Below are 1,059,335 nucleotides of genomic sequence, written 5' to 3'. Positions count from 1 at the left end.
GCCTTACGAATTAATTATCGATGATCAATTAATTATGCACTTTATGACATACCAAAAATAGCTTTACGTAAATTAATGTTATTGTTAAGCAATTTATATTGTATTACAATATAATTCTTTCATACAAATTATTTATTTCTTAGGAAGGAAGGATATAGACAATAGACAACTTTATTAACCGTTTAACAAGTAGCATAAATGTAATAGGTTTAGTCAGTAGAGGCTAAAAGAACAATCATGGCTAAAACTAAAAAACCAAAGGCTATGTAAAAAACCATGCAGGATTAATAAATACTAAAAGTAAGCACTCCATGCATTAGAAGTAAGGGTTAAAGTCACTCTGAGATAAGGCAAGAAACTCACTTTGACTGTAGAAAGGTTTTGCCAAAAGGAAAGCAGTCAGTTTGTTTTTAAATTTTGTTGTCTTCAAGGTCCGAGCTGAGCCTGGAAGTTTATAAATACAATACCTTGGTAATGCAGATTAGATTTAGATTTAGTGAGCCTTTTGTATGGAACATCAATAAGACTTTTATTCCTAGTGTCATGTCTATGGACATCACTTCTTAATATTAAGCTTTCATAATTTTCCTTAATATTCATAATAACATTAAAAATATACAGATTAACCACAGTCATGATATTCTGGGTTTTAAACAATGGTCTACAGCTAGCACATGAGTTAACTTTGCATATTATTCTAAGAGCTTTCTTTTGAAGTATTAAAACACTATTTACACCAGAACTGCCTCCCCATAGACTGAACCCATACTGGATTAGGCTTTGAAAAAAAGCAAAATATGCTGTCTTAACATATTCAATGGGGACACAGTCCCTTAGTTTTCTCAAGAGATATATTACTCTAGATAACTTACTACTTAAAATATGTACATGATCATGCCAAACTAACTTACTATCTAAGGTTATGCCTAGTAGGTTAACACTATCTCTAAAAATATCTACACCACTCAAGCTAAATATAATTTTTTGTGTTTTATTCATGTTAAGCATAAAAAGGTTGGCTCGGAACCAACTCGAGACAGAGTCAAGTGAGTCCTGCATCGATACGACTAAGTCATGTATTAACATCAATCAGACTGGTGTCATCAGCGTAACACATTGCATCAGAGTTGATGTTACAAGATAAGTCGTTTACCATAACAAGAAAGAGTAATGGCCCAAGAACGGATCCCTGTGGGACTCCGTGCACAACAGCGCCCACCCGAGATCTATGACCATTTACTGTGACAATCTGCTCTCGGCCTCCCAAATAAGACCTGAACAGTTCCAAATTATTGTGATTTATACCGTAGTGCCTTAATTTTTCAAGCAATATAATATGTGATACACAATCAAAGGCCTTACTGAGGTCACAGAGTGTTATCCCCGTATTTAGCCTATCCTCAAACCCATCTAGTACGCCACTAACCAAGTGAGAGACTGCACTCACCGTGGAAAGGCCTTTCCTAAAGCCATACTGGGCATCCGAGATCAATCCACCCTCCTCGAGAAACCTTTGGAGTTGACACTTAATAAGGGATTCAAAAACCTTCCCAAAAATGGGAATATTAGAAACAGGCCTGTAGCTCTCCGGCAGTGACCTATCTCCCTTCTTAAAAATTGGAGTGACCCGAGCAACCTTTAACTTACCGGGAAAGACACCTTCATGTAAACATGCATTGAAGCAGGCCATCAAAGGCAGCAAGATATACCCAACCACTGATTTTATAAGGCTGTTTGATAACGAATAAATGTCCTTGCTTTTACTGTCCTTCATCCGCCCAACCGTGTGCAGAATCTGGTCCGCCGTTATAGGTGTCCATCTCATGTCTTTCACTGGAGCATTAGCTCTTCTGGCCATGTCTATCGGATTGAAGGGATCAGCCTGAACATTCTTGAGGGCCTCTTCCGCAACACTGAGGAAATAATCATTAAATTTATCCGGTGTAACCGAAACTGTCGTTATATTTGTACCCAACTTTTCCTGCCTAATTATCTTCCAGGCAGCAGAGCACTTGTTCGCAGCACCCTCAATATAAACAGCATTTGTCTTCAGTTTAGCTTGTCTTATTTCATACTGATACGTTTTTCTAGTGCAGTGCTATAGACTTTCTTAGCCTCCAAGCTTCCTGTTGACTTAGCAAAGTCCCGGTAAGACATTAGTCTCTCCCGCATCACTTTGAGTTCAGGGGTGAACCATTTAGGTCTAGTAGGCCTATTTTTTCCGAGCCCTAAGAATCACTTCCGGAAAACAAAACTGAAAACCATTTATAAAGGCTTGAAAGAAGTCATTAAACCTTGTTTCAGCGTCCTTGACAGAGTCTACCACAAACTCCCAGTTAATCGATTGGAGATGGTTAATAAAATTACATAATTTATCAGGTGTGATGGCTCTAACAATACTAACAGTTTTATTCTTGTTGCAAGGTATGTTAGGATCTGTTGTCCAAACATTGGTACAAACTGAGTCATGGTCACTCAAACCGTAGTCAATTACTCTCGAGTCAATCAATTCAGTCGCGAGGTCGGTTATTATACTATCTAAACACGAGAGTCCTCTTGTAGGATTGTAGTTCATAAAATACATATTTAATGATTTAAAATGATTTTCCAGCCTGACTGTATTTGTATCACGCTTGGCGATATTTACATTAAAGACTCCACCTATAAGAAAGCTGCATTTATGTTTTTCCAAAGATAGAATCATTCTTTCGATGTTCGACATAAACAGATCCAGGTTACCACTAGGTGATCGGTAGATAACTATCACAATGATCTGAAATGTACAGAGTTTTACAGCTGCAAATTCATTATGCAATTCTGTGTACTATCTTGTACTACTCAACGGGAACTGGGTGAATGAAACTACGTTTAGTATGCAATAACGGCCGCGGGAATCACACACTGGACCGGAGCATCGAGGTTACGGTTTTTTTTTTTTTTTTTTTTTTTTTTTTTTTTTTTTTTTTTTTTTTTTTTCTCTTAGGCTTTGGAAATTCCACGAAGCCGCGACGTACACTTGATTTCTCAAATATTCACTGAACTATTGCATATTTAAGTGTTGTGGTTGCCGATTCTTTCTTTCCAGATCCTTTGAGGATAGAGTTATAAATTGCTATATTAGTTTGTTATTGGTTAAAGAGATTACATTTATGTTTATTTGTTCACAAAGTGTTATTGTTAGTCTAAAGATAGAGTTGGAAAAGTTTTTAAAGAAGGGATTTTTAATGCATAGGAAGATGTCTGTTTGGGGTTTTAGGCATGGTTTAGCATCTTCTCGCCTGGGCCTCGATCAGGCATTTCTAATCCGAAAAGGTGGACCACGGATTTTAGCACCCAGGAATTGCAACATTTATGGCTGAACAGTGTGTGTTTTTGTATTAGTAGTCAATGGATTTATTTTAGCAGATTATAGCATTTTAATTATGAAATTACTCTCATTATAAACATCTAAATCATTTGTGCGTAGAATGTCTGTTAAAACTATGGAGATACTTACCTTTTCATTTATTTTAATATAAAATAAAGTTTGTTTGTTCTCGAATATTCGTGCTTTGGCAACCTAGAATTAGATGATCCAGTGTATCTTCAACACCTAAGGTGCAATTTAGGCACAATGGATGTAAAATATAGTTTCATCCAATATAATCTACTGTTATTTCTGGCATGACCGATACCTTAGCCTACATATACTTATTATACCAAATCTACTTATCTTAAATGTTTCTAAACCAAGGTTGTTTAGGAGGTACAGTTTAACTATTTTCTTATACCATCTACCTGTTTGCACTAGCGTGAAGAGTTGCTTGAATTGTTCTAATGCTATGCTATGTGCTCGTCAACGATTTATGGTCTAGTAATGGTACCTGATATCTACGTCAAGCCCATCAGTTATAGCTTCTTTCGCTAATCTGTCCACATATTCATTATGTAGGATACCACAATGTCCCTGGAACCCAATTATTACAAAATGTTTGTCCTTGTTCACTACTTCATATAAAACACTGTTGCAATCAGTTAGCATTGAATCCGCGTCTTGTTTTCTCTATGCACTTATAGCTGCTTGAGAGTCGCTGTCTTGTTTAACATGGTCAAAATCTTGTCATTTGTAATGATATATGGTCAATAATCGTTGTCATTTAATATTGCTATTAATTCTGCCGTATAAGTTTGACACATGAATTCTTATGTAGCTTATATTTACATTTAACATTCATCTCAGGTATGTAAAAGGCTGCGCCTGCGCCTTCAATGGTCTTTGATCCATCAGTAAATATTTTGACACAATGATTGTTTGGAAGTTTGGTTAGAGAGTATGTTTTAGCTAGAAAGCATGTTTTAAAACCATTTCGCTATTTTGTCTTTTACTTATATTTCTGCAAATCGTGTGAATGCAAGTGAGTTTTACATTGCTTCTGACCAGGGGTTTTTCAAAATCCTGTTCACTTTTGAACTCCCTGTACCTTTCAGGACTTCCAAAATAGTTGTCTATGTTCTCCAAGGATTGTATATATGAGGAAGTTTTTTCTTCCGCCAATAATCCAGGTTTGAGGTTAACATCCTTAAGTACATTAGTTTATACCAGGCTGGATGGTCCTTGTTACTTCTTATCTTATAAAACTAACCTATCAGTCAACATTTGTCTTCTTATATCTAGTGGCCCTATTCTACATTCAGCTTGTAAAGCAATAATAGGTGTGCTCTTCATAAGCCCCAATTGCAATTCTTAAGGCTAGATTTTGAATAAAGTCTAATTTTCTTAAATCCTTCTTTGAAGCCGTACTTCTTAAAATAAAACTGCAATAGTCAAGTCTGGGTCTTATAAGACCTTTATATACTTTTAAGGCTAGTTCTGGGTGAACACCTTTTTTCCCACATGTGATAGATTTTATTATGTCAATATCTTTTAAACAAATCCTACTTATATTCTCAATGTGAGATCTTAAAGTAAGTTTACTATCTAATATGATTCCAAGTATTTTGCATTGTTCGACAACAGGAATAAAACTACCTTCTACTAAGAGTTTTTATGCAACCAACATTTTTCTTTCTTGAGAAAATTATAACTTTACTCTTTTCTCCATTAAATTGTAAGTGTAATTGTTTAAAAAGATGCCTCGAGTGATTCAAGTGCATGTTGAGTATTACATTGCGTTTGAGCACAATCTTTACCAGATGTATAAATAAGAACATCATCATCCGCATATTGTAAATGATTTGTTGGTTTTGGAATATAAAGATTAATCTGTGCCATATAAATTGAGAACAATATAGGGCTTAGGACACTCCCTTGAGGGAGGCCTTTATAAACATGTCTTTTTATTAACGAATTTGAGCAATTTAAAATTAATGTCCTATCAGATAACCATTGGTGGCAGTACTTAACTAGTTTATTGGTAAAGCCAAACTCAAGCATCTTATTACATAAAGTCGGAATGTCAACATTGTCATATGCACCCGAAAAAATATCCAATGATGTGGCTATTAGTGTCTCATTCAAAGATAGTGCAGTCTGGATTTCAGTTAAAAATGTTAAGATATAATCATTACAACCTTTTTTCCTCCGGAAGCCATATTGGGTGTCAGGTATAATATTCATTTTTTCTGTAAACCACTCCAACCTATTTTTTAATCATAGTGTTGAGAATTTTAACTATACAAGGAATAAGCGATATAGGCCTATATGAGGATTCATCATATTTATCTTTTGATGGTTTCAAGAGTCCGAAAATTCGAAATTGTTTCCACTTTGGTGGATGTCTAAATGGCCATTCCAAATATCATTGAATATGTTCAACAGAATTTGTAGTGCGTTTGGTGGTAAGTGTTTTAATCATTTTATAGGTTATACCGTCCAAACCTGGGGAGGTACTCTTCTTCTTAGAATATATTGGCTAGTTCTAATTCCATTATAGTAAAATATCATCTAAAATGCTATTACTATTATTGGTTGAATACTGGTCTAATACCAATTCTCTTTTATTTGGGACATAATCTGATGCAATATTTTTCATAAATTTATGACATAAACTTTCATTATTGGCTAGTTCATTCTGATTGAATTGTGGTACTTTATTGGACTTTAATTTATTCACTAAATTCCAAGCAAGAGATGAGGACTTTTGTTCACTTATAACATTAACATACTTGGATCCAACCTAATCGTTTTGCGTTTTTAATTGTTTCTCTAGCTTCCATTTGTGCCACTTGGAAATTGTGGTAGTTGAGGGCTGACATATTATGTTTAAAGGTGGTGAATGCTAATCTCCTGCGTGCTATTGCATGAGAGCAATCATCAGTCCACCAAGCCTTAGGCCTAAAGTTGTATTTTTTGTTATTACAGGTTTGAACTTGGGTATAGCCACCTCAGCGGCATAAAATATAATATCATACAGGCATTCAACTTCTATATTTAACCGTGATCTTAGAATATTATTAATCTTATCTTCTATTACCTTATTGAATTTTCCCCAATCTGCTTTCTTAAAGTTATACTTGGTTTGAATTATTTACATAAGAATCGAAGTTGCTATTATTGCTTATGCTAGACACGTCAAAATTGAATTAAAATTGGAAGATGATTACTTCCTAGTGAATCTTTATTAATTTCCCAACTCACCAACATTGAGTGCAATTTAGGCGAGACAAAAGTCAGGTCAATAGCAGTAGCTTGGTGAAATAATGTTGGTAGAGTTGTAGGCCTACCATCGTTAATACAAATAAAGGACGAATTACTGCATTCATCAAAAATAACATTACCTCTAGAATTAGCCCTTTGAAAACTCCAAAGGGGGTGGTGACCATTCATGTCCCCACATATAATAGTATAACCATGATCATTATTAAAAATTCTTTCCCTCCAGAAGGATCGGGGGTATATATTTGTTCGTACAATATACATTATATATATTTATGGGTACTTTAAAATTAAGTATTTGAATTGTTAATAATTGTAAAGAATTGTCACTGTACTCATAAGTTGTTTTATACCACATAGTTTTATGTAGAATTACGGCTACTCCACCGTAATTGTCATCTCGATTTACTCTAAGTATGGTGTAATTACTATCAACCTAAAGTATCATTATCAGTTAGCCATGATTCTTGTATAGTCCTATATGTATTTGTTGTTTATTAAATAATTGAATGGCCTCTGGCCATTTAGGTTTTAGCGACCTAGCATTCCACTGTAGTAGGTTAAGATAGTTTCTGCATACTTTTTATCTCTTAAAGCTAATATTAGTACCTTTACTAGTGGCTTTGGTTTGGTTACTTTATCTGGGGGTTTAGCATTTTTCCCGAGTTAAGGCTATCGCTTGAGAGCCACGTAAGGAAAAGTTCATCAACTTGTTTTTTTTGCTAATTTAGCATTAGAATAGTTAATTTTTAAACATTTTCCTCTCATTTCCTTAATTTTCTCGTGTAAAACGAGTTACCAGCAGTTCCTTGTTTTCCGTATTTGTCAAATTTACAGAAGTTGTTGTTGAAAGTGAGGTATGACTACTTTATATTTTCTGATGGGGAAGTATTTTTGGAAGTACTGTATCTATTGTTAGTATGTTGCCTGTAGTTCTTATTGCTAGTCGTAACTAGTAGAAATTTTCCCTAGATATACGGTTTTGTATTTATAAACGTGCGTGTTTATGCCAGAGTTGTAATCATTTACTTCCAAATCGTTCAAAAGGTGAAAACCTATTGTTTAAAATTAGTGTGTATTTGTCTATTACTTGTTAAGTTGGTAATTCTGGATAATCATTACATAATTTGTTTTAGCTGTATCTGCATAGGATTGTATTTTAAATTGATTGGTTCGGGTTGCTTTTGTAAGTAATGGGGTAGTGTAGACTAGCCTTAAAATAAATCTTCCTTGTTCGAACTCATCCGATTTTTAATGAGTTTTTGTCTTTTGAATTCTGGGCAGATCTTAGATGAGCTGCTATGTGGGCCATAACAATGTAAACATTTTAGGGGTTTTGTGCATGGTTCTGAGTGGAATTTATCTCCACAATCCCTACATAACCTCTCTCTATTGCAAGGTGAACTAGCCACGTGACCATAGGAAAAGCATCTAAAACATTGTTTTACTGGAATAGCAAAAGTCTCAACCTTCATGCGTACATAGTTGAGTTTTATATATTCAGGTAAGCTGTCTGACTCAAAAATAATTTTTGCAAAATGGGTTATTCTTTAAGTCATTATTGACTCTTCTTTTAATCCTATGAACTTGTACTATTGGATATTCACTAATTACCCTCGTCCAAAATTTCTTGTTCAGTTATGTCTGGTTCGACATAAACGACTCCAATCGAGTGTATCTTAAGAGGGAACAAATACATTTAAGTTAGTCAGATACTGAGAGTCAATTAAATTGTTTGCAGCAATGTAATTTTTGCACATCACTGACAAGTTGTTGCCTGCACGAACAATAAAATCAATATCATGGTGATGTTGCTTAATAATTTTGCCTATTTGAAAGGGGTTTAACTTTGACTTTTCCTTGTGCTGAATGATGATTTCAAAAGGTCCTTTGTTATTTTCTTTGTAATATCTTTTTGTATACATTTTCTTAATGTTACTCTCATTAGTAGTTTTAAACCGTTTTCATCTAGATCTCTTTCATGCCTTTTTTCGTTTTTAAGTCATTTACATTATTTTCGTTAGTGTTAGTATTTACTAGAGACCGTAATTATGATCTGTTTCCATGTTAGGTGTAAGGATACTTTCAATCGCTCTTTCGAGCTCAGAGGCATTCATAACCTCTTGCTCTGGGTTGGCTAGACCTGATTCAGACATGTCAGGTCCAGCCGAGACAAGCAAAAAAAACTCAACTGTCTATCTATTAAGGTGTTTAAAATATAAAAGCAAATGTTAGTAAAATAAATGCCTTGTATTGTTAGTTATTAAAGTAAAATTAATGAAAGTGAGATTACATTATTTTACTACCCAACAATACCATAAGAAGACAGAAGTTCAATAAGAAGGCTCTAAGTATATAGGTAATTAGTCACGGAAATCGGCAACCATACACTATACTCGAAATCCAACACGAATTTGAACTCTCGCACCACAAAAAATTTTTTTAGGTTATCTACACATCCGACACTGAACAGCGACTGGAGGTTACGGTTGATGACTCAGGTATTTAGAGGTGGGGGTAGGACAAGGAGGGGGGAGCGTTATCCCTTGGCCAATAGGATTTATTCATACGATATCTATTGCCAACATATTACATACACTGTAAGAATCGATATAGTCCTGCACTATATAATATACCACAGATATCACATCCCTCCCTTCTTAATTAGACACACAATTTTGTTACATTAAAAAACAATTACATAAACTGAACATAAATTCTTAAGCACATAACCTGTAATACCCTTTTTTTAATACAAAATGAGAATAATATTGTTATATCAACTATTGGAATACGGTAATTATAATAATAAAATATTGGAATAAACACATTATAAATTCATTATCCGTAATACACTTGTTAAACTACTATTACAAATCTAGCCTTGTAATTGGCTTTCGCTCTCGTTGAGGATACCTGCGAACAGGAGTGGAACTAGCAAGTGGTGAACGTTGAGTAATAGGACTGGTGTAGGTAGTGTGAGTATGAGAAGCGTGGGGTGACATAGCTGTACTGGGGCGGACAGAAATAGAATGCCGCGGCGCATCAGCTGTGCGGTTACTGCCTACTGGATTGTCGTCGGCACAGTCAGAGCGCGCTGTCTGCTGGCTCTCAGCTGTTTGATCTGTCACTGGAGCAGCGTCGACTGCTATCAGCTGGTCAACATGACGCTTGTAAACAATACCAGACGCCAACCTCACTAAATACATTGTTGCACCTAGTTGTTTTACTACACATCCTTCTACCCATCGCTCTTGAGATCTACTGTAATCTCTTACTAACACAGTTTAGTTAGTTGGTAAAATACGTGTTTTACTACCTCTAGCATAGAACTTTTGTTTACCTTGTTTTTCTTCAACAACCTTAGATAAATTAGGTCTTAAAATGTCTAATCGGGTTCTAAGTGGTCTACCATTAACATTAACATTGCTGGTGATTCATTTGTAGTCATATGAATTGAATTTCTATAGTCAAATAATATCCTACTTAAAGCTACTTGAATATTTACATTTTCTCTGAAAGCACATTTCAGTTTAGACTTGGCATAAGCCACTGAGTTTTCTGCTTGGCCGTTGCTTCTAGGGTAAAACGGGGCACTAGTTGTATGTTTGATACCATTGTGTTTGATACAGTAATAGGAAACATCAATAGCTTCATAAATACACTGGAATCTGTCCGACAAGAAAAGAGCCACCCCACCATGTTGTAAAGTACTGCGAGCAAAAGCGCTTATAAGTTTATAGCCACTAATGTTAATTAGGTCAACTTCTGTTGTTCCCAGCCAGTGTTCCGAGAGAGCCAATATATCAAAGGTACCCTCACTTGCTACAATCTCTAACTCCTGGACTTTGTTATTCAAACATTGTATGTTACAAAAAAGCATCCTGATTAAGTGTTTATTATTGCTAAGACCAGGTTGTGAGATATCCATTTTACCTAAACTTAAGTACTCACCACTTACTTGTGTCATTCTTTCAACTTCTTGCCTACAGCTTTGGAGTTTAAATTATGCCTAAAATAGTCAACAAAAGCACCTCTAGGCCAGAAGTCTGGCTGAAAGGCCTTGTCACAGTCTGATTCTGATATACCGACCTTAAAAGAAGAATATTCTGATGGATATTTAGATTCAAGTTTCTTTACTACTACATTATCGCATTTGCGGGTGTCATTTAAAAACAACTTAAAGTCATTTTCAGATATTTCAGGACTCACCCTAGACACAAACATAAACACTTTCCTGTCCATAAACTTTAGGTTATGGCAGTCGTCAGTCGCCAACAAAAAATGTTTTACTCTGGCGTGCACCACTGCCCTTACGTACTTCTTGATAAGTATTGTTTTCAGATTTGTTCAATGCCCTACGCCCATTAACAGCAGACATTCCCTGTTTGATAGCTTCCACCTGACTTATCCTCCTCCTTCTCAATGACACCTGATGCCATTTACTCCTGTCATCTGTTTCATTAATTTTCCTTCGCTGTCCAAGGAAGTCATTACTTGAAGTAGTGTCTAGTAATTCTTTCCCCACCAAAACAGTGGAGTCGTCAATACGGCTGTCACCACTTAGGTTGTTGTCTCCCTTTCGTATCCCCTTCATTTTGTTTTTGTTTACATCCGAGTCATCAGTTATGTTCGACTGAGTCGATACTCGCCCATTTGATATTTCTGACAATCGATCATAACAATCGGATGAGTCATTCGTATTCGTAATAATCTCGCCAGTCTTTGATGTCTTGTTTACCTGACATAACCTCAAATGGTAATCCTCAATATTGCTGAGTCTGTTGTTAATTTTTATGTTTTCACTAGCCATTTCTTTAACCATTTTAACCACATTTCCAGCTAGGTTATGAAGGTCAGTGTACTCTTCTGCACCAATCTTCCGTGTTCTCATTGCATCCAATTTGGCAGAGCATACCCCACAGAACCACTTAGCTATGTCCCCTAGATATTTAAGTTTTTTATACTCTCTTGTGTCCACATTTACACAGTTAATATGATGCCATTTGTCACAAAATCCATCACATTGTAGTCCTTTATCACTATCGTTCACCAATTTATTACACTTGGGACAAGCACTAACGTCTTCTTCTGCCGCCATTTTTATCACCCGTAGCCTTTTTATATAAACGTAGCCTTACTCCTCTAGCATACTTCTGACCTGAATAGTCTTGCCAAGTCTGAATTTTAGCAAAACTTCAACTTGCCAGGGAATGAAGAATATTATTATTTGCTAATAAATAAAACACGTTAACAATAGGTATCGTCATGAATGAAATTGAGTTATGCATTTAAAATCTCCAACTGGTCTATATATCTTTCTTCTACTATTCATTAATTTTATAAGAAGCCTTTTTGTTTAAGTCATTTATATATAACTATGTTTCTAAGTTATATATTTAATTAAGGTTCTTCAATAATAATCGTTTTACAGAGTATGATAAGTAACTGAACAACAAAAGCTGAAAATATTTATGGTTTTTATAATACTTATCCAGTCTAATGCTAAATTTACCTAGATTTCCTTCTTTTATTGTATTATAATAAGTAGGTATTGAGAATTGATCATAAAAATAATCTAGATTATTCTTTACACAAAAAAACATTAACATTAGTATAAATGCATGCTAACGTCATGTTAAATCGAGGGAACTGATCTACATGAGTCAGTTAGGAATGAACCAACAATAATTCAAGTGCCCTTTTCTGCCACGAAAATGTTATATTTCTAATGCTGAGTTTACCTACATGCGTATTCCATAAATGACTATGACACAATCCGAAGTGTGCCATTAATTAGAACTCTTGAGCTTACACTTGTTTTTAGTATTCCCAGAAGAAAGGTTCCTCTTGCTAATTCTTTACATAGATTATTAAAAATGTATTTACATCCCAGCGCAGTTTGTTATCAAATATATCCCAATAAGCTTAACGGGATTATCATCTAAATTAGCATAGGTAGTTTCTTAGTGAGAATGTTATATGTTTAGGATTATCGTTATTCAACACTCATTTAATTTCCGAGTACCAGGTTTTAACTTGCCCCAAAGAACTATTGGGTTTAGCCTTAACATTACAGATATCTACACCTGAGTGGACTAAAGAAGTGTCATCAGCATATAATACGGAAAAAGAAGAAGAAAGTACTGTAAAGCTAAAATCATTAACAAGCACAAGGAATAAAAAAGGACCCAACCTTGGGAAACACTTGCTCGATTATCACAAAATTCTAAGCTTTTATTTTTTTTAAATATCCATTTCTTTTATACTACTTAGAAAACTTTGTATAAATTTTAATTAATTATTAAAGACTCCATAATATTATTATAACTTTTTACATAAGATGACATAAGAGACTGCATCACACGCTTTGCTTATTATGTCTATGAGACTTGATACTACTATTAGCTAATTTTCAAACCCATTTAGAATATATTCAACTATTGTTTCAACTGCTTCCACAGTGATGTGATTAGGTTTAAAGACAAATTGAAAGTTTTCAAACAAGTCATGATTTTATAAGTACTCATACATTTAGGTGAATTACATAAGATTATATTGTTTTTTTATGATTGGCAAAAATGCAATAGGTCTATTATTATCCTGGAGTTTAGCATTTCCCTTTTTAAGAATAGGAGTGACCTTGGAGACCTTAAATAAAGAAATCAACTCAGTACTATATTCTAAATGTATAAGATAAGTAAGACAACAAAATCACACCAGTAACATTTGTATCAAACAGTTTAATATACCATGCAGATCTTCACTGCATGAGTTACTTATATTACAAACAACATTCCTCACTACTTTCGCATCAATAGGTTTAAATTTGAAAGAAGGTTCATCACTATGGTATGTTAAATATTCTTTATATGTTACAGCTTGTACAAAAGTGTTTAACCCATCAGGAGACGGTGACTCATACACGAATCTGTTGTTGGGAGTTTTAATAAGTTTAAATCTTATAGTAATTACCCCATTTTTGTAAATTAAATTTAAAATGATGAGTATTTTTCATTATTGTCAGAGTTAACTCAACATGACATGTGTTTCAAAGTCTTCTGTAATATATTTTGTAATCGCTGTTTTATTCGTTTGCCGCTTGATAGCGCACTACCACAACGTTTTAAGTGGAACAGATTGTAGCACTGAGTGGAATTTCTCATAAGCTGTTAAATAATCAAAGTCAAAGGCTAGTGTTATGATGATATATAAAATATAAATAAAGATTGATGTAGAGTCAATTGCGTTACTTGGTGTGGCTTAGGGTCAAGTGTAACACATTCAAATTGTATTTTTGTTCAGCTAGTTATAACCATGTAGTAATGATCCACGTGTCCCTGAAATCCATAGAACATGCGTAACAGATTTTTTAATACGTGAGAACGAAACATTTGTAATTATGAGGCATGAGATATTTTTATGGGAGGGAGTAGCAGTTATTGATAAATTTTGATTTTTATTCTCCAAAGTATATTGAAATACATATATATTTTTAATTTAAGAAGGACTTAATTATTTAGATTAAATATGGCATAGTCTCAGAATACCTTTACTTGGATCTTATAATAAGCCCCGTGTTATATTAAACATTAAAAACTGGGCATCTTGGTCACTCCATTCAGCCTACTGATCCGTTCTAGGTACATTCGTGAAATATGATTTTACAAATTCCATCTTACGGTATGAAATAAAATAAATACCTACAACAAACGTGGTAAATACAAACGGAAAAATATCCAGCGGTTTTATAAAACTGAAAATAAATGGCCTTTTGAGGTCATACATCATATGGACAAAAAAGATACACCCATTTCATGTGGGTAAAATTTTAGTTGCACATCATAATGATATAGAACATTTAGTACCCGCTCAGGAAAGGACGTAGGTATCGGTTATATACAAAAACTTTACATCTGCCAATGAGTTAGTGAACTCCCCACCACCTCCATGAATATAATGCATTTGTCATAATAATCTCAATACGAGTCGTTAACATTGAGTCAGATATAAGTGAACATGAAATACTTACTGATGTAACAGTTGATTGTTTTTACATATGATAGTTATATTTCATATAAAATATATCTTACTGTATGTAACACCCCATATGTTTTAGACAGACAATAAATAAATGGGTGTGTTTCATAATGTAGACCGAGTCTTGATGTGTCATTCAGGTTTCCTTATATAATTTATAAATTTGATGTATTTCATAATTAAATACATATCTTAAACATTACATAGTGTTAGAAGTTTATTTTTATAATTATAATTAGTAAGTTTTTGGAAGTCGTGAATTTCTGAACGGCATGATAATGCATAGTGAATAAGGGTGAATGCATTTCTACAGCGTCCCGAATGTGATGTACGAGGATGCATGGTCAAAAAACCACTTGTTGATTATGAACACCGTAAAGAAAACTACGGCGCACCGAGTTTTTGAAAGTACAAATTTCTTTATGATGCTTGTGAATGATGCATTTAGTTTAGTTGAGGTGATGGCATCACTTCTTACGTTGAATCCACCTGGAGTGTTTAACTATACAGGTAACATACCGGAACATTGGACCAAATGGAAGCAGAGATTTGATTTATACGTACTGCTGTTGGCATTAATCATAAGAAGGAAGAAGGTAGGTTTGTTTCAATACTATACTACAGGAGAACCTGGAATGGATATTTTTAGTACGTTTAAGTTTGACTCTGATGAAAATAAAAATAAATATGCAGCAGTCATTAAAAAACTTGATGAAATTGTTTTACCTAAACAATGTTACATTTCTCATGCATCAATTTTTTTTACTAAACAACAAATGCCTGGTGAATCGATTCAGTTTATAACTGACCTCAAAATTAAAAGTAAAGACTGCGAATTTAATGAACTGGTGGAAGGTTTCATTACTGATTCGTCTGTGGGATTGAACATTCACACCTTAAAGGGAGACTTCTCAGAGAGCATGATCTGAAATTAGACAGAGCTTTGGAAATATGTCACGCAGCAGAGTTATCTAGCCAACATCTTACAGCTTTAGAAGGAGGCTAAAGAGAGACTGGTGTTTACTCTATTCGTAAATTAGGACAACATGGTAATCCTGGTATGGCTCAGCAACAGGGTGCTAGGCCTAAGTCTCAAATGCAACGCAAGCAGTTTACAAGTGGTAAGCCAATAACCAATGGGACATATTCAAGGTAAGAACAATTGTTTGAAGTTTAAAAAATCCTTGTAGTCGCTGTGATGAGACACATGAATTAAAAAAAATGTCCAGCAAGAGGAGTTGTGTGTTTTAAGTGCAACAAAACTAACCATTTCTCTAAAATGTGCATAACAAAAATCATGTTAATTTTTTATATTCGGAAGTCACAGACCAAAACAGTGTGCAGCAAGATCATGGTTTCAATTTGTTTGTTGGTAATGTGAATAAGCAAGACACATCTTGTGGTTACCAAAATAAGTGCAAAGAGTGGTATGTTTGTTCAGATAAAGCAGAAACTCATTTCTTCAAAACTTGACACTGGTTTACACGTGAATTTAATTTCAAAGTCACTATTAATGGAGTTAGGCTTTAGTGCTGATATTTTGACACAGGTTAAAACTAACATAACCGCCTTCAGTGAGACAAAATGAATGTTATTGGGAAATTTGTTCTTAATTGTCAGTATAAAGATAGGTTATGTAGATTATTGTTTTTTGTTGTTGATGTTGACTGTAAGAACATATTAGGCCTAAATGCCTGGTGTTAAATTTAGTAAAAAGATTGTATTCTCTAAATAGACCGAATAGTAATGCTGTCAATTTCAGTGCAAATAGGCCTAAACCTAATCTGAATGATAATAATGTTCATAGGTTGTCAGAACCAATGAAAGAATTTAGTGACATTTTTAATGGATCCATAGGTTGTGTTACTTATGAATTTAAAATTGTAATGAAATAGAATGCAGCACCAGTAGTGTCTGCATCTCTTAAAGTGCCATTTGCTTTATACGATAAGCTTAAAAATAAGTTAGATGAGCTACAAAAATTAACTATTGAAAATTTAACTAAACCTACTGATTGGGTAAGTTCTCTAGTAATTGTGTCCAAGAAAAATGGCGATAATCATTGTCGTAGCCATTACCAACTGACTACTATTGACACTGTAGTTAGGGAGCTAGCAGGTTCTAAGTACTTTAGTCTTTTGGATGCTAATGCAATCAGTGCTCTAAATGCAACCAATACAAAAATTGTATCAATAAAGAAGGTTTAGAAGAAGAGTACCAATCACACCGGCATCTAAAAACACAAGCGATGGACATGACAAGTGAGGAAATGGACTGCAAAGAGTAAGATAAGGTGACAGCCACGTATTATCTGTTCCCTTTGCTGGTGATGCACAGACGTATTATAAGAGAAAGCTCTCAGTTTACAATTTTACAGTTTACGATTCAAGAGGTGAAGGTTTTTGCTATGTTTGGGATGAATGCAACGGTATGAAGGGCTCTAGCGAAATTGGTACTGGATTGATTACATACATGACAAATCTTCCGAAGGAAATCAAACATGTCACAACGTTTTCTGACACTTGTGGTGGTCAGAATCGGAATCAATTCATTGCTTCAGGAATGATGTATGTTGTAAACAAGACACACATTGAAACTGTTGACTTAAAGTTCATGGAACCTGGCCACTCGTACTTAGAGGCAGACTCAATGCACGGCACTATTGAAAGAGCGCGCAAACACAGGAAAGTCTATACCACTCAAGAGTGGGCACTTTTGATTGGAATGGCTCGTAAAAAACCTAAACTATACAATGTTGCGATTTTGGATTTTGGGAAAATCTTTGACCTTTGCAAACTGGGAAAAATCTAATATTGAACAGAACGAAAAACACCAAAAATGAAACTGTGAATTGGCTTAAGATAAAGTGGTTTCAGGTTTTAAAAAGCAGACCCCTTTGAAATTCTATACAAGTACGAACTAAACAAGTGAATAGAGTTTTTTACTCTTGATGTACGTATGGATTTCGAGACGCCACTCGTTTGGGAACAACAACTTCTCAGTCCGAAGTACACCGAGCCTATTCCGGTTTACAGTGCCAAGAAAAAGGATTTGATGCACCTATTGAAAGTGGGTGGTGTAATCCCAGAAGCATACACGCATTATGTCACTGGAATTCCTAGTTCGGGATTGGCAAGAGATATTGTACCTTACGTCGTAGAGGAAGAAGAAGGAATCGAGTTTCTCACTGAAGCAACCAAAAAGAAAACAGGAAGACGCAGTAAAACAGATGTTAAAGGCAAGAAACCAGAAAAAGAACTCGGCAAAGAGACCAAGAACACCAAGGAGCCTAAAAAACCACCAACACTGCTGAATAAATCCCAGAAAGACTGACTCAATGTAATTGAAACACATTTAGCTGTTTACATGAAGGACAACCTAATTTATTTAATGGTTTGTTTATTTGTATTTGGGTTTCTAATAGCTGGTAGTAATTTTTATTTTTAAAATGTAAATAAAATAAAATTAGTCTACAATGTATGACAATAATATTATTATACTATTGTTGATTTTTCATTTCCCTACTAAATCATCTAGAGGTAGTTTTTGTTTTGCACACTTGTAGCATGTCCATAAATCTGTTGTTTAGAAGTGCACGCATATAGTATGTCCAACACGGTTTGATTTACAAATTATTTGTAAAAATATGGCTTAAAGAAAGTTCAAACTATTTATTTAGATGCATTTCCAATAAATGTGACCAACACAACTTATTCCATTCAAACATTCAACAGTTTTAGTTTAAGTTTCCCCCAAAAATACAGTACAAACTTTGTTTTCGCAGTTTCCGAAATTTTATAAAACTGGACATACAGTGCCTGTGCTTATAACCATCGATATATTGTTTTAAATTAAAATCGGTACTTTGGGATTATACCGACCACACCAGTATGAAGAACACAAAAATAGAAATTTATAGAAACAAACATGATAGAACGAAAAAACAACTCTTCAATTACAAAATTACAAACTTACAAGCATTTCCAGGTATTGTGATCGGTATTGTTGTCGCTGTTATCTTATCTTTCTCGAGAATCCTGATTACGGCAGGCCGCGCGGCATCACGTGATTTGCACGGTACATCATTGCCTTTCCATTACAATTCAATTTATATTTCTGATTAGCCCCTCTAGAATTTGATATTTTACTGATAGGTACTATCTCGAGGGATGTTTTTCTTTCGTCAACATCAGCGCGGGGCAGCACCAAAGGTGCTGCCGAAGCCCGCGCTGATGGCCGGAGGCACTCGCATTTTGGGTGGCGGAATGTGATCAAGAATAAAAACAAGTTTTGAGTGTTTTTTTAATAAAAAGTTTAGTTTGGTAAATGTTTGTTTTTGTTGAATTTTTGTGTTTGGAGAAATGTAGAGGTAAAACACGGAAGTACAACAAAGCGATGCACCAGCTGAACGGGCGGCGAGACTCTGCAATCACGTTATCTACTAGACGCTCGACTTTGACCTCTGTCTGAGGATGGGGAGGTGTTTGCGATAAGACAATTCCTGTTTTATATTGACGAAATATTGTTCTACGCTAATCTAGTAATCAGTAGAAACGAAATGTGAAATAACGATTCATGTCTGGGTGTGGTCGGTATAATCCCAAAGTACCTTAAAATCTGAATTTAATATAAACAGTGATGAAACAAATTATTATAACAGAAATTAGGAAAACTGAAGACGGCCATATTTGCCCCACTCACAGTTACATTTGTTTCTTTCCCACAAATTTCACGTAATGGGATTTTTGGTACGAGTCCTACATGTTGAAGCCACGAAAAACATATCTTATCATCTTTCAAAGCAATGTCTTGTAGTTTTCTAAAATTGACTGCTATTTTTAATAATCAAATATGTACACCCAGTACATAATTTAGCTGGTCAGCTAAAAGGCCTGTTGAAAACTTTTGAATACAAATGTTGTTATTTTCCTTTATTTTGTTGTGTTTATCGAAGTTAAATTAGTAGTAAATTATACTCAATAAAGAAATACTTCACTGCAATTTGTCTTAAACGCAACATGGGAGTTGATGAAACAATAGACCATATAATTATTGAGTGTCCCCAATACGATTATGCCAGAAAACACTTAAACCAAATCAAACAAACATTCCACAGCTAAATCTCACTAGTAAAAGACATTGTTAATACAAAAGACAAATTATTTTCGTGAAATTTGCAAATTTTAAAACACAATAAAAAAAAACATGTACCGTAATCATATCATGGGATTCTTCATCCGTGGTCCTCCTCTTCGGATTAGAAATGCTATATTGTCCCACGGCGAGATCTCATCAATTAACATTATCCCCCTCCCAAAACCATTAGATTCTTTGTTTCCCCCCATTTTACTAACAATTCTATAAAACATACATGTTTGAGCCTAACAATTAAACAATAGAAACCCTTGTAGGAAAAATACAAGCACAGAATGGAAAAAGCCACGGGGAACGCTGCCATATGACCACGATATATCCTAAAGAAAAAAATGTGCACTATACCTCCGATGTTGGTAATATGAATAGCATTTCTCCTGTTACTGTTGTAACCTTCTTGATTACAGGTGAAAGAGAAGTCCCGCTTTATTGCGCTAAAATAATGTTTTAAAAGTTTTAACATTTTATGTAAGTTTATGTAGGTCACAACCTCGCACTGTAATAAAATAACAATATGTTTTATTTGACGGTTCTCTTGACGATTATCGTATGTTTACTAAGCATTGTGTGTGTTTTTAAACAATTTTTAAGACCTTCAAATTTTCCTCCAGGTATGTATCCAAGTATGAAGATTTATATGAATGATAATACATTACACTGCATGCCTATTTTTAAGAGGACACATCTATTAAATATTTTATTAGAATATCGTAAATGTTTATGAACTAGCATGTATACAATAGCACTTATTAACTACCTAATCAAATTTTCTAATTGTATGATTAGGCCTAAGACATAATTAGTGAATATAACAAATCAATTTAACAACAAATTAAATAGATTTAAGTTAAAAAGCAGAATTCAAAAAATTAACTTATAACACAAATTGAAAGGAATAATTATGATCAGAACTAATGTAGAACTGGCTGCAGTATAATAAGCAGCCACCAACACAATTGAATTATGATTGATATCAATATTATTAAATACAACATGTGACCTATAGCTTTTATAATTATTCTTTGCCAGCTGTTTTGTTTTGTTTACATACTGAGTAGGCCAGTGACGTTGTAAAGAACAATGGCGATGAACATGCAATTATTGTCTCAAAATTTTAAATAATGATTTAAATGATTACAAGATGACCTTGCTCTTTTAAGTCCGAACTATCCAGTTTGTAGTGAGGAGATGAAAACTAGAATTAAAGGTGGAAATCAAATAGTGTTCCGCTGCAAGAAAAGTCAGAACACAATATAGCAAAAAACGCACTTGAGAAATGATTTTTTCGTAGATTCTAAATTTTATTTTAAGAATATACTGAAAATCATAGATTATTTTAATTGATATCAAACAAACTATGACTTTTTATTTAATGAATGTAGTTTTTACGGCATGAATACCGTAGAAATGCTATTTCAGATTGTTCAGTAATTTTAATTACTACGCTGCTCAAACGTAGTTTAAATAAATTTTACTTATTTTTATGTAATCAGAAACAAATTGATTTCTTTTACATATAAACGCATTGCTTCACTAAAATACGATTGTAAAAGTCTTAAACTTAATTCAGTTCAACATTATCTTTCATAATTAATTGAAAGTAAAATAGTGTTTGGGAATTAATTCTAAGTGAAATCATGTGTTTGATATTGACTAATGGTGGCTAGAACAATGCCATATGTGCAATTTGTTCTCATTTCAATAAAGAACACACATGTGCACACAGACAGTTCATTAATTATTGTACTCATGTCAATCTAAAGCAAATAATTAAAAGTAACAAAATGTAGAATGGTATATTTCCAGAATCAAGAAAAAGAAATGACAGAGCATAATTTAATTTACAGTGATTGTTTGCAGAGGATTAAAGTAAATGTAGTAAAGTGAAATAAATAAATTATACTGAGAGCTACATAAACCATTCATAATTGTTGGTAGTGGAGTGACAGGTTAGATAAGGAGGAGAGGGTAAATGTTATAAGTTAGTTCCATGTGTGTTCAGCTGTAATAATTGATTCAGCCTTGTCAATACTGATATGAGACAATGATTAATTTTAGCGTTTCTTACATGTAAATACAGATGGTGAATTAAAAATGTGGTTGTTAGGAAAATATCGACAAAGATTTCTAAATAGAAGATGGGATGTATAGAAAGAGTTAGTAGATGATATGCATTTACTAATTTTTATTGGTACAAATCCAATATTCTATGAGTATTGAGTATTATAAGAAAAAAGGATCATATCCGATACATGGAGAAAGAGTCCAGGATTCAGGTAATCAAAAATATATCTGCTCTTATGATAAATAATGGAATAGGCTCATAGTTTTAAGCAAAGAGGATGTACCACTAGTAATTTGAATACTAATAAGATATGGCACTCTTCGGAAACTTTATGAAGGTGAATTTAAACCATACTGAGGAATGCTAACTCTGTGGAGAAGCTTTAGAATCAGTGATAGTGTATGGCTAAATTATTCTGCTGTTGGTAAAACCATGAAAAAGTTCCTATGGCTTATCTGTTGTGCCCCAAGTATATTAACGTCTGGAGGCATAAATCTAACTAATTTTTGCAGCTAGCTTAGATTTAAAGGAAAAATGCTAGCAAGGGAAACGCAAAGGTCCTTTGAGAACTAAATGCAGGGTCTTAACTAAACACTTCCCTCAGATAAAAAGCATTTCTCTTTCATGAGATTTTTTACTATAAAATCGAGCCAACTGTGTAAAGTACGAAGATTATCAGTTAGGTTATCAATCACTGAGACAGTAAAGTAGGCTAGCTTTACTAATTTATATCTATACAGTATTATCCAAATATCACTTATTCACTAACTACTCTCGACATAAACAGTGCCTATGAAACTAAACTGTGGCATGATTGTTCATACTCATATAAACAATTATGAGTAGTTTTATAGCCTAAATTGAATCTAAATGTTAAACATCTACAGAACATTGTATAGATGTTCCTAACAAATTTCGTCATGTTTGCATCTTTTACAATGTAATCTAGTGCTAGGATCACAGATTAGTCTGCACACATGTTTATAGGATAATGTTATTTTTTCTGGTTTTATGGCCATTTGCAGTAATTTGTTGTAACTAATATTTTGTGAAAAGGTTAATTTGTCAATATCTCACTTACTCTAGTAAACATAAACATATAACAGTCATTTAGACACCACTGTATATTTTAAACCCAAAATTGTTATTGTAACAAAATTTAGTAACACTAGGCCTACTACTTGATTTATTGAATGATTATTTTTAAGATATTGTCTGTAAAGAATATTTGTCGGAACTAAACTGCTGATATTAAAGAAATTACCTCGTTATATTGTTGAGGATGTATTTTTGAGTCTAGATGTTTGACATTAATTATCACTCATGCAAAAATGACTACTTCTGGCATGTTATAAATAAACAAAATTAATCATGTTTTACCAATGAAAACCTTTAATATGTTGTTTGAAAGTTTGTTTTGTCTTTGTACTTGCTCTTCACAGATAATATAAAAGCTAATATGAACAACGTTTCGAAACTTCAGTAAACCGCCATTTCGGTTAGGGTCAACCTTTTGTGGTTGGGTTTGTGACATTGTATTCTACTAATAAACATCTTTAATTTGATGTCCTACTTAATCTATACTCCCATTAAAACTTTCTCTAATTCCTTGCGGATCATCACTCTAGAAGTGTCCACTGAATATGCGTTAAAATAATTTTTCATGTACACTGTTCATGAAGTTTTGTAACTCACGTTACATATGTAAAGTTTTGTAACTCTGTTTGTAATGGTTAAAATAATATTAAGCCGTCCTGGAACTTAATTGACACTCTATATATATAAGAATAAATAACTATTATAAATAAGCTAACATAATTTGAATTTTCCTTAGGTCCAAAATGGCTACCAATAGTTGGAAATTCTCCTATAGTAAAACATCTAAGTATTCTTCATGGAGGGTTCCATAATGCTTTAATGTATTTGTCACAAAAATACAAAACTCAGATCCTGGGACTCAAGTTGGGCAAGGATTTGTTTGTGGTTGTCTTCTCAAAAGATTTGATAAGACAAGTCTTCACACAAGAGGAATTCCAAGCTCGTCCAGACAGCTATTTCATTAGACTTCGTACCATGGGTATAAGAAGAGGTAATTTATACTAACATTGGGCAGAGAGGGTTATTTCCTAATGCCCATCTAGTCTAAGACATGGTACAGGTTTATTAAAAAAGATGGAATCAAACTTAATTAATTGTGCTAAAAAAAATTTAATTGGATATTAACAAAATAAGTACTGAAGAAAAGAGGTTTATTTGTGAAAGTGGAATAACAAACCTATATACAAGGGTTATTCCAAAAGTAACTGCTATATATACAGGGATGCTACAGGTCAGGGAAGTCAGGGGAAAAAAACAGGACTGGAAATCAGGGAAAAGTCAGGGAATCCGGTCTCAAGTCAGGGAAAAGTCAGGGAATTTCGACGTTGGTCAGGGAAAAATATAAAATCCCTTTACACAAATAAACTTACTGCCGCCACGCCGAGTCCAAGCCTGCAGACGACGCGGCACATGAAGTAGGCAGCCGAAGCGGCTCGGCTGGCCCGGCCCGGCCGGTGCGACAGACTTGCCTACGTAAAATCGCCTAGTTTTAAAATCGTACATACAGTTATGCAACTGTGAAAGGTGCTTTTAGTATGTTAAGTTAATAAAAAGTTCCTGCAGTAAAGCAAATACATGCTTTTACTTACCTGACAATTTTGTGATTTTAAAAGTTGATGTTTAAGTTATGTACCTTCTTTAGCTCTGTAATTTCTATGTGCTACTAATTACTTATGGTGCAGTGTTCTAAAGTATTTTACTTCTGTGTTGTAAAAGATCATTTAAGTCAATCTTTTTGTACGTATTAAACTGTGTTCACTTTATTTTTTGCTTTTTTATATTTGGCACCCTGTTAGCCTCAACACCGCTTTTTTCCACCCATTAATTGCCAAAAACCCTGGGGATTGCGTCAAAAAAAGTCAGGGAAAAATGAAAAATTTGGTCTGGAAATCAGGGAAAAGTCAGGGAATTTCATTATTGGACTCCTGTAGCAACCCTGATATATATATATACTTTATTATGTACATTTGAAAACTACATATTTCCTATATTTTTCTACATAATTGGTATTAAGCAATAATCATATCTTCAGACTAAGTTTGAAATGCCTTCTTCAAAAAATTCTGTTGCCTGTTCCTTTAGCCAGTCAGTGATAGCATCTTTGTGTTTATCAACATCAGAACAAAGAGCTAAGCAAATTTCCTGGAAATTTGTTGAAATTTATCCGAAAGCTCAGAGATTGTGAAATTTTTATCTTCTATAACTATTTCATTGATATTGTCAACAAGATTATAATGCACCACTGATGGCCTACCATTCCTTGTTTCTTCATTCACTTTTAAACAAACAATGCCATTCATGTATACTTACTTCACCCATAACATTTGGCTCATAAACGCTATAAAGTTCTCTATGAATAGCTGCCATTGAATATTGTTTTGCTGTGAAAAATCCATTATAGTTGGCACTTTGCATTTGCCGGGAAAACCAATTATGGCACACATTTTGCTAAGCTATAAAAAATGAAGGAGCCACACGCGCCAGTGTATGAGAGAGAGTGCTATCCCCACTGCTTCCACCACTGTAAGCAAACGGCAGTTACTTATGGAATAGCTTTTGTGTTTTGAAACAATATCTTTTTCCTCAATATACCTAAAATGTACAAACCTTCATTTACCATAAGTATTGAGTTCTGCCCCATTTGCATTTTGATGTCCAGAGGATTTAAAATCGATCACATTGATTAATCATCTAGCGAAAGCTAAAGCTGTTCTTTTAAGCAATTTCAGGAAGTGGGATATCTCTGTAAGAAAAAGCTTGGTCTGATTGTATGTGTAAGTGCAATAATGACAGGTAAATGTTGAATGGAGGATTTAGAAGACCAATTGGCAATATCATGGAAAATCAAAACTTCTGACCATCGAGACCTCATGCCATAAGTAATCCTTGAGGGGCTTAGTGAAAGAGACCTCTACCAACAAATCTAGTCGGTCTGTCAAACTGTATTACTGGTGTGGTGGCCTCTGTAACATAAGACATGTATGTTCATGTGTGGGCCATGTTGAGCTACTGCTGACAAACATACAATTTATTAAACCCTCTGCATTAAAGGGAAATATACTGAACATTTATGATATGCTTAAAAAATTCTATAAAATACTTCATTCAATACAAATTACTAGTGTTTGTGTTCGATTTTTAACAATGTTTTGGCTGTGTTATTGTATTGAATAGGTAATTTTGACATAATGTGTTATGAAGAATTTTTATTGCTTTAAGTACAGTATGCCTTTAAATTTGACACATAGTCAATTTATTGCCAGTAAATATATTTCTTGAAATAAGTCACTAATCATATTCGGGAATTCAGGTATAACCATGACAGATGGAGACCTCTGGCAAGAACAGCGAAACTTTGCTGTTCGACATCTTAGAAGCCTCGGTTTTGGGAAGTCACATATGGAATCCCTCATTGTTGAAGAACTTCGGGTAAGATGTTATCAAACAACCTTATTATATATTATATTTAAATGAAAAAAAAAAAAAAAAAAAAAAAAAAAAAAAAAAAAAAAACTACACTAAGTCTGCAAACTGTACAGGGGCATTCGGTCTATATGATTTAGGTAAAAATGAATTGCATTACCAAATGTAATTTAATAGATTAGCAGTGAAAGTTTTAACTGAATCTCTTGACATTGATCTGCTTAAAGGTTGGAGGTTACTAAACTTTTTCCATAAAATGAAATGATTTATAATTCACCTGTTTATTCTTTTGTTAGTGTTTGCTTCCATTAAATCTGAAGCAGAATAGTGTTCAATCTACTGACATTTAATATTGACATTTTAACGTTGTTTATTTAACATTAAATATCAGGAAACCAAGCTTTGCTCTGTATATTTTCTGGTACATTGTGTTTTTGGATTCATTTTATTATATACTTGTCCACAAACGATAAAACTATAAATGCCATGGTTATTTATTTTTCTGTCATCTTCTGCGTAAAAGGATGGTAAAGCAAAAGATGCATTTATGTTTCTGATTTTTTTATGAAACTTTTCCAAATATAAGTGATGGTTTGAATAAAGACGTACTAATTCATTTGAAAATTTTGATTGGTCCATTAAAATTTGTCCATGCAAATAACAGTCATCAAAAGAATTTCTATTTATGCGATTAGACATCCGTTCCTCAGGGAAGTGCAATGCACTGCAATGGATACATAAAATGTCAAATGGTCCTAAAGTGTAATATTATCCGACTGCAGTAACGGCACATTTATATGTCAGTAAATAATTATTAAGTTCTAAAGCCCTACGACGTCTTCCGTCTCGACGTCTTTGTTCTTCTAATCGGTATTCTCGTTGTTCGTCATTTGCAGTAGCTACACACTGTGCCGTATGCTCTTGTGAAACATCTAAATCATGAGACCTTTCTGCTCGTATAATGTTAGTTAAGGTTTGCTGGCATTTAACTTTAGCAGTATGTGTGGGACGAAGTATATGTAAATAGATTTAATTTGAAAAGGAGTGAAATAATTCATCAACTTTTATTAAAATCAAAGTTTCTTTTCGGTTTCAACCTTTGTTAATTAATACAAAAATTGTATTTGTATTCTTTGGCATATATAAAGTACAAAGACATACAAGAATTGCTCGTTTAAAGATCAGATCAATAATATCAAATCTAGACTATCAACAGGAAAACTAAATAATTTGATCAATGTTGTCATCTGCAGGAATTGTTGATGACACTAGGCGAGGGTGGTGATTGCGTAGCACTGCACAGTCAGCTGGCACCTTGCGTGTTGAATGTCTTGTGGGCGCTAACTGCTGGAAGCCGCTTCAATGCGGATGATCCCCAGCTGGTTGGTCTACTGCAACTGATGGCTGACCGTAGCAAGGCCTTCGACATGGCGGGTGGAGTCCTTAGCCAGCTACCCTGTCTTGCCTTGCTTGCGCCAGAGTGGTCTGGGTACAACCTTATCTGCTCTCTCAACAATCAAATGAAGGGCCTTCTCGAGGTTAGCAAGCAAGCAATTGTTTGTTTATAGTTGAATGTCAAATGATTTAAACAATTCTCAATCTCTAGGCTACTTTCTTAACCATTTCCACTTGGATGTCACCACTCCGGTGACATCATGCATCATTGGATATTCATCGTCGATATAGCTGTATTGTAGTATATTACTTGAACTCTAACTATCTAGTTATCAAATTTTGCCAAAGCTGTTAGCCTTAATATTTGAAAATAAAAGACAAAGAGTACATTTTTCCTGGGTGTAAAGTTTGCATTGTTGTACAAATGTTTGTTACAACACTGTGAGCAACTAATGGCTCTAATATAGTTTGTTGATATTATGAATCGTAAATGACGTGTCATGTTTTCTATTGCTGATTAGTGTGTTGATGTCTGTAAAAATGACAACAATATGTAATTTTAAAGTATATTTGTGTGTTGTTTTATTGTAGATGGAGCTTATATTGGTTACTGTTAACTTAATACATTAAAAACATAAAACCAATATTTAATTCTTTTATTTTTTGTGAGGCCTTTTGATAGCAAGGCTATCTTCTTCAGACACATCAAAAAAGTCCAATCTGCTATATTCACAGAAACAGAAGTTCTTTAAATAAAGTTAAGATTAACATACAAATATTGTAGGTGCTATAGGGCAAGGATGAATAAAAGATCTTAAAAAGTCTGAAGTGGTAACAATAGTCAAAAATTTAAAAAAAAAATTGTTACCTAATATGTACTGGTTTATCAATTATTATTAAGTAAAACTGTTAAGTTCCAACAATTTTTTTATGACAAAATAAATAATAATCTTTTACGTTACATAACTTTTTAAAATTATTTGTTTTACTTAGGGTTTTCAACTTTATTATGTAGAAAGTAAGAATTTGAACATGTCTTGTATGTGAGAATCACAGTGGCTGAATCTCACTGCCTCTTCTGAATACTTGAACTCTTTGAGATATGAATCGCAGAGTAATTAACCTGTTGACTGTATATATATATATATATATACAGTCAACAGGTTAATTACTCTGCGATTCATATATATATTTAGAAAAAGTAATCTGTGAATGTTGTATGTTTTATTATATAAAATACTATGAAGCAAGGGAAATAATTAGTGTAAATACAATATCTCACATATTGTTTCAGAAAACTATTCAAACAGGTTAATTACTCTGCGATTCATATATATATTTAGAAAAAGTAATCTGTGAATGTTGTATGTTTTATTATATAAAATACTATGAAGCAAGGGAAATAATTAGTGTAAATACAATATCTCACATATTGTTTCAGAAAACTATTCAAGAGCACAGGAAAAGCTTAGATATAAACAAGAACCGAGACTTTATTGATGCTTTTCTTAAAGAAATAGATGTTTCGAATGGGAGTCCAACCACCTTCACAGGTAGTATATTTTAGTAAGTATACACGGTTTGTCCCTTTATTAGCTGTTATTATTTTGTTATGACAGTGGGATTGTTTAGTTTACTGACTTTTAAAAGAGTTCTTAAACTTTGATGTTATTATTTTGCATGAAATATATTGAAAATAAAACTGGAGGGAAGCAAAATCAACCTTTGAGGAAATATAAATATTTAACATTTATTTGTATTAGAAAAATCATTATATTTAAAATACAATAAACTGAAGTTAAACGGCGTGACATTATATAAGGGTTTCTTTATTCACTAATTAATTGTTGTTCTTACACTTCTCAATGATAATTTAATTAGTTGAACGTTAGCAAGACCTATCACTCAAGAGGCTGGAAAAATTACATTTCTGTCTGCACCTTATCTCGACAATGAACTGATCTATAGACTTGAAATTTGCCTGTCCAACCATGGGATTTAGCTGAGCATCATTGAATCCTATCACTCAGTAGTCTGACACAATTTTCTCTTTTTTCTGTCGGGAAAATGTAAAGACTTTTTGTGTATGATTGTCTGCCTGTCTATATCTCTGCAGCACATCTCGAGAATTAAATGTGCCTGCAATTATGTGGAATGTCAAAACTTTTGGAATAAAATATGGAACTGACCTGTTTTTGGTCTTTATATACAATGGTCTGCATATTACCATAAACCTTTATTCAATTATCACTTACCAAGAGCTTATAAAGTTGAGAAGTAATTTATGAAGTAAGCTTCTAGATGTGAAATTGTCTTTTAACCAGATTTATTTTCTAACAGAAGAACAGCTGGTGATGGTGTGCCTAGATTTCTTTATTGCCGGTTCTCAAACAACCAGCAACACTCTGAGTTTTGCTCTTTTGAACATGATCCTTCATCAGGATATACAGGAGAGGGTATACCAAGAGATCAGAGAAGTCCTGGGTACTAGAAAACTTCCTACATTAGAAGACAAGCAGAGGTGGGTTTTTAGTTTGATTTGAAAGTATTTTTTTTAGGTTCTTTCTAAACCTTTTCTTGACATTTTGGGATTAGAACTTCTGAATTGAGTTGGAGAAGATCCAATAATATCTCATGGAGGGAAAACACTACTAGGTAGTCAGAATAATTGCAAACAGCATTAAATAGTTGATTGCTGCTAGTTGGTGGTGATTAGTTTTCATAAGTTAGACGTTATTTGTGCCACCTAAATGACAATTAACTAAATAATAATTTAGATTTCTCTCTCTGTATAAAGACATGTCGTCTATTGTAAAAAACAATTGAAAATATACAAAATTGTCTTTAAAGATATTGTTTTATAATAATTTTGATATAATTTGTTTTGGTCTTGAATACAGTTATAAAATTATGTAGGACAATCTGATGTTGGTAGTAGAGGAAATAAGAAACGTTGCCTAATAATGATTGCAGTGTTCAGTTTACAATTTTGTTACTCTTAAATTAATTGTGTTTATTTTGAGGAGGCCAACAAATTATATAACTGGCCCTAGATATTATCAGGCCAGTAAGTGATAGTTGACTTAACATTAGCTGTTATCTATTCACTGCCAAGGACTAGGCTGCACATGAATGAAGTGAATGTAGCCAGTTGGCACATGTTTAGTAGAATGGTTCAATTATAGACCATTAACCTTTGATGTGTGACGTATTAAGAGGCCAATCACAGGAAGATCAAGCATAAAAAACAATTCTGAACGGTTTTTATTGCATTTAATATGCCATTTAAATTAATTAAACTGATTTTGCTTTTTCTTTGAAAATAATATTGAGGAGGTTGTATTATTTTCATGTAAAATTTATCTATAAATGATGATAAAAATCGTTTACAGACTTAACTGGGTATATTTCACTCAAAGTTGACGTGTATGTTAGTTTGGTTATAATTCTAAATCTTAGTATATAATTTAGTTTATATTAACTTATAATCTTAATATAATAATGTTGATTTGATAATAAAATTTTGATTTGAACACACACACACACACACACACACACACACACACACACACACACACACACACAGTATTGAAGATTTATTCTTTAGTGATCAAATCAAAATTTTTTTGATTAAAATTCTGTTTCAAATTTTTCAAATGTATAGTCTATTAGATGCCTAATCAGTTTGCTAACTGTATCACTAAAAAATTTTAGTTCAAAAATTATAAAAGCTTTAACCTTAGATAACACGTATTCACAAACTTTGTCTATGTTCACATTGTTATGAAAATAAGGTTGAGTGTAATTTATATATACCTCTATACAAGACAATTTTCTTAAATTTTTCATATTTTTTATGTTTAGAGATTTGTTAAGTCTACTATGATTAGCATTTTAAAAATCATTCTTTAACGATTTTGATAATTTTTCCACATGTTGTGACTTATTTTATTCTTAGTAAAAATTTCAAAACAACTAATCATATCTATTTAATGATTCCTGTCCAAAAGTTATAATAAACTGACTGCAATTCTCTGCTTCATAGCCGAATGAACCAGTTGACTCATCGCTGCGCGCGCAACTAGCGCGGTGTGCGGGAGAATGTAAACAAACAGTTTAGAGATTACAAACGTATGGACGTGTAACGAAACGATAACGATAAAATTATTTATTAGTGTATTATTTACATAAATTGAACCTTCCTCTTTCGATTGGTATCAATGTACAACTAGTTCTCGAATGTCACTTAAACGATCGCGGAAATTACGATCCATTACGTAAACACGCACAAAAAACTTACTATTGTTGTGTAATATACACAATCATCATTACAACGACCTCAAACAAACAATAAGCCAGAAAAAACACCATGCAGGTGACGAAATAACAATAGCCGAATGAACCAGTTGACTCATCGCTGCGCGCGCGCAACTAGCGCGGTATGCGGGAGAATGTAAACAAACAGTTTAGAGATTACAAACGTATGGACGTGTAACGAAACGATAAAATTATTTATTAGTGTATTATTTACATAAATTGAACCTTCCTCTTTCGATTGGTATCAATGTACAACTAGTTCTCGAATGTCACTTAAACGATCGCGGAAATTACGATTCATTATGTAAACACGCACAAAAAACTTACTATTGTTGTGTAATATACACAATCATCATTACAACGACCTCAAACAAACAATAAGCCAGAAAAAACACCATGCAGGTGACGAAATAACAATAGCCGAATGAACCAGTTGACTCATCGCTGCGCGCGCAACTAGCGTGGTACGCGGGAGAATGTAAACAAACAGTCAGAGATTATAAGACGTATGGACATGTAACGAAACGATAAATGATTTATTAGTGTATTATTTACATAAATTGAACCTTCCTCTTTCGATTGGTATCAATACCGATACTCTGTGATCGTGTTTTAAGTACGTAATATTGAGAAATAAAAGACGTATATTAAAACGCCCGATATCGGGCGCTGCCATCTAGGATGCGACTAAAACGCCCGATATTGGGCGTTTGCCAGTTCCAGGGTTAAGATGTCGTTATCACAAATAAAAATGTCCTTACTAAATTTTATTATGTAGCAAATTTGGACTAAACCTGTAAAATGATAAAAAAAACTCTGAAGATTAAGATTTGTCTGGCTGAAAACATAGTACTTTGGATGATTGACATTTCTGTTACTATTTTGTACTGCTTAGGCTGCCTTATGTCGAAGCAGTACTGATGGAATCTCAGAGGTTTCTGCATGTCGTACCTGTAGCAGGACCCCGGAGAGTTCTGAGCCAAACGACTCTCGATCAATACACTATACCGAAGGTAAATTAATACATGGTAGAAATTTCACTCTCATATCAATGTACATGTTTTGTGTTCATTAAGTTTTGCTAGTACACCACAGCAAGGCCCATTCACAACTATGACTAATAGCAACCATATAACAGATCAAGGTTATATCAGTTAAAATGGTAGCTCAATGTGATGTGGATCAATGCTGCCAATTCAATGCCTCTCATGGACTCTGAATGGGAATGCAAACAATTAAAACATGTTACAAGGCCCAGATTTCTGTCTATGCTGTCCTGTTTGGAAACACAAGGCTGCACCAATACTTTCAGGAAACAATAAAACTACTTTAGGTTTTATAAAACACAAGTTTGTTATCATAACATTAAAAAAAACTTAAATTACCTATGTAAGCCAGTACATTTGGTGACTAATTGCAAATATCTTAAGAATGCAATGCTTAAGTATATGTGCGTTAACGCTAAGGACTTCGACTTTAGGATGTTAATGAAATTGTTGGGCTGTTCAGTTAAATTCAGTAAAAATAAGAACATTGGAGACAAATTTGATTTATTTCTCAGACTCTATCACTCTCCAAAATTACATTTTTAATGGGTCAGGAGGTTAAAATATCTGTCAGTGACTATCACTTATCTCAAGTTAAGAATGTTATTTGAAAGAAATATCAAGAATCTTTTGAAGAATGAAGAATCTTTTATTGTTGTCCCAAAAATAACGTATTAACAAAGTCTTAGTTGTCTAAATATCACATAATAGGTTACCTAATGTATGCCTAAGCTAAACAATTGCATGCTATCAATTAGTGAAAAGTACAAGTCAACACTCTTAAAACTAAATTAAAAATTAAAATAATAAGTCGTAAGTACTGCTAGATAACATTTCTTCAACAGAGTAGAAGGAATTTTTCTTCAGCCACCTTAAAATAACATTTTAAAACTTATTATTACTAATAATCCTACAACCTACTGGTAATATGTTGAATATAACATATGTACCAATATAAAGATACATATGTTGGGTTTTGGTTAGCCTAGCAAATCCTAAATCTAAGACAAAGAGATCCTGATACCTTGTGTCTTAGTCATGAGCATAGCTTCTCAAATAAAATTCATCGAAATTTTTCTTAACACCATTAAGCACTGTAAGATAAAAATACAAAGAAGAGTAAGCATACCATTTTCTATAAAGACAGTTTTATATGAATCCCCAAAAACTAATATTAAAAACAGTACGCAAAGCTTTCTTTTGACATATGAAGACATCCTTAGCAGCATTAGAATTTCCCCAGAGCAGGTTACCATACAAAAGGTGGGAGTGAAACAGAGCAAAATATGCCTTAACAACTAAACTAGAGCTAGTACAGAATTTAAGTTTTTTTAACAGGAAAATTACTCTTGTAATTCCTATCTAAATGTCCAAACGACTACAAAGAACGTCTGTTTGAGTTTTCCAGGTAAGGTTAGCATCTAGATTTCCCAATAAATTACTTGTTATCAGAGTTAAGTTGAAAATAATATGTTTCATCCTACTCTCATTCACACGTAAGCAGTTGGCAGCAAACCAGAGGTTAGATCTTTCCCTTGTATAGCTCATCATCGCAGAATTAATTTCTGGAAGTCTATGTGAACACATTAACATGGTATCGTCGGCATAGAGAACACTCTTTTTAGGCATGAAATTTGGAAAATCATTAATAAAGACAATGAACAAGAAGGGGCCCAGGACAGACCCCTGAGGAACCTCGATTGCCATCCGTCTAAGGTCAGATCTCTGTTCACCGACTTTGACCCGAATATGACCACAATGTCCCTGTTTTTCAATAGGAAATTCCTCAAGTAGGTTCCAAATATTCTCAAAAGTGCATCAGAAATCGTGTTATCAGCAGAACTCAGGAATTCTACGTCAAACGGCAAATTTGAAATCCTTTCAATCCACTGAGTTAGTCTACCAACAATATGTTTATGGTCAAGTACATAAGATAAAGCTTGATTATCCATAATTAATTTTAAACTTTTTACTTTTAAAAATTCATGTTATTTCACTCTACATAATATGGCTGGCTACCAATGCTTCTTTTTCATAAACATAACAAATAATCGGAAGTAGAATTTGTTCAATTTAATATATGTGACAGAAGAAGGTTTTTTCAAACCTATTTATGTATATTTTCATGATCGGGACAACTACATAAATGCTACTATACTCCTTAAATATGGTTGTAAATTCAATGACCAGAAGTAATGTTTTTTGACCAAATTAAGCTTTTCAGACCAACATATTACATACAAGGGCGGGTCACAAAGTTTTGCAACTAAGGTATAAAGAAAGCAGCCCTAGCATATCTATTCGTCTGATTCCTTATCTCTTATCTTTCCAAGAGAATACACTCTTAATATCACCTCAATTGGTTCAGTCTGGAGCTGCTGAACAAACATGGCAGATTCCAGTGAGTTTAAATCTGAATACCGTAGTGTAATTAAATTTGTATGTAAAAAGGGAAGTTCCGGGAAGGAAATTTACGAAAGTATGGTAAAAGTGTATGGTGGGAAGTGTCCTTCTTTTTCTACAATAACTCAGTGATTCAGTGAGGTTAAACATGGACGTGAAATCATGAAAGACGACCCACGGTCTGAGAGACCTTCCACCTCAGCTGACCCTGATCATGTTGCCCGTGCTGAAACCCTCTTTATGGAATATCAGGATAAAGGTCTCTGAAGTTGCTATTGAACCAAATTTATCCTATAGCAGTGAAGTGCATTCATGATGATCAAATTCTCAACCAGATAGGAACCTTGAAACCTCTCTATTTATTTTTAAGTGACTTCCTCTTTTGGAGTTTGTGAAAGCTGCTACAGAACACTGTTTTGCAGAACAGAAGGACATTTTTTTTACAAAGGCATACGTAGTCTTCAGAAAAGGTTGACAAAGATTATTCAATTAAGGAGGGATTATGTAGAAAACTAAATTAGTTTCATAATTATTTTAACTGCCTTTTTTGTACCTTAGTTGCACAACTTTTTTATCCTCCCTCATATTTTCTTATCGGGGCAGCAAATGCTTCTTCACACGCTAAACCTTAAATAGGCAAGTGGCAATTTTATTTAGCTTTTGAACCTCTTAATAACGAGCACAGAAATAATAGGTAATATAGATATGTCAACTTTCGGTTCAAAATAGTTATATGGCTTCATCATAAGTGCTTTCACTAAGATTACTACGACGGACTTAGTATTTCTCTACTCTGACCTATAAATATTTCAAGTGTTACTAAAGTTGTTGAAGCTATTCTTTAAAATATTATGGAATTTTGCAGGTTAATTCATGTATTTTATTAGTACTCATAAATACTGTTTCTCTTTTCCATTTCAGAGTCACTAAACATGGTTCTTGGAACTTAAAATCCATTTATTTTGTTGTAGCAGTAAAACTTCATAGATAATCTTAAATATAAAAATAGGGTCGTTGTCTCAACGATCCGTAGAGTAAATGACCCTGTCTAATGTGTTATTGTTTCAGGAAGGGTCGTTGAGTCAACAATTAGTAGTGTAAAAAGTTTTGTCACCATACCCTGGGAAATTCTAGAGGTCAGAAGGTCTTAGAGGTTGCTTTTGTAGAGGTAAAATATGAAGGCTCCTAGAGATGAATGTGGAATTACAACATATTCATATATTCCAGGTCTGTTCTACAAAAATAAAGAACTTATCAAGCTATTTAATTTTGAAAGAAATACACTGTTTGTTTTATGTTAATGTATATTAATTATTAATAAATAATTATAATTAATAAAATCATTACAATTTATAATGTTTAAATAATATTTCATTTCAGGATGCTACAGTACTATTGTGCCTATACTCCATGCACCATGATGAGAAAATGTGGGATCAACCGATGAAATTTTTACCTGATAGGTTTTTGGGTGAAAACAACAAAGTATTAACTGACGATCTCTGTCAGTTTGGAATAGGTTAGTTACTTTATACTATATTAAACATTTTACTCATGGCCAGAGCCAGTGTTCTTCATTATCTAGTGAAATTTCATTAAATTGAATCAGTTATCATGAGTGAGTGTTGACAATTAATAACTATCGGAAATAATTTAATTCATTCTCTTTTTTTAAGCATTTGGATAAGTTGCAACAAAAACTAAAATTACCCATCATCTTTACTCTCTCACACATGTATAAACGTGCCACAATAAATAGGGTTCAGTCTCTAGGTTACAGTGTTTATGTTGATTTTCATATGGTTACTGAAAACATGTTAAATAATACTGTCAATGTAAATTGATCTTGACAATAATTTATTACTCTCAAATTTGCTCATTTATCCTGGTCACATTTAATTAAATCTGGTTTCAAAATTGCATGGGTAGAGTTGACTCTAGAACTAACTGGGAAGAGATGGAACTGATTGCTGTTAAGTATCACTAAGCAAAACAGAGATCATGAAGTAAATATATAGTAATATTTACTGCATGCTATGTTGTTCATTTAGTTTTATACATGTTCTTTTGTGTGGTTTAAAAAAAAAATTATAATATCAACAAGCTAACAAATTAAATTCCATCTTTTTTGTGTAATATAGTGGTATGTTCTAACATACAAATTTATCTGTTTCTCTATTTGCTTATTTAGTCTATAGAGTAGAACTGTTTCAAACGTATATATTTTCCTTCCTTCTCATAGTTGTAACAAAATTTCTCATAACATTTCCATAGTTTCTTTATTTTCGAATACAAAAGCATTGTATTGCAACCGCTACTTTTACGTTATCAAAATTATCAAATCTTTGAATCCCTTAAGTGAATTTTGTCTGTTTCAAAATGTCTTATTGTATTGCTTCTAATTGCAGGTAAAAGAAGATGCTTAGGAGAAGCCTTGGCAAGAAATTTCTGTTTTCTATTCTTTACCGGAATTTTAAGGAATTTTCACTTAGGAGTGCCAACTGGAATGGAACCACCGAGTTTAAATCCCATACCAGGAATAGTTTTATCTCCTAGACCTTATAGCATCCATATCACACCCAGATGAGTTTTATTATCACATTACATATAAATATATATGTATTTCTTAAAAGTTTTAAGATCATAAGCTAATGAAAAATTTCTTTGAATAGAATATTTATAAAAAACAATCTATCTCATTCTGAAATTTATTTAATGATTTATTACTTTTTAACATTTTTTTTTAAACAAAATGACTTATCTCACCCTCAATGTAAAATTTTAAATTATTTCTGTAAAGTAAAATGTGTAGTTCAACTTTTTTGTTAGATCTAGATCATTCTTTATTTAACGTCATTAGTATTCTGGACACTTGACAGTTTTTAACTTTAGAATAGCAGTTGCAATTTTTTGCTATGTGGTCTGACTTGTAAATAGTTTCTTTTAAAAAGATCTATCTCATGAATAAGTAATCTCATTCAGCAAAATTACCCAAAAACAATGTGTGTGGTAAAACATTAGTTATAGTTTAGCATGAATTGTGTTGTACAATTGTTGGCCTTTAATAATAGTTTATTAAAAAGTTTGTTTTAATTTTAAATAGTTTTATTTCAAATCCTAATAATATTATAAATGTGAAAGTGCTTTCGTTTGTTTGTTTTGTTTTCACACGTAAGTTACTTAAATTACTGATTGTATTAATTTTACATGAACATTCTAGCAGTTCCTATCATGACTATAGGCCTATTATTATATTGAAAATCCCTCACAGCTACACCCCACTGGTCTTTATAGTAAGGAAAAATTCCATCTTGATCTCTAAAGTTGTGTAATATTAATTGGATGAACCTGTCAAATATAATCAACTGTTAACGACGATTTAGATTTCAGTGATAACGTTAGTACTAATCTACCTTATAAAATGTCCTAAAACATGAGAAGGTCAGAAATTGACGTGAAGACTCCCTTTGAAACACTAGGCAAGAACTAGATGAAATTTCAATGGACTGTTCTTTTGAACTAATGTACAAATTCCAGCTTTAAATGTTCTATGATATATATCTATATATAAATAAAAATGAATTTCCGTTCGTTAGTCTCGCTAAAACTCGAGAACGGCTGAACCGATTTGGCTAATTTTGGTCTTGAAATGTTCGTGGAAGTCCAGGGAAGGTTTAAACGATGAGAAAATATAACAAAATTGCAAGGAAAATACTAAAAACGACAATTTGATTTTCCTATACAAACTGTTCTTACCTGTCAAACGTTTGATTGATGTTCATGTATCCATAATTAGTCTGTGTTGGGTGCGTTCAGAAATATACATTGAAATTCGCAGACCCGGTGTTGCCAAATTAACTACTTTATAGCTAGATCATCTATAAAATATTTCTATTGATCATTAAAGTTAAAAATAAATAATTTAAATAATACAAATTTAACTTAATTTAATTTAACAGCTGTAACAAATACAAATGACGAAGTGTCTCAGTATCATATGTTTACTTACTACTGCATGCAATTTTGGGTAAAAAAGCTGTCGCCATTATAGGTTAACATTATTAGTGCAAGAAAACATTAATATTCGATACTGCTTACAATGCCGAGAAGAAAACGACCTAACATAGGTCGTCGAAGTAGATCGAATGTGCGGCGAGCTACCTCACGCACTAATCGCACTGATGACCAGCAAGAGACTGATAATGATAACAGTCGTATTGGTATGGCACATTTGCGTTCTACAGAAAATCAGAATGAAGTGGATAGACAAAGAATGCAACGAGTTTGGGCACATCGATCACAACAGCAGCGAGCCCGGAAAAAGGAAATTGAACGATTCCGCAAACGCAATGCTCCTTAGAACCTGGAACGAGCAGCATTCTCCTACGATCCAGAAATCGATTGTAGTGCCGACAAATACAGTACATCCAAATAACGCTGAATGTTATTATCTTAGATTGTTATTGGTGAATGTTCGTGGTCCGACATCGTTTCAACAATTGAGAACAGTTGATGGACATCTGTGTGCTACTTACCGTGAGGCATGTCAACTATTACAGTTACTTGAGGATGATTTACATTGGGATAATACGCTCAAGGATTCCATCATATCTTCATCACCACATCAAATTTGAACATTGTTTGCGATTATAATATCCACATGTTTCCCCAGAATATTGCTGATGTTGTGCTCTTGACTTTCTCCTATTTCATCCAACAAGATAGACGGCGTGGCGGGAGGACTCTGTGACTCGGACAAGTTTGGCACAGCCAGAATATTGCCGATGTTGTGCTCCTGATTTTCTTCTATCTCATCCAAATATTTTAATTCTTCACCAGTTAAATTAAGTTCTGAAAATATTATTCCTTCAGATGATGATGATGATAGCATTGTTGAGACGAACTTCGGTTTTGATAACAATTGTTGTTTCACTTGATTTTTTTGTTCCTTGGCCCTGTTAATTCTTATTATGCGGGGCTCAAGTTGTGACCGCACTTGATACAAAAGTTGAAAGTATCTGCGGTTATTGTCAAACATTCGTAGCATCTTAACAATTTTTTAGTGCAACTGGGACAGGTAGTTAGTTGTTTTATTCTGCCGTTCTATCCACTTTATGCAAAAGGGACAATGCATTGTAAAAGTTCTTCTTCTATAAAAACAAATCAATCAATCAATTTAAAGGAAAATGACTATCACGTTACAAACGAATTCAGCCAATTATAAAAACAAAGCAATTTAACACTTGATCTAACAGAAATTTAAAACACCTTTTTAAAGACACCTTTATGTTTTTTTTATTAATTATTGTGGCATTGTTCAACAGCTGCGGTGTAGAAGGCGCTGTATTCATTGAATTTTGAACAGTTCTAAGATGCCATAGCATGGCCTATAGTATGATGATGCCTTTATAAAGTTACCGGTTCTGCAATACATAATTAGGGTTTAAATTAGTATGGTTTATGTTAAGAGGTAAGTGAAACGAAGTTCACCGGGTCAGCTAGTATATATATATATATCTCATATATATATATATAAACAAAATCAACTATGGAACAAAACATAATAAGAACAAAGTCAATTATAATGGCCATAATTATAAACTTTTTGATATATTTTTTTTACCCTGGCAACAACGCAAAAGTCAAAATTGGCGTTGGAAATATAATTCACTTGAAACAGCAGTCGTCATAAACCTGCAATTTGTACTAAATTTCATGTAAAGATGTGGGTAACTGCTAGCAGTGCATGCAACTATTTGGGGCAATGTAGACTAACTTTTACTATACGTTTAAAGACTGTTTAGAAACCTATCTAAGTTGTCTTTTGACAAAAGTAGGAGCTCTCAGAGCTGTGTATGTATATATTTTTTTGATAGGAAGAGAGGCAAAATCAGCTTTAGAACAAAAAATACCAAGACTGGAGTAAATTTAAATGACCATAAATATGTACTTTTTAACATGTTTTCTTGATCGTGGGAAGGAGGCAAAATCAACATTGTAATCAGAAATATAATTCACTCGAACTAGTAGTGCTCATACAAGTGCAAAACCTGTGTGAAATTGTGTGCAAAGCATGGGTAACTGCTAGTATATATATTTGATCCTGACCTCTTTATTTTTAAATAAATTTGTGGCAGTGATATTTTTGATATGTTCTGATATGTAAGTTATGTTCTAAGTCCTCAGGAATAAATCAGTAATTATATGTGGAACAACTGAGAATCCTGTATCATTTTGTTACTATTTTAAGTTTATTAGAAATGATCAATCAGGAAATTAACTAAATTGTGGCCCCTTCTAAATTAATGAGCAGCAGAAACCCTTCAGAACTGCGTTGAAGCCCCCATCCTCTTGTAGCTATTAAGTTTATGTGGTGCACTGTATTTACATTAATTTTGACATTATCTAGAAGAATAACAATTTTAGTTGGGATGTTAAATAGTTATGTAGAATACGATTAATTATAATAGTATAATTTATTAAATATATTTACAAGCTTGTAAAAAGCTGTGTAGTTTTTTAAAACATATATAAAATTAAAGAAGTTTATTATTGTTGGTAAGTAAAAGTTTAGAATGTGTTATTTTATTTGTAATTTGATGAGTTTTGACCTGGGTTTTAGGAAATTGACCCTTGTGTTTTGGCAAATAGCCTGGGTTTTATTTATTATGGTGAACCAGTTTGGCATCCGTTGAAGGAATTCAAAGTTACAGTGAAGACTTACTTAGGATGGAGAAGTAAACAGTTAAAAAGCACATTTATAGAGAATATTATAACATTTATGACAGACTGTTTTCCCTCCATGAACTAATTTTATGTCTATTTTAATACATTTTCATTTTGAGTAAGTTTCATTTTAGCTTTCTTGAAAAATCTACTCTTAGTTTGTTAAATACTGTTAAAATAATCAATTCAAATCTATGGAGTTTCCTGCCCATTCTATACTAAAAATTATTAATTATTGGTGTTTGAGTATAAAGTAATGAGAATCTTCATCAAAGTGATAAATTTATCGAAGGTGTTTTCATAAGGGCTCGGCAGTTTAAGTACCTACAGTTTTAATGAGAGGTCTGAGCCAGCCAGGCGCGGCTCCAGAATGACTTCTCGGGGGGGCAAACCGTGCAGGTTGCCTACTTACAGGGGCAATAAAACCCAAAAAAATCGTGAAATGAGAAACAGGGAATGGGGAAGTGTTTACACAAAGAAAAATGAGGGCACATTAATGGTACAGTGCAATAAGAGTATTTTATTCATGAACAATTCTAAAAAACATAACATATCGAATTTCCAATTTCTACTACTACACTGTCAAGCTTAATTAATCCAAAGCAAATTCTAGCCGATGCTTACCACCTCTCGTCTTAGCAAATCTATCTATTACTTTTTCAATATCTACATTAACATCTCTGTGCGTAAGCATGAGGGCCAATCCAGTTAAGCGGTCTTGGCGCATTGTGCTTCTTAGCCACGTCTTAAGACGCCTCAATCCTGAAAATGACCTTTCTGGGGTTGCGTTGCTCACAGGGAGGGTAGTCAAAATAACTAAGAGGTGGTTAATTAAACTGGTATGCCTCCTTATCGCAAGATTGAAGAACATCTGCAGATGACTTTGACTTTGGTAAGTTGTTCGGATCCCCTCTCGACCACTTACTGTACCATAATTCCAATTCGGCGCTGAGCTGCAGTTTTGCCATTTCAGGACTACTGTCAAGCCAAGCCAGCTAGCCCCCAAGCGCGCGCGCGCGCGCGCGCTGGCCGCACACCGTGCGACCCGCCCCGACCGCCACGCGCTTTGGCGCTCTCTGTTCTAGGTCCTAAGTCTCGCGTAAAATGCCTAATTTTTGCCATCCGAGCCTGATTCTCGGGGGGGGGGCAAAAGCCCCGTGGCCCCCCCCCTGGAGCCGCGCCTGGAGCCAGCTAGCATGCTAACTAAATAATGAATGCTGACCCTCAACTCTCACAATCCCTGAGATGTAAGTACCCCTCGCACTACCCTTCTCATTACAAGGTCTCCCTGGTATACTTTAATTCTTTCCATTTTTCAATTTACGTACACATGTTGGGTTTTCACCACTTACTAACAATTTTTTAATAACAAAATAACATTTATGGTTTACTAAAATTAGTTAGGATTTTGCACTCTATTAGTAGAAGTAATAATATGTTTAATAAACACAACAACATTTTAAACTAACTGTTCTTTACACAAATTCTGTAATATACAGAGTGTTATTGATTTGGGAAAATATTTTGGAGTATGGTTCAATATGTAAAAATAAATAAAAAAGGTTTCTTTTACACTGGATCAATCAATCAATAAATTATTTTATTGTCAGAATACAATTGTTACATTACAATTGTTACATTGCATGACAAGGTCAATGTAATTTATGTACATACATTGTTATAGCTTAAACATTCTAAAATTTAGTGAAGCCTAGATATACATGGTTACACAAAGCCATATAAAAGTTGCCTTCATGTAGTTAATTATAAAATTTAAAAGATAAAAACAATAGTAAATAACAGTTAACATTTAAAACAACTAATATACTGAGTGGACACTTAAATGGAGAGTAGCCTATATTGACAAGGTTACACAAGGCCTTACATCTACAGAGTGTCCCGTAACTCTCTGGACAAAGGTATACCACGTTATTGCTCAGGTGAAGACAAACATATTTCACCATATGAACATGGGTCTCAGATGCTTAGTTTCCCATATGTGTGTCTGTATGTGTGTGTGTGTTTTAAGACAAAATTAATATCATAAAAAATAATACATTAAATTGTACCAAATTTGGCTGAAATTATTATAATAAATAAGACCAGTTACTTAAAAAAAATTAAATTATCTTTATTGTTTTCAAAATGGTGGCCCATCAAATCTTTTAAGCAATTTTTTTCTCAAGAATAACAGTTTTTTAAGTATTTTATGACAAATCTAATGACATAAAAATTATTTAAATCAAATAATAAATAACTGATTTAAAGAAAATTTACTGTGACAACAAGACATGGCCCACATTGAGGTTCTCGGCAAATAGCTAACAATACAAAAAAATAAATAAACGGCAGCTCTCAATGTGGGCCATGTCTTGTCACAGTAAATCTGCTCTAAATCAATTATTTATTATTCAATTTAAATAATTTTAGTGTCATTAGATTTGTGAAAAACCCTCTAAAAACTTATTTTTGCAATTCTTGAAAAAATGCTAGTTTTTAAGATATTCAAAGTTTTAATAGCCGCCATTTTGAAAAGACTAAAGATAATTTCTTGATATTCTTTTCAATAACTGGCCTTGTTATCATAAACATTTCAGTTAAATTTGGTATAATTGATTTTATTAATTTTTAAGATATATATACTCTAATATATACAGCTCAATTATTTATATGTGCTCAAGGATTCACCTAAATTATTTCATAAATAAATCTGCCATTAAAAATAACGTTTAATCCACATTTTGATTCTAAAATACTTATAATTCATATATAATTCAATTTTTTTTAAACAGGTTTATACTTGAATTTAGCTATAAATGTTTAATTTTGGTGGAACTGAGCCTGAAACCACTAGAACCGCATCACACAACTTAGACAGTGGAAGTGGGGTAGGGTTGGAGTGTCTCCATCAACTGAAGCTGTTGTTAGCTGTAGGTGGGGGAAGGGGGATGAAGTATCCAGAGGTAGGCTCAGCTTTACCAGAATTTCTGCATTTAGCATGTTATCTGAAAGTGAATAACAATCTTAAAGCCCATTTTAAGGTATATTGAATTCATAACTTTTATGCCTCTGAAGAGTTATGCCCAAGGAAATTAGTCTTACCTAAGACATCCTTTGTAATTAAACCCACTAGGACCGATGTGTCAACACACAGTGAAACCGAGGAGGAGTGAGGGTAGCTCCATCAATAGCTGGAGTTGTTGGTAGCTCCTCTCCAGGAGCTAATGACAGTGTGAAGCAGTGTAATAATGTTGACAGGAACAGGAAGAGGCTTGGCTTTGCCAGAACTTCTCCCAGGCAGCGTCTTTTACCTGCCACATAGAATATTAGAGAACAGTCTTGGAAGGTAAAGAAAACTATATTATTGAGAACATCTACTTCTCTAGGAGATCTTGACTATTCCTCTCTATTTGAACAATGACAGTTACAGTAACGATGAGTCTGTTAAATTTGTGTAGGAAGCTTAGTTTTTAGTTTTCCTAATGAGTTTTGCACCACAGGTGAGATTTTGCAACCAAGTAACAAGAAGTTATTATGCTCTCTGAACTCAGAAGTCATTAGATTATGTAGCTTTTCCATTTATAATACCTCTGATCAGAAATGTGAACCAGGACTATATTCCCCTATACTACCCCCCCCCCCCCTACTACTACCCCCCCACTACCACCCCTATACTATATTTTCCTTATCACTCCCTTTCCTGTTTTCCTTACTTCTGGTTTCGAGGAAGTGACACAATAAGCAAAAATGATACTGAATTTACAGCCAAGGGTTTCTCTTTGATTGCCTCCTTTGCAAAAATAATCAGGTCGCTTACCTAAACCAAATGGCATAAAACAGTCATGTTGAATGACCATTCCATTGGTATCAAGAAACCTCTGAGGACGAAACACTTCAGGATCCCCCCAGTAGCTGGCATCCATCTGAGCACTGTATAGACTCAGCAGGATAACTGTGTCCTGTGTCAACATACAAACAACAGTCAGGATTTAAAGATGAAGCGTGTAGTATTTTTAAAGTTAATTTTTCTGTCCAAAAATCATTTGATTATAGCTAATAATAAGGGAACACCTATTACCCTATTATCTATGGTCAGGTAACCATTACATCAATTATCTATTCACAATGAACTTTTTACTTTGTCCTTGTGCAAATTACATGGAGGAAAGAGTATTGATTTTGTGCCAAACAGTCTGTTAACATTTGTGTTAATTTATTAGAATTCTCTGATGCCATATAGTGGAAATTCTCCAAATAGATATCTACAATATATGCTTGGTATGCCAGTGCATAAAGTTGACAATTTAAGATTGTGCAATTGGTTGTTGATTTGAATAATGTTTCTTGAATTTTAAAGAAAATTTTGGTCAAATCTTTTAAGATGCCATTTTTGAAGACAGGAAAAGAGAAAACTTTTCTTTATGATTGAAAAATAATGGCAGGAATTTGAAGCATGATTTTCGGACATCTTATAACCAGGATCAAAGAAAAACAGTTAAATATAAAGATTATATATTAAAATTCATCCAATTTTCCAAAATTATATATAGTTGAAAAAGGAATAATTTCCTTGAATTATAAATCAATAAAACATTTCACTCTCTGAAGCTGTAACTCATGTACGTAATGTATAAGTTTTACATTTTAATCTTTAACCATTTTTCTTTTGGCTTGATTAAAAATTTGCCAAAAATGTCTACTTTAAATACTTGTAATTCATTGTCAATTGATCAAACATTTTTATGCTTATCCTACATTCACGGTTATGAATTGAAAATAAAAACGTTTCTCTACTAAAAATCCATTACACCACCTAAATTTATTAAGAAAGGTTGATTTGTTAAACATTTTATATTATGTTTGTACAGGTTTATGTATAATATATATATATATATATATATATATATATATATATATATAATGTATATTTGAGTATATATAGTTTTATATGCATATAGTTAGTATATATTATTCAACACACAGACATATATACATATATTACAATTCCCGTCTGTCCTAATCTCATCATCTATCTTCTATATATATATATATATATATATATATATATATATATATATATATATATATATATATATATATATATATATATATATAAATTAATGTTTGTGTGTTTGTCCTTTATAGACTCAGAAACTATTTGACCGATCATTATGAAAATTTGTATGTACGTGTATTTTTCCACGTAGAAGGTTTATATGCTATTTCAATTGATGTAACTCGCCACCAGGAGGTGCTGCAATAGATAAAAGTTTTCAAAGCCCCTGCACATTATAAACTGCAAATACGAGACAGTTACATATATTAAATAGCCAAACACTATTTGAAGGCACTGAGTTATTATGTATATTTGTCTTTAAAATTAACTTCTGGTCGAACTTGAGGTTTGGACCACTTTATAATAAAGTACATGTATGTGTACAATGGCTATAAACATAGACGTTTGATAGATTTCTTTGGTCGTGGCAACAAGACAAACTCTACATCGGCATTGGAAATATAATTCACTAGAACCAGAAGTGCTCATATACAGGCAAAGTTTACTAAAAGCATGCGAAGCCGCGGGAAACAGCTAGTTAAGTAATATAATGAAAACAATCTGCATAACAACTTAAAATTTGGTTTTGCTGCAAAAACTAATAATGCTTTTTAGTTACAATTCGCATCTGTTCTAATCTCATAATTAACACTTTTACGGTATCATGAAATTACAATCACTTACAGTATCATCCGGTCTCACAGACCTGAGGGACGTTTTTTGCTGTGTTTTTGGGCTGTTCTTGTTTTTTAGTTCAGATTTAAACACAAAATATATTTACAATTATTCCCCGTTGATAACAAAACTACAATTAATATTTTTTTTAAATTTTTATAATTGCAAAAAATTATAAAATTAATAAATTTGGGGAATTTAGGATGGAAAATAATATTCTAGAATACTGGTATAGTATAAAGCTGTATTTACAAGTATCAGAGATATACATACATTTTTACCAAAGCAATTAAAACTTAAAAAAGGCATAAGCACATGCAAAAAAAGTATCCACAGATTTTAGATATTCTGAACACATGAAATGCACAACTTTCTGCTGCACTCCAACCAGATGGATTGTCCGCATTTGATACATTTGTAATTGGTTTTTCTTTCCTTAGCAGCTGGGCACTTGGAACATGTCTTCCGTTTTTCCAGTTTGTCACTAGGAACACATTCATTAGGATTTGCAGCTTCTGTTTCTCCAACGTACTCCGTGATGACGCGTCTAATGTCTCTTGGCAAATTTTGAATTTCTAGGCGTCTTGTCATCTGAGGCTATAAGTTTTAAGGTGTGACGTTTTATGAATTCAAATCTTGTAATGAGTGGATTGTTACCTAAGGCTCTTGCTCTTGCAGTAGGCCCCGGGTAATGGTCCCCTCAAAATGTTATGTTGAGGTGTTCTGCGCTGCTTGGGTGGCTCCTTTCTGCACCATACACTACCATCTTTCCCCCAAAAAAGTCATCTTCAGATTCCTGAACCAAATAATTTTCAACACTATAGTGGATGTCATCTTCATCTTCCAGTTGGAGTTCATCAACAGTAAAACTATCATCACTTTCACTTTGATTTAGTTCGTTATCAGTCACTACATAGTTTGGATCTTCATCCGAATCGTCAACAGGTTCATCGTAACTATCATCCCCTTCAACGTTATGTACAAGTTGTAAAAGTCGCTCGTTAATTCTTCCATCGTTCACCCTTAAAATTTCACTCATGATTATAACAAGTTATAATAAAACATAAAAACTAATATATACAAACACGTAATAATTATTCACACTTTAACCCGTATCACCCGGTATGACAGACCCGTAGAATAGTTACAGTAACCGTATCGTCCGGTACAGTAGACCGTAGCGCTCACAAAATAATTGGACTGATTCAAGGTCAAATGCCCTAGACAAACTAAAACCAATCAAAAACGGCTCAGGAGAGACCGGTTGACAGCTACTGAGCGTGGAGGGGGCAACCGAACACCAGTAGTGCCAATTTCAGAAATATGAAATGCCCCTCCGGTCTCACAGACCGGTGATACGGTAAAAGTGTTAAGTAATATAATTGGAACAATCTACATGAAAACCTAAAATTGGGTTTTCCTACAAAAACTTATAACATGTATGTAGTTTTTACTTTGCAAAAAATAGTGACAGTGTGAAAAAATTCATGTTAAGTGATTGAATTCTATATATTGTACGTGACGAATTAACTTTATTTTGCAAGTGAACATGAACCAGAACATTTACCTTTGGTATAGTGTATCCATTCAGAGTGGTTTTCCTCTTTGCTCTGTGAGGAGGTGTAACAGGTGCTACGTTTGCCAGTCTCTGTGTCTCCAAAATTATTGCTTCAATAAAAGTTAACCTGTAACGTTTTCATTGAACATTACAAACATTAATGATAAAAACTAAATTTTGTTTTTATTGTATACTCAGTACACTTACACTTAGAAAAAATATTAAATCCACTTGTTTCAATATATATCTATTTAATTATATTATATTTCATTTTTTCATGTGAAACTATAAATATAATTGAAAGAAGATTTTAAAAATCCAGTTTTTACTTGACACTTACATCATTCTGTTATTGTGCTGCACTAATAAATTAATAATGGATGATAATTTTGAACCAATCACTCTCAAAAATGGTCATCCTACAATTTCACGATGTACTCGTAATTACCAGAAGTGTTTCATCGATTTAATTTAATTTAATTTAAATTTTGCATTTTAATTTTTTGTAGTAAGCAAATTAATTTTCTTGGAATCAACTTTGAAAATTTTAAAAGTTTTGTTTGGGTTATACTCATAAAATGTACTTACACATTTACTCTGTGTACACAGCAGATAGCTAGATCAAATACAATTTTAGTTATGTAAATGAAATTTCAAGATGGTGTTCACTAATTTACAAACAAATGAGTGTTGTATGTTAAATTTCATCAAGAAACAGTCAAAATGGTTGGAATTTTATATTGGTTTTGGGAATTGGAGAGAAAAATAAAAATATATTTGACAAAAAAGAATAGAAGTGACCAAACACCATTGTGTGTATTGTTGTTGGTAACATATGCAAAACTATTAAATCACTAAATATAAATTATTTACAGTTTAAATCAATTAATTAATGTTTCTCTATCAGTTGTTTGACTTCATTACAAAACGTGTCAGCATACTTGATAAGAAAATGTCCTTAGAGTGTAGTTTATGCCTCTGTTACAGAATATTGTTCTCTCACATCACCTCTGCTGACTGCATGCGAACAATAACATTAGCAACAGATAACCGCCTCACTACCTTGGTCTGTCTTTCAGTGAAGGAAGTTTCCCATGCTCCACAACTGAGTCGAGTTCTTTGACCGCGAGTTCAAGCACATCAGGGTGTTGAAGCAGGAATAGTGTGGCAAAAGCAAGAGTATTGCTGGTTGTTTCCGATCCTGCCATGAACATGTCCATCAAAAGTACAAGTAGCTGTTTCTCTGAAACAGACAGTTAGAGTGTTGCAGATGATGCTCTTTATGGAGGACATCACAAAATTAAAGGTGTTTAAGGAATAATCTTAGAATAGATAATATAATAAAGTCCTAATAAACTTAGAATAAATTATACTGGGGTTGAATTAAGCAAATCTGCTGACAAGATGTATAAACTCGCATCTTGCAATTTTAACCCGAGAATACCAGAGAGCCAAGAATGATTTTTTCAAATAGTCTTGTGGACCAGCAATAGTCACCCTCCCCTCAGTTACTAACCCCTGTTGATTATACCTATGTTTCTAGAGTTCCAAACATTCCGTGAAAACACATAATATACTTTATGAAAAATAGGTATACACCTGGTAGTAATAATTATATATATGGAAGTGGATGTATATGTACCAAACTTACCAGTAAAGGATGAACAATTTTTTAAATTATTTTCCTCCATTTCATGTAAGAAGGCATCAATAAAGTCACGAATCACTCCAGGTTTTAGTGTTGATTGATGCTCCTTTACAGTTTCCTACAAAATATCACACATACATTACCATAAATACTACAGGCATGGGCTTAAAAGAAACAAAGTTCTCAAATGTTATTGTGACTTTTATGCTCTTTCCCTGAATTTACAATCGTTCCTTAGCTTGTAATAAAAGTGCTCTCTATTATGTCATAGATATAGTTATTTACCTGCATAAAATCAAGGATGCTGTTGAGCATGTGGACTATTTGACGAAACCCAGAATGGTCAGGAGCTACATGTCGCAGCCAAGGCAGCTGGTTCAGCAAACCTCCTGACATGTCCAGCTGATGGAAACTCTCCCGCAGCAGGTTCAGAAGGTGCCGCAGCCTTCTGTCTGACAAAGAGAACTGATTCCCGGCCAGCATTGCCCACAGGTTGTTCAGCATCGACACATCGAACATGTCTTGGATAGACACAGGTCCTGACTGCAAATCCATTATGTGAAGGTTATGTAAAAGATAGTGAAAAGATACAATGTTATACAATAGAGTATATAGTTATACAATATTCATAGCTTAGTAACTTTTTTCAAATTCTTCAGTTAATTGTGATTAAAATACTTTGCTCAAAGTCTTCTAAAAACAACATTATTGCATTTTTATTAAAATTGGAATATTTTGCTGGCATTTTTATAGGAGTATTTGGTTATTCGATCAATAAATAAGATAATGTTCCCACTGACTGTTTTTGGCTCTGACTCAGTCTTGAAATCAACAACGAGGTAATACCATTCCCCAGGAACTGACATCTGGTGAGTAAATGTAAGGTTGAAACACATGCTCCTAAGATGAAGGTATGGGGTGATAATTACCAGCAAAAACAAGAAACAAAACACTACACTTAGCTGAATTACAGGCAAATATGAGTGCTACCTGCTCAGTCTGACCCAGAAGTGTTTGAAAATCCTACTTTGATTTTACATACAAGACAAAATTGTTTTGCAAAAGCCAAATCACTTCTCTACTTTTGGAGCAAGACTGCCAAAACTATATCCTAAACAAGACGTAACAGTATTGATTACAAAGAATTTCCCAGGCATTTACCACTCACTTGTCACTTCCCATTTAAACTTCATGTGAGTAGACACACACACACTGTGCATGCGCAAACATGCACACGCACTCACAACATATATACACATAATGAAAGATTATGTAATATAAATTACTGATCAATGTAATTCTCATTTGGATGCAAGGTAGTATTCTATATTGAAAACCCTACTAAAAATAATTCATACGTGCTTGCCTTTTTAGAATGCCTTCTGATCTGGTTTACCAATCTACTGGCTGTAGTAAAACGATCTTAAGCTTTACCCCACCAGAACAATGTTAAACTTTAAACACTTTTATACCTTTATTTTTCATCACAGATTCATTGGATATGTCTCATTTTAAGAATGCAATTAATATGCATACAGATACTTTTTAATTTTTCTTGAACATTTTTAATATGTAAACAATAGATAAAAAATTGGGATTTTTTCTGAATAACCAATAAAAATGTTGAAAAAAGTAAAAAGCATTTGGATGCATATTAATCATACCTTTAAAATGAGACGTACTCCATGATTCTACTACTAGAAATACGTTGTAAAAGTGTTTGAAGGTTAATATTACAGTAGTTTTATCACACTGAAATCAAAATGGCAACCAGTACAGCAGACTCTTACTGATACACAACACTTCCGTCAGGGCACACTTTATTTTTAGCTGATAATTTCATAAAATAAACCCTGTCTTTTACAAAAATAACTTGCAGGTTTTGAAAGTATACAAGTCAAACCATACAAAAGCAGGTCGATTGTATGTAATTTTGTATGTATTAATAACTGAATTGATAGAACTAAAATAGTGATGCCAAAAACATTAAATTTGTGTAGTACTATAAAGGGCAATCAAGTAATAATTTTGAATATTTCAAAATTCCTATGGAAAATTTTACTTAATGGGTGCTATTTTAATTAATTTAAAAAAAAAAACAAGATGTTACAAAAATGGAATAAGGTTTAAACCAACCTTTTTTCAGTATTTATATAATCATTTTTTGTACGGTAATATGTTTTAGCATAATTTCTAAGATGGTGAGTATTATGTACGAATTTAAGATCATACAAACTTTTAGTAATGTTCTAAATAAAAAATCATAATGTTTCACATTCTACTGTTCTTTATCTTTCTTTTCATAAAAAAAATTTGCTTTAAGTTTGCTAATCTGATTTTGGTTAAGTTTTCAAATTAACAAGTTATTTAAAAAAAGAAAATTTACATGGATGATTGACGACAATTCTGTTGTTTTAATATCAACTAATAAACATTTTCTTGTCACTAATAAGGAATATTGAACATTTTTATTAATTCTGTTGGCAGCACATACAATTAGAAATATAATTACTTAAAAACACATTAAACTCCATGGAGGATAGGAAAAAACCAATATTAAGATTTTATCTAATTTCAAGCACCAATTGTTAAAGAGGTGTGACAAGGTAAAATGATGTACAGATGGAAACCTATCGTTCAGAATGATTAAATAAGTCTGTAGCTTTTCTGGTAACCAAAGAATCGGTAATTAAAATAAGAAGACTAGTGTTGAATTTTAAAGACAGTAGTGTACAGACAAAGCATTGTAAAACTTCTTAGAGAAGAAGTTTTACGATGCAGGAACTTGAGAACGTAGACTTTCTCAAGTTCGTGTTGAAGAACTCGGTCATGCCACACACATGAGGCTACTGGTAAACCAAATGTTGCCTCTGTTCTGAGAGAATAATAGTAAGCTTGCCTCCAAACAATGTGAAATCTTGTAAAAAATAATTTGAAGATAGTGAAGAACATGAATAAAAAATATTTACACCTTAGAAATTGAAGCTAAGTTGACACGTTAACAATATGAGATGATAAGAGTTCCTGTAAAAGATAAATATCATTCCTATAAAATTATATAAGAAGTGAAAAAAGCTTACTACCCCAATTGTATTTCTGTCACTAAAAACTCTGCCTTGGTGCCTTTGCAAAAATTATATCATACTATGAAAAGAATTCTGTTCATGCCACAGATGTTCTCTCAACTTTAAATTTTGAAGAATGTTATAATATGTCATTAAATTGTAAATGGGAGTGTAATGGTAGCGTTGGGCATAGTGTAAGTACAAGCAGAAGTTTGTGAGAGAAGAGCGTGAAGATGCTTACATGTTTTTGACTTCAATTGCATCTCTTCAAATATTGGTTGGATTGCCAGATTCTAGTAATGCTGTAATAGTTTGGAATAACTCTTGGCCATCCTCAACCCGGTTTTGTCGCCTTATACGCTTAAGGCAAGTTCACAAAACAAAAGAAATGACTCACTGTGAAATGAAAAATACTGAAAGAGAAATTGAAACCCTTAACATGGTTCTTATCAGCATGAAGTGTTACATCTGTGGAGCCACGCCGAAAGAGTTAAACCATTTTCACAAAATACTGATAAGACCTGACACCTCAGAGACAGTGCAATTTGGATTGTCACCACTCCATATGTGGATTAGGTTTCTTAATGTTTAATCCACTTATCTTACAAACTCAAAATTTAAAAAATGGCAAAGTGAAGAAGAAAAGAAGAGTATGGAAGCAAGGAAAGAAAAATTGTAAAAATCATTCAGAAATGAGATGGGCTTGATTAGATAAGCCCAAACCAGGTTATGGCAATACCAACGATGGTAATACCGCACGAAAATCCTGTTTTTGTCAGCTAGAATCACTGGAATAGACCAGCAAATAATTTATCAATTTAGAATAGTTTTTGGAAACGTTATCATCTGGCTATAAAATTAACGTTAAAACTTTTTCAGAATATTGCAAAACTGCTTAGCTTTAAGTGAGCCTTTTACCGTGGTACCACATGCCTACAACAATCCACAAGTGTTAATACATGGACCAATAATCGTTTCCCAAGCATTACTGCCTATTGCACAGCTCACTGAAGAGGCTCAAGAGGACAAATAATAAGGCTAAAACCTCTCTGGACAAAGAAACTCTAACACTTTTGGAAGAACCTACAATTACAAAAGTTGTCGAAAACTTTGATGTCAGGATTTTTGAAAGTTCAGATGAAGATTCTGAAGACTAAAACATAGGTAAGTATTATTTATAATATTCTATTAACCTTTTACCTGAATACTGCTGTAATCCGTGGTTACATATTATTATAATTTAAAACAATGTATATTTACTTTTAATATATTTTATTTTAAGATTCGCTGTTCGTGTCTTGTACTAACTTTGTTCCAATTTGTTTCAATTCAACTATGTACTAACTTTGTTTTTGCGCGTATGTCTGTTTCAAGATTTATATTTAATCTTTTTCAGGAAAATCAAATTTAGGGAAGATTTTTTAAGTAAAATGCAATCAACTAAAATGTTAAAATAACTACACCGCGGGAAGACATAATTATGGCCATGAAAACGTGTCTTTTGCCCCAATGTGCGACGTGACCTTTGCGCGTGAGCCTCTAGTACAGAGGATCTCGGGCTGAAGAGTTGTGGAGGAATAAAGTGGTAACGACCACCAATATATCGTATTGAACGTTTTTCGTAATTTAATTTAACGTCATCACGGGAAAGACTATGCCACTGGAGCACTAATAAGCTGGACGTTCACCCAGCTTATCATACGGGGGGGAGGCGCAATCTTCGAAGGAATCTTTCTTTCGTCTTGGAAAATAGCTAGGCTTGTGCTCATCAGCTAAGGGAAAAGCGATCCTGATATGCCGTCGTCTCATACGCCTCTCTGCATGTTTGGACTCTCTGCGGTTAAGCTCTTCGAGAAGTCGATCCGTTCCCGCCTGACTACAGTCAGGGAAGCTACTGGGGACTGGTGCCCTCGTCTTTACAGATCCAGAAAGGGGAGGTCATTAATCGACGCTATTACTGAAGCTAGCTCGAGGTGGGACTATTACCTTATCCGTTTCTCACAGGTCACGGCAACTTCAAATCGTGCTTGCATCGATGCGCAAAGCCGGTTCACCCTCCTGTATATATTGCTCCGGCATTCTCGATGACGCAGAACACACTTTTCCGCTGCCCTCGTTGGGAAAGGCTCCGCTTGAAGGCCACTTGTTCTCTAGGTACATTCTCCGTGAACACGGCAAGCAAAGATGATAAGGTAAGGGCAACTGGGGTTGCGTGTTACAATTTGTCCAGGGTATACTCCGATTAAGGAAGACTGATCTTGAAATAAAGATCAAGAAGCAGACTAGAAATTATCACACGGCTTGAAATGGAGAGATCGGTATGGATGTAGGTTAAATTTAGTCCTAGCCTGAAAGAATGTGAAACAATTCCAGGTTATAACTCTAAAGAGTAAAGGAGGTTTTTAGTGGGTACCCCGTTGAGGAGTCCCACACTAAAGGCTGGCCGCCTGTGTGCAAAATCATTTTCTGCCACTCCCTCCTTATAAAAAGGGTAAGTTTCAGTTAGATATTTTTGTTTAAAACTTTAAATCAAGTACTTTGAAAGATGAAGTTTAAATAAAATAAAATAAAAAATAAAAAAACATGTGTATCTAGATGCAAAGTTAAGAATGTCTTATTTATAGTCAGTCGGTTTTATGTATAAGCCAAAAATATGGCACGATACAAATATTGTTTCATATTTTTAATTCTCTTATAAGTTCTAGTTGGAGCTATAATATATAATATTATTGCTATATTCCACTGGTACGCATGACGATCAATTTCTCTCTTAGCGAAGATTTCTCTATAAATTTCAGGAAAACCCAGGTATTATGGTTTTATAATGAAACTCGGCTCCAGGACTATTATTACCACTCAACGTTAATAGCAGCCAGTTGATGTGCTTGTTGGTAAACTAAGCCTTCTCATTAGACGCACGGCGAGGGCCCAGTGTATACAAGTACGAGTTCAAGTACATAAGTGACCAAGTAGATAGAGTCAGCCCAAATGACAAAAGTAAATACAGACGTGTTCAGTACACCCACTGAGAGAATAGTGAATGAGTGCAGGGAAAATAAGGTACAGGCAAGATAATCGACTTTCATCACCTGTCCTTCTCGTCCGTCCTTCCATTCTGAATTAGTTTATACGGTATCATTTTGTAGAAATCTCTCATTGAGTTTATTCTCTGTACTACTTTGGATTTTTGAATAAATGTGACATTTATAAATAACCTAAGATCACTGTTTTAAAAATAACTTGGCCATAGCTTGTTAGCTATCTACATTTTCCAAGAAATTAAAAAAAATACTGCTGATGTTTACAGACCTCAAGTAGGCCTACCGAAGTTTGACAGCAAAACGATTTGAAATCCAAATGGCCGTTCGGAAGTGTAAGTAGCCCAGACGCTACTTAAGTTTAAAAAAAATTAATACATTCATGTGAATACCAATTATGAGAGAAAATGTCAACCGTTGTTAGAATAATGATAAATGCCCGTACTGCTAAGAAATTCTAGGAGGCGAATTTAGGGTACTGGAAATTTCAGTGGAAGATACTGAGAGTAATTTTTTGGACTGGTGCATAGAACGACGAACAATTTGGTCAGAACTTAGATTTTAATAAATGTGTAGTGTAAAGGATGTTGCTGTTAAATTCGTGGTTGTTGTGCTTGAATAAGATATTTTGTAATTGTACTTTACTGAAAGTTCAGTGCAAAATAGCTTAAACTAATGCATCTCAAGTTATCAAGTATAAGTTAACCTGGTTTTTCAGCCACTCGACGAGTTGTTCTGTATCTTCCAAAATCCGCTGTTCCATCGAACTTCCTCCAAAGCCAAACTCCTTCAGGTGACGAAGGATGAAACGTTTTTGTTCTTGGAAATAAGCACCATCCACAAATGCAACTCCTATATAGACAAGTTGAACCGGTAAATTCTTATCATCCTAAATTAAACAGGACGTAGATTAAATTGTGTAGAAATTATGTGCTTTACTAGCTAATAATTAAAAAAAAAATTTAATAAAGTGGTCACTTGGTTAACCGTTTAATTATTGGAATTTAGTGATGACCCAAGTACTGTGCTAGAGAAAAGAAGAGCCCTGTCTCGTGCAGCGTACATCTAAAAATTTGTGTTGCATTTCTACTTTGCACCACAGACAATGGATACGTAGAAACGTATCCATTGTCTGTGTTTGCACTGAATTCATCCTTAGTGATTAATGCATACCTGGCTATTAACAAATGATGAAAGATAGTTTTTAAGTATTTGTAATTGTTGCTAAAATTGTAAATACGAGCTGATACTATTAAACCACTATCTAAAATCCCTTTTTGTATAAAACTTGTTATAAGAGGGATAATATTTAAAATAGTAAGTATGATTCAAATTGGTAATGACAAATATGTAGAGCACTGTTAATTTATTTGTGCAGTAACTGTTTATTAGTAACCTATTTTAGAGACACGCGTAGCGCGGTGCCAGTTTAGCAAGCAGCGCAGCGCTCCTACAATGGAACGGATTTTTTTTTAGCTGTGGAGCGCCTTCAATCGGGATTTAGACCAAGTTTCAGGGATCTTATATGATCTCGTGGACAGTGACGATAAACGAAGGAGGATTGGATGTGTATAAAACAATGTAGAAGTGAGATCTTCTAAATGAAACACATTATGTCAAAAAACGAATTATTGATTAGCTTGTATTTGGCAACAAATTATTAATAAATCCTAGGAAATGCATACTAACAAATATATAATACTGTCAATGACATCAGTAACGTCGATGATGACTGATGAAACGCAATATATCATCGTTAGTTACATTAAAATGTGGATATGGAGGTACTGGAAGCGGTGCCGATATGAAATATCGTAATAGTAATCACAGAGCCCTTACTTTTTAAGATTCAATTATTTTGTATTTGGCCGTATCTGTCACATATACGTTTAAATAACCAAACTAACATATGATCAGAAGACCAAATACTTGTCAAACGACTTTTATTTACATTAATAATATAGGTAATCATAAATACGTCGTGAGGACTTTGAAAATATTGAATACAATTATAATTATATTAAATGTGAACACACCACGAAGTGAAGAGCTTGACACTGTCATCGAGTTTTGAACGATAAGAGGTTGAAGTGTGGAACTCCGCACTCAGTTGCTATGTAGACGAGAGAAGCACAGGAGGTACGCACACATGCTGGGGTTGACAACCACGCGGTCCGAGGCGGCGGCGGTCAGGATTCCCGCAAAATCACACCCACCCGCCACCACCACGCTCTGTCGCCTCGATTGAACGACTCATTCTGAACTCTAGGATGGTTTAGCACAGGTGTGTCCGTGCTATCGCGGCAGTCCTAGAATAGTGTTCAAGGATGAACGGTCGCCAGTAGTGCTCTCTGAAAATCGCAATGTGGAAAGTGTGTCCTGTGAACTCATGTGTTGTTTAGCCTAGCTGTTAATTAGTCTTGTGTGACAGAGAAGGTGTGTTATAATGCGGTACATATCACTATAATTGTATTGTGTTATTTTGTAGTGCGTTCTATTATTGATGTTGTCAGTAACTGTGTCCGACTTTTGTAAACTATACAATTTAATTTTCTATTTAAATATGGGAAACAAAATAAATAAATCACGAAAAAATTAAATATACAAGGACAATATCTTGAAGAATGGAATGTTCTTAAAAAATTTGCACGAGTGCAAGCAAAAATAGATAACATAATAATACTGTTGATGATAACCTAGTTTATGAAAGCTGTGGTTTAATAGATTAAAACTCAAACAGGTGTACAATAATAGGTCGCGGAATTTTTCTAAAGAACAAATACTGTATAACCTGCGCACGCGCATCGAACAAGGGAGACATACCACCAGCCTATACATGTTTCAAGAACTGGAAAGACAGCTCTAGTAGCATGGCCATGTTGTTTTACAGTATATTAAATAAATATAATAAGGTCCGCTAGTAGACGTTTTAATTAATTAATTGAATAAAGTTATTTTTATTTATCTTAGCATGTGGATAAATCTTTTGTTTGTTTTGTTTAATTAGTTTTATTTATATCATATATAATTTTGAGAATATTGTAATTTAAAAATTAAATTGTAACTATTATTTATTATGAATATATAGTATATTTATAGTTTTATATTATTTTATTATAAAACACATTTGTACTTTCTTATATGTATTATTTGAAATGTATAGTTAAATATTTTGTAATTTTCCTTCAGTTGTTTTATTGTTTGTATTTAATTGTGGAACTCTTTGAAAACCGTTAGAAAATAGTGTAATTGTAGCCTATTTAGGTTAACTAGTATTATGCATTAAAATTAAGATGCTTAAAAATAAACATTCAATAAATTATAATATTGTATGGAGTTGTGTGTGTGTTGTGTGTGTGTGTGTGTATATATTAATATATAAAATATATATATATATATATACATATATATATATTTTTTTTTTTCTACACAGTCCCTTTATATATGGTAATAAACAATACTTTAAAGCGTATAAAGGGATAAATATAAACTATTGTTACAAATTATATTTGAAAGAAATTACATCGTGTAGACACAATCTAGTTTTACTGCAGCGACGCCTTCTGATAGAAACTCGACGAGGAAGCCGCGGATTCCATTCTCAAACCTGGCCAGACGAGGGTGTGTTTGTTGATATTGCTGCCTCGTCACATTTGGGACAACGGGACATTGACAAGAGTAAAACTACCGAGGAGCACTTCCGTATCCTGTTTCCAAAAAACCCGATATGCTGTGTTTAGCTTTCGTCTCCTGTATTTAGTTCCAATACTTGCCGCACCTTTGGAAAGAGTCAGTCGACAACGAAATCTTTGCTGGATTGAGCGCCTCCGTATAGCTTATATCTATCAGTATCTTTCATGCCCGTACCCAGACCGGTTTTTTCGGACAATTTTACCAGGGCCCCGCCACACGTCTATTAGAAGGGACCGTGTCGACGGAAGTCGCGGTGGCGGGACATGACGGGATATGGCCGAATATCTTTACCGGGGACCGCCACACGTTTATTAGAAGGGACCGTGTCGACGGAAGTCGCGGTGGCGGGACATGACGGGATATGGCCGAATATCTTTACCAGGGCCCCGCCACACGTCTATTAGAAGGGGCCGTGTCGACGGAAGTCGCGGTGGCGGGACATGACGGGATATGGCCGAATATCTTTACCGGGGACCGTCACACGTTTATTAGAAGGGACCGTGTCGACGGAAGTCGCGGTAGCGGGACATGACGGGATATGGCCGAATATCTTTACCAGGGCCCCGCCACACGTCTATTAGAAGGGGCCGTGTCGACGGAAGTCGCGGTGGCGGGACATGACGGGATATGGCCGAATATCTTTACCGGTGACCGCCAAAGCTGAGTACGTCCCTGGTCTCCGCATATGGATTCGACTTTGCGATAGCAAAATGTAGATAATTACGAGTGTTCGTACCGTATCACATCAATCCAATTGAATACTATAGCGATAGTTCTTATTGATACAAACGGCCGTGTCACGATTCTAATATGTTTTACAGATCGGTGTGCAGGACGTGTATAATGTTGTCTCCAATACAACGTATTAAATATATTTCTTGTCAAATAATATGTGTCTTCATCAGTGTGTTTGTTTGATAGATTTTCAACCTTACAGTGTACAAAATATTAATGTCCTCACGAAAAGTATTATTATTTTGTATTGTCTCGAGTCTCAGTATGTCGACAGTGTACTTATAAATGTAAAGATGATACCTAGTCTTTCGCCGTATGATCGAAGTCTAAAGAAAAAACCATCCGGTCTGCCGTCAAAGTCGTCCTTGATGGAAACCTCTTTGATGTGCTGTTGGCCGGATACTATCACTATGAGGTCTCTGCCTAATCTGAGACCTGTCACGGGTCCGTAGATCTCTGCCAGGCGAGACCATACCAGGTGAGTAAACCCAAGCTTCTTGCGGAGATTGTAGAACATCAATAAATTGCCAACCACCGGTAGCCAACCAGGGCCTGTAACATAACAATGTATTACAAATAATGAAGCCAAAAATGAAAATTTAGATGTATCGAATGAATTTTTTTGTATTGCTGTATCAATTACTAAGTGTGTGAAAGAAATCACTGCTACCAATCTAAGACACAACCCATCCACTGTTGCCCTACAAAATGATTACTTCCCAGAACTGCAGTGGTTTTGCCCGAATACAGATACTACAGAAAGAAGTTGCTCGACCATCTCGACCAATTATTATTAGGTTCTAATTTGTTAAAGACTCGCCAGGTTCTTCTTAAAATCGTATCAATGTCTGTCTGTCCGCCTGTGCCAAAGCTCTGCTCCTGGAGACTTGATACATATGTTCCTCTTTTTCCAAGGAAGAATTCTATCAACTTTGAGGTCGAAATATCAAAGGATATCAAATGTGCCCTTTGGCACTTTGATGTTCGTTACGTTTTGTCGGTGCTCCGTTATTTAATTATATCCCGTGTAATATAACAGCAATTTTTTAAATATATTTGTATATAATTATATTGGATAATGTCCTGATTCTTCGCAAATTTTCCATAGTTGAAGTTTGCATAGTTTATAATAGATGTTAGTTTTTAAAACTCAATTTGTCTTTTTTGTACACTTTTTAACTAAACAATTTTTGAAGGACAACCATCTAGGTTATGAACTTGTTACATAAAGGTTTGTTGTAATAAAAACTCTCCTCTATACAAAAAGTTGACTTTATTTTAAATCTTGTACAAAAGATGCATTTTTGTGAAGTATATATTCTTGTAAAATATGTGGTCTATGGAAAGGAAAACTCTCATGATTTCTAAGTTTTAATCTGTGAACATCTTTTCCATCATTTCTGTAACCATACCCAGTATAAAACATTTTCAGAATTTTGTACACTTAAAGAGATTGTCGTGGTCACTTTTTTATTTTACAAACCATGGATCAGATTCATGAAAACTTATTCTCATAATCATAGTTTTACAGAAAATGAAGAGTGTTTAAAGTAGTGTTTAATCCTCACCCCAGCATTTCCAAGATTTTAATTTGATATGTATTGACGCAAAATAGAGAGAGGGGAACAAATTATAAATGTTTTATATCAACACTCATTGGAATTCTTAAAATTTTTCAGTTTTAAATGTTTTTAACAAAATAACAATTCGGAGCTCTCTTAATTTTATTTTTCTGAAAATTTGTCCATTATACTTGTCCATTGTCATCTTTGTTTCACAACTCTTGGAAATAATAAGAAAGTTTATAAATAAAATAATTTAGGAATGGTGTTTTAGTAAGTACAGTTATTATATCAAGCTGTATAACCGTGAAAAAATAGTAACACACTTATATACAATTATTAAATGTATCCAAATAATAATCCTATTAAATATAATTTAATGATTTGAAAATAAAAAGTAACGACCCAATTATTGGATAAATTGCTTCAAATCTACCAAATTTTTCACGTATTATACATTACATTTTTAATGTATATATTTTAAGGGTTAAAACATGAGAGGTCATAATGTACGAGATCTGTGTAAAATTAGCGGGTGTTGTTTATGTTTAAATAGTTAAAAGTTTATTATTTGATGAGACATTTAGGAAAATATAAAACTGATAGAAGTATCACATCGAATTTTTATTATGTATTTATTGCTTCACGATAATAATAATTCAGTTTTATTTTGAAGACAGGTTATGTTACTCATATAAATTATTTTTACTAGTGAAATTTCATTGATTATACATTTTATACTGTATATTAAACAATATTGATACATTGATATACTTCTTGATTTTTTCTTATATAAGAGGCACATATTTGGGATTATTTTTAAAATAAGGATTTAAGTTCAGCATGGGAATCTTTTCAATTAAATAAAAACTCTAGCGAGTTTAAATATGTATTTAAAAATGTCAATAGATTACAATTCTTCATATTCTGGCAATAGTGAAGTTCAAGCGAGGTAGGTCATTTTAATACTTCTACAAAATCGACCGTATTTAAAAAAGTAAGAAAAAGAATATTCTAATATCAAGTTTGTGTAAATTACTGTATCTGAAATAAAAAAAAATATATACTATTATGAAAATCTCATAAAATTTTCGCCTTATTTGAACTTGGTTTTGGCTCCACTTAAAATTCTAGTTTTTAATGATTCAGATTGATAAGTTTGATAAGAGAGTCGGGCAATTGACATTGTGACGTGTGGTTTAACAATAGATGTTACTTAGTAAGTTGATAGGCTAATACAGGTCATGAAAAACAATTAATAACTGTACAGTTGTATCATAAATGATTTTGCATCGCCGTTAAACACTACAAAGATAATACTAAATTAAAATCATTATCCTGAAAAAGAACTACGTATTGTGGCCATCCATAATCTTTTATACACATAGAAAAATTACAAATATGGTCGCGTCTCAGGTCTTACTAGGCTACTCGTTAAGTACTATCCATTTGACATTAAATTCTTATGAAATATTTTACCTACTCATAACAAATTACTCAGTTTCTACTTAATATTACGTTTCCTGAAACAAGCCCCAATTAAAAAAAAATTGTATCTATACATTTTATTTTTATCTCAAAGAAATAGTTTTTTAAGTTCATTATTCTGTCTGTGAATCTCAAATAATTTAAAATGGACATTTTTTTACCTGGGGGGTAGTTGGTAGGCCTGATTACATCGTACAACAGTAGGAGCAAGACGGCAGCAAGAGCACCAACACCCAACTCGACCCACATGTTCAGGCCGACTGTGTACAGCCACGGCAACCGTCTACATACATTCAAGGCTAGTTTTGATCTTTTATGTAGACTGAGGAAGAAAGTGACTCGACCTGTCAACTTGACCTGGACGCTTTATGAATACACTGTTGGATGTCTGTTGAGTTTGTCATATCTTTCAAGAAGAAGGTAATTGATTAAGACTAAAAAGTCAGTTGCTGAATATTAATAATTATGGGGTACTATAAGTATCTGTTTTGGGTACTATGTTTTTTTTTTGTATTCATGAATGATTTCTCTAATGGTGATATTAATGAATGTGTTACGATTACCTAATTGATTAGACATGTTATTAATTAGTAACCATTGGTTAGACCAGAGCCTGAAAATATCCGGCATAAACGAGATTTCTTATGAGGTTTTTGTAGATTCAAACACTTTTTTATCCATCCAAATGGTTTTTGAAAATCTTGTTGTTTTTTCTGTGTATATATAGAGCATTTTTCTATATCTTCAGCTACATCACAGCTCATCTTCCTGCAAAATGAACACAATTTGTCGTCTCCAATTGAAGAATCATTACGAAAGATTAACCTTAAGACAAGATTTTCGTAAGCATTAATAATATTTATTAATGATTATTTTATAAATTCCAATCTCTCCATCGATCATCCCATTGCCCTGGACTATGCCCGACGGGCCGTGGGTTCCAACAGGGTTGCTATCGAAATCACTATTGTTCGGTGAGAGATCTCAAAAAGGTTAGTGATGGGTATTAAGGAAATTTCTGTTTCTAGAAACCATCCGGTTTGTTCCACAGGAGCTGAAGGCCGCCGCCCAACACAGTTACTAATAAAAGCGGAGGAATGGTTCCCTATTAGGACTGAAACTGATAATAAGGCAAATATTGTAAATACAAATGCCTTCCTCTTCAAATGTATTCTGTAAGTCCCAAGGCTATAAGAGATCCTTAGAGGTAGATGCACCTTTAAGTTAACATGTGTATTATTTCAAGATGTAATGAAATCTGAAACTCAAAACCTAGGCCATGCCCAGCTATAAGTTTTGGTCCATAGACTGCATCCCTCTCCATAGACACCCAAAATATAACATATTTTACTTAACTCATGCACTAATAAAATCCAAATACAACGCCTTATACATTTCTTATGGGTGTTGGGAAAATGTAAGACATTGCATTACAAGTCATAAATGAAGTTACTACTCCACAAATACCTAAATGTAAATATTGACTATGATCGCCAAATATTTAAGAATCGTCCTAATTAATAACCGAGAACATTCATAACAAATTATTGACAAACATAACTATTAACAGACCTTTATAGACCTTACACAGTATCCAGACAACATTCTATCTGAACACAACCTCTACCGTTGAAATTTATTTGATTATAATATATATAAATTATTTTATTTTTATTTTTATTTTTATCATTAATATTGACAGATATATACAGGGGTGTATATTATGTCTGGAAACACCCAAATATATCCTTTAATAATTTAAATATAAATTTGAAACCTCTTACAATCGTGATAGATAGAGATTGGGCATCTACTTTTTTGGAACAATGTTTTGTTATGTCACACCAACGGGGGACGTCCTGCCGAGGGTATCGTGAATATTCTTAATGGAAGCCTATACCTTGTGATACATAATTTTAAAGGTAATAGCTTACTGAATTGAATGCCACAAAACCGCATCTCAAAGGAATTATTCTATCAGAAAATAGAGCATTTTTAGTATTGAAAATTTACTGATGTTCCAAAAATGTAATTTTAAACATGGTTCTTGCCACAAAAATGTGTTACACTAATTTTTTAGCATTTTTTTAAATGTTCAATTAAAATAAAATAAACAATTTATTTTTAAGCTGGTTTCATTAGTACAAATTTACCAGTTTTTTATTACAATGAATTAAAAAACTTAGGAGTCACTTTCTCTGATTACTTATGAATCTGAACTTGGTGTTTTCTGTCAGCAGGAAGGTTTAAAGAGACAAAGGTCACTAGCCTATGAGAAAACATTATTGTGTTATTAATCATCTGGTCTACAGGTTTCAGTTTGTTGAGCATGGAGCTTTCACACTACAGGTCTAAGCTTGGGAATACAAATGGACAAAGGTCATATCATTCCTGTCGAGTTAATCAGTGTCTCTGAAGCATTGCTGTCAACAAGTTATCTAATTACAGTAGTTCAGTTTTTATTTGGCATTTTAATGGAATTGTCTGAAAGAGAACGAATTACTCTGTTGATGATGCGAGGATATGGCGATCGTCAAAGATCTTATCGGGAAAGTTTGTAATTTGTTTAATGACACTTTCCCAGAAAGGAATCCCATAAGTGTTTCAACAATATCAAAAAACTATTGAGCGTTTTGAAAATGACAGGGAGTGTACGTAATCGGCCAAAAGTCGGGTAGGATACAATCTGCAACAGATGAAGAACATGCACTAGATGTTTTGCAAACATTTATTGAAGACCCACATACATCGCTCAGAAAAGCTGCACAGCAACATGATAATATGCACCCTATGTCTGTGAGTAAGATTTTTGAAAATTAATAAATACAAACCATTTAAAGTTCATTTAGTCCAACAGTTAAGTGAGGATGATTACGACAGAAGAGTTGAGTTTTGTGAACTTGTGATGCGCAAATGTGATGACAATAGAGATTTCTGACCAACATACTATTTTCTGATGAGGGCAACTTTTTTTCCCTAAATGGCAATGTTATCAGGCACAATTGCCGTTATCGGGCTAGTGAAAACCCACATTGGATTACTGAGTCCCATTCACAGCAACCACAACAAACTGAACGTATGGTGTGGAATTTTAGGTAACAAAATTGTTGGACCCTTTTTCATCAATGGAAATTTAAATGCCGAACTTTACTACAATATGCTCCAAAATGAAATAATCCCAGCTATTCAAATTGCATCAGGAGAATACTTTGATAATGTATGGTTTCAGCAGGATGGTGCTCCACCCCATTATGGGAGAACAGGTAAGAGAGTATTTGGATTTAAGGTTTCCTCATAAATGGATTGGCCGAAGAGGAGAAATCGAATGGCCTCCAAGATCTCCGGATTTGTCACCAATCGATTATTTCCTATGGGGTCATTTAAAATCCAATTGTTTATAGAAGAAAGCCTCATAATTTGGAAGACCTAAGAAACAGGATTATAGAGGGAGATTGCTTTGATAACTGAAGAAATGTTAGGCAACTCTGTTCGAATCATTTTTACACAAGATTGGCTCATTGTCAAAACCGTAGAAGGAACACAGTTCGAACAATTGCTTTGGACACCAAATGCAGGTAAAACGTTTGTTGTAAGACTTTTCTAACAGCATACATTATTTTTTAATTTGTAATAAGAAATCAATAACATAAGTATTTCCATAATTGTTACTGTATAAAAAACTGGCAAATTTGTGCTAATAGAACCAGCTTAAAATGAAATTTTTTGTTTTATTTAATTGAACATTTAAAAAAAATGCTAAAAAATTAGTGTAACACATTTTGTGGCAAGAACCATGTTAGAAAATTACATTTTTGAACATCAGTAAATTTTCAATACTAAAAATGCTCCTATTTTCTGATAGAATAATTCCTTTGAGATGCGGTTTGTGGCATTCAATTCAGTAAGCTATTACCCTTTAAAATTATGTAATCACAAGGTATAGGCTTTCCATTAAGAATATTCACGATACCCTCGGCAGGGAACGTCCCCCGTTGGTGTGACATAACAAAAACATTGTATCCAAAAAGTAGATGCCCAATCTCTATCACGATTGTAAGAGGTTTCAAATTTATATTTAAATTATTAAAGGATATATTTGGGTGTTTTCCAGACATAATATACACCCTTACCTGACCATACAAAAACACGCCTTGCATTAATCATTCACTATTTCTGACAAAAGACCTCTGGGTGGGGGGGGGGGGGGGTGGGGGGGGGGGGGGGTGGGGGGGGGGGGGGGTGGGGGGGGGGGGGGGTGGGGGGGGGGGGGGGTGGGGGGGGGGGGGGGTTTGTTTACAAACATCTATGGAAAGGATAACATTTAGTGTGCAGGCCCTTTTTTGCAGTTAACACAAATAAAAGTAAACTTGTTTCTTTTCCTTCCAGTTCTTGTACTTTTTGCACTGCACACACAGCAGTTTTTTTCTTTATTTTCTGGTATTTTTTCAAAAAATGATTTTGTACCACCGTTGTTTGCATTACTGGCTTCATTTTGATGAGTACCTAGGCCTACTCCTCTCCCATGTGCCTATTTAATTGTCAATTCACCAACCAAGTTTGATATGTATTGAAGCCTACTTACAGGATTATCTGTGTTGTTTTTGTACAATGTATATAAATTTAAGAGCATTCTAGAAATTATTAAATGTAAGTTTCTCTTCCAAAATTTGATGGTTTTTCTTTCATTGAAATAATGATATAGCATCTGATCATTTCCATCAATCCCTCCCATAAAGTCATTGTACTCCCTTATCATTTTTGGTTTACTTGTAATACTTATGTTATTACCCCTCTCAACAACAAGCTGGAATGAAACCCAACAAATACAGCTGATAAAATTCAACACAGTTGATGACACAACACTAAGAGAAAGAAGTAAATAAGTTGTCAATAATAAAACATTATAGCGTAATAAATCGATGTTTTTATAACGGTATATGTTATTGCGAACATTTATATATAATTTATATAAATATTCCGAGTTTAATAAAACATTAAAAAAAAAAAAAATTTTTTCTTAACGTCCGGAAAACCGGACGCCGGGATTTTTGCGATGTTTTTCGAACGTCCGGAAAACCGGACGCGGGGATTTTTGCGATGTTTTTCGAACGTCCGGAAAACCGGACGCTGGGATGGAAAGGGTTAAAGTAGAACAACTGTTTTACATATATAACTTTTGAAAATTGTCATAATCTACAGAGCTCTGACACTTAAGCACATAGTAAACTGGAAGATGAATTTGGGCGAGTTAAGAATTTGGGTATGTGTAGGAGATAAAGAAATAAAGTTGGCGTCAAAGATGTTCAAAACAAACTCTTTCTATCAATATGAGATCAGAGACACCTAACTAATGAGGTCTGTCTGGTTTACCTATTGTAATCTAGATGAAGAAGTGTTCTCATTGTCTCATTCGGTGTACAATTGATTGAGTGCACTATCTTTTATACACGGTCCCAAGTCACGGCGGAGCAACTGAGTTTTCTACACATAACATAGTTATTGTGGGAAGGGTTGATTAAATGTGCTTGTTGGTTTAGTTATACTCCACTTTCTACTTGATGCAGTGTCTGAAATCTGACATTGTCACAAACTTGACTCCTGGAATCTAAAGTCATTTTGTCTGAAGAAATAAAAATAGCCAGTTAAAGATATCATGATATGTCTTGAGACCCTCAACCACCTCAAGAATCCTCCATAGAAGCTTTTGGAAAACATGATCAGAATATCCAGTTATTCATCAAAATGTGTTTGGAGAGACATCCAGGAATCTGAGAGCAGGCTATCGATGATCTGCAAATTGCTTATAAGGAGTCTATTACTCTTAACATTTTCTAGAATGCTTCATAAGAATTTTAATCATCATTAAAACCTAGTTACTCACTGAGATTTATTTGCAGGGATATCCATGCAGAACCCTCGCCACTGTTTGTCTCAGAGTAGGCTGGCAGTGGTGCGCAGCATGTTGCGTAGGGCATCCATCATCCTCAACCGTCTTGAGAACCCCCCACAAGAATCTGCAGACACATCTCCAGAGAATGGGTGAGTGTTCATCATAATAGCATAGTAGTCTGAAATATCTAGCAGTGATGTTCAATTGACAGAAAAAGCAATGAGTAAAATGTGTTTAATAATGACAAATTAGAAATCTAAAGTAAAATTGGAATTATAAAAAGTTATAAATTGAATATAATGGAAGGTAAGGAGGAAAAAATAGTTCAGAACTGACACTTTTACCTCAAGCTAGTACTTAATTTGGGCGTTGAGTAATTAAAAAAATCCCTTACCAACTCAAACTGACACTAATTTTGCAACTGAAAGACTGAAAACAATTAAAAACTAAATCACAAGTTAGTTTTTAAACCACTGCTATGTTAGTGTTGTACTTTGTATTACTGCACAAAGACTATTTTATATCTTAAATAAAAGAAAGGGAGTGAACTGGGAACACTTAGCTTGGGATTAGTAGACCATGTTTCCAGACCTATTTATATTCTTAAATTGAGATCAGTCACATAATATATTGTTTACTTCCACATATGTAAAGTAATAATCACTGTAGTTTACCAAGTACTACTATCAATTATTTATATTATATTTATAAATTGTTTATAAACCTTTGATTGAGGTTTGGAATAGTATGAGATATAAACAGTTTTCTCTCTTATTCCCAAATATTATACTTCTTAGCAAGTATGTTTAATTGTAAACAGATAAAAAAAATATTTTTAAGATTTAAAAATGCTACTATATGACCTTTAGGACTTGTCCACCAGAGACCAGCGCAGAAGAAGAGACAGCGGCAGGAGCCACCACTCCCATTGCAGCCATTGAGATTTCACCTCAATTGATAATTAATGGCCAACAAATAGATGTGGGTAAGTCAGAACCTTTGCTCCCCACTTATCTTTGTGCGTTTTTTCTGAGGGTACACAGACCATCATTAAAGCCAATCAAGATTTACATCATGATCAATCTTTGACAAATTTGATTACATACATGAATGCTAAAGCTGTTAGCACTTCTTACTTATTTCTGACATTGATTTTTTTAACCAAGTGTGGATTAAAAACACCTTATATAGGTAGTTATATTTTAAGACCATTGGCATATTGTGTCTCCGTATCAATATTGCAGTGGAATATTTGAGTTTTCTTTGATAGAAAAATAATAATCTTGATTGCTATCTGATAGACCACTTTATCCTGTGAATTGTTGACAATGATACTTATTGTGTCATTCAGGATAATATGTAATGATACTACAGAAATTCAAGAAATATTTATATGAATGGCATATGGTCAAACCAAATTAGAAAATAATCAATACTAAAAAGTTTTAAATCAGTATAGAATCTTTTAAATTGTCTAATTGAATAAATAAATTTGTACTTGGAAAATTGTTTTGTAGCTATACAAAACCGGAACATTAAAAGGGAATTGTGGAGATCCTAGCCTGGTAAAGTTAAGTCTAATTTTTATTGGTTAAGAGCACACAACTTAGATTGTGACCAACAATTCTTTACTACAAGATAATTCTGCACCTGCACTGTGATCTCTGATACAGCCATATTAGTACAATGTGCCCAATCTTTATTTCACATTTTGAGGATCTACAATCATTTCTTTTGATTTGTAAGTTTATATGTAAGAGCTTCTTTTGCCATAAAGTTATTCTGGATTTGGTACGTATTGCATAGAAGTACAGAACCAAAGTATTGGAATGAAGTGAAAAGAGTCACGTTAAAGTAGAAATACACCATAGCCAATTCTTGATACTTGAATAACTTTATTCTTGGTAATATTGAGGTGCCTCATCCCTGCTGGTATTGTGTTCTGTAGTGCAAGAATGTTGACAGTGTGATATGTTGCAGGTGGGCCCAGTATTGACATACAGGCTGAAGCTGTTCCTGAGCAAACAACCTCGGCCTCTGGTGGCAACGGTGATCCTCAGACAGCTTCTACCAGTGAAGAACAGCCTCCACAGTGAGTTAAGCAATTATTTCAGCACTGCTCTACTTGCAATCTGTTTATCAAGTTGTTCAATCAAATTTCTATTGAAAGATTTAAAAGATGTGTTTCTTATTGAGTTTCATTCAATAGTAAAATGAGTTTATATAACATGGACAATAATCTAACATCTCATATAACAAGAAAATTATTGTTGTTAATGTTCTAAAAACTACTTTCTGTACACAGTGTATTGAATTAAAAATATAGAACAGGTAAGTGTGAATACGAGTTTATTATTAACTGTAAAAATGTATGTCCAATTTTGCATATCCAAAATTTGACTTTTAACCCTCTGACTGATAATAAGAAACTTCCAGAATTATACACTGGTTTTTGTCTTTGTGCAGCATAATTTCAGATATTTTTTAACAATATATGCTAAATACTAAGTAATAGTTGTTATATATAAAATTTTTAGAAACTATAGTAAATGTAAAATAACAAAAATATGCACTGACTAGAATATTGTTTTTTACTTGTAGGTACATAAATTGAAAAAATGTGTATATGTATAAAATGTGTGTAATATGGTATTGTAAATTGATTGTTTTCTAAGTTTCACTCCATATATCTTTCACATGACTTGAGTTAGTAAGATATTGTAAATGTACAAAATATGCACAGTTTTGTATTTTGTAGTGAACAAAAAGATTATAACATACGAGTATGTACACTCATCTACAACACAAAAAAGATTTGTATACAATTTAAAGTACGTACTACTTTTTTGGCAGTACACATTTCCATATTGGTGTTTGATGAATTCTTTGTTCAAGAGGAATAAGAGATAATGATGATGAATTATACTGTTAATTGATTTTTTTCACAACCCAACAATTCATAATCATCCAGACTACCTGAGAACAAATCTGACAACTTCATGCACATTTCATTTGCCAATATGTCACTTTCTTTATCAGAACTAATATTTTCATCATCCAATAGTTCATTTATACAATTTGAACAACGAGGATCACCCAATTCACAACATAACAATCAATAAAATTATAAACAAGTAGTCTACATAATAACCTAGCAACAGTAGTAACAAAGAACTTCAAGGCTGTGCAGCGCGTCACCAGCTGCATAGTTTGTCAGCTGTATGCCAAAAAGCATTTGGATCGATATCAGCTGACAACGAGTAATATTACGAATATAAACGAATATATATATAAAATGAATTGGCATTTATGAGTAGAGGATTCGACTGTTGCAAGTTATGTGTTTATAACAAACAGTTTTCATATAATAATAGTGGAAAGTTGACCGAAAGTGTCATCTGTATCAATTCACAAGCGATATTGATAAACCGTCATTCAACAGTTGGAGGGTTAATGCACCAATAATCCTTTAATTGGTCTATAATGTTTCATTAAATAATTCTTGCCTCATAATGAATTTTAAATTGTGTAAAATGTATATTTATTTTAAAATAATACAAATTTCAATGGCAAAATCTAGCAGTTGTAGAAATTCAGAAAACAGGTGTTAAGCAACATTAAATGTGAGAATTAGTGTGAGTGAGAGTGTGTTAATAATAAATACTGAACCAATGAAGAGGGATGACAGTTTTAATATGGGGTACCCATCATCCTGATGCATGAAAAAGTGAGATAACAAGAGGGTTCATGATATCGATAAGAAATATGAACTTATGCACAAAGGACATTTGGACAATGCTCTGGAATGTGCTAAGTTAGATGTGCTGATATCTAAAGATTTTCTTATACAGTGAACAAGTACCAATAATTTGACTTAATTGGGTGATGTCATCTTTACTTGTATATTAAATTCCTTTTTTTAGTTAGATTCTTCTGGCAAGAACTAGCAAAGCAAAGATCATCACTTCTGTGAATCAGTTAAATGTTACAATGTAAAAATATTACTAATGATACCTCTGTTCATCTTTATACATTTACTAATGTTCGATGTGATTTGTATACTCAGCATTTAAGAAAGAACAAAATAGATATTATTGCCAATTACCGTGTGTTTACTCATTTATTGAACACTCTATCCGGATCTTCACAGGTATAATATGCTTGTATCTTGTGTTACTACAGGAATGAAACTGAAGAGGAAGGGGGCAATGCAGGGTCAAGATATCCTCGCACACGAGGCTTAGCTGATCTTATGGACCAGGCGTCTGAGATCAACACTCGAGTGCAGCCGTTCATGGCCCAGTACCAACAACTCATGAGGGATGACCCAGTCTTCTCTGACCAGGTTTGTAGAGATATTTTTAGAATTATTGTTGGGTGTCATGGAAGCAAAGAATTCTGATTCAAAAATTCTAATAAAATGGAGTTGCAATGAGTTCGAAATTCAAGGTTTTCACAGGGAGCTCTACAGAAATATCATGCTAAAATTACACTCACAACAAAAAAATTAATACCAAATTGTTTTTAAAACCTAAACTGTCAGTCAGTATCTTGAATTTTTTTTTTGTAGGCATTACAAGTTACAAGTAGTATTTAAAAATCGAAAATGGAGGTGAACCACAAATACATATTATTGTTGTTTGCAGTCCATAACATAATAAGCTAATTAGTATTTTAATCAATCGTTTGAAGTTACTATTAATGTTAAAGTAGCAACTGATGTATCTATCTTATTCTAGTTGTACTAACAAACAACTGTACCAGAATTAATTTACATTTATTTTTGAGTTTATGGAGGAAGAATAATAGTGTATTACTTTCTCCTCAATTTCCTTCAGTATTATTATTAAAATGTGGAATCACTGTCTAAGATTAAATTATTCTTAATTTAAACAAATCTATAATTAAAAAACTAGTATGACAAGATAATTGTGTTTTTAAAATTATTTAGCAATAAGAATCCCCAATGATCAATTCTCGAATCTGGATCTTTGTTGAAGATTTGGTGGATTAAAAAATCAGGATTCGGCTTCAATGCATCACTATCACAACTCACAATTTACTCTTTAAGATCCACTATAACAGGTATCACCAGCACATTTCTAATCATTCTATAAGAGGTATATATAATTTTTTAAAGTTTTTTTTAACACCAACAACATATTCTTTTATTGCACTTTTGTACACAATTGTACTGAATAGAACCCTTAAAATTTTCAACATATAAAAAAATATTATGAAGGTTACAGCATTTTTTCAGACATTTGTCATTGTTCAGTGATAACATCACTAAAAAGACACTACTAAATTAATTTTATCTAATTGAGAAATTTACATTTCCTTATATGAAGACAATGATGAATAGAAATCATTAGTTCATGTTCACATGAGCAAGAGGATTGTATGGTTACTAGAGCAGGTCACACCAAAATAATCCAATGGTGGATAATGCAAGTCAGGTCTAGGTCATCATCTGTTGCAATTAACATGAATCATCAGTTTTTTATTGTAACTAAATATATATACATTTCTTTTTCTTCATATATTTTACAGGCAACTTGTAAATCAAACAACAGACAATAGTGGCCATAGGAATAGGTGGTGGTCAGTAGCGATGTGGTTACACCACCTCAAATGTCATTGGATTATTTTGGTGCAGACTGTTCTAGTCACTGATCAAATGGACTATCATGCGGACTGATCAATGTTTTACAGGCAACTTGTAAATCAAACAGACAATAGTGGCCATAGGAATAGGTGGTGGTCAGCAGCGATGTGGTTACATAACCTCAAATGTCATTGGATTATTTTGGTGCAGACTGTTCTAGTCACTGATCAAATGGACTATCATGCGGACTGATCAATGTTTTACAGGCAACTTGTAAATCAAACAGAAAATAGTGGCCATAGGAATAGGTGGTGGTCAGTAGCGATGTGGTTACATCACCTCAAATGTCATTGGATTATTTTGGTGCATACTGTTCTAGTCACTCTGATCAAATGGACTATCATGCGGACTGATCAATGTTTTACAGGCAACTTGTAAATCAAACAGACAATAGTGGCCATAGGAATAGGTGGTGGTCAGCAGCGATGTGGTTACATAACCTCAAATGTCATTGGATTATTTTGGTGCAGACTGTTCTAGTCACTGATCAAATGGACTATCATGCGGACTGATCAATGTTTTACAGGCAACTTGTAAATCAAACAGACAATAGTGGCCATAGGAATAGGTGGTGGTCAGCAGCGATGTGGTTACATAACCTCAAATGTCATTGGATTATTTTGGTGCGGACTGTTTAAATTTCTGTTTGTTTTTTTCTATACTTTTATGTTACGGCCGAAAAAAGGCCCACCAGTTAAGAAGTGAAATGAATGTAATTGGAAGTATATGAATAATATAATTTTTCCGGACATTTGCCATCGTTCAGTGAAACAATAAATCAGTAACACTACGTTTCGAGATCTGCAATCTGATCTCTTCTTCAGGTAAAGAACTAACCTAATACATAATATTACAAACTAGGTTAAAATAAACAAATCTTACCAAAGCGTTGTGGCACGCCTAAGTCAGGAATCACAACCTACATGTTGTTTGTCAACTTCACTAACTCTATAAACATGCACTTAATAAAAAACTATACAAAACACTAATCATTAAAACTGAACTACGGAATAAAGGTCACAATACGTCTTCATTCGTCTACTAACCACCTACGACTGACCAAAGGGGCTAGCCAATGGTAATCGTGACGGCAGACTAAAACAAGATGGCGGACATAAAAAGGAAGGAGGACAGGAATGGGCCCTTTCGTTATTATTGGTTCATGCGAGATGAACTTCTTAAAACCATATTGTGACTCCGCATTGGTTTATTACAAATTTCTGATCCGTTTGATATATTTGGTTTTCTCTTTAGTTCATTTTTTAGAATTGGCGTGCCACAACGCTTTGGTAAGATTTGTTTTATTTTAACCTAGTTTGTAATATTATGTATTAGGTTAGTTCTTTACCTGAAGAAGAGATCAGATTGCAGATCTCGAAACGTAGTGTTACTGATTTATTGTTTCACTGAACGATGGCAAATGTCCGGAAAAATCGTGTTTCCTTCACAAACCTTCCATCGTCAAAAATAACCTTCAAACAAAGAATAATATAATCTTGTAATGTTCACTTATTTCATTACGTTTTATTTAAAATAAAATTGGCTAACTCATCGGTTGCAGTTTACTTATCTTTTTTTCAAAAGAAACAGTACCCATGTACATTGATTCCGGTTGGAGCGGATGCGGACACAGGGCTTAAGTATTGCCCTGTTCAGACAACCACCTTCTTGCGGACGTTTCTCTCATGTTTCTATTTGAGTCGATTTCAGGTTGTCACACTGTTAGCATTGTTCACTGGACTTTACTTTTTGGAACTTTGGATACATGAAAATTATGGCTGCTGGTATCTTCTTTATTTAAAAAGAAAACAGAAGAATAGGAGTGTGTGGGTTGACCATATTATTGTGGATAGACCAAAATATGATCCGTTTAATATTCTGAAACTTAACATAAACCTTTACTTACATTATAAAGGGATACTATCAGAAAAAAATATAATGGGATATGTTTTTTATATGTATAAAGTGAGGAAACTACTCAAGGTGCAGGGGGTTTTCGTCTTGTCTGAAAAGGCTACATTTAACTCAATAGAAAAAACTTTTTGACCGACATCTATGGACTGTTTTATATTCAGCCGTATTTTAAGTTACATATTTAAATTTTTTCCATGTTTATTGGGTGTATTTGCAGGAAGCTGTAGTAACGAACCAGCGCTTGTTCACAAGCGTTTCAGAGATCATGCACAACTTGGCTCACGCTTACCATGCACTCAGTGACATCATGTGTGACCTGGCCCAGCCACCGCCTCGGTTCCTTCGATGTCGGCCGGTCCTCATTCACCACTCGGCTGTTGTACAAACAGGTTTCCCGATTCAGGTAAGTGATGCCTGTAAGGCAGTTTTTATATCAAACTAGTTTTACCTTGCTGTCTTGAAGCGAGAATTATATTTTCTATGATTTGAGAAACTTCCTAATCATGTGTAATAAATCACAAGTGATGTGAATGGTTTATGTTGTTGATTCCTGTTATTTCTTGATATTGAAAAAAAACAGAATTGAGAAAATAGGCCATCAAAATTTAACGGAATATGATATATTATGATAATCTTGAACATATTAATAAATATGAAAATATTGTGGTCCTCTTTCAAATTATCCATGCTAATTTTTGAAATGTTGAGTTTTTATTCTAAACTTAATAATAGGCTACAAGTAAAGCTTGTAGTTATGAAAGTGTTTCATTTTTGAGATCAGATACTCTTTAAATAAAAATAAAAGTAGCATCGTAAGAAGGGACCAAATCAGATCTCTTAAACATAGATTCTTCATTAAACCTTGACAAATCCTGTCTGATATAAAATTTAATATTACTTTCTATAAAAAGTGTATCAAAGTTCTTAACATTAAATGCAAAATAGTTTCTTAATAGATAACCATTTAAACTATTTATTAATGTTACATTGATTGAGTTAATTAAGTGCTCATTTAATGAAATTGTGGTGACATATTGGGGATTGGTGTGCAGTATTATTAATTCTATTTAAAAATATTCGCCAAATATTGTAATGCTTGAACTGCTATGTCTCACTGAATTTCCCCGTCATCATGACCTGCACGGCTGTAGCACCTGACATAGATCCCAGAACTCCCTTTATTTCACCTTTTCATTATATGTAAAGAAGCCAACTTATATCAGCCCTAAATTGTAAAACCATTTACCTGCTGAAATAAATTAAAGCTCTGAGGGAAAATGCTCAAGAGAAGGCTTGATAACTGTCTAACACAGAAACCTTTCTACTGACTGCAAGAGTATTTCCATCATGAATACAATAAAACAACTATGACTAATGCATAGAAGCATTGTTATGTATGACGTGTTCCAAGAGTAACAGGAAATTTAAAGTTTCACGAGTTTAGAGAGTCCAATTGTCAAGATTTTGTTTCTATTGTGTTGGTGTATAATAAAATTTTCATTTGTATTAATTGTTTACTTTTTAAGTGGCAGCTCTTAAGGTTGAACGTGTTGTATAAACTCAGTGATTTTCATTTGTAAAAAATGAATCAAAGAATTTCTATCAAATTCTGTGTGAAAAATGAAATAAAGGTCTAGACCTATGGTGTGAGTACTATGAGTAAAACAAGGATTTGTGAGTGGTATAAGCTTTTCAAAGATAGGCGTGAAGACATTGAAGATGACGAATGCTCTGGATGCCCAAGCACATCAAACAACTGATGAAAATGTGAAGAAATGGTTATGTACGATCGCAGTATTATGATCAGAGGTCACTGATGAAATTGGCATATCAGTTTGCTCATGCCAAGAAATCGCTGTTGACATACTAATTGGCTTCTATGAAGTTTTTCAAATGTTTTGGGTAAGAAATGTGTATAAACATTTTTGTGTGTTTTGAATAAAAAGTGGCAAATGGAAGTTGCTTAGGAGTCACTAAAATAAGTAACAGCGATGCAGAATTACTGAAATGTGTTGTAACAGGTGATGAATCATGAGTTACAGATATAAAATTGAAACTAAGGCTTAATCATCTCAGTGGAGGCATTCTGAATCCCCAAGACTTGACAAGTGCAGTCAAACATGAAGGTTATACTCACTGTGTTCGTTGATTTTAATGGCATTGTGCATCATGAATTCTTGCCACGAGGTCAAAATGTCTTTGACCAAAATCAAATGTCGAGTTTGATTACATGCAAGTTCAACGCAATTTGTGTGAAGCAAACACCCGGATTTGTGGCAAAACAACCATTGGCTTTTCCACCATGAGAATGCACCTGCTCATACTTCATTGCTTGTTTGTGAATTTTTGGCTAAAACTACTGTTAATGATGCCCTAGTCTCCATATTCTCCAAAAATGGCTCCATGTGACCTTTTTATTTCCAAAAATAAAAAGAACCTTAAAAGGCTATAATTTTACAAGTAGAATTGACATTAAAGTGCATCACTGAAAGGGCTATAAGCTATCCCATAGATCGAGTTTGGGAAGTGTTTCGAGGATTGGAAGAAGCACTGGCACAAGTGCATAATATATAATGGGGACTATTTTGAAGGTAACAACATTGATGTAGACAAATAAATAAATATTTTTTTCAAAGAATGTTAATTCCTCTTAGTTTTAGAAAATACCATGACTCATGATGTTTTTGAATAAAGAATAAAATATTTCTTAAGTACAAAACTTTGAACATTTAACTTGTAAACTATTTAGACTTCCAAACTATAAACAATTTCTGACTTAATACTATTAGGCTCTTAAGATAAACATACTATATTTGTTTCTTATACCTATTTGATTTAGTAATATTAAAAACTGTAATATGGCCAAGTAATGGTCGAATCATGCCAGTGACCTGCAACATTATTGTCTAAAACATTTTCTACAAAAGTTGGGACAATTCTGTCCAATAATTGTGATGTGAAAAATGTCATCAAATTTGATTATCGATTCTTTGATATATATACGAGATGTGTCCAAAAAGTATCCGACCTTGACGTCTGGCATGAACTGACGTTACTCGGCGGCAACGGCAATCTGATCCCCTTCAAAGTACTCCCCTCCACAAGCCACTACCTTATTCCAACGCTCCTCCCACTTCTGGAAACACTCCTTAAATTCATTTTGCGGAATGGCTAACAGGTCCTTCGTCGCAGTTTGTTATATTTGTTCAACATCGTCAAATCTTTTTCCTTTCATAGGAATTTTTAATTATGGAAATAGCCAGAAGTCACAAGGAGCTATGGACTGTAGGGAGGCTGTCGTAGTTGGTTGATGTTGTGTTTGACCAAAAAACGCTGAATAAGATTTGAGGAATGAGCTGGCGCATTGTCGTGGTGCAGGATCCAGTCACGGCTTGTCCACAGTTCAGGTCGTTTCCTTCGCACTGCATCTTGTAAACGCCTTACGACCTCAAGATAATACTCCTTATTCACTGTCTGGCCTCTTGGAGCATATTCGTGATGAACAACGCCGTCCTGGTAAAAAAAAACTATCAGCATTGTTTTGACACTGCTTCGACTTTGTCTTGCTTTTTTTCGGTCGTTGCTCTTCGCGAGTTTACCACTGAAGATTGAGCCTTTGTTTCAGGGTCGTAGCCATAAACTTATGACTCATCACCAGTAATAACTTTTTTAAATAGCCCTGGGTCACTTTTTATCAAATCCAGATTGTCCTGTGCGATTTCAAGTCGACAGTTCATTTGGTCTTCTGTCAGCAGCCGAAGAACAAATTTTGCTGAAACACGGTTCATTTTTAAATCTTCGTGTAAAATGTTACAAACTGTTGATTTTGGTATTCCTAAATCTTCTTTCAGCTCTCGGACAGTCAATCGACGGTTTTCATTAATTGCTGCATGAACACGTTCAACATTTTCAGCGTTTCTGGCCTGCCAGATCGGTCATCACTCTCCACTGATATGCGGCCATTTTTAAACCGCCTAAACCACTCTTTTATTTGTGTATCGCCCATAGACACGTCACCATAAACTTTCTGTATCATAGTAATCGTCTCTGATGCTGAATGGCCAAGTTTTTGGCAAAATTTAATGCAAATGCGCTGCTCAACACATTTAGTCATATTGAAATGTGACGCACACACACGGTAGTACTGTGCGGAACAGAGCACTGTGACTCACTGAGTGACCGGATCGTATTCAATGCCTAATATGGGAAGGAGTAGGCTTGCTCCTCCCCTTCAATAACCGGTTCGAGCCGGTCAGTTACGCCGCGGCCGCCTAGTGGTTGGCGGTCGGATACTTTTTGGACAGACCTTGTATTTCTTGTGTTCGTATGTATGTGACTGAACTCCTCCTAAACGACTGGACCGATTTTGATGAAATTTTGTGTGTATGTTGAAGGGGATTCGAGAATGGTTTAGATTCACGATTTGGTCCGATTTAAATAGTTTATTTAATTAATTTTTTATTTATAAATTGTTGTTGATGTTAGAGTGTTTTATATTGGATCCGGCAGATTGCGCTACAACATGTAATACAAAGTGAACTGATACTTTCAGCTGTTATGTTAACACTTTCAGCTGAAGTTCATCAAAGAGGCAGAAACATTTGTTTACATTGAAATTTTAGTAACTATTAACCCTAGAAGTGTGGAACCAGCATATTTTATGTCGGTTGTAATTTATGTGTGTTGTGCGGAACCAGCATATTGTATGTCGGTTCAGTTTTTCATTAAAAATAATTATTTATCTTTAAACAATCACCATGTTTTTGGTATCATTGAAATTGTGAGATTCCACTCTACAATTTTCATATAAACGTTTTGTTTCTAACATCAATATTACGGTCGTGGTGAAATGTTTTCTGAAGACGTCATCATTTGAGTGGAATTTCACGGGTGGCCGGGTCAAAGAAATACGTCATTTTCAACCAATCACAGCAAGTTACGTATTGCCTGCAAACGGTGCTGTCATATGTCAATAGACGCGGAATGAAATATTCTTTCTTCCAGTGCAAACAGAAAGTCATTATAATGAATAGTTGATTTACTATGAATATTCTAAAAAGGGACAATTTTAAAGTTGTAAACCAGCATATTTTATGCTGGTTAGTATAATAACATTCACACAGTTATTTATTGTCAATAAAGAAAATAAAAAAAAAACGGTGTAAAGTGAAAGAAAACTATCTACCGGTACAATCTTTCAGCGGTAAATAAATTTAGTTCAGTAGGTTTCCGGCAGTGCGAAACGAAAAATATGAATCACGGCGTCGCATCAAGACCAACCCAACCCATCCCTGTCGGCCATTGTTGACCATTTTATTTCACACGAGCTTATTTTTTTACCGATTTTCATAATTTAGGTCTCTATTTTTTCAGGTTAAAATACTCTACTGCATAAATGCATATGAAATGACAAAAACATTATAAAACAATGTTATTTTGAACTATACTATCTATTGTTTTATATAGGCTATTCTCAAAAATTTTACAATGCAAGGTTTTACAATATTTGACGCACAACATTTATTTTTTACTCAATTTCAAAAATTATTGAGTGTATTTCTTTCAAACATTATGTGCTAACATAATATAATAACAAGTAAAAAAAATGTTTTCATTTTTTTTTTTACATTGCAAAAACCAGATTATTTTTTTTATGAGTAAATTCTTCAACGTGCGACTGTTAACAAAAAATGTCATAACTCAGTTCCTTCTCAAAGTATTTGAACATATCTTATATTTTATTTTAGCCAAACAAAACATACTTACTAAGGGTATATTCAAAAATTACATAAACATAAAGTATAAGTGAAAATTTGTAGCTTGTTTCTGAATTTTGTTACGAATTATTTTCATTTTTCAAAAGATTTTTTTTTTGTAAGCTTATAATAAAATAACAGTTTATTTTGTTGTTGTTTACTTTTAGTGTTTTCAAATAGCATGTATAATTTACAATAGAAAACTGTTTTTCATATAAATATATAGTCACATTTGGAGGTAAAAAAATGAAAAGCCCAAACCCTTGTACGTTTTCGCTTTTGTAAAAAGAAAAATGGCAAAAATTACAATTTTTGTTTAATAGAATTTTTTAATATATTTTTTAATTTGGCATAAAATTCTCTACATTTTATACATTTAACATTTTGACCTTACTGTAATATTTCAATACCTTACAGAGGTCCAAACTTGAAATTTTCATATAAAACTTTTTGCAATTTCTCATTATTTTCATAAAAGTATATACTAAACCAAAGAATATCAAAACATTTATTCCTATTTCAAATAGTACAACTTCTGAGAAGAAAAAAGATATATAACAATATATGTTTTTCTTGATATTAAGTATTTTTTACGAATTTTTTAAAAAAACCTTGCAACACGTCAAAAATGGACTGACGTTTTATCTTTGGTAACATGGACACACTTCTAGGGTTAAATTACTGTAAACTGCTTGATCAGTAGTGTAATGCAGATTGCAGAGACGAAGTTATCTAATTTTACATTTTGATTGCGCCAATGATCAATAATTCATCTATTGCCATGGAAATGCTATTTATACACTGTTATAAAAACTACCTCATTAAATAAAGCTGTGAATGTTTGCACATAGAGTAATCGAATATGGTTAGCTCCTTCAACATTGTGTCTGGCATTTTTACTGTAGTTATTGAAAAGCAAATGGGGATAACACACTCTTACCCTTATACTAGAAATATATACCCCATATACATATTTATTGATCAGTAAAAATATCAAAATCACTTAATCACCAAAACTTAATCTAAGTTAATTCCGAAACCAACATATGAGACCATTGTTTAGATTAGTGCAACAGCATAAATCAATTGTGGAACTGTAAATAGATTAGACCGGGGATGAATTTAAACAACCAGAACAGACTCATATTGACCGCAGCAACTTTTTAGTTGGACGATACACTTTCGTCATTGGGATAAAAAGGCTAAATCTTATTGTTACTGAAATCGTCAGAGCACTTCAATAAATTATCATGGAATGTTGGAGGGAATACGAATCTTATAAAAACTGTTTTACTTTACGACTTCAGGACCCCAAAACACTGTTCTTTAAACTTAAATCTAAAATGGATCAGGAGATTGAAATAGCTGTGAGTGACTATCGATTATCTCAGGAGTGTTTATTATGTCATAGATAAAGAATACATGAATATATTGTCCTAGTTTTCAACAGGAAAATGTGTTCGTAGCCGCGGGTAACTGCTGGTATATATCTACTGTATATATATAAAAATGAATGTTTGTGTGTTTGTCCTTTATAGACTCAGAAACTATTTGACCGATCATTATGAAAATTTGTATGTATATGTATTTTTCCACGTAGTAGGTTTATATGCTATGCCCATTGATGTAACTCACCACCAGGAGGCGCTGCAAAATATATATGTTATCAAAGCGCCTGCACATTGTAAACTAGAATTACGAGATAGTTGTGTATAATAACCACACACTATGTGAAGGCGCTAAGTTTTTATGGATATTTGTCTTTTAAATCAATCAATCAATCAATCAATCAATTCATTTATTGCCAAAAACATAACATGCATAGGCATTCGTCAAGAAAATTATAATATCCTAACTTAAAGTATAGACTACTGACAGATCAAACACAACAAGACCAAATCAATATAACAGGAGTGATCTACAATTTATTATCCTGAACGTATTCCCGGACACTGTAATATTCTCTCGAAATAAGAAATTTTTTCAGACGATTTTGAAATTCCCTATCGTCCACAACAATTTTCAAGCAGGATGGCAAAGAGTTAAAAAGGCGGATGCAGGAGTAAAGACTTTGTTTTTCAAAAAAAGATGTTTTATGGCAGGGTAGGATTAGGTTGTTTCTTTTTCTTAAGGAGTAATTATGGGCTGGATTAACGTTGACTGAAAAAAGGTGGGGATACTTTTTGTAAAAAGAAAGACACTGAAGGATATAAATGGATGGGAACGTAAGGATATTATTACTGCGAAAGAAACCTCTACAAGACTGGGAACGACTCAACTTGAAAATAATCCGTATAGCTCTTTTCTGGAGACGAAAAACATATTGAGTTTTCTTACTCTCGTATCCCCATATAGAGACTCCATAGCAAAGGTGAGGATAAAAACAGCCATAGTAAGTAAGCAAAAGAATTTCCTCACTAGCAAAACAGGATAGTCTAAACATCAAAAATATGCAGCTGCTTAGTTTTTTCGTGACTTTATCAATGTGACTAAAAAAGTTTAGCTGATCATCCAAAACAATTCCAAGATAATTAACATTCAAAGAAGGACACATTTCTGACTCTCCAATCATAATGTTTTGAGATTCAATCAACGTTTTAGCAGACTTTCTAATTCCAAAATCAAGAAAATTGGTTTTAGATGTATTTACAAACAGAGAGTTTGCACCCAACCACTGCAGCAAATTACTGGCCTGAACAAAGGTTTGGATTTCAAGCTCGGCTCGATTGCAACCACAGATGACCAAAGAGGTATCATCAGCAAACAAAAACAACTTGGAATCTTTCACGCTTCGATGGATGTCATTTATTGAATAGTAAAAATAATAAAGGACCAAGTACGGAGCCTTGGGGAACTCCAGTGCGTACTTCTCGCTCCTCAGAAAATTGTTTTCTTAAGCACCCTGTATCATCAATAAAAGGAATTTCAACAATCTGTCTACGGTTTAGGAGATAAGAAGCAATCCAATCAAAAGCTTTCCCTCTAATACCCAAGTTTTCAAGTTTTCTGAGCAACAACCCGTGATCCACAACGTCGAAAGCCTTCGTAAGATCCAAAAATAGGCCAAACACGTGATTCCTGTTATCCAATGAGTTTGATACCTCAGTTAGAAGACTAAAAATTGCATTGACTGTAGACAACCCCTCACGAAAGCCATATTGATGGTCATGTAAAATTCCATTGACAGACAGGTAATTGGAAAGTCTGGTCAGCACAAGCCTTTCAAGAACTTTTGAAAATGTAGAAAGGATCGAAATGGGGCGGTAAGATTCAAATGACGAGTTCGCAATCTGTGCAAGAGGATCAGCCAATATATCTATACAGCTCAACAAAATCCTGGATGAAACTCCATCAAATCCTGCTGAATTGCTTGTTTTCAAGGACTTTACGACTGAGATGATTTTCTGATTTTAAATGAATTTCTGTTTGGCCTTTTAGCTTGAATGTTAGACCACTTTATTATTAAGTACATGTACGTGTACAATGGCTATAAACATACACTCTTGGCAGATTTTCTTGATAGTGTCAACAAGGTAAACTCTACATCGGCGTTGACAATATAATTCACTTGAACCAGAAGTGCTCATACACGAGCAAAGCTTACAAAAAGCGTGCGAAGCCGCGGGGAACAGCTAGTATATATATATATATATATATTCGGTTAATTTGACATTCCACTTTAACACATCGCTAATATGGCCTTTAGCACTGTCCTTCATTCCTCTATGATTACAACAGTGGTGGATAAGCACTTACAGGTAAATTAAGTGTGGTTACAGACTGAGTACCGAGTTTTTCTCTCATTAACTACTACCCCCTTCATTACGATTTTTTTAGACACATCTATTACGTAGGGGACCATCCCATAGAATGAATGAGCTTGAGACTGTTCACAGGACTCGGACGTAGTAATTAACCCTTCCAACGCGGCTAGCGCCTAAAGACGCGGAACTGCCGATGCTTTAAACGCGGATTACGTCTACAAACGCAAAAGCTTTACTTATGAAATGGCGAAGAATTAGTTGTTAAAACTTCCGTAAGAGAGCAGATCGATGTTCCTTTCGACTGTCGGGACTAGACAAAACGCTTTGTCACCGTTGGTGGACTTTGTAACGGTATCTACTCGGGTTGAAAGCAATCGCCGCCATTTTTTATATGTCCTGTGACGCGGCATACGCCTACAGACGCGTTCGTTTCATTCAGCTGTTTAACTACGTGTGTGTTGGTCGTATGTTGGTTATATTGTTAAACAAAGTGTTTTGAATCAGTCCGTTGTAATTCTTATACAATTATCTTATACAATTCTTATAAAATTGTTTTTACTAACATTTAGTATAATTTTTTGTTATAATGGCTAATCCAGATGATCCAAGTTTTGACAAATGAGCGCATTTTTGGTTTATTATGTGTAATATTTTTTCAATTATTTGTTTTGTATTTTATACCAGTTTCACCATACAAGTCCAGTTTATTTATTCTAAATAAAATAAGGTTTATAAGTACAATATTTGTTTCATTTCCCTTGTAGGCTATCTATAAATAAGTTTGTGTTGAATTTCACATTATTACATTTCAAAATCTTATACTGAACTTATTTATTTTATGTACTAATTATACAGGAACTTCAGTTACATTTTACTCATTATAAATAACCTGTATAAATGTAATGTAATCTGTCAAATAGTGTTGCTATGTACATTATCCTGCAATGCAGTTTATTCAAAATTTCAAATATATTCGTGCGTATAAAATTTTCAAAAATATGTAATATTACATGTTTATTATTTTTTTCTTATTAAGGTAATACCAAGGTATATGAAACAAAAATTAGCATTGGGAAATTTAAAAAAAAATATTTTTTTTATGTCTTAGCGTTTGACAGTAATTTAGATTAGCGCTTTAAGGGTTAAAACAACTACTTGCTTGATCCTTTTCATTACAGTTTGGTGAAATATCGTTCATAGCACAGAATTTACTGAACCATGAAATTGTTGATTTTTCAGGCCATTTACCAGTATTAATTCTGTTTTCTTAATGATCTCTTAGCTTATATGTAAGATATTCAGAAATTCTGTTCGTTATCTGCCAACTCGGAAAGCAAAATATTTTCTCCTTTTTTCAAGGGACTGAGGATACATTTCAACATATTCCAATTATTTGTTTTAACTTAATTACTTTTGACTGTGCTTCTTTTAACTTATCCATGAAATGTTACAAAAATAATTTGATGTATAGGTGTAAGTTGTTTTTTCATGTTGTGCTGAAGCAAGAGAAGATTTTGACTCCATAACTTTGCACAGCCGTCGGTCAACTTTCCGTTATTATTACGCTTTTCGTTATTATTATAGATGTTTTTTTTTAAAGCTAAGATTCTTTAAATGTATAAGGTAAAGAAATATTTTTATTTTTAGTTACACACGTATATGTATGTTAGTTTAATTTTTTACGAGGTTATGTGGTAGAGAGGACTTTATAGTCCTAACTTCGCCTCTAATAAAAACATTTTTCATTTGATTTCAAAACCGTTTAAGTTATAAAAACAACTTGCACCAGTCAAATCCTCTACTCATAAATACCAATTCATTTTACATAGTTTATATTTGTAATATTACTCGTCAGCTGTTATCAATCCAAATGCTTTATGGCATACAGTTGACGGACTATGCAGCTGGTGACGTGCTGTACGGCCTTGACGTTCTTTGTTATTATTGTTGCTAAGTTATTATATAGACTAGTTGTTTATAATTGATTGTTATGTATAACACAATATAAATAAACCTTTTAACACTTATTTTAAACTTTTATTTTTCTTACAATGTACATTTCGAAATCTGCGATTTCATCTTCAGGTACTAACTAAGGTTAAGTTAATAAGAAAAATAGAAGTTTAAAAAAGTGTTAAAAGGTTTATTCATATTGTGTTATACATATTTATAAAACACTTTTTGAGGCTACATCTCTAACATTGATTGTTATGTTATGAAATGGGTGATCCTCGTTGTTCAAATATATACGTGAGCTACTGGATGATGAAAATATTAGTTCTGATGATGAAAGTGATATATCAGCAAATAAAGTGCTTGATAATTCTTTGTCAGATTTGTTGTCAGGTAGTCTGGATGATTATAAACTGGTGGAATTTGAGTTTGTGTGTGAAAACATTGATGGTGACAGTGATAACAATTCATCATTACCTGATATTCTTCTTGCCCAAAGAATTCATCGAAAACCAATATGGATACATATACTACCAAAAAAAGTAGTACACACTTTACATTTTTATAAAAGAAACCTTTTTTTGTGTTGTAAATTAGTGTATATATGTTATAATTATTTTGTTCTCTACAAAACTGTGTATATTTTGTACATTTACAGTATCTTACTATCTCAAATCATGTGAAAGTACATGGAGTAAAACTAAGAAAATAAAAAATTTAAAATACACATTTTTCAATTTATGTACAAATAGAAAAATAATACTCTAGTAAGTGCTAATTTTTATAATTTTACATTTTTCTGTAAGTTTTTTTATTATCAGTCTGAGGGTTAAGATCATGTGAAACATGGTTTCTTTTTCAAGTTTATCATTTTTCCAACTGTCTATTAAAATTATAATTTTATTCTCTAATATTTAAAATGCCTCCTTCCCAATATTTTCAATTAACTTACTCCAGTTCAAATCTAGGTGAATCTAAAGTTATGCTATCTGTTTATGAATGAATTAAACTTGTCATAATACTACTTTTAATAGATGCACAAATAATACATTTAAGTATATATTGGTATGAAAGTTATATGTTTAATAATTTAAGTTCTAAATTATTATGAATTAAACATATGCTTGTTATCTGCAGTTATCTAGTAAGTTAAGTTAACTAAGTCAATATCACATTATTGTCGGTCCTGCCAGTGACCTTGACCTGTCAATACAGGACCAGTAGAAACTGTGCAATGAGATTACTTTGTATTGGAATGCCACCAGTTCAATTTCTTAATTTTCATGGAAACTTGTGAATTACAAATAGTAAATAAAGATCTACAGTACAGAATTTGAAATGCAGAGTAAGTTATTAATAATTAAAATTTACTTCATAAAAACAATGAAATTATAGTTATTTTTAACTGTCTGCCATTTTGTTGCTTTACACATAGTTAGTGTAATTAATCTAATGACACCATAATAATTGTGTTAAAACATGAATGTTAAGCTATTGTGAAAGAATAAGTATGCAACGTATGGTAAGTGTACAATTTTAATATAACCTTCAATGAGGCAAAAACCAACTTTCCACTGTGGAAGTTGAGTATTTCCACAAGGTTGAGGTAAAAGTAGTTTAATAAACTATTCTTACAAACATTTTAATCAAAATTAAAATACATGAAAAATATATATTGATGTAAAATACTTCTTATTTATATTTTTTAGTGAAATCAATTACTTGTAACAAAGTATTTCTAGTTAACAACATGTTAAATGTTACCAAACCATAGTAAATAATTAACTTCAAAATTAAACCTAAAAATTTGGAAAGTGGGTTATTGTCTATCTTAACACTTAATAATAACAATTTAGAAAGAAGTGTAAAAATAGGGACCAACTAGCTGTTCAAGAGAGTTAGGGCATTTTTATGCAGAGTCTCAGACTGATGTTCTTATTTACATGATGTAACAAAACACAATAAAATATCAGTACTACTACACAATACATCTTATAGTGGTACACATAAAAATGTACGTAAAAAATTAAAAATTGTTCAAGTAAAAAAAAATGTTAGTAAAGGTATTTTTTTATCTATTCAAGTGTTTTTTATTCATTATGATACATATTTCAGTGTAAACACCCTAAACAATAATAATTTCAAATAAACATCAGGTTATCAGATATCAGTCGAGACAGTAAGTGTAGTCTGGTATGTGACAATAAACAAGTTCTGCCAACTGCACAATTTCTTTTCTCACTTACTGTTTTAGCTATTCTATACAACAACAATTAACACAATACACAGTCAGTGTTCACTGAAAATAATTTAAACAAACTCAACATAACATCATGCAGTGACATCCATTATCGAATTTCAGTTGCAACAAGTGAGCGTTAGCATGTTTCGGTCATGAAAGCACTTCCAAATGTACAATTTATTCTTTCTAACAATGTTACATATCAAATCATTATTCAATTCAAAGACATATCCATATAAATGTAATGTATTAATGATGGTATTCTTAACCCTTTGAAGGCCAAGCCATAAATTTCATTTGTACTTCTAAACACCCCAGCCATTATATCCAGATTACTTGCCAAAAAGGCCAGCCCTCAAAATGGCACTTTTGACACACTCCTACAAACACTGGTGTAACTCATCTATAAATAGTAGTATCTTAGTGATGTTTGTTTTGTTTTTATTTAGTAGTATATATAAAAGCATCAAAATATATTTTTGTAACAATTAAACTTTTTTTATTATTATTATTTTTATTTATTTTTTTCAAAAAATTAGGATGTTTTTTTTATTTTTTGTGTTTAATTGGTGACAACTAGGATAAAAAAAATTATTTCAAGGAAAACCATTATTATTATAAGAAAGTATACATATTTTCAAAACAAAGTATAGAAAAAATCATATGGATATCTTCAGAATAAAAGTTTTTTAGAAATATTTTTATAGAAAACTACAACACAGCACACCATGCGAATCAACATGAAAGTTTGGGTATAACAAGTGTTTACCTTGTAACTTCTTGTTTTGTCCATAGGCCATGTGAATTACTGTAGAATGGTCACCTTATAGTTTTCTCTTGTTTACACAATTGTCTTCAAACACTTTATACATGAACATTTAAAAATGTATAGTAATAATAAATTATAGTTAACAAATCTATATACAATATTTACACGGTCTTTTGTGCTTCTTTATGCACATTTGTGTTTATGGAAACACTCTGCATGTACTCCTTTGGTACATTTTAAACAATGCAGTCTTGTTCTCCTTCTTTGATTTTTTGTACTGCAGACACAGCAATTCTTTTCTTTCTTTTCAGGAATCTTATCCATTCCAAACCGACTAAGGGGGCATTTGGCCATCACCTCCTCCTAAATTAGCTGGAATGTTCTTAGCAATTAGCCAGTCTTGAGCAAGTGTGTCTCAATAACATTTATTGTGAAATTCAAACGTGACTTAGGTTTGTCTTTGCAGTTCATTTTGTATAGAATATAAGAATTCAAAATCATTCTGACAAAATATTGAATGTGATCTTACGCCAATATTTTACGGTACGCCCTCTCGTCTAGATATGAATATAACATCTGGTCCGTGGTGTCGATCCCACCCATAAATTTATTATACTGGTGGATCATGTCTGGTTTTGTTTTTATTACCACTTTTGTTCCCTTATTCTTGCTTACTTGTACGTTAGCAGCTTTGCTATCAGAAGACACAAGAATCACCTGACTTTTTTGAGATGACTTCTCTCTATAAGCTAAAACCTAAAATTTCCTTACTCCTCATGTATCTTTTATCCCCTACCTTGTATTTTCCTAACAATTCATCAGGGATTCCTCTCCTATTCTTCCTGATTGTACCTGTTACAAATGTCATTTTTGAATATAAATATTCAATTAGAGGAATGGACGTGAAAAAGTTATCAGTATACAAGTGATAAGCCTTGTTCAGATAGTTCCCCATGTCCAATAATTTTGTAACTACAGTAAAAGCTAGACCTCTTTTTCTTATGTTTTCCTGGTCTTCATTGCTTTTAGCTCCTTTATAACAAAAGAATGCTAAGCAATAATTTGAGACGGAATCACACAGCACCCAAAGTTTGATCCCCCATTTGTGGTGCTTTTTTTGTTAGGCATATACTGCAATAGTTGGGTATGATTTTTGGTTCCAACTAGAGACTCGTCAATGCTTAGATGCTGGTTAGGGATATAATATTGACGGAAAACTCTATTAGCATGGTCTACAAGTGGCTGAAAATTTTGCTGTGGGGTCATAATATGGGGTACCGTGTTTTGCCAATTTTTTATTGTCAACCATATGAAAAAATCTTAAAATATCTTCAAATCTATTTCTGCTGAACAATCGAGAATACCATGGTGTAACCTGAGAAGAAGAAGAGCTCCAGTACATATCTATAGAAGGTTTTTTATTCAGTCCCATATTCAAATTTGCTGCTATGAAAGCTTTCATTTCCGCAAAAGAAACTTTTTTCCCATACCCTGTTCATTCCACTACTATTTATGGCATCTTGAGCATAGCGGTTGGTCTCGGTAACAAAATTTTCAATAAGGTTATTAGTGAGAAAAAGCAGCACATACATAATGGGAGCTGAGTCTGGAGGTGGGCAATGTCTTGGACCAGGAATCTCATTGAATGAAAAAATCATGTTTAGGCCTAATAGATGAATCATCATTTTCACTGACAGGAACCCATATTCTTTCTGGAGAATAGGCTAAGTCACTATCATTAGGAGTAGCATTAGTACTACCCTTAGGCCTACCTCTAGGCCTTGGAATATTTGTTACACTAGGGCCTAAGCTAACATTTTGCTCAGAATCAGAACTAGAACTCACATCAAAAAATCTAGGCCTAGTTTGTAGGGGCAGACCAAATCTGGTTTGTGATGTAGACGGCCCTAAATTGGCAGGATCGAACGTAGGATCATCGTCCGTATCGTCCAAGTCACTAGTGCTGTCTTCAGAAGAAAAGAGATCATAATTGGAAGTGTCATTACTAATAGTCCTTACATTAGCATTTTGAAGACAGGAAAACAAATGTGTCCTCACTTACAGGCGATGCTTCACGACGTCTTTTTGTTACTCATTGCTAAATGTAAACCAGAAAAGAAACATTACTAAACTTCACAGCAAATGTAACATAACCTCACATTACAACGTCTAAGAACAAAACCAAGTGTACAAAGCCACAACGAACAAACAGCTGCTACCAAAGAGAAACCGAACATCTTGTTTGACACGTCACTGCCTTCTGAATTGCATCTTTCTACTGAACAAAAAAAAGTAAAAAAAACATTTTATAATAAATTATAATAATTTGAAAGGATATATGTTTACGTTTCGTTTGATATTATATTACAAACCGAAAATAAAGAGGTAAGGGAATAATTTAATCAAATGAAGGGTTGCCGATTTCTCGGCGCGATGCCGTTTTCGAACTGATTTTTCTATGCCGATATCTTGGCTCACGGCCGTTTCGGAAAAAGAAATTCGAGAGCCAGTATATCGGCCCGTGGCCGTCAAAGGGTTAAAGCTCTTTAGGAGTGTTTAGGTGTGAATTTGAAAAAGAGATAACGGCTAAATCAGATTGTTTGATAAATTTTTAATACAAATAAATAGGGACAAATAAATAGGGACAACACAAGTTTCAGTCATAGTTGCAATCCCAGCGCTTTGTTAGGTTACTCAGCTTCTCACCATCTGCGTCACTAATGGGACAAGACGGTGGATGTTTCCACCAGCAAAGAGGGGACTGAGTGGCAGGAGGTACAAAGTCGATGTTCTCGGAGAAGGGCGGATACTTGTACTTAACCCTGCAGGGTGGGCAGTAGAAACCCCAGTTGCCTCCCAGACAGGTCTGGAATCCTCCGGGCTTAGAGCCGGGCATGCAAGGTGGTCGTATGAGGTTTGTCGGCAACTCAGGGAGATGAGGGCGTGGTGGGGGCTCCAGCTGGGGGTCCCATGGGGGAATTCCACAGGAACCTTCCTTAGGTGCTGGTACCAGACCAGGCTTCACGTGCTTCGCTGCTCGGCTGTAGCTCCGTGAGAAACCTACTAGAATTTTGCTCCTCAACATTCTTCAGTTACACTTAAATTTTGAGGATTTTATTGAAATCTCATACGAGAATTTTGCTTATCTCTGATTTTTTTGATCAGACATTTTCTAATCTCCTAGGTTACCAATGTCTTTAACAATGTTTCTACCAAAAAGTTATGTGGATGCCTTTCAATATTGTTAATCCAAAGTGTCATAAATTTCTTTTTACATATTACAGTATTTTAATGTATGTGTTAAATTTTATGTATGTGTCATATATAATTATTACATACTATAATAAATAAACTTTATAAGTGTTTTTAACTTATATTAAAAATGAAATGTAGACCTTGCTGTTCACGTCATTATTAAACAACTGTATTCAACCAGTAACTATGATCTTTTGTGTAATATTGCCACTTTTTATGTACTAATAAATAAAATATCATTAATGTATTAAAAAAAACGTAAACTACAACACCATTATTATTTAAAAAGGCAGAATAAAGACTAAATCTTCTATAAGTTTATCAGCAAAATTGATGGATGCTTGAGCACATAAATTAGTTTGATTAATACTACTGTTAAAACCACAAATGCCTTCTACGTTTTGTGCAATTTTGAACAATTTATATTAATTTGTCATAAAATCTGTATTTATTATTTTTTAATTAACAAGATCAATTTAGTCTTAAACTCTTTTGAAATTGTAAATCTAGGATTTTGTAAGGTTTGCGGCAAATGTTTTAGCTAGGGTATTTTGAAAAATACATCACTGTATTTTGCAATATTTGCGTTTTATTATGTAATCACTAACAATTATTCACTCAGTATTGTTAATGAAAATATATATTCTATATATGAGGTGTTTTTTTGAAATAAGTAGTGTGTAGATATATAAAAAATCAAGTAAATTCATGTAACAGTTATATTTTTAGATGAAAGCCTATATTTAAATCTACTTTACTACATAATTGCCATTAATATTAAGGTACTTATCATATTTAAAAACAACCTTTTTGTACTGTCAATATAGAAGATTGCCACCACTTTATTTAATAGCAAATGCAACATGATTATTTTGATACTATTATCGTTGTTGTGGCACTGACATTCAAGACACTTCTTCTGATGAAAAAACAAACAAGTCACAGGGTGCTAAATTAAGGCTGTTTGGGGATTATCAAATTACTGATAGCCAATTAACCTTTTTACATAAAATTTTCACTATTTGTTTGAGATATATATATATATATATATATATATATATATATATATATATATATATCCTTTTTTTATTGAAAATCCTGATTAGTTTTATGGCATTTATCAGCACAATTTTGTTGCAATGTTTTTTGATTTGGTGTGTAAATAACTTCCACCATCAGTAATTACTTACATATACTGAGTTAAAGAATTGACTCATTATTTCCCAACTCATATAGGAAAGCTAACTAAGGCTTAATATTTGATAAATGTGTAATTCTGTGTTTATTTTACAACGAAACATAACTATTTTTCTAGAAAAAAAAACAAATTTATCAACATATTTACTGTCAAAAAGTGTGTTTGATGAGATAAAATATTGGTAATTTATTTTGTTACAAGAAAACTTCTACTTCTAATCAATTAATTGAGTAATTAGTGAGCTACATTCACTTAACTGGAACAATCTGCATAGTCCAAAATCATGGGTGGCCTGTGCCAAATATCATAAACACCAATAGGTTAAGCCACAAACAGTATATTTTATAAATTGTTAAAATATATTCACATTCTGTTTAAAATCTGCCTGCCACCATGCAGTTTTAACACTTCCACTTGTAGCATTAAAGTGTTTCTGAAAATAGTTGTGATTTTCATAAGAAATAAATATACTTTATTGTTTGTATTTTCTGTTTATCTCTATACTACTACCTACACACTTTTCTAGTCAGTGTTGGTTTTATTCTTTTTAAATTGTGTTTCTTGATTCAGGTATCAGCCAGTCTTGCCACAGGTAGTAACAATGGACAGAGCTCCAACAGTGGAGGAACTCGAGCCACTGATGGTGGGGCCAGGGCTACGGCGGGTCCATCAGAGCAGCCTGAGCCACAAGGTCCTGTGACAGGTGCAGCAGAGGCCACAGCTCAGCCTGTGACGGGGCCTACTGCTGCTGCTAATCCACCAACTATAACTAGAACTCCAGGAGAGGATGCATCTGGCCAGACTCAGACTCCCTCCTCTCAGAGGACAACTCGTATAGGTCAGACAAGAGTTCTAATTTAGTTATTTAAATTTTTTAGTTATAGGAAAACAAAACAAAATTTTTCCACTTTAAGAATGTTTCTTAAGTTGGAAGTTCCTTTTGTCAACTCCTTTACAAGTAATAAACCTCCTTCATCTTTTCAACCCAGTATGTTTCATTCCAATGGTTCTTTAGGTTGGGCTGGTGACAAAGATGTGTGATGTATCTTTCAATTTTGCACAGTGTATCATGGGTAATAACGATTTCTTTACTATTGTACATTAACCCTCCAATTGTATTTAAAAAGAAAATTGTGTGGAAATTCGTATGGTCTATAAATGTAAACTTGCCTTTTCAAGTCTTCTACAGCTCAAATATTCTCTCTGCAAGCTAGACAACTTCCTTGTACCATGTCTATATGAAAATTGTATATTGCCCCAGGATAGTGAACATACATTTATGTATTTTGAAGTACCTAGACCCAAGTACTGTCCTCCACCAGATTCTAGGCCTATATTGTATTTCAATCTATATTTTTGCACGGCTTTGTTGGGGCTAATAGTAAAAGAGACCAATAGATATGCCCAAAACTATATGAACAAAAATCAGTATATGATATCTGTCATTGAAGAAGTTAGCCTACATTGAATTGCAAAAAGACAAATCTAGGTCACATTGGGCAAAGAGAAAACACAATTCAAAGAGGGGAAAGGATTTTCAAACTGCCAGGAAATAAGGAAAGATGGTGTGCTGTTTGCAGCAAAAATAGCTTACAAAGTGGTGGCAAGATGAAAAAATCTAGAACAGCGTGCAAGAAGTGTGAAAGAGGATTGCATGGATTGCAGAGGATTATTTGTTAATACATATAATGTGTGCTAAATTTAATGCAAATTCATTTATTTCTTTTTCTGTAAATAATTTGGTTTTTTTGTCAGTGTACTGAACTAAGAGTAGGTCTATCTGGAAAACCTTTAGTTTAGTTTACATCAGTCCAATTTTATCCATCCATTGTTAAAAAACACAGTATTTAGGATTTTGTACAAAATTTATATAAATATATAATAGAGAGTCATACTTTTTGTAGTTGTATATAGACATATTCACTGTTAGAATGCATATGGCTTTATGCTTTTTTACCAGGAGTGGTTTGAAACTATTTTTTTTTTCAAAAATATAAAATTTACAATATTTTTTAGAAGTATTGAAAATTCATGCTAATATTTTTTTGCAAGTTATTGACATATATTCTGGTAGCCCATTTTTTAATACACAATCTTAAAAAAAATTGTAAAGAATATGATTTGTAGTTCCTAAAATTTAGTATTTTCTCTGTAATTCGGCAAAGTTCCATAAAAATAGCCCGGTATTTCTGGTTTACTTCTTGTAATGTAGACTGTTCTTTAAAGGGTTAATTCCTTTTTGATAATAGCAAATGCCGATAAATTAAAGAATTATTTATAAAAAAGATATATACTTTATGATTTATATATATTAGAGTTCAATCACCTGAAAAATAATTATTATGCTGAAAACTGTCGTCTGCATTTCAGAAAAACATAAAAACTGTTTTGAGACCACATATTTTAATGATTTTCTAGACCCTTAAGAGGTTACAGTTATGTTATCTTAGGCTCTAGATACTGATCATTATTTACATGTCAAATACAGAATAATTATGCTATATTATTATTTTTATTTATTACAAGAAAAGGAATGTTTTTATTTTAGTACTATTCTTTTGCAAATGGGTTGTCTTTCTGATTGGCCACTTTCTAAACACTGAGATTAGAGGATGGTAATCTATCCTCTTCAGATGTCAAAAAATCCTTAAGGGGTATGCCTAAAAATGTAAAACTAAGCAATGAATTGGTAATGATTTGTCAAAGTCAGAGTTGACTTCAGAACAAGTTCTACATAGGAAAACTCAAAACATATTCCTGGGGGACCTGAGTGGTTGAATTAAGATTTAAGGAGAGACTGAGAAATACATCAGCATGAGTACTTCCTGTGGCAACACATTTGTGACATCTGAAGAATAGGATGGATTCTAATCCTTGAAATATAGTTTCTATTTTTGTAACATAATTATTAAATAGTTAATTAACAAATGTAAAACTAATTGAATTTGTGTACTAAATCATTGAACTAAAAATAAAAGTTGGTATAAATTACTGGAAACTATAAGTTGTAGAGCTATTAAATGGTATTTTTGAGAGGAATCAAACTGATTTGGAAGTTCGAGATGGCTTTATAAGAACTATAAGTCAAGATCAACGATGCCAGCCTTTATAATAAATCACATTTCAAACTACCAGACTTGTAATGAGTTCATATGTTATAAATCTACTTCGTATTAAATAAATAAAACATCAATCTAATGTTTAAGCTAATTTTTACTTTACCTTTGCTAGCTATTTCAGGTTTTGCAACAAATTTTCACAATATTTGCAGTTCATGCGCGAGTGGAAGATGTTAACATACAGTATCATTATTTAAATATCTATTCATTAGTGTCTCGTAGATGACATTTTCAACTATTACGTATTAAAAATCGTATATTTAAAAATTATTAAAATTGCAGATAAAATATGATTTTTTTCTACTTTTGTACAAACTTAAAAGCACATGTGTGACCGGAAGATAACAACTGATATTTTAAATATGTTTACTCCGTTTGCTCTTACAACGACTTAAAATATAATTATTAATTTTTTTCAACCCACTCTATTGTACACAGCCCAGTAAATCTGGATGGTAGTGGTCATAGTCATAGTGAAACCAATTTATTCCATAATATGTATGAGGCACAAAGAATAGTGTCACTACAATAAAACTAAACACTAATATTAATTTAAAATATAAATAAAAAATGGTAACATTAGTTCATTTAAATTATAAAACTTACAATTTAACTTATGTGGGGGGGGGGGGGGGTGGGGGGGGGGGGGGGTGGGGGGGGGGGGGGGTGGGGGGGGGGGGGGGTGGGGGGGGGGGGGGGTGGGGGGGGGGGGGGGTGAACCTAATTCATTATAAATTTTAAAATATGTGTAATTGAAATATTTTTAATGCTAACGTTCTAAATTTATACAGGTCTATTTTTAAAAGCATAGTACTTTTTGTGCTGTATCTCCTGGATTTGAAATTATCGAACGTTCTATTCTTGTTTTACCAAATTAGTAAATCCCACACTTGTCAATATAGTGTTATAAACTTTCAAGAAATTCAAAGTGAGTCATAATTTTAGCATGTAAGTCTTTTTATGGCTATGGATGTTGTCTATTGTCTAACGTGGAGCAGTTTTGTCTAAACTAATGAAATATGTCGTTATTAAACTATGTGAATTTTTTTCTTTAGGAATCCGGGGATGAAGATGATAAAACAAAAATTATAAAGCTGCTGCCAAAGAAATCTCAAACTGTAACTCAAGCTCATATGTGTAACTACTGTAACTATACAAGTCCTAAAAGGTAAGATAATTCAACATTTTTTAACAAGAATAGAATAAGCAACATATGTATGTGTCCAGATTAATAATTGTAAGATGTGAATAATTAATGATTAAAAGTAAAATAAATTTACTTTTTGTATTTATTTTAGTTCATTGCATTGGGTATAAATTTTAATGTTATATTTAAATAGTTTATACAAAGTGACACTCCTTAATAACTAGTAAATACTAATACTTCTTATAATACAGTATATGATCACTACTTAGCTCATACACTAAAATATGAGTTTGAGGTATGAAGACTTCTTTGATAAGTCATGTTATGTTGATGCTGGGCAATATAATTCGGCTACTTGCAGACCAAATGTTTGGGAGATATTAGTAAATTTGTAGTGAATTATAAGGAAAATGGCCATCAGCCAATGTAAAAATTAGGAGTTGGGTTTGTTTCTTATTCAATTTATTTGTTCCTCAGTGGTTTAAATCCAAAATTAAATTGTGTCTTTTAAATTTTCTAGTCACTGGACTATAAATTCAAGCTCATATAATCAGTGGACTTTAAATAGTAGCAAGACAGTCATCTACTAAAACACACGAATGTGCTAGCACAAAAATACACAAAACGATGATCACATCTCCCACCATTTGAATTTGACACTCATACAGAAATAAATAATTAATCGACCAAACCTATGAAATGTAAAAAATATGGTTTAGCCTTAGATATATTAGATTCATGAGAGTAATAGTTACAAACTGTTATACAACTTTCAAAAAAAAAAAAAAAAACTTATTTAATCCATGGAAAATTTAATCACATTTCTATTGAACATCTAGGCAGATGGAAATCATTGTACGAGGCACATTCAATAAGGACCATTTTATTTTTATTTTTATTTATTTTAATGGTTTTATTTTTTAAAATAAGCTTGTAGGTTTCTATTGAGAGTATTGATACCTCAACCTTACTTTTTCACACAAGTGCCATTAAGTTGTAAACACTTATGTAATGCTGCAGCAGCTCCTTTAAACCTTCAATATAGAAATTGATTGTGTGGGAATTGACGAGATGACAAAGGCAGTCTTGAGTTCCTCCTCGTTTTCAAACCATTGTCCATCAAGTGACTTTTTGAATATGTAATAGACAGTATGATCAAATCAGGACTGTATTGAAGGTGGTCAAATAATAAAAAAAAATCTTTGAATCTTCTCATTAGTTAAGACAGTGGTGTTAGAACATGCATTTTTGCAATGAACAATTATGCCTGATGGTAGTTCCCATGTCATTGATTTCGGATCATACATCTCAGTTAGAAAATCGCTTGTATAGTAATACTCATTAATTGTTTTTATTAATCCACATTCCATGGAATCAATAAAAATTATGCCATTTTCTCTTTAAACAATGCCAGTCACAATTTAAAACAAGTTTGAGATTTTTGAAAATTGTCATTAGTGTATTAATGAATCTGAATTGTGTCTCAGCATTGATGTTTTTTGATTCAGCATACTAGACACAACTCTGGATGGATTTCAGCTGTTGAATATCCTTAAACACACAAATTTCAGATCACAGTACTTAATACCTTGTGGAAAAAAAATATTGTACTCATTACAATCTGCATTCACTAGCTATCAAAACTACTAAATCAAAACAACTGTAGTGGTTTGTCAAGAGATGGTGCTGCATGCGTGAAACTGTGTTCAGACCTACGAATATTTTAAATATATACACCATTGATTATTAAATAAATTTATTCCAATTTTGAACTCATGTAAAGAAGAAGTTTCATATAAAATATATTTGTATATTGACAAGCTCTAATTGATGCTATTTCAAGCTTATATTGGATATCTCTAGTCAACCAGGATAAGATGTCTTCTTTACAACTTCACAAGTTTTAGTCTACAATTAATTCTAATGAGTTGAAGTGGAATTAATGACGAGAATGAATATCTTTACCTATTGATGGGTAACTCCAAAGCTGCCCAATACAGATTAAACATTATTTTACTGTACCCAGGCACATAGAAACAAACCAGCATAGTCCCTCTCACTGTGATAATGGTTCACTGCTAAAAGTTGTGTAAAATGTGCAGATACCTGCTGTCTCGACACATGAAGTCACACTCAGAAGAAAGGCCACACAAGTGCAGCGTGTGTGAGAGAGGGTTCAAGACGTTAGCATCTCTGCAGAATCATGTCAACACTCACACAGGAACCAAACCTCACAGGTGTAAATACTGTGACAGTGCCTTCACAACATCTGGTAATCATTGTCTTATTTACTGTAGGATATGTTTTCTTTCAACTTATGGTTCAAGACGTTATCATCTCTGCAGATTTATGTTAACACTCACACAGGAACCAGGTGTAGAACCTCACAGGTGTTGGTACTGTGACAGTGCCTTCACAACATCTGATAATCCAGACATTTGTCATCGTTCTGTGATACAATACATGCGTGACTGCAGCATAGGTTAAAGTAAACAAAACATACCAAAGCGTTGTGACACGCATAAGTCAGTGACCACAACAGCCAAGTTGTGTTTCTATTCCATGCACACTAACTCTAAAACATATAGTTAATAAAAAATAAACACTAATTATTAATACAGGTCACAATACGTCACTGGCCAACCAAATAGAACTGACCAGAGGCCAATAGTAAATTGAGATTGTCACAGTAGAAACAAGATGGTGGTAAAAAAGGAGGGATGGGAATGGGCCTTTTTTATTATTGGTTCAGTCTAGATGAACTTCTTTATACCATACTATGACTCCTCATTGGTTTATTACAAATCTCATAAGGGATTTACATAAACAAAATTTATCACTATTCTGGTTGATTGATTCAGGAATGGCTTTCCTGGTTTGTTTGCACTTGTTTATTACTGGTTGAGGGTATACATTGCATCTAAGATCCGATTCAATTTACTTAAATTTATCCTCTTTTAATCCATGTTTATCTGAGCATAAGCTCTTTGCTCTATCAAATAATGAATAGACCACTCCTTCTTTGAGATATTTTTGATTGTGTGACTGATAATTTAAATACTTTCCTTTGTGTGTGTTTTCTTTTGAAAAGTTGTAGTCTTAAGAACATCCCTCTCTCTTGATACACACACATCCAAAAAGAAAGCTTATTTTGGACATACACTTCCATTGTGAGGCGGATGGAGGGACAAATACTATTTAATGTGATTCAAAAACTTATTCAATTTAGTGCCTCCAGGAAAAACAGCAAAGGTATCAACCACATACCTACACTAAATCTTTGGTTTGAACCGAGCTAAAGCCAAGGTTTTTTGCTTGAAATCCTCAATAAATATATTGGCGAAAATAGATGACAGTGGAAAACCCATTGCCGTGCCTTCACCTTGACAGTCAATTGTACCTTCTCTCAAAATAATTGCATTGAGTGCACAATTTTAACAGTAATTACTGGCGCGGGAAGTTTAGTCCTTTCACTTAATGTTTGGTCTTCTTTGAGACATGATTCTATGATTTCGAGAGTTTCTGGAACTGGTACATTTGTAAATAGACTTTCAACGTCGAAGCTTACTAGTTTGTCAGTTTCATTCAAATTAATGGATTTTGACTTCTCTACAAAGTCCCTAGAATTTTTGATAAAAGGGTGTTTTTTCTACCAATGGCATTAAATATCCAAAAGGATTTTGACAATTCCCTGCAAGGTGAATCACAAGAACTGATCATAGGCCGGAGAGGGATGCTAGATTTGTGGATTTTGGGAAGACCATACATTTGGGGGATTTTGGAATGGTGAGGAGTTAATTTAAATTTATCTGAAATGTGCTTTGTGTTTTCTTAAGGTGTTCACTACTTTACGTTCATTGGAATCAGATATCTTTAGTTATCTTGGTCTTTGTTATCAGTGAGTTGTTGAAGGTTTAGGTCTATATTTCAGAATTCTGTGTACCAACAACATATCATTTTCCACATTCCATCAGTAATTTTAAAAACTTGCACAGTTCTGTTATATTTCTAGGTGAGCTGGTACGCCATGTGAGATACAAGCACACCCATGAGAAGCCCCACAAGTGTACGATCTGTGAGTACGCCAGTGTTGAGCTGAGTAAGATGAGGAACCATATGCGCTGCCACACAGGAGAGCGACCGTACCAGTGTCCGCACTGCACCTACGCAAGCCCGGACACGTTCAAGCTCAAACGTCATCTTAGGATACACACAGGAGAAAAACCGTATGAGTGCGATATCTGTCACGCCAGGTTCACACAGTCTAACAGTCTCAAGGCCCACAAACTTATACACAGTGGTGAGTATACAGTTTTATCATCTCAATTTCTTATTTACTAGTTCTAGCTACTATTAATGTGTAACTAGATTCCCATGATACTAGTGATTCTTGACTTCATAGCTAGCCAGTTCTAGTGCTGACTTCAGTGGGATGTAAGAATACAATAATCATCCATAAGTAGAGTAAATGATAATTTAATATGTCTTACAATGTACCTATCAATAACGTTAATACTTTTATGACCTTCTGTTAGTCCTATGTAACGTACAAGTCGTTTTCTTACAAGGTGATTATGTTTTTTTGTTAAGCTGAGTGTACAAAATGTTTTTAACTCAATGTATTTGAGACATTTCTTTATGAGTAAAGTATATATTTGTATTTTAGTATGTTAATCACAAAAGAAAACAGAAAGATTTTCAAAATAAAACATGCAATTTATTTATGAATTAACGCAAAATTATCAGTAATATGATATTTTTGTAAGAAACACTATTGAAGTACTTACTGTAAAACAATGAGACAAAGAGAGCAAATAGTTTTTGCCATTATAATGAAAAGTTTTAGAGTCCCTATTATTAACTGACATGGTGGCTCTAAGTGCATCAGGTTGACATTTTTTAATTTTTAATGACTCGTTTTATATTTCCTTATTTACTTATATTCTTGAAAGCACTAGTTGATAAAAAATATATTCCATACACAGTAATTTTTAAATCATTGATATATCAGTAAAACAACAAACAAGAGAAATTGCAAGGAAAAGGGTCGACACTTATTGAATTTTATCAAGACGACAACCCATCTTTCCCCTTTACCACCATTCAGCACTTAGATATATATATATATATGGGATTTTTTTTAATCCAATCTGGAGAGGCAGGGACACCAGTTATTTAGCTCCACAAAGTTCTCTATTTAAGTGGTTTCAAAGTGATTTTTAAAATAAATTTTTATATAAAATTGTGTAGTTTTTTAAGTGCTATAGATAAATGGTAGTAAGTTTATCACTATATTTATTATAAGTGTGAAAATTTCCAAAACATTTTTTAATAACTTTGTTGGATCTGGCATAATTAAATTATACATAGATAAGGAAGGTCTACCCTTCTTATCAAGGATAGCTGACCTTTGGACAGTGACTGACTTATCTCTGACAACCTAATCTACCTTCATCTACAATAAACTATCATTGTCTAGTTTGACTTATATTTTCATATCTGTTGGATTGGCTCAATGGGTTGTGTGACAGACTTTGAATCTGAAGGTTCCAGGTTCAAAAACTACATCGTAACTTTATACTTTTTATGTCACAATTTAGTTTAAATTATCCTCTCTTAATTGAAATATTAATATATTTTTCATACTCTTTTACAAATTCTTCCATATTTTACTATTTATTTCATTCGTAGGCCTATTTTATAATTAAAAAAAAAAAATCAAAAAATGAAAAGAAAGCAGAAGTCTTATAATTATAATTGTGGAAAACTGTTCAAAAAAACTATTTAAAATCAAAACCATCTATACAATGTTCTGGTCAGTGTCTACAGTGGTATCACTTGCAATGTACAGACATAAATTACTCTCAATTTAAAATTATTGCAGAATCCAAATCAAAACTGGAGCTGTTATATGTGCACCAATAATAAAAAATAACAATCTATCTGATATCTGTGGTATATCCAAAGTATTGGAAACTAAATCTGATGAAGGTAATTGATGATGAAGATAGTGAATTTATAAATAAAAACTACTAGAGAAACACTTGAAACTCTTAACTTAGTTGTAGACACCTTAAATAAAGACTTAATAGCAGCCAATGAAGAAATAAAAACAATCAAGATTCATAACAATAACCTAGAAATGTTAGTCCTCCAAAAAGAAGAAGAAATAATGAAATTATTAAATAAAAATACCAGCAGTTTCTCCTACTCACAATCTCCAACATGTTTGCCTGAAAAAATGAAAAAGAAAACTTTGATAAAGACAAAAAAATTTAAAACATTTACACTGCCATTGAGAAACTCTTTTCAAAGTGCTTGAGGGTCGCATTGATGATCCAGAGGAAGTTTGTAGTGTGATCGGAACTTTACCTTTAAACTCCAGTAGATCTAAAACAAACAAACAAGATCACACGACTAGAAAAACACAGCAGAGTAATCCAGCCAAAGAAAAAAATAACAAAGAGGAAAATTTTGCTTGCTGCGGACAGTCATGGCCGGGACCTTGCACTGATTCTCGAAGCCAAACTAGGCAGCGGTTACGAGGTAACGGTAGTCAGCAGTTCGGGAGCCCCTTTTTAACTACGTAGCCAACAACTGCAGGACTTGACTAGGAGTTTTACCTTTAATGATCATGCTATCTTACTCGCTGGGACAAACAACATCACAGACTCCACTAGTGCTAGTGTAGTTAATTTTAATTTTAATACATTTTCTAATATAACTCTCAACACTAACATGTCAATAATCGGTATCCCTCATAGATTAGATCAGCTGCTCTCAATGAGAGTATAAGAAAAGTAAATGTAAAGATTAAGGAGGCTGCTAGTAATGTAAAATTATGTAATTTTATTGACACGAGTTCACTACATCTTACACATTATACTATAAATTTGGACTACACTTAAATAAATCAGGTAAACATTTTTAGCCGAACTAATTCATCAGTCTTTAAAGGTGAAAAAAACCCACAATTGTACAAAAAAGGACATCCATACACCAGGACAAACATGTAGTAAAAGCAAAGCTCCTTCCCCGGAAAACAACTCCACTTTTTTAATCAATAAACCCCTCACACTTCATGTGGCAACTAACGATCCATCAGCTGACATTATTCTACATAACATCCATGCATCAACACCTAATGAGAACTCTGCAAAATGCATAAATAAACCAAAAAACATCCAGCGCAAGAAAAATATTAACAGTAAACCTAGCCTGTATATCACATTCACAAAAACAATACTTCTTTAACCTGTAAGAACCGTATAGATTCACAAAAAACAAATATTAATAAATATAAAAACCTTAACCTTATTACACCAAAAATGCTCAAAGTATCCTAAATAAAGTTATACAGCTGGAGTATCTGAGTCATGATGTAAATGTAGATATAAATTGCTATAAGTGAACATTGGTTGTCACCAAAAAACTTAAAATATTTTCAGATAAAAAATTACGTTGTAGCCTCAATTTATTGTAGAATTAGTTTGACACGGGGAGGTTCTTGTCTTCTTGTAAAAAATCATATACAATTTATTGAACGTAATGATATTTGTAAATTTAGTGAAGGAACTTTGTTTTTGAATGTTCCTTCTATAGAGTTAATTTCAACTAATTCTAATAAATTAAATATTTTAACTGTTAGTTGTTACAGAACACCAGACTCCGATATTCATATATTCATTTCCAAGTTGCAATTGTTATTTGAATTAGCTTTGAAAGAGAAAAAGTACTTAGTTGTCTTAGGTGATTTTAACATTAATTTATTAAACCATAACTCAGAGTCTTTAGCTTTTAAGAATATTTTAAAATGTTATAATTTTAGATATTTTATAAATGAACCTACTAGAGTTACCAAAATGTTGAATCTTGTTTAGATCAATATTGTTAGTAACATACCTCAGAATCTGCTATCAAGTCTTAACCTTCACTCTGGCTTTTCAGATCATAATTTTTCTCAAATTTTGAAAATAAATGTCAATAATTTATTACTAAAAAAATGAAAATAGTAAAATAATTACACATAGGATATTTTCTGAGCAGGGTCATAGAATGTTTCATGACTTTCTGCAAAAGGAGGGACTGGTTTGATGTGATTTCTGGTGAATCGGTTGATGCAAATTTCTCAAAATTGTTTGATAAGCTGATATTATATTATGAATTAGCATTCCCATTAAAAAACAATAACAAAACTTAAGTCAAGTCCATATTCCTGGGTAACTGATGTGGTTAGGGCAAGTGCTGTCCTGTCAAGGGAGAGCTGTTTGCCAGAGCCAAGTCAATAAACACAGAAAATAGCTGGAAAGAATATAAAACTTACCTTAAACATCATAAGAAAATAGTCCTTTACGCAAAAAGAGAACCCCTAGTAAATAAAATACAATCCTCTAAAAATATTCCAAGAACAACCTGGAATATCATTAATTCAGAGACTAAATCATTCGCTTCTGTAAAAAAACATTAATCTAATTGTTAATTGGACAAGATATTACTGAGCCAATGGATGTTGCAATAGCATTTAACAGGCACTTCACAAGTGTACCTCATATTATCTCAAACCAACTTGACTTGCTGAATTCAAGGCATTACGATCCACAAAATTTTTTGCCAAATCCATTTGTTAATGGTTCATTTTATCTCTATCCTGTTTGTGAAAAAGAGATAATTTGAAGTTATAAGTAAATTTAAATCAAGTAAGTCACCAGGCCTGGATGGAATACCTCCAAGGATATTGAAGGAACACATCCACATCCTGTCAAAACCTCTTTGCTCTTTGGTGAATAGCTCCCCTGACTCACGGAGTCTTCCCTGAATGTCTCAAGGTAGCCAGAGTAACTCCAATATTTAAAAACAATAATTCAAATCTTGCAGAAAATTACAGACCTATTTCAGTTCTTTCAGTTTTTTCAAAATTATTAGAAACTATTGTAAAATTACGGCTTGAAAATTTTTTTAAAATCATTCTCAATAATAAATAAAAATCAATTTGGTTTTCAATCTAATTTGTCAACTTCAGATGCTATCATAAGTTTAACTGATTATGTGCTAACTGCCTTGGACCAGGGGACAGTCGACCTGTGGCCTGTTTCTGTGACCTCCAGAAGGCTTTTGATTGTGTAGACCATGAAATTTTGTTAAATAAATTGGAGTATTATGGCATCAGAGGAGTTGCTCTCAATTGGTTTTAGTAGCTTTCTGAGGGATCGCAGCCAGGTTGTAGAGATAGTTCAAAACAGTGCTGGTTCTGTCCATAAATATCTATCTCCTGCCCGCTATTTGGAGGCAGGCGTACCCCAAGGGTCAGTTTTAGGTGCAATATTATTTTTAATTTTTATAAACGACTTACCCAAGCAGTTCAATTTATGTGACAAATTAATTCTCTTTGCTGATGACACCACTAGTTTGATTAAATCTGACAATAAAACTGAACTATCTCAAAAAATTATATGATAACATTAGTTTGATTTTTAACTGGCTTAAAGCTAACAAAACTATCCTTAAAATATTTCCAAAAAACATCCATACTTAATTTTCACTTTATTAGAAACTTTAGAGAACAACTTGAAATAACTTTTTACCAAAGTAAACTTACTTCTACAAAAAATTGTAAATTTCTTGGTGTTACTTTAGATGACAATCTTAGATGGGAAAATCACATCAGTCAGTTAAATGGGAAACTAAATTCAGCATGTTATGCTATTCGTAAAATTAGAGACTTGACTGACTTAAGAACAGCAAAAACTATTTATCTTGGCTATTTCGAATCTGTGTTGAGATATGGAATTGTTTCCTGGGGAAGTTCACCATTTATTGAACAGGTTTTCAAAACTCAAAAGAGAGCAATCCGAATTTCTAGGAAATTTGAAATTTAATCAATCATGTAGAGGACATTTTTTTAATCTTCAAATTTTAACAGTAAGAAGTATTTACATAATGGAAGTTTTAACTCAAACATATAAAAGAATACAGTCCAATCCCTTTATCTCCCATCATAACTACACAACACGTAATAGTTATTTTCTACCTGTTCCTATACACAGAACAACCCATTTTAAAACATCTTTCTCTTACAATAGTCAGCATTTTTTTTAACAAATTACCTTTAGCATGGAGAGAGATTCCTACATTAAAGGCTTTCAAAAAAAACTATTAAAGAATACATGCTTCAAACTGAAATTTTATACTTTTGACGATTTTCGTCCGAATTCACCAGAAAATAATTAAGATGTGAAATATCATACCACCTAGTATTAGCTATATGTTACTTGTGTTGTAGTTAGTATTTTTTTTTTTAAATTGTTATTTAGTATTTAGTGTTATTATTTCTTGACGAGCCTTATAACATTGTAATGTTCTATTGGGCTAATAAATCATTTCAATTTCAAAAAAAAAAAAAAAAAAAAATATATATATATATATATATATATATAGTATATATATATATATATATATATATATGTGTGCTGTACTAGCCATTTCCTCTTGCTTTGCAACACTTTCATATGTGCACAGTCCACAAAAACAGAACGGATGAGTGAACTTGCTATCCACTGGTGACTGCTTGAATCCACATTTCACCAACTTCTCTCTGTTGTTTGCTCAGAACAGCAAAGATTACTGTGCAGATTCTCTTGTTTGTTGTTCCTCTAGATCTTGTATAAAATAAAATAGGACTATGTTTTGTATGATAAATTCATTTGCATTGGTAATTTTGTTCCAAATAGATTAATTATTTATATAAAAATTATATTGGCTGAGTAATATTAGATTATGGATTGGTATCAGTATCCCAGTACCTCTAATTCTACTCAGTATGTAATATTTATAGCCTAAGTGGTGGGATCTCTTGGCAGTACAGAAATCTCTTGTGACACAGACTTTATGTATACATTGTCATGACAAGGAAATAAAAAAAGAAAAACATTCAGAGAAGTAGTTAGTTTTAACTTGACATGCAGTAACAGAAGAAGCAAAGGTGTAGTTTTTGCCAGAAAGTGAATTTGTAATTTGTGATTTTAATTGTGTGTAGATTTCCTGAGTAATGCACTTAGACATTCAGCAGTCATGACAACTTTTTATCTAAAAACTCACAACTGTCAACAATTTTCACAAGACTTCCAAATCTAATTCTGTGTGTTGTAGTATGTATGTTTTTTTTATATTTTAATTTGAGTCTTATTCTTTTAGTTTCATTATTATATTCTGTCTGTATTGTCATTATTTGAAATTGTGTTTGTTTAGAATTAAACTACTCTTTGTGTCAGTAGTTTATTTATGCTTGACTTATGAACTCTGAATTGTATTGCTTTTTTTTATTTTTATATTGGAAAGGAACAAACAGTTGTTGAACATGTCACTTGTAGTGCTTGCCGTACAATTAATAATACTTAGTACAATCTAATAACCACAATCAGTGTTACTTGTTCTTTTAGTGCAATATGTGAGAGTTGCTAGTGGTCCTTCTACTGTAAGCAAGTAAACTCTCTGAGATCACTGATTTTTTAAATAAAAAAAATGGATTTTAAGCCTTATTCTGCATGTTTTTATGAGTCTCTGTTCTATGCGAGGATTTTATAAAACAGAATAAGGGGAACAGTTGATACAGTACAGGTCGATGGTACTGATAAAAATTGGTAAGGTCTAAGACAATTAGAACCTGTGCTATCTCTACTCAGATCCAAAGTTCGGTGTCTTAGACCCCTCAATCATAGGCACTCCCTTATAGTGCAAGGATAATAATAAATGTTATAATAGTGTTGCGTGATGTTCTTACTGTGCAGTATGATAATTGCAGCCAGTGCTTCGCATGCTGTAAATAGTAATTCATTTGAATGCTAATGGTGGTCCTCATTAATAAAGTAATGATTCATATCATTGGCTTTTTAAGGAAAGTCAGCAAGTAAGCAAATTCTTGTCAGATAATAGGAAAAACCTACATACGGGTTTTTGTCAACAAATTAATTCCATGCCATTCTAATTACTAATGACGGTTTAGCGCCTACAAATTCATATTTTTTTCATGGTTTGGATGGTTTTATAAATAAATTGAAATACATTGAGTTCTATAGGAAATATAATTATGAAACATCACCAAATGTACCCTAAGTGTTTAAAGTCATTAAAAAAATGCATAATGTTAAATACACACCACACTGTTGCGTGTACACACACACAGTATAGTATGTCACCTCGCAATAATATTTTAAAGAAACTGTATTATTTTCATTATTCACAGTGATCTAGATGAACAATATTTAGCTTTCAGTGCTATACAAAAATACCATTTTGCATTACACCAACTGCGGCTCATGATCATCAAAACAACAATGAAATCAGCTAGCTACAACGAAAGAAAAATAATATTTTACACAGTTATACACTCAGAAACATTAAGTACGTGATTTATTAGCATTAGGAAAAGTTGAGGTCTGTTCGTGCTGCTATCTAGTTGACAATAGTATAAGTTAATAGTCAAAGTTTGATGGCTTGATTATGGTATTTCTATTTCCAACAGTTAACCTTGACAGCATGCTAATAGGTTAATGCTCATTGTACAGTGCAGTAGTAGAGTATACTGTCACACAACATCAGACACTGTGTCAGTCAGTAGTCGAATTGTTAATTTACAAAGAAACTCAGCGCTTTTTTAAGGTATGTAGACAAGATAGTTTTTACCTACCTTTCAATTTTTATAATTCATTACATTTTTTAATGAAATAGAGACTTTTCCAAAAAAAACTTCAAATTTTCCAGTTATACAACTTTGGAAACATGTATTACTACAATCTTTTTAACTCTAATTCGATTCGTTACATATTTTTTATCATTTCTTCATATTTTAAATTTTTTTAACTTTGTACTTAAGCATTTAAAAATAACTAAAATGTTCCCCACATTTTATTACTTTATCAAATCACATGAGAAAGCTTTCTCTGACTCAAGGAACCTATATGACTAACATAGACAAGAACAAAGTGACACACAGCTAATGTTAGTTTGTCAATCAGAGAACTTGCTACTCGACTGTAGTAATATGAGACTGTACATGTTTTATAACTAAGTCCTAAATACTCATAACAGTTTTCTTCAAAAAGAGTTATAAGAGTTGTAACAGAAAAAAAACCACTAGTGCTACAGACCAGAACTTATGCAAGCCTAAACGCTTTGATTTAAACTCTAATTAATGCATAAACATGGACAACATTGTTTGAACACTTCTGAAATAAGAAGTGTAGTCAAGATTCAAACAGAGGTACTGGTCGTACAACTTCTAACTTCTATCAGCAACTTGTGGACTAAAAAGTTATAACCAATCTCAACCACTTCTATCCTCTTAAATTCTGTCCCATATACACTCTAAATGTATTTAACGGCTTGAAAATTTAAAGAGTACAATTTCTCTGAACTAAACAAAACACCTTCTATTAGACCCAGTGTAACATCTCTCTGTACAGCCCAGTTTAATATACAAGCTTTACTGAAAAAAATGGTAAAGGGAATGAACGGATATTAGCTTGATTGCAAAACTAAAAATATTAATAACCACTGTACTATGAACTGTAACAAATCTACCCCATGTGGTAAAACTGATGATGAAATAAAAAGAAAGTTGCTAGAGTTGTCGGGATTTACACAAAAATTGTAAACTTTTGGAGCTATTTTGAATTGAATTAATAGTTGGCAGGATCAATGTATAAGAAACCCAACCAAACACTACATCAAATAACCTTCATACCATAGAAGTGTGAAAACCCTCTAAGATATGCATATAAGTAGTATAGCAGTTGTTTTAATGTATGTAATAGTTCCTTGTAGTCCATTGATTGAGTATCATGAATGAGGTGCTGCTCACTACTGTAGTCATATGGGGTATAGAGCAGCGCCAATTCACTGGGCACCAACTAACAAACGTCAAGGCACGAGTGACAGCTTGTGAGCTTGGCACACCAATATTCTAGAATAAAAGCACAGTCCACGTGGACATTCTCTCTCCCAGAGGCTCACCTGGGCCAGGCGGACGTGGGCAGGGCGTCACTATCAACACTTGATGAACGGACTATAGAATCCTACATTCCCAAATCTTGATGTCTGAAGGAAAAGTGTTTTGTTAAGTGTTTTGTTACCACCACAATCTTGGTGTGTGAGCGTTCTATGACAGTATCCAGTTGTGGTAGCGCATGGTTTTTTTTTACTTTTGCTTGGTACAATGGTGATAGTCATGCTATAATATAGTATCTCGCTAGTTGCAAAGTAAGATCTGTAATTTTATTTTTTAGTGGGGTAAATAGTGTTTTCATTCAATGCTCCAAAAAGTTTATGGTTAGGACATCATAAATAAAGCAGGGGTAAGGAATGCAATATGTTCAAAATTAAACCCTCTAACATTTTATGGCAAGAGAAATGGCAAATCAAGCATCTTTTATATAAGCATCTGTAGTTTGGTTGAAGAAATGATAGAGTAAATTTGTAAGATAATATCGTGGTCACATGATCTAGAATTTATTTTGACTTTCTTAAAATTTTATGTTTTCTGCATGGTATTGTAACACAACATTTGCTCTGTGCTATCACAAGTTATGTCAGATAAATGTCACATCTGTGACAAATTTCTGACATGTTATTAGAAAGCTGATTCTGAGGCTCTCAATGTGTCCTGAGACTTGCAAAGGAAAGTAATTTAATAGATAGGTTTTCGTATAAGTGTAAAAAATTACTTCCTCACATTAGTCTTTGTTTATTCCTAAAACATAATTTATATTATTAATGCCCATTGTATTAGTTTTTTTTTACCTGTTGATTATTGAGTTTTTTTGTGTGCATGGCTCAAAAAGTGAGTTTTTTAACTTTTTAAATTTTTTGGATTTTTAAGTATTTTATTTTGGTTATTCAAATAAAAAAAATTAAGTGTTATTATTATTTTAGTGTTAGGAAATAAATCACTATCCAATTCTTCGTCTTCACTACCCGAATCCAAAAAGAACCTGCATATTTCATCATCATTTAGATGGCTACGGCCAGCCATTGGCAACAAAAGTAATTAGGTTTGTAATAAATCAGACTAATCACATGAGAAAAACAAAAACATTAACTCTAACACGGGTTTCAATGTCACGGCAAGAGGTAAACTACTGGTTCCCGCCACTTGTAGGGCTTTGTTACAGAACGAAACAAAACTGAACGTTCCTACAATCTAGCGGATACTCTGAGAACTACTTGGGCCAGTGATGGTCCGTAGTATTTACCGCAGCTGCTAGATGTCTAGAAATCAATATCCTTACGAGTCGCAAGTATTGCGGTGAAACTAACCAGTAAAACTGTTCAAACTGCAACAGTTGCGTCGTTACTAAACCTATACCTTAGCGCACTGCACCGCAGATGCTGTGGCGCTACTAATCAACAGGTTAAGAAGAGGTTTATCCCCTTTTAAGCCTTATTTTGTTTGTCCTCATGGGCCACTGGCCTGTACGAGGACCTTATCAGACAGAACAAGGGGGAGAGACGATACACTACAAGGTCGATGGTACTGATGAAAAGTGCTATTGTCACAGACAGTACCACAGGAAATACTTTAATGTTCTTTGTTCGTATTGATGACCAATTTTTTGCTTCGTTGTGTATAAAGAGCAACATGCTGCAATATAGACAAGAAATAAATGTTAATGTATTGTACTTTTTCAATATTATGTTTCTGTCTGCTGCACGTGCTTGCTTGTAGTAATGGCCTTGAGGTCGTGTTTATCGGAATGTCAATCACGGTTTTGCAGCCGGCGACAAGCCTGTGTTCCACTGTGAACTGTGCCCGGCCACATGCGGCCGCAAGACTGACCTCAGGATACATGTGCAGAAGCTGCACACCTCAGACAAGCCACTGAAGTGTAGACGGTGTGGAAAACAGTTCCCTGACCGCTATACGTACAAGGTGAGTTGTTATAGCTTGACTGACGGGAGTTGATTAGGATATTAATTACGGTTTTGCAGCCGGCGACAAGCCCGTGTTCCACTGCGAACTGTGTCCGGCCACATGCGGCCGCAAGACTGACCTCAGGATACACGTGCAGAAGCTGCACACCTCTGACAAGCCGCTCAAGTGTAGACAATGCGGCAAACAGTTCCCCGACAGATACACGTACAAGGTGAGTTATCATAGATTGAGTGACAGGTGACTAGGCTTGACGGTGGGAGGCCAATTAGGGCTGTTGTTGATTTCATACTTTGTACTATCTTTGAATATTTTTGGTCAATTAGTAAACGAAATAAGAAAATATAAATCCAAGTATTAGGCTACACAATGACATAAAATAGTATTTTAAATAATTCAATTATTTTAGTTTTTAAAATATTATGAAAAGAACATGTTTAGAATTTATCAGGGATAGATGTATGTGAATACTTGAAAATGTAAGTAATTTTTAGTTGTAGGATGCTTGAAATTTAGTTGATTAGTAATAATGATATAAAAGTTTAATTCAAGTATCAAAATCTTTTAATCGGCTTAAGCCAATATCAATATATTATTCTTATTGATAGATAAGTTATTTAGGGTAAAGAACAAATCTTAGTTTGAAAGCATACAGCACTAGTGAGCATAGTGGCTCACATGCTATGAACAATATCAACAGGTTTAGTATCATGCCTGCAAGAAGTCACTTCCTGATACTGTCAACAATAAAATAAATTATTTCATTTAATTCTAAATTAATCTTTAAATCTTACAATAGAGACCAGAAAAGAAACTAAATATATGTATCATTACAATTTACAGAAATACTTATTTAAAATTATAAATTTCATAATTTTGTACTCTGGCTGCTCGAAATTTAAGTACTTACAAAGTTTGAGTAAAAGGTTAAACAGTTATTTGGATAAAACAAATAATAGTTGTTCATGTACCCCTAATAGTGAGTTACTTATTTTGAAGTAAAATATTTCACTTCTAAGAACAAAATATGCACACAATTTATCATGATTTTCTACAATGTTTAGGAAATGCCAAGTCAATTACAGTGCAACCTCGTTAAGTCGGACTCCTTTATGTTGGATGTCCGGGTAATCCAGATCAGTTCAGAAACATTTAAAATTAGCTTTTTGCCGTCTACCCAGGCTGCTGAGAGTGGGAAGGATGTTTATCAGTAGACTGTTCTTAGAACTCAATAATTACGTGTATTCCGACTTGTTGTTGAGTTAATTGTTTATTTTGAGAAACAAAAAGAGACAACACCGGCCGAGGTTATCATGTTGAAAAGTTGCTTGACCTTCGGGCTCGAAAACTGCGTTTAAAGCTGACACAACTTATATTAACAGAATTCTTTCAGAAACATTAAACTGTATATAATGTATTATACTTTATCTTTATGCGTATTTAAAGTTTTGTTTCCTCAATAAACAAATATCGTATTGTTTCGGTGTATTTTTCAACATTCTCCGGTTGATCCGGATTTCCGTTATGTCGGTTCGGCCGTGGTCCCGGCTAGTCCGATTTAACGAGGTTCCACTGTAAATAAACTTTTATAACAGTAGATGATAGAGATATAAATAATTTGCTAAAATAATTGAAATTGTCTGGCTCTTTTGTTTCAAAATGTATTCTGTAAAAAATTATATTTATATGTTGCTTGTCTTCATTGTAAATGTTTAATAATATCAGGTGTTCTATTGTTATAAAGATTATCTATACTTGTTTCTATAATAAAAAAGGACTATGGAATATTTTATTTTTATTTATAGTTCTGTTATTTTTGAGTTGAATTAATTTTGTCAGTTGTGAATAACGCCACTTCACTCATTTTTAAGCTTTAACAGTGGATGATTATTGCTTGCAAATTATCCAGTATTCTAAATTCGTGAAAGTTGAAAATCAAAATTAAATTATTTGTTATATGACAGTACAACTTTTGTGAGCTATAATAGCAATGACATAATTTTTCTAATTGATTCATTCCATCTCTCATTATTCTGTCCTGATGTTATGCAATATGAAATTTAAATAATTATTAATAAAATATAGTCTTTTATTTCAAGCCCTTTCAGACCTTTTAAAGTAGATATTTCTGGTGTCTTTCATGTCTTGTGCAAAACTGAATGCAAGGACATTGTTTGTCAGATCAATACTATTTGTTCCATTGTGTTTAATTTTATGGTATTTATTTATGTTAATGTGATATAAAAGTTGGTAATGGAATCAGTTACAAAATTCTAGGAGTTCAACAGTACTTTGTTCTCACTCAATAAGAATTTAATAATAACTGTAATGAGATTTGAAATGACTCAGTAATAAAAGTCAAGTAAATATCTTGATGATCCTTGTAACCAATTGTATTCTTTAGGTTCACAACAAATCACACGAAGGGGAGAAGTGCTGGAGATGTGAGCTGTGCCCTTACGCCTCGGTCTCCCAGAGACACCTAGAGTCTCACATGCTCATCCACACGGACCAGAAGCCCTATCATTGCGACAAGTGTGATCAGGTCAGTTCTGTAGAAAACAGTAATAGTTATTTGTAATACGTTACTCCTTGAATTAAAAGAAAAGTATATTGTTCAACTATGCCTGTTTAACATGTCTCTGGGAAATTTTTTTTGTTAGTAAACAAAGTATACCTAAACTGAATGTTGTTTTATGTCAGTCTCAAAGGTAGTTTTTCAATCGTTTTGGTTGAAAAGTAATACAGTTACCAACAAATAGTTTTTTTAAATATGGACATATTTTTAATCTTATCTTATACATTCTGTAAATGCAATAGATCTGGGCTGGGTATTTAATAAACAGAACGTAGAACATTTATTGGCACAGTTGCTTAACACATTGTATACATATACATGTTGGTTACTTGATGCTGGTCTGTGTCGATTGTCGAAATACACACTAGTTAAGGCATTTACATTATTTCATTAATGTTATACTTGTTTGACGTGGCACATTTGTTGTATTCTAACATTGTCAATACTGTTCTAGTTAAATGACAATAAATTGATTGATTGATCAATTTACATTTTATCATGTAATGTTAATTCGTGGAACCTGTTCTATACATGTAATATTAAAACTACAACTATCCATAAAATTTATATTTTAACAGTGGCTATATGACTATTCTCATTTTTATTATTTCACTTATTGTTGGTTTTAATTATTTGTTTTTATTTTTTAGAAATTTGTTCACATTGTGTTTAATAGTCATTAAATATGAAAACTATGTGACTCAAGTTGATAAAGTGATGTATTGTGTTTGTTAATAGCACCATAGTGTATTTCTTGTTTTGAACATTGCCTCAAAACACTTATGAAAATGCCTGGTAGATTGCTGTTATTTTTTCTGGCAATTTACTGCTTTAACAACAATCTACATTTAGTTTTAACTTCGTAATAAATTTTCATAAATTATCCAACTGTTTAGTTTAATAACTGTTGACTAACAACTAAATCTATTTATTATTTTGAATTTATTTATTTAAAAATGAAATTATTTTTATTTGTTTGCTTTTGTCACTCAAAATCAAAAAGATCACCTTAGAAAAAATAGCCATATTTATGAATAATTGTTTACCTGACAATTTATTATCGTTATTTATTTTACAATTATAGTACTTTCTTTATAAGTAGATTTTCTCACAACTGCTGTTAGTTTTGCATGGTGAGAAAAGTGCATTTAATAATGATTTGGTTTATTTTACTAAGGGAGCATAGCATGTCAAAAGTACACCTAAATCTCAGTACAAATTTCGTGTGATAAAATGTTATTGTGTTTGCTGTTAAAAAATATTACTGAAATATGAACATCTTGCTTTATTCTAGCTTAACATATACATAAGTAATCAATAAAAAATGCAACTACATTTTTTAAATGACTAAAAGAGTATTTCTCCTACATTTAGTCTGATTTATAATCCGATTGAAATATTATGTACTAAATATTGTAATAATAAATATTATTGAAATTAAATTACTTACTTGGGACATAAGAAAGAAAATGATGTATAGCCTACATGAATAATCAGTCATCATCAACTATGAGCCCTACCTTTTTGGATTACACAAGTCTACTTGGCTGTGGAAGTAATTGATTTACTATTTTCAGTTTTTAGAACATGTCAATTTTTTATTTAGTAGTTTTCTACATTTTAATGTTGATATTATCAGTTTTAATACCTATATTTTTATGCTCATATGACAATAAAATAAAAACAAACAATTGTCCTGTCCAAGATGGTTGGATTGTTCATCATTTATTCTACAAACAGTTCTATGTCGAACACACCGGCATTCATCCGCCACTATCGGCGATCAACTGGTAGCCCTTCTGAATGCTTCCAATGCTCCCATATATGTACTACATCGCCGCTGTCAGCTGTGAATCTGTAGTGATGTTTGGTTGTTTGCGATTATCGTGTCTGCACATCGCGATTGGCCAGCTTGTGTAAACCGCTCCATATTGTGATCAAATTCACTTCTTAGACAGGTTTCACTCACAAAATGCTGAACTCTGCTTTTCGCTCTCTATCACCAAATGCTCACCTGTTGGACTTAAGGAGTTACAAACAATGAGTGAGCATTGGGTCTTTCACATGGAGTGGTGGATTTCGTTGTGTAGTACCACGAGCGTGTGCAGTGGCCCAGCACTGGGTACTTATGACGTTGCCGGCTTTCGTGTCTCAAATCAGCTTGAATATAGGTTGATTTCTGATGATATTAACATTGTTTTCCTGTTAAAAATACGTGCCTTAAACTTTGAACGGCTTATAATAGAAGCAGAAACAAGTTATTCCATACTTGTTCATTGAATGATTTTTAGAACATTTGGGAATTATTTTTAAAATTCTGGTATCTTTAAGCTTGGAATGCAGTAGGTGCATTGGGTAAAACTGATTTGATAGAAACCTAGAACTCAAATGGAATAAACTCTAAATTGTCTTGTCGCCCTTCAGTCTCTTCTAAGTCCCCTTAAATCACGAAATGGCAAAGCATTATAACAAATAAAAAATATTCTTCAATGATGCTGTTTCATCAAGAGACTACTAATGCATGAGGCGGAGAAGGGGAACTAGAATCGTAGTAGAATGCCGAAACTTCTAGAAGGCCGTCTAAAAAGGTCCTGAGATATCGCTGCCACACCCAACAGCTTTTATGTGCATTCCATTGGATTTTTGAGGCCGGTGTGAAACCACTCTAAATTCTGCCAGGACCGATCGCAGCGACTTGTGATTATGCTTGCACAATTCTCGATCCTACGGGATATGGCTTAGTGTATGATAAAGGGACAAATTTTATTCCCTTTCATGCTCATTATTTAACAAACCATACCGTCCCTTGCTGCTTGTGACATAGCCAAGACCTAAAACCAATTCCTATTTTGTAAATGCATCCATTCATTTCTGCTAAAATTGTCAACATTGTTAGTGAGATGAGGAAAAGTTTGAAATAGTTTCCCACCATTTTGCCGCAGTCTCCACACACTACGATTGAGACACACCTGTATTCAAGCTGTGTTAAGATGCAAGAACCTGCAACATAAGCCAAAGTGCCGAGCCCTAGGCCACTAAACGTGCTTGTGACGTGTTATAGCGCTAGATACGGTTGTCAGCCAATTTGTGTGAAAAACCCCATTTTTTATATTTTTATTTGTAATTATTATAAAAACTATTGACTGTGAAATTGCTATTTTTGTACTGTAAAAACCATGAAAAATCCGTGAATTTGATTATTAAGATTGAGTGGAAACAGTACATTTAACCCTTTGAGTAGCAATTTTTATAACATTTAACAAGCCCCAAAAAGTGAGTTTTAAAAATTTCTTTAATGACTTTACTATATTGATACTACTTTGGTGTTAGTTCAGAAGTAATTAGCATTTTTTATAAGAAAAATGTCACGTAACCACTACTTATACAAAAAATCTCAATTTTGGAAATAACCAATAGAAAAAATAAAGAAAGGTCATTATATGAAGGTTATAGTAGTTTTATTTTTTGGAATATAGCAGTTGCGATGAAGGCGGGATCTAGGTGGCCCCACCCAGTAGCGCTACACATTACTCAAAAAACACTTCTAATAGCTAGCAAATGTAGTTCACTAACAAAAATAAGTAGATAGCAACATATAGGTTCACATTGCTATAAGATAAATATAAAAACGAAACCATAATATTGTTACTGTGGATGGCTTATAGTGCGCCATCGTGACTGTTACGTCATTACTGTTCAAAAGGTTAAAACCAAAATAACTCCATTATAAGGTAGTTTTGAATGGAGACAGTGAGAGTTATGGTGGTGATATTCTTCATTACATTTTAGCCACTATACTGTGACAAATAATTTGTTTGTACTGTAGCGTACGCATTAAAAAAACAATATCCGCAATGGATTGACTTATTTTTAACATGTGTTATTTTATAAAATGTTAAAACTTTAAAAAATGTGGTATTTGTGATTTTTTATTTTCATGGCCTTTTGTCTGTATATTGAAATCCAAAAACGAGAGGGTGAGAACGTAAGGTGTATGTCGACATTGAAAATTTGATTTCAATTAAAGTCATTGATCAACTATTAATCTCACAAACCCTTGTTTTCGACTTTATAAATGAGAACAAGTTGCCCTAAGAGAATTGGCTTCAAAGTTATAGGAATCTTTATAAACAAGAAGAAATAGTATTATTTCATTTTACTCCTTTGTAAAATCGATGATAGTATAGACTGTTATCAGTCAATATCGTTATCTTACTCAATCCTCTATGGCTTAGTGATCATAGAAGTAAAATAGAATTCTGTCTTAGTTCATGAGAAAACTACAAGCCTCTGGTATTTGTTCATCTATGAGTACCTATACAGTAAAGTACTTTTCTGAGTGCATAGCCTATATTACTTACATAGTGCTGGGATCAACAAAAAATTGGTCTACCTAGGCTCTAAAAGTCCTCAGATTCTAAGAGCACATCTTAATTGACCCTGCTGTCACAGTGATTCAGTTACTGATATCTGCATTTGAGAAAACTGTAAAGGATCTATGTGTTTATGACTTTACTAGTAGAATAATTAAAATATATTTTTTTTTAATTATACAGTATAGAAACCCTAATATTAATCACAAATATAAAAATATGCCTCAGGAAAAATATAAACAAAACCCTCCACAGCCTCTAGGACTTATTAAACAGTACTTCCTCCTATTGCAGACTGACAACATAAAAATATAGCTCAAACATTTCCTTGCTTGTAAAATCACATCCTATGCACAAATAAATCAGATTAATACCTATTGAGGAAGTAAACTACAGTTTTATTGATTTTGAATGTTGTTTCTTTCTTTCAGTCTTTCCGGCAGAAACAGCTACTTAAGAGGCATCAAAACCTATACCACAACCCTAACTACATACCACCGGCACCAAGAGAGAAGACTCACGAGTGTCCAGAATGCCAGAGGGCGTTTAGGCACAAAGGCAACCTGATCCGGCATATGTCCGTGCATGATCCAGAGTCAGCAGCCCATGAGAAGGCTATTGCCCTGAAAATTGGACGACAGAAAAAGGTCCAGATCATTGATGGTCAGCAGGTGGAAGTGATGCCAGGGGAGGACGAGGATGAAGAAGATGAAGATGTGGATGGGTCGATGATGGCTATGCAGGGATCGGACGGGCAACAGTATGTTGTTCTGGAAGTTATCCAACTACAGGTATAAACAATGCAATGGCTATCAAAATGTTTTTTTTTTTCAATAGAAATAGTGGTAAAAGTTGTCAATATTTTTACAATGTATGTTGTAACCCAGTCTACATTCATCTGATACAAGCTCCAGTATTCTGTCAGGTCGTCTTGGCACACAGTCGCTTCTTCAAAATAAAATTTTCCCTTTCACGAGAATGTTCTCTATTCAGTAATGTATTCGTAAATTTTCTGTTGTGCTGAAATGTATTTATGATACTAAAAGAAATAACCCGTTTTCTGACTGTTTCTATTTTTATAATTCTTAGTTGTCCTGAGCATTGGATATCAGAGCTAGCTGAATTACAAGCCTAGATTGTTGTTTTCATGTACAAATAAAGAAAATATGACTATGACTAAGACTGGTTCAGTTTATTAAAATAATGCATAGACAATTATATTAATCATATTACTTTCATGAGAAATGTTATGATTAAGACGATATCCACCACATAAATAGCAGTAGATCAAAAATAAAAAATAGACATACTAATTAAATACTTAAAAAAGACAAGTCAAACGTTTACTAATAACTTTCAAATGCATCTTTCTCTCTTTTGATGTGAGGGTTTTGCTTATGCTTAGCTCATCGAGTTCAGATGTCTTCAACCATGCGGACATGTTATATTGTCGTGGTTGACTGTTCAACTTTATAATCATTAGGGCTGAATCGTATTGGATTGACTCTTTTGTTCTGATCAGTAATATTATTATATTTATATGATTGAAACCTCACTCCCACACTGTGGAACTGTAAGGTGTGAGATGGAACAATCTATAAGTGGATTCAAATTTTTTCAATTGTATTGTTCTCAAGACAATCTCTAAGCTGTTTTTTGTTATGTTTGAATCCAACTTGAATCTTGCTTATAGTGTTTTGAGTTCAGATTCATTGTATTGCATGCACAGATTTGTTACAAGGTTAGTTACTGCTTTCAAGCATTTTCTATTCTGAAAGAAGTAAAATATAACTCTTGTGATTTTATGTGCTTTCACATGATGACTCTGTACTGCTTCCTGTGGCTTTGAGCTTTTTCTTGAGGTTCTTAATTACATTCTATAGCATTTGAACATATATAGCTGTTCCTCAAAGTTTACTACTATTTATTAAAGTAACATCACAAAATTCTCCCTCTACTGGCCCCAAAATTCGTAGTACCAAGTTGGTATTTAAGGGCTTTGAAAAATGCATCTCCTATTGATTTTGTCTGTATATAATATTATGCTTTGAATACATTCTGAAGTCATTGGGAGCCCAGGTACTACATCCATCTAATAGGAATTGAGATGATGTCATGAATTAACCCGTAGCATATGGCTAGCTTAGTTGGAGTCCTATTATTATCAGCATTTGGACTATTTTAAATTAGTTGTAAAATGCTGCATATTCATATCAAACAGTTTTTTTATATGATATGAATTTTATATTTTATATTTATATATATATATCTATATATATAAAAATGAATGTTTGTATGTTTGTCCTTTATGGAATCGTGAACTATTGGACCGATCATGATGAAAATTTGTACGTATATGTATTTTTCCACGGAGAAGGTTTATAAGCTATGCCCATTGATGTAACTCACCACCAAGTGGCGCTGGAAAAGATAAAAGGTTTCAAAGCGCCTGCACACTATAAACTGCAATTACGAGACAGTTACGTATATTACATACCCGAACACTATTTAACACGTTCGCTGCTAAAAATTAAGTAATGTGTGTTACTAGAGGCTAATTTTTTTTATTAGTATTCACTTACCAATTTAGTTGTGACACGGGTTGGTACAGAAAGGTCATCAAACACCAAAAGGGCCGAATTTCGCCATTTTGAAAACGTGCAGTAGATCTACCGCACATGCTCCTTGGGCCAGTCTCTCTTCAAAGCGCGCACCGTTTTCCTTATTGTTTTTGAAAAAAACAGACCACTAACGATTGTTTATAATAATACTGGAAACAAATCACTTAGTATAACTAAACATATATTGATAAAAAACACTAAAAACTACTATTTACAACCCAACCATCCTCCCCAAGGTACGCTTCATTAGCCATGGAATTGGTCAAAGCGATGTGGGACACACAACCCAGGCTGTCCATCACATTCTAAACACTGCCACATCACGTATTTCTTTCTGCCATTTGCATAGCAAACTCTGCATCTCTTTTGGTTACTTCTCTTTCCACAAGCCACTTTTTCTGTAATCCATGAGGGTACATGGGGGACGCTGCGGCGCTTCAGAGGTCGAGGAGGCTCGGGAATGTCAGGGAGTAGCTTGTCAATAACCTTCAGATGGAATTCATACAATGGCATTTTGTTTTCCTCACTTGTTGTGCGAACTTCGTTATAGAGATAGTGTGCATTCACTAACATCATCTGAATTACGTGGACAAAAATCTTCTTGTACCACCGCAGTGTTTTCCTTTCGCAAGGATAATATGACATCATTTGGTCACTGCGGTACACGCCTTTCATAAAATGGTTGTATTGAACAATTGGTAGTGGTTTTAGTCTCTCCAAACCACCTCAATTAATTGAATTCACCGGTAAAAACGGTAAAATTTGAAATAGTCTAAAAACTAACCACAAAACGCTAACTGAGAACGGCGACCACAAAAACGCGGGAAAAGTATGTCCCCACGAGCGGCAAAATGGACAACCATACACGATGAGTGCTGTGAGCACACTGACTGGGTTACTAAACAATGGCGCTGTACAGTAGATCTACGACATGCGTGCCTGGCGCGAGGCAGCCGTGCAGTAGATCTACCGCACCCGCGTTGAACGTGTTAAAGGCGCTAAGTTATTATGTATATTTGTCTTTAAGATATATTTCTGATTGAACTTAAAGTTTGAGTGTTAGACCACTTTATAATAAAGTACATGTACGTGCACAATGGCTATAAACATAAACATATTTTCTTGATTGTGGCAACAAGGCAAACTCTACATCGGCGTTGTAAATATAATTCAATTAAACCAGAAGTTCACATACACGGGCAAAGCTTACGAAAAGCGTGCAAAGCCGTGGGAAACATCTAGTTTATTTTTAAAAGTTCAATGCTGCGGGCGCACATGTGCTCTTGGCGTTTGCTCACTGATGCGCCTCATGCTGCATCATGGGTTACCGCCATTTTCATAGCCAGCTGACAGTTCTGTGAGATTGTGGGTAATGAAGTTTTATTGGTTAGGTTATAGCTGTGTGATTCGTTTGCAGTTTAGTGATTATTTAGTGTTTGTACAATTTTTGACAATGGCATGAATTCATATAAAATTTTCATAAGAGAACAAAATTACATGACTGAGCAAAAATGTTATCAACTGCAATTAATTATTATCTAAATAGGCTAATAATAGAATATCGAAAGTCGAATTTTGGTAGCCATTGTGAAATAAACATTGACACACAAGTGTGCTTTAATAATATGACAATGAAAAGTCAAGGTCATGTGCTATGAACGCACATGTGAATCTATCATATGTATACGAGATTGTAAGAATGGCACAGTATTTTATATATATGATATTATTGAATATAATTTGATATAAATATTAATTTAAGAGTGTGGCAGATGGGGAAACTCTGCACTTATTAAGGCAGCAGTGAACGTGTTAAATAAGTAGCTATCCATCTTTTACCCAAAATACATTAAATTTCAGTTCAAATCCAGCACACTAGTACACTCAGCTACTTCTCTTTGAGTTTTGGGTGATTGTTCATATATAATATACAGGTTGTCTATACAAATTTGAAAGTGATTATCAGCACCCATATTATTGATTGAATCTTTTACAGCTAATTCATTGTTTATCAGAAATATTAACACAATCGTAGATTGTATCTTATAAGTGACAGCTTTATAAAAATCCAGATTAAAACTATTATATTTATGATTAAGTTAAATCTCTAAAAGACAGATCTCCTTATGTTGCTGATTGAATGCTAGGGGGTGCTAATTCAGTGACTGGGTCATGTCCATGTGTTGAATAAGCACCCCTTTGGAACAGGGGGCTGTTAATTTAGGGCCTTGACCATGTTCATGTGCTGAATTAGCATCCCTCTGCCAAAGTCAAAGTCCGAGGGGGTGCTTATTCCAGAGGGTGCTAAAGCAGCATCCCCTTGTAGTCATGAAGATCTCTACCTTGTGTCAAAGACTGTCCAACAGCATATATTAGAACTTCTTTTATGTAGAGGCTTATTACAGTCATGATCTTCAGACTTATATATGCTTCTCTACAACTTTCTGAAGTCTAGCCCTGATAAGGCTTTTATAGCTCTCTTTTGCAACACCAACATTCTCTGGAGATTACTTGCTGAAGTTCCTCCCCACACCACTAGTCCATATCTAAGGTGTGTTTCAAACAGAGAGTGATAAGCTACTTTTGCAGTAGTTATATTGCTTATTGATTTTATTAATTTGCTTTATGACATAAAGTTAAGAGTTAAGTTTAGGAAGAAAATTGTCATTATGTTGCGGCAAGGAGAGGCTCTCATCAACAAAGACTCCCAAAAGATTTACTTGGGGTTTTTTGCCCACTTCAGGAATTTGCTTGGACTTCTTCGCATCTTCTTCTGAAAGCTATTTGGTTTGTCTTCTTTTGGTTAACTACAAGGTCATTTGAGTGGCAGTTTTGATAGGCCATATTTAATGCTGTGTAACATTGTGTCTTTTTTCCACTCAAGTGTAAGGTGGTGTCATCAGCATACATCAAAGTTGTGCAGAAAGTTTCAAGGTATTCAAGCAAGCCATTTGTAAATGGTATAAATAATACTGGTCCCAATACTAAACCCTGAGGTACTCCTCAATTTATGGGTAAAGATCTTGATCTGGTAACTTGAGTAGCCCCATTTCTTGTTTGTTTTATCTCTACAATTTGCCTCCGATTTTCCAGATTGCTTTTGAACCACATTTTAGCTGTCTTTTATTCCCAACTTTTCTAACTTGTACAGTACAGGCAATCAAAAGTTCGGTTAAGTCTAGGAAAAGAGTTCTTACAAGTTTCCCTTCTTCAAGGTTGTTTTTATATAAAATTAATAAATCAAGTGGGTTTTTTTTTAATAGTAAAGACAAAATTTGCAAAATGAATGTTTTGGGTCTGGTACACTTAATATAAGTTCACCGATCCCGTAAAGTTCCACCCAAGCCAACCAGCCTTGTAACACAATGTTAGTTGTCAAAATTTGCTCTGCAATATTGAACTTGAATTCTGATAGGTGTTCTTGTTTTTTGTGTGACTAGTTTGTAAACTACACTAGCATGAAATAAATCAAAATAAATCAATGTCAAAGAAGTAAAAAAATGTTATACCACTTTACATTGTACCACATTACAGAGAATGTGACAGTTTTTTATTCTGTTTTTCTACACCCCCATTGTGTACTGTACAATATTGGGTATCAATGTACTCTGGGGTTTCCCTGCTTCATTCTATTTGTGAAACTACTTCTTCAAAATCTGGCCTTTCATGATAGGTTTTAAGCACTGACACATCTTTCTAGCTTTCAGTTTAATTCACCTTTTTTTAGCTTTAAGATTAATCAGGGGTATATTTGCTGTTGGCTCTTGGTGTACCAATGGTGTGTGTTGTTTTGTGTTAGCTGAAGCAAAGGTTTTGGGAGAGCAATACCCATTACCCATGAACAAAACTCTACCCTCACGACGTACACTTTCACACAAATTTAAGTACTACCTGTTCACTTACAGAAAACATATCTATCTTAGTTGTCTCTTTGCCAGTATAAATCTTAAATGTGTGACCAATACCCAGTTGCTGAATCACAAACCTTATAAATCTTGATTCCGAATCTGGCTCTCTTGAAAGGGTTGTATTGGATGTAGGCTAGCCTACCTCTGAAAACCATTACGATTTCATCAATGCATATGGACTGACCTGGTGTAAATATTCATTTGCATGATTCCAAAAACAAATCTACTATAAGCTTAACCTTTCGCAGTATGTTATTTTGATCATTATTTGGAGAAAAGTGCAGATCTTTACTAATAGAAAAAGACATGTTGTGTGCCTGTCATTTCCCTATATATTGAGGAGTGAACAATGCTTCTAGTGGTCCATTAATCTGATATTTTGGTTTTGAGTTTGTGCCATCAATATTATAAGAGCAAATAAGTTTTAATTTCATCCACAAAGACATTTCATAAACATGATTTTAGTCACATCATGTTTATCCCCAGCAGCTACGGCTATGCCCAAACTCTCTAGTATATTTATTGGTTTTTACTGATAGCGTGTGTTCATAAAGGTGCTGTCCAGAAATTTACACAGAACATCTAATTCTGTGAAATCACTGTATGTAGTTGCCTAGCAATAAATAAATTTATAACAGATCTAACAATAAAAATAAAATTATGTGGATCATTTGCATGCCTTTTCCACTCCCAAGTTTGAAGTTTGGCCTTGTCACATCATTTTTTTGAATTTTTTCATGGCCACTTTTACTCAAAATATCGTCATCATAGTTACCATCTCTCACATCATTTTCACTTTTGTTGAGTTTGTTCTCCATAAAGTTACTAAAACACAGAAGTCAGAATGCGATCTTGCCATGACGCCATTTCATATTGCAATGAATCAAAACAAATAATCAACAGTTGAAATGGTAAACAACAATCAATTTCAAGAGAGTTGACCAGCTTCAAAATCGATCTTATGTATTAACATGCTGGTCATCGATATAATAGTATGGAAAAATTCTAAATTAATCGATATGAGGAATATTTTTGACAATCAAATAATTAACTTATTTTGACGGATAGCACCATAGGCAATATTCATTCGTAGCCAATGGGTTACAAAGTCTACCAATTGTCATAACTGTTGATTCATAAGTAGTTGGCAAACATGGTGACCAATATTCAGTATGAATTTGTGCTTTGTATATATGGACTTTCTATTTGTATTCTACATTGGTAATGTTACATGCAAGATAGTACCTATTTTTTTTAACACTCTCAGCCCCACATAAAGATTGACAGTAAAGATATCTACACTTGTTATAAAGTAACATAGATGTCAGATTGAAAGTGTTAAATAGCAATACTGGACTAGCTAAAGTACACAGTGTTAAAACTCTCACCCTCGCGTGAAGATTCACAGTAAAGATATCCATACTTGTTATAAAGTAACATAGACGCCTGAGACTGAAAGTGTTAAGTTTAATTTACTAAGTTTTTGCTTATTGGTAAAAGTTTCTAAAAATTAATTTTCTAGAATGATATTATTACAGAGTTAACCGCCCAACCGTTAACATAATCTTAATATCAACGTTTTATGCAACATCAAGGCAATGTAATTTAAGAGTACTGATGAATGATTCAAGTCATTTGAGTTTCAAAATTGTACTGAATTTAAAATTAGTTTAGCAAAACTTATGAAAATTATGGCTTTACAGGATGGAGAGGGCCAGGTGGCGTTGATGGCAGGGCAAGGGATAGAGCAAGCGGTAGCAGCCCTACAGAGTGGTGCAGGTGGTACACAGGTGGTGGTCAGGAACCAACTTATGAACCAGCACATCACACCAGACGACCAATGTGAGTTGTCCTTATTCATTTCCAAACATACTAATATGCTGCTAATATGTAACTTTTTTTGTAATTCTTATTGTACCTAATTGATACAATTTTGTTTATTTCAAAATTTTTTGAGAAATTTTATAATATTTACTTTGTCTATAAAAAATGTAGAATACTTGTTGATTGATGTATGGGAAGGAGTTAGTAAAAAAAGTAAAAAGCTTTATAAAAGTAATAAAAACTTTTTAACATAGAAGATAGAAAAAGTGCCTAAAATGGTGGAAAGACGAGGATTATCCAGAAAGTAATATATATTTGGGACTAGATCGGGGCTACACCCACTCACCATCTCGGGGTAAAAAGGCTATTATGTTCCGTACTCATCAAGCTGTGGTAGCAGGTAACCTGTATCGCTCCTACTTTTTTACTGTGACTAATTAAAATCAGTGATTAGGTTTTGTGTTGAAAAAAAAAAACAAGCTACAAACCAATTGGTATTCCACTTTGTGATTTTAATGGGAATGGAATAATTACTGAAAGCAGAATTAGACGGTGGTATATTAATTTTTTAAATGACCATACAAATGTTCATAACATGTATCACAGTGGTCAGCCTCTCCAGGTTTCTAAAAACTAGTTATTGAGGAAAGTCATTGAAAAAGCTCGTTAATTTTGGAACATGGAATAGGTATACATGCATTCTTTGACCCATTGCAGATCACTGACGAGCTGGGCTCGTCACGCAGTGGCCGGGCCTAACGGCACCTGAGGTGACGAGCTCAGGTCGCAAAAGCGGTCTACTTTTAAATTTCCCTCCAAATAGTTCTGTTAATGTCTGATAGATCGGGCGATCGTCTTCACTTGTCTACTAAGAGTGTTTAACAACGGTCTACGTTTAGAATTTTCAAAAGTTTTATAAATATCTTACAGATCGCATTTGTAGGTCGAAGTTGAAAAATCATTCATATGAGTTTACTCTCTGCTTTTTAGTGCTTCTGATTGGGTGTTTTCCTCAGTTGTTATTATAATACTTTTGAGGTTAGTGACACAACTAAACGACGCAGACGTACATGTTGGTGGGTTTAGTCTAGACAATGGCCCGGATGTTGCAATCGATTCGCCCGAGCCGCTTTATTTAGACTATGATTCAGACATTATCCCTGCCACGCCCGTAACCTTGCTTGCGTGTTATCGTTCCTACATCACGGATACCCCAGCAGGCCCATGTTCCATCTGAATGAATACCTTTGCAGCTGAATTTTCTAGTATACAATAGCGAGAGATACGATGTGGCGCACCATTGCTGTTCGTGCGGCTGCTGACCGTGAATTAATTCGCGCCCGCTGGTGCCCGCGCGCCAAAACAATACTATCCGCAATGGGTTAAAAGAAACCAAAACTATTTCTCCAAAGTGTCAGCCATCATGGGAACTGTTTTCTGAGATATTTAGGGTGTGTTTCTGGTTGGTTACCTTTAATGAGACTCAACAGTCACTGCAGAAAGGTATAAAATTAAAAAATCTTTATTTATACAGGCAAAGTTAGGGCTGCATGGCCCTTTCTTACACTTAACCTGTGACATTTAAAACTTAAAACATTAATTAAGTATTACCTTAAAAATAAAAAAATTAAAGAAATAGTTACATCTAAACAATGAGGTGAAATTAATATAATATTTTAACATGATAAAATTAAAATAATAAAAGGTATTTATACCTTTAATATTATATTAAAGGTATTGTAAAGTGCTGCAGAAACTATGGTGGGTGATACAAACTGAGCTTAAACATTTAGTTTCTCACAATAATGCTGGTGTACACGTAGCCAACCGTACCTGATAGTTTTGGCTGAATTTGGATGGGGGATTTTCGATAATCGTACAGTCCAGATCTAGTTCCAAGTGAGTACCACTTTCCAGCTATGAAGACCTGGCTCGTAATGCAGCACTTCAAAATTGAAGCCAAACTTCATGTCAGTGTAACCAGTGGTTTAGATCTTCATGAATTTCTTTCAAAATGGAATCGAAAATCTTGTATCATAGTATGATAAGTGCCTCAATTTGAACAAAAATTATTTTGAAACCTAGCAGAAGAATGTGATCTTTCAAATGTAATTGATATGTTTGTTTCTTTACTTTGTTAATTTCATAAAACCATTTCCATAGGTCTGTCTAACACACTAATTTATGAAGAACCTGTAATTAGGAATTTAACATTGGCACAGTACACGAGGGATGTGGTGAGAGCTCCACTACTTTGTTAACATTCTCTATTCCAGGGCTCACATGTCCTAATATATGATGCAGTAATGTGGCTTTCTGAGGGGATTGTGTTCATCTCACTGTTTGTTTTCAGTGGAGGAAGAGGAAGAGGTGTTGCTCAGCTCTCAGCCCAAGGCTGTTCCACAGCAGAATGACATGCAGAACTGTTTTGGGTTTGATGAGGATGATGATGAGGAACCTGAAGTAAAATCTAAACCTGACATTCACATTCTGCAAAGTGCCATGCGTTAAAGGTATAACTGTATATCTTTAAATAATAAGAGATAATCCCCAAAATTGCATTATAGGTTTGAATACAACTTAATACTCAGCCTGGTCACTAATCATATACAAGGTAAATGTATTAACAATACATAATTCATTGTAACACAATATTCTATTTTTATAATCTTTATCATGACTAGGGATAGTTTGAAATATTTCAAACATTTTACTTTTAAAATAAGTTTTATAACTGATATGCCCCATATATATTTTGAAGATTAAAGGCATATCTTCTGGAAGCCCATATTGTGATCTAAAAATTAAAGTAGAAGGTAGAGTAAATGACTTTGTTCTTAAAATATAGCTATTTTCCTTAACCTCTCCAAATGTCTTTAAAATAGAAATACCTCTCCAGATCTGTTTAAAATAGAAATATTCTTGGATTATTGTTTTATATTACCGGACAGACTCAAAAGGTTTAAGAATGGTAGAAATTAGATTGACAATGAATTTGATTAACTCGTATAGGCTAAAAATGCTGTTAGGATTTGAGAACCAGGAAACAATTTTTTTTCCATTCGGAATCGGATTTGAGATTTGAACATTTTAAATCACTACTCTGAATGCTCTAACTGTACTGTTCGATATTGTTCTCTGTAGGTATTCAATTCCAAATTCATTATTTTCAGGACCATTACCCGCATCCTTACAAAGAATTTTCGAGTGACTAAACCACGCACTTGCTGGTTCGTCAATAATAGCTGAAGAAAATTGCAGCCTACAAGGCTTATCTGTTTTCCTGAATAATGTTCCTCATATAAATTATCATTTTCCAAATATATTAAATGTTACTTGACGGTACAACGGGTATCCAAGTAGCAGTATATAACATTTGATCGGAACCGTCAATATCTCCCTTATACTTGTTATACTTATTGATTATAATTGGTTTCATGTTTGGAGTGTTCTGATTCCTCTATTTTATATTTTTCTTCTGAGTTTTTAGATGATATGAATAAGACAGGAATATCTTTTGAGACTTTCTTACTGTAGGAGGCTAATATCAAAATGTTTTCATGTTTTCGAAATGTACATTGTACAATAAAGTACATAAAAAGTGTTAAAAGGTTTATTATTGTATATTTATAACAAACACTTTTTGAGGCTTCATTTATAATATATAGATATGCATCATATCTAGCTGTACATATTGTTGATTTTGAAGTAGTTTTGTTTTTGTTTCAGGATTTCTGTTGAATTGGAAGTTCTGACTCTGTGATTCCCCCTAGCAATAAGATTGATGAATTATTTTAACTACCAGAACATCCTTGCATGTCCTTTATTTTACAATCTTTAAGGTCATTTTGCATATTGTTACTGTTCTTAATATTTTTTTAAAATTTTTTCTTAATAAATTTTTTTATTTATTTGTATGAAATTGTTTTATTGTAAAACTTATATGATAGTAATTTTTCCTAAGTTGTTTGTTAATTTTGACAATCAAATTTTTTAGATTCATTTTTCATAATATGACGCCAGTTATTTTTACTTTGTTTTGTATGCTGTTATGATTAGTGTATTTTTATATACTAGTCAATTTTAAGCTAGTGCATTACTGTACAACTCAGTCTGAATGGCATTTTCTTATTTATTTAATAGTTATTTATTCAGACATGACATTCTTTGATTATTTAATTGTTTACCGAAGTATGTTGATATTTATTTATTTTGTAGTGCAAATTTAAGCCTACAATTTGTTTTGTTATGAAAAGTAGTATTGAGATTGATCACTTTGATGTACAGTAAGTTACATGTACATAATGTCTATAGTGTGTTGTCCTAGTTTAAAAATAGTTTTGTAACATATCGAATTTATGTTGTTTATATTAAAATAATAATGTATTTTTATGAGATTTAGAGCATAATTGGAATTTGTGATTTCGTATTGTGCATAATAAGTGAAAACAAAATTATGTTTATAATATAAAGAACCAATGTTTCTGTCCTCTGGACAGGGACGCTGCATTATAATGAATCTTGTGTATCACAAGCTATGAACTGTGTACATTCTTGTTGTAATTGTCATTTTACTTGTAGATAATGTACAAAACCTTAGTTATGATTGATTGTACTGGAAGTAATTAAAGTACAATTTTAACTTGTCTTTAATAATGGTTTTCTTGTACAATCCTGTATGAATTTAGAAACAATCCTAAACTTAATCAGTTAAGTCATTTATACATATTTGTTGTGAACAAAAGTACATTTTTTTAAGAGTCTTGGAAAGGAACATCTCCATAACTCCGATTTACCTAGTTAGCATACATTAGAACCAATCCCAGTGTCCAGCAAAGTGTCAATGACTCGGACAACTTATTTTTGTTTGTGGATGATACTTCCCTTGTCATCTCTAATAGCGATAGAGCCCAGCTCGAGGTCCAGACTTTTATCCAAGGTAGCTCTTTGTTGCAGTGGCTAAGTGAGAATTCTTTGTTTTTAAATAAATAAACAACAAAACAAACCTTATTGATTTTTGTTTAAGACTTTTTTTATAAGTTCAAATATTGTTATAGGTGATTCTGAAATCTTTCCTTCCCAAAACGTAAATTATATGGGAATTGCACTTGATCCTAACTTAAACTTTTTTGATCATATTGACAAAGTTTCAAAAAAATTAAGCAGCTGCTTGTTTTTAATGTACAGACTGTCTTGTTTTGCTAGTGAGAAAATTCTTTTACTCACCTATTATAGATGTTTTCATCCTTACCTTAACTATGGATTGCCTATATGGGGAACCGAGAGTACAAAAACTCAATACATCTTCCATCAGCCCAAAAGAGCTATAAGTATCATTTTCAAATTAAATCGTACACGGTCCTGTAAAAATGTCTTTTGCCAGAACTATATTCTGACTTTCCCATCTATTTACTCCCGTCTTTCCTTTTACAAAAAGTATCCACAAAATTTGACTGTCACCAACAATGTTAATCAATTACAATTTAAGGATTAGAAATGACCTTAACTTACCTCGCCACAAAAAATATTCAAAAATCAGTACTTTTATGCCAGCATTCGCCTTTTTAACTCTTTGCCTTTTTACTTGAAAAGTGTTGCTAGTGACAGGGAATTCCTGGATAAACTTAAAAAGTTCCTCATTAAAAAAAAATACTACAGTGTTCCAGAATACAAGGTGTGTCCAAAAAGTATCCGACCTTGACGTCTAGCATGAACTGACGTTACTCAGCGGCAACGGCAATCTGGTCCCCTTCAAAGTACTCCCCTCCACAAGCCACTACCTTATTCCAGCGCTCCTCCCACTTCCAGAAACACTCCTTAAATTCATTTTGCGGAATGGCTAACAGGTCCTTCGTCGCATTTTGTTTTATTTTTTCAACATCGTCAAATCTTTTTCGTGCATAGCCAGTCACAGCAAGTCACAAGGAGCTATGTCAGGACTGTATGGAGGCTGTCGTAGTTGGTTGATGTCGTGTTTGACCAAAAAACGCTGAATAAGATTTGAGGATTGAGCTGGCGTGTTTTCGTGGTGCACGATCCAGTCACGGCTTGTCCACAGTTCAGGTTGTTTCCTTCGCACTGCATCTCGTAGCTGCCTTAGGACCTCAAGATAATACTCCTCATTCACTGTCTGGCCTCTTGGAGCATATCCGTGATGAACAACACTGTTCTGGTCAAAAGAAAACTGTCAGCATTGTCTTGACATTGCATCGACTTTGTCTTGCTTTTTTCGGCTGCTGCTCTTCGCGAGTTTCAAGTCGACAGTTCTTTTGGTCTTCTGTCAGCAGCCGAGGAACAAATTTTGACGAAACACAGTTCATTTTTAAATCTTCGTGTAAAATGTTACAAACTGACGATTTTGGTTTTTCTAAATCTTCTTCCACCTCTCGGACAGTCAATCGACGGTTTTCATTAATTGCTGCACGAACACGTTCAACATTTTCAGCATTTCTGGCCGTTGAAGGCCTGCCAGAACGGTCATCACTCTCCACTGATATGCGGCCATTTAAAAAAAAATTTAGACCTCCATAATTAGTTTACCTTATTTTAGGTTTCATGGGTAACTCTGTATTGTTTATTACTTTTATATACTACATTGTATATACATTATTTTGGCGATAGTTTATGCATTTTTTGTTTTTTGTCAGTAAATGAATTGAGTTGAGTTGAACCCAGATAAGTAAATTTATGAAAAAGAATGAACATTACTATTTGGTATAGATGCAACTTTAGCAAATAAAAAAAATCAAAACCTCTCAAATTGAAGCTCACTAGACATGTGTAACAGGTTATAAACATTTTCCCAAAATATCAGCTGTGAAAAGTTTCTGTCAAATCACCCTTTAACTCAAAATCCTTTCAAAATTATAAAATGTGTGAAAAGATTGTTTTAGTTTGTTTAGTTGTTTGACTTTTTTTCTCTATGTTGTGTTGCAAATTCACCAGCAAACCTATAACATCAGTCATACGCCAGCATTTAGAATGCAACATAGCCCTTCATTCCTAGTTTTATTGTAGGCATTATTGGAACTTGAGATCCTATCTTATCTGTCTCAAGGGTGGTATAGAGGGATAGGATGATATTAGTATTGGCTTTGCCACCAATTTGTCTTACAAATTAACCCTCTTGATCCCAATGTTCGTATATATGGATGTCACTGTATCTGCATAAAATTGCCAACGTTAATGTATACGATCACTAATTAATAGTTTTTAAATATAATAAGTAGTGAACTAAACTAAACGTAGAAAAACTAATACAAAACACATTTATGCACAAAATTAAAATATTTATTGATAAATTTATTTGCTAAAAAAAAAAAACTTATTATGATTGGAGACTATAACATCAATGTCTTACAAGTGAATAAACCAGAGGTTAAACATTTCAGGGACTTAATAGGAACTTTTAAATTGAATATACTTAAAATTAGTCCATAAATTCACCCACCACTGCCGTTTTTAATGTGATATGATGTATTGAAAAAATTAATATTTCTTTCATTAACACTGCTTTTTGTGATCGTGATACACGATCAATTTTTGTTGACAATTGGTGTACAAAATTTGAGATGAATATTACAACAACTCTGTCTAAAATTTAAATTATAGCCTTCAACAACAAGATGAGGGGTTTCTTAGATGTTATGGAAACATCAATGTATTTTACATGTTAATACTTGCTGTTCCTATCTAACAAAAGCATGCAAGTAAATACAAAACTTTGCTTTAGTACCAATCTCTCAAAAACAGCTTGGGAAATGTTAAATAATGAGGAAATTAAAAATAATTTCATCTATTGAAGCTACAGTTGATGGAATTGAAATAATGAGCCTTTATATTTACCAAATGCTTTACATAAGTCTTTGTTAATATTGTAAAAAAATATCCAATTATAATGTGAATGTAATATGAGAAATACTAATCCAGTTTCATCTATGTTAGTAATACTGGTGACATCAGAATTTTCATCAACTACTCAAAGCTTAAATTTAAAAACTAACAGATATAGACGGGATTTCAATGTGGCTAGTAAAATAATGCTCAAGTTATATTATTAAACCCTTAACTAAATTAATAAATATTTCTTTTCAAACAGGAGTTTTCCTTGGATCCCTAAAATACTCAACTTATCACAATATTCAAAAAGCGAGATCCGATGGAAGCTACAAACTAGTCCTGTTTCTATTTTACCTGTTTTTAGTAGTATTTTTGAAAAATAATTTTATAACCAATTGTTGGTTAGTCTAGAAAAATACAAAATCTTATCAAGGCTTCAATTTGGATTCAGGCAAAGAAATCAACCACTGATGCTGTATCACTCTTATTGGAGTTAATAGTTAATAAAATATATTATGAATAATCAGCATATATAAATTTAATAAAATTTACAAGTTGAAGAGATCAACCAAGCCACAAAACTATTCAAGGCAGTCAAGTGTTGTCTTGAAACAGATGTAAATAGTAGAGCATGTGACATCAATAACATTGTTTTTAATTTTCCTCTGATTGATAATAATTTACTCTAAGAAAAAGTAATATGGATTTGAAAGAAAATATAAAAGTCAGTATAAAAGTTATATTCTTTACTACTATTTTGATATACTTTTGCAAAAGTTCTTGTTCCCCAGTAAACAGTAGGGAAGATGTAATTTTGAAAACAACAACACCTAAAAGGTACAATGATAAATTCAGGTTGAAAGTGGAAAAAGGAACAGTTCCTCTTCCAAATCAGACCAACAACTTTAGAAATTACATGCACAGAAGTAGATATAATGCAGATGAAGTCCAACATTTCAGTGATGAGGTAAGACAATGTAGAATCAATAGCGATCTTCAATATAATTACGTACATAACATGAATATGTTAATATTGTAAAGAATTATTTTGATAGTATAATATTAATCAAACTGTCGGTCGGCGATATTTTCGCTGACGTAGTGGTTTCTGTAGTGTAACCGGTGAAAATTTCGCCGACTGACACGTACTGGCTTTATAAGTTTTATAAATTTTATGGTCGTTCAAAGACACATAAATGTTATACTATTGAAAAGCTGATGAAATAACCTATATGTTTATATATCTTTGAATTCCCTAATGCCTGTTTCTAGATAGTTTTGATACCAAAAAGTAACGTATTGTTTTCTCTGAGTAAGATTGTTTGTAAATGAGCGTGTGTAAACAAAGAGCAGTGTTGTGTTTCTTAGTGCGGTTATGTCATGTTTTATTTTGATATAGTTGTTATTTAATTATTTTGGAATGACAATGAGTGATCCTTGTAGGTCAAGTGATATCAGGGAACTTCTTATGGACCCTAACATCAGTGACTTTCCTGAGTCAGAAAACGATGATTATGAAGCAGGATTACTCGGCGAGAGTGATCATGGTTCTTGTGAGTCATTAGCTTCAAATAATGATGAGACTGAATTAAATTTGGTCAATTCGAATGATTTAACAGATTTTTCATCAGGGTCTGGCGATGATTACATACCAGATTCGTCTGACCTTGAGTCAAGTGACAGAGATGTAGCTGTACCCGGACCTAGTGACAGCAATACTAGTAAGGCTAGGCCTAGTTACTCTAAGTGATCCTGATGATGATTCTGTGCCTGAACCTCGTGATGTTCATCCATCTAGACCTATATGGGTCAATGTGTATCCACCTGAACCAGAACTAGGTACTGCTTCTAAATTTCGTGTACGAAATCCTGGAATAAAAAACTGTCCACCAAAAAACAGCTCACCCTTACAGAGTATTTTAATTTATATTTTACTCAGGCTATTTGGTCATTGATTTTAAGGGAAACAAATGCATATGCAGTCAAGATATTTAGCACTAGGAGAGATTCAGGTACTTTGAAGGAAAATTCCCACATAGTGTAAAGTGATGGGTTGAAGTAACCTTAACTGAAATGAAGCAGTTCATAGCAATTATGATTAATATGGGGATGTCAGTGAGGAAGAATATAGCTGATTACTGGTCCACTGAACTGTGATTTTGTCCCATGGTATGGGAAAACAATGTCCTGTAACAGATTTCTTCTCTTATCTGCTGTTTTTCATCTGAAATCCTGTTTTCCGGGGGCAACCTTTCTATGAACCATAGCACAAAGTCAGAAAATTTCTTGACTCTATTAATCAGTCATTTAAAACTTACTTCACAACCTCACAAAATATATCCATAGATGAAAGCATGATTGGTATGAAAAATAGGGTCATATTTATACAATACATGCCCAACAAACGCCACGCCAGATTTGGGATCAGAAGTTCGAGGTTTGTGACAGCGAGACCGGGTATGTTTGACATACTGCCCTTTATAGTGGAAAAGATTTCCTTGAAGGTGGAGATGGCCCATTCACACAAAGGGTAGTAATGGAACTAATGATAAAAAGCAATCTTCTTGACAAATATTACCATTTGTACACCGATAACTTTTATACAAAGCTACCACTAGATGAAGCTCTCATTAACCGTGACACTTTCCTAACTGGTACAGTAAATAAAAACACCAAATATTTATCCACTCATGTCCTACAGGCAGATTTAGGAGTTGCTGAATGTGTGTACTACAGGAAAGGACCCACCCTTCTTGTAGGATATAAAGAAAAAAAACAAGAAAACCAGTTTACCTCATAACAACTGGATGCCACGCTGAAGACAAATTGATCCGTAGCCGGAAAGGCCTTGAAGTGCAAAAGCCACTACTTATCCACAAATTCAAACTGTTTATGTGAGGTGTTGACATGAAAGACAAATCAATATACAATGTGACCTGTACAAAACCTACCAGACGTTTCTGGAAAAAAATATTTTTCAATCTTCTGGACATGGCACTATTTGATTCGTACATATTGTCATCAAAAAATACAGATAAACCAGTAAATAAAAAGAGATTTATCAAGGAGGTTGTTATGGCGTTGTCAAAGAAAACTGTTCCTGAAACTCCTCAGGCAGCTGAATCTAACAAGCATGAGCTAGTGCACTTGTCCGTGCGAGCGACCAGAGTATGTCCAATATGTGGGAAAAGGAGCAGCTGGTATTGTCCAGGTTGCAACTGTGGGGCATACCTTAAATGCTTTTCTCAGCTCAAGCATTTTTGGAGACCTTTGAGGGGTGTGAAAAGATCAAAACCTCAAGAAGATTCCGGTGTATCTGAGTAAAAGTCTTCAAGTATATATTTGTGTGTGTGTGTACATACCATAGTGTAAATAGTGAAAAGTTATATCAATTTTATTTTTTTGGAGTGCACAATAAGTTTTGAACAGTAAAAACTATTATTTCACTTTTCAAAGTCTGCTATGGGCCAGCAAAATATAAGTAAAATAGAACATTTTACGAACATGCAATTTTTACTTTGTTATGTCGCTAAGCAACCGTGTTATAAATATTTTACAGATCGTTCCAAACAAAATGGTATATCAAACAATATAATTATCATAATTATTAAATTGTTTATGAATTTTTCAAAATACACTAAAATTAAGCGACAATGTGGGAAATATGACAGACAGTTGGAGGGTTAAAAGTTTCTTTACAAACTATTTTATTAGGGGTTAAAAGAATGTCTGTTTATTTTTATGTGAAAGCTGAGTTACTTTAATCCTCAAACTGGCAATCAATATTATAATGTCATGTAACACGTGTTTTGGCAGCTCATATAATATGTAAATCAACACTACCACTATTTACATACCATTTCAAAGAGAAAGAATTGCTGATTTCAATGGTAAAATTTGATTTGGCAACAGTGATATCACATTGACGTCATAACCTTTCCAAAAACATTGTCTTCATGTAGCCATTTTGAAAATTAGTGTTATATCATGGATATGGTTTATAATGTGGGTTTATAGCTTTGTTAGGGTATACTATGCTAAATGTTTGTATATTTTAGAAATATTATTGTAAAAATTGAATTTTTTTAAGAATAATCGTATCCATAGTAACCAACTAAGAGTTACGTACCACCACTTTTAAAAATAAAAAATTTAAAAATTGGTTAGTAATTATTTAATTGTTTTGTAGTAAATTTAATTGATTAAATTTTGGTATATTTTGGAAAAAATTAGACTAAGAATTATATTTGTTGTAAATTTTTGGAAATTAATTGCAACCTAAATAAATGAAGAATAAATTGGTTATCTCAAATTCTAATATTTATATTACCACACTTTACCAGGGGCAGTCCCACCACCCCACAAAAAGTTTGTCTTTTCTGTTTCTTTTTTTGATGGTTTGTGCGTAGGCCTCATGTTTTTATACCATAATAAATTATCTCCACATTTTCCTGAAAACAATAATGTATTAAACATATAGGTTTATAGTAAAAATTTATTTTTTACAAAATCTTTAAAGTACGGGTACAGTTTATGTAATCATTTGAAAATAGCAGAGGAAACAAATCAGGGTTAAAAAACTCCTTGTAAAAATGTTGTAAAATATGTCATATGCCATGTAATTTTCAAAGAAGACAGAAAACACTTTTGGTTAACAAACAAGACAATAAAGGGAAGGTTTTGCTGCTGCTGACATAGCAGACGTCGGATTGTTTGGAGTGCCTTCGTCCACGGCAGCGCCGTTATCAGTGTCCTCGTCAGCGCCCAGCTCCTCCCCCGAAGAGCATGGATGGCATGTGAGATATCCTCAATCGACAACACCTTTAACGCTTGCCTGCCGGCCGACCCGATGGTATGGGCGAATTTCCGAGAACACTGATAAAGCCCTGGGTGGCCGACGGAGCGGTTTCGGCGACTTAGCGCCGCTACTACCGCAACTGTTACATTCATCTTTTCCCAAAAAATAGAAAACTGTAATTTCCGGGGACAAAAAACGTTATAAGGGATCAAAATGTAGTGAAACGCTTACGCTAAATGGGCTGTATAAGCGGGAAGCATTAAATGCGGGAGTTTTTGCACAATTTATTTTTGTTGGAACGTAAAATACCTGTAGACGTTATAAGAGTGACGTAGGAATGTTGTTATTAGGATAACACCCCAAACTTGGTGTTTTAATGTGTAATCAGTAACCCCTGTTCTAGAATGAATCAAGATAGTGCATAAACAGCTGAGCGTATGTTAGCAGAATCGGGATATATATATATATATATATATATATATATATATATATATATATATATATATATATATATATAGCTAATCATCGTTGGACAGCTGAGCGTATATTGACAGTGCTGTGATTGATATCTTTTGTAATGTGTGTTGTGTTTCGAAGTTGTATTGAATAAAATGTTGATAACAATTGATATTCTGGTTTCTTGAAGTCTGGTTTAAGAACGACTATAAGCGGTGAGAATAAATTATATAGCAGACGTTATAACGGGGTTTCATTGTATAATCAAAACAAAACTTTCTATATAGTGTTTGAGCAAGATATAAGCATATATGAGGCAGCACAGAGTGCAGCCTCATCTTACACAAACAAATGAAAGAAGACAGCTCGAGCAAGGCTGTTTTCTGAACTTGAGCACATGGGTTACCTGAATGCCAGTCATTGTCGAACATTTTTGGCCACCAAACAAGGCAACCATAGGTGATCGATCATAGTGTTGTAAAGACGAACGACCATCCTAGAATATATACTCCAGGTTCTGCTACAAAACTGTCAACTAGTAATAAGAGTGACCACTGCACGGCACAGAATTAACTTCAAATGTGGATTCGAGGTTAGTTTTTTTGAAGGCAGGTACAATGTCCATATGCAAGTATTTGACGTCATTGGAGAGGGCGACAATAATGACTCTTGAAGACAGACACTGAAGGTTAAGCCTTCTCTAGCTGGTGAAGGGAACTACAGTATAGTGGTTTTGGAAGAGTTTACACTCACTCCCCTCCTCAACACATTCAGAGCTTTCTCCATGAGTTCAAATAATGCAAAGTCAGTGTTGTATTGCTATAATGGTCATCTGTGTAACTCTGTACTTAATAGCCTTGAGTCAAGAGACCATTAACAGACAACAAAGCATCACATAAGAGATGATAGAACTCCTCCTTGAGGATAACATTTGACTGAATCACAGTAACTGACTTGCCACCAAGTCTGACTGTTACTCTGCAACAAGATAACGTAACCCTGATGAGTCTACATTGCTGTTATCTAAAGCACGCTCTATATCCAATAATGCCTGTACACTATTTTCTTGTCCTCCAACCACCTCTTAATCGTAGAGACTAGACTACTTAGGGCATGGATTATGGACTTATCTCATCAATAGGCATACTTTTTGGAATGTAGAAGTGAGCTGGCAATTACCTCTAATATGTAAGTTTTTTTCCATCACTTTAAAAAGCTTACGCAGCATTTCAATTTTGGTCTATCTAAAGTTTTGGGGTCCAGGCTTGAGAATAAAAATTGCACCCACCTCCCTTCTCTGTAGAAGGATATATCATAAGGCAAAGCTTGCTCTAATGATATCCAGCAAAGCAGGTTAAACTACATACTGTCTCTGTTAGAAAAGGGCAGAGAAGACCCCATTCCTGCAGGAAATTTTAATGGTTTGAAGGAGTTCACTTCCCAATACACCTTACTGGAAGCAAACAGCTTCTTGCCTATGATGTTGCACCAACTAGTGGATCGAGGCTACATTACCTTAAGTGTAGTAACTACATCAACTGCGGATGAGCTTGCACCCAAAAAGTGGGTTACCAGGCTGATCATGTCTTTGTACTCCTTCATATAGGCACTATCCTCGATCCTCAACAGATGAGTAGTATTGGTGGGGCCTCTTTTGAGGGCTATCTGTAGTCTAAGCATTCCAGGAGTAGATTTTATTCTCCTATGTTTAGGATCGTAAAGGTATTTATAATCCAGTTCTGTTCAGGTGATATATTAAGTGGCCTATTTATTTTAGTTAATTATTATAATAATAATGATACATTTCAATGGTTTAATTTAATAAATGAACTACAGAATGAATACCCCTACCCACTGAACAGAGTGAAGTCAATCACTCCAGGTGAAAAGACAATGATACCAAAGGATGATGACGATGATGATGATGACGATGACGACGATGATGACGGTGGTGAATATGAGGGTTTTGATGATAGCAACGGCAACAATGAATTATCAGGGAAGAAGAAAGAATGCAAAGAATCAGGTTATTAATTAATTATTTCATCAGTGATATTAAAATACTGTTAATTTTGTAATTAACATTTTAATTATATAAAAAAGTATTGTCAAACACTCATACTTTTGCATGAGCAAACGCTTGTTTTAAGGTTTAGATAATAGTTAATTTTTTTAGTGCTTTTCATTACTTTTATATTTTCTTTTAATGCTTATTGTACAAGATAAATGGTTCTTACATATAATGTAATCATCCAAAAGATCAAATTTGGACATTCAGTATACAATAAGGATTCCACTATGGAAAAAGTGGGGTTTGAGAAAATGTACAGCCATACGTATGTCTATATGTTAGCATATTATGTAAGCATCGAATGTGATCAAAATAATCTACCAGTTTTGACAAAATTTTGCAAGTAGTAAGTTGTTTAGTTATAGGTTTTGATTGCTTATAGACTTTTTCAATACAAATATTTTTCAGTTTTTTTACCCAAAAACCACAATTAAGTGATTTTGAATTTGGATGATGGTACTTTGATAACAATTTGACTTTAGTACACTAAATTTTATTAAAATAAATTACAGTTAAATAAGATCTCCACAGTTATTTGTATGATACTCTGTTTAGTAAAACAAATTGTCTCTTAAGATAGTTTTGTGAACATTTGTTCAAACTCATAAAACAGCTTGAACATTGTAAGTTATGAATTCATTGAATTTTTATATCTAGTCAGTCTAATTCTTTTCTATGTTTTTGAAATACTATTTGAAAAATACAACAATTTAAAAAATTCTATATTTTTTTGAGGGAAAGTTTTAGCCCAATTGTAAGCATAGTATGTCATTTTCTAACCTCCTACCTTTTCAAACGGTATCTATGACCACTGAGTCATTTCTTCATTGTTCAATTATTGACTAAAATGGAGTTATATTGACAGTTTCTGTAATATAAAATATAACTACTTTTCCAGACAATAGTTTTATATGGAAAAAACACATTAAAATCGACAGATAAATTGGTAGTGATTTGAGTAACACTGGCAAATATTTATGGGTGGTATACTCTAACCAAATAGTATTGATTCTGAAGTTTTGGATGAAGATGACAGTTTGTCTGTTAAAGTTAAATAGTATTAAACAATATATCATATATCAAATAGTACTAGTGATGAGGCTATTTATCATTCATTTAGAGCTAGAGGAAAATAGTAGCTGCCACCAATCATGGATTATCCGTGGTGGCATATACCAAGAATAACCCACAATAACCATTTTTCTCTTCTAAAGTTTACATTTTTATTAGCATTTCCGAAGCTATTTAGATGAATAAAGTATCTTATATCAATGCATTAAAATATGTAAAGATTAGGTCAAATTACTCTTTAATGAAATAATTTTGAACAATATTTTGGTAGATAGGTATTAAATATAACATATATACATGTTTTGGGTGCGTAACTTGTGACCAAAGAACAGAGTCTGTCTGATTGGTCATGCGGACATCATACCACATTTCATTGGGAAGTATAATAATTAAATCTAAGATTAAAATTAAAGTTAAGTAAAACCGATTATTAGAGTTACTACCTTGGTAAACTTTTAGATCCTCAAATTTAACAGTTATCATTATTTTATTGTTGTAACATAGAAAAGAAAACATTTTATTTTTCATCAATTTACTTCTTGGATATACATTTCATTGATCAGGAAACAAGGCAAAATCAACTATGACATAAATCTACTAAGACCTGAGTTAATTACAATGGCCGTAAATATACACTTTTTGACATTTTTTCTTGGTTGTAGCATCAAGGCAAACCGAACATTGGTGTCTGAAATAGAATTCCTTCAAACGAGAGGTACTCATACATGTACGAAGCCTACAAAATCCGTGGGAAACTGCTAGACTAAATACTTACACAGCTGCATGTGAAACTGATTCAATCACACTGGCACACAGATAGTTTTTCCAATATGACCCACAGGAAAAGTCTGAAAACCGGGAACTTTCACTTTTAAAGCCCTCAACATTATTCACAAAAAACGCGCAATTTACACTCTTACAGGCCTTTTTGTAAGCTCAATAGCGAGAGAACCGTTGGTCGTAGCTGAAAACAAGTTGTACAAGAGATCTAGAAAATGACGTGATCTAAAAAAAACCTTTTTGCCCTATACTCAATGGTTTTTCCGCAAAACCGGTTTAATTTAAATATTTAGAATTTTTACGTGATAATTCTGTTTCTGGGGTCGATATAGCGGCCGAATAGTTAGTCGTAGCTTATTTTAAATTTGTTATTAGCAGATATCGTTATTCTTCTGATAAATATTGCTCTCTATCTATATAAATTGCACATTTGTGTATGTGCAATTTATCATCCTCCAGTAAAGAACGATGTGTTTTTTTACCAGCTTAAAATTAACCCTCTCTCTGGAATTTACATGTAAATGCTACAGACTTGAAATTTGGCATACTTCTACCATAGCACATGTAACCCAGTGTGTGTACCCTTACTTTTCACTTGATTTATGCACAGTTTGGCAACTCAGGGGCTCGCTATCTCACCCTGCCTGCCATACGTATTTGGTCTGACGATGACTCACAACCAGGTCTCGTGACGCGCTGTGTAGTCCGAGTATGTGCACTCGTACTTTTCACTTGATATATCCACTGTTTGGCAACTCAGGGGCTCGCTATCTCATCCTGCATGCCGTACGTATTTGGTCTGACGATGACTCACAACCAGATCACGTGACGCGCTGTGAAGTCCGAGTATGTGCACCCGTACTTTTCACTTGATATGTACACAGTTTGGCAACACAGGGGACTCGCAATATCATCCCGACTGTTACACGTATTTGGGCTGACGATAACTCACAACCAGGTTGTTAATAAAAACTGCTATTTCTCCAAAACTGAATTACAATTTGTGTACAAATAGAAATATTACAATATTATTATAAATGTAAAAGTCTGACAAGTATTAGTCCTGAAAAATAACATTAATCATAACTAATATTTTTACAAAATTAGCAAAATGGTACTTGTGATTATCAAATTCAAATAATTTTTATAGCTAATGTAAGTTTAATTATGGTCTGTTAATAAATATAAACAATTTTCCCAAGAGAAAAAAATATTAATTTGTGGTTTTGAATGAGATATTTTAGAACATGCACTTGAGAACCCAAGAAGGTGAAAGGACGCTTTTCATTGCGTTGTATTGTTACCGATACCTGTCCTACACTAAACAGTGGATGTTCCAAGTGAAACGTAAAGAGTCACACACTGTAGTGATCAATATTTCTCTCTCAAATCTGGAAGGCATAAGCTTCATAATGTAGAAACAATTTGAACTTCAACTTTTCCGTTAATGAATGTCACGAACCTGAACATAAAAAGTTGCAAGCGAAAACTTTCATGCCCATTGTCAAGTTTAAGGTTTAATCGCATTGTTGCTGTATTATCTAAAACAATATAAATTTAAAAATTCATAGGCTACCACTGGCTGTCAAGGTCCGTTTATTCTGAAGCCAACACTATAGCAAAGTCTAAGGTGTAAACTACGGAAAGTAGGCCTAGTCCATTTTACGGTAGGAGCAACGACGCGAGTCTAGAGCCAGTAACGGTTGGACATCTTTCGTTCTTACACCATGGTGTAGTCCATCTTGGGTTACTGACTCCGTTATTTTTTTAAATATCCTAAACATCTTCTGTCGCGAGTCTATTTATAATCTAGAAATTAATATATAAATAATTTATAAATATAAAATGATTATATGTCTACAAAGTAATTGAATCTGTATAACTTGCAATGAGCAGTTTTTTTGTGATTTTGACAAATAAATTCTTACCATTTAAGCCCATTTGTAAGACTGTTTATATTATAACAAGTACTGAATTTGATTATTCTGTTGGTATTCATTTTCCAGTACCAATGATGATAATACGTGAAGTAGATATGGTTGCTATGCAGATCCCTGTGCGAGATAAGGATAAACAACAGCAAGACCAAAAAGACAAGGTATGAAGAGCCAGATTTCTTCTTCTAACCACATTAACAGTTTCAACATTGGCATAAACATTAATCAGTTTTTGGTTTGGTTAATTGTTTTATTTTAAGTTAATTATTCATTACTCCACAACGAATAATTATAGGCATTTAAAGTAGGACATTTAGCTAGTCTCAAATAAATTATTATTTTACGGGTTTCTTAATACATTATTATTTAAGGAAACTTGTGTTTTTATAAACAAAATACATATCAATCCCTCTAGTTACAGTATATATACACACATACAGCGAAATAAAATTTTAATATTTTTGTGCTAAATTATAATATGCCCTTAACATTTTTATAAAATGCCTACAACTCTTTGTGTAATGATCCAAACCGTTTTATATTGTCTCTGTGTTATGAAAAGATACTTTAATGGGATATGGCCAAAATGGTTTAGGCTACCCACTTTACTAATTAAACAAAAAATTATATTGTTACAAAACTGGAGGACAAACAAACAATTGCTCACTCCAACCGCTAATTTTTGACATTTTTGTAACTTTCAAAACCAATATAAACCGTATTAGAATTGCATACCAAGAAAAAACATACCTGCATAAGAACAGAATATGAAATATATTTGTACTTTATTACAATGAGTTCCAAACTATTTTGTTTAGAGCAGTGTTATATGTTGTATTAAAACAGTACGTAAACGTTTGAGCACTGAGTTACTATAGTCTTTTGAGTTCGTTGCACAAAATATGTATTTTATTATCGTAACGTAATATTATTTTTATACTTACAATATTAATGAACAAGTATGATACCGTTTTTACCAGAATAGGTAAACTGTTAGTCAGGTCCCACTTGTGCAGGTTATAGAGATATTGCTGCCTCTACACAACCTCACTCTCCCCCCCCCCCCCCAAATACCTGTATACAAACCTGGTTCTGCAATTTTACCTTTGGTTACTGAATTATTCCTAGTGCTTTTCTGATACAATTGAGTGATGCTCGGTTCTAAAATTAACACGGAACTAATATTATATTTGGGACAGTTTCAACAATTGTAAATGGTTTGTATGCAAATACGCTTCTAGAAATTGAGAAATACTGTTCTTAAAACTCGAGCACCAAATTGTGTTTACTTTAGTAGGAAAACAAATTTTCGAAATCCTAGTGAAACATTGGTGTGAAATCATGTGTAACTCTATATGGGGCTTTTGTGAGTTGATTTGTAACAGTCCTGAAAATGAAAAAATATAACTTAACATAATCGTCATCCTAATAATCTAAAACGTTATACATCACTGTTATTACATTCGGAGTATTTCTGTTTTAAGGAAATGTCAATTATACTAGAATGATATATTTGGCGAAATGGCAGCCATATTAGGGACTCTAACTCACATTGACTGTTACTGTAGTAGATACACCGCGAAGATGGTTTCGCCATGCGATAACTTTTGATAAGGTCATAGAGACTTTCAACTTTGTAAGTAGGTTCTTCTTGATCCAAGGAAAAGTTCTGAGGGTAAAAGGTAAAAATTAAAGATTAAAATAACATTCTGACAGTTTTACACTGGTCTTAAGGATAATTATTAATGGTGGCGAGAACATTGCAGATGAAACCAATTTGTAAACTGAGTTCAACATGTCAAAGTAACACAGCCATGAGATAAAGTTACTTTGTTGTTTTCGTTAGTATGAATTAGTAAGTTTTTCAGGGTCCGTACACACTTCAAATTATCGCTTTATTTAAGATCCTGTATGCCTTAAGGTTCAGTTTAGAGTCATCTTTAGAGATAGAATGGTAAATGAAACGAAAATTAAATTAGGCATAACTGTGAAACTATTACAGGTAAAAGAGTTAAATAATTAAGAGTAAGGTACAAATAAGTTAAACACTTTAAATAATAAATACTTATAATAACAGTAATAAATATACATAATTAAGTATAAACCTAACCAAAAACTGTTTCACAAATAATATGTTTTGTAAAATTTATTTTACCAAGTTTGCTTCTTATAAATATTTTAACTTGTTTTGCATTCTCATTAAAGTAGGCTATACATAGTTTTGATTCTTTGTGTGTATTCGGTACATACGAACAAAATTGTTTATATGGGCTTATAATAACATGTGAATGTGGTTTGATGAGTATCAAACGGGCAAAGCTGTTTTTATTTTTTTAGAGTCATTCCCTCAGTATTTATGCTAATATAGGCCTTTTGGAAATTAAAAATTCATCCTGCAAATACTTGCTCTAGAATGGACAGCAGTGGAGCGAGTGGTCGCCTTGCAGCAAACTTTGCGGTGACGGTCTCCAGAGCCGCTGGAGACTCCAGCCTTCCAGCCAGGACAAAGAGCAGCAGGTGAGGGTTTGCCATGGGGCCGATTGTCCTGGTGGGGACCCTCAACTCAGCTCCTCACTCAATCAGCAGTACAGCAACAAGATGGTGATGAATTGAGGCAATACACCCTTCGGTTTAATTTCTCTGCATATTTTGCAATTATCGGTGAAAAGTAAATAAATAACAATTCAATGAATTACTCAGAATATTATTTGTTGTTTTTTTTATTTAAAAACTAAAAACCCCATTTTAATTATTAATTTTATTTGGTTTTACTTACATCTCACCATTGAGAAGTTATCCGAGATTGTCTATAATTTAAGATTATGGGACTCTTTAAGAAGGTGATTCTTTTAATATTAAGATTAGTGTGTCATCATTGTAAATTTAATGGATTTTATTTTTTTTTAAACTCAGATATAAAAATATTGTTTTAAAAGGAATAGGATTGCACTGATTACTAGTTCTCAAATCGTGACGAAACCTCTAAGAATCTCACCACGCGTCAAATCGTTATAGATTTTTGCTCGACTGCACAGACTGCAAGCAAGTATTTTGTTTAGGATAAAACTGGCTTTGGGTAACGAGGCAAATACCGAGTCAGTGACATTAATAGATCAGACAAGTCTACAGTGCTTTGTAAATGAAGTTTGCTCTCTCCGAATTGTGAAATTTTGTTTCAGTTGTGTAAGATTTTAATCAAATAGTTGTAACTGTGCCATGAGTTGTGTTTATGGATTTTCAATTAAAAATCATAAAAATAACTCCCTTCCAAGGGTTCCGACAGGATTTTCTCGGACAGTTTAAAGTGATGTGTATCTCTCAACAACTGTGCAAGGCATGCTGATATAAAAGATGTCAGGGAAGTTAATTTTAATAGAAATCTCTATTGGGAGGGGTGTCGAAGACGATTATTGAGAGAACACTGCAAGGAGCTTGAGATCGCAAACACTATTACATACAAAACTGTTTTTAATTATTGCAGGTACTCGTAGTAACAATTTGAGTATTGTAGATACCTTTTCTGTAGTTATACTAAATATTTAAATCAACGCTGTTTTTAATTATTGCAGGTACTCGTAGCAACAATTTGAGTATTGTAGATACCTTTTCTGTAGTTTTACTAAAGATTTAAATCAACGCTGTTTTTAATTATTGCAGGTACTCGTAGTAACAATTTGAGTATTGTAGATACCTTTTCTGTAGTTTTACTAAAGATTTAAATCAAAGCTGTTTTTAATTATTGCAGGTACTCGTAGTAACAATTTGAGTATTGTAGATACCTTTTCTCTAGTTTTACTAAAGATTTAAATCAAAGCGGTTTTTAATTATTGCAGGTACTCGTAGTAACAATTTGAGTATTGTAGATACCTTTTCTCTTAGTTTTACTAAAGATTTAAATCAAAGCGGTTTTTAATTATTGCAGGTACTCGTAGTAACAATTTGAGTATTGTAGATACCTTTTCTCTAGTTTTACTAAAGATTTAAATCAAAGCGGTTTTTAATTATTGCAGGTACTCGTAGTAACAATTTGAGTATTGTAGATACCTTTTCTTTAGTTTTACTAAAGATTTAAATCAACGCGGTTTTTAATTATTGCAGGTACTCGTAGTAACAATTTGAGTATTGTAGATACCTTTTCTCTAGTTTTACTAAAGATTTAAATCAAAGCGGTTTTTAATTATTGCAGGTACTCGTAGTAACAATTTGAGTATTGTAGATACCTTTTCTCTAGTTTTACTAAAGATTTAAATCAAAGCGGTTTTTAATTATTGCAGGTACTCGTAGTAACAATTTGAGTATTGTAGATACCTTTTCTCTAGTTTTACTAAAGATTTAAATCAAAGCGGTTTTTAATTATTGCAGGTACTCGTAGTAACAATTTGAGTATTGTAGATACCTTTTCTCTAGTTTTACTAAAGATTTAAATCAAAGCGGTTTTTAATTATTGCAGGTACTCGTAGTAACAATTTGAGTATTGTAGATACCTTTTCTTTAGTTTTACTAAAGATTTAAATCAAAGCGGTTTTTAATTATTGCAGGTACTCGTAGTAACAATTTGAGTATTGTAGATACCTTTTCTTTAGTTTTACTAAAGATTTAAATCAAAGCGGTTTTTAATTATTGCAGGTACTCGTAGTAACAATTTGAGTATTGTAGATACCTTTTCTTTAGTTTTACTAAAGATTTAAATCAAAGCGGTTTTTAATTATTGCAGGTACTCGTAGTAACAATTTGAGTATTGTAGATACCTTTTCTTTAGTTTTACTAAAGATTTAAATCAAAGCGGTTTTTAATTATTGCAGGTACTCGTAGTAACAATTTGAGTATTGTAGATACCTTTTCTTTAGTTTTACTAAAGATTTAAATCAAAGCGGTTTTTAATTAATGCAGGTACTTGTAGTAACAATTTGAGTATTGTAGATACCTTTTTTTTAGTTTTACTAAAGATTTAAATCAAAGCGGTTTTTAATTAATGCAGGTACTTGTAGTAACAATTTGAGTATTGTAGATACCTTTTCTTTAGTTTTACTAAAGATTTAAATCAAAGCGGTTTTTAATTATTGCAGGTACTTGTAGTAACAATTTGAGTATTGTAGGTACCTTTTCTTTAGTTTTACTAAAGATTTAAATCAAAGCGGTTTTTAATTAATGCAGGTACTTGTAGTAACAATTTGAGTATTGTAGATACCTTTTCTTTAGTTTTACTAAAGATTTAAATCAAAGCGGTTTTTAATTATTGCAGGTACTCGTAGTAGTAACAATTTGAGTATTGTAGATACCTTTTCTTTAGTTTTACTAAAGATTTAAATCAAAGCGGTTTTTTAATTATTGCAGGTACTCGTAGTAACAATTTGAGTATTGTAGATACCTTTTCTCTAGTTTTACTAAAGATTTAAATCAAAGCGGTTTTTAATTATTGCAGGTACTCGTAGTAACAATTTGAGTATTGTAGATACCTTTTCTCTAGTTTTACTAAAGATTTAAATCAATGCGGTTTTTAATTATTGCAGGTACTCGTAGTAACAATTTGAGTATTGTAGATACCTTTTCTTTAGTTTTACTAAAGATTTAAATCAAAGCGGTTTTTAATTATTGCAGGTACTCGTAGTAACAATTTGAGTATTGTAGATACCTTTTCTTTAGTTTTACTAAAGATTTAAATCAAAGCGGTTTTTAATTATTGCAGGTACTCGTAGTAACAATTTGAGTATTGTAGATACCTTTTCTTTAGTTTTACTAAAGATTTAAATCAAAGCGGTTTTTAATTATTGCAGGTACTCGTAGTAACAATTTGAGTATTGTAGATACCTTTTCTTTAGTTTTACTAAAGATTTAAATCAAAGCGGTTTTTAATTATTGCAGGTACTTGTATTAAAATTTTGAGTATTGTTGATACCTTTTCTTTAGTTTTACTAAAGATTTAAATCAAAACGGTTTTTTAATTATTGCAGGTACTCGTAGTAACAATTTGAGTATTGTAGATACATTTTCTTTATTTTTACTAAAGATTTAAATCAAAGCGGTTTTTTTATTATTGCAGGTACTCGTAGTAACAATTTGAGTATTGTAGATACCTTTTCTGTTGTTATACTAAATATTTAAATCAACGCTGTTTTTAATTATTGCAGGTACTCGTAGTAACAATTTGAGTATTGTAGATACCTTTTCTTTAGTTATACTAAATATTTAAATCAAAGCTGTTTTTAATCACAAATATACTCGTATATGTATACATTTAAACTAACCGAGATAGGTTGACTTTTGAATTGTTTAAATATAACGATAGATAAAATTACATTTTTACACACATTAGTTTCAGAGGCTAATTCAGTAATAATACGAAATAGAAAACAGTATTAGATAATTTATGAATGGCACCAGCTTAATAACTTTTTGTTCTGTGTTAAAAGGTCACGATGGACGATTTGAAGTAATAATACGGAATAGCCGAGGGCTAATTTTGTACTGTTGTTTAAGAGTCTAATGCCTTCCTAAAGAATTTAGCTAAATACTACTTTCAAAACGCCGTGTTCCTGTATTGTAACTCTAAACGATAGCAAATTTTCTTAATCCTACTTTTCCTTCAACGTTTTACTTCTTTAATTCATAAAATTATGCTTTATATTACAAAATGTTCAGATAAAAAAAGTAAACTAGTTTTTATGCCAGAATGTGATATTTTTTAACTTCTGCTGAGAACTACGTTAATGGAAGTCTTGCGAACATTGGGCAAGTTGCATATTAAAATATTTCTCAAGGCTATTAAAAGGAAATTAAAGTTTGAGGAACCTTAAATAATGTCAACCCAGTTACTTTTTTATGATTTTCGCTCATCGAACTCAAATCAAAGGAGTTCTTTTATGCGAGTTACGTTTAAATGTACTTAATAATAACTGTGCACTGAACAACTAAAAATTACAAGTGGAATCCCTGAAAACTCTATTTAAACCTTTTTACAGCATGTAAATATTTATTCTCTTAAATACCAATATTCCACGTATATTTTCCCCGAACTACCTCAGAATCATATCTTAATCCCACTTTTTGGTTAATTGCATATAAAAAAGATTATAGTGTATATGTTGTCTAGCATTCAGAAACTTTAAGTAATCTAAACTTTTATACTTAATTTTTTACTGCTTACAAATTTCATTTTATGTGATATGTTATAGTTTCTTTTTTGCATTTTCCATCTTTTTAAACCGTTATCAAAGTCGATATATTAACAGCAGTTGTAATCCTTTATGCTTACATTTCATAACCCACTATCAGCAAGGTATCGACAGCGGGGACCTAGACCCCTGCCGGTAGAAAGGTGAGGGTCATAGCTTCACGTGCTCCCTACTTGGCAAGTGTCCTGTGTTCGCTCCAGCTCTAGTAGGTCACCTTGATCCGCACCCGTCAGCAGACACTAGACAGTCTACCTGTGGTCGGAGTGTGCCATGTTGTGCTGTGCGGGCGTCTGCGCCTCGGTGGACCTGCAGGCCGCCGTCGGTAAGATCCGGAGGAGGATTGGGGTCTCCGCCTCCCAGAGCTATCAGGTTAGTTATCAGGACGAGGCCGTGCCTGCTAATACTATACCGCAGGAAATACCACACATAACCACGTAGACTAACCACCTTGTCCTAAAATCTTGAGGGTGCAAGAAAACGTGAGAACCTTGTTGAGATAACACACATAACCACGTAGACTAACCACCTTGTCCTACAATCTTGAGGGTGCAAGAAAACGTGTGAACCTTGTTGAGATACCACACATAACCACGTAGACTAACCACCTTGTCCTACAATCTTGAGGGTGCAAGACAACGTGAGAACCTTGTTGAGATACCACACATAACCACGTAGACTAACCACCTTGTCCTACAATCTTGAGGGTGCAAGACAACTTGAGAACCTTGTTGAGATACCACACATAACCACCTACACTAACCTCCTTGTCCTACAATCTTGAGGGTGCAAGACAACGTGAGAACCTTGTTGTATAAAAGCTTGTGCTTTCTTCAGTTTAGTCAAGATAAGAAATGCTTCCACTAGTTATTGCAAATAAAGTAAGTTTGTCAAATTCAACGAGTTGATTCTATTCCACTGTTAAAAAAACTCTATGGCTGTAATGATTTACTTCACTGTCGCAGTGATGGAGTCTCTGTCATTGTACCAGGGGACCTAAATAGTATATAGAATCTTCGTACTCAAATAGTAAGATGTGAAGGGATGATATATTATTGCAAGTGGAATTACACTTCAAAAGCGATAGCGATTCAGCAACCTAGGACTTCGAAATGGTTTTATAATCAAGTAAATAGAAATGTTCCTACAATATACCATGTAAACTTAAATGTTCCAAGAATACACCATTTACATGTACATGCTCCTACAATATACCATGTACATGTAGATATTCAATATATACCAAGATATCAATCAATAGTTCATAAATTAATTTGTTTATGCTCTCATCTAATAGTTCATTCGTACAATTAACCAAGCAATGATAAAAAAATCTCAACTGTTTTCTCAGTATATCAGAGCTTTCTTAATGTGTTAATTTTTCTTAGGTAGAAGATCATTGGTTTAATTCGGTTATCTGCCGGCAAGACTATAGTCTTTATGAACTGTATTGTGAGTTAGTTTATGATATTGTTAGAACTCTCATGCAATTATGATAAGACCCTCTAGAAATTTATTCTACTACGTGATAGGCGTGATTATGGAGTGATGTTCTTCGTTAGTCGCCATCAATGGCCGGAGGCATTAGTGATCTCTTAGATACTAGAATACTGTTTAATCTTGTTTAAACAATCGAGTCTTTTAATAAAGTGCCATACAACCGTTTAAGTTTTGCGGACAGATAACGAAATGTGTTCGTTTAAGTTTTGCGGCAGATAACGAAATGTGAGAGTTTAAGTTTTGAGGACAGATAACGAAATGTGACCGTTTAAGTTTTGAGGACAGATAACGAAATGTAACCGTTTAAGTTTTGCGGACAGATAACGAAATGTGATAGTTTAAGTTTTGAGGACGGATAACGAAATGTAACCGTTTAAGTTTTGCGGCAGATAACGAAATGTGACAGTTTAAGTTTTGCGGCAGATAACGAAATGTGACCGTTTAAGTTTTGCGGCAGATAACGAAATGTGACAGTTTAAGTTTTGAGGACAGATAACGAAATGTGACCGTTTAAGTTTTGCGGACAGATAACTACATGTAACCGATTGATTTTAAGGTACAAGGTGCGATGTTGACGTTGTATCGCATCGCATAAATTTGGCATTACATACAATTTTTACTTAATGACTTATTAAAAGACTACATTAAATGACTACAATACCGTATCATAACGTTATATTGTTCTTAATGCTATGCGTGGCGTACAATTTCCTGAACTACTACTTCAAGATTCCTTTGTTCCTTCATTAGCAGCATCGGCACGAGAAAGGGTATTCAAGTTCTTAGCTGATTGCAACACTTCAGTCGTACCCGCTCACCTTGTGCGTTTAAAATTATCGACAAGCAGTGCACACAGTTACAGACTTACTTTGTAAGTGGTATGGAAAAAACTTACAAAGTAAGTTGTTGTTCTTAATATGAATATACGGCTGGTTTAGTTGTATTTTTAAAGACTGTATACAAACTATATTGTATAGAATTACGTTCATTACAACTTATTCAGTTTTGATGATAAAGTCACATCTGATTTATTACCTCTAATTAGTTTATTTATGTTTTTTATGGCTGATTTCAGTCAACAAAAGGAGTTGAAACAGGTGTTAAATCCTAAATGTGAAACATTTTATCGCTAATTCACCTCTCTGCTTTTCTCAGGCGATAGAGAATTATCGTTTAGAATAGACAAGCAATCATATATGCGAACCCCCGCAAGAACCACGTAGGATATGAACACTATAACTAACTTCATATACCCAATGGATTTGTATAATTCTGGCATGTAGTAAAAATTAATTGTATCAGCGCATTAAATCAGATACACGTTAGTACGACCGACTGCTTTCATGTAGAAAATTATGTTTAGATTTGGAAGGTTCAGAGCACAAAAAATAAAAACAGAAGTTACTGTTCACAACGCCATCCGGCAGCAAACCCAGAAAACTTACTATTGGTGGGGCACAGCGCATTGATAGCGACTTCTTGAAGGTTCTATTATTAACCTCAGTGAGATGTTTGGATTTGACTGTAATTGGAGTTCATAGTGAATACTAAACTATTAAAATGGTCAATAAACCTGTAGTTGTTAGAGTGAGTGCACTACATAATCGCGATAGCATATGTGACGGACTGGTTTTAGCAAATGTTTTTTGAGCCTAGTGGCAATAAAGCTATTTTACAGACTATGGATGACCAGGCTTTTCTGTGAGCTGGTCGAGTGTGAGGATAGTGAATGACAGCAACAACAGTAGTACGTAAATGTTTACTATGTTGTAATCACGTTTCCAAAACAAAATTCTATCATTTTGTCTATCCAAAGGTAACTTGAACATCCTTACAAAATCCTTATGATCCAACTAACAAATCAAATTACACTAAATAGTCGAGTGCTATACGTTGTCGCCACAAACAGTAACAAAATTAATTTCTCTGAGGTTACAGGTTCACCTTCCATTGGTGTGATACAAAAATCAATAAGGATACCTATGTGTATCATTGTAGCTTTATTCCATTTACTTATTGACTCAACAGTACGCCCATGGAATATACAAAACTGCTACTAGCTTGTATAGAAATACCCAAGAAAAACTGTATCGAACCGGTTCACGCATTGCTATGTGCTTCCGTCTAGCGGAGAGGTCGCCTGTCACGGGTCACACAGACACTAACTGCAGCACTGAAGGCCGTGAGCGGTTAACCTTGCCCGGGGACTGCAGCAACAACTGTATTCTAATTGACCTGTTATCAGGTAATACTTGCCTTGGGCAAACTACATCGTTGACGCCTACACATTAGTTAGCCCTAATAAGACTATTTGTATATATATATAAATATATATATATATATTTTGTATCAAACATTACTTTAAACAATTTTATTGTTGATATTTATTACTTTAACATAACCTCAAAGTAGTCAGCGTGGTCGAATATATGAGTACCGGACTTGTAAAACTCTAATACTTTATAACATTAAATAGATTATGAGTGAATGAGTAATTCGTAAAAAAAATACACCAATAAATTCTGCAACTGAAAAAATATAATTAAGGGGCATTTTTCATCAATATGCATAGGTCTCCTTCTGTATTGGATGTATGAAAATTTGTACAGATGTCCAAGTGGATGAAGAAAGGTTGGAATTTAGAAACAATCGAATTCAGTTTTCAGTTGTACATGATACCTTAATTTCCTTTTTTAAGATTAGAGGTGGGCATCAGTCGTCCATTGTGACCTCTGGACCTATATGCGTAGTTCTTTTAAAAAAATCACTCTTTGAGAATAAATGTTGTACTAAAAGAAAATATGGTTAGGTATATTATTACTTATACCTTATACCTTACTTATACTTATACCTTTCCTTGAACGAGTTACAAGTTTTCCACAAGTAAGGAAATGGGTAGTACTATCATCCTTCCGTGTGCAGGAGAGAACCGTTCAGAATACCTATGACGAATTTCCAGCGTCACATAAGAGATGCTCTGAAAGGATCGTAGAATTTTTATCTCTAAGATATTATCTGTAACCAGAGGTATTATTTTATCCTCTGATTTCATTATATCTTCTATCCCACACCCTTATGGATCTGATACCATTTTTACACAAAACATAAAAAATGTAGTGAAAAGTAAATTTTTAAAAAAATCCAAAATAGGTTTTGGATGGTACATAACATTAAAATATATTGTCGATTGAATATTAACACCTTAAGAATATATTTGTATGGCGTCTTCTCTACTATACAACTTTTATCTAAATATAAATCCCTACTGAAAGCCCTAATGAACAAACGCCATGACTTTGTGTTGATGGGGGATTTCAAAATGAACGCTGTGGACTACAGCAATCTCTATACTAAACGTATAGGTGATTTATTGAGGTCGTATGGCCTTGGGTTACTCGTCAACACCCCAACAAGGATGACAGAGACAACACAATCGGCTATCGCCTATGTAATCTCAAACCTCCCTAATGTCTGTGGCCATTTTAGACCACTATGGCCAAGAAACCACAATCAATGGAAAAGCATTCAAACGGGAGCCAGAATTTCCAAAAAGTGTAGGAGACACAAAGCCAGAAAATTTTACTCTCTTCAATAATTATCTTGAAAAAGAAAAGTGGCATTTTGTAAACATAAGTGACTCAGTTGAACAGTGATTCAAGATTTATAATAATTGTTTAAATTTCAATTTTAATCTCTATTGCTCAGTGAAACTCACAGTTTCTCAGAGAAATGAAACAAATGCATAAATCACTAAAGGAGTTTTGGTATTTATAAAACACTTGAGACGTAAATTTAATAATTTTGTTCTGCAAATATAAAAGAGTCTACAAAACAGTAATTAATTCAAGCTGCGTAAGTATATGTCTCTAAAGCGATTTTGACCTCAACAAAATATTTCTAATCCCACTTGGACATAATTAGTAATAAAACCACTTTTCATAAAAGTATCCTAATTGGAGATCGACTTTTGAATGTGGAACTGAGGTTGCCAATGAGCTTAGACGGTTTTTCGCAACTGTTCGTCGTCAACGAGCTAACCCCATACGAAGGCAGCCCAACTGACTGAACGGTCCTGGCTCCACTTTCCGAGCGTGAGCTTGACAGTAACATAAACCAGCTCCCATTCAAAAAGTCAAATGATATAAATTCATTGTCGATGTGTATCATAAAGAAATTTTCTACGGATATTGTGAGACCTCTAACGTCACTAGTAAATTTTTCATTTCGCATTGGAGTTTTCCACTCACTCCTTAAGATTTCAAAAGTAAATCCAACTTTTTAAAGACTATCCCACACTTAACAAAATTAAAGGCCTGTCTCAGTTTTGCTAGTTCCAAGCAAAATACACATGTTTAATCCTAGCGATTCAATTTAGTTTATAAATAAACTAAATGAACTCTCTAATTATCAGTTTGGATTTAGAAAGGGAAAATCGACGATAGACGCAATAGTGAGACTTGTTGATGTGATTGTACATCTAGAAGGAACTATCCAAAACTTTTGATTTTGTTGACTATTACACGCTGGTTGACAAATTAGATCCCTCAGGATTCAAGGTATGTCTCTCTTATTGGTCAGTTCACATCTAAGCCAAATAACTCGTCATTCAGATTTCAAATCACATATAACATTCCATAAATGTGAGCTATGAGTCCCTCAATGATTTGTTCTCGGTCCCATTCTCTTCCTGATTTATATCAACCTTTATTGCCATCAACAACTGAATAAGACATTTCCACAGTCTCTGTCTCAAGCCAAATTCTTCAACATCCGATGCTCCGATCTCTCTTCAATTTTTCTCTTTGCACTCGGCTTGGTGAAGTGTGGTCCAACCATAATGCTGGCCGATATCATACTACATGAAGTTTATTCCACCAAATTTCTTGCAATTGACTTAGATCGAGCCTTTACATGGAACACTTATGCCACGTCTGCGCCAATCTAGCCTCAGGCATTCGTGTTTTGAGGACCCTAGCCATAATCTGCCTCACTCAGTTCTGAAGACGTCTTATGGCTAGATTTATCCCCACTTCACTTATGGGTTGATTTTTGGGGTACTTGCGCCAAGACACAGTTTATGAGAGTGTTTAAATTACAAAAAGAATTAATTCGCGTAATTGCAAAGTTGAAGTTCAGAGAGACGTCCAGGTTTAACAAGTTAGCAACTGTTGACTCTGCACAAGCTTCTACATTTTGGAAACATCATTATATTGTATGTCAAAATGTGCATTGACTAATGGCCGAGACAAACATTCGTACCAGATTAGAGGCAGAGAGAACTACCGGACTGCGAGGCACAGGACGGCGGTTCTTGAACGCTTGCCCTCGCAGGCTGTTTAGCGTGCTATGCGTTTTATAATGTGAAGTAAAATGGTCCCGTTTTGAAGTGGGAGTTATTAGTGATGGTTAATGGAAATGAACCAAATCTATGTCTGTGTGAGAGAATTGTGGTACGGAAGTTCAAATATTAGTTTAAGCTATTGCAACATGACATTTGCTATAAACTTGTATTGTCGCTGCAACAAAGATTTTACTATTGAAGACTGACCTGTCCTGTGACTGTGCAAGGTGGGTTTAGGGATATCGGAAGAAGTTCATCCTTTGAGTCTAGACGTGAAGAAGGCGGCACGATGGAAAGCTCCCACGAACCATAGACTTAAACATGAGATTTGAAAAATTGTTAATGCCTCTACACAAGTTAAGAAGATTAAGCTAGTATGATAAGGGAATATTGACAGTTTTCAGTTAGAATTGAAACACCAGAGATAATACCACAGAGGAAATACCATACTCTCTTTGGAGGGTTAGCTTGATTACCCACTTCGCTTGATAGACCGACACCTACAGGATATAGATTGTTAAAATGTTGGGTCTTCTAATTAAAAATACACTGTATAATGTAGCGTGATTATTAGTTTCTTTTCATTAATAACAACAATTTTTTTATAATCTAATTTTGGGCACTGTAGCTGTTTTGTGGGGAACGGGGGGCATTATTTTGACCTCTATAAAGCTTCCCCGTACTCCGTAAAGGTATATATATATATCTATAGAAACGAAATCTTATAAATTGGAAACATGCAGAAGATCTTTCGTTTGTAAATCTAGTTATCTAACTTAAATTCTCTAAACGTCATGCTGCATCGAGATCGAAATGAAAAATTAAATGTATATTGGGACTACTTACTCTGAAAGCCATAAAAAAATTAAAATTAACCTTTTTAATTTAATTCACCTAGTCTAGAATCCTAGCCTAGAAGAGCTAAAATCTTTGAATTCTAAGCTAAGGTATCCAAAGAATGAATTTCCAAAGTTTTAATATTTGTACCGATAGTTAAATAATACAGGGTTATTGGTTAATGCATATTAAAATTGTTTTAATTTACATAAATACTCACTTGTTAATATGAAGAATTGTTGTATTCAGTTTTCATAGTTTTGTAAAGCTTCGTTTGGAAATAAATTAACCTTATTTTTTAACCGTTCTTTCAGAATAGCCCTGCATTTTCAGTATGGTAGAAAATCGTATTTTATCAACCATTTCACGAAAGGCTATTGTGGGAACGTATGATGAATTTACTCGAGATGTATGTTGTGTTTATTAGTTTAATATGCGATAAATGGACCATATTGCGCCAATTTGTACGGTTTCCGTTTGCACTTATTATATGAAATGAGAATTTGAACTAGAACAAGTCACAAAACTCCATAATTAGCTGTGATTTCTCCATATGTTCGGCGACTCCCAAGAGGGCAAGACTCGAGCTCGGCGGGGAGTCAATGTACCTGACAAAAAGTCACCATAAACCCGTCAGCGAGACGTTGCAAGAAAAGAGTTCTCATCTGAACACATTAAAATTAATTTTATGTTCGGGCAGAAACGTGGGCTTATGAACATGTGGCGCTCGCCGCCTCGTGGCGAAGTTGCGAAACGCAGGCGCTTGTGTCTGCACTTTTATTTATGTCTGTAGCCCTACAGGTGGGTGGCGTGTGTCATACCTATGGGCCTAAATATTCTGTTTTCTAGAATTAAATTGCTTTCAAGATTTCCAATGATCCCTTCATTAAATCAAGCTGAATGGAGAGTAAGCCATCCAGTCACAGGTCACATGCCATAAGTTCAGTAAAAACGTAAAAGTCGTGATCGAAAGAAAAATATATTAAAACCATTATTAGCAATACTACTTTATCCAACTAACAATTTGTAATATGGTTCGTATTGTTCAAAATAGGAACAAAGTAGTCATGAAAAGCGCACTGTAAACCCTTAAACCTATATTTTTCATTTACAACGTAGAGGTACACTAGACCACGTGTCACGTAGTAGGATATAATGACAGATATCCCATCGAGTATCTTGTCGATGTAGTCATAAGCGTCATAAAAAGTTTGTAGCTCAATTTGTTCTAGAGATATTCTACGGAAAAACAGACAAACACAAATTTAATGAATCGACTGGCAGAAAAGAAATTTTGCCAGCCATCGAAGTGGTAGCAAAATATGAAAAATTTCAAGTCTATGACTCAATCCGTTCTTGAGATATCCTGCGGAAAGTTAGATTTTACTAATGCTTTAAGCAAATCCTAGGTAACTTCCTCCTCCATTCCATACAATAATAGGGGTTCTTATGTTGCATTAATGGACTTAGGATGACATCGTGCACCAAGGGTTTGTAAAGCATGAGCTATAACTTTTGTTGAAAACTAAAGCAATCTACCTAAAAAATTTAATTCCGAAACAACACTGATTACTTTTTCAGATGAGATGTGTGAGAACATCAAGATTTTTAACGACGTACTGCTAACAATCACCATTATAAAGTAATTGAGGTTTTATTTAGATAAAATAAATATAAATATTTTCCTGAGGTTCATTAACTTGTGGCATATTTTAGCCCACACTACAGCAGAATCAGTGGCTGTTTGCAAACCAAATAGTCTCCCATTCCGTTCGTTATTCCGTAAACTCGTAATGTACAATTTCCTTTCCTACGCGTGCATGACTATGTGGATACTTAGGATGGAAAATTGCTTTATGCAAGAAACCGCACATGACATTTTGAATATTTTTAGTAAGTAATACATCTCAAACAGAAAATTGGTTTGAAATTTTAAGAGTTGGGAACCCTTTTATTAACAATCGTAATTCAGTAATTCATACTTTAGCTTACTAGAAGAGAGAAAAATTTACAGTCAATCAATTCCATGAGCCTTACTTAATTCTGTGCCCTTTATTCTAATACCCTCTTGACTGCAAGTCGCTCGTCTCCCTGATAGTATTTAATTGTTTGATAATGGAACATACAATTAGTTGAAACATTACGTTATACTAATATTCGATTTTTCATAAAAAATCTATATGTTTGATATAAAATTATTCAAACCATTATTATTTATCCAAGACCTAGAATTTAGTCCAAGACCTGTATTTAAACCAAGACCTAATCGTATTTATTTTACAATTCATTAGCACTGGAACACCAAAGAAATAAATTTGTGAAATAAGCTATTCATATATTTTAGACGTGTTCCTACTTTTAACGGAGGTTTTACCTTGATCTCTGTGTTAATAAAAACGTATCCTCAGTTAGCCCTCATAAGTAGTCTGTTGTAAAATAACAGATTTTTTACGTAAAGCTATTTTACATGTAGTACACAAAATTGATAGAAGAGAGACAAACTTGAATCTTTGATTTGATTTGTTCAGTGGGTTTTCATCACAAGAAGCTCGAGGATGTTCCGCTCGCACTATGATACCATACTGAAGTACTATAGAACTACACTAGCCCTCATAAGTAGTCTGTTGTAAAATAACAGATTTTTTACGTAAAGCTATTTTACATGTAGTACACAAAATTGATAGAAGAGAGACAAACTTGAATCTTTGATTTGATTTGTTCAGTGGGTTTTCATCACAAGAAGCTCGAGGATGTTCCGCTCGCACTATGATACCATACTGAAGTACTATAGAACTACACTACGCCTCATAAGTAGTCTGTTGTAAAATAACAGATTTTTTACGTAAAGCTATTTTACATGTAGTACACAAAATTGATAGAAGAGAGACAAACTTGAATCTTTGATTTGATTTGTTCAGTGGGTTTTCATCACAAGAAGCTCGAGGATGTTCCGCTCGCACTATGATACCATACTGAAGTACTATAGAACTACACTACGCCTCATAAGTAGTCTGTTGTAAAATAACAGATTTTTTACGTAAAGCTATTTTACATGTAGTACACAAAATTGATAGAAGAGAAACAAACTTGAATCTTTGATTTGATTTGTTCAGTGGGTTTTCATCACAAGAAGCTCGAGGATGTTCCGCTCGCACTATGATACCATACTGAAGTACTATAGAACTACACTACGCCTCATAAGTGGGCATGGTATGCACGATACACGGATACCAGATACCGATCTGCGTGAATGGGAATGGGATGTTTGGTGCGTTAAACGTGTACTATCCAGCTTTCTAATTCAAAACATAGTCCTATATATATATAATTTCAATAAACATCTCTCATAATTTCTCTCTCTCTCTCTCTCTCTCTCTCTCTCTCTCTCTCTCTCTCTCTCTCTCTCTCTCTCTCTCTCTATGTATATATATATATATATATATATATATATATATATATATATATATATAGAATAGAATAGAAACGTTTTTTTATTTCCAAAAACATATACACATAGATATTACATTTATTTACATTTGATAAATAGTAAATTACCCTTTTACTACACTTACTAAGTGGCGATCAAATAAAACAATTTAATTTTAAGTATAGTATTTGGATAATATTATTTTTATAATTTAATTAAACTATCTATTAGATATTAATATATATTCTAAATGGAAATTAGCCTACATGGGCAAGCAGCCTGTGCGTAGGCTAGAGTTGTACTAAAAAGTGTATGTTATCTAGATGTCGAAAAAAAGTGTTACTGTTACGTGTCGGTGTGTTTTAAGGCATAAAATGTAGAAATGTAGTTGTGTGATGAAGGAGATAAGAGATAATATTGTATTAGACAAAAAGAATTAAGACCACATACGATATGACGAGCGCCGGGGGATGAGGAGGGGTCAAGGTCAGGTTGGTCCCCGGTCTGAGTGAATGAGTCTCGGATCCTTGGACTCCAATTTGTAACAATAGTTCTGTGACATTATATTTAAATTTTGTAATACTACCTGATTCAAATAAATTTAAATGCTGAAATTTGTTACATATGTTTCTAAATAGAATATGTGAAATATAGTAAGAATTGGTTTTTGAAAAGGATTTATCTAATCTAATTACATTAATACCAACATGTTCTGAATATCTTGTTTGGTAGAAGTGCACAATTTCTGGTAATATTGTATTAGCATTTTTGTAGATGTGAATTAGTAAATTTTTTATATATAACTGTCGTAGTGAAAGTAGGGAGGATTCCTGAAAGAGAGACTCAGTTGGATAACGCACATTTTTCCTCAACCCTGCCTTTAGTATAGGTACTCTTTTGCGTAATGAAAAGAGGTTCGAGAAGCGTTTTACACGCACCGCCCCACGCAATGTTACCGAAGGAAAGAAGTGACTGAACGTAAGCATAATACGCTAATTTTATCTCGTTTCCGTCTAAAATTTCACTTAGTTTCCTAAATGCATAAATATACTTTCTAATTTTGTTAAGGACATAATCAACGTGCTCAGACCATTTTAAGCGACAGTCAAAAACAACTCCTAGGTATTTATAGCGTTTTACGAGCTCTATTTCTTTGCACCCACATGTCGAATTGGAGTAACTACCGCACTGATGAATTATTAGATCTGTCAAATTATATTCTGTACAAGAATGCAAAGAAATAGGCATAAATTTTGTTTTGAAAATATTCAATGAAAGAATATTTTGGTCAAACCATTATTTTACCGTCTTTAAGTCACTCATTGCATTTAATTTAACATCTCGCCAGTTTTTTCCTGAAATGAAAATCAAACTGTCGTCGGCAAACAAATAAAGCTTCCCAAATAAATTAATTCTGGATATATTATTGATATAAATCAAAAATAAAACTGGTCCTAACGTACTGCCCTGGATTACCCCGTAATCGACAGTTTGTTCGTCACTATTATGTCCACAGATTGAAACCATATAGGCTATGTTGCTCTAAAAATACCGACGACCTATGTATGGGCCATCTGAGTTTTTTTTAACTAACTACGTCTTAAATAAAGAGTAGTTTCGTCAGGATCTATTTATGCCATCCTCATAGTCTGCTAAAAAGCTCGTTAATACAGAGTAACACAACAAAAATTAATGACCTATTTTATTAATTTAAAAAATTTAAAATTAAAAAGTATACCTGCAAGTTTTCCTGTTCCTGTTGTTATTTGTCTTAAGTGTTGTATAAAATTAAATGTTTGACAAATGGTCAAAATACCTGGTCATGGTTGTTGTACCTTATATTTGACAAATGCCAAAAATATAAAGAACAGTTAATACCTACAATATCTAGGTACTTGAACAACTCTACACGTTCAAAAGTTATGATGTGCCTTAGTCATATCGTGGATCAAAACACAGCTGCATCACTCTACTAGTAGGTTCCAGATTTATATTTTTTGTGGCGAGGCCGTGTTTTCTTATTTTTATTTATTGATTTCATTATTATCATTACATTAAGCTTCTATTGAAAGATTAATTTGTAGAGTTGAAGATATAGGTGCAACTGGTTATCTTGTTTTCCTTTCTCAAAAGTCTAGGCATGCTGTTCTGATAGCCGCTGAATCCGCTTAGCCTAGGATGTCTCCCAGTCTCTCTCTCTACAGTGCATCATCTCCAGCAACTTCGAACAGTCCGCAAGCAAGTCCACTGACAAGTTTTTTAAAAAAAGGACATGGTTGGAATCTTCTCTTCATTTTCGGAGTGGTAGTAGCCCAAATCTAATGGTTAATTCAGAAATGGTACCTCACAATGCCTATCCAAGACGATCCCCCATCATTCTGACGATTCAATAGTTTGTATTTTTCAACATATGAACATTAAAGTATGGATATCACGCCACTCAAGAATATGTCTAACAATTTATGTATATGTGACTCAGTAAGATATTTTATGATTGTAAATTTGTACTGATTCTCAAAACGAAGTTAAATAGAGAGATTTTGCTTGATTAAGTACATTCGAGTTTGGGACATGACCTACTCCCAGGTAATGGTATTTATCAACACGGCTCATAGACGTTCGGACAGTAACGTAATTAAAATGTTCTTCATTGTGGGGTTTGCTGAAATTGAGAACAGCACAGTTACCTGTGTTTATTAGGTCGTCCGAGCTCTGGCCATAAACTTCGTCCCACAAACAACTTGTGCATCCAACAACCACGTACGTAGTACGTAGTAGTACCACGGTATTATCGTCAGCAAAAAGTCGACACGATATTAATTTATTGGATACCGTTTATTTATAGAAGAAACAGGGCCAACGCTACTTCCCTGAACGACCCCATAAACAAGTCATGGGTTGCAACTTCTGTACTTCCTATTATGTTTTTGTAGGCCCGTACGTACTTGTTGTGTTTTACCTCGACAGGCGGTTCTTTGCAAATACCATGTGCTAAACCAAAACGTCTTTAACATAAAATTTGAAGCAGTTTTAAATTAAAATTTAACATTTTGGTAAACAAATAATTAGAAACAACATTTTCTCCTACCTAAGCTTTTTTAAGGAATATAGAACTACTAGTTTTTGTTTGTATATATATATATATAATGGTCATTGGTTTATTATATGTTTATTTCAAAGAATTGCTTATATTTTCTTGTTTTTGACGTGACAACGTCTTAAATTAGGTTGCGGCTCGGAGTCACTCATGAAAAAGTGTAACGCCCGGTAACGTTACGATGCCCGTCCAGTGGGTCTGCCGCACGGGATCCGCACGGGATAAAGCAGATAACTGTGGGTCCGCCGCACGGGATAAAGCAGATAACTATGTTTATTCGTGAAAATGTGGAGTGCTTAGATTCGTCATTTACAACAACTACAACAATAAAGGTAAATAATTGTACACTGATATTTCATTATCGTAAACTATGATTGATTGATTAATTGTTAGATTGACACAAAAGTTGAGAAACTGAGTTTATAGGTTATGTCATACTATTGACAAATGTTGATAGTGTTAAGTAAATTATTAGTTTAAATCACTCTGCAATCAATCGTAATTCAGTCGATTGAGAAGAAACAGCGCGTATTGCTAGTCAAACATTTAAAATAACAAATTATAACCTCTAATCTGCCATAACAGTGCGACCAAACAAACGAACTAAACCGACCAATCACCACGCGCGGAGTTAGAATTTAACTGTGTTTAGCAAGAATTTCAAATTCCAATTTTAGTAAATGTTTTATTCAACTTTACCATTTACAATAACAAATTTTAATTAATTTCAAATTATGTACAATGTTTTAGTAAACAAAATATATTTCTATAGTTAAAATTTGTGCAATTCTTATTTTCATTCAATTCCTTGTTCCTATTGTGCAATTTAATAATATTCATATCAATAAATATTCTACCGAGAAAAAGACGTTGTCACGTAAAATCTTCGCCCGTAAAACCGACTTTACAGGCAACCATAATTTTTTTTTCTAAATGAAGAGAAGATTTGAGAACAAGTTATGCTCTTGAGGCAAAGTTAGGACAGAACATTGAGCAAACGATATTAGTACCACGCACTGTTCACTTAACCTAGGCTAAAGGAAACGAATAACTACTGTTTTTACACCAGTTGGCACATAATATAGTAATAATGAAAGTGCATCATCTGTTTATTTGCAGCTCAATCATTATAATCTTTCCGTTATTTAAACTAAAAAAATATGCTATTTAATTTTGTAACTTTTATCTTCTGGCTTAGATTAAATGTGTGCATGACAACTTGAAAACTAATACTTTGGTGGAGTTTCGTTTGTTAAAAAAATATTTGTTCTTTCATATATGTTATCAACAGTATTTTAATGTGTGTGATCCGACTTCATCCCCTACACATGTTGAACTTGTTTACCGTTTTGATCTTTATCAATGCTCTATAGTTCAACCAATGAAACATTAGTCAAATCCTGGTTAGTATTTTGTATAGACTTTTTCAAATACACAAACTATATTTAGGTTTGCTTAAATATACAATTTATCATTAATTTCGTTTAGACATATTCAAGAATATCTCGTATCCCTTTAAAATGTTACATTTATAAATATTTTTAAGCGTCTAAAATGTTAAATACATTATGTTAGTACATCAAATTTAAATATTTTGTTTTCATTGAAAAACATTTATTTTGTATGTAAAATTTTATTGGTATGAATCAAATTTAATTGAATATCAAAAGTACCCCCTGCCTCCTGAAGAAGCACTTCCTTACCCCAATATGGATTTAATTGAGTATTATCATAGTAATATGGTTTTTCGTATTGGGATAAATTACTTATTTACATTTAATGAATTTAATTGGGATTCTATTGATAGTGCAATTTCCAAATAGTTCATCTAATGCAGTAGGAAGTGATGGAATACAAATACACTTAATAAGAGTAATTATAAATTAAACCAAACGTGTGTTGTGGTACATTATAATTGATAAATTTAAATAGTATGTATCCAGAAATGTTGGAATTTGGTGTATGAACAATTGCATGGTTTTATATGCAGTAATAACATGTTATTTGAAAACCAGTCTGAATGTAGCTAAAATTATAGTGTCAGTTTTAGTTAGAATTACAGCTGATGATTTTATATGGGCAATGTACAATCGCCAGTTAACTGTAATGATAGAAGTATTATTGGATTTTCCAGCCAAGATCAAACCTTTCAAGAAGAAAGTAGCATACTCCAGAGCATTTACTGCCAGGAATATCACCGAATTCAGGACACTTCTTCAATCTGAATTTTGACTTGACGTTTTCAAACAAAACTCGTCTGATTTTATGTTTTTAACGTTTTCTAATACCATCAATAAGCACTTTAAATCATGAGTTCTACTGGTCACAAAAGTTTTGAAAGGCCCTGGGATACCCAAATGGCTTACTGAGGAAGTCCTTGAGAGTTATCGTAGTCTGCTGGACGGTTATGTTTTGCAGCTGGACAGACCTCCGAAGCTTAAAGTTCACTATAGTAACATCAAAAAACATTATTAACGTTTGATGAAAAGTCCAGGCAGACTTAAAAAATATCTCCAATAGCTGTAATCTAGCGAGAGCATCCTGGAAGGTAATTAACAATTGTAGACAATCCAAGAACCTCTGAACAGGGTTGTGTGTGAGCTGGAGTACATGGATAGGACGGTCAGAGACTCAAAACAAAATGGCTTAAATCCTAAACCATTCCTTTGTTAATGTCTCTGAATACATGAAGCAATCATCAGGAGCAACAAATTCCAATTCAGCAAACGTGTTATCTGCTACACATCAATTACTTCAATACTAACCTCTTTCTTCCACCACGTAATTGATATATCTGAGGCCAGGCAATCCATTTTGTCCCTAAAAAATAGTTTTTCTAAAGACATCTTCAGTCTCTCATCTTCCTTTCATAAAATATGTCGATGAACTATCTCCAGTTTTAATGCTTTTTTCAAATCTTCTCTATCAGAAGGGATTTTTCCAACAGATTTAAAAATCAACAAAACCATTCCATTCTTTAAAACAAACACCAATAAATCCGATCCCCGTTCTTTCAGACCAATATCTATAACTCCTGTGATCTCGAAAACGTTCTGAGATTATTCACTTTAGACTTTATTAACTTTCTTCAAAGCAACAACGTTCTCTTTCCATATCAGTTTGGTTTCGGCCCGAGTTTAACTCTTCATCTGCTACAGCTTTCACCTTGAAACAAATCCTGTTCTCCGTGGATTCTGGTGAATATATACTCGATTCATTTTGTGACATAAGTAGGGCTTTTGATGTAGTTGATCATAATATCCACTAATGAAGCTTGGACAATATGTATTATGGGAATAACTCTGGACTGGGTTAAATCTTATTTGATTGGCCGTGTCCAAGGTGTTGAAGTCCACAACAATGGCAACTTATAGCATTTAGACGTTTTAGTAGTCGAGACAGGTTTACTTCAGGGCTCAGTTCTGGGACCACTTTTGTTTCTAATTTACATCAATGATCTTCCAAAAATCATCTACAACACGGTGAAGAATGAAACACTCACCGTAACTCACTTTTCAGATAAGACCACCTTAGTGATTACCAATACCTTGAATTAACTTAGAACCTTCTTCTGGAGATGTGAACAAGAGTAAACTGTTTCTTAATAATTCAAAAACTAATCTCATACAATTTCACCATCAAAAACTCAAAATCTTCCGAACCACTTTACTTTGAACACCCTCACCCTAAACAGTTCACTCTACGCTAATTTTATAAGGGTTCATTTAGACTTAAATCCAAAATGGGATTCACACATAAATATTTTGGCTAAATATCACAACTCAGAAACATTTGCTCTGAGCTGCCTATCAACGTTTGCCTCTAGGGAGACTCTCAGATTGGATTATAATTGTCTGTTTGAGTAAAATATTAATTACTGTATTGTTTTCTGAGGTTTCTGTAGTGCAAATTTGTTTAACAGAATTTTCTGCATCCAGAAGAGGTCACACAGGGTTGCCTGGAGACAAATATATTAGTATAATGAAAAGTCAACAAACTAAAACCCCCTTTAAAATTTCTTATTGCCATACACGTGTTTCGGTATTCAACCATCATTAGTATACATTAACCTCTAAATAAATAATAAACAACTAAATATACACACGTGGACCATTTAAACAGATGTAAAATTTATATGACACAGTTGTAATTTTGATTAGTAATCTGTATTTAATTTAAGAAGTTGCTCGAAAAGTTCGAATCAATCAGTATCCCTCTTATTTGGGAACAAAATATGAATTATAAAAGTTTAACATTACCGGAAAAGGACAATTTGATAACTCAGTAGTTATTTTACAAATATACAAATTACTACGCTATTATTTTACTTGCATTCAATCTTTATTTTACAATACATATACAATACCATCCTTTAGTCATATACAACACAGTCCTTTACAAACTTCATATTTAACATTATACCTACGTTAGTTAAAAATTTGAAAACCAGCGCTTTAATTGAACTCGTTTGCCATAAAACTACTCATATATTTGTAGTCCATAACAGTCCATTTTTCATTATTTTGAGAAAGTTCACTTCCTTTACAATAAGGTCCAAAGAATTCATTAGTCTTATTCATTATGTGTGAAAGGATAAAGTATTAATATTGGTTATTTGTACAGGAAACTGCAAAATATGATTTCTTAATCGAGTTTGTCTTAAATGTTCATCGCTCATAAAATTATATTTGTCATATAAAAATTTTGCTGTCTCATATTTTAAGGTATTAGATGACAATAATATTATTTTTTAAACAACCACACTTGTTACATCTAGCCTAAGACCTAAAACACACACACACACACACACACACACATCAACGTAATACTACCTAATCCTAATACTACAGAAATTCAGAAATATATATGTATACCTTTCAATTGTAAATTAAACAAAGCTGTTCGAAAAACCTTTCAAAATTCAAAATTTTCCATCAGTCACCAAACAAGAAATAATACATTTAAACTTATTGAAAAGTGAACCAAAATTATGACAAACAAGAATTATACAAACAATCTGGAGTATACAGAATTAACTGTATTGACTGGGAAAGCTATATTGGACAAACTGGCATACATTTTAATAAACATTTGTTTATTAAACATAATTTAACAAAATTCTATTTTTGTTTAAAGTTGATACTATATTATTTAAAATGAGAACAGATTATGGAACACTTGCCATCGTTATGTTATTTTTGAGTAACACTTTTAAAATTGTTAATACTATAAGTAATTTAACAGTTTCCATATTATCATTCACTCTAACAACTAATATTTAGCTAATATCAGCTAAAGTAAAAATATCACATAGGTGGTCAGATGTGTATTACTGAGAAAAAGGTACGCGTGAATCAAAACTGTAGAAGGCGCTTAAGATACACAATTTCATAGTTACTTTATAGTTTATTTTTATTTCTTTACTTTTTAGATATGTATTTTACTTTTACTTTTTTACAAGTGCTTAAGAGGGATATTTTTATATTTATTTTCAGAGCATGATTAAAAGTTTTTACACATTATTGCAGTTCTGAACTACGAATAGGATGGATTTAGAGAGGGAAAGTAGATGACAAACCTTTAAAAATCTGTTATCTCTGCATTATTTATGTTTTTACTGGAGGAAACCGGGTTTATTACATTTACAACGACCTCCAAAATATTTGAAACTATCAGTCATGCCCACCTCCTGGCCAAATTGGAGCCCCGTGGTATAACAGGTAGTGTGGTACCGTGGATCTCATCTTATCTATATTATCACCCGTTAGCAATTCGTCACATATCTGCTTATTTAGTGCCGTCATTGTCACGTCAGGAGTCCTACAAGGTTCTTATTTGGAACAATTCTTATTATACTTATTTATTGCTATAGAACGAAAACTAACTGTGAAATATTTATTTATTGCAGACTATCCGAAGCAGTATTGTAACATTAAATGCTCACGAGATCAGACTCAATTACAACATAACTTTGTTATTACCAGACTTGTGGCCCGCTTAATTATTTGACTTGAATGAGGTTAAATAAATGTAAATAAATTACTTACTTTAAGTCACACCAGTGTCACCAGTTTCAATATAATGTGGGGGGAATGATACTGGAGCTTGTTACGCAGCTCAGAACATAGTGTAATTACAACAATCTCCCTACACCCAGGAGCATGTTCATAAAGTTTACAACAAGGCCAACACGGCAATCGGTTTTATAACGCCCGTATCAAGAGAGTGCCTGTCTTTGCCCACTCTTAAGACCATATAGAAAACTCTTTTAAAGCTAGAGTATGACTTAATTATCTACCCTATATCATCTCACTTGAACAAGTGTAAATCAGATTACTTTGACTGATGAGAATATGTTTAGGATACAACAGGCACTTAGAACTTCCCATCGAAGAAATTCAACACCAACAATGGAGAAAACAGTTTGCTTCAATAAAGGGAGATCTTACAATTCTCTACAAGATATAGGCCTAAATGGTTTGTTCAATCCTGTTGTTGAGACGTGAAGTTCTGTAAATTACTTTTACCTCATACACGAACTTGGCGCAATCCAGATATTTGCCGAACAACATTACTGACTGCCACTACAATAGCACTACTACCTGATTTCTTAGACGAGAAAGTTCAGGAATTGTGCATGCAAATATTTTTGGATACGGTGTGGAGGCCACAGGCTTGTCTTGTTTGTCTCGAGCGCAATGATCACTATACAGGGTGGAGTGTATTGTTCGCTCTTGGTGGTGCATCTATTGAAAGTTTTGAAAGGAATTAGGTTCTAAACAGGTTTTGTTGTTCAGAATGTGGTAATAAGGAAACATAATTGTCATCTACTAGCTCCAAATGCTTTTGCATAGTAACAAATTTCATTCTTCGCTAGTGATTATTGTTACTAATAGTTTCGTGTTTGTATTATTGTTTCGAATATTTATTTCTATACGCAAGTATACTGAACTACGGATTTTGTTTTCTCTGTTGTTATTGTATTTGCACATATAGTTATTTTTTATTTTTGTCAATGTATGTGTAACCACTGAAACTGTAAAAACTGTTACTGGATTTTGTCGTTGACAAATAAATAAATCACAAAGCTTTTTTGTTTTTTACTGTTTCTGATTTTTATCTTCCTCTATGGGCATTAACTTCTGTGGGAGACGCTTCATCTCTACAGTTGCACTGTATTTGGCTGGTCTTTCGCTTGAAGGTTCTCAAGACCCTTGTTGACCATACTGAACCGTAAACTGTGCTCAGAATCTAATTTCTTTTGAAAAAGTTCAATTAACATATACGCGAGCTCTTGTTATGCTACAAGTAACGCCAGCATTTTATAAAGTATACTCAGGAGCGACATTTGTTTTCCTAAAATGTCTTTCCATCAACGTATGAAATATAATAATCCGATCAATCAGTAAAAGTAGCAAGGGAAGATAGACTTCAGCCATTAACCAAGATATTGATACGTGTGTATTATTGTGAATCTTTTAACATCTATTAAAACTCCTTATCAATAGGACGTGAGAATTTTAGTCTTTTCTTGTACTGATGATGTGAATACCCGAGAGAACGTTAACATAAATGTCAGACGTCTCTCACTACGCACTAGTTGTTATTCTTAAGACTACAAGACACTTTCAGCATTTTCAAAATTTGGCTTAAAATCGATATTCGAGAATCCAAGACATTTTAAATGCACATGTTCTTTACTAAAACTGTTAACTATGGAAATAACACACAACACAACTCAACATCTCAACATTAGTATAGTCTTTGGGCTATCATAATCTTAGTAAATGGAGAGTCTAAGTTTTAATATTGATCTACAAACATACAGCACAGAACATAGCTAAAAGTACTGTAGTTGCACATATGACAAGATAAAGTATACGGCAAGAGAAAAACATAAAACCTATCCTAAGTTGATCCTCTAGGAGATTGTAAAATATAAAAGTAGAAAGGCGATATTCTCTTTACACAAATTAATGGTACATTACGGAAACTCGACTGTCGCCAGGGGCAAAAGATGATTAAGCTTCTAAAACTGACCAAGTATCGAGACAAGAGCTCACCACTCGATCGAATGGATCACACAAATCTCTCAATCAGCCCAACGTTCGAGTACAACACACGGTCGTCGCCCAGTATGAAGGAGTTGAAGGTGCGCAATTTGTCCGCTTGTGAAACTTTTATAAATAACAAAAGATGAGTAGTTATAGCATTTTAAAAATTTGCCCTCGGCGTTGTTGTCCTTAAAATGCATAAAAGTACTTGTACTACCGAGGACAAAGTTTATTATGAACTACTCAATCGCACTTCACACAAATTCATCGGAATTCCAATCGAAACAGCAGATGTTACAACACCAGATTACTAACCGCAATGCCATAAAGACATTAAATTGATTAAAGATTGTCCGCCCACGTCTATGAAAGGGAACCCAAATATTCGCTTCCAAATGGAGAGAGGTTAATTGGTCCAATATCAGCAACAATGGATCAGCTGTGTCTATCGCGCGGTCGGTGTGGCGCACTCTGTTGACAGTAGCGCTGTCCTGCTCTAGTGTCTAGCGGCAGGGCAGTAGTCTGTCAGTCTAGTGCGCGCGCTAGTAGAGATAACAGCTCGTGTGTCAGGTGATAACGATAACTTGTCTCGTGTAAATGTAAAGTTCGGTGGTGACGAAATGGCTTATGTCGTGTGGCGAGTGGTTATGAAGAAATATGCCAAAGTGAGACTTGGATTAACACACAGAGGAGGAACTGTGAGTCGGCCACTTTAGATTGTTTTTAGGTTATCTTATCTGTCATGTCAAAACTAATATGTTTATCTCTTCTTTGTGTTTTTCCTTGGGGAGTTGCATTTTACTGTATAAAATCCTCCTAAATTAGAAAAAAAAAACCATTCGTCTTTAAGTCTTTTGTTTCAGATCTCACCTAAAATGCGGGTTCGGTTAAACGATTAGAAGGCATTTCGGTTTAAGACTATGATAAGTATATATGCACATTAAATTTTTGTTGCTTATTTGAAGCAGTAAAATAGATAAATTTAATACATTTTTATCACTTCACTTAGTTTGACACAACAACAGATATTACCTGAGCACAATCAACAAAACTAAATCTGATATTTCAACATTAAAATTTATTATTTTAAAACGTTAAAACTATTAATCTTATGTAATATATGTTGTATATATATATATATATATATATTGAAATTCATCTTAATATGTTTAATTGCGAACAATCGAGGTGAACTTCAATTCCTTCTTAAAGACAGTACAACACATTACATGTAACATGGTAACTGCTATGTTTATTGTTTAACTAATTTGACCACCCCTTTCATTAACTGAGTAGGCCCTACTGTGTAATGTTATATGCAATGTTTCTCTTAAGTTATAAACGTTTTCTGAAGAAATCCAATATTTCATTAGAAGACATGGGAATTTCAACTACTCCTTAAATACGATAAGAAAAATTGAGGTTTCTAAGTGATTGATGTGAAACTAAATTTATAATTAGATATATTTTTAAATATTCCTTATTTACCTTAATGGTTTGTAGAAATATTATTCAAATTCAAACCAACGATTTCTTTCTCATTTATCAAATGTATTATCTCTGTCTCGGCTTTTATTTTTAAAATTTCATATTGTGAAAACGGGTAAATACTCGTATAATGAGTGGATTTTGTTGTTGCGAGGATCTCAATATACTAATTTCTTCTCTTCATTAATATTTCAGGAATAAATGATAAATATTCAATTGAAAATTAAGTAACCGTCACTTAGAAACTGTATAGAATAGGATAAACTTGTTAGGTTGTCTAAGTCAACAGTACATAATATATCGTATTCTCCATTACGTCTGATGCTTACATCTATAAGATGTGGCTGAGATGTTATTGTAGAAAAGTTTCCGAAGCTTTGAACTATAAAATTTATCGTAAAACCTCTCTGGGATTGTGTTGCTGCAAATAATGCCATAAATCTTGAAGCTTGTTTTTAGACTGAGGTTTCATCGTTCATCATTTGTTACTCGTGTTTTACAACGTCGGTCATAACACGAATACTTACCGTGTAAGTCTTAATAAAAAGCACAACTTATTAAACATTAAGAAGTTCTTAATATTATTTGTATTTTTACTCTGCATTGGGTCGCTTAGAGGCGGCATTTTTCTCAAACATTAACATCGAATTATTGTTCCATAATGGAAATTATTTATATCTTGAATATTTTCACACATCAAATACAGAGATTATTTTACTAAAAAGATTTAGTACTAATTTGTTGAAGCATAGGGAGAAAGTCACAAATCTGTGTTGGTCTTGTAACGGACATTAGAGTCACCCTCTAATGTTTAGCCCAATTCCTTCGCCCCTTGTTGGTGGTATTTATCTTATTTAAGTCCACTGTCCCTCCTCTCTCTAGCATGTGAACTTAATTTTTAAATCGACCAAACCTAACACGTGTGTCGGGTATGCGTCAGTAATTACAATCGGTACCATTATACTCTTACTGCCATAATTGAAGCATTGTTGTTTGGTTGGTATACATTAAAATATCGAACAGAGTCTTACATATTTTGTTCGTGCTATAATATTTGATAAATCTGGAATATGTATTGTTCAAAATTACTCGAACTCAATAAATTATTGTGTTCTCCTGAAAACACAATTCGCTAACATAGTCGACACATATTATTGTTTTGTTAGTATAAAGACCCAAGCAATACAAATGTTCAAATAGATACATTTGGCATTGTGTAGTCTTTGGTCTGGTATACCCCATGACTAAGATCGAAGACTATTGTGTGATAGATTAAGTCAATTATAATTAATAAATTACTAATACGCGTGTGTTACTAATTACATTCACTACATGTTTCGTATCATATGAGCATTGGTTAGGAAAGCCATTCATTACATAACAAAAGGCTCTTTAGACTCTATGTTGAAACGTAAGTTTAAAATGTTACATCCTTCCCTTTCTTATCAGTTCTTACAACGTCAATGATATTTTTTTAAGTGTACCAAACGCTCTTAAAGAAAAACTGTTCAAACCCATTTGCAAATTTGTATTGACCTTACAGGGAATCGAACATCTGACCTCTTAGTTAGAGAGTCGCAGTCTCCTAGACTAGATTACTTTGAAGATCAAAATAACACTTTTTTGTCTAAAAACAGATTTAATGCCCTAAATATTATTGAAACAAAAATGCTGATTCAGACTGCAAACCAGAGGTTAGGAGATTTGCATATAAAAAATGAAAAAATCTATTCAAGAACAAATTCAATTCGAGAAATCTTATTTTTTTTTAAGGAAAACGAAAGACATGCAATTCTAAGAAATATCGCAAATTGAACTGTGACTCATGCCAAGTGTTGGCACTTGACCAAACCAGTGGGAGTGAGTGCCCGTGTTCAGCTGCCCGTGGGACCGTCCATGTCCGTCTGGAGCGACAGACCACCGGGTCCAGATCTAATCCAGCTTATCTTACACAACACAAATGTAGGCGCAAGAAACAACTGAAAACCGTGTACATTTTATACAGTATGTGTCCTCTTAGTTATCTTCCACTAACGGTTACATGACTAAACTAAATCTTTATGGTGAGAGTGGTGTTTTTTTCATATATTTATTTTGCCTGTAATGGTTGTGATAAATTCAGTTTATGTGTACCACAACATCTAACTGGTACCTAATTAGGACACCCTGGCATTGTTTATTAAATGTCTTTAGTCATCATGATCTAACTCTACAGTCAGATGCGAGTTATTATAGTGAGTGACAGCAGTTAAAACCCATTTAAAAGGAACAAGTGATTCAGAATTGTATATTTGTTTTCAAGTAAACTACTTGAAACACAACGCAGTGTAATCAAATTGTGAGCTTAAACATTTTCTTTGGCCATTATAGCCATTCAGCAATAATAATAAGTAAAGTTTTATCGAAGAAATTCTTTTTATTTCCCCTTTTTAGCTGTCAATCTTTAAACATTTTTCTTAATTTAGATGCCTTATAAACTGCGACCATCCAAATTGGTAGGCCTGTACCAAATTACCGAGCACACAAATTGCGTTCTTATCAAAATTAGTAGATATATAAAAACTTCCTTAAGTGACTTTGAGCACACAAATCAGAATATGAATAAATTAAACACTATATAAAAGACGGTAAATGACGAAAAAATGTTTTTCGACGATTTTTAAAGATGTTGCGATTTAGTGATACAGTGATTGTTGTACACAGACAAGTTGTATACTGCCCAACTGGATTCACTTGCTTTGAAGCCTTTGCTCAGATTCTAGAAATCATAAATTTAGAGGAGAGGGTTCATTGGATCAATCACATAAGAGTTCGTAAGTGACGCTCGACTGAACGGGATGACAAGAAATACCAAATTAGAGAACTGCGCGTCGCACCGTTGCCGCAGGAAGTGTGAAGAATAGCGTTATTTATGGACAAAGGCTAGAGTGTGTTACATCAGAGGCGAGGAAGGCCGGAAGTCAACAACTAGCGAACAGGTGATGTGGCGAGCGAGTGTTTTATATAGGGGGTAAAAAATATTATAGAGGGGCGGGTCCGCCATCTTGAGTAGACGACCTGTCTGCTCGACTCTTCCTCCCTCACTGTTTCCAGCCAGATAACATCTTCCCCCTTGTTTACATTAGAACATAACCTTTCTACGCAGCGGATTTCTTCGGTTTTCACTTCCCATCGCTTTGATTCCCAATTCAGACACTATATTACTTCTAAAAGACAATATTTCCATTTCCGAGTTAACTATCAAAGCATGGTTGGTGGTGTATGGAATTTTTAATTTCAAACAATTAAACAATTACAATTTGGACAATATGAATGTAACAAACTTAGCTTTTCATACTGTATCCAATAATGTATTGTATTATTAGATTGTTCTTAGTTGAGCAAAAATTGATTGCGTAAGTATAAACGAAAACCCAAGGTCGATTTGTTGATTACTTGTGGAATTCGCCTTGGTTTGATTGGGACCCAAAGTAACCCTACCAATCAAATCATATGTTTGTGTTTGGCGGATGTTCACAGAAGCAAACAACACCAAATTGAAAGTCAAGGTCGGACGGAGGGTTTCAGACGCATACTTAATAAAACTGTAGTATGACATTTATTATTGTTTCATTTTTGTGTGGAATCCTTTACCGAATCTTTGGGGGAAATGAAAACTTAAACTTAAAATTAGGATGCGAGGAATTAGTTGTTCTGATGAATAATCAGAACAACCTAGTGTTATAAAGCTATTTTTCGCTCAACAATTACTATTGATTAAAACAACAATAAGCCCAACATTTTTTTTTTAAACAAACTGGTTGCGATTTTGTCATTTCATGAATTTAAAAAACGCGATAAGTAAGCAAATGTATAATAACGTAATTTGCCAAAAGGGTAAATAAATGGTAGGAATAAAACAAGCGATATGTAATATATTTCTATGCATGTGTCTTCCGAATTTGATAATTTTATTATATTTAAAATAGTATATAAACAAAGACATTAAAATATTAGTATTCATTCTATTCGTGAAATATACTCCACTATCAAATAAAATTCTAGTACCTTATAATATACATTTAGATTTTAGTTGTAACATTCTACTACACCGAATTCAGCAGCATCACATATCAGAGTGTCAACCCTTGCCGTAACCCTCCCATGTCCAGGCTAAGGGTACTCCCACTCGGCATCTAATGAAGCAACAATGGTCATGAGGTTGCAGAGACAATGCGCGTGGGGCGGAGTCCCATCCGAGTCCGACAATAGAGAGTATACCTGGATGTTGTGTCATCGTCGGTCCAAGGCTGACCTGTAGCGTTCACGCACACGCGTTGTCACGCCGAAACTAACCTAACCTAGCCCGGTAGTCGGTAGTCCTCCACACCGCCACAAGTGTTGGTGTGAGTTTCAGTGGCATCTGAGAAGTAACGGTGGCTTTACTGTGCTGAATTACACTACAGCTGGTCAAACTTTACCTATGGTGAGGAGTTCTACTACTAAAGACACTAATCGAACTCGTTCTACTTCCACAGACACATTGTGTATCATCGAAACTAACCTAACCTAGCCATTATAACTTTACTTCTCGGAATTCCACTACTTAGCAATCAGAGAGATCGATCGAGTTAGTTTCACTTCCACAATGGCACATTTTATATTGCCGAAACGCTACAGTAAAGCCATTCTAAATTTATCACTCTAGAATCTGCACAACTTAGCAACATTTCCAATCAAAAACATTCTCTTTCACAAAATCTTATTCTTTCACTTTCCCAGGTTTACTCCTACCCTTTGCAAAATTGTGAGCCTCACTGTTTTTGCAACATTTGATGTCCGTATTTCAGCCAGCGGGACAATAGGCAAAGAACGACTCTAGTGTAGTAAATCCAGGACAGTGATGCAACACTGTTTAGTAATTCCAACAGTGACATTATAAATGAGTGTCCTACTTGGCAAATAAAGGTGCTCATGTTACATGAATGTAAAATCAAATTTGAAATGCAATCAAATTATCTCCCGGATATCACGAACAAGTATTGGGCACAGCAGAATATAACTATATTTATATCTAATCTTTACACTTCGTATATATCTTTGAAATTCCTTTTTTGTAATTTAAATTGTATAATATATAATAATTGAATCTTCAGTCGATGTTTTAAAAAGTTACCCAAAAACATATAGATTGTAATGTTACTGCAATTATTGATATTAGCCAATAGCCGACATCACTATTAATTAATTTGTTGGTTTAATTTTGCAAATCAACAAATTTTAAATACTTTTTCTTGAGTACCGATTAAACTGTATGTAATATTAGGCGTAAACTAAACAAAATATTGTTGTAATAATCTTTAGCGAGTTGTGTTTGATATTTATTTATGATCCAAAAGCATACAGGAATGAATTATTATTGAGTTGGAACAGTTGTTTAAAGGATTTTTTTAAGAGCATAGTAAATATATTATTATTATTTACTTATATATGAAGTATGATTTTATTTTCTTGAAGTAGATTTCTTTCAAACGAATCATTTAGTGCGCTTATCTCTGCGGATTCATGAGAAACAATAACCATCCAAGATCAGTTTAAGATGGCTGTCAGAGGCTCGGGATGTATTCTCGATTATGATGAGTCAGTGCTGATATGTCTATTAACCATTAACCTTGCAGATCGCCTGATGACCTCAATGCATTAACATCCATTGGCAGTGCGCAATTAACAATTAACATCTGGGCGCATAGTCTGATCAGTTATCTATCACTCCTCCGCTTTCACATTGTTGGCCAATTACTGTTGTTATTTAGATTAGGTGATATCACAGGTTGTTTCTGCTCTTATACAAATATGGAGCGGCGAATTACTGCCGTAGTGTCATATGTTGTAAAACATGTTTTGAAATTGTGTTTATCTTTAAATTGATCTCAAGGTTAAACCACGAATGGAAAATCAAGTAGAATAAAATACTGCATACTGAGAATATTGTAATAATATATACTGACTGAAATGAATACAGAAGCATATTATGTCTATAATTATGTAAACATTATGAAGTCAATTTGGCTCACATCTTTCTCTTAAAGGTCTAAATTGAAAGCGGAAGTTCGTTCGCCAACCTAAAAAGACAGAAATCGATAGTCTCGTAATCACTAATTTCATCAATATTGTATAACATGTCCTGATATTGAAGCGATCTTAACAAAACTTGAAATGTATAAGTTGATCCCAAACACGATGTCAACCAAATATGACGAGAGGGGCAAAGCCAGGAGGAAGTAGGGAATTACGCGACTAACAGATTCTGCGTAACAGAGCCTCAAAATCTCCTTTTTAAGAGAACGTGAGAGTCACAATTGGCTTCGCAGCTTGTTTTTCTCATCAAATAATTTTCGGCGGCACTCAGCATGATAGGTCAAGTGACACTTTCTAATAATCAAAACTCTATAAGTGTATGCTCTTAGAAGTTGTACTACAGCCTTATACATTTCGACGGCGACGTTCCGTGATAAACAACGATCGACCCATCGACCTCCTATCCGACCAATTACGCCCACAGTCATCTGGTACAAGTAGTTCCAGTAGCTTCACTACACGACAATTAAACTCCACAAAGAGTAGCGGTCGGGATTCTCACGGGGCGCTCATTATGCGAGCGCAAGCATACGTGTTCGGTTTCACCCGGTTGCTCTCCGAGTAACTGTTAGCAACCGTTAATTAAAGGTGAAATCTCTTCAGTGGGCCAAGGAGCGTTGGGTGAGGAAGACGTTGCTGAAGTATCGCTCATGTTTCCTTCCTAACTGGTGAAGTTTGGAGAATGAGCGATTTACTTGAGATTAGTCTATTGGAAGCGATCCAATTAGGCTTCGTGTTTTAGGTGCTCTTGTACAGTTGTTAACGCTGATATACTTAACTTTAATGATAGGTCTTCTCAAAAAATTGGCTAATTTACTTATTATGTTTCTTTTTTTACAACCTAGTTTGCACTATTCATATCCTCCTGCTTTCTAATCGTCAAGGCAGACTCTGTCTAAAAAGGTCGAATGTTAGTACCTCATCCATACCCCTTGTTAAAGTATAAATTAAATATAACTATAAATAAAACACGTGGTAATGAACATGAAGATTGAAATATTTGTTACTGATATGTTGTATGTAAAATGCTCATGTTACTTGAAACTCAATGTTGAGACAAGTAAAGTTGTCCAAATTAAAAAATACGTCAGTTACCTCTTGGGATTGAAATATTCGATCTGGATGAATTAATGAATAAATTCTTTGTTTATTCAGGCGAAGTTAGGTCCATCCTTACATTAAACGAGGATCTGAGGAGCCAGGCCTATGAAAGGCCTGTAAAACTGATGGTTCCAAAAGAAAAAGGCCCTACATGCATAAAATAGCTAAAATTAGTAACTTGGTTTATACAACCAAAATCGTAAATCGTCCAACAATTAGAGGGGACTTTATATACCCATACCCAAATTATATAATACTGGAAGATGTATAAGTGGATATGGATTTATCTATTTTAATTCCAAGTAGAATGACAACTAGACCCCAGGGACGGAACATTACTCGGGTAACGAACATTAGTACTCACAAGACGTTGAACTGAAATATCTTAGAAAATACAATTACCCAAATATTGAGAGCCTTAACAATACCAGACTTTCATTTCTCGCTTAAGGTAGATATTTTATGAAGTTCATCATTGAATAAAACATATTCTTCTCATGTAAAATATATGTGATTTTACAAAATATGGATACTTGTCTCTGTATTGTTTCAAACACCCAAGAAGGCATGACCTAAAGGTTTTCGATACATAGACACGATTACTGGCGCATTTAGTTATTTTTCTCTTGTTTAAATATCGGTTCTTAGATAATAGTTATTTTATTAAAAATAACATAAAGCTTTTGTAACAATCCTAGTCCTAATAATATTATTATAAATGCGAAAGTGCCTTTGTTTGTTTTGCTTTCACGCGTATTCAACCGTTTGTACTGAAATTTTACATCGACTTTCTTACGGTCCCTGGGATGAATATAGGCATATTCCTATTCCTAAAATCCCTCCGAGTTAATCCCATTGGTTTTTAAAGTAGCGAAAAATCCCATCTTGGTCTCTAAAGTTGTAAAATATTAATTGAAAGGTCCTTTAAAATGTAATAAATTGCTGTGTGTATACATTTTTTATGACTGCACAACAATATTTTTAACTATTGTACCATTAAAAAAATTTTTTTTCATTATTTTACAGTGTATGAATTATCTAAGGCGTAACAATTAGTTTTCACGCCGTTATTAGATTTAACCGATTATAAGGTAGGCCTACCCACCTACCTTATAAAATGCCCTTAAACACAAGATGGTCATAATTTGACTCCGAAGACTTCCTATGAAGTAGTTGGTAAGAATTGTGCTAGATGACTGTGCTTTTGAACTAATTCTACCAATTCTTGAACTTCTTTGAACTATGTACCAATTCTAGCTCTAAATGTTCTAAAACATTGAACCTATTTTTCAGTTTATAAACAAAGAAACAATTAAATAGTATAACTTTTAATGTACTTTTAATTGTACATTTTTAGTAAATGTTAAGTATTAGATATAAAAGGTAAAGTTATTATCAAACCTTCAATATAAATTTAAAGTCTGTTATATTTTCTTGATCGGGAAACAATGCAAAATCAACTAGGGAAACATTAATAAGAACGAAGTAAATTACAATGGCCATAAATGTAAACTTTTTGACGTATTTTCTTGATCATGACAACAAGGCAAACTCAACATTCACTAGTATCAGCAGTGGTCATACACGTGTTACACTTACTAAATTGTGTGCAAAGCAGCGGATAACTGCTAGCAGTGCTGATATAAAAGATAAAGCTTTTCCTATGCATTAAAGGACTGTTATGAAACCTATCTTAGTTGTCTTTTGCCAGAAGTAGGCTTCTCAGAGCTGTGTATGTATATTTGTTTACAGTGTACGTATATTTTCCCGCCTATTGATTGGGAAAAAGGCAAAATCATTCATAGAAAACAAAAACTAACACCGGATTTAATGACAATGGTCATAAATACACACTTTTAAACATATTCATCGTGGCAAGAAGGCAAACTCACTATTGGCGTCGGGAATATAATTCACTCGGACCATAAGTCTCACTCGTAGTTGCAAAACCTACGTAATTGCGTGCTAAACCGCGGGTAACTGCTAGTAAAGTATAAAACACAGTATATATTCACCGCAATGCAATGTCTTCCATTCATCAATCACAATTATTTTTTATATAATCATTAACTACCTGTGATTGATATAATCATTCGTATACTCTGAGTATGGCAAAGTTGAAATCACGTATTCATAAAAGAATACTAATGTGATAATATGATAATAATGTGATTATCTTCTGTCACAAAATGGACATGACCTGCAGATAAGAGAAACGAAAAGTCAATTGCCTGTTCGAGACTCAGTTGTTTTTGGACTGTCGCTTTCCCTGTCTCAATGGGATGATTGCGGTGTTCACCTTCCAGCTGTTTACTCTTACAAGTACACTTTACGAATTGCAGGTCGTGGAAACACACCACTTTGGGGCATTCTCGGTCAAGGTCACTGCCAACAGGTTCATATAGAGGCGAATGTTATAATAAAATTTAATTAATAACAGTTCGTACTCATAAAACAGTTGGATTGGCCAGTTTGTGGATTATGAAAGTTTACATGGAATCCAAACCTTAACATTTTCGGATTTTTATTGGTTGGATACTGAAAATCACGTTTACAGAGCCAAAATCCCGTCACGTTATAGATTTGAGAAATATTGAATATGTTGACCAGATAGAAATATGGAATATATTTTTGTTTGACTTTGTACAGCTAGGGCTAAATCACAATGTGTAGCAAGTGTTTACCAACAAAGTTGATTATGAAATGTATTTTTACATTTTGTTAGGAGAATTGCTTATCATAAATAGTATTGCTTATTTATTTTCTAAAACATTTGAATAAACTCTTAAAAAAAATACATCAGGCTTAATTCCGATATCCATCTTCACTTTAAACCTTTTAAAAAGGAACTAATAGCTTGCGACAGTATAAATGCATTCAGTTAGCAATGCGGGTTAACTTAGTTATCCTTAGCCAAATAAAACTAGATATATGGTAATATTAGCTATTGATATAAATTTAATCTCTCAGTTTGTCAATATTATGAGTTTATATATATTGTATTATTATATTATATTGTAAGGGAAACATATTAATGATTTATAATGTGAGTGGACTTTTGGATATTTTAATATCTTTGTTTATCCTAAATGTGGATATTTCAACACGAATCCGTAGGTGAAGGCTATATATGTGTGGAATCATGCCAGACTTTTAATGTTACTTTCTTTCCGCATGTATTTAACAAACATGCATTGTCTTTTATTCTTGATATACACAAGAATCTCAATTAACTGAAACTTGATTCTGAACAAAAAATGATTTTTAATGTTTCACTTAGATAAAATGAAATAGTGACCTAACAATAAAATGTATAAAACAAAGCTTCTTATTATCATCATGGATATGTAAGCTACCATGCGTTTTTGGTATAAAAAGATGGTTTTGTGTATTATTAAAAATTAATAACATTTCTGTATAGTATGTACATCGTTCCCATTAAATTTTTTGTGAAAAAAATCACTTAAAATTTAAATGCGTTCACTCACCTATCACGGGAAGAAACGCACAGTACACTGGTTTAAATTATTTTCTTTTCCATAAAATATTAGCAAAATCCTGAGGACGAAAAAAAACCATATCATAACACGATTTATTTGTTTAAATGAAGAAGAAGTCAGCCTTTACTAAATAAAAACCGATATTATTCCCACTAAAAGAGGAACTTAGACACATTTTGTAACCGTTATAGAGTTATATATGGAGAGATTTATTTTATGAACTAAAAAACTACACAAGAACAAGAAGAAATTTCAATTCAAATTACAATACTTCATTAATTTCTTGACACCATTAAGATATATACTGACTCTGCCTTTCAAAATGTATCACGGTTAGTTAACTAATTATAATAAGGAGCGGAAGTTGCCATATAAATCGCGTATGCTGGAGGAATTGTAATGAGTTCACAACGATGCGACGTGAAGTTCTTCTTGCTTATATTATAATAAGTAGTACTTGCACTTAAAATTAATTAACTGTGGATGTTATCTGTCGCATTTCAGTACCATTCAGAACTGATTTAACGGTAATTCCACAATTATATTTGTTGGGATGTACGGTAATAGTTTTAAAGTGCATAACATCGATTCTATGTTGTATGGTTGTTGGTGACTTTCGTCTCTCCCTGTTCCCTCCACCTACATATAATTCAAAATCAACTTTACTACCTCTATTTTTTTTCTATCACACCTTCCCTCTCAGTATATAATAGCTTTTAATACTATTTTCTCTTCCTAAGAAAATTCAAAACGTCTTCAAATTCTTAAAGATTCCTAAGATTATTCTTATTATACGTTCTCCGTTTTTCTTCGATGTCGAGAAGTCCTCATCCATAGAACTTTGGAAAGTTTCAGCCATCATCCCGTTTTTATAAAATACAAATTTTGCGGAATAGTTTTAAGAGACGGCTGTATTGGGTGCTATGTTTATTTCTATCCAATGTTAAACCTTGAACTTTTTACACTCATTTCTATTGTCGTAGAATATTGGTGATGTCTCACCAAATATACACCAAAGTATATTACCATGTCTTGGGTAAAAGACATGGTAATATACTTACCCAAATTCTCTCTATATTCTAATTTATGAGTCCGATGACTCAGAAAAGTGTAAGAAATTATTTACTTATTTTAACCGATTTTAAAAAGAAGGAGGTTATAAAACTCGACCTATTTCTATGTTTCTTTTTTTATAAATGTCCATCATATTTTTTACACAAACTACTGATACCAATTTTTATGCATCTTCTTTTAAACGAAAGAACGTAGCCTCAAAGTGGTGTCACACACACACACCACACACACACACACACACACACACACACACACACACACACACACACACACACACACGCACGCACGCACGCACGCACGCACGCACGCACGCACGCACACACACACACACACACACACACATATTTTAAGGATTGGACTAGTATCTCACCGGATATTACTTAAGTTTTGGATGTAAAGCCATGTGGCGCTTACAGGAGTCTCTATGTTTGAAACACGACATAGAGTGACCATAAATGATCTCGCAGGGGCTAGGGAACATTAAGTAGGCAGTCTCTAAAAATTCATTCAGCTTTTAATTTTCCAAATCACTACAAGTTACATAGGTCTACACTACAGGAAGTCTATTACAGGGTTTCAGCAAACACTCGTGAATGAGTCCTTTGAAACATCACATGGACTAACAAGACTGAATAATATACCGAGGTGTAGTTATCTTCTAATGACCATAACGTACTCCACTGAGAAGCCAGGAATGCCCCACTAATAATTTACACGTTCTTTTACAAAATGATATACGTAAATGCACTAAATGTTAGGCTCTATACCCTGAATATCTCACTTAATCTAAATTGCTAATTGGGAGAGACTACCCAAAATTAGTAACTAAAAGATTGAAAAGTGATGTAACTTTTACAATAAAAATGAACCGACTTCAAAATATTAAAATAAAATCAAGGAATTAAAATGTGAAAAGTTATATTTTCCAAAGAAGAAAGAAACTCAAATTCTTTACCTTTGATAGCGGCGCCAAATTGTATAGTAGTGATGTGTTACAAAAGAAATTGGATGCAATTTAAGATAGAATTTAGTTATGTATCAGCTCATATATGTAGTTTAAAATGTATCATTTTCTTACAACTAGGTGTTATGAATTAAATGCTGCTATTAAATTATCTTTGTGCCAAAAAAATATACCTGTATTTATAATACATACTTTCATAGAGAATACAATCTCTTATATACATAAAGCATTGAATAGTACTGAATGTAATTCATAATGGCTCATGCAGTGTACCTATCGGTATTCATGTATTGAATTTGTTATTGCTGTGATGTAAAGTATTAACCTAGTCAATGTTTTCTTTCGTATGATTACGAAGCCGCGAGTAACGGTTAGTAATAAGTAGTAGTAATAAGGTAGATTTTGTTATTATTGTACGTATAGATGTCCAGATTACCTGAGTTATTTTTGTGTAATAACCAGACCTATGTCAATTGTATCATTCCAACACTTCAAAGCCGTCTTCAAAGAATGAGTCGACATATTTTCCATGTATTGAAAAAATACTTAATTGTCTTCCACCATGGTGCCTTGAGTGCAACTATATTTTTGTGAATACGGAAAGATCAGTTAAAATGTACTGTTAGTATGTTGTAAATGCAATAAAGAATATTTATTTTATGCAAATCTACTTGAGTAAGACTCATTAGGTTCCTTATTATATGCTGCAAGTTGTAATTCATATCCCTCATTTTACACACCATAGGGAAAACCGAGCGCTTAGTATTGCAATTATTGCAAGATAGAGACTTCCTCTGACATTTTTCTTTTACCGCAACGCTGAATAGTCTTGTGCCAACTCCTTGTAAATTTCTTCAAAGACGATCATCACATAACCTTTTAAAAATGATTTGTAGTCGTTGTGGTAAAGCTTAGAAATGAAACTAGGCACAAAACGAGTAGGCCTACACGTTTATTTGTAGGTTCATAATAAAATATGAATTATGTTTACATTTATTGAATTGTATATACAAACGATCAATGACGTTTAGTTCTTTATCCTGTTTTCCATCCGACCTTTATGGTCGGTTTATACTTACTTGGTATACAAAGTACGTACCAAGCACTTTGTGTCCATTTCGTAACAGTCAGTCCAAAAACTCCGTAAATAATTAGTTGTAATATCGTTTATATCGAAAAGTTCTATAGTGGATCTCAGATTAGACATGTAACAGGATTTCAACCACAAGCAAGCTTTACTAAAACAATGTACACGCAAAATTTTAATCAGTTTATGAACTATGTTCAGTCTTCAATCGGATTTAAACGGATGAAAACAGAAAGGTTTTTATATGAATCTTTTCCGTAATTTCTTATATTATCACCTCTAAATATATTAGCAAATGATTAAACATCGGCATGACTAGAGCAGATTCCAATGCACTATAATCTCAAATCACTTTTATAACGCAGCCCTGCCACCACGTACCGCGGTGCACGAGCAAGCCTGCTGGTCGAAGCTGGAGGTATGTGTCAACAAGAGGTCAAGGTTGGCCCAGGAGAAACCATAAAAGTTTGCGTCCAGACAAAACACATTGTGTTTGGGCGGGCATGGTCAACTCTCCTAGACAAAATATCGATCAGTTGGTCCCTCAGTAAAATTACATTACACACGGTTATGATTTAATACTTCTTTTATTGTAATGTACGTGTAATGATTTATAAATACTATTTACATAAGTGTAATAGTTCGTGAGTGTTTGCTTTGTACCAAATATATTTGGTTCTAGCAAAATTATTGGTTTCAATGTTAACTTTTTATTGCCAATAAATAATGTTAATTTGTAATCAAATATAATATTGAAAACATCAGACGTGAAACTTAAATGGACTAAACCCTTATGTGACGAGTGGTCATATTTATGTATTAAACTTAAATGTTAACTTTGGATGTCGCTCGTGTTCTGTCTTCACTGAGAGATAATTGGTGTTTGTCCTTGTCAATTATTTGGTTAATTCAATTCACTAGAACATATGTGGTTCTATATTAAATTGTAGACTAAGTTGTAATGACTCATTTCATACACCCATCTCACATTCCTTTCAATACTTAGGCCTAATTTAATTTAGAAATTTATTAGTAATAATAATTAAGGAATAAATATTTATAAATTGTCTCAAATTTAACTACAAACAATAATAAATACGAAATCAAAATTAATCAAAATCCACCTTATTACATATAAAACTCAAAAGTTATAAAGTGAACTAAAGTCAGTGATACAGTGTGCAGGGATGATTGTTGAAGAGTGAAGAGAGCAGGGACTTTTAAAAAAGATGAAGAAGAGGAGAGAGGGATCTGGAAGAAGTGAAGCAAGATTATTATTTTAAATAAAGAAACTGGTTACATTTATTCAGCAGTATTTGAAAGGTTACTTTATTAAATTCTTATTATCACTGAAGTACAAAGAAGCAGAAGACAGACATTGGGTGAGAAAATTCTTTTTAAGTTTAATAGTGATTCATTGGAAGAACATAAAACCCAGGAACATTCGATTTGGCTAATAATTCAAAATTAATATAATTAAAATTTAACAAAATTATTTTTCAAAATTACAATATCTTTTATAAAAAAAACCCAATATTTCTATTTCATTAAGCCAGCACGACCACCCTGCCCTAAAATTTAAGAACTGTATTAAAAAAAATTTACCATTATTATTGTATCCTCCATCTTGTTTCAAAATTCAAACTTGTATGTCAATTAATTTATCATCATTAAAGTTCACATTTATATCATACTGAGTTATTTCTAGCTATAATCATCAGAATACAAATTAAGTTTAACCATTTATTTAAAGTGTATAATAGTAATAGTATATTACAAAGTACTCCTTTCATAAATCGTTCATCCTTTATAACATTGTAATGGAATGTATTTAACGCTGAAAATAAAACAACCTCTTCTACCCGTAAAGGATCATTTCTCTCTGTAGCCTGAAAAAGTATACAAGTGCGACTCCGAACCGCAGTGTACGCCTATAAAGTGTACAGTGCAAATTGGCAACAACAAATTGTGAAACAAACTCTTTATTGAACTCTTATTGAATTCTGATGTTATTCATCAGTTCTCTACATCTTATATTAACTGTATCATATTCTGCAAAATTATAAATGTTTATTACTGCTTGTATTGCTATCCTATTTTGACAATTATTATACAAATCATATAGATGATCTATAAATGGTGTTAAAAATATATTATGATATGAAATAACGCTATTAATTAATCGGATGGAAGTCTGTGGATTGATAAATAGGGTGGCCGCTCAAAAGATCTTTAGATTTGCTAGGGTTCTGTTTGAAGGCTAGAAAGTATGTGAAAATGTCAGTATCACAGTAAATACTTAAATTGTAAATACATAAACCGATACCAAGGATCCGACTGAATATAACGAAAGAGTTATCGCAGAGACGGAAAGACAGACGGGCGGACTGACCATTTTCCTATTGACCCCTACAATAATAGGGATGTTTTAGAGCGAAGCAGAATCTAAGTACCGTCTTTCAAGTATCTAAGAGTTTCTTTCAAGAGTTATCGCTCAGACGGAGAGATGGACGGACAACAATACGATTTTAAGATGGCTTTGTCGGTTGTCGGGTTCCTGAAAATAAAATCACTCATTCCACATCACTCATTCTAGTTCAACTCATGAGAGTCCGTCACGAGGGTGAGCTGTGCAGGTTACTATAGCCTTGTGTAGTCCTGTAGCTCTGGTGGACAATCATTTCACCTGCTGAAGTTCATATGTATACTTTGGCGATCACCAGTAGTGATTCTGCTGGACAAACCAAGTGTTAGATTAAGACTCATAAGAATTCTGCGGTATGAGACAACTGATACCGTGACACTGTCAGCCCAGCATCACATAGGCCGCAGACACATGTCACATACAGCAGCATGACGTATGATGCGGGCGCTACGGTGGGTTTTGTGGCAACATTGTATTACGTGAGCGGCAGTGTGACACATGGCAACCAACTCGGCACTAAGGGATCAGATGTTGCCTTCGTATTTTCGTTTGATGTTATGAGGCTGTTATGTGGAACGTTAAGAAACCGAACACAATCCAGACAACCTTAGCAGCCTCAACCACCATTGAACCGAAGACATGTTACATTATCAACTTTTTAAACTTACTTTATCAAGCACAAAGTAAGTCCATTCTTAGAATCGGTAGACTACTTCGTGACGAGAGCATAAACAGCAAATGTATACCAGACATAGTTTTTGGAAATGTTCAGAAAACTTCTTTGTTAATATGAAAAACGAATTGGTTGCAAGATGAATTTCTCGGCAAGTACTTAGAAAATGAACAGTGTATTTTAGTGTATTTTAAGAATGAATTGATCGGTTAATGTTCGATTGTGACGTCATTGGTATCAGCATAAAAAGGAAACCACGAGGCGGTCGCCGGTGCCATATCGCCGTGGCCGTGTCTGGGTGGTCCGAATTTACGACTGTCTGTCTCTTTTCCACGCATTGCAATAAAAACGACGACCGGCGCAACGGAGACCGCAGGGTGAATTACTAGACGCCGTGCTTTTCATAGGCGTGCAGAGATTGAATTGGATTCGAGCGTTGGGAGACACCTGAGATTATACACGGATTCATTGAAATAATTATGCTGAAAAATAACTGATCAACCTTCTAAAAAATTTATGGAATTACGAATACCTTCTAATAAAGAATAAAGAATGAACTTTCTTACTTTATGCTAAATAGCAGTTATGAGTTTGTTAAGAAGTGATGTTACTGCCAACCTTCCTCTAAGCTTTCAAGACTAAAAATGTAGTCAAATTGAAAATTGTGATTAAATTAATTAAAATATGGTTATATCGTCATAAAACTATGTTTACACATAACAATTGATTCCTTTTAACAGACACTAGAAGTAAATTCAACCATTTATCTAAAAAACCTAAATTCGCAATAAAAAACTGATGTTTATTAAACGAGGTAAAAACTACCTCTCTTAAATTCGACCAAACAAAACATATCTACAAACTTTAATTGATATCGTTCAGTGGTTTCAGAGATTAGCGTAATTGGACATCGTGACACTTTTTTATATAAAGATTTCTAGTTATTGAGTGACTATTTTGAAACTACTTCTTATGTTTGTATGTAGAATGAATCAGACACAAAATTGTGGCTACAACTCACCATTGCGTCATCATATCGTGGATGTCCTGTGGAAGATACAGCACTGTGTTAGTGTTGCACGTGTTTCAGTGAAAGTGTGGGTTGTAACATACACATGCAACTCTTCCTGGCGGTGCGCGACCCGCGGAACAATTATTCACCAGAACTTATGACGACCGGTTTTCTGGATTTGTAGGAAGCGTATTTACAATTCTAATGCCTCTCAGGACCTTGCCCAACGAACGGTCTTGGCAGGTCATCGGATGAGTTCATTCAGTTGTATTTTTCCAGATATCACTGTTTTAGCTTTGTGTCAATATACTGACTTTACTTTCCATGGAAATAAACTTTGAACTCAAGGCAATGGTCTTGAGTTAGACCTTTAAAAACCGAAGCTCTTTTTCAAAGAATTTGGTTACATAACTTCTGGTAGAAAGCTTTTCTAAATTTCCATAATAATGCTCTGGAGTGTAAAGTTTCGGCCTTAGTTATTTCAATAATTCCATCGTAAATTCTAATGTACTTGTAAAGGTATTTAATAATTTGACGCATTTAGTTAATTTATTAATTATTTTCTGATAATTTTATTTATATCAAAAGTATTGTACGACTGCGTGCAATGCCGTAGCCTTATATAATACGAGGTAGTGCGACATAATAGATCTAAAATTCTGTAGAAGGGCATTAAAATTTGATAATAAGGATCTCAATAGGGGTATTTGGATAAACAATTGTGGGACGGTAATTCTTATTTTATCTAATAGAAAACACTAGTTGGGGTGTAATTCAGATATGCCCGTTAATGAAATGTAGAAATTGAATTTTAGCTGGTTTATTGACTTTAAACATTTGTTTTACTATACTATTTATTTTCAAAATCACAGATTTTTAAGGTAACTTTCCTGAAGTCAGAAAAAAGAAAGATGTTTCATCAGTCCACGAAGAAATGATATTTTTAAGTGAAATGAATGAATAAAATATTACTTCAGGAAATAAATGTCATCAATACGTCATTCCCTCCAATCATTTACATATATAATATTCGTAGCTTTATTCTAATTTTTGGAATTAATTATTAGATGTTCCTTAATATTTCGGGGCTTTATTTTTATTTTGTTTTGTTTGCCGGAAAGATATAATAAAGTTTACATGCAGAGCAGCAACATAAACTATATTATTATTAGTTAACAAGCAATAAATATAAAAATGTTCCGCACGCCGAACAAGACATATGAAATACCCAAAAATAAGCATAAATACCTACAAAAGTTCAAAGAAATAACATTCCATATAACATGCAAAAATATTAGATTAGTGTTGTTCACAATATTCTCAGCGTACTGCCATTCGACATAGATGTCTCGGCTTCACTTGAAGGCCTCGGAGACCCGTGTCGCCTGCCGGTCCACGGCGAATCCTCCCAGACGACTGAGGGTGGTCCAGTTGGCAGAATCCCAGGCGCCGAAGGACCCTACCTACACTGCATTATTGCTACTCTTCATTCACTGTTGTAGACAAGTTTTCTTTTTAAATTAATGACATATAATATAAAAATTCACTAATAATTTGTTGAAACTTTGTATTGAGTTTCTCCTGCTTCAGGGTAGATTTTTAACATATATCTATAAAAAACAATTAGCAATTTAAATTAATAATTTAGTACAACCTTTTGTAGTACGTATAAACGTCCGTTAATATGCCCAAATATCTACGAACTAAATTGATCGAATTTGATTCTAAATTATTAGTTAATTGAAATACGCATAATTGAAACAACATGTAATAGGTATTGAGAATACGAGTTCTATCAGTATACTAGATAACGTTAAACAGTGTGGACACACGAGTCGGTGTAAGTGATATTTTAATGAAGATGAATTTTAAACTCTGTGGCAAGCAGTTCCAAAATCAAAAGAGCGAGGTTCAAGCGAGGTGAACGACATCTTGACAACGGAGTCCAATAAGTGAAAGGAATGCCACGAGTGCCTAACTAGGCCAAATTAATGAATCGGACATCGGTCCGTTGAATGAATGGTACTATAAAGGGTATTGGCAGATACCAACAACAAAGCCCGGGTTGGAGGCTATACTAGCCTCGCAGCGCGGCGCGGTCCATGACACTAATCTGCTGATGGTGCACCATAAAATGACGCTTGTATGTAGTCCTCTAGCCGCAGTTCAGTTTTATTGCACTCTTGTCTTCAACTGTTAATATCCTTACTTTAATTATTGATTGAGTGCATTTTCTCCATAATAGTTCAGTTCGGGTTAATGGGTTTAGGATTATTTATGGAGCTTTCTATCAATCTTTATGCAGTTGTTCAAAGCAGTTACTGTTCTTAATGCTATTGCCGGCTTCGTCTGAATAGGGATTCATCTCACTCTGCATAGCATAATTTACAAGGTGTAGAAATGGTTCTGGAAGGTTGGGTGTGGTAGATATTCCAGCAAAGTCCTCGTAGACCTCAATTATTTTCAGTTTATAATTCTTAATTCTTGTTATAAATAATTGGTGCCCAAATATTCGCCAATAAAAGCTTCCCTCTCTACTTACATTCTAAATATTGTAATTTGAAAGATTTGAAATTAAGTGTTTTTTGTAAGAAACTTTTGATATGTAGAAATATTTGTATCAAATCGAGCTTATGGGCTTGCTCCATGGTAATATCAATGTTGTTACTCGAATTTAGAAACCTTTTTTGATTACTGATGTATACTGTATTTAAAATTTAAGTTATGAATCAGATCATGTGATATTTCAGGTCCTCTTTGCGTTTATATTCATAGCAGTGCCCAGTCATTCGTGTTCTAATTACCAGTGTGGCCCTTAGGGCATGTCTTGTACTGAATTTGGTATACAGTGTCATTTCATTCACAAGATATAAGTCTTCAAATTTGCTATATGATTAATTTCATAACTTGTAAATGATATTGAGGGCGAGGAAATATTGCTTCCTAAAACATATTCGAGTTTATGGTCAAATATCTTAGATGTACTGGCTTTTACAAGGATGTAATAGAATTATTATTTTCTATTTCGTCTGTTCATTATCCTCAGATTATTTTGGATGTACTAAAATATTTTTCGAAATGCTTTAGATTTCTAAGTCTTATATTTTGAATATGTTTAAAAATCTAGTTGATAGAACCAGAGTTATAGTGGTAAAAACCACACAATCCTCAGCAGTGAGTGGTTTTAGGGAAGAACCAAATTTCTACTATCCTTATGTATTCTGCAGACGATTTCCACAATAATATTTAAATGGATTATACTATGTTAAATTTGTCATCATTAGCAATGGAACTCGTCCTTAAAAATCTACACTTAACTCTTTACTACAAAATACATCACTTCATTTTCCTGTTGTGACGTTCAGACTTCAAACTTCTTTGTTGAAACAATAGAAGTCTTAACAGTTTTTTGTGTAAGTCTCAAATACAATTGGTCCCTGAGCACTAAATATCATATTTCTATATGTTATTAAAAATGGCAGCATTTATATTTATTAAATAATTAATACAATCTTAACAATAAATGTTACCTGTAACAATCTAATGTCTAATTAATTAAATGATTACAATAAATCTTTACGTTACTTGAAGTAATTGGGAGCGGTCTAAGATTTTGGAATTCGGATCTGAGTTAGAGGTAGCGCAGGTTCAAATCTTGTCTGTGACAGTAGCACTTATTATCAGTACGATCGACCTTGTATTGTATCGATTTCCCCCCTTATTCCCCTTATCTGTTTGATAAGACTGTCGCACAGGCCGTTGGTTCGTGAGAACAGATGTAAAAAGGCTCAAGGGGGATCGGTTTCCGCTTTAAAAATTAATTATCCGTAAAGGTGTGTTAAAGCGATTTCTAAAATCCTGTACTTCCGCCGTCAGAACGAGAGATAGTTGCGAGATGGGGATTTAGTTACGGATCTCGCCTTGGCCTTGGACGCTCCGATGTGTAAATATCTTAATCAGCAAGATATAACGGACAGATCCGAAAATAACCAGGTGTCAGCAATGAGCGTAGTCCCACCTGCCGAAGAATTCGCCAACCTTTCATAAAATGATGAATTGCGGGTGGTATTCATGTACAACAGGAATACTCACTGATTATTTTTTAATACTCAGTTGCAAAGAATAATATGTAGTATTTAGTAAAATACTATCTGCAATAAGTATTGTCAAAGAAAACATTAAGTAACCATCCGAATTTAAAAAGCTCTGTACATAGTGCGTAAAACATGTAAGTTTGTACTTTAGAAACCTAGGAGATTATTGGTGAAGTTTTATATCAAAACAATATATCCTTGTCCACATGCTACAAATGTTCACATTGTAGGCTAACCCAGTGCTTAATTTCTAAAATTTTAGGTGTGGGAACTCTTAAAGCGGGGAAGCTCAGACCGGTGGGTATGGAATATACACCCCAGGAAGGAGGGGGGCCCTCGCCCAGGAAAACTTTTGAAAAATTATAACTGTAAACCTTTGTTTTTAGGCCCACCCAGGACATAATAATACATTTCATTTTTATAAAATACCAAGTGATATTTTAATGCTGTTTATTTTCTTTAAGGTGCTTGATTAGGATGTAAGAAAATAAAAACATGAATTTAAATTATTGAGTTTACTCTCTACTCTACTCTACTCCATTAACACCTTGTTGCCTACTTTAAATTTCCCAGAAATATTTGGTTTGATTTCATTGACCATTTTGTTTGAATCAATGAAGCTCGCCAATATTAATTTTTTTTAATGAATGGTAAAATAAAAACAAATTGAGCCTTATTCACAGTTTTATTTATACACATTACAGTAGTAATAATAATACATATTTAATATGTAAATGGATGTTTGTTAATATAACAGCTTTTTTTACAAGTTTGCATATTTTACAAAAAAATTGCATACCTTATGGGTACAAAACAATATTAATACATTCAAAATAAACCAACTTCTTGGAAAGGAAAAAGGAAGCGTTTAATTACACACAAAATAAATGACACACAGAGTGGAGTAACACGGTTTCATTTTTTTAAATTTAGTGTAGTTTTTAAAAAGTTAAGGTTGATTATTTTATTTGCTTATTAGTTATTATAACAAATATGTATAGATTTGTAGTATAATATTGTAAGGCAATGCCAAGACTGTTGGTAAACTTAGTTTTAGTTGTTTGTTAATATTTTAAAGTGAAAACTACAAAAGAAACAAAACAACAATACACAAAACTAACTGTAAGTACAAAAAAGAACTCAGAAAACTTGAGTTCAGAACACAACTATAAGTTAGGCATAGGCTAGTTTATTTTAATGAAAACTTAATGTTCTGAAATTCTAAAAGATATTTAAAAAAACAGATTTAGGAAAAAAGTTCCCACAATGCAATGCTGTCTTCATGGTAAGTTTTCTGCCCTCGTTGTTTTGACTTGGTGTCAAGTGCAGATTGGTGTCCCTTCGCCAGCCAGGTTTTGACGTGTCGCTCGGGATTGTATCTAGCCACAGGAGGTTCTAGGAGCCTGATCCGCAATAAATCGCAAACAGTGCTAATGTAGAGTGAAGATCTAAGAGGAGACATAATTAGATTCATTGCAGAAAACCCACGTTCACATTCAGCACTAGACACTGCAATACTATTTATGATGGAAATCAGTTTCCTTAAACGACGGCGGTTGCTCTAGAATAGTAGGTTTCTCTCCACTTAACATAGGCTTCAGTCCCTGCTTGAAATGTTCTGAAGTTCTCTAATTATATCCTGAGAGCTGCTAATCTTAAATCTATCGCAGATTCGCTGGATCTCACATTCTCCGTAGGTGATGGATAAGTCTTTTGGCCAATACATGGGGTGGATCACTTTGATGTCATTCATGATTTTGGTGTAGTGTTCAGCACGCATTTGAAGATGATGATAGCAACCTTGAAGTCAAGTTGTTAGCGAGGCTCCGATTAGAACTGTTTTTCTGGAATACTGGGTATCTTGGATCTTACACAAAGTTTAACATCTTGAAACATCAAATCGTCAATAGCAATTTTAGCTTCCACTGAACGTCTACCCCATGTTTTCAACTCGGTTTTCAAACACTTTGATTAACAGTGTTACATCACTGTGGGTTTGTATAAGGTTGAGGCTTGATTTTTGAAGCTGTAAGGACAAATCCGATAACTCTTCTAGAGCATCGAACATCAATGCCAGGTTGTGTACAAAAGTTGTAGAAGATAATGTACTACAAAGCCCTTTGTAAGTTGAACGTTGCTTCGAGTCCCTTTGTTTCTCTTCAGATGCTTCAATGAAATGATTGTACAAAGCTTTAAAAATCTGTCCAAACTGCTTTCACCGCCATTAAGCTGGAGGCTACCCAACGAGTATCTAAAACACGGCCGATTTTCAACATTTGCTCCTCTAGTCCTTTAGCAACTTCTGCCAACTCCCTGCTGTTTTTCGGTGAACAACTAAACATGTTTCTAATTTTATCCATGAATATCTTAAAATGATTGATTCCAGCTACTTCTTCTATGGAATCGTGCACGGCAAGCTCTAAACGATGGTTCAAACAATGCCAAATGAACAAGTTGGGGAAACGTTTCAGTAAACTGTATAGCAAGGCCAGATTTCTTGCCTAGTAGCACTGAAGCACCATCACAAGTTAGAGCAATCATATGGTCGTTCATGAATTCAAAGCTTAGACCTAATGCTTGTATGTAACTGATTTAAAAGTTTCTTGTAATATACAGCTGATGTTGTGCTATTTAGCTCAAAAAAGTGTTAAGAACACTGTCATAGGGTTTTGCATTCCCTTTAGAACAGTTCTGATATAAACCACCAAAGCATTTTTGTTTGAAACTGAAGTGGCTTCATCCAAAAGCAGGGAAAATTTAGAGTCTGACTTGATTAGGCCATTTATCAAGTCTGATTTCATTTCATCAGAAATATGATGAATTATATTGGAGCAAGCAACATTTGAATGTAGGATTCGCCCCATATCTAAGCCATTCATTATTTGAAGATCAATTTCAGTTTCAAACTCAAAAAATGGCCTATTTAGTTTAGCTTGCTTATAAGCCGTGCGGAAAATGCGCTCAGTTACAATCTGCTGCTCTTTATGCATAGAAGCAACAGCTTTTTTCATTGTATCTTTCTTAGCTTCAATGAGTTATTTTTTCAGCTAAAGAATGAGCTCGAGACCCACGGTGTAAAAATATCTTTTTCCTAAGAGAGGATTGCTGGTCTTTTTTATTGTTTCCATAAGCGGTAACAGTTCCTAAAACCCACTCTTTGCTAATCTTTAGGCCCTTCGTTTTCTCTGCACCTAGAGTACTCACACTACGGCAAACGTTGCAACCTAGTTCTCTGTTCACAATTAACCATGGATTTTTTAGCTTTAAATTCAACAATTTGTTCTTCAGACCAACAAACTGGCTGTTCACCCCTATTAACAAAATCATTATTTTCATTACTAACCTTAGCTTCGTCTGCATCAGATCCCAAACCACCAACCTGGATACTATTTTGACCCGACGAGGAAGTCGAAGGGGAATGGTAATCGCAATTATCCTCATTGATCCCGATTGCGTCTTCTTTTTTATCTTGATCAACAATTGAAGTTGTAGTCAATGCTTCCGAACTGCAGTTCTCATTATTCGCATAACCTTTTTGTTTCTTAGGGGTTAGGTTTAAAGAAATCAACAATTTTTCTGGTAGTCATAGTCAATTAGGAAACTATTTAGCTGCACCAGCACTAATAAGCATAAACACGAACACAATCAACGACCTGCACCTCAAAAACGAACTTAAGCGTGATGGGATGCGATGCAACTTGTAACTTTAAACGCGAAACACACCAAGGTCAAGTCAACTAGTCAACACACGTCTTGTGATCACTGGGGCGGTGGCGCGGTGAAGGAATGGAGGGGGAAAGGAAGGGGGTGGGGTGGGTATTGCTTTGTTATTGAGAGGCGCAGCCGCGCATGCGCGAACTAGGATGACTCGCCCGTCACCTTCCTCCTGCCTGATTCCGTGCAAGACTCATCACAGCACAGCTCACAACTGCTTGTACGGGCGCTTACTATCTGCTTACGAGTCACTCGCAACAAAGCATAGCATAAATATTGATCCTACCTACAATTTTTTTTAACTAAAACTTCTACTCGTAGTTTTAAAAGCGTTCCCTTGCGTTCCGGCACTCTTGGGAGGTAAGGGAACGCCGTTCCCTTGCGTTCCCACTGAAATTAACCACTGGGCTAACCATGGTGTTATAGCAACTCATTGATGCATATCGGATGATGTAAGGATTTGATATTAAACGTGAGAATGTAAAAATACATCAATATTTTAAGTAGGAGAACCAATGTCCCAGAATTCTTGATGACACAAAAAATCAGAAAGGTGTAATATGTCACTAGAAAGCCCGTGTAATGTGAAACCCACGAAGAGACTTGTATATGTAAACTATAAAAAACAATAGTCCAAGTTTAAGTTTCCCACGAGGTCCGAGTTAACCAAAAACCCAAGAGAGTCAAAGGAACTTCAAAAGCACGATGGGTCGAGCGGTTAAAAGAAGAAATGTCTGCGCCACAGAATTGAATAAACTGAAGATAATAGAACCGAATGATGCAGAACCATTGGCTTAATCATTCGGAAAACTCGGATGACTGAGAAGCTGTATATTTAAATATCCGCCAATAAAGAGAATGTCCCTTTTAAAATAAAAAGATGAATATCTGAGGAATTCTTTTATGGGATGTTGCAAACTCGACACATTAAAAAGAAGAAAGCTTTTACAACCAACTAAACAAGTAAGGCTTTTAACATCTAGGTGACTCGTTATGCAAAGAGAAAGAATTTGGTAGTTATTCCGCAAGGTGATAAGGTGTTATCACCTCCCCCAACGTGCGTTCGGTATTTAGCGGTGCGTGGCCCCAGGGCGTGTACCATGTGGTGGTATAATCCATTAGCAGCCCCGCCACACCCTTCACCTCTCACGCACACAAGTTAACCCTTCCATTTCGACCCCTGCTCTGATTGATTCATTTGTCTCCTGTAATCGTAAACTTTGCTTGGCGGTGGCTTGATTATTCGTCCATTCAAAGTTTAATCGAGGGCGATTCCTGATTCGATTGCGTGCGTGTTTTCCGATTCATCCGATTATGGAATCGGAATCCCTCAGAGTAATTTTCCCATTACCATCGACATGAAAGGGTATCGGTTAACCTAGAGGGGTCGAGGCGAAAGTTGATAGATTTTTTACGTACATGAACAACTAACTGTCGAAGACATCGTAGTACTAAATCCTTTAAACTGTGCATGATTCCGGTCACTAACCGCACCAGATTAGATTTTTATCTTGTATGTTGCAATGTTAATATCGACTAAATGTTTATCTCGGGTAACCTATTGTTATTTTTTTCCACCCAAGCACTAGATATAATATTGAAAAATATATATTATATAACTATAAACTATACGATAGGAGTAACTATACAATTTCGAATCAATACCGAGTGATTGCCATTACATAGTTTTGCTCTTTCAACTTGTATGGAAAACATTAAATAGGACTCAGTTTTTTAAATGGATAGGTTTTAGAGACAGAAAGTACTTTGATTATCACTGTACTGGAATTTAAAAAAATGTTCCAACAATAATGTTTACAGCAGATAGATTGTTACAAAAGGTTGTGGAACAATGAAAAATTTATTTTCTGTTGGAATAATTAAAAAAAAAAAATTAAACAAACTTTGGGCAACAGGCTATGATTACAAGGAAATTATTTTTTCATTATGTCCATGGTAGATCAGTGGATCCAGGGAAAAACATGTTTTTTTTTCATTGATTGTTTAACGATTAAATTTCCTCAAAAAATATTACCATACAACTTGTCATTTCTTGAAATTATATTTTAATAAGTCATATAGAGTTTCCTTAAATCACAAATAATGAAAATTCATACAAGTCCATGATCTGTGCCTAATTTAGACACATTGTTTTAACGATTATCTTCAGGCGTTTTTGTTTGTGCCCTATTAAACATTTATTGATATTGAATTTTCACTCTACTTTTTCTGTCTTCAGGGATGTTAGTATGTGCTAAGTATTTAAAATTGATAAATATACTGCAACTGAAAACCGATTTCACCAAAACTATACAGTGAGATAATTGAGTGATATTGGAGAATATTTAATTTTAGCTCTGGCCCGCTTAGATATTGGCCATAACAAGTGGGTAATCAGCCAAGTTGTTAATACTGTGATCATACCACATCTCTACTGATACTCGTACATGTGGTCGGTTATACAGGTTACAGCTTCTTCCATTTAACGGTGATTGTCTAATGTTTGATAATATCCCACGCGAACCCACAAGACGATACAACAAGAGGGGATACAGACATGTACCGCTCTTCCGACACAGTTGACGATAAAATGTTATCATCGCTGCTTCCCAACAATGTCCTTATCACTTATCAGTTACCACCGCCATAATCGTTATCAGCGAGACCGACGACGACGCCGCATGAGATGTGTACTCTGCCGTACTGCGGTGCAGCTGTGCAAAGCGCCGCGCCACGCCGCCTTGCCGCTTGTTTTCGCCCTTTTATCATATCTATGAATGTGTAAATCACAATTATGAAGTGTTAGGTTACTGTCGGCAGCACGAACTGATTCATATGTAAAAAATCTAGGTCACAGTCGTTACAAATTCCTCACTTTGAATTTGAAACGACCTCAGTTGACTTGACGAATTAAGTGGGCGCCGCTGGTCAGAAGTGGCACAACTTATATGTGCTAGAAACATATAAGAGTATCACGATAGAAAAATGGACTGTTAAAATAGCTTGGGAAATAAGGCTTAAATCTCATGAATTAATAGTTCTCATAAAAATCCACTTGCAAAAAGTGAAGCTGTAATAAGTTTATTCGAAAACGGAAATAACAAGCATCATAAAGCGTTTTTGAAAACTTTCATATGGATTTTAAATCGTCCTGTAAATTGTGTACAAATTACACTAAATGTATTGAAATTTTATTTAGCGAGGTAATGCCCTATGTAATGACATAATTCTCATAATTAGTTTATCTGTTCATAAGTTTAGTATGCACTAAATGATTTTAATGAATTGTAAATATTTTAAACTCGAGAAATCTTTTCTTTATGTACTGCAGGAAGACGTCTGTTCGTTGATTCTAGAAATATGATATAAAGGAACTAAAACTGTGATCTGCTGTTTTGACAATTGGCTCCTTTAAATTTTAAGATAAAAGAAACTTTTTCAACGGGTACCAGATAACAAGACCTATGTTCACTTTGCTTGCATAAACCCATTAACATTAAAAATCCATAATATTTAAAGTTTTTTACGTCACTAATTAAGCTCCTTCAAGAATTGGATTGTTCAAAGTCGATAAAAAATGTACAGTATTTCTGCCTCTCTTTAGTGGGGATCCTTTCAAAGGAAATTGTTTATATAATATTTAGAGAGATGAAATTAATATGTATTAATAATTATAAAACATTTAATCTATTTGATAAAATCTATTTATTAAGTTGTTATAATGCCGTTTTCCTGTAGGTATTTTAATGCTAATTTACAGTGACACTTTTATTTCCATTGTTTTTTTAAGTAATTGTGTATCGTAACTTCCTCGCCACTTATCCAGACCATTCATTATAATGAACGTTGTACGCAGGAGGAAACGTCAGACTTCCTTGAGTCAAGGGCTATCATCAGTCATGTTATCATCAGTTAGGCCTCCAACTGAACAGCAGCTTATCTTACAGTTGCAACAAGTAGGCCTATCTGTGAGCCATGTGAGCCAAGAGGAAGACTCCTGGAATTTTCCAAAAGAGTTTCAAAACAACTTGATGGGTTTTGTCTTGAAAACAAATGCTTTTAAGAACAAGTCTAAGTTACTCTCGAAAAAAAAACTATATTGCTCTTGGACAGAAAGTCCCTTTAGAACAAATTCAGTTTCTCTTCAACAAGACCAATACTGCCTTCACTATTTTAAATACCAGATGTAGTAGGATGGTGTTTGGCGGGGCCTATATCTTTCCTTCTGGGTCGAAAAAAGCAATTTTGTAATTTTTACATCAAAATGTGAATAAATATTTCAAGAATTCAAACGGGATGTCCAAATCAATTTTATTTGTAAAAAATATAACAGACAACGACGATTGAACGCTGTAAAAACTAAAAACAGCAATTATAAGAAAATTTACAATTTAAAAATAATCGACGTCTTGTCTTAGTTAGAAAACACTTTATTTCAACCAAATTTTGGATATCATTTTCCACATGTTATTCTCAGCGATTATACATTCTTAAAAAATATAAATAATAGAATATTTGGTTAAAAAACATACGTAGAGAATTCAAATGGTTAAAAGCCATTTCACACTGGCATCCATGGACATCCACGGACGGGAATGGACAAAAATTGCTTAACATGTATTTTAATGGGACCATTCAAACTGGCATACATGGACATCCACGTATGTCCTAGGACGTCTTGGACGCGTCCACATAGATCGCTCTCGGAGCGATCAGCTTGGAACATCCGAGTGGACGCGCATGCGCAGTCGACCCAGAAGGCAAGGCGTTCTCGACTATTAATCGCTCTCCGGCAGTTTGTATCCTTTTTCGAGATGTCCTCATCAATAATTGACAAAACTTCTTCGAACTCGTCCTTATTTAATCTAAAATAGGTCTTGAACCTGTCGTCATCCACCTTGAGATCGCGTATTTAAATGGTGGTACTCACCAAACTTTTCTCGTTTTTTGTTTATTGGGTGAACCCATTTAGATTTATTTGTATGGCTGTAAAACAGTACTGTTTCTTCGTCACTACTGCTACTTTCACAATCAAGCCACGGTACGTCTTTACAAAACCCATCACTACACCACGGCACGTCAGAAGACATCATCTCTTTGTCGAAGACTGACGTTTGTAAGAGTAGACAGGGGAAATGACACATCTACTACAAATATGTCCACATGCAGTGTGAAATGGCACGTTCACGGCGTCCATGGACATCCAAGGACATCCATGGACGCTGTGGACTGCAGTGTGAGGCCTTAAGAGGTACTATATTGATAAGACACGTAGTCTATTTTAAAGTCTTCTTATTCCGAAAAATTTCTTTTCATGCGAAAAGTGTCAGTGTTTGGATTTTTTAAAGTTTGAGCCAAAATTAAATATGAAGAACAGATCGAGGTTGGTAGGAAATGTCCATAATTTTGTCAAGGATCTCAAATTCTTCTCATTGAGATTCTATAGTTCATCAGATTGTAGACAGAGCAGACTAACTGGCAGACTCCATACTGTCTTCACATCCCGGCAAGTCTCCGGTAGTAACGGCATCATGACCATAACCCGAGTAGTCCTGGGAGGCGCCGGGCGCGTCGGTCTGTGGTCGCCGGACTGAGGGTTATTAGCCGCTAATTACCCCATGCTCTGTGGAGAGGAGAACACGGGAGTCCTTGACCGTATCGATTACAGCTCCTGTGCCAGCCGCTGTCGATCCTGCGGCAATCGATTCCAGGGATGCCCTAAGCGAGGTATCTTGGTAGAGTACAACACCGCGGGGTAGTTTCTCTTTTTATAGTTGAGGACATTTCACATGGTTCGAACCAAACTTGAGACTGTGAACGTTTTGTCAATTTATCAATTTTGACTAGGTCAGGTTTCGAATATAACAAGTGATATCTTTACCAATTACTTGTGTTAATGCATGGAAATATAAAGAAAATCTAAAATATTGTTTGTTTTATATATAGATTTTATTATGTTATCATCTTTAGACAGTTAAGCAATGTTGTACTATTGAACATTTGTAAAGGTAAAATTGGAAACACTTTAGCGCTGTTACTTAGTTCTGTAACATTCTCTTCAGCTTCCAAAATGGCAACAGTTCAAAGTGTACTAAGGTTGTATATATGTACACATACGATAAATGTGCGCTGTTTTTCAGGATTGATAGAATATATAAATATACAAATTTTCTTTCCAGTATGCGTGGGTTCGCAAATGTTTCGTTTACGAGAAAATCAAGAATTTGCGAAACGCCTCCTTGTAGGCAACACGTAGTGTTCCCTTTGAGATTCGGCTAAAAACGCAGAACTGCAGAAACAAAACTTTATTTCATTCGTAATAACACATAAAAAAACCACATACTGTGAAGAAGAATGTGTTAAACAAAATCATTATTACAGCAAATTTTCAAAATGTGTCCCTTTTGTGTGGATGCAAAGCTGAGCTATGCTATTCGTAACTTTTCTTCCATTTTTAAATGAGTCAGGGGCTTTCTCCCTCTCTTGCTGTTTAATAATAGGTGTTTTAAATTAATACTATTTTTTTACATTCTTGTTTGCATGAAGTGGGTATTTTATTTCTAATAAAGAAAAATATGTCAAATAAATCAGAATATTTATATATATATATATATATATATATATATATATATATATATATATATATCTTCTATTTCTGTGATACATTGCTAATGCGTAAAAAATTCTATGGGCCAAAGCCCATAATGCAAAAATAGTGTTTCAAAAAGTCTTTATGTTTTTGTAAATGGATTCTATGTTTAAGGTTGTAAAAATAGCTATTTAATTATCTCATTAGGGTTTAAGATGACGGTTTTGAAATAAAAAATTGGTCCTAGTAATATTTGTGCATGAATGAACCTTCAAAACTATGATACATCATTAATAAGGCAGAATAAATCTTATAAATGGATCTTCATCTCTTAAAAAATTTGGATATTTTGAAATAAAATCTGCACATGAAATCCATCTTTTTTCGAGTGGAATATGTAATTGCCTTATAAAAATAAATTCAATCCGTAAACATAAAGTATAAGGGCTTATAATGCCGAATCCATGAAAATAACATAAATACTATATTTGAATTTTAATAAAAATGTATATTTATAAGTAGTTTATATAAGGACTATAAGATTTATAAGTAGTTCATGAATAAACTTTTGAAATAACAACATTTTTTTGTGTGGAAAAGTATAAATGAAGTATATCGTATATCAGTAATACCGTAGCATGGCCTGATACGGTGCGATAACGATGACAACATAATGATCCTCTAGCCCCTCTAGCCTTGAGTTCGCTAATGTTAGGTATAGTCTGTTTACCGTATACAATTCTTTCATCGTCACCTTGTTTTATGTTCTGAATTTATAGAATATCACAGTTTCTATTGTTTTATAAGTTAAATTGTTGAATGCTCGTACTTAACATTATTGGTGTGTAAAATTAATACAATACTGAATGTAGTTATAACCAAACTGTTTACTTTCTTTTTTACATTAAACATTTACAGGAGTACTTTTTTGCTTGAATTCAATGGATCTCAGATTTCTTTATCCTAATTAATTCTTAAAAATGGTTTACACTCACAAACACAGTCGAAAATCCCCTATACATTGAACTCAAGAATCTACATTCTTTAAATTGCCACACAGATAAATAGAATCAAGTGGCGGGAAGTGTGGTAGTAGGGAAGGGAAAGTAAGCGTTCTGCTGTCCGCAATCCTCTGCACTTTTCATTACTACCATTGTCGCCTTTCATATAAGCAACGATGACGCCTAAGCCACCAACAACCCTGTACTCTAAGAGGAACAAACCTGAACTAAGTGTCTAACGCCACGATAATACGAATTTTATGCGCGTCAAAACTGTATTTGTGAGGATCCTGAAGAGAATTCTTATTAAATTATGAGAGAAGTTTATTACTACCAGAGATATAGACGGTAGGTAATATCAAATCGTCTGATCAAATAGTATTGATACAAAAGCGACAATTGTTTGTGCCATCGCATTTTCCTGTATTGTATATAGGGTGATCAACTCAAGATTGCCACCATTGAAATCTCAGAAACTATTAATTTTGCAACAACTTTAAATTCGGAACATTACTTTATTTTTTATGCTTAATACAATTGGTCAATATTTTAAAATTTAATCACTATTTTCCAATATGGCGGTCATCTTTGAAATTTTTATGAAAATCCCACTTTAAGTCACCATAAGTATTATTGTAATTGCAGTAGTTTTAATACATATTTTATTAAATAAAATCTTTGTGAAACACCTTATAACATTCCATAAAAAATATTACATTCTAATTTATAGTTTTTTACAAATCCTAATACTCTTAAATAACTGTTGAGAACAGAGTTTCTGAAACTTCCAGTTCAGCACTCCTAGCGGATAAACGGTTAAGTACATCCCAATAATAAAAATAAAAAAGTCGTAGAATCACATTTTAAACACAAATCCCTCATAAAAAGTAGTAAATCCTTAAGCAATTTCAAAATTGAGCGCCATTTTGTATAATTGTAACACACGTAAAATTGTAATTGTAACGTGAATTTTTATAAAAAACGTGTGTACACAATACGTACTATTACGTATATGTATTTATATATCATTTGATAACGATTTATCTTATCTGGTAATCATTAAATGAATAGAGAAAATAAAATCTTTTATTGACTTAATATTTGACTGATTTTTTATTCATTGTAAATTGTGGTACTAAAATGGCATCTACACAGGGAAAATGTGTAACTGTACTCGTATACCTCTGCGCGTGCTTGTATGGGATTATTAAATAGAAATAGCACTTCCATCTTGTCACTCCTCCCTCGGTTACCAATGATTACAAATATCAAATTAAAAGTTCTACCTCGAAATCTTCATACTGGATACACCACTGGACCACAAAGTGATAACAAAGTCATATCACATCGACCGACCAATAGAATGTCAGAGCCCTGGCGCCCTGTCAAGCTATTGTGGACCCGGCGTCACGGACATCGACGGAAGTTGTGCCACAAATTAAACCTAGCCCTCATAATCGACCGTTTCCTGAGTTGACAAGTGATGGAACCAAAATTGTTGGCCGCGACCACCATTCGGCATTGTCTTCACATGAATATCGAGTGTGCTACGGAATCCATCTCAAACCGGAATTGAATCTCAATTAGGGCATTGGTATCTTCAAGGTTTAAAGTTTACAATGGACGTGTCTCAAAAGTTTGTTGGTTGATAATATAGAAGAAAACAGTTTTTCTCTTGTCAAAAAATGCAATTATTGTAACAAAATTCAATGAATCCTCTTTGTAATAATAATCAAGCAAACATGTAAATTAATAAAAATGTTGCGACTAAGGTAAAAAACTATTATAATAAATAAAAATTATATGTGGCGATATATAAATAATTTGTAAAAACAGTTAAGTATTACTCTTTGTATAGGATCAACATTAAACCATTTACATCTCATATTACTCGACATGGTTTTTTTAAAGGAGTCACGATCTCTGTTCACAGTATACTCTATAACGTATTAGAATCATAAATTTACGATTTTTTTACATATTAATTTCTTTGATCGTTTTATTACCCATTCTGGCAATTTTTACGCCAGAAGAAATACGTATAAACAAAGTGTGTTCGATGTTTTTATACTAATAAGATTTACATTCAGGGTATTACAATTACTGGAGATATATCTAAACTCAAAATCCTTAAAAGCAGCCCTTTATTTGTACTAAATTCATGGGGAAATAAGCAAAATTGTCAGTATAAACAAACTGAACATCTTTATTTATTTAAATTCGTTTTCAAGTTATTCCAAGTCAGAGGATAAGTAGCAGACACCAACAAATTTAATCAAGTCTTATTTGAAATTAGGGGTATGTCCCTCATGAGTTGCAAGCAATGTAAAACACGAGACATTTTTAAACAATCTTAAAAAGGGGGGTTTTCATCCCCAATAGAGACGTATAACGTTAAAACACTCTAAATTGCTAAAGAGTAACAGAAAGAATTTTCGATGATTCTTTTTATGTTTTAATTTAATTTCTGTGTCCCAATTTTCAGCGCAAATCCTTGTAGGTAGTGTTCTTTCCTATGTCATATTACAATAGGAAAGATGTTATATTAAAACTAATTAATTAGAGTTTCATTTTTTGTTAAACAATTTGCCAAAGTTTAGAAACGTTCAAAGTTATATCCCATTTTCCTAAATATATTTCTAATGTGTCTTTTTCCTACCTGCAACAGCTGACACTATTGATGTGGGTGAACTGTTTTATCAGTGTGATTAATCTCGCACTTTCACCGTTATTTGAGCAGAACAGATAGATAAATGTTTAATATCCAACGAAAGGTTAATGTATATCACATTAGAGTTATATTTAAATTCATCTACACTCGAAAATATGGATTTAATTAATGGTAATTTGCGAATATCATATATTCACTTATTCTTAATTATGGCGTATAATCCAGTCTATATGCTGACAAAACCCTTGGCAACTTGTGCGGATTAGCTGGAAATATAAGCGTGCCTTCATAAACTTCTAGGTCCATACCAGATGGCTTGACTCTCTGCTTCTGCATGGCATGTGGGTGAATTTCTAATCTCTCTCCCTCTCCCCACCTCTCTCTCTCTCTCTCTCGCTCTCAGGCGATAATTAGCAAAGTAATTAAATCTTGTTTGCAGGCTCTCTCGGCCAATTGACAATTGTTTTCAAAGCCATCTTCCCTTAGCTTTGTTTGTTTCTTCGCATTTCAGTTGTCTGTTTTTCCACGGGACAATGCTTAGGCTTGTAACCATGTTTTCGCGTTATACTCATTTACTTTCATTTTAGATAAAAACTTCAGATGTTATTATTTTCTCATACAATTCGCTGTGCCCATTGAAATAGTTCCTAACCTGAGTAGTAAATTTTAAGATACCATAAACATTTGCTTTTCATTGGGCTACACCCTTAAGTGACTATTATGATAGTGACTCATCGCTTGGATAGATTCAATTTTGAGAGTACTTCTGAGTTGATCAAATAAGTATATCCATGTTTTTAAATGCTATGATGATAACTTCACTAAAAATAAATAAAAGAATTGGATCAAGATGGAATAAACCTTTAGACTAACGAATTTGAACTTAGTAGCTTATCCATAAAATCGGAGACGAAATACACAATACCATTTACAGCAACACATTTGCATGTGCTCTTTTTAGAAATGGATCAAGGATTTTTATTCAAATGTATTTTGTTATCGATATAAAATCTTGACTGGCCATGCGGTGTCTTCTGTTGTTGGTTGCTTTTAACTGCTTAATTTGTATCTTTAAAATAAGGATATTGCAGCTACATTTTTATGCAATTCATCACAACTAGAGACTAACCTAATTAAGACGAATTATACATTGTGATCTCAGTGTGAAATATTTGGAGTAGTACATGGTGAATACACTACTCACCATTGGTGATCCGGAGAAACTTGGACCTCTCAAGTACTCAGGCTGTTTAAAGTTTTTTTGGGTGGAATTGTTGTAAAAACTAGTACAATAAAATGGTATTTTTGAAAATATAATCATAGAAACAAGGTTTTGGATCACGTTTCCATTTACATGTGTAGTTACCGTGATATTACGTCTGTTTTTCTAAGCACTGTAAATTTTACATCAGCCGTAAAGAGTTCTCGTGTGCTATTCTGAGTTTTTGCAGAGGCAGCCACGGATGGCGCTTGCCGACCCGCCTACCACTCTCCTGTGATCGACTTGTCGTGGGCCCCGGTGACTCAGAGACCTTGGGCCGCCTCGGCGTCCTACCACGACTGATGGATATCTATCACGTGCTTGTCAATCTGTCCCCCGTTCTGGCTTCGTTGCAATCTCGTTAGCTCGCCAGCAGCTAGAGCTAATGAACTAATAGAGGTCTTGGGTCCTTTGAAGGTTTTATGGATCGATGCTGTATCTCGATAACAGTGACGAGGACTAGGAAGAGACTTAAGACGTCAATAATCTATTGTGAGGAGCCAATCTTTTATTTCATACTAAATAAATCACAAAAGTGGGAGGCTTTTGAAATGTTATAATTAGTGTCCATTATCATTACTGTGCAACTCTAAGTTGAATTTACTCTCTTGTTGGGAAATTCGAGTGAAAGTGTAAGACCCAATTTTAATCATTTTCATGAGTGACCTACCGAGGTTTTGACAGCCCTAGGTAGTTCTCACGCAGTGAAGACATCCTGCGATCAATTACGCGTCCGGTACGTCCCAAGCAGCAATCGGCTTGCTCAAATACCGAGCTTCCCACGATGATTGTTCCGCCGGCCCATTAGAGAAGTGATGTGCTGCCGTTCGGTTCCCAGATGAGGTGATGAAAGTTTCTCATCTACTATTACTCTGTGAATTAACCGGCACATCTCGAGACACGGTGGAGGGACTCTGCAATTTCATCCCGTGCCGCACCGCAGGGTTGGGAGAGGGTCCACAGTTAACAGAGACCTTCACTTACATGGTAACTACCGGCTACGGAAATTGTATAGTTTCTCACTCTTGTACTCAATGCGGACTTACAAAGTGTTTAGGAAGGATCACAAAAGGACATCAATCTTCTATAATTGCGTCAATGGCTGGATCGACTCTGACTTCACGGAGTCAACTCAAGGACGAGGATTCACTCTAAAATCAAATTCGTTATGATATATATATATATATATATATATATATATATATATATATATATATATATTCACTATAAAATCAAATTCGTTATGATATATATATATATATATATATATATATATATATATATATATATATATATATATATATATGATCAGGTTTCCTTAAACGATTTATTTGAAATGAGAAAATATAGTACTTTGAACCTGATACTTTGCATTATCATCACGATTAACTTGAGATTTTAAACTTGTTTTGTTTTGATTTTTTATGCTAGAGGTTTTGTACAATTTTAAGAGCACAATATTCATTCCTTGTAATCCGTTGTATGCCATGGATAATTTGAAAAATGCTCTCTTTAATTGTCTCTTAATGTGTTCTTGTTTAACACCAAATGGTATTTAGAAAGGATGTAAACCGCATACAGTTATTTTAACCTATTGCTTGGTCTGGATAAAGATTCCACCGTTATTGTAATGTTATTGCAGAACTTACATTTTAACGTTTTGCAGGTACACGAATGCTATTTTTAGCAATGATACAATATTGGATTCTTTTTAATTCTTAGTTGTAATTATATAAAACGGTCCCCGGATGTCAAATATAGAATACGTAAAATTGTGGTCAAACCGCATCGTCTCAAACCTTCATCAGGATGCCTTAGCTAGCGTTCAGCTCGCATATTGATTTTGAGAAACAAATATTCGTAACTTTTGGATTTTGTTTATTTGAACCAAACAGAATTAATCCAACTTCATGGAATCTACTATGTAATAAAGTAATGAGTTTTATAACAGTATTTAACTAGCATTTTCATATATTATAGATGTTAAAACCCGTCACTGGCGCAATAGTAAAATGTAAATATAAATTTTGAGTTTGCTATGTTCATTAACCCTTTGAGTGCCACGGGTATTTTCCGAAGGCATATGAATAAAGTGCCACGCTGTTTTTCGCATATTTGTAAACTTTTGGGAAAAAAGCTGTTAAGTTTCGACCTAATTTGAGTGTATACGGTATTTTTAAAATTCTTTTTCTTTATACCACTATAAAGGCCATATAATTCTAAATAAAACCCATGTGTAATATCTTATTCTATAATTTTAAAAATATGGCATTATATGTATTAACAAAATGCTGCCCGGTACCGACCTTTTATAAACTGTACTTCATTTGTCAGAGTTTAGAAATTACTTAGTAATTATGTAGTTATCCCAATAAATCTAATAAAACATCAATATAACACAAATAAATATGGTTAGTAAATGTAGAAACAAATACTTGCTAACATACTTACATAAAAGTTTACATTTACTAAATAATAACCCTAATAATATTTACACTGAAAATTCACGTTTATCGCTTGGACACAACTCAAATCACTACATTACTTTTGTAAAGAAATACAGTAAAATACTGTATAAGTTACTATTCTATTTTGTATTTACTCAAATGCTTGTTTATCGGCACATAAACAACAAGAAAGGTCGTTACGCAACATGGTATTCGTCCGCTACTTCGCGTGACTGGTAGACAGAATCATCGCACAGGTACTTCGGTATTTTGGACGAGTTTTCCTTATCAGAGATCAAAATAAACTTCATTATATGTTCCTTCTTCCATAATGAATAGAAAAATACTCAATGAGTCATACTTCCTATCTCCAAATCGTCTCCAAATAGACACACGAATGACCTGACATTTTCGAATAATGAAACATTGTTCTTATAGTTTTTGATTTCATTGATTGTCGTAATAACTTGTAAATTCCAAAATAGGTTAATTAAAATCAGTTGTTTTTAATACTGTAATTTATTTTGTCCCCGATAAGGAAATAGTCCAAAAATAGTGGCTTCTTGATAAGTACCCAAACAACATAAGTTTCACAGATAAAATAGTAGAGAAACAAAATAAAACTCGTATTTATTGATAGTTTGGAACGTATTGAATACAGCTGTCTGGTTATTTGGCAAAAATAATCTTGTACTATATAAAATACTATCGAAATACGAAACGTCAAAATTGGCAACGCTGGCACTTTATGCACTTTTCGTTCGTACCGTCAAAATTAGCGACGTTGTGGCACTCAAAGGGTTAAAGCTTAGTAGTAATGTATTCTTAACATTTTCTTAAATATAAATTTAAGCAAATATTTTACCCTTTTTGATAAACTTCATCTGAAAATGTCAACAGCTGAATTTGGAATTTTAAACATATATATCACCATTATTTTTTCTGAACTCTAAAGTATGCCAGGAGACATGGCCGATCTTTTCTTATAAATAATCATCGGACTTCATCGATTATGAAAAAAAAGAATTCAAAAGTGTAGCAACACATTTGGCGACTCAATTTTATTTATATACTGGCTGTTAATCGCGGCTTCGTATGGAATTTCGTAAACTTTGCACGTGTATGAGAGCACTCCCGTTTCGAGTGAATTATATTTTCTTCATCAATTTTGAGATTGCCTTGATACCACGAATAAGAAAATTTGTAATTTACTCCTCTCTTAGTATTTTGTTGTACCATAGTTTATTTTGCCTTGTTTCTCCGATCGAGAAAATATACATAACACAGAGGTCTGAGAGCTTACTTCGGTCATAAAGCGTATACTTTCGCTCATTGTAATTTACTTCCAGTCTTGAGACATTTCTGGTGCCACAATTAAATTTCTGGTTTGCTTTGAATCAGTCATAAAAATTAAAAAGATACCAACTATTTTGAGATTTGTATTACAATTTCAACGGTACTCTATATTGGTACGCTTGGACAAGCCGGGAGCAATAAACATAACACATCAGTTGATGCCTCTTAACTGACAATACTGTCCAGTACCTTCAAAAAGGAAACATGTCAACGGGATTTTACAGCTTATATGTGGGTCACTACTGATGATATTCATAGTTTGTAAATCTAAAAAAACTTTAACGGAATTTCTAAAGAATAACAAATTCTTCTTTTCAAATCCTTCAATATTTCAAGTTAAATTGAGTTTTTTTTTAGTGATAGGCCCTATAACATAAATAATGCATGAAAAGAAATATTCACATTACCAATTAATGTTGTTTCTGCAGTAACTTTAACTATAAACTACAGCATGTTGAAAATAGCCATTTCTCATAGAAGTCATAACGTCTGAAAATTATTGTTGAGATATAAAAATCGTAAAGGTTACTTTTTATTTCCTGTAGCCGTTATCTACGAGTTTAGTATCATGCAATTAAATGTCAGCAAGTTTTATGCTGGTCCACAAAGATAGTAAAACTTCCACTCTACAAGCCATAAATAGGTGGCTGTATGAATTCGTCATAACGTTTGACTGTTCACAGTTGGAAAGGGTAATCGAATTCTCGTCCCAAGAAGGCCTGATGGCTAGGAAAGAGTAAAGGGTACAGTGCAGTTCCTCGGGAGTAGGACAGTTTGATTGATGGTCGATCGACCCTCCGACCTTGTCCACCCTTGCGACGCGCTTACGCGGTAATCTGTGTCGATCGTACAGTACGCGCACAGTCGGCGACAGTTGTGTGTCAATGCGCGTCTTACGCAGGTCTCCTCTGATTCCGATAAGAGGTTATGTGGACTTTCACTGATGTTATCTTAGGGACCGTCCCAAGCGCGACGCAACTGCAATGATTGTGCGTTTGTTTTGCTGACCAACCGACCCACAACTCGCGATTACAACAGAAACGATTGTGTTGAAACATTGTGAGCAGCCCGTGAGCAAATAGGTTATAAATATAGTCAATCTACTCTGATTTTGAATTTGTAAAACATTTAAAGTATAATATAAACTCTTCTGGCGTACCAGATGTTTAGAAAATTAATGAAAACTTGTGGATGCTTTGTAACGTGTAACAGACCTCAAACGTCAGGTAGTACGTCACATGTCAGTCCGATTCTGTCTGGTGTCCGCCTGCTTGGGGGTAGCACACAGATTTCCGTCAATCGTGTCGTCCTCTGACGCATATTGTATTGTTGAATTATGTAAAGTCAAACTATTATTTGAAAATATTTAGTGTCAAGGATTTTTTACAAAAAAAAAAAAAAAAAAAAAAATAAAAAATAAATCCCAAAACCTCGTTACGAAATTTTAACTTTAAACAAAGAGTTACTTGTTTACCACCTCAGGCTACTTGTAGTGTTAGCATTAAGATGTTATGGATTCATTATTAGTATCATAATTTAAGTAACAAAACCTAAAAATGTACATGTAAGTTAACCTAACTGGAACTAACATGGCGTGCACAACGGTTTGAATTTAAACCCGTATTTAAACTTCAAAGTTGTCTTTCACATTTTTCTCTTAATGACGGTATAATCTGATCAACAGTGTTGGTGATTAAGTGTTACAACAAGTATATCTGTAGCCACTAACTGACACGCATGTCTTATCTACGTACTCTTTGCTTATGGAATAATGCTCTAAAATTCCAAACTAATTAAAAAAGATTTCGTCCTTAAATTACTGAGCGGCATACATTTTATTACTAAAGTAAATTTGCAGGTGCATATCGTTCTTACTAACATAGAAGAGGCATAAATATAGTTTATTTTCGTAATCAGCAAAATGACAAAAGACCAAAAAGATTACGCTTTATCTAGGAAGAGAAGCACACCTTCTAACCATTCAACCTGCCACAGCTCTCTCTCTCTCTTATTAGTAACAATAATGGGAAATGTTTACTTGAAATATGCATGTAATTTTTAAAAACCAGCAAGCAATGAGGTGTAAAGTTCAAGTTTTTTTAATGCAACGACCCACTTTTTACTTAATTAAAAGAAATTAGTTTTTTACTGATTTCAAAAAAATAACATCCTATCCTTGTGGGTTTCGTCAGATAATTCAAAATACCCCGTTTTTGTATGTTTGTTTGAAGGGAGTTATAGTATTCGGATTGTTGGTAAACCTGACCGATATTTCAATGCACATAGTTTAGGAATCAATTGTTTAGTGAAACAGAAATTTTAAGACTAGGTTAGACTAAAATTAGCTGCTACTGACATTGTTGTGACTGATTACCACGGTAATATGTTATTTGCAAATGTTACAATATTTTATAACATATTAAAAATAAAATTCATTGTATAAAAATAATTAAAAAATCTAATTCAATTGTTAACGCAATTAAGTTTATTCTAAATAAACTAATGTAACAAATAACTAAATTATTTTAATAATAGAAATGTACATATAAAGACTCAGTTTTTAAGTATCTTTAACACCCTTCGATTTCAAAACTGCGTATTTCTCTGCGCGTATAAACTTTGTTAGCGGTTTTTCTCCCAAACATTTAACGGCGTCGTCTTGCGAGCATACGGGCCAGCGGACATTTTGAGTTAGTTTTAGTCCAGGCAATGTCTGCTCAAGTTCTCAAAAGAAGGTTGGACGTACTTTTCTTTTACAGTGCTTATTGTTTTGATAATTTTAGTAAATTATATTTATTTTTTGTTTAAACATTTATTTTATCAACGTATTGCTTACCAACAAATTTATGCTGAACTTTATTTCCAAAGTACCAAGCAATCATAACCTCCGTACAGTAATAAATTATGTATATGTATAGTTAAGGTTAATATTGTAATTCTAATCGTTGCCTCTAAAGACAACAACATTTGTGCAGTTAATTATAAAATCTATTAGGATGAATGTCCAATGTTTATCGAATTATTAGAGTGCACTTGTCACTCTCCAAGTGGAGCGAGTATGATAATAACTTAGGCTCGGTGTGAGGTTTAATCACTAACTGGTATCTAATTAGCTGTGTCCCGTGACTTGTTATCGCTTGCAAACGTCGTCTAGGTATTATACATACTGTCATTTCCTACAAAATAAGGGTTATATTCATTGAGTTCGAGGTTATATTGAATTCATTTTCCCACGGACTTTCCGATAAATTTCGGAATATATATTACTTTGAATAAGACCGGTGACGCCAACGGGATGTCAGTATGGCTACTCAAACGATGCTTCAAGCATATTTTGAGTCCTCTAACAAAATTGATCAATTTTTCATGGGAGACTGGAAGTTTTCCATCTCTTTTAAAGACGGCCAAGATCACCCCAATTTTCAAAAAGGACGATCCTTGTCTTACAAGCAATTATCGTCCAATATCAATTCTTCCAGTTTTCAGTAAAGTTTTTGAAAAACTTTTCTACGAAAGGCTTGAAAGCTTTCTGGAAGAATTCGAAATTCTGAATCCAGAACAATTTGGATTTAGAAAAAACAAATCCACAATTGACGCTGTGAACAACCTTTTGGACAATGTTGTCGATGGTTTGGATAGACGAGAGCATGTGCTTAGTATATTTCTCGATTTGTCCAAAGCCTTTGACTGCGTGCACCACGAGATACTGTTGCACCAGTTGGAGAAATGTGGCATTCGGGGTGTCCCGCACTTATGGATCGGTTCTTACCTTAAGGATCGACATCAGTGCGTGGAGATTTCGAGCGTCATTTCAAACAAAATTAAAATAGCCCACGGTGTTCCTCAGGGTTCTATCCTTGGGCCTCTCCTGTTTTTAATTTATGTCGGCGGATTGAATTCAGTTATCCAGCATGGAAAACTGGTTCAATATGCCGATGACACGACTCTTTGTTTTAAAAGTAAATCAATAGAAGAACTAGAAATCACCTCATTCATGGAACTGAACACTTGCATTCAGTATTTCACTGAAATGAATCTGAAAACAAATCAGTCAAAAACAATCGTAGTAAATTTCGGCCTTCGTCAGCATGATCGAGTGGTGCGTCCGGCCGTATTTATAGATGACGACCTTCTCGAAGAAAATAACTCCACAAACTTTTTGGGAATGATTCTAGACAAAGGACTGACCTGGAGCGATCATGTTGACAGGGTCTGTGCTAGAGCTACCTCAGGTATATATGCTCTGCGCAATCTAGCAAAATTTTGTTCCCCAGAAGTTTTAAAAATGGCCTACTATGGCCTAATCCATGCTCATTTTGCGTATGGGATAAGACTTTGGGGAAGTTGTGCAAAAAACAAAATGGAGCGCGTCTTTAGACTCCAGAAAAAAGCTGTCAGAATCATTAAAAATTTAAATTATAGAGAGTCGTGTAGGGAATCTTTCGGGGAGTTGAGATTGCTGACTTTGCCTTGCCTCTATATTTTTGAGGTGATCGTGTACTGCAGATCAAGGTGCACTTTGATTCGTGGCGGGGACGTTCATCAATATGAAACTAGAGGCAGGGACAACTTTCGCACGCATCAACACAGATTGACATTAGCGCAAAATCTACCGCAAGAAGTTGGTGTCAGATTAATCAACAGGCTCCCTGAAGAAATCAAAATTTCCAATAATCAAAATCAATTTAAAACGCGTCTCAAACTCCTTTTGGAGTCCAAGGCTTTCTACTCTGTTGATGAATTCATGTCAAGCCGCTGGGATATTTAAGATTGCTGTATCTGAGGTCAATGCGATTGTGACCTGAATGATTGCAAGAATTGTGAGTGTGAGGTTGTGTGTAATGTGTGGATGATCTCGTGTAAATGGACTTATAAAAACTGTTGACGATTGCGATACGATGTAAAAATTGTTAAAAGAATGCAATAAAGAGATTATTATTATTATTATTATTATTATTATTATTATTATTATAAGGTTGGAAAACACATTCGAAGGGTGTCAAAACTGCGTAAATATTAATATCTAGCTGTGATACTTGAAACTTAAATACTACAGTCGTGCGTGTTTCTGTAATGCAAATATCTGCAAACTGTAAATTTGGGGAATTTCAAAAGATGAGCTTTGACTATTACAGTAGATGTCAGTGTGATATGACGCAAGAGAACATTTATCTCTTGTAAATGTTTAGTTCATGCCCTTGAAACCTTGGTGCAGTGTATGAGATTTGAGTCAAAAGTAGTTTCTTTTTTATGAAACGATAGTATAACTTTGTTATGGAATTATAATAGTCATTATCTCGTTATTGAACGAGAACTGAGGTATTGTATATTGCTCAATACAAACAAGGCAGGAGTACGCAGGACCATGTTATGTTACAGGCTCTGTCAAATTTCGAGGCTATGGGCTTTATCTCAATGAGATCCTGCTAGGATATGGTTCTGTCTGAAAAGCTGTTTAGACCTAAATAGCGCCAAAAAGCACTAAAAGTGACCTATAATCGCGCTAGGAGGAGTGTCGTTTCCTTGACCCCTCCCCACACTTTGTTTGAGGGAATGGGTCTTGACGACATCATGGATAAATGATACGACATTTCCCGAATCGATCTCGCCAATGTAGAAATGAAATTACATTCAAACTTAAAGTCTAAAGATCAATTCGTTCTCGATATATAATCCTCAGTTAAAGACCTTACTGGCGTTCAGGAAAATCACATAAAGAGACATCCACCAACATCGAACTTCTTGCTTCATGCAACATTTACAGAGTATTCCATAATGAGTACTCTTGAATACTCTCTTGAAGACTTTTAGAGATGTCTTGCGGACGGAAATAGACAGATAAGGAAAAAGGATTAAAGTTTATTCAGGCCCCAGAATGATTATTAAATTAGACACCCAATTGAGTATTTTCAAGGTCAAAGTTTTGGCTCGTTTTTAATTTCATTTGGAAAACTTTTCAATAAAATCTACTTGTCAAACAGATAACATTCCACACGTTAACTAAAAATACAGAAAGAATGCGACAGTAAGTTACGTGGCTGCACAAATTCTAGGATGAACTGCATCATCTGGACTTGACTGTTGCAATACCAATAGTTGTATTGTACTGGAAGAGGGGAGGCGTTAAACTGTTGATCATGTCACAGCGCCATATCGTGCGGGCGGCCGGTCAATTATTCGATAGAGGGCTATCATGTGCGCGGAAGTGACTCATTTAAATTACAAACCGTCAGGCCATGTTATATAATACTTGAAGTTCATATCGGGTCTATTTCACTGAAACCAGTATTGAATCTGGTATTTTCAGTTTTTTATAATAATATTACACGAAGTATATAATTGTATTATATATTTTGGTAACAATTTCCTTTCTATGAAAACAAAGAAAGGTTTGTGAATGTATTTCCAAACTCTCTTTATTTTACGCTGGCTGTATTTTCATTTTTATTTTTTAAATTCATATCTCCTAGACGGATTAAGTTGTGGCATCAAACTTTGTATGTTTGTTTGTATTATCAAGGTTTCAGTAAAATAAGTTATTTTTAACACCAGTAAAATAAAAGAACATAAGACTCTAGTAAAACTTCCCCTTAATAAGAAGTTCGGTACCTATATTAATTGTTGAAATAGGGGGAAAAGTGAGTGAGAAAATATATTTTTCTCCTATGCGCTTAGACAAAGTGTATGACCTTTTTTTTTAAAAAAAAAACCATAAAATACCTATAGGTTTTGTGCTATTTATTAAAATCAGTTTTTCTAAATTATGTTTCATTCAAACCCTCAGTAATAATATTTTTATCGCATATCTAATGTGTGCAATGTTTTAATCATCTTAGGTGTATTGTTATATTGCTGGCCCGTATTAAGAAGTTATACAATATTATATACTGTACTTTTTATTAGGTAAGAATTTTAAACTAAACCTTCAACAGACAAAGCAAAACAAGTTAGGATTCTTAATTTATATGAAAATTTTTACACATTTTTATGTGAAGTAGATGTTTATAAATTTCAAATCAAAGTTCACAGGCACTCTGTATAATAGCCTACAAATGAGTTTAAATAAAGTTAACTTTTTATTTTATTTAAATTCCTATACATTCACTATAGTAATTTGTTGCCATCATTTTCTGATATACACATAATAAAAACTTATTTTAGTTCTACAACCCGATAATTGTCACTTATATTCATAATTTTTAACATAATTTTAAGAGAGTGAGTCTCACCATAAAATTGTACACAACTTTAGCTAACCCCAAACAATTTACAAACTCCCTTCTATCAGTTAATTATCAGAATTGTTTGTAATTTTCTAACACGTTTGTTCAATTTTAATTGCACAAATTGTCACTTTATTACTTTGCGACATAACATGATTTATATCCGTATTAAATGCGAATCTGGATGTGAAATCATTAATGGGTCATTAACTGAGAAACGGTAATGAATATCTGTATAACACGTATACAGGTTAGTATAATGAAAGAATAATGAAAGGGAACAATTGTGTTTTTTAGTGGTAAACCAATTTTACCACTTTAAATGTATACATAATCTTTGATTTGGCTACAGATTGATTGACATTAAGGTTTGATTATATTTGAGCGGATTAGTTTTCATACTCACAAAGAGGACAAGCAATGTATTAATGTTGTTCTGGTATGTGTGTGATATACTTCTCACATACTTGGACAACAAACGAGACCTTCAACCGACACCTGAGAAAACGGCAAACACTTGGATATGAGTAACTGTTTACAAACAGCGTGTATTTACAATACATTACTTTCCTCTTCCTCGTCTTCAATTCTGTTCCCTCCCACGTTACTCACTAACGTAAGTAGTGGAATGCTTTTAGGCCTGGCTACAACACGTTTAATAGTGTTTTATTATAAAATAAGGTTTTTATTTTTCGCAAAATGTATAGCATAATAGTTTAATTATTCTTTTAAAGGCCACGATTGGATGATTTGAAAGTATAATTGAATTTCGTACATTATTTTATAATATTTTACATTAAAGAATGGAAAATTTCCGAAATCATATTATACTCTTTATTTATTGTAAATATTTTAATGGACGCAGATAATTTTTATTCCTTTAGTAGTGCATGCAATGAATTTTTGAATAATTTATGTGGAGTTACATAAGCATGTTTACAGAATATATACACAAGTTAAGTGTGCTCATAACATTACATAACCTTTGGTGTTACGTAATAAAAATAAAATGTTACATTTCTATGCATTTACGAATAAAACAAACAGTAGAACATGAATATGGCACATGAATAGTATTGTGGCTGTGAACTTTAGAATGTGCATTACAATCAGGGAAGTGATGTTTTTATAAGGGTGCGACAGGGCCTTCTTCGATAGGGGTCATTCTCTGTGAAATGAATGAAATTAAAAAGTATTTTATTTTTAAATATTAATAGTAATTACTATAGTATATAGTAAATAGTAATTATTAATCGATTTGTCACTGGCTATGTGTGCCGATGTCAAATGGTAACACACCCGAAAGTTTGTAAGAAATGTCTTGGGGATGTTAAATTAACTTAACTGTATCGATTTATATTTGTTGACTAAAGATGAAATATTTAGTCCGCATGAAATAATTCAAAATATTAATAATTTGGCAATTCTTTCTACGCGAAGTAAACCGGACACCTTCGATGACAGCCCTGCCAACGCCCATGTAAGCCTTCAGCACCAACACACTACATTGTGTGTGTGTTTGTGGCGGAGGTGACCACCCCAGTTCCCTTGTCACAGAACCAATCAAAATTCAACAGTTAGCATCCTGCTATAACGTGTCTTTATGTGCAGTTTAATTTGGCCGCCCGTTTATGAGCATTCTGCTGCGCCGCGCCGGGTCGACAGCACCACGCCTTGTGGCACGTGTACGATGTACCTGTTACTGTCTGCACCTGCCGTCTGTCACTAGATGTGTCGGAATTGTAACGGTTATAACAGAATAATCACACGGATATTCGAATACAAGTATACGTGAAAATGTATTTCTTCAAAATCGAATGCCGAATTCACACCGTCGCATACAACATACTACATACATTACTCAGTACGGGAACTGAAGGCAACTGTCATGTTTGCAATAAAAGAATTACATAAAAATAAAGCGTTTCCTTAAATGATTAAAAGGCTAATAGGAATATTTCATTGGATTTTAAAGTGTTTTTTGTGTAGCATCTTTCAAAATTGACTCTTCTTTCAAGAAAATGGATAGTTTGGAGAAAAACAAGCTGTATTATTAATAAAAATTAGAAATTCAAATACTATAATACGATTTAAATTTTCTTATGTATGAAAAAGACTTTTTCACCTGTTTGGGCATTAAAAATGTATTGTTTAAAATAATCTGAAGTTTTCTAAACTTGTAGAGAAAATTAAGGTATGAAGAATAATTGTTTATGTCCTGATAAGTATAAAAATAATAAATGCTCTGTAGTTTAGCTAACTATAAATTTTCACTGACAAGGAATTTTTCAAGAACAGTTACACCTGTGACGGTCTCATTACTTTAAAACTAACAAAATGTACGGCAAAACCTTATTATTCAAGGTTTGAATGTCAATAAATGTATTTTTGTTTCTCGATATATTCCCTTAGGGAACAACACCCATGAGGCGACAGTGTCCAGCGCTGTTTAAGACCAATAAAGCACTTGTACTTCTCCCCTCCGACCATAGTCATTAACTGAATGGTTTGCCGCGCCTCCCGCTTCCTCCCTCATTTAGTGCTCGTTTGACCATTCACTGTATTCAGGTAGGCTATATCATAGAATTGGTCTTGAAAATAATTGCTTTTCGATTAGAAATAATGTTTATTCATACATTTAGTTCTTAAACTGTAATATAAACATATAGTAAAAAATTATATAAATAATATATAGACATGATTTTTGTATTATAAAAGATTGATATGCGCGCGTACAGCAATTATTGTTCTTTAAACCTGTTATATTTTGAAAACGCACCGTAAAGTATCTTTTTTCGTTCAATATTAACCGGTATCACCGTACGAACTTGAGTTCATTTTAGTTTTGGTACACCAGTGAAGCTATAATGTATAATTAATTATCTATTGTCATTTTGGTTTTATATCAAGCTAAAAATTATTTTATGTTAAAATAGAGCTTTAAAACTGAATATTTTGTTTTTATGTATAGACAAGAGTCAGTATACTTTGATTATTCAAATGTTTATGGAGGGTTTTGAAATAAATGTACTACTTTCATGAGTAACCTATTTTCACAGTAAATTCAATCACATGAGTTGGTCGTATAATTCATTATTTACACCTATCTCACTCCTGTTCGTTGGTTTTGAATGGCCCAATTTAAAATGGGAATCTTTGATAGTATTACTATGGGAGAAACATTCTCACCTTGAACGACTACCTTCTTAGAGAGGATGGCCCTTGGCATTCCATGATCACCCTAGACTATAAGAGTTAACGCAAGTAAAGTGTGCGAGATAAAGACCATACCCGGAAGATATATTGTCCAAGGTTGCAAGCCGCTGGAGGGTTTCGCACTAAATGCTGCAGCAAATGCTCCAGCAGATGCTGGGATATGGATCAACGCAACAATTCCTAACCAGCTGTGGCCTGGCCTTGCAAGTATTATGACGTCATCCACCCACCACCCCGGGGCGACTAACTCACTTTCTTGTCTGTTTAGTATCTCAACATCCAGATCTGCCGCTCTCGGACCAGAAATCCCGAGTTAGGTGAGTGCAGAATTTGTGAGCGAGCAGTATTTTCGATAATCGCTATAATCACTTGGGCCCCAGGATCCTGGAAGATGGACCGCGATCACGATGTTTTCGACTAGCTGTTGACAGTATCGTCAGTAAAGCAGCTTCGGACAAAATTCTACCATGATAATTCTACTATAACGTATTAATACCCAAACGAATGAAATCTCTCGTTTGAATTAATAGCAAATAATACAACAAGAGGAACTGTTTTTACACTAGCGCTTTTATCATTCTTCTTTATATCTGAATTTAGCACTCTAGGAATTTAGAAGTTAGTGTGCAACAGAGAAGCTGTTAAAGTAATAAATGACAAATATAGACTAATACGAGTAACAAAGAGAGAAGGGTATCATCTATACTTTTTTCACAAACCTTCTGACATTGGGAGTGAATGGGTTGCGCTTTGGACACGTAATGATTTAATAAGTCGTGTTTTTATTAGGCTGGTTTTTAACTAATTTTGACCAAATCTGAGAACGAAATAAAGGATAATTTCCGAATATTATCGGTTTTACAATATCGATTAAGTACCATAAAATATTATATATCTGTATTTTGTTCGGCATTCGTATCCACATTTGTGATCAATGTTCAAAGTTATAAATAGCTTAAAACTGCTTGTGTCTCATAAGAAACCTATTTCACAGTGTCCAGTGTTTTCAAACCAATAGAGCACGTGTACTTCTCTCCTCCGACCATATTCATTAGCTGAATGACTCGATAAAGAGTATGAATAACCTATATTAATAACTGGATAACAAACATACATTTTAATTGAACTACCTGTAAATAATAACAATAGCATAAAATACATTCAAGACATCAAGTTTATCTAGTCATCTACGAAAATTACTAGCACGCTAATGAAAGAGTGTTAAACAGTCAATTTTAGCACCTTAATTTAAACGCCCCAGTTTGTCGAGGCAAGAGGAGCCTGTTGAAGAAGGCCCAGTTATGTGACTGCTTGTTAAATGTGACAAAGGGCTTAGACTCCGAACTAGTCCTTATGCTAATGAAGTCATTAGGACCAGTATCCGCGGAGAGTTGCGCGCTTGCGCTTCTGAAGAAATGCGGTTACTCTCACACTTGGTTCACAGTAATTGTTAATTGTTACTCTATACAGTTCACTACGAGCGATTCCCATTGTAAAATACCGGATTTATCAGTTAATAACATCTGCGGTGAATGTTATTGCTCGATTGTTCAGTTGGTTACAATGTGTTAGAAAGACTATATTCATGAAGGATGTTTTGCTCACTAGTTCGAACTGTTGTGCGTATTGTGTATTATCTAAATTACTCGTATATATAAATTAATGTTTGTGTGTTTGTCCTTTATAGACTCAGAAACTATTGGACCGATTTTGATGAAATATTTTGTGTTTTCAGTGGAATTCGAGAATGGTTTAGATTCACAATTTGGTCCAATTCAAATAGTTTATTTAATTAATTTTTAAATTATCTATTGTTGTTGATGTTGGAGTGTTTTATATTGGATCCAACAGACTGCGCTACGACACGTAATACAAAGCGAACTGATACTTAATAGCTGTTAATACATTCAGCTGAAGTTCATCAAAGAGGCAGAAACATTGGTTTACATTTAAAATTTAGAAAAATTGTATTGTAAAGTGCTTGATCAGTAGTGTAATGCAGGTTGCATAGAAGACGTCATTGCCTAATTTTAAATTCAGATTGCACCAATGATCAATAAACTATCTAATGCAATGAAAATACTATTAAACGCTATTATGAAAACAACCTCATTGTACAAATCCGTGAATGTTTGCACATAAGGTAATCGAATTTGGTTACATCGAAGGTAAATGAAAAGAGCCGAAAGAAGACACTTTATGATCGAAATTGGGTTTGTTTGATACATTTTCTTGAAGGCACACTCCTAAATAATACTGGAAATATCTTGGACAGAAAATTAATTTTAACAGACCGAATTTGATTCTTTATAACCTAATTAGTTTACCGAGATTCATCCATATACATTAATTGTTCTGAATAACTTATCAACATCTGGCAAAAACCACGAAAGATAGAGGCAGGAAATATGGTGCATACCTTCATAATGCGCCCAAGAGGCTCACGAAGGAACGACTATCAATTATCTCAGCAATGTTTAGAATGTGATAGAAAAAGAATAAGTGAATATAGTGTACTGTTTTCAACGGGAAATTGCGTGCGAAGCCGCGGGCAACTGCTAGTAGTTTATAAATCAGATGCTTAGAGGTCAGGTATATGAGTATATACATGCCTCTATTAATTACGGGTTTCTCTCTTTTAATTGAAAAAAAAACTACTATCCGGTACTAAGGCATATATTTTTAACTACCCGCAAATTCCGTAAATAATACAAATCTGGAATGTAAATAAAATAACTCTGACTGGAAAATTTTATAATTTCTCTAACGGCAATATTTCGAGTCACCTTACATAATGTACTTAAATTAATCAATCCAAACTCGACATGCTTTCAATGTACTCAAAGAAAGTACCCTTGGTATTGGCTTTTCAAAAAATTCTAATCATCTGGAATAAAATTCGAACAAATCGTAATATTATAAAATACTTAAAATGAACTTTAGTATATTTGCTATGAATACTTATTTAAAATTATTAGAATAAAATCATAATTTTACTCATACATGTAAAAAAACATAAAACACCTGTGGTGTACTTTTAAAAACAATGTTACTGAATTATACAATTAAAAGATTATTGAGTGTACGAATAAAAAAAAACTAATTTCTTAAAATTCCAAAATACTTTGCTGTTTTATATTAGAAAGATAAACATATATTATCATTAAAAGATAATTTTAAAACAACATTTATGGTATCAAAATAAAACGCATTTTAATCATTAACTTTACTCAAGTATACCTATAGTTCTAGAAACCCCTAAAACAAGCAGCCTCTACTTCCGAAACTGTTCATTATATACCAAAATGTTTTAATCCAATTGCTCTATTGGTTTTGAACTATCTCTGCTCATTTCTCTAAACTCTAACTCAATCTCTAAACTAATCTTCATCATCCAAATAAATTAAGAAAATATCAAACTTATTTAAAGAACAATTTGTTTTCTAATAAACACTTGATTGGGTTATGAAACGATTTATATTATATCCTTATATACAATTATATATAAGGGTATAATTATATATGTAAATACTTATATAATTGTAATCAATATGAATTTATTTCGCCTTCTCTCATTGTAAAATCAAAAATTAAAATCAAAGTGTTTTATAAATAAATCAAACTATGATTCATTGAAATGTTGCCCTACTTGCATGAAGGAATGGGAAAGGGATGTTCAGCTCTATTTGCCCTTTGTAAAATTAACTCTCTACTACTATTTAGTTGATAGTCATTCAGAATTACCAAAGCCATAACTATTAGAATGCGGTAGATGCCATTGATTCTCGAAGATTAAATGAAGCATCCCTATGATCACTATTTCACTTTGAAAATAGTTCTACAATTTCTATAGTCCAAGGCATTTCTTCATAACAAAGGTTTTAATCTGTATGTAGAATATTATTTAAATTTAGGAAGGTGACTATCCACTAAGTATATGGTTACATATAGTTTACATCTGATCTGGTTCTTTGTTCGTAAACCATTTTTCCGGATATACGCGGTTATAATTCTGGCCGTCAAGTGTGCTAACAGGAGGCGACAGGTTGTATCGTATGATGACTCGCAATTTGGCGAGATATGAGGTCTATTAGCAGCTGGTTATCGGACACTTTTCTGTGATCAAGTAGTCAGAAACTGGTAATGACGGATTTACGCGGTTATAATACTGGCCGTCTAATGTGCTAACAGGAGGCGACAGGTTGTATCGTATGATGACTCGCAATTCGGCGAGAGTTGAGGTCTATTAGCAGCTGGTTATCGGACACTTTTCTGTGATCAAGTAGTCAGAAACTGGTAATGACGGATTTACGCGGTTATAATACTGGCCGTCTAGTGTGCTAACAGGAGGCGACAGGTTGTATCGTATGATGACTCGCAATTTGGCGAGAGTTGAGGTCTATTAGCAGCTGGTTATCGGACACTTTTCTGTGATCAAGTAGTCAGAAACTGGTAATGACGGATTTACGCGGTTATAATACTGGTCCGTCTAGTGTGCTAACAGGAGGCGACAGGTTGTATCGTATGATGACTCGCAATTTGGCGAGAGTTGAGGTCTATTAGCAGCTGGTTATCGGACACTTTTCTGTGATCAAGTAGTCAGAAACTGGTAATGACGGATTTACGCGGTTATAATACTGGCCGTCTAATGAGCTAACAGGAGGCGACAGGTTGTATCGTATGATGACTCGCAATTTGGCGAGAGTTGAGGTCTATTAGCAGCTGGTTATCGGACACTTTTCTGTGATCAAGTAGTCAGAAACTGGTAATGACGGATTTACATGGTTATAATACTGGCCGTCTAGTGTGCTAACGGCAGGCGACAGGTTGTATCGTATGATGACTCGCAATTTGGCGAGACTTGAGGTCTATTAGCCAGATTTACATAGTAAGGTATCGTCAATTGGTCCGGTACATCATTTTACTTCGTCAAATACCTTAAAACGCATATTTGTATTTAATGAAATTTATATTGTTTTATCTCTTCCGTTGACTAAAATCATAAATGGACTAGTGGTAGAGGCACATAGTTCACTAAAAGACTCCTTGGAGATATTACAATACCATATTTTGTATTCTTAGAAGTTTTCAACATTGTTCTGGAAGGACATTATGAATTTGTAATGATCTAAAATGAATCTCTCAAACTACAGGGATTCGCCATTAAAAATCCAAAGTTATCAGAAGATGCCAGTGTTAGATTGATAAAGCTCTGCTTAGCGGCCAGCGGGGTGTGAAGATCGCCGGATATCTCGCCTCCGCCGGCCTGGTCCGACCGGCACGTTGCTGATATGGTAGGCATCTCTGATATAATTGAGCGACAGGTGCGGGCTTATCTTGCATAACGCCGATCACCGGCCGCACCACATCGGCCAAACCGTCCGGTCACCTGTCTACGCTATTTATAATGTGGCAGGTGCTTTTTGTGTGGATTCATCATAATACATTACGATAAAAGAAGATAGAGTAAAAAGAAAAATATTGCAAAGTCAATGTTACAACTCGGTGACAATATTTGATTTCAGCGCACTCTTGTGTTGTAATAGTCTACCCTCCTTAATTCGCAGGACCTTTTGAAAACTACTATGAAACCTAATTTAATGAAAAAAATGAAAACGTAGTATATGATAAGTTACCTCGAGAAATCTTTCATTTGTTGACGCAATAGTTAGGTGAAAGTCCACAATGGAATCTGGCTGAGCTTCATTGAAGTTATGATTCAGTAGGCTGCCAGTTTCTCTTTTGCCTGCTAAAGTGTGGATGTAAATTGTTTTATAATCTCTAAAATAAATTGAGTTACATATTCGAAAGTGCATGCGATCTCAGTGAAGCCTGATATTCGACATGTGTTGTGGCGTACTTCTACCTTGTATTAATATTTGTAAATCAAAATATACACAAAATATATTCGTGTATATTCTACACAAGAGAAACACAGCATTTTCAGGATGAAAACCGTAGAAGCAAACAAGAGTAATCTTGATCTTCTCCCAGCTTCGCAGAATACAAACCACCCACCACAGATACATTAATTTCACCTGAAAGTCAATATCACACAGATTATTTGGAATCTACATCTAATTTTATTGTATGTCTAAGGATTGACCACTATGGAATTGAAGAATCCCGTTTCCCGTATGTGAGTTTGAGTTATGCTCATGAATTGGACTGAAATCATATGTACAACAAGAAATTAGAAATTGAATATCTCATAAAGGTTATATTAACTTTGTAGATTGCTTTAATCACCCATTACTAACCTGTTCTTTACAGACATATAGTAAAGTAGCTTACGACCTTGGAATGAGCAATCAAAGAAACTTTTTAATCGTTTTCCCTGCTTAGTACTGTTTACAAGAATTTACCACTAGAACCGTGAGTAGTGGTCTACCTACTCACAAATACACACTCTTCATCCATATCTATCTGCCGGCGAAGACAGCTCAAGGCGCAAGTAGGTGACCAGTACGTTAAGTACGGAGTTGCGCAAGCACAGCACTTGAGTATGTCACCTCCGCGGTGCGCCGCGCGCCGTACCGGCCGGTCAACCGCTAATGCCCTGTTACACCCATTCACTCTTGTATTTACATAAACATGCCTCCTTGAAGGTCCGTCCAGTTAAGTGCTCCTGCCTCTGGCCGAACTCTATCCATCTATCAGTGTTCCAGTCTTAATAGGTCTCAGATTACGTGCGATTACCTTCAGTGCTTTCAGGATTACCATAATTCTCGACCGACTTGGAAGAAATTAATTGGTTTTTTTCTGTCTTAACCTAAATAAAATTTTTTGTACATAAATTGTGAAGTTTAATGTTAATGTTAATGGATCTTAATTTTTTTTCTTAATGACAATTGCCTGTAGACAAATTGTTGTGTATTCATGTAATGACACTTTGAGGTCTACGGGTCTATATAACTAATTTCTTCAGCATCTGTGTCTTTTGTGGTAAAGTTGGGTGCCTAAAAGAGCAGCGTATGAGAGCAGAATATTCATTACACCTATATGATTCGAACACAATTAATTTCGCTGTGGTGTATAATACGCTATTCTGTGGCATGTATCTCTTTTACTCTCTATTTATATTAGGTACACTTTGTCTATGTTTTTGTTTACAGTTGTTATAAACGTCAAATATTGAATGAAGCGTTATTTCGTAATGAACAACTTAGAATTCGATTATGATACATGTTCTATGGGGGTTGGCTCAGCGTTAGTGAATATTTTTACATTCGCCTTATTGGTAAACATGATGGCGCCGAGAAAATCAGAATAAATAAATGTGAAAACAAAATGAGTACAATCATATGAAATTTTAACATGTTAAATATTAACACATGTGCATTATATGTTATGACATGTAGAATAATACATTTGAACATGTAACCTTTTTATTAATAAAGTAAAATTAAAACAATAATAGAGTGGAAAGTTTGTGTTAAAAGGCGGTGACAAAATCTGATTCGAGGGATTTGGATGAGCGTTAGGAAGCATTATTGCATTGGTCTTGATAACAGTAGTTACAAAGAGAAAATCACAGAATAAATAAATACGCCAACAAACTGCAACATACTTAAAATGTGCATGCAACCTTCGCGAAACCTGTTACGCGATACATGGTGCGGCGTACTCGTTACAAATATGCTGTACGTTAAAATAAAAAAATGTATTATTGACTAAACTGAATATTTTCCGAGGCATTTAAGTCAGCCTTTAGTTTCAATGTCCATGGGAACTAAGATACCTTTCTTTAGGCTTCATGGATATCTTACACCTCTGCTCGTATATCAGACTATTTCTATTGGTAGATAACAAACACGTCTGCGCTCAGCAGTATCAATTACAATACATCATTATAAAGTACTCACTGTGGTATTGCAAACAATTATTATCACTTTTATAAATTTCCAATACCTCTATAATGTGACATTCAAGAACATCCACAATCAACAGGCAGTAAAGCAGTAATTGTAGTGGCATCCTCCTTTTCTGGAACTCATCAATCTATCCTTTTCTTAATTTTCACCACTTAATTTCCTTTAAATATTTTAATTGTGTATCACTGGCAGTAATAAAAATGACTTGAACTAATAACTACACTGTGTAAAATATAGAATTTTGCACGGTGATTGTGGACGATTGCTAAGGGAGTCAAAACACAGAGTGATTAGTGCGATCTCAGTACTTTCAGCCGCTCAATGGCTGATTATGTCAGTACGTTCAAGCAATACTGATATAGTCAGTATCACCATGTAACTGTGGCTTATCTCATCAGCTATCCTAGTCGTAACACAAGTTGAATTTGAGGTTATTGGTAGTAATAGATTTAAAATGAATGTAGACTAACTGACAATAGATCATTCGTAACGTAACGAGTTTTTAAGGTACGAAATTTTAATTGGCTGAGATTTAGTGAAGCCTGTCACTCGAGAGGATGGAAAAGTGTAATTTCTGTCCGACTGTTTGTCTGTCTGTCTATCTGTGCGCACGATATCTAGAAAACGGAGTAACCTGTAGAAATATTGCATGAAGCTTAATTTAAATATGAGGAACACAGTTCGATTATGAGTGTATTAAGCTTGTTTACAGTACGGATGAAAGTGAGACACAACACGAAAATCTATGTCGGCTCTTTCTTTGACACTGCGTCATGTCATCTGAAACTATCGGACAGGAAGGCGATGGTCAGGAGGAGGATGGGGTAAAGGCAGAGCCGCTTCCGGCCCTATGTTTTGGTCCTGGACCTTAGTGTCATGGAGTGTGTACGAATTTTGTTGGTTGAAATTTCTTTTATTGGTAACCGTGCTGGTGTGAGGTGTGATTGGGTTTCTCGTACTCGTGACTTGTGCTCGGGACTAGACTCCAAGCAGCTTTTGGGCATGTTTGAACCCATTTCTTTCCCTTCGTTTTTTCTTTTTGTTCTTTATTCTTGTATGTACAATACCTCCCCCACCTGACGAAGAGGATACATTCCAGTCCTCAAAACGTTGTGTTATACCTTTTGTAACATATAACGATAACAAACCTCCGAAATCTTGTTATTATATCAAATCTTCCATCGTCAATAACAAACTTTAAACAAGGTATTTTCTAATGCTTAGCTAAATCCCATAGAGTGATATGCACCATCATCGAACTCAGAGTTGTTAATATATAAATGAAGCTTCATGAAAAATTTCAAGTTTATAGGTCAGTTTGTTTTCAAGATATCGTGAGGGCAGACAGACAGAGAGATATTACTTTTATCAATCTCCAATTAGAAGGCTGAATAAATTAAGAATTTCTTTATATGAAAATAGAATTACACCAGTATTAAATTCCTGTGTTATTGTTGTTCGTAGTTACAACAATAATACTGTTTTAGAATATTTCGTAACCCCGATCTATGTGTGCAGTAACTATTGTCAGACTCGTTCGTCATGGTAAAAGTTAAACGCCCTTGAACAGGTACATACTCGTAGATGGAGAAAATTCACCAAAAGAAGTTCTATTCAAATGACAGACCATTATGCGGAGAGAAGTGCGAGCTCAGATGTGAATAGGTAATTAATTACAGGGTATGTGGCGCGCGTGAGAAAAGAAAGCAAGGCAAACTATTCCAAAACTGCAAACGGAAATATCAAGTTTCTTTAATTAGATTACATCGAGTTTCACCGGCCGTGTTCTGTGCGAAGTGACCTGGACGTGTCACTCAGGGGAACTCGTGCAGCGGTTCGTGTATTTTGAGGATTATTTATTCATGCTCATTCCTTTCGGTGGACTTCTTTTCTAGTTCTATTGTTATATAGAAACAAATCTGTAAGTACGAGGCCACGACAAATCCTATATTCTTGACACGTTTCCGGTGAGTGGACTTTCTGACTATGCGGGGTGTTTACGATCTCTTCGGCGATCTTGTCAGGATTTGTTATTTTTGTCGAGGGTTATTGACCTTCATCGTAGCATATGGTTAAAGCTTTTCAACTGAGAGGTCGCGTGATTGATTCCCGGAAAGGTAATTAAATATTAAGTGGCTATTAATTATAATATAAGTGGCTTTGTACAGTTTTAGCTTACAGCCGTTTTCATCCCACATCTATTAGAACGCATTAGCGTAGAAATAACCCCCTTAAAAAGGTAGCTAAATAATATAATCATGGGTCAGAAACAGTTAGTTCAAAGTCTATCTATCTACGTGTCTGTTATTTTATTTGTTATATCAAATAACTAAAATTCTCTACAATAACTTTTCTTACAGTCTCAAACCAAAGGAAAACTTAGTATTATATTATATGGATTACATATAATATTACCAAATCGCTTGTCAAGATGCAGGATGGTTGAAAGCTTTAAAGCATAATAACTTGAAAATCAATATTATTAAAGTTAAGGAATACTATAAGTTGATAGTTTTAATTACAAACGTGTTGGCGTCTAGATAATACAAATTGGTCAATAAATAATGTGCTATATGTAAACTAATAGTTGAAATGCCGGGCATCATTTTTCTTTTTCAAATTCGATACAAATACTCCTTTTTACCTGTCTTAACTAAGTATCCATTCAAAGTCGACTAAGATGGAAAAGGAGTTAGTCAAAAAAGTTTTATAAAATGTGCACTTCCGGCATTTCTCGTTTAAAACAATTAGTTTCTGATTTTATATAGAGAAACACGTAATTGTTAAAAGTATCTCAATGTCTTCCCAGCGGTAATACATCTCAAGAAAAATTTGAAAAAAAGATAATAGTGGCTTTTCATGGTAAGTGGGCGTTGGTTCAAATTAAATAAGCCCAAAAACAAAATTAGCTTATAAATAATTAATTACATTAGATTTGGAACAGGTGTTCCTGTACAGCAGGTCATCCCACTGGAGAGTCAACGTGGGTTGTTGAATGCACTTCAAACAAATCAGCGCTTCTGTCACGAGACAACGTTAGAAAAGTATTTGTTGTTCACTAATTACTTGTTCGAGATTGTATAACGTTAACAATAATATGAGGAATTACTAAATCCAGTAGATCGCATGTCCTAATTTACGCAAACATATTGTTGAGCTGTTACTGTTCTATTAACTCCGGATACACAATATTATGATCGTTAACGTTGGTTGAGTAACACGAGAAAACATTGAATGTGGATCATAAGTACAACATTACGTGTAGGCGTTATCTTATGTATTGATCCCTCTATGTGACGTCATCATCGTATTCACCCCCATAATACAAACTGCTGATAATTGCACGATACCTGGATATAACATCAAAACATTTATGGTTAAAGTAATATAGTTAACTTTTAAAATTGTAAATAATTGTTATTAGTTACAGGCAAACTTAGCATTAGTTTTGCGCTTACTAACTATCAATCAGTTATATGTAAAGTCTTCCTCTGATAAGGGTTCTTAACTGCTAAGGAGAAATCTCCAATGTGGTTCATTGGAGATTAACTAAAAACTTTGTAGGCTAGTTAATCCTTTTCATAGTAAAATGTTTGTATATATATATATATATATATATATATATATATATATATATATATATATATGTTTAATTACAATTTGGCAATGAGTTACAGAAAATAGCTTTTAACAGGAAAAAGTTCTACGTTGATAATCTCAAGCTCGTAGCTTTAATGTTTGGCCATTGTTGGTCAATATAGCAGTTGTATATTAATGTACACTATCAAGAAAAGCAGTTGTATGTCTTAGAGTTGTAACTGTAACTTCGGCAAGTTCATACATTGATTATATTTTAATTTGTGTATGATTTTTATAGGTCTTGATGATTTTATTGACGCCTGAAAAAAAATAACAGATTCCAATGTAGGAGAGTTAACAAATATCCCCAGTTCTGTTATCCCTTTCAAATCACCCATATTTAATAAAACAACCTTATAATAACAAATAATTGAAACTGTTTTTATCTGGTAATAATTGAAATTTGGTAACTAGCTAGTTACTAAGTTTTTACAATGTTTTACACTTGATGCACGTATAGAACTTTCATGCATAAGACGTTTTCGATTTTTAGTATGAAAAACACTATAAATTGACATATTCGTACATGAAATAGACGTAAAAGATCAATTGAAAATTTAAGAATAAGTTGTACGTTGAGAGAGATTTTTACTATCGAAATATATATACAAATACCTTACGACCTCCTTGAGTAGCACTATTATTTATAAATGATACTTTCAAAACGAAACATTTTGCAAGGATAGGCCTACTGAGAATTAAACTGGTAAAGAGGGGTGGGAGCCATATGTGTCCTGATTGTAACATTTTAGAACGATGAACGTGAATGAAAACAAGATTTTACAATTAATTATATATAATTAAAACTCCATTTTAGAGCGGTAAACAACTAACTATCCTCCCTACCTAATGTTGTTTCTTATCACCACTTTACAACAATTTACTTTTTAACTTTTGGCGTTTGATAACCTCCTGCTCCCCACGTATACACCAATGTTTGAAACAAGGACAATTAAGTTGGGATATCCATTGTTCTATACAAAAATAAAAATTATCATAAAACCATCTGTTCCTGAGAACACGTGAGATAATAACGCCTTGCATTTCATTGCCCGTATAAAAGATAACCTGTTATAAAGATAACTGACATTACGACTGAGATATGACGCTCTATTTAGGTTTTATTGGTTAGGTTAAAATTATATCGCATGAAAGTATGAGGATTATCAAACGATAAAATTAACGTATTACGTATTATTTCAAATATAGGCAATAAAGAGAAATAAATTGAATAATTTGCGACATCAGTTGTTCTGGAGCGGCGACGAGTGGTAAGGTACGGAAGTAGGTTGGAGACTATAGGTTTAGGTGTGTTACAAACGTAGCCGTAAGGAACTATACCAGACTGTTGGTAGAAATTGTGTGATTCTATAGAAACGCAATAAGTAGTGAGTGTTCTGTACACATCAAGAACGGGTCGACGTAGTTCACCGTTACACCGTCCGATGGCGCTGGATGTCCCGTTTGGTAGGTTTTGTTGTATAAACAACTTTACTGAGCATTTCCCTAAAACGTTTACCCTATAAGAATAATGTTGAACTTCCTCTTGTTGGGCGCTTTCTTTTTCTTCAACTGCTTGAGGAATGATCAAACTGTTTTTTAACTTTTCCTGTCTTTAGAAAGAGTACCCTATAGAGATATAGAGATGTGACAAAATATTACAAAAATATTCCAACCGATAGATAACCAATTGAAATATGTTAATGAATTTATGTTAAAAGCGAAGCAAATTATTAACTTGAGATTAACTAGGTTCTTGTGAATTTTATTAGTAGTTTACGATATTGAATTGGTTGCTAATACAGGTTTTCAATTATTATTCGTCTTACCTTATAGTTTGACTTAACGTGGGTTGTTGCTTGCAGGAAGATTGTGTGGGAGGAATGTTGCGTGGTAAAGCTAGTTCTAATAAAGATAGTTCGCTACAAATATTTTGTTTAGGGAAGTGATCCGTTTTAATCTTATAGAAATATGTTCATTTTAAGTACTGGTTATTTCTTAATAGTCAGAGTTTACTCAAAATCGTTAACAAGTTAATTGTTTTTGTGTAATTTATTCATAATTAATGTTTCTGTAGTTTACCGCTAGATAGCGTGCACCACGACGTTTCAAGTGAAGCAGACTTTAGCATTCGTTGACGAATGTTCTCGTCGTCTGATACATAGTCAAGTCCTGACTGAATAAGATGCATTAATTTACTTGTATAACATCTTGGATATTTTTATGTATTTAAAATACATTATTATTTACTGTTTTGCACCCTAATATTGTGTAATTCAACTAAAGTGAAATACAATAATTATTGTACTTATGAATGAAAAGGCATACTCAGTATCGACAGTTCGCAGTATGTGCGAGGATAATGTTTAGTGCTGATGGCTAAAAGATAATGTTCTAGAAATGTCCAGTAGCCGGAAATGTTCTCATATGAAGCACTCGGCCACGTGTTGTGCTAATATGAAAGTTACAAGTCACGAGTGAGGGAGGGAAGGGCTTACCAGAGTTTATGGTTGCTCCCTCACTTACGCTCGTCGACTCTGAACTGCCCTTTTAACAGTCATCGTCAAACTTTGTCCCTCGTTGTAAAAGCTACCTAATACTTTACGCCAGTTCTAAAATATACACACCCCTTAATCTTCCCCCCATTTTATTACTTACGTCGTAAAATGTGGCTTGGAATTTATTGACTGAAAGTAAAAATAAAATAATTCTTCTGTCACTTAATTCATACTTGAATAGATTTGCTTAAAAACGTATAACGTATTTCGATATTTTATGCCTTATTCCATAAAATAGTTATTTTGCCCTTTATTTAATCCAAACGTTCTTATTTGTGATGATAATTAGAACAGTTAGATAAAATTAATCTAAAATAATCATAATTAGAGCCGTATTTGTAATAATTTGAAATAAATATACTTATGATGCATAACAAGGATATTTTAACTATTATAACGTAAGGATTTATTTTCTGTTCAGAACAAGCAAAAATATCAATTAATCAATTCAAATATGTTAATATCCTCTCTCGTTTATATTTGACCTATAATTATATCAAATGCCTTTCCATAATTTATGTAAGTTGAACTTTTTGAGAAAAAAAAATTAAAAATAAAGTTTGTTTGACAATTATGGTTTAGACGGAAAATGAACGTGTGTAAGTTGATGGAAAGACAACTTTGAAATTTTACATTACTGCCATAATTTGAATCCCATTATAAATTTTACATGTATTTGCACGTCCGACCATAGATTTGGCTCAGGACTTCATCTTTCTGGAGAAATCCGATTCAGGAGACAAAAAGGTAAAGAACCAAAGAAGCCTTGAATTACACTGTTGAATTGGACTTTTAGTGAGCGAAGACTATCAAGTACCTTCACCTTCTCCTCCTGATTTCATCTAAATTTCAAATAGTTTATTATTTTTCCTGAGTTAATTTTTCAGATTAACCAGATTTATGTTGTACTCTATTTAAATCATGTAAAGAATAAACTTTAATTTGCCATATGTTGTCCCGGCCATTTTCATGTAACATTGTTTATACCGTCTCACGTTCACATTGGGCAAAATGATGGATCATCTGTCTAAACACCCTGTAATATGTACACAATTGACAGCAACCTCTTCCACCTTGTTAGACCACATAATAGTGGACAGGTCGGTCGAGGTCGAGAGGACCGGCGTCATCGATGCAGCAGGCATTAGGGACCATAGAGGGGTGAAGATAACGGACCACAAGTTGATATATTGTTGCGTAAAAGTTAAGAAAGAGAAAAAAGGGCCAAAAATGATAACCTATAGAGATTTTTCAAAATTCAACCCAGAAAGTGCTGTCAAAGCAGTCACGGAGATTGACTGGGAGAGAGCAATGCACATTGACGGGGTTGACAATATTGAGCACTTCATCACTACCCATGTTATAAGTGTATTTGATTCACATGCTCCAATTGTATGCAAGAGAGTGACAAAAAAGAAAGCCCCGTGGAGGAACGATGTCATAAACAAGCAGACTAAACTAAAAAACAAACTCCGTAAGATATATTGGAAAACCAGGGACAGTAAAGATTGGGAGATGTATAAAAGAACACGCAATGAATTGAATGGGATGGTGTGGAGAGCAAAGAGAGATTTTTTCACTGAAAAATTATCCACTAACAAGGATCCCAAAGATTTTTGGACTTGTTTGAAACAGTGTAATATAGTTATGAAAAACAGAAATGAAAACATTCCACACCAACTGAAGCTTGATGACATCAATCAGTATTTTGTCAATATGGGGAATGGAAATGAAGCCAGAGTTGAAGAAATCGATGTCTTCAGAACTAGTAAGAGAATTGAATCGATGAATGATTTTAGCTTTTCTGCTGTCACTGAAGATGATGTAAAAAAAGCACTAAATGAAATAAAATCTAGAGCTGTTGGTAGTGATGAAATATCCATCCAAATGATTAAGGCCGTGAGTCCGTATGCTTTGGGTGCAATTACTCATCTCATTAACAAATCATTGATGAGCGGTGTGTTCCCGCAGAGATGGAAAATGAGTGTTGTTCATCCATTGCCAAAAGTAACGTCCCCTAAAAGTGTCCAACAACTGAGACCCATCTCGATTTTACCAGCAATATCAAAGATTATGGAAAAGATAGTAACACGTCAAATAGCACAGTATATGAACGAAGTAAACATATTGCCAAAAACACAATCTGGATTTAGAAAAAATCATAGCACATGCACTGCCCTGGTAAGTCTGTTCAGTGACTTAATTGATGCGAAAGATAAAGGGATGTGTAGTTCACTAGTGATACTGGACTACTCACAAGCATTTGATTCCCTTAACCATGAAATTTTGTACGCTAAGATGCATTTTTATGGCTTTGGCAAAAATTCAATCGAGTGGGTAAAATCATACCTAGGAGACAGAAGTCAGGTTACAAAGATGGGAAGTGAGACGTCAACTTAACTTGTCAAAAGGCGAGGTGTTCCTCAAGGAAGTTGTCTTGGACCTATATTGTTCAACTTATATACGTCTGACTTCCCAAGTTGTGTTCAAAGCTGTGCAGCTCACCTGTACGCAGATGATTGTCAGTTGCGCTTGTCATACGAGCCTGGCTCCATTGATGAGGCTATTGAGAAAATAAATTCCGACCTAGTGAACATCAACACTTGGTCGGTTAACAATGGCCTTAAACTCAATATAGGTAAGTGCATTGTCCTTTATTTTGCCCCACACAATCTGGTGCAGGCCCTTGGTCAGAGAGGAGTGAGAGTAAGGCTCAGTGGGGAGAGCCTGTCTGTCTCTGAGTCAGTCAAGACTCTCGGAGTTGTGCTTGACAGTAAGCTCACCTTTTCTGATCATGTCACTCATGCTATCCAGCGTGCCCTTGGTAGGCTGAGGGGTCTGTACAGATTTAGAAGTCTGCTGCCAGAATCCGCTAAGCTCCGGCTTATGAGTTCTCTTGTTCTGTCTGTATTTTATTACTGCTATCCTGCATACGGCAACAGTATCTCTAGGGGAGACACAGATCGGATTCAAAGACTGCAAAACTCTGCAGTTCGATTCATTTTCAATTTGAGGCGCTTTGATCATGTGTCACCCTTCCAAGATGCTGTCAGTTTGTCCCCCATGGAAAATGTATGCAGGATCCTGACATGTGGCATGATCCACAAGGTGCTTGCGCTGGGTGAGCCGCGGTACCTGATCGAGAAGCTCCAATTTCGGGAGGAGGTCTCTCAACGCAGTGTCCGCCATGGTGACCTGCTTCACTTTCCCAGAGTCAAGCATGAGTTTGGGAGGAGGAGCTTTTCTTACTTTGGCCCAAAGTTGTACAATGACCTCCCCCAGAACCTTAAACAGACTTCTGTTACTGTTTTTAAAAGTAAACTAAGAAAAATGATTGTACAGTAATTTATTTGTCTTGTTTGGGTGTTTTCTTTAGTCTATAGGTTATAGTTTTTATTTTTATTTCCCAGTATTGTAAATAGTGTAAGATATGACAAGGGTTGTTCTGTAAAGCAGTTGTTATACTGAGAAACGCTTGCAATAAAGGCATTTTTATTTATTTATTTGTTTATTTAATGAAATCTGTAAATGCCCGAGGCTCGACTCATTGTATCCAATGTATACATTAACTTTATTAGGGCGATATTTTCCGTTGTAATGTTAATGTTATTTATGGTTAAAAATCCCTGAATTCATATCCAGTCCACGGCCGTGGGCAGGAATAGTTTCTTTCTATGGATCTCTATCACATGGTCTGAAATGCTCTCAGTACTCACAACTGTTCTCCGTTACGCACTATTACGCAAAATGTTCATGATAAATTTGTCTAAAATCCATAAACTAATAAAGCGAAAACATGGTAGTATTAATTGAAAATGGCCTTCGTCCTCACGACCATATGGAAGAGGTAAATTTCTGGTACAATCCATTGCAGAATAAACATTCCAACTTCGTTTCTGGAGTGTTTGTATGGATCACTGTTTTTTCCTGAGGCTGTGCCCCCGTATTCGTACACGCGTCCAAGAACAGTCCTCGATTACCAGATAATAGTTTCATACAGTGACATGCCTATTTTGGTTAGTGTCTACGCGACCTTAAAACTTGCAAGTTTAGAAAATGGGGTAGATACTGGGGATCTGCCTAGTTAAACCCAATAACCTCTAACAATCAATTTTAACTTGTTTTACTTGTATATACAGTTTTCCGTTAAGAAAAAATTACGGGATTTAATACAATAAAACATTGCTTGATGTTTGTTAATCCTAGCACCGAGTAATAGATACACCATCTTAAAATAGAATGAACTCAAACACTGCAAGGGATGTAAATATTTTATCTTTGTTCCATATGTACTTATTTATTCTGTTCTCACGCCGGCGCCAGTGTAGTGCGAGATAGTGTCGACGCTTTCACTGATGATCACAACCCAGTAAGCGGGACCGGAAGGTCCAGATGTCGGCAGATGCGGCGAGATAGCTGGCGGTGGCCGGGGACATCTCCTATAAGGGGGGAAAGGTTGCACAGGCCACGACAGGGTAAATCATCATCGATACCGGCCGGCGATAGTGTCGCCAGAGCATTGTCGCAAACTGTGCTGCTCTCCGTGTCGGTTATTTGTACCATTGTCGATCTGTTTTCTCTTGTCACTGACTTGCGCTTGTTTGTCTTCCCTGTCCAGGGGAAACTTACTAGTTCTTTGTCTGACGATGGACGAGTTTAAAGAGCAGTACAACTGTTTGTAATACATTAATCTCTTCGTCCATGAGACCACTACTCATGGATACGTAGATTTTTTATGCTTTTTGGAATTCCATCTGTTTAGTGCTCCTTAAGCCCCTCGTAAATTAGCCCACTCAATCGGCGAACCAGGCCGTACCAGGTTTGCTCGATGTTGGGACGTGACAAATGTTCGGTCAGCGTTTCTCCATACACTATCGAACCTAGTCTGCCCACAATTATCTTACCCAAGGCCGAAATAGTAAACCAAAGGCTAACTGAATAATGAATTTATTCCAACATCAAATGTACATCAATACAAAATTATAATACCTCGGAATTGACCTCGGAAGTGGTCAGCACTTTTGCAAGTAGTGTGGTCAGTGGACAACAAAATAAAACAGGTTTCTTATCAGAGTCCAGTCTATAGATTCTAAAAGATATCAGCCGGGCTGCTCCCCGTGGCGCCTGCACTACAGATTAATAATGGATAACTGCATGAGTCACCAACAGAACTAAAAAACCTTTCCTTGTTACAACCCTTATCTTACAAACTAAAACACATATCTCAATATCCCTTCCTTCTTAACTAGAAACTAGAAATTATGCAAAATATATACAAGTAAAATACATGATTCTTTGCTATTTACAGATTTAAACGTAAAGTTAATATTCTATCATCTTTGTATTTATCTCATGGGCAACGAAAAACGCAGAATAAGGAAATTTGTAACCAAACTGAGTACATCATCTGTTATAAAATCTCTAATGATTAAGAAATAAATATTAAAGTAGTAAAGGAATAATATTTATTTATTTATAAAGTAATCGTGATATTTATATTCAAGTTTGTATGGTAATGATTGATATTAATGTTATACATACTCACCACATGTAGCCATGTTTAACAAGGTAAGATTTTATATAAGCAGTTTTTTCTCCTCGACCGATGTATAAACAATTATAGTTTTAACGATAATATGAGTATTTTTGTAGAATTGCAATGTATGCTGCGAATTTTGCGACTATATCTAGTCCGTAAGAGAATGATTCCGAATTGAACTAAATGTCTGTATTTGAGTTTCATTTGCGAAAGTAGCACTAGTGCATTCTAGTCACCGGCAGCCACCAATATATAGCAGCCGCTGCCGTGCTAACAAGTTCTTTTTACGGCAGTGTCACAACGAGAGTTAGTTAGCACAGGCCAGTTTAGTGTGGTGTGACTGCTCACCTGCCTTACTTCATTAGGATCAAAGTCCACCGCAAGATTGTGCAATCTATCAGCTCAACTTGTACGCGATTGTGGTGTCGGGTTACGAAAAACCAAATTTGGATTCTGTGAAAGTGCCGCGAGTCACCCTTTACACTAAAAACCCCCATTTGGTTGTTTAACCTTTTGTAGTGAATGATTTCCCCCTATCTCAGTGGAGAACCTTAAGAGAGTTCACTTCCGACCGGTTTCTACCTTCTAGCAGAGTCTATGCTGGGTACAACAATTATCTATGTGTCACTTACAAATTAATGTCCAGGAATGCACATCTCCAACCAAATGTCAAGATATTGAAGTAAAAAGGATTGGTTGATAGGTTTAGTTTAATGAAGGATGAATATTGGAGTGTATGAAGCTCCCTTACTATTAAAGGTTAGTGCAAACCTAAACGTGAGAAATTATTGTCAAATTTGTCTTTTTTGACTGGAAGAGGCTGGAATATAGCTAGCCACACCTTCTTCTAAGGTAAATGTTTGAGATCGTACACTTTATCTTTATCAGAAAACGGCAATGTTTGGATTACGATTTGTTGAAACTTTATCAATCTCCCACACGTGATCAGTTTCAACAATAACATAGAAAGTTTCATCGACCAACCATTTTATTGATAACAGTGCGTTGTAGAACTAACAATTTGATATCTATGGAACGTATTATTGGTTATATATCAGCGTGATATGAGTATTTTTCTTGTTTGAAAGGTGTCTAATTCCTAATTGTATCACACACATTATCAACTCTTGGTTATATTTTAAAATCGAATGTTTAATAGTCGAATGTTTATGGTCCAAGTAAATACTCTATCGATTTTAAAATATGGGTCAAATGATCAAAATTAAATTACAAATAAAGTTTTAACTTTTGTATACTGGTATTATGAGTAACCATTACGGCACCGAGAAAATTGCAGTATAAAGAAATTTGTAAACAAACTGAGTACAATCTATGAAATTTTATCATGTGACAAAGCGACACTCGTGATGAAGTTACCTTGTTGGATTGGTTAGTAACATTATGTAGGGTCAGTTAAATCTATTTGTTGATGCAAAAACAAAATGTGCCCTTAGAATGATTTGAAGGTATGACAGGATGGTGGACATTTAACATCGTTAAATGTTACAATGACTTAAACCCGTCCTGTTATTAAAACTTACAACGATGACAAATGCCTGACAAAGCCCATAAACATTAACAAGTCTATTCCACCTTATTTAAAACTGGTTGTTTTCGAGAGTAATTTTGTGGAGAAGCATCGGAACTAGGTTAGCAACTCCTCGATAATAGGCGTTACACCTTTCAATTAACGTATAACAACCGTCCTGACTTTGACATTGAAGGATACGAACAACTGTGACGCGGTGACCTACATACGAGAAGACAATGTGGTTCAGCTGTCGAGGACGAGGGCGAGAGGGCGGTTCTTGTCACAGTCTGTTTATTACCGTAAGTTGCGTCAGCTGTCAGCCAAGTCATCGGTTTACCCCCGGGCCTGCCACGCTCCCCGCTCGCCCAGACAAATGTCATCTCGGGCAGATCGCCATGAGAACATACCTCAACACCGGTTCCTTGCTTGTGCAAGTATACTGTTAACACCTCGTTCATTGCAAAATAGGGCAAAGTGGTGTGAATTTCTTACTTGATGGGATAGCCAAGTATTCACCAACCCGGATTCTTTTTTATAAATGTTATAATAAAAGCATTAGTGGTGATACTAGTGGTGTTCTAGGTCAACGTTTATACATAACAAATCCCTTACCTTAGTTCTTTACAAAGGTCTCAAGATTAAATATTATGGTTCGGTTTTGCTACCCTTTAAATGAAATTTGCACACATTGATTGCTTCTGAAATGTCACTTCGATTTAAACGTAAAGTGTAAATAAAAAAGGTTGTGTTAAAAATACACAAAAGTGTAAATAAAAAAAGGTTGTCTAAATATACACATAACACACGAGTAGAAACACAAGTGAGCGTCGACTACTATCATAAAGTTGATACTCCTTGAATGATTAAAAATAAGGTTGCGTTGATATGATTGAGAAATTCAATCATATCATATATTTCAATCTATATATATATATATATATATTTATATATATAAATAAATATATATATATATATTTATATATATATAAATATATATATATATATATATTTATTTATTTATTTATTATAAGGCATTAAATACATCCACAATCAAGCTTAAATACATCAGTAATCAAGCATATGTATGTTTAATTACTATGAATTGTTGTGTTTTCATTCATATGTTTAATTTTGTTATCATGTATGTTTTTCTGTCTTTTAAATCTGTTAAAATAAAAACCAAGGCTTTTTACGTTGTGAGTAGAAGCGCCTGGGATCCTCAGAAGCAATATGACTACACACTTGTACATCGTGTTGCATCGACGCCGTTGCACTTTCAGCTCCTTCATCCATTGTACATGACAAACCCACAACGAGTAGATCAAGTGTTAATGGCTGGCCATGAATTTTCACGGGGGATGGGAGTGTTAAATATTTTTAATTTGTATTTTGAAAAAGGTGTTTTCTAATCTATAATAAAGTTACTTAATAAGTTGTTACTGTTAAATAGTTTAAATTTGCATTAAAGTGTAATTATCTGCAGTTAGTAGGTTAAGATTTTATACGTATTTAAAGTGTCCTCCTTCCATAATTAATTACTCACTCTATTGTCGTTTTATAAAATAAGTTGTTCTAGTTTCCTGTTTTAATTATGTTTTGTTTTGTTTCAGGTAAGTGTTTAAATCTTCGCCATAATATATTGTAAGTTACATGCATTACAATAATATTAAGTAGTATTATTAAATCCTCAGAGAGAATCACACGGATTAAAATAAAAATAACAAAAAGGAACAAAAATGTGATCTGGTTTTTTATTTAAAATAGCTGTGATAATAACTGGATAGTACGTAAAGACTTTAATATCATAAAATTACATTTAGAGTTTTTAAGTCAATGTTGCATATTTTTGTAGTAAATGTATGTCCGTAAAGCAAGTAGTGCTGATTATAGGACACTAAATACAGTACAGTGTGAACTCAAACGTTCTAGGTCTGAATTCAATTTCAAGGTACCTAACAGATAAAATTCTATTAAATGTTTAATAGTTTGAGAAGTGATCAAATCTGTTATAGTTTTTTGATATAGTCATTTGGAGTTAACCATCAAGGACTGAAATAACTACTGTAATGAGAAATTTGTTAGCTTCTGTAGTAGATTATAGAACCGGTGTGTCTTGTAGACTGTGAACACCAAGTCAAGTAGCGTGAGATTGTGGCACTAAAGGAGTTGTACGCGAAGAATTACTTTTATGCACCATTGGATATTAAACTCGAGAGAAAGATTAAAAGAAATTGTATTGATAAGTATAATATATGTCAAAATTATTATAAGATAATTTTTGTTCAAATTTAGCCTTTGGTGTTCTCTTGGAGACAGGTAACACGATAATAGCCAGGGATTTCTCCAAAGGTTCATATAGACTTCGATTTGTTGTTAAATTAATATTAAATTTGTTTGATGAGTTTCCTATCAATAAAAACTAACAAATGTGTATTATAAACAGTTTTTTCGTATTCCTTCCCAAATATTAAGCTTTACCAGCCTTCAACAGTTTGGGCTGAATTTTGTGGTGTCCATTAAAAGCATAATAAATACTCTTGGTCATCATCTTATTTTACCGTTTGCCATGACTCTGGAAAATGATTTAAATTCCTAACGTTGTTACAATACAAATTGTACCGTCACTTTCGAATTATGGTTCTTATTAAAAACTTAATGAAAAAGCTTTCATTTCCTCAAGCAAACGTTCACAACATCAGAACATACAAATATGAATTTTATATAATAGTTTTTCTACCCTTGGGCATTTCTTCACCTTACCTTCAACGATTGTTCATGGTTTGGTCTGTAAAAACTGGTTTGTGATTATATCAGTTCTAATAAAGATGTTTTTCCATTTTCTCCACATACCATAATTTTGAAAATGTTGTTTCTACACAAAATCAATCTTCCAGCCCCATGCAATGATGGTCGTTAAAAATATGGAGTCAAAATATTACAGTTTTTTTTTAATTTGAGGTACCTTTACATTTAGGAGTCAAACCTAAATATATGAAAGAAACTTCCGAAAGTGATGTCAAGGTCTAGATCGTAGAAATAGTTTTAATTTTGTTTCAAATCTGAATATTCCTGTCGTTATGGAGGAATTGATATACGGTAAAAGGGAGTGACAACCGGGGGTTCCCACTCAAAAGATTCCCGTATATTTAAAATTTTCAGTATATTTGATATTAAAAGAAGTGTGTTCAAAGTTAAGGAGAGTTCAACCACTATTTTATATCGAAATGTAACAGTTTTATGTAATATTTTTGCCCTCAGACTATGGAACGTTACATCGTATATAGTGGCAGTACTGGCTACAAAGTCCCCTCAGCAACACTGTAAACGTCTCCCGCTCGGTTTACGATGGACCCCCTCGTATTAGCGGTTTATCGTTATATTGAGACTGGCCGACCGTGTGGTATCGCCCCGGAGCGCCACACCTATCTACTCGAAAGGTCGTAACTACTCACCCCACTCGCCATCGTAAAGTGTCAGTGTGACGCGTCCCATGGTCGAACAATCGCGTAGGAGGTCGTAAACGCGAAGACGGCCGTTTCTTGCACTTTCAGTAGTACAGTAGGGTACTTAGTTGTTCCATTATCATCGGGATTACGGCTTAAGTGAAGCAGTTATAGTAATAAGCACTGCGATTGTTTCAATGTCGATATTTTATTGATTTGGCGAGTTTAACTTTCTTAAGAACATGTGAATTTGAAAACAAATGATAGTGGACAAAATATTGAAGGTTGAGAACCTGTAGCGAAAATACTGCTTTATAAGAGAAATAACTGTTTATATAACTTGTAATATTGAGACCATAGATAATCCAAACTAGACTCACCGAGATGTAATAAGAAACAGTTAACAGAATTTGGAAGTATTTGTGGTAGGTAGTACTAGGCTTGGCCGTATGATCGCGCTGTGTACACAGTGCCCTCCCGTGTTACATGATTTTATTCTGATTTGACTTTTCGAAAGGTGTCTTGCTAAGTGTGAATGTTATTAGATTGTTTGAACAGGGTCACATTAAATGCCTGAGTAATTATTTTCACGAAATAAATATTTATTAATACTTAATTCATTCTCTATCACACGTTCAGTTTTAAAATGTTTTGGGTGTCTTAAAACATATTTACTACAAAACAAACCGAAGTTTATAGAGAACATAACCTCAAATTGTCGCAGCTGTCGAGTTCGCACTAAATCAGCTGAACGACGCTAAGTCACGTGACAATGGACCAGCTGACCGACGGCCGCGGACGGCGCCACTTTGATCACGTGGTGATTAATCCAGAGGTCCGCCACGGCCACGGAACGGCGCGGTGCGGCGGCGAGGCGTGTCATGTCGACAGCCGGTAGATTACTTCTCAGGCCCACAACCCGCAGTCGGGTCCGCCCGACAGTGAATGAGTGACAGCGGTAAACAAGCTTTGCATCTCTATGGATCCAATTTAGCGTGGAATTTTCAGAACACCTCATCTTCCATTGCGTCAAAAACAGAAAATTACGACCCTATGTTTTATTTCTTCCAGGTTAGTTATGTTGGTCAATAGCTGGATATTCGAGTAGGATTACTTTATCGGAAGGATGCTGAAAGAGGAATAGTGATTATCATTCAATTTCAAATACAGATGTTTTAAATGATGAAGTAGAACCAGAAAAAAGTAACACAGTATAATTCAAACCTAATCCTAGGATTAGTAAACAGAATTCGCTGTGTTCCGTCAAAAGTAGATCCTAGGTCTGGTCGTTACATCTTGTTGTGAACAGTGTTCCAGTGAGAATTTAGTGTTCTGTAATGAATATTTTGAAATTAGCAGCTTATAAATTTAGCTCACAAACAGTTAACTTTCTAATTGTGTTACTGTAGGCATCATTAGACATCTGGACAATAGACTACCTCATACTCATAGAGTTATAATACCACTGCTTCAACTACAACTATTTTCAATAAAAATATTTCTAGTTTACTCGAGTATTTTGGGCACACATAGTGAAGCACGGAACATTCGCCCTAATATTCAAGGAGTCTGTCGTATATGTATGAAAACAATGATTTTATTAACTAGTAATCTATTTTATTAATTTACACTTCTTGTGACTTTCAGAATCGAACATGTTTTGTAATAATCCACTATGAATATCGAATAACTCCATAAAGATGTTGAATTTATTTTGAACAACAATTTGTAGATAACCCCACTCGCGTGTGTTAGTGGAGGATACAAACCATATTGCATGAGTGATAAACACACGTGCATACACGAGTGTAGACAAAGTTTCACACATGGCGTGGGCGTGCGATGAACGGGCAAAGTTACACACGGTGGTATGGGCGCGTGGAGGAAGGCAGCACCAGCCGTGATATCAGTTATATGACGGCGACTGTGATGGTGAAACCTAGAGACTGCCGACCAGACACGCACAGCATGCGATTTGACGTCTGCGTTGCGTGTGCGTTACTTGTTTGCTTATACCTCTACTGAACAGTTTGCTACAGTAACTTGACTTAAAGAGTTAGATGCATGGATAGAGAAGTTTTACGAGTAGATAGGGATCTACAATAAACCCATTGGCATGAGTTTCAACTGCTTAAATTCAGGCATACAAGAAAGAAAATATACAAGTAAAGATTATACTAGAATTGTGGAAGGAATCATAGAAATATGTCTGATAGTTGATAGTTATGATGTTGATCTTTTTTTATTCACTCTACGTAGGACCAAAAATTAATTGGTTGACGTAAGAAAAACTGTCACTTAGGGGGGGGTGGTGGAATATTTCTGTTCTGTCTATTCTCAGGATATCTTGAACGAATTAGAACATGGACTTGAAATTTTGCAAGATCGAATTCGATGATGAAGAAAGAGCCTGTTACACGAGACATGGTTTCGCGTACTCTTACATTGTATATGTGTCTAAGAAGAGGTCTCTTTTGATCTTCCTAAGTAGCCGAGTCGATCTCAATTATCCAAGCCCTACGCACTCTGAGGTGACGAAATCCCACAGATTGACTGTGTACTAAATGAGAATAACATCGTGTTAGGTCTTAACATTTTGATTTTGTTTAACATTTGCAATCTATTCAAAATAGAGACTCCGTTTACTACCTGAGTGGACTTTAGTGTCTTTCGTCAGAGAGTAAGGTAGCATAATCCAACAAATTCAGATTACGTTGCAACCATCTACGCTCACATCTATAAGAAAGACTTTTCTGCCACTGTTAGTTTAGTTCTAGTAGGCTTCACAGGTTCTCTCGTCCAGAGCCTAACATGAGTGTGATCTAGCTACACACGCAGACAAACTATCAACCTCACTGTCCGTATTGAGACTGATTGAGAGTTAATTTCAGTCATATCACAGGCTCGAGGTTTAACATTTCCATAAATAACGTTAACAAGTAGCTAAATATTAAGTTAAACTTAAGCGCCTGTTTAAGTTACTTTTCACTGGCGTGGTGTGGCATTGGGGATCCAATATCAATTAAACTGATTAGTCAATAATAGTCTCTTCTCTAAATAATCGTTTCTTCTCAGCCGATAAACTTGATCTATCTGAACAACTTGTTTGTTTACCTCAATCGTTCATCGGTCTGTTGAAAGTCGTTCATCATTTGAAAAGTAAAGAAAATGATCAATCGTCTAGAATCCAATAAGTAGTAGTGTATCTAATTTTTCTTAGGTACACTATTAAAAACACTAAACTGGACTATATTCTACACTTCTACACCTTACCCGCTATGATCGAGAGTGATTTATAGATAGTAATAAAGTTTAAATCTATTATAAATAAATTATATTGAACATTCTTAAGTTTTATTGAAAAATAAACTATCGATATTGTTTCTCAATGAAATAACTTATGGTTAAATGAATATAAAAATTTCATAAAGTTTAGTGCGTACTGAAATTCAAGCGGATATTGTCCATCCACGCGTCTCCGAGCTGTAAAATTACCGTATGGAACATTATTCGGTCTGTAGTAGAGTTATGGCCTTACTAGGTGGCAATCCAGTTCCCACGATGTGGCACGGCGTGGAGGTTTGACCGAAACTGCCAATAAACGTAGTGTGGGGTCTGTGGATCTGTTCTCGTCCCACAGTCACAGATGTGATCTCCACGTCCCCGGCCAGCTTTGAGAACTATTGCTTTGTGAACCGCCCCGTGCTCTGCAGCCTGCCTGTGCACGACTTCACTTTCACTTAGATCTCAATCCGTCCACCTTGAGGGCCACGGATTGTCAATATTGAGATTGAGAATGGATCCTTTATTGACCACAAGTGATATCAAACCTTGAACCAGAATGATCTACTGAGGGTCTCTTCGTTCCGTTCCCTTTCATTTCCCTCCCCGAGTCAGAATTTTTAGTCAAACTCATGTGGACATACTCTATTTTCTCAGGTGGCCTGTCATTGAGTTAGTTCAATTGGCTTTGTCAGAATTTTTAGTTAAACTCATGTGGACATACTCTATTTTCTCAGGTGGCCTGTCATTGAGTTAGTTCAATTGGCTTTTTAAGAGTTAATTGACATATCAATCAGAGAAACCAATCACGTAAAATATCCAGGTGACATTAAACAATTTTTAGAAAAGCAACCAAAGCATAGTTTTATTTTCTATCAGTTACCAATAACCCTAATGCTCTGAGAATCTTTAGAAGCCAAGAAGCCGTAGTGACATGATTAGAAGAGCCCAACTTGCCCTTCGATGTAGGCTTTATTATAGTATAAACAGTTCTGTAGGGGCGTCCAGTTTTCTCTCATTTCTTGATAATTAGTAAGATGTTCCCAACACTTTAATTTAACCACCTTCTCAATCAACCCCCACAGCCGTGTGAACACCTGTAACAATGTATAAAACTAGAAAACTTTATGCATTTTGGTACAAAAGTGACCTTGAATGTTAAAATGTACTTTTTGACCCAGATATTATTTGGCAACCCTTTTTTACCTATAAGCATGTAGGCAAAAGGGGTGCTGTTATGGTATTCAAACACCTCGAGTGGCGTAGTTGATGTTTTAACTGTGGAATTAGATTAGTTGTTACTAACTTAAGAATTCATTATCAATAAAGAATTCTTTTCCTGGCGTATCTCAGAGTCCATTACTAGGACAAATAAATATTATTTTCCATTTTTACCATAGAGGGTCATATCATCTCATCGCTGAGAGCACGGCTAAATATAACCTTGCTTTCCGATAAAATGAAAATCCAATAGATATACACGTAGTGATTGGAAGTGCCTAAACATAATGTAATTTTTACAGTCATAAACTGAAAATGTTACGGAGGCCCTGCAACTACGCATTAAGCTTTGATAATCATATCTCAAAATAATGTTATTTTATTGGTAAGGGATCAGTTACTTAATATATAGAATTATTCAGATATACTGTACTTTAGTTTCTCTCCACCTATTTTGAAATTTCCAAATAGTAGACTTATAAATTGGTGTTTCAGTATTGTAATACAGAACCTAGAAAACATCTAATGCTTAAAGAATGCGAGTTTAGAGATTTTACCTAAACCAAAGACCAACCTGAACCTGTGCTTTTTTTGCTGTGCAGATAGTGTACCTATATAAAAAATATTTCTTAATGTACTGTCGGAAATAATTTGTTGCAACAGTGGTATGTAAACAAGGATTAATAGCATTAGATAGTGATTTTGCAACTATGGGTTATTGAAAGAATCGTCACTATTACCGTTATCACCAATATGTTCGTATATTGTGAAGTCTCATATTTTAAATTCATAATTACGGTACAGTAGTAAATAGAGCATTGCATTGTAATACTTTCAATACCACCATCCCCAGTTCCTTTACTCTACAGTCTTCAACTACCGAGGTAGCAGAGAAATGAACATATAGCAAACTTTACGTACTATACAGCAGATACCACCACCTATTTAGTACTGTGTTATATAGCGAATGTGTTCATTAAATTTTTTTGTTTTTAATGGTTATGTTAGTGAAGTAAACACATACCGTAGGGTATACTAAATATGAGACTAGGAGTTATTATTATTTCTTTGGTTTGTAAATAGCCATAATATTGTTCCACATTTACACGATAGAAGTTTCAATGACATTACATAATGCTATAGAATTCTAGTGTGGTAAAAAGATTAGCGTCAGCTAAATCCCAAATTGAAAGACTAGTATCGTCTTCCAATAGTGCACTACACACTCAATTATATTGGTAGATCTTTCCGTACATTTAAAGGAGGGTATTAAAGAACAAGTCTTCCGTAACACCGGAGTGATAAGGCTTTTTTTACCACGATTAGCAGTCGACACTGGAAGAATTTCTTAATGTCTATTTTGAAGTCATGAAACTAGTTTACTATACGGTGTATCAGATGTTTGTCAATCATGTTTTAATGAATCAGAAAATATGAAAAAGCTGAATATTATTAAAAAATCAGATATCTCATAAATTATGTCTTAAATAATAATCCTCTAAAACAGGTCTTACACATTATACGATACTGTAAATAATTACGATTGTATGCGGCTTTTTTATTATTCAACCAATACACAAAGGCTCTGATTCAATCCTACAATCGGTACCTCACAATGAATACGTCATTGATTATCACATTAAGCAATAGCGTCCGAAAAGTAAAACTCAAACATGGTGGGCTCTTGTTTTCCCCAAAATCGCCTATACTTAACAACTCTGAAGCCCTAGTATGCTACTCATTAAAAGATGTGATGTTAAAACAAACATGTCCTTAGTTCACATACCACTTCCATTCCAACCAGTCAAGATCGAAATTAGAGAATTCTGGATTTTTACAACGGTTAACTTGTATGCGACGGCCAATATGAATAAAGAAGTCTAAAGACCAAAATGTATTGTCTATACTCTTTAATCTAAATTTATATTGAAACTTTATGGCGATATGAAGAGTTAAAAAGAACATATAGGTTAATTTCTTAAAACAAAATATTTCCTAGTAGCTCTGAATGTTTTATCGTCATCATCTATAGAAGGAATTTTATATGCAAAAATTGTTTAAAGAGTTGGAATGTACTATTTCAGCAAAAGAAAATTGGATTTAATTTCTGTTGAGAAGCCATTCTGCACGTGTTTTACCGGCAGATAACAAAACTTCAGGATATTATTGTTGTTATAATGCCCAATTTCACATTCTCTTCCTTTCACATGTGTTTTAATAGTGTTAGCAAATAGTGAAACACCATGCATGGGAAGTTGTTTTACAGTACCTTTCTACAGTACTGGAGGGTGTAATGCAATATAGGTGGTTTCGTACATAAGCAATATTAATTTAACAACTTGGTTATGAAAAATACACAATGAATTTGCCTTGCACGTAACGCTACTCTTATAATTATCTATTTGCATGCGTACTTTCACCACTTAACTATCGTGTTACTTTCTCAGTTGTAAATCTCCCTGAGGTGTTACAGTTGTCGCTTACAATATGTAGACGGGGATGATCTTGACATCTAATGACCTTTGGAGCTTTATTCACATACAAAAATATCTTCTTCTTCGGCTGGCAAGGCAGATTATGTACAGACAAAAATCAAAATATAATATATGCTTAGTTTTAAGATTTTAATTTTTGTGTATGATTAACATCATATGTTGAGGCTATTGACCCCTGAAGAACAGAATAGATTCTAATTCTTGAAATATATTATTTTTGTAACTTAAAGCTATGAAAGATCATTCGTTATCAATAATTAATTAAAACACAGAGTGCCAAGCCAATGTGAGTTAGTTAGATAATGAAGGCAGGTTTTTTATGGATACCATTTCCTGGACAAAATAATTGACTCATACTTCGATTGAAAACATCAACCATTCTTACATTTTATTCCAACGTTATTTATTCGTATTTTGTAATTTAAAAACTAAGGCATACGTGGAAAGAAAAAAAACAAATTAGTTAGATACCGGACCAAAAAAATAGAACTTAAAACTATGTGTAAAAACTTTAAACCAAATATGGAACCAATGTGGAACCAATTGCTCCAAAAAGTGTTTAGGATTAATAGATTTTGTAAATAATGCACTAAAGTTTGTTGGTTTTCGATTGTGAGTTTTCGGGTTTGAACATAAGACTCCAATTTTGATACTGTTCTATTGGAATGAAGAAGGATCAGAGATTGTCCATAGTTGGCTTATAGACAAAGACATTCCAACCAAGGGAATATATCGATGGAAACCACTTTTAATATTAAAAATTTACGTTTAGAGGCAATTGTCAATCAGGAAGAGACAATCCAATTCTAAAATATGAATGAGTAAATATTAAAAATATATGTTTTCAGTTTCCCGTTGTTACGTAAACCATTGCTGTGCAGCTAGAACTACTTTAATATGTAGGAATGCTTAAGTAAAATCTATTTAGGGGCCTATTTCATTCAAATGTTAAGTTTATTTACTCATAGGTCATCTTAAAAAAATTAAACTACCTGTTAAATTATTACCATTTCTGGAATAACTTTAGTGTTTCAAAGAAGGTTTGTTTACTATGTATCCTATATTTTAAATTGTCCAATAAATCACAGATCATAAATCATAGTATTATCCTCAATAATTACAGCATATTTGTTACTGAGCTTCTACAGTAACGATGGCTGGTCATAAAAACCGTTTTGAAAAGTATTCTTATGTAAATACTTGTATTATTGTAGAATCAGGAAGTAGTAATCACTAACACTTTCTTTGTATGTTAGTATGATTATTCTCAAGAGATCATGTAATCAAATATTCATATTTAATTAAGCTAATATATTAAATTTTGTCTATGCCATTTGTTTTTTCTAGCTCACTCCTTCAGAATAGTTTGAAGGTCAGTCAAACACAGCACCTCCTGAGCGAGGTTTTTTTTACAGTTTCCGCGTGAAAAGTGTCTGCACCAATGTTGGCTCCTGTATCTGTATGAGATGGCCACTGTCTCAGAATAGTTTGGAGGTCAGTCAAAATCAGCAGCTCCTGAGCGAGGTTTTTACTGTTTCCGCGTGAAGTGTCTGCACCATTGTTTGCTCCTGTATATGTATGAGGTGGCCACTGTCTCAGAATAGTTTGGAGGTCAGTCAAACACAGCAGCTCCTGAGCGAGGTTTTTTACTGTTTCCGCGTGAAGTACCTGCACCATTGTTTGCTCCTGTATATGTATGAGGTGGCCACTGTCTCAGAATAGTTTGGAGGTCAGTCAAAATCAGCAGCTCCTGAGCGAGGTTTTTACTGTTTCCGCGTGAAGTGTCTGCACCATTGTTTGCTCCTGTATATGTATGAGGTGGCCACTGTCTCAGAATAGTTTGGAGGTCAGTCAAACACAGCAGCTCCTGAGCGAGGTTTTTACTGTTTCCGCGTGAAGTACCTGCACCATTGTTTGCTCCTGTATATGTATGAGGTGGCCACTGTCTCAGAATAGTTTGGAGGTCAGTCAAACACAGCAGCTCCTGAGCGAGGTTTGTACCGTTTCCGCGTGAAGTGCCTGCACAATTGTTTGCTCCTGTATATGTATGAGGTGGCTACTGTCTCAGAATAGTTTGGAGGTCAGTCAAACACAGCAGCTCCTGAGCGAGGTTTGTACCGTTTCCGCGTGAAGTGCCTGCACCATTGTTTGCTCCTTTATATGTATGAGGTGGCCACTGTGCTGGTCGCGGTAGTGACAAGCCCCGGGAAAGTCACCGAGCGAAGGAGGCGAAGGTGTGGCGGGCCGCTCGTCCGTGCGCCTCACTTGCTCTTGACACTATTCCATGATAATGTTCCTCCGCCACGCCCAGGACCATCCTGTCTATTTGTGCTAACCACCTTTCTTTTCGTCCATTTGCATATAATGATCTCTTCTTGGTAATATGTAGCCAAATTTGATTTAAATGTTAATTGGTTTTGCTCTTAATAAATGTATACTAATAGTCCAGGATTCAAGAGTCAATTTGCATTGTATAACGATATAACCATATTTTTTTGAAATCGATAGAGTAATTTCCCCTAAGATAAGAAATAGATCGTCAGCAGCGCTGGTTTTGTTGGTGGTCAAAATGGAAGAGCATCAAAAAGGTTAAAAATATAAAACTATATTATACAGATTGTGCATTTCTTGGTTTTTTTGGCACACTATTAAACCCAACTAACATACACGGAAATTAATGTTAAATCAGTATCAGCTAACCAGGCCGACTGTTTTGCTGGAAGCGGTTTATTTCAGTCTAGTCATTGTGTGGCAACGATATAACTATTACGTAGGCTCTGTGATGATCGTTTTTCAGTGTCAAGCTGAGAGAAATATAGCCTGAGAAGACTTTTATTATGTATTATTTCAATAATGTCAATACCCTCTAATTTCGACATTCCCCAAAATTAGCGTAGCTGGGATCAATTTCTTGCTTAGGACACATTCCTCCATTGATTTCCAGAAAAACCAGGTAATACAACGTTATACAATGCAAATAGGTCTCGGACCCTAGCTTATAACTATTGCATTTATAACAGATGCCGGCCCCATAGATTACAGATTGGTATTTGATTCTTGCTCGTATAACCCGATACTCAACTTCCTTAAGGATTCTGAAGGATCGATGTTATCTGTAACACAGTCAAAGCGGTGGCCCTCAGGTCTGGGAGGTCCTCTGACACGCTATTGATGGGCATCATTCACGGCGACGGTCACTGGTGACCTTCGCCCTGGGTGGCTCAGCCGCCCTGTCCTGATCGTGGGGCGTTGAAACGAAGGATAGCTCGACACTAATATCGTTCGGTTTTCGTTTGTGTACACGATGTCTTAAAATCATTTGCTGTCGTTATTGACAACGAGCAACCATCTTATTGATCGAATATCGATGTAAATACATAGAGTCGCTTTAGAAGTTTAAAACTTACACAATTATGTTTTGTTAAATGATTCTTTCTATAAAAAACGTGTATTAATTGTATTTTAGATTACCACAATCGACTTTGTCCTTTGCTCACACTTTTTGAGACATTTAAGAAAGAACAAAGGAATCATTTGTCAAATTTAGTTGTGAACTGAAATTCCCCAACCATTTTGTAAGTAAATTCACTGATTCTACCCGTGGTGACGAGTTTATAAACAGTATAAAATATTACATCTTTTACCAAACACCTAGTATATTATAAATATACATTAGATTTTTCGCTTACGTAAGGAAAGGATTTTCTCGTGCTTGACTTATAACGCATTTTAGGAACGAATAAAACAAACTTTACTCATGGCAAACAATTATTTTGTGGAACTACAATATATTAACAGATGTTTCCTAATGGAAACGAAGTATACCATGATAATGGAATCAATTCGTGATGGTAAACAGTGTTACTACGAGCCAATGTGACGTAAGTAGAGTTTTTACTGTATCGAGAGATTGTGTATCACAAAAAAACTCTTAGCTACCTATTTAGAACCGAATTCCACATTTAGAAATAAGTCGGAAAGGTTCAGTTTAGTTTAGCCTTAATCCGCAATGTTTCAAGTAATATTTCACAGAGATTTAAAGATGTTTTAAAACAACTTGTAAAATGTCCACATGTATGGACAAATCCAAGATTTCGTGAAACAATTTTTTCACGAATTCTAAATAGTCAGCCTTTGAAATATTTTAATTTATAATGCAAAAAATAATGTTTATTGAAATTAGTTAATACATCGATAAAGGAGGCGTGGTTAATGTTTTGGGAAAATGCCAAGCACATTGATACTTATTTGAAAAATTAAAATAGCCCAAACTTTTTATAACCATTATAGATAAAAATGTGTTTGTAATATTTGTATTGATAAGTACAACAAGTGTTTCGCTTACAAATTTTGTACATAGAATATGAATTTAAATTACGTTAGAATGAGATAAAAAGTGGTTTTATTGTTAAATGTAACGCCTGTACAGTAATAACGTCGTATGTAACAAGTACTGGAGTGCTAAGTAAGTAATGGCAAGAACTAACTGAAGCGACTGCCTGCTCAGCCAATTGCAGTGCACAGGAGATCGGAATTGTCTATAATTAGCAGTTTATTGCAACTAATTTGTTTACTCTGATACTTCCGGGGAAACTGGATTGATAGTTTTCTATCAGGTACTTCCGTACTTGCAGTTCACAAGCGTAACAACCTTCACTCGATCTGCTATATACCTCAATACGGTTGTTAGAAATGGATAGATTTTATTAATACCGTAAGGGTCATAAACTAGGTGTTAAATTGCTTTCTTTAAAGGTAATGCAAAATAACAATTACCATATAAATCGTTTCACAATTTTCATATATGTAAAATTATGTTTGATATATTTTATCGCTAAAAAAAATAATAAATAATATGTATTTATAATCGCCTATTGTGTAAATATGTATAATAGTTGTAATGCTGTGATTGCATTGTTATTATAATGTAATAATTTATATTAAACCACAATTTTTCACTTAAGAAACAAGAAAAAGATATCTTAGGGGTTAGAATATACGAAATAACAAAATATTGTATATATTTTAAAAATGTAACTATTTTATAAATTTAGATCATTATAAAGACAGGTTACTTAACTTATTTGTAAGCAACACTAATTTTTAACATTTCGCATGAAATACATAACGACAAATGCGAATCTGTATAGTAGATACTGAAAACAATGTTGATATAAAATTTCTCAAAAACAGACATAAACGTAAAAATCTAAAACAATTTAAAATAGACCCCAAATACATAAAATACTATTTCAACATTTAGAAATTATGGATAAATAATAATTAAAATTAAATTTTATTGTTTCGAGAACTATGTCTTATTTATATCTACTACTAGATCTGATTGTACAAGAACACGATTAATTCTCAATCGTACCGTAGCATACAATCCTAAAAAATAAGGGTCTAACTTTAGTCTTTTTGGTGAAAATTGTTATGCATCTCACTGGGCATATTTCTCTTCTAGCTATTTTGCAACCAGTTTTACTACTTAGCAGTGAGACGGAAAATGTTTGAGTTATGAATTTATTTAAAAAAAGTAGATACTGAAAATATGCACGAATTCATGTTATTAAATGGGTGTGTCTGAATAAATACACGCTAATTAAGAATCTATTAGAGTTGAGGGACACTCTGTATATTACTAGCGAATTAAACTAATGCAACTAAAAAAACTAATGCAACTAAATCAATGAAACAGTAATGAACTGCAGCGGCGAAGTAATACATAAGAAACTTTGAAAGTGTCCGAAGATAGACGACTTGCCGCACTATCATGCTCAATAGCCGTGTAAAGTAGACTGTGCTACTCCTGGTTTTAGAGAAGTGTTGTGGTCTCATTGTATTTCAACAGTTAAACTAGGGTCCGTTTTACGAACTTTGAAAAATTATACATATATTGTAAATATATATTCCATCGTGAACAAATAGGTCCACGATTAATATTGTGAAAAATTGATATAACACTAATAAAGTCACAATTCACATTGATCCTAGTATATATGTTTATTTGTTTTGGCATATGTATTCTGGATTCAAAGTAACTGCGTCATTTATTATCTAAACTCTTATAGCGATATTGTTACTATAATACCTTAACAAGTGAAGTAAAGGAAATATACACTTATTAATGATGGATGAAGAGTTTATTATTTGAGGGCCCCTTCCGGGTGTACTTTATCAAATAAGACAGAAAGTACAAAGTAGTACGGAATAATAAAACATTTTTCAATATAATCAATACGTTTTTTTGCTAAACTAATCTTGTACAATAAAATAGGTCTATAATTAACAAGTTGAATGAGTATTCGTTTGGGTTAAAGATCATAAACTTGAAAAATAATCCATAATAACATTAGAAATCATATTTACTCATAAAAACTTATCGTTAACGATTACAGTGTAGTGATTGTCTATATATGGCTGAAAGTTGTTAGTGTGGGGCTAACCAAATGCACCCGATTTTACGTTATCTAGTGACTGTTACACACAATGTCAGTAGTATACAGTAATCTCACGAGCGACTGTTGGAATTATACAACTGCTAAGTCGCCAATAGCTAACACATATCCATGTTAAAAATATAGGAAGGCAGATGTGGCGATAATTTTTAAAATTGTAGTTTAAATATTTATACAATTATTATAAGTAGTACCCTTTCAGATTCACAAAAGTACTAGATGAGAAGAACGTAAACATAACTGAGCTTAGCATTTATTTAAGTCTTGAATTATCCGTACTGGACTTATAAAAATGCTGTACCTAACTTGGGCCTCATGCAAATTATGAATTTTATTTTGTAATTTATAGATGACATAAGAAATGTTATTACCTTCTGTTTGTCCAAACAGCAATGTATAACTAACTATTTAATTTGCAGTATAACTTAGCAAATTTTCACTAGGCAATATTATGCAACTTTTTACTTTTGTGAAGTTTCTTGCGTGATCCTGGAAACATCACTTACTATTCGGCATCCTTCATTTGTGGACTTAAGCCTCTTACGGCTTAAGTATTATCAAAATACTGGTTTAATACTATCGAAAAGTGATCTTTTTAAAGACCACAACAATGTTGTCAAGAAGATTTTTATTATATTTATGTTGCGGAAACTATTTTGGATATCTGAATTAGCACAACTCGTGCATAGGGATGAACAATAAAAAGTAAAATGTTAAATTTAGCATACGAGTTTTATTTATAACACCAACTTCAATGTAAGATTGAAAGTTTTGAGCCCGTTAGGTGTTTGGTAAACGGCGTATTGATACAATTATGTAAGTACAATTATGTGAATACTGAACAAACAAGTCCTTCTTATATTTTCGATTCTCGGTTTCCACGTAAAGCTGTCAGACCTTGTCAAGAATCAGGATTTCGCAAAAAAAACTTGATCGGATTTCTGATAGCTTTGATGTCTTCCACAAAATATTGAGTTTTTGTTAAATTAGGAAAGGCATTTGCGTTTTAGCGTGTTGGTTTACGAGGTTAGGTACTTTTTGGGTTATACGTTGAAAGGAAAATGTTTCATCGTACAAGCATCTAACATTCTTATTTTTTACTGTGTTTATTATTCATTTATAACATTGATTATTACTATTTTAGAGTCTATTTATCTTTCATAAAAATGTAAAACAATTTGTTACTTTTTATATTAAGTGTTGTGTGACCTAAAATTTAATATTAATTTAAATAATAATGGGTGATCCGATGTAGGGGTGGTTCTGACGTCGAACTTAGGATATGAGTTAGAGAAAGTGTTGGTTCAAATCCTGTCTGTGGCCATAGCACTATCAGTACCCTCGACCTTTTACTGTATGATTCTCTTCCTAATTCGGTTTGATAAGATCCTCGCATAAGCCAGTGGCCCACGGGGACGGGCATATTAATCCTAAAAAGAGGATTGGCCAATAATATTAATAATGCTTTTATTTTAAATGCATTCAACTGCTTTTATTATGTTCCTTTATAAAGAATCTCTTATCTCGATTATAATAGTAGTTTCACAGTTTAAAAATACCACTGTATTTTTAATAGCGTTTATCTGTATATAGTTTTCATATAATAAAAGTCATGTAAGGTCCTATATTCGCCTCAATATATAATAACTTTTATTTAATTTCAAATTAGTTTTTAGTCGGAAATTACTTTAAACTGTATTAAGACAGAAGAGTGTTTATATAAATAAACATACAATACCAGATACCTAAAACGAAATGCAGAAGTCGAATGTACGTGCTTTATTGTTCAGCGTTAGTGAAGTCTATCACTCGAGGGGTCTTGGAACAAGTTACGAGTATTTATGTCTGTATCTCTGCCTGTCTGTTTATCTATTTGTCTGTCCGCAGAATATCTCGAAAACGAACTGATAAAAAATAGACTTGAAAGTTTGCTTGAAGCTTTATTTTTACTTTTTTTGACTAAGACAATACTGACCTTCATCTCTATGGCAGTGCATCTTACGCAATTGAATTTGGCTGTACGTATATTTTTACATTGGTCTATGGTTAGTAATGGTGGCAATGAAAAATAGAATAAATACATTTCTACACATAGTGTTAACGATCATATGAGATTTGAATATGTTACAATTATTTACAGATTAAAAAGAAAAAAATAATAAAGTAGAAAGTCAACGTTAAAAGTCGGTGACAAAGTTTCATTTTAGCGCACTTTTTTGTTATAGTACCCTCCTTAGTTCATCAGAAATTTCAATATTTAAACACTTCTACGAAACTTAATGAACAAAAATGTGAATACAAGATATCATGTAGCAAGATATCTGGAGAAATATACCATCTGTACAGTTTAAATTTTGTATGAAAACTTATTTCTACATGGACAATAATGAGTTGTATGGCGGTACATGGCCAACCATAGAATTCAGCAAAGCGTCATTGTCCACCATTCATTAGGCTGACACAATTCCATATGGCCTGGCAGAGGCATGTAAAAATGTTTTGCGACTGTCTGCCTCTGTCCGCAGTAAATGTCAGAATGATCTATTATTTATTTATTTATTTATTTTTATTTTACATGCTCCAAAACAGGTAACAACCCAATTACATTGGGGCAGTTCTCTTATTACAATACAATATATTGTGGGTTAAAGTCCCCAACCACATGCAACAAGCAATAAATTTTAAAAGCAATAATAATTGAAACTACTACTTAATAATAATTATACCTACACCTTAATTTTAAGGAATACACACGCATATATATCCTTTATGTAAATAGACATAACTCACTCAAATAATATATAAATACAACAACAAATAAATAACAACAATAAGTAAATAACAACAATAAATAAATGGCCAGAATAAAAAAAAAATAACAATAACAATATATAAACAACAACAGTAAAACATGCATTTGGAATTCACAAATAAATCAATTGTACTTTAATTAATAATCAACAAACAAGCAACATATTTTAAGTTGTACATTTCAACATGCAGAAAAAAAGCAAAACAATATGTTGTGTAATATATCTATTCTAAAAATTTAACAATTTCATAAATAAATTAATAAATAACAATGTTATACATAATTATTAAGATCTCAGTTTAAGAAGCATTAGACACTTGTTTTTAAAAGTAGAATCCGTTTCGAAAAATATATCTATATCACCTCCACCTGAAAGCATCATATTATGTGATCTCACCATCCGGAGCAGAGGCGAGGACGCGTGCGCCACCGTCCGCACGTGTGGCAGTTCAAACAGTAGCCTGCCTCTACTGTTAAAGCTAGGGACCCTAAAACTTATAACCCCCAGACCCTCAGCGCTGTCCACCCGTCCCTGAACCAGGCCCCTCAAAAACATCTGCTCCATCACATCCCTCCTCAGGCTCAGACTCTCAAACCCAAACAGACTCATCAGCTCTTCATAAGGAATCAAATATGTATAAATATTAAAACATTTATAATAGAGGTAGCGTAAAAATCTTTTTTGAACCCTATAGATTTGACATCTTGCATGGATGTTCAGCGAAGCCTCATACGCGACATTGATGTGGCGTACTTGCGCCTTGTATTATCACACATATTAATTATACTACAGTATTTTAAACCTTCCAATGGTAGTAGCTGCAAAGAAATTAAAACAGCTGGAGAGCCAGTCGCCTCACTGTCTAAGGCATATACATGTGAGTTACACAGACCAGGTTCAAACCCTGCCTGTAATCGTTTGTTATCAATATCGTCGAACTTGTTTTGTTTAAGATTCTCTTACGTATTCAGTTTATAAGATCATCGCACCGACAGTGGTCCATTAGAACAACGAGCAGAATTAGGGTAAGAAGGAGATTGGCCATTAAAAAAAAAAAACGAATGAGAATTAATAACACAGTCTTCAATCTTAATATCGTTAATATTTTAAAACGTCTATCGAAAAGCACATAAAAGCACCTGCACCAATATTATGTTTTATATGAAGCTATACGCAGAGATTATCTTAATTCAAAGTGGTATTTTATTTCACTGAGATAGAAATTCTTCCAGTAGATTGTTTAATCTCACCGAATTAAGCATGATCAAAAGATTAATGAATCAAGCAGTGTTACCATATGTGACGCGTCGTATCTATACGAGTATTGTGGTGTCGAGTCGTGAGCATGTGGAGTGCTCGACTTGACGCAGATGAAAGTGATACCTCACACTTGTCACACCCTGTAAAGATCGACCTCTTCGACCACATTTCCACTCAATTAAGTCTATCGAGATTGAATCGAACCCATTAATTAAAGTTATCGATACTCACGGCCCGATAGCGAGTACCGATTATCGTACTGGTACATTCTCCGGCGTATGATAATGTGTTTTGGGCCGCTTCTACGCTAACACTTTCTACACTTACCCCACAGGAAGATGAGATTGATCGATCCGGCCATAATAGATTTTTATGTTTTAATTACAAGATTGCGCCGACCCTGTGCTCGTCGTAGCGCGTCAGTCTGGACAGAATTGGGTCAGGGAGGCCACCGCGCACTGCTTCGTTTTACTTTCCTTCTTCCGGTGCTTAATAGAAAGTGTCGATTTTTAATTGAATAAGCGACTCGAGCGAAATTGCCGGCTAATTTCCAAGGCGTATAGTGCGTGTTTAGTCCAAGTGGTCGTTTAAAGACCGGAGATGTAATGTTGATGGAAAATAACTGACGATATAATTATAGTAATATTTGCTAGCCAAACTCAAAAATCGTTCAAAATGAAAAATGTTCTTCATTATAGTACAACGTGTAATCTATTAGGTATCGGAAAAACATTAAGTTGTGATAAATCATTTGTCACCCTTAAGATACGAAAGAAATTTTAAACTGGATTTATCCAGTTCGTATAGAAAACTTGTAACCTTGATCTTCAGTGATCCCACTAGGTGTGATTGAAGCAAACTAATTTTAAATTTGCAAATTAATATTTGTATCTTCGGTTTATATAATTAAAAGTGTAATAATACCAAAGATTACAACATTCTCTTCTACGATAACACAGATATTAATTTTTGTCTTTCACATTTCTCAACTGCCGAAATATCTTTCAGTGTTGTAGTTTGTATAAAGTTGATCAATTAAGAGGCCGATGCCATTGTTTGTTGACCAGAAGTAACCACCTGTCCAGTAAGAACGGCGATCAGCTGATTGCGGGTGTGAATGTGTGGATGTGGGGGTGGGGAAGGTCGACGTCACGGCGTCTGTGCGGGCCGGGCCCCACGGATCGGCAGCGGCATCGCGTCATATCGCACCGCGCCGCGGCGCCAATCGATGATCGCGGTTTGAGGTTAGGTTTCGTGCGGTCCTCTGATCACTTCAAGTAACGGGTAAGGATCTGCTCTCAGAAGTGACCGCGTCTGCAGTAGAACTGTATCGAGCGGAGATCCGATACTCGGGATGTGCTGCGATTAGGTGCCCATGTTGTGAGTTTGTGTGTTGTGCATTAGTGTTGCCTCTTAAGATGTCAAGGATACTTCGGCGGTTCAAGGTAGGTCAGGAATAAGAATTTGCAATGTTTGTGTTACCACAGAACATGATCTTATAGTTTTGGATTTTCATATTTTTACAATTTTAAATTTCCCAGGTTTAAACTTTGTAATGCTCCAAATTCAAAATTATATTTCGTCACAACGATCAAAAGAGTTGAATGTTGTAGAACAGTTTGTTATTCGGACCAGTAACTTATGTTTGTTTTGGTTATACATCATGACAGTTTTCAAGACTGCCTTATCCACTTTTATATCTTATGTTTGTATTTTGAAATATTAATATAGAAATAATAAAAATGTTTTTCATAAAAACTACCAAGATTTTTAACAATCTACATGTATTAAAATTTTAAAGGTTAGTTTCTAATTCCTTAATTTCTACTTAAACGTTGTGCTTTACTGAGATTACTTTTTAGTTTCTGTTTTATTTTTGAAAATACTTACGGTTTAAATATATCGGCTATTGGTGCGTCGTGTAACCTAGAAAGGAATGCGATGTTGAAAAATTAAACACACCCAGCGGCGAATCAATAGGTACTCGGACTGTTTCGGGTGTGAGGCTAAACCGTCTACACCTTTGTTACATTCGCAAAATACATTCAAGTATATTCTAATGAACTTTATATCTTTGTAGGCAAAGTACCGTTGTCATGGATCAGGATATATTGATAGTCGATTAGTATAATTGTCTCCTATTCAGATGGATTCATTTATTTTCAGTGTTTGTAAATATAGTATAAAGCAATATAGCAGAATGGAATTTCAAGATTATGAAAGCATAACTTAAAACAGAATTTGTTAATCTCTGTCAACATCTTGTAATATTAAATTTATGTGCATGTAAGTACAACTCTGATACAAGGAAAATGCCGAGAAAGACAAACGTATCACATCAGGGTAATTACGTACAAATCGTTGTAAAACACGTATTATTATAGAATCCATACTACGGCTTGTCCAGATTGGACGAACTTTCAACGAAAGGCAACTGAATAATACGAACAAAATAATGACATAATAATGTAACTTCCACCTTCCAAATGAAACACACGGATAATTCATTCTATTATTTTTTCTCGATGATATTCGAGATTTCTCTGCTTAAGATGGGGCAATTAGATTTTGATAGGATAATTTTTAATTTAACTTAAAAATCACGGGCCCTTATGATAACTTCCTGAAAGATCAAGTTACCAGTGCCTCTCCACGAGAAGTTCTAGACATTCGAAATGGTAACTTACTAATGAGACTAATAAAACAAACAAGGGTAAAGTTTTGAAATTTATGATAGTACCATGCATACGAATTTTAATTCAAGGCAATTAAATTTATTTTCGTTTAAAGTTTGTTATTGAAAATAGAAAGGTTTGACAGGATAATAGGATTGTGGACGTTTGGCACAGTACTTTTTTGTAACATATAACATGTATGTATTTTAATGACATGGTTTTAGTGACACTTGAGACTTAAACACAAATCCGACTTTTAAAGTACAGCAGTTAAATGTTTAACTTTAAATTAGGCCTATATAGTTTATTTAAATTAATATTTATTCCGATTTACCCCTTGGTGTGGTGGGATGCCTTTCATTCAGAATAAACCACTCCCCCCCCTCCACCACCAAACCAAGTCCTAGTTATGCCACTGATGTGTTTAAAATAAATCATGGTGTATGTTTTACTGCCTTGAAGAAAGATATAAGGACTGTGACTAAACATTGTTAGGGAAACTTTTAAAATTAATCCAAACAATAACCACTCCCTTAAGGTATAACTTTATGCCCAAAAGCTATAAACAGTTATATTTTAATTGACTATTTTTTTTTTTTTTTTAAATATTAATTTGCCATTTTTTGTAGTCTTGTTTGGTAAGTTTAAAAATTATGCACATCTAACAGTGCTTAGAAAGAAGTTCCTTATAATACATCTGTACAGCCGGCATTATATTCATACCGAGTACATTGCAATACACCGTGTTTTGCATGTCAGCTTCAACATCACAGTTGGCAGCGATTAGTCACCACCTAGAGAGCAGTTATTGCTGTTTCCTGTCCTATTAATTTAAAACGCTGTTAGCGTCACTCTATTCAATGTCGAATCATTCTTCTGTGTAAAAAATGCCGTTAGAGTTAACACATTAATACATTATGAATATTTCTATATAAAAATTGAATAGCTTGTTTAATATGAGCAGGTGTGTAAATACACAGTTAGGTTATTCCATACAAACATGCAAATTTAATCTTTAACCTTATTTTGTTTCTTGATATTGAAAATGATACACCACACTGGAAAATGTAGTGGTTTTAAAATTTAAAATATTACAATGGTTGTAATTTTATGACTTATATTCTCCTATAATAAAAACAATAACCTTTAGTGACTTTGTCAATGAACATATCAACGGAGCTCATTGTATTGGAGTCGTTCATCTTTGAAATTGATATACAGTATTGCCTTTATACTAAATTATCGTTTGGCGTAGAAGTTGCTATGAAAAACATGAATACCTGTATGTGATTGTTTTCACATGTATAACCTACTTATCGAATGCAAATTCCTCATTAAAATTTAGCAAATCTGAAAAATTAAAAAAACACCTTTTCAATTTAACTACAAAAAAATAATATATTACTCCGTTTTTTAAAGATATTATGGTACAATAAAATATTTTCCTGCTTACCAGATTCATGTGGTTTTGCCTTTAAAATAAACAAAAGTAAATATAAATGGATATTCTGTGAATATAATTTTAAGTTTAGTATTTCTTTTTCTGTTAATGATATTAAACCTAAACCTTTGAGTAATTAGGATAGATTAAATATGTTCATAATGTAAATTGAATATCTACTTCAGAGATTTTAGGATAGATAACGTTGAGAAAATAGATTGAGTAGTTTTGAGAAAGTATATTTGACCAATGCTAGTCCATAAATATATTTAAAAAGTTCGTGACTTAATATTTCGAGACAGTGTGAGCTCTTATTGTCAAAAAATAGTAGTTCAAAACGGTACTAAATTTATTATCTGACTACGCTGTTCTAAGGTATGATGAAAAGCTTATAGAAGAAGTGGCTAACCTCAGCACGCATTTTCATATTCTAATTGTATTCATTTTTTAAATGTAACACTAAAATAGCATTGGTAAGTTAATAGACCATAATCAAGTTGTACGTTCAATTCAATTGCCAAACAGTGATGGAACGGCGGCGGAAAATTTAAAAACGTACTAGTAACTACAATTTAAGAAATCGAATACACTAGTTTTGCTCAGTAAAATTTTCGTATGTTTCATTCAACGTCTCGTAATGTAATTAAATGTTTGTTTCAACAGACAGCGCGATTTATAAAGGAGGATTAATGTAACAGCACTCAACTGGAGGACAATCAATGCATTGCAGTAAATGTATTCAATCGTATTACGTGATCGAATGTAGGTTTTTGTGAACTTAATCGGAGTTTTTTGTGTTGCCTGAATTTTATTCAAACAATGACCTTTAAGAGTATGAAAGTTTTATGTATATGTCTGATCAAAAACTATGAAACAACATAAGCCCCCTCGTTACAATTGACAATAGTTGTTTAAATTTATAATGATTCCATTCGTAATAGACTAATTGAAAGAAAATAATAATATAATAGTTGTAGAGGAAAGTACATTTTATCTAAACTTGGTTAGCACTTATACATACTGTACAAGTATCAGTATTTTGTAGATCTACATTTTTTAGGTTTAGTTCTCCTGTAATAAAGGAAAGTAATCTTAAAATTCAAATTTAGGGGTCTTGGGATTTTAGATTGTCAGTATTGTTTTCCCGAGGTTTTGTAATTAAAATTAAACAAATTAAAAAGAATTAAAACAAATTAGTATAAACATTTCAGGAAAGAGTCAGCTTGAACATTTTCTCTTAGAGAATTATATGAAATAAACAAAAACTACTGTGCAGGCTTTCATAATTCTTCGTGTGTATAAAAGAATTTGATACACCATAGAAAAGGACGAGAAATGAAAGATACATTTGAATTTGATTCTCATTGTTATCTTCCTTAGGACTAAAAGTTCGAAATATGCATTCAAAGTTGGATTACTTACCAACAATTTATCACCTAACCCTACCGTGAGTCAGACATGTAAATTTGTTTATAATTTAGTGTCACGTGCCTCACCTACCCCCCCCCCCCCCAGCACACCTGTGTAATGTAGGGCACGCATGCATGACGCCCTCTATTGATTAAACAGTGGCCTAACCTACAATAATCACGCTGCAAGCACCTGGTGAGCCCGGTGCGAGGAACGCCGCGCCAGACCGCGTAACCAACAGACCAAATGGTCCAATTCATTCGTTGCATTAATTAACCGCACTTGCTCTTCTTTAGTAATTGCTAGCTTGTTAACGAGAACTCATTGTTGTTTAGTATATTAGTGCTTGTTCGTCAATTAGTTGTGGGTTGAGACCGCACAGTAAATTTGTTGCGAAATCAAGTAATAAACAAGCGTGTTTCTTATTTATGGAAAATACGCTTGAATGCATTTCTGTAAGTCACACAAGAACAATATGATTTATGTAACTATGTACAGATTGGTTACAAGGGTAAATTTTGTACTTATTAATCTGAATTTAGTATATAAGAAAATATAAATAAGAGGTGTGAAACCATATAATAAAACCCTTCACTTGTGAGTTGTTTGAAATATCTTTTAATCTTAATTTGCTTATCAGTTTTTTGAATAAGCATTAAAAATTAATTGATTATTTAATATCCTACATATAAAAAAATAAAATACACATTCCTCCATAGATTCTTCAAATTTACGTGTTGCTATATAATTGTTTTTTTAAATACCTTTAAAATGTGTATAATTTTCACTAACCGTGTGTACTAAAATTTGTGTAATTTTTAAGAACCAGTTGTACAACGGCCATCCTGGTTTTAACCTCATAAGATCAAGCAAGATGAAACTTCAAACACTTATACTCTTTTATTTTTGCTTGTAACGTTACGGGACATGTCTCATTTACATGCCATACTTTTAATATAAATCCACACAATTTTATATTTTTTAAGTCTTTATTGGTTGTTGGAAAGCAAACCTCGTAAGTGTACGGGACAAAAGTCTCATTTTCATAATATTTTTAATATAAATCCACACATTTTTTATATTTTTTAAGTCTTTATTGGTTGTTGGAAAACAAACTTCAAACTTGTAATTTATTGTTTAGAAACTAAAACATCACACATTACAAGAAAAGCTCACTCGTTTAGGTGTATATTGATCACATCTTTAAAATGAGATATCTCATGTAACACTACGGTCCAAAATCGATGTTTAAAAGTATTTTATGTTTAACATTGTGCTTATGGACTAAAACTTAGGGTCGTTCCACTAACTGATCCAGGTCCTCCAGAAGAGGTGAAGAATGAACAATCACACAATGAGAAAAGTTATGTAACAATACGCAGTTATTATAATAAAGAGTTTGTTTTAATTTTTATAAATTAGGCTTTTTTGAAATAATTAGAAAAATCAACGCTATAGTGTATACCTGTAATTTATGTTCTGTGGATACATTTCGCTAGCGAATCTACTATGTCGCAGATCGCACCTAGCGATGTGGGTGATGATACATTGCTAATCTCTTCCAGAGGAGAAAGTTTTGATAAGGGAGCCACCCTCAGAGAACGACGGCTGCTATATATTACCGTATGACGGGGTGGCAGGGTAAGGCAGTTTCCATGGCAGGGGGAGGGGACTCTCAGATCAATATGTGAAGAGAGAGCCTAGGTCACGGTCTGGCCACGCATTCTTGTCTCCAAACTGTCTTTTGAAGTGTTCAAGTTCTTCCTCTTTGTTGTAACGGGGAATATAGTCCTGTTATAACTAACATAGAGCCGTTTAGGGGAAACTGGAAAAGCCCTATCGTAATCACCACTAAGATATGCGTCGTCGTACTGCCACTCTAGTAGTAGCCGATAGGATATGAATTTACACTTCATAAGCACTCAATCTGGTTTGTCCTGACATCGGTAGAGAAATGTTTCCTAAGAAAGAAATCGATCGTCAGCCACTCTAGTAGTAGCCGATAGGATATGAATTTACACTTCATAAGCACTCAATCTGGTTTGTCCTGACATCGGTAGAGAAATGTTTCCTAAGAAAGAAATCGATCGTCAGCCACTCTAGTAGTAGCCGATAGGATATGAATTTACACTTCATAAGCACTCAATCTGGTTTGTCCTGACATCGGTAGAGAAATGTTTCCTAAGAAAGAAATCGATCGTCAGCCACTCTAGTAGTAGCCGATAGGATATGAATTTACACTTCATAAGCACTCAATCTGGTTTGTCCTGACATCGGTAGAGAAATGTTTCCTAAGAAAGAAATCGATCGTCAGCCACTCTAGTAGTAGCCGATAGGATATGAATTTACACTTCATAAGCACACAATCTGGTTTGTCCTGACATCGGTAGAGAAATGTTTCCTAAGAAAGAAATCGATCGTCAGCCACTCTAGTAGTAGCCGATAGGATATGAATTTACACTTCATAAGCACACAATCTGGTTTGTCCTGACATCGGTAGAGAAATGTTTCCTAAGAAAGAAATCGATCGTCAGCCACTCTAGTAGTAGCCGATAGGATATGAATTTACACTTCATAAGCACTCAATCTGGTTTGTCCTGACATCGGTAGAGAAATGTTTCCTAAGAAAGAAATCGATCGTCAGCCACTCTAGTAGTAGCCGATAGGATATGAATTTACACTTCATAAGCACACAATCTGGTTTGTCCTGACATCGGTAGAGAAATGTTTCCTAAGAAAGAAATCGATCGTCAGCCACTCTAGTAGTAGCCGATAGGATATGAATTTACACTTCATAAGCACACAATCTGGTTTGTCCTGACATCGGTAGAGAAATGTTTCCTAAGAAAGAAATCGATCGTCAGCCACTCTAGTAGTAGCCGATAGGATATGAATTTACACTTCATAAGCACACAATCTGGTTTGTCCTGACATCGGTAGAGAAATGTTTCATAAGAAAGAAATCGATCGTCAGCCACTCTAGTAGTAGCCGATAGGATATGAATTTACACTTCATAAGCACACAATCTGGTTTGTCCTGACATCGGTAGAGAAATGTTTCCTAAGAAAGAAATCGATCGTCAGCCACTCTAGTAGTAGCCGATAGGATATGAATTTACACTTCATAAGCACACAATCTGGTTTGTCCTGACATCGGTAGAGAAATGTTTCCTAAGAAAGAAATCGATCGTCAGCCACTCTAGTAGTAGCCGATAGGATATGAATTTACACTTCATAAGCACTCAATCTGGTTTGTCCTGACATCGGTAGAGAAATGTTTCCTAAGAAAGAAATCGATCGTCAGCCACTCTAGTAGTAGCCGATAGGATATGAATTTACACTTCATAAGCACACAATCTGGTTTGTCCTGACATCGGTAGAGAAATGTTTCCTAAGAAAGAAATCGATCGTCAGCCACTCTAGTAGTAGCCGATAGGATATGAATTTACACTTCATAAGCACACAATCTGGTTTGTCCTGACATCGGTAGAGAAATGTTTCCTAAGAAAGAAATCGATCGTCAGCCACTCTAGTAGTAGCCGATAGGATATGAATTTACACTTCATAAGCACACAATCTGGTTTGTCCTGACATCGGTAGAGAAATGTTTCCTAAGAAAGAAATCGATCGTCAGCCACTCTAGTAGTAGCCGATAGGATATGAATTTACACTTCATAAGCACACAATCTGGTTTGTCCTGACATCGGTAGAGAAATGTTTCCTAAGAAAGAAATCGATCGTCAGCCACTCTAGTAGTAGCCGATAGGATATGAATTTACACTTCATAAGCACACAATCTGGTTTGTCCTGACATCGGTAGAGAAATGTTTCCTAAGAAAGAAATCGATCGTCAGCCACTCTAGTAGTAGCCGATAGGATATGAATTTACACTTCATAAGCACACAATCTGGTTTGTCCTGACATCGGTAGAGAAATGTTTCCTAAGAAAGAAATCGATCGTCAGCCACTCTAGTAGTAGCCGATAGGATATGAATTTACACTTCATAAGCACACAATCTGGTTTGTCCTGACATCGGTAGAGAAATGTTTCCTAAGAAAGAAATCGATCGTCAGCCACTCTAGTAGTAGCCGATAGGATATGAATTTACACTTCATAAGCACACAATCTGGTTTGTCCTGACATCGGTAGAGAAATGTTTCATAAGAAAGAAATCGATCGTCAGCCACGTAGTTTTGCGAGGATATCGAAATGGTTAAAACATGAAATAGTAGTTTTTATCTCAGATCATAGTTTTCCTAGCCTGAGTGACATAAAATCGACCGTTTCGCGCATAAGTAATAGTTATACGCGTTCAGATTAATAGATTCAACGTTTATTTCTGTGTCTTACCTTTATTACCGGTCATGTGTGGTAATGTAGCCATGATATATTTACGATTACTTTACAGTTCGTTAACGGGATTTATTTTATCTGAGTGTGAAGAAAGGTGAAACGAGAAAGGTGAATCACTACTTTTATATTTGCACCATTTATGAACTTTAATGTAGTAATAAACCGTGCATTCTAATACTACTCCTATAGTAGTTAATCGAAATAAAATTAGGTCTTGCTGATTAAAAAAAAAAACGTTGATTGAGAAGTATTTTCAATAGAAGAGCTAATTTCTGATGTTGTGTAGTCTAAGATGGGGTGAAATGATCAGTATTTTGAAGATAATTATTTTCATGTTCGTAGAGCGAAACATATTTTAGCTGGAATTCTAGCATTTAATTAAATAGGTTACGTGTCAGAAGATGTGGTTGTTTGTTTAACCCTTTGAGTGCCAGCCGTTTCATGGAGCAACCTGGCGAGAAGTGTCTATGTGAAATTGACGATTTTTAGTCTTTTTGTTTGAAACTCATGTTCATTATTTTATACATTTTAAAATATAAATTTGTTGTAATAAATGAAATACTGTACAATTTTATTCAAGAACTATAAACTATTTATACTATTGAAACTGTTAACAATTTTGAAATCTGTGTAGAAATTCTGAATTTATTGTAACATTTGGCAAATAAAAGTGCATTTTAAACATGGAAACATCCTTTATTCAGAAACAATGTGGATGCTGTCGGTTACTTTGGAGGTGGGGGTAGGGAAGGCTTTCATGCCTTACCAGCAGGTCATCGGAGAACAAAGGGTTAAGGGGTCAGAATCAGAACATTCATTAGCATAAACAGGAATTACATAGAACAACAGTAGTCAGAGCAGTGTACAGTCATGTTATACAACATCACACTATGATAATGAATAAATAATCATTTCGGTAAAATTTTATAGCTTAAATTCACATTTAAAAATATATCAGATACTAATGACACTAAAAGGACCCATCAACTAGGAACATTTTAAATTTCTTCTCGAAAGTCTATAACGGTAACTCAACCTTCAAGTAAACTGGAAGGGAGTTAAACATGGGAGTTATGTAGAATATGTGTTTCAAAAATGCTGGTATGTGGCTGGAATGGCAATGTTATTACGAGGGCGAAATAAGTAGACGGACGAAATGTCACAGTGTAAAAGACCCTAATTAAAAAAAATCATTGACTCATAAATATAAATACTGGACAGTGTAAGTATGTTGTTACATGACTGTCTTTTATTCGGTCCGAATTGGTGATTTTAAGTGGTGATCGTAAGTGAGGTCATCAGTGAAACTTTTAATATTGCTTAGTAAATACCAGCAAAAGGATAACTTAGTGCTAGTTTTAAACTATTATGAACATTTATTTTAGGGAAACATGAAATTTACATAAGCTTTTGTTGATTAATTATCTTCCCGGATGTGTGCTGCACACGCCTTTATCAGATTTTACACGAAAAAGCCTAATCCATTCTACTCAGCTTTGTTACGTAATCATTTTCACAGTGACATAGAAAAATGAACAAACAAATACAAACGAAAAACGTAAGTTAAATCGTCAGAAGGAACAGTTCCTTGAACACTGCCCATTGTGGAATAATTTTGGAATATCTTACAGTTTAATTTGATATTAGGTTTATCTCAGACTTACTCTAACTCTAAACTTATGAAGACTTCTGTCGTTTAGCGGTAAGGATTTGTTTATCGGATATTGTGTGAAATTCGAATATACAGTGTTCGACCTCATGATCGAGGGCGAGTGGTGAGTTTGGCACCAAAAACAACTCAATCCTAGACACCTCACTAGGACCACTTGGCTAGTGTTGCGCTATGTCCCGTAACTGGCACTTTTTAAGTTTGCCCGTGGGTCGTGCTTTGAACAGTATCCTTCGAGACTTCTTTGTTTTTTCTTTTTGTGTGAGTTCAATTATTTGTCACGAAACAATGAATCAAGGATCTTTTTTTGTGAAACAACTCTCTGCTGGTTCGAAATACTCTTTTTACTCGCGTTTTAAAATTTAACTTTACTAAACGTTGTATATTCTACTGGGTTACTATTTAAAGGGATATCAATCTTTATTGCTTATGATACATATAACAAAAATATAAACATTTTTAATTTGAAACACACAACAATAATGTCAACTAAAATAATACTAATGAATTCACTAATACTGTTAAATTTGCTATAAATTTTCCTGCGACTTCTGCCATTATTAAGTTTTAATTCTTTGGAAAAAAGAAAATAAACTAAATAAGTAACGTTAACAGATGCAACACTGTTGGAATTTGTCAGCGATCACCAGGATGTCTATATCCGATCTCTTCACCAGTTTTCCATTAAGCTGCTGACACTACTCATTAATTTCAATCATCTTTTTGTTAAAAGTTGCAAGGAAAAACGTAGTATACTGTTGCAATGTAGTACAATAGTTACAAGTCACCACATAAGACATTTGCATTTGTTTTACAACATATTCGATGGTTGACTGATAGATATCGACTATCGGTGTCTAGGCGTGCGAGAGGGACGATCTCCCTAATCGATTAATTATTCTAAGTTGACGTGTCCCACCGATAGCCTACAATTATATTTCGACACACTCGCCTCTTCCGCTTGGGGCGCCAACGACTGCTAATTTCTCGCTTTCAGTATCGTGTTTGCATACGTGCAAATTACGACTAGCCTGGCCGGGTCTCCGCATATATCTGATCCAGTATGAGCGGGTGAAATGCGTGTGAAACAGTGGGATTAGCAAATTTCCCCCGTAGAAATCGGTAATCAGCATAATGCTAATGGGCAGTGTTATTTGAAGTGTGATGCATAATTTATTCCGGCTCATTCAATCAGCCCCCTAATAAGTACAAATCAAAGCCGAAGATTGCTATATTGCTCTTTGAAAATTGTGCTCTCGCTTTGGTGAATTTGATTTGTTCTTTTCTCACCTATGGGTGCTGTGATTTGGACTATTACATTTTTCCATTTACTATCTTCGTTTATTTAATAGGTGGCAAAACACATACTCGTATCCTATAAGTCACGGTATAGTTTCTAAAGTCATAATACATTGACATGGACGGCCCTAAAGCAGAATATTACCATTGAGATCTCTATAAATTTCTTCACCCTTGTCAATTGAAGTTGAAACCCTCCTTTATCGTAATCAGTGATATTATTACAAAATGTAATATCATTAATATTAAAGTTAACCGTATGAAATTAAAAAAGAAGACTATCCTAAGTCTTACCGTGATAAGTTTCCAAACTGTACATATCGTTCTGTGGATGGACATAATATAGAAAGTGAAATAGAGGAAGGTGAGAGCAATAATCGAACCTACATCAGAACAAAACATCATTTGTAATCGAACATGTATTACCTACTGAACATATCTTATCAATTAATTGACCCTAATCAGGTATTCAAACTGGTGGCATAAACCTCCAATTAATAGCCTATAACTTATCGATTGAACTTTCTTCATAATTATCATTTTGCGCATACATCAACAGATTTTAGGACTCTGAAAACTGCGGCTATAGTTTTCGGTAATAGAAAGTTTAGGAGTTTTCAACTATAATCGGTGGAGTTTATTACCAAATAAACTATTATTAATACAATTTTAATAAAAAAGAAAAATATGTTCCAAATTTTACTATAACTATACAAGTTTTACAAACGTTACATTCCGTTCATGTATGAAATATAATTTTATACTCGGCTATAGTGTAAGGCCAGAGCAGTATTCGACCAGTATCAGAATCAAACCAGCATTTGCAACCGAATCTGCATTATCAGCTGAACCTTCTTCACTAATAAAACCTAATCAGACATCCAACCTGCGCCATAAATCTCTTCAATGTAATGTGCTTTATTTAAATTTCTGCAACAATATATTTAATTATGCTTATTCACTATCATTAATTGGACCTGCATGAGCAATTGAACATGCACCAATAACGCTCAGTACTAGTGTGTATAACTTGTTGAATTATATAGTGCAACTACAGACAGCAGTGTTAACATCGTCTATTACTGAGAGTGTAATGTCGACTCTAATTGAACTGTATCAGCACTATAACCTGTATCACCAATCAAAGCTTTATTATCAACCGAAGTTGTTCAGCAATTAGACCAGCGTTTTTATTTGAACGTGCATCAGCAATTATTCCCGCGGCATCAATCTCATTAAACCCACCTGCTCTGGAAATCTGACCTCACCTGTCTCATTAATCGAACCCGTCTCAATTAAAACTGCCCATCTCTGACTGGGAGCAAGTTAGCGCCCAATGCCACTGGTTCTTCGAACTTGGAGACTTCTCTTAACCATAGAAAGGAATGAACTTCACAGTAGTTGTTCACTTGGAGTTGCTCGCAAGGCTATTCATTATGCCGGGTCTGAAAGTGGCTGACACCGTGCAAATACCACAGGTTATTTTTTATCAGGAAATATCTTAATGGCTTTCCTTCTTTCCATAAAAAGTCATTTTAAAGGTGAAAACAACATTGGTCGGTATTAGCATAAAGGCTCGGATCAGAAACTGACAATAAAGATTCCTGTGTCACAGCTCGGACCCGTAGCTACCCTGGTCGGGTCGCGGTGCCTTACTGGGAGGCATTCTTCAGCCTGCCGCCAGCGGCCCACTTCTTCACTCATACACTGCGATGGCTAAGGTCATATCGTTTGGCTTTCCCCTCAAGTACGTGGCAGATGCGCTTTGAATATAGGTCCATTCGTCAAACAGTTTTATCTAATTGACAGATAATTGGTTTTGCCCAACCAGCTCGTTATTCTGCTAAACGAGTATTGCCAATAATTAATTAAAGGATTTGAAACTGTAAATAGATTATCAGATATTTGTCACTAAATCAAACTTGAAATCTGCGTTCCAACATTTGATGGCTTCCGTTACTTGCAAAAAGCTTATATCTTATAAAATCAAATGAAACTATTCACCAGGCTCTATCACCAAGCATATGAAATATGAATAACAAAGTTACGTTTATATTTGATGAGATCAATGGGGGGGGGGGGGGGTGGATCAATGAACAGCATACTAGTCTGTTGGTTGACAGCTATTTTTACTAATAACGGGTTTCCATTTTATCTTTGGGGAGTGAAAGGAAGGACATTTGGCCTAGTTTACCCAGGTATCCAAGACCAGGATTTCAGCATCTACATAAAACTATCACCTAACCCATGAGGATGGGATGGAGTTACAGGACTGTGAACCTCAACGAACCGTCTTGATGAGGTGTTCGAAATGACAGTTGTGTCCAATATTTTTGTGTATTGTGTGTTATAATACATATGTTGTTCCAAATGTTATTAAGGACCCGAAAGAAAAGATCCTTAAAATTGTGTCGTTATCTATCTATCTCTGTGTGGAATAATCCTTGATAGATAGTTCCTAGAGTCTTGAAACTTGGTACATATGTTCTTCTTGGTTCAAGAAAGAACTTTATAAATTTTAAAAATCAATAGTCCACAAGTACTACGTAAAAATGTTTAAGTTTTATTTTTACGTTCGATTTTTTAGTACAATAATATGATATTATTTACTAAGTTATCAACACATGTGATGAAGTTACTTTGTTGTATTAGCTAGTAAAACTTGTTAAGACTTCCGTTATGCTCTTTTGGATCCTATTACACTCTGTTATATCGGTATATATGAATAAACCAAAAAATCTGTACATAACAGCTGTTTGTAGGCAATGTGTTAAATACTCATATAGTACAAACATATTCTTAGGCCTGTTAGAGGGATAACAAAATATCTTTGAAAACAAATTCTCAAAAAAAACTAAATCGATCTCAACTTGTCACAGGGCACCCCATTCTCTCATTATATTGTTCAACTTATCTCTTAATCAACTCTTAACTAATTGCCAATTAGTTACAAGTAAATTCTACCCTGTGCTTGATTCTGTGAAACACAAAATATCTAGAATACACTGGGTATCTAATAAGTGTCATCACTTTACGCTTTGTAATGTAAAAAAAAGACTAAAAACAAATCATCATGTTTTAATAAAAATTTTAACATTTTAAGCAGCTTAATGTATTATTACGAGTGTCATATTTACGGTTGCGTAATGATCAAGGGTATGTTATTCTCAACGAATGTAGTTTTCTTTAAAATTATAAAAAAAGATTCACTTTTAATTATTCTGATCTGAAATGTATGAAATTTGTTAGATGCGCCATTTTAATAATAGTCCTTAAATTCCTACTACCGACTAATTCTGCTTATCTCTGAACCAAGTCACGTCGTCTTAAGTCGAAGACTATTAGAGCTCAATATAATAGTTATTATACATCGATGGGTTACACCATTATCTGCCAACGCTCTAGGCGGGCATTTGACCGAACTGCGATCAACTGTTCCGAAGACGCGACTCGAAGAGGTGAGGTCAGAGTCCACAGAATGTAGGGGCATTGTTGTCAGTTTTACGGCACGAACGGTGCGAGGACGGCCTCAAGGCATTGGGCAATTCGCACAAAGAAGTGATTAATTACACAACAGACTAAGTAGAGTGGGCTTGCATAGTTCATCACATTGTTCTACTACAACAGGCTGCTATTCCTTAATCAATCACGTGCACAATCCAGCCACGCTATTCATATTTTATCGGCTGCTGTTTCAATTACTTCATCAGTGTGAACTTAGATCTGCCGTTAACTTAATGTATAACGTAAAGATAGAAAGTTCCTAGAGTCGTGAAGCTTGATACATATATTCATCTTGATCTAAAAAACGACTCTACAGACAATAAATATCAATCCATAAGTGTCCATAAGTCCCATATAAAAATGTTTGAGTTTGACTTTTACGTTCGATCTTTAAGAAAAAATGAGAAATATGATATTATATTATTTACTAAGTTAGTACTACCGGATGAAAATAAAATTGAAGGGTAAATGTTCTATGTACTTTTATTGTTTTTTAAATCATTTACAAACAGCAGGTTTTTTAAAATCTGCTCGTTGTTTATTTTAAGCTATTGTAATCCGATCTGTACCATGGATTAGAGAAGTTAGTTAGAATTAGGCTATTATCTAAAAGTGCACCTCATTCGTTTTTTTTTCACCAGATTCAATCAGACTAGTTACTAATATGTTCGATATTTAGTGATCTTTCGATCTTTTTGAAATTTGATGTCAACTATGATTAACATTGTTAGGTTGGCAAATTAATTGGCTGATCGTTCGCTAGGCCTATCACTTGAAGGTAAAATTTCACTTCAATCTGTCTGTTTGGCCACACGATATCTCGAAACCATAGATGGAATTTTGCATGAAGATTCATTTCTATAATACTAAAAGGTAACACTTGAGTTAGATGTAGATGTATATCACTCCATGTGATTGGGCAGAGCGTTAGTGAACAGAGCCACCGTAATGGCAATGAGAAAATATCAGAATAAATATACATGTAAACAAACTGAGTACAATTAAATTTAATAACATTTAAACTTGTGATATATAGCTTAACACATGTAGCCTAACTACCCAAATACATACACCATTACATTTGATGATTTGATGTAGTAGACTTTTATAATTTAAACACTGTTGTAAAAGCATAATATTAACAACTTAAAACAAAAGTGTGAATGTGGCAATATTTAATAGGAAAAAATGTCATCTATAGCTAGATTATACATTTTGAACGAAAATTAATTTCTACATAGACAATATTATACTATGTGTTCCAAGACAGTGCTTGTCCACTCATGGGATTGTGGTGAGTCATTGAAGCCTATTACGCAGTAGGCTGGCAATGTTTCTCTTATGTCTTCCAGTATAATGTAAAAATTTCATTTTTGTTAAGAATGAGATTAGCAATAGACTTGTAATTGTATATATGCAAATTCAGCCTGCTACGTGACACGTGGTATTATGTACTCCTGCCTTGCCTTGAAAAGCCATGCTAAAACAATGTTTGTTTTTGCATATAGTTAGATAGCTCCTAATGAATTATAATAAAATGGTTACGCTCAATCATGCAATGAGTTAAAATAAAACATCTCAGACATTGAAATAAACTATATTACTATAATAATACAAAAATAATTGTTTAAAGTAATTAATTGTTCTAATTCTTAAAATATATTATACCCTTTTAATTAATCCTCAATGTTCTAGTCCACATTTTCTAAGTACGTTCTATAAACAATTCATTACTCAGTAACAAAAATACTATCCAACTGTCTACATTTACATTATTAGAAGTAATTGTAGCATATTGTGTACTTTTTCTCCCTCACTGTAGGTTTTGTTAGCGACATTACATTTAATTGTTTATTCGTTTATTGCATTTGTAAAATGATTGATTTGTTGGAAATCAGTAAATAAAGTACAACAAGCTGGGAGTCGCAGGATTGAGTCGTCTCTCGCGTAGAAAGTAAAACATTTAAGCCCACCACCACTCACGTGGACCTTCCACCTCACAACAAATAAACAGTGAATCGCCACCACAGAGTCAAGTCCGATAATTTACCGGTCGAGTGACTTATCAGCAGAACGTGTGCAAGATCATGCCACCGATTGGTCAGCCGACCGACCAATAATTGAAAGGCTCGATCAGCTGATCTAATTGAACAGCTGATCACTGACAGCGACAGCCGACTGTAAACAGAGCGACTGAGAGAAACCTAACCTCAAACCTGTAAGTGAGGTGATTGACGGTCCCGTACTTTCTCTATGTTCATTAGCCTAGCGTTATTGATGTTCATACCGGTGTTGGATTGCTGTACTGTCGGCTATCCGATGTCGGACGTTATAGGTGTGGAAAACCCCCCGGCAGATTTTCTCCCCTAGTTCTTATGAAGGATGCCATAAAGCACGTATCTTTATTGGCCTTTCGATCTAATTTATCCGTCTTAAAATTTGTGTTTTATATTCCACTACTTTTACTTGCAAAGATGAGATTAAGCTGTTGTTACATTTCATTTCAGTTATGAACGTTTGGGTATAGAGCTTAAGACACAGTAAATTTAACTGTCGACTATTGATTTTTTTTAATAAGTTGTTTTATTAAAACATGTTTGTGATATTACCATATATATTAGCTCTGAAAATTTTTACAGTTTTCAAGAATTCTGTTTATTTCTGCACATTTCAGTATACCATAGAAACTTTTGTAGATCATATTTCTGAAAGCTTGACAATTGAGGTCCACTACTTTTACTTGCATTTAAGCTGTTGTTATTACATTTCATTTCAGTTATGAACGTTTGGGTATAGAGCTTAATATTCTATACTTTCTACAGACACAGTAAATTTAACTGTCGACTATTGATTTTTTTTAATAAGTTGTTTTATTAAAACATGTTTGTGATATTACCATATATATTAGCTCTGAAAATTTTTACAGAAAGTTTTCAAGAATTCTGTTTATTTCTGCACATTTCAACAATGTATACTATAGAAACTTTTGTAGATCATATTTCTAAAAGCTTGACAATTGAGGTTATAAAATTTGTGTTTTATATTCCACTACTTTTACTTGCAAAGATGAGATTAAGCTGTTATTATTAAGTCTCATTTCATTTCAGTTATGAACGTTTGGGTATAGAGCTTAATATTCTATACTTTCTACAGACACAGTAAATTTAACTGTCGACTATTGATTTTTTTTAATAAGTTGTTTTATTAAAACATGTTTGTGATATTACCATATATATTAGCTCTGAAAATTTTTACAGAAAGTTTTCAAGAATTCTGTTTATTTCTGCACATTTCAACAATGTATACTATAGAAACTTTTGTAGATCATATTTCTAAAAGCTTGACAATTGAGGTTATAAAAATTGTGTTTTTATTTTATTTATTGTAATGCATACGTATATAGATACCAGAATGCTTAAGCTAGAGATACAATAATATACACTGGTTTTCGTTTATTTACAATGATTATGAATATTTTCTTTAAATTTTATTTTTTATAGCTAATTATAACAAATTTGGTTAAAAAATAAGTAAAAATAAAAATTTTCGGGATTCTGTTACAATATTGAAATATGGGAATTAGGAATTTAAGTTAGGTTACAAATATAATTAAATTAATGGTTCAATGAATATGTGCCAGCTATTAGGTAGAACTAAAAAATCTTTACTAAGGGGGCTGGCTATTTTTGGTTATTGCAATAAATGTATTACAGTTCATAAAAAGAGTAGAAATTTTAGCATTTTGATTAATTATCAAATTAATTGACACAACATTTATCTATTTAGCTTGAAAACTAATTTGGTGTGTTATTGAAATTTAGAATTGGAGAACGTGGAAGTCTATGACTGTGAAGCAGTAAAGGTTGATCTTACTAAAACGTATACTCTTCACTCCAATGGTTATAATAAAAATAGGACTGTTGCTGTGCAAGCACTGGTTTTAAGGGGAATAGATCAAAACACTGTTAAATGTCCCTAATGAAGTTTATTCTCTAGCCCAGTCAAACAGAAATGAAATATGAGATAACAGGCAACACAAGTGGTAGTTCTTACAATGTTGTTCACAGCCTTCTTGCTTATAGTCTTCTTTAAACTCGTCACTATATTGGTTGAAGAGCATTTTAATGGAAAATGTAAAAAAGTCATTAAATTTGTTTCAACAAATTTCAAATTTGTTGAGGAGGTAAATAAAGTTTGGTTTAAATAATTATTACTGTTTATACTAACCTGATTAAAATTAAGAATGTGATGATGTGAATCTATCCAAAAATAATTTAGCATAAACACGATTAACTTACAATAAAATTATCTTAATATCAAAAAGAAATTATCTAAACATTGTTTACACTTTTGTATTTCTAATTTATTTATGATCAATCAGAGATGACTGATTTATAAAAAACACACAAAGTGAGATATGCAAGTTATTCCGTTGTACCGTAGTTTTGAACAAAGAGGTTAACTCACTTCACACCTGTACAGGATTTCAACAAAAACAAATAGTCCTTAGTACAGTGCAGGCGTGTGATAGGCTGGTCTTGCAGACTCAAGCCAAGGCTCTTATATTGTGTGTACATCTCAGTGATGAGGTCTGTGTTAATGTGTAAGACTGTGGTTTGGTGGTCGAAAATAGATGTTAAGGACAGATCTAATATTGGTGTTGGCTTAGTTGGCCATCATCTGGATGATTGTGCTTGGCCATCACTGGAGCTTCCCAATTGAGCCAGCCTTCGAATTCTCTCTTAACCATCATTGTAATGGTTAAACAATACATTAAACCACGGTTGGGCTATCTATAAAACGAATGTACATTTTTTCAGTAGGAAAGACGCTGACTCGCCTTTAATTGTAGCAACTGACTCTAAGGTGATCAAGAGAGACGTTTCCTCAAAATTGTTCCTTTGAAAAACCTTCACAGTAGTGATCCCTCATAAAGAGGCTTTGACTACGACTCTAAGAGAAGTAAACCACATCCACCATAGAATCTTTAATGGTTTACCGAGGCTCTAATACAAAACATGGCACGGATGCTGGTATTGCAGGATTGATTCTACTTGGTGGTGGTTGTTTCTACGAAGCTTAGCAAACTATGAAGATATTCGAGTACCATTACGGAGTGGGCTCGTAAGAATCTTCGTCTGTGGTGTAGGAGCAAGCAATAAACACCAAACAGTTTCAAAAGCTATCTTCTTCGTTTTATGGTTATCTTTAAACCTTTCAGTGGCATCACGTGTGATCTCTCCATGAGCAAATCTTTTACTTCTCGCATATTCAGCCTAATTAAAAAGCTGAAATGTAGTTACTGAGCCTTTAAAGATTATCCTCTCTATAGACAAAACAATGAGCAAGAACTACTCTACAACATATGCTTTTTTATTGTCTTTGTCTTAGCTAGGACAACGTTGATGTACTTAGAATTTTACACTGCTTTATGGAATTGTAAAAGCTAGCACATCATTTCATCCTTCCGGAATGCGCAATATGTTCTTGAATAGTCCCTTCAAGAGATTTTTTGTTTTTGTTCCCTTGTGATTATTTAATTGTGACTTTGTTAATAATAGCGTTAATTAACTTTGCAGTGTAATTGCTAAGCGAATTTTCTGTGTTAACGAACGTAAACCCGTTTTAAACGTTAATTGCTAAGGGAGCGACAGCGTAATAGTTAGTTATTTTCGGAAAAATGTTGTGAAATATTACATGCAGTTTGTCCTTTTTGTAATCTAGTCTATATATTTCATAAAAGGGTCTGAGAAACTTGTTGATTAAAGTGTTTATCAGAGAGTTAACCCCAAGAGGTAATTAAAACCAAACTGTGAGCCAATTGAAGCCCCGAGAGGCCGAGACCACCCCTGCTCTCACGACCGCCTCTTGATTGGGGTTGTTTTCTCGGGCTCAACAGGGGGCGCTTGAAAGGGTTCGCTTCTCTTGTCCTGTGATTGAAACGTTTTTGTGGTTATATTGCCTGGTTCATCTTCATTTATTTTCCACACAAGTCTATTCTCTTTTGATAGTTTCATGTCAACTTTAGAATTTCTGTTTCGTTATTTATTTGATACAAACTTGTTTATTTATTAGTGTCTTTGGTTAGCGAGTGGAGATCAGGCTCCAAAGAAGAGGATATAATTTTACTGCCTCATTTAAATACGAAATGTACCTATTAAAATAGTAAATATTTGTATTGTGGATTGTAAGGGTGCAGGTACTTTTGCCGAGAGTAGGTAACCTCACATTTCTGCAGGGTGGGAAAGTGAGTTAACGCTGGTACCCAAAAACTACCGATACTAGTTCCAGCCCTTAAGTCAAACAGTGGGTTCCAGACCGTGGGTATGGACTCAATGTCCGCCCCTAAGGAAGTAGGTAAGACATGAACGTTATAGTTTTACGACATGAACTTACAGTTCCTTTAGCCAGATGAGGTTAAAGCATTGTTAACGCGAGATTTTCTGACACTAACCTCAAGCAATAAAATTGATTACTTGTAAAAACTGTTTTCTTTGAACTAATCCTCAAAACTTTTTCGTACTATTATTATTTAATTTTACTTAATTTCCTAACTAGTGCAGTGTTAGCAAGTTATGATTTTAGAATATGTGTTTTTAGTCTTTTTATAACTGTTTCCTATAAACTGGTTCCTGAAGTTAGTACCATGGTCCTGTTGTTATGAGCAAAAAGCGTACTCTTATGCTCAGTTTGATCATGGAATGATTGTGTATCGTTCTTGAGTCTTTGTGTATAGGAATGATATGCGAAGATGTAACATAGCCTATATTACTACATATAGTTTTCAAATTCCTCTTCTTAGACTCGTTTTACTAGCAACTATACAAGACAAATACTTTTCAGTCCTAAAATAGCAAGGCCGAGTTAATTTTCTAAGTAATAAAATCTATCAATTTGCGATTGCTGCTCCATTTGCACAGATCATTGTGCTGAGCATTTGCAAGTCTCGCACAGCTGTTGCGGTGTAGCGTGTGGGTTGCAGTATCGAGCCAATAGTTCACTTTACCTTATAGAGGACCGCAAACCCCATCTAGACTCTATCGCTGACATTTACTGTCTGCACCTATAACTTGTTGTAACTGACGACTATGGTACTTGCTGCTCTATTTGCGATTGTTAACTCACAGCCGTTACAAGTTTGACATTCACGGTCTCGAAGACTCTTGGAGCAATTGGAAACAATTTTATAATAGTACTAAACGTTAGTAAAACAATACTTTTCCTATACGGTTTTATTTTTGGACAAGGCCTTTCGAAACGAAAGGTTTCATCATCAGGTGGCTCCACAAAAATTATTCACGGTATTTTTAATACTATAAACAGGAAAGGTTTAGTTGGAATATTGCCTCAAAAACGTATACGGCTAAGTACATTTCATGTATTTTTTCCCATCTTTAGTAGTGGAAAAATATCTTAAAAAGAGGCTACAACTTTAGCTTGCGATGAAGTGACGTAGGTAAGAATACCTGATACAAACCATTACGAAGTATATCCATCTTGTACAGTAACATAATCATCGAAAACCTATGGTACAACAGTTTTTACTCTACTAAAACTCCACGATTAAAAATGATGATAAACATTAGAAGAACTAACACAGATCTTAGCATAACGCCCGATCGAGTTCATTGCGAGAGTGGCAAACTGAAAACAAAACTGCGCGATCCGATAGAGAGTATAGCCAAGTAATATATAACAGAAACAAAGTGTTAACAGCAATAAATATGCCGGTAGTAGATGTGACGAAGAGGAGAACAGCTGTTGCGGCGAACAGTACCGGATTGTTATGTGCCGATCACGACGGTACGGGAGCAGGCTGCCACACAACCATACAGGGGAACAATATTGATAGTGGTGTGATAGCGCACGACGTGGCAGCGCCGCGGAGAGGTGACAGAGGCGAGCAGATAGCATTGTGTAACTGTGTAGTCTTAGATGCCTTTCACAACACAGTGTAGCTATTTGGATGGAAATCGGCGACTTAGATTTGAACAGACTTCATTCGTAGATGGTTTAGAACTTTAGACAGCATCAAAAATCCAATCACCAATTGACAGAAGGATTCAGTATACCTGATGAAGGAGAAACAGGAAGAAGAAGGAAGGAAGTAGAAGGAAAATGGGATTAGTGTGAAGTTTAGCGGTTGTCAGAAAATAAAAAAAAATTGTCAAGTAAATTACAGCTTTTACCTGCGCCTAGGATATCAAAAGAATAGATATGCTAGCAAATCATTAGTATGACATCTCCGAAATCAATCTCTCTTGATTTGATATTTTCTGTAATATTACAAATTAGTTTCAATGATCTGAAGCATATGTTTTAAGTACTTTTTATGCAAATATAGAGTGAAACAGGTATGTTGTTAAGTATTTTTATTTGTATATGAAATATATAGTCTTATAGATGACCCAAAATAAAAATCGCAGACAATAACCAAATTAACGACGCGTTGAGAGAAAAGTTTTAACAATACTTACTCTTGTATGGTGCTTGTTTTAAAACTGTCATAAGATGAAAATATTACTTCCATATGCAGACCATTATAACCACAAAATTGCTACAAAATCTTTTTACATTCTTTATCCAATATATGATCTTGGAAAACCTTTGAACATTTTTAATGCTTCATGCATTAATAAAACTTAATGTTCCACGTTCAATAGAAATGTTTAAGCAAGAATAGAATTACTGGATGTTACACCATTCTTTTCCTAAAATTCTCCGACCTAATTACATTTGAATTAAATCGGCCTTACCGGGAACTCTGCTCATATCATATCTGCATTGAGCACATAGGACTTCGCCACCAACTTTGTCCCATCAAAGGCTAAGAGCAAAATACCAATTTGCATTGCATATGTGTATCGTTATGAAAACCTAGTGGAACATTCTCTAAGAAAGAAATATATCGCGCTAGTTTTGGTCGTCCATGACAGAAATTATTATGATTATGATTATTACGATCTTTCACAAATTATTTTCTGTAAAGGGAAACACAGAATTGAACAGGATACACGTTTTGCGAATACCTCTAATTACTTTATGAATTGTCGTCTAGCTTCCACTGGAAGAACAGCTACAGTATATCATTACTTGCAATACTTTCCTTAAGTTGATGCAGAGAACTAGTTAGATAACATTATAAAAGTACATTTTCCAGAATCATTGTGTAACGCAACAAACTGGAGTGTGTTCCTAGAATTAATTACAAGGTCTAACTCGTCGATGCCGTTGTTGGTATTTGGCAAAGGAAACTTGTTGGTGTCAAAGGTCAATGTGAGGTGGCAAGCGAAAGAGGTCACTGTTGTAAGTAGTCCCATAAAAATGATGCAGTGACCACTTTTACACGACGCTGAGTAACAAGCTGGGCTGTATATTCTATTCTTGTGTGCGTTCCAAGCAACCGTATACAACTTGTCTTGTGCGATGCAATCAGACAGACGTGCATCGCATAACAAGACGAGAGTTTGATATTTTCAAGTTACGAAAATCTGCGAAGCCAATATAATGAGATTTACTAATTACTATATCATAAATTGATCGTTTTTCTGGGAACGTCTCCTTCCAAGACATCTCTTGGGCCAAACAAACGAATACTTTACCCCAATATAAATCTTGATTAAGATGTACCATTTGTACATTTGTACCTTAATGACAAGAACAAAATTTTAAAAATTAAATTCCAGGTTATGCACTTTACCTTGTTACCAAAACGCATTTTTATTCTTATGGACCCCAGTTTACGATCTGGTTCATAATATCCATCTGAACCTGGTGTAATAACACAAAATGTGATAGTAAAGGTAGATATTCACCACTATAACCCTTGTTGATAAATTATGACACGAAGTCCTATGACTAATATTTGAAAGTTACGGTCACGTTGTACAACCTTTACTGAACTCAGAAATGACTTCTCTGGCAAGGAACACGTCTTGTAAAGTGCCAAAAAGGTAAGAATTTTCAATGACATCATTGTTGGCTCAATTTCACTGTGTCTGATATGATTATGTGGCAGGTCTGGGAATAGAAAAGGCATCAAATTGAATTTTTCTTATAAATATCCCTGATCATGGATTATTTGTGACATCCCATCATCTCAGTATGGGTCCCTGAAGATGTCTTAATTGATACTTTTAAGTGACCCTGAATGATGTAGGAAGGAGAAGGTTTCTTCCAATGATCATTGTTGGCTTTGTAGTTGCTTAGAATACCAGAATGGTCCGCTAACACCACAGGGACATTACCGATAATAGAAAATGTTAACTAACTCACTTTAAAGTGTAATATTTATATTAGTCAGAACATTTTTAGAAATATGAATGATAACGAACCGTTACAACTGAGTACCGAACCTCTCGACAGAACTTAACAAAAGAGTTATTGCACAAACGGACTGGCAGATGGGCGGAATGTCCTTTTACCTTTTAGCCCCAAAATGAACAGTTCTTGACCAAGAAGAATTTGTATATGGAACAGGACTGCTCTTTGACGACTTGACCCCAAACTCAATTTGATTGTTTCTTCGATTTGGAGGTACATATGTACAAGTTTCAAATCTCGTGGACCTTATAATCAAAAGTTATTGGACAAACAGACGGACTGCTCTTTGACCACTTGACCCGGGACTCATGATGATAAGTCATTTGTGATTGAAGTAGATTCCTTAAATAGTTATGCAACAATATGTCAGCTTTGGTGATCACAAACTATTTTGAAAAGTTCAAAATGGTGGCCCACAATCTGACCTCATTACCGGTACACTAACCTTCGACATCTGGAGCGAGAGGAGGCTGCTGAAGACAAAGTATAACGTTCGATTCTGTCTGCTCCAACAGGTCGCTTTTGTTATAGCAGAGACAGCTGTCAGATGTAGATGTTGTGTGAGTAAGAATATGACGCAACGCCTAACATAATCGGATCAGTTGATTTAACATACCGTCAGACAGTCGCTTCTATCCGACAATCTGTCGGTCCAGGGCTATCGTACTCCTAACCCATTATTCGGCCCGGAGATTGGGGAGATGTTTATATCTCTTTTAGACCGTATTTGCCTATCCTAGGACGTTAGACTTTCCCCTCTAGATTGTACCTATTCTGTTATGCTGATTGGCTACCGATACATCATGATGTGGTCGGGACCGAATGAGCATGCAGCGACCGTGTTAGAATTCAATTTCGCGTCATAATGGCATTTTAAATTAGTTCAGTTCTTCTCTTGTAATGGTAACCCATTTGTTAGGTTTCCCTTGTAATAGATTTATTTCTGGAAACGTTTTGTCGTGCTTTTCACGTAGAATTGAAACAGGTTTATTTACGAGTCAGATATTGAAATTTAAACAATCGCTATAATTGAGTTATCTCTGCTGTTTTCTTCGTGACTTGGAATATCCTACATCTTACAGCTTTAAAAAAATAAATTATTCATTTTTATTTTATTTTAGGCTTGGTACTTGTGGTATTTTAACGATGTAAAACAAAGTATAATTGTGATGGGATAAACAAAAGTAGGAGGGACCATTGTCATGTTAGGGATAATAAGATATATGTTTTTGCCATGTTTAATTAAAAGTGTTTATTAATTAATCTCTATAGAAAGCGCTATTAAATTATTGGTTATATTTCGACGGGAAAATTCTAGAACTAAATTTGCAATATTTTGGCTGTGATTTTATAATCTTTATGATGGGATTTATGATGGTGACCATCATATCTTAATGGTTAATACTGTGAGTAAAATACATAAACAATCTCCAACATTCCAAAGGGATAACCTCTTGATAGCTAACAACTATCGTAATAGAATGACTCTCGGAATTCCACATCAATTCAAGTTGAGTGATCAATGAACGAGGGATCTTTAATCCAATGTGGATTTCTAACCACATAAATAATGATCCGAATATATCGAACTTCTAGTTTCAATAACTTAAAAGTGTTAATGTTCTTCATACGTAAAGGTACTCTCCAACATATTAGTATTACGTTATTCAAATATGCATTTTCAATAACAAAATTTATCACAACAAAATAAGTATTTTAAATAATAATTCAGTATTGAGAAACTAATAAGTTCGAATAAAAAGTCCGGAGGGCATTTACGCCCGGAAATATCCATCCTGCCACGTAAGTAATGCCTTAAGTAATAAATGCATTTGAAGTACCAATGAGATTGCCTCTTGGTTAAGTGAGTTGCCGTATGGATAGTTTCCGTTAACGACCACTGCAATTGTGTTTTGGTTGAACTGGTTTTGTTTAATTTTACTTTGTTCCCCTTGAAATAAATCCCCTAAAGCTTGGAAAATATTTACAATATCTTTTGATGACTCTGCAATGATTTGTAGTAATTAAAAATAGGAGTTATGAGCAATAACTAACGTAACTCAAAATATTTTTTTTCGTTTTTCTTGCATCTAGGTTAGTAATTTTAAAAATTTATGATTAAAAATGTGTTAATACATTATAAAATATTAATAAAACGAAAAACCAATAAATTCACCGTGAACCCCGCGTGAAGTCACTCCAAAGTCTAGTTCCTGCATCGTTACTTTGTACAAGATTTCCTACAGAAAGTAAAAATGATTTGTGGGTTGTACCTTCTAACTGTTACACATTCAGTATTGTACCCGAAGATCGTTACATATTCATCGCTAAGAAAGGTGCTTTTCTTATTCAAGCGCCGCACCGCGCCGTATGCATGTTAACCTACACGTCCGGCCGAACAGTAAGGATGAAAGTGTGAACGATCACGTCTGACCTTGGACCGGCCCATGTTTTATGTAACAGGACTTAACTTGATTCATGCGGTCACTTCTCCTGGTAGGTCGTTACTTCTTGCCTTTACGACGTATCGACTGTCGAGTACGACGCTCCTCTCCTCGCCACCTAATTGATGGCGGCAATTAATGGTTCACTGTGACGAACTAATTACGGTACCGAGTTTCTTTGAAGACCGTTTAGACAACGGCCATTAGGTAAGTTTATGCTGCAAAGTAAACCACAGCTGACTCTCTCTTTAAAGCTCATTGGATTTGTAGATTTATGCCCCTTTATTTATTGGGGATTTAATTAAATCCCTTTATTAGTTAGAGAGTTCCTTTGAATGATCACAACTCATATTCATTGTGAAGAGGAGGTTTTTAGTTATTTTCAAGCTATTCAACTTTATGTTTTTAAATTAAAATTAAGTTTTAAAGGTAAGAGGAATTAAAATGTCTAAAATGTAACTAATGCAAATTACAAGTTCTAAGCATCATACAAGCAAACAAAGTCAACTGGGTGAAATTAGTGAAATGAGTTTTACGGACTTACTACCACTAAAATGTTACAAAAACAGAAATACAGTGCTTACGTTGAGTTTAGCTCCATTTCATGTTTAGCTTAGTGCAGTGTCTGAAATCTGACTGTCTCAGACTTGACTCCTCGAATTTGGAGTTCACGTCCAGCGTCTGCGTAACGGTTTTTTTGTTTTTATTACCGATAAAAACCTCCGTAAGGCTATGTTGGTCTATGCTAATTGAGGTAGTTGCAAGTTTTATTTTAGTAGATAGCAACTTCATTATACAATTCGTATATAATCAAAGATGTAACCAAAACGTTTGTAATCGAGAGCAAATTCGCATTGTATGAAAAAACGATCTAGGTTATCGTGAAATCGTTAACCGAGCTAGTTTTGGTTGGTGTTGAATTGAACATAATACATAAAATAAAATGAATAATAAATAGAATAATACTATCGAAACGTGAATAATAGCAATATGACCATCAGCCAATCTCAATGGTACGTTCAATTTCACTTAACATTTATTTAAACGTCTATTTATGGTTAATATTAAAAATACGACCTGAAAAATATGTTTGATACTTTCTGACAATAACTTCCCATTTCGAAGGTAGTGTGGCTGACGATAGAATTCACCATTATAAATTTTATAAAACACTAAGTTTTGTGCTGATCCGATTAGAACTGGCTCTCGGCTCAAATGAGCTATATGCTGCTAGCGAGTAGCGAGTAGAGAGTAGCGGCTAGCGAGTAGCGAGTAGCGGCTAGCTAGTAGTAGCGAGTAGCGAGTAGAGAGTAGCGAGTAGCGAGTAGAGAGTAGAGAGTAGCGGCTAGCGAGTAGCGAGTAGAGAGTAGCGGCTAGCGAGTAGCGAGTAGCGAGTAGAGAGTAGCGAGTAATGAGAGTAAGCCAGTACAGTAGTGTGGTAGCAATGAGTCCTGTCAGCATGGTGCACGTTGGTATTTCTCTATTAGGCCGCTACCAGACTATAAGTAGTCACACGCTACTTTACTAGACACTATTGAATGGCGGCTACTAGAAACCTATTACTATAATTAACTAGAAGTTACGAATTGGCTGACTATAACTGCCAAAACTGAGTTATTATTGGTTATAATATTCAAGTACACAAAAGCCGCTATGTTACATATAAATTAAATTAAATGTTGACAAGTAAATTAATTAATTTGATGAAAATAAAACACTTTGAGAGAGTACAAAACTACACTGAATATTTTAAATATATAACAGAAACATAAAATACGAAAACAAAAAATAAATATAGTATGATTGTAGAAATAACATTAGGGATGATATAATATTCTAAACAATAAATTTATTTTGCTGAATGTATGGATTATCATCAGTACCACCATGTAAAGAAAGTAAAGAATTAACTAACCGTATTTTGTCTAGAAAAATCAATATAATTATTTGGGATCTTGCGTTAAAATTTGGCACGTAAAATATATATTTTGTAATAAGGAAGAACTACTAAAGAAGTTATTTAATAATGTAAACCGAAACTTGAAATTATGTTCTTCTGATAGCTTATAAATGCTAAACAGATTTCTTAGTGTTTTTTTATTTATATTAAATGTAATATTAATTGTATACATATATATAATTTATATTATATATATATATATATATATTATATATATATATATATATATATATATATACAATTACTATCCATCATCACAATGTAAGCTTGTTTTGAAAATAATGTATAACGCATCAAGATTCAAACTTTTAGACAGACGATTAAGTGAAAAAATCTAACAAACTACAATGTTTGGTCTTTGAAATTTGACATTGAAGTAAACTATAGCCTATTGGAATAAAATTTACTTCGGGACCATTTCATAAGCCTGACCAAAGGAATGATTGAAATAGTGAGATCCATTTACAATATTATAGGAATGTACATTTTGAATGACGGATACTCACAGTCAATAGGAAGAGACAACTCTGGGCCTCTCAGAGCGTTCATAACACACAATATGGCTCAATATAAAGACGAGACAACCAGCTGTCACGCGCCAGTGGGCGACTGGTTGCAATCATCTCTCCTGTTTGCTATATTTTTTAAGTAGTAACGTTAAAAATGGTATAGAAGGGTAAACCAGTCCTTTCTTAATCAGTTCTCGCTGTTCATTTAGAGACTTAAAAATATCATTATTCAATTGGTTTCAACGTGCTAAAACAGCTTATTGTGATTAGGCTTCAATTTTTGTATTTTCCGAAATAAAATAAAATAATAATTATTTATCTAAAGAGGAGAGTTATAGATTTTTAACACGATCACTGTAGCATTAAGTGGGTTGGCGATGAAGTTTCATCCTTATTTTATACAAAAAAGGTATAATATGCCTGGATATTGATCGAAGATGTTGACAGAAAGATTGTTTGTTGTAGAGCAGTCTTTTCAAGATTTTAATTACAAAAAATATTAATGAAAAGTAACGAGACCGCAATGTTAAAATGATAATGTCGACTGAAACAGTAGCTCTTATATGTATTACATCACCTGATTGTTAGTGTGTAGGTTTAAGGCATTCGTACAAAATATTGGTTTTAGATCGTTACAATAGATAGTATTTCAGTAGTTCTAGAGTTTAAGCTTTCTAAGTAATCTATTGCAAATTAATAACAGTTCAGCACATAATATGTAGTTTGTACTTTTGGAACACTTGGGATGAATTTAGACCTTAATGTGTTTTATATGCATTTTTTAAATTGTTGGTAGGATTGACAGATTGTTCTTGATATTTAATTAAACAGATGTAATTATATTAAAAATCTGTACTACAGTATTTATGTTTTGGAGGTTACCGTTAATGTTGTTATTTAATAGATGTGAAGCTTCTCAGTCGTCTTAAAACATTACATGGTAGTAGCAAAAGTGTTAACATCCTTACATACCATCCAATTTCGGTGAATGGTTTTTAATATTACAAGAATCAAGGAACTGTAAAATACGGTATATACTCATGAGGTGTTGATGTATACCAGCGAGGTCTACGTATATACTACTCGTATATGTTCCTCATAAGGCTTACTTTCATGATATAATATCTAAAATCCCAACTCTAACCACCCACACGCTCACTTCTAGTTAATGGCAAGAAAATCAGTCATACTCTGGATTTGAGTTTGATAATTAACGCACCTAATATCAGCTTCCACAACTTTGGTAACAATTGTTGGATTACAAAAGTCAATAAATTAACATATTTTTATCCAATAGTTGGTATTATGTGTGGTCAATATTGATTAAATTAACTGGACAAATTTAAAACGTGTCCTTCACAAACTGTGCAAATTAATATGAAGATCAAACTAAATTCTATTTAAATTTTGAATTAGCATTGTCTTGTATTATCATATTTTCCACATTGCCACGACCGAGTGTACATAGACCTCCCGCTCATGTAGTGACTGGTGTCTGTGGTGGTCCCAGCGACCAGCGACCTCTCGTTAATGTTAATGGCCGCTCAGTTAATTGCCACCTGATTAATAGCGGGAATTAACGCGAATTGCAAGCGTGCCTCGATCACTCCACTACCTTTTGTTTACTCTTTCTGAAGCGAAGCGGCGCGCGACGGCGCATTGATTTCTATCACTCGTTGGTCTTCCCCGCTGGTCTTCAACTTACTATTTTAACGTGTATTAATTAAACACGTACATACACTGTAGGTAATCTGTTACGATTCTATTTCGTTATTTAACATTAATAATTCTAACTGTACATTCAAATAAGGATTTTGCTTTCGTGTTAAATTCTTCAATGTCCTGTCTACAATTATTTATGGCGTATTCGTTCTTATAAAAAATTGAATGTTCACTATAAACAAAATTTCATTCAACTAATATTAACTATAACGGACTAATAAAATAGTTATGAATAATTTCTTTATTGTGAAAAATAAATGGTTCATGTTTTGGTAAACTATTCAAAACCCTTCAAATCCTCAATTTTTAATTTATGATAAGCATATAATATTGCAATAATATTCATCTAAAATTTAGCCAATTTATTGGCTAAACAATTATTTTTTAGAATTGTTTAAATTTGTATTTTCAAATTACTTGACTTCTAAGCCATGAACTTAATTATGTAGGTGTTTAGAACATGACTAATACTTATGATGGTTACTCCTTACATTTTTGATTCAGAAAAAAGGTAAAAACCTGAAAGAAATGTATTTTTACTGTATAAGAAAAAAAATAAACTTATTAAAAATTGTATTTTTCATTACTTAACTTTTGAAAACATTATTACGAGGTCCTTCCTTAAAAAACGAGAGTTTATTACAATGTATTGCTTTATATTGACATGTAAATAAGGAATATTGAAATATAGCCACATTTACTTGAAATTAATTGGATCTGGTGAGTCACCTCGGTGGAGAACAAACAGGCCCCAGAAGGTTAAAATAAACGATTACTACGCTACTGAATAACTTTGTTAAACTGTCTTTGTCAAAATAACATTCTTATAAATTTTGACAGTATAATATTATTTGAGTTAAAATACTATAGTAAATTAGAGACCAGATAAACCCGTTTTGAATTGTTTTAAAGACTATTTAGTACTTGTTTCAAATACAAGTCACTTGTTCTGGGGTTGCTTTAACGTCAGTGATATGTTAGTTATAGCATTAGTTAAACTGATCAAATTCTTTATATATTTATATGATGTGTAGTTTGGACGTTAATAGATCTGTGTAGTCATTACAGATCATTCGTCACAAATATTCACTTATGAATAATAAACTATGAACAATAACAATGAAGAGGCACATTTAACCCTCGAGTGAACAATGAGGGTGTAACTTACCTAACTATACAAAAAATAACACCGTGCCTAATCATCATGTATTTTACGACTAACCTCGCAACTATAAAGAGGAAGGAGAACGTTAGCTGTCTTGAATTTTGAAACAGATCAAAGGAAACTCTGAGGGGTAGAGTTATGTGGCGAAATACTGTCATGGGTTTGCTCTGATATTGTAGTCCCCTTGCAGTGTTGGGAAACAACAGCTGGAAGCATAACATTACAAGTTCTTCCCCTTCCCCCTGCCACTGACGTACAGGGGATATCGTAAACCATAATACTCCGATGCATAGCGGATTTTACTTCTTTTTATACAAATGTAAAAGAGGAAAGTAATTTTACGAAAGATTTGTAATCTCATTATAATCTATATCTACATTTTATATTTACTTAACTAAATCTCTTACAATTGCAAAAAAAACTCAAGAAAGTTATGTAAGTCAGAAGATTCCAAAATAAAACCAAATTATTCTTGTTAATCCCACCTTGATATCTGAATTTTGGCCTGACAACAAAATGTTCTTTGATGGAACTGCAGAGTTTGAGTCTTGCTTGATAAAAAACGGCACCATGTGTAGAATATGCTATAGTCGCATCTGCTGAAAAGGGAGAAATATTCTTCCGGTTTTTATATTTATGGCTCAAAATTACGCTTCTCGCGATGCGGAAAACTTTGAAGGAGTCAGGATATTTATTACTGTTCAACGAACTTCTCGAGTGTGCAGCAGACGTCGAGAAATTCCTTTGGAAAGAAATTATGCGTGAAGTATGAAGCAGAGGGTAGTTCACTTGAGCACTTACTAAACCCTTGTATAAATGTTTCATCCTTTTTATGTGATTTCGTTTTATTATTAGCAATCATTGTAAATTAATTAATAAGATGATTATTATTACTTTACCTACCAAACAAGCGAAATTCATCTATAAAAATAAAACTAATCAGAATCTGTTTGAATTATATAAATTATTTTTGAAACCCAGTGTTGAATATTGTCATAACTTTTACGAATCAACAAACTTAAGCGCCTTTTTAAGTTGTATGTATGACTCATATTTATGTGGCCTTTACCGTAAGGTAGAAATAAGGCTGTGCCTCTCTATCTGAGAGGTGACAGGTTCGATTCCCGGAGTGGTCAATACATTTTGCAAACGGATTTGGATAGTTTACTTTTAAACATTTATTGTAATCAATTAAAATGCTATTAGTGTTGAAATACGCAACGAGAACCGGCCTTTCTCCGGTGCTCCAGTTAGGTGGACCTTACATAACTCTACCAACGCACCGACGCGACCAGTGAGGTCGGTGGATCTCCGATGAGAAATAGCTCCGAGTTACTAGACCGTTGCGGCCGGTTGAATTGATTTATTTATTGTGTCTAATGGCGACTCTGGGCAGGTGAACGTGTGTGGGTTGCCTCTCCAATCTTCCGGTTATTAGATCTCTGTCTGCTCGCCGTGCCGTCTCCTGCAGTAGCGTAGGCTGCACCGCCCAATGAAGCGGATAGAAACTCAAATTGGGACTTGTCTGCTACCATTCTGAGAAACAGCATTCCAAAAGTTGTAATGGTGAATGGAAAGGCAACAGGTATAATGTGAGGTCCCTTGTTTAAATTGTATATTCCCATAAAAGTAAATTAAGTGAGGTAAAAAATCTCTTTAACATTCATGTATGCCTTCGGTATGTGCTATTTTACAAACATTCCAGTGTTTACGGCCACGTTACATACATAAAACTGTTTTGTTTTGTGAAAAGTAATATTAAAGCTAGTACTTAACGATAATATTTTCTTCGTTTGTAAAACAAGATAGGAGTAAGTCATACTACACGGCATGGTTGCCTGAGGCTTCAGTGAAGTAGCATGCAAAATTTAAAGTCTATAGCTACTGTGTTACTATTTGATGTGTTAAAATTCCATATGATTTAGTTAGTTTCTTAACAAATTTATTTATTCTGTAATCTTGTTGCTATCATAGTTACCATATGACCTATGTCAAAACATTCACTAACGCTCGGCCAAATCCCATTCGGTGACATGTTACACCCCCAAAAACCGTATTGCCTTTATAGAAATGAAACTTCATGCAAAATTTTAAGTCTCTAGGACAGTTCGTGTTCAAGACATTCAGTTACTACATCGTATATTGCTGGACATACAGGCAAACATGCAAGGTTTCTAGTCTCTAGGACAGTTCGTGTTTAAGACATTCAGATTCTACGCGTACATCGTATATTGCTGGACATACAGGCAAACATGCAAGGTTTCTAGTCTCTAGGACAGTTCGTGTTCACGACATTCAGATATACTACATCGTATATTGCTGGACATACAGGCAAACATGCAAGGTTTCTAGTCTCTAGGACAGTTCGTGTTCAAGACATTCAGATTCTACGCGTACATCGTATATTGCTGGACATACAGGCAAACATGCAAGGTTTCTAGTCTCTAGGACAGTTCGTGTTCAAGACATTCAGTTACTACATCGTATATTGCTGGACATACAGGCAAACATGCAAGGTTTCTAGTCTCTAGGACAGTTCGTGTTCAAGACATTCAGATTCTACGCGTACATCGTATATTGCTGGACATACAGGCAAACATGCAAGGTTTCTAGTCTCTAGGACAGTTCGTGTTCACGACATTCAGATACTACATCGTATATTGCTGGACATACAGGCAAACATGCAAGGTTTCTAGTCTCTAGGACAGTTCGTGTTCAAGACATTCAGTTACTACATCGTATATTGCTGGACATACAGGCAAACATGCAAGGTTTCTAGTCTCTAGGACAGTTCGTGTTCAAGACATTCAGTTACTACTACATCGTATATTGCTGGACATACAGGCAAACATGCAAGGTTTCTAGTCTCTAGGACAGTTCGTGTTCAAGACATTCAGATTCTACGCGTACATCGTATATTGCTGGACATACAGGCAAACATGCAAGGTTTCTAGTCTCTAGGACAGTTCGTGTTCACGACATTCAGATACTACATAGTATATTGCTGGACATACAGGCAAACATGCACGATTTCTAGTCTCTAGGACAGTTCGTGTTCAAGACATTCAGATACTACGTCGTATATCGATGGACATACAGGCAAACATGCAATGTTTCTAGTCTCTAGGACAGTTCGTGTTCAAGACATTCAGATACTACATCGTATATCGATGGACATACAGGCAAACGTGCAATGTTTCTAGTCTCTATGACAGTTCGTGTTCAAGACATTCAGATTCTACGCGTACATCGTATATTGCTGGACATACAGGCAAACATGCAAGGTTTCTAGTCTCTAGGACAGTTCGTGTTCAAGACATTCAGTTACTACATCGTATATTGCTGGACATACAGGCAAACATGCAAGGTTTCTAGTCTCTAGGACAGTTCGTGTTCAAGACATTCAGTTACTACATCGTATATTGCTGGACATACAGGCAAACATGCAAGGTTTCTAGTCTCTAGGACAGTTCGTGTTCAAGACATTCAGATTCTACGCGTACATCGTATATTGCTGGACATACAGGCAAACATGCAATGTTTCTAGTCTCTAGGACAGTTCGTGTTCAAGACATTCAGATACTACATCGTATATCGATGGACATACAGGCAAACATGCAATGTTTCTAGTCTCTAGGACAGTTCGTGTTCAAGACATTCAGATACTACATCGTATATCGATGGACATACAGGCAAACATGCAATGTTTCTAGTCTCTAGGACAGTTCGTGTTCAAGACATTCAGATACTACATCGTATATCGATGGACATACAGGCAAATATGCAATGTTTCTAGTCTCTAGGACAGTTCGTGTTCAAGACATTCAGATACTACATCGTATATCGATGGACATACAGGCAAACATGCAATGTTTCTAGTCTCTAGGACAGTTCGTGTTCAAGACATTCAGATACTACGTCGTATATCGATGGACATACAGGCAAATATGCAATGTTTCTAGTCTCTAGGACAGTTCGTGTTCAAGACATTCAGATACTACATCGTATATCGATGGACATACAGGCAAATATGCAATGTTTCTAGCACCTCAGTGATATGACTGGCTAAAGTTCAGCCAATAATTGGTACCCGTGTATCATAAAAATGACAAATAATATATTGTTACCATCTGAAATTTGTTTAGATCAATATCCTGATCGAATGCCATTGGTAATGGTTCTCATAAATTTTTTCATACCTCGCCTATATAATAATATGCCTGTATTTGTATGCATGAAATTATATGTTATATTTTATACGAGTTACTGATGTTTTATATCGATTTATCGATTTCGCTTTTAGTTATGCATTAAAATGGCTTCATTATTTGATAGCTCAATAGATTACTTTTGAAATCTAGACTTTTAACATTCATATTGTTATGGCAGCTGATTAGTATTTTTCAAGGTAACCATCTAAGTTTCTTACATGAGAGAACAACGGTGAGTTATTCAAATGTTAAAATATACAGCGCAGTCTATATTAAAGCGTTGCTGATCCTTAGAAAGATTCGTTGATTCTTTGCGGGAAGTAGTACAGCCTTAATAAATTTGTAAACAACTAGTGATTTATTGGTTCCATCATACTAATTGTTGAATACGAGTTAGGTTCCAAAGCCCTTATCAAAGGCTCTGATAAAATGTTAGCGCGCAGGATTAAAAAAAATATATTTTTAGTCCTGAAATTACATTTAGCTGCCTCAGCTCTTAAATGATTTGCCCCTTCTCATATCTAGGAAATAGTTAGCAATTGTCATCATTACCCTGTAATTGTAATAGGATATGCGTTAAACTCATCCCTTCTTAAACATTATAAAATTTATCAACTAAAGGATGACGAATGCTTATTCCGAATATAGTTGTATATGTTTTGGTCCAAATATGTTAGCTTCATTGAAGGACTAAAAGATATGTGTATTGTACTATTTTAAATCAATACTACTAACTATCTTGATCGAGAACTTTTAACTAATTAACTGATTTAATTAAAAATTATTCTTATTTGTATTCACATGATAATAAAAATACGCTATTTTATAACAAATTCTGTGCTATGAATAGCGTAAAACGTACAATGCGTTTTTGGAATAAACAATAGAATGATATTACTTCGTAAACTCCCGAGACCGTGAAATTAATAATAACGTGATATCTGCATTCACAATAAATTTGTTGATTTTAATCCTAAGTTTAGTTTCCTAAATAAATTTTTATTTATTGACAGTAAATTTCCGCTAGACTGCGTGGATAACCCATCAAAATGGCGGAGGATAACCCAAGATGACACCAAAATGGATAACCTATTATAATGAAACACATCCATAGCCAAATTCAATGTATAATGTTATACATACACACTGTTGTACATACGTAAACGGCGTGGTTGAAATGTAGACATTTCACTTTCAAGTGTAAAGAACCTCGTTCCCATTAAGTAATATATTTTTATAAATAATAAAAATTTCAGAACATTTATACAAGAATATGCAAGCATTCAAACGTTCTGTCACATAGTAACATAGAAAAGAATGAGATTGTTGCTAGAGAATCTTTACAGTACAAAAATGCACCGCAAACTATTAAAACAATACTAACTTCAACCATACTGATTTTTTGATCAACCATGGCTGATTCCTAGAATCCTCCTTTTAACATGGACGGTCAAATCAAATGTGACATTCACATTTTTAAAAGGCAGTAATCTTCATTAGCATCTAAATATAATTGTTTAAATACATTATTCAATTACATTACTTATGTTTTAAGTGTTCAATTTTTACACAATTTCGTACCTCTTCAGTCATATTATCTTCGGTTGTTTCTTATATGTGGAGAAATAAATTATACATTTTAGAAGTAATATGCTCCCAACGATACAATGAACATTTTGGTTCCAAAGTTCAAAACGAAAAACTTGCAATAAAATCACATTACATTAATTTATGGGGATAATATTTGATAGTGAAAGTTGTAAAACCTTCCAAAATAACTAACCCCGGAAATCGTGTCATAATAAAGTTTATTTTGTATACAGTAGCCAGTGAAATATTGGCATTGATACTTGCAAGGCAAATCAAGATAGTAGCAAAGCAAAACCTATTTCATCTACTGAAATGTCCACTTTCGTTGAAAGTTAATGCTGAACCAACTAAAGAAAAAAATTCAAACGTTTTCTTTTTATTTGAGACCACTAGGCTAAAGCGAAATTCAATTTCTTGTTAAAACAAGTCTTACCTAATAACATCAGTGTCTTAATGTTGCTGATATAATTTTGTCTTCCGGTATATAATGCAAATCCACTTTTTATAGCGGTCAGCTCAGAATCTATCAGGTGTTTAGCAAGACACTAATCTACAACCTGTGTTGGCGTGGGCCGCCTGGGCTGGGACAGCTGACGTCTAATAACAGCTGATTGTTGCTGCCCACCACGGCCTCTGGTGCTTCATTAGGCCAGTAAATAAATCTACTTAGCCCGCCGCGCCGCGCCGCGCCGCGCCGCCGCTTTGCACCATCGATCATCCCTAGTTTTCCGCTTATCCCAAGGTGGATGTCAGATATCCAGGCTATCTGTGAGCTGTTTGTTTTATCGTCCAACTAATATGATCGATTCGGTAAATAAATCAGAGCGGGAGGTCCAATTAAATGTAAGCCTCGTCACGCTCGATCAGGCAAATCTCATGAGATTAATGTAGGCATTTGTTGAAAATAATTCCTTTAATTATTGAAAGTTGTAAATCCGTATTTAAAATATGTATGCTTTCTAGATGTGTTCTAGAAATTTATTTCGATGGAGAATAGTCGATAAAGTCAATCAGTAGGCCGATCAAAAAATATTTATGTGGTTGAATTTTCAAAGAAACTGGTAGATATAGAGCCTATTACAGGAATCTTATTAGACGTATAACAAAATATAAATTATATAGTCTACCACTTGCATGATTTTCTTTTTACCAAATAACATATAACAATTATTTTCGGTGCAGAGTGGCGAAACAGATTTTTCTCGTGCCCAAAAACACCCCACCCTATAATAATGTTTATAAAAATACTATACAGGGTGATTGATATGTGTGCCAGCCGTTTTACTTGAAAAATACAAGAGATATTATAAAAAAGTTAAATAATCACTTCCCGAGATATTCTATTATGAACAATGTTTGTGGTTTTTATATACTTGTTATGTCAACATTTCTCCAAAATAACGGGCAACTCAAACATTTTAAATGCAAAGAACATTATTTAGTAATGATTTCCGAGTATCAAATTTACTTTTAAGACATTTTTATTCTTGTGTTATTTTTTATGAATCTAATTGTTTCATTGATATTAACGATTCGAGTGCTGAAACCTTCATCAGCTAAATGGATCAATTAAAAGCACTATTTGAACATTTATGGATATAATTCACTATTATCTATGCAAGATTCATTGCATGAATTCAGTGTTCTTAAAATTAATATTTTATTTAGAATTATCACAAAATACTATTTTTGTTTAAAACGTTGGAATTTGTACAACCACAATTACAAAAATTGGCAAGCATAATAAAAAATGTTAAAACCAACAAATCATTAAAAATAATATCCAATGGAGTTTCCATTATACGGGATTTTCTTTTAACTTTTATACTTTTTATGTAAAACAGGTGGTAAGCCAAATCTATTAATCTATTTAGCTGAAGAAGGACTTACACTCAACTCAAATATCTCTGAAACGGCTAGGTTAATGAAAATAACGCAAGAATAAAAATATCTTAAAATTGCATTTTATACTCGAAGGCGTATGTTGATTTACAGTTGTACAACAATAACTGCTAGGAAAATTAATATATTGGCTGTTTAAAGACTTCCAACATGTTGCTATATATTTATATATTGATAAAAATAATTGTTTAATGGATAATGAAATTTAAAAATAACAACATTTTTCCTAATAACAAACTAGCTTTTTTCTCTGAGAACTTACAAAAAGTATAAATTAAAATATTGCTCATATTGCTCTGATAAACATAATAAGCAATGTTTGCTCAGCCAAATATAATTTAAGTGTTCTTGAAACTGAGCTTTAGAACAACCGACCTTTATTTACTTAGGGTCTTTGATCTCCAATTCATAACTACAAAACATGGTTTTCGCATAAATGCCTAAAAATAAAATTTCCAATATTAATGAAATATAAGTTGAACTAATTAGCCCAATATAATATAAATCTAATCTATAAATATAATCTAACTAAAGTTTAAAACAATATATTGCACTGCTTATGTCCTCGAAACCTATATTGCTAAAAACTCAAATAAAAAGTACTGGAAAGATCTTAGTAAATGTTTAAAATAGAACTTTGGAGAGTTAATTGTTTTGTGTACAACTTTCCCAAAGTGCTCGGATGTGCAAAGTATCATTATTGAATGAAAACCTTTCATTTGTTTGTAAATACAACCTACTAAACAACTATTGGGTATTATATTATACTGCATAATGGCGGTTTTTAATTATAAGCCAGTGATCAAGATAATAATCACGCGTATTTTAATTACTGCACAAGTATACATAAATTAGTGAATCGTACACAACGAAAGCTGAATAGTACAGAATGATCACTATTTTGTGTAGTCTGAAAGTAACTTGCTTCCAATACTTTTCTTAGTAAATGAAAGTGTTCATACCTCGACAATTATAGGCTGTTGACATCGAGAGGTGGCGAAGAAAGATTGCCGAGAACGCTCAAGGAAAAGGAAATTCAAGAATGTTAATGAAAACTAAAGTGGAATGTTGGGCACAAAGAGAAGCCGCTTACTTTGACTTTCGCTGGTTTTTTGCCTCTTGCCGAAGTGTGTTTCTGGAGTAGGTATAGTGTCCCGCCCGCCGGACGGGTTCTTTGCGGCAACTCCAATGAAAGTGTTGGCGGCTCCTTATACACCGGACACCGGTCAGCGGATTGCCGTTCTGCCGCGCGCCGGTCGAGGTCAAGGTCACAGATGGTCTCTCTCTGGGTGGAAAAGATTGCCATGCCCTCTACGTAAAGATCGACCCTATTAAGTAAGTCATCCATGAAAATTGAACATGTATTGAACCATTTGACAATTTCCCGCAGACGTAAGTAACATTGATTGTTTAGTTACCTGTGTTGTCTTATTTAATAAGAAACTGCTTACAATGCCTGCACTAAGCATAATGTCTCCAAGGGCAATACAAACTAATAATTCTTTATAATCGTTAGGCTCTATAATTATCATTATCTACAGTGTTGGAACAAAAACACACCTGTCAAATCTTAAAGTGGTTATAAAACTTTCATTATATATTGGAATTGAATATGCAAATTTCTGTGATAAAAAATATACATTTGATATGCGAAATTCTATATAGGTAATTGTTCAGCACTATCAGTCTATACTGTCAGTTTTAGAAGTTAACCAAGACAATGTGCTGTGTTCTTTTTTTCACCGAAGAAACATTTAATTGAACTTAGTCCTAAAAGGGCCTTAATGTACTACCATGTATAAAAACTTGATGAACTAGGCGAGAATGTCGCACGGATACAAGGTTAATGAAGATGGTGGTAATCTGTGTAGTCTAATTATACACATAGTTGTACTGATCTAAAGATAGTATCATAGTTGAAATCATCAGACTGTAGTTATGGAAAATGTATTTACACATTTATTGTTCAGTCTCCAATATAATACAAACGATGTAACTACTTCTCACTCAATACTATGCCTTTTAATGATTTTGGTCTACTTTTTTGCATTTACCAATACAATGTAAAATGACCTAACGAGTTTACACAAAATTAATTGTATATTTTTACTGCATCAGTAGATGTGAATTTGTGTCCGATAAAATACATTTAAATTGGAAGATTGTTATAATTGTTCAGCACTATCAACGAGAAATATCAATTTCAGAATATTTTTGAACAATAGACTGTTCCACAACGGCTATGAAATTAAATATTTTTAATTACTAAACGTTATATGCATATTAAAATTAACTTACCTTATTTAAATTTACATCATATATATATATATATATATATATATATATATATATATAAATATATATATATATATATATAATCTATCTAACATGTACATTATGAATAGTATGAAATATGCCTAAACATTCATTTAAGATATTTCAAAGCGATTGTTAGATAGTTACCCTCTTAAATTAAAGTGACTGAAGTCCTGTACTATATAAGTAAATACGGTATACATCGCTGTATGAGGGATTGACGATCACGCGTGTGATCTTTAATGCACAATAAGCTCTACCCTCAGTACATGTTATACAATACACTAGAAACAAGGCCGCCACTAGCTCAGACTATGACCCTGACTATTACCTTGTAGAAACGGTACCAGTATATTACTGAACACACACCAGCCTCAGTACATATTATACAATGGACTAGAAACAAAACTGCCACCAGCTCAGCCCATGACCCTGACTATTACCTTGTAGAAACGGTACCAGTATATTACTGAACAGACACCAGCCTCAGTACATGTTATACAATGGACTAGAAACAAGACCGCCACCAGCTTAGCCCACGACCATGACTATTACCTTGTAGAAACGGTACCAGTGTATTACTGAACAGGCACTAGCCTCAGTACATGTTATACAATAGACTAGAGACAAGACCGCCACTAGCTCAGGCCACGGCCATGACTATTACCTTGTAGAAACGGTACCAGTATATTACTGAACAGACACCAGCCTCAGTACATGTTATACAATGGACTAGAAACAAGACCGCCACCAGCTCAGCCCACGACCATGACTATTACCTTGTAGAAACGGTACCAGTGTATTACTGAACAGGCACCAGCCTCAGTACATGTTATACAATGGACTAGAAACAAGGCCGCCACTAGCTCAGCCTACGACCATGACTATTACCTTGTAGAAACGGTACAGTGTATTACTGAACAGGCACCAGCCTCAGTACATGTTATACATACAGACGGACTACCGCCATCAGCTCAGCCCACGACCCTGAATATTGTACCTTGTAAACGGTATACTAGTATATTACTGAACAGTCACCAGCCTCAGTACATGTTATACAATGGACTAGAAACAAGACCGCCACCAGCTCAGCCCTCGACCATGACTATTACCTTGTAGAAACGGTACTAGTGTATTACTGAACAGGCACCAGCCTCAGTACATGTTATACAATGGACTAGAAACAAGACCGCCACCAGCTCAGCCCTCGACCATGACTATTACCTTGTAGAAACGGTACTAGTATATTACTGAACAGGCACCAGCCTCAGTACATGTTATACAATGGACTAGAAACAAGACCGCCACCAGCTCAGGTCACGACCATGAATATTATCTTGTAGAAACGATACCAGTATATTACTGAACAGGCACCAGCCTCAGTACATGTTATACAATGGACTAGAAACAAGACCGCCACTAGCTCAGCCCTCGACCATGACTATTACCTTGTAGAAACGGTACTAGTGTATTACTGAACAGGCACACCAGCCTCAGTACATTGTTATACAATGGACTAGAAACAATACCGCCACTAGCTCAGGTCCTACGACCATGACTATTACCTTGTAGAAACGGTACCAGTATATTACTGAACAGACACCAGCCTCAGTACATGTTATACAATGGACTAGAAACAAGACCGCCACCAGCTCAGGTCACGACCATGAATATTATCTTGTAGAAACGATACCAGTATATTACTGAACAGACACCAGCCTCAGTACATGTTATACAATGGACTAGAAACAATACCGCCACTAGCTCAGGTCACGACCATGACTATTACCTTGTAGAAACGGTACTAGTGTATTACTGAACAGGCACCAGCCTCAGTACATGTTATACAATGGACTAGAAACAAGACCGCCACTAGCTCAGCCCTCGACCATGACTATTACCTTGTAGAAACGGTACTAGTGTATTACTGAACAGGCACCAGCCTCAGTACATGTTATACAATGGACTAGAAACAAGACCGCCACTAGCTCAGGTCACGACCATGACTATTACCTTGTAGAAACGGTACCAGTGTATTACTGAACAGGCACCAGCCTCAGTACATGTTATACAATGGACTAGAAACAAGACCGCCACTAGCTCAGGTCACGACCATGACTATTACCTTGTAGGAACGGTACCAGTATATTAGTGAACAGGTACCAGCCTCAGTACATGTTATACAATGGACTAGAAACAAGACCGTCACTAGCTCAGCTCACGATCAGGACTAACACCATGTAGACAGGTAACAGTACCAGTACACTGTTGTAATTGTTACTGAGTCAAGTGGTAGGCTGTTTAGTGAGAGTGGCGTTCAGACTAGCCGTTCATCTATTCATTCTTTGGAACTTCTCCAAATCGTATCCAATCTCTGCTTGTAATAGCCAGAAAGGCGAGGCAAGAACCAATTTGCATAGTATAAGAACACATCCAGAATGTTTTTTGAATGAAATCGATAAAAGAACTTCCCTCCTAAAAATAGACTGTTAGTCTTTATTTATTTATTTACATGCGGTGTCTCTAAAGTCCTATACCATCCCTTAGGGATTTTGTTTGTTGTCTGTATGTAATATTTGCAATAAACCTAATAATTAAAAAACAGATTTACCTAGTACATTGAATGGTCAACTAAAACCCTTTTTTAATTAGTTTATTTCCAGACACGTGTTTCAGTATTAAAGTAAGTGTGTACATTAACCTCTCAGTATACATAACTAAATATACACATGTAGACCATTTAAGCAGTACTCTACAGTACCATAGAAAATTGTACTCTCTAGACTTTTCAAGCATCTTCAACTAAACAACTTTTTGACAGAGAAACAGCGTGGTTTTTATTAAGGGACGATCCACCATGACTGCAATAGTAGATCTGTTTGAGCACATTGTTGACAATATCGAGGCTGAAAATAATGTAGTGGGAGTGCAACTTGACTCGAGTAAGGCATTTGACTGTCTAAGCCATGACTTGATTATAAGAAAACTTTTTCATCTAGGAATCCAAGGAACAGCACTTTCATGGTTCTCAGCATACCTTGAAGGAAGACACAGGTTGTAGAAGACAGGTTGTAGAAGTGACTCAGACCATACCATAAAAAGAGTTACTACAATTTCAAGATCTGAGGTCCTGTCAATGGACCGTGGTGTACCGCAAGGATCTGTGTTTGGGCCTGTACTTTTTATAGTATTTACTAATGATTTTCCTAAGGTTTTACATTCATACAGTAATTTAGTCATGTATGCTGACGATTCTATGCTATTAACTGCCAATAGCTCAATGGAAAATCTAGAAATAAATTCATACATTGCTGTTAACATTGCTATGGACTACTGTAGAAACAATAACCTGGTTTTCAATGAATCAAAGACGAAACAAATTTCATTTGGGAACAAGAAGGATGACATTTCAGATCTACCAAATCTTCTATCTGTCAGCTCAGCTAATTATCTTGGAATCATTGTTGATGACAAACTCTCTTGGCTAAATCATATTGATAACTTATGCCTTAAGCTTAGCTCAGCAACCTATGCCATAAAAAGGACGAAAGCTATAAGCACGACAAAAGCCACAATAACAGCCTATCATACTCTGTTGAAAGCCATATGAGATATGGCTTAGCGGTTAGGGGTGGTTCAACTGAAAGAAATCTCCAACGAATCCTCATTCTTAAAACAAACTTCTCTAAGAATCATCGCCGGCTTGGGATTTAGAGAGAGCTGTAGAGGGGTATTCAAAGAGTGGAGTTTATCAACAGTAGTCAGCCTTTATATTGTAGAGTGTATTGTGTTAGCTACAACTCATAATGTCCAACAGCACCAAGACATTCACTCTTACAATACTAGGCATGCCAATAACTTTACTTTGCCGATCCACAAGTTAACTCTCTCTGAAACAAAACCAACCTATGCTGGAGCAAAATTCTTCAATAATCTCCCTGATGAGCTGAAGAAAATGGAAGGAAGGAAGTTGAAGAAAAGCCTGCACTCCTGGTTCCAAGAGAGACCCTTTTACTCAGTAATAGAATTCTTGAATTGGAGAGCCGACTCGCAGAGAATGTGAAAACCTAGGCAGCTAATTACAACAAACCTGGGAAAAATTGTAAGATAATATTATTTGACGCCATTTCCTTCTTGATCAATGTGAAAATAAAGAATTGTCTTGTCTTATCTTGCAGATGTTAAATTTGTATGACATAGTTGTAATTTGGATTAGTATTCCGCATTTAATATTTTAATTTTTTTTATTGAATCTTATTTTTCAGATCAATAGTAAAAATGATATGAGGATATTTATTATAATTTAGATAGATACGTAATTCTTCTTTAGTGTCTAAAATTGCCATGTTCTTTTCAATATTTGTGTAGTTATGGTCAGTTTCTAATAAATGTTGTAGACATGCTTGATTTTATTGTACACATGTTATTTGTTTTCAGTTAGCCAGTTCTTAAAGTGCTCACTGTAAAGTACGTCTGATGTAATGGCAAATCCGTGAGGTTTAACGTCTCGTAGTTAGTAACTTTAGTGTATGTTACCTAGGAGTTGTTTCCATTGTAACATCAAGTTTTTTAACAGAACTAAAACTGTTGACATGCAACAAACTTGAAAAAATTCAGGGAAACTAGCAACCCTATGTTGTTGTCATTCTTATTATGGAGATATGTAAAACATTGTAACTAAACACCGAACTAATCGTGTTGTGCGTGTCCACTGGAATTAGTCAGGACTGGAATTTACTGCAGTTCCCCAAACAGGGATAAATTCATTACAGCCCGATCCATGTTCCAATTATCCCGCGGCACGTTTTTCATTGCAGAGTAGCAGTGCGGGCACCGGCAGCGGTGTTCCCGGTAATGTCTGGGGGCCGAGATGTGCGCATACAGATGAGCTCTGCGCGCGGTACACTTCAGTCATGCGGCTGCATATGGATCACTTTCTGCGTAGTCTCGTTCAAAATGAAATTAATTATTGCTCAGTTTTCTGTACAAAATTGTGCAACATCTCCCTTAAATTATAGAATAAAATAGAATTCGTTTACTGCTGAAGATAAACAAATAATACATTGTAAAGTACAACTGATAATTTTGATATGCACACCACAATTTCCCTCATTCAAACTTACAATGATTGTACAATCATTCGACTCAACCACTCGCCAATTCTCCAATCCCAGTTGCAGTTGCGATTTCAGATTGCTGGTCTCCCAGATATATGCTAGAAACTCGCCGATATTATAAAATACCTGAATTATAATGAAAGCTAAACAGCGTTTTAGGCGAGTTTTTACCGCTTTAAGCGTCGGGGCATTTTTTAAAGAATCTGTCAACCTGTTAATGAATTAATGGTTTCCATGATGTATGGACTTGAAAGCATCAACAGTTGCGGGGTTTTGAAAGCATCTTTGCACTCTCTGAGTTTTAATTTTGCAGTAATTCGAAAAGCTTTTTTCTGAAGCCGGAATGCCCTCATAAAGTCTGTATTTGCACATGCTCCCTAAAGCGCTACTTTGTGAGAAAGGTGACGGTAAATAAGGCCGATACGCCAAAAAGATACCGATTAAACTGAGAATAGATTCCATAGTTAAGGTTTATTGAATTGGAAAATTGGTTTCAAATGTGAATATTTTGCGTTCTGTGGCTGAAAAAAGAGCTCATTCATCTGTGGGGAACTCCTCAAATGCCATTCGATTTAGGTTTGTAACGCAGTATATTATGATCAACGCAGTCGAACGCTTTTGATAAGTCAAGAAACTCACTTTGAGTAGAATTCAAAATTCTAAACTCTCTACAACCGTCACTACAACACTCACCACTGCGTCTATTGCAGATTTGTCCTTTCTGAACCCAAATTATTTATTTGAGAGCTGGTTGAACAGTTTTTAAAACTTACCAACAGGTACCAAAGCCATTTAGGCTAGTGGAGTCTATCTTAACGTGCTGTATAACTAGGGAAGACGCGGCCGTGGGCCCCACCTGCTAGCATCAGACGCAAAAAATCTATTAAATTCATTAGCAATCTCGATTTTAGAAACAATGTTTTAGTTTTGAATTAATTTCGAGATATCATATAAGTTTCCTTGTACATTAGGAAGAATCTTATTGATTGATTTTTTTATAAGTTTCGGAGTAAAACTTAAGTTTGTCTCTTGAAATAAACATTCCTTGGATGACCCGTATGTTGTTTGTTTCTTTGGGACAAGCTTTTATTGTTTTTTGAGAGCAGTATTAGTTAGAATGTGATAATTTAAGCAATCTTTAAATGTTTCAAACTGCCCCTCCGTTAGTCGATAAATCTGTACAAAATTTCATATTTGTTTGAAAGGGAATGGTTGAAGATAGTAATGTTTTCTGGCCTTAAGTCTCTAAATATATTGCAATTTTCGACTCCATTTTAATCTTATTTCCATAACCTCTTGGTCATAGTGGTGAGATATTGCTGTGTTAACCACAGACACTGCGATATTTGGAATACTGGAAAGGACATTGTCAATAATCGTTTGCGTTGTCTGTCACTCGTGTCGGAGACTTGACAAGCAACTGAAACACAAACGACCTTAAAAGATCACGGTTTTTTAATGGTGGTTGTTGTGGTCCAAAGTGTTGATGTTGATTCACCCAACATCTGACAGTAAGGACAGTAAAGGTCTGACAGTAAAGTTTCGAGGCTTGAGGAAAAGATGCCTTCAATTTCAATGGGAGACCCGTAGAAGCCATTGGTCAATTTTGGGTAGTCAGTTTGAATTTTTATTCCGATATCTTCGAAATCTTTATCGATTGTTTTGTTTGATAAAAAATTATACAAAGGAAAAATTTTGTTTGAGAAAGATTGTTACACTCCTCCTTTGGAAGATGTTAGCAGAACTCAGAAGCCAGTTTGAAATTTACACAGACCGACGTTAGTAATGTTAAACCCGTTTTCAGTAACAACCAGCACATCAGTGATAAATTCTTCACAAGTCAGTTGTAGTTCGTCAAGTTTTTTTATAGCTGATTGTACGTTTTAATAAATTAGTCTAATTTGTTTCAATTAAGATTTTTTAAATGTTGAATGGGTTAGTCTTGATTTGGTCCTTTGCTGGGAAGTTAGTTTCCTAAAAGAACGGGAATCATCTATTGTTGTATGTAGATTATCCATCAAGCCCCAATAATTCAATGCAAACAACAGTCACAGAATTTCGTATGGTAATTCTGACTGACCTAAATAAGATAACTGTTGCGAAACAAACGATGCCTAAGTCAATGAGTACACTATAAATTGAATGAGTGAGTGTAGAGAAGGATCTAGTTTATTAATATTAGAATACTCTTTGCTGTAATATAATATCGATTAGGTTCAACAAATAATCTTTGTTCAAGATAACAAGATAACGAATCTTAGTTTTTTAGGTGAGTTGTAACTCTTTTACACCAGGCTGTTAGTATAGAGCTAGGTTCATTTTAAGTTACATGGTTCATAATTTAATTTCAACCATACAAATATAACGCGATTTGAGTTCTATCTAAAGCGGGTATAAATTTGAAAATAAACTTATGTACTGTTATTACTTAGTACATAAGTCTCACTGGCATTTAGTTCACAGCGCAATCCTATGGTCAGACCTACGAACAACAATATACAAGAATTAGCGCAACTTTAGGAAAATATTTTACCTGGTTCTATTTACTAATCTTCATCACGCAGATGCAAAGGTTTGTCTGACGGTAGTGTTAGTGTTCTTGTAGTTTATATGAGGAAACAGAGGAAATTGTGAGCAATCTGAACAAACTGCGAAAGTTAAGTACATATGAGCTATATTCTATTGTAAAAACAAACTAATGTTATGTTATTTTCAAGCTCTAAAATTAACTTTGTCATAACGTTTTCACATATTTGATCAATACAAAAAAACAATCTTTCCACATGATTATATTTCTACAAACAACTGCTTCCCTAGAAACCATTGTCTTATAGTTTATTCCCAAATCTAGAATACAATTGATATCGTTAACTTTAATCTGTGTAAGTGTCAACGAGACAGTAATTGCCAAACTGTGCAATGTCGGAGGCGAGACTAGCGAACGCATTGTTCTGGGTTGTCTCACAAAATAAACAAGAACGTTGTTATTTATTCAATGCTCTCTGGTATCGTTATATAATTGAAATATTAATAGTGTAATAAAATACCGTCTATACACGCTCCAGAGAAACCCAAAGCGGCAACATTGTGACATAAAATCTTGATAACATCTACTATATTTACATTCCACACGATGTAGAACACGTGGTAATCATCTTCACTGTGGGAACTGGGATGACAGGGTGGTAAAGTACGGGCACCAACAACATCAGTTCCTAAGGCGAGGCGTGGCGGGGATGAGGTGAAAGCGATCACGCTCATGCTATCCAAGGGCGCATCAATTGCGTCACAATTAGGCACTTTCATCATTAGGCACTTGGTCACGACCTTGCGCCGCGTCGCGCCACGCCGTATCAATGGCGCGCTGATGTAAATATATCAACGCCAGATGACGGACGGCCACTTCAGTTGCGTAAGGGTTTTGTTACGCACAAAGGGCTGTCAAGGAGAAAGTGCAGCGACTATCGATAAGTGCCTTTTGGTCCAGTGTGAAGCAGACGGTCGGTTATCGAGTTGAAGGGAAGGACCTTGAATCCTTATTTGGTGCGAGGCTACTTCCTCTTTGGCTCAAGGAAACTAAAGAATTCCAGGTCAATTGTGGAGATACCTTCAGTGTTATTAGTGGTGGCGCGTCCCATAAGGTTGAGTGGCTTGTTTTGCTGAAACACTACCAACAAGAAAAGAAACCGATACGACGGCGTATCAAAGGACATAACGTATCAAAAATCATACCAAACAATCCAACAGAGTAACATTATCACGTGTGTAATTTTGTACCACAATGATTGTATTCAATTTGTTTATTGTGACATTTTCTCGTGGCCATCGTGGTTATCCATAAGATCAATGTAAAAATGTTTGAAATTTTACCCCAAAATCGACAAGTTTCCTCCTTCTACGTATCAGGTTTCCAATAATCAAGTCCTCTTATCAAGAGTTATCTCATATTTGTAGAGACAACGACATGATTTTAGGAAAGCTTGTCAGATCTCTACTCAAGAAAGACCTCAGTTTAAAGGGCTTGATAAATATAGGTCTTTTAACTTTTTATACAACTTAAATGAAGTAAGTTATCATGCAATACTTAAATTAAATTTTGTTTTTAGAAATTTTCTTATTGATCGTCTTATTAATGGCTCTGACCATAGAGTGCTATAACCTTCTTGGAAAACTATCCACATTCTGAGAATAGAATTACCTTATTTTTACATATGAAAAACTTGTCATATTGAAAACAAATCACAAAACGATTAAAATAACTCTAAGAATACTTTTTACTCCACAAAATCCCATGGTATATATGGAGTGTTTGGAAATTGGTATCAGATAGTTTGTTTTACCATCAAAATCTTTCGTCTGATAGGTTGTACAATAGTTATTTACAATAAATTGTTATGATTTTAGGGTTATTCTAACAATTGTATTTGATTTATGTTGAAATCCAAATCAATTGGTTGATTGAAACCTTACGAACGTAGGATTTCTTATATTGTTATCATTAATTCCAAAGAGGGAGTAGAAATTTAATCCGTTCAAAAGCTAACTAGAAGAATATGTTCAGAAATGACAGTTGAAATGAAATAGTTGTCCTATAGTTGTTAATACTGATTAAAATTGTGAGTAAATCCTGCAAATCCCAAGGATATAGGAAAGTAAAATATCAATTTAGATCATATAAATATCAACTGTCATTGATTGATTGCAATGTTATTCCTGCATGTTTGAGGGGTGATCGCCAAAATCTAACTGAAGCTCATTACGTCTCTGTTCTTTCCCGCCAGGGTTCTACTATTACGGCTGAACAACTCCAGTTTCTTCCCCTCCTCTAATTGGATCTTTTCAATATTCCTCATCCTATTCCAATGCACCCCTCTGCAATCTTCGCATTCATCCCATTTAAGAAATGGCATTTGCCAACAAGCACTTATCATGTTGGAGGCTGTTTGAAAAACAGTTTGTATAAACGAAGAAGAATATTTTATTGATAACTTTCTTTACAAAGACTATCCTTCTAGACCATTAAAAACCGTCATGGAAATCGGAAATTTAAGTTCATTGTTAATAGCTTAAGTTTTTTTATATCACCAAAGCTAATACGGCTTATAGTAAATCACCCACAGTCGTGATCAAGAATGTTGCATACCACATGTGCTGTTGTATAATTTCTTAAGTCGAGTGGTAACAAATTACCACCCCCGATGACATAAGAAATGCGGCGGTTGACCCGCAATTTTCCCCGCTTGACATCCGAAATGTGACGGTTATTAGTTTTACAACAGGGCCGGGAGTTTCGCGTCCGGCCAGTTGCCATATTAATAAACCGCTTCTCGTCGGCTTTTATGGGGCGATCATTAAATTAATGTGCCGAAAACAGGAAACGTGCCTTAACTCGGCTATCAGATGGAAACGTGCGCGCAACACTCGCGGGGCGCTCAAAGAAATTGGCGGCAAAGTTCCCGCACGCGCACACGTGTCAACATCTGACGAGATGTGGCAGGTAGTGCGAGTGAGGTTATGTTAGGTGGACAGCCTAGCTTGTCTGTAACTGACAGGAAGAGTGACTTTATAGCCGCGCCTGAGAGGCACGTACGGAGATAGTGTCACCTATGAGTCTAGGATTTCGGATACAGCTAGTTAAGCTTTCTACTCGTGGTTAAATCAGAGAGAGCTGGAACTGCAGGGATTGGGAATAATTAACCCCCCTCAAAAAAAAAAAAAAAAAAAAAAAAAAAAAAAAAAAAAAAAAAAAAATGAAAATGCTTAGGCGTTGCACGTTCTGTGCATCATAATAACTGCTCGCATTAGAACTAATCTGCATATACCGGCCAAAATATTATGAACTCTAGCATCTAAAAATGTTTACAAAGTAAGTTTGGAATATCTAAAAGTATCTTAAAAAAAAAAATTATATATGTATCCGAAGGTTAATAATAGACTATTTTTGGTTTTTATGTAACAATTTTTTAAGCTAGCATGTACTAAAAATTTAGAGAGGGGCTTGAGACCTAGTTTTAAAATTTGTAGACAAAAAATTAGTACTCTATGTTGTGAACCTGTTGAATTTCGTTAAGGTTATGAAATCAATGCTGGTACTTCGGTACTAGAAGTAAATACTTTTTCGCAGAATATTTGTAGTATAATTCCGATTCTAAAACCTGTGTTAACCTTGTTCCTAGTCCATCGGATCTCACTGAGTTCAGCGTTTGACTTTATTGGTGTTTAACAGTTTTTATGTAACAGTTAAAGAAACTATTAAAGGTAAATTAAGTAGCTTTTATTCGGCATGATCAAGACGAAAAATAAAATGAAAGGGTTTTCGTTCTCTAATGGTGAACATGCTATTTTTAAATAATCTTTAAGTTATTGTTTAACAGAGGATTATTTAACATAAAAATAATTAGAGACCATAAACGTATCAAAACTTCCATTTGAATTCCTTTCTACGAAACATCTTGATTAAAATAGCTTGTAAAAAAACAACTACGTGGTAGAGTTTCCTATTCGACATGTTTCCTATCATCCAGTTTTATAGGCGGTGGTTAGTGTTGGAACTCATAAAAATAATAGAAAGTAAGGAGAATACATTGTACATAGTAAGTATCCACACTAATCTTAGGTAAGGATCGTTAAAGGCAGATATTTGGTCGTCGTGTATCATTTTATTCATATATTTATGTAGGTAGGACCCTTAATCTTTTTCCAGTTTGGTCCTCATCATCTCGTTTTGTAGGAAACGTCTTAATAGGGAAATTGTGAGAGCGGTATAGGTGAAATGTATAATGTATTATGTCGTTATACCTGTCCCCTTTACCACCACCCCTAATAGTTACCGTTGCATTTCAATTATTAAAAACCATTGTAGACATCCGGTTTGTGATAAGATTATGAAAAACTGAAATGAGTGGAAGGACAAGTTTTTTTAAATATTACAGCTTTACGCACTTTTTCTTGTTATAATTCAAATAATGAATTAAAATTACCTACAAAACATAAACAGTTATTAACATTAATAATACTTCTGAAATATTTTAATGATAACTTTCAACCATTTTAAATTATTGGTAGGACTAATTCAACGCATAGCCGGGGCATACACTAAAATTTTAACTTTGTTTGTAAAAAGTGTCGAATACAATTATGTGAATACCAACCCTATGACATCATGACCTCTGGACACATAGAAATTCATACATTACCATCCCTTAGTGAATTAAAAATGCTCAGTTACAAATCACATAATTTTCAATACATGAGGATTTTACTTCAAATTTTCTGTGTTATAACCCAGGAAAATAAGTTAAGTTGAGAGATCTACAAACAAAGCTGACATACAATCCGGCAGAATTGGATCGCGCTACGGTTAGCGATCCGTCTGGATGTTTTCTTTGATCACAAAGATTCCAGCTTGTTATTTATCATGTGTAGTGAGGCGTTAAATTAAATGTAAAACGAGCCCGGGCTCAGAAACTATATGCAGTGAGTTATCGACCACCCTCCCGTGCACCCCTCGGAGATGCAATTGCTTCACAACAATGAATTGAATAATTCAGTTCTCCAAGGCCGTTTGCCGCTGTAGTAAATTATCCCCGTTTGACGCCTCGGTCTACCACAGTGTTGACTCGTGTCTCATCAACAATATTTACGATTATTTTGAATTGTAATTCTCCCCTCGGAGAGTACCACAATGGTATAAATGTTTGCATTGTTGCGCTAGCCGCCGCCCCTAAACCCTTTTCAATACTTGACACACTTCACGTCGAGGGTGGGGCTTAATTGTGTACGTTACGTCCTGTGGGATAGAGGGTCCTCAGACCTCTGGGGTCTGTAGTAGTAACAGAAGTATTGCGTGTATTGGCGTGTTGTAACAAAGACAGCGTACACGATGAATTTATGATTCATTCATAAGGAACTCGTAAAGAGTAATAGTTAAACGCCCTATTGAAAATTCAGTGCTGCGATTATTGCCTATAAAAAGCAAAAGAAAAAAAAAATTATGGTTGCCTGTAAAGTCGGTTTTACGGGCGAAGTTTTTACGTGACAACGTCTTTTTCTCGGTAGAATATTTATTGATATGAATATTATTAAATTGCACAATAGGAACAAGGAATTGAATGAAAATAAGAATTGCACAAATTTTAACTATAGAAATATATTTTGTTTACTAAAACATTGTACATAATTTGAAATTAATTAAAATTTGTTATTGTAAATGGTAAAGTTGAATAAAACATTTACTAAAATTGGAATTTGAAATTCTTGCTAAATACAGTTAAATTATAACTCCGCGCGTGGTGATTGGTCGGTTTAGTTCGTTTGTTTGGTCGCACTGTTATGACAGGTTAGAGGTTATAATTTGTTATTTTAAATGTTTGACTAGCAATACGCGCTGTTTCTTCTCAATCGACTGAATCACGATTGATTGCAGAGTGATTTAAACTAATAATTTACTTAACACTATCAACATTTGTCAATAGTATGATATAAACTCAGTTTCTCAACTTTTGTGTCAATCTAACAATTAATCAATCAATCATAGTTTACGATAATGAAATATCAGTGTACAATTATTTACCTTTATTGTTGTAGTTGTTGGAAATGACGAATCTAACAACTCTCTCTTTTTTTCTGACTGTGGAGAATAAATTTGACTGGATTACTTACGAGTACCGTTGTTCAGCACAATTAAAATACGTTTGTTCAGGAACGTTTTTTCGATTTCATTGCATAATGTTATCTGTGAGATGTAACCTTCTAGTTAGACGCGTTTGGATTGCAAATCCCAATTTAGCATGATTTCAGTAATTCTATCTTACATCTCCTTGATGATGGCATGCAACATATTACAAATGTCCTGATATTCGTTAGGGTAAATTTTGTACTATTAAGGATAACATTCGGAACGTGATGTTGGATTGCAACGTACTGAAATATTAAAATTAAAATTCGGTTTAAATTTTATGTAAAACCATAAATTTCCTAAGACATTGAGCCAATCATTACACGTCTAGCTAGAAGGACAAGTAAATATATCTGAGGGATCCCGCAGCACCTAATATCATATAACCTAAACGTGTATTAGTGTCATGACATATGAAATTTAACCGTCTAAAAGGCCGATTCCCCTTGTATATTACGACATATGTCGTCCACCATTACTTTATCACGTTTATCCATCTTTAATGTGCAATAGGCGTATTTCATGGGATTAATTTTAAAGTAACAGATCCATGTTACAGATTGGTTAAACTTTAGTAGAATTGCAGTAGATATTATTACGAAAATCCCCATCACTCTGTGCTTATTAGTTCCTGATAGCACATTTGATTAGATTCATTAATCTCATCATTTTCCTGTCAACAACATAAATCTGTTAACGTTTAGAATAATGGGCGAATATTCCAATGACGATAATGAGTACAATACACTTATCGAAAGTGTTCTGTAGACTGACAATATTTACCTTTAGCACGCATATCTTTCCATTGACGAACAATCCGAGTGACTCAAACGGTTGGAGTCACTATACACACTTTCTAGATGTGATAGCTCTGTTATGGCTCAATCAGTTCAGAGAATAACTTTGATAGCACCGTGGGCTTTCCATGCACTTCTTTACACCAGCTACGCTTCTGTGTTACAGTATTATCAGTATCAGATAGGGGCGGAGCTATCTTATCGCCTGCAGCACACTCTGATAGGTCCATCATGAGGTCAAAACTTTGCAAAAGTCAACTCAATCAATAGCATTCGACGATTGACCATTGTCAGATTATCTCTACGACATTATGCTCAATGCCGGAGATACGATCAGGCCTTGTGTTCGGCGACCACCTCGTGATTATACGGTAATACCCTTCATTACGCGCCCACCCAGATCCACTGATAACGCGCTTGATTCAATAACCGCAATCAAAATAAGTTTTCGATGACCGTGAACCTAATGCGGCGCCTTTCACCCGGGCCAGGACCCGCTTCATAGATCACTCGGATTGGGAAACCTGCACACGATTCGGAATCAGTTCTAATTCTTATCACTGCCCTTGTTTTATTTTGAGAAAACTAATAATTTGGGTCCAATATTTTATTTGTTTCGAAATCACATTTCAGCCCCGTATTTATTACAAGCACTAATTTGGCGTTCTAGCCTAAGGCCTAAACCAATAGAAATCCGTTTCCTGTTGGAATCATTACTTTTAGCATATTAAACTCGTTACCGCCTTTTAATACATTATTTCTGTATATAGAAAAAAATAGAAAAAGTTTGTTTAATCACTCGATAAGGAGTTGTAGGTATTTCGAGCGGAATTTAGGATTGTGTTAAAATCAAACTCAACAATGGTTAAACATAAGGACATGAATTTCATACAGTATGTACGTGTATATATATATATATATATATATAAAGATCTCTGGATGAAATGATGTTTTTCATTACAGGCAAGAGCCATAGAAACAGGTCGAATTTTATAGGCTTCTTTTTTTAATCGGTTTAAAACTGTCCATTCAAAAAAATCTACCTCCCTCAACAACCATTTGAGTAAAAACCTTTAAATTTCTTTTAATATTGCACTAACATTGTAATTTGCATTAGCCATAAATATTTTTTATTTACTGCCTAAAGCTCTACTTTATGTTTTGACTATAAAACATTTAATATTTTTACTTTCAGCAGTTTTTATTTGGATTTTTTTTACAAATGTACCCAAAATACCTATTGTAAAAGTCCAGAAATATTCGTGGAGGAGTGACAAATGTTTTCCCAATTTTTTTCTTTTTGTTTTTAGAGAAGTTATCCAGAAGAGTTAACACTAAAAAAATAAATCAATAGCTTTAAAAAATACTCAAATGCAACACATTAACTTGACTAAGGTATTTACTTGTTTTTACCAGAAAATGTTATGTCCTGCTAAAATCCATTGATTCTAAGGCATTTGGATACAAACCTATGGTTAAATTGTATTATGATAAGCTGTTTTGTCTTTTTTAATAAGCATTATTGTATTAGTTAGAGTTGAGAGTAGTCTTATTGAGTTTGTGTTGTTGTTTTGGTTACTTGTTAGCGTACTTTTGTCACTAAAACTTTTCGATGTTATTTTTTAATTGGTTATTTAATGGGGTTTTCATTGTTTATTTCTTATAAATTCTACTTTCACATAAATTTGTTTATTTTTGTATAAACTTATGGAATATCGATAAAATACCATTACAGATAGATTTAGTTATTCGTGCAGAGTAAAATTTGACACAACATGCGATTGTTGCCCAGAAGCTGCCAGCACCAGGTAACCTTCGACTGGCCATGAGTTCTGCTCACACGCATACCCTGAAGCTTGAGTTTTGAAAATTACAGGATACCGCAAGGCTCTCAGGTGGTAACAAAATTTGAAATGGTAGTTACCATACAAGTTTTGGATATATGATTGTAAAACCCTATGCTAATTAATTCGGAAGTTATCGTGTCTATTTTACGGTTAAGGGCAAAACTGTCTTGATTAGTAAGTAATAGTTTTGACTAACGTATATAGTTAAAACTAGTTTTACATACATACATACATTTAAGTCATTATCAGTTATAACCAATAAATATACAGTTAAAACTACTTGTGACCAATACATATTATTGTCAACACTAGCTATCATGCGGTATATACTATAAATATATTTTAAATTATATTAATTTTTTTCTCTGAAATGAATGTATTCTTTTCTTCCCCACCTACTCCTATCAAGCTCATTTGATCTAATTACCTTCCATCTCACTCCTTGTCATTTTTTGATAGGGAAAGCAAAATAATGCAAATTAGTACAGTTCAAATTCAAAGGAACCATCATTTGTATTCTAATTATAACTCTCATATTATTTTATTGCATTATTTCATACTTAAGCAAGAAAAATTTACTACAAAGTCTTAAAGAAATAGTTTAAAACGTTTTGGTTATAACGTAAAAAGATTGATGGTACTGTGATTTATATTCGTTTTTCAATAATGTTGTTATAGGGTTATATGTTATATCAAAGCTTTATATGTTGTATAAATGTTTCGTTTTCAGGATTTGTAGACACTGATTGTAGTAGTCCCAAACTGTGTTTTTTTATATAAAATTTGAAGAATTTTCTTGTAGTTTTCATACAGCCTCAACTAAGGAGAAGAAAATTTCGTACTGAACTACAGTTACAGCAAATTTACTTTGAACAGGGCAAGGTTATTTTCATTCCAGACGTAAAACTAAATGTGATTGGAATAATTTCCATTATTGGAGGAAGTGGCTTGCGGTAAACGCTTTGCCAATTAAATTTCGTGGTGAGCTAATTAAAACAAATATGAATACGTTTTAAGTTCAAAACCATAAACATTACAACAAATACATTTACAGTGTCATTTACTCTTACATATTTAGTACACTAGTAGACACAGAGTTCGACATAAGTTTGTACATAGAGTACAAATATTCCACAAAAATGTTTATAAACTCTTCAGCCTCAAACATATTACATATAATTATTTTATGCGCATTTTGTATAATAAAATATATATTCAATCCAAGAATGTTTTAATTATTTTTATTAGTAAACATTTTTATTTGTGTACCTAAAGAAGAATGCTGTTAAAACACAATAATGAAATTTACAAGCCGCTTCTTTCACCTAATTCGCTACATTTTAAAATGTGGTTTCGTAAATTAATTACAGTTTAATATATTAGTAGAAGGAGAACATCATTAGTAGAAACTAACGTAAAAATAAAAATAAAATGCAATATATCAAACAAGACAAGTACCAAGAGAAAAGGGTTGCACGTTTTTTGTTACCGAACATTGTTATGGTTTATTATGAATGGGTCTGTTCCTCGATGCCACGATCTAGTTTCTTTTAATTAGTGTGTGTTAGGGTGTAGTGTAACCTTACGTAAGCAAGGTAGGAATTTTTATGCGCGCAGATATTTAATATATTTTTATTTAAACAAACGTTTTCTGAACACGAAACTCTAAATCTCTAAAAAGCGTGGTTGCATGGACAGTATATTTTGTAGGCAATTCATGTCAAATTACAGGTTAATTACGCTCGTCAAATGGGCCTGATAATTTAGGAACATTATGTCACAACCCACACCGAGGTGCTGCCTATTAAAACTAGACATTTCGTAGGCGTTCTAGGTGGCTTGGAGAACATCTGTTTTCCATCTCCCGACACCGAAAACCATTAAGCGTGATGTAATTTTATCACTCCATCTGTAATCTCTAGCCGGACACTGATCAAGTAACAAAACGTTGAAAATCTCTTCCATTCATTAAGTTTTAGAACGGCCTCTCCATTAATGCACGCGGTAGGCTGACACGTGTTCATTACTCTGGGACTTATTTGACACTGGACCGGCTAGCTTCTAGTACGTGGTGTTTACAGCTGTTAAATCATAATGGGCTTTCTTATTAAAATATTTGGAGGTGCAGTTTCGTGGCCGGCACGCCGCTCTACAAGGTTAGGTAACATTAATAAACGACTTCGTTGGTAATACCTTTTCCCATATGGCTGGTTGAAACGTAATTAAGATAGTGTAATGAAGTTTTGTGAAATATCATTCCGATAAATTTCCTGTTTCAAGCTGTAATTTTGTGTCGCAACCGAAGCGTGCTTCGAATTAAAATGTTTAACAGGTGTAGATTAGGAAAATTAGTTTCCAAATTCGAATAACTCCCTTATAATATGATGCACTATAGGAGGTTAAAAGTAAAATTTAAATGCTACTACTTAGACCTATTACAATATGTATGTTCGTACACAATGTTGAAGAACAGCTGTTTAACTCATTTGGAGCATGAAACATTTGTATAGGTCTGTCAGGATAGGTATGTCAGAATACGCTAGCTGAGATATGTTGACGAAGTCAAACATACACAATCCATATCATGTCCCCACCAAAGCAGAGGCTGGATACCCTAAAGAAATTTGTAGAAATCCTGTAATTTGCTCCAACCATTATTTTAACTAACCACAAATGACGTAGATTTCCACCCCGCCGCGATATAAACACATGTTTAGAATTATGCACGATAATGATACGAATAAAGATTCAAATATTAATTAGCAATTTCTATTCAGTTGATATCAAAACTATTTTTGTATTAAATATAATTATATGTATTTATATGTACAGTACATAGTAATGTATTAAAATTGAATTGAAATATTATTACATTTTAAATAGCTTGTTATAACTTAATACATTTTTACTAATTTAAAATTAAATGTTTGGTAACAGTGTTTTACTATAAGAAAGACAAATACTTGCAATTATAATTAAAAGAGTGTATTGACAAGTATTAACATTATATCCCCAGAGTTGGTTGGGGGTTTTAAAATCGGTTGTTTTACATAAGTAATTTATCATCAACCTCTAAAGGGAACAATATTAAGTTGTTTGAAATTTAAAGGAAAGGAAAATGCCTCAAAATCTTAATATTCATAAATTGATTGAAATATATACAAAATTACTTCTTCACCAATCTAAAACAGTTTTAATATTTTTTAAATACTTTTATTGGACTAGAGTTTTTGACAATCACATATTTATGAACAGAGGATTTTCAACTTGATACCGTGACCAAAGTAAGTCACTGTTTACCTGAAGCTAATACTACATCAATATCGCAGTAAGTCACGGTGAGGCTATCGCGTCTTGTGTGGCATGTGTCGAGCTACGTGCTGCACTTTACCCGCCCGAAGCCCGGTCCGTGGTTGAATAATCGATTATGGAACTATCGATTATCGATTGTGAAGGGAGTACGCGACCACCACGAGCGGCCAATAATCGTTAACCTTGTGTCTATTGTTGACTTGGGAATCGCGACTAATTGAATAGGTGGGCTTGTAGCTGACGTTGATCAATTGTGTGAGTTTAAGTAGGATATCCATCTCAGTTTTACAAATTATTTAGAAAACTTTCGAATATAAGTCATATTTTGCATTCCATTCTGTTATGAGGATGTTTGATTTATACAACTTGTAATGTTGTTTACGTTAATTTATAATATATTTTAATTGTCGTACAAGTTACGCAATGGACCATTAAAACACGAGGAAAATGTAAAAAGTAAATTGCCGAGCTTTTGTAGAGTCAAATTTACTCTTTTGCATAAGCGTATTTTCAGATCTCTTAACATAAACACTACCCTTTTTACTTATTCATTATATAATAGTTTAGATCATAAAAACAAGTTACTTTTTTAATTGCAGTTCTACCATTACCTCCCCCCCCTCTCCCAATAAACACCATTTGACGTCAGCATAAAAATATACAACTTTCTCGTTTCAAGAATACGAGTAATTATTATACGAGTATTATTATAATTATTTATTGAGCATCGGAATGAAGTGTTATGTAGTAAAGCTTTTATGTTCGGTCATCGTATATGAAAGTGTACGACGGTTTTATTTGTGGAGTCACGGTTAAATGTAGCTCCGTTCTTGCAATACAAGAATAACTGTCAAATAATGGAGCCGTAAAGTTTAGATCCGATTTGGTAGTCATTGCAGTATACGAGTATAACAGATCAAAAAATACAAAAGTGTCATCTTCGTGACCAGCGCGATAAACAAGCTGCATAATGATCAGAGATGTAGACAAAAGTCTACATTATGCAGGTTAACCAGGAGGTGTCTGTTTTGTGCCTTCAAAAGCACGATATTCTGACCGATTAATGTTTCAGACCACTACCTAAATTTTCGTAGTCCATACAGTAAATCCATACAGTAAATATTCTGCTATCATTAATGCTATTAATTGATAGTCATATTTTCGAAAAGACTTTCATTCCTTGTTGATAAAGGTACTATGCAGGGGACGGACGTTACACTCATTCATCTCCCCATTCACTCATACAAACGAGTTGGGTTCGTATTCAATGAAAGGGGGTTTTAAATGCCACTATCATTGTCAGGAATGCAACAGTGTAGTAGAAAAATTGTCAATAACATAACCGAATAAGATGGGGTCGTCATTAGTAACTTTAGAAACTAAGTATATCTCTATTGTGGTTGCATTCGTAGAATCCTTAAGGGCGCAAAGACGTCTTCGGTCAATCCATCGTAGCTTACAGGATCATCCCTCCATCATGTCCATATTATATTTCAGGATCATCATCATCCACTTACCTGTTGGTTTTATTTTTACTATTTTCTTTCACATAGTCATTGTTATTTATTTATTTATTTATTTTATTTTATTTATTTTGTCTTCCAACGGCTTAGCCAATTTACAATCAGTATAGTTAAATACAGGACATTATACCATATATAGTAAGCAAAGTAGCACAATGTTGAGACGGTGTACAAGAGATATACAAGAAATATTAAATTGTACAATTGCAAAAACAAAACAAAATATTTTCTAAATAATGGAGACAACAACGTGAAGAGTACAATGGCAAAGATTAAGACAAGATGCTGACTTAACGACTAATAAATGCCGACTAGTCAAAACGTGAACAATAATGCTAGAAGTAACAACAAAACAACGGTGCCAACAGAAAGCAAACAACAATCAATAAACACAACAATAAACTGCAATAACAACAAGCTAATAAAAATATGCAAAAATGAATAATGTGTGGTTTAAAGCGATAAACAATGACACAAACAAGAGATAAACTATGACACTAGCGATAACAACAAAGAATAATCAGTAACAATAGCCTGCTAAACAATACTAGGCATGAAATGTAACAAGTTTTAATTAATACGGAAGCAACCTTGATCAGGCCATGCATAACAAAACCACTTGCACTGGTTGTAGTGGCCCTTTAAAGGCACCACTCAAGAGCACATCACTGCACAAGCCAAAGGTGGTCACGTGTCACGATTGGAGGCTTCGAAACAGCTGATCTGAATGACGAGGGCGGGGTATGGAAGAAGTCTAGGTGATCAGGAAGTGTGTTGCCCAGGCGCTGGACTCGAAACAGTGAGCTATTGGCTGCATATAAGGTATTAGTTGAGGTTTTCGCAAAAAGTGCCCTTGACCTCGTGCCAGAAGGTACCCTGAAGTTTATTCTTTCCAGCAAATCAGGGCAGTCCAACTCTCCTCTGACCAGCTTGTATAGAAGAAATGTAAGTCCTGACTGACACGCCTTGATTCCATGGAGGGTAGGTTTAGGAGCCGTGAGACTTCTTGCACAGGAACATCCAGATATCGGAATCCTAGTCTAACACCAACCAACCTCAGGAAAACGTCTTTGGATCTTCTCTATGTTGTCTTTTAGATACTGCTGGTGAGGAGACCAAACAACACTGTTGTATTCTAAGTGCGGTCTCAACCAGGCAGCAGTACAAGAGTTTGAGAACGTTTAGATCAGTAAATGACTTAGAAGCTCGGAAGAGGAAGCCAAGGACTTGAAGAGCGCTATTGCATATATGTTGGACATGGGGCTCCCAGCTTAGGGAAGAAGTAAAGAACACTCCAAGATCCCTCACCTCCGATGTTCTGGATAGTGGCACACCTCTGACAGAGTAATCATGCAATATAGGGTTTGAAATGCGATAAAATGAGATGCAAAACACATTTGCTCAGATTCAGCGACATTTTTGTTAAGACTACACCAGCGATCGACCTGTTAATGTCATCTTGAAGTTGAGCACACGTCCAAGGCGGAAGATATAACGGAGTACAGCTTCAGGTCGTCCGCAAACAACAAGTGTTTGCAAGTCAGGGAAGAAACCACATCATTTATATACAAATTGAATAGGATGGGCCCGAGATGGGAACCTTGTGGGACACACCGCTTGTTACATTGAACTCCTTGGAAAGGACGTTGTTATATTTCACTACCAGCTTCGGTTATGTAGGTAGCTTTTAAGCCACTGGAGGAAGGGTCCCGAAAATCCCGATGCCCCCAATTTATTTAACAAATTTTTCATGGCACACTCTATCGAAGGGTTTAGAGAAAATCCATTTCTATGGTGTCAATCTGCTTCCTTCGTTCAAATGCTTCGATGATATGGCTTTGAAAGAGAACGAGATTGGTGGAGGTAGACCTATTTGAGATAAAGCCATGTTGACTAATAGTCAATTTGCTGCTGATCATGAATATGATTCTTGCTCAGAAACAATCTTCTCGAAGATTTTGGCTAGTATTGGTAAAATGGTAATGGGCCTGTAATTCTTTATTATCATTTACTGAGGCCTTTCTTGTGTATTGGGAACCACATGGCCAATTTTGAAGATATCCGGGGAATACTCCTTCTGATAGTGATCTGTTGAAGAGTGGTGGTTAAGGGACGGGCGATGACATCAGCACAGTGCTTAATTACTGTCGGTGGGATTGAGTCGGGGCCCGGACCTTTTTTAGTGTCAAGATTCTTGAGTGTCTTCAAAACCTCCGATGGACTTATGCGGCAGGTAGAAAATTGGTGAATAGATGAGCTGGAGATTCGATTGGACTGCAATGGGTCATTGGCCGGATTGAAGACTGAGGCAAAATAAGTCAGCAAAACATGTTCGCTAAAATCTCTTTCAGAGCTTGATGAGATGTCGTCAAAACGCATGGTAGTGGGGGTTTGCATTGTTATTATTTAACGATTTCATATAGCTCCAGAAGAATTTTGGGTTATCAGTTATTGAAGTTTGAACTGTATTCATGTACCGGTTGAAACAAGTGTTGGACAATTGACTTGCACTGTGCTCTTACTGCAGCGAATTGGTTATAACTAAGCTGGGAAAGGGTCGATTTGTAGCGTCTGTGGAGAGATTTTTTTCAAAATTGTAAGGCGGATCAACTCCTTAGAAAACCATTTAGGGAAGGCTGACAATCCCATCTTCGTCCTCGGAGAGAATTGAAGTACACTCTTCTTGATTGTGTTAACAAATACGTTGAATGCATTCATTGACATCTCCCCGAGCAAACCGAGTCAGCAAGGTCAAGAGCCTGTAGGTCCTGGAGTACGCTAGCATAGTCACAAAGCTTGACGTTGGCCTGATAAGTTACATTTTTTTGGACATTAAATGGTCCAGATATAGTCATAGACAGTGCATGGATGGTGAATATCCTCTGGAAGCAGCGGATCGGGTCATGAGAGACTGTTATGTTTTGAGAAAGAGGAGAAATCATAAGTCAAGGATTACACCTCTAAAATTGGGAATCTTATTGACCTTGAGTAAGGCCAAACAAGGTTGCCATATTTTGAAGAACTTGAAAAAGAGCCGTCACGCGATGCGCACATCGAGGTCCAGTCAGCATTCGGCAGATTGAAGTCTCCTAGAAGCAAGATGTCTTGAAAACCCATTAAAGTTGACAATGTCTTCGAGAGAGAGTCGGAAAAATCAGTATAACATGCTGTAGGTTTATTCGGAGGAATATAGGACGCCACCAAGAAGCATTTTTCTTGCCGTTGGATAGGAGAGACAGATAGAGACAAAAAATAGCCTCTGATGGGGGTGCAAACAGGGACTTCAGCACATTTGATGTTGTTAGATATGGCGATTAGCACTCCACCACCACTCTTCTTATTAGTAGTGTCGAGCGCTCTGTCGCTCCTAAAAAAACTTGGTAGCAGGATAGGCCGAGTTCACTGGTTGCGATGCTAGGTAGAAGGTTTGTTTCTGTAAGGACTATTATATCATGTATGGCAAGTGGTTAGTGATTGACGAATTTCAGCTAGTTTAGTCCTAATTCCATTTATGTTTTGATAATAAATATTCAGTTGTGCTAACCCGTTGGAAGGAATTTAGTTTTTTGGGCTTATTTACAATTTTTGGAGTTCCATTGACGTATTTTATGGTGAGATCAGATTCGCCGTTATGCATGTTTCTAAATATTAAAAACCAATAAACAATAAAAACCACTGTCTAGATATTTCTCCTGGTCATTACAGTTTTGTTACTCCTTGATAATTTATTATTACTGCGTTGATGAACTTAAAATGAGCCGCTGTGATATTTGCTGATCCAAAGTCAGTGCGAGTGTCTGAATTATTTGAGTGATATATGTCTCGGAGAGGGAATAAGTATTGAATTTAAGAACTTTGTTGATAATTGCGTTACAATGTTAATGGCGGGTATAATGCAACAAAAAACATTATTGCTTTATTCATTGTTATTTTTGTATTGGTGGCTACTAAAATATATTTAAACGCAGAATTTATCTCTTTTTTATGTTTTTTAATAATTGTAATAATTACATTTCTGTAAAAATATTCATATCACACAAGTTGTTGGAACTGAATTCTGTTTAATTATTCTTTATCTTCGCCAAAATATAATATGTATCACAATACAAGTTCCTAAATTTAATTGGTAATTATCTCGACAGCGCACATGCTGAAAGCTATCATCTTATCGCCGTGGCTCCACTGGAGCGTGCAAGCTCGTCCATTGTTCACGGAACAGAGTAACTGAGAAATCAGCTGTTAGTCTGTAGATGGCCCAGCTGTTCCATACACCCGGAGGTATCACTGTCGTGATTGAGATAGCTGTAGCTAATGTGGAGCCCAGAGGATTGGTGTGTAAACAATGAGGGGCCTGCGCAGGTGGTGTCGGGGCCCCGAGCTTCCAGATAATTCAATAAAGCAGGGCCGTGCCTCCATGAGGGGAGGGGGTGTCTCGGTCCGTTGAAGCGAGAGGTATTTAGGTTTCCATTTTTTATCACTTTTGCCGGAGTGATAGGATACATGTAATTTTCCTAGTCTTGATTTGAAGATTGAGCTTAGAAAGTATTTCGAACAGCTATTATTTTAGTATTACAGTAATTTAATTTAAGTATGCTCACCTATTAATTGTTTAAAAGTGTAATCAAACGATTCATAAAGTATTTTAAAACTGTTTTGAGTTAATCAAGTGTTTTTGTGTGATTAATATTTGTGTAGAGGACATTGAACAATGTTCCAAAATATAATGAAGGCTTTATTCTAATGTAAATATATTTAATTTCCAAATGCAAGTATAAGCAGAAATGTAATTTATTAATTTGAATCTGTTATGACATTTTTTGTACTCTATAATATTTGTGAACAATGTTGAAGTTTATGTGGCTTATTGTTTAAATTGGTTTGTCTACACATTATAAATAACAACCAAGTTTGTAGAACTGGAAGCTGCAGTTCTAATTTTTATTATTTATTCACTAGTTTGACAAGAATGTGAATCATTTCTAGTTTCCTGATCAAATTAGTGCAGCTAGCGTATTGGCTCTCGGGGTATTTTCACCCATGACGTCACTAGAGGGAGCAGCAGCACCAGGGTGCAGGGTCGTGCGGCCGACCAGTCAGCTGATCGCTATGCTTTCTTCTAATCCAATAATCCGTTCGTGATTGGAGAGTGTTTACCGATGACCCATTGTAACGGCGTGCAAGTCAGCGCACTGCGCCACGCCGCGCAGCCCCGCGCCTGGGTTCGCGCCGATCTGACATCCGAAAGTGCCTGCGCCTAATGACTGGGTTAATTACGATATTAACGACTCTTCATGTCGGCTCCCAACTCCCGACCGTCATGTCTCCATTAGGAGGTGTAGTCACCGTGACGAGTGAAGAGAAGCGGTTCCCGACGTGTCACCGTTACCGCCTTTACGGGTATCGATTTGCAGCTGTTTCTGTCGCTGAGCTGCGCCGCGCTAGCGTGTTGTAATGGCGAGACCCGCTGATTTGACACTTTAACGACGAACATATTAATTGCGGTAAAATATCACTTGGAACGCTACGCCTCAATTATTTGTCGTTACTAACATAAAAATATTTTGGCACTACAGGGATTTATAACTTAGCTCGTCAACATACTTGTACAATCTTATATCGCGATACACGACAACTAAAACCATTTCTAAAACATTACCCTTCTGTGTTTTAATTTTACTCAAAAACAACGCTTCAAAAACAAATTTTCAATCCATTGTGTTGGTAACAATTTAAAAAAATGTAAAATGTAGTTTCAAATTAATGTTTGTAATATATATATATATATATATATATATATATATATATATATATATGTTATTTTTACTTATTTTTGTTCAATAAAAGACTTTACGAAACATAGTAAACATGTTGTTTGGCCATTTACTCGATTCAGAAACTTCTTAAAAGTCGAGGGTGGCCCATCAAGCCCCCATGGTTTTTTTCATAATCATAATCCATATTTGAATAAGACTTCTTCGGTTTTTGTATTTTAAACACAATACAGTGTATGTAGATTTAGAAAGTTTATTCAGAATTATTACTATCCAAGAATATGTTTTTCAATAAGTTTATAAATAATATTATAACTTTTTGTTTGGACATTTTTCAAATTCTAAATTCAATAAAATTCCCTGGAGAGGTTTACTTTGACTTACATATCTATAACGATTTCAATAATTAAATTTCCATTTAAAATTAAAGCATGACCGTTTATTATTTTTAGGTGAAACGTTCTAAAGAGCTGCAGTTTTTAGCACTTTACTAAACACGCCAATAAAGTTTTGACATTTCGACGAAACTGTATGATTATGTGATTTTATTACCTGCACTTAATATTGATCTTTTGTTAAAAATATGTGTATATAAATAAAGTCATTATTCCTTAATTACACACGGTGCGGAAAGTTACTCAACACTATATTGTGTCAGAATATCTTAATCAAAATTTTAACCCAACTTAGTAAAACAATTTTGGAAATAAATACTTTCTTCTACGCTTTTAGTAAGTACTCTGTAAAAACAGAATACTGGACTGGCGAATATATTGTAAGAGAACACTTTCGTAGATGTTTTAAAAAATTATTTGATAAATAACTATTGCACTTACCACAGATATTACAACAGGTGCGTGATATGTATCACACCAATTTTGATCACCAAGAAAAACTCTCAACTTCCTCACCACCTATCGGCTTGTTTATTGTTTTGTAAATCACCAATGACAATATTCAGTTCAGTTTTCAAAACATATAATACACGTAATATTACACGATTAAATACCGTACACGATTGTTGCTGAAAACAGTATGAAATAATAATTGTTTAAAATTTACTGATATTAAGATTTACATTCTTGTAAAAACATATCAAACGCCAAAATGAAAAAATATATCTGTGACTGGATTACTTGCCGACAAAAGTATGATTAATATAGATAGGTTATTGGTTTTTACGTTTAAAACCACACACAAAGTGCTGTCGGGGTTTTTCTTATAGTAAGAAAACATCAATTTCTTAAACAAAATAAACATTAACAATTTTATTAGTGTAATTCTAAAACGTTAAGTCGTCACTTTACACCAGCCTCAACACTCCTACAATGGATAAGTCAGTCAGTTGTTCCCCAGCAGTTTCGTCACCGCCTGCCAAGGATTCTGGATCAAAGTCCTCGCGGAGAGCTGCAGATGAAGAATACGTAACCGCTGGTATTTTCACTAATGAAAGTGACCCCGGTCACGGTCACGGTTCGGCGCGTTCAGTTCAACCGAGGTCTGGACCGCGGTCTCTACCTCACGTCTGTTTACTTTGGGGTTCTTTACAACTCTCTCCGCTTTGTGCCGCACTCCGCCGATAGCTATCTAGAAACGAAGCAAATAGAAATGGCTTCGTGATTGATTGTCTTTATTTCACTGTAATGAGATGGATCTGTTTGGTGGTCCGAAATTTCTTTTCTACTTTTATTGCTATGATTGTTTGTTTTACATCGGGTCTTTAACAGATGTTAACGACAAGTATTACTAATTAGTTGAAAGATTCTAGACATGTTGTCGACGAGTTGTATCAGCAACTAGAATATGTAACAAGAATATGTTAATTACCGATAGCAGTCGTGTGATGACATGTTGCGAACAAATGTTACCGAGCATCTTTCATGTTAATAACCTTCCCCATTTCCATACCACACAGCACAAACAATACTCTCATTCAAAGCTACAGGCGTATCCATGCCATGTCAAATCAACGAGTATTTATCACCATTTACTTTAAACGTGTACAGTACAAACAAATGTATTGTCACCGTGGGTTATAGAATTATAAAATAGAAAATATATTAAAAAATCAGTTTTAAACATTTTATAATATACGTAAGACGACTTAACTTATTAAAACGACATGAATTTAAGCGTTGGAATTTAGGGATGTTTGAAGAGAATTGTTGCTCTATGACCGTTCAAGGCTTATAGACAGACGTATTGTTATAGACGTTTACACTAATGTACACAAAGAGCATGGAGTGGAAGGGACGGCTGCAAAGTAACTCGTCAACAAATTATGTTTTATTGGCAAGATATGTCTTCTGCCTGATTGGTTATTCTAGCAGATTTGAGTATTAATAGCAGCAATTAGTATCAATATTCACTACGGGTGAAGTGTGCTTATAGGCCTATGTTATATTTTGCCTAACATTGTAAAAAACATACAATGCAAGTCCTATCGATATATTTAATGTACTGTACTATTTTTGAACTACTCAAAATAACTTTTAAGGGCTATTAACGTTATTAGATAAAGATAATAAAGATATTAGTAATAATTCCTATTTAATTTAGCATAGATAAAAGATTAATTTAATGGCTCTCATGCAAATTTAGGGGCGAAAAAATCACAGAATTTTGGTCTAAAGCGCCGTGGCGTTCCAAAATAAATGCCAGAGGGGCAGAAGATGCTCCCAGAATCACTTTGACACGATGACCCACAGGTCACTCTGTGGTCCTGCCACTTTCTACCGGCCACCGCATGACCTTGAAGAAGATTTGATGTCAAACAAGATATGTTCGGTACATCAACTTTCAAACATTTCCTTCTGTGGGTGGCACAATCTGTAAATCAATGTCAAGGTTATGTACATTTCCCCATTTATTCGTGTCCTCGATTGATGTTGACCGGGTAACGATTATCTGAATAAATGTGACTTTCAAATCTTAATTTTTGAATTTCCTTCATAATTACATCTTCTTAACTAATGATTACGTTAATTTAAGGCACCAGGTTAAATCAAAACGATATGTGTCAAAGTAATTTTGCAATAATTAGTATCCCAGAATTTGCATTTGAAGGTATACATTATCGTTTCCCAAAATCTGTTTCTTTATCCACTAAACAACATAACAATGATTTTAAAGTTGGAAACTGATTGTACATAGTCAAGTATATATCTATTAGGACATTATTTAAGTCATAATACATTAGTCAAAGGCAACTTTTTTACTCCGTACTTCGACAAGATAACAGGCCACATTTAGAATGTTTCTCATATATTTCCTGTAATAATATAAATAAATTTTCATCTGTATTACATCAGTGATGGCGAAGACAAAACGAACAGGGTTCTCCTCTTAATGTGGTGCAATCGATGTTCAGTTGGGGGACAGTCATAGCTCTGATAAATTTTCTGAAGACAGAAAAATACTTTTTTTTATCATTCCCCAAGGAGTTGTAGGCACTTAAAGTATAATTGATTATATAGAAGTTAAACAGGTTAAAGGGAAGTGCATAAGTGTTACAAACTGTATGTGTATAAAAAGATAACTGGAAGGATTGCTGCTTTACTTTTTAAGGAACTTAATTTTCTTATATGGTGTTTAATTGAAAAAGCATGTCATATTCTTAAATTATATTTAATAAAAAATAACACGTCTTTGTCGTAAATTTGGAATATCCCACTTCAGGAAGCTACAACAGTTCACATTAGCTAAGTAATGAAAAATTCTCATTTTTCTTAAGCCATTTTGATTTAGGCCTGACAGTAAAAATATCTTTAGGAGTGGTTTAACTGTGTGTGGGCAGTTATCTTAAATTACTGGGAATAAAAAAAATAACCTAACAAAGAACCAATTGTATTATCTTAATGTAAGCAGGAGGGTTTTATGGGTCTTATAAGAAATAAATATATGGAAATATATCTGCTGACAAATATTCAACTGATGATCTGCGTATCTGCCGATAAACGAAACCGTCAAGTCGTGGATCGATTATTGTTGGTCCATTGGCCCAATTTATACAAGATACCTTTTTTTCACTAGGACATGATTAAGGTACATTTCCGCCACTATCAATGAGCCTAATTTGGATCACTATTGTTGAAACCGTAAGCTTTTGGAATTAATATGATCTGGGTGCACCCGATCTTTTTGCTAACTGACCTTAATACATGATCTGATTTCATAAATCCTGCAGCAGCTTTCACCCTTCATCTCCACCTCCACCCGGGACTAACTTCTCCTGGAAGCCTCCTCCGCTATATGAAATTCAGTGAGCCAACTCAAAGAACTTCCTTCTTTCAGCACTACTTTAGGGAGTTTTCAGTTATATATATATATATCTCAATCCGTTTGGAATATATCCAGGCGTATCAGGTCTTAATTTAAACCCTGGATATAAGTATATAAGACGAACTGTCTTAATTTACATGCATTCTTATCTGTAATGACTATTCGTTGTTAATTAATTGCTTGTAGGCAATTGTTTGATGAAGTTTAATTACGAATTTTGGACAAAGGTATTCTCAGAGTCATTATCAAAATTTAGATCCTACTGGCCTCAGAAAGGCAAGGTTGGATTAGACTCGTTCCAGCAGTTTGATAAGTTTTTCTATTGACAACCATTGCAGGTATGCAAGTCGAATCCTTCTTTCTCTTACACCCAATCCTATTTTATCTCATTTACTGATTGGCCTCACAAAATCTGTCCAATCCTTGATGAGGCACTGTGTCAAAAACGTGGCCGGGTTAAAAGTGAAGTTGCAAAGTTTCCACTGGAAGGGTTGATTGTGACAATGATCTGTTTAAGTAAAAGATTATTCGTATGTAACACTTTTTTCTAAAAACATTGTTTTCATTGCAGTCGAGTTTAAATATACGCATGGATGATGAACAGTTTATTGGTATATCAATTCTTCACTTCAATCACTTTACTGCGGGCCCAATTGGAGGGGCCTTCTATGGATTTTTAATAGTCAGTCTGCTGTTAATTAGCACAAAATCACATAAACTGTACATACTCGTGTTTTACTTATACCTTATTTATGCGGTATATAATAAAAAAGGAAAGGCAAATGTCTTTCGGAGATGTTTTTATTTGACGAATACTTAGTAATTTAAATATACCAACACGTTGCCTTGAGACACCGCGCCGTGAACGGTAAACCTTTCAGGTGATATCTGTCAGCCTCTTATTAGAGGTACAGCCGTAAATAACGTACCGTCTGGATACTGCTTCCTCATTTGACTTTAACAACTCCCACTGTTGAGTAACAATGCTGGTTCCGTGCTCTCTACTAAAGTCACCTTGCCCTTGAGAGGTTGAATGATCGAGTGAAGAAAGAGGATGTGCGTAATAACTGTCAGTTCTGTTGTTTAAGAGGCTCGTTACCGGACTGGGAGCAACTTCCATTTTGGTCACTCGGATCTTCTACGAGTTGTGACCAATTTGTTGCATCGTGATAGCTTATTGGGTTTTACACGAGATTATCCAGCGTATGTTTCATAATATCCTATTTAGTAACGGTAATATGTTTGGTAATTTAGAAAAACGATATGATGTAATGGTTATATAACGTAAAGAATATTGGTTTATTTTGAAAATTGAAAAGCGTTTTTTATGTATTTCTTTTGGTGAATCTAATTCTCAAATATTGATTTTGCGATTAAAATTTTCCCCTGGAGATATATAATTGATCATGAATAATTAAAGTTTATCATTGAGAGAGTCAGTCGCTGCAACGTCTAAAGCGACGGACTTAAGAGTCTCAGCTACATTTTTCACCATATCGTACTGTACACATTTCCATGTTTACTCGACTTGTAAGTACCACTCTTGATCGATAGTCTTTGGGGAATGGTCAGAGTGGATGAAAAGTAAACCCGTCTTTTCTTAAAACCATAAAGAACTAAGAATGAACTAAGATCAAAACTAAGATGGAAAGTACTTCCAAAATACTTATTTACTAGTCGCGAAACTTTTACTGTAGCGAAGAATCTTCCATCTACCTTGAACGCATAGAAAGGTCTTGCGGTCGGTTGAAAGTAAATTCATGTAGTCCATGTTGCAAGCAGGAAAAGAAAGTGCCAGGAGACTAGGAGGGTCGCATAGTGTTTTGAAGAAGCCACATAAATAGTCCCACTCTCACGATCGTTGTTACGTGAATAATTAGATAAAGCTTTTAGTGTAATACCTGATGACAGCACCCGACTAGGACCTTGAGTCGAGGCTCGAACGAGTCGGTGATGATGTAAAAGTGATTTCCGCTGATAATTTGATAGATAATTGTGAACCGCCCACTTTCACTTGTTGTAGAACATCAAGTTGAGTTTTTGGGAAAATAGATTTTTATTATTCGTAGCACGTCAGCTTTCTCCCGATCCCTTCGATAGTTTCGGATAGGTTAATGCCATCCTGTGCACTGCAGCCAGTAATCATTGTGTTGAAATTGCTATTCCGGGGGTTATTGGTAATTGACGGTCTCGTCAGAAACAAATATGTATCTTCTTGGTGACCACGACTCCGTGTTATACTTATTGCTCCACTTGATAAAGTCAAAGAGATTTTTTAATACACCGTGTGCTTAATTCTTCACGTCTGTAATGTCTGCTTTAAAAAGCCTTCATAAACTGGCGTAGACGCATAGTTTCATGTTTTACTGTTAATAAAGGAATGGCCAGGTAAAAACAATTTTGTAACTATGTACTGTATCGCTACAACTTAAGTAACGTGTATTTACTAATAGTCGCTGCTAAGCTGAATGAAATAAAACGTAGGATGAAGAATCGATTTGTACACGGACTCCCGGCATGGTTATCGAGGTAAAAGGTCCTTCTGGATTACTATAATATACCACAGTTGTTTATTCTACCATTAGGTAATTATGACATTATCATATAGCTTTGTTCCTATCTCAGCACGCATGCCCAGTCCGGCGTGGCGGAGCGATGTGGAATGTGCGTGCAGCAGTGCGTGGATGGATGCAGCCAGGATAGACATTAAGCTAATCATAGACTCTGGGGCGAGGCCTGAGGATCTCATGCGTCTGTGTGTTCCAGGTCACGCCGAGCGAGCGCAGCCAGCAGGACGCCAAACAGAGGCAGCAAGAGACCAGTTTCTCCGCCGAAGGAGCTTGGACAGCCGGACCCGAGTTCGCGGCCAAAACTCCAGATGAAGGACTGAACAAAATCGACGATTTCAATAGAATAGGCTCAAACAAATCCTTGAGCAGAAGCAAAAGAGTTAAAAGCTTCATACAGAAAAAGTGTAAGGACTTTTCTAACAGCTTTGGGAGCTCTCATGGCGATGAAACCCCGGAGCTCGGAGGAACGACGGTAGTACCGAGAAGTAAAAGCACGTCGAGAGCCAACTCCGAGCTTACGACCACATCTTGGTACGTCGCGAACGATTACCATTCGGACGAAGAAGTGTTCAGTCACGTGACCGTGGTTAAGGTTGGGGTGGAAGTGCGGGACACCCAGAACGTCACTACGGTCGCGATCGGTAAACAAGAGTTGGTTAAAGTCGACGAACCGGATTCAGTCGAAGTCAGCGATACTGTTGACTCCAGAAACGAGGGTGGGACGGATTTAGGTAAATCAGAAGAAACCTTAGCTGCTAGTGATTGTGACGATGAGACTTTCGTCCTTGCTCAAGACAATACAGAAGAGGAGATTGCTATCGCAGATAGTGACATTCCTAAAGAAAATCTCAACCAAAAAAGGACAAATAGTGAAGAGACCGTTGTTGCAGCACCCATTTTAGAGGTAGGTTCTGCTTAACAATTCACTGTAATTGCCTTGCAGCAATATAAAAATTTTGTTTTTATATTTATTTTACTATTATTATAGGTAAAATGGTTATTAAGGCTTTATTATTTTAAGATGTGGTGTTCTTCATGATTATCCTATCGGAGACACTTGTTTCACAGAATTCAATATTTCTCGGAAAAGGTTTCAGAAAAACTACTTATAACATCAGAAAATCTATATTCAGATCAAATAATTTATCTTCGCCTACGTTAAACTGACATATTAAAATACACTGATATCCTATCTTTAAGGACAATTGCACAGTATAGAAAAAACATTCACTTTCAAAAAAACTTACACAATCGGTGCAGTCAACATCGGGAGGTCAGATGGGTCCAAATAAAGGAGATGGTTCTGTAATTAATCATGCCGGAAATCTTGCCCGGAAACAATGGAATCAAAGCAGACGGTGATCACGTATCGATTATTACAATAGAGATATTATTTGCGAGACTTTCACTTTCGCATCGTCCTTTACGTAACAACTGCAGAGGACGAAGGGCCGTAGCGGACAGTAGCGACCCGCAGAGGTTGCTGATGTTTTGACCTTATCCCTTCACGGCACATATGCGTTAGCGTACAGCAGAGGGTGAAAGTACCCACCTACAATCATTGCTCGTGGAGTAGTAACACAGAAATCGCCTAATTTAGTAGTGCGCCGGCAATATCTTTCCACTTTATTCAATTGATTTCTCGACTCCACTTAATTGCCTTTTTGGAGCCGTTTGTTAGCCTAACTGACCTTTTACAGGCAAAACACCAAAATTGGTCGTAAACAAATCAGCCAGTAAATTGGAGTTTGATTCTGCGTGTTGGAAATAATCGGTCCGCTTGACTTTGGATCCGTTGAAAAGTCAAACTCGTGAACTTAGCCGAAAAGTTAATTTGGCACTAAATAACCTATAGTTGCGTAAAATGTCTCTTAAGAAGTTTTCTCTTTCGATAGTGGAAGACGACTACTTAGCTAACATGATGGTAACATTTACAGCCTCACTTGACCAGTACATATTTTACTAAAACCCAATTAAAGACGTAAAAATTAGAATGATACGAACGTACGTGTAACATAAAATCGATAAAAATCGTTAGTTAAAAAGTTATCCTTAAGGAACGTGTAATTCCAGTAGATTTATACGTTTGGAAATCCAGTGGGAAAGTGTAAAAGCACAATAGGATCGGTCGGCAGAGGTTAATGGAATCGAGAAGAGGGGAAAGATCGAGTCCACGGTGGTGTTGAATGGAGTGGAGTGATAATTACTCGCTAAAGAATGAAGACACCGCAGCGCCACGCTGCTCTGCACCGACGACCACTCCGTATATCTGGAGCCGGTCAGAGAGGTCTGGTCTAGGTCTAGGTTGGTTGCGAATTTATGGACCAGATTGGGTGAGACGAAGACGACCACTTAGCTAACATGACTAAACACTCTGGACAGTGCGTTGAACTCGGACTCTAGGCCGGTTTCTGGTCGTATATCTATGAGAAACAGCGGGACTTGGTGGAACAGCTAATAGGAAACGTTTAATTCTGTTATAGCCTATTTGTTATAATAACTCAGTCCTATCTTATTTTAATAGTAACCTGCCGTTATTGATTTTAACATAGCGTTAGGGACTGACCGCGCATAACACTTACAAGAGTGAAACCTTTATAATTTCCTCTTATGTGCTGGAAAAATGTGGAAACATTTCTATATTAGGTACACTATTAAAGCTGTAATAGCTAGGGTTAAGTTATCCTACATGTGTCACACTCAAAGTTAAACATTTGAAGTTCAATTTCTTTAATAAAAATAATAAGCAAACATAAACAAACAAAACCAATGCCTTTGCATAATACTTGTATTAATCCAAGTCCATTATTTAACTTTAGTAAATATTAACTTTTTGCTGAAACATCACCAAACTACCTGTTAAGTAGCGTAAGAAAATTTAATTTATAAATATAATAAACTCAGTGTTTTAATCATGACGTCAAAATATGCAATCTACGGATTCACGTGACGCAACGAACAGTACCTCTGTAGTAATAAAAATGACTCAATTACTCGTTTTAAATATATTAGGCCCTACAATAATTGATGTTACTCAATTAGATTTTACTGAAAAAGCATACTTATTTATGTAACTGGTTTGCCATAAATATATTTAAAATTAGGTATTTGGTATCGTTCAGCGTTTAATGGACTGGAAGTGATGATTGTGCGAATAAAATCGTAAAAGATCTTTATTGGATATTTTGCTTTTTAACAAAAACGGTTTAAATAAAACTCGTAGTGTATAGTTTATTAAGAGCGAACTAGTTAAAAGTCCGGACAACAAATTTATGTAAATAGTTTTAGAAGAACAACCTACTCTGCGAATTACCTACTTTTGTACTCGGGACATGGAATGTACGAGTACTGCAGTGACAAGATATCCAACAACAGGAAATTGAAATTCTCTTAACTAAGTGATTCACGGCAAACTTAAAGCCCTGGTCGGTAAACTATGTGAAGGAGTGTAAGTACTCCACAACACGCTATGTTGACCGCGGTGTAACCAGCGTACTGTCGATATCCACGTTACGTCACGGCACTTGCTTTATAGCACCTCTCGCACATATAGTTAATTAAGGGTTGGACATTACCGTTTGTCTTTCCTTCCTGAAGTGGCTGTCCGCTGCCTTACTTACATAACGAGTAAATGTATGAGCTTTTACTTGCAATATTACAGTGTAAGATTCAATAAAAACAGAACTTTACTTTATAATTTTAATTATTTAGCTTTTTTAAAAGTACTTCAAAAAGTGTTAGATGAGGATATTTTTGTAGTTTAAAGGTCTAAAAATAAAAAAATAAATTGGATTCACGATTATTGCTATTTATAAAACGTACTTACATTACTCATTTTAGCGTTTTTATGTAAAAGTAAAGTAAATAAGTTACTTTTAGTATATATATTAAATAAAAGAATGTATAGTACAATTTCATTGTACATGAAGAATTTTAGTACATCTGTTGTTTTTTTTTTAACAGAAGGACTTATTAATTTAAATTTTATAGCTAACCGACTTTTTAACTTCACACATTTGGAAACATATCATAAAGATTTCTTCTAAATCAACATGTAAAATAATATAGACTTTTTAAGCTGTGTTCACATTTTCCATAGAGTTACATCATTATTATTTTCTCTGTATTAAAGTTTTTAACTGGTAAGTTAATGTTTGAACGTAGAAAGTACAAATTACATTATGATTTTTGAAAATTTACCATTTATGCAGAAGTGGTTCAAAGCTTGGTTTGGCTTGTGACCATTTCGGATATTGAATCCTTTCGGTAGGATTATGAATGAAGTCAAGATGAAATGAGCATTCTACTGTTTTATGTAGGGTATAATTTTAATTAATGTGTTCGTTTCATAGCAGTCTTCCTTAGAGACGTCGGGAAAAGTCCCTTTCCCTAAACCCCTGCCGTCTATCTACCGACAATGGCGAATTTCGGTACTTTAGCATCGGCCGATGAGGAAGGAAAGTAAAAGTGAAATTCAATTTGGCAACACAATTCGCCATAACTGGTGCAAACGGCGATCGACGAGCGCGGCCTTCACGGCGTTCTTTGCTAACGATTTCTTTCACTTAGCGGGGGCGTTGCTAGCCACAATTCACGACACGGTGCGGCGTTCTGTTCAGGAACTCCCTCTGATAAATCAGCCGTTTCTTATAAATCAGCCGCAGTTCCTGATATATCAACGCTTTCACACACAATTCACCCATCGTGGGTCCCCGTAGTTTACAACCGATGATAACCGAGTGTCCCGACTTGACCCGGCTTTGTCCCACAAACCCGACTCGATACACCGGCAGGATGAGGATTTATCAGAGGAAAGCAGAAAGTAACGAGGTTCCGTTTGAGAATGAATCGCTATAATTATCGGATTGACGAAATAATTATCGAATTTTGCGGACTTACGCAACTCGTGCGGTCGGCCGATCACCGGTTGCAGATTATAGGGGTCCCGATAATCGATTTCCCTGCAGATGTTTGTAATTCTCCGAAAGAGCTTGCGTTCGGTAACGTTAATTAATTACGAAAAATCACAGTAATCGGAAGGAACCACCCGGATCACTGTAATTGGAAAAGATGTTGTTCAGAAATCACTGTGTTCCTAATACGTTTCCGTATTTGCAAAGTGTATAGCATGATGTAGACTGTTTTCGTTCGTGTCATGGAAAGATTAATTTTGCAGAACAACTATCGTGAGTAGTTTGTATACACTTTAAATCAATCACTCGTTTTACGTCCATACTAATACTTTTAGGGATTGACTCTAATAATTTAAGATAAAAAATAAGGCGGTAAATTAATAACTAATGCATTTCATATTCGAATAATTCATAGCTGAGTGTTAAGTAAGTAATGTTTGATCGTTAAATTTCTTTTCTTATTACTAATGTCTAACAGAGTACCTACAGAAAAAGTATAAAAACCAATTAAAAATATTTATCTATCAGTTAATAACTTCTCTGTAACAAATACAGAGTTTTAATAAATTGGTATTTTCAAACGATAATTTTTCTGTTATTAGTTACCAACAAATACCATTATATTACGTACATGAATTATTTTGAAAATTAGACAACAATTTTCTTCCATAAGTGCCATTTAATATTCACACTGCTACAATAAATACAGTTCTAATCAAATAACATGTTTTTCCAATCAAATAAGATTTTTGACCTTAAGCTAACTAACTACGACTTAGCAACGTCTTGACGCGTTGTTGACCGGAGGACTTTGATTGTTGTAATTACGCCGGGCGCGGAAGCCTAAAATCTAAGAGAGCCAGAGTTATTTGAGTGGCAAAATAAAACTGCTCTACGCGATTTTTCAGTAGATGTTTTTACACAAAATTATAGACTATATAGTGCGACTGTTCTTTGTCCAGCCTGTTACTCGATTTCATCCTCATATGATGGATGTTCAGTTTTATTGTATACTCACAACACCCATTATTGTTGGACCTAGTACAAAAATAAAAATAATATATACAAAAATAATACATTTTTGAATGCAAACAATTTTTGTACCTCAAACGGTCTTCGATCCCTAAGAACTAGCGAATTAAACACTGAAAAAGTTCAACCCTGAATTTCGTACTACAAGGCTGGGTTGGTCATTGGTCAAATTGGTACACCTTTCGTTCCAAAATGGCAACCTTTCAGACTACAAAAATTAACTTATGCGCTAATGCAATAAATAAACTGCTATTGTACAAATATAGGCAAAGTGGAATCGCATATTTCTAAAATAAACAATAGTAATATTTTAGTTGCCACAACATCTACCTACTTCCTCTCACATTGCTGAATGGACTATTTGAATTATGATGTTCTGGAAAGAAGTGACAAATGTTAGAAGGATCACTGTTATCTCAAATTAGTAGAAGTATCAATGTTACTTTACCACTAGTCTTCCCGTCGTAGCCCACAGAGTTGCTGATCTCTAGAAGCCTTGGAGGTTCCATTACCCTCATCCCTCGTTCCGACTTTTCCTCGTTTCCTCCTTACGCAACCCCAGACGTGAGGAAGTTATGACCATCGAAGGAAGCCATGTATCCATGCACCACTTTCCCTGTCCACGACCCTGCCTGCTCCTACGTCTCCAGCCGCTGACAGCCCGGCAGGTGGACGCCTTCCCCGCTCTCGCGGTCTTCCGCCTCGTTAATTAGATCAAGACACGCATTTACATGTGATTGGCCGTTTAGTGCAGAAGTGACACTAATGAGTGAGCTTTGTTCCGACTCGCTGCATTGTGGATTGTGTACCGAATGCCTTCTAGGGTTACATGTGTATCTCTCACATTTTTATGAGGACGTATTTAGTTATAGGTAGATTGCGCAACCTACAGTGGTTATATAGTAAACTTTTCACCCACCCATATCCTTCACGAATTCCTTGGATCAAACCAAACCTTAATGATCCGAAGTGATGAAGTGTCCCAAACCCACCATGTGACTCAAACATTGCACACTTGTAAAAAGTTAGGTCTTACTTAACCTCTTCATGCATGACGATGTCATTTGACACCACTAAATAAATAAATATATATAAAATGTAAGATGTACTCCAAACTGTCTCTATCTCATAATAGTTCACTAAAGGGTTTATAGGTACTAGCAAAAGCCACCCTACAGCACAATGGAAGCAACAGTTCATTTTCCCTCCATTTTTATTGAGTCCAGCATTGTTGTTATTAGTGAGAGGTTATTTTGGCAGTTTCATAATATTTTCCTGATTAATGAGGAATTTTTATCACTTAAGAAAAATTATTTTCTGCTTTTAGGTGTTATATACTAACATATTTACTAAATATATTTTTGAAATTGCTAATAATAATAAAAATAAGCCACAAACTATTGATGAGTGGCAAATGACGCCACCATGCAATAAGTGAAACTATCCCGATGCCCATTACTGATTGGTATAGTTTCACTTATTTTATTTTTTCTTCTTCGTAGGTGTAAGAAAACATGGATACTTCTGTCTTGGATGATAGTGATATTGCCGAATACTTGGAATTACATAGTGAGAATATTATTCCATCTGGGTCAGAGGGTGAGGAGTGCAGTTTATCAGGTGATGAACTATTTGAAGTTGATGTTGCCCAATAGAATATTTCAGAAGGTATTGAAATACCAGAAGATCTTCCTGAAACTTGCACAGATTTTCAAAATTTTTCAGTCAATACAGGAAAACTCAAGAAGTTATAAAGATCACTCGGCCTCATGCTATATCCGAGTACACCTTCATGGGAGGAGTTGACATGGCGGACGGAATGATAGCACATTACCCTCATGGCATCAAGTCTAAGAAGTGGTACCTTAGAGTATTTTTTCACCTCTTAAATGTGACCATAGTGAATGCCTGGTTGTGCTACACGAAATCGGTTGATGGAAAAATGGACTTGTTGTCTTTCAAATCATCTGTAGCCAACACCCTCATTGCGAAAGGGTTATGTGACACGAAGAAGATAGGAAGGCTCTCATCAATGTCTCCTAACAACACTCCAACTCTTAAGAAAAAAAGTAACCAGTAAAAATAATTCCGGAACTGAGATGCGACAAAGTTGACCACTGGCCATCGAAAGTCGAAACGCCAGGGAGCAGCGATGCTGTTTTGAAACACTGCAAGACAAAAAACCAGATTCCAGTGTAAAACATTTGTGGTTTACATGTATGTCCACAATGTATGGAAGCTTTCCATATTAATAGGATGTTCTTATATGGATATTTTCAATAAATGAATTGATTTTAGTTTTGAAATTTAATTTTTTTAAAAATAAACATTGTTTTATTTTACGAAATGTGACAATATTTAATGTTAAGAGATTAAATACATTTTTATACATTTATAACTTAAACATAGTAATTATTTAATGCACGTGTACCAGAAAATAAAACAAATTATAAAAAAGGTAACATTCATTTTTTTGTTTTCTTATTGCATAGTGGTGTCATATGACGTCAGGTCCGCCATTTTTTAACTAAGACGCAAAAAAATTTGAAAAAATTATTTTTGTTATAAAAGAAGCCTATTTAACAAGAAAACAAGTAAAAAAATTTTTCTTTAAATTATTTAATAATTCATGCATGAAGAGGTTAACTGTGTGCGACTATAGACAGTAACAGCTCACAAAAATTTAAAATGACTAAAACTTTTCGAGAGCAATTATCAAAATGAATGTGATTCCTTTATAAAGTATTTGTGATAGTAATTACCGGTGCACTTTCTCAAGAATAATGACAGCTAAAGGATTTCCCACATGGTGGGTATGCTTTGGAACTCTTAAACCAGAGTGCTCGTATAACCGTTATAGTAGGTATCTTCTAAGGACAGTGAACATGCAAAAACCTATCGAAAACAAATCTATCAATTTACATCGAGATGAAAGAGCAAGAAGCTTCATTCACATCTCTGCTCCAACCAGCTCAGGAAACTTACGACTATCTATGATAGGAATTTCTCTGCTCGTCGTCAACGTCGTAACCTCGGCCAATAATCGAAGCGTCGATAACATAATCCAAATTTTTCTCAGCAACTTTTTACAATCATAGACAGTATTAAAATCTCTCTTGTTGAAAAATCAACCGATTCAGAGCACATGACACATGTCCTGGTTTTTATACAAGAATACTTACTTATACAGTATGTTTAGAGTTCAGATACCATCTAAGAACACCATGATCTTTCAGAATGTGCTTAACCTTTATTCCATTGTTTTTTTTTTTAAGTTTCGGTTTCTAAAGATCAGGATTATGTGGTTATTTTCAACCCACCTTCCATCAGAATCAATGGCTAATTGCAAATTATATTGTTTATTATAATTATTTAAACATAATTATGAATAGTGTATCTGTCTCTATCCGTCGACGGATAGAGACAGATACACTATGCTTTACATAATCGGTGTAATGTTGGATGGCCCATCCCAGAATATATATTTTCATTGAAAAATAACAAACAAAAGATAGGTCCAGAATTGGAGCCTTGAGGCACTCCTGAAGTGGTGACGAAACTATCAGATGGCACTCCACCAAATCTCAAAATGTTTTATAAATACAGGATTTAATTCAGTAAATAAATTCACAAAATCCTTCATCTACAGTTGTTCTTATAAAAAGTTATGTGGAAGCAGATGTCTTTTGGAGGTAAAGATTTAACGGAACTGCGGATCAACTGCTGGACCAGCCTTTGCTAAATCCGACATGTAGCGAAGTCAGACCATAGTCGAACGGCCTCTCCTAAAGACAATATTGCGTGTAGAGTTTTAACGGTGGAAGTAAAATATTCGATCAATAATCTTCATGTGGATAGTGACACAAGTATAAAACCATTAGGACGAATGTATGTTTGACAATAAACCTAAGAATAACGCCTATCCTACAGGCTGGGTTTTCAATGGTTTATTCAGATTATGTTCACCTTATTCCAGATTCCTTCCTCACCTTATTCATTTTGATGGAAGTGACCACACTCCAAACGTACCGTAGTTCGAAATTCTGGAGTGAAGTCTATGAATATAATATATTTATTTCATTGGAGGCTTTCTTTTCCAAGCAAATCCTTTCAATTAACCGTAAACACTTTGTTTATCAGATCTCCTAACGAATCCTGTGATAGCATCAACGATATATCCATGGAACGATGATGCTCAAATTATTGATAAACGTTTGTTGTAGACGTCACACTGTAATTAAGTTAAGTACATCGTAGGTTAGCAACAACCATTAATTCTTGTGAAACTAAATAGCATAGCGGGATTTAAATATCCACATAGATCTCACAAACATAAATTACTGGATTTCATGCAGATCTTCACCAATAATACATTTGCAATGTAAAAATAGATAAGAGGATAGAGGCTCTCTTTATTAGATGCCACGAAGAACCTCGGATGATTCGTATAACGTATTTTTTGTAAAAGGTCTTCGTATTTCCATAATATAATTCAAACCAGACGTCACGTAGTGAGATTAATCCATTTATTATCCCAACAGTCACATGGGAAGTAGACCTAGCACAAGTGCAAATAATATTCCTAATGAAAAACTACGATTCATAAAGGGATGTCCGGTTGACCAGTATTCGATTAAGAGGGATCATCGTATTATAAAACCCTTATATTATAATCGGTCTCGGTCTCTCTTACATTGTCCAATCCCATTACCTAATTGGCAAACCCTTGTCCAAATATTGTGAAAGCGAGGAGAATCAGTCTCCTGGTAATATGATCACTCAGTGTACCCCGGCATGGCGGCATGGTGAGGGTGAGTTCTACGAGCATCAGCCGGTCTCGTGACTGATTGATTACTCGAGTACCTCATCCCTCTCTATCGTTGAGCACCGAACATTCGAGATAAATGAGGCGCAGACAACACCACTCCGGCTAAAATGTGTAACTTATGTGAGATCATTCGTAGCTTTCATACACATCCTTTATGCGTCACGGTTACTTTCATGCCTAATTGTTCTTTCACCACGGTGAAATAAAAGAGTTAAGACAGTTTAAAAGTATTTATAAACGATTATTCTTATTACGCATTCAAAATTAGGCCTCGTCACGGATTTCAAAGGCCCGTTTTTTATAAAATTTCAAATTTTATAAAATCTTAATTTCAAATTGACTAATATAAAACCAGCAGATTGTAAGAATGTTTTAGGTTCCCTATCGATCGTATATCTTTCCCCAATTGTGGCTATCTTTGATATGTAGTCATTTAAATAGCAACTTCTAAATTTTGCAAGTTCATTTTGTAAAACAAGGGTTTAATCAACAATGTAAATTGTTGGAAAAAACTAGGTTGGACAGATTCCGGATGAAGAAAGTCTTGTTTGGAAAACTGGTCCACAAAGATATATTACAGTGTTTATTGATTTGTTCTTCGAAATTGACTGCTGCTTTAGGAAGTAATTTTATTTTCAAGGAAGAATTAGTGTTTTTCCAAGTTACAGAGCGCACGGGGTTAACCTAAGAAAATCTTGTTTCTTTGGTGAAAGAAAAGTTGATAGTTATATTTTATACGCAGGAATACTACTATATCCATAACTAGATTTTTGTACTAAAAATACTGCAATTCCCCTTTTATTGAGGTTCTGCTTTGAGAGGGAAACACCTTTGATATGATGAGAGAATTACAAATGTATTGTAATACCGTATTCATAAGAGTAGTAAAAAATGAATGCATTTGGTCCTTTTGATTTTGTATATGAATCAATTAGATTCTGTTTTGTGCATTCTTTCCAAACGAAATCCAGTCTTGTAACACTTATATTACACATTTTAGTTTTATTCCTTTATTTAAGATTGTTTCCTACATCAGTTACGTACGTTTATCGTAACTGAAATTTATTTCAATTAATTTTCCGTTGTCTGATCCGTTGTTCTATTGTCTACTATACTTCTCACCGATTTATTGCGTCTATTACATTAATACGATCTGCCTTAAATGTCTCTTACACCAGTCAATTATAGAGATAGTAATGTCTGGTTTGTAGTAAGTTTCAACAACGTTTTATTACGTACAGATTTCGAGCAAAGTTTGCGCAGACTTTCTCACAGTAATGTACTGTAATCAAGTGATTTAATTGGGATTAGATATTTAATTCATTTGAAAAGGTCTTATACAAATCTATGTAGTTTTTTTAGTTAAAAGAGTCAAAGTTTTTGAGACTTAAAAAATTAAAATTTAACATGTGATATTGTTTGATTCCAAACAAAACTAACAGAATTTCTTTTCTCGGTTTTCATTATTCCCAAATTTAAAATTTCAATGTACAGTATTATTTACAGAAGTAAAAATGCAGTATTTGATTATGTTTAGAAATCTAAATGTTTCACGTATATTTAATTACTTAAATATATTTTAGATATGGATTAAATACATCAGTTGTAAAAAAATTATTTTTATTTTTCATTCAAAACCTTTTTTGAGCCATGTTGACGTGAAAAACAATTTTATCTAAAAAGCAAAAGTCTGTATGGAAGCCTTACATTGATTATTGACTACGATCAAACGATAATAATTAGTGAAAATGATTTAGCTTTTGGTGAGCAAAATTAATGATAAATAAATATCATCAATTCAACGGTGAATCTAAGAACCTGCCAGAACGTACCTAAAGTCTTACTAACAATCCAACAAGTAACTTTACCAAATGTGTTACTATGTTACATAATAAAACATGATATCGTTGTATCCAGTTTGTTAAACTATTCGTTTATTGTGTAATTTTCCTGGTTCCATCATGTTTACCCTCAAGAACCAAGTAAAAATGTAAGAATTGCATTTATTTCTTTAATTTTGAACTTTAGAATGTAAATACAATGGCTCTTCCTCAGTTCTAGTGAAACATTATTATATTCTAATTTCCAAACCCCTAGGACCTGTCTACGAAGATGTTATCGCATGGACGAATAGATGAACAGTAAATGGCAAGTTTGTAAAAAGACATTTTTCGGCCGTTAATGAACTGGAAATGAAAAATTATTTATTTATGTACTAAATTAAACGTACAAGAAGTGCTTTACATCCATTTTGAATGAGAATGCTCTTTATAATTTAACAGATACATTTTTTAAATTAGCCTAAAATTATAGTTTGAAGGATACTACAAGAAACTGTTTTAAGAAAGTTCTTTAATATTCTTGAAAGATTGCGGAACTTACTTAGCGCGGAACTTACTAACTCGTTCAGGCCTAAATTGGCGTATAGTTAGTTCGCAGTTTATTACTGTTGTATTCTTAGCTTTTGGGTTGTATCCAATATACAATCAGGGACGAGAGAGATGTTTGTTTGTCCGTATATTTATTTCACGGCACGACTCAGATACTCCACAACAAGCTCTCCACGAGCGTTGTTTGTTTGTTTTCCTGTTTGTTACTGTAGATTTGTGATAGTGTAATACGGTAGTAATGTTGTGTATTTTAGGTTTTAGTTTCAAAGAAAAGGTTCGCTTCCTTGATATTAAACATTGGATCACATCCACACATTTCGTGTAGTCAAATTTCTTTCCAATTGTTTTATAAAAGCGCGAAGTTTTGACTGGAATTTTGAACATAAAATGTTTGTAAACATTTACATATGGGAACAATGGTTTATACCCTCAAAGGTTGCAATGGAACATTAATAATTCAAAAGGTAACAGATAATAAAATAAATTAATTAGAAATTCTTGAACGTAAATTTATGGTCAGTTCGAAACTAAAATCCGAGCTATAAACATCTCTAGAGTGCACTAATTATAAATTTCGGAAACTGGTAATGAGATGAAATAATATAGTAAACATTGTCGTAATAGAGTATGGAACACCCCAAGATAAGTCGGCTTTGCCGGTAACTCCGTCTTTCTCAACCATCCTACTAGAATCGGGAACACACCGGCTTTATGGACAATCTTAACCCTTGCCAACCTCATGGCGGTATTGAGAATATTAAACCGCTCTTTCTCAACCATCCTACCAGAGTCGTTGCAACCGGCTTTATAGCAAGCAGTCCTAACACTTGCTAACCTCAAGACTGCATCCGTCTTCGCCGTCACCTCTATCCGTTGTTATTAATTTTGGATTGGGAATATTAGGTACAACAACAACCATTTGTCGTTAACTTATCTCCTCAAAATCCAAAGTTGTATGTAAATATTATGTAGATCTAAATAATATTTATCATATTATATGCAAAGTTTATACTAACGTAATGTATTTAAAAAATATTGATCCCTTATTTCAATAAAGGTTTTCTATTGTGTTAGGTTTGGCAAGATAATTCTTCAAGTTTTTGTAAAACGTTCAAGCTACGCTCAAAATTAGGACTGTTATATTAGTGAAACTAAATTGGGGTTTTTTAAACACTTATTATTATTTTGTAATTTATTATAATATACGTATTTTAATACAAATTAATACTTAACATGGTAATTAAAAATATTTGAAATTTGTACAATTGTTTTGTAAACAAGATTTTTAGTAAATTTAGTTCCCAACATTACAAATTTATGTACCTACATTCCTAGCATGTTATGTAACAGGACAATGAAACTTACAAGCGGTTGTGTTTTATATATATATATATATATATATATATATATATATACATATATTATATACATAACATAACATAATCTAAATAATCTCTCGCCTCTTTTTGAGTACAGACTATAAGCTAAATATATCCCGGGAAAACTAATAATAGAATTTCAAATTTCTGACTACTTTATGTTTGTTTTATTTTTGTCCTATCTATTTTTCGCTTACCTATCCTTTACAACATAGATCTTCAAACATAAATTGATTTTAATTAAATAGCGCGCAGCAAATGGAAAATCGTCTAAATATATACGAGTACATGTGTTAAACGAACGCATTGTTAATCACCTGAAAATGAGAAAGACATTGCGCAACTTATTTGTGGAAACGAAATACATCGCACTGTGAGGAGACACCGGTAGATCTACGAGTAATTAGATTTATATTTCTTCTTATTCTAAAACTGGTTTAAAACGGATTACCCTTCATCACGGCCAATCCGAACGAAGTACTGCAGTAATACGTGAAACATCATCCCGTTTATCCAAATAGCACAGCAGGCTATTACACGGTTAATGTAATATACAGAGCAGCATTTGTAATTACAACAAGCGCAACTGCGACGACGCGGCGTAATAACACGTCTCCAGAGTAGCCTGCAGTGCGCGTGCGCTTGCGCTCTAATTTTATGCAATGTTTGCTTTCTGATCGCTAACGCGCAATCTCAGATAGCCCTGCGTAAAATGAGAGTCAATTGCACACCGAGACGTGGTCACACATTTATAACGGTCATTTTACACCTTGCTGTTCTCTTTTACGACCCCTTCGGATGAACTGCATAATGACTCAATCCATGGTAGGTCACAACACGCTATGACTTCCGCTAAGGCATGTTTAGCTATTAATAATGCTGGTTTTCTGAATGCACTGCGGCAAATCATGACGAAATTTGGCTAGCGGCCATTAGCGGCAATTCGTTCAGTGGTATAAGTAACGTATGTAACAGATTATAAATTAAATTAAAATTCACACTGGCTATAAGGATTACAATCAAGGTCATCGAGGAGTACTGTGACCTGTTTAAAGTGTAACAAATTCAACAGTTAGGTGTATAGTAACATTGTATTTTTCATTATTTAACATTTGGAATTGTCTGTTGGTAGAGATAACACTTCCAAAGAAGGTTGTGATACATGCATTCTGGTAAACTTAACACTTCTTTGATCTATTGCTCGGAAAACCTTAAAAATAATCCATTGTTAGATTATGAAATTTATTACTCGATGAATAAAGTATCGATCGTCATACAGTGAAACTAATTTTATAGAGTAAATAGGTGTTTGTATTAAGACGTCATCATTTATTAAAACTGTTCAATATTCCCATTCATACAACAAAAAGATAATGAAGATCATACCACTCACTTTAGAGCCTGTAAAACAAGTGAAGGCTAACACGCAATCAAGGAACCGTGTAATATAAATGTTTTCTGTTCGTCCGTGTGATAACTCTTGATAGAAAGGTAAACATTGGTAAATTAGTTTCTCATAGTCTAAGGAATTACCCTCATGATTTTTACGTTGATCTGATGATTAATCATGATGGTGTAAATAAGATTATGGAACAAACAATTGTTTTTCTTCTCTAAGTGTTAGCTCTAGCCTAATAGGCTTTAAGAAATCCCATGCCGCCTCAACGTACTATTTGGTTCTTGTCGTTGGAGTCTTGTAAGGATCTAGGATAACTTCTCGCTAAGGGTCCATCAGGTATTCCTAATCCGAAATGGAAGACTTCGGATTAGGCACCTTATCCAGGTTACATTTATGTTACCAGTCTGCAGAGTGTTATTTTGTTTTAAATACATTTCTTAATTGAACTCAAATATTTTTCTTTAAAAATCATTAGACTGGAAAATTTTAGCTAAGTTTTTAAATTTATCCCGTACTTATTCACGTATTAATTTACACCTTGGCTTCTAGCATAGTCTAAACAAATCTGTAAGCAAATTGAGTACAATCATATGAAATGTTATTATGTGGCATAGAAACAGAAGTGATGTAATTACTTTGTTGGATTGGTTGGTAACACTGGTGTTACGTTCTGTGACGTCCTTAGATACTCCGCTGTATAGGTTTAGGAATTGGATTCCCGATCATAGCAATTAATAGTAAAACACAAATTTCATCTTTCCAAGTACAGGTGCGATTGGCTTACTCTAACAACTGCCATGATATATCACAAACGTTAATTACATTTATTTATATTTATTTTCTTTCAGTGTATTTTTATCTTATGTTCAAAATACAGTTTTAACATTTTTAATGGAGTATATTACTAATTTATTTGCATACAAATTAAATAATCTAGCGATCAAAATTCATTAATAGTTTCACTCTTTACTACAAGTTAATCGATTATCTAACTCGTTACCGAATTTATCTATCATCTAAGTTATAATGATCTATCAGTTTGTATCAGCAATAGATAAACGACACTGACTCAATCATCCATCAGAACTGAAGAAAATGTATGGCTTTCTAGTAGAGCAAACAAATCCACTGCATTCAGTAAGTGTGGAGGGTTTAAATAATCGATCACATTGCCTGTGGGGGCAAGAGACTTCAACCTCTGTATAAGGAAACCGCCGCCGCCGCCGTACCGCTCCGCACAGCACAGAGCAGGCAGATGTTATGATTTAGTGTTCTCTCTACTGATACATGGATGCGGTGATATCCCCTGATAACATCGGTGTACGGGCTCCCCGGTGACAAATGGGGCTTTCACCACCGCCACTGTCGTGTACTCGTCGCTTGTTATGTTTTTTGAGCCGCTAAGTGTGTAAAACTCGTATGGGAGCTTCTGTGAAAGCTCTTTGGGATTCTGGGATTCATGTGGAAATGAACTGGACCATGATTTATTGTTGCAATGATAAAAAGAGAAACCTCTGCGAGCTAGAAAATACTTTCTAGGAAATGGTTATAATCGTTATAAAAATCTAATATAAAGCATAAGCCATCTAATATTTATTCAAAATACAAAAAAAATTGAGTGTAAATTTTTAATCTTTATCATAATTAATCTCAGACTTACGATTATGTTGATGTTGTAGATTGTCGCTATCAATTTCATGTGTGACTTCTTCAATGTGGACAAAATCCTCCAACTATATGGAATCTTATAAGAGGTTTTTACTATTGCAGAGTACTATGATATACGCTGTGGAAGAAAATAAATCACGGTTAGGTATGGTAAGTGATTTTACGTTGTTTGTTGAGATAATTAACATTCTTGAGGAGCTGCAACTCACCTCAAACCTAAAGATTTGAGGATAAACGAAGATACCACCTGCTATCTCTTTTCTATCCAATAATAACGGAGCATGATACAAATGAATTTGTGGAGTGGTATAATTTCCCTTGAAAGTCTACCAGTAGACTTCATTATTTTTTAACAAGGTGATTATTTAATTATTCATATTTTTTTATTTTAATTTCATTCTTGCGTATATTCCCAAACCTAGGAGCAATGATTGGAATTTACATGAGAATGCACAAGGAAGTGTACTGTGCACAAGCTAAGATTGATATAAAAGACACTCAGCTCTGTGTACCGGAAGTTCTATATGGCTTGCCAGAATGATAGTTTTTATCATAATACCAGGTCAGCTTTCTTCTGTGTGATTTCTAAGCGTTTGTTACTTTCACAAGTCGTTTCAGCTTATCGTTTGCGTGGGTGAATTTTGTAACTCGCTTCGACAAATGTACTAGTACAAGTTTTTTTTCTCCTAACTATCAAATGCTCACCTTGGAATTACAGACTTTGATAAATAATTCTAGTAACCTTTAATCGTAGAAAATAATGGGCCGCGTCTGCAGTTAAAGTTTGGAGATTTAGTTTCAGCAGTCAATGGGATATAAAGTTTTCGCCTTTTAGTTAGATCTGCATGGGTTAGTTAATCGCCGATTTCAATTTAAACTCCCGGGTTTCAGCAAAGGAACAAGCGCTTAGCTTTCACTTGTTTTGGGTAGTATTTATAATATTTCTATTATAGGTTCTCAGGTTTCTCGGTTACAATATAGGGTAGTTTTACTTAAAACATTTTTTTATTGGTTGTAATTTTTTTTGCTTTGGTTTATAATTATTAGTATTAGCAATGCATATCATAATTTCATCTTCAAAATGTTTATAGATGTGTGAGAGTTGGGGATTAATCGGGGTTTACTGAAAACATGACCAATAATCGTGAATATCAATCATGAAGCGATGGTGTCCACGTCCAGCAAGTGGAGCAGATGGACTCAACCCCACCAGACAGCGGCACGTGTATCCTTGTACGGCGCAGAGTGGCTGAGGATACGACCTTACCTCGTCTCTCTATCCCGGCCTTTCCCGTCCTATCACTAATTAAACCGACCATTGTCGTCCGTATTTACGTCTACTTTCTTCAATTTAACGATCTGATTCCATTTGTGATTAACGAAACTGGAGGAGGTCATGTCAAAACCTTCATCTTCCGTTATGCAATGCGATCGATCTGAGTACCTTTCTCATTAGTTAACTGTAACATCACGCTCAACAAAATTCAACTCCATGTAATTAAATTTTGTTATGAAATACATTGTGCAAACCACTTATGAAGTTATGTGACCATCAAATTCATCAACAGCCATTGTCATATCTTATCTAGTGAAAATTGCGCAACGAGTATTAGCCGAAAATTGACCTTAATGCGACCCACGTTGGTTACTCTGGTCAGATAAATCGAACAACACGTGAGCCAATTATGAGCCCACGCATTCACTGACCCTGACATTTCTTCGGGATTTATTACCACGTGAGCCAGAATTGTATAGTCCAGAAGTTGAGAGCCGATCATATATTACCAAGCTGTATTATTTAAATACAAACAAAATAAATTGTTTTAGTGTGGTTTTGCAAATTAAGAAAGTATGTTCCTCGTGCAAATAGCTTAGGAGATCGTTTCACATGCAATCAATGCCCTCCCTTATACAGTTTATCAAGTAACTTGAAAATGTACTAAGGTACTTCTTTAAAGATGGTATAATCAATAATCGGTTGAAATAATTAAAAAAATATATGGTCACAGCCCTTAAAGTATTCTGTTCTGATGATAGGATAACAATTTTTAGCCATACCACAAGGAGTCCAAAAAAGCGTTTGATGCCAGATGTATAAGGGATGCCTTATACTCAGGCTCAAAGTAAAAAAGTTGAAGATAAGGATATGAAATGTTTACACTACGTATATGACAGTTGACTTGAGGGGAAGAAATATTTTGATAAAACATGTAATTTCTTTAAGAAACTTGTTATTAAAAAACAATAATCTTCTAAATGTATGCATTTTTGTCATATATCGTTAAAAAATCTTCTCAAACCTGAAGCAATACTACATCTACAACTATACATGCTGTAAAAAAATCATGTTTTATCTTCAGCCGATTTTACATTAACCTGACTACATACTTGTCTAAGCTTCCTACTTTAAACGCCTATAATTTCTTTCTGAGATAACGAAAACGTGTCTCTTATTTTATACTTTATGCAAGTAATCTCAAAGGAATGTGAAATAAAACAAAAACCGATTGCACTAACTTAATTCATTTTAATTTTACTCAATAGGATTTACATGAGAAATTAAATTGTGAATATGAGTTGAAAGCTTTTATACCTTTTTGTCTCTTTTATTGCAAAACAGTTCAGAATATATGTGTAGGAAAAACCGAGAGTTGTCCTTGAAACAAAATAACTTTCGTCCAGGAAGACTGCAAGATCATTTGAAATTTGTTGAACCCATCTAGTTTGACGGCAATGAGTTTCTTTACCTCTTAGAGTTCTGATAGAGATCTGACGAAATTACAGGTTCAGCCGGCCGGAGTGTGTGTTTATCAGTGCAACAGAGACCCTGAGCAGCGCGAGGGTCGTTGAAGCGTTGAGCTGGGCTGGCAGTAAATTACTCTGGCACGAGGTGATAGTGATACCCAGCCCGGGGTGTGCAGACGGCCGCGGTGCAGTCCGTGATTGTGATGCAAGAACAAGAGTGGTGCCAGTCGTGATCCTTAAGTAATACCTTGTGGGCGCCCGACTCCCCATCTGTCATGTTGTAAACGCGGTGTCGGCTGCAATTTTTCATGGCCTGGCTTGTTGATCGAAATAATTTCTTAGTATTGATAACATTGAGGATTCATGGAAATTATTATCGGGTGAATACAAAACTAAGAATTGGTCTTATTTTACTGCTGCAGGTTTTAAGTGCCCTTAAATTCCTTTACTTAACGATTGCTTCCACTAAACGTAATTGAACAATCTATGTTGTCAATTACTCGTTTGCCGATTGTAGAAAATTATTCTCTTTGTATTTATTAATGATTTGAAATGTATTCACGTTAACTTTTTTGAACATTTGGCAAGTGTTAATGAACGTAATGTATCAAATCACTTTCTACTATTCTGTTGTCAGAAATAGGTGACATGTTTGCAAAGTAGCTCTGAAGTAGTTGAAACTTTCATTAGCACATTTCACCTCAGTGAGAGTCCCAACATCTAACTCTTGCGATAAGGCCCTGGTTAAAATTTCCATAACCAGTTGGTCACTTCCATGTACAACACCCCGTTATAGATACCATAGGGGCGAGACATGTCTTGATGTTTACAAGTAGTCTTATCTACTTACTTTTTCCTACTGGCTTATAGGTATCAGGATCACTTGGCCATACTGGTGATACTGGCGTTATCAGATCTCCACTGAACAGATAACGATTTGGAGCTGTTCGCAAAACGTGTTTTTAACATTTAGTTTATAATGTAAAGTAACAAATGAGTACGTAAAATTTTACATTTGGCTTTCTCTATTACAGAAACTCATATAAATCTGTTCAGTTATCATAAACGGTTTTATTTTCTCATCCCATAAAGATCATTAAAATTTTACTTTATTCTTCATCAGACTGGCCATGATTGAATGAGGGTTTTTATTGGAACTAATAAAATTATAGGTTTTATTTATAAACTGTCTATAAAAATATTCCATTAAATTATTGTTCTAATTTCAGTGATAATACAATGTATTCGCCAAGAGCAATACAAACCTTCTGAAAACAATTATTAAAACTAAGACGTTTTGAAAAGAATACATTTAATATGCCACTTAATAGAAAAATGTACTTTGTTGATAACTTTTAAAAATTGTTGATTGAATTACCGGATCCAATATTACAAAATTGCAGAATAATTTATATCTGTTTTCCCTTCAAGTTGCTTTATTCCGGAGAAACCTCTAATGACTAATTACGCGGATAACAATCAAGCCAGTAGCATTTGCTCTAATTCGTTACGATTTCCATAACTAGGCGCTATGCCGAGAAATAATAAGCCGTTCGAATGCGATTGCATATTGGAAGAAAGTACGGATGAATATTTCTAATCTGTAGGTGTTAGTGAAAGTCTATAGTGCACGGAATGGTTCTAGCCTAGTGTATCAAGGATAGAAAACGATGAGGAGGGCGTTGAGAGTCATACAGGACATTGTGTAAAGTGATTTTTCAGGGCCGTAACTGAAAATTTGATTCCCCTGGGGCAAGCACAAATGTTTAACATCTCTTATTTAGGAATCTTATATTTGAAAAACCTACACTGACTACTGTGTGATGCTATAATGCCTCAAATCAAAAATCTCGTATTAAATGTGCCATGTCATTAAGATTTTAAATTGAGATTAGTTACTTTATCTCACGGTATTGCCCCTCTGTACCAAAATTAATTGATTGCGAAGCTCTGTTACTCCCATTGGTAGTTGCGCAATCAGGGACGTGAAATCGGTGATTTTGAGGCACTGGACAGGCTTCAATACATTCACTACCAATATTATTTGGCTATTTTGTAAACCCATAAATTTTAATTCTTCTCTCCATAGAAATGTGTTATTTTGAATGCTCTTTACAGTTCGCTAGTGGTAAAACTTGGCGTTAGTTAGAGATACTAGGGCCCATTCTATTTTGCACTCCGCTTTTATTAAGATTGCTTTTCCCAACACTCGAGGGCACCACTGGTAGTTACAGCCCTGTGCAGGCGGTTTACAAATTACATGTCCAGTCCTGCAACCCATGGTGCGGTATCTGCATCCACTAATTGGCTAGGACGCCCCGTGAACGATCGGCAAATTGATTTCGTGCCTTAGTTTGTAGTGTGAGAACCAACCTAAGCGTTTTCTAATCTAAGTTTGCTTTCACTCCTCTGTATTAAACTTCGAAGAAGCACGATGCTTAGTTCTCGTGTTGAGAGGTTATTTAAAGCGAAACCGAAGGAGCTAGACTTGTCAAACAATGATTTATTTTGCATTTCCGTGAAGCACCGATACAATTTTTAGTTAACCCCAATTTTTTGAGGTTGCACCACAATCGCGTGCTTGTCGATTGAGACAAAAAAATATTACCATCTCTTGGTTTTGACGCAATAGGTTTGTTGTCGAAGCCTTTTAATTTGTGTCACTGTCCACGCATTCAATGTTCTGTAAGTTTCTTTTGAGTCTAAGCAACGGAAAGCGTCAAAAACCAATACTGAGATTATTTTGTACCAAAATTACTCCTTTCACTAATGAATGAAGTATTTTAAATAAAAAATGTTAGTATTTTGTTTATTTTAAAATATTATCTCGTCCCTGCTACTCTATGTTCTTGCTAACGTCGTAAATGTAGGAAGAATACGAATAATATGATGAACTTATCTTCTTGTCTCACATATTGAACAAATATTAGGCCTACTTTGGTAATTATTCGTCTATTATCTTACAATGATCATACTGATAAGTCTACCAGTCTAAATGTTAATTGTTTTTATACAAGTGATGTGTATCAGTACATTTCACGTTAGTTTAATTGGTAAACGCAACTTCCACTGTAGAGGCGCTGAATGCAAATTAGAACCAGAAAGAGGCGTACCGATTTCAAGAAAACGTCAGGTGTAAGATTTCACTCGTAGATCATTTGGATCCTGTAATCTGAATTTGGTAACGTTATTAACGTTTGTGAAATAAAACATTTATTTTTTGTTTAAATTGTTGATAAAAGTGATGTGTCTCCACCACTTTCTTATTAACAACTTTGAATTTTGAATACCTCATATTGGACTTCAAGAGAGCCCCAATCTTTTGTACATCTCAAAAAGTAGCGTTTCTTCACGCATACTGGTGTGTATTGTTATACAAATATTTTAATAAACATATTTGCAACTACCAGATACTTGAGAGAAACTTGCTAATGACGCACTAGTACTCGCCAGTACAAACATCTGTGGCGTGATTTTCAATTGCTCGCCACTGTCCTGATTCTTATGAAGATTTACACAAGTAAATAGTTTTGGTCACTTCAAAGCACTTCAGTACACTAGTATCAAACCCCATTTTATACCATTGCGACCAGACCTACCTCAATTGCTGCTCCATCTGCCGTATTCGAATTACCATATAATACCCACCCCGACTCTATACGTCCCTTTATCACATCCTGCACGGCAACCATCACCCTGCCGGTGCCGACCTGTCCCAAAAAAGACACTTAAAGCAATTCCCACAATAATCTTTATTGCCATTCGTTTGAATACGACCATTAGTGGTTGACCATATGCGGGCGACATAAAAGGCGATCAGGGGTCTCCGGGGTGAGTGAGTGGGCGCGGGCAGGGGTGTCTGCTGGTTACGAGCTCGTGTGTCTAGACGCTCAAGGCTCCAGACGTACATTTCACCGTCTCCTTACCTCGCCTTAATACCTTATATTTAGCCCTACAGAATTAACAGAGCCTCCAGCGGAAAGGTGAAATAATTTATCGCTATCAGAGTGAATTAGCTGTTTGGTTGTTTCGATAGTGAGAACTACTACATTATTTGTAGATTGAACGATTTTGTTTCAAACATAATGATTAGTATATCTTTCTCTAAATTTAATTTTACATTAAAAGCCGTCGGTACTAGAAGCCATCATAATTTTTTGCTGCCTCAGATCAATGATAAAACTCATACACCTTTATGCCCTTATTTAATGTCGTGTAATTAATTGTAGATATTTCGTTTCAAAAATGTTATTATCATGCAAATTATTGTCATTAATTTTTTTTAAAGATTAAAACTCTTTCATATCATTGTTTGGATATTTAAAAATACTGCACACTTATATGAAAAATCAGATGTGTATAATTTGCCATATCTTTTGACACATATAATACTACAACAAAAATACGTGAAAGTTTTGAGGTTAAACTTTGTTTATACGGGATAAAAAGAAGATCATTTCAATATGGCCGGTTCTTGTTATAAAATATAAAACCAAATAAAATATTGGAATAACGCCAATATGAAATTCAAAAAATTCTCAGATCTTGGATACGATACTTTTTTAATCTTAAAAACTAGTTGAATACAGTTTGCTAATAACATCATAGCGTGTCAAATAACAAATACATAATTGCCAAACATAAGTAAGAATGAAACAAAATTAATAACACGTGATGTACGACAAATGTTATTCAATACTTTCTTATCATGTTAAAAATTACTTCTCATTGGTAATTTGTAAATAATCATTTATGAACACTAGCACCTAATGACATAGTTGATGAATGAATATGTAGGATGTACTTAATGTACTAAAGGTGTATTCTGATGAAATGGCACTTCCAGTAAAGACTGGCTGAGTTCTCGAAAGGGCCACCTCGTGAAACAGTTTTAGAAAAGTAGGGGATGTAAAATGTTGCAATTAATTTGGGCATGTTTTGCTACATAGGCTAGTAAGGGGATGAATTAATGATCTTGTCAATCCACCCATACTCTTTTATAATTAAATGACTGGATTAATTAGGATCCTAATATAATGTAAGTACCATGATCGATTTTGATTATGTGTAGAACCACATGGTTGACGACCGTCTTTGGGAAGAAACCTCCAATTTTTGTATAATTTTATAATTTATAACTTTATATGATCAAGAGTCTGTCCGTCCGTCAATAGGCAGTCTCTATTCATGACAAAAACTTGACCCTATAAAAGAGCAGATGGAACTTTTTAAACTTAAAATTCACTCTAAATTTGTAACACTTTAAAAAATTCTGATACTAGTATGTGGAATACCAACTTCTTTGTGCTTATGTAATATTACTTTATCCTCTGTTTTTTGTCATATTAATATACTGACACTGTTATTTCAACATCTGAACCATGTTGCTTGGTAAAAATAGATTTGTTTTAATATTGAGATAGGACCTAGCAAAATAAGTAGCCATGCAAAAATAAACAACTATAGTTGTTTTGTTCTTTTGGGTATTGATAAAACAAAATATATTACAGCGAGAAAATACATTAGAAAAACAATTGCCGTTGGTTCTCCGTGTACAATGTGGATAAATATATTTTAGGTTAAAAATACGTTTTAACACATTTTTGTGAAATATCCATTTCAATATTACTAGTAGATTATTTTAACATAGTTTAGTAGGTGCTCAAACAAAGAAAATATATTTTGACAGAAATTCAAATCCGTGGTATTGCAAACTAGTTTTCGTAGGGAAACCAAAGAACTTTATTATAGAGTATGGATTCGTGGTTTTCAAAGAACCTTTTGGCGTATTGTAACAATTTATTTATAACATATTCTGCATTAGGAGTTGTAAACCACAAGCTCTACCTAGATAGTATAGCCTACTGGTTCGCTAGGCTACAGTACAGTGCGGGATTGTTGGTTGTTGACCGAGGCCTCGAGATGAACAGGAGGCAATTAATGATCTCACCAGACCGTATATGATTGCAACCAGAATTACAGGACTGGGTAGTATAAAAATAAGTTTTGCACTTCTTAAAGTTCACAATGCGAAATTTGTTCATAGAAATAAAAAGATCCCATATTAAAAATTGTGATAAAAATTCAAGTCTTTAATTTCCTATGATTATAAAGTGTTTTAAACAGTAAACAACATATATAACGATAGTTATATTACTAATATGGCCAAACCATTTTAAGCCAAGTGCACATTTACTTTTGGTTAATTAATTAAAACTGTTATGTTTGATACATTTAAAATAATGTATTGCATTACTAATAGAGCACACTATATCTTCTGTCAAAATTAATGTTTGTCACGTCTAATTCGCCTGTTATATTTACGTTACTTTAGGAAAATAAAATAATTGTGCAAGTTATTCTCTTCTTTGGTCCTTTTTATTACTAGTATAATAATCTTTAAACGCCATTTTTAAAATTTAAAATGTTGATATTTTTCATACGAAATATCTTATAACTATAATCTTATAATCATTGAAGCAGTTTTTATGTCTTTATTAGTCCATAATAATACTTTTAGTTCTTTTTATTACAACACAAATTCAAGTTTTATTTCTCTAATAAAGAATGTGCGCATTTTATTAATATTGTATACTAAATAAAGTAAAAACTACAGCCACACTCATTGACTACATCCAAAAAAGGAGTGCATTTTATTTACTTATTACGGGGAACATTCAGCGAATATTGATTCACTAAATATTTATTTATCTTATAAATTAATCTAAATATAATATCCACCACACTTATAACTAGGCTGGCTTTAAATAAACTAATTGTTTGCAAAATTGTCACTAATTTATACAGTCACAATATTATTTTGTTGTCTATCTATTTACACACAAGTCTATTTAATCACTGCTACATACAATCAATAAATTATTAACATAATTCCAACAGTCACGATCAGTATTACCACTAATTATGTTACTTCACAAGTTCAATTCTGGAGCTCAACTCCTCACTGCGTCGCTCCTTATATGGTTACATTGGTGCTTCTAGAAGATTCAAATTCCAGAACTTACTAGACAAGTGGAAAAGAATCACAGTGGCCACCCACCACTCATGTAACGAAGGGCGGGAACGGGCCGGATCAAAGGAACTGACTCAACCCACTGAGCACTCTCTGCCACGGTGATATATACCTATTATCCTTTTTATCAGGGAGCTCGAATATTCAGTCACATCCTTTGTATCGGAGGTTGACCTGTTTATACAGAATATTTCCTACATTCTCGTAACACTACCCTCTCCTTAACACTCTGGTTCAAGGGGGACGACACAATACATTTCCTCTGAATGACGTCGCCCTATCTGCTTCGTCTCTAAGTTTTTTCCAAGGAGTGAAAATACAAACGGTGATGTCGATTCCCGAGTCTTCGAAGATCTTCTCCAATTTTGATCCGACTACCTTCTAATTTATACCATTGTAGCCACAACCTACTTTAGGTACATCGAGCTTCTTCACACCTAAGTACTACAGATTTACCTTTAGAATAAAAACTTTCTTTTCCAGGGTCTTGTTTACTTCAAAATAACCCCCTGAAACGCCATCGTGCAGCTGGTGTAGTACGTCATGAACTCGTTGTTCGTGAACTAGGACTTGCAGTTTTCTTTGATTTCCCTCTGCATTTTCTAATGCACGCTTCAAGATACCTCCGTCTTCTACAATTGAGTCCCTCTGTGTCCATTAGGTCTTGATGTTCGGCGAAAACGGTGCTACCCCTTGCCAGGCTAGTGTTCCCGTCCCTGATCTCATCCAAGCCCACAGTTATTTCAGTTCGGGGTCTTCCTCTTGCGTCTATAACATCTAAGCGTTTTCCCACTGATCATTATCAACAGTCGTCCTCCTTGCAGGATCTCCGAGATAAAGCATCGGCGTTCCGGTGACTAGTTCCAGCACGATGGACCGATTCAAAGTCGTATTCCTGCAGATGTTCTAAGTACTTGGTTACCTGATCCACCGGAAATGTAAAATGAAGGTGCCACATCCAAGCAGACTTATCTGTTCTCAGAAGAAAATGGCGGCCATAAAGATATTTATGAAAGTGACTGATTGACTTCATTACAGCCAACAACACCCTTCGGGTGACAAAGTAGATCCGCTCTGGCTTTGATAATAATTTACTGAAGTAACCGATGACCTTTTCTTCACCCCTTGATCCTGGGACAGTACAGCCCAAATGTGGTATTCCTGGCATCGTGACAATTATAAACTTGCCCTCCTGCCTTGGGTATTCAAGGATTGGAGCATTACTAAGAGCTTATTTTAAACTGCTGAATGCTTTTTGGCAGTTCTTGTCCCAAACAAAGCTTCGCTTCCCCTCTCTAAGTTTTGTGAGAGGCCGTCATAATGTTTGTAAAGCCTCACACGAACCACCGATATTATGCGCAAGCCCCCAAAAGCTTCTTACTTCGTGTTTGTTGCGGGAGACTGGCCACTTGGTAATCGCTGCAGTCCACACAAACACCTTGGTCGGAAACTGCATCACCCAAGCAATTGACTCGCCTCCGAAACAGTTTGCATTTATTCGGGTTGAGTATCAGGTTGGCTTGCCGCGGACAGATAAACACACAGACAATTGTAAACCTTTTTACTTAATTATTACTCCATTGCAATCAGAAAGGATAAATAGCGTCAACCTACTAAACGGTAGGTACGTCTTAATTTATCACCGACTTTAAACACTGACTTTTCTCTATATTTTTTTTTTCTTTTTACTCTATGAACAACAAAATTTATTGACAAATCGCTGAAAAGTGTATTTTAATATTTCATATGATTGTAGCCTACTCAGTTTTTTTATCAATTGATTTATTCTGCTATTCTCTTGTTGCCATCATGGTTACCGATAAGAACAATGTAAAAATATTCTACAAACATCAGCTAAATCCCGTGGAGTGACATGCACCATCAAACGCTATGTTGCATATATAGAAATAAAGCTTCATCCAAAATTTTAAATCTGAGTGTCAGTTCGTTTTTGAAATACCGTGCGGACAGACAGACAGAATTAAATTTGTCTAGTACCTCGAGTAATAGGCTCCTTAAATTCGAATGCAACATTTCATGAACAATTCGTGTAAATTGTCCGGTACCAGCAAAAGCTGCCATTTTCAACATACAAGCCATGGAAATGCTTGTAACCCAACAATGGGGCAGCTCGGTGAAACACAGGTGCTGAGATACACAACCGGTTGACCCTGAACTTTACTCCCAGGATCAAGTCCCTTTGTTGGGAGGTTTATGGCTATATTTTGCCAGTTTTGTAAGTCTAATGAGCCGGCCTGTCTCACAAACCACCTTCGCTCAAAGTGGCGCCGCGCTCGCCGTCAGAGCTCTGTTTTTGCATGCTGTTTGGATCCAGCAATTCACAATGGCCCTTATAGATTCGCCCTCACCCTTTGACTGACAACTGACGTACTACCAGACAAGGCTTTTATGCGACCCTTGATGTCGGTGTTGAATTACCCTTCTTTTTTCAAATCGCTGACAAAGGCATCCTTAATCACTAGGTATCCTGTTGGATGTCATGAACTAATTCATCAATGTCGTAGCAGATAGCATTTAAAGCACAATGGTCGATTGAAATTTGCACATGATTTCAACCTTCGTTATATCCCACATGTCATCGCAAACGGGATCATTAGACAAGATGATCAGATCATTAGAGGCCAGTTAATGGCCTCGGAGTAGTTCATTTACCAGATGAAACAAAATCAGGAAGCACTAGAGAATTGGTCATGAATCACTTAAGACAGTTGTAACAAATTCACAATACTAGGGAAGTTGAATTTACTTTGTGTTAACCAGGCTCTCACTTTTAATATTATTGCTCACAATGCAGATAATCTGACAGATATTCGTAGTTAAACTGGTCTGGAATTGGTGTAACAGTTTAATTAAGATGGCTTGCTACAACGAGGCTGGAATATTTCAAGAATTTAATGTAACAAACAACAAAGTTTCTATAAGGTGTGAACTGGAATACTTGAACGATATTGTTGTTTAAAAGTTTTGTTTGTTTTGTTTCTGGTTAAATTTAAAATAAATGTGGAAATCTCTTATACGCAGTGAAACATGTTAAGTATGAACGTGTATAGACAGTTTTATGAGGAGTTCGAATCACTTCGGCGTTGGTCTGGTAGGCTGGTCGAATAATTCGACTGACTCAATGTCTCTGTCTCGTTAAGGTCCGAATATTTTACTCCCCTCCGGCCAGAAGGAACAGACTAATCTAATCGCCACCGATTTGAACGGAAACGGCGCTCAGATCACCGCAAGCAAAATTCATCATCACAATCATCTAAAATGGCCATGAGTACTGAACAATCCGCTCTCTTTATTCACTCGAATAGCGAGTGCTCATATCATAAACAATCAGTATGTTCCGATTTCTTGGCGACTTTCCACTGTCCTATCTACCGTGGGAACACGTTTAGGACAAAGGAGCGTTCCTCGGACCCATAAAAGGCGCAAAACTATACATGCCGCACCGCCGGCGACGCGATGGTCCCATAACCTGGTGTCGCCGCGTGAGGCCTGGTGACCTACGTCCTCGGATCCGCGGCCTCGGGTCGTCTCGACATCACATCGGCACCTTGTTACCATGCAGAAACTGTGAGTTGTGAATTCGGCTTGCAGCCGATATGTTGTTACTCAGGGTGGTGGCGAAGTCAGTTGAACCGTGGATGAGGCAGGTAACAAGAATGTGTAATTTCACTGTTGATATTCAGCAATATTTTCATGACTTAAGATTCTCTAACCAGGTTTTCCATAACTTAAAAATAAGCTATTTAAATCCATTTAGGAATTACATTCCTCCAAGAAGTATATTCAATTCATTTTTTGAAAAATATGAGATATGACCAATTTAACGTTATCTTTTTAACAGACTGGTTAACTTCATTCATATTAAAAATTAACAAACAAATTTCATTAATATTTTTAAGTTATATTTAACGAAATCCGCACAACGATGCCACAATGATTACAAATTCTTTGGCTCGAATTTTGGGGGTGTTTTATTCATACACTAGACTTTACCTTTTAAAACCCAACGGTCACGTGTCTGTATTTTTTAAACTAATTCGTCTGTTAATTTATTTTCTCTTGTACGTCTTAAACCTTCGGAGAGCATCTTAGGATGATCCAAGCTTAACCATTCAACAATCATACTCCGTAGTTTCAATCATTTGGAGTTATAATTGTATTCCGAGTTCGTGTATGTTTTCATAATTAAGTATTCTTCTAGCAGAACGTGTAATAATAATTATTGTGAACGAACCCTATCTGCTTTACGAAGATAAGAACAATGGAGCTTTGATTTAACGTTTACGGCTAGAAAGAATGAGTGTATCCCTAGTTAATATTGTACGGACTGTTGACATGAGAGTTTAAATTGGTGATCCACTTGAAGAAAACATCAGACAGCAGATTTAGAAATGTTACTTATTTTTGTGTCACAGACCGATGGTAAATGCCTGATAGAATACTGTTACCTCCACATTTATTAGTCACAAGAAGTGTTAAAATATACTAAAATCCCGTACTTTAACTGAAACTAAATGTCTGTCGAAAATCATTTGGCTTTTCATTGCCTATTAATTACTTTTGGTAAATTACATATTAGTTTACACCCATATTAACCTTCTTAATATCCTTTCGTATAAACTCTTGTAATATACTTTCACAGAAACCGTTTACTTTCAAATGAACTGTTTTAATTTTGTTTAGTTAACTGTATAAACCGTTTGAAATTTCAAATGAACTGTTTTAATTTTGTTTAGTTAACTGTATAAACCGTTTGAACTTTCAAATGAACTGTTTTAATTTTGTTTAGTTAACTGTATAAACAGTTTGAACTTTCAAATGAACTGTTTTAATTTTGTTTAGTTAACTGTATAAACCGTTTGAACTTTCAAATTAACTGTTTTAATTTTGTTTAGTTAATGTATTAACCGTTTGAACTTTCAAATAAACTGTTTTAATTTTGTTTAGTTAACTGTATTAACCGTTTGAACTTTCAAATAAACTGTTTTAATTTTGTTTAGTTAACTGTATTAACCGTTTGAACTTTCAAATAAACTGTTTTAATTTTGTTTAGTTAACTGTATAAACCGTTTGAACTTTCAAATGAAACTGTTTTAATTTTGTTTAGTTAACTGTATTAACCGTTTGAACTTTCAAATAAACTGTTTTAATTTTGTTTAGTTAACTGTATTAACCGTTTGAACTTTCAAATAAACTGTTTTAATTTTGTTTAGTTAACTGTATTAACCGTTTGAACTTTCAAATGAACTGTTTTAATTTTGTTTAGTTAACTGTATAACCGTTTGAACTTTCAAATTAACTGTTTTAATTTTGTTTAGTTAACTGTATTAACCGTTTGAACTTTCAAATAAACTGTTTTAATTTTGTTTAGTTAACTGTATAAAACCGTTTGAACTTTCAAATAAACTGTTTTAATTTTGTTTAGTTAACTGTATAAACCGTTTGAACTTTCAAATAAACTGTTTTAATTTTGTTTAGTTAACTGTATTAACCGTTTGAACTTTCAAATAAACTGTTTTAATTTTGTTTAGTTAACTGTATTAACCGTTTGAACTTTCAAATAAACTGTTTTAATTTTGTTTAGTTAACTGTATTAAACCGTTTGAACTTTCAAATGAAACTGTTTTAATTTTGTTTAGTTAACTGTATTAACCGTTTGAACTTTCAAATAAACTGTTTTAATTTTGTTTAGTTAACTGTATTAACCGTTTGAACTTTCAAATAAACTGTTTTAATTTTGTTTAGTTAACTGTATTAACCGTTTGAACTTTCAAATAAACTGTTTTAATTTTGTTTAGTTAACTGTATTAAACCGTTTGAACTTTCAAATGAAACTGTTTTAATTTTGTTTAGTTAACTGTATAAACCGTTTGAACTTTCAAATAAACTGTTTTAATTTTGTTTAGTTAACTGTATTAACCGTTTCAATGTACTTTCCTGTGAACCGTAATAGTCTACGGCTCGCGTATGTGCCATTCACAAGCGTTATCTGTGAAGCACGCGGGGCTAATTATCGCGGAGGTTATATCAGCGCCGACAGACAGTAACGCAATCAGTCCGGGGTTGTAAGGCCGGGTAACACTCGGAGAGGGAGCGGGCTGTTATGGTCGTATCGGGCAATGAATGGAAGTGCCGGTTATGGCCCAGCATATGGGCCAAGCGTCGCACGAGCGCAGTAATCGAATGGGCGCACGGTACACCGCACCGCACCGTCCCTTCCCTCCCTTGTGCCCTACAACGTGACGTACTCTTCATGTTGGGATTTGTTACCATCGGATCGATACTTAGTGAATTTTTTATCAACAAATATGTATAAAATCTGTAATAATAAAGCGATACAACGAAATGTCGATGATTCGACAGGACCAGGAGTCGAGACACAGTTTTCATGGCATAAACACACAACACAACCAGGTTCTTCTTGAAATGATAGTGGAACTTATCCTAAGAAATAATCAAACAATACCATTTTTAAAATTATATTTTCGTAACTTTACGCACAGTGAGCGACTGTGAGAGATAAGTAACAGTTATTATATTCGTCAGACAAGTAGATCAAAATATTTAAAATTGACTCTTCCAGCCAAATATTCGGTCCATATACGGTTATCTTATGCTCTAGATTTAATTCTTGGAGTAATTTCCTATATCGGTTTTAAGAAAACCAGGTTGTATACCTAAGCAATAAAATTGGTTCTCCACTCGTGGGGTATTATACCATAAATCCCCCACAAGTAAGTAAGTAAGTCCCAGGTAAGTTGGTACAAACTGACCGTAACTAACATGTCAACATTCAGCTTACCATCTTTTTGTGAAACCAATAAATCCAACAATTTAATTCTATCACATTTGTTGGTAACAGTTGGTAACACCATCATCAAGTTAATGGCGTATGCCTACCTTTTACAGTATCCCTAGTTCGATATAGAATATTTTAATTCTGCGATTTTTCCTGCGAACTGGTAGTCACTAGATCAGTCTTAAATTTTACAACTTACTTTTTACCTTGAATTATAACCCCAAAATTAAAACAAATCTTCCATGAATCATAAGAAACCTACCTACCATGTTTTTTTTTGCAACTGTAATTCGTTAACACGTATACATTTATAAAAATAATTTAACAAAGAATTTGTTTAACAGCTGACTGTACTGAAGGCCATAGTGGTTTTAGCCTTATAGGAACAACGTTAAATTTTAAACAATTTTAGTTGAGAATTAGTTTAGGTTTAATTTGGGATTAGGAGAGATGTCTCATTTTAAAGATATAAATAATACATATCCAAATGTTGTTCCATTTGTTGATATTTTTATTGGTTTTTCAGATAGTTATATCATATTATTTGTAATATACCGTTTAATTAATATTCAAATAGTATACACTTTGCAGGAAGAATGAATTAATCAAAGGTTGAGATGAGTATTAATCATCTACAATAATTTGGTAAGGGCGTAAAAGTGATTTACATCCTCCTAACCGGTGTAACTCAAAATCGCTTCACCAGAGTTGGCTCTACACGAAACACTGAATCATCAAAGTAAGTGAGTAGCAGTAAAAGAATATCCTTTGGTAATTTGAGGTACCCGCAAGTGTAGTAAATAATGCTTTCTATCAACGTTTTTGAAATAGAGGGGGTGAACGGTCTACTTATGTAAATGGGCCTAATTGTGCAAACATTCACGCAATCAATCACACAGTCAGACAGAGGTTATCCAAACCTAACCTCTATCTTGTGTGGTTTCAATGGCAGCTGGGATATTGTGTGGTCCCCGAGTGAGAGGGAGGCCACACACTGTAGATGTGCCTCAATAGTGTGGTCAATTAGAAATACGAGCCCCTCCCGTCACCCCGCACTCAACCCCTGTGCTTTATAGCAGTGCACCCGTCATTGTCTACATTGGCATATGGCGTATGTTCAAGTTTCTGCTCTTCTTATCAAAAATTTAAAACGAGGGTTTCCAAAAATTATTTCTGTTAAAAGAGTATGAAGTGGCATAAAATAAATATCGTTATATAAACCATAATATTATATTGATATTATACATATTATATACATGTACTTTCATAATGGGCCTTTCGAAAAAAGGGTAACATTTTAAGAAACACGCTAAAAATGGATAAGGTGCTAACTTAACATTTATGAATACATAATTTGTTTTTTAAATAGTACTATTTGGAATCTATTCAACTATTATTCTAAATGATAGTTTTCTTAACAGTTCAGCTGGAAACTGTTTAAGAAATGTCTCTTTTTTATTTTGGAATTATTGTATTGTTTGCATCACTCTAACCGTATTAAACAAAGTAAGATTCTTAAATTTTGTCACTTTTCCAGTGAATTTACATAAGTGTTAAATAAGGAAATCAATACACATATTTAGTTTATTCGATTTTCGGTTACAAAGCTTAACATTAGAAAATGTCAGGGGAAAAAAATAGTAATGTAGCTATTTACATAAATGCCTAAATATCACTAAGCTTAACAAAATGTAAAATACCAACAAGCAGTTGTAACTTATCCAAATTCTGGAAAGCTTAAAAGACTGTTGTTATTACAACATTAATTTTAATTGATTTTCTAAATGTTTTGAATTAAATTATTTTCTTATTTTATTTCCATAATAATTTTTTATAAGTAAGTAATATTAAGTAAATTAATCAAATTTTCATATAAATGAGACATAGAATCATGATTAAAATGTATAAATTAGAAATGGCGTGACTTTCATATGTTCAGATATATTTTATAAACAACTAAATACTTTACGCCAAAATTATGTATATTAAAAATATAGGAGGCATTCGATTAAATAATTTCAATGTTAACATTAAGATAAACCAAAAACATGATATTAGTTTAACTACCGAGCCAAATACGTAACTTGTACATAGCAGTAAGTAAGTAGTCGTTACTTTACACCGCGTCGTTTATAAGATATGAATTAAAAAGGTTAACCATGGAGATTTATATTATAGAATGAAAGCGTTTCATCCATCAAACGTGGTGGGCCAATTGGAGGTGTTTGAGAAAACTAAAAGCTTCTTGGCGGCGGACAGCCCCCATGGTCGTAGACAACTGTCCAGACCCATCCTGATAAGGGAGTCTTCTGAGCGATCTATCTTCGTTCTTTGACAGAAAAGGGCAGTTGCCAATCACCTTGGGCGTCAGATGTCCTTTCTCTCCCCAGTTTGTTCGAGGCGATGTCCTGTTTCGATACAACAGCCGCGTACAAAACAGATCTGTGAACAGATTGGTTGATGCTACTTCAGTATATCTCATGGATCGAAATAGTCTTATGGCGTTTATTCTACACTCATAAATGGCTAGGTATGTCATTAATGTTTCTTTGCAGTTTTTGTACAAGCACAAGTAATGACTATTATATGTTTCCTCTTTATGCTCAAACTGAAGGCTATGTCATATATATATATACTGTTTATTTTCTAGTACTGGCGGATGGTATTATTCGCTAACGTTAATATAAATTCTTTGAGTATTGAACGCTAGGATTATAAGTAGAATCTACCCTTTTCGGTACCTTCAATGCTATTTTGATTAAATGCGTACTATCTACAAAAGGTCATATTTGTTAATTGTTTTAAGTATTAGGTACAAAACTATACATTATGTCACAATTAAATGTATGTAGAATCAATATATAAACGTGTTTATTCCATTAATTCTATAAGCTACCTTACAGAAAAGTCACAGACTTAGTTTAAATTTTACCTGGAAAATATTAAAGATATATGTACATAGTTTAACAATTTTGTATAAAAATTGTATAATATTCGTCTTACTATTGAATATTTTAAGATTATAATTCCACTTAATATGCAATTTGTGCTCGGCATTAGAGTCTTCACTCCTACCACTGTCATTGTCGTCACTACAGTTATTATCCGATTATGTCATTATTGTGTTGTTTGTAGGCTCATTTGTAGTTTTATGAGAAACAACAAATACAAAATAAAATAATATAAGTTACTTATCAGGTAATCACAAAAATAAAACACTATCAGATGTCCACAATATGTTGAAGAAAAACACAAATGGCATTCAGACACACTGAGCTCTAATACATTAATACTCAGCTGACAGCTGGCAATCCTGGTTGGTGGAAAAGGGTGATGCCTATAGCTGCTAAATGGACATGGACACTAAAAATTCCCACGGCAAACCTTAACTATAAAATACGAAATTAGTTTGTGTGGGGGGCATGGGGACTTTAGTGTCCCCTTTACGCAACTCAGCAAATTTGGATATTGGAAAATAGCGAACAAAATTAAAGATTCTGTTATTCGGAATGGTTTAGAGTATAGTGTAATTTAACTGAAATATAATCACAATTTTCGTACACCAATAGTCTGAAACTTTGAATATGAGATCCCATTAAGTCATCCCAGTCACAAAGTTGTGAAGTGGATGTTACAGGCGGTACTTGACTGATAGGCACACTAGGCACACGCGGAAAGAAATCGAGAAAAAACCGATATCCCTTAATATTCCAGGAGAATCCACCCAATCAACCGTGTCTCTCTCAATCAGCCAGGACAATGGGTCTATCAGCCAGCACTAACTCGAATTCTTTCCCAGTTCCTGGGGTGTCGGGGTGAGCATCGAGGGGGTGCGGCACTGGACAAAAACGGAATCAGCAATCCACCCCACGTCGCGTCGTCACAGCCAAATTGATACTCTCTGATCAGAGTGTCACGAAAATGATTCACGTTCCGGTGAACATCTCGAATGAAAAAGAAGACCAAGGGAGGACGTGCCCTTGACCCAGGACGGCTGCCCGTGTGGTGGAGGCTCACCCTCTGGCGGAACGAGTGGAACGGATCATGAGGGCCCGAGACCAAAGGGTATTCCGATCCGGCTAATGTAATTTGTTACACCCGTTTATGATCATAAGTGTTCCTGTACATAGCGCATTGTTGCGGCTTAGCTCATGTACAGGAATAGAAACCATTCCGTGATCGTTGTGGGTGTAATTTATATGCAGGGTTTCTATTGATATCACTGCAGCACTTTATGCAGTGTGATAATACTTGAAACATTAAAACACATATGTGCTTTCTATATAAACGTGTTTCGCAAATGGACAATTCGTTTTAGAAGTAATGAATAAATTGTTCAATTTACTTAAAGATCAATTCTTGCTTTAATAACGTATTGATCTTTATATAGTCGTATTTATGTATGTTCTTTTTTACAGACATATTTTAGAAACAATAAAATGAAGTCCACAAAAATTTCACGTTAGTGCACATTAAAAATATATATCTAAACGGAAATTCCTTTAAAAAACCTAGTTTTTGAAGTAATTATAAAACAGTTGATCAATATATAAAAATAGTTGAAGAGCAGATTCGCGATCAAATCTTCACTCGTCGTTGGACACAGATTCATTAATAGCAGCCCTTTGCAGATTTACTGTTGGTCTAGATTTATACGCCCGGGACGTGTTATTAGGGGCGTACGCATGTCGGGCGTCTGCGAGGCAAATCGCCCGGAACGGAGGCGGAAAGCAGACCCCGGAAAATTGGGCCCAATGAGCACTCAAAATAATAAATACCCGTCAAGATATCTCTGAGGAGAGGGCATTGCTGACAGTTGGCCGTCGCGACGCCGGTGAGGTCTCTGGGGCAATCAATGATTGACCTACCATTTCCGGAAATTAAGCACAAAAATAGATAGAAAGTAAAAAAAATAAGTGGTTGTAATATGATGCGGTAAGTGTTTACAACAGAACTGTTGAACTATCTCTCATTCACTTTATCCATCAGGTGTTCTGTATTAGTTCTTTAGAAAATCCAGAGTTAGTTCAATTGGGTGTTAGTGATCACATGAAAAAAAAAAACAGAACATAACCATAAAACAAGCACGTAATATGAATAAAATAATAATATTACAGTGATAGTAATTTCTCTGTTATTATGAACGTGGTTCTATTGCTAGTAATGTGTCTTCGAAATCGACTAAAAACATTCTATACATTAGTCCATTATATTTATTAGTATTTAATACTAAAAATTCATCTCTGAATTCTATTATAATTTTCTTTTATACATATAATATTATAATAATGAGAAATATTATTCAAAGTGAAAATTCATCTTGAAACTAAAATTATTCGCATAAAACTTGCATTATACTTAACATTCTTCTTAACATTATATTTATTCTCCACAGATCTTCGGTTATATCTCAAGGTTTACCCTGTTGGAATGATCTGTACGTTTGGCTCTACAGTTGAGCGCAGATTACTATTTGCGTAAAATACAATCGAGACTGCTAGTTACACATTCCTGGACAATATTTCAAGGACTGCATCGACCGTACCTAGTTTATTATTCTGATGACAGTATTGATTTTATCTTGAGTTTCTCATTATCAGCTTCCGCCCCCTCTCTGTAAACCGTGCAGCCACGTGAAGGCCACCGCCACCACGCCCTAGTGGGTTACCATACCACCCACTCACCAGCCACCGACCTCCGTGATAATTATTACCAGCGGCCGGCGTGAGCTTGTGACTTTTACCAGTTTGTCTTGTCAATCCTTCTCTCATGATTTATGGGAATAATCTCTCCCGTTCTCGGAGATACCGGGGAGCCCCGCCAGATGGCGTCTACGCGCGGTTAAGGTAAAGGTCACCCTTTCTTCCTTCCGAATCGCAAAGGTTAATTTCCTTACCGGCCTCATCGAGCTTTCTCGGTAAATCTGGATCGGTTTCACGACAACCGGGCGAGTCTGTGGAAACGACCACATTGTATTTTATTGGAAAACACATTCTCGGAGAGGTCGTGCTGTTTACGACAGGTCGCAAATTTATTTAGCGCTCTCGTGATGAGAACTACTTAAGTTAGTTCCGACAGCCCATAAATACTTCCAAGTTTTACGTTTGGCGCAGCCACTATCTGGATCTTATGTTGTCCTCGGCATGCTTCCCTTCACTGTCTTCTGCATTACGCGTTGTGTACTGTAGAGTACTGGTACTGCGCCATACCCTCTCAACGATTTTAATTAGTTTCACTTGTACACTTACAGCAGTTTTAACTTAACAAACACCTTTTAAATATAAATTTTATATATGTAATTTTTTTATGTTTTAAACAGATATAATTCGTTTAAGAATCAGTTATCTTCTGGAATTGGTTTTATTTAGAGCATTCTTTTACCGTCCATAGCAAATTTTACAAAAACTTGTAGAGTTACATATTTTTAAAATTTCATAAAACGATATACCTGCTCCTCCTGAGAGTCTTAGAGAGTGTAAATATTACAGTTTTGCTATGGAGATTATGTTATTATTTGTCTTCTTAATAGCACATTGTAGTGAAATAACCTTTAGTGGTTTAACTGATTATTTGGCTGAGCGTTAGTGAAGCCCATTTCTCGTTACTCGAGAGGCTGGGTAGATTTTATTTTCTGTCTGTCTCTTTGTAAGTCCGTGCGACATCTCAAGAATGAATTCATCTGCATACTTAAAATTTATCCTGAAGGTTCATTTCTATATAAGCCACATCGAGTCCTATGATGAGGTCTGTCATTGCATAGGATTTGGGTGAGCAAAGAGAAAATCGCAGAATAAATAAATTTTCAAACAAACTGAGTTAAATCATATGGAATTTTAACATGTGCTATATTAACACACGTAAGCCTAATGAACTAAGGTATATATTTTTCATAGCCTTAGTAAACGTTCTGAAGACGATTAAAGTGCATTTATCAATATTAATTATCTGATTATGGCTAAACATCACTAATAGTTATCAGGCAGTTGAGTTCCACAATAAACCAAACGCTTTTGACTTGAGAAATGTTGACGGTGAAAATCTTTCATGTTGTGTTAAACAGAACCAAGTTTCTCACTTGAGCTAACAAACTCATAAATGTGAATATTGAACAACCAATATCCATAAACCAGGCATACTTTCAACAGAGAGTTTAGCATTAAAACCTCGTAAAGTACGATGTGAAGTGATGCCTGTATAGACCTGCGCCGCTCCACCCTAGTCACTCGTGATATCGAACGACCCACTGCCGGCGATAAGGCAGGTGCGGTATTGAGGTTATCACTGCGGTAATGATATCACAACTTAGCTCTCATGTTAGCGAGGATATCGATCACGGCCGGTGATGTCACATTTAGGTAACAGTCTGGAAGAGAACTGGCTTCGTAACAGAAGTTATCTATTTTTAAATATTTTGCTGAACTAATATACAGTAATAACTTTTGGTACTATCACTTTCATGAAAGCCCCTTTAGCAGTGATTGTGTTCTACCATGTAAAACGCGACTCTTCTTACATGTAAACAAATAAACTCGGACTTAAACAACCATGCGTTTCTTTTTAGTAGCCAACATCTCTTAAACTATAAATAAATGGATATTTAGGCATTATTTCAGAAAAAATACAATGGAAAGGTACTGATGTTAAGCAGACGCCAAGAGTAACTTCTGCTTGATAGCAGTACTTTTCCAATATATTTTTTTGAGGTTGTAATTTTTAAAATTATGCCTAGTTAAAAATGATATTTAGCTAGTTCCTGTTCTAACTCGCAACGTATTAGAAAAATACTTTCCTCCTCCATAATAAAGAAGGACATTGTGGCACTCTAATCTCGGGTTATTCCTGCCCCATTTCAAACGGGAAATTGTGTAACAACTAGGGCTGGTTAGTTGTAACCTTCCTCATTTGAAACATCCTGTTCATGCGTATTCAAAAATAATTAGAATATTATACTTCATCTTTTATATACAGTTTTATAAATGTGAATGTGTTTTATATACATGTGAACCAAATGTGAATTTAGATCTAGCAAAAGGAGAGTGATCCTATTAATGTTCAAATAATAGCACTTTGGGAATTCAAATAAGTGCACCTTTATATATGTGCCAATTATAACGTATATGATTTCTCTTGTTCACCGAACTACTTTATCATTATTATATCATAATCATTTAATTAACAACATTATGGGGTGAGATTACAGTAATCTAATTCACAAGAGATGAACACCTAGAAACGCCTCATTCGACACCTAGAACCAACGGTCCACCCGTATGCGTAGGCCTACTCAATATACAACTTAAATTATAACAGTCTAGTATATTTAACAAATATAGTTATATCAGCCAAAAATATAGCCAAAAAGAGGTCCTGACATCTAATGTCTGGAACTGGACTTGTTACAAACCATTATCTTACTCCTGCACTTCTATGCAAATCCGCGTATCAGACTATACACTATGTATCAGAGCGATCCTCATCTATCCACCTGCCGGAGGTTAAGGCCTTTCCACTTTCTTCATCCTGTTCCTTAACACTTCAGCTACTGTGGATGCGCGCGTGTGCGTCTGTTCATGTGAAGCCAAAGTTCGCGGGGGGTCCATCTGAGGATGTGGAAGCAGTCGCCACCATGGCAACAGTGTACAGAACAGCGGGCTTCCTGTTCCTGCCGGCGGGGCTTTGTGTAAAGGATATGATTTCGTGACCCGAGAGAAAGCTTTTGCAGAGATGAAATTTTAGTAGCAGACAGGGTTCTTAGATCGCTTTTAAGAGGGGATTGTCACTCGCCATGACATCACAGTTTTGGCAGAACAGCCAAAAGTAGTCATGATTACTACAATAATTCACCACAGTAAAACTTTCTGCCTCTTCTTTCACACTTACGCCATGTTATAAATCGGATATATAACATGTCTCATGTACTTGAAACCTATTTTGAAAGACACGCTCTTTACTGTTCACAGGAGATGTTAGAGACTGTTAACATGATTATAGTTTTGCGTCAATCTTTTGTTTGGAAAATCAAATTGAAAATTATCTATAATTTATTTTTCTCCGTGTGATTTGAAACAAAAGTAACTCAATGATATAACCGAATAAAAACTAATGGCAATGTAATAACTTATTACTCTTCTTGAGCTTGATTATTCTTTCTTCTCTGTATCCACACATTTAACTCCCTACAGGCTTGAAGATAAAATTGTGGAACTGATAGTTTACTATGCACTATGTATAAGCCTGGAATCGATAGAAAAGTGTTATTGCGACCGACAATTTCCGTAGAAAACCAAAAAGTAATAAAAGATTCTCGTGCCCACTTAAACTATTGAATATAACGTAATTCAAAGTTAAGAAAAGTATTGGATATGCCGAGTTTATCTGAACATTGAGGGTGTTGAAAAAGTGGAAGACCAAATTCAACAATCGCCGATAGCTTCAAGCTTTGTTTTGACTATCATCTAAATCAGAGTTTTATCATCAGCGTATTACATAAGTTTGCTTCGGAATAGTGTTTGTTCAGTCTCATTGAGGTGTATCTGGAAAAGAAACGGTCTGAATATTGAGCCCTGGGGAATACCGTAGCGCATTTTGGAGAATTCGAAAGGTAATTTGAAATTTGGACGTATTAAGTTCTATGGCCTAGAAATAAACTAATCCTTAAAATCGGCATTTGATAGATTGGGGTTCTAATTTTTCAAGTAACTAACTACCTTTGAAATGAGCAACAAAAAATAGCACAGTATCTTGTGTATATTTGCTCCCACTGCAGACCAGACAGTAAGAGTGAACACAAGTGTCGTGTTGGTAGAACTGTTGTATGGCTCCTTAGTTCCGAGCGCTTGAAGAGTCAATAGCGCGTGTGACGGCCCGTGTTTTGTCGAGAGCTAAGGTAACCTGACCAGTTGAGGACATTGGATACCGTGAGAAACCATTGGCGTGTCAACAGGCCTTACTTCCTAGAAAAACTACTTGTTGCAACATTTGTCTGGGCAGTGTCTGTCTATCCTTTTAGTGAGTGTCTAACTGCTTGTAAGTGTTTATGAAACGACGTAATATGACATAGAGTTTGTTATTTATAAGCATTTCAAAACTGGTAATGTGCATTAGAAGTAAATTGTAATTTGTAGATGTATATTATTGTTTTAATATTTTGAATGAAGACCATGTCACATAGAAAATATAAATGCAACTTCTAACTGATATTTTGAAATGAATTTTGCTTTTTTGGAATCAAATCCTTTTGGCTCTTTTTTTTTGAAAAATTTAAATGAACCTTTTTGTTAGTATGACTGAGTAACGATGTGGAAAGGAGGGTTAGTAGAGACTATGGTACAATGAATGCAGGTTCACCGACTTGGTTGCTCCGATACCTGATATCTACGATATACCCTTCATTCTTGCAGTCAGTCACATGTAAATGCAACTATGAATGAATATGAAGTGGAATGTGATAGATAGTAGAGGCTATGCTGCAATAGAAACAGAATGTTCCAAACCAGCAATGGGAATGCAGATTCACCGACTCTGTTGCTCCTGATACCTGATATCTACGATATGCCCTTCATTTGTGCAGTCAGTCAAATGTGAATGCAACTATGAACGAATACGAAGTGGAAGGTGACGGATAGTTGTAGAGGCTATGGTGTAATAGAAACAGAAGGTTCCAAGCGAGCAATGTGAATGCAGGGCCACCGGCTCTGTTGCTCCTGATACTCGATGAGAACAAGTCCGATAAATCCTCGGTCGACTTCCTCCTTCCTTGTATCCTCTTTAGATACTTAATGTAAATGCTAATTTTCAATATTTACACGACTTCTCGGAACCCCGCGGTGAGTTCAGGCCATGCGTTCTCTTATTCGGTTTACTACCAGTGATTCCTGCTGCCCTATTTTAATTGAGCACGCCAGATGGTCTCTGTTTATCTCCCCCATAAATTTAAACTTTTAAAAATATAGTTTGTAACTTTATCTCTCTTAACCACGGCAAACTTAATTTTACCACAGTCTGTAATTGTATTGTCAATATTGATCAAACTAAGTATATTAACAATACGTTATTATCATTTGCTGACATAGTAGATTCTAAAATTTAGCGTATTATTGGGCTGAATTCGTTGATCATTGCCATGGTTTATCTGTATTTTTATGATAATAAATTACTTTAAAGAAATTAGATATGCTAAGTAGTTGGATTTTTTCAAATCGACTTAACACTAACATTTATTTAAACACGTGTAGGCTACAAATTTCACAAAACAACAAAAGAATCTTGTTGTACATTTAGGACAAAATAAAAGTATTGGGAAAATTGCTTTATGGCATAATTTACAAACACTGCGTACCTAAAATTTGGCTGCTATGCATTGTAAAGGGTTTTCACAAGTGTTTCCTTATTGTTTGTTACAGAGCTAGATTGCCTCAATACGGTATTAAAATGAAGTATTTATTTTATTTAGGATATTTAACTTTTCCAGACTTTGCAAAGTGTCACTTTAAATTATAATCTAAATTAATAAATTGTGTTCTTTACATTATTTTTCCCTAATGACAATGAAAGCTCGTTGGAAGTAGTAATGCAATTACTTTCTCGAGCTATCTTTAAAATATTGATATTCTCACACTAAATCCATAAACAAAATTACGACTTTGTAACTTTCTTACTCAAGATAAGTCTTTTTTAAACTGAAAAAAATGTAAATACCATACAAATGCTGTATACAATTTGCGTAAATTCTGATAGAATCAACATATTTTGAGGAAATGGGATTAAGTGGAAGAAGAGGGGAGGTCCCTTGGGATATTTCCAATTGATATTCGAAATTAATGGAAACATTTAGTATAATGTCAAGTATGAACAACGACGCCCCTGTTTGAAGTCAGTGCTTAGTTCAGCAGGTCGAAATGTTGAGGTCAGTATTCCTTCATATAACCATCACTTCAGGAAGCATTTGGTTAAAGAAGGGTTGCCAACAGCACACGTGTTAAACAATGGGACAATGTGAGCAGAGTGACGTGTAACCGCAATAAATCATAAACAACAATCTAAGTGTATACAATTTAGTATAATAATTTGGTTTCATTGTGACACAACCAGGGGCGTACATACCATTCCATTTCTGGAGGGTTGAATAACAATGTGTTCCTACATATTTTCTGTTGTATACCTAAAATAAACATGTTTCAATTTTATTGCTGCAGTCATTCTAGTATTCAAACTAACTATTCAGCAGTTGACTCATATTTTAAAATTTTGTGTATACCTTTGCACAACTCCTCCCCCCCCCCCTTCGCGTACGGTACTGAACAGAATATTTTAAAGACGTGTGTAAGTAGAGGAGCTTGTTTATCGCGATAAACAATCTGACTGATGGAATGTGATATCGTCCTAGGAACGTGGATTCCTGCATTTTTATGATAAACAGAACTGACAATCTAAATTATTTCCTCACCTTCAATTATCATACATTTAAATATGTTTAGGTGGCTGCTTTTATTGTAAATTCGTCATTTCTCTAATATAATGTCATGTCTTTGTACTTTATCATTAACTGTATAATGATATATTTGGGCATTTTGTGCATCAAACATTGATTTCTATATCATGTTTTAGACTATGGCCTTGATTATCCTATTTCTTTTTTAAAATATTTATTATTACATATATTGTACGTCTACCAGTTAAGGTATATTATTATAGAGAAAATCCCACATTTTTTTACGATAAATACTATTATTATTATTATGAGAACTACGTTTAGTATAAATCTGTTTTACGTTTTTGTTAGTTTCCTCAGATGTTCTTTTTATTATATTCATTTTATGTGCATTATTTTTTAGTTGTTTTGCCATTCTGCTGAATATACTTATAATTTTTAATTTGATTTATGTTTTGGCTTTTTAATTGTATTCCTATTGATATTTCTAATTTTTCTTCCTCTGTCAATAGCATATTCTACATTTCAAGGGGTATATCCATTCTTTTCGATTCCATGTGACATTTTATTTGGCTAATTTCTCTTTAATTTTGTTACTAATTCTCATTTACCTCATTATCGTAGTTCTGTTTTAAAACGTTATGCGTATTGCAGCCGAAGACGGAGATAGAGCGTCTGACAGATCAGTACTTCGGCCACCTGTACTCAAACTACCACGTGACCCGCCCCGTCCTGGTGAGACAGGCCCGGGATCTTCTAGTCTGTAGCTACCACGGCAACACTGCTCGCTTCGAGGCAGAGTTCTGTCAACCGGCCGCGGCTATCATGGCAGAGGTCATACAGCGGTCAGTCATAGAGGTAGGTCATGGGTACAGAGTACACTCATGTAACTATGCGTAATTGAATATTGCCCAAAGTTATGTATTACAACAGAAATATTTGTAGTTATAAAAAAATTTAATTCCTGCTTATTTAAATTTTTGTTTATTATAATTGAATTGTAATGTCTTACAAGTAATTATAACCAGCTGTCTTACCGTCTCACAAGTTTAAGCATTACACTTTTTGAATCATAATAATACAGGGGGTTGAGGCAATATAAATGTAGCAGTTTTGTGTTATTTTTCATCAAATTTCCAATTTGAACGATTATAAGTAAAAAAACCTTGTATTTTATAAAATTAAAGTTTTAAGTAAATGTAGTGTTGTGTCTTATTATTAATTTCATATCTGAGAGTTGTTATTTTTTTATTGACCGGACTGTCACAACAATGATTTTTTGTACAATTTTTCCATTGTACCACTAGTCTGGTTGACCTCGTATTTTATGTAAATTACAGTGTTGATTATTTATATTATAAGTCAATTGAAAATCGTTTAGTGCTGCCGCTATCTTCTTGCTGGAGTGCATTGTTGTATATAGTAAGCAGCGGCGTGCATCTGTGCGCGCTACCGAAACCTACCAAAGTTGTACAGTGACCCTAAGTAGCTCATCAGTCAGTGTAGTCTCAGTAATGAGCGGGAGAAGGTTAGTGGTGGATTGATACTACGCTATGTTTATAAAATAGCACATAATTAATCGTTCTCTGTGCTGTGCCTTGCTGGTGCCGTCAATGGCTGTGCGCAGGCCCGTTTTACCAAATAGGCACGGTAGGCACGTGCCTAGGGCGCTGGGCAATTGACGTTTTTGGGGGGCGCAAAAAATGGAAAAACAAATTGCCGTGGTTGTATCTGCATGCATCGCCATCAAATGGACCTTTGTCTAGGCTGTCTTGAGCTGATAATTGAATTTAATCCATTTTTCACACAACACATGGTAACAAAGGCAAAGGTAGTGTATCATACCTTTCGTCTGACATTTGCAGTGAATTTATTGAGATTATGAGCAAAGAAGTACTAAAACAAATCTTACAGGAAATCAAAGCAAGCACGCTATCTCTCTTTAATCATAGACTCCACACCTGACGTCGCACACAGAACAATTAGTATTTCATTGCCCAATGCTTGCGCCAACGAACGCCTGATACAACTCTTACCAATTGTATGCCACAAATCTGGAAGTTTGGAAGAAGCAACCATCAGTTTACTTGAGCTGGGTGTCGATAATTGTCGGGGACAAAGTTACGGGCAACATGTCGGGCATATACTCAGGTCTTCAGGCAAGGATTAACAGCAACAATGATCTTGCTGACTATGTATCATGTGCAGCTCACTCAATAAACCTTGCTGGGTGTTTTGCTGCCGAGAAGGTGTGTCCAGATAACACACAATATCTTTTACATTCGTACAAGGACCGTATTCTTTTTTCTCGGCATCCACTTACAGGTGGAACATCCTAAAAAGTCATTGTGCCTAGGGCGCTGGCAGGGTGTAAAACGGGCCTGGCTGTGCGCACACCAAGCGCCAACTTTACAAAGTTGAACAGATGCGCCGCAGCGCCTAGCGTCGTTTCCGATAAAAGTTTAAAATCTCAATATATATATACAATAGGATTAATTCCGTATGAATAAAAAACTATCCTTCCCAGAATAAGGTCATGGTAGTGTTTGAATTTCCAGCAAACATGATGCTCCTACTTAAATCAGTGTGCTGTAACGTACAGAGTACAAGTTAAACTACTTCCGATTTGTTGTTTATTCACACCTAATGACGTTACTCAGCAATGTCCTATTTTTGGGACACGACAATAGTGTCCTGTGCTACCCACATAGACGTTACCATGTAAAATAGACTCACTCTGTTATTTGAATAGCTAGAAAACAAGAGGATTACAAATATCCGAGCCTATAGATTTATAAAGACACGACTGATATTAACAGGGGTCAAGAGATCGGGCGGCTCCTTGAGGAAGATCCGATAACCGGTAAGCCAGCGGTGAAACGTAAGAAATGGACTGGGAAACAGTAAACAAGTCGACACATCAAATAATACGCCGACACTGCGAGGCTCGGCGCTGCCTGTGTGCAGGGGGCCACGGTATCCTTAAATATGGGAACAGCGGGGTAGCGTGTGTTAGTCCATACGTTTCCTCGTGTCCAGCCAGTTTCACTTTCTCCATAACTTTTGGTACGAGCGATCTATTCCGTCACGCTGGTACTGTATTTCTTGCCAAGGAACTATTAAACGATGATATTTCAATAAATGGTTCGGTTTCATTGTTTTTCATTTTCGTAGTTTAAATTGCACTTCGGATACTGCGGATAGAAAACATTGAACTAAATAAGAGTATAAAATGCGTTTATTTATGATGTAAGGAGATTAGTTTAAGACCAAGACTGAAAGCTTCACCTTCCCCAAGTGCGGCTTTAGGTCGGGAGAAGAAGCCTCAACTACTTTAGCCCAACCTGGTATAATGACCTCAGTATAATCATGCTTAAAGATCATAAAGACTAATGCATGTTCAAAAAGAAAATGAAAAAATGATAGAACAGCAGCAAATACGTTATCACTAAAGGAGTTGTATTTTTAAAATTGGATTTTGGAATTAATTATTTGTTGGCCTCAGAACTTAAAAAAAAAAAAAAAATATATATATATATATATATATTTTATTTACATATTTTTTGTTTCTGTTTCTATATTTGACTTGCCTTAACATTGCTTAAATCACAGCGTTTAACTGTTTTCTTTATCCTTGTTAATTTAATGTTTGTCGTTATGTATGTTATTGTTATATAGTTGTTAAGTATTTATTAGGCACATACCATTTGACGCAACAAGTTAATCTGAAAACACAGTTATGTATACATCGAGAGATTCCATACGGGCCCTGAGAAGCGCGGCAGGGGAGTGGTGTGGTACGGAGTGGGAGAAGCCGTCAAAAGAGGGGAGGGGCTGACTGCCGCCGCGCCACAAAGCTTGCCACTGTCACTATTGTCAGTGAGCTGGCTCTGCGTGCTGCGTACGATTATTTAAACACATGTTAGACAAATTTAACATTGGCAGTATAGTTAACATACTTCCAATAGTAACAATTTAAATATTTCTATTTGAATTTAAACGTTATAACAAGAGAAGAGTGTTGAACAAGCAAGCGCGAGGTCCGCACTACACAGCTCCGCGATACAGACTGAGGAAGCGTTACCCCCACTCATCCAAATGACAAGTAGACCACTGCGCATCGCCAGGCCAGGGCCCGTATGAAATCTCTCCATCAGTACTTAGAAACTCTTAAGAAATAAATGGATTATTAATCTTATTATCAAAACAAATCTCATATAAATTGACTTGGGGTCAAACTTTACGTCATAATTATCAGAAGAATCATCCATACTCGACTGGCAGTAGAACTCGTCAATTTCTTCTGTAGTAGCCTACACTATCATATTATTTACTTCAAAAACATGGTCTGAGGTGCCCCACACAAATTCCAAACTACTATAGTACGTAATCGTATTTCTTGTTTAATTATTTATCTACGTAGACAAAACAATTTTAATTTAATGTATTAAAGTGTATTGAATACTTACATGTCTGTATTATCTTATCCAACTATGATATGTAGCATGGAGGTAGTTGCCAAGCTGTATGAAGCCCTGCGTTATTAACAATACTGATCACTTATTTGATATGATAAAAAAGTAAAATTTGAAAATCAAAGAATATGAACTCTTTTTTCAGCTGACTTAAAGATGTGATGAAATCCGCGTTGTAACAGAATCTGTCTGCTTATGGTACATATGTGATTCCTTTATCTGTAAATGAGACGTATTATTAGACCCCTGTTTGCTGAGTCAACATGTGTAAGTGCGTCAGCACTAGCAAATGTGACTAATGCTTGTGTGAGACACATAAGATAAGATCTCAGCACTTAGCTGCATACCCGCACGCCTCCGTTAAGACATTTTGTATTGCGTAGGTCATGTCAGAGGGCAAGGAAACCGCTGGTTGTGTTGCAGTCATTACAGAGCAATTGCATATTACTTATAATTTGATGCACTTTTGTTCTAACGTTGCAAAACGTATTGACGAGGGGCAAAGGAAGCAAATACACAGGACGTTTGGTCGTGCTATACAACAGTGTTGAAAGTCAACTATTTATAGTTCGAGAAACAGAGACATTTAACCCTGGGCAAGCGTTTTCTTGAATTAGACGACCACTTTTTGTCCGTAATAAAAGATAGGAACATTTTTTTAAACTAAGCCCATAAGATAATTTTGTAGGGTTTCGAAAAGTATAAATCCAGGTTATATTTATATCCAAAAACTGTATTAGATAAAGAAACAGTTTAAATAAAAATCCCTACTCAATGTATAGATTTTAATTTTGCTATGCTATAGCTCAGGGACTAGAAATATTTTCACTGTGGTAAACCTTGATCTTTCTTTTTAGAATATAGTTTTTTTATTAAATTATAATAAGAAATAATAAATAATAGTAACTTTAAATAATATGATTAGATTAAAATTTAGTAGTGAAATAAAAATATATATATATAATATTGCAAATTTGAAGTTTGGACAACAAATTAAGGGGTAGAAGTTAATAAATGTGTGGTACCTCACAGTTTTATTAGGTAATTGAGGAGCACATACAAATTGTCAAATATAAACAATTATTTACAAGTTTTCTTTAATTATTTAAAAAAATTTAAGACGGGACCAAACTTTAAAAAGTACTTACTATTATATTATGTCAAACATATGCTTTTTATATTTTAACATAAGTTTTACCGGCAACTATATCAGTATTCATAAACATATAAAAAAATCGTTATTATAAAACAATGCATATTTGTCAGGAAACTAAACAAAAATAAAGGGTGTAACATAAAATACTACGAAAAAAGAACAAAGAAGTGTATGTTATATTTTAGTTGGTGCTACAATTAATTCTTTTTTTCAGAATATGCAATTTTTGATTTTTAAATTTCCAGAAAAGTAAATTGAAAAAGAATTGTGGGAAGGATGCTGCTATCCAGGGTACTGACTTTGTTTAATTCACCTCAATCCCACAGGGGTAAAAAGAAGTATTATGTGATCCTGCACGGATCAGGTCGTCATCTTGGTCCACCTTTTATGCCCAGACAACTATATTTAGACAGTGTTCAATTTATTCTTATATGTACTGTGGACAGTTATGCATCGCTTTTGCTCAACCAAATTCATAGTGGAAGATGAAGTCATCATTTAACTCTATCCTGTCTATGTAAAAATGTAATTTTATTATGAATTTCAAATATATAGCTCAAGTGGTTCTCATGATATTCTGCGGACAGTTAGGCTTAACGTACGCACAGCCAAATCTCAGGGAGCTACATGCACCATCATCGAATTTGGCATTGCCTATATAGATGTGAAGCTTCATTCAAGATTTCAAACCTATAGATCAATTCGTTCTCGAGATGCTGTTAGACAGACAGACAGAATTAAATTGTGACAGCTCCACAGTGATAAGGGGTTGATTGTGGCTTCTAGGTGGCTAAATATAAATATTATTAAAATTAACAAAAAGTCTGCACCTGAATTCAGTTAGCCGTAGTGTATTATTATAAATATTAAATGTATCTTGAGTTACAGGAAAGATTTGACTAAATTAAAGGAAGTTGAAAAGGAATTGAAAATTTGCCCTAGCAACCTGTGAAAAAGGCGAATTTTAACTTAAAATAACTGAACAATTTTACGCGGGATCAAATCGTTTTGGAATTGAATACACATGAAACTAGATTCACTGATCATCATCCATAGCTTCCTCATTAATATTTACTCTTAGGCTGCAACCGGATAGAAATATCATCCACGTAATCGCGGATTAACCTATTAAATCACAGTTGGACACTGATCTACCGGAAGACACAAATGTTTATAGCAGTAGACACACAGTAGTAGTGTGCCGAATATTTATATTTTGTGCTCCTGAATAATATTAGACATTAGTCAGGGCCTCATACTGACTACAGCATCCTATTACCAGTAACTGGGAGAGCCTACAGCCACAAACGGTGTGGGGAATAAACAACTCCTCGAAGTAAATATTACAACGGTATAGAGCGCGGGCGGTGCGGCAGATAGAGAATGGTGACCAAAACACGCCATAATGTACCAGAGCTCCAGCTGATATCTTGTGTTTGAGAAACTGAAGAACACGTGTTTTCTCGTTCCATTCTTTTGGTTATCTTGACCTTTCACTTTATATCTGGTTTATGTCATGTATCCCACGGAGACTTTGACAAATTTTATTTATCCGAACTTTCTTGAATAACCGGCAAATTCAAATGCACCTCTCCATGTTATTACCATTGAAGCCGCTAAGTAGAACGAATTTGAACGTAATCTTGAGATGTATACTTTTTGTGTTACTTCTAATTTTTTTTTTTTTTACTATTTTTACTCAAGTTCAGACATCTCATAAGACAAAAATAAATTCGTATTATCATTGATTATTTAGCCGCTGAAGAACTGTTCTTGTTTATTGAGTTACAATGATTTACCGCCCCATTAATTAATGTTTAATTTATTTATTGAAAAAGCACCTGTGCGCTTTAGCAAGACATTTAGTGATTCATTGTTATCTATAAGACTAACTGTTACCCGCGCCTTCGAAGGAATTTTTTTCAAATTGAACTCCTTGGCCTACTTGGATAAAACACTTATGTAATATGATTGGTGTCCTATGATAATTTTAGACGTAAGTTTAGCATATAGCATACATGAGGTAAGTATAATTTCAGTGTTCATGGATAAGCCGATCGGAGGTAAAGTGACTGATGCTTATATCAGGTTTTGTGCCTCTAGGGGAATTTCTGGTTTGAATGAATTACTCGCATATTACTCATGCCTCAAATGAGTTTGCTTCGTTCTCCCGATCAAATAAAATCAGCAATGTCAAGAAACAGGTCTCACAAAACCCACTCTTCTAAAAAAAGTTTATTTCCAGCCCTTGTAATCTACTTCCGGTCTAAGATATTTTCAGTGCTATAGTCGTGTCAATAGTAGTAAAATATATCATTACTTACTAGATTAATTTAACATTTCAAAATAATCGTACATAATAGGTTTTGCGTTATAGAAGTCTTCTGGGGAAAGAGTGGCTCGTTGGAGTAATGTCAGTGTTTATTCATCTGTTTTTCTTCAAAACCACTGTAAAAAGTATCATATCACAATGTTAAGGAAGTAAACCAATTTTGATTACTTTATGTGCAGTCGCTCACAGTTTTTGTTCATGAGGTGCGTTTAACAAGTGTGTTTCAATAGTAATTCCAGAAACAAATTCGAAACGTTGTCTTATGTTTATCTTTTGACCAAGAACCTTACTTAGTGCTTAATACTACTACTTAATACTTCAAAAACTTAATATTTTATAAAATAAAAATGTCACAAAGTTTCAGCCTCATTGATGAACTTCAGCTTAACATCAAAGCAGGTTGAAAAGTATCAACAGCTGTTAAATGTGTATTGTGAAACATAAATATGATCATTATTTTTCAAAATTATAAAGTTGCCAGGAAAATGTTCCAATCTTTCTCTTTTTACATATTTATTTGGACGAATCATTCATCAATCAATCTATCAACGACTATAAAAAAATCAAAATTTGTCCAAACTTATATCTAGTAACATATTTAGTGAGAAACACACACACATACACACAATATATTGTGTTTATTGTATTAACAATAACAAACAATATATTGTTTGCACAAATTCAATAGAGTTATGAAAATTGGCTATGCAATTTTAAAAAAAGTCGCCCTTAACTGAGGAATGATTGTCCAGACCACCTAGAATAGTATTTAAGAGACCTAAAAATTGGAAGAATATGCTGGTAAGGGCCAAAATTCATGTTGGAAAAGATTCTGAAAATGTATTTTTTGGTTGTGAACCAATGGAATAAACCACGTTGTGGTGTGGTATTTGAAAAATTATGGATAAGACCGATCAATTCCAAAGTCGCTACTCACAAAACTTATCCAATAGCTGGTAAATTGGAACTGTACCTCCAAGAATTCAATTTACCAGCTAACCTGTAGGTTTTGTCCCAAGGATTAGATTGGGCAAACCTGAAATTCTTTGCGGGTAAGAATGACCGGGTCACCGTTTTTCTATCAATCACAAAGACGAAAAAGACCAGTAGCCTTGCACGCTATTCACCATAACAAAAGCTTTGGGGATTGTTATAAACTCAAAGCTATAAGCAAAATTACACCTTGTGAAAACAGCTCTATTATATATATATATTTATATATATAATATATATATATATATATATATATATATATATATAATTTTATATATACTATTTATAAATATGTATAATTTGTAATAATAATATAATATTTATAAATTATGTATATGCATCCTAAAATGCAGTTCGTTGGCTGCATTCATTATGATATTAACTGCGTTTTTTATGACCGTACATTTTATAACCACCATATTTGCAAGGACTGTGTGCAACCAACTAGGGTAAAGTGTAACAAATTACTTACTTTTTTTTTTTTTTTTTATTGATGTTGAGGCCGCCTCTTGCCGTGATTACACGGGGGTGTAGAATAGACATCAGCAGGGGATACAGCTATGACAATATCTCAGCCATGTCCCTTGACAAACAACCTCTACTGACCAAATGGTGCAGGCTTTCCTAAAGCACCACTAAGGGGACTCCACGTTCTTAACCCATTACCACCTCATAACGAACGTGATCTAGACCCATCGATAAAGTTACCTACAGTATTTACTTCCACGTGTCATAATTTGCAATGAGTCAGTGAGGTGCTACTCCTAGACATATTTGTAAGTGACAACATCGGTTTTTTGCTGTACCCGGTGTAAGTTCTACTGACATATATACACCAGTCAGGAGTAAACTCTGTAATCAAGTAAATGATACGTTATATACACAGAGGTCAGTGATGGCCTCCTCCTTTCTCGTAGTCATGTAAGTTTTGCTGCATTATTAAATGCTTACTGGGAATTGGTTTACAACTTCTAAATTTCATTTGTCAAAATGATCTCCAAATACGGAGTGGGTAACACAATTCGCAAATTTACAGGGAGAAGACCCTAAACTTCATAAGGTAAAAAAATATTAATAAGACTAAGCATTAACACATTTAAAATTGAACCGCTCTTGCTTTCCAAAAACAATATTATGAATTAATATTTATCAACGTCGAAAACAGTGTTTTAATTAAGACAGTTGTTTACATATACCTTACTAAAGATAAAACTGACCGTCATATTGAAATAGAGTAGTCTTAATAGAACCCTTAATTTGAAAAGCAGTTTCATAAATTTGTTGCATACTTTTCATTCCCTAATTATAATTGTTTCTTGGACATTACGAATGTCCACGTATTTACAGTAGTATTTACGAATGGATATTCAAGATTAGATCGTTAGTATTTTCAGATCCAGTAATTTTTAGGATTGTTAATACCTATATATCAACACTTTCAATGTTATAGACCTTCTCAATTCCGATTATTTATTTTCTACCATCCCATATTGTTGGGAAGTGAACCTGTACAAACAACCTTAAGCGACATTACTATTACTAATATATGAAGAATTTTCAAGTATTTTATCCGTTAAAAATTTAAATCGGGATATGGAAATATATACAATACACTTAAGTTTATCTTCTGACTCTTGATTTTATTTGTTGCGGGAATAACATATAACTTTTGTATATATTGAAAACTATAATAATATTCGATTAGATAAAAAAAATTGTTACAATATGCAAATATTCCGGAATTAAAACATGTTAATTATAGGCGTAGTAAGCAACGAAGGTGACATACATCGCACGGTATACATTTTACAATCAGATTAATCTTGTGTGGTTTAAACACCAACTAAAAATGCCACTCTCTCTTCCCAATAAGATTAAATCTTAATTGCTGTGTGTGGAATTGAAATTTTGATGTAGTTTAATTTAATTCTAAGAGTTGAACTACTTAAATTTATTTACTCTTGTAGAATTTATAAAATATTTGGAATAATAACAAATAATAATATTTTCTTGATTTTGTATAATACATTTGAGAGTGCGAGTTTGAAAAATATTAGCCTAAAAAAATAATACTAAACGTATAAATATTTTTGTAAAATCGTGTTACCTGACATAGAATAATTTGCAAAATATATCGCTTCTAGAATTGTGTAAAAGAACGGAAAGTTGCGTGATAGCGTGTTCTTTTCATATATTTACTTGATCGTCTAGTTTCTCGATGAATAGTAATATAGATTCTGCAAGCGTGCAGCTGATACATTAACAACGTATGCAAGATAATATCTCTCCACTTCGTTCTTTTTCCTCTCACCCCTTAGTGTATACTCCACATATTTTATATAACTGTATTTCATAGCATTTAAGACCTAATATATTAAGCCCACTATTAGTATAAATACCCATGTGACTTCAGATGCAAACCATTGTTGTGTTGTGAAATAATGACATGATCATGAACACTTTCCACTGTTACATTGGAGACGTGACGTTTCGAGAATTGGTGGTATAAATACCACCTCTTTATAAGTACCCCCGTGATTTCAGATTTAGTTCATTTTGTGTTATTACAATGTTGTGAATGGATAAGACGACTACGAACACGTATCATTGTTACAACATTTCATATTATGTTTAATGTAAACTAATATCACTAAAAATAAATTTAGCTTAGGTAACATACTATATTAATAATAAACATATGTGTATAATTACCAAACAATTATTGTACAGTAGTTTAAAAAAATCATGCTATAATTCAAAGTTATGATTTTAAAACTTTTTTAAACGTTTGGTATACCGTATTTAAAATTGTATACACATGTAATTATTTCGATAAATAGATTTAATTATACTAATAAAATTATATTACATTATAAATATAACATTTTTGTATTTTATAGGTATATTAAGTTATTTATACCTTTAATTGAAGTGAGTTGGTGTTCTATATGTAAAAATATAATTAAAAGTTAGTCTCAGTAACATTTGAAACAAACACTTTTCAAAATGTCTATATTTATTATTATTTAATACCCATTGAATCACTGAACATTATCTTTCGTAAACTTATGATAATTAGTAATATTATAAAGCAGAATTTTACAGCTGGTATTGGATTTCTAAGAAATTTAAGGGCAAATTGGCATCAACTTCAAAAATATATATTTAGTATATTTCATATATTTGCAATCGTAAATAAATCATTTGTAAACTATGACAGAATATAATTGTTAGTCACAAAATGCATGTTAGTTTTATGCTATAAATGATTGTTTTTACCTTTTGAAAAGTATTTTTATACAAAGTAATTTAAGAAACTAAATATAGATCACAATAAGCTTAAAGAAGAAAAATAATTTTGGCCATATTTTATTTTTACCGCACCGCGCTCAAACCACACCTTTAATATTATATTATATATTCAAATCTATAAATGGCTTTACCGATTTTACTACGTAATTCCAGCGAACAACAGGCAGGACACTCAATCTTTTAAGCGAAGAATGGGTGTTTCTGTAGTGTTATTAGAGTTATTTGCTTCTTTTAACTTTTCATTTGCATGGAAGTGAACTTTTTCTACCATAAAGTTATGAGTTACGTGCATTCATTGCTTGCCATGGAATATGTCATGTTTCTATTGTTAAAATTTAAATTTTTAATGTCATGGACAACATGGTGCATTAATAAATCTTAGGCTGAACAGAAAATATACTTATATAGTTTTAAAAGTATTTAACCACATACGGTGAGATAATGTCAGACGGGAACCTTTGGTATCCACAAAGTGAAATGTTCAGAGTTAATTTATGTTCATCTTTTTATAGGGTGTCGGGCCAACTGCTACAGCTATCACTGCAAAAGTTACGTAACCGAACCTTTATGGTAAGAAAGACATTAGCACTAATTCTATCCATATTAATGGACGACGTGGAGCCATTGCAAGTATTGGTAACTTTGCATTGATCACTGATTAATCCAGTATTTGAAGGTAAAGTTGTACGACATAATGTTTTCTACGTGTACCGAATCGTGTACCACAACACCGTTCAGTCCCGGTTCTATGATTAATCGAATCTGTTCAGGAATGTTCCACACAATTACTTCTCGATAGCCGGAGTTAATCTTTGATTCATGCGGTTGTCCGTCGCGCTTGCGTACAGCAGGTAGATAGCTGCGCCGCCCACTACGCGTTCCTTATTACTACGCATGCGCCATGCGCGTCGGAGGTCGTCTGCCGCTATTACTTCTTCCTTTATATTAGCTTGTGTCATGAACCTCTCGAGAACCTAGATGTTATTACGATCGGGTACGGTCTGTCCTCGCCGCGTAGGTGTTTATTTATCTTCGGCGTTATTGTTATTCAAATATTGCCCTTGGCCCGAATGGTACACCAGCCAGAAGTGCCGGGAATAATTGAACAGTCTGAAATTGTACCGTCTTTTATTATTACAGCTTTAATGATATCATCTCTAAGAGAGTAATATTTACTATTATTAACTGTTCATCTCTTCTATTAATTGGTTATGTTGAATATTTTACTTGTAAATATTTGAACAACATTAACAAACGGAAAATACCGATTCCTCAATTGGTATGGTAGGTCGTTAACCTGGAGAGTGCATTCATCACCGAAGGTCAGTAGATAACAGCGTTGAAACAGATGTTTAATTCATCCCTAGCGTGACTGTGGTGGTTGACTGGTCGGCTCTCAAGATGTAATGGCTGATAACGTATCTCTTGATGAAAACTTCCTCCCTCCGCCGAGTGCCTCCTCTTTAACCTGATTTATGTTTCCTCTCCTTTTCTTGTAAGTTTGTACTCTATGCATGGAAGTAGTATTAAACAAATTAACAAATTGATCTTTTTATTTCCACTCCGATGTATGTACTCATTCAAAGTGATGAAAGCGACAAAGTTTTCAAGAATTAAAATGTAAATCAATCTATAGTTTTATTTAATAAAGGCTTCATATTTACTTTTATTTATATTTTGTTTACATATTTAGTTTATGAAAAATATTGTGGTTTATATTAAAATTGTTTATCCAATTTAGCTAAAACAAAAAGTAATTTGTCTAAACTTTAGACTGCTAGTGTTTAACAAATCTTAAGTGATTAACTTATTTGTTATATATCTGCAGGCCGTTTCTCAGCACCGTAAAAAGATAAGATAGAGTATAACGATACATACCCTGGCTGCAATTTTTGTAATAAAGAATGACAAAAGTCAATAAATTCCACCTAATTAGAATTCCTTTAAGGCAATAACTAATTGTATTTATACAAAAAGGATATCTAACAAAGTTGTTTTTTTTTTTCTTTATTTTCCAATACATCTAATTGATTATTATTTATATTAGGTCATTGGTAGAATAGTCTATCACTTAAAGGGGTGTTAACATTTATATTAAATTTTTCTGATTGTCCTGGTTGAGTTGCATACCTAGAATTTTTAATTTATCAATTAATAAATGAGTTTAATAGTTTAATTAATTTAATGTTAAATATATGTAAAATATTTCGTCATTGCCAAACGATGTCGGACATGATGTGGAAAAACCAGCCAGTTCCCATTGCCAAAATTGAATTAAAAGCTTTTTAAAGTAGCTTTCGCCAATCTGTATAGTAGCGGGTTGATCAACAAACCAACCGACCGCGACCATCACAGGTCGAGATTGCGCTGGAGAATAATACACAAACCGTACTGGAGGAAATCTAAACAACTTCCGCCATTTCTATTTAAAACAGGGTGGGGCTGTAGGATTAGGTTTACTTTGGGAATAATATATTGTCGAACCTATCGCCAGCCTATTACACTACGGTCGCGGCCTAACTCCTCGCTCACGATTTCGGCGAATTCAGACGGTGAAAATGTAGCACACGTTCGCTCATAATAACTAACCCCCACGTAATATCGTTGGAAATCTTAATCAACTTTCCTTTCCTAATGTACCTAGTTGTTCAGTCGGTACGATTGTGTAACGTTTGCTTTCGAAACTAACAATTAGAGAAACCCAATTAATAACGAACTAGCATAGCGTTAAGCAAGTATTACAACATTTGAAAGAATATTAAAAGATTATAGTTTGTCTGTCAGAGTGCTGAAATCGGCTGAAGTTAAATAAAAAGTAACAGTATCCATTGTTTGGGTTTAGTCTGTTCCTGTTTATTTTGAGGAAGTGTTTGGCATTCTGGCAACAAATGTAGTTCTTTCTACCCGCTTGATCAGCGCTGTTTTATTTCTTAAAGTCAATAAAATTGGAATGGATAATGGTGTTTCCTCAACTATTAAATTATACTTTTATAAAATGAAAAATAAGTAACGTTTATTCTAACTAAATTGAGACATTACTTGAAAGTGAACTGTACTGATTATTTATAAGAAACATATATTGTAATTTAACTTTTTACTAACGCCAAACATTATCTACAGTTAATTAAAATAAATAAATCATGGTTTATTAAAAGTACATGGAGTAACATATTATGAGTCAATTTTGAATAATTTAATAAAAAATAAATGCTTCACCATTGAGAATGATAGGGCTTAACGAATTGAAGTACCTTTGTCCCAAATACATAAACTCCAGAAGAAAATATCACACCAGTATGAGTAATATAATGTTGTTTAAAATTACTCGTACAATCTGGCATAGTAAATATAATTATTATGTTATTAACTCCACATTGTAGGGTTATCCATATATTAGTATAATGAAACGGTACTCGCGTTTGTGTTTTACATTCACTAACTACAGCAGTCTGTCTACAGAATATTTTTAGTCTTGAACTCGAAATGTAACGCTTATTAATGGCTTATATTTCATTATCGAATATTGTCCAATAGGGCAGAAATTTGCAGATAATATCCCTACAAAAATGGCTTTTATTAATTTTTTTACTAGCTACTTTTAGTTTGAAACTATATTTTTATTATATTAGGCTCAAACTCGAAACTTAACACGTCATTTTACAGGTACGATGAACACAGTTTTCCGTATGAGGAAGACACACTCTTGTGAAGAAGACCTCTTATCGCATTTGTTGCACAAAAGATACCATACTGAACACCTTTTTCAGTCATTAGCACTCTCATATGTACCCCAATGTGAAATTATAAATGTGATCGAAGAAAATAAGTTTAAGTGAGGAAGTTGATTTACGCGTAGTTCGCTATGTGTACTCCACTAGGAGCTCGCTTTTGAGACCAACAGTTGACACGTTTGTTCCAATAAAGCGAGGCTTTGTTGTTTACATTTGTGTCATCTTTATTGATGAAGCTCCTCCGTGGGGAAGTGGGAGATGTGTTTGGTTAGTCTCCCTACAAGAAGGGCAAGACGTGAAGGGCTGGAGATTATTGCACTGTTACAACCCTCAACCGACTCACGTGGCCCAGACGATTGTGGGAGTTACCATGGCATTATACAACTTTATCTATACTAAGTACATTTTGCTTAAAATAGGCGTTTTGGGGAATAGTAGTGGATTTGAATCTTTTATCGATGTTTAAAAGCTAACCACATCCAAAACTGCGACGATAATATTGGCTAAATTTTCTAATAAATTTCCAACCTTGGCTGGTCAAAATACTGATAGAGAATACAATGAGTCTGCTTTCTAAGTCTGCAAGAAGGTGTAGTTTTACTAGATGTAAAAAGTAGTTCAATCATATACCCAACGGAAGGGGAAATGGTAATAAATCGTTTTTTTTCGTATCTATTTCAACCTGGATCTTGTTTAATTGTGAAGCTGACAACGTCATAAAAATAGTCTTCAGTGCAGGAGTGAACAGTTAGGGTACTGAATAAACACGTTTTGCATCTTTTTCAGTTTTAAATATGAAGACAAATAGGATCATTTTCTAATTCGTCTGTATCATCTGCAATGCCATTTAACTGTCTTTGACCACAAGCTATTTTGGTCAGTTTAGGCCATATGCTTCTATATAGAATCTTATGGATAGTTCTGTATAAGATGTGTGAAAGATATAAGATCGGTTTGACCAAACAAACTGTCTGAAAATGTCAGTTTCTGCGCTAAGGGTTTGATGGGAATCTCTCACTTAATTTGACGAAGCTTCGTGAAACCAGAAGCCGAAAAGTTTGATAAGCAGGTGCAGGGACTGTGTAAGAATCATAACTGTGAGAGACGTTTAAGAGATTTTATGCACTATTTTCAGAGCTATTTTTTGCCTGAGGTTAACATTAAAATACACGATAATTAGAGGAGATCTCACTAATGATTTTATGAAGAAGTTCTATCAAACTGGAAATGTGAGAAAGTTAATGGCCAGAGATGTGGGCATTTCCTTGCAGCTTTTTCTATGACCGTTCCATAAAATCTTCTACATGATTTTCAAATTAAACTCTAATACCACTAATTGTCAACAAATTTCCAGTTATCAAATACTATTAGTTTTATAACTACTCTTCTGTTAAACATTAACAAAGTTTATAAAACTAGAACTTGCAACATTCAACTTTCAACGAGACATCCCTGTGCGCTTAAACGTGAAGATAGTATTGCTGTAGAACAGCATTGAAATCGCCAGTGCTTGACAGCACGTCCACTGTGTTAGGTGCACGTCCACGCTATCACGTCCTTCCATCGCGGAGTTTCTCCCGTAAACACCACTATACCACGGTAACAGTGCCCATTGACCAGTTCGTGCACCTTTCCTTCTCTCTGTTCTGGTGCTCAAAGTCTCCTTGTGGCGGTTTGACAAGTATGGATATATTACCTAATAACATTTATTTCAATAGGCACAATAGCAGTTAAATTATTCGTTGTATTTTCCAATGTGTTTTTAATATGTAACACACTAACAATAACTTGACTAAATGCAAAAAAACATACTTAGGTTGCCGTACCTTACAAATTAGTCTTATTGATACTCTACAAATACCAATGCTTTCTGGATTAACTCATTATTTTAATGAATACAATTTTTGTTAATGAAATAGTGTCACGATAATTTTTTTAAATAAATTCTGATAACAGTGTGTTAAAACATCCACCCTTGTAACTGGATATCTTTAGGTAGGACAAGCTAAAATGATATTTTCGTACGAAATATACTCTATGCTTTGTGTCATTTTACATTTTATTTTTGATCTAGCTTAGCTGTGAATGTCGATGTATAAAATGCATTTATAAATATTTTAATATTAAATATTTGTTTAAATAATGTTCTAAAGTTGGAAAAAACACAATTCTTAGAAATATTTTTCGTACTTTGAAAATACTTTCACTACCACGAACAGATCCCCATACGTCAAAGTTCATGTTACATAACAAAATAGGAATATAAGCAATTAACCATCGTCGGTCTTATGGTAGTTGAGATCAAAATGCAAAATCTTTTTGTAGAAGATATAAAACATTTATTAATCGTCATGTGGATAATAGTTACTGCTAATACGTCTTTGAGTTTTAAATTCTTCAATATTACCATGAGCAAGGTGGCTAAAATCATTGAAAGAAAAATTTCATATAGAACAATGTTTATGCATATGTTTGTGCTTTATTTGAAAACTAAACTAAAGTCCCAATACAATACTTAACACTTCAGCTCCCAAGCGACACATAGACCAGTGTTGAGGTGAGCAACATTGTCAGCTTGTGTAACCTCTGGGAGGGAATGTGTTAAACTTCTCAAAAATATCATTACATGTAGACATTGACCAAAAACATAAAAGATCTAACGAGCCTAAAGGCCTCAAGAAAGGAATGACAGAGAAATATAGATTTTTAAATTGTAAAATCCAAATTTTAACTCATTATATTCAGTAATTTATTTATAACTCTTTGCCATCTTAATTTTATAATCACTTATACTACAAAAACAATTCCAGTCTTCTCTTAAGTAAACTTTTTGAAAGAATCGCTTTATGGATTTCATAATATTAAACTCATTATTTTATACCAACTTGATATGAAGTTCAGTAACAACGTCAAAAACTAGACCCAAATTTATATACTTAGAGTTAGTCAGAAAAAGTATTCTTCTTTGAAATCAAGGGCACATTTTCCAGATAATCTGATATCTTCGAGGTTTCCAGTTCTTCGTCCTGATTTATCCTTGAAATTCAGATAACATCACAAGCATAGCATGTGACTGAAATTCTATATTTTTGCAAGCTTCACTCACTCTGGCCAAAAACCACGAGAGACTTATATACCGCATAGATTCACATAGTTAACCACTAACCTGGAAGTGCAACCGTTCCTTTGCAATCCCAGGTAACGTTTTAACCTGTGTGGTTTATTACGGCATTTAGTAGGAAGGTATAAATCTCGGGCTTCTGCACACTCACTTTCCAGGTAATGTGGCCTCATTGAACAAGCAACACTAAGTAAAAGTCTTCCCGACGATTTATGCAGGGGCGCCTTGAATGTCTGCAATTACAATCATTAAAGCCCCTGACCGGACAGCGGCATTAGTCGCCTGATTGTTGTGCCTCGGTCATTGAAGTGGCGCTCTCAGGAGAGTGGTGTAGCATGTGGTCGCCGTCTCCACAACATGGAGAAGTATGCGTTTCAAACTCTTTACGACATCTTTATGACGTGTTCCGAAGAGAGACGTCTTTACTATTGACGGCTTAAAGTCGTAAAGCCATGGTTTCAAGGTTGTACACAAATTTAATAAATCGCACGTATCAAGTTTGGATGAAATTCCTATACTAGTCAAATCACGATAAGGATTCTTACCAGAGCTGCTGGGGCTGAAGAGAATAAAAAATGGTGTATATAGTCTTACTCTGCATACAATTTACTTTATTTAACCTACATACAATACATTATTTACAGTAAACAGCCTTCTATTACAAACATAATGCCATCCCTCCCTCAACGTATTTATAAGATTGTGAGATAATTGCTTCACACGTTTTACACACTTTGATATGAGTTCGTGATATGAGTAATTAAAACTAGTCTCATACGAATACACAATACGAATAGTGTTCCTTTCAAAGAACTCTTTGAATCGTCGCCGAATTTCTGCTTGAGGAAGTCGGACGAATTTAAAATACTCGTATATTAAAGTTGGTCCTCAGATCTCAATTCATACTACTTTTGCTCTCATCTTTATTACCCTTTTACCTCATCGTTTGATTTGTATTGCTGACGAGTTTTATAAAATTCTACTAAATGGTTTGGATTGATTTCTGTAAGTGTTTCAGACTTACGTACAGATGGGACAACGAACCTTAAGCAAATATTCTAATATTGAAGAGATATCAACTGAAGAATCAATAGTCTGTTGTTTATAAGCATTCACTATTTTTTACGTTATTTTGTGCACAATTTTTCATAAATTAAGGAATTAATAATCTTCATCTATGTTTCAATCCTTAACCTGTCAATATTATCAATCACACGGTACCAAGTTTTAGTGGTTTTTATTTTTGAGCCGTTATCAGACTCACTTAAACCGAGCAGAAACTATCTTAGTAAGACGAAGAGCAAACTAAATATATAAAACATTAATTAATTACAATAACAACAAAATATTAAAAAATCTACTATTATACACTATAATTTGAGTATTACTCCTAAAATTATATTATTTTACAATTTAAAAATTGCTGTCTGTAATTTTGTATGTTAAAACTTGAGATGTTTTTACAGGTATGCGTTTGTTTTAAATAACTCATGTACATTGCGGCAAAAACATGGTTTACAGATACGCGTAACCATGGATGAAGTTATTCATTCTAAATGATGCAACAACAAATATTTAAAATTCTTATACTTTTCTTATGCAATAGTTTTAAAAGATGTTTGACTAAATTATGTAAGAAACTGAGAATGCGAGTTAAGAATATCATAGGCATAGTTTACATGCCGATACGTAAGCTGTTGGGTGATGCCTGTCACGTTTCTGTGTTTACTCTCTATGTTTATCCAGACTGGCGTCTGACCAATGTTACCACTTATATCCCATAGTCTGAATGGTTTTACGCTAATAAGCTATTTTTAGTACTTCTTTAAACATGAGTACAAGCATTGTGCGTAACAGTCAAAACTAACACTTATTTCCACCCAAACTCGTTGCGTATCTCCCATCATCCTAGGGTTTAAAACGTGGGAGAATATAAGTGAAGAATTTGTGGAATGAATGTACGTATCCTATATTCCCATTTTCTCAGATGAGTCGATTCAGGAATAATTTCATAAAATAATGTTTTGGATAAACTTGGAAATCAGTAGGAATTTAATCCACTTAGGAATTAGTCTGATAAATTCAATGATTTGACTACATCATACCATCTAAGTCTTGCAGAAACTTAAGATTTTATTATCAGTTCGAACTCTCAGTCTCTGAAGTCTCTCAGTTTGAACGTACATGTAAAATGTAATTAGTAGAGAATATTAGGATTGTAATTGGAAACATGTTTTAACTCAATTGTATCTATTTATGCAATTCTACAATTACTTTCGAAAAATAGCATAGTGAAGTATACTAAAAAGGCAAAATACATTTAATAAGGCGGGCGGATTATAATGTTTTAACCAAAAAGAGGCAATGAAACATACAACGTAAATGAAACATATTAAATGTATTTGAGATGCATAACTTCTTAAAACCAATTCCATTGCAGTATTACAGCATACCTGCAGTTTGTCAGACAAAATACTAGTTTTCTTCATTCGTCTTTGTGATCAGCTAAGGAACATGGTGTACATCTCTGAGTTATTTACTACAACCTTTTACAGAAACGGGAAGAGACAGTGATAGTTTATCGTAAGTCGTATTACAGCACACCTGCAGTTCAGACAAAATACTAGTTTTCTTCATTCGTCTTTGTGATCAGTTAAGGAACATGGTGTACATCTCTGACTACAACCTTTTACAGAAACGGAAGAGACAGTGATAGTACAGTTCTCAAAACTAATTCCACTGCAGTATTACAGCATACCTGCAGTTTGTCAGACAAAATACTAGTTTTCTTCATTCGTCTTTGTGATCAGTTAAGGAACATGGTGTACATCTCTGAGTTATTTACTACAACCTTTTACAGAAACGGGAAGAGACAGTGATAGTTTATCGTAAGTTCTCAAAACTAATTCCACTGCAGTATTACAGCATACCTGCAGTTTGTCAGACAAAATACTAGTTTTCTTCATTCGTCTTTGTGATCAGCTAAGGAACATGGTGTACATCTCTGAGTTATTTACTACAACCTTTTACAGAAACGGGAAGAGACAGTGATAGTTTATCGTAAGTTCTCAAAAACTAATTCCACTGCAGTATTACAGCATACCTGCAGTTTGTCAGACAAAATACTAGTTTTCTTCATTCGTCTTTGTGATCAGCTAAGGAACATGGTGTACATCTCTGAGTTATTTACTACAACCTTTTACAGAAACAGGAAGAGACAGTGATAGTTTATCGTAAGTTCTCAAAACTAATTCCACTGCAGTATTACAGCATACCTGCAGTTTGTCAGACAAAATACTAGTTTTCTTCATTCGTCTTTGTAATCAGTTAAGGAACATGGTGTACATCTCTGAGTTATTTACTGCAACCTTTTACAGAAACAGGAAGAGACAGTGATAGTTTATCCTACGAGAGTCACATTCTGCTAATCCAATGACAGAGAAAATCCTTGGCAAATTGCAGGGGAGTACAGGACTATGAAATTCGCATTTGCATGCATTCATTCCTACTTTCTCGAGCAATTAAGTCACCGCCTTGCGGACGAACGTTGCGACGACGAGATGACATCTTCTGCGGCCCGTACGCGATTCACTTTCTAGAGAAAGGGACAGTAGGGGTTACGAGTTACGGGTATCGGAGGGAACGCCCCTAAAAAGGTACGATCGAGTCGAAGAGTAAACGAAAGTATTAGTTGTATTAGAGGATAGTCCGGCGAAGAGGAGCGGGCGAGGGAGGGAACGATAGCAACCGGTCATTAGAGAAGATTAGGGCTCAGCATGAAACCCCAGCCGTAAGAGGACTCGGGTTCATGTCCGAGATGGAAGCGCTCCCGCAACACTTTCTCAGAGTTTATACTCCACTAACTCGCGGTTTCCAAGAGTATTTCATCAGGAGAATTAGCCGATCACATGCAACTACTAGCGAAACCGTTGTGCCGCGCCGCGCTCGTGCAAATCATCCCGCTCTTTAGTGGTAATGGGCGGTGGAGTATTTCCTCCAGCAGTAACAAGTGTGCAACGAATTGTGTGAATCCAGTTGTTGTCTTGTCGTGTGATCTTCTACAGATGGCATTGTGAACAAATTCTTGGACTTCGTTGGATAACTTCCATAATTTCCGCTGAACATAGTACATTACCATTTAGTAAAATATTCTTTTTTTAAATAAACGAGGAAATCGTTGCTGCTACAAAAAGCGCAAAACAAGATGACCTCTGGGTAATACCTTAAGGTTGTAGATTCTTAACGTAATCACCTCTTATAATTATTTCACTTTGTTGTTTATTAATTAAAAATCTATTTTATCATTACAGAGTGTTACTAAATTTAAACCCACCCACATCGTACAGCACTTTTATCTTACCAAAGCTAAGGAAGAAAAAGGCAGCATTCAAATAGGAGAAAACATATTACGACCATTTCACACAGGCATCCATCATCCATGGTCGTTCACAGATGGGAATGAAAAAAAAAATACTTGGCTTGTATTTTAATGGGGACATTCATACTGAGGTGAATGGACGGCTGTGGACGCTGATTACACGTGGACACAGTCGACGTTAACTGATGGGCGGGAAATGACACATCCACCACAAAACCACATGCAGCGTGAATGAGCACATCCCTGGAGTCCAACGTCAACGAACATGGAGAACGTCCATCAACGTCGCAGATGGATGAACCGGTGTATGAAAAATCATTTATGTTTGTTAATGGGTTTTAACTGAAAAACAAATTATAGGTAATAATAAAATTAAAACTATTATTTTTTTTCCAGCATATCTTTGTGCACCCATGAAAACGATGGCTTCTTACGAAAAGTTACTTATGAAAAGAGTAAGTGCGGTATGAAGCAGTACAAAGTGGTCGATACCGATAAAGATGGTCAGGTCAAGAACACGGTATGATTCCACGTTATCTTTTACTCAAGTCAATACTTTGTATCATTCTTCCACTGACTCTCAAATTAAATCTCCAATCGAACGAACATTTTAGCCTAGAACTCATTCATCACCTGTGGGTCTACCCCAAGGATCACAAACGTGCTCTTAATTACTCACGGTTACGTGGCCGTTTCCATTGTCAAACAAAGAATGTCGACCACGCCAAGGCTGGCCATCCCCCGAGGATCTGAACATGACTAATGAGAAGGCTCGAGGTGGTTGCCCTAAACAGATTGAGGCAGGCTCCCAACGCTAGAGTCGGACTGTATCAGATACCATCTCTACAGGAACAGATGCCAGTTTAATCAAGTTGTACCGGCTGGGAACGCAAAGGCTGATGTGTTTGTCAGCTCTTATAGATGAATAAAGAGATTGTGTAATCTTCTACACTTGTACTATTCTACAAGTTCCGGACCACCTGCGGTTTAACTGGACTGGTAACGGGTTTCGGGCTTAGGATTTTAGGAGATAAATAGTTGAAGCTTTAATTCAGCCGTTGATATTGTGCATACTCAAAGGATATTTTTGTACCGGAATACTTTCTTCGACAACGAAAATTCTACATTGCATACAAAATTGTTAATAGCACAGAGATATTTAGATGCTTTCATTTTACCATAAGTCAAAATTAGTCATTCTTTGTATTGACGGTTGCCAACTGTACACTGGATAGGACTGTAGAGCATATCGAAGAATAAGTAGGCCTTTATATAATTTTACACATGTAAGTTTGAAGACAATTTTCGCATTTGCTTTTCTTTTCAGTTAAAAAACGTGGGGACTTGACAATGTTATTTTTGTTGTGACAGTGGAACGGATAATATGCACAAGCTGCACAGCAAATAAACTATCAATGCCTTAATTTTCAGCCAGCAGGTTTGGAATTGAACTGGTAACACATTAATACGTTACTTCTCCAGAAGTCGCACTCATATACTCAGATATGGAGGAAATCATATACGCAGTCATACTCATACAAGGTGTCTTTTCTTTTTCCTGTGTGTTTTTGGTTTTCTGCTATACGGTTTGGAATTTTCAATATCCATCTAAAACATTAGTCTTTTACTTTTTTTACCATATACTGTAGCATTGCCATAACTCGTTAAAAACAATCCATGCGTTGATAGCATGAGCATACTTTCAAACTTTAGTACTACTCACAATGTCATTAAGAAAGCAATTTACTGCTGCTCATATGTTCGTGCTACCTGACTGTCTGTGCACCAACGGCATGAAATCCTGACTGGATGGCACTGATGTAATCCACACCTTGCTGTGCACTCTTGAACACAACATTAGTTTGGATTTACTATTACTCTGCCTGTTGGGCAGACGATGGATTGCAATAACTGTACGAAGGGTTTTAGAAAATATACATGTATATAGTTTTTGGCTAATAGCATTAATATTCAATGTTGAAATAAAAGGGCTTTTTATCACTTCATTTAAACAGAAGACATTTGCAAATCCCTTAAATCTGGTACATTAAGCCGAACCTTCACCAGTGTCAAAAATGTGTTCTTAATAAAGTACAGTATATGTTGAAATTTTAATAATTCCAATAACTTAAGCTATCTCCAATGTTATAAAAATACCCAATATTTTTACACATTTCGAAAGATTAGGATCATTATATTCTCTTAATACATAAAGTACGTTATTCAGAGCAAACATTAAATGTCCGATATTTCTCCATCCTTGCTTTGCAAAATTTTCAAATTGGACTAGCATCTCGTATTTTTGTTACTGCACAAAATAGAACATCAAGATAGTATCTCTCTCAATTTGTAAGTCTAGACATTATTTTATCGTTTTGAAAAAGGAGAAGTCTATACAATCTGAAGCAAGTTTGCTTTCTTCGATCAGTCCTCAGCATCTCTGCGGCCGAAGAGAACCGTTTGTAAATTACTTGGCGCGAGATTAGAAACTGTAAAATTCAATCAGAACGATCGCCTCACGAATCAAACTTATAATTTGTGAACGGAAGAATTGAACTTGACCTTTGGAGAGTAAGGCCATTCCGTCTGTTAGGCATTTTGACTATCACGAGCTTCGCTTGTTTCTTATTAATTTACTAATCGTGTTTTCTCCCGGGATGCATGCTGTTTAAAACGAAACAGTTATTGCAGCTATATCTGATATAGTGAAGAACATCGCGGAATTATGTGAAAATGTGTTGACTTCATAACTGGGTAGTGAAGAATGTTTAGAAAAACATTTTTCCCGAAATAATTTGGCAGACACATTTCTAGACTCTACACGCTTGTTGGAAATCTATATAGGAAGTTTATTGATGTGTGAAATCTAGAGATCATTATTCAAATTAAATCAGTTTTTGGTTTCTGTCTGAATAAGAAGACGAAAGAAAGAACAGTATTTGACATAACATGCTTTCTAACCAATCGAATTCTTTTAATTCCACATTGGTGATTATGGTGGTAGATAGGAATCAACTGACTATACAGATGAAGAAATAAAAACTCCCAACCATGATTGTACCGGGGGGCAGAGTGGGTTCAATCAGTTCTCAGGTGCGACATGCTAATGTGCTTATTGGTAGTCAGCTGACCGCTTCATTCACAGCTACAGCTGCAAGATAAGATCTGAACAGATGTTCTTCGAACAGGCTCGTCGCTCGTGTAGTGTGATCGACTATGAATGACTACACTGGGAGGCATTGTACTCGGTGGTATGTCTTCCTGTTGCTACATTACCTCAGGTATTTGGGGATGCTGGGCAGATTTCATTCATGACTTTCCAAGAATATTCAAAGTACTCAATGAAGTGGAAATATTCGTGATGGAATAAACCCAACGTTTTGTTGCTGTCGTAAATTTGATGTTAACTAGCTGGCGACAGACAATCTGCGGTACGGTATTCACATAAACAGCAATTGCATACATCTATAAAACAAAATATGTTAAGTTCTGAGGCTAGGTCTGGTTAAAGGTTATATGCAATTAATGAAATTTAACCACTACGTAACTAAACGTTTAACTTTAATCGATTCAGTAACACGTTCACTTCCAGAGATCGTAATGTTCTGTACATGCACAGCTGCTCGCTGTGCTGCTTGGATGCTAAAGTATTAATAAGGAAACGAAGGTCGCATGTGAGTTTGCTTGCTTTTAAATGTGCATATGATTTAAATCACATGACCAGAGACATTGAAGATCACTTCTTCTAATAGAAACAATAATGTGATTTTTCCACTATTATGAACTGGTCACTGGTATTTGGTCTACTCTTCAACAATTCTCCTCTATTTAAATAATTCATAATGATCTGTTATTATGTCTTCACCTGAATAGAACTATATTATTGCCCTTAATTGTGACCAGGTGAAACGAGTCGGATAGTTTTATTAAGAGGTTTGAACCTGGTAAACCTTCTGGCCTGCTCATCCCGACTGGGGCAAAAACGGCGGCTTTGTGCCTCTGAAGCTAAGGGATGTTCTTGGAACTGTTAATATAAACAACGCAGTTCTCCTGGTAATATATCCGAGTCTGGGTCGTTTTTGCCGGTCATTGAGGGGTTGAGGCGGTGAAATGTGATACCCCGAGGCCCTGAGGGTGCCCAAAGGAGCGGCACCTGACCCTTATCCTTGACAAAGAGGGGTAGAAGTCAGTGGAATCTACTTCATTTTGAAGGCATTCAGGTTCCCATCTCATAAATACCTGTAGGTGTTTAAATGTAAAGCCATTTCGCTGTTCGAATAACGGTGTATGGATAATGTGTCTTTTGGGTATCCAGACTAGATTCATAATTATGACTATTTGATATATTAGGTTTAGGTGTAGTTTATTCCATGATTTAGTTTGAATTAAGGTTGAAAATTAAGTTATTCATGTATATCTTGGAGACCACTTTTGAGCAAACGACAATTAAACTTAATTCTATTTTCTTTCCAAATGGTCTATAACGTAAGAAGAATCCAAGAGGGTGTCTTCTGAATGAAGAAGTCAAACTAGTATCGGACATACTGATTCTTTATTCATGTTGATGTTTGGGCATCATATGCTCATTAAAATGGTTAAATCAAGCATGGTATGTTAATGTTAATTTTACAGAGTATAACATTATACTGTGTGAATGGCATATCCTCACAGGAATGTAAACATCAGACAGGTATTAACGATTCCGTGCAAGATCTATGGGAAACCAGTACTGTTTTGGGTGCGTTAACCTGACGTGCCTGGTGTTAATTTAGAGGCTAATATATTATGGTCTGGAAGTTCTCGACCGTTAGTTCTACATGCGAGTCTCTGGAATAGAAGCGTGTGATATATTCTCGGTGTGCGCCGCTTCGGTAACATTTGACTGGACTTGAAACGGTCCCGCTCGGTCACAAACCAGGGGAGAATACTTAGTTGGCGCGTGGGAACAAATAGGCAACACAGAACGGAACAACACAATTCCACTAGAGGAAGACATTCTAACGGGAACACCGAGGATGGACAACTTGGATTTGGACTTTTTGGCCTCTCCGCGGGCAATGATCCCAATAAAGGATAATGGAGGTGGACCTTACTTAATCCCTTGCATCACAGGTGAATTGTGGCACCGGGGGTCGTTATAAATTAATGTAATCTTTGACCCGCAACGAGACTGAGCCCAGTAATTTATGATACTTAAGCTGAGTCTCGGCTGCAGCAGACACTATACGTTCGGTTGACCTGGGTAGAGGTTTGATCCTGAAATAATTAGGATTCTTAGTCATTTAGTTCATGCAGTTTGAATTGAAATAATCGACCTATGTACTTTTCAACCTTTTACTTAGTACACGAAATCTTTTGTATTTTTATCATCACGAACTATGGATTTCATCTACGTAGTTCCGTTATTACACAATCAATCATCTAATGTCGCCTTCACTAGAAAATAATACACGAATTTCCAATAATAGCCTTATTGGAATAGTTTATCAATAAAAATAGGTCCTTCTTAAATGTACCGTTACCTTACCTGAACTCAGAAAATAAACGTAAATAAAAAATAAATATTGGCACATATACTTCAATTTTTATGCACAAGTATACGCGTATGTAAAGTTGTCTCATTTGAGTTAGAAATTCAGAAACACACTTCTAGGTAGTATGGACTTTTTGCTGTTTCTGAGATCAGTATAATACTTAGATAGCGTGGACGTTTCTGTCAATTATTGTAGGTTAGCGTGGGCGTATTAAATATATCTGTAATGTATTAAGAAACTTACTAATATATTAACTAATGAAACTGCATCCAGTTCTCATGGAACCCTTAATTAGATTTAGGGATCTTTGAAACAACCTTTAATTTAATTTAGTCCTTCAAGGACGTGTTACTCTGGCGTAAAAGGTTACTCGGATGGGTCAGTTTGGGATAAGGGCCGTCTCCTTGAGTTTCCATGTTCCATCAACCACGAGGAGGGATAGTGCGCACCGTCATGTTATCTTGGTACACGCTCTTTCAGTCAAAGTAGGCAAGGCCTGGGAAGGGTGGCTCTTACTCTTGTTTAAGCTTACAGAAACTTTTGCCACTAAGGAGGCCCTACTAACTCCAACAGTAAACTTGCAAATCTTCCACAGTAAACTAGAACTGTCGATCGTGTTACCCCAGTATTTCTACATTGCGATTGGTGACGTGCTGCTGCTGGGCATCCATTGGGTTGTCCAGATGAAAGTGACATCGGTTTGTGCTGTGCTCAGTGTAGTAGGTTCTACTGACAAATGGAAACCAGCCAGAAGTGAACCCTTCTAAGGACTTCTCTCGATTGACATTGCTTTAAGAAAGTTCCGCGTTTTATATTGTGAACTAGATTTACAGGTGCTGTTGAAAACACAAAATGCGTAAAGGAAACTTACTTACTCTCTTAAAATATGACTTCGACTGCATTGTACGTAATAATATAAGATCAGTTAAATTTATTTTCGTCTCCCGATAGGATTAATATCAACGTATTCAATCAAACTAGTACTGAACGTACTGAATACAAGACTTTGTAGAAACCAAGGGCTCAAGGGAGCGGATTGATTCACACCCAGGAGCTCAAGCGTCGTAAATTGGACGATAAGATCACCGCAGCCCGCAGTGTGCGATGTGGTGGCGGTCTCTGGCGGCGGCGCCACGCACTGCTTGATGGAAGACGTCGGCAGACAGTACTCGCGTAATTTGGCGAGCCTTGTCGTTGTGTAGCGTGTCGGTAGCCAATTACTTCAAGGATAGCATCCGTGTAATGCACGTGTACGGCGAGGACTGCAGGTCGACCTGGGTTAAGTTAGGTCGGAGTAGAACAGCCTGCAGATACTCGCTCGTCAGCTTGCACACGAGTGATTATTTTGTTCTTAATCTATAGTTTTACTTTCAATGTATTATTCGTTCTACGGCGTTAAATATTACGGATAGTACAAATCAATATGTTAAGAATTTAAAATTTCCTTTCATCCTCTATATAATTCTGTCTTTTTCCAAGAACTGTTAATGCTTTGCTCCACTCTAAATTCATGATTATCAGAAAAATATATCATGTTAAAATAGTATGCCAAAAGTACATTTGTGAAAATATCAATATTGAATTAAAGATATTTCAGAATAAGTGCGTCATAATGAAATGAATGGCTCAATAAAATGGTATAATCATGTTTTAACATTGAAAGTTAAAAAAATCATTTTATAAAGACATTTTTGTTATTGAGGAAAATATTAATGGAGAAAAGTAATGTAATTATATTGTATAATGTTTTTGAGAGAATTGTTATCAGATCTTCTCACGTGTCACTAAGCATTTTTCAACGTGTGATGCTTAAATAGCCAACGTAATTCTGAATATTACTTTTCCGGAGGTATGCAAAATTAAATTGATATTCTTTTTATTGTTAACCAAGGGATTATAGTCAGAACTTAATGGGGTTTTATCCATATTCTCTGCATTTTACCACAGCAAAAGTTAACAAAACCTATCTAAGTTTTTGTTTTACATTTAAACAAGTATATTTATTTCATCCACCTCAAGTTAAGGCTTCCTCGTAAAATATGGAAAATTGGTACAGTTAACCAGTAAACATGTGTGATATTGTAAGGAAGCCAACATATCAGATGCCGTATTTTTTACTAAAGTTACATGTGGTAGTGGTAACGTAACATCCGGTAAAGACGAAGAATCAGAACAGGAAAATGTCAATTAACTGGGAGGTCAATTAAGGTAGAGGGCGACTGGCGACAAGACCCACAATGGATGGGAACCAGAGACTAATCATAGCAGATAATGAACGGAAAGAGTCCGACACGGATAGGCCAGCGGCTGCTAGTTCATATGAGCAGCACTTGGGGTTCTTCAAAATCATATGGCTTGAAGGGTTTGTTAAGGTCTTTTGAGGTGCATATAAGGAGTTATTATTTTGTTATGTATCATGTGAGTTTTTAAATCCATATGAGGAGTTATTAGGGTATTTTTAGATCCACATAGGGAGTATTAGGATGTTTTGAGATCCAATTGAGGATTAGGTCTTTTGAAAATACATAGTTACAACGCTGCTGTTTTGAAATCCAGTTGTTAGGATTCTGAAACCCAAAACCACATTCAAAAGATGTATTAAAATTTACGTTAGATACCTACAATGTTCAAGGTCTTTGTGAAAACTACAAGATTTTAAATTTTGTCAAGAAAGAATTTATTTATAAAAGTCTACGGAAAATGTTTATTGAGTATTACCGAAACAGTGAGATAAAATTCCATCTAGGCTCGTCGTATTCAATAAAACCTTGTTTTCCCATGCCTAGTTGTTATGGCATGTGAAGTGTTTCAGTGGAAAGAATAGAAATTATGTTACTTCTTTTATGTTTTAGAAATCTGGGATGGTCCATTACTGTGGAGCGAGTTACTTTCATTCTGAGTGAGAATTGAACATTTCATTATGTTTTCTGTGGGGATAGTATTATGATATCCTAACGTCCTTTCTTTATTCATTCGATATCTCTAATCTCAGTTTCATTCCTAAGGTATCAATTTCAAATATGGATTTAATTGTGAAAAAACACTAATCAACTAATACGTAGAAAACTGTAATAAGATAATTGTTACCCAGGGAAACCGTCTTGTATTTAACAGAAGTCTACACCGTATATTGGTTGGACTTTACAGTCCTGCCCCTTACTTATCTAAATTACCTAGAGTAACGATCCAATATTGTACATTGACCTTATCGTTTCAGTCCTCACTGCTCGTGTTTTGATTCATTTCTTCTCATCTTGATTCTCAAAGCTAATCGAGTCCCATACGTTACGCTCAATAAATGGCACTTACCACAAAGTGTAGTGTAGACTGGATTTCCTAGACGAATGTTGTTCCCACGACGTATAAAACACATTGAGGTCCTCGAAAGATTAATTAGATTTCAGAAAAGCAATTATTCACCCGTTCAAGCCAATAAAGCATGCGAGGGACCGCAATCGGGTCGCTTTCACCCACACGGCACAAGCCTCGGTATTTCGCTGGTCAATCCTCATTCTGATAAAGTTGCGTTGCTAACGCACGCCCCACAGGAAGACTTTCGCGTGTCCGAGACTAGTCACGACCCGCGGTTTATTATTTTTAGTCCGTACATTTGTCATAGTCTGGTGCCGAGCAGGAGGAGGTCAGTCGTCCCTCGGGATCCTCAGGATTACTGTACTGATATAAAACCTGATCCGCCGCATCGTCCGGTATGTCTTCAGCAACACCTTCTGCGGAGAGGAAGTGGCTCACTGCCAACTTGGCGGCTACAGTACTATAGATGTTGCTGGACAAGATGAGTGCTGAATTGGAATGCACCACTAGAATTAACACCTCCTACTGGTCAAGGTTACATTATCCCCATTCCAGAGCCCCCGGAATAAGCAATTTTACAGTTTAGTCATTTTACTTAAAAGCAGCGATGCAAAACATCCAATGAAATTCAATATCAAGAAGTTGTATAACATGATGAACTAAGTAACCAAAAGTCCCAACTCCCACTTTAATTGGATTGAGAATTTTTCAATTTTTTGTGAGTATTAAAAGTTGCTTCTTAATTAATCAAAATAGAGATGTTTTAACAGTAACTTCTTCTTGTGACCTCATGTTAAAAGTTGCCTATATAATAGGTCTAATAGAATTTAGAACTGTAAGTTGGTTATAAGTTCTCAGATGATGTTAAAATATATATTGCGTAAGAAAATTTGAAAATTTCAAGCAAGGTGGGGTTGGAATTTTTGCGATATCTGTGTATAATGTACAAGAATGTATTTTCGTTAATTAAAATGTATTAATATTTCGAATAATACATGTCTCAGGCTTACTAAAAAGATCTCAAGATATGAAATGTATTACTATTTCTTAACACAGTGCGTGAAGATAATAAATAAGTAATACGAGTACATTTGCCTTAATAATAAAATGCCCTGTTTTGGAACCTTAATTACGTGTTTTCTATCATATACAAGTATTATAGTTACCAAACTATTTTTGGTGTTCCTTAGAATACTGAATTATATATTTTATTCAAGATAGTGTAGATGTACACTGGTATTGTAAAAATAAATTCTACTATGCTAATAAAGATTAACGTTTTGACAGTTTATTATAATAAACCATTAGGTTTGATTATTATTATCATTGAGCATTTTAGTAACACAGAATTCTGAAGAAACAAATTCTCTTGCGTCAAACTTTACTCGTCTTAACTGGTTAGTCAGTCTAATAATGAAACCAGCCAAGCTATATCACTTAAACAGAAACCAGCCAAGCTATATCACTTAAACAGAAACCAGCCAAGCTATATCACTTAAACAGAGACCAGCCAAGCTATATCACTTAAACAGAGCTGCGATAACTGGCTACCACTAAAAAGCTAAATCATGTTGCCCGTGGATACTGATAGAGTAAGGCTGTCTGTAGGGTTCACATCTGAAGACTACGGGATCACCAAAGTGATGGCGGTGCCTGCCGCGGGCGATGTCGCGACAGTCGCGCGTGACCTGCTCCATGTCCTGCGTTAAATTGCCTTCCGCACAGCCATAAAAAGTCACGAAAATGCGTTCCCACAGAATTGAATTATCCTTCAGAAATGTCAGCTATATCCGCAACCCTTGCTATAGGCGCTTCAGGCGCGTTGTTTCCAAACTTTGCTGTAACGTTAAGTATTTTTGGAATTATACAAACCCTAATAAATATTGTTTAACTTCCACATTTCCATATATATATATATATATATATATATATATATATATATATATATATATATGTACCATTTTGTTGTTCTTGTTGATAAGCATAATACAATAACGTCTAGGTATGTCGAGAACCGTTGGAAGTAGTTAGTACCTATACACCTGTAAAGTAAATTTACTTTTTTGTCTATATCACAAAAAGACTACCGGTACCGTAATTTATTTCACCTGAAATCTCTATGATGAGTTCTACGGGAATCATGAAAACCTTTAATGCAACCGTAAGTGAAGTGCTATTTAAATTGAAGACTTGATAAGTCAAACATGACGAAACTGCAACGAAGATCATTAATTTCAAAAGTTCACTTTTTGTAATAAAAATTTAAATTTCTTACAAGCTTTATTTTCAAAATTGTGATTTCTAAAAAATCTTTAAGCGTAAATATCTTAAAAGCGATATATGGTAAAAAAAAATGGATGGTTGCCTGTAAAGTCGGTTTTACGGGCGAAGATTTTACGTGACAACGTCTTTTTCTCGGTAGAATATTTATTGATATGAATATTATTAAATTGCACAATAGGAACAAGGAATTGAATGAAAATAAGAATTGCACAAATTTTAACTATAGAAATATATTTTGTTTACTAAAACATTGTACATAATTTGAAATTAATTAAAATTTGTTATTGTAAATGGTAATGTTGAATAAAACATTTACTAAAATTGGAATTTGAAATTCTTGCTAAACACAAACTCCGCGCGTGGTGATTGGTCGGTTTAGTTCGTTTGTTTGGTCGCACTGTTATGACAGGTTAGAGGTTATAATTTGTTATTTTAAATGTTTGACTAGCAATACGCGCTGTTTCTTCTCAATCGACTGAATTACGATTGATTGCAGAGTGATTTAAACTAATAATTTACTTAACACTATCAACATTTGTCAATAGTATGACATAACCTATAAACTCAGTTTCTCAACTTTTGTGTCAATTAACAATTAATCAATCAATCATAGTTTACGATAATGAAATATCAGTGTACAATTATTTACCTTTATTGTTGTAGTTGTTGTAAATGACGAATCTAAGCACTCCACATTTTCACGAATAAACATAGTTATCTGCTTTATCCCGTGCGGCGGACCCACAGTTATCTGCTTTATCCCGTGCGGATCCCGTGCGGCGGACCCACTGGACGGGCATCGTAACGTTACCGGGCGTTACACTTTTTCATGAGTGACTCCGAGCCGCAACCTAATTTAAGACGTTGTCACGTCAAAAACCTGACATTTAGTGATAGGTTATTTGAATTCCTTGTAAAAGACGATCAGCTGGTGAGAGTTGTGTATGTAATATATCAGATACACTTAATATTTTATAACTAGAAATATATGAAGTGTAACCGTTTGCTTTTTAACGACCGCGTATAATAAATGCTTCTAAGATCGAGCCAAATATTTTTAATGTTGAGAAAATCATAATAAACATAATCATAGGTAAAGTACTATAATACTAAACGTATTAATATAAACAAGAGTGTATTTAGAGGATTTAGATGATAAAGGTGAGGATGTAATATTACCTTCAAACGTAGCTAAGTTGTATTTATGAATACTATGTGATTCTATAGTGTTAGTTGTAGAGTAAAAGTTGGGCTTTTAAGAGAATAATGCCTAAGAGCATTTAACTATTGTAGTTTAACACAAAAGTGTTGGTGAAAGATGCAAAGTTTAGCAATGTTTTATGTTTCATAAGGATAATACTTTTAATTCATAATTGACATTTAAGATTAGTAGTTTTTGTAGAGACTCTTTATTGTAAAATTGTTCAGTAAAAACTTGTATCAAGGATCTGTGATTGCCGTCTTTCAGACGCGGGATGCGCGGACATGTTCCTTCACACGCATCAGACCGTGATTCCAGGAAGTCAAAATATGACAGACCAATTATTTAAAATTGGACCGCCTTGTTTTATACAGCTGGAAGCGCTCTTTGATCATCTGCGATGAAATCGGAGGGAGTTCTTGAATCAGAAGTTTGTGGTAGAGTATGGATTCTTACTGGTGACTTAGTTAGACCTTATTGGATCTGACAAATCCTCCAGTAATTAATTTACAATACATGCAATGGAACATCCTGCCTTATCTTGTGAAGCATCTCAACTCATGGTAGTCTATTTCTTCCTAACATCAGGGTAACCGTTGACATATAAATGGCAATTTCTTATTACAGACGAGTTTTGGGAAAAAAGCTAAAGAGGGAAACAATTTTTACATCGTAAGTAGTATCCCATGATGAAATATGCGAATTTTTCCATTCTTCAAAATTGTAATGATGTCCTCCAGCATTGAATGTCTTTATCATCTGTTGGTATTATCCAACTGGGTTGATGATTTACTCAGAAGAAACGTTTTCAGAGAAGGATGCTTACATGTGACGCATTAGTGCTTTCAAAATGATGGAAGACTCAAAATTTATATTTATGGGCTTGAGCAACAATCCTGTAATTAGTCCAGCGCGTGCTCATCCAGTTAAGGAAAGGTACGCCAGGGTTGCGTAAGAGAGATGAAGAGGCAGGAAAGTGAGTGTAAAACAAATGACTCATATTCGTCACGGCTTTGCTGTCAGACGGCGTGAAAATAGCCCAATCAGAGACGACCTTGAGGAGTCTGAGCCGTGGCAGACGAGTCACAATTAGAGCGGACTGTCACCTCTGCAGGCGGAGGTGGAAGTTAAGGAGTGAAGGTGAGCGTGCGGCGGATCCCCCGGTCTCCAGGCTCAGGCACCCGGGTCAACGATTAACCTTCCACAATCAGGTCTCTGGAGTAGCTGCCATATGGGGGAATGTGGGTCGGCCGCTCCGCGAGCCTCCGGGAGATCTTCCGCGATCTTCCGGGCGCTCTCTGGATCCTCCGGCAACGGCACATGTAAGATTCTAAGGTGATTTGGGTTAAAATGAAATTCCAAATCATTTTTAGATCAACTTTTAATGATCGAAAAGACAAAAAAGATCAACTTGTCCTGTTATTATTGTAAAACCTACTTTTTATTTGATAAGTTACAAACAGATTTGTAGAAGTTAGTTACTATGACATTTTAAGACTACGTTTTGTCTACCAACACTTAATGTTCATCAACAATGTTGGTGAGTCTTTTTTAAAGATTTGAGCTTAAAAGTAAAGGCACTTCTTCCATACTATATAGAAGCCCTTAATAACGGATTAAACGAGAGCATTCTCTAAATACGAGTATTATAAAAGCTAATAGGTTAAAAAGTATAAAAGTACAAAACGTGTACCAATTAAAAAAAAAAAAACATCTGAAGTATTACTCTAGATCCTTTAAAAATTTTAAAATGATTAGCCAGTTTTGTAGGCAGGTTACATACTCAAATTTTAGAAAACTATCTTGAATTATACATAGGTGGCACGTATGGGTCCATAGATCTGTAACGCCGACCCCAACCACATTTCCATGACTCTGCTTGCTCCTCCACTGGGCCCGGAATGGGTCAACTGGGACCTCCGGGTCCGGGACACTCCGCAGTCACATTACACGTCCCTCCGTGAAATCTTCTTCCCAGCCTTCGGCGGTTCCTCTCCATCGATATTCACCTCCTCAAGTCCTCGACACTGCCATTGTGCGCGGTTCCCATGGTCGGCGAACCCCGGGTCACTTTCACTGGTGACTCAGCGTCCACGGAAGGTTATTGCCAAGTTCGAGGGCCTGCAAGGCCGACCACCTGTTATCCCGACCACAGGATTGTCCAAATCCTTGCACCAATATTGTTGAGACAAGTCTTGAGCAACTGGTCGTCTGGTCCACGGTGAATACCTCCTTAACGAGCCGCCCATTCAGACTGACAGTGCCTTTTATTAATTAATCACCAAAGGTTTATTGTGTATTACTTTTACTCGTTGAGCAATTTTGGTCAAATATTTGATCACAAGAACAAGTGTTACAATTTACTCTGATCACCTACCTTCTTTGAGTTAGATTTGAGGTTCCTTGTTCGTATTTTCGTTCTTTAAAGAACTAACTCTTAGGTTACGTTATCATTTTAGATTAATTTTTGGGGTAACATATTCTCCGAACAATAATATAATTTAATGTTTTCTGCAAGTTCCATTATTCGTCATTCAAGAAAAAACTCAATTTTAATTGATTGATAAGAACGATTTCAATGAAAGATTTGTTTTTAATAACTGCTTTAACATTTAAAAGAGAAACATAATACGAAACACACATTTTTATTGTTGTATGTTAATTTTTCTACATTAGCTTTAGATAAACCTAGAGATATGAATAAAAGTTTTACTTTTTGTAAATAACAACCTTATGCAGTTCTATAACTTGTTAACACTAGGGAACACGTGTGGCTATTGTCGTTGGTTAAATGTCGTTGGTATGGTCGTTAAATTAATCCAAATATCTTCTCATAATTAATAACATAACAGCAGTTAATAGATACTGCAATCGATTATTTCAATTGTAACAATAATTCTAATTTGCACTACCCTCACAGATTAACTTCATTGTGTACGGTTAAGTGTTTAAAATTACGTTTAAATTAAACAAATATTCCAACCAAAAATTTATTTCACTACTTCGTGCTCTGACACGACCAAATTCGACTCCATGTTAACTTATTATTATAGCGAGTAATGCAACTCGCACACAACTCAGAAGTATATCTCATATGATAAATACTTGATAAAAAAAATGTATAAAAAGTAGAAATAGTTACTTAGAGCCAACATATATCTCTAAAATCTTTGTCTATGACATGTAATAAACATATATTATAGCATTTTGTTATAGATTTTGTATTTCCAGTTAATTTTATTTTTAAGTATATCTTAAATGTTAGTAATAAAACTGAATACTACGTGTGTATATGAAAAAATATTGTGAATTTATTTTTTTCTTATTCCAGGTACGCATTATGTTGGAATATTCATTTCATTTGGTGAGTTTACATTTATATTTCATTCGTATTTTTTATTCCTGATTATGTATACATTTTACCAAGACTATTAAGGAGCTTTCCAGCTATCTTCGATTCTTTAATAGTATGAAACAATTTTAAACTTCTCAATGTATTTATTAAGATAGTAGGATAACCAGTCGTCCGATGATGGTTTTGTCGTTTTTTAACAAGTAACAATATTAGTTGCTTGTCTAATTAAATGCAGTAGTGAGATTCCCAATGCCGGGGGAAAAAAATTGGGTCCAGAAACTTCTAAACGCCGAATCCTATTGTATTAAAGATGGTGAAGATTTCAAAACTCACAGAGAGCGAGGATAACAATGGAAATGTCTCAGTGTGGGTTCTAGAGGCAGGGAAGTCGATTTGCGAAGTGTAAAGGTGAACCGGATTCTCCGTAGCGCTAGAGGTCCAAGACGTCGGGAGTTCTGAGAGCTCACACATGCCATACCCTGAAAACTACAGAATGCAGGTTTGTAGAGGCCACGAGCCTGGTGGTGCAGTACCACTCGAAGTTTCGAGATGCCATGCTTATGCAACGGTGAACTGCAACGAAAATCGACCTGTATCGTTTGGCTAGTGAGCCGAAAGATTTTATTTTTCAATAAATTAAAGGGATGACAGCCATGTTTAATTGATTGGAAATTTAAAACCAAGCATTGTAAAATACTACCATACAAAAGAATATATCAACGTTCAAGGCCATTCGTAGGCGGGCCGAAAGGGCGTTTCCACTCTTTCCCTTATCAAACAAAATTAAATTTCTTTTTCTATTTCTACAATACGAAAATGCTAATCTCGACTATTCTATTCATATCACCTCACCGAGTGTGAGCATGAACAGAGAAAGTGAGGCCGAATTGAAATACGATTGTCTGAATGACCGGGTACGCCCCTCTTCATTGGAGGGTCGATCATTCCTCCTCTTATGTAAGTTGGACCAACCGAACATGAGATATTAAAACTGGAATTTATTAGAATTCTCTGTACGTGATAATCTGAGCGCCTCCGGACCTTAGTGTCTGTTACACAAGCAGATTCCATTGTTCCTGTAAAGATGGTGAGTGCATGACCCACCAACGTCTGGGATACTCGACTCGACATTTCTGTTGTGCTTATACAGGGTTCGATCACCCTGTACCCAGAACTTTATTATTAACAGGACTCGCAAAGTTGATCGATGCTAATGTTATAGCTATACTGTTGCGGGTAAAACTAATTAATCTTAGAGATGTTACTGTGCTGCTATTCAATAAAAATCACATAACAAATAACTACCCTTCTTTTCGCACACACAGCAATAGGAAATAATTGTATAAAAAAATAATTTAGTTTAAACATTATAGGATACTTTTATTTCTTATAAATATTTAAGATTTTCGTTAAATTGGATCCATTAAAAATTCACTAACCTTAACCAAACAGCGAGAAAAGTAAACTACGGCAGCATGGTACTCAGATTTTTAAATACTCAGGCACTATAAATATTAAAAATAATTAAAACCGTTATATCAACAAGAACTTTGAAACCGTTTGAAAAGAGTTGCTTTTACTCATGTCTAATCTTAAGGTACTGCTGTCCTCAAGGAATGCCTAACATTAGGAAAACTTTTCAATTGGTCTGTTAACATTTTTAAACGCCCGTAATATTGGTAACTTCTTAAACTACTGAATATGCCAAAATGTTGATAACATTTGGTGTAGGAATACACCCGTTTCACGGAATTATTTTAAGAACATTTAAAATGTATCCATAATTCTAAAATCAACAAGAGAGTAATTTATGATTGCACTTAAAAACCATGGTAGGCATTTTACTAATCTTTCAAATAAAGTATGTGATTTTTAAGCCACATTATAAAGCTCACCATAATTTATATTATTATTCTTCAAATCCCCATCACTCAATCTTCATCATAATTGGAGATCCTTTGTTTGGCCAGTTAACCAGACGAGACACCCGTTAGAGAAAGCCCTCGCGTATTTACATGTACTCAACACGTGTACTAGGAGCCCATCCCATTCTCTGGAATGAACCAAACGTCCCTAGATGGAAGTCCCACTTGGGTTTTGACGGCCGCCGCGTCACTCCTGCGTGTTGTTAGGCGCTTCTTCCTTAACCGTCTGCCGTCGTACGTCTCATTACATCCTGATCCTGACAGTGACAGGTGCCCAGCCGCTCCGGGTCAGTAGGCTGCCCAGGAGTCGCTGAATAGTCAATAAGATATTCTCCGGCAGTGGAGTGGAGTTACTATCACAACTTTCCTACTTAAACGCCTTTTTATATTTGAACATTTTTATTATGTGATAACAATTTGACCTCCATCATTCTTTAAAAATAATATATTATTATTACGTATGAAAGACCACAAGAATAAAGAATTGAAATATTGTTATATAATTGTAAATTATTAAATGCCAATGCAGCTTACTACTCAAACAAATCCAAGTATGGTATCGAAAACACATAGTAGAGGTTTGATTTTAGTGGCAAAATTTTGTCAAAAAGTTGATTATAATTGAATCGGTTTTTTTTTTAAAAGGGCGTAAGTCAAGAAATGAAAACTTTTGGAAAACTAAAAAAAAACTGTGTAGGTAAAAGATTATGTAACAAAAAGTTGGTTTTTTATTTTATTATCCTATAAAGTATAAGAGTAGAGGTATTTTTACAAAGTTTCATTAGTGAACGGTAAAAAACAAAAACGTAATATTTAACTTTAAAATTTGAAAAATATCGCCCTTTTAAAAAAAATCAAATCTTTTGATAGAATTGATTACAAGATATTTCATGAATAATAGGCATTTATTTACATAGCAAAAGTACAAAATGTACATGAAATTACAATGTGTGTCCTTTATTTAAAAAAATAGTAACTAACAAGTTTAAATAAATGTAGGAAAACCATCAAAAAGTTTAATCAAGTTCTGTTTGTTCTAATTCAAAAATCACTATCAACCACATTATGTTCACAGTCAATAGTTGGCCAGTTGTAAATTTCTTCATAAAACAGTGAGTGTTCCTGTGGAATGTAACTTCTTAGCTTCTTTATGTCCTCTATCTTAGGTTTTTTTATCGGTACTCGGTTTTCTGGATATGCCAAATTGGCTGGGGGACAAACTGCTTCTTTTGTCTTTGACATTAAGAATGTATGCGATACAATTCCATTAATATTTGGATAAGCTTTCGATACATCCTTTGCTGTCACTGTTGTACTCAAACATGAACAGAGAGCTAATCTGAAATGACACCTTGTCTTCTTTTTTTGTTTGTTTGCCTTTTGTTTCTTGCGAAACACATGACTTTTTGTAAAAATATCCCCTGCACTTCTTAAAGTCAAACACAACATCAGATGACACTTCATGGGACTGTAAATTTGTCAAAAGCGTGAGGAACACTGCAAAATGATTTGTGTTATCTCATGAAACAGTAAAGATTCGGTCATTTTTCTTCAGGGCCTTGGAAATGATCCCAAAAATCCCTATCACAGGGAAAGAAAACTGTGACCACGTAAGGGAAAGTATTGAGTCACTTTCCTAAATCTCCCGAGTCTGTTAGATACAGACACAATCTTGAACAGGGCCTGATTTTTGTTCTGTCCAGAACAATTATCACTAAACAGTCGAAGTTCAGTATATGATCAGACACCGACTTTAAATACTTCATTGAGGAAAGAACAAACTTCATTAGGGGTTTTTTTTGCCACTCCTTCATGGTACAAAAATATTGTTGTCTTGTTGTCTTTTAGGTTGTGTATCCCAAAAAACATTAACTGATATCTGCCTCATGTAATAGAGCTCTTGAACCGGTAATTTTGGAATTGAAATTGTCTTCATGTAGTCAAAAGGCTAGGGATAACACGTGTTTTTCATTTTTACCCTCTTCTGATTGCTCATGTTGTAAAGTGAGTAAAATTTTTTACTTTTGGCTTTATGGACAAGCAGTTCAGCAACTGCTGCTCTTTTCGCCACATCATTCAAGTTTGGAGATTTTATTTTAATATTGAGCTCCTCACAAGTGCTACATACATCCACTTGTGGGCGACCAAAATGGATTAGTTAAAATTATCATGGTAATATTGCCAAAAGAAACTTAGGCTAACCTTAGGTATAACTTGCGGATGTTTTTCTTGATACATTTGCCACATTTTTTTAATGTTTCAGGTCTGCAGACAAGTAGTATTTTTTTTTTGCCACAATAATGTGTTTCTTTGAGTGGAAAAGATTGTATGTGCTCATGCACTAAATGATAGATTTCGAACAGGTTAAAGCATGGCTGACACCTTTACCTCTTTTGTCCTCAGGAGTTTTGCCTAGAAGTTTTAGATTTCTAATCCTCCTAACTCGTTTCTCACTAATGGAGAACACGGATAAAAAAGCTTTGAAACATACCTCTTTCCGTGTAAACTCCTACCATAAGATGATAAGAAAATGAAGCATTTTTCTTTCCTCTGTTCACGACGTCTTCTCTAGGCCGTCTTTGTTGCACATCTACAGCGTCAATTAATCCTTGGATATACAAGTCTTGCTCATTTTTGGAAGGAATGTCATAAAATCTTTGGAATACATCAAGACAGTCTTCCTCACCGAGGTTTTTTTTTTTTTAAACATTTGTTGGCACATCTGTAACAACATACAAGAACTGTAGGCTACAATACTTAACCATGACAAAGAAAACCTGTAGTCCTATTCATAAACATAACCTAACAATCTAGGTAAAACTCATCATGATAGGTAAGAAAGCATTAGTGAGGTATGCCATATTGAGTTTTAATTTGTTTTAAAGTTTTGATTTGTGATAATTAAACAACTTAAACATTTATTTAGCTTACCTGCAATCAAATTGTGGTTTCTTGGCTGGCACTTCTTTTCCCTTATGGCTGACATAAGATTGTCCCTTTATTCGAGCCTCTTTAACAATATTTAGTTTGTAATTAGATGGATCTCGACGTTTCCTCTTACGAGGACTTCCAATCACAACATCATTCATCATCTGCTTGTAATGAAAGATAAAAATATCTCAAGAAAGTAAGGTTAGAAAACACAAACAACACGTCTTCATTAAGAATGAAGATGTAATGATGAAACAGCTGGCGTGTTTCAATTTTTTTTGAAAGGGCGTAAGTCAAGCATACACACAGCAGCTTTAAAGGTTTGCAGCTGACTTACGCCTGTTTAAAAAAAAATCTAATACTGGACTTACGCCCTTTTAAACTGAATCAGAATTTCAAGTATTTTTTTTCTAACCATAAATGATAACGATACAAAACGCCCTTTTAATGAAAATCAATGTATCTAGTAGTATAGAGTTCGAAAAAAATTAAAAGTGGAAATCGGAAAAATGATGACTTACGCCCTTTTAAAAAAAACCCGATTCAATTTTAAAATCCATAAATATGTTAAAACGTGAAATACAGAATGTAAACTAGGTTCATTCTCGGGATAAAATTAGAGTGCTAAACTCTATTGTAATTATAAGCTATTGATATTCCAAGCAGTCTAGATACTAGGTTTTTAAATAAATGCTTTATACATATCATCTAAATAAAATACATACAAATAAATAATATAAAATTGCAAATAATAATTGCTTGTGGGTTACCTATCCTATCACTGAGGGGGCTGTCTGTCCGCAACTATATCTTGTGATTGAATTGACCTGTTTAATTGAAATCTTTAAGAAAGGTTAATTTTTGTAGAAGTAACATCGAGTTCGATGATGGTGCGTGTAATTCTAAGGAATTTATTGTAGAGTTACTGAATATATTTAAATCGATCTTATGGGTCTGTGATGACAACGAGAATATCACAGGACAAACAGAATTGTAAATAAACGGAGTACCTTATATGCCGTGTTAATGTGTGACATTTTGTGGATTGTTTTGTAAGACTTTCGTTATATTCTGTCGGATAATCCGTTGTATTTTTATTTATATATAGATAAATTAGAGTTCGATATTGATGCATGTCCCTCGTGGGATTTAGCTAAGCGCCTGCAAAACATATATATAACTCAGGGTAATATCTCGAGAATAAGTTGAGCTATAAACTTGAAATTTTGTATATTTTGTTATCACTAAGGGTTCTGAAAAAATCCTTTTATGTCTGTCTGTCTGCATAACTGTCTGTTCGTCAGTTTCCCACTGGATGCCTCAAGAACAAATTCAGCTATAGACTTTAAATTTAACATGTATATTGTATGTAAGTATACTGTATGTAAGAAGCGTCGTGCTTGATGACGGGAATGTCTCTAGATGGTCATGTAGTCTAAATAGCCGTAGTACATTCCGTAAATGATTTAATCTGTAGACTTAAAATTTTACAGAAATCTTCATTTCTACATGAACAAAAATGAGTTCGTTGATGTGCATGTCTATCCATAAGATTGTATTGAGCTTTAATGAAGCCTGTCATTCCAGGCTGGCAAATGTTCTCTTCTGCCTACCTGGGGACTGTAAAGTTTCTTTTCTCTCTGAATGCTGCCTGTACGCAGGATATCTCGAGAATAAAGTGAGCTGTAGACTAGAAATATTGAAATAAATTGCAAGCAACTTCAGCTACGCCTGTTACGCGACATGTGGTCTGGCGTACCCCCAACTTGTAATAATAAATAACGGATATTTATAAATCTAATTTCATCATAGGATCATTATTTAACAGTTTAGAGCATTTCCTTAGGGTGTTTTCAGATGATCGAGTGCTGAAAATAAACACGCTAACGCCTAACGATAACTTTGTTACCAAACAAGACGAATTGTCAGTTTCTCTCTAACCAACTCGCGCCCAGTGGGACACCTTCACTAATTCGCGCCAACGTGCGATCGTCATTGTCAACCCGCGAACTACTTGACTCTCGTTAGAGAGCGACAGCGAGCTATCCTGACCACGGTGTTCTCGGGTTATCAGCTGTTTAATAAGGCCGGGTGAAAGCCGTGTGGCCTATGAATCAGCTGATAGCTCTAACGAGGAAAGTGTGGCCGGTCCGCACTTAACGACAATTACAATATCAGATGCGGCACGAGTAGTCTGGAGTGGCGGCGCGGCGGTGTCGTTATGCCGCTGCTCTGATGCATTCCCTGATCCTTGCCGCGCATGATGCTGTCCGCAGAGACGCCTTCTTCCGCGTTATCAGTGGAGACTGTTCACGTAACCTCTGCATCACGGGAATGAGATAAACTTTCATGGTCTTTAAACGAGACCTGATTACTCGATATCAGTCACAACGTGTTAATACTAACCACATTATATGTAGATTAGGTGTAAGCTGATAAATTTGATAAGAGTTAAATTAAATGTACAATATCTTACAGTATACACAATATTATAACTTGAATATAACTTCTTTTTTTATATAATCTTTAGGATGCAGTGAAATTGCTCAAATAATATCTCAGTCCAGAATTTGCACATTCGTTTCACTCTCAGAAATAGAAGTTTTAAATCAACTCCAACGATAATGGTGGGTGACGTCATTCTCGAAGAAGCCGAATCTACGAGAATGTACAAAGTTCCTAGGATTAAACCTTGACAGAGGCTTGACCTTGAACTGCCACATTGGCAGTGTGTGTGCAAGAGTTGCTTTGAGCATACTTGGCCTATGTGAAATTTCTAACTTTTGCAGCCGGCAAATACAGTTAATGGCCTATATTGGCCTCATTTATCCGCACTTATTCTATGGACTGTGGGGTAGCTGTGCAAGTCAAACTTTTAAAGAGCTTTTCGCCTCCACATAAAAGCAATTCGTATAATTGCTAGAATAAAATACAGTCGTATAAAGAGGCCTTCAGGAAACTTGGGCTGCTGATCCTTCCATGCTGTACTTGCTTGAGACTGCCTTTTACGGTTGTTTCAAGCGTACCTTAACGCAGGGGACAGCAGTGCACCAGTACGAGCTAAGGACGAGAAACAATTTCCGTCGCGCCCAGCACCATACCGCTATTGAACACCTACCATCCGAAGCTGGTGTCAAAATACTCCATAAACTTCTTGAAGGTCTAAGGCCAGAAATTCATTTCAATATTTTGTTCACCTTTATTATCATTAGGATTCTGCGTGATCCTGTGCAATAATGCTCTCCTTACAAGAGGTGTCGGATTAGTTCATGAAAACACAAAAAATACATTTTTAATATCTGTAGTGTATACGTCAAGATTACGGGGGGAAATGTTTCTGGGGTTTTTGATCCCGTTGACTTCTAAAACTCTGGTGTTCCTGCTGCAGTCCGACTGTCCTGGAGAGACGGCACAACACTGTGCACAACTAATGAAAGCAACATTCCACCTCTGGTTTTTGCACTGTCACACTACGAATGTTCAGAAATCGATTCGGCCGAAAAACTCGTCCAATTTTAGCCAAATGCGGAAGGTTGCTGTCTGTCGGTCCGGACGGTAGGTCCGGTCCAACTAGGCCGACTATTGCCCGCTGACTTGCCGGGAATGAATGGACCAACTAGTAGGCTATCCTAGGCTCCCAACTCCCACACGATCAGTTGAAGGCGTAACATGACACGTGCCGTGTGTGTGTGTGTGCGTGTGTGTGTGGTTGCGTGGGGGAACTTGATGCTAACTTACTTGTGTATTCCTATCAAACGACTCAGCTGAATTTGGCAACCCTAGACTCCCGCTACTACCTGTCCACACTAAGTTGCCTGCCTGCTTTCTTACATGAAGATCTCTGTAGAAACAAAATTGTCTCTACGTAACTCTAGTCACATCCTCATTGAAGAGATGATGGTGGTGGAAAGAATACTTATTCAAATGGCATTGTAAAATTGTATTATTTCACTTCTTACATACCCGTTATACTAAGTTAAGGGCTTCATGTATTATCGCCGACTGCTGCACAAAGTTCACTAATCAGGAACTGAAGACAAGATAAAAATATATAATGGCCATCAATTAAAATTCTATACTAGTCTACGCCTTCAGGCAGAGTCGGCCATATTGATTTCGACATATGGCGAAATAGCCATCAATACTTTAAGTATCTTTATAAAGAACTGTGTGCTTTTATGTTTCGTACGTAAAGTAGCCATAGGTAGCCGCCTCCCGGTATCGTCAACATCGATAGTCTACTATATTTTAAACCAATGCAGGCGGTGGCAATTCGATTCGTTACATGTGTCCAATCCAATAATTCTAGAAATTACAATCGATTAATGTGGTCAAGAATAATCGAATACACATCCATTAAACAAACTATTGCAGTTAGGATTTTTAATTTATTTTATAATAAAAGATTTTGTACCGTGATCTTCTCGGTATTTACTTAGTAATATATATAATGTATTTCACCTAATATGGTGTAAGTCACAGTCCTAAAAATATACCAGTCCATCTGTAACAATAAATTCAAAATATAAAAATCAGTCCAAGCCATGTTAACCAAACGGGCTTTGGGTAACACCATATATACGAGTAAATTAAAGTGCAATTTTATCCATTATATTTCTATGATACTCGTATTAATATATTTATAATAACAAAAACGACATTATCGACCGGTAATCGCATGTGTTATTTGATCAGAATTCTGCATTTATTCCGCACTATTATTTGTTATATTCTTAGCTCATCAAATTATTATTTTTAATACACTATAAATTATATTGTTCGTCTATATCTTAATTCTTATTAACATAATTATTATAAATGAATTCTATAATAAGGTCCATTATTTTAAATTCTAATTAAAACGATCTTCGTTCAGTAGTATGCGTATCTTTCATAACACATTACTACGTCATGTTAGTTATATACCGATTTGTCACTGAAGCAAAGATATCGAGAGACGATGTTCAGCACATTAACAGGTTATATCATTTAAGTTGTCTTATACTGTACTCACTAAAATATTATTTATGTCAAAACTGTTTCTGATACAAAAATTTTCACTGTTGCAAAGGATTTGATCATTTTTTACGAAAGCTTTGATGAGTTCTATACATTTAAAAGGGCCTTTCCTCCATCTGAATTCGCCCCTAACGCAAATCAAATTTTATTGGAATTTATCTTAACGATAAAACATGCGAAAGCCTTTTCAAGTGATAATATATACCTGTGTCTCTATTATAGTACAGTTATAGTTTCTCACAGATTCACTTTCCACAACTCAAGCCAAACTCTACATCAGGAAGACGATTTCGCCGTATTATCGAGCGCGATGCGAGATGTCACGCGTGCTGCGAAGGCAGTCCGCAGTCCATCACCGCACTTTATCGTGATTGAGATATAAAATTTTATGGTGTTTATATATTTCCTACGGGCGGTAACGGTGTGCTGGTAAAGACCCTCGGAGAGAAGATAAAGTGTATTTTTATCAGGTAATGATAGAGGAGCCGATAATATCGCTAATAAAATAGGCGCGTTCCGCGTTAGTCAGAGCCGTGTGAAGTCGCTAGTTACTCGCTTGTTATGGTAGAGTATAGCGTAGCCCTTCTCGGGTCATCTGTTTTAGATGGTCAACTTTGAACTCGTCTCCGGGTATAGATTTCATTCAAAATTATGAATAGGTCAGATAAGTAGCTTCAGAAGTAGAGGCCACTTTTTGACTGTAAGTAAAATATGATAAAAAAACAGCCATATTGTTTAAGGAAGGATATAATTATTAAAAGCAATTCGACCTTATCAAGACGTATTAAGGTTTAAAGAAATACGTTGATTGTTAAACTCTTCTAAAACTGAAAAATTAGTTTGATTTTAGTCATATAATCCAATTAAGGTTTTGCGAGTTTATAATGAGACCGAAATCTTGTAAGATATTTTGTAGATAAGGATCAAGGCAGGAAGATGATGGAATATCAAATGATGAACAGATTGGTAGATGATCTCTGATTAATTCAAAGTGTGATTACCCAAGGTCCACGTGGCAGACAGATTGATCCACCAATTACGTCAATTGACAGCGGCGATTCACGAGTTTGGTGGTCCGGCGCGGCGCGGCGCGAGATTCTTCCAAGTTCCAAGACAGTACCAGAGTCACTCTCGGATTGTTGGAGACGTTGAGATGGCGGGCACGTCTCTGGCGGAGGCTCTAGAGGAAGTACGTGCCGACGACCTGCCCTTTGTCCACTCCATTGGTCGTCTTCTTGGTCTTCACCGGACGGATCGACTCGGAGATGTGACTGTTACGGTCATTGTAACAATCATGCTGTCCAAAATTCTTCGGCAAGATGAAATCGGGCACTGACTAATCTACCCAAAAATAGAGTAGATTTGTGAACATTAATGTGAAGATGAAATTACTATCAACATAACTTTAGAGATGATTTAGAGAGATCTAGAAAGAATTCCGTCACTCACTGACAGGAAAGAATTCAATTGTGTAAGGTTTATGAAAACCTTAAATCAAAGTATATGAAAATGAAAATATAAACATAAATCCATTCAAAACGGATTTAATAGCTTTATTATAATATGTCATTCATAAAACTTAACAACTATTGTAAGCCTGTTAAAACTTTCCCATAACGTTTTAATATTTCTATACAACATGGGAATTTGAAAGTATCTAATTAAATAATGTTAACGACTTTACATCTTTTAATAATAGTACTAGAATACGTCTGGATGCTGTATGCCCAAAAGAGGTAAATAGGAGGATGGATTATACATGATATAATATCTTTACCGCTGAAAAATCAATCAAATAAGCAATTTAGTAATGGATCGCTCATGTTGTAAATGTTCAATGACTATTAATTTTTCTGGGAGCTGTTAACTTCTTTGTGTGAAGTGTATGATTTTTTTACAGAATGACAATCTTTTAGCACACGTAATTAATAGTTTGTCTTTAAAACATATTTGTACTACGTAAAAATAAGACCTTCGCCGTATACGTGCCAGGTCATGGCAGCTGATACGTGTCATCTATACTATTATATAAAAACCTAATGTTGTAACTCAATCACGTAAAAACTGCTGGACCGATTGTACTGACATTTTAAGTGGACGTTCTAGTTAACCTATTCCCATTTCGAATATCTTCTTGGGCTACGCCTCTAAAGTTGGGTCGCTTGTCTCTAAAGTTACGAAATATTATATAGAAGCGCTTTAAATATTGTTATATGGCACCACAACTGTATGTTTAATTCATTTAACCACTATTTTAAATATATTGCCGTTTATAGTCCTGAAAGCATAGAGTAAGTTCATAGTAACATTCAACCATTCTGCAACCGCTGTTGACCACAGAGTGAGAATCAGATAAGAAAACTAAAAGTTTTAGTAAACATACACTTTAAACTGTACGTTTTAGCAAATATTAGGTATGCAGTGCTTGGTCAGTAGTGTAATGCAGATATAAAAATGTAAAAAAAACGGTTATAAACCCCAAACCTGCTTTATATATCTTCTTGTTCAGGGCAACAAAGCAAACTAGTGCCACTAGAAATGTTTGGGTCTAGTAAATTTCAATGGGCGATAATATATGCTTTATTACCAATGTAGATTCTCACATATATATTTTATTGGTCTTGGTAACAAGGCAATCTCAGCATTGGCGTCGGAAATGTAATTTACTCAAACCAGAAGTTAGGTACCATAATGAGTTAATTAGTTACATATCAGGGATTTAATTTGTTATCGTTTGGTGGTCACTAATATACGTTCCTGTACCAAGAGACAGTGTGATAACCATGCAGAATCTTTCAGGTGGAGATTACGAGAGAAATTAATAAACTTGTGCAGTAAAAGGAATCGGACCGGTTTTAATATTATAAGAAGAAAGTCCGAGCAGTCCTAATTAACCAGTTTTCATTCAATTCGCCTCGAACCAATTTTGGATTTCAATTTAAACAAATTAATTTTTATTACTGTTTTCATCTTTTATTTCAGTGATTTGCTCTGAATATGACTTATTATTAATTATAATACTAAACTAGTAAATATGTACGACACTATACACATCCTAAATACTGAACCGATTACATTAGAATTAATTGACTTATTTTGAATTATAGTATTTTCGTTAATATTAATTTATATTGTAAGCTCTATAAATGCATTATTTCCTGAGCTTCGTAACAACATCTTTGTTCATTAATGGGTGAGCCAATCAATGCTCACTCAATGCAATTAATTAGTCAATAGAACTTAACGACCCGTATACACACGATTGTGTTTAAGATACGCTTACACACAAAACACACACCATGACGTTAACACCATGTCTGTTTGTCTGTAAAGTCCAAGTTCTCCTGATAAAACTTGTAGTAGCGTAATCAGTTGTCGGGGAAGTCCTCCACCCAACCATTCATAGTTCAAGGAAGTAGACCGGACATGATGAGTTAGAATTAAGTTCAACGCCATGACCCGAGACACATTTACAGTTCTGTATCAAGAACAAGCAGTTATTCTTTTAATGTTTTAAAAGAATTTAAGATAACAAAAATGGTTTTGCTTGAATATTTATCAATGTGTTTATATTATACAAAGAACATTGGGTTAAACTCGTTTGTTTACCATGGCTGTTGAAGAATGTTAATTTAACTGTTAATATAAATATTAATACTTTTCAAATAACACGAGCTTTTAAAGTGAAATTTTGGCTAAATTACGTTCTTCCTATTCCACAAGTAAATTTTAAAACGGCTGGTGTATTTTACCTGTTTATATAATGAAATTGAGAACATTTAAATGATCTATTTCTAATGGTTAAGTTGGTAATTTTGGCAGTTTATTCCTGTATCCAACACAAACTTTACAAAGTTCACTATTCAAATTAGAATTATGTTAATCCGTAAGTCACAAATAGTTCTCACATATAGTGTTTGTAACACAACATTTACATATACGACTTCTGAACAAACTACATAGTTGTATCAATCGTTTGAAATATTTTATTTGAAAGTAAAATATAATTTTATTTTTACAACACGTTATTATTAGGCTGTAAACTATTTGAACATGCTGGTTCGAAGTTTGAATGAAATTGTCTTTTTTACCATGTATTTTGTAATAATTTTTTACACTAAGAAGGTAATTAAAAGTTAAGTCTTCCCATGATTCTCAATCTTAATAATAAAGCAATATATCGACATTTAACTCGTGTTAAAGTTATAATAATACTTTAATAAAATAGAGTGTGAGATTGATTATGTATTTTTAAACTTGTTATAATAATTTTAGTTAACAACTTTTGTTACATATGTTTTAAGAAAGTTTTAAAAAGCCTGAGCTGTGGCACTAATAATTCAAGGTGAAAATAGTAACTTTAAAAATATTTTTTTATAAAATATTGTGTTTCAATTTTTACAAAGTATATCGTACGATCTATGACTTATGTTTCGCCTAAAACTGTTTGAAAATTGTCTATTTTATTTCACATTTAGGTAAATAATTTTTTTTTAGCTGTAAATAGTGGATAGAAATTAACATGCCAGCCCTGTTAAACCTGAAAGCAAATTCTGTAACATTTAAAATAACATTTCCTTAAGAAGTAAGTTTTTGTTAAATTCGCATATGATGGGCTATAAACCATGTACATTAAATATAATTCATTAGTGCGTTGTCTGAGAGAATTTTTTATGCTGAATAAAAATATTTCTTTGTATTGTAACCAGCTCATTTTATTTGGTTTAAATTTTAAAACAATAAATTATACGAAATGAATGAAAAGTAGTATTCGCTAACTTGTTCAAGTTATAACTTGGTTTAATGTTAATAAAGGGGAAGTAGTACCTACCCCCTAGTTGTAGCTTATATTTGTTCGGACGAGCTAGATATTACTGGACTTTAAAGTGAATATAGAGTAGTCGCTAGGTCTTCGGTCTGGTTGTACCGTTTAACTGTTAAGCCTTTAGTTGAGGACACTTACGTTTCTGCCAGATTGGAGTCTATTTATGCACGTAAGAGATGGAAATTTCAAGCGTATTTGAAATATATATCGTGTCAATAAAACTAATCTACTCTTACGAGTTAATGATAATTAAAATGTTATGTTATGCGCCCGACAGTATGCAATGTAATTGAAAATCGAAACGAGGAGGCTTTTCGAGGTCAAGAAAAGTACGTTAGGTCTTTCATCTTTACATGCGGAAGACCCAGGCTTAAAACTCCTGTATATAATAAAATATATAACTTTTTTAGTACATCCAAGGTATATATATATCAAGGAAATATTTTAATATAGGCAGAATTAAATGCTTTTCATGGATTCATGAAAACTGTCTTTAGAAACGTAACGTATTATTTTTTTCTAAATATTAGTATACTATAAGCAGTTTTTAAATTTGAAAACCGAATGAAATAATTTAGATTTCTTTTAGTGTATTTGTATTTAGAACCAAATACTGTAAATATGAATGATTTACAGTACCTGTACTGTTCTCTGTATGTTTTTTTAGAATTAAAATTAAAAAATTAAATATTTCCCAAAAATTAAAAACTTAAAAAACAAAATAGAATGACACTTTAGTCCGCCGGAGAAAAAAACATTAATGATGTTATGTTTAGCGTTATGGAAAAATTGTGTTTTTTTTATACGTATAACTCTTTAAAAACGAGATAATTTACCTAATTTCAATAGCGACTGCAATTTTGAGACAATGCATAACTCAGAGTAATCTTTTTGAGATAATAATTTATGGTACCTATTTTTATAGTATGATGAAGATTAAAATGCAACTATTTAAGCTTGAAGAAACTTTTCTCAAGACTTCCACTTCCACGTAGATTATAGTTTAGTAGTAGTAACTACCCAGTAGATTCTATTTTTTCTGGACTAGACAAGTTATACTACTTAGAATTGCTTATTCTTTATTCAGTCCATTCTTGATTATTACTTCACCCAATAGTTAGAACTTCATTCAAAATCTCACCAAAATGTGTTGATTTATTTGTAAAATTTCTTTAACCACAGTTTAAACTCCATTGTTTAGAATTTTTATGAATTGAGGTTCCTGGAATTTTCTCAAGTCAATTGTCACGTATTTTGCTTGTACTCGCTGCACCTAGGAATTATTTATTTGCATCTTAAAGATTTATATATGAGTTCATCGAACTGCTTCACACTGAACTGCATATTCATGTCTATAGGAAAGGAGTATATATACCCAATTTGGATAAAATTCCTTAATTAGTATATATGAACGGATTAATTAATAGATGTGCACATTTGAGCCAATCAGTTGTGCATGAATTACATCATTAAAAAGTCCGTTGAACTTCCATGTAAACCTGTTTAAAATGCAAGTAATTTCTAGGTGCGGTCAGATTACAAACTCAGTTCGTGACTTTTGGTTTAGATAGGGTTTAATTTGCTAGCTAGGAATGTTTTCTTGTTAACCCACACACTCGCATTGCAATTTAGGTGCTGTTTGATATTCTCCGCTAGTCTTGTAAAGTGGGTGGTGTTTTAATGTTGTAATAAGTTTTTAGTGTGTTGGAGTGGGTAACATAAAAATGGAAAACGACTACATTTTGTTCACCGCCATAGCACCAGCCATTTTCTTTCTTACTAATATAATTTTTCTAAAATAATGGTTTCAAATATGTTGCCTGGATTCTGTATTAACTGTGAATTAAATGATATCCATTACATCTGTAACTGGGGCTTGTTTACATGTTTACTTTTAAGGCTGTGTCGAGATAGGATTAAAAACTAAGAAATCTAAGAAGTGATGGAAGGAGTAGAAATTTTAACCTAATCTTGGTGATCTTCAAACGTATTTAAGCATTGCATGAGGCAATAATAAAACACAGAATATTATTGAAGTAAGAATAAGACTTAGGTTTAGAACCTTTAGTCATGAAGAAGGTTCTCAACCGCGATGATTTCCTCAAACAAGTGAGATTATTTTCTTGGGTCCTAACACAGTGGTAATTTCTTTTATATTCCAATAGAGAGATGTTAGGATTCGATAGTCTTAAATCTTGACGTTCGCCGTCCGTGTGTGCCACAACTCGTAATAAAAGAGTCCTAGACACTCGACGTGTAGGTTACTTGTGGTCCAGTGAAACAGCTATTGATTTTGGGGTTATAATGGCAAAGGGCAGTCTGTTCGTTGGTCTGTTATATAACTCTTTCGTTCCTTTATATCAGGTCCTTTTATCAAGCTGAGCCAATGCTTAGGAATTTTCCTTGTTCTAATCAGCCATCAGCAGTTTAAAGATATTGGGGCAAGTTCAGTGACGTTTTCTCGATGAACAATGGACAAATATGTGCCACAGATTTATTTTTGTTAGCAAGAAGTTAATGGTAAACTGAAAAAGATCAAGGCCTAAATCCCGAAAATAGCACGTAATTTGTTTATTGTGAAGGGAGAAAAATTCAAATGAAATAAACTTAACCGATCAGCTGATGTACTCGTGTATTATTCATGGGCGAGTACCTGTCTATACTCATGGTGATAGTTCCTTCACGGTGTGTGGGTCGGTAGCGGAGGTAATAAATCTATTTTAGCAGCTGAACCGGAAGCTCAGATGTTCGTCCCAAGGTCAAACAAGTTCGTGAGCTTTTCGCTACGGACGGAGGCTGTGCAAGTCGCCGACAAATCCTGGAATAGCACCTCTCGATGCTGAGGTTGCAGGTTGTCCGTAACGTTTAGAGGTTCTACCCATACAGGGTGATCTGTCTGTTTACAGATTTCATCTTCATACTTTGTCTTCACTTCAGCTTCACACCCAATCATAAATTCTTCTCCGATACTCGATGAAAAACCATGCATAAGTAATGTTACGTTAAGAGTAAAGATAATGTAAGCGAGAAACCGAAATGAGCGAATTGGAAGAACATGCTTATTTATGTAAGGCAAAACCAGTATGATAAAGCACAGAGCTTAATAGAACTTTTTGTATCACATACATATCTTCTCGTTTCAGAGACTTCTGCAAAATGTTGGATATAGAAGGAAGGAGAATCTGTAAGAACCAATTCACTTCACTTCACATTTTAAGCCAGAAAGTACAAAATTGTCGATTTTTTAGTCTCAAGTCCTACACTTATTCATGTATTATCACACTAGTATAAATAAGTTTAATAAACTTTCTTCGTATGTTACATTTATACACAATACAGAGTACTGTTCTATTTTAATTGGCCTCTTTTCTTCATAACGTTCTCCATAAGTTCTTAATCTTTGATCATCTAAAGGTTAATTTTAAAATTGAATATTAGGTAAGCGATTTGAGATAACTGAATTACGTGCTTAATAATGAAAGATGCCACACATAATTTTGGACAAAATCACTCCTTTTTTTACTTACTCTTTGTTTATAGTGATAATTCAACTTAGAACACTAAATATTAAACTGTTTTCACTGTACTGGCAGGCTACTGAATCTGATTTCCAACCACAAAATTACCATGCAAAGGTGAGCTGATCCTGAGCATAAAACCCGTGTCACCCAAAGGGTCATGACAAGAGACAGGTGACTGATGAAGACTGATTCCTGACTGTACACTCGAGTCTGTATCAATGTTCTAAATCCAACCTCCAAGTGCATATAACTAGATTTCAGGATCATGCCACTCACTCAAGTATTTTTATCTGACATTATCAGCTTTTACAACGAACAAGGACATGCTCGGCGAATAAATCCACTTGTACAGAGATATAGTGGAAAATAACCAGTGTTGACGCCTTAGGAACCATCATGTCCTAATTCTTACTCGTTTACTCGTTGAGAGTGTGCGTTTTGGTTTTTATTAAGTTATTTCCATTAATTTACGAGTTACATTCCTTTAAAATATATTTTTTAAGATGGGCAAAGTAAAATCTAATACCTTTAAACGATCAATTCTTGTATATATCTTTTAGCTACTGGAAATAACGAACAACGAGAGCGACGTCCGGAAAATATGCGGCGGCACAATGTGTAGCTACCGAAAATGATGAGCAACGAGAATACCGATTAGAAGAACAAATACCTCGAGACGGAAGACGTCGTAGGGAATAGAACTTAATCATTATTTACCGACATATAAACTTTCCGTTACTGCAGCTGTGCAATATCATGCCTTAGACCATTTGAAATTTTATGTATCCATTGCGGTGCATTACATTTCCCCGAGGAACGAGTTTCTAATTGCATAAGTAGAAATTCTTTGGTGAACAATAGTCGCATGGACTAATTTTAATGGAGCAACCACAATTTTTAATTGAATTAGTACGTCTATTTTTTACCGTCACCCGTATTCGGAAGAATTTCATAAACATATAAGAATCATAAACGCATCTTTTGCTCTAGCTTCCTTTAATGCAGAAGATGACAAAACAATAAATAGCCCTGGATGGCATTTATAGTTTTATCGTTTACGGACACGTATACCCAAAATACGATTTACCAGAAAACATACCGAACGAAGCTCGGTTTCCTGATATTATACTATGCTCTGTTCACAAGATATTGTAATTTTTAAATCAGAGATTTGGGCAATTTAGTAACATGTACTATACATGCCTAGCCTACTGTTTCTCGCAGAAAATTAAAAACAAAACAAAGTTTGTCTTCAACTCATGTATTGTCTTTAAGGGTTACTAAATAGTTATCACCAACGCTCAGCACCTTCTCGAAAACTTTTTATTTAAGTGGCAAATTTACTAAATAGAATCAAGTGGAAATAAACTGAATATGAGAGATGTTGTTACATTTTCTTAGAGAATAGAAACACAAGATTTCCTACTTGATTTTCTATGAATTGCCAGTCTGAGATAAAGTATTTTGGAGTTTATATAACACATTTCGTAATTACGAATCATTTCAGATGAAGAAGTAGTCTAAATTGTTTATAAGCAAGGTGATGCAGAAATTTAAAATTGTTCAATCAGTTCAAAAAACAAAAAATATTTTCTGTAAGAAAATACTATTCAAAAACATGTACAGTAGTTTTCTTAAAAGTACTCATAAATAATTATAAACCATCGTACTTTCTACACTCGAATTCTAGTTTACCTCCATTCTGTTAAGTAGTAGCCAGATCCTATCCTAGTACTGGAGTAATTAATTTCATGTAGAGTTTTTATCACTAATCCGTAGTGTTAAAGTAAGAACATTGACTACGGTAACGGAACTGTATATAAAATCTCCCGATAGTTGATCACGAAGAATCTGCCCCTGACAGTAAAGGATGGTGTAATTGTAGTTTTGTAGGTCGAAGGCGGACTTGTTTCGGTACTTGTGTGGTCCTGATATCATTATAAGTCGCCTAATTATAATGAAGAGAGGATGGATTTATGTTCGGTGTCCTGCCGCGTCGTAACCCAGATCTATTACGCTATCACTCATCTTAACTGAACTTTATAGTTCCGATCAATGATAACAGGTCGTCATTCATCTCTCGATAAGTCAATTCAGTGAGTGTCTTGTAGAATCTGTTTCAGCTATCAGGCAAAACTTCTATTACCACTATTCCATCAATAGTTCAAACATTTTGTAAATCACGCTTTTCGAAAAATTTTCCTCGGGATCCTTGATTCAGTTTTAAACTTCACTATACATTTTGACTATCTGAACTAATTCAGACATAATAGAAATTGCAATAAAAGAAAATGAAGTACTTCCATGCATTTTGACATTTGTGTTAATTGTAAATATTTTTTAATTAAATTTATTGTTTTACTTTGCCAGCAATATAAACAGAAACGAAGGTAAGTGAGGATAAAATAAGGAAAAAGGAATGAGAATGGGCTGATACAAAAAAAGTTGCTAGCCTCCGAGCCGAAAGCTGTTACCATGAGCACACAACGTATAGTTTTCGTGGGATCGATAAAGGAATTTCCCGTAAGAAAAAAATCGTTTTTCAGCCGCTCTAGATCTGTTATTGTCGCATTGGTAATACATGATTTTAACAAATCATACATAATATTGTCAGGTTTTACTTTGTATCTTGACACGCAGGGCCAGCGAGCACCATTAGGCAAAATAGGCGGCCGCCTACGGCAGCAACTTTAGGGTTAACTTATATACTTTGTAATTAATGTAAGTATATTAATTACATTGTACTCCCACCTACACACACGTGTTACGTAAATACAATAAGATCGAAAACCCCGTTGTATCGGCAAGTAAGGTATCCGTCCTTTATAAACATACCAAGGAATTATGTGTTTGTTGCAGCGTTTCTGCGTGTATGACGGTGGGGGGGGGGGGGGGACTGATCGAGGCAATGGTCGGAGCGGCAAATGGCTATTTTTTGCCTAGGGCGCCACATTGACATGCTTAAAACAAAGCGCCAGAAACGTTAATAATGTTCTAAAAGAGCATTGAGAATAAATATTTAAAGTAAATTTGAAATCTTGACTAACACTTGTTATGTTCTAAATCTTATCTTTCAATAAGAAGTTGTTATACATCTAAGAAAACCTAGGGACCGCATTTAATTCTGCATATTATGTAGTCAATACACTAGGTACCCTGTTTATCTTCTCACTTAATAGTTATAACGATAAATATTTATGAAGTTTGCCACATTGTATTAATTTAGTTTCTATCAGCCAAAGAGTATAAAAACAGTTTACTAATCAGATAGCGATTCAGAATCAAGCCGAAGGCTGCGTTTAACGCCGGTAATATCCAGAGGAACAGCTGGTGATGGAACCGTTACATAGAGCGAGTATTATCTCGATGTTCACTAATCGATACTAATATCGGTCGTGTACTGTTCCTTCGCGTGTTCATAGACCGGTATTTTACTGCTGCAACAGTCGTAAGTTAGGTGTAAGAGAACATCTGGGGTCGGATCTGTGATTTTTACACTACTATGGATGTGACATAGCCCGTAATATCTAAATCTCTTCCAGTAATATTTGTGCGAGTCTCCTGACTGGAAGCCACGTGATCATGTTGAGATACAAACTTCAACGTATGATAATTTAATAGTGTTTATCCGTATGTATTACCATTTAGAAAGAAGTAATTAAAAAGTTAAGCATTTGGTAAATCTATAGTATTTTGTCTTTAATTTTAATTTTTATAATATTTGTTATCTAAAGTTGTGTAAATTGTAGAATATTAGTCTACAATGTCAATTCATTCTTTGTAAACCCCTGGGTTTTTAAATTTATCGCACACCTAAATATTTTAACTACATTTTAATGCATTTGAGTGTCTCAAAAAAATTTTACCCTTCCACAGCCAGAATACTGTGTTTTACTGATGGTGTAAATGTAGGTTAAGGGAACATCTGAGGGAGAATCTGCTAATAAAAGTTTTTCTAATATTGCCAAAAGTGCCCTCCACGAGGAGACCGGAACTCTGGTCAATTACCCGACAAGTAAAGACAATTAAAACATGTGGCCGGTGAGGTTAGTTTAGCATAGTGGGGTGATCACCCGCTGGCCGCCGCCGCGCTGCGGTGTGGTGGGGATCGGACGTCCGCGCTGCCGCTGGTTATTCCACCGTCCGCCGTTCTCCGCGTTGGTCGCGCGCACGTCCCGTTCGTCTCGCAATGTTTTGCCTCAAGTTTTGTTTATTCGATTGGAACTTCTTCCACGTTCGGTTGAACAGTTTTGTGGTGTAGCGTTGTCTGTTTCAGTGCGCGGACATCATCACGTATTCAGAACCTTTGTGGACTTCGTGTATTTTAGTGTTGCACTAGTGTTGTCGCCGGCTCCTGCCCTGTGAGATTTTGGATTACCCATCAGCAGGTAAATATTTAAGAATTGTTGGCGCTTGTGGTGAGTGTGTGTTGTCGGCCGAGGCCGGCCCTGGCCTTGACTGTGGTTCATCTACCTCACGCAGACGCGTGTGTCGGTACCTGTCCCCGCACTTGCTTCTCGCCGCGACTCTTAGGACCACTTTACACCAACTAAAACCAAAACTGCACAATTTTATCACACTAATTTAAATTTTACACTCGTGTAGTAGGGTTTAAATGTCTGTATCGCCTCATTTTCATGCAAATGAAATAATGCAAAAACTGTTTCTTAAAATCGTATTTGCTACGATTTGGTCATAAATTTCAAGTCAGATTGCTTTCCAACTTATCATCCACATAGTCGAAAAATAACTATTTAGCTAAAAAAAAAATACAGCTTGCAGTTAAAATTTGCACAACTTGACTCGCTAAAAAAAACTTCCAATGAATTACGATTGAAATATGACATGTAATATAACACAACATATAATATATTAAAGGTAATTGTAAAACTAACTGGTATAATCATTTCATTGTTTTATTCTAAAATATTGTATTAAGCCTGTCCAAATATTAATTTATTCACAAGAAGAATTAAGTTTGATCTATCTAATTCTTGTGCACGTGAATAATGGTATTTTATTTTCAATGATTAATGCACGAATTGATGTTTCTAATCTCAAATAATAATACTCATTAATAAATATTTGAGTTATACACTTTTGGAATTAGTCGTGAAATAAACAGGATTTTAAAATAAGTAAATTGATTAGATGTGTATATGGCCTTCTGTTCAACTTTTACTTAAGAGTATATTGAAAAAACTTGTTAGAAAGGAATAATGGAACCTATTTTTAATCATTTTCAGACAGTTATTCTGTATCTTCATGTTTAATTTAGAGTGCTGACTGCTTTACACTACAATAGAGTTTTATACATACCATAAAAACTCGAAGGATTAAAAAGTTGATAATCGTTTGAAATTTATTTGTTTAAGAAGTCCTATTTGTGTGACAGAAATACTAATAATACAACATCGTGTACAATACAATAGCAGTAAATGATAAAAAAACTTTAAATCTGTATTCATTGCGTAAATTAGTCATTTTTGAAATCCAAAAAATATTTTGGTAGTTAGACTTTCTCACTTCGCCTTAAAATACAAAATTTCATTGGAGTTCAATGTCATGTAGATGAGTTTTGGTTGTTCAAAATTTGTAAAAGCTTGTTTCTCACAAGTTAGTTTAAACTGTTTATGCTTATTCGTTTTACATATAATTATTTTTACATTTCATCGTGTCTTGAAACCCCCACCTTAAAAGTGTGGAATATATAATGGAAAATAATTCTGGCAGATAGACAAACGTACAATACACATATCATGGTTTAAAAAATACATAGTATCAACAGGGCGTAATATTCTTGTTAAATGATATTTCGGTTTTAGAATCAATGAGGGCTTTAGATTCATAGTCGATATTTTTGTAAGTCGTGGAACGATAAGTTTCTTTTTAGGTAGCCACTAAGTTTTTGATTCTCGTGATCGTTCGTATGCTAAATTAAAAATATAATATAATGACGTTTGAACGACTTCTTAAGGCATACAAGTTTGACTAAATTCACCAGTAAAGTCGTTAATTGTTTTTGAAATTGTAAAAAAAAACGGTTTTGTAAAAACTAATTGAAATTATCAATACGTTCTGTAGTTGTATGTAATATATTAATACCATTCGTCTTCCTAAGTTTATACTTATTCGAATTCTGTTTATTGTAAACCACAAGTATCATTGCTATGTTTTATAATAGCAAAGGTGCCACCCCTTTAACATGTTCACGTAATAAATTAACACGTATACTGTTTGATTTCAGTCGTTATTTTTATTTAGCAATTTTAATTAAAATTACTTTGACCGCAATTAGTTTAGTTACGAAAAATTTTAGTTTCAGTCACAAAATTACTACAGTTAAAACTATTTATATTGTTTTTTGTACTTACAAAGCGTAACATCAAATTGTAAATGCACTTTGAATTCAAAATATTTTTCTTTGGTACATCATTTGCTTTAGAATTGTACAGTTAATAAATAACCTATTCAACTGAAGGTTGGAAAGAGGTAGTTTCTGAACAAGTATTAAGGATTACAGTAATCAGGAAATTACAGTAAACCGCTACGTCGAGTACAGAAAAGAAACAGATTTTGATGGATCTTTCTTTAGCCGCATTGAGGTGTTTCGACAGCCGCCGCGACCATTAGGCTGATGGTTTTATTTGCTAATAGTGCTGTCAGTACAGCCTACTTCTGCGGAGAACGCTCGCCAGGCGACCTAGATATGTGTTTGAACATTGATAGCGGTCTCAGTGTTTGACGGAAGCGTTACTACACAGATCCGTCAAGGTTCCAGACGAGGGAGTGTCAATACTTGGCCTCAATTGTCTAATAATGACGCTGAAGAGTACTAATACTCTGTATCCGGTGAGTGATTTTGGGGCGCCTTTGAGACAGTTGATACAATTTTGGACGTTTTAAAAGATTTAATTATGGAATGAAGCGCTGGAATTGAAGTGTTATGATGAAGAGTGTATTATAAATTCATAAATAATGGAGAATGAAAAATGTTGAAAAATAGTCATGTTAAGTTAAATAACTTCATCGCTGAAGGAGACAATAAGTAGAAAACTTGCAATAGTTATGGATGGAGCTACAGTACGGAATAAATTAGAAATTGTATGTAACTTGCAATATTTAACGAAGAACAATACCGTCGCGGTTTTTGGTTGTGGCAGCAATTCAGAAAACTACTTGGGGCAGATCAATACACAAGGCCAAGGAAAGTACAAGATTTACGGAAGAGTACAGTTGCGTGGTGCATGCTTACTGTCGAAGGCCACCACGAGATGGATTATGCAGGCAACGACCTTGATCATGATAGATCGTTGTGTGATGCAAACTGCGACGGAGTCTCAATTGTCGCCAAGTGGTGACACGCGGACGGCTGGTGATACCAGCAGAGTTCGATGAGGTCATCAGAACGATGACTCAAGTGTGGTCGATGGATCGTTGTCCAACACGGTGGTCTATAGCAACCATACTACAAATCGCGTATTGCTTACTTCGCAAAGTTCAGGACTTCTGCGAGGCAAATTGTAGCTCTTATACCTGTGTTGTTATTATGAACTGAAATTTAAAAATTTCTCATTCAAGAATGCTTCATCACTGTAGCAATGTTCATCGCGTAGTCCCGTTTTTCATTCATTATAGCTTTTCAATGTATTTCACAACGATAATGTAGATACCATCACCTTCCAGTTTAATTGTAGAAATTAGATGATGTTAGACCGAGATATGCTAAACACAAAGTTCTTCGTTTAACCAAAGAAAGAGAGATTTGCATGATACGATGCCTACGGTGCTCTATTGCATGTCGCGAGCAACGTAGAGCATGTGCAGAAACGTTCTACTGCAGGCTTTCGCTGAGAAGACTCTTCCATGAATTTTCTTAACCGGTCAGTAAAGACCTCCAGGTGACAGCTTGGCATTCTTTTTAAATCACAAGTGGGTTACTTTTCCTTAGACCTCCTTTCATTTACTTCTTCGCTACCGTCTCTCCGTCAATCCTATTTATACTAATTGGAGAAAGTATTTATTTACTCAAGTACACTCTTTACTTCGAGGATTTGTATAATGCACCTTTCGACCTGCCGACAACTTACGATTGCTTAATTTAATTACAGAAAGACCACCTAGTTCGACCACACGCCTTAATTAGTGACCTTGAGTAAATGGGGATGCCTTCGACTGTACAATCAGATCGTCTTCCGAGTCTGGAATCGTATCTCTGACCGGATCTGGGCGTCAGACGCTAAGTTCCAAATGAGACATTTACACTTTTCCGCACCGAAATGGTGATAAGGTACTACACCTTCAATGGCCTCTCGATAATTCAGTAATATTTTGATGATAGTTAACTTTGTAGAGACTCATTCATTATTATTCAGGGTAGCGTATTCAGGAACGGAAATAAAACTTTGTTCTTCTATAAAAGGAAGGTTGTGTAGGCTGGATTGAGATGATTTACGCCATCACGTCACTCCAGTGGTTCTACAAGATGTCTACGATTATCCACATCCATAGACCTAGATATCTTTATTTTTTAGGTCATATTCTTCCAAGAACTCGTGTCATATTCATTCAAATCTAATCTTAGGAACAGTTAGGCGTTATTTATGGAGGCGTGTAGGTGATGTACTGTATTGGTGTTACCTAACCTAACATAACCTATATGAGAGGTGGTTTGTGTGACCGAAATGTGGACGTAGGATCAGGTTCGGACAGATCAGGTGGGCTGCCAATGAGTGACTCACTCCCCGGCAATGCCACTTGCCCTTCCACTTCCATCTCTGTACTCGACCACTTGGTCTCTTGGAGTTGCCTTGTACGGTTCATTCATCTCGTGTTGTGAAACTGACTGTTGGCTTTCCACTGGATCCGTACAATCCAATTGTCAATATTGGTTTTCAAAAGATTAGAATCACGAATCCATAGAAAAGGTTTGTAAAAATGTGCCTATCAAATTAGTTTATGAAGTTAGAGAGTTTATGTGACAGATGATTCTTGGAAATGTAACGCTAAATATTCCAAAATACACACCATCATAACATAGATCTATACACATTCAAAAGTTGCTTAGTTTATTTTTTCTATCAGCTAATTCCTAAAAGAATATTCAAGTATCATGCTAGCGTGACTTGCATGTCAAGAAGTAAAAGTTTTGATACTGGAATCCATTAACCTTCAGTAACTACTCATACTGCTCTGAGGAAAAATGAACGGATGTTAATTACGCACCGGAAGAAGGGTAATCTCTAGGTTATCGTGACTGGATTCCTCAGACCAATTAGTCGTTTCAGTACTATTATCTTTTCTATACTTTAGTGTTACTTTATACCAAGTTAATTTGTTATCTTTTAGTTGAGTTTTCTCAAAAACATCAATGTTTTTGGCATCACTGCAGTGTTATTTTATTGCAAGTTAGTTTGTTATCTCTTAGACGAGTTTTCTCAAAGACATCAATGTTTTTGGCATCATTACAGTCGTTTGCTGGAACTATTTTACTTTATATTAAACCTAAGCTACCTTATAATAGGCCTTTATTATCTATGTTGGATCTTTACTATATCATGTTGTACTATACAAAGTTAAATTACACATGTTTTTAATCATTTGCTCCGATTAAACTTTAATGATAGCATTGTGGCATTATTATGTTAGACTTTGAGTTGTGTTGATTCCAGTTTATCTGAGAAACGTAGTCTTCCTCTCCGGGGTTCGAGATTAGCTGATGGCCGCTACTCTCGCGGACTCACTTGCACAATCGGATTATAAGATTACTCAAGTCTCCGTTATCTCTTGGTCGGCAAGACACGATCAGTTTACAAGGCGACGCCGACAAAAACGCTTCCTCTCTTCGGCTAATACGTTCTATCCGCAGTATTGGTGTAAGATTGCACAGGGTCTCTCTCCTACTCTACCAAATTTCGAGACCAAGACAGATTTGTCACTGTATGTACCAATAAGTAAGGTTTGGAGTTACTGTGTATGAGTTGCAACAAATGGTTTTACTGACAAGTATACTAGTTTAATTTGTTTGACAAGCTGTAGTTTAAAATCGAATGTTTAAAGAATATTGAAATTATAATTTACATGATTACATGATAATCTTCAGGCAACATTTGTTCTGGCTATATAAATTAGTGCAATTGTAAACATTACTTAAGTTATAATAAACATTATTACTAACAATATTTATCTACGTGGTTTTAATTTATAAGTTACAAAATCGCTATTACAAACCTACAGTAAATATTTAATTGCTATATTAGTTTCACCTATGTTATACTTTATTGACTGTATTTATGACAGTTTTCTGCGCAAATGGATATATTAAATAGATTTAGTGTTTTAGAGTTTTTAAAAGTTTTAAAGTGTAGAATAGTTATTGACTGATTGAATCAACGAGTCAATCAACGATTATTTTGTTAAACCGAATTCATAATTTTGTTGGACAATTTGCTCACCTGCTTCCTTTGCAGATAATAAATGATAAAATTTTCAGCACTTTTGACAATAAAAACGGTGACGGGTCTTTTACACTACTAATCGTTGACTCAACGACCCTTTCTGAGAAAATAACAAATAAGACAGGGTCATTTAGTCTACAGGTCGTTGAGACAACGACCCCATTTTGATATTTAAGATTTTCTACATAGGTTCGTTGTGACAACGACCCGTAAAATGAATGAAAAGGGTCAATTACTCAACTGGGTCCGTAGCAACAACGCCACTTTTTGCCTGTTTAGTTGAATATTTCAAAAGATGGGTCGTTGTGTCTCAACGACCATAAAATTATATTAAATGCTTATATTTGAGAGAACCAGGTCTTTTACTCAACCATTCTTTGTGGTCAACGGACCAAAATGGAGAAAATGTATAAGCAATGTGAAGAAGGGTCGTAGCGACAACAACCCATTTTTCAACTCAATGGATAAAATATAGTAAGAGGGTCGTTGAGACAACGACCTACTTTAAAACTGTTCAGAGGTTCTTTTAGTCTACTAGGGTCTTTGTGTCAACTGCGGTGTAGCAGGACAATGTGGCGAGATGTTGCCGCGCACCAGGCGTACGGCGCTGAATGTTGCGCTCGTATTGATGTAGCGTACATTATTCTCTTGCCACTATAAATTTACAAATGTAATAATTTGTTTTGTATTAGTTTAAAACTATATTAATATAAACCCCTTTTACCGGATACAGATATACTTTATAAGCAGTAATGATAAGACATTACCAAGTAAGAGTGATAAAAATGGAATACAAATAAATATTAAAAATTGAAATTGTAACGATAAATATCTATTCTAAATATCAAGATATAGATCAAATTAATAATAGTAGATAAAAATTACATACAATTTTGAAAGTAATCAGTAATTTAGCTTATATACAATGAATTATTAAAACGTTAAATGTTCATTATTTAAAACTTACATTTTTACGAATTAGTTTGATTCTCTATATAAACTATATACAATTCATGCCAAATAAATATATAATTTTATAAAATTAGTTTATTTTGTAATATTTAAACAAATTAATAGAATTTTAGTACTGTTCACAGCAAAATTTTACTTTTATTTTTCGTTCACTCCTCTTCTAATTTCAATATGTTATTAACTCTATCTATATCTCTTAATTTATAAATAATTTACTTTGTGGATTGAATAAAGTTGATACTTTGAAGTTTAATAAATGCTTCTAATACCTGCACGGAATATATTGATATATACATGTTCATACACATTTATGCTTATTAATAATGTTTGAGATGAAAAAGAAGTCATGGAGAGTTTCTTTAGATAAATTAAGAATTAATATATTAAGATATAATCGTATCTAGTAGTCTAAGGAGAATCTTAACTGTAAGAATAGGTTAAGTGGCTACCATCATTTAACCATTCTTCATTGTAGAAAATTAATTAAATGAGGAGAATTACATTTCGACTATGCCGACAAAACGTGTCGTCAATACATCTTTTAAAAAGGAGAATTGAAAATAATCCCTATGAAGTTATATGCTAATTGTATTAGAATGTGACTAATAATAACTAAAAATAAATTATGGAAGCTAAAAATATGTTAAAAGTTACATCATAAAACTTCTTTTTCCGTTTCAAACCACCATATAGAAATCATGTGGTACAAAATGTTATTATAATTTTAAAATGCCCCTTCTAGCATTTTGTGATTCTTCTTTGCTAGTTTGTGATTCTAGCATTAGCTCTTAAAATTATGATTCAATCTAATCCTTGGGGTTTGTTATTTGATTTGTCAGTTTATAGTTAAATTAAAAGATATAAATACTAAATATTATTTATTATTTTCAGATCACCAGAGATCTAACCATATACTTAGTCTAAAGGAACAAATCATTAAAGAATTACGACATGTTATACAGGGGTGCTGAAAAGTCACGGGACGGTCTAATCACTTTTGAACTAATTACAATATAAGAACCAAAATTTACATCAAGCTTTTGCTCATATAAAACTATTATTTTATGTATTTCACCATGATATCCTGCTTATGGGGGACGTCCCGCTAGGGGTTGGTGAAAATTCTTAAATAGAAGCATAGGTCGAGTCGTACATCAAATTAAAGCTCTTTTAATTAGAAACATTTTGGCGAAAAATCTGACGTAAAACAGTTGACGCATTACAAAATGGCGGACACTCAAAGATTATAAAATACAGAATTTTTCAAATGCAAACATTCTGGTTGTTATTAGAGAAATCTGAGACACTTAATCTTTTATTTTACTTCTTTTACTTCAAATCACTTACCAAAACAGTTTATAACAAATGTTCAAAGTGTTTGCCTTCAGTATGCTGACAATATCCCAATCGATTGTAGAACGCTGATATCATGCAGGATATCATGGTGAAATACATAAAATAATAGTTTTATATGAGCAAAAGCTTGATGTAAATTTTGGTTCTTATATTGTAATTAGTTTCAAAAGTTATTAGACCGTCCCGGGACTTTTCAGCACCCCTGTATATTAACGTTCCAGCTCTCTAAGGTCTCTATACTACAAGAGTCCCACTGCAAAAGGGCTATGGACTTAGACCTCAGTATTTCTACCAATTGATCTAAAATTATTTATTAACAATTCATTAATATTGGAATCTTTGAAAACTGTTCAAGCAAGCAAAATTTCAGTTATTTAGAGCAAACAGAAATGTTTCACTTCCGACTTCAGAATTCTAAAACATTTTTACTGTCATATGTGATTATTGGAAAATGGATTTATACGTGAATTTTCTTTCATAACCATCATTTATGTCGGAAATGCCTGCTTTGCCATTAAAAAGGATGTTTCCGTAACGCATCTGTCATGCGAGCAAATTGAGTGTGAATCTAAGGGTATCAGTGAGGGTTAGCTAGTGTTACATGCAACCAATTGTACTCATATTTTAATAACAGCCACTAAAAGTGAAATTGTTAAAAATATAACTAGCATAAATAACAAATAAAATATATTAATTGATAACAACAATAAATTAACATTGAGTATTGATACAATTGTATCACTTAAATTATTGAAAAATGCAGTAAATAAGTATTGAGCCTTTTTAACCGTTACATACATATGCGGTTATTTTAGTAATTGAGCAGTAAAAACACGTTTGGGTGTATATAATTTAATCAGTAGGTTATTTCAGTCAATGCATTTAGTAATACAAATAAAGCGAATTTCTCTCTCATCAACTACGAAGTAGACAAATGTCTGTATATATCTCGCCTATACCAGTATTCGACCAGCTTCCCGACTTTAATATTAATTTTTAGAAGTACGATTTTCAATCAATATTTTTCTAATTACATTCTCTTTAAATTATATTATGTTACTTCCCTTGATACACTCGTCAGTTCCATACACAATCACCAAAATGTTAAAATTTGTACGTTTAAAAGTTATAATTTTATGTTTTGTACTTTAATTATTTTATTTTTACGAATTGAAAAAACACTACATATATACAGCATGTTTTGCATATTTTTATGAAAATGTTTTAAATATAACTAAACCTATAGTATTATGTAAAGAAAAGAACTTGGAAAATGGCTAGAAAACAAAAATATCCCCCAATAACATAAAATTTAAAATTATTACCTTTAACAGTTAACTTACCCTCTGCAGTTCCCTCGACAATAGTAAAAAATTTGATTAAATAGAGTAACATTTCAAAAATTTTTGTTTTAATGTTGCAATGTTAAAGGCGTTTTAAACAAATAACTTTTCCTTTCTTAAAAGGTTTACTGTTAATAACTATATAAACTATTATGTCAGATAGTATATATAAATTATTTGTATTTTAATATTTAATCGAAAAAATAACATGTGTTTGTTTATAAAAAAGCTCATGCTAAATAGCTAGTTTGTGAAAATGCTTATGTCTGCAGTTTTGGAAAAAAGTTGGAAAAGTATTTATGTGTTTTCGGATAATGTTTCGCTATTTTAGAGTTGGATCTATTAGTATAGATGAAATAAAAATAGTCTTCAAAATCTTTAATAATGCTTACACCTGTTTCATAAATAAGCAATTAAAGTATAAAGGTTTCTATTGGCCGAACGCAGTAAAGCCTATGAGGGCTGGAAAGATATAATTTATTTCTGTTCACAAGACATCTTGAGAACAAACTGACATTATATTATATATAATAGATATATACATTATAGGATTAGATAGCCCAAAATATATAAAACGCTGCAATAAATATAAGATATACATACTCGTTAATACGGGTAACTACGAACTAGTTGTGCAAAGAAAAAAACCATTCTTTTAGACACTTTTAATAGAACAATATATTTTACAGTTACATTGTTTTAAAACGGTAAAGATATGATTAAAATGGTTTTACAAAAGCACCAACAATTGCTCTACAAATAGGACATGTTAGTGGCAGGCGTATATGTGTTGGAAATAGTTCCATCGCCATTTGTGACCTGATGAAATATTTCATCCTCGGTCATAGAGACGGCGCACGGCCTGCACACTATAATGTGTCCACAAGGTGTGGCCACCCTGGTTGCCTTCATCGTAAGACACACGTTGCAACGCGTGTCTCCACTTCCTGGTTCTGAAGCCCCTTCGTCTTTTAAAGATAGGCCCATTATTATTTCGCTAATCTGCCGCTCGATTTCATGAGATGTCATAAATTCAGTAGTGTCATTGATGGTCGGCACGAGCCTGTAATTTATATACCTCGATGGTCTTACGTCGGATTGTGCTCGCTGCATCTTTAAAATGACGTTGCCTCTTATATCCATGAAAATAGTAAGTAAAATTTGTAGGCTAATTAACAATATATTTTTTCTAACCTCACATATATTTTAAAAAACAAATTATTTTAAATTTCTTATAGGATATTAGGGGTTCCCTAATTTCTGCTAATTTTTTCAGTGTCAGATGTGGTTGAGGCTTGAGAAATTTATCTTATTGCTGACACCTGGTAGGTAGGAGAAGATGTTATAATATGGAAAGAAAGGCTATATGCAGACTTATCTCTTTACCTAATACCCCTCACGGGATTTCTGAGAATAGTTTTATAACCCCTTCCACGTAATTTCATTAGAACCATTAAGAAGGGACATGTAAACTAGAGACCGGTTGCAATAAAACTATTGCATTGTCTGCTAACGACACCATTTTGAGGAAGGAACCACCTCAACCGAGCCTTTACCTGAGACTACCTCACTGTTGTTTCTGTCGTTGTAGTTAGAATATTTAAGTTTCATTCCATTGATATTTGACCATAGATTAATTTAAACTGTTCAAATTATCCAATGCTAACAAACCTCTTTTAACAACTTATACACGTAATTAACAAATCGATTACATAGTATAGTTGATACGCTAAATATTCTACAGTTACACGATGGGATTAGCTACTGAGTGGTAAGAAAGGTTTGATATCAGATGATGTATATAGTGTCGACAACAGTAACTCACCTAGACTTATAAATGAACTCAATTCAGATATAATAAAAATAACACACGGGTAGTGAAGCGCACAGAATTCAAGTACGTATATGTTACAATATACCTAATATATTACGCTCAGCCGAAAAGCATGAGTATACATGCGCAAAAATGGAGCTCCTTCTTGTCTATGTATAAATAAAGATTCATATAAAATTTAAAGCATACAAAAAAAGACATTTTTAGAAATATCTTGCAGATGGATAGGGTACTTGTGTGTTACCATGCCACATCTAAAAAATGTCATATGACTGTATACAGTTTGCTTACAAATTTATTTCTTCTGCGATTTTCCCGTCACTGTACGGTTAACCGCAATAGCAATTTGAAAGTGATCGCTATAAATCAATAACCATATATAAGTCAATTCGTTTTCGATATATTGTGCGGTCATACAGACATACAGAAATTAAATCTTTCGTCCTTCTCAGATGAGTGGCTTCGGCACTGTGCACTGTCAATCGAATTCCTCATAGTGCATGTTTGGAGTTGTAGTTGTCAAAATCTAGTATTAAGTGTTTTCATTTGTTTGCAACGTTTTCATTTTAACTTTAATTTTAACGATGGGTACTGTTTGATTAACCATTAATAATAATTAGAAACCTCAACCTGTTTCCGACAGAAGTAGAATGACAGTTACATTATTTCAGTTTATGTACATGAGTGAAATATATTTTGAATACATAAAAAAGAAATGGGAATCATAACAAGAAATGTATGTCTTAAAAATATTTCTTATATTTTATAAATACAACTGTTACCAGACTTTAAATCTAGTTCAATTATACACGTATAATAAAACAAATATTTACATATAATACTTATACAAAGTATTTACCCTTATATCAGATGTTAGGACTAAACTCGGCACAGACGCAGCGCCTTCATGCCTACCGGGCTAGGAGTTGACTAATTGACCCTGTTTCATTTGAAAGCGCCTTGTTTGGGACGAAGGGGCGTTGAGACAACGATCAGTTGAGTAAAAGCCCTAGAATGTCTTATTTGAGGTTAGATGCATTATAGGGTCTTTGAGTCAACGATCCCTTAATACATATATTTCAACTTATTCTGAAACTAGGTTGTTGATTCTACGAACCTTTTTCTACTTTTCAACTTTTAATTTATATTTGGGCCGTTGAACAAAAGATCCGTAGTGTAAACGGCCCAATTTAATGAATTAGATAAAAAATATGGAAAAAGGGTCGTTGTGTCAACGAACCCACTTGTAGTTCTATTCGTATATTCGGTATATGGGTCGTTGTGACAAAGAACCATTGGATTGAACTTTTAGTTTTCTTAGTAAATCGGGTCGTTGTCACAACGCTTCGTAGAGTAAAAGACCCCCTGTTATTTGCTATTTTTTTCAGAAAGGGTCGTTGAGTCAACGATTAGTAGTGTAAAAGACCCAACACTAATATTGTAAATACAAAATAGGGTCGTTGAGACAACGATTCGTAGAGTAAAAGAGCTGCCCCCCAATAAAACATGTGTATTCATTATACTAATAATTTATATTAGTGTAGGCTATTATTATAAAACTATAATAAATACAAGTAAATTTAGTTAGTATTCCTTATAGAAATAATACAGCAATTGGCCACGTATAATATGATGGGAATCAACAAAATTAACCATGACAATGCTTGATTGAAGAAATTTAAAATAATCAGTAGTTCTAAACGCAATTTTAAATATCTGAAAGACATTTTAAATAAACACTTGAATAGTAGTTCTCTGCAAGGCTAAGCAATAATCAATGTTTCTATGTTTATTGGGAGGACTAATGGCATTAAAAACCCAATAGGTTTTTTTTTATTACAGATATTTAAAAGATTTTCGCAGAATTTCTTAAACATAAGTAATTATGACTTGTAAAATGTGTAATTGTTACTGTCGAGATTGAATTAAAAAATTTAAAAATTGCATTAGTTACATTCGTTGGTATTAGAGCATAGAACCAGGATATTATAGAGCTGACTTTTAAAGCATTAAGACTCAATACTATCTGCCATCGTGACATAACCGATAGTTGTAGAGCCATCGAGGCAATGACTGGCGGTTATAGAAAAGATAGGGGGCGCGCCATAGCCGCCAAACGTAATAGCGGTTTTACGGACAAACGGTGTGAAATTCTCGGAGCAAAAGCGACTGAGATTAATTAGATTCGTGACAGAGTCGCTGTCCCGGAATGATCGCCAGGAGGATAGACAGGAGTACGGAGTGAAAGAGAAAGGCGATCTGGCGACGCCACTCCGTGAGGTGGTGTTCGACATGGAAGCAATGAATGCTCCGGGCCCATTCTATCGTTTTCTGCGTTTTATGCACTCACAAGAGGACTACTCCCTTTAAGCCGATCTGGCGACGCTACTCCATGAGGTGGTGTTCGACATGGAAGCCATGAATGCTCCGGGCTCATTCTATCGTTTTCTGCGTTTTATGCACTTACTAGAAGTCGATATGGTGACGCCACTCCGTGAGGTGGTTCGACATGGAAGCAGTCAATGCTCCGGGCACACTCTATCGTTTTCTGCGTTTTATGCACTCACAAGAGGACTGCTCCCTTTAAAAGCATCTGACGGCGCTACTCCATGAGGTGGTGTTTGACATGGAAGCAATGAATGCTCCGGGCCCATTCTAACGTTTTCTGCACTCACAAGTATACCGATGCCTTTAATCCGATCTGGCGACGCTAATCCTTGAGGTGATGTTCGACATGGAAGCCATGAATGCTCCGGGCCCATTCTAACGTTTTCTGCACTCACAAGTATACCGATGCCTTTAAGCCGATCTGGCGACGCTAATCCTTGAGGTGATGTTCGACATGGAAGCCATGAATGCTCCGGGCCCATTCTGTCGTTTTTGCGTGCGGTTTATGCACTCACAAGTGGACCGCTCCCTGTAAGGCGATGCGAGGTTCAGTAAAACTCCAAGGCTACATTCTTCTGCGCTCCCAAAGCTCTTCGTTGGTCTCCCGTGTAAGGATTCTAATTATACTTCTTTGTCCCTCGGCTCTTTTGCAATTGAAACGATATAAACGAAATCTACAAAGTGAATTCTGTTTCAGACAACCTGTAATACTGATTACGTTGAATTTAAAGTTTTGTTAATCACATATTCACATATTAACTAATATAGTAAGCGTAAAATTTTAGAATGTTGCATCAACTCTTCATGTCTTTCTTGAATTTCTACTTATATTCTAAGTCAAAGAGTTGGAATATAAAACATCTAATAGATTCGCTTATATGACGGAGGAACACGATTCTATTACGCCTGGCTGGAACGACATCTAGCTCAGCTCTATTGAAGGGTTAATAATCTCATATGGATATGTTAAACCTATTGCACTTGTCCTAAAACTGTGAAACTACTTTTTCGTAGTGCGAACGGACGTGACCTTGGTACCCCAATATGCGTTAACGCGTTTTCAGTAGTGAATGTGTTTTATGGGATTCTTGGAGGAAATATTGGACACTTTTTCCTGAGAAAAGTTTCATAAGTCAATTCCTACGTTATACGTCATTTTGCATCTAACTTATCGTTGCAGTGCCGAAACCTCTTCGTGTACGGCGTGTACTGCCCACGTGCAGCCTATCCTTGAGGCTCCTGTAGTAGCAAATTCCCTGAGATCACTTGTCATGATGACGACCCCTCGCAGCACAGCGCCGCGCCGCCTGTTGGCCAATCACTACAATAATACAATCGAAAGTTCAACAACTCGGCCACGCAGCGGCGCGGCGGTCGATTACAACACCTCGATTACTTGTGAGACAGCCGCTTGTGTTAATTGACAGCCCCACGATTTGTTTGGATCAGCGCTGTGCGCAAGCGTTTGGCTTGTTCAGTCACCATATTGAAGCAGGAGCCTGCAATATGAAGCGAAGAATTAAATAGAGAATAACAAGAGATGTGCTAATCAAAATCAAATTGAACTAATCATATGTGTATTTTTTAAAGTTATTCAACATTAATTACAATCAAACTTGGACTGCGCTACAAAGCTAAGATAGTCCAAGAATAAGAACTGATCATTTTCGTAATATTGACTATATTGTTGATCATTTTTCAATTCATAAATTGACTATATTGTCGATTTTAGAATTTGTCTTTACTCAGTTAATTTTTTTGTCTAAAATCACAGCAAACGGTAAAATAATTTAAACTGTTTAGACATCCATCCGCGTTCTTGACGTGCAACAAAGCTTAACAGTTAAATTTCTACTGAGTAATTGGTCTAATTTTCATAATAGGCTACATACGTTTAGTTATAAGTTTGAACGGTAACCGGTTGAATAAATAACTAAATTATTTTATGATACACATTTGAATGTAATATTGTGTAGGAACAGATCAAACCTGTAACTGTGGGGATATAAATCCAACTGTCTCTACAAACTTATGATTTACACAATGTACAAATTCTAGCACTGAAAGGATTGAGCTGAACTCAAAAACCAGTTCAAACAAACCACTATAATCATCATGTAACGTTAACTCCATTTATCGTGCAAAGCGAAATACATTTTTTATTTATTCATATTTATTAATCGTCAAACTTTTTCAATCCCAGTTACTTGGCCAGCAAAACACTAGAAATTACTTGATTCTTGCTTACATTTAAAACTGCCCTCTAATTCTTCCAAGTCGTTTCCTAGTGAGTGAAAGCTGTCAGCGTAGTTACGTCACGATACACTCGTAATATGTCAATGAACAATAGAGTATTCTCTTCGAAAAGTAGTGTTTATGTGAAGTATTTCAAATCTAAACTGACAACTCAAAATCACCAGGCTGACAAGGATCAGCTCTACACCAATCACTGGTAAGTTACAAAGATATTTACGTATATGACGTCATTCTCATAATAATATGCAAAGTATGCTTTACAAAATAACACCATATAGCCTTATACAATTAAATGTACATTAACTACAGTAGGTGCAGTAAAAAAGTTGTAATAGTGTTAGTCGCAAGTTTTCATTACTAATACAATATGTTATGATTAAAGGGCCATATTTAACTGATGAGAAAGGGTCCATACGTATCCCTAAGGATCACAAATTTTTCGTTGTTTTACTTAACACACACAAAGGCTTAACAAAACTTACACATCACTTACAACTCGATAAATAAGCCTTTACTGTATTTTTGTAAAATACTGGTAATACAAATGAAAAACAAATGAGATTCCAGATAGGGCAAAGAGCACAAGTTGGCCAACAGTCTCGAGTGACCCGCGCGTGACCTTGGCTCGCGATAAGCGGCTGTGCGTGCTGTTATCTCAATCCCCGCTTCCGGAGCAAACAATGCTGCCGATAACGCTAAATCCGCGCCTCGGCGGCGTTAGCATTTCGGTATAAAAAAATACAAAGTTGTATACGAATTAGTTTTGTCTTCATAGTTTCAATTGATTTTAACAAATATTATAACTATATTGGTATCGGCAAAATTAATGTACGTACAGTACTGTTGAAAGAACTTAAGTAAGCGCATATATTTTCTGACATGTCAATTAATTAGTGAAAAGATCATACAATTTATTCCTTCCAGAGCCAGACCCTTTTTATTTCTGCAGTGAAAGTTCGATTTATAACCCGACACAACCGTTAAAAGGCGCCCTAGAAAAAGAAGAATGCTTTTGAGATAGGATATTTTTAAAGGACAAGAATAAAGCGACGTATGGTCACGGTGGAGGTATGAGCCTTTGCGGATGTATTCTATCTAGGATAAAGTATAAAGAAAGCAATATCACTGGTGGCTGGTTTAAGCTGCATTCTCCGTTACTATCACGTAGTTTATGAATATTCTTACTCCTACGGAGTGTCGCCATTCGTTTCACCCTTTCGCTACGTACTACTTATTGTGTTCTCGGTGGAAAGGAGTTCAGGTGATTCATCGATAAAGGTATGAGCCATCAGACGTCGTAATAAAGGCCTGAGTCCTAATTCGGCCTGAGGATTGAGAAAGGCAACATTAAAGGCCTTGGCCTCGATGTATGTTGGTAGACACGTTGGATAGAGCACATCATAAATTCACCTACCGCTCAATTCGTATTTTATTATCGTCGTTATCTGTCCAAATTTACATAATTCGGTTAATTAACAGCTTAGGTGAAACGCCTTTTTACTCCAAAAAGCAAGTTAACTACATTAAAACAAAATTTTATTAGTTACTTACTTTTCCATGATTTGTATATTAATGAAAACCGCCCGTGCAGTTTGAACTTCACATATAACTACTTAACTAATTTTATTTGTCATGGAAAACCAAATAGAACCATAAAATAACAAAAACTATATAATATATAGAAAACACAGCATGGATGCATTTGAGTGGAAAAAAATTGTTCATAAAATATAAAGTTTAAGACATTTGAAATACTTTCGATCTCACCTTCACAGCTAAGCCGTTAGAAATTGATATTGTAATGTTGTCTCTTGTATTTTTTAAGTTGCAATTATGTCTATCATCTCATCTAGGCTACTTAAAATAAAATAGTGAAATACAATAATTAACGCATGAACAACAGTTATTTGAACTGCCAACTTTATTCTTCAAGCGAAATTACTCGTATATCAAACTCAGGAAATAGTAGTTAATTTTGGAAGTTAAAGAAGTACCAAATGGAAGTTCTAATTATTGGACGATTGCTTGTTAAATTAATTCTGTTTCCTATCCACAATGATTTCCACATTGGGAAAATAATGCAAAAGGGTAATACGTGTCTTGTGAAACTAATAATTCCCAGAATAAACGAACATTTTTCAATAGTCTAGTTAAGTTTGCTCATGCTATTTTGAGTTGGAGAAAATTTTTACGACCTTATCGTAGGAAATAAGATTTTGGCATTTAGTGATGGAAACATACTGAAATTACAATCGTTATGTAAAAGTATCCATGTTGGGGCAAATCTGCAGGGAATTTGTAGACCCCAAGGCCCAAGCTGTGACCAACGCTCAGCCTGATCAGCTGGTTACTCTGCGGAAGTCAGGCCATCGCTCGTGCTGCCTCAGCCCGTCAGCATTCCGCTAAGTGCTCTGAACACACGAGTCTCGCACCTGTCCTCATAACGTTTCTACTGACACTGCAATGTTAGGCAATGTTCCAAATGAGCAAGTCTACAAGCTGAAACGACAACGTATTGTAGCGCAGAATACATTTGTAATATTCCATCGGTAGGCCTACAGTACCAATAAAGGAGTCTCTGTACCGATGTTCAATACTTATAATTTCATAATATTAATTGCGCAAGTTAATGCTACACATATGAGATTGGTTAGGAAAATACAAGATGCATATGATAGAGTCTATTGAATATTGCACTGCTGGGAAAACAATAAACGACCTCAAAACTACGTTTCTTCATCTTGGAATATAAACTCTTCATTGTGTTCAAATTTCCTTTGATCTCACCATTATAAAAGTTAATTTAAATTATATATATATATAAAATAAAAGCATACATATGTATATTGTAAATTATGTAAAGTTAAATCCAAGTGGTTATTATTATAATACGACCACGTATAAAGAAGAAATAAGAAGAATTATACACAAGTGTGTGGTGAGATTAGGAATTAAGAGCAAAGAAAATAATACAGTCGCGAAATCGATTGACAGGAAACTTCAATTTTCTACATTGAGTATTTATTTCTTTATATTTTATCTAACCGTTTTCCGACAAAACGGTTTATACGTAGACGTTCACTTCTTTATTGTAGAAACAAAACTACTGACTGTAAACTATATCCTAAGAAATTAATAAATTATTTTGATTGTAAAATAATTTTATGTGCTATTTCTTTCTACTTCTTAACCGTATTAATTTTTATATTGAGTTGGGAATAATAAGTTCGTTTCAATTCATAATATTTTCATTGAATTTTTTAGTATGTGCTAACAAAGGATTTTCATACTTTCGATAGATAATTTTAAAGCGGTGGTTAGTCATCCTTATTCAAAGAAGAGCAGTTGTTCTAAAAACATGAGTGTTTTGGACAATGTTTGATGTTGGATTTGTAGATAACATTGTTCGAGTTGCAGTGATGTTGGCTTTACCAGTCTAATCTAGTGAACTGGTTTCAAAAGTTTACAAGTTCCACTCGTTATTTTAGGTAGTTGGCATTAGCGGCGTTCATAATTTCTGTGTTGTTGCGAAGTTAGGGGGTTAAGAAAATAAATTCTGAGTATATGCTAAATTTTAAACAATACGTATAGCTGCTTTTGGCACATTAAGTTGCTAAAACTTTGATCTTTTAGTTCATCCAGATTTTATTTTAATTTCGGACCATTATCTGTAAAAAATAAATATTATTACTATTAAGATATTGACTTTGCCCTAGTTACTGCAATTCTAAAAAAATCACTTCGGAAGAAATGTTCAGAAATGTGTGTTTATTTTATCCCAAGTTCGTGTTTTGTCTTAGAACATCCCAAGTTATAACAATATTCTTTACTTTCGTTAAATATTTAGACTTATTTTTATATTTTTTATAACTCATGGAACACGTATTATTTCTTAAACTGCTGTAGCATACTCAACACAACGGAATACATATAATTTAAATTCATTGTATAGCCGGCCAGAATAAAAATATTTAGTCATTAAATTCATTTGCCTTGTTAGAAGCGAAGTCTTATGAGTCTTGAAACCTTTTTGTTCTTGTATCGGGTTTTAGTGAAATTTAGCTAAAAATTGTTTAAATAATCACCAGATAGAAAGTAGTTACAATATTTTTAGTATTCTTTAAGTCACTGTAAGGTTATGCATGCCACATAGCAAAACAATAACTTAAACCGTTTTTGAGTTATGATTAATAATAGAAACTCGTGCAGACAGACAGAAATTGTATTTTATATGTTTACTTAAAAACAATTCTTGAAGTTAGAGTTTGTAATGCTAAAGACCTGTATATTTATGACTGCTATTTTGTTTTAGTTAGTCCAATCACGTTAGACAGTTCTCTATATAAACGGTACAACTGAAGCTTTGCAGGAAATATAAATTGTATTTCTGATCTGCTGCGACATATTTGATAAGTAAGTCATACAATCTTGCTAAGACGAGCCAATAAACCGGAGGGAATCTTATTTTACAAGCAGATAAACGCCGTAAGAAAGTGGCCGCTAATCAACATTTGATACCTAGGAGGTAGTAACCCTTGATGACTCTCGGCAGTATTATAATACGCCTCGCTCGTATACGAGAGCGAGGTTGGCGTGCAGGGCCGTATATGGGGATTTGCAGGCCCGGGTTACATACTGGAAATTAGTTTACGTCGGGGGTGGTAAACTCGAAGATCCCGTGACAGCTTGGTATTTTGTTTCTCCACCTTTGCTGTTCTCCCCCTCCCACAAGACTCAGAACCCCTAGTGCCCCCATTGTGGATACGGCCTGTATCGGGCAGTAACCTTCCACATCAATTTCCTCTCCAATCCCCATTGCTCGGGCATATTTTATTAGTTTATCGCGTAAGTGAGTGAGTGCCCGACTAGTCGGCAATGGCCGTATGTTACACGCTATGTTTATGGGGGCACTGGCTGCAGCACCGGTAGGTAGCCCATGGATTGGAGGCGGCGGGTAAGGGTTGATGAACTTCGGCCTTGCTTTAGTCGTAACCTTCTTGTTTTGTACAGAAATCGTTTTTACTGCAAATGAAGAAATTAAAATATATGGCCGAATTCGTGCAAGGTATCAAGCAGAGACAAGAGATTATAGAAACATCTTTGGAGTTAACACTTCATAAAATAACGTTATCATTGTATGATCACCTGGAATTTTTTCATAAGTTACGTCTACTCTTTCTGAAAGCATAATAATTATCTACACCAAATACATTGTTTTTAAATTATAGCCAAAATAGCCTTCCTTAAAGATAGATAATGACTGTGGAATAAAATTAATTAATTACGAGATTAACTCTGTTCTCTTACCGGTATATAAATTTCAAACAGTACATTAATCTTTACATCTGTGATCGGTAATCCAATATTATGTAGTTTATCGCGCTATGGTATAAGGAAACAAGGTTGAGCTTATGCGCATTACATTTATTTTTAAATAGTTTTTGATAATAATAGATTTAAAATAAATCAATTTTAGAATAATTAATTACATTATTAAGAAAACAGTACAAAAAAGTGAAATATTAAAAATCTCTTTCTATCACTATTAAAGAGTTGTACTGTAGTTTAAACTGTAGCTAGACGAAGGTTCAGTGATTTACGTGTAGTACATTACAGTACATCGTAACAGGTTTGGTGTTTTCGTTACTTGCTTCACTGTAAAAGAGTAATTTCATCAAAACTATGATATCAAAAATTGATTTCAATGTACCCAAAATTTATAAAATATTACAATTAGAAGCAATGTGGAACATTGTGTTAAGAAGGGAGTCAGCATGTTAATGCTGAGTAACGTTGTGGCCACCCCCACGCCGTGCCCCAGTGCATGAGTGCACCCTTGTCTCCATACACCATAACTTCACAGTTAAAGTCTACAGCAATGCCAGAGAACGTTTTACTATTCAAAGGAAGTTTTTAATGTACTAATTACACCGTAGCAAAAAATACTTTTCTAATACCTGCTTACGTGTGTAACCATCACATTACGATTTAAATCCCCACTTTAATTACTACTAGAACGTATTAATAGTTTTCTACATTTAGTTTCATGCAATTATTTTTCACATAAAAGATTAATTTCCTTTTCGTATTGCAGATGTGAACTATTTTCATAGACAACTCTACGTCACAAGTACAATAACCTTGTTAGCTCAGGAATTGTTTAAACTAAACAAAATATGAGAACTACACTGTCGTTGACGTTATTAAACACAGAAAATGCTTGGATGGACAAATTAATGCTATAATGACTGCTAGTTATAGAAAGAGTAACTGTCTATACTCTTATATGAGTTCATTACCTTCGCCGATATTAATTTATATAGCTGTGCCTTTATTACATTCAATAATTACAGTTAAAGTAGATTACAAAGATATATAATATAATCAGCTCACTTCTCATCCTTATACTCTTATAATCATAAATAGAGAACGTTATGGCACAGAATAAGATATTTATAGGAAGTAAAACTAGTGGAAAACGTTAATCTATCACCATAAAAAAGTAATGGATTTGGTTAAGTTCTTAAATTAATTGCCTTCCACACTATTATACTAATTTAAGACACTACAAAAATTCAGTATGAAATATTAATGGTGCAGTTTTGTATGTAGTATGCTCACTGATCCAATAAAATCCAAGCTTTCAGTCCACTGTTTGATGCATCCTTTTTTAGTTTTGGTTTGCGTTATAGTTTCAACGCCGTTAAGCAACATCACGTATAATTGTTTACCCATGTTATTTTGCCTGTTTGGTTATTTGGGACATTTTAGCAACAAGGACATTTTCAGAGTATAAATGTTCAGTTATATTTAACGTAGAGTATAATTTATTTTAGACATAGAAGAAATCGTCATTCTTAACATATAACTTCAAGGACTCTAAAATATTGAAGTATTACGTGAATGTTTCACGTGTAGTGGCGCCATATGTTAGTTTCACACAACTGTTAGTGTTCTACTGTAGCGAACTGGTCTATGACTATGAATGGTATGAAACGTCTATAAATCGACGTTAGGTCCCCAATAATAGTGCGGCGATCGGGGAGATGAATGGCGGTATAAGTGGGCCGGTCCCTCTGTCTCTGCGTATCGGCCAAATATGCAAATATCGTTGTTGGCCTGATGCTGAATATTTATAGCAGACGTCTCAGGCACACCTTACCGCAACTGGTGTGGGATAACTGGGTCCAGAGGAAATGCACATTTTTTTATTTGGAGTGTAAAAAGGCTGCAGGAAACGGATGTTAATCTACTTTTTACCGAGCACGATTTAAACATTATTATTTATAAGCGTAGATTCAGTTCTAGAAAAAATATGCATATTTTATATAGACTGTTATAAAGGCTGCAAGAAAGAGACGACTTTTTAAAAGTAGGATTTAGATTCTATTACTGTATTGACGTGCGTAGCTTCAGCTATGATTCGTTAATTGTATTTTTGCTTATTTGGCTATACATTGTATTGACCAATTGCAACGATCTTTTACTTCATTTCATCATAGGTCCCTTGGATACGGATAGAAAATTCAAATAACATCATCTACTCGTATAACGATATTTTAAGGTGTCAATAAGTGAGTTTCTCGTCTCGGTGGTGATGTAAACTGTAAGGATGTCTGTCATTAATTCATTTATAAATGTAATTGCTATTTTATTTTATAAAAATGTTCTTGTAGACCGGCTGATTTATAATAAAGGTTTTAAAACGTATCTGTAAGTGTTTGATAATTTACATATAATTTTAAAATTTTACCATACTTATCTGAGTTGGTAATCATTTTGGCCAACTAGTTTCACTACAAAACGGAATGGTACATTCAGCATACTCAGGAAAATTGTGATTTTTTAGTTTACGTAACTCAATTAATTCATAACAGACACCAAAATTGACTGACCTATTTCGATAGAACTAAATCAGACAATGAATCGTTTTTTTCATTTGAAGTATCATGTGTGTCCAGCACAAAATTCTTAAGGGTTATATGGTGATTATACCAATTTATATGCATTCTTGCAATCTTAATCATACTATCTTAACATTTCAATTCTAATAATCAGGAAAATGTCAACAATAAATACTACTTTGGCTCCCGAAACTTAATTTGAAAAGTTCTTTATTTTAACTGACGTTATGAATATTTAGTCCTTAAAATCTTTTTTACGCTATAGATTTACTTTCTCAATATAGTAACTCCAATAGTAATCTATCAACTAATTGTATCCAGTATAAGGTGTGATATTTCCTTGGCGCAGAAGTGTGTGTGCACTATGCTATTTATCGTGTTTTGTAAAATATTTATTTATTTATCATAAATTAGCTTTTTTAATTTTCGATCATAAATTAAGAATATGACTTGTGAATCACATGGCTTGGATACTTCACAAAGCCATCTGTCCATTACTACCACCATTACCATAATGTTATTCCTAACGACCTGCCCTATGCCCTCTCTGTTTGCGTGAGGATTGGGACCTTGGGCGGATTTTGGGTCTGTGTGTGCATGGGGCTCTGCGAGACTGCTAGAGCGGATTTGCCGAAAAGATATAATAGGGCAAGATTTATGGATGGATTTACTTTCAGCTGGCGTTTTTGTTTCTGTTCATTCTGAGCTGGATATAGGCCATACAATTTAGTTGGACAATTACTGTGGCTCATTTTGGACTCGAAATATGTCAAACAACGCCATACGACAAGCGACGTTATTGACGTCTACAAGGCAGGAAGGCTCGGCAGACTCGTCCAACGCGTTTTACATGACCGGTCGGTCCACCGATGCTTCCCGGAATCGGAGGCACAGACAAGCTTGGAACAGAACCAAGCGCTCGGAATAGATTGTCAGAGTCTGTTTATTTACGTCAGATTCTGAGACGGATCAGGGATCAACGGTGTCATGGATCAGCTGATGAGTCCCTTCAATGTCGGTGTCTTCCGTGACAACAAGCTTCCGTCTTGTTCCACAAGATGGAGCCATATGCGTTCCTTCGGAGACGTGACACTTGGCGTTGTTCGGTCTCAAGAAAATATTTACATGGACTCCAAATGTTCTGTTTTTGTTCACGGAAACACCAATACGTATTATCTTGTCGATGGTTTAGAAACATTCGTTGCATTTTTTCCACAATTAATTGCAAATTGTACAATTGACAGTGTCCGTGAAATTTGAAAATTGATTCTAGAATATAAAACTACAGCAAGAATTGTACTAGGTGTACTACTAACCTTAAACTGTGCTTGTTTAGCCGGATTAATCTGAAATGATAAATTTCCCTAATGAATCTCTTGACAACCTGTCCGCATGTCGGTTGGCTGGGTCTGTAATGGACACGCCTCTTCCGTGTCGACGTTTATTAGTGGATTTCTGTTAGGAAACTCGTCAATTACGCCAGTGTCTGCCTTTTATGTACAACTAGGAAGAGTAAGGCCATCAATATTCCGGATTAGCCGTAATAGTGTTTAAATTGACCAATCAGTGGTGCAGATTTAGTGGTTGCAGAACAACGGTATAAGTGTAGGGCGTTGTACCAGCTAGATATTTGATGACACCATTTTTATATTCGTGATTACCTAAATGAACTATGGATTCGTTAAACCAGTTTGAAGATTTACACGCATTATTGAAAGACAACTATATTTTTGAATACACCCTTTAACAATGATATGGATAAAAGAACGTCTTGTTGGGAGGTTGTGGCTGCCCATCCTCTTGAAGAGGACCATAAAACTGAAAACAATGCCTGGCAACTCTGGTAGCCAGTGTTTATACGGAATCTGAAACCGAAAGTGGGGTTGAGAGTAAAGGTAGCAGACCGGTGCCGAATTTGAATGCACAGCGCGGCGCTGGGTGTAGGGCGGCGCTGCTATTTCCATACAATGCGAGAGGAAGTACGTGGCACCGGGCCCACTTCCCGGCCTGACTGGCGGAGGTTTGGTGGCCAAAACGCGGAGTCTCAGTGAGGTGGGCTGATGTATCAGGTGGGGAGCTGATTGTTTAGTGTTACTTCTATAATGTCGAAACGGATATTAATGGAAAGTACAATATTATAACCAATACACATTTAAATTAAACTGTATTAATGCATTTTCTTTCACAGATTTTGTAAGAAAACACATTTTTCAATACAATAGATAATCAGCTGAAAATGTGAAGTATTTACTAATAAATCCAGGAGCCAAGAATCAGGTTGTTGAAGTAATCAGTTACCAGCATGAGGTAAAATTGCTTCAGGTTTAATTCAAAAGAATTGTTGATAGACGAAAATACGTATCCGAGGAATATGTTGTGGCCTTGAAAATAATTATATAAGATGAAAACATCTGAAGACCCGCAAAGTCTAACGGAGAATAACTACTTTACTACTACTGTTTGTAATTACTCTACTCGGAATTGTGGCGAAGTAAAACGATCACTCCGCCACTTCAGTAGCCACCGGCACGGCGAGACGCGGCGGGCGGTGGTCTCAGAATGCCCAGAGGCGACGAGCGGAAGGCCAGGAAGATGATATTTAATCACAGCAGGTTTCCTTACGTGTTGCGCGACCACGAGGCTGTAAACGACAGAAGACCAGACGGAACCTCCATTTACCGATCGTGTTTTAGTGGTTCTTCTCTAATTAGATCTGCATCCGTTCTTTGTCGGTCAAACTGCAGCCACTCTCTGAAATTGACCAGTTATTTTCCTCCACTCCTTGTAGTTCTATCTTCTTGTCCGATGTCATTCGGGGTTTCGAAGATGGGTTAATAACAGGCATTGAGGAGTTTGATGGAACAGGTTTATCTTCTCTGGTTTCTTTTCAAAGGCTGTGTTAGAATTGATGCAGAAGTCATCATCTAAATGTTAATTTCTCAACGTTTTTCTCGTGTTTTTATAAAATAATAACTGCTTTTTGGTACTTGATTGAAAATATGGAGTTTCTGAGGACAAGAAATTAAATTAAATAATTTAATTTATTGACTTTTTGCTTATTCCTCGAATTAAAAATAGCTCTTTTACCAACAGTCCATTTGACCATGAAGACACAAATTCGATTCTTTGGGTTGTCAAACTGATATTTGAAGTGAATGTAGATCGCTGGCCCATAAAAGGGGTAAACCTTTAGCTAATTTTGTATTACATAACACTGACATTTACAGTAATTTAAAAATCAATGCGATCACTTGATAAGTTTCATAAATTCGCTCCGCAGATTTAAATAAAGATGATCTATTGTACTCAGAAGATACATTTACAAATGGTCCAAGGGTCCACTGATCACCAGACGGTGATTCCCACAACAATGTACCAATCAGCTGACGGCTCCAGACAGCTCGTGACGCGGTACAAATAGATTGCTGACACGATACCACTGTTATGTTTATTATACACTGTGCTCCATATGAATGATAATGGTGTAATAGACGTGTTCCTCTGAGGCGAGCAGACGGCCGCGGCGGCGCGGATGTGGCGTGGGACGGTTGTAACCGATTGCTACCGACTGTTGCCGATTCTTCCCGATTAATTACGTTCGCGTGCGAGATCCGACCTTGTGTCCGTGTGTGAAATGTAAACGTTCGTGTCACAACGATCGTCCCACGGAAACTCGATTGCAATTCATTGCACTACACGACTTTATTGTAAGCCTCATACGTATTCATTCATGAATCATCGGTGTAAACAGTTCCATCCGATTCAGAAATTGTGTAGGTACTGTTTATTTCGCATTATTCATGAAATTGTCAATTGAGCCTACCGTATTATTTCAGGATAGCAAATACTGTTCGAAAATATTCACACAACACCTGCTACAGCTAAAAGTCCAGGAGTTGAGGATCAATTTACATTATATAAATAATATTTTCTATAGCTTCTCATACTTAAAACCAATTGTCAGTCACGTTTAAGAATGTTACATCAGCGTCAGCAAAACCATATACAGACTCTGAAAATTATGATTTTCAATCTCTATACTTAATTATGGTAGAAACAATGAACGAGAGGCAGATCAAATCGAATAAAATGATTTACTCTATAATTCACAGTTTTGTAAGAGAATATTTAAAACTATTCTATTCATCACTATAATAGATTCTCTGTATAAAATTTTTAGTTATGAGATCGATCTTAGAAATTATCCCCTTGTACAATATGCATGCAGCTTAAGACGTAGAGGAAGAAAAACAATATTACAGAATCCAAAAATAGTTTTTAAAAGTTGTCTAGACAAGATTGTATGACATGTCTCACGTAATTGGGAGTTCCAAATATTGTTGGAAACTGTTTATATTGTGATACGGTTGATTGTTCTGCTGTTAGAGTTAAATATACAAGGTCTTCTCTAAAAACAATAAACTGCCGACACTGTTGTTTCTTCAGTAAATGCGATAGTGCTTTATTGTTTTTGACGACAATATTTGTAACTGAACCGGCCATAGTATGTTTATTTTTTCCTGTTCTTTACTTCATTCTTGAATAAAAAAAAACTAATTCTAAATATAAAAAAACAAAACAAATTTGATTGGTCAGCAGCTTAATTGAAAATAAATTTTGATTTTTTTAATTGAAGGAAGAGACTAGGATATCGTTTTTTGTTCTACTTGGCGAAATTGATTTTCCAAATTGTGCAGGTAGAGCTTGCGAGATTTTATAATTACTATATAAACAATAAAAACCATTAATTTCTTTGAAAGTGTGAGCATCGTATTGGCTGTTTTTCTTGGTGTATATAGGAGATGCCTCATCTTGCTGGCTCGTTATCAAGAGGCGCACATCAAGATAAGTTCGGACGGGTGGATGATGTGGTGTTATATCATCTGTTCCAGTCGATATTCTCATATCAGAGGTATCTGTCCTGGAGCGAGTGCTGAGCCGTGATTTTGAGCTACGATACGAGGGGAAAGTATTAGATTCGCTCATCGTGTCTTCCCGGGGCCTTGAATAACATACTAATCGGTTCTACAAAACCTCATCATTTCACTTCCCAGTTTGTTTTACAAAATTCCTCATTGTAACTGACTCTTCCATAGTTCTGCAAAGGTCTTAGAAAGGTCAAGAGCAAGGGACGTTGCGTTGAACTTTACGGAGAGATTTATGCTCGGCAGACTTAAGTTGATACCGAAGAAGGGACCGCAAACTTGTAGTTGGCGTCTGTTGGATAGTCGCTGGTGTTTTTATGGTTCAGCTATTGTTCGTGTGTGTTCTTGAGGGGCAAATAGAAAGGTGATTTATGGTCGAAGCTTTTACTTCTTTTTGTTGTGGTTGTGGTATGTGTGGTGTAGAAAATATATAGACCACTTTGGAATAGAAAGCTCATCTTTGTAAAGAATGCATTCGGTATCTTTCATGAATAATTCTATTGAATACTGATTTTCCTATTTGGTGATGTTTCACAACACAGATTGTGTCACAACTCCATCGAAGAGTCAATATTTAACTCATTATCTTGTAGAGTTCAAAGAGTCCTACCAGTTCCCTACAAGTGTCCATAATACAAAGTGATAAGTGACTAAAATTATCTTTGATGTTTTTCTTGCTGTAAGCATTACTTGCAACTGATCATAACTCAAAAGTCAATTCTAAGAAATTTCATAGTAAAATTTAAATAAGTTAGTACATAATTACACTTTCAGGTGCACGTTAGGTCATAGAACCAGAGCAGACACTCTATATTGTAATGTCTATGTTAGACTGTCATTTTATAATTCCCTGAATAGATAAGTACACAACGTTATATAACAATACACGACTAGCTTATATAATGTATACAATGTTTTTTATAAAAGGACAGTATACAATCTTTAATAACCAATATAGGAAAAATACCAGAAACTGGATTTCTTATCATTTAATGCAGAATATTTAATATTCTTTTTGATATTTTGGCCCAGACTAATCTATATTATAGTCTAGATTATATAGTACAGTATAAGTCTCTGGGACCAATATTTCCACATTTTATCTCATGAGTGTGTGTAGTGAATGTGCTTTGTGTCTATAAACAAGTCCAGAATATTCATTCCATTGTTGCTTTTTCGTCGGATGTTATTTTTCTTCCACAGCTCCTTTTCCAATAAAATAATAAGTATAGACAGCCAATTTAATAATGTTTGTTGTAAGTGCATACCAAACCTCAAATCCTACGGTTGAAATTAAATGTAAAATGAAATGATAGTAAAGTGTAAAATGAAATGTTATTATTTCTCGTTGAATAGTGTTTAAAATTGTCATAGTATACGTGATAGAAGTGTTGTTATTTCCATGGAAATAGTTATTTAATATTATATTTTAAAAAGAATCACTTAAAATCAAACGTATAAAATAAACGTTTTCTCTATAGCAAAAATATGGACTACAACTAAATTCAACTCTGTATTGTTAATTAATGATCCGGTAACATGAATGTGCCCTAGTACTGACAAAACGATCTTGACTCATATTTCAGCAGTATCAAATACATACTAAGCTGTATTGCTAGCTTATAACACGAAATGCATATGCTGCAGCTAAAAGTACCTGAAGTACATTTGTCCAGTGATTTTGACTTGGAAAAGTGTGCAAAACTGCAGAATCGATAATAATGCCAATCTCTGTAATATTTAGACTTCAAATTACGTTAAAAAGTGTAGTATACTCTGAAATCTCATTTCACAGTTACTATACGGACTGCTCCTACTTACTTTTTTCCAGACGAGTATGGCAGGAGCCAAAGTGATGTATTCCAAATCCACGTAATTCGTGAGGACCCACTCGAGATGGTCCAGGCGGACAACGCGACCCACCCACCACATTTGCACCGAACAGGTTCTTCTGCTCAGTCTTTGACTCTGCCGATCGGTGTGTCGATACGTAGTATTAATCATTGCTAAACTCCGGGTTCGCCTTTGTTCATGGTCCTCGCTTGAACGGTGCAGCGGCCTGCTCTTTGTCTCCATCTTCTCCTTCATCTCCTTTCCTCCGACAGCCGTATCCTCGAAGGTATCTCGCCAGTAGATCGCCCCGAGTTCGTTCCGCACGGTAATACCCATCATTTGCCAAATTTTGTTTAAATTACCGGTTGAATTTCGTCCTGGCGAATCATGATTGAAACCGCGTCCAATCCACAATGGGCCTACATTTGCACTGATATCTGTGTTAAAGGTCTAGAGGTTAATTTTGTGGATCCTCTTTCATGGGTGGTTCAGCTTTATTGAGAGATTTGAGTGAAAATAACCTAAGGATCCGTACTATAGCAAAGTATTGTAATTCTTAACTCAAATGGGGTTTTAAGGGTTTTCCCTCAGCTCATGTTCTGCAGAGTCTTGATTTTAGTTATTGAAGAAAGTGACAAGGGCTATAGTTTTGGAAACTTTTAACAAAACACTACATTTGATACATTTTAGTCATTTTTTCTGACTCTTGTTATTGTAGTTCTCAGCTTATCATCCTGAATTCTCGATTGTTCACACAGGCTTCTTCACTAGGAAAACAGAGGTATATTTTGATTATCACTGTCTCTTAAAACAGTTTATTAAACCAGCGAGGGCAGGATTATCTTATAGTATCAAGAAAATTTAATATGTATTTGAAGTCGAAATTTTTTAATATCTAAACCCTTATTGGGCTCGAGAATGAAGTAGATTCTGTTGAAAAATACTCTGAGATCTTAGTTCAGATTATGTATTGCACCTTCCAATGACCCGATAAGATTGAGGTTATCTGTCAGAATCAGCTGTTTTATCCCAGGGTGTGGCGGTGACTGTCAGCTGATCCCACGTTCACCCACTGTTGCCAACATCCCCACGCAAACTGACCTTCTCCCCGCAAACACTGCACAGCACAGTAATGGAGATAAAATCAAGCTGGCCTTCAGTACCCAGTGTTGCTTGCGTTACATTTATTGCTTTCCTGTTGTAAAATGGTTCGCTTGCTGGTTTGTATTGAGTGAATCAACCATTGCTATTATTGTTACAAACTAACTTTAAATGTCGCTGATGAAACAAAACATTACCGTGTGAAGTAATTTCACAGCTAATCTGGATGCTAATGCTTTTTCGATACTTTTAAATAACTTCTGATTTTGTAAACGCAATGTAAATTAACGACGATTTGTATCATTTGGTTATAGATTTATTAATGAAGGAAACGTTAATAAATATTGTAAGCACTTAATGTGTTTTCAGAAAGCTCATATTATAGACATTAATATAAGATTATATACCTTAGAACACATAGTGCATGCAATAATGAACTTAAAGAAAGTTCCACTTCATCTGGAGGTATCCATGGGTGCGTGATCTGAACCTACTCATATTATTGGCATATTGTATCAGAATTCTTAATCAGGAAATCCATGTATACAGATAATTATAAAGATCCGTGATCTGATAAATTTAATCTGATAATTTCTGTGTTTGTGACGTAATTACTAAGAATTATAAAGAATACTTCGGTAATAAAAATAGCCGTTTAATAAGAAAATTACTACGAGTTTGATAAGTATTAATTGTTCGTTACTTTTAATTTTTAGTCATAATAGTTACTGAGTTTCATGTCAATAACATTAATTTATTCTGCCTATATTCCATGCTTTTATCCTATTAAGAAGACTGATTTAGCCTTAATCTTTTCGTCCTGTAGACTACTAGCCTTTGGCAGGATTATATCAAATAGAATAAACAGAACAGTCGATACAATGCAAGGTGGATATTCGTTAAAAAATGGTCGCAGACTGTATCTGAACCTTAGGACGGACGTTTGGTCTGCTTTACTCTAGAGCTTCTTGCAGAACAGTCATTGCATAGCTGCAGTCATTCATAGCTATTCATATATATGGATGTTAAATGGATTACAATTGTTTTTATTATTTATATTTATTTTTGTTAATTAGATGCTCTAAAAAGTAAAAATTTCACAGTCTGAAAATATGTTATAGGAAAGACACATATGTTAAAACGGACTATCTGTTTAAAAAGTAAAATTTCCAACTACTGTGTAGGTACTATTTGTTGTTCTGTTATTAAACATAAATGCAAAAGTGCCATTGTTTGTGTGTTTTGATTTCTCGCAAAAACTATTCAACCTAGTGTGCAGACATGAAATATAGGATATTTGATGAAATTTGATAAATATTCTTATTCCGAAAATCCCACCAGTACTTCGCCACACCAATCTCTAAAGCAATTAAAGATTCCATCCTGGTCTTGCGAAATATTAATTAAAATAGCTTGTTAAGAATAATCAACTTGTAAACATTGTAATATGACAGTTTGACCATATGTTTAGTTAATTAATCAGCTATTTCCAATTAGTTTACAATTATAGAGTGAAATCATAAAGTAATTTCGATTGTAACACCATTTCTTATTTCAACATTAGCAACAAGGCAAACCAATTAATTTATTCTGAATTTTACTTATTGGACATAATTGTGAATGTGTAAATGTAAAGTATTGCAAAGTATGCAAAGTATTGAATTTGGTTTCCTTAGACATTACGGAACGATATATGTACAATAACTGATGGAACAAATACTGAGGAACTGTGCAATAGCAAGATTCAAAATCCATTCGCTCCGGGGCTACAATTTGAGGAACAAGCGAGTGCAGTGAGTCGTTGATTCTAGCAAGTGGAATCACAAAGCAATACACGAGACACTAAATGCAATTGTTATGAAAAAAATCGTCATAATAGGTATATAAATACTGATATAATTCCTAGACTGGACGGAGGAAATAAATAATAGTATGATATAGCGAACATGGACTGGGAAGCAAAGTTTTTACTGCATCATGCATCCATCACCTTTACATATGGGTGTCAACTAGTACCATTGATGTTGATTTTAGTTTTTAATATTCAGTAACAATATCAATATCCATTCCATTTAGAGAACTGTGCTGTTTTGAATCTAATTACAAAATTATACAGGTCTATATAAAATAGTCTATCGGGGCAAAATAGCAAACTTCAACTTTGAGTTGGAAATATGATTAATTAGAACACTAGAAGTGCAAAACCTGAAGTAAGAATTACTCGCAATTTTGGTTAATCTTAGGTCCTATTAATCATTAACACGGCAAAATGGGTACCTGATGACTAATTCTAATGATATATGACTAATTACATTAAAATGCCATAGGACGCTATCGTATCATATAACAAGTGCTCTCACTAAGAAAGGTATGAACTTCGACTTTGGAGTTCCACTACATTAGTCGTTCAATTTTAATGTTACTGAAATCGTGGGATCTATTCAATGAAATACACGGGATGTTGCGTAGAAAATTCGGGCGAAGTCGCGGATATGTGCTATTGTTAAATAAATAAAAATACATCAAATCAAATAAATTTACAATTCCAAAGTTCACAAATCCAGATTTCATACATATTCCATAATTCGAGAGTATAAAATCCATTAGCCGCTCTTACACACAAGTACATTGTTTTGTAAGAGCAAAACCTATAGAAAAGTGAAATCTTATATCACAGTGTCATTTCCCGGCCTAATATTAAGTTTAGTACCATCTGTAATTCGTCAAGTGCGGTTACGTCTGCTTGATGTACCTATAAAGTTGTTTGTTTTGAACTTTCTGCTCGTAAAGCCAATGAGTCGCATGCTTCCAGTTCTCTGTCTTCTAATTATCCGTAACGCTATCAAAGTATCCACTTTAACACTAGTCACCATATTTGGACGTAAACGCCGTTCTTTCGTAACCCACCAGAGAGACCCGAGTCGCCAACCGTCCTTGCCCTGCCGCCGGTCTGGTCGGATTCCGCAACCCGTGAACTATTTTTATCTTGTCTTCCTTCTTCTGATTAATTTTATGTTCTTTCTCCGTCGATTCAACTCGTGAAGAATCCTGTCAGGAGGTGTGGATGATGTTGTTAGAGAGTTACAATGTCTACTTCTTTTTATGTGTCGTCTTCAGATAAATCCTGTTTTAAATCAATCTTTTTATTGATCCGACCCGTCCGGTCTGACTGTCTAGAGGTGTTCCTGCTCCATACATTACGGCACGATACGATCTGAAATGCACATGAATGCTCGAATCCATGGTAAAGCTCATAAAGAGACATATACCTTAATCTTCACGGTATCACAGACTTCAGGTGAGTGTTCACTCGTAGAATAAGGGAACGTGCTGATAGGAGATATATTGTTTTTATTAAAGTGACATTCCAGTGCAAGTTCAATGTGTATGATATAATCAGTATTGAAAGACGTTACTACGTTGTGTATAGTCGGCAGTAACTATGCCACACATGAAGCGGATTAAACATTTCGAAATTCTCTTACATAATTTTGAAGACTTTCATCGTATTTATTTAAGAGAGACACATAATCGAAAATGTATCCATAGCTGGAATTTAGATGTTGCACTACATCTAATTTTTTTCATTTGTAATGAAAAAGTTACTGTACATGTACTGTCATTTTATTCACTCATCCTTCTGATCGCGTTGTCCTCCTTCTTCCCGAGAGCAGTGCAAGTCTTCTGCACTTAACCTAATGCCATACACAAGATGACCTTTTTATCCACAACCACCCCGTGTTTTCCAAACCACTTTCACCACTGAGAGCAGCTCCCGTGCCGTCGGACCTTTCGTCTAATTGAACGTTGTCCGTTTTGGGGAACACGTCGCGTCCAAGTGAAAAGCCGAAGATGCTGCGGGCAGTCGGGGCTAAGTAGTCGGATAACGAGTGCGGAAGATTAGATCTCCGCCATTGTTCGACAAGTGGGGCAGAATAACACAAGGATACGGGAGCGGGAGCTGGTCACTGCTGCTGGCGGACAATACCCGGTATCTGTTGCCATCGGCCCTGGCAACAGTGTGACTTCACTGGCTGAAGGTGAAGGATTGGGGTGACAGTGATCCTTCAAACCATTACACGTTCAGAGATGCTATTTTGATCTGTAAATATGCCTTTACGGTAGGCTTAGACGATATCTGGCCCAGCTTGGCCGCCAGGTGACCTGTTAAAACTAAAAGGCACCTTCGGAGAAATCAAGTAAGGATATTTTTAATTAACAGAGATTCTAGATAAGACATTACTTTGGTGTCCAATACAAACACATTCCACGAAAGGTAAACATACACTGCCGTGTTTTTAATTGGTATCTGATACAGTTTAAAGAATATGCACTCTGATTCAAGAATAGGTAAAAAGAACTTTAACAAATTATGAAGTTTAAAAAGAGTCTAAGTAAGACATCTTGAAATAAAGAAATAAAAATAAAAGAAGTACCAGGTCACCTGAACCTGCAATAACATTGGGCCTTAATACTGTACGGCGGGGAGGAGTCGACTTCGGGGAGGTCTCTGATTTATGGCGTGATATGACTTACCAGCTCGTTAGCTTACCGACCTTTCATAAATATCTCCTATTACACACACCATCCGAGGACAATACCGTCGTCGTCCGCGGCCCCCCATTCTAACAATTTATGGCCCGGTTCTTCTCGGAATCGTGTTAACAGGCCGCATTGCAAGTCGGCAACGTTTTACTCAATATTCATGATGAACAGGGGTTATAACGTTTTGTAACCGGTAACGACTCGAGATCGGGTGATAAATGATCTTTACGGCGTTATGATTCAATCGTTCCAAGAGATTGAGTTTCCTTTGTGTTTGAAAATTGACTGGCAATACTGCACTTAATGTCATGTTGTATGCTACAAGGAGAAATTATGTGTCAGTCTACTATTACTAATTTCAGCACTTACATTAGGCAAAAGAAATACGGTAACCAAACTTCTGAAATACCATTCAGTACATGTCTTTAAATAATTAAATTGTCTGAAGTACACTAAATGTCACACCTGGGTGGAACAAAGGTTTTATTGGGGTTAACTATTTTGTAATCTTCTGTACAAAAACTATAATTTTATAAAACATTACTTTTTGGGGATTTAAAAGAGATTTGAAAGCAGTTTCTCGAATCATACTTTTAACCAAAGGTGGTAGTACGCTGCAGAGACGATTAATAAAGATTTGATGTCAAAATGTTCATGGTACGATGAAGAATACATTAATTTGCTTTAATGATCCTCGCACAGTATGCTAAGGCACCGTACGAGTTTCCACTGCACAGCAAGCGGCACACCACGCTGTACGCTCCAGATAAGATATAGAAGCCGCGTACCACGGAAGCGCAGCTCCGCTGTTTAAACCGATTGCCAGACTGTAACTGTGAAATTGCGCTCTGGACCTGGAGCTGAGCTGAAGCGGGAATGTGTAGAGGCAAGGTCACTCGCACTTTGCGACACTAGACCGTGACCTTCTACTTGCGCAAGCCAACACAGACCCAGACCCCATTAGTGAGAGGTGGCCACCTAAGTAGCTAGCTGCAGCTAGTTCCATAGTACTGCTACAACAATACACCTCCGAACTTTGCGACACTAGACCATGATCTTGTACTTGCGTAAAGCAATACAGACCCAGACCCCATTAGTGAGAGGCGGCCACTTGTAGCTGCAGCTAGCTCCAATAATACACCCCCGCACTTTGAAATTGCTGGTGGATATTTATAGTCTTCACAGTGCTTTGTCCCGAATCACCGGGCAATGTCACTATGGAAAAGGCTTGATGATAAAGAAACCCGGATTTTGTCATAAACATGGAAACTCACAACCTGGGGAGTCACATGTTCACTAATTATGAATACATTTATAACACATTTTCCAAAATCATATGTAATGGTAGCACTATAAATTTTCTGTCTTTTAATTTTTAAACCACACGTTGACAATAAGGCTTAAAAATGGAAACGATATTCCTTTAGATATTAATGTTCTAAATGGTCAAGTTTTTGATAATGTGGGCCTCAAGGTTGTTTAGACGAATACGTACAGAGAGTCATACTCAAGACGCCCAAATGAGATTTAGTAGATAGTGCAATACAAGAATATACACATAGGATTTGAAATGACTAAAGACACGTCCACTTAATCCTTCAGGGAGTTAATTGAACTGTAACTGACAATGGCAACCAAATCTAGCAATAGCACGGTTTGGATCTCGTGTAAAACGCCAAATTCTGTTCACTTAACTTTTTCTTCAGCGAGAAATCTACATTTGACGCTCTTTACAGACCGGTGTTCTGGTTATTTCGCACTTTATGACTCCTTTCTATCCTATTTTCCACTTTCAACTTGTATTTAAGTTAGAAACTTTTGTAAAAGATTATTGTATGGTTCATACTCAAATTTTGGCGCTATTTACGTGGTATCCATTTTAATGGGAAGTATTACATAAAGAACAGGGCACGTGTTTGATAATGTTCTTTATACAATACTTCCGGTTGCCACAGACATCGAACTCAACGCTTGTAATGAAGTACAAAAACGTATAAATACTATAGTACTGTCATTCTATTCATAATTTAAAATTGAAATTCCACTTATGTTACACAAATTGGAATGAATTCTCACATTGATTTATGTCACTATCATCGTCCGCTTGATAATTACACCCCATCCTGTTGAAATGATTTATTAAAGTCGACCTGTGGAGTAAAACATGCCTAGTGAACTCTAAGGTAGGATATAACGGTATGCGTGCAATGAGCCATCTGCTAGGGTCAGAGCGAATCACGCACAGCCCTCGAGCGGGGGTCAGTCAGTCTACTTATCTTCTCCTCGGTGCTTCAGCGACATTATTTATATCCACTCCACTTGGTTCGTCGTAAAAGCAAGTTTTATTGACAGAACTATTACCAGTTGAATGGCACACCTCCTTATGGACACTTTACAGGCAATTAAACATTCAAGTACACCTAACGAACTTGTGCCGGCCCGGAAAGGCGAGTGCTGAATGTTAAAACATCTAAGAAGTTCTTGGAAGTTCTAAAGCTTGAAATTCAAGTTTGCGTTCTAAATATCAACTACCGTTGAGTGTCGGTGATGTGACGATAAGTTTTAGTTTTATTATGGTTCGTGGACAATTGTAATTTTTCCATGATGCGCTGAAAAACTTTCTAACCGTGGTCGCGTAGTCTGAATAGTCTCCCACTATTAAAATCAAGCAATGACAGTTTTTGCATCTCCATATCCTTAGTCACCACTCCAATATCTCTCACAAACAACCTAATACCTTCCTTATATCCCTTGATCTCTCGTGAATAAATTACGTGCTTGCCATAAATAGGATGGTTTCGCCATTCTCTCGCCTTAAGCGTCTATTTGAGACCATCGGAGACTATAAACGTTTCATGAGCTACTGTCTTAAGCCTTGTAATAGGTCATTACAATATGTAACGGCACTTCCGTAATCACTTGTAATGTAAGGCCACATCATAACTGATTCCTTCTTGTTCACTGCACGATCTTAAGTATTCAATAGCGTTGTTTCGCCAAAACTGTCGTTAGTAACTTGGCAGTCTTGTTTGATCCTTCTTCGTATCTTGTAATTCACGATAGTATCGTACATATGGTATTTGAATGTGAAAGGATAATTGATTCCTTCTTGTTCACTGCACGATCTTAAGTATTCAATAGCGTTGTTTCGCCAAAACTGTCGTTAGTAACTAGGCAGTCTTGTTTGATCCTTCTTCGTATCTTGTAATTCACGATAGTATCGTACATATGGTATTTGAATGTGAAAGGATAATTGATTCCTTCTTGTTCACTGCACGATCTTAAGTATTCAGTAGCGTTGTTTCGCCAAAACTGTCGTTAGTAACTAGGCAGTCTTGTTTGATCCTTCTTCGTATCTTGTAATTCACGATAGTATCGTACATATGGTATTTGAATGTGAAAGGATAATTGATTCCTTCTTGTTCACTGCACGATCTTAAGTATTCAATAGCGTTGTTTCGCCAAAACTGTCGTTAGTAACTAGGCAGTCTTGTTTGATCTTTCTTCGTATCTTGTAATTCACGATAGTATCGTACATATGGTATTTGAATGTGAAAGGATAATTGATTCCTTCTTGTTCACTGCACGATCTTAAGTATTCAATAGCGTTGTTTCGCCAAAACTGTCGTTAGTAACTAGGCAGTCTTGTTTGATCCTTCTTCGTATCTTGTAATTCACGATAGTGCCGTACATATGAATTGGTAAGGTAAAAAGGAATGACAGATTTTTTAAATATTTTTTGTCTAAATTCCACAAATGAATTTAAGTTTATTACACAGTTTAAATTAGATGCCATTGTATTACAAGTAAGTGTTGGAATGTAAATTAGTGTCTTGGATGAGTAAGAATGAACTAATTTACTAATTAAAGGAGACGTTTTAGCTGAGAGTTTAGTTAAGCCTCTCTCGCCACTTGATGACGATATCCGAATTCTGTCTGTGTGTTTCTCTGTACGACTTACAACTGCCGAACGAGTTAACCGGAGTTGAAACGGTGTGACACATGTCTGTATAACCTGTTTCCTATCACATTTTGATTTTAGTTCTTACACTTTTTTTGTAATTTATTGCCACAATTATTCCATAAACTGAAACCCCACCAACAACCAATCATTCTCAATTATTTACTATTATTACGTAGGTATATTTTGGGACAACTCCCTTATAAATTGCCATTTAATATAAAAGCAGTTTCATCTCATTAGAAACTAGAATAACTGGAAACGTAGGGTGCGACGATGATCCTCAGGTAGACAATGTAACTCCTGTTGCGCTGATGTCTGTTGACCTGCCGCGGTAACGATGCGGTATCTGGCAGGGAGCATCGCATTGCAACCTCCCTACGCCCAGGACGCGTGTTCCCGTTGAATCACCGGAAGGCTTCTCAACACACCGCGCGCTGGTTCGCCCACTCTCCGTTATGAAACTGCTTAGCATATGAGCCAATTGTCCCCAGCCACGACACCGCGGCTGCGCGGACCTTGGCGGAAAACTAACCTGTTGAGCCATTTGCGCCTGCGCTCAGCTCGTGCCTTACCGTCTGTCAACCGTCTTCCTCCCACCGCGCCTCCTCGCGCGCCGGCGCCCTTTATAGTCGATTGTGCGCGACCACTCGCCTGGAAAATTAACTTGATTTCTTTCATTTTGCAGGATATAAATCTCGGTTGCGCAAAGATTTGTTGGCTATCAAGATCCAAGGCTTTCAGTGTTGACCTCCTTTACAGCTAAAGATCTATTTTTGTCATAGACGCTTATTACCTACCTAATGCTTGATGGCGATGATGTTTTGAAAATACGCGATAGAAAATATTTGATAACTTTGAGTGAATAATGATGAAATAAAAAAACTAGATACACCTTTTTGAGTGTTGTGTATATCTCCAATATGAACTTTCTTTTGGTTTTCAATTACCAACACAGATAATAAAAGTCGTAATGGTTTGGAGTAAATATTCAGTAACATGAGAAGACAAGAAATAACTCAGATTAAAATAACATACATTGAGATTTATTGAGACAAATTACATTTAATAGTATAGTATTCCATTTCAACAACCTCGATGAAACGGATCCCCTGAATTCCCTCCCGTCACATAAATCTTTTCGAAGGGCACGCGTCGTAAACACTTTCTATTCGTGGTGTAGAGCGAGCGCGTTTCCCACAATTTTATGGAAACAACGCCTACTGTTTATCTACTCAAATGATCAACGATAGTAAATTGATTCCTAGTGATAAGATCTCTGTAATAACCGCGCGGTAGGCGCTCGTGAATCTCCGCATTCCAGCGTCCGTTCCTCCCGTAAATCTACGGCACAACTTTTACCCGTGGTTTATCGGAATAATTACTAAATTAACGTGGTTAGGTAAGAGGAGTGTGCGGAAGTCGGGCCATTGTGGGCTGACGGAGGAGCGTGCAGCAGACCGATCCTCGCACCTAGATATCGGTATTGTCCGAGACAGTGGATCTTATTGGGATGTTATTAAAACGCCGCCGTTCAGTATTGTTTATGGCGATAATAATCTTTGATTGGCCAAGATTGATTGCAACTTTGCTGTTTCGCTCACGGTGTGCTCTTCCTGTCTAATTAATGATAAAGTGTGGATTTACGCCATAGATGAGAGGGTTCCTAAATATAATGTAGGAGAAGATAAGAAGTCGATTATATTATTTTAAAGATTGCTGGACTTTGGAAATAACTATTAAGTCCTTTTCAAATATTATTTTTATTTCTAATGGGCATAGCTACTATCTCGACACTTAAACATTTTGAATAAATATTCTATTTTATCAAAAAAATCTTCGCTTTTGGTTAAATATCCAAAGTTAATGGACTCACCAAAATAATACCTGTCCTTAAGTCTCGCACTACAGGGTGATACAAACGTTTCAGTATCAACATTTCAATCAATCTTTAGAAGTATAAAACTTTCTTTAAATATGTAATGCTCTTTCTTCATTTTTGAGTCACAGAAAGATCCCCAAGCAAGCAACGGCTGTAAACATTCACTCTTAAAAGTAAATGAGTCACAACTGAACAAATCTTCAGCGAATCACGACTCGCCGGTGACCTCCTTTCGCCATCGCGAAACTAAGGAATGTATATAATAATTGCTTATTTAACACGCATTCCCATTGCGTGTCTGTGCGGCGAAGGCGCGCACGACCCACACAATATATCGTTACCTCACCCAGCGTTGTTGGACAGCGGCTGTTGTCAGGATTACCTTACTTTCACGTGCTATTTATTGGTGGTAAATCCAACAAAGCTCGCGATTTATCGAGGAAAGTGCATGTTCAATAATCGAAATGCCTGTGCAGCACGGACTAAACGTTTATCACTACCAAGGGGACTCAACCAGGTTTGTAAACGGTACATCGCACCTATTTGTCCTATCTGGCCAATATATATTTATGTATTATTTATATTGTTTCGTGTAAAACTGTAAATTGGGAATTGTCAATAAGTATTCGTCGTCTCCATGTTCCTCCCCATATAATTATTTTTACAATTTGACACTGTAAAATTAATCTTTTTCGTTTGTTTAGCTGTGAGCTATTCATACGAAGTGCTCACAATGTCAACATCTAATTTTTTTTCAATAAATCTAAATATATAGTGACCTAGAGCTTACATCATCATGAACAAATAATATTATGGAATATTAATATGAGACAGTAATTATGTCTGAAAATCTTAAAATTAGGTAGCGTGTAATGATGTATAAGATTATACTCGGGTGCTCTTGCAGTACAATGTTATTTTATTAACACAATACCAACGTATCAAAACCTTATTACAACTGTGAGGACCTCCCTTTGTAATAACTGGTGTATCACTTGCACGTTAAAAATATTTAAAAAGTCATGCCAATCAAAATTGAGTAAAATTGGATACAATATTGAAACAATATCGTTAGTTGTAGAAAATCTAGTAGCGATTCTCAACGATAGTATCTTTTAAGTATCGTCTTTATTTAGGAGTATGCGATGCCTGTTTTGTAAACATGATTTGAAAATTGTTAAAAGTCTAAAAGCCACGTGTAACTTGACAACATTTGTTGGTAAAATCTCTTGAACATCTTCGTGAATAACCAAATCAGTTTATTCCCAGTTCGTTGTTTTATATATATATATATATTTCACTCGTTGCTTTCACGTTCTTCACCAAAATACGTCTTATTCGATTACATAAGTGACATTTCGGGTTTAGTATACAGATACTGAATACATCATGGCTAAACCATATACACATTTAGAATACATCATAGTTATACTTGAAACATTTATATTATGGTCATAATATTAACACGCCATATTTGTCCATTATTAAAGTGTGTTTAGATATCAACAATAGTTTTCGACCTAAAACAATTGTTTTTGTGCACTTCCTGTTCAAGTTTTAAATAGTTTTCGTGGGAACTCATAACAATTCTTTTTATTTGGAGATTTATAAGATGCTTAGTAAGAAATACAATGTATTTTTATAAAACATGAGTGGATTATTTGAATCGGAATAAATTTTTCTTTCTTATTGTGTTTTTGCTTAGTACATAAATGCGATGAAACAGGTTTTAGTGTGATGTACTAACAAAAATAAAAATTATCATTAATTTTCAATCTTGAAAGAAACATATCACCAGCTGTTTGGATTACTTTAATTTCCACCTTCTCTGAACTTATCCCTACTTTAGACGCGCTTCGTTGATGATCGTGTTACTGCACATCACCCTCAAGGACATCACCCTGACCGACCATGGGGTCCAAGTCGCCTCTGGAGTCTCGGCCCCGCATTGTTGCCGGGTCACAGAACTTCTGCATTCCCCCGCTGTTGTCCTGTGCCCCTTCATCAATATTGATTAGTTTTTTAGGGAGGGTAATTTCTTTTCGGTTTTGTTGTGTCTTTTATTTTCTTTGAGGTGGCTATTGATTACTTTAATGACGCCTCCTTTGTTTGATGTTCCGCCCCTGTAATTGAAGCGTATTGACGTCGATTAGCTCTAGTTTATGATGTTCCATAACTATAGAGGTTGAACTTTAAAATTGTTTTATTCATTAGACACCACCCATTGTTAACAAACGATTTCAGAAAATCATAGGCGATTCAAAATTTTGTTGAAATTAACTCAATGGTGCTGCCTAAAAACACTGATAAGAAATTATAGATAGGCTACGCTTCTTACCTAATTAGATCAATTACGCTGCATTTTTTATCATGAATTTCTCGTAACTGTGTGATAAAATGCAGAATTGGAATTCTATCAAAAAGGATCGACTTACTTATTTACAAAAAGGTATTCTCTCTTAATGGCATTGCCATTCTAATAATATTATAAAGTGAAAGTGCCTTTGATTGTTTTGTTTTCACGCGTAAACTATTCAACCGATTGTACTGAAATTCTACTTAGACATTTTTATGGTCTCCAGCATGAATATTGGCCTATTCATATTTCGAAAATACCTTAGGCTACGCCGCACTGGTCTTTAAAATAGCAAAACTTCCTTTCTTCATCTTTAAAGTTGTAATAAAATATTATAGATATATACTACTATTAATGTAATATAATTAAGTGTTCTGTGTAAAAATGGTTTATTATTTTCAATTTCTTTATATTGATAGTGAGTACATTCAGTGATGAAAAACAATTACCCACCGTTTTATATTCCAGCAATTATGTAGGTACTCATCTACCTTTGAAAATGTCCTAAGATATAAGATGGTCAAAATTTCACTCCCTCTGAACCAGCCGGCAAGAACTATGCTACATGAAAGTTCGCTGGACTGTGCTTTTGAACTAATCTACCAATTCCAGCTCTAAATATTCAAAAATATTAACAATGCTCTTCAGTTGATTAAAAAAAACATACACGTAGTATCATTGTTAATGTACTTTGAACTGTACATTCTTATCATATATTAAGTATTAGATCTAAAAGTCAATGTTTCCATCTAACTTTTACTAAAAATTTTAAAGACTAATATAAAAACCATCTTAGTAGGTTTCTCTGACCTGTGATGTAAATTTTCTTAATTGTTAAAGAGGCAAAATCAGGTATGGAACAAAAATACTAAAAATTGGAGAAAGTTACAACGGCCATAAATATACATTTTTACCATATTTTCTTGATCTTGGGAAGAAGGCAAACTCAACATTTGCGGAAATATAATTCATTGGGAACAGAAGTGCACATTGTGGTACAAAACCTATGAAATAGAATGTGAAGCAGCGGGTAACTGCTAGTATTAAAATTACTAAAAAACTGAATAGCTTACATCATTCCTCTTCATTTGTTCCATATCTGTACTGAACCAACAAATCCACAACAATTATTCAGAGATGTCGAATGGCCTTGCAGTATATGATGTCGGAATTTGGATTGAGTTAACGACTTTCCTCTTTAATCTGTTTGATATGATCCTCGCACAGGCCAGTGAACAAACAGGTCGAGCAGAATAAGTTTAAAATTGAATTGTCTTCTCCATTTAAAACAAATCTCTTAGCACTTTCATACCTTTCCCTCCAGTGCCTTTTCATATTTTTCAATCTCTAGATTTCAAAAAATATTGTAGTTATGTGTGTGCTATGTGGCTTTGTGAAATTTATTTAAAAAATGGGTTATCATAACTATCCACTGGCGTGCACCTCTTAGGGCCGGAACGCACAGTAACCTGACCCCAGTGAAAGTGGCCAATGTCAATTAACGTCTGGCCCGTGTGATCGGTCCGATACTGGCCACTGGCCACTGTACCCCGTAATTATGCACTCGGTTGCGTCAATTATTGAATCACGTTCTACTTTGTCTAGACGCATCTCTGGAGAAAGCCTCTTATGTAAGTACGGATATGCATCTAGGGTAGAAGTTTTCCATTCCCAGCAGGCGAGGACAGGTGGGCTTGTGTAAGTCTACCGTGCTCATCACGTCTGGCCACTTAGGTAAATCTTGGAGCATTTAGGTAATGGCAGGATCGGCAATTTTCAACTTGACATCAATTCTAGGTATCCTACATGGTTACATAATTATAGTCCTTTCAAGTTCACTTTGTGACACGTTCTGGCAAAAAGAACAGTGAATAAGGACAATTTTATTTTTACGTATAAACGGCTATGTTAGTAATTTAAAATAAACCCGTAACCATATTAACCCGTATCAGACCAGGTAATAAAGTGAGAAATGAATACTGTACGACTGCTCAAATTGTTCTGTCCATTAAATGTCATAATTCTTACCTCTGTCCATGGGCCTAATTTTAATACCTTTGCTGTAGCGGAGGCCTGCGGCTCTCTAACCGAGGGCCACTGGTTCAATTCCGAGAAGGTCAATACAAATTTGCAAATGAAGGTTTGGACAGTTTTCATTCGTAATCGTTTAGTCCAGTAAATTTAAATCCCATTGGCGTTATAAGAATCCCCTTTTTAAATTTGTGGATTGGTCAAAAAATGTATAGTGATTTCCTGCCATCAGAGAATGTATCTTAAAAATTAAGACAAGACGCTTCCTCTGCGAATCTGTACGATCCACAAGTAGTCACATTGTCGCTACTCGAGTAGTAGGCGACCCGCAGCCCGCATGTCCTGAAGAGTGAAGAGAACTCAGGACATCGCCGGAAGCCGTGTATCTCTCCATTATGGCACGTCGTGTCACGTGATCACCGGCTCTGACAGGTCCTTCCTCCCTGACAAACACGTGTCTCTGTCTCTATCTCTCTCTTCATCTCTTTCTCGGCTGATTGGCTCTGTGTCGCTGCTGTTACCCGTCATGTTTCATTTAGGAACCTTCTTATTGTTTCAATTGAAGACCAATTCTTTAAGCAATCAACAGCGACAACTAGCCCAGAGTAGTAAATAATACTTTGCTAAGCTTAAGCACATTGAAGTTATTGATGATGATTGCAGGACTGGAATATGGAAATTTATTCTGTAATCTAAAGGCATAAAACTCGGTGTTCATTAAGTTTACTGCACTTTATGACCCATCCAAGCAATAACGCCAATTGTGATCATGTTATTTTGATTAGTTGAGCCTTCCACGACGCCCACCTCATCAACGTCTATAAACATTTATGTTGTTATGTGTATGACCTTCGTACCTCTACTGTAAAGAACTCAATGTTCATTAATTTACTAAACTGCAGTGTTTGAAGCTTTTGTTTTATCTCCGGAATTATTTTTGTCCATTTCAATATTCTACGACGTCAAACCCATTAAAGTGTTTCTGTTTTTTCTGCAAGGTAAAATGCAACGCGTTGAATAAAACTATTTTGGATTGGAGTATTTTCAGAAAGGACCATTTTCAGAACATAAATTTCTATTAGCTAGTAAATCGAATTCCATATATTTATTGTCCAATAATAAAATGTAACAATAAAATTTAAAAAGTCCTTATTTTATATTTCCATTTTAACACTATCAAATTATAGTTTCGTTGATAAGAATATTCAAGTTATAACCATTCTTTGAATGAAAGAAGTTATGAAATTATTGCATAGACATAAATATTTAGTTTCTAAAGAAACCGGATGCTTAGGTGATGCCGTGGAGAGGCCACACTTCTCTCCAGCCAATACGAACATCCTTATCGGCCAGATTTGGAAGTGAGGTCGACAGTTGCGAGCAAGCAGTCCACTTCAGCACACGACTTTGACCCATATAGAAGCAGTATCGCCTAGTCACAGGGGCCGATATTCGCCTGTGCAATATCCGTCTTCGATCGCAGGATGTTTCGACCGTTGGTCTTTTCTCCGTTACCAAACAAATGATTGCTGGTGTCCCATTGCGTTCCTTTCTATTACAGTTCTAACTTTCCTGCGTTGCCACTTTTACTTTCTAATGTTGTTACAAGAACTGACTTTCTACTTCTGTTGTGGCCAAAGAACGTAGTTGTTGGTCAGTGTGAAATATATAATTTTGTTATAGAAAAAGTTGTAACCATTTTGAAAATATAGCCTGTACTACAGTGGGACACGTCTTAATTAAACTGAATCATACACCTAAACTTTTTTACAGGAGGTGAAACACTGAACCAAAGATGCCGCTCTTTTACGAGACTTTTACTGCCGGGATTAAGTCCCAAGGCTAAACAGCTGGTTGAAAGAGGCAAATTGAGCCATAAAGATTCAGAGCTCTAGAGATATCGAATCGTCCCGAATCTTGTCTGGTGGGGACATGGAGAGAACCTGTTTGGTTTGAAATGCTTGTGTAAGTGGCACACTTCACTTCGCTATCAGCATGTATCCCTTGGCACGGGTTGGTAATTGCTTAATTATTTCAAGTCGACGCCAAGCACACTACCAGCCTTCTTAGATGACAATGTACACGAAATTTACGGGCATTATTTAAGGTTCATATATATTCTTGTCAGATGAACCGATACAACTGAGTATAGAAGATCCTACAGATTTATCACAAATTTCTTTATGGATTTACTTGAGAAACTTTGCAGTTCTTTGACCGTTTGATCACAAAATCAATAGAATTCTTCTTTCTACCATCAGTAACGTGTGCAGTCTCACCTTTCTATCAAGATATATCGCACATACGGAGAGACATACATCAACACGACATTAAGAATGATCGGTCGCCGTCGGGTTCTTAATAACAGAAAGTATTAACTTTAATTTGAATGTTTTCCTTTTATATTGGATTCTTAATAATTCTGAAAATTCTTTGATTAACTTTAAAGGTTTTATATCATCCTAGATACATAATCTACCATACTTTAGCCTGGCCAGTTTGCGCGGGCTCGTTGACCTACAAAAGAGCCGGGCTACGCCAACGCGCCTCACCTTCCAGACCGCAGCCGTTGAGGACACCCGATACGCTTGTCGGTGCCCTCCCACCGTGATAGCTATCCTTCGACCTCCATAACCCCCTTAACTTATTGCGTTTATAGTCTTCACTTGTTGGGCTTTGCTAAATCTTTATTTTGCATTGTATGTCCTATCTGTGTAGTTGTAAAAACTATCTGTGTATATTTCTAACTACAAGAATTTTATCTTCAGATCAAACATTAGGCTACGCTGTCGTAATCTTTGAAGAAAACATGACACATTGATTTGATGTACTTATTATTAATACTAAACATGATTTGAATTGGTTGTTTTTTATGAAGCAGATATTTTTTAGAGCTAAAAACGTTCCGTTTCTCCAATATTGGAAAGGAGCAGAGCAATTGTGTTATACTTTAAAACATATTTAAAAACACTACATAATAATCTACTAGGTACAATTTAACAAACAACCAATATCGAGGATCCGACATGGTCTTTAATTGTGACGTCCGCCTGACCGTGTCTGCGTGAATTCTCGGTAGAAAATTCTTAGAGACAGTAAAGTTGGTACGTAGGGGTCTTTTGTTCCACAAAAGAAAAACGATTTTGGGATCAAAAGGAATAATTGCAGTCCCGCCCGTATGTGCGCTAGTTCTTTCCTTATATCCTGTCAGGTCCTCGATACTCCGTTGTATTGGTTTATGATCGTAGATGGTTTTTATACATCATACTGATTACAAAATACGGAACATTTGAAATTGTCGACTAGTGTTTATGACATTATTTAATTACAACTACAAATAAAACTAAATAAATTCATAATGTACACCTCAGTTATAAATAAGCAATCCTCTATTTAGTAACGGTTTTATATTACACAGGACATAAGGAAACTTCGAGTTAACGCCAAGAAGGTTATTTTTAAATACTATCTTTAATTTTAATTGTAGTTTTAATTTTTACGCTTTAAATTTATTTTTGAATTCAACGAGTACGCCAGATCCAAGACTTCTAGAAGCACTACCTTATAGTACTGTCTAGCATTTCTCGGGGTACTTAGAACCTTACAATCTCATATGAAAACTTTGGTCGCATTAAAATCTTTTTCATTTACAAGTTCCATTTAAATTTCTTTCCTTTTTCAGGAATGAAATTTGTGAAGATTTCGCATGATTTGGAATAACCCAGTATTTTTTATTTACAATATATTCTCGCGCAGGAGTAGTATATTTTACGGACAAGGAGAAAAGAATGAAATGTATGAACCAGCACACGTACGATCGTAACAACACATATGGCATCGATCATCACTAGTTGCAGTGGGCGGAGCGCTCTCGTTATGCCTGGCACAGACAAATCGATCCGAGGTTTAACTCTTTGTCTCACTCTCCTTTTCCATTTATCTCCTTTCGTTCTCTCTTTACAGGATTGTCTATTTACATTTATATTGTAACTCGACCTTGTGTGTATTTCGTGTCGATCGTTGATATTCATTCATTCAAACGCCTAACCCTGATTTATGTTTCTACTTAGTATTGATTTTATTTATGTAGCGTTTGTTCCATCTTTGATTGTATAGTTGACTGATGTTGTTTGTTACGTGTGTGACCTGGGGACCGGTTCTTGTTAATTCTGTTGATATTTCAGTTGATAAGTGGGGGAGATGTTTTCATTATATATTTGGAGTGCCAGTGTCCTGGAGAACCGTGTTTCTATTTTCTCAGATAACTAAACGGTTCCAACATTGTATGGAAAGAGGTTTGTCTGGAATTAGAAAGTAATGAAAAAGCCAATCTAGGATGCTACAACTGTAAACTGTTCGCGGTTATAAAATTGAAGCAACAAGACAAGTTCCTCAAAATATTTCACTATATGGTTTTTATTCAAAGAAACTGCACCATCTCTTGTTGCAGTTTTCATATTTGGCCAGTTGTAGAAATTATTTTCTTGGCAGGATCTTGAAATTAGGAAGGATTGATAGTTACATCTTGGATGAAAAGTTCCGAATATCCGAAATCTTTAACAAAAACCTCTAAAACTGTACCACGATCTATTGCGACTTTGATATGTGTTCAGGTTGTTTTGGAGGTTGTGTTCTTAGCAGGTTTTAGAGAGAGAGGCGATAAATTGTTTGACAACCAAATAGCGCGCAGAGGCATTTCGGAAGGTGTGAAAGAAGACAAGCGTGGGATGTGCTCACAGTTTGGGTCAACAGAGACGTCTTCCTTATTGACCAGGGCTGCTGTTTTATTGCTGGCAGAGAAGTTCAAACCCCTCACAGTGACGTTTCATTATACGTTTGTGAATCTCATCACACATATCATCTCATTCAGATTTATTTTGTAATAAAATTATATAAAATATTTTCCAATATAAAAATTATATTGGAAAATGTTGTATTCGTTTATACTAGTGATAGTACAATAAAAGATTTATTTTGTTAAATATTATTATTATTATGGATATTTTTAAATCAAACTCATATAATTTATAATTGAATGTTTAAAATATTTAAACTATTAATTAAAATTTATTAAAAATCAAGCTTGTTAATATCGTTTTAATTAATTTTAAAATAAATTTAAACTTGGATTGTTCTACCGATTTTTGAGAAACAACTGCTATTGACATGTTTTAATGGTTTTGAGGTATCAAGCCGAATGCCCTACGTTTCTCACACCTATCTGTTTTCAGTTTTAAAAATATAACAAAAAAAGAATAACGTTTTTAGTTATTTGTCAAATTTTTGGAAATTATTTTTAAGGATTTCTACGTAATCGTCATAGATTTTCTTGTGAGCAATAAATCTAGTTTGGATATTGATAACATACTCAATTATTTATTAATTGACATTCTATGTTGAGAATGAGGTTGGGGCCGAGAGTTTTTGAATTGATTGTATAAGCACACAATCTGATTTTTCTTGTAATTTTTAGAGAAATTTCTTTTAAGAAAGAATTTGAGCAGTTCCAATTTTGTTGCGAGGTCGAAATGGAATGGGTTTCTGAATAGTTATAGTCTTTAGATAGAATACAAATCTCAACAATTTGGCCTGTGTTTGTAATTTTTGGCTTAAAACAGAATAGTTGGGTTTTTCATTTACAGGTATGGATCATAATACTTATCTAAGATTCTTACTATAAGCGCCAGCTCAATAAATTGTATTGCCGATCCATTTTTAACATATCAGTTGTACGATGTAGTTAGTGATAATTGAACTCGCATATTCAAAAAAGTTATCACGTGGTTTTCTAATTCTTTTATACACTTTCTAAAAGAAGTTTATTTCCTAAATATCATTTGAAAGTAGCAGAGAGAATTTTTAAGTCCTAACTTGGCCTATATAAGGAAGGCATTTTTCTTTTATTGGTTTATAATAACAATATTTGTGTGGATATGTCTTAAGAAATGCATTTTCCACCGATAAGTAACATAACCTTCTTTTTATTTTTTTTTCTTGTTTATTTCCATCTATTCAAATTCGTGTTAAACCAATAGCACTGGTTTAGGGGACATTCTGGCGGTCCTATCTTCCACAGTCCACCAGGAGCTAGGAGCCCCTGGCTGTGTGTGGGTGAGACCGCATTCTGCTTGGACACATTCTAGCACTTTCATCAGACGTTAGATTCGTATCTAGTGAATTTCTAATGTAATGACCGCAGCAATTACATTGTTGGTCTCCATTGTTTCTCTGCCACCCTGATAACTTTCCTTCATATCCACCTTTGTATTGATTATTCTTAGTGGCGCTTATATCAATTCCAATCTTTAATCTCTGTAAATACGTTCAAATGCTTCGAATACACGAAATATGTAAAACTTTTAATATATAATCTAATTAATAAAATAATATTTCATAGCTATAAGGTTACATTCAGCCCATAAAAATCTAGAACCCTCTTCAAATTGTCTTTAACTAGGCCATTGTAGCATAGAGAACGGTTTCTCTCTCTAATAACCATTATTTGGGGTGTATGCTCCTTAAGAGTAGTGGCCCCTATATAAATGAGCCCTAGAGCAATAATGGCCCACATCCTCTGTGTTGAGCCTTAGCGTGTTCAGAAATACAGCTATTAATTCAATCAAAAGCTATTTCTAAAAGTATTGTTTTATATCAAACAATAGTATCAGAGAATAACAACAATCTAAAATATTTATTTCGAAAAGCGTGGGATGATTTTTCAATGCAATATACTCGTAGAAAGGTTTTAATAATGAGTTATCCATTATTAGAACGTAAATGTTATTTTATGGTTGAATACCCTAGGAAGTAGACAGTTTAAACCCAGCATTCCAGTTATAAAATAAATTGGCGTCCTCAGAGATTATCTCTATTCTCACTGATCTTTCTGTTCGTGTTGTTTGAGACAGGAGCTGGTGAAAAGTAAGTAAAGGTGCGACGTAAATGAGGATTTGATTACCATTATTGCAATAATCGAATGCCAAGAACTGTAAAACCGAGACCGGTTTTACGAACTGCTGCCTCTAGTGGAACTGCAGTAATTGAAGTCAGCTGAGGCCAAGGCGGGCGCCATCCACGATCGCTCAAATTGCTCAATCCGTTCCCGCTTACCGCACCGCGAGTTCGACCCCGTCTCCATCATCGCGCGCCTTGCGCCTCAACCATTCATAACTGGGAACAGCTGTTCTGCCGCTGGAGACTCCAGTGCTGGAATTTCTGACTCATTTGGTGCGCTGCTTGAATAAGTCTCTGAAGGTTAACTGGTTATTCATACATATTAGGACTACTTGGAAACTCCACACGCCACTTATATGTAATTTATTAGAATTATTTCAAGGTTAGTAGGGGTTTATTTCAAAGATTAACGAACTCCCCTGCTGTTATATTCTGTCCAGTCAGAAAAGAAATATAATTAGTATCACTTTGAGTATTACGTATGAAACGAATTTAATGAATCAAGTTTTTTTTTAATCATTTATCAATGAACAAACTCCGTCTTCATTCCGGTATGAAATAACTTACAACAAATTAAATGTTTGAAAAGTAAAACAAAAATATGAAACTAGACCTCTTTCTTGGAATCATAATTGTTGGATGATTCTCTATTCCTGTCCAGTTTCGTTTTCCGATTCGTGTAAATGTTCACATTTTGTGTTCTCTGTTCTACTTTTTATAATAAAACAAAATAACATGTTTTCCCTCATTTAGTAACATTATATTAAGTTAAACATTTAGTACAGAAATGTCGATAAATAATATTAGGTTGTACTTAAAATAAACATTGTTCTAACATATATTGGCGGTCAGTTTATAATAATCATTTGTGATCCCTGTTTGGTTATTTTACCTAGGTTTGTTTTACCTAAGTACTAAACTAATATTTTATTAAAGTTGTTGTAAACATAGTTTTACATACAAACATTTCTAAACGTAGTACCGGTAAAAAAAAATCTTGGGCTGTACTCTTAGTCTTTAAAAAAATTCTCTAACTTTTCAAATGACTATTGGCAAAATTTATCATGTTAAATTTACAAAGTTTCTACTATATTTCTATATTCTATTGAGTAATTTACACTATTTCTTGACTCAGGTCAGTTCAGTTCCACTGTTTCACAAGGCTTACGTGGAAGAACAATTCTGAATCACTGCAATACGGGAAACTGTTGCGAAAACCCGTATCAAGCAAAAATGAACCAGATGAGTGAGAAGAGTGGGAGTACGAAGTGCGGAATTTCAATGCGGAGTGCAGTATGGAGCCAAGGTGAAGGCCACTGTCGATCATTCCTCTCACTGAACTTTCTCTGCCACATAACTCCTGCAGCCAGAACACAGGAACATTGGAATGGTCCGACCTTGCGTTGATCGAGCGATTGTCTGTCGCCTAAGAACCATTAGGTTAATAATTGATTAAACACCCATCAATTATCCATCCATTTAGAATACTGAATTATTTCGGAAGGATTATTGACATTGTCTTTATAATTAATTGTACATCACCCAGACCTACTCATTGAATTATTAAACCATCAACTACAGCTCTGAATACATTCAGACGTTTCGTTCTCTTTCGAATTTTTTTATATTTTTAATAAATTTCCGCTAAGCGTATTTTATCCAATCTATTTTAATTCACCAAACTTTTATAAACTATATTTGAAAATTACACGAATAAAATTTAACAGTATAAGCTTGACGAATTTGGCTTTAACGTTAAGTATTTATGAAACCTTTAGTAATCTAAAATTGTAGGTATTATCTCAGTAATCTTAGTATCAATTGCACCACATATTCGCCGAACATACTCGACAGTTTCAAGTGAACCTTGAGTAAATAGATATTTTCAACATTGCAATTATTTGGAAATTTGTGTAAAATCCGTACTTAACACGTTGTAATTGTCTTGATAATGGAATCCATGAACTTTATGTTATTTAACATTCTTACACGATCTACAAGGCTGGTAATTTCCTAGATGGGGGTTAATGAATGATCGTTGTATTAGGCATTTTGTACGCATGTAATAGAGTGCCAAGTTACGTTGTATTAGACATTTTGCACGCATGTAATAGAGTGCCAAGTTTATAGGTACAGTATTTAATTTCTTGAACATTATTGTTGCACCTCCAGGGCGCTCGCTAAGCATTGCGCCACTACACCAGACAGTTCGATGGAACTGCCCGTGTTAGACTTGGCAATGTAAACAGGAACCGAATGGAAGTCCGTTGTTTACAATATGGCCTCTGGATTCTCTCCGACAGAACGATATCTGCCGGTAGTTGGCGATCGTTGATCGCTACCCAGCAGACGGGCAGGTGCCCGCCACGTGGGCCCACTGTCCGGATTTAGACCTCTTCACACCTCTCGCCATATTTGTTTGGATGCACAGATAAGATACCGCGCCGTAAACAGGTTTGAGGATTTACTTGCAGCCACCCGTTCCTTGGCTCGGAATGCTTTGCCGCCTCTTCGCTTTCGCAACCCGGTCTGCTTTCGGAGGATTATTTTCATTCATGGATTTCGGCTCTGGTCCACCGCCTATAATTTTGACTCACAACTCATGTATATTGAAATCGTAGATTCCACTGTTGAAATTCATTACTTTATTCGTAGAAAACATCATCAGTCAAAATCACGTGACAATTCTAAAGGCCCTTCTCAAAGTGATTATGCATGGAGCAAAGTTGATGGTTGTATACGGGTTGTTGAATAAAGCTCTTGATTGGCTGTTATGGAATCCATTATCTCTTTGAACGGAGCTGTTACCACTGATTGAATTTACAATGATACTATTTCATTATGAAATCATTATATAATCGTTGTAATGAAACTCCTACATCGTAACTAAATTTATTTTTGAATAAATTATTACAACTTAAAAAGTCGGTTTTACGGGCGAAGATTTTACGTGACAACGTCTTTTTCTCGGTAGAATATTTATTGATATGAATATTATTAAATTGCACAATAGGAACAAGGAATTGAATGAAAATAAGAATTGCACAAATTTTAACTATAGAAATATATTTTGTTTACTAAAACATTGTACATAATTTGAAATTAATTAAAATTTGTTATTGTAAATGGTAAAGTTGAATAAAACATTTACTAAAATTGGAATTTGAAATTCTTGCTAAACTAAGTTAAATTATAACTCCGCGCGTGGTGATTGGTCGGGTTAGTTCGTTTGTTTGGTCGCACTGTTATGACAGGTTAGAGGTTATAATTTGTTATTTTAAATGTTTGACTAGCAATACGCGCTGTTTCTTCTCAATCGACTGAATTACGATTGATTGCAGAGTGATTTAAACTAATAATTTACTTAACACTATCAACATTTGTCAATAGTATGACATAACCTATAAACTCAGTTTCTCAACTTTTGTGTCAATCTAACAATTAATCAATCAATCATAGTTTACGATAATGAAATATCAGTGTACAATTATTTACCTTTATTGTTGTAGTTGTTGTAAATGACGAATCTAAGCACTCCACATTTTCACGAATAAACATAGTTATCTGCTTTATCCCGTGCGGCGGACCCACAGTTATCTGCTTTTATCCCGTGCGGATCCCGTGCGGCGGACCCACTGGACGGGCATCGTAACGTTACCGGGCGTTACACTTTTTCATGAGTGACTCCGAGCGGCAACCTAATTTAAGACGTTGTCACGTCAAAATATTATCTTGAACTGGGTTGGAATTAAAATTTGGTCTTATATGGTCTCTTTTACTAATACACGATTACATCGTTATGCTATTAAGGACGCGATAAGGTCACCTAAAAGTCGTTGTCTTTTATCGTTGTTTGTCCGTCCGTGCGACAACTTGATACATAAATTCCTACAATCATGTGACATAACAACACTATGGTGAGGTAACTTTGCCAAATGGCTGGTGAGACTTTCTTTACCTACTAACTGTCGTGTTCCTCGCACTCCTGTCTCTAGTGTCTCTAGTGGACAATTAGTAATATGCTGCTTCGTTTCTAATTAAGAGTAGGCCAGATCGTGTGGTAATGTAAAAATATGATGTAGGTTGGTGTAACTAAGTCGAAAATCCTCATACAAATAAAGGGGTTTTAGAGTACTTATAAAGTTGGATATATTAAAATCGAAACAACTTGTATATTCAGACAATCGTTAACTCTGATGATTTAGTATTTTTAAACGTTCCTCACTACATGGATTGTGCAAAAAGCAATTCACTTCTCATCCGCCCAACTCTCCTGTACATCCCTCAGCCCAGAAAGGGAGGGACAGGGTGGAAGCTCCAATTTACACAGTAGGAGAGGGTTAACACTCAGCTCGCTTAGGTCGTAAAATGCGGTAAGTTATGTGACGTGTAGCGCGGATGTTGCGCCGCTCACGTCCTACTGCATAAGGAACTAGTGGCGCGGCGCGGCGGCCGCTGGAGCGAGCGCTGAATCATTGATGGACAGAACCGTATGCCTCGCAGGTTCACCTGTCCAATAAGGTAAAATAGATAATTTATTATTCACCGGGCTTTTGAAATTCAAAGGTGATAATCTATTAAATTATATAGCTTAACGAGTGCCTTTTAGGCAGGCAATAGCCGATCTTTACTTTATAAGAACATAATACAGTTTTTCATGAAATCGATAGACGAATTTCTCTTAATAAAATATATTGTTCGCCACCAACCAAAATGTTAGTGAGGATTGAAACGGAAGTACAAGGGAAAGGTTAAAAACACCGATATACAGTTATACAGCACCTTTGAAATACAGTATGTCAACAAAAAGTTGCCAATGAAATCTATTCAATATTTTTAAGTTTTTTACTTCCCGCCTATTTGACCCCTATGAAATCGATGAGATAAGCTACAGTTTTTGTTGTTAACATTAGCGGTTGACTGTCGATTCCTCTCATCAAAAAAGATAATAAGGCTACTTGGAGGTTACTTACAATAAGATAAGAGCAAAAATATTAGTTTGGACGAAAAGTTGAATAAAAGTAAGTGTATGAGCTTTCATATTCTTTTACAAGCTTGTTTAATATCAATATGAACCTATCAAACCATTGTTGTGTATGTATAAAACTACGTTTCAAAGAATATGCTTAGACTTCTGTTTAGAGCCAGATTTACTAACCTGGCACCAGATGTGTTTAGATGTCTGAAATTTTGTTTTAATCTCATAAGAACAATGTTAAACCACGTACACTGTGCACCGTACTTTTAATTGTAAAATTATATTTATCCTTGTAAAGATATAATTAAAACGTTTTCAAATTTGTTTTCATTAGTGAGTTATTCAGAAAACCCCCTTAAACCTGTTTGTACTTCATCGTTTGAATATTTAAAACACATCAACTTTGCAATAAAAACTAAACAAATGTGGTATGCGTTTATAAGATCTTTAAAGTTATTAAGTTTACATTAATCTACGAATAAAAATAAAGGCGTGTTTGAAGTTAAACATTGTTTTTACGTGGTAAAACCCAAGGTAGTTTTACATGAGCCAGCTCTTAGGAATTTGGACTACAATCTGCGACGAAGAGGCGAATTTTTACCTAATAGGATGAATATTTTTAATGAAATGATCCATGGGATGATTTCTGAATAAGAACATGCGAAACAAATACAGTAGTTTTTAAAATTTAATGATATTCAACAGAGACGTTTTCCAATTATTTAAGTACCGATGTAACCACCTTTCTATACGAAAGGAGGAGTAACGGTTGTAGCACTCAACTGTTCTGTGTAAACAAACAGCTGGTGTCTGCGCGACAGGCTGCACATCTGTCGGAATGTATTGTGAAACAGTGATGCCAACCTCCAGTCGCTGTACCGCTACCTTATCTCTTAGCCACCCACAAACACAATTAATTAAACCTGTCCAGTATGCCGTCACAGTCTTCGTCTCAACACAGGAATGATCGTTCATTTTATTCCTTATCCAACAACATTTTCGACATATATTCAATGATTAAATCAACGAATACGGTAAATTAATCTGTTTATCAGAAACGTATTTTTCTGGAGTTTTCTCTAAATTTAAGTGAATATTTCGCTCCATTAAAGGAACAACGGCCATTTATAGCGAATCATTGTAAGTATTTAACATTACAGACAACGTAGGTATTGTATCATGATAAATACGTCATAAAATACCATGAAATTAAGTTTGAATAAAAATTGATGACGCAAAATATTTAAATAAATCTGTAAGATTAAGAATTTGTTGGCTGTTTTTTTCTACCTTGTCTTCAACGTTGCTGTTAACTTAAATTTTACGCATTTTATGTAGAATATATTCTACAAGATCAGCCTGACATTTAATGCGAATGGAATTTGGACCGATCTTGTGTTTGAAAGGTTAACTTCTCCGGAGATGACGAATAGCAGAAGATGTGAAAGTGAACATTTTTCTGAATCATCCAGTCGGTGGGTCGGTATGAGTCGTAGACAATCACAATGACAGTGGTACAGAGAGAGAGAGCGCGCGTAGGTCTCCTGCGGTCAATGATGAGTTCGTGCCACCTGCAGCCGCCCCGCCACGGCGGGAGATGTCGCACTCGGTACTCAGCAGCCACAGTCGATAACCCAATAACCCATAGACTCCACGGTCCACGGTGACCCCAGAGGTCATGTGCGCGAGGAAAGCCGCCGAGCACTGAGTGGATGGAAGGTACGTGGGGGGTCGCTGGGTTACGTTGGTAAACCTGCTTAAGTTAAGTTAGGTCGGGTTAGTCTAGGTCAACATCGTTTATGGCGAGGCGTATTAGACATGAAGGAATTTAAAACGATCATATTACTGATGACTACATTAATGCACACAGTAAGTACATTTTTGAAAACAAAGTTAATCTACACATAAATAAATTTTTATATCAGTTTAAGCTTTACATGAATGAAAAACAGTATTTTTTTATATCCGGAAATGAAATGTTTATAGTGAGAAACGTAAAAGGTTCAAGGAATATCTTTACATTCTTCATTTGTGGGTAATCTAAAGCTCTAGCCTGTTTAAGATTTTTACACTTGGCTCAGATTATTATGTACTAGCATTTGGATATGGCATATCAAAACTTATATAGACTCTCATTCAAATTTATTTTTAAAACTTCACCAAAGTAAGGTTATTTAACACGATCAGTTTACTGGTAATTCAAAGTCTCTATGAATATTGGTTGATTTCTTTGTGCCAAAACTATAGTTCTGCATAATTAGGCCTTTACAATGAGCAGCAATAGGAGTGAGTATTTTTCTGCGTTTAGACATGCTTATATAAAAGGATCTGCCAGTTCGTTTCACCAGTAATTGCTGGCCCTTGTATTATCTAATATTCAGACGTGACAATCTACAGGGTTGGCTGGCACACTGTCTTCTCCCCGCCTCCTTCAGTCAAGACTCCTGGAGCATGTGCCGTTATGCGGGCAACCTCTCTCCCGCATTATTTACTTCCATCGTAAATAATCTTAAAGGAAGTATACGCAGGTAATGTACTACTTTTAGTAGCTACGTGACGTAAATAAAACTAGAAATACATCAGTCGGTAAATCAAACCTGTTCGTATCATAATTTCCTTGCTGTACTTAATGGATATGTACTCCTAGTAGTATTCTGCATTAGTTTAATGATTCGACAGTTTAAATATTGGCAGCCAACTTCTTTCACATTTAAATGCAGTTAAATAGGCTAAATCCTAGTCCTATTAAAGCACAACGTTAAAGGGCAACTGTATATAAACGTTGCATGATATAAAGTCTTCGTTAATTGATGTTCTTTAACTGGTAACTAACTGACTGATTTATAATTCCCGAAGGCAAAAGAGCAGCCTTGGTGTAAGAGTTGTTTATCTAGGTATATAAGAACATGCAATTTCTAGTCACTTACTCTCTTCTATTATCGGATTGAAGAGAGGGTGAATAATCTTCTGTGTAAAATATACAAGTGAAATGAGATTTATAAATAACTGCAGAAATACAGGACATTACGGTTTTTTGTGTGTTCGGTCACCATGGACTATGCTATACCATTAACAGGGACTGTAGATGTTCACAACGAACCTTTCGGATGTCCAATTCGTCGACTTGATAAACATCACTCAGGGTTGCCTTCCTTCCACTTAGGTAGCTTGATGGTACAGATTACCTATTCCTCCTGATCTCTCTGCGATCTTTCGTAGTAATTTATAGGCGGTTGGGGGAGGGCCGCTCTGACATTTCCCACACAGCCACCCTCTACCCCGGCTCACCCTGTTATTAATAACCCCCTGTCTGTCGCTGCCGACCCTTTCACGTGTTGTGCCGACCTTCAATTAATTCTAACTCATTTTACAAGGATAATACATCATGTTTTGTTAACCAGATGTCGTGATGGGAGATGGTATGAGATAAGAGCAGTGTTCAGAGGGGGGGGGGGAGTAAATGAACATAATTCAGTTTTTGTTCTTAGTTTCTGGGAATATTTCTAGAAATAAACCCGATAAGTGACTCTGGTGCAGTACATTTACAGTAACTTATTACAGAGAGAGGAGTATTTCACCAAAGTGCAGCATTGCAAGGAGACGAAGGTTGAGTGTCAGTACGTGTAAGTTCGAAGGATTTACTTGATTACACTACCTATTTTTTACCACTTATTATGACCCTACTAGTAGTAAGTATCTTGGAAAACGTGGCAAGTACTCTCAAGATCAAAATTTTAGGCAAATAAATAATATTTCTGTAATATGATATAACTTTATATAATTATAATTAGAAATCATCCAAACTATGTAGTAATGTGGAATTTATTATCAAGTAACGTATTATTATTCATAATATTGTTGATGTTGTACATTCGTTTTCAGATCATAAAAGTAGACTTCTAGAAACCCTCAATCTATTATACCATCTAACAGGCGTGTATAAGAAATATCGACAAAGAAATTATTCACAGTTTTTTTTTAACAACGCGTAAGCCTAGAAGCCTTCAATCCAGGAAGATATATCAAAAAAGTTATTTATCATTGACTGTGTTAAGCAGGTGAAATTGTTGAATATTAATGTGAGTTTCACCTATAATGGATGCTAATTCCATCGTTGAAATTCAAAGAGGGTGTGGCACCGACGGTTTGTTAACAGCAAAGAGTGTTAAATTCTATTAATTATTCCCATGAAATTCAGGCTCTGAAATACAACAACAGTTATTTTTTACCGATCTCCTGACACCATAAAGATTGTCGCCAGTGCCTTATTAGTATCCTGTGGTCCAGAGGTTTTTGCATTGAATACTACGTTCCGGTCATCATTTTGGAACCAGTTGTTTAAATCTACCGTTTTATAATTAACCACGGTATTTGCATAGTCTATTGTACGCCACCTAGGAGAAATTGACAATGCGGGTAAGTTGTTTATTTTATGACGTCGAATCTCCCGCTTCCACCACGAGTATGGAGATTTCTGCTCAATTTCCACCATGAATATGGATAGGAGGAGATAGATTGGTTGTATGGGAATTGACTACTATAGTTAATTACTACTAAGTAAATTTGAGGCAAGAAGTTAATTCATTATGTACCATAAAATTCCCGCAAAATGTTTAGTCCTTACCATGGTAACATTACATTTTACTTTTGAGGCTGAACAAGACTGGATTTAATTAATTGTTACCTTCTTTAAAGGACTGTTTTGTCTTTAAACAAAGTTTTCTTATCCTTAAAGTAGAAAACTTTGTGTTGTTTATTTTTTCAGAACGAGGAATAGGTTTTAAACAAACTTTTAGCATATGTAACGGTTTTGCTTTCAGCTTTTTTCTCACAAAGTTATGCTTTGCGACGACTATTGTTTGAAATCGTTTTAAAACTGATAATACACTGATAAATTATTCACTGTACATAATTTCATAGAAGCTATCAATCATACCAGTTGTTTCTTGTAAATCAGGCAGCATAGGTTCCATTACATCTTCTTGATCGACGGAAATCAGCATTTTCCAAAAATAACACTCCTTAGAAATGTCAGGCCTATCAAGCAAGCCTCTCAGGATTATCAAGGAATCATTACACAACTATATGATCATCTGACGTAGCACATCCTTTCATGGCGTCAAAATAATCTGTATTTTCAGATTTGTATCACCTGCACTAGGTTACATCTTGACCTAGATTTATATAGGAGACAGGACACAGCTGCGTTTTGTGCAATAAAATTGCGACGTAAAGTGTGGTTTATTTTTTTAAAACACGCATTCATTTGCAGTCAAACGTTTTGTAATCGGAAAACAACAATTTCACCTTAAAGAAGAAGCATACTTAAAACGTGTTATAAAAAGCTTTTAATACATGTATCTTTTTAAAAGAAAATTCTGCAATAGCAATATTATAAAGCTTTTGCACAATGAAGTTGTTAATAATTTAATGCTTTAGGTAAATCACCTATCCATTATATTTGTATTTGTTTTATTAATGAAGTATGTTCTAAATTAACACTTTATACCTGCACCTATTCAGAGACGTTTATAACCAATAATCTATTCCTGTTGTCTGTTTTAGCGCAAATCTAGAAATTAAATAAATATATTAAACTTAATCTCTTAGTTATATATTTTATAACTAAAAAATAACTATTTATTATTCCTTGTTTTGTTTCAGGTTGGTACAGAAAGTGACTGGACAGAAATATTTGGTCGGAGCATTGTAAGTTTTAACTCTCCAATTTTTTAAACGAATGATTTAAACACATTTTCGAAAAGTTCCTTAATTTTGTGCATATAACAAGTTGATTTTGAGATGAATTAAGTCATAATTCAAATGACAACGTAGCCATTTTGTTAGTATATACATTTTTCTTCAAATAACAATCAATCTACGTATTCATATCAAAACTCTCTGTCAAGTTCAGTTTATTTTTTACGTGTCCTACTTTTTTAACATCACAAATAGGCCTACAAACGATTGTGCTTACTAAAGGACGATTATCGTCATTTTCCACATTATTGTGTCATTTTAAAGTATTTCTTATCTTAGTTATCTTAGTCGTAAGATTTTTGGAGGGTTATCAAAGTAAACGTGGTGAAATAATGAAGTAATTCCGTTATTGTTATTGGTAATACTATAAGAATGTTTGAATAAACAGGTTTAACTATGGATAACTCTACACAATAAGTTCCCAGAAACTGATAAAGTGTGGATTACTCGTACGTAATTAATAGAATATCCCTATGGAATGAGTTAAAAAATAAGAGAGTTTTCGTCCACAAGTACAATTAATTTTAAATGTCATGGAAGTTTGCGCCCTTATCTTTAGCCGTAGAACTATAGGAAATGTCCTGTTTAAAAAATATAATGTACACAATCAAAAAAGCGTTAAAGTTTTTTTTTAAATGTGTTTCATCTAACATCTCAGACATTGTTCCACTTTATTGTTTAAGTATTGAAAGTTTATACTATAAAATCTTAAAAGCTTTTTTTAGATGCGGGTTAGTTATGTATTTAAAATAAGATATCCCGTATAACTCTACGATTACAAATAAAGGCATTTATCGGCATGAGGTTTAACATTGTTCTTATGGAAGAACTCAATATAATTTTAGTGATAAAACCATTGAACCAGTAGGAGGATAGTGAAAATACTATAAATCTTCCTCCTAGAATTTTTAACACCGTCAATATAAATGTTGGGAAATATAATTAGAGATAATTAACTTCACTTTTTACGACTCATTTACGAAAGTGAAGAGCAAATGTGGGCCACAAGGAATCCCAGCGCCGGATGACTAGCATCGGCCGAACCCCGGGCGACAATTAACGTAGTACAAGATCGCGAGAACGACTCATTGTTACGGCGATCTTGCTGTGGCCAACTGCTTTCCCGCCGGTCTAAGTTTGTTTAGGGCCAAATAATTCACAAATAAGTATAATCAGCCAGGAAAGTAGGCAAGCAGCGACTGAGGGCCTAACTTTCGCGGTCCTCGGTCCTAGCAGTTCACTTTCCCGGTTCCCCCGGGCAGGCGCGTCGTGATGACTTGAATATTCAACACCGACACCGTCCGCTCGCAGCCTGTCATCTGGGAGGTGTCGATGGGAGGCCGGTCTTTATCTACACAAGTGCTAAGTGTTATTATCGACCGGGGCGGTGTTGAGTGAAAAATTGCCATGTGCCACGTGCGACCTTGGTTGAAAGTTTGGGTATTTTTTGTTGTGATTGTATTATTCATCAGCGCCGTTTTATTTTTTTAATAGACACCTGTTGTAATAAACCATCTACAAACTTCTAAACCCAATATTGTTGTGTGAAAATATGAAATATAACATTGACACACGTACCCCACGGTGATGGATTCTTATTTCATCACGATTTCGGTTCAAAAATTTTTTTATTTCACTCGAAGTCCGTTTTCAAGTTTCGCTGAACTATTCTATAACCATCCAGGGTTGCCGGGTGCCGGGACGTGACATACTGTGTATATGAGGTCACTCAGTAGTCATGCTCGGTCTCTAGAACTGAGTGACGAGTGACGTCTCTCGTTCCCCACGTGTCCGACTGTTCGACTTCTGGGAACTGAACTCTAAATATCTCCAATTACCACTGTATAGTTTGTTGCGCTTGAGACTGAGCGACCGCGACTGACACGCGCTTCTCGGAACAACATATGGACTGCACAGTTCCATTAAAGCTGTCAAAAGTGCTCACGGAGTGAGTGCCCTTTTCTGTACGTTCAAACTATAAATAGCAGATCAAGTACTACCAAAAGCAACGCTACGCAATGGTAGTGTTTATCCAAGGAAATATTCAACTTTAATTATAATGTTAAATGCTTCCTGTTATTTTCAGGAATTGGTTTTTTTTCCAAGGTGCTAATCAATTTGCTATTACTCTATGAAATTTCCGATTTATCTCACTCCTGTACTTTTCGACTTTATATTATACCTAAACCTAAGAGCGCAACGCCAAGAAGTAATGAACTGTTATAACAATCCTTCGTAAAGATCCTCGGGCCGAAGAAGGCTGGCTGAAAGTGGATTCATGTAAGAGCTCTAAAAGTTGCAAGGTGCTCTTAGAATTGCAAAATGCTCGCTCGCCAAGAGTGTAACGGACGAGTTTAAGACAGACGATTCAGTTGGGAGTGATGACTCCTCGAGTTGCTGACGCGGTCAGCAGCCGTGACGGAACGAGTGACTCACCATCTTCAGCGGCTGAACCCCAGTTAACGGCAGCAATTTGGTCCTCTACCCAGTCCGCAGTAAACGGGCTAAAGGGGTTAACACCTGCAATGTATTTGCCTTATTTGGGCAACGGCGTACTTTGTTGCGCCTGGCCAGCAAATGGCAAGGTCGTCCGTAACTGTTACAAATTTGACGTAATGTCTCGAACTCGGATTTGGTAGCAATGGCTTTTAGCGTTACCTGCGTCTTTTATACGGTTTTAAAATCTCGGTTACTAATAAATGGATTACCATGTAGCATATATGACAAATACTGTTGTAATCATAGAATCTTCTCCTTCCTCATAACTATTAACATTTACCATAGTTTACATTTTTATATGTTATACATTTAAATAGCATTAAATACGCTGGCTTTGTGTATACAATTATGTAAGTGGACAAGGAATATTGTAGCATAATAAACCTCTGTAGAGAAATAACTGATAGTCTCCATTACTGCAGAGAGAACGGAATTATTAGACTTGTTTTGTTCTTATCAATTACGCTATCTAGTTCTATGAGAAAGTTATATATTTGTAGTCCTTTATTGTCTAAAAAGAATCCAGTAAATTGTAGATTGGTAGCACTGTTTTTGTAATCCACCTGGTTGGAGAACGTGTATTGATCCATGATCGTTTGGCGCATGATTTGGAGCTAGTACCCATTGTGCGGACATTCGGGTGTCTGGTGTCCTCAGTAACACCTAGGATGATGCATAGCTCTTAAACACGGTCAGGTTACGTTAAGTGTTGTAGATGTCCAATATGTTACAATATCCCAATCCATATAAATCCAGATTATGGTGTAGACTTCAACAGTATCCCATGGAAGACATATCCTTGGTTTTCGATAGAAGAGCCTTGAAACCGAATGTTACAATATCCCAATCCATATAAATCCAGATTATGGTGTAGACTTCAACAGTATCCCATGGAAGACATATCCTTGGTTTTCGATAGAAGAGCCTTGAAACCGAATGTTACAATATCCCAATCCATATAAATCCAGATTATGGTGTAGACTTCAACAGTATCCCATTGAAGACATATCCTTGGTTTTCGATAGAAGAGCCTTGAAACCGAATGTTACAATATCCCAATCCATATAAATCCAGATTATGGTGTAGACTTCAACAGTATCCCATGGAAGACATATCCTTGGTTTTCGATAGAAGAGCCTTGAAACCGAATGTTACAAAATTTTTTAGAAACAATTAAACATTCTAACGTTAAGTGAACCTTCAGATCTATTCGTATCAATATGCGCACTTGAATATGTTCAGCATATAAGTTGATAATGTATTTAAACCATGTTTCAAAATTAAATCGTAACCTCTATTCTGTTGGAACGCTCCTAGCACTAAATACGAGAGATCGTCAGACAAATTTGTGTTGGTTCGTACTTTGAATAAAATGTATTGTTCTAATATACATGTTCGTTCATTGTATATTTGTTCGGTGTATTCATGTGTCCGTTGAATTTTGTAAAACTGTTAGTATAATAAATAGTAACTTATCGTTGCTAACTAACTACACAAATTAACCTGGACTATACAGTGAGGTTATATTGGCAACTAGTTATCTAGTAAAACATATCTAGCACTCTCCAATGTAATGGGTTGCTTTACAAAGTGGTAATTAAATCGAATTGAAAGGGAAGAGTTTTCTATCATTTCACGCTGTTAGTTTGTGTCAGGGGTGTATTCTACTGTATAATGGGGTTAAAGTTCCTCTCGTCTTCTCTAGAAACGTCCCTGTCATTATAAATTAGGTCCATCATCTTTAGGACCTTTGTGTTGAATAAATAAAACAACAAAGTGAAGGTTTCCATCGGTTTATTAATTTTCTTGTAACACCATACTTCTTCAACCATGCAATTTCCTACACTAACTATATGATTGTTTGTTGAAGGCTGTTTTATTTTCTACGCACCTTGAAAAAGTGACAGCGTTGTAAGTGAAAACATGATCAGTTAGTTAAATATTATACAAACAAGTAAAATAATATTACATCACTTTGTTACTTTTATTATAACTATTGTTTTAGAAAGAAGAAGTACTTTTGAACATACGGGACACATGTGAAATAGAACGTTCAGATCAACAAAATATACAAAATTTTAATGGCTAAACCAAATCCCTCGTTTGGGCAATTAATAAATTTTAACATAAATGCATTTTAATTGTTTATAATTTTATTCCATAGTTGCTAATTATTGTACGTGGAGGAAGTATATCAGTATGTTGCTACAAAAAGATCTAAACCTTGAGTTTCAAAATGTTAATAATATGAATCGATTACTACCCTTGAGAGTATTTCAAACCTCTCAGTCTCCCAATATTTGAACCCTCCTCCCCCAAACCTAGATACGCCACTGGTACTCTCCAGTTATCTTCCAGCACAGTTCTGAGGCGCTCGCAAATACAGCGCCGCGCCGCAAACTGTGAACGTGTTGATATTAATTCCGCGCAATCTGCTAATAATATCGCTCTCATTTACATAAATCGTGGGGCAACTCGAGCTCTTCCCATATCCGACGTTGTTTTAATTATCGTACTCGTTATTACAATCCCTGAAGATACGATTTCTGGTCCAATCGTGCCGGATGGTCGGTGGCGAGAAATTGCTCCTATTTTTCGTTTCCTATATTGAGCATCGATTTTTTTCATCCATCGTGGCTGTGAAAGCGTGAATGGAATAGCCATTTTGCTTCCTCGGATGAGTGGAGTAATTAATTACTTTAGTACTAATTGTTTTAATAGTAATATTGTTTCATTATCGAAGTTGTGATGTCTGTTTTGTAGCAGAAAGGGTCTGTAGTAGGTATAAAAATCGATTTTAATTCAAATAAGTTAACAAATTCTTCACACAATTGGAATGTTTTTTACTCACGAATAAAACGGTTATTGTTAAAAATATTTAAATTTAACCAACATTATGTAGTAATTGTTTAATGATAATAGTCATTCTTCAATATTTCTCAGTTTATATATCTTGAATAGTAATTTTCGGAAATGTGCCTGCCAAATTGTTAACATAATAACACAATAATGGCCACCCGTCGTTCTCTTGAATTGTAATACAACTACTACCACTACAGCCAGATTTTTAGGTTTTGTCATGATAATATTATACTAGGATATTCTGCTCTAAATACGTGTTGTATTTCCGGTAAGTTAGGGTACAAGTAGAGAAAGCTGGCTTGACCGAACTAACTAAGGAGTGTTATTCTGGGCTAATCAACTGTAAGAATGTTGAGAACTTGTATTGGCTCGTACTCTACTCTACACAATACAACTAATCTAGAATGTTATGTTCTATCTAATATAGTAAGCTATGTTCTAGTACTTCGTATACTATGTATATTGTAGAGTGGATGCAAAAAGTATTAACAAAGCGAGACCATTCCTCCCTCTACGATTGTATCGGTTTCAAAGTTCTACAGCTAAAACTCGCGTGTAATCTATTAAGCAACAATTTACACTATATAAAAACTTGACCATCAAACAAAATATTATAAAATGTGATATTCCATTACCAGTTCAGAGCTTCGAGCTTGTGAGTTTAAAGCTATTACGGTTTCCGAAAGTGAATCAAATTCATGATCTGTGCCACCCACTGACAATAATTGTAAAAATGTATCCAGACAGTTTAGATCTTGTAAACTTCATTTTACGACCAGATAATTACCAACTACCTTTTTGACGGCTAATCATGATCAGATAGTTGTATTTGCCTTAGAAAATTGAAGTAATAAACATAAAAGTAATTTTTTAGAATAACCTAAATGTTATATATTAATGTTTACGTTCACATCGCTGAACGTTTTTCTGCAATCCTTTGCAACACAAATACGAGTATTGTAGCTGAATCAGCGTTATAGACGGTTGACGTAATTTTATCTATACGGCAAAACATAGCTCATTCTAAAAATATTCAGTATCTTATTGTTTCTTCTCGATCACTTTCAATGCTCTACAGCAAATATTTGGGTGCGCTTAGAAATCGCTCCTTGTATTGTCCGACACAATAACATCAGCTGATTCTATCAGTAGCCGTGCGAACCTCCAACAATGGTTGGCTCTCAGCTGACAATATTGTTGTTTAGTCTCAGTTCAGAACAGCTGAGGTCGTGAAGGGCTATTTCCGCGCGCAGCTGCCCCATTCACCGCGCTGCGCCGCGTGGCGGGCCATATTTTGGTAAACAAGGGTGGAGGGCTCACCGGTTTGCTCCAATGTGCCAATTACATAGACCATCGATTCCACTTATGACTCCCAGGGTAGAAAATTATAAGGGGCCTTCATTTGATTAGAGGATCTAGTCACCACCCCCGCCAAACTGCCTCGGGCGGATTATTGAAATGAGTTAGTTTGAACACCATGCGCGTATGGAATACAAGTATGACGGTATATTCAGTTTTTGTAATAACTATCAGGACTACATTGTTCGCCTGAAACCATGCAATAGCATCCACTATTCTCTCCTAGTACCCTGATAAATTTAAAGAAGCCGTTGCAAGTATGGCGATATATTCATTATTTAGTGGAAATGTGGATAAATTATCTGACATTATTAACTACTGCCATAATACAACCAATTTACCCTTAATAAAATCTATTAATAAAAATGTGTTATATTAATATGATTGGTTCTTCTCTCCTGTTACATCTTAACCTTCTAGAGTCACATTTAGGGCGGATAAGTCGGTTGAGGTATATAATCATCACAAAACGTGTTTTAGTATTGTAGCTAGGTGCACTACAGTAACTGGTCCATCTAGAAGAATCAAGCATTCCAAAAGTCAATTTCCTCAGGAGTACGAAGGCAGGGAAAGTATTGTCTTCTGGAGAAACCGCAAGCATGGCACCGACCTCGCGGCCTTGAGCATGTCTTTGTTTGCCGGTTTATCAGGTGATAGCGAATACGATTGGACTTCCACACACAGTTATTGACCCCTTCTGGTGATAATTTCCTTAGGCTTATCTCGAGCCGACATTGTTCAAACTATTTAGTCAAAGTCTCTTCCTGACGCCTCCAGATATTTTGGTCAAGAAACTGACTTCTATGCTAAGAGATGTGCTCTTCAAACACTACCTGTACAAACTGTTTACCATATCTTCCTGATGGTTCTAGCGCTTCAATGGTCGACAATTACACATTCTACATTCTTGTAGATCAAATCGATGCCCAGTCTAATCTAATCTAACCTAACTTACCCTAACCAAACGTTGTGTGTGTTTTCTTGTTTGGAAAGCTGAAGAGCCTCCACAAATTGCGCACCAAACAGTTTTGGACCAGTGGCATTAAAAACTAATCATTTGAGAATGCCTAAAACTTACTATTTACGACATGAAAACTTACAATCTTTAATTGTCGAAACTTCCACTAACATTTATGCAGAATAAATGTGATAAGCCTCGTGTTTATGGTAAATATTTTGCTCCATTAAAGCAATATAAGGCTTTTTTGGAAACCTGAAGGGCCTCTTAACGATACAAACTGACAACAGGGCATCACACTGTTTTATACCAACGATATTACAGAATTATAAGTTCCTAAACTTAAACATGTACAAAATGAAGACTTCGGTTTTCGACACCATCATCACATTATTTTAAGCAGAGTCAATGTGATGAGCCTGGAAGGGAGGTATGGTATGCAACAATGAAAGATCTTGTATGGGAAGCTGACTGAACTCTTTTAAAATTAATGATTGGCAGTGTGGTAACCATTTTTAGACGAGAAACCTTAAACATGTAAAGGTTTAAGGATAGGGAAAAGCACTAAAATGTACAAGACTCTCACAACATCTGTTCTGGTCCACAAATATTCGAAGTGCGTCGCTTTTTGGCATGACAGATGTATGCTCCGGTTTATCGCTGATAGATTCGATATAAATATGTTTATGAGTTAAAGGTTAGTGTGTAACAATGTGTTATCACACTAAATGTTTTCTTAACGAATTATTATAAACTATTCTCAATTTTTAAACAAGTCCAAGTACAAAACTTTAAAGACGACTGCCCGCATACGACGACAAGAGCTACTGTTCCTGCGACGCGGTGTTTCGCCTTGATCCCGAGGTAACCAGCCGTGAAAACACACTCGGTTGACATTTGCCTGCTCTCTAATTAGAACAAACAGTAACATGGAGAGACACGTGCTCTCTTGCCTCTCGCTCTCGCCAGAACCTGGATCCGGAAGGTAGCCTCCTGTTTACATTCAGATTAGTGTAGCGTCTCGACAGGGCAACACTAATTATATACACATGTTTCATAACCAGAAATTCCATTTTTAAGGAATAACTACTACTTAAATGGCTCTTAGTTAAGTAAGTAGCTTAAGTTCTTTCCTGGATATTTTTATGGCTTTCTATTGACGTTTAAAAACGTTCATTATTTACATTGAAATGTTATTTTATATATTTTTCAATTTACTTTGCAATAACGCAGGTGCGTTCATGCGGTTAATTAGGACCAAATAATTATACATTACCTTGAGTTTTATCCCATAAAAACAAATAGTATTTCAATCAACAATCAAACATTCCAAAGGACGCATTTCATCCCTTATTTTTGGTAGTGGAATTACGGATGATGTCTCATTTTAAAGCTATGATCAATTCGTATCAAAACCCTTTTTTTATAATTCTTGTAAAGTGTAATGTTTTACTATTAGATCTATATACAAAAAATGTATAACATTTTTCGGCATAAACAATAAAATATGTTTGTAATTAAAAAGCATTTACAAGCATATTAATAATTAATGTATAAATAATAAATATGAATTCTATTCTAATTATATCAACCATAATTCTACAACCAAAAATAAAGGCTTATAAGTGTTCTTGTCTATTTTATAATGGGGCTAAAATCAAAATGACCGCCTTTACTGATGATTCCTTACTCTCTACGCCTTAGTTTTCATACATCGTTTGATTTATATAATAAGCGCATATCCTATTTCGTGATTAAATCAAGCTTTAACTTAAAGGGAGTACTAAATTAGTGCTTCTAAAGTGAATGTTAGTATTACCAAAATGTCCAGTGTCAAGATAATAACGTCGCCAATGATTATATCTACTTCCACACGTGATTGTGGGCAGGGTGGTGAGGTGGCTGAGGAACGGAACTCCTAGCGTTCTCTCCGGTAAGTGTGAGGACCAGCTGTTATCTACTTCCACATGTGATTGTGGGCAGGGTGGTGAGGTGGGTGAGGAACGGAACTCCCCGCGTTCTCTCCGGTAAGTGTGAGAACCAGCTGTTATCTACTTCCACATGTGATTGTGGGCAGGGTGGTCAGGTGGGTGAGGAACGGAACTCCCCGCGTTCTCTCCGGTAAGTGTGAGGACCAGCTGTTATCGAAGTTGTAGAGAGATCTCGCGTTTACGGCCCAAGAACGCATCCTCACTGTAATTATTGCTTCAGTTTCACTTCGAGGTTATTGTCCAAGATTGAGTCATTATAAATGGCCATTTAATTTTATAGCCTCCGATAATGATGTACCGATACTTTTAACTTATATAATGCTTTTAAACAGAATGTGGCACACAGAAGTTGTGAGAGCGTCTGCAAATATTAATTATTGCCTAAATTGTCTCTTATTCCCGTTCTTTTTTCTGTTCAGAAAGTGTAATAGAAATCTGTACAAACCTTTAAAGTAGCTTCAAGTGTTCAAGTAGCTTAGTGTAGCTTCAAGTAGCTTCAAGCTTTTCAAAAGTGACGGTCATAAAACTTGTTCTAACCAATACGACCTTAGAATAATGTGGTCATCACACGCTTTTTGACCAGATACTTCATTATTTTCGTTGTTGTATATAAAAACCGGTATAAAATAAAAAATTGCTAAATATTTGGTTTAGAAATCGTCATTGTATAAATGTAACAAAAAATAATATTTTATGAATATTATTTTGGTTGTCCGTCTCCTTATATGAGGTTATTCTAAATTTCCAGTAGTTATATATAAGAAAATATTTACTTATAAATTCGAATATCCAAAAAATCCACCATTATGTAAATAATTATTTAAATATACCTTAAATATTAAAATTCAATGTAGGGTTACAGCTTTATTCAACTAATTCATCCGGCTATTTTATTTGCTGTGTCATTATCACCTGGTAACTAGTATATACCATATAAATGTTGAATGAATATAAATGTTTAATCGATACCAGTGGTAGTTTCATGTTCTTGCCATATACGATCAACCATTAGTCTTACAATGGTAGTCTAATGTTAAAGTAATTACCATTCTAATCCCGCATAGTGGCAAATTGGTCTTATTCCCTGCGTTGACATGTTCAACTGAGCCACCATTTATAATAGGTTAAATCGGTTAAGTCACTTGTACGTAGGAGTGGGAAGCTGAAAGGACAACGGCACATCGCTGCGCGAGGCGGCTGGGAGCGGTCACCTATCGCTTCCATCTCGCCATATCTCTGAAGCAGCAGATTTACACAGCTGAGAATGATTAATCGCCTATTAGAGTCCGTTACTTTGTTTAAGGACGACTTCTTGAAGAATGGTTTCTACATGAGTGATTTATTCTTCATCGCTGTTGTTATCCTTCTATTATACAATAAAACTGGTTAAAATTAATATTTAATTAACCACTGATTACGTTTTGAAGAGACTGCTTGTAGTGTTACTTTTGCAATCAGTTTCATTTCACGACGTTTGTGACAACGTTAATGGAAAATATCAGTTATGTTTTATAAATCATGACTTTAGTCCCGTAAGTACAGTATTGTGCCTCAAACACTATCAAGGCCTTATTTGTGATCGAGGGCTCGTGGAAGATGTCTCATTTAAATATCTTTATTATGCATTCAAACTTCCTTCATATTTTTAGTTGGTTATTTTGACAAAACTTATTTTGCTACTTTTTTGACTAAATAATCAAATACGTATGCACTTTGCAAGAGACGATTTTGTGGTTGGATGCATATTGGTTATATGTTTAATATATGTTTAAAACTAGGCTAGGTACCTCTCATTAGTATTTGGCCAAAACTAAATTGTTAATAGCTGATCATATAGGGCTCATTAGCAATGTATTTAACGTCATAAAAGCAATTCTGTCCTGTTAAAAAGATTCTATCTAGTTCAGCTTTGTCTATTCGTAATATTTCTATGTCTATTTTTTAATTTGTTCCCTAGTTAGAACTTAAGTAAAACTACAGACATAATTGCATATAACATTATATTTAATAATTATAACAATTATTGCTGCGTTAATAAAACATATTTCGAGCTGTAAAGCACTGTGTATAATAGTCAACCACTATATCAGTGTAGCCACAATCATTACACTATTGTTACAGCAGGGTACGAACCCGTGTGGCCGAGGCCCCCTCGAATTCGGCCAGAGTGACACACGCACACGCACTGACGGGACTCCCTGCCCACGTACAAGTGCGGACAGTGACCTCGGCCTCAGCTATTTCTGGAAACCTCATTATAATCCTTATTCGCCATATTATTGTCCCCTAAATGCAGACGGCCCGTAAAATTAGCTTTCACGACCAAAGGCCTGTCCAAAATCGTTAAATAGTGGCTAACAGTCAGAGCGTGAAATGGCGCTCACTCGCTCACCGGCGGCGCTACGGTGTGTCCACTAGTGTGGGTTAACTGCAGTGTGCGTGTGTGTGTGTTGCTAGGTCACCGTGACGCAAGGAATACTATGGATAAGGTATTTATAATATAGAATATTTCGAAAAGTGTTTTTACCATAAACTAAGTGCAAAGTTATGTAAAAGTACAAACAGCCATTATTTTGCGTTACATTAGAGGGTCTTAGATTGTTATACTCATTGTAAAACTGAAAAATACGTGTGAAATATATTTACACCCGCACTACTCAGGAAAAACTACATAAAAACTATTATATACGTTGAAACATTACATTTGTATTAATACACTAGTTTTCTTTTGTGAGAATTGGGGTAATTCGTTTAAAAATTCGATTAACACAGTTTAATGTAGAAAGACCTATAAGAAAAGACGGAACGTTTAAGCTTGAGTGCATCTGCAGATCTGTGACACAATGAAATTTGTTTTGTAAATAAATAAATAAAAATGCCTTTATTGACGAGTGACACATCAGCTCAATACTGCTTTACAGCACAACTCCTAGTCAAAGAACTTACACTAAAAATAACAATTAAAACATATTCAACACAAATTCAAAACTGACAACAAGAGTAAGAAAGTAATTAACACACAATCAAAATAATATCAAAACTTATATGAAATAACAAATAAAATAAACTATAGATGTGAGACTGATATTGCTTCAGTCTCTTTTTGAAAGCCGAGACCGATAGCTGCTTGAGGTCACAGGGGATATCATTATAAAGTTTAGGCCCGAAGTAGGAGAACCCTCTCCTTCCCACCTCAAGCCTAACCCTTGCAAAATGCAGTAGCGCGTCCTGTCGGGTACCGCGGAGAGCAACCTCCCCCGGGTCACAAGTCTATCCACCAGGTACCACGGCTCCCGCGCCGCCAGCACACGGTGTACCCTCGTTCTTAGTTGTATAAAACAAAAAAAGAGTTTATTTATATAATCAAATTGATTAACCCAACAATGTGGTTAATTGGTAATGATAATGAAAACTATAGTATAGTTGTATTTCCGTAGATAAAAATTGAAAAATGTATTTTAGTGGTCAATTAGAATAGCCTAGCTCCAAATTAGAAATGAACAGTAGGATGACTCTTCACTACTTACTCTCATGTATACTTAAATATTCATGCAAAACTGTATACTCCCATTCTTATAATTGTGGTTTTACGTTTTATATGTTTAAAATGTCTCATTTTTATAATGAGGTAGTGATAATTCAAAGAGAAACCTTTTCGAACTACGAGGAGTTATGAAATTTTATGCGTAGTATTTGTGAAGTTGTGATCGCCTGATATGCACCTTGTCATTTAGGCTGATTAGTTCCAAAGTATTGCAGGATTTCCAAACATGAATCTGTGGGCCGATCAGCAGTTGAATTCATCAAATCAGAAATCTACACGAGAAAAACATATTCCAATTTAAGTTATAATGAAGCACTAGAACTCCCACCCGCCGTATCTCTCTAATCACAACCTGGGCCCGGCATAAATCTGAACCCAATTAGCCCAAGTGGTGCTGGAGATAAGGAAAACGAAACCCGAAGAAAGTGGCCTTAGCACCATGTGGCTTTCCTCGCTCAACATTGCCCGGGCGGCCGGGTCTCGTTTCGCAGGATCCTACCGAACTTATCTTAATCCCGGTGTTTTATTGTGGTTTGTGTGGTAGAGCAAGCGATATCCGCTGTTAATATTAATTAATGTGGCCATAGGTTTAGTATAGCCGGTCACCGGTCACCGAGCGCCGATACGCCAGCGCCAGTAGGATACCGCCCACCATTAATTTGATGAGCTGATTGTGTCCGGCAGAATGTTATTTTAAAACTGGCTTCGTGTTAGTCTTAATTTGATAAATTGGTTTTTGTCATAAGGGATCATCTCCAACAACATTGTGAATACAAATCGTTAAAATTGACTAAGTATAATACAATCCTGGTATCCTGATGTTTATCTGTTTACTCCTGATAACAATTTCATATCGAACTAAATTTATATTTTATATTTTAAAACGTGAATTCAACAAAGGATTTAGGCATATTATTACATTACAGAGAGGCATAACTTTAATCATATCATTGGCTTTAAAATGGATATTCAGACAATTTTAAAAACAAAACTAATATGTTAAAATAGTCTACGATGGCGAATACCTGATTAAAGTGAGAAATAGAAACAGTCAACTTCAACCTTTTCCACAAAGGACAAGGCGCATTTATGCGATGCAGAGTAAACCCTGATAATTGGTAGAGAAAACGAACGAGTTTGACAAGGCGCGTAAATATCGCGGAATGGCCACTGTGAGTGTCGCATACATCGAGAAAACACGTGTTAATATGTTAATGCCTGGCATTACAGGTGATAATAGAGCCGGCCTGCCGACACATGCAAAATAAACCGCTTGCCATCTCATGCAAAATAAACCGTGCCTGCCCCCGAGTGTAAACTGAATCAAGCATGCCGACAGATGTACAATTAATAGTACCTGCCGTCACATGCAAATAAAGTACTGCCAAGTAACGAGATAATTGGGCGGATCTAGGTTATGAGCTCGCCAATAATCCGCGACGATTCGCGCCGCGAACAAAGGATTAATAAGCTCGCTGTGGCTCTTACTTTCCGAAACAATGGCCCTGACCTGACCCCGCTGGAAAGTATGAAAATATGGCACTGATCTGGATTATCAAAATCGTTGCAGGCTTTTAAAAGAGAAACCGCCATATCACCTTCACCCGCCTGCGGCTCCGCAATGTTTACGCGCTTTCTCGCAAAGTTTATCATCGTTTTTTGCGGACGCTGTTTGCGTCTTACTACCGCAATCGCCTTTGGATATCACAGGACGGCCTATTAATTGCACAGCTGACAGAACATTAAGAACAAATACATAACTTATACAGTACGGTAACGGTCGCCATTGCTTTTAACCATGTATTTATGAATCATTTTAAAGCTTTTCATTCTTATTTGTTATGATTTTTATTGGTAAAAATATAATCCAGGACTATCTTAATCGCGCTCCTTTAATAAGGCTCTTACTAAACATTGCAGCATAAACAGAAGTACTATTTGCATTAGCCGACGTAAATGATTCTGATTCATACAGATTATTGAGCTGAAGATTGTGATTTTAATCTATTTCGGTAGTTGATGATGATATAAAATAAGTGGATGTCCGTTGATTCATTATTAGTGTAGAAATATAAATAAATATGTACCAGAAACGTATCATCTTCGTTACATTGAGCCGTTTATTGGCTACAAATGAGTAATAATAAACTCGTCTACAACTAATTTGTAAATACATCCTGACAAAGGCTCTTTCCTTATGTTTATATACATAAATCTTGGCAAAAATTACCGAAAATATATATTTCAATAAGAGTTTATGGGTCTCAGTATTTGCAGCGGAGGCCGTGGATCGTTGCCTTCTTCGCCAGATGGATATTGGACAAGCGGAGGGCGCTAGGAGCGCTATGGACACCTGATCCATAACCGATCAACCAAACCGATTCATTCTTACATTAATCGTGCTCGATTCCCACGATTATCGATCCTTTCACTCGACTCTAGCCTTGATAATATAGGTGATTTACTTCTATCCATTTTGGGAGTCCACTTCTAGGCGGTCTGACGCGGTAATGGGTGATTGTTTATGCGCTATTCACTGAACACTGTCGTTGATAAATGCATTCTAATCGTGCACCACGTGGTCATGCTTAGATTTGTCTCGAAACTTGCGGGGAAGATGTCAATTCCTAATTTCTAAATTAGGTCATCAATATATAAGACAATATATAAGACACATGTTAGCAAATTGGCAGGTTGTTTTAATGAAACTTTTCTTTGTGACTAGTACCAATCTTTTCGAACTATGAAATATTAAATTTTCTGAAGGATGATAAATAATTTTTGATATATATATATATATATATATATATATATATATATATATATATATATATATATATATATATATATATATATATAATATCAAAATATATTATATATATACGAGTATATTATAGGACATCCGTCAAAAAGTCTATATTACACAAGCAGTGTTATTTTTATTGTCTTTGAAATATTGTAATTTTACAAGATTAATCACATTAATATTGTAAAACAACATTCAGTGTGATGACGAAAAGTTATTCACACGTATAACTAACAATTTGCAATAATGCTAGAATTTGTCATTACTTAAATCTCTTTGAACCGGGTTCTCGAAGAACACAAGGTAGAATTTTGAAACTTTTCTGCTACATATGAGTGAATTTTTCCCTACATCTGTATTCGTATTGCTGTAATGTAATAAATACAGATTTGATAAATAATACGGAGCTATTCAAGACATTGCGGTTTGGATTACATGATAAATTGTTAAACGTGTTAGCTTATAATGACGACCAATTCTGCGAACAGTTAAATTTGAGCTCGTAAGCCTACGCCAGCCATTCATACCCATTCTTCAGACAGCCATCCTGACAACGCCTTAGAGTGCGCGTAGTATTAGGGTGTGAACAAGACCAAATTGAATAAATACTTTACGTTTTGTGTTCTACCAGTGACAACACATGCAATTACATTAATTACAGTAGGAAGTATAAAACTCAAGAAGGTCCGAATAGTATAATTACATTCAGAAGTCGGAGGTTAAGTGATTGTTTCGTTATTAGATTTATATTTTGCTGAGTGACATTTAGTGTCTTCAAGTCCAAGTATGTAAATATCTTAGAGTCGTAAGCTTAGTGAACAGGTCAGCTATCACAGTCGGGGTTAATGGCAGAAGTGAGAAGGGAGAGAGATATTCATTTTTAAAGAGTACTGGAGTTGGGTTGCTCGGGCATGTTCTGAAGTTACAACCCCAGTAACGGACACCCAATTCGGGAGAAACTCCATAAACACTGCGTCTCTGTGAGATCCTGTTTAATAAAAAAGGCATCCTCTTCTTTACACTTTTAAATTTCGGTGCTGCGTAGAGAATCGGTTAAATATATTTACCAAAACAGATCTTCACAGTTTACTCAAATGCAATGTGGTATCCATCTTAATTTTTTAAATTGTTTTTCAATTATTTAATAAACAATTTTAAACATAAAACCCATATACCCACTGACTGACCTTTCTGAAACTACAGTTTGGATTTACATGAACTTTTGTATACGTGTTCTTCTTACCTTTTAGGTGCTCACTAAGAAACGGTTATGAACAATTTTCAGGATAACCGCGAAAATCCATTGTACTTTTATTGAGAATTTGTACCACATTCAGAATTGTTAAATTATTAAAATTGCCATAAGGATCCCACACGTATTGACAAAATATTATGTTTTTGTTGTTCATCCTAAACCATCGCCATTCATCGTCCATGGTATAAAGGTCTTACTTCTGCTTTAAATAACACCGTTTGGAGACCGGCTGACGTTGAAGACTGTGACAATCGCGATGATTTTACAAGGTTTAACATTACTGTTATTCATAATATTGAAGCGCAATTACTTCTCTCTGGAACGAAAGTTTCCATTCTCTAACGAGCTCTGACTCGGTGTCCAGTGGCTGAAGGTGTCACCTCAGGGACACCTCTTCCTCGCACCCTGCTGGTAACAGGATACGCAATTACTCGCTACATTCTGCCGCACGGGTGTAAGGCGTTAATTGGATGAGCATTTGTTGGGCAACACACGACTAGGGAACACTTTTCGTCATATTCATATGTCCCGTCCTCGACAAGATAACCCTTATCAGCAGAACAAACTGAACATGACGGCTTGTCACTGTCGCTCTGCCCACTTTTCACTCTTAATTGCTCTTCTTCCGCGAACCGAGTACATCGCTCACATATGTACCTCCATGCTTTATTTATCTCGACGTTCCTAACCACATGGTTTATTCCCCTTGGACGCCACTAGCTCATCGTCTCGCCTCGTGGACGTTTATAACACCATGTAAGGTATTTGTAATTACCGAGAAATTGCTGACCCGATGCAGAGACTTTGAGATAGAACTGTGCGTGGAATACGTGCGAATGAACTACTAAATGGTACATCAGTGTCATTCCGCGACATCAATATTGATCATATCTTCTCGCTGCTGCTTCAAGAATATTAATATGGTTTTTGTAATGAATTGTAAACTTTTTGTTTTCGCTTCTGTGACTTTGATTGCCCGCTTTGCTCAATGTGTTTTGATTACTTGAGCAAATAACGTCTTATAACAAGTTAAGTTTTGGTTTGAAGATGTGGGTGAATACGAGTATTGCGAGTATTATTTTACATCCCACGTGTAAACTAGTTTATTACTTGATCATAGTAAGCTGATAGTCGCAGTTACAAGGTGGACAGGTGAATTCCGTTTTGAAAATCATCTTTTCTTGAATTTGCAAGCTTTCAATTTCTGCAGAGTTAAGTGATTTATACTCGTTAAAAAACACTTCTCTTTCTTGCTATTGTGATTATTGTTAATAATATAAAGATATTAAAGACTTATTTTTATTTCATGAGTGTACGTATTTAGAGATATTGAAGGAAATGGTTTTCGTAAGTTTAAACATTTTACTACTTTTGGTAGGTAAAAGCATAATCCCAAATTTAAGCGAATAAATGTTTGTTGTTATCTGTTTCTGTAAAGTTCTCTACGCAAGTTTTCTAGTTCAATAAAGTTGCATAAACCACCTACACAAAAGTATTCTTGATGTGTCACTGACACTTAGAGTAATCTTTGAATCAAGTATCAGAAACTTCATTGTGATCCTTCCGCAGGCGTTACAGAGACATTACTTTTTGCTCAATAGCTTGTAACAGATATATAAGTGGTAGTCTTCGAGTAACACAGACGTCAGAATTGAGAGGTGCGATAGCGCGGTAAGGAAGAGGTCGGCCAAACGGAGAGCCGGCTAACAAACGCTGGGAAAGATCTGAGGCCGCCTGTTTAAGGCGGTGTTACAGAATGTGGAAGAGAAACGTCAAGTCTCCTGAAACGGCGATATTTTCTCCAGTCAAGGAGTGAGTCATGGAGGGAGTCCCCGTCTCGCATACAAGTTTCCGTTAACTAATTGTCTCGTAAAAAACCCGGAGAAAAGAGCCTCCAACACCTGAGGCTCCTAGCTTTATAGCTCTCCGTGCTACTAAACGCTCCGGTACAAAGGAAGGGGCACAGTTATGTTTATTGCCTTGTAAATTGAAGTCATTACATAAGCGTTGATTGTTTTATTTGGAACCTCAAACATTATGGGTTGAGCACTTTGATGAACACAAAGTGTATTGTTGAAAGTTTGGGTCTCAAACACACATTTTGTCCCTGTACTTGCTTCCAATATTTCTATTCAATAGAGAATATTTTTATTCGTTATACTTGTAAGTCGCAAAAGGCTAGGTATAAAACATTGAGGTGAATTTAATATGATTTGGTTTTTAAAATAAATCTACCTGTTTTCTAAAAGGGTTTTCAAATATTAAAAATTATAAAAAATAGTTCGTAAAGGTATTAGTCAATTAAATTCCAATTCCGTTTAAGGATCCTGTGTTTTTTCCTAAAATGGTAATTAGTGTGCCATCATCAGAGTATTGTGTAGCTCTGGAATTTATTCTGACCATTCATTATAATATAAAGCGGGGTTACTTATCACTTCCATATCTTCCAGTGTCACCTTTTCGTGTCAGCTACAGAGCGAATTGCTTGATTCCTATTTAAGAACCACAAAGATTCCTAAACCCGTGTTTAAGAATCATTTTGGTCCTCAGCATCAGAAGGCCCTAGCGTAGCAATTAGGGTGCTCAGTGTGACTCAAAAGACGGCCTCACTTTCGATGTGGGAGGCTGGAGAACAATCGACAATTGGCCGGATAAGAAAGTCGGTCGGACGGCTGATCGTGGCAAATTAGTATTTACATACATTCGGAGCATGCTCTGCGAGTCGCTCGTGACCGGTAGGAGATGCGCCGCCCGCAGGCCGGGTAACGCGCTCTGCTACCATTTCTGAATACATTATTCATCCGGACATTGTTCTGTGGAGCACGAGGATTTTCATTTACTCCTGAGCTGGAGAGTCACCGGGAGCCGAGATCTGTGACTTTCCCGCACCTTGCACGTTGATCTCACTCACGTGCTTGCCCACTGTGCCCACTTAATTGCTGACCCCTGGCTTCACGTGCGGTACCCCCGCTTAATGACCCACTCGCAGTTTTCGTAGCTTCCCTGGTGGCAGATCCGAATGCTCGGTTGATTAACTGAGGTGCCAGACCCGTCTGGGAGATTTCACGGGTGAGTGTGATAGAAAGTCTGATATCACGATTCAATTAGGGATCCAGATTTACACGGAGGCTTTCGTCACATAGTTAAATACGACGCTTTCATTTCCACGCTCGATCCTATTAATTGATGCAAAGCAAAAAAATACTTTATTTACAGGAACCGCTCATTAAAGCCCCGACAGCCACTGGCGAGCTTCAGTTGAAGACGTCAAGCGCTCGCACATTACATTCTTCAGCCGGCTCTAGCTGTATCGGACGGCCGGAGATAACGTAAACACTGAAAGGGAAAAGTGGGTTTGTGGTGCCGCCAGCTACTACTGTAATTGCCAATTAGATTAACATCATCCACTAGCATTCAATAGCTGCATCTAGGCCAACCCGGGTATTCGCGGACTGGCAGATCTATGTTATTTCACTTGTCAACGTTTCACTCGACAAAGTTTCACTAGCGTTTGAAAGACAAGGAAACCTTCAGAGAGTTGAATTGAAAACCCTATCGGGTGATCTGCAATTTTTCCATTGTGAATAGAGTTAGGATCCATGTTGAGTAATTGCTGCATGGTTTCTCTTATCTATCTTCACATGCTATTCAACACGTAGTGATGGATCTATGATTTGTAATGGATCTTTGATACTGCTTGGTGCGTGTAAAATTTAGATTGACGGATGCCATCTTAGTGGTCCCTCACTGTAAGAAGGAGGTTCGTCAACACTGTTGCTCTGCATGTACATGGTGAGCGAGCTAGATTGTTTGAGTAATAATTTTCATTTACTCGTCAAAACGAGAGTGACCTAAAGCCAATATGATCTGTGATACTTTTCCTTTTCCTTCTTTAGTAATCAAGGGAAGTATATTAGTATGAACAATAACATTATTATATATGTTACAAAAAGTACTGACTTTATCAGAGTGAATTATAAAGGTCCGCAATTATCCAACATTTTTTAAAGTCAGGTTTTCGAGAGTAAATTTTGGTTCTTCGTTTGCTTTAAGATTTGCTGGTAAAGCTGTTAAATGTTTGTAAATTGTTGTACAAAAAATAATGACCACCCACGGTACAACAGAGCGTAATTCCTCAATTGGTACCTCGATGGAGCAAAATAATTAAAACTTTCTCCTTGATATGCAGTGTGAGCTCTCGACTTGTCGGCCCTGTAAAAGTAATTTCAAGGGAATTGAAGACCTGTGAACACGTGACAGGCCCGATTTAGAGAACAGTATGGACTTGTACGGTCCGACGGACACTTTACAGAACACTTGGGACAAATTACAAGTAGGCCAGTTGCTTGATTGGTTAATGTTTCTGAGAACTGCCCGTAGTAGAATATTCAAGAGCTAGAAGACGTCTTGTTCTTTTACGACTTTAATTCTTCGGCAGTTACTGAAATTGCATTCTTTTTTAGATGGAAAGACATATTTGAACTCAATATAACTCACAAGTAGCTCAAAATTGAATGCTTTCTTGTTGATGATGTATTATTAATCAATGAGCTTAATAATGCCACAGAAAGTATATGATTTTATTCGAATTGCGATCATTAGAATTAAAGACAAGACCAATTATCCGCTTTCATCCAGTATACAAAAATTAGTTTCTGGTTTTTTTTTTCTTGAGGAGGAAAGCCTTTTTCAATTCACTATCTTCTCTTACCTATTTATCAATGTTAAATTTGAATGATTTACATTTGGACGTTGTGAAAATCAAAATCGGCCAAAATGATTCTGTGATCGGCGTGAATTGTTATTATTCAATCTAGTGAAAATATGAAGTAGAACATTTTACAAAAATTGATCGCAAATATCTCAATAAAACTGAAGGAAATTGTTTAAGAGAGGTTTTAGTGATATTCAATCTGACCACTGGCAGAACTAGATCAGCCAATGAAAGCCCCGCTCGGCCCGTGGCTATACACACTTGACAATGTACGAGGGGCGGACTATCAGATAGCCTACCAGTCGCTGTAGGGTGTGGCTGAAACATACCTTGATCCGATCCGCCTCTATCGATGACCAGTGAATGAGCTGACGGTTACATGGGTGATCGCAAGTTGTAGTGGACAACACAGCGAATTCATACGCTTACACCATTGTATTTACAAACTTGTTGTTAGCAGATACTCGCAGATAACATGAAGATATTGTCCATTAATTAACGACAAATAATGCTAAGCTAATTGTAGCTTCTGCAATGCTTTGTGTCATTTTGTTTTTGCTTAAACTTGTTTGCAATAATATTAAATGGTAGAAATTGGAATGAAGTGTATCAAATTGCATCAAGAGAATTAAAATTAATTCATAAATGGTTTATTGATAATGTGCTAACCATGAACGTAGGTAAAACTAAATGTTTGCCAACTGCCCTGGATGCTGTGGGTGGGCCGTCCGTTGATCTCAGATTGGTGCTCCACTCTTGTGGTAACGCTGTCAATGAGTGTTGTACCTGGAACGTCATTGAAAGGATATACGGCAGTAATTTTGGATTCAAAATTGAAATTTGGTAACCACATCGAGAAAGTGAAGAACAACCTTACGAAATTAATATATGTTAATATATGAGTCTGATTCGAAACTACGATGGAATCAAGCGCATATATTTTGTTTATTAGTAATCTATCCTGTTGTACGGAATATTTGCTTGGGGAGGCGCTCGTAAAAACCTAATATACCCTATTTACATTTTACAAAAATCAGTAATAAAGCTGGGTTTAAAAAACCGAAACGCTACCCTTCAATTCAACTCGGACAAAAATTCTTTCAGTAAGGCAACTATTCATAAAATCGGTTTTGGTTCACACGTCGTAAATAAGTGATAACTGAGGTTACACACCAATATTTCACCAGACATGCAGAATTCGTTGGCATACAGGTCTTTCTATGTCGCGAATCTTTTCGCGAATCTTCTCCATAGAACTATACCTTTCCATGGGATCTGCAGGTTTACTTAGTTTATATAAAAAAAACTAATCAACGACTAGCTGGTGGAGGTAGGAACTGATTACGGGAGCTGCAGGTTTACTTAGTTTATATAAAAAAAACTAATCAACGACTGGCTGGTGGAGGTAGGAACTGATTACGGGAGCTGCAGGTTTACTTAGTTTATATAAAAAAACTAATTAACGACTAGCTGGTGGAGGTAGGAACTGATTACGGGAGCTGCAGGTTTACTTAGTTTATATAAAAAAAACTAATCAACGACTAGCTGGTGGAGGTAGGAACTGATTACGGGAGCTGCAGGTTTACTTAGTTTATATAAAAAAACTAATCAACGACTAGCTGGTGGAGGTAGGAACTGATTACGGGAGCTGCAGGTTTACTTAGTTTATATAAAAAAACTAATCAACGACTGGCTGGTGGAGGTAGGACCTGATTACGGGAGCTGCTAATCTGCCCTGAGTATGTTTGGATTTTTCAAATTGTTGACTGATAGGCTACTATCTACGCAAGCACTGTGCTAGAGCGGGCCTTCCCTGGTCTATGCGAGTATTAAAATATCTGCAAAGCCAAACTTTTCCACCTTATAAATGATTATAACAATTTTTAATTGAATATATTTTAAATTGTAACTTTTATCCTATTTAAAATTAATTTAAATCCGGTGTTTTATTATTTTTTATATATTTTTATTTTGTAATATATTTTTTATTTCATAAATATTTTTATGTAGTAACTGGTCTAAAAGTATCCCTGCAGGGCTAGTCAATTACGTCAGTTGATGTAATTAAGTGTAGTTACTATTATTCCGTAGCGGTCTTAGTTTAAGCTTTTTATTGTAACCATTACTGTACATACATTTTTAAATCTATTTTATTTTTCAATTGCTATGACTTTTTACTTTCTGTATTTGTATCTATTATGCAGTAAGCGTACAGTGCTTTAATAGAACTCAGAACCACGCACAGTATTTGTCCCATGTGGCTCTTTATTATTATTTTAATGTGTGATTATAAAGAAAAGAAGATTTTCTGATTCTGTTTATAAACCGTTTCCGACAATATAAAAGGAGTTTGGGTTGAAAGCCTACAATCTGCTAATTTGTTTATAGTCGATAATAAACTTATAACAACGTGTTTTACCTGTATTCACCTGGATTATATGGACTTGATCGCGAAATAACTTTATCTTGTAATATTATTATCGTTTATAATTTTAAAGTTATTAAAGCGTGTGTTAAAATATAAATATATAAATTTACAAAGCGCTATTGAGTATAGTTGTTTAAATATATAAAACTTACAGAAATTTTAAGAAATATATGTAATGCATAAAGCATGAAATTTTAATATAATTTCCAGTAATTTAAAATTATTACGAATTGAACTACACTTCGCAACGATAGGAGACTTTAACGATTCTTTACTGAAGCCTTCTTGTGTTTGAATAGACTGGATAAAACCTTTCAATCACTCCTGTTTTTATTTGACACTATCACTTACCACCAATAATAATAAAGGCACTTTCCATTTCATGTCTTTTGCCCCTTAGTTATTCTTCTTCTATTTTTACCTGTGTGTTGATGTGGACTGACACACTCCGACATGTTGCAGGTAGCGAGTGGTCTGTCTCCGCGCGGGTGGCCACTGTCGCTGGGCAGTCGCGGAGTTGTGCTGCACCTGGGCGAGCTGGACTCTTCCCTGCTGCGGTCGCGCGACTGCTACCTCTGCGTGCGCGTGCCGCAGAGTTCTGCGCCGCAGGTGGCGCTGGTGTGGCCAGGCGGGAGTCGCGCCACCAGCCCGCCGCCAAGTGCGCTCGCCATGATGACGGCCGCGGAGGAGCTCCCGGACCTCCTGCACCACCTCGTGGTGTCGGTGGAGCGCGCCATCGAACGCGTGCCCCTGGACGATCTGCCCTTTCCTTGCCCTCAGTGCCACGAGTGTCTCGCGGATCAAGAGTGCGTGTCTCGCTGTCAGTGTGCCACCGCTGCTGAGAAGCGTGACTCCTGCATGCAGACCAGCCCCATGTATGAGCTGGACGCTTCTATCCCCCACATAGACAGTGACGAGGAGCATGACGATGACAAGAAACACAGCCTGGGTAAGTAACATTTTATAAAATCATTATTATAAAATTATTGCATATCAAATAAATGTCCACGAGGAGTTGAAAAATATTCAAGCAATTTAAAATTATACATTTATTTCAAGAGGTTGTCATGTAACAAGTCTTAATCTATTCAGTGATGTCTTATATTAAGAGTACAGTTGATGAGACAGGCGAAAAATTGTTAGTATCGCTAGCTAAAGCGTTTGCAGAATGTGGTTGCTTCGCAATAGTAAAAGATTTGACATTTTTGAAAGTTAGATCAATTAAAGTAAAAAGAAAATTTGAAGCAAAATTAAATTAAATTTCTGACGATCATGTTATAACTCATTCAGAAATTTAATCATTCAAATATTGTAAATGTCCAAGAAATCCCTGATGTAGCGGAAGGAGTGCGTAATAGAAATATTAATTTCTGTATCCCACAAGATCTCTGGGATACTTGCAGGAATCTTTCCACCCAGATGAGATCAACCAACGGTTAAGGCCACAGGCGTCTATGTTTATTGTAGAGATATTAGATGAAGTTCGTGATGAACAATATTTTGTAATTATCTGCAACATCCATATTAAAATAGATGATTAGCCTAAATCCCAGTTGAAGTCTTTAAAATCTGGTAACGGCCCGGTTAAAAGTCAGTAGATTCCTCCATATAATAACTATTGTACTTACAAATTTCTATCTACCCCATTTGGTCAAACATGCTTAGGGGCAATCCCTCTCTAGGTCTTCCAGCTTTCATATTTAATTGGAATGGATTTCTCTAATTATAGCTGATCTCAAAACTGATCAATCTCACATTTAAGGATGGCCCAAGACAAAGGACAGTTTATTCGTAAATAGGATTTCGAACATTGGGGACCAATACAGCCTGACTCGCTGATGAGATGTGATTTATATATTTAATAATTGCAATAATTGGTCTTTCTAATACTTTAAAGGTTCTTCAAGTTTACAAAAGTTAACTATGATACTTAATATATTAAAGTATATTGTTTGGAATAGAATAACCGGTATGTCGTTACGACCACTACACCCCGCCCAATATACTTCGTATGGTCCTACCCAACAAATGATCATGGTTTTGATCACTAATGATCGTATGCTCATAGATTTTGTAAAAAGAATTTGTAAACAATACAATCTAAGCGTTGTGATGTAACAAAACTGTTCCTTAATCCCCTATGTAAGGCAAAATACCATTATTTAGAGCAAACTTCTTATATCCATGTTGTAATTACTTAAGGTTTGTCACGAAATTCCTTAATTTTTCCATCTTTTCCAATGTTCAGGACAATCCAGGTTGAAGGTAATACAATAAAATAACCCCTGAGAAATTGTTGGAATTAGTAACATCTACTCTTAACTAAGCAATGCCACAAATTCATGCGCCGAGTAATCCGTTACTTACCCCACCTTTAACACAGATCGCAGTTGACTTGAGAATTTATGGATGTTGCAAAGTTCATGCCTTCAACGCTGGACCGTTAAACGGTTTACGATTCATTTACATAAGCGAAGTCATATCCCGGTTATCTTATGGGCTCTTGTTTCCCACGGTGACCAAGAGCACTAACATCTACAGTAGACACGCGGTTATAGGTGATGTTTTACACACCCAGGAGAGAACATTCCTCGGCGTCTGTTTGCCGAACGGTCGTGCGGCTTGTACGTATCGCTGGTAACAAGAACGGTGATAACACTATCAGAAACAGGATCGGTGCGTGAGACTGGCTTGTCGCCACGATTACCGCACCTGTCTCAGTCCTATCAGCTGTGCCGCTGGTTGACTGATAACAGCTTTGTGCTCCAGTACACTTCCAGTCCACTGATCTGGCTGGTCGTGAGAGCACTGTTGCCTAGTTCATTACCAGTTTTCTGCTTTGTAACTTATTTTGTTGCATTTGTTATATTTTCTACCAGTCACAATATAATTCAATCACTCTTTTTGTGACAGAACAGGTTCAATATATGTTAACACCTTCACTGCTGGTTGTCTTAGGTCCCTAGTTAATGTCGGCGTAAGGTGATAAGCCTTATTGTACAATAATCGCCTAACCATAACACAGGCAGCTAACACCTCTGCTGGTTGTGTTAGGTCCCTGGTTAATGTCGGCGTAAGGTGATAAGCCTTATTGTACAATAATCACCTAACCATAACACAGGCAGTTAACACCTCTGCTGGTTGTTTTAGGTTCCTAGTTAATGTCGGCGTAAGGTGATAAGCCGTATTGTACAATAATCGTCTAACCATAACACAGGCAGTTAAACACCTCTGCTGGTTGTGTTAGGTCCCTGGTTAATGTCGGCGTAAGGTGATAAGCCTTATTGTACAATAATCACCTAACCATAACACAGGCAGTTAACACACCTCTGCTGGTTGTTTTAGGTTCCTAGTTAATGTCGGCGTAAGGTGATAAGCCGTATTGTACAATAATCGCCTAACCATAACACAGGCAGTTAACACCTCTGATGGTTGTGTTAGGTCCCTGGTTAATGTCGGCGTAAGGTGATAAGCCTTATTGTACAATAATCACCTAACCATAACACAGGCAGTTAACACCTCCGCTGGTTGTGTTAGGTCCCTGGTTAATGTCGGCGTAAGGTGATAAGCCTTATTGTACAATAATCGCCTAACCATAACACAGGCAGTTAACACCTTCACTGCTGGTTGTTTTAGGTCCCTGGTTAATGTCGGAGTAAGGTGATGAGCCTTATTGTACAATAACTGCCTAGCCATAACACAGGTAGTTAACACATTCACTGCTGGTTGTTTTAGGTCCCTGGTTAATGTCGGAGTAAGGTGATAAGCCTTATTGTACAGTGACTGCCTAACCATAACACAGGTAGTTAACACCTTCACTGCTGGTTGTTTTAGGTCCCTGGTTAATGTCGGCGTAAGGTGATGAGCCTTATTGTACAATAACTGCCTAGCCATAACACAGGTAGTTAACACCTTCACTGCTGGTTGTTTTAGGTCCCTGGTTAATGTCGGCGTAAGGTGATGAGCCTTATTGTACAATAACTGCCTAGCCATAACACAGGTAGTTAACACCTTCACTGCTGGTTGTTTTAGGTCCCTGGTTAATGTCGGCGTAAGGTGATGAGCCTTATTGTACAATAACTGCCTAGCCATAACACAGGTAGTTAACACCTTCACTGCTGGTTGTTTTAGGTCCCTGGTTAATGTCGGAGTAAGGTGATGAGCCTTATTGTACAATAACTGCCTAGCCATAACACAGGTAGTTAACACCTTCACTGCTGGTTGTTTTAGGTCCCTGGTTAATGTCGGCGTAAGGTGATAAGCCTTATTGTACAATAACTGCCTAGCCATAACACAGGTAGTTAACACCTTCACTGCTGGTTGTTTTAGGTCCCTGGTTAATGTCGGAGTAAGGTGATGAGCCTTATTGTACAATAACTGCCTAGCCATAACACAGGTAGTTAACACCTTCACTGCTGGTTGTTTTAGGTCCCTGGTTAATGTCGGAGTAAGGTGATGAGCCTTATTGTACAAACTGCCTAGCCATAACACAGGTAGTTAAGGCCCTCACTGCTGGTTATCTATTATAAGGAATAAAACTGATTTCATTTTATTTGTGTATTGATTTTTGATTGCTGTACAATAAGTTTCAGCAATTTCGCTCAGGGGTTAAATCGTTTAGTATATGAGATAGTAAAACCTCGACCAAACATTTACGACAAACAACTTTGTGCGAATGCTTATGAAGGTATTGTGTTAAAATTGTACACCAAATTGAAGATAATATGTTTGGTATCGGTAACATTGTCTTTGCGATATATTTATTTATAACTTGTCTAAGTTACAACATTAGAGCACATACAGATAGTTAGATAGTTGTGAAGAAAAAATAAAAAAAGTTATCCAGAAATATACTTACCTAACGGAGTAACATCACCATTTCCGTACCCTTACTTTTGAAGAAACCCGATGATGAAGTTAATTATCTTTCTCCCATGACTGTAATATTGACACAACATTGCGACGTTGCCTCCTGTTTAACTTAGAAGTGATTCTCGTTCAATTTCAACGCATATTGGGTTTCCTTTTAGATTTAAAATTCAGTAATTTTTATTTTTGCCTCTTTGAATCTAATTAAGAATTTATCATATCTGCGACTGAGTAACCAAAGAAATTAATTCAGTATTAGTATATTATGTATATAATTATTCGCTTCACCCAATCATATATATTTTTTTTTTAATTTATTGTTTCTACATTTCATGAGTAAAGTAATCAGATTATGATGTTAATAAGTCTTCGATCACACATTTACTTGTGTGTACACGCGATACTTCCTTATTTATAGGATTCAATATGGAGCTATTTGTCTTCTACTTCGAATAAACTATCATCTTACCAACGTTTATGCTAATAACATCACTTACATCTCTCTGGCAGCTAATAACATCAATAATAAGTAATAAGCCGTTGAATGTCCCGCGAGTATTATAATAAGTCCGGACCACTTTCTATTTCAAAGAGGAAGAAACAATATTCTTTATTATCGGTTTCAAATGGACCATTAAAGAAGTTCAAGTTTTCGCCAATTTAATAGCAATAACATCCGGTGGCCTAATGGACTCACACACGCACATTCCCATACTGAGGTGGGAGCAATTTCTTATCGCAGTTTCTATATTTTACGTTTTCAAGGAGAAAAATTGAAATGGTCTAACATTAATTTCAGGAGTTATCGCACCACGTCTGCTTTTATTAAAGTACCGAACTTGATGTAGCTTGACCATTTCTACGTACTTATCAGGCGAATAATTCGTTTTAACAGATCACTCTCACCAAATAGTGAAGCACTTCTGCCATATTAAATATTTCTTGTAGAATAGCTAAACGATGTAGAAGAATCTACAGAATGTAACTTCATCATAAGTACTTCTTTGTCACATGATAAAATCTACTATGATTGTTATCAGCTTGTTGTAGATTTGTTTATCCTGCGCTTTCCTTTTTGCCATGATAGTTACACATAAGACCAGTAGAAAAATGTTTAAATTCCACCTTTAATTTTTTTGAATTTTTGACTAAAATCATTAATATTCTTCCTTTAAATTAAGAGCAATATATATATATATATATATATATATATATATATATATATATATATATGTGTGTGTGTGTGTGTGTGTGTGTGTGTGTGTCCGTTGTGGGATGACTTAATAGAAAGATCCTAAACCCCTAAAACGAGTATATATATACATATATATTACGGACATTTTTTTAAAGCCCTGTCGGGTCCAGAAAGAGTTTGGCATACAATATCGGTATGTCTGTAATGTTTAATATAAGACATCAGTGATATAGTTCAGAATGTGGTTCATTGCATGTTTATAACTCTCCAAAAGTTGATATGAATGTAGTAGGCCTTTGAGTTTGTTCTATATTATGTTCGTTTCGTGGTTGTTTTATAACGTGGTTTATTGCATGTTTATAACTCTCCAAAAGTTGATATGAATGTAGTAGGCCTTTGAGTTTGTTCTTTATTATGTTCGTTACGTGGTTGTTTTATAATGGTTTTTTTTCAGTTCCAACAATACGGCTTTGGTGCGATACGAAAAATTATTATAAACATCCATTAGTTATTATCTGATATAGTATTTTCTATTTTATAGTATAGTCAGTGGAACAATTAAATTACGCGAAAGTTCACAAATTTATATTTTTGTTAAGCAGTAATAAACATTACAATCACAAACCACAATCTTTTCCTAACAGAACTTCTTTGTTTACCTAGTAAAGATAATTCTGAAATATAACCACATGGTACATAGAAGGCCTACCCTTAATAATACTTATTCAACAAACTGCTCCTTCCACGAAAGATGCTGAGTCAATGGATCCAGCGGTTGATGCGTTACCGCTGTAGATACCCGCCAGGACTGATATGAGCGCTGATAACAATTACCAAGGAATGCTACAAAGATACCATCAGACTACAGCCTCTGTGAGTCACTGGGTTGGATAACAGCCGGTACTCTGAGCGGGAAGCACCTCTGATTGTTAGTTTACTCTGCTGACGTAATGCTGCCACTCAATATGAACAACTAGATAGCAAAATACGATGTTTATGCATTCTTGAATACGGTTGGCATTATTAATTGTGATACAATTAAATACTCAAAGGAAGACTTTGATAGACAAGGAATGTATTTGGACCAAAGCATGTAGAAGAAAATCCATTTGGAATTGTTAAAGAGCTTTTAATAATAACGGTTGTGTAACTACTCCTTTATTTGGTTGAATTATAGAGCCATTTTATGTTTGACAACGTAAAGTTTCTTTAGCTTTTTTAATAATTAGAATCGCGTTCATCTTGCAAATTTCCTGTTTTTAAAAACATCTATTTTATACAAATTAGCATGTTTTTATAAGTGAAAACGCCGACTTTGACTTTCTTTCCGTTTGAACATACAATAAACCATGAAAGTATGTGAGGGAGAAAATAGTGTGACAGATTTTGTTGTAGAATTTACTGCTTAAGCTAATAGCTAGGTAGGAAGACATATAAGCTATAACATTAGCGTGATTGGTATCCCAATGGTTAAGTGGTGTATTTATGCTGTTTATTTATATAATAGTACAATTGTGCTCGAGAAGCTACTGATCCATATATTTTAATGCCTTAATTTTTGCTACCTTAAATATGTTTATGGATTTTTAAATCTACTCCGTTGGTACCTTCGCCTACAAAGCTACCCAAACAAAAATTATTTTTGCAATCCGCTTGACTAGGTAGAGATTGGTGGATTTATAGAAAAAGATAACAGCAAACTTAGACAATGCTAAAGAGTCTGATCATTTAAAATTGCATGAGAACCCATCCAGCAGCTGTGACCATATCGCAACAGTAAAGAAAGGGATCATCTAAAATCCATGAAGGCCCATTCAGCACCCGCCACCATTCATGTTTGGCAGACTGCATGTCCTCATGAGTGCATTATACTGCATCGCCGCGCCGGCGTTATGCAAGCCCTCTCCAGTGGCCACGAGGCTGGCAGCTGGCCACACCAGACCCAGGTGTACTCAGTGTCCAGCTGTCTGCGGTGACTTAACCTAGCCCACTCAGACTGCCATTGAACCTTCCTCACTCCACTGCTACTGGCGAGCATCCAGTAGCCGAGCCGCTGATTCATCAAGCATTTCTTTTCGTATACGTAATGTAGCGCAGAAAATCAAGTCATAATTTATATAATCTACATGTTCTATGTTCTTCTTTATTACAATTTTTGTTCTTAAGTTTTCTTCCAATACACGTATCTTCTAAAAGATACATTCTCATTTTCATTAGCATTTGTAAAAGGGACGTGCTCATAGAAGTGCCGTAAGTAGGATTGGCTTTCGGGGGATGTATCTTACTGAGGAGAACACCAACACGGGGGGCTATGGAATCAGTTTATTAAAATCTAAATTTGACTAAATTAAATGTGCCTACTTAAAGTTAAACATTTAATGGCTGTATTTCAAACAAGTTGGATAGGTATTTTACGAATATCAAAGGTTTTTAGCTTTTAGGACTCTTAGGGGAGGTTCTATCCCCCATAGTTACGCCACTGGCTCATAGAGAAAATTACATAATTCACTCCTTAGCTCCTCAGAAATTGCCACCAAACTGCACCAGAAATGATATTTGAACACGAAACCATAAATCATCATAAATTTAGTTGTCGACCACTCCTTTGTTAGGTTCGGGCGAGCCCACTCCCAGACATTCCCTCAGACTTGCAGTTTTACGGGAATGACCATAACCCAGCCGGCATTGTTCTAGCCGCTCCTAGCCTCCGGAGCGTCTAACAGCGCCATTAATTCATAACAATGCTGCAGATAGCGCAATGCCTCTACTCCCACCGTGATATCAGATACCGCAGCAGTTGTGGTTGTGGGTCGCCCACAAAACTATCAGCTGTTCAGTGAAAGCCTCAATGGTAAACACGTCGTTGCCGTCGGTGGCGATGGCAACTGATTCTCCCTCTCTCTCACTCTTCGTGATTTATTCCGTTTCGTCTGTCTCTACGATAGCATCGTCTTCATTCGTTTCGGCCAAGAGTTCTGGCCTCTCTCCATCATTGTTTTCACCATTAACGATATTTAACGGCGATTACACGTCGGGTAGACGTTAATTGGACGCAGCAACGAAAACGGAAGATTAATAGTGGAAGTACATTTGCAGAGGTACGTAACCTTCGGATGATAAAGGGGTAAGGCCATCAATGTTTTCATCAGTACTTATTCCGTAATTAAAAAATAATCAGTAAAATTTGAAGAATCGGTATTTGAAAGCCGTGGGTTTGATGTTTTTGGTTGTAGTAAGTCCGGTACTTTGTTTGTCCCAATTTAGTAAAGGATTAACTGTAAAGGATCTGCCCAACATTTTCATGATGAATGTAATACAAACTTGTCCAAAGCCTAGGTGACCGGAGGTAACATAGCGGTCCGGGGAATGAAGTCGAGGAAGCCGTTGAACTGACCGTGGGCTATCTGCGCAGATTACCATAACTGTAGCATCAGCATCCATGCGCATACGCGTGCAATTATTCCAGGCAAGTGGCGTAAAGACACGGTTGCGTGTGGTGCAGACACAGACTTGTGATTTATCTATTGTTCAGAACTGGTTAGAATCATGGACTGGTATTCATGGAAAATCGACTCACGTCGATTATTTCTTCCCTTGGATTGGGAGAACATATCGTTGGAACTACATTAAATTTATTATTATTTAGGTCTGTTTTTGAAATTATGAGTGATAAATTGGAGTAGTAAGAGTAGAAATATGTAACTTGTACTTGTTTCAAACTCATGAAAATATAGAAAGGAAACCTCATGTTATTACCCGTTTTTTTTAAGAAATAAGTAATGAAAAGACATTATTATACTATTGATGGCTCATTCCATAGGTCGTAACTGTAACGACTGGTAGACAGCATAAACAGGTTAACACTTGCGGAAGCGAGGTGGCGGAAACTAGCTTAGTAACATATTTATGTTCACTGCACGTAAAGTCGCTCCTTTACTTGTACGAGAATCCCCACTTCAACCAAACCTGGCTGCAGGTAACCTCGCCTCGAGCTTCACAGGAAACTAAATTGCAAATTGCAGACAACGTCCTCACGGCAGCTTGATCTAACCGGACCCCTGCATCGGTAAGCTTCAAGGTTTTAATATATTAGTGGTCGTCCATATTTGGGTGTTTTGCGTACCTCGTGACCGCAAATGAATAATGATTTTGTGTTCTTTTTCATATAGGTATTAATTCGATCATTTGAGATTGTTTGTATAATGTTACTTTTAATGGCTCTAATATTATCATGTTACGTAGTTTATAACAAGACAATTTTAAAGGACCTAATGGTCCTTTAATAATTGGTTGTGGAACTTGCAAGTGGTTTTATATCTGAAAAGTGCAAAAATAATTATAGACATTAATGTTTATTTCTTCAATAGAGTACATTTGATTCGTTTTACAACGTCTATTTAATGAATATCATTTTAAATCTTAATATTCTCTCGTAATTATTTTACGAGTTTTAGAAGCTGCATATATTTGTTCGTCGCTAATTGAAACCTGAATTGATTTAAACTGCTTGTACCATAGTCACATCTCCGGCTCCAATGCTCCAATTGTAATCCAATCCCGGGGTTGAGGGGAGGCGTCAATTGTTGGTTGCACTTGATTAAACTGGTGTATCAGCTCATGTCGGCGCAGCGCGGCGGGGCCGGTCGGTGTCAGTGAACTCTTGATAGACATATTCAATCTCTGGTGATGTTGTGTGCCTTTGTCATCGACCGTTACGTCCAGACATTATCATTGCTAATACCTCCCCGCTTGTTCCCTTTATCAACTCCATCCACTGACTGGTCTTCTGGTAAATTTCGCGGAATGGGTTGCTGTAAAATTTGACTGTGAAAGGTAAAACTTTTTTAATAACTTGAGGTTGTACCATGCCCTGTAAAGTCGGCTAAAAGGGCTTTCGCTTTTATTAAATGAGGTTACTTTTGACGAAAACTATAATAAATGGTGTTTCCTAACCGTCATGTACTTTGCCTCAGTTCGCGGATAAACACGCAGGAAAATAACGTTGAAGGGATATCTCTTACCATCCTCCTAAAAAGCAATCAAGCCCTCCATATTCACCCATTTTAACGGCTATTAATCCATACTGAATTCAATTCTTCATACTTTCAGATGAAGTTCATTTCTGCTGGTGATGCAGTGGAATAAGTCGATACTGAAAACAATCCTACATGCATAGGATGTTCTTGTCTGCGTATGATTTTCAGGTTTAGCTTCAATACTGAATACAATTATCTATGTATCGGAAGAATTTCTCTCGTGGTGATTCGGAGGAATAAGTTAGTACTGAATGCATCTCTCCGTCCATCAAACTAATGCCTTCTCTGCAGAATATTTAGAGGAATAAGGCCATACTGAATGTAATCCCTCATTCTTGAATGCAGAAGTTCTTTTCTGCGGGTGATTCAATACTGAATTCAATTGTTCATGAATTGGATGAATTTCTCTCTCGCAGATGATTCGGAGGAATAAGTCAATATTGGAAGTAATTCTGCATACAGCAGACGAAGTTGTTTCTTGCAGACGATTCTGATGAAAGATTTGACTCATGAAGATTTACAGAAAAAACTGCACATGCTAATGTAAAACAGAAACCTCAATGAATGAATGGTAGTGTGGCTAGTGAACGGACCAATTTTAACTCGTTGTTCATGGTCTTTTATTTTTTAAATCTGTAATAAATTCTGCATAACTGCGAAGATCTAAACTGGCGAAAAGGTATAAAATGTGTTTTACTGTAAGGAATTGGGAATTATCGAACAATGTTTTTGTTACCACTCATAATTTTCATTGTCCTAGTTTCCTTTGCCTTATAGTTTGCAAGTTTTCGAAGAACGGTTATGCAGTTTAGATAGACAGTCAGTTATGTGCTTGATCTTCTGCATTACGAAAATGAAAAATTTCAAGGAATAAATTATAAGGACTTTAGTACGGTTGTTAAGTTCGCTTTCGTGTGATGATGTAACGGACTTGATCGTAATTAGAGAGCAATACACCCTCGATGCGTGAGGTCTAGAGATCGAGCTGGCTCAAGGGTTGCATGATTGACAGCACCATTAGTCGCCTGTCATTGCTGTGCCGGAGTGATCGGCACTTACCGTACTGCTATTGTCGTTGCCATTATGATTGCGTCTCAGTCCACAATGTCACAATGTTGCGAGATCTGCCTCACTGTTACGTACTCATTGTGCTCTCTATGTAAATAGACTACGCCGGCCTAACGGTTTTTGATTGGCTAGTTGTGTGCCGTTGTTTATTATACTCAGCCAATTGAAATATTGTTACGTATTTTAGGTATTTGTAAATTCTTGACAGGATGGAAGAAATTTGTATTCCGTCTTATTTGTTTTTTATTTAAAGATTGGATCCCTATACCTTTGTATAGAGAAAGTACTACTAAGAGATCCTTTAAGTCTGCTTTTTTAGTGGGTGCCATTGTATATATAAAAGAATTGAACAACTCTCAGACATCCGTTGCTTCATTTACTAAACTGACTTACTTCAGTGGATGGTTAAATAATTTATGGTGATTTTCTGAAATATCTAATTTGGGGTTAAATAAAATGGATAGATACACGTTATAATAAATAGAGAACATAAATTTTGTAAATAAATTTAAAATCCCTTCACAAGAGATTAAAAACATGTAGAAAAACGTTTAACACTAATTTTTGTCTACCCCATCGTCAGCAAAAAACCTTATAGAATCCTGTGAATGGAAGTAAATATTCTGGTGTAGCTGGACATATACAATAATACCCAGTTAACAATAGAAACAAACGCAATGTTACAATGTGAAGGCGAAAAAGAAGTGTCTGAAGTTCCTGAAAGATTCATACTTCGAATTGTTACACGGAACGGTGTATCTTAGTGGTGATCAATGAATAGTATATTAGCTTGTATCAACTCAAATCAAACATGCATTTTTCAAAACATTATCTCATTAATTAAAAAAAAAAAAATTATTTTGATTGTTTGTGTTGATTCGAGTATATTTTCATGCCAGTGTTGTAAAGAGTATAAAAACTTTGTAATAAATACACTGCTTGACAAGTCGAATAGGTCTGTTATACTTTTGATTTTGTTTGTGGTAATGTTGAGTTGTGACAAACACAGATGCTCTTGTCCCCTGCTTTCTCTTTAACCTTGCGAAGAGAAGAAAACTCGTTTCTCACTTCACCCCTAACCCTGTGTGACTTTCGCATGTAGATACAGAAAGCCAGACGGAGTGCGAAATTAATTCGATTGGCTCATGAATCATTTTTGTTTGAATTGGGCAGCGTTCCAGCAACGAGTCGTTTTTAACAATTAATTGACAGGCAACTCCGTCCGTATATTTCGGCAACTCACAATTCGTGGCCGTCCATGGTTATGTCGACTGACTTTTCAACTGTATATAAAGGTTTAATTGTAGTTTTTTATTAGTACCTGTTTTTCAATAAATCCAACAATTTGGATTTAGATATGTTAAAATTTATTAATAACTTACTTCAATTACGTTATTCTTCGTAATAATCCCCATTCTTCGTAAGATCTACCTATATGTAAGTGATTTTTAGATTGTACTCTACTCTTACAACTTATAAACATTCTAGATAAAAATGTTTTTATCATTTTAAATTATACCATTCTGATATTCCAAAACCAAGGCGCTATATTCATGGTGTTCTATATCGGTGAGCAAGACAAATTCAGGCCTGGTTTCATTTCAATATCGTTATTCAAAAACAAGATTCTCTCTTTAACATTATATTTTCACGTGCATTCTAAGAGATAATTTACATATACGTCATACAATCAACAAAATATAGATGGAATAAAGTGTAAAAATGTTGATAATACATACTATTAAAACACTTTATGCTAATCTGTTTCATGACATACTTTTATAAAAGTTTATTATCGGCTATGCATATGTTTGCATTTTATTACAATACTTGTTTTTAATAAAAATCCTTCCTAGCATTATTGTGTATTTCCTCCAAAAATGTGAGACTTATACGGAAAAGCTGATAAATACGTTAAGAAGAGATTAAAGAAATTGTATACGATATACAGTGATGGTAAGGAGTGTTCTGATCCTGATTGCATTCGAACTTACACCCCCTGACTGGTTCAAAATCAAACGACTTACGCCATGGACTCTGGCGATTTAAAAGGACGTTAGATATGTTGTGGCCATAAACGTCATGTTGTAAATATTTGTGTGAATTTAAAATTTCTTATTGTCAGTTAAAAAATCATTTTCATTTCCATTGTAATTTCTCTTTCTGTATTTACAAGAAAAGTTTACTTCTTTGTGTTGGTAAAACCTGTTCGCTTATTTGTGGGTACGTTAGAGTTATCCGACAATCAGCTGTTAACGGTCGGCACGTCATCTGACTGTTCCTGCAGATAGACACAGCTGTCGTCCAGATGTTTCATTGTTGTCTCTCGCACCTTGCCTCTCCCCGCGGCAATCAAGGGCCCTCTCCTCCGCAAATGAAACACGGACGCGGTGCGTGCCACGGCAGCATTCAATCTTCCGCTGCAACGCCCCCGGATAATCGTCCAGTCTCTCGACAAATCTGCGTTAATTGCACTCCTGCCCCAACTGCATGAAGAATGCACTTCTGCTCCAACTGCATGCAGAATGCATTCTGAATGGGCCAGCGGTGCATAGGGACTGCAGTTGCAGCCTATTGTCAGCTGTTCTACCCTAAAGTACGTTTTGTGCCTTCATATACGTTATGGTTTTCAATGTTCATTCAAAATCTAGTTATGCTTTGTTGACCTCAACTGACAAAATTATATTGTACTCCTACAAATTGTTTATCATTATATCAGCTTTTAATTTTAAATGGTTTGTAAACGCGACATATTATAATATAATTTTTATTGTTCGGATTTATATACTCAAAATTTTGCACGATTTTGTTTGTATGAAACTCGTTATCCTTTAATATTAACCTATTAAAAAAATTAATATTATTATTCTATTCCAACAATCCACGTTTAACTTATGAAGAAAATAAGGATTAATTTTGTAAATTTTTATGGCATTTGCCTAATTGCTCTTTTATGTTTTATATCAAGTATTATATAACGTCTGTAGTCTGTATGTTTGGTATCTTTAAGGACACTATTATAGTATATCTTCATTTAATATAATTTGGTATTTACACACTCATCTTGGCACTAATAAGAGACAGAAACATGCACTAGAGGTAGTATGATGGATGTGGTACTATCACTTCACACTATTTGTAATTACACTGAGTCTTGGCACCAATGGGAGACAGAAGCATGCACTATAGGTAGTATGATGGATGTGGTACTATCACTTCACACTGAGTATGGCAAGCCTTGTAATTACACACTCGTCTTGGCACCAATGGGAGACAGAAGCATGCACTATAGGTAGTATGATGGATGTGGTACTATCACTTCACACTGAGTATGGCAAGCCTTGTAATTACACACTCGTCTTGGCACCAATGGGAGACAGAAGCATGCACTATAGGTAGTATGATGGATGTGGTACTATCACTTCACACTGAGTATGGCAAGCCTTGTAATTACACACTCGTCTTGGCACCAATGGGAGACAGAAGCATGCACTATAGGTAGTATGATGGATGTGGTACTATCACTTCACACTGAGTATGGCAAGCCTTGTAATTACACACTCGTCTTGGCACCAATGGGAGACAGAAGCATGCACTATAGGTAGTATGATGGATGTGGTACTATCACTTCACACTGAGTATGGCAAGCCTTGTAATTACACACTCGTCTTGGCACCAATGGGAGACAGAAGCATGCACTATAGGTAGTATGATGGATGTGGTACTATCACTTCACACTGAGTATGGCAAGCCTTGTAATTACACACTCGTCTTGGCACCAATGGGAGACAGAAGCATGCACTATAGGTAGTATGATGGATGTGGCACTATCACTTCACACTGAGTATGGCAAGCCTTGTAATTACACACTCGTCTTGGCACCAATGGGAGACAGAAGCATGCACTATAGGTAGTATGATGGATGTGGTACTATCACTTCACACTGAGTATGGCAAGCCTTGTAATTACACACTCGTCTTGGCACCAATGGGAGACAGAAGCATGCACTATAGGTAGTATGATGGATGTGGTACTATCACTTCACACTGAGTATGGCAAGCCTTGTAATTACACACTCGTCTTGGCACCAATGGGAGACAGAAGCATGCACTATAGGTAGTATGATGGATGTGGTACTATCACTTCACACTGAGTATGGCAAGCCTTGTAATTCGGGACACGCCAAGCACATCAGGATTGTTACATGGCTCTCGTGTATAGTTCACAAACACAATTTACCTTTCATGTAAGCACAGTTGGAGTTCCTATTCGATGCTTAAACATGTATGTACTATGGTAATCGTTGGCATCGGATCTTTTTGCTTTCATGGACGTTATTAACTGCACATGTAGACGCGGCAGGGTGGAGGTTACGCCATTCAGGAGGGGTGTCTTCTCATCTCTAGGCGAAACTGACAATGTCCTCTGTCACTTTTATGTTTTATTTTTATTTTGATGATTGCGTGGTGAATCCTCTTCATTTCTAGTAATTTTTTAATCCAACACAAACAAGATTTATTGAATGTTAGATAATTAGATTTATATAATAATTTAGATAATTTATTGATTTAGACTATTTATTGATTAGACTCTGTATAAAAATGAAATTGTTTATTACATACATCCAGTGACAGTTGACATTTTGGTAACGAACCTACTGGTGGGGCAGAGTGAGTTATCGTTAGAAGAATTACGCCAATATGAGTAATTACAATAATCAATAGACTGTCAATGTGTCCTTAGGTTCAATAGTTTTTTTTTTTTTTTTTTTTTTTTTTTTAATATTGCACAGCATAATCTTAATCTCCTTTAAGCTCAAACGTGTGCGCGTGTTGCATTCTAAAAGATGCACTGTAATAGATTTTCCACTACTCCGCTCTTCACTTGATCGAATAAATAGTTTTCTGAATTTGAGCCTTTCTTAATGTTGCAAGTACGGTCCTGATAAGAAAAAACGTAACACAGTCAATTTAAAATGTGATATTCACAAACGGGTTTGAATAATAGTACAGAAAACGAGAGAGAGAAAATATATTGCAGAAGAAAATGTCAACTAAAAATATTTGAAGAAAAGAATACCGGCGTCCATACCGAAGTACGAGATTTCGGAATCATATTAAACCATTGTTAGATTTACCGTTTACTGGGATACTAAAACTACTACTTATAAGATTAGCCAGGGTAGGAACACGACTACACAGATTGATTCATCATTCTACGTATAACATATGTATTAAGCAACAATAGAAGTTATTAGCAACTAGAATCCCGTTGATGGTCTATAACCAGAACAAAATATTCCTAAAACCAGAATCTCGACTTACAGTCTAGAAGACGAAAGCCAATTTGTATTGTATAAGCTGGTACATTACACGATACTCTTACAACAAAAATACAGATTCTACACAGTAAGGCTACTTATGTATCCCGATTTGTTATCTGATAACCCCCCCCCCCCTACAAATATAAACATGCTGCTGAGGTAGTTAAATATGCAATCGGAGTAGCCGATAGCGATGTAGCAGGAATGTAGTTGGGAGTCCGGGCCTCGGGCTGTACCCATTAGGACGTATCATAGACATGGGCTTGGTTTTAATAAAGCCTGATCAGGCAACAGAGGAACATTGGGCTGCTCATCGTATGAATATGGAACACGGACCACATAAATGTGGACCGGTTAACAAGTGGCGTGGTTGTACTACAAGGCACGCGTTGCCACACAACTTTCGTCACACCCTGGTATCTACTTTGTTGTTTGATAAAAGACACAATTCTAGTTAGTTTTTAACGGAATGGAATTAATTATGAAGAAAATTTGCGCTATCCAAACACCGTTAGGTGTTTATTCTTAGATACTTGTATAACAGTTATATTGAAGGTTCGAAAAGTAAATTCTGATCGTAGAAAGTAATATTAGTACAGAAATTCATAAATTGGTGGCCTTGATTTCTTCGTGATATTTTGAAGTAACGGAGAATCTGACATCAATAGAATTAATCATTTCAGATGTTTTTTTTTTATCATGGATCGAGATTATATTTAGAATCTATAAAAACCAAACAAGAGACTTCGAACAATAAACTCAACGAGAGAACGGCGAAGGTTTCAGTATTCAGTGTCTCGGACGCGCCGTGTGTCGTGCCGGAGATGGTCTTTCAAATTTGCATAGAGCTGATTGATGGTCCGGACTGGTGAATCAAATATCAAGATACGATATACAAGACAAGATAGTATTGGCACTCAGTTAATTCCAGTTTTTGTGGCTGAACTGAACTGTTTCTTTTGAAGTTGGTTAGATTTCAAGATTACCTATTTTGGAAGCTGGATATTTGTACCTATTTTGGAAGCATTGAGGCTGGATATTTGTTTACAGTTTGGTGTCAATTTTTACATTTATTTCATTGCAATGTAATGGGATTCTCAGATCTACGAGTAAGATACGTTTGAACTACTCAAGGAAATCATGGTTAAGGTTCTTCCATAGCATTGTAGCAAACTGGCTGTAAGAACTACAGGAACTTTGCAACGACAATTATTATTACTTGCGGAATCTGTTGGGCAACATAATGGAATACAGTATGTGTGTGTATATATATATATATATATATATATATATATATATATATATATATATATATACTTTTCCTTTCCTTTTTCTATCTTCTCTTATAGCATACTTACCGGTTATTTTTTTCTAAAACTAAGTTCCATCTTGACTAGTGGACACTAACAATGAGGTCACAGTTTGGCTATTTAGTGTTCTACCCAACAGAAGGCGATATAGCAGATGTGTAATCCAATGCCGGTATTAGGTCTCCGTGTGGTTGATTCTGTTACCATCAATATTCATATCTATCCAACTACGGAGTACCTGATGAGACTCATTGACTTGGAAGCGAACCAGTTGTGGATCAGCAATGATTACTGTGCTTGGTGCAATTACATCCTTCCTATGAGATTTAAAATATGTAAAGGGTTCAGTTTTATGCATCATGCAGTAGAGGTGGTGCGAATTATTAAAATTCATGTTTAAAAGGTGCGTTCGTTTTTTAATAATTAATTTCAGACTTATGTTTCTAGCAAACGTCTTCATTAAGTGTATCCTTTATATTACAGTGTAATCAATTCTAGATACAATATTCATTACAATTTTATTCTAAAGCACACCAAACATTACACCTTTAGGTTTTTGTATTAAATTTGTTACAACGAGCTCATGGGTCCTTTGAATCTATAACATGGAAGATTTTTTAGGAAATATACCCGATTTTTTACAAGTTCATGATAATATACTGAGATGTCAGACATCTCTCGACTGCCCAAAATAATTTTATTTGTATACTAATTATGTGAATTTTAACCTAACACGATTAAAATTTAAAGCATTTTGCGTAGTCGTTAATAATTAAAACCCCACAGTTTGTTCGAGAACCATTGTATAATGTTTTCTATTTTTTATAACTTTAATTTTTTATTTGGAAGATTTAAAATGGGTGTGCAACATTATTGTTAAGTGATTGTGGAACGGAAACTCCATCGAAAAGCATTATTTACAAACAGAAACTATTTACCACAGTTTGCAGTGTGTTTACTGTTGATTAGGGTCAGCTGTTGACTAATGTGTGTAGCTGTTCCAGTTTAACCTGATGGATGTGTTGTCTGTTACAGGAAGGACCGAGGTCCTGGTGGTGCCCAGATGTATAGCGGAAGTCTCCGAGAAACTGCTCATGTCCGGCATCTACTTGCCAGGTAATAAACACAAGTTGCCTTATTAATGAAGCGGTACCAGGCGTGGTAATAATATGCTTCTTCTGATGTGGTTCGTCTAGTTCAAGATTTGTTTAACGCTTATCACTTAAATATATAACTTTATATTCGGAAATAATGTTTGAATGTATGCATTACCAGGGTATTGCAAAATGTGGGGAAACGTTTTGATATATTGTTTAAAAAATGAAAATAAACAAAACCTTCCTGTAACAGTATGGTTTAACTGGCTTTGTATAGCATTTTCTATAAATCTTTTTTTATTGTAAACACCATAAGATATGTTGTAATTTGTAATTTTGTGTTGTTTGTATCCTATTAGAATATCATTTTCTGTTGAAAGAAAAATCTATCGTTAATAGTTTCAAAATATAGGCCTTTCAAAATTTTTTGAGGAAGATTAAAAAAAGAAGCACATAAAATAAATCTCGTACAATCCAGTTTAATAGAACCAGAGCGCGGTCAATTTGTTAACGGGTATTTCAGCTGCTATTTATCATACGTTCATATCGAATAACAAGGTATTTATAAGGTATGACAGCGTTGTCTTTTTAAAGTTATTGTATTTGTGTCGTGACACTTTTCACTCTACTCATCGGTGTCCATTAAATGTTCTTTTGAAAATTACAAGAGGCCGATATTTAACAAATAATTAGAAATACATTTTTAACAGACATTTTAATTTTAACAAGCAATATAGACATGTAAAATTGCAACGCCGTAACTTAAACCGTTTCTAAGCACTGAAAGTTTAAAATAAAAATTACAGACATAAATAAACGAAGTGCAATGGACCACAGTTTTAGAGGAACTATTTTTTATTTAACCTATTTAATAATATCTCAAATATTTCCCCAGAGTTTTCAATACCATGTTGATATGGCAATGTGTCGTGGAATCGTGTATATTTTCCCTCTTAGAAGTATCATACTATTGATTATTATCTGGTAGTTAATCAATTTACACGGGTCAGAATTGCACAACTTTATTGCAAGTACACAGGGGACGAATAGTAATTTTACACTCCCATTTTCCATGTTTAATTACGAAGCGTACGAGCGGTGATGTTAATTAGTGTGTGAAGTGGTTAGGTAATGTTCTCATACCTATGTTGTACAATATACTAACTATTAGCTAATAATAACTTAACCTGAATTCATGATACATATATGTGGTAATATAACTGTAATAATATGAAGTATATTACCTTCATATATTTAAAGGAGGGATAACATAGAATATCTTGTGTTATGAAGATTTAATTTATTGTCAGATATATTTGTTAATACCGGTATTGCTGTATCATATTCCACATATTTCAACACATGCTTCCAAAGGCGTAGATACAATAATCATTATCGCTTTTGAGAGGGGAGGATCCGTCTTGATGGGAGTTTATAGGAAATTTGAAACGGATACTTTTCATACATGTATACACATATAAGTACAAAAATAGTTCATATATATATATATATATATATATATATATATATATATACAGATTTCCAGTAAATAGTTTTGGTTCATTAATCCCCAATCATCAACTAAATTTACGCTCCTCCTTACGTGACTAATAAACAAAGCTTGTTTTTAATTTGTAAGTTGTTGGAAGGTCATGACTCTTTGAATGCTATTGACCATCAATGCTTTGTAAGTCTCCATTGGCGAATGTGTGTTTTAAAATATGGTCTTGTACGTCTGGTTTAGACCAATAGGAATATTTAAATAACTCCAACAACAATCCTTTAAATTGAACGTTTACTGTAGATGGATTAACTGTCAAAATGATTATTCGGTTTGCATTTGGTAGTTTTTATCCGTGCTTTTAACACAGTGTTAAATTCGACAATGTTCTCCAAAAATAGTATTTGGCATACATTAGTGTAGTAATGTCAGATGTCGCTCACAAGAAAGTAATGTCGCTTGTTTCCCTCAAAAGTATCCATGATTAAACGGTATTATGGTTCGTGTTTATTTTAACCTCATACATTTTAAGTTCTAAAAAAATTTCTACCTACCCTTCTTCGATTCGTTTAAATGTTTTGTCAGTTTCATATATTTATTTATGTAGCCGTTCGCAAGGCAGTAAAGCATTCTGAAAAAGTCATGGTTAATAATTTGTATTGTTGTTCGCTGTTTTTAATCTTTTTTTAAGTTTAAAGGTATGTGCTAAACACAAGTCTTTTAATTATGCGTGCAGTATTAAAATACCATTAATGTGTTAATGCAATTTTGGGTTGTGATTCCAACCTCTCTAACTCCACAAAAAGCTACCTTTGTCACTCAAGTATGCCTATTCTTGTAAGTCAACTAGGTCAGTTCCTAGACCTGCCGGAGGCTCTAGATCAGGAGGGTGGGAGAATTCCAGACCGCGATACTGAGACAGCTCTATCCATACTTGTAGACTACTGCCATCAGGAACTCTAATTGTGAGTTGCGACTAGGATGTGGTATGACCCGGGTCGGCCGATCTGACTTGCAAATCGCGGGAACAACGGAACACGGGTTAGACACAGGAACGGAGGTCATACGGCATGTGCGGTGCGGTGAGGTCTGCATTCTAGAATTGCCGTTTTTACATTTTCTTTTGTCGCTGGTCGCCAAACATATTGTTACCTTAGTGAAGAAATCCTTTTTATAACTGTAGGTCCAGAACATTCTCTCAGATGAAAGTAAAACAAATAGAGCACTTGTACTAATTGTACACAGTACTTAATTTATATTAGCATATAGGTCAACGTCCGGCTCAATTCCCTACAAGTAATGAATGGATATTTAATATATTTATTTAAAAGAGTCCTTTGGAATGCATGGTGACTAAGTTAACTTCAAAATGCTGACTGTATGTCTATAATTCCACTCAATAATTTAATTATGATTCTGTTTCCAGCACTGAACTGAAATATTAAACAAAACATTACTACCAAAATGACTACCAACAGTAATACAGGTTTCAAATTAGTGACTGTAGGGTACTATTGCATCATTTCGTTATACACGATGGTATTAAATCGCCTGCAAAGACGAAAAGACGTAAGTCGGTTTGGATCTTTCGTTTGGACCAATCAGAGAAATAATTCGTGGTGTCCTGTAAGGAAATATAAAAATTGCGGTACTTGGACCAAGAAAATTATTAAACTCATACAAGATAACTTATAATCTACGAATATTGTCTGGGATAAGAGGTCACACTATAATATACTATTCATTATATGATTGTATATAATGAAATTATGAAATGGTGCCAAGAAGTTACTACATTTTCTTTTCTTCATAGATATTCGATTCTTCAATTTAGAGTTGTAAACTTATAAGCTTAAGACACTCTAATAGCCAGACGTGTTTGTCTACTATCTATATTTAACCAATTATAAAACTGATCATTTGATGATTTAATAGTTTCTCTCTTCCAAAAATAATATCTAAAAAGCTAGGGAATAAAAAATACCATATGTGCGCCAAAGAGGTCACACCATGAGGATGCTAAAGATAAACTCTTAATAACGGAAGACGGAGGCTAATAACAGGAAACAAGGTGCTAACACGAGCATGTAAGACCGGCACTTGGGCAGTCCTGATCGGTAAATTCATGGTAGTCCGGGAGCATTACTTGCAGGCGGATGTGCCGTCGGCGTGCTTATGAATATTCACACCAGGGTTAGACCATAACTACTGGCAGTTATTGCACTTCTCCAGAGAGAACTGGCCGGGGTAGCACTTAGAGCTAATGGGGCAGTTTTTACCTACCGTTGTGTATGCTAAACCGAAATTCTTTAAATTCATATCAGTTTATTAAGTTTGTAGTATTTTAAACGTCGAGTGATAATAATTGTCTTCCTGATATGAATGTAGAGGTACTGTAAGCAAATATAAAAACGAATTTTTTCACGTTTACTCTGCAGTATAGAATAACACATTTTCTTCATCAACACTCTCTGGGTTTTTAAACGTAAAAATTGATGGGAAATGGAATTTTTACTATTTACAGTGAATTTGTAACATCACGAATGAGAAAGATACAACCAAAGTACTTGCAAAAAGGTCCAAGGGATAATCAAAACCTGAAATATAATAGTCAAAACTATAACGTAAAAAGATTTTTTAATGTCAGTCTGTAATAGAGAATAATTGTTCATTTAATCTTACTGTTTTGACACATCTAAATCTAATAATAGTCTGGCGGTATATTCTCACAATTTAGACTTTGAAACTGACTGTGTTTTTCTTAAGAAACGCATTATTTTAATTTATTAGCCGGTAAAGCAATGGATGTCAATACCCAGCCAGTCAGTATCACCTTGAACAGTATGGCGTTCTGCGTGTGAAAATCTTCAGTTGTACACCACATGGTGCTCAGCTGTTGGAGGTTTGCCAGACGCGCCCAGGGGTCACCAAACCCACAGTTGCCCAAACCTACACCGACCTACTCAGGACTCGGACTGTGAGATGGTTGCTGTAATCCTTTCGTTTTTGTCGCGCCGCATCATCACTTTCAACCTGCTAAATTGCTCATCACTCTCTTTCTGTTGCGAATTTTAATAGTTGTTGCAAAATAATTTCGGTTACACTTTCTCCCGGCGTCACCTAGCCGCAATTACTACTCCCTTTATCTAGATTGCCGCCGCGGCACCACGGCTAGGTCATAGTGCATTCATTACCTCTGCACTTGCACTCAGGAGGTCCCTCGACTCATTTCGACATTCCCACCGATGTAGTAACATGACTTTTACCCGGAATGTTCGCTTTCACTGTAGTCTTGTTTGAGATCTTGTACGATACGGCCCTCAAATATTAGTAGCTACGAAACAGAATAAAGAAAATATTCGTAGGAGGTGAGGCAGAATTAACCCACGCCAACCAAAGTGACCAAACATCACGTCTTCTCTGTATCTATTCGTCCATCTCTTGGTCAGTAAAAGGTTGAGTACGTCATTCACAATCTTTCAAACATTGAGTACAAGATTATAACAAGGTCTAACCACACCACCCGTCGTATCAGGTTTCGCTGAGTTTGCAAGCAAAATCTCAAGTCTATAGCTCATCTCATTCTCAAGATGTCTTGCGGACACATAGACAGACAACCGTACAAAAAAGAAGTCGATGACAAAGATTATACATCATAGAACTTATTGTTCAAGTTTCATGCAAAGTTCTGCATATGGAATCATTCTTGGCATATCTTGTTACATGATACTTTAACACTTTGTTCATTAAATTGGTTTATATATTTAAATAATAACACTTTTGACACCAATTTATTATAAAAAGATGTTGTATGTGTTGGGATAGTCAGGCTACACGTGTTAGTATGTCACTTCTACTTGAATCTCTTACGGGTGTATAAAGTTTGTTTGGAAGTTTATTCATTCTTATATTTTCTCGATGCCATTATGGTTACCCATAAGACCAATGTTAAAATATTCGCTAACGCTCAGCCAAATCCCTGGAGTGACATGCACCATCATCGAACTCAGTGTTCCTCATACAGAAATGAAGCCTCATGCACAATTTCAAGTCTATAGGTCAGTTCATTTTCGTGCGGGCAGATAGACAGACAGAAATGAAATTTTTCCAGCCCCATGAAAGATAGGCTTCACTAAAGCTCAGCCAATTTAAGTTCGGTTCCTGATGTAACTCGTCAGTCCCATTCATAAAATACCTATTCCAATTTATTGTATATTTCCACCTCTGGAACAAACAGTGCTTCCAAGTACGTGTCGGAAAAATAACATGTTTATTATACAAGAAGATAGAACATTGTTATTGGTAGTATGTTCTTTTTTAAACAGACAAACGATCAAATCTGTTTTGTTTGGTGTTGAAGCATAGCTCCTAATTTTCACACTCAAATCAGCACTAAATTTTAGTATATTCCCGGTATACTCAATGTTCTGTCGCGATCTCGCAGAACGACTACGACACTCCCCCGTCTAGTCTGTAACCTTACTTTCACAATGCAGGGTTGGCACTCCTCTTTGCAAAGCGGATGCGGATGTCAGCTGTTGGTCGTGTCACCTGATACCACGACCTGCAGGCCACCACTCACTCGGTCACTGAAGCTCTATTTAGTTACAAAGTTAAATAAGCTTACTTAAAGTCGATGGGAAATCATGGAACATTGTTAACTTTAAAGAAAACTCAAGTTTTGTTATCAAAGTTTTGATCTTCAGAAAATTGTTTTAACAAAAAAAATAAAGAATGGTGACTATACGAAGTTTTGTAATTGTTCGTAAATATAGGTTTCTACGTCTTCTTATTTTAGTAAAGAATATCGCCAAACAAATTTATAACAATTTCCATCTACTATGATTTTTACTGTTTCACGATATTAATAAGTTTAGTATAATCGTAACTTTTTCGAGAAAGAAAGAATACATGGCCTTATTGACGTGACTGGACGAATGGATTGATCTGTTAATCAGAATAGTTTTTATGTTCTGTTTATGTTTATTAAAAGGTTACGATGGGTTTTATTAGGGTTTGAGTAATTCCATGATTGAACACATTTCTGCGTTAGCTATTTAAAATTTCACCCATTACAAGTTGGCTATTGATGTTAAAATCAATAGCCAACTCGACCACTTAGGGGTAACCCATATAAGGAAACATTGCATAAGTAACAATTTCACCGTTAACAAACCACCTAATTCATTTCAGAAATAGCAGTAATCTGACTTGCAGCTGATTATCTATTACAACAACCTGCTGAGACTCATAGGCGCCGCGTTCGGTTTTCGGCAAGAGAAACCAGACACGGAAGCGAATCGTGATCAGATACTCACAGTAACAGGCTCATTCCTAAAACGTGCTCGAAAGGCAGTGATTTCTATTTGATGGTAGGTCTAGGAACGGCGACCCCTAAGTCCCAACAGGGATAGTTGGAACTAACCGTTTACCTGTGGGCCGCAGACCGCCAGAGCAGGAAAAGCGTCTAACAGCAGGTTGGGAGGTGTCAAAACCCGTCATCAAATAAAAAAGGTAGGCTACTAGGAATGTGGCACAATCAATCGGCACACATTGGAATCTTCTTGACGGAAGCGGGTTATCTTCTCTGGAGTTCTCGTTATACTTTCATGAGTTTGCAAATGTTCCGATACTCAATTGTCTTTCCGGATATCTAGGATAGAATGTTCCAAGAAGTCACTAATAGTGGCATTGTGACGTAAGTAACAAATTATTAAATATTCAGAATTTTGGTATCTTTGCTGAACCAAGCTAGTAGACTCTTCAAATTTAAATATTTAAAATCCGGAATATTTTCCCAAAACCATTAAAAGAAAGGAAACAGGATTTTCCTGGCATATCCTTCCATCGTTTAAAAGAAATTTCAAACAAAGAATTTAAATTAATCAGATTTTGAATTATCAAATACAAGTCATTTAGTTTTAGCGTGACAATGTAAACACAGCCTTCGTGAGTATTATCTTGAGAACCACCAAGGACTACTTCCAATATCATAATAATATATACTCTGAGTCTACCAATAAAGATTTATTTATGATTTTGGCGAATGAAGTTGGCTAGGAATAGTATTGATTCTCATGCTTCAATTGCATCTTAGTATTTTATTATTAAAACGTATGAAAGAATGTGTATACTTGACCGTATATACGAATCTTTGTAAAGTATCATCAGCTCTTATCTCGATGAGTGCTGTATTTACTGCCAAAAGTACAGCATCGTGATCTCCTATCGAAGTGGAAACATCGGTACTAATACCGTTCCGCTAATCGTCAGGTCAAAATCTCATTCTCGATTGAATCCGTCGGGCCCATCTCCGGAACGAATCTTCGGCTAATGGTGCGCCATCGCATTAGGCCATCGACGAAACCCGGTCAGAAGCGAGCATTACCCGTATGAAATATGGGTGAAACCTTCCGTACCTGTATCCGGTAGTCCGTGGCACTAGAATTTTACGGTTTCCATCAAAAGTGTGAGTTATGTGGACTACCAGATCCCGGAATGACCTAGATTTCCTACGGGTGCTTGAGTTGTCCGAGGTCGAGATGATTTCTCGCTTTCCCGCCCGAAACGGATTGTGTGTCAAATCGGGAAGAAAGAAGCCTGACTTTGTAAGCCAGTTGATTAGATAGGTTGTTTGCTTCAAGTCGGCATTAGTCTATTATCCGCGAGGGTTTGAATTGGAATATGCAACTCATATGACATTGTAAGATAATAAGAAAAGGACAGATCCTCCTTAAAATTGATCTGTGTGAGAACTCTTAATAGATAAGCTCAAGATTCATGACATTTTGATACGGTACATATGTTTCTTTTGGTCCAAGGAATCCTTAGTGATCCTTTCGTGGTCAAAAGGCCAAAGTTTAATAAATTATAGTCCATTTGGAAAAAAATTATAATCAGTTCGATAAAGACGTTCTATTACGTTATATTGGGTCCTCCGATATTCCGTGGCATCGGTTTATTGCATATTATTATTTCAAAATTCTGTTATATTAAGGAACATTAACTGTACTCGTGGATCATTTCAGTGTTTCTAATTCAGTTGTACAGCTTCAGTTCAACTTTAAATTTATTATAAAGTGTTCAACACCAACTTTGAAACATAGCTCTTCTATGGATCCTTCATGATCACACAAACCATATTTGAGTGCCTCGGCAACTGGATAAGAGTTCTCCTTTCATTTATCCAATCACTTTCTCTCAAGTGTGACCGAAGTGCAGTGTCATGAAGAGGCTCATGCATCGATGGGATCGCTATCACTGAGCTACCGGCTCGGCGCGCGGCCCCCATCGTCCTCTCGTTCTAGCTCTATCGGTAGATGGGAGAGCCGGACACTCATACACATGCAAATGAGAGGATAGGAGACGAGAGCCGGGATGAGACAGCCTTTTGTCCATCTGCCCATCATTAGGGGGCGCATTCCCTTCGGACAATGTGCCATTGTGGGAGTTATGTCGGAATCTCTTCCAACACGCGCACGCGTACACACAAGCACCGGTATAACTCGGCCCTTAGGAGTCGTTGTTCTCAGTTCGAGTTGTTTTTTCAGCATGTATTCAAAGACCACATAATGAATATAGAGTGGCTATTTCTGGATAACCCGTGCTAGACACTAATAAAACATATGGATTTCGCCCATTGATTCATTACGTAAAATCATATCCTTGTAAATCCTCGGCTATGGATGCTGAGTTGTAAGCACTGTAACCATCTTCCCTAAAATTCTCCATTTTACTGACCCAATTAGAGGTAAAAATGATGAGTGTTACATTACCACTACAGGCAAAATCTTGGTATTACGTTTAACTGCAATCAAAAAATGTATGATGTTGGTTCATGTCTAAAACAGGTTGTAAAAGTTAGATTATTGTGCACGTATCCCGTTACTGGCAGTTCAAGCCAAATCGTTTGCCAAATTTATCTGATCTGATAATATCTTGAATAAGTTTCCTAAGTGGATGTATTTTTCTTAAATTGATAAGTTTACTTATAATATCATCCTCCACAATATAGCTATAAACGGTTATACTTTCTAACTGTTGCCTCAGCCAAATCCCATAGAGAGACAAGCACTTTATTTGCTAATATAAATAGAAGCTTCGTACTAAATATCAACTATATAGGTCAGTCTGTTCTCGAGACAAACAGGCAGTAAAAACCTCGAGTGATAGACTTTGCTAACTCTCAGCCAATAGAGTTTGTATTGGTTAGTTGATACGTTGTTGGACTGAAAGCGGTTATTTCAGAAGACATGCGTCAACCTTTCTCTGTTGTTAACCCGTAATAGCCGGGTTCGGTGTAAGGACGCTTTTAGGTGTTACCTTTCTCCAATTTCTGCTGTAGCTTTTGTAGTCTACAATATAAGAAAGTCTTTGTGTGAGAGTTTATTATTAATGTTATAGTGTGTTACTGAGTGTCTACCCCAACCACTGTTTCAGGTGTCCACGATCAGGAGGGCAGAGCCGTGGTCGTGTACGACGCCGCCGTGGTCGCCAGAGCAGCCCTTTCTCACACGGATGTTGCCAGGGTCATACTCTACTACTCTACCTTGCCCGTCAGGTAACTCAAACTAATTATCAATTTTAAACGACAACGTTACATAGATATGATATCTTACATTATACATTACGTACATAACCGAGGCTGTAAAAATTGGCGTGGTGGTAACACCATACGATATGGTGTGCGATTTTGGGATTTAATCTTTTATTTGGATTATAACTATTTGGTGGGTGATTGTGAGTAGTTTTTGTTCTATGGATGGCCGACCCAGGTTTGGCTATTTGGTAATGTTGTATTTTTGCGTTTCTATAATATTCACTTATCTCAAGAATTTTAGGACAATAGGGATGCTCGGTACATTCTTCTTTTGCTGCAAGGAAGTGTGCGCCGGGCCACATGTAACAACTAGGTTTTTAATAAATGCCGTGCAAAATTTAACCATCCTTGAACCAAAAGTCTTGCTAGTGGTGCATGAAGTCATTGGCACAGTTCCAACATTCAATAGCAACAAGTGACCGGAGAACAATGGCGATCGTATCAATGGCACAAAGACAATGCGAGATTTAGCAACAACACAGGGACAGGATGGAGACCACAAATCAGACAAATTAGCCCAACTGCTCTTTCATCAGCAGATGATAACCGAGATACCCGGACAATGCGCCGTAATGTGGGAAGCTCGAGGGAGAAACTGCAAGAGCACCTCGGCGCGGCGTGGCGGGATTGTTTAGAAAAGGAAAGTCGCAAATAGATGTTAAATCATGTTCCTTGGCGCGAGCACTGATAGACGATTTCACGCCTCCATCACCGCGATAAGGTTACAAGGTCGGACTGACCGTTGCGCTTGTCGAGGAAAGCGAGTACGCCGAACGGCAAATTGGCGTTCGCAGGTGATAAAGACGCGTTACGGCTGGGCATGACAGGGTTGTACTGCATCAATGGGCCGACTCCTTACTGAGTGGAGAAACCAACGATATACGCCCGCGCCGCGCCGCCGCCGCGCCGTGGGAACCAGCAGGATATGACCCTATTGGCGACGACAGAGCGGCGATCGACTGCCCCACAGGACCTCTTGTGGAATCAGCTCACTCTCCTGGTATTCATTGATCTCCGGGTATTTTATGGAATGTTCCTAGAATCCAAACATTTTAAAATACTATATAACGCATTAAGATACGTAATATTCCACGTGTGAGTCTGTATATATTTTATTTATAATTTTTAACATAGTAAATTTTCGTGACTATTTATCATTATTAAAACCTAGGTATAAAATAAACTAATACAGCGGAGTATCGAAGGATCGAACAGATCGTAACGAAAATATTACCAATCAATCCAATAAAATAATTTCATCATAACTTAATAAAAATATGTAATATGATTATACTTAGATTGATTACACATTTGTTTATTCACCTTTTTTTCGTTACAAATGGTCACCTGTAAGATTTACTAATGGTCACATTTAAAATTGGTTCTTCTTTGGATTAAGTGAAACCTACCAATGCCTTCAAGTCTCTTAAGGCCTTTCTATCAAGAATTATCAGACAGACAGAGGAACGTCCAATGGCACGATTTTAAGAAGACGCTGTCTGGTCCTAGAGAAAACGTTATTTGCACTGATAAAAATAGCTGTTGTTGTAACTTTAACATTTATCTTAATATTTATAAAAACAATATATTTTGTACTTTATTTGTTAAGACCAGATATAAAATGCGTTTTACCGCTATCGTGCAATCTTAATTAATAAGAAATGTTACTCTCAGTGCGTTGAATATTCGATTGGATTTTCTTACTTATTTTCCATATGGCTTTAACAAACTTGGTACCAGAATTTTTTTATGACTTTCTGTGTAAATTTCTTTAAATACTGAAGTTTTCAAATGGCCGTAATGTTAAACCAGTAGGAATAAAATGAAATATTTCCGAGGTTATTTCCATTCTGACTTTCATTTCTTCACAGAACGTGTGTTTTACTGCCTTCCAGATAAACGATTGGTCATTATAATTATTACAACAATGATGTTGAACTTTCAACCAAGAAATGATATGTTATCAAAGGCTTGCCACAACTTCCTGGTATTTCTCATCCGCCAGCTCATCGACGCCGTTAAACCTACTAGTCCGAAAATACTTGGAGTCCAATCCGCTCAATATTCACTCCATGTGTAGTGTAATGAACCCGCCTTCTGTCTAACCCGCTAACCGGGAAATACGTGGCTAATTTGGGCGCTGCCTCGTTAACGAGTCGCTCACCGTGTTACCAGAAATGTTTGACCTCTTCTCACGTCCACAGTCTAAACACGTCCTGGATTGTTGGCTGGAGTTACTCATAATCTAGAAGTAAAATATTGCTCGAGAAATTAACAATACCTTAGTATGGCTCAACTATTGTAAACTTCTGAAATTTCCATCTGGTTCAAATTTCAATATTCATGATTTTTTTTACTTTGGAGGTAAAACCAACTTAACCTGAAATTCAATTATTTTGCTGCGTTACCGAAATAGGAAGAAGAAAATGTATTATTGATATTATTGTTGTACTTTTTTAAGGCGTTTATTGCAATTAAATCTGTTTATGACATCATAGTAATATGTATCACAATTCCATTTCAAATCATTTTCAGAGTTGTACTTCTCCAAAAGTGGAATACAATTTAAAACCATTTATAGAATTTTAGTACAAGATGCAATACAATTTTAACTGTAACAAAATCTTATATCAAAATTATATGAAACTTGACAATAATTAAGAACAACAGATATGTTACGGCATATACCGCCATTAAAGAAAGGATCTCGACATCATCCATCGGGTAGAGAATGAAGTTGATCCATTTCATATTTAATCAGAGGAATGATTAGAATATGAAAATTATCATTCACTGTTTGAGAAACGAAAAAGAAATGTTGCTAAGATATCAATTTAGAAGAAGCCCGGAAACCAATTTTGTGGTACGGCATACCTATAACAAGTCTACAGTATGCCTCTAAAAAATCTACAAATGGCACTATCTTGAACTCATTAAGTCCTTAACAGAGTTTACTTCGTAATTGTATTTTAAATGGTAGCTATGTAATGTCATACAATATAATATTTACCCATCGTATACAAGTGTCGTAAACCGGCGCGACGATATAAAACCTGATTGTGAACTGATTGGGGCGAACTTACAAATAACCCTTATTTGCAAAATATACTTTGAAATATTACTTGACGTGCTCCATACGCAATGGCAGGTCTTGGCGAATATTGTTATGGTGGCCAGTTTTTTTATGGGAGGTGCGGCGCGTACCCGCTTTCTCGGGCGGGAATGTTGGACAGAAGGTGTGTTATTAACAAGTACAGGCAGTCACCGACGCGGCTCCGGTCCAAGTAGTTATGACAAGAAACAAGAATACTTACAGTCTTATAGAGCCGAGAAGAATGGATATATTTCATCCGAGAGATTCATAAACCTTATCTTCAAACGTAGTAAATAATCTTCAACTCCGAAGACTGCACCTCAGGTTGTGCCACTTATTTCCGTCAGCGGTGATTAAAGCGATTAAAAAACTGAAATCGGGGAGTGTGCGTTCCTTGATTTTGTCGGACGCTGTCATGTATCATCAGGGCACAGTAATTACAATGTGGTCGTCCAGCACCAAAAGGACGAGCATCATGGGAAAACAGAAGTTCCCAGCGCTATTTTCTACAGATAATCGTTCGTTTTTATGTGTAGTCTAATTAATTATATCCCATAAATAAAGCGATGACGTTAAAATTAAATTTTACCTTGGACAGTAACACGTTTAGTGAACTACGCGAGCGATGATTGTTGTAGGCGTACTTCATTTCAACCTGTTGAAAACCCTTTTGTTGCGTAAGGATCTCCTCGAAGTGGGTTTGGAGGTGAGGGAAAGTCACATTAATGAGGACATAAATTATTTGCCCTCCCACCGTACGTTGATGGTTCTTTTAATAACATGTTTGTTACCCGTTGATTTTACTGCGTGAGCAAAGGAACGTAAATATATACATTACTGGAGACGTTAAAGCGCGAGGTCTTCATGCTGCATCCATATGGAGTCGCAGTAAAATTACGAAAATCCTGTCGTGATTCTTTGAGTTTTATTAAACTAATTCACGATGCTTGCCTGAGGATAGACAAAATTGTGAAGTTTATATTTTGTTTTTGTATATTCATAAAAATTAAAATAAAGCAAATTTATATTTACCACGTTAATTTAAAATTCTACGTATACTTAAGACACTATGGTGAAGGTATTTAATAGAAATGGAACATTCCTTCAACTTTAGGTTTATTTTTGTGTGGATTAGTTGACATTTGCTATGGCTGTAAACGCTGGTTTATCATATGTGGAAGCACAAACATTAACATATTGGACCGTCTTAAAATAAGCTACTCTACAATACTGATCCGTACAAAAATTATTTTTATCTGTAATTTATTTCCTACGGTGATTATCTTAGACTGCAAGGACTATTTCCAGTGTTAATAGACTGCAAGGATCTTTCTTGGGTCTTATTATAAATAAGCTTCTTTAAAAGACTATTCCATGCAAAATTATTGGTGGCTGCCATTCGTCTATAACCGTGTTCATTAGACGTACATTCTCTCTGTTGTGTTGAAAGACAATCAATCCATATCAAAATTACAAAATATAACACTTCTAAACTATGCATTGTGCTAGTAACAATCAATTGTGTTTCTTCTCTCTTGTCTCGAAGACATCAAAAATATGATGTAAAGAAAAAATACAACATTCTATCTCAGTATCCAAATAAATAACTGTTTCAAAAAGGTCCTTTAATTATTTTTTTACTGGAAGTATACTATCAAGCCTGTTTTGGTTACTACTGTTTGAGTTCCGTAGGACTAATATTTCTAAACCAAAAAATCCTGTCTTTCAGGAATCCTAGTATCCCCGATGCCCGAGTTCTTCAGTACAGCAATCTCGTTCTAAATCAATAATCTCGTCCTTGCATGTATCCTAGAACTGTCGATATTCCAGTTCTTCAGTACTGCAATCTCGTTCTAAATCAATAATCTCGTCCTTGCATGTATCCTAGAACTGTCGATATTCCAGTTCTTCATACTGCAATCTCGTTCTAAATCAATAATCTCGTCCTTGCATGTATCCTAGAACTGTCGATATTCCAGTTCTTCAGTACTGCAATCTCGTTCTAAATCAATAATCTCGTCCTTGCATGTATCCTAGAACTGTCGATATTCCAGTTCTTCAGTACTGCAATCTCGTTCTAAATCAATAATCTCGTCCTTGCATGTATCCTAGAACTGTCGATATTCCAGTTCTTCAGTACTGCAATCTCGTTCTAAATCAATAATCTCGTCCTTGCATGTATCCTAGAACTGTCGATATTCCAGTTCTTCAGTACAGCAATCTCGTTCTAAATCAATAATCTCGTCCTTGCATGTATCCTAGAACTGTCGATATTCCAGTTCTTCAGTACTGCAATCTCGTTCTAAATCAATAATCTCGTCCTTGCATGTATCCTAGAACTGTCGATATTCCAGTTCTTCAGTACTGCAATCTCGTTATAAATCAATAATCTCGTCCTTGCATGTATCCTAGAACTGTCGATATTCCAGTTCTTCAGTACTGCAATCTCGTTCTAAATCAATAATCTCGTCCTTGCATGTATCCTAGAACTGTCGATATTCCAGTTCTTCAGTACTGCAATCTCGTTCTAAATCAATAATCTCGTCCTTGCATGTATCCTAGAACTGTCGATATTCCAGTTGTTCGGTACAGCGGATCTCCGGTGACCAGAGACGGTAACGAGGAACAGCCAACGACTAATCACTCACTGTTCCTGCTCACAGCCACGTGAAAGTACACAGATAGATTGCCTCTGCCGCTGCCACTGCCGCCGTCGTCTGACTGCTAATGAATATCACTTGCCACCAATTTCCCTCTCGTCGTGACACCCGAGTCAGCTCTCCAGACACTGATGTACTCGTCAGCGCGACTGTTTACTCCGTCTGCTACTGGCAGGTCACTTTCGTTTAGGGCTGATTTAGAGCTTTACTTTCCTATTTTCCTATTTTGGAGTTTAGACTGTGTTCATATGGGATTACCTGTTGTGGTGTTGTGGGTTCTCAAACGACACGTTAAGCTGTATGACCATAAAGATTCATCATTAACACATTTGGAAATGAGTCAACCATTTGACGGTGCAAATTTTGTTTGTCACTTAAAAGAGGACCAATACGAGGATTGAGAATCTGTTAAATGTTTGGAATTGGGTATTAGCAATATGTAAGCGTCAGCAATGAAAATCCCTACTCATTTGGTGTCATTCTTTTTCGTAAAACACATACCCTTATAATATAAAAAAGGTAAAACATGTTTATTATAGAATTATAAAGAATTACTCTGGCACACCTATTATGGCCTTTTAGGTTTAATACAGTCCTCTAATAGTGCCATTTTCCTTTAGCACTTTGGTTAGTATCGTTTTAAGTGCGTGTGGCCTCCAGATGCAGTTACTTTTTTCCTGGTGTTGGCGTAATAAGGATAACTTCTCACTTCTGAATCGTACAATGCAAGGATTGTTATTGTTGACGGTCTAAGGAGAACCTTGAACCCTGCTGGGAGGCTGCTCTAGACGTGCTACGACACATGAGGTAGTACAAGAGGCTGTTCTCACAGACAAATCAATTTCCCTTTCGTTCCGTTTCGACCGGTCACGGTGGACGCTGTTGCTGCCGGCCGCGTACTCACGGGAGCAGCACGTTATGTTGCAGGGCCGTAACAAGAGGTTCGGAGACCCGGCCAACTACGAATGCATCATGAAATTTAATATGGTGGCGTCCAATGCTCTGAAAGGTTTATTTCCCTGGTTTACATGCTATATTTGGGTGTCAATGTTACATTCGTTCCCCAACATATAAACAATTACTGCATTTAGTTATTTAACTTAGTTTACGTCCTTTCGTTCGTAATATATAATTGAGTTCAAATTCCTTCGGGTGGCAGTCTTTATCGATGCGTTTCCGATAAATTATTTATTTCCAGCGTTGACAAGTATTATATCAAATCTGTTTGAGAAGTAACATAGATCAAATCCTGTTATCAGCCTTTACATCAAAATTACCGTTTAATAATTCTCTCCCTTGTTCTTTGTATGATATTCCATCAAATATAAGTATCATTATCATGTGTAACATAAAGCATTTAAAACAAAAGTATATACTTTCGTAAAACAATTAGTTCGCCGATGGGCTACAATATTCAAATAACTATAAAATCTCGTAATATTAATAAAACTCCAATTGTTTCCATTCTATCAAGTTAGTGGATGAGTGTCGTATAAACATCTAAGGTTCCCCTATTACCTCTTATCACTCATGTGGTAGTGGATGAGTCATATAAACTTCTTTATTTTCGGATATATATCCCGCATGAGCCAGCTGCAAGGATAAAATCTTATAACAAATATTCTTATTAGTGTCTTTGAAAATAATGAAGGTTACATACCTTTCCGTCGTCAATCAAAATTTATTATTTCTATGATTACTAGTTTTGGGATAGGATACTTGCGAGTAATTTAGACGACATGTTCGGTATTCAGCATTTGAGAATAATAGGATGGCGCTCCCAATCTAGTGCTAATTAAAATAAAAAGTTGGCTTTACGACGGAAAAGTATATAACCTTATTTTCTTTCATAGTCAAGTATCAATCCAGGAGGCAAAACATGTATAAATCCTATAAGTATTTTATTGCTTTGTAACGACACTTCAGAAGATCACTTCGGTCGTGAATGCGCTGTAAATCACTAGAACTTCAATCTCATACAGCCGACCATCTCAGAAATTAAACACTGGTGTAATTGATTTTATACCACGGTACTGTAATCGTTATAGTTGTCGTAAAAGACTGCTGTACCATGAGTCATCGATGGAATCTCCAGCTCCAGTTGTACAGGACTGTTGTTTCCAGTTCCGGTCTCCCGTATCTCCGGATGTGGCCCAGGGGGCGATCGCGGTAATTGAAATCGGTGCAGTCCAGATCAGATCGGTGATTGCGCTGAATTAAGCCATTACTTGTAATAATTTAGCGGAGATGAAATCTAGCGGGAGACGGCGCATGCGCATTACGCGCCGATGGCCATTATCAATTATTTACTTTCGATTTTTCACCGTCAATCGTTGTTATTACGGCCGCTGAACTCCTGCGTCCGTCGGTGCGCGGGCCTCCTCTGCAATAAGGGGCCGAGGGTGTAATTTATCCGTCCGGCAGGCTCACCTGTCATCTTTCAACCGGCGATCCACCGGTGTTGTGAAGGCTCAGTTAGTACCGATTAATATGGGTACCTTTTCCAATGGCAATTTAACTGTACTGCAGTTAGGATTGACACACTCATACTGTGAAATCATGTTATTGACTAGTATATGAATGTGCTCGGATTCATAAAATACGTTCTCTTCTACTCCAAAGAAACTGTATCGCCATTTTAGAAGGAGAGAGGCTGGCCACTTACTACTGACCTTCGTAGTGAAACGAGCTTGTGTTTTTGTCAATAAAAATAATGTTAAACCTTATGCACTTTTAAGCTATCATTTTTGACCATAGCGTTATGGGAGTTGCCTTGTAAATATATAATTAATACACATCGAAAAGCTTTTGTGTGATTTTTTTATTAATCGAGATAGTACACCAAAAGTTTTTTGGGACAATTTTTAAATCATCTCTTATGATTAATTCTACAGTTAAAGATAAGGTTGTAAAAGAGGATGAGGTTTAATATTGTTCTCATGGTACTACAATCAAGATGGTAGTTCATGCATTGTGCAACCGGCTCTTAGGATCGTGTCGTTCGCTGTCTGCCCGAACGATAACACTTGATAATAAGATCGTAGAGGTTTGAAACTTGGTACATAGGTTTCTCTTAGTCTAAGGATATCTCTATTGATTTTAGGGTCAAAAGGTCAAAATTATAGATTAAACTAAAAGTGTATTATCTTTATATTGCTCTTTAGGTAACCATGAGGGCAACAAGAAAACTCAGCATACACCGATTGGGTAAACAAACATAGTATAGTCATATGACAATTTTCAGTTACCAACAGCATACAGTAAAGTTACGTTATTGGATTAGTAAGAATCTTTGTATGGTTGGTCGGGTTCTTAGATATTCCAATGTATCATTATAATTTAGAAGATGCAGACAATCTAAGGCTTCTACTATTGGAATGCGGATTCAACACAACTCTCAAACTGCTGGTCTAAAACGGATCAATCCTTTGCTCTTAGATAGTATGTATTTAATTACGGTGGCTGTATTTCATTACAATTCCTTTCTTAACATTTAGTTTTTATGATATTATTGTACTAGCTTACACCATATCTTTCTTTTCATAGTTCATTGTGACCTTTTTGCAACGAAATTCTGACTGTATCCAATACAAATTGTGGTGTAAGTTCTACAGTTGTTTTGTCCTGACTTTTGCAATGCAATGTCTTATTGCCAAAATGCAATAAAAGAATTATTATTATTATCAGTGTATCTTGTTGTAGGCCGGAGCGGACGGTGGACGGACTGACCGTGGTAGCTGTCAACTGTTCCAGCCCGACCGACGGTCTTCATTTCCTCGACAAATCACTGGCCTCGGTCACGGTGAGTCACTCCTTCAGTCCTTTGTCACTCCTGCGGCTGTACGGTAGATCAGTTAACTGTGATCCTCCCAGCCTTGTCAAACACAAACCTTAGCATCATCGTCAAAGTATTCTGTCCTTGCAAGTTATTTATCTTGCCTAAGCTCACTGCTAGCCAAGGACCATTTTCAAATCGAGTAGACTATCACAGGTATCATTTTAACTTACAGATAAGATCTTACTTTTATAAAAACTTACTTCTTGTCCAGGAAACTGTTATCTTCTTAGCTCTTTTACGTACTTGGAATCCGTACTTTAAATCCCCAGAATAATATCCGACAATTGGAACAACAAAGCCTTTCATTATATTAAGCAATGGATTCTAAAATATAGTACTTAATTTGAATGGTATATTCCAATAATTTTATATTGAACATAATTGTCTGTATTATATATCTCGTACTATTTATCAAATATTTGTTGCAGTTAACGCAGAGGGTAGCTCTCGTCCTAAGTTCCAACCCACAACAACCGCCTGGCCTCACCACACTACCCCTTAGTAAAACAAAGGTAAGTTCATACCTCCAGATTTGAAAGTTTATGATGGTCAATAAGATTTAATGTTTATCCTTATAATGTTAGAATTGTTCACGTTAATCTGCTTATAAAATACAAGACATTTTTAATTCATATTTTTTTCAGTGTCACATTGTCAGTGATGCAAATGATCTTCTCCATTTCATCCCTGAAGACCAGACACCTTCTGAATGCGGTGGACGTACCACACACGATCAACTCGAGTGGGTCGAATTTTTCAAGGTAATCATCGATAGTTGATCCTTTACAATCGTTATGGTTTCGACTATCACGTTTCAAACAACTAATATTGTGATGTTTGATGTCTGGAAGTATAATGTGATTGTAAAGTAAATCTAGTATAAAAAACGTTATACGAGAGGAGTAGAATTTTATCGAAAAGTAATGTCCAAAACGTGTTGTCACATGTCGTAATAGCTTATATTCCTTTTCCATGTGAGTTTTGTTATTATTTATCAGACATAATTTTCTCATTATCCGTGAAATTATGATTGAGATGCAAGAGTTTTCCTACCGCTATACAACTATGTATCCGTAGCTCAAAACCAAAGTCCTCTCAGAGATTTGAAAGTTGTTTACTTTTTACTTGCAAGAAACGCGATTACATATGTAGTACATTCGCAACAATCAGCAACTGTTTACTTTTGGTTACGACATTTTCAAAGGTATAGAACAGACCTCTGCGCTTTCGCATTGTTTGACTTTTCTCTTTTATTTGCTTATTGCCATTTCGTTTGCTTTGGTTGTCATTTACATCTTTAAGTACTTCCCGGGGAGTTACGTTTGCTTGTCAAACACCGCCGAAAGTGTGTTGACACCCTCGAGTGGGCACTTGAAGTCGGAGTTATCAACAAAGCCGCTCGGTTGCAACACAACATTGTCTGGAGGTTAACCACCTCGGGTTTGATAACACGTCGCGGTCGCTCTTTTGGACCGCATTAAGTCAAGTTCAAGCACCAACTTCTGTTATCGTTCTTGTTTAATTCACCTTTGTTGTATTTATTTTGTTAAACTTTTCTATTGCATCATTTTGTATATATGTAGTAAGAGTGATGTTGGAAATCAAAACTGAAGGGAATTTTATGCAGGGATTTCATTGCATTTGTCATATCAAGTTCATTATTTTTAACTGAACATAGGTAGATTTTGGAGGAAACTAATAGTTTAGTAACGAATAGGATAATACATAAAATTATTAAATTTCGTCTAATAAAGATACCTCGTATTTTTATAAAGTATCGATCTAATGTAATCAAGTAGCAATTTATGGTGCAGTACGGGAAAGTGTTTAATATTTAATCACAAATTATATTTTATTTATGTCATAATAATACAGCAATATGTGATAATTATATCTTCAATTGACATATTGGTATGTTTAGTTTTAATATAGCTAGTAAAAACCCATGGCAATATTTAATCATCTCCTATTAATGCATAACAGATCTTGTTTATAGTACTTTATTTATAATTCACTCACGATTTTACCATACATATAGTTCGCTCATTCTCAATATATTTCATAATTTAATGGTTCAAATCGAGTGACCCATTGGCCCAAAACATAATGGGCAAAGTTCAGAATGCTGCTAGGATTGCTTCAAGCAGTGTTTAAACCGCAGGTCAACGACCTCTCCGTCACTCAAACCTGTATTGTCGGCCAGATCTGGTGGTTTGATAACGATATTTTGAGCTCTACTCAATGAAAGGACCCCTTCATCTAACCCTTCATAATCTCTACTTCGTGTACTGTTAAATCCTCTAAATAACCATTGAGTTGTTCTTGGAGAGTGATTCTTGACGTTTCACTTCTGGATTGGGTTTTAATTACTCTCAAAATGATTTTGAAAGATCCTCTGTCAGTTCAGGTCGTTTATGACTTTTAATAGAATCCCTAACATTGTGTTAAGTACCAGCTGGAAATAAAATAATGGTGTTTAGTTTTTGGTACTTATTATGATAAATATAAACTAAAGTGAGATTCTTGCATCCATATGACTCAATTTAGTTTAAATTGGCAATCGTTTAAATTGGATACCAGCTTCTTATCGGAATTATAATAACAGCCGATCTTTCCAGTGAACATTCAACTTTTCTGTTAAATGATTATCAGAAAACTGAAGAACTTTTCGCAGCAATGACGTCAAGATTTTCTAAATGGCACAAAAGGGGCAGCATTACAAGAGCCAATTAGTTATTGTTAAGAATATTACAATAATTTTGCTGTCGACATTGGTAAAGAATAGATAGAAATGTCACTGTTGTACATTTTGTATGTTGTAGTTTCATAGAAATCTGCCTATTTTAATCGCTCTAATGATGACATTTCCGATTGATTTGTTTGATTTTCACCGAATCGACCAAAATCCAAAACCACTATAATCAGAAAATGTATCACACACACGCACGCACGCACGCACGCGCACACACACACACACACACACACACACACACACACACACACACACACACACACACACACACACACACGTTTGTTACAATTTTTGTCTGGTAAGGTTATCATTATGGACTTTCTTAATGTTTGAAAGTGTTACGAGAATATCATGTCAACAATGAGGGCAACTGTCTCATCAGTGTTATGCCAATCAAACACCTACAGCAATAATCTATCTTTAATTTCATATTTCGAGATGACAGTCCCATGTTAAATCTGCCTTTTTTCCCAGTGAGTCAGAAAAGATATTGTATTTATCAATAACATCTAACCAATACAAATTCATGGCCTTAATCACACTGAATGTCTAGTAGTCAAGCTCACATCACAGCTAACCCAGTAGGCCTCGGTTTTTAGATCCAAAGAATGAATGCACTGGAAGAAACGTTACCTAGATCTGTTGGTGTTGGTCCGCGGAAGTGTTCTCCCGGAGTCGTGACAGTGACACACGGGATGCCGTTCTCATGATGTAACAATACAGTTAAACCGAGATCGCTCGTGAGGCCGCACTCCTGGGCATGGGCAGATCCTCACTGACTCTTCTCCGATCGACCTTGCGGGAAAGTGATGAAAGTGTTCGTATCCGAGCACTGACGGTCGGTTCTCACGACAGTCCACGGCTACGCACTTGGCCTACTCTGGCCTGGACTCAACAGGCCAAATGGCAGTCATCACACCATCCCACCTTCTATCGTACCGTCCCGGGAAAGTGAAATTATCAAACTGCTCACCATAACCGGGCAGGCATTATCCATAAGAGTAGACAAAGATAGAGCCAAATAAATTACAGTGTATTCACAATAACGAAGTTAACTAATAGAATTACGACAACGGATGAATATCTTTGTATAGACGTTGGTCAAGTTAATTTAACGGATGTCAATAATACTTATTAGTGTAAGACCCTCTAGAAAAAACAATAATAATAATACTGAAAAACGGACATTTTTCTTAACTATAGAATTTTTGGCCCAAATGCAGTGTTTTTTAAAGTTCAACGACCTTGGAGTCGTTTATGTACAGTAGGCTTTTACATACCATCTGGACGATCTGTTACTGAGGGATCTAAGTTCCCAGACGTCCATTTTCAATTGTGGCAGCCATCCATAATGTTGATGAGTCAAACTATCTGAATATGTTCCAAACTGAGGAGATAGCTTGTTTATATTTAATCCTAGATATGCGATTCACGTTAAAAGGACTTTACATCTGTCCTTTAAAATATTAAAAAATAATTGTATGTAGGAAATTCTCTCTCATCTTATATAATGACACGAAGCTGTCCCGTATCTCACTTTCTTACATTGAAATTGTATATCTTGTTACTTGAGTAATAATAACGTTTGTAATAAATTAGGTTGTATTAGATGTTTTTTAAAGCCAATCTGAATTCATGTTATTCACTATAAAAACGTAGAAATTTTAAATTCCCAACTACTCGTACAAGTGGATTTGGGGGTGGAGCTAAGCAAAAAGTCCTACTAGATGTATTATGCATCTTTTGCGATACGTAGCCAGTGAATCTCCTTTTAGAGGAATTTCCGACCATCATTTTTGAGGAGAGGGATGAGGGTCCCTTAAAATTCCTAGATTTCACGTAAGTTTCTCAAATGTGATTGCAGGAGCTCGAACCGTTCATCAGCAGCTGTCAGGCGTGTGGGCGGCGTCTGGTAGGCGTCATGTCGGACGTCAGAAGCGCCGTGGACGGTACGCTGAGTCGGCGCCAGCTGAGCAGTCAACATCGTACCATGAGTAGGGTTCTACACGACTCGGAGTTACAACGTCTCAGGAGGGACGGCCACACCACCCTGGCGGCTCTGGAGGACAGAGCGCAGTGGCTGCCAGACAACGAAGATGTCAGGTAATTTTGGCATTTGTTAGTCAATACATGAGAAAATTATCCTTTTGAGAAATATAATCGAGGTGGAGGATATAGGAACGTCACATAACAATACATCTGTCACTTTTCCAACGTTCTCATATTCTGTCCAGCACTGAAAATTACGTTGCCGTTAATATAAGCTTTTGACAAATATTCATGTTCTTCCTCTGGCATTATTAGGGAACTCTTATCCTTTACCATAGACACGTTGGTTTTTATATAATTGTAAAGTAAAATTACTTAAAAGTTACTTGTTCTTGTTGACTTGGAACTTGATAAATGGGTTCCTCTTGTCCCCAAAAAGAATGCTGTTGATTATGGGTTTAAAAGATCAATGGGCATTTCGTCCTTATGTCTGTCGGTTTGTCTGTCCAGATTCGCGATAGCTTTTTATAGAAAGGTCCTAGAGACTTGAAACTTAGGACACAGGTTTCTTTCGGTGCAAACAAGGACACTATTAACTTTTTGGCCAAAAGATCAAAATACAGTCCAATTATAATGGTTATCAGTACTATTATACTTCTAAGGCTATCAGTATCGCGTCTTTACCGATAACTGATATGGTTGTAAGTATACCTTGAACAACCATAGTGCGCATGGCGCACCGTATTGCTAGTGGTTGCGTTTTATGGGCATTATTATGTCAGTTTTATGTCACCAATTGATACAGCATTTAAGATTATTACCCGATGTGTTATGTTACCAAGAACGGTAACACACTTTCACCGACCTTAACTTACTTACTGCGACCACAAAGCGCAGAACATAAGTTAGATCAAATCGCTGTTCTTAAACACCACCGACATCAAAGTACGGATTCTGGTCCAAGTATGACACTAAAAGTCGTGCAGATGTTGGTGGGTTATTTACGACATGGGAACCTGCAACATTATGCTTTATGGTGGACTGTAATGCTCACAATCAAAGTCGGCGAGTCAATGAACCTTGTACAATAAACAGGCTGCCACATTCCCGCTACGTTTCCTCGAGGAAGCAATTACAAAACCGAGATTCATGTCCGTCCTTTCCAACACGAAGCGGTGTTTGGCTTTTGAGTAACAGACAAGGTGGTGGATTTGGAATAACACGGTTTAAAATATTTCGGTTAGTCATTTGTTGTCTTATGTTTATCTGTTTTGTTCTGTTTTGTACAGCTTTATTATGATCTAGGCACCGTTTTCAATCTCATGTAATTCAAGTGCTTTTCGGTGAAAACTTTTCGTGGATCCGTGGCATAATCAAAACTAGTTGGTACGTCTCTCTATTTTTATACATTTAAAAAACTTAGTTGTATTTTTTAGTTGAAACGCATTGTGATAATCTCATGTTGAACAGGTTGGGTGTGGAGCGAGCTGAAAGGTTGTTCTCAGAGGTGGATAGAGCAGCTAAACGGTTGGAAGAGCTCAGTGACAAGCGTCGTGAGAGACTCAGAGACCTCTCCAGGATGAGAGCCCTGGAGGATGAAACCTCTCAGGTAAAATTTATAGATATTCTGGGGGGGGGGAGGAATGAGTTACAATAAATATGTAGCAAGCAATAGTTTTTAATGTTTAGACTCAAGTAACCAGGTGATCTCATCATGATCATCTCATAAGAGTAGTCCTTTTTTTAATATTCGTGATAGTTTCGAGATTGCAATTGAGTTATTTTACGTTTTATTTATTAAATACAGTCATTTTACACGTTTTAATACACAATTTAAACATGCGCCTGGCATGTAAAACATAAATAAATGTACTCAATTGTAAAGGCTGAAAACTTTGCATGGAAGGGGTTTTTATATCCAAAAGTAATATATTTGTTAACGCTCGTTTGTTTTATAACGTTAAGATTCTCTCTTTGAAACAAAAAATATATAACTCGAGACAGTGGGAATACAATTAAATTAAAGGAAATTAAATAAAAAAAAGTATTTATAATAATGTAGACATCCTAAATTTCCATCCTATTCGGTCAGTAGTAACTTCTTGAGACATCTTGCCACTTTATCATAATAATGACGTGTCGCCCTGACAACTGGTGACATTTCTTATCTCTCCGTGTCGGGGCCTTCCACAATGTTAGTCTTCTAGGGACCCCAACAGATAGTTTGAATGCCTTCACAGATAATAACTCTCCAGTCAACCGTTTAGCCCTTCACGAAATCTGAGTATGAAGACTTCAGTCATTATCTCTGTTGTCATCTCTTAAATTGTTTCTATTAATATCTGTATCTTGAAAATGTCAGTTTTACTTGATGTTCCTTTTAACTTTACTGGTTAATTATACGAAAAATTACGTATATATGATTTTTTTGACGAATCTTATCACTTCAAATTGATTGATTTTTTAAATCACTTCACATGATTTTTTTGCAACTTTTGAAACTTGCGTCCATTACTTGTCGCCTGTTAGGTGTTGTGAGATCGTAAACAGTATGATTTACGAGGTTGTTTCCAGACCCTCCTGCTGTAAAACCCGCAGCCTCCCCACCTTGCCCTGCCTAGACGTAATGTCCCGGGGGATGTTGCACTCTTCACCCTGGAGTCATTCTGGCAATATTCCGTATAACGTTCATATGTACATATTTTTGTTTGATTGCTACATTTATATGTGTGATTTTATATAGTATGGTTTAGGCAAAACGGTGGAAATGTCTGTAACATCCTCACTATCCTTGTAAGTCTTGGATGTGCTCACATTTGTTTGATTCCGGCACAGCTCTATTGATATATGGAGTCTACATCAAGTGTGGTATGTAGTAAGATTATTGGCAATTACATCGTTATATCGTTATTACTTTTCAATAGGTAATCAATTGAAAGTGATTAGAAGCTACACAATTGGACACTGAAGTAGGATTAGTATTATCCAATCTTTTAAAAAGGATGGGTATCTAAAGGAAGGTTAGAACATCAGATTTTCAGCTTCTTGTCTTTAAATTAAATTAAATTATATTATATTAAAAATTGCATATTTTTCTCGTTTTAATAAAATTTAAGCTAGACAGTTAGTCACTTGATTACGTTTTTAACTTTGTAATTATGTCTCATGAAACACACTTTGTATCAATACTCTCTTTTAGTTTCATGTTAATTCATATGATTTAGTGAGGTAATTATTTGATCCTTATCAAACATGTTAACCATGACTCAAGTCACAACAAAATAATGATATATTTTAATTTAATTAAACAATTTACTTTTTGAGTAATTGTTTGTGTTCAGCTCAATGCCTGCCAGCGTGTGGTGCAGGTCGGGTAGAAGGGTACCAAACAGTATAATGGTTGTTCTCTCTGTTGAAATATGACTAACTAAGTTCTTAGCCCATTGGTATCTCCAGGATAGCCTAAGCGAGTAACTACTCTTGTTTGTGTTCAGCTCAATGCCTGCCAGCGTGTGGTGCAGGTCGGGTAGAAGGGTACCAAACAGTATAATGGTTGTTCTCTCTGTTGAAATATGACTACAGTTCGAGGACTTTAGCTGTGCGCGTGACCTTGAGTGTGTGGTGATAGGCGGGAGGGGTGGCGGGGTAGCATTATGCGCTGCGTCCCGAAAACATTTCCTGTGACTCATGGGTAAAGCCCTCCTCTCAGGAATCGTATTGGCCCAAATAATCCATTACACTCGCTAAAATCAGTCTGTTTTGTAAAAGTCCTGATTGTGGTGGAATTAAATAATAAGAGAAACCAAATAATAGGAATAATGGGACTTATCCTTGTTTTTCAGTTGCTATAGTGTTGTTTAACGTGTTTTTGAAAATAACGTATTTGTCAATTTTTATCTGCAAATCAAAATCGTGAGTTTAAAGTCGTTAAAGTGATTGTTGCGCCTTCATCTCAACGGCTAGCACGTAAACGCAACCCGCCACACAGATAGCGTTTATTTGTTGAGAGGGTAATATCTGGGCCCTACGAGCACAGCTAAATTCCTCCAACTGTAACTAAGTTCTCAGCCCATTGGTATCTCCAGGATAGCCTAAGCGAGTAACTACTCTTGTTTGTGTTCAGCTCAATGCCTGCCAGCGTGTGGCGCAGGTCGGGTAGAAGGGTAACAAACAGTATAATGGTTGACCCCGGACTCAGGTCTCGGATTGGCATTATAATACACAAATCAACTCATGAATAACAGATTGGGCCGTGTGGGTGGGAGTTGAGTAGGGTTGCTCAACTACGGTAGGGCGCGGCCACCCGTGAGCGTAGGACCTCACCCTCGACACATGTGTTCGTTATGGTCCCGCAGTACCGGATATGGGGATGGTCTGTCTTCGCCAGTCTTCCGTTGCAATCAGGACGCCAGTAAATTGGTCGTTCCACAGCTGAGAATAAACCAGGAAATTCTGTGAAAGGAGCACTTTTAAACAGGATCAATCTAACATATTTACCGCATAAATTAGCTTTCTAAAGTAAACTGATTTTCCTTACATATAATAAACTTCTTAATTAATATTCAATTTAAAAATTGTATTTCCTTAAGTCATACATGAGTAAAATAGTTACATCTTAAAGTTATAGTTCTTGTAGGCCTACATACTGTAAAAATGTTAGAATTTATTTTAATAAATTATTATTTAGGGCTGTTAAAAAAATTGTCAAAATTTTCTTCTTGCATCTTTCTTGCATTTATTTGTATTACTCTCGTGGAATGTTCGTCTTGAGGATTTAGTGTGAGTTTGTTGAATTTAGAGATGTGGTTAGTGTGTGATGTTTGTTGCTACTTACATTTCTGCGTTGTTCCGATCTTCTGGCTCGTGTCTGTTGTTTTACTGAATTCAATGTGCTTTAGTTTTGACGTATGTTATTATATTTAAGGTTAGTATATTTCAGTGTTTTTTTTATTTTAATAATCCATAAGTTTTCGGCAATGTCTATTTTGTGCAGGCTGGGTCGGAAACAGACGTGGTCGGAATTGGGTGAGCTAGTAACCCACCTCTCCCATTTGCCATTTATTTTGTCGTACATCCATAATACGTTTTCAATTCCTTCACATTAAATACGATTTTCTCTAAGAGGCGCGAACGTCAAAACAGTTCAGCCAAATAGTTCAAATAAATATAATGTAAAAGGTATATAAACTTACTAAACTATAGGTCTCATACATCTCTGACTATTACGTTATTAACTAGTTATCGTTCATAAGGACTAGTTGAAAGTACATAGTAGCATACTACAAATGGCAACCTTGCACAAGTTTCAAGAAGTAAATTCAATTTCCAAACTCTTAATATGTCCATAAAATTGTTTTCACTAAGTGATAGTGTGTTATAAGGCCTTCAGTCATGGCATACCATATTAAGAAGGCTTCAAGTGTTTATGACCTCTTGTAGAATATTTATGACTTGAAACTCAATCCTGACGATTGCTGGGAGCAGATCGGGATCTTCATCGAAGTTCTGCAGATGCCTCTAATTGACTTCGCTCCACCTTCTTGACATTTCACGCTAGTTGTTGTTTATTACACTTTCTACACCACATCACTTCACCAGATCCTCTTTGGCGGTCCCCTTTCCAGCGGCGCTCTTAGTCCGATGATTGACGACCTTGTAGTGGCAGATTCCTCGCAGTTCTTCTACTGCCCGGGTTCCACAAAGGAAAGTTGCCTGGTGAGGAGGTATGATGCTTGTTAACAGACCTCATCCCCATTTATACAGTTCTCGGTTGTAACTTACAGCCGTTTAGCTTTAATAACTTTGTTTGGTTGACACACATTGAAGGGTCATTGTCATCATAACAAGCAACCGCAACAATGATAACGTCCTTTATTGATTTCGCATTCCATTTTTTAAATCGACTATTTAAGAACCAAAATCATTTTCCCTCCTTTCCTCTATTGTTACAATAGAAGTTATAACATTGATAACAAATATAACAACTTTAAACAACTGTTTTAAACATTCACAAGAATTAGCGCCTTTTAAATTGATCACGATTTGTTATTTTTGTAGAATAACTTATCTAATAAACTATTTTAATATCTTTTACCTAGTGCACACATTTTTGTCTAGTTCAAGAGTAAACTAACTTCTCTAAATCAACTAACCGAAACCAAAGTTCAACGTAAATTGCTAACTATAAATTCTTACAGTAGGCCTACTTAGTAAAAATTCATGATCCACTTAATATATATCTTAAGCCTGGAGTAGGTTTCTGATTGATCAATTACTACCTCAACCTGATTTTAGTTATTTCATTTGTACAGTCGTGCACTTTCAGTTTTATGGTTATTCAGTAGCGTAAGGAGCAATATGGATGGAAGGAATCGTTGCTTATTTTTCACGCAGTAACTAAGCATCAAAATTTTAAATAAAAGCACACGTATCTTTGAGTAAAAAAGTGCTTCTATTCAAGAAATAGTATTTTGATGTAAACCAAAGTAACAATAATTGCATTAACTCACTAATAATAGGAAATTGACGGTTAAAGTTTACAGTCTGAGAAGAAAATTCAGCCTGCTCAGGAGTCAAGGTCGATCCGGTCTGTCTGGATGTTCGCGAGCGAGCGTAGCAAGTGAGTCATTGCACCAATTGTGCGTGTCCACTGTCTGGAGGGGGGGGGGGGGTGGGCAACAACAGGTTTCGGTTTACTGGTCGTCGCGGTCACTCACTTTCTTCGTCACTTATTTACATGCCTGGCATGAGGAAGGTACACGTTTAACTCGTCATGCCATTGGTCTATCTATTATGTATTCTTCATTGACACCACTTTGCATTGTACATTTGCGTTTAGCAGTACAGTGGTAACAAAGGGCACCACTCCAAATATGTGTGAACTAAATATGCAAACATCTCATGGATTTTGGTTATGTAATTACAATGGGATTATATTTTTTCATGGTGATAATCGTCTTGTGTTTCTTCGTACCTCGATATAGTCACACAGTGAGATATCACTTAAGTTTTTTTTTTTTTTTTTTTTTTTTTTTTTTTTTTTTTTTTTTTTTTTTTCCTGGTTGAGAAAGGTTAATAACCATTCCTATTAGCCATCAAGAGCATCACTTCAATAATTCGTCTTTTTAAAACTCCAGACGCTCCAGATATTATAAAAAATAAAAAGTATGTACAGACAGTTAGTTCTCTAAAACCTAAAAGATTTTCTATGGAACGTAAAGATTTAGTCCATACTATACTTTTAGTTTGAGTTTACAAAGAAATTGAATTTTATCTTTAGCTGCCGAAAATGTATGTGAAAGTGTACTCAGCAAATTAAGATTAATCTTCACAATTCCACAATTACGTTGGATCTTTCAATCCATTGTATGTGACGTAATTCAGGTATATCATGTGGTATGAGAAGAAGCCTAGTTAAATAACCGCATCCAATAAACATCTTCTCTTTAAGTAGGCCTACAAGATCACATCCAGAGTCTTTGAATATTCTAGCTTATGCAGATACTTTTCTTATTGAGTTCTGGATCTGAAACGGTGCGTGCCAGGCAAGAATCATAGTAAGGACCTGTCTCAATGTCAACTTCCACGCATTCCATCAACTTGTGGCTGTTGGGTAACTACAGACTGGGCACGAATACAGGAAACTGTCGGCAATAATCTCCATCCAGTCCCGGTTCCAACTCCAGCAACAAACAAAGACAAAAGTCGGTTGCTAATTATAGAGCGTGTGTAATCACACGTCACCGTACTGTGCCACGCACGTGCACGTGCACTACCGGCAGATTTCTCTCGTCCCGTGCATCGTGCATGTCCATCCGTGCGCCGCAACAGCCTTCGTAAAGGTGCACGTTCCGATTGGGCTTTGGATTTTGCAGTGTTTTATGACTTCCATTCCTCCGCTTTGCCATGTGTCCGTGTATTTGATATGAAAATCTATGTTTGTAATCGTCGAAGCTGAAGATTGGCTTTTTGACTGTCATACTTGACTTTAAAATAGAGTGATCATGGAAATTGTTGAGATTCTTATAATATGAAACTACGTGCTTGAAAGAGGTGTTAAAAGAATATTTCCAGTAGGTAATTAGGTTTCATATATTCGCTACAATAATGGCTAGTTTTCAGAAGATTAGGGATTCCTTCCTCCAATTGCCAATAATTGATGATGCTAAGCAGAAATGTGAATGTCAAATCGTGAGTCCAGCCCACTACGTGATCAGGTCGAAGATAGCACTTCGTCTACTGGGACATTGCATTTATCGGCCAATAAATAAGTTAAAGTTTTACGCCGACATAAAGGTTGCAAAAATCACTTCTGCCTCGGTTTAGGTTGCGACATCGCGGGGTTCTCAGCTGTGCTCGAGGGGAAAGGATAACAGTCAAGGACTCAAAGGCGTGATCTGCTCAGTTCTGTTGGAACCTGTTCCTAACACACACCCTGAAACGCTGGAGTTGTGGTTCGTGATGTAGAGTTGTATATTGCTAACTATCCTCGACAAGTTAAGAACGTAACGACAACACTTGTCATTGGTAACAAAATCTGTATCGTGCGTATATTACCAAAAAGAATCTACGGTCGTGTTCGTGAAGTTCATCACGTTTTATTGATTTCTGTTCTCAACTATTCTGTTACTTTTCTTGATGGTCATTAGAAAACTATTTGTTATTCTCAATTTTTAATCATGTACATGTGCCAGATCACATTAAAATATATTTGTATAGATTGTAAGACTTTAACACAATCATTGACACCGCATATGTATCTGTATAATTGAAACCTTATTTATTCCACTTCAGTTACAAACTAGCCTCTCCCACTTTTTTACAACCATGAGTATTTCCGTCTGTCAGTTTGATACGTCAATTTCATTGTAAAATGAGAATGAATCATTGCATTGTGAAGAGTTGAAGGTCTTGAACTGAGGCCGGAAACTCCTACAGCATTCTTTCTTTCAAGGCCTCTGGGCGAGATCTGGCCTGCACCGTACCTGCGGAAATTTGCATACCACATGTTTTAGAACATACATTATGTTCAGACATCTATCAGCATGCTTCGTTCCTTTTAAGTTTGTGATAATATCTCGGTTGTAAAGAACTTGAAAGATCTGTATTATGGTCAAGAATTACATTTTGCATTTGAGATAACTGATATTAGTATTTTTAGTACAAATGGCTGGGTATATAAATCACAATATGTGATCAATTTAAACGTAAACATCTAGTCCAGAATTTTACTAATTTTTTTACAAAACTAAACTCTCGCTGACGTATAAACACTACGACCAATTCCAATAATCCAACTCACCAAACGATCGTTATTGTTTGTGATTAGTTTTATTATCGTTAGTGTGTGTATTTCTTCAAATTTAATGATTTCAATACACCTTAGTTGTGAAGTCTAATCCAAAAAGTACGAGTTACTCGTTTTTTATAGCAAGCAACAAACAACGTTTTCTTATACCTTTTTTTATCAATTCTTCGAATCGCCAACATAAACGTTCTATGACTGATTTAAAGAAATATTTTTTTAAACATTATTAAATAGTTTTCTTTAAAGTTATGATGATTCCTTTACAATTAATAGCATTAAACATATTTCATTGCTATACAACCAAATCTTATGTCCAAGTAAAGAATTTTTAGCATTTTGGATTAAATAGAATGAAACCCATAGGACGGTAAGTGTCTAGGTTGCTCCAGTCACCTCGCCCGTGTAGAGTCCGGTAGCGGCTCACGTGAGAAGGGATTGGGCCCTCTGTCGGCTCTCTGGACCGTGGGTGGCCACAGCCGCAGCAGCGGTCATCACTCCAATTATTATAATGTATTCTAGAGGGTGTTCTGTTCACGGGCATCTAGCTCCTGGCTCCTATCTGACCTATTGTTCCACTTCACCCGGCGATAAGTGCATTACGCCCAAGAGTGGTGAAAGGAGGAGAGAAATTATACAGTTTTCGTTGTCGATTTATTATGTTTCGGGAGACCTTTTGGTCTTCTAACCAAACAAAGTTTTCAATACCGGAGGATCCAAAATAGGCCTTTACTGCCCTACACTTCCGATAACAGTTATTCTGTACACAAAGCGAGGTTTTGACACGAGTATCGGACACAAAGATTTTATTTTGGATTGAAAATAGGACCACCTAGCTATCGTGGATTGTATTGCTCAAGCCCTAACTAAACTGTCACGCCTGTAACTTTATTCCATACCCACCCAGATAAACACGGCGGCCACCAGGCTATTAGCGTTTGTTATGTCGCAGACAACAATCCAAGGTGTGACGTAAGGGTCCAAGTTAGCACATTTATCTCTCGCCGGTGATAATTTTCGCTCGTACCTGTTGATCGTAGGCGCCCTACTCTCGCAGTAATGGGAGTACATCATTGCTTCAAATTGGTAGGTAAATTGTGTAAAATTGATCATTCTTTTATATTTGTGTGTTTATTAATTTTTTAACAGGATATTTAAAGTTATTCCCTGAATTCAATATGTCTGTTTCCATCCCGTATAACTTATCATGTCGTAATCAAAGATATTTATGTATTTTCTACGTGATCAAAGAATCAATCTGTTCACTATTTGTACATAAACTCGTAAACTTTATATTTCATATCGAAAACATTTACGTTTTCGCATTAATGTTGGAACTTTCTGATTGGAACATTGCGAAAAACAGTTATCGTTAACAGCACTTAACAAATTGCCCTTAACGCTTCTGTTATCCTTTCAAACCATTCATTTTCAACATCAAATTTAAACAAACATGTCTGTGTTATATCAACATTAAATTCAACGAATTATAAATATTTTATTTATTGTTTTAATTTTACTGTCCCATACTTTGTAATTAAATTTTGGAGATTTTTACTGTTGAATACTAAAAATCAATTGGTTTTGGTTAAAATAATGAAATATGGAAATACTGAGGGGCTATACTCTGTTACATTGGTGTATAGAGAAGACTACAGTTCTCTCCCCACTTCGTAAACTAACAAAAGAAAGTTTTCGTCATTTCAATGATGATTGTAGTTTGTGCAATTATTTAACGTTTAGGTTTCGATAGCTTTTTGTCAAAAGTAAATTGTACTTGATAAATAAAAGTAGTATATAAAATGTTTCTACATTAAATATAACTATTTTCTCTTAACTATTTCCTAGTAAGTATTTCATGTATGTATTTATGCCTAATATATATTTTCTCCAGTACAACAAGAATGGAACGTAGTGAAACCATAATATTGTTTTCAATTAAAGCTCGCTAAGTGCGGCCAGTCGGGTACGGTCAGAGTGTACCGAGCTGTAATCGAGCCATAACTTAGACACCAGCGGGAGGGGAACAATCGAGAGGGTATAATGAAGCGATAACTTCCCTTGGAAACCGTGTACCGGACGGTTATCACTATTAATTCTATAGGCAACAGCTCGTAGACCGTGAGGAACTCTAGCAATGCCCCCGCGGACTTTTGTTATTTGCCGGAGGAGAAGTGTTCGGCCGCCGCCGATCAACCGCTTACACAGCCGGGGATATGGTAATACAAATAACCGGCGACGTCGGCAGTCACGCAACGTGGACGAACAATCGATGAAGGCACGCTAGCGTGGCCCGCCGCTGATTGCGAACGATAAAAGTTTAACGGTATGCGCAGCTGAGGAATGGGGCGTTTTAGAAATCTCTTTACATAGTTTAAATATTGTTCATCATTCATCGTCAAGAGAGTGATCTCCCACGAGTTAAAACTTTTTATTCATTTATTTTTTTATTAGGAGTATCTTCCTTTGCCAGTGACATTCTAATCGAGAATAATAATAAACATATCTAAAAGGCTGTTTGCAAATTTTACCACCGAACCGGAATCAATTTAAAACAATCATTTTTGTAAATATCTTATTCTTCTAATAGTCCCATTCTTCAAATAGTGTTAAAAAAAGTATTATGTTTTTTTTCTTAATATTTATACATTATTATTTGCTATATAGCATTTATGAAACTTTAAGTTCGGTTTGGGAAATATTAGAATAATCAATTTAAGTTCATTTGCTAAACCATAATCAATAGTGTAGGCTATCTCCGTTATTTATTTATATTTTGACTTCGGTTGTGAGCTAGAGTATTCTCCTCCCCTCACTTTACTTCAAAGTTCTGTGTTGTGTAGGAATTGGAAGAGGTGGGTCGATAAATTATATCTAGTAAAATCTAAGAGTTCGTCAACAATGAATATCTAATCACAGATTCAGTCTTAAGAGTCCCAATATTTCGCTATTGAATAATAACGTGTGCTTCTGATCATAAAACTAGCAAGATTTCAACAGGTCCTCTAGTATTGTAATGCCATTATTCATGACGGCAGAGCGGTACAGTTAGCACAAGGCGAGTAATGAGGATGCTAATGAAACTGTTGAAGGCTGATCAGTATCGGTGACTCTAATGAGGGGGTCAGAGTTCAGGTGACCGCAAGCGCCACGGGTGGTCACACCTCGTCTCGGGTCTGTACAATCCGAGGAGAGCGCAAAGAAGTAATCCGATTCGGAGGAATGTTGGAATGTGACTATCTATAAAGATACCACCCACAAGCAGCTGTGTTTGCATTCTCTGTCTTCTTCGTGTACTTCACTAATCTAAAGATTTAGAAGAATGTAACGAAAGATCTCAAGAAAATTAGTTTCATGTCTTTAATAATTGTACTAAAACAAAATTGGACATATCTAAGTAATTCCTTCTCGATGAGTGAGGATATCAAATATATTGAACGGAATGAAGGAGAATGACAACACAGTACAAGGTATACCTTAGATCAATCCCCATTCCTGAGTCTTCACTTTGTACTCGGTGTACTTTATACTCTTGATCAAATCAATTCCTTTAAATCCTGAAAGAACTGCCTTCCAGAAACTTTATTATATGAGTAGATACAAATGTGATTCCTTGTGTGAAATCAATTTTGACGAGTCCTTGAAAATTACTTCTTGAATGTTAGCTAGAAATAAGGCCTCGTCCACCCACAATGCTCGGTGCACTGCAGCTCTGAGATCTGTCCCGCCCCCGCTGTGTTCACGTCCCATGTGAAAGCAGTCATGTGTGCGGATATCGCGTCAATCGTGACTGCGTCCACGAGAAAGTTGGCTAAAATTCCTCGAATTCTTATAGCTTTTTCTTGCAGATGAACCCAATGAGTACTTGATTGATGGAGAATAGCGGCAGACCTTAATGATATATATTTAGCAGAGTCAGTTTTCCTTCTTAAACTGCGTACACACCTATCAGCGTGTCTTCTTTTCAGTTTGTATTATAAGTTGTATTTGAAAGATCAGCTACGACTGTACATTATTGGTTGTAAAGTAGACACCACAATCTTCCATCAATATTATATGTTTAGGTAGGTTTTTAGATTGCACATTCTGAAATTATTCAGCCGAGCTTTAAGTCGAATGCTGATTTCCTTATGTTTGTTATCAGCTACTCAAGAGGAGTGGTTTCTCTAGCCGAGAAAGTTAACTGTATGTTTAGCAGACCACAAAACTCCATGATAGTTGGTTAGCCACCGCAGGAGTCTGCACCTGCAAGATTGATTCCAAGGGGAAAATGCATATAGGAAATGCACTTTCATATCTGCTTTGCTTCCGTCTATCAAAAATCGAGCATAGCTTAACTAACGATTTAGTCGTCTTCGAGCAGGGACAGTGAAACACTTGTCGTTTCCGCATCTCAGTGCCTTTCCAGCCACGGATAACCGCTCTAGTGGAAAGTTAATTACTTGATTAGTTTGGCTTTTATACCGATCTAAAATTAGCTCCATCGTTACTGACATGAAAATTGTTTACGTCCGCCTCGTTGTGATGTAACTTTGCGGTAGTAGTCTAAATATATTCTCAGATCAAGGAGATATTTATTTCCAATAAAATACAATAAAATTTATTTTATTTTAATTGTATTTTTATTTTCTGCCTGATATTTGTATTGAAGTTTGCATCTGATTAGTTTCTTTTGAGTTATCTCATTTTGAACAACAATTAAAAGAAATGTTGAGTCACTAAGTAAAACAGCGAAACAAACTAGGCGTGACGGGAAGAAGACCACACCCTAATCTCAATTATTATAACATAATTCTGATTAAGTTCCACTCTATCAGTATACAAGTTATGACAATAAATGAAATTTGTTTAAATATTTAATTTTTTAAATATTTGTTTAGAATTAATTTAAAAATTATTATGAGGTAAAAGAATTTTCCAAACGAATTTATTTAAACACCCTGAAAGATATTAATGTATCTTTAAATTTGCTAGGTTAAGCGGAATTACAAGTTGTAAAATGTTGTGATCTAAGTTAAAAAAATCATTATATTACAATATTTATTTTAAAAAATAAACCCCTAATTCTTTGCCCCGACGGTATTATAAAAACTGGTGTAAATATCGTCGTAGGACATCATGATACTTGTGGCATATTACTTGCCTCTAATTTTCGTAAATACATCTTTTGAGTTACATTACAGCTCAAGTATAACCAAAAAAGAATAATCTGCCACTATTTTTACTGAGCTTGTCCGGATTTTGTTTTATTTACCTAAGTGATTTCACTACACCAAGAAAGGTTTTAATATTTAATTGACCTTTCATGCCTTTCCTAAAAATGTCCTCTGTGAATCATAAATGGCATTAAAGATGGAGTGTAGGTCCAAGTAGGTATTCAAGAAGTTGTAATTTATAAATGTAACTGTTTAGTATTCCAGTTTAATTCTTTAATAAATGTCCCACCGGCATATTCGTCACACACGCTACTCTACGTCCTATATTTAATTAACCTTACGTATTTTCTGAATAGGTCCTTTCAGATAATTGTATTGCTTTCGTCGGTCTGTGTTGCCTCGTCGCGTCGATGGTTCTTTTATTCAGCGGTAATCTTTCACTGAGCTCACCTTTCGACCCCACTTGCCATTAAAGACAAAGGGATGTCCCAACTGGAGAGGCGAGGCTGGGTAAAGGTTACAAAACCGATCGCAAACGACTAGACAATCGCGCATGCGCAGTAACGACTATGACCCGACCAGGTGGTGATTTACGGACACGATTGACAATGGCGGAATGTGGGTCATGCACCGATTTACTATACTTGGTGTCCACTTATAAACAATACGCTAACTGGGGCTTTAATGAATGGATAGGCAAGAAGGCGCCCGACTCATTATCATAGTCTGTCAGTGCATACCAAACCCGCAGTCGCTCCAGATCCTAGCACTTAGGCGGATCTGATCCTACCAGAACCTGTTCAGATCCTTCCATTTGGAGGGGTTATCTAGAAGGCTAATTGGTTGTTACGGTCGCTGTCGAGTATTCGTCCTGTAGAGTCTGGCGGACTACATTCGTCTGCTGTAGGTGGCTAGTCTAAGTCTAAGAGGTCACTTTGCAAAGCTCTTGAACCAGATGTTGCAGTCAATTTTGCAAGAAGATACGTTTTCATAAATGATTGTAGTGACCACCACGTGGGCGAGCACACGGGGCAAACAGTTCCTTCCGTGTTCAGTCATTCCCAAACGGACGTCCACATTACACCGTTGATAAGCTGCGATAAGAGAACATATGTAGGGACCTGTCGTCGAGGCGAAAGTAGCCCGGAGGCTTGGTGGCCTTTGAAGTGTCCGTCACTGGAATTTATTGCCGATGCTTATCGACCTTGTGTACGATTGAAACTTGATTCACAGCGTTGCATGTAAAGTTTACAGTTCGTGCATGAGTGCATTTAAACATATCCTGACCTTTATGGGTAATTTAATTCATGTCGAAGAATAAAAGAAGATGTTATAACCAAAACTTCTAATTTGTGGTTTATTGAGTTCTATAAAAGTGAGATTTAGTTGAAGTTAGTCCTTTTTTATGGTACGTATACTATAGTTATTAGTAAAGATACTAGTAGAAATTACTTAATTATATTATTAGGATACTGTTTACCACGAAGAATGCTTTAAGGATCTATTTTCATGTTCTTTCCTTGAACCGTATACTAATGTCATAACTTACTCCAAGCGACGAATTAACCTCAACAGGTGGCTGGCCGTGTTCGGCTCCTAATTTAATTAACCCACTTCATACCTGTGGTCCATTTAATTATCCAGTTCGCACTGATATACAGCCGGTCGCTAATTGAGTCCCTGGATAATTGATGCTCAGCGCCTGACCTGCCTGCCGACGGCGACATCTAGCGGATTATGACGACGGTATCGGCACGCGCTCTCCGGTCCTCAGAGGGATGGCTCTGTAGGTCAGCGGGTCGTAGCTCCGACTTTCCATAACCACACTTTTCACCTATAAATGTCATCAATCCATCGATAACAGATGAAGTCCTGCCGACTAGCTCCTAATAACGCCCTAATATGGGAAGTGGCAGGTTTATATATTTGTTGTATAATTCATTGCAAACCGCCTGTCCCACCGGTTTGTGCTGATTGCCATTACCTACGCTATTGTGGTCAATTTTCTCTGGGGAAGCTGTGCTTGCTAACTTGATTTTATATTTTTTCCATCTGTAATTCCAATATCGTTCTATTTTTATTTTTGAAAATTACTTAGTACTTAAATAAATACTAGTAGTAATATAAATCAATGATTACCACTGCATAGTCCTCAATCCTTAACTTTTTAACTCATTCATAATTTCCACTTGGATAAACAAATAGTTACTTTAAAGAGATGACTTTTGAATTAATCTATTTGAGCCGTATCCTCCACTTGCAGTAGCGCTCATATCATCAACCAGTCTGTTCCCTTTATTCCTAAGTCGTCGAGTGAAGGGTTCTCGGACTCCTGCGCCTCCGGAGGGCTGCCCTGCGGGTTATGGTCGGCGCCCGAAGCGGAAGTGTGTGGCCGCTCCCCAGGAAGTGAATTTGAAGCCATTTAACGCTCCAGCGACCACTGGAGGCGGCACAATATACCATCAGAGCACAATGTGCCGGTGGTGGTCTGATCGTTAGGGTGATTGTTTCATCAGCAGTCCTGCAGCCTCTGGTTCACACAACAGAGTCATTAACTCTGGTTGCTAACACCTGTCGCCAGGTAGTGTCGTATCCGCACTGGAAATACCAGTGATATTTGTAATTGCGAATAAAACTCCAGATATTCTCTTCCTTCCGAAATTTCCACTGATCAGTTTCAGAATTGTTGGGTATGTTTACTTACGTGAACTGGTGGTGAGACTGTAAAACTTCGTGTCAGCACACATAAATAATAACAGAGGATGAATTTCCAAATTTGGAAGTAACATTATTTTTATAATAGAATATTAATTTTAAGAATTATAGATGAAGTTTGTTATCATTCTTATTTTGAAGTCGTGTTAGAAATGTTAGATTCGCTCACAAGAACGGCTTTTGATAAACCTCTTTTAATAAATATTTTTCATACATACAAAAATGCATCTGTTGGAATTAATTAAATTAAATTGTTTTTACTTAAAAATAAATTTGCATTCGCAAATCTTAAATATTATTTGTTATGGTCTTTCAAAAATGTAAAACAACTATTGGTATGTTTATTATTCTCTGTAAGTATAAAAACACTACTCTTCTCATCCATTGTTCACTAATTGGTCCACTAATTTCGTATCAGTTCAATATAATTCAACAACATTGTGTTGATAGTGTATTCCATCTGTCTCACGATGATCAGATATTCCAAGTCACAGCTAAACCCTCCGGGCACTGTCGGAATGGAATGGTAACTGCTAAACACCTCTCTAACGGTTCCCAGATAATAATCGAAACTCTTAAATCATTCACAGATTTAAAAGCGTTGATCTTGTCTCTTGAATTGACATTTATCATTCCCACAGACCCAGCCTCTCTCCCCACCATTCTCTCCTTTCCCGTGGGTATAAATCATCGGAGTTATTACACCCGGATTTCCTCACCTCTTCATCAGCCGCTTCTAATTGTTTACGGATATGTGTCTGTTAACGAGGTGTGACCAAATCTTGTGCGGCCCCTTTACATCATTGTCAATTTGATCCGCTCGCTAGGAGGGAAGATGATGTTGCCAGGTGGTATCGATATTCTAATGGTCCATTAGCCTCATGATGATATGAACCATAACTAATACTCGTTGATCGATACTTCTTCAGTTATCAAACGTGTGATTTACGTGATAAATTAAATGCTACGAATAAAAGAGAAAGTTACGTATCACAAATAATTATTGGCAGTAACAGGAATGTTCTTTTTTTGTATTAATGGTCTTTTTAAAAAAAACTTTATACATTATTTGTATAATAAAACTATATGTAAAGTTTATTTATTTTCCCGACATTTTATCCCATATAACGGCTATATTCGTTCCATATTGTAACATTTCCAAAGATTGGGGTTTTTCACATAACTTAGAAGGATTGTTGAAGTATGAACGTTGAATGTAGCTCCAGTTCACCTTTCTTTTATTGCAACGTCTGGTACCTGTCGCTGTCTCAGACTTCCAAATAAAGACGGAGAAGAAGTGCACTTGGTGAGACAATGAGACTGCCATTTCATCTGGATTACACTATATTGTTGTATCTCGTGGTCTAGGTGTCTCTGATGTAAAAACAATTTAAAGGATCGTTTTGAGCTTCTTCGGGCGACTTTATTTGGTTCTCTTTAGACAAACATGACTCCAGATTTCAGGAGCCAAGTCTGAGACAGCTTCAGATACCAGGCAGCAACAGAATAATGTGAGCTGGAGCTAAATTTAACATTCAGATTGGGGTTTAGCCATTTTCTTCTCGCCAATCACGCAGGAGCTTGTTTTCCAGTTAATTGCAAAAATTTCGAACAGTTAATGTTTCACCTGGAATACCTTCCATATTGCAACAGCTGTCATTCTCAGCTTAGTCTCCGATATTATCTCTTTTATATTAGAATGTGCTGAAACACACAGGTATATCTTATCTAAATCCGGAGCTTGACTATCAGGAGGTTATCGTTCCAAATTTAGGTCGCGCCTATCACCAGATTGGCCAATAGTCAGGGTAGGTCTAGTTCGAGCCCGGGCCAGTTAGTCAGTGCTGTGTGGGCGACAGGACTAGCAGGACCGGGCAGGCCTCTCATTCACAAACAGCAGGCGCAACTTGTCCTAGGCGTGGCCGTCGCTGTACTACACATCCGCCGGTCCAGACCCATAAACTCCCGGTAACGACAGGTGTGAGACCCGGGTCCGCCAACGTTAACTCCCAGACGGGAGTCACGTTTCGTAATCGTGTGTAAGTCCTACAGTGTTCAAAGGGGTACCTAAACTGACTGGCACGGAATCCTACGCGAAACCATCCTAGCTTCTCTTCGTAATTTTTATCCCAGAAAGAACTTTTAATAGATTAATCCAACAGTTTTACATAAGTTGTGAACAATGAGGATTTTGGTCTTTGCTATATTAGTCGGGTTGAAATATTTCTATAATATTTTTTGCAAAATATCTTATCTGCACCACGATAATCTTGACATCTTCGTGATGATTGATGATAATCCAGATTTTATTTTAGCTATCGAAGCATCTCAAAAAGACATTAAAATTATGTGTTACATTTCCCAATATCTAGCTGTATTGGGTAAATTTCAGGTAAATTTATAAATGAAGTAAATTTATCTACAGAGTTATGCTCAGACCAACGCATTTCCTCGTCCCTGTTTCGAAGTGAAGTCTTCTATACGACGCCAAGTCTCTTCCTTGACAATAATGGCCGACACACACATCATGATGGACATAAAAGATAGGTGTTGCCTTGTTGGGGCTGTTTAATTGTTAGTTAGACTGCCACGGAGTAGTGGCTAGAGTAGACGTGCGGCGGGTTCGAATCTCTCCTAATTCAACGTTTATTTGCCACGTGCCTTTGATCCAGTTTGGGAGATTGTACTGTTAAGGTGAACAATGAAACTGATTCGGAATACTTTGTCGTATTCTTCAATCAAGCGAGGAAGTAGATTTCAACCTCAAATCACAGCTTTTAGTGGTTTACAAAACATTTACCGGGTTTACACGTTTCATGTCAGTACAATAGAAGACTGATAATTACTTTTATGGTACTAGTAATTCAAATTCAAACTGATGTAGCAATTGATTGGGTACATCATGATTGTAAATGAGTCGTCATGAGATAAGATCTTGGGGAGGACCTAGAAAGCAATTTTGGAGGGACTCTCTGTATAGAAGATTTTAGAGGTACTATTTAATTTATATGTAATTTTTGTAATTTTTAATAACTTAGAGATAATTTCAAGTCCGTTCCTTTCACTCTCCACTCTCTCATTTTTTTAGTGATAATTTAGTGGGTGTACCGTAATATTGGTTTACTAATAAGTGTCATTATAACTTGTATTACTTGTACTTAATTAATTTGGAACCCGTAATGGCCATCTTATACGGAGACTTTCTTTTTTTGATGAAAACACATGGTCCTATATTGAACATCTCCAAGGGCTACAACCTTGTGCGAAAATGTCAAACAGAACCAGGTCTCCTGCTTCCCCCCTTTTCGGTTTATATATATATATATATATATATATATATATATATATATATACATACAAAATACACATACATATACATATATATTATAAGTTGCTAACTCTCCAAATACTAAATTCCTCTTTTCATTATACACTGATACTTTAGAAACGCCAAAGACGCTCCAAGTTCTCGAATAACTATTCATTCATCATGGATTTCTATTAAGACTCATCATAGTATCAAGATATCCTTATACCCGGGTCTCCAAATAACTTACTAGCTTTGTAACACCGTTGTCAGCCCTCAAGTGGTGAGAACGTACTTAACAAGGATTCATCCACATAAAACTATCGCTTGATCATTCCTACAGAATTGTCCAAATATCCTTTTTGTCAACATTGATATTTGTATTGTGAATAAACCAGAATATTCGTGGCACCTGTGGCCAGTTATGCCCATTATTCTGCTCTGTCCCGGGCCTAGCCGCCTTCCCACGCCTGTACAGTGTGCCTGTACGCTGCACCTGTGACACCAGTGACCCCGTGCCCCTCTTCCCGCACAGTCACCGCTGGTATCATACACGGGGATAGTCCGCTGTGATTTATGCGCAGTCCGCCAAGATACTCTTCGGAAACAAATTGATTGTTTCCTGTAATTATGCGCTCGCACGCACCTCCTCGGCCGAACCCGTGACCACTTTAGTGGCTTTGTTGCTTAGCGAGAATTTATTTAATGCTTTCATAAGATTATAGTTAACAACCTAATTTAGTATTCATTTGTAACACTTTAATACTATGTGTGTCTAATATATATATATATATTGAATATCACATTTTTCATTTAATTAAGGTTTTACTGTTAAAATTGTATTCTATTCTTTGGCCTTAACCCTCTGCATGTTGCTATTAAAACAGCTTTAACCGTAGTAGTGTACAGGATAAAATTGAGACTTAATTACGTCTTTTATGTTTAGTTGTGTATTAAGAAGGTTAACAATAATGTATTAATCGTTAATCGGTTTGATTTTAAATCTTTGACATTCCATCCTCTCAGTACTACTGATTCACGAAATTTAGAAGTCTCAACATCACCTCTATTACGCTTTAACACGTTTGTTACACGAAGAAACAATAGTAAACCATTACACAGTCCGAAGTGTAGTAGCTAAGCCGCTTAGCATTCAGTGTATTAAAAAGGTGAAATCTTTTTTTTGGGGGGAAAGGGGATTGAAGTTTATTATATTACTTCAGGCTTGTCTCAGAAGGGTTAATTGCAAAAATTATCAATCCCGAACTGGGAATCGAACCCGGTCCTTAGAGTTTGAACGACAATGCTTAAGGTATGTCACAGTGGCTACAAATAATGTTGAATTTTAATTAATTTGTTTAATTGTTTGCTTTAACATGCTAACTACTATGTGGGAACAAGAACAGCCATATTGTTATAAGCGCTATACTATAAATATAGTATTGAGCTTTTAACAATAAAACTGTCCATCCTCCTTTTGAATATATTCATTAGTGCGATTTTGTGTGAGTAGCGCCTGAAATAAAGGTCGACGCAATATGCGTACTCCTGGACAGCGCAAATTGCCTCCTTCCTTGAGTCCGAGCTGAAGTGCTGGTCGTGCTGGATGTAATGTTCACGATTAAATTAATCACATAACTTTTACCAGTAATGCTAGCATATTACAGTATATGATTTAGTGATATCGAGGTTATTACTAAAAAACGTAGTTAGTATGTTAAATGAAAACTTGTTAATAGCGAACAATATGAAAATAAATTTAATTAAAATGTAATATTAGCCACTCCGAGCTTACTGGGCAGAAACTAATTATATTAATTATTTAAATTTGCTTAAAAGTGTACACAAATATTCTTTGTAAAAAAATAAAACAGATTATTTGCGGTGAAAAAAGAATTAATCGTAAACTCATAGCTAATCACCTTCCTTCCCTACTATCAAAATTATTATTTTGTGCCTTCCTCGTGACTTTCGCAGTTCTTGGAAGATGGATTTTGATAATTGCTTATGGTTATCTTGGAATCATTCCTAAGATATCTTGAAATTCACACTAATTTAATCGATAATGGGAAGTTTTGGTAAAATTTCTAGGTTACATTTGTTGCTGAACGATGAACTCTCATATTGGATATTGGCAACTAAGGTATATAAAATCATTGAAACCTATATTTACATGAAACAGTGTAGGTCATCGCCTGAGATATATCTTTTACGTTTACGTACAGAAATATTTCACCGTGGTCTCCATTATACTGTTATTTCACTCACAACTCGTTTTAATCCTTAGAGTACAAACAGATAAGTACCGGTTACTCAGCTGTAACCAGTTTAGTATCTGTTAGTTAGAAGTATCTGTCATTCGCGCCCCACTTTATCTCAAGTTGATAGTTCCATAATTCATTACAGTCTTGTTTAGCGTTGACTGTATTTCCCACAACCATTGTTTCTGTTTGTTCCCTCTAAATCTCGGGTGACTCAACCGTTTCACGCCGTCTTGTGTTGTATAATCATCCCCGCGCCCGGGCTCCCATCACGACTCCCGACTCCCAAACCCCGACGCGGACACGGATCTGCTATTTAAATCAATATTTGGCCACAAGCAATAGATCAGAGCCGAAATCACGAGGCAGACACCGCGCGCCCCCACTCCGCCTGATTACAAACCGGCTACAGCTACGTAACAGTATTAAACCGACAGTTTCTACAAGATTGTCGATCTCAGGTTAATGATACATTACTTCAAACATTTTACGTTAAGTTATTGGCTGAGCGTTAACGGAGCTTATCACTTGTCTAATGCAACTGGGCATTGGTATATCAAAGAGATCCGTTTAGTAAAGAAAATACTTAAAAACTTACATTTGACTTTATGATGAATATGAAAACTGTCAATCCTATATGACATATGTAACATATAATCTAAATTCGGAAACTAAGAGCATGGCAATATTGGATATATTTTAATTCGCAATTGTATTTGTGGAAATAATAAGATACATTCAAAAATCCTCAAACTTTTAATTATTTGAATGATTTTGAATTTTTAATGAAGCTCTTTTTACAAATGTCTCGGACCATTAAATGATTTGAAAGCGCTGTTCAGTAGGCGCTATAATATCTACACCGCCTCAAGGGAAACTATCTATTTTAATTTGCGTGTGACTAATTCACACCTGAAATAAGTCTTTGTGCTTTCTCCTATTCCAATGAATATTAAAAACTTCGTCTATCCCTCGCAGGTGTTCCTAAAAAGGCAGTGAGCCGCCAGAACGGGGGCGTGAACCCATTGTTGGGCGTGATTTGGGAGTCGCGCAGCGTGGCGTGGGGCGGCGGGACTTTGCGAGCGCGGGAATGGAGTTGAGAGCGATGGAAAAGTCAGGATCGAGCCATACTAATGGGGTTACCTAACCTCACTTAATGCGCGTGCAGTTCAGGTGCGCGCGCTGTAAACTGAGGGCAATCGGCTATAGCGGCGCATTTTGGGGCGCTCGTGGACGCCCCAAGCGGCGTCCTTTACCGGTACTTCCGTTTGCTATAAGTCCTGCCGTCTAGGGCCCAACATTGGGAACTTTCACTTTGTAGGATATTGAGCTGTGTGTACGAATTGTTTCAGGCGAGCAATACGAACATTGTAAAAGAAGATATTGTGGCGCTCATAAACCGCAAGACTATTCAGTTTACCTTTATTGTCGAACACTCAAAAAATATTTTATCAAAATTAGCGCTTTATGTAATATAAAGGTTATGGTTTAACGCTACTACTGCATTAAAAATTAATGTAATCACGATTTTGAGAAGAGTTGTAACTCATGCAAATGAACAAACAATGTGTTAATTTTAGGTATAATTTTATTTAAAAACTTTTATGAATGTCTACGTTTTAGCATAAATAGTGTTGAAAAACCGACCACGTGATCAATATATCATGCAAATGTTTAGGTTTCCTTAAATTTACATTAAGTAACATATTTTTGTTGGTGCATTTTATTTGGACTACTTCAGCCCTTCAATAAACAGTAATATTGCATATTCCCATTCTACCATAGGTATTATTTGTTCTTGAAATCCCGGTATTCACAATTTACATTTCATATTCTATCCACTACATTGACTACTTTTGACTGGCTATCTCACAAAATGTTGTACACAATGAAGAAAATAAGAAAGAAACTCTACTATCACATGCTCATCTCACTCTCTTTCATCTAGCCAACTAATATATTCATGAATTTCACATTTTTTTACGACCGAATTAATCAAATTCGGGGTTCCTCATAATATTTGTGTAAATTTATAGACGACTCATTCTTAAATACCACACATAACAATTAAATAATTACATTCAACAGAATGGTGAAGTTAAACCACTATCTTCTGATGGGCCGTCCGGCGCCTAAAGTTGCGGTTGGGAGTGGCGGTCCCCGGGGTACGGTGACCCAGAGTATGAGGATGATAACATCGAGGAAGTGGTTGACTCCTGCTGGAGGCCTGAGCCTGAGGCTACTCCAACTCGCATTCCCCGACCGGCCCTGCTAATTATCTAAATAATAACCACCACAATACTTCCATTAGCGGTACTGGAGTCGGGTCTCTGATTGGGTAACGGGGAGGACAGAGCGCAGCGGTGACCATGAACTTGCCTCTGGAGGTCACCTGCATCGATGTAATAGTTCGGTCCGCGCAACTCCATGGCTAAGTAATGGAACAATAGCAAAATAAAACATCAATCATGTAGACTCAACACTTAGCATGGCATTTTGTTAGGTCTTCAATCAGGGAAACGACCAACCTGTTGTTTGAATTTAATCATAATATTTTGAAAGTTATATGTTTAAACAAAAGAATAATTTAACCTACCATAAAGTATTATTTTTGCACGAACTGCACTAGCAAAACTAACAACAACCAATCCTTATCTTTGATCAATTAATCCAACCCGGAGTCATGATCGGTAAAAGTGAGATATCGACGGGAAACTGGAGCGAAGTGGAAGCGGAAACGCGAGATCGGATCAAGGTCACGCCACACGAGATTGGCAGGTGGGCGATGATGAGATAACCAGGGTGTTGAGAAATGATCTGGTCGTCAGGCAGACGAAAGCGAAGCGAACTCAGTGGTATCAAGGTCAGACCGGTCCGGAGTCGCCACTCGCACGCCATCCCCTGCTGACTGGGAGCTACCGAGAGAAAGTACTTAATCTTGCTGGAAGTTGATGGACTCGGAGTGGAGTGGCCAATATAACTAATGCACGAATCACTCTCCATGTCGTCTCGAGACTGGGTCATAGAAATGGAGATGATAATGGAGTTTTCCTTTTGTGGCAAAGTAAACATGCCTGTGCACTCATAGTGAACCTCCAATTTTCCCTTTCATTCTGTCAGCTCTATTCAACTCAATTTGCATCATCGTAAATTACACTAGACATTCTATCGACTTGGTCAAATTGGCATAGATCTCTTTGTAACCCTCGGTACGCTATCAGCGGTCTACCTAGATGGTATAGAATCTTCTACAGACGCCATAATGTTATTTAACGCTCTGAGGGTTAAGAGAACTCGGTAAGATCACCTTGTTGTTCTTGATCACGTCAAGAAGCAAAGGACGAAATACTAGCAGGCGTTTCGAAATTATTACTTGGAATAGCAGTGATTCAATCAAAGAAACCATTTCCTCTCCCAGGCCTCAGCCTCCAAGGTCAGTCAGATCTCCCGGTGTTGAGGTAGTCCCCGAGGCTTGTGGACATTGACCTGACCCTTGGACCACGTGTGTGGGCGTGTTCCTTGTGAGAAATCCCTCTTCTCGTGTTTACCCTACACTTATCACCGCCTTGACTGTCCTATCGGCACCTCTCGGACCTAACTCTTCCATCAAGCTGTGGCATACTTGCTAATCATCAATAAACATGCTTGGACACATCTGATCTTGCCTTCTAGAGAATGTTGTCAGAAGTTCAAACAAATCAAAAGTACTGCTGCATCCATCATCAGTAAAATGTGGATATCTCCGGATTTATGCTCTACAAATGTTAAAGTTATTTTGGATCTAATTATGGATTTTGTAGGTAAGTTACAAAATGTACCCTAATAATGCAATTGACAATAAGACGATTTGAGATTTTAAAAATCAACTGCTAGATTCTTACTACCTTTTCAAATTCCTTAGGTAAAATTGCTGGTTCCGAACAAATAAGTTTAAGTTCATAGTTTTAATGATAAACTGACTTTTGAAAACTGCCATTTCACCAACATAATGTGTCACTCATGACTATAAAATAAATATTTGATGTAAAGATATTTGTTTTCAATAATTTCTATAATTTGAGGTTAACGAATATCAACTACTACATTCTTTTGCACACAAACCTGCTGAGATCAAATTACTGAACAAATAATATTAGAACAAGATTCTAAATAGTACATTTTTGATCACGGAATATGTAATCAAATAATGAAAAATACAGTGTTAATGCAAAAACACGTGTCTGTGGTTACGCCCAGTATTTAAAATGAATTTAATAGCTTACTATATAACCGCTTAAATCATGTACTAAATATGGTAAACCAATCAAATTATCCTATTGAAATAAATTTACAATCCATGTTTCCTAGACGGTATCAAACAAGCGGGCTAACATGTTCAGTACTTATGATTAAGGAGTAATTAACTCCTGAGCCATGGTGTGAATGCTACTAAGTGTGGCCTATAACATTCTCAGACATATAATTACTGGTGGTAAACGGGCCTACAGTGAGGGTAATTACGATTAGGATTATCACAGGATTTGATCTATAATTTGGGTGCTACTTGTTCTACTAATTGCTCCTCTTTATTTCAAGCTGTTATGTCTTTGTTTCCCTTTGGATAATTTATATACATTTTAGATGTCATCAGGATGAATAAATTCAGGAGCTGATTTCGTAGTGGTGCGAATAGTAATAGCCACTTTGAATCTGTTTTAAAATCTATCCCATATATCGCATGGAAAGATACAATTTTAATTTCCAAATATGCAACTTGTACATTACGATTTTATAGAATTACTAGCAGTTACCTGCGGCTTCGCAATTAAACTACATCGTAGGCTTTGTTTGTGTATGATTTATTCTGGTTTGAGTAAATCATATTCCCAATTTGGAGTTAGCCTTGTTGATACGATCAAGTTTATATTTTGATCCATTGCAATTTATTCCAGTATATATATATATATATATATATATATATATAAGACCGGTGTGAGCAGCTACTTCTGTAAAAGGCAACTAAGATGGGTTTGTTTTACGACTTTAAATGTATAATAAAGGTTAGATAATTACTTTGTCTTTTATAACTGCATTACAGTACTGACCAAACACTGCACACTTAATATTTGCTAAACATTTACAGTTAAAAGTATATTTTTGTAACATTTTAATTTTTTTTATATGGATATTGTCTAATTCTGTGCTCAACAGCGGTTGCAGAAAGGGTTAAAATAAGAAGCGTTGTTCCTATCAAGCTTACTCTATGCTTTCAAAATTATAGACGTAAACAAATTGAAAATAGTGGTTAAATTATTTCAACATATGGCTGTGCTGACACAAAACAGTTAACATTTAGCAGGAAACGCGTTCGTTGCCTAGTAAAACAAAGGAGATTCTTCCTTTGAAGAGCGAATACAGTAAATTACAAATGATCCAAGTGAATCTTGGTTCCGTTGATATTTATTTTGCTACATCAGGAATGAAAGGAATCTGCAGGAAGGCGAGCTTGTGATTGTGACCCAACTAGTACTTCCAGATAATAATAATCGACTCTGTTCTCTCACGGTTTCGGCAAGACGACATGTGTTGGGTGACCTTGAACTGGGGGTCGCTAGCCACGGATGACCGGATCCCTCCCACGCCAACACGCACACGCGTTTAATGCGTTAATTAATGTTTTAATTGCTCCCGCTAGCCGATTGTAGATAAGCATCCCGCACCGCGCCGCGCTGCGCTGGTTTGTCGGAATTAACGGACCGGCCGCTCTGCATATCTAATTACGGGTAATTTCAGAGTAACGGTCAGAAAGTAACCATCGAAGAGTATATTTATACAAGCGGTAATCTCTTTGAGTATCAAAAACTTGATTTTCCCAGTACTCAATAAACTGCCAAGACGTACGACGGCACAAAATTAATACTCACTCTCTGACTCAAATTTGCAATATTTGCCTGTAAGAAAGATACAATCTAACCACACACCGCGCTGGAGCGGTTAAAGTAAACTCAAGAAAGGTATTCCGTGTATTGACAAATAAAACATGCATGTACACACATACATACGAACATAGAGATTGGACTTGATTTTTCTTTATCCCTTTCCCAAAAATATAAACTCAAAATATTTAAAGGCGAGCTTGTGATTGTGATCCAACTAGTCTTCCCAGATAATAAACGATCCTGTTCTCTCACGGTTCGGCAAGACTACATGTGTTGGATGATCTTGAACCTTATTTGTATAACCTCTTAAAACTCAATACTATGCTATTCTCAATATTGATACTTCTAATTGGTGCCAATAGTTTACTTTCATGCCAAATTTCTTGTTTTTGTAACATTTCATGATGGTAATACGTCACACACGTGCCGTATAATAGACGTTGCTAAAATTCCATGCTAAATGTTAATCTAGCTCGAGATTTCGTGCGGACAAACAATGAGACCCTCTGAGTGGGAATCGGGTCTCAAGATCTTTTGTGGAAGTCAGACTCCGCTATCGCTCAGTTAACTCCCGTAGGACAGATATAGGACAGGTATCATACACCCTACTAAATATCGCATATGTAGAAATGAAAGTTCGTAAATTCTATTCTAAGTCTATTCACTTTTCGAGATATCGGCGATGAGACAGACAAACACAGATGGACTCTTTAGTTCCCAGACAAATAGGCTCTTTTGATCCCTTTCTCCAATGATTTGTATGCCTAGTATTAAGATGTCCTTCCTATGCAGTAAATATATTTGTGTTATTTTTCCAAGCCGTGTAAAGATCACCGGTAGCGCTGGTATCAAGGCAAACCTCCTCACGTTATTGTCGTTAAATGCGAGCGTTTTGTTCCCCAGACAAGACTTGACGGGAGGCCGTCAATAATTGACTCGTAAAAATCACATCAACCAGTCTGACGTGACAGGAACAACCTTGAATCTTAATGCAAATCAGATACTTGATAAAGTAAGTATCTTTCACTGAAAGAAACCTAATTTCGTGAAAGTTGTTATTTATCAAATTAAATATGAACATGGCGCCAAATATGATTAGGACCATTCTTTATGTGAACCAATTCCAATTCTCCACATCTAGATAGTTTGGCTATGTTTATATTTAAACCACTTTGGCCAAACTATAAACGATCCAGGAGCCAATTTAGATTGCACTCGCACATAATCTGTTTTTTTTTTTTTTAATATATAGAACAATTTCTCCTAATAAAGAAATCGATCGTTAGTTGAGCTAGTTTTGGTGGGTGAAAATCTAAGGATACACAAAGGGGTAAAAATATGATACTATGTTTTTTCTCATATCATATTCTATCTTAACACACTTAAAACGAACCGTCATACATACATACATATGAAATCACTATCACTTAACAGTCTACAGACCGACTGTTAGGCGGAAAGTTTCAACTTTCCGTCACTTTATCTTGGCGTTTAACCGAGATTTAACTAGTATTAATTTAAGTTTTGTATCTAAAACTCATTTAATGAGTTGTAAAATTGATATTTTTATTAACGTTGTAACTTAACATTTCCAGTAGTACAATTTTACTTAGGGCCATAGACACTTGAAACAGGGTTTTAAGTTTTTGTCCAATAAGGACCTATTTAATACAATAAGATTACATAAAATATGTAAAGTTGAATTTCATGTACAATAACGAGTTGTCGCTGGAAGACGCTGAGTAAATATATAAAATGTGGTATCATTCAACAGGTATTTAGCCACAAATAAAACATTACACAAAAGTTAAAGATGTATTCAACATAATACGATTTAGAGACAAGTTATAATCAATTAAGATTTATAGGAAATATTTTCACTGTATAAATGCTCACTACTTAATATTAATTTTAATAAATTCGAGTTTTAATAACGAAAAGTATTTTAACTGTCTTCCCTGATTATTTGTTAATTTACTAATTTTATTTTTAAACATGCTAAAATGTCATATCATTGCACTCAGTTTGTTTACAAACTTATTTATTCTGCGATTTTCTCGTTACCATTTTAGTTACCCATATAACAATGTAAATATGTTCAGCCAAATTCTATAGTTTCCAAATATGAAAATAGTTATAAATAGACTGTATTTGACAGTTTTTAGTATATACACTTAATTATTTTATTAAATTGACATGTTTTAGTAAGAAACCTTTTTATAGCATAAAATATATAAAAAAGGTCTTAAGGTATTTGAACACTATATGCCCATATAAAAGTTTGGTAAAATATGCCTATTTTGTTCATGTTTGTAGGTCTACCTATCTCTACGAACTCTGTGTACACGTGAATCACCGACATCGATTTTTACAAATCACTTTTTTCAGGAGACCCTAAAAGAACTTTTTTCACAATTGATACCATGTATCAGAGCAAAACAGTTCGTTCTACCGAAGCTTCATGCAAAATTTCAGGTCTAAAGGTTAGTTCGTTCTCGAGATATCGTGCGGACAGGAATTAAACTTTTCCACCTCTTCCAGTGATACATTTCGGTAAACGGTCAGCTAATAAGTTTTGTTAATACTTGTTTGAAATATATTTATAATTATTGCGGGTTATATCGTTTGAGTGCAACCAAGAATGTTACAGGCAACGATATTGTATCGTTGGATGACATAATAATTCTCCTCTCATAGCCAGCTACATGATCAAAGGTAGTACGTGTCTCATTCATTAGTCAATCAGTGTCAACTGTGTGTATTTATCAGCGTGATCAGCTGTTTGTAAATGCCAGCTGATACGTCAGACTGGCAGACCGGGCCTCTAGCCCAGCCTCTCCCAGGAATGTTATTGCACATCTCCGGCCCCGGCTCCGTTATTTGTGATTGCTTCCTCTACAAGCTACTTGCATACCTACAGCCGTATTATGTTATCCTGTGAGTGCAATATGCTACCATAACTCGTCCCGTTTTTCAATACTAGTATTTCTTTTACTGTAAATTTATTAATCGAATTCTAGTGAAAAATGAATAATGAATGTTAAGTTATTGTGTGTAAAAATCAATAATTCTCCATTTATTCCCGTTTTATCAAAGGATACGACATTTTATATTTCTCTATACATCTTCCATAACTACTACATCTAATACATTAATATATGTTAAACTATATTATCAGTAATCTCTGTATTAAAAGTAAAGAATGGAAACAAATTGCTTGCTAGGTATAAATTTACCAAGATGTTCAATTATACCAGGATCTATAATATTTCTTGGATTTCGGATTACTAGTGGCAACAATATATTTGCTAGAAGTAAATGAACATTTTTGAAATGGGTATAAATTGATACATGTTTAGGGCTAATCAAGGTAGAAGCACGCCACACCACGTGTCGTAACAGGCTTCGTTGAGATTGCATGTAAAATTTCAAATTTATCGCTTATTTCATGCTTTAAATGTCCCACGGACAGATAGACAGACAATCATAAAAAAGTTGACACGAAGATATGAAGTGTCATATAACTCATTATTGTAGGCATAAAACGTCATGCAAAATGTAAAGACTACATATACATTTTTTACACATCGTACATCATCAAGATTTTTATTTATTAAATTGGGTTTTATATCCTTATTTAAATAACAAAATTCTACACATCAGTTCACTGTAAAATGTCTATATTGTTATATATATTGAGATAGTTAGGCTACATGTGTTAATATGTTACATATTTTAATGTCATAGATGAATTGAATTTGTTTTCAAATTTATTTATTCTGATGTATTCTCGTTTCCAACATGTTTACCCATAAGAGCAATGTAAAAATATTCAATAACTCCCAGTCGAATCCCATATCTCTATCATCGAACTCAGTGTTCCTCATATAGACATGAAGCTTCATGCAGAGTTTCATGTTTATAGGTCAATTCCTTTTTGACATATCGTGCGGACACACATAAATGACATTTTTCCCTCGAGTGATAAACTTCGCTAACGCTCAGCTAATGAGCAAGAGTTGTACATAATAATGAACATCCAAATATGGAACATCCTGACCCATAATTTTTTCGAGTTAGGCAATAAGACACTGAACCGAAAATGCTTTTGCTAAATTGAGATAAAGAATTTTAAAGTAATATTGCAGTCGTTATGTTTGGTTTAGATACAAAAAATAAACGTTCGTGTTGTCTATGGTTTTAAATTTTATTTTAAGATATTTAATTACAAATTTAAAAAAATGCCTTTATAACCACATCAAAATTTACGGATACGGGCATGACATGATAAATATAGGGAAGTAGATATAATAGGAAGAATGTTGAACCTAAAACAGTATATACGAACTATCTGATTCCGAGGGGTACCTGAATGTTTATTATTATATTATTGCATGTACTAAATTCCACACGGCTGTCTTAGATAACCTATCATTATTCTTCTTAACCGAAATGTGAAAACTAAACTATCTAAACACAGAAAATGAGTTTACACGAACGTGGAGTTTCTAATTTACACTTGCTCCACTTCCTTAATGTGAAATCAATGGATACTTAACGTAAATTCTTGGTCCCGGGTGATAAGAACCATCATCTGTTGCAGGTGCTGACCTGGCTGAACCACAAGGGTGAGGATAGCCTAAAGCGTCACGCCAAGTTGGCCAGCACCCTTCCCGCCATCAAGCAACAAGAACAAGACTTCGAGAAATTTTACTTCATCTCCATGGTAAGTCTTTTAGTTTTGTTGATGGGCTGCTTTTTAATAAATGAATTGTAGAAGATTATTATTTAAACGTATAAAATTAATTCGGAAAGTTCAAATGTCATACAATCTGAAAACCTTTGAATGAACACACACGGAATTGCGGAACGCCTTCACTTTATAGGTACGAGCCGCCGAGCCTCAGTGAACTGATGTTGGACAGGGAGTATTCCAAGACATGAAGGCGCTGCAGGAACTGTAACACACGAAAACGAATAGCGCAACGCCCCGAGTTTACCAAACAGTTAATATGATTAATTTCTCCAGAGAATAATTCTTTGTTATTAAACATTACCATAATTAAATTTCTAAAATTAAAATTAGATATTGTAATGATAAATGAAAATGGTAATTGAACGCTTAGTAAAAATCTTATATTTTGCAGAATACTTTTATACACTACGGTATTTAAATTTACATAACGATATGTAAATTCAGTCTTGGTTTTCTCTGAGACATGTAATACTGGCACAATTAGCATTTGTATGAACCAAATGAGCCCATTTCTGTAAATAAAACCTTGTAACCATGAAAACAAACATCACACCCATATTTTGGTATCACACAGTTGCTTTATTTGGAAAATGTATATTTTATAACAAAAGGCTAAACAATTAAAACTGTACAGGGTTTGTCCGAGTTAAAAACACAACAGTGGTATAGAGTATTTACACACAAAAATATCATTCGCATACAGTGATAGTACGTAATGTCAATCGCGTAGATGAGGGCAATGTTGTTATGCCGTATGAGGTACTGATTGACTAAGATCAGTTATCAGAGTCAGAGTACATGTAGCCCAGACGTCAAGCAGAGACATGTGTCTGATGAGCGTAGATGAGGGCAATGGTGAGCGTCACGTGTGGGCGAGGAAGTTAAGGACCGTTAGAAAGCCCTAGCAATGATTTGGGGGTTGTTTATAGACGTTAATAATTGTAATGGGCCTCTACATCATTGTACCGTACGGTACATCCTGATGAAATCACCAACCGTTTGTGTTGGTTGTTGAAATAATAATCTTCTTGGCACTGAAAGTTATAGCAGCAATTTATATTGTTGTCGGATATTATTTTCAATATTAAATAGTCCAAAGCATCATGTTATAAAAACCATCTAATTTTTTATTCTTCAACATGCGGAAATAGTAACAAAAGATAGTTGTAAGGACATTTTTGCTTTAAATCTATATTTTTTTCTGGTTAGTATTTTCCAAAAGAAATTTTTATCTTATTTTTGGCATAAAAGTACACATTTTTATTTTAAATTTATTTTATTACATATATTATACATCCTTTCTATACTGAATTTATAACAAACATTCGAAAAACTATGGACTACAGCGTAAGTTGAAATTGAATTTTTAAACGCATACAGCTCATTGCTAACACTTTTCACTGAATTTCTAATCAATAATCATTAAGCTGGGGTTAATAAAGATATAAAGTTTTCATAATAATCATAATGCTGTATGCAAATGCTAGCTTATTAAATTACATCAGTTACAAGACAAAGCCGTTAAAAGTAAAGTTTTATTGCTTTGTATTGTTGTTTGCATACATGCATAAATATATGTAAAGCACTTTCAGATTTAGAGACAACACATTTTAATATGATGTCTGATATCTGGTTTGATTACTGTAAAAACGTGATTTAAAATATATAATGTTTTCTAATATCATGGGTATATTTTTTTAGTTTTATCGTTCTGATGATGGGGTTTTTTAATAACAGCTTGAAATTTAAAATAAGCTGATTTTGTACACAAATTGACCTGAAACATGTATATCAATTTTCTACTTCATCAGGCCTGTTATAAGATGTTTCATATCTTTCGAAAATTTTGGACTTATATGTTTATTTTTGTACTCTAATAACAGCAACATTATTGTGGCCTGTACATTCCCGATTGATAACAATTACGGTGGGTGTTGTAAGTTTAACACTGTCTCAAAATATACATTCATACAATTATACAATATTAGATTTTGTAAAATAATACGAAACTATTCCTCGAAAAGTTTATAATATTACAAATATGATATTTTATATATATATGTGTGTGTGTGTGTGTGTGTGTGTGTGTGTGTGTGTGTGTGTGTGTGTGTGTGCGCGCGTGCGTGCGTGCGTGCGTGCGTGCGTGCGTGCGTGTGTGTGTGTGTCAAATAACACAGAATACTTAGTATTAAATGTACTTGAAAAAAGTGTTTTTGGAGTATTTAAACATTTTTTAAAGACATTTGAAATGTGGATTTAGAATATTTTGAATATTCTAGCCATTTTCAAGTCTTCAACTTGTTTAAACGTGTATATAGAGATTACTCAAAGATAGTTTGGTTCACACTAGAGTTTATTTAAGCATAAAGTATAACATTTTTCAATTTCAAATTTTTTATGTGACTCACAATTTTACACAACTTACCTGAATTCTTCCCAAAATGTTACTATGTAATTTTAAAGACTTATGTGTAAGTAACAGTATATAAATTTTCTTTACAAAAACCTCTTTCAAGTAAGCCTTTAACACACATAATTTATTTTAACTTTTTATTCCACTTTAAATATTAGACTACAGTAAAAGAAGACATTAATCTCAAATTGGAGTACACGGCAGCGAAACACTTATAAGCCATTTTAATAACAAGTCCAATGTACGTTCGTAGGTTTTGTTTCTGTTGCAAATCGCTGCCACCAACGGTTTTCAGTTTTAATCAACCTTTCCATTAACTCAGTGCAGTGTCAGTATTTCCACCAGAGACACTGTAACTTCCTTCTTCCCGGTTGACTTTGATCACAGTAAATCTCATTTGCGTGGTTCTTTGATCACCAATTGGTTTAACTTCAATTTTTCAAAACATTGCGAATACACTGAATACATTTCCCCAAGTATTTTCCAGTTATGAATGATAAAGTTGGTTAATTTCAAGAACCTAAACAACACAGCTTCGTTTAAATTCATTCACTCCTGACTTAACGTGGTCGTAAAGTATTTCACCTAGTTTATCTCACCATAGCCAGGATTCAGCCAGTGTTTTCTTCGGGTTAGAGGATGCTTGTTATCTCTTACTGTATTACGGGATAATGGCAACAAATGGGCGACTGGGGAGTGTTAGCCGCGTAATGGCCAGAACTAGCCTCGTGCTTTATTAGCTAAATCTCCAAGAATATACGGCAGAGAAAGTTAAAAAGTCCATTGAAAGTAACATTATTTCGTTTTGATTGTTTGCTGTCCAAATCGTGGTTACAGCTAATATTTCATTGTTACACCAGAGGAATCAACTAGTGCTATTTTAGTAACAAAATACTGACTTCATGTCTTACTAACCAATCAATATTACATTTCCTAAATTATTGATTCAATGTATCGTAAGTGTTGATTTCATTGTAGATAAAGTGTATCATGAACAGTACCATACCAAATTTTAAATATTTGTAATATGTCTGGGAGTTTCCTATTTATAACAGTGAGTGAGTCAGTCAGTGAGAGAACACGTCTAGTCTATGAAATGGTGTACAATCACATAAGTCCTTGCCAACAAGTTACACCTATCATGCCGAAATTTAATCCACTTTCCACAGGTTGTGTTGTAGTCTCTTCTGTATTTATTGCAGCACTTTACTTAAAATACAGTGAACTTAAAAATTGGGATAGGTACTCCACATTTATACGTAAACGTAATTACATACCTATCCATTGTCTTAACTGAACTAATTTTTTTCCGAATTTGATAATTTTTGTAGTAATTTAAATACTGTAAAAACGTTCAACGTGTTTAGTGTTCACATGATAAATATTTAAAACTGTGTGAAAATAATTTATTATTAAAATGCTTGGGAATTACATAAAAATATATAAATAGGTAATTTTACTTTCGCTAATAACCGACAATGTAACTATTTTACAGTGCAATGCACTACCACAATTAGAAAAATTTTGAATGCCCAAATAATGATTTTTCACACCTCCTTCTAGGTTTTTTACAATAATACAGAACTATTCCTGGAAAAGTTATGAATGTTGGGAATATGATATTTTCTATATATCAAATAACACAGAATACTTAGTATTAAATTTACTTGAAACACGTGTTATTAGAGTTTCTAAACATTTTTCAAAAACATTTGAAATTTTGATTTAGAATATTTTGTTCAAGGATTAGAGAGCAATTAGAATCGTTATTTTTCCAAAAGTATTGAGTTATCGCGTTTGATTATTAAGACAGTGAGTGCTATTTTACCATGCATAAATTATACAATCGGTGATAAGGTATCAAATATTTACTAAGTGGTTTACTGCTTTATTTTGGATAAAATAATGTACACGCCTTCATTATAATGGTAACTGTTATTGACATATTACTGTTAATAGTACAGTATTCAGACACTGCGCCGTTCAAAAGTGTGTTGTAGGCAATGTCTGTCTTACATTTTTGTAGCTATATTGCGTTGCAGGTTTGCAGGCGCTCTGAAATATACATTGTGACGGGTTCTAGTTCTTTTTTACTTAAATTGTATTAACTCTTATAAAAGACTTTAAAGATGATCTGACAGAACTATTAGTCAAACAATTAAAATCATACTAAAACATTTTTAGTTTTGCGTCAGATCGTACTTAGTTGTATACAGCTTTGGTAAGGTTTATCACTATCAGATAGTTATCACATGACTCAGAATATTACGTCACTGGATATAGTATCATTTTTATGAGTTAAACAATCAATATTTTACTCTCCTGATTGTTAAATATTTTTAGCTTAGTTTAAATTTAGCCAATTACATTTTTTGACCATACATGACGAAATCGTGCATTAGAAAGGTGAATTTCCATGTTCATAAATTATGACAGAGTTAATTTAAAACTATATTGCAACAAAGGTCAATCAAGGGACATACTCAGAAAATGTATTTGGGGAAGGGGAGATTATTCCGGGGATGTAGGGGGTATACACATAAACGAAGGAAAATGGGGGGAGGACAATAACCGAAGAATAATTATCTACAATATTTATACATGTATATTTTAACAAATTGTTAATAGTGGTAACAGTATTTGATTTTAAATACTCGTAAGGTAAACTTTAATTTCCCGGAGAAAATTGACACCCCATTTCTCCACTCGTGAGTACGTCCCTGCGACAAGCGTGATATCAGCACTAAACACTACATCTACAGTATACATACCAGATGCCAATTATACGGTATGTTCCCATGTGAGCCAGTGTAGAGAATATGGCAGGGTGTGGCGGCCTGTAGCCCAGTTAGTGTTGCGCCACAGTTCACTGTACCTTGTGCTGTACCTTGCAGAACACGTACCCTGCTGTAGGTTACCTCCAGAGTAGCGTCCTGTGCCGCATGCCAATTCTGGCCGCCTTACCTGGACGCCGCGCCGTCCATCGCCCATAGAGCACGGCGCGTGTGCTTGCTTTGGATCAATGTACCACATAGTAAAAATGTAAATATATTCATACATTAAATTATAAAATTGTGCTTTGTTCAGTTCTTTAAATATCATGTTTTACTGGACAACTTGGCTTTAATCCATGTACTAAATATATATGTACTCCACAAGTTCAACGATAGGCTTCTCAGTCTGTACGATTAAAAACATGTATAACTTAAAATGTACAGATTAAAACAAAAAGTACAGAAATTCTTGTTTTCAACAACAGCATAAAGTGAATTTACTACCAAGATATTTCTTTGTCACAAGGAATATTAATTAATTAGTCATAGCTGTTAATACTGGCCATTTATTATAAGTTTCCTGAGGATCTATAAGGTTACTCTTAGCATTAGCTGTGATGGACACGACTGTTTCACGTGGCAACGACAAGTCAACAATTTTAATTAGTTAAAAACTATTTAAATATACGTTTTGCCGAAAAATGTGTAGCTTAAGGTCAAATATCTTTATGTTTTATTTCAATAATGTCTTTTTTATAGTTAATTCAGTAAACCTTTACAATGTTTTGATATACGATGGAAATGTATATAACTTTTGTATTTAAATTAATAATATTGTCTAATTTGTATGTCGTTGCTCAACTCGAGATAATTGTTTTTTGTTATTGAAAATTCTTATGTTAATTAATATAACCGAATAAATTTCCCTAAAACGTGTTATTATTAAAAGATTATTAAAATGTTAAACCATTTGGACTATTTTGTACTAGCTAGTAAAAAAGTACAAGAATGCATAAGTTGCTACATAATATTTACGTTTCTAGAATGATGCATCAGGGTCTCGCCAGTTTTCAGATTACAGTGGTGTAACATTACCCTCGGGATCTGAAGGGTGCACAGTGACAGCGGCCACCCCTGATATGAGGGCGCAACAGCCGGGTGTGCGGATATACCGGGAGGAGTATCTAGCCCCCGATCTCACAAAGCGAGCTGCTTCCGGTGTTTTATATATCGGTAACGGCACCTAGAGCAGAGCTCTTCTCATGGTAATAACCGAACCGATGTCCATTCTCGTTACATCGGCCTACGGGCCCTTTGTCTCTAACGTGTCTTTTCTTCGCGGAGGAATTGCTTCGTTACTTGGCTCTCGAGAAACCAATCCCTCGTGGGATAAACTACGAGTGGTGGAGCACTGTAATGTATGTCTTCTCACTTAATGTAACTTAGAAATTACTTAAGGCGCCATTCTAACCTATTATAACGTGCCAGGGATAAAAATACTACTACAAACTATTTTTTATTCTCGTACATGTAACAAGTCCGTTGCTATATCTTTGGGTAACTAGTATTAAAATTCTAGTCATGATTTTTTTAGCCTTAGATTTGGATGTATAAGAAAACATTGAAAACTGACTGTGACTGTGAATCATGGAAGAAATCGAATTCCAAACCCAACAGTATATATAGTTGCATTTATGATAACTAAGGTATCAGGATATCATAGTATCAGAGTAGACTCGCATTTCACAGTAGCGCTCAAGATCGTTTATCAACACAATCTATTATGATATTACTTTTCAGCGTGCTTACTACTTTTACATCATTCGTTTAATCACAGTACGACTGATGTAATAGCATGCTCTCACAACGCATATCATGACGCGGTGTTGAAGGTTATACCCATATGCCAACTGTATCGATCATCATTTATTTAAGCTATACGTCTACACATTTTTACAGGAAACTAGTTCCCAAACAGAACTGAGAAAAAGTTCAAATTTTACTATATTTAAAGGAAAGATCTCCGAATCTGTAGCTCACGTCACACACTGACCGGTTGTTATATAATTTGGAACTGAACAAATTTTAATTGTTTAATTGTTGTAAGTTGCAATATTCGCCTAGGCATTAAACTGAATTTAAGTAAATAGTGCTATAATTTAGCTTTAATGTTAGAACTGGGATGACGGCATGATGCTTATATTGTGTTTCTTGTACGATTAGAAAAACCATTTAGCAAACAAAAATATTTTGCCATTGGTAGATAACTGAATGGCATAACGACGCTGTCCATTACTTAGTTAAAATAAGTAAAACGTATTGATATTACTATTAAAAAAAATACTTCAATGTTTCATAAAAGGTTAATCGTTATTTTTTTGAAAAGAAACATATACAATAAAAAGAGCATCTACAATGTAAGTTAAATCTATTACGGAATCTCAATTTGCAGTCTGCAACCAGCCTTACAGTTATTTTTATAATTCGGAGCTTACATAGATACAGAAGTAATGTTCTAAAATTATCGTCACCTTAGATGCCCTGTTCAATCGGATGATTGAATAATAATAATATAATCATAGTAATATAATGATTATTTTTTAGACCTTGGAAAGTGAAGAGGGTTCCTGGATTCAGTTAACACATATATTATTGAACAAAATAGTAGAAAACTCTATTGTTCTTTCGATTCGACTCATCTAAATAGGTTTAAAAGTTCCCTTAAAAACGGTTATATGCATAGCCAACTGTAATACAAACATCGAATCTTAATAAAGATTAAGGAAAGGAGTATTGAGACTAAATTTAGAGGATTACATTATGTATCGTTATTTTTATAATATTGTACAATTTAATTTAACACCTGAAATTTAAAATTCACCTCAGTGTTGTAATCAGCAATACATGGCGCTAAAGAAAGTTAGCTTTCTTAAGTTCTATGATTCTAGACTATCTAGACAAAATTGTGGGAATTTAGTAACCAAAAAGGCTTGGCGCGGAATAATCGGTCAAGAGAGGTAAACTTGGCTATTAGACCGGTTGGTAAACCTGTTTTTGATTGCGGACTAGATTTAAACAGTTGGTACTGTTGCACAACTCGTGTGTGGGCCGGGTTATCCCTCCTTCTCGATTTCTAGTTCCTTTCAAAATCTCCTATTTTGTGTCATAACAGTGGTGTACGCGAAAGTTTGAAGACTAACTAATGATTAATTTAAAAAAAAAAACTTGTACTTGTAAAAACGGTTGTATTGTAGAGGCAATTCACAAGTTTTGCCGTAGCTTTCAGAATGGGGTATATTTTGGACATTGTTAAATGAAGAATATTTTCAAAGTATTTTTATTAGTTGAAAAATTATAGATTTACAATAAGTTTAATTAATGTAGACTATATCGTGTCATTTTTTCTTATCTTTATTTTACGTAATTTTTTTATGGATGGTAAAATTTTTTAATGTTGCTGATGTTTAAGTTTTTAGATGAGTGGTTTTGCTTCCTTATTATATGTACACAAGAGTCACTTCCTTTAATAGTTCATAAGAGTACAGGTTTAGAAGTATTATAATTAAATTTACATAATTTTCCATAGTAAAATTGTACTAAATTAAAGTTTTTTATAAAATTTCTTGTGATTTCAAATAAATTCGTCGCAAATGTTGAGTCACCCGACCCACTTTCAACATGTTCTCTCATACTGGACGCGACACCAGGAAGAGGCGGAGGGAAAGGCAAAGTTGGCTGGCGAATCCCGGATTTTCGTGGGAGTTACACAAGTAAGGATAACAGTGGCACACTGGGGAAAGTGCCAAAAATGTTAAAAACCCATCGGCATTCACGTGGAAGTCGAGGAAGTGACGCAAGGCGGGGGAGGGGGGTCTCACAGGCGCGGAAGGAAAGGCTCTCAGATAGTAGGGACAACGCTTGACGTCATTATGCAAGCGCAGGTGTAAGTCGCCATTGAACTGTAATGATCCACTGACACTGTTATCATTACTTTCTACGCTAAATGATACATTGATGACTCCCGAGCTATTAAGACCCTTGTCTTCGGACGGCGTAGAAAGTCTAGCTCGCTTTCTCAACCTCCTTTTGTACTTACGCTGTGTTTTTATAGCTGGGATAAACACACAGCGTAACCTCGTCAAGATTATACGTTAGAGAGTGTGGTATATAGTGCCTGCGTTAAGGCCGTAATACAATTTTACCAAAGAAACCGATATCAATAAAGTTAGTTTAAGTGTTCATTATTGTAAGTATAAAACATTATTATTTGAACTAAATTTGACTTTACACTTTTTCCGCATTTACGAAAATGAGACAATAATGTTTGCACTCATTACAGTCTTCTAGACCTCAAACACAGACTATTTAAATATTTTTGTAGAATAAATTACAGTAATCAGTCGTTTTTTATGGTGAAATAAATTGTACCGTCATATCTGTACTAAAGTGTACAACAGGAAAGAAATCAAACCTTATAATGAATCGCTCATTCTGTAGTTTAGAAGGAAACAAAAATACATGTGTGTAGATAAAACAGAACTTTAGAAGTGGTAGAATAAGAGCGTCAGTTTACTAAAGGTTTGCTACCTAGCAATCACAAGCCACGAACTTGACATACAAACCAGTGGTATAAGAAGTGACCGAAGAAGTGCGTCACATTCAGTAATAGTTATAGTTATAGTTGTATGGTTTACTCTGGATAGCTTGCGAGCCAGCTGGCTGGGAGCCAAGCTATTGTAGGAAGCCTCCCTGTGAGAACCTGTACCTCCTTCCTACAGTGGACACTGTTGCTTCCTCATTTAGAGCCGAGAGCAAGAGGATCATCACCGACTATACTCTCAAGGCTCATATCTTAAAACTGAAATATTTTTAGAAAATGGCAAGATGTATGAGAACAATTCTTCCTTGACCGATATGTAGTCGATTAGAGCTCAGGACGAATTCAAAAAAATTATAAATTATCACAAATTGATTTTTTATTTTATTTTACTAAAACCAATTTCTTTTTTTCGGCACCTTCAGCTCTGACCGGTCATACGACCACTAACAGGGTTTCGTGAAAAGTTGTTTAAAGGGCTGATGTCTAAAATTCCGGAATCCTTAATAATCACGCTTACACAATTCTCAAATAATTTACAAGTACTATAAGTTCACAAGTGAGATAAATCTAGTTATTTTTCCCGAACCACAGTTAATTCTGTTCTGTGTATACTTTGGAATAAAGCATGTTACTAGAGAGATCTCTTCAAATAAAATTAATAACATGAAAAGGGATCCTCAATATTATTTTAATATTTTGGAATATTCACTGAACGTCATAGTTTGTTTATTGTCAGAAAATATTGTGGGGTGGACTTCAAATTCAGTCTACATCTTATTCAACAATATTTATTCAGTGCAGATGACTCAATCTCCTCGGGAGGGAGTGTAGGCAGCAGAAAAACTGTGCCAAATCCTCAGAGGACAACGACATTCGCCATGACTCAGTCTTTGACAATATTTGCAGGCGTTGTAACTGTGAGGACGTAGGTGCTGGAGCATCCCACATGTGTTAGTAGAAGCACAACGTAAACCTTCAGTGCCTCGTAATGGAAATCTTGTTGAAATACAGCCTCCTATAAAGTCAATACTGAATCGCCGCTCTAGCCTTTTCTTGGTAGCCGACATTTATTGGGTTCTTGTCCTTTCGCAGTATATCACAAGCCAGGTCGTGGGATAATTGAATGATCGAGTTGAAGTGCAGTGAACCGTGTAGGTCATCGAAGGTCATTGATATTTGTTACGAGGGGCAGTTTAAGTAATTAAGTTTTGAGTCTTAAACTACTTTTATCCTGAATTTTCGCCGATTTTTTTTTTTTTTTTTGGTAATGTTTTATTATACAGGTACTTTTTTATCCATTCTAATAAGTTAAATGGATAGGTCACTGGGAGTTTTCTAAAAAGAGAATAGTTCTCTTAATTGGATCCTAAAATAGAAAAACTATGAAATTTGTTATTAAATAAACATTAAGAATAGTGGGAATTATTTTATTCTCTTAGTACTTTTTCATAGTAAACTTAAATTTCTATCTATTCCTTAGTTTTGTACTATTAATTCTATAATGTTTGTAACAAGATCATCTCAGATCCCAACGGAAAGAAAATTTTCGGAACTAAAGTTTGATTAGCTCAGCATGATGATGTAATGGAAGGTTGCCACTAGAGAAGATGATGGATGCTCCACTTGCCGGTTCCTCGTGTCTTCGCCATGCTCGAACCTGTGAAGCGATTCGTGCCGCTTCCTGCCGCTCCGGTCTCTTGTCTCCAAGATTTCTTCATCCACACTCCACCCGACCATGAGCAAAATCAGCTCGCTTCATGTTTAATGTAGAAACGTTGCGTTGTAGATTTTCTGTGTAATTTGTCGCGACATCTCTTCCAATTTCATGGCCCGTAAGACTGCAAACGTCTCACTGTTTCACTCGGCGTCAGATGTTATTAACTGTCTTATTAGTTAATTGGCTACTTCCGCACTGTCTCTGTGTGTAGTTGAACAGTGAGTGGTTCATGCACGATATCTCTTTAGTGTATCAGCATAAATAATTAAATTAACAAATGTCAAATGCATTCGTTTTTGTTAAAACCAGCGCTGTACCGCAGCAGACCTACCCTTACAAATCCTCATGTTGCCTGAATAGAAACTACACCACTCCATTTTTCTTTCAATTTGATTTGGGCGTTGAAAGCTGCTTGTTTATTTAGACAGTATATCAGACAGGCACAATTCCATATGTCATTGGGAAGGTTAAGTAACCAACCATTCTTGTTGAAAGGCTTGACCTTCTCTCACGTGACCTTGACTATTGGACGGCCCAAATATCATCTAGGAACGTTCACTTCTCCTAATGCTAAACTGTGAAGGTGTTTAAGAGACACCAATTTTCTCTTAAGTTGGGACTCGTACTTAAAGTATTTTAGTGTTCGGAATTTGGATTTAACTCCACTTAGTACACTATAATAATTTTTTTAATGGCTCTATATTCTAGTGGCATGTTATTAATGATCCATAATATCTTTTAGAGGGAAACGGTCGAAACAATTTTGTATCGACCTACGCCTTTTGTACAGGTCGGAAATTGTACACAGTTGTACCAGAAATTGAATCTATGCCTTTGATCAGAGTCGGGGCCATGTTTCTCAGCTACTATAAAGATCGTTTGATTTTTGTCTTTCGGTCAATATTAGCTGATGCTATTGATAAACTGTATATTAGTTGCCGAAATTAAATGAGGAAAACATATAGAAGTTTCCCTTGAACCAGTGAAATCAATTCACCTACCTGAATACTGTTTGTTCCGTGAACGATTGTAAGAGACCATTTCAATCTGTTATTGATTTGAAGTTCCAATTGATAATGGGGGTTTTTTGCCGTGACTAATATTTAATTTGACTCTGTCTCCTTGCAAGCCCTCCTCAGTCCGTACCTACTATTACCTAATTACACCGTCAACCCTTCTCAATGTTACCGGAAGCACATCAAAAGTGGGGCATCCCACCCCAGCGTTGCCTGCCTCGATGTGGCCGGGTTGGTTGCACGGTAAATTACTGAACCACAAAAATGCATTTCCGCAATGGGCGTTGCAATTTGCACTTCTCTACCTATTTTCCAGCCGAATAGAGTGAAAGCTGGCTGTAACCAATGGATTCTGACTTCTTCAGATCTATGTAACTGAATACGTCATCAACAAATTGATAAAACGAGGCGAACCTGAGAATGTCTTTATTTTATTCGATTGAACATAATTTGTTTTAACTATATAAAAGAAACTAAAATGACACGTGAAAAACTTTCATAAATTATGACACATCATTGACTGTTCTAAAATTCAGTTACATTCACGGAGTGCACATAAGAATGCCAATAATTAGAGAATGTTCACGAAGATAGAAGTATTTACTGAAGATGCTTTTTATCATTCAAGTCATGGCGTTGCATATGTTTATTCAATTCGCTTTCTATCCTCGGAATCCAAAACTTTACTACCAGTAAGTTCTACTGACATATTTTAGTAGTCCCGACTTGTGACAGCACATTTTGTTAGATCAATATTCCGACGTGCATGGAACTATTGTAACCACTCTGTAGGTTCTATTTGCTTGGGCTCGTAGTTCTATTCCCATCCCGACCGTCGCGTGAGGTCTCCTTGTAGACGGGATTCCAGACGTATGCTCGTCAATTCGTTAAACTTGGCGCCGCGCCGCTACCGGTTACTGCCGTTTCCGGGACAGACTAACAGCTGTTTTCTGTTGGCGATTATCGGAAGTTTCGCGCCACAAACTGTTTAGTTTCGCGCGCTTCAGCCCGTGTTTGTTTACAGGTCAAATGTTGATCGTTCTGTTTCATCTGTATTGGGTGTCTGTGTTGCAATAGTCAGTTCCTCTCTTTAATTTCTCGATTTTGTTTGTTTTTTTTGTTTCCTTAATTTTAAATCTGAGCCGCTGATGCGATGCCAGATAATCCCAAAAATGTTAAACATGGCTTATCTCTTATTTTTAAAACAAGCAACGTGACTTTTGTTGAAAATGCGACTGCTACTCGTACGGTAGTATCTACTGGATTTACGACAATCTCTATTAAAATACAATTCGATGAGTGTGGATTGTTCAAAGGATCTTTTCTTGTTAAATACTGGACTATATGTTCTATGAGTATTGGTTTATTGTTTAGGCAAATTACTTGTATGGTTAGGATTGGTTTACAAACTAAAAATCCAATATAAGAATTTAAAAAAATCTATAATATAAATAAGTTACAAAAATACACTAATACTTTTATTTGGCCAGTATAGTTCTTAAAAACTAGTAAACACTTGTTTTATTTTTCTGAATGTTATTGTTACTTGAGTAAGGTGCAAACATTATAAATACAGAAGTAATAATAGTCTCATTTAAATAAAAGAAAACAATAAATCCAAATGAAAGATGAAATTAGTATAAAAGCTTTTTGTTGGTCGAAACTCGTTGAAAATGTCACAGTATCTATGCTCAGCATTCCAAAGTCCGCCAAATACATGAGAAGCGAAGCGAGTCAGTGGTGGCACGCGTCCTTGGCAACCCGTTCCGCACCGCGGGTCATAGTTCAGGGTCACCGGCTGGGAGGAGTCAGGAATCCGGATAATCATGCCCGGGCCTTTGGCTAAGGTTCAGATAACCGGGTGTTGAGATATTGGACGCGTTACGATCGGGTAGTTTGTAATGGAAATTCTTATCAGAACTCTAAGTACTGGACTTAGAGAGTCCAATCGAAATCGAGTCAATGATTTGTGATAAGAATTGAATACACTCTCTAGTCATTTGAAAATCAATGGAAATTAATGTGAAATTTCAAATTAAGTTGGGGGGGGGGGGGTGCAAGCATGGGTAGTCAACTTAGAATTTCCTGAACTTTTTATTTTTTTGAAAACGCACTCATGAAACAGCAGATAGTTGGTGCAAAAATACTAAATATAACGGAAATCGGGAATCTATACTTGACGAATACAAATCTGCGTACATCAAAGTGAAACCCCTGACACGCTCCCTACCAAAGTCTCCGTAGTCGTTATGGTTCTTTTCACTCCAAAAAGTAAGCAACAGAAGTAATCATTCATATATGTATGTTTATTAATTTTGATTGTAGCTACAGATAGCTACATTGTACCTACATAACCAGATTTCTAATTAAGGTCTAGTCTCTTATTACGTAATACATAAAACGAAGTTCATTTTGCACATTTTGAAATATGCAACTGTTAGTAAATGTTGTTATTGCCATAAAACGAAGGAGCAGGATATGTTACATAAGACATAAAGCTCGCAATTCTCGCTGTAACAGACAAACAAACTTTCCGCATTCTACTTGATCATGTACTAACGGTACTTGCCTGTTTAAGAACGTTTGTTAATGCTCTCTTCAGTGTATGTTAATGCACAAAAGAATTTATTGGAGGTTAAGTTCAAGGTGATCAAGTATCAATAAAGTCGTAATTGATTGTGAAACTGCGGCTTCGGAGCTAGTCGCTAGATGAAAGGGTGTCGGTGGAGGGGGGGGGGTTGTAGCTACCAACGAACTATACTACTGGAACGCGCACTGCCCATAAGCCACATGTTGTGTTTTTCCGGTCGCACACAGCTGTGCGTTACTGGTGTATCCATGGATTTGCAGGCGCTTAAAGTGGGCAAGAACTCACCGAGTTCTGTACTCCATGCCAATGATGCTGATCTTAGAACACATTAACTGTTTATTGATTTTAAATCTAAGGGTAAATTAAGTAGATCAAGTGATGATGTACGGCATTGAAAATTGTAAAATATTGTTATTTGCTCTAGTTATCTCAAACAAATGCGACCACTTCTAAATTGACGAATTTTACTGGAAGCCACGAGTTATTTAAAACTGGGACTAAACTATTTTTTTTAAATAATATCTCGTTACATCGAAAAAAAACAGAAAACTTTTGACATTATAAAAAAATCCAACTTAGAAATAAGGCAAAAATTGGTCAAAATAATTTTATTTTCTAACACATAGATTAAGTATGTCATGCTTGTAAATTTTATGTAGTTTAATTTGAAATAAAATACTGTCAATAAAAAGTTGTTTTTTTCACCTGGGAAATATTTTAATGCCTGTAATCTTTGTTTCCGACTTTGAAAGAAAAATAAAAGTCAAAATCTCAGTTATTTTGATATTGTACAAAAATCAGTTTTTTTAACTAAAAATAAAAATCCACGGTAAAAAGCAGCTACTAACATTTGTAATAATAAATAAATTTTAGTATTTAACAATTGTATTAAGTCTAGAAGGCGTTTTAAAATGATGTAAGATCATTACTATAATGCCTGCCATATGGACGGAGTTAGTTCTTGCCCATTTCCAGCGCCTGCAGGCTCGGAACGCAGCCCAGGATTTCGGCTCAGTTTCTCCGGCCCAGAGCGCGTTCCATTATTATAATTCGTTGGTAGCTACACGTGCCTCTCCGAGTCACGTGGTTGCTAACAGCTGATAACATTAACATAGAGTAAAACGCCTGCGGCTGAGCTCTACATAGAGTAATCTTCGGATGGAATGTTGCCCAGTGGTGCAAGGACGAGTATAGACTTACACACTCAGATCCGCGTTACAAGGTCAGGGAAAGAGGAGTGGCGCTGTTAATTTGTAGGATAGCGCCCTGAAGGAAACTGAACACAAACATGTTATGCACGTTATTACCGAAAAATAAGTTAGAAGATGAGAGGTATTGCTGTAGGTTTGCTAATAATAAACGAACACTAGGTTTCGTATTGCACTTCTTGAATTTGTATAGTCATCAGTTTTAACTTAATCATAACGTGAATACTAGCAACACTACATAATAGTCTTGTAATTATTACCCAATTGACATAAGGTATTTATGTCTCAAATAGCAATAAAAACTTGATTGATTAATAATTTCTATTATCACACTGTTAGTAAACTTTTACTCAACTGTTGGGTGTGAACATGTTGGAATGGATTTATTTGCCTGCATTAGACTTTAACAGCTTCAAATCTGGCTTTATAAAAAATATATTTGCAGTTAGGGAGTCCTCACATGTGGTTTTATTGCCATATGCCATATGTATCAAGAGTGTTTCCAAAATACCTGTTCTGTCTAAATTAATGAATGAGAACCCAGGTTATTGCCACAACCAGCTTTACCCAGATACTTTAAAAGCTGTGTCCACAGCCCACTCCATCACACAACAAATGTCTAATATGTCAGCCATACCTTGTGGGATCAGTATGAAGGACATAGAAAAAACGGTCCTAATCAACTAAGATTAGTTAGGAAACTTTTCCATGAGTTAGTTCCAGAAGTGGACATGTTGCAAATTTTTTAAATAGAAAACTATGTAAATATTAAATCAATTAAACGAAGAGTATATTTATCCTTAGATTTAAAGCATTATATTTTATTAGTGTTCCATGAAATGTAATTTGAATGTCAAATGTGTAATAAACCTAAAATAAGAATATTTGAAATTTCAAAAGTATCACTAATAGTTTTTCTACTTAAATATTTTACACCTTTCGACAAAGCCAATGTTGGAACTAACGATCAACATTGATCGATGTTAGTTATAAAATGTTCACATATTATATTTCAGGTATAATTGTCTGCAAATACAATCTTACGTGCAGTTGCTGCTGTATTTAATTTGCCTACACATTCCAATAATACAAATCTACTTGTGATATTATTTTAATGGAAGTATTCTCACTAGAGTCATAAATTATTATAATTATTTTTCTTTGTTTTATTTTTATATTCCCACAATGACGTCACGTACGTCTTCAGCTATTTTAATTGGACCATCTGCTAGGTCTGATCAGACCGGATTAATGTAATTGCGTTTTACGTAATCGAAGCTCTGGCGTAGTCCGAGAGCCGCAATTACTAAAGGACAAAAGGGCCTGTAGCAATAATTAACCAGAAGGGAATGTACGACGTCGCATCGTTGATGTTCTTAGGACAAGGACGGTGTGTCCTCCGTCTAATTACTGTAGATCCTGCCTCTCCTTAACTAGATCCTCGGCATGCGCCCCTACTGACAGGACGCATAGAAGTGCATATAGTGCCTGGACTGGACCCTGAGCACGTTTCTTCTTTACACAAAAAATATCATTACATACATCTAGGTTCACTTAGTTTCTTAAAAATGTATCGTTAGTCTCTATATTGTGAGATTTAAATAGCTGTCATGTGGATTTATTTTAGAAATAACTTTTAAAGCGTTTAAAAAGAAACAACCCGTAAATTGTCGTGTTTTAAACTTAACTGGAGAAGTGTTTACAATGGCACTTTTAAAATTGTATTAATTACAAACAATTCATAGTGTTATTTTTAAACAGTAATATCATTTCCCTCAAATTGGTTTCCACTTTAGTTCTATGAATTATGTCCTATAAAATTACTTTCTAGAAGTTTCAAGCTGTATATATAATACTAAAAATGTGTTTTATTTGAACATTGATAGAGTTAGTTTAATACAGTTCAGCTATTGTTAGTTGATAAATATAAACTTAAATAACAACTGAATGCCATATAAACAAAGTTCCTCCTCGCAAACTAAAATTTAAGTCGTAACTAGAGTAATTTAATTTCTAGTGTTTCAGATATTGAAAAATTATGTTATTACATGACTATTTTAATATTTTTCCATTTCTCGTATACCTATGATACCTCAATCGTTGTAGCCTGATAAAAATGTATTTTCAAAAAAACAATATTCGTTGTATGAAACAATCAATTGCAACTAGAATAAGTCAAATCTGAAGGGACTAATTCAAAATTCGAATTATCAAAGATATAGTTTGATAGGGATGTCAAGGGTAACGAAAAAATTTCAAATTACCAATGAATTTTATATTCAGTAAGCAAATGTACAAAACTGTAATGAACCGGCCACAGACACCTTCGTGCACTTACGTCAGGCTCTGTGGCATCCTACATTAGCCGAGTGGAAGCGTGGGCAGGCAGTGCAGGGAGTGTTATAGCGGACAGCACGGCCTTGGCGCAAAGGTGAGCCACTTCTCACAATAAGTGGCTTTTACCATACCACACCACACCTTGCACTGTCTAACTGTCTGGTGCCTTCAGTCATTATAAACCAATTTTAGAGTATAATACTGATTTAATATTTATTACCCATGCAATGTTTTCTAAGTTATCACAACTCAGAGGTAATCATGCAAATCTTGTAATTGTCTGATCCAAACGGCAACCTTATTAGCCAGAGTCAGCTCACTGGGCCTGATATCACTTAATTAACTTCATCTTCTTGCAAACAAATTATCAAACAATTTAAATTTTAAAGCAAGGTTTATTTTGTTGGATAGTATTTAAACTCCTAATTACATGTTACTAAACAAGTTATTCCTGTTAATAAATTTAAAAAATATTAAATTAAAGTTGCATTATAACAGATTGGTTCAAGTAAAGATTATTTTACTTTTTCAACTTTTATTTTGTCTGTGCAAATTTGTTTACTTCTAATTCAGTAAAGAAAATGTAGATATAAATAACAATACCGTACTTATAATACACTAGCACCTATGCTTAATAAACGAATAACAATATTTCTGTGCAATTAGAAAAAGATTTTCTTTGTCTGAGTGTTTTGTGTTTCTGAGCAATTATGTAGTATATATGTAAGAGTGTTATCCAAAATTTGTAATACAAATTGTATCTCTGGTGTAAGCCTTTTCTAAAACGAAATGCTCACCAGCAGAAAATACCCTGTTTATGGTCCGTTATTTTTTTCTGCAATTTACACGAAGTTGATGTGTGATTTGCACCAGTCGGCACTTGCGGTTTGTTGGTCAGTGAAGATCGCACCAGCTGACCTCGCGAAAGTGAAAGTCACCTGTTCAGCAGTTTGTTCTGTGGTTTGCCATTCGAGTAGCGAGTAGCGAGGTGGGATGATCCGATACTATCCAAAGAAAAATATTAATTCTAAGATTACATTTGTCCTGGAAATACAATACAATATGAATATGATCAAGTTTTTAGGTGGCAATTCCTAAAACTCTCTGGAAGATATGAGAAACAATCGATTCGGGTGCTTTTCATTCGATATTGCGTGGTTCGAGTAAAAAGTATCGATTAGCTCGATACTATTGGCGTGGCGGGATCAAGGCCTGCGACTCCGACAAATTAATGCCAGACGAGCTCTAAATATGGATGGACTGCATAGCTGTATCTCTTACGTGTTCAAGGTTGGCGGTGGGCTTTTGTGCTTTGTTTACCGGATTCTGCCGAACAAAGGTTTTGAACACGTCAAGTTACTTTTCTGGAAAGGGTGATGCTAGTAGATTGGTTTTATGATTTAATGTTGCACCATAGAGTTTTTAGAAATAAGTAAACCTCATACAGCACAAATTTATTCACATTTCTGGGGTAGATTTTATACGTTTTAAGTCGTCTAATGATCTGCACGAATGGACTACCAAATGTTTAGAGATAAGTCAGTTTTCTATGTCTAAGTAATTTCTAAACCTACGCTGTGTCACTGTTAAATACAAACCTCGGAAGCACGTGATGTAAAAATGGTCGAACATTTTGAAAAAGAAATCTTCGTGGTTCAAAAGTGCACATAGGATGGTACTGAAAATTTCAAATATTTAGTGTTAAGATTTCGTGTATTACAATTTAGTGTTTAGTCGAATCAAATATTTTCATTAAGTCAAGTAATTAAAAAATAATATCGTACTGTATGGCTTTCAACGTATTAATAAAATTTTTTTGCATAAGTAAACTAAGTGTTTGTCATCATTATTACAATTTATGTCATTAAATAAAAATTAAAGCTTTTCTATTCAGTACTGTAGATTTAGCAAGGATGTGTAAGATCTGCTGTAAAACATCTGTAATGATATCCCAAATTACACCGTTGCTCAGATAGTATAATATCTGTGTTTTAAATGAAAGTTCGCCCACTCGAGTACATCATGGTGACGAAAGATCAAAATTGACCACATCGATTACTCAACTCATAATCGATCGTTTATCAGAGCATGAGACGCTAACATGTATTTTATCTGAGACCATCGGCCCGTAACGGAATGTAATTCCAGGGTTCAGATCTCGTCAGGTTCCACTTTCGCCATCGCGTGGGTCGTTTCATTGAGTACTCCGCAAGTGTGCCGAGTGTGGTCAGGACCTATCGGGGAACACTAGGTTGCAGATCAGTTGGTCGCTGAGCGCAGAGACGACCGTTGTACGAACCGTTAACGTTCCTGCTATCATCTCCATCCAGCCCAGCCACTTCCATCTTCTAGCCGTCACTAGCTTCGTGGAAAATCGTCTGGACGTGATCCGCAGACCGATTCGCCACGGTATTTTTCGCCTAGGATTCTGATTGCAGCCATTTCAAATCGGCTGCGCACCCAGCACGATCCTTGCGTAGTAGATGAACACATTCTTGACAAGAAAATATTTTAAAAACTTACATCATGGAGTCTTCCATCCTTTTGATGTTTTAATGAATTAATTGGAACGGTTCGGTACATTTGTAACGTTGTTAAATTATTCAACAGTAAAGGGTGGGACATTTACCCAGTCTTTGGGGATCCGTCAAATTCATTCATATTTAAATATCCTTCGCAGAAGGGGTTTAATTACAATCCTCCTGTAAAGATGAAGGGTAGGAAGTGGTGAAAAGTCCCCAAGTATGGTAAGAAATAAATGAAAATGTAAATCCCTCTATCAATTGGTTTGGACAAGTTGGGTGCTTTTGGAGTTAATTCAAAATATTAAAAATGTTAGAACGCGTTGTCAAGTTTTATCGTTTTACCTTCAGAATGTAGATGCTCTTTCCATTACAAAATTTTATAATTCATGAGGCAAATTTTTGGAACTATAAGCTATAATATAGCGACAATTTTGTCACAATAAAGAATGTTTATAAAACTCATTTAAAGCGATTAAATGCTAAACAGCGTTGTGAAGTCTTTTTGCATCCTACCTTCAAAAGTTAGATGTTATTTGCATTTAAAAACTGTAACTAATACATCTAATCTTCGTCTTTCCCTTCAAATTTCTTCCTGAACCAAAAGCTACTAGATGACGACAATTTTGAAAGCTTTCTCTGATGCTTTGTGACATTCCTACGTACACGAACCATACAGTGGGAACAGTTTGACCCCGTTAAGTGACAAAAAGCGACACTTAACATGCTAACCACGCGAGCCGCTACTACGACTGAGACGAATACCGGACTCCTAGGGCCTCCTTCCACCCTACTAACCTATTGGAAGGCTCGTATGGTTGTAGGTCTTAGGAAACCCTTTTTTGGCAATGTTAGAGTGATGGCTTTTATTACAACCGGTGAAACTTTCTTGAAATTTAGTAGGACGGTTTGATGCTTAGTCGTAGTGTAAAAATTCAGCTTCGTAGAGCGGGGTTTTGAGAATGTTTAAAGGTACTGCTATTGATGATCGATTAGTTTAGTTTTTGTAGAAAACATTAGACATTTACCATTTCTAAAAGGAATCACAGGCAATACTTGAAGATATTTTGTAACTAGGCCACAGATGTACAGCCAAGGACATATGCAGCCCTTTTCACATTCTGCATATTAAGTATATGCAGAATGTGAAAAGGACTGTCGAAACTGATACTTGTTTATTTAAGAAAGAATGTAATTTAATACATAAAAAAATTAAAATACAGTCTAAAGTTCTAACTCCTGTAGCTAAACACTAACTAAAAATAAACACTAACGAATTGGTTCAATATGCCCATCACATGTCATTTCTAACTAATTCTTATAAGAAAGATAAATCAAAAAGATTGTTTGATATTTTTTTAGCACTCAGCGATTGGATATATCTAAAACGTTCTGTGTAAGACTCTATTCAACATATACAATTTATGGTATTTGGTTTATTCATTAAATACGGCTAAAACAAATCAGTACTAAAAACATTTCATCAATAAAACTGTTGCTCAATGGTCAGTTCAACTTTTCATACCGGTCAGTCGTCACCATGAGGCCTTAATTTCGTATGTGACCAATTCGTTTTGTGTATATGTACTGTATATATCGCACTGTAATAGCGTGCCATGGCCAATGCTCTGCCTGCCAATAGTCTCACTGTAAGCCACCGCTAGGGAGACAGTGGCGTGTCCCGTTGACAATCTCACCGCTGTAATGCTCGGTTCCGTTGTGTCATTGCTATCCCCGTTCACATGTCCGTTCTTTCCGAGTGTCCGGGACTTATTGAAATTGACTGGGAGATCCTCTTTCTTCAAGCGCCGGGCCGGAAAGTACATTGTGACAGTTACCTTTATTTTATCGATCTTAGTTTACGAGTGTTCACTGTCAAATTCTGTTATTCTTAAGATGAGAGCACGTTTTTTAGATAAAGATGAGTTTACGTAATTTCTCTACTTTTTTTATACCCACTGGAGCGCCAAACAGTGATTGCTGGAAGTTGTTCCAATATTATTATCCAAATACCTCTAATATTCACGTGGTTTATGATTAGATGTCCCTGCATAAAACCATGGAATGAATTTATCCTCTTTGCAGTGTAAGCAATGTACCATGGCCGAAATCAGCCCAAAAATGTGATCTCTAGCTTAGGTTTCTAAAACACTATTTTTTGTGTTTAGTATTAATATACTCCTTGTTTCAATAGCCACATTAAAAATTGTGAGATGTGAAAAACTTTTCGTTTGATATTCTTAACCCTTTTGGTACCTTTCCATCTCGACTTCTAATAAATCAAGAACTGTTGACCATCAATTACTTTAATGTGTGACATTATTTCATGAAAAACTGGGCTATGTGCATATGCGGCGCAAATTTGTTCTCCCGCCCGGAACTTTTAACCTCACAGAGACTATTAGATATTCTTGCGACAACCAGGACATGTTTACTATCCTTAGAACCGGGCAAGATAACACTGTACTGTGAAGAGATTGGTGCTAATGGAGGGTCTGTTATCGGGGGTAGAGAGTGGCAAGTGTTCCCTCGGGAATATGAACAGATTGGGAGCAGAATTAATGTCAAACTGCTCAGATATACGGTTCTGCTCTCCCCAAATTGAGGCAGAACCGAGGGCAGAGTTTAACTGCTAAACTGCTCACAATTAGTGATCATTAACTTTCCCTAGCAATGGAACTACGAGAGTTGTGATTCAGTTTCGTATTTCGTTTGACCTGTGTGGTAGTTTATCAGTGGTATGTTAATACCGGTTTGTAACCCTTGGGGATTGTGACTTATAGCCAACGCTGTTGTATTTAGTAGTTATAAAATTAATTCTTTGCAACCCAGTGAACACTTCTAAAACTGTTGCCCTACATAGTGGGGGGAGGGGGGAGTATTAACGATTCGAGTCCTTGCGTAACAGGTACTGTACTTGAGCTGTGTGTGAGCAAGCCATGTATATTACAGCCCATAGCGTATGCACACTATTAGCGTGTATTACGGGCCACCCTCTTACCCGCCTTTTCCTCTTCACACAAAAACAGCGTAATAAAAGCCAACGTTACCCTCTGATTGTGGCAGTAGCCTAAAATTGACATTTATACAGCTATTTAGCTATTTCAAACTCCTTCAGTTAATTTCCAGGAAGATCATTCTAATTCATATCGTTACTACAAAATTTTGGTACTCAGCTTTTCTGATACACACGTCTTTCTTGTATTTTTGCACATATCCCAAATGTTATGCAACTCTATGGAGTCTTAAGTATTGATCATTTCTTAAAATTTACCTTCACGTTCCTCAAACCGCAGTAGTGTAACTGAGATATGGGATGAGGGGATTAGAACCCCCCCAAAAGTCCTAAAACATATTCATATTACCGCCATCCGAGGTGTTTGAAATACAGTAGTGAAATGTTGACGTTTGCTTTAACTTTATAAAATTTTTTCAATGTTAACTTAGATGTTAGATTTATTCCAAAATCCCGGTGGGGTGAGCTCTTCAATCAGACCCCCCAAAACCAAGTCCTAGATACGCTACTGTTTTAAAGGAGGTCTATTAGTAATTTTTAGACTAAAATCTCGTTCTGTGGGTGTGAATGTATTTTTTTTTATTTAGATTCTGAGCTTCACAGAAATGCAAATGTAGCAACATTGTGCCCGTTATATTTCACACTAAACTAAGAAAACTCTACACATTTCCCAGATTTATTGATCCTAATCTTGGAAATACTTATGCTTATGCTTGGAAATAGTTCAAGGAACGACAAAGGGAATGTTGTGCTGTATCTTCCTCTTGTATTGAATTTCTGGAATATAAGAATGGAACTTATATTGGAAACTGATCTTCAATATTTGTCAGCCCTGAGATCTCTCTGATAAAATAGATTCAGATGCCTCGTTAAAAATATTGTTCCTTGTCAGTACATTATGCATCTGTCCATTATCAATTATCAATTACTTCACTTAAATAGTTTTACAGCAATTCTATTTCACCATCTAGTATCATATATAGCCAATTAAGTCCACAATGCGGAACACGACTTGGACGTTCGCCACTCGAAACGTTATCTGACCAAGTAATAACTCGGGATAGACAACAGAACAAAAACAAATTGAAATATAATCGACCACAGTCGACTGAACACAGAACAGGCACTGTGAGGGAAGTCGTGCACGAAGTCGTCAAAATGTTATCAGGTTAGGAATTAAACCTGTATTCTGTGTACACAACATAACCTATATAACCGGCACCTCAGATGTTATACGCTGCGGGCCGTGAGATGGCGGGAGGGGTGAGTTGTGGACCAGCTGAGAGCGAGAGTGTGAGGAGGGGGAGGGGGAGGGCGTCGAGCGTCGCGCGCTACACAGCTCTGCCGCCAGCTGATTAGTCCTGTGCCGACCGCCGCCGTGTCAGCATGTAGTGCGTCAAGTGCCGGAATGGTGTTGGATCAATTCGAAGAGGAGGACGTGTCTTGTAGGCTTGTCTCTGTGCGCCTCTTGGATCACAGTCCCCCGCCCACCGACCATGGACCGGACCCGTCGCCGCGACGCGAGAAGGAGCGTCAGAGGGCGTCCCGACGCAGGGGAGCCATGCGTCGCGCTTCCTCCGTCCCTAGGGATAAAGACGTAAGCTGGCTTAAGACATAAATTTCCGGAGGCAGAATTGCAATATTTTATAACTGTGAAAAGTATTTATAATTCATTGAACCCTACGAGATAAAATGCATCCGAAAAAATTATATCTAGTTTTTCGATGTCCAATATAACAGTGTGTTATTCAGTCAAATATTACCAATCACCAATTTGATAAATTCATGATTCTTCACATGTTCTGTTATCAGAATTGCATTATTGTGAGTGTGAATGTATTAAAGGCATCCAAATTCAAAACCACTTTCTCGAAATAAAACCATTGGTGTCTTTAAAAAAGCAAGTTTTATCGTTTTTGTGCCTGGTACTGCTATTAAATAGATAATTATGACATTAATTAGTGTAATTAAGATTCTAATTAATTGAGATTGCCAACTGAAATCTAATGTGATATTGACACTCTATACACACAATTAAATATTAAAAAGTCAACAAATACGAAAATTGCATTTATAATAAATAATGGTTTTTTTTCATTTAAGACCACAAGAATTACTCACCAGAAAAAATTAATTTGCTTAATTACGAATAAATGAATGATAATTGAACTCAAACTCAACTTTAGTCACTGTCCTCCCAAAATTACATACCAAAAGTCCTAAAAAATACGGAAATGGATACATTTAGAATAAAATGTTCATTGCATCTACAATAAGCCTACCGGCAGCACACTTGATGATAGTTCAAGGCTAAGTTTAATTAATGAGAAACGGTAACGTCCAGGCACTTTCTGGCGAGTTAATTTGCGCTCTGTTCTTGTTAGTGAATGTGAGTAATAAATAAAGTTCTCAATGCTTTTTAAGTTTTGTCACAAAAGACTCAAAACAAAACAGGAACAAAAATGTAATATACCGTTGAGGGAAGAATCAGTTTCATTTCAATCAAATAATCAGAGATAAATAAATAATTTAAGCAAGATTTTTCTGACTTGTAAAATCGAATCATACAAAAGATATTTAATCTTCACATCGTTTCCTGTGGAGCATGCATTAGGTCAATTATTTATAATAAATTAATAAGGTATCTTTTATGTATCAATACATGTCTTGTAATTTCATTTAAGTTATTGTCTGAATTAATTTCTCAAAGAAAACTATGTTAAAATACTAATTTTACTTTTCTTTCCAAGCCGAGCCTTTTGTGATCCGTTGGCAGGTATTTTGTAATTAAATTCAAATGAATTACTATCGTTCAACACTATTATTCGTGAACCCTCCGAAAACTAATATACTAAAACTAGCGTATCGCGTTTATATAACATGTTTACAGAGTGCTGACCTCATGCACATGTGCACATGTTGACATCTAAAGACGTTAGTGATATTGAATTGGCACTGTATTGACCCTTTGCCAGTCTGGTCTATTTTCATCCTATGGACGGTTTTTATTTAGTTATTTGGGGTTCAAGGTCACCAGAAGTTAACGCCTTGTGTCACGGATCATGTGCGAATCAAGTGATGAACTGAAACCTAACGATTTGTTGATATCATTTGTTGGTTGTTTATACCGTTCTGACGGAGACTTGTGTATTAATTGTGTGGATTAGTGCGATGGTGGGTTACGTATTTCTGTATAAATTCTGAAGGCCGAACACAATATCGGTTATGTTAATATGGTGGATATTGTACACAACCTCATTACTAAGCCAGGAACTGAGTGTTCAATCATATAAGCGGTCAAGTGCCGAAATTGAGCATGGAGCCAATTTCGACTACCAAAACGCTCCCTGACTACACATCTCCCAAGTTTAGGGCTCACTTTCGATAAATTGAGTTATCGTTAGTTTATTGATAACATTGTTGTTAAGAAGCAGAAGTTGAACTCTGTTGTGAATTGAGAATTCATACGTTATTCTCATGTTCAGTGCTAGTAAGGCGTGTCGACTGTTTGTAATGGTTATATAGTAGTGAAATATGTTACAAACCTATGAAATATAGGATATTTGGATTATAAATATAGAAAAGAATTAATTATAATAATTATGTAAGGATTTAAAAACATTTAGATACGATTACATGTTGTTTTGAAATGTGTTAACTGTCACTTAACGACATGGCGATATAAAGAATTAGGTAAGTTTGATATTAGACTACTGGATATCACCCCCTGGCGGACCACAGGAGTCTGTTTGGTTTCATAACCGGAAACGGAAGAATGATTGTAATTTCTTGAAGGGTGCGCCCCCTGCGCGGCCCCTCTTAGGATGAGGGTAGGGGATATTTAATTTCTAATGGCCGGTAGCGTAAAGTTAGTAATTTTAAAGCAGGCCTTTCTTTTACGGCACCGAATGGAATGGCATTTCACATGTCTCAATATTTAAAAGTCGTTTGGTAGTATTTACGATATTTTTCGAGATAACCTTTAAAGTAATGCATTTTAAGTCGATTTAAATTACTTTTTAACTCTGATTTTGAACGCAATTCTATACATTTTACCATGTAGATTCGTATTTCTCATTACACCTAATACATGACGTATATCTAATAAATTCAAGTTAATGAAAAACATAACGCCACTTTGATTGGGTATGACGTGTCTGCTATTGCAGAGAAAGCATGGATTTTACAATAACACCACTTTATAGTGCACAAATACAACTGGCGTGTCACAAATGGGTCAGTAAAGATAAACGACAAGCGTTATCTTAGGCTATGTGAACTTCATTGAATAGAATTAAATGATCACGTGTGTTGTAGGATATTTGTGGAGCCAGATGATTGGTCCAGCTCCTCCACTAGTGGGAACCATTTGAATGAAATAAGATCATAGTTATGGAAATAATCGTTGAATTCTGATTAGTGTCTTTTGGCAACCTTTCTGATTTTAAAAGGTCACTTCCTTTCAATTTTATACAAAAAATTTAGACTTGACGGGTGGCTTTCTAGAAAGATATGCAGATTGAAACATTAGTGTTATGTAAACACATAAAAATAAAATGTTTTAAATTGTTATTATGTAGTAATTTGTATACAAGCTGAAGCTGTAACCATTTCTAGGAAAGACTCTTTAAAATACCAATCAATCTGATCTTTTTATGAAGAACAACATGTGCGGGCGTATTGGCAAACCTGCTGTTCTGGTCTATTTTTGCGTGCAGCGTGTGCTACGGTTGATGTAATAGAAGGGAGATGACTTGGTTTTCTTGATCCTCCGTTTACGCCAATTGTAAATTTCATTGCGGATTTCCTCTTTCGCAAAGATTGAAACTAAAAGTAAAAGAGCCCATTCTTAGTGATCTAAAGTTTAGTTTTAAATTTACCAGTTAAACCATTTATACAAAATCGGTAGACCTTTAATACTTAGATTGAACATGTTTTTAGAATATTTGAAATAAATGTTATGTTGTGTTGAAATACACTTAACGACCACTGTAAATGTAGGAAGCTTTAGACTTTTGGAGTACTGCGGCGAAGTACATTCGTTGATCACATTGTTTCACGCTTCAATAGTCGTTTAAAAGACTTATACATTTACTTTTAAAACATGTTCATTCTGCTGTAAATTACAATATTCTAAAATTGTATGCCAGTCACATTGAAACCTTCAACAGCAATACCCCAGGTGAACGGCTCTCATCTCTTGCGGCACACCTAGCCTATGGCGTCGTCCTTGGATATTTTCCATTCTTCTGACCCGCAATTTTAGATTTTATCAGCATTGTGAACTCGCATGACCATTTCGATGACAACAGTATTCTGTTGCCATAAACTTTCAACAGACAGAAGCTTTTTCTGACCATTTTACGTTTTTATGAGCTCGAAATGGATTGTCCACTTTGTTCTTATACAATCAGTCCACATCACGACCAGCCTTGGCTGCGGCCACGGATTTGTCAAATGTCCACTCAGGAAGAAAAACATACTCTGAATTCCATTCGTGATGGTGTAACAGTACCTCTTTGGTGGCATAATAGACAATTAATCAAACAAATAATAGTGATTCATAGCTTTTCGTGATTTTAATCAGCTTAGTTTCTTTAGTAGGTCTATTGAATAATGACTTTTCTGGCGATCAGTCGATTATATAAAAGACTACATTGTGTATCCGCACTTTATTTTATGGAAAGTATTAGATCTTCCTGTTTATAATACAACAATTAAAAATACTACTATTACGGTAAAAACAATTTTGTTACTCGAAAGAAAGCTTGCAATGAATAAGATCCAGTAGTGAGCCCTGCAGAGACCTATAAGCGGCCTCCTATACTGTTCCGCCACCCAGTCCTAGTTACGGTGGAGTCCGCGACAATCACACCGTACACAATCACCGGTTAACCCTGATGTCGCTTTTATGGAGTCGTTTAACCCAAATCGTCGCTCCACGCCGCGACCAATCGTCACCTGACCCGAGCCTTGCCTGCTGTCACATTTCACCGAGTGACATTTAGAAGCACAGCGGTCGCTAACTGCCCACCGCGTCGCTTATGGGAAAGCGATTGCTACTTTCTTCGAGAGGTCGTCATCGATATTGTACGTTCACCAAGTACGATCCCTACTGATCGATTCATGGGATAAGTCACTAATACCTATTATTAATAACCTATTGGAAAGTACACAAACATGTTCAAATACTGTATCTGTATTTAACTGGTATAGATTTAAATTGCAATAAAAACTGATATAGTTTTATCTATTTAGAAACGGTAAACATTTTAAATATAAATCAATTACAAAATTAAATTAACATTTGAGGTATTTTCGTTGACACCAAGTTAAATTCAGTTTAGTTTTGATTAAATAAGGAAATAGACAAACATTTCTTCTATCATATTGCATGTTTAATGTTTTTGCAGAAATTTGAAATTAGTTCCTTATCCCTTTGTACGTTCTTCCTCGAGAAATTGCGGAAGTTTCGAGCCAAGGTTGTTTGATAACCTTGGTGGATATTGCTAGTTTCCTTGGCGATTAGTGCCACGATAAACTAAACACCCAATACAGGTACCTCAAACGTTATAAAATCGCCGAAAATGTGATGGTCGAGTGACAACGGTGGGCGGAAATTCACCCAGATGTCGCGACGGGTGGCCCGCGGCACCACGGGGTATTGAGATACACAGGGGTGGGTGGGCGCACTCGACGTAATCCACCCGACCTTGCGGGACATCACACATCTGGTCGGCTCTCACGGCCTCCTTCCCCTCGGACACACAGCTGATTGGATTATCACTCCCTGATAACGAGGCAGAGCCACGTGCAGCGAGCATCGCTTACAAATCGTATTGGTGAAGTGGTTTGGGCGGCTCAGACAATTAAATTTACGTTAGAAACGTAGAATTCGAAACATAAATTGACACTGAACGGAGTTGAAATCCCCCAATCAGGTTACGGACTCTTGCAAAAAGAGAACAAGTTGTCTTAGTTTGACTGGCGAATTCAATCAGTATTCATGAGGTTAAACCATTTTCCAAATGAACCAATCGAACCTCGAATCACTTTGCAGAGAACAAGTTCAATTGCTAGGTTTCACGTACTCAATTGGGGCTTCTGTAACTGAATCAATTACTTCTTTTATTTTTATTCGCAGATCGATTGGAAATCGACAAGCGCATACGGGGAAGTTGGTTTGATTCCTCCAATGCCCGTGATAATTTGTTTAACATTTTTATGAGTAAATGAACTGTGTATGAGATGCACCGTACGTAGCGTTACTGTTGACGTTAATGTGGTCGAGTCATTTGTTACTGAAATCAATAAACCTCAGAAGACTCATTCATTAATAGACTTCCTATTGCCATAATTGCCATGGAAATTGAGGCTTCGTACGAGAGCACAAGTAACGGGTGTTCTGAACAAACTTAACTATTCTACTTAATTGTTTTGGATACTACGTCGAATGCATTATTCAATGGTTGTTGCTTTTAATCGGCTGGTTTTGTTCAGAATGATTAAACCTCACAAAACGGCTATAGAAACGGAAGTTTGTGCTAGAAAATGATGTAATTGAGTGAGTTTAGTCTTACGGAAAAGTTTCTTTAGCAGATTCTCACGGTGCTGGAGTTGCCAACGCTCGCATGAACGATTGGTTCCTCACGAACGCGGCAGCTGCAGACCTCTACCCAGAATGGACGGTTGCACGACGTTCATCAGAATTCGTCCTCAGCACCAGGTTCTGACGCGGCCCGACAGAACTCCGGTTCTCAGTACGAGACCTCACGTGGCGCGACCAGAAACAACTGTCGACTCTTATCAGTCAACGAGCCCTTGTGTTGATAACGGCTTGGCTTTGATCGTGTTCGCACTTGTAGACTCGGTGTCACCTCTTCGAGTGGTTCGGTACAACATCTTTCTTTATACACTTGAGAACGCGTTGGCTACGTGTGGAATTGACAAAGAATAAACACTAAATAGGTAATAAAGCGTTTACGTTACAATACAAGTTAGCTTTATATACTGACTGATGTATCCAGTCATCCGTAACTACGAACATAGTACTAACTTAAAGTCCTTTTTTACTTTTATAACTCTGGAGTTGCTTCTCTCTTTAGGCACTTGAAAACTCATTGACTAGGTTGGAAATTAGAATCAAATGAGGAATCAGTGAAATAATAGTACGGTATTTCACAAGAGAAAACTCTACTTTCGTGCCAAATTCTGAGTTAGTTATAATCTGAAGATAATTAAAAACTCACTCAAACATGACATTTCCTTTAATTTATGAAGCATAGGTACTTAAAATGTACAGTTTTACATTATAATTCAGACAATGGTTTATTTATTTATTTACTCTTTCAATGAGTTACACTATTTATACATGAGATATTCTGTAACAGAGTAACTTTATATTTTGTGAATACTTTGAATTTTAATCATCTTGTCTCGAAATCCTCTTTAAAACGCATAAAAACAAGCTCCCGTGTGCTCTTTCATAATTCAAGTATAGAAATGGTCTCAATCTCTTTGATATTAGAGAAACATAGTTTCGATGGTGGAAATCTTAAAAATAATTGTCCCCTAATCTTAATTAGAAGTCTAACTAAAATTCGTTAGCCCATAAAATAGCAAATACGTATAGCAAAATAAAACATGGAAATCGACGCTAACTAGTGTATGCGTGGTCTCGAGGCTTTAACATTATTTTTAATTTTTATAAAATTAATCTTAGTTGACGACAATGTCATTCCAACATTTAATCCTGAATTAGATAATTTGAAAAAACACATACCTTATGCATTACTTACACATCAGGCACCAATATGATGGTTGCGCTAACTTTGCATAGCCGGAAACAGGAAAGGAAACGACCACACCGAGTAGTGGTGTCGCTAATTGTCATTTTGTAAACCTAACTATTGAATTCTTTAGACCGACAGTTTACCATCCGAGTTTCTGAAGTAATACGAATTGATGAGATGCTACGAACTCCTGAGAAAATATAAAGATAATATCTCAAGTAACACTGGGCTGGCCTACAATGACTTGGGCTTTTCATATATAAAGTTTACGTACTCATAGGATTTGAGATGATATTGTCTCTTAACAAATGTAATATTTAAAAGCGCTTTATTTAATGTCTTCCTTGATTTAACTTCGTAATCTAGTTTTACAACAATTTTAATTTTAATTTAATTTAATTTTGGAATACAATATTATTTATTCCGCATCACTTAATGTGCCTTGAAATGAATATATGACATAATCCCTCTAGGCAGATTCAATTCTTGAAAGGAACTTGATAAGAATAGTTTTCACATCACAATTCAATCACTAATGTCAATTTAATTTGTAGCCTCCAATAATGTGTGTTTAGTTGAAATATTTGTTTATTTTTATTATATTTACACAAACCTAGTTAGCACCTGAAGACGAATTCCCTGAATTTGAAATGTATACAGTACAGATAAAAAGCAATAAAAGTGTTATAGAATGTTTATACGTTTTAGTAATTAAATTCAAGTAGAAACCAGTACTTTTTTATTCGTTAAAGCCTCCAACGACTAAAGTTTGAAATGGTATGCTGTTTCTAGGGAGACGTTTAATCACTTCATCTAAGTTTTGTACTCATTTACCAAAAAAATGAAACACCCATCCAATGATGTACCGAATGTGGTCTTGAGCTCGAACAGGTCTGTCTTAGCCTCTGGTCGAGTTAATACCTTTTCAATGGGGTCTCAAAACTCGGTCAGCAATTCTTGTGCGATGACGTGGCCTCTTAGTGGAAACGGCGTCACGTTATCATCTGGTCTTCGACGTCATCGTCCAGTATATATGGCAGCTGTCATCAGTCACCATACGGTTTCTGACTGCTGATTACTGCATCGTCCAGACCTGATTACCACCACTCCTGATGTGCGAGTAATCTGATCTGCTTCACAGCTTCAACTTGAAACCCTGCTTCATACACATTAATCACCTCATACGGTCTCAATGCCTCAGTTATTCATATTCAGTTGTTACTTTCAGACATTAATCAGTTTTTATAGGACCACTTTTTCTTCCGAGACCCTTCGTTACTCGAATTCTTTGGCTAGTCGATCTTCGAACTTTCACGATCATATATCAGTTCAATTTATGTATCGTTCTTTATCATTTACACATAGAATTAATTTATTATTGATCAATTTGACTGACGTATGAACGAATTGGTTTGATTGGAGTATTGAGAATCTAAAGTATAAGTCGGCATACTGTACAGAATATCCAATAAAACCAATAAGATAATAGCTAATGAAAATGGCAACATAGTGAATCAAAATATAGGTCATCATGCATACCCCATTACCCAAAGAAATGTGATCCAGATTTAACAAGCGCGTATTTAAACCAATCCTCAGACAAATAATGTTCCTTGTACCCTACACATATCCAAACAATATGACAACGCTCTTTGAATGAAGATTTGGTAATGTTCCAATACTATTAGCAATAATTTGAGCAATCATTGTGAGCACAAAATCTTTTTATTATTAGGACACAAAAGCTTTACTGAAACTTAGTTCACAGCACGATCCTATGGTCAGACTTAGAAGCTGCCGGTTACGAGACAGCACATTACTCACTAGCGCATTCTATTGATTGGCCCTAGTTATTAAACTCATTCTGGGTTTGGATCGACTTTGAATGTGGACTTAACAAGAAATTATTAATTGGAATTAAAAATCAACAAGAAAGGTAATTTTCTATCAGAGAAGATGATATTCAATTATAACATACAATTTTATTTTATTCTACGAGCACAAATTATGCTCCAGAAAATCTTCAGATTCAAGTCTCTTAGAAGAAGGGCTCCCTGTCCGTGGCAAGCGTGCAGGTATCTGCACCCAAGAGGTGCCATTACCTCTCACGTGACATCCTCGCGTCTCAGGAAGTACCGAAGCACGTGTTCTTGGTTCAGGGCATCCGCCCCTCTGGCCGGTAGAACACCTGTGCTCCCATCGTTTCCGCATTAGTCGGCCACTTGTGTCTCATCTCGGCAGTTAGTGAACCTTCCACCTCAACCCATGAGGCAATCCAGGGCTCGTTAACCGGGCGCGACATGTTAGCGGAAGTGAAAGTCCTAAGCGGCTTTTTGCCTTCATAAGGAATATTATTGTCCTCTATAATTAAAGGACTCGGCAGGTGACTTCACGTCATAGTCTGATGTTGGACCAGTACAAGCCACTCAGGGACGGAACCTAACTCTGCAGGGAGTGAAAGTGGTTGGGGAAATATAATTTAATAATTATAATTCTATAGTAGTTAGTGGAATTTTCTATATTCTTTGTTGAATAACACTTCCTTATTGCTGTAGCCTGAAAGTACAACTATTGCTAAGTTTAATATTTGTACACATTTCTTTTTTATTGGACTGAGAACTATTTTGGAGTTGTGTTCTTTATATAATTAAAGGTTATTGTAAGAAAATATTTATTACAAACTTGAGAGAAACTTACTTTCTCCATTAAGTATTATAATCTGAATATCCTTTCGGTTATGGGTGGGGAACCTGTTATTTTAAACCATTTTCAAACGCGCACGCATACGGGAAATATATCATTGTTACTGCAATAAATATGTCTGTCTGTTTTTTGTATGTAGTCTTAACTTTTATTAATAAATGTAACAGTAACACTCAACATGAGTTTCCTAGAAAAGACAGAATCAAGATCAAATTAAAAAAATATATGATCATATTAACCTCCTTGTTTACGGATAAGGTCTAATGAGAATTATCGCATAATATGAAATGGACGAAAAGAATTCATGAATGCTTTTAACCTTGTTTAAAAACATTACCGCAACACATCACGCACATATGGACTAACGGCCAGATATGACTGCTTCTTAACAAGTGACGTTGATTAATCCATATCCCAATAATATTTATGTAGTCATTCAAATTTCTTCACACACCACAGAACCTGTTAACTGATCTTCGTGTTATTAAAATACTTTATTTGGTGTGTGTTTCGCAAGTAATAGCTGAGTTCTATATTAGTGATTTTTAGCATCCTGCATGGAAACAATAGTTGTGAAATCAGTAAACAGCATTGGTTACGTCTTCTTACGTTACCAAAATGATATGTTTGCTGAACCCTACGTTTTCGTTTTTACGCATGAAGAAGAGTAGAAATACCAATTTACGTAACTCTGTGTTTAAATATTTAGTTTTAACCCAATTATGGGAATTTTAACGGGGGTTCCTTTCAATTTTTTTTATTTTCCATAACAAAGTTAAAGAAATGCAAGATGGTTTCGATATGCTTATAACACTGATGAAATAGATTAAACGGAAATAGTGTTTAAAGAATCTAGATTTTGTAGAATAATCTTCAAAGTGCCGCTTCTGCATGTATTCATTGGCTTAGTGTTCACTAATCAAATAAAGAGGTGCCAAGTCCATCAATCAGCAGCTTGCACACTCGCCAGTTAGCCTCTCAATGGTACTGCAAGGCAAGACCTCGATCACAATTTCCATTAAGACAAATGTGACCAATCTTTAATGCGATGTGGTGTGGCGTGGAGCCTGAGAGCGTCGTAAGTCGTCCTCAAGTGGAAACACGGGTGGACGGACTCTCGACGTGATCGAGTGTGGTGGAGTGAGTGGAGTAGACGATGCGGTTTCACTATCGCACAACATTCGTTACACAAGCCAATCATCCTGTTGTTAATTGGAGGTAAAAGTAATGCACAAGTGTGTCAGTACTGCGGGGCGGGGCGGGGCGGGGCGGGGCCTCGTCGTGAAACTGTGGAAACTGGCCGGATCGCAAAACACATCCAGCGAGTGACGTGATTTTGGCACATGCTGTAGCGCAGCAAAAACTACATTTAGGAGGGTTAGAGGTGAAGGTAATAACGGGAGACAGTAGAGAGCTTTGGAATGTAAACATTAAATATCAGAAATTCTGGTGGGGGAAGGGTTAAATCCTGACATACTTCCCACTGGTTACACCATTGGAAATACGAGCATATTTTACAATTAATTATGTTATATCTACATATTTTTATTTCGTCTAAATATGATGAAATCATATCAATCTTCTTACACGCCTAAAACATGTGAAGTGCTTACATATAATGAAGTAAACATGTTGTAAAATACTTGCACTGTCTTGTGTTTGATCTTTAATTCAATTTATCAACAACTGTTTGTGGGTTTACGTATCAAACTTATATAATCTTTACTTTAATACTTTATAATCAAACTTTTCTATTGGTTGTTATTTAAATGTTTTGGAAAAACCCTTGGTAAATTAAGATTGCTTACACTACCACATATTAATCATTTAACGAATTGGAAGAAATTGTCAAAATATAGTTGTATAATATGGTATACGTTTCTTGCATTCCTAGTATTATTAACATTGAAATTTAACATTCTATGTGAACCTTGTGGTGTAATATACAAGAATAATACAAAATCAGGTCAAGGTCCATTTCTTGGAGAATCATTGCTTTGTTAATACCGTATCTAAGCTTAAATACTTTTCTTCTAAATATAACTTCTCAATTAAAGATGAAGCTGTGCTTCACACTTATTAGGGTGACACTGTCGAGGTGTTTGTTTATCTTCTTACCAGGAGAGCGCGGTAGTAGGCATGAAGAGGGTTTACACCAGTCAATTATACTTTTGATTAAGGATGCTAAAATAAACAGCGTAAAGCTGAGGACCGCTTGAACAGTAAAATCGATTCTTAATATTATATATCTAGTTGGTTTTTTAGATTTAAGATTTTGTTTTAGAGTTGATTGTACATCCTTTACATTATTATAGCCATTATATACTTGATTGCGCATTAAGCTATTGGTTTTTAGTGGTTGTCGATACGTTTTTATCCAAAGAGAAGTATACGTGTGAAGATAGTAAAGGAAGGGAATTGCTGGCCTTATCGAGGTACTTCTTTATCGTATGTGGAGCCTTGCAAGGCGACCTCGGTGTCGGGTTGACGAGAAGGTAGAAAGTTGAGGACAACGCGTCCGTGGACATTCCTAGAGCATTGTTTGGTCTACCACATCCAAGTGAGTTGGCTGCCGAATCTGGGGCACTCGTTCTGCAATTCTAATGTTCACCCCACGCCTGGGTCTTGCTCGGTGTTTGGGTTCATTCACTATAGTTTTCCATTTAAATGGACAAATATTCATCAGAATATCCACGAATTGGCTGCTGCATATTTTTAACAGATGTCTTTAGAACATTACATACTGACTGATAAGTTCATTCTCCATCTTGGTTTGTTCCGCCACATTTTCTAATGGCTGTTTCTAGAGTTCCTGAATACATCGTTGCTATTGTATCTCGTAATCAAGATGTGACGTTCCGTTACGAAATGCTATAAAATGTATCCCAAAAAGTAATCATGGTTCTGCTAAGTAATACAGAAAAAATGTATAGTAAAATTAAAATCCCCAAACGGATTCTACGGTTGTGATTTCAAGTAACATTAAGTATTACTGTGAAATTTTCGTTTTAATGAATGAATATATCCAATTAATATTTTGATATATTAATTTTTACGATGACCAAAATCGTGCTTCACGGAAATTCCTGTTATTATTGTAAAATATTTGTTGAACCGTAGTTTTCTTATAAAAGTAAGTTGATGTGGGTTCTTTGCTTCCAGAAGCAAAGATTAGGAAGATTGTATTTAGTGGTAATTAGTTTGTGTGATAATATAACTAACTACCTGTAAAATTGCATGCACAGGTAAATTTGATCAGCCACTAGTTTATGACATGGTTATAATTAGGCATGATTGTGGAAAGCCTCTAGGGAACTTTCACCTTATTCCACTAACAACATGAAAATACGTCTATTAAACATGTTTTCATATTTGGTCAGATAGACTGGACAGCAAGCACAATAGATGCCAAGCAGATGTCAAGTAAATCTCCAAATAATCCACTTACTAGCAGTAAACACCGTGTGTGCGAAAGTAAAAGCGGCTTACCTCCTCAGTCTCAAATCCGACACGCGAAACTTTATCGCGACCTGGACCAGCAAGACAAGTGCGCTAACTAATGGACCCGGGGATAGAAAGTGATTCTGGGTTCAGTTTGAGCGGAAGTACCGTTTACAAGTCGTCCGAACTGGATCTAGCCGATGGATGAACTTTCTTCGGCCCTCAAGTGTGGAATGTTGAAGGACTTCCTTCCGGTGGATAGGCGGCCCTCTAACGTAACATCTATAATTGCCACATACCCTGGTGGAGCCCTAGGCATCCATACTCGATCTGAAGAAAGTCCAAATCAACTTGCAGCAGTGACTTCCTGGTGGGGAAAGTGAGGTTAGGTTGTTCCCTGTGGGAATACTGTCAGCTGATTTGCGGTCATTAACAATTGTTTGCAGGTACTCCGAACTCCCTTGTGGACTTTAGTGTCTGTGTACCGTAGAATTCTTAACTAGAATGTCCCGCAACGTTCTCCAATAAAAATATTGCAAATCTTCAAGGTATAATTGCATCATTGTGTTTGTTGTGGTGGCCTTTATAAATCTCAAAACTTTTGAAAGCATCCATCAATTTTCCACAATATAATTTACCAATGTTTCACAACTTCTCTGTACCTGATTGTTTAACACTATCAAAGCGTAAAGTGAAGAACCCAAGGTCCCCTACTCTCATTAACATACAAAGTGCAGGAAGAATTCCATCACAGCACTTGCAGTTGAGGACTTGAATACTGATTGTATTCGGTAGCCGATTTTAGCCATGGTTAAATTATGGTTCTTTGAACCTAAATGTAGTAACACATTTTGACTGTAAAGAAGCATCATCCGTTGGTTATATAAGGTAATTCATCCGTTACGGAATCACCGTAGAAACTATCTAATCACATTCTTGGAGATGGAAGGAAGTTAATCAACGGTTGCAAGAAATTCCGTGCCACATGCATGTTTCTGCTGTGTTGGGTGTATTCGTTCACGATAACGAATCCGGGGATAGTTTCTTATAAATTGTCTGTTTAATGGAAAGAATGATCATTAGACCAGAAACTTGGAAGAGTTACGTTCTGTGCAATCTCCATTTGCGAAGGATGTTTAATTAACTTTAATATAGCACCTTTTCAGTATTACAATTATTTACAGTATGATAGTTAGCAAAAGATGTTTTGTTCCCAATATCTTAATGTTCATTACGGGATTAAGATATTCATTCATGGACAGATTAGGATCAGCCACTTAGAATCGTGACATGTTTGGTGATCATGTCCCAAAAGTCGTTACTGTACTGAAGGCTGAAAAGGAAAAATAACAAATGTGTCTCCTTGGAATTATTTTATAAATATTTTCGGATATCTTGATCCAAAGGCCTCCAAAACAAGGGTTGGTCCAGCTGTCCTCCTTCACGGCGGCGATACAAAGTAGAGACTGTTTGTTTACCGCGCGCTGTGGACGTCTCTGACCGCCAAACAAATGAAACAATTCTCCTTCAGTCGTCAATGGGACTTCCGGCCTCCAGCGTTCTTTGTCTCAGCCTCCGGCGGGTTTTGTCGGACTGCTGCGCCGGAGCGAATCCGCTACAAAGCAAGACGGATGACCCTGCCGGGGCCGTCGTGGGGCTACTCCGGCCGGATAGCGTCCACAGTCGTTGGTCGGATGATCATGAAGTAACGAGAAAAGCGACCTCTGGACAAGGTTGGATGATTTAATTACTCGACTTGGTATCAAAAGATAGTAATTTGTGTCAGTAATGCTCTCTTGCCTCGTCTAGTAGACTGTTAGTCATATTTAAAAAAAGTAAAACATTATTTTATCAGTGTGCTAAGAAAGAAGCTTTGTATTTTATATGTATACGCTTTATCATTTAACTGTAACAAAGACAAAATTATTTTTCCTTTCCTTTACATAATAATATACATTTTGTCTTAAATCTATATCCGTGATATACTCCGTGGATTTCACTCCCCCATTTTAGTGGAAATGGTAATAATCTTTAGGACGGCAGCTCCATTACGGTTGGATAAATTTCATCAAAGATAGCCTGTGGTGTCGATGGCTCTAAGAAACCTTGTACTTTCTAGGTTTGTACACTATCAAATTGGTATTGATACTAAAGATGAAATTCTTTAGAGTAAAATTTGCGAAATTCATATTAACCTCTGCGGATCGCCAAGAAATACCGACAAATCGCGCGGCTCTCACGCGATACAACCTCCGATAAACTGCGCCGGCGGCGACACGACACGAACCTCAGAACCAGGTTAAACCGCGCTGGGCCGTCTGCTGATTAGTATTACACAACTGCGCGCCGGTCGAAAGCGAGCTTCGAGATTCACAATTACCAAGTCTGCGGCAATCATCCGACCGAGGACGTCGGTCCGTCCGTGCAGCGCCGCCTTCGTCGCTGCGGAAGAACCACCCCCGGGGCGGTCTTCGACAACCGAAGCCTGTGGATTTAGCGGAAGTGACTTGCTCAAAGGAACCGACGCAGTTGACAATAATTGCACGAGATAACTCCTGTGACGACTGTCATTTGATAAGTGAAACGCCTTGGAAACTCGATGTCTTGTTTGGTTGTGGGTGAAACTGTCTCCGGTTGTTTTGGATTTCTCTCCATACCGCGGCAGTGTCGTTAAACCACTCATTACGGTCCATTCAGTTGCCTATCTCGGTTTCATTGTAAACATTACATTAGGTAAGAGACAATGAGTCCTTTTAGTTTTATTAATTCGTAGAAGGAATTTCAGAACTGATTTAATGAGACAGCTTTCAGCTCTCATCGGAGCATACATTTTTATTTGTCAACGAAAATTATTATTTCAGATCACCAGAAATAATATTTTTTCTACTTGCTTTCTATATAACCTCAAAACCATGAGTTTCTTAGAAGAATTATTCAAGTCTATCACACCTGTTCTACAAGGTACAGCAGGAAATGGATCGTTCAACTCAAAAAACTATATCGGAATTGTGTGCCGTTCTCCGCCCGCTACTAAATAGAGAGCAACTCCTTACTGCAGACATCTGGCTCACGTTGCGACAATGGTTGCCTTAACAGGTGTGTCGGTAGTCCATATAGAGACAGATATGATGCAATCGACTCGAACGGACCGCGAGGTCGACTGCTCTGCGAATTGAGACAAAAAGGTTATAGGGACATGTCAGCCGTGATAAAACGCGTTATAGCCTGTTGGAATGTACAATAAAGCGTACTAGACAAATACTTATATACTGTATTACCGATCTAAGGCAATAAGATTAACTCGAGTAAAACTTAATTCTATTCTTTGTTTAAAAAAAGAAACATCATCCTTTACGTTAATTATCCCCCTGGGGTTCCCTGATTGGTGTGATATTTGTTGATATGGCTCAGTGTGTGAACAGAACTTAAATGATATTCGTGGCTCCGGCCTCATAAGCCTAAAAACTAAGCATAATCCTTTAGTTACATTTTCTACAGTTGCAATATTGATTTGGCATAACCGATACTCTTTACACTTTAGACTGATTTCAATGAGACACGCACCGATTGGCGATAACTCTATGGGCAAAGCAGTTGACAAATCTTTGCACAACCTGAGAGGAAAACGAAATGACAGCAGTTCCTTTCACTAATCTATACTGTTACACAAACTAAAATGTCACTTTGCAACAGGTGCTATAAACTGGACCGCCCTCCTAGTAGTTATGAAGTAAAAACCAATCACTCTCTCTGAAATATCTTGACAAGAAAATAAACACACTTCGTCGGTCACTTATTTGGGATCTCCTTAGATATGCAGATCAACTGGAAGATTAATGCGATACTCGTATACAATAATAAGAGAGTTGGTCGCGTTCACTGAGGATGACGCCCTTACTGGGCTGTTCGGTACTATACTGTAGACATATTTCTAGGATATACTATGACCCTGTATTATTAATAGTAACGTCGCGTTCACTGAGGATGACGTCCTTACTGGGCTGTTCGGTACTATACTGTAGACATATTTCTAGGATATACTATAACCCTGTATTATTAATAGTAACGTCGCGTTCACTGAGGATGACGCCCTTACTGGGCTGTTCGGTACTATACTGTAGACATATTTCTAGGATATACTATGACCCTGTATTATAGTAACGTCGCGTTCACTGAGGATGACGCCCTTACTGGGCTGTTCGGTACTATACTGTAGACATATTTCTAGGATATACTATAACCCTGTATTATTAATAGTAACGTCGCGTTCACTGAGGATGACGCCCTTACTGGGCTGTTCGGTACTATACTGTAGACATATTTCTAGGATATACTATAACCCTGTATTATTAATAGTAACGTCGCGTTCACTGAGGATGACGCCCTTACTGGGCTGTTCGGTACTATACTGTAGACATATTTCTAGGATATACTATAACCCTGTATTATTAATAGTAACGTCGCGTTCACTGAGGATGACGTCCTTACTGGGCTGTTCGGTACTATACTGTAGACATATTTCTAGGATATACTATAACCCTGTATTATTAATAGTAACGTCGCGTTCACTGAGGATGACGCCTTACTGGCTGGGCTGTTCGGTACTATATACTGTAGACATATTTCTATAAACCCTGTATTATTAATAGTAACGTCGCGTTCACTGAGGATGACGCCCTTACTGGGCTGTTCGGTACTATACTGTAGACATATTTCTAAGGATATACTATAACCCTGTATTATTAATAGTAACGTCGCGTTCACTGAGGATGACGTCCTTACTGGGCTGTTCGGTACTATACTGTAGACATATTTCTAGGATATACTATAACCCTGTATTATTAATAGTAACGTCGCGTTCACTGAGGATGACGTCCTTACTGGGCTGTTCGGTACTATACTGTAGACATATTTCTAGGATATACTATAACCCTGTATTATTAATAGTAACGTCGCGTTCACTGAGGATGACGCCCTTACTGGGCTGTTCGGTACTATACTGTAGACATATTTCTAGGATATACTATAACCCTGTATTATTAATAGTAACGTCGCGTTCACTGAGGATGACGCCCTTACTGGGCTGTTCGGTACTATACTGTAGACATATTTCTAGGATATACTATGACCCTGTATTATAGTAACGTCGCGTTCACTGAGGATGACGCCCTTACTGGGCTGTTCGGTACTATACTGTAGACATATTTCTAGGATATACTATGACCCTGTATTATTAATAGTAACGTCGCGTTCACTGAGGATGACGCCCTTACTGGGCTGTTCGGTACTATACTGTAGACATATTTCTAGGATATACTATGAACCTCTGTATTATAGTAACGTCGCGTTCACTGAGGATGACGCCCTTACTGGGCTGTTCGGTACTATACTGTAGACATATTTCTAGGATATACTATGACCCTGTATTATAGTAACGTCGCGTTCACTGAGGATGACGCCCTTACTTGTCAATTTTCATTCCTTATTTTTCAGTATTTTGATATTCCAAATTAAGAGCTTTGACTTGTGTATTAAAGTTAATTTAATGAACTGAGCCGGTAGTATTTGGTTTAAACTTAAACTTTGAAAATGTTGAAACCCTCTCAATAATGTGTTTATAGCAATAGTTTTTCAGGCTCAGTTATAAGCAGCATGAGACAAAACATTGATGCACGATCGTTCCCGAAGCCCAAACATCTTGAAACCACAGCAATCGGGTTCCGCGGTTCCACGGAAGCCTCTCCGGATTTCTAAGGACAATTCCGGATTAAACATACGATTATGCGAACTACCGGGGAAGAAAGCAAAGCGAACGGTGCGCCGCGAACAGCGCAGTTAAGTAAGTAAATAGCTGTGACGCCAGGAGCAGGAGCGAGAGTCCTTGTAATAGGGACCAATAGTGAAAGTGCATCTTCTTCAAGCAGTCTGCAGATCTGTCTGCACACGATTGCAACCTTTGCAGAACTTTACGGGTTTACGTGAGCAACCAAGGCAGGAGGGAAGAGAATTCCTGCATCAATATGGCCTAGTGACATTTACACCGGCCTCGTCGACGTTTAAATTATATACTAGACATGTTGACCGTGATTGGTTGATTTTAACGTTACATGCAAATTTCTGACATAATCTATTAAAAATAAGAATGTTAAAGACCTTTCGGTTTTATATTATAACTGTGTGTTGGTTCTGGCTTCTCTTTAAATCAACTATCCATGAGGAATTTCGATGCAAAAATACGTAGAACTGGGTTGTTAATTATATTTTTATAGTATAAAGATTTCAAAGTTAAATAAAGTAATATTTTGTGTTGTTCCATTTATTATAAATTCGAAGAGAATTAAATTATATGTTTAACGATATGGCTACTTTTTTTGAAATAGTAATTCTCTGAAAATAAAACAAACTGTCGAAAAACTATTTTTTAGAGCCAAACATCAGCAGACCTATTTTTAACTTTATCTTTCAATTGTTTAACCGTCAAAAAATACACAAATAAGTATTGTTTAATTTATCTGCCGTTAACATAGTTCATTGTAGTATTAATGTGTAGTATTAGTAAAACATTAATCGTCTTATTGTAACCAAGCATTCTGTTGACATTTTAAATTATGCAGTGTTCCCAGAACACATCAACAAAATTGCCATTTTTATATGTTGAATATGTAAACAAAGCAATAACTCCTTAGCAGACTCCGATCCTAATTGTGTCAGTCACGACATTGTAATTACTCACAAGTGTGATGGGCATTGCATCAGCAGGTCATACTCATTTGCGCAAGCTGCTTATCAATTCGATATAGATACGGCCCCCATGTTCGTAATTAACCCCGATCTTTGTAATCTTCAGATTCATGGTATTCACTTAGTTAATGTTTTTATGTGAAATTACTGTTTTAAAACTGTGCAATGCTCCAACAATGTGCTAATTATTAGAACGAATCGAATTGTTCGCAATCGAATACTTAATTTAATTGAATTCACTGCCGGAATTGTGTTTCTTGCATGGCGTAAGCTCTAATAGAAAATGCTACGAACTATTTGGCGCCAGCTGCTGTACTATTACAGGATGCAATTTTATCCGTGCTATTAACGGTTTTGAAATAGCCGCCCGTTTCTGCACCACAATGTTGCGGTCAGTAAATGGTTCGTGATTCGTTCAAAAGTTGCTTCATAAAAGGTGTAAAAACGTTCGCCGCAACGGTAAGGTCGTAATCTCTTCCTATGATTACATGTTGGTTTGATAAAATACTTTGATGCAGGACATCGCGCAAATAATGTATACAACCGGCATCACAACAGTATGTAAAGGCTCATTTTTAGGAATATGTCTTTCGATTTCTTTAAAAGTGCAAGGTTCATGTATGGGCTTTATATAATTCATTGTTAACACATTTTCGTATAAACGAACGCAGACATTTTCCAAAATCTAAAATCAATAACAGACATTTTGTAAATGTTGGAGATTTGTTAGGCTTGTATAAATTATTGAATGTATTTCCTATTTACGGTACATCACATGCTTGTATATCAATGTACTCGATTGTTTTGTAAGATGTTTGATGAGATAACTTGAGACAAATTGTGGATGCAACTATACTTGAAATGAAAATAAAACTAAACGGATACAAATTGTTTATTTTTTGTACTTTTTACAAAACCATTAATGTTCTCTGCTGTCCTTTACAGCAGTGAAAAAATCACAGATGTTGTCCTATAAAATTGTTGAAAAATTCAATTTTAAAAGAGATAAATTAGCTGTTGTGTCATAATTATGTAGGTCATTGATAACATACTACAACCGGGCAGGTGAAAGTGTTTTACAAGAACAAGTACCAGCACATTCGGTTACAAGTCTACAAGCAGGGCATGGCCTTCCTGCCACCTTAATCGGCTGTTTGTTTGAAATATTAACCTGTTATAGTTAATTTCACTCAACTGCCTTCATGAATGGTCCATAAAACGTGTCAATTATTTTAAGAGGTTATAATTTAATGGTATCTTTTTTATCACAAAATCTAGACATTGCCAATTAGATAACAGTCATGCATCAATATTCAATTTGATCTCTCGGTTCCAATCAACGGTTACGCCATGTTTGTGAAAGATACGCACTAGTGTGGTTTTAGGTGATGCTCGTTGGAGACGGAACATTGAAAGATTTGAAATGCTCTTACAAGTGTATCTTCTCGGCAGGTCACAACATGAAGGATTGAAAAGGATGTGGCAGATTCTAAACATTTTCTAGCAGTATTGTACCACAACACTAACAGTGATTTTTAGGAATTCCTAATGCTGTATTACCTGCAGTGGGTTTAAATGTGACGCCAGCTTTGTCTTCTCGGATAGATGCTAGGGGTTGAAATTGGTAGAGCATGTTGCTAAAGTAAAAGTAGAAGAAGAATTATTCTGTCTGGATAATAAGATAATGTGTGATATCCACAATGTTCAATATAGACCATATGAATTCGAGGCATCATGCAGGAGGCTTTAAGGTAAGTTTTAAAAGAATTTGACGACTTGCTTAGCAATTTTAAGGAATCTGGCGAATAATCTTTCTGAAATAGTGGATGATGATGCCATATTACTATCAGTAGTTCTTGTTAAATCAAGAGTATTATAACGTGAAAGCCTTTAGATAACTATAGTCGATGATGAACTGTTCATCACGAATTGGATAGAGCAGAGCATCACTTGCTAGAGCACCTTTCATTGCAGCGAGGTCAGCTGGCAGGTAGGTCAGAGATAACATGACAAGTCGGGCAGAGGCAGGCGGTCATATCACGCAGTAGAGAAAGTGGTGGAGTCCGCCAACCTTCCTACAGCAGTCGGCACTTGACAGTACCTTGCGCAACTGCTATGCCATGCAGAGTCACGCCCACTCTGATTGGCCGTTGCGAGGTGAGCCTCGTGCCTGTTGCTAAATTCTCCCTCGTTTGTTTGGTTTATGTTAACGCCTTTATATGCCACTCTGCCTTCGGGCCTGCCGTTATGTAAATCTCGCCCTCTGCCCCGAGGTGATCAAATACCAGCAATCCGGACCCTTTAGGTGTGCATTTGTTGCATGATTTGCCGAAGAGGTTAATAGGACGCGACTCACGCTGGGATTTGTTGCTCGTAAAGCGGACCGTACTGTCAGGGATTTTACAACACGTTACTGTTTATTTCCGACCGCTACACTAATGAACAATAACACGACATTGCAGTATTCTTAGAGCTCAACTACACATAATTGACATAGCGGAAGGAATTATAAAATTTATGATTTCAACGAAGCTCATGGAATAACCTGTATATTAAAGTGACCAGTGCATTTAGTTCTAGCCGTTTTATGCTATACTTAACTTCGTAAAAGGTAGAAATGGCAATGCTGGTAGTTATGGCCCTGTATCTTGCTTCCATAAAACCAGTGATTGGATACATTCAGTGCAAGAGTATCGGAAAGACATTTATAAGTATATTTATCTGCACATTTGGCATTCTCAGCAAGAGCCTTTCAATGGCGATTAAATTACACGTTTTAATTTCCTCTTGAAAAATGCACTCTTGAAAATTGCTGTCCTGTAGTTCCCTCCAAGAATTTTCTTTTATCCTAAGGATAGTTTAACAAACCCTCTTCCCTACAACACTTGGCGTATTAAGTTCTGGAACTGTGCAAACAGTAAAGGCCTAGGAAGTAACCCTGAAGACTAGTTTGGAAAGTGGGCCTCGGCGGGCGGATCGAATACGACAAAGCAAGGACATTGGCGTGCTACATTCTCTAGATGCCTCTCGGAATCGGGATCACGAGCGAGATGGCTGTGGCAGTGGCAGTTATGTCGTTTATATAACAGACTCTTCCTGAAACTCTACCACCGAGATGTCGCGGACACTCACGAGGTCGTGACGGAGAGCGCGCCGCGCCGCACCGCTTCATAGCTGTCCCGAGTTAGCTGATTATCTCCTTGTCAAACAATGCCAAATATTAATTTCATCTTGTGGTCAGAGATAGTTTGACTGTGCTGGTTCGTCTTGACTAGCAATAGTTATAGGTACTGAACTTTCAATTATGTGAAAGTGAGAGTTGGGATGGTGTTGATTCTTAAGGTGTGACCCATTATGTGAGTCCTATGGCAATTTCTTAAACGTTTTTACCTTACAGTTGGTTTCCATAAAATACTCTCAAATTAATTGTACAGATTACAGTATCGTAACCCAAGATCACCCAAAGAGCTACCCGTACAGACTGAACACAAATCATCAGATACTCTCGGTAATCCCTCTGTTCAATTGAAATGTTGTCTGTAGACCTTCAGTTATATTGCCGAGCAACAAACCTAAAGCTATAATTTTCCATTTGAATTGTTCAATAAACTGTTTAACGGTTAGGTTAAACGGCGCCATTAATCTATCTTCGAGCCGTTTACTGGAACCGTAAAAGCGACCGCTTCCCTTCAAGGGCATCTCCAGTCCTGTGCAAGCACTGTGTCCAGATCAATGTCTGTTTCCACTGACTACCTCTAGATATTATATCAAGGTCTTACACTCAGAATGTTTCGTCTCATAGGACATTACAAGTTCATCTCCTGTCCAGATAGGCTTCCTACTTTTGAGCAGTATTTTTCTCACCGAATCAGGAATTTTAAACATTGAATTAATTAACATTCTGATACCGAATAGTAATCTGGACAGACTTTTCAAACTAATTACTAATAGAAGTACCATTCCACTATTATAAACGTAAGCCGAAGACCGATGACCGCAATCTCATCAGTTCGTAGGCGTCCTATTATCCCGAATCTTCTTTGTGATACCCTGGCCACTCTATCTTCAGACATTGTTTGCCTCCATTCGTGTCTTCTTCATTATCGCCCCTTTCTTCTTGGCTCGTACAGGAATGCAACTCGGTGTTTTATTACACCTTATGTAATCACCGACTACGTTATCAAGTCAGTGATATTTGAGTTGCGCTCTTGATAACGTTCGTCGCCCCAAGCAGTTTCCATTGGCGCGTTTGTGACTGCAGAAGGTCAAGCGACGAGGTGCACAGCTATTAGCTGGTGCTGCAATCGTGTCAGAGCTGGTGAATTGCCTAAATAATAGTTCTTCTCATTAACTGAGATGCGGTTGTCATGATGTGACCCACTTACTTTCACAGCTTTACAAACACTTCACAGCTGTTATCTCAGTTGGTTGGGCACCATTAAAACATCCAATTTCTCAAATCCTCCTGTAAATTAGTAATGACAATGATTTAATTGTTAACCCAATTATTGGACAAACAAACGTGAATCAACCGCTTAACACATCCATATGGCGTGCAATCTCCAGCTGTCAACAGATGTGGGACTGAGCTCTCAGATTCCGAAATTGTGGGGTTGAGTAGGGTCACAGTGAAAAGCCCCTGAGAGGGATCGGAATTAGGGTGCCTTAATTACTCCATAGATATTATATTAGGGTGGAAAGTGGGTGGTGGACCCAACACGCCAGGGTGGATGAGTAACACGTTTTTGTGAAGGTTGCAAACTGAAAGTGGCAAGGAATTGTTGTTTATTAAAAAATATGTCTAAGACCGGCGAGCTTTGTTAAGACCTTGCGGAGATTCGTTATTTAAAAATCTTTGTGTTATCCTCTAAAGTTCACCAATAGACTTCTGGATTCATGAAAAACACGATAGATTCGATCCCAAGTTTGAAGGTTGTGTAAAATGGTAGTCACCTCATACTTCTACTCGTCCTCAGCATGCTGTAATACTAAGGAATGCATCCAAGAACCCGGCTATAAAATAAAGTGGCAAGCTATAGTTCATACACATTTATGACTAGTTTATGGCTAGTTTTATGACGTGACACTGCATAATAACTAAGGTGTAGGCGGCTTTCCCAGAAGACACATGTATAATCTTGATTGTAATACAGGAGTTGAAACCATCTATCAAAGTTCATAATTATAACTAAAAACATTATATAACACCAACATCTATACAGTGGTAAGATTTTTTCTATTGCTTTAACCACATACATCCACCAAAAGAACTAATTGTTATTCAACGTAAATAATCCTTAAATTTTAGATAAACGAGTACAACCATTATAATACAATGGATAAACATTACATTGAATACGCACAATCTTAAGACTTAGATTTAAAAACAACATAAATAGTATTGTCCACGTGCTCTCAGAGTTTCTGCTCCCTACGATTAGGGCGAAGTGTTTAGAGAAAAAACGTTTTGGTTTTGATGGAAGAAGCTAGCCTAGTGGTCTTTTCACGTTACTTGTTCGGAAAAATTGTGAACAGAAATCAAGACAATGTATTTTATTTTCTTCTCAAAAAGTTCTTGTCTGCTGTCGTTTTCACTTCGACTTTGTTAACAATCTCTTTTTATGCAAGGACCTTTTTGTTTGTAAGAATGCCCCTTAAATTTTACTTATAAAAATCAAGGAAAACACTGTCTAAGTCCAACGATCTCACTTAAAAACTCTTACGCAAGCTCTACTTCAGACATGAGCATGGCTGCTTGGATTATCAAACGACCATTGCAGGAAAACTGTATTATAAACTGCATTGGAACAATTAAAGGTGTAGCTACTGTCCAACACGTTCCTACAAACCTTCGCATCGTGATCAGATTGATGAACTTCATTATCTTCCATCCTGACTCCATCTCCAATAACTTGACTATGTTCCGTCCACTTGTAACAATTTAACGTAACTATCCTATCGGTGTCGAAAAATCATCTTAATGTTTGGACCTCGCCTTAAATCTTGGATTTCTTTTAAAGAAACCACAAACAAAATTTAAAACGAATCATGTCAAATATCAATGACAAAAGCGGTTGTAGTAAACCTAATGGCGTTAATAAACGTAGGATTTGATATCCGATGATAAAAACTCTCCTCGGCTTTAATTGCCTTGTTTGCTCAGTCGGCCGGTCGTGTTTGAATTGACAGTATAACAGGATTACCAGTGGTCGCCGGGAAGAGGTGCCCAGGGGCCGCATTTTATGATTGCTCGCAATTCAACTGCCTGTAAACGGGTTTAGGGGCAATGTGGATTCATTCCGGGGGGTGCGCGGGTGATAAAGCCCTATCAGCCCCTCTCCGAGCTAGGCCCGCCACGCCGGCGCCTACGACATTGTCGCGGTCACAGTCACGTTTACCGTGGACATTGAGACGTGAAGGCCGTGATTTGTCAACCTTCTGGGCTTGTCAGTGGTTGAGAAGTATTTCATGATCAGGGCACTGGTATTATCAAAATCCAGTTAAACTTTGGGGATTATGGCAATTGTTAACATTTGAAAATGGGCTCCCTTTAGATTTTCACGTTAAACTAAGAAAGAGATGATACCTGAAGAAAAATCATTACCACCTTAGACCTTATGTATTTATGGACCTTAGTATTTATGTAGTACAGTTATGAAACGCTCATCTTCAGTGTGAGTTATTTTGCGATAATGCTATTGCACTATTTCATGCTTTAAGATATGTAATGAATCAAACAAAAGACAAGGGGTTATCTTAGGCCATGCTAATCACTTCTTACTCTTTTTTCAGAATACTTATATATTCTTTTCATAGGTATGCGTTTTGTTGTTTAGCGATTAATACATAAACAAATTCAAAGAGTATAAACTAAAGTATTCTTTGAGTTATATAATTAAAACTGCGAAATTATAACCTGTCGTGAAGGAAATGTAATTTTTAAACCTATTCTTGGCTATCTGTAAGTAATACAAATAAACATTATACAAGAGACATTTCGAAGACAGAAAATGTCAGAAATGGTTACTAGTACAATTTAAAAAATCACTCAATGTTAGTCCCAGTTTTCTGAGTTTGACAATAATAACTATTTAAGAATTCTAGATATAGTAATGAAACTATACGAATGGAATGCTCGTGATATGAGTTCCTTCTGAAGCCTCTCCAAAAATGAACAGTACACATGGAGATGTCGAAGCCCTACATACCAGTCTAACACAATGACGCGATGCGGCCTCACGTCCCCAGCTACTTTCTTACATGAATCACAACCACCGTCTTTGTGAGGAGATGCAAGTAGGCCGCTGACGTAGTGGCTGTCCACGTCTATTGTGTGTCCATCACTGGGCTCAGCAGCAGAGCGTCTTGTTAGCGGACAAAGACCGTGATAACCATGTCACCTTGAACCTAACCTTAAACATGCAGATCTCTCAGAGGCGCGACATTCTTGCGAGTTTGTACAGTTCCGTATACCTTTGACATGTTTCAAGAACCGTTATTCTGATTTCAGTCTGAGTTTTAATCTCACCGTTTATAAGCTCTTTCAACATAAGTTATTCTAAGTAAATATCTTCAGCTATAAAAAGTATCTAATAAAACAAATCCATCATCATCTACGGTACTGATTTATTACAAACATTTGCTTCTTTTATTCTCACAATTTATTGAAGTATATCTATTAATAATTGTCTGCTAACGTTTCTACGATTGTTTTATAACTGATGGTTTTCGATTATTTGTGGGAAGAGATTGTTTATTTATATTGCGATCGATTGTGGAGATTGTCTTATTGCATTGCAATAGTTTCAGAGACGTTTTAGTTGTATTGTAATATTTTGTAGATATTGACTTGCAATTAAATGTTGCAATCATTTGAGGATCTTTGTGGATTTTTCCACCAGATATACTTCCTGACATCATGTGTTTTGTCAAGATTTAGACAAATGAAACGATACTGAATATAATGCTGATTGTACTTGAATAATTCACCTAAGCACAAATAATGCAAGCCTGCTCAATAAGGAACCTGGCTGAATAGAGTAATATTTGCTAAGTCAGTCTAGCGCCAAATGCGCACAAGGTTAGTACTGTGTATTAGCGCATTCTCTTGTATGGTCATCCACGGCCAAGGTCTTTACATTAACCTTTCCAGGTAAGTTAGTGTAGTATTGCTATAGCGAAGATAACAGTTATCGAAATGTCGCTCGTTAAAACGTAGATTCCAGCGATTATATCTGTTAGCCCTGGCTGTCGGTATGTTTAGTTAAACGTGTGCAGTTCTTTAAACTTTACTCATTTTCATAAAAAATGACCCTTAATTCGATTAAAATTGTATTATATTTTAGAGTTGTGTTTTGACCTCTGAGTTCCCTGCCATTTTTATAGGTATAAAAATTAAATATTTTATCTAACACGTACAAACAAGCACTATTGCAATAAAACCTTCGCCCGGGTGGTAGCCAGCGAGCCATATGTTATGTAAACTTTCACTTGGAGAAGGGCAACCGACCCCAAGGCCGATCGCCGGAGTTATTGCAATACCTGTGCTAATAGTTGGGATCAACAGATAGTAAAACAAGTGGCGAGTTGGTCAGATAACGCGCAAGTCATAGAGGCTCCCGGTTCCGTTTCTCTTAGTGGGAGAAACGTGCGATTTATTAGTAAACCTAACCTAACCTGTGTGGTCATTGGCCATATTACCTTGTACTGGACTCTAGATATTATTTATGTGTCGACTTCGTAAAAGTTTTTAAGATCGGTTTTTGTCTTGTAATTCTCCGTAGCATCTGTAACTTTTAGTTAATTGCTCTATAGTAAGTAATACAGAGGAAGAGAGCGTAAAATTCATTTAGACGCTGTTTGTTTTTAATAATTTATGTTATAGCCTAGAATAACCAGGTTTATTTTCGTTAGACACGTTTGTACCACAGATACAATATTTAGGTTTTCCCACCGCTCTGATATTAGTGACCCACAATAACTTGTGGATCGATGAAAATTGGGAGATTTTATCAACATAATGGTATATATGCTAATGACAACATTCCAATAATATATTATGCATGACTTTCTTGGGGATATCCAATTGCAACATTGATAATCCAGCGACAAAATAAAATGAAGAGTTGCCAATTCCTTGATGTATTGAATCAATCAAAATAAGGAATTCAAATATTTATTGACATAAAAAACCCAACGGCTGACAACTGTGAGCGACCCACACAAAATGTAGCGCTGTGTTTATCGCCCCACGACTCGAGGATCACTCTTTGTCCTGAAGGGTGGTATTTTCTCCCCTGTACACCCTACAGCTGTCTCTCTTCGCACCTGGCCTCTCTTACACGCGACAACGTATTCATTAGTTTTATTTTCTACAATTATTTACCTAGGAATAATTCAAGTATTTTTTTTTTCTCTTGCTCGCCAGCTTTAGCTAGTTAAAGTAAGATTTAAATTAATGAGTCAGTATATTGAACTGAGTTGACTAACATGTTTAAATGTATTTGTGTGATTTATTTTAAATGCAGCGCAGGCGTACAAATGTTTCCCGGAAGTTTTATCAAACCCCGGTCTACAGTTATAAGGGTTCGTTGTAGAAGCCAGGGCGGGATCGTCGTGCTTAAACTCCCCCTTTTTATTTCCGTCTGGCTCCGAGGGTTGAATAAATCTTGAAATTTGATACTAGAAGTTTAGCAGTTTGCTCGATACTGGCGGTAAAAACTCACTTGTAGTGACTAAGCGCGCACACATGATATCTCCGACAAACAAAGCAATTCCGCAACAAGATTTGTTTTGTATACTGGGTATCATCAGGTTTCGGAGATATCGCTTTGGGGGTGGGACTGATTGACCCATTGTCGCGATTTAACTAAACAAGTCCACAAAATCAAGATAGCTTTTAATTTAAATAAAGTTTTGTGTACTTATTTAGAGCTTGTTCAGAAATTTTAAATGCTATATATTGTTCTCGTATTTCATAAGGTCAAGAACTGCATTTCCTATTTTAGAGAAAATGTAACAGCATATAAACTTACCTAAATATTATAACAGTAGACTATTGACAACCCCGACGGACTTTATCTCCGTCAAGTCAGTCAAAGACCTGAACTATTCACTGTAAGATGTATTTTAATTTTTGTATCGCAGACTATTTTCTATGGAACAATAACTTCTATGGAAAACAAGGACAGAAGATCTTTTTAAAGATTTATATTGTACGAGTTGAGCATGATACTCAACAGCATGTATTCATACAGATTCAGAAAATGAAAATAGCAACTTACTTTGTATCAATATGTATACAACAACAACACAACTTAAACGCAGATGGCTTCAAAATTAAAATAACGCTTAAAGTGTACAATTATTGAAAGAGGAACACCAAAAGCGTCGATATGTATGATTTCTTACCCACTCATAATCTCTACCTTTCTTTTGATTATTCGAGATACATTTGACTCTAAAGTGTTTCTATTTCCACTGCTCCCAACTGGAGAACTTATGTACTGTCTGGTGTTCCAGCGACACCTGGACAAGGGTGGAGATCTGCTGGAGGAAGCGAGCCAAGTAAGCGGCCACAACGGAAACGGCCTTCGCGACCTCGCGCGTTCTCTCAAGAATCACCTGCGAGGCTTCAGCGAACGGCTAGAAGACACCCGTGAGCGCCTAGAAGACACCTCCAGATGCTTTTATTTACTGGATAAGGTAATTGCTTACAGTGTGGTACATCATTATTTAGAGAATGATGTATTTTTCTAATGTAAATTATTACAATTTTACTTAACTCTCCGAGATCCTTGTAACACTTATTTTAGCTGTTTTAAGTTACCATGTTTCACATAACATCTTTTCAACAAGAATAGGATATACATAACATAGCTTTGACTAGGAATAGAATGACGGACAAGCATCGGCATGGAGCTCAATCTTGCATATGTAGAAAAGATTCATGCTAAATTTCACAGATATCACTAGCATAATATTTTATAGTAACAGGATAGGTCTAATCTGTGCTGAAATTGATACTAAAATAAGTACCTCTTAAATAGTGTTACTCCAATCAATTTACCTAAATTACTAAAATGTTTTGGAAATACTGGTACTTTTAGCATCTTGCATAGCTGTCTCATGGGATGCCAAAAAAACCTTTTATAAGACGACATTATAATACTATGCATATATTCTGGTATTTAGAAATTCAAATTTAAACTGCTCTGTGTAGGCCTACGAGTGGGCATTGGAAGCAATGAAGTACATGTCCCGCGTAAAACCAGAGGATGCCCAGAACCCAGAGCCTAGCGTAAAGCAGCTGAAACAGTACCTGATGGCACATCCGCCTCTGCCCCAGGAGCACTTCACCGAGATGCTGGGACTGGCGCAGAAACTGCACAATGACAAGCTCATAGAGCAGTGCAAGGTACTCTCAAGTTAGATTTTCTTTAGATTATCACTTTAAAACAGTTTTGGAGACAACAAAAATAATAATGTGAAAATATAGGACTTCAAAATCACTTTTGATTGGAATACACTAATTTTCAGATCCTTCTTGTTAGGAACATATGAGGTCTAATAAAAAAACAACGCAACTTTTGTTTGTTTTTTTAATTATTTATTTAATTATCAATCTCAATTTTCTCCCCTTCAAAGTAATCTTTATTAGATATTATACACTTGTGCCAACATTTCTTCCAATCTTTGAAGTACTTCAAAAAGTCATTTTTTGTGATCTTGTTCAGCGCTTCCTTCGATGCCATTTTTATCTCGTTAATTGTAGTGTAGGGTCGTCCTTTCATGGGTCTCTTCAATCATTGGAATGATTGAGCTTTGGTTTTTACATCACAACCTTAATCCTATGATTCGTTACTGTTTATGATCCTCTGGAGCAAATTTGGGTCATCACGGACAGAGTCCAACAGCTCATTAGCAATGGTAATTAAAAATTCTTGATCATTTTTGAACAGACCTCGTATGTTAGTTGTTAGTTAAACTGTCACATTTGCTTTGGAAAAGAATTGTTAAGTGATCAGATATGATTCTTATGAAAATTCAGTAATTGAAGAGAGCCTTGAGAACACATATTCCTCTTTCTGAACCATTCTTGTTTGATACATCTGCAGATGCTTAAAATCCATCTAGATGTGGAAGAAATAATAGATGAATATAACGTAGTAGATTAAGTATGTCAATAAGCCTGTGTCACCATACATACATATGTTGTATTTTAAATGTATAGATCCAGTAATCTTCTTGACTCAATACATAAGAAAAAATAAACTGCAAATCTCCAAAATCTTCCTAGGTGACAAATATATATATATATATATATATATATATATATATATATATATATATATATATATATAGATGATCAAGTCACTTTTGTTTTAAAAAGAAAACACAGCATTCAAACTGTTTAAAAACATTATAGTGCAGCTGTGGCATCTCATTTTTATTCTTGGTTAACACTTTGACAGAATGAATTCTGGCACAGAGCTGCAGTGGAGATGTTAAGATTTCATTGTATAGTATTGTACAAAATAACTGTAGCACTTACTATTCTAACTATGGCCGCATTGTATGGTAGGTGGCCCAGTGTAGGTGTGAGGAGACGATGGAGCAGGTCAGATCAGTGTTGGGGGGCGAACCTCCAGCTATGTGGACTAGCACCCCACTCCCCGGGCGGCGGCGTAGCCTTCCATCCCCTCATCCTTCCCCACCTACCTGCCCGTGCTGGAGCGAGACCCCCACGCTGCCTACACCACCACTCGACCACATCCGAGAAGAGTGCTACTGCCCACCCCACCCTCTGCAACGATCTTGTACCTGGCAGTACCCCACTGAGCACTATGACGATGAAGACAACACCACCTCCTCCGCCGATAACACCACCGAGGGCAGCGAGGCGGGTACTAAGAGGTAAGTTTTAACATCCTCATTACTTTTGTCCTGGCTGAAAACTTTTAAGAAAAAGATACAAAGCATTAGTCCATGGTTTGGATAAGTAAACTAATTTTTTCTTGGGAATTGCATGGTTTTGGAGGTTCTAAATATAAATGTAACTTCATAAGATGAAAGTAAAGTTATATCGTGTTTTAGTAAACTCACAAAACTTAACTATTGCTACTGTAAGTAGTTGGATGAAAGAAGATTTAAACCGTACACTAGTGTTATGTATTAGAATTGGCATCACAGATTCAAACATACCTGAAATATTATACCCGTACAATAAATATAAACAATTTCTACAAACTTTATTGTAGAGGTCACTTGCTGTCTTCAGGAACATTCTTCAGTTTTATAACAAAAAAGCATTACTTATTGTGGTATATATTTATACTTATTTGATATGATCTTTTGTCTAAACAAATAAAAAACTTTTGATTGTGATTATCAATTTTACAATCATAAAAGACAGATATTATTATGAGTAAACATCAAAATATATTTGTACCTTAATCCAATATCTTATATCTGATTTTTGAACTATATAAATTAAAACATTTAAAATAGCATATTGTCTGTATCTTAGCTAATAACATACATTGTATGATTTTAGTGGCGAGGACATGGAGGAACATGGTGACGCCTGCGGCAAGCCAGTGGCTCCGATAGCTGTGAACAGCCACCTACACTGTGACCTGTCTCTGCAGATGGACAATATGCAGGGAGGCACTCAAACACTGAAGACAAAAAAGTATGTACTTTAAAAGTTTCAATTCAAATTTGTATGTTTTATACAGTTACAACAACCAATTACTATGTTGAAGAACCTGACAAGTCCTTCTAAAATCCTGTTTTCTGCCTGTCTACCCATCTGATAACTCTTGATAGAAAGGATCTATAGACTTCAAACATAGTACATATGTTCCTATTGGCCCAAGGAAATACTCTATATTCATTTTGAGGTCAAACAATCAGAATTGAACCTAAAACATTCTTAAATTCGTACACTGGTCTTATGGGTAACCTTAGAGATATGATAAAATCACATAATAAACACATTTCTAAACAAATTAAGTATGCTGTAAAAGTTCATCACAAGATATTAACTTGGTGATAATGTTACCAACACATGTGATAAAGTTAATTTTTTGTTAGATTGGTTGGTTTCATAACAAGATTTTCAGTGATTATTAACCTGGTAATTAATCAGTTCGATACTCCATTGCATCAATATTCAATACCATTTCTTTCTATATCCAATACTTCATAAACTTGACCTTGTTACAAAAATAACTAATACATACAGTATCCTACCCAGTCTCCTATGGTATCCAATAGGATCATTAATGTGTTTTACATGATTTGTTATAGATTATAAAAGTTTCTGAATCTCCAGCATAAAAATATATATGGCATTTATTTAAAAACTGACAATCTACATAATTAAAGCTATTTGAGTGACATCTTGCCTGCAACAGTGAAAAAATCAATTGTTTTTCTTTTATTTTCTAACTCAAATTATTTTATAAATAATATTACATTCGAAACTAGTTTTATATGTTATATTAGGATGTGTTATAATTCCTAGACTCATACCTCATAGTTATTTTCTCAAATAATAAAATATATCAAATTTGTGAAAAGCATTCCTTTGTATATTTGTGTGAACTAGTCGTAATAGTCTAGAAGCTGATAGGCAATTAGCAATGTATAATATACAACCCAGGTTTTTGTGAAGTTGGTAAAGGAAATTTTTTTAGAAAGAAGTCAATGTCAGCTGCACTAATTTTGGTGGGAATCGATATGGGAAAGTATCAAGATAAAAATAACAAAAGATAATTTTTTCTCAGATCATACATTTTAGCTCGGTACACTTAAACCTAACCATCAGACACGCATTTAAAAGTTAAATCATTCTCAGGTGACCTTGTGGTGAGACCTACTATTTGGCTAAAAATGTTGAGTTTGTCTTGTTATCTTGTTGACTGATGTGATATAACTAGTGTCTGGAGGATGGTTTTAAGTGTATAAAACTAAAAAAAATATCTCAGAACAAATATTATTATTTGATATTTTTATTCCTTTTAACCCTCACAAAAACTAGCAGGTTAGTGAGTGATCTATCTCTTTCACAAAAGGAATTCCTCTATTCATATAATGAAAAACTTGGGTTGTGTATTTATGTAATGCAAATTGGCTTGTGGTTCCTAGATTATATTGTGAAACCACCAACAGTGATAAAGTTGATTGAAATCCACAACGTTACTGTGTAATAAAAGACAATTATCTGTGAATTATTTACAAATTCTGTTTCTTAGGAGTAAAAATGTCTTGTCCTCTTATTGATACACTTGTAGCTGCAAAACCTATTGTTTCTTCAAATCATCCGTTCTTAGCAATAAACTTTCAACAAAGAAGTAGCACATATTACTATGCGTTTTGTGTTTAATGCGAATTTACTTCTTGTTACAGAACCATGTTACTAATAATGAGAGAAATGATCCAGACTGAACGTGACTATGTCAAATCCTTAGAGTATGTTATTGAAGTAAGTACCTATCAACTGTAGTAGTATTAGCATCAATACCTATGCCTTATTATTTATTTTTATGACGCTTTTAAGTAAGCCTAAATCCCCCAATCGATCCATGTTATATATTTTAACTGTACCAACATATTAAACTTCTTAATTGTTAGTTACATATAAATAAGGAAGATTTAAAAAGTTCTTTAGGGTATAGTTCAGTTTATTAGCAACATAAACTGGTCTAGTGAGTGTAAATCATGCTCAGGCAAGAGCATTCACATATTCAAATCTTAAATTGTCTTATTTATTCTGTGTAGTCAGACAAAGTTTTTAGTTACTTCACTCATATACAGTCAAAAATTTACCCATCACCTTGTTTACTTTTACAATGACTAGAAAGATATTTTATTACAGTTTATCAATTTTTGCCTTTTTCAAGGAATAACAATAAATTATATTCCATTTTGAAAGTATATTAAGAAGCATCAGCCTGAAAAAGAACACAAAATAAAATAAGAAATGTTAAGGACTGGTCTAATGAACGTAACTTAATGAGATGTTATACAAACTCTAGTAAAGATCACTCAAGTCTTCATGTGTTTGATCATTCATGTGCATTTGTTTTTGAAAACATTTTTAAGGTGAAATTCTCAACATTATATTCCAAAATTAATTTGAATTTATATTACAGAACTACATTCCTGAATTGATTAGAGAAGACATTCCCCAAGCCCTTAGAGGTCAGCGGAACGTTATCTTCGGAAACATCGAGAAGATCTATGAGTTCCACAGCCAATTCTTCCTCCAGGAGCTGGAACGGTGTGAGCAGACACCACTCTCTATCGGACAATGCTTCCTGAGACATGTAAGCAGTCAGCTGAGTTTCTTTTACTTCATTATTATATTCAGTTCTGTTTTCACATAGTCCGTCTACCATTTGTAATTTGCCCTACAAGCTTTGAATTATCAAAGTTAAACTGAGTTTTTAATTGTAAAATATTTGCCATTTCAACTTAAAATCACAATGATAAGTGACTAAAGCAAATGAAACTTACCATTAAACAATATTTTAAATTGATCAATCCATTTTTGTAAATTCGCTTGTAAATGAAATTTTGAGAACATTTTGCTGAGTGAAGGTACCATACCTTGAATCTATGTGGGATCAGGGTGAAATTTTGTACCTGATTTGAACACTTTATATTGATACTGTCCAACTTGTACAGTAGCAGCTCCTTTTATTCATCTTGAAATTCTCCATAAATTTAATAGTAATAATATCATCCTATTCACCCTATGGCATGAAGGTTACGATTATAAAACAATATTATTTTAACCTGGTAACTTTTAACAACAGTTTTTATTTGTCACAGAAGTAAGTTGGCGTTCTTAAATCAAACACGCTATAATTTATTTAACTATTTTCAGGAAAAAAAGTTCTACCTGTATGCTCTGTACAACAAAAACAAACCAAAGTCTGATTCGTTGATGTCTGAATATGGAACTGTCTTCTTCAAGGTAAGCAGTAGTATGATATACCATAGTACTATAACCATTAAATACATTTGTTAAGTCCAGTAAAGGTTATTAATCATAGATTTTTATATATATGCATGTTGGGAATCGGTTATTCATTATTTAAAACTCCATAATTATATTTTATTGCCTGATAACTAGTAAAAAGACACAAAATCATATAAAAGAATGCAGAAAATCTAACATAAGGCTTTTATTATGTTTTGTAAATTATTATTTGATTGCAGTTAGAGGTAGTTAAATGACTCCAATTATTTAATATGTTGTTTTTTTATTGTAAATTAAAATTATTTATAATTAATATTGTAGCTATTATTCAGTATTTATTCATCTTATGGTTCTTACTGTATCCTGTTAATGTAACAAGCAAACACCAAACATTCTTTATATTAACTATATAATTGTTAACTATTCTAGTGCAACAGGTATTGCATTTTAATGTAAAAATATCAGACGTCTAGATCTATATTAAGTATTACTCAGTTATCTACAAGCATTACAAACAATATTCATTATCAGCAACTAAATTAGTACAATCTAATTGTTAATATTAAATTCTTTCAGCAATTCTGCTCATAGTTGACACATGATGTTAAGAAAATCTATCTTTGGTTTGTAGCACAGGTTTAAAAATTGTACCTACCTGTTTTTCAGAGGCAAAGTTCAAAAAATATTTTTTGTAGTTTGTGTTTGTTAAATCTGTCTATGACCACTGGGCTGTTTTACCTTTTTTAAATGATTGGAGATAACAATATTTTATAGAAAATTACTTGCACATATTTAAGAATTTATCTTGCGTTGTAATGTTTAGCCAAAAAGTAATTAATAATAGTTTAAAAGGAAGTCCCAATCATAACAAATGACAAAAATGAATGAAGAAATTGTTTATATATTAGTATACTTTGATCATAACCATATTAAACTGGACACAAATATTAGTGGTAGACATTATTTAAGTTAATGAAGTCTGTAAAATGGGATTTTACTGTGGTAAATATTTAAGTAACGACCTGTGTGTCTCATAGACCAAGCAAATGGAGCTGGGAGACAAGATGGACTTGGCCAGTTACCTATTGAAGCCGGTGCAGAGGATGGGAAAATATGCTCTTCTTCTGCAGCAGCTTATGAAGGCCTCCAGACAGGATGTGGCAGACCTTCGGGATGCTGAAAAGATGGTTAGGTTCCAGCTGAGACATGGCAATGACCTTCTAGCAATGGACTCTCTCCGGGACTGTGATGTGAGTACTTCTATGTATTGTTGTAACTGACAAAAATAATCATATTTTATTGCACAGATTTGAATATTTTCCTAATGTTTCTCTAAATACAAGATACTATGTCAATTAATCTTGTGGACAAACTACAGTGCAAGTTTTTTCCTTCAACCAAAACCCAAATCCATTGTCAATTCACAATTGAGCCCCTTAAAGCACAAGTGGTGTAACTTCCATTAACTTTGTTTTGAGTTATGTAATGTTTTACTAGAATTGGTGTAAAAAATTCAAGATTATAAAATGTTATTTAAAAAAAATCATGTGTCTTAAAAAAGTTTGTTTGAACTACAGTTGAAAATGTAATAATTTATTTGTGTTTATATACCTGGTATTTGGGCTTAAATGAAGTTACACCACTTGTGAAATAAACAGATGAGGGTTTAATTCATAATAAAAGTATTGCTGTTAACAAAAATTATTTATTTATATGATTTTTTTTATTCATCATCAATATTAGCAGCATCTTCATTCAGTGACCCAATGTCTCCAGCACCGTCAGAAGTAAGAAGATTCTCATAGTAAGGATGATGAATGTGAGGGATGAAATGCAAGAGGTCTTTCATGTAATTTTTTTCCTTTGTAACAGCTCGTGGTTCACTGTATAGGTTCATCTGAACTATGTTAGCCTGAGAACTGGACATCCTTTTTAGATTCTCACTTAAACTCCAGCTTGGAGAATGGCATATCATCCGGTAGTTTCCTTGAAAATGATTGTAAATAGTGTATTCTTTTGGTACCAAATCCATTGCATCCATTCCATGATAAAGGCTGTTTTTCAGTGTCAGTCTTTCTTTTGGTGACTGATTGCAACAAGGTTTCCACAGATAAAAAGTCATTGTTTCCCATTACAGGTGACATGAAAAGGATTCTTTTTCCTTGTTTTGGCAATAATGCTGTACCAATCATTGGGACAAAAAGATATGCTGTTCTTTGCTGTAGTTTTCTATTGATGCAAAATCACAGTCATTGGAAAGAAAGGAATGCCCACTTTGCATGAATTTTTTATCTATGACTTCAATTTTATTGCCCTCACTCAAAACCAATGTCATTAGTGTTAACGCTGTATTCCAGTTTCTGTTCTGGCCGATGCATGTGTCTCACTGTACATAACAACACATTTTGCTGCTGTAGCCCTTGTATCAATGTGTTGACCAAACAGGCACCAATATCTTGCGAGCCTCGAGATCCAGTTCTTTCATCCCAATAGTACACGAATCCTAGTTTGGATGAGAGCTCGTGGCAACTCATCTCTTTCTCTTGTTCTCTTATTTTTTTATTAATACTAATAAACTCTACTATATGTATGTATATTTATTTGTGCGTTATTTTTGCAGGTCAACGTGAAAGAACAAGGACGCCTTCTGAGACAAAATGAGTTCCTGGTTTGGCAAGGAAAGGGAAAAAAGTGCCTTAGGCAAGTCTTTCTATTTGAAGAATTGATCCTTTTCAGTAAAGCACGAAGATTCCCTGACAGAAAGGTGAGAAACATTAAGTGTAAACAAAATTATTAAACCAATTGTTACAATCTAACAAATTAGTACAATTGCATTTGTGTTGGTTGTTTTGCTGTTTGTTACGACCAATTTATCAAATCTATAAGAATGTACTTTACTGCCCTCAAAATTAACCTGATTTTATTGTGCAATTAAAGCTTCTCAAATCATATAAAAAAATAATTGTGAATTAATTTTTTATCTTAATTTAACATTATTAATGCTCACAGTTAATTACAAACAATTTCATGCATATTAAAACAATTCGTAGGTTATCATAATCATGTTGATAATGAATGAAACTTAAAACTTGCTAATGATCACTCAACGTAATGTCAAACATCCACATCCTGTTCTAAGGTGTGTGTTGCAGCGAAAATCTGCTGCTTCTACGCACAAACTTCTTAGCTGAAGAGACGAATCGCAGTCGAAACAGAAAGCCATAGCAAATATGTCAAGAGCGTTAGCTCAAAGAATAAGTTTACATTTTATTCCCCATTAAGCAAAACACTTCGATCAAGCGAAAAGGCATTGCTACAAAGAGATCGGTTACCCTTTTTGAATCCAAAAGCTCATAGAGCCCGATCTCCCATTTGGTATCTGTTACTCTGTGATGACCAATATGTAATTAGATCATGTGTCAATGCAAAATCATTCTTTGAGCTAACACTCTTGACATATTTGCGATGACTTTCTGTTTCAATTTCGATTGGTGTCTTCAGCTAAGGAGTTTTGCGCAGAAGCAGCAGATGTTGGTAAGCAATTACTTTGCCAAAATGCAGCATTTTGCAATCTCCGACTTTGTCTTTGAGGAAAACCTCTGACTTTGTCTTTGAGGAAAACCTCTGGCTGTCTTTGAGATCACTCAATATTGTAATTTTCATTAATCTTGTATCAGGATAATTATTAAGAATGTTTTTCTCACAGATAATATGTTGTTATTTTAACAAAGCATTGGTAATTTAACCTACAAAGTTTATTCATTTTTACAGAATCTTGATATCTACATCTATAAAAACAGCATCAAAACAAGTGATATAGGACTGACGGCAAAGATCGGAGATAGTCCAACAAAGTTTGAGATTTGGTTCAGAAAGAGGAAGCCAAACGACACCTTCACGTTGCAGTCCATGTCAGAAGATATCAAACAAGTGTGGGCAGATGAGTTGTCCAACCTCTTATGGAAACAAGCCGTCAAAAATCGAGGTAAACATTTCTCTGTTATAAAATATAATTTTATATTATATTTTTAAAAATCTCTACTTTGCAGAGAGAAAATTTATAAAATATTTTTCTATTCTATTGTAATTTCCAAAACCCTAAAACTACTTATTTATAAGGTGTGTCCAAACTAAACTAACACAGTGACTGTGATGCTACATGTAACTGTACCCATTAGCTTGCATTTAACTGGGGAATCAGTAATTTTAGCAATACAGACAATTATAATTGTAATATTTTTGTTGTGGCAGTTTTTAGACAACACAATACAACCTAATAGTTACTGGATAACTGATAGCTGTATTGGGAAGACAGTAAGTATTTGTAAGTGAAAGTATTTCATGGGGAGATAGCCATGGTAATTAAAGCCCAAAGGAACCTCCAATCTGCTTTGTTGGTGAAACGATTGGATTTTGAAATTCATTGTTCTTTCTGTTTGTGAAATAAACATGAAGCTAGAAGTAATGGATATAGACAATTTTAGGAGAAGTGATAATTATTTTTAAACTGAACATACAAATACTATTTTACAAATAGAACATTAGCAGTTTTAAAGCATTAAGGTAGTAGTTATATGAGCCTCTGCAGGCCTGGTACCAGCAATTAATTTAGATGAAAATGTAAGTGTTTAATTATACTGTAATACATTTTTATGGTTTATGATAGAGCAATTAAATATGAAACATTGTTTAAAATAATTGTTCCTCTACATTGTTATATAATGTAATTTAAAGAAACAATATGCCGTATTTAAACACTTTTAAATGACATAAAAACGCTTTAAAAAAAAAAGTACAATACACTTTTTAGAGTGAAACATTTCAAACTGTGTATTTAGCATTTTTTTTTAAATAGTACGTAACGTTTTACACAGGAAAAAAAATAATAAACCATGAATCTAAAAATTTAAACTTATAACAAACAAAATAACTCACTACTGTTTTTTAATATTGTTCCGTACAAAAGTCAGTAGCTATGGTTGGTAACTATGTTGTTCTATGGTAAGATAATAGTTCAAGTCAAATGTACTTTCCTGTCACCCTCATGATCTAAAGGAAGGATGATAATATCATCCGAATTGTCCTGGCCGGGAAATATTAGATAACCTCCATCCTCAGGGTCTGAGTCTTCTACAACTAAATTAGTAAAATGGTTTCTAGATCAAAGTATAATGCAATCTTCAAAGTTATCATCACTGTCAATGTCACTTGAATTCTACTCACAATTACGGTACAACAGTTTATCAACTTCAGAATCACGCAATTTTTCACTTGGTTGTGGCATATAAACACTTAGTAAGAGACATACCAACAATATCTAGTGGAAATACGGTGAACTACTTCAACAGTGTAATTTCAACCATGTAACCAGCACGTTACTCGTCGTTCGGTCCTGGGTGAGCGCCACGAAACCAGCGTGTGTGGCAATGGGTTAAGAAAACCTATGGAAATTTTTTCAAAGTTAAATAAACTAGACCAACAGTCGAAAACTGCATATGTCATTAATTAGAAAATGTAGGTGAAAATTATAGTAGGCTCCTAGCTAGACATGTTCCTTTACAACCCCTAAATGTTAGTAAATTAATTAAAAATTGTCAATTATAACAAAAACTGATAACATCTATTGCTTAGTAAATTCACCAATTCACAATATAAATTACATTTATACTTATTAAGTTACTTCCACTTCACTTTTATATAAAGAGTCCACATAGCTTAGACGAACCAATATTCAAATGGGATATCATTTTTGTATTATAATATAAGGAATAATATGTAATATAATGAATGTAATGTGTTATTGAAGTTATTAGAGGCTTATATAAAAAAATTCATCCTAACCTAATATCTTATATTCTTGTGGTCTTTTTATCAGAAATGCGGCTGCAAGAAATGTCCTCAATGGGGATTGGCAACAAACCCTGCCTCGACATCCGGCCGAGTGCTGACCAGATCAGTGACAGGTCCATCAGCATTGCTCAACTCAGCAAAAGTAAGCTTTCTTTTTAAAAATCCATGTTTTATTTGTTGATGAAATATATATTAACATTTCACTCAAACTTTAATTGTTACTGATGACTTATGATGTTTTAAAGATAATATTGATCCACTATATTTACTGTAGACTGAAACATTCATTATATCACAGTGAAGATTATGAACTGAAGATTAAAGTCAACAGGGTAATTAAGTTTTTGGTAAAATTGATATTGTTTGAAACCAGGATCTTCCATGCTAGTGAGCTTGGACACACTGCCATTGTCATACTGTATGTTACAAAAGGTATAACACAAAGTTTTGAGGATTGGAATCTACCCTCTTCGTCAGGTGGGAGAGGTATTAATAAATATAAAAATAAAGAACAGAAAGAAGCAAAGAAGGGAAAGAAAGGGGTTCAAACATACCCAAAAGCTGCTTGATGTCCAGTTCAGGTGTTGTCACTGCACAAGATGCAAGTCCCGAGCAAACATATGTAACATATGACAATGGCAAATGTCCGAAATCCTGTAATCCTTTCAAACCTTCCATCGCCAATAACAAACTTTAAACAAAGAAGAACTTACTATAACACAAGAGAAATAGCAGTCAAGTTTAGGCATTGATTTTTTACCTAGAACTTTTCATCCTAGGTTTTTATTCTTTACGTTCTTGTAAATGTGAGCATTTTGAAGTACTTAATTATTAGCTTGTATTTGAATATAATACTGTACTTGTAAATAGGCAAAATGTAAGATAGCTAAATTGATGAGGAAAAATAAGTGTCTTTAACACTTTGAGTGCTGGCCCTAAATGACATGTAACTCTGTAGAATGCTGGGCGTTTTTGGTGGTTTTCAGAAATTTATTTAAAAAAAAGTATTTAAGGTATGAGAAAAATACTTACATGCCTTAATTCAGCTTACTTTCGTCTTTTTTTTAACGTGAGATTGTTAGTGGTTTTTTAAAAAACTACACATAAAAAATGTTTTTTTAAAACATATATATTTTTGGAAAAAAAATTATTTTTTGAGACAGTTTTTTTATCTAACTTACTAAACTAAGCATATATACAATTATTTACAATGACCCATTTACAAATATAAACTGTCCTTTGAATAATACAAATCATGTTTTTATGTTTTGTAGTTTTTTGACAAAAAACTATGCCGTCATATTGATGCGTCGGCATCACTTTCGCTGTCAGCACTGTTTTCAGCATCTGTAACATAATAATATAATATGTAAAATATGAATATATTTTCATTTTATTCATAAGAATAGAATATTAGTTCAATAAAGTTAATTTATTATAATACAAAATTATAGTTTGATTCACGAAAACAATAACATAACCAAACTTTTAGACTGATGTTTATGTGATAGATAGACTTACTTATTCTTACCTGAAGTATGTGTCTAATCTTCTTCCATTAAATCAGGATCAATGTCAGAATCGTCAAAAATACTATCTACACCAATAAAACTATCTTCATCTAATACATCACTGATCGCAACGTCGTTCAAGCTGCGAGAAGCCATGATTGCGACATCGACTGCTGGCTGCAACGAACGTCACGTCAGCGGCACGTAAACAACGCGACCGAAGTTGCTTTGTCATTAAGCTCATACAATACATCTGACGCTTTCTAGCGGTGAATTGTGTTACTAAAAACCCAAATAACATTGTAGAGTAGGCAAAACCCGTTTAAAATACGGACAATGTAATATAATACCAATTGAAATGACAACCACATAAAACTACGGGATTAGCATTCTTCGGAAGTTTCGCCGTTCCGTAAAATTACGGGATTAGCACTCTAAGTGTTAAGTATTTATTTTCTGCCTCTTTAATCAAATGGAGAAACTGTAATTTTATAAGCCATCTAAATTTATAAATAATATATCTTAATTGCTTCAGTATACATATTTTTATCGTAACAGAATTAATCTAACACATCTATAGAATTTTAATTACATTTAGTTTTATAAATTGTGGAAAAGATATGATTAGATTAACCCGGTTTATTAGAACATAAACTAACTTAACTTGAGTAAAGTTAGTCTTTCACATTTTGTTCATTAAAACTTTGTTTTTCAGCAGCTCCCCGTTTCCGAAATTCCATTGCCATTGCCCCGAGCGAGACCGTGCGTAAACGACCGCATTCCATCATCTCAGTGAGCAGCTCTAGCGGAGCCAGCAGTTCGAGCAGCAGTGAGCATCGACTGCACCACAGCCAGTGCTCGAGTGCAGAGAGCGGCATCGTCAGTGATTGGCATACTTCCACATCCATTGCGAGTGACTCCACTTCACCTAGCTGGCCGGAGCAACACTGAGCGCACAAACTCCACATCCATTGCGAGTTACTCCCAGCTGGCACGAGCAGTAATGAGATAATCGACTCCATAGCCAGTTCTTGGGCACAAAATGGCATCGTCTGTGATTGGCACACTTCCACAGCCATTGCAACTTACCCAGCTGGCTCTTACACTACTGAGTGTCACCTGTACAAACTAGCTTAGGGAACAAGCATGTGTGCCTTTAGCGTTCGTGTGCTAATCAAATAAAAGTCTGCTTTAATCTAGGTTACTGAAACACTGAGGGTGCTGATACGCGATGTGATTTTTGTTTTTGAAGTGACTAGTTTTCCCACAGCTCGTGCGATTTAATCAAAATAATTTAACAGTTAAATTTTATATATAGTCAATTCAGCTTTTCGATGTTTATTCTCATTATTTACACAGATTAGAAGTAACATTACAAAATGGATTGTAGAAAGTAACCGAGAAAATAGTTGTTCAATTAAATTTTTATAATTATAGTTTATCTTTAAAAATGATTTAGTTGTTTATCTAGATTTTTCAGCCTGATAATATTTAGATTTAAAAGTTCTTTAAGATTGCATTTTACATTCTAACATCCCACATTTAGATAATTCATTTTTTATGTTTATGGCAGTTATGTAAATTTTTTCGTCTAATAAATATTATAGACCAACTATTTGAAATTACAATCACCTATTGTTCTATGAACTTTGCTACTGTTTTGTATATAAAGTAACAATATTTTTATGTACAGAAAATTTATTTTTAATATAATGTTACTATCATATAACATATGATGTCTATCATTAAAGTTTCTCTGTAAAATAGACCAATAAATAAATATTTAATTTATATTCGATCAATTGATGCACTTATGAAAGAATAATACTTTGTATTCAACACGCTTTAAAACTGATGAACTCACCTTGCATTAGACATATTCTAGTGTATTAGTGTGTCTCTTGTATTTATTTTTATCTTCCAAACAAATTATCTATTTTTTACTTCTGTTGTGTAAAAAGTTTTGCTTAGCGAAATAATTGTACAGAAAGTTTAGTTATATGTTTATTCCATATTGTAAAATAACTGTATCAAATATAAATCTTGTGTTACCATCTTTTATATCATTAAATACAATAATATAAAAGAAAACGCTATTCAACACTTCTTTGAAATAATTTATTTATGTTGTTCAACCATGGAAAACAAAATGCAACATTTTCACATGGTATTCTTCATGTAGCTTTCGTTTTTTACAGTCATTTTACAGTATTTTTTACTATATTAAGTTACGATCAAAATATATTTCATTATTGTAATATATAATGTAAGAATATATTTAGATTTGAATCTACGTTAAATGTAAATAATAGCATTATTTGTGTTGGAATTATGAGCCAAGAAGTTGGTCCATGAAAAACTGTCATCAGATTTATGTAAAAACATTTAAATTTATGTATGTTGCAACTTTGTGTGAACTTCTGTTTATTTAAAGTTAGTTTTAGTTTACTTCAGCCATATTAATATATTACTCAATAACTTTGTAAAATAATTTAATTTAAAACTGTTTGGTATTTGTTTTATATCAGCAGCCTGTGTGAGATTCATAAGAAATTGTTTCCTTTCAAAATCATTAAATGGATACAAAAAAATCCTAACTGTGCATCCTTTGGTTAAAATATCTATATTGGAAATTACACTAAAAAGTGCATTGGATTTGCATTTATCAGTCATAAATTTATTGTAGTACCTTTGGGTTTTTATAGAAGTATGATGTATTAAAGAGGAAATAAATTTTTTTTACTGGAAGTTTTCAATTTTTATTTTGACCTTTTAGTTGTTATTCGTGGACAAGTAAAAAAGTTTTTCATAGGAGCTAAAACTAATTTTTTATTGTATATTCAGTTAACACTTGAATGACTAACACCACCACATACACACTATCCCTGTATTGCATACACTGTAGAAACAACATCAAATAACAAACAGAAACAACAAACATAGAAACTTATATTTTTGTTTAGTTATTTTTATTAAAATTGAAAAGTTTGAGAAGGGCAGACTGTGAAAGACAAACGGATTTGACTCAAAAGTTAATGTTTTGTAAAATTGTAGAGATATTAATAATATATTATGGATATCACACCATTGTTTTATCCATTTTGATATTTTCATTCATACAATGCAACTTTGAGAATCTTAAAAAAAGTGCGTTTTAAGTTTTGGAAAGCAAACTGTATACTTTATGCTACCAGTTTAAAGAAGAAAATATATACTACTTTTAGCAGTGTCGTAAGCTGTTCTAGATATGGAATCATTGCAACAAGTTCGCAACAGCCGTGGAGCGGACTGGCTAACAGTCCTGTTGCAAAGGACACAATATTTATTTTGTTATTTTTTGTTGCATTGTGTATATGGGATTTGTTTGATTGCAACACAGCTTAGTTAAAAAAAGTACCAACTAATAATCAGTAGTTAAAGAATTTTTAGCGTGAAATTACAGTATATAAGAATGTGAAACACATAAATTATAATAAGCATGTTTTCAGCTAATCATATTATTGACAATGTGGATAGCTTAGTCCTTTCGTATGCAGAGACTAAGAGTTTCATAACGAGACCAATGCTGAAATTTTTGAACTGCCTGGTCAAGAATAAAAGTTAAGATGGTATTTTAATAACAAACTTTTCTCATATAATTGTCAAATCCTAAGATAACATAATAAAAACAGCACACTTATACCTATCTTGTTTAAAAATGTAGTCTTAATCAGATGACAAATTTCTGAGTTACGAATTTTCATCACTAAAAAGTTGCAGTTTGGTTGAAAAGTGTAAAAACCAATCCTTTTTTCATTCTTACCAATGACATAAATAAACAAGCTAAGTTTTAATATAACTCTCGATACTGTAGCTGTACTAGTTAATTTGTTGTTAACGTTCAAACTGGGTACCTATACTTTTTGATTCAAGAGTAGTTACCATGCTCCGATTCACTGCAACGGCCCCACTGTAGCAACAGTTCCATTGGAAACTTTTATTTTATTGTTTTATCGAGTGTTGCTAGTCTGGCATAAAGGTTATAAGGGTTAGTTGTCCTGAGAAATACTCATTTTAGTTTTATAAAATTAACGCTAAATCTAAAACTACTTTCCTTTTTTATTTTTGTTGGAGATTTTTATGAGATGAATTTCTCTTACTCTAGTATCAGACACATCATTGCAACCCTGGCTGTATGGGCAGTTACTACACCCCACTTCCTCCCTCACCTGGCAGCATTGCCACATTGTCATCAATCAGCTGATTCTTACTGTTACTAACCGATCAAACTCATACATTGCTTAATTGATAGTACCTTCAACAGTCAGTGAAATTTCCAATACCTCAAAACCATCAACAAGAGCAAAGAAAATAGATTCGAATACTTAAATCACATCAAATCAAAATGCCTTTATTTTCTAGCATTTCTGTTTTTCAGAATAACTATTGTCATAAATTCGCGCCTAGAGGCCCACACCAAGATTACAATTACAAAATAATGTTATTGGTTATGTTTTATTATCGTAGATAGTATGTTGATTTTTGTATATTTCACTGCCTAAACCAACAGATACCGGTACTAGACTCTAACCAAGTGCCTGAAATGAACAGAAACTGAATAAAATATTCTTGCACCAGAAAGTATAACAACAATACGATGGTCATGCCAAGCTGATGCTACCAAAGCTCTTTTGGGAGAATATTAAGGAATAAAGCAGGCACTGGTGAACATTTCAGAAGACATGGAGATCTCAGGGATATCAAGAGTGGCTGATCTGGCTTTAGTTCAAAAAATGAACAAGTTTGAGACAGAGCTGTATGCCATTTTTAGGACAATATTTTGGGTCAGATAAACCAAACTAGTGAATCTTTATAAAGTCCTAGAATCAATGTCAACACAGTCGCATTATTATTGAAATCTTTGAGAAGCCTGATTCAAGGTAAACGGGAAAGTTTCGAGGAGTATGAGCGGAAAACTATCAAATTGACTGACTGTCTAGAATATGAAGTTAAATAAATCAAAATGCAAACAAGTGTACATTTATCTCCTCTTGACTGTGAACAAGCTCCAGAAGCTAACCTAACACCATCACAATGCTATCCATACTCAAAGTTTCATTAAAGTCATAGATGAATATGAAGGTGCACTGACAAAGAAGCTTCAAACATACAAACTTATTGATACGAGGTTTGGGTTCCTTAACAAATTAGAAATGCTCTCTATTGATGAGGTATTAGCAGCAACATTAGTAGACAGCTACAATGAAAATCTATACAAAGAATTGGGCAACAAAGTTTTACAATTCAAAGAATTGGGAAACAAAATTTTACAATTCAAGAATGTTTCCAACTATTCTGAAAAAATGAATATGAAAAAAGTGGAAAGCACGTTAGTAAATAAAGATAGTTGTATCAACTTATGTTGGAAAACAACGTAAAAGACTGCTTTCCTAATGAAGAAGTGGTATTAAGAACGTACTTTTCCTTGATGGTGACTAACTGCTCTGCAGAAAGATCATTCTCTAAGCTGAAGTTGGTGAAAAATAGACTTCTAAGAAAGAAGAAGAAGACAGACTAAAAGTTATTAAAGTTGACTAATGTCTTAAATTTTCTCATCCCTATGGGTACAAACATTATGTTATAACTGAAGAAGCATTAATATTTTAAAGCCAGACAATACAGAATATTCAGCGCAAATTTCCTTAAAAATCACCATTTTGCACCTAATTTTTAAAATTTTCCGGTGGGAGAGAACCCTCTTTTATTGGGGAGGTATTCCACACCTATGAGCCAAGGGTCCGCACCATAGGTGGAGTCTAAGAACCTGTCATTTCTAAATCTGACCCTTATACCATGGAGTCAAACATAAAAAAAAAAATACTTGGCTTGCAAAATTTATTCAATGATTTTTTGTTAAATTTTGTTGGCAATTGTTTAAAGGAACTCATCTAGAATTTTGTGAGGAATAAGTAACTTGCCTGACCTTTCTCATGCCGGTCAATGTATTGTTTTAGTGGAAACTGTAGTGAGATAGTAGGCCAATAACATTTAAAAATTTGACCACAGTGTGGGTCACTAAAATCACTAACTTCATTACCATGCCTAAACGGATTCTCTTGTTTACCATAAAGAGTAATGCATCAACAATACAGTGTAATACGCCTTTCATTGTAATTCTTTTTATATAATCTAAAAATGAAGCTCATGCCTGAATCCAAGAGATGGCTAAAGATTTGCACGAACAAAAACACATCTTATGGTAAGATCAATGTTAGTGTTTGGGTACCTAATTTGTCACTATAGTTTCTCCATTGGCTGAAACAGAAAATTTTGACTTAGACTCTGGTATAAGATACGAAAATAATCTGCAGGATATTCAATATAACGTAACTTAATGTTACTTTCACTATAACTCAGCTTTACCTATAAATTTTTTAAAATAAAACCATGACTTATAAGATCATTTTATCACAAATATATCCATGTATACGAGATGATTCAATAAACCTGATAAAATCACTACAGTTTTAAATTGCACTGAAGGGAAGTTGCTACAAAACTGTCACATAGTAGTTTACCACCTACAAGGTTGATCCTACTTTTGTCAATTACAAATCCTTGGTAAGACCCAATGGTATAGCCACTTCTGTTCCCTTATGAAGAACCTAGATAGGAATCCAAAAATAACTCATAGTGACCAAAGAAAACAAAGGAAATGAAAATAGCTTACAATATTATAATTTGCGTGCTTTATAATACTCTGCAACTGATGAGTGTATCTTAAATATTTATCATTCAATAAAACTATTTCAGCCGTTTATTGTAGACATATACATTCGAATTGAAGGTGAGTGATTAACTACATAAGAAACCATACATTAGTCAGAACTGCAGATGAACTCATATTTTACTGTAAAATATTGCTTCAAAAGTTTACATTAGCATGCTATCCCAATCGATGATAAAGAAATTAAAGTGCTATGTATAGTACACTTTATAAAGTCACGTATTTATTTATAACTAGCAGTTACCCATAGATTTGCACGCAATTTCCTTTTTAATATGGAATATTCTTTACATTTAATTACATTTTAAACACTTCCTAGAAAAGTGATAAGTGAAAGATATTCCAATTTCCTGATCCATTTTAGATTTAAGTTTAAAGATGAGGCCTGAAGTCTAAAAGAGAAACAGTTTTTTATAAGTACATATGAAATAATTTTAATTTCTCTTCAATATTTCATTATATTTTAATTGCAGCTCTTGTAATTTACTTCCAGTCTAAGGTATTTCTAGTACCATGCTTGATTTTGTTTGATGCCTTTATAAAAAAGTACATGTGTAGGCCTGAGAAGCCTACATCGTTAAAAAAGTGTATACTTTTTTCCATTGTAATTTACTCTGGTCTAAGGTATTTCTAGTTGAGTTTGTATTGTGTTGATGTATATCTTTCCTTGATCTGACCTTAGTTGTTTCTGACAGAAGTAGGCTTCTCAGACCAGTGTCAAACATGTACATACTAAACATTTATATATATACTGTGGAAGATGACTGTTAGAGTTGGTGGGGCTCCCTAAGTGTTAAAGGCAGTTGCTAGCCTAAACATGAGGGCATGCCACCCCCTAAACCTACTTTGATAAACATTTTAATGCAAAAGAATAATATTAAATATTTTGGGTTGTTTGATTTTACTGGTTCTTATGTGTTGAACTACATACAATAATGTGCATAATTTGAGCTCATCACATAGCACTTAAAACAAGTAGACTTCATGCAAGCATTCATGTAATATACAGGTGTCCCACAAGTAACCTGACAAACTTCTCAGGTGGTTTCCTCTTATAAAAATAATGAAAAAAGTTAATTTAAACATATGTCCGTAAACACTTTGTTAGCGAGCTAACCGTAGAATGATTTCGCCCCATTTTTTCTGGGAAAGGACAGAAATAAAGTGAAACTAATGTTTTTATGGTGTAAAGATAGTTGGATTTTATGTTCAATGAACTGAAAAATTGAATTAAATACATTCCAGACCTGTAAGACCACCCATTTCTGAGATATCAGACAAAATATACAAAATTCGGTCTCGAAAAACATGCTTTGTTTAGATTTGAAGTACATTAACTTCATTAAATGGGTTATAAACACGCAAACTTTTTAACCAAAACTTGTAGAGAGTTTAATTCCAAAAAGAATGATGTTAAATAGGCCAATAATAAACAAACTCAAAGTTTAAAAAATTAATGTTTAATTAAATTAACAAATACGAAAAATATGACAGAAAATGTGATATCTATTTATTAAATTAATGTTCTTCGTAAAAACAAAACACTTAAATGTTTTTTCAGTCAAGTAAATAATTACAAAACATTTGCAGTATGGGACATGTAGGTTGAGAAACGAGATTTTAAAAATACAGCGTCAATTGAAATGCTTTTAGTTTATTGAAAATGGAGAGTTGGCAACACTGCTGCAACAATACCTTAATACAAGTTATTATTGTACAGCTGTCCAAAAATTGAGCTGTTGTAGTAACTCGTCTATCATCTTTGATTTGTGAAGTGTATATGTATTATATGTACTTTGTGTTTTTTAACGACAGGATGCAATTTACATTTTCTAAACAAGAGTAAGAACTTATGAACAAATGGATCTTTTCCAACCATTAATTGTTCGAGAGAACATCCTGTAATACAGCCTGTATGTGAACAGGATAATATCATTGACATGATACAACACAGTCCTCAGCTTAGCACTCGCCGACTTTCAAATAAATTAAACTTATCTTATAGTACAGTCAGGAGAACATTGAAATAAAACAACTTATATCCATATCATTTACAAAGAGTTCAAAATATTCATCCAAGTGACAGTGCATTAAGATTACAATTTTGTCGATGGTTGTTAGAAAATCTAAATAATGTAAGTTGTCTTTTATTCATGGAGAAATGTTTAGAAGATACGGAATTCTAAATTTGAAAAATAGTCACTGGTGATCAACTGAAAATCCAAAAGCAGTTGTACAGTCCAAATTTCAAATTCGATTTTTGATAAATGTATGATGTAGTATAATTGGGGACCAGTTAATTGGCCCATTTGTTTTTGAAAACCGCCTTACTGGTCTTGTGTACAAAGACTTTTTAGAAAGTCAACTACCAGTGTTTGTTTATTCTTAGCCTATATTACATTATTCTCTTTGGAATTAATTTCTCTACAAGTTTTGGTTAAAAAATTGCATGTTTATTACCCATTTAATAAAGTTAATGTACTTCAAATCTAAAGAAGTTTTTGAGACTGAATATTTTGTCTGATATCTCACAAATGGGTAAAACACAGGTCAGGATCGATTTAACTCAATTTTTCAATTCATTTTACACAAAATGTGGTAAATTTAATAACTATTTTTATGCCATCAAACATCAGTTTCACTTTATTTCCGTCTTTTCCTAGATAAAATGCGGCAAAATCTTTCGCTAGCTGTAGCTCACTAATAAAGCGTTTCTGGGTATATTTTTATGTGAACTTTTTTCATTACTTTGATGAGAACAAACCATCTGAAAAGTTTGTCAGGTTACTCATGGAATACCCTGTATAAGTACATTCAAAAAAATTTAGAATACATTTATGAACTCTTTAAGTCAATTTTTCTGGTGAAGATTCCCAAACTCCTGTTTTGGGGGTATTTTATACACCCTAGGTACATGTCAGCCTCCTTCAAAATAATTTTCTATGCATGCCCCTGTAAAATTATTTATATAACCCCTCACCATGTCAGAAATAAACCGCTACTATTAAAAACAACCAAGCACTTGAATATTTATTTTATTCGTAAATTAAGAAAAGCCAATACAAGTAAACAACACTGTATTAAATTATTGACTAAATAACCAGATAAATTCATTAAAACAAACAAAGAAATAAAAATACATAATGTTGTATATTTCATATTTAGATTCACTATGTTCTGTTATTTAGCACCAGGGATCTTTTTAAATGGACTATGATGTGTGGAATTCAATTTACTTGATGGGAAAACATTTACAGTTTTGTTTTTATTCATCTGGCCTCGGTTAATATTAGTATGTGAGGTGTTCAAGTTTTTGCCTGACTCATTGATATTACTGTTCAATAAGCTTTTGAGATTTTGGTCAGAGTTTGATTTAAGTAAGCTTACCTTGGATAATTCTTTTGACAATGGTATTTTTATTTTGTTTTCATTTGTTTTACCTTGATCTAAACCGTTGTTGATGTTATTTGTGACATTCCTCTGAGATAAGTTACTATTACTTTTATGATCTTTAAAAATTACACTAGCTCTCTTTCTTATTCTATCCACTTTTATACTTTTCTTTACATCATTTTCTTTTGAAGTGTTAATTTGCTTCATATTTCCTGTTTCTTGTGTTTTACTTTGAACACTACCAACTAGTGATCTATTTTCTCTGAGTGAATTTGTGATATTACTTTTGCGCAAGACCACATAAGTTTTACATCTTTTAACTTTCAAACTGGTGTTCTTTTTCATAATTTTCTTCAGCCTTTTACCAGGTTTTGTCATGAACGTTCTTTGTCGTTCAATTGTATCATTCTGAATGGGTGAGAGAGATGACTTCACTCTAGGATTAGTTAACTTTTTTGTTGTATCAGCAGTATTTTTTTGCATTTTATCTTGAACGTTTTTTACTTCAAGTCGTATTTGTTGTTTTTCAACATTATTTTTTGCAGCGAGACTTTTGACTAAAGACAGATTTTGAGTATGAGCAAAGGTATTATTAACTGTGTTTGGCCTATTCCTGTTTACCAAAGAACTTGAAGTTTCTTGAATAAATGTTTTACTTTTAATGTTAACATTTTTATTTCTGTTGAAGTTCTCTAATTTGGGAGGGTTTTTTAAGTTGGCATTAATTAAATTTGTTCTTTTGTTTTGTGACTGCAGGGCTGTTTTAGTTTTTATATTTTGTATTGTATATATTTTCTCTCTTTTGACATTGTTTAAAGTATCCTGTAAATTATTTGTATTAGTTTTTGATACTTCTGATGATACATCTTCCTTGGTATTTGTAAGAGAATCTTTATTTAAATTTACACAAGTAGATGGACTGTTTTTTATTCTATTTTCTAAAGAGGGAGTAATTTTGTTTGAAACTGGTTTGTGTAGTTTTAATAAGTTGTCAGATTTAAAATTACCTGTTACATTTTTGGTCACAGATTGCTTGGTGCTATTATAAACAGCCTCTTTAAGTTGCTGGGCAGATGGCTCCATATGTATTTTTTCAGCCTTAAAATCTCTTTTCATTTCTTTAGTATTACTTTCTTTGTCACTGGACCACTTGTCATTGCTTATTACTATATCTGACATATTTAATTTTGAAGAATAGTTGTCAGATTTTAAATGACCAATTTCATTTCCAGTCAAAGATTGTTTGACACTACTTGTTTGAGCCTTTTTATGTTCAGGACTAGATAGTTTCATAAGCATTTTTTCAGTCTTATCTGTTGTATTAATTACTTTATCTTTTGGCTGATTGCCATTGCTTATCAATATATTTAGCATATTTAATTTTGAAGAACAGTTATCAGATTTTAAATTACCGACTGTACTTTTGTTTAAAGATTTTTTGTTAATGTGATCATTTTCATTATTTTGAACTACAGATAGTTTTGTACTACCCATTTGTTCTGAAACATGATTATGCTTTTCTTTTTTATAAGTTTGTTTATCTTTAGGATATTGCTCATTGTTTATTGATATATTTGATGTTTTTAATGTTATACTTTTATCCTGGTGTTGTGCTTTACTGTCTGAAATAATATTTTTTCTGCCATAATTTTTATTGTCACTACATAAACTCCCATTCATATGCTCCTTTGGAGATTTGGAGGGTAAATATGGTTGTAATTTATTGGTGCCATTAAATGGTTGTATTTTTTTGTCTCTATTTAAATCTGTGCCTATTTTTATTCTTTTATTAAGTTTATTATTTGTATTTAAATGACTTTTATCAGTGCTAGGTTTGTTTATTGTTTCAGTTATTGTTTTTTTGAATGCATCTGAATTATGTTTGTTTCCTTCAGTTGAGCTGTAAGAACTTTTTCCCCGATTTCTTTCAGTTTTTATTGCAATTGGAAGAACATGACTTCCATTTATTGATCTTAATGCAAAACGTTTTGATATTGTTGGATTAAAAATTTTCAACTTTGTCAACTTTTGTTGATTGAGTAGTTCTTTTATGTTTAGTTCGTCTTTTTTGTTATTGTTCTGATGTTTATGCAGACTTTTGTCTACTAAATCAGTTTTAATGGTCTTTTTAATATTGTTTGACAAAATAATTTGTTCTTGACTGAATTTGTTTTTTTGCATTACACCTTTCTTTCCAACAGTGAGATTTTTACCAATCCAATGTTTTTCATTTTCTTTGCTCTTAATTTCTGAATGCATAGCAGATTGAAGGTTTTCACATACTGGTTGATCTATCACATTCTGTTTTTTGACAAATATTGGTCTTACTATTGAATCTTTACTTTTGCTTTTATTTGTTAATATGATTTTTTTATTGTCATGTTTATCTTTGATATCATATTTTTTCATAACACTATCATTACATTTGAAGTTTTCCCCCATTTTTTTAGATTCAACTGATTGAATGTTTTTACCTTCATCAATTCTGTCCAATTCTTCTCTATCAATTTTTATCATTGTATTAACTTCATCTTTTTTAGTAAATTTGGCTGTGGTATTATTGTTCTGTACTGAAGCGCATTCAATTTTTCTTGTTTTCTGTGTCATTTTGGGTAGATTACTTCGGATAGTTTTAACTGTTGAGCTATCTTTGTTGTTTTTATTTTGTTGGATTATATGTTCTGGAATGGTTAAATGTCTTTGGGAATGCATCAATTTAGAACACTCTAATTTTGAATATTCATTTTGAGACTCACCTTCTTTTAAAGCAAACTTGCTCCCCATATTATTAGTATACCAATATTCATTTTTTTGACTGTATTGAACTGCTGTTGTTCCTGACTTTGGATTAAGAACATTAGAGTTATCAAGTTTTTTTTCTTTATCAAATAGAACAACTATGTTTTCGTTACTGCGGTCTTGAACTTTCTTCTCTTTGATTTCAGAAAGGTTCCCTAATACACTAGATCCATTTTGTAAATCTGCTTTGTCTATCTCAGGCCCATTAGACTTCATTTCACTAAAAGACTTAACTTCAACAGTTTTTGATTTCTTAACTGCGTTTTCTGTCACCCTCTTTTGTAGCGTTTGTAAAGAACACATTCTAGTGCTCTTACTTCTGTTTGAACTTTTAGAAATGTTGTCTTTTGAGTCTTTGCTTTTTTCTCTATTCTTTGATTTTGATAGTTTAGTTTTTGAGGAACTTGATTTTTCTTTGGTAGTAATTTCCAAGTCTCTTGAGGGTTTAGAGCACACAGTTGTATTTCTCATGGATGTTTTACTTTTTTGTGTTTTAGGATCTTTTACCTTATTACAAAATTTGCTTTTCTTTCCTTTTGAGGAAGTTTTAGTTATATTTGGTGAACTTTTTGCTTTAAGAAGAATTTTCTTACTATTTTGTGTTGCTTTTGATTTTAAAGAGATACTTTTGTTACTGGCTTTATCAAAAGAACATATAACAGCACTTTTATTTCTTTTAACTTTGTTTGAAATTTTTCTCTTCATACTTTCTTGACTCTGTTCACTACTAGATTTTGGTTGTTTATTTGTGGGACACTTAATTTTACTTTCCTCTGGCTTATTCATTTCAGAACATTTACTACCATTAGTTTTTATTAGTTTATCAACTTGTTCTTCACATATTGCTTCTTTCTTGTTTAAAGATTCTCCATCATCTACATTTTTGTTGCATTGATTTGACAAATCCTTATCAATTTTTTCTACTGAATTGTCTTGCTCACAATGATCTGAAAACTTTTTAAGATCTTTAATTGTACATTCCTTGTTTGATTCAACTATATTTGAAATATCACTTAAACAACAGTCCTCTACCAACTTACTTTTTTTAATATTTTGTTTGGAACTAACTTTCTTTGTATTAGTCTTGCTGTTGACTTCAGATGAAGGAGAACAAATCTTGGCTTCAAACCGCTTGGGCGATAGTTCTGATGTTTTACTTTGACCACATACCTCATTACGTTTTTCTTCCCTCATTTTGTTGGGACAGGATATAGATTTCTTTGAATTAAGCTTTTTATCTGTTGATGACTTGCCTTTTTTAAGAGAGGTTTTACTATTTTTCAAGCATAGCTCACTTTTAGTTATTTTGGTATCAATTTTTTTGTGTTTAGAATAATTTTCATTGTTTTTATATTTTTTAGGTTCTTTTATTTTTACTTCTGATTCTCGAATAGATGTAGCACATGGTTTTTCGATCGAACTCAACTTTTTACAAGGAGATTTAGATGTTTTCATTTTGTTTTCATCAGGTTGAATCGTTTCTGCAGATGATCTTTTAATTTTGAATCCCATGTATTTCTCAAATTTCAGTTTACTCAAATCTGAATTCATACCTACTTGATTAAAAGATGTTTCTTGCGATATTATTTGCAGTTTTTCTGTTACTTTTGGCTCTATATGCTGACACTGAAAAGCTGAAAGAGACTTACATTGCCTTTTAGCATTTCTTTCTTTTGTTTCTTGAGGTCCCTTAGATGTTTGACGAATCCTATCATCTTTCTTCGATACACATTCCTTAGTTTTTGGCTTTGGACACTCGGCTAACACAAGTTCTGCATCTTTCCTTGTCAATTTTGTACAAATATTAGCACTTTGAGTTACATTCTCATCCTTTTTCGATTTTGGACATTGTACATTAGTAGATTCCGATAAACTTAATGGGCATTTTACAGACTGCTTATCATTTTTACATATATTTTTGTCACATGCCTCAAAGGAATCATTAATTTTTGAGCTTTCCTCTTTATCACAAGTTTTTTCTTTGCAATCACAAACATTCAATACATCAGAGATAACTTTATGCTCTTTTGAAGGCTCTTTACTGATTTTACATTCTTTATTCCTAATTTCTTTTGTTGAAACATCATCATTCTTTGGACAAGGCGGTTTCAGCTTTTGAACTTTCGGGTCAACTATAAAGTTGTATTTTATGTTTTTAGTTGCAGTGCTTTTATTATCACATATATCTTTCTTATTTACCATCAGAGCTGTGCATTGTAAAGCCTTTTGAAAACTAGATGTCTTAAATTCTTGTGCTATTGATCTCTTACATTCTTTTTTCATTTCATCAATGTTTGCAGTAACACACCTTTTGTTAACTTCAGGACATATACTTCCTTTTCCTGCGGTCATGTTGGTATCTGATGTTGTATCGTGTTGAGCTGAAATACTGGTTGACTTACTACTGGGTTTTAATATTTTATCATCGGTACAAGGTTTTCTACAAATACTTTCACTGCATGGTGTCTCTTGTTTATATTTTACAGTATTTTCCACTACTGGCTTTGCAGAAATGAATCCACATGGATCAGGTTTGGTTTTTGTCACACTGCTTGTCAAAGTGCAAGGGCATGGCTTTGTGTTTAAATCTGGGAAACACTTACTTTTAGGAGTAACTAATTCCGATTTACCAGGTTTTTTAGGTTCTTTGCCCATATCACACACATTATACTTACCTTGAGCACTGTTTGAGGTATGTGGTAAGTTGTCTTTTTTATACTCTATTTTGCTAATATTTTCAGTAGTTTTATTACAATCTTTTACTTTTTTAATTAACTCATTTTCTAAGTCTGCCTTTAATTTACAAGAATCATTCTCAAGTTGACTTGAGCTTTTATGGCTCATGCCAGAGCTTTCCTTTTTACGTGTTTTTTCCTCATATTTTCCACTTAAAAATAGTTTTGAGCAAATGTTTTTAAATACATTCCTGCTTTCTTTTTTACTACGTTCTTTATCCAATTTTGAAGACCACTTATCATCATACTGGGGTTGTGATGTAGATTCTGCAGGTTTTACATCTTTAGAATACTTACAGTCTTTTTCTGGTAATTCCAAACATTTCAGGTTTTCATTTGCCTCTTTGGTCGTAGAAATGTCTTTTTCTTGTTTGATGTTTTTCCCACATACCAAATTCTTTTGCTTTTTCTTCTTTGGCTTCTTCTTAGGGTCTTTGTCAGGATCTTCGAAGCAGCTACTACTCCCTTTTTCTGGTCTAGGATTAGATACTGGAGGCTTTGTCAGCTGTCCAGCCCATCCCTCCCTGAAAGGTCCTGTTTCCTGTGGTTTGTTATGTACTGGGGGCAGTGCTGGATAGTTTGAGTGTTTCTTACCTTTGGACCCTTTCTTCTTTCCCCAAAAGTAATCTATACTTGAAGTGTTAATGTTTACCTGGTTTGTTCTGTTGAAATCATATAGATTATGAAATTCGTGTTCATCTTTTATTCCTAGAGGCACGATTTTAGCTGGTAGATCAAGTTTTGGATTAATAAATTTTTTCAGTAATATATCAAACAGCAAGTGCTCATTGGAACTTCTTAATGAAATTGGACCTTCAATAGTTTTCTGAAACAAGAGTTAATATAAACAAAATGCTTTGTTAAAAAGAGATATAGATTGAATTGAAAATTGTATTCTAGGGATTAGTAAAAAGCAAAATTTAACACATCAATGAATCAAGAGAGAAAATTTAGTTTTGTCATCTTTTATTCTATGAAATATGAATAAAAGTTATCTTTATCTTTTTATGTAATGCCTATACATCTTTTCATCAGCTAGGTACAATCTCATAATTGCATCAGCCTGTGATGAGCAGATACAACTGCATATACTCAAGATGCACAAAGGGATTTCCACTTTATCAATTAGAATTTTTTACATATTTTAGATACGGTATCTATATGATTTTACACAGGGCTACAATCAGTTCACCTGTTAAAAAAAACAAATAAATCTGCTTCCTTACTGTGAGAATGCAAAACTGATAACAACCTACCATTACTAAAAGACAAAATCTAAGAAAAATCTTCCTCAATCAACCCTACTTGAAAGAGAATAACCATTCAACTAACAGGTGATGTTAGTTCACAAAAACTTATAGTTTGCTATGACATCTTTTGAAGGCCTAAAAGAATTTAATTTATGTCTGTCTATCTATCTATCTATCAATCTATCTGTCTGTCTGTCTGTCCACATGATATCTTTATACTGAACTGACTTTAAGACTTAAAGTTTTGCAGAAAGCTCTACTTCTTTAAAGGCAACACTGAGTTCCATGATGGTGCATGGCTCTCCATGAGATTTAGATAAACGTAAGTGAACATTTTCACATTGATGTTATGGGTAACCCTGATGGCAATGAAAAACTAGCATAATAAAAAATTTTAAGAATTTGAATATAATCATTTCTGAATTTAAAATGTGACATATTAACACATAATGTCTAACTACTCCAACACATACATCTGTTGGTGACTTTTTATGTAGCGTAATAAAGAGAAAAGTTTATAGACTTTTATTATTTAAATACTGATATGAAACTCAAATGATCTTGACGTTTTCTTTGCAACTTCAGCGAAGCCTTTTACATGACACTTGGTGTGTATACTCATACCTTGTCTAGTATTATTAATAGGTATTATATAATATATAGTATTTTAGTGTACTAAAAGCGTAAGTGTATAAATAAATAAATATATATATTACCTATAATACTAGACAAGGTATGAGTACACACACCGTGTGTAATGTAACAGGCTTCGCTGAAGTTGCAAAGAAAATGTCAAGATTATTTGAGTTTCATAGCAGTATTTAAATAATAAAATCCTAAGTATTTTTGGTTTTTTTTTGTTCTTTTAGGACAAGAAGCTTAGAAATTACACCCAGTCCTGTAAGGATCTTTGCGCTGTTTCCGGAGTAACAGGATATTCTGGATGGGCAAGGTTGGGGGTGGGGGCCACCTCCTTTTGAGATCCATGAGGAAGAATTTAAGACACTAATCTCAAGTCAATTCCCCTCAGAAGAAGGGGAATCCAGCTCTGAAACAGCCTCTCCAATCAAAGCAGGCAATGGGTGGCACACCCTTATATCTAGGCTAGCAAGAACCTTTGACACTTAGGGAATGAACCCCACCAACTCCACCAGTCACCTCCCGCAGTAGAGGTTTATTTCTTAACCATGGCAGTAATTGTAACTTTAAAATGATTATGATGCAATAAACTCGATTGGGAAAGAAAATATCCCCAATCATAGTGATCCTGAGAATCTATTGTGATTTAAACCTGATTAAACCAGTGTTGTCATTTTTGAGGCTCTTGATAAACCTCAAAATGTCTCTCGGACCTAAAAGTCCCACATCAGGAGTTTTTTTTTTAAAGCCCTGTCTACATGTTTCCACCAAGTCAGGCCACTCTCTATTCTTTCACAGATTATGTGTATAAAAATCTCCTTGGATTTCACCAGTTAAAAGATCAATGTCAGTAATTTTTTTTTTTTTTGTTCTCTTAGGACAAGAAGCTTATAAATTGCAGTTATTCCTATAAGAACCTTAGTGCTGCTTCTGGAGTGACAGGATATTCAGGATGGATAAGGTTAGGGGGTAGGGACCACCTCCTATCGAGATCTATCAGGAAGAATTAGGGTAATAATCTCAAAGTCATGTCTCCCCAGAAGAACGGGAAACCAACTGTGGACCAGCTCCTCCAGCCTAAGCAGGGAGGGGGTGCACACCCTTGTTGAGGCTAGTAAGAACTTCTGATACTTAGGGAACGAACCTCACCAACTGCAACAGTCATCTCCCACAGTTGACTAGAGCTATAGAATTACCCTTGCACCCCTGAATCTCGACATTTGCGGTTACTGATGTGCTGCTCCTGGACATCCAAAAAGTCGCCCAGATTTAATTGACACGTCAGTTTTTGCTGAGCTCAGTGGTAAGTTCAACTGGAAGGTATAAACCAGCCAGAAGTGATCCCTGCTTGGTGTGTTTAGTCAATGGTGGAGAATAATCTGATGTCCGGTCTTCTAAATCCAAGAGTAGTTTTGTCTATCGATAAAGGGTCTAAATATCTTTACCTTCTCTCAGATGTAGAAGGTTTTTCCAGTAGAAAGAAGTCTCTGCACCCACCAATTTCATGACAGAATTTATCACTTGACACTTAGCCAAGCCACTAAAGGGTTCTACGCCTAAAAGTTACGACATAGCTCCAAGTCTTGCCAACCTTTCCGCCATCTAATTCCCTCATCATGTTGCAATATCCGCATCAGAGTAACAGTGTTTTGAATAGCCAAAGCTTTAAGTAATATTAGCCATTTCCAAACTAACTTCAACACAAAATTGCAGATGCTGAAAGATGTCAGTGCAGCTTGATTGTCTGATAGGGTACATTTCTTGGCACAAATCTTAAGTGAATGGCTTGAGAATAAAGTAAACTACATCTAAATTTTTAAATAAAATCAATCAAAACACCTTCTAAATTTTTAATGTAAATTAGCTATGATCCATAATACAACACCTTGGTCAACGATCAGTTACTTCATTTATATCATTCAGTTTTACATCAGCTCATTGCAACAAGCAGGTTTTTAAATAAACCAGTTTACCAAAATATGACTTACCTTCTTTCCAGGCAATAATAATTCCTCTGCTCTGACATACTTTTTCAAATATTCGTCGTATATTAAAAGTTTTGGTTTTTGTACCCTGCCCTGGGCTGCAGCACGCTAAAATTAAATTGAGAAACAATCAGTTTTACTGACTTCAAAAAGGAGATGTTACTAAAGAAAATTTGTAGTATTTGACTGAATATACCGCCAGTACACTTGTGTCATGAAAAACAGATCACCAGATCGAAATAATTCCTTTTGGTGTGATTCTTAATGACCATACATTTTCTATTCTATATTACACATAAACTTATAAGGTTGCATCTTCAATTAGTAATTACATTTGTACAGTAAATATTAACAGAACTATGAAAAATTGTAACTACTTGCATAGTGATGTTAATTTTAGTCTGACACATTGTGGTCAGATTTTTACAGTGGTAAACAGTCTGATCTCACGTTGAAAAGGTATTATTTTGAATTAAAATGTTCTATTTATATTCATATTTTTAAAAGTATTAATTAAAATTGGCACTCTAGTTTTGATACAATATTCTATTTTTCATCTGAATACAAAAATGTTTTAAACTTGATATAAAGATTATCATTTATTTTACCCCAATTCTGCACGCTAACAAAAGGTAAAATAGAGATTGTCTCTAAAGAATAAAAATAGGAAGACACAAAATTTGTTCTTCATGTATGCTTAATTAAAAAAATAACGTAAGTGAGAACTTTGAAATTAATATTGACATAAAACAGTTATAAAACATGTTCAACGTCACATTTTAATTTCATTAATTTTTTCTTTCATGTAAAGTCAAAAAGTTGCCAGATTGTTATCTATATTCAAATAGGATTTCATTGAAGAAGACGTTTTTCCTTCTGTTTGCAGCAAATCCTAAACTGTCTTCTGCTTCTTTCCATTACTTTAGAAAACTAAAGGTTGTTTCCCATAAATAGCTGTGTTTATTTATTGTATTTTAAAATACTGTCTTTAACATAGTGTGGGTTTGTATGAGAGTCATAAGGAAAGCTTATACCTCATTATCTGTCATAGCCTGTGTGAGAATCTCATCAAACAGAATAAGTGGGGGAGCGATACAGTACAAGGTCAATCCTACTAATAAAAAAGTGGTATGGTCACAGACTGTGCCATCACTAACACAAATCCAAAGTCCAACGTCTTTGCCCACGTAACTATTAGCATTCCCAATAGCACTTGTCAACCCCCCAATTTATCTTTGTGTTAGTCATGCCCTGGGACATATTTACTCCTACTTCTTTTAGTTTCATGATAATTAATATGAAACATGCATATAATAATATACAAGTTCAAATCATTCTAAATGTTGTGAACTCTCCAATGTGAAATTCCAAGTTCATAATAATGAAATTACAGTTCAGGGGCGATATAATCAATAGTTATTCAAATGTCTGGGCAAAATATTTCATTAATGCAATCAATATTGTTATTGATGTCATCTGCAGTGGAATCAGAGGGGCACCCATTCTTATGGTTATCCTTAATATGTCCCTCATGAAATTAGTGAAAATGTCTGTTACGTATCACTTGCATTCAACTACTCTTTACTGAATCATCTCTCTATGATCTTTTCATTATCTCTAGGGGTCTTAGTGGTACTTTCCCAATAAGATCAGACTTTAATGATGACTTGCTACTCTACTGAAGAAGTTTCAAGATCTTGAAGTTGAAAAGCCTTTATCACAAAATTAAATGGAGCTTTAGATTGAAATAAAGAAAAGAGTGGCTAACTAATTTCCACTTTCACAAGCATTGTAGGAAGAGGATTTCTCCTTCAGTGAGCCCTTGCTGGTAAAAGTTCTGGAAGCTTTTTGAGTCTACCTTGTTTAAAGCCTTTCTCGTTTAAAAAAACTTAAAAACTGTTAAAATTAATTAAAGTATATGCTATATTCCAAATCAAGGGATATGTAACCTATAATCTAAGTTTTTCTATTCACACTGCATCAACACACTGTTTATACAATCAAATTCTCCAAATATTTTGGTCTCTCTCCTGTGGAGAGACATCTTTAGCCAATAGATGTTAAACCAAAACTGCCAATAACAAGCATTTTTCTGTATAAGTGAGTTGAAAGGGGTGGAACATTTTGTGACTGGCTTAACTTAACTATCCAATGAACAATATATGATCAATATGGCTTCTTTATTGCAGACTATAAACTTTTCCACTATTTTACACTATTTCTTTTTGTTGAAGTTATTTTCTTTCTTGATTATTTCAGAGGTTTTTCTAGTAGAGATCTTTTGCAAGTACTATAATTTTTATATAAATTCTATTGCATTATTGGTTTTGAAACTTGTTTCACTATAAGGTTTAAAACCAAACAGGCGTTAGATTAAAAAAAGAATATTTGCAAAAGATTTTTAATACTATCCAAGGACAGTAAGAGAAACCTTAGAAATTATCAAGGAAGAAAATAAACAAAGAAGATAGCATGAAACAGTTGAAAAGCTGGCAGCCTGTAATAAATTAGTCATATTGATCACAGTTTGTCATTGGTTGGACAAGCTTCAGCCAATCACAAAAAGCACTGCCCCTTCACCTATACAGATGAATACTTGTTTTTGGCAGTTTCCATTCAACATCTATTGATTGAAAATTGCTCTCCACAGCAAGAGTGAAATATTTCAAGAGTTTAATTGTGCTAGTAATGTATTAATATAGTATGAACCGGAGAAAACTGACATGACAGTTATGACAATATGTAACAACTAATCATATTTACCTCTTTCAAGTAGGCTCTTAGGAAATCCCGTAAATGTTTTATCATCATAAAAATTCAATCAGCCAAACTGAAAAAAGAAAAGAAGTGAGGTTAATTTAAAATTAGTTACAGAATATACCAGTTTAGTTATACATTGAATTGTATTTTGAGAGACAGTAAAAAAGATATACTTAAAGTAATAAGAGACAAAAGCTATGTAGATTAGTTTTGTTGCTATTTATAATTCTTATTGATTTTCCACAATGCTTTTAATTCACATGCAAACATAGACTAAAATTTAAAACTTTCGGGAATTGACTTTATAGGTGCTACAAGATAACCTTTGGGAAAAGAGTACGAGTGTATAGAAAACTGTAAGTGTAAAAGTATTCTCCCTAGGATATCTTTGGAATATCATCAATATAAAAGTATTTACATTTTAGTTCATTACATACTCTAATGTTTTATTTTTCTTCATAAGTATAAGACACACAAAATTTAACATGCACATCTCAGACATTAATATTAATCAAAACTAGAAACGTAAAATATTTTTTATGCTAAGTTGTGATTATATGGATGGAAATTTTCTAAAATTTCTTGGAATATTTTCACTTATCTCAGTCTTTACTTCTGCTGGAAGTCTATAAAGAATAATCCATCATTTGACACTTCCTCTCAGTAAGTGTCAGATGATCTTTGAAGTGCAGAGAATCAGTCATACTGAATGGAAAATAATATGAGTGGATGTAACCATTTGGAGAAAATAGGATTGTTTTAAAGACGAAGAAGGGTATAGTGCTTAATGGTTTGAGCAGCTCCTGAAAACATTTGTTTTCCATCAAAAATTATTTTCTTTAATTCCATAAGTACGTTAATCCTTGATAGACAATTTTGAAGTGAATAAAGGTGTTATGAAACTCTGTTCTTTATATTGTTTTCTGGACTCAAGACAAGGTCATGTAGAATGTATAAAGGAATGCCTCAAACTGTTGCCTTCTCAACATACTCAGATCAGGTTACAACATTTTTCAACAACCACTAAAAAAAAATTGGAAATTGGACCAGTCAGTCATTGGAAAGCCATTCTTTGCTGTATGTTTCTCCAGTTTGTTGTGATCAATCCAATCAAACACCTTCAAAAGATCAGAATGTTCCCAAAGAAGGCTTGTTCCACGTTCAATGCACCTTTTATGAAGTTGATTTTAATACAATTGCTTGAACGATTTTCTCCAACACAATTTTGATTTATTAGGATCTTTAACTCATTTATATTCATTCTGAAATAGCTCAAAGTGAAATCAAATGAATTTCCATCACATTGTGCACCTCTAAAAATCTGTGTTTTAGAGATGTTTTATAAAGTACCGTGTACACAATAATTTTTCACCACTATCCTAGGGAGTTACCACCGAATATTGATTGTAAGATATGGCTGAAGTACAAATCAGTTATGTAGAAGGCAGAAGACAAAAATGAGGATGATTGTTATCGCTGCATGCATCTGAATGAACATAAATTGTTATGTGGTATACAAAACTGGAGGAGGGTGACAATTCTATATATATATTGTGGAAGCGTATTGTTCTTTGGATTTTACAGAATTAATCCTGACAAGGAGTTGTGGTACTTGTCACCCTCCTCCAGTTTTATACACCACATAACAATTTATGTTCAATCAGATGTATGCAGCATATATGTATAGGACAAGTATATATAGGACTTGTATTAAGAATTTGGTAAATTACAAACGTAAGTCACAATGTAACTTCATGAGCAAATGAAAGCTCCATCATAAAATCCAATCATAAAAACAAAGACCTCCCCACAATCACAAGTATGATGTTTCATTTGAACCCATTTCATCTTCTAATAATTGTAAAAAATAATTGTAAATTGATTAAAAATAATAAGAAGCAATAATTTAGACAATATTCTCAAAGAAAGGCTCATGGCATCAGATTCTTTTGGGTAATCTTTATCAATTTATTACCCCATTAAACGAGTCTGAGATAATTTTGGATTGATAAAAAATCAATTGAATTGTGTCAATTAACAATTGAAATCAATTAAAATTAAAATCAATTAAAATTAAAATCAATTAAAATTAAGTCAATTAAAATCAATTGTTAATTGAGTTGTTCTAGCAATGTAACAGAGAAGTTTATTTTGGACATAATCATCAACTATTCTTCATCATTCATCAAAGTCATATTACATGATGTTTCCTAATTAACTTTATTAACTTAAAAAAATAATGTGTTCTAATTTTATTTTCTGACGAAGGAAAGTTATTCACTGTAGTATGGCCAGAACTTTGAAAAGGAGGAATTTACTATCTAGAGGTTTATATTTATAAACAATGAAGCTTTAAATATAAGTTAGCTGGTTGATAACATTTGATTGATATAATGTGGGTTATAATTTTCAGTACAATTGGTTACTGTACAGTATATCATACAATACAGATCTTATATTTTCAATATAGATTGTATATCTTCAATTATTTTTTGGGACCCAAAATCAGGCCCCTTATGAGGATTTACTTAGGGATGGGGTTTCAACCTTCATAACTAACATTTGGCTGTGCCTCTGGTTATACAGTATTGTTATACTTTTTATGATATAATTACTTTTGTCAACTAGATACATGGAATTAGATTTAAAGATGATAACTTTAAACTAATAAAATTATTAACAATAATAGCACATTTAAAGTTTAACAAATCTATGAGTAAAGTACTTTATTTCAGGATAAAAACATACAACAACAAAGTCATTATACTATTAAAAAACATTTCAAGCTTAAAAGTTAAAATTTTGAATTCACAATTTCTGGTCAAATTACACAATTACAGTTGTTAAGGTTATACGCAGTTCCCAATGTTGAAAGGAACAATCCAGAGGCTATATAAACATGTACATGCTACTTTTTTTTGTGGGGGGGGGGAGTATAATCTTTTAATTCATGGACTGACATGTTTATAATGCTTTCTCCAGCCAACAATCATAGCCTTTAATACTTAGAGTACTAATTTACCTCACTAGCTTTAATAAATTTGAAAACTTTTGAGAGCCATAAACTGATTTCATAGTATTTTCAAGAAACATTAACGCTGTCCGTGGCAGTCTGAGGGTAACTTTTGATAGGCATATATTTCTATGTGGGTAGGAATTTACTGATCTGTCATTACTAATAATATCTACCTAATTAAAAAAAAAAACATATTTTCATGAAACAAGTTGCATTGATCATATAGCATGAAAGTTTTCAAATAGTAACCTGCATCAGGTTTATGTTAAACTAACAATTTAAAACAACAGACTAACAGTGATTATCTCTTTTACCTTCAACATCATTCCCGACCATGCCTCCTTTTTAGATTTTAATGCAGTCCATTAAAATTACTAATAATATAGAAAAATCACAAAGAATTTATGTAAAATTATTACTTTAAATTTATGTATTACATTAAATTTGTTTGGATGTTTATTTAATGAAAATGTTAAAATCTGTCCTTTGTGATGTGTATTATTCAAATGATCACCTGTTTTGTTTAAACTTGATTCACTGGATAAGTTGTCAAAACATTTAGATGCATTCAAACACAGCAGTTCAAGATATATACTTAAATAAGAATAGATACAACAAGTATTGATAGAGATTCTGTATATACTGTTCTTGTTCTTATATGCAAGAAGATTTGAATATATTTGAGAATTTAATGTTATTGTATATTTTTACTTTTGAGTGACCATTTTATCACATAAAAAGCTGTTGTATACTAATGTAATATTAAATGAATATTCTTGGAGCAATTGGGCAATTTTAAATTCGATACAACTAATAATAATCACTCAATATTCCGATATAATTTTTATTTTGTGAAAGGCCTTTCGAAATCAACAATTTTATCACATACACCATAAATATTGTGGAGTCGTATGATTTTAACTTGTAGCAATGCGATAAATGGTTCCAGATTGAATTTTATAACATCCAACACAAAAAAAGATGATACCACTACAAAAACAAAAAAAGTTGAATTATTTTCATACTTTGGTATAACACTAATGCAATCTAACAGTTCCTGAGGTTAGTACATAAGACACTATGCTGCTCGATAGTCAAAGTGTTTATTATACTTAAAGATGTCTTACAAGTTATAAACAACCTAAAACATTTAACAGCTTGTGGTCAGAATGACATACAAAATTTTATAATGAAATCTTGTTAATTCCTCACAAGTTAACCATTGGCATTTCCACTATATCTTTTCATCTTTAAAAATTTCCAAATTACTTGAAATATGCTAGAAAATTGACAGATTAAAATTAAACCGATCTACAAGAAGGAAAACCCAAAACTAGGTCAAAATCCATAGCTAGAGGTCTAACAAGCCAATAGACCTAGGCTGGTAGGTGGGTTTCCTACCTTCCTTTTCTTAAGTGTTTGAGAGAATAATTTATAATAAATTAGTAATTAATTTTGAAAATAACAATCAATCAATATAAATTTGGATTTTGTATAACAAGAACATTAATAACACTGTAGCGTTTTTAAAGCTACATTGGTTGATTTTTTTTATTAAAACATAAATTAAATAAAATTTTTGGGAAAGAAATATTGGAATTTAATTTTAATTAGATTGTGAAAAGTTAGGATGAATACGAATATGTAATCCTTTGGCAAGTTAGTGCTGGTAACTTTAAATTATTAGGAAGGCGGTTCACTGCCTAAATTGATGAGAACTTGTCTTGTGCACTGCAGTTACGTCAGATCTGAGAGGGCTATTGTTTCTCAAGTTGGATATGGCTGGGCCAATGAGAGAACGCCGCGGATGTCCATCAGAAGGGGGTGGAAGGGGAACTATAAAAACTGCCAGCTCATAATTTTTTACCCTTTTTTTGTTATAATTGTCAGTTAGTTAATGACAGTGCGCGCCGTGTTTCTAACTTTTGTTCCACGAGAGATTTTGAGGAAAAATTAAATTTATAGAAACTACAGAGCAATCTGCATAACTGATTCTTGATGAACAATAGAGCACAATAGAATCATACAAGTTACATTTGGTTCAAACTTGCAAGCAAAGTGAATTAAAATTGAACTTTGCTAATAACTTTGAATGCATTTTGGAAATTTAGTAATTTATTAATATTTAATTTAAACTGTTTTATTGTGAATTTTTTATTGGAAATTAATGGAACATTAATAATTGTTTGAGAGAGTTGTACTTGAATTGCAAAGAATTAAAAGTTAAGGTACAACTAGTGGAAAGAGAAGTTTGATTTTTTATTTTTTTATTTTGAGTGAGCTTAGTTGGAAGTGAACATTTTAATTTGAGTTATTTCCAAGTGGTATTTGATTTTTATTTGAAAGCTTTATTATTTTATTTCAGAAGAGACCTCTGATTTTTTTTGTTTCATATATTGGACTGAAATTTTTATTTCTTGCCAAAGGACATTTTTTAATATTACTAATTTTGTCAATTCTTTGTGGAAAAAAGAGTGATGAAAATTCTGAAACATTGAACTTTTTAATTTACCAGTTTAAAATAAATCCATTATTTTTATTTAGAACTGTGATTTTTATTTAAGACAAACTAGATAATATTTAATAGTTAAAAATCTAGTCATAAATTTTACTGAATATTCACTCGGAGCATACTAATCAAAAAATAGTTTATATCGTCTTGGATGTCTTAATATTAATATCTACAATCCAAGTCGTTATACTCATATTAACTATTTTGGTATCACAGGAAATTCTAGTATTGATGTTGATATGATATGAACTTGCAAAATGTAAACACCACTGGGATGAAACTCTGATGTTGGAGAATCAAATCGTTTCTTAGTGAGCACTTGCACCAATAAGTGTAAAAAATACACGGCAACTAGTTTAGTGTATTTTTGTGATGTGATCTTTCAATAGTTATTTAAGTTTAAAAGCCATAGGAGTGGATTTTTGTGATTTCTTATTAAGAAGTTAAGATATATTGTGAATGATTATACAAAATGTCATACCTTCAGGTTAAGAACCTAACATACCTGGAAAAAATGAACATTCCACTTTTCATTTAGGATTTCTAAAGTATGAAGTTTTTACAGATTTTAATATTTAAAATCTTAAATTTGTAAAACATTGTTTATATGGAAGTATTTATTACCTATCACCAACTAAAGTTGTGTGCATACAGTTTAGTTTCATCACTTATCAATACAGTAATGTGTTTGAGGAGGTTTTCAGCATTTCTTGTATGTCTTCAATTATACTATGAAAGGTTCAAACTGTTTCTCTATAAACATCTATAGTACAAAATTGTTGAAGTTCATTGTTTGAAGTCTAAGCTTCCAATATTTGTACCATTTTTAATTGAAAGACGTCATAGTTTATATGGAATTACAATTAGATTGCAACATTTGTGAAAACAATGAATTTCCTAGCGAGGTACATCTAAGAAAAAAAAACAAAACTGTCTAAACATGATACATAAATTAGTTTGGTGGCACGAGAGATTTCATGAGCCCATAACTGATTTTGAGTATTGAAATTGGTCAAATCATTACTTTGGCGGGTTATTTGGTGGAATTAAAAATGTTTTAGTCACACCAATTTAAGATATCTTTTCTAAAGACAGGAAAAATATAAAATATATTTTGACCATTCCATGAATAGTTGTGAGCATTTCAAGTAGTATTTTGGAGCTTGTTATAATCAAGCCAAAAAGAAAATTATTGCACATAACGATTTTGTTTTTACAATATATATGGAAAAGAACCAAATGGAATTATGTGTACACTTTATTAAGTTAAATTTTAACAAAAAAATGTAATTTTATAAATAATATTTAATGAAAAAAATAATTTCCCTAATTATTTTTTTCCCTAATCATTAAAAAACATTTCATTCTCTGAAGTATATAATTAATATATACTCTAAAACATCAGATTTTTATCTTTAGCTGCTTTTATCTGGATCTGGTTATAGAATAGATTAACTTTTTTCTTTAAATGCCTATGAATTCCCTACGAAGTGAGCACAACAATTTTTATCCATTTTTCTGTCTTTAAGGAAGTTATTTTAAAGGGATGCAAAGATGAAATTAAAATAATAATACAACCAAAAGCTGACTACACCACCTCAAGATAATATTAGCAACCAAATACACGAACACTGCAAAAATGCTCTATGAAAAGACTTTTATTGTTCCTCACACACATGAATTGGAAAAAGATACAGTGGTAATATTAATCATGAAGGACCACAAAAACATAGGTATATAACTAATAAGCTAAACTTTCTCAAATTAGTGTCATCAATTCATTGACATTTTCTTTTTTTTACTTTTATCTGTTGGTAGGCATATAGTAGTGTGTCTAGATCTTATTTTTCTTACTTTTTTCTCACGAATGACTTTTTCGACTTTGATTTCGGTTTTTTCTTTACCAAATATGATCACTGGTTTGCAAACCTGAGTTCTTTTTCTGATTTTGACTTCTTCCTGTTTCTGACATTTTTCACCTTGTGCCGCTAACTCATCTTCCAATTTTGGTGGACAGATTAATACTTTGGGAGGCACCTTTTTTTCTGGCTTTACACACTTAGGCAAGTTACGTTTTTTCTTATCTCTTGCAATTTTAGAAGCACAAACAAGGGTTCTTCGTCTAGTTTTGACTGTTTTTTTTACCAAACACATTTCTGGTTTCCATTCATTCAGTTTCTTTGTTACATCTGTAGTTGCTTCTCCACAAATTTCTGTTCTTTGCCTAACAGGATATCTAGAACTTGTGTCCGTTTTTAACTGTCTGTTTTCCACGAATAAAACATTTTTCTGGAATGGTTGTGTATAGGTACGTTGATTTAAAACAAGTTGAGTTGGATATTTATTTTTTTTATTTACTCTAAAAACTTTTGCTTCTCTCTTCTTTTTAGCACCTCTTTTTTTGTTGACAGTCAGTGCAGATCCTGTCCTTGAAGAGCAAACTTTAGTCTTCTTTCGCATTTTCTTTTTAGGTGTTTTTAAAACAACCCCAGTTTTTGAAAATCCACTTCCACTTCTAATTTTTACTCCTTCTTTCTTAATACCTCTTATAAATATATTTTTCTGCTTTGATTCATTTTCTCCATGTTTACTGATGACATGTACACTTTCTTCATTAGTCATCTCTTTAGACAACACTTTATCAGTTAATTTCTCTTTAACACTGTCATTTATAAAAGATATTGTATCATGACTTCTAACATGACTCTTGACATCTTCTGGTACAACTGGATTCATAGTGTATGCCACGTTTTTCTGAGATTTTTCATAAACATTTTCAGCCACTTCATTTTTGGTGCAGTCAGCAGATAGTTCCTCTAAGCATTCAAACTGTGTTGGATTATCTTTAGATGTTTCAGTCAGTGTGGACACCTGACGGCTTTTACACCCTTCTTTAGGATTTTCCAACTCCTTCACTGGCTGGAAGATGTCTGACACGTCACCATATACCTCAGGTAATATGGAATGGACTCTCTTGACGATTGGCTGGCCAGCCCAACCAACCCCTTCAGTAGCAGGCTGCTCCATCTCAGCCTTATGTGCAAACAGTTTAGATGGCATGTGAGCTTGACTTTCAAATGGTATCAGCTTATTCCAAAATCGGTTGTTTGTTGTTGTACTAAAGTTGTGTGATTTCACATTGTTCACTTTTAAGAGCACCTTTTTCAACAATAAAGGGGGCCGGTTTACATTCCTCATAAACAAAATGTCTGGATTTACAGATGGAAAAAGAATTCTTTGGGTATAACTTGAAATAGAATTTGCTGAAAGCATCTGTAACAATAAAAAATATGATTTTTTACAACACACCCTGATTTTATAGATCTTTATTGTCATTTAACAAAAAAACCTTGACAAAGTAGTATAAGTAAGTACACACTAAAGTTGTATACCTATATTAGAGTAAAAATGGTACTAAAATACACATATTGTACATATATATTTTTTAATACTGAGAATCATAAAACATGTTGCCAATATCATAACCACAAATTTTAAATGACAATTGAAAATATCAGTCAAATCATAAAATAAGGTTTTAATTAGCCAGTTATACAGTTTAAATTTAAATCTTTTTATTTGAGTTTATATCTTATTAAGTTTTTATATATTTTTTAGGACTTACAAAATGACTGTTGTTTCTTGTTTTAGTGTTCTATTGCAATACTATTTTTACTTCTATTATCATGGTACACATGTTAGTTAATACTTAAAAGATTAAACATATTTTACTTAATTTGATACAGGGTCCAAAGACTCCATGTTTGTTTATAAAGATAAATAACAGTTTACAATTTAAGCCTAATAAAAAGTTCCTTACAATGGCCAAGAGTGTGATCACAACCTCATTTAATTAGTTTCCATTGAAAAACTATTTATCTTTGTTTAGTTGAGTAGTCTTTAAAATTCTTAGTAGAAATCATAGTGACACCATTATAATTTAGTTTAAATATTGATTCAACGTGATAAACATAATCAAAGACCTTGCTCAAGTCACATAGAGTGGGACATTTATGCATCAATGGTACATTTACTTCTTTTAAAAACAACCTATCCTAATTTAGATAGACAAGTTATGAAAACATCAAATCAGTTTTAATTCAATACTCAGATCTACAGATTCATTTTATTTTAAATATAGGATTTTATTCAATTTGTAAGATTGCAGTTACTTACTTGATTACACTTGCAGTTACAGTGTTTTTTGTTTCTTGTGGAAAATTCATAAGGAAATGTGAAGGAATGCAGCTTTGAAAGTTGAGAGAAAGATCTTTGGCTATCATTAGATGTTTGAATGCTAAGGTTTGTCTGAAAAACAAAGAAAAGTATTTTTACTGTACGAAGAACAAAATATTATGTATCACATCTTGGTATAACGTTTTAAACCATAATAATGTGAATTTGTGAAAAATAGTGTCATATACTTATGTAACACATATTACACAATATGATAAATGACTAAAATGATCAATGTAAAGTATAATATAAATTATATAATTTATATTCAACTCTACATTATATACCATAAAATATGTATGTATAAAAGATCATAAACAAGATGCCTGTAACATTAAAAAATTTAAATATTGCTTAGTGGTGAGGATTTGTTCATATGTCCAGCGAAGAAGAGAGATGGAGATTCTCATATATTCAGGGACCACGGGACCTCCAAAGACAAGCAACCCCCCCCTTACATATCTAATAAACATTTTCTAGCCTCTTCAACAAAAAATACAAATAAACAATCCTAATTAATAATGGTCATAAGTTGAATAAGTGTCATTTATTTGGAATTCAATACAGAAACGGTGGTGTTTTAAAATACTCTTATTAGGCAATCATATTTTAAGAATATTTTCAGGTTAGGTTGTATTGCAATAGACAGTTGACATCCACATATGAAACTTTGTGGAGGTTCACATGAAAATGTGTGGAGGTTCTCATCGGAAGGGATGGAACTTGGCATCAGAAGCTAGATTCATCAGCCTACAAATATAAGCATAACCTAGATTGGAATTCCTGTGATTTAAACATCATCTAACACTGTATTCTTGATTGCCATTGGATTGTTATAAGATAAAAATCAAGACGGCCTTAATGCAGTCAGTCACTTTTAGAGATTCAATTTTGTCTTGTTTGCTTAGTATTACAACCAATTTCTTCTTAATTTGCTGTTCTATACTGTGCATTTATTTGTAGGAAATATTTCTGATAAAGAACTGACATGTACATTTTCTAAATTGTGTTATTTAATTTCTGGTATACTACTAAGATTGTAAACCAAAATTCATGTATTTACCTGTTGCAATAGTTTAGGAAATGAAAGTTTGAATAGTTTGTGGAGTGATCTGCTTGTCTCCATGCTGTAAAAACACACAAACACAAGTTAAACTATGTTGCCAACAGCTGTGATTTATATTAAATACAGTAGCTATATAGCAAAATTAAATTTTGATCTGACCCTATACTAAACCTATTAGGTTAAAACCTCCTGATTGTACCCTACTATTAAATTTACTGTCGGTGAGCTAAGGATGATCTATGATATTAATAAAATAACAGCACTGATAATAATGTTAAATTAATATGATTTCATAAAATAATTATATTCCATGTTTAAAATTAGTTTTTTATGATAGGTTTGTGAAGGTAATAGAGGTTTCTAGAAATTTGTCATCTTTAAGTGAGAAACCAGTAACACTACATTTTGGGATTTACAATATAATCTCTGCCTCAGGTGGATAAATAAGCTGTTTATTTTTGGACAACTTTATAAACTTAGTCAATATTGCAAGTACTTGTACTTTACAATCAAGACAGAGGAAAAGGATGAACTAAACTTTTTTAAATGAGTTCTAATTGTCATTACTTCTTCTCTTTCTGAGGTCTTAGATTGATAAGTATTATTTCTGTCAGTGGACATTCTTTAAGCCATTAATTACTAAACAGCAGTCATTTCGAGACGACCCCATGTAAGCAAGAGTGTGGTTCTTAACAAAGATCGCAGTATATAAATCCTGTTTGTGTGACAAATTTTAACTAAAGTAGATATATAATTTACAAACAATATCATAAAATTGTTTATCAGAAATATGGAAAATAGAATAATTTATTATCAGATGTAGGTTATGAATCAGGTTCTCAATCTTTTTTGCATATCTAATAACATTATGTTAATGGTGTTATGTACTGAAGTTAATCAGTACCCAAATTAATTGATATCCACTTCGTTTGATTTCAAAATTTGGAACATCCTGTTTTGGATTCTCTTGCTACTCATATCATGTATTTCAGTAAATCCCAAAAAATACTCATGGTTTTGCTTTTCTCTTCTTTAATTTCACTTAGGCAGCTTGTACTACTTGGTACATCAGTTGTTACACATTCAGTTACTAATTAATTTATTCAGTTGGTTTTTGTTAACAAACACCGTACATATAAAATATTTTTTTTTATTATTGTGAAAATTCTTTGGTAATTCTTAACCTGTCCACTCTGTTCTTATTGAAATTTTATTTATGACAAATTGGTTTTATTTTTATGCTTGTTCTCCATAATCTTTAATTAAAAAAAGAATAGACTTTTTCAGAATTGCTTTAAATAGTTTAACACTACACTATACTGTACACACTTATAGGACAAATACTCAAAACCAAAAGGCACAAAAGAGAGAAAAGTACTGATTTGCACTCCCCTATCGCAAAGAAAATGCAACACAAATGACAAGTTACACTGTACTGAAATTAATTGCATGGAGAAGACAGTAAATTGGCAATTAATACTGCCTCAGAAAGAGGGGGATTTATGGCAATGTTATACACTGTTACAGGGGGTACTGGGGAATTTAACACAGTGTGACGTAACTACTAAACCTCACCCTCATTACTAATGCTGAAATTTGTTCAAACAGTTTGCCCAATTCTTCCAAAAATTTAAAGTTGGGAGAAATTTGGGAGAAAAAGATTTGGGAGAATATTCCCCTCTCTCCCTAAAAAACCATCCTTTAAAAATAAACCTTTGGGATATTAAAACGGGTAAATTAAACAAAAATTATGGCTATTGCCTCCTATTATAAATTAAAATATGCAAGTTGGTAAAAAAAATGACTCAATGGTGCAACGGGTTAGGAGAGGAAGTGAGGTGTTGTATATCTGGTGATGTGGACAGACAGGCGTGAGGCAATTGGGGTGACAAGCAAGCAGACGCCAAATCATCTGTCAGTGAATGTGCATTACAGTCGAGTGTAACAGTACAGTGAGTGCCATACTGAGCAACGGTATAATGATTCTCTCGCTGCGTTATGGTTGCATTTAGACTTTAGATAAAATGTTTAAAAAAGTAGGCAGAGAAAAACTGTTTCAATAATTGATTTTAAATTAAAAAACTACACATAATGAGAAGAGACAGCAAACAAATCCAAACGATGTTCTATAGTTGATGAATAATATTTTTATATTGATTAGTCACATTTTATTTTAGAGTTTAAAATTGTCTTCATTACATTACAATTTAAAAAATAATATAAATTGGGGGGAATGTTGGTGGCACTGTTATAATTATTGAGGGAGGCTAGTGTTACTGTTACAAGTGGAAGGGGGGGGGGCTCTGGAAAGTCTGATTTCAGCAATATGTAACCAAGGGATGACCCTGTAATTACTTTTAAGCATATATTATGCATTTTATAAACACTTTATTTTTCTCAATTTAGGGTCACCATGTAGATACTAAGTTTTAATGAATGTATATTCTAAATAATTGATTGAATAGTGTATATATTGAAATAAACGAGAAACAATTTTTCACAAATTAATACAGTGAATTTCATTATACTGAAACTCTGCAATAGATATGGCTTACAAACAAATTTATTGTATAGTAAATATCGTTTAATTTTGCCATTGGGAAATTATGGTAGTGGTCATGTTCACTTATGCTGCTGAGCTACATTGTTATTGTAAACTTCTCCAAAATGTACGAGCTCCATGTGACACCTTACTGTGTCAAGTACAAAGACATACAAAAATTAAAACTTATTCTAAATAAACTTAGAATTTAAAATGAATTTTTAATTTTGCTCCATAATGCCTAATAGATGTTGTGTTGTTTTTTGTGTAATAACTAAAATAAAATATTTGCACAGATCCAAACATAATTTACTCCAAATATTTTAAATTGGTATGGACATATATTTATTATCAACTATTAATGGAGAAAGTGAAAGAAGCGTGAATAAAGACAAAATCGCAGATAGCTGTTATTAGTTGCTAAAATGTACTACCAAGTATCGTTCAGAAATTACTTGATGAACAAAATAATCTATAAATACATTTAATTTATCTAATTTACTATCATAACATGTCATACACATTATTGGCAACTTACTTATATACTGTGTGATAGTGTGAAGAATAATTAATTCACTAAAATTTTGAAATTTTACATGCTTTGTTTATCTGATGTAAATGTAAAGTGCTAGGTTAAAACAATTGTTTTATTATAATTTAAATTTTATCATCTTGTTAATCATATGGTGTAAATAAATCACAAGTTTGATTTATATTTTAATTTTATTGAAAACTTTAAATAAACAGGTTACAAGTAAAAGTTGCAGATTATTAGTTTTCAGACTCCGGCACATAATCTGTTGCTAACTCTGAGGTGTCAGAATTAAATCGAGCAGAAGCCAAATGTTTAAAAAATTTAAGATATTTAAGGCAGTATGGATTAAATACTGCAGCTTCATAGAAAATTGTATATACCACATCATAATTATATAATTTGAATAAATATTTAAAAGACGTACCGTACAGTTTGTGTAGGTACCAAGAATCAGTGTCATGACTTGGGTTTGGGGAACGATGAATCTGGTATATGAGGGGGTATGGAATAAATCTAAATTTTAATAAATTAGATAAGCCTAATTCAAACTTAACCCGTGTATTTCAAATGAGTTAGATTGCTACTATACAAAAATTTTATATTATTTAGGACTCTTGAGAAGGAGTTCTATCTCCCTCTCCTTAGTTATATCACTGCCAAGAATCAAACATATATCTCTCACTTAGGAGTTTGAATCCTGAGGCAATGGCAGATCCAGAGGAGATTGTCCCCATGGCCTCCTCCAAGATTTTGATAAAGATGTTTTATTTTTTTTAGTGTATCACTCCTGTATATTAGCCATAACAAAAACATTAATTTAATAAAGTAATTTTTGAGTATGAGTTAATTTATTTCTAAAAATTTTATTTTTGTTGTATCTAAATGAAAAATCATCAGTTAAATATAAAAAATAATGGTAAACTAAAACCAAGATGGCTCCCTCCGAAATTCTGTACTGGATCTGTCCTTGTTCGGAGGGAGCAAAATATTCACTCAAATATTCATGTATATTTATTCAAATTAAAATAGCCCATCCATATGGTCAAATGTAACTGAAAGCTATATTACAAACCATACTGTTTTTGAAGAAGGTGAAAATACAGAATCAGTTTGAAGCCCTGAAAGTTCCTTAAGACCTATCAGTAAAATCAAAAGGGCTATCTCTGTAGACATACAAATATTTTTCTTTCTTTAAAATATAGATGTAACAATTTTGCTAGGTATAAAATTGCAATACTGAATTTATACTCAATGTGGAATTCAATTTTATGAATGACATTTCAAATTAACAAAGATGTTTCTTTTGGAATAATTGGTTATGTTGCTATGTCCTCTCCCAGGATGAAGTGGGATACAAAAATAGAAAGTATGAAGCTCTCTAACCACTTTGCTTAGGAATATTCATCAACTGCAGTAGGTAATTTAAATGAAATAAAATATTAACCATTACATAAATTCACTGTCGTATTACTAGAATAAATTGCTATTTACTTATATTATTTAATTGTGTTGAACAATCTGGTGAAACATAAAAAATGTTTAATTGATTTATTTTATGACAATGAAATTCCACAGATCAATTTTAGGCCATAAAATTTATATCTATATATAAATAAATAAATAAATAAATATATATATATATATATATATATATATATAAAAATTCTGTCACATATTATTAGATTTTAACTCTCATCCAGATCTTCAAAATCATATGCATCTTGTTCTATGCCTATAAGAGATATATTGAAAAAGTAACGGTAATTTTTCTACATTAGTGTTGTCACCTTCAAAATAGTCCCCATTAGATATTATGCACTTGTGCCAGCGCTTCTTCCAATCCTAAAAAAGTTTTCAAACTCGATTTTTGGAATAGCCTTTAGTGATGCACTTTTAGTGTCATCTATACTTGTGAAATGACGGCCCTTTAGGGTTCTCTTTATTTTTTAAAATTAAAAAGCCACACAGAGCCATGTCTGGAGAATATGGAGGCTGGAGCATTGTTACAGTATTGTTTTTGGCCAAAAATTCATGAACAAACAATTAAGTGTGTGCATGTGCATTCTCTTGGTGCAAAAGCCATGAATTGTTTTGCCACAAATCCAGATATTTTTCTGATTGGCATTGAACTTACAGATAGTACTCCTTATTGATAGTTTGACCTCGTGGCAAGAATTCATGATGCACTATGCCATTAAAATCAAAGAACATGGTGAGCATAACTTTCATATTAAACTCCACTTGTCGAGCCTTTTTCGGTCTTGATGATCCAGAATGCCTCCATTAGGATGATTGAGCCTTAGTTTTAACGTCATACTCATAACCCTATGTTTTACCACCTGTTATAAAACATTTCAGTAATTCTGCATTGTTGATGACTTAATTTAGTGACTCCTGAGCACCTTCCATTCACAGCTGTTTTTGTTCAAAATTCAACATGTTTCATACCCGAAACATTCAAAAAGATTTCATGGTATAAGCCAATTAACATTCCAATGTCATCAGCAACTACTCTGATCGTATTATGGTAATCAATCAAAATCATTTATCCCACTTTTTCACCAGTTGTTGATGTGCTGGGGCATTTGGAGAGTTTGCATCCTCAATGTCTTCACAGCCATCTTTGAAACAATTACACCACTCATAAACCCTTGTTTTATTCATAGCAGACTCACTATAAGTTTTTGTTAACATTTCCCACATTTTGTTACACTTTATTTCATTTTTCACACAATACTTGATACAAACTCTTTGATCCATATTTTTTAACATGGATATTTCATCAAACACATCTATAATCTTAGCAGCTGCTATTGAAAAAGTAAACGGTGAATATAGCAGGAATTTTTATTATACTTCAGGAGCATGAGTACCAACATAATAAGAATCATTACAATTGGACTCTCCAAACCCTTGAAAATTCTTGTTACTTTTTGAACACACGTCGTAGTTAATTTTCTATTGACTCCATACAACCCATCCCGTTAGTTTATGAACAACATCATATGTGGACAATGAAAAAATGAAATTAACAAATTAGTAACTTAGACAACACTGTTATCCGTAATCGTATGACATTTTTCTGCCAGTTACCAACAGATATGATTATTGTGGGATTAGTTGGTTTAATAAAAAGCTTAAACATTTTGATTTTAATCTGAAATGTTTCACTTCCTAGCAAGGTAAATGAACAATTGTTGTGTGCCAATGACTATACATTTTAACAATACTGTGTCTTCTAAGTCACTGGCACTTTACTAATTTAAATTCTCATAGATATGGTTTACTATGGATTCGGGTCCTTAATTAGAGAGCCAACTACAACAACCAACACAACCTCTACTTGTATCATCACTATGTTTAAGTCACTGGCACTTTACTAATTTAAATTCTCATAGATATGGTTTGCTATGAATTTTGGGTCCTTAATTAGTGAGCCAACTACAACAACCAACACAATCTCTACTTGTATCATCGCTATGTTTGGTTGCATATGAGTAAAACTATTCTGTTTAGTTTCAGACCTGAAGTTTTACATTTACATATTACTGACCTTTCTTCATTAAAACATAATATTCATTAAAATGAAATAAAAAATCGGAAATGATGTGCCTAAGTATAAAATAGACATTTATAATGTAAATTATATTTAACATCATATTGACTAGCCTGTAAGTTGTCCAAGACCAGTCTCTGTGTCAGTCTTTTTAAATTTGTTTTATCAGTTTTAAACAATACATATAAAAGCTCTAAGATTCACCTAATCATAACTTGCTCCTTGAATAAAAATTACTTCTGTTCTACAGTAAAAACAAGGAAAAATCTATATAATAGCATGAAAATCAATCATATGTTAGACTGAGATCTTATACTACTTATTATAACAACAACATTATTTTTTAATTGACCAGAAAATTATTAAAGAATTTTGTAAAACTGATTAATTTGTAAGTCATGTGGAGAAACCACAAGTGCAAATGAGAGTAATAAAAACACTAATTAAAAATTTAACGGGTAATGGAAATGACATCTAACTCACTGTTAGTAATTAAACCATTTTAAGCCCTAGAAAAGTTGTATCTACACTCAATGACACTTCCTAAACATAGCAAATATTTTACAAAGTAATATACTTAGAATAATTTTTTGTAAATTTTAGATTGTTAAATATATTTATTTATAAGTATTTAGTTAAGTCCTCTTTTTGGTACTGATGAAATAAAAAAGGTAGTTGAATAAATAAGAATAGAAAAAGCTCCTAGACATGACAATACACAGCATTTATACTCAAATGTTTGAAACAATATATTAAATACTCTGCTTTAAAAAAATCAATTATAAATAAACAAGGCTCTCAGTGCTTGAAAACAGCTATAGAAATGTCTTATTTAGCGAGGAGATCAAAATTGCTTATTTAACTACAGACGTATATAAATTTTATAATTTTCCAAAATATTTAAAAAGATAATGAAAAGAAATTTTGAGTGTTTTCTAAAACTCAACAATTTTTTAAGCAATAAACAATTTGGGTTTATGGAAAATATGTCAATGGAATGTAAATCTTTGCATTGGTCTTGAAGAAGTATTTGGAGTAAAATATTTTAATATAACAAAGATGTTAGAAACAATGTAGCTATCTGGAATTAGAGAGTTGATTTTCTCAATGTTTGTCTGAGCTTTGCTATCACATAATTTCCACTACTTACCTTTGTTGGAGCTGTTCTGTCTTGACTATTTCTTGGAATTTTAAAACTATGACTTTAAATCAGATGTGTTTTATTTGCAATTCAATATACCAATGTTGGCTTACGATGTTTGTTTACGTCTGCAAATATGTCATCAGCTAATACTCATATTTCATGCAAAGTGACAAAATGTGTTGTATGAAGTGTCTGAAGAAGATTATGATACATTTCAAACAATAATAAAAGTTGCTCAAATTTAAATACAAACATTTTGACACCAAAAACATAGCAATCAGTAAATAAAATAATGTTGATTGACATGAAGAAAAAATTCACAACATATTACCGGAGTAGTTGTAAACACTCTGTATATTGTTATATTTATTGAATACCTTTCATTTAATAAAGATTTATTATTATTATGAAATTTCATAAAAACGTCTAATGGACTACATATTCTGAAACTTTTCAGAAGCGAGTAAATTTTGAGAAAAATGTTGTTTTTGAACCAAGCACAAAATATTTTGAATAAATTATCTGAAAAATTAAAATTTTGAATAATGGACTAAAGAAATTTGCAACTTAAACCTACATGTCAAATTGGAATGAAAGCCAATATGATTTTTACTAGTGATCATGCATGGACGAACGGACTAGGAAACACATATTCACATCCACACAACACAAGACACTTTTTCTAGTTCAAGACATTGTAATTTTAAAAATTAATTCAGGATTTAAAAGTATCTCAGATTACAAAAGTTTAGCTACTTAATCATAATTAAGTTAATCTTACTTTCTAACAAAAATATACCATCACAAATAAATTTTATTCTTTATTTCAAATGTTGTTAGTTTATTTCTTGTTGATATAAGTAACAGTATAGTTTTTATGTATCTTGTGATGCCAAAATTGCCTTTTTTATTTTAGCTATACTTTTGTGCAGTTTATTTAAGTGTGTTATTTTATTCTTTTTAATTAATGAAGTCTGTGAGGTACAATTTTTATTGTGGAAGACTGGTGTCACTGGTTTGACTAATGGATCTAAGTATTGAAGCACTTTCTGTTCGCAAACCTTCGGAGCCAATGGTGCTTTTCGTTTCAACATATATGTGGTGCAGAATTTGACCAGTAACTGCATTTGAGTTTTTGGGAGCTTCCGAGGCCAGAAGAGGCTCCGAAGTACAGCCTCCATCCGTTTGTCCACTTGAAAGAGTTGGAGGCTTGAAAAATTCTTGCCACTGCTTCCTTGAGTTCCCACTACTATTTTTTCCTTCTGCATCTTTCATCTTCAAATCAGTACTTTTATCTTCTACTAATGTCTCATTGTTTTTTGTGGCAACAGTCAAATCATCTATAATTGGCAAACATTCCAAAGATAGTTCTATTTTATCACCAAAATTATTTTTGGGATCATAGATGAGTTTGTTTTCATCAATATTTTCTATTATGAATTTTTCAGTAAACGATGGAAATGTATAAATTGCAGTGGAAGATTGTTCAATTCGTACTGGTGATGAGTACGTGGTGACAGGCTGATGTGCCCAACCGACATGTTGATATACTAGCGGCTCCTTCTGTTGAACAGTGTTCTCATTTGGAAGAACAGGCACATGAGATCGTTTTTCGGCAATTTCTTGAAAAAAAACCTGAAACATATTTAAACTGAGTAATAACATCTAATATTAGTTAAAGTTAACTAAAACTAATAAATGTTAGTTATCTTAAATTAACTTTCCTAGACAAAATGTATGTTCTTCAGGTGTACATCTGAAAACATAAGGTTATAAGCACTCAAGAAAGTTTACATCAAGAAACACAGTGAAGACAGGATAGTAAAATTAAACTCAAGTAGTCCATGAGTGCCATTTTGTATTAAATTAAATTTTAATTGTTTATTAAGTCAATTCATTCCTTTTTCTATGCTATTAAAAGTATCGGTTGTCAGAGAGATTAAGTTTTGGTGCGCCAGTGGGCTGTTGGAGGAGTTTTGGAAAGATTATAAATATTAAGTTTTTCCACATGTCATATTTTGATACTTTGACACTCTTATGACCAATCTTCTGACAAACATAACAGTTATATCAGCGACAGCAAAAAGATAAAAAGAATAAAATTGATTAAATTTTCAAGCTAAAATAACTGGACCAGTAAACAAATTACTCAAATTCAAAATAACTTTATTTTAGTATTGTATGTTATGAAATACACACATATTCTGTTCAAATTAGATACATAAAATACTACATAGGAACATATTCTACAATTAAGTACAACATGATGTAGAGAATAAAACAACTTTATCTTAGTATTGTATGTTATGAAATACACACATATTCTGTTCAAATTAGATACATAAAATACTAAATAGGAACATGTTCTCCAATTAAGTACAACATGACAAATAAAATCTCTTAATGCCTGCTGAAATATATGGAAATTTTGTTGGCTTTATTATAAAATTAACTGTTGGCATCTTTTTAATAAATGAACTAACTATAAAAATTGTAGTTTTTTATATAACTAAAGTTGGCTGTAATGAAAAGGTCTTAAGTTTTACGCATGAGAATAACTAAACTTCAAACACTTACATGGCCTTTTCATGATGTTTTATTTTAAAGCCTTTACAATCATGTCCATATAAGACCAATTTCTTTCTACATGATGATACACTGGGTGGTTAACTACCTGTCTGCGTGATAACAGTTCTAAAATATGGGCAGCAGTCACAAATGAGGTAAAATATCCAAATGCTTTAGGTTTTTCTTGTAAACACGTATTGAGTACTTAAACAATAAATAAAGAAAAGTTGAAGATTTATTTCATGAATAATGAATACAAATATCAAAATTCTCAAAATGTATTAATTTGATCTTTAAATTGAGTCATTTCTTATAACTATACAAACAAAATCAAGTGTCAGAGTGTTTGTTTGAAATGCAACATTGTTGTGGGGCTAAAATCAAGATACCTGCAAGTTCAGCTGGTATACAAAAGATAAACAAACAGGCCACATTAATTTTAAGACAATATTTGCCAGATTATTAAAAGTTTCGGATTAGTAGGGATGTAGGTGTTGTTTTTATGAATAAAAATAAGAATATATTAACAAATCTTTACAAAACTAAAATTCTTAAACTGACTCTAGGAACATTCACTACTGTGATTTTGTTTAATTTGTAATTTTAACAAATCACACAAACTGCACAAAAAGTTTTGTTCACAATTTTATTGATTTTTACAAAATTTGGTATGTAACTCTTATTTTCTAATTTTTTAAGATTTTGATGTCTAATAAATAGTGAATTTTACTTTAAAATACTTCAATGATGCTGATTAAGTGTTTACTATGTTACCTGATTAAATAGTTAAAGATAATTTTAAAACGCATAAACATTCTAATAAGCGATTTTATTTTGATTTAATACATTTAAATCATTAAAATACACTTTAAATTATGCTAAAAAAATTTGTCCAGCCTAGATTTTTCAGAATTCTGTCATGTGGAAACCACTAATTGTTGAAAATGTAAAGAAGGAAAGTTTGTGTATGATTGAAAATATTTAGTCAGGTAACAGACTGGATCTTTCAGTCTGCTTCATAGTTCTGTCTCCAATAAGGAGACCCAACTTTTCCCTCCATTACATAAGGATGAAATGTTGAAGGTTTAGTCAAAGCTGAAAAGTAATAACTCAGATGTGTGTTTTTCATACACCATTTATAAATAAACCATTATGGATAAAGAATTATTACAAATGTATTAAAAATAGATTCTAGAATAAACAGATAAAGTACAATTATGAATGCTGAATTCCATAAGGATGATGTTTTCTAATAATTAATAACAACAATAATTACTGTTGATGAACATAATTATAAATACATATTGAGCTTTAAACATTTTACAATTTACTTTCATAGTTTTTCTTGATCTTATAATTCTTAAATGAACTTGCTCTATGAAATAATTATTAATATAGAAACAGATTCCCCAATCAGGTCCTCCTGGGGAAATTCACCACCCTTGTCCTGACTACCAAAGATAGCGTAGCGTTCCCTCGCTATTTCAGGACAGTCAAAGAGCAGGTGTTCAGCAGTTTCCTCCTGCTTGGCACACTTTCTACAGAGCGGATCCTTCTGAAGAATGCCGACTCTGTGAAGATGCTTCCTCAGGTGACAATCCTCAATCAGACCCATAACCTGAGAAGATGCTGATCTACTTAAGGAGAAAAGATCAGACGCCACTCTGGGAGAAGGCGACTGTAGATCCATTCTGCTCATTCTCAGGCCCGGATGTAGCCTTCACCTTCTCACATGTTCAGAGTGAACCCATTTCGAGACAGGCCCAAAGAATTCACACCTAGGAATGCCACAGGACGGTTGAGGTTTCATCATATTGGGCGCTAAGTCCAAGTCCACCAGGGCATCAGGTCTTTCGTTCCCAGAGATCCTCTCATAACTAGGAACCCAACAAACAGTCATGTTGTTGATTCTGGCAAGGGAAGAAACGACTTGATAGCAATCCCAGACAAGTTTGGAGTTGAACACGTTCAATGTGTAAATATATTTATATCCTAGCTATAGTAGTTTTTTCATAACTGGTACTGATATATGACCAGTTTAACATTGCGTTAAAGGAGATCACAGACTTAAAAAATCTGCATATAAACTATATTTGTTGCAGAAGATTTTAATTATCCTAATATAAGCTTACTGGTGATTTGTGGTAGAGTGTTTTTACTGCAAACTTTATACAATCTCACCCTCCACTTTTCTCTCATCTCATTAGTTGAAAAGTACAATAAAATAACCATTTTAGGACCTAATGTATCAAACATTTCCTGGTGGTTCCCCTACTGATTTGAGGTGTTTCCATACCCCTGACTAAGTGGTGTACTGGACACCTCCAGAGAAGATTTCTGGGTGCGCCACTGCTCAGGAGTCATAACCTAATAAATTTTGTTAGACCATACTTTAATTGCTTCAACTCTACCACCTACATATAATCGTACAATAGTCTACAAACCAGCTCAGAGCAGTGTCTGGGATTCTGTGAGAGCTCAATTTTCTCACAGCCAGGCCATGATCAAGGCAATCAAAATCCTTGCTGAGATCAAGAAATACATTGGCCACAGGTGGCCATTGCCTCACATCACTCAAATTCCCCGAAATTTTGAAAGACAAACATTAAAGTTCCATCCAGTAGTTTTTTTTTATTTTATTTATTTTTTTTTTAACTATAACACATTCATGACGTTAACAAGTTATTGTGTAAAACATTAGTAAATCAGATAAAAGTTTACAGATGATATGAATGATCTTCTCTCTCTGAAATTCACAAATTCTACAAAAATAAAAAAGGGGTTGGTTATTTTTACAATGTTTTCCTTATACCCTAAAGAGTCAGGCACTTAATAAGTAATTATAATGCTTTGAGATGGAACGATGAGCTTCTTTTTAAACTTCATTTACCTTACTATTACAAGATCTGAAAAGTTTCCGTTCTGATTATACCTCCACTTGCCCCACTTATTATACTCCAAAGTGGCTGTCATCGCCACTATTTCATGGCCAATAAAAAGTGCCATTAATAACTTATTTAACCTTATATTTTATAAAAATTCCCCAAAACATAGACTAGAATACTTTTTGAACCACCCATACTGTGCAAATAAATTATAACTGACTTGCTGATACTTTCTCTTAACATTACAAGTTTTAGTTAAGAATGTGATAACTTTCATAAATATGACTGCTATACAAGCAATAAATAAAAAAATTGATTAATATTTATTGTAAAAAAGATCTTACTTCAAAATTTAGGACTTGGTTTAACTGCTTCAGAAATCTTTTCATCTTATACCAATGTTGATCCTGAAAGCACAAACATGATATATATTAACTTTTGACACTGTTACCATCAGTAAAAAATTAAAAGTCCAATTAAAATTATATTGATTGGATATTATTATTGAAAATTATTCCATTTATTTATTACATTTACATCACTATTCATAGATAAATTACGTTAATTTCCACTAAATTAGTACTCTTATAGAAATGATTCACAATCCATTAAATCTAATGTATGATGTAAAAGTTACAACCCTCTGGAAGATGATCCAAGTTGTACCAAGTTAAAAGATACACGCTCATCCACATCTTTTTACTATCAAGTAAATGAGATCAAAGATGGCAAATAATGACCATTACCACACTCAAAGAGTTTACAAGAGTGGTTTGATCAATCCATGTGAATGTCAGAGACACTGGTATGTGCTGACACTATTTTCAGTTAGTTGCATCTTTACATTTATACACAAAACATTAACAAGGAACAAAATAAAAATCAATGGATACTTACTGAATACTATTTTAAGTGATTTAACAGTATAGCAGTATGAAAAAGAAATAAATAAAAGGAACCAAATTGTTATTTAGAGAAGGGACTTTTATGAACTTTATGTAATTCTACAAATACTCCGGAAGAAAATAATACTGTTTGTTCCAGTATGTAACATTAGGATCAGTGTAATGGTGTACTTACTAGAAATGTTTCTATAAACCTTTTAAAACAGCTAATTGTGAAATGGCTTAAGTGTATACACATTTTGTGTTACGGATTGACAGCAAAACTACATGGCCCTACAATTTCTCGATGATCATTATGTAATCACAAGTACATTTTTTTACCGATTTTGAGAATTGAGGTGTGTAAATTAGTAAAATGTATTACTCTAGTGCTTGATTACCTCTAAGACAACATTGTATGATTTAAGACTTAGGCTGTATAAGGTTTTACATTACTCATATTTTATACATTCCTTTTTGAGCATCTTGAAATATTTGATATGTTCTTGTTCAAAATAGTGTATTGTAATAATATATAATATAAGAAAATTCTAAACTTTTAAATTATTTTTATATTTTAAATTTTTTATTATAACAAATAATTTGTTACAAATTTATTTTTTTAATTGTATTACATACTAGGTAGAGTCATAAAGTTCTCGGAATTTGCTTTTATAATAACCCCAGCAGATATTAACTCTTGGACCTGCAATTGTAAAGCAACAGAGGACGAATCCTTAAGACCTGATCGTTATAACCTGAACTCTTCCCTCTCTAACCCCAAACCTGCCAACCAAAGACTAGCTTGCCCAATATCACTCAACAGCTCTGACACTATTCGAGAGCTTCAAAATAGTCTTATTTAAAAATAACTGTTTAGAGAACTCAGATAGTCAAGAGGAGAAATTGGATGCCAAAATAGGATACGCGCCAGTAGAAGAAAACAAGTTAAAAAAAAGAAACATTCAGGCTAAAAACTAAAGTTAGCATTATGGAGGAAAAATTGGAGGAAATGGAAAACTCAGAAAAAGCACACATTGACAAAATAGAAAACTGCTACAGCTAAACTCAGATATTCAAGGTCAAATCACTAAAGAGAAGAAACTTTACTTACAAGCACAAACTATTTATGAGGAAAACGAATCAAAACTACTACTCATTGATAGTTATATAAAAAAAATAGCAGAACTAGAAAAAACTGTTTCAATATTTAAAAGGAAAACTGAAAACCAAGACTCTAAAAAAAGCATTCTGTAACACATTACAACTCAAACTTCCTCCTCTACTCAAGATAATCAGCCAACTAGAAACAGTTCCATTTTTTAAAAGTTGAAATGTCTGATATAAGAAAAAACTTGAACAAATGGAGATAGCAATTAATACTTTGACCTCAAGAGCCAATCCAAATATTGACTTCAGGTGAAAGTCAAACCAGTAATAAAAAAACTGGAAAATTTGATGGAAAGTAACCCATCCCCGACTTCAGGAACCAGCCAAATCTGTAAACAAAAACTACAAACCACTTTGACAGATTACAACAAAGGTTGACAAAATGGTTGAAAAATCCATTGTAAACTACATGACACTCAGATCTTCAGAACCTGACAGCAGATAGAGACACAAACACTACCCCAGGAATCAGCCAAACCTGTAGACAAAAACTGAATACCTCTGTGACAAAAAGCATGACTGAAAACAACAAAGGAACCCAAGGAATCAGCCAAATCTGCAGACAAAAACTTAAGAAAACTAACACATCAGTTAGGAACAAAACCAATTATTTCAGCATCTCTTTACAGACTGATAAATATGCTGTGGGTAACAATACCTCTCAAACTATATCCAACCTAACACTGCTAATATTAGAAAAGAAACCACCAATGACCGCAATAATTTTCCCAGACAAAGAAAATTTTGGGGAGTTCTTCATGAAAAACATACATTTCTATAAAGAGTCAATAAAAATTTCCTGAACAAGCCAACCACACTACACAGTACACATGAAATGGCCTCTGCTACTTCACCAGCTATATCAGTGACGACTCCCCCTACCGTACTAGAACACTACCAAATAACAGCTGAGACAGAAATACATCGGTCCAACACTTTATTAGACCATGCAAGCTCAATAAACCACCAACCATAACAAAACTCAAAGCAAAATCAGGACTACTTTTCTTCCACCAAAATACGGACAGAATGGCAAGAAAACTTAAGCAGCAAGAACACATGCTGCACAATATAAATCCAGAATTTATAATACTGACAGAACATGGTCTAAAAAAGAGCACAATAGATCAGGCTAGAATAGCTGACTACACACTAATCAGTGCTTATGGCAGAAGTGAACACATTAAAGGAAGAGTTGCTATATATAAACATAGTTTCCTATAAAACCAAAAGCTTAGGATTAGAACAATATATTATTGAAATGACTTTTGAAGTATCAGCTATAAAAATAAGAATGACCAAGAACAAGTACCTATACTTACTTGGAGTGTAGCGATCACCAGGATCAAATTTTGACACTGTACTTAAGGTTTTGTCTGAATTTCTGGATAAACTACTGCTAGGTGCTAAAAAAAACTTGTTATAGGGGATGTAAACATTGACAATCTTGATGATATATCAAGAAAACACAATGCATTCAACGAACTACTAAGGGAATTTAACATCCAGAGATTAGACCTCCCACCTACAAGAATCACAGAAATCTCTATACCCTCAATAGACATAGTATGCTCAGATCTGAATCAAGACATGATAAGTGTAGAAGTGACTAACACTGAGCTATCAGTCCACCCTGGACAATACTGTACACTTGACATGTCAAACTAGACCATAGGAAACATACTGGCTATGGAAACTTGGGACTCCGTCATTAATTCAAATGAGGTAGACAAAGCATATTTCCACTTTGGTACATCTCTCCAATTGCACTTGACTGGGCCTGCCCCACAAGTATGATCTTATGCTAAGGAAAAAAAGGAAAAATGATTTCTTATACTAGAGAAATGTCTATTCTTAAAAAAGAATTCTTGAAAACACACAATAAGTTTTTCCTAACTGGAAATGCAGATGACAAACGGGCTGCCACAGAACTTAATAAAATATATGACCAAAAACTTAAACAGTCAAGACAGGAGGCCAACACTACATACATACACCAATCAGATAATAAATCCAAAGCTATCTGAAACACCATATACGAGAGGTAAAGAAAGATAGGCTCTGAAACTACTAAAATAGAAATACATCATGGTGGAGAACTGTTAAAAGACATTGGAAGAATAGCTAATTGTTTTAACAAGTATTTTGCAAAAATAGCTGAAGAAATGCTTAAAATAAATAACATAAATAAAGATTCAGCCCCATCTACTCAACATGTCCAAACAGTTCTAAGAGAAACTCTTTGGAACCAACAACAGGTGATGAAATGTTCAAAATTGTAAGGTCTCTAAGAAGCTCACCTTCTTCTGCTGGAGTAGATGAAATATCAACAAAGATCCTTAATAATGTTGTGCTCATGAACTCATAACACCCTTTTGTAAAAATTATAAATTTGTCCATTCAGAAAGATGTTTTCCTATCCATATTAACAATAGTCAAAATCTACCCAAAATTTAAACAAGGTGACCCTCAAAACATTGCCAATTACAGACCAATTTATCTTCTCCCTCAGTCTCAAAACTTATTGAAAAAGTAATTTTTATTAGATTCTTAAAGTATCTAAGAGAGAACAAAATACTAACAAGTAGCATGGATTTATCTCTGAAAAATCTACCACAACTGCAATTATCAACCTAGCTGAATATATAGTTGACAATATGGAGATAAGCAACACCATCACCAGCTTATTTCTTTATCTCAGTAAAGCCTTTGATTGCTTTGGACATGAACTCATATTGACTAAACTTCAAAATGTTGAAATCCGACAAACAGCACTCAGTTGGTTTGAAAGCTATCTCAATGGACGAAAGCAAATAGTGGAACTTAAGGAAACAACAAAGGGACAATCAGTACAATCCCGCTACTAGCGAGAAGAGAAATTCCACAAGGCTCTTGGACCAGTTTTGTTTATTTTATTTATAAATGACTTTCCAGAACACTTGAGAGAAGATTGTCTAATGATCATGTACGCAGATGACACAGTTCTGCTTGCAGCAAATAGAAATACTGAACAACTGGAAATTAACACAAACATAGCTTTCAACATGGCTCAAGAATATACAATGAAAAATGACCTCGTTCTCAAAGAGAAAAAAACAAACGACTCTAGGCATTAAAAAGGCGCTTGTAACTGAACTTAACTCAGCGTTGTTTGCATTAAAGAGAGAATCAAGACAACTAGTACTCATGAAGCCACGAGAATAGCATATCACGCGTTATTCGAATGCCACTCTGTTATGGAATAGCAGTCTGAGGTGCTTCTTCAAGTGGCAATCTCCACAGAGTTCTGGTAATGCAGAAAAAAGCAATTAGGTTAATGGCTGGAATAGGACCTAGAAAGAGCTGCAGAAACATTTTCAAAAACTGGACAATATTGACAATAACATCCATTTACATCCTAGAAACAATACTTTACTGCATAACTAAGTATTCTCCAAACCAAAAAGATCTACACTGCCATTACACTACACAAGTAGGGGATTAAACTCTACCAGTCCATAGAACAGCATTGTTTGAGAAAAAAGCGATCATATGCTGGAATGAAACTCTTCAACAAGCTACTAGATCATCTGAAAGAAAACCCAGGATCTATAAAGAGAAACCTAAGGTGTTGCCTGCAAGACCACGCATACTACATATTCATGAGCTCTTATCATGGAATGATGAATCTTAATTATTAGACCTCTCATTTAATAATAGAATTCACTTGCAAAAACACTTTGACTCTGTGACATGTCTTGATGATAATGTTAATAAAGCATATTGTCTATTGTCTATGTGAAACTTCTTTAATTGCTTTTGTCACAATTTCTTTGATAGCATCAGTATCTGCAAATCTTTTTCACTTCAACACTGTTTTCAATCACGGGAACAGGTTGTACAGGAACAGGAACAGGAAGAAATCGGTTGCTGCCAGGTCAGGCTAGTAGGGTGAATGTTCTAGCCTGATAATATTATTCTTGGCTAGATAATTACGCATTAACAAAGACCAGTTTGCAGGGTGGTCGTAATGAAGCAAATACCAGTTGTGTCCCACCTAGTTTTCAGGGCATTTCCTCCTGATGGCATGTCTTAAATGACTAAGAATTTCTACGTAAAGTTCTTTGGTCACTGTTTGTCCTTCTGGAATGAACTCTTAGGGAATTGAACCTTTCAAGTCAAAAACACTTCTAGTAAACTGTTCCTTTGCTTTTGTGCAAGCAAAATTTTCCTTTCCTTGGAGATATTTTTCCATTCAGAGAACTGACTTTTTGTTGAGGGTCATAGAGAAAACACCATGTTTCTTAAACAGTTACAATTTTTTTAAATCCGGATCTGCGCCGGCCATATTAATTGACACACCAGCAATTAATGATTTTCTTTGTGATGGTCATTTAGCATTTTTGGAACAAATTGCAAACAAATTTGATGCAAGTTAAAATAACCATGAAGATGCAGTGGACAGTACCATTTGATAAGTTTACTTCAAATGCAATTTCATCAATCGTTAGTCACTGCTTTGCTCGTACAACTTGCCAAACTCGCTAAATGTTTTCATTGCTGGATGCAGTTGAAGATCATCCATTTCGAGGGTCTCCTTCAATTCTTATGTGATCATCATGAAAACGTTTGTCACTCATATACTTAATTCATCTTCATCGTCTCGTCTCCATAAGCATGAATTATAACTAGGCAACTTTTGAAGCAAATAATAGAATTTAATGTTTGATCGTTGTTCGCTAATAGCCAATGTTTTAAATAGAGAAGGTTAACTTGCAGACAAACAAAAGTAATCTTTACAAGTAAACACTGGCAAACAGAGCTATACGAACACTATAAATATTCTCTCCCTAGGAGTAGTACCAACTGCTGCAAAACAAACTTTCCAACAGCGATTCCGAAATTTTTTGACTCTGCCTTGTAATTTTATTGGTTATAAAGTTGTTATTATGGTATTTGGATATACTGCACATATTCTTTAAATTAACAGTTTATAAATATATAATATATCTATCATCAAATACGTCGAAAATAGGTAATCATTTTAGCTTGTTTTCGTTTTGAGATTGAAACTTTGACCTCCTACTCAGCAAGAAGAACTCAAATTATAGACTGGTAGCTGAAATAGCAACCAGACCAAGAATGGGTCCAAGAACATCACTACAAGGCAGGAACTAATGTAGGAGTAAAGTATCACAATAAACCTCATGGTCATGTTGAACTTTCCTTCTGACTCAATACAATAAATACGTATTGGAATAAAATGTGTAAAACATATATGTTTCTAAAAAAACTATTGTGAAGAAATATTATAAAATTATTCCTGTAGGTGCTTTAACTTGAATTTAAAATGGCTTTTGTACTGCAAAAATAGGACCACCATTTTTTACATTTCACATTGCTGTATATCTAGGGTTAAAAAATAAACATAAAAGCCTAAACTTCTATTAAAATTATAATTAAAGTTTGTAAACTACCAATGACAGTACTACTTACATCTTTTTGTGTAACTAAAAGAGAAAACTAAAAACATTTTAAAAATTTTGAAGTTATAGTTTTGAAAGGTTCATACATGGTGAGTTATTTTCTGATATTATTTATAAACAAAAATTTGACAGTAATTACATAGTTTCAATTTTAATAGAGCATTGTAGATGTTTATTGTGTAAAATGTAGATATATTTCTCATCTGGGTCATTTGCTATTAACAGTTACCAGCTGTTTGCAAAATGTATATTGTACAAAACAAACACAATGTCATTTTATAAGAATGTCATATAATTTTTATTGAGGTAACATTTTGATTTTTTAACAACCCAACAAAGTTTGAAGGCGACTTTTAGCTGCTCTAAATCACAAAAACATGATCTCAGAATGCACCCACAAACACTACAGTGAAGAAAATGGATGCCAAGATGAGGATAAAACCGATGAAAAATTGACGTCCGAATTGATGTCATGTCCTACCTTTCAACAACAAATACGTGATATCGTATTTACATTAATACCAGAAGGTACAAGTACAGTAGACAAAACCTAAAATATAAAAAATCCAAGAACTGTTAGAACCTCTATAAAATGTAATTTGACATTTACCAAGGAAAATCTGAAGTGTGTTTTAGTTTATTCAAAAGTTAAAACACCTCTCACTAGATTTAACACAGTGAAATATCTATTAAAACTTATTTTAAAATGTACATACTTTCCAATGTAATGAACCTCAAGACAAATATTATGATGGATCATGAGTGTTTTCGATCATTACTAGAATATGGAATGCTATTTTAGGAACAAGCCACTAAAACTATTTAAATTTCCCTCTGGATTTCAGGATCTCTCTGATTATATTGATAATAAATGTTACGCTTTGTTTTCAAAATTTTCACTTGGGCCTTAGAAGTGCTACCTACATTATAGTACATACCATTTAAAAGAAAAATACAATTAAAACGTTATTGTAGACATTATTGCTATTTTAACAGTGGATTATTACATTTTTGAATATGTTTATCTCACCCTTATGTATACATAATAAAAATAAAGTATCTTGATTGAAACTGGAATGTGGCATCTATATCAATTCTTATGGGGTAAGTTCATAGTGTGGTCAGCAAAACCATCAACTTACCAGTAAGATAGAATTGGATACTTTCAAAATCATCACCAGGATTTATCATTCAACAAGATTATTTAGAAACAACATTGAACTTAAAGTTAATTCTTTATATAAGATTAAAGTTTTATTACAGAGTAATCTAGTGCTAGGCTATAAGATTCGGATAATGAAGTAACAAAATTAGAGAGGTTGGCATCTTCTTTTCAAACATCAGGAGCCAACCTTGTTTTGAAAATGTGTCATTAAATTGAGACTGTTATGTACTTTACAGTGCCACGACTGAAAGATCTGTTCCTGAGCTGGGAAGCCTTGACAGTGGAAGACAAGGATGTGGTAGAACACTACGGCAAGACCAACTCTACAGGTCTTGGTCTGTACAAACCGATACTGGAGGCGTTGAGACACTGGGATAGAGTTCAAGACACACAAGGTCATTGAAATTTTAAATTTATCAGCAAAACTGATCAGTGAATTTATTTTTGGTATTAACAGTTGACTGTATTAGTGGTCATTTTGAATTTAGTTGCCATCAAAACAATGTTAAACCTCACATACTTCTATGTCCTCAAATTTGGCTGAGACTTAAGGGACATGTTTTGTTTAAAAGACATTATGTGTATTAATCATACATTGGAAATTACATAATAATAATAATTAATTTCATGAAAAAAAACGCATCCAATACATATAAAGACTCGGAATTCACATTGCTATGTTCACCAGTAATGTGGCAGCGAAACTAAGAAAATAAAATAACAGTCCAGTCCTAACACAGTATTTGCTATCTTCTGTGCCATTCGATACTAGTTATTAGTAGCTAATCTAATTAATTAATAACAGATAAAACTTGTGGGTATGATAAAGACAAAGTGAAGATTAAAAAGTATTCATATTAAAATATTTGTATTAAATTAGAATATTATTCCAAAAATTGATGTCCATTAGCAAATAACCAGTTTTTGAGAAAAGAAGTAAGTTTATTTTAAAATTAAAACAGCAATTTATTAAAATACTTGGGTCCAACATAGCTAAAATAATGTGTAAACTACGATTTATTAACTTAGGGAATTCACAAAGATTTTGTACATATCTTTTATGACTATAAACTAAAAAATTCTTAAGTCACCACGAATGTTATAAAATAACCTTAAAACTTTAAAGACAAAAAGGTGTTGCACTGGCAAAATTTTCAATTTGAAGAAAAAAGGAACGAACTTGCTGTTATATTTTTACTTCATATTATCCGCAAAAAGTGATTTTGTAAAACTCTTAATCTTTCTATATGATATGTAAAAGTTCTGCCTCAACTCTGGATTAAGTATTGCAACCTAGAATAAATTAGAGCAAAATATAGGTTTTCAACAATTTTTCATCAAAAAAATATTATTAGAAAAATAAATTTTGTTAATGCAAGGCTTTAATTTACTATGTAAAAAGATTTATGTCATTCTTAAGTAATCCTTTTGTCAAAATAACACCAAAGTCTTTGATATTGTCTACCTGTTCTATATGAAAGCAATTACAATTTTCTATTGGTATTATATTTTTGTGGTATTTCAATAGTTCATTAAGATTCTTTAAAATCAAAAAATAATAAAATTTTGATTTACTTACATGTACCTTAAATTCATTTTCATAACACCAGTTACTCAGATTTCTTAAATCCTGTAATAGAACTCCAGACACAAATGAGACTGTCTCCATAATTTTAACACTTAAACCAAAAGCCTGGTCTCACACACATCACAGTAAATTTTGATTGCTTGAGTTGGCAAGGCTGAGTGACCATGCCACCTGTAATTTACAGTACCTTCATCTCTCCCCCTTACTACCACTAATATCTATTTGCCACGCAGTTTGCCGTGTGCAGTAGTTCGTTACTCATCATTTATTGAAGGTCACGGGAGGTTTTTGGTTATCGTTATTGAATTGGTGCCTGACAGACCAAAACTTTTGCTTTACATCTTGGGTCCCGTAACAAGTTAAAACTTGTGTTTTATATTTAAAAAATATTTAAATGGTTTTATAGATTTTTTAACAATGGATCAACCATTGACCTCCAGATATATGTCAGTGGCTCCATGACGTAACAAACTAACAAAAACAGTTCGGATGAGTGTCTCAGCCTGAATGTATGGACCATACAACAAAAATGCTTGAGTGAAAGTGAAGTGGTAGATGATTCTGTTGCCGAACTTTACTTTGTTTTTCCGAATGAAAGACCTGGTAGTGAAAGTTAAGAATCTTCTTCAGAAATTGAGGATGATCTGACACCAGTACTAGGTGAGCGTTGACCTAATGCTTTAGTGTTTGAACCTCAACAAGTAGTTGATATTTCCCAAAGTTTGTCTGATGCTGAAGAAAATGAACCTGAACTAGAAATAGATGTTCTTTGTTGCCGAATTATGTATTTTTGCTTGTATTTTGGCAGGTTGTGCAAAAAAGTATTAGGCCCACCTTACCCCCGGACTTTTGAAGAACCACATAGAGCTGTTAGAACACCAGCACATAATGTGATTAGAGATTTACTTGGCCTAACTGCTACATCAAGGGTTTTAGGATTTCAACCTGATAGGGTAGCCGTTTGAAATCTGTTGTGTGACACAAATTTGATAGAACATACAAATATTAAGTTGTCATCAGTTAAGAGAAAATCTAGGCCTCAATAGGGAAAAGAGTAAATATTGTAACACAGATGAGATTGAAATCAATGCCTATATTGGTTTGTTACTATTGTCTAGGATTTTGAAGTCCACCAATGAACAAATGCAGTCCATGTTTTCTAAAGATTAAACAGGGCGCCCTATTTATTTTACTATCAAGTCTTGCAAATGCTATGAAGTGCTAACTTCTTATTTGAGGTTTGACAATACTGCAACTCAAGATCTCAGGTAAGCTACTGACAAAGCACCATGCATCTCAGAGATTTTTTCAATGTTTATAAGTATCTCACGGAGAGCCTACTCAGTGTCACAATATCTGAAGATCAAGATGATTGTGCCTTTCAGAGGATGGTGTGCATTTAGCCCTTTGAGTGCCAAGTATTTTTTGAGTGGGTATACTGAAAAGTGCCAGGTATTTTTCTAGTGGGTGTACCTAAAAGTGCCAGCCCTTTTTCAGGCATTTTGCAAGGTTTTAGTAAAAAATTCACAGTTCGATTATTTAATAAGCTATCAACATGATTCTTTTTTTATTTTTCTCTGAAAACTCTGTTTAATTAACGTAAAATAACAAAGTTACCATAACACTAAATTTAGGAATACCAAAAATAGACTTACCTAAAAAAAATTCAAAAATATTTTTTAATTTCATTTTTCAACCAAAGTATTATGACCAAAAAAATTCATATCCTTTTCTTAGTCCATATCACTGGAAAGTGTATGCAATTGTCTGTAAATCTTGAAAAATTTATATTATTATCTTCAATAATGAGTAAGTTATACAACTTTTAAGAAACTATTGTCACATTGTTTCTGGTAGCTATGGCAACCAAAAATGTTTATATGTGAGTTTCATAATTTAAAGTTTGATCGGAAGTGTACTATAACAATTTATTTTGAAAAGAACGATTCTTCACAAACATTTCAATATATTATTATTTAATATATTGAAATGTTAAATATATTTTCAATATATATTTTTAAATATATATTATTTAAAAATATTAAAGGTTACAATTTTTAGTGACTTTTTCCCGAACGTCCGGTAAAATCGGACGTCGGCACTTTTCGGCCAACTTTTGTCGTCCGGTACAATCGGACGTTGGCACTCAAAGGGTTAAGGTCTACATGCTGAAGACAAATAAGTATGAAATTGAAGTGATGTGTCCTTGTGATGCCAAATTGTCATTTCTGTACGATTACATTTACAATAGTTTAGGGTCTAATGGGCAGGGTCTTTCTAATAAAGAACAAAATTTCCTCATGAAACCAACACAAAGATTGGTCAAGCTGTGTAAGCCAGTTGAAGCACCAACAAGAACTTAACAGCTAACAACAACTTTTCTTCCATTGAAGCAGTTGATGAACTTGCAAAGAGTGATCTGACCTATGTTGGAATAATGGGGAAGGACAAGCTGATAATCCAGGAGGAATTTCTAACTGACACTACACATTGTCCAGGCTCCGCATACCATGGATTCAATGGGAACACAACTCTGGTACCTTTGTTCCAAAAGAAATCAAGCTGTGATACTTATTTCTAGTATGCACCACAGCATAGAAATCATTACTCAGAAAAGCAGACCAGAAGTTGCTTGTTTTTATAATAAGACAAAATGCGGCAATGATCTTATGTATATGAAATGTGCTGCTGTGTACACCTCCAATAAGACCAGGTTTGTGAGACTATAATAGATACTGTGACATTTAAACAAATTGTGCGTGCACAATAACACACACACACCACTTCTGAATACATAATTGAATCCAAAAATCTATCCAGATGTTCCCTGCAGGTGCTCCTGGCTGTGATCCAGGGATGGTGACTCTCTCTGGACAACCTCAGATAGAGGCTGCTCTCACCAAGGCCGTGTACACTCTGGAGTGTCTGGTGTCAAAATTGCATGATGACAGTAGTAGCGAGCACCTCGGCACTTACAGCATTTCTCGGTTGAGCTCTTCTCTCAGGTAACTCTGATAAATCATGCATGTTTGGATAATTGTCATTCACTTCTCATTAGCATCGAAGCGTAATGGCTTCCCCAGAGAATTCACTTCTGGCTGGTTTATACCTTTCAGTTGAATCTACACTGAGTACAGCAAAAACGTATGTATCATTTGCATCTGGGCAACCCCATAGATGTCCAGGTGTAACACATAACTAGTTTACCATAATTTTTCAGAGTCAACTCCGGGCACTAATGGTTGATAAGGGTGGGATTACTTTTGGCGCGTTGAAGGTGGGGAAAAAAATTATAAAATATTTACATTTTATTGCTAAAAACAAGATTTATTATTAGTAAAAAAAACATATGGAGTATAAGAGTTTGAGATTTAAAGATCTACAATTAAACAATACTATGTTATATGAAGACTTTAATTTAAAATAAATTAAACGATTTCTTGATCAATGACCTTTTTTACTTTTAAGAAATGGGCCACAGGAGTAGATCATCACTCACTGCTTTTGGATTTGTTTTTGAACTTTTCTGATGATATGACTATCGAAAGAAACAGCTTATTGTCTTATTTTATCGTCAAAGTCTATAAACATGTTTGAATTTATTTTTACATTTAACAGTTCTCTAACTACAGAAATTGAGTCTTCTTCTTTCAATTGACTATATATTTCCCATGATGGAGAAAACATGTTTGGCAGGTGCAGATAACCCTGGAAGTCATACTGCAAATTTTACGAATTTTGAAAGGTTTGTGAGTGGAACATTGCTTTCCTGTAGTATATTAAATACTAACCACTTTTATAGTTGTCGGTTTTTTGTCATCTGTGAGAGTGTTTCACTTCATACTTGCCTCGTCAAAGGAAGTCAGTCACAATTTCAAATAATTTATGCACTTATCATAAAATTTAGAAATGCTTTAATTGAACATAGGTCCATTAAATTTTCGACTGCATTCAGTTTGTTGGAGAGCTGTTTTGCTGCAAACAGCATAAACATGTGATTCTTTCTCTCCTCTAGCTTTGAAATCAATTTTAAATAAGGTTGATAAACTTCAAAAGCATTGACGTTATCTCCTATTTTCATAATTGTTTTCTGAATCATTTGCAGGGTTTTATGGACAAGCAGAAAGTATAACTCATTGACAGGGTTTCATGGCAGTTTTTATTTGTTTCAAAATACAATTTCAAAGGAAGAAACTAAGTCAGAATTATCTCCAGAGGTGGCATTAGGCTTTAAAATTCAGTATTCCCATGAGATAAGTGTTTTTAATTTTTTGTTACTCTTAAAGTTTATTGCTAAAAGAATGTATACAATTTAACCATTATAGCATCCACATCCACAGGTAAACTGTCACAAGCTGCATGCACGGCATTATGTACAATGTGTGCTCTGCATCCTATACTAAAAATGGGAATGTCTAGAACTTTTTGTAATTTTCTGAAAACATTGCTGTCAGTTCTTCTATTAACTCCTCCGAAATGAGTGTTGGTGTTATCTGCAGTCACAAATAATTTTGTTTTTAATAAAAATTTTTTAACATGCATTAACCCATTGCAGATCAGTGACGAGCTGGGCTCGTCACGCAGCGACCAGGTCTTTAATGACGAGCTCAGGCCGCAAAAGCAGTCTGCTTTTAAATTTCCCTCCAAATAGTTCTTTTAATGTCTGATAGATCAGGCGATCGTCTTCACTTGTCAACTAAGAGTATTTAACAATGGTCTACGTTTAGAGTTTTCAAAAGTTTTATAAATATCCTACAGATCGCAGTTGTATGTCGAAGTTGAAAAATCATTCATATGAGTTTACTCTCTGCTTTTTAGTGCTTCTGATTGGATGTTTTCCTCAGTTGTTATTAGAATACTTTTGAGGTTAGTGACACAACGAAAAGACGCAGACGTACATGTTGGCGGGTTTAGTCTAGACAATGGCCCGGATGTTGTAATCGCTTCGCCCGAGCCGCTTTATTTAGACTATGATTCAGACATCATCCCTGCCACCCCGGAATCTTGCTGGCGTGTTATTGTTCCTACATCATGGATACCCCAGCAGGCCCATGTTCCATCTGAACGAATACCTTCACAGCTGAATTTTCTAGTATACGATAGCAAGCGATACTGTGGCGCACCATTGCTGTTCGTGCTGCCACTGACCGTAAATTAATTCGTGCCCGCTGGTGCCCGCGTGCCAAAACAATACGATCCGCAATGGGTTAAGATGTGCTCTACCAATACATCCAATGTTTCTCCTGGTACTTCATCAAACCACAAGAGTTTTATATTAAAATGCTCCGCTTTCTGTAAAATACCTTACAACAATAGGAGTAAGCTTTATATCCTTCTTGTTCGAGCTATCATTAGTGACAGTAATGAAATTAACCTTTTGACAGCTTCAGTTTTGGATCCGACTGCTGAAAGTTTGTTTCCTGCATAAACAACACTGTATATATCAGTATGCTTTTTGTGCCATAAAACTGTACAAAAAATTATTTGTTGCAAATTTACTATTTCACACTAAGTTTTATATCGCCTAAACACCTGCTGATTTTCAGCTGCTTGTAAAGGATTAAAGTTTAATGTTCACAGGTCTGTATATGATGACGAGAAAGACCGAGGAGATAACAATGGTGACAATGCAAATCATTCATGCTTCACCAGGAGATCTCTGTCCCTTGACGACCTCCCAAAATTACTGACCAAGAAAGCATCAGTTTTCTCACTATGATAATATCGTAGCACAAATAAAGAATATTGTACAAAAGATTGAATAAACCAAATTTAAAATACCTACAGTGTTTTATTACAGGACAAGTTTCATTACACTCAATTACTGGTTTAGTTGTGATGCAGGATTAGCTGAACTTTAACATTTGTTTTACAATAGGTCTAATTTAGTCTGAATGAGGAGTTTTAAACTTGAAAATATTATTAAAACCCCCCTGGAAGTCTAATGTAAATAGTCTTGTGAAATTTTCGATTTGAATGACGGTAGGATTCTGTAACAAGACATCCGAAATATTGAAATACTGCTTTTAAATTTAGCACAACTAGGTAAGAGGATAAAACCGTAAAAACTACTAAAACAAGGTCATGATTAATAAAATAATGGTAAATAATTAAAACGTAAAGCTTATTCCTTTATAAAGTTTGTTTTGTAAGATTATTAGGCGATTATAAACATTACATTAGATCACCTTCATTTCATCTTCAGTTAATCCAATACTCTGGTTAGTTTGGGCATTTACTTGCTGATATTTCATCTACCAGAAACACCAGTATGCTCTCATACTTGCTTATAAACTCTATAGGTTGTAATGTAGACTATATTGGAATTGGAACATAATTTCCTTGCTCTTTCATTATGCCAAAATATGAAAGTACTTCACAAACGAGGTAAAGATAAATTAATTCCGAAAGGTGCTCAGGAACTTCAGGGAGTCTGTGTAACAGAAAAATGCAGGAAATACACAGAAAATTTTCTTTAACCAAATCAGCCGGGAAAGCATTGAGATCACATCACTAAGAGGGCCAAAACTTACAACTCCTAGATACTGTATACATATGGTTTTGCTAAGAAAGCAGTAAGGATTTCCTACTATCTAAAAATTCTATCAAGAAAAGATTGCAATTCTTTATAGAAAATTGGAGGTACAAATGAGTTAGGTCAATTTATCAATGAAAAACTAGTTATAGTTACAGTGTCAAAAATCATGTGTTGATAATGATGTAGCAAGCTATTTTTTGTTATGATTAAATTAAGTTCTGTTTATACAAGTGGTATTTACCATTTTAATCTTGTTAAGCCAATACAATACTATTTGTTACAGCAAATAAAAAGTGTTTAATAAATTTAATTTGATTTTTTTTTAAATACTGAACAAAATTTAATAAGATTTAATTAAATATACCAGATGTATTCTCCTCTTAAACTAAACTTTTTTTCTTTCAAACGTTATCTCCCAAAGAGATCTTCTGTATTTGATCTGCACTATAAGTAAACACATATTATAAGGCTTGATTTCTTTTTAACTTTTTTTATTTTATAAGATACATGTACAAAACTAAACCAGGAACTACTTTAGTCATGATGGTTGGTATGATTTTTCATCATCATATGCCAGCGGGATGCCTGCACGTCCGACTTTCACCTGGCTGACAGGAGTCTCTCCTAGTGCTTGCTCCAATCCCCTCCAACTCCTGAAAACAATTAAATTTATTGATGTAAGTTTTAGTTTAATTACATTTATTAACTTTTCACTATCATCAAAACCAACTTTATTTCTTGAAGTTAGGATAATGTTCAATAGTTTTTAACCCTCCAATCGTTCATCATATTTTGTGAAATAGATACTCGCTTTGTGAGGTTTTGCAGGATATCTTTGTAAAAGTTTTAATAAATTTAAATACTAACTTAAATATAAAGTGTTATATACTACCTTTTTAAAAATAACGGTGCTTTCAGATTGTGTAAGTATTATTAGATAAACAAATTTTGTATTTTAGAAGTAAAAAAGTTTAAAAATAATTAAAAATAAAAAAATTGCAAAAAACGTATACATATTATGTATACTTCCAAAATCACAAACAAAATCATGTACACATAGTCAAAATTCCGAATAACCAAATTGTAGGAAATGTCGTTTTGAAGACAGAAATGTATAATGTTGAACAGTTTATATTAATCACATTTTTTATTTATACTTTTATGAAAAAGCACACATTTGAAAATTAATAATGAATATATTTTATGAAAAATATAAAGAATATTTACATGCAATTAGTAACTTCATAACAATGAATTGACGAGAAAACAAGCACAAAATAGGCTATGAATAACAAGATTCATACATTCGTATCTGAGCAACAACAAACAATGAATAAGTTGGAAACAACAGCTGATGAAAACAATGTAGACTAATATTCGATACAGACTACGAGAAATCCAAAGATCACTAAACCTAAAGAAAAACTCACGGGCTTTCAAACGGTATAGGTTATAATGCAAGGTGTAAAAAGACTTGAAAAGAGAGTTGAAAACTTGCCAAAATCAAGAAAATTTATAACAGAAACAGTAAAAATATTCTACTGGTTCTAAATTTTTGATCTAGATTCATAGTTAATTTTTTTAAATATTGGTAGCCAGAGTGGTCTAACTTCAACAGAACAAGTTGGGCCACTACAGTTGGTCTGCAAGTTTTATGTATTAAGGCCAATTTGCTTAAATTAGAAAAATTATATTCCAATTCAGTGATCATTTTGGACCAACAATGTAGAGCGATTAAAGAATTTTCCACATAACAATGTTAGATGTAAAACGTTTTGCTCTAGTTTAATATTTAATATATTATAAAGACAAAATTAGTGTTTACATTTTAATCAATTTAAAGTTTGTAAATTACCATAAAAATTTAAATTTTTTAAAGTGGACTGTAAATAAATAAAAACACTGTTACAAATGATGATATGTATTTTTTTTAACTTTAAAGAATCTATATAGACTATGGCTCTAAATGCTTAAAGGCCTATTTACAAAATGTGGTTCTGTGAGGAAGTTATACCTACTTTAATGTAGCCCACCAAACACTAAAATTTAGTCTAAGCAGAAAAACATATGGACAATCTGTTTACCTTCCAGCAATGTATGAATTAGCAACAGATATTTGGTAATGTTCTCTGTTTGCCAGTTCTGAACCAGTTCCTGAATCTTCTATCGTTACATCCGTCCTGATTTTATTTGATATCAGAGAAACATCAGGAGCCAACGGCTCTTGGTTTTCTGGCAGTGGGTTTCCTGCAAAGATGAAAACACAAATGTAATGTTAAATTTTTGTATTGCTGTATTTTAAATTTTTGTAATAATGGATTTGTTCACGTCTTAATACATTTTAAAATCTTTTACAATAAGTGGCTATCTAAAAAATGTTGTAAAATAATTGGAAAACTGTTAGTTTGAATATCTAATTAATAACATTAATACTTATAGGAATAAAAAAAATGATATCAACCAACCTTTATGTGTTCACGAATTTTACAATTTTTAGAGATAAAGTTCACAGTTGATCAGTACAGTTACTAAATATTTTAAAATATTACAAAGTATAGAAATAAATGTTTTTATTCATTAATCAAATAACTTACACACTGCAGTCTTTATTACCATACTAAAGTAGCTTTACTGGTTTGGAAATTTTTAGTAACAGAGTGTAAGAAAACATACTGTCACAGCTCTGTTAGCGTAACTACCACCCATGGATATGGTGCATTTTGTCAAATGTCAGCATCATAACCACTGTTTGTACCAAACGTATCAGTGTTAAGCAGGAAACTTTGATTAATAAACTTTGAATAATCTGACAGGAGCCATAACGCAGGAAGTGATGCTGTTTATGGCCACAGCAAAGAGAGTACAACTGAGGACACTCCCTTGAGGTATACCGTTCTCCAGATTTGTGATGTCAGATAAATGAGTCCTCAGTTTTACATTAAAGGAGCGTTCTTTCATAAAACCTTTAATAAAATACAACATATTATCTCTGATGCCCCAATTAGAAAGGGCGTTTGTAATTCCCCTATGCCAGCTATATCGTACACTTTTGTTAGATTGAAAAACACAGCAACAAGTTGCCTCCGTTCAAGGAAAGCATTCAGGATTAACAACTCTAGGCACATTAGGTGGTCCAGAGTTGAACGACCTTGATGGAATCCACATTGCTACAGGGACAGGAGATTATTGTGTTCCATGAACCATGCCAGTTTCTGGTTTACCATCCACTCCAGTATCTTACAAAGACAACTAGTAAGCGAGATAAGCCTGTAGTTGGTGGGGGATGACTTGTCTTGACCAGGTTTATATAATAGCACCACATGAGAATTACACCATGAATTTGGAAAGCTGCGTTCTTGAAATATTCCATTAAAGAGGGATAAGAGAGACGCTTTGACCTCTACAGAAAGGTTTCTTAACATGGCGTAGTGGAGCTGAGTTTATAATGGGAGAAAGAGCAGATTCTAGCTCATCAAGGGATGATAATAGATTTAATGGATTTATATAGTTATTGTCTCTAATGGGCTGTGCTTAATTTTGTGCTTATTTCCCTGGAACAAAAGACTTTAGGATATCGTTCTAGATACGTTAGAAATGGAAGAGGCTAAAGCGTTTGCCACGTCTTCCGGCTCGATTAAAGTAATGTCATTCGCCCTTAAGCCGAGAATGGAAAGAGGAGGCTGTTTCCCGCACACCGCCCACAGTCTCCTAAATACCAGAGATAAAGAGGTGGTTTGATTAATCAAAGAAGTATAGTCTTTCCACGACTTGAGTTGACATATTCTAAATATAAGACAGGCTTTTGCTCTGGAAAGATGAAATCATGCAAGGTTTTATTTGGTCGGAGACCTATTAATTATCCGCAAGTCCTTCCTGCATTCCCGAAGCAACATCTTATATTCTTCCATCCACCACGGTACGTTTCATCTTTAGATGATTCCAGTTGTTTTTGGAACACTTTCCAGAGTGGCACTTGAAATTGCAACAGTTATATTCTTGACAACGGAATCTATGTCCACAGATAATGAAACACTAGGCACCTGTATAGCTTGTTTAAATTTGCCCAATATGCCTTATCAAGTTTACCTGGTTCTGGTTAGTGCGGTGTTTTTAGATCCGCACTCGAACAGGCAAAAAGGCAGAGGCCAATAATCCGTATCCTACAGGCCAATCTTCAAGATCCTGGGGGGCTGATAATCTTCTAAATCAGCTCGCCCGAGAACTCGGTGTCAACGCGCTCCTAGTCAGCGAGCAGTATCGGGACAGGGACCCAGGCATTTGGATCCCAGACAGTCTAGGTACTGCAGCTTTCTGGGCCCGGAACTCACAAGAAGTTATGGTGCGGAGTCACGGACGTGGCCGAGGATTCGTCTGGATAAGGTGTAGGGATGTAACTTTCTTCAGTTGCTACCTCACCCCAAACGAGGCCATCCAAGACTTCCGCGACAAGATTGATCGTTTGGAGGAGAGCGTGCTCGGCACCACTGGGCACGTTGTCGTTGGCGGTGATTTCAACGCGAGGGCCGTCGAGTGGGGTATGCCCTCTACCAACTCCCGGGGGAAATACATCTTGGACTTCATCGCCAGGGGGCCGGGCTCGTCGTCCTCAACCAGGGCGACACGCCTACTTTCAGGCGCCCCGGGCAGAGAGGCACGATTCCTGACGTAACCTTCGCGTCTGAGTCTCTTCTTTCGAGGATCTCTGGCTGGAGGGTGGTAGAGGATTACACGGTAGTGACCACCAGTACATTGTTTTTGATCTGCATGATTTAAACCGTAGAGTTTCCGCATCCCGGGATGGGCCACGCCGATGGAACACCAATAAACTGGACGTGGTCAAGTTCACCGAGGTTATATCTCGGGGAGCGCAGGCGAATCCTGGTGAGGCTGGCGCCGAGGCTTTAGTAACATCCACGATGGAACTTTTTGTCTCGGCCTGTGACCGGTCTAATGCCGCGAAAGAAACTCCGCCGTGGCAAGCAACCCGTCTACTGGTGGACTGAAGAGATTGCGGAGCTCAGAAGAACATGCCTTAGAGCAAAACGTGCCGCCACTAGAGCGAGAATTCCTGCAGATAGAGTTCGTAAAAGTCGGATGTCTACAAAACTGCGAGAAAGTCTCTCCGCCGAGCTATCAACAGGAGCAAGGCGAATAGCTGGAGGAAACTTCGGGACGACGTCGATTCCGATCCTTGGGGTTTGGGTTACAAAGTTGTGACCCAGAAACTCGGCGCCCGCTCTCCACCCTCCATCATGGAGGGCGCCACCATGGAGAGGATCGTCACTGCCCTGTTTCCTGTACATCCACAGCGACCACTAGTTGACTTCGAACGGGTGGAGAGCGTTCCGCTTTTTACTATTGAGGAGTTGGAAACCTCCGTTCTCACCCTGAAAAGCAACAAGGCTCCCGGCCCGGACGGGATTCCCAGCGAGGCTCTGAAGAAGATTTTCACCATCAATCCCGGGTTGTTGCTGAGAATGTACAATGCCTGCTTGGTTGAAGGAGTGTTTCCATCTCCCTGGAAAAACCGCCAGGCTGGTGCTTATTAGCAAGGGAAAAAAGGTGATCCAGAGCTGCCGTCGTACTACAGACCTCTCTGCATGCTGGACACGGCTGGAAAACTTTTTGAAAAATTAAATCCGTTTCCCCGCCTTGATTTCTGCCCGTGGTAGCTGTCGGGGACCTATGCCCTCGTCAGTACGGTTTCAGAAAGGGACGATCAACAATCGACGCGATTACGGAAGTACATAAAGCAGTTGAAAGAGCCGAGAGCCACAACCATTTCTCTCCCGCCGAGTAGTGCTTCTTGTTACGCTTGAATGTCAAGAATGCCTTCAACTCGGCGAGATGGGTCGATATGTTGGATGCACTTCGTGACACCTTCCGAATTCCAACGTATCTGTTGCGGCTCATCGAGGACTACCTCCGTTCTAGGCGTCTGATATATGACACTCGAGACGGAGCGCGGACGGTGTGAAGTCACCTCTGGTGCCGCGCAGGGTTCAATACTCGGCCCGGATCTCTGGAATATCGCTTATGACAGCCTCCTGAGATCCGAGATGCCAGAGGAAACCGTCTTGGTTGGGTACGCCGCCGATGACGTTGCGGCTCTCATCGCCGCACGCAACGTTGAGCTGGCCCAGCTAAAGTTGAACCAGGTCATGCGAGTGGTCAACGCCTGGATGTCCGATCACGGTCTTTCGCTTGCTCTGAGCAAGACGGAGATCGTGATTCTCACAAAGAAAAGAATTGACACCGTCGTCCCGCTGCGAGTGGGAAGGGAAGTGGTCCAGTCAACGCGTGCCGCCAAGTACCTCGGAGTCATGGTGGACAATAAGTTTAGCTGGAGAGACCAGATCTTCCGTTCGGCGGACAAGGCTGCTAAGGTGGTCTCTTATCTTAGTAAGCTTGATGGCCAATGTTGGGGGTCCTCGGTCCAGCAAAAGACGGTTATTGATGTCCGCAGTCCAGTCCGTACTCCTTTATGGGGCATAGGTGTGGGCAGACGCTCTTACCAAGGAATGTTATAGGTTGCGACTCGCCCTCCGGGTTCAGCGTCAAGCTGCGCTCCGGTGTGTTCCGCCTATCGGACAGTATCCGAGCCTGCCGTCCTGGTGGTTGCCGGAGTCATCCCTGTCAAGCTCTTGGCAGGGGAGAGGAAGGCGATTTATCAGGGACAAGGCGAGATCGGCAAGGACGCAGCAAGATCCGAAGAGCGTGCCCGAACCTTCCAGCAGTGGCAACACAGTCTGGGAGCACGAAACCCGAGGACGATGGACTGCGCGACTCATCGAGCAGGTTCAACCATGGTCGAAAGACGGCATGGCGAGGTGGATTACTACCTCACGCAGTTTCCTGACAGGTCACGGCTATTTCAAGTCGTACCTGAACCGGATGGGCAAGACCGATTCACCGGATTGCATCTACTGCCCGGGCGTTCCCGACGACGCGGAAACACACCTTCTTCCGCTGTCCGCGTTGGGAAAGGCCCCCGCCTGGAGGCCACAAGAAAACTCGGGGTTTTTTCCGGTGGATACGGTCTGCGAAAAGATAATGGAGGATGAGGGGAACTGGGATTGTTTGTCACAGTTCGTCCGGGGCATCCTCCTGGAAAAGAGACCCGATCTGGACCGCGAAGTGGCCCAGATCCCTTGACCGAGCGGCTGGATAAGGAGCGAGCCCCACGGGCTTAAGCCAAATTTAGGCCTAGCCCTGAAGTAATGTGATAAACAATCCCAGGTTAGAATCCTAAAGAGTAGAGGAGGTTTTTTTAGTGGGTAAACCGTTTTTAGGGGAGTCCCACACTACAGGCTGGCCACCTGTGTGCGTAATTGCATTTTTCCTGCCTCTCCCTAAAAAAAAAAAAAAAAAAAAAAAAAAAGGTCTTTTGGCCACATTATCTTGAGTATCCAGAACTTTAGTTACTTTAATTATAACCAGTGCATGGTCACTACTGTAAAGGTCAGAGGAAACTGACCAATCAAAGTGGTAAGAGATTTGTGGTGTGCACACGGTTAGGTTTAATACTGACCAGAAGCCTTGTTCTCAAGCAAAGATAAGTAGGTAAGCCGTCGTTCAATAAAACAAGATTCAGATCATCAAGGACATTGAAAATCATGTTGCCCCTTGGGGAGTAGGTGGCAGAGCCCCAAAAACGATGGTGGGTATTAAAATTGCCACAAGCTTTTCGATTCCAGCTTTGTAGAAATCTAATGTCTGAGGTCTTAACCCTTTCAGGGCCAGGAGCAAATATGAGATGTTGCAAAATTTTTTCACATCTCATATCCCCTTGTGACTAGTCAAAAGTGCCAGGCTAAAATTGGCGATTTTGCAGTCTCTTAGATTAAAATTTATAAGTTTTCATAAAAATTAGAGAATGACCTAAAAGTTGCACCAAATTACTCATATAGATATATACTATCAACAAAAAAATATGTAGATGTAGTTTTAAGTAATTTAAAATTTTAAAAAAAATGTTTCAATAGATTACATAAAAAAAATTATTTTTTTATTTTTTTTTTGCAAATAACTAAAAAAGGAAAAATAATTTTACTGTCGGAAGCTATTTTATTATATTATACATTTAGAAGGAACAACCATACCAAATTTTGAGTTATTACTTTGTCATAAGTAATAACTCATAAAAAATAAATTTTTTATGACACATTTTGTATAAATACGCATAATTGTACTTCGCAACATTTTATAATGTTAAAGCAACTGACTCTTACATTGCAAGAAACTTACAATAAATATTCACATTATGGATGTACCATTAAACAGATGATTGTAGGATCCATAAACAGTTTCAATACAGTTAAAAAACACCATTTACCAAGAAATATTTACACAATTTTATTTGAAATTTATTACTCCCGTGAGATCGCAAATTGTCAGTCATTGTAACTACTACACACAATAGCTAAGCACGTAACAACTAAAACTACTAATATTTACAACCACAAAAAAAAAAAAAATGAAGAAGAATCCAGCATACAATAATACGATTACACAAAAGCATAAAGAATTAACAACGAAAGATCGAGTCAGCTGATAATGTCACGTGACAATTACAAAATAAAAATGATATTCATATTAATTATCTACAAATATACCAGGGAATAAAAAAGCATAAAACTTTAATCATTTGACGTCGTATTTATTGTAGAAAACAACGATTATCAAGGAGACAATATATTGCCGCCTGACACTTTTCAGACACAATCTATGGCGACAATATATTGCCGCCTGACACTTTTCAGACACAATCTATGGCGGCAATATATTGCCTCCTGGCCCGGAAAGGGTTAAGGACTGATTAACGCCAGCGTGAAGTTCAGCATAATTATCGAAGCACTGCGTTACGAGCCAGGTCTTCAACGCTGGAAAGAGGTGGTAGTTGCTTGATGCCAAATATGGGCTATAAGGCGGCTGATCAAACACTTCCCAATCAAAATCATCCAAGACTTCTCATGTACGATTGGCTGTATGGGGATGTGAATTGTCATGGAAAAACAAAGTTTTGAGCTCAATTTTCCCTATAGCTGATTTTTATCGCTCGGCACAGCTTCTGCAATCTTTCGCAGTACCTCTCTGCGTTGACTATTCATCCTCATTCAAGCAAATCAACCAGAATCACACCCTTAGCATCCCAAAAACAGTTGCCATAATCTTTCTCGCTGACAAAGTTTGGAAACATTTTCTTGGAATTTTTTGGAGAATGTAAGTGTTCCCATTCCAAAGACTGCATTTTTGTTTCACAATTGACATGCTTCACTCATGTTTCAACACCAGTAACGATACGATCGATAAGTTTTTTATAATGTTTGTCGTATTGATCACGGAAAGTTAATGATGCAGCAAGTTTTTGTTTTTTGTGATCTTCCATAAGGATTTTTGGAATCCACCTGGCACAAAATTTGTGGTATCCAAACTATATCCTATATCAACTTCATGAATTAAACTTTGTGAAATTTGTGGAAAATGTTCCGAAAGTTCAGTCATTGTGAAACAGTGATTTTCATTAACTTAGTCAATTTTCAACATTAAATCTTCAGCCACCAGGCTAGACCGACCGCTGCGACTATCGTCATAAATATTGGTATGGCCATTTTTAAAGTCAATACACTGCCTTACTCTGCTTTCACTTATTATTCCATTTCCATAAACTACACAAATGGTGGCAGATTTAAATTCGTTTATGGTTTTTTTTGCCAACAAAAACCTTATCACGGAACAAATTTCACAAGTGGCAGGATTTTCAATTGTAGCACACATTTTATTTAATCACAGGAGAAAAGTAAAAGTGATACAGACCGCACACGACTACAGCTCGATGTGTACTGAAAGCCAAAGTATTTTGACACTGCTGCACCATTCAAAAACATATGTTACTTTCTCGATAGCCCTTGTAGAATTAGTTTTTGAAAGTAATTTTGTTTTTTATTTTACCTTGACTTTCTTTGGAATTTCCCATTGTTGTTTGAAATTCTGATTGTAGCCTACGGTCATAATCAAACAAGTCCTCCTCCACTAGGCTGGATTTGAAGACCGGTATGAGAGTGGGGCCCTGTTGGCACCTCTTGACCGGTCGGGTACTTGAGAGGCAATTTTATACCTCAACCTAGAAGCCAGTTTCTGGTGTTCTTCCAGAGACAAATTCTTCTTTCCTGTTGTGCTGGAACCTCCAGCATTAGGGATTTTTTTAATTTGAGCAGCAACCTGCCCTTCCATAGATTTTTGCTTAATTAAAGGGGTCCGTACCTTGGGTTGGGCAGGAGTAGCAGGTCTTGTAGGCACAGAAGGTGCACTAATTTGTTGTACTAAGTCGGCAACCTGCTGGGTTAGTTCTTTTACCATGCATTCCAGAACAGAACAGGAGGAACATTGTTTCGGCTGCAGAGGGGCAAAGGCAGCCTGAGAATAGGATACGTCCTTCTTTGGGGTTTGCCGTCTCCTATGCTCCTTACGAGCATCACCAAAAGATAACTTTTCTACTTGACCAAAAATCGGATTTAGTTTCTCGCTTGTAACTATTTTAAAAACTCCATTTTCTTCCAAATATACTTTACAGAGCTGCGAGAGCTTGAAGGATGCTAGTCCTTGCAGTTGACGCAATGTTCTTTATCACCAGCACAGTCTTTGTCGGTCGTTGTAGCCACTTTTGCTACAAAGACTACAGGACTCAGGGTTATTGCAAGTTTTACTTGAATGTCCAAAACGTTAACATCTATAACACCTCTGAGGATTTATTAAATATGGACGAACTTGTAGAGTTGGATACCCTGCTCTGATAGTGAATGGTGGATGAGGAAGGGCAAAAGTCAAAATATTACCTGGTGTGGGTTCTTTGTTTGAAGTTTGTCTTTGACAAAGGAAGGATTAAAGGGAACCAGATTTTTCCGGACATTTGCCACCGTTCAGTGATACAACAAAAATCAGTAACACTAATTTTCGAGATCTGCAATCTGATCGTTTCTTCGGGTAAATAACTGACCTAACACATAATTACAAACTAGGTTAAAATAAACAAATCATACCAGAGCATTGTGACACGCTTAAGTCATGAATCACAACCACCATGTTGTGTATCAACTTCACGTAACATGCACTTAATAAAAGACTAAACACAACACTAATTATTAAAACTTAACTATAGAATCGTAATAGGTCTATATTCATCGACCAACCACCTACGACTGAGCAGAGGCCAATAGCGAATGGCGATCGTCACTACAGAAACAAGATGGCGGCAAAGAAATGAAATAAACCTAAAAGTACACCTAGATCTGGACCCAGGCCAAATAAACCTAATTACAATATAGGTTGGATCCCATACAAGGAAAATTATCACAGCCAAAAAACTTCATATAACCTGTAAAGTAAGTAAAAACATGTCCCTACTGGTATTCTAGTGCTGTTTTACCTTTATCCCTGCAATTTTGGTCTATTTTTTACGTGTGTGAAATAAAAATGACTTTTTATCAATCGGATATTTTTATATTTTACAAATTTATTACCTATAAGCATTAACAAAATATTTTAAAAGAATGTATAGGCTCTTTTGGAATTATTACCTTTTCTTAGTAAAAACAAAAAATAAAAAATATTACAAAAAAATATTTAAAACATTTGGTTTGTGTAATGTAAAAAAAACTGTAACATAGCAGAATACAAATACAACCTGGGAGTAGTTGATACGATTTTTAAACGGTAAAACTTGACACACTTAAAACAAACATGTAAATAAAAATTCAATCAATGTTAGCCAACCATACGAATACCACTTATTCGGCTGATATAGTGACTTTCAGGTTTTCATCACATTGGCTAATGTTAATATGAATATAATCATTATTTACACGTCTGATGGTTTAATATTTGTCAAGGTATAAAAGCATGATCTGACAAAAAAATATTTCATACTTTTAATCAGGTGACACCTTCCTATTTCGATCACTAAAACTGGTGGTGCTGATGATCAATTTCTTTTTTTAGGGGAAATACTAATATCAATTTTACAAAAACTAAGTTGTGTGCTTATATAATATAAATTGGCTCTTGTTTCCTGGATTAACAATAGAGTATAAAGATATTATTTAGTTGTAAAACAATATGAAATATAAACTGATTGGATATTCAGCAAATAATAAGTTGAGCAGATCAGAGTTGAGTCCTAAGATCCCAGGATTAAACAGAATCAGTCAAAAGATTCCAGAGTTAAAATTTGATCACAATATAGAGGCATTTTTGTGGGTTTTGGAATGAAAAGACATGCACGATAGTACAATTGTGATGATTAAACTACAAAGATTATAAAGATAAACAATGTAAGACAAGTACCTTCTAGGAGATCTCGGAAGTCCACAGAGAGCTGATCATCCCAGTGCATGCTGGGATTGAGAGCCAGCTCTGCCTCCAGTAGTGTTACTACAGGCTGCATGTAATCCTTCTCATTCTCTAGGATTGATTCTGGACAAGACACAAGCACAAATACCTCCACCTGAAATATAAAATTCATTAGGAAAAGTGTGATACCAGAATGTAAACTATTTGTTTTAGTTCTTAGTACATAACAATTTTCTGAACTCAAATATTTAAAAATTAACATTAACCCAATAAATGTTTAACATAGATCAGATAAAATTATCAAATGATTTGTTGATTAAATGTTACAATTTTGTATCAAAATGTATCTTTATATTTTTGGGCTACAACATCGGACTTTGGATCTGAGTTAGAGATAGAACAGATTCAAATCCATCATGTATTGTACCTACTCTCCTTCTTCTTATTCTGATTGATAAGATCCTTGCACAGACCAGTAGCCCATAAGGGCGAGTAAAATAAGATGATTTAAAAGGAGATTGGCCTCTCCTTAATAAAAAAGAATATTTTATATTTATATGGAACCTTGATAGTTGATAGTTTTAATCTTATCAGTGTAAATTTTTTGCTAATATTAATTCTTAATCTTTTTTGCTAATATTAATTCTTAAAATTTGCACTTCCTGCAGTGAAAAGTATGAATAGGTAGATTGGGTCTTTGAATAACTAGATCTAGAACCACCAAAACCAGAGATCTGGCAGGACCTGGGTTTGAAATACATTAAATCAATAATGGATCTACAGTCGATCTAACACTTGTTCAGTCACTGTTCACATCCCAGCTGTAGGACGACATATGTTAGAACAAAGGTGTAAATTTTTATCATGGCTTGCATTTTGTTGTTTTCTTGTAGGAACAAGAAGCAGAGAAGACTCTCATTGCACTTAGTCCTGAACAGACCTTAACACTTGTTTCCAGAGTCACAGAATATTCAGGATGGGCATGGTTGGGAGTAGGAGCCACATTCTGTCAAGATCTATGAGGAGAGATAGCGGGCACTATATCTCAGTCATCTCACCTTGGGAGAAGGGGAGGCCAGCTCTGTACTAGGCGCTCTAGTCAATGCAGGTAGGGGACAGTACTCCCTTATATTTAGGCTTGCAACAACCTTTAACACTAAGGGAGTCAACTCCAACAGTCATTCTCAGCAGTAGTCTAGACTGCGGAGAACCCTTGCCTCCAATATATACATTTACACAATATACATTTGTGGTTAGTGATGTGTTTCAGGATATCCATAGAGTTGTCCAGATTAAGTGACACATTGGTTTTGTTATATCTAGTTTATATTCAACTGGAAGGTATAAATCAGCCAGAAGTGAACACTCCTGAGAGGCTACCACTGTTAAATGTTTTCCAAGTGAATTTGAAGTCGTCAGAAGAATCTCAATCCTCTAAAATGGTGATGAGACATCACTAAATGATGAACATCAGAGTGACCATCGGGAGAAAAACACAGCCAACAATGCCTTGTACTTTATTGCCTTGTACTATATATACATTATATGTTAAAATACTTCATTTTATAGTATAATCAAAGTAACTTTTTCACCAAACATGTCATTTTTAGTGAAACAAATGTGTTTTGTCAAGAAAAATATGAGCTCAAGTTAACCTTTTTATCCATGTTTTTGATAAGTTGTGTTTACACTTTACATCATATAATGTCATAAATTAACCATTTAAAGGTGGTTACAGATGTTTTACAGCTATTCCTAAGATAACCATCCATAAATAGGATTTTATGCAATTATGATTTTTATGATATGGTAATGATATAATATTATTTTAGTAGACTAGTCAGTGTAAATATAAGTCCATGTGTAGCAATGCATGTGTTAAAAATCCACAGGTAGTTATTTATCATGTATCAGAGATTGGTATGTATAGAACACAAAATTTACATAGAATGTATGGTGCTGATGTCAAATGTGATGTTGCTGTATACAGCTTAATTACATTATGTTTTCAGCTTGAATTGATGCTGGCTGAACTGTCATTGTACAAGAGGAGGTTGAAATTGATGAGATGTACTGTAAACCTGATATGGCACGCAAAAGAAGCAACCTGTGTTTCATTGATACTCAAATAATGAGAGAAGTTTCTGCATGAAAGGTTTACATGCTATATAAGTGTTACCTAATATCAATCACTGACCCATGCTCTGCTTCAAAAGTCCCGTGGCAAAGCATCTTTTCATCATGCATGATCACTTGATATAAAATCTGACTGTTTTCAAGCACAACATTCTTAAAAAGCTTGGTTTTGCACTTTGATTGCTTAGGACAGTTAATTATAAGTAGATATAACTGAGAGTTATAAAAATTTCACAAGAAGCTATACCATGTGGAACAAGATAACCAACAGATGTACAGGAGTTCAACTTTCCCATGTGTAAGAGATAGATCATAAGGAGTTAGTTTTGTGGGTAATCATTTCACTTAATTTTTAACTTAATTTCTGCCCATTGTTTATGTGCCTGGAAATGTAAAAAACTATAAAATCCGTGCAGACTTCTATTGTTTCGTAAACTACGTTTCTTATAGTTTAAATATTTAATATTCACATGTTAAAAAAAAATCAATTGGTCTTAACAGTTGTATGGTTTTACAAGAGCATACGAATATATCTTGAAATAAAATTATTCTTTAACTTGATTTTACACTTTTACATAATTTATTTTATTAATTGTTTTGGAAAAACAGTAATTTTCTTCAGCAGAGGTATACTAAACTTGAATGCTAGATGTTTGTTACCTTATTTTGAATATATTTTTTTCTCTTTTAGATTACTTCTAAATATATTAGTAAAAACTTTAGCTTTCATGAAATTCTACGTTTAATATGTTGAATTACCACCTTTTATATGGCTAAACTAGAAAATGTTTTTGTTTAGTATGATTATCGATAACTATGTAATCTTAATATCATGTGAACAAAATTTGACCACTCTGTCTCAAAACAGTGATGTATGAAAAGAATTTTCTGTAAAACACATACAAGCTTTGTTTTCTTGTTTTGATGTGTATTATGATATATCCTATACAGCCTTTTTCTATTTAACTTCAGGCATGTGCACTTGTACATGCCACTTACAGTATAAAAACAAAGGTATGTGTGTGTGAATGCACACATCATATGTGCAAAAATGACCACAGTGCACAGCAACGCATATTATTTTTTCATTGAACATTTACCAAGTGCTTTAAAACTTAAGCCACTTTTTCTTAGTAATATGGACAACATATTGTATAGAATTTTACACTATTCATTTTTTTTTAAACTACTCGTGTCTTTTATACTTTTAATCAGATGTGGCCTACTGCATTGTAGTTATGATTGAAGTTGCAAGTGTTGAGATTCCTGAATTTGTTTAGTGTTTTTTTGTTATATTTGTTGTTTTAACCCAAGAACTGCAACTGAATTACTTCTATTGTCAGACCACTTTTCCTGGTTTTGCAAGGGTGTTTTGTAAAAAAATATAGGAAATATTAAATTTATTTGTTTATGCATTGCCATATATATATATATATATATATATATATTTTATTTTTTTTTTTTTTTTTCATTTAAAATCTGTATTTTTTACTATGCATACTTTTATAAGAATTTTTTTGTTTTTTAAATTTGAAATATAAGTATATAATTTTTGTTTAAGGGGTGGGACCGTACTTACAGAAGTGGCTTATTTGTACAAAATTACAATTCCAAAATATAAAAATTACACATTTCTCTAGTTTTAAAAAAAATATAGAGTGATGGACTTATTTAATAAATTTTAATTTTTATATTGATAAAACTTGCAACAGCCGTTTGGGGAGTTCAGCAAGATTCCACATCTGCTACTATTTATGGCTAGTAAGGCATGGTTTGAAAGGTTTAATCTTCACTTCCACATCTGCTACTATTTATGGCTAGTAAGGCATGGTTTGAAAGGTTTAATCTTCACTTCCACATCTGCTACTATTTATGGCTAGTAAGGCATGGTTTGAAAGGTTTAATCTTCACTTCAGCCTTCATAATATGAAGCTCATAAGCGAAGCAGCCTCTGCAGACCAATTCCCAGCAAAGAAGCTTCAAGCAGTCTTAGAAGAGGGAGAGTTCTATGCTAAACAAGTGTTTAATGAAAGTGGGCTCTTTTGGAAAAGGATGTCTTCGAGAACATTTCTTTCATGATCAGAAAAATTAGTGCCGGGCTTCAAGGCTGCTAAGGATCAACTCACCTCGTTATTCTGTGCCAATGCTAGTGGATTCATGATTAAGACTACGCTCGTATATAATTCACAGAATCCAAGTGCAGAATCACCTGTCAGTTTTTTGGAAGTCTAATAAAAAAGCTTGGGTCACTGCAGATATGTTTCGTGATCGGTTCCCCAACTGTTTCGTTCCTGAGATGAAGGCCTAAAGCTCGCAGATCACGTGCTAGTGAAGGATCCCCTTATGGAAAGGGTCCTTCGGTTTAAAAGAGGACTCCAGGATCTGGAGCTCCCATATGAAAAAGCCTGCAAGGAGTTTGAAAAAAAGGAAGAAACAAACAAATATAACTAAGTATTTTAAGGCTCTTTCAATTTTTCATTCATGTACAGTACAATGTTCCTAAAATTGATAAATACACACTTAAAACAACTACACTGTACAGTATAAACATTTAAAAACTATCCCTAATAACCTAACGGCTAAACTTTTGTAATTTTGATAAGTTGTTGATTTACAAATCAAAAATATAATTAATAATAATAATAAATAATATAATCAATTATTTTATGATTTGATAAATATTCTAGGACACACACACACACACACACACACACACACACACACACACACACACACACACACACAAATATAGGATATATTTTTTGTACATTTTCATACAAATATTGTAATGATACAGTACTTAAAATTGGTTTAAAATGAAAGTGTACATGTGCAATACATATTAATAGATGTGTATTAAAAATATTCACATACAAAAACTGTAATTAACTAATAAAGTTAAAGAAATTTTATTCATTTACCTCTGGAAAGTTAGCCAGCTTGGCTGGATTAGGTTTTCCAATAGAGAAGATATAGCATCGTTTTCCCCTGTATGTTGCGAGCTTCTTCATTTTTTCTATCGCCCCCAAATACTTTTCTACACTTAAGGTTCCAACCAGTATACCCAGTGTTTTTGCATCTTTTATCTTTTCCACCAAATAAAGCCTTCGACGGAAGGACTTGTTAAAATCTTCTGTGGCCTTCTCAGTTTCTCTGGGGTATGTAAAAAATTGGATATCTGTGGAACAATGTTTTGTTGGTACACTTGGATTAAATACACTTTATGTTTATGAGAAGTCTATTACACTAGTCTAACTTACAAATAGATTACGCTCGAAGATATCTTTTTAGTTTAAAATAAAACTGGAAATGTTTACGAATTCAGCAATAGGTCAAATTTTATTGATATGAAATCTGTGAAAATACAAATTAATCACTAACCAGTGCGCATATATATATATATATATATATATATATATATATATATATATATATATATATTATAAAACAGAATAAAGGGATAGTGACAGATGAAATTAAATTGTAAATAGAAGAGAAATAACTAATCACAATGGTACTAGTGCTAATGATATTTTTAATTTATACCTTTTGATTTACCTAACATCCATATGTACGATAGACATAATCAGTCTGCAAAGCCCCTATAGATTTGGAACCATCTCATTCCTCTCACTCATCTCTTTTGTTCAGTTAACAAATAGCATTAGCCAAACTTTCTCAAGGCAACCAAGATGCAAGTCCCAAACTACCTTAACTTCATGCTTAGACTTGACCCAATTCTACAATTGTTATTTAAAGACAGATATATAATGTGACTGACTTACTTCTCATGGATAATGCAAAGTTGAGCATATTTTGAGAATGCCTATGTGTGATGTAGACTACAGAAGAAGGTGACTGGCAACAGTATGATCGGCCCAGGAGAGTGGTCTGATGTGTGTTAGAACCCCTATGTAAGTCACATTCCAGACCACACGCTTGAAGCTGACCGTCAGGGATATTCAACTGTGATATAACCACTCTCTCCTTGAATTCATCCAGTCTTTCCCTGATTTCATCTAAAATAATACACTTGATGAATACAAAACAAAAATTTATGCAATTAATAAGTCTTTAAACATAGTCATGAACAAATAATAATTTCACATTATATTTTTTTCAATATATTTTATATCCTTAGATTGTGGTTAATGATACATGTTTGGTTGAAAATAATACAAACACAAAAATATAAGGCACAAATGTAATTTAAATTGTTAAAATCAAAATCAGTTTAATATAGTGAGATTAAACATAATTGGCCTGATATTGACAAAATTTAACAAAAGCTGAAATTTGGTGGTAACACTCAGAATAATATATATTCTGATTTACTTATTGTAATTTTTTTAACATGTAGGGGCTCCTAACAGCTTCTTAGATGTTTATTACATTTTACATAAAAAATAAAAAAAATCATGATCTGAATCATTTCTCAAAGAAAGTACACCTAATGTTTGTCTTTTACAAACAATGCAAAATGCTCATTACCTGACAGCCAATAATGGGTAGACATACGCCAATTTGCTTGTCCTCAGATACAAAATTCTAACAGCCTGAGTCTTTTAAACATAAAGTACTAAGATGGCCTGTTAATCATTGGAGTTAAATGAATTTTGGATCAAAACATTACAGTAACGCCAATATTACATTCTAACTACTAAAAATAAAAATAAAATTTAAATTACTTAAATTATTTATTCAAATCATTCAGTTATTAACCCTTTCCAGGCCAGGAGGCAATATATTGCTGCCATAGATTGTGTCTGAAAAGTGCCAGGGAGCAAAATATTGCTGTCGGCGACATATGCGAAAAGCACCAGGTGGCAATATATTGTCTCCTTGATATTCGTTGTTTTCTTAAATAAATACGACGTTAAATGACTAAAGTTTTATGTTTTTTATTCCCTGGTATATTTGTAGATAATTAATATGAATATCATTTTTATTTTGGAGGTCTAAGCATTTTTATTTTGTAATTGTCACGTGACACTTATAAAATGTTGTGAAGTACAATTATGCGTATTTTTACAGAATGTGTCATAAAAAATGTATTTATGAGAGACATAACACAAAATGTTGTATGGATGTTCCTTTTTAAATGTATAATATAATAAAGTAGCTTCTCACGGTAAAATTATTGTTATGTTTTTAGTTATTTGCAAAAAGAATTTTTTTAAATAAAAATTTATGTAATCTATTAACCCTTTGAGTGCCACAGCGTCGCTAATTTTGACGGTACGAAAAGTGCATAAAGTGCCAGCGTCGCCAATTTTGACGTTTCGTATTTCGATAATATTTTATATAGTACAAGATTATTTTGGCCAAATAATCAGACGGCTGTATTCAATAGGTTCCAAACTATCAATAAATACGAGTTTTATGTTGTTTCTCTACTATTGTATCTGTGAAACATATGTTGTTTGGGTACTTATCAAGAAGCCACTATTTTTGGACGAGTTTTCCTTATCGGGGACAAAATAAATTACAGTATTAAAAACAACTGACTTTATTTAACCTATTTTGGAATTTACAAGTTATTACGACAATCAATTAAATAAAAAACTATAAGAACAACATTTCATTATTCGTAAATGTCAGGCCATTCGTGTGTCTATTTGGAGACGATTTGGAGATAGGAAGTATGACTCATCGAGTATTTTTCGATTCATTATGGAAGAAGGAACGTATAATGAAGTTTACTTTGATCTCGATAAGGAAAACTCGTCCAAAAATAGTGGGCTGTGATAAGTACCTGTACGATGATTCTGTCTTCCAGTCACGCGACGTAGCGGACGAGTACCGTGTTGCGTAACGGCCTTTCTTGTTGTTTATGTGCCGATAACCAAGCATTTGAGTAAATACAAAATAAAATAGTAACTTATACAGTATTTTACTGTATTTATTTACAAAAGTAATGTATGATTTGAGTTGTGTTCAAGCGAAAAACGTGAATTTTCAGTGTAAATATTATTAGGGTTATTATTTAGTAAATGTAAACTTTTATGTAAATATGTTAGCAAGTATTTGTTTCTAAATTTACTAATCATATTTATTTGTGTTGTATTAATGTTTTATTAGATTTATTGGGAAAACTACATCATTACTAAGTAATTTCTAAACTCTGACAAATGAAGTACAGTTTATAAAATGTCGGTACTAGGGCAGCATTTTGTTAATACATATAATGCCATGTTTTTAAAATTCTAGAATAAGATATTACCCATGGGTTTTATTTAGAATCATATGGCCTTTATCATGGTGTAAATAAAAAAAATCTTAAAAATAACGTATACACACAAATTAGGTCGAAACTTAACTTTTTATACTAAAGTAAAAAACTTTTTTTATAAATACTGAAATTTTTATATTTTTATAAATCAAATTTTATTTGTAACGATATGTATCATATTCTGCATTTAATAAGAAAAAAAACAACAACAAAATTATGGAAATCTGTTTGGTAGTTATTTTACAACAGCTTTTTTCCCAAAAGCTTACAAATATGCGAAAAACAGCGTGGCACTTTATGCATATGCCTTCGGAAAATACCCGTGGCACTCAAAGGGTTAAAACATTTTTTAAAATTTTAAATTACTTAAAACTATATCTATATATTTTTTTGTTGATAGTATATATCTATATGAGTAATTTGGTGCAAATTTTAGGTCATTGTCTAATTTTTATGAAAACTTATAAATTTTAATGTAAGAGACTGCAAAATCGCCAATTTTAGCCTGGCACTTTTGACTACTCACAAGAGGATATAATTTTGCAACATCTCATATTTGATCCTCGCCCTGAAAGGGTTAAGTTACAGGAAGAAAAGTATGATAAATGAAATGTCTAAAACTAAATGGAAGTAACTGTGGTGACTCACCAATTAGGTGACCGTAAGCAACATCGTACAAGAGGAGCACTGGCCCATTTGTGGTGCTGTAGAAGTGAGCAAAAGCTGAGACTAACCCAGATAGGTCCAGACTTGCTCGAGGCAGTAAATGCAGCACCGGCAGCCGAGTGGTGGGACTGAGACATGTGTGGCCCATATGAATCACAGCATCCCCATCCACATGCTGAGCTGCTACCTCATCCACACAACAGCTACAACAAAATAATTGTATGTTTACATAGCACAACATATCTTCAATTTCATTACACAGAATTATGAATCAATTTTTCAACAGATTTTACCTCTTGAAGGAAGACACTAAACATTTTTCCCTTTTCCCTTTGATTGCCTGGGGCTTTGTCAGAGTATTCAATTTAATTCTTTGTGCAGGACTGCTTTCTGTTAAGGTATTTTTCAGTTTTTTGCTTGCAGGTTTGGCTGGTTCCCGGGGTCAAGGACAGACTATTTTCTGTCAAGCTGGTTTTCAGTTTTTCTTTGCAGGTTGACTGATTCCTGAGGTCAAATATTGGTTTTGTTCTGTCAAGATGCTATTCAGTTTTTTATTACAGGTTTGTCTGGCTCCTAAGTTATGTATTATGAATTGTTTCAATCCGGTGAAGTTTATGTTTTACTTTTGATATTTCAAATAGAACAGACGTGGAGTTGTTCCTATTTACTTGAATAGGAAGGGAAGTTTGTAGTTGTGTTGCACAATCCTTGAGATTGTTTGTTTTTATTTCTCGATTTTCAGTTTTCATTTGCAGCACATCAATATCTTTTTCCAGTTCTCCTATTCTTTTTACGTAGCTATCAATGTGTTGTCTCAGTTTCAGATTATATTCCTCATAGATACATTGTGCCTCAAGGTGAAGTTTCTTCTCTTTTGAGAGCTGAGTCTGGACATCTGCATTTAGCTGTAACAAATGCTCTATTTTGTCAATATGTTTTCTCTCTTCATTTTCCATCTCTTCCACTTTATCCTCCATATTTAGTTTGGTGTTTAACTGGGGAACTTCTTCTTTTAACAGTTTATTTTTTTTCAACTAATGCTGACCCTATTTTTGCAGCCACCCCCAATCTGTCCTCCTCACTCTTTGAATTTTCTAGTTATTTATTTTCAATAAGACTTTTTGTAAGGTCTTCAAAGGTGCATGAACTATTTAATGATATTGGATCTGGTATCTTTTTAGATATGTGTAGATCTTCCCTACATTATATGCATTATGCATATACATTATTGCCAGGCTTCAGTTTCCTGAGAAGTCCATTTTTTCAAATTCCTTTCTATAATATTCTGACATCCTGCATGATACCATTTGTTACAAGGACCTGTGCATTTTATACCTGAAAATCTAACTCCAATATCACAGTTACCACATGGATATTTGGAGGCCATTTTGTATTCTGTGGTATATAAAATAAATGCTATTTATTCTGTTGCAGTAGTTAAAACGATACATATATTGACATGAGGAGTTGTAATGAGGCACTTGACAATTTTAGGTTTTATTGGTATCCAAGCAATAAGTAGGGCAGATGTCTGAGGTCAGTTATAATATAGATAAATTTTATCTATATGAATGAATAAATAATTGGTGTCAAAAACTGTTATCAAAAAGTAAACTAGAACTAAAGATATAAAACTTTTTGTGAATTCAGGAATGAAGTGATTAAGGTCCAGTTGAGATCAGATAAGAAGGGACTAGATCAGGGTGAAAGTTTCTGACCTTTGTACCAGCAGATAACAGCAAGCTGCTCTGAAAAACATAATATTAATGTTTATAAAAATTGTTATCACAGTTTCTTCTATCCAGATAGATTTTGGTAACTCTGAAATGTTTACTATTTTTACTCTTTACTAAACTAGGCCTTATTACAAATTACATCTGGCCTGCTAGAGCAGCAATCACAACTCAGCCAAATGACATAGTAAGCACATTTTGACAACATCCAATAGCTATCACTCCATAGCTCATCTGGTAGTATACTGAAGTTGTGTTCTGAAGGTACCTGGTTCAAAACCTCACAGAGGGATTACAACATTTTGCTACAAGTTGAAGTATCCCATCAATACAATATACTATATTATGATAATTTGACTATTAACAGAAAATCTACTAAATTTATTATTCTACTTATTTGTTTTATTTTATTGCTTGAGAAACTGGACTTCAAGTTGAATAACTTCAATATAATTTTAATCGCTGACACATTGCTAAACTTGCAATTAATCTGCCTGACTCGGGTGGTGTAGTGAAATTAATTAATTACCACACTTATTTCATTACATAAACTAATTACATCATTTTACTCAAGGAAGTAGTGACTTAGCAAAAACTGACTCCTTCCAGACTTCTTTTAGCAAGTGTATCAACAATCTGACAGAGAGACAGACCAATTTCAGATATATTTTTACAACTTTACCAGTTATTTTAACAACCTGACAAAGAAGAAAACTCATTAAAATATATTTATCATCCTATCATGTTTAATAATACTATAAAAAAGGCTACAAAATATCCTTGTGGAGTCTGCACCATTGGTATGAAAAACTCCATTCCACCATCAGATGTACGGGACTATTTAGTGAGTGGTTCCATGCCAAATGTGTAACTTTAAGTGATAAAATACTTTAAAATACGGCATCCTCTGAAATTGAGTCATGTATCTAAGCAATCCTGCAAGACAAATATAATCGCAGAAGAAAATTTTGTGTCTGATCCAGGCGACTCAATTCTGAATACAGTTACAGACGCAGTTGTTGCACCATCTAATCCTAATTCCTCTTGTACAGAAAATAATATATCCTTAACGTACTTAGAGAATAGTGTGAGAGAAAATTACCGCACAAATGCGGAAGACAGACTAAAAATGGCTGCCACCATAGGTTACGGTACTTTTAGAAGAAAACCAATTTTTGAAGGGTCAGATTACCATATTAGAGAATAGGGTGGTCAGCAGTGGGGCAATAATGGAAGAGCTGAAGGAAAACTAAAGAAATCACCTGAAAAAATAGAAGATCTGCTGGTTACGTTAGAAGAAGCTCAAGCACGACTTAAGTGACAGAAGAAAAATTAAACATTCAATATATCTTTGGAGAACACGATCAAAAACAAGAGTCACTTATTTAAAACAACTCTAGTAAAATAATTCATTTAACCCTCCGAGTGTTGCATTACATACCCCAGGAGTGTTTTGCCATTTTTGTGACTTTTGCAGGGTTTTACAAAAATATTTTTAAAACATCAATAACTAAAAATAAGTCCATACATATATACATATTTGTAAACTAGAATAACTAGGCTATAATAAAATATAAGATTTTAAACACTTACTTTAATTTTGAATTTTTTCCTGTGGGTAGAAACTCAAAACTTCAAAAAAATTTTGAAACTTTTCAAAATAAGGATTTTTTAAATTTTTCCTGTTCACTTTATACATTAATCAAAATTGCCATTTTGTACACAATTTATTACTGAACAAAAATATATATACATTTACACACTTTTTTTAACACAGTTCTACAGTTTCCAAGTAATCTGAATTTGATTGGTATTCGTCCCCACTACCTGATGAGAAGTCTGTTAGAGAATCATAATCCAACAACTCCACTTGTACGTTGTCATCAGATTGTTCATCCAATTTACTTAGGTTGTCATCATAGACTAAATTTCTTATGTCATCACTTCTATCCAAATAACGGCTCATTTTAAAATAATAGTAAACACCACAGACACCAACAAAGGTTAGTTGTTCTAATGTCAAAATGAACTGGCGCAGCTGATGTTCTACAAACTAAAGAGTAAATAAACTACATTTTTTTCTGCAAAACAAAAGGCATTATACAATAACCATGAAGCCTAGATGTTCTAGAATCACATAGTATTCGAATAATCTCGATATCGCTATTGACAATAGGTAATATCGGTAGAAAACTACAGTGTTGCGTAACCATCAGAAATCTGACGCAAAACACTCGGAGGGCTAAGGCAAACTATATCAGGTCTTGATACCAAACTAAACAAACTAAAAAACACTAATCAAACAGATTCCAGGTTTACTATAAGTACTCAGACTTCAATGAACACTTTACCAACATCGGCCTCCTCATCTCTTGTGTTGGAAATGGCACAGATTAGAGCCCAGCAAAGCGTAATAATAAATTCTTCTGAGCAACAAACTCAAAATAACCATCCAAAATTATTCAAGACAACTCACAAAGCTGGAAATGTCTGATTCAACTCAACACGAATTGGCTCAGATAAAACTCAGACAGGACTTTATGGAAAATACTTTCAAAACACTGCAGGTACACCTAGGCAGTCAAGTTTCAATACATGTTTCTGGCCGAGCCAATTCCATCTCCTCAACACCAAGTAAACAATAAAAGTACAAGGATAGTAGCTAATCAGAGTGCATACAGTATGTCCTTGCAAGCTGCCAAGTACAGGTCCAATCATCTAGCTTGTAGCACTGCAGAACCCATTAAGGAGAATTTAATTCAACCAACAATGCCATGGAATCACTGGCGTTAAATGTCCCTCAAGATGCAATTCTCTGTCAATGTGGAGTTACAGTTAATGAAGAAGTTTTTATGAAACCAACAGAAAAGAAACCACCAATCATAGCAATAATCTGCTCTAAGAAGGAAAACCTTGAAGATTTCTTCAATAATCACATAGACATCTATAGAATTATTGATGAGCAGTACCAAAACGGCCCTGTTAAACATTTTTCAGAAGCCAGCCATTTGAATAAGTTATAGGAGAAAACAGAAAAAGAACATCAAAAAGAGCCTTAGCACCAAAGCCAATTAAAGACAAAACACTGACAATTTCCCATCACAATGCTAATGAAAATCTAGTTAAACTGACGACTACAAAGAATTCACCAAATCCCCCAAATAAACTTTCTGTCCAAAAATGCAGGAAATGATTAACAAAATAGGTAGGCTAAATCACATCCTTTAAGAAATAAATCCAGATATTATCATCCTCAGTGAACATGGATTAAAAAAGAACAAAATAGAAAATACCAGAGTACCAAATTACTGTCTAATAATGCATTTTAGTTGTAAAACCCACAAAAAAGGAGGTGTTACCATTTTTGTCAAAGATGAACTGGAAACATCGGTACAGCCTATAAACATAGAAAACAACCAAGAACTAATATGTGAGATGTGAAGGATAAAATTCCCTCGGGGAAAGGCAGTTGTACATTTTTGGTGTCTACAGAACTCCTGCAGGACAACTTGAGAAAGCACTAAGTTTACTTTCTGCAACAATCAACAAGCAGAAAACCACCCACTTATAGCCCACAATAATTTTGATGGCCTGAAATCAGATAGGAACAATCAAATGTTAAACAACATCTTGAGCAGCTCAGCATCTCAAGACTACCACTACCCCCAACACGAGTCAACCCCACATCCATCTCATCAATAGATTTTATCTGTACTAACCTAGACAAAGAACAATTAACTTCAACTGTGATTCATGCTGGAATTTCTGACCATACTGCTCAACTCTGTGAAATAAAGTACATAACATTAACAACATCATCATCATCCCAAAAGAATACAATACTCAGAGTATTAAACCAAGAAAATCTATATCTTCTCAAGGCTCAGTTTAAACAAGAAAACTGAGAAAATTTAAAAACTGCGAACTCAACTGAAACAGCCTACAACTTTTTATCAACTACTGTTGTCATTTTGAACACAGTTTGTCCTAGAAAGACTGTGCAACCGAGGAAAAGAAAAGCACCAATATACATGGATGAAGAGACTAGAAGTCTCAAAGCAATATATCTGACATATCTTTGAAGGCATGAGTGTACAGGTGCACAAGCAGATAAAAATTAAATGTGCGAGGCCAAGAAAGACTATGACATGAGGCTAAAAACAATCAAACGGCAAACAGCTGCAGATCACATAGCAAATGCTTAAAACAAATCAAAAGCATTATGGCAAGTTAACAGTCAGAGAGATAAAAAAATGTTCAAATGCTCCTCAGCCACAACTCAACATAAAGTGAGAGATCACCCCCCTTTAAATAGCTAATCACCTCAATGAGTTTTTTTTTTACGAACATAGCAGATCAAAAACAAAAAATAAGACTGCAGTCCAACCACAAATCATAAACCATGATCTAACCTAGTTGCCTCCTACTAACGAACATGAAATTGAGGCTATAATTAAAAGTCTTAAACCTAAAATATCAGCAGCAGGGTTTGATGAAATCTCAGCAAAAATGTTGAAACACTATAATAAAGCATTGACTCGACCTCTGGTCAAAATAACAAATTTATCCCTAGCTCCAGGACGATTTCTGTCAGCCTTCAAATATAGTAAGGTATGTACAAAGCTTAAAAGTGGGAGCCACATAAAGGCTACTAAGTATATGCCCACATCTCTGATCCCAACCTGCTCCAAAGTCATTGAGAAAGTAGTTTTGAAAAGACAAATGGACCACTGTTAACTAAACAACCTACTAACAGATAATCAACATGGCTTTATTAAAGGAAGGTCTATAACATCGGCCATTATCAAACTTTCAGATTTCATCATTGATAACTTGGAAGGAAAATTCAAAGTCAACGGCATTATGCTCGATTTCAGCAAAGCTTTTCAGGGTATGACTTGATCCTTTACAAACTTGGTGTTAAAGGACATACCAAAGAATGGTTTAAGAGTTATCTAGAGGGAAGAAGCCAGACAGTAGATATTCAATATACACATCATCCAGGAAGGAAATATTTAAATTCTAACCTAACCATAAAGAAAATGATTGATATGTACAAATCATGGTGCAGTGACAATGGAAAAAGTACCTGTAAAAGACAAGCAGTATTACCATGTTTTTTTCAAGCCAGTTCAATCTGCACTTTAAGCCTCCTGGAAAAGACACTTGTCAATATTGTGATAGTTTTGAAAATAGGCTATTAAAAGCAAATGAAGAGGAAAACGGGCTATTGAATGTGAAAGAGAACTTCATCTAAGGAAAGCAGAAAAAGCTCGACAAAGTCTGAGAGATGACAAAAACAAATGCTCCGAGGACTACTATGTCTTCACATTCGACCTCCAAAAGGTTCTTGCATTCCCCAAATTAAGCACCTCTGTAGCTTATTACAAACATAATTTATATGTGTACAATTTTGGCTGTCATGTACTCAACAATGAGAAGGCTTTTATGTATGTGTGGCCAGAAACAGAGGGTTCAAGGGGATCCCAAGAAATAGCAGCTTGTTTGAAAAGACACATTACTGAGAATGCAAAAAATGTGAAGCATATTGTCACATTTTCTGACAGCTGCACAGGCCAAAACCGTAATATCCGTAATATGTTTTAAGACTAATGAAACTTTTGCAAAGTGGAGAGATCTGTGCCGAGGTTATTGAGCTCAAGTATTTGGTGTCTGGTCACAGTTACTTACCAAATGATTCAGACTTTGCTTTAATAGAAAAGAAGGCAAAGAAAACCACAAACATATTCTCTCCACGTGATTGGTATAATATTATTTTGGAAAGTAAAAATAAGAATAAGTTTTTTCTTGTGGAAATGAATCATGATGACTTTCTTTCTACTGAATCATTAGAGCAATCTATCACCAGAAGAAAAAATGAAGATAAAGATAGTGTCAACTGGTTAAAGATTAGACTGGAAAAAGCAGAGCCACTAAAAGTAAAGTACAAAACCACTTTTTCAGCTGACATTCCCTTCAGTGTGGTACATTTTGAGAAGAAACAAAATGTTGGGCATCCAGTATTGAATCTGTGAAACATCGTTCAAGAAAAGCTATATCCCTTGGGAAAGCCCATAACAATGGCAAAAAAAAGAGATATGATGGATTTGTTACAGTACATTCCCCCAGTTCATCATACTTACTACAAGAACCTAAATGCTGGAGAGAGAGGGGGACCAGAACCACCTAGTGATGATGAGTGTTTCTTGTATTCTGACTAAAGGTAACGAATACACAGTTTTATATTCATTGCTAAAATAATGCTAAAAACAGATTGCAACAAAAATTTAACACTGATTGTGTGAATATCACTATATTTTTCTGTTCAAATGACCATAAATAAGTTTAACACTACTTTGCTAAGTGTATTATGATCTGAAGTAGTTTATTACTTGATTTTGCTATTATTACTTAGTTTTTCATTCAATAAAATAGGTTTTATCAAAAATGTCTCGAATCTTTTTTATTCCTGTTCAGTTGCCAATGTGACTAACTCCAAAAAAAGTTATATATATATTTTTTTTTACCTGTTATTTTTCATTACATATGTACCATAACCCATAAAAGGTGCAATATTAAAAAACTTATATACCAGAACTAAACTAAACATACATGTATAGTTAATTTTTTACAACACAAACTTTAGAGCTTGATTTCTCAAAACTGTTATGATTGGAGTTAATCAGTTTGGCATCTGAACGCCTCATATAATACTAATATAACTGATACAAAACTACTGTAGAGATACTGCTACAACAAGCACATGTTTATACAAACTCACAATAATTACATAATGAATAGATTGTTATGATAAAAAATTATTTTACCTTCCATACGAGGTATCTCCTAAAACAAACACCTTCTGATTGATTCGGCTTTCTAACTGCAATGCAGCTTTTACAGAATACTGCAATAGATTATCTGGAAACTGAAGGCAAATCTGAGGAAAAATCAAATGTTTTAATTTGAATGTAGATTTAGCCATCTAATCTAAAACCTAAGGTCACTGCCCACACTCTAGAAAGGTTGAAAAATTAATCCAATTACTCAAAATTACTTAAATTTAATTTTTATTATGGAAATGTGTTATTTTCAAAGAGTTTATTAGAAGTGCCTTTAGTATATCTAAACATAAAATTATTTACAACTTAGGCTTTAATTTAAACAATAAAAGATTTGTTCTGACTGTAACATTTAATTTCATGGTGGAAGAATATAAAGACTGCTCAATCAATGGCCATAAACATGTTGGCTTCACAAATGACAAGCACATGTGAGCTACTGTTCACCAGCCTCTCCATACAGCTTGCCAAGGAGTTTATTCTTTTACAGAGACTTCTCGGTTTATCCTAATTCAACTCAACAATAACCTTTTTTATAAGTTAGCATATTTAGAGACAAAATATGACTGCTATCTTTCAATACAATTTACAGTTAAAGTTGTACTTGACCAGGAAGTTTTGGAAACCAAAACAGGTTCAAGTTACTCAAGTGCCCAGTTTTAATTTTAACTAAATCACATAATTTTTTTGTCACTGAAACAGAATTTCAAGTTTAGGTAAGAATAACACTATGCTATAAAAACTGTCAGATTTAACTAGCGGACAACTTTTTTTGCGACAATATTATTAACGCATTTTTTTTTTTAAATCAAGGTTTCCTTATTATAATGCTTAGTGAATAAATTAAATTATGCTCTATTCAAATAGGGTTAAGTACGATGAGTAGACCTGGTTATTCGAAATTATCCAACAATATTTAATTATAATACACATCGATATAATCAACCAATAGTAATTAAATTGAACATCAGCTAAATCATTTGTACCTACTGTATACACATTTTCACATTCTAAACACAATAAGACTTAAAGATAATCTACTGTGTCTTTCTCGGTTTCAAGACGTTTGTTTTGTTTTTACGTATTCTTTATTATTTAAATGTAATTTTTCCTGTCACCTGTCTTAATTTTATCAATTTGATTATGGTTATGGTTCCTTTACTATTTATGACATTACGTAATTGTTTTTAAACTATTTCTATTAATTTGAAACAAGTGACTTTAATCTAGTATAGATACATTGATAGTTCGGTTACTCTATATATAATGTATTGATGATTATAATAAGCGATATAAAAACCGGATCCGCTAATATAAATCCGAATCGTACTCTGCTCTTCAAATAAAAAAATATTTACTGAATTAAACAGAAAACACTCCATCAATCTTGGATAGCACCTACAGTAGTTACAATAGCCTACTCTGACTTAAAATATGAGTCATTGCTGCTACCTCATTCTTGTCCGAGTGAGAGAGAGACAGTGAATAATGGCAATGAACCACAAACCGGCCATCTAGTCGGTTAGCTGATTTGTAATAGTTCCCTTGACCTTAATATAATTGATCATTCTGATCATAATCGTTATTGATGCTAGTGATGAGTGTGGATAAATGTGTGCCAATAGTGGTAGTACTATGAAGATTATAAAAATAAAAGTTCAATACCTAAGTTTGCTGACTTACTACAGATTGGACTGTTTAAAACCTTCAGTCATAAAGAATCTCAGTAAAAACTTGAGACCCATGCAAGATTTTATTTGAAACCCAAATTCTATTGCTTAAAGAGTAATTTAATTTTTTCTGTTACTGTAACACTAGTACTGTTTTTATTCAAATGTTAGTTTATATAGTTAATGTTACGTCTTCATATAAAAATACAAACATTTACAATAATTGTTCATGTTAGATTATAGATGTTTTCATGGCTGCAGAATAATAAGCGGCCACCAACACAATACGATAATGATTATATCGAATGATATGGAATCATCGACATTCATGATCACACAAAGGACAAAAATGTCAGACCAAACAACATGATAGACATTTAAAAGAACCAATATGGTTTGGTCAGTTTTCAATCTTAGAAATTAATGTATATATTTACAAATTAAAATATAATATATAATGAATATAATTACAACAAAACAATAACATTTACTCATCTTATTTATTTTTAAGGATAAACATGACTGCTTGTGAAACAAAGAAGACACTTGCATCACTATTCCTGCCAACATTAGTCAATAAAGACACACGATTTTAATTTTGAATTTATTTTGAAGTAAAAACATACTTTGAATAAATTTAGAACGATGATGTTGAATTGAATTACGTTTTAGACTTTTTTACATGTTATTTTATATGTTGTAATTACATGTTAATACAGAGAAATTAAAATTTTATGTGAACAAACATTTTGGAAATTATGAGATTAAAGGTCGAGGTGGCAAATCACGAATTTGACGTTATCAACGTATTCTGCTCATCCTCCTTAACAAATAATATATATGGTTTTAGGGGGTGCAAATGACAAATAACATGATTTTAGAGAGTATATACATAAATAGTTTAAAGTTCTTAATGTTTTAATGTTCTGTTTGGGTGCTGGGTCTGGATATCTATAAATATTATCTGCAGGTGGGACTGATAGCGTGGACCATCCACTAGTTCGACAAATCATAGTGAATTGGTGTGTCTGAGTGTTTTGTCGGGCATGTTAAGAGGTTACGTTTCGACCAAAACGAAATTATTTAGTTTCTGTACATTCTGTGGAACACACTAATGGTAAGTGTTCTCTATTAATATCCATTTATATATGTATTCATATTAGGGGTATTCATGATTTATTAAGTTTTTTACATGGTACATAATTGCCTTTCCATTACAATTTAACTTATATTTCTGATCAGCCCCTCTAGAATTTGATATTTTACTGATAGGTTCTATATCGAGGGATGTTTTTCTTTCCTTCGGTGCTGCCCCGCGCTGATGGTCGGAGGCACTCGTCTCAACTCGATAACAACTAATTAATTTGTAGCTCGAAATTTAAGAAAAACATTGTTCATTTGGATCAAAATTCTGCTCAATTCAGTATTATTTTTCATTTACATTATTTGCAAAGATGGCGCCGCATCCGATGACGTCATCACAAGGTTGAATCATGGTCACAAAAGGTCACGTGGTGCTCGATGTGGATGTAGAACATGGAAATATTGCTCCGCGCTTGAAAAGTTGTTCCATTTTTGATGTTCTAGAACTTTGTTATTTCTCATTTCCACCCCGTCAAACCTTATATTGTTTTGTTCTGTAGGACGATTCCAATAAGTTAATAACGCGAAACTCGTATTTCGCCGCTCCGGCTGTTAATGTGACAATTACCAAAATTTTAAATTAAATATAAAATAACTAAATTGTATTTAAAGTATTCTGGAGTCACGTAGTATTATTACTTCACAATTTAAAAAAGTGCTCAAATGGATCACCACTAATAATCACAATTTCTTGACTATTCATATATTCTTCAAGATGATCGGCAATGCACTTCTGAGACCAGGAAAGATTTGTTTATATCCAAAAATCTTGAGCCGATATTTGTATATTTATCGCTATTTTTGTTGTCACTAACCTCCTCCTACATAAACAGCTGGTAATGATGTCACAAGTCTAAATAAAGAAAGCTAGCAATGATTAAATAGGAATATCTATATGTCAAATGTGTATTTGATAGTATCGATATTTAAATCCAATAATTATCCAGATTGTGTTGGTGGCCACTTATTATATTGTAGCCATTTTCGTAGAGCATAACAAAAAAAATCTGTTTGATGCCCCCATTATCTGAGCTTTAGATAAGTTTTGCACCAATTTTGTCAAATTGTATTAGAAATAATTTAGCATCAGCTAATGGTACAGAGTACTTTGGGAATTCTTTCATACTTAATCCAGGTAACAGTTATTTTGCAGCCAGATAATGACTTCTAATTGCTTATAGTTAATAGGCCTAGCACTATGGCAATTGTTATAATATAATTAATTTATCATTATAAATAGCATTACATTCACATAAATATATTTCAATCTGCTAAACGGTGCAATACAAAGTAATTATTACCAAAGTAAATCAAAACTAGATACATACTTTTGTAAAATTTCCTTTCTTTATAAACTGTTGACATTTGTCCAAATCAAAACATTCATCAAAATTTGAATCTGAAATTGATACAAATTCGTTACTAATGCATGTGCTCTTCCTATTTATAGTTTCTTCTGGACAAGAACTAAACAAATCCATTAAAATGAGATTAATTTACTTTCATACTACTCTAGCTCTAGACAACGACTAAAAGCTACAAAAACTAGGTTAAGTTCTGAATAAGAACAGAATACGACACAACTCAACGAACGAGCCCTTACTCCTTAGTGAGCCACCCACATGCGCTGATCTTTTTTTCTTTCTTTCTTTCTTCTTGTTTGCTGAATTTCAGCAGGTTGTGCTTACTTTGAGCATGGAACCTCGATAAACATTCTTGTATGTATGACCAGTTTTTTTTTATATTACCTTATTTATAGATTTAAGAAAACTTACAATTTCCAGTATTATTTCCATATCAAAGCTCGTTAAAAGATCTTTCAATGTATAAGGTGGATCTATTTTCTTCGCTTTCAGTTTAGTGAACAATTCATGTCTGAAGTCGTTATATTGCACACAATCAAAGATTAAATGTTGAAGACTTTCTATGGAACCTGCATTGCATTTGAGGCATAACGGAGTGAAATAACAATTTATCTTAAATAGGGTTTCATTAACCCAAGCATGTCCAATTCTTAGTCTATTTATCGTTACTATTGTATTTCTACTCAGTTTGTAATTATTATACCAGGAGGGGCTATCAGGGGCAAGTAGTGATTGTTTAATTGCGCCAACAAAATCTTCCAATGACACTTTAAAATCTGTTGGTTCTTCACCTGCTTGGGTTGCCTCTTTTACCAGCCTATCTACATGTTCATTGGGACCTATCCCCACATGACTTGGTACCCATTGAAAAATGAAGTATTTATTAACTCTCATCATGCAGATTGTAATGGCTGATGCCAGATTTTCTTCATAATCTGCTGAACTTGCTGCCTTTATGGCTAGTATAGCAGCTTTTGAGTCAGAACATACTACAATGTTATCATAATTTTGTTCGTTTGCTATTTCAACAGCTTTCTTTATGGCATACAGTTCTGCGGAATAGCTGGATCAGAAACATCGGAGAGAAAGAGTGGGGGCAGAGCCGAGCAGTACCGACAAAATCCGGAACACACGGCTGATCAGCGACCTCAGTTTGGAACGGTTCTGATTTTTATTATCTATTACGAATTTAAGAGTCGTTTTATATCCGAACATTTTTGAAAAACATTGAAATAATATAAAACGTATACTGCAATAATGTTTATTCACTGAATTATATTAAGTTTATATCCGAACAGACCTGAAAAACACAGAAATTAGACTACAAAATCTGTAATAAAGAGTTATCACAGTAGATGTGTTAAGAAATATAAACTAAGTGGATTAAACCAGAAACTTGTGAGGAAATGTTCAACAAAAACATAAATATAGAAATATGACAAATCACAACTACCTATTTAAATATTTTGATATTCATTAATGATTACCATCAAATGTGTGTCAGTAAGCAAAGGTAAAATTAGCTTTTGAGAATACACTTTTAAACAAAGAAAATTACATTTTGCAAGGTGGGCTTTTTTAACCTCTTGGATGTTTGATCCACCCTAAGCTGAAAACTCAGTAGTACATTTTAATAGGTTTGCCAGGTACTGAACTAAATTAAATCCAAAAGAGTATGGAGCGAAAACGCATGGGGCAGTTTATTCCACTATTCCGATACACGGCCTATCTGTAGTTAGCAGGAGGTGTCCCTCCATCCCCACTCTCTCTCCGAGGTTTCTGATCAGTCCATATGGGTGGCCTACGAGGAGCTCGTTACGATAGCTAGGTCACGTCCGCCACTGTTTGTTTATTGTCGTTTTTCGCACTGTCGTATATTGATCTGACAGACTTTAGAATATCTCATACTGCCTTACTGTACAGTATTATGTTTTATTGTTAGTTTCCCTAATGATAATAATTTCCATATTATTTTCCACAACAATCTATAATATTAATAGAAATAATCTGTATTTAACTGGGGACGCAATCATGTTCATTTTACTTCATGAATATTTTATAGGGTGCAAATCTACCCTAATCGTTTTGACCCGTAGAAGAACTAGCGAGCCAAATCCTGTGGAATCACGAATGTTGAGATAGGAATTAAGAATAATATCATATAGGTACTAGTAATTTAGGAGCCAAAATAAAAAAACAAGTATACATTGAATGTATTCTGATCCAGTCTCACCGGTTCCAGAGATTTTGTTAAATTTAATCAATTTAATTATTTGCATATTTAAATATAATTATATAGTGGTTATTTTTCCTGTTATTATTTTATGCAAATAATGCAAGATGAATTGTTGAAACCCTTCTATTACCTTAAATAAAAATATTAATTATTTAAATTTGGTTATGTAACTGAAGAGGTCATTTCCAAAATCCCCTAAGTTCATTTTTTTATTATTACGAGTAATAGCATTACAGTAATCTACTTTCTGAGAGCCACACACCACTAAAAGGTTATATTCCAAATTCCACCTTAACCCATTAAAATTACAAGCTAAATAATGCAATTCTTTTCAAACACCATCTTAGTTCACAGCTGTTGTTTTCAAACAACACTAAGTCACCTGCTCATGTGCACAACCCTTGTTTTACTCTAGTCACCTGTTTGGTTTAATAATGTGCTGATGCAATTTAAGGTGACGTTATGTTTGGTGTTTGGCAAAGTTAAGTTAGCATCTAAAGCGCTGTGAACTTTTTGACATTTATAATGTTTTCAAGATTTGTTATCAAATGAGTAATTTTAATCTTGAAGGTTCAGTAAATCCTGTGGAAGTTGACTATGGAAGAAGTAGGAAAAGACAAAGAAACAGTGACAACTGGGATAAAACAAAACGTAAGCATGCTAGAAATAGCTCTAATGCTTGTGGTAGGCCTAGCTTTACTTGCAATCATATTAACTCTCAAAGTTCAACATGCAAAGTGAGATTTTTAGACCAAGGGGACATTGAAGATTTTTTTTGTAAAATATATCAATATAAATCCAAAGTTGAACAAGACAAGCTAGTATTAAAATACATGGTGCCTGTTGAACCTAAACGTCACAGGCCTAGGGTGTCAAACCCACGTCCTAAGCTTTTAACAAAATATTTATCAGAAATAGAAATAGCAATTTAGTCTGTGTTTGTGCTAAGTCATTCTCATCCTTGGCTCAGTTTGGCAGATATAGATTGAATGGCATAAGCAAAAGTTCCATATGACTGGTGAGCCAAGGACTGAAAAGAGACGAGGTTCTAGGTTAAAACCAAAAGACATTGAAATACAAAGTTCAATTATCGAACACATAAAAAGCATTAAATTCAGAGAAAGCCACTTTGGGCGTGCCAAAAGTGTTCGAATGTATATGAGCGCTGAACTTAGCGTGAAAAAACTTGGAGACTATGGCAAACACAAAGAGTAGAATGTTCAATGCCTACTGCTTCATATGGTAAGTACTTTAAATTTTTCCAAAATCGTTTCAACATAGGATTTGGAAGCTCAAAAACCGATGTATGCAGTTTTTGTGAACGATGTAAAATTACAATTAAAACTCTTAAGTCACCAGGTGAAAAAGTCGAGTTAATGGGTAAGAATAGGCTGCATAAACTAAGGGCCAAACGGTTCTATGAAATGTTGAAAGAAAAGCCTGTAGGAAGTATAACTGTCGCTTTTGATATGCAACAAAACCAACCACTACCAATGTTGCGCATATCCGAAACCTTTTATGCTAGACAAATTTGGTTATACAACCTAACTTTTGTGATTCATGAAGATGCTCAAAATTCTGAGAACACTGTTATGTATACATGGACAGAAAATCAAGCAGCCAGAGGGTCCAACTAAGTGGTTTCTGCTTTGCATAACTTCCTCCGTGTTTTAGAAGAAAAGGTTTGCTCCAAAGCAAGTGCTGAAAACTTAGTTTTGCCAATGACACTAAACTTTTATTCAGACGCTGCATCCAGCCAAAACAAAAACTCTACAATGATAGGGTATTTGCTTAACTATCTCCAAAGAAGCACTGTTTTCAAGGAAGTTAAACATATTTTCCCAATAAGAGGACATAGTTTTATGCCACCTGATCGCATATTTGGTAGAGTAGAGAGGGAATACAGGCAAATGCAACATATTATTTCACCCAGCGAGTATCACAGTATACTAAGAAAACATGGCACTTTAAAAATAATGGGTGAGGACTGGCAAGTTTTGAACTTCAAGAAATGTTCAGAAAGAGTCATGGTAAAAAAAGTTACCTTTCTTGATGAGGGCAACGTGTGTTTGAATATAGAAAGGGTATGTCAAGAGTTTTCGTAAAAAATACTTATTTAGGTAGCCTAAATGCACACAAAATCCTCAAGTTTAATGTAACAAATACGTGGCCAAATATTTATCAGTTTGTGAACATTGTAAATGAAGTAAACAATATCAGTGAATTAAAAAAGAAAGATGTGGAAGGTTTGTTAAAGTTTGTAGACATCGGAAGAGGATCGAGACTTGAGGATAGACTTCTACAGTCGTGCTCTCCAGAATACTACAGCTGACCCAAATATTGTGGACGATTCTGAAACTAACTATGATGAAGAAGAACCATTCCTATGAACGTTTACATGAAGTTTAACTATGATTTTTCAAAAAGGACAACTTTTTTATTTTGTAGAACTATGATTTTTTTAAAAGGACAACTTTTTTGTTTTGTATACTAATACTAAGAAGTACTATAGTTGTAACCAAAAATAAATAGATTAACCTCGATATTGTTAAATATTATTTTTCCTCAGTTACATTTGTAGACCTATTGAAAAAAGGTGAACTTAGCAGAATTAGGTAATGCATTACCTAATTAATTATAAAAAAGTCAAGGTAGCATTTATTAACTTAGAATAATCCAATTTCAATTTAATTTTAAAAACAGGAACAAAAGGTTTTTTCCAATTTCAGCTAGGTCCAATATTTTTTCCAAACTCCACCAAGTCCATTGGACTAGAATGGGTTTGGAAAGAATTTGACATAAACTTAAGTATATTTAGGAAAAAAGCTATGGAATGTGTATTCTATTAGTTTATAAGCAATAATAATGATGAACAAAACAATTTAATACCATAAAATAAACAATATTTGATAAAATATAAAACATTGCTTTCCTGAAAAATTAGCCCTTTGGACTAAGGATGGTTTGGAAATGACCTCTTCAATTTAAATTATACATTTTACACGTTACAAAAGTAATTGTATCCACATATAGTGTAGACTGTACACAGTGCCGGATTAACAGACTTTTAAGCCCTACACCAACATTTTTTATTCTCTCTTCCCCTTATTTAATTTATTTGAATTTAATACTACACCAAAATCATTTTCTTGTGATGACAGATTATTAGACAGACTTAAAATACAACTTGTAGAATGAAAAGAGTAACTTTTTTTAAACCCTTACATAAATACATAACAATTGTTTTTAATTACAAATATATATTCTCTGTCAATTTAAATTTATAGATATTCAATCGGTAGCTGAGAGTAATACGGCTATGTGTGACTTTTTAAGCTATGAAATATTTTAACTATAAAGTTTGAAGTGTATCCAGTTCTGTGTACTGCTGTTGTTTATATACAGGGTGATTCAAAACTAAACGGCAATCTCTCGAGAGCTTATTCTATAGCTAAAAACAAGTAAAAAAGTTCATATAACCATATGCCCGGAAACGCTTCGTTAGCGAGTTACGCCTAGCGAAAGATTTCGCCCGGATTTCAGAACCCTTGGTGAAGTCAGGCCGTATAAAAATGGTAAAGGTAGTTACAAAGATACAAATACGATTGTTTTTTATGTTTTTATATCTGACAAATTTATTAAAATTCGTCCCAGAGCTGTAAATGCAATACTTTCAGAGATATCTTACGTAAAACACAAGAATTGGTGCAAAGAAATAACACATTTTTGTGTTTAACGTAAGATTACTTCCATAAATGTTAAATAAAGGTCATTTTTTTCTTAAACAGATTTGTAGAACATTTAATTCTGAAAAGATTCATGTGAATTACTTAGGAAAAAAATTAATAATAGGTATTGAAATTTAGCTTTATTTAAAAATAAAACAGACGCACAAAAATGCATATTCTTATCTGAATAAAATATTAACTAATGTTTAGGTTGTGAGTAACAGCTGATCATTTATTCAACACTTTTTATCGTCATATTTTCTTTGCAAAGGTTGGCAATATCAGCTGATCAACATTTAAGTTCATGAAGTAATATTTGAATAACCTTTATGGAGGTTTTTGTATTGTGGCGTGTGAAGATTGTATTTTGTGAGATCCTGTGATTATTTGGAAATATTTTATACAAGTGTACAAAATATTTTATTAAATATTTATTTTAAAAATATTTTATTAAATATTTTTATAAAAGTGTATGTAATTATCTTAGTAAATAATGGCAGATAATGTAAATGGTATGTATTCGTTTGAAGAGTATATACGGACATGATACTGATTTACGGCAAAGTTAACAAGAATGGTTTAGCTGCAGTTCAGGAATATCGTGATACTTTTCCACATCGAAGAACACCTGATCGCAAAACATTTGAAGCTGTGGAGAGACGACTTATGGAAACTGGTAGCTTTAAACCGAAGCGAATAGATACTGGTCGTCAACGTAGCGCAAGGAACTATAATAATGAACAAGCAATAATAAATGCTGTAGAATTATCACCAACCACAAGCACCAGACGATTATCACGTCAGTTAAATATTTGCCAGTCAAGCGTATGGCGGACACTTCATGAAGCACAGTTGTACCCATTCCATATAACACGTGTTCAAGACTTATTACCGCAAGATCTTAATAAACGGAAGATGTTCTGCCGCTGGTTAAGAAGAAATTGTTTACGACATCAGTATTTTCTTCGGCGTATTCTCGTTACTGATGAATCCTGTTTTACTAGAAATGGAATTGTAAATTTTCGTAATACCCATACTTGGGCGTACGACAACCCACATGAAACTGCGACGAGGCATTTTCAACATACATTTTCAGTCAATGTATGGCTTGGTGTTCTGGGTGATAATTTGATTGGTCCATTTTTCCTCCCTAATCGACTTAATGGAGTAGCGTACTTAAATTTGTTAAGAACAAACCTGCCTACCCTCTTGGAAGATATTCCTGTTCAAAACAGAATAAATGCATGGTTTATGCACGACGGAGCACCTCCACATTTTTCTAATGATGTGAAAAACTATTTAAATGATACATACGGTAGACAATGGATTGGTCGAAATGGACCAGTAAAATGGCCACCACGTTCTCCTGACCTCACGCCAGCAGACTTTTTCTTATGGGGTTGGATGAAGTCAATTGTTTATTCAAAACGGATTAACACCATAGAGGAGTTACGTAATCGCATTACAGAGGCGGCAGAAATTATCAAGAATGCTCCAAACGTTATGAAACGCGCTAGAAAAGAGTGGATTCGTCGTGCGAAAACGTGCATTGCTAACAACGGAGGACACTTTGAGCAACTATTATAGGTGATTATTACAGTTTTATAAAGGTAAATACATTTTATGTTAATGTTCAGTCTAGAATAAATGATCAGCTGTTACTCACAACCTAAACATTAGTTAATATTTTATGCAGATAAGAATATGCATTTTTGTGCGTCTGTTTTATTTTTAAATAAAGCTAAATTTCAATACCTATTATTAATTTTTTTCCTAAGTAATTCACATGAATCTTTTCAGAATTAAATGTTCTACAAATCTGTTTAAGAAAAAATGACCTTTATTTAACATTTATGGAAGTAATCTTACGTTAAACACAAAAATGTGTTATTTCTTTGCACCAATTCTTGTGTTTTACGTAAGATATCTCTGAAAGTATTGCATTTACAGCTCTGGGACGAATTTTAATAAATTTGTCAGATATAAAAACATAAAAAACAATCGTATTTGTATCTTTGTAACTACCTTTACCATTTTTATACGGCCTGACTTCACCAAGGGTTCTGAAATCCGGGCGAAATCTTTCGCTAGGCGTAACTCGCTAACGAAGCGTTTCCGGGCATATGGTTATATGAACTTTTTTACTTGTTTTTAGCTATAGAATAAGCTCTCGAGAGATTGCCGTTTAGTTTTGAATCACCCTGTATATAAACAACAGCATATATATATATTGTGGGTGTGTGTGTTTTAGTTAGCTCAAAAGTATAACTAATCCGGTGGGTTGTGAAATATTCAACCAAGGTTGTTTTTATTTTGTTACATAAGCAATAGTATGTAGGCTTATTATATCGTTATCCCACATTCGGCCTTCAGACTTATTATAGGCAGCTAATTGCTTAGCGATCTATTAAAAACAATAATACCTATTCTTATCATTCTGTGGTTCACCAGCCTGAAGTTTTCGTTCTTTATTCTTTCACTGCGCCTTATTCATTTAATATACTTTACAATCCTTGAATTTTGTTTTAATTTACTGCACGATCGCTCCTTCTTCAAAACAGAATTCATCTTTCTAAGTAATCTTGTCAGTCAACCAACCATCCAATCTTCTGTTAATATCCAGATTTATGACCTTGACGTTTCGAGTCATTGCTTTAGTCATTGTCTTTGTCGTCTTTGGCTGTTTCGTGTAACAAATTCCTTTGGTAGTCATTTCCGAATCAGTGTAAATTAATGATCTGCAGTCTTGTTCTGGTGTTTACTTAGAACTATTCCCGGCAGCTGGTGTCACGTTATTGTTTTTAGCATAAATCTAAATGTCTTGATTTATTTCTTAATTTGTAATTATAACTTCATTATATCAGTTATAGTTTTACCCAAAGTTAAACATTTTTGAGATTTTATGTCAACTTAGAACACTCTATTCGAACTCATTTTTACGTAAAATGAGCATTTGGGGAAATGCACAAGCCAAGCGTTCGTTTTAGTTCCTCCAGAGTCCCCTAGCTGCTCCTAAACCTATCATGTAGCAACAGCCGCCATTTTGTACTGGATCAATCTTTTTGAGTGCGGTTTGCGGCATTAAACTCTGCTATATAAGCCCTTTAAAATGATGTGCATATTGACCTATGCTCCTATTTAAGATTTCATTCTGACTCCTTGCGGGACGTCCCCATGATATTACAGAAAACTGATAGTTCCTTCAAAAAGTAGATTTTTAGGTGTAGTGTTGATGTACCAAATCTGGTTGATTTATCTGTAATCGTTCAGAAAATATTATACCTGTGCAGGACTTTATGTACACCCTGTATATACTTTAATATAAAATATTATTGACGTACACATTTTGGTAATTTTAACAGTTTCTAGTTATCTCTGATAGTCGTAGGATTACAGTCTCAGTGTATTACACAATGGGTATTGGTTTGAAACTCGGTTAGGGTAAGTAATTTTCACATGGTGACAAAATAATAACTTGGGTAGCCTAAAGTAATAAGCCAAACGGTTCTGGGCTAAGATCATAAAATATATTTGTAATAGTTCAAAGAAAATATATAACATGTAGCTTGGTAACATTTAATGATCTATTTAAACTCGGTTCAAAAAGATTAAAAACAAAAATTTATACTTCTAGATTTAAGAACGAAATAGTTCAATATATAGTAAAGAGATCTGTTCACAATTGACTAGTCTAAAAATTGATATCATCGGGGTTGAACATTCCCTTAGCTCTGTTGAAAATAAAGTCTTTTCTGTGGTCGTAGGGAAGATCTTTTGAAGGAATCTCCAACACTGTTGGGATATTTTGGTGGTATGTTACGATAGAGTTACGAATCAAATCTGCTACATTTTGGTTTATTAAAATGATGCCAATGTCATCTCTCTTGGTAAACAATCTGAAAGTCTCTTCTATGTCAGTAATATTTGTGTTTTTATTGACCACTAAGAAGTTAGGCTGCCTGCTTTTGTTGATTTCTCCAAGTCCTCCCAGCAAGAATCCTACACATGTATCTTCATCACCTATAACTGCGATTAGTTTTCCCGGAGTTGCTCCCAACGACTGCTTATGATGATGATACATCACAATTTTTTAGAGGTTCAATACAAAGGAAATACGAATGTAAGAATGTATTCACTGGTTCGCAAAGTATGTATCGGATATTTGTTTATAATTTAACCTCTATAGTATTAAAATAAACGTTTATTAAGAATACAAAATTTACGTTATAAATGAGTAGCCAAACGTAAAAAGTAATTTATAAAATAAATACAAATAATTGAATTTGGCAATCAGCTGTTATTGTAAAATAATATTTTGTATCAGACTCTTGTTCTCAGTCGTAACCTAATTTATTGAGTTTTAATATCAACAGGACAGGAGGCAGCATTGTAAGCAATCTCAGTCGCTAAGTTGTGAGGATGATATTCTTCAGGCTTATTTCAAAAATTTCACATAGGGCTAATATTATGCGTTTTTAAACGTATAGTCAGTCAGGTAGACCGCATGAATTGAATTTTCAAACACATTTGAGTTTTTAATTTTTGTGACTTGAAGAAACTTTAGAAATATTAGTCACACGTTATAGAACATTCGGTATATATTGCATATTCGTTGGCATATAATGTTTACATCTACAATTGTTTAGTATTTAATATATATATAAGTTTGCCGTTTATTACTATTAACCGGTAACAACATAATAACTTCCAAACAGTTTTTTTTTTCATAAAGGAGAGGCCAATCCCCATTTTAGCCTTATTCTATCCGTCCTCGTAGACCAATGACCTGTTCGAGGATCTTATAAATCAGAATAAGGAGGAAAGTCGGTGCAGTACAAGGTCAACGTTACTGATAAAGAGTACAACTGTCACAGAAAGGAATTCCGCCAGCTGGACTGGACCCAACCCTCTCCGGCTTTTCCGAGCTGATAATTAGTAAAACGATGCAGCTAACCCGACCTCAATAACCCTAACAAAATTGTAGCATTTGCAGAGTTTAAAGTTTCTATTCAGCTACACAATCTATTTTTTATGATTATTTTTATTTTTAACGGTGAAGAACAATGTACAGTAAAATGTATTAATCCCATCGCATGGCATAATGGCGATGACATAGCAAAATTCTCATAATTATTAACGTTGGAAATTTTGAAGCCGATGGGGCAGATCCCTATAATCGAATGTATTTCATATCAATAAAAGGCACATCTAAAATGTAAGAACTTTCGATTGATACCAACTGTATGCATACAAAAATAATAGAATTAGATACCTAAAATTGCAGTACAAAAATAATAAATTCTTTTAACAATCAATATATACAGACTGGTTCGGGTAGTGTTACCGGCACTTTCTGAGCTTATTATACTATAAAAAAATATGAAATAAGTTCATATAAATACAGGTCCGGAAATGCTTTGTTACTGAGTAAACGGCCAACAAAAGATTTCATGCACAATTAATACTCGAGTACTCGAGGTTAAATGAACATTTGCTGAGAGTTTGGGAAGAAGGATTTAGAGACGAATGCAGTTTTTTCTAACGGTTTTGACATGATAAATTGAATAAAGCTTGTTCCATAACTGTATCTCTCTTATTGTTTAATATGTACTATGTAAAATACAAAAAAGAGCATTCGAAAAATAATGTTTTATGTTTAACGTACAATTAATTCGTTAAATAGCTAATAAAAGCATAATTTTTTAAAGAGAAACTTTTCGAAAATTTAATACTGAATAAAATTATGTACAATAAGGCAATTGGAATGAAATAATACTTTTTTAAATTAAATTTTACTACCAAAACTTATTGTGTAGAAAACCAAATTATCGAAATTGAATGACAGAAAATTATTCGTACAATCGTACGCTTAGTAATGTTTGAAGTAAAATTTAGATACAGTTTTCAAAAGTCTGTCCTTGTACATCAATACATTTGGCAGCTCGCTTTCGGACTGATTTACTTTAAAACATTAGACATTCGACCACTTGCCGTTGCCTCTCGGATAGAGAGAGCTCTATGTCAACTCTACACTATGGTGACGATTATCTACAGAAGAGTTTAATAGGTATTTGACAAGTTAAATTCGTTTTATATTTACTGTTAATAACATATACAATCAAAAGTCAATCATTGATTGTAACAAATCATTTCTGGTTTATTACAGCAATTGTTTCTTTTAACTTGAGAACTCATATTGTATTTATAGTCATAACATCCTCCTAACTATGGTCGCTACAACATAACAAGAGTATCACGTCATAAAATCTACATGTTAGCCACCACTCTCTTGTTATATATAGCCCACCACTATCAGCATTATACACCTCCAAGTATCGGAATTATAGCCTGTTTTACGTAACTCTACGATGCATACAGCGACGTTTATACTGTGCACAGCAATGTGTTATTCGTTTATGAAGTCATTTTCATACTGTACCATCGACCCAGAGCTTGAGCAGGAGGAGAATATTCCTTTCAAATTTGCTGCTGAACCAACCCTTCCGGAACTAGTTGTTTTTAATGTTGGTAGGTAAATAACTTTATAAATTTACTTAATAATACTTTACTAAAGTAAGGGAAAGTTATGCTGTACATGAACAAAATTAGTTTCTATTGAAGAAACATAATTTACTTACTTTCATGCCTAATTTGAAGGTAAAATAAGGTAACCTGCAAAAAGTAAAACACTATTAGAAACAGTCATTAAAACAAAATACTTATTTCAGGCTGATACTGCATATAATTCTTTATATTAATTAAGTTTGCTAGGTATAAATAAAAACTGTATCTGAACTTTTAAACGTAACTAGTAGACACACCTGCCAGCTTCGCGAACTGATCCTAGCTCATTGTATGCGTTTGTTTCCCCTCAAACCACATTGCAAAATCGTTAGTTTTTGTTACTAATGCACAAAGCCTGACAGTTTGTATATATAAACATCTGAGCGAAGATGGCGATGACACTTCACATACAATATGCTTTATTATTCAAAAGAGCAAAATTATAACATAAGTTATCATTAAAATTAACCATTAAAATGAACGGTTCTATACAAGGTAAGCACTACAAAACCGTATTCAATAATGTGCGTCAAGATTGTTAATAGTTGTTACTGAAATAAAATGAAATGTTTATTGGCTATAGACTTAATAGCATTGGTCATAGTCAAACTAGTTATAGATCAAACAATATAAGGCTATACCAAACCACAAAACAACTAATATAACATACTGTTACCGTATAGCTATCAATAACTTGCATTATTTAGATTTAGTTAATTCACAGGATGCGGTATTTATCTATTGAAGTACTCTTTTACTATATAAACAGCTCATTCCATACGAATGGACGCTCTGATGCTATTTATCTGGTGCGAGTCTGGAACATGGGTTTATACTACTAGACAAGTTGGCTATACTACTCGCTACCTTTGGCCCCAAATATAAAACTGAGTTTTTTAATATTGAAAAAGTGTGTTTAAGTATTTCTATATCTAGTATTTATATTGGTGAGTTGGTTCCAAAGTAATGCCAACATTCTTGAAATTAAAAATTGAGACTGTATTTTATACGAGTATATAATACCCCATTCTCTTATAGAGATCTATTAATAAAGGCTAAAACGTTAGGTATGTGCCAAAATGATCAAACCAACAAAATATGATATTAAACTCGGTAAGGTCGTACTTTATAATAGAACAGACTTAAAAAATCAAATACGTTTGAACCTAAACACTAAGATTAGTAGAAGAGCGAAATACCAATAAAGATACTGGCACACTGCTACAACATATAATGCACACAGTATTGCAGATAAGTGGGCGTTGTTTATCATTAGTATTTCTGTCTATACCCGTATTCTGTAGGTACTATCAATAATAATTATTTCCTGTTTTATTTCCTAAATAAATTAAAGTACAAGCTATGTTAAATACGGATAACAAGAATTCCTAACTATAATGGATTCACCGGGTTTTAAGAGATGCCCGCCCACAGTGCGATGGGTATTTCGGGTGATGTCCACGACATTAGGCATACAACCTGTTAACAACCTGACATAACCACCTTCTGACACGATGGGACTGGTTGGCGTTATTTAAAAGCTTATTACAAATCATCCTCCGGTCATATCAGTGATGAAACGTTTAGTAGGCTTATATTAACTTTATAACGGCTCAAGCAGTTGAGCTAACGCTGCTGTAGACCGCATGTGAACCAGCCTTTCACTACGTCACGGCGCGGCGGTGGTGGGCGGCACGTCACTATCAACACTCACTGAATCTAGTGTAGGATATAATGGGAATGTAAATCGTGTAAGTCAGTAAATAATACCTGTGTTCCGTAAGTCAATTATCTTCTATATATATAAAAATGAAACTGTTCGTGTGTAACAGCATCACTCACAAACGGCTGGACGGATTCGCCTAATTTTTTTTTTAATTTGTTCGTCTTGATCTGTAGAAGGTTATAGGATACTTTTTATCCCTTTCCCGATTCAGGATTCCGCCCCACTGGTTACAGAAATACCCGTAAGAAATGCATTGCAGCAAACATATGTTATTAAGTGAAAGAGTCTTTTCAAATTTTTAATCAGCTGTTCTTTGTAAACATATATAATGCGACAAAAAATATATTTATATATAAATTTCTTTACACTTATAGTTTTAAAGCATAGAGTAAGCTTAAGAGAAACGACAAATTTTGTTTAAACTGTTTCTGCAATCATAATATATAAAAATGAATGTTTGTGTGTTTGTCCTTTATAGACTCAGAAACTATTGGACCGATCACTATGAAAATTTGTATTTTTCTATGTAGAAGGTTTATACGCAATGCCCATTGATGTAACTAACCACCAGGCTGTACTGCAAGATATAAAAGTTATCAAAGCGTCTGCACATTATAAACTGCAATTACAACACAGTAGTTACGTATATTAAAATATCCAAACACTATTTGAAGGCAAAGAAATACACGGGCAAAGCTTAAGAGACGCGTGCGAAGCCACGGGAAACAGCTAGTCTATTATATAAAAATGAAACTGTTCGTGTGTAACAGCATCACTCACAAACGGCTGGACGGATTCGCCTAATTTTTTTTTTAATTTGTTCGTCTTGATCTGTAGAAGGTTATAGGATACTTTTTATCCCTTTCCCGATTCAGGATTCCGCCCCACTGGTTACAGAAATACCCGTAAGAAATGCATTGCAGCAAACATATGTTATTAAGTGAAAGAGTCTTTTCAAATTTTTAATCAGCTGTTCTTTGTAAACATATATAATGCGACAAAAAATATATTTATATATAAATTTAATTACTACACTTATAGTTTTAAAGCATAGAGTAAGCTTAAGAGAAACGACAAATTTTGTTTAAACTGTTTCTGCAATCACTGTTAAACATAGACTTTACTATCCAGATAATACAATTCAAATTTGACGTAAAAATTCACCTTTAACTGCAATATTTATTTAATATAAACCATGCTCATGCTTGATCAGAAGAGCAATGCAGATATCATAATTACTATCTTACGTTGGCTACAAATATAAAGAATGTTATAAAATCAACCTTAGTTGTTTTTTTTTTGACAGAAGTATCAGGAATGTGGTACATACCTTCATAATGCGCCCAAGAAGCTCACGAAGGAACGACTATCAATTATCTCAGCAATGTTTAGAATGTGATAGAAAATGAATAAGTGAATATAGTGTACTGTTTTCAACGGGAAATTGCGTGCGAAGCCGCGGGAAACTTATTGAAATGCGCAGCGAAGCGCGCCGGGTCCGCTAGTATTATTTAAACATATAATAGATCATTTAATAAAGAGCCTAAATAATAAAATATTGCATTATTCAGAACAACTAAATTTATAAACAAGCTGAGTCCAATCATATGAGACATATTACCAACCACATGTGACATATTAACAAATGCAGATTACTCATCCAGTAAAAAGAAAAACCAATCAAGTGAAAGTCATTGTAAAAGAGGCTGTGACAAGATTTGATTTCAGCACACTATTGCGTTGCGGTACCCCCCATACTTCACCGGAACTTTTATTACATATGAATGTATCATGTGGCAAGATATATGGATAAAGATCATCTGCAGACATTACATTTTGCATGCAAGTTTAGGAAAGCCTGTTACTGGACCCGTGATGTAGCGTACTCCTACCTTGTTATTTGAAATAGCATGTTTTATGGTTCTATGTTACGAGTTCTTCTAAGAGCACTTCGAGTTCCAAACTTGAAAGTTTAGGCTCAGAAATCGTCTTATCAAACTGTTGTACGTTTAACTTATGTATATTTCCTACTTAAATATAAAATTGTTATTTTACTAAATTTTCTAGTTTATGAGGCGACCACTCTTGTATTTTTGCTATCAATACTTTTTAAGTACTTTTAGTACAGCATAAAATAAATTAATAACTATAAAAGTAGAAATACGATTAATAATTCTAAACAATGTTATATTGATATCAAAATAATTACAAAAATGAGAATTATTAAATAATAGAATTATTTATCTTTAATAATTGTTATGATACTAGTTTCAGTGTGATTTATAAATATAGAGTTTGAAAGAAGAGGATGCGTTGGAAATTGAAAATAAAAGAAATTGTATTTTTAAAATTGGAACTACAATATATAACTAACTACTACATTTATAGTATTCGCAATAATTATTATTTGTATACGGAACATTATTTTAATTTTCAGAACTGTTGCTTTATAGTATAATTATATAAGTATTATTATCATATTATATTATCAAATATTCAGTAATCGTGTGGACTAAGCCCATGTTTTGAAAGTGTTAAAATCTTTTAATCTGTTTAATTTTAAATGAGGTACTTTTTATCTTAATATGTCCAAATTTGGTTTATGTTCAATCCCAGAACTTATATTCCGCTTTTAAAGCTGTAACCTTACAATGGTTATACATAAACAAACACTCGTGGCATGATTTATTATTAGTTAAGAATTTACCAAATGAGTTCCACTCAATACTTAATTAATATTTTGAAATCCTTTATGACGGCAGTCATAATTAGTTTCACCTCAGCATTTTTAATAATAAACCTTCTCTTTTCACTTAAATAGTTTTTTACTCAGTTAAATATTTTCTTTCAGATGAAATTATATGGCCGTATAAGGTAGACGAAGTTATGACACCACCTTTAAAAGCATCAAAGTAAGTTTTATGTATTAACTCGTTATTTATTTATGTGCTGTCTGTAGTGGGCACGTTATAATGCAACAGAAGCTTAAGAATGACCCATAGGCTACTTTATTTATGAAATAAATTTTATTGGTGTATTGTTGTTCCTCAATAGTTTTGTTAAAATACTACTAAGCAGAAAAATGTCACCAACCAAAAATAAAATACAGAAACACGTGAAAACAGATTTTTGAGTTTTAAATTATTAATATGAACAATAATGAGCCTTTAAAAATAGTGTTGAATAACAAATTTAATGGAAATACAGCTGATCTGACATCGGTTTAAAAACTTCTTATATTATATTTTCATTGATAAAATTGAAAATAAAAATATCATATTCCACATAACTAAAAAAATGCCTTTACTAAAGAATTATCAGGCATTTAATCATGTACGCCTCTGTCGTCTGGAATTTTGTTATAGCTATAGTATGCTTAAAAATAAGTCCCTAAAATAACATCCTCTGAATAGCAGTCATTCATGGTTCATACGTAATAATCATACCCTCATGAAAAAGTTCGGATGATGATGTATTGTTTTCATTTCTTTTGTGAACTTCCCAAAAACATATTAAAACTTGCGACCTTGTTACTGATGCTTATTACGATGAGGAGTTAAAACGTTAGTTACAGAATTTATGTTCCAGTGTAAAATTAACTAGGCTGAACTTGAGTTTGTAAATAGATAAATTAAAATCTTTTCATTTAGAAGTGCTTTCTAAAGTGAACTGTAATATTTATCCAGAAATAAATATTAAAGTATTAGACAAATCTCTTGTATTATAAATTATTAAAATAATGTGAAGCTGGTTAACCTTGCAGTATAAACTATCTTTTAGAATAAGATTAAATCATAGAAGAAAGAGATCTTATGTTATCAGCAAATAAGAATATAAGTTTCAAAAACGTAAACGGATGCGACTCGTTTACCCTTCCACACTGGCCATACTGTTTTAATCCGTTCTGTAGATACTGCCTCTGTCCGACAATCTTGGAATTATCAGAAGTACACTCGTCTTACTGCTGAGTACCGATTTTACGAATTTAAGTTTTTAATTTTTAGTATTTTATTTATTATTGTTGTTTTGTCTAAGATGATAGTTTTTGACAGTTAATTTTCCTTTTTTGATCCTCCACTTATGTCTTATCATAATCTCTCCAATCGATCCTGAACTAGACAGATCAAACTATGTGAACTTCAGAGCTATCATTAAAAATCTACTTAATTTGTTCAATTGTCTAATATTGTTGACACAATATTCAATGTGATTTTAGCATGAAATACCAAATCAAAGACCGGATGGGAAAAGTGTTCGAGTTATCTCCTGACGCAGGGCGCATACTGGAGGAACTGTTCCATCGATGGTACAGTGTTGGAGGTTTGGTGCAAAGTACTGATGTCGGCAAGATTGAGGAGATTATGAATCTATTCGATATTGACAAGTTTTTCAAATACTTCGAGGTTTTTCCAAAACTACCCGGATCAAAAATAAAACACTTAACCAGGTAATCCAAATCAAATTTTAACTCTTGTTTATGTTGAATGCAGAAAACGTGAAAAACAAATAAAAATTAAAGTATTATTTAGACCTATGCATGCAATATTTATCAAGAATTATTTGCGTTTCTGAACAAGTCATTCACTTTGTTCATCCTAAATTCTAATACTTCAATAACTGCAATGAGGAAATAATCAATATCCATTTCTCATGCCCATTATTTAGTAATATTATAGACACCTTGATAGTGAAGCTAATGAAGACTGCAGAATTGTTATTAGCTTTGGTCCTTTTAAATTATCCATAGTCAATAATAAACTTTAAATAAAGAGCATGGGCAAGACTGCAGAAAACAAAAGATGTTTAGGACATATTGCGTTCTATTGAGTTTTTTGTTTAAAGTTTAAATTGAATTGCTGCTACATTAAGTCTATTCACTGTTTTATTACTTTTACATGCACTCATATTATACCACCATTCCGTTCATATCAGCATTCAACAATGGATCTCAGATTCTTCTTTAATTTCATATTCTTCTTTGTCCATGTTATTTTGTGTTAGCTACAAAACCAGTTCAATTAAACTACTTTACAGCAATAACTTTGAGATAACACACTGCGATAACTATTTAAAAACACACACACACGCGCACTGTAAAAACAGTCAGACAGTAAACAGAGAATTTTCGTACTTACGTTCCATCGAGTTGATTTTTCGTTGTGATGTTCTAAACAAATTTTTGAAATATTTGTCACTCATAATAAAAAGAATCTATAGATAAATATAACATCAGAAGGAAATTGCCTTCATTCATACGATAACATTTTTCTTTGAGGGAGAGGCGGAGAATGCTTTATGCACAGGTGGCCAGCCTGTAGTATGGGACTCCTCTAAGCGAAGCGATGGGGGGAACCCACACGCTACCCACCAAATATCCTCCTGTACTCTTTAGGGATTTAACCTAGAAGTTTTTTTCATATAACTTCAGGCTAGGCCTGAATTTGGTTTACGCCCAAAGGACTCTCTCCATTTCAAGCGATCATTTTGTCTGGTTTGCTTCTCGGCTTAGACCAGTCTTCTTTAATCGGAGGACATCTTGGACAGATCGTGAAACGCAATCCTCTCTCTCTCTCTCTCTCTCTCTCTCACACACACACACACACACACACACACACACACACACACACACACACACACACACACACACACACACACACACACACACACACACACACACACACACACACACACACACTTTATATTAAAATATGTATTTTACTACATTGGAGTAACAAATATGGTGAATGATATTAAAATGATATTATATATATATATATATATATATATATATATATATATATATATATATATATATAATCAACGTAATTTTATTGGAATAACAAATCCTAGTATTAAGAGACATTCCATAAATACTTTTATTAGTCAGTAAAGGTGTTCAAATCTATTATCAATTATTAGTTTATGGATACAGATAGCTTTGGTCAAAACGATAGAAATTGCTAAATGTGGAAAAATCGTGTTCTCTCTTTTGTGTCAATAGAATAAGTGAACGTGCCAAAGTCCCACTTGAAGACGTCTTGTATTTTGACTCCAATAAAGAGGACTTAGAAGAGATGAGAAATCTGGGAATTACATCAGTTTATGTGGATCCCAAGGAGGGCATTACTTACAAACACGCCACAGAAGGCTTCCGGTTGTACTTCAAGGCGAAGAATCACACCTTGTCTTACCATTACGCACTTGCGACCACAGCACAACCAGCGTGATTTGAGACGAACTGAACCGGAAGTTGTTCATACCATCTGTAATTATACATTTTGCATGTATGCTAGAATATCTTATTTATACGTTTTTCATAAACATTATACAGATCTTTATCGTACTGTACTCATTATTTCCATTTGATTTAATTAACTTAGTTCAAAAGATGAAGAAAATTATTACAGATATAATGTAGATAGTTGCTATTTATAAAGGCTAATAATAATAAATAATGATAACTTTAAAACCTATATCATATATCATGAATGTAGTATCAAAATACAGTACGTAGGCTACTAATGAATTAATATTTCTCAAATGGTTATGTTTTTTTGAAATCATAAGTGTGTCCTGTGCCTATGATAGCTATATCATTAAAACATAAGAAACCCAACATTATTAAAGCAAGGTATTGGTTATAATGGTACAACAATAAAGTATTAAATGTTATTGTTTGTGACAGAGAAATTTATATTACTATAAATCTTGGGATAAACAATATGATTAATAATAAACTGATTAATACGAAAATACCGTAGTGTTTTTTTCATTGCAAGTAAACAACATTCATGCTATTTTGTTTAAAATAAAAACATTTTTATTGTAAAAACAATAAAATTACTGCGTGCAATTAAACATTTGGCAGTATAACATTTTATAGTAAAATATGTATTGTACTACATTGGAGTAACAAATATGGTAAATTATATTATACTGTCAAAGACATTTTGTTCCAAATTAAATACGTTCTAGTCATTTAAATGTTTATTTAATGATTATTCAAGAATCACATCACGAAGGTGACTCATTTTCTAGTTAAAACATTAATGAATCATAACTAGTATACTGTAGAAATATCTTCAACATTTTAGAATATATACCACATGCATCATTGCTGTAATCAATGCAACAATCTGCCTCCTTAATTGGAATTGTTACACAATTTGCAAATAATAAATTACACAGAACAATATTGAAGCTGAGGGCAGTTTAAAATGATGTTATCAGATTGCAAATAATCAACACATCTCCTTATCTATATAAGCCCGACTGGTAAGCAATATCTCCACATGAGGTGAAACACAGTTTTCTGAAAATGTTGTTTCTCAGAAAATATTTAACGTGGCAGATTCTTTTGTTGGGTTTAGCTCTAAGTGTTCTGTACGGTGATGTAGAAGCTAAGAAAGGGAAGCGGAAAATTAAGCGGAAACAGCCTGACGATCCATTTCTTCCAGCCATGATAGTGTTTAATCTAGGTAAGTGTACCACGCTACAGAAATAATGGTTTATTATTTTTTTATTATTTAATAACAGCGTTATTAAAAGCTTAAATTTAGATTAAAAATAAGTTGTGCAAATCTAAGTGCTTTTGATCTGTCATAGTGATCTTTGATAGCTTTCACTATTTATGTTTACAAAATCTGGCATTATTTCATGTCATTTCCTGCATAAACATTTTTCTGGCACTGCAATGATTAATATATAATTATATAATATAACAATATAATTAATTCAACATTGTATTAATAGTAAAATTTAGTTTCGCACGGAATGCCTGTGTCGTTTTTATCATAAAAATAGCACTCTGATCATGTAGATTTCTTATTATCTGCTACAAGTAATACAATGGCAATGCACTATAAATGAGAAAAATAACACTTATCAGTTACTAATAATATCTGAAAATATTATATTTATAAATTGGGAAAGATTATGTCATCTAAAAAGAATAGAAATTAAACATCCTACGTCCTTTATGGCAATCTGAAAAATGTTATAACATTTAAAAATGTCCATATTATCGTGTTCAGTGACTTGCAAGACAAAGAGAAGAGGTATTTTCCTATTTCTATATCAGAAGTAATTTATAGTTTTGGATGGCATAAATAAAATAATACTGATGTTACAGATAATACTTTGTGGCCTTTTGCTATGGAAATAATGCAGCCACCACTCAATACCACAAGGTAAACTTAAACATTTGGATCTATTCACGAGCATATTTCAATTATTTTGCTTATACAAAATTAATCTATTTTTATAATAATAAGAATACGGTAATATATTCTTAATCAGATATAAAATAGGTACAAACAAACCTAGTTCCGTGAAGATTTGAATTGAACATATTAAAAAAATAATAGTTGAAAATTACTAAGGACGCTCATTTACATTGTTTCTATCAAATGACCGACTCTCAACCATGTAAAATCATTGATGGGAGGAGTTGATATTCTCAATTTTGAGCTTATAAGCAACGAGCATTTTATATAGACCGTTTTAAAAGACTTGCATCTTATTAAGTTGTTTTTAATAAGACATTTTAACTTACTGCGTTATTTGTTTTTGGAGTGGTTTGTTGAATTTTCGTGTAACGCTCGATCACAAAATATTATATATTCGTATTTTTACATCCTTGACTACTTTCCAACCAGCTATAAACCATGGGTGTGCCACTTATTATGCATAATTAAGCACTTATTAATGCAGGATTTACTACGCTTTACTATCTACATTACTTAATAATGATTACCAGTGTATTTTTCGTTTGTATCAACTCATTTACTCTCTTTTTCGTGTTGTGAACATTTGGTGATATTAGGCGTAACTAAGCATGGCTGGATCTGAACGTCCATAACCATTGTGTTGTTTTATTTGGTATATTCTGTACCTGTTGTGTTTTTATTAATACATTCATTTTCCAGTGTGAAGCACCAAATAAAGGATCGCGTGGGACGTCTGTTCAACATGTTCCCAGAAGTCCCAGACATCCTGGAGGACCTTGACAGTCACTGGTATAAGCTCGGAGGCTTGTCAGATAACTCGGATATCCGCAGGATCGAAGCAGTTACAGATCTATTTGATGTTGATCAGTATTTTAATGCTTTTGAATCAAAGCCAGGAAACAAGACTGAACAGATGCAACGGTAAGGTTTCACTCTATATGCAGATTACTAAGAGGGGATAAATCCCACGTCACTTTATGTTCAAAGTGTACTGACATGCCTACAGGCTAGACTAAATTTATTTTAAAATCTTGTAAACTTCTGAGAAAAGCAGATTTATGTTCAAAAAAGCATTTCATTACTAGATTTGCAGCTAATCTGCAATGTATCCTAGGCCAAAAAATGTTTCAGTTAATACAATCCTCAATTTTTGCATGCAGCTTTTACAGATGGTTCCATAAGTGGAAGTTTCAAATAAATTAATTAATCTGTACCCATTATCTTCAGAAGTATAAAGCCTATTAGACTGTTTCTCACATATTAATACATAAACGTTACGAGGGCCAAATAACAACGTTAAAATATGACAGGCGACATAAGAATGACAAATATTTTAAAAATTACTAGTTCCGGTGCTGTAGATTTCGAAGTTTTATTTTAGTTCTGAGGGCCATTAAGTGCCAACCCCCACTGTTCTAAGTACTTCTGTGGGGTTTTAAAAACCTCGAACAAACCAAAGAATTTCCTAGATTGCAATATTTCAAAAATAAATATTACTGCAATTTCCATTGTAATATTCATGACGTATGTATGTGTTAAGGTAATAAGACATATTAGTATTTTTGTCAAGTGAGATCATTACAACACCATATGACTCCATGCACTATATTTTTTAATTATGCACTCCATGCACCATATGACTCCAGTCTGCGACTGTGTCTTTATACGGTATACAAGAATGCAGTTGTAAAGAGCTTCGTTTGGCATATTCTTTTGCAATATTACAATAAAGATTTGTTAAGATTTCGGCTAAATTGATACATTTTTATTATTGATATCATGCTTCACATGGAAAATTCCTTCATTTTAAACCCCACTTATAATCTGTAGCAAAAGTTGACAAAAACAAATGGTGTTTATCGAAAAACATATTACACAAATGGCAATATGTATAACATTAAATAAAACAATAAAAACTGACGCGACATGGTCTAACCGCAGGTTGAGCGAGCGAGCCAAGGTGCCACTGGAGAACATCCTCTACTACGACACGAACCGGATAGACCTGGATGATATGAAGGAGATGAACGTGACAACCGTGTTGCTGGACCCGGATGGGGGCCTTACATACGCCCACTTGGAGCAAGGCTTCAAAGTATTTAGGGAGACGAAGACCAACGCCACGGGGTCCACTACCGCTTAATCTTTATTGTTCTTGTCTCAAGAGAATTGTTGAGAAAATAATAAATAAACTCTGAATACTAGAGGTTTTTAGAAGACTTTTCTGTTGCTTTTAAGTTTTTTTTTACATGGCCGGGTTTTTAGCCGTTAAAAGGTAATTTAATAATTGTTGACTAAAACCCACCATTAGAACAAACAAAACTGGAACAGTTATATATTCCTTACTTTGTAATCATGTTTACTATATTTTGCTTTTCAGCCTAGCTTTCCTAACGAACAGTCATTGATCATGGTAAGAATGCGTGCGTATATGTGTAGGTTTGATCTTCTATGATACTCAATGCCGACTACATACTCCTAGTGTGATCCTGAACTACTAAATTGGTGGTGCAAATGTTGGATACTTGAACTCATGTATTTGCATGTTTCCGGACCTGGTGCAGCTTTCGCATCCTTTTCGGGTGGATTGCAGGGATGAGGATTCCCTCAGAGATGTCATCCAGGTTAGAGTGCAGAATAGCGACCCTGATGTAAGTTCAAAGCTGGTGGACCTGATACGAAATAGCCACTACTAGTCCAGACAATCCGACACTTTTACTCTGCAAAAACTCGGGTTATTCTGAATTTTTGGATATGCTTAAGGTTGAAATAGAGACCTCCGCGGGAGACCGCTATTTATACACTACAAAACTATAAAACTATGAAATGGTGGTATTTTTGTTATTTTTTTCTGTACAGTATATCGTTAAAACCATACATTGTAGTGGTATAGTTATATTTTTTTAGAAACATGTACTTTCTAAAATTTGATGATTCTTCGCTTAATGTGAGTACAATAGCTTAGTAAATATAGATGTTCAAAAACTGGCAAAATCTGCACAAATATTATCAAACTATATCTTTTTGAAAGTTGTTTCATATGGTATTAAAAACTGAAATCTATTATATAAAAATGAAACTGTTCGTGTGTAACAGCATCACTCACAAACGGCTGGACGGATTCGCCTAATTTTTTTTTTAATTTGTTCGTCTTGATCTGTAGAAGGTTATAGGATACTTTTTATCCCTTTCCCGATTCAGGATTCCGCCCCACTGGTTACAGAAATACCCGTAAGAAATGCATTGCAGCAAACATATGTTATTAAGTGAAAGAGTCTTTTCAAATTTTTAATCAGCTGTTCTTTGTAAACATATATAATGCGACAAAAAATATATTTATATATAATTTAATTACTACACTTATAGTTTTAAAGCATAGAGTAAGCTTAAGAGAAACGACAAATTTTGTTTAAACTGTTTCTGCAATCACTGTTAAACATAGACTTTACTATCCAGATAATACAATTCAAATTTGACGTAAAAATTCACCTTTAACTGCAATATTTATTTAATATAAACCATGCTCATGCTTGATCAGAAGAGCAATGCAGATATCATAATTACTATCTTACGTTGGCTACAAATATAAAGAATGTTATAAAATCAACCTTAGTTGTTTTTTTTTTGACAGAAGTATCAGGAATGTGGTACATACCTTCATAATGCGCCCAAGAAGCTCACGAAGGAACGACTATCAATTATCTCAGCAATGTTTAGAATGTGATAGAAAATGAATAAGTGAATATAGTGTACTGTTTTCAACGGGAAATTGCGTGCGAAGCCGCGGGAAACTTATTGAAATGCGCAGCGAAGCGCGCCGGGTCCGCTAGTAAACTATAAAAATGTGTAATGTTAAAAGAGTGGCAACAGTTCTGGTATTGTACTAGACACAAACATATGGACCTTGGACGATATGAAGGTGATGAACTAACAACTATAATTTCCTTATAAGAGTACAGTATATTTTGATTATTTTAGTAAAATTTGGTCTATATAAATTTTCAATTTTCATATATGGAAATATTTGCAAGGATATACAATCATCGTACTTATAAGATGTTAATTCATAAAACAAGATTTTCGGCAAAATGGAATACAGAATGTGGCAATGGTATGTCCCGCTCATAGTTTTCAAAGACGGTTGTCGAATGTTTTTTGGTTAAGTAACTTGAGTAACGGATCCCAAAGGAGTAACCAATATCTTTCTGTCTTCGATATCAAGGGTGACCTAGCTCTTTGCGACAGAGACCTTTTTGCGAACGACTTGCGTTTTAGAAAATGGAAAAAGTTTCAGACCCAGTTTGGGTGATCCTGTTTTCGTTCTTTCGGAACTCATCAGCATGGCGAAGAAGGCACTTTGAAAATTAACGTTCGCAGCTGGTACGTCATCGTACTTGAAAGGTGTTATTTCATCAAACAAGATGTTAGGCGAAATGGGAGTACAATTAATTTGTGGAAAAGGTGAATGGGTGCTAAAGAGGTCGCAGATTTTGATAAGAATTTTGAGTAAAAGCAGCAACTTTTAGTTGGAACACTCTACCTTAGGACAGGTTAGAGATGGTAGGCATCATTTACGCTTTTGAGATCCGTCACTCAAGTACCTATATCACAAAGAGATCGGCGAGTCCAACTTCTATGGCTTCCTCGCCTTGCTGATAAGTTCCAAAAGAAAGAAAACAGGATCAAGCATACTGGATCTTAAACTTTTCCCATTTTAATGGATACAAGTCGTTCGCGAGAAGGTCTTTGTTGCAAAGAGATCTTTTATTACTCTTTTAGAATCCGATATAGTAAAAAGTTTTAATTCTTCGTGGAAAGTTTTACTATTTTTCTTGAAATAGAATAAATTGATTTTAAGTACAAAATATCTATGTAAGCTTAAATACAGCAGTTCATAACTCTAATTCTGTGAAATGGCAGAGCAGGAATCGCAAGAATAAAGTTGCTACAATAGCTTTCTTTAACATATTTTAAAACTGATATAATTAACATGTGACGTTTTTTCAGTATGCTAAAGAACTACACATTTTTGTAAAATAGTAATTGTTTTATTTTATAAAAGAGAAATAATTCTAAAATTTTGAGTTCAAAATGTTCAATTTAGGTTTATTAGTACTGTATCATAATTTTTTTCTTAAAAATAAATAAATAGTTATCACAAATTTTTTGTTTTTTGCTTACTTTAAGTATTTATTTAAAAATCTGTTTTTAATAGAAGTACAATGCAATACAAATGAATACGTTTATGAAAGTTTTCTCACTTTAACAATTCAAACGGACGAAGCCTATAAACTTAATGAGTGATAAAATATGTTACTCGGTTTATCTGTATGACTAAAAGTATATTTTAGTATAAAGGCGCTATTTTTAAAACAACAACAGACATAACCTTCGGGCAGGTGAAACGCAAAAAGTTTTTAAAATATTAAAACTAACAAGGTTCTAGTTTTGTATTGAAATTGCCCAAAAATATATAGGATACTAGTATTAAAAATGAAGAGTTAATTGTAAAATTTGTATAAATAAATATCTATATTGAGGGATTGTAAGCGAGCTAAGTTGTTAACACTCTGAACAGTCAAACAAAAACAATTATATACTAAAGACACAATAAAATTACAAATAATAAACTTTAATAGACAACCCAACCTATTCAACATAATGAACATTGGGCATTATCACAATCTGCAAGATCTATAATAGTAAGTTGATAATGTGTCTAATATTAGTGGATCACTGTTAAGTGTTTCCAAATCGTAGCCTAGTTAGTCTAACATAATATATTTCACTAATGTTATAAAAACACATGACGTGTTTATAATTTTGTAGAATAACGTCTACACAAAAATATTTCTATTTAGGATGCTATTTTCATTTAAGTCTGTAAGTGTAGTAGTGTTGGTGACGTTTGAATATTTATTATGCACAGTGCGCACAGAAACTTTCAGTAAAATGACTGCACCACCAAAACACAAGGGTGTATTCTTTAAGAAACAAACAGGGTTAAATAAAACTATACCATACAGTGAAAATCCAGGAAAGGAGATGATTGTTTTTGATGTTGGTAAGTTTGTTTTATTAACTGAAGCCTACTATTTACATATCATTTGATTATGTTTATTTTAAAAGTTCAAAAATAGATTATTAAAATAGAAATTGGAATTACTCTAAAAATTTAATGGAATTATTTTAATTTTTACTTTGGTTGTTAAAAGATGGAAATGTTTAAGAACTGCACTTATCCACATCTTGTCCTAAGTGTAGTAACTAATCAGTTTAGCTTTGATAGCGATATTCTTGAGTATTCAATAAAAGTGAAAAAGTAGAGGGAATTTAGAACATTGAGTGAGGGCCATTGCTTTATACATGATTATAAAACATATTCATGTATAAAGTATTCGTTCGAAATTTCCCCTCTCAAAATACCTTAGATTCCAGAATTATCTTAGTTATTTTATACTTCGCGTTGTTTGTATTTTCAGTTAATAAAGAATAATCTGGTCGTCAACATGACTGGATTATTCAGTTAATCACAAAGTGTTATTAAGGGCCCATGGATGATGTTTAATATATGTAGCAATAGCTTAAAGAATTAGTCCAACTCACTACAGTTTAAAGTACAGCGTGATCAAGCGATTTAAACCTGCCCAACGTTACTTTACCATATACAAAGTTTTTAACTATGACTTATAAATTTGAATTTACTTACCAGAACATCTATTTGGGATTAATATGATGTATCATATTTGGGATGTGTATGTAAATCAATATTTTATATTGACTTATAAAAACCCATTGCATTTTGGTCAATTAGCTTATCTTTGTGTGTATGTTATTACAATATGTACATGTTATATATATTTTGCACAGTGATCTATATTTTGAGTTCTGCGTCTTTTGACTGTTGTGGAGTTTTCGAAAAAATTTGGTCCACGACCAGCTCGATTTGTGGTTTTGCGCTAAACTTCCAGAGCAATCACTATTTTTTACGAGTTTTAATATTTGTCCACTTTAATATTACAATTCTAGATACTTTAAAAAATAATATATAGCAAAATATTTGAAAATCGGCCTTAAAGGGTCTGACAATATAGAAATTACAATATGGCCAGTTGGTGGAGGGGTAATAGCTTTCAAAAATTGAATTTAAAATTTCATATAGCTTTTTGCGAGTAGGAAAGCTAAAACGATAAAGTAAAAGTCAAGATTGCGGCGTACAATGTTATCTTAAGCAGAAAAAACTCACTAAAACACAATGTATGATGATGTGAAAGATCTTGTAAAAGATGTAGGACTCGGAGACTTATTAGATTCTTAAACTAATAATTTACTTACTAAGAGCACTTCCGATTTTAAAGTTGACATTTCTTCATCATTACTTACAAGCATTATGAATAAGAGTAAGGTTTCATTCTCTTTCTCTGTGGGGTTTCAGACATAAGACCATTTGCATACCTAATATATGCATTTATTTTTTACAAGTAAAAGCAGAATGATGTCTCAGTTTTCCCTAATTAGATTTAATCTCGTTTAATACAAAGACCTGAATTCATATACATTATATACTTTCGTTACAAGTAAATAATAAACTAATTCTTTTATGTAATTAATTCTGAATCTATATTTGTAAATTGGCTTACCAAGGTATTAACACTTACTGCCAAAAAAGAAATGTTTATTGCTTTTTAAATTACGAGATAATATACATTCGTTATGAAATTATTTATAATGATCACATGTTACAATTTTCTCTTTTAGATGGAACTTTATGGCCGTACCAAATTGACTCAGATCCTATATTTCAAGATCCATTTATTATTAAAGGGTAAGCTAATTTCAGATCTTTATACTATATCTGTTTTTAAATTTTAAACAATTCAATCCATGCAATGTCAAAGAGGGCTAAATGGATGGATCAAATGCATTTTACATTTTTCTCGTGCCTAATCTCTGTACTTATTTCCCAGACGTTTAATGAAGAAAGGAAACGTCTTCAAATTTGGTAAGATTTAAACATATATAACATATTAAATTAAAATTAAACCCATTTACTGAAGCAGAATATGAGTATGTTTACATGCTGTAAGCTTCCATTACAGATTGAATGGGTCTCACCAGTAACGTTTGAAGCGACATATATTTCAAGATCTTATTTTTACGCAGAAATGAACTTGAATTCTATGCAGTATTTAATTGTGCTGAATATATTACAAAAATCTGTTAAACGAAAGAAAAAGAAACAAAATTCACATTGAAAACTGGTTAAAAAATCCGAAGATTTTCTAAAAATGTAGGAGACCCTTAATTTACCGAAAATAAAAACTCTAGCCCAAGAAAACTTTGTCAACGTGAGATAAATGCAATTACGTTATAAGCACCTTGTTTACAAAATAATGTCATCACAATGTTCAATTCATTGCTTTTGGATTTTTCATTCCAACGTAGAGGTAAAGAGATAAATGAAGTTTATAATTGTTATTTTTAAAACAACTCTCTTTTTTTCATTTAAATTAGCATAATGTTTACAAATATAAATTGTATTTTAAACCCTAAGAATTGGAGGAGATATCGAATTTTATTCAAAAATTTCGCTCTTTTACACTTACATTCCTGTTTTTGGATGTCTTCTGCTTTGTGAGTTTCTGGGAACGTGTGAATTAAGTTTAGTTCCTTCAACATCTAAAATTTAAAGTTTAAATATATGCCACGTTATGAAGTAAAAAGCAGAGCATATTGGGTCAGTTTCAAGTGACCTGGAGATTTCTTTATTAGCTGACTCGATATGGCAGAGTTTGAAAGCAAACATACAGTAACACTGATAGGATTTGGCAGATTTTGATGCAAAGCCTCATTTCCAACAAAACTTTACAATAGGATTTAGTGGGTTTAGAAACAAAATAATTTTATTTTCGAATTAAGCATGTTTCAAACTATACAATTTTCATGAACATTATATTTGGAGGGTTTTTAGACTATGTTATTTGTTTTGCCTCGTATATTATTTAGTCTAGACTACATCATCAACTCAATTGTCCAAAATATATTTAAGATGAAAACACGGCTATTTACCGTATTTTTGTTCTCGTTTTTGTTATAGCAATACGTCGCATTTACCTCTCCTGATTATTTCAGTTTGGTTTTTGGAACTTTACTTATGAAACCCATTCAATTATGTTCTTTTGTGAAAACGCCTAATTTATAATATTTTGCAACCATGTTTCAGTTTAGACAACGGCACCGTGTTTGTCGGAAACCAAACCATTCATATTTTCCCAGAAGTGGAAGAAACTTTGCTGGAACTCATTGAGAAAGGTTACGTGTTGGCTGCAGTTTCCATGACTAACAGCACCCATAAAACGATGGCAGTATTGAATGCTTTTGACCTTACAAAGCACTTCAAGCACATGGAAATGGCTCCAGGGCCTGATAAGTTATCGTTAGTGACAGAGTAAGTTTGGAATACAATGGCATTTGTGATACTATGTGATATTCTTTGGAAACTGAACAATTTTTACTTTGTATTATATGTATGTATATTTTTGAATTTGTATTAAGACATTTTTGAAATCCAAAGTATACATCTTCCCCGAGGCAGCTTATGCTTATTGGTAAAGAGGGCCACTACCTAGATATATAGAGTTACAAGCGAGTTGAAGATCCCTGAAACCTTCTAAGCAACTAACTGTAGGTTCATAGGTTCTAGGCCCCATAAGATCTCTTATGCAAAACTCTACGTACATCTCGTAATTTTCGTGTGGCAATTTTTTTATTCCATTTGTTTACCTTCAATATATTTCTTAAACAAATACCCAGACAAATCGAAATGTATATTAAAACAATGTTCAGTGTTTGGTTTTAGTTTAGATATTTGAGAAATCTAGAAAGAAGTAACTATTTTGCAAATATATTCTTTAAACAATTTCCTAAGCAGGAGGAGGTTGTTTTCTATAACTTTTTTTAAAGTATCACTTCTGCCACAGTGTTAGGCTACGTTACACTTTTTCACTATACAAAAATAGAGAACCTATACGTGTACCTTTATCATGAACTATAGTAATCTCAAATCCTGTGAGTTTCAGCTTAAACTCGTTGACAATTAGCGGGTTATTGAGGCGTATAAACGTAAATATAGTATGGAAGAAAACGAATTCCTAAATAACACTTATAGGCTACCAATTCATAGTACTAAATAATCAAGGTTTAGTTTTGTTTATTTGTTTTAGTAAGTTTTTTTGGTAATTTTCTTTTTTCTTTTTGTTTTTAGGATATGCACTAGAACTGGACTTTTACTTGAAGATGTGCTTTACTTTGAAAAAGATCCGGGAGAAGTTTTTGATATGCTTTGGAGGCATGTTATTGTGTATTGTATCGATGAGAACGGATTGACCAAAGACAGAGCAAGAAAGGGGCTTTTCATATTTGACATAAGGCCTCGGAAAGAGAGGCAGCAGCATTTAAATAATGCAAAAAGAGAATTCACTGATAAAAATAAAAGCCGACCTGCCAAAGAACGAGATGGCACCGAACTAGAGGGCATGATCCATAATGGATCAGCAATTGATTACCAATAAAATCATCTCTAGACTTATACACGAATTTTTATTAAAGGAAAGCTTTTGAGTGCTATGAAAAGTAAGTCAGTTGTAATTGAATCAGACTCATGAGTATTAATAATTCAATCTTAATCGAGTTATTAATGTCAATAATTTAATTAAGTTAACCATACTAGCCGAATGGTTATAATGGCATAAATAATGGACTATCTGAATGTTGGGACCCGATTCAAATCAATAAAAAAATTAAACAGTTTTTGTTATGCAATCAGGGTTACTGTAAGCAATGTCAGAAATGTTCAAAACACATTTTATGAGCATATTTTAAATGGTGTACTTCACGAATCAAAATAATAATACTTCCTTTTACACTAAGAGCGACAGAAAAAAAATCTTAGAAACATTTTCCTTATTGCAATCTAAATTAGTTATTGAATTAAAAAATTTAATTCCAAGGTCTAAAACCCTGTGTTGGCAGTATGGTACAACTATTGGCAGGAGACGACAATCACTGCTCGTTGCTAGTTCGTGTGATGCTTTTTCATCGAGACGAAATAGCAAGCTAAACATTGGTTTGTTCTAAATAATTACCAATTAGCTATTACTATCAATTAATAATAAACTAAGTGGATTCATTAATTTTTGTAGTAACTGAACACTACTTTCCCAGAATACCTTCCAGGCTCAAAAGTTTTGTAGGGATACATCGAACCTATTTTTAGAAAAATAAAATTCTTATTTTACCCCTAGAATATGTTACCGAAAAGTTTTTACATAGTTTAAAAACAGTCTATGGTTCATATTTCACTTTTCAAATTTCTCCACTATACAAATTTGTCTACATGCCTGGTAATTGTTCAATGTGAATTCTGAAACCAACTATGGTCATTTTAGATCTCTACACATATTCATAGGCCATGAAAATGAAACTGTCAGATTAAAATAAACGCTGATTCGTTTTCCAGAGTTTCATTTTGCAGGGATTAGAAAACACAAACATTGTCATCATCCTGAAATTCTTGAATTCATATAAGTTTTGTAACACTATTTAAAAATATAACAGTTATCAGTAAATGCTTATAAGAAAGTAGTTAACATGTGGTACATACAGTACAGCACATTTGTAAACTACTCTATGGATAATATGTACGGGTGTAATGCCTATAATATAGATTTTCATTTTATTAATGAGTTAAAAGGTACTCTACCATACATAATTAATCATTAAAATTAATTATTAAAAAAATAATCATTAAATCTTTTGGAATACTGCCGTATTCTTTAATCTAGTTCAATTTCAATGTTTTGAGAAGATGTAATATCTTCCCCCTGAGTAAGCCTCCACCGCTATTTTAAATGTTTTAGACCTACAATTGTCATTGTTAACAATGCTTCTAGTGTATAGCCACATAAAACTATTAAGAATGTCAAATCAGAGTTTATTGGAAGTCAAAACAAAGGATCAATCCAACAGCTAGAGAGTATTTCATCAATAGGTAGTTAAAAATATACTCCAAACAGCAGGGCACAGGAAAGTACAATAAAAATAAACACATATATTAATAGTAACAAAAAAGAATTGATTAATTGTATTTGGATCACCGACATGATCAAACACATTTATTTTTTTTAAGAGTCTTTTGGGGTTTGCATCTGCTAGTTGCGCCTCTCAGTCAATATACAGCCTCGTCTAAAATATTATTTCCAGAATGTTTTACAAAACAGAAATATTTGATCTTAATCTTATAAGACAATTTGATTTTTTTAATGCTTCGACATTGCTCAACCATCCTGTATTTTCAGTGAATTGAAGTTACTTTAGTGAGACATATTTGCCTATAACACTTAGATTTAAGTAGTTCCTATTAGCATTGCAAATATTTTTGAATAATTAGGAAATGGCAGAAATTCCGTCTAACTAATTCTACTTCTAAAGAAATCTATTCGGATTACTACAAGTTTAAAGTCACTGTTATTTTTCAGATTGCAAGAAAAGTCTAACATTGATTATGACTGCATTTTGTTTTTGATGTACACGTATACCAGAAGTGAGATCCACGGCCTGCTAGACTTGGACGTGTCCACACTTCCGGTGGGAGTGGATGGTGTATCCCGGGGTCTAGTAGCCAACGCCTTGTTCATATTCTCTACCAGGAAACGACCTGGAGACATTGGGGACGATGGCCCTCTGCCACCCACAACTGAGTCTCAAATTCAGAGAAAGGACCGACTGCGACAGAAGAAAGAGGAGCAAAAGAAAATCAAGAAACATAATAAATCTAAAAACCCCAAGAGAAAAAAAGAGTCGCAACCGTTTATATAGAGTTTAAACGTTTGGTGTTAGTCTTGTTTTTCCACAAATATGTAGAATAAGGACTTGTATTTCACTTTGTTTAGCAATAATAGTGAGCTAAAATGTTCCTATGGAATTTTATATACATGAATGTGTTAGAACAATTGACTAATAGTTGTAAAATACTGCAATTCTTGAAAATAAAAAGTAATTTTACTTATATAATTATTGGCACTGTAGTAATAAAAAAATAATAAACATTAAACACTTTTAAAGATAAATAAAAAGAACAAAGTAATATTTCTTACATTAAGATAGAATTATAACCCCCATTCAGATTGACTAATGATTTTTAATAGTAATTCTTATTAAATATGAAAATACTACTTGTAAAGGTGAAAAATTGTAAAGCATAAGAAATAGCTGATTGAGGTATAAATAATTACCAGCCATGTACTGCACATTTTGTTTCAAATTTTGGAATTATTTGCATATACAGTGTAGTAAAATTAAAAGTTACAAATTCTTAGCACAGTTTAACCCATAACAGCCTTGTGTAGTCCTATGGTCACAGTAGTATGCACAGTATACACACCTTTTATGCTGCCCTCACCTTAAAATCTGGGCTAAATGGGAGAATTTAGGTAAAACTATTTTCTCTTTCAATCCGTTTTAAAACTTGTTAAAACGTAATTTTTTTGTGCTTACTTAATTATTTTCAGTTTTTAAGTGTTGCCTTAATCACTTCTGAAACAAAATTGTTCATACATATTCATTGGTACCTACTTCATAGTGGAGGGTTTTAAATAAGTTTTTAGTGGTGTTGGTGAAACCCTAGATTTCAAAATCGATAAACTTAACGTAATATTTCATTGTGTTCCTTTTGTACACAAATAGACATAAGCTGCAAAACTATGTTCATTTCAAATCTCTAGTTCTTCGCGAAGTAAGTTTAATTCGTGTAAACAATGTTCATACAAAAAAGTGAGGTAATAAAATATTTTCAAAAGAATATAAATGAGAAGAATTTATGTTCAAAAATTTTATTTTCATTACCAGTACAAACATGTATTTTATGATTTCCCGAAAAGAAAGAAGAAGGTTTACCAAATCAGGAAGAGTGGAAATAAAGAAAAGAGAATTTTAAGAGTTAACAGTCTTACATTTCAAGAATTTAATGGACACGAATTACATTGCACATTTGAATCTTTTTATAACGAAACAAATTTTCAGTGGTTATGTTGTAAAACGTTCATAAAAGTAAATAAAGCTTTATTTCTCCTCATTAAGCATGCATCAAAAATAGAAAAAGAAAGTTAAAACAAGTTTCAAAAACAGAATCATTGCTATGGTTTATAGCATTTTACTAAAAATACAAACGGATCTAATTTCAGTTAAAAATTCTTAGCACTATGCTATTAGTGAGATTTTGTGATAAGCCATATTAATCATGTTGGACTTGGCTGGTTCTAGAGAGTTGTGGCTGACAATCGGTCTAGTGGCCATACACTCCGCACTAGTAGCCAGAATTTCAGCTGTCAATGCTAGAAATGTTTACAGCTTTAAGGGGATGGAACCTCCTCACAGAGACCACAACATGGTGGTGTTTGTGTTGGGCAAGTATTGCATGTAGTGTACAGGTCCATTACACTTAGTTTTTGATAACGATTGCTAGAGGAAACCATCAGTTTTAGACTACATACAGTAAACTACGTACAATATTGGATGTAGTTTACAGGTCCATTACACTTAGTTGTTGATAACAATAGCTAGAGGAAACCATCAGTTTTAGACTACATATAGTAAACTACGTACAATATTGCATGTAGTTTACAGGTCCCATACACTTAGTTGTTGTTAACTATAGCTAGAGATAACCATCAGTTTTAGACTACATATAGTAAACTACGTACAGTATTGCATGTAGTTTACAGGTCCCATACACTTAGTTGTTGATAACGATAGCTAGAGGTAACCATCAGTTTTAGACTACATATAGTAAACTACGTACAGTATTGCATGTAGTTTACAGGTTCCATACACTTAGTTGTTGTTAACTATAGCTAGAGATAACCATCAGTTTTAGACTACATATAGTAAACTACGTACAATATTGCATGTAGTTTACAGGTCCCATACACTTAGTTGTTGTTAACTATAGCTAGAGATAACCATCAGTTTTACACTACATATAGTAAACTATGTACAGTATTGCATGTAGTTTACAGGTTCCCATACACTTAGTTGTTAATAACGATAGCTAGAGATAACCATCAGTTTTACACTACATATAGTAAACTATGTACAGTATTGCATGTAGTTTACAGGTTCCATACACTTAGTTGTTGTTAACGATAGCTAGAGATAACCATCAGTTTTAGACTACATATAGTAAACTACGTACAGTATTGCATGTAGTTTACTGGTCCCATACACTTAGTTGTTGATAACGATAGCTAGAGGTAACTATCAGTTTTACACTACATATAGTAAACTATGTACAGTATTGCATGTAGTTTATAGGTTCCATACACTTAGTTGTTGTTAACGATAGCTAGAGATAACCATCAGTTTTAGACTACATATAGTAAACTACGTACAGTATTGCATGTAGTTTACAGGTCCCATACACTTAGTTGTTGATAACGATAGCTAGAGGTAACCATCAGTTTTACACTACATATAGTAAATTACGTACAGTATTGCGTGTAGTGTACAGGTCCCATACACTTAGTTGTTGATAACGATAGCTAGAGGTAACCATCAGTTTTAGACTACATATAGTAAACTACGTACAATATTGCATGTAGTTTACAGGTCCCATACATTTAGTTGTTGATAACGATAGCTCTAGAGGTAAACCATAAGTTTTAGTAAACCTCGTTTATTTATGTAGTTATTTTGTACATAAATTATATTTTTACATTTTCTGATTTTACAGCTCCCAAACGTTGTTAACACAATTATTATGTTGAACAAGTATAGTTTTAAGGAAGGATGAAGGGTCAGTTTTACGGAACCAGAAATCATATGTTCGCTATGAAACACTTTGGAGTTATATATCTACATAGGAAACTTCCAAACGTGTTGTATCAGAGGATTGGGATTTGATTGATAAACATACTCAGAAGATCGAAGACACAGTCCATAAACTGTTTTCAGAAAATGTATTAAGATATTTTCAAAGCTTCAGAAGAATAAGTGGCCTAACCAGGACAAAACACCAGCCTAAATTAACAAATTTAATAAGTCAATTAACCAATGAATACATTGGGGAAACCACCTCTTTACTCTGACAAGGTCTAAATGTAACTCTAGAAATAAAATTCATACAGAAGAAACAACAGCTCATCATACAGTAGAACCATTTGAATCATCTGTAGCAATAAAAGAGATAGACAGAATCTCGTAACTGTTCTAAGAAAAGCGAAGCCAACTAAGCCGGATTTATCAAAAGAAAAATAAATTGTCCATAGTGTTTTTTTAAGTCTTAAGAATAATTCAGTAGGTACTGAACTTCAGGGGGTATATACTGATAAAGGAAAAAGCTTTTCAGGGCTAGAAATAATATTGTATTATATCATACCGATTATAAATCAGGTAATATGCTGCCTGGCTGTTTGGTTTTTGTAACGTTCTATTTTTATTTTTAAATCATAGTTCTAATTCTTATCTCATTTGTAACCATAGCTTTTGTCTTAAGTCACAAAGGTTCCCAATAATAACCATAAAATATTAAATTTTAAGTAGTATACAAATAAAAAATGTATTGTTTGATTTTAATTTGATTTAAGTATACCGTACTTTTTACTGTTTCTCAAATAAAAATTAAAATGTATCATATTTAAAAGGTGGATTCTATAACTAAACAATATTGTTTTTTATTATTTATTTCACAAATACTCATTTACCAAATCAGTTTTACACAGTTCTGCACAATAATTGGCAAAAATGACATAAATTAAAAATATTTTGAGTTAATTATAAATTCTATTAAACGATGATATCTTGAATAATCTAAAATTATATTTCAGATAGAACGATTTGGCCATTCCAGGTAGACAAACTAAACAAATCATTGGCTAATTTGAGGTATGTACTGTAATTAAATCCTATGCATATTATATTTATGTAACGAAATACTAATCTCAAGTTATAACCAATTTAAGGTAGGATTTTTGACTTAATAAGTATATAAATTGTTTTTTGTAAATATTTGCAGTGACAGTGATCTGTTGGGTAAATGAGTAGGGAGAATGCAGTAGGCTACTAACACATGTGGCGCTGTTGGTGGATATTCTTCATATTCTTGTTCTCTTTCCTACTTCGTAAAATAACTCTCGTTATTTTCTCCTCAACACCTGCGGCGGGCTGGTAAATGCTAAGGAGGAGATGACGGACACACGCACTTTCTTGCTAAATGAATTGGTCATCATAGGCGTATCCTTTTTTGCATACAACCTTAGTGAAGCTTGTTATAACACATGGTGTCATGTACTCCACCTTGTATTAATTAACTGAATTTTAGCAAAGCCTATCACTCGAGAAGCTAGAAAAATTTCGTTTCTGTCTGTCCGCACGATGTCTCAAAATCGAAATGACCTATAAACATTTTTCACTAAGTTTCATTTCTGTATGAGGAACGCTAAGTTTGATAATGGTGCATGTCACCCATGGAGTTTGGCTGAGTGTTGGTGAATATTTTTACATTCATCTTGTGGGTAACCAAGATGGCAACGAGAAAATAGAATAAAAAATCCATTTGTAAACAAACAGATTTGAAACTGTTTCATTCATAGAGTTAAGGTTGCGCTTGCTTCAGTATCGCAATCTCTGACCTCTAGATCGCATGAGTAACATCGTTCCTGTTTATACAATCCTGAGATAACGCAGGTCGCTGACCAATTCCCTCTCCACTCCAAGTACCGGGAATTAGTTATCTGTTCCACCTGTTAATATTCTCTGTATCTCAATCCTCCTGTACCCTGATCCCTTGATCTGGCAGATTCTAAAGTAGCAGGTTTCATGTATTGCATGCGCTCTTTAAGAAATCCATAACAAATATTTTTATTCTCAATACATCAAGTAATTGGTATTGCTGTCTTTATAAAGCTTTGAAGTTTATTTATGTACCAATAAATATAAATTTTTGTTATGTATCAATGTTATGAGGTTAAACGTATAAATGTAACATTTTTAAACATAAACTTCAAGTTTGGCAAAACAATATGAGATAGGAAAATGTTGCTAAAATTGGCGTTTAAAACTTTAAAAATAAAACACGAAGAAAAAATTACATACAACCATTATTTTCCCAAATTGTGAATGACCGCCAACTTTAAAGCTTAAGAGTTGTTGAAAAGTATGTGTAATAAATTTTGTCAGTTAATACGTAATATTAATGCGATTATAAAAACTGTAATATCCTGTATTGGTAAATAATTTAATTAAAACTGTGCAGTGTTGAATAATATACTGTAATATTGTGGAAATAGTGGTGAAATATCATAATTTCTGGCCAATTCAAGCCAAAATTATTTGTACTAATATAATACACACGGATAAGTTACAGTACATTACTCGGATAAGTTCTCTACCAATAACAGTTTCTCAACCAATAGAAAGTTTCAAAATAGTTATTATCCATATTGTACAAAATCATGACATAATGTAGTTTTATGGACATGCATTCTATGAAACATTAAGTTTAAATTAGTGTCTAGACAGATGACTAGTTAAAGGCATCAAAATTCTGATATCCTTTCGAATCTTCTATTGACTGTAGTCAATAATCAATTTGAAACAAACAATTTATATGCTTATTTTAATCTTTAACATTTCAAACATAATGAAAAAAATTAACTCATATTTTTCAAAATAAAAATATGTCAGTCCCTTCGATCATATTTTACATACTCACTGTAACAATTTGAAATTCTTGTCATCAGACGTTTTTTATTGGGCCTGATTATAAAAAGACACAAATTTACTATTTCAAACGTCTACAGTTTCTCGTGAAGTGACCCAAAGAAATTTCTGTCTTCAGGAACGGTACCTTGAAGGATTATGACCACATTTTCCCACCTTTAAAATATAATACAATGGAAAATCAATGTTAAAATAAGACAAGATTTGATTTCAAAACACTCTTGCGTTGTAATACTCTCCATAGCTTACCGAAACCTTTATTATTTGAACTATAAATCCTAACTTAATGAACTAAAATGTAATGTATCATGTGGCAAGATATCCCGAGAAACGTTTCATCCGTAGACAAATTTGTTCTATGATACCTGATACTTTTATATTTCCAGTTTGTTAAAATATTAACGTTTACTGAATAAAACCCTTTTGAGAGCCAATAAAAATAAAAATCAATGTCCCCATAAGAAAAGGTTATACAGATAGATCAACCGAAAGTAAATTACTGTGGTAGTATTTAAGTTACAGTTGATTGTTTTCATAATTTTTCCAGTGAAATAAAGGGATCAGATCTAGGAAATTTAACATTATACCCAGAAACCCACGCCTGTCTCGATGCGCTCCAGAAGATGGGATACGTTCTAGCAGCTGTCTGCAACTGCAAAGTACCGAGGCTTGCAGAGAACCTGCTTGATACATTCGACTTGACTAGATACTTTGCTTACCAAGTTTGCAGTGAATGGGATAAAGTTAGTCATCTAGAAACGTAAGTATTTAAAGGGATTAAATTTTATTTTTACATTAAATAGCTGCTATTTAAAATGTTGCCATTTGTACGTATTTCACTCCTATATTTAAATTGAAAAATACTGTGTATACCCTATGGGGGTCGATATAGTAGTCTATTAAGTGTGTCTCAAGTCGTGGCTTATGTCAGACGGTAAGAGGTACAAGGTTTCTTGGTACAGTAGTTGCATTCTGAGACCGCTCCCTGTTTTACTTTATTTCATTCCAACCCCCGCCTCTGGTGTAATATTCTGGTATACACGATTGTAAAACACAAGAAATCTGAAAGTAACTAACATCAAAGTCTTCCGGTCCACATTGCGTCTAAACATTTCTTACACAGTTATCTTCTTGACAATCACTAGTGTTAATATTTTTGTTAACATTGTTCATTAACAAAGTCAATCACTCTTAGCCTTTGATGTCAATTATGAATTATATAATGATTGGTAATGAATATATCAATGAAGCTATTTCTTTTTCAGCCTTCATGCACAATCTGGGGTAGACTTTGAAGACATGCTTTACTTTGACTATGACTTGAGAGAGAATATACCACTGTTTGATCTAAACATCACATTCTGCCCAGTGGATGACCGAGGAATCTCCATGGCGGTTGTGACCAAGGCTCTGGAGATATTCAGCGTCAGAACCACCCTGAAACCTCCCCTGAGTACAACTGCAAAGTTGAAGAACTCAAATGATTCTTCAGAGTACTCTCTGGTTATTGATTATAAGAATTTGGATTTCAAGAAAGAACTTGTCAACACTGAGGAAATATTCAGGGAGTCTTCATCTGAAGAAGACGAAAACGAATAACTACTATTTATATAGTTTTACATTTAGGTCATCTATTTAATAAAAAATTACAACATTTTTATTACAATTCCTTAATTATTTCAAAATGTACTTTTATTACCTGCACCTTTTGTTATTACACCTTACAAAAGAGTGAATTTTGGTTCCACACTTATATAGTGTTTATACAGGTGTCAAGAAATCATTTACTACAAGACAGAGTTTAATTACTCTTCTTGCTTTAATTATATATAGCAGGGATGTACCCAGGGACCAATTTTAGCTGGATAATTTTGAAATGTTCATATACTGATACAAGAAAATAAAAAATAATGAGAACACTCGTTCATGTGTGTGTGTGTGTATTGAAGTATTGTTAGAACTTTGAATAGATTAGGTGTATCTGATGACAGAAAACTCACAGAGTAAAATGAAATTGTGAAAAGAGGGTTGATTCCTCATATTTCCCACTATGTACTCTCTTGTAGATAAATTTAGGTTATGACTGAAATCAATCCCGGTTTAATGGTGAATAATAAATGTAACATTTTTTCTTGTGAATGTACAGTAGAACACATACTATTATAAAACATTAAACATGATTTTAAAATCAGATGAAGTAAACACATCTTTAAATATCAAGATTAGCCTGCTATTCCTTATCTTCTTTAACCATAGTCAGGAGCTGGTGTACTAAAAATATGAAGACCTTTCTGTACATCTTCCATCATAACTCCTTTGTCACCGGTTTGAATACAAACAACATTTAGTTCTGCTATATCCGGTATTTCATCATATTCACTGTCCAGGTACAACATGTCTCCAAAGTCTATTTTGTACTTCTGAGATATTCTGAAAACGAAAGAGTTACAAGATCATTTATAGATTATAATGTTAAAAGTTATAAATAAATAAAAGATTCTACTATACAACGTGTTTCTAAATAGTACACTCTTTAAAGCTCTTTATTTCTGACGGATTCCACTAGTACCAATTTTTACTATCTCAAAATTGTATATAACATATAGTTTTAGTTGTGTAACACTACATAAATCCAAATGGGTTGCAGAAACGAAAACTATAACATTTAATACTTGCTTATAATGAAACTTACAGTATTAAAAACTGTTGTGTTCTATTACTTGATTAAAATATTAATTATTACACATTTACATTATATCAGCTGAAATGAATTAATTTTTTCATATTACAAATCTTTTATCTTTTAAAATCCTATGGAAAGCATAAATGTTAGACATGTTATAGCCATGGATGTTAAAAAAATTGTTTATCAGTATGAAAGCAGTTAACAACAATTAGCCAGTTTTTGGATTTTGATGAATGGTATTTAATCAATGAATGAAAGGAACTTACATTCTGACCAGTTCCTTCTTGGGTGCACTCATTGTCATCTTATGGGTGAGGTATTTGTTGAAGTTAAACCATTCCAGGAGGTTCTCCATGGACGCATTGTCAGGACTCTGGTTTATGAATGCCAGCTTGTATCCTTGCTTGTGTAAAGAGTCTAGGAGTCCTGGAATCTGCTGGAAGGGTTTCAGGGGTTGAAACCCATCATCCAGAACAATACTAACAAGCAACTTAAGGTAAACATGTGTGTTTATTCAAGTACAATCATATAGTATAATTTATTTTTATTGAAACTTTAGTACAGTCAGCTATTCTCAAGCTTTTGTAATATTTCAGAAATATATTGTAAATTTCAGAATAAATTCAAAAGTTATCTAATATTACAAATATAGATGCTGAAGGTTAACTAGACAACTTAGTCTCTTTATCTAGTTGTCTGACAGTGATATAACTTATTTATGTGTTAAATAATTGGTTTTAAATGTGGCAAACTAGAATAAATATTATCTAACAGAAATTATCATTTCATAATATTTTAACCCTTTTGATACTCCCCTCACTTTAACCTCCACCAAAACTAGTATGGCTGATGATCAATTTCTTTTTTAGGAAACATTCCTCTATTGATTAAAAAAAGCACAGGTTGTGTGCTTATACAATGCAATTTTACTATTTGGTTTCTAGACTTTTGTTTGCAGCTAATTAATTCAATACATTCACTGAAGATTATTTATCACAAATTTGAAACATTCTCATGAACTGCTTCCAACGTCTTTAACTATAAGTAAAAAGTCTTAAAGAAAAAATTGTATTGTTATATTGTTTTAGAATGAAAGATTCAGAAATGAATACATATTACCACTGAGTCAATAACTGTTTGTGAAGTTTTGTTTCTTTCATTTGTAAAACGAGAAATTTAAACTCAATTCTCTTAAAACTAGAATTTTTAAATAATTATTACCTTCAAATTGTTTAAATGATGTTTCTGCCATTTTTAAGACAGTATTCTAGTCCTATGAATACCAGTGACTCAATACTGAGTTGGGAAGTTCTAACCTAATATAGAATGCCTTCTCACCTGGCACATCATACATTGTGGTGCGCTTAATGAACTAATGGAACAAGTGAATTGCAACATTTTGATATCTAATAACGGATTACATCATGCATATATTCTTACCCATTTTTATTTTTGATAGGGCGTGTAACATCTAGTTCAAACCAGAAAGGCCAAATAGTTCTATCTGAAAATAAATTGTATGTATTTATTATTATTATGTTTTTAATATATTACATACTATATAAAATATCATCACCTTTCTGGGTGTTATTTCATTAGCAAATTATTTAAAAAAATAACTATATTGTTGAAATAATAATATTGTGTATTTAAAACTTATACATAAATCTGGACAATATATTTTATATAAATTACTGTATTTAATTAAATATATATTTTACCACTAACTTTAAATTCTGGTTTAATAACAAATATGTAGTTGTTACTTAATATTTTCCTAATAAAATTTGAAGTAAATTATTTATTATAATGTTTACTTACCCATGTACATAATGATCATTCTGGGATAGAGTTCCCCGGGAATCCTGGGCTTTGGTTTTTCTGTGGAAACTGTTGGCTGTATGTACACTGATGTCTTGCAAGAACATTTCACGTTTCCGATTAAAAAAAGAAAATATACAATAAAGTTAACATTTTTTATTAATAGTTTAATTTGTTTTATGAAGCTCATCTTTCTGTATTTTATATAAAATGTCAAATCACATTCATTTGAGATTATGTTATCACTGTTGTTGATTTGTGGAGATTAGATTATTAAATACAATAAATATTCCACCCTTGTCATGAAATACTGTCAGTTCTGATTGTAATTAAATGTAATTACACTGCTCACAATTTCCATCAACAGGTTAATGATCCTAAGTGCCTTTTTAATTATAAGTTAACATTTAACTAAGAAGAGTAATTGATAAATGATTTCAGTTCAGGTATAGAAAGAATTAGACACTACTGTATTAACAGTCTTATTCAAACACAATCATAATTTAAACACTGCATTAATATATTTATTCCATTCCTGGAGTGATTTTAATCATACAGAATTTAATTATGAGTTTAATTATGTATTATTTGTACAGCAAACGTCATGGATGTAACTGGTTCAAATAATGTGGTGTAGGATAAAGATTAAAATGTCTAAAACTTACACAACCTGAGAGATCCTGTTATTATAACATACCTTCCAGTAGTGGGAGGAGGGTATCAGGGAGTGATCTCATAACATCTTTGAAAACGCAAGGCCTTAATACACCAATTTTAACCACTTCTGAACTACTTTGTATTGAATTTGAACCTAATTACTGATCTACATCATCATCTGCTGCTGGGCTGAGAGTTAGGAACTAATTGTTGTTTCTTCCAGGAAGTACCAAATTAGTTATTCCAACAATAGAATAGGAAGTTGGAATATGCTATCTGTATTACTTGTTATTTTTTACACTTTTTAACTATATAATCTATGAAACTGAAAAGGAAGCATTTAGGACAATTAACAAAAATATGAAGTTCTAAATTATCATCAAATAAAATTAGTAACTAAAGAAAAGATAAATTTAAGAGTAGATCTTAAAAGAGATAGAATACAATAAAGTGTTTTATCAAGTTGTTTTTGGATATAAGATTTTATTCTTTATGGAGATAACTGCTCTCATGAGTATCCTCTGAGTAAGAGTACTCTGGCGACTCTGTACTGAAGACGTGAAAGCCTCTCTTGATATCACTCATGGTGACCCCTTGGTGGCCCACCAGGATGCAGACCATGCCCAGATTTGCCATATCTGCAATCTTCTCATAGTCATCTGTCAGGTAGAGCATGTCTCCATAGTCTATTTCTGATTTTAAATAAATTCTGAAAAAATTGAATTTTGAATAGTTTGTTTTTTTAACATAGATCCTAAGCCTAACTGAATATACTACCTAAAATAATGGTGTTTTAAAAGATGTTTTTTACACATTTATGTGATAAATTTATGAGTTAAGTATTTAAGAATTTTTAAAGTCTATTATTTGAGGCAAAAGATTATCCATACACTTATAAATTCTTCTCTATTTTCCATATGTCTGCTTATAATACTTTTATTACCGAATTTATTTGAGAAAAATGAGATACTGCAGCAAAAATCATATTAACCTCAAGTTTCCAGGTAGAATGGCTTTATAGTATTGATGTTATATAACATCTTTAAAATAATGTAATATTAATGCAATACAGATCTATCTAGTTTTACAACGACAGTAACAACTGATTTTATAAGGGCAAAAAGTAAAATGGGCGAATTTAGGGTCTTAGGGCAATGTTAATTACAATTGACCATAATATGCTAATAAAATTGCATAAGTCATGTAAAATTCCAAATAAAAAAATTTGGAAAACATTCAAATTAATATCTAATAATTTTTTGACTATATTATGAGATAAAACTGATATAAAATGCTATTAATATTTTCTGTTTATTCATAAAAAATATACAAAATTAGTTGATGATGAGGGTTCAACACTTATAGACACATATTCAACACAAAATTAGTACGGGTAAATGTTAAAAAGCATACTAGTCAGTACCGTACACTTAATTTTGTTGACAAAATTTCACTTCTGTCTGCCTATCTGGCCACAGGATTTCTCAAGAACCAATTAAGAAAGAAACTTAAACTTTTGCTTGAACCTTCATTTCTATAAACACAAGATCGAATTCGATGATGACTCATGTTCCTCCATAGGATTTGGCTTAGTTTTTACTAGGGGCTCATGGAGTTTTCAATTAACTCAGTTATGAACTTGAAATATACCTTGAAACTTCATTTCTAAATAGCCTAAATTGAGTTTTATGATAGCACATGTCCTTCTATGAGATGTTCCTCATTTGGCCAGGATGTTGTTAAGGATACATCCATAACTTCTATACAGTAAGGGGTATAGGGGGCAGCAACCCCCTTGGAATGATTAAATTTGGTACTTTTTGTTGGTAGATTAGTGAAGGCAGCTTATTGAATAATTGGTTGAACCATATAACACAACAGAACAATGTCAACAAATATCCATGGCCTCTAACCTAGTGAAGTGTGAAACATGGTCTAAGTACAGCTACCATCAGATTTCCTTCATTTTTATGTTGCAGATATTTCATGTTGAATATAAGATTTTCTTCAAAATCTTTGTCAGGCAGTCTTATCAGAACAGTATGACGTATTTCTTAATATTAAGAAACTGATTAATTTAGTTTGTTAGACTACTACTTCAAATAATGTTTGACTTCAATAAAGAGAAACTCACGCTTCAACGTGCTCAGTTATGTTCCCTGGATAGATCTCCCTGTAAGAGATGAACTGGTTCAGATGGAAAAATGACAGCAGATCACAAACAGTCTGGTTGTCATGGCACTGAGAGATGACAGCCAGCTGATGTCCTAGCTTGTGCAGTTCTGCCAATAGTCTGCTCACTTGACGGAATGGTTTCAGTTGCTTGTATGATTGATCAAGGATTACATTCCTTTAACACGTTGAGACATGCTAATCTAGAATATTCATGTTTACACAAAATTAACATACATTTTTACTAACTAAATGCTGGTAATAGTACTTTAACATTGTGTTTAGTAATGTACACCTACTAGAGTTGAAGAAATAAAATATTGTACTATTTCCGGCTTAAATTTTTAAACTCCTACCCATTTCACGTCCTTAAAAATGTATGTAATATTCCATATTTATTTTATCATGTTTAGACCTACATAGTAACAATTAAACGATTCAAAACTAAAGAGAATATATGTTTATTACAGTTAACATACACTGGGATCTTTTAAACAAACCAAACATAAAATTAGTATGTATAATAAAACTCAGTGCTGGTGCTAGTACAATATTATTCTCAAGTTAGTTTATTTTTATAATAACAAGTACATATAAATTCTAGTGCTCAATAGATTGATCAAAAACCAAAGACTGTTGGTTGAAGCATTAACTATATTCATATTGAGGTAAGAAATTAATGTTTTTGTAACCAAACATTAATTCAATTAAGTTACACTTTTCTTCTAAACAAGTAAAATATAACAAGTAAAATATAATAACATGTTCAAGGATCTAAAATAGAGACTATACTTCATAATCATAAGGACAGTTAGTGCTAGATATACAACAATGATTATTTTAAGAATTTCTGCTCTTCCTAAATGTAATAAAAATACAGGGTACTCAACACATACTGTGAATACTTTATTTCCAAAGGCACTACTACATGTAATTGCAAAATTGTGTTTTAGGGCATATTTCATATAAATATATACAACAATCCCGTCCCAAAATATATTTTATTCGCTATTATTAAATACGTGTTGCAATATAAATATTTTCTTAAAGTGGAAAATGTTATCTTTTACAGATGTAAAATACTAAAACGTAACCCTAAGCATGCAAAAAAAACAAACAAAGTTAATATCAAAGATGTCGTTACTGTTTTAGTTACATATTTGTTGTTTACAACATTTTTATGCTGTACATCTGACTTACATTCATTACCAATTTTTACCTAAACTTATTCTTATATTTTTGACTCCTGTAGATGAGAATAGATTATATATCCTTAAAATTTAGAGTTTCTTTCATTGCAACACTAACAATGATAAACTTCCATAATCATATTAGCACTTCAAATCATTCATCATCAATAATGTAATTTAGACAAAGAATTTTGTGTTGTTGGAAGAGTGTTAAAAAGCAACAAACGCAATAGCTATATAGTTTAATACAAAATAGATAATAAAATATAGATATTAAAATGTAAAATTAATTTGAATTACCCTATACATAAGTAAATTAGTAGCTAAGAAACATACTCATTTTTTCTAATAAGAGGAGTTGTCACATCAGCAATGTTGAAAGGCCATATAATGTTATCTGTAATAAAAGTAAAGAATAATTAGGATTTTTATGTCTGGTTATTGAAACCATCTACATTGCAAAAAAAAAAAAAAAAATACCTTTCACTACTTTCCGTAAGTAAAAGCAAATCGTGTTTCCCTACATTTTCATATCTATGAACTTCAGTGTTTTCCACCATACTAAATGAAGGTCAATTCAATATACTTAATTTATGAACTGTCCAATCTGCTATTTTCTAGTAATATTTATTCAAAATTGATTTATTTTATATTGCAACAATAGCATATACACAATTTAAATTCTTGTATTACATGAACGTTTTTGTGTACTGTCATCATTTTATCATATTGCATAAAAAACAAGCATTTTGTTATAAATTAACTTGGTCTTTTATTGTTTGGTTGTAGTACATTCTTGATGGCACACTTAAAGTCCGATGTGGCACATATATACGTTTTTTTGTTACACTAACCTCAACTTAGTTATTTATTTTCATTTTTAAACAACTACAAACAGAAAGTCAATATTGAAATCCCTAAATGTCTTTTAAACATATAATAACGAGGCAACCCTTGTAGTGATGAAAATATAGTTCATTACTTGATGTAAAAGTGTTTTTGATGCTAAATAGTATTTCCAAGCTCAGTGTTTAGATGGCTCTAAAACATAACTGCATGGAAATTACTAACTTTTGCTTCTCGTGATGAAAATTAATATTTAAATTTACTTTCAAGAGGAAACATTGAATGGCTGAAATCAAGAATAACAAAGACTCTACACATGAATGGTATCATGATCTAGCCATCCTCAGTGCAGGACACTGAATAAACATAATAAACTAAATTTTAAGATTATAAGATTTGTTTTATTTCAGTAATCAAGATAGAATTCTTAAGGAAGATGTTGTATTGAAGTGTACATATGGAAAAGTAAAGAAAAAAAAACTGCCAACATTATTCAGAATATATATTTTTCTAATTTAAATTTCGACAAAAATAGCAACAAATAAATGTTTAATTGAAGTTTTCTTAAATGTTTCATTAAAAATACACTCCTTAGACTTTATAAAATCTTTGAATACCAAAACTAGTGGTTCTATAACATTTATATCAAAGAACATTATACATATTTTAATTTTATATTAGATTAAAAATGTATGTAATTGCCTACCTGGGTTGAAGATTATAATTGCTGGTCTTATCAAAGCCTCAGGAGAAGCATAAGGGGAATCAAGAGCAGACACATTTAAATGTATTATGGCGACACATATAAACCATGTTACAACCACATAAACTGAACACATCTCAGTAATGCTGTCAAGAGAAGTACTTTTTATAATAATTATGTAACTAAAACTATGGGCTATTTAATGTTTATTTTTTGTTCTTTCAGTTGTGGTGGATAATATAAAGTTGTAAACAGGGACTGTTCACAAAATCATCATTCATAGACTAGGCTGAAACAATTCTTAATGTGTAAAAATTATGTTTCCAACTAGATTTTAACCCAAAGTTGAGTCTTTATCATACCTGCCATGTCAGCTTCTTGCTAAGGAACATTAATGCTAAAATCATGGCAGTTGGATAATTTATTAAGTTTTAATAGAGAGACACAATACATAGACAAAAGCTGCAAGATAGAAGTCCATTACCACATTTGTCGTATTCATTAAGGAAAGTTAGCTATGCAGCAAGTCTTTGTTTTTTGTAATCTTCCGTAAGGATTTTTGAAAACCATTTGGCACAAAATTTGTGAGAAACGTTCCGAGAGTCCAGTCATGGTTTTCACGAACTTTTGTTATTGATTTTCAACATCACATCTTCAGTCAATAGGCTAGGCAGACCGCTATGACTATTGTCATGAACATTGGTGCGGCCATTTTTAAAGTCAATACACCACTCCCTTACTCTGTTTTCACTCATTATTCCATTTCCGTAAATTTCACACTGTTGGCGATAGATTTCAATTGGTTTATGTTTTTTCCCAACAAAAACCATATCACTGAACGCACTTCACAGGTGGCGGGATTTTCAATTGCAAATAGGATTTTGAATTTTAATTCATCACAGTGAGAAAAGTAAAAGAGATACAGACCGTGCGCTACTACAGCTCTATGCGCACAAATGTCAGAGTGTCTTGACACCAAAATGGCAGCTGTAGTCTCGCCCACTGCCGCACCATTTAAGAATGTCTCTTACTTTCAGGACAGCCCTCGTATTATTTTATAGCAGTAAGTGCTCACATGAAATTTGCCTTTACTAAAACAAATTAGCTAGAGCAGCCCACACCAAAATAGCCCAATGATATTCGAGGTGGAGTTACCATATTGTCAGGACCGTACTCAGCTTTGGCGGGCCCCGGAAAAGATATTCTGCCGGGCCTCGTTACGTCCCGCCATCGCACCATCCGTGGACACTGTCCCTTCAAATAGTCATGTTGCGAGGCCCGGGCCCCAGTGAAATAGTCCGGAAAAAATGGTCTGATTACAGAGCCTGCATGATATTACTGAATACCAGCTGTTTTCACTGTGACATGGTAATGAATATAATATACTGTCTGCTTGATTGATGTTTGTAGATTAATGGTATCAAATATACATATATTTGTTTACATATATTGTAAACATCAACAGCTGATGATGTTGAAGCAGATAATTTTCAATACATGTAACACTGGCAATGTGTTGGTCAGAGGTGTAGAGGGGGAATTCAGTCGCACCAGCCATCATCAGACTATTTTGTATGTGCTGATTTAGTATGCAATCAAGTAGAGTATGGTAAAATGTAATAAGCGCAGTATCTTGCATGGTTCATTTCTTATAACTTCATTTGTACTGATTTAATAACAGTTTTGGGATTTTTTTGAGTCAAAAACCAGTGTATAATGTTAAATTTTCAAAGTATATTGCTTTTAATTTATTGTGGAGAATATCATGTAACAGAGTAATCATGTTAGTGTTTTGGATATTTATCAAGACTTTTCTGTGGTTGTTACTGCTGTAACATTATTATACAACTCCAAGGCTCTCTCGAAGTCCTGTATACTGAGGCCTGACTCCACCTCAACAACATGTAGTCCCATCTTCCGCAGTCCAGCCAGTTGGTCGTTCTTTACATCAAAGTAGAAAATGTCCTCATATGGAATTTGAGTGGTGCGGTGAATTCTAAAATCAGTTTTTATACTTAGTAAACAAAAACAATCAATTTTTACTATAATAGGTCTGTTATTCAAAATACAAAAGGAAGTACTTGAGGGCTTGAGGCTATAATCAAAACTGAAAAGCCGATCTTTAATCAAACCTGGGGATAACCTCATAACTCAATGATAAACTTAAAAATAATTTAGAGTAGATTTTATAATGAATGTCTCATTTTAAAGTTACAACTGATATTCACTCAAATGTGTCTTAAATATGTGTAGGTTTTCATAATTGAATATTCTAAATTAAAATGTTTGAATTTTTATTAAATGACTAGCAAATACAACAAGAATACTGAAATTAATTGGGTTGTGTTTGAGCAAGTACACTGTTTCTAAACTATTTTTTTTACCTTATTAAACTCATTACTTATATAAAAATAATTATTTTTCAATGTTAAATTAATTTAATGTTTCAACAAATATTAATAGACAACTGTACTTTTTAATACTTGTGTTTAACCCAAAATACCTCACACAAAGTTTTGTACCAAAAGAAAAATTAAGGAACATGTTTCAGTTTTGGCAAATAACTTAATATGCACAATCCAAAATGATGTTTGATACAGTAAATGCATTATTAGAACATTTAGTTTTTTCACACCATACCAGTGGATATGCATACCATTGTAATAAAGTTTTCATCCCAACTTTCTCACGTAAATTTTGTTTTCACCAAAAGTTAATTTTTTTACAATCTAATACTTTACATAATTTATTAAAATATATTGTGTTAATTACACCAAATTCACAGGCACTATAACATGAATACTTATTTATTAGTACTAACTTACAATTCCAAATGCTGGCTTTTTGGGCCTCCAAAAATTTCTTGTATTGGAAAATAGTTATACAGGTTAAAATACAAGAGGAGTTTGGTATTTGTTTCAACATCAGGACTATCAGATATAGCTGCCAGTCTATATTTTTTCAGATACAGAGTGTTCAGAGCATCTAAAGCATCTGCGTATACACCCAGAGCCTTCTTGACAAAATCGTGCACTCTTCCTCTGAAATCAAAATAATTCAAAATTGAAATTTTTTAAGTGTGACTACTGTTCATTTAACAAACATTGACAAATTAAACAATAGTATAATGTCTGGTTTCTAAAAGCATCTAATATTTTCACATTTTTCAAATACTTTTTGGATTCATAGTCACATATATTCTTGTATAAAACATTAATTGCTGATGGTATAATAGTACTTACGTCCTTTTATTTTTCTTCACTGGAGTAACAACTTCAGTTTCAATACGGAATGGCCAAATTACAAAATCTGAAATTATTCAGACAGGTTCAGCAAGTTAATTATTTACCAAAGAAAAACTCTAAGCTAATGATGAGTGGTTAAGGGAGAGGGGAAAACTGAAATAATTTGATGTTGCATGAACACAAACAATTGACGATTAATTAAATTTATTCAAATAAACTTTTGTTTTTTTCTAGTTTATAAAACTTCAAGACCTTAAAAACGTATCAGTAATTATATTTTTCTATTATTCTAGAAAACTATTCTACTAAATTTACTCATACCGAGGCTGAAAACTAACAGTTTGGGATGTTTCAGTTCAAAAGGTGTTGATGTTGAAATTTCATCAAGACTATTTTCTTCACAGACAACTTTACAATCTCTTAAACTTAAAATTATCACCAGGAATGTCAACAATGGGATCTGATGGATCCATTTACCCTCAACCATGCTCTCATTTCACAAATCAAACAAGTGTCATAGTTTTGTAAGTGACAACTGGCATCATGTCAATGACTGTACAGATCCATGCAATCTTGTTCGATAATCTAATTAATTAACTGTTAGTGTAAGATCACATATTTAAAATTCATATATTGTTGACAAACAAGAAAAGTTCTGTCTTTTAAACGTCTATTAGCCGTGGGACAACCCGTTGTACTACCGGTTAAAAGGTGGTGCTGCACTTATTGAATCAAATTGGGACTATTAACCGTGGAAGATCGGTTGCTCAACTAAAACTAGTTGTGCAATGGTATCCAGACCGTGCAACTGCTTGGTCAATTTTTGTTGAAGCGACTACTTCTTTTGACTGGCTATGGATGAATGTTTTGCATGGGGGGAAACTTTCATTTCACGTCACGGAACAAAGCGTCACACTTGTTCACTATGTAGCTGGTAGGGGTGGGACTATCGCGGCCATTTTAATGTCAGGCAGAGCGTTTCCCCATTCAGTGGCTATCCAGGCATGCTAGTGAGAGATTACTGTCACTCCTTATTGAAATTACTACTTCTTTTGGCAGGCTATGGATTGGTTTGAATAAATTTACAAACTACTAATTTATTTATTTATGAATCAAACATAAAATGTATTAACTTACTACATTATTTAAAAGCAGTATTTAAAGCTCATCAGATTTTTAATTTAATTTCAGCACGGTTTATATTAATTCTTTTTCCAGTTCACTACTAGTTCCGTCCTGACGAGATTTAAAAAGGGATTTAAAATAAATGGATTAAAACATTTTCATGTGAAAGAATTGAGTGTTTCATATTATTTTAAGATATGAAAATAACCATTTAATAATTAGCAAACGTGGTTTATCAAGATACATATTCGAAGCCCATTGTAAGAAGTAGTCACTTCTGTCGGTCAGTCCCGCGACTGCCTTTCCATTTTTCTGGGTTGAGGGCATTGATGTATATGCAGCCTATTAGCCAGATACAGCTAGTGACAGCACTGTTGTACAACAATATCGGTGCACACATGCACAGTAGCCTACAGCACTCATAGAACACATTCTTCAGCTCAATAAGCAGTTCTTTTTCTAACTGAGATGATTTCGAACTTTGCTGTAGTACAACTGGTTGACCGGGCTAAAGTTTGCTAGTAAACTATTTGTTCACGGCTAATAGTAGCCTTAATGTAAAAGAAAACGTCATTGATCAATGTCAGTAAGATTAGGAATTAAAATATATTGTACTCCACATAAGGAATTTGCAGAAAATTAAATATTAATTTTATTAAATCCGTTACTCTTAATTTTAAAAATTAACACAAAATATAGAAAAATATTTTGTGTTATTGTGAATTATGATTACCAAAAATTGGTTGTTTGGTTTGTGTGAAAACAATATTCTTAATAATAATGGCATAATATATCACGCTCACAGCACAGTGGTGGGTCGGACCGAACAAAGCATGACTAGAATTTAGTGTTGTGACTGTACCTCGCTCAATGTGCACTCACACTCACAAGACAGACACTATTAATAATAAAATATTACCTGATTTATAAATAAGTACTTCTCTAATGAGTATAAATCCAAATTAGTATTAGCGCACAGAAAATATATGTAGTATCTTTCTAGTCTCTCTAAGAGTCTCTAAGTATTTCTTCAAAAGCATATAACAAATGTTATATAAGATATTTTTACTGTCATTACTTTTGGAATAATGGTGAGTTAAAGTGGAGAAAGCTTATGTTTTAAACAGAAAACCGTGTTTTTCTCCACATTTTTGGTTATCATCATTCACAGTTACAAACAAAATATTTTTATTTTGCTTGAATACATAGGTGAATACTACCCAATCAGTAAAAACTTATTCCTGAGGTGATATAGGTGTATATTTGAATGTGGTAGACATTTGAAGTGAGATGTTTAGCGTGTGAGAGTGGTCGCCGTGACCCGGCTCTGTCAGGGATCTTCTTTAGAAAAACAAACTATAGAGACACAACCTTCCTGAACTTAGTGTTCTATTTTTGTAATATATAATGTTGGCAAATGTAAAAAAATCCTGTTATCCTTCAATTAATCATCTATCATCATCAATAATACATTTTAAATAAAGAAGATTGTCATTATCTTGTCACAACTAACATATAATTCTTATTTTTTAAACTAATTTGCTGTTTTTGGTCACTATTTACTTGCTTTAAACATTCAGCTCCTGCCAAACTTTGCATTTGTGGTTCATTACATTTTCAACCCAATTTTTATAATTTTAATTTAATACTGCAAAGTTTGCCTATTTCATTTTCTAAACTAGGTATCTCAAAATTACTTGATACTGTTATTCAAATCTTTTTAAACTGTGATTATTATTTCTTATATAAAATGAAGTTTTTCTTAAGACTTACACAATCTGATTATATTATTCTCTTATGAGTTTTTGTAAAGGTCTGTAGAATATGCAACACCTATTTTATAAACAATACCAGAGTGAGCTTAGTAGGGATTTATTTACATTTGTATTGATTTAGGCTGGGAAGAGAAAGGATAGAAAAAATTACAAATAACAACAGGTAATCTATTACTTTATTTTAACTGATCAATATACAAAAGTGTAAATAACTTTAACACTTAATTACTGTGGAAAACTTTATAAATTTAAAACAAGAGATCTTAAATTAATTTAATATACATAAATCTAAAGTATATTTACATAAATTGAAAACTGGCATTACTCATTGTTTGCTTGGTTCATATACTTTGTATGTGTTAAGCTAATGAATTTTCATTGCGGCTAAAATATGATTTGAAAATATTTTCAAAGAAACTGCTTCTCATATAAGATTAGGGAAGAATACTTGGTTAGAGAACTCTTGGTTAGACTACAATGAGGGTCAAACGTCTTTACCTTATGGTATACTAAAATCTTATAAGAACAAAAGTGGTGTTTTGATAATATTGGGAACACACACACACTATGGTAACCTCTGTAGTGAACATGTTGTAATTACTATAATAAGTAATTATAGTCAAAATATTGAACAAAATCAAATACTTTTAGTTATTATTAATGTTGATAATTATTGTTTGGTTAAGCTGCAATATTTTTGGAATAGAATCAATTTTAATTTTAAAAAATTATACTGCTTTATTTAAGTGATTTCTAAATGAAAGATTTGGTGAAATTTTACTATATTTTATTTTAGAATTAGTTAGTATATATGTAATTAATTTGAAAATTAATAGAATAATTCTCTCGGTTTGTATCATGATAATAGTTATTAAATTATACATAATTAATTATTGTACTTTGGAGTGTTACTATAGAGACATTTATATTTATAACATCATTATAATATGAAGTCATCATTAGTGGTTCTAATTACATGTGTGTATTATGTACAAATATTGTAACTGTGTGGGGTTAATACCTAAAATGAATTTAAATAAGCTTAATAGTTGAAGTATCCCCCTATGGATTAACATATTGTGGGTAGTGATGAAGCACAAATAAAAAGAGAGAAATGGGTGAATATCATTGGTATAACTTTAGACAACCAATGGAGAACAAACATTATTACTTATCTCAGTAATTATAACTTTAATTATAATAAATCTGATAAGAATGTATATGCAGTATGGTTATTTCTGTCACACTATGTCTTAAAAGAACAGCTAAAGAGTATTTAAAGATTTAAAACATGTTTAGGACTTACATGTTATATATACTTTTAGTGTGTGTTTATGGAAGTGCAATGTCTGGACAAAGAGGTGGATCTCAAAGTGCACCAAGAAAATGTGACGACTTTTTGCCAAAGTTGATGATCTTTGAAGTAGGTCAGGAGAGTTTATTTAAATGTTGTAATTTTATTGTACGATAATCTATTGATAAGTATTCGATTTTATGTTTTAAGCATTAGCTTAGTGAAATGAACATGAATATACAATATTTTAGTTGTGTATTGAGTAAGTGGTTGGGTTTAACACAATGGGTTGATTTTTATAGGTTGAAGTATGGCAAGATAACAATAGGAAAGATATGATAATATGGTGGGAAGGGTTGGTTCAATGTGAATATTGAGTTTACCTCCAGTTCACCTTCCTCTAAGTGTGTATGGAATCTCTTAATTAACTCACTTGACCATCTTTAAAATAAAAACAAAATCAAACCTTTAAACGAACTTCATTAGATTTCTTGAAACTTATTTTAAGTAGATTTTGCCTCTTTTCTTTAAATGGTGGGAAACCCAAAATTTTCAAATAGCTACGTATGTATTTCTTGTTACACATAACATAAAAAGGCATTAATAATTCAATCCAAATTAAGTTTCAAAAAGGTTTTATCTTGTCCCAATAAAGTATGTCAGTTGATTAAAACTACTTATTTTGTACATCTTGAAAAATATGCAACAAACATTTCGAATTTTTGAAAATGTTGATAGTTGACAACTTTATTAACACCTTTAAAATTTAGTGGTATTGTGATAATTTCCATACATATTCTACTCAAATGTAAATAGAGTTGGTTTGTAGAAGGGATGTTTATTACGTGATCCGGAATGTTAGTCTAAACTTTAAATATTCACCATTTTACATAGTTAAGAGACCAAAAGGTTTTTTCAGTGCCTTTTGATTTTCTATAATTAATATGATTTTCATAAGACCATTTTTAGTATTTGGACCTTCCTTATTATTTGCAGAGAAAAGATAAACTAAAAAAAAACTTAATTATAAGAATAAACTTCTGATGAAATGAGAAATGAACACCATACAGTTTTTGATTTCACTATTGATATAAGAGGATTTTATTTTCACCTAAAGTTATTAATTAAAGGTGTGGCTTATGATTATATAGCCAATTTCAATCTATCTTATAAATACATAGTAATTATAGCACAATATTTTTACATGATACAATATATTTCTTAAATAAACTTTATTCTCTGAAATACAGAATGAGTCGAACAATCGTTGATTCAAAATTTTTACAAAAGACTGAAATTAAGGTATATATGCATTTATATATAACTGCTCTTGAGAACAGTTTCAAAATACTTTTATGAACTTGAAGGAAGTTACAAAATGGGTATGTCTGGGGTTCAGTCCTCTTACAATTACAATAAAAAGTGTTTGTCAGCATTATTCCAATATGTTTTAATTTTAAAATGAAGTTTAAGGCTCTTATATTTGATTAAATTAAGTCAAAATGATACAAAATTAAGATAAAGGTTTTTTTAAATAAATATTTCATTTTTAAACTGTTTTATTAGTATACAATTTATGATTATATAGTTGTACCACTATGAATAAACAGTTAATTACTATAAATCATAATACATCTGTTTTATGAATAGTAATATCTGTTTCATTAAAACCAGTTGGTCATTTAATGAAACAAATGGTCGTTTAAAATTGTTAAAATTAACATTCCTGTTACTTATTTGGATAATACTTTTTGAACCAGTCTGATAACAAACACAGCCTAAACAACCATGAGATTCATTAACTGGACATTGATAGTATAAGTTTAATTATGCCTGCCTTCTTTTAAGAGTAATTTATTTTCTAGACAGAGTGTTTTGGCCGTTCCAAGTGGAGACAGACGTGGTACCACCATTTGGGTTGAGAAGGTATGCTGGAAATATGAGAAAATAGAATATCTTTATAAATATTTCCTATTTAACTTGTTAACAGATTTTGTTTCATGGCATTCATAGTAACAATAAATGGGTTTTAACCTTGCAATTTAAAGGAACCTTAAAGGAATATAAAAATTTGTGGTGAAATAAATCACCTGATAGCTTGGTTCCTCCAACTGGAGATAAAAGCAGGAAATATGTTATTGTCTTTTAAGTGTGTAGTTGAAAAATTTAATCACCAGTTAGTTTTTGTTTTGGCAACTCCTTGAGTCACTTGTACATTCAAGATATGAAAAATTAAGTGGTTTAACATTGATGTCACTTCATCGGCTTCTTTTGAGCCGATTTCTACCATGTAACAATAAAACACTGAATCACCAGTTGATAAAATTTGAATTTTAAACATGTAAAAGCTTAGCTATCACCGATAATATACATAATTGGTTGTTATATATGACAAACTCAATTTTTTTGTAGTTCATTGGTACAGTACTGTTTAAAGAAACACTTTATCCACTCTGATAGATGTATACCTGTACGCTCTTGCACTTTTTCTTGTCATAAAATGTCTGAGCTTTTTTTCTCTGCACATTGTTTTCCATCTCTAGCTTTCTCAACCCATCTGACAACTTAGTTTTACTTTCTCTGTTTAACCTTGGTTCTTGCAGTTTGGTACTTGAGGATAGCTGCCAGCCAGATGAAGTCCATGTATTTTTTCTATTTCATGTTTTAGGCAAATATATTTTCCTTGTTTTGTTCAGACTTTAATTGCTTTGACGGTCCTTAAAGGAATTGATGTGATTGATTACGAAAGCTTTAATATTCTGGTGATGACTGACAATGTTTATGACTATAAAGACCTTTTTTATCTACCAGGGCTTTGTCAGTACTTTTAGAGATTTCTGAACATTTTGAACTCTCTTGGTTATCACACCATGAAGAAACAAAAAAGCTTTGTAACAAAATGGAATCTCCTTAACTAGTCCATTTTCATGGATTCTAACTTTGTAAGTACTTACTGTTATGTAATTGTGCCTCATCTTAGTGTTTTGCTGGTTTACGATTTTTTACATGGTGATCAGACCTGCTAGATGTAACTACACTGCTCATTGTTAGATGAAAGGTAATTATAATCATTAATAATGTTTTAAAATTTTCCTTAGATAGTCTTTGAAAACATTTAGGTTGGTTACAATCACAATCAGGCTCAGTTTCTTGAGTGCATAACCTGTTTCCTTCATGACATCACTGAAATGTCCATTAGAGTTTCTTTTCTCTGTACCTTACTTAATTCACAGATTTATTAATAGATTCACAATCACTATCAGCACTTTTCAAAACACTTTCTCCCTATCTGGTGTCTATCTTCAAAATGTGTTTTACACAGAAAAACAACTAACATGCTCAAGACAATAATAGATATCAGCTGGAAAGTATAGAGTTGTGACATCGTGTTGTCAACAGCTGTAGCTACTCTTATCTTTGTTGAAGTGGAGGAGCTGACGTTCATAGTAGAGTATAGCATTATTTCAAAGCATCATTACAGCTATACTATCGTTCCTTTTGCATAAAATGGCCCATTTGCAATTTTCCATTGCCCTTGACTATCCAGTACCAACATAAACTTAATAAAAAAAATTGACTCTCTTCCTTTTTTTAGTGTGGTCCTCTTATGGTCTAATAGTATGAAATTTTTACTAACAAATTAAAATAGATACTATAAAGATTTAACAATTAATATAAATAATTAATTGCTATTATTATAATGAAGTTATTTATAATAATACTTTATCATAGGTATCAACCAATATCAAATGAAAACTCAACTAAACTATGGTCAGGAGACTTTGAGTAAGTATTGCATCTATATTCAATATTTTTTATAATATATTCTTTGTAAATAATTATTGTTTGTAATTATATTATTCCTCTTGATTTGAACAAAAAATTAAGAATAGGTACAAATGTTTTGGTTACTGTACAATTATTTACATTGAATAATATTGTAATCTAAGATATTCAGGTTTTATTGTTCAAGTTATATGAACTAATTGTTTTAAAGTATATCAGCTTTAAAATACTCAAGGTAGGTTTCCGACTAGCAACAGTTTAAATATTCACTTTGCAACAACTAGAAAACTGAAGGCCAAGCATGGCCCTTGAAAGAAGATAAAAAATTAGATTATGTTTTTTTTTTTTTTTAAATATGCTGGAAATATAAAGAAATCATTCTTTGTATGTGTAATATTAAAAGTGTGACGATTACTGTTCGGTTAAACCTATTATGTATTTAGTCGAAGATTTGAAATTAAATTTTATTTTAAATATAAGCAATAACAAAGCAAATAGAACAAATTCTTCTGTTGGCAACAGTTGGCCTACGTCAATGGGTTCATTGCTGAAAATGATGGTTTATTTTCAGTTTCAAATCATTTAAAAATTGCCTAACATGTTTACATAGAACATCATTTGTTTTCAACTACTCAACTTTTGTGTCTATTTAAACTTTTTGTGGAAACATGACAAATCACATTTTGGATGGAAATCTTCATAACAATGTTTTGTACAATACAAAATAAAATACCCTCTTTCAGTGTAAACTTAACATCAAATCAACAAAACCATATATTTTAGTCTTAGACAAACAGTATGCTGAAACTTGGCACTCAACACCCGTTCAATGCTGTTATCTGTAGGGAAAAGTATCACAGTAACTGAGATAAAAACTTCAAAATCGTCTAAAATATTTTTGACATTAACAGCCCCCCTGATCTTGGGCTTATTGTTTTTCTTTCACTGTCTCCTATACAGAGGCATATCAGTGGCATGGTTTAGATTTTGTTTTGCAATATTCTTTGTACAGATTTGTCCTTTCATATGTTTAAGATATTAAATTGTCATTAAAATATACACAAAGAGAACTCTTTCAAACATTGCTCCTAATTTCTGTGAGTTATACTTCTTGTTATATTATCTATATTGTTACTTTTTCCTGGGCATGAAGTTTTCCGTCTTTATTGAAATTACAAGCAAACAAATTCAGAAAATTTGTAACCATTTCTGTTCTCAAGTTTTGTAAAAGTAGTTAATTACAACAATTATATCTTAATTACTATTTAAAAAATATTTTCCAGAGGTAGAGAGCTGTTTGACAGTAAAGGCAGAGTCCTTCAAGTCTACTCCTACGCTTCTGAGGCAATTTCCACAGCATGGAAGAAGGGAACCAAAATAGCAGTGACAGCTACAACGACAAAGATACCCACTGTGAAACACTTGCTACGCCTTTTTGATCTTGACGAGCACATTACCGTGATGGAAATTGATGACAGTTCATCTTTGGATCACGTTAAAAAGTAAGTTTTCTGGTTTGGCATTATTATTACATCTATTATTTTGTACTCCAAGATTTCAGTACTATTTTTATTTATTATGCTGAATGTATAGGTCTAAAAATTAAATGTTCAATGAACAAAAAAAAATAAAAAGTAATCGCTGCCAAAATTGAAAATATTATTTCACCTTAATAAAAAGTTACTTTCCAATCTAATTAAAAGGAATATAATCAAAAAGAATTTAATGGGTTTAGAACAATTAGTCAGGTTTTAGAAAATAACTCATGATAGTTATGCATTAAAAGATTCCTAAGATTTAGTCTGCTAATAGTTAATTGTCTTTTTCCAGGATTAAGGGAGCTACTGGATTGCAGTTCAAGGATATTGTTTATCTAGGATCCAATCGTGTCATGTTAAATGAAATTAAAAGAACTTTAAAAGTTCTCACAGTGTACATAAGTCCTAAGAGTGGTCTGAACGTAATGCATATATATTATGCGATATATTTCTATAACTTACGACCATATATAGCACGATACAAAAGTCATAGACAAAGGCAGCGAATGCCAGGGACACTGAACACTGTAAAAGCTAGGCCAAGCTGAGCCAAGCTAGTCATAAAGATGTTCTCTATGATCTTTTCATATAATCTCCATGTTATAAACAATGGTACGATACCTCACTGGCTTACACAAATATTCAGGCACTCTACAGACCTTTCTACTAGTGGACATCTTGATTTTTATCCCAAAAGAACTAGCAATGTTACACCCATAAACCCCGTTACTATTCCTTTCTTTTTTATTACAGAGTTTTTTGCGAGATTTCTAATTAAAAGATGCACCTTATACAAATAAAACTCCTATTAGGTTTTCTTATACTATTACTAGTTGTTTAAAAAACAGTTTTTGAAGAATTTTAATTAAAACCATTAATTGTGAAAAGGTTACACACATATTTCTAATATTTTAAAGGCGTGTAGACCATACACATATAAAATGAGACTTCTTTTGTAGCTATAGAACCGAAATAGGAAGAAAAATAGTTTAAAGAATAATTTTGTTTTTTTTAGTCAAAATTTAAAGTGGTTTCAGTACAATCTTAAGAAATTAGTACTGTACCTACAAATTAGGAAAAAAATTACTAAGATAATCCAATCAATTACCAATCAAAAGCTTTATCAATTTTCATTTATTTGGATTGAAATATTCAAATTGCTAAAATAAATATATTGAGAAAACAAAATCCTATAAATATTGTCAGACCAATAGAACTCAGAACTCAAATGTTTTCTTTGTGTTTTTAGTTTTGATTATGGATTTACAAAAGAAAACAAAAAGTCCGGTTTTCTGTTAGATTTTTGGAGGGAACTCAAATTGTAATCAGTGACACTTATTTTATGGAATTTTGTAATATATCTTGTACACGTAAGAAACAAGATACAATGATTGACACCAAATAGTTATGGTGAAATCCCATTTTATTTTGGAACTGATAGCAAAAATAGAATTTCACATTTTAAGATATTATGTTATTATAATTTGAAGTTAAAAATCTGAAAAAAATTGTATTCACCAAGTGCCATGTTGCACTAAAAGTGAACACTCTTAGGTGTTTATTGTATTGAGACCTAATGAATATAAATAAGTAACAGAATAGTGATTAAATATTACATTCATGCCTAGACATGTGTTTAGTATTAGCAAATAATCGGTTTACCACTAAATTGGTAATTGTCTCAAAGCAATTTTAATATTTTCACAAAACATGTAGAAGCAAATAATTGTCTGCTTAATTATTAAGCCTTTTTAGTGTTGTAAAAAGTAATGACTATATTTATGTTCATGTTTGTTTTCCTGCAGTAATGTCTTAATAATTACATAAGAATATTTGGATATTTTGGGACAAGAATACGAGGGGGTACCCAAAAAAAACCGAAATTATTTTATAAAAATTATATATTATCAAATTTTTTACAATACGACCTTATCTCCTTCAAAATAATCTCCATTACAACTAATATACTTGTCCCAACGGTATTTCCATTGATCAACACATTTTTTGTAGTCATCTTTAGAAATGGCTGCAAGCTCGAGCTTCGTTTTTTTCTTAACCTCTTCAACGCTGTCAAATCGTTGACCTTTCAAGCCTCTTTTCATGTGTGGAAATAAAAAAGTCACATGGAGCGAGGTCAGGTGAGTAGTAAGGTGCATGGGGCAGCGGAACCATGCCGTTTTTGGCTAAAAACTGCCTAACTGAGATGGCTGTGTGTGCCGGTGCGTTGTCGTGGTGGAAGAACCAGTCTCCAGTCTGCCACAAATCGGGTCTTTTCTGGCGAACACTGTTGCGCAATCTTCTTAAAATCTCCAAATAAAATGTTTGGTTGACAGTCTGACCTGGAGGAACAAACTCAGAATGAACAATGCCTTTAGCATCAAAAAAGCAAATCAACATGGTTTTGATGTTTGATTTGACTTGCCGACATTTTTTTGGACGAGGTGAAGATGGCGACTTCCATTGGCTTGACTGTTGCTTCGTTTCTGGGTCATAACCATAGCACCATGACTCATCACCAGTAATTACCTTTTCCAGAAAATCGGGATCATTTTCGAGATGTTCTTTCAGAAGGCGGCAAGTTTCAACTCGATGTGCCTTTTGATGGTCAGTCAGAAGTCGAGGAACAAATTTGGCAACAACCCTTTTCAGTCCTAAATCTCCTGTTAAAATTCGCTGAACCGAGCTCCAAGTTAACCCACTACTCTCTGATAGTTCCTCAATTGTCTGTCGACGGTCGGTGAGCACAAGTTCACGAATTTTCTCAACATTTTCGTCCGTTCGAGAGGTTGATGGACGTCCAGAACGAGGTTTGTCTTCAATCGACATGTCGCCATTTTTAAATCGAGCGAACCACTCGTAGACCTGAGTTTTCCCCATAGCATCATCTTTGTAAGCTGTATTCAACATTAAAATAGTTTCTGCAGCATTTTTACCAAGTAAAAAACAACATTTCACAGCTGCACGTTGTTCACTTAAACTTGCCATGACAAAAAACGAAACAAGAACAAAACAGGGTTATCGAAAACAGTCACTACGAAGGAACAGAATGCACTAGGACAACGGAACTGGGGTCACTGAGCTCGCAATGGGTTGCGCGACACACGCCTAGTGGCAGGAATGTGTACTACACGCTGCCGGCTGGCTGCCAGCAATACAATTCCGGTTTTTTTTGGGTACCCCCTCGTATATTCTTGCTCCCAGTGTGAAAACAATTACAGCTTGCTTGAGTTATAAAGCAAGCATAGATTCTGTTTGAAACATAGAAAATAGATTTTCTGGTACGTTACAAAATTAACAAAATGTTCCTACACATGCAAAATTGAAAATAATTTTAGAAATAACCAACCACATACAGATTGTTGATAAAGCATGAAAGTAAAACAGCTTCATTAAAAAAAGCCAGCATTAAATCTGATACAATTTTTTGTTTACCTTAATAATATCTGTTTGTTAAAAACACACTAATTCACTTTATTTCTAACAGTAAGCACTTTCCTTCTTTGATATATTTTGCTCTCAACCATTAAAAATCAATTTCAGTTATCTCATAAGCCACTTAAACTTTAAAGAAAAGTAAAGACTAAATTTAGTACATTTTCCTTTTTAAAATTTCAAGGACCAAAAAATTTGTGTTTTTAATTAAAACTTTATTTAAACTAAAGAAATGATTTAAAATTTAGGTTTTCTGTAAAATTTTCTCTAAAATCCTAATCCAAAGTTAGTATATATATATTTTTAAAATGAGACACCTCCTTTAATTTTACATCTACAAATAAAAGCTTAAAATGTTTTTGAGGTTTAACATTATTCTTATGGCGTGAAATTCAATATTTTGTTTCACTACAGCCAACTCTAAATATAGATAAATACATATAGGTCTATATTATAGTAATCTTCTCAAAGTGTTCTCTACAAGATCAGAATACATTTCGCCCTTCCGGGCTTAAGTTTTGCATTAGAAGTGTCCATATTAGCTCATTTCCCTTATAGGAGGATTTCCCTTCAAAGGAACACTTTCAGAAATATAGATTTTACCTAAGCTAATGTTTATAATGTTATTTCATCATATCATTAATGAATCTGCAAATCTTGTTTTCTATACAGACAATGACAATTCAATTAGATTGTTTAGAGTATATAGTAGACTATTATTATACAAGATAAGAATACATTATTAATCAATATTTTATGCTTATTTATTGCTCAATCGCAAAGCCAGCAAAGAGGGTCAAAAATTACTGTCTAAGAGGGTTTCTCTCAACTTTATTTTGAGAGTTGGTCTTTTGAATAGTAAGCCAAAGCTGGAAGTAGATTACAAGTGCTCTTTAGACTTGTGTATGAATATATTTTCTTGATTGGGACAAAAAGCCACATTTATCTATGGCACCAGAAATATAATTCATTCAACCAAGAAGTGTTAAAAGATGCACAAACCAAAATAATGTGTATAAGTCACAATGCACGGATTACTTAATTTTGCAAAGTTAGATATCAGAAAACTGACCATACTCCTAGTTTATTCTATATTATTATTTTTAGAAATTTTTAAGTTGAACTGTACGGAATTGGCTAAAAACTCATTACGACTCTCAAAAATATAAGTTGAGAGCAAATATTACAGCCAAACTATGTAAACATATATATTTTAATTCCTATAAATGTAGCTAACTTTTTATTAAGTCTTCAATAAATTTGGAAACCTTTTAGAAAATTATATTGCTTTTTGTAATTTTTTACAAGGCAAACTCAAACTTTTGATTCAGGAGCGAACATAAAATTAAAAATACGAATTTATTTAGTAAAAATATAATAATTCTTGTGAAACAACTCATTTTATTCAAATTTCAAAATGTATAAAGAATAGTAAATAATGACGATAATTGATGTTTTGAATTTTGCAAAAAAACTGACACTTTGGTAATTTGGTAAACTTTCACTAATTTTGAAATTTTACATTTATTAGATACAAACTAAATACTTTTTATTTTTAACAAATATAAGACTGTTCTATCTTTTGTAAAATTTTACAGACAATATTTTTTTTAACGTAAACTAGGAATTTTAGTTCAACAACAAACATTTTTCTCTCTACACATAACAAGTGTTTCCAAACGGTTATGAAAAATTATAATTGTGAAATAATATGAGAAGACATTTCCTCGTGAATAAAATAGTACCTACGCAAAATGGGTGAAGTAAGGATGATGAAGATGAGGTATGAAAAACATACTGTTTATGATTTTTTGTAATATACCTTGCAATGGCACCAAAAATGCCTTGGCAGTAAAAGGTTTACCGTTACCAGTTAGTTAAATAATAGTTTATGTGACTAAGTAAACAAACATAATTAATGTTAATCGTGAACATGCAACCAGCATTTATATTTAAAGAAATTTCACTGTTTTCACTAAGAACTCCTAAAATAGAAGAAAGTAATAAAAGAAGGAGAAGAAGATGTGAGAGGAAATGTTGCTAGGTTATTGTCTGGAGTAAGTGGTTCTACCTGTACATACAATCTCTCCACTTCTAAATTGTGAGAAAAGAGAATCAGAAATATACACTGAAGGAATAACTACTAAATCTACTGCAGAACCATCCTACTTCTTAAGGTAAAAAGGAAATGCCACTAAAACTTTTGTGAATGAAATGTTCATTCAATTAATTTAACTATATTTTATTTACAATTAATTGCCTCCAGTAAACATCTGACATGAAAAGATAATTTAGCATAACAATTGAAACATTACTATAAGTTACATGATGGGCCAAATAAAATTGAAATAAATAAAAAGTATTACTGATCTTAACAACAGTTAAAAAGTCACATAGCAAACCAAATTCAAACAGATTGGTAAGTCTGGTGTAAGAGTCAGTGTCTTGGAGAGTCTTGGAATAAGGTTAGAGAGTTTTAGCATTTGAGGGAGTTTGTTATGAAGTTTCAAACTCTGACTTTATACAAAGGTAATTGGTGGCCTGGATGTTGCATATTCTTGTGTCTAAGCTGGCATATATTTTAATTTATCACTGTGAAATTTATGACTGATTTTATTTGTTTAAGATAGATAATTTAATTCATGTATAAGGAGGCCAGTACTACAATATTAAAATCTATGAAATACTGTTATCATAATTGTATATTTCTCAACTGTAACATTATTCAAATAACTTTCATTTATTTTTAAAATAAAAACTTTTGTAACAGATCACTGAATTTCCACAAATATATTGTATTTATATGCAGTGTTTTTTTAAATTACTAGTTTACTGTTATACACAAATATAGTGGTTTGAACTAAATTACAAAATTATGTTTCATTGAACTTATTTAACATTTTGTTTTATTTCCTTAGAAATTAGTCATTTTCTCCTGATACTGTAACTACCAGTATGCAATTAATTTCCAAGTATTTTTAGTAACAATACATAGTATGTATCTATATAAGAAATTAATTTTTAAACATTAAGCATTAATGTACCTATGTTTGTACATTTTATAAATTTGTTCTCTAAACTTCACTAATGAAGTAAACCTGCATAGTAACACTCTCTGAATTTCAACATTACAACATTTTGTACAATGAATACATCACATTTCATAAATGCATAATCATTACCAAAGTCAGTTAAATACCTATAACGGATACAAGAGAAAAACTACTTTTTAGTTGACTTATGGACAAACATGTTATTTTTATTAATACATTTTTATTTCTCTATATACATTTGTTTACTTTTATATTTTTATTTATTTGTGTCATGTCATTCTAAGAAACAAACTGATACAGTTTCTCTTATATTACAAAGTAACAGATTCAATAAATAGATCTGATTAGATATATGATTATTGAAAATAAGCATTCATACTCTCAATTAAATAAATGTGGATGAACAGGCGGCCGTTATTAATGTTACTAAAAAGGCATATCTGCAAGTTATAATAAATGTTTTAGACCAAAGTTATATAAAAAGCTATGACAAAATTCAAACATGATTGTATTAATTTGTTACCTGATACACTTAAGAAACTATACAATAAATGATTCTTTTAGTCTTTGGATTGCTATTCAATTCTTTCAATAATTATATCCTAATACAAGGTAGATCGAAAACTCAAAATCATTATAAAAATGTTTCACATCTTCTGTATGATGGTAAGTTTGATCACATTAAATTTTAAGACTGTTTTGTTGACTTACAGCTAATACTTTTTATTCTTTTTTATATATTAGCTTAATGACATACATTTAGGATTTTTTAAATTATTCTGTATTAATAAATACAAGTAAAACTTTATATAATTTATTATCTTGTTGTTATTATAAGTCTAAATAAGGCATTTGGACTTAAGAATCATGATTCATGTCTTTCAGTGATAAATTTACAAAAGTTATACATTCAAGTATGTGTTATGAGTCACGAAGGACAAGCCCAAGAAACAAGTGATACAGTGAGTATGTGTTTACCCTAATTTAAATAATAACTATACAGTAATATTTTTGAAGTATTAGTAAATACCTGCTTTATATCTAGATTTTAATCTACAGGCATTGAGATGACTCAAGCAAGTATAAATTCAGGCGAAGAACAGAATCTCAGTGATGAACCAAATTTGGAGTATGGTCAGGATACATTAGATAAATCAAGTTGTACACATGAAAAAAGCACTAAACGATCTGTAGGAACTCGAAGAACAAGAAAACCTCGGAACACATTCTCTACCACCTTACATCCTCGACTTGACATTATACCAAAGTTAATGATGTTTGAAGCAGGTCAGATAATATTGGATTTTGCAAAACTCATTATAATATAACAATTTTTTAATAATTAACGTTATAATTATTAATAATTAGTGGTATTAGCTATTGAAATGTAAATGCTATACAATCATTACTGTGAAGGAAACAGGATTTTTCTGGACATTTGCCATCGATGGCAAATGTCCGGAAAAATCCTGTTTCCTTCACAATCCTTCCATCGTCAAAAATAACCTTCAAACAAACAATCACTACTGTTTTTGTTTATTGTATGTGAAGTGATATGATGCAAAGATAATAAATTTTATATTGTAAATGTCAATAAAAAACATTTAAGTAGAGCACATCAATTGAATGCACCATTTTTACAGAATCAGATTTATAATTATCAGTTGCATTTTTTTAATTACACTTTAAACGCAGTTGCCAGATTTTGTTGTGCCATTTGTAGCAGTTTATATTCTAATCCTCTTGCATAGTTAACTGTTGAATAAAACATTGTTTTAATTTCAATCATCCCAGGTTTAAAGGCACTCTAGTTAAAAATAAAATATTAAATTTCAAATAATTTTGAATTGTAAATATTTTTTAAATTCTAATATCATTGGCTCAAAGTCTCTATTTATTAGTCTATGATCTTAAAAATAAAAAATATGCATATCACATTAACATTGATTTTGATACGTAATACATATTTAATGATTTATATAGCACTGTAAAATCTATAGTGTAATAAATATTAAATTTTAAAATTAGTTCAAATTCACTGTTATAATTGTTAAGTACTTCAGTACAATTAAATTATACAGACAATTTCCAGTCCAAACTAATTCAGCTAATCTTATAGCATAAGTCCAAACTTAATTTGATAAAAATTAAAATGTAAGATTTTTTAAATTATACTTTTGTCACACTTTACCCCTATTAAACTTTGTTCAATTGGAATTCTTTTACTCCTTAGTTCTTGTTAGATTATGCTGATTGCATTGTAATACTGTGTGCTAGTGCTCTAAAGAACAGATTCATTACTAGAAATTATCATTAAAATTGTAATTATATTTATTCAGTTTCTTATATTTTTTCTACTTTCTTTCAGCAATCATATTGTTGCAAATTTGAAAAATAAACAACAATAGCATATGGTATTAATTTTGACATGTATTCAATAATTTATGGCCCTTTAAATACTTAAAATTGTGATTCTGAGTTGGTCTCTATTAATTTTAAATGTAAACTTCCTAAAATATCATGTTAGGTACCTTTCAATTTAGTTTTTTTTAATGTATATTAATGTTGCCTGTTTATTTTTGATCCATCACGATCTCATTTCACAGGTCTGTGTATATATAACTTGTACTTTTTTTCATTACTTTCACTGGAACAAACAGTAATTTTAGAGTTATTTGTAAAATGAAACTTTTTGTTTGTTCTAGACAGAGTGCTGTGGCCTTTTTTCTATGAATCTGAAGTAGTACTTCCCTATGATTTAATACAGTAAGCTTTAATATTTTCTATACAAATAAAATACAATTTTAATATAAGGTTTAAAATAAGAACTTTGGATGCACAATTGTATATTTCTAAAATATTTCTTTATGATAAATCTGTTAAATCATTAATAATACATTTTATTTCACTCATAATGCATAAAAAAGGCAATGTTGATTTTTGGTTAGGGGATTTTACACTGTAAAATAATATACAAGTTTTTACACTCGCACCCATTTGAAAATGCTTGGCAGTTTACCTTTAGTTCGGTCCACCACATTGTTTTTACAAAATCTTTAAAATTATGTTTAGTAACAGTAGTTTTAAAATATTCCATGATACGTTTATATATTTTAAGTTGTGGCTAACATGTAATTTTCAAAATTCTCAGCTCATTTCTAGCTGGAATCGAATGTTATGCCACAGGAACTTGTAGTCAGTTGGTTTAAGCACTGGATTTACTCATTTTTAAATTGTACAGTATAAGAAACTTTACAATGTACATGAAAGTTCATTATGTTTTTATTCTCATAGTACACTTTGAGAAATTTTTTTATATATTCATTACCTATAATCTGAAAACCAAAATACACAGTTTGAATATATGTACTGTATTTGTAATGGTATACAGCTCTTATATTGCTTTGACTTCAACCAAATCTAGTATTAGTGGTACCAGGTGGCATCCAAAAATCTTCTCTGGAGGGTGTCAGTAACATCGGAGAGTTGGGGTTATGGACAATCCACCCATACTAGTAGGGGAATCCAGGGGTTCACCTTCGGGAAATTTTTGAAATACTAGGTCCTAAAATCGTTAAATATTGTGCTTCTGAACTAATAAAAGGAGGGCAAAGAACAGGTCAGAGAGTATAACATATACAGTAAAACCAATCTACTACCAATCACCAGGGGAAGCTTGTACAGGGTTAATTCAAATCTGCTGTAACAAATACAGTTTATATGGAGTGTGTTTAATTAAAATATTAACAAAATATTGAACAAAATATTTAAGTTTGAATCATAAATCAAGACCAAAGCTAAATCTTGATGTTTACTTTCAAATCAAAAAGTATAGATATCTGAGTTTGAAAGCTGACCAAAAATTAATAGAGCTACAATATGCGGGAGTTATATTCAAATTTAATTTCTGTGTTTCCACAAATCAATCGGTTTACTAACAATAACTTCCTGTTTTTATATCAATAACAATGAAAAAGACCAGTTTTTGGTGATTTCCAACAAAACTCCAACTGTGAAAATTCAAACTTGTGACCCCATTAAGACCAAATTTTTATACAATATAGATACATGTGTGTTTGATTATGTAATTTTAAGAATAGCATGGAACATTTTTTTATTAAATTACCAGCTTAACTTTTATTCTTGACTGTGTGGTCCATAAATTCACCATTAATCACTTTATAAGCTCTTAGTCACTACCTTGAGTGTTTAATTTTGTAAATCACTAATTAAAACATTCACCGAAACTAGTACCTGTTCATTTTAAAATACAATCGCCAGACTGCCCAGGGCTGTGTTGCCTCGTAGTGACAACAAATGACAGCAAACTAACATTCTACAGAACTACTTAGAGATCAGCAACTCACTCACTACTATGACAACTGATCACGTCGGGACTACTGATAAAGATACTTTTTGCACCGGTTATTCATCTGCACAAAGAGCACAAGTTACCATAAACCAAAAGTACCCGGTACATGTTACCGTTTCAGATACTTTTATAATACAGATACTTTACACGGTTACCGCCATTCTTGGTGCAAAGTATTCAGACTAGTTTAGCAGTAACGGTAATTGGAACTTGTACCTGTACCATTTTAGGAGCACTCTATAACGTGTGATTCTAAATCAGTATGACTACATTGCATGGTTACTGTCGTTCCTGGTACAAAGTGCTCGGACTCTTAGTAGTAACAGTAACTGGAATCGTGTCAGTGAATATCATACATAGTGCACTCAATTATGCACTTAATGAGACAGTGAGAATACCTCTTCACCTGGATTGCACTATATTTTGTAGTATGGGTGTCTCTGATGTCAAACTAATACGGGGGGGATTTCATTTTGAGTTTCTTCGTTCCCGACTATTTTTAGATCCCTTCACACGAAAACATGAGATTCCAGATTTTAGGAGTCAACTCTGCAACAGCATCGGATTTCAGATGTGGCACTTAAGAGGATGGTGAACCGGAGCTAAACTCAACATTCGCATTGAATCAGCCCTTCTCACCATAGCTGCGTTATGTGTAGTGACTGGAACTTATACCTGTACCGTTTTAGAAGCACTATGAGTCTAGATCAGTACGAGTACATTTCGTACTTGGTTACTGAGGCACTGGGTGCAGGTAGCAGCCATGTAGAAATAGTAAGAACTAACTCACTTTCGCTGTTGAATTATTATATGTGCAGTATTTCGTATATTAAAATAGTTATAATATTTAAATGTATTTATTTTATTGTGATTTATTTCAAAGTTCCGACATAAATGTTACTTTTAGTCAAAAATAGACTATTAGACAATCTATTATTTTGAAATACTAAAATGCTCTTGGGGGACAGTTCCTATTCATGCCCCTTCCTCCACCCCCCCCCCCCGATTTTGCTGTGCTCCTGAGTGGCTCGTCTTAAATCTATAAGTGGGAAAATATCTTAACCAAGAATCTTGCCAAAATCAAATTCTGAGGTTCCTTAGAAATGGTGGTATTAAAACAACGAATGCCCCTGTTAATGTATTGTTGGTAAATTGTTAACAAACTAGATTATTTTAAAGGTAGTAATACTCACCTGCATATTTCAGACCAACAGCATGGCCTCTTCCAGAACGCAAGGGTCATCGCTGGTGGACAGGCAATTTTGGGTAAATTTTATTTCAAATCGTAGAGTATAAATTATTTGTTGTGATAATGTAGTTACATACCCCTAGTGTTGTGTTTTTTATTAAGTGCATGTTTTAGAGTTGGCACACAACATGGTGGTTGTGATTTCTGACTTATGCGTGTCACAATGCTCTGGTATGAATTTGTTTATTTTAACCTAGTTTGTAATTATGTGAAGAAGAGAGATCGGATTTCATATCTCGAAAAATAGTGTTACTGATTTTTTGTACCAATGAATGATGGCAAATGTCTGGAAAAATGCTGTTTCCTTCATGTAGTTACATAAGCAACAAAAATTGTGTTGCGTGTAATACTTGTAAAAGTCACCAAATACTAGTAATAAAGTTTTAAACAAAAATAAATTTGTTGAAACAGAAATAACATCAAAGATATTTTGTAATTGCGCATATAATTTAATGTAATTGAATACAATATTGAAATCTGATGAATTTAAAATAATTTTACAAACACATTTATTGATTACTACTAAACCAAGCTTATATTTTTTGTTTAGAGACCACCATTAGAGTGGGTATATTAATACGTTTTGTACCGTAATATTTGTATAAATTAACCGTCCAAACTAATAATGCCCCTTCAGTTTGAGATTACATCCATGTATGGAATCTACCTTTCTTTTATTGAACAGGGGTGCTTAAGCAAGAACATTTAATATGGAAATGTAATTTTAATGTATTTTTAACAATGTATTATTGGTAATTTATAACTTTTGAATATTGCTTCTCTATCAACTCTCTCAATTTTCAAAGTTGACGCTTTACAATTTGCAACACAGATACAATATATATTAAAAATTTTTACTACTTTTCTTTGCAGGGGCAGAGAGCTTGTCGATAACAATGGGAAGTGTTTACAGTTAAATTACGAGGCACTTGTTTTATTTCTAAAACTGCGGCACAGAGGCATTCAACTGGCTCTGACTGTGACAGTAAACAACAGCAGTAACATTATAGGAATAAAACATTTGGTGAGACTGTTTGAGTATGAAGATATATTCAACTACAGTGAAATAGATGAGGGCTCTGCTTTGGAACACGTTCGGCTGTAAGTTGTGGGGTACTTGCTGGTGGGAGATTTACATTTTGTTAACATTACTAAATTACTATTGTGCTTCTCAGAAAATGATTACTATCTGTTATGAAATAGATTAGATATCTGGAACATTGAGATGATGAGCTTTAACAATTTATTCCTAAGTTGTTTAGCAAATCACATCAGTATATCACGTTAAAAAGTACAACACTTTAAGTACAGACATAGGGCAGGGTGTGAATCACTGTCTTGGCTCCATGCTCCCATCCAAGTGCATGATGATTATTGTAGATCGTCCTGATGTTGGTCACAATGATGTATCCAACAAAATAATTATTTTGGGCCCGAACTCATCATGTCACATTCACTTGAAGGAGAGGCATTAGTTCAGCTTCGTATTTTTAAATATTATTGTTAAAAATACCGAAAGTTGGGAAATTTTTGGTTAAAATTAATAAATATATTAATTTATTTTATCTAAAAAATGTCTTGCCATTATAGGATGTCATTCTTGTCATCTTAATAGCTTACATTAAATTACACCCCTATCTGTAATGATATGATAAACAATGGGAACATATTACCACATTCACTATTGTGAATTTTATTGATTTTTCTTTCCCTCAGTTAAAACTATCTTGATAAAGCTTCCAGGCATCACAGTTTGATGAATGAGGAAGTCACCACCATGCCACACCACTAAACTAATCAAATGTATTTCAGGGGAGTTCACCCAAATTTAGAATTAAGTGAAAGAAAATGATACAAATTTATTACTTCTAAATCCATGTTTATTTAAATTTTTAAATCTTAAAATTGAGAAAATATACAATGTGATTTAACACTAAAGTAATTGATAAAGGTAGACCTTTGTTAGAAAATATTACTATTTTTCTCAAACAGTTTGGTGAAAAATCCGGCCTCCTCCTGAATATGCCATTATTTCGTTCAATATTTTGTGCAGTAAATCTCTTACTTTAGTTGAATGAATTAAAAGGAAATCAGTAATTGAGTGTATCAATAATCAGATTGTACTACTCCTTTTCTCTCTTATATTCATCCGCCATCCATTTGTCTTTGTTCATGTTGCTAGAAATCTTAAGTATTTGTTTTAAAATAATTTTATAACTGTTGATAAAAATCATTTTAAAGTTAATAATTTATGTGTGATACTTTTCTGAATAAACAACCAATCCAATAATTCAGAAATTTATCTGTATGTACATCTTGGTGTAGTGAATATCCTGCATGTAGCACGTATCTTCACAATCGAGTTTATAGATGATGTAAACCTATTAATTTCCATAAAAGTTCTGTATATAAAGTTCTGTTCATAGAATATTCAACCAAATTTGTGTCCTTGCTCAATAGCTAAAAAATACTTAAAACTTAAAAATGTCACAGACTCTAGTATAATTAAAGGGTAAAGAGATTAGCACACAATATGCAAACAAGCTTTGCTGCTCAACAGAGACCACTGAGCAACCTTATCCTTGGCAGCAGTCCAAAGCCAATGGTGATAATTTGGAAGTCATCTTAAGGCCTCTGGTCCCTGATTAAGTGTTAAAGAGAACTTCTTAACTTCAACTTTGTCTGGTTTAACTTTCAACTAAAGCCTCCTCAAACTTGTAACATGAGTTATGAAAATATAAGTTTAATTTTGAAAATAAAATAACAATCTGTAGAGGGTGTTCGTTTTCTTTTGAAATGATTTTTTGTTGTTGTTTATTTTATGAATCTAAAGGGGAGAGAATTTAATTAAGAGAGAGATAATATAGGTGGCAACTCAAAATTTTCAATAGCATTTAAAACAGTTCATTCGAATCATGCCTCTGCATAAAATAGCAAATTAATAAACCTGAATTTTGTACCTTTGTGCAAATCGAATAAACATATAAGTTCTTTATTTTGAAGTTTTTGGTTTGAACATTATTACAATACTTTGGGATTTCTTTATTAGGCAACCTAACATTTGAGTTGAAATCTTTTTTTTTTGTTTGACTTTTTTACTAACAACACTTTCTGACTTATTAGGGAGGAAAGCTTTCAAAACTGAAGCTCACAGAAATGTTTTGCCTTAATAAAAAACAGTAGTTGGTTTTATACTCTTATTTTTATCTCTGTATTTATGATTTTCCAAAATGTAGCTTACATTTTTGAAGGAGAATTTTTAGCTTGACATTTAGTGGTATTGCAATCATTATAAAAGTACTAAATTAAATGTAGTAATCGTTTGTAAAAGGAGAGCTCTTTAATATTCACAACAAACAAAAAATTTTAAATAGCAGTTATTTTGGATGAAAAAGACATAAAGGATTTTGTAAATGATACTTGGTTTTATTTTCCTTCATTTAACAGGTCATAAGTTGAGAGCTGCCATTTTGTAGGTTTGGGAGTCAGTCCCTAATACAAATTTGGAAACAGGGACTTTTAAAATACATACAAAATGTATAATTTATAACAAAGATCACCTAAATATGTTTGTACTTTTATCACTATTAAAGAAGTTAAGAGAGGAGGGTTACTTTATTTTCACCTGCATTTTTTATATTTTTATAAACCAAAATAATGTTGATTTATTGTAGATTGATTACTTTTTGAAGAAGTTATTTTTGAAGAAAATGCTGAATGACTAGTTCCAGTAGGCCGAACATATAAAACAACAAGATTTAATTCCTTTTCATAAAAAAATAATACAGTAGATAAATAAACATTACATTTACAGTTTGTCTATATATAGGGATACTACACATATATAAATATACTAAACTTTATTTTCAGTTTGTTTACTTTCATTAACCATCCACAATATATAATGATATATTTTTAGGATAAAAGAACAGTCGGGTCTAGAATTCAGAGATATGGTTTATTTTGGAATAAATAAAACCGTTCTAGATGATCTTCACAAAGAGTTAAAAGTAATCACTGTACATATAAACCCTGCAAAAGGACTCGGTGAAGAGGATGTACAAGAAGGTGCTCGTTTGTATGCCATTCGACCACATGTGCCCAGGGCCTCAGAAATACCTTTGACAGTTGGTAAAATTGTGTCAGATGAGGAAGCTGCTAATATCTATGAAGATGAAGTTATGAAAATGTTTGTTCAAAAATCTGAGGAATCAGCATCAAGAAACATGACATATGATATTTCTGAGTCTGATGAAAAATGAAATATTTATGAAATGAAAATATATAGCTATTTCTGCATACTAGTTTGTTTAAAAATGTAAAAGTTTTAAAATATTTTGGTAGTTATATAAAGCTGTTTAATTTTAGTCTTATTTGAATAAATAATTATTTTTATTGCATGTTAATTACTTTTTTAAATCACATATTTAAACATTTATAATTAGTAAGTATTCAAGAATGGCGATCAATTAATCATCTCAAGCATCTCTATGATAAATGTTCTAGATTTGAACCATAGATGGTGTGAAAGATTAATTAAACTTATGATGCATTGAGTAATTACAAGGATATGCCTACTTATGAAGTGTTCAGATGCAGGATGTAATCATTACAGGTAGTAGGTAATGTAATCATGAATTTAGAGTATATTAAGAACTATCTTGGAAAGAGAAATAAAGAATGAAAGACTGGAGATTTGCAGACAAGTGATAAGAGGTGATAACTCATCGTGGCAAGGCTGATAGGTCAGGAGCCTATAAATTACAAACCTAAGTCAGAATGGATATTGTTACACACACCCCCTCCAAGTAGAAGGAACACACCTTGGTTCATCTTGATTGTTATTTGTTAGGAGATAGCCAAGGAATTCCTAAATAACAGAAATATGTTGTTTATTTATCAATGTATTGGTCGTCTATGCCGTCTAATTAGCACCCTAACTACAATTAAATTTGAAACTACTCTACATGAACAAAGAAATTCACAATTGGCTGCTCAGCATGTTTGTTCTAACAAGAGTTTTCGGTATTCAGCCTCATCATAGTTCTCATCTCCACAGTTGGATCGCCGCTAGGGTTCGTCAGTCATCTGGAGTAGTTGTCCGCCGTCTGCGGAGTGATAACAATCAAATAGTGATAGTCAAAACAGCTGAGTGAACCTTCCCCACTTCAGCATCGTGCTTGCTTGGAAGGAGAGTTTCAAGAAAAGGGAATTTTGAGATATATATCAAGAACTTAATTCTTGTGTAAACAATAATTCGACGAATCAGGAAAAATATTTTGTTAGTTATGATAACGACCGTATACACCTTAGAACTATAGCTTTATATTATTTATTCCTATGCTTCTATGGGTTTTCGTATAGTATTTAGTAATAATCAGTAAGTATATTTTTGGTTATTTAATTTGAAGGTATATAAATAGTATTTCTCAATAATAAAAGAAAACGGAATTGTGGAGATGCTTCCAATTAACTCCATTCAATCAAAGAAATAATAACTTTATACGGTATATGAATTGGCACTTGACAAAATGTTCTAACCAAGGCTAAAAAAGCTGCAGCTCTACTTATTACTGGAGTTTAATTTTTACTTGCATACTATAATAATATTCTGTGATGTCGAACAGCTGTTAACGAACGATGTTGTCGTAGCGCCAATATCTGAGTGGAAACAAGACCATTCATACCTTAACTCCTCACTGATGTTAGTATAAGGACCAATAAACCAAGGTGGCTGAAAGAACCAGCTAGCGTGAACTAGAGCACGTGGTATAGTTAATGTCAAGCAAACGTTATGGTTACTAAAACTTTTAACCAAAGAATATTTAACTTTATATCAAACTTAACAAAAACATAACTCCATTTTTAAAGAGATAAAGACATGTGAGCGAGTCTCAGTGGTAGGACAGGTAGACATACCAAGCAACAACGGTTTCTTCTTGTCTACTGACCGTGCGCGGTCGCGCCGTGAGTTGATATTTGGTGTGTGATGGGGGACGGCGCTGCAGACATGAATACTCCGCGATTTGCGCTAGCTGGCTCCCTCAGTACTGTGTTGTATCCAGTAAACAGTAGTTCCTATGTTTGGCCGTAGAATTATGCTGTGAACTGTGTTCCAGTAAGCTTACTGTGTTTTATGTTATTTGTAATATTCAGTATCAGAAAATTCTTACCATATAAATCATACAATCTATCCTATAAAAGTTTAAAACATAAGAAGGGCAGCATAAATATCAAATATGACAGTGAGCATACCCAAGCTGCAGAGGTTACAAACCATAAATTAAGGAATATATTCACTTTCACTGTCGTGTTGTGTTGCCCTTCTTAGCCCAGCGAAAACTGGTGTTTCTAGTTTTCGTCACACATCGCAAATTTCAAATTCATCAATATTATCTTTGTCTTAAGGAGGGAATAGTCCTTAAATTCGTATGAGCAAATGTGTGCTAAAGCTAATTATGTACGGTGATCTGTTAAATATATTTCTTAGAGCGAAGCAATTTGTCTATTAATAATGTAATCAATTTTATTTATTATAGGGTTCTTACCATTGTCAAAGTTTTCTAAGCTTTTTTTTAAATGCGAGATTTAATATAACAAAATACTGTTTTATCTCCATGGTGTATATTATTGTCTCGGAAACACCCAAATATATCCTTTAAAAATTTAAATATAAATTTTTGAAACCTCTTAGCCAAATTCGTGATAGAGATTGCATCTACTTTTGGAACAATGTTTTGTTATGTCACACGCAACGGGGGACGTCCCTGCCGAGGGTATCGTGAATAATCTTAATGGAAGCCTATACCTTGTGAACCATAATTTTAAAGTAATAGCTACTGAATTGAATGCCACAAACCAACCGCATCTCAAGGAATTATTCTATCAGAAAATAGAGCATCCTTTTTATAGTATTGAAAATTTACTGATGTTACAACAATGTAAATGTATTAACATGGTTCTTGCCACAAAATGTGTTACCACTAATTTTTTAGCATATTATTTAAATGTTCAAGTTAAATAAAACAAAAATTTCCATTTTAAGCTGCTGCTATTAGCACAAATTTGCCAGTTTTTATTACAGTAAGAAGCAGCAATTATGGAAATACTTATGTTATTGAATTTCTTATTATTAACAAATAAAAAATTATGTATGCTGTTAGAAAAGTCTTTACAACAAACGTTTTACCCCTGCATTTTGGAGTCAAAGCAAATTGTTCGAGAACGTTTCCTTCTACGTTTTGACAATGAGCCAATCTTGTGTAAAATATTCACAGAGTTTTCCTAACCTTTTTCTTGTATCTTCAGATATCAAAGCTAATCTCCTCTATAATCCGTTTCTTAGACCTTACAAATTATGAGGCTTTCTTCTATAAAACATTGGATATAAATGACCCCATAGGAAAATAATCGATTGGTGACAAATCCGGAGATCTTGGAGAGCCATTCGATTTCTCCTCTTCGTCCAATCCAATATATGGAGGGAAACCTTAATCCAAATACCTCTCTTACCTGTCTCCCATACTGAGGTGGAGCACCATCCTGCTGAATACCATACATTATCAAAGTATTCCACCTGATTGAGCAATTTGAATAGCTGGGAATTATTTCATTTTGGACATATTGTAGTAAAGTTTCGGCATTTAAATTTCCATTGATGAAAAATGGACCAACAATTGTTGTACCTAAAATTCCACACCATAGCGTTCAGTTTTTGTGGTTGCTGTGAATGGGACTCAGTAATCCCAATGTTGGGTTTTTCACTAGCCCAGTAACGGCAATTGTGCCTGTTAACATTGCCATTTAGGAAAAAAGTATGCCTCATCAGAAAATAGTATGTTGGTCAGAAAATCTCTAGTGTCATCACATTTGCGCATCAAAAGTTCACAAAACTCAACTCTTCTGTCGTACATCCGACCTCACTTAAACTGTTGGACTAAAATGAACTTTAAATGGTTCTATTTATTAATTTTTCAAAATCTTACTCACAGAAAAAAAAAAACATAGGTGCATATCTGTTGCTGTGCAGCTTTTCTAAGCGATGTATGTGGGGTCTTCAATAAATGTTGCAAAACATCTAGTGCATTTCTTCATCCTGTTGCAGATTGTATCCTACCCGACTTTGGCCGATTTACTACCTCCCTGTCATTTCAAAACGCTCAATAGTTTTTGATATGTAGAAAACACTTATGGGATTCCTTCGCTTCCTTTCTGGAAAGTGTCATTAAAACAAATTACAAACTTCCCGATAGTCTTGTGACATCGCCATATCCTCGCATCATCAACAAGTAATTCGTTTTCTCTTTCAGTACAATGTCCAATTAAAATGCCAAATAAAACAGAACTACTGTATTAGATAACTTGTTGACACAATGCTTCAGAGACACTGATTAACCTCGACAGAATGATATGACCTTTGTCCATTTGTAATTCCCCAAGCTTAGACCGGCTATGAAAGCTCCAAGCTCAACAAACTGAATCCTGTATACCAGATGATTAATAACACAATAATTTTCTCATAGGCTAGTGACCTTTGTCTCTTTAAACCTTCCTGCTGACTGGAAAACCAAGTAACAGATTCATAAGTAATAGAGAAAGTTGACTCAAAAGTATTATTCATTGTACATAAAAACTATTTGGTAAAGTTTGTACTAATGAAACCAGCTAAAAATAAATTGTTTATTTTATTTTAATTATGAACATTTAAAAAATGCTAAAAAATAGTGTAACACATTTTGGTGGCAAGAACCATGTTTAAAATTACATTGTTGAACAGGTCAGTAAATTTTCATACTAAAAATGCTCTATTTTCTGAAGAATAATTGTTTTATATTCCCTTGAGATGCTGTTTTGGTGGCATTCAATTCAGTAAGGCTATTACCTTTAAAATTATGTATCACCAGGTATCAGGGCTTCCATAAAGAATATTCACGATACCCTCGGCAGGACGTCCCCCCGTTTGGTGTGACATAACAAAACATTTATCAAAAAGTAGATGCCCAATTCTCTATCACGATTGTAAAGGTTCAAATTTATATTTAAATTATAAAGATATATTTGGGTGTTTCCAGACATAAATACACCCTGTAATACAACCGGCATGTGTATCTGACTGACTGACATGACTCACGTCACGATACTAATTCTAACCTACTTCCAGATGAGTTAAGACTTGAATTTGGTCTAACACACAGATAGCTTTCCACGTGTATCCACCAGGAAATCCCGAAAAGTGAGAATTTTTTCATTTTCATCCCCCTCAAAAAAATTCCCAAAAAAATCGCCGCATTCTTCACCCCTGCAGGCATTTATTGTAACCCATAGCGGGCGAACCGTTGGAGCTAGCTCGGAATCTGACTGAAAATTCAAATGGGTCAGGAATGAAGTGAACTACAAAAAAGGTCTAATGACTTATTGCTCTATCTTCCAAGGTTAAGCACAAAACGCTCGAACATTTGAAATTTCCAGAGATTTTTTCGATAAAAATAATGTTTCAAGCCCGATAGCGGCCGAACCGTTGGTCGTAGCTCAAATCTGATTGACCCACTCAAATTAGCAAATTGCGAGGTGCGCGATCTACAGAAAAAGGTGCCAGTAATTCTTTTGGCCCTATCTCGATTGGTTTGGCCGAAAAAAAACGTGATTATGTACAAATTTGTTGTAACTTTTAACGCGAAACTTTTGTTTTTTGGGGGTCGATAGCGCGAAAACCATTGGTCGGAGGTCAAAATAAGACTAACGTTTTTATTTAGGAATATAATGACCTACAAAAAAGGTCCAGTGACTTTTTACTATATTTCCCTTAGTTTTGACTCGCAAAACGCGATTAAGTGAAAATATTGGACTTTTTCGCCTAAAAAATTTTACATTCCGTTCCGGGCTTGGATAGCGGCTAAACTTGTCGTAACTCAAAACAAGATTTGAAACGGGATTTAGGAAATCACGTGATCTACAAAACGGATCAGTGACGGTTCGGGCGTTGGCTTGACGACGTTAGCTAAGCGTCAATAGTAATAGGACAGAGGATATTTATTATTTCACAGACACAAACCCCTAAAAAAGGCCCAAGTGTGTCATTAACCACCCCGTTAATATTAACCACCCGCAACCCACCGGACCAACCAAACCAACCGCCCACCCAGACCCTTAAACCCCCTTAAACCCCCTCCAACCTAACCCTAACAGGGGGATTAACCCTTTCCCCATCTAAGACCCCCCCCCCCCTACCCGAACCAGCCCCCATAACCCTTGACCCGTACACCCTTCCCTCCCCACCCCCCCCCCACCCCAATAACCTAACCCAACCCATATTTGAAACCACTCCCACCACCCACCCCCGCCCGCCGGACCCTCCCCCCGCCCCGGCCGCCCCCCCGCCCCCCCCCAGGCGCCCCTCTCCCCCCCGGACCAACCCCCCCTTACATTAACCCTAATTTAACCCCAACATCCCCGGCCTCCCCCCCCCACCCCTTAACCGCCAGTAACCACCCATTAACCTCGCGTGACCCTTCACCCCCTTGCTAACCCATCCCACCCCCGAACCAACCCGAACACCTTACCAACCTATGGAACCCAACCCCTATACACCCGCCCTCACCCCACCCCCCACCAGATTAACCACCCCACCCCCACCCCCATCTTCCCCCCGTTGCCCTTCCCTACCGCCTGCCCCGGTGCCGAACCCCCACCCAATCACCCAACCCATACCCCGCCCACCCCCAAACCCAAACCGAACCCGACAAACCCTTAACCCAAACCTAACCCCACCCCCCCACAACACCCAAGCCCCACACCCACCCCCGCCACCCCCCACAACTTCCCCTCCCACCCTATACCTCCCGACCCCCACCCCCCTCTAGGTCCCCCGCCTCAACCTCCCCCCCCGCCCCTCGCCCTACCCGTATACCCCACACCTCCAGCTTCAAACTACCCCGCACCCACCCAGCACCATTAACCGAACCTACCCCCCCCTCTAACCCCAACTACACCCCTCCAACCTCCCTCCCAACAACCCAACCTCCCTTTAACCTCCCCCTAGCCCCCCCCGGGGGGGACAACACTCCCTTACCCCCCACCCCCTAAACCCCCCCCGCCACCCAAAACCCCCCCACCCGCCAACACCCTCCCACCCCACCCTAACCCAACGATAACTCCTACCACTCCCCCCCGCGTCAACCACCGACCCCCAGTCCCCCCTTCGAGTTTTCCTGGTATGACCTGATAACCTCCTGTACATTCAACCCCCTGATGTGTTAACCCCCCTGGTAACATTTAAACCCCGCCCAGGTAATTTCCAGCCCAGACCTCATGTCCGAATTTTATACCATCACGCAAATCTCTTAAACCCCCCCGCCCTGGGAAGACTCCTGGTATGACCAGATAACCCCCTGGAGACTTATCCCCCGGTAACGTTACCCCCCCTGGGAATTTGTTCATATGACCATACAATATCCTGACGAAATAAACCCCCTCTTGTCTTCTAACCTCCTAACAATAATCACCCACCCAGGGAATTTTCTGTCTCAGCCTTGCAAGATAGTCTCCTGGTGATATTAACCCCCTGTTCGACTTAAAATAATTGCCTTGAGGTCGGTTTTTATTATTTTTATACTAAACAATTCATAGATAGCTGACCTCGGTCAGACTATTTCTCTCGCCGAGCTCATTTCCTGGCTAAACCAGAGGTCGTAGATCATTCTGAGGGCACAATCGAAAGACAAAATTAGTTAAATTTCCAACAAGAAAGGTCCAGTCACTTTTTGTCGTATCTCTACTGTTTAATTTAAAACCGCAAAATGCCCTCAAGTCAAAAGTTTTTTAGACGAATCCGGAAAAAAATTCTATGAAAAAGTCAATTATTTAAATCCCTTGTCATTTACTTAATTCCGGACTTAACCAGTCACCGAATTCCGCTTATCCCCGACTTTGCAAGCGTTTTACTTTGGGTCCAGGGGGCGTAGCCCCCAGCGAGCCTAAGGCGAGTTTAAATATACACCTTTATGTATAAACTGTACCTTTATGCTGTACCGTAGTTCGTGTATTTTGTCATTCAAGAACTGAAACTTTTTATGCCTTTGGAGTTATATCTTATAACCATGACATCTTGACACGTCAGCTGTTTGTTGACTATTCTGCCAAAGCGAACAGACGACTCGTTGGCTTGAGTTTTAGGTTATAATACACATTTTTAACATATTTTTTGTTCGTATATATATTATTTTAGAATATTTGTAAAAAAGTAGAGTGTATTTTGAAGTAAATTTAATTCTCAATTGTTTCAAACCAATTCGAAAATATGGCAAGCCCGCGAACGAGAAGAGTTCTTCAAGATTTGATGTCCCAGTTTGATAACTCTGTAAGTAGCTTAGCAATTATTATTAATCAATTGCCAAAATAATTAATAATTTTGAAAAGTTATATCAATTTCAAAGCGTATAAATAAATATAAACCATTATTGCAATTTTTCCTGTAAGGAATGATAAGACTAAATCTATATATGTTTTAGTAATACTAGAAGGAATAGGCTAGACTATTAATTATATCATCAGCTCTTTTTTTACACACAATAATGAAACTGCCAAATATCCTTATTTTTTCAGAAAAACTCATTAGTATACATTTAATTACTGACACCCATATTAATGGAATGGCTGCAGTATAAGCTGCCACCAACACAATCGAATCATGATTATCGATTATAAATATATCATTGCCAGCTGTTTTTATTCCATTTATGTAGAGAGTAGGCTAGTGACACTGGCAAGAAAAATGGTGATGAACATGCAGTTACGTCTCAAAATGTATTTTAAACATTGAAGAATGTTACAATGGTTACAAGATAATGAAGTAGCTCCTTTAAATTCTGAGTGTCCAGTTTGTAGAGAGGAGATGAAACCTAGAATTAAAGGTGGAAATCAAGTAGTGTTTTGCGGCAAGAAAAGTCAGAACAGATACGACGTTTTAAAAAATGCACTTGAGAAGACTTTTTGAATATTCTAAATTTGGTATTATGAATATCATGTACTAGGCTACTTTAGTTAGAATCAAACAAACTACAACTTTTTATTTATAGAATGTAGTTTTGACGGCATCAGTACCTGCAAAATACACTTTCAGATTGTTTAAACTAATCATAAGTGCTTCTCTGGAGTAGAGTACGATAAACGGACCTAGTTTTTTATATCAATAATGACAAATGATATTACTTAATATAACCGATATCGATTTTTGAATAGTAACAACTTGTATAAACTTTAAACACTTTCATATAATAAATTTATTGTCTTTTATAAACAATAATAGATAGTCGAAAGCTCGTGGAGGACCATGAAACGAAGTTTAAAAAGTGACATATCAGCCGATTTGCTTGCAGATCATCTCTGTGAGTGTTTGTACAGAAGAGAAGTACGGTTTTCTAGAGAAGATGCTTTCAACAACTTCTTGACAGTGCCATTGCTACCCAGGAAAAAACATATATTTATATATATATAGTTACACTTATTTCTTATTTTCTGTTATAAATGTTTGTTATGTTTTATAATTTCTTTATTATTATTTATGAGTTGTAACTATTTCCAGTTTTAATTGTTTGTTATAGCTCCTTTATTATTTGTGAGATTGTCACTGTGTATATTATATTAATTATTTTAATTCCAAATATGTTTGATGTTATGATATTATGTTACACTATGATTGATACACTCGTATTCAATATATGAATATTAATTACCGATGATTATACTAGTCAATATTAAAACCAGATCCGCTTATGGTACTCTACTCCTACGCTGCTCAAACGTAATTAAATAAAATTGAGTTATTTTATATAATTTGGAACAAATAAATTTCTTTTACATATAAAAGTGTAGCTTAACTATAATGTATTTTAAAAACCTAAAAAGTAATTCAGTTTGGTATTACTGCTCCAAATGAATTAAAAGTAAAATCATGTTTAGTATTTGACTAATGGCGACAAGTACAATGACGATGTACATGTGTTCTTTGTTTCACAAGGAGTTTATCCTGGAAAAAAGTGAATGTTATTGTTTTATTTGTAACATTTTATAAATATAGATAGCATAGATAGTTTTTTTTCTTTTTAATTTATCGTTAATATATTCATTTTTAAGATTTAAACCAGCAGAACTATATTTTTATTTGAAATACCTATTACGTAATTTGATCTGACATTTTGTTTTCAGTATTTTTCATGATTTGATTGTGTTGGTGGCCGCTTATTATACTGCAAGCAATGGAATATATAAAGTAACCCCCAGTGATTTTTCTTTCTTTTATTGAGTGTTTCGATTTATTTTGCAGGAAGTATTATACATAACAATATATTTTTAGAAAGTTTTGAAGACTATAAAAATATTTTCATAGGGTACTTTATTTGTTTAGAATGGATGATAAACAACGGAATAAATGCATGTTTACTACTATTATTGTGCAATCCATTTAGTAGTAACCACCTATTTATGAATATTTGAGAATCTACCATTGAAAATGTTTAACCCCCAATAGAGATTTGAAAATCAAGTTTTTATATCTTCTTTGGGAAAAAATGTCTTAATAATAGGGGTTCCGATTTTATATTTATTCTAGAAGTGCTTGCAGCACTAAGCATTGTTTGTCCATGGTGTTTTAATGTTTAAATATGAGTTAAAAGCTTATTACATCAAATACAATTTATGATCTTGAATATGTAGAAAAATACCTCCAGTTTTTGCTACAGTTGAATTTTTGTTCGTTTCTTATAGTATATCACTGAGGTGGAGTGACATTTATAAATTTTGAGTTGAGGAGCCCATCCTTCAGTGAGCACCTTTTTAAATATTTAGTAGATGTTGTTTATCTAGAATATTTTCAGTTTTCTTTTTCTCCAACGCTACTGTTCAAAAATGGAGAAACATGGATCTTTTGACAACCTTATACATAAATACATTCTATTATTACTGTCATTACAATATTAACATAATAATGAAATGGTAATGTTTCAGAAATGTTTTGAATGTGGAGCTCATAATCCACAGTGGGCGTCTGTCACATATGGAATCTGGATCTGTCTGGAATGTTCAGGAAAACACAGGGGTCTTGGAGTTCATTTATCTTTTGTTAGATCAATAAGTATGGATAAGTGGAAAGATATAGAATTAGAGAAAATGAAGGTAAGTTGATATTTGAAACCATATTAAATTAAAATTAAAGTCATAATTAAAGATAAGTACGGGATTATTTTTTATTAAGAATTGTTTCATCTCTTTTAGGGTGGCTTTGACAGTAATTTGTATAAAACTTGGTTTGTAGGCCATATTCAATTTGAGTTTGAACTCTCTTATATGTATAAAATAATACTTTTATTGTATACCAATTGTTCACCAGAAGAGCTATCATAATTGGCTGACATTTGTGTTGGATCATAATGTTCTAATACGAGATCAATGACATTTGATTTCGATATTCATATGATGTTCTCATTTAATAAATGGACAGCCAATCGGAACCAATGTATCACAACTAAGCACTCTGTTACCCAGCTCAAATGTGTCTTAGATCATATAGTCTCACTGTAATCTTGAAGAAATGGACTCTTGAAGATGTTATCAATCGTACAAAAAGCATCTATTTTATACTATCGTATGTAGTGTATAATGAAAGATTTGACCTGTGTGGTTTAAAAAATAATGACTGGAGCACTCAGGTATCTCTTATTTGTTTGTAACTGTGCTAAAATAACATTTATTTTTGAGCAAAGTAAGGAGGAATAATAACTGAGAAGAAGAAGATTTATATGCAATGTTTGCACTTGACTGTGTCCAGTTAATACACTCAACCACATCAGGGTGAATTTTACAAATTTAATATTCATGAACTTTTATGCGCAGACATTTCATTGTGTTTAACACCGTGATTGAAGCTAACCATACACAGCTTTCACCAGATAGTTTATCTCTGTGTAATAAATACCAATTTAAATAATAAGAGGGGGAAATATTAAATGAACTAATATTGATTGATATAGTGATGGAACACAATCTTAGTTTGTAGTTTGTAAAAGTAGAAAAGTTGCTTGGTGAAAATCTCTGATTGTTGTGGTGAGGAAGGCTGGAAGTGGTTGAAGTGCTATAATGTGACTTTAAGGTTCAGTGATCTACACATGACTGGCACTTGCTTTGACTAAATGAGGTTAGCATTTGTCTTTAACCTTTCCACTTGCCCTCTCCAGTGGCATGGATGATGTCAAGATTTACCTCTCCTATCCCATTCGTTTTATCTCTTCTCTCTGAAAGCCCTACTAAAAACCTATGGCTGCAGTACAGAGGATGACACAGTTCTGTTCATGTTTCTGTAAATGTTTAAATAAGAATTAAAAATGTTTTTTCCAGAATGTTGTAATTAAGACTTTCAGCTTAGATTAAAATTAAAGTGGCTTCATTATATTTTCAAAAATATACATTCTTATTTTAGAGTGTAATTTGTTTATTTTGAGTTTTTTCAATAATTCAAATATACTAATTTTGTATTCTAGGTGGGTGGTAACAGGAGGGCAAGAGAATTCTTTGATACGCAAGATGATTGGGATGATACAGTTCCAATACAACAACGTTACAATTCCAAAGCTGCAGCTTTATATAGGGACAAGGTAAGTTATTGCAGTTTGTTGATAATAGTCTCTGTTAAATTATCACAGTAATTAAATTTTTTTTAAATACCTTGAGAAATTAATTTAGCTGTAGAGAATGGCACCTTTCTAACTATTGAGATCCACAAAATTTGTTTCACAATATATCACAATGCCATAGTACTTTTCAAAGTCTATTTACCCAGTTTATTTTAAAATTTTATCTGTATGAATAGCATTTCCTTTGCTAGTCCAGAGTGTTAATCCAATATTCTTAAACAAAAACCATTATCTGTTTTTTTCTATTTTTTTTTTTTTTATATTAACTTTAAATTTTTACTTTGTCTATTCAATAATATGTACTATTTAAATATATAATAAAGATTCTTTGTATCTCAATTGCTGTATTGATTGAAATTATTCCAGAGGTCAACAACTGGTCAGAACTTCATATAAATTTTTATACAACTTTATTAAAACTATTCACTCTTATTCAGTATTATTAGTTTTAATTTAGTGATTTTTTGCAGCAAAATTTAAAACAAAAATCAAGTCTCCAAGTTTATTAAAAATACATTACAGTATATTATTAAAAGGTTATGTACAATGTAATGAGTAGAGATTTGACATTAATAACATTTATAATTAAACTAAACTTTAATTCTATTTTTGTTATAATTTTTGGTAGCCAAAATATCTTTATATTTTGGACCTGTGTATAAACTGTATTCATATTTCACTACACTTCACTGAACAAATTAAAACTAAACACTAAGTTGCATCATGGTACACTTTTTAAATTTAGCTCCCTATCCTTCATACTTAGAGCTAATTTCCACTTATTTCTAATAACTTCATTTTCTGGCAAAAGGTTTGAAAACGGAAGAAGTAAGCAACTTAAATAGTTTAACTATTAAGGTTCCACTGTTTTGTACTTTCTTATATTTAAACTCAAGATATAGACCCTTTTAAATTTAATTAATCTACACATTTTAAAATAATAAGAGTTTTGAATAGTTACACACTTTAGTTGATTTTTATTTTACATTATAAAATTATTGTGAGTTTTTAATTTACAATTTTTTGAAAATCTGGTTTTACTAATTTGGTAACCATAATTGTATAGTGGTTTATTTAGTTTGAGTGAAATTATTTACCCTTCCAATTTAACTTATATCTTTTTGACCTTATTGATTCTGTCCAAATGACTTTTATTTCTGTATGTGAGTAGTTACAATTTCTGCTATAATTTCTCATTTGGCAAGTTTTAACCCTTTTAACAGTGACTTTCCAAGCATTGAACAAACCCCTAAAGTAAGTTTTTTTTTAAAATTTGTTAAATAACTATTTTTGTTATAATATTGATACTTTATGTGGTATTAGTTCAGATATTATTATTTCGTGTAATAAATATGTCATTTAACCATTTTTTATAGAAAATAATTACAAAATAATAAAAAAATTAATTTTAGTAGTAATCCATAGGAAACATAAAGAAAGGCATATACAGGGTGACCCTGTCCGCGATATATAACGGCTGAACTGAGAAACCTACCTTCTTCGTTTTAACAAACATCTCCGTATTTGACTCCAAAGAATTCGGTAAATAATTTTTAACACCTAATAATACCCTAAAATAGCACTTTTGATGAAGTAGGGGTCCTTTGTAAAAGATTTTTTCAAATTTAACTTGGTTGGTCGAGCCATACCTCATTTTAAATGTCTATATTCACTTTTCAGCACATTATCAATTTTTTTAAATAGTTCAAATCAAGGATATTTCAAACTCGTAAAACTTAAAAAATAGTAAGGTATGAATTTCATTACACCTATCAATAGTTTTCTTAAAAACTATTTTTTTAATTTAAAGTTTGGCTTTATCTTGGGTGGTTGAGAAATTATGCCAAAAATACTAATTTTCTCAACTGTTTTTTGCATTACAGTGTTTTGAACTTCTGTATTTGACATAGGTTCTAAGTCTGATAATTACAACAAACTTTTACTTTTTTAACTTTATCTGATAGATGCTGTAATTTAAGCATACTTTAAAATCAATTTTATATACAGTACCTCTCATTATACAAAAAGAAATTATAGACATTTTTTTAATACTCTAAGGATAACACAACGACATACTAAATGCAACAAAACATTGTGAAAATCAGTATTTTTTTATATATATATAAAAAAATCTGTCAAGTGGTTATTAAACAAAGCTTTTTTCAAAAAAGATTGCAAATATCAAAAGGCAATTTAAGAGGGTAACATAGCAAAATAGTGATGGCTCTCAAAGGGTTAACCCTTTTAGGACCAGACCAAAATTTGACATGTGAAAAGAACATTTTTGTGTTTTTCTGGCCATGCTCCAAGAACTGTGCACATTAAAAATGTGCGATTTTTCAATCGTTTGAGAGAAAAATCATATCTTCAGAACTAATTACTGTACAGATTTGTTTTTAGGCTTAAAAATGTTTATAATTAAATTGTTCATTGTGAAAAAATAAATTTAAGTCATTATATAGCAAAAAACAATTTGATTTATCTGTTTATCAAATAAAAAAAAGTTAAAAAAATTGAGTTTGATCTTCAATAACTACCAAAAATAATAATAAACTATCTGTGGGAAATGGTATTTATTAGTTCTACATATAATTCTCTATAACTGTACAAAATTTGAAAGCCCTGGAATAAAAAATAAAAAGTTTGTAAATGAATTAAATTGTTCTGTAACACTAGTTAAAACACACTTTTCAGCATTAGCCTAACGTACAAAACCTTATAGGCTACTAAGGATATTATTCGGTACTTTGGGATTATACCGATCACACCAGTATGAAGAACACAAAAATATACATTTATAGAAACAAACATGATAGAACGAAAAAACAACTCTTTAATTACAAAATGACAAACTTACAACGATTATCACGCTTAAAATTTTTTCAATGAACTTAGAACGTTATAAAATGATGTAGTTGAGTAACAGAACTAACATTCCATCAATCAACAAGCGTTTCCAGGTATTGTGATCGGTATTGTTGTCGCTGTTATCTTATCTTTCTCGAGAATCCCGATTACGGCAGGCCGCGCGGCATCACATGATTGTTTAAGTTTTTTGCACGGTACATAAAAACAAGTTGTGTGTATTTTTTTCAATAAAGAGTTTAGTTTTGAAATGTAGGGGTAAAACACGGAAGTACAACAAAGCGACGCACCAGCTGAACGGGCGGCGAGACTCTGCAATCACGTTATCTACTAGACCGTTCGACTTTGACCTCTGTCTGAGGATGGGGAGGGGTTTGCGATAAGACAATTCCTGTTTTATATTGACGAAATTTGTTCTACGCTAATCTAGTAATCATTAGAAGCAAAATGTCAAATAACGAATCATGTCTGGGTGTGGTTGGTATAATCCCAAAGTACCCTGACAACATTACGATGCAACATGGCCGTAAAATATTTTTTTTTTACCAAGCTGATGATTCCAAAGTTGTTTAAAATTTGATATCATAGTAAGAAACATACAGGGAATAGAAAAATAGTATATTTATTCCATATAGAAGATTAAAATATCTCTTAAAAAAATATGAAAATTCCGCCGGCGATAAATCAGACGGCTGGTCCTTTTCGCATAGTACGCCGCCGGCGATAAATCAGACGGTTGGTCTTTTTCGCATAGTACGCCGCCGGCGATAAACCAGACGGTTGGTCCTTAAAGGGTTAAAATAAAAATAAAAACACATCAATGACATTGTTACTGCAGGTGGCTTGTAAAGCAACAACATAACTGTTGCATTGTTGTTGTTCAAGGGTTAATCATGCATGTCACTTATTACCATGAACTTCTAATTCATGACATTACCATAAACTAACCTACCATTTCTTACTTATTCATCATACCAATTTTTGCTTGTTCATTTTTGGGCATCAGCTTTGATTAATAACATCAGGATCTGGTGGTATATTTGACACATGCAAACTGTCAGTAATTTAGTCTCTACTGCATATGTTATATAATGATTTGATGTCAGTTTCTGAGTATAAACTTTCCAACTCAATACATTCTATCTTTTGATTTATCTTTTACACATCAGATCAAATTTTAATTTATTTATGTTGTTTATTTTTCATCTCACACAATGAGAGTACAATACAAATAAAAGCAGATTTTCTTTATCATTTCTTCTCATTCCATAACTGTTCCAAACAATTAAATCATGATAGATCATGATAAATTTTGTAATTTCCTGTCACTTATTCCACAGAAATTGTCTAAAGATTATGATTACAATTTTTATATAAACATTGTTTAATAAACGTAACAAACAATGCACATTATTTTTATAATACTTTGTTACTACTGTATTTTAAATGTCCATACCAATGTATTATTATCATCATAGTCTATGCTTGGAATGTCGCCTGTGTCTAACTATAGTATGTTCTGACCCCAGGCATTGACCAATCACCCCTGTTATCTCTCCTTGGGGTGAAAATTTATATGCTGGTGTTGACCTACATTAAAACTGACATGACTTTTTTTATATCTTACTAACAATTCAGTTAGATACATTCATTCGAATGATGAAACATTATTACAGAAATGTTCACCCTTTATCATCATACTCGTATTGACAGTATTTCACATCAGACAGTCAGTACAGTGGTTTCTGTACACTGTACTAGTCCTTTTCAAGTAAGTAAAATGTTATATATTAAGTTTTTTTTTAATATTTAAAAGGTTGTAAAGTAGCATATTCTTAAAAAAAACTAAACTGTTTATAGTAACTCTATTTAGATACACAACATACAACTTTATACAATTGTTGGGTCAATGTAGACAAAGAAAATTAGTGATGCTCCAATTGTGTCTTCTTTATGTATTAAATATTAACTTAAAATTAATTCTCCAGGAGTTAGGTTTTGTGCAATTTTAACTTATTTTGTTTGTAATTATTTTTATATAGTGTTTAAAATTAATATGAGTTACTAGGGTAATTTTTGTAAGTATTAAGTAGTAAACTATGCACACTAAAATGCACTAACTGTTAGTTTCTTCAGTATTATTTTAATTTTTAAATTGGTTTAAGTATTTGAAGTTTTATAAACTTTAAAAAGCAAAACCTAAACTGTCTCTGCATTCCTTAAGTAGTAATACATTAATTTTGTGATAATGAGTTATTGTAATTTGTCATATTGAGTTACTATCCCTTAGCTTATTAACACGTTCGCTACCGAGCGGCGCATATATGCGCCGGCCGGGTTATTACGAGAGACCGACGTCAGAAATACGATCTTTACACACAGACCAAGTTAATATTGGTGTGCCCTTCATCACAGACCGATGGTAAGATTTTGTTTAAATAGGTTATTATACTTTGTAATAAACCCTAATTATATATATATTTGATGTATATTTCTGTTTTTGCGGTTTTTAGCATTATTTTATTACGGCGCATATATGAGCCGGTCGGTCTATAGCATCAAAATGGTATCATAGACCGAGTGTCCCAAATATGAGCCACTATTTATTTGTTGAAATACTTTAGATTCAAGGATAATTTTTAACAAAAAAACACACCTATTCCATGAACAAGTTTATTTTACATATTTTATAAGACATATAAAATCAAACTTTTTACATTACAAAGATTACAAATAAATTCAAACAAAAGTGTACTTGAGATAAATTGGATGTTTGGGCCTACTTCTCATGCCATAGATTGAAACAAGTTGGCATGCAAAGGCCAAATGGTTTGTCTTTAGAGTCCTTGCAAATAGAGCAGGCATAAAAGGTTTGCTTCCTTGTATTGTGTGCTTCTCGGCAGACATGGCACCTCAGTCGCTTTTCCAGCTTGACAGGAGCATGAGTCGTCTGTGAAGAGCGGATGGGGCGAGGTTTCCGTGGAATGGGTTCTACATGAATGTATTGTTTTTATAAATAATGTCTCTGAAATTCAGATAGGTTGTCTTCGTTGTCAATTTGGAAAAAATAAATGTGCTGTTCCACAGTGATACATCTAGCAGGTGGAAAAATATTTTTATGTACCACCGAAAGAGACTTTCTAGGAGTGGGAATAATAAGAGATCATTTGATCACTCTGCGATCAATCCCACTCATACCCTTGTTGTAGCGAACAAACCCATGCTGGGCTTTTGGATCACTTCTCCCCTTTTTGTTCTTGTTTCCTCCATCTCGGGGCCATTTGAAGTTGAAATAGTCAAAACATTTCTTTTATCTCGCCATTTCATGACGGTAACGTCACCTCTTTGACGGCTCACACACTCCCCCTTTTTCAGTTTTGTTTGCACCACAACTTGCGGATTCCCAACTCTATTTGACTGTAGAGTACCACACATGTTAGTCTGGTTGGTCATGAGGTACTCGGCCAGGTCCACGCTGTTGTAGAAATTGTCGAGAAAGATTATGTGGCCTTTGCCGAGGTAGTTCTGCATTAACTTTCTCACAACTTCAAAGGCGTGGCCCTTTTCTTTGTCAATAAGTGTCCCCTTTCCTAAGTAGATGATGATATTTAAAATGAATCCATCAGATGTTGTCAGTTCGTACAGTTTTATACCGTACTTGTGTGATTTGTTTTTTTATATACTGCCGAAACGACAGTCGGCCTCTGAAGAGGACCATAGCCTCATCTAGAGAAAGTGACTTCCCAGGGCTGTAAACCCTAACAGAGTTTGCTAAGATATCATTGAGGACATTCTCAATTTTATGCATCCTATTGTCTGTGGAGTCTATGTTTGGATCATAAAAACACAAACATCTTAAAATACATTCAAAACGATTGCGGGACATGGTCCCGGCCAAAGATAGGATGCTCATATAAGCCGTCCTTGGACCAATAGTGTTTTTATAGATGGAAGGTTTACATTACCCATCAACATACACAAACCTAAAAATTTTTTCAATTCTTCAACAGAAACATTTTCCCAAAAGTTTAGATGAGCATGTTTGGAAAGAGTGTCCCTCGCATGATTCCAGCTCTGGTGTTTGTCCATGTGACAATTTTTTCTAACAGGGCGGTGTCAAAAATATTGCCAAAACACTTCAACTGGATCAGTTGTTTGTATATTCACTTTTTCTTCACCCACAAAATCATGAATTAGTGGGACTTTGTTCGTGTCAGTCCAAACAACCATTAATACTGATATGATCATTGTGGACTTCATTGGCAACGAACTGTACATTAACATCATCGGTAAAATTATTTTGATTCTGCACATATTCATGTGCCTCTACTTCAGTAACAACTTCATTGCGGTCTACTTCACTACTAGAATCATCACTACTGTTAGAGGTTGGAATGTACTCACTGTTACCATCTGATGAAAATAAAGAACTTATTTCAGTGTCACTGTCACTATCAATTAAACTCACGGTCAATCTCACTGTTGGTACACACACGCCTTCGTTTTCTATTTGGCTCCATGTTCATAAAAAATCAGATAGAAGCTTATACAGTACGTAAACTTACTCACAGAGAACGTAACCTCATTCACTGAACATAACCTCAAACTTAGTGAACCACGTGCTCTGCTGCAGTGGCGCGGCCGGACGAGCATTTCACAAACTAATACTGTTGGAGACCAGTGAAATATATACCGTAAATACAGGTCATTGACTTTGACTTATCCAGAGACCAACCGTCCCATATTTGCGCCAGACACCCCCAGAGACCGATACGAAAATATTAAAACCGTTAAAATAGACCAGTGATTTGTCAGGATATTATTAGTAACAATAGAACACTGTCCCAAATATGCGCCGTCGGTCTGTATCAGCGGGCCCGAGCGGCTCATATGTGGGACGCTGGTCCAGGAGTAAAAACCGTACGGCGCATATATGGGACAGCTGGTCTATATATATGTTTTTTATTTAACATATCGTAGCGAACGTGTTAAGAATAATTTAATATTAAATATAATTCTGTATTAAAATATTTTTATTCATAAAGTATTGTAAAATCCATAAATTTGGGGGTAAACATTTCTTTAGAAATGTTTTTTATTGGGGTTTTTTGTTAAAATATTGTAAAAACTGCTTATATAAAATTGCCTTTATACTTTATTTAGATTTTGGTAAAATAGGTGTTATATGAATTTGCACTGTTGATATACAATTTTTGTGTTGTAACTTATTCAAACACATAAAAAGAAGTAGCAAATATCACATAACTTTTGTATAAAGAGTCTATTTTTATACATAAAAAATCAAATCTGGAGATATGGAGAAAATAATCTGGCACTACAAAACTTCAACTGGCAGATGAAGGATTCATTATTAGTGTAGTGAAAATTTTAGCAATTACCAGTAACCCTGTAACAATGTAATTTTATTTTATTTCACAGATTGCTACGTTAGCACAAGGAAAGAACTGGAATCAAGCAACAGCTCAAGCACAAGTTTACAACTCCTCAATGGCCAGCTCTAGGTTAGTGTTTTAATAGAACACTAAAATAGTATTTTGGGAGAATTTAGTATTTATTTGTTTTAATGCCAATATTTATTGAATAAACAAAATAGAAAGTAACATACATTAATATTATTAATAAAATGGTGTACAGTAAACTATCAACAACTCAAAATCCTCGTTAACTCTAGAAATCTTCCAATTTATTTTCATATAAAGGAATTGATAATAATAAAAAATTGTACTTCTAAGGTGTAATTTGAGTTGCTGAATTAAAATGGTGTGAATATTACCCCACCTTTAAAGTTTAACCTTTGAAATCAAAGGGTTTTCATTGTATTTCAATAATGTGGTAATATTGTTGGAGTAAAGAAACTTGTTGCAATCTATCCAGAGAGTTTTGTCAGCTATATCTCATCCCTGTAACTAAAAATGAATTTTTTATTCTCTGTTACTCTTCTAATTTGGAGTTCAATATGAAATTATTTTTAAAGTTCTTTAAAAGTAAAATATTTGCCTATATAGAAATAAAACTTCATGCAAAATTTCAAATGTACGTACGCCACAATTAATTTTCAAGATATTGTGCGGACAGACAGACTGAAGTAACATTGTTCTAGGTCCATGAGGGATTGCTAACATTCAACCAATAATATGGTTGTGTCCTAAAAATAGTCTTTATAATTGGTAAATAATTTGTTTTGTTTATTATGATTGTTTACATCTAGACTAACTAGATGTAATTCATGTCTGTCCATTGAATGAACTGACAGCATTCTCAATTAACTAAATAAAAGATAACAAGTTTAACTCTGTAATGGCCAGAGCCAATGTTGCTCCCGTGAAACGTAACTAGCATTGTATAGTTATATTTGGCTACTTTAAGTAATAGTTCTACACATCTAACTTGCTTATATTTCAAGCATGTAGAATAGCATCAATACTTTACTACCAAGAAGCTGTTGTACTTGTGGATAATACATTTGATTGCAAATATCTAACATGTTGTATATAAATACTGCTTTTTACTTTGCCTCTTCAGTTAGACTAACCGGAGAACAAAATATATTTTCTGTACAGATGTAATAATATTTATTACAGTAAATTCTAGTTGGGTGAATTAATGATAGTCGCTAGGTGTGAGATTAGAACTTTTTTGTGAAGGTTGTTTAAGTTTAAGTGGACAGATCGTATTTGTCTTGGATAAATTTCTGTCATATGTTCAATAAACAAATTCTGTATTCTTTTATTGTAAATATTGGTTTACCACCTGAGGGATACATAAGTAATTAATTGTATTAAAAATTTAATGAATAAGATTAAATCAAATCCATTTATGATACTATATTGTCACTCTCAGCGTTAATCATGACTACTTTTATTATAGTAATAAGACCACTTTTAGTTTTCTTCAAAAAGCATTCATACCTGTATATGAAGTCATTGGTAAAATCCGTAAGATGTGGTCTGTAACCAATTTACAGTTTAAGATTTTTTCTTTATTGCAAACCATAAAATCTATAAGAGTATTAAATCTCCTTGAGTGAATCAAAATTATCATAACTCTAAAATCTCAATATTTATACAACTTATTTTATTATAGAAGTTTAAAAGTACAAATTATTGTTGTGGGATACCTTGAGCAAAGACATTCCAAACCCAGACGAGGTTAGTAACTATGATCAGTCCCACCAGTGGTAGTTTGTCAATCTTACTGTCAAATTGTGTTGTGGGATACCATGAGCAAAGACATTCCAAACCCAGGCAAGGTTAATAACTATGATCAGTCCCACCAGTGGTAGTTTGTCAATCTTGCTGTCAAATTGTGTTGTGGGATACCATGAGCAAGACATTCCAAACCCAGACGAGATTAGTAACTATGATCAGTCCCACCAGTGGTAGTTTGTCAATCTTACTGTCAAATTGTGTTGTAGGATACCATGAGCAAAGACATTCCAAACCCAGGCAAGGTTAGTAACTATGATCAGTCCCACCAGTGGTAGTTTGTCAATCTTGCTGTCAAATTGTGTTGTGGGATACCATGAGCAAAGACATTCCAAACCCAGGCAAGGTTAGTAACTATGATCAGTCCCACCAGTGGTAGTTTGTCAATCTTGCTGTCAAATTGTGTTGTGGGATACCATGAGCAAAGACATTCCAAACCCAGGCAAGGTTAGTAACTATGATCAGTCCCACCAGTGGTAGTTTGTAAGTCTTGCTGTCAAATTGTGTTGTAGGATACCATGAGCAAAGACATTCCAAACCCAGGCAAGGTTAGTAACTATGATCAGTCCCACTAATGGTAGTTTGTAAGTCTTGCTGTCATATTGTGTTGTGGGATACTATGAGCAAAGATATTCCAAACCCAGGCGAGGTTAGTAACTATGATCAGTCCCACCAATGGTAGTTTGTAAGTCTTGCTGTCAGATTGGATTGTGGGATACCATGAGCAAAGACATTCCAAACGCAGGTGAGGTTAGTAACTATGATTAGTTCTACCGATGGTAATTCATGTCTGGCTGTTAGACTGTGTTGTGAATAGTGTTCCAGTGATACACCTGTGACCATTTACACAAACACAACGGCATATATTAAGATGTTTTATAGTCAATTACTACATGAAACTGGATTTAATGGACTTCCTGTTTGATTACAAAGTTAGTATTTATGTTCATAAATGTGTCACCTGTTCACAACCACACACTAAAGGTAAAATTTTACCATTACTTACACCATCCACAAACCAAACTACACATGCATTTTTTTAGACTGTTTTAAAGAGACCAGAGTTTTAAAATGGACTCTTCATTAGAATTCATTGATTGAATAGGAATGGGACACCGAATACTGTAAGAAGAAAAAGACCAGTGTTGTATGTTTAACTCACTGGAATAAAAATTCCTTTTAATGCAATAGTCTATTTCTCTAATACTGTATATCAACTTTTAGAACATAAGATATTTGACCGATGTTACAGGCAACAATCACAAAGAAGTGTCTCACCCCAGTACGATGACAACTCTTACAACAGTAACAGCTATCAGAACATGGGCTCACAGAATTTTAAGGATGAGACGGAGGCTTTCTTCAACCGAAAACAGAATGAAAATGCTTCCAGGCCAGAGTAAGTTTAATTTAAATGACTCAATAATTGACAAATTGGTTTTCATGTTGTGGGATGGGTACAAGGATACGGGAGAAACGAAGGCAGTATAACTTGCTGAAAAGTCTTCCATTCCTAGAAACAATGCAAAAGTGATAGCACCTACAATAACTGCAAGGTTTTAATTATCTAAGTTGATAAAAGTTGGAGTCAGTAGAACCAGTCCAGTCCCGGCTTTTTCCGGCTAGCCACCACAAATTGCAAAGTGAACTCATGCACTGCAAATATTACGAAAATGGTTACACCACCCCGGCCAAAGTTCATCTAGGAACCGTATACGAGTGGAGGATGAGTACATGATTCCGAAGAGTCAGAACATTCTACAAAGACGAACAGACTTGTGTATCATGTAAGACACTCAGAGAGTCCAAGTGGCACCTGTCCGTTTACATGAGTTATTAAATAATACTTATGTTGACTATGTAAATAAATTTGTTTTTATGATTACAGATGATTAAATAAAACATTTATTGATGGAATACAATCTATTAAAATGTGAAAACAGATTGAACTGCAATAGGAGATAAGTATCGGACAAGCCACAGAAGTGGCAAAGACTTTGACCAGCTGATTACAAAAAAAATTGAGTTTTAGATAGATTTTATTAATAAAAATAAATAAATAATTTCTTAAGTGCAGGTACTTTTGCGAACAACTCATTTTCAGATAAGATAATTCAAACAAATTACAACCATTATTGTGGCATAGAACTAAATTGTCTGGCGAGTACTTCTTGAGCTCTTATGTTGACTAGATCATAATAAAAGACAATAGGATTATGGACATTTGCAAGTTAATCCCCGAAATCCTACGGTTCATGTCACTAACATACTTCAAACAAAAAGTAAATCAAATGTTACTCCATCCTCCAGAAGATAGAGATTTTGTTTACACCACTGTTCTATAAAAAAATCATGAAAGAATCGTCTATTATAAGCAGATAACTGCTATTAAAATTGATAAGTATTCCATCAATCAAAATAATTATCTATTTATACGGGAATGGCTTTGGTAATGAGGCATGAAGATTGATAACACAAAAAGTATTGATTTAAGTCAATTTGTCCATACATATTTAGCAAGTTGTCATATTGAAATGACAAAAAGGTTTTCATAATTTTTGGAAACATAATTTTGATAAATAATTGTCAGTAGGTTTGACCCACTTAAAATTGCATGTCCCTTAATTGTTTCAAGTTCATTTTGTGTGTTTTAGTGATGTGCCGCCAAACCAAGGCGGAAAATATTCTGGTTTTGGCTACACAATGGAACCCCCGCCAAAGAGTCAGTCACAGGAGTTCTTTGATACTGCAGTATCCTCTTTAGCCAGTGTAAGTCTGAAAATAGATAGTGAGAATTATTTTGAATGTAGCAAAGATATATCCATTACAGATCTATTCGTGTTATATACATGGCATCGTAAAGAAAATATAAACTTAAAAAAAAGAGAATAGCAATTTTCAAAATTAAAAATTAATTTTTCAATACTAATTTTAACGATTTTGGCATACTAAAGCAAAAAGTGTCTGGCTATAAAAGGATTAGTTACAGTCATTTGAGCAACATTTGACTATAGATAGTTTGGATTTAGACCTATGAAAGGGTAAAATGAGAGTACCAGTTTCGTATGTCTTTGAGAGAATTAATCCTTTGAGGGCTAAGGACTGGTCTAAGGAATTGTAATAGCGATGGTAATAAAGGAACTAAAAGTTTATATTATACAAACTGTTCTGTTTTATACTTTGAGTGTGGATCACATAATTTTACGGAATGCCAGGAAACTTTCAAAGAATGCGGGTCATATAATTTTACGAAATCAATGATTATCATTTTAGTGAGTTATACATTGTAATTGTGTATTACATAATTTGGTGTCTATTGTGTTGTCAGTAACATTATTATCCACTAGAATGCATGTGCTGACGACTTGCGTTTTTGATTTATTTTTGTCAAGATGCCCAGGCAATGTCCAACAAATTTCCAACTTCAATAAACTTATGCTTATACAGTTTTTGTTTATAAAAATTTATGTAAATATTGTAAGAAGAAATTATTTGCTTTGTGTGCATTAAAAAATTACCTTACCTGTAAATAGCTTAATTTTTCTATTTTCCCAGCATGTCAGTAAAACACTGTATCATCTTATCTTTATGTTTTAGAGTCTAACTTAATAAAATTTGTAGTTTTCTTCAGAATAAAATTTTCAACCAAATAAATTGCTTTCTAAGAATTAAATTATTTTTTTGTTTCCAGTCCTAAAAATGTTCAAACAATATTTTTAATTTTGTTCCTTGTTTTCATCACAGTTAAAAATATATTTACATTTATGCCTACTAGTAATTTTTTTCTCATGAAGTTTGGTTATTTCCAAATATTAAAGTTAAAAATGTAAATTTATAACAAATATTACCAAAGTTATGATTTTTGTCAACTGTCTACAAAACAGCTATTTTAGCAGCAGTCATTTTTGTACAAGTCTATACCTTTTTATAAGACAGTAAATATTTTTAGTACTTTCAAAAAATAACTTTAAAAATGGTGGTCTAACTTATGAAAGCGTATTGACATTATTAATAATTTAAGTGTGGATTCAGGTTAAACTCTGATCCTATTTTATTGCTAAGATAAAGTTATGACAGTTTACTTAGTATTGTTTTGGACAAAAAATTGACTTTTCTGACCACGTTACCTGTATTACTTAGAAAACACTGGTGAGAGAGACTGCATGGTATGTACAGATCAATATTTCATATTTATGTCTATTTTTTAATTTCAACTCATTGTATCTGTTTTTCTCTATTGGTATCCCGCATACCATAATAGCATTTCGGGAAGGGGGCAGCTAATGCTACAGTGGCTTTGCCATGGGAAAAGGTTCTCTCTATTGTCCAACAGGATAACTAACTTGCTTAGGTTTACAAGAAAGAGATCTCAGGAAATTAGCAGAAGTGAATTGGTCCAAAATTGTATTAACCTCTCCTGACACCAAAGGTATTGTAAGGAAAGAGTTAAAAAAATAATATTAAAATTTTATATCTAGAAACTACATGATAAAATACCTACATACCTAATTATCACTTTGTTACCTTTTAAATACGTGTGCCTTTAAGACCTGTTCAATATTTTACTGTGTTTGTATTGTACTATTTTTTTTATAGTTTATGTTTAGTTGAAAGGTAATCTAAAACCAACTTTATTCTGAGATATACTGAAAAATCAGGCTACATGTATTGTTTGATCTGTTATGTGTACAAAATATACAAGCTCTTAATTATGTATGTATATGTACAAAAAATAATATGTATCTTTGACTTTTGCACCACAGCCAGCATGTGTCACACCTCATTGGATGGACACATTTTGTTTTATACCGTGTGCATTTGTACCATTAACGCTCTATAATATCAATCTAATCACCAATTTTGTCTGTGAGTATAATACAATTGTGTAAAACAAGAAATAGCTTCAGTGTTGCAGTAACAGTACATCAGATGAGTTATCAATAAGAGTAAAAGCAAACAGTTAAGAAGTAGAATGCTAAAAACATCTCATCACTCTAGATAGCACAGTGAATTAAGTAACGACTGAGTGATGTGTATAATTAGGTCTATTTTTCTTGGTACACCTTCATATGGCATTATATAGTTTTACAGTTCGTGTTACGTGTCTTGACAAATCGAATGGAGACCAATGTCCTGCCACTTTCCTTACAAGTTTTCTTTTTAAACATGCATAAATCAGTTTCCTTTTAAATAAATGTCAAATTTCTGACCACAGTAATTGTTACAAGCACTGAGGTAAATCCTAACATTACTCATAAAAAATCTGTTTAAAATGTTCTAATTTGCTCTAAAATTACATAAATGTGTGCACATGCAATCCATTTGACTTTGATCTAAACTTCCACCAAATTATTTTCAGCAAATTAGTGGTGTGAAACAGATCTGGTAACCCAAAAATGATTTTATAATTAGATAAATTGTTACTAATTGACTGAGTTTTAGTAAATGGACTCATGGGATTGGAAAAATTTCATTTCTGTCTGTCTGTGCACTTTATCCCAAAAATTAACTGACCTAGACTTGAAATTTTGCATGGAGCTTCATTTATATATGAGGAACACTGTTTGGTGATGGTGCATGTCACTCGTGGGATTTGGCTAAGTGTAAGGAATATTTTTTGTACATTGGTCTTACGGGTAATCATCATGTAAATTAGAAAATAGCCGAATAAATAAATTTAAACAAAATGTGTACAATCATATTGGATTTTAACAAGTAATACTGTTATTCATATAGTAAAAAAATACAATAGACTAGAGTTAATGTAAAAAGTCAGTGATAATATTGGACTTTTATTTTAACACTGATATGAAACTTAACTTATGAACAAAAATGTGAATGTATGTTGGGGTACTATATCTCAAAAAATATATCATCTGTATATTTTAAATTTTGCACGAAACTTCATTCCTACGAGTACATAGACAAGAATGGGTTCTATGATAGTGCATGTCCAATGATGGAATTTGGGTGAGCGTCTATCACTCAGTAGGCTGACACAATTTCCCTTTTGTCAGCTGGAGAGATGGAAACATTTATTTTCTGTATGATTTTATGTACGTCTGTCTATCTGTTGACAGGACATCTAGAGAATGAAATGAGCTATATAGATTTAAAATTGTGCATGTAACCTTAGTGAAGCCTGTTATACGACACCTGGTGTGGCACATTCTTATCTTGTTACATATTATACTTCAAAACTATTGTGATGGAAATTATTTTAGTAGATACAGTCATTTATGAAACAAATATATCCATGTTAATGTGATGTTTGTAGGGATGGTCAATGTTCTCCACGGGGGCCACCAAGCTTGCCACCAAAGCCACTGAAGGAGCAATCAAAGTAGGAGGTATCGCCACACAAAAGGTAGCTGAAATTGGTGTTAATGTTAACGATAAGGTATGTTCTGTTTTTTTCATATTACTTTAGTGTTTATTTCATTTTAGTTTGATTTTGTTATAGTTCCCATATTTTTAGTTGTAGCAACCAATGTAGAATATTTTTAATATTGAGTTGTAAACATAGGTACAGGAACTATATTCACCCATTGGTAATTGTTTATATTATTAGGTTATCTGAAAAAAAAAAATAGTAATGGAGCTTGTTTTGATTGTTCTGACTGGTCTATTTGATGACTCAACACTTGACTGGGAAAATCCACAAAATTGGTAACTTTATGATATTTCATAATTGCTTGGTCTTATCTACTCTTACTATGCATGTATGACCAAGTCACTCCTGATTATCTTGGGTCACTCCAAAAGTATATCAGGAATAATTAATTTTACTGTCCCTGTTCCAGTTAGGGCTCTGCTTCTGATACCTTTGTTTTGGCCATCCATAGTCTTCTTTTACATACGCTCCATGCCATGATTTACACACAAAAAACCAGCTGCATATTGTTCTTAAGTGCTTTATAATATTTTTAACGTCCATCTTGAATTTCTCAGCAGTGTGCACGATCACACTCAAACTATGGCAAACATAGCCATAGTTAACCACCATAAGGCTTTGTATTTTTTGGGCCTTAGCCTATGGTTCTGATTGGTCGTTCTGTTAGCTGTACATATATTATCAAACAGTAACTCCAATAAACAGCAGCAATTCACAAATCTTATCAATCACCAGGGTACAAAGCTATTTTTAATACTTCTCTTATGCAAAATATGTTTTTCAGTTTTTTCACTCCTAAACCTTTTATTTACTGTCTTAATATTTTTGCAAAGTTTTGGTGGGTTGAGAGCTTTCCAATGACACATTGTTATAAAAATAGATGTAATGGACTCAATATTTAATTATCTAAAGAAATCTAAAACAAAATAATTATACAATATGGAATTTATCTACACAAGTTTTGTTAAAGAAAAAGTCTCTCACTATTACCAAATGGGATTATTATTATCATGTGATGAGCTCTTTCGGAATAACCAGACAGTTTTTCTCAATATGTAATTTATAAAATTGATGTATGTAACTATAAAAATTAGGATTAAAAATATATCTCATTTAGTTTTTGAGATTGATTATTGTTATTTCACAAATTGCTGGACTGTTCACTTTGGAAGAAGTATCTCAATAAAATTGTTAGATATTCTTTAATATTACTTAACTCATAAATGCCATAGTAGACACTTTGGTATTATCCTGTTTCATGTATGGATTGATGATGTAGAAAATTGGGGGATAAATTGTGTTTTGTTTTTACAAATTTTTAATTGTTTCTTACAATTTTTGTTTATTTTTAATATTGTATTTTTTATTTATTTTTACTTTGTTAATGTTTTATTGTAACTTTTGGTTGTATTATAGGTTAAAGATGGTACATTGTTGGATAGTGTAGGATCACAAGTATCTAGTTTGGCCAACAAGGTAAGTATTTTAGTTTAATGTTGTATATAATATTTACAATTAAAATAAATAGTAATGGTCCAATTCCAAAAAAATTATATAACCATGTTTATTAGAAATAGACAGATACTGAAGAAATTCAATTCCAATTCTGATACTGATACCATAATGTTATCTTGATACCGATTTCACTATAAATAATAACAAAATATTAATAAATAACTATATAGTGACTAAAGAATAATAATAAAGAAAATAACCACCCATGACAAAAAATGTTAAGATATAAATATACATATATTATTATATAGGACATATTTATAAAACTAAAAAATAAAGAAGATAAAAAATTTGTGAACATTTGTTTGTTTAGCCTCAAGGAATGGACATTCATTTATAGATGTAACAGTCTCATGGCGATGCACAAACATAAATAGACATTGGATTGTAATTTCAAGCTAAATATTATTTACAAAATTACAATAATTTGTTAATTTGGGTATCTACCTAAGTTTTTTTATACAGAAAGTACAACAATAACACGTTTTAGCAATCAGTAATTTACGTACTGCTGATCAGCTATTGTCTGCGAATAGGTGTAGGAGACTTAGCGATGCATTATCGTAAATATATAAAATAGGAACTGATACTAAAAAAATACTTAAAAAATTATTGTTATTATTTAACCCATTGCGGATCACTGACGAGCTGGGCTTGTCACGCAGCGGCCGGACCTAACGAAGATGACGAGCTCAGGTCGCAAAAGCGGTCTGCTTTTAGTTTCCCTCCAAATAGTTCTATTAATGTCTGATAGATCGGGCGATCGTCTTCACTTGTCAACCAAGAGTGTTTAACAACGGTCTACGTTTAGAGTTTTCAAAAGTTTGATAAATATCCTACAGATCGCAGTTGTATGTTGAAGTTGAAAAATCATTCATTTACGAGTTTACTCTCTGCTTTTTAGCACTTCTGATTGGGTGTTTTCCTCAGTTGTTATTATAATACTTTTGAGGTTAGTGACGCAGAACTAAACGATGCAGACGCACATGTTGGCGGGTTTAGTCTAGACAATGGCCCGGATGTTGTAATCGCTTCGCCCGAGCCGCTTCATTTAGACTATGATTCAGACATCATCCCTGCCACCCCGGAACCTTGCTCGCGTGTTATCGTTCCTACATCACGGATACCCCAGCAGGCCCATGTTCCATCTGAACGAATACTAGTATATAATAACGAGCGATACGATGTGGCGCACCATTGCTGTTCGTGCGGCCGCTGACCGTAAATTAATTCGTGCCCGCTCGCTAAAACAATACGATCCGCAATGGGTTAATGTATCTACATTTACCATACAGAAATTACAACAACATTATTTAGCTAACCATAAATACGCAAAAACAAAATTCCCTAATAAAAAACTCTCGGACGTTTGATGTTTGGATGGTATTGGTAAGTTGCATACTGCTGATCAGCTGCTGTCCATGAACTGACTTACTTGAAAAACATTCTGTGGATTCGAGATTCAGCAACACATCACTAGTCATAATATCGCTCAGTCATGACTCTCCAAGCATATTTAAGCACTTCTGTTGATTCTTTCATTGTTTTCATACTTTTTAAATATTGGTATCGGAATTGAGTGAAAGGAGTCAGGGTATCAAGAATCGTTACCTCAATACCATTAAGAATCAAGTATCAGAATCAACCCATCCCTACAAATAAATGTAATAGCTATCTAAGCTTGCATTATGTAATAATGTTCAAGGAAGGAATCTAAAAAAAAAACATGTAAATATAACGTTTTGTTCCACATTTTCATAATGCTATTTATAATAGAGGTTTGGTAGTGCATATTATTAATGATGACTGTCAAAAATATGATACACTTAATGGTGGATTGGTTTATTTATTAAGCAATGACTGTTTACTTTATCGATAGATGTTCATTACAGAATCATGATTGAAAACCTGTTTTATCACGTATGGGTGTATATATGAAGCATTGACTGAATGTCTTGCACTCTGTATGTATGCACTCAACATTAATTATCATAAAGTATAATTAATTATTCCTACAAATTAAGAACAGCATATTAATTTTTAAGAAAATAAAACATTTGGTTCATTACAACTAACCATATCAATAACATATGAATTGGTACGATTTTGAAAATAAAAGTTTATTTTTCATTTTTACAACCATTAGAAATTCCATTTCTCAATGTCAATCTGTAGCATAGGATATTAAGAACAACTTAACTAAATTGTTTATGCTTTATGAAGTTTTGGGTTTGAAGGGTCATTCTGGAAGGAAAGTCCAATCATGATGAATACTTTATTTCCCTCCACTGTCCAAACTTGAAATATTAAAACATTATATATCAAATCACATCTTCACAGTACCTACATAATGAACAACGAGGACATTCAGTCATTGTCCTATTGTACAATCAAGATTTCAATACGTTAATGTGCCAGAGTAATCAATCAATCAATCAATCAATCAATCATTCATTTATTGCCAAAAACATAACATGCATAGGCATTCGTCAAGAAAATTATAATATCCTAACTTAAAGTATAGACTACTGACAGATCAAACACAACAAGACCAAATCAATATAAACAGGAGTGATCTACAATTTATTATCCTCAACGTATTCCCGGACACTGTAATATTCTCTCGAAATAAGAAATTTTTTCAGACGATTTTTGAAATTCCCTATCGTCCACAACAATTTTCAAGCAGGATGGCAAAGAGTTAAAAAAGGTCGGATGCAGGAGTAAAGACTTTGTTTTTCAAAAAAAGATGTTTTATGGCAGGGTAGGATTAGGTTGTTTCTTTTTCTTAAGGAGTAATTATGGGCTGGATTAACGTTGACTGAAAAAAGGTGGGGATACTTTTTTGTAAAAAGAAAGACACTGAAGGATATAAATGGATGGGAACGTAAGGATATTATTACTGCGAAAGAAACCTCTACAAGACTGGGAACGACTCAACTTGAAAAATAATCCGTATAGCTCTTTTCTGGAGACGAAAAAACATATTGAGTTTTCTTACTCTCGTATCCCCATATAGAGACTCCATAGCAAAGGTAAGGATTAAAAACAGCCATAGTAAGTAAGCAAAAGAATTTCCTCACTAGCAAAACAGGATAGTCTATACATCAAAAATATGCAGCTGCTTAGTTTTTTTCGTGACTTTATCAATGTGACTAAAAAAGTTTAGCTGATCATCCAAAACAATTCCAAGATAATTAACATTCAAAGAAGGACACATTTCTGACTCTCCAATCATAATGTTTTGAGATTCAATCAACGTTTTAGCAGACTTTCTAATTCCAAAATCAAGAAAATTGGTTTTTAGATGTATTTACAAACAGAGAGTTTTCACCCAACCACTGCAGCAAAATTACTGGCCTGAACAAAGGTTTGGATTTCAAGCTCGGCTCGATTGCAACCAGAGATGACCAAAGAGGTATCATCAGCAAACAAAAACAACTTGGAACCTTTCACGCTTCGATGGATGTCATTTATGAATAGTAAAAAATAATAAAAGGACCAAGTACGGAGCCTTGGGGAACTCCAGTGCGTACTTCTCGCTCCTCAGAAAATTGTTTTCTTAAGCACCCTGTATCATCAATAAAAGGAATTTCAACAATCTGTCTACGGTTCAGGAGATAAGAAGCAATCCAATCAAAAGCTTTCCCTCTAATACCCAAGTTTTCAAGTTTTCTGAGCAACAACCCGTGATCCACAACGTCGAAAGCCTTCGTAAGATCCAAAAATAGGCCAAAACACGTGATTCCTGTTATCCAATGAGTTTGATACCTCAGTTAGAAGACTAAAAATTGCATTGACTGTAGACAACCCCTCACGAAAGCCATATTGATGGTCATGTAAAATTCCATTGACAGACAGGTAAATTGGAAAGTCTGGTCAGCACAAGCCTTTCAAGAACTTTTGAAAATGTAGAAAGGATCGAAATGGGGCGGTAATTGCTAAGTTCATTTGGACTTCCTTTTTTTCTTAAATATAAGGTTTTTTACAATTGAGAGCTTCAAGTGTGATGGGAACTTCCCAGATTCAAATGACGAGTTCGCAATCTGTGCAAGAGGATCAGCCAATATATCTATACAGCTCAACAAAATCCTGGATGAAACTCCATCAAATCCTGCTGAATTGCTTGTTTTCAAGGACTTTACGACTGAGATGATTTCATTCTTATCAGTTGGAGAAAAAAATGTAGAGGAACTCATACTTGATGAAGACAATGATCTTGGAGGAACAAATGAAGAATTACCCTCAGAATCTCTCAAACTCTGGCTTATTTCTGCAAAATGGATGTTGAATTTCTCTGAAATCATCCTAGGATTGTTCATCAGATTCGCCATTCTCGTCATTAAGCGTAATTTGTGTGAAGGCATTAGCTTTCTTATCAGGAATGAGATCCTTAACCACATTCCAAGCAGCTCGCTGTTTATTCTGAGCCCCGCTGATGTAGGTCAATACTTTTTTTCGCTTTGGCGGAATGGATGCGATTCCTAAACTCCTTCTTGGTTTGAATAAAAGAAACTCTCAAAGGATGAGAAGAGTCAAGATGCTTAGACAGCGAGTAGAGAAACAAAAGGCGATTATGAAGTTTTTTTTTAGATCTTCATCCAAAGGAATCCTCATCTGAGTGCCCCATGTACTGAACTTAATCTTTTTTTGTAGGAAAAACACAATCAATATAAAATGACAAAATTGCAAGAAATGAGTCAAACATTTCATCAACATCAGCGGCTCCAAAAAGCTCATGCCATGATTCACCCTCCAGAAGACTCCTCAAGACCCGAATTGCCGTCCGGGGTGAAGCACCGCTTGAATGTAAATTTAATAATATTGTGGGTTGAAGGAACAAATGAGGCAATGTCTCCAATTTGCGCATGATGATCGGAAATTCCAGTAATTAGAACCTGAGGTGAAAACATATTCTTTGGAATATTGCTAAATATGTTGTCAATGAGTGAACTGGAACCATTAAATTCTCGAGTGAAAGTGTCTATTGTGCTCACCAAGCCGAACGAATTCATCAGATCGATAAAAAATTTTAGATGACTGACTAATGGTGGAAAAATCTATATTGAAATCACCAGACAAAACAATCCATCTGTCAAGATGGATACAGGTTTCCAAGCAATGCTGAATCGATAGAAAAAAATCATTTATTTCAGAAATGCTCTGATTAGGTGGTCTATAGACACATATAAAAATAATACTATTTGCTTCAGACTCAACTCTAACACCACACAACTCACAAAACACCCTCAATCGAGAACTCAGACATATCAATTTCATAAAACTTAAGTAGTTCCTTAACTAAAAATACAAACGCCTCCTCTTTTTAAGATAGAACGACATGATGCATTTGTCTTATAAACACTGTAACCTATGCTGTCAGGATAAACTGGAGCTGTCTGTAGCTACACATTGGATAAGGAACAGTTTTGCACCCTTCAAAAATGTCTATCCAAATAATTGTTTTATTGCATTTTCCTTAGTTAAATTACTTAAATTTATTTTATTATTTTGTTAACCCTTTTAACCCCGGCCATTAAATCACGTGATGTGCCAGAAATCCCAAGCCATTTTCAGACAAAATGTAAGGGTTTTGTAAAAAATTCATAACTCAGTTATTTTTTAAGATATTTAGGTAATTCTTTTTTTGTTTTACTTCTTTATACATGTAGCTTACAGAAATATACAAATAAAATTATTATTTTGATAAAAATTATAATTTTTTTACATACATATACATATATAAAAAATAAATAAAAATGAAAAAATTTCAAGTTTGATCATGGAAACCATATAGATAAAAAAATATTTGACACAAAAATACCCATTTACTTTATGATATATTTAATCCTTAATAAAAGGAAACAAAAATTATAGGCCTACCTTATTTACAAGTGGAGTAACATCAATTTTTGTAAAGCCGTGTAAATTTTTCTTTTTGCCATTTCTGGGCAAGGCAATGTAACAAGACCTTTGAAATTCACAGTACTAAAAATAAACATAAAACCAAAGTTATTTCTGACAAAATAACTAAAACTGTTCATAATCTAAATTTTAAAAAAGTTTTAAAACAATATTTACATCAGAAGAAATGTTTTCAAGATATCCATCACTCAAATCGTCGTCACTAATCACATCCACACCATTTGCAACTAGGTTACTAATTAGTGTATTTTCACTTACGGGAGACTTTGAACGATGTCTTTTACTCATTTTGAAATCAAACAAATAATAAACTAAACTTTAACTGCCGTACTTTACACTGCTTTAACCTAAAACTGTGAAGAAAACGGAATATTCACAACCACGTGATATACAGCTGTCTGCAACAAGCGTGAGCAGTCAGTCGAGACGAACTGCAATTGCTCAGTCACAGACTGACAAAATACGAAGTCAAACCATTACAAACTAATATATTTCGATGCAAAATATCTTTGTGCACAAGTCTGTGAAATTTCAAAGCATTTGGTGAAATAGGTGGCCAGTAAAGTAATAAAAAGTGCACGTCCGCACTATACGGACGTCGGGAGTTGACGCCATTTTTACGACGTCCGTATAGTACGGACGTCGGGGTTAAAAGGGTTAAATCTGTGCTAGCAAAAGTGCAATAAACAAATAACAATGCAATATTGCAAAAACATGTTTCTTTTCCAGTCAATAAATAAATTACAATTAAAGGTTATATTATCAGTGTTCATTTACTTCAGCTTTACAGACCTGTTGGCCTAGTTCTAGTATTATACTATTTCTGACTGATAGTCTTTTCATGAAAGTCGACTTCCTCTATACCTGCAACAGGATATCCTTAAATATTATTTATTTCAAATTAATTTTAATTGAGTCAGAAATATTCCTATAATGATGAAGTTATTGTATAAACTGAATCTGATGTGAGAAATGCTGCCAGGTTAGTGATCTTGGGCGTCGGGGCTGGCAGGATCTGTCTGGTAGTAACACGCCAGCCTCTCCCCCTGCTCCTTCACATTCTGTCTCCACTGACCCATTCTCCAATGAGAAGTCATCTCTCTTGGTCGACGGAAACGTAAAACAGAGGTACGTTTCTTCTTTAATATTAATGATTGTTATTCTCGTTATTTTTATCCATCATTTAAAATATTACTTAAATTATCTTCAATAATGTTATCATTAAAATTGTAAAATTTAATAAAAATAAGTTTGTTAAGAAATTAACCAACTCTAATTTCTTTGTTTGAAATTTATTGTTGATGACGTATGAAAGGATAACAGGATTTTGGACATTTACCAACCGAGTGGTACTGGCTATTGTTTATGTGTTAGAAAAATACAACACTATGTTTTGTGGATTGAAATTTTTCCTCTTCTTCAGATCTTCAGGTGTCAAAGAGACTTAATTTAATAAGGTTATAAGCAAGCACAAATCAATTATGACGATGAACTCTTCAAAGTAAAAAAAATTTAACAGCAGAACAAATTGTACATAAAAACATTCAAATATATACCTAAGGTTTATAGAGTAAAAATCACAAACCGTAAGCACGCATAATACAGGTGCACTACATAAAACGGTGTGGTGTACGCGTCAGAGAATGAGAAGGACTGAGTCTTTTCTGGTGTGTACAGCATGTTTTGTGAAGTGCATCTGTATTCTGCAGTCATATGTTTTGTGCTTCTTCTTACAATATGTAATTGACATTTTTTATATACAACTGTTCCGTTGTCAAATTTTTCAATTTTGGCGAGTTCAACACCATATTAGTTATTAATAGATTATATTGGTTTCGGGTTTAGGTTATTAATACATTCTTGCTTAACACGTTCACTGCAAAAAATCCCTATATAGAGTTCCCTATATGCTGAAATTTTTAAAATATATTTTTACTTACTTTTGAATGAAATATGATAGAAATGTATGAAAATCACTCATAAATCACAAAAGTTATCACTCTCTACCATTTTGAGAATGCGGTAACTGTGGTTCCCGCTAGCTCCTGAGGACAGTCTTCCTTACCAGCTGGTAACTCTAGTTACCGCTCGCACTAGGGAACGCCCTTTTATGGCAGTGGGAATATTCCAAATGAATACATTGTAGCTAAGTAAATTGTATTTTATTCGTTTTAGACACATATAAACAATATTTATACGTAAATGTAAAAACCAAAATGAATGTAAAAGTTTATAAAAATGTGAAAAAGTTTATAAAAATGTGAAAAAGGTTATTAAAATGTGAAAAAGTTTATATAAATCTCCGCTAACTCACTCAAATTCAGTTATTATTTACAAAAATGTGGTGAGTAATTATAACAAAATATATTTAAATATTTACTTGAAATTATACAAAAAATACTATAGTACATAAGTTTATAAAAATGTATTCCAATCCACTTGTGAGCGCTCCATTGGCGTGAGTTGGTCTCGTAATAAGGATCCTCAACTTCCGAGTCCGTCTGGTACTCCACATCGTCCATGTTGTCATCCTTGTCGTTTGAACTCAATACTGGGCTCTGTTTTACGCTTTGAACTTGGTTATTGTACACCACTTGGTCCTGGGGGAAGATGCATTGTGTTGCACAACCACTTACTACTATAAAAACTTTAAAAATCATGAAAAAGTCTAATGTGAAAACGACGTGCATAAAAATGCGGGAAAAGTACCTCCCGAGGAGGAAGAAATACATCGTTGTGATAGCTCGAGTGCTGGCCACACACTGACCTCATTTCAGAACAAAGGCTCTGTGGTAACCAGAGTTACCGCCTGCAGTGAACGTGTTAACCTAGTGTATTAAGATTTTTGTCTCCTACACAAGAAAATAGATTCCAATCCTCAAAATGTAGTGTTCTATTCTTTTGTGTAGCATATAATAATGGTAAATTTTCAATATCCTGTTATCCTTTCAGTTATATCATTGAAATGTATCAATAATTTATTATATTCTAGTTATTAAACTAACGATTCTATCAAATACAGATAATTGTATCTTTAAATTTACAATAAACTTTGCAAGTTAATGTATTAACCTATATATTAGCATAATCAGACTGTGGCTAACTGGTTTAAAGTGCTGAAGTCCAGATTATAGATACCATGAGTGATATTTTCTTGTAGCTTCACACCAAGCCTTTGTTTGAAACTCGTCTTACTTTCCAACATAAACAAAAAACTTACATGAATCAGATGTGTACTAAAATTCACAATAATAATATTAATCATGTCTTTTGCACATATCAGGAACCAAAACAGCAGTGGATCCCAAAATGAATGGGATAGTTGGAACAACCCCAAAAAGAGAAATTCTGGGAACCCAATAACAAATGCTGATTGGAACAACAAATGGGAGGACGAAGCTTGGGAAAATCTCAATAAATAATAAAACGTTGTATAAAATACATTTTAAGTATTTTAGTTTGTATGACTTTAAATTGGATCTATTTGAAATATTTTCTATAAATTAATTATATTTTGTAAACCCAATTTATTAATTTAATTTTCTTTAGAAATTTCTTATTTCACTGATTTAAACAACTATTTGACAAAATTGATCTATTCATTTACCCATTTGGATCAATATAGAACAATGTTCAGCAAAATTATTACTATACTCAGTTTTGATTTATCTCATTAATTTTGCCCCCACTAAAATGTAGTTCTTGAAATAAAAAATAAATAGATTTTCACAACTATAAGTATAGTAAATTGATGTAAATAATGAGAAAGTGAACTATTTTGATAATTTGACTCATTTAAACGTTTATTTAAAGCAGGTCTGAATTGTAGACGTAACCATAAGAATAGCGGTATTATTCCTAATGGTACTGGCTTGTCAGGAATAAATCAGAATTACTTACTTTAACTGTTGTGTAAAATTAATGAATGTGTATTACTTCATTATAATTATTAAATATAAACTTGAATCATACACGTGTGAGTTTATTCCTATATTTTATGACTCAAAGGTATAACATAGTATACAGATAGGTGTTAATTTATGTATTGAATAATAGCACAATATTTATGTATATTATGAAAATTTAGCTTTTGATTTCAATCATTATATTGCGTTTGTTGCATTTGGAAAATGTTTAGTGGGAAATCACAGATAATTTTATGCAACTGTTATCATAACAGTATTGAACTTGAAGCGCCTTGAGTGAAAAGTTGCATTCCATTTTTTTTATGTTATTACACTTAAGGTAGGTTTTAAGTATATTATTTTACATAGTAGAATATACTTCACAAACCCAGCTTTAATTGGGTGAAGCCGACAATATTTTTTACATCTTATTGGCAACTAAATACAAGGCTTTTCCTTCTTAAATATTCAGTTTGCTAAATATATTTTGTAATTAAATATAAATGTTATGATTGAATACTCTTAGTTTAAACTTTTCTAGTTAAAAGTCAGCTTTACTGGTTATCATTTTTATTTTCATACCAAAGGACATACTTAACCATAAAACTTAATTCAATATATTTTTCAGTGAATTTTATATATTTGCGTTGACCAAAACTCATGGTCATTTTAATGCAGTGGCTCTCAAACAAAATTGTAAATACATTAAGTTATATACAAAATTATATAGATAAGTTGGACCAACTAACCAATTGCAAAATGTTAAGCAAAAAGTCAATACACTTGCATTTAATCTTAGTTTTGTTTTTAGTAGAAACAAAAGAATGTAACACATCAAGATTTATTTAAACTTGCCTTTTCATTTACAACACTGTTGCCATTCATTATTAAATAAAGCTTAGTGTGATTGCCTTTTTTTGTTGAAGAGTGATATAAGTTAAAGATTTGAGTAATTCCATTATGTTTTAATATTTTTTTTTAAAGTGGCTGTAAATCAACTTTATCTATTTTTTACCAAACATTATAATAAATGTATATATCTTATCTTATACGGAAATATACTCATTAAACATTGAGAATGTAGTTCAGCCTGATTTATTGTTGTTGTACTTATTTGGCATTGTTACTCATCAATATTGTTGAATAAAGTTAATTTGTCAGCATTATAAGTACTTTGATCTTTATTGTTTGCCCTTAATAGATGCATATTTCTGAGTGGTCAGATAAATGTTGTTCATCAGTTATATCATGTTTCAAGATGGTCAACAGTTGACATTTTTTAAGATTAATACCATAAAACCTAATTAGATTATGAAACTTTTTATTGAATAATAGAAGTTGCTAAATCTAATTAGAAACATTTTGACACCTAAAACATAAAAATTGGCCAAGAAATAATGTAGATGTAAGGTTATAAAGCACTACAACATTTTCTTTGTTGACGTGTTTATGGCATCATTAACTATTCTTTATGACAGTTAAAAGCTTATATCTACATCCGTTATTGACTGATTTTTATGACTCAAAAGATTTGTAATTACATATAGCAACTTCTATATTTCTTAAGTGTCATTATCTTATTAGGTATGACATTATTAAGCTTTAAAAACTTAAACTGTCTGTCTTTTTGAAACGTAATATGGTAATATAATATTAATTTTTCTCTTGCTTTTAGACTATAAGAAAAATAACTTTAGCTAAATTTAAGGCTTTATACATATCTACTACGTTTTGAAGTAAAAAAATAAAAACCGAAAATCCCACACAGATAGATGGTAATGATAACAGACAAGACCGATGGTTGCACTTAATTTTGAGCTCCTCTTGGTCCAATGAACAATATCCTAAAGTTTGTGTAGAGTTCTGTTACACCCTGTACATATATCAGCACTATGAAAAAAATTGAAAATGTACAACTCTACCACCCAACAATCTCGTCCTTTTGAATACAGTGGTATTTAAGTTTTTCTTTGTGATATAAAGAATGTATTTATTAAAAATGTTTATTTACATTTAAAAGCAATTTTAAAAATGTAAAATTGACAATTTTTGATGCCATGTTATATGTTTGAAAAAGGTCTTGCAAAGGATATGTAATTAGCACTCGTAAGGATTAATCCATAGTTCTTTACACTGATTTATAAATCTTGTTACTCAATCTGGGTTTTTTGGCCAATAATTCTGTGATGGTGTGAACTTGGTACATTAACATCCCTTGTACTGGTACTCAATTGATGGGTTTTTGAAGACTTCAAACATCAATCAGTAACTAAAATCTTCTCTACAAAAGTTTGATTTGAAATAATCTTTTTGTTTTGACACATTCACTATTCTACGTGAATAAGTAAAATAAGTGAAATAAGTAGAATATAGTTTTGATTTGTGTTACAATTGATAACTGTTTTCTTTTGTACATTAATTAATTAGTAGTAGTTTATTTAAAAATCTAAAATATAGAATAATAGTTGCTTATTCACACAAAACTACAGTGAAATCTTGGATTTTTTTATCAACTCTTGAATTAAAATCAGGATCTGCTGTGTAGGTTAAATGTAAGGTCAGGGTTCTCACACTAAGTGAAAAATATTCAAGTATATAGAAATTAAATAATAATTACAACTGTTGTGGTTAGAAAATAAATAAATAAAAAGAAGAAGTAGAGGCAGTTTCACTACTTTTAACATTATATGTTGTGATGAGTGACTTTTATTAGTGATTGAAAAATTGTTTGGAAACAAAATAAGAAATGTTATTTTTTAATAAAAATAAACTGATACAATAGAGTATCAAAGAACCCAACGGAAGGCAACGAAAGAGGGAATACATGGACGGACTGCCCTTTTACTTTTTGACCCTAAAATAAATCACTAGAGCTCATCCTTGGACTAAGAGGGCCTATGTGCCAAGTTTCAAGTCTCTAGGATCTTTCTAAAATTGTTATCAACAGACACAAACTACAACATTTTAAGAAGGCCCTGCCAAGTCCTTAATAATATTCTGTATGGAGCATATTTAATTTCTTATTTACTATTTCAAAATCATTTAAATATTCCCCGTCCAAATAACAGGTAAAGTAACAAGGACAATCATTTTTGGTCAAAATGATCACCGTTGTTCTGATTTTCCCTCACAAGATTGGTGCCTTTTCCATAACAAAATCTCAAAAGGATAATAGAGTTATGACTATTTCCAGCCAGGTAAAAAAGTAGCGCACCATTATCTATAAAATACCCATGTGCAAATGATGAGAAGTTAATGTCAATATAACAGTTTAATCTGAGTAACTTACTGATAACTCTAAACATAAGTGTTCATGTGTACAGTGGCATATTTGTTGGTTTGGATAATCGCTATGAAGCTGATAATAAATAACACCTAAATTTTTAAATGGTGAAAATCATTATAACCATTAAGATAGTTTTTGTTGTGCCTTTATAACAGATGTGCTCACTCATTCTAAATTCCAAATTTAGTATTTTTCCTTTTAAGCAGAGATACGTACAACAGTACTAGCACAAGATTTTGAGGTTACAATTATTTGCAATAGCTTAAAATAATGTATCCGTTCATGTATTGTCAAGCTAACTTTTTGTAATATGAGATCGCAGTATTGCTGCAACTGATTTGACACTGTAGTCTTGAGGCTTAGGTTAAAATCTTTTCAAATATTAATCACAAGTGGAGTTTATTGGATAAACCAACTTATGATGAAGCATTATGTCTGAGTTTCTAATTATTGTCTTTGGGTACGGAAATGTTTCAAGAGTTTTACTATGGAAATGTCAAAATGGAAGTAAATTCTTTACCAGAGCTTTACATCATCAAGAAGAGGAAAATATTTATTTTTATTAAAACCACAGAAAAATGAAGAAAATCTAAAACTGTATATATAATATTGCAAAACTAGATGATATTTTTATAACCACTGTAGTCTACTGTGTTTAGTGCTTTTATGTAATATTTTATGTAACATAAAACTTCTGATCTTTATTATTATTATTACACACATATAATATTACTTCATAAATTGTTATAGATTTTATGAACTAGGATGTTAACCCAGAAACTGGCAATCAACATTATCTGACACGGACCTGTTTTGACATACAGTACATAAGTCAATACAACTGCTACTTTTTATAGTAATTTCATGGTTGTATATGTGATATGTTGTAATTAGTAAGCCTATCTAGCTATTTTACAGTGCAGTGAAAGTGTTTTGGAGCTACATTATTAGTGATATACGAGGGCTGTTTTTTTTTTCAAGTTCCGTTTGTTTCTCCAAATAACCAGCGTAGTGGCGGGAGGCGGGGCTGCGTGTTGTGCAATTTGCGCCGCTCCCCCACTACAACCAACGCCGTTGCCGGCTCCAATCCATCAGTCGTAGCCGAGCTACGGGCGAGTAAAGATGGCCGCTACGATCAATTCTCCCGCCAGTTGTGAGTTGCGAAGTGTGATTCGTTTCCTTCAAGCTGAAGGATGTAGTGCTGCTGAAATCCATCGCAGAATGAGTGTTGTGTATGGTGAACACTGTATGAGTGATAGCGCGATAAGAAAATGGTGTAGGCTATTTGCTGAAGGTCGAACAGACGTCCATGACGAAGGCGGTCAAGGACGCAAGTCGGTCGCTACTGCAAGTTTGGTTGAACGAGTTGACCAAGCGATCCGGGAGAAACGGAGGTTTACAATTGATGAACTTTCTACCGAATTTCCAGCCATTTCAAGGTCTTCCTTGTACAAGATTGTGACCACCGAGCTAGGGTACCGAAAATTGTGTGCCCGTTGGGTACCCAAAATGTTGAGTGAGGATCACAAAACGAAGCGAATGGCGTCAGCCCTAACTTTTCTGACGCGATATGACAACGAGAAAGACAGTTTTTTAAAGTCTATTGTTACTGGGGATGAAACTTGGGTCCTGTATGAAAATCCAGAAACCAAGGAACAATCAAAGCAATGGATGCACACTCACTCCCCTAGCAAGCCCAAAAAATTCAAGCAGACTTTGACCAAAAGGAAAACAATGGCTACAGTGTTTTGGGACCAAAAAGGTGTGCTTCTGGTTGAGTTCATGCAACAGGGAACAACGATAACAAAGGAATCATACTGTGAGACTCTACATCGCCTCCGGAGAGCAATACAAAACAAACGGAGAGGAATGCTGTCATCCGGCGTGATCCTGATCCACGATAATGCACGACCGCATAGTGCCAATGTCACAAAACAACTTCTGCAAAAGTTCAAATGGGAAGTTTTCGACCATCCGCCGTATAGTCCTGACTTGGCGCCCAGTGACTATCACCTCTTTCAAGAAATGAAGGCGTGGTTAGGTGGACGACGCTTCGCTGACAACGAAGAGCTTCAAGCAACTGTAAGGGTCTACCTGAGCTCACTGGCGGCAGACTTCTTCGAGGAGGGTATAGGAAAGCTTGTCTCTCGCTACGACAAGTGCCTCAACATTTTTGGTGACTACGTAGAAAAATAAGTAAGAAATTACGAATCTTTTGGTAATAAAATCATCTTTTTATCTCAATGTGTTTATTATTTATGGCCTATCGGAACTTGAAAAAAAAACAGCCCTCGTATCATGTGCATGGTTCATTATGTTGGTTTATAGCTTTTTCTAGGCTCTCATTTCAATAATGTTCCAATATTTTTCTGATTTTTTATATTGGAGAACTTGTTGACTTAAAACAACTTAGGTATTGACAGTGTGACACTTTGGTTTCCCTTTAGGCTTTCTAAAACCCAAATTTAGCCAGTATTTCAGGAAAAGTTCAAAAATTAGTATTTATTTATTGTAAAATTAATGTAATATATGAAATATATTAATTTCAAATTTACTTTTTTAATTTGTTTTGAAAACGATTGTAACCATAGTAATAAATTTAGGTGCATCTTGCCACTTTTCAAATATAAAAATTAAGAAATTTGTTAATTCTACTATTTGTTATTTTGTAGAGAATATAATTCTTTAATTTTGGTATATTTTGGAAACATTTAGTGTAAGAATTAAATCTTTTTAGATATTTTAAAAAATAATCGTACCCGTAGTAACAAATTTTCATGTACCATATGTGGTTTTTATAAGATCAATTTTTTTCATTAGAACCTGGATATCATTGTAAATTTTCTGAAACTAGATAAAATGAAAAATAAATGAGCTATTTCAGATTATAAAATGTATTACATTATCACACTGTATCAGTGCATTCCACCAATTTTTTAAAATTTATTAACTCATTGAGGAAGCAATTAACCTAGCTTCTCTAGGACTGAATGTGTGAATTGATTTTGGTAAAAATGCATGTGTATACTAAAATATTAATAGAATGATTTTAAATACATATAAATAAATCAATTTCCAGGACGCAATTTTCATATGGGTACGCATTTTATAGTTTCTTTGATTCCTAATGTTCAGTTTGGATTGTGTTTACTAATAATTCTTTCTATATAACATTCATCACTTCACAATTATTTGACTTTTGGAAAAGACAAGAAATTGCATGAGTACAGCAATCAGTACAGGGGATGGAAAGCCACTCTGGTCTTGCATAAACTCTGACATCTTAATTCACTTAAGAATAAGATTTCTTCCATTGCACTGTTATCATTAAAATCCTCCAGATGTCAGTAATTCCTTAGTAATCTTTATTTAATCCATTGGCGTGCTTGTTTTAGCTGGTTTTCATGGTTTGTTGTTATAATGGTTTTAATAATTTTTAACTAGATTTAATAATAATAAATGCCTTGCAAAACATAACTCGAATTGAGTGGTTTTTTTTAAAAATAGTAGAGACAAAAAATGATTAATGTTTTGAGTCTAATAGATTTATACAAGAATACTCTGATCACGTCAACTTCCACCCTAGTCAACTACTATTAATTTAAGGTGAGCCCTCCCACCAGGTTTAACAAAGACCAGTGACTCTTATTTAAGTGAACACCAGACTGCAAAAATCCTTAACGTCAGGCACGGGAATCTAACCCGCAATTCCAAGGCCAACTCCCACGTCCAAGAGTACCACCTTAGACTGTGCAGCCATCCTCACTTACGATTTTGCTATACTGATTCTTCCCCTTGTGCTTACGTCAAGGATTTCTGGTGTGTGTATCCTCATGCGACAAAACTGTTCCGTCAAAATGGGCCGATGGGTTAAATTGCAATAACCTATTGTTCAGTGATAAAAAACAAGTACAAAGAAAGTCTGAATGGCTTAACGGTTTGACAGGTACTGTTGGGTCGTTTGCAACAAAAATGCACAAGATGTTTATTTAACAAACTCCATTTACAGAACATAACAAAAACAGATTCCATTGATGCAATAACTTATATTCCATATGTTCATTTTTGCTCTAAAAGTGTTCTGGGAGATCATCTCATCTGTGTATTACACTCCAAAACAAAGCAATCAGTAATAATAACCCCAGATTATGTGGTATTTAGAAAAGAGACCGTTTGAGAGTTTTGTTGCACTTTTTATTTTATAATAACAAGTTACATAGTACATACAAATATTATATAATTTATTACTTCTCAATTATGTACACATTTTATAAATCTATATTATAATGTAATGATCACAATTTACTTTAGTACGATGGAATGATTTGTACAGTGATATGACTGACAGCCCATAAGTACCGGTAACTTGCACTCCGAGTGCGTTGTTCTGTCTTTGGTATACAACTAGGCAGAGCAGACAAGTTGAATGAAAATTGTGCGATGGAAAATCATGAAGTAAGTAAATGAATGAGAAGGAACATACATTACGTAGTACGTTAATTTGTTATAAATAAGATATGACAAAGTAACCATCTCTAATTTCTCACTTAAGTACCACTAATCGATAATAGGACAAAACTTGCTTTTCCAAATCAAACTTTTATTTATTCCAAGTTTGGGGTATAAATAATAGAAAACATCACACTCTGTCTAAACTACTGCTCTTTCCAAATTCTATAAAATTCAAACCATTTTAATTAAAATTAAATTGTTTCTTATGTATTCAAAACTGAATGATGTAACATTTCAGAAAAAGTTTTATTTAGTGTATACAAATACTCTAAAATATACGATGCTAGGTTACATGTTTCAGTAACAAATAAAAATAACACTACTTTAAAAGATACATATACCTTAGTGCCACTGAATATATAAAGCTTTGATTATGATTTACATGTAAAATTAAATAATGTAAAATTCTAACAAATATTTCACTGCACTAAAAAGTTGTATTCTAACTTACCAGCCAGTAAATTCAGATCTGGTTCTGAAGCTGAGAATATCTTCCAACAAACATCACTTTATCTTCAAGAGAAATGAAGATAAACAAAATTCTGGATGGACCAGAAAAAAGATTTTTTTTTTAAATTGTTTTGAGCCTCAGAATGACTAATTTTATAAATTTATTGGTTAACATATTATGTTTCATCACTGTTTTTTACAATCATTTAATCTAACTTCAGCTTTCTTCATACTTAGACTATTAACTTACAAAACCACATTATGCACAATAAACTACATGTACATGGACAAATAGAACAAACACGAGACTGTGACACACAAGAGTTGAGCCAAACATTCTCTGAATCTGACCACAATGTCTTGTTTGAGCCGTTTTGTGTCTGTTCTGTCCATCCATGTGTGTGTAAATTTTACTGTGTACAATTAGTTATTAAAAGTTGACAACCACTTTTGAGCACTGGACATTGAGGTCTGGATATATTTCAATTAAATTAACTAAAACTGCATCAACCAAAAATTCACTAGGAATCACTGACAGAACAAGCTATGTTAAACAAATAAACTTACAGAACGTATTCAGAAAGTAAGTATGGTTTCATTTTCCACCGCTATAGAATTGCGGTTGGTGTTCCACGCATACATGCTGGTTTTCCTTGTTCTCCGACTCTCAACTGACACCATCTGTCACCATAATTTGTGTTTTCAGTTTGCTCTGAATATTTAAAATCTTTAAGACAATTCACTGACAACAACGACTATGAGATTCTTACTATAATTTGGTTTTAGGACAGGAAAAATGTGAAACCTGTTGAAATTTATTGTCAAATTGAAAATGCAATGAGTGGTGGGATGGTGAGAGTTGGTTTGAATATTTAATGAAGGTTGAATAAAAATGTCCATGATGAAACTCAGAGTAGTTGGCCTCCTATTGTTAACTATGATATGGTAAGGAAAGTTGGTTTTCCCACAAATGAGACTAACGTGGCATGTGAGACTTGTGGAGTGTAATTCAAAACAAACTGAGAAGAATGCTCAGTAAAGGAAATGTGTTGCTTCATGACAATGCTCGGTCCCGTACTGCTGGTGACACTCAAACAGTAATTCAACCATTTTGTACGGAAAGTTTTCGATCACTGTCATATAGCCTAGGCCTGTACTCTCTCTGAGTACATGAAGTGCGACCTAGGCAGCACTTTGGACCCAACAATAAGGTAAAAATGCTGTAGATTCGTGGCTATTGCCATTGGTGGAGGTTTCTCTGAAGAAGGTAGATTAATCAAAAGATGGTCACCCGCTACGGACAAGTTTTAAACATTAACAGGACCTGCTGCTCTATCATGTAAAAACACAATTGGCTTGAGAAATTGTTATACTAGTTTTTTTTTTTTTTCAAAACTGTACTTACTTTCTAAATACATCTCGTATTAAGAAGCAAATTTTATCCTTATAAATTTTACTTTGTACTGCAAGTAAATAAGTTTAATATCTTAAAAAAAAAACACACACTATTTCCTATAAGTTTCAGGGCAGTGTGATCATGTAGACATTTCAGGGTCATTATCTAAGCTGTCAATGTCACTAATGTACCCTAAAATAAACATTTAGTTGATTGACAAACTTTGAATTTACGGGATTTTAGTTTGAGGGCCGGAAGATAAGGTTTGAGTGCAACCACATCACAGTGAGGTTGATTAGTTTAAATTAATATCATCTGGATACAATAGTAGTGATGTACACTTTAGAATTATACAGTTCATCAAAAGAATACATCTCTATGCTTAAATGAACGGTAATTATAATAATATTGGTGGTTCTAGTCTGTCATATTGATTTATTCCTTAATTAAAAGTATATTTTAATGTCTGAAGATACAAATTACATGGAGAATAAAATTCTGCCAACACTTAAAACACAAAAAAAGTATTGGCAGCACAGATTGTTTTATATGTAAGATTTTTAACTGTAACAATATTTTACTAGTGCCTTTATCAGATTTAACTAAACATGAGCTTTAACCTTATTTTTAGAATCTCACAATCTAAAATACTTAAGTATTTAAAACAATAATACTTTAGAACTGTGAATTTATTATATGTTTCCTTAGGACCAATTCCAAGACAAATTGATTCCGATTTAAATTTCAATTCATTTTTATTCTGAAAGTTTTGAATAATTTTAGATTTGGATTAGAATTCTTTTTTAGCTGCAATGTAGTCACCTACAAAACACTTTTCAATAACTACAATTTCACTTGTGTGTCATTATGATATACACATAAGACATTTTGTTGCATATGATACATTATGATGAACACTGAAAATTAGTGATGTATTTATTCTTAGTGGATTTTTAATTCTTTTTATGTTTAGAACAAATTTAGCTAAAAATAGACAAATAATTAAAGTTTCCTAATTCTAGACAGTTATTGTCTTTATGATTTGCACCTTAATTATACCATATTTTGTATTCATTAAAAATTCAAATATTGAAAATTAACCCTTTGCAGTCGAAAAGCCAGCAGCACTGGCCACACCAAGATTGCAGACAGCTTGCGTAGTTTGTCCTCGCACCTCGTATTGCCAGTACAGATGGCCACGCTACTTTCATTGACAGGCAACCATATTTGTTGTTTGCCTCCCCAGATCATAATTATTTTTAAATTTCCTCCACGTTATTTGCATAGTAATTTTAAATGTTTAAAGTGAAAAATAATATAAAGATAAACAGATATTTGGGAAATTTAACTCTTATACATATATTGTTAACAAAGATATGTAATAACACGTTATGAAGTAGGCTTTTACAGTTGTGTTATACTCGGGCATGAACTATAATACATTTTTCTCAGTATTTACATTTTTTACTGAATAAAACTTTTTTAAATACATGCCTATGAGTAGTCAAGAATAGTTAGCACACATCTTTTAGTAAAATTTTCTAGGTTTCTATCACTTCAGTATATAGGCCCACTATGCGTCATTCGTCTTATTTGCACAGTCAATGTTTTGAGAAGAATTATAGGCTAATTTAAAATTTACTGCTTTAATTAAAAATTAGTTTCAAATAAAGCAGCTTGATAGGTTTCAGCACTCACCACTCATTATGAAATAAAGAGAATATTTATTGCTATGGTGCTGGCCTTACGAGCTATGGACATATTATATTTTGGTCAATACAGCTGGACATACAAGCTGAGATAACGTTACGGCAAAATTTAATCTGCGCTTCTGACAAAATAGTGGCGGCCAGTATACAAATTAGCTGGCCATACGAGCTCCAAGGACAAATTATAAATACTGCCTTCGAGTGCTTCAGTTAATAAATTATTTTTAACTGATTGTTGCATCTTTTTAAGTGACACAAAATTTGTGTCATGTCAATTAACGTCTGTTTTTGTTCTTCAGCCAATCCATTGAGATTAGAGTTTTGTCTTTTATTGTATCTCAATCATTTTTTCCGCTTTAAATTACCTTTGCTGAAACGATACTTGTGCTACCCATTTTCCATCCCAATGTTCTACACTAATTATTTGCCCTACAATGCATCACATATTTTTACCATCTATTCATCTACATGTCCTACTTGCTGTGTAGCACAGCAGATTTGGTTCTATTATTAGTTAAATGGTACTGATACTACCAAGATTTACGAAAATCCTGAATGATACCAATGCTACACTGAAACTTCAATCTCAGTAACGCTATTTGTCCTGATTTATATCACAGTTATTGTGATACAATCCCTAAAAGCTTATAATAAGTATGAGTGATAGCTGTTGCAAACTGGCACAACTAAATATTAATCCATCTTTATAAACTTATATTTTAAACTTTAGTTAGTCCAGAATCAATATTTGGAATTGGCCAAGTTTCTGAAACAATATTGTTATACTGTGAGTCTTTTTATGAAATGCTTTCTTACATTGTACTTACTAATGAAGAAATGAGTTAACAAAATTATATCTAATTTGTGCATAATTTAAGATACATTCCATTATGTATATAAAACACTGCAGTGTACATAAGATATTTTTTTGTGAAGTTTATTTCCCTTACAATAAAATCTAATTATGTTTTAATGCTAAATAACTACAATAATACGAGTATAAAATTATTAAGACAATGTTTTAATAGTTCCTTGTTTTAGTAAAGCATACATAAGGGATGACAGTTCAAAGTTAAGTATTCATTAATCAGTTGAGATCCTGGTAAGAATTATCAATCTCATTATTTTATTTAAATAACCAAATGTTTTACATTTTTCAATGCACATAATTGTTTCTCTTAACAAAATTTGTGTTGAGAGTCCTCTTTTCTTTGACTAACACAATAAAATATTGTACTAAGTAGTCCAAGTTGTGTGTTCTAAAATGCATCCCTTTTCATCTGCAGCCCATCAAAAATTTTGAAAAACATATTGCTTTATAATATTGATAATTGTATATAAAAATATATCAAACTCAATGCCATTTTACAATTTGTGAGTGATCAATTCCAAATATATATTTTTGTGAGTAGGTACTTTTTAAGATTCCAGGTCTTAACTCTTTAAATATCATGTATCCATTAGATACACCATCCTGAACGTGTCTGTCACTAGCCTGTTTCACTGTTGTTTATATATTGCCAAGAAAAGAGTTAAGCAAGGTTGGATACTATATGGATATCATACCAAGTAATTTTTAATATCGGAACCATAAAGAACACATAAAAAGAGGCAGAGATGTCAATTTTATAAACTTTAATTAGATAATTTTAAAAATTATTGAGAAAAATCAGTCCCTTTTAGTAGTATATGGCAGCAGCAGTATGGAACAGATACATTCTATAACAATATTTATTAATTTTATCCAGCATTCTTTCACCTTTCAGAGCTTTTGAAACATTTTATTTATTTCAAAATTTGATTTTTAATACGAGGGTTGTTCAATAAAGACTGAGACTGGGCCCGGGATTTCCCCATACTGCTCTGATAAGACATGATGCCAGGTTTTTCCAATACCTTTGGACCCTATTGTTTACCAACAGACATTGAATTGCTTTATCTCTATCACAAAGCCATCAGTGCTCATTTGAACATCAGCTTGGTAAGTGCCGCCTCCAACGTTTTATCATGTCCAGTTTGCGTGAACAACGATATGCGATTAAGTTTTGTGTTAGACTCAACAAAACTGCGACTAACACTTATGAAGACATAAAGCAAGCTTTTGGGGATGACGCAATGTCTCGTGCTTCCTGTTTTCGCTGGTTCAAAGATTTTAAGGAGGGAAGAGAGGACCCAGAGTTGCAGGGAGGAGATGGTGCCCCAGTTACTGCTCTCACTGAGGAAATCATCAATACAGCAGCGGCAATGATCAAAACCGACCAACGTCTGACCGTCAGACAGATTGCTGAACTCCTTGACATATCGGTAGGTAGTGCTCACACAATTTTAAAAGACAATCTTAACATGTCTAGAGTGTGTGCTCGTTGGATTCCTCGTTTACTCACACCTGAACAAAAACAAAACCGTGTCGATGTTTGCCTTGAGTGGAAGCGGTTCGTTGAAGAAGATAGGGATTGGTGGAAGAGTGTAATCACTGCTGATGAGTCCTGGGTTTATCAGTATGACCCTGCAATGAAAATCCAAAGCACTGAGTGGGTAGAAAAAAATGAAGGTCGCCCGAAGAAAGCTAGGGCAACCAAATCTGCAAACAAAGCAATGGTCATTACTTTTTTTTGACTATAAAGGAATGGTGTACACTCATTCAGTTCCACGTGGACAGACAATCAATGGAGACTATTACAAACAAGTTTTGGCTACATTAATGAATGATCACATTTCTCGAAAGCGTCCAGAACTTCGAGGAAACTGGAAACTTCATCACGACAATGCGCGGCCTCACATTGCACACGTTGTGACAGAATATTTGGCCAAACGAAACATTAAGGTCGTGCCCCACCCACCTTATAGTCCTGACCTTGCGCCCTGTGACTTTTTTTTGTTTCCTACTGCAAAAAAGGAATTAAAGGGACGTCGTTTTGATTCGGAACAGGATGCAGTAAAGGCTTTGGAGGTGATCCTGAAGAACATGTCAAAGGATGGCTTCTCTAACGTTTTCCAGGCATGGCAAAGGCGCTGGGACAAGTGCATTTCACTTAATGGGGAATACTTTGAAGGTGAAAAATTTGATGTAGATCAGAATTAAATAATAAATGTTTTATAGACACAGTCTCGGTCTTTATTGAACAACCCTCGTATTTATTAACTTGATACCATTAATAATCTCTACAGACATGTCAGCATAGTTGGCAATTTGTTAAACTTTCAATTGCCACATTTAAATCTCCCTGTTTTCAATCTTTGCTTAATCCACAATAAACATGTTAGCCCACTGTAGCCTTATTTCTTTCAGTGAAGATAGACTGTGCTTGCTGCCAATTTTGTTACATTTTCACATGAAAACATTGGTGATATCAAACAAAGAACAAACTTTTGGCACTGCTACAATTAAATTTATAAAACATAGAAGATCAAGTTTACTATTTAACAAGTATACATATTCAGCAGCTATAAAACCTTAAAGATTTAACCATGTAAATATTGGCACAGTATCATGTACTAAAATTCATACTGTAATTTTCTGACACAAAAATCTAAACTTTTCAGTTTTCTTTAATCAGCTACTTCATATAGACTGTTTATACCCCAGTAACTGACAACTAAAAATACATTTTAACATATGGTACCGTACTATAGAAGGAACTGAATTTTAAAATGTTCAAATTGCGACTGATTAAAGTAATGAATGACAGAAATAAGATTTATACAAAGAAAAAATGACTAAAATTGAGAGAAAATAAAATACAGTGCATCTTAATACTAACTTTGTGCCGTCCTGTATTCCAAACAAAAAGGTATTTATATTTTTATTCTATTCTAACAGCAGATACAGTAATTGTCAATAATGACTTCCAGCCTGGTAGCAGCAGCAGAATGAATGCTGCATTCCTCCTGCAGTTCTGTCAATAAAAGCAGGGAAATTACTTCTCCCGTGAACTAACAATTGAATAAAGACTAAGATTTATCAACTTTTTGACTCATATGTGTCACAACTGAGGAAACAAAATTTTGAAAAAGTGAAAACCGTGACACACTTCTTATGCTGAATTAATTTGGCCATTCTGCCACAGGAAAATACTTATTTATGTATTTGTTTAGTTTAAAAAACTTTATTCGTACAAAACTACAATATGTTATACATTTGGATTTTACTTATTTATTTAATGCGCTTTGGTGGAGTGATATTATACAAATTATTAGACATCTAGGTTTAAGTAATTGAAACATTAATTTGAATTTTTATTTACAAATAACAATTTTTATGTGTTTTGTAAATAAAATTTGTGATTGTAGGCTATTCTTAATATATCATATTAATTTAGCAATAGCTATAAGTTAAAAATAGTTTCAATAATTAAAATATGAGATTATAAGTACTATAACAAAAAATAATTGCATCGCTGTTAATGGTAATATGTCTAAAAAGTTTCTTACATAACTCCTACTGTACATAGCAGTGCAAACCAGAAAAACATTTTTGTCAACAAGCACAATATTGCAAGTATAATAATAGCAATTCTAAAGTCCACTGCATAAATGATGACATCACAGAGTGTAGATAAAGCAGTACAAGGCATTTCAAGATGCTTGGACATTAGTGCACAGATTCTTCATTTTTGAAGGTGATGCAGGAAAGGGTTAAATATTTAAATCACAAAATCTTATAAATGTTTGCAAATAAAACTTTAAATAAACGTTATCGTTCGATTTTATCACAAGGAAACAAACTCTTTATTACTGCAAGATGTATTTATAATTTAAAAATTAGATTGCAGAAATTGTTAAAACCATGGAACATGTTTAATTTTGTATCTTACTAATGTGACTTAGATTATAAATGGGCATTGGGAAGGTTCCATTGGTTTTCTCCTAATAAAGCACTTTTTATGCTTCCATAATTAGTAAATTTATAAAAATTGAAAAATATCTGCTTATTGATAACACCAGAAAAATGTTAAAACTAGTTTAAAAGGATTCATAGATAACCACAAAATAATGTTTTAAATATTCCAACTTCGGGAATCGTAACAAGCTTTAATACTTTTCACAACAGTTTTCATGACATTGATACTTTCTTCAAACTGTTTTTTAAAAGATTACTTTTTATCTGGAGTTTGCTTTATGTAATGTTTTGTTAAGATGTCTCTCTAATTGAGAATTGGTTTAACATATTATATTACTTTGATGAAGGATCCTGAAACATCAGTACTTTGCTACAAGCCTAACCATAAAAATTTTATGCAATGAACTTAAGATTTTAAATTCAATGTTTGGATGAATCTGATATTTTAAAATAACATAAAATCTTTTCTCTTTTTGTTTGGAAGCTTGTGATAAGTATTCTAACAGATAAAGATTCTCTCTCCACCATGATGTGTGATGCATACAATGTAAAAAAGAAAATTCTAATGAAGTTTTGACATATTTATATCTTTATGCAATAATATAAATTTCTTTTTCATTCAATTGCATAAAAGTAAGGAAAAACGAATTTTGAAAAGTTTTAGAGGCTGGATTAGATCATTCAATGAAATGGTCACTAGCTAGCCAATCAGACAACATGCTGTAGTTTGTCACAGAGTTGTATACTGCTGTTATATTGTAACAACTGAGCCATGCTCAGAGTTGAAATTAATTTTACTTAAGAGGAATTGAAATAATAACAGGGATTCTCTTACATTGACTTAGGCCCTCCAAATAAAGAAGAAATACAATACTAAAATGTACATTGTGTTTAGGTTTCGCTAAAACATAACAATATATTAAAAATATTGTTCATACTTTAAGTAAACATACTTCTTGATAGATGTGTGATTTGACTTGTTATACAATACAAACTTCAGCTATATTATCTAAATATTTTAAATAGCACCAACAAAATAAATAAATATTCAAAATAAAACTCTTTGTTGAACAGTGAGTAAAACCTTAAAATGTTAAAATCTACAGTAATAATAATTATAATTATTATATTTCTTTAAGAAACCTTAAATAAGAATAGCATGCAGGATGCTTGTGAAGTAAAGCTTAATTTATTTTTACAAAATTATTTCATACAATATAAAATTACTTTGAAAATTAAGTTAACTACTAATAAACTGAGACAGTTAAAATGAACTGTCCAATGTCTTTTTTCAACGTGTACTATTTTATACACGCATGCACTGCATGCTTAATATTTTAATTTTGCCAAATCCACCTATAATACTTTAGATTTTATGCCTAAAGTAAATGGTAGATGTTTACAAAGCATATTGAGTATTACCATTTTATAACTCAAAATATTTTATTACTAAATTGTAACTTTTCTGAATGTATTAAAATAATAAACTAAAATGCTAAGTCTTTTTTTAGTTTTATTGGTGTTGAAACATAATATTGGCTGTCCATTCCATCTTCGTTATGTGCGTCACTAACTTACAAAGACTTATGAAAATAGAAACATTAATATAACTCTCACACAATAATACATTCGTTCGTTAGGTACTTCCTTTTTAACAACGCTCATAAAAATATTTTGATTTAGACCAAGTCCAAGAAAAGTCTGTGATTGCGTAATACTGTCATTAAATGTTTTCCTTAATTTTTTACACTATTTATAATTAATATTACTTTTGCCATTCCCTTAATTAAGTGACAGTGACATTAATGTAAACAACTGTGTTAATATTAACAGTAGGACATTATCTTGTTTTTGTTGAGTAAAAATTACCATACAAAGCTAGTCAATGCTTACATTACTGTCACTTAATAAACTGACTAGCTAAAGTTTACCTATTATACAACTAGTATTGATTGACTTGCTAAATTAGGAACAACTCCTACATTATACATTTTATTAACAACTTATACATTATTTTAGCTATTCCCTTTCCAAATTATGCAATTTCAACATTACAGTAAGATTGAGAGGAGAATATAAACTAGAAAATTATGTAGTTTAAAATAAATATCAAGAAACCTGCTACTGTACCTGCAAAATTTTTAGTTGTAAAAGAGATATAATTTCTTGGAAACGGAGAGAATAACTCTTGTCAATAATTTTTAACATAAACCTATGATTAATTACAAACAAACCAATTACATAAATATAATATGATCTAATTATACTTATTCCTATTCAAATACTATAAACAAATTTTTGTGGGTCATTACGTTCAAGGTGAGAATGAATCAAAGCGACTTCTACTGTTCAAGCTTTCTCAGATTTGATTAATTTGTCAGTATAATCAATTACATTTGAACACAAATTTATTAAGTAAAATAAAAACACTAATATAATAAACAAATTAAAAACAAACCACCAGTGTTAATTTGAAAGAAAAAAATTCTTAGAATCTGAACTGATATGAATGCTGAGTTTAGCTCCATTTCACCATCTGCTTAGTGCTCAACCCTTCCCAACATTGCTATGTTCTGAGCTGAGAGATCTGTTTTTATAATGTAAAATTTTGGTTTTTACTATAAACACAAAGTAGTTAAAGGGAACAAATAAGAACCAAATTTTGTTTATCACAATACAGCAATTAATTTACTTGAAATATAAATTACTTTATATGTTGTAATAGTACAACTCTATTTAGAAAAAAATGATTCAGTATTCTTATAAAAAATATATAATAGGATGATCAAAACAAGCATAGAGTCTACTATTTTCAAAATTTATTGGAAGCACCTTTATAGCAAAAGAATTATTCTTATTTGATTTACCGTTGTCATTAGACATGATATTCTACCATTGCTTGTTTACTGATTTGCAATTGTTCAAAAGAAATTTTAAATTATTTCTTTTACAAATAATATTTAAATAAATAATTACAAAACATCTTTAAAATATAACATTCAAGTCTATGGTTTTTAAACAGTGCATTAGATATTTTAAAATATGAAATTGCTTACCTTGTACAGTGGTTTTTAGGGGGAAGGGAGAATATAATAAAAAAAGACATGTTATAAAGCTGATGTCTTCCAACAGCTAATTACTCTTTCAAAGAGGTTAAATATCACAGGCTAAGTTTAAGCATAATAATGTTACAGTCATGGAAATCCGTTCCTAATTTAGCAACTGTGTGTTTTGTCATTTTGAGCACATAGAGCGAGTGAAGTTAGATGATAAATATCTGGTCGTGGTGGACTAGCACGAAGTCTGTGAACATGTTGATGGGAGCGATAGCGGACAGTGATAACTGACCCGACTGTGACCACACCAGGTTCGGCCCGAACACCACGGCCAAGTTGAAAGACGTCATCTTGTTTAAATCACATCTGTCCATCACCTGTGCAATCATTCTTAGTGAAACAAAATTATGGAAAGATATATTATACAATTAAATACATAGAAATAACAGAATAGGAAAACTATACCTACTTAATCTCTGCTAAATGCACTGTTAAAAAGATTTATATAGATATGCCAATTGTAGACTCTTTACAGATTATAAGGAAAATTTAGGTTAAGATGTACATTTTGAATCAAATACAGACATTAACCTACTATTCAATTTGAAACAAATTTACCTCAATAGTTTTGAAGCTACTACAGTGTCTACATACAAAAATAAATTAAGAGCTTATTTGCACTTTACAAGAACACAATCTGTTTTATATGAAATTGAGTGGGGGTTTCCCTTAAAGGAATTGTGATCATCAAACATCCTTACTGGGATTAGAATGAGAAGGTAGGAAAGGGTAAAAAAATACAGAAATTTTGTCTCTTAATTTTAGCTTCACATGCTTTAATCCTTTGAGTGCCGCAGTGTTTTGCTATATGGTATGCATAAAATGCCTAGCGAAAATGCCTGATTCTGCAAGGGTCTGGTTAAAAATTCATAACAAATTTATTTATTGGTATAATGTCTTGGGTTTTTTTTTAGATAAATATATTTTCTTTATACATATAATACATTGATCACTTATTTAACGTTTTTATACAAATAAAAAAATCACTAACAAAAACTTTATGAGCAAAATCATTTTGTTTTTTATTTTGACACAACTTAGCGTTATTGAAATATTTTGTTTTTTTACTTTTAGTTATTCTATCTTATACTCCATTTCATTCTTTAGAAAAAGAAATACAACAATTTTTTTTATACCTATAAATAAAGTTTGGAAAATAAATATGAAAATATGAACCACTACAAAACTAGAAATTTTATAACCTAACCTAACATTCTGTGTATTGTCTACAGTGCTAATGCTTAAATCTAATGCCTGCAATCCTATGTCTTCATTGTCAGCAATGTTTTTACTACTCATTGTTTATAAATATCACTGAAAAAACACAACAAACATAAACACTATACAAACGTATTTAGTAAAGTACTAGATGCTTACGATCGCCGTAACTCACGGTCAAGTCATTGTTCTACTTACACACAGACTAGAACAACATACACAAACGAAATAATTTGAAGATACTAACACTAAAAACCCATTTACACTTAAAAACTTTCAATATCATTTGTAAAATAAACAGCAGTGCAAACAAAACATGTGACAGCTCGTCCGCGTAGCGGTCGATTTTAAACTCAACTGACGTGCTCACTTTACAGCCGCCGTAATAATCAGAATCTAACCAGAATGCAACAAAACCTACATCAAAAGTTACGTTGAAGCCTTTGGAATACGTATGTATAGTCATTGAGCCAATTTTGATAAATACATATAAAATATAAGTGTTACTGCAGAAGTCGCTAACAGCGATTCTGGCATTTCTTGCATATAATGCGGGATCGTTGACAGCGATGCTCCGGCACTCAAAGGGTTAAACCTATCACCAGAAAAATAAATAACATTTACATAAACAAGATAAAGAGAATACAAGTTGTCATTTTAATCTTTTTACCACTTTATTCTATTTTGAGTTCACAAAATACTAGGTTGTGTTCTTGTACAAACTGTTTATTGTCTCCTAAATTACTTAAACACCTATGACCAATACCAACTGGAATGAGACACCTTTTTAATACCAATTACAAAATTGAACAAGAAAGATGTCAACTAGTATGATTTACCACTGATGAAAATAAAGGCTCTCAATTACTTACACATCTGTTAGACAACTGGGAGAGACTGATGGGAAATGGAAAACAATTAACCTTTTTGTCTGGCTGTCATTTGGGAATTATAGTCCATATATTTATATAACTTTTTACTCTTGTTTATCCAAAATTTAAGAAAGAAATTAGAATACCGTTTGACTTGCTTACTCATATATTTACAGAAATTATATTAGACATTTTCAATACTTCATCCAAGGAATACTTTAAAGGGCTTTGCTTTGTTTGGCATCCATATTGCAAAGAATTTGGAATGATCTAGAAAATGTGATATAGAAATATACTAACTCACTTCTTATGACCTTGTAGAGAAAGGGATAACAATTGAAAGTTTGCGACTGTGTTTTACAATGTTAGGACTATGCCAATACATAACTGAACATGCTTTAATCTAATGTTTATAGACCAATGACTATCTCTTACCTTTGAAAGGAATCGAACTATATATTTTAGAACTTGGTAATTGTCTTCTGGTAATTTTTCCAGTATTAAAATTTTTACATGTCTTGGCCTCTCATCTTTTGATATACCTGAAAAATATCGAAATTGCTATTATTGTCAGTTCTTAATATTTATCAACTCTTTCAGTGTTGTTTTTGCAAGATTTATATTTACCTCCATCCATTCTATCCATTTCTATATTCATTCTAAATAAATTCAAATCATAAATAACCACTTATAACATTGTATAAAAGAAATTATAGTAGTTCATTTTCTTAAAGAATACATCAGTATCATGGCCTAGATTAATGTCTTCCTGTTTTCTCTTATCACTTATTTTAAAGCCATACCGCAGGACATCCACAGCCTCATTCCAGTTAATGGATTTCTTTATCTTTTCCAACGAATCAACTTTGTAAGATTCACAAAATTTTCATTTCTATTTTGTAAAATTAACATCTATTTAAATATGTAAACAGGAATATAGTGTTTCTCTCAGGGTCAGGAAATATCCGTGGTGGCACAGTTACCTTACCCACACCAAGAAGTTTTTAAATCAACCTTGAAAAATATCTATTACAGTATAACTCAAAATTTAAATTAACAAAGTTTTTCAAATTTTCAAATATTTTTTGGCAATTTTTTCCCCCACAAACTGTATAACAATTTAGTATTTAGTATTGATGCCACTTTTGTTCAAATTAAAACACATCCTTACCCCTAACATCTAATTAAAAGAATTGTTTCATAGAGATATAATTTTAAATTCAAGTCATGCTAAAATAAAATTATTCATTAATAAAAAAATTGTCCTTATGAATCCAAGGAAACATATAAACAAACTTATTTACCATGTATAACAAAAAGTATTTAACCCTAAAAACCCTAAATTTGGTGAATTAGGATATTGTCGTCAAGTGGCAACACTGCATATTATACCCTATATAGAATTCTGTATATGCTGACATTTTTTAAATATATTTTTACTTACTTTTGGATGAAATATGATAGAAATATATGAAAATTTCTCATTGATCACAAAAATTATCACTACCATTTTGGGAATGCAGAAACTGTGGTTACCGCTAGCTCCTGAGGACATCTTCCTTGCCAGCTGGTAACTCTAGTTACCACTCGCACTAGGGAACGCCTTTTTATGGCAGTGGGAATATTTCAAATGAATACATCATAGCTAAGTGAACTGTATTTTATTCGTTTTAGACAAACATAAACAATATTTATACATAAATGTGTAAACCAAAATGAATGTAAAAGTTTATAAAAATATGGAAAAGTTGATATACATCTCCACTAACTCATTCAAATTTAGTTAACCAAATATGTGGTGAGTAATTATAACAAAATATATTTAAATGTTTACTTGAAATGATAAGAAAAATATTGTAGTACATAAGTTGATAAAAATGTAAGAACAAATAAGAAATAAGTTTACTAAAATAAAATATTGATACAAATGTGTATATACATCCTAACCAACACACCCAAAAGTGGCTTATTATTTACAAATATGTAGTGAAAAATATGAAAAGTTATATTTTCAATACTTGAAAAAAAAAAAAACAAACAATCATCCCCACAATCCCTTTTTGTCTGTCGTTATTCATGGTATTGGTCAAAACAATAAGGCACACACAAGCCAGGTTGTTCATCACACTGCAAACAATACCATACCACTCATTTCACAATTCCCTTTACAACTCAGCATCTTTTAATTTTTAACTTTTTGCCACTTTTTTGTTTCCTTCAATCTTAATGGCATTTGAGGCTTGGGAGAGTTCGGTAGGAGACGGTCAACATCTACTAGATGAAAATCATACAAAAGCATTTTTTTGTTCATTACAAGAAATTTGCATTTCGCTGAATTCATCATAAGCATCTACAACACATGAATACAAATTTTCATGTACCAGCATATGATTTTCCTCTCACAGGGATAATAGGCCATCATATGGTCACTTCGGTCAACTCCCTTCATAAAGTGATTATATTTCACGATTGGCAGAGGCTTTATCCTTTCAAGTTGGTTGCGGTTGATTGGAGTGAGTATTTTATTAGTATGTTGTGTGGATATGTAAGACACTACTCTTTTATCCCTCCATTCCAATACACTTTCGGCGTAGTGTGCAATGGTTTCTCCTTTTTTTCAACTTAGCTGACAACATCCGTTTATACTTTCTGTCCAATCTGAGCTGTACGTATTTCTTCACAAAAGAGTGGAGGTGAGAGATAAACTATTGTAATTATTGCCCATGTAAAGGCTGTGTCCGCAATTTAGTTTTCCTTGCATTAGTTTTAGTACAACGTTAGCCGCATGTCCCTTGCCACCAAAATCATCAAGAACACCACAATACATAAAGAACTTTAAAATCAAACCATGCGGATCTCACAGACTGTATAGCTTGATCCCATATTCATGCAGTTTTTATTTTATGTATTGACGGAAATACAGCCGACCACGCCAAAGAACCATGCTCTCATCAATATACAGGTTTTGTTGAAGTACACAGACTTCATTTTTTGTTATTGAAGTAATCAATAAGGAACTGGACTTTAGATGAACAATTATATGGATCAGGATGACTATCAAAATTCAAGCAACATAAGATAATCAAAAATCAATCTTGTGACATGAAATTTGGGAAACAAGAAGAAAACAATTTATTTCTTAGTCTGGGCATTTGTGTTATGCCCATGTCAGGGTTTCCCACTCAATCTAAATACTCAAGATCTCAGAATTAATTTTGTCTTTCATTTCTTCTCGTTGTTTTGCCAAGTGCTCCGAGTAGTGGGCGTGGGAATTTTTGGCAGCATGAACTAATTCATTAGTGATTTCTCCATTGCCTCCAATCCTCCTGCTGCCTGATACGCCGTCACAAACTTTTCTCAACGCGACTAAAACTCTCCTCCTTCAAGTTTTCAACTATACACTGTTTGTTGACAGAGAAGCCTCTTTCAACAGAAGAATTTCCGTGAGAAAGTGTCAGAATGAGTTGAATGAAAAGCTTTAAATCTTTATACTCCTCCACACCTTCAACTTTTATTATTTCTCTACAAAGAAATCATCAAGTCGTTTTTCATGTCTTTTGATACATTTTTGCACTGATTTAATACGTGCTCATTTGAGAACAGTTTGAGGTACTGTCGTTTCACACTATCTGCCTTTATACCAGTCATCCATTTTTTCGCAACTAAATTGCTCTAAACATGAAGTAAGATGTTTTTTCTCAGCCGAATTATTTTTAATTACATTCGGATCTAGACAGGTGATGGCTTTTGACAAAGGGTACTTTATGGGTGATTTTTCGATTATTTTTTTCACCATAGCAAGTACAGCTTCCCTTGCGTTTCTCTTAAGATTTAATTTTTCCAAATCTGATGTTGGTTCACATGTCCTGAGAGCATCTTTAGTGGCAAACCCCAAATCGAAATGTTTGGTTGGGATAAGATTGTTGGGCGATAAGTCCATTTTATCTATCTGATTTCTTACCGTATCCAGATGGTCCTGTTTTACAACCTTTTCGATGAGATTCAAAGCTAATGAGCTAATCTCATTATTTAGCAAAGGAGCCATTGGGGCATCATTTTGAAATTCTCTGAGGAATGGTTCAAATAGACCACAAATTGACATAAAAAAATGCCAATTTGGCTGCCAAAAGCTTATCATTTAAATTATCTTTGACTACTTCAAAACTGCGACATGCAGGCTCTTTTTTATTTTTAACAACACCATCTACATATTTCCTAACGCAAGGCAGTATCAACAAGGCCCTTTGAGCCACACGGCTCCGCTCTCCACCCATCTGACAGCACAAAACTTTAAAGGGAATGTATCAGACGAGCTGTAGTAGGTGAAATCTGCTCTACGAGCTGGTGAATTTTTAAAATAAGTTATACAAATGCTCTAAGGAATCCCACAACATCCCATTTTGTTGCTTTCATGCCAGTTTTTAAAGGCGCCATGAAGAGTGTGGAGACCACAACTACCAATATTTAACAGGCCATGGCCATTTGGTGAATCTAGCAGTTCTTGCTCGAAATCATTGAACATTTTTTTATTTACGTTAGGTCCGTCCATAGAAACCTGAACTATTTTATTTAAAGTGTCAGGCGAAATGGCGCTTTTGATTCCTCGGAGAAGATCTTCCGCTTTGGTATGACCTAAAATTATTGATGTAAAATATCTTGTTTCAATATGATTGTTGGCTGGATCCCACCAACGAATATGAACGTCCCATTTGTTGCCGTTGACTAACTTATTTAAAGATTCGTCGAAGCAGAGAACAATATGAGAACATTCTTTGAGTTTCTTTTCTTATTTGTCTCTCGAAATGTGGTGCCAAACCAAACACGATCAAATATCCTACTTTGGTATAATCCAACTTTAGTTTTTGATGCTATCTCACTATCAGGAAATTGAAACTTGAAACTTTTAGCACAGCGAGCTGCAACTGCAAAGGGAATATGATTAACAACTATTTGTAAACACCAGAATATTTCTGATCTTGTCACGGATTCAAGAAATAACATATTGCTTCACTGTGGATTGGGACGTGATGTCGAAACAGTTTGTGTGACTCGGGCTGTCTGAGGGAGCTTTCCGTACCAGAAGCCTGCGCTAATTGGATCCCAAATAGCCCCCTTGATCTCGGCTGCTACTAGGTTCTCCTGATAGAGAAATGCTGTGTCAGCAACATTGTCTTTAAAAAACATATTTAATGGAAGGCTTTTCTGTCTGTTTTTCTCTCGTTTAAAATGTGTTTGGTGGACTTAGAATGGCTTTTTAAAGCCGTTTTACCCATCCCACTGATGCTTATGCCTTTATTGCACCACGAACAGATTGCCATTGTTTTAATAGAAGGGTGTTCCTTGACCCAAGGAAATTCAAGGAGGTATGATGGTTGAAAACTTGTTGAGCTCGGTTTGAATGAAGTGGCATTTTGGCCTGAAAATAAGGAAACCCCGTATTACAGTCAGTTAAACTTACATTGTACAAGTGTGCGAGTACTGGAAATTTCTAGTTCGAGTTAAGTGCTGTATCGACATTTTGAACTTTTAGAAGATAAGGAATTGAATCTGCCACAAATATAACCTAATTTTAACCAACAGAAAAATAACGCATAAGTGATGATGAAGAGAAAACAACTGGTGACCTAACTTTACATTATAAGTTGCGAAGTCTGCAGTGGACACACTGACATAAGGGAGACAGGCGATTCAAAGGCTAAAGCATCCCACATCGCGTCTATTATATTTACCACAACGGACGTAAATATTGAAAATGACAAAGAAGATATTGCTTCTTATCTTCAATAAGTTATATCTTAAGACGTTTTTAGTTATTTGAAATATTTTGTAATTGTTCTGATAAACAAAAACATAAATAGTCTCTTATTTGGGTTCGTGTTAAAGTTTTCACATTTGAACAAATAAATGAGAAATTAAGAGTGTTTCATAACTGTACAATATATTGTTAATCGGTAACAATTTATTTAAAGTCAAAGGATTAATTTTATATGTGGATTTTATTTATTTCTATAAAAATAAAAAAAAACAGCAGATTTTTTTTTATTTTGTATTTTAGCATTTTACTAAAATCTAATCCCGACGACTACTGCATAATCTGTGTAAGACACGGACAAAGCCAGTGACTAGACTGATGAAGAGAGTCGTCGTTAATCAAACAATGCACCGGAAAATAAACAATGCTTCTCTGTTCAAGATCACACATATACAATTAAATGGAGTTAGCATATTTATTTTACGAAATCGCCCTAATAAAACATTTGAACAAAAAATTTTAACACATTACAACCCTTTCATCAATTATTTTAAGAATATTACCCATTCATTCTCTCATTTTCTAGCGTTTTTTTATAATTATGAGAATATTGCTGACATTTTTGTTAATTACTACAAAATGTACATTGTATAAAAATTCAATATTTGAATTATTCTTTCAAAAGCATTTTACAATAAAAAATAAAATATACTGGTTTTAAAAAAAGTAACGTAAGTATGAATATTTTATTTGCACTAGACTCAATCTAGAAATCCTGTGCTCGCACACACACATACATTGAATCATAATAAATTATAAAGAATATCAAAACGTACACTGTCAATTTATTTTACACATCCTGACGTTCAAAATAATCTTTCAACATTAAATAATGTAATGATAATTGAGTTTGCAAAATGAGGTCTCCGGAGGAACTTGGACACATGAACAAGTAAAAAAGGTTTTCAAAAGGTCAGTCTAGAGAAATTTAACTTACAAATTAATCTTCTCCATATATATAATATATATATATATATATATATATATATATATATATATATATATATATCAAACACAATAAAAAGAATGTGAGATATTGTAGATTTTTCTAAATCATTGATTCGTTAAATAAAAGACGAAGAGAGGTTGCCACGTATAATAGATAAGAGATATACGAGGTGAGTTATTTATAGCCCACAAAGAGGAGGGGACCGGCTCCGCAACAGGACCTATGCTGATTGTCAGCAGTGTTTACGTTTAAGGTAGGCAACAGTATTTCAACAACTTTTTGTACGAACATCATAATCTGTGTGACAAAATAAAAATGAAAATTGAATACATGGGAAATTAAAATGTTATAAACATCGAATAGTACCAAATTGTGGAATTGAGGAAATAGTTTACAGTTATATACTATTTATAAAAATAAACATTAAGCGTTAGTAAAATAACATTTTTCCAATAAATTTTACATTTTAAAAACATTACATACTTTAAAAGTGTTCATTTTATTACGTTAGATTTAATACTTATTCATTCCTACTGCAATGAGAACGAATCACGATCAGTTTCGGAATTGCATCATTTGATACCTTGGCTGTTTCCTGCCCCCCCCCCCCCCATGGTTCTGTGAATCTGAATCCTTACAGCTTAAATAATTAATTTTATTTAATATTGGTAATGGGGCACAGCCATATGATGAAATCAAAAGGTGATCTAGTCATAATTAAACTACTTTAAAAAAAATATTGCTTGATTTATATATTATTTTTTTTAACAGAGTACATGTTCTTATAGCATGGATATGAAAAATGTTATAGTTTTATAAGTTTGATTATAAATAAATTTTAAAAGAAACGTTGCATCGCTGTCGTCCTACCATTACGATTAATACTCTCTCAATGGAGCTGGCTGGCATTGACAACCCTCCGTGCCGCCGTCGGCTTCTTTTAAGTTCAAAATCCTTTCCTAAATTGTTAGAATCTGGTTTAAAATTTAAACATGGTTGATTCTATAATTTAAAATAAATAGATTTTTATATAATATAAAATAAAATAAATTTAATTATTACATTACGCTACCGAAAATTTACAAGAACTCGCCTTTTTGATAATTATAAAAGCTTTTATTTATAGTTAAGTTTGCAAACCTCCTTGTATCCAACGGCCAATCCGCCACTGATCAGTGATCACGATCATAAAACTGATTATCTTGCAAGAAAAAGAAGTGTCTATTAATGCTGCTACCGGAGGCTACAAACTAAATGAATGAACATTTTCTTACCTCGTGTACTGGTTACTGCTTCTTCTGAAGGACAAACAAAGAACAAACAACAAGACAGAAGAAATTAAAATTTTCACAATACAGTTCGTAACTAATAAATATTTGACGTAATAACTGACACACCCAAATGAAATCTAACTCAATTCTCACAATAAGAATAAGATTGGAGTGCCGAGCTGGGGGAACAAATCTTTCATGTTGAGACATGAAACCAGCTGTTGTCCGAGGATGGGGGAGTGGAGTACACGATATACCCCTCCCCTTCCACTCTCATTGACAGTAGACAACAAAGGTTATTTTTACCATAACATCGCTGCACCACATTACAATAAATGAACCTTGTACGATATATTTTTTCATCTGCATGAAATGATTAATAGCGTTAACGTAGTCGTATGGAACCCGACAAAATTATACTTTGGACGACTTCCTCGATTTGTAGTAATAAAGCTTAACACTACAAAGTTACTTGACGTTTTGTTGTTTCCTGGTTAGAAAAAATGCAATGGTTTTTTTCTAACGTTTTTATAAACTATGACGTTTCATTTGTAATATTTTACTAATACATTATACAATTTAAACACACATTCACCATAAAAGATTTAAAACCGTGTACACTCGTAATATCCATGCAGCTTAGGAATCATAAAAAATATTATTGATAAGGAAAACGCATATCACTACCGTTTAATATCTAAAGAGATGAAAAATAAAATTGTTTTCTTCAAACGACCTTACTGGTAATTAAAACAGTTATATAGGCCTATAAAGTTATGGTCTCGCTGCGTTAATTGATATGTGTCGTGTAGGTTCTGCTCCGTCACATTATTATACTATTTATTTACGCAAGACCCTAAATTAATTCAATTTATTGTCCACCATAAATTAAAATTTTTTATAATTATTACATTGTGTTAACAGTCATTACACACAACGATATAGATATTGTACCGAATAGCATTTTTCTCATTAATATTTAAATAAAATAAGGGATTTAATAGAATGAAATTAAGTTAAAATGTAATTTAAATTCCTTACATTAGAATTAAGGATTTGTATACTTTTTTTATTTTATGAAAACAATAATAGACTATATCTGATACAATAAAACTCCAATACGAAAAGTGTTTACATTAAACGACAATCTATCAAGTAATTAAATTGTGTTATTAATCTCGCGTTCAATCAGAGAATGCCTTGTTTACAGCCGCGTAGCGTAGCCAAGGCCCGGGAACCTGGCGACAGACAAAGACAGGCCTCACGTGATTTGAGCCGGAAGCGTCATCTCCCATCGGCCCCCCTTCCTTTTCCTCATTTGTTTTATAAACCATATTATCAGTAAAAATCGCTCAGATAGCAGCACCTGTCAAACTTCGTGGTCTATCCCCTACATTGCGTGCTACTTTTTACTTTGCAATAGCGAAGGTCAACTTTCCCATATGATCGTCTGACGACGACCCGTGTTGATTTTATTTATTCAAAAGTTGTAGAGATTTTCACGGTATGTAAAACAAAATTCACGGCTTATTTAAGGTTTTTTCACGGTGAACGAAATTCACGGCTTAATTCCCGGTTTCACGGTTTTCACGGTCGGGTGGGGACCCTGCATGTGTAAAATAAGAACAAGAAAAACCAACAAATCTTCGATAGATAGGTCGATAGGGGTACAGTATGGGGCCCACAAAAAAAACTCAAGTGCGTACTTGTTGGTTGCCTTAACAATTCCCTCTATAAAAAACTATATCCACAAGCAGTGTGAAAAACTAATTAGACATTTGTCATCTAGCAAAGGAACTAAAAATCCTTCCTGTTTAGTAAAGGAAATATCTGTCATTCCAATCCGGTTGTGAGCGCACCATTGGGGTGGGTTGGTCTTATAATCAGGATCCTCAACTTCCAACTCTGTCTGGTACTCCATCTATGTTGTCATCCTCATCATTTCAATACTGGCTCTGTTGTACACCTAGAACTTGGTTATTGTACACCACTTGGTCCCGGGGGAAGATCCATTGTGTTACACAATCACTTACGACTAAAAAAACTTAAAAAATAATGAAAAAGTCTAATGTGAAAACAAAGTGTATAAAAACACGAGAAAAATACCTCCAGAGGAGCGAGAAATACAGCGTTGTGATAGCTTAAGTGCTGTCCGCACACTGACTTCATTTTAGAACGAAGGCTCTGTGGTAACCAGAGTTACCGCTCACAGTGGACGTATTAACATGCACAAGTAGGAATACAAAGAGGAATAATGTTTGATTTATTGAGTAATAATATACCTCAATCAGAAGTTCAAATATTTTACCATCGATTGATATTTTACTTTAAACTGAAACATACGGCATTGCCGTAACGCGAGCGGCCTAACTGCCGTATCAGTTGACAGTTAGAGGGTTAAAGCAAATAAGTGTTAAACCATATACAACGCCACTTCTACATGCATTAAATAAAAACAATCTAGATTGGTGTTTTGATAATGATTTCAGAACAAATATGTAGCACATCAAATCTCTAGTAACTATTTGTTTGATTAAACTAAGCTGCACTTAAAATCAACAAATAAGGAATTCTGAAGTTCCTGAGGTAACACTAATGGCCACTACACAATGTGCGTGGCTAGCGTGGTTTTTTGTATGCTATATCGGCCACACCATTCCACACAGCCACAATTGTTGTGATAATATAGCAGCCATGTTTTTTACGGTCAATATTTGAAAAGATATCAACTCTAGTAGAGTTCCAAATCACTGGACAAGTACATAATTCCTCAATTAGGTGCTTCATTTTCATTCCTCGAAGATTCACAGAACCACCCACTTGTAAATACCAAACTCAAGCTCAGGTACACAACAGAGAACAGTGCTGAAGCAAAACAAAGCAATTAAGATAATTTCACAATTGAAGTTTTGTGTGTTTAAATGTGCCCTGACATGGGACCAAGACATACATGAATATGCGACAGGAACAAAGCACATCAACCGAATTGGCAGGCACAGAACAGAGGTTTATGAATACTTACACTCACAGGCAGGGAAATGTTTCATCAACAAGTTTCAAAAAATTAATAAAGATTGTCCTAAGATGTTAAAAACTTGTTTGAAATACCTTTTAGCATCCCAAGCATTTAATAGTGCTGATGAGTTTAGTGCATATGACAGGGTGACCGCACAATCAGTAGACTGACAACCAGCGCTGAAAGTGGGAATATTGGTAGGAATGTGTAGTAGTGTATGAGAACACATGGTATGATTGGAGTTTCATGTTGTGCGATTGTTAAAATTCTAAACAAATAATTGTTTAATTCTGACGATTGCTATACATTATATAATATCTCTGGCAGTACAGAAATTTGAATTTTAAGTGTTAGGTACTTGTGGTTGGGGTTGCAGCAGACTCGCTCTGTGCATGTACAACTTGAAACGTGTCCACCACGTTTACAAATATCGCTTGATGAGGGATGGGAGCCTTACGTGGCTAGTACAGCAGGCTTGGCCATTGCCTAGCAGTGTTGAACAGTCCCATTTCATGAGCACGGAATCTATATTTTGAATACATCCAGCCAAGTGCAAACTCGCCATAGTTAAACTACACCCCATAATTAACAAGATCTATCAATCAGTAGGGTGTTGTTTATTCTCAATAGGTAATTATATCCCTCTACAATTATACATTTAATTTATATATTATCACCAAAATTATTTACAATGGTTGTTTTGAACATAAGCTCAGATTTCAAAATGATAAAATTATTATGTATCTAAATTCTCCATCCAAACTTACAGGGTGATGTCTATCTTGTAAGTTTTCCATTTCAAAATACTGCTAGAAGACTACACCACTAGTTATAATTATACAGGGCTTGAATGAATGTGTAAAATATCAAACTGATACTTCATTGTAATTTATAGAATGTCATGATTCAAGTAGATATTGAGACTACTTCATACTAATATGGACATAGTATGCAAACATAAAACAAAAATCAATTCAACGTCATATTTGTATGTAATTTTGTATGCAACAAGGTTTTTGTTGACCTAATAGATTTCTGAAATTCTGTAAAATTAAAGGTATATTTTCTATCTGTATAAAACTAACGTTATAGTATAAACTTACTCTGAAATTGGGTGATTTCATCGTAGAGGTCAAAGGTCATAATAGGCTCTTCTAATTCTCTAAGGAATGTTTTCAAAAGGACTGCTGCAATATGGACATCACCATTGAAATCTATTGGAAGCCCTTGATTGACTTTTGCTTGCAGTTCTTTGACAACTGAGACATTTGCAGACCTTCGAAACAGACCTTCAGTCTCTAGTGCTGTAAAATTCAACAGAATCTTAGATGTGACTGAAAATAAATGTATTACATAATACAAAATAAAGCTTTAAATAGCTGTGGGATACTCCTACCATACCTCACATTCAAGGCTACTTTTCTATTGAGATGCTCAGACAATTCAATTATTGCAATATCGTAAACATACTATACCATTTTTTATTATTAGAAGGTGGATTTATTTGTTAAATACTCAATATTAAGTACAAAAACATTTGGCTATAAATCAAGTTTTGTTGGGGGATATCATATACTGTATAAAGAGTTTGCCTCTTTTCTGATCAAGAATATATATATTCACAACTTCACACATTCACAACTCAGAGAACCCTACTTTTCTCAAAAGACAACTAATTTAGGTTTGATAACAGACTTTAAATGTAAAGTACAGGTTAGACTACATCACCTCTTATATCTGCAAGTGCTAGCAGTTACCCACTCCTTTGCACGCAATTTATTAGGGCTTGCATATGTATGATCACTGCTGGTTCCAGTGAATTATATTTCCAACACCAATGTTGAGTTTGCGTTGTTGCCACAACGAATAAAACGTCAAAAAGTTGTATTTACGGCCATTCTAATTTACTTTGTAAGATAGTAACATTGTCTTTTAGATCTAATACTTAATATTTGATGAAAATGTAGGCTACTGTTAAAAGTACATTAACAATGGCACTGCATTAGTTTCTTTATAAACTGAAAAATATTGTTATCATTTTAGAACATTTAGAACATTAGTTCAAAAGCACAGTCCATCGAACTTTCGTTTAGCATAGTTCTTGCCGACTGCTTCAGGGAGACTTCGGTGTCAAATTCTGACCATCTTATGTTTTGAATTATTTACTTTATAAAGAGGAGTACTTACCTAATTGCTGAAATATAAAACAATGTTAAAAATATTTGTACTCACTATAAATGTAAACAAAATTAAAATAAACACACAATGTTTACACAGAACAGTTGATTACATTAGAAATGCTCTTTTAATTAATATTTTACAATTTTAGAAACCAAGGTGGGATTTTGTATCTACTTTAAAGTCCAGTGGGGTGTTCCAGGGACCCTAAAAATGTCCATGTCAAATTTCAGCAGTTGAATAGTTTATTCGTGAAAGCAAAACAAACAAACAAAGGCTCTTATGCATTTATATTATTAGGATTTGTAGATACAGTTTTGAGTAATTGTAATAAAAATAAAAACATCTGTCGTAACAGTTCTAATATATAAGGTATAACCAAAAATCGAGTTAGTTTTTCAAACACACAATAATTCAAATAACGTTTAATAAATAATGAAAATTACTTCATGGTGGTCATTACTGCTCATATTTATAAATTTAATTAAGGATAATTTTTAAATTTTTTGTGGGATGAGGTGTCTTGCAAACCACAACAAAATTATAAAAAGACGCATGTGTACAGTACATGTACTTTATTATAAAGTGGTTTAATATTCAAGCTTTAAGCCCCCAACCAGAAATTTATTTTAAAGACAAATATACATCATAACTTAGCGCTTTCAAATAGTGTTTGGTTATTTAATGTACATAACTGTCTCATAATTGTAGTTTATACTGGGCAGGTGCTTGGAAAAATGTATCTTTTATCTTCTAAATTTAATTTGTACCTGCTTAAATTTGTAAATCTAAACCATTCTCAAATCGACCTGAAGAATATATATATATATATATATTTTTTTTTTTTTTGCAATAACTAAATAGTTGTACATACCATCAGGTGAGCTAAGGAATTCTACACACTGCCTGACAAGTGGTGGGATGACCTCTCCCTGGTGATTTTCTTTGATGAACTGCAGACTCACCCCAAATTGTTGGGTGGGTAGAGGAGTTGGGGCTGGAGTGTGGGGAGGTGAGGGTGCTGCAGCACTCGAACTGCTGAATCGGCTGTTCTTTGCCATCAAACGCTCATCGTGCCTGCACACATCTTTCATCACACAGGATAGACAACAATTATTTGTGTAAGTAACTATGAATTGGCTGCACCTAAATACATGATGATAGCTGCAACCAGCCATCAAGGTTATGGGAGTACATTTCTCCCACTTCTGATTCAGACAATTTATTTTACCATTACTGAATGGATATACTATGTAAGAGCCTTAAACACGACAGAAGGATAGCATACAGTTTAAACGATCCTGCTGATCTAAATCATCTATATACATAGATATCTCTTGATGTGCCAGAACATCACTTCTGCATTATAGCAACTTATTTAATCTGTATATTACGGTCAATTTGTTACTATATATCAGTTTCTTGTGTGTTATTATTTAAATAGAACAAAGGCAAAAATATCTTGGTTATACACTGATACATTAACACTACATCTCATCATTTTCGAGCCTAGAAGTTTAGGGTATTGCTTTCATTAATTAAAGAATACTTTATTGTCATCCTACATACAACGCATTGACAAAGTCAAAGAGTTATACAAGTATGGCATTAATAGTTACAATATACACACCTTATACATAAAGACAATGGTAACTACACAAGATTAAAAACATAAATACTTAATAAAAACCGTTGACATAGAGGTTAATACTTCAGGTTAGAGTACAAGTCAGACCCCTCTGAAACTGTAAATAATCTATCAATTACTACAGGATAGCATTTCTTGATACAATTTTCAATATGTCAACATTTTGTTTCAACAATTTCTAGAGAGCTGAAATTTTACACAGAATTTTTAAAACCTATTAAATGAATTGTGTAGAGTTTGTAAACTTGTAAGTGCACCCATAAAATGGACAAGTAATATAAAATCCAAATGTTTTAAAACATCTTCGTGGGACATCCGGTTATAACTCTATAACTTGTTATACCATAGTTAATATGTAATAAACTTTAAGACCGGGAGTGATGAGACAAAATAATTTTGAATATTCTAAAACATTTGATAATATAAACTGACATAGAGAAGAATAACTTTAAATTGAAAACAATAATAACTAAATAAATGTAAAACTCACTTAAGACAGGTATGGTGGTTAGTGCTGATTAGGTCCAAATTGAGATACTGACTTAGTTCATTAAGGCAATTTACATTACATCATCTTGCGTCCAAATTTGACGCACTGAAACATAATTAGTATATGAATATTTTTTATACACACATTACTGTTCCTAAGCTAGTTGTCAAACATAGTTTAGAGTAAATTTAAAGTCTTGTTAAGTCCTTTTTATTTTACTTTGGAGTTTCCCATTTTCTATGGGAGTATTTTCTGAAATATCTGTATTTGAACTCCAAGATAAAATATCTTGAGAATCAAGATTTATATCTTATTAATCGACGTAAATGTGTTGCTAAGCACTAATCATGAGGATAGCTAAACTAATTTGGCTAATTCTTTTTTTTTTAATATTCTTTGCAGTCCAAGGAATGTTTTGATAAAGAGAATATAGGAAAGTTTCCTCATATACTTTAGGAATTCGGAAAAATATGATTACAAGATTTACAAATTTATTTAAAGTTAGTAAACACTAAAAAAGCTGGGGATACTTTCAGCTAAAGTTCACCAAAGAGGCAGAAATATTTGTTTTATAAAATATTAAAATACTAGAGTTGCTTGTTTAGTTAGTGTAATGCAGATTGCATAGGTATGAACCATCTAATGCAGTGGAAATTCTATTTAAAACACTGTTAATTAAAAACCCACCTTGAGAGTGGCGCTCTACCTTCTCTGGTGAACTTGATACGTGTGTTTGAATCTGGACTATTGTTATGCTAATTTTTTTTATCTTGATTACAAACATACAATTGATATTATTTAACTCTAACTAAATGTTATGGTATACACACCTAGATTTTTGAAATTTCAATTTAACTTTTATTTTAACTTATTATTTTAACTTATGCTGCAAATCAGGGTGTAAAGTTTTTAAATTAAGGGTATTTTCAAAAAGCTTATTCATAAAAAAAAAAAAAAAACTTGAATTTTTAATTTACAATTTTGTAACTACAACTGTATGTTACTCTAATGCAATAGACGAGAGCAGCTGATATAGTAATTAATTTATTTCACATTATAACCTCCTATATTATCACTTACAGTCATGGGGACTAGTGGGTATATTACAGGGAGCAAACTACGCAATTAATTATGACAACTAGGTCCGTTATGGGTTATTAGTTTCAATGAATATTAATATTTTTGTGTAGTAAGGACAATAAATAATATTGTACTTTTATAAACTAAAATGAGTAGTTTCAAAAATTTGAAGAAAGATGTTAGTGACATTTCATTAATTTTGCAAACTAATACAGTAACTAACAGTTTCATAACCTGCTTTCCCAGTTTTTCTACGTATTCCAGATTGGTAGACACCCTGACCTGACAATATGACTGGAAATGATTTACGTTTTCTATTGGTTTTCCAACATTTCATGGTAAACCGTATTTAAAATTAAACAAAAAATAAAATATATTGTTAATACATAGATAATTTCTATAGCATAATCATATAAGTATGTGTGTAACAACCGACGTGAGTAACGGTAACAAAAGTACCGGGTTATAGTTTTCACTACTGATTTTGCTCCCATTTCCACGACTACATGTGATGCGGGTGCGATGTTACGAGCTGGTACACCACCGTACTGCATTTTCCCGATACTGCGTTTTCTGGCCTGTGGTACACCGCCAGTTAGTTTTAAGAAATCTAAAAATGTACTGTAATAATATGTGAATGTGTCATGTTAATGTTATTCACGTGTTGTAATATTTTGAAGGAAATCATTACTCAAAGTTTGATTTTTGTTTTATAATATTTTTGTATTATGTTTTGCCAAAATTATTACTACAGTATTTATATATTTTAAGCGATAGTTTTCATGTGTATCTTAGTATTCATTTATACTATCAGTGTATAGGAGCAGACTGTAATATGAATAACAGGTTTTTAAAAGCATAGAATGTGGCTATGGGTAAGTAGTTGAATGAGTGAAAGAGTTAATAGTAGACTATCCGTTTTGTTAAAATTACAAAGCGTGCACCAGCCACCGTGTCTATGAGGTCACGCATTGCTTGAGCGCACCTGGCTCGGGTCCTCCCGCACGGCAGATATTTTTATTTTATTTGTGAAGTTTGCCTGACGATGGAAATCCTCCAATCCGAAAGGCCTTGCAAAATTTTTTGAATTAATATTGGAATATGTGTTACAGTATCAATGAAAATATTTTCAATGCTTCAGTATTTTCCTATGTATATATATTTTCTTCATCAGGACAAAATAAGGAAAACTATAACTCACAATGGCACTTGAAAATATCTTAAACAGGAAATAAATTTAAAAGAGCCAAAAGTAGATGCTTTTTTGATCAAAATTGGTTTTCACTGCGTATATATTTTCTTGATCGGGGGCAAAAGGCAAACTTTTTAACTATGACACTGGAAGTACCTTGGAGATAGGAAAGTTAATTTAAATAGATCTAGTTTTGATAAGTTTTTAGTTAATTTGATTTCTAAAAAACCTAATATGTACATATTTTTTTATATAAAAAAACCCAAATAGAACCAATCAAAATTTTACTTACCTTTTGAAATATCTCTTAACCAAGGATACTGAAATTTATTATGTACCTTGAATATATGTCTACTTCTGTTAGAAAAATAATATCATAGAACTCCAGAATATTATATCAATAAATTCTTTCACTAAGTAGGCTCTACACCATTCGATTTTGGAGAATTTTCGTTAGAAGGAAGGTATGATGAATATTATTTCAAACTTACACTTACTTCTTTCTCTAAATTTTAATTCATCTATTATGCTTCCTTTTTTTTACTAGTTCTTCTAGCAAAAGTTAAGACTTTGTAAAAAAATCAAGGAAAATGGTATTATTTTATTTTTAGAAAACATTTGAAATTTACAAATACCACGTTGGCCAACTTGCCTTATAATGGACAAACGTCAAAATAACCACTTAGTATCAGGAAGCTAATGAAAATAATACTAGATTGCGTACTATAGATAATAAAACTGAACATGTTTTTATCCTCTTTTTAAACAGATGACTAATAATTTTTTGATGATATTAGTCACATAGTTGAGTCACAAAAGACTTAAAACACAGGGGTGAGTGATTGTGCTTTTTCAGATTGTTTCGAAATTTTGTTTCAAAAACATTTGCGCGTGGCTATTTGTCCAGACAGTTGTGTTTTTAATAATGCTGCAGCCCTGTCACATGCTACAATCTTCCTGCAGATCTCTGAAACACTTTTAAAATTTGTTCTATAAGTATGAAGTATATTTGATTTTTTGTTATCCTTGCCCTACATATGTGCGACTACTGTCCAGACAGTTTCTGGGGCGGTAGCATATATACATACGGACCTTTATAAATTAATGTGTTATTCTTCATATTATCAATTATTCACTAAAATATTTTTTGTTGGAGTGAAATAAATATGTCATAGCATTGTTGCAGAGATCCAAACGGATGAATCAATATTGTGAGTTTGGGTTTTACAACATCATGTACATAACATATCCTTTTGCCAACTGTGCAAAAAGACCAATGTGTTAAAAAGGAAAACAGATAGGAAGAAACAGGATTTTTTCCGGACATTTCGCCATCGTTCAGTGAAACAAAGAAAACAGTAAACACTACGTTTCGAGATCTGCAATTGATCTCTTCTTCAGGTAAAGAACTAACCTTAAAATACATAATTACAAACTAAGTTAAAATAAACAATAATCTTACTAAAGCGTTGTGTGGCACGCCTAAGTCAGGAATCACAACCTCACATGTTGTTGTCAACTTCACTAACACTAAAGACATGCACTTAATACAAAACTATACAAAACACTAATCATTAAAAGTAAACTACGGTAATACAGGTCACAATGCGTCTTCACTCGGTACTACTGGCCACCTACGACTGACCAGAGCGACTAGCCAATGGCAATCGTGACGGCTGGCTAAAAACAAGTGGCCGGAAATACAAAGGGAAGGGGGTAACAGGAATGGGCCCCTTTCGTTATTATTGGTTCATGCGAGATGAACTTCTTAAGACCAATATTGTGACTCCGCATTGGTTTATTACAAATATCCGATCCGTTTGATACTTTGGTTTTCTCTTTTAGTTCATTTTTTTAGAATTGGCAACCAAAGCGGTCCTAATCTCGACTGATGGTTGACTGATTGGTTGGTCTGCCAATTTAATGTATGTTGCCTGATTCATTAATTTCCTTTTGAAGAAATGTGGTTCCCGCTGTATTATGTGGGCTTCATCCCAATTTCATATGATGGTCTTCGGACCAACAATGGTGTGCAATTTTTGACTTTTCTGCGTGAAACCCTTTCTCGTGTTTTCTTTGTGTTCTTTTATCCTTACGTTTAGTGGTCTTTTTGTCTCACTATCTATGTATTCCTATTGCAGCTAGACATTTTTTATACTGTAAACACAGTTTTTGGAATCCTGTGTGCCATTTTTTGGTTTTGTTTTTACGAGACTTTGTTAAGAGTGTCTTGGCTAAGGAGTGTTGTGTGTTTTAAACGCGGTTCTAATGTTGTACTTTCTACCTACTCTTCTAATTTTCTTCTCCGATAATCCCGGCACATAAGGGATTGACATTAAAACGCAAATTAAATATCACAAAATCTGTTTTTCTGACTCAGGAATTGATTCTTCTGGTTCGTTTGCACTTATTATTATTTACTAATTGGAGGGTATCCATTGCTTCTGAGATACGATTCAATTTTCTTAAATTCTTTCTTTTAGTCCATATCTTTATCCTGAGCACAAGGCTCTTTGCTCTATCAAACAAGGACGCGTAGGCTACTCCCTTCTCGTTGACAGATTTTTGATGGTTGGATTGATAATTTAAATATTTTCCTGTGTGTGTTATCTTTCGAAAAACAGTTGTCTTATAGGACATCCCTATCTCTTAATACAACACACATCCAAAAAGGGAAGCTTGTTTTGGGACTTCCACTTCCATTGTGAGGCGGATGGAAGGAGAAATACTATATCTAATGTGATTCAAAAAATTATTTAATTCAATGTCTCCATGAGAAAAAAGAATAACTAAGGTATTCATCCACATACCTCCACCAAATCTTCGGTTTGAACTGAGCTGAAGCCATAGCTTTTCGCTCGAATTCCTCTCATAAAGATATTGGCGAAAATAGGAGACAGTGGAGAACCCATTGCCATCCCTCATCTTGACGGTAAAATTTTTTTACCCTCTAACTCAAAATAATTGATTGAGTGCCATAGTTTCTAACAGGTTCCATAATTACTGGCACGGGTGAAGTTTAGTTCTATCCTTTTAATGTTTGGTTCTTCTTTGAGACGTGATTTAATAATTCCGAGAGTTTCTGGAACTGGGTACATTTTGTAAATAGTACTTTCGACATCAAAACTTACCAGTTTGTCAGTTTCAGTCAACTTTAGGGATTTTGACTTCTCTACGAAATCCCTGGAAATTTTTGATGAAACAGAGTCAGTTTTCCTACCCAATGGCGTTAAGATGTCCAAGAGGACTTTCAGACAATTCCCTGCAAGGTGAAACACGAGAAACTAATGATGGGCCGAAGAGGGATGGTAGGTTGTGACGGACCGATGGGTAGGTTTGTGGATTTTGGGGTGAAGGCCATTACATATGGGGGATTTTTTGAGTGGTGAGGAGTTAATTTAGAGATCTAAATTTATCTGAAAAAAATTCTTTATGTTTTCTTAAGGTGTTTTTAGCTACTTTGCGTTCAAATGAATCAGTCGGGTCTTTATTTAAAACTGTATATTTGCCAGTATTTAATAGTTTCGCAATCTTTTCTTTATACGGCTACTGAGTCAAGTACCAGACAAGTAGTGATGCCTTTGTCGGCAGGTAAGTTAAGATTTTGACCGTGTCGTCTTTCCCAAGGATCGACCTGGCCTTTTTGCTCCTCTATATTGTCAAATTGGGTTTTGTGGGAGGTATTTTTCTGAGTAAAAGACTGGCCTCACAACGAAACGGTTCACCCCTGTTCCTCAGGTAACTGTGAAAACAGCCGACTCGATTTCCATGTTACAAAATCCAGTGCCAACTTTACCGATTTTTGTGCCACAGAAAAGTTTTAAACCCTTGGATTAAGAACTGATATTTCCGGCTTCATTCAGGATTTTTGAAGAGAGGTTGATTACATTTTTTATTATTTGCATCCGTATTCACGTTGCCATCCTTAGGCAAATCATATTTTTTAGGCCTAATTTTATCCAGTTTGGGAGGTTGATTTTCTTTTTCTTATCTGTTTCAGAAACTTTTATTACATCTATTTTGGATGCTTTCGAGAATGTTGTTGAATTCTGTCGTACCGGATCAGTGTTTTTAATTCAGTTTTTTTACACTCAATATATTTTGGAGGAGGTATCTTTCACGATGATGATATGCAATTCTTTCTTTAAGTAAAGATTTAGAAGCAGAAGACAAACATTTTACTGGCTTTCCTACTATGAAAAGGTGTGTTTTTAGAGTTAACCCTTTTAGGCATAAGGTCTTCAACCTTAAATTTATGCAAGAATGTTTAAAAGTTAAATGATATTACATGTGTTTAGTTAATTTAAGATGCAAGCTCTCAAGGTCTTTGATTTGTTTACTGGTTCCGGGTCCGTACTAGAGAATCAATTCTCTTGTTTAAAGGTTATTTTTGACGATGGAAGGATTGTGAAAGGAACAGGATTTTTCCGGACATTTGCCATCGTTCAGTGAATAACAAGAAAACAGTAACACTTTACGTTTCGAGATCTGCAATCTGATATCTTCTTCAGGTAAAGAAACTAACCATAATACATAATTACAAACTAAGTTAATATAAACACATCTTGCTAAAGCGTTGTGGCAAGCCTAAGTCAGGAATTCACAACCTACATGTTGTTGTCAACTTCACTAACACTAAAGAACATGCACTCTAATACAAAAACTATACCAAAAACACTAATCATTAAAAGTAAACTACGGAATACAGGTCACAATGCGTCTTCACTCGTCTATCACTGGCCACCTTTACGACTGACCAGAGCGACTAGCACATGGCAATCGTGACGGCTGGCTAAAACAAGATGGCGGAAAAGTATACAAGGGACAGGGGAACAGGAATGGGCCTTTCGTTATTATTGGTTCATGCGAGATGAAATTTCTAGATAAAAAAAAAAACCATATTGTGACTCCGCATTGGTTTATTACAAATATCCGATAGTTTGATACTTTTGGTTTTCTCTTTAGTTCATTTTTTAGAATTGGCAACCAAAGCGGTCCTAATCTCGACTGAGGTTGACTGATTGGTTGGTCTGCCAATTTAATGTATGTTGCCTCAATTAATTTTCTTTTGAAGAAAGTGTGGTTCCCGATGTTATTATGTGGGCATCTTCATCCCAATTCCATATGAATGGTCTTCGGACCAAACAATGGGGTGCAATTTTTTAAAGTGTGCAAAAATATAACTTTAAACAAAGGAAACAGATAATTTTTATTATTAAAATAAATTGGAAAATATCTCTTTTAAAATGTAATTTAAATTGTAATTCACAGATAAAAAACTGTCTTGAAAATTTAGAGGTTGATATATATTGTGATGTGTATATCATTTAATTTTAGTCTGATAAAGTCTTTTAATAATGAAGTTTAATATAAATGTTCTGGTTTCACCAAGTTCTTAACCACAAAATTATATGTTCATTTGAAACATTTTGCATAGTTTCAAACAATATGATTACAACATTATATTGTTATAGATAGAATGGATTTTGTTGTTGGTTTATTCCTTATTACATGCGCTTTCATGTAGTCATATAAGTTAATGATGTTTATACAACTTGTTTTAAATTGGATTTTAATAAAGGAAATAGAAATTAAAATGTTAAAAAATAAATATTTCTAAGGGAAATGTATTTTTTATTGATAGGTAACCTCATCTTTGGTTTTGTTATCTATTCTTCTACTATTTTAGTCTATATTATTTTTCAAGATATCTGTCCATGAACTTTTGCAGCATTTATAAATAAGTTGAAAAAATTACTTTTGCGGGTTTGTTTACAAATTATCAACCTTATAAAAAAATCATTACTTTTCTCTTTTATTTATTGCTTGTTATATTTTGCTTTAAAATATTGTTTTGGTATAAAGGCATTGTATTCCTCATATCAGGTTTGCTACAGAATATTTAAGCTTTAAAGAAAAGCACTGTTAGTTGTAAAGTTGTGTAGATAACTAAAAGTTTGCCAACAGACAAAAGAAACAATTTAATAAGATGTAAAAAAACTACCATCGTCAAATGGAACAGAATGCACTCAGTGTTTAGTGTTAGCTACGTAAAACTTGATGGCTCAATTCATTCTTGAGTACCACCTTGAGTTCTCGGGCCTTTGCTAATGCTCAGTTTCAAGTTTGCACCACAGAGGGACATACAAAGGATGTTATAATTTAAGATATAATTTGTTATATTTGTTTCGGTACAATATTAATAAATAACACATAGATTAGGATTACTATTTTTTAATATGATTTACTGTTATTTCAATGTAAACTTTATTTGAAAACATCAAAAGAATAATGGGTATAAATGAAAATTTCTGGCTATAAAGATAAGTAGTAAAGAACAGTAAGAAAATTATTTTAGGTGACAATACTATAATTTATTATAAAATGAAAGATCCAATTTTCTATTATAAACTGTGTGTACCAAAATAACTTTCTTTCTAGACCCATTATTGTAATGGTGCATCCTGGGTGTAAGCGGTTAGTAAAATTAGTATAGATTTACATATATGGAATATAGAAAATGTGTCGGATTAGGATAGTTTGTGAAGACTAACAGTGTCGGTATGGTGTGTAACGGCTCTTTTCCATCTTATTGGTCACTCAAGTAAGGATTGGACGGACATTATGAAAAGTTTACCAGCTGAACATCTTTGTAAAAAAATACATTATATGGTCATGTTTAAAATAATTCTAAATAGAATTGATTTAAGGTGATTCCTTGTTAATTAAACTACCTTAAAATGAACATTATATTTCACATTTTTTCACATAATACTGAAAACCCCAAGAGATTTGACTAAGGATGTCAAATAAAATTGACTCATGTAAATAAATCAACAGGAGGACAATCACAGATAAAAAAAAAACACACACATAATAGCCAGATGACCTACACACAGTGAATTTTAATGGCCTCAATAATTTTACTTCAATGTTCATGTTTATATACCTCTTTCACTCACACACTGATATAAAATATATTTATTTTTTCTTTTAATAATCTTCTTTTCTTTATCAGAATTTAATACTGATCACTATTTAATGCATGAATATTTCTCACAGTAGCTCAACTTTTGTACATACTAACAGTTGAAATACCTGATCACCAGGTCTCTAAATATCTTCCAGATGATACGAATAAAGTTGGTGGGGATGCACTAAGTAGAGGGCTTTGAGATTTTCTTTATTATACTTGCGGTCGAAAGCACAGTAAGCCTGCCAAAGCCAAGAGATGGTGGGCTTGTTTTTTTACTGGTCAGCCCGTGATGGAAGTATAACTAGGGCTATAATCCTGTTCCACAAAACTTGTCCAGGAGTGTAACATCAGCATACATGCACAAATTAAAATTACAATACATTTATAATTTTACTCTATGTCTTCCACATTCAATCTATGTAGTTTCAATTGTTACTTTGTCTATTGGATAAATGAGCAATACCGAACATTAGTCCAGAAAAAAGTCAAACAAAATATGGTTTCTACTTGGTACTTTACACAAAAGATTTGAATTTCGGTTCTGACCATCCTGAGAGGATTGTTTGTTGGCAAATGAATATTCTTATGTTTCGGTTTGTTAATTTGCACTGGAAAAATATTAATTGCCAAAACTAATTCAACCTGGTGCATTGTTTAATAAGTTCCCTTGATTACCTGCCTGAAATTCAATTGTTTTAATATTTCTTGACATGCAATAAGAGGTATTATAGGCAAACCGTTTTGTAACAAAAAAGACCCTGGGTGATTTGAGTTCACGCAGGGTAGTAGGGTAAACACCCTCCGACGCTGTGATTCCGCCCTCTCCCAGTAACTCCACCAACTGCTCGGCATTTCGCTCTATCGGATCATCTGATTGACCGGTTGTAAACTGTGAATTATTTCTAAAAAACACTAATTGTTAAATTTCTGTACTTTGAAAAATAGATTGAGAGCAGTGATAAAAATAAAAACCTTACAAAAATCGCATCATAAAATGGCTCACATTTTGAGAAAAATTATGGCCTGTTTCAGGGTTAAGTAAAAAAACTTGTGCTATCATCATGATTATATTATATATCATATCTTTTTATACAAAGGAATTGAAATCCAATTAAAAACTATTAAGTATGCTCTTTTACATTCATGCGAGATGAAAATCATCACAAAAAAAGCTTATAATGTTGAGATAAATCTGTTGTGTACCTTAATAGCCGCTGGTGGTCAAGCTCCTTGTTGCCTGGGGAGACGACACTGCGCTCACAACAATGAGCTCTACGTCAGCTGTGTCATCACCCACTACCTCCACGATCTGCCGTACGTGGGAAACATCACTAAAGTCCTTCCTCATCCTCCATCCTCATCAACAAATGGGTACGAGAGGCTATCAAACGCTCGGGTTGGGGGCAGTTCAGCAGCTCGGCTTCGAAGTTATCATCCTCATAGTGGCGACGTCCGAAACATGGTGATCCAGATTAGTCAAGACCACCACCAAGAGACACAACATCGTCTTGCAGGTGTAGATCGTGAATTGAAGAAATAGATTAACTTTTCTTCTTCTTATTGTTTACACTTGTAAAATGTTGTTAGTACACAAATTTATTTTTCTAAAATAAGTAGTGGCTCTATAATTACACTACTAACTAGCAGTACCCGCGGCTTCGCACACAGTTTCATAGGTTTTGCATGTGTATGGGCACTCCAGGTTCAAGTGAATCATATAACGCTAATGTTGAGGTAGCCTTGTTGCCATGATGAAGAAAAACCAAAAAAATGGGTGTATATTTTATATGGCCCTTGTAATTTATTCCAATTTTAGTATTTTTCATTCAGTTAGTTGATTTTACCTTTTTCTCGATCAAGAAAAATATATACATATACAGCTCTGAGAAGCCTACTCCTGACAAAAGTAAAATAAGTTTCATAGCAGAGGTCTTTAAGTGTATAGTAAAAGTTTTTTTTTTATATCTGCACTTGCTAAGCAGTAGCTTGCTACTTTACAAGTAATGTAGTAGGACGGGTGGATGTGTATGACACTACTGGTGTGAATTTACATCGAGTGATTATGTTTCAACGCCAATGTTGAGTTGCGCTTGTCTGCCCACAATTAAGAAAATCCGTCAAAAAGTTATGTAGACTTATGGCTATTGTATTTTTAGTTCCATAGTTGATTTTACCTTGTCTCACCGAGTCAAGAAACACTATATATTCAGATCAGATAAGCTTACTTCTGTAAAAAGGCAACTATTGTAGCTTTTAATTTGACAGTTCAAATTAGATAATAACTTTTTCTTTTATATGTAATACTTAATATTTGCTAAAAATTTTGAGTTACATTAACATGACACCTATTTACGTGCCAATAAAATAATAAAAGAAAAGAAATCACCCCTTTACAAGAACATAACATGTGCATTAGATTATATGTTATGGACTACGAAACAACATTACATAAGGCTCCTCATACCATGGGACTATTTGGTTTGAACTCATTCGAATTGTCCACAACGATCGTCACATGGTGATGGAGAGAAGTCGTTCAAGGAAAATAACTGATCAGAGAATGACGCTGAAGGGACCAGCCGTCGCCCGTCTAAATATATTCTCGCTCTGATGTTGCATGGTTGATTTGGTCAGCTGGCCATCTCCCGTCTGTAGATCTGGCGTAATCATTAAGTTGCATTTGTACACTGACAAGGGGAGTAGCAAGAGTATTTGAACTACTGTCGCATAATAAGAACAAGATATAAGCAATTTTACTGACAATAACGTATCGCAATTACTCTCTACAGATGTGTCGCTGGTTGTTCTGGGAGTCAAATACGGAAGTCTCGTGAGAGCTCTTGCGTCCATTTAGAATAGTGATTTTTACTAGTCGGACACAAAACTTGCAGAACTTTTTGCCATGTAAACACAGTTCAGTCGAAGTTTGGATGATGACTCCTATAAGTATAAAAACATATCATCATTATTTTTGTGCTAGAGCTAGATCGTTCAATAGACCAACCAAGGCTCGGCCTCGATACAGTGGTGTGGTGAGCACTGGATTGAGCAGCGACTTTAATATTTATATTCTACATTATGGGAAACACTCTGACACTAGCTTTGACAGACGTGAGCGGGCAGGGAAGGGTAGGGTTTACCACATGATGGCGCTTTTCTCACCGACAATTCTAGACATTAAATGTTTTCGCTTCCCCCATACCGCTCAAACCTCATCTCATTCTGTCATTGCTATTGCAACAGAATGCAAACGCCCCCTTCTCGGCAAAACTTGTACTTCTATCAAAGCATTACACATCACAGCTCATTTCAATGAACCGAACTCTTAAGCCTGTTTATAGGTACACATGTTACATTTTAGGATTGTGACCTAGCTATCTAACACACGTCATTTCAAAAAATAGTATTTTTCACTCAAGAATAAGAGTGTTGGACAAACTTCGTCCGACTCCAGACTCCACATGCGAGCGCACTGAAGAATACTTAAGTACAAGAAACCCCATTTGTATCGCGGTCAATACCTGCTTTATCAGTCAACGTTAGAGCGTAGCACGCTCGTTTAGTTCAGAAATCCGGGGACGATCAATCAGCCGGATTTTAATTGTCAAATGTGTTTTTTTTTTATTGGAGGGGAGGGAGGCTTGTGCCGGCAAAGAAGTAGTAACACTAACCAGATAAACTCCACTACTCTAACCTCGGACCAACCTGTGTGTCAGATGAGGCTCACAGATATATGTTGATCTTCATTTCACAATTTTACTAACCACATCGCATAAAATACAGTGTTTCGAGATTAATCAGTTCTTGATTCAAGGAGGTTCTCAGGGAGTTTCCCGGCTTGATTCCCGGTTTTTTCACGATCCTTTGAATTCCAGCTTTTCTGGTTGGGTGGCTTCCCTGGCCTAGAATTGGTATACATTAGTTCAAAAGCACAGGCCAGGAAACTTTTATCTAGCATAGATGCTGCCCCAATTAGCTTTTAAAAGGAGTTGTGAGGAAACAAAGTTCTGAACATTTTTTAATGTTAGAAGAGTACTTACATAATCGCTGAAATCTAAAAATTCAGCATGATAAGTAATCGTTAGCTTCCTTAGTAGAATTTTACACTCTATAAATGTAAACAAATTGAAAACAGTGGTTAAATGAAATTAAAAATATGGCTGTGTTGTTGTCATTAAAACAAAGTTTACTCAATACAAGTTATTTTATGCAGATAAGAATATGCATTTTTGTGCGTCTGTTTTATTTTTAAATAAAGCTAAATTTCAATACCTATTATTAATTTTTTTCCTAAGTAATTCACATGAATCTTTTCAGAATTAAACGTTCTACAAATCTGTTTAAGAAAAAAATGACCTTTTATTTAACATTTATGGAAGTAATCTTACGTTAAACACAAAAATGTGTTATTTCTTTGCACCAATTCTTGTGTTTTACGTAAGATATCTCTGAAAGTATTGCATTTACAGCTCTGGGACGAATTTTAATAAATTTGTCAGATATAAAAACATAAAAAACAATCGTATTTGTATCTTTGTAACTACCTTTACCATTTTTATACGGCCTGACTTCACCAAGGGTTCTGAAATCCGGGGGAAATCTTTCGCTAGGCGTAACTCGCTAACGAAGCGTTTCCGGGCATATGGTTATATGAACTTTTTTACTTGTTTTTAGCTATAGAATAAGCTCTCGAGAGATTGCCGTTTAGTTTTGAATCACCCTGTATATATATATATATATATATATATATATATATATATATATATATATATAAAATATATATTTTTTTTTTTGCAATAACTAAATAGTTGTACATACCATCAGGTGAGCTAAGGAATTCTACACACTGCCTGACAAGTGGTGGGATGACCTCTCCCTGGTGATTTTCTTTGATGAACTGCAGACTCACCCCAAATTGTTGGGTGGGTAGAGGAGTTGGGGCTGGAGTGTGGGGAGGTGAGGGTGCTGCAGCACTCGAACTGCTGAATCGGCTGTTCTTTGCCATCAAACGCTCATCGTGCCTGCACACATCTTTCATCACACAGGATAGACAACAATTATTTGTGTAAGTAACTATGAATTGGCTGCACCTAAATACATGATGATAGCTGCAACCAGCCATCAAGGTTATGGGAGTACATTTCTCCCACTTCTGATTCAGACAATTTATTTTACCATTACTGAATGGATATACTAAGTAAGAGCCTTAAACACGACAGAAGGATAGCATACAGTTTAAATGATCCTGATGATCTAAATCATCTATATACATAGATATCTCTTAATGTGCCAGAACATCACTTCTGCATTATAGCAACTTATTTAATCTGTATATTACGGTAAATTTGTTACTATATATCAGTTTCTTTGTGTTATTATTTAAATAGAACAAAGGCAAAAATATCTTGGTTATACACTGATACATTAACACTACATCTCATCATTTTCGAGCCTAGAAGTTTAGGGTATTGCATACATTAATTAAAGAATACTTTATTGTCATCCTACATACAACGCATTGACAAAGTCCAAAGAGTTATACAAGTATGGCATTAGTAGTACAATATACACACCTATACATAAAGACAATGGTAACTACACAAGATTAAAAACATAAATACTTATAAAACCGATAAGAGGTTAATACTTCAGGTACAGTACAAGTCAGACCCCTGAAACTGTAATCTATCAATACTACAGAATAGCATTTCTTGATACAATTTTCAATATGTCACCATTTTGTTTCAACAATTGCTAGAGAGCTGAAATTTTCACAAAATTTTTAAAACCTATTAAATGAATTGTGTAGAGTTTGAAACTTGTAGGTGCATAAATGGATAAGTAATATAAAATCAAACGTTTTAAACATCTTCGTGGGACATCCGGTATAACTCTATAACTTGTTAACCATAGTTAATATGTAACTTTAAGACCAGTGATGAGACAAATAATTTTGATATTCTAAAATTTGATAATATAAACTGACATAGAGAAGAATAACTCTAAATTGAAAACAATAATAACTAAATAAGTAAAACTCACTCTAAGACAGGTTGGGGTATGCTGATTTGGTCCAAATTGAGATACTGACTTAGTTCATTAAGGCAATTTACATACATCATCTTGCGTCCAAATTTGACACTGAAACATAATTAGTATATGAATATTTTTTATACACAATACTGTTCTAAGCTACTTGTCAAACATAGTTTAGAGTAAATTAAAGTCTTGTTAAGTCCATTTTATTTTACTTTGGAGTTTCCCATCTCTATGGGAGTATTTTCTGAAGTATCTGTATTTGAACTCCAAGATAAATGAGAGTCAAGATTTATATCTTATTAATCGCTAAATGTGTTGCTAAGCACTAATCATGAGGATAGCTAAACTAATTTGGCTAATTCTTTTTTTTTAATATTCTTTGCAGTCCAAGGAATGTTTTGATGAAGAGAAAATAGGAAAATTTCCTATATACTTTAGAATTCGGAAAAATAATTACAAGATTTACAAATTTATTTAAAGTTAGTAAACACTAAAAAGCTGGGGATACTTTCAGCTAAAGTTTACCAAAGAGGCAGAAATATTTGTTTTATAAAATATTAAATATAGAGTGCTTGTTTAGTAGTGTAATGCAGATTGCATAGATGAACCATCTAATGCAGTGGAAATACTATTTAAACACTGTTATAAAACCCACCTTGAGGGTGCGCTCTACCTCTCTGGTGAACTCTGATACGTGTTTTGAATCTGACTCATTGTATGCTAATTTTTTTATCTATTACAAACATATTGATAACATTTACCTAACTAAATGTTTGTATACACACCTAAATTTTTGAAATTTCAATTTAACTTTTATTTTAACTTATTATTTTAACTTAAGCTGCAAATCAGGTGTAAAGTTTTTAAATTAAGGGTATTTTCAAAGCTTCATAAAATAAAAACTTGAATTTTTATTTACAATTTTGTAACTACAACTGTATGTTACTCTAATGCAATAGACGAGAGCGGCTGATATAGTAATTAATTTATTTCACATATAACCTATATTATCACTTACAGTCATGGGGACTAGTGGTATATTACAGGACAAACTACGCAATTAATTATGACAACTAGGTCCGTATGTGTTATTAGTTTCAATGAAATATTAATATTTTTGTGTAGTAAGGACAATAAATATTGTACTTTTATAACTAAAATGAGTAGTTTCAAAAATTTGAAGAAAGATGTTAGTGACATTTCATTAATTTTGCAACTAATACAGTAACTAACAGTTTCATAACCTGCCTTTCCCAGTTTTTCTACGTATTCCAGATTGGTAGACACCCTGACCTGACAATATGACTGGAATGATTACGTTTCTATTGGTTTTCCAACATTTCAGTAAACCGTATTTAAAATTAACAAAAATAAAATATATTTTAATAATAAATTTTATAGCATAATCATATAAGTATGTTGTAACAAAGAGTGAGTAACGGTAACAAAAGTACCGGTTATAGTTTCATACTGATTTAGCCCATTTCCACACTACATGTGATGCGGGTGCGATGTTACGAGCTGTACGCCACCGACTGCATTTCCCGATACTGCGTTTTCTGGCCTGTGGTACACCGCAGTTTTAAGAAATGTAAAACATGTACTGTAATAATATGTGAATGTGTCATGTAATGTCATTCACGTGTAATATTTGAAGGAAATCATTACCAAAGTTTGATTTTTGTTATAATATTTTATGTATTATGTTTTGCCAAAATTATACTACAGTATTTATATATTTTAAGCGATAGTTTTCATGTGTATCTTAGTATTCATTTACTATCAGTGTATAGGAGCAGACTAATATGAATAACAGGTTTTTAAAAGCATAGAATGTGGCATGGGTAAAGTAGTTGAAGAGTGAAAGATCTACTAGACTATCCGTTTTAAATACAAAGCTGCACCAGCACGTGTATGAGTCAGCCTTGCTTGAGCGCACCTGGCTCGGGTCTCCCGCACGGCAGATATTTTAATTTTTTTGTGAAGTTGCCTGACGATGGAATCCTCCAATCCGAAAGGCCTTGCAAAATTAAATTAATATTGGAATATGTGTTATAGTATCAAATGAAAATATTTTCAATGCTTCAAGAATTTTCCTATGTATATATATATTTTCTTCATCAGGACAAAAAGGAAAACTATAACTCACAATGGCACTTGAAATATCTTAAACAGGAAATAAATTAAAAGAGCCAAAAGTAGATGCTTTTTGATCAAAATTGGTTTTCACTGGTATATATTTTCTTGATCGGGGCAAAAGGCAAACTTAACTATGACACTGGAAGTACCTTGGAGAGAAAGTTAATTTAAATAGATAGTTTTGATAAGTTTTTAGTTAATTTGATTTCTAAAAACCTATATGTACATATTTTTTTATATTAAAAAACCAAATAGAACCAATCAAAATTTTACTTACCTTTTGAATCTCTTAACCAAGGATACTGAAATAATATGTACCTAATATATGTCTACTTCTGTTAGAAAAATATCATAGAACTCCAGAATATTATATCATAAATTCTTTCACTAAGTAGGCTACACCATTCGATTTTGAGAATTTCGTTAGAAGTATGAAATTATTTCAAACTTACACTTACTTCTTTCTTTAAATTAATTCATCATTATGCTTCCTTTTTTACTAGTTCTTCTAGCAAAAGTTAAGACTTTGTAAAAAAATCAAGGAAAATGGTATTATTATTTTTAGAAAACATTTGAAATTACAAATACACGTTGGCCAACTTGCCTTATATTGACAAACGTCAAAATAACCACTTAGTATCAGGAAGCTAATGAAAATAATACTAGATGCCGTACTATAGAAATAAAACTGAACAGTTTTATCCTCTTTTAACAATGACTAATAATTTTTTATGATATTAGTCACATAGTTGAGTCACAAAAGACTTAAACACAGGGGTGAGTGATTGTGCTATTTCAGATTGTTTCGAAATTTTGTCAAAACATTTGCGCGTACTATTGTCCAGACAGTTGTGTTAATAACGCTGCAGCCCTGTCACATGCTACAATCTTCCTGCAGATCTCTGAAACTTTTAAAATTTGTTCTATAAGTATGAAGTATATTTGATTTTTGTTACCTTGCCCTACAAATGTGCGACTACTGTCCAGACAGTTTCTGGGAAACATATATACATACGGACAGTGGCGTAGCGAAGGGGGGGGGTCCAGGGGGTCCGGACCCCCCCCCGAAATTTTAATACATAAAAAAATTAAGCATGGAGCAGGAGAGTTATCATTACTCTTGTCTACAAACATTAAATTGATTGATTTAATTGATGAAAGTGACCGTTGTTAAAAATATAATTGTCCTTTCGTTTAAATCATAAAGTATCAAACGATACTTTTGGGTTCGGCTTTTCGGATAGTGTAGTGTAATCACGGTATTTCTATAGGGCGCGGTCACGTGACGTGGCAAAGTAACCTGAACCGTAACACGGCGAACAGTTTAAATTAGCGACCACTTCGTTCAAATTCGTCTTGGGACGTAAAATGACCGATTAGAATTAAGTTACGACGTTGATTTTAGGTGTCATTAAACTATAGACGTGTATACAATTATTGAACAAAATAAAAAAATCAGTTTTGGTCGGAAAATACACTTGAAAAACTCTACTGATTAGAACTTCAGCTAATTTGGACTTCAGTGATTGAGGTAAACGTGGTGTTTTCGGTTGAGTTAGGACGACGATTTTTGTTACCATTAAACTGTACACTGTACCTATATAATTATCGAGAAAAAAATCACTTCCGGTCGGTAAATACCGAATAAAAGCTCTCTACAGATTCAAGTTTTTATGATTTTGGATTTCACTGGTTGAGTGGTTGAGGTAAAAGTGGTACTTAGAATTACGTTAGGACGTTGATTTTAGGTATTAATTCAACGCCGACTAATACATATATAATTATCGAAAAACAAAACAATAAAATCACTTCCGGACGGAAAATACTGAAGAAAAGCTCTCCACAGATTCAAGTTTTGACGATTTTGGATTTCACTGGTTGAGGTAAAAGTGATACTTAGAATTATGTTAGGACGTTGATTCTTTCAACGCCGACTAATACATATATAATTATCGAGAAACAAAACAATAAAATCACTTCCGGACGGAAAATACCGAGGAAAACCACTCTACAGATTCAAGTTTTGACGATTTTGAATTTCACTGGTTGAGGTAAAAGGTACTTAAAATTATGTTAGGACGTTGATGTTAGGTATTAATTAAACGCCGACTATTACATATATAATTATCGAGAAACAAAACAATAAAATCATTTCCGGTCAGAAAATACCGAGGAAAAGCTGTCTACAGATTCAAGTTTTGACGATTTTGGATTTCAGTGGTTGAGTGGTTGAGGTAAAATTGGTACTTAGAATTATGTTAGGACGTTGATTTTATGTATTAATTCAACGCTGAGTAATACATATATAATTATCGAGAAAAAAAAACAAAAAAAATCACTTCCGGACGGAAAATACCGAATAAAAGCTCTCTACAGATTCAAATTTTGACGATTTTGGATTTCACTGGTTGAGTCGTTGAGATAAAAGTGGTTAGAACTTAGAATTATGTTAGAACATTGATTTTGGGTATCAATTGAATGCCGACTAATAACTACATAATTATCGAAGAAATATTGAAAAAATCACTTCCGGTCGGATAATGAGAAGTAATAAGAAGTTCCAACTACTTTGGATGTCCCTGACTGAGGTATTATTTCATTTTCCTTAGTATATTCCGATCGGAAGTGATCATTTTTGTTTTTCTTTCTTGATAATTATATATTTATTAGTCGGCGTTGAATTAATACCTAAAATCAATGTCGTAAAATAATTATAAGTACTACTTTTACCTCAACCACTCAATCAGTGAAATCCAAAATCGTTAAAACTTGAATCTGTAGAGAGCTTTTCTTTGGTATTTACCGACCGGAAGTGATTTTTTTCTCGATATATATATATATATATATATATATATATAGTTAGTCGAGTACAGTTTAATGATAACAAAAAATCGTCACCCTAACTCAATCAAAAATACCACGTTTACCTCAATAAATGAAGTCCGAAGTAGTTAAAGTTCTAATCATTACAGTTTTTCATGTGTATTTTATTTCCGACCAAAAGTGATTTTTTTGATTTTTTTCCGATAATTATGTACTCGTCTACAGTGTAATGATACAAAAAATTGTCATTATAACTCATTCATAAATACCTCTATCAGTGAAATCCAAAGCAGCCGAACTTCTAATCAGTAGAGTTTTTTCCGGTGCATTTTCCTACACTTAATTTTGATCTGTACCCGAGCAGCGCTTGAAAATTGCCCACCTTTTCTACAGGGTTTTCGGCCATCAGTGGCCCAATGTCCCCGAAGGGGTATTTCATTTTCTCCACAGAATATAGTTGTGTCAATTATACACTTGAGTGAAGCTCTGTTTTGTTCTTCTTCTTTCTTATCCAGTGAATGCAACATCACATTGGTGCCTTCTACTCGGCCAGAATCGAACTTCGTAAAGTTTCTGTAGCTATACAAGAAAATTTGTGGTACTAGAGTTGCTGTGAGAGTTGAATTTGCCTATTACATCTTTCCACTTTCTATAAGGCGTAGTTACTAAAGCTCCATATTTTTACCTTTTACCAGTGAACTCATTGGCAAATAACACACAAAACGTCCCCCGGATCCCCCGGTTTCGGACCCCCCCCCCCCCCCCGAACGAAATTTCTGGCTACGCTACTGCATACGGACCTTTATAAATTAATGTGTTATTCTTCATATTACAATTATTCTAAAATATTTTTGTTGTGAAATAAATATGTCATAGCATTGTTGCAGACCAACGGATCAATATTGTGAGTTTGGGTTTTACCACATCATGTACATAACATATCCTTTTGCCAATGTGCAATAAATACCTACTAATGTGTGAATAATGTGTTAAAAGGAAACAGATAATTTTTATTATTAAAATAAATTGGAAAATATCTCTTTTAAAATGTAATTTAAATTGTAATTCACAGATAAAAACTGTCTTGAAATTTAGAGGTTGATATATTTGTAATATTTTAGTCTGATAAAGTCTTTTAATAATGAAGTTTAATAAATGTTCTGGTTTCACCAAGTTCTTAACCACAAAATTATATGTTCATTTGAAACATTTTGCATAGTTTCAACAATATGATTACAACATTATACTTGTTATAGATAGAATGGATTTTGTTGTTGGTTTATTCCTTATTACATGCTCTTTCATGTCATATAAGTTAAAGATGTTTATACACTTGTTTAAATTGGATTTTAATAAAGGAAATAGAATTAAAATGTTAAAAAATAAATATTTCTAGGGGAAATGTATTTTTTATTGATAGGTAACCTCATCTTTGGTTTTGTTATCTATTCTTCTACTATTTAGTCTATATTATTTTCAAATATCTGTCCATGAACTTTTGCAGCATTTATAAATAAGTTGAAAAAATTACTTTTGCGGTAAAATTACCAACCTTATAAAAAATCATACTTTTCCTTTTATTTTTGCTTGTTATATTTTGCTTTAAAATATTGTTTTGGTATAAACATTGTATTCCTATCAGGTTTGCTACAGAATATTTAAGCTTTAAAGAAAAGCACTGTAGTTGTAAAGTTGTAGATAACTAAAAGTTTGCCAAACAGACAAAGAAGCAATTTAATAAGATGTAAAAAAACTACCATCGTCAACTGGAACAGAATGCACAGTGTTTAGTGTTAGCTACGTAAAACTTGATGGCTCAATTCATTCTTGAGATACCACCTTGAGTTCTGGGCCTTTGCTAATGCTCAGTCAAGTCCCACAGAGGGACATACAAAGGGATGTACTAATTTAAGATATTGTTATATTTGTTTTGGTACAATATTAATAAATAACACATAGATACTATTTTTTAATATTATTTACTGTTATTTCAATGTAAACTTTATTTGAAAACATCAAAAGAATAATGGTATAAATGAAAATACTGGCTAATAAGTAGTAAAGAACAGTAAGAAAATTATTTTAGGTGACAAACTATAATTTATTATAAATGAAAGATCCAATTTTCTATTATAAACTGTAGTGTACCAAAATAACTTTCTAGACCCATTATTGTACCGGTGCATCCTGGTGTAAGCGGTTAGTAAAATTAGTATAGATTTACATATATGGAATATAGAAATGTGTCGGATTAGGAATAGTTTGTGAAGACTAACAGTGTTGGTTTTTCCCTCTTTATGGTCACTCCGTAAGGATTGGACATTATGAAAGGTTTACCAGCTGACATCTTTGTAAAAAAATACATTATATGGTCATGTTGAAAATAATTCTAAATAGAATTGATTTAAGGTGATTCCTTGGTTAAACTACCTTAAAATAACATTATATTTCACATTTGTTCATATAATACTGAAAACCCCAAGAGATTTGAAAGGATGTCAATAAAATTGACTCATGTAAATAAATCACAGAGGACAATCACAGATAAAAAAAAACACACACATAATAGCAATGACCTACACAAGTGAATTTTAATGGCCTCAATAAATTTACTTCAATGTTATGTTTATATACCTCTTCCACTCACACACTGATATAAAATATTTTTCTTTTAATAATTTCTTTCTTTATCAGAATCTAATACTGATCACTATGCATGAATATTTCTCACAGTAGCTCACTTTTGTACATACTAACAGTTGAAATACCTGATCACAGCTCTAAATATCTTCCAGATGATACGAATAAAGTTGGTGGGGTGCACTAAGTAGAGGGCTTTGAGATTCTTCTTATACTTGCGGTCGAAAGCACAGTAAGCCTGCCAAAGCCAAGAGATGGTGGGCTTGTTTTTACTGGTCAGCCCGTGATGGAAGTATACTAGGCTATAATCCTGTTCCACAAACTTGTCCAGAGTGTACATCAGATACCTGCACAAATTAAATTACAATACATTTATAATTTTACCTATGTCTTCACATCAATCTATGTAGTTTCAATTGTTACTTGTCTATTGGATAAATGAGCAACCGAACAATTAGTCCAGAAAAAAGTCAAACAAATTGGTTTCTACTTGGTACTTACACAAAAGATTTGAATTTCGGTCTGACCATCCTGAGAGGATTTGTCGGCTAAATGAATATTCTTATGTTTCGGTTTGTTAATTTGCACTGGAAAATACTAATTGCCAAAAATAATTCAACCTGGTGCAGTGTTTAATAAGTTCCCTTGATACCTGCACTTGTTTTAATATCTTGACATGCAATAAGAGGTATTATAGGCAAACCGTTTGTAACAAAAAGACCCTGGGTGATTTGAGTTCACGCAGGGTAGGGTAAACACCCCTCCGACGCTGTGATTCCGCCCTCTCCCAGTAACCCCACCACTGCTCGGCATTCGCTCTATCGGATCATCTGATTGACCCGGTTGTAAACTGTAATTATTTCTAAAAACACTAATTGTTAAATTTCTGTACTTTGAAAAATAGATGAGCAGTGATAAAATAAAAACCTTACAAAATCGCATAAAATGGCTCCCATTTTGAGAAAAATGATGGCCTGTTTCAGGGTTAAAGTAAAAACATGAGCTATCATCATGATTATATTATATATCATATCTTTTATACAAAGGAATTGAAATCCAATTAAAAACTATTAGGTATGCTCTTTTACATTCATGCGAGATGAAATCATCACAAAAAAGCTTATAAATGTTGGAATAAATCCTGTACCTTAATAGCCGCTGGTGGTCAAGCTCCTTGTTGCCTGGGAGACGACACGCGCTCACAACAATGACTCTACGTCCGGCTGTGTCATCACCCACTACCTCCACGATGCCGTACGTGGAAACATCACTAAAGTCCTCCTCATCCTCATCCTCATCAACAAATGGGTACGAGAGGCTATCAAACGCTCGGGTTGGGGCATTCAGCAGCTCCGCTTCGAAGTTATCCTCAATAGTGCCGTCCGAAACAGGTGACTCCAGATAGTCAAGACCACCACCAAGAGACACAACATCGTCTTGCAGTAGATCTGAATTGAAGAAATAGATTAACTTTTCTTCTCTTATTGTTTACACTTGTAAAATGTTGTTAGTACACAAATTTATTTTTCTTAAATAAGTAGTGGCTCTATAATTACACTACTAACTAGCAGTACCCGCGGCTTCGCACACAGTTTCATAGGTTTTGCATGTGTATGGGCACTCCAGGTTCAAGTGAATCATATAACGCTAATGTTGAGGTAGCCTTGTTGCCATGATGAAGAAAAACCAAAAAATGTGTATATTTATGGCCCTTGTAATTTATTCCAATTTTAGTATTTTTCATTCAGTAGTTGATTTTACCTTTTTCTCGATCAAGAAAATATATACATATACAGCTCTGAGAAGCCTACTCCTGACAAAAGTAAAATAAGTTTCATAGCAGTCTTTAAGTGTATAGTAAAAGTTTTTATATCTGCACTGCTAGCAGTAGCTTGCTACTTTACAAGTAATGTAGTAGGCGTTGGATGTGTATGACCACTACTGGTGTGAATTTACTCGAGTGAATTATGTTTCAACGCCAATGTTGAGTTGCCTTGTTGCCACAATTAAGAAAATCCATCAAAAAGTGTAGACTTATGGCTATTGTATTTTTAGTTCCATAGTTGATTTTACCTTGTCTCCCGATCAAGAACTATATATCTCAGATCAGATAAGCTTACTTCTGTAAAAAGGCAACTATTATAGCTTTTAATTTACAGTTCAAATTAGATCATAACTTTTTCTTTTATATGTAATACTTAATATTTGCTAAAAATTTTGAGTTACATTAACAATGACACTATTTACGTGCCAATAAAATAATACAAGAAAAGAATCACCCCTTTACAAGAACATAACATGTGCATTAGATTATAGTTATGGACTACGAAACAACATTACATAAGGCTCATACATGGACTATTTGGTTTGAACCATTCGAATTGTCCAACCGATCGTCACATGTATGGAGAAGTCGTTCAAGGAAATAACTGATCAGAGAATGACGCTGAAGGGACCAGCCGTCGCCGTCTAAATAATCCCGCTCTGATGTGCATGGTTGATTCGGTCAGCTGGCCATCTCCCGTCTGTAGACTGGCGTAATCATTAAGTTGCATTTACACTGACAAGGAAGTAGCAAGAGTATTTGAACTACTGTCGCATAATAAGAACAAGATAAGCAATTTTACTGACAATAACTATCGCAATTACTTCTACAGATGTGTCGCTGGTTGTTCTGGGAGTCAATACGAAGTCTCGTGAGAGCTCTTGCGTCCATTTAGACTAGTGATTTTTACAGTCGGACACAAAACTTGCAGAACTTTTTGCCATGTAAACACAGTTCAGTCGAAGTTTGGATGTGACCATAATATAAAAACATCATCATTATTTTTGTGTAGAGCAATCGTTCATAGACCAACCAAGGCCTCGGCCTCGATACAGTGGGTGGTGAGCACTGGATTGAGCAGCGACTTTAATATTTATATTCTACATAAGGGGAACACTCGACACTAGCTTTGATAGACGTGAGCGGCAGGAAGGTACCACATGATGGCGCTTTTCCACCGCCAATTCTAGACATTAAATGTTTCTCCTACCGCTCAAACCTCATCTCATTCTGTCATTGCTATGCAACAGAATGCAAACGCCCCCTTCTCGGCAAACTTGTACTTCTATCAAAGCATTACACATCACATCATTCAATGAACCGAACTCTTAATCCTGTTTATAGGTACACAGTACATTTTAGGATTGTGCTAGCTATCTAACACACGTCATTTCAAAATAGTATTTTTCACTCAAGAATAAGAGTTGGACAACTTCGTCCGACTCCAGACTCCACTGCGGCGACTGAATAATACTTAAGTACAAGAAACCCCATTTGTATCGTGGTCAATACCGCTTTATCACGTAGAGCGTACCGCTCGTTTAGTTCAGAAATCCGGGACGATCAATCAGCCGATTTTAATTGTCAAATGCATTGTTATATGTTTTTTTTATGGAGGGAGGAGGCTTGTGCCGGCAAAGAAGTAGAACTAACCAAGATAAACTCCACTACACTAACCTCGGACCAACCAGTGTCAGATGAGGCTCACAGATATATGTTGATCTTCATTCACAATTTTACTAACCACATCGCATAAAATACAGTGTTTCGAGATTAATCAGTTCTTGATTCAAGGAGGTTCTCAGGGAGTTTCCCGGCTTATTCCCGGTTTTTTCCCGATCCTTTGAATTCCCAGCTTTCCTGGTTGGGTGGCTTCCCTGGCCTAGAATTGGTACATTAGTTCAAAAGCACAGGCCAGGAAACTTTTATCTAGCATAATTCTCGCCAATTGCTTTAACCCTTTCCGCTCGTATGTCGGACGTCGTCCGACATTGCTATTTTGCCGTTCCGCTCGTATGTCGGACGCCATCCGACATTGCAGTGACGTCAGCTTTTCTTTATTTTTATTCGGCCTACGATGTTTCCGATTGGTGCTGCGATCGCACGGAATTCTCAGGAACTAATAAATGACAGCTGAACTACGATTGGTCGGCTGCTGATTTATTTTGCTTTGTCATTGTAGTCACGTTTCCTAACCAATTTTCAGACGCGTTCGCATTAGTGACTCAATATGTCGTTACCAAGTACCTCTTTTCTTTCTGATTCAGAAGTTATTGCTGAATTACTTAATTAAGGCAAGGATAATCAAATAAACATACAAAAGCCAACAGTTATCTGTCAGTATAACAAATATATGGGTGGCTTGGACCAAGCAGACCACTATATTGCTTCCTACAAATTTCCCCGTAAATCTCTGAAGTAGTGGAGAAAGCTATTTTTCTGGATGTTGGAAGTGGGAATAGTAAATAGCTTTCTCTTGTTCAACACGAATAAACAAAACCATGGAGAAAAAACAATTCAACACAGGAATTTCAGAGAAATCCTTATCACTGAACTTGTAGGCCATGTCCGTAACCCTATGAGTTTGAAGCGGGGTCGTCCTTCATCAGTAGAAAAAGAAGAAAGGCTAAACAAACAACCTCACTTTCTTGCAGCTCATCCAACAAAAAAAACTAAAGACTGTGCTGTTTGTAGCAATAGAAAGGTGCCAGGAGGAAGAAAGGAAACACTTTACTATTGTAAAACCTGTTCAAAAAATCCTGGTCTTCATCCTGCAGAGTGTTCTGAACGATACCATACCATGCTAAAGTAGGTAAAACTTATTAGTGTAATTATCAAATTTTATATCTCTAAAATATAAATTAGAAATAAAATAAAAATTATTATACAATATAATAATGTATATACTTTATTGACTTCCAGTTTGCTAAAAATGGGTTTTTACTGAAAATATGCTAAAATAAATACGAGCTGAGGGGGCAGACTAGTGAAAAAAATCCGAGTGGAAAGGGTTAAAAGGAGTTGTGGGAATCAAAGTCTGAACATTTTTTAATGTAGAAGAGTACTTACATAATCGCTGAAATCTAAAAACAGCATGATAAGTAATAGTTACTCCTTAGAGAATTTACACTCTATAAATGTAAACAAATTGAAAACAGTGGTTAAATGAATTAAAATATGGCTGTGTTGTCATAAAACAAAGTTTACACAATACAGTCACTGATTACATTTGACAGGCTCTTTCGATTAATATTTCTCAACTTCAGAGAAAAAATGGGATTTTTTGCTTCTTCAAAGACCACTGGGGCGTAACCCGGAGAGATTTTGGAAATAAGAATAAGCCTATATTCATACCAAGAACCATAAGAATGTCCATGTAAAATTTCAGTACAAACGGTTGAGTAGTTGATGTGTAAAAGTAAAGCAAACAATGGCACTTTCACGTTTATAGTTTTTGCAGACAGCTCGCTTTAGTTTAGCCAGTAGTTTGTCCTCGCAAATCGTATGGTCAGTACAGATGGCCTCGCTACTTTTATTGACAGCTCGGCGACCATATTTGTTGTTTGCCTCCCCAGATCGGAATTATTTTTCAATTTCCTCTGCATTATTTGCATATTAATTTTAAATGTTTAAAGAAGAAATGAAAAATAATTTTAAATTTATTTTTAACAAATCTTATACAAGGATAAACATACATTTGGGAAATTTAACTCATATGTTTATTGTTAACAAAGATATGTAAATAAAATGTTATAAACTAGGCCTTTACTGTTATGTTATACTCAAACATGAACTATATTACATTTTTCTGTCTTTAAATTTTTTTATGGAATGAAACTTTTAAAAATACATACACGCCTTCTAGTGAAATGTTCTAGGTTTCTATCACTTCAGTGTTTCAGCCAATTACGTGTTATTCGTCCTACTTGCAAAGTAAATGTTTAGAGAAGAATTTTAGGCTAATTTAAAATTTACCGCTTTACTTAAAAATTACTATAAAATAAAGCCGGTAAATAGGTTTTGTTCAGCACTCACCATTCATTATAAAACAAATAAGAATATTAGAAAATAACTGCTATGTTTAGTGTCCAGTGGTGCTAGCCTTATAAACTATGGACATACCGTATTATAAATTGGCCAGTACAGCTGAAGATACGAGCTGAGATAACATTACAGCAAAAATTAATTTGCACTTCCAACATAATGGTGACGGCAAGTAGAGCTGGCCATACAACCTCCACTGAGGACAAATTAAAAATAATGCCTTCGAGTGCATAGGGTTAAATACTATCATTAATGGTAAAGTTCAAATCCTTACCTGGATTGACAACAGTGTGTTGCAGTTCCGTATCGTCAAATTCTAGGTTAGGTTCATAATCATGGCAGTCTGAAAGGCTTGGGTAGGGGTCCTCATTGTCATTATGTCCTGCATTAACACAACAAATATACATTGTAACTTTAAAACCTCATTATAATTTTTAGCCCACTTTTAATATTTCATAATATTTGTTCTATCTCAACAAACATAAGGTAAGTACAAACATACTACTGGCCATTATGTACTTATTTTATAATAATATTATTTTAAAATAAATAAATTTAATTATTTAAAATATTACTTTTTTTGTTTTTACTAAGGATTATTGCATTTGGAAAATATTATTTATAAATGGTTGTTTCAATAACATCGGCAAAGCGTTTCATGTGGAAAAAAGTACTAGTTGGGGATGAAATGACCTAAAAACTGAGAACTGTATACCAAAATCAATATTAAAAAGTGATAACAAGTTCTCATATATCAATCCTAACATCTTAGAGAATTAAGTTCCACTGAAAAGGGCAAATCTCAACAATGTTAACAGACTGTCAAAAAGACATTTTAGTGAAGTATGGATTTTAATTTCTAAAATACTACAAAATGGTTACTGATGATGAAATTAGAGACTGTTCACAACCAACAGAATAAAGAACCAGATCCGAGTGATGCCTATTTCCAGGAAGTTGTTTGTTTAACGAAACTTCTTTTACTTTTTATCATTTAGTTTACTTTACTAGATAGCAACTATTTTGGTACTGTTCATGTGAAATATCAGCATTAAGGTCATCTCTCAGATTACACAAAAAATAAAACTACTGTATTATTTTTAGAATATCTTAATATGAACAACATTAACTAAGAAATACGAAGAAATTTTAAAAGCGCAACTAACTAATCTGCAAAACGCAACTAACTCATCTACAATTAAGTATTAATACTATTAAAATTTTAAACTAATGTTTCAACCAACAAGCACCAAGGCATTCTGTAACAAAACTGCCTATAAAATATTTTGATTACAATACTCTCCTTTTTCAGTTTTATTTTCTAAACTGAGCTGCTTTTAAACAATAATACCTTTAAATTCTATTTTAAAGACTTCTTATACCACATCTTAATCCAAATAAATAACTTTCATCTATTACAAATATTTATTAATCTTACAATGAGTTTTGCACTGGTTTGTAAAAATTTGTTCCTTTAGAAAAAAAAGGGAGTTCTGATATTCACTGTCCCATATTATGCTATATAACATGGCTCGTGGAAATGTTCACTGTCCAATAAAAAACCTAAATAAGTTGAAACTTACACAAAAAATAATTTAATAAATATCTCTGCAAACTTCATTGGCCAGCTTGGTAAATCATTTTGTTTCAATATGGTGGCCATTTAAACTTTAAAAAGTACAACTTCGTTATATAAGGGCACAGAGAAAAAGTTTAAAAGTCTTTTGGAATGTTTATAACATTTCCTAAACTTTTTCTATCTCAAACAGATTTGAAGTAGTACTAAATGTTAATAAAACAATACTTTTCCAAATGGTTTATGTTTTGTCTAAACTGACCTACATATATTGCACATAAGTGTACATGTTTCTGAGTAATATTACTGGTGGTGAGTCATTTTGCCCTCAGTGACTCATTTTATTCTCATTACTTATTACTTTATATGTTACAGTTATTTAAATTTTCCCAGCTATGTATGTCACCAAGTTTACAGTTTTTACAGAGAAAAATTGCACAAATTTCTTCTTTTGACATAAATAATGACAAATCCAAAAGTATACAACTGGTTGAAAAATAAAGTTATGACTATTTTAGTGGTTGGATGTTTTATTTTATCTTATTTAAACATGGAAAGGTAATGTTTTCAACTATTGGTTTTTTCCAACATTACCAACTCTGTTTTCAATTAAAATAGGGCGTTTCTATCCTAAGGGAAAAATAGCCTCCTAACAACTAAAAATAAACGTGACTTATTTTCAACCCATTTAAACAAGTATGGTTGGATATCATTAGGCATTTTTAGAAAGTATTACTCCTTGTGTTTTGTTAATAGTCACTGCATAAGCCAATATATAAATTTACTTTCTTTGTATTTAAATAAAAGTCACTTACTTAGTAGCTCTACTTGAAATTCAAGATGTACTTATTTTCATATTACCTACCATCAATGTATATATTGGTGCACTGTGTATCTGTAAAATGTGTATTGATACATTGTGTACATATACAATGTGTATTGTGATATGTTGTGTATCTGTACAATGTTAAAGATACATTTTGTATCTGTACAATGTGTATTGATACACTGTGTATATGTACAATGTGTACTGATACATTTTGTATCTGTACAATATGTATTGATACATTGTGTATCTCTATAGTGTGTATTGATACTTTAATATTATTTTCTTTCTTTTGAGAGCCTTAGACATTACTGACTAGTTTATACAATAACGATCAACATTACCTGGTGCAAGAATAGCCTCGATTACTATATATCCTGATTCATACTCTCCTTAAGATTACAATATATAAAATGTATATGTGAGCTCCTTTGTCACCTACAAACAACTATTTACAATGGTAGTAATTATGCATTACCAAAATTTATTAGGTGTTATGTAAATTCCTCTTCTTCATCCTTTTAACACTCTATTTTATAAAAGTGTTTTGGTAAATATATCTGGCGGGCTACTCAGAGCCTCTATCTGCTTGAATCCTTATTCATCATAGTTTAGCTCTAGTTTAACTTTTTTCACTCATATAAGTTTCGACTGTTTAATTCTAATAAATGCTCTCCTTCGAATGTTATAAACATATATATAATGCAAACATTTCCCCACAATGTAGATAGTTGAAAACTTCCACTGTACAGAGAGTCTATACAATACAATAGACAATAGACAATAGACAAACTTCTTTATTTACATATTCATTAAGAACAGTTATAGAGTCACACCCTGTCAAATACAAGTAGAGTCAAATACAACTGGAGTTAATTCACAGTTGCCGTGCAAATTTTCTACTCTCAACTTGAGGGTCTGTCAAAAAATTCTTAACCCAAAAGGAAAAAAAACAGAGGGTGTGATATGGAATCTAACCTTAAACAATAATGTATTTATAAAACTCATACAATTCATTTTAATGGCAATTTTGATTTTTTTATTGTAGCATGTAGTATATTAGAGATTTCATATTACAACTGTAATGTGATGTATCATAAAATCCGCATGTAATTGTATTATTCATTAAATATAGGTAAATTAATTTTATAATTTTTTCAGAATCTCACAATTATGAATTGATAAGAAATGCATATGAACTAACTTCCTCATTCCTCTATAATTTATTTCTTGGCATATTTTAAGTTATTAACCATAAAAACCTGGTTATGATATTAAATTATTGAAACTCTCACAAGAACAAAACTTTACTCTTTTTTTTAAATTGAATGTAAAAGAAAAGCTTACAAAAGTAGATAATTTTTTGGTAATTAGTATTAACCCTTTAAGTGCCAAGAGCTGATTTAATCGGCCCCCAAGTAATCCTGAGAAATTCAGAGGACCAATAACATCAGCCCACTGGTATCTCCCGAAAAGTGTCGATGACCGACTAGACTATATTGGCTTTTTGAATATTTATTATTCTGTTACTGAATTTTGACATAAATGGCATTGGACTTTGTCTCATTTTATACATAATAAATCAAATAAAAATAAACTATCTATTTTGTTTGATTTTTTTAGATAGTAAAAGCTATTAGCCACAAACAAGATGTAAGATATGCGGGTCGTCACTGTACACTATATGGGTCGGGATAAATAATAGACGTTACATCTTAGAGTACCATTGCTCTAAGACCGTTAAAAAAGGAACGGACGGGACACGGAGGTTTACATGACGGTGTCTGGTGGTGGACTGCTGGCTAGCCAGCTTGGACCGTTGGTTGTAGGGTAGTGGCGTGATGTGACGTCACAGGAGAGCAGCCTATGAGCATTCTTTATTCGTATCAGACCACATCGTATGATACATCGCCTGACAATACATACTGCCAACATAACTAGTGCAGACATTAAATATTGCTATGGGTACATTACCAACTTAGTATTTATCACGCTAAATACACTACACAAGAGTCTACTTATAAACGGGTGCATATTTCCAAAATTTTGCACTAATATATAAAGAAAATCAAAATTCAGTTACACACATACTTTTTTTGGAATTTGGTAAGTTATATAAGTTTATGTTTACCAACCACGTGGGTCTGATGATGTGTCTGACAAAAGGCCTCACAAAAATAAAATTTCATAATTATTGGAGTGTTTGTTTATAAATTAAGTAAGTTCATACTGACATAGAACAATAAAAAATGTGCACACAAATGATTCAACATAAAATTACAACTTTTGTATTTAAAAATGTAAAAATATTTAATTTAAATAAAACTTTTTTTAATTAAAAATTCAAATAAATATTATAAAGTATAGCCTACTTCACCCCCAATAAAATAAAACAAAATCTTTCTATTTTATAAAAAATTGTGAATTATTTGTTAGAACACAACAACAATACCAAGTACCGTATTAAAAATTAAAACTCAATTAGTTTTTTTACCATTTTGAAGGATAAATGTGTCGACAATTTGTGACACATAAAAATACATGCCACTGTACTTGTGGCCATTAGAAATGCCTTTAATGTTTGAATAAATTTGGATCAATATTGTTACAATACATCAAAGAGTTGATAATATTTATTATATATAACTATAATTTGAATGTTTCTGTAATCAATGGTATTTATTCTGTTCAGCATTTATAATAGATAATTTGATACCTTTATTCGATTATGGTGGTAGTCACTTTCTATAATGCAGTCAAAAGCAATACTTTAAAGATTAATTTAAAACTATATAATGCGTATTTATTCACTGTAACAAATAAAGCAGTGTAAAACTCACTTCTTAACATTATGAAGGTTAAACTAAACATGTCTTGACAGCTTGTGAAACAAATTATGCATGTTTGACTCCCTTGTACTCACATTGGGGCCATTACCCACATACCACACAAATAATTTTACTTGGTTTGAATCAGTTTCAAACAATACTTTTGTTTAACCTTTTAACCACCGTGTTTCTGGATTCGCTGCGACACCCGAGCACCCGGTCTTAGTTACGTACTAAGACATCCCATCAGAGTATTTTTCACACTTTTAGAAGTTTTTGACATAACACGTTAAAAACTTTGTTTAAAGTTCAATAAATAGAGTAAACAATTAACAACATTAAATTTACAAACTTTTCAAATAATGTCAATTTGTCAAATAGGGTAATTACAAGATATTTCCACTATCACACTACTAACTAAAAATAAATATCAGAAAACACATTGTAGAATATCAACGTAATAATTCCTGAACTCATGTCTGATACAAAGCATGTGGTATCTAATTCGTTTCAGTGCTGTCCACAAGATTGCACTACCAACTAGACAGTATATTCAAGACATTTCTAATATAATAGAACACCAAGTAACACAAAATAACAGCTGATACAACAAAAATAAAACTGCTGATATGAAAACTCAGGCGTGGTGGTTGTTCACAAAACTAGAGTTGCAGGATATATCTCGGGCGTAGCGATTAAAGGGTTAATATAGGCCAATTAAAAATAAAGCTGGCAGTAATTAATTGTAAATAATAATAATTAGAAAGTTTATTTTATTAGAATATACGCTAGTTTAGTTATATCTAATCAATAATTTAGTTCACTGATTCGATTGTTGTGTCGCCTCGTTTTATACTGCAGCTATTTGTTATCCAGGCCACCTATAAACCCTGATTCCCTCTAGACCGATGGACTAATTGAGATATAACCTAAAACTTTAACATCTTAATAAATTTAGTGCAATATAGTCAGCCTGGATGTATAAAATTATTTCTAAAAACTAAAAATACTATTACTTTTTTAAATTGTTGAAAGTGGTTTTAGATTGTGTAAATTAAGTTAACTGTCTAAAGTAAATATTAGCCAATCAGGCTGATATTACTTTTGTTAAGACACTATTAATTGCATATTGAATAAATTGCTTTGCTTTTAGAGTAATAAAAAATTTAAAAAGCTACTTGTAGCACATAAAAGCTTAGGCCTAAATGCTAAATAGCTGTATTTCAGTGGTAAGTATTTTATAACAAATATAGTATCTACTATATGTCAATCTAATATAAACTTAAAATGCCTATAATTTCAAAATCTAACAGGCCTATAAATAATAGATAACCAGAATTATGACAACATGTATGGTCAGGTCACTAATGAATGTGAAATGCAAAGTAACACTTAGAAAAATATTGGGAGAGCCTCACCCAAAAACTTGTCTTATCAAATTATGACTAATGTGAATTGTTAAAACGAACTTTCTCCAAATCTGCTATGTTTTAAATATCTAAGTTTATAGTTATATGTTAATACAAAATGAAATAATAATACAACAGAATAATAAATAAAACTAATAATTTCACCTGAAGAAGTTTTAGTGGGTGTCGTGGTAGACTTTGAGGTAGTTTCCATGTTCTGATGTTAACTACAAAATAGCATTTACATTGAAAGAGATGTTTGTTTTGTTATTACGTAAAATCAGAAATGTGTTCTATAATTATTCTTCTATTAACTTAAAGTTTGACATGTACTAGGCTTTGACATTATGGATAATTTCTACTTTCGTGTTCTGGTACGATATTAAAATGTCACCAATCACAACCGACAATCACCAAACGACCAGTGTTGCCAATCCACTTTTGGAAAATTCCCACCAGTACCTGAAAAAAATACCACCTATGAGCCCAAATTACCACCTTGCTTTAAAAGTATATTTAGGCTACTAAAGTGTGTTATCGACATCGTATGACAGTCTATATTTGTAAATGCAGGGTGTCTACCAAACTGAACATATAAAATTCCCTGACTTTTCCAGGTTTTCTAGGTTAGACACTCTTAAAATGGCTTTAACGAGCAGGATTTTTTATTGCATTGAATATGGTTGATTTTAGAGCATAATATCATAACTTATATTGTAAAAAAATTAACTTTTTACTTTTTTTACAGAGACAATTTGCATGAAAAAGTTAGTTTTCAGAAAAAACAAATTTAACTTTCAATGAGCTTGGATCCATGCCAAAGTTTTTAAATAGAAACTTGTAAACTGATAAAGCAGACATTAATCATGCAATCCTGCTGTGATTCAAAGAAGGAGTAAAGGAATATAATATGTAAATGACTTCTAAAATCTCACTGTCAACCAGCTAAGCACAGGCTTTAGGTTTTGAACATACTATAGGCCTACAAAGTATTATTTTAAGGAAAGGCCTACCAAAACCAAACATTGCAAGGTTAAGCAAAAATACTTACAACACTCTTTCATGATATCCTACCTCCAAAATAGGTTGTTTACTGATGTACAGTTTAATAAATTTGTATGATAAATCACATGAACTGTTATGTGTTGTTCTAAAAAATCCACTTTTTTTTCCTTTAACTCAACTTGTAGCTTTATGGAAAAAATTACACTAGATCACTGTTTTTAAATGTGTTAACCACAATTTTTTAATGTCAGGCAAAGTGCTAGGCACACATAGTCTTGAAATTAAAAACTTAGAAGGCTAGCATTACCATGATGTGTTTTAGCCTACTCTATAACTCAGGTTCAAATATTTATTTATATATAAATATATATATATATAAATATACACACACAAAATTTATTTCACAATATATCACTTGATGACCAAAATATGAATCACAATATATTTGGCTATATTAACACAGTTTTAGTTTTTTTTTAAAGCCAAATAATAATAATAAGGCCTAATTTCTTATTGCCATATATTTCTTGTGAGCATTTCCTTGGTAGGTTCAAATTTAACACATCCACCGCTATTTCGGATTCCTTCCCTTGTACCCATCAATGAAACGACTGTTTCTGTTTTCAATTTGTTTCTGTCATTGGTTTTGCAATGCTTCAGTTCACTGAATATTCGTTCGACAGAATGAATTTGAAAATGGCAGTATAAAAAGTAAGTTAAACACTTTTTGTATTTCTGTAAACATAGCATCTCCAGCGACTGTCTTTAGACTGAATACAGCCTTCCAATATTGCATAGCAGACTCATTTGCATCAAGTTTATGCTCTTTGAAGTCTAGCAAAGCATGACTTTTCCACTGATTGTCGAGTTTTTGGACATCAACAACTTTCTTCAGAACGGGAAATCTGTTAATGACATGAGCCAAAGACCTTACTTTGAAGGTTTGGGCACTTTTTTGGCTCCAAGACACTGAGGACATCAAAAACTTCATCAGAAAAATCAAATCTAGATTTGAGATTTGTGTGACCAATTCCACATAGAGAGCTTAAAATACTTTTTAAGAAAACTTCAATATCTTTCTTTTTCTGCATTTTTTCTTTAATTCATTAAATGTTTCTGTTGCCTGAATGCCTAAATATATTTGTTCTAATTGCAGGAAATGACGGGGGTTTGAATGCTCAATGGACATGATGGGTGTATTTTGTATTTTTAATGTAGTTTAAGTCCATGTAGTTTGTACACAGATCTTGAAGCATCTTGTGAACCTCTGGTCGCAATCTATGGAGAAGTGGTGTTTCGGATTGGAACATTACATTAAAATCTGTTAGCATACCAAGAACATAAGACATAAACTCCAAGTATAAGTAGATAAATTGGTTGTTCATAGCAGCTAACATGCTATCCACTGTGTTTGACGGGTCTTCGACAGAAGCGGTCAGCAGGTAGGCCTTCAACGGTTGAAATTGTTCATCAATCACTCTGTCAACGCGAAGATTTTAATGACAGCCATCTTGTTACTGCTGGTGATAGTTATTTTGTGGATTTCCTCTTGAAAAAACTCTTGGAACTGTACAAAGGCAGACTGTCTCCCAAAACTTCTGCTGAAGTGAGCCCCAAGATTTCGGAGCAAATCCTCTCCACTGTCTTTTGGTAACTTCATACATGCTTTACTTGCCGCCAGGTGGATCATGTGGCAAGAACACTTGACACATGCAATGTGAGGGATTTCTATTTTCAAAAGTGAAAAAACCGAATGATGCTGCCCCACCATCACATTACATGTGTCAGAACTAAATCCCACTAAGTTTTCAATGGGTATATTTTTTGATTTCAGCGAGTTCATCATACCAGTGGAATAATTCATCAGCAGTGCTAGATTTGACTTCAAAACATGTCAAATAAATTAGTTTTTGGCGTTCCAGTTACATCATCAATATAGATAACTGTGAGGGCACATTGATTAACCGATGCCTGATCCGTTGTTCTCATCCATGATCAAGGAGAAAAACGATCCTGGTGCCCTTAGTTTTTGGTAAATCAATTCCATGAATGCCGGGACCTAAGGCTTTTTTTAATCACAGTTGTTGTTTTAGTGCGTTTTCATACACAGTTTAGCAGCAATTTCTGAGTCCGGAAAGACCGATTTGCACAGCGGAATCATGTATCCATCAGCGAAAAGGCAGGTTGTTGGTTTGCAATTAGGCCGGCTAATTTTAATTCTGCTCGTTTGACACTTTTATCTGTTGTAGTTCTTTGAACAATTTTTTTTAAGTCTTTGTTAGTGGCTATCTCCTTGATTAATTTTTAGGTGCTTGAGGGACTTTCCATGACGCACAATCTCTGTTTTATGCGCCCCCATGACTGCATCACAGACACTACAATATGCCATGTCTTGTCCGGTTCTTTTCTTTGACTTTTTTTTGTAGCCAGTTTTTGAACTGGGGGGGTCATTCAACCAGTTTGAATTGAATTTTCTTTCTTTTTTACTAGGCCTAATGGTGGCAGTATGGGTAAACCTAGACACATTTTAGGCCTAAGCAGCAGTTTTTGGTTGGGTGGTATTTGAAGTTGAGTGTACGGGCTAGGTCTGTATCAAGCTCAGTTTCCTTGCTACTAGCAGCAATATTAACCTGGTCCTCCTCACTAGAGCTTTGACCTAATGGTTCTGGATCATCTGGATCTATTCCTAAGTCTTCGTACTCCATTGGGATTGCAAGAGACATTGAACTAGGCCAAATAGATTTTTTGCTCGATTCACCATGTGAGCTTTCTACAAAACGACTTGCTCTGTCTACTTTCATCATCTTTGTCTTTTTTCTCATCTTCATCTTTCTTAGGCTTAGGCCTACCTTTAATAATAAACTTATCCATCTTAGTAACTTAAGTTAGTCCAATTAGAGATTCATGTCAATAAAGCTAGTTCAAAGTTAGATGGATTGTAAATGGAAAATGTAAATTAGTTAGGCCAACACTAACTATAGTTAGGTGATGTTTAGTTAAGCTTAGGGAAAACAATTATGAAGCAGAGCAGATAGGCTAGTAGTAGGTATTACAAAGCATAAATAGGACTAGGTCGTTACCTAGCTATAGGCCCCTAATCATATTTACAAAACAAATGATTTGTATGAACTTAAAGCAGCAAAGCTAGCTCTCAAAAGTGTCATCTACACTCTAAAAATAATAGTCCCAAGAAGAAAAATAGCATTGCAAAAAAAGAGATCTACGTTCTTAAGTTATATGCACTATAAAATAATGGTCCAAGGGGAAAAGATTGGCCAAGCACTACTAACAGTTATGACATGAACACAATAAAAATAATGGGCTAGTCCGAGAAGAAAAAAATATTGCTACATTTTTGTAGCCTATACCTTGGCCACAGTCTACACAATTTCACTACATACTTTACTATTCTAGGTCCACGGATTAAAATGCACGATAAAGAAAACTTGAAATCTTACGTATCTTGGAAAAACGTACTTAACTAAAGCCAACTCACACGGCTATGAAATCTTATCATCCATTAAACTGATCAACTTATCTCAACTGAATAACTTCACTAGAAGAAATAAGAAAATAGAAACCAAAATTCAAGAGAAGAAGAACACTAACACTATTACTAACAGCATAGACTAAATATCCCTGGTGTTGTTGTTATCATAGACTAACTATGCCAACCGTCAATTTCTATCTTAGCATAGAGTATTAAAAACAACAACAATCTGAATACATATTGTAATATTATATCGATTGAATGTGTTGAATGGGAAATCAATCAGGTTACCTGAAAGCGGAATTCTCAGTGTTCGTTGTTTTCCCTAATTAATTTAAAGTTACCACCAATTTACCACCGGGGCAAAATTACCACCTGAAATACCACCGAGACCTTAAATTACCACAAAATGTGGTAATTAACCACCCGATTGGCAGCGCTGCAAACGACACTACACTGAATACGAAAACATTGTCTTGTTTTCTTGTGCTTGTGTTGTGTGGACTGTGGAGTGCGTCAGCTGTGCACCTGTCCTCCTTTCGCATAATACAGCCTTTACGATAGCTGCCCTGCAATAACACATTTTGTTCACTAGTATAACAAAGTGTTGCAAAACTATCAATGTGGTCATTCATTTTAATATCCACAGTTATGAATGTAGAAAATTCGAATGTATTATGTACTCGAGATGACAAGAAACACACAAGAGAGCTCGGACTTGAATTATGAAGGCAAGGCAAATAGATGCAAGAAGGAAAAAGTAAGAACATTCACGCTACCAAAACACAATTTAAATACGCAAGAATGCTCAGTAAAGATTAACTGGGAATTATCTTCTCCCTCATTGTTAGAAGAAATCAGTAACGAAATCTAATTGCTCATCAACAGTGACTCAATCCCTGACAGGAACATTACTTTCAAACAATTCCTAGTTCATACGCAGGGTGTTGAACGCTGTGTAGAACTCGTGGCGGAAGCCTTAGGAAAAGTTTGTGCAGCGGAATCTCGACAGATTTATAAGAACCACTTTGCTGTCCAGATCATTCATGTCTAACTTCACCAGCAAATCAGTCTTCCAAGTACCTTTAGCTACAAAATAGAGAATAGTACTATAGACAGGTTGAACTAGCATAAACTATCTATTTAGAACTCTGTTTTTATTTTTAAATATAGGGTAATTCGCAAAAGTACCATGCCCGTTGTTACTGTTATTAGCCATTATGTCATTGACCTAATTATCTTTTTTCAGGTACTGTTTTTCTATAGCATTGGATTTGTTGCACAAACGATAGTTGTTCTTTTATTCACACAACAATAAAACACAATGTTCTTAAGCTAGAAAATAAAAATACTGTAATTATTGCGTTAAAAATAGTTTGTTGAAGATAAAAAAACTCATAAAAGTGTAATTTTTTCAATATATTGGAACATTTTAGACCTTATGCGCAACCAGTAGATATCAACTGATCTAAACACCAAATTAAAACACAATGGTTTTTGGCTTTATTTAAAAACTTTACAAACTATTACATTATTATAACATCTAACTCAAAAATTTTAAAAGTATTCTCAAAAATGTTTTTTCCATAGTTTATCAAAATGTAGGGCCTATGCGCAATCAGATGTCGACCGATTTTGACCATTGTTTTTTTCTATACGTATAATTCGCCGCTTTTCTGTACTATTCATACCTATCATCCAAATAAAGTTTACTCACTGTCTCACACTTCTGAAATGTAAAAAGAATTCGCCTACGGCAAACACAGAAATATATTTTCTGATTCTTTGTTGCAATATTTACTTTTGTAAGGTAAACTATTGAAAATTAATATGCCACTCCAGATTTTTTAGACAACTTCGCGGAAGATACACAGAAATATATTTTCTGATTCTTTGTTGCAATATTTACTTTTGTAAGGTAAACTATTGAAAATTAATATGCCACTCCAGATTTTTTAGACAACTTCGCGGAAGATACTGCATTTGTTAGTACAGCAGACCCTATATAATCCAGCACTGCTCCATTTCAGCACTCTGGTAATCCGGCGTATTTTGACAGACGTGGAGTGGGAGATTCAAGTTGAGACACGTTACTGAAAACTTTGTGAACAAACATTCTACAATCGTTTAGTTGTCTCGTGGTTTACCACCACACCTAAACAGTGCCAGTGTTAAGGCCGGAACACGCATACCCGCACCGCGCCCTACGCGTGAGTCGGCTGTCATACTGTGGAAGAATTGCAGCGCAGTTTTTTAACCTGCAAGTCCACACGTCTGCACCGACACCAGACCGTCGTGGCCGCACCGTCACCGATAGTTAAGTTTGAATTTTGACGGGCACGGTACGGTCTAACAGCGTTATCAACCATGGATATAGAGACATTTATTAACCCTTTGCACTCCTCAGTCCCTAAGAGGTGGACATGGTGCTTTACCTGTTGCACTCTGTGAATTCTCGGCGCAGCTGTGTCCGTACACTCCTCAGTCCACTTCTTATGGCCCAAGGTCATGTTCTCTACTACACTGAATATAGATGGTGCCAGATGTCTGTTCCACTCTGACATGTTATTCACAATCACAACAACAGGTGATTTTAAAGGGGCATTTTAAAAGGACAATTTTAAATGATCGTTTTATGCTAAAGCGTTGCTTTCATTTTTCTCTTATTGATTATTTAATATATTTTGCATGGATTTAAAAATCAAAGTCTTAGATATATTTCTTTAAAGGTAAAAAAGCAAAATTACTACAAGCAAATCCACAGATATAAGTAGTTAATTTTAAGGCAAATTTTAATGTTATTTATAAAAAGTACTAAATAATTAAAGACTTACCAAAATGTTCAAACAATTTTTAAGTCAGTATTGGTTTGTAATGTGTTGTTTCGACTTTTACCAACTTAGAACATTTCAAACATTCAGTGACAGTAATTCAGTTTGTTTCTTATCATTTTAATAAAATAACTATCAATTTTGCTTTATAAAATTTCTGGTCTACTTTCCAACATAGCTATGTAGAAATGAATTTTAAAAATAATAATAATAAATCTGAAAATGTATATCATATGGAGATATTGATTTAATGTAGAGATAGTTCACAAAACTAAAATTATTTCTGAATTTCTCACGATTTACTAATGTATAATTTACTAATATTTATTATGTATAGTGTATATATAGGTGTTTGAAAAGTCTGGGTACGGCTTAATATTTTACAAACCATAGCAGATAACATCTATAAACTTTGCACAGTGTCATATGGCTATGTAAACTATTTTTCCTTGCTATTACCATGACATGCCAACCATGGGGGGAACGACCCATAGAAGAAAACATGGAAACCTTAAATTATTTAGAACTACGTCATCAAACTGTGACAAAATATCTGAACTAAAATAACATACAAGCAAAAACAAGAATCTCATTGGTTGTCACAACAACGATAGCTCACTGGAAGGTAATTGTTTGGGTTTGTTTAAATAGTCATGACTCACCCAGCTGATATTTGCCAGCTGAGTTTCAGCGGGCAATCATCTTACAAAACAGACTTCAAAAATATTATTTCATATTTATTACAGCTGTTTTACATTAAATAAGTGGCATAAAAATTAATAAAACTAATTAAAAAATATTTTATTCATCTATAGTCTAGTCATCAATAGAAAGGGTTATTTTATTTTGTATTTTAAGAAACAGATAAATAACATTTCCCCCCAAAAATTGTATAATCTTGTTGATTATATAGTTTAGAATCAGCCAAGATATGGCAGAACATTATATATATATATATATTATATATATATATATATATATATATATATATATATATATATATATATATAACAGAATTATTTACAAAAAATGTAATATAGTTAAATGTCACTGTCCATAAGAGGTGGCCAGAGGAGTTTAGGAGCATTTTAGCATCGGCCACTACATATGGACAGAGGAGTGCAACGACACGGCTCACAACAAAATATTCAGTGTTGTAGAGGATATGACCTTGGGCCATAAGAGGTGGCCAGAGGAGTGCAAATCACAAGTACTGTCATGCGGGGGGAGTGCAAAGGGTTAAAGAAGTGAGGAAGAAGTTTTTTTACAGTAAACTAGAAATGATTTCTTACTGCGCTAAAATTACTACAAAACACATTAGGTGGCATTTAGAATTTTTTTACTAATACAAAATTATAAAATATGTTGTACACGTAGTGGTTTCAGACCAACTAAATTAAAATAATTTAAAATACAAATTTTAAAATTAAAAATAACAAGAATTTATTTATTTTACGCATAACTACATTTATTTTGTATGTATTGAAATTACTTGTCAAAAATATTTCCTGTATTTTGTAGGGCTTAGATTTAAAATGTTTGTATGACCTTTCATATTTACTATATTCTTCAAGCTACAGTACAGTCTTAAAATAAAAACATTTTATTTGCGGTAATAAGGTTTGAGTATGAAAAAGTATACTATAGCATATATTTTACAAATATTTACTATGTTTTACCAGTTATAATAAAAAGACTAGGTAACTACTTTTTTACTTGCTCCAAAAGAAATATGCTCTTGTATAAACGGTGAGATTTTTGCACTTGGACATTTGTGTAGACAGTAACCGAGCCAGGCCCACGCCGACAATTGGCTGATTCACGTGTCGGGCACGATGCGGGTATGTGTCCCAGACCTTTGTCCTCATTATTGCTATTGTTGTGTGTGCTTAATTTATATTTCAAGACAGTAAAAGAAAAATGTCTCCGAGCAACAATGTTACGATGGATGCCTTGAAACTTCTGTGAAGTGGGGAGAAGGAAATAACATGTCTGCCAGTGATATTTTTGTTTTAAAGAGGCTTCAATAGAAAGTATTAAAAGCGTATTTTAAAGCCAAGAAACAAAAGAAAATGGAGTCTTTTACTCCAATGGAATTCACCGACCATACAGTAAGTTAAGGCTACGTTCACTTCTAGTGTGGTACAGCACTGATAAAAACCAGTTATTAGCCTACATATGTAAAATGAATTTTGAAAGAAAATGTTTCAATGCCGTTCAATTAAATTTAGTACATGAATACTGCTATAATAATTTTGAATAGAGTTTGGTGTAATAAAACACACATTTTATACATTTAAAGCATTTTTATTGATGCTCTTCCAATAAACCGGCGTAGAGACTATTCTTTACTTCACACTAGAAAGGAGGACCTGGAATGGATAGTAAAAAAATAAAAGTCAATGTATTTTAGAGCTTAACACATTTAATAATTTAACATAGTTAACAATACAGCCTATTCTAAATAATATCCATGAAATTAGTTTTTAAAATACCAAGAGGAAGGCTTAATAAAAATCAATATTGTATATTTTCAAAAATTATTTTAGCTTGGTAATAAATATAAATGTTAAAAAATATTATTTAGTAACAATATTAAATGTAAAAACAAATAGTAACAATTTATAATTTTAAACATTTACCAAGTTCTCTATGACTTTCATTAGTGGCAACCTCAAAAGTTAAGTACTAGAAAGGATTTGGTTTATAATGGATACAGACTACAAATGAAGTTCTCTATAATTATAGGTGGTAACTTAAAATAAAAAGGAAAGAAGCTCTCATTGACATATACATCAACAAAAGTTTTTGATGAACAAGTCTTTATAAATAAAATAGTGAACATTTTGTATACACGTGTAATGTAAAAATGTTGTAATGTATAGAACCAGTAACACCATATAAATACAATAAGATATTAACTCTTAAAATGCATAATTATTTACAATTTTTTCATAAATCTGATGATTAAATTTCTTTATCATTTTATTGGAATTAAACATCCATTAGGATATTACTTACGATTTCATTTTATACTGTAGTCAAACTTAACGTGTTGAATATTCACACAAACATGAAAAAGAAAGTTACTTTATAATCTGTAACTAAAACAGGCTAATGTGAGTATTTATGTTAAATTGAGTGATTTTGCTAGTGGTGAAGCTAAATATTGAATTTAGCACCATTATCAGAGTTGTTAGACTCTCAAATTGTGAGGATCAGTGGAAAGACGTATTTCAAAATAACTCTTTAATGTTCATTTGGAATAATTCATGTTTATTTATTAGAAACAAGTCAAAGTAGATGTTGAAATGTAAGGAGGATGTATGTATGGGCTCAATAACAGTTCCATCACGTGTGACTGTACTGTGAGGATCATAACATTACCTTATTTATTTTAATGCGGGTAGAATTAAGAATTTTTAAGATATTCCATTCATTACTTCTAGCTGTGTGTTTTGCTTTTAATAAAATGAAGTAATATTATCCTATTACCTACAGTTTCAGAATTAAAATGCTTGGTAAAAGTTATATAGTTTGCATATGAAACTATCAATCCTTTAGCTGCTGTTTTAGTAGCTTATTATTTAGCTTTATATAACTTCTTCGTATTTATTCAAAATATTACCTCCATAAACTATCCAATAGTGTGGTATAGTGTTATGTTAAAAAAACACCATAGGTATTTTTCAATAACTTACTGTTGTCAGTAAAGTTCTTAATCTGTAATGGAGAAAGAAAGTTTTGTAATGGAGTAAGGATGTTGTTAAATTATAACCACAAAGAGAGTAACAAAACCCTGTGACAATTTTATAATTCAATTGAAGTCTAATGTGTATCACTAAAAAGTCTTAAAATTATTGACAAAAATAATTTAAAAAGTCTATGTGTTCTGTTATTAACATCTGACTGTACAAAAACATCAAATTAATTATTTTCAATATATTAATTGCCTTTCATAGCTTCATAGTATATGTGAAAAACTGAACGCATCATTTTAACTTTGATTTTTAAAATCTTATACAAATCTAGATTAATTCATTTGTTTGTTATTATTGATTGGATTGTTTTGTTGACATTGAAAATCAGTGTAGATTGGTAAACACTAAATAAGTGTGTATATACCTATTTATTTAGTGATACATCTCCTTATGACCGTAACAACAAAAATACTCTATCAATCTGTCTGGAAAATATTCTTTCTTAAGGTTTAATATAAAATGAGTCTATTTTTATCATTTCAATGAGGATAAGGGAGCAATGTTATTCCAATGAAAATATAAAATGTTATATAACACTAACGGCACTCGAATTAAGTACTTACTAGTCATCAAAGGAAAATAAAAAATAAGAATCTTAATCTACTGTTTTATTTAACAGACCCAACTAATTTCTTACAAATCTATTTGATCTTGTAACTTAAATCGGTGGCACAAGCTTAATAAACCAACATACATTGGCACGACCAAATTGTTCTTTTATTAATGCTACACAGGAATAAATAGCAAATAAAAAATTAAACAAATTATAGCCACTATAACTGTTTTTTATTAGTTAAAAACAATGTCCTTGGGAGCTTTAATACAAATTGGTACTATACTTATGCAAATTTTATAGTGCTCCTATTCTTAGGCAGTTTCAATTTGGTGAGGAGCACAATAAAGAATTATAATTAATAGTAACAACATTGAGAACAACATTATTGGTACGGTAAAATCACTACATTCAGTTCATATAGAGAGAACTTGAAAGTCAGATCAGTTAAAAATATAATTCAAGAATGTAAGATGCTTCTGACTTAAAATATAAAATCTTCTTGGTGAAATGTTTACAATCAGCCTAATTATTAATTTTTTTTACTTTCACTAAAATAGAGAAAGCAAGTAACCAAAAATTCAAGCATATAAGACATTAACAGACCGATTGATTGACAGTCCAATAGCCTGTATTACCTACATATGTTCAAATTCCAACAATCTAAACAGACGTAAGCAATTTTTATGATAATATGTACAGTCTGACTTGTCTAGTGAATCCTGTCTGACAAGATTATTATACAAATTCTGGTTCAAGGAGGTGGGCAAAATAAAGTCTTGCTTAAAACACTTAATTTTGAAATTTAGATCAAAATTTATTTTTATCATAAAATTTACGTAAAGAATTACAGTGATAGCAATAACAATATTGATATGTTATAAATATTAATTTATTGATTTGGTCTAATGATCTGACCTAGTTTAGCAATATACTTAATTGTATAACACCAATAATATTTAGAAACATTATCACATCTTCTATTATTCCTGTTGTTATACTATTATATCTCATGAGACACAGAACAAGTTCTCAACATCTAACACTCCACGCTCAAAAACACGGCTTTTATATTACACTTGCACATCTCATCATATACATTAAATTATCCAGAGAAGGAATAATTTTATGGAACCTTTATCTGATCTGACTCAAATTTTCTTGTCCATTACAATTTCTTTCATAACAGTTGATGTCTAGTACTGCTGTCTCCTCCTAGCTGCCCGCTGTTTGTCGAATCTCATCTCCATCTCCTCTAGCACCTTGGGCGTGTAACGGACAACAAGTTTCACTGACCCCACAGCCTGTTTGAGTAGCTCCACTGCCTTCTCGTGGTTTTCACCCTCCACTGACTGTAACAACCCTGATCCATTATACAACTGATACACATTTTCAAGAGAAGTATTGAATAAGATTTAGAGAACATAAACCTAAGTCAGGATTGTCAAAAAGGCCAAGTTGCTCTGTTGTACCATCCAAATGTGTGCTAGGCAGGTCTTGGGGAATTAAGCCGGGGCTTCTGTTTTTGCTTCACATTTCAGTAAACAAGTATATGTTAAAATTTACAGCTTTGGTGGCTAAAAATAGATATCAAGGGGAAAGGGGCAGTGATCTAGCAAACCAGAACTCATGGGATGGTTTATTTGGCCATCCCCAGGCGTAGTGATCCCCTGCAGGAAGGCTTGGTCTGAGGGAATAAACCCTTTCTACCCCTAGATCTTAAAATGGTTCACTGCAAGTCCTCATACTAAATGTGGCATGGTTGTTGGAACTGTGGGGGTGAGGCCATGAAGAAGTTGGTCGTGTATAGAATATGAATATCGAGTAAGGGTCTGTGATCTATACGAGAATCTTCATCTTTGATAGGGGTATGAAAATCAAAATTTTTTGCTCAAGTCAGATTTTTGTACCACTGAATAATAGCAATGTCAGGGAAAATCCTGTTTCTTTCACAATCCTTTCATCGTATAAAAAAAAACTTCAAACAAAGAATAGTCATGTAGTTTTGAAGGCTGGACTCCTGTGTGTTTAACTCCAAACTTGTCTTGGTATGCTATCACGTTGGTTTTTTCTCAGTGGGTTCAGTGACACTGTGTGTTGTGTTATAGGCCATGAGGGAATGGAAAATGAAGGGCTAATGTTTTTACAAAGCTAGCCTTAGCATCAAACAAGATAGGACCCAACAATTCACAGGTGTTTGTGGCCTTTTGAGTTATTGTACACTAAACACACAAGAATACGGAATACAACCAGACTTAGAGATGTGAAAGCTTGTTTTCTTCTCATTTTAAATGTTAATATGTGATTGTGTTACATACTCGTACTTCAAAATTCAATTTGAAGTAATTTAGTCGCCATTAAGATTTAGCAATTACACTAGTTATAATCTGACACAATGTATTTGTAGTTATAGGATAACATAACTAAAATATTATTGTAGTAAAAATATATTGTAAATATAATATTAGATTTAACACAGGATAAGTTTGACATCACAAGGTGTTATCAGAAAGTTCCCAGACTATACTCACATTTTCTTTTTGGACACGACTGTACAAGCCGGCGTGCCAGTAGCCTCTGCCGCAATTGCCCCTAAGTCATTGTGCCGAGTTTCGTTGATGTGAGTGGTTAGCTTATGTCTACAAGTTGTGTGTTATCATTACATAGCAATTTTTGTGATGGTTGATAAATTTGAGCAACGAGCTTGCATCAAGTTTTGCTTTAAACTTAAGAAATCACCAACGGAAACTTTCGCAAGGCTTCAAGAAGCTTTTAGAGAAACTGAGCTTAATGATTTTTGAATGCTACACTCGTTTTAAGGCTGGCAGGACTACAATAGAAGATGATCATCATTCAGGACGGCCTTTCATGATCAAAACAGATGAAATTGTTGGACAAATTTGACATGTCATTCATGAAGACTGTCGGAAAATAAATGAATTATGTAGTAGTGTCGGTATTAGCTATGGAAGCTGTCAAGAAATTTTAAACGAAAATATAGGTATGCATCGAGTTGCCACAAAATTTGTGTCTCGGCCTTTGACTGTTGATCAGAAACAGCAACATGCTGATGTGTGCAGTGAACTCAAAGAGACATCGAAAGTGACCCCACATTCATATCTAGGATCATAACATTACTGGTGATGAAAGTTGGTTTTATGGTTATGATCCAGAAATAAAACAGCAGTCATTAGTATGAAAAAGTCTACAATCACCAAGATCGAAAAAGCATGACAAGTGAGAAGTGCAACAAAAATAATGCTCATGGTTTTTTGACATTAAAGGCATTGTCCATTGTGCGTTCATGGCACCTGGTGTTACAGTGAAATATGATTTTTATCGTAATGTTTTGAAGCATTTGAAGGAAAATGTGGGGCAGTTAGTGAAAAGGAATAATTGCGACATAGAATATGACATTTACAGAAAACCCCACTTGCAACAACAGACACATACCGCAAAATTCGAACTCGACGCTTATGAAACATTATACATAAAGATAAAATATTAAACAATGATTTTGGACCGATTCAAAATTCACCATTCCTTAAAATTTAACTAAATTCATTTTTACCAAAACTTTTATACATATCCTAATATTTATTTTATTTTACTTTTAACCATATAAAAATTTTGTATTAAGTTTTACTCAGCTGATATTTGTTTTAAATTGTTGATTCACAATTGACGATGGCATCTTTGATGTCAAAAGGCCTCGTGTGAAAATACAAAATTATTGGAGAATTGTGAGAGTTTTCTTTTATAAAATAATAGAAAATGAAATACTTGTTATCTAATTGTTCTCTGTTAGCTTGATATTGTTTTACCACATTTGAAATTTTTTACAAGGATGATGAGTCTCCTCAGTTATTTTTAGTATTATATGGGACTGCTGAAATTGTAAATTGATTTAATTTCATACTTATAGGGTGCGCAATACTTGAAGCTTAAGACGGCAATAGACTGCCCCTTACGAGAAGAACAGCTATAATATGTTGTAACTCACCACACCATTGACAGAGAGTAGCTGATCACCACGTTTGAGCCCACCATGTCGATCTGCTACACCACCAGGTATGATGCGTGAGATATAGATAGGAGAATTCTGCTCTTTGCCTCCCATCACGTTGAAGCCCAGTCCCTCTTCAGTTTTGGGAAGCTCCACAACACGAGGGTGGGCATGTCCTTCACTAGCTGCAAACGCTGCCACAGTGGCCTTTGCTGTTGCTGATGCCCGCACATCTTGAGAGCCCTAGCATAATTTAAGATTGTTAGAAGATCCTAACTAATTTCTTACTGTAATTTTCAGCTTCTTGAATTAAAAATGTAATTTTTATTTTTAGGAAAGAAAATATATTTATATATACAAAATTTAATTTAATTTAATTTAAAATTTTTATGCGACTATCAGGTTTTTATCTCATCAGGGGGACAGCCCACAAGAAGTCAGAAGAAAATCTTAAATTAGAGCATAGTTCAGAGATGTATATCAAATTAAAGGTCTTTTATAGTAGAACACAATGCCACAAACCGGACTTCAAAAGACTTACCCTATCCAAAATGGTAGCATTTTAAAGTTTCTTAACATATCCTGAGGTATTTTCCGAGTTTCTTCATTGATGTGAAGAATTAGTTCTTGTGTGTTGGCAATAATGATCACAACAATGGGATTTCCGATATAGTTTATTCTTAAAAAGTACTTAGCCTTGATATCTTTGTTAGTACGTGAATGTCAACGCACCCAACAATACAACCAAAGGCTTGTGGGAATGTCATGTTTGTTAATTACATTCCTACTGTCATTCCAACATTAAAGTGATTCATTGTTAATCTCATCTAATTTGATTGTAGAATACATTCAGACAGGAAATTGTATTTCTCTTTATATGTCTACAGTAGATCTTGTAATACAGTGTACAATATTTGTACAATGTAAATTGGTTTTTAACACATGTTTTATTAACACTGACTAGTTCCTTATTTTATTATTTTTATGTCTCTGACTGTAACTGAAAGAATAACCCTGCTTATGAAAAGGGGATATAGTGACCGTTTACCAACATTTGATGAAGATGTGCATTTATTTAATGACAGTTTCCCGGATATCAAAGTCTACAGTATGTAGAAAAGTCCAACGTTTGGAATAAAATGGCAGTGTAAAAGACCGTGAAAGAAGTCGTTGACCTAAATCTGCTACAAACAAACAGAATTCCATAGACATATTACATTTTGTCTAACGTATTTCGTTGAGGAGCCACACACATCAATAATATCTGCAGCAACTGTTCACAGTATAAGCCAATTTTCAGTGTTAAAAATTTCAAAACAAAACCACTATAATCCGTATAGGTTGAAATTGCTTCAGGAACTTTCAGAAAACGATTATAGAGTATTATTATAGACGATAGAAGACTCAAATTCTTGGATACAATGATGGTGTGGACAGGAACTAAATTTCTTACCTAAGGTTGTATTTTAAGATGAAGCTACCTTCACAGAGATGTAAGCAGGCATAACTGCCTTTATTGGAGCAATAAAAATCCTCACTGGATGAGATATAGCCATACACAGACAACCCAAAAAGTGAAAGTGTGGGCTGGGATAGTTGGAAATTGCGTTGTAGGACCCTTTGTAATCAATGACAATTTGAATGGGATTTCATATGAATTGATGTTGAAAGATACAATTATACCGGCTTTAAGTACTATGTTGGGTCAAAGTATGGTATCCAACAGGATTGGGCACCACCTCATTATGCACTACAAGAACGTGAGCTGCTGGACAGAGAGTTTCCCAATTGTTGGATAGGATGTAGGGGAACAATAGAGTGGCCACCTAGATCAACAAATGTAAACCCTTTAGATTTCTTTTTATGGGGTTATTTAAAACAAAGAGTTTATATAACTAAGCCTGCCAACACACAGGAACTAATTCATTGCATCAATCAAGAAACTCGGCAAATACTTCAGGATATGTTACAAAATGTTATTACTGGTTTCTACTACAGATTTGGATATTGCCAACAGACACTGGGAGAGTTTACTGTAACTGTAAGTACTTGATTTTAAATTTCACTAAAGTAAATTAATGTTATCTTAAAGAAATAGAATAGTATGTGTAATACTAATTAGCATGATTTAAAACACCACCATTTTGGATGGGGTAAACCTTTTGTGGTCCGGTTTGTGGCATTATGTTCTACTATAAAAGACCTTTAATTTGATATACATCTCAACCTATGCTCTAGTTTAATAAGATTTTCTTCTGACTCCTTGCGGACTGTCTCCCTGACGAGATAAATCCTGACAATTGCAAAGAAAATTATATTTTTATGGATAATATTGATATACCAAGTCTCTCCACTTTACAAGAAATGGTTACAAAATTATTAAACTGTTCCGGGACTTTTCAAGCACACTGTATATACAGAGTGTAAGAAAATGGTTGGGCTGGCTGTGCATTTTCAGATTTTATGTGTGATTCTAAGCTAAAAAGGAAGAATAACTTTTTTCCAATTTCCACTTTGTTTAGCCACTAGCCGTCCTTTTGTATTTCTTATCAGCAAATTATTATCTCTAATATTAGTAAAGCTGAAAAAGGAGCTTCTACAAGAGCATAACCAATAAAAATAGAACGTAGGGCATAGACATTACCAAATGTTTACAATATGAATAAACAGAAGCTAAGTTTAGATAGAATCAAGAAGAGTATTGTAATTTAGCATCCATAATTATAACTATAATTATGTTGTGTGAACAAGTTGAGCGCTTGTTAATATATACAATGATAGGTAGAAGTATCTCAATAAAAGAGCTACACACTACTTTTTATTCAACACATAAATCTAGGGTTTTCTTTACATTAAATTTAAATACATTTTAAAATAATAAAAAATGTATCTATATCTAATTTTTATATATATATATATCACCTATTAAATATATTTTCTACTAAACTGACCTGCACATCCACAGTTTCGTAGACGTGCTCATACACCTCTCTTACTGATGTAAGGAAATCACTTTGCAGAACTTTCTGCAGTGCTGCTAACTTAGTGACAGGCACTTCACCACCTGCCAGACACATGACAAATCTTATTTAGGTAGAAACTTATTTATTTATCAGTTTTGGATAGAAAGAAGTTTTTATAACTTCAGAAAATAACATTGTGTTATCACTTTACTGTCTGGAAATAAGCTATTTTCATCTTTTTTTACTAAATAAAGAATACAAAATTTTTTATTTTAAAATTACATACATATTTTTAATTATGTTTAGAGGAATTAGATCATAATTATAATATGAGCCTGTGATCATGATATACTTAACTATAAATAATTAACCCTGGTTTTAGTCATACTTGTTTAAAATATTGTGTTAAATGCACAGAGACCTGACACTTGACAATCCCTGAAAACATGAAAATAGTAATTTTCAAATATAAAACCTGAAACATTTTCTTTGAGAAGCTACATAATTTTTTCAATATGATAAACACATGGAATTGTGTTATAAATTCTAAAATATTAATACAAGTTTTAATTTTTAAGTGTAGTAAAATATATTCAAAACATCAGTATTGACAAGCTAAACAACTAATTTCTGTTGAATAATTATAGTAAACGTTCTTAACTTCAGTTAATATAAAAAACAATAACATTACTTTTAAGTAGATACAACAATAATATGCCTTAACCCTTTCACTAATGATTTAATTGTTTTGAATGTTTTATGTAAATAGTTTTGCTGTTTTAAATTGTTAGTGAAACAATTTTTTTATTTAAATTTTGATTTTAATAGTTTAAAAAAAATTTTGGTGACACATGTGTCCCACTAGTGTATGAGTGTGGAACACATATGTCCTAGTAGTAGTTAACACACTATTGTCTTACAGGGTAGTAAACAGGTAAAAAAAACTTATATGTTATTCTAACCTATGTTTATTATAATTTTAAATCAAATTACTTAAAATAAGATACAAAATTTTCTTCCTTAATGAGGTACTTGGCAAAACAGTTTTTATGAAGGGGAAAATTATACTCCTGACACATTGTTTTGGTTCTTGTTTCCTTTTGTTCATCAGCACAACATTTGCATCTTCTCCTTGTTTTGCCTTCAACAGGCAGATGCGTGCCCACGTTAACCTTGGTTTTGATTCTTTTTATATACTTCCAATACTTTACTTCCTTTTTACAGGGGGATTCCTGAAACACTCGGCAAGGAGTTGTTCAGCGAGTGGTACCATGAATGATAGAAGCAATTGATTCCTATGTTGTATATCCTAGTATAAAATTCAGGTAATAACTACAGCAGTTAGGCGAAGGTTATACAAAACTTTCTTAAACCATATTTTTTAATTTTTCTATCAAAGTTATAAATACCCCCCACCTTTTGGTCCAAAATGTATACACCTCCCATAATTTTTTTTTACAAAATGATGGTAGATGGACATGGTACTTCTTTTTTCTCACCATTTTGTTGCATTATCTTGACTGTAGATTGACTGTTGGTGTGGCAATTACTCAAAACAACAAATTGTTTGGAATGCTTCCATGTTACTCCAAGCAACCCGTCATTGCAAGAAAATCACTTTCATACTTTTCAAGAGTTTTTTCAAACTTGGAAACATTTGCCCTGTTTCCAATGCTAATGCAACACTTGGATGGTCTATTTTACACAGTAATTTGAAAGAGGTAAAAAAACTATCAAAAGACAGCACAACTTCCTCTATGGCACCTCAAACAATTAAGGAAAGTTTCCTTAACAACTGTTTCACCCAAAGAACCGTCACTGTTTTGCAAATATGTGCGAGCATAAACATTCATAACATAGCAGTAACCGCTGGCACATACATACCTTTTCCATATGTTTATGCTCCTCTTGGCTATTATTCTATAAAGACTTTCAAACCATACCTACACTACTGCTGGGACATATATGTCCTACACATTCCCATGATTAAAAAAACACTAGCTGGGATAAAAAGTTTTAAATCTCAGCTATATTTAACAGACGTACAATCCTTAAAAATGAACAAACATTCCCTACACATAGAATCATGAGACTGTATGCAAATAATGCAGGGTTTAACATAAACAGATCCACTTTTAATTACATAATTTTACAGTAAATACAAATGAAAACTTACAGTAACTGTGATATTGATATTTTATTAATTGAATTTGTTTATTTCATTCTTACTATAGTTAATGTTTCATTGCTGGCACTAATTAACAAGAATAATTAATAATTATGTATACTAAAACTAAAAACTACTAAATTAAATATAACATACTCTTTTGTAGCTTTTCTAAAAGTTCAACTGCTCTGTTCACATCTGAAACAAAATCATACATTTCCAAATAATATGTGTAAATTTTACAAAATAAAGAAGCATTATACTACAAATGTATTAGGTACAGTGAACATTGATAATAACTAACCCAATAGGGCCTTCTTAAATTGTGCTGTTGTTTGTCCATCTGTACAATAACTATTGATACTCGTAGAAAGTTCTTAAGACACTTTGAACTAGGTAGTGTATATAGGTTCCACTTTATCCAAGGGAGAAAATTGGTCTGGTGATCAAAAGGTGGCAGTCAAACTGTTTCTCTGTTTCCGTCTGTACAGTAACGTTTATGTTAGATTCTGTCAGGTCTTCAATAATCCATTGCATCAGTTTAATTTATTTGATTTAGTGAGTCCGTTGAGAATTATTGCACAGAGGTTGGTAAATCACATTGATTTTTTTCAATTCATCAGACTTTTATTAAGTATTTCTAAATTCAACATTTTTTTTAGATGTCTTGTCATGTATTTACTCACATTTTTAGAATCACATATTTATTTAACTTCATATTTTATTCCTTCTGTTGCCTTATAATTTGATTCTCTTCTTTTGTATAATGTCATCCCTATTCTTTCAATTTTATTATCTTTCTCATTTTCTACAATCCCACTACTCCTGTTTCACTATTAAATAATATTGGCTTTCTTTAAATGCTTCAACACGTGTGTTAATAGCAAGTTATTAATTAATATCAAATTAAATAAATTTCTAAACTTTTTGTGAAGTAAACTTTTGTAAACTTCAATATAACAAACAAGAAAATTGTAGCCATCTCGTTAAATGGTCATTCAATTTTCAATATAGGAAGTTGGAAAGTGGACACTGGAAATTCTGATGAGTTTCAACTATACAGGCTTACAAATTGTGTAAATGCGGAATAATTGTCTTATAAGTTTAATAACTTACATATTTAATCATTTTTGTCACAATGTACGATTAATTTCTTTTTAACATTAAGTTTTCTTTGTTTCTAATATATATTTTAGCTATTTTCTAGTTCTATGTATACATGATCCTCGAATAACCTATGTGTGATGATAATAATTCATACTTTAAATATTTTCTTTAGCAGCAGTAAATATAGCACATAATCTGTTTGCAGACCATAAAGACTAGATGGATATGTTTAGTTTATTAGGAATCACTACAACTACGGTTCTTCAAGGCAGCCATATGACACTCAGATGAGTGGAGTGACCACCAGAGCTGCAAAGCCTGTGTGAGATCAATTAGTCCTTACACATCTCCCTTGAGTAGTAGGAAGATTTCACTAATTCGCTTTCAAAATTCTTTCTTTCAAACATCAAAAATACTGTATACAGATTGATCCATTTTTGTACTTAAAAATGTATAATAATAAACATGTGCACACTTTTATTTACAAGGTAGGAGTACACCACATCACATGGCATGTAAGGCTTTGCTGAGATTCCATGCAAAATTTAAAGTCTATGTCTCATTTCACTAGGTCACATGTGTTACTACACCACATATTAAAATGACACATGATATTTACACTGTTTGTTTTACAAATTTACCTATTCACTGATTTTCTCATTGCCATCATAGTTACTGATAAGACCAATGTAGAAATTTTCACTAGCACAGTAAAGTCCCAAGGAGTGAAATGTACTATCATCCAACTAGATGTTTCTTACAAAGAAATTGAGCTTTATGCAATATTTCAAGTCTATAGACTGGCCCGTTCTTAAGATATCTTGCGGACAGAGAGACAAACAAAAATTCTTCAAGCCTCTCAAGGAATAGGTTTTGCTGACGCTCAGCCAAGAGATAAAATACAATAAAAAAGACTAAATACAAGACAGTAAAAAAATGCAAGTTGCAAGTTGAGTCATCTCCAATGTGAGCTTTTTTCCGTTTAATCTTTTTATCTCTCCAGAAGTAATGGTAACAATTATTACATGGCCAATTATCTTCCATTTTCATTTACTACAAAAGACTAGAATGATAAATTTAACAAAACAACCGTTGTCTCAAACAATGGCAGATGCCAAGCTCACATGAAAAGTCTTCAGTTTTCAGTGGCTAATAAGAGACAAAAACAAGTGTATATTTGTGAATACAACTATAGAGTGTGGAATCTGCTAATTAAAATTATAAAATGTTTAATATGATTTAGGCAAGGATCATTGTAATTAAGGTAAATTTAGTAGATAACTTATAATATGATGCAGATAACGATTCTGCCAGTTTTCAGGTGAAATTTAAATATTGTAAATTACGACTTTGGTAATGTAAGAGCAAAAGATTAACAATACACATAATAATAATCAAAACAATAATACTGATTTGTTTACAATCAACATTTGTTTGTAAATACACGCATGCTGGCAAAAAAACTAGAACAGGTGGGAAAACACTGCAAGTTAGGAACCATATTTGAGTTTAACCCTGGGTATGGCAGTTGATTCCTGTAATGGCACACACTAGTTTAGTGTCTGTGCACATAATTTACACCTCGCTGTAGAATATTTATTAACTGAAGTAAAGTACACAATATTATACACTTAAGTCCCCATTCTCTTGACTAGAACATCACAGGAGGCATTTATATGTAGTTGATTATTGTATCATTTATCAAATAAGTATTTATTTAGTTATACATTTAAAAAATAAATGCCTACAGTAAAACCTCATGTATACAGTAAACAATGTTGTATAAACATTAAAATATTCAAAAATAACCAACATGCCAAAAAAGGTTTTTTTTGCACAAAACTGTAATAAACATCCGCTTTTCACAAAAATTATCATCATGTCAAACATTTTAAACTATTTTCGGCTGCAGTATAATAAGCGGCTACCAACACAATCGAATCATCTATATTTATTACCATCTAAAAATACTGAAAACAAAATGTCGGACCAAATCATGTAATTGGTATTTCAAATAACAATGTAGTTCTGCTGCTTTAAATCTTAAAAATAAACATACTAACCATAAATAAAAAAACTATTTAAATTTATCAATTGTTACAAATAAAACAATAACATTTACTATTTTCAAGGATAAACGTGTCTGACTTTGTGAACAAAGAACACACATACAACATCACACACATGTTCTTGTGGCCACTAGTCAATAACCACACGTGTTTTCATTTTGAATTAAATTTAAGCGATGTTGTCAAATGGAATTAAGTTTTAGGCTTTTAAAATTGTATTAAAGTAAAACTATACGTTTATATGTTAAAGAAATGTATTTGTTTCAGATTACATAAAATAACAAGACATTATTTAAACTATGTTTGAGCGGCGTAGTACTTATGATTACTTAAGCCAATCTGAATTAGTATTTCTGTAAATACTGATGTCATCAAAACTACATTCGTTCATTAAAAAGTCATAGCTTGTTTGATTTCAACTAAAATAGTCCATGATTTTCGGTATATTTATAATACAACATTTTAAGAATGTTTAAAAAAGTCTTCTCAAGTACATTTTTAGAGACGTTGTGTTTTCTTGCAACAAAAAACACTATTTAATTTCCATATTTAATTCTAGTTTTCATTTCCTCATTAAAAATGAATACTTCGGATTTAAAGGAGCAAGGTTATTATATTGTAACCATTAAAACAGTGTTCAATGTTTATAAAAATTGCATGTTCATCACCATTGTTCATCACCATTGTTCATCACCATTGTTCATCACCATTGTTCATCACCATTGTTCATCACCGTTGTTCATCACCGTTGTTCTTGCCGATGTCACTCACGTACTCAGAACGTAAAGGAAATAAAAACAGCTGGAAATAATTAAGTATGAATATCTATAGATCAAATGTATTCGATAGTATCGATATTTATAAACAATAATCATGATTTGATTGTGTTGGTGGCCGCTTATTATACTGAAGCCCTATACTTTCTATGCTTTATATTTGGAGACTAATAATTGTGAAGTTAATGGCCGACCTATCAAAATACAATTTATTAACTTATTGCTATTGTTCTCCTAAACAAAACAATTATAATATTTCAATGGGGTGGAAATGAAAAATAACGAAGTGCCAACGGCCCGCGCTGATGGTGACATACAAAAAACATCTCTCAGGGGAATACTTATCTGTAAAAACCAGCACGACAGCTGACGTCAGTAATGACCAATATGATATTAATTCACGGCCAAAACAAGGTCACGTGACACTCAGGATAGATGTAGAAGAAGGAAATTTTTATCCACGGGAGAAAAGTAGTTTCACTTTTTATGTTCTACAACATTTTTATTTATTATTTCTGTCCCTTTAAACACTGTATTATTTTGTTCTGGAAGATGATTGCAATATGATATTAAAGTGACACTCTTATTTTGCCACTCCTGCCATTAATGCAATATTTACCTGAGCCATTTTTATGACTTTTTAAGTTAAAAAAAATTCTATATAGTTTGACTGTTAGTATATTGGACAGTGTAACCCAAGTTAAAAATGTTCTTGTTAAAGTAAAACTTATCATCAAGCTATTGAACATGAAACAACCTGCAGATTTTTATTCAATATAGAGAAAATTATGTTTGTGAGATCACAACATAATTTTGTATATGGATATATTGACAAAACATCCATCCATATCCAGTATATTGATTATTACTCGTAAAAATGGCTGCATTATAATAAGTGGCCACCATGACAATTAAATCATAATTTTATCAATATCAATACTAGCGATTACGGCATTTTATCTATATAAATTCTTAATTAATCATTGCCAGTTGTTTTTATTTCAATTATGTACTGAGTAGGCTAGTTACATCACTGTAAACGCTGTTATTACATTTATGTAGTGAGTAGGCTAGTGACATCGGCAAGAACAATGGCAATGAACATGCAGATATTGACCCAAAATGTATAAACATTGAACAATATTTTGAATGTTTGCAAGACAAAGAGCTTGTTACATTAGGACTAAACACTAATGTAGACATTTCTACAACGGACAGAAAAGGTGGTAGATTCTGTTTGGAGATTTGCCCAGAAAATAAACGAAATGCTGATTCACTTATCCGATTAATTGAAAAACATGAAATACCAGGAACAAAAATCGTTATGGACTTATGGAAAACCCATATTTTAGCCTAAAAACAAAAGATTATGACCATTTTACTGTAAACCACAGTACAAACTTCGTAGATCCACTTTTGCAAAAACCCAAACAATAGAATCTAATTTGAGAGCTACAAAGAAATCCTTGACTGGTCTCAGGAGACTGCATTGCTGATCATCTTGCAGAATATAAGTATCAACTATAAGTAATGATTATTGATGGCGATCAATTTGAGCATTTGTTAAATGCTATCACACATGTTTACCCTGTGAAGTAATCGTAAGTTCTACGTTGCCCAAAAGTTGTTTGGGGAGACTTCAATAAGCGGCCTACACTTGTTATTCAATTGCTATTATAGAAAAATTTGATATATTATCCTACTTCGACGTGTAAAAATCGCACACAATAAGAGTTAATACTAAATTACTGTAACAAGAAAAATCTCGTATGTTACAATTTAAAAATATAAATTTAACAATAACATTATAAAACAACAAAACTAACTAGGTATGGCCTAGAGTTAGATATCAAAGAAACCTTGCAACATTTATAACTTGCCCAGCTTGATATATATAGGTAATCGCTTTTGTGAAATAGAGGAAAGAATTTTCCCCATGTGTTACCAGGAACCATACCCACATGTCGAAACCACTTAAACAAATATTGTACTTCTTGTTGTTTATTGTTTACATTAAAACTACTACAACTAATAAGTTGAAATCATATGCAAAGTTAAATAAATTGAAATATAAAATTATTCCTTCAGATAAAAACAATCAAACCGTTCGATAATAGTAATGAAATAATAAGTGTTGGTCTCTTATTAAAGTCTACACAGTCAACATAAAATCATCTAAGTTTAGTTATTCTATTTGAAACAAATAAATTTCGTTTACATATAAAAGTATAGTTTATCTATGATACAAGCCTAATAGCCAATTCACTTTGAGATTAAAACTCAAAATTAGTTCAAAGTAAACTCGTGTTTGAAATAAATTAAAGTGAAATCATTTGTTTGGTTATTGAATAATGGGGGCAAGAACAATAATGATGTGTGTTCTTTGTTTCACAAGTAGTCAGACTTGTTTATCCTCGAAATTAAAGATATTTAAATGTTATTGTATTGATTGTAAAATTTATAAATATTGATAGCATATCGTACTATCACTAGTATAAACAAATTCAACATTTTCCAATATATAATTTTTATTTTGTGCAAGGCCTTTCTGAATCAAAGATTCCATCATCAGGCACTTCACAAATTATAGCATAGTTTTTTTTTTTTATTTATCATAAATATATTAATTTTTAAGGTTAAAAACCAGCAGAACTATTTTATTAGTTAAAATATATATTATCTTATTTGGTCTGACATCTTGTTTTCTGTTTCCAGTATTATTAGATGATCATGAATATCGATGATTCAATATCACACGATAATCATGATTCGATGGTGTTGGTGGCCGCTTATTATACTGCAGCCGTAAAGATGGATAACGGCTTTAAGATCAATCTCACTTAACAACATAGACCATGTATTCAAAGTAATGTATTAAGTAGGTTAAGAATTTTTGTTTTTAAATTATAAAATTTATTTAGTTTTATTAATTGAACTGGTTCAGCCACTAAGTTAGTTGCAGTTCAGGAACTAGGTCAGGAGTAGTTCATGAACCAGGTTAGGATTCGTGTCAGAGGATTAGTTCTTTTTATGGATGGAATCTATGGGCAGTTTCACACTGCTACTTAACAAGTAAATGGATTTTGTAAAATTTAGATGGTGTACACTTCTAGGATTAATGATAGAATTTAGACAGTTAAAAATTTGCTTTCCTTTGCTTTAGTTCTGCTGAGTTCTTTTTGGACAACTAATTTAAATTCCTTTTGGTTGTTAAATAAACTAGTAATTGAAGACAGAAAAAGCTATTATAACCTAACTAGACCATCATAAATAAACAAGTAACCTAGTGCCATAGCTTAATTAATACATATTATATTAATCAAATTGTTTCCAGTTAGTAAATGTTAAAAGTAAAAAGGAATATGTTAATCAACACTACTCTTTGCATTGTATTACTCATCATGAAAAATAAAATCATTGATTTCAAACCAAAACACCAATCACAGAGGAAAATCTATTCTAAAAATCATATTTTAATAACTGTTGGCCGTTATGTACATGTAACATGGAATCAATGTTTTTGAATGCTATGGCTATAAGGTTTTAATTTCATCATTTACAGCAAAACACAAGCATTACCTTTGGCAAGAGACAGAGGCTCACCAACTGCTGCCATTTTCCTCTTTTCCTAACACTGAAATGTTTTTTGTTGTTGTATCTCGTCTGAGCAGACGACACTTAAAATGTACAGTCTAAAAACAGGCCAAAATATTAGATCGACAGAAAATTACAGTAAACATGTCAGATGTGTGTAACTAATATTATTGAAATCAGCGGCGTCACTGCCAACCAAATAAAGACCAACTCAAGTTGAAAGCATGATATAATATACAGTTTTTTTCGACCCTTTCCATATGCTCCCAACATGCCTCCTATCATACTTAGACCACCTTAGACTGATCATATGCCAAAATTAGCGCGGTTAACATTAGTTTTTTGACGTGACAACGTCTTAAATTAGGTTGCGGCTCGGAGTCACTCATGAAAAAGTGTAACGCCCGGTAACGTTACGATGCCCGTCCAGTGGGTCCGCCGCACGGGATCCGCACGGGATAAAGCAGATAACTGTGGGTCCGCCGCATGGGATAAAGCAGATAACTATGTTTATTCGTGAAAATGTGGAGTGCTTAGATTCGTCATTTACAACAACTACAACAATAAAGGTAAATAATTGTACACTGATATTTCATTATCGTAAACTATGATTGATTGATTAATTGTTAGATTGACACAAAAGTTGAGAAACTGAGTTTATAGGTTATGTCATACTATTGACATATGTTGATAGTGTTAAGTAAATTATTAGTTTAAATCACTCTGCAATCAATCGTAATTCAGTCGATTGAGAAGAAACAGTGCGTATTGCTAGTCAAACATTTAAAATAACAAATTATAACCTCTAACCTGTCATAACAGTGCGACCAAACAAACGAACTAAACCGACCAATCACCACGCGCGGATTTAGAATTTAACTGTGTTTAGCAAGAATTTCAAATTCCAATTTTAGTAAATGTTTTATTCAACTTTACCATTTACAATAACAAATTTTAATTAATTTCAAATTATGTACAATGTTTTAGTAAACAAAATGTATTTCTATAGTTAAAATTTGTGCAATTCTTATTTTCATTCAATTCCTTGTTCCTATTGTGCAATTTAATAATATTCATATCAATAAATATTTTACCGAGAAAAAGACGTTGTCACGTAAAATCTTCGCCCGTAAAACCGACTTTACAGGCAACCATAATTTTTTAACTTGAATTGACCTCTATAATTTTTTTCGCTCCATCGGTTTCCATGAAAATCTAATTTGTGCGATTATGGATTACGAATTGTCTGTCAACTATTGCAACTATTAATTTCCAAATCATTGTTAAATAAAGAATGTTTTTAATAAAATCTTCTAAGATGATTACAATTCTTTCTTTGTAATACTGTACGCCTAAAAGAAAATTATCTACAAATAATATGCCATGATTTAAATTTATTTACTATCAAATATATTACAAAATGAACGTTTTTTATAATATTAGAGATGATTACAGATGTTGAAAAAAACAAAACGTGTAAATGTTATTGTACTTAGTGACATCAACACCAATATTGATAGCAATTATTTATCGTGTCATAAATTCATACGTGCTATGCCCTCTTTTGGTTTACGTTAAATAATATCTAGTTATAACAGAGAAACAAATGCTTACAAACAGTAATCGATAAAATCTTGATTAATACCACTGTTCACATGCTGCACAGTAGTAACCACTCTGATAATCATAGATAAGCAGCCATTAACATCTTTGCAGCAGTTGCTGATCCTAAACCTAAGTGCAAGATGAGCCGTTAACTCTGATCTTATAGTGTGCATATCTTTAGATATTAAATAAATGATGACACTTTGTTGTGAGATTTATGTAACCAATTTGCTGGATTTTATTTAAAAAAAGCTATGGTCAGAAGCTGCTTTTGATGCGTAGTCTTGGTTCTGTTATATTTCTGTTATATAAACGTAGGGAAAATCTCCAAGACGTGTATTCAAAAACAAAACAGCTTGATAAATATAATCCACTACGAATAGAATACAAAAAGCAATGTCTGATTATAAAAAGGTTATTCGTAAAGCAAAATCTGTTATTGCGATAAATAAATCCACTATTCGTACCTACAATAAGAAAAACAATTTTGGAAATAACAAATGAATCTAAAAAAAGTGCTCTAATCAAACCCCAAAGTATATCATGGCCTTGGTGTTGATATTGGACTTATACCTGATCTATCAGTGGTTGCTGATGCGTTCAGTACATGCTTTTTAACAGTCATGATTTATTCGGAAAATTGTAAGTTCGAAAACTTCCAGAATTATCTTAAAACATAATCTTTTTGATACGAAAAAAGTGAAAAAAGTCTAACGTATAATAATGTCTCCCACCTAAAACCTCTTGTGGAATGGATTGTGTCCCCAAGGTTGTTGAAACAGGTTGCCAAGATTGTGGCTCTACCTTTTTTGCAGTTAAATAACATATCAATCTTTCATTTCAACACGGACAGTTGCCAACAGGGTCAAACCTTTGGCGAAAAAGTTAAAAAGAACGGCTATAATAATTACCGACCGATTTTAAGATTTCAATTGTCTTGTAGGTTTTCTAACAAATTTTCCTCACAAGGTTGTTACTTTTTATGAAGAGCAATAAAATATTATAACCTAATTAACTTGGTCTAACGAGTGGATTTATCTTCTAGATGTATTCCCTGTGTTCAGGATGTTCGATTATCGGATGTTCTTCGCATTAACAAACGGTTTTGACGTGGTATACCACAACACCGTGATCACTAATATAGTGAGAATATTTTACACTAAATAATATTCTACTCTTTCCTGATAACTTTAAGTGTTTTACAACTATTGGTTCTGGAAATGATAACTGAAAATCGGAAAAGCAGTTTGGACAAATTTTCTTTTGGTGTACTTTTAATGACCTGATCTTCGATAAATGTGTTGTGATGTTATACAATCGTTCTCAAACATTTATAGAGAATCGTTATGCAACTGGCAGCGATATGTTTAGAATAGATTCAAGGAACTGGGTGTAATGTTACCATATCTTGATGCCAGATATCAATTTCATCATGTAACAAATAAAGCTAATTGAGTTTTGGAATTTGTGATGATATCGGCTCGTGATGTACTTTCCATTGTCTTATTGAGCATTCTCTTCCTATCACTTGTGAGATAGCATCTGGAATATACTTTCCAAAGGAACCACTGTGAAATTCTTTAGAAAGTGCAAAGCATATCCGTTAGGTTGATTGGTGTCCAGCCCAGTTACTACTAAGTTGATGTTCCAGTTAGCCATGTTCAGTATATACTGGAACAGTCCCTTCTTGAGACTAGAAGAAGATATTTGGAATTGGCACTTCTGTTTAAAATCATTAATTGGTCTATCGAGTGTCTGAATCTGCCAAATAAAAATCAGCCAGATGACACTTCCACACTCTGTATGGCTACTTTACTATGGCTATCTTCAATGATCTGTAAACAAGGCATCAGATCGTGTAGATTTCTTTATAATGTCTTTTCATTCATTGAATATTTATATAACTTTGTCCATTGGAAAGAGACGCCCTTGGAAGTAAATTGTACAGTCTATTGACTTTGCCTTAAGAGAAGTTTCACATTTATGGGTCGATAGCAGCTATCTTAGCGGTTAGTGGCATATACGTAGTTCAGATATTGATGATCTTGATTGATTAAAAAGAGTTTGATCATTATCTTTATTGACTGTAATGCAATCATATCAGGGATCCGTTCTTGGTCCAATCCTTTTCTTAATATTTATCAACGATCTTTTTGAAATTGTAAATAAAGCAAACATATTTCTTTTTGCGGATGATGCCTCTTTCGTCATCCGCAAAAATCCTTTGGAGCGTGTCGTATAAAAAGCAGTGTTTTAATACGGATTAATCAAAATGTTAATTGTAAATAACGAAAACCCCCAATTCATTAATCTAGAAATAAAAAAAATTGAGCTTTCAAGATGATATTACATATTTTATTTGCAATACCGAAATCACTCCTTGTCTTTGCTTTAGATTTCTTGCAATCACTATTAATAAATATCCAATTTTCAGTAAGCTTATTAATGATGATTCTAAGAGACCAAGCAGTGGAGTCTTTGTTATATCGTCTGACTGCATTCTCAAAGTTGGATGTAATGTTTATTTAAAATATTATGTTATAATACGCCTAGTTTTTATTATACTCAGTTGAAATTTGACGCTTTTAATGTTTATGGACTAATTGAATATTTAGATTCTAAAAGATATAAAATCAATTTAATTTTAGAAAACTACATACTTCTCTTTGCAAACCTTTTGTCCAACTACAAAGTATTAACTTTTCCATCAATATATATTCTTTACCCAGTGAAATACGTACTTAAAAATCTGTTAAGATTTATTCCTCCAAAGAAAAATCAAAGCAACAACCTTCATAGAATAAATATAATCGTTGCCAAAAATAAAACTTCATTCTTTGGGAACCACAACACTAGACGGTGTCAAGCTCTACAATACACTTCCGGGGGAAATTAAACTTGAAAATAACATAAGTTCTTTTGGTATAAAATTTAGGATGCTCCTTTTTAAACTATGCTATTTATAGCGCCGGAAATTTTCATTAATATAAATATAAGAATAATTAACGTACATGAACATATAATAACTGAGCACGAACAATGTTTGATAGCCTTTTAAACTAAGTAGTGAACTAGTACCTAGTTCACCATATAAATTGATCACTCTACAATTTTTGAGTTTCACAGCATGGTCTTCAGCTCCTTAGGAAGTAGATAGAAGACTTTTTTTCAAACAGGTCAGTGTGGGATAAAAGGTTGCTTGCATATCGTGTAAGCCGTCCATGAAAACCTTGTCGGTAAGTCAGGCGTGCAGCCAAGTGAAATAGCATCAAGTATATAAAGGAATGTAACAGTCAGTGAATCTTGTAATATTAAACAATTTAAATAACCAATAATTTATTAATTTTTGAGTGAGAAATGCAAATGCTAAATACGTTACTCAAAGTAATGTATATAAATATTACTCTTACAAAACACAGTTGTAAATATTATACATCAGTATATTTTATGATTTTTGTACGTTTCTCTGCAGCTCTCATATGACAGTACTTTGACAATGATTCTCTTAGCTTTCTTCTGTAAAACAATGACTCTGCATATTTACGAAGGAACTGTTTCCTACAGATCTAGGCTATACTTAATGCTTAACTCTAAAGTGCATCATTGTTGTTTACGGAGTACTATTAGATTTCACTCTTTTTAGAGCAAAAATTGCAGCCTTCAGTTGATAAATTAGTTCATCAACATGATTATTCAAAGTCAGTTTTTCATCTAAGGTGACTCCAGGGTATTTCGATGAGTGAAATGTGTTTACGTCTAGGAACTGCAAAAAAATCGCTGTGTCTTTCGAGCGTCAGCTGCTTTGTTATACTTTCACTGACATGTTAATTATTTTACAGTATTGCTGGGTCAAGCTGACTAAAATAAATGTGTTAATTTAGAGTTGTTGAAGTGAAAACTTCTTTAGGCGCGTTGAGCGTTTTGGCAGAGGGTAAAATCCTCGGTTCGCGTCACCGACATGCTAATGATACTAACCTGCATGAAAAAGTCAGTCTCGCTGTGTTTTTTAACCGTAGACTTGGCCGCGGACTACTAACCTGCATGAAAAAGTCAGTCTCGCTGTGTTAAAACTGTCCCGGCGGAGTATGAAAACAGACTGCGAAAATCAGTGACCTTTACGGCTTCCTCTCGCGATTTAAAAGTGAAGCCAATGTCGTACAATTCTGTAAGATGCGTCAAATTAAAGCTCTTAATATTGGCAATCTATTGGTTACATTTTTAAATATTAAAAAAAATTATGGTTGCCTGTAAAGTCGGTTTTACGGGCGAAGATTTTACGTGACAACGTCTTTTTCTCGGTAGAATAATTTATTGATATGAATATTATTAAATTGCACAATAGGAACAAGGAATTGAATGAAAATAAGAATTGCACAAATTTTAACTATAGAAATATATTTTGTTTACTAAAACATTGTACATAATTTGAAATTAATTAAAATTTGTTATTGTAAATGGTAAAGTTGAATAAAACATTTACTAAAATTGGAATTTGAAATTCTTGCTAAACACAAACTCCGCGCGTGGTGATTGGTCGGTTTAGTTCGTTTGTTTGGTCGCACTGTTATGACAGGTTAGAGGTTATAATTTGTTATTTTAAATGTTTGACTAGCAATACGCGCTGTTTCTTCTCAATCGACTGAATTACGATTGATTGCAGAGTGATTTAAACTAATAATTTACTTAACACTATCAACATTTGTCAATAGTATGACATAACCTATAAACTCAGTTTCTCAACTTTTGTGTCAATCTAACAATTAATCAATCAATCATAGTTTACGATAATGAAATATCAGTGTACAATTATTTACCTTTATTGTTGTAAATGACGAATCTAAGCACTCCACATTTTCACGAATAAACATAGTTATCTGCTTTATCCCGTGCGGCGGACCCACTGGACGGGCATCGTAACGTTACCGGGCGATACACTTTTTCATGAGTGACTCCGAGCCGCAACCTAATTTAAGACGTTGTCACGTCAAAAATTTCGAAATAATTTTGATTATTGTTTACATTTTACATAGCGTTTACAATGACATGAAAAAAGTAGTAAGCGAGGATTTTTTTTATTTTTTGGTCAAACAAAATTTGTCAGCGAGAAAGTTGTGTGAAAACAGATGAATATTTTTTTTGTAATTTATCATTTTTTTATTGGAAGTTTAGTTTAGCCTGTAGTAGCGTATGAAGTGATGAGTGAACGTTTCTGCCGGAACTGTAGTTGGCGCATTGGCTCACTGATACCGTATTAACTCAATAAATTAGTTTATTGTGCAATAAAAATACCTTTACGAAAGAGCCAAGTTAATTTAACTAATTTATTAGTTTTACAAATATTGTGGGTTTAATTGTTATTGCAATTATATACTTTATCCGTAGCAATAACTGTATTATTTACAACGGTGTTCAACTCACTGTTGTTCACTCGGTGTTTACTCACTTGTATTCTATGTTTAACTAACTATTAATATTGAGCAATTACAACAAGTATAATGATTGCATTGACCTTTTTATTAAGATATTGTTAAGATAATTGTATATTAATTATTTTTTCAACCACTTTGTATTTATATTTTGTTCATGATTTGTTTAACCCATCATATGTAACTAATAAATAAAACATAAAAAATTTCATATAATTTTTGCATATAGTTTTAATTACTCTCAACTTAATAGTTCCGTTTTCACTTCTATCGGCAGTCCCACGACTGCTACTGTTTTTTTTTCTACTTAACTATTGCTGGATAAAAGAGTTGTATTTTCAGTGCAAATAACAGGTTAACTATAGATATCGATGTGATGAGGCAAGTAGTTTGATATAAACAAAAGAAATAGTACTTGTCCCATTACAGTTTTCGCACAATCCTCTTTTATAGGTAATATCACTGATGACCCAGTTTTCATTTGATCATTTAAGGATTGGTTATTTATTACTATTTATTTTAGATCATTTAAATAGCTAAAAACCATTTAGAGTAGTGTCTTTTATACATAGTGGAGCCAATTTTGTCCAGAGTAAATTGTGTCCAGACAATCAAATGCCTTACTCAGGTCTGAAACATACTGTTGGTTGTACTTCCAACAGTCAGTGCTGTTAGTTACATTCTCATCCAAATCATCAGAGGATTCAATAGTTGATGTTTCAGTACGGTGCTAATATGATCTAGAATTCTGTATAAAACAATTTTGAGACAGTTGGCACTCATTAAGGAGATGGACCTGTAATTCTCGAGTTTTTCTTTACTTCCTTGCTTGAGCAGTGGACAAATCTTCGAAGTCTTAAACTTGAATGAAAATAACCTTGGGCGGGCCATTGATTTGTTAGGAGTATTAGCAATTGGGGGCATAGACCAATAGACCAACCTTACAAAACTGTACAACAATAGCTGAAATTTCACCTACTCTAGCTTAAGAAGCAGATGCTAGCGTGTGAATATTACTTGAGAACTTGACAGAGAAAGAATTGAGAAAGAACTTGGCGTGGCGAAAGAACCGACAGAGAATTTACTGCGAGGTCTAGTAAGATAGTCTCAGCGACTGTCGTAAAGTACGCATCGAAGTTACTAGCCACCAATGTCATTTATAATTTCACTCCCACTATTTATTTACTATAAGCTACCTTATGTTGAGAGTTATGTCTAGAGAAAATATACTATGACACATTTCTGATGTAGTAACTGGCACGATGGGATTCTATGGCAGTTAACATGTTTCTTAATACAGTATTTGCTCTAAACTGGCAACATGAGTAAAGTTGATGTCATCAGTTAAAACGAAAGCCTTGTTACCAAAAAGATATAAGCAGCAGTGCCCACACGCCAGTGCGAGTGCAACTTTTTAAGGACAAAACCAGATGATCTGATTTGTGACTATTTTAGTCTGTTGCATTATGTATGTCAAGAAGTGATTGATTGTGTCGTAGTCTACATAAACTAGGTGTTTTACTAAAAATTATAAATGTTTGTAGTATAATGCCAGGTATTCATCGGTAAATTTATTCCTTGAAGAATCGTTTGTTTTTTTATATTAATGATTCTGTCAAAATGTCAATTTAGTATTGGATTTGACATCTAAGTTGTGTTATTTTTAGAAGTTACTCACAATATTTGGATGTACTTTTTACAAATAAAAATATTGGCCTAGTGATTTGTTTTTGTATATTCGAAAGATGGAAGATATTTTTCACTGGTGTAGAGAAGGTAATGCGATGCAAGTTCGTGTATGGTTAGACGATACAGAACATGACATGAACCAGGGGTAAGTTTATTACAAAACCAATTAGCCTAGTGTTATTGACAAATAAGTTTTATTTGTATTTTAAATATATTTACGACCATAAAATATTTAAAATTACACAGCCTAGTCATAGACAAGTTTTAGGATCCAGTTTATTTGTTTCATTTGACATATATGGGCCATGGTCACTGTTACTTAACCTTATAAGGGCATTGTGCCCCACCTTTGACACAGCATAATATTTGAATATCCTTTGATAAATATTTAGATTATTAAAAAAGAATCTATTCTTTTACATTCCAACACCAAGTATTGTAAGACTAGAAAAAGTGTTGTGAGAGAAATAGGTTTTAACTATTTTATTTTTGATTAAATAGTAACCTAAACCAGGCCTTTCTATACAAGCTCTTAACAGTAGCCCTAGGTAGACACATACCTATTTTGGTATATGACACAATATTTATGTTAATCTTTTTAGAGAATTTTGTTCTTGGTTTTTGACATTTTCCTCACTTTTAGTTTTAATATATTCTATTAAACTGCTTTTATTAAAAAAATGGTTAAACAAAACATGCAAAATTGTTGATACCACATTCTAATTATAGGTAGTTATATACAATTAATTATTACCAGCTCTTTTTAATGCATTGAATAACCAAATTGTTAAAAATTTAGGGTGGAGTATGATAAACGGATAAACGGACCCGGTTTTTTATATTGAAAAACATAATCATCAATACCTAATATTCGCATCTCGAATCCTATACTATCAATCGATATAAAAGAATGTATAGTCCTCAATTACAATCATTGTTTTAACCTTTGAGTGCCACAGCGTCGCTAATTTTGACGGTACGAAAAGTGCATAAAGTGCCAGTGTCGCCAATTTTGACGTTTCGTATTTCGATAATATTTTATATAGTACAAGATTATTTTGGCCAAATAATCAGACGGCTGTATTCAATAGGTTCCAAACTATCAATAAATACGAGTTTTATGTTGTTTCTCTACTATTGTATCTGTGAAACATATGTTGTTTGGGTACTTATCAAGAAGCCACTATTTTTGGACGAGTTTTCCTTATCGGGGACAAAATAAATTATAGTATTAAAAACAACTGACTTTATTTAACCTATTTTGGAATTTACGAGTTATTACGACAATCAATTAAATCAAAAACTATAAGAACAACATTTCATTATTCGTAAATGTCAGGCCATTCGTGTGTCTATTTGGAGACGATTTGGAGATAGGAAGTATGATTCATCGAGTATTTTTCGATTCATTATAGAAGAAGGAACGTATAATGAAGTTTACTTTGATCTCTGATAAGGAAAACTCGTCCAAAAATAGTGGGCTGTGATAAGTACCTGTATGATGATTCTGTCTTCCAGTCACACGACGTAGCGGACGAGTAGTGTTGCGTAACGGCCTTTCTTGTTGTTTATGTGCCGATAACCAAGCATTTGAGTAAATACAAAATAAAATAGTAACTTATACAGTATTTTAATGTATTTATTTACAAAAGTAATGTATGATTTGAGTTGTGTTCAAGCGAAAAACGTGAATTTTCAGTGTAAATATTATTAGGGTTATTATTTAGTAAATGTAAACTTTTATGTAAATATGTTAGCAAGTATTTGTTTCTAAATTTACTAATCATATTTATTTGTGTTGTATTAATGTTTTATTAGATGTATTGGGAAAACTACATCATTACTAAGTAATTTATAAACTCTGACAAATGAAGTACAGTTTATAAAATGTCGGTATTGGGCAGCATTTTGTTAATACATATAATGCCATGTTTTTAAAATTCTGGAATAAGATATTACCCATGGGTTTTATTTAGAATCATATGGCCTTTATCATGGTGTAAATAAAAAAATCTTAAAAATAACGTATACACACAAATTAGGTCAAAACTTAACTTTTTATACAAAAGTAAAAAACTTTTTATAAATACTGAAATTTTTATATTTTTAAAAATCAAATTTTATTTGTAACGATATGTATCATATTCTGGATTTAATAAGAAAAAAAACAACAACAAAATTATGGAAATCTGTTTGGTAGTTATTTTACATCAGCTTTTTTCCCAAAAGCTTACAAATATGCGAAAAAACAGCGTGGCACTTTATGCATATGCCTTCGGAAAATACCCGTGGCACTCAAAGGGTTAAATTAAAATATAAATTTAATATTTAAGTTAGAGTAATAATATCATAAATGAACCAGAACGAGAATGATCAAAAACATTAATTATAACAAAAAATAGGAAAACTCGTATAATTAAGAAATTTCATAAATAATAAATGAACCAGAACAACCAAACAAATTACTATAAACAAAAATAGCAAAACTCATAAATAATTAAGAAATGACAACAAATGTTGGGAATAGAAAAATAAATGATAACGTAACAATAATTAGAATAGAAAATGGAAACTTTTCGAACTATCTACATGTTTTCTCCTGCTTAGCAATTTTTAACTGCTTTTAGGAAATGGTTGAACGCGTCCTCTACAGAAAACAGAAAATCGTATCTCTCTTCTATATAAATTTATCACAGAGAAGTTCAACTAGTATACCACTTTTCAAACTGTGTCTTAAGGCTCTCCACAAACTTTCAACTGAATGTTGGCACCAGTTGCTGGGTCTAAAAAGTTTTCACTACGGTTGACAGTAAAATGGACAAAACCACAATCACTCAATCCAACATACGCTTTCCACATATGTCTGTGACTATAGTTGTCCCAGGCTTTACATGTTTTGATATGAGAGGATGAGGGTTTTAGCATCATTTGTTTTCAGGACAAATCTCAATTCTATGTTTACCCCGACGTTTTTGTCCTTCTGGTAAAATCCAGGTTCCTTCTACTAACCTCCCTTTATTTTATTTCCACTTTCCAATATTGCACTCATCAAATTCCACCACCTCTCCAGGACATCTGAGCTTTTCTTCCCTATTAAACTGTTCATCAATCCACACAAAACAAACCTCCCTGCAAAATGACAGCCAGTCACATGTCGTACTTCTTGATGGGCTGTGTAAATCCGAACTACACTCAAGAATAAAAAAATCATAGTTTGTCAGGTTTCTGGAAAAGAAGTACATCAAACTCATAATATTGCGCAGACCGAACTTTGATCCTTCAAAGGAACTATTCTTCAGTACGTTTTTATTCAAATTATGTCCACCATTACCTTATTTTTTTGCATCTGAAGACAACCATATTTGCTCCTCTGACAGTTACATTTGTATCTTTCCCACAAATTTCACATAATGGGTTTTTCGGTACCAGTCCAACATGTTGAAGCCACAAAAAAATGTCATTATTCTTAGGTTTTGCACCTGTATTAAATTACCATCGTAATTTACTTTGTTCCTAGTACTATTGCTTCAAGTTTATTCCACAGGAAAGAATCCTGCTTCTGTTAAAAGACAATTAAGATGGGTTTTATAACAGTTTTTATATTTATAGTAAAAGTTAGATAGTAACTTTGTCTTTTATATCTAACACTGAATATTTTGCTAAAAATGTACAGTTAAAAGAAAATTTACAATTATTATACTATTTACGTATAAATTTGTTTCTTTATAAACTGAAAAATATGTTTAATATTTTAGAACATTTAACCCTTTTAGTGCCGCGACCTTGAACGCCTTCCTGGCTGTAAAGTGCCAGGCCAATCTGAGCAAAAATGTAAGTGTTTGGTTAAAAAATTATAAAAAATCCATTTTTTGTGATAGACTCATAGAATTTTTTGTTGTTGTGTTCTATGATAAATGTTGCATAACTGTGTTTGTTAGTTATTGTAAAAAAACTTGTACTAAATATTTATAATCTTAAACAAAAATAAAAAATAAAAAAAATTTTTGACTTTGAGTCCAAAAATGATAACTGTAGAATTTTTATTGATTAAAACAATTAATACATTTGCAAAGTACATCTAAAACTGAACAAAATCAGTACATAATATATTATATTTTTCAAGCAACAAAAAAAAATTTTTTTGGAAAACAAAAATACCTTACAATGCGTACCAAACGCAAATCTAAGGTCTAATCAGGACAGTAATGCAAACCATTGTACCCACTATAAGAAACAGTAAAAACAATGTAATAGTATATACTAAATGCTTATTTGATTGAAAAATGCATTATATAATGCATTATAATGCAATGTAATCATTATGCAATTGCAAAATGATTATATTGAGACGGATAGGTTTCTTTTTTTCCGGAGTCGAGGCAGCGAAACCTCTTCCTCTTTCTCTATGGCCTCTTTTGTTTCATTCCTAATTTAGGTTTGGAATGGTCAGTGGAGGGTTCAGTGTCACTAGGACAGTAGTCCTTGTCCTCATCTGTGTCATCCACAGTAGTGTCTGACACATCCAAATCATAGCCTATAGGCCTAGCTAGGTTAGGTCGCCTATACCTCTTTCTTGGTAAGATATTGCAAACACCACTAGGACCTGCTGTAGGCCTAGGTGACATATCAATATCATCGTCTACATCTACATCTAGAGTGGGATTTTCAACCAAGATACTACTTTGTGCAGGCGTACCATCATACCTTACACTTTGGTCAGCAACCGACGTTTCCATTGTAGTTTCCAACTCCCCACCACTTCCAACTTCTTCTAAAAGGGCTCTCAATAAACCAGTGTCATCACAATTAACTTTATTTCGTTCCATTTCGAAATAAAAATAAACGAAACTTAAGGTTCAAACTCACAGCACAAACAGAACGCAACGCCACTCAACGCAATGTAAACTAAGAACCAGTTCAAATTCGACTATGTATACAATGAATAGATCGATATAAAATTGATATTGAACATCAAACATCGATCGATCCGAATACTCGGTTATCTTGAAGACGTCTGCATCGATATTAGCCAGTTATTACAATATCAGAGTACTAAAATAAATCAAATACTAATCGTCACGCTCCGTGATGACGGCATTTTTCGCACCGATACCCATCGTCACGGAGCGTGACTCGTGGCATTAAAAGGGTTAAAGTGGAATTTTTATATTTGTTAAAAAGCACAGTCTAGTGAACTTTCATTTAGCATAGTTCTTGTTGCCTGCTTCAAAGAATCAAATTTAGACCATTTTATAATTTAGCCGGATAGGCTTATGTTTATACCAGAAACCATAAGAATGTTCGGTACTTACGTATTATATCGACCACACTATTATTATTTTAAAACATCAACATATTTGGTAAATTTAGTAGCATGGTTGTTGTTAAGGTAACTGCCCACAATAGACGTCCGGTGTTATCGCAATACTTGTCCCTTCCCCCTGGTCAAGGTTCAGTGACCGGCCGCTCCATCGATAACGGCCAGTGCATGTATCGCTGTGCATCACGTTGATTGTAACTAATTTTGTGTTTACTTATTGGTTATTGTCGTCTGTATTAACAGTGCATTGTTGTAATGGGTGGACGAATTCAAATTTGGGATTTGCCTAGCAGTGAAGAGGGAGCAATAAGGTTTTTGCAGGACAGAGTTGCTACCTAAATGTAAAAAGTGCGTAAACGGACATGAAATGACATTATACTCTTTCGACAATGGTCCATTTGGAAGTGTACCACTAGACCGTGTTTGAAAAAATTTGGTTTGCGTGTAGGCAATTCCATTCATTACTGCTGTTCGTTTTATTTACTCATGGGTTTATGAACTAACGTGTCTATCAGTTGGTGCGAGCATGAGTTGGCTGACAAAACAGTTATTGACTGGAACAATTATATCCATGAGGTTTGCGTATTTTCTATCGAGAAAAAGCACAGTGGAAAAATTGGAGGATTCAATAAGTCGGCTGCATTGTTGAAATAGATGAAAGTATGTTTACCAAGCGGAAGAATAATGCAGGATGTGTTTTACTGCAAAATGGGTGTTTGGTGGCCTGTGCCGAGAAACTGGTGACAAGTTTTTAGTTAGGGTCCCAAATCGAGGAGCAAAAACACTAATGGAACAAATCCAACCAGAAACAACATTTATGTCGGACTGTTGGAAGGGTTATAAGACAGCCGAGTTGGAGGAGGCTGGTTTTCAACATTTCAGCATCAATCATCGGTATAATTTTGTTGACCCTGAAACCAGCGCAAACACTCAACAAGTTGAGAGGATGTGGGGATCAGCTAAATAGAGGAATAAATGACAAAGAAGCACTGCCAGACAACACTTTGATTCCTATCTAGTCGAATACATATGGCGGTCGTCTGTGGCGGCCGAAGGCGGGGATCCATTCTGCGCTGACATCGCTGCATTTTCTGTGGCGGTGTGTGATCAAGAATAAAAACAAGTTTTGTGTGTTTTTTTCAATAAAGAGTTTAGTTTTTGTTTGGTAATGTTTGTTTTTGTTGAATTTTTGTGTTTGGAGAAATGTAGGGGTGTGGTCAATATAATATGTAAGTACCGAATGTTCATGTAAAGTTACAGTACAATCAGTTGAATAGTTTACATGTAAAAGCTAAACAAAGAAACAAAGGCACTTTCGCATCTATAATATTATTAGGATGTATATTAATAGATTGTTAGTATGTTAAATAAAATGTTTTATTAATATGAAACAAATCAGTTTCAGTTCTGTATCAGGCTACCAAATCAATTGAATAGAAGAAATTAACTAGACAAGAACTATCAGTTTATCTAATTATCAGTATTAAATGTAGGAAGTACATATTATTTTGTAAGTTTAAAAAATAAAACAATCAGAAGATATGAACTTTACTACACACAATGTATGATAACCAGATTTGTAAATCACTTAGTGTAATCATCAATACTTTATATTAAATAAGAGGATAGTTTTGAGCTTCAGGTGATCGGGTATTCCTTAGAAAGTAAAAAAACATGAAAATTAACTATCGGAAAGCAATTGTTAATGTTGCTAGGAATAAGAATGTTCAGAGTTTACACATTATTACTGGCGTGCAGAAAACAGTCAAATCAGTCAATGTATGATGGCGATTCTAAAAACATAAAAAAAATGGATAACATATAAATTTATCCTTACCTATTGAAATTGGAGGATTAACGTGATCTGAGATTGAATTCTGAAGGTACCATGCAATTTTTTTTTGTGTGTTATCAGTGTGGGGTGATGCCGAAGGCCATTCAACATGATCTGATTACGCGAAAGCAGTAACAATTACAAATTCCACTGGCCACCAGTGTGGGCTTTGTTGCCATCTTGCACTACTGGAAAAAAAAGAAAAATATCCTTCGAGATAGTATAAATAAATGAAGCTCAGATCACATGGTGCCTTCCCATCTTGACAAGATAAGAAGCATGTAACAATAAATCTTCTTATCGCTTGGTAAGATAAAAAAACAATGGCTTTCTGATACTTAATTTTCGTATTTCTTCCTCTCTAAGGACTAAATGATTGTCATACTACAAAATATAAAAGAAATTGAAGTTGACCCTGTGACTGCTGCGAATTTCTGAATTATTTTAATATATAACAACACTTTTAAAGGAATCATAACTATCAAACAAGCTAAGCTCAACAGATGCATTCAGTATTATACCATCAGCAAAGTTTCAATCTACACAAGTAATAAATAATAAATATTATATCAAAATATCCTAATTGTTTTAGAATTATAATAACAATAAAAAACTTATACTGTTATTGTGATAATTTTTTTTCTATATCATTATTATAGTACAATACTAATTTTTCAGAGATGATCATGGATTTAGTCCATTGCATTGGGCTGCTAAAGAAGGACATTTCAAGATTGTGGAGCTGTTGATGCAACGTGGCGCACGCATCAATGCTACTAACCGAGGAGATGACACGCCTCTTCACCTAGCCGCAGCTCACGGTCACCGTGACATTGTTCACATGGTATACTAACATATATCTGATAGTTTGATCTTGGTGATTGGTGGTAGAGTAATTTTACTACTAACTTTATACACTCTGACCCTTTGCTGCCCTCCTTTTATTATCCCTCGAAAAGTATTATAAACTAATCATTTTAATATCCTTTAAATGTTTAGTAAGGGTAATATCAATTTAACTACTGAACTGGAAGTCCTATGTTGGATTATATCAACACGATAGTATATCAGGATTTACGATAGTGTATAGGTCAACATAATGGCCTTTCACTAAAAAACTATTCCAGTAGACAGGGACAATTATTTTAATTGCGTACCATGTAAAAGACATTTTTTACCAGTTTTCCAAATTGAGAAAGGTCAGATGGCTTTTGTGTAAAGTTGAAGTTAAGTTAATAATAAAATTAATAAAGTCTGGAAAAGTCCTGTTTCTTTCACAATCCTTCCATCGTCAAAAACAAACTTCAAACAAACAATTGATTCTCGGTACGGACCCGGAACCAGTAAACAAATCAAAGACCTTTAGAGCTTGCATCTTAAGTTAACTAAACACACAAATCACTTAACTTTTTTGCATAAATGTAAGGTTGAAAACCTTATGCCTATAGGGTTAACTCTAAAAACTCATTTTCATTACTATGGAAATTCCTACTGGAAAGCCAGTAAAATTTTGTCTTCTGCTTCTGCTTCTGCTAAATCTTTACGTAAAGAAAGAATTGCATATCATCATCATGAAAGATGCCTCCTCCAAAATAGTATTGGATGTAAAAAAACTGAATTAAAAATCCTGATCGGTACAGAATTAACAGTGTTCTTGAAAGCATCCAAAATAGATGTAAAAAAGTTTCAGAAATACACAAGAAAAAGAAAATCTCAAAAATTAGGCTTAAACAATGTGATTTGCCTAAAGATGACAAGGTGAATACGAATGCAAATAATAAAAATGTAATCATCCTTTCTAAAAAAATCCTCAATAAAGCCGAAATCTAAGGGTTTAAACTGTTATGTGGCACAAAAATTGGTAAAGGCACTGGATTTCGTAACTGGAATCAAATCTGCTGTCTCACAATTATCTGAGGAACAGGGTGACCGGTTTCGTTGTGAGGCCAGTCTTTTGCTCAGGAAAATTCCTCCCACAAAACCTAATTTGATAATAGAGGAGAAAAAGGCCATGTCGGTCCTTGGGAAAGTCAAAATCTTAATAGCCGATAAAGACAACGTTACTGGTGTACTTGATTCAGTAGTGTATAAAGAAAAGATTACGGAAACTTTAAATAATGGTAAAATATATAGTTTTAAATAATGACCCGATTGTTTCATTTGAATGCAAAGTGGCAAATACCTTAAAGTAGCAAGATAATATAAAGTATATTTTCAGATAAATTTAGATCTAAATTATCTCCTCACCATTCCAAAATCCCCCATATGTATGGCCTTCCCAAAATCCACAAATCTAGCATCACTCTCCGGCTCATCATTAGTTCTCGTGATTCACATTGCAGGAAATTGTCTAAAGTCCTTTTGGACATTTTAACGCCATTAGTAGGAAAAACTGACTCTTTTATGAAAAATTCCAGGTATTTTGTAGAGAAGTCAAAATCAAGTTGACAAACTGAAAAAAATAGTAAGTTTTGTTTGACGTTGAAAGTCTATTCACAAATGTACCTGTTCCAGAAACTCTCAAAATCATTGAATCACGTCTCAAAGAAGACCAAACATTAAAGGAAAGAACTAAACTTCCCCTGCCAGTAATTATGAAACTGTTAGAACTATGTACTTAATGCAGTTATTTTGAGTTGAGGGTCAAATTTTATGTCAAGATGAGGGGATGTCAATGGGTTCTCCACTGTCTCCTATTTTCGCCAATATCTTTATGGAGGTATTTGAGCAAAAAGCTTTGGCTTCAGCTCAGTTCAAACCGAAGATTTGGTGGAGGTATGTGGATGATACCTTTGTTATTTCTCCTCATGGAGACAATGAATTGAATGAGTTTTTGAATCATATTATAGTATTTCTCCTTCCATCCGCCTCATAATGAAAGTGGAAGTCCAAAAAAGCGTCTTATTTGTAAGGATAAAAGAACACAAAGAAAACACAAGAAAGGGTCTAACAGAAAAGTAAAAAATTGCACACCATTGTTCAGTCCGAAGACCATCATATGAATTAGGATGAAGCCAACATAATATATCGGGAACTTCATTTCTTTAAAAGGAAATTAATAGAGGCAACATGCATTAAATTGGCAGACCAACCAATCAGTCAACCATCAGTCGAGATTAGGCTGCTTTGTTTGCCAATTCTAATGGTTCCTCCTTTTTTTTCTGCCATCTTGTTTCTGGCGTGGCGATCGCCATTTACTATTACCCTCTGGTCAGTTTTATTTGGTTGGCCTGTGGGTACAGACCTATTGTGAACTGTAGTCTGTAGTTCAGGTTTAATAAGTAGTGTTATGTTTTTATTAAGTGCATGTATTAGACTTAGTGTACATAGAATAGACATACAATATGGTTTTACAACTTTAGCTAGAGTTTAGTCATGCATTAGTTTAGGCATTTACCTGGATTTGCACATCTCAAAACGTATGTTACTGATTGTATTGTATCACTGAACAATGGCAAATGTTTCGAAAAATCATGTTTCCCTCAAAATCCGTCCGTCATCAAAAACAGACTTCAAACAAAGAATCAAATTAGTACTTCAGAATAGTTGTATTATCTCAGAACCAAGTAATTCTATAAAACAATAATTTTAAATCTTCATCACTACTTCTACTAGTCATTGACATACTGACAAAAACACTTAACAGAAAAGACAAAATATCAAGTTATAAACTTTCAGAACTCATGTTAAACAGTGGTGTATGTTGATAGCACAATTGGACATGAACAATATAGAATGCTTTGGTAATAGTTTCATAGTTTAGTATTAAGGTACATTAGTAGTAAAGTAATGCTACTCCCAAGTTATTTTAGTTCAAACAAACACTGTCAGGATTTTTATTTCAACAGTTTATAGATGTCAGGAATTATAATAAGACAGATTGGACTTTTAAAACACAGGCCTGTCAGTTATACACAAAAATGGATTCACCCATTTTAACATTGGTGTGGCAGCCAAGGGGTTGGTTAATTCTTCACTCATAATCTTTTTACCCACATGAGGTTTAATACTTCAGAAGTGGGTAAAAAATTGTATTTGTAATTCAAGCCTACTCTCGGATCAAAATGTATAAATACCCAAGTTTGATCATTAATCACAAACTGACTAGTAGAGTTACAATAAGAGGAGTTACATTATAAATTTGCCTATCTATTTCTGGTTTTATACATATAAAATTATAAACACCTTTTAAGTTTTTATGTTGTTAAGAATAAAAATATATATATAGGTTTTTGGTGCTTTTCAACAAAACTGCAATTTTGAAAATTCATTGACAACAACAAATTTTGATCCAATTAAGACTAAATTCTTATAAAAGATACAAGTGTACTGTTTTTGAGTATGAAATATTAGAATTAAATGAAAAAATTTGTTATTAAATTACCATCTTAACTTTTATTCTTGATCCAACGGTTCAAAAAAATATGGCATTGGTATTATTGTGTAGTTCTTAAAGCCATTATTCTGAGCATATAATTTTATTAACCGCTATTTAAAATGATTAATTTATAATATAGATTTAGTTGAGCAGATTTTGTTAATTTACCGAGGCTGGCACCTGCTCCTTCGAATGTGCAGATTAGCCAGAGCCCAGGAGTAATTTAATCTAATAAATTATAAAAATGTTATTTTTGAAACATTTAAAAAATATCAGGAATGATAGACTTAAAACATTGTACTAGTATAGAAAATGTATGTACTAATATAGTGAGAGATTAATAGGTTTTAAAGTATTTTATTTGTTAGTTTATTTTGTAGTTTAAGTTTTAGTCTTATTTACAGGTTTTAGATTGATGCAGTCTGGTAGGCTAGAAAGTAAAAATTATGGTAAATTCAGATTTTTCTGTTAAAGGTTGAGAAGGAATACATATACATTTCCTGTAGGCTGTGAGTTCAGAAACCAGAGCTTAATATTTTATTGTACGGGTGATAATAATTAAGTTGTGCTTATAGTAATTTTGAACCATATTTTTTGTAACAGTTACTGCGTAACCGTGCAGACATAAACTTCACAAATGAACATGGTAACACTCCACTGCACTACGCGTGTTTCTGGGGCTACCAGCAGTTGGCTGAGGATCTGATAGCTCAAGGGGCTCTGGCGTCGCTGGCAAACAAGGATGGTGATACTCCATTAGATAAGGCTCGTGGCCCTCTTGCCAAGCGGCTACATGGTCAGTACACAGAGTTTCATAACATTTGAGAGATAATACTTGTGTTTAAATTGAAGAAAAGTTCTGTAATAACCTGTATGTTTTTATACTGAAGGGAAGTTCTATAATAACCTATACATATAGTTTTACAACAAAAATCAAGAGATAGGAAGCAAAACTATCTTTATTTTCAAACGGATTTAACCTTAATATTATAGTTAATTTGGATTACATGAAGAAAAAACATAACTTTTGCTGTTCTTTAAAAGGAACTACATTCATTTTATTTATCTCACTAAAAAACTGTAAAAGTAGTATATTTTTCTTTTGAAATCCAAGTTGACTTCTAAAAGATTGTGATTTTCAAATTAATTACTCCATTAACTGTAAATTATGAATTTAAATATTTTTGAAAAATAAATCCATACTATTGCAGTTTGAAATTTAGGATTCTATTGTGAAGATATATTTAAGCATGGAGTATCCTGGTGATTGACGAATTCAACGTAAGCATGTCCATCATGGTTTGAAATCAAATGTATCAATTAAACTCATTTAACCCTTTTAATGCCGACGTGCGCCGCGAGCGCTCGTCACTGTTTATTCGAGAAATGCCGACGTGCGCTGGGGGCGCTCGACCGGTTTTTGTTATATTGTAGTTTTAATTATTGACTAAAATGCCACTAAACTTTGCATACTGTATCTAGACACTACTACTATTGATACAAACTCAACATGTGATGACGTTATCAGCTGTTTTCAACCTCATTTACGTCCAATCATTCAGTGAGCGTCTGGTTTCTGTGGTAATACGTTGTTGCTAGGTTATGTTTTAATGGGAATTATTCGTGCTTTTCTTTTGTTTATTTTGTTTGCTTATATTATTATTAGTTTTGTGATTATTGTAAATAGATTTGACCATGAGTAAAAGAGGGGGATTCATACTTTGTGCTTCGGCAAACACAAGTGTTAAAAAAATTTTAAATTATGTACCCTATATTGTAAATAATTAATTTTAATTTTATGTAAACTACTTTCTTTATTATTTCAACAAACAATTTTATACATTGGGCTAAACAACACGTGTAAATAAAGTGATTTTGAATGAAACTGACCAAAATATGTCTTACTGAATTTTACTGTAAAATGTGGACTTTACAAGGCTTTCAATAAAACGCTGTAACTTCACTATTTTTCAAGGCAAGTTCTTCAAATTTGGTGTGTGTGTTAACAATTAAATATAGTACAATTGCCAGTAACTACTTTTTAGTTAAGGCTAATAATAAAGGTACCTTTATATGTTCAAACTAATTTTTTTTACAGTTTTTGTTTTTTTATTTTTTGTTTTTTACAAATATAAATTATATAAATTTGTAAAAATTTTAATACTCATTTGTTTCAAACACTTCACATTATGACATAAAAAACAACACCTCAATGGATAATTTCCTTCAATAAATAAAAAAGTTATACATTTTTTAAAAATAGTTGTCAATTATGGAAAAAGGGCCTGGCATTCTTCGCATGTACTTTTTGAAAACAGGTTGGCATTTTTCGAATGGTCACTGAAAAAATGTCTGGCATTAAAAGGGTTAAATTTATTTCAAAGAAAATCAAATACTGGGCAGTTAGATTACTCATAGAACCAATTGGCTTGTAGCTGTGAGGACAAACTATATTTTATTCACTTCTGAAATCAACTATAAAATTTGTGTAATAAAGATTATAATAAAAAGGTAGAAAGTTGACACATGTAAACTTTACACTTTTATTTTAAAAACATGTCTAATGTACATTAGAAGTTAAATAAGTTGTCTGTGACATAGTATTACTTTAAAAGAATAAAATGTATTTTATAAATTTTAATTGTTATTCTTGAATTATTTTTCAGATTTAGCTGTTGAGACAGGCCAGGATTTGAAAAAAATTAATTTCAAAGATCAAAGCTGGCTTGGACTTAAAACAAGAAGCAGTAAGTAGTTTTGATTTGATTTTATAATAAGTTATCTTTATCTCATTTCATGAATCTTATATGTATTTTAGTGTGGAATTTGGTTGTTGCACTGGGTTAAAATTAGTCAAACTTGCTCTCTGGTTAATAATTATTTTTGTCTATATTTTTACATTATTACCAATAATAACCCTGTTTTGTACAAGTCAATTTGTATATTGATCATTGTATACAATATGTTTGTCCTAAAAGAAATTAATAAACTACCTGAAAAGGTTTTCAGAATCAGCTTACTTTAATGATAGATCAAACAACCTTGTTTATAAAATACAAGTTCTGCTATTCTTGCTTGTACATTTGTTTGCTATTAAATTTAATGTAGGCTATTGTTGACTGGTCTAGGTTAGTAAATGTCTACTATTTTACAGGTCTAAAATGTATGCTGTAATGCACTCAATTTATGAAAGAACACATACAAATTTTTAAATTAAATTAAAATAAACTCATATGTAAAGTATCAACACATTAATAGCTTTATGTACCAAGGTATATTTTAAAATGTTTTCACTGTATTCCAGATTGAAGTGAACTTTTTAATTCAATCAGTTTCCTGTCTTTCAAGAATAGATTCAATATATCTCACGAACCATTTGAGGTACAATATTCAAATCTTTACTAATTGTACTGTACATCTTTATCCAAATAATTAACTAGATTTATGTTTCATACATCATGTATGATGTGTATGTAAATTTCATACATCATAAATAAAAATATAAGTATAAGTAATATGTAAAATAGTTAATTAAAAGAAACATGAGGGTTAAAATAAAAGAGAATTAATATTGCAACATAATAATTTCTGGTTTAAATATCTAAATTCAAGTTTTAATTCATATTTTTATAAAAGTTTTGTGAAAATGATATTATCCCTATAGTAAGAAATGGTCAAACTCTTAAAATGCCCTCCATTTTGTTCAAAGTTACTGAACTGATTTTTAAATATTTTTTGTTTCAAGATCTTTAAATCTTTAAAATGATAACTTTAGTCTACCTAAAGATTTTATGCATGTACCCACTCAAGGGCTACCACTACAGGTAGGTGCATAGCCATTACAAAAAATAGTTTATTAGGTCCTATGTTGATGTACAGAGATTTGATTTTAAAACTATAATATATGAACATAACGCCAATTTCAATAAAAGCAATCAAAAGGGATAATGTGGTGTGTGTTACCAGGGGATGCGACTCTGTCTCGCCATAAGGGAATCAACATTTCTGACCTGGCTCTACATACTCGTATAGCTGTGTCCCCCAGTGGGGAGACATGGCGGGGTCGCTGGCAGAAGAATGACATTGTTGCTAAGATATTGGCTGTACGCGACTGCACACCTCGCATCTCCCGTGATTTCAATGAAGAGTTTCCGAAACTAAGGTGAGTCAACAGTGTATACTAAATAATAATTAAAAAGTGCTGTTAACTAGTTGTACCATAAAAAGTAAATAAAATAAATAAATAACAAGAAAATGTAATTCAAAGTAAATTATCAATCAACCATTCATGTCAAAATAAAAATGGGAAGGAAAAAGAGATGAGGGTTAATGAACCATTATAGTTGTTCCATACTGAATCTTATCTTTTGTTTGCCACACATTATTTTCCTTCTTTCGCTATAGATTTTCACTAATACTCACTTTAAATGTAGAGGTGTGTTGTGTTTTGTTTGGTTATAAGCCGGCATATAGTTAATCAACAAATCTGCGAAGAGTACTGATCATACAAAAAAGAGCAATAAGAACTCTGAATGGACTGAGCCCCAGAGACTCTTGCAGAGAGGCTTTTAAGGAGCTCAAAGTACTGACAGTGGCCTCACTCTACATCCTTGAAACCGTGCTCTTTAAAGTAAAATCGGGCCAAACTAGAATGGAAGAACAGCATTCTTACAACACCAGGTACAGACACAACTTTCTACTTGATGCTCACCACCTTAGTCTATATGAGAGGAAGCCTTCCTATAAAGGAGCCACCTTCTACAATCGCCTGCCTGAGAAAAAACTGAAAACCTCACTGACAGACTGGCTACTGGACCGATCCATCTACACAGTACGAGAGTTCCTGAACTGGAGATGGAGAACCCATTGACAAAACAAGAAACTATAGCAACTTTTATGATGTTATATCATAATCTTGAAATTTAACACTTTTTTACCTATGTACAGTAAAATTTTTGTATGTCTGTAAATGTAAACCTGTGTTTTTTCTTACAATGTAATGTTTTTGACGCAATACTATACTCTATGTATATGTAAATAAAGATTGATTGATTGATTGATTGACAAGTAACAGTTGTGCAGCTGTAAACGACACAAGTGATGCGAGCATTGTTATTTATAAACAAAGTTCCATTGTTACTGAATAAAGTGATAAATGTTTGTTTAGTAATGGTTTAGTTTAAATTGTGTAAAAACTCATTGTGTAAAATGAGTAATCATTTAGACAAAATAATGGTGTACATGATACGTGATATGATGTCAGATTCTGAGCATGATTTGGAGGAGGATGATCGTATTTTTAATAATAATAAAAGATCATCTGCGATTCAGTTTGAAAGGGTGAGTTTCTTAACGACAATGATCCTGATCCAGACTTTGAGGTTAGGCCTAATGATCAAGACGTGAATGATGCTGAGTATGGTTATGATAGGCCTTCCATTAGTACTAACATGAATACTTTCTTTCTTTTATGTTAATTTTATATCAAAAACACATTTATAGAACATTAGGTGGTTGAAAAATAAACGTTTATGCAAAGTTACAATTATTCAAATTTTATTTTTTCCATAACTTTGTTTGCTTTATAATTTTGTTCAAATAATTATTTTATCATAAAAAGGCACTTTTCCTGAAACTGTGTGTTCTCCTCTTTAATTTGATATATAATATGTTAGGTTAAAATAATGTCTTCATAATAAATTAAAAAAATTGTTTAAAATCACAAAAAACAGCCAGTATACTGATTAAATTTGATGTTATAGGCTTAGGGTTCAATGTGTTAAACTCTTGACATATCGCTTTGTTTTTTATTTTGTCTCAATTTTGAGCTTATATAATTTGAATATAGGTTGTCTCAATGAGTTTGGATTGATCACTACTTTGTTTACCTATAATTGTGAATTATTTTTTGACTTATTATATTATACATGATTTGTCATATTATTATACAAAATTACTACATAGTGAGCTGAAACTAAACACAGAAAGAATACCAAATTTTTAACCTTTTAATATTCTTTTTTGATGTAAGCTTAATTCAAAATTAATTTATAATAATTATATAGTTTTTAATGTTAGTGTTCAAAGAAAATTAGAATTTATTGACTAGTAGACAACAGGAGCATTTCTTAACTACGTACATAAATCAATGTTTTTCATTTCTGTTTTGAAAATATTATTAATCATATATAAGCTTGATTAATTGAAACTGAGTTCGAGTTCTTTTACAATTCTGTAGATATTTTTAAATAGCCTGCTAAAAAATGACACTGACAGAAAATGAATTATTTTATTATGAAAGGTTTTTATATTACCCATTTGAAGTTATGCCTGTTCTGTTTTTGAAGGACTTCTTTCTTGATGTGGAGCGGAACTGGAAGGTGGTTCCATAAATTTTGAAAAACTCTTGTTAAAAAATATAACTTGTTAGTCTTGTTCAATATTGTAAATATTTATAGTTGTAATCTGTGTGTTTTGAATTTATAGGGAGTATTAGTTAATTGGAATGTCGTCTACTACTTTCAACAAAGTTAAATACATAAAATAGGTTATACTTATTTAATTTGAAGTAGGAATAATGAATTTGACACACACACTATTGTTAGTTGATTTGAAAATTCTTCCATTGCGAGGTCATTAGTCACTCATCTTCACTTGTTTTTTTACACAATTCAATAGTCACTGTAACACTTTCTTGAGGAAAATAGTCTAGACTTTGAGATCTAGAACTAAAATGTAAGGCCAAAGGCTTCTGACCTGTACTCCTACCATTCACTTGTCACCAGTCTGGACTGAGACCTATATGCTTGATATTTTTTATGCACAAATCTTATGTTGTCAGTTAGGCTGTAATGAGTTCAAACTCTGTTTTTAAATTTTATGTGTGTTAACCTAGTAAAATTTTTTTACACTAGGTTAAGAGGATATATTCAAATCCTCAGAACGTAGTGTGTTTAATAATAAGTGTAACATGTAATAAAGCGAAACATCTGGAATCCTGCTATCTTTTCAAATCATCCATCGCCAATAAAAAACTTGAATCCTAGACTAATTTTGTTTACTTTTTTAAAGTTGAGTTCAGTGTCAAAGAAAGCAAAATAAATAAATTGATAGAAAAATGTAATTCTATTTATTGAACAAACATCTTTAAATCACTGATTTGGTGATGAATTTCCATACAAGTGAAGCTGATGTTGCAGGATATTCTCACATCCCAATGTGCTGCCAGTGGTGGGTTGCTGCAATTCTCCTCCTAACCTGGTGGTGATCAACCAGCACATGCCTTGGGGTTCGTTGTTCACACTGCTGCATGAGGGTGCTGGTGTGGTAGTCGACTCAGCACAGGCCTTGCGGTTTGCTGTGGATGTGGCACGCGGGATGGCCTTCCTCCACAGTCTTGAGAGACTAACACCACGCTATCAGCTGAACAGTCGTCATGTCATGGTCAGTCCCTGTCACATATCACCTCAGAGCAACATATATCAAAATCTAAAAATTTGAGAATTGAAATGACTCTTTCTATTAAGTGCATTTCATTCCAAGCTTTAGATGTACCTACTAAAAAATTGAAGAAAGCTATTACATTGTTTAATTTGATCATAATTACAAAGGCGGTTTGATAAGTCAGTGACTTTTTTTATTTCCCCCGCAGTTACTTTAAAGGCAACAGTGCTGCAGTCAACTGAAATCTACCATTACTTTTTACATACAAAATCCATCACTGAGACTAAGAAAAGACTGGGTAATTACTATAGGGACTCCGCACCTTCAGTTATGGTTAAGAAATGGTTTACAGAGTTCCGTTGTGGTTGGTTGTACCAGCACTAGTGATGCCGAATGTTCAGGTCGCACAAAAGAAGTGATCATGCCAGAAATGATGAAATAAAATCCATGGAATGATTTTGGACGATCGGAGAATGAAAGTGCGTGTGTGGGCTCATACTGCAGGTATCTCAACTAAACAGGTCCATCACATTTTATACAAATATTAGGACACGAAAAAACTCTGCGAGATGGGTGCCACTCGACCATAAGCGCAACTGTGTGACCATTTCAAAAGGGTGTTTAGCGATGTTCAGCCATAATCTGGACAAGTTTTGGCACTGTTTTGTAACTGTTGATGAAACATAGATCCATTACTACATTCCAGAGACCAAGAACAATCGAAACAGTGGGTTGTTCAGGGTGAAAATGGAGCAAAGAAGGCTAAGATGAGTCTGTCAGCCAACAAGATTATGGCCACAGTTTTTTAGGATGCACAGGGTATCATTCACGTCGATTACCTTGAGAAAGGTAAAACGGTCACCAGCTAATATTATTCAGATCTTATAGACAGATTCAACGTTGATTTGAAGCAAAAACGGTCTCATTTGAAGAAGAAGAAAGTGCTGTTCTATCAAGACAATGCACGTTGTATAGTCCCAATGGCAAAAATCCATGAATTGGGCTAAGAAATGCTACCCCATCCAGCATATTCTCCAGATCTAGCCTCCTGTGACTATTTCCTGTTTCCAAACCTAAAGAAATGGCTGGGCGGTAAGAGATTTGGGTCGAATAAAGAAGTCATTACTGAAACAAACTCCTATTTTGAAAGCCTTGAGAAAACCTATTATTTGGAAGGAATAAAAAAATTAGACAAATGCTGGACTAATTAACTTATATAGAACTAAAAAATTATTTTATATACAAAAAAGTTGATTTGTAGAAAAATTGTGTTTTATTCAAAAAGTCACTGACTTATCAAACCACCCTCATAAAAGTGTGCAAACTACTGATATTAGTTTTATGCCTTGTAGCATTATGTTTTGTTGATTTATTTATTTTTTTTTATTTCAGATTGATGAAGATTTGACGGCCAGAATTAATATGGCAGATGCAAAATTTTCTTTCCAAGAAAAAGGACGGTCTTACTACCCCGCTTGGATGTCACCAGAGGGTAGTTTAATCATATTGTCTAGGATTATTTGAGGATTTAAAATAGATTAGTTGAGATAATTACAGCTTGTACATAAATATTTCCTGTAATCCTTTTCTCGTGCAATTAAATATTGTCTATTGTCTAAAACTTTGATATTCATAAAAGTGTCACTCAAGTAATGTAGATGCATGTTTTTGAAATTGGTTTACTCAGTAAAGTGAACAGCTTTGAATGATTTTGGCAAATATGAGTCATATTAACCAGTGACAAATGCTCAGAAGTTGATACACAGCTAATCATGAGTTTGGCAAAGACGTTGAAGTCACTGACTCTGACCTATACTTGGGGATCATATTCATTGTGTCAAGTTCACAATTACAATATTTTTCTTCACTTCATCTGATTAATTGAAAGTAACTGGAGTCTTGTTAATTATTTGTAAGTCAGAGGGATCATTGTTTGTTTGAATTTGAACGAGTGTAGAAATTCTCATGAAAAATAATTCTGTAATGTCATGTTGATTTGCTAAACCATAATTCAGATATGACCATACCACACAACAGTGCCACATGTGTTGTTCTGTGCTATTATTATTATCATCAGATATTTAAACTTCACATATAAAATCAGCGATATTTACAAAATTTAAAAATAAACCATGTCTACATCAAACTCAGAATAGTCTATTATTGATAACTATTTATGTTACAATTTGGTAATCCTGTCCAAACTGATATTTGTTCATGTTACTTTTCCAGATGGTAAGAAACAAAGAATTTGAAATTGAAAATCTAAATTTAAAACTTTTATATAGGCAATGATTTTTTTTATTTTAAAGATATCAACAATGGTGTAAATATGTGAAGAAATATAAATAGACCTATGCCTTATAATTACTTATCAATGAAATGACCGGATGTTACATACATTACTTTACAAATGTATGAATGCTTGCAGCGCTGCAGAAGAAACCAAGTGAGATAAACCTGGAAGCCAGTGATATGTGGAGCTTTGCTGTGTTGTTGTGGGAGCTGGCTACTCGGGAAGTGCCTTTCGCTGATTTATCTCCCATGGAAGTTGGCATGAAGGTAAAGCAAATATCTGTAAATATTCTTCAATGTTTTTGGAATAACACTCCATCACAGACTACAGTTTAAAATTGAATACTTTAAATGGCATTGATTTTGTTGTTACTCTTGCGCAACATAACAAAACAAAAACAACTATGTACCCAGTTCACAGAGACACTATATACATAAACAATCAGGCAACAGGTTTCGTTACCGTTTTAGGAATAACATCAAAATTTAATTAATTTACAACCATTGAAATAGATGTAGACACATTTGTAGCTAAATATATAATAGATGAGAACAGCAATGTGGTAGGGACAGTTATATAGAGCACCTGTTACCTCACAACTAAATCAGTTTACCACAACCAAACCAGTCAGCTCTTCGAAGGGCCAGATTGACGTAAATAATATCGGCTCTGTTTTGAATGTATCATTTAAACTTAAAAGGTTAGAGCAGGTCTGAATGTCTAAGTCAATTACTTTTAGAACATTAGGTTGATATCGATCCTTACTCTCTGAGTAACTCATGTCATGAGCAAAGGAAGTTCAAGAGGTAGTATTCCTGGATTCAGGTTTGTGTAAGCTATTGGACACAGAATTCATGTGATAGCAATGTTTGTTTTATGGGACATAAATTAAGTGTCAACAATCTGCAAAAGCCGTGCTGATAATCTTTTTATTGGCCATTGGACTTTCTCAAATAATTACAGTAAAGTTTACAAGCTGCCAAACATGCAGTGGCATTTACCCAACCTACCATTTATGTTGAAAACTTAATGTTGTAACAGAGAGACAACTTGGGAAACTAACATCATCATAGCCAATGGATTTATACTTCCAACGATAATAGTGGCACATGTCTTGCCAATTGGACTGAAGGTAACTATCCTCTTAGACTCTAAAGACTTGAGTGTCGCTCACTAACATTTAAAATCCACCAAAAGACTGCAGGTGAAGACAGAACCAGAGCCAACATAATACAAAATCTAGCTGGATCATCATGGAGAGCCAACACACAAGTTCTGCGTACCTCAGCTCTGTCTCTTGTCATATGATGGTTTTATGCAATAGTTCTTCTGCAATAATATAATTCTTGATATTAAACACCTTAATACTTTTGAGATTTTATTATTACTATTAGACACTGATCTATTCTGCAGGTGAATGCTTTGCTCCCAGTTTGACTAAACAGTTTAAATACTGGAGGAGTTGACTACAACTTGACAGGGTTATGAGGGACAGGGTTAGCAAGTGACACTCTAACAACCTATTCCTCTTCCTAGGCTCCCAATACTTAGTAATATCGTATCCTCTGCCATATGTTGCAAAGAGGCCTTACCAAGAGAATATGACAAAATTTTGTCGAACCCCAAATTGTCTATTTTACAGGACCTCACGCACTACAGAACACGGCTGCAGTTCAGACAACCACCCCTACAACTTCTAGTTACCAAAAAAAAGGAATTTTCACCCAAACAGAAATAGTGGGTGGTGTGCAACTCTCTCAGAGGAAATGGATTGTTGAATAGAATTTGTAATGAGGTGGTTAGGAATGGGTCTTGGTAGTTTAGGAGGAATCAGGCTCCTATTGAATCTTGTGACTGCGGAGCCGCCGAAACTCCGACAATGGGCCATGTAGTTGAAGAATGTCCTTTCCATGATTTCCAGGGGGACTAACTCATATTCATATGACAGATGAAGCAGTGTTAGAATGGAGAAAAGAACCAGATTTGCATTTATAAAGTTAGTTTTTTTTAATTCTCTGACTTAAGCTATTTTTGGTTTACGAACAGTAAATTTATCATTTACTATATTTGATTGTAGTTTGTATCAGTAACTGAAATCACATTATATGTTTATCAAATTATATGTGATGTATTATATATATATACTGTATATATGTATATATATATATATATATATATATATATATATATATATATATATATACACACACACATTTTTATATGAAAGTCCACTATTTTATCTACTTTTCTACATAATTGGAATAAATATTAAGGCACTTATCGTATCTAATAACAACCTTTCGTATACTGTTTTTATAAAAGATTACTATCTGATTTAATAGCTAGTGAATGAGATCATTTTGATGCTATTGTCATTGCAGTGCTGACCTTAAAGATTGTTCTTCTTATGAAAAGACAAATGGTAGTCACTGGGCGCTAAATTAGGGTTATTTGTGGGATTATCAAATTGTTTCTAGGAAAATTGTGTGATTATATCTTGAGTTTGTTTTGCCGCATGTGAGCGGATATTGTCATACAGCAAAACATGTTTTACAATAAAAATGTCACAGATAATACTTCTTAAAATGAAGATATTGTTAAATGCATGCTCATTTCCATCAAATCATTCACTTTCTGCACCAAATCCTTGGTGATCAGTAAGAGTTGACAACTCTCGTTTCTCATCAATAACATTCTTTTGGCCATCTTTTAAATCTCTTACCAATGTGAAAGTCATTCCAACGCTCATAATGTTTTTTCCATACTCTTCACAATTCTGATAATGAATTTCAAGTGCTTTCACACCTTTAGCCCCAAGAAACAAATAACAGTACATATTTTACAGTCAGTGGAATTCCCAATGGGGACATTTCAAATATGCATTAACAGGTGTAAAACTATTGAATTTTGCTGTAATCGTGTGTGTGGATTGCTAACAGATGAAGGTAGACAGTATTGAGCATGGAACACCGACCACTGTGCTGCAGAGGCAGAAATAAAAATGGTACTTACTTAAAATATGTGCATTGTATACTGACAGAGAAGGAGAGTCATGTATCAATAAAGGTGTCCCGACCATGGTATTTATTACCAATCTTTTAATAGAATTAGAATTATTTGCATCAACAAGTTAAGTTGATCTAGAGGCTATGTATCAATCTAGTACACCTTACAATTTGATTGATGAGCTCCTTTTAAATTGACTGATCAAAGTGAAAAATATTCTTACTGCTTAACCTATATCTCCCACATATTGAGACTGTTACTTCTGATCAGGTTGCCCTGGAAGGTTTGAGGATCACCATTCCTCCCGGGATATCGTCCCATCTCGCCAAGCTCATCCGGATCTGCATGAATGAGGACCCGGGGAAACGTCCCACATTCGACATGGTGCTGCCCATTCTGGATAAGATGAAGCGGTAACTGACCTTTTCCTGTATGTGAACGACAAAGAATCTCGATTTTAAGCAACCAAATTTTCAGCTAAGGATTTAAAAGATTGTGTTGAGGTAAAAATGAAAGCTGAGCTAATTTAAATTTTGGATAAATTGTAAGTGCACAGTGAAAATTATAGCAATATTTTTACTAGTTTAAAGATTTTACTCATCCTTTGCCTGTGTGTGTGTGTGTGTATGCATATAAAACTCCTTGAATTAATTTTAATATTGCTTTTAAGCAATGTATCAAAACTATCCACCATTGTTGTTTTAAAGATATTCAGTAGTTCTTTCTGGAGAGTATAAACTATAGATAGGATATATAAAGCTTTATAAAGGCAGTTATTGACTTTATGACCAGGAAGTCAATTTTCCTGCTGAGGTAAGCAAATAGATCATAGGGTACCAAATACAGATAGTAATGAAACAGGAAACAAAAGAGGTGATTAAGTTGCTTTCTGCTGCTTTGGACACAAAAACCTACATTATTTTATTCTTGGTTCATCGAGGTAAAACCACTTTGTTGGAATCACAAAAGATGGATCATCCATATTGATACATTACAAAGGGTATATTATATAGGATTGTATCTTGTAACTTGTTAAAGATTGAAGTGTATCAATCAATTTGTTTATAGAAAATCTTCCTCAAAATAGGACATTTTCTTGTATTTAATGTTTAAACGGCCACTGATTAACAATGTAATGTGCTCATTACCTTTACTTGATCCTCAGAATATGAATTTATACAATAATTTCACTGTGCACTTGAGGGAAGAATATTTATTGGCAAAAATATCCAAATTACAAGCTCTATAACATTTTGTTCTATACAGTTGTCAATTTAATATTTATGTGTTTACAAAATCATTTAAGTTTTAACATTTAATTTTAACAGCTAACTGCCATAAATGTGAATTTAATTAATGTTGTCAATAATTAGTGTCAATTAGTTACTGATTAAAATGGTGTTGTGTAGTCTTACATTACTACGAACTTAGTTATAGACAATCTCAGTTAGAGACGGAAATAATCCATTAACTAATCAATTAATTACTGTTGTGTATATGTTGTAATAAATACCACGTTCAATAAACAATTAAAAATTTAATTCAAAATATTCTATGTTTCTTTGTGGAGTGCTATTCAATAAATAACTTTGGATAATTTTTTAGTTATAAATATTTGTCCCTGTTCCTTGATAATTTAAAACTGGTAAAAGCTGAATGTATACTCATATGAATAAGATTCAATACCTGATATTTTAGTATAAATAGATTTTATTCAAACATTTTTTTGTTTTCACTTACAAAGTTGAATTAGGTAAACCCCCTCTTATTTGTTTTCAATTTAAAAAATCTAAATATATTTATATTATTAGACTCATTTTTGAAAATTTTATTTTGTTTTGTGAATTTAGACAAAATATATGAAAAAATAACTATGTATCTTTTTGTGAATATGTATTAATCACTTATGTATGACATAATTGTCATCAGTCCAATAGAGCAGGTTTTCAGAAATTAAATGTATAGCTCTTTTATGTCTAACATGTTCTTCAAATTCCAATGTCTGAGGAAAATTAAAAACTGTTAAATTAGACATGTATTTACATTACATAGAAAATCATTAAATGGCAGAGATTTCATTAAATGTCTGTATAATTAAACATTTTTTGCAGACAACAATAGATTTAGAACTGTTCATGATCAATAAACAGTAGAAGATGATGAAACACTGTACAACATAATGTTAAGAATTTATTAAACCAGAATTTAATTAGCTAATGTATATAGAATAAGTTACAAATGTACAAAGAACAATGCCCAGTATTGGACTGCCATGGTATTTATTATAGGAGTAAGTATTATAATATTAAAAATGTCAGGTGATTGAAGTAGTATAATATTTAATGACCAAGAGCACATGTTACTTAAGTTTATGAAAACCATTAATTAACATTAACCATTAGTACATTTTCCAAAATATTCAGATTTTTGTGCTTTGGGTTGTTCTACATTATTTATATTTTTCTACATAAGGAACAATTTACTTTTCAATCGCCTTTAAAATTTATGCATAGATGCAAAAGATTCTTAGATTTGTATTTTGGAACTGATAATTTAAGAATATAAATATTTTAAAAGCTAATTGATAAACAATTAGAACTTTTAGGTAGTTTTAGTATCAAATAAAACATGCCAAATCTAGCAAATTTTCAAATCATTGCTAATGAAAAACTTAAGATATTTTTTCTGAAAAGAAAAGTTTTAAAGAGTGCTGAGCTGATTCCCAAAATGATATTTTATTTGGCCTATTGTAATGCTTGCAGTAAAAACAAATATTTCTCAGGAGTTTTTAATCAGATACCTATTGTAAAAGAAGTGGTGATGGGTGTCATGGGGCAACAGATTAATCTGTAGTTTTTTTTCTTGCAAAAACCATTGAGGCCAACGAATTGGTCTGGCAGTCCTCAAAGGTTTAATCTTAATTTTAATCCTTATTTTCTATATATATATATATATATATATATATATATATATATATATATATATATTGTACATATTAGAATATTCCAATTGTAACAGATACATTTGTATCAAGTTGTTATTTTATGTTTTACCAAAAATTCAATCTTACACAGTTGATAATGTTATTGTATAGGGGTCTTTGAATGTATTCAATGTATTACATCATATTGTAACTGGTGCTTAACTCTGCAGGATTCAGCTCACCACTGTTTATTATAATAACTTATTAACTTGCAGACGATAATGGTAACTTAACAGCATATTTTTTGAACCACCGTAAAGCTTACATTTTAATGTAGATAGAAGTCAATTATTGCATATTTTACAAAGGTGCTGTATTGCTGTGTTCATTGCATTATTGTGCGATTAATCTTGCCTTTTTTATTGACTGCAACTCTGTTTGAAATCAAGTAGAAATTAGGGATTTTAAAATGTTATACACTACCTAGAAATATGTATAGGCTTGTTGTAATGTGTTCTTGTTTTATAGCTTACATTATTTTAATTTATTGTGTATTGTGATTGTGCAAGTAATTTATTTAATCCAACTTCTCTTTGATATTAAAGTGAAAATGTGCTGAATGTTCCGTTAATTGAGAAGAGAATACGTTTTGTAGTTTAATTCCAATAGTTAAAAAAATTCATTGTGTATTAGCTTAAAGTAACTTTAATGTTACAAATCCAATTTCTTTGTAGTTGGTTTCAAACAGTCAAAAATTTCGAGCGTGCCTTGCTGTTTTTCAATCGTGCTGCCACTGTCCCAGTAGTGTTCTTTGTGTAGTTTACGAATCTGTCATTGTAATGTTTACTGTATAATTAATAGTTTTAGTTTTAATTGTAATTTAATAGTATATGTATTTTGTTATGTACAAATATTTTTATTCATTTTATCCATGCTTTGTTGCACTGAAGTTAAACATTCTGTTAATGTAATTTCATATCTAGAATACATATTTTTTTATGTAAACAAGCAATAAATAATTTAAGTGAAATTAAAATATTTAGTGCCTTTAAATGCTTTTTAGCTGCTTTACGTATACTGAGAGAGCTACTATTTCTTACAAATTTAAAATAGATTTATTACAATAAAATAATTATAAAGTTGTAATGTACTTATAAATGTAACTCACAAAGATGCTAGAAGCTGCTGTTGCTAAACTAGTAGCATGTTACAGTTTATTCGAAAATGATTTTTAAGTTTTTCATATAATAATTGTGTCTACATTATACTCATAATTCAACACAATGAAATATTTTTTTCAACTAATAGGATAAGAGTGTTATTCCTTAGTCTGTTCTATGAAGATTGGTGTTATACACCAATTTATTATTTTTAATGTTGATCCATAAACTAAAATAGGTTTATTATTAATATACAATTTTAAACTGCAGTCAAGGGCTTAAACCTATCCCAATATGATTTTTTTAACAGATTTATATTTTTACAATGTTGTAATCTTTTTGTTCTTGTTTGTTAACTATTAATATTATATAAAACTATAATAAAAAAGTTCATGAAAATACACTTTTCTTTTATTGCCTGTATACGTAAGATCTTAGTGGATTTTCTTCTTTGAAGATTTTAATTTCTAGTCTATAATAGTGGAACTGTCATATATTCTGAATTAAAAGTTTCATTAGAAATTTAGAGCACTTGGTGTAAAAGCCTTAGTTAATGATTATTTTCAGGTGCTGGATTTAGTATTCTTAAATTTAATTCAATTCAAACATTTTTATTCATTTAGTTACATAGGTTTGAATTAATAGGCCTGAAAGCCAGGGATTGTTACTAGTTGATACGAAAATCAGCAGACTTACCTTGAAAACTATCTTTTAGGGTCCACTGATAGTAAGAACACATTAAAAGTACACATAATTAAAGATTTTTTATTGCATTGCAACCTTTCTCAACCAGTAGAGAACAATCATATTTCTGTAATAGAAAAATTCATAGAGAACTGTCATGACTGTTTCAGAAAGATTTCAGTGCAATAGAACATTTCTAACTATGTGTAAAGTATGTGTACTTTTGTGTTCTTTCAATCAGTGACCTCTAGAAGATAGTTTTTACGGTAATCCTGCTGATTTTTCTATCAACTAGTAACATTTAGTAACATAGTTACTTTGAAAAATATAGATTAGGCATTATAAGTTATTTTGTTTGAGTACAACAACTTGACATTTATTAAATTACTATTAAAATTATTAATTTTTTATTATTTCTTATTTAAGTCTTTGAATCCGAAATGTACATTGTAAAAAGAAAAACTAACATAGTGTTCAAAGGTTTATTCTTGTTCTCTTTAATAAAGACTTCTACAGCTATACTTCAAACATTAAAAATCTCCTCAAAGAGTACTAGACCTTATTAACTTATTAATATGTGAATTTCATTTTAAAAGCCTTTGTTTTAGTCTTCTGCTTTTATATTTTGTGGAAGAGATATATATAAACAATTTGCAATAAATCTGTAGGGTATGATCAGGCAAAGCTGTGTGCAAGCACTCATGCATGCGCATGTGTGTGTGTGTGTGTGTGTGTGTGTGTGTGTGTCGTAAACCTTTTTACATTTGGTAGAAGATTTATAAACTCTCCTAGGATTAAAACAGACACTCTAGTCTATACTATATAGTTGATCTCCAATACACATATATATTTACAAACATCCCTTTTATCACTCTATTTACCTGATTCAATATTTTAGTTTCTTAAAAACCAAGTGTTATGTAACATTGTTTTATATCACTAATTTTATTAAATTATGATTATATCTGGTTGCTCATTTCTTTATGAATGTTATAAGTGTCTTAAGGTGAAACTTTTAATATTAATCTGTTATTTTTTAATATACTGTAACATTTAATATTTGCATCAAGTTTATGAAGCATTAACCTTTTTCTGTTAAAATGTTCTTTTTAGAATGTGGTAAGAATTTGGCAAAATTTATTTAAGTAACCAAGTTTATTAAAAATTCTGGCATTCAACTATAAAGATTAGCTACAATCGGCACATTTTTAAATTTAATAATTAGCCAGTATACAAGAAATAAGTATTAAAAGTAATAAAAATCTTCCAACAGTGCTAAAACAATATCTACACTAGATTGTTTGATGTGTTTTCTTGAAGTTATCTTTGGATTAAATTACCACTTTTAACAGATTTGAAGTCACATGATGAAAAATGTCAAAAATATGTTGGTAATACACGGAAGTACTCTAGTTTTTTATTATTTTGAATTTACATAAATAATTATGCAAGATTAAACAAATATTATTTATGTAAATTCAAAATAATAAAAAACTAGAGTACTTCCGTGTATTACCAACATATTTTTGACATTTTTCATCATGTGACTTCAAATCTGTTAAAAGTGGTAATTTATCCAAAGGTAACTTCAAGAAAACAGCCAAATCCAATTCTCTAAGCCAAGAAAGAGATCAGCTCAGAGAGCTTTATAATATTCCTTCATTTCCCCTGAAAATGACCTGACTCTGGGGCCAGAACACAAAATACGTTCCATTGTCTGGGACTGTACAACTATCATAGGCATGGTCTTCAGGTTGTCTGCATTTAACCTTCCAGAAGTTACATTAACCCACCCCAGTGTGGAAACAATTCAGCAAAGACCAGTCTTTAAGAGGTTGGATCTATTCTGTACAATGGTAAAGTAGGATTAGACACTAGGGTTTTGTCTTGTGCCTCAAACATATTCCACTGTGGGTGGTCTTGCATGATGGGTAAATGTGCATATATAATTTGTACATTACCTTGTGTCTTATTTCAGGAGGAGCTATATTACACACAAGAAGCCACAGTTGTGGGTTGTCTTTAGAAAAACATTAATTGTTCTCATAGCACTATGTAGTTGAACATCAATCTCTTTCACATGGGCACTACTACCCACATGGGAGTGCAGTACTCAGCAGTGTGGAATATACTAGAGACAAAATAGATATGCGCAAAGCTTTTGAATTGTGAGTCCCCATTTTGTCTTAACGCTAACGTTAGCAGTGGTGAAAGTAGCTAAAGTAAAAAATAATAATAATTAGAAAAATGATAGACCTACGAAGTAAATAAATAAAACATATATTACAAACATTTATAGTATTTTATTAGCACTATGGTGTTATTTAGGCAGAATAAAAGGTAAAAGAGGTTGGAGATTGTGTAATGCACTCCTGTAAGTAGCCAGAGCAATGTTATTGATTTTCCATTTAATCATTCCTGCTTAAAAAAAAAATACTTTGCATTATACAAACTGATAAAAAATAAATATCTATTAAGCCTTAAAGCTTTTTTTCTCAGGCCTGAGAATTTTATTATGTAGAATTGAATAATTATATCAATAGAATTATATATATATATTTTTAAATATTAATAAAAGCAAAAATAAAATTATAACTGTCATCTGACACACAAAATAACATTTCAAAACCGTAAATTTGGTTGATAATCAAATTTTTCTTTTACTGTCTAAGCACTCAACCTGGTTTTTCTTAAAATCAATATAAATCAATTGTCTACTCTTATTTTGGTGGAGATCGAAATGAGAAGGTATCATAAGAGTTAAAAGTAAGAAACAATTTTTTTTTTCACATTATATTTTATCTAGCTTGATACAATTAAAATAAACCTGACACATAAATAATTGTTACTTTATCATTAGATAAGTAGATAAATGGACTTCATAAACGTAAATACATGAAATTGGTGCTTCATTTTGAGATATTATAAAGATGCCAGAATTCTAATCTTTCGGGCGTGTTGGTGGTATGGGATACCTCTCAGAAGAAAGAAGGACCCAGGGGCCCTCCTCTGAAAAATGTACGAGATCTGAAATCTGTATTATATTGCCAGAGAGGTTTGTAATATGACTGTATATATTTTCTTTTAACCCTTGTTTGGTACAGTATAAGTGAATTACTTGTAGCATACTTATCCTTCAACTCACCCTATTTTAGTTATTTAATGC

The 1,059,335-nt window shown here is 34.1% G+C and overlaps 25 protein-coding genes and 1 long non-coding RNA gene across 39 annotated transcripts; 14 read left to right on the top strand and 12 right to left on the bottom strand.

The window, feature by feature from the left end:
* Positions 1–20,169: 20,169 nt before the first annotated feature.
* LOC124363213 (methyl farnesoate epoxidase) lies at positions 20,170–38,675 on the top strand. Of its 2 annotated transcripts, XM_046818387.1 has the most exons (10): positions 20,170–20,439; positions 23,728–23,982; positions 26,302–26,420; positions 27,668–27,952; positions 29,251–29,362; positions 30,150–30,330; positions 33,022–33,139; positions 36,956–37,094; positions 37,984–38,190; positions 38,533–38,675. In XM_046818387.1, the coding sequence occupies exons 1-9, from the start codon at positions 20,343–20,345 to the stop codon at positions 38,160–38,162; spliced, it is 1,485 nt and encodes a 494-aa protein (XP_046674343.1). In that variant the 5' UTR covers positions 20,170–20,342; the 3' UTR covers positions 38,163–38,190; positions 38,533–38,675. The 2 variants fall into 2 exon arrangements, with proteins under 2 accessions (XP_046674343.1, XP_046674335.1); XM_046818379.1 differs by having other exon boundaries at positions 37,984–38,675.
* Positions 38,676–45,409: 6,734 nt separating this feature from the next.
* Positions 45,410–65,068, bottom strand: LOC124363098 (methyl farnesoate epoxidase-like). Its single transcript, XM_046818253.1, has 9 exons — positions 64,981–65,068; positions 62,070–62,321; positions 58,048–58,193; positions 51,524–51,781; positions 51,242–51,356; positions 50,653–50,833; positions 49,600–49,717; positions 46,119–46,260; positions 45,410–45,612 (listed from the first exon to the last, which is right to left on the bottom strand). Exons 1-9 carry the CDS (start codon positions 65,066–65,068, stop codon positions 45,431–45,433), a joined length of 1,482 nt encoding a protein of 493 aa, XP_046674209.1. The 3' UTR covers positions 45,410–45,430.
* A 5,628-nt stretch (positions 65,069–70,696) lies between these two features.
* Positions 70,697–98,104, top strand: LOC124363203 (large proline-rich protein BAG6-like). Its single transcript, XM_046818367.1, has 6 exons — positions 70,697–70,858; positions 71,579–71,694; positions 72,690–72,801; positions 74,892–75,054; positions 78,509–78,694; positions 97,799–98,104. The coding sequence occupies exons 1-6, from the start codon at positions 70,725–70,727 to the stop codon at positions 98,087–98,089; spliced, it is 1,002 nt and encodes a 333-aa protein (XP_046674323.1). The 5' UTR covers positions 70,697–70,724; the 3' UTR covers positions 98,090–98,104.
* A 3,276-nt stretch (positions 98,105–101,380) lies between these two features.
* Positions 101,381–137,373, top strand: LOC124363187 (transcriptional repressor CTCF). 3 transcript variants are annotated; one of them, XM_046818347.1, is made up of 9 exons: positions 101,381–101,515; positions 103,597–103,766; positions 105,507–105,794; positions 117,476–117,630; positions 119,821–119,961; positions 124,799–125,158; positions 132,600–132,738; positions 135,074–135,233; positions 136,450–137,373. In XM_046818347.1, exons 1-8 carry the CDS (start codon positions 101,481–101,483, stop codon positions 135,229–135,231), a joined length of 1,446 nt encoding a protein of 481 aa, XP_046674303.1. In that variant the 5' UTR covers positions 101,381–101,480; the 3' UTR covers positions 135,232–135,233; positions 136,450–137,373. The 3 variants fall into 3 exon arrangements, with proteins under 3 accessions (XP_046674303.1, XP_046674312.1, XP_046674297.1); XM_046818356.1 differs by having other exon boundaries at positions 136,433–137,373; XM_046818341.1 differs by lacking the exon at positions 117,476–117,630 and adding an exon at positions 117,262–117,416.
* Positions 137,374–141,171: 3,798 nt separating this feature from the next.
* Positions 141,172–154,379, top strand: LOC124363177 (probable serine/threonine-protein kinase kinX). Its single transcript, XM_046818329.1, has 4 exons — positions 141,172–141,526; positions 147,650–147,839; positions 151,742–151,833; positions 154,085–154,379. The coding sequence occupies exons 1-4, from the start codon at positions 141,260–141,262 to the stop codon at positions 154,283–154,285; spliced, it is 750 nt and encodes a 249-aa protein (XP_046674285.1). The 5' UTR covers positions 141,172–141,259; the 3' UTR covers positions 154,286–154,379.
* A 27,250-nt stretch (positions 154,380–181,629) lies between these two features.
* LOC124363144 (puratrophin-1-like) lies at positions 181,630–702,628 on the top strand. 5 transcript variants are annotated; one of them, XM_046818294.1, is made up of 24 exons: positions 181,630–181,795; positions 354,812–355,519; positions 401,907–402,110; positions 552,371–552,857; positions 571,745–571,825; positions 581,747–581,867; positions 591,363–591,462; positions 591,927–592,010; positions 592,143–592,259; positions 596,115–596,353; positions 597,710–597,848; positions 629,504–629,626; positions 686,048–686,230; positions 686,748–686,942; positions 688,110–688,441; positions 689,082–689,219; positions 690,941–691,016; positions 691,687–691,860; positions 692,424–692,513; positions 693,557–693,769; positions 695,140–695,283; positions 696,291–696,504; positions 698,395–698,511; positions 700,599–702,628. In XM_046818294.1, the coding sequence occupies exons 1-24, from the start codon at positions 181,718–181,720 to the stop codon at positions 700,829–700,831; spliced, it is 4,590 nt and encodes a 1,529-aa protein (XP_046674250.1). In that variant the 5' UTR covers positions 181,630–181,717; the 3' UTR covers positions 700,832–702,628. The 5 variants fall into 5 exon arrangements, with proteins under 5 accessions (XP_046674250.1, XP_046674244.1, XP_046674258.1 ...); XM_046818288.1 differs by having other exon boundaries at positions 181,631–181,795; positions 700,596–702,628; XM_046818302.1 differs by lacking the exon at positions 181,630–181,795 and adding an exon at positions 277,460–277,671 and having other exon boundaries at positions 700,596–702,628.
* Positions 702,629–709,665: 7,037 nt separating this feature from the next.
* On the bottom strand, positions 709,666–725,716 carry LOC124363129 (protein PF14_0175-like). Of its 2 annotated transcripts, XM_046818269.1 has the most exons (4): positions 725,538–725,716; positions 722,211–722,277; positions 719,451–719,555; positions 709,666–716,399 (listed from the first exon to the last, which is right to left on the bottom strand). In XM_046818269.1, exons 2-4 carry the CDS (start codon positions 722,256–722,258, stop codon positions 709,827–709,829), a joined length of 6,726 nt encoding a protein of 2,241 aa, XP_046674225.1. In that variant the 5' UTR covers positions 722,259–722,277; positions 725,538–725,716; the 3' UTR covers positions 709,666–709,826. The 2 variants fall into 2 exon arrangements, with proteins under 2 accessions (XP_046674225.1, XP_046674233.1); XM_046818277.1 differs by lacking the exon at positions 719,451–719,555.
* A 3,657-nt stretch (positions 725,717–729,373) lies between these two features.
* LOC124363121 lies at positions 729,374–736,253 on the bottom strand. Its single transcript, XM_046818258.1, has 4 exons — positions 736,118–736,253; positions 733,035–733,098; positions 731,912–732,043; positions 729,374–731,008 (listed from the first exon to the last, which is right to left on the bottom strand). Exons 2-4 carry the CDS (start codon positions 733,095–733,097, stop codon positions 729,509–729,511), a joined length of 1,695 nt encoding a protein of 564 aa, XP_046674214.1. The 5' UTR covers position 733,098; positions 736,118–736,253; the 3' UTR covers positions 729,374–729,508.
* Positions 736,254–741,617: 5,364 nt separating this feature from the next.
* On the bottom strand, positions 741,618–753,964 carry LOC124363089. The gene is made up of 3 exons (XM_046818195.1): positions 753,797–753,964; positions 746,612–746,674; positions 741,618–742,449 (listed from the first exon to the last, which is right to left on the bottom strand). Exons 2-3 carry the CDS (start codon positions 746,654–746,656, stop codon positions 741,805–741,807), a joined length of 690 nt encoding a protein of 229 aa, XP_046674151.1. The 5' UTR covers positions 746,657–746,674; positions 753,797–753,964; the 3' UTR covers positions 741,618–741,804.
* Positions 753,965–754,015: 51 nt separating this feature from the next.
* Positions 754,016–762,319, top strand: LOC124363106. Its single transcript, XM_046818235.1, has 4 exons — positions 754,016–754,314; positions 755,188–755,346; positions 759,373–759,544; positions 762,120–762,319. Exons 1-4 carry the CDS (start codon positions 754,164–754,166, stop codon positions 762,256–762,258), a joined length of 621 nt encoding a protein of 206 aa, XP_046674191.1. The 5' UTR covers positions 754,016–754,163; the 3' UTR covers positions 762,259–762,319.
* Positions 762,320–763,551: 1,232 nt separating this feature from the next.
* LOC124363073 (2-(3-amino-3-carboxypropyl)histidine synthase subunit 2) lies at positions 763,552–809,834 on the bottom strand. 3 transcript variants are annotated; one of them, XM_046818173.1, is made up of 8 exons: positions 809,814–809,834; positions 793,020–793,132; positions 784,442–784,662; positions 781,347–781,580; positions 780,483–780,739; positions 775,420–775,579; positions 765,162–765,324; positions 763,552–763,730 (listed from the first exon to the last, which is right to left on the bottom strand). In XM_046818173.1, exons 1-8 carry the CDS (start codon positions 809,817–809,819, stop codon positions 763,616–763,618), a joined length of 1,269 nt encoding a protein of 422 aa, XP_046674129.1. In that variant the 5' UTR covers positions 809,820–809,834; the 3' UTR covers positions 763,552–763,615. The 3 variants fall into 3 exon arrangements, with proteins under 3 accessions (XP_046674129.1, XP_046674120.1, XP_046674138.1); XM_046818164.1 differs by lacking the exon at positions 809,814–809,834 and adding an exon at positions 797,176–797,470; XM_046818182.1 differs by lacking the exons at positions 793,020–793,132; positions 809,814–809,834 and adding an exon at positions 797,176–797,304.
* LOC124363114 (V-type proton ATPase subunit F-like) lies at positions 806,738–807,475 on the bottom strand. Its single transcript, XM_046818247.1, has one exon. The coding sequence runs from the start codon at positions 807,254–807,256 to the stop codon at positions 806,867–806,869; it is 390 nt and encodes a 129-aa protein (XP_046674203.1). The 5' UTR covers positions 807,257–807,475; the 3' UTR covers positions 806,738–806,866.
* On the top strand, positions 809,409–817,803 carry LOC124363094 (magnesium-dependent phosphatase 1-like). The gene is made up of 4 exons (XM_046818208.1): positions 809,409–809,703; positions 814,317–814,377; positions 815,682–815,912; positions 817,467–817,803. The coding sequence occupies exons 1-4, from the start codon at positions 809,544–809,546 to the stop codon at positions 817,690–817,692; spliced, it is 678 nt and encodes a 225-aa protein (XP_046674164.1). The 5' UTR covers positions 809,409–809,543; the 3' UTR covers positions 817,693–817,803.
* Positions 817,804–818,660: 857 nt separating this feature from the next.
* Positions 818,661–821,903, top strand: LOC124363099 (magnesium-dependent phosphatase 1-like). The gene is made up of 4 exons (XM_046818221.1): positions 818,661–818,943; positions 819,597–819,654; positions 820,393–820,614; positions 821,635–821,903. Exons 1-4 carry the CDS (start codon positions 818,784–818,786, stop codon positions 821,834–821,836), a joined length of 642 nt encoding a protein of 213 aa, XP_046674177.1. The 5' UTR covers positions 818,661–818,783; the 3' UTR covers positions 821,837–821,903.
* A 3,498-nt stretch (positions 821,904–825,401) lies between these two features.
* Positions 825,402–832,764, top strand: LOC124363027. 2 transcript variants are annotated; one of them, XR_006922516.1, is made up of 5 exons: positions 825,402–825,757; positions 827,452–827,518; positions 828,917–829,141; positions 829,958–830,325; positions 832,230–832,369. XR_006922516.1 is itself a non-coding variant. In XM_046818089.1 (4 exons), the coding sequence occupies exons 1-4, from the start codon at positions 825,556–825,558 to the stop codon at positions 832,567–832,569; spliced, it is 834 nt and encodes a 277-aa protein (XP_046674045.1). In that variant the 5' UTR covers positions 825,402–825,555; the 3' UTR covers positions 832,570–832,764. The 2 variants fall into 2 exon arrangements, 1 of the variants encoding a protein (XP_046674045.1); XM_046818089.1 differs by lacking the exon at positions 829,958–830,325 and having other exon boundaries at positions 832,230–832,764.
* On the top strand, positions 832,447–840,144 carry LOC124363038 (magnesium-dependent phosphatase 1-like). 2 transcript variants are annotated; one of them, XM_046818111.1, is made up of 5 exons: positions 832,447–832,585; positions 834,013–834,155; positions 836,574–836,631; positions 839,015–839,227; positions 839,733–840,144. In XM_046818111.1, exons 2-5 carry the CDS (start codon positions 834,110–834,112, stop codon positions 840,064–840,066), a joined length of 651 nt encoding a protein of 216 aa, XP_046674067.1. In that variant the 5' UTR covers positions 832,447–832,585; positions 834,013–834,109; the 3' UTR covers positions 840,067–840,144. The 2 variants fall into 2 exon arrangements, with proteins under 2 accessions (XP_046674067.1, XP_046674060.1); XM_046818104.1 differs by lacking the exon at positions 832,447–832,585 and having other exon boundaries at positions 832,895–834,155.
* A 407-nt stretch (positions 840,145–840,551) lies between these two features.
* On the bottom strand, positions 840,552–843,467 carry LOC124363052 (magnesium-dependent phosphatase 1-like). Its single transcript, XM_046818126.1, has 4 exons — positions 842,975–843,467; positions 842,594–842,657; positions 841,420–841,632; positions 840,552–840,897 (listed from the first exon to the last, which is right to left on the bottom strand). The coding sequence occupies exons 1-4, from the start codon at positions 843,162–843,164 to the stop codon at positions 840,714–840,716; spliced, it is 651 nt and encodes a 216-aa protein (XP_046674082.1). The 5' UTR covers positions 843,165–843,467; the 3' UTR covers positions 840,552–840,713.
* Positions 843,443–850,101, bottom strand: LOC124363066. The gene is made up of 4 exons (XM_046818151.1): positions 848,546–850,101; positions 847,330–847,390; positions 845,766–845,981; positions 843,443–844,340 (listed from the first exon to the last, which is right to left on the bottom strand). Exons 1-4 carry the CDS (start codon positions 848,676–848,678, stop codon positions 844,115–844,117), a joined length of 636 nt encoding a protein of 211 aa, XP_046674107.1. The 5' UTR covers positions 848,679–850,101; the 3' UTR covers positions 843,443–844,114.
* Positions 850,102–850,256: 155 nt separating this feature from the next.
* LOC124363058 (magnesium-dependent phosphatase 1-like) lies at positions 850,257–852,361 on the bottom strand. The gene is made up of 4 exons (XM_046818139.1): positions 852,109–852,361; positions 851,785–851,851; positions 851,368–851,583; positions 850,257–850,538 (listed from the first exon to the last, which is right to left on the bottom strand). The coding sequence occupies exons 1-4, from the start codon at positions 852,272–852,274 to the stop codon at positions 850,346–850,348; spliced, it is 642 nt and encodes a 213-aa protein (XP_046674095.1). The 5' UTR covers positions 852,275–852,361; the 3' UTR covers positions 850,257–850,345.
* Positions 852,362–855,893: 3,532 nt separating this feature from the next.
* On the top strand, positions 855,894–863,260 carry LOC124363016 (magnesium-dependent phosphatase 1-like). Its single transcript, XM_046818078.1, has 5 exons — positions 855,894–856,114; positions 857,847–857,907; positions 859,714–859,767; positions 861,051–861,269; positions 861,598–863,260. The coding sequence occupies exons 1-5, from the start codon at positions 855,979–855,981 to the stop codon at positions 861,851–861,853; spliced, it is 726 nt and encodes a 241-aa protein (XP_046674034.1). The 5' UTR covers positions 855,894–855,978; the 3' UTR covers positions 861,854–863,260.
* Positions 863,261–867,566: 4,306 nt separating this feature from the next.
* On the top strand, positions 867,567–877,811 carry LOC124363010. Its single transcript, XM_046818066.1, has 6 exons — positions 867,567–868,456; positions 868,850–869,077; positions 870,496–870,556; positions 873,369–873,428; positions 874,285–874,512; positions 877,331–877,811. The coding sequence occupies exons 1-6, from the start codon at positions 868,342–868,344 to the stop codon at positions 877,671–877,673; spliced, it is 1,035 nt and encodes a 344-aa protein (XP_046674022.1). The 5' UTR covers positions 867,567–868,341; the 3' UTR covers positions 877,674–877,811.
* Positions 877,812–885,526: 7,715 nt separating this feature from the next.
* Positions 885,527–919,092, top strand: LOC124363002 (ADP-ribosylation factor GTPase-activating protein 1). Of its 2 annotated transcripts, XM_046818045.1 has the most exons (10): positions 885,528–885,766; positions 888,412–888,579; positions 889,941–890,054; positions 898,398–898,480; positions 901,437–901,583; positions 902,839–902,953; positions 906,462–906,584; positions 907,995–908,054; positions 915,001–915,146; positions 917,302–919,092. In XM_046818045.1, exons 1-10 carry the CDS (start codon positions 885,707–885,709, stop codon positions 917,438–917,440), a joined length of 1,155 nt encoding a protein of 384 aa, XP_046674001.1. In that variant the 5' UTR covers positions 885,528–885,706; the 3' UTR covers positions 917,441–919,092. The 2 variants fall into 2 exon arrangements, with proteins under 2 accessions (XP_046674010.1, XP_046674001.1); XM_046818054.1 differs by lacking the exon at positions 907,995–908,054 and having other exon boundaries at positions 885,527–885,766; positions 906,462–906,551.
* Positions 919,093–935,615: 16,523 nt separating this feature from the next.
* On the bottom strand, positions 935,616–990,499 carry LOC124362994 (rho GTPase-activating protein 1). The gene is made up of 9 exons (XM_046818023.1): positions 990,249–990,499; positions 983,719–983,826; positions 978,723–979,023; positions 977,704–977,922; positions 969,977–970,075; positions 968,753–968,955; positions 951,474–951,674; positions 939,758–939,864; positions 935,616–937,549 (listed from the first exon to the last, which is right to left on the bottom strand). The coding sequence occupies exons 1-9, from the start codon at positions 990,295–990,297 to the stop codon at positions 937,379–937,381; spliced, it is 1,458 nt and encodes a 485-aa protein (XP_046673979.1). The 5' UTR covers positions 990,298–990,499; the 3' UTR covers positions 935,616–937,378.
* A 5-nt stretch (positions 990,500–990,504) lies between these two features.
* Positions 990,505–991,252, bottom strand: LOC124362998. Its single transcript, XR_006922510.1, has 2 exons — positions 991,135–991,252; positions 990,505–990,545 (listed from the first exon to the last, which is right to left on the bottom strand). It is a non-coding gene; the product is annotated as an uncharacterized LOC124362998 (long non-coding RNA).
* Positions 991,253–999,814: 8,562 nt separating this feature from the next.
* On the bottom strand, positions 999,815–1,018,522 carry LOC124362993 (protein lin-7 homolog C). The gene is made up of 5 exons (XM_046818007.1): positions 1,018,391–1,018,522; positions 1,011,016–1,011,057; positions 1,008,681–1,008,793; positions 1,005,727–1,005,972; positions 999,815–1,003,075 (listed from the first exon to the last, which is right to left on the bottom strand). The coding sequence occupies exons 1-5, from the start codon at positions 1,018,425–1,018,427 to the stop codon at positions 1,002,920–1,002,922; spliced, it is 594 nt and encodes a 197-aa protein (XP_046673963.1). The 5' UTR covers positions 1,018,428–1,018,522; the 3' UTR covers positions 999,815–1,002,919.
* An 8,326-nt stretch (positions 1,018,523–1,026,848) lies between these two features.
* LOC124362992 (integrin-linked protein kinase) lies at positions 1,026,849–1,055,882 on the top strand. The gene is made up of 9 exons (XM_046817990.1): positions 1,026,849–1,027,270; positions 1,034,958–1,035,123; positions 1,039,261–1,039,453; positions 1,041,324–1,041,404; positions 1,042,624–1,042,819; positions 1,045,857–1,046,100; positions 1,047,493–1,047,592; positions 1,048,532–1,048,662; positions 1,051,673–1,055,882. Exons 1-9 carry the CDS (start codon positions 1,027,182–1,027,184, stop codon positions 1,051,817–1,051,819), a joined length of 1,347 nt encoding a protein of 448 aa, XP_046673946.1. The 5' UTR covers positions 1,026,849–1,027,181; the 3' UTR covers positions 1,051,820–1,055,882.
* Positions 1,055,883–1,059,335: the final 3,453 nt, after the last annotated feature.

This window comes from Homalodisca vitripennis, chromosome 1 (genome assembly GCF_021130785.1).
Source record: "Homalodisca vitripennis isolate AUS2020 chromosome 1, UT_GWSS_2.1, whole genome shotgun sequence".
NCBI classification, from domain to species: Eukaryota; Metazoa; Arthropoda; class Insecta; order Hemiptera; family Cicadellidae; genus Homalodisca; species Homalodisca vitripennis.
Note: the sequence above shows the minus strand (reverse complement) of the source record. Positions and strands in the feature narration are given on the sequence as shown.

Excerpts from the sequence above, each read along its gene's own strand:
- LOC124363052 (XM_046818126.1), bottom strand. The coding sequence starts at position 843,164 with ATGAGCTTCATAAAACAAATTAAACTATTAATAAAAAATGTTAACTTT. Across the intron at positions 842,658-842,974 it reads AATGATCATTATGTACATGG|ATAGAACTATTTGGCCTTTC; the intron begins GTAAGTAAACAT and ends ATTTATTTTCAG. Across the intron at positions 841,633-842,593 it reads CCTATCAAAAATAAAAATGG|TATTGTTCTGGATGATGGGT; the intron begins GTAAGAATATAT and ends GTTGCTTGTTAG.
- LOC124363203 (XM_046818367.1), top strand. The coding sequence starts at position 70,725 with ATGCAGAACCCTCGCCACTGTTTGTCTCAGAGTAGGCTGGCAGTGGTG. Across the intron at positions 70,859-71,578 it reads GACACATCTCCAGAGAATGG|GACTTGTCCACCAGAGACCA; the intron begins GTGAGTGTTCAT and ends TATGACCTTTAG. Across the intron at positions 75,055-78,508 it reads ACCCAGTCTTCTCTGACCAG|GAAGCTGTAGTAACGAACCA; the intron begins GTTTGTAGAGAT and ends GTGTATTTGCAG.
- LOC124363129 (XM_046818269.1), bottom strand. The coding sequence starts at position 722,258 with ATGATGATAAAACATTTACGGGATTTCCTAAGAGCCTACTTGAAAGAG. Across the intron at positions 719,556-722,210 it reads TAAGAGCCTACTTGAAAGAG|CGTGCTGCAGCCCAGGGCAG; the intron begins GTAAATATGATT and ends ATTTAATTTTAG. Across the intron at positions 716,400-719,450 it reads TATTATTGCCTGGAAAGAAG|AAAACTATTGAAGGTCCAAT; the intron begins GTAAGTCATATT and ends CTCTTGTTTCAG.
- LOC124363106 (XM_046818235.1), top strand. The coding sequence starts at position 754,164 with ATGATCTCAGAATGCACCCACAAACACTACAGTGAAGAAAATGGATGC. Across the intron at positions 754,315-755,187 it reads ATTTACATTAATACCAGAAG|TGCCACGACTGAAAGATCTG; the intron begins GTACAAGTACAG and ends TGTACTTTACAG. Across the intron at positions 759,545-762,119 it reads CGGTTGAGCTCTTCTCTCAG|GTCTGTATATGATGACGAGA; the intron begins GTAACTCTGATA and ends TAATGTTCACAG.
- LOC124363099 (XM_046818221.1), top strand. The coding sequence starts at position 818,784 with ATGTTGTTTCTCAGAAAATATTTAACGTGGCAGATTCTTTTGTTGGGT. Across the intron at positions 818,944-819,596 it reads CATGATAGTGTTTAATCTAG|ATAATACTTTGTGGCCTTTT; the intron begins GTAAGTGTACCA and ends CTGATGTTACAG. Across the intron at positions 820,615-821,634 it reads AAGACTGAACAGATGCAACG|GTTGAGCGAGCGAGCCAAGG; the intron begins GTAAGGTTTCAC and ends GTCTAACCGCAG.
- LOC124362994 (XM_046818023.1), bottom strand. The coding sequence starts at position 990,297 with ATGGAAACTACCTCAAAGTCTACCACGACACCCACTAAAACTTCTTCA. Across the intron at positions 951,675-968,752 it reads ATTCCTTAGCTCACCTGATG|CACTAGAGACTGAAGGTCTG; the intron begins GTATGTACAACT and ends TGAATTTTACAG. Across the intron at positions 939,865-951,473 it reads TGAAATCACCCAATTTCAGA|GTATATCAAAAGATGAGAGG; the intron begins GTAAGTTTATAC and ends GATATTTTTCAG.
- LOC124362992 (XM_046817990.1), top strand. The coding sequence starts at position 1,027,182 with ATGGAAGATATTTTTCACTGGTGTAGAGAAGGTAATGCGATGCAAGTT. Across the intron at positions 1,042,820-1,045,856 it reads GAAGAGTTTCCGAAACTAAG|GATATTCTCACATCCCAATG; the intron begins GTGAGTCAACAG and ends CTGATGTTGCAG. Across the intron at positions 1,047,593-1,048,531 it reads CGCTTGGATGTCACCAGAGG|CGCTGCAGAAGAAACCAAGT; the intron begins GTAGTTTAATCA and ends GAATGCTTGCAG.
- LOC124363114 (XM_046818247.1), bottom strand. The coding sequence starts at position 807,256 with ATGTATCATCATCATAAGCAGTCGTTGGGAGCAACTCCGGGAAAACTA.
- LOC124362993 (XM_046818007.1), bottom strand. The coding sequence starts at position 1,018,427 with ATGGCAGCAGTTGGTGAGCCTCTGTCTCTTGCCAAAG. Across the intron at positions 1,011,058-1,018,390 it reads GCCTCTGTCTCTTGCCAAAG|ATGTGAACAGAGCAGTTGAA; the intron begins GTAATGCTTGTG and ends ATTTTGTTTCAG. Across the intron at positions 1,008,794-1,011,015 it reads TTTAGAAAAGCTACAAAAGA|GTGGTGAAGTGCCTGTCACT; the intron begins GTATGTTATATT and ends TGTGTCTGGCAG.
- LOC124363016 (XM_046818078.1), top strand. The coding sequence starts at position 855,979 with ATGTTTAGGACTTACATGTTATATATACTTTTAGTGTGTGTTTATGGA. Across the intron at positions 856,115-857,846 it reads GTTGATGATCTTTGAAGTAG|ACAGAGTGTTTTGGCCGTTC; the intron begins GTCAGGAGAGTT and ends TTTATTTTCTAG. Across the intron at positions 859,768-861,050 it reads CTATGGTCAGGAGACTTTGA|AGGTAGAGAGCTGTTTGACA; the intron begins GTAAGTATTGCA and ends AATATTTTCCAG.
- LOC124363038 (XM_046818104.1), top strand. The coding sequence starts at position 833,990 with ATGTTGGACTTGGCTGGTTCTAGAGAGTTGTGGCTGACAATCGGTCTA. Across the intron at positions 834,156-836,573 it reads CATGGTGGTGTTTGTGTTGG|ATAGAACGATTTGGCCATTC; the intron begins GCAAGTATTGCA and ends ATTATATTTCAG. Across the intron at positions 836,632-839,014 it reads AAATCATTGGCTAATTTGAG|TGAAATAAAGGGATCAGATC; the intron begins GTATGTACTGTA and ends TAATTTTTCCAG.
- LOC124363066 (XM_046818151.1), bottom strand. The coding sequence starts at position 848,678 with ATGTGTTCAGTTTATGTGGTTGTAACATGGTTTATATGTGTCGCCATA. Across the intron at positions 847,391-848,545 it reads AATTATAATCTTCAACCCAG|ATAACATTATATGGCCTTTC; the intron begins GTAGGCAATTAC and ends CTTTTATTACAG. Across the intron at positions 844,341-845,765 it reads ATAACTGAGCACGTTGAAGC|AATTTATTTAAAATCAGAAA; the intron begins GTGAGTTTCTCT and ends CAATTTTTTCAG.
- LOC124363089 (XM_046818195.1), bottom strand. The coding sequence starts at position 746,656 with ATGAAAAGATTTCTGAAGCAGTTAAACCAAGTCCTAAATTTTGAA. Across the intron at positions 742,450-746,611 it reads ACCAAGTCCTAAATTTTGAA|GTTTTTTTTCAAGAAATTGC; the intron begins GTAAGATCTTTT and ends AATATGTTTCAG.
- LOC124363177 (XM_046818329.1), top strand. The coding sequence starts at position 141,260 with ATGGATTTGAAAGAAAATATAAAAGTCAGTATAAAAGTTATATTCTTT. Across the intron at positions 141,527-147,649 it reads TCCAACATTTCAGTGATGAG|AATGAATACCCCTACCCACT; the intron begins GTAAGACAATGT and ends AATGAACTACAG. Across the intron at positions 147,840-151,741 it reads GAAAGAATGCAAAGAATCAG|TACCAATGATGATAATACGT; the intron begins GTTATTAATTAA and ends TTCATTTTCCAG.
- LOC124363058 (XM_046818139.1), bottom strand. The coding sequence starts at position 852,274 with ATGGTTGAGGGTAAATGGATCCATCAGATCCCATTGTTGACATTCCTG. Across the intron at positions 851,584-851,784 it reads GTGAAGAAAAATAAAAGGAC|AGGAAGAGTGCACGATTTTG; the intron begins GTAAGTACTATT and ends TTTTGATTTCAG. Across the intron at positions 850,539-851,367 it reads AAAAGCCAGCATTTGGAATT|AATTCACCGCACCACTCAAA; the intron begins GTAAGTTAGTAC and ends AACTGATTTTAG.
- LOC124363213 (XM_046818387.1), top strand. The coding sequence starts at position 20,343 with ATGTTTTATTTGACGGTTCTCTTGACGATTATCGTATGTTTACTAAGC. Across the intron at positions 23,983-26,301 it reads TACCATGGGTATAAGAAGAG|GTATAACCATGACAGATGGA; the intron begins GTAATTTATACT and ends TCGGGAATTCAG. Across the intron at positions 26,421-27,667 it reads TCATTGTTGAAGAACTTCGG|GAATTGTTGATGACACTAGG; the intron begins GTAAGATGTTAT and ends TGTCATCTGCAG.
- LOC124363098 (XM_046818253.1), bottom strand. The coding sequence starts at position 65,068 with ATGTGGGTCGAGTTGGGTGTTGGTGCTCTTGCTGCCGTCTTGCTCCTA. Across the intron at positions 51,782-58,047 it reads TCGAGTGGCTGAAAAACCAG|TCAGGACCTGTGTCTATCCA; the intron begins GTTAACTTATAC and ends ATGGATTTGCAG. Across the intron at positions 49,718-50,652 it reads TCACTGAAAGACAGACCAAG|GTTAACTTTTATTGAAGCAA; the intron begins GTAGTGAGGCGG and ends AAAACGTTACAG.
- LOC124363010 (XM_046818066.1), top strand. The coding sequence starts at position 868,342 with ATGATTCTTTTAGTCTTTGGATTGCTATTCAATTCTTTCAATAATTAT. Across the intron at positions 868,457-868,849 it reads TTCACATCTTCTGTATGATG|GCATTGAGATGACTCAAGCA; the intron begins GTAAGTTTGATC and ends TTTAATCTACAG. Across the intron at positions 874,513-877,330 it reads GCTTTGGAACACGTTCGGCT|GATAAAAGAACAGTCGGGTC; the intron begins GTAAGTTGTGGG and ends ATATATTTTTAG.
- LOC124363002 (XM_046818045.1), top strand. The coding sequence starts at position 885,707 with ATGGCAAGCCCGCGAACGAGAAGAGTTCTTCAAGATTTGATGTCCCAG. Across the intron at positions 898,481-901,436 it reads TCCTCAATGGCCAGCTCTAG|GCAACAATCACAAAGAAGTG; the intron begins GTTAGTGTTTTA and ends CCGATGTTACAG. Across the intron at positions 908,055-915,000 it reads TATCTAGTTTGGCCAACAAG|GTTAGTGATCTTGGGCGTCG; the intron begins GTAAGTATTTTA and ends AAATGCTGCCAG.
- LOC124363144 (XM_046818288.1), top strand. The coding sequence starts at position 181,718 with ATGGCTTATGTCGTGTGGCGAGTGGTTATGAAGAAATATGCCAAAGTG. Across the intron at positions 181,796-354,811 it reads TAACACACAGAGGAGGAACT|GTCACGCCGAGCGAGCGCAG; the intron begins GTGAGTCGGCCA and ends TGTGTGTTCCAG. Across the intron at positions 693,770-695,139 it reads ACTCTCTCCGGGACTGTGAT|GTCAACGTGAAAGAACAAGG; the intron begins GTGAGTACTTCT and ends TTATTTTTGCAG.
- LOC124363027 (XM_046818089.1), top strand. The coding sequence starts at position 825,556 with ATGCTATTTTCATTTAAGTCTGTAAGTGTAGTAGTGTTGGTGACGTTT. Across the intron at positions 825,758-827,451 it reads GATGATTGTTTTTGATGTTG|ATGGAACTTTATGGCCGTAC; the intron begins GTAAGTTTGTTT and ends TTTCTCTTTTAG. Across the intron at positions 827,519-828,916 it reads GATCCATTTATTATTAAAGG|TTTAGACAACGGCACCGTGT; the intron begins GTAAGCTAATTT and ends ACCATGTTTCAG.
- LOC124363094 (XM_046818208.1), top strand. The coding sequence starts at position 809,544 with ATGCATACAGCGACGTTTATACTGTGCACAGCAATGTGTTATTCGTTT. Across the intron at positions 809,704-814,316 it reads ACTAGTTGTTTTTAATGTTG|ATGAAATTATATGGCCGTAT; the intron begins GTAGGTAAATAA and ends ATTTTCTTTCAG. Across the intron at positions 815,913-817,466 it reads AAAATAAAACACTTAACCAG|AATAAGTGAACGTGCCAAAG; the intron begins GTAATCCAAATC and ends TTGTGTCAATAG.
- LOC124363073 (XM_046818164.1), bottom strand. The coding sequence starts at position 797,328 with ATGGATTTGTTTAGTTCTTGTCCAGAAGAAACTATAAATAGGAAGAGC. Across the intron at positions 784,663-793,019 it reads GGAGATACCTCGTATGGAAG|CTGTTGTGTGGATGAGGTAG; the intron begins GTAAAATAATTT and ends ATTTTGTTGTAG. Across the intron at positions 763,731-765,161 it reads AATTCATACATTGCTGGAAG|GAGTTGGAGGGGATTGGAGC; the intron begins GTAAACAGATTG and ends AATTGTTTTCAG.
- LOC124363121 (XM_046818258.1), bottom strand. The coding sequence starts at position 733,097 with ATGGAGACAAGCAGATCACTCCACAAACTATTCAAACTTTCATTTCCT. Across the intron at positions 732,044-733,034 it reads TTCCTAAACTATTGCAACAG|ACAAACCTTAGCATTCAAAC; the intron begins GTAAATACATGA and ends TTTGTTTTTCAG. Across the intron at positions 731,009-731,911 it reads GTAACTGCAAGTGTAATCAA|ATGCTTTCAGCAAATTCTAT; the intron begins GTAAGTAACTGC and ends TTATTGTTACAG.
- LOC124363187 (XM_046818347.1), top strand. The coding sequence starts at position 101,481 with ATGTGTAACTACTGTAACTATACAAGTCCTAAAAG. Across the intron at positions 119,962-124,798 it reads ATTGCGACAAGTGTGATCAG|TCTTTCCGGCAGAAACAGCT; the intron begins GTCAGTTCTGTA and ends TCTTTCTTTCAG. Across the intron at positions 132,739-135,073 it reads CATCACACCAGACGACCAAT|TGGAGGAAGAGGAAGAGGTG; the intron begins GTGAGTTGTCCT and ends GTTTGTTTTCAG.